Source organism: Passer domesticus, chromosome 5, assembly GCF_036417665.1.
Source record: "Passer domesticus isolate bPasDom1 chromosome 5, bPasDom1.hap1, whole genome shotgun sequence".
Classification (NCBI taxonomy): Eukaryota; Metazoa; Chordata; class Aves; order Passeriformes; family Passeridae; genus Passer; species Passer domesticus.
The window spans coordinates 52,673,692-53,789,111 of record NC_087478.1 but is presented as its reverse complement, the minus strand read 5'-3'; the positions used below and the strand labels follow the sequence as shown (position 1 = coordinate 53,789,111).

The 1,115,420-nt window shown below is 42.1% G+C and overlaps 14 protein-coding genes and 18 long non-coding RNA genes across 105 annotated transcripts; 16 read left to right on the top strand and 16 right to left on the bottom strand.

Annotated features, from left to right (window-relative positions):
- Window positions 1-44,996: 44,996 nt before the first annotated feature.
- LOC135300764 (uncharacterized) lies at window positions 44,997-56,754 on the bottom strand. 3 transcript variants are annotated; one of them, XR_010362541.1, is made up of 3 exons: window positions 54,360-56,754; window positions 49,876-50,012; window positions 44,997-46,323 (listed from the first exon to the last, which is right to left on the bottom strand). It is a non-coding gene; the product is annotated as an uncharacterized LOC135300764 (long non-coding RNA). The 3 variants fall into 3 exon arrangements; XR_010362539.1 differs by lacking the exons at window positions 44,997-46,323; window positions 49,876-50,012 and adding an exon at window positions 51,641-53,314; XR_010362540.1 differs by lacking the exons at window positions 44,997-46,323; window positions 49,876-50,012 and adding an exon at window positions 51,641-52,005.
- A 72-nt stretch (window positions 56,755-56,826) lies between these two features.
- On the top strand, window positions 56,827-69,057 carry NDUFA9 (NADH:ubiquinone oxidoreductase subunit A9). The gene is made up of 11 exons (XM_064420555.1): window positions 56,827-56,930; window positions 59,046-59,216; window positions 59,964-60,061; window positions 60,245-60,336; window positions 62,701-62,842; window positions 63,179-63,281; window positions 63,745-63,812; window positions 63,947-64,023; window positions 65,446-65,541; window positions 67,350-67,416; window positions 68,781-69,057. Exons 1-11 carry the CDS (start codon window positions 56,891-56,893, stop codon window positions 68,946-68,948), a joined length of 1,122 nt encoding a protein of 373 aa, XP_064276625.1. The 5' UTR covers window positions 56,827-56,890; the 3' UTR covers window positions 68,949-69,057.
- Window positions 69,058-97,654: 28,597 nt separating this feature from the next.
- Window positions 97,655-124,180, top strand: LOC135300760 (potassium voltage-gated channel subfamily A member 6-like). 6 transcript variants are annotated; one of them, XM_064420553.1, is made up of 4 exons: window positions 97,655-104,676; window positions 104,998-105,071; window positions 106,598-106,767; window positions 121,743-124,180. In XM_064420553.1, exon 1 carries the CDS (start codon window positions 98,562-98,564, stop codon window positions 100,116-100,118), a length of 1,557 nt encoding a protein of 518 aa, XP_064276623.1. In that variant the 5' UTR covers window positions 97,655-98,561; the 3' UTR covers window positions 100,119-104,676; window positions 104,998-105,071; window positions 106,598-106,767; window positions 121,743-124,180. The 6 variants fall into 6 exon arrangements, with proteins under 6 accessions (XP_064276623.1, XP_064276622.1, XP_064276621.1 ...); XM_064420552.1 differs by having other exon boundaries at window positions 106,577-106,767; XM_064420551.1 differs by having other exon boundaries at window positions 104,985-105,071.
- LOC135300762 (uncharacterized) lies at window positions 122,150-129,935 on the bottom strand. Its single transcript, XR_010362538.1, has 2 exons — window positions 129,806-129,935; window positions 122,150-128,750 (listed from the first exon to the last, which is right to left on the bottom strand). It is a non-coding gene; the product is annotated as an uncharacterized LOC135300762 (long non-coding RNA).
- Window positions 129,086-157,380, top strand: LOC135300761 (uncharacterized). 5 transcript variants are annotated; one of them, XR_010362536.1, is made up of 4 exons: window positions 129,086-134,973; window positions 141,389-141,565; window positions 154,104-154,212; window positions 156,471-157,380. It is a non-coding gene; the product is annotated as an uncharacterized LOC135300761 (long non-coding RNA). The 5 variants fall into 5 exon arrangements; XR_010362535.1 differs by having other exon boundaries at window positions 154,574-157,380; XR_010362537.1 differs by having other exon boundaries at window positions 129,086-134,321; window positions 154,104-157,380.
- Window positions 157,381-162,800: 5,420 nt separating this feature from the next.
- Window positions 162,801-167,310, top strand: LOC135301372 (uncharacterized). Of its 2 annotated transcripts, XR_010363131.1 has the most exons (5): window positions 162,801-163,067; window positions 163,142-163,250; window positions 163,367-163,506; window positions 164,822-165,125; window positions 165,411-167,310. It is a non-coding gene; the product is annotated as an uncharacterized LOC135301372 (long non-coding RNA). The 2 variants fall into 2 exon arrangements; XR_010363132.1 differs by lacking the exon at window positions 164,822-165,125 and having other exon boundaries at window positions 162,813-163,067.
- Window positions 167,311-189,388: 22,078 nt separating this feature from the next.
- On the top strand, window positions 189,389-197,501 carry KCNA1 (potassium voltage-gated channel subfamily A member 1). The gene has a single exon (XM_064420545.1). It carries the CDS (start codon window positions 189,429-189,431, stop codon window positions 190,902-190,904), a length of 1,476 nt encoding a protein of 491 aa, XP_064276615.1. The 5' UTR covers window positions 189,389-189,428; the 3' UTR covers window positions 190,905-197,501.
- An 8,384-nt stretch (window positions 197,502-205,885) lies between these two features.
- LOC135300757 (uncharacterized) lies at window positions 205,886-243,643 on the bottom strand. 14 transcript variants are annotated; one of them, XR_010362521.1, is made up of 7 exons: window positions 241,851-242,334; window positions 239,754-241,612; window positions 235,897-235,965; window positions 235,303-235,430; window positions 233,843-234,024; window positions 230,252-230,456; window positions 221,392-221,859 (listed from the first exon to the last, which is right to left on the bottom strand). It is a non-coding gene; the product is annotated as an uncharacterized LOC135300757 (long non-coding RNA). The 14 variants fall into 14 exon arrangements; XR_010362520.1 differs by lacking the exons at window positions 230,252-230,456; window positions 233,843-234,024 and adding an exon at window positions 243,106-243,643 and having other exon boundaries at window positions 241,851-242,016; XR_010362522.1 differs by lacking the exon at window positions 230,252-230,456.
- LOC135300755 (very long chain fatty acid elongase 4-like) lies at window positions 242,311-279,004 on the top strand. 4 transcript variants are annotated; one of them, XM_064420544.1, is made up of 10 exons: window positions 242,311-242,353; window positions 242,534-242,695; window positions 262,019-264,714; window positions 265,313-265,378; window positions 266,851-267,038; window positions 268,204-268,284; window positions 268,996-269,052; window positions 270,188-270,302; window positions 271,242-271,369; window positions 272,659-279,004. In XM_064420544.1, the coding sequence occupies exons 4-10, from the start codon at window positions 265,321-265,323 to the stop codon at window positions 272,827-272,829; spliced, it is 798 nt and encodes a 265-aa protein (XP_064276614.1). In that variant the 5' UTR covers window positions 242,311-242,353; window positions 242,534-242,695; window positions 262,019-264,714; window positions 265,313-265,320; the 3' UTR covers window positions 272,830-279,004. The 4 variants fall into 4 exon arrangements, with proteins under 4 accessions (XP_064276614.1, XP_064276612.1, XP_064276611.1 ...); XM_064420542.1 differs by lacking the exons at window positions 242,311-242,353; window positions 242,534-242,695 and adding an exon at window positions 250,999-252,634 and having other exon boundaries at window positions 258,274-264,714; XM_064420541.1 differs by lacking the exons at window positions 242,311-242,353; window positions 242,534-242,695 and having other exon boundaries at window positions 253,174-264,157; window positions 264,646-264,714.
- On the bottom strand, window positions 244,357-246,409 carry LOC135300758 (uncharacterized). The gene is made up of 3 exons (XR_010362531.1): window positions 246,329-246,409; window positions 245,487-245,519; window positions 244,357-244,786 (listed from the first exon to the last, which is right to left on the bottom strand). It is a non-coding gene; the product is annotated as an uncharacterized LOC135300758 (long non-coding RNA).
- LOC135300759 (uncharacterized) lies at window positions 253,094-256,906 on the bottom strand. The gene is made up of 3 exons (XR_010362532.1): window positions 256,830-256,906; window positions 254,184-254,241; window positions 253,094-253,201 (listed from the first exon to the last, which is right to left on the bottom strand). It is a non-coding gene; the product is annotated as an uncharacterized LOC135300759 (long non-coding RNA).
- A 902-nt stretch (window positions 279,005-279,906) lies between the features above and the next one.
- LOC135300752 (potassium voltage-gated channel subfamily A member 5-like) lies at window positions 279,907-436,334 on the top strand. Of its 16 annotated transcripts, none has more exons than XM_064420535.1 (5): window positions 279,907-283,487; window positions 417,562-417,629; window positions 418,547-418,658; window positions 425,250-425,383; window positions 436,148-436,334. In XM_064420535.1, exon 1 carries the CDS (start codon window positions 280,039-280,041, stop codon window positions 281,935-281,937), a length of 1,899 nt encoding a protein of 632 aa, XP_064276605.1. In that variant the 5' UTR covers window positions 279,907-280,038; the 3' UTR covers window positions 281,938-283,487; window positions 417,562-417,629; window positions 418,547-418,658; window positions 425,250-425,383; window positions 436,148-436,334. The 16 variants fall into 16 exon arrangements, with proteins under 16 accessions (XP_064276605.1, XP_064276598.1, XP_064276597.1 ...); XM_064420528.1 differs by lacking the exons at window positions 417,562-417,629; window positions 418,547-418,658; window positions 425,250-425,383; window positions 436,148-436,334 and adding exons at window positions 301,187-301,272; window positions 302,772-302,852; window positions 303,131-303,255; window positions 305,745-306,409; XM_064420527.1 differs by lacking the exons at window positions 417,562-417,629; window positions 418,547-418,658; window positions 425,250-425,383; window positions 436,148-436,334 and adding exons at window positions 301,187-301,272; window positions 302,289-302,482; window positions 303,131-303,255; window positions 305,745-306,409.
- Window positions 377,463-392,862, top strand: LOC135300751 (uncharacterized). Of its 2 annotated transcripts, XR_010362514.1 has the most exons (4): window positions 377,463-379,390; window positions 384,522-384,627; window positions 389,457-389,613; window positions 390,740-392,862. It is a non-coding gene; the product is annotated as an uncharacterized LOC135300751 (long non-coding RNA). The 2 variants fall into 2 exon arrangements; XR_010362515.1 differs by lacking the exons at window positions 377,463-379,390; window positions 384,522-384,627 and adding an exon at window positions 387,626-388,807.
- On the bottom strand, window positions 419,754-447,062 carry LOC135300754 (uncharacterized). Its single transcript, XR_010362516.1, has 3 exons — window positions 443,688-447,062; window positions 441,453-442,772; window positions 419,754-419,871 (listed from the first exon to the last, which is right to left on the bottom strand). It is a non-coding gene; the product is annotated as an uncharacterized LOC135300754 (long non-coding RNA).
- Window positions 447,063-457,215: 10,153 nt separating this feature from the next.
- LOC135300750 (uncharacterized) lies at window positions 457,216-474,960 on the top strand. 2 transcript variants are annotated; one of them, XR_010362513.1, is made up of 5 exons: window positions 457,216-457,517; window positions 464,338-464,531; window positions 465,605-468,346; window positions 472,029-472,118; window positions 474,334-474,960. It is a non-coding gene; the product is annotated as an uncharacterized LOC135300750 (long non-coding RNA). The 2 variants fall into 2 exon arrangements; XR_010362512.1 differs by lacking the exon at window positions 457,216-457,517 and having other exon boundaries at window positions 463,039-464,531.
- A 3,625-nt stretch (window positions 474,961-478,585) lies between these two features.
- NTF3 (neurotrophin 3) lies at window positions 478,586-528,311 on the top strand. The gene is made up of 2 exons (XM_064420521.1): window positions 478,586-479,179; window positions 524,562-528,311. The coding sequence occupies exons 1-2, from the start codon at window positions 479,162-479,164 to the stop codon at window positions 525,354-525,356; spliced, it is 813 nt and encodes a 270-aa protein (XP_064276591.1). The 5' UTR covers window positions 478,586-479,161; the 3' UTR covers window positions 525,357-528,311.
- On the bottom strand, window positions 528,131-540,347 carry LOC135300749 (uncharacterized). Of its 2 annotated transcripts, none has more exons than XR_010362510.1 (3): window positions 540,227-540,347; window positions 539,290-539,726; window positions 528,131-528,234 (listed from the first exon to the last, which is right to left on the bottom strand). It is a non-coding gene; the product is annotated as an uncharacterized LOC135300749 (long non-coding RNA). The 2 variants fall into 2 exon arrangements; XR_010362511.1 differs by having other exon boundaries at window positions 539,290-539,447; window positions 540,227-540,317.
- Window positions 540,348-556,026: 15,679 nt separating this feature from the next.
- LOC135301371 (uncharacterized) lies at window positions 556,027-558,196 on the bottom strand. Of its 2 annotated transcripts, none has more exons than XR_010363129.1 (3): window positions 558,068-558,196; window positions 557,825-557,945; window positions 556,027-556,452 (listed from the first exon to the last, which is right to left on the bottom strand). It is a non-coding gene; the product is annotated as an uncharacterized LOC135301371 (long non-coding RNA). The 2 variants fall into 2 exon arrangements; XR_010363130.1 differs by lacking the exon at window positions 556,027-556,452 and adding an exon at window positions 557,366-557,635.
- Window positions 558,197-566,033: 7,837 nt separating this feature from the next.
- ANO2 (anoctamin 2) lies at window positions 566,034-715,658 on the bottom strand. Of its 5 annotated transcripts, XM_064420517.1 has the most exons (25): window positions 715,329-715,658; window positions 713,456-713,634; window positions 710,228-710,629; window positions 686,731-686,829; window positions 682,976-683,127; window positions 681,450-681,504; window positions 680,870-680,918; window positions 677,972-678,027; window positions 677,677-677,718; window positions 674,823-674,887; window positions 660,134-660,268; window positions 657,652-657,812; window positions 653,715-653,797; window positions 639,606-639,689; window positions 602,641-602,715; window positions 596,581-596,782; window positions 592,766-592,877; window positions 591,471-591,528; window positions 590,524-590,624; window positions 582,972-583,120; window positions 576,313-576,465; window positions 576,154-576,206; window positions 574,049-574,230; window positions 568,814-568,919; window positions 566,034-567,366 (listed from the first exon to the last, which is right to left on the bottom strand). In XM_064420517.1, exons 3-25 carry the CDS (start codon window positions 710,612-710,614, stop codon window positions 567,085-567,087), a joined length of 2,841 nt encoding a protein of 946 aa, XP_064276587.1. In that variant the 5' UTR covers window positions 710,615-710,629; window positions 713,456-713,634; window positions 715,329-715,658; the 3' UTR covers window positions 566,034-567,084. The 5 variants fall into 5 exon arrangements, with proteins under 5 accessions (XP_064276587.1, XP_064276586.1, XP_064276590.1 ...); XM_064420516.1 differs by lacking the exons at window positions 713,456-713,634; window positions 715,329-715,658 and adding an exon at window positions 712,152-712,491; XM_064420520.1 differs by lacking the exons at window positions 710,228-710,629; window positions 713,456-713,634; window positions 715,329-715,658 and adding exons at window positions 689,297-689,358; window positions 691,183-691,452.
- Window positions 605,927-616,176, bottom strand: LOC135300747 (uncharacterized). The gene is made up of 3 exons (XR_010362509.1): window positions 616,019-616,176; window positions 608,025-608,109; window positions 605,927-606,279 (listed from the first exon to the last, which is right to left on the bottom strand). It is a non-coding gene; the product is annotated as an uncharacterized LOC135300747 (long non-coding RNA).
- Window positions 715,659-721,771: 6,113 nt separating the features above from the next.
- Window positions 721,772-855,931, bottom strand: VWF (von Willebrand factor). 7 transcript variants are annotated; one of them, XM_064420511.1, is made up of 53 exons: window positions 855,815-855,931; window positions 855,312-855,412; window positions 837,301-837,355; window positions 836,613-836,771; window positions 835,862-835,964; window positions 835,565-835,773; window positions 828,495-828,619; window positions 820,932-821,160; window positions 818,820-818,942; window positions 815,885-815,996; window positions 814,092-814,138; window positions 810,998-811,134; window positions 809,532-809,670; window positions 808,833-808,933; window positions 806,130-806,325; window positions 805,344-805,559; window positions 799,202-799,442; window positions 798,298-798,392; window positions 796,491-796,651; window positions 789,713-789,816; window positions 786,373-786,511; window positions 784,735-784,869; window positions 781,265-781,414; window positions 780,456-780,596; window positions 779,383-779,502; window positions 778,679-778,835; window positions 777,954-778,112; window positions 777,040-777,175; window positions 772,645-773,990; window positions 772,072-772,191; window positions 770,695-770,838; window positions 763,576-763,719; window positions 762,290-762,454; window positions 759,968-760,011; window positions 755,619-755,796; window positions 752,384-752,604; window positions 751,248-751,440; window positions 750,254-750,595; window positions 746,866-747,071; window positions 744,442-744,544; window positions 744,245-744,319; window positions 743,614-743,718; window positions 742,941-743,146; window positions 741,556-741,705; window positions 738,526-738,636; window positions 737,024-737,207; window positions 735,981-736,021; window positions 732,485-732,595; window positions 729,541-729,639; window positions 728,008-728,136; window positions 726,409-726,448; window positions 723,525-723,622; window positions 721,772-722,114 (listed from the first exon to the last, which is right to left on the bottom strand). In XM_064420511.1, exons 3-53 carry the CDS (start codon window positions 837,353-837,355, stop codon window positions 721,926-721,928), a joined length of 8,433 nt encoding a protein of 2,810 aa, XP_064276581.1. In that variant the 5' UTR covers window positions 855,312-855,412; window positions 855,815-855,931; the 3' UTR covers window positions 721,772-721,925. The 7 variants fall into 7 exon arrangements, with proteins under 7 accessions (XP_064276581.1, XP_064276582.1, XP_064276578.1 ...); XM_064420512.1 differs by lacking the exon at window positions 855,815-855,931 and adding an exon at window positions 855,503-855,757; XM_064420508.1 differs by lacking the exons at window positions 855,312-855,412; window positions 855,815-855,931 and adding exons at window positions 838,877-839,023; window positions 854,531-855,287.
- Window positions 855,932-862,432: 6,501 nt separating this feature from the next.
- Window positions 862,433-882,448, top strand: CD9 (CD9 molecule). Of its 2 annotated transcripts, none has more exons than XM_064420507.1 (8): window positions 862,433-862,459; window positions 873,595-873,694; window positions 876,383-876,480; window positions 878,060-878,134; window positions 878,995-879,087; window positions 879,541-879,630; window positions 881,267-881,350; window positions 882,094-882,448. In XM_064420507.1, exons 1-8 carry the CDS (start codon window positions 862,448-862,450, stop codon window positions 882,157-882,159), a joined length of 618 nt encoding a protein of 205 aa, XP_064276577.1. In that variant the 5' UTR covers window positions 862,433-862,447; the 3' UTR covers window positions 882,160-882,448. The 2 variants fall into 2 exon arrangements, with proteins under 2 accessions (XP_064276577.1, XP_064276576.1); XM_064420506.1 differs by lacking the exon at window positions 862,433-862,459 and adding an exon at window positions 862,832-862,990.
- On the top strand, window positions 863,032-869,209 carry LOC135300744 (uncharacterized). The gene is made up of 3 exons (XR_010362508.1): window positions 863,032-863,159; window positions 866,958-867,050; window positions 867,335-869,209. It is a non-coding gene; the product is annotated as an uncharacterized LOC135300744 (long non-coding RNA).
- Window positions 882,449-897,894: 15,446 nt separating the features above from the next.
- NOBOX (NOBOX oogenesis homeobox) lies at window positions 897,895-914,230 on the bottom strand. 5 transcript variants are annotated; one of them, XM_064420504.1, is made up of 9 exons: window positions 914,167-914,230; window positions 911,137-911,739; window positions 910,636-910,742; window positions 910,382-910,500; window positions 909,352-909,485; window positions 903,001-903,274; window positions 902,218-902,522; window positions 899,774-900,082; window positions 897,895-899,216 (listed from the first exon to the last, which is right to left on the bottom strand). In XM_064420504.1, the coding sequence occupies exons 2-9, from the start codon at window positions 911,714-911,716 to the stop codon at window positions 899,191-899,193; spliced, it is 1,854 nt and encodes a 617-aa protein (XP_064276574.1). In that variant the 5' UTR covers window positions 911,717-911,739; window positions 914,167-914,230; the 3' UTR covers window positions 897,895-899,190. The 5 variants fall into 5 exon arrangements, 3 of the variants coding, with proteins under 3 accessions (XP_064276574.1, XP_064276572.1, XP_064276573.1); XM_064420502.1 differs by lacking the exon at window positions 914,167-914,230 and having other exon boundaries at window positions 911,137-913,937; XM_064420503.1 differs by lacking the exon at window positions 914,167-914,230 and having other exon boundaries at window positions 899,774-900,079; window positions 911,137-913,936.
- Window positions 914,231-914,853: 623 nt separating this feature from the next.
- On the bottom strand, window positions 914,854-952,049 carry ARHGEF5 (Rho guanine nucleotide exchange factor 5). Of its 4 annotated transcripts, none has more exons than XM_064420489.1 (15): window positions 951,753-952,049; window positions 929,677-933,214; window positions 928,219-928,300; window positions 927,786-927,850; window positions 927,260-927,519; window positions 926,213-926,373; window positions 925,219-925,371; window positions 924,450-924,579; window positions 922,808-922,882; window positions 921,326-921,415; window positions 920,856-921,010; window positions 920,057-920,218; window positions 919,611-919,681; window positions 919,181-919,285; window positions 914,854-918,976 (listed from the first exon to the last, which is right to left on the bottom strand). In XM_064420489.1, the coding sequence occupies exons 2-15, from the start codon at window positions 933,197-933,199 to the stop codon at window positions 918,822-918,824; spliced, it is 5,187 nt and encodes a 1,728-aa protein (XP_064276559.1). In that variant the 5' UTR covers window positions 933,200-933,214; window positions 951,753-952,049; the 3' UTR covers window positions 914,854-918,821. The 4 variants fall into 4 exon arrangements, with proteins under 4 accessions (XP_064276559.1, XP_064276561.1, XP_064276558.1 ...); XM_064420491.1 differs by having other exon boundaries at window positions 929,677-933,211; XM_064420488.1 differs by lacking the exon at window positions 951,753-952,049 and adding an exon at window positions 950,731-950,973.
- LOC135300739 (uncharacterized) lies at window positions 936,925-944,144 on the top strand. Of its 2 annotated transcripts, none has more exons than XR_010362502.1 (3): window positions 936,925-937,963; window positions 940,900-941,018; window positions 942,948-944,144. It is a non-coding gene; the product is annotated as an uncharacterized LOC135300739 (long non-coding RNA). The 2 variants fall into 2 exon arrangements; XR_010362501.1 differs by having other exon boundaries at window positions 941,504-944,144.
- Window positions 950,105-966,316, top strand: LOC135301436 (collagen alpha-1(I) chain-like). Its single transcript, XM_064421591.1, has 6 exons — window positions 950,105-950,206; window positions 950,856-951,512; window positions 958,135-958,221; window positions 959,438-959,545; window positions 965,130-965,225; window positions 965,665-966,316. The coding sequence occupies exons 1-6, from the start codon at window positions 950,105-950,107 to the stop codon at window positions 965,743-965,745; spliced, it is 1,131 nt and encodes a 376-aa protein (XP_064277661.1). The 3' UTR covers window positions 965,746-966,316.
- Window positions 966,317-975,573: 9,257 nt separating this feature from the next.
- Window positions 975,574-982,476, bottom strand: LOC135300737 (zinc finger protein 664-like). Of its 3 annotated transcripts, none has more exons than XM_064420499.1 (5): window positions 982,348-982,476; window positions 981,586-981,658; window positions 979,236-979,862; window positions 977,625-977,726; window positions 975,574-977,550 (listed from the first exon to the last, which is right to left on the bottom strand). In XM_064420499.1, the coding sequence occupies exons 1-5, from the start codon at window positions 982,408-982,410 to the stop codon at window positions 977,198-977,200; spliced, it is 1,218 nt and encodes a 405-aa protein (XP_064276569.1). In that variant the 5' UTR covers window positions 982,411-982,476; the 3' UTR covers window positions 975,574-977,197. The 3 variants fall into 3 exon arrangements, with proteins under 3 accessions (XP_064276569.1, XP_064276568.1, XP_064276571.1); XM_064420498.1 differs by lacking the exon at window positions 982,348-982,476 and adding an exon at window positions 981,941-982,204; XM_064420501.1 differs by lacking the exon at window positions 982,348-982,476 and adding an exon at window positions 981,814-981,933.
- Window positions 982,477-982,690: 214 nt separating this feature from the next.
- Window positions 982,691-993,124, top strand: LOC135300740 (uncharacterized). Its single transcript, XR_010362503.1, has 2 exons — window positions 982,691-982,911; window positions 985,728-993,124. It is a non-coding gene; the product is annotated as an uncharacterized LOC135300740 (long non-coding RNA).
- LOC135300736 (fatty acyl-CoA reductase 1-like) lies at window positions 988,905-1,107,651 on the bottom strand. 5 transcript variants are annotated; one of them, XM_064420493.1, is made up of 12 exons: window positions 1,107,574-1,107,651; window positions 1,050,974-1,051,199; window positions 1,017,994-1,018,169; window positions 1,014,993-1,015,172; window positions 1,010,162-1,010,339; window positions 1,009,029-1,009,073; window positions 1,004,158-1,004,276; window positions 1,003,046-1,003,113; window positions 999,442-999,613; window positions 995,569-995,698; window positions 994,579-994,706; window positions 988,905-993,481 (listed from the first exon to the last, which is right to left on the bottom strand). In XM_064420493.1, exons 1-12 carry the CDS (start codon window positions 1,107,612-1,107,614, stop codon window positions 993,319-993,321), a joined length of 1,626 nt encoding a protein of 541 aa, XP_064276563.1. In that variant the 5' UTR covers window positions 1,107,615-1,107,651; the 3' UTR covers window positions 988,905-993,318. The 5 variants fall into 5 exon arrangements, with proteins under 5 accessions (XP_064276563.1, XP_064276564.1, XP_064276566.1 ...); XM_064420494.1 differs by lacking the exon at window positions 1,107,574-1,107,651 and adding an exon at window positions 1,107,157-1,107,309; XM_064420496.1 differs by lacking the exon at window positions 1,107,574-1,107,651 and adding an exon at window positions 1,106,697-1,106,895.
- On the bottom strand, window positions 1,010,645-1,012,151 carry LOC135300738 (uncharacterized). The gene is made up of 4 exons (XR_010362500.1): window positions 1,012,108-1,012,151; window positions 1,011,284-1,011,366; window positions 1,011,060-1,011,141; window positions 1,010,645-1,010,760 (listed from the first exon to the last, which is right to left on the bottom strand). It is a non-coding gene; the product is annotated as an uncharacterized LOC135300738 (long non-coding RNA).
- Window positions 1,066,922-1,069,584, top strand: LOC135300741 (uncharacterized). Of its 2 annotated transcripts, XR_010362504.1 has the most exons (4): window positions 1,066,922-1,067,009; window positions 1,067,657-1,067,762; window positions 1,068,945-1,069,151; window positions 1,069,499-1,069,584. It is a non-coding gene; the product is annotated as an uncharacterized LOC135300741 (long non-coding RNA). The 2 variants fall into 2 exon arrangements; XR_010362505.1 differs by lacking the exon at window positions 1,067,657-1,067,762 and having other exon boundaries at window positions 1,066,926-1,067,009.
- Window positions 1,107,652-1,115,420: the final 7,769 nt, after the last annotated feature.

The following is a 1,115,420-nucleotide window of genomic DNA, read 5'->3' as shown; positions in this document are numbered from 1 at the left end:
ACACATTTTATAACTGTCAGTGGAGGAAAGTTATGGATTTCTAATTCTGAGAGAGTGATAATAGGAAATTATGTCTTTAAACAAAGTCATGCTTATGGAGCGGGCATATGCCCCAGACAGAGTTAGTGCAGAGCACTCAGTACACACAGTGCAGGAAAACACTGCAAGTTTATAAGAGCTGTGTAAAGAAAATTGGCAATTATTTAAAGAGAAATGATTATTTTTTATGCATGCCGGGCTATGTTGTCACAACTGAGGCTCTTCATAGAGCTGTGGCCTCTAAAGTGACACAGTCACATTCCAGTCCATTTAATCCAAATTTTTCTTTGGTCTTACTGCAGGTGAAATGCATGAAAATAGTATCTAAAATTCCTGCAGTGTTGAGTAACAGATCCAAGTTTTTTTGACATTTTATGCAACAGAGATAAGAACTCAAAAGAATTATTCCAGCAATTTGTTGCTTCAATAACTCACTGTGTTTTTGCTGACAACTTTGTCTTTGATGATGTCAAATTTAGTGGCAAGCTTTAAGACTGCAGTGTATCTAAGATGACAAAGGCCTATCCTCCTTTTCATTGCCTGCCTGAATCCACATGTATGTCATTATTCCTCCGTATCAAGAACAAATCTAATTTAAGGCACGTCTTGATGCAGTTTAGATCTTTATTCTCAAACACAGAATCACAGAACCATTGAGGCTGGAAAGGAAGCCCAAGATCATCAAGTCCAACTTGTGACTGACCCCCACCTTGTCAATGAGTGCCACATCCAGTCCTTCCATGGACACCTCCAGAGATGGGGACTCCACCACCACCCTGAGCAGCTCCTTCCAATGCTTAAAAACCATTGTCTTGAAGAAATTCCTCTTGATATCCAACCTGAACCTCCCTTGGCACAGCTCAAGGCTGTTTGCTGGCGCCCTGTCACCTGGGACAAGAGCCCAAACTTCCCCTGGCTGTAACCTCCTCTTTGCTTCCACTGTAGAGTATTTTGAGGCCCCTCTCAGTGCTTGGCCCCAGGATTTCTGTGACAGCTCCAAAGAGTTCTTGGAGGGGTGAAGAGGGGTTAACCCCATAGCTGCAGGAAAAGTGTGTGAGCAGCTCAGAGAGAGGGCAGAGAAGGGACAGGTCTCTGCCCTGAGAGACGGATAACCCTGGCCCCGGTGCCCTGTGGGGACCAACTGGTCCCAATAGGGGAAGCCCAGACCTGTTTTCCCCAGCACTGTGAGGGGGATCCTGGACAGGGTGAAGGCAGCTGGGACTCTCCCAGGGATGTGAGGAGGGGATGCGCCCTGTGTGAGGAAATGTTGAAGGCAGCCCAGTGCAGGGAAGTTGTAAGGGTTTTGTGGAAAGTTTCTTAAGGATACTTTTGTTCCTACCTGTGAATTCCCAAGCACATGACTTGGGCAGGGTGGCTCTGGGGAGACTGGTGCCTGTCCCACCCCAGGAGCCCCAAAGAGTAGCTGACCACAGTTCTCCTGGATTTTTCAGGGCAAACCTCTCCTGCAAACTGAACTAACTTCACCTCAAGTGAAGTTTTTAAGGTTTAAAAAAGTTTTCCTCCGGGTTATCAGCACTATCTGCCTATTTTATAGAAATTGTGGCCTGTTCTGATGCAGGGCACCAGGGCACCAGCAGAGATGCCAAAACAGAGCTGCTCAGGTGCCATCTGTAGGGTCAGTTCCTTGGTAAATATTTATACTAAAGATAAACTGACAAGCTTATGTGAAGGACCTCTAATTTATTTAATTTTACAATCTTTCAAAAATTTGAAAGATTGAGGCTCTTCTTTCTTTCAATTTTTTCTCTTTACCACTGTGAGTCCAGTGCTAAGAGACGTATCTTTTTTCCTCATACCTCTTTAGGTTGCTGTGCAAGTCTGTTTAAGACAGAATCTGTGCTAGTGTTACTTGACATGGCAGGAGGACTCTGGGTGTACTGAGTGTTAAGGGCCTGGTACATGTTCAGCTGCAAGGCATAGACAAATACTTAGGATTTTGTTTTAAATTGGGATTTAAAAGAAACTCGGGGCCAGGACTGCAGGACTGTTTCATTGTTTAACTTCTCATTTTCTTTGTGACTTCGATTTGTGTCTGCAACTCAGCTCATGGGAGAGCTTTGGGGTCATTTCTCTTCAGTCTCTGCCTTGAGAGGCGTCTACTCTTTGTTAAGAGTAGGAGAGAAGATGGTCAGTGACAGTGATCATGACTGGGGTGAGAAAGATTTTGGTTTACTTAAAAGGTTTTGTCAAATAAAAGAGCAACTGCAAGCAAAAGGAATGATTTTCAAATTTAGAAATACTCAAACCAGTCTAATTAAAATATTAATTTTGGTTGTTTGGTTTGTTTGGCATGTCTTGTTTTGTTTTGTTTTCTTTTGTTTTATGGGGAAAAAACCTGGAAGCTTGGGACTAGCAATTATAAAGATGAATAATTCCATAATAAATACCGATCTGAGCCTTGGTAATTAGACCCTTTAGCACTTTGATTTTTTAAATGAGAATCTGATGCTGAATGGATTCCAAGAAAGGCAAGCAAAGTATAACGAATGTAGAGAAGTAGTTTGCAGTCATATTTGTATCAGACTGGTGTAGGTGTGATATGCCCCAGTACAGAATTCACTCCGTGTTTTGCCACAGAATGAAACTGATAATTTGTATTCAGCTATAACCTAAAGGCCCAAATATAACAGGTAGGGTTGGGATAAGCAGGTGACAGATAAGCAAAGTGTGGTCTAAATACAACAGAAGGGAACTTCAAAACTAAAAAGTTTCATTTCTTATGTCACTCTGTGTATCGTGCAGTAAAATTCAGGACTTGCCATTTAATATGGCCAGTAATGCTATTTTCTACTACATATTGCACTAGATTCACATAGACAATAGGATTCTTGTTAGATTTTTTTTCAGCACAATTTTAATTTTCTAGACTACAAGCTGATTCACACTCTAATGCTTAAAGAACCACATCCCCATCTGAATTTCTTTAATTATTAATCCTAGAATTTCAGGACTAAGTATAGGAATTGAAGTATAAAATGATTATTCTCTATTATACTCCTTGTAATACAGATATGTGAGGGAATATTCTCTGAAAGATCTGTTGAAGATTATTAGAAATAAACTTTCTCCAGGTGGTTGTTCACATAATAACACCTGAGTTGATTAAATGAACCTCAGCGAATGACTGCCTGGAGGATAAGAAAAATCCACAAACCTGAGTTAAATTCTGCATCGAAGATTTTCTGTGCAGCATGGATAGCTCCATTTCACAGCTTTTATTGAAATCAATTACTCTCAAGCAAAAAAAAAAAGTACAATAAGGAATTTAATTTACTGATGTGTGATATGCATTTAAAGAAAAGATTTAAAGACAGAAAAAAACAATGAAAAAGAAAAAAATAAAACCTAAACTGTTTTCTTTTGAAGTGATGCCCAGAAATTCAATTCAATTCAGGGATTTAAAACTGCATGAGTCTTCAGTTGTCCATCCTATGTTTTTCCCCATTTAATACAGTGCAATTTTATAGCATTTGTACAGCATATCTAAGTATAAAATAACGTATTTGACCTAATTTTATATGTGACTTTTCTTATTTCAGCTTATTTTTGCTTTCTTCTTTCAAATTAGGATGAAGGTTCCTGTTCTGTGTACAGAAGCCAGCCCCAGATATTTCAGTATTCACATCTTTCCTTTGACTTCTCTTATCCCGTTTGCAAGCAAATCAGGCATCACTGATAAACTGAGTGCTGCAACTGCTGCAGTACTGAATCTTTATTTTCTTGTACTTTTCCCACTGCACCCATGTGCAGAGACTTGATTTGTACTAGAAATCTGTTTGGCTGGACCGTCTGGTCCCTTGAAGGTCAGAGATCCTACCCTCTGCAAAATGCTGTGGGACAAATACCACTGCACGTGTTAAATCCCAGTTCATTTAAGAGGAAATGCCTGAATGAGGTTAGATGTATGCCTTGGTTGGAATTAAATGCTTAAAATTCAAGAGCACAGAGGTTTCACCCAGTCTCTTCTCTAATGAGAGCTCTTTGGAGACATCTGAATACTGGCTTATGTTGGATGTATTGGGTTTGAATTTTGCAAGCCTTGTTTTCGTGAAGGCCTTGTTGAAATACTGAGTGCTGACATGGAAATTTACTCATTTAAATGGCTACATGTAGTGTTTCTAGACCCAGAACAGAGTTCCTCTGTTTCTGACCTACTCCTTTATCTGTGACTGGTGCCTCTTCCTCTTGACTCCAATGGTCCCACCGCTTTCCTTCTTCAGACCACATCCTCTTGAGCTGATTCAGATTCTTCTCCTCAGGCAGGGAGTCTCCAAATTTCCAGGCCTTAATCTCCTCTGTACCTACTGGTTACTCCAATGTCCTTGAAGGGCCATAAATTCAAGATCCCAGATGTCCAATCTTCAATTCTGTCTGGCTCTGTTCATTGAAGCTTGGTCAGGGTTAGTTTTAACAAATTTGATGTTTCAGTGATTTAATGGCAAAATAACAATAATATTTTATGAAGAAACTTAACTAGTGCTGGATAAAAGTGGGCACTGCTTGCAATTAATTAAAAGAACTAATTAAAATTAGTTATGAAAATGAAATAATTTCCAGTCATAATGAAGGTGAAGGGAGAAAGAGAGGGGTGGAGATATGGGACAGACCTCTCAATTCAGTTTCTGGATCTGAAAATATGCTTAGTAATGGCTGATAATAGAGATAGCAGTGCAATAACTTCCTCTGTTCTCTGACATCTGTGTTGGTTCTTCAGTTTTGGTTACTTAACTAAATTCATTAGTTAGGAACCAACCACGCAGACCTAATACCTCATTTTTATTTTTTTTTAAACCTTAGAGCCTAAATTGACTTTGATGGATAATGCAACTGAAAGTTTAAGAACAGAAAATTAAATCCTGGGGATAGTCAAAATATTTATTAAAGCAATGGAACTATTTAAAACAGTGAAATTTATAAGATAATTGGAATGCATTTATTTGCATTTATATCTGGCTCTGTTCTTCCATCTTTAGCATTGCCAATGATGTTTTGCATGATACTTTTTATTATGATCTTCTGGTAACACAAGCATTTAAATCTAGACACTTTACCCTTTTCTCTTGCATCCCATTCTTTCATCCTGGCTTTTCTTGTAGGCCTTTTGGCCATAAGAATTTAAGTATCCAGTAATTTCCTGGTATATTTCTTTCAGGTTTATAAGCTGAACCATTAAGTTTGCTCATTTTAGACTAAAATACTGAATGACTGTCAAATTAAGCTGATTTATTTGTACTCACAATGTTGCATTAACTAGTAGTATAAGTTAACTAAGTGGTATGTGAGCAAGATTATGGGATTTTAGATGTAGGATTACGAAGTTTTATGGAGTAATCAGATGCTTTGAGATGTTACAAAGCTGTAAAAATATATTCAAAGATTCTTTGCTGCCTTCAGATCAAAGGAATGTTAAGAAAAAATTAGGAATGACAGACCAGGAGGTGATTACTTGTCATAGGAGGTTCCCTGTAGCTAAACACATATCTGGAAAAGTTCTCCCTGTTTTTTCAAGCTTTCTTCTATTGTTTCCAGGAGAAGAATAGGACTTGGTAGCATTCCTCTGGAAATCAATAGTTTCAGGCTGGATCCAAAGCCACAGGAAATAGATAAAAAATTTCCTTGACTGTGAAAGGAGATAATTCCCGAGCGTGGTGTGTCATCTTGGTGATAAAACATGTTTCCTTGCTGAGCTTTATTCAAACACTGCTGTCGTGGGCTAGAAGCTTCAGAATTGGGCTAGAAGCTTCAGAACTGTAATCATGAGCAAACAGACCTGTACTGCAGCACGGCTCTCCTGCCTTGCTGTCAGTGCAGTCACCTGAAGCATACCCGAAGCATAATTAATTTGGGTATTTGTTTGATTTGTTTCTCCATCTCCTTCACTGCTTATTTGTTTTTCCTTTGTTATCCTTATTTTATAATCAGTGTTTTTTCTTTCTGGTCTTTTATTATGTTTCCCCAGATTTGCTTGGGGGCTTGTAGGAATACTAGGAAACTCTACCTTTGTGGGGGGAAGTGTTTTGTTAAAACACCTTTATCGAACAAAATCACTGCAAACTTTTGCCAACAGCATAAGTCCCCTGCCTTTCCTTGAAGGTCATGTAAGGTACAATAACCCTTGTGCATTTCAGAAAGCAGTGCTGGTATATTTTTAGTGGGATGAAATGCAGTGATTTCCACTTTGAAGCTGCACAGCTACAGCTCGACAGCTAAAATTAGCCCAGACATAAAGGTTAAAGAGTTATTCCATTTCTGCTCATTTTAAATATATGTATTCTCTCCACCAGAATCAGAAACACCCCCATAAATTGTGATTTCCACTGCTTTGAACAATTTTACTTCATTTCAACCAGTTCTGCTGACAACCCCATAAAGCTGTGTGGATACTGGAAGTTGTTGCTGGTGGCTCTTGGGTGTTTCAGCAAAAAATGCAGTATTTCTGAGAGTGTGCACCCCATATATACCAAGTAGTATGCTGGTAAGAATTCATACTAAATTGGCATAGCAAAGACAGAGAAAGTGCTTATCAGAATATTACATGACTAATCCAATTCGTGATGAGGCCTTCCTTAGTTTGAAAGTTGAAGTGTTCAGATAACCCATATAATTTCAGTTAAATTCAGAAACAGGAAATGGATAGCATATTTAGCCTAAGGGAAAATTCTTTACTTATTTTAACTTGTATCTGATAGAGAAAACCGTATTTTTTCCATGATGTGAACTACAAAGAGCTTAAATACCTATTTTCTTCTCTCATATTTCCAATCTAAGATAGATGCTTTTGCAGAAGAAGCTGATGCTTCTCAGCTGATAGTTATCAGCTCTCACCTAATAACATATTTAATTCCAAGAAAGTCAGACATTATGTCTCATCTCTGTCCAAAGACAGATAAAGCTGTTTGTGTCCAATGAGACATTTTTGGTGTATGAAAGTATTGACTTCTGTTATCTTGTGCAAATTAGGTTTATACAGAGCAGATCCTTCCTGTGAAAGTGAGATGTCCAAATTCCCAATAAGGTACAGCCTTTCATATCATGACCTGAAAGTTACTATTTTCAGCTGAAGTATGAGTATGAGGTGGAAATTACAGTCACAGAAATAGACTGATGCCTCTACAGCTATTATTTGCATGCTTCAGTGTGGATTACCAGTCCTGGTAGGGCCAGGCAGAAGCTGTATATAGGAATATATAACAGCTGTATATAAGAATTTGTCAAAACTGCCATTTAAGACAACTCACCCAAGCCATATGAAGATATTGTTGCCATCCAGACAGCAAGTAACTGTTTACTGAGGAGATTTCCCATGTCAGCACTGCTGTTTGCAAAAGATCCCAGTAAATGACGTTTTTTAGCAAGCATTCTGTGTCTGTACAACACTAGGGAGAAGTTCTATCACTCTATGAGGTTATATGAAAATTTGAGGACTTGCTCTCAGAGAAATGATCAGAGGGCTGGGATATCTCTGCTATGGAGACAGGCTGAGAGTTGGGGTTGGTCAGCCTGGAGAAGATTGAGAGTCCAGGGAGACCTTATTGTGGCTTTCCCATATTTAAAGAGGGTGTGTAAGAAAGATGGGTCTGTGGTGAAAAACAGGGTTTGTGGTGATAAGGCAAGGGGTAATGTTTTTAAACTAAAAATGATAGATGCAGACTGGATTTAAGGAAGAAATATTTTATTATGAGGGTGGTGAGGCACAGGTACAGGTTGCCCTGCCAAGGTGGTGGATGCCCCATCCATGGAAATATTCAAAGTCAGATCAGACAGGGCTTTGAGCAACCTGATCTAGTGGAAGATGTCTCTGCTTATTGCAGGGAGGTTGGACTAGATGACCTTGAAAGGTCCCTTCCACCCCAAACTATTTGGTGATTCTATGCAGAATTCTTAAGCATTCATCACTGACACTTGTCTGTAGTTCACCTTTGCTTAAATTTTGAGATGGGTGACGTTCAAGCCTTGGCATAGCACAAGATTTTATATTAAAAAGAGATAAGCTGTGGTGACTAGCTCACATTCCTGCTAAAAAAATAACCTTTTTAGTGTCATGCCACCAGCTTGTACAGGGTAGTGGAGAAAAGGTGCTGAGGAACACAGGACTGGCTTACATGGAACCACAGAGTCACAATGTCTGAGGCTGGAAGGGACCTCTACAGGTCCTCTGGTCTAAGTCCCCTGCTCAAGCAGGGATACTGGATTCCATTGCCTTGGGCTATGTCTGAGGATCGAGACTCCACAGCCTCTTTGGGCAACCTGCTCCAGGGCTCAGTCACCCACACCAAACAAAAGTGTTTCCTGATGGTTGGATACACCCTGCTCTGATTTACTTTGTGCCCCTTTCTTCTGTCACAGTGAAAAAGGCCTGACTCCACCTTTTTGCATCCTCCCTTCTGGTATTTATGTCCACTGATGAGATTCCCCCTGACTCTTCTCCAGGCTAAACAGCCTCAGCTCCCTCAGCCCTCTCTCACACAAAAGATGTCCCAGTCCATTCATTATGAATGGTGTGACTCTCTTCAGTAATTCCATATTCCTCCTGCACTGGGGAGCCCAGAAATGAAAATAATACTTAGGTGTGACCTGGGTTCTGCCTAGAGAATGCCTGGATCTTCTAGGGGCAAGGCTCAGGATTATCAGGGAACTCCTGGGCAGGAATGTCCCAAAGGGCAGCCAAGAGAGGTGCCAGTCTTTGTATTGAGCTTAGGGAACTCTTCTTCCAGGATAAAAATAACTTTTTAATTACTTAACTAATTTTGGAATGAGGAAATTACCTATCAGTGTGTTTTCCTGGAATCTTTCTTGGCAGTTGGGGCCTTTTTGTCTAATTCATTTATTCCTGTTTTCTGGGAGAGGATGGTGGTAGTACAAAACTGCTCCAGTGAAGGACCTTAAACAGGAACAGTGGGAACAGTAGCACTATCAGGAGCAGACTTATGGGTAGGAAGTGACAGATGATCCAAGAGCAGGTTTACAGGCACAAAAATTTGTTGCCTACTGCTCAGCTGCTCCTGTGCTATCACTCAAGTTTTCTTGCTGCAGGCACTAAGCAGTCTCACCACAAGTTCTGTTGCTTCTCCAGCACTTCTGGGTGTCAGGTGAAGCTCATGACTTTGTTTTTCACATGAACACTGACAGAGTCACAGATGGTATTCTCAAGGATTGTTCCCTAAGTATGACCAGAAGGGCTGATGTGTCTTTTTAATTATGTTTTCCAAAAAATGGTCCCTTCATATTTCTGCACCTAATTATATATTTTCTTCATATGGTTTTGTTTTTTTTCCTCAGAAAACCAACTTTTGTGCCTATTCTTAGTTCAAAGGTCTTGACTGTGGTATATTAGTGTACATTTCTGAAACACTTTATACGCTGTGTTAAAAAAAGTAGTTTAAAAGTGGCTGCTATTACACCTTACAAGAAAACATCTCAGTAATGTCCATGTTGATTCCTGTGCTGGCTGTGAGCAGGCAGTCAAACTTTAACGGTGTGAATTACTCACAGTATTAGACCAAACAAAGGCTCAAACTACCAAAGTCCAAATGTAAAAATTTCAGTAAAATAGTTCTACCAGTGAAAAAAAATGTAGGTAAACTCTACCCAGTTGTCCTCTCAGGCAGCAGCCTCATGGGCATTGCAGGCAAGTTTTAAATCTAATAAGGCAGCTACCTAAAAACTGTGTGGGAGAGGATCATTTTGTTGAAAAACCACAGCAGTTAAGGAACGTTAAATGTTGTGACTCAGCAATCATTAGATTCAACAATAAATCGGGTTGATCACCACAGCCAAAGTAGGATCACAAGGTATTTTGCTCTTTGGTCTTCCAAAAGTCTGCAGCTCAGGGGCTTCCAGAAGTGCTTTCATTTCTGTTTAACAGTTACTGACTTAAGGCCTCACCACATCTGCAATTGTGTCCTTTCTTGGTAGGTGCTGTTGTTATACTTGCCCAATTATTCCCTTAAAAAAAACAAACAAAATTAAATGTAACAGCAATTTTAATTAAGTAGCTTAATATACATAAAATTGAATACACTTGAAATATTGACAATATAATTTGGTTAAAATAAGGAATAATTTGATTCTAATAATAATGCATAAGCAAAAATAACTGTGCGGGGTACAGAGTGCAGGGCTTGACCCCCGCCACCTCAGGTACCAGCTTGTCAAGCCAAAATTCCCCTTCTTATGCTGTATGTCATCACCATCCCCTTCCATTTTCAATTCGTCACACTTGTATCACTGCCCTCATCATCACTGCATGCTCCACCATTCTTTTAGGGGGTCATGCCACTCTTTGGGGGTCTTCTTTGAGGAAGGCCTCTCCTCTTCCTCGGCGTCCTGTAGTTCACCTTTTGGATTACACATGCGCACTAAGTTGGTATAGTATAAGCCAATATTATGTTCTAATATTAAAGCAATAAATCTCATATAATTAACATTTTACTGGTGTCTAACCAAATCTTCCTCTCTTCCAACTAAATTTAGTAATAGTTATCTCTTGCTTCTTCCTGTTCTGAACATCTGCAGGAGAAGGGGAGGGTGGGGTGGGGAAGCCCCTCCTCTCCCTTTCTTTGGTGACATTACACTTTTAACTGTTTTATTATTTCTAAATAATAATTACTGTATCAATATTGATTACTGTTTCAATTTTGTCAGTACGAATCATACCTATTTACCAGACTGTATAGAGCTTTTTCCTGGAAAATCTTTCTTGAAGCTTAAAACCTTCACTTGCACTTTTTGAGACAGGAGACCCTTCAGAGTCACAGATGCTCAATGGCTTGGAGATCCAGGGCACTTTTATTTGAATTCCAGCCTTGTGTTGAGCATCCTCGCCTGAAATTTTGGATGTAAACCTTAATGTGGGTAACGACAAAGAAATCTGCCAGGTTTAATGATCTGCAGCAATATAACCCCACTGAGGGAAATACTCTGACCTCCTCCTCCTAATTTCCAGTACATGGTAAAGTAAAATACTGAGTTTCTTTTGTAAAGTGCCTGAAGCTTAAAACACGGGAAGCCTGTCACCCATGATTGAATAGCAACGTAAATCTGCTTCAGGAATAATGGGAAAATGTATGTAGGTAACAAGGTTGCATTGCACCTTGTGTGTCTCATAATGGCCATAAACGCAGAGCTTGCTTTCAGATGCATCACTCTTGTTACGCCTGCTACTTCTGAAAAAAATCTGTTGTGGTTTGTGTTTATTTCATTAAGTTATTGTTAAATTATTCATTCTGTTATCTTCCCACCTTTTTCTCAAGTTGGTTTTTCCCTAAATTGTATCCTCCCTTAAAGCTGTCCCTCAAGCTATTCCCCTCCCTTTGTTCCAGTGCCTTCCCTGCCTGTCAAGATGACCCTGCCCCTCTTTCCCCACCTGTCAAGGCAACTCTGCCCCTTTTTCCTGAATGTTCCTTGCCACTCATCCCCTGGGCCAATCCCTAATTGAAGCACCCACTTGGAAATCCCTGAATCCATGATGTCCTATTGGCCCATGTGACCTTCCCACCCATATCCTGATTGGTCCCACAGTGTTGATGTAATCCCTTTGCTCCACCCTTGAAATCTGCCAATTGGTTGATTTTTCTGTATTCACGCCCTGGTTTGTAGCTGTATTTAACACCTTGGAGAGAGGTGATGGGAGCTATTGCTACTGCCTTATCTTTTTTCCTGGAATTAAGCCTTCTCTGTGGAACCTCACGACAAAGAGTGTCCCCTGTTGCTTGGTTCCTGCCATAGCTGTAACAGCATGTGCTGTAGAGCTTGCAGCTCTTCGGGTTCAGTTGTGGGCAAGCCCTAGTCCCCAGCTGTTCCCCACTCCTGTCATGGTTACCTGGAATGTACAGAGCTAGCTTGAATTCCAGTGGGCTCCAGCAGAAATTGAAATTTTTTTTTTTTTTTTGAGCAGTAATGGGAATCATGTCAGTTATATGGAGTTACTCTTTTCTACCTGTATTTTTACATGAAATGTTTGTTTTTAAAGTGGTTTTTATTTTTATTATTCAAAATTACTTATTTCCGCCACCAGTGCACGTACTGTAATATTAAAAAATGCCATGATGGAAGCTTTTCTGATTCGAAATAACCTTTTAAGAAACTAATGCAAAGGAAAAAGAAAAAGGGTATATATAACTTTTTTGGAACCGTGCTACCACCCCTGAATCATTGCTAAACAATGCAGTCTGAGACAGCACAAAGGTAGAAGTGACTGACTAGAAGTCAGTGCCCCTTTTGTGCCTGTTTTTTTGTTAGTAGGGCACCCAGTTTGGATGGAGTTGTGATTTTACATCAAGAGGACATGACTAAGCTGCTGAAAGGCTTTTCAGTACTCTGAATTGTTTCCCATGTAATGCACCGAGTGCCAGCCAATCCTGAGCACAAACCTGATGAAAATTCAAGAATCAATTGATGAGTGTTCAGAGGAATAAGCTATTCACTAACCCTGTAAATACTTATCAGGCTTCACCCTAAATACACCAGTGCCTGTTTTACCAAATGTGTAAGGGAGCAGGAAAACCAAAATTCAAACGGGAACCTAAAGAAGGATGTTTTACATGTTCATGGTTTTTATGTGTAAATTATTTTACAAAAGCCAGGCTGATTTTATTTATTTTTCACATGAGCCTTTAGAACTCACCTGACCCCACAAACCTTCCAAAATACGGGATCTGTTGAAGAACCAACAGAAGCCACTTTTGCGTCTTAAGTTTCTCTGAAAATATTGTCCAGTTTTTATCTCTTTGCATCAGATTTTAGACCAAATAACAGACAAACTCTGGGGTTTCCATACATTGTTATTCCAGTTCAGATTAGCAACTGTTTTTAAAAGCAGAATCCCCAAGGAAAATGTGGCACCACAGACGTCTGAACTGGGAGCTGTCTGGAGAATGGACAGTAGATAATGGCAGATTGGGTCATGACAGAAACATGTTACTTTGACATTGCTCTGACTCACTTGGTGTCTCTGTGCCAGCTGCCTTTGGAAGCCCAAAATCAAAGACTTGCTTCATTACCATAGAGAGAATTTCAGAATTTAATCTAATTAGCAGGTGCTGTGTTGGCCTGGTAACCACTGAACTACTAAATTAAGAATCAGTAGAAAATTGAATTACTCAGATGTATAATGATTACAAGCATCGCTTTTCTCACCTGTCAATTGCAATCTGTTCCACTGGCAAAACCAGAGTTCGTTGGCAGAAGAGTGCAATCCTTGCTGTAAACTGTTAGATGACATTGTAGGGATTTTTTGGAAAGGGCACCAAATACACGAGTCTGCCCCTTGTTTTCCATGCCACCCCAGTGTGTGTATTAGTAGCAGTGTACTAATTCCAGTTCTCAAGAACAGGTTGATGCTGTGCTGTTTCAGCTCCCTGTTAACACTTTCAGGCTCTGTTTATTTGCTGCATAACGATTTTGGTGATAGGAACTGGTAAGTTCTCGGCTTGAGGCTGTTTAGATCAACACTTCTATATTTACTGAAATACTTGTTTAGGTACTCTTTGTCAATGGAGCATGAAGGTGGAATTCTGCCCCACTTTGATTTCTGGGTGCTGCATGAAGAAAATGAAAGCTATATGTAAAGCATGCAGAGTAGCATGGTCTTAGCAGCAGTGTTTATGCAAGTTATCTTTCCATTGAAGTTTACTCCATTTGTGATACTTTTTGCTGCATTTTATCGATGTTCAGGCAAACTCAGGCCTCATAAAAGAGACCAGTAAAGCAGTGGGTGCTGCCTGTAACATGTCATTGTCAGCTCACGGGATTCTGCTGCTGGTTCCCCGGTGTGCACATAGTGGCAGTGGCTGGAGGTGGCACAAGCCAAATGGCATGCACTTACAGTGACAGGAGGCTCAACAAGGTTCAGCATTTGTGCTGGCAGCAGATCACACCACACTGTGTGAGAGTTTTGGTCCACTGGAGGGGAGGAAGGGATCTGGACAGGCTGGATCCATGGGCCCAGGCCAGTGCTCTGAGGGGCAACAAGGCCAAGGGCCGAGTCCTGCCTTGGGTCACACCAACCCCCTGCAGCTCCAGGCTGGGGCAGAGGGGCTGGAAAGCTGGGAAAGGCCCTGGGGGTTCTGGGGGACAGCAGGACCAGAGAAGTGACTGTCCCCCTGTGCTGGACACTGGTGTAGTGCCTCTAGTCCTGTGTCCAGTTCTAGAAACGTCAGGAGAAGAAAGACATGGAGCTGGAGCATGTCCGGAGAAGTGAACGGAGCTGGGGAAGAGACTGGAGAACCAGGAGTGGCTGAGGGAGCTGTGGTGACACAGCGTGTAGAAAGGGAGGCTGGGGGGACCTTGTGGCTCTGCACAGCTCCCTGACAGGAAGGGACAGCTGGGGAGGATTGGGCTCTGCTTGCAGGGAGCAAGGGACAGGACAAGAGGAAATGGCTTCAAGCTGTGCCAGGGGAGGTTTAATATTAGGAGATTGAATATTAGGGACAGTTTGAATGAGATTGAATATTAGGGACAATTTCTTCAGCAAGAAGATTGTTAAGCCATGGAACAGGCTGACCTGGGCAGTGCTTGAGTCATCATCCCCGGCGGTATTTGAAAGATGTGTAGGTGTTTTGTCTAGGGACATGGTTTAGTGGTGGACTTGACAGTGATGGGAGAACAGTTGGACATGATCATCTTAAAAGCCTTTTCCAACCTAAATGATTCTATGATTCTAAGAAAAAGCTCATCTCTATTTTTCCAAGGGCTGACTCTCTTTCCATTGGGCCAGTTTTGGGATTTAGTGCTTCCAATGACCTGTGTTTTCTTCCTTCAGAAAGGGAAAATCGGAGTAAAATCAAGCTCAGATTAAAGTAAACAGTCTTAACAACAAACTGAATTGCTCTAACACATAGTGTGAATGTTTTTCTGTAGTTCTGACAATAACTTGTTGGAAAAATGAAGGAAGGAATTGGTTCACATAGCAGATCCTAACTCTGAAAAGGGTCTCAGGTACTCTTGTGCAAGTAATTACACTTAGACAAGTAAAATCCTAGTGTGGGATTCACATTCTCTGAACCTGAGAGAAGCAAGGAGAGAAGCAGAGAAAGGAATGATCTAAACAATTCTGATCTCATTTGCTGCACCTGTGTTGTGCCAAAGTAGAATGCAATATGGAGATTGTTTACCCAAAGTGATGGTGTTTTGTTTCCTTGGCCTATCAGGGCCTGTCGGCTGACAGTCATGAGATGAGTGCAGTTTAGTGGAATTGAGCGTTTGGCAGATTCAGTTTAGATGTAACATAGTGTAATATAGTATAGAGTAATATAGTATAATAAAGTAATTAATTAGTTTTCTAATAAGATGCAGCCCTCCTAGTCATTTCTCCCTGCCACGGGGGTTGCTTTGTTTACTATATTCTAGTAATGAGCTCAGTATAGACAGCTCTGTGCATATAAACAGAGGAATTAGTTATGTATACACAGATGAACGTATAGATGTTAGACAGGGCCTTGTGCTTTCTTCTTCAAAATTTTCAGATGGGGGAAAACAATTCTGCAACTTTAGTCAAAATTACCTTGTGGGAATTATTTTCCAGAATAAATAGTACATGAGATTCTGCACAACAGCCAGTAACCATTTGTCAAAGGATAGGGAAAGCAGTGAGACACTGGAAGGTTTTTGTGGCTCTGCCTGGGTTCAGTCCACAGGCTGCGCTACCTCTTTGCCCATTAAAATTTTTCTCTTCACTTCCTGAAGTCTGATAGTGCTGGAGGTTTTCAGGTGTTTGTGCAAGTTGCGGGCAATTTGTCTGTGAGAAAATACTGTTGTGTCTATTCACTCAGAACCCAAGCGAAGCACAATATCCGTTGTATGAAATTTTTACACAGGGGTGAGGTTTATATAGAACTGAAGTGCCTGGCAGCAAAGTTGGCTTTAGAGTTCAAGGAAAAGCACTTGTGATCTGCAGGACAGAAATCCCTTGTAGAGAAGCTGTTTTCAGTAATTCCGGAGGCATTTGGTACATTGAGCTTGGGAAATGTGGGCACAAAGTCTGCCTCACACTGATGTGAGGGTAATCTCTCATGACTGAGAGGCTTAGTTTTCATTGGATGTGGACCTCACTCAGCCTTGCTGCATAAATTCCATCCAAGTCCTGCTGCTTGGTAGGACCTGCTTTGCTTTAGTTTTGGGTTCTTGGGGGAAATCATAACCTACTGTGGTCCTGTCTAGCCTCCATTTATTCATCTAAGTCTGAAACTAGTTATACTCCATAAATAAACTTAGCACAGCAGCTCTTTTAGGATTATTTTCTCAATGTGTCTTTAGCCATAGATTTCTATGGGGGAAGCATAGAGGTGGAGTTTCTTTTTCTAATTTATTATATTCACACCCATATTTATAAAAATAATCTCTCACAGTGAGGAAATATATTCTACTCAAAGTCACAAAAGCTGGAGTATCAGAAATTTAATAAATGGAAACATCAGCTATCTTTTGAAAGGTTAAGAGGTCTCCTTTGTAATTTGCTTTTGCTTACATGGAGACTCATATTTAGATGAGTTCTACCAAAACATAAAGGAGTCAAAGAAATTACTGTTGGTAGTTTGACTCATATATGTAGATATGAAATGTGATGTTTAATCAACATGGATTTTAATTTCATCCCTTAACATGTGGCTTAAGAAAAAGGTGAAGAAGACCTCAGGTTGTTCATGGTCCTGGCTTACTCTGAATTTGTTTCGAATCAGTGCTTTTACTTCCACTGAAACTTGTCACACAACCTTTTTAAAAAAGGTCTTTGTTTCTTTTCAGCTTTGGAATCAGTGTTTGACTGGGATAGAGCAACAAACGTCCCAGTCAAAATGGAAGTGAGTTTTGGTTTTTCTGTTTAAAAGGAAGGGATGAGGACATTGTGATGGCTTTTATAAGTACAAAGAAAATGCAATGCACATCAGCTGAGCAGAGTGGTAAGAGCATGGCTTTAATGACAACTTTAATGACAAGAAATTGTTTCTGTTCGAGGCCACTGTACTTGCATACACTGAGTGCCAAGATGAGCTCAGAAGGTCTAATTTTGTATATTTGCCATTTAACTAGAAAGGAACAATTTCTTCAGTGCTTTCCACTGTAGTAAAAGCTGTTATATTAGAAACAGTAAGAGAGGTGCAGACTTGAGTCCATCTTGCTGTTATTCCTCATAGCACATCCTGCTCTAAATGTATTTGCTGCTATGCTGTAATTAGATCCAGAAGTTATTTGACAGCTCCATATTATATATGAATAAATACCAGTTTACTGTGTATAGCCTTAAACTGACTCCTCAGGTGCCCAAAAGTAGCAAGAGAACAAAGCCCCGATATTTTCCTGGTTTTGAATTTTCAATGATTACTTCATTATAAAATTGTTAAAATGTAGATTGCTTTAGTTTTGTTTTGTTTTGTTTTCCACACATTAGTGAGAGTTTTTAAACACCCAAAATCAGAAACAGGAATGGTATTTGTGCAGCCACCCTACACTGTCTGTATTTTGGGTTCCATATGACATGTTATGTAATCATAATTTCTTTATTAAAAAGTCCGAAACCTCTTTGTCAGGATCTTGCATTTTCATGGGACTTCCCACACTGGAAGTAAAGTTGTGTGAAGTTTCAGGAACTCAAGCTTGGTAGAAATCAAACTATAGGCAAGGAGAGTTGCAACTTCCTTCTGCATTAAAAAAAAAAAACCTGTCTATGAAACCTTCACCAACCAAACAACATTAATGGAAAATCTGCAGCAGTGGAGATGTTGTCCAAAGTGAAGCCCAGCTTGCTCAGAAAAAAAAAAAAAAAAAGAGGCATGAAAGAAGTTCATGTTTTGACATTCCCGTGAAACAATCTTACAGACAAACTTTGTGCAGATTCTGGGGAGAGGGTGCGTGTTATGTTTAGAAAGTTGCATTTAGCAAAAGCTGTTTTTAAACTTTAAAAGAAAAAATATATGTAATATCCTAAACCATGTACACCAAATATAAAAAATAGAGAAACATTCCAGTTTTGGTAAACCACTCTCCTTTAAAAACAGTTGGAAAGGCAATAAATAAGTTGCAATCATTCCCCTTGATATTAATTTTCAGTCTAATGAAGTTTGATTTTTTTTTTTCCCCAAACTGTAGTAGAGTAAAACTACAATTAATGCTCAACCAATGAGTGAATTGAATTCCACTTCTAATTTCATCACCTTGTGCAGAAGGATTCTGCACAAGACTGATTTTGCATTTTAAATGGATTTTTCTATGGGAAAAAATCACTCTGTTAAAAAATGTGTTGAGGAAAATTCTGTACGGCTGCCTTGGGCATAATGAACACTTAAGAGCAGCCAGGTTCACATTCAGCTCTGGCATTGCTTCAGTGTGTGACTTAGAAGAGGTTTTTGGCTTCTTTATCATTTGACTTCCTGAAAAGTGACATTAAGAAATTCATGTGCTGGGGCTCAGAAAGCAAAGCAAGATATTTTTTCTTAAATGTGGCAGTGACTGGCAGCCTATGCCCTGCTACTGGGGTTTGTTTTACAAAGAAGTAACAACATTTGCAGAACAGGTTTTATTTCCTGGAAAATTAAAGCATTTAAAGTTGTTCTTGTCTGTGCCATCTTTTGAAAATCTTGGTCTATACAGCAGCTTCCCATATTTGCAATCCACAATCTCTAAATGAACATTTTTGTCACTGCAGGTCATGTAAAATTCACTGGTGATATTTGAGGCTTTCATCATCTGCAACAGCTTGCAGAGCTGTATGGTGGAAAAGTCACACAAATAATTTCACAGTTTTGTTCAGTTTACTTGTAGAATACATTTGAAATTGAGTTTTTAAAAAATTACAGTTGCTGTAGTTTGCACTAAAACTTGGTGGAAAAAAAATCTCAAATGAAACATCTCAAAGAATTGTGCCTGGGTTTCTTACAGAAACAACAATGTTGTAGGATGCTTTACTTAGAAAAAGCTCCCAAGTATCCAGGGTAAGAGATGTTTTTAAAAGCAGGTGTTTCTTCCTCCAGTAATTATGCACTAATTACCAATTGGTTTCGTCTGTGATGTGAGTCCAGAAGATTTATTCTAAGCCAGCACAGTAACAATGAATCAGAAGTTGTCCATAACAAGTACTCAGAAAGCTGGATCTTAAGGTGATTTTGGCTGTTAAGGAATTGAAAGGAGGAAATGGTGGCTGGTGTTACACTCTAAAACAGAGTAATTGCTGATGTCCATTTTCAGCAGAAACCTATGGATTTTTAAGTCCATATAATTTTCCTGCCTTTAGTGGAAACAGTTCACTCAAACCCGTATTCTCCCTGTCCATAAGGAATAAGAGGGACTTAACCTCTAAGAAATAATTGCAGCTGTTATGCTGCGGTATTTACCTGAATTCACTGAAATGCAATAATCTTGGTCAGTCTTAAAACTAAAAACCTTTACAATTTTTCTTCGCTTCAAAATAAAGTGGCTTTGCTAGGCGTAGAACATTGAGTGTTTTTGGAGTACAGCAAATACTGGTACAGCCAAATTCCAGATGTTCACATTTGCCTTTGAGAAATCTATGAAATTAAATTTAAAAATAATTACTTCAAGTTACACAACTTCCTGAGCTCAATCTCATGCTGTGATTTTATGGCAGCTGTCAACACTAAGAGGACTCCCTCTCCTCTCTCGGTCTATGCCATCCTTGTGAGTTTTAAGTGAATTTTAACAGAAGGTGAAGAACCAGGGTGAGATTGGAACAGCATCCCCTCTGAAGGTGGATGGCAACCCTCCAGCTGCCTGCAGTAGGAATGGAAGTTTTACAGAGGTTTAGCGTAAAGAACAGAGTGCAGGGATGCTGTAGAGGATTCCTGGGGATTCATGGGGACCTATGAGCCACCACATTTTTTTCTCGGCTGCCTCTATTTTTATTTTCCTTTGTTCAGAGGTAAGGTTACCTTTGTCTCTTTACATGAAATTATTTTTTGGATAAAAACTTAGATTTTTACCTTTCCCAGCTATAGAGGCTTGCGACTGTGATCATTTTACGTGTGTGATACTGTAAATAGAGAAAGAGTTGGAAAGAATAAAAAGAATAAATGTTGCATTTCTGTACTGCCGCAGTTCCCTCAAGCAGTACCTGTGCAGGGAGAGAGACTCAATTACCAGTCAAGCACAAACATTTAGGAGTTCTGTTGTCAAGGTCTGGATAAATAACTGGGGGTTTCAGTGATGGAGGTGATAGGAAGTGAGAGTCTTTAGGCTACACTCTACTGCTATTGTAGTTTACAAAGAAACTCAATTACAAGGTGACTTCACCAACACAGGACAGAGAACAAATCTTGTCAGTGTTACACGGGAAATACAATCCTGCCTAACATGTTTCATCTAAAGTTAATTTTGCAAATGAAAGAGAATATATGATTTGATATTAACTGAGATTTTAAATTATATAATTATAATTGTGTGAAAATCTCCTTAAACTTTTCCTGAACACATCCCAAGACATATTATGTAAATGCAAAAATCCTTCAGTCACTGAGACAAGTCATGATAGACACTTCACATACCAAAAAATACTACCCTGACCTACATGCTTTGAATGTGAACTTCATTTGTAACAATTGAGATTCCCGTTTACTGGGACTGAACTTGAATTAGCATTTTGCCTGTTTTCAGAACTAAGATTGTGAACTGGAAGTATTTTACCAAGTCTGCTAGTCTTTTATTGCCACCTCATGTAGTACTGCAAGCTGTTGTTGGGAAGAATATATTGCAATAATTTTTCCTAAAGTACTGTTCAGTGGTTTCATAGAACTTCTCTTTTATCTGACCACTCTGTCATTTCTTATGGTAGAAAAATAGTGAGTCCACAAACACAGCAGGAGAGAGTTTAAATGTAAAGAGGATTTATCCTGGTGTGAGCACTGATGCTACAGAGAGCTGTAGAATGAGTCTGTGCCATCATGTCAGGGAAATGCTTCCTGACAGCTTTGTTCAGCTTCCCACTTTTGGGACATCAACCTGTGACCTTCAAAACATGGTGTGGACCACAGAGCTAGCTCCCCTAGGGTCATTCTGCCCTAGGGTGCCCTTCTAATGACAACAGAAATAATTTCTTCTGTGTGAGGCCTGCCAGTGCATCCCTGCTCCCCTCAAGGATCACGCTGCTTTCTGGAGCATAATGGGCTGCAGCTGCTGAGGAGTGTGACAAAGAGCTTCCAATTATCACCTTCTCCTCAGATTACCAGGGAAATGTTCACTCCTGGCATTTCAGAGCTGTGCTATTGGGAACCCCGCTTCTGAGAGGAAAAGAAGTTTGAGGGATTTTTCTTTTTTTTTTTTTTTTTTCAAATTGACATTTGTGAAGTAACACTTTTGTCTACAATCTTTTATTGAGCTCAGCTTGAATGCTGGACCTTTCAGTGACATGAGGTTGCTTTCCATTGCTTAAATACCTAAAACCTTGGTTTGGTGTGTCAGCCTCAAGGCAAATTCATGCCATATGGGAATTGAGTCATAATGGTAAAAGCATTCAAGGTTTTGTCCAGATTTTAGCTGTGCCACATCTGTCTGAACCAGGGTCTTAGGAATAAGAATGAAAACTGGAGCAAGTAAAGCAGTGATTGCTGTAAAGTACATTGCAAGTACACTACTGATTTCTGCAGTGCTTCATCAATCCTCTGAGATAACTGCCCTTTAAAATATCCCACCTCAGATTTTTGGTTGATTCTTTGCCTTCTTTTGGTTCATGTCAAGTGAAATGGTACTGTGTTGGAATGTTGAGGGACACAAGACAGATGATGGACTTTGGACCTGGTTAACATAAGAGATTTGGTAACAGGATGTTTTGGCGAAAGCAAATGGAACTTTGAAAATCAGACCTAGATTGCAAGAAGATTAAATCAAATGGGTTTACCAGAAAATCCCATTAAATTCTGCAAGCAAAAGATGTTATTATATGTGTACACATTACTAGTCTCCCTGAAATAGTATATAAGCGTTTGTATCCCACAGTAAAATCAGATTCTGATCACTGAATCAGTCTTCCTTGTCTCTCTCCATCACCAACAGTACTGGGACTGTTTTGTTTTATTTTGTCATGTACTACCTGTAAAATATGGAGACTGAGGCAGGAATAGAACCAAACCATTTTATTTTTAGTCTTAGCACTGACAGTTGTTGTGCTAAAAACTTCATGTGGATAATCCAGTTTAGACTAGAGAAATTAGTACCATCAGTGCAAGGTTTTCAGACTAAAGTCTGACACATAAATTACACTTGATAAATGGTCTGGTCTGAATGGAAAACGCTTAACAATGATAAGCAGCAACCCATGTACAAATAATGAGCGCAGTCAGTTAAACTCTGGTTATAAATGAGGGTTTCATGGTGTCTTCCTCGGCCTGGAGGTGTTTTTCTGAGCCTCAGTGCTGTCTAACAAGCACAGATGTTCTTGAAGAAAACCCCTCTGATACTGAAGGTGGAGACACTCTCTTCAATTCTCTCCCTTATGAACTTCTTCTCCTATCTACCTGATGGGTGGTCTGTGATATTTGAATAGCTGCTTTTTTGCTTTTCTATCATCCCTAGCTGTTTGTGTAAGTCTGGTATTAGAAAGGCACAGGGACATACTGTAAGGGACAGTTTATAAATATATTAATAATGTTGTTAAAAGCAAAGAATGTAATTGTACAGTGCCTATAGGATAAGGACAGTCTATCAGTGATTATACACACTTTTTTTTTTTAAATCATATACAATTCTCCTGAGTAGGCACTTCATTTTGAGGGTTTGCTGGCGGCTTTCTCCTGTTTTTTCTCTTTTTATTTCTTCCTGAAGTCACACTTACTGTCTTGGCCTTCTTGTTCAGAGAAATAAAAAAGCAAATTTTTTGCTTTCCTTTTATAGTTTGCTGTTCTTACACTAGAAAAATAATATTCTTAATACACTTATTGCTTTAAAATACAAAGTGCTTATAGGGCACACATATCCTCTTCCAGTTAGGTGGAATAATGTGCAATTGACCTTCCCTGGATTTTTCAGTTGGCACTGAACACTGGAAATACTTATGTTTACTGTGTATTTTTTTCCTGGTTATGGCACAAATTTAACAATGCTCCTACTGCATAGTTTTTGTCCCAGTCCTCTGGCATCATCAGGTCCCAGGAATTCCCAGTGCTGGGTGTTTTCTGGATCACTGGAAAGCACATCCCTAAAAATGTCTTTAATATTGAACAGTTTCTTAGTGGGAAGAGACTTGTGACCTGTCTTTAAAAAATCATCAGTGTCCTCTGGCATGAATTTTCTGCTGATCTGCTAATTGAGTAAACGTGTTTAAAGCAAAAATATAAAGTCTGCCATTCTGTGGCAATGTCCACAGGGGTAGCTCAATAACTTCAAAGGAGGGCAGTCTCCCAGACTTGGGAGCTTGGAAAGTCTCTGGGCATGAAGTGACAGAAGAGAATGGCCATGGGCACCTGCTCTGCCTGTAAAGCCCCTCCATACATTTATTTATTTTATATATTATTTTTTATTCATGGAAAGTACCCACAATCTTGGGCAAGAGTAGCAACCAGCAGAACCATCCTTGGGGGAACAAAAGTTTGCATTGGGTAATGGGTTACCAAAATTGCTTTTGGTAGCAGAGCTTGCAGGCCACAGGAGGAGCGTGAACTAAGGGTGTTCTCCTGCATGGACCTGAGGAATTTCCAGCCAGAAAATGGGAATGCTCACTGGTGGATTTAGGGAGGAGCAATTCTGCTCTCTGCCTTTGTTTTTGATGGAAGAAGAGCAGCAATTGTTCTGCCTGTGTTTGTAGCATGAGTAACTCAGTGGTTACGCTTCTTTTCAACACACTTAAGCTTTGCACAGGGACAGGGTACTGGGTGAGATCTGATCCAGTCTGAAAGTTCCCATCTTTCTATTGGTATGGCACTATCCTACTACACCAGTCATTTATCAGCTACATAAGAACTTAACCTGAATGACATCTGGAAATGGACTGGGTGGAAAATTCAATTTAATTCAATATGTTCTCCAAAACTCCTCAACTTCTACTGTCTAGTGAGCCTTCTAAAACTTCTTATTCTGATCTTTATTGTATTTACTAGCAATTTTAAGCATTTATCTTAAACACAATTTTCCCTCCACTTAAGAGTTCTTTCAAAACCTTTGGGATTGTTTACCCTCCCAGCTATTTTCCTCCAAACCACTCACTTCTGGGTCTGCTCAGCTATCTGCAGAATCATAGCTTGGACCTGTGAAAGGTCTGTTTGAATCCACAGACAGGGATGGTATTTTTTGCTCAATAAACTCAGTTCCAGAGAGAAAATAATTTTTCTGGCAAGCAGCTTTTGATCCCTGCTTAAGATCAAGAGGTGAAATTAAAAAGTGCAGTTCATGGAGTAGCATCCACCTGGAGGAGAGGGAAGGATTCTTACTTCTCATAAGAGGAAGATACAGCTGGGTGGTAGAAGGAGGAAAATTATTTAAAACTGCTCGGGGAGACCATGGGGCATTGTGGCATGCTCAGCGTGCAATAATTTTAAACGTAGCATGAAAAAGAAATTAAAAATGTATTTGCTAATATGAAATGCCTGAGTTTTCAGGCATTAAAAAAACACAAATCAGCACAGCATATCATCTCTGTGTTTTCCTTCCAGGTGCACTTCCTCCTATATATGGTCCCCAATTCTTTCCTGGGACAACGTTGATTTTTCTGCTTAATAATTTCCACAAATTGCTTTTCCCTCCTTCAGTCATGCCCTTTATTATTTTACACCTAGATATATTCACCTTGCATTGTTCACCTGGATGACCCAAGAATAGTAAATATGAGTACGTTTATATTTGTAATGAGTATAAAATATTCTACAGAATGACAGCAATGTTTTATATTGACAATGAATTCTTTGTGATGTCAGGCAGGTTGGCCATACCTGATTTAAGTATTGGAAATTGTATAACATAATGGTTTGCTAAGCCTAAATTGGAGTTTTTTACCTTGGACACTGAAAATATGAAGTTCGCAGTAATTTATTTGCACCCCTGAAGTGCAAAGAGAATTTTCATTAAAAATAACCATTTATCTTGGTAGAGGAGAGACTTCAATGGGAAACTTTAATCCTAATCATAGTGTTTTATTGAATGTTTAAAGAAATAAATACTTTTTTTCTTCAATCTAGTATTTGTGAATTATATGCATGGTTGAAAAGTAGCTGATACAAGAACAAATGATGAGTGTCATTCCTTCCACGACATCAGAATTGATGGATGTGGGAGGAAGATCTATTGTCTGTTTCCCTCTCCTTGCCAGCTTCCTTTTATAAATAAGGAATAAGGAGCAGCCTTCCTTCTTTTATGTACGTTATAAGACATTTCTGAGAGTTTGTGGTTTTGTCTCTTTTTATTGCCTTACTGTAAAGGGTGAAGCCACACTCAAAACTTCCAAGGCAAAACTAGGAGACAAGAACACAGGCCACATGTATGCTAGTTTTTCTTTCATTTAGAAGGCAAACAACTCTTAAATCCTTAACTACCCCTGCAGTAACTACAACCCACTGTAGTTTGCAGTGAAAAATAAGAGTCTCTCTGTCAGTGTTCCCTGCTATCAAAAGAACTTCTCCCCTGTTTTTATTTCCAAACCACAAAAATGTCTGTACAGTAGGAGTGAGATTTTCCGAGGCAGAGATTATACTGAAGTGCCCATCCTCCACCAAAAACCATTGTGAATTGAAAATGTATGGCCTGTCCAGTCCTTTATGTACTATAATAAAAATGCCTTTTGGTTTTAAGCAATCATTCAGGCATCTCTGCACAATAAATCAGTGTCTGATTGAAAAGGAAGTTTCTTAGAAAGGGGCTTTGACAATGCATAAAACAAAGACTCTTCCCTCTAAATTGTGGCTATGCAATCTCAAAATGTAAAATTATTTAGAAGAGATGGTCAAGTTCATGGACAGCACCCAGCTGGGTGGGAGTGTGGATCTGCTGGAGGGCAGGAAGCTCTGCAGAAGGATCTGGACAGGCTGGATCCATGGGCCCAGGCCAGTGTTCTGAGGGTCGACACAGAACAAGGGCCGAGTCCTGCCTTGGGTCACACCAACCCCCTGCAGCTCCAGGCTGGGGCAGAGGGGCTGGAAAGCTGGGAAAGGCCCTGGGGTGTTACAGACTCCTCTGATATCCTAGAGTTTTCCCCACCTAGACTGATAGAGAAGACTTTGACTACTGCCAATCTACATCAGATTACCGTTGGCCAGTTGACACTGCCCATTCCAATTATTCATCCTTCATCTCCCATTACAGGTTACTGTCCTTTGCCCTGCCCTTTTTGCCTGCCCCTGTGCCCTCAGGTCATTTGTCACTGACCCCATACTCAAGTCGTGCAGACCACATGGTTTTGTCTTCTATCTCTGGACCCTTTGGCATGGGGGATGCAGTATAACCCTTGCTGGACTATATCATGCAAAGACCCTTCTTGTCTTTCCTCCACTGAGCTATTTGTGGCGTGTGTGTGTATGCACGGGCTTGAAATGGCTGCTCTTGTGGCCTTAGTCTGAGCAGCTTCTGAAGGAGATGCCTCAAAGAAGGTTGCAGCATTTCTACCACCCTGCTTCATTGTAACACTGGGGGTGCTGGGGACAGCACTGGGCAGGAGCCCAGGGGTGCCCAGGGGGCAGGAGGCCAATGGCACCTGAGCTGTGCCAGCCATGGTGTGGCAGCAGGGCCGGGGCAGTGACTGTGCCCTGGGCTGGCACTGCTGGGGCCACACCTCAGATCCTGGGGCAGTTCTGGGAACCTCAGGAATAGAAACACATTGAGGGGTTGGAGTGTGTCCAGAGAAGGGAATGGAGCTAGGAGAGGGTGTGGAGCACCAGGAGGGGCTGAGGGAGCTGGGGGAGCTCAGCATGGAGAAAAGGAGGCTCAGGGGGGACCTTGTGGCTCTGCACAACTCCCTGACAGGAGGGGACAGCTGGGGAGGGATCGGGCTCTGCTGCCAGGGAACAAGGGACAGGATGAGAAGAAACGGCCTCAAGCTGCATCAGGGGAGTTCAGGTTGGACACCAGGAGAAATTTCTTCATGGAAAGGTGCTCAGGCATTGGAAGGGACTGCCCAGGGAGGTGGTGAATTTCCCATCCCTGGAGGTGTTCAGCAAATGACTGGATGTGGCACTCACTGCCTGTGGTCTGGTTTACAAGGTTGGTCAGAGGTTGGACTTGGCAATCTTGGAGGTCTTTTCCAACCAAAATATTCCTATCGTTCTATTTAAATATACACCCTCCTGCATCACTCCATGCTTAGAAAATATTGTTCACCTTTCAACTTCCATCTTCCCATGAAGTTTAAAGCAGAACTGTCTTATCTGATCTAGAACTTGAACAGCTGTAGCTGAAGAATCCATTGTGTTGCTTGGTTTTCAGTCCCTGCTCTTACAGCTGCACACCAGAAATGCTTTCAGGAGAGAGAAGCTGCCTTAACCAGCTCTAGTGTGTGTGCTAGAGCCTGCCTGTCTGTGATGTCCCCTTGTGTTATGGTAATGACAGTGGGCCTGTCACAACATGTCAAGTAATTTTATAACCCTTTTCAGAACTGTACGTGAAATGAAAGAAATGCAGAAGACAGGTCTTCATTCTGTCAAATGAACAAAGCCACCTGGAAGGGGTTTTTTGTACTTTAAAGTAGTTTAATTCACTTTTCTCCACCTTGTCAGAAAGTTTTGGTAGTTGACTCTCTGAGAGAAAAGAAATGGAATGGCAGGTGGAGAGGACAGCAGAGTTTGCCTAGCAGTGAACAGGATGCCATGAAGTCAATTAGATTATGAAGTCAATTAAATCTCCCCCTGTAGCCTAAGCTGGCCAGCCCTGAGTAAGCAGAGGAAAGAGGCTTCTGAACCAGTACTGTCTCAAGAGATCAGAGCGTGACTGCAAGCACAATATTAAGCCATTAATTTAATTGCTGGAGTGAAGAATCAATCTGAAATCCCCTCTGCTCAAGGGACAAGTGCTGATCTTACTGAGTCCTCCAAAATATTTGATTTGCTATAGAGGGAATGTTTCTCTATTGAAGTCAAGTTATAGCCCAGTAGTTTACCTTACCAACTAAAGATAATGCAAATAATTATTTTATCTTAAAAATTAACTATTACCAACTAAAACCTTGCTTGATATTATCACTTGGCACTTCACCTGTTCTTCCACTGCAAAGATAGAGGGATTGTATAGCAAAGCCTTTTATTGTTTGAGGCTCTTTATTTGAGAGGTTTTGTGGTGTAGAAGAAAGATGGTTGTTCTCTAGGTGTAACTGCAGAGAATAACAACTCCTGCAGTCACTAATGGCTCGTGTTCCTAGAAGAGAAGAGACTAAAACAAAGATAGAATTACAAAAAAAGTAGCATGTGATAACTTATGCCAATTATGAAAATTGATTGGGTTTTTATATAAATCGTGTTTTTATATAAACATTTCTTCTTGGCAGAAAAATTGAGAAGCCATTGACTTCAGCTTCCAGTTTTACCTTCTCAATTTAATTCAATATTTGTATCAGATTTGGAAATTATTTCTTTTTATAGAGCAAAACATTTTATTTCTGGGTTAATTTAAATAATTTTTCGTATTTGCAATGTTTTACTCCCACTATTTCAGTTTAACTGAAAGAGGATTTCATGAGAGAAGGAACAATGTTTTTTGACTTACTTATTTGGCATGAGCGGATTTTTTTACAGTATTTTCCTCTTATTTCTTTCCCCATTACTTTGTATTTCCCATTCATCATCCTTCTCTTTATAATTACTCCCTCTCTCTCATTCCTTTATTAAAGGGCTATGAAGCTTTTCTTCCTCAAGAGCCTGGGAAAAAAATTGTCAGGTTTCTCTTGTCATCTTCTCTCTGTGTCACACAGAGTAGTCATTTTCTGTCCTCACAGATTATTACACTTTTTGGGTTTCTCAGAATCCTCAGCCATGAGAATGCAGTAGCTCACTATCACCACCTTGTGACAACAAACCTGTGTTGCCTTATCACGCTGCTGTCCCTTTTTGCACATAACAGCCACATTTCAGCTGCAGCATTTCTTGAGAAATGAATGTCTCACGACAAATGAAGATTCAAAGCATCTGCTGGCTTTTGACAGATTCTGATAATTATTTTCTTCAGCTTGAGCCCTCTTCCTGCTTTACTTCCTTTTCCTTAAATTTACAGTGTGGAAAGTAAGGAGGGCAAAGAAAAAGTGGACAAAGCAGACTGAAATAAGCACACAAAATCTCTTTTCATTATAATCAGGCTTTTAATGATTTTTGTCCAACAAGGAAAGAAACAAAGGGAAAAAATATATGGAAATGGGCTTTTGAAAGATGATTTCTCTGAATGGTGTGAGATCGAGGAAGGAATAAACTGATCTCAACTCACCTGTACATTTCTAAATATCCTTTATGTTTGCTATCATGGGCTGGTTTGCAGTTTCCAGCCCAGACAGTGACAGCTCGTTATTTCAAGCCTTAGGGTGTTCTCTCTGCTTCCTCAGCCATGCTGAAGTGCTGCCAAGGAGGTGTGGTGGCAGGACCATCTCCTTGCCTACTGTGCCAACCAGAATCTGAGAGGAAACAGAATTCCATTATTTATGGGAGGCATCCAGAAATGGGGTGGGGGCACACAGTCAGCAGGGCAGTGTTACCACCCTGAGCCTCCTGCCAGTTGTGCACTGGGGGGTGAAGATTTCTCCATAATTTTGCAAACAAGATCTGTTGCTGCCTGCTATGGAGAGGAAGAACATTACAGTGACAAATTATAATGTTGTTGTCTTCCTGTTAAGGACATGGAAGCTTTATTACTCCACAGTCAAACAAACAACTTCCTTTGCATCTAATGAATGGAGCTTCAGCTCCAAGTAAAATAATTGCAGATAAACCCTGACTTAATATATCAAAACTGAAAGCAATTAAACTACCCAAGCTCCATCAATTCTTTCTTTGTGACCTTTGCAGCACAGATTGCAAGAAGAAAAAATTATATGGGAAAAAAAATATCTCATAATATATTAGATCATGATGCTTTATGAACTCTGAATATTCATAATGAGAACATAATTTCTGTTATTGCTTTGGGACTGCAGCCTTATTTCACACTAAATTTCTAATGTAAGGTGCAGGTGTTGTTTTGGGTTTTTTTAATTATTATTTATTTGATTGGGATGGGGGAAACAATCAGGGAATTCTCTCACTTGGTCTGAGAAAGACTCATTGAGGAGCAACTGTGTGGATATACCAACTTTTCTACCATTTCTAACACCACTGTACCAATGCTATCATTGACACAAGCATTTTCCCCAGAGACTAGTTAGCAAAAATATTGAACTTTCAACACTGGTTCAAAGAAAATTTGGATCTATTATTTTACTGCTTTCCTCTTCCATTTCACTAATGGTAGGTTTTGCATCTGTGGGTTTTCAGTGTAAATGAACAATTATATTTCATGCCTCAGGCAACTTAATTTCTCATCACCACATTAAATGCTAAAGGCTGTTTTTCTGCATCAGATCCACGACAACTGTCAGCACTTGCCTAAAAATCTTTGCCTGCTGTGGAAGTCAGAGCAGTATCAGTCTGAGTTACCAGCAAGCTGAAATTTAGGATGTGGCTCTAACATTGCTGATTACACCTGCAATAAGGTAGGGTATATGGGTTTTATGAGCAAAATCTATAGTTTCCCTATTTCAAGGAAAAGAAGACATAATTAAGAGCAGATAAATAACAGTATTAGCAGTGATTAAGTATCATACCCACACTCAGTGACACTTTGCTTCGTACCTCAAGAATTTGGTTCAAGTGATATTTTAGAATTAATTGCTGCCCTCCACTTCCTTCTGTGAGTTTTAGTCGGTTTTCGAGGAGCTGTTCAATATCTCATTGTACAATTAATTTAATCTGATGTGATTCCCTAATCACCTACTCCATGCAGGTGGATACAGAAAAGTATCCATGTGTCCTTGAAAATATTACTCTTATAACCTGTGGTAGTTATCTAATGATTCTAGTGGAGGATTTGATAGCTGAGTGTCTGAACAGGGGACAAGAGAGCTCTGCTTTTGGTCGCAAGAGAAACTGAGCTGTCTGGTTGACAATTCCAGCTTTTCACTCTCTTCCTGGTTGATCTCAGGGTAGGAAGCCTTCCAGCCAGCTAGCTCCAGTGCTTCCTCCCTCAGGATGTGCACCAAGAGTAGCCGCTCCCCCACCGGCTGGCAGAGGGGTAGAGGTTTGGCCACAGGTTGGTATACCTTACTGCCAAAATTGGCCAAAATGGTAATCTATGCCCAAGGCTGTGGTAAAGGAAAAGGGAAGGGCTCTTGTTTGTATCTCCAAGCAGCCTTTATTCCACCCCGGAGCAGGGGCAGAAAAGACGACACATTGTAGCGAGGAAAGGCACACTTGCAGGGGAAGAGTGATGAGAGACCTCAAACAGGACTGAACAGCTATTTATAAAGGGAGAAGGTAACAGGGGATTATACAGTAACCAATCAGGAGCACTTAGGGGAGGAGGATAAGGTGGGACTACAACTCAAAATGACCAGTGAGGGGATATATGGGAGGCAAACTCATTTGTCCAACAAACGAGAATCCAGAGATTATATAAATGACAGGGAAGGTTCTGGAGGTAAGGAAGGGATAACATTGACTGATGGGGAAAAGGGGTAGGACTACAAGGATTGACACAGAAGAAACTGGAAAAGGGGGTGGATACTTGGGTTGATGGATCGAAGCAGGGGAGGGTACAACATTGGGCTACGCCATTTGTAAAGGGGACAAAGGGGTGCCCAAGAGCAAGCCATTCTTTAAAATACTTCGAGCAAAACATAATTGCAACTTGAAAATATTTCTATAAAATGCACCACCACACTGGTGAGCTTTGTTCTTTAGGATTTCATATACTAATTTAGGCTGGGTAACCAGAAAGTAAAAACACTTCCCAATTGTCTGATGGGTTTCCAAACAGTTCTCCAGTTTACATGGAGTAGAAATACAAGGAATCAATGCTCTTTTCTTCCTGACATTTCTGCCTGCTCTTCTTTGCCAATGTAGTGTCATTTTTGCAGCAGTCCTTCCTCTGTGTTGTGTATCTTGTCTTAAAACTCTTGATGTCAAAGGCTGTCAGTTTTCCTTACAACCTCACGTTTGTATGCCCAGCTTGTCACTGGGATGAATGAGAAAGGCTGAAAAATAGGAGAGAAACACCAGAAACTCTGATACTTGTGTGGGTTTTATTTTCTTCCCAATTGATTCCTGCAGCAGGAGATGCCCGGCATTTGTATGACCATGAATCCCTCAGTAGAGATCATTAACAAAAGCTTCTCCAGGCTTTGCATATTGTCAGTGTAACTTAATAACTTCATAGGCACATGAGTTAGTATTTCACAGATGCTAGTGTGATGATTTTTCTTCCCTCAGATTTCTATTTTATAAAATAAAACTTGAATCCAATGACTTCCTGTTAATAAAAAAGTATTAGACTATTGGTTAAGATAAGGACTAGATTAATTAGATAAGGATGAGATGAATCAATTCCATATGTTCCTCAGCTCCATTTTACTAGAATTGAAATGTTTCTCACCTTTGCTTTTTGAGATTTTAGAGCTGTCCTCTGCCTCCAAAAGGAAAAGAGAAGTCCCTTGGGGGTCTGAGAAAATTCTGCCTAAGGGGCAAACAGAAAGTTAAAGAAAGAAGTCTGCACTTTGGATTTCTAAATTGGCTTGTTATTCACTTCTGGACTGTGGCTAAGACTGAAAAACCTGTGCTTTTGGGAAAAAAACCCAACAGGGGCACCTGTGTTTTCTGGCTAGGATCAAAGATCAATATGTTTAAAAGCCTCAGAAGAGTTCCTTGGTCAACAGATTGCAATATTTTTTAATCCTCTTTGATCAGGAGAGAGGGCAAAGATGAACCTTTTGTGGCATTTTTTTGACTCATCTTATTTCCTCTAAATATTTCCCACAAGCGGGCTGCTTGTTAAAAGTCAGACTCAAAGTTGAGAAAAAGATATTTCCAGAAGCAAGACTGGAATTTGCTGTATGCAAATATTTCTACTATAAACCAGATTTTCAAGGATAGTAGTATTGATTGAGCCAGAAGCATTGCTAAGGGAATTAGTATCCAGTGACAACATCCAGTAAACCTGGCACTTGAAATACCAGTAACACGTAATGAAGTCACTTGAGAGCAATCTCCATGGATAAATAGCTATAAAATGAATGGTGCTGGCTAGTAAATAAATGTGAAGGCGTTATGTTCCTGGTGAACAGATAAAGGCTTAAACTGTTTACAAATCACTCACTGTAGACTCCTATCCTGGTTCTCCATGGAAATAAATGTCCTCATGAAGGAAATAAATATCCTCATGAAGTATGTGGCCCATGTTTGCAGGCTGATGATGTTTGGATGAAGCAGATGGAAGGGACAATTACTAGAAACTAGTAATAAACATTTCTGAAATGTATGCAAGCTGTAAACATTTCTGAAACTTGCCTATCACTCTGTGCTAGTCCTTCAGCTGCAGAAGCTTGGGATACTTTTTATTTCTCTCCTGAAACTCATTCATGCAACTTAATTGATTCTAGTACCATCATATGGAGCTGGATGCAAGGAAAACACCTTTTAACATTCATGGGACACTCTCTAGGACTCTGGATGCCAGAAAATTGAGTGTTCATGTCACTACACTAAGTGTTCATTACCACTGCACTTGTCTGCAATTCCATTTTTACCTTCCAACACAGAGATGCCCCCAGTTGTGAAGAGAGGTCTGTTCAGCAGTAGTTTCAAAGGAGAGGCTTTGTCACACCACTCTATGTAATTTCCCATATAATTTCCCATTTAATTTTGGTGGAGCTATGTGGAGACAAGAGAGAAAAATATATCTGAAGTAGCTCTACTTCCCTCTCAGGCTTTCCAGTAGACCTCATTCCCAACCTAACAGCCTTCTGAAGTGACTCACTGAAAGAATCTCTCTTCTATTTTGCAATCATGAGGTGAGAAAAAACTTGGCATAACTGGGAAGACCACAGAAAATTTGCTAAAAATCCTATCAGTAGTTGTCTTGCTTTGTTTTTGGTTTGTTTTATTTTTTTTTTTCACTAGTGTGGTGTGGAGACCCTCACTGTGTTCTACAAAACACAATGACCTAAGCCTTTCCAAATAAATACAGTAAAGGACTGGAAATAGGTTTATGCTGTCCAGTTATTTTGGGGAATTTAGTGTTAGATGGACCTTCTTGTGTACTGAGTCCAGTTTACTTCTTGTGACAGGCGTGACACCTTGTCTGCTACAAACACATCTTAGATCTTCAGTCCAGCACAGTTTTTCTCAGGATCTGTCAGGAGTGTTTCAGAGGAATACTTTTCTTCTGTTACAGATCTCCTTTCTCTTTTCTTGTCTATATTTACTTATATTTTCCCTCTGTGCCAACGTTATCCAGTACCTTAAATAATTTTCTCTCTACAAAAATTGTTTTAAATAAGGCAAAACAGTGCCTGGTATTGCCCTTCCCTTAAGTTTGTGCTATGATTACAACCCTAAAGCTTGAATAAGAGTAACAGACACTCTGTGGTTTTACCCATGTGACATAGGGAATGGTTCTATGTAGATAAAAACATGAGCAGTTTGGGATATTTTGAGACTATCACAAATGTCATTAATATCAGATGGTAATTTTTTCTTGATTCAAGCCTTGTACATGAAACCATTAATGCCCCTACCTGATTGTCCAACACAGCAGATCATCTATAGCTTAGCTTAGGTAAGTATTTCTAAGCACTTTGTGTAATTTCATCAGAAGATTTTATTACCCCCTGTGCAATATAAAACACAGAGGGGATGGTTTATATTCATAAATGCCAGGACAAAAGCATTTTCACTTAGAAGCTGAACTTGGATCCTTTATGCATTTATGGAGTTTATGTGGTTGATTACACCACTCTTGTCATCTATACGGAAAATCCTGATCCTGCTTTCCTGCCTAGATACAGTCTGAGTTTGCAAATTCTGCTCAGATTTCAAGCAGGCAGGCAAATGAGCCCTTCTTATCCTTCCTACTCTGACTCTTTATGTGCTTACAGCACATCTGGTAGCATCTGGGCCTGAAAACAAGGATTTCTTTGTAAATATTCTTTCAACTGCCCCTTTGCCATTCTGTCATTTCCTGCAAACCACTCTTCTGCCCTCTGCTCCCCAGGAGGTGGATAGTGTTTCTTATTACCTTCTTTGGTGTTGGGTTGAACATTTTCCCCTCAGATTGCCCGTGTTAACAGGCTATGAATCATTGTGTCTGCTGGGCCAAGCATGGGGCTGGTTGGATTCCCAGACATCCAAGAGATGGGAATGGAGAAGTGGAAATTCCAACACACCACCTACACCTTAGTGGTTATTGTTTCAACATCTGTGGCCAGAGGTGAGGGGAACAATGGATACCACAGATATATTCCATAGTTCTCTGAGGTGTGCTGGGCTGCTCAAGGATTTATGCAGCATTTCCATTCCTCCTTCCACCTTCCTTTCAAAACTCCTGGTTGGTTTGTGCCTTTCTCCTTTCATTCCCCCCGTGGTGTCCTTCACGTGTTGCCCACACAAAAGCAGATTACAAAACTGAAGTCAGCAACATTTATGAATCTTACCCTGCCACCACTTTTCCAGAGAGAAGAAATGTCATATTTGCCTTAGCCTTTCAAAAGAGTTTTAATAAAATGAAGCTTTCAGCAGTGATCTTACTCAGATACATTCCATTATTTGCTCATGGTCTGGCACCTGCTGTTCCAGGACCAGTGAGTTCACATGGTGTCATGGTTTGGCATGAGAGACATTTAGAGAAGTGATACAAAGCACGCCAGGTGTGGCCTTGCAATGTAGAAATGAAGCAGGAGGAAATAACTTATTTTTCCTTCCTTCAAGGAAGAAAGATAATGAGCAGGATGTCTTTGCAGGGATCTAGAAGGCAGCATGTTTCAGTTTGGGCCTCAAGCATACATGGGCCACCAGGAGAGGCAAAACACTCCCAAAAGGAAGCCAGAAGGGGCAAAGATCCTATACTAAGTACTTTGAAATTGCATGCAGACCTTGGGAATTCTTTGACTGACTGTAATTTGCATTTTAATTTTACTTATTGCACTTTATGTGACACTGCACAGTTCTTTGGCTGTTTAACAAGGATAGGCAGCCAACTCAGCTCACTACACAAATTTTTATTCCCTAAACATAACTGTTTGTTTAGCAAAGTTTTGTTTGGCAATTTCTGTTCTGCTTGTTGTGCTTGTATTTAGCATTTATATAATGTTTCTTATTATGAAATAAATTACCAGTACTATGTCAAAAGGTTTTATTAAAATATCAGAAAACTGTAAGCAGTTTATCAGAAAACTATAAGCAGTTTATGTAAGTTAGATGGCACTCCAAGAACATAAACTACAAATCACTGAGGTTTCTAATGAGCTTTTATATGGCAAGGGAATCAGTCTGCACCAATGCCATCCATAGAATTATTTAGGATTAAATATTATTAGGATATTATTAGAATTATAATACTTATAAAGATCAGAGGCTACTTCTACAGAGGATGCTGAACTTAAAATCTCCCACATAATACCACAACCAATTTAAACCACTCTTAAATTTGCACAATGGGTCCCACATGAAAGCAGAACCTATATGGGGCTGGCAGTAGATAAAAATCACCCATCAAATCACCACAGTTGTCCAGGATGTGACCTCAGGAGACACTTTTTGAATTTTCATTCCTGGTATTGAACCTGCACTTGCATTGCTGATGGAGAGGACATTAAGATGGATATTTTCTCATTTATACAAAGTACCAAGGACATCCATAGGAGTTCAGGATTCAGCTCATTTGTCTGTGTGTAGTGTTTTTCTCAGACTTCATGTACATCTCACAGGATGAGGCAGCACATCTCCATAAATGTAATAATTACATGAAGTCTTAAAAGTAGCTCTAGACTGTCTCCAGAATAAATGCTGAAATTGCTGTGAATGCAATGATATTATCTGTGGGGTCTGTAAGCAATGTTGGAAAGAATTGGAAGTGCTCCTCTGAAACATATTTGTAACTATGTATTGGGAGAAAAATGCTTGCCCTGTGACCTCCCCAGAGCTCCAGCTTTATGAATCTTCCTAGTACTTCCCAAACTGGGATATTGATCCTATCTCTGGGTACCCCAGGTACAGCATAGTCAAGGAGGCCTGGTTCCTACCAGCCTTGCTGGAAACAAGCTGTGTGCATTTGTTGGTCTTTGGTTTCTCTGAGCACTCTGGAGACTTCATTCTTTCGAGGCAGCTGTTGTTTTCATGCACATTCCTGCATTCATATTCCACACTGGGCAAGTAAATATCTTCAGTAACATACCAGAGGCCTGGAGCACCCCTAACCCATCCCCTGGTCTGTGGAAATGAGACAGCCAGCTGTAGATGTATGAACTCAGCCAGTGAAGGAGCAGGGAACAAGCTGTGTTTCCAAGAAAATCTAGTTCCTCTGAAGGAGCTGGAATCATCTCCCAGCCAACATATTATTTGATCCTCTATGTTATCTTATTTCAGAAGTAGTGAAGGCTGGCCTGCAATAAGAAGGCTGAATGTTTCTGCTAAACATGTCTTTAACATGTTTGGGTAAGTAAAGATACTACAGGCAAGGTCTGAAGCACTGGCATTGAGCCTGGTAAATCCTCCACCTTCCAGATGCAGGGATTTGTCTGTTTTAGAAGCAGTTACTATTCTTTGTGAAAGAAACAAAGAATATTCCCAGTATATGATAGTAGCAGATCTACTCTTGGAAAAGGACTTTATCTTGTGTATCTTACTGTGCACCAATACAGCAATCAGACCCTATTCTCTTCTTTTTTCCAGCTGTGTGAAATGCAGGAGAGGGATTTGAGCAGGATGAGTTACCAGCATCTGGATGGTGAATCCAGCATCTGCCTTGGGGGCTAGATGGTGTATTTAGTTCATACTTCATTCATGTGAGCCAGTTTAAATACCCCTTTGTTTCTTTTAAATGTGCTATGCTTCACCTAGCCTCCACCTTGTTTAGGTGCATAAATAACCAGAATACATTGATCAGTTGTTGAAGAAATTAAAGCAAACTCCATGAGTCAACAGAGAAAGGCTTTCGGTCCTTTCCAGAATTTATTTCTTTCCCATAAGTAAAGCCTGCTTTCTTTTTGCAGAAGCAGTTTCTTTGTCTCCAGAAGGTCTTGTCTTTCAGGGCTTTTAATATTGCAAAGCCTAGATTTGGACTCCAACAAGCAGCATCCTGTAAGAATTCAATTTTATTCTCTGGGTATCTTAAACATGTAAGTATTTGAAATTTATGTTTTTGTTACTAAAACCTTTGACATATTTCTGACTCACCCAGGTTGGATTATGGAGGCTGCCTTAAACAAGGTGAGTTCTGTATCCAGGTTGTTCACCTCCACATATGGGACTTTCATCCTCCAGGGTTGTAGCACCCATCTTTATTCCGCTTCTAAATTTCACTCATTATTCTTGCAGCATTGCCCACAAAGACAAATGGCAACTGGTGACAATTGTGTTTCTGGCAGCCAACCAGCTACTCATATGATATAATTTTTCCTATTGAAGAGATTCCACTCCATCACTTGTAGCTGTTTATCCCTAATTACTCTGCTTTGATTTGACTTCCTGTTCAGGAATACATCCTGCTGCTTTCTGAAATATAAATGAGTAATTCTATGTAATGTGAGCATATTTTTAACTCTTATACTTGCCTTTTTTTTTTTTTTTTTTTTAGTATCCAGTACCAGGATTGTTTTCTACTGATGAAGTCTTAAGTGTTATGAGTTTTACTTAATGCAACCATAAGCAGTTGGCTTTGGCCATTGCTATGGATGTTGCCATTTGCTACGTTAATATTCATACACCATTTCACAAGATTTCTGGACATGGTTTAATCTCACCAAACAGAAAATGTTTGGTATATTTTGCATCACTAAAATAATGCTGGCAGGCAACAGAGTTGTCTGTTCTAGCTGTTGAGGTTCAGTGTAGGCATGTCTATTAGATATTTTATGGCAAAAGGCATCAGGTAAGTATGTTATCTCTTTAAGCTAGATATTTAAATTGATGTCAACTTCTCAAATTTTCTCTCCAAAGAGGAAATACAGATTTTCCATAAAATCAATTGCTTATCTCTTGCAGCTGCAAGAATTTGGACTGGGCATGATAGATCTCTCTCTTTCGCTCACAATTGCAAATCCTGGTGTCTCCATCTATTTCCTGCACACCTCTCTCCCTTTGATTTTCAATTCAACATGCTGTTTTCATGTAAGACTGTAAACTACCCAAAAAAGCAAACACACAGTGTGTCTATTTGTGTAAATATGTTGAACAAATGGAGTGTGCTGGGATGAACATTGTTGAAGCAAATTACTCTCAGCAGTAACTCCTTGCCTCTTGGCCTGTCACAGGCGTTCCCAGGGCATTATCACTACAAATGATGCAAGTCTGAAGTTCATCTGCAGGGTTAACAGCTCAGGAGGAAAACTTCCGGCAGTGTCTCACTGTGTTTCTCCTCTGTGTGCAGCGGATTTTGCTGTGATAAATGCTGATAAACCTTAGGTGTCAGCAATGCTGACAGAAGGAAAATGGGAAGGAGGAACTGTATGTTACATGCTAAAACTGCATTTGTTCACACAGTGATTAGCTCCTGGTACAATTAAAATTACTAAACATAAATCAGCTCAGGAGCTGTTTTGTGCTCAGTTCTCACTTCTTGTTCAGTTTGAGCCTGGCAAAGAAGAGTTGGTGGTCCCTGCTCAACCACCATTCCTTGCATCCAAAGCCCCTCTGGTCATGCTAAAATGGTGTGCCATTCACTTTCCACTTGGCAGGGTTTCACTTGCATCCTTTCTTCCTTACATTCTTATCAGCAGTGACGTCTTCGCTGCCAAACCTTGTGCACCTCTGGGTGAGAGTTTATGCACATTATCAGCAAGTCTGTATTGTACATTTGCTAATCATTTGCAAACTGTACAGTTTAGCTCAGTATGTGCATATTGAGCACTGGGGAAAGGCTTGTAAGAGAAGGGCCAAGTATCTATTGTTTTCCACTCACTGGGAACTCTTCCAGTTTCTTGTTTTAAATCAGGAAAAGAATTGCCTTTCCCCTGAGGAAAGGATATCCCACTTGGCTCTGTGGTGAGCATAGCAGAAACACAGAAGTGTTTGCAGCAATGGACACAAAATGGCATCATCAGAATATGTGGTCCTTGCTCCAATCCAGCTCTTCTCCCTTTAGCCTTTTAAACCAGGCATAGTTGTGCAAAGTCACATATTTGGTCTGATGTTCAATAGGGCCAAATGCTGGGTCCTGCCCTTGGGTCACACGACCTCCCTGCAGCTCCAGCCTGGGGCAGAGGGGCTGGGAAGGGCTGCCAGGCACTGGAAGGGGCTGCCCAGGGAGCCAGTGGAGCCTCCAGCCCTAGAGATGTCCAAGGAATGACTGATGTGGCACTCAGTGCTCAGGGCTGGGTGACAAGGTGGGATTGATCAGTCTTATTGTGGACTCAGTGATCTGAGTGCCTGAGTTTAGAAAAATTACCTGTAAGCAAAATTTACTGTCTAGTTGGTGATACTAAATTCGTAAAGAAAAGAAACACTAAACTTTTCACATGTATGAAATAGGTTAAAGATCATTTTGCTGTCACCCTCAATTACTCAGGCCTTGGGTCTCAACCTTGAAGTCTTCATAGCTGCCATCAGGATAGTGAACATTTCTAAAAACTGCTTTTGCTAATAATTTGCTGTCACTATTTGCATAAATAATTTGATACCTTAAGTGATTAAAGTGGTGAGCACAGAAACACACATTTTCCATGAAACATTTTAAAGTTTTACAGTTCAGGACATTTTCTTCTTTCATATATATAATAATAAGGTTCATAGTCATTATCCCAAATTAGCCTCAAATATGAAACATAATTTGCTTAGAAGATAGGCCATTTTAAATAAATCTACAAAATTTAAAATGCTTTCTGGAACTTGTTTGTGAAACACTGAAAGTCTGCGTGGGTGTAAAGAGGGTTTTGTTGGGGTTTGTGTTTGCATTTTTATTAACATAGCTGTGGGCGTTTTTTTCAAAATAAAATACTCTTGTATTGAATAATCTTCTGAGGTAAACATTGTCCTCCTAAAAAATTATCCTAACAGAAAAATTTTAGTGTAGAAAGGGAATCTGTGTAATATGGAATTCCCTTTGGCAAAACTAGTCTGTTTTATATTGACTTTGATTCAGAGGCTAAACTACATTTAAATATTTTACAGCAATACTGCCTTTAAGTGCATTATAAATAATTCACTCAATAACTGAACAGAGGTCTCTGCGGAGTGCAGTCTCTATATCTTAATGAGTAGAATTAATAAAGCAAACTTCCAAGCTTTCAGTTTTGGGAAAACAGATTACAGGAGATATGGCATGCTGCTCTGTATAAGAGAAACAGAACTACAAATAAAAAAAGCACAGGGAGTGCTTAGACATTTTTTGCAATTATTTTTGAGGAGTGACGTTGCACAGCAGCATGGTCTGTAACATTTTGCTGCCACTTATTTCTTTAGAAAAAGCTGAGATTTTATTTTCCTGTATTTTTTACATATGTTTTCAGTTTCTCATATTTGAAATTTTAATAATCTTTCAATATAAAAATATGTACCTTGAGATAAAAATTCAGATTGGCAAATTCTAGACATTAATGTAGCCACACTGACCTATGAAGCCCTAAATAAAACCCAAATCCAAAAATAAGACAATCCCTACAGCCTCAGCATCTTCCCTTACCCCATTACTAAGAGAAGGTAAAATTACAAAATAACCCAAATGAAGGATCAAAACCTCAAAAATAATTCCACAAAATACTCAGAACTTCTGACTTTTTGTTACAACTGTAAGAATCAGAAAGTTACAGTGAGTGTCATATGATGTGCTCCTAAAAATCAGCAATTTTGCATAAATACTCTTCAGTACATGGAAGGGATGTAGAAATGCCATAACTCCAGTTATCCTTGGTTTCCAGTTTTGTTGCTATGCCACCTATTTCTGTTCTAACTGTAGTGTAAATCTTCTCTTTTGTGTGAAGACTGCAGATCTGTACATAGCTGCATAAAGTAAGAATGCTAGATGATATTGCAAGTCTTTTCCCAATGTTTATAAAGTTCTTGAATCTGTTTCTATTAGAAAATTAAATTTAAAATATAAATTAAATTAGTGTTTAAAAAGCAAATTTTTGAACAAAATCTTATGGTGTAATTGTGTATAAATATATTGTCAAACAGTAATAAAATATAAATATTATTGCCATTATTTAAAGGCTGTTGATTTACTAATATCTGTGTGAGGAATATGGAAAATTACTTTTATTGTAGCCTTTGTCAGTTCTAAGGTAATTTAAAACATACCTCAGTTCTGCCTCCCTTTATGATGCATCTCTAAGAGGAAGCAGCACAAAGCTAGTCTTGAGCAAAAAAAAAAGCCAAAAGGTTGTAAGAAGTCACCAAATAAAACCATTTCTAGACTGTCAAAGTCAAATGCCTTCAAAGTTTTGAGTAACTCAGACTGTACCTGACTCGAAAACATGACCTGACAGTAAGGATACCAGAGAAACTTTTTAAAAGTGTGTCCTCAGGAGCACAGTAAAAGAGCAAATGCTTGCTGTTCTTTTTTGCTCCCTTCCCTTCCCTTCCCTTCCCTTCCCTTCCCTTCCCTTCCCTTCCCTTCCCGGAACTTCCCTTCCCTTCCCTTCCCTTCCCTTCCCTTCCCTTCCCTTCCCTTCCCTTCCCTTCCCTTCCCTTCCCTTCCCTTCCCTTCCCTTCCCTTCCCTTCCCTTCCCTTCCCTTCCCTTCCCTTCCCTTCCCTTCCCTTCCCTTCCCTTCCCTTCCCTTCCCTTCCCTTCCCTTCCCTTCCCTTCCCTTCCCTTCCCTTCCCTTCCCTTCCCTTCCCTTCCCTTCCCTTCCCTTCCCTTCCCTTCCCGGAACTTCCCTTCCCTTCCCTTCCCTTCCCTTCCCTTCCCTTCCCTTCCCTTCCCTTCCCTTCCCTTCCCTTCCCTTCCCTTCCCTTCCCTTCCCTTCCCTTCCCTTCCCTTCCCTTCCCTTCCCTTCCCTTCCCTTCCCTTCCCTTCCCTTCCCTTCCCTTCCCTTCCCTTCCCTTCCCTTCCCTTCCCTTCCCTTCCCTTCCCTTCCCTTCCCTTCCCTTCCCTTCCCTTCCCGGAACTTCCCTTCCCTTCCCGGAACTTCCCTTCCCGGAACTTCCCTTCCCTTCCCTTCCCGGAACTTCCCTTCCCGGAACTTCCCTTCCCGGAACTTCCCTTCCCGGAACTTCCCTTCCCTTCCCGGAACTTCCCTTCCCGGAACTTCCCTTCCCTTCCCGGAACTTCCCTTCCCTTCCCGGAACTTCCCTTCCCGGAACTTCCCTTCCCGGAACTTTCCTTCCTTTCTCAGAACTTCCCTTCCTGCAACTTCCCTTCCCCTCTTCTCTCCTCTTTTTTCTTTAAGTTTTTAGGTTTTCTGTTTTGTTTTTGTTTGTTTGTTTGTTTTTGTTTTGGTTTTGGTTCTTTAAAATTTCTTTTTAAAAGCTATCTTTTGTTAGATTCTAAGGAAATCTTAATTCCGGCAGAGTGGAGCTTCAGATGTGGTTGATATGCTGACTACACTGATATTTTCTGCCATGCAACCCTGCTCCCCTTGCATCAGTCAGAATCCGTAGGAAATATACAGTACAGAAGTATTAAAACATAATGGGAAGATTATTGGAGAGCTTGTGGGAGCAAAGACATCCACCCACACAGAGCTGCTGATGTCCTTTTTTTATCAGAGCTGTGCCAGAACGCAGCATCTCCTCCCCTGGATTCATTTTCACAGTTGCTCCTGGCAATGTGAGGGATTTTAAAATGTCCATACCTCATTCATTGCATAAACATTCTTTTTATATTTTGGAAGCTTTTACTTGTGTCTAGGAACACAAAGTACTGTTAGTATTTTGTCGGTTCATTTTTAACTGATAATTTTGAAAAGCTAAAATTGTGAAAAAATGAGGGCAAATTCCTTTTGGGCCTAAAAGAATGATTTGGCTATTCTTTAAATTAAGGACATTGTTTTTTTAAGTAGCATAAGGCAAAAGTTATTATTAGGTGAGAAATACAGAATTATATTATCCATATTGTTATAGGCAACTGTCCTGGCTTGTAAAATAAGTATGTATTCTATTTTGCCATCTGTTGGGGGTTAGGCAGTTTTTCTTATCTCTTTCAAGAACAATGACACTGCCAGGAAGATAATGTCCTGCTAATAGCCTATTGAATTACTCACTGTGGCTGGTAAGATTAGTTACATCATCCCATTGGGAGATGCTCCACCCAGAGGGAGGAGCCAAGCATCCCTGCCACCATAAAACAAGCATTTCTGAGACAGCCTTCTTCGCTGGATTTCCGAGAGGAATCAGGAACCAAGGCCCAGCTGCTCCTTCGCCGCATTTTCGGAAGGGATCTACACCCTTCTGCAGATCGCCGCTCCAGGAGGAGCAGCCACTTTTTGGCTGGACTGCTATCAGCACCCTGACTTCTCAGGGTGTCAGGTTTTTTCTCACTTTGCCAGTGGTTGTTTTGCTTGTACTAAATTACATTGTTATTTAGTTTTTTTTCTTCCTAGTAAAGAACTGTTATTCCCGTTCCCATATCTTTGCCTGAGAGCCCTTTTTAATTCTGAAGTTGTGATAATTCGGAGGGAGGGGGTTTACCTTCTCCATTTCACAGGAGGCTTTTGCCTTCCTTCACAGGCTCCTGTCTTTTCAAACCAAGACAGCAACAACCAGATCAGGCCAAATCAATAATTTGAGAAAGCCAGATTAAAATAAAAAGATAATAAATTTTATTTTGCGAACTGAAATACAATCTCTGCCAGCCACAGTCAAAGGGACAGCGTCGAGCCCAGGACTCGACCCTGGGTGAACACAGGTCTGACCCCCTCTTGCATCAGATCTGTGGAGTTCACAAAGTTCACTCTGGTGAGCCACGGTTATATACTGTTTTTCTCTCCCGGAGCTTGGTTTCTTTTGTTTCTTTCTTTCTCCGAATATTCATACGGTCTTCATCTCCTGTCTGGTGTTAGGAGAATTCTATCTTTGAGCAGACAGAACAGTGTCCGGGGAAGGATTCAAATATTCATGTAGTCCTCTGTCCTCCATCCAGTGTTGGAGGAATCTCGTCTCCTGCTTGGACAAAGCTGCCTTGGGACAAACAATACAGTGTCCGGGAACTGATACATGTAAAGTTCAAGTTACAGGAACCAAGCATGGGGAACTGAGCATTGACGTGCTAGTCCAGAGTTGTCCTCAGTTATCTACGGTCATTATTGGCCAATGATGGCTTGGGCGCTCATGGCTCACTTGCTAATTTGGACTTCTATTCAGTGAACACCTGTGTGCTACAATCTAGTGAGGTAACCGATTTCCCAACCCTTGTGTAAGACATCCAAAAATATGGGTGCTTTCTGTAACATATTCTAAAGCGTGATTCGATATATATTTCCCTAAGTATGAATATATTTATCATATTTATATGAGCATGAATTTAATACACTTATTACAATACCTAGATCATTGAAACAAGTGAGAGTTTCTAGTATTCCACTTTTACAAACAGCATAACTAATAGAACAATTTCATGGCTTCTCCTCTTATGTGTCTCCATTTTAAGCATTTTTCATTTCAGTAGCATTCCTTTTGTTTCTTTGGAACATATTTCACAGAATTGCTTCCTATCACAAATCGGCCTGGAGGAAAACACCATTACTGTTTGCAATAAAGTTGGTTTCTGTTTCATGAACACCTCATGGCACTTCTAGGAGCACTCTCTCTCCTCTCTGCCATCCCCTCCTCTGTGGTGAGGTTGCTAGAAGAGGTCTGGGTGGGTGATGAGGCTGCAGTGGAATCAACATGCTGAAAATGCACCCAATTAAGGTGTAATGGCATTGCAGCTTTCTCACCCCTGAGCTGAGAATCTGGCTGATGGAATAACGTGTTGTGATTCCACAAAATTGCCTTCAAATCAAGGGACAGATCTTTCAGACAGAAATCCCAGACAGAGGTTTGGAATGCTGTTGGCAGCAAGTACTGAGATGGTCCTTGTGTGCTTGCGGAATTATTTTTGCAGCCTGTGATTCTTCATGTGTACCTTTGTCCTACCAGTTCCCAGGTAGCAGGCACATCTTGGTAGCATTTGGGGAAAACCCGGAAGCCAGGGCTTTTTCTCTGCTGTGCTGTTTCTGTGTTATATTGATGCCCTGGAGTGGCTACCTAGAACAGGTGTTAAACAGAGTTAAGAGAATAAAGCGGTGTTAGAAATATGGTTAGTAATTCGTGGAAATAAAAGATGTATAATGAAATGAATGGGCAGGAGATCTTTCTCCTTTTTAATGCCTTTATTAAGAAGAATCAGCTCAGGTGGGGAGAAATCGACCGGTTGCGCCCTCGCCGCCGTTGCTCCCAGGCGTGGCACGAAGAAGGAGGATGATGCAGCTTTGTCCACTGGTCTGCAGACAGAGCTGGGGACTCTGTCCTCACGGGAGAGTCGTGGAGTCCTTAGCTTGTTTGTTTAAAAACCCCGGGTGTCTCTTTAATCAGTTTCTTTTCAGGTTAGGGTGAGAAACAAAAAGGTCCAAGCAGGTACGGGACTATGCTCCCATCCTTAGACATCACTTAAGTCACTTGTTGGCTCATGATTTTTAGGGGTTTTTCTTGTAAAAACTGTAAAACTGTAAAAACCCAGGGTGCAATGCATTTCTCATCTGCATGTTGTCTCTGGTGTCACTGCCCATTCTCTTTACACTGGAGGGTTTCCCTTGGTATCTTTTTGGCAAACGGCCAGCATCAGAGGAACAATCAGTTAATCACCGGCCATTAACAGGTAATTAGGAACTTTTTCTTTGGCAGCACACCCAAAGAAGTCTGACCGGTTAGACTTTTTCTTTCTTTTTAACTCTGAAACTCAAAAAAATTACAATTTTCTACTCATAACATATAAAATTTATGTGTAAAATAAACGGCTGGTACACGGGGTGGGGGGAGAGATTCTTCCCCAGGATGGCGAAACCACGGCAGATGGGCAGAGAGGCACCACAACATTTACATGCGAAGGAAACCTTGGCTGCACAGGAGATGGGCATTCACAGAAACATGCACCCAGTGACACCCAAGAGATGATGGCCGGGATGAGATACCTATCTGAGATGACCACAGCCATCAACACCTTCCACCTGAATGCCAGATTCTGGGAATTGGGGAAGTGTATTATTCTATTCCCGGATGAAGGCTTTGTGCAGCCCGAGCCAAAGAAAGAAACCAACTTGAATATGAAGAACTCAGAAAGAAACAAAGGGACTCCGCCGCGGGGCAAAGTAAACTGTATAAGAACTGATGCCTCGGAGCAGCCAGTGTGGATGGGGAAGAATTGGTGCTAGTGAGACCAATCTCACGTCCACCCGGCTCACCTCCCGGGGGGGGGGGGGGTACGCTGTCCGATTGATTGGTGGCTGTCGGGACTGTATTACGGTCACGAAATACATTCTATTTTAGTTTTTTTTTCTTAAAATTGACTATTTTTCATTTTTCACTTATAACAGTGGGTATTTATTAAAGGCCTTCAATAGGTACACCTGGGGCAGTCAAAAGCCTTCCAGGGGCTACTCCCCAGATGGATGATAGTCATGGGTTTTTCAGAGAGATATAAATTGTATTATCAGGGGTCAGTTCTTTAATTACAGCTTCAGGTAATGAAGTAATGTACCCCCTGTTTGCTCTCCCCCCCCCGCCATTTATTTTTGTTTATACTTTTTGGGCCCGAGACAGAGGATGTTCTTGGCTCTCAGTCCTAAAAGGATTGTTTTGTCTCCAAAATGTGAAGAGAGCTTGCTAACAGTCTATATGGAGTTTAGATTTACATACTAATGCAGTGCAGAATCTGAAAGATGTAAAAGCTAAAATCTTAAGGTGTCAATATGAACTGCAAATACCCCCAAGGCATCTTACCATAGTGGGTGGAGACAGTGTTTAGATTCCATATAAACACCAAAGGAAACTCATGAACTCTTTTTACAGCAAGGGTTTCACACTTGGAAGGGACAGAAGCCTGTTCAGACATCTTTTGGTGAATCACACCAACACAAAGGGTTTCTGTGTCAATCCTGGACACCAGAAGGTAGGGAGGGTGGTCTTTTATCTTTGAAAATTGAGTGCCAATTGAGAACACTTTGCCAGCTTTGTTATCCATGATCCAGGCCAAATCCTGCTTTTCTGCCTGGAGCAGCCTATTTGAAGCTGCTGGCCGTATATAACAGTGTACTGTAAGCAGGGTTTATGACTTTTGTGTAGGGTGAGAAGAGCTGACAGAAAGCCCAGAAACAATAGGCCTGCAACTAGAATCCTTCACATGATTGTCCCAGCTGAGCTCTTCCCAAAATAATTGACAAGGTAATTTAAATGTGAGGAAATATCAGTACTATTGAAGACAGCTACACACAAATTTTTCTTTTTATTCCTGAATTTTAAGTTGAGGGTGTTTATTATGAGATGGTTCTTTAAAGAAACAGTGTAAGATAAGGTTCCTGCACCTGAGATTTTACAGATAAGTCTGAGCAGTAAAAAAAGATAATAGAAATATCTTTAAAAAACAAACAAAACAAAACAAAAAAAAAACCCCAAACAAACACACATACACAAAAACAAACAAACAACAAAAAAAAAAAAACAAAAAACGAAACCACAAAAATTACTTCTCATCTGTATTTTCCGAGTTTTTTTATTGGCAATGTTTTTTTGAAAATTAGTTTTTTGGAAACCTCCAAGTGTTTTAGAATGAGAAGAAATCATTTAAAAATAATATTTTAGAGAAGAACAATTAGTCTGGCTATGTATGTGTGTGAGTAGAGATGAAAACTTAGTACCTGTACTGAAAAATATGGAAATAAATATTCCTTTCAAATGATAAAATACAAAATAATTGTTCATGTTTCAGCCCAAACCACCACATCTTCCTCTGGCAAAAGATAACACAATATTTGCCAAGTTCCTTTCCCAGACATGGTTTTCCTTAGGAATTCCATGTAGAAGGCCCATTTTCAAGGATCTGGTCTTAACTACATTTCCTAACCTGAGGATAAAAGGATTCTGCTTTTACTCAGGTCTTCTTTCCAAAAAATACAGAAAAGAAACAGTGTGTGGGGGGGGTTATCATGTTGATTGTCATGGTAAAAATTTATCTTCCACTCAGGATCCAAAATGGAATTTTTAATAGAAATGTATTCATAATTCCTATGAACTATATCCATATTTTCCCTATGTACATGTTTTCTGCTCTGCTTGCAATGTAAACATTTCAGCAATTTCCTATTGCAGTATAGCTGGAACTTGAACCTGAATAATCTGCCTTCACAGCTGAATTTAGTGCAAATAGTGAAACTGTACAAAGATGAAAAGCAATTAAGGCTATTATCTTGGTAACATAAATAGTTCCATCAAACACAAAGGAGCTAATTTCCTGCTTGAACATCTTGGGTATTTAACATGCCTTCAGTGTTACAGCTTAAGACAGAATATTTTAAATACATATTTTGAGTATGTACAGTGTTTTTGGCAGCACTCAGTGGTACAGTGCTGCTATGTCACCTGACCTCACCTGTAGTACCCATGCAAAGAATGGCTAAAAATCTCTGAAACCCTACAAAGGGTTTCATTTTGCTAAAATGTCTGCCTTTTCACCCAAAATATATTTAAAAGTGCCTGTGAGTTCCAGTTTGGGACAACGGGATGGCTTTTTTTTTCTTATTACTCACCTCCTGTCACAGTATTTACCTTTCTTTGAAAGAACAGGAGAAGAAACCCAATTAAGTTGCTTGCTGAGGAAGTGTTAACTGTACACTGCATTTCCACATTGTACTAAGAAGTCTTCATGGACATAAGTAAACACTTCTTTAAAGTGCTGGTGGTATCTGTCAGTGCAAGAAAACAGATAGCAACCTCAGGATATTATTGTTAATATTTTCAGTCCTGCAAAGAAAGAATCCTTTATTAAAGAGTGTGCCTAAAGCACAAAGAGCAGTTCCTGATATTTTCCTGTATATTCAGATTCTCTAATCAATTTGTCTCTGGCCCTTGGAAAACACTGTCCTCCTCAGTAATGTTATAGGTAAAAATTGATCCAGCCAATTAGATAAAAAAATAAAAATTGAATTTATTTGCGATATAAATATAAATATTTATATACAGTCCCGACCACCAACAATCAAAAAGCAGCCCTGACCCTGGGATCGGAGTAGGTGAACTATGATCCAGCCTCTATCACACTGAATCCCCCTGTTCACCAATGATGCCTAGCAGAGTTTGGTTTTTATATTTTTTTTCTTGCTCGCAGTGGAGTCCCTTTGTCCCCTCCTGGAGTCCTCCATATTCATGCAGTGTCTATTCTCTGTCCTGCGCTGGACAAAGCCTCCCCCGGGAATTGATGTGTATCTGTCCCCAGTTCCCGGAATCCTTCATTCAGATGCATGTCCTTGATCGTCCTGTCTTTCTGAGGTGAACATCTTCATGGGCCGTCATGCCTGGTGTTTTCTTGTTCATGCCATAGGGGAGTGCCCATCTCCTGTGCAGGCTAAGTTTTCTTTGTATGTTAATGATGCACCTCCTCCTCAGCTGTGAGCTGTCCTGTGTGGCAATCTCCCTTTCCCCTTTGCTGGAATGATCTTAAAGCTTTATTTTATATTACATAAATAATCTTACATTTCCAGCATGAATTACCCCCTTATTCATAACAGTAAGAACACCTATGGTCAAGGTATGTGTAAAAATAGCAGGAAATATTGTTTTCCTCCTTATCTTTGCCTGAGTGTCAGAGTGAACAGCAGAAGAAATACAAATATTTTCTCTTCATAGGGTATTTATTTTGATTTTCTTCTGCTTCCTTCAGACTGCCTGCTGTTTGTCATCTATAGGAAACAACCATGGTTCCTTGTGAATTATTTCTCACCATAAGCTTTCATGAAGGGGCCTGATTTTCAGCACACAGAACAGTGTCTTTAAATCTGAGCAACTTGGGCAGCAGATGTTCTATAAATGCTATAGTCTTTATTTCTGTCCTTATGGAAATGCAGGAACATTCTTCTGACTGTGACATGCCTGCCATAAGACAGGAGGCTCCTGGGGAAAAGTGGAAAAGTGTAGCTTGGATCCTCTCCCTGCAAAAGTGCTCAAAGCAAAGGCTGTCAGGTGGATACTCAGGAGAGAAGTATTTCTGGAGGAAAAGACACAAACGTCAGGATTCTACTTGTTTTCACATTGATCTTTTTCAGACTTGACAATTTCCAAACAATCTCCAGAGCAAACCAGACATTATGGCAAAATACCTCCACGGTGTACTAAGTTGATTTGTCTTGCAAAATAGAAAATTAACTTTTGCACAATTAAAGACACATAAAAAGGTGAAGTTAAAGATGTGACTTTCTACAAAACCTCCTCTTGCTGATATTGCCATCTAGGTGAATTTTAAGTCTCTTTTTTAAAATCAAACAATGTTATAGGCAACAACCAGATCAGGCCAAATCAATGATTTGGGAAAGCCAGATTAAAATAAAAAGGGAATAGATTTTATTTTGTAAATCGAAATACAATCTCTGCCAGCCACAATCAAAAGGACAGTGTCAAGCCCAGGACTCGACCCTGGGTGAACACAGGTCTGACCCCCTCTCGCATCAGACCTGTGAAGTTTACAAAGTTTGCTCGGGTGAGCCTCAGTTATATACTGTTTTTCTTGCCCGGAACTAGGTTTCTTTTGTTCCTTTCTCTTTCTCTGAATATTCATACGGTCTTCATCCTCTGTCCGATGTTAGGAGAATTCTATCTTCGAGTAGACAGAACAGTGTCCGGGGAAGGATTCAAATATTCATGTAGTCCTCTGTCCTCTGTCCGGTGTTGGAGAAATCCTGTCTCCTGCTTGGACAAACAATACAGTGTCCAGGAACTGATACATGTAAAATACAAGTTACGGGGAACTGAGCATTCACATGCTAGTCCAGAGCTGTCCTCGGTCCTTATAGGCCAATGATGGCTTAGGCCCCTCAGAGATTCCCTCAGAATTCAGTAGGAGCTACTCCCTTCACTTGCTAATTTGGACTCTTATTCAGTGAACACCTGTGTGTGCTACAATCTAGTGAGGTAAGCAGTTTCCCAACCCTTGTGTGAGAGTTCTAAAAACCTGTGTGCTTTTTGTAACATATTCTAAAGGGTGATTTGATATATATATTTTTTTTTCCTAAGTACGGATATATTTATTACAGTTATTTGAGCATGAATTCGATACATTTATTACAAACAATATTACAATCTCAAGAGCAAGCAACAATTTTTCCTTGTATTCTGAAGAGCAATGTTGGAAATGTCTCTGTAAAAGCTAAGTTAGAAACGATGTTGCTTCTAACAGGCAGACAAAATTCACAGGGGTTTTGGGTGCATGTTGGCCAAGTTTATACTATTGCTTCTTTTTTCATTGTTGTAAATACCGCATTGAAGTTCCTTTTAAAATCAAGGCAAAGTCTATTAGCGCACTCAGCTATGCAGCAACAGTATAGGAGTTTAAAAAGGGCATAAAATGTCTTCCATCAAGAAAAGCACTCTGTAGGAAAGGTTCCAGACCCTAGTGAAGCCATCAGAATTTGAGCTTATTCCGTCTCTCTATATAATTACAGACAGATAGAGTTGAAGACTTAAATATCAGCCTAAAGAAAGTGATTTTTTTTTTTACTAGCTGTTATAGGTAAAAATAAAAATTGACCCAATCGAAATAAAAATAAAAACAAAGAAAAATTATTAGTGACCGTGATACAGCCAACAATCAAACTGACAGCACAACACCCCTGGGAGATGGGCTGGGTGGACGTGGATCTGGCCTCTAGTGCACCAAATCCCCCTGTGTCCACACTGGCTGTTCCGAGGCTGCAGTTCTTATACTCTTTATTTTGCCCGTGGCAGAGTCCCTTTGTCTCCTTTTTGAGTTCTTCATATTCAAGTTGGTTCTTTTCTTCAGCCTGAACTGCACAAAGCCTTCGTCCGGGAATTGATCAATGCATTTCCTCGATTCCCAGAATCCTGTATTCAGGCGGCAGGTGTTGATGGCTCCGGTTATCTCAGATGGGTATCACGTCCCGGCCATCATCTTTGAGTACATGCTACCGTGAACGACCATCTCCTGTGCAGCCGAGGTTTTCTTCGTATATAAATGTCATGATATCTCCTTGCTGGTCTGCCAGTTTCATCATCCTGAGAATGAAATTCCTAGCTGCACCCCCCCCCCCCCTTTATGTACAGCCGGTTTGGTTCATATACTTTATAGAAGTCTATATATTTTATCTGCACGAATTACTAACTATATCCCTAACACTAGCCAAATGGGAAAGTTCCTCTTCACCACAAGAAACCAGACGAAACAAACCATGACTATATGAGATTGAGCAGAAACCAGCTGGTATTTAGGAATTTTAAAAAGAGATTTCTGATCAGAAAAGATGAGAAAGCAACACAGTTGCCACAACCAAAAACAAAAAAAGAAAATTAGATATTCTGTTTTCAAAGTCCCTATTTATCTCTCTTTCCATGTCATATACATATATCAAACTAAGCAAAAGCAGGAACAAAGGGAGTTATGGCCTTAACAGCTTTGTATTCCACTGCAGGGAGGACTAAGAAAAGCCAAAAGAATGCTGTTAATTATTTGCCTTTCTTCTAGTTCTATTCTAAGACTGTTCTTGTGGGCTGTTGTAAAGGAAAATAGGAAAAGTAGAATTTACTAAAAGTAAAGCTCTGTTGTCACTAAGATCTGCAACCTCCTAAGAGATTCTGAAAGACTTTAACACCAATTTCGATGAGTAGAGGTGAAATGCAAATGTTTTGGGGAAAACTATTATACAGAATTCAGGAAAGCTTTAGAAAAGAGTGAAAGAAACTTGAGAAGGAATGCATGTAAACCGACACTGACGTGTGCATTGGAAAGCTGCAACAAGAATGGGCTGGCTAGCAACTGTTTCTTTCCCTGGCACACAAAGTCAGAGTGCCCCTTGATTGCCGTAATTAAAGGCCTGTTAGGGTTTCAAATGGAAGGTTACATTTATTCTAAACTGCATGTGGAATCCTATCCTTTCAGTTTCGCCTAAAGACTTTCAGTATCATCAACTGCCTTAAAGAAAAGATCCTGGAACAAAAGAGACAGTGCTGGGCATCCCTTTTCCAGCTTTAAATGCCACAATACACATTAGTATTGTGCCTTTTTTTTTTTTTCCAGCTGCATGTACCTTGACACTTTGGCTCTGTCGCCGAGTCCAGCTGGATCATTTTAATCTGGAATCAAAAGAAGAGAAAACAGTTGCTCAGTTTCACATTACTTTTGAAGGCTATCAACACACCCTGTGAACTGGGGCTAGAAGTTTTCCTTTCAAACTAAATGGACCACCCCATTCTTTCTTTTGATCATGCAGAGTTCCTGAACCTGAACTGTATCAAGTGGAACTATTGGTCACAAAATGTGCCTGCTCAAGAAGCTATTGTTGTCTCCACATTTAACTCACATCCTGTAAAAAGCAAAACACACCGTGGACTTCTGCTCATGGACCATCACAGTCCTACACTCTTGCAGCCCAGCTTCAGAACTTGTCCAGCTATGCCCAGCTATTGCTCCCAATCCAAAGCTCCTAGAACAAAAAGTAAGCGCTGGCCTTCACTTTGTCCTTGCAGCTTTTAAAGTGCAGTACACTCAGGAATGCATGCTCAGCTCTTGAGACCCTCATGCACCATCAGTCTCAGAGTCCAGTTACAAAGCTAAGAACATTCAGCACCTGGTCCCACAGGAGAAATTCTAGAAGGGAGAGGCAGTGCTGGAATTCACTTTCCTTTTGCAGCCTTATAAACTGCACAGCAAACAGTGAGACAATTCGTCTTCCTTCACATGCAAAATCACACGTCCCTTCCTTCTATGCAGGAACACGTGATTTCAGTCTGGACTGAGCATCCACAACAGAGCCCCTACACTGCTTGCTCTCACACGAATGATGCCACGACAGAAAAGCGCTCGGCTCTTTGCTGGGCACTGACAAAATGAACCACACGATGGCGGTGTGGACTTGCCAAAGAAGAAAACGCGCCTCGCCTATGTGAAGTACCTGAGGTGCAGATCCAGGTTGAAATCGCCACTACGCTCAAATCAACAGTCAGGACAAAAGGATTTCACTGCTCTTCCAAGTACAAACTCTTATTTGCCCCACACTCAAACAGCAACGCAAACTCCTTTATGCTAATACATTTTTTCACTCTCGCAGAGATCGGCTACAATCTTGAAACCATCTGGCAAAAGTAAAGCTCAGAAAAGTGTCAGCTGAGAATGCTGGTGCTGCCTTACAACTTCAGCTGCACCCAAAGAACTGCTTCTCACACTGCTCAATTTGGGAAGTGATTCCCACTTCTCAGAGGGGGCCTTCAGAAACTTTGGCCTTATTTTGGGCGAGGTCCTGTGCTCAGGATTGGTGTGCAGCTGCTAAGAGTGCCCTGGGCAGGTAATGCCCAGTTAACAGTGTTCTGGTACCCTTGTAGGGGCTCATTTCCTGGATGCTGTTTATTCCAGAGGAGGGGTTGCTGTTTCTTTTGAGATAGGCTTATAGGTCCACTCTTTGGCAAACAAACCAATTTTGGATCTACAGATTGGGTAATCTTGGTGAAATTTAAAGGCCTTTCCTAATAGGCAGCTCTGTCAGTGAAAGAGCTGTTGAACTGTTCTGGTGGGAATGCAAAAGTCAAACTGTTGATGAGCTTTCTATCCTGGTACCTTTAGCGTGTGAGCAGTTCCATTTGGATCCTGGCTCTGTGAGACTGAAGGCTTGTGATGGTTCATAGAGCTGAGAAGAAAGTGTAGATAGTAAGGTGTGTTCTGGCAGTTCTTTGGGTGCAATGGAAGTTGTAAGCAGCAAGAGCTTTCTCAGCTGGCACTTTTGTGAGTTGTATTTTTGCCAGATGGTTTCAAGTTTGTAGCCGGACTCTGCCAGAGTGAAAATATTTATTAGCACAGAGGAGTTCGTGTTGCCATTTGAGTGTGGTGCAAATCAGAGTATGTACTTGGAAAGGGAAAGTCAGCAAAATCTTTTTGTTCCGACCCAGTGGAGTAGAGTGCAGTGACATTTTCAGCTTGGCTCTACACTTGTAGTGCTTTAGAGCAAGGCCAGGAGCGTTTCCTCTTTTTGCAAGCCCACATCGCCACCGTACGGTCGGTTTCAGGAGCGCTGAGAGTGCCCAGGGAAAAGCCAGGCCTTCACCTTCCCCTTGCCGCCTGCGAACAGGCCAAACACACCGGCAACTCGCACTTTCCTTCTCTATGCACAGCACAGAGCTCTGCACAGCACCACATCCACCCCTAATCCGAAACTGTCCAGGTGGGGCCGCGCTCTGCTCCAAGGAACAAGGCACGGGACAAGACTCAAGCTGTGCCAGGAGAGGCTCGGGTTGGACACCACGAAGAATTCCTGCACTTTAAGAAGAACTTTTTCTTAGACATTGGAATAGGCTGCCCAGGTTGGCGGTGGAGTTAATTGCTGCACCCTGAGGTGTTGAAGGAAACACCAGAGGCACCACTCAGTGCCACAGCCCGGCTGACACGGCGATCTGCAGTCACAAATACGCCTCAGCCACATCCACCACCGTTCCAACGCTAATGAGCTCCAACGCTAATGTGACTTTAATTACCGCGGAAGCCCCTGAGGGGCCCCGCGGCCCCGCCCCGCGCAGCCGCGCTGCGCTCGCGGCCCCGCGCACGCGCCGCCCCGCCCCAGGAAGACACAAGATGGCGGCGGCGACGCGCGGGCTGCGGCTGCCAAGGGCAGGTGAGTGTCAGCCCCGGCGGGCCCCTCACGCCCACCGCCCTCACCCAGCTCGGCCCGCCCGTGCGGCTCTGACCCGGCCCGGGACTGAGCTCCGATCCCGGCTCTGCGCGAGGGGAGCTCGCACCGCAGCGGCTGGAAAGGAGCTGCCGAATTTTTCCGGGGGCGCGGAAATGATCGTGTTTGTGCCTCCCTTCTCCTTCCGGAGCTGGGGATTGGGGCGCAAAGGGCTCGGGATGTAGCTGCGGGTGTCGCGCTGGGGCTGTCACTGCCCTGTAGATAAAAGCTTGGATTCCTTTTGCGGTTTCTTAGGTGACTGTGACCTTTGGGCCATGAACTATGGTAAAGTTCAGCTGCCAATGTTATATTTAAAGCGTGTATTTGGGTCTTTGATTCTGTTTAAACTGATTTTGCCCACAGTCTTAGATTGAGTAGCATGGGAGATAGCAAACTGGTTTTGTTGGTAGAGGCAGGGAGGAATTTAATATCCTTTAAATAGGAGCGGCGTATTCTTTATGTACCTAAGTGGCTGTCAGACTCTCTTCCAGGATAAAATGAGAGATTTCTCATTTATAGTGTCTTTTTCCAGTTTGTGGAGTTGGGAGAGAATGGGGATAGACGAACTTTTGTGTAGAGAAAAAGGTGCTTTGGGTTCGCTGCAGATATTTGAGCTTTAATTCATAGAATGACAGAATTATTTGGATTGGAAGGGACTTTAAGGACCATCTGGTTCCACCCCCCTGCCATGGGCAGGGACACCTTCCACTACCCCGGTTGCTCAGAACCCCATCCAACCTGGCCTGGAACACTGCCAAGGATGGACCAGCCACAGCTGCTCTGGAAAATGTAATTTGGAGCAATGAATAGGTTTATAACCATAGCTGGTGATAATTTAAGGTAGCCAGACCTCATAGAGTTATAGAACAAGGAAAGTTGCTCATCCCTAAACACCATATAGCGTAAGGTAAGTGCAGCAGAGGAATAGACAAAAGTGGAGAATACAAAACAGTAATTAGGTGTTATTTGTTGGTATGATAGTGAAGAGGCATTATGGAGAGCCTGCCACCAATAATTTTTGAAGAAGTAACAGCAGTGAAGCCACTGGGTAGTTGAAAACTATAAATTATTACTGATTTTTTAACTTTCAGTGGCTCTCAACCTGTCTTTCAGGACAAAATTGGAGATGCAATATCTTTTTCCAGTTTATCGGATATGGAGAGAATAGGGATAGACAGACTTTTGGGTAGCAAAAGACCTCCTTCAGGTGCTGAAATCTGGTTGGACTTTCTGGTTTGAGCTCTGCCAGCTGAGGTAACAGAATATCATTTGTGCCTCAACACACCCTATGCTTTTGATCTTCTCTGTGAAGATCATTGTGGCTGGAATGTCAGTGCCACGGTGTAACTAGTAATTCCTAACCACACTGGGATAAAGCCTTCTTTAGTGTGCACCTGTCAAGTTGCTCCCTGTCCTATCCAGCCTGGCCTTGGACACTTCCAGGGATGGGGCAGCCACAGCTTCTCTGGGCAACCTGTGCCAGGGCCTCAGAACCCTCATAGGGAAGAATTTCTTCCTCATATCCTATCCTATACCTCCTCTCTGTCAGTGTGAGGCCATTCCCTCTTGTCCTGTCACCACATGCTCTTGTATATTAGTATCCTGATGATGTCCTGCCTCCATGGCTCCCACGTTTTCCTAGCTCCTTGAGGAAAGGAAGAGCTTTGAGGCCGTATGCCATGTATCATGGATCTGGCTCTTTGCATCTCTCCCTTTCATCTTGCTTCAGAGCTGTGATACAAAAGGATTGCTTCCTCTGCTATATTTTTATGTTTTTCTGAGTATTCTTTACTTGCTTCACCTTAAACTCACAGTGAGCTTTACTTGCTCTGTAAGAACTGATGTTCTTTCTTTGCTCCTTCCATGTCTCGGTTTCGTCCTTAACTTTACCAGCAACTTCCCAGGCCTGCTCCCCTCTGACCTCTCCAAATATCTCTGAAACAGCCCAGGAGTCGTGGCGTGGTATATTAGAGAAAAAGGATCTGATGAGGAAACCAATATAAACTGTGAGCTAGCAGTGCTGAATTAATGTCTCAAACTCTCTCCTGTTCCGTGTTGCAGGCCATGGAATTTCTGTCCTGACTGCAGCACCGTCGGTGTTGCAGCAGCACCGGCAGGTCCATCACGCCGTGATCCCTCATGGCAGAAGTGGAAGATCCTCTGTCAGTGGCATTGTGGCCACTGTCTTTGGAGCCACAGGTTTCCTGGGACGATATGTTGTCAACCGCTTAGGTAATGCTTACCAGGAGTACTGATTAAAGAAACTACCCAAAAAAATGTTTAACAAAACCAATTCGTCTCTGGGTTGCAGGGTGATGGAGAAGTCTCTGGCATTGTGGATCCTAAAAGCGTTTTGCAGTCTGCTTAAGTTTCAGCATGTAACAAGTAGTAAAAAGTGTTTTAATCAAGGAAATTTTGGAGCTTTGGAAGGTTAAGGTCATTAAAAGAAGTCTTACCCCTCTGTGGAATTCAAGTGTAAGGAGAGCTACAGCCTGTATTTGATTCCTCTGGTTTTAGCCTTATTGGGACGTTTTACTAAAGGTTTGCAGGAATTTGATTGGAATTCTTTAAAATTGCCCTTTTGAATTTAAATTTTGGAAAATAACCCATGCTGCTTTTTTCCTCTCCTTCTTTTCATGCAGCTTACAAAATGGAATATCCTTGTAAATGTTCCATTTTTAGGTATTCTGCTGTGTTTATAGGACACACTATTTTTGTTGTTGTTTGTTAATGAGCTTTGGCATTTTGTCTTGCAAGCCCAAATATTAAGGAAAAATCCTATTTAAGAATTTGAATTATGGGTTTAAGAAGAACCTTAGTTCTGTTCTACTTTTAGCTTTGCAAATATGCACTCAAGATACTCATGTCTAATTGTAGTGCTTTAATGCCAGGGGGAAAAGGGGGCTTTGTTTATTCAGAAATTCATCTACTTAAAGGCATGTATTTGTTTGAAACTTTGGGGGTTTTGTGGCCCTTTAGGTCGCATTGGCTCTCAAGTCATCATCCCCTATCGCTGTGATCAGTATGACCTGATGTATCTGCGGCCCATGGGTGACCTGGGGCAGCTTCTCTTCATGGTGAGTCTGGCTTGAGACCAAGCACAAACCCCTGGCTGTACAAGGCAGCTATGTAATCCTTCTCAAAGACACAGCTCCAGCTGTTGTTTAGCCTCTAAATGGAAATGGTGTGAAAGAGCTTGCTTTGGTGATGCTTATTTACACATTACCTCATATTTTCCCCATTTGATGCTCTGCTTGCAGGAGTGGGACTGTAGGGACAAAGATTCCATCCGAAGAGCCGTGGAACACAGCAATGTGGTCATTAACCTTATTGGAAAGGAATGGGAAACAAAGTAATTTTCCTTTTCTTTCTTTTCTTATATGTGATAGATTAGCACCAGGTATCGTAGCCATGTTTTACAGCATGTGTGTGCAGTGATGTTGCCATTGTTTTTGGCTTCTGTGAAAAGACAACCCCAACATTTTGCATATAAAATTTCTTTAAAAGGTTAACTCCAGTCCTGGTTGTGATCTGCTTTGGAAAAGTGCATTTTTTCCACATTTTTCCAGTGTATAACTTTTGTTCTGTCAGAAAAATCAAATGTGCTACTGTCTCATACCTAGTGGGTGTTCCCTGAGTGCCTTCCTATAGATAATAGAGCCTTACCAATTTCTTATATTTATATTTACATTGACACTTTTTTATATTTAACTCATATTTACATTATATTTGCATTTACATTATCAGAGAAGTAAGATTTCATCCTGTCACTTGGACATAGTTATGAGTTGTAGCCTGCTAGAAAAAGCCATGATCAAACAGGAATAGCTGATGGAGAGTTGATTATTAAGTTGATCATTAAGATTATGACTAATAACATCATTCCTTGGTAGAATTTTGGCACAGACAATATTAGCTACAGAAGCATTCTTTGATAATAATTTCTAAGAATAGTTTCTTTTTGAAATTCATTTTAAAATTCCCATATTTTAGGTTAAAAATGCCTGTAACAGCCACCTTCAGTGTGTGTGTGTGTGTGTTCATACAATTGTGTCCCTTTTATTTAAAGCCTTGTGCAGAACTGCCAGACAAAAATTCAGTGGTGAGATTTGCCTTTGTATGATGCATAATTTTTGCTCTGATAGTAGACAGAAACAAACGTCAATACCAGTTTCATCTCTGTTTATAAACCTAATGCTTTTGTTGCCTTTTTTTTTATGACCAGCCCTTTGATGTTCAAAATTTCTGGTCTTGTGTAAAAAGTGTGATTTATAGAAAAGACAGTTTATTTTATTATTAAAAGGAAATGTGAGGACAACAACAGAAAGTTTTATTCTGTTTAAAGGTCCCCAAACCTTGTTCTCTGTGCAGTTTCAATAGATTGAAACAGACAAGTCTTGGTCCATGTTCAAAACTTTTGGACATTACAGAACTTAACCGCTGTGTGGCACAAATGTTTTAATCACATGTTTTGTGCATGTGGGTATCAGTGGTGGTGCTGAAACCCTGAGATCAAGTTCTCTGCTTTGTTAAACATGAGGTCAGAGTAACCGTTGTAATCATTCCAGAGCCTGTGAAAAACTTGGGCAGGAAGAAAAGTAGGATTAGATGGAGAGATCAGTCAAAAAAAGCAAAGCCTACCATGAAATATTTTCTTCTTTGCTTTGTACTTGTGTCCAGGCTCCTCTGTGTGTACTGTGTTGTTTGAAACTCCATGGTTACAGGAGGGATGTTGTTCTCGTGTGTTTCTAAATCTATTTTGGTGAACAGAAAAGGAGTGATGGTTCCCAGGATCAGATTAGTTATTGAAGGCTCAAAAATAACTTTGTATTTTTAAGGCTTTCTTTGGACTCCAGTGGGATCTGAAGAGCTGTGGGAGGATGTAAGGACAGAGAGGGAGGTGTTTGGATTAGATGCTTGTTACCCAAAGCAAATGGTCTAGATGCAGGGGTGCCTACAGGGACAATACAACAATATGAGAAGCCAGTTCTCTTTCTTGCAATTTTGCAATTGTTGGCAGTTCTGCATGGAGACAGAGCTTCTGTATTGCTCTTGATGAGATACCAAACTGGTTGACAGTATAACCCTATAATTTAGGCCCCTTGAATGTCATACAGTGAGGGGAGAATTTCTTGCTTCTCCTGAAGTCCCTTTCAGCTCTGAAATGGTTCTAAATGCTCTGACAAATCGTTTTTCCATTTGCATGAGCACCTCTGTGTTCTCTGGTTTGTTTTTATCTTCTCCCCCCGTGCCAAGCACCTGCCCTGATTTGTGCTGCTCAGAAATTTTGAGCTTCTTTGTAGTGTAATTAGGTGTGTCAAATCATGGCAAATTTTGAACAGGGTTTGTAAAAACATAGCCTTCCTCAGAGGTCAGGATGCAGGAGTGCTTCTTTTAATAAAAATGTGTTTCCACTTTCACTGGGAGTTTTCTGTTTGTCACAGACAAGTGGGCAAGAGGATTTTTCATACTGATTTAATCTTATCAGGTGAAAGGGCAGAGAAGCTAAAATTGAAGATTACAGTTGCAATTTCACTTTCCTCTAATATTCATTATATGAAGAGTCCATCATAAAGGGAAATTTTGTTTCTAACAAAGAGTGTCAATGTAGGTTTTTGGTAATACATTCAAGTAATATGTAATAATTGCTTTTTGGCTGAGTGGCAGCCATTGTTGATTGCTCTTAAAGTAATGTTTGGGTCTTGCCTTGCTTTAGAAACTTCAGATTTGAAGATGAATTTGTAAATATTCCTCAAAGTATCGCACATATAAGTAAGGAAGCTGGTGTGGAAAAATTCATTCACATCTCTCACCTGAATGCTAGCATGAAGAGTCCCTCTAAATACCTCAGGAGCAAAGTAAGTCTGGAATCCACTTAAGTATATTTCCTGAGAATGTACTTTGTGTTTGGTTTGGGTTTGGTTTTCTCCCCCAGCTGGAGCTGTTTGAAGGAAATCAGTGTATGAATTTACTACAGGCTGTTTTCTGCAGCTGAGAAATGTTTGGGCTTTTTGTGAGACTTTTATCTTAGAGCAGCATCTCGAGGATCAAATGGCTTAGATATAAATAATTTTTGTGCTACTGGTGGCATAATTTTTTTTAGTTCTGTAGTTAAGGGTGCCTTCTGCTATGAAAGGCATCTACTTCTGCTTGGTTCAGCATGGATGTAATGAATGTGTTTGTTTTATTGATAGGCTGTTGGAGAGGAGGTTGTGAGGGAAGAATTTCCAGATGCTGTAATTTTGAAGCCCTCTGAGATGTTTGGGAGAGAGGACCGATTTCTCAATCATTATGCAAGTAGGTACTCTTGGAATGATAAATCCATGTATGATTTATGTAACTGCCTGAAGAGAACAGAGAGAAAATGGTATTTGCTTCTGAAAAGCAGACAGGTGTGTTCTTATCAGCAATGTGTGGGATATACAGCAACATACTAAATTCTCACCTCTTGACAGAATTCTTTCTCAGTCTAGTTAGATATTGCTCTTTGTTTTTATTTTTGTAATAATTTTATTTTGAGGGGTGTGTGTACTGACTCACTCTAAGGAAACAGCAAATGCAGCCCTCTCGTTACTGTTAATATGAAAATTAAAATGTCCTGAAAAAAAATGCTGCTGCAGTTGGCTGGGAATTCTTCCCAATCCATTTTTTTTAAAGAGAAGTCAATTTTCAAAAGAGACCCACACTCAGTGTGGTGTCAAATGTCTTGGTTATTCTGATACTGAAAGGATTCCCAGATTTTCTCTTTTTTTTACATCAGACATGCGCTGGTTTGGTGGTGTCCCTCTTGTTTCTCTGGGCAAAAAAACAGTGAAGCAACCAGTCTATGTAAGTTTTACATGAAATCCCAATCTCAAATCCTCGGTGGGTGGATGTGTTGGTCTGTAAACCACCTCTGAAAGAAGAGTGTGTGCATGTATTCCTGTTTTCTCTTGGTAACTGTTGGAATTTGTTCCTCACAGGTGGTTGATGTAGCAAAGGCAATTATTAATGCAATTAAGAATCCTGATGCAAAAGGAAAAACATATGCCTTGGCTGGGTAAGTCACTTTCTCTGATTCTCATTAACTGTAGTACATCTTTTTGGTGTCACTTTTTGGCATGCTGCACAGTACATTTAATTTCTCCATCCATGCACACAGTTCAAGCTGCAATAAATTCCACCTCCTTTTTGGGAGGAAAAATGGCTCAAGCAAGCTCTTACTGTGAGTACTCTGAAAATCCTAATCTGGGCTCCACTACATTTCATGTGATGTATGTGCACACAAAGAAGTAGGCAGCTTGGAAAACATGCTAGACAACATGGATTTGGGGAGAATTCTGGTAAAGCTGTGTGGAAACCACCTGGAATTAGAATTGGATCTTAGAGGCAGTGGATCTACAGTTAGAGACTGGATTTACAGGTTGCCCAGAGGAACTGTGGCTGCCCTGTCCCTGGAAGTGTTCAAGCCCAGGTTAGACAAAGCTCTGAGCAACCTGGGGTAGTGGAAGGTGGGGCTGGAATGAGATGGTTTTTGAGGTCCCTTTCAACCCAAACCATTTTATGGTTCTCTGATCTCTTGGAACTTTTTTGGAGAACATGTCAGTTGAAGGCTCAGTTTTCATGCTTGTAACCTTAGACCTTGGCATCTGCGATCCTGCATGTATCAAACTGCTCGTCAGTGTGCTCTTGTGGTGTCATGGAGCTTTTCAGAATGTTTTGGAATGGCAGCAAATTGCCTGGAAAGCCAAGGAAGATACCTGACAGCTTAGGCTGAGCACATCTAGAGAGCCTAAAATGCCAAGGTACAATCTGAACAAGAAAGAAATGGGAATTTCCAGTGGTTTGTATTACTCCTAGGCAAGTGGATGGAAGACTGACTACTTCATTCTCTCTGTCTTGAGAGAGGGGGAATGCATTTTTTGGACAATTCATCTTGCTTTTAAATAGAACAAGATGTTAGTCAAGTAAAGGCTGGTGAATCAATTTCCCTGCAGCCATTTCTACCAAAGATGGGATGTCTTGTTAATAAAGCATCCTTAATTCTCCATTTGATTTCTGGCTTCCAAGTGGGCTTGAACAAACTCCTGTCACAGTGCTGGAAGTCTTTGAATTCAGAATTGGAGTCAGCATGGAAGGAGGCACATTCAGGTGTGCTTTCAAAGCACACAGAAACACTTCATCCAGTGTGGTTGTGGTGGGTTAGTCTTGGCCAGCAGCCAAATGCCCACTGTCCCTTTCTGCCGAATCTTTACCATGCTTCTCCCCAGCTCCAGGATGGGCCCTTCTACAGGCTGCAGTCCTCCGGGATAAACCTCCTCCCTGTGAGCCACAGGGGAATCTCTGCTGGCAAATTACTTGGATTGAAGAAACAGGCTCTTTGTAGCCTTGGGGTTGGAGGGTTTTAAATTGTTTTTCTTCTTGGGTGTTAATATTGCAGTGTAGGTGACTGAGGTGTGATGTTTGCTGTGTTCCCTTCCAGCCCTCACCGGTACCTGCTGTACGACATGGTTGAGTACATCTACGCCATTGCCCACCGCCCTTTCATTCCCTACCCGCTGCCACGGCCTCTCTACCAGTAAGTGGGACCCTAATTCAGTAAGCTCTTGGCTGCACAGAAGCATCAATACCTGTTGTGTGGGTTATTTGCTCTGCCCAGTTGTTATTAAAGTGGTGGGGCTGCAGAAGTTGCCTTTCTAAGGTACTTGTTAGCCACTTTTGAGCCTTCAGCTCAAGGACAGGCCTGCATTTGATGAGCTGGTACATGAAATGTATGCTTGTAGTGAGCTTAATATAGCCATTCATTCCAGAGTCATTTCTCCTGACATCTAGGGACAGGATGAGAGGACGTAGCCTCAAGCTGCACCAGGGGATGCTCAGGTTGGACATCAGGAAGAATTTCTTCACAGAAAGGGTGGTTGAACATTGGAATGGGCTGCCCAGGGAGGTGTTGAAGAAACAACTGGGCATGGCAGTCAGTAGTCTAGTCTGGTTGACAAGGTGGTGATCAGCAGAGGTTCGACTTGATTATCCTGGACATCTTCTCCTACCTAAGTCATTCTGTGATTTAATGGCTTTGCTGAGCCAAGAAGTAGCAAAAGGTCCTAATTCAATAAAATTAGTAGCAAACCAAATGATTTTTAACAATACCATAGGGAAAATCTGTGTGTATGTTGCTGACTGCAGGCCCTGACAGATTGTTTTGCACGACCTTAAGGACCTGCTACTGAGCCTGGGCCTGATTTTTAGAGAATAGTCACATCTTTTTGAAGAGCTCAAACAATACATGCCATTTCAGAAGTTGCCCTCAGCAGAATGGGGCTGTGTTATTGTTTAGCATACTAGTCCTCCTCATTTTTAGTACAATGCAAATTAATAAGCTTAATCAGTTACCAGAGTTAGAACCCTTTTAGCAGTACGACTCAGCATTGGATCCATGGAAGTGCTGATGAAGAACACTTAGAACATCTTAAACTGTTTTGGCTGTTCCTATATTGGCTGCAAGAGGCACCAGGCACATGGCTCTGGTGACAGAGCAGCTTGTTAGAAAGGTGCTATGTGGATGCTTCTTAGTTTCATTCACATTTGCTGCAGTCCATGTTATGCTTTTTTATTTATGGGCTAAACTAAGTGATAGTTCATATTTTTGTGAAAAGAATGCACCTAAAAGGCCAATGAGCCTGGTTGTGTTTGTGTGCAGTAACTCAGTAACACCCTGATCTGCCAGGTGAGCACTTCACCAAGAGGTCCTGCCTGTTCAGTGAGAGACTCTGCTGTTGGTCCCAAGACACTGAGCAAGAACTGTACCATTATTTTGTTTTCCCCGTCAGATTTCATTTCTTTCAAGGGAAAATTCATTTCTGAAAACTGCAGATACCCCAGTCCTCACCCTTTTTATAGATTGCTCCAGATTCCACCAGCATGTTTGTGTTGCTGATAACTGCTGATTAGTTGTCAGCAAGTGTGTTTTCTTCTGGAGGCATTGAATCCAACATCGTGACTAATTGGATTGCTGCCTACACTGGCAGGGAACAGAGTTTGAATGAAAGGCAGGGGCAAGACTCAGCCCTCTGGTGTGTGGGGAATTGGATGGGGGATTTACTTTCCCCACCCACTAATGCTCATTTTAACTTCTAGAGATCTGCTTCTCCAAAGTAAAATAATACAAGATCCAATAATTCAGGAACAGTTAATTAACAGAAACACAACGAAGAACTTGGTGGCTGGCACATCTAGTGCTTTAATGAACTCAGAGCTTGCAAGAACAGCTGCTTGCTGTTGGAACAACCTCTTGCTCACCATCTATTAAGTCTGAAATAATTTTTACCAGATTTCTATGTATCTGGATAAATGACTGCGCTTTTATACTGTTTCTTCTGTTCACAGTTTAGTTGCAAGATTCTTTGAGATTAATCCGTTTGAACCGTGGTTGACACGGGACAAGGTGGATCGGGTAAGTGTGGGACCAGCCAAAAATCCCTCTTGGGAAATATTTCATGGTGCATTTGTTACTCCCACTTGCAGTTTTGCATTCTCCAAAACCACATGGAATTGAAAACAGCCGAAAGTAGAGGTTGGATGAGCAAAATGAGGGGGGAAGTGCTCCCCACTCTTAGTTTATGTTCCTCTAGATTCACTCAAATCACTTCCATCTTCCAGGGAATGGTGTTTTTAACAACTGAAGTTGAACTGACACCCTGTACACATTCCAAAATCTTGCTTAACATTCAAGTGTGTTTCCTGCGAGAACATTGCCACTTCATGTTTATTCCTGACTTCTCAGAGTGTTTCATTGGGGGTGGAGAAATAAGTTGCAAAAAACCAACTGCAAGCAAGGAAAAAGCAGGAATTGGCAAGGGTTAGTGTCAAAATTTGGCATATGTGTAGGGTAGCAAAGATAGTCATGTACATTGCCTAAACTTTCTGCTTTCTGAATTACGGAGTGACTCTCCCAGCTGTTTTGCAGCACTGGAATTTCAATATATTTTGTTACAATACAACATCAATAGCCTACTTAACCTGATTGTCCCCCTGGATATAATTGTAACATCTCCAAAAACCTTCAGCTGCCTTTGTAGTTTCTTTCATTATATTTCATAAAATAAGCCTGCACCAAATCACTAAAACTGCTGCAAGTCAGCTGTAGCATAGGTAGTGTAAGAGGGAGTTTCTCCATGTCACTTCTGGGTCTGATTGTTCCTCTTTCCAAGCTTCTCTTCCTTAAATAATATGTACAATATTAGATGTATTTGATTTAAAAGACCTTTCAAGGAACACCAGCATAAGAGAAATCTCTGTTTTCTATGGGTTGCATATATAGAATATAGTTAATATATAGTAATTCTATAGGTAATATATTTAACTATGGTAATAGAATCAAATATTTGTACCAAGCCATGTTCTAAACCATAAACACAGCAAAACAATCTACCAGAGGTGATAATTCAACACAACATTTTCTTGACAAATCAGAATATCCATAATTGGAGTTCAAGTATAGCCTTGGAGTTTCACTTAATTTTGCTGTTGTGATGCAGTAACCTCCCTGATAATGTATGGAGAATAAAGGAAGGCACTTCGTGCATAGTATTTATTCCTGAATTAAAGCCTGAAGGACTTCTTGCTGGGTGCGGAATACCTGTACCTCCTGTTGAAGGTCTTGGTACTCAAGAGCTTGTGTAATTGTGCCACAGTTCTGTGTGAATCTTTCTTCCTCTACTTCTTTTGTCAGGAGAGTAATTGCATTGGGTGCAAAGCTGCTCATTTCAAGTGAATTATCTTTTGTTTTTTTCCTTACCCTCCCCATTCTTGTTGAAGTTTCACACAACAGACATGACATTTCCTGACCTTCCTGGTTTTGAAGAGCTGGGGATTGAACCAGCCTCCCTGGAACAAAAAGCCATCGAAGTCCTGCGCCGTCACCGCAGGTTCCGCTGGTTGGACGCTGAGCTGGAGGAAGCAAAGCCAAAAGCACAGCCCATGTAACAACTGGCAAGGGGGATATTTAAAGCTTCTTAAACTGCCTTCGGATGACCCAGCTTCTTTGGAGAACTGTGTACATACTGAGTAAAATGTATTAATCATGTAAACTGTATTTCACCAGTGTTGTCTTTTCAGTTAAGGGGGGATTGTCACTGCAATGTGAATTTTCTCTCTGCCACAGAAGGAAATAACATGGTTGCTTAGCCCGGTGAGCAATGTAATGTTTTGAAGGTTGGGACTAGAGGGAATATGCCATAGTACTTGTCCCTTTCTCCCTTGGCTCTCAAAGCAAATGTGTCACTAAGCTTTAGGTGTTCAAACAGTTTCAAGAGTGTTGCAGTTCGGGACTAGCTCATCCAGAATGTGCCCTTTCCAGTAGGAATTGCTGGGAATGCTGCCTATTCAGACTACGAGATCTCAGACAAAGCCCTGGTTTGAAGTTTTTGACTCTTCTGTACTTGGTTTTCTGTGCTGAACATGGCTCTTAAAGTGCCAGCCTCCTTTCAGGGAGTTGTAGGGAGCCACAGTCACTGAGCCTGCTTTTCTCCAGGTTAAACATCCCCAGCTCCCTCAGCTGTTTGCTGTAGCCAGAGAACAGGATCTCTCACTCTTTCTATATTGCCAAAGTACAATGAAACTCTTGGGCAAAGTGTTCCTCAGATTTCAAGAGCTTCCACATCAAAACTGCTGCTGCTAATGTTTACTCTGCTAGAAGGAGGTGGGCTCTTGTGAGTGTTTTGATCCTGCCTTTGAAGGAAGTATTAAATTTGTCTCTCATGGATTGTTTATTTTTTTTTGATAACGTAAGTTCAAAAGCTAGGGCAAACTGGAAATGAAGTGCATATTGTTAGTAATTTGAACATAAACTTCTATTATTTTTGACTGCCAGCTTTTCTCTATCAGACCCTAACTATAGTCTCATTAGCACTCATTTGCTAAGTGTGGCCCTGATCTTGATTTATTGCACGTTGCTCTCATCCTGCTGTGAAAAGCACTCATGTTCCTGAGCTGCTTCACAGGAGTACAGAGATGCAATTATCACACAGCCCTACGGCTAACGAGCAGTTTCCATTTTCAGATAGCAAAGTGCTGCAGGAAAAGCTGGCAAGGGCAGTGTTGGAATGTGAGGTGCCAGTTCTAGAAATATTTACCATGGTGCAGTGATTTATTTTTCCTGCCCCCCTCATTCGAAGCACAGCTTTTCCAGTTGCACTGCTGAGCTCTCCTACAGGATCTTAGTTCAGACAGCCATTAGGGAGTGGGAAAGGAGTGAATATCCATGAGAAATTTACTTGAAGTAGCTGTTCCACATCAGGAATATGGGTAGAGCATCACACCACAATGCCTTACACAGCACTTCCCCTTCCCACCTTGCAGAAACTGTGCTGTGATTTCTCCTTAGTTACCTTTCTGAAGCAATTCCTTTATTTTGTAATACAGCCCTGAGTACAGAATTGCTGTAATCCATAGAATTGCTAAGGTTGGAAAAGACCTCCAGGATTGTTGAGTCCAATCTTGGGTTACCACCTTGACAATTAGACCAGAGCACTGAGTGTCACACCCAGTGGTTTCTTGAACACCTTCAGAGATGGGGATTCCACAGTGTCCCCATGACAACCCTTTCCAATGCCTGAGCACCCTTTCCATGAAGAAATTCCTGCTGATGTCCAACCCAAACCTCCTTTGGCACAGCTCGAGGCTGTTTCCTATTGTCCTGTCTCTTCTTATTGGGAGCAGAGCCTGACCCCCACCTGGCTGCACCCGCCTGTCAGGGAGTTGTGGAGGTGTCAAGAGCCAGAAGGTCCCACCGAGCCTTTTTTCCTTCAGGGTGAGAAATGCTTAAGGGTTTCTGCAGTTGCTCAGAGGGCAGATTTTAATGACTGAGAGGAGCATTCATGCTGGCAGTAATTATTCTGTAGTTACTTCTCTCTCCCTGCTGTTATTTCTTTTTTTTCTTCTGCCCTAAGAAATGCACGTGGATACAATTCTGTGAGATGAGATCAGAGGACTGATACATTTAAAGCAATCCAAACTTTGAGTAATTAATGACAATCTTATTGCAGCCTCTTGGAAGTAGGGGAGCAGAAGGTGAAGGGCGCTTACAGAAAAACAGAGAAGCTGGTGGCAGAACTAAGAACAGTGATGGTGTGCTGCTATAGGATTTCTTTCCGCGATCTTACTCCCTAAATACTATTCCTTCTTGAAAAAGCTTAACATCAGTTGGGCATGTTACTAACTACAGAATGGAAATTGCCTTTCTCATTGTCGCTAGGATACGACAGGGATTTTGTTATCGAGATTCTGGTTTGAAGCAGCACACGGAATCCACAGCTGGAAGAACATATCTAGCAACACAGACCTGGCTTACACTTAATCGCCAGTAGTCGGAGCTGCTGCTTAGCAAATCCTGATCCCAGTTTTCCATTCACCTCTTCTGGAACCTCCTTCCCCAACGTTCCCCTCTGGGCTGATACAACTGATTAAAAAGCCATAAAATACCTCCCTCCAAAGTTTCTTGTGTATACACATCCAGAGGGGAGTGGTCAACAGTTCACTGTCCTGATGGATATCGGGGACAAGTGCTGTCCCTCAGGAGTTCATGCTGGGACCTGTGTAATTTAATACTTTTTTAAATGATGTAGCCAAAGGGATCGAGTGCACCCTCAGGAAGTTTACAGCTGACACTAAAGCAGAGTTGTCACACCTGAAGAACAGGACGCCGTCCAGAGGGACCTGGCACAGGCTGCCCACAGAGAAGCTGTGACTGCCCCATCCCTGGAACTGTGCCAGACCAGACTGGATGGGGCTCTGAGCAACCTGGGATAGTGGGATGTTTGCCTGCCCATGGCAGGAGGTTGGAACAAGATGATCTTTACCCTTCCAACCCCAACCATTCTGTTATTTTAGGAACTGAAGTGTACGTTCCTTGCTTTAAAACCATTGAGTTCACTTGTCTCAAGATTATCCCTGAACCTTACTATTGCAAACCTCCTACATGGAGGAGATGCCTCTCAGTTTCTGGTCCCTGGGCAAAGCAGTCTGTACCAAGAAACAGAATCTCAGTTCTGCTAGAGGAGCATCTCAGGTGCTATAAGGGATTTGTCCAACTGCCTGCACCTCAGGAGCCTTTCAAGCGTGCTCAGGTGTGCCTGGAGGGAAGAATGGGGCAAAGGTGACAACAAATGGCTTAAAGCAGCCCTAGATGGGGGAGGTAGGTGCACGGTGAGGAGTCTGGCCCTGACAGTGGTGGTGTGGGAGCTCTGGTGAGATGCTGTTTCCTTTCAGCCAGCAGTGCCTGTGGTAAGTCACTCTTTTGCCTTTTTGTTATCTGAATTATTTGTTGTGGGCTTTACAGATTCAAGAATGAATGGTTTTGCAAGCTGGAGCCTCAGTGAGCAGCTGAAGAATTCTCCCGTTTCTTCCAGTTTTGTGTCTTGTGCTTGGCTTCTCAGGGCTATAATAGCATCATTGCCTCATTTTGTCCCTGTTAAGGTGTTTGTGTTGTCTCTCTGCTATGGAATTAACTGGTATGTAAGGCTTAAATTTATGTTCTAGTCTTTCTATGAGTGGGTAAAGTGCAGGTTTTGTTCTCTGTAAATTTGTCCTGTCTTTGGCCAACAGGACTTTCTGAGTGAAGGGTGGAGAATAGGAGCACATATGCATTCTGTAGGTACAATTTCCTTAGGAAGTTCACCTCTAACTAATGTTGTTGTTAATTAAAATAAAGCTGATGCTGCCACTGCATTTTTTGAGCCTCTGAAGTCTGAGGGCAGCCTGGGCAAAGCAGAGGTTGCATCCCAAGAATGTGTCAGAGCAGTAATTTAGTAACACAATTGAGTGAAAATAAAAGCAAAATATGTTCGCCTGTTTCCAGTTTTGCCAGCATTTTTCTTAACTTTTCCTCCCACATACACCCCATGCTTTATACCCTTAAGTTGGGCTTGGGTAGGAAAGAAAGAGCCACTCATTTTTCCATGTTTGTTGCTCCCCAGACCACCTTATTCCTTTCTTTTTGTTGCCTTAAGAGTTTTCCCAGCCTGAACATCAGTGTGTTTATGAATCTATAACAAAACAAGAATAACCTCTCGCATCTTTGTGAAACAAGAAAAATCTAGTTATACAGCATAAATTAAAGAACAATCCCCTTCCCTGTTAATTAACTTTTACTCAAAATATTTGACATTCTTCATTCTAGTCTTCAAAAACTGGCTCAAGTCTATTCGAAATTCCTAATCTGATTTACTCAGGCCACTGACTTAATTTTAGAACCACAGACTCATTGTCCCTGGGCAGCCTATCCCAATGCTAGGTAACCTTTTCTGTGAATAAATTCTTGCTGAAAAGGAGAACGTTCTGAAATGCAGAGGAAATGCTTCCCTCCTTGGTTGTGTGCTCAGGCTTGCTTGGCTTTACTGTGTGTGCAGCAGGAACCTGCCTTGGGAAGAAGAATTTAAAAAGGAAGAAAAGGTTTTATTCAGTAGTGTCTGGTGGAATGGAAAGAAGAGCTGGTCTGGAGACAGGAGCTATTTAAGGGCCTATTAGCTACCATTTTTTTTTAAGGGGAAACTAAATCAGAGAACAGACAGAATCATTTAATCTGTTGCTGAGGGATTTCATTAGTTCTGATCAAACCTTGTGTGGTGAAACAATTATAATCAATAATAAGATAATTTAAAAAAAAACCCACAGTGCTTTCATTCACATCTTTTTTTGCTTGACTTCTCTAAAGTCAGGAGATAAATTTAGATTTACCTTTTCATTTTCCTTCTTTGTGAAACTGCAGCCCTGTTGAAATATCAAGTGTGCTTGTTATCAATAGGGTATAGAGCCCTGTTTGCATCAAGTGTGCTCCAGTCAGGACCAGTGGGCAACGTTGAACCAAATTGTTATTTGAATTTCATCTGTCTCTTGTTAAAAGCAAGAGAAGAAGAATTGTAGTTTTCAGGAAGTTAGATGATTTACAATTGGTTTCACCTGTTTGTCTCTGTTCCTGTCCATATCACAGCACAAGTTTCCTATTCCTACACAAAGTACAGGGAGGTCCCATCATTCTCTGGTTCAATTTTTTTTTTTTTTTAATTTAGTTGATGTTCCTGGGCTTTGTTGATGCTGTTTAACCTGCTGTATATCTCTTTTCCTGTACCCATTTTCCAGTGCAGTGCATTTTGCATTAATTTTCTGGTATATAACCTGAGGGATTTTTTAAGTATTCAGTAGACTGGGAGCCTTTTTCCCTTATGCTGAGATCCAGGTGAAGTGAGGACAGGACATCCACCAGCTTGGCAATTAATTACCAGCACTCAGAGGGCTAAAGGGCAGAACTGCTCGTGGTCAGCCACCAAAAAGCCCTTGGTAAACTGTGGAAGACCAAAGACTGCCAGTGACAGAGAGGGTCCATCAATCCCACAGGGCAGATCAGGGTCATATCCCATCCTCTGTGCCTGGAATCTGGAGTTTTACATGGAGTTCCCTGCTTGAAACCAAGCACTGACAGTACCTGGGTGTTCAGCTCAACTTTCTGTAGCAAATGTAATTTTAGAAATTGTTTTATACTTCCCAGCAGATTCTGTCTTCAGTTACCAGTCATGACTGTAATCTCAGATTAGATTTCAGACAGTGTTTTTTCTGATTTTCAGGAGACTCGGTGTTACTTCAGAGCATGTTTTTCCATCTATTTACTGTGAATCTACTTGGAGTCCCTAGTTCTCCCAGACAAGGCAAAATAGTACCTGGCAGTGTGTGTTTGCCTGCAGAATTCCCCAGAAATGTGCCATCTGTTTCCAGTGCCTAAAGGATCAACGGTAATGGCAGCAGCTTTGAAGCTGAAACCACACCTTACTTGAGCCCTGCTGTGGTGGGCACAAAGAGCTCTGAAGTCAGTGCTGGCTTCTCATTCCATTTGTATTTCTCTTGCAGTGGTTCAAAAGAGATTTGCAAATGTAGGTCAGTTCTGTGTGGATTATTTACCAGGAATTCTTGCTGGAAGTGTTATTTATGCAAGTGTCAGGACTCAAACCTGGGAGCTCCATGGTGAAATGGTGCACATCTTCCAGCTACTTCTTCTGTGGGGAGTTTGGTAAAGGGGAAATTCTTGTTGTACATAGGCAGTTTGAGGAGGTATTACCAATTTGCTATTATTCAAGGAGTAGTGCTACTGGTATAATTACTAGTGCAATTCAAAATGCTGTGCTAGAGCTCTCTGCTGACAGCCACATCCAAAAAAGGCTGAAACAAATATTTGCAAAACTTTATGTGCAACTCCATAGCATTGCCCAAGTTTGTTTTTGCACCTCATTTAGACTTTGAATTTGTGTGTCTGCTGTGTTTTTGGTTTGGTTTTTTTTTTTGTTTTTTTTTTTTTTTTTTTTTTTTTTGTTTTTTTTTTTTTTGTTTGTTGAAGGGGTGCAGGTGCTATTAGTGTGGATGAACTGAGGCTGGCTTCTTCTTTACCCCACCCTAGAAATGCTCCCTAACATGTTCAGCTCAGTTTGCATCGAGTTCCATGTCTGTGGGACTGGCATGCAAGTCAGTTGGTTTAAGTAATAGCACACTGTGCTGCAATCTGCTGCATAATTATACACTTAATTAGATTCACAGTTTGCTACCTGTGTCACACTGTGACAGGGCTTGCTGCTCTTTAGGGAGGAGAAAAAAACCCTCATCTGCTTATAGCTCAGAAAAGCAGCATAACAGTTGATTTTCTCCCTGAAGGTTTGAATTCCTCTTAGAAGAACCTGCAGAACAGATTAAAGATCAAGTAATTACTGTTTATTAAATATGAGTGGTGAACACCCCCCAATTAAAATAGGCCTTTGGGCTTGCAGGGGAAAAGCCCTAAGAACAAGATGATGATGGCAAACACAGAGCTATGGGATAAACAGAGAGAAAATTTCAGTGTGTGAGTTCAGAGGGACCTGTGATTGTGAGGTCTTATATGACCACCACAGATGGCCTAGGTTAGGAGGAACATTACACATCATCCAGTTCTAACCCTGCCATGGGCAGGGACAACTTCCACTAGCCCACCTTGCTCAGAGCCCCATCCAACCTGGCCTGGAACACTGCCAGGGATGGGGCAGCCACAGCTGCTCTGGCCAACCTGTGCCAGGGCCTCACCACCCTCACAGGGAGGAATTTCTTCCCAATATCCCATCTAAACCAGACTCTCTGTCAGCATGAAGCCATTCCCCCTTGTCCTGTCACTCCAGGCCCTTGTCAGGAGTCTCTCTGCATCTTTCTGTAGGCTCCCTTCAGCCCTGGAAGTCCACAATGAGGTTGTTATCTCATGAGGTGGATCACCATCACACGGGGTAAACATGTTCTTACTTGTTATTCTACAAAATATCTCTCTTCAAAGTATCTTATACATGTTTAATCTGCCTTAAAACTCTCCGTGATGGGCACTGCTTGTGTGTGTCAGCAAATAGGAAAGGGCCTTAATTTACCATTATTCATTTTAAACAATAGAATGCTTTGGAATGGAGGTATCCATGGGGCTCTGAGCAACATGGTCTAGTGGAAGGTGTCCCTGCAATGGCAGAGGAGTTGGAACTGGATGAACCCTTCCAACCTAAGCAATTCTATGATTCTATAATTATGTCATTCGATCCTTTACAGAGCAATCTTTCTATCCTTCTCCGTGAAATGAGATGAAAAAAGGGCATAAAAATTTTATTTCTCATTCTGTTCATCCTCTTCCTTTCAAGACAGAAACCTTAGAAGTGTCTGACTGCTCAAAGCCTCCACAGATGGGCTGTTTCCCTAAGCATGACACTGCAACAGTGCAGCATTTCAAGGACTGTGTCAAGCTTTGTCCACGCTTTTGAGTATTCAGAAACATAAGCCAATATTTCCCTCTGTAAGGGAGGAGTCCTTCACAACATCTTGCTGCTGCAATTATGGCAGATTGCATTTGCACAGACCCTGCTAAGATATTGTGAAGTTGGTTATTGTGCATTTCACTGAGCAATGCCAGGATTTAGGAGCCTATGCTGTTAATTAGGACACTGGTGAGGCCACACCTCAAGTGCTGTGCCCGGTTTTGGGCCTCTCACTTCAAGTAAGGTCCCTTCTGTTCACACCATCCCACCCTCTTTGCTTGATAACCCCATACACCATTTCTACACCAAACTGCTGGTCACACTCTCTCCCTCCTCCATCATTCTTAGTTTAAAACTCTCCTAAGCAGGTTGGACAGTTCTCTGTCTTGGCCTTTTTAACTCTGGTGTTTTCATCACCTCAAAAAGATTACTAGGAGCAGGAAAGATTCAGTAAACTTTGACCAAAAAATAGAAATAATAATAAAGCCTGTGCAAGTGTTTCATATCTCTGATCTGTAGCAGTTTCCTATAATGCTGTTTAAGGTAATTTCTCATGCAAGCACAGTGCACACAGCCTATAAATCTTGCAATGGAAGAACGACTCAAGCTCTGTGTCAGAAAGGTCTCCTTTGCCCCTGCTCATGGAAGGCTGTTCCAGAACTTCATAGTTCTGATCCTTAGAAACTTCAAACCAATTTTCAACCCATGTCTTTCCTCGGAGAGTGGAGATGAACAAGTCCATATGTTCTTCTTAAGCCAGGAATGTCTTTTAGATTAGAAATTTCTCTCCTTTGTATTTTTCCCTCCTGGGAAACCAAAGAAGCAGTCAGTTTCTTAGGCAATTTAATTTCCAACTTCATTTTCTTAGACAAAGTAAGCATTTTTTTTCTTCTTAATTTCTTTTCATTCAAAGGATTTTCTTAACTGCCTTCGTAGTCTTGTCCTATTGATCTCTCATAGTCATCCTGTAATCAAGCAACAAATGGAGCCTTCATTTTTTCTCAGTCTGAACACATAACAGAGGAGAAATTCTGTTCGATCTCTGAAGAGACACTGTTTCCTTTGTTTATTTCATGTGATTTCTATAATTATAGTCCTTTAGGTCATCCAATTTTTTGGACTGATTTCCCAGCCTTTCTGAAAAAGCCTGATTAACAAACTAATGCTATGACTCTTAATTGTCATGGCTATGTAAGCAGCATTTTAGAAGTGATATCTGGAGTAGAAACTATCAAGTATTTTTGGCAATGAGAATGAAAAACCAAGTAAACCACAAAGCAGCCAGATCTCCTTGTCTTTTGTACTTAAATAATAATGTTTTATGCAAGACACTGCTGGGGGGGTATGACCAACAACAACAACAACAAAAAAACCTGAAAATATGTAACTGCTTAAAGAATAAAAAGGGCAGGAAAAAGTTTGTCTCCGTTTCAGTTGGGAATATAGGGTGGTCCTCAGCTTTGAAAATAAGATCAAGGAAATTTACAAATTGGCACCTGCCTGAACCAATTTTGGAGTTTAAGGAGAGTGTGTTTCAAGGTTGAATGAAGTGCCTTTGGAGTCCACAGGCAAGGACAATTCATTTTATTGTCACTAGGACTGAAAATTTTTAGAAGGAATTATGACTTTTGCAAGATTTGCTTCTACCCAGTCTCAAGGCTTGAAGTCCTCTGGCTCCTGCAGAGCATGGGTCTAGAGAAAACTGTCCACAGGAATGACAGGGGGTTTCCTGAATAATTTCTTTACAGCAGGAGCTCTGGGAGGTTTTGGATGAGGAAAACCTATGCTGTTCTTGAACATGAGGTGCTTCACAGCTGGGTACGGCTCAGGACAGTGTGAGAAGCTGCTGCTCTGAGTTGGATGCTTCACAGCTCAATGAGCAGCCTTAAGCTAGCTCTCAGGGGTGAAACATGGGAAAAGAAGGTAAATGCATTCCTTAGTGTGGAGCTACCAGAGTGGGGACTCCTACCAGCCAAGTTGGGGAGTCCAGTTGCCAAAAGGGACACAAATTTGGAGGTCACTGTGAGTTTAGCTGAATGTGAGGCAGTGGTTCAGCCAGGTTAGTCCAGTGCGAGTGAAGTAAACACAAAGCCAAGCACTGAAATACTTGCAAGACTTTAGGAAATATTCAGAAAACAGAGGCCTTGCTGCTTTGTGTCTCTGGTAGTTTTGCATTACCTAAATTCCTTCCTAACCTGGAGATTTGTCTCCAGGTAGGTTTGTTCCTTGTAAATACTTTTTGAAAATGATGAAGAGCTGCATAATTAATCAGAGAAGAGTTCTGTTTTCTAAATAGTTGAGCTGCATCTCTTCCCACTTCCTACTTCTGATTATATTCCTCCCCTGGTGAAAGCCAGAAACATGCAGTGAGATGGGCAGGCAGGGATTTAGCCCCAAATGTCCTCTCTTTCCAAAATGTTAACAGAGCACTCACACAAGATCCCAGCAGGCTTAAAACATGGCCACCCCATAAGAAGAGCCTTTACTGAATTTCTTAGATACGGATCAAGAGGCAGGCTCTGTGCTGCTGCCCCTGCTCAGCAGCCCTTGTGTAACCACTGCAAACCTGATATTTTCCTGAGGAATGTGTGCACAAACACCCAGGGCACACATCAGGAGACACCTGAGCACTGGAGCTGATCTCATCTTATTTCCTGCACAGGGATGAATTGTGGAAGGATTCTTCTCTGTTAACAAATGTTGAGGGGTTTTTTTTCCTTTGGAAGAGGAATTTCTAGGCTTTCTCTCCTCTCTGGAAACTTGCTATATCAGAGATTTATGGCTTTCTGGTGCTTTTAGTTGAAATCAGGCAGTGGTGGCACACTAGAGAGACAAGGGCAGCTGCTTGGGCAGAGAGAAATCAGGTGGCACTTGAGTAAAGAGCAGTTCTTGGACACTTTTAGCACAGGTCCTGCTCCGAGGCTGTGTTTTATGGCCTCTTTGTAGATGTGCTGGTATATGAGCTGACAGCTAGCGAGGGTTTGTAAGACTGATTTTGTTCGGGTTCTGCTGACAGTGGCTTAGAGGAACCTTTGTGTCCTCTAGGGGAGCATCAGTGCTCCTGGGGAGTCATTTTCATCTCACAGGTAGGAAAAGTTGTGGGAGCTCAGCTGTCAGTGGGGTGCCTCAAGATTCTTTGACAAGGGGTAATTTCACACACACTCCTATTCAGTTTGGGAAATTGGTCTAAAAATGTTACCATAAACAGGCTCAATTATTATAAAATACAGTTTATACTAACATAAACAAAGCCTGCCATGGCCTGCCTGAGCTTCTACTAGCTCAGGTTGCTCAGAGTCCCATCCAACCTGGCCTTGGATACTTCCAAGAACTGGGCAGCCAGCTTCTCTAGGCAACCTGTGCCAGGGCCTCACCATCCTCACAGGGAAGAATTTCTTCCTGATATCTAATCTAAATCTTCTTTCAGTGTGGAGCCACTCTCTTTTCTCCTGTCACTAAATGCTCATGTAAATAGTTTCTCTCTTCTTAGCAGATTATTATTACAATAGTAAAAAGTTGAGGAATAGATACTTGGCTAACAGATAATATGTCTGAAATTGATTATTCCCTCTCCCTGCCCCCCCTCTCCCTCCCCCAGGAATAAATCCAGCTCCCTGGATTTACCTCTTCATGATGGTGTAAGAGTGCAAATATTCACTTGTATAGAACTTCCAGGCGAGAAAAGCTGCAGGTCTTGGTGGAGTAAAATTTCATAATGAAGTTCTTATTATAGGGTTTTGGTCTTAAAGTTCATTTAAGGTTGGCAATTGGTACAAAAATGTTGGCCTGGCCTCAGGGTCAAACTTTTATTTATAATACAACAGATGGGAGCAAAACTGGTTGTGCACCTCTCATGAGCAAACATGTTTCAAGATAAGTGTATGACAAAGCTCAGCTGCGTGGGATTTGAATGTGAGTGACTGTCTGGGGCAGGAAGCATATCTGGCAGTGTTTGTACAGCATAATATAGCTTGGATGTTGCCTTTGGGAAATGTTTTAACGGGGGCTCGAGGTATCCACTCACTTTATTTTGCATAGAATAGTCCATCTAACATATCTAATGATGATGGGTGAGATAATTTATCTAATTTTTCCTGTATTGAACCCAGGAACTAATTCATATGGCCTCTCTAGTTAGGTATAATCATCACATAAAAAAAAAATATTGAGAAAGAGTAAAGTCATCCATGTGAATGTCAGGGTATAAATGCAGTTTTTTCTTTTGCAGTAAAACTACTAAATCATGTCTTCTCAGCCTGAAACCTCAGGGTTTGCATATGAAATTGCAGAGAAGAGGATATTTACTTTACCTGATCCCTTTGCTTCCCTACTGAAAGAGTGAAGAGTTTTGATCTGTAGTTAATAAAAAAGAAGCATAATCTATATAAAACAGATGTACGCAGAAGACTTTTCAAATAGCTTTAAAAAAAAAAAAAAGGGTTTTAATTGATGGCTAGGAAGTTGTGCCAAAAAAGAGAGACCTTTTTCAAGCTGAGATGCACAGCCATTTTTCTATCTGACTCTTTAACAGAGGCTACGTGAGGAGGTATCAGTCCTTTGACTCCTCAGCTGATCCTTCTCCATGCAGATTTGATTCCCCACCTTCCTGCTGGAAAATTCATGTGATAGAGAGTAGGATCTTTGTGATTAGGATGATAAGTGGAGTGGCTGTAGAGTTTTAAGAGGTCTGTTCAATATTACTTTTATATGCACTTCTGTATGATCAGTGAGTTGCCAGAGTTCTTCTGAGGAGCTTTTGAAAACTCATGGAAGTATTGCTGGAGGGCACCTCTGGGAATCCTCCTGCAAGGGCAAATTGCCACCAGGTCACATCAGTCACGGCTTTGCCTGTCTGGATCTTGATGGCTTTTGCTGATGAAGTTTCTGTGACAGAGGAGCCCTTGAAAATGATACTTTGTCATTTGTGTTAACTCATTCCCCACAAAAGCTTTGCAGGAATCTGTGGCTAAAGGAGAAAAAATGTGCCCACAGCTGCAGAAATAAAGATTAATTGGTTTGTTGCCTTTCAAATGAATTGGTGTATTATATTTTAATAGTTTAAGCTGGTTCTATATTTAGCATCTATACTTCTAGAAAAAATTAAAAGGCTTTTGTTCCACTGATCCTGAGAATAATCAGGCTACAAATTAGACATCAGGACATGCAGAATAGGTTAGGGGAGTTAATTATTCAGAAACTGGATGGCTCAGATTTTTTCTTGTCTTTCAAAAGCTCTAAAGCTTAACTGTTTTTCCCAAAATAGGAGATTTTCATAGGATCAGAGAGTTATAGAATGGTTTGTGTTGGAAGGGGCCCTCAGGATCACCCAGCTCCAATCCCCTGCCATGGGCAAGGACAACTTCTACTAGCCCACCTTGCTCAGAGCCCCATCCAGCCTGGCCTGGAACACTGACAGGGCTGGGGCAGCCACAGCTGCTCTGGGCAGCCTGTGCCAGGGCCTCAGCACCCCCACAGGGAACAATTTTTTTCTAATATCCAACTTAACCCTCTTCTCTGTGAGTGTGAAGCCATTCCCCCTCGTCCTGTCACCCCAGGCCCTTGTCAAGACTCTCTCTCCACTATGGATGCACAGTTTAAAGAAACATATGGCCTTGGTCTCCATCTTCTGCCTTTACAGGGGATGGTTTAGAGGACAAGGAGCCACACCCTGTTCTTTATTAGTTGCTGTGTGTTTGCACAAAACAAGTAAGAGCTTCACAGGCCTCTGAGCTACTATCATTTTATGGCATAATTCAGGGCCACAGGGCAGAATGACAGAATCACTCAATTTAATCAAGTGTTTCCGGATGTCCATAGTCCAGCCAGTTGCTCAAAGCAACATTATATCTGAAGTGAGGTCAGGTTGTACAGAAATGTGTCAGGTTTGGTCTTGAAAACCTTTAGCACTGTAGACTGCCTGTCCCCACAACATCTCTAGGCAACCTGTTCCTGTGCTTTGATATTTTCCTGTGCCTTTTTCCCCACCCTTACATCCAGTAAGAACCCCTCTTGCTTCAATTCAGAACCCTTATCCATTGTTCTGGAGCTGGGAATGTGAGATCCCTGCTCTTTGGCCTTTGCAAAAGCCTGTCAGGGATTGGGAGGTGGCTTTAACGTTTTATTTTCAGTGTAATCAAGCTCCATTGCCTCAGCGTCTCTTCACAGGACAAACTCTCAAGGCTGGACAACTTTGGTGCCATTCCACTAAAGTCATTCCAGGTTACTTTTAAAAGACTCCCTGAAATAGCTGTTCATGCTTTAGAAGTGGTTTATGATTCATCCAAAAGCATGGCTAATCCTGGTTAAAACATTTTGACTGGCTTTCCTACAGGCCTGTGCACAAATATATGAACACAGCATCTGTTTTGTGTTCCCTTGACTTCCTGTCTGGGTCATCTCTTTAATTTTGTGTCTCTCCCATGACACCCAAGAAGTCCTATCTTGCCACAGAGAAAATACAGAGGTTTTGCCTTGGATTTGAATGAAACAATAAAAGGGTTCTTTAAGTTTTTGCCTTACTTCTATTGCTTGGGTCATTAAATAGGCAAAGCATAAAGAAAATTCTTCTTCGAAATGTACATCTATGGTTCTTCAGGTAGAAAAGACCCTGGATATCACTGCATATGTCTTATTATTATGGTAAATGTTAAAAAGTGCAAGTAATATATGTTAATGTTGAGTTTTCCTGTTAATTCAGATGAACACATTATGAATAAAGCCTGGATTCCCAACTTCTCATGCCACTACAAAATAATGTTCCTTCTCTTCTCAGACTCAGTCAAGAAAATCACTTCAGGAATAGAAATGAATTATATAAGGCTGTACCCTGGCTATCTGACAACCTCACATCTTCCCAGTAGGCACAGTACTAACTTTATCCCAGCACAGTGCTCGGGCTAATATGAGTCATCTGATAACCTCCTCATTGTGCACTGACCTCAACCTTGGACCAAAATAAACAGAAATGCAATTACAAACCTCTCCTTGGTGCTCTCACCCTCCCTCCAGTGTGTCTGAAGCTCTGAGCAGTGTGGCAGACTCGGCTTGGCTTTCTTCCCCATCCGGCTGTGGTGAAATGGGAGCTGAGCCTTGGGATGGGTTGTGTTTGTCCTCCAAAGAGACTCAGGCTCTGATCCTGTGTTCAGTGGGTTCAGCACTTGCTCTGCTCACTGCAGGTGAGTTGCTCCTGCCTGATGTTGAGCAGGAGTCCTCTGTGATATGGGAAAAGCCTTGCATCTCCCCCTCAAGGCAGGACCTGGCATCTAATAGCTAATTTCTTCACTTTCCCTGCTTGCATTAACAGCTGGGAAAGATTTTATTTTTAGGTTTATAATTTTTTTGCCATTCTCCCTTCCTGATAGACAGATGCAAGTTGGGGATCTTCAGGAAGAGAATAGGGCACTTGGGGCAGAGAAAGAGCAGGGAGGATCAGTGATAGGATATTTTTGGGATTAATCTTCCTCTGAAACAAGTCCACTTTGAAGACACAAACCTCTGTATGTATCCAGGAATGACCACCTCAGATGTGCTGTGTGTGACAAGAGAGGGATGGCACATTGCCACACATGGATATCAGCTTGTTAAAGCACTGCACTGAACAGAGATAATTCCAAGATAACTTCAGCCCTCCCACTGGACACTCACCTTGTGCCTCTTCCCCATCTACAAAACAGGGCCCACCACTAAGCCTGTTCCACAGCCATACCCTTTTAGTGGAAAGATTTAGGGTTTTGTAGTTAGTCTGGAGAAGGTTCCATGGGGTCAATTAATGGAGGGTGCTTAGCATCCCTGCACCAAAAACAAAGCTGCTCATCTTCTAAAGCCTTGATTTAAATCTCCCTGAGCTGTTCTCTATGAGTAAATTATAGAACTAATTACCTTGGTCTCTAGAGCGATCCAGTCCTGATCTGTCTTGAAATAAATATTTGAAACTTCACAGTGAAAAGCATATGTTCAATTCATGTTATTCTGCATCGTCTCTGAACTGTTTGCTTGAAGATAAGCCCCCTTTCCTGTTCTTGCTGATCATTGGTCATCTGTTCTTCAATATCTGAAATCACTAAAGCAGGAAAGTCATGCATGAGGGGGAAAAAAGGTAATGCAACAGTTTTAAAGTGCATTTTCAGATGCATCATGCAAAAATTCCCTAAAAGATTTAATAACATTTTCATGTGTGAATTTACAAGGACACATGTATTTCTACAGCCAGGGGATAATTCTGTAAATAAGCACAGCCCTGCAACCAAACATGCATGCAAATATGCCCAAATATACCTTAAGATTTATACAAAGCTTGCACTTATTTGGCTTTAATAACTACCTACATATCTGGGAAAAGTAAAGGTGAATCTGACCAAAATTCTAAGGGTGAGTCAAGAAGTTTGGGTGGAAGGCACTACTGAAACATGGAATCATTCTGTTGAAGAAGACCCTTAAAAAGTTGGGACTTGCAGACACCAAACTTTCAGCACTGAATGTGATAGAGAAAGAAAATATGGTTCTGTTCTAAGAAAGAGCCTACTCACTTAATTTGTACCCAAACCACCCTGGAATGAAAGGGTTCTTTCATCTGAAAGCTTCAGGCTCAACGCACCTTTTGTTTTACATGAAGCCTGAGGCATTCACCTCCTGTCACTTTGCTGGTGAAGTGTTTTACCTCCTTTATGATGCAATCTGAAGATCTTTGTACTCAGCAGAAGATTTCCTTTTCATGTCAGTTGGGGAAGAGCTGTGCACCTCGTTCCTTTGAAAAATGGATTAATGATTCAGAAGTGCATTAACATTGAATGTCCGTAGTCAGGCACCTCAGAGAATGTGATCTTGACTAGCTTGGAAAATTAACTTCCTCTTTCCAACGTGGACGAAAACCACTCAAACATAGCAGTTTCTTGTGGAAATGAAATAATGAGCTCACACATAAATTAAAGTTTCTCTGGAAGCAACATTCTTTGAGTCTGGGATAAGATTTTGAGCTTGAGATTGAGTGTAGTGCCTCTGTAATAAGCACAGAAGGAAAAAAAAAAGAGGTGGAGATAATGGTTTGCTTCCTAAGAAATCAATATGAGATGATTTGGCATGGTGTAGTGCTTGGAGCTCATTATGGAATTCCTTGGTGAAAGTATTGGCAATCACTTGGGAATAGCAGAGAGAAATCCATTTTGTGATGATCCCTAATTTTTTGTTCCTCACACAATTATCTGAATTGCAATGTTGGTCTGTGCCTCTGACTTTATGTGTAGTTCACCCACTGAGAAGATTCTGGAGCACACAAATTCCATCCCTCAGCAGTACTTAGGTTTTTTTTCTCTTGCCACAAATTCTACCTGTTTTAATACCCTTTAAAGGAGCAGCTCTGTAGCTTAAACAACTATCAAGTTTATATTTTAAATTTAAACTTGTGTATGTTAGAAGGTCCTTGTCCATTCATTTTCTCTTCTGATCCAGGACAAAATTTTGCATACATTTGCCATCCTGAAAGCGAAATCCCAGTGTCCTGTGGGTCCCTTGGACCTCAATTACCTTGATGTAATCCTGATGGCTGCCAGCAAATGTCTGCATGTTTACCCAGGGATAATCAATAACACTTTGGGCTCAGAAACAATGATTGTTGACTGGAGCCTCTTCCACCTGTCTTCCTGTGAATTAAAAATTGGTGATCAGAAAAACCTCCTTTCAAACAGTGAGGATAGTAGTCCTTCCTTACTTGCAGAGATTTGGGAATTACATTTTAACCAACGCTGTCTGAGAATCTTCTGTGAGGACAGTTCTCTGATGGAAAATGCATATTATTAGGCATCAACAGCAGCTGAGATTTAATGTCAAGAAAGGTGTTTATTTCCCCTCTCTAGGATGAATATAGGGAATGATCCTTGGTTCTCTGCTCAGAGGAAACTCGGGAGCAGCTGCCGGGTGGGAATGAACTGCAGACGCCTTCCTGCTTGTTCTACTCAGCAGCATCCTTGGAAGCCAGGCACTGGGAAAGGGCAGAGCAGAAAGACACAGGAGGCTGTTCCTCAGCCTTATGGTTCTTACAAACAGCCACTGTTGGATCCTCTTTCTCCTTAGGAGCAGGCAGGGAAAAGGGGGCAAGAAAGAAATGCATAGGTAAGGCACCAAACCCTTAATGACAAGCACGTAGAATTTCCACAGGTGTATTTCTGGTGTAGTGAACTGATAAAAAGTGGAAGACAGGCATATGGTGTTCCTTTAGATTATAATTTCCTTGGCTGTCAGAGGTTAGGTGAATTCATCTGTCAGGAGGCAGGAGTGGACATAGAAGGAGTGGTTTGGATTGGAAGAGACCTTTAAGATTGTCTTGTTCCACCCCACTGCCATGGGCAGGGACACCTTCCACTAGCCCAGCTTTCTCAGAGCCCTGTCCAACATGGCCTGGAACATTGCCAGGGGTGGGGCAGCCACAGCTTCTCTGGGCAACCTGTGCCAGGGTCTCAGCACCCTCACAGGGAAGAATTTCTTCCTAATACCCAATCTAAACCTCCTCTGTTTTAATCTATTCCTCTTCGTCCTGTCACTACATCTCCACATGTTTTTTGTAGCCTCCTTTCAGGTAATGGAGGGCTGAGCAGTTTGATGTTGCTTTGTTGCCACAGTGCTCAGCTGGATCCAGCTGCAATGTCCCCATAAGTCAGAGATAATCATCAGAGGAGACATCTCAGAGCAGGAACAGCATGGCCACAGAAACCTCTGAATCTGTCACTGCAAACTGGATAGGCTTACATGTAATTGAAGGAATGCTGGAAGCAAACCCATTAAGTGGGTTTTCAGTAGCACTGATGTCCTTCTAACAATACAGCAGAGGAATTACTCTCAGGTCAGTGTTGCCCCTGCAAGGAGGCTGGAGCTCCTTTCTCAGAACATGTTCTTGCATTACCTTTGCAGAAATGTCTGCCAAAGGGGCTCACTGGAGTGGAAAGCAGCCTGATTCTTCCAGTGTTCCTGGGGGATGTGCTTGGGAGAGAGCACTGCTTGGCTGCAGAGAAAGAAATCTGTGCAAGAACCTTCCTCTGAAGGCTTGTCAAATATTCTTGTGTGTAACCTCCCTCCTACATTGTTTGGGAGCACACAGGGAGTGTTTTACTGGGCTGCAATGATCTCCACAGCCTGGGCATCAGGTGCTGCAAAGAGCTCAGCATTTGCAGAATTAGCTCAGCATTTGCAAAATTATTGGTCATTTTGGGCAAACAAAAATAGATGTGATTTTTAAGGCTCCATTCCAATCGCTGGCTCTGATGACAGCTCAAAATGTCTCACAAAATGAAGTGCAGTTAATGCTATTTCTGTCCTGAGCTGATCTATGGGTTTTTTTTTTTAAATTATTATTCTTAAATATTAATAGCAATGTCTCCACAAATGATCCAAAGTTCAGAATTCCACATTTCTTGATCATTTAGTCAATCCATTCCTTAAGCTAGGTGCTACTTATGCTAAAATGGCTGAAAGTGCACTTCTCAGCAGGGTAAAAACCTACAGGATTGGGGTCGCTGTCCTTAGGTGAAATGGTTCCCTTGAGAAAAATCCTAGAGAAGCTGCTCCTGAGAACCTACTGGGAAATAAGAGGAGTTTTGTTTGCTTTTTAAAAGTCCAGAATAATTCATTTATTTTTAGATGTCTAGCAGTGAATCTGGCTGCTTTGGGGATGCTTAAGCTCTTCTTAAATTCAAGTGAGTTTCCTTATTTTTCCTTCAACACTGAGATGCCAGCAGAATAGTTTTGATTCCACAGACCTATCAGTTCAGTTTTGTTTGCTTAATTGACAGACTGATAAAGCCGTGTTTGCAAATGTTTTGGTTCCAAGGGTTTGACTGGCCCATCACAAAGGCAGGGATTTATAACAGGAAAAGATTAGGAGATTATAAATGTTGTAAAGAAAGCTCTTCCTAAAAATCAGGGGCTACTCAAAGCAGAGTTCTAGAAAGGGTTAGCATGTGATGATGTATACAAACAGAAAATGAAATTTATGGGCTTTCAGGGCTGTGGAACTAAAACATGATAGGAGCTTTATGGCTCAAATTAAAAAACAGCTTCCATGGTAAATTTAAAGCTCCTCTTTATCTTTTAAGAAATAATTTAGATATTTTCCCACAGAGGATTATTGACTTCAGTAAGGGCAAAATCAGAAAAAAAATCCAGTCTAAACAGAAGCATCTGGAGTTTGAAACCTTGCTATGCGAAAGGCATTATGTATTTTTCATAGAAAGCAATGAAATATTAATTCCTTTTAGTGACTTAGATGAGCACTATAAAAAAAAACCTTATTAGAACTGGGGCAAAAGAATTGCATTATTCAACCACATCCTCTTCATTACATGTTATTAAAGAGATGTTCGATATTTTGAGAGGAAAAAGGCTTTTATAGTTCTGGTTATTAGAGTAAAAAGTTAAAATTTTGTCAGTCTTGGGAGAGAGCACTGAGGCTGAGGGAGATCTTCCCACTCCTTTCTTTCTAAAGAAGTGAGCATCAACATTATAATTAAGGAATTTTGTTTGACCTTTGTGCTGCAACAGCATTTTACAGAAGTGTTCATCAGAAAAGCCTTCAGCAGTGTTAGAGCCTGGCTCCACTGACATTCCAGGCTCCCTCCCAGTGCTCCCAAAAGAAGTCAGAGGGATTCCACCAGCCAAGGAAAACTGCTCCCATGCCTGTACCTCCAACAGTAACTAAGTCACTATAAAAGGCTTCTCCTGGGTCCAGGATTGTGTAGTATGTGTTCCTTACAATCACAGTCCATTGGGTGCTGACATCTTCACAGCAAGCCTTGACCTGGTCAATGCTATAAAAAGTTAATTTTATGGATTTCTCATTAAACTCCAAAGGGTGGTTTAGGAAGGTTTGTTTTACAGGCAGCTTGTGCCTATTCAGGGTGGGTTTTAAAAAAAGAATAAATAATGAAAGTGGTGCTGCTGTTGTTCCTCCTCCCAAGAGCTGAGGCCTGGCTTGGCAGGCATTAGGAAACTGTTGGATAAAAGAGGATAAGACAGATCTAATAGGAGAGGTGTAATGGAAAGAGGATGATTCACTGTTTTGGGCTGTGCATAGAGCTCAAATCCTTGGTTTAATCTGGTGTTAAGTGCCAGCTCCATTTCTGTAGCTTCACACTAGGACAGAGAGCTTTTTTCCTTGGCTCCTGGTGATCCTGAAACTCCTCTTCCCCTTTGGAGGAGCCTTTCCTGCATGCCTCAGGTTGATCCCAATGAGATAATTCTATACTGGTGCTGTAGATGTGTCTTGCAAGCAGCAGCTGGAGCTTGGAGAAAACACCCTTTCCTTTGGTCTCAAAGAGGTTTTACAGCAAAATTCTCCCAGGTCTGCTTCCTGCATTAACATAGAGGGCTTTAAGCTGCATCTAGTGCTTAAAACTGTGACTCTGCCAAGCTCCAAACCTTGAAGAAACCTAACATCAGAGGTCTCATATTAGACAAATTTGCAGTATAGCTCTCTTCCATTGCAGTTTAACACATTGCTCAGATTCCATTAAGTTGTAGCACAGGACATAGCCAGGGAAGTGCAATGGCTTTTGTTTCCTAGATAATGGACATTAAGGATGAGGCAACACTGTATTCCTGGTAAAACAAGGAAGGCAACATTGCTGGGAAAACTAAAGAAAAACCCCAAAAAGCAGTGCGCACCTCAGACTTTCTCCTGTCCTTTTTCTTTACCTTCCCTACCTCACTGAGCAATTTATGTATTGGCTTTCCTTTTTATTGCCCGTTTATTTATGGAGCCAGTTCCTCTTGCTCTGAAATCTGAAAGAATCAGAACTTGTGGCTCTGCAGTGGTTTCCAGAAAGTCCCAGAGCAGACACAGATGATTTTTGCATGGGCGACTTCTGTCAGATATTTTTCATCCTCACCCTATTTGTGACTCTTACATTTTTTTTTTCAGCTTCTCTGCAATGCCCCACTACTTTCCAGCAATTTTCATGCAGGGGAAGAGATGGTTTTTGTTACAGAGCTAATCTTACATCTGCTTTTATCGCTGTGTATTTGAAGATTGACTTCGTGTTTCAGTGGTCAAGAAGAGGGGAAGTGATTTCTGCCCTTTGTAGCCAAGAAGGGTGGGAAGGCTGTGTGAATGGGTTTAGTCTGGTACTGGGTTTTGTACATCAGGTTAAGATTTAATTGAATTTGGTGTCTATTTGGTTTATATTTAGTAATAATAATAATAATACCAAAATACTAAGTTCAATGATCATGCTACTGTTATATTTTGAGGAGTTTGATAAAGCCCTCTCTGTCCCAGCTGGAAGGTTTCTTGTTGATATTAAGACTGCTAAAATGAGATCTTTTTCATGTTGCTTGTCTACCTCTGAGCTAATTTGCTTGTTTGTTTTTATTTTGAAAGCTTCTGCTAAAACAAACCAGGGGAAAAAAAAAAAAAAAAAGGCTTGGCTGTCTCTGAAACAAAGTTGGTAGAAAATGTTCTGCTCTGCCTGTCAGAAGTTATTACACTCATTTTGCTACAAAGCTCTCCTACTTTTTGGGCAGAGCCAGAAAATTTGGCAGGGAGGCTATTCTGATGTCATGGTGCTCTCTGCCATCCTTGAAGAAATTTTCTCAATGCATTTATTTTTTTAACATGTATTTTATTAGAGACTTGTCAGAGCTTTACTATGGAAATGCATGAGGATTTCTTAGTTCTGGGAAGACCAGATGTTCCCGTATCAGTAGGAGGGAACTGTTCTGGCTGGCCAAGACCTGCTGCTCCTGGCAGGGAGGGATGGGATAACAAGTGGCAGGCTGAGAACTGTGTCTCCAGGGCTCTCCATGCCTGCAGGCAGGACACTGGGAAGTGGGAGGGCACAGAATGGGATGAAGGGAGAGGCAGCCTGAGGTGAGAGAAGGAACACAGTGCTGCCAGCTGTGTCCTCACAGGTGGGGACATAAACCTGTTTTAGCCAGATGACCTCTGGAAGTATCATCACTTCCATTCCAGGGGTGAACAGAAATCCCTGTGAAGAGCAATTTTAAGTCACAGAAAGGCCAAATTCTTTCCCTCCTCCTTGTGGCTGGGTACTCTGGACAGGCAGAGGGGGCAGGATGGACGCATGACACACAAGGGGTGGGGGCTTCTCTTGCAACAGAGAGTTCCCTTCACATCAGAGCAATACAAATCTCAGTAAAATCTTTCTTTATTGTTCCTTCCTAATAAAAGAGAGGGTGGCATAAAATAAAGTGAGTTTAGTGATGATACAGGCAACATCTAACAGACTGTTAGAACTTATTAAGGACTAACAAGTTCTAACAAAGTAATGCATTTAAATGTAACAAATTTCCACAGCTGAGGTGTTCATTTGCTACTGTTGGTTGCTTTTCTCTTGGGATTTGTCTGTCTGTTTTGGTTTTGTTTATCTTTTAAATAAAGTTTAAACACGCTACAAGTGCATGTGACTGTAGAACTGACCTCAGTGGAAGTTTCTCTGGGTGATCCCAAGCTCTCAGGGATGGGTGTTAAGGGATTCTGTAAGTGGCCAGCAGCTCCTAAACTCTCCCCAAGTTTTCCATCATTTCACAGGCACCCCTCAATTGTCATGGCTCCTCCTGTTCCTCATTGCCCTCATCCATTGAAATTAGTGATGGAAAAATATGGTGTTTGTCATGTCTCGGCTATCCCTTTGTGTCTCTGTGTGTTTTTATTTTTTTTTCCCCTTTATTATCACCTTTCATAGAATCATAGATTCACAGAATGGTTTGGATTGGAAGGGACCTTAAAGATCATTTTGTTCCAACCCCCTGCCATGGGTAGGGACACCTTCCACTAGCCCAGCTTGCTCAGAGCCTGGTCTGGAATATTTCCAGGGATGGGGCAGCCACAGTTGCTCTGGGCAACCTATGCCAGGGCCTCAGCACCCCCACAGGGAAGAATTTCTAATTTCTTCCTGATATCCCATCTAAACCCACTCTCTGTCAGTGCAAACCATTCCCCCTTGTCCTGTCCCTCCAGGCCTTGTCAAGAGTCTCTCTTTGCAGTGAAAGGGTCCTTGACTGGGATGCCTTAAAGAAGCAGAAGCTTTCTCCTTCCACATAGACTTATACAGGATATAAGCCACTGATCATTTCCTGGACCACTTAGAAAACATTACACCACCAGCTAAAACCATCAGAGTTGCCACTGACAGCATAGCATGTACGACCTGCTCTTAGCCAAGACTCCTTGCAAGGGCATTCTGGACTTTGGCTAACATAATTTTCCTCACTGTACATTTGGAAGCAGTGGATGGGCACCCATATGTAGAGGGACTAAATGCCACAGCAGAATTCTCAAGAATATCTTGTCATTTTGGAAATAATGCCTTTCTCTTGCATGGAAGCAGGGCTTCATTGAACTATTGGGGTTTTGGTGTGAGCCAAAGTTAAATGAAAGGATTGGAGCAGAAGGAACTGGGAAATGAGGAAGGATAGAACAGCAAACTGAAAAGGCAGGGAGAAGATAGAAAATGGGAAGGAGGATGGGACATGGACAGGAGCTGAGGGACAGAATAAAAGGATAAACAATTGAGACCACCTCAAGGCCTCTAGGATGGAAATAAATTAAAGAAGGGAAATTGAATATTGGAGTGCAGGAGCAAAAGGGGTTGAACAGACCCACAAGAAGACAAAGTCCAGCTGAAGCATGACTAGAGTTGTCCAAGCAGTTGCATCTGATGCTGCAAAACCTGACAGCAGGTTTTTATGCAACTCAGTAATTTTAAGTTGCCTAGAAAAGAACTGTGAAACCCTTCATCTTTCCCTGGTGAGGGGTCTGCATGCTGCTGTCACTGTCTGTCACACTCATTCATTTGCTCACACACCACAGGGTTGTGTTGTGAATCTAAAAACTATAACAGACCAGAATGCTTTTCATCCTGTGATAAACAGAAATGCGAAGTCCCTGAAGTACATCCACAGACTCTCTCTGGGAAAGGGCATCTGAAAAAACCCCAACATATTTACATGGGAAATACTGCAGGGATTTAAAAATAAAGATTTAAAAGTTACTCATCTGTAGATAGAATTTTGGGGGGAAACCCAAGACAAACACAGTATTAAAGGCATTTTAGGTTAACAGAAGTACTTGAAAGATAGGAAATATATGTGTGAAAGTTTCTGGTACAACCTGTTTCGTCTTCCCCTCCCCCATTTATCCCTGTATTGTGACAAAATCTTTAGTTATATCATTATACATTTTTTCCAGTACAAAGACCTGTCTTTGTTCAACAGACAGAAAGGACAGCATTCCAGGAATAGTCTGGGTTGATCCAGAGAATGGGACTGTCACCTTCACTTCGTGGAAGTGCAATTCTTCCTCCATCAGTGAGCAGTGAAACAAGCACCCTTTTCAAAGGGCAGCATAGAGACTGCTCAAGGCCTGGCTGCATGGGACTCTCAGCAACCTGGACTAGGGGAAGATGTCCTTCCTGCCCATGGCAGGGCATTGGAATAGGATGGTCTTTAAGATCCCTGACAATCCTGGCCATTCTATGATTCTAAGACTGGGATGGAGGGTTTCCCATCAGAAATATTCAGGGTTACTTCTATTTTGAGAAAATTGGGATTTTTTTAAAATCCCTGCTCATTGTGGTGATGCATGAAATCATGATTGATACGTAGGTATTGTTAGATGCCCCAGCCCTCCTCACCTTGTCTGGTTCTTTGAGATCTGCATTTACATGAATTGAGAACTCTTTGAGTACTTTCTTCTCTCTAGGAGTGTAAAAAAATAGGAAAGCCAAGGTTTCATTGCCAATATGCAGTGAAATCACTGTTCTTTCATACCCTAAGTGAGTCTGGCATTCTGTGAGATGCAAAGTTTCAAACCCAGGCCTTCACTTGGACTAGAATAAGGAGGCTGAAGGCACTCAGGGATCTGACCATGAACATTATGCTGCAGCAGGTGATGCCTGGAAGGACATTAATAAACATCCTTCAGGTTTCTCCTGCTTTCTGGTGAGAGAACAAACCAGGAGAACTCCTGTTTCTGAGTGGTGTGCCTAACAGCTCCAGGGCTCAAGCTAATTCTTCTTCCCTCCCCTGTTCAGCACTCTCATTTACAGATTTATGGCTCTGAGTAAGAAGGGAAGTATGAAGTTGGCTGTAATTGGTACTGTGTATAAGTGTAAATTACCATTTGAAATGGGGATGCTCTGCCAGCTATTGCATGTTTTTTTCATTTTCCTGTCTATTGCTCTTTTTAGACTGTGGGGATTTGTTTGATGTGTGGAATATTTTGGCTCCTGGGAAATGAATCCTACCCCAGGGCCTCCGGCCTGGGGGAGGTTCTGTTGTGCCTCCCAGCCTGTGTATTAGGGTGCCGATGGATGATTTTAGATATGCATTGATCACCAAAATATACTGCAGGCATGGAAGGTGTTCTTGTGTCTCCATTTGATGGGGGTGAGAGTTACAAGATGTCACATGAACAAAGCATGTCAAGCTGTTCTGATGAAGGCCCAGTGGCCAGCCAGCATCCCCAGCACGTACTGAGCAGCCTTCAGCCAAAAGGAGTTTTGGAAAAGGGATATGAAAAGTATTTTGCTGCAAGCAAGTGAAGAAACTGTAGTAGGGTTATAGGAATGAGAAGCTCCATAACTGGGAAAAGTACCTGAATGTGGGAAGCAGAAGATAGGGCTAGCACAGGAGCCATGAAGGAGGGAATTGGAAAGGTCAGGAGACGATGGGCTGACTGGGAAATGCAGGAAGATAAGGAAGTGGCTAAGAAGTTTTGCATGCCCTAGCCTCAAACCTGGATTCCCACTTGGGATATGTTAGTTTTGGAGTGAGGGTCTCTGTGTTTGGCTTTCCTGAGAAAATGCTACACAGACAATTTTTTGGCAGTTTCAGTGCTGATCATATCAAATTCTGCAGAAAGGAGCTAAAGGAAATCCAAAGGGTGACAGTGTTACCCAAAATACTGAGCCATGTTTGGGGGTGCAGCCAAAGGAATGGTTGAAGCTGAACTCCTATGCTGCATATTGACAGTGCCTGTATGAACCAGGCCTGGAAGGAAAATGTCCCTCCAGTTTTTGGAGCAGGATGAGAGCCCAGAACTGGGTGTCCTGTGCAAGCCAGAACACTTTTCCCTGTGAATCTTTGAAGGGATTTTTGTGCACCTTGGCATTAGTGACCAATACAGCCTGCAGGGGGATGTGGCCATCATAAACTCTTGAACCACTGTGAGGTGCCAGACTTGAAGTGGGAGATGTGATCAGAGCTACTGCCTCAAAGAGGAGCTTAATGGCACCCTGAGGTGGCACTGGCCTCCTGGTGTTGGCTTCAGAGCCAGCACCCAAATCTCTCTCCAGGGAATGTTATGATATAGCAGTGTGGCTTTTGCGGACACTGTTCTTGTCCCTCCTGACATCTCCAGGTCTCCCTTGCCTCCAGCTCTGCAAATTGTGTGCCATCGGGAGCTGCTGGCCCAGCAGGATCTGCACAGAGGCTGAATTGCGGCAACTGGTATTGCCTCTTAATATAGAAGTGAGGGAGGGGTGAGGCTGCACAGGCAGTGTGGTGTGGAATGGCTTGGGAGCAGGCTGAGTGCTGAGAAGAGTTGTGTTGCGTACTGCAAGGGCTTCTGGCTTTAACACCGAGCCTGAGCGCACCAGAGGGACAGCGGCTTCTGAAGGGCTGTCAAGAGCAAGCCCAGGTGGTGCAGAGCAGCCGGAGTGCCTGCTCGGAGCTGGGCTATGGCAGGAGGGTGGGAAGGGATGGGATGCGAGAGCACCTCGGCTGCCTGGAGCACTGCTTGCCCAGGTATCGGGAAGCCCAGAGCTGTGGCAGCACGAAATGTCTGTATGGGCTAGAAAATGGTCCTGCAAACCTCTCTGGAGCTCCACACTGACTCTGCTTGGCTGACTGAAGCTTGCTCCTTCAAACCCAGCACAGGGTGAGCTCCATCATGTATACATGCCCTGTGTGTCCTCTTAGAAACCTCGGGAGCTTTCCCATCCCTCCTGAAAGCTGTTTTGAAAGGATTTCTCAACAGTTAACCCTGCAAATGAAATTATGATTCAAATAATCTTGGGAATGAATAATTCATTGTAATAATTGAAAAAGAAATTTCAGCAAGAAGCATTTTACTATTACAAAGGCAAACAATGATTTTTTTTTCAAATAGGTATATTCTCCAGCAAAGTCTTTTTCATCTGGCTGCCATACCCCAATTATGTATAATGTGAAACAAAAATACACTTCCTTGTGTGACAGCCCCATAAATGAAAAAAAAAAAAAAGCAGCTTTCTTTTGCAACAGCCATCTTCAATGCTAATGAGCAAGAAAGGAAAGGGGATTAAGTGACATTTAATTCATATTCACCTCCTTCCTGAGAACAAAGAAAGCAGCCACAGTCAGCTGGTCAAAATGTCCAGAGCCTGAACCAGGGATTGCCAGCTAGTTAGGAGGGACTGGGAGGAGGGAGGCATAAAAAGGAATGTTTTCCTCTAGATCCGTGCTGCTAAGAGATGGTGTAGGCTAAGCACATGGCTTGCAGCCAGCACAGGCATCAGATGCTGCAATGATAAAAGCCTGGTTAATAATATTTAGCACTGACAAAGAGCTTTCAAGGGAAAGACAGACTTTTGTCCTGGGAAGGATGGAACCAGAGTCACCTGTTAGCCCATTTTCTCTCTTTCAGGAGAACGTACAGTGTCGTGAGTTTCTCTGCGCTTTCAAATGCCGAGCGTGATAGGGACGGGGCAAAACACAGGTTTCTAAAGACAAAAAGAGCTGGTAGTCTGATTGCTTGTGAAATGCAGATTCTAATTTTGGGAAGACTTAATGCTAGCTGTGTGGTGATGGACCAAAAAAAAAAAAAAAAGCAAGCTCACCTGTTTGGTATGTGGGAAAAGAGGCAAACTCTATCCACCCCAAATGAGGAGAGCAATGCATTTACCTGTATCTTTCCCCGGTTGCACTGTTCACCGTGACAGGCTGTGGATGGTCCGATGCTACCGTCGTGCTTGCATCATGACAATGACATTTATAAATGGAGGTCCACGAGCCACAGGCATGGAGTGACTGGCTCAAGGTCAACTCCAGCCTGCGGCGGGAACGGGAACAACACCGAGGTCAGCCCGGTCCCATGGCCGAGCTCTGAGCCCGGCCCGGAGCCGGCGGTGGTGGACAGCCCCCGGCAGGGGTTTGCCTGAGGGGACAAGGGCAGGACTCCCGGGGGGAGAGGTGGGCGAAAGAAGGGCGGCGGCGGTGCCGCCCTTTGGACCAGCTGTTGCGAAGCTCCTGGCCGGCGGGCTGATCCCCCAGCGGCTTCCCCTCGGGGGTCTCCCCCGAAAAGCCGGCGCCCCTGGGCTGGGGCTGCCGCGTCCTCCGCGGCGGGGGGAGAGGTGGGGCGAGCATCCCCCCTTGGCGGGTGCGCGCATCCGTCTGTAGCTGAGCGTGTCGGCGCTGGCGCGGCGTGCCTGTCTGTGTCTGTCTGTCTCCGTGCGGGTGCCTGCGTGTGTCTGCGTGTGCCCCTCTCCCCGTGTGTGACACCGTGCGTGTGTGCTCGCACACCTCCCTCTCCCGCTCTCTCCCGCGTGTCTCCGTGTCTGTGTGTCCCTGTGTGTGCGCGGGGAGCGCAGCGCGGAGCCGGGCGCGGCAGCAGCAGCAGCGGCGCGGTGCTCCGCGCTCCGCGGCCGGAGGAGGAGCCGCGCCGGGAGCCCCGCGGAGCCGCCGGGCGAGCGCGGCCGCACCGAGGCGCAACAGGCGGATGGCTGCGGGCGGCGGGCGCTGAAGGCGAGCGGGGCGAGGCGGAGGGGCAGGGAAGGGCAGGCGAGGAAGAGCAGCGCCGGGCAGAGCGGGCGGGATGCGGGCGGAGGAGCCGCTGGCGCTGGCGGCCCCGCGGGCGGGCGGCGAGGCGGAGGCGGAGGCGCCGGGCGAGGAGCGGAGCGGCGGCAGCTGCTGCAGCAGCGAGCGCCTGGTGATCAACATCTCGGGGCTGCGCTTCGAGACGCAGCTGCGGACCCTCTCCATCTTCCCCGACACGCTGCTGGGCGACCCCAGCCGCCGGGTGCGATACTTCGACCCGCTCCGCAACGAGTACTTCTTCGACCGCAACCGGCCCAGCTTCGACGCCATCCTCTACTACTACCAGTCCGGGGGTCGGCTGCGCCGGCCGGTCCATGTGCCCCTCGACATCTTCCTGGAGGAGATCCGCTTCTACCAGCTGGGCCAGGAGGCTATCGAGACATTCCGGGAGGACGAGGGCTTCATCCCAGAGGAGGAGAAGCCCCTGCCCCAGCACCACTTCCAGCGCCAGGTCTGGCTGCTCTTTGAGTACCCCGAGAGCTCCGGGCCAGCCCGGGCCATCGCCATCGTCTCCGTGCTGGTCATCCTCATCTCCATCGTCATTTTCTGCCTGGAAACCCTGCCTGAATTCCGCCAGGAGCCCAAGGGACCCCAGCCTGGCTTCGGGGAGGCTGTGCCTCTCGGCGATGAGGCGCTGCTGCTGCCGCCGCTGCCACCGCCGAGCGGGACTCCCCCGCCCCTGCACCCCGGCGCCGGCTCCGGCCCGTTCTTCACAGACCCCTTCTTCCTCATCGAGACCCTGTGCATCATCTGGTTCTCCTTTGAGCTCCTCGTGCGCTTCTTCGCCTGCCCCAGCAAGCCGGAGTTCTCCCGCAACATCATGAACATCATCGACATCGTGGCCATCATCCCCTACTTCATCACCCTGGGCACCGAGCTGGCCCAGCAGCAGCAGCAGAAGCAGCAGCCCGGGAGCAGCAGCAACAATGGGGGCCAGCAGCAAGCCATGTCCCTGGCCATCCTCAGAGTCATCCGCCTGGTCAGAGTCTTCAGGATCTTCAAGCTCTCCAGGCACTCCAAGGGGCTGCAGATCCTAGGGAAGACTCTCCAGGCCAGCATGAGGGAGCTGGGCCTCCTCATCTTCTTCCTCTTCATCGGGGTGATCCTCTTCTCCAGCGCTGTCTACTTTGCAGAGACTGATGATCCTGACTCACTGTTCACCAGCATCCCTGATGCTTTCTGGTGGGCAGTGGTGTCCATGACCACTGTGGGCTATGGGGACATGTATCCAATGACCATCGGTGGCAAGATTGTGGGCTCCTTGTGTGCCATCGCGGGTGTGCTCACCATTGCCCTCCCTGTCCCTGTCATCGTGTCCAACTTCAACTACTTCTACCACCGAGAGACTGACCATGAGGAGCAGTGCCAGTACACCCACGTCACCTGTGGCCAGCAACAGTCACCCTTCTCTGAGCCCAAGAAGGGGGACAGTAATCAGTCTCTCAGCAAATCTGACTTCCTGGAAGCAGAAGACCTGGAGTCCATGAAATATTCCAACTTCATTCCTCCCAATAACCAGGGATATAAAGAGAAGAAAATGCTGACAGAGGTGTGATGGGTTTTGTTGTCCTGGGTCCAGACACAGAGCTTCAAGCTGCTGTTACAGTTGTCTTCCTACAAGCAGCTGGATCTATTCAGCATTTACATGCCAGACTGTGGATTGTGATACCGTAAACAGAATGATTGTGATAATGGGCTCTTCTGGCCTGATTTGCTGTTTCTCATTACTGTGTGCAGCCAGAAATGTTCTTGCTTTATTCCGTGGAGTGCTAGCTGTCATCCCCACTCCCTTGTGCATTTCTTTCTCTGCTTTTGATGACTGCTTTAATCCAACATTTGCTCCGAAACCGTCTTGTAACTCCACTAGCAGAGAAGTCCTTGCCACTACTTCAGCAGAGGCATTCAGCAGAGTAAACAGTTAAAGCAGCTACAAACATCTGGCTTGAGCCATGCTCTCAGTCCCTGTGCCAGCACAGTGCCCTTGGCTGTGGAATCAGTCACGCCTGCCATGCCATTGCCTTTGAATAATGGAAACGCTGCAGCCAGGATCACAGGGTGCTCTGCAGCTGTAGGGGAAAGCCGGCAAGCAGATACCTGCCTTCTTTTCATGGCATGCTAAAAGATCCTCCTGGTTTGTGTTTCAAAAAAAAAAAAAAAAAAGAAAAAAGGTGCATAAATCTAAAAGCTCTTTGCTATTTGTGACCATACATCATGTATCAAAAACAGGCTTAAAGCAGTCAACAGGCTTGGTGAAGATTCTCTGTGTTTTGAGCTTATCTCAGCCTTATTTATGCCAGTGCCCTGATGTTAATTGGCTTTTATAGTACTAACACTAACTTAATCTTCATAGTGGTAAGTGCCTTCTGATGCAAGGCATGTTTGAGTAAATTCATTTGTTATCTGCAGCGTTCATCTTCACACAATAGTGGTTAATGAGATGTGCTTTGTGCTTCAGATACCCAGCTCTATATTCAGGCATGGGAGAGCAGTTGACTCCGCTGCTTTTTTTGATTGAGCATTTGTGTAGCTGAGGGAAGTTTGCATGTTGGCATTTTGTTGATGTGGCAGGAAAATCCCAACCACAGAGAGCTCTGCACCTGTGCTGTGTGAGGATCTTGCTGCTTTAGCAAGTCAGAGGCATAAAATGCTCTAGGGTGAATATGTCAACATTTGAAACTGAGACTGGCACAGATACAAACTTCCCTAAGCCATTTGCACAAAGCCAGCAGCATCCTCCAGACCCTTTGAATGAGAGGAGAAACAGCAAGCCCTGAAGAGATGCTCTTGCTGTATTGCTGGCCTAGCCAGTTCCTGGTATTTCATCGATAGGAGTGACAGCAGTGTTTTTCTACTTGGTTTTATGAGAGCAGTTTGTGCCAGCCATGCAAAATATGCATAGCTTGGCCTGCAGTGCCGGGTTTGTCAAGGGACCAGAGATTTCTATCCTCAAATACATGTTTTGCTTCCCAGATAATTTCATTAGTTTCAGTCAGCTCTGCCGTACACCTAACTTTAAAAATGTTTCAAGCTCTGCCAGCAGGTGAGAAAGAAAAATGTATGCTTTCAGATTCCACTGGCAGATTTTCCTGCAAGAAAAAGTCCTTGTTTGAATTCTAAGTGTTTGTTCTGCATTCACATATCTGCATGTGTACGAAAGCAAAGGCAGCCATTAATGCCTTGCATCACACTGTATGAGATACATATTGGAATGTACTACATATTGCATGGGGCACGTGTAATACATAAACCAAACGTAATGCCAGGATGCAAAAATACAGAGAATATATTTTGTATCTATATTGTGCTTTCCAGCCATAAGACTAAGAATGCTAAAGGCATATAATAGCATCATAGAATGACCTGGGTTGGAAGGGACCTTAAAGGTCATCTCTTTCCAAAGGACACTTTCCACTAGACCAGGTTGCTCAGAGCCCTATCATTTAATATAGTCAAAACTGGCTATAGAACTGGTTGTGAGGTGGGATCTGTTTGCATCTTCATTACTCTGCCTGTTTTCAGTTGTTTTGAGATATGACTCCATGCCTAGAGTGCTTTTATTGTGGTCTCTCTCCATCCTGGCCCTGCTCATATGATAGAAGTTATTTGTGTAAATCCTAACTACTCAATTTCTCCAGAGTCCTGTTGCCTTCTCAAATGTTTATAGTGTGCAGGGATTTCCCTTGGGGTCAGCACACAACCGTTATATTAAAACCTCTGCTCTCTCTCTTACTGAAATCAGTAGGAAAATTCCACTTCTCTCCAGTCTGGGAGACACAAGTTTGATGTGGTGAGGACTCATAGCTCAGAGGGGTTTGCCTGAATAAAGCCCAATTTATCTTTGCTTCATGTGACTGAGACAAAGGTTCGTGAAGGTCTGAGCCTTGGGGACCATTCTGCATTCCTTGACACCTGTAATCAGCTGTTGGGTAAATTGTCCTGGTGAATAAGTGGGACTGAGGGGCATGGTGCCACCTCTGTTGCTTTTGTGTAAAAGTTGTCCAGTTCTTAGTGTGTCTTAGTCTTGGTGGTGTTCTTAGTTGTGTTTGGGGTCACCTTAATGAAATCTTTACTGTGAGGCCGAGATTCAAATTTTGTATTGCTTAAAACTAGCAAAAGATGCTGCTATTTAAGAGGGATGTTTCGAGGCTGCTGCTCTCTCCCAGCAGAATGCCCATGTTTGGGGATATTTTATGCCTGAGTCTATCAGCTGGTAAAAGTTCCCCCAAAGTAAGATATAAAAAACTCAGGTTGAACACAAGTTCAGGAGGAGTCATGAGACATGCTGAGCCTACGTCAGAAAATTCCTGTGCTCGTTTCTCCCCCTGGGCCTGGCCCTGTTGGCCCTGCCAGGCAGGAGTCCTCCCTGCCCAGAACAGGTTGTTCTCCTGACCAGCATGACAGACAGCTGGACACGGAGACTCTAGCAAGAAAAAACGATCACTGGTAGCACAGTCCCAGCATGTCTTACACAGATCCTCTTGGAAAGAGGTGTTCTGCCCTTGGGTGGGATCCAGCAGTGAGTTTCCAGGTGGAGTCCAGCAGGGAGTTTCCAGTGGGTATTGGATTCTCCCATCCACAGATCGCCCCCAAGGTGTAAAGGTATTTTGTAGTGAGCAAGGCAGCTCTGTGCAGTTTTTGTGAGCCACTTTTGTCAGTTCTGAAAAGGGCACATGAAAATGTGTAAAGCAGGAGTGGAGTTTGCTCCCTGGGTTTTCTGTGTTGGCTCTAAGAGAAATACAGATCACCAACAGAAGCATGGAAACTATAACCTTGGGACTCATCTGGGACATGTAAATCCTTCTCAAAGCACCTCCTGAAAAGCAGTGAAGTCCCAGAGTCATCAGTAATGCTATATGCTACAGAACTTGTGGAATCTGACCTTTTTTAAGGAGCCTTCAGATTTTTTTTTCACGTGACTGAAATGACACAGTGGCACCCATTGACTTTACCAGAGGTCTCATACCACCAAATCACAGAGATGCTTTCAAAAACCTTACCTCAAGTTCTCAGCCCTTAGCACTCCCCCCACCTGCTCAAAATGCAAATCTATTTCCTTCTGAAGGTAAAGCACATCCCTGTGAAGCCAAGTAGGCACCTCCAGGGACTTGTTTCCATAACAACCTCCCGGACTGTTTCTCTCTCTGTGCTGTGATTGTGGCTACAAGCAAAAGCATTTGTTGGACATTTTGTGTTCAGATATCAGCACCTTATCTTTACAGATGTTTTCTTTGCCTACTGGAGCTGATCCCATCACCTTATATCATGTACAGCTGCCCTGTCCAACTTCAGGTGGGCAGTTTCCAGACTTTGAAAGCAGGGAGAGCAAACCTGGAGATGGGAAGAGATTTTATTTGTTCATCTACACAGAGTTGGAGAGTGTATGAAATACAATCTGAGCACTCAGCTAGGGAGCTGAGGGACAACTGGTCTGATGTAGAGTCATCTGGGTGTCTGGTGATAAGGAATACAGGCTAAAGCATTACTTTAAAGATCCAGAAATTCCTCTTGCAGCAATCTCATTAGGAAATAGTTTTGGAGTGGAAGAGACTATTGCTCCTTCCAGATCCCCTGGCTAGTTTGTTACAGTTGGTTCCCCTGATCATTTTCCCTCAGGATGTTTTTCACCAGAGCAGGACAGGGAAGAAATCATTTCCTTGGAGGTAGGGTAAGAAGGAAGGAAGGAAGAATTTTACTGAGGACACCATTTTTTTAATCCACACAAAGGTCTGGAAGCATGAAAGGCATGAAGACCTGTTCTGTGGTGTTTTACTGTTGGACTCTTGCTCTTAACTCCGAGATGAAATTCCTGTTCTGCTCTTTGTTGGAAAACATTGGAATTTGGGATTTTTGAGTAATTTTCTGTTTGGGCCTTTTGATCCAGCTTTTGTGGATAAAAATTCACTGCTACAGCAGATGTGGGGGTGAAGGTGACTGAACTTGGTCTTCTCTCCTGCTCCCTATGGGATAAAGAGGAGTGAGTGTCAAGAAAATTCAGGACAGCAAGAGACAGGGTAAGGACTGAAGTGTCTTCCACACAGTGATGGAAAGAGCAGCATCAACCCTAAAAGCAAAGGAACAAACAGATCCATCATCTGCTGCTATTGCAAAAATAGGTAAGGTTTCTTTCTGTTCTGGGAAATTAACAACTAAGAGTTTCTTGAAATTAATGAGGAAGGATTTCCTAATTAAGATTTGCAACCTAAAGGGAGAATCTGGTTATAGGTGAAGAAAGAAAGATAATTATAAACTACGGAAATGTAGTATGAGCCAAATCCTCACCATCTGCTGATTCAAGCTTGCAAAACTCCTTTTCGTACAACTGCCTTGGATTATATTGGGCTTCAACTTCAATCTTCTGTATCAAATTCAAGCTCATGTACTGTTTGTTAAACTGCTTCTTTTTGTTTGTTCTTTTCTTGAGGTCCTGTTTACAGCAGGGAAAGATCTGCAGATTACAGCAGGAGTCAACTGCAGCTTTCCCAAAAGCTCTCACCTGACTCGAGTCCAAGTAAGTCCTACCAAACTTGGCAGAGCTAAGTTAAATTTAACTTTAAGTTTATATTGACAGAAATTAAGAGTAGCAGCATTTTATGGATTTTTTTCCTCACTGGTGGAAAGATGTGGATAGATTAATGGGGCATTGGAAGATACTGCCCTCCTTGGCAGCCCTGTGAGCATAAGATATCTCTGTTGGTGCTGCTGTAACCAAGAGCACAGCCTTGAGCCCTTCATCATTGCTCTTTGAAGCTTGCTCTAGAGGCAGATCCCTCCTGAAGAGATTTGCAGCCATGTTATCAGCAGGTTCACAGGAGAATGCCTGAATTGCAGGCACCTGCTTTAGGCATAAGGAGGGGAGCAGGTGTTGGCAGGATGAAAAGACTTAATCCCCTGATGAAAGAAACCAGGGGATGCTGCGTGTCCTTAGCTGCCACCAAAGACAGTGCCTGAGGAAACTCCCTGCCAGTTTCAAGGAGCTCTTGCTCAGGCTGGGGTCCTACAAGACCATACCCAGGGAGATAAATCCAGAAAAATATTTTTGGGGAAAGCAGACAGGGACTATGCTAATTAACAGTACAGCATTAACAGTGCAGCTGTTAGTTCATGTTAATTCCATGTGCTTTTCCCTCTTTGAGTCGGTATTCCCTTCCTCCAGGGAAGTCTGTCTGGGGCTTGTTGTCTGGCACAAGGAGTTTGAATGTCATAACATGGCTTTACATTTTGGGAAACTCATAGCTGAGGTCAGTGTGGCTTTTACTGTCCTACAACATTCACTGATGAACCTTCACCACTGGACATATCCAGGCTGTCTGTAGTGCCAGTTAATAAGAGGGGGCCCAAGAAATAATTGAGCTTTGCTGTGTAGAACTTCTTCTTAGTGAAAGGAAAGAAAGGATTTGCAGGAGGGAAAGTGCTCATCAATTTCTGTGGTCACCATAAATACTGAAGCTGTGTTGACTACTTGGAGATGAGAATTAGGGGAAACTTTTGTGTTCACACAAAGAAAATTCAGCAAGTCCTTCTTTGGCTTCATTTTTACTAAATTAATATAAATACATTTATTCAGTGGTATAAAATTTTGGAACACCCTTAGTCCAAAAGTGGCATAAGTCACAAATTTATCAATTTAATTACCTAATCTAGCCATTGTCTGTTTAACAGAATGAGGGCCCTCAATTCTGCTCTCTACCCAAGATTAGATAAAGGTTTCCATAGGATTGTGGATGGTATGACTCCGGATTTAAATGAGTGTGAGAGAAGAATCAGGCTCAAAGAAGAGGGCTGTAAGTGCACATGATTAGGCTGGATCTCTTTAGGGTGCTGTAGGTGCACTTTGGTCCATTCACCTAAAAGGTTGTATGCAATTTTACACCAACAAAAGTTCTAGCTGTTAGAGTACATATTGGTTTATTCTCTTACATTCTCTGGAGGGAAATTAAATGGTATTTTACAAGAAAACTGGAACATTACCATCCCTTCTTGCTGCTCCTTGATGCATCTGTTGTTTTCAATTAGCTTGATGGCATCCATTTTCAGAAAGCAGATGCTGCCCTCTTTTACACTGGTTCAATTCTGGAATAACTCCACTGACGTCAGTGAAGTGACTCCAAATTTATCCCCGGCAAAAGCAGAATTGGACCACAGTCTCTTTGTCTGCCTCTCTGCTCTGGAGCTCTGGGGAAGGTGTGCCACTGCCACAACATAAGGTGAGGGTGAGTGCCTGTCTGCTGTGCTGTGCTTGGCATTTTTGTGTCCTTGACACCCCCACTCATGTGCCTGGCTGTAGCAGAAGTCAGGCTGGCCTGGGGCATGCATGGCCAACAAATTCCTGGTGCTGAATGTAGCACTTTCTGGCTCTGGATTCCTGACCACTCTTCATCTTAGCTTCCTTTTGCCTGGATATGTTTTCCAAGGAGACAGAGCTTTTTAAGCTGAAGAAATGTAGTTGCAATTCTTAAGTAATAGAACAACAGAAGGGTGGCAGAGGTAGATGTGGAGACAAGCTCTGCGCCTCCTACATTTTTTTTGCTGATAGGGCTATGTGAAAATCATTGCAGTCCTGGTAGGTTGGCTTTACATCTGCTGGTTTCAAAGTCTCCATTTACAGGGACTACTAGGTTGGAAAAAATGGGACTTAACCTGCTATAACTTTTCTGATGTCAGTCCTGCCTTCCCTGAAACTGGACAGAAAGCTTTGTGTAAAATCACCAGTTTGCTGTAAGAGAAAATACCACTGGAGATGGGACAGATGAGGGTGAGTAGAAGGAATAGTTGTGGAATCATGGAATGGCCAGGGTTAGAAGGGATATTAAAGACCATCTCATTCCAACCCCCTGCCATGGGCACGGACACCTTGATTGCTCAGAGCTCTATCCATAGAGCTCTCTCCCAGAGCTCTATCTCTTCACCTTTCCTGTGGGTTCCCTTCAGGCACTGGAAGGCCACAAGGAGGTCACCCCAAAGCCTTCTCTTCTCCAGGCTGAACAATTCCAAATTCCCTCAGCCTTTCCTCCCAGCAGAGCTGCTCCATCCCTCTGATCCCCTTGGTGTCCCTGCTCTGGCCTGGCTCCAGCAGCTGATTTTTTTTTAAACTGGGCCACCATAGTGGCCCAGTTTAAAAAAAAATCAAGGTGCAAGTCTTGGAAAATCTCAGGACAAGCATGTTCAGTAACACCTGGAAAAATCTTAATTCTGCAAGGCCTCATCTGCAATGCTGCGTGACCTAAATTTGGTAAAGACAGGATGCATAGAAGAACAGCAAGAATGATCAGGTGGATGGAATGTGCTTTGCTAGTGGAAGCTGGAAGAGTATGACTTCTCTAGGCCAGCAAAAGACTGACAAGACCTGTAGTTAGGAAATAACTGGGGGCAAAATAATCAAAAAAAGGAAAAAATATGAGAAATTGTAAGATCTTCCCACATTTCTTTTGTCTCCAGATAATTTGCCATACTGCATGTTTACCTACAAAACACCAAATCTTGGTGATTTTACTACTAAATACTTGGGTTTTGTGGGAAGAAGGGAGAGGTAGGAGTGGAATTGTGAGTCTTGGGAAGTTTTTTTTCTCAGTGGGACTGAGGAGAGAAAAGGAAGTCCAAGAGTGCAGTAGAATGGTTCAGAGGATACCATCCCTCTAGGAGCTGGTCTGGAAGCAAAAGGGCAAATTCACACCCTTTAAAGATACCCCACCAAACTCTGTTCGCTGCTCTTCCCCTCAGCGTGGAATGGCTGCTCACCATATCCAGTCCTTTCTCCCTATCCAGAGCTCTCCAGCTTTTTGCTGACCTTCCTTCTTTCTGGAATCTGTGGTCATTCCTCACTCCCATGAGCTCCCTGGAATCATTGGAACGGTGCATTGCATCTAATGTTGGGAAAAGCCTTGAACACCTCTGCTGCAGCTCAGTTAGATTATCTGATTTGAGCAACGTGCCCTGGTGGAAGGCATTCCAGCCCCTCTGGCATGAGTGTTGGAATGAGGTGACCTTTGAGGTCATTTCCAACCCAAATCAGTCTGTGAATCTGTGGTTCGTCGCAGAAATAAGCAGTGATGCATGGTCTTCAACAGAAGACCATGCTCACAGAAGACCATGCTCACAGAATCATTAAGGTCAGAAAATACCTCCAAGATCATCAAGTCTAGCCTTCAGTGGAATATCAAAATGCCCAGAAAACGATATAATGAAGTGCTACATCCACTCATTCTTTGAATAGGTCCAGGGCTGGTGACTCCAGTCAGTCTGTTCTAATGATTAACTGCTCTTTCAGTAAAATTTTTTTTCCTAGTCCAGTCCTGTCCCTTGTTCCCCTGGAGAAGAGGCTGACCCCCACCTGACCACACCCTCCTGTCAGGGAGTTGTGGCAAGCAGCATTGTTGGGTAGCTGGTCAGAGCAGTTGATCCCAATGACCACTCTGACCTGAAGAGATGAGCAGAATAATTTCCTATTGCACGCACTGTTCTGACACAGAACAAAATTTCACATTTCCACTCTTACCTCTCTCACCTCTCTCAAATCACAGAATTCACAGAATGACTAGGTTGGAAGAGACCTTAAAGATCATCGAGTCCAACCTATGCCCTAACATCTCAAGTAAACCATGGCACCGAGTGTCACATCCAGTCTTTTTTCAAACACATCCAGGAATGGTGACTCCACCACCTCCCTGGGTGGCCATTCCAGAACTTTATCACTCTTTCCATGAAAAACTTTTTCCTAATATCCAACCTGTATTTCCCTTGGCACAGCCTGTGTCCTCTGGTTCTGTCAGTTGCTGCCTGGAGAAAGAGACCAACCCCACCTGACTACATGCACCTTTCAGGTGGATGTAGAGATTGATAAGGTCACCCGAGTCTCCTTTTCTCTCGGCTAAACAACCACAGCTTCCTCAGTCGTTCCTCACAGGGCTTGTGTTCCAAGCCCCTCATCAGCCTCGTTGCCCTCCTCTGAATGCGTGCAAGTGTCTCAACGTCCTTCCCAAACTGAGGGGCCAGAATTGTTTCCCCTTGTGGAGGTGAAACTCCTCTTAAGCTCAGGAGGCAGACAAAATATTGACTGAGGTGGGAGCTTCATCTATTCAGCTAACTCTATGTCACAGAAGTGCCAGGAAGGAACTGTCCTTAGACTTTGTCCTTGAGCTTTCCTGCTTGTTGATGCTCTTTGTTCACTTCAGTGAGGAAACCATTGTCTTGTGATTTCCATCTCTATTTTGGCCAACCAGTTCTGCTCTTTAGCTTTTCTCCTGTGAGTAGTAAGATGGTGAAGGGCCTGGATGGGAAGCCACATGAGAAGCAGCTGAGGGCACTTGGTCTGTTCAGCTGGAGAAGAGCAGACTGAGGCCAGAGCTCACAGCAGTTCTGCAGCTTCCTCACAAGGGGAAGAGGAGGGGCAGGCCCTGATCTCTGCTCTCTGTGACCAGGGACAGGACCCAGGGAACAGATGGAGCTGTATCAGGGAAGGGTTAGGTTGTTTAGGAAATTTTCTTCCCCCAGAGAGTGCTGGGGCACTGAATAGGCTCCCCAGGGAGTGGTCATGGCCCCAAGGCTGCCAGAGCTCCAGGAACAGGATGGGATTGTTGGGGTGTCCTGGGCAGGACCAGGAGTTGGACTTGATGATCCTTGTAGGTCCCTTCCAACTCAGGCTGTTCTATAATTCTGTGATTCAATGAGGAAAAAAAGAAAAGCCAGGCAATGGAAATGTTATGAATATCCATGCACATCACAAAAGCCTATGAATGTGGACACCACTTGTGCTCTATCCGTGGCACTGGCAGGATGGTGCACACAAATCTGATGGTCCTTAAGATATCTTAAGGACCTGTCCCAAGCACTTGGTATCATTTGAGTCATGGCAACAAGACATATTAGAAAGGAGTTGTAAGAAATATAGAGTAAGCCAAGGAGTTTGATTTGAAACATTAACACAGTTGTGCATTTATTTCTGATCTCCATTTACTCACAGAATTATGGAACAGCCCGAGCTGGAAGGAACCCTTAGCAGTGTGTTGTTCTCAGGCTCTGAATTATTCTCATATTTTAGCGTGTCAGAAATAGCACTGTCTGGCACATTCCTTTGAGAACTGTAGACTATGGCCTTTCGTGCTTATGACAAAGCAATTGATCTTTGTAGCCTGTCATTGGAAATGATTTTCAAAAATGTTTTGGAGAGTAGTCACTGCCGCATTAGTCTCGTATTTGATGATCTTCTAGTTTTCATCTGTAGACTGCAAACATTTCTCTTGATGTATTTTCAAAAGGTGCCCCTTCCTCAAAATCAGCAATATTTGTGTGAGAAGTATAATTTCAGTTTATTTTGGTACCCTTTACAAAAGGCATGTTTGAAAAATTTTGTAACATGCATGATCTCTTTCTTAATATTCTAAATATTTCTTGCCTTATTTTTTCTTAAGAAAATAGATGCAAACAAGGCAAAATACAAAATGTGGCCCTGTTTTGGTTTTTGCTTAGTTGGTTTTTGTTTGGTTGGTTTGGTTTTGGGATTTTTCTTAATTTGTTTGGTTTTTTTTTTTTTTTTTTTTTCTAACTTTGATTTGGAATGAAATATATAACATGCATTTGAGGTTTGTGTTGTTTTTTTTTTTTTTTTTCTTTTGGGAGGGAGGGGATTATCCTTGATTTAGGGGAGTTTATTTTTAAAAAATTCCTTTTTTTAAGCAGTATAGTGGTAGGCGTTGCTTGTTTCTGTTCATTACCAGTGTAGCTCCAGTGTCAGCTCCAATACTTTCTTTAATTCATCTATGTGATACTCAAATGCTCCAGAAGAGATGGAATGACAGGCCAAAGCTCATTGGTAATTACAGCACATATTCCCAGTGACAGAAGGGATGTTCCAGTGCTTTGGCTATGGCTGAGCCAAGCCAGTTGTTCTTTTCTGCAGCTGCAACACCTGCCCAGTTGAGAAAGGTTTTTGATGAGACCAAACTGCTTTTCCAGTGCTGTCTGACTTGCTAGAACATGTCATTCTGAATTGTGAGCTCCTCCTCTTCCCACTCAGCTGGTCAGCTTTTAGGATCTTTTTACTCTGAGATTATGTGATAAGAAAAAAAATATTTAAAACTACAAAAACTTGTTATTAAAATTTTCTGGGTGAATTGAGAATGGAAGGAAAAGGTGCTATCTGCAGAGGACTGTGGCTGCTCTCTTACTTTTATCTTGGCTCTTTAAAAACCAAACCTGTGCAGATTTGTGAGCTGCCACTAACACTTAGCTAAGGGGATTTCAGAGGAGATGAGTTGGAAGTTCCTTGCACAGTAACCACTAATCAGCATCCCCATAGAAAATGTCTGAATACATATTGATCGAGCCAGCTGCAGCTGAGAGGGATTCTGGAGGCTGATGCAGCTTTCCTCTCCATCCTCCATCCCCAATCATGTAAACTGTGTAGAAAAACCACCCACTGGTACTTCTGGCCCTGGTATTTCTGCTTGTTATAATTGCACCAAAAGGTTGTGTGGGTTTTTTGATAGTTCACGTATTGCTTAGGATGGAAGGCGATTTAAATACTGGGCTTGGAGTCAAGGGGAGAGTCCCCAGTTCTGTCACGTGGCCTTTGGATGTCCCTCACATCTCAGTGCCTCAGCAATAAGATGGGACAGTATAAAGCCATTGGTTTCCTTTTTTTCCCTAAACCTTTTAGACATGGAGATCTTTCTGAGTATTCCTCATCTCCCTGACACCTGGATAATGTCAGGCACAGGTTGAGACCTCTCCTCCCTCAGGACACTGTGTTGTGCTGCTGTCACAACAGCAGTGACAAACAGATGGGCAGCGAGGATGAAAAAAACCACAGGAAAATGTTTGTCCCTGTTCATGGGACTCATGGAATACCCAAATGCTGACAAGTCCTGCTGTTACCTGGCTCTGTGTTTGGCTTGGCTGATCTGATCCCTGTTTTCCAGGCTCAGGCACAAAACACTCAGAGCAGACCCCTCATTTGTGACTCTCCCTTCCCTTGCAGGCTGCCTGATAATTAAAAGTGTGCAAAAATATTTCTGTCTGACAAAGCCTAGAGCTGACTTAACTGCAAAGTAAATTGAAAGCTCTTGGAATGCTCGCTCCATGGAGATAAGAGGCTGACATCACTTTTCACAGTTAATTCGGAAGAAGGGAATTGAAACAAGTTCTTCTCTTCTACTCCCTGAGTTTCCCTCAGGGACCAAGGTGTTAAAACAGCAGAAGAAAAATATGCTGCAGGTGGAAGGAGTTCACTATCTCTTTCAGAGATTTGTGTCAGCTCTCCAAGCATGAAGGACTGGCACTGAGCAGTCAAATCTGCACTTCAAATCTGGCAAGACTGGGGGTTTTTTGCAGATATTCACTGGCATTGTTAGGAACTAATCCTCCTAAAGGATTTGGTAGTTTTTTTTCTTTATGGTATTTCAGAGGGATGTGAGGATATGTAGAATAGCAATTGTAGCTCTTCATTGTTTATATTTAGTCATATATTGGTGATTCGGAAACAAGCATATGTAAAAAGGCCCAGATGAATCCTCTTGGAAATTTCTTTCTGTCCTATAGCACATTTAGGTGCTGGAGACTTACAAGGAATGCATGAGTCTTACAAAAACTGTATGTTTTTGGAGAGGGAGTCATGCCATGTCTTTGTGCCCACCATATGCGTGAAGAATTTTTTTTTGATGGCTGAAATGTTTTAACAGCCCTGCTGATACAGAGACTTAATTTCAGGCAAATGGAGCCAAATTCTCAGTTGGTGTTCATACATCAGCACATTTTTCTTCTGATGCCAACTAGGCAGCATGGTACAGGGTGCCTTAGAAGCCTTTTTAGGAGGTTTTGGGGTCTACTTACTGTATCTTTGGGAAGCAATACCTGTTTATCTTAAAAATTCAGTGTTTTGAAGTGTAACTAAAATTCCCATTTGAATGTTTTTTGAATTCTGACTGTCAGATGTGCCACAGCACCATGCCAGTCTGTGGACATACTGATGCTCACAGGCACATTCTGGGTCAGGATCTGGGATGGATCTAACATTTAATTTTTCCCATACCTCAGTTCCTCTGACTCTGGAAGTAATTTTTCTCTTCTCAGCCTGCAGTTGGGTGGAAATCAGTGGTAAAGTTCTAGGTACACTCATTTGTCTTCAGATAATGCAAATGGCCATTTTTTTCCTACAGGGAACCACAAGCAGATGGTGCAAGACAGGCCTGGGAAATTAGAGTCATAGAATTACAGAGTGGCTTGGGTTGGAAGGGACCTTAAAGATGATCTCATTCCAGTGCCCCCGCCATGGGCCGAGACACCTTCCACTAGACCACTATGGTCAGAGCCCCATCTAGCCTGGCCTTGGAAATTTCCAGGGATGGGGATTGAACCTAGATGTGCAGCTGGGGCAGCTGCTTACTCTGAGATCTTCAAGGAGCTTCTCTGATCTGTTCCTGATTTCACATGGTTGTAAATTCTGTAAAGGGTATTGTTGTTTTCACAGCTGGAAACAGGATAAATGGGATGTTGACCCTCTTTACGTGTTTCAGTAATGTTGCTGCCATTGATAATGTTATTTTAGGAAGAAGTCCTTCCCTGTAAGGGTAGTGAGGCCCTGGCACAAGGTTGCTCAGAGCAGCTGTGGCTGCTCCATCCCTGGTAGTGCCCAAGGCCAGGTTGGATGGGGTTCTAAGTAACCTGGAATAGTGGAAGGTGTCCCTGCCCATGGCAGGGTTTGGAATCAAATGATCTTTAGGATCCCTTCCAATGCAGGCCATTCTGTGATTCTCTGACTATTTCCCTGTGCCACTACATCCCTTTCTGTGCTTTCTGTCAATAATTAGAAACCTCACTACTGTGTCTTCAGGTAATTGTAGTGGGAGTATAAATACTTAACTAAGCAGCCAGGCACTCAGGAGATACCATAAATTCACACTTCTGGAACTTTGATAGAAGGTGGCATTTAAAAAAATGCCTAAACACACCACAGCCATTGTGAATTTTTTTCTAGTGACTTTAGTGAAACAGAATTGAACAATAGCAAGTGCATTTGAAAATCCTGCCTTTTGCTCCAAGCAGCAGCTCAAGGAGTGATCCTGCCCCTCTGCCCAGCTCTGTGAGGCACATCTGGAGAGCTGTTGTTCTGGGCTCCTCAGGACAGCAGGGACATGGAGCTCCTGGAGCGGGGCCAGCGGAGGCTGCAGAGATGATTTAGGGCCTGGAGCATCTCTGGCAGGGAAAGGCTGAGGGAGCTGGGGCTGTCCAGCCTCCAGAGGAGCCCCAGCTGAGAGGGGCCCTCAGCCCTGGGTGTCCCTGTCTGCAGGGAGGGCTCTGAGCAGGCCCAGGCTCTGCTCCGGGGGCCCAGCGATGGCAGCAGAGGAATGGGCAGGGACTGATCCCAGGAGGTTCCACCTGGACAGGAGGCAGAACTTCTTCCCTGGGCAGACTGAGTCTCCTACACAGGGGACATGAACTTACTAATTGTATTCCCGTTGCTTGCTTTGATCGCAGGGGAACCTTGGAGACCCTTGGGATGAGGTGAGAGGTAAGGAGTGGAGATAACTGTGGCCACTGCCACAATCATGTCAGGAATTTCCTTGTTCCTAAGCCCCTTTTTCACATTTGTCAGCAGCAGCTGCCATCCTGTCCTCCGAGGGCTGGACTGGCAGCAGGACCATGGCTGTTTTCCTGTCCCCAGCAGGCTGTTGTCCTTAGCAATGCTGTCTTTGACTCTGCTGCAGAGGGATATTCCAGACCTTGTGGCTGAGTATATAAAGTTGGGGAAAAAGAAGGAAGAGAAAGGTATGTTCAGTATTTGTTTTGGTGGTATTTTTTGTGTTGGTTTCCTGGGGATATTTCTAAAAGGCATTTAAAACAGCAGTGAAGAGAAGAGAGATGAGGATTTAATGAGGGCTAGCAATGAGGTTAAAGCTGATAAGGAAGGTTGGATTCAAGTTGGTTGGTTCATCTTCTCAGCCACTTTAAGCTGAAAACATTGACCTTTGTGGTCCTTTCAAAAAATTTTAATAAGGGCAAGCATATCTTGTTGATTTTTAATTTAAAGTCATTAACTCTGCAATTGTCCCAGAATATTGCTCTTGAAGGGATACTTTGTGACCCGAGGGAAAAATCTAAGCACTGTGTTATAGGCTCCTCCAGCACTGACAAGAAGACTTTGAAATCTGCACAGCCCAAATTTTAATGTCTGTGGTTTGGCTGCATCTTTGACCTATAAATGGGAAAGGACTGGGAAACTGTGTGAGTGCTGTACCAATTGAACAGGAGCTCATGTGCCAGGTGTGTCCATGCTTGTGAAGGTGTGGGGGATGTCAGTGCTGGAAAGCTGTAGGCTCCCCAAACTGCAAAGTTTTTGCAGTGATCTGAAGTAAAATGCAAATGGTGGTGTGGATAATAGCAAGATTGCAAAGTGAATTTGGTTTTGTACAGTACTTTGAAGTGTTTGGAAGCAATAGCTGATCATAGAATCAGAGAGTAATCGAGGTTGAGAAAGATCCCCAAGATCATCAAGTCCAGCTGTCTGATCCCTACTTTGTCCCCAGACCATGGCACTGAGTGCCACGTCCAGTCGTTCCCTGAACACCTCCAGGGACGGAGACTCTACTCTCCCCCTGGACAGCCCCTTCCAATGCCTGACCACCCCTTCCATGAAGAAATTTGTACTGTGTCCAACCTCAACCTCCCCTGGCACAGCTTGAGGCCACTTCTTCTCATCTTGTTCCTTGTTCCCTGGGAGCAAGCAAAGAGCCTGATCGCCCCCTGGCTGTCCCCTCCTGCCAGGGAGTTGTGGAGAGCCAGAAGGTCCCCGCTCCAAGCCTCCTTTTCTGCAGGCTGAGCCACTCCAGCTCCCTCAGGTGCTCCTCACAGGACTGGCTCTCCAGACCCTTCCTTGCTATTAATTGATCTCAGGGTTTACTGAATACAGTTTCTCAGCAGCAAAAAACCCCCTAGTTTTTCTGGAGGGTTGGTGTGTAGCTTCCAATAGAGCCTTTTCTGGGGGGAAGATCACTGATGTTTAGTCCAGCAAAATGCCCACAGAAAGAGAGGTGATCTTTCTGGGCAAAGGCATAGGAGATTCTATGGAGTTCTACTGAATTCCGAAAAGCCTGAAAATTCAAAGGAAATTTGAATTGCAGTGGGAAAAATCTGACTGGGAAAAATACTGACTGTTGCTGTCAGGAAGCGTCCCTGAGAGCTCTGGAGGAGTTTGTGGAGTGTCGCAGTGCCATCCTGTGGGCCAGGGAGGTATGAGACAAGGGACACCTTGTGCTTCCTCACTCCCCACCAGCAGGATACAGGAGAGAATGGCAAGGGTAAAGCTTGGAAAGGCCCTGGGTTGGGATAACGGCAGTTTTATAGGGAAAGGAAGAGCAGTGCATGCAAGCAAAGCAAGGAATTAATTTTCTGCTTGCCATGGGCAGGCAGGTGCTCAGCCATCCCCAGGAGAGCAGGGCCCCATCAAACCTAAGGGTGACATGGGAAGACAAATGCCATCACCCTGAACATCCATCCCTTTCCATCTTCTTCCCCCATGTGATACACAATGATGATGATGATGCCATAAGGTCTGGAATGTCATTTGGGGTCACCTGTCCTAGCTGTGTCTCCTGCCACACACCCCCAGCCCCCTTGCCAGTGTGGCAGTAGGAAAACCAGTTTGGTCTGTGTCAGCACAACCAAAACCATCCCTGTACTATCAACCCCAGTACAAACCCAAAACATAGCCCCTGGGGAGGAAATTAACTGTACCCCAGCCAAAACCAGCCCAGCCATGAAGGCTCTGCTCACATAAGCAGCACTGTCTGCCTCAGCATTTATTAATCCATTTCCTTTTATGTAAAGAAATTCAAGATTTTCTGTGTTTTTTGTCTCCAAAGTTAGCTTTGAAGGAGATGCTTTGGTGGCAGCTGAGGACAAGCACTTAGGCTTGGGTCAGATTTAGGGAATGGATGTGGGACTTGCCACATGGTGCATTTTCTGGAACAAGTCAGTGTAGTCTTTGTATAATGTCACTAAACTAAACAATGTCCTTTCAATGTCAGAATTAAACACAACATCTTCTGGAAAGTCAGGATTCCTCAAGGGAGTCCTAGATGGTTCCCAGGGAGAGAAGTGTGAGCTGCATAAGGCCAGAACTGTGTGGGGTTAAACTGGGGGTTTAATTTGAGGAAGAATGGTGCAGTGTTGGGAATTTCCTTGAATATTTTGATTTGCTCAGTTAAGTTAAATAAGCAATCTCACACGAGGCTGTGCTGGATCTTTCCACTTAGTTATGCCAGCTGATTTGATGTGTCCTTTGCAACAGAGAAACACTAGAAGGAGTTCATCCTCTTGTTAGGAACAGAGCTGCTTACTTCACAATCCTGCTGCTCTTTTCTGCTTCTCTGCTTTGAGATGGGCACTATAAATACCTTAGGTCTGGTCTGTTTAATCACCTCTCCCTTATCTCTGCACAGTGGGATAGCCTGGCTGCCACAGGGGTCTGTCCTAATGAAAATGAGTAAAATTTGCTTTACTGGACTTACATCCACTTGAAGTAACTTTCCCCACATTTTTGCCATACCCAGGGGACATTCAAAGCCTGAAATTATTCTCAGTTAACTCACTAAAAGTTGCTTCTGACTGTAGATCTTCTTACTTGCTGAATGTACGGTCTGAATGGGATTGCATCTCTCACCACTGAGGGGGATTCCAAGACCTTGCATGGTAGCAGGAGGCAGCAGTTTGGTTTTAAACATGAGTGTTATTCCATGTTTTCAATTCATAAATGTAGAAGGTGTCTGAAGTGGGGTTGAAAAGTTGCCCAGGTGAATTTAGATCCCATTCCAGAGCATAGTCCAATTTTTCACATCTCTGGTCTGAGAAAACTTCACTGAGAAGTATTGAGCTATTTATTACGAATTGAGGCAGCAGTATCAGGCTCTCAAAATTTAGGACAATAAAGGATAGAGAAATAAGTGCCCAAAATTAACCCCCTGCAACCCTCTACACATAAACGAGGTCCACCTTGTAAAAAATAACAGCGGTTTAGCAGGTCTTTTTTGTGTACAATACCTGCATTCTGCTTGCTGGAACTCAGCCCCTTTAGACTTCAAGCTGAGCATCCAATGTCATTCACCACATGGGAAATTCTTGGTTTAGTTTTGTACTTTAAGTAGTATTTAAAAGTAACTAATCAATAACTGAGTAATGAGTAAGTCATAGGCAAGGAGTACTTTGGTATTTTGTTTCTCTTACGCTTCACATTTGCCTTCATGCCCATTCCTTTTGGGTGCTTTGTTACTTTTGTACTTATAAAGTTATAGAGAAGGAAAAATCTTCTTTGATCCACCTGCCACTCTTCTGGCCCAGTCAAAACCTTTCCTGTAGCTTTCTCTGTCTGAGTGGAAGTAATCATTATTCTGATGGTGCTTTTCAGCACTGTCATAAATTTGGATATAGGATGATTTCATGCCAGTCTCTGCTGTGCTGTGCTAGCTAAACCCTGGCTTAGTGGACAGATTTAGAATGTGAGGTTTGCTGACCATAACTGGTTGTTTTTTTCCCCAATATTTGCAGTGTTGAACAATTGTTTATTCTGCTGTAACTGGATAAAACAGCTCAGTTATACTTTCTAAGCTGTTTGCAGAGATCTGCTTAAGACTGCAGTGTTTCATCCCTGCAGATGCTTTGTTTCTAGAACATTCAATGAAAGGTTGGCCAGAAAAATTTAGACTTTGGCTTTTAGATTTACAGGTAATTCAAGAAAAATTTTCATACTAAACTCAAAAACCTGTTTAAAAAAATCATTACCTTTTTATTTACTGGGACTATGGTTCTTTTGCACAAACCTTGCTTTGAACAGTGAGGTAACATTACACACATTAAAGATGCAGCACTTCCAGTTCAAGAGGAGTCAGGTTTGCTGCCAGAGGGTTTTCCTAAATGAACTTGTAAACCATAAAGGAGCAGGAATCATCTCCCTGCAGGTCAGAAACAAGCTGTAAGAGAGTATATTTTACAATTTCTAAGCATTTTTAAATTTTTAATATACACAATGCATAAAAGAAGATCCTAGACGTCAAATATTGACTATTTAGAGTCTCATCCTCTCCTCTTTCCCAGTGGAACATCTCTACTACCTTTAGGGAAGATCCATGTCATTCATGAAAGTGTAAAACTAGAACAAGAATCGGACCAAACCACCACTGTGATTGTTCACAATGCTGGGAAGTCCAGGCATTTGTCAGAGATTCAATTCATGCAGCTCCTGCAGACATATCTTTCTGCCTCTGGGTTGTCTGATCGGGTCTCTGCTTTACCAAACTCCAAACAATCACTGGGATTCAATTATTGCTGCTCTGAATCTCTTGAAAGCTGTGAGCTGGCCTCAGCATCTCAATTTTTTCATCCTCTGTAATCCCTGGAGTGAAAACTCTCTTCTCCAACATATAAATTCACAGAAAAAAAAACTGACATGAAAGAAAACTTGCTGAGGGAATTTTGCTTTGAAGATCAGCACATATTTAGCCTGGAAAACAGAGATTGCTCACAGCTATGGTGAACTCAAAGCAAGAAAGTTGTGCATTTTGTTGGTAGACCTGGCTTTTCTTTGTCTTAGAAAACTTTTTGAAGAGCAGATGTAAATGTGTTGGTGTGTATTTATGTTTATGTAAGGATGCATATTTATATATATATTTTTGTGCTGTTGACATTTTCTCCTTTCGGACCTAGGCAGAACACCTGACAAATCTTGCTCACTTTGTAGATTTCTCCCATCTCTGATGTTTCTCCCACTTCTTTCTCCTACTTTGGGCTTTGGCAATGTGACAAATAACCTTCTGGCCCAGAGCTTTCTCACTGCCACACTTTTTACAGCCTGTTCTTTTTCTTTTTTTGGCTACTTGAGTCATTGCCAAGCAGTAGCAAGAGCTGTGGGAGCTCAAGACTGGAAAGCGTATAGTTTTCATCGTGGAATAAGCTGCTTTCAAACCCCTATACTGAGTGGGAACGGGAATTGTGGTTCAAAATGCTGTGTAAAAACATAAATGGTACAAACTCCTTGCAGTGCAAGGCTTGAGCTGCTCAGTATTTTGTCAGGCACAAGCTGAACTACTTTAAGCTCATTAATAGCCCTGCTCACGCAATTAAGTCTGGACCTCAGAGTTTTGTTTACCACTCAGGAGTCCTAAAAAGGTGAATTTAAGATCATATCCTATCCATGTAGCTGTGGTGGGTTAACCCTGGCTGGATGCCAGGTGCCCCCCAAAGCCACTCTGTCACTCTCCATCCTCAACTCCACAGGGGAGAGAAAATATCATCACAGACTCTCCACACTCTTCCTATGATCCACTGGGGGGTCCCTCCCATGGAAGTGAATTCTCCAGGAACTTCTCCAGCGTGAGCCTTTCCCATGGGCTGCAGTTCATGATCTACTTCAGTGTGGATCCCTTCCACAGCGCGCAGTCCTTCATTTATTCCAGTAATTTTTTTCTTTCTCCTTCTTTTGTTGTGGAAGACTGCTGATACTTTTAATAACTTATTAATAGCCCTTTAGGTTTTATGAGTCACCAGCACAGATGCAGCTGAAATGGACTGCACAAAAGTGTGACAATGGAGAAGTCCCTAAAGGAAGAAAAGTTCTTGCAGACTCAACTTTTTTTGTTCTGCTGTCTCATAATTTGTTTCAGATCTAATTTAAAAAAAAATTAAATTCCGTTATTTGCTTTGATAGACTTTTCTGCCATGCACAAAGGGAGGGGCTAGCAGCCAAATTGTCATTACAGATCTATCTTAAAAGGACCTAAAATTAGATGCCATGAAAATGGCTCTGGGAATTCCCAAAGTCCCCATTACAGTAAGAATCAGATCTTGTGCCTCTGTCCTTGAAGAGCCCAGCACTGCAACACATCCTAACAAATTTTGCAACCTTCTAAAAAATATATTTTGTCTCATGTAAGAAGACAGGTGTGTAATTCCCAGGAGCTGCAAGGAAAAATTTGCTCTAAAGCCAATCCCAGTAGGCATCAAGGTAAGCAAAGAAATGTAGTACTTTCCATTTTAGCCAGCTGCAGCTGACAACAGATTTCAACTTCACCCCCTTCAAACATTCTCATGAAGAAATGAAACTTTAGGTTGTTGTGGCTTTACTGTGATCCCTGTAAAATAACACCTTTTTCTTGTGCATTTTTTTTAACACAACACTTTTTTTATTTTTCCTTGCTAGGCTGGATTCTGTATGCTGCAAGGCTGTCATGTCAGGACGTTGCAAAAGATGTTGTTGCATCTTCTTCCTGTAAAGTTGGTGGAGTTTCTCTCTATGTAGGAGGTACAATCTTTATGGCCAGGAAACTGTTTTCCTTGCTCTGTGGTTTTCTTGCTGCTGCTGCTTTTAAAGGGGTCAACACTCAGTTCCAGGAAACTGAAACTAAATGTGAACAGGGACTGGAGGAAGGAAGCAGGGAGAATCCCCTACAAGATTCCAATGTGTCTTGTTTCTGGGAAAACTAAATAAGCAGGATTCAACTGCTAGTGGCTAAATAGCAGCAATTTATGAGCTGTTCCTCAAAAGCCCCAGACAAGCACCGAGTCCTGTGGGAAGCTGGAGATTGACACAGGACACCTCCAGAAGAGTCTGCTGTTGAAAATTCCTTTGAGCCTTTTTTTCAAGTGGAGCATCCAGATCTGGCAAATGCATGAGGTCAGCCCTTAAAAGAGCAAAGAACTCCCTCTAAGAAAACCAAATGAGTGGCCAAAGTCTGTCCATTTGCCTGCCTGTCTTTTTGGCCTTGGATTACTGTGCTTTTCAAAGCTGTGCTTTCATAACTCGGATAAAAAGGTAGATGTTTCATAAAGCTCTACAAGCTGTAATCATCCTGTTCGTGCAAAATATCTGCTGCCTGACGGATGGGCCCAAACCAGAGGTGTTTCTCAGTTACCTACAAAGCACCTGGCTTCAGCATCTGTAGTCACTTTTTGTGAACATGTGAGTCCATTGCCTGCTCTAATGGAGTTAGTGACTTATTTTCAGTGGTTGTAGAGAGTTTCACTGAAATAGCACTGTTTGTAGTCCATTGTGTGACTTAGGAGACACAATAGCCAGACAATTCTGCAATTGTAATATAACTGTATGTGGCGTTCCCAGAAAATGCTCTGAAGTCTTCTCCCGTTGCACCATGGTGATAAAAACCTCTGCTGCTTTTCAAGCTCCACGAGTCCATGCTGTGCCATGCTGAAAGTGATAGAAAACCCAATTAGCTCTGAAAAGTGAAGGGCAGAGAGGGGTGCTCTGGCCTGGAATTCCCTCCCTTTGGCAGCAGCAAAGGTCAGCCATGCAGCCAAATTTCCATGACCATGTGTGGATCCAGCTTGTTTGTGTTGCCAGCTCTCTGCACAGGGAAGTGGGAGGGGGGTAGGAAGAATTGATTCTGGAAGGGGAAAGCCTGAGGGGAAGAGTGGAGTTAAATGTGACAGCTGGGATTTCCAGAAGGTAGTTTGATGGAAATCTGGGCATCCAGCTTCCCTAGAACTCTTTATCAGTAACACCCTCTATATCTCCCTGAGTGACTTTTAGCCTGGCACTTTTCAGCATCAGTGTGTGAGGGAAAAGAGATGGGAGGCAGCTCTCTGATTTGGCAGCTCTGGGACTTCAATGCATCTTTGTGCTGCTGGCTGAGGGTCTGGATCTCTGAGGAGCTTCCTGACTACCTGTGGCTCCCACAGGCTTGTAGGACTGGGCTTAGAGAAACCCTGAGCTGCCAGGTGAAGGCTGCTCATGGTGCAGCTCTTCTGAGTAGTTCTGGGTGTGGATGTCAGCGTGAAGTCCTTGGGAGGCAAAATGCACTCTACAATCCCAAGGGACCCGCTCTATCTCTCAGTGCAGACCAGCTGTGGGAATCCTCCAAGTCCCTTTATCCTGATATGTGTGTCAAGGCCGTGTGACTGACCATGAGTGACCAGAGCTGCCATGAACCCTTCTTGCAAGGGCAGTTGTCTTCAGAGTCAGCGTAGGTGCAGGCTACCTTTGGAAAAGTGTGAATATACTGGGGAAATCCATGGGGCAGAAACCTTGGGCAGTACTGTGTGCCCACACCATCAGCAGGCATATTGACAGGGGTGCTTTGCTTTTGGTGTGAAGCCTTGCTCTGATGCATCATTCCAAGGAAAACAGCTGGAATTAGCAGGCCAGGTCATGTGGTGAGATAAGTAATTCCAGCTCCCTTACTGGACCTGATTTATACAGGTCAGGTCCAATATTTCTGAGAAATTGTTGTTGGTGGGGGCTTTTTTGTTTGTTTCACTGAAAACTCAAACTCTTTCAAATAAAGAACAAATGAGGTACAGGGAATTTTTAGCTGGAGTGTGTGCTTCAGGATTTTTGCTGTGTTCAGGCTTTGAGAACACAAATTCTCTGCAGACAATCCCACACATAGTGGGAAACAAGGTTATTTGGCTTGGAAGTGCATCAGGGAGATGGGACTCGAGTGAGCTGTGAACAGCAATCATCATCATTAGTGGTGGTGCCATAATATGTGCTTGACTCAAATCCAGAATTGCACAGGTGAGAACCTGGTGAAACCTTGTATTGCGATATTTGTGGTTGTTCCTGCTGGTGTGTTCCACTGTTGAATAGGCTAGAAATGAATAAAATCAGTATTTTTTAAAGTGTTGTGTGGGGTTTTTTATGTCAAAAAGGCTGGTTGCCCTCTTGGACTTTGCTGTGTTCATATTAAATGCTTGATGTGGAGTTAGTATGGGTCTGCAGCTTTTTTAGGACAGTCCACGTCTCCTTGCAGAATTTCACCTTCCTCAGAGGTGAGTGCTGCAGTGCTGCACTGAACTCCTGCTACAGAGAAAGATGTGAAGATAATTTGGCATGTCCCCCTGCTGGTCCTGCAGGGATGGTCCCTCCATGCTGTGACAGCTCTGCCTGCCATCAGGTTGGAGTGATCTCCTGGCTGGAGATCAGTGTAGTGCTGGTGAGGGACGTGTCTGACTCCATTCCAGCCTTTGCTCAAGGAAAGATAAAGTTGGTGAAGATGCTTTTGCATCTCCTGCATTCTGTGTCTGGTTGGATACCAAGACTAAACAGAGTCAGCTTGGGCACTCTGCAGTGTGTTACCACCTTCCACAAGATCTATCCTGCTTCATAGTGGGCACTGCATGTGGGAATGCTCAGTGGCAATCTCCAAATTACTCTTCACTCAGCTTTTGCTTGCTTCTGGACTTGGGAGCCACAAAGGTAAGTACATGGTATTTATCCATGTGCCTGCCTCACAGTCATGCTGGAAGAGAGCAAGGAGACAACAGTCAAGGAAAAAGCCTTGTTTTCCCACTGCATGAAAGAGTCTGTGTCTTGCTGAAAGGCAATGGTTCCCACACAGTTTTGTTTTCTTTTTTCTTCTCCCCCATCACTGTGGCAGCATCAAATACATGTGCTTGTCTGCTCCCTCACCCAAAGCCCTCACTGCTTTGGACACATTTGCACATTTGAGTTAATTCACATATTTTGCTTGTTTTACAAAGTCTTTTGTTCTCTCAGCTGCCACATTTTAAACTACACTTGCTTACTTCATCTCTTTCCCTTCTTCATCCAGCCCAGATGATTCTTCTCTCCCCTCTGGAGGGAAGTTGCTGTCCCAAACCCCACTGCACTAAAGTGAGTGGCACAAATGCTGCCAAGGAGCTGTGTTTTGGATCCCATCATTACAGACCCCATCACTGCCAGCCTGCACCAGCAGTGCTCCAAACCTGCAGTGACGTGTGTAGAATTGAGATTGCTCACAACTACAGGTAGATGTATAATGTCCAGGCAATATCACATAAATCATCTTTTCACCCCAAAAAATTAATCGGATTTGGGTTACAAGGATGCAAACCCCTTTATCTCCCTATCACCACCACCTCTCCCCCTTTTGTATTTATTAAGTAAAACATAAAATGCTTCTATTAATTTTTTTTTCCTATGAAATTGTCTTTTTTATCTAGCAGGTAGCAAGGATCTGAAGGGAGGAGTGGTCATCTCACCTGCCTCAGGCTGCTGCAGGGGATCATTTGTCAGAACTGTAAATGGGTGTTGGAGATAAAGGCATTTCTGGTCAGGCTGCAAGCACAGCCCTGATCTCCACTCTTGTAAATACTCATTTCATGGCTTCCTTCTGAAATCTGGGATTTAGGGAGCCCCAGCAAAAGGTGAGGCCACTCCAGAGCAGTGTCTGTGAGCCCCAGGAATCTGTCGTCCTACATTTTTTCAGTCCCTTGCATGGTGTTAAATTTTGTGGCACCCTCTTCAGTTTGTCTTACTGCAAGATAAGATAAAGAGGGTTTTTTAAACCATTCCAGCTTAGGGTAAGTTTGGGAGAAGGTTTTTAGAGGGTTAATTATGAAGGCATAAGCTGTGCAAGGCTGGCCAGTTGAGCTGCATCTGTCATAAGGGCCCACAGAGTATTAAACTGCATTTGTGGCAATACAGGTATAAAGGAAGTGTCAGGAAGAAGGAGCAGCAAGGAGTATAAATTTATTAATTTTGAGTACAGCATTTGAATTTGCTGTCATAATTGGTCTGTTAAAATGATTTTCCTAGAAGTGAATTAGCGATTCCAGTAGATAATACAATTTGGGGAGTCATTGAATTAGAAGAAATGAAATCAAGGACAGAGTAGCATCTCTTCTGTTGAATAACTGAGGCAGAAACTGTGTTGCAGACAGATTGAATGCTGACAGATCATCAGAACTGAGTGATATTCACTCATGGCTTTCAAGGGAAATTGTGGAATTACGTACAACACTTCATTCACTTAATCCTCCATTGTTGCCTGCAGTCTGCAGAATAACAAAGGTGGTGGTGACTTTCTTTAAAACATTTTCCTTAGGTGTACCTAAGGTATTGCAGTCTGGTAAATTTAACTTCTGTAGGAGGACAATTAATTGTGTAACAAGGAATTGAATCAATGAATAACTGATAAATACAAAAAATGTCCTTCATAAAAGTCACCATAATTTCTGTTATGGAAGGTTTTGCTTTAGGACACTGATTTCTTTGAAGAGATAAACAAGCACAGTGGTAATGGTGAGTATCCTTGTTTAGGTCAGAAGGTTTTAGAGTGAAATGTCCAGTCATGGGATCAAAAGAGAAGATCTTGGAATGGTTAAAAATGGGAAACAATGAGCTTCTAGGTTTAGGTGATCTGCTTGTGGTCATTCTTCAGACTTTAGTATTAATACAGAAGTTTGGCAGAAACAGGACATTTATGTCTAGATCAAAATCAGTTCAACTTCTACAGTTTAATGGTATTAACTGGTGTTATATAGCTTTGACCCTTTGGAGAGATCTAGATCTGACTTTTCCCAAGCTCTGATGGAGTAAAATAACTGCTTCCCAATCTTTTATTTACAGATACTCTACATATTGTTGCTGAGGATGAGAATAGCAGTACAGTAAATACCAGCTTGCTGACAACCCATTATTTTTCCTTTGTGACCTTTATGGACTCCTTAAAACTTGTCCACAGACCCTTAAAGAGTCTTGAACCATAACTCAATGGACATTGGCTGCACTGTGTAGAGTTCATCCCTAATTTTCAAATTTATTGCAGGCAGCAGACATCCACTCCTGGAAAAGGAGCAAGTAGTCACAAAGAGTGAGAGTCTGAAGCTCATGAATAAGGAAGAGGTCATGTTCTCACCAGAGAAATGTGACAACCCTGTGTCTATTTCTCTTTGTAAGCTGGTCAAATCTGTGTGAAGTGTTGAGGTTCTTGGTGAAACCATCAGGTCTGCACAGCACTCTCTATTTCCAAAGGGGGAAATTATATTCCATACCCCAGACAAATCCAAGCCAGTGTGGCTGCTGTGTTTGCCTTTGAGTGGAGCAGACAAACTGTCTGGGTATTGATTTTGTGCACATTAACAGCTCCCTATAGCCCAGGCCATTTGCTGAGTAGCAATTTGCATACTCATAGAGGAATAATTTCCTTGTTTATTACTGGAAAAAATCACCCTTTCCAGTAGGTTTTGATACTGTGTTTCAGGAAGTCACTTCCTATCCTAAACTTGTTATAGAGCCATGTGTAGCTATAGCTCCTTCCAAATCAACCAGGTGCTGTTTGCCTCCTGCAGCTGCTCACTTTGTGACTTCTGATTGCTCTGCACACCCCACACAGTCCTGCCATTCCTTTAAATGTCCACATAGGAATCAAACCTAGGTATCATAGAGGGCGGGAAAAAAGCTCCCAGGGCTTTTCATCCACCCACATCCCTGACGAAGCTGCAGTTCCAGACTGGGGGCAGCCCCAGGTGTCAGAGGTACAAATACACTGTGCTGTAAAGGGCTGAGTCTCAGTGATACCTGTGCATTCTCAGAAGTGGACATTGCAGCATCTACTGATCTGCCCCTCCTCTGAGTATCCCTGAAGCCAGAGACCTGGAGAAGTTTGCAAGGATAGCTTGTCTTACGTCTGCTGCACAGTATTGTTGTTGGGACATCAAAGGACATAATGGAACTTCCTGGGAAATTGGCTGCAGTCAGTTGAGCAGCACAGGTGGAGGTGGAGCCCTCCCTAGAGGTTGTGCAGGCAGTGCCCTTCATCTATATCGCTGATTTCACCTGTGCTTGCAGAAAACATCTCATGCATGCCTGAGATTTCTGATGATGTTTTAGTAAACCTGACATTCCAAATTCCCCTCTGCTGTAGTGTCCAAATTTTGGGGTCTGGTCTTTGCTGTGAAGTGAGCTGAGACAGCCCCAAATCCCTTTGTCTGTCCATCCCCCTCTGGGTACCCTGTAGGGAGCAAGTTCCTCCCCTCATCACTTATTGTGTAGTGCTTCCTTTTCCCCCCATTTCCCCTCATTTCCCCCTCATTTCCCCTCATTCCCCTCAGCCTTTACATTGCATTATATCCTTTGAGCTTTCTCCCTCCTAACTGGCCCCTGCCTGTTCCCATCTCTGACCTTGCCATGGCACACCTGTATTCCGTTCTCTCCTCCCTGCCTGGGCTGGGATGAGCACAGCACTCCAGCAGAGGGCGCGGGATCCATTCAGGAATAAGCTGTTCCAATGCCTGCTTTTTTTTCTTTTCCTTTTTTTTTTTCCCTTTCCTTCTGCAGCGCTGCTTCAGGTGTGTGAATACTTGCCCCTCCACACTCTGCCTCTAGGACAGTCTCTAGATTTTTCTCTCTTCCTTTGCTGATGGAAGTGTGGGGTGTTGGCCTGCCAAGGTTATTCCATTAGGGTACCTTAGAATCATAGAATCATTGAATAACAGAATAATTCAGGTTGAAAAAGACCTTTAGGATCATCGAGTCCAATCTGTGACCAAACACCACCTTGTCACCCAGCCCAGAGCACTGAGTGACATGTCCAGTCATTTCTTGAACATCTCCAAGGATGGGGAGTCCCTGTACTCCCTGGGCAGCCCATTCCAGTGCCTGTGCACCCTTTCCATGAAGAAATTTCTCCTGATGTCTAACCTGACCCTCCCCTGGCACAACTTGAGGCCGTTTCCTCTCATTCGGTCCCTTGTTCCCTGGGAGCATTCGGCACCCTCCCCCCCGCAGCTGTCCCCTCCTGTCAGGAGTTGTGCAGAGCCACAAGGTCTCTCCCGAGCCTCCTTTTCTCCAGGCTAAACACCCCCAGCTCCCTCAGCCCCTCCTGGTGCTCCACACCCGTTCCCTTCTCTGGACACACTCCAGCCCCTCAATGTGTTTCTATTCCTGAGGTACCCAGAACTGCCCCAGGATCTGAGGTGTGGCCCCAGCAGTGCCAGCCCAGGGCACAGTCACTGTCCTGGCCCTGCTGCCACACCATGGCTGGCACAGCTCAGGTGCCATTGGCCTCCTGCCCCCTGGACACCCCTGGGCTCCTGCCCAGTGCTGTCCCCAGCACCCCCAGGGCCTTTCCCAGCTTTCCAGCCCCTCTGCCCCAGCCTGGAGCTGCAGGGGGTTGGTGTGTCCCAAGGCAGGAGCGGGCCCTTGGCCTTGTGGAATCTCAGACCACTGGCCTGGGCCCATGGATCCAGCCTGTCCAGATCCCTCTGCAGAGCTTCCTGCTCTCCAGCAGATCCACACTCCCACCCAGCTGGGTGTCATCTGAGAAATGACTGAGGGTGCACTCAATCCCCTTGTCCAGGTTGTCATTTAAAGAGAACTGGCCCCAACACTGAGCCCTGAGAACACCTCTGGATGTACTGACCACCACCTGGATATAGCTCCATTCAGCACCACTCCCTGGGCCTGGCCATCCAGCTAGGTTTGACACAGTGAAGAGTGGATTTTAACTTGTGGATACTAACCTGCATGTTTAGAGGACAGGGAAGGTGCAAGGCTGGGAGAAGTGCTAGCTGCCTTAGAGAGCTGCTCTGCCAGTAGGTTGAGATTCCACTGCTCCCTTTTCTAAGTACAATGCATGATCATAGCAATCTTTTCTGGCTTTAAAGTTGATGGCAGATGTACTCCCCAGATAATGAGTCTTATAAAAAAACTGTATGAAATCTCCTGTTGAATTCAATAGCAGAGGTGCTGTTCCAATTTAAAGGTTACAGGATGACACAAAAAAAAAGAGCTAAAGAAATGTTCTCCTTTTCCACTCAGCCTCTGGAACCTGGGTTATTACAGAGCTGACTTTGCCAATACTAAATCAGATGCTTTTGGATGACTGAAAGCTCTCTGTGGACAAGGAAATGCAGGACTGTTCCCCATGTGTGAAGTGCACAGAACTGCAGAGGGCCAAGAGCTGTTCCAGCATGATTTGTCCCCAGGTTTCTCATGGCAGAGCAGTGCCATTTAAAGTTTACTGAAAGAAATCGAAAAAATCCTTTTTTTTTTTTTTTTTTTTTTAGTATTCTATCACATGACATCATAGAATTTTAAATTACTGTTAATCTTGGAGGTATGTACTAAAATACAATAAAATAATGGCAGTACTGCTATACTGTCAGCTATTTTCATTATTAGGTATGAATGCCATCTTATAGACGTGTGTAGCTTAGAGATTTGGCAGCAGGTGCTCTTCTGCTTCTTTTCACCACAGTCTTTGCTCCCCTTATCAGTGAAGGATGGGATGACTCCATGGACCAGGTGTTTAAAAAAGGCTGGATGTGGCACTTGTGCCATGGTTTAGTTGATAAGGTGGTGTTAGGTCATAGGTTGGAGATGATGATCTTCAAGGTCTTTCCTAGCTTGGCTGATTCTGTGATTCTCTAAATCTGTGACTGAAGCCATGCTCTGACACTGGTGCCACCGTGGAGCTGTCTCTTTTCCCCGGGGCAGTGGCAGCAGCGGCAAATGCCTTTGTTATGGTGTGAGACAAGTCTTTGATCCCATGATCACACAGCTGTTTGAACACAAACATTCTTGTTAAAAGTCTCAAACACAACTGTGGCTGAGGCTTCTACAGAGCAAGAGAGCAGAGAGCCTTTGTGTCTTAACACACCTGATGTCAAAAGGCTCTTTTTTTTCTTTTGGCTACCACAGATGAAGTTATCCCGAATTTGGGATGGTGGGGAATGCTAGGGAGCACAGCAAAGCAGATTCAGGGAAGGGAGGATATTTGCTGGCATGGGAAGGGTGGGAGATCTTACAGACATCCAAGGTTTAGTGACTGAAATCCCATTTTGTGCCACTAGAGGATACTCAAACTGCTGCCAGCTTGTAAGAAACAGCTCCTTAATATCTGCTTTTCTGGAAATCAATTGCTAGGAGAAGGAAATGTCTTTGAGAGGAGTAAAGGGAGTAGATGTTTAGGCACATCTAAAATCTTTCTTTTAGGTGGGAGTTCAGTGAATAGAATCACATGCACAAAAATTGAAGCAGTGAGTGACAGCAAACAGAGCTGATGAGCTGACTGTATGTCAAAGCTGCAGCTTTCTCTGCATGAGAAAGTGGCTGGTTCCTAGGAGGTAGAACTGATGGAGCAGCCACATGCTGTTGTGAGAGAGGCTGGAAAAGCTGGTGTGGGAGAGAGAAGGACATATAGAGAGGCTTAGAGAAGGTGCTGGTGGGACATTTTGTTCTGGTTGGATAGCTGGGATCTGGTGGAAGCCAGAGATGTGGTCTTGATTCCAGTTAACATTGCACAGTCGGAGCAGACCACTCAACATTCACTGCAGGACTCATTGCTGAGCTGAAAGGCAATGGGAGTCTTATGTGGGGATCCAGGTGTGGTTTAACTCCTCCAAAAAATCAAACCATTTCAGACAGGGCAGAGCCCAATGCTGTGATGAGCTTCTCAAGGAACTAACAAGAAACCACTACTTTCTGATTCCAAAAGTCAGGCCAAGCAGGGCTTAAAGCATTTTCTTACCCTGGCCAAGTTTGGCTGCATCAAACACACCAGCAGTCTGCTGCTGAGTCTGACAGTGTCACCACAAATCCTCCTATTGGGGTGGATGCAGGGAAAAAATTCCTCTCTGACCACTACTAACATTCCCTGCTCAGCAGGGTCTCAGTTGTAGAGGACCGTGATGGGGATGGTTATCCTGTTACAGTGTGATTTGCATCTTTTGGGGATGCAAAAATGCATCCCCAAAAGATGCATCTGGCAATTAGAGCAACACAGACTTCTTTGCTGCTAATCAAAGAATCTGTACTCCTCTTAAGACCCATGGCAGAGCTCTGTCATGGTAAAGTCACTTTCTAGCATTCCCATCCAACACATGCAGGACTAATGTCCAGGACACATTCTGGGCCTGTCTTTCCAGTCTGTGTCTTCCTTTTAAAGGCTACAGTACTGAGAATGGGATACATACCAGGAAAAAATGTCTCCAAACAATTCCATCCAGAGACTGGAAATAACTTTTTTTCACATGGGGTGGTCAGGAATGTAGCAAAAGGATCCCAGACCAAAAGGCTGTGCTCTGGGATGGAGCTGCTGGAACCAGTCCAGAGCAGGGACACAAAGGGGATCAGAGGGATGGAGCAGCTCTCCTGGGAGGAAAGGCTGAGGAAATTGGGAGTGTTCAGCCTGGAGAAGAGAAGGCTTTGGGGTGACCTCGTTGTGGCCTTCCAGTGTCTGAAGGGAACCCACAGGAAAGGTAGAGAGAGATTCTTGACAAGGGCCTGGAGTGACAGGACAAGGGGGAATGGTTTCACACTGTCAGAGAGCAGGTTTAGATTGGATGTTGGGAAGAAATTCTTCCTTGTGAGGGTGGTGAGGCCCTGGGACAGGTTGGCCAGATAAGCTGTGGCTACCCCAAGCCTGGCAGTGTCCAAGGCCAGGTTGGATGGGGCTCTGAGCAACCTGGGCTAGTGGAAGGTGTCCTTGCCTATGGCAGGGGCATGGAACTGGATGATCTTTAAAATCCCTTTCCAACCCATGCCATTCTATGATTCTGTTATTATAAATTAATGTGACTCCCTTTGCTAACGAGGTCAGACAGACACTCAGTTTTTCCCTTGGTCCTGGCGACAAGGATCTCGTGACTCTCTGTTTCTCAGTGTTATTGTACCTGCCCACCTGGATATCATCTGTATGCTGCTGGCATGAGGACCTGTTTCTACTCTTCTGAGGGCTGTATATCAGTGTTGAATAATGCAGCCAGAAGTCTCTAGAGCTCATGTCCTGCAAGTGATTAAACTGGATTGACTGGCTCCATGCATGGTGAACAAGCTGTAAAACACTGATTTATTGTCTCGATTGCAATAAATTCTGCTGTATAAAACCAAAGTATCTCCAGTTTGCATGGAGACAGTTTGTTTTAAGGTATTTAAAGACACTTTGTTGCTGTCTTGGTTAAATTCTGGTCATTTCTCCTCCCTGTCATCTTGATCTCAAAGCAGTATATAACACACCTGAACATTTTTTTTCTAGGTCATTGGAGTGCTTTTTCATCCACAGGAAGTTTCTCCAGATGCACCTCTGTAATCTTTCAAAATTTCTTTCACAGTTCTTTCTTTTTTATCACCTGTTTGATCTCCTTTTGTCTTATGAATCCTGCCAAATGCTTCCTTGAGTTCTTTCAAATGCAGACACCCCTTTCATTCTGTTGATGAATTGTGGCAGAGTGAAAATTCTATTCTGGGAGGGATACCACAAAAACAAAACAAAACAAAACAAAACAAAACAAAACAAAACAAAACAAAGGTCATAATTTTAAAGCCATTTTTTTATAGGGCTGCTGGGGGGAAAAAGGATTGAGATACCCGTGGTGGGAAAGAAGAAAAGAATGGACAGATTTTCTACTAATCTTCTTCTGGCTCTTGGGTTTTCATCTGTAGAAAGCCATACCAGGCTCATGACTCTGCAAAACTGCATTTTTAGATGTTTTCCCATTATTTTCCATTGTTCCCCCCATTTAAAGTATATTGAGGTTTCTGGAGAATAAGTCAGCTCATACTTCTTATGTCCTGGGTTGTTTTTTAAATGGCATCTCTATATTCAGAGATATATTGATTTTGAAGGTCCATGAGAGAATATTTAGCATGGGCTGAAAGGTTGATCTTCTCCCTGGCATCAAAAAGTGCCAGCCCACTGTGCCAGCTGGGAATATCATCCTGGTGTCTGGAAGCTCTGTGGAATGCAGCACTCCTACACTGTCAGCATTTAGGAGTGGGCAGGGAAACAGGACTGGAACCTTGTGGGGAAAATCTGCTTCACACTTGGTAAAGTTTCCTGTTCCTCTGGAGGGTTTGTCCCAGGAGCAAAGAGAGCTGGGGCAGGGTTGAGGCTTACGCAGCCTATAAGGGAAGACTCTGCCATGGCATTCCTCAGCTAGAGAAACCCAGAGCAGCCTGGATCTGCTGCTGAGTGTACCCACCCTGTGAGGAGGACACTGACAATTAGGAGACTGCATGAACCCTAGATAACCCTAGGTAAGAAAACCTGCTTTCTTTTGCAACAGAGAGCACCTGACAAGGAGGATCACAGGAATAGGATAATCCCAAAAAGGAAGTGCTGTGACACCTTCAGGATCCACCATTAGGAGATCCTGAGACTCTGAATGACACACATACACAAGGCTCAGCTTCTGCTGAATCCAATCCTTGGTAAATAATTGTTGTAGGTTTAGAAGGAAGTGAGTTTTTTAGGAGGTTGTGGTCAAACCAATCATTGCTTGGATTTGAATATTGGCACCTGGTTTGGCCACTGAAGGCATGGACCGCCTCTGAGAACACAGGGGGTTAAAATCAGAGAACGCCCAGGAGAACTCTCTCTTGGTCCTGGTCCGTGAAGGAGGTCAGAGCTGCCCTGACCAGCCAGGGCTGGCTGGGGGAGGGAAGCCATGAGGCCGGGTGAGGTAGGCCAGAGCCTTGGGCAGAGGAGGGGGGTGAAGGCTCTGCAAGATGGAAGGGTGGAGGAGCCCTGAGAAGCACCAAGCCCCCCCACCCCGGGAGAGAAGATAGAGAGAGCCAGTTCCTGTGCTGCCTTGGAATGTGATATTGTGCTGGCAGCATGGCCAGCCAGAAGTGAGGGATGCAGCGTGGGAAGGTGCCCGGCCACTGTGGGAGTTCTGGGCAGACAGAGGTGAAGATTTTAATTCCTTTCTAGAATAATGGGAACTTTACAAATACTGATCCTCCTGAATCAGAATGAGGAGAGAGAGATGAAGCAGGAGGAAATGAGCAGGTGTGAGGAAAGTTGGTGCATGTGAGAGGTGCATGTCCGAAGAAGTGGGAGGAGACAATGGAGTCACCTTGGGCTGGACTCTCTCTTGTATGGCCATGGACAGACCCATGTTTTTCCTGTGACCCAAAGATTGCATTTAGGGAGAAGCAATGCCTTGAAGCCAAAGAGAGTGCAGTGAAGCAGTGGCATGAACAGAGACAGCTGAGGAGGGTGTGGGATGCCCTCTGTCTTCAGAGAAGAGGAAGATCTCTGTTCACGAGGCCCCTCGGCCCCAGGGGGTAAATTTGAGGGGGAGTGGTGTCCCGAAGTTGAGAGACAGCTGCTTTTGTTAGAACTGGGCGGGGCATCCTTGAAAGGGGAACCCTAAAAGCAGTTCTGGTCCATGTGCAGTGGTGAGAGCACTGGACATGGGGGGGGGAGAAGTCACAAGGACAGATGTTATTCAGGCAGTGCCACGAGTGACATGGAAACACACAAGGTTTCAATTGTGTTTCTGAGGGAAGTCTACAGTACAAGGGAGTCTCCTCTCTCCCTGATACGCTTGAGAGTTGATTATTTGAGGGGTGATGATGGACTCAAAAGTTGATTATCTGAGAGATGGTGACGGTGTGGAAATCTATGGTGTTATTTCATGCTGTGGAGGAAAAAAGAGGGAAGAGGAAAAATGTATTTGGAGGGTTTTCATTCTTAGTTTTGTGTCTGTTCCTTTTTAGATGTTGTAATTAATAAAGTTTGTTTCCTTTATTCCTAAGTTGGAGCCTGCTTTGCTCTGTTCCTGATCACATCTCACAGAAGCCACTAGAGAAAGTGTATTTTCATGGGGGCACTGACATTGTGCCAGCCTCAAACCATGACAATACCACAGCACTGGAGAAAGAAGAGGTGCATTTAGGCAACTGACCTAGGAAACAAAACATCTACACTAAGCAGTTGTTTGTAAGGCAGCTGCCTATAGCACAGGCACAAATTCCTTTGCCTGAATTTGGTACCTACCTTACAGGGAGAGAATTCCTTGGAGGTTCACAGCTGTCCTCTGAGGTGGCAGAGTGGCATTTCTAGGGTGCCTGACCTGTGGCTTGGCTTTCCATTGTGCTCCTGTCAAAAACTCAGGCTAGCCCCTTCCTCCCCTGCCACTTTTTAAGGGAAATCAAGTTATTCCAAACAGGTGACCATGGCGGTTTTAAGTGGCTCCCTGTTTTCATTAGTGTCTTCTCCACCAGTGATGCCAGGATTTTAACCCATGGGATCCCACATGTGTCTGTCCCAGTATATCCAACTGGCTGCAGCTGTCCAGCCCTTCCCAAACCAGTTGTTGGCTGGTGCCAAGTTAAAGTAGGGCAGCTAACTTGGATTCCATCTCTGGTTAGCCTCCAGCAAGGTTACTGGTGTGCTTCTGGCCACTGGAGGGCTCTGGTTTTATTTGATAAAATATTTCATGTTTTCTCATTCTGTGAGAGAATGATACTAAAAATTACCAGTGCTGTGGGACAAAAGGAGGGTCTAAACTCCTGCAGAAGCCTCATGCTTTTTCTTGATACTTGGGCATGAAAGTTGAAAATGGGATGTCCAGCTTGCTGCATTATGAATAACCAAGAATCTGGGACGCTTGCTTGCAATTATTTGGGTTATTACAATGATTTTCTCAGCCTCCTGAGGTCTGTCTCTGTGCCAGTGCAGCAAAGATGTGCTCACAAAATCTGTTTGTATGAGAAGGAACACTGGCACTGGAGAACAGAGGCAGGGGTGTGTGTGGAGGGAGAAGCAAAGGGAGATCCACCCCACTTCTAGGAGTCATTTTTATCAAGGGCTCATCAGGGGTAGGAAGAAGGGGAAACCCTAGGTTGTACCTACTTGGATTTGCTAAAATTGTGCCTTTTCCCTCTTCCCCCATCACTGAGAGACCCGTGCGGCACAGAAAAACCTCAGAGAGGGAGCTTTCATTCATTGCAGAGCACTGCACTGCATTCATTATGTGTCCTTGAAGGAACCTCACATTTTGGAGCTGACCCTGAGCTTTCACATCAGGAAAGCTTTTTTATTTTTTTGGCCTTCCTCAGCTCTAGTCCTATTTTTAGAGCCTGTCGTTTTCTCAGGGGCTTCACAGTCTATTTTTAAAAAGACTTTGCAGGCTGCCAAACCATTGTTATTCTCTCTAGGGTGATGTCAACACAGTGCCTATAGTAAACGTGCCTGGCATTTACCATAGGTGATGCTTTAGAACAGATAAACATTAATGTTGAGGGTGAAAAATGCTTTTGCAAGCAGAGCCCTGCTGTAAAGTGTTTAATTTCCACAGGGCATCCTTTTGCTTGCATCGTGGCTTTCCCCTTTTCTGAAACACTGTTGGTCTGACCATCAAATTGCTCACTGCTGCATGAACAGTGATAATGTTCTGTACATTATTAGATCATCTAGAGTGTCTGTAAATCAGGTTTGGCCCAAGTCTTGCAGCATGTCTAATGTTTTTACAAAGTTTTTTTTCCCCTTACCTTTATATTGGGAATAAATTTAACAGCCCAGTTCTGAAAGAAACATGGGGAAAAGTTTAAAGGGTTTAAAATATGAACAGCAGCAAATATTGTTAATAATCATCATGGTGGCATCAATTTTAGTGGAATTTCTCAAATTAATCCAGCATAATCACAGCTTCTTTTTACCTTTGGGAAGAGGGGGGAAAAAAAAGGAAAAATTCAGGAGCAGTTATGTAAAGATGTGGGTGCAGATGTACTGCTGGTGTAAGCTGGCACTGCTCCACTCCTGTCAGTCAAAGTAGTTGAGGTGGGGGAACATTTGTCTGCAAGGGAAGCAAGATTTATCACTGAGCTCTGGTGGCTCCATAGAAATCACAAAATGGCCTGGCTTGGAAGGGACATCCAGGATCATGTGGCCATGTGCCCATCCACTATCCCAGGTTGCTCAGAGCCCCACCCAGCCTGGTCTGGAACACTGCCAGGGATGGGGCAGTCACAACTTCTCTGGCCAACCTGTGCCAGGGCGTCTCCACCCTCAGAGGATGATCGCACATCAGTTGAATGTAGTAGTTGCCCATGTCATGCTCTGATCCCCTCACAAATGTGAGGGATGATGTCTGAATTTAATCTTTTCATGGCTGCTTAAGCCAGTGTCTCTTCTATACTTCCTACTGTAGACAACACTGCCCAAGAGGACAATTCCTGCCCTTCAACCACATGGATTTGTTCCTTGGCCTGTACTAGGTCAGCTGTGCCTTTGAACATTGATTTTATAGACCATGGACACATGTGGAGCACCTCCTCCATCAGCCATTTGTGTGAATGTCATGGCAAGACTGAGCAAAAGCCTCTGTGGGAGGTGGTGAGCCACCCTTCTGCAGAATCACAAAGGCATAGAAACTTAAACTCCCTTGTTTCAGGAAAACTTGAGATTGTAAATACTTTCGCACCTTTGAACCCTGAGTGCTGGTCAAGGAAATAACGCAGTATACAGGAATGGCTCTTTGTGCTGTTCTTGCTCTGAGTCCATTCCCTGAACCCAGGAAATGTCCAGAAGTTTCACAAGTTGGTGGAATTTATTTCAGATGTGAACCTCCAAGGGATTTCTTTTCCATGAGTTTGACCAGCTGAATGCTTGTAAACAGCTACCATTCACAGCATCCTGCAGCAAGGAGTCCAAGGCCAGGTTGGATGGGGCTGTGAGCAACCTGGGCTAGTGGAAGGTGTCCCTTCCTATGGCAAGGGATTTAGAAATGGATGGTCTCTGAGGTCCCTTCCCACACAGCCATTCTGATTTTATGATTCCTATCCCTCCTGTCCCAGCCCTTCAACTCCCATCAGATTTTCAGATTTGTACAAGCTACTCCCTGGGGACAGCAGGGCTCCAAACTGCTGGTACCCAGTTTGCAGTGGAAGTACAGCAGTGACCTGGAGCTGCTGACTCAGCCCTCCCAAACAGAGTCACTGCCTCTCAGACGAACCTGCCCCTTTGTTTGGTGCCTCCTCACTCATATCTTGATCTCAAAGGGGTGCTCAGGGCTCTAAATTTCCCAGCATCCAGTTCTGGTTCTCAAAAGGCCCATCTCAAGTTCACCAGGAGACCTTTGAAATTTTGTGAATCTAACCTGAGACTCACATTTGTAACCAAACCAGAGGGGTTTTGCCTAGGTTTGCATTTCATTGCAGGTGCCTCACACTCTTCTTACATTTCATGCCACTGGACAAAGAGCAACCATTTGGAAGCCCCCAAGAAAACTGCCTGACTTCAAGTTCTGTTGGCAGCAGCCCCCATGCTCTGAGAAGGCACCAGTTCTGCTTCGTGCTGCTGGCAGCTGAGCTGGTTGGCTGCCTCTGAAGGTACAACTGCCACGGCAGATGGCTGGGAGGTTAGCAGGGAGTTTATTCAGAACTCTGAATAAATGAGGCTGCCTTTCCTTGAACAGAATGGCAGCCAAGAGCATGCTCACATCCCCCCCCACAGCTGCACGGTGACATCCAGGAACTCCGTGGTGACCCAGGAGTGGAGGAGACAGCCTGTCTGTCACACACCAGCTCCTTGGCACTGCTCTAACCCAAAGTCTGTGGCAGCTCAGCCAGGCTGTGGGCTCCATCTGTATCTCTGAGGAGGGGAGGTGGTCCAGCAAGAGCTGAACCCACTCTGTTCATGGGGGAATTGAGCAGAGCCTCCATTTTGGGGACATCCTTTCAGACAACCTTTGTGACCCATGCCCAGTCAGCAGCTCCAGGTCACTGCTGTACTTCCACTGCAAACTGGGTATCAGCAGTTTGGAGCCCTGCTGTTCCCAAAGAGTGGCTTGCACGAATCTGAAAATCTGATGGGAGTTGAAGGATTGGGACAGGAGGGATAGGAATCATAAAATCATAGAATAGCTGCATGGGAAGGGACCGTAGAGATCATCCATTTCTAAATCTCCTGTCTTGTGCAGGGACACTTTCCACTAGACCAGAGTCCCATCCAACCTGGCCTTGGACACTGCCAGGGATTGGGCAGCGACAGCTTCTCTGGGCAACCTGTGCCAGGGCCTCACCACACTCACAGGGAACAATTTTTTCTTACTGTCTAATCTAAACCTATCGTCTCTCATTATGAAGCCATTCCCCCTGCTCTGTCACTCCAGGCCTTGTCAAGAGTCTCTCTCCATCTTTCCTGCAGGCTACCTTTAGGCACTGGAAGGCCACAATGAAGTCACCCCAAAGCCTTCTCTTCTCCAGGCTGAACACTCCCAATTCCCTCAGCCTTTCCTCCCAGCAGAGCTGCTCCATCCCTCTGATCCCCTTGGTGTCCCTGCTCTGGCCTGGCTCCAGCAGCTCCCTGTCCTTTCTGTGCTGGCCCCAGGGCTGGATACAGCGCTGAAGGTGGGGTCTCACCTGAGTGGGGCAGAAGGGTAGAATCCTCCCCTCCCCTGCCCTGCTGCCCACTTTGGGGGCTCAGCACAGGGTGGTTCTGGGTCCCAGCACACAGAGCTGGGACAGGGCCAGCTCTCACCCACCAGCACCCCCAAGTCCCTTCTGGCAAAAATTCCCTCTATTTTTCCTTGGGAATAATGAGGTGTTAGATGTTGGTGTTGCAGTGAAGATGGCTGAATAGAAGGAAAGCTGCAAACCCTCAAGAGGTTTCCCCTTCAGTTCCTGTTTTTAAGAGTTAAGCATCTGCACCATGAGCTGAAGCAGATGTGAAAGGCCCTTGGTCAGAGTCTGTGAGTGCTTGCAAAGATACCCACAGGTAATGGGATTTGAGCTGCCAGTTCCTTGACTTCTCCCTCTGCCCCTAGAGTAGCTGCATTAATTTTTATCTTTGAACATTGCTGCTATGCAAAAAAATCCCCACTGATGTTACCACCTCTGAGTCATGCCAGCATATTTGTGTGCCAGTATATTTTAGGAGCAAAGCTGCTGGAGTTCAGTAACTGTAAAGCAGGACTTGATAAGCAAGGTAGTGGTAGTAGCAGGGTATTTATATAAGGGAAAGGAGGTGTAGTGTGCTGTCAGTAAGTACTTGGGACCTTGCAGTATTGATCCCAAATGAGTTTGGCCCAGGCTGTCTCTCAGTCCCTGGATTTTCTGCAGGTTAAATTCCTTTCCTCAGGCTTGGAGGACATATCAGTGTTATCAGCCTGATAGATCACAGAATATAGAACTGTAGAACCTCCTGAGCTGAAAGGGACCCACATGGCTCACCAAGGCCAGCCCTTAGCCCTGCACAGCACAGCCCCAAGAAGGTACACTGTCCTTTGCTTCAGATCTGTTCTTACTACAGGCACTTGGAGACCTTATCTGCTAAGTGATAAGACTCATGTATCACATCTGTCTTCTCCCTTCAGGCTGTTGCACAACTAATGACCACTGATATGGGATTAAAGCAGTGTTGAATCATCAGCAGGACCACTGGAAAGAAGGTATGGATGTTCCTCACATTTCTACTGCACTATTGACAGCAGATGTGGGAGCTGCTGACCACAGCTGCAGGACGAACAGCACCTGCTCTGAAATAAGGCCTGGTGAGACAGAGTTATTCTTGTACATTTTGGGCTGCATTTGAATGGACACTATGTGCTTTTGCTCTGTGTCATATTTGCTTTAGCAACAGAAGTCCTCAAAAGAATTTGCAGTGTCCCTTCATGGGGTGTAGAGTCTTGCAGTGTCCTATTCCTGTGTCTGTACCACAATGGGTGTGTAACCATGATCTGAAGTGTAGGTGGAAACCTGTGAGGCATCTCTGGACTTGTAGTGCCCTGGAGTTGTGCTGGACCATGCAAACATAACTCCCCAACTCCCTAGCTGCTTTATTCCAAAGAAATGGTCATCATAGAATCATAGAATGGTCTGGGTTTGAAAGGTTTTGAAGTTCATCTCGTTCCACCCCCCTCCATGGACAGAGACACCTCCCACTAGCCCAGATTGCTCAGAGCCCCATCCATCTGGCTTTGATCCTAGTGATCAGATCAGTGCTCTGCCTTTTCAGTCCTTTCCCAGAAATTCACCTGCTCCCTTGAAATACAGGAGAGAAACCCTTCATTCAATGTCTATCCCTGAAACACAGGAGAGAAGCCCTTCATTCAGTATCTATCCCTGAAATACAGGAAAAAAGCCCTTCATTCAGTCTCCATCCCTGAAATACAGGAGAGCAGGCTTTCATTCAGTCTCTAACCGAGCTCCTTGCTCAGATCCATGTGCAGACAAGTCCTGCTTGTCAGGCTGTGGTTTCTGGGTTGCTGGTCTGCAGAGCCCTTGCTGCTGTTCCAGGGGAATTGGCTGGCTTCAAGGTGACAGGTTACCTCTTTGCTTCCAGCTGCTAGAAGCTAAAGAATGGCAAGAAGCTAAAAATACCTCTGAGCCAACACCTAATGTCACTTCTCCTCACGAGGGGTTTCTGCAGTTGCCACGGGGATCTTAAGCAATTGCACAGGGGAGGGGATAAATCTCTATATTTTTGTGAATAGATGGGGAGGCACCCAGGAGAAAAATCCCTCTATGAAAAAGCTGTGCAGCCACGTGCTTTGATGCCTGGATTGAAAAAGCTAAATGTCCATGGATTTAGACCAGCCAATGGTGTGTGAGTGCTATATTTGGAAAGCACAGTGCAGAATTATGGCACATGCATCACATGTGAATTGGAAAAGTGCAAGCTATTTTTGGAGCCTGTTTGCATATGTGCTGAGTCAAGGTTTGCACTGAGAGCAAGGCTGCATCTAGCATCTCTTAAATCTACTTTAGCAAGGTTATTAGTTTTCAAGCAAGCTCTGGGTCCCATAAAAATCCTTTCTTCCTCTGATTTTATTAGTATCTCAGCATTGCAGGGAGATTAATTAGAAAAGACAAAAAATTAAGTGCAAAAGGGGAGGCACAAGGAAAGGGGAAGCAATTTAGAATTGGAGGGGGCTGGGCTCTGAAAAGGTATTATTTAGATAAGTACAGAAAGATCAGAACAGCATAAAAATATGGAAAGGCAGAAGGGGCTTGTAAAGAAGGTGGGAAATGTATACCTTGTGCTATTTTTGCTGAAGGAAGCCTATTTACAGGGAGCAACCCCTGGAGAAAACAGGAATTAGGGAAAGAAATTGAAGCAGCAATGCATGAATTACAGGCAGCCCAATGCATGAATTACAGGCAGCCCTTGTGCTAATTTGAAAACAAACCAATGAGAGATCCCAAGTCAGAACTGAAAGCCTGTTGGTCAGGGTGGCAGTAGCAGTCCCATTTAATGGTGTCTGCAGTCCTCTTGAAGTGATAGATGTGGTTCTGTTGAAGCAGTGATTCTGTAGAAGGGGTGGGTCTTCCTCTGAAGGTCTGGTGGTGATTATATAGCTCTTGTCCTCTGGGAATGCAGTGGATAAGTCTGCCCGTGGCATTCCAAGCCTCAGATTACATCCAGGTAGGAATGCTTGGCTCCTCCCCCTGGGCAGAGTATCTCACAATGGGATGATGCAATTTTGTCAGTCATGCAGTGAGACTTGATGGTCCATTAACACAAGAAAGCCCCTGGAGTTATCAGGGATGAGTCATGAAGGAGATAAGGAACACTGCCCCACCTCCTTTAATGGCTTCTGAAGATGATGGCAGAATACATACTTTTGGTTACATCTTACACTGTAACCTAAAACAGCCCTGGATTTGGGGGCAGGGAGGAAAAGCCCCTAGCTTGCATGGCAAAGGGATGCCAGCTGAGGATAACACAAAACTGACTGTCTGGGGATGGTCTCAGTGGGGGCACTCTGTTCCCAGAGGACACAGCCTTTTGCAGTGCCTTCCAGAGCAGAGCTGACTGTCCTCACAGATGACAGACTCTCAGAGTTTCCTGTACAGCTATACAGTTTTCTGTATAGCAAGGGATTTTTCTTATCAACTGTTTCCAGGAGGCAAAGGTCTCAAAGATTAGACAATTAGACCGCTGTGGTCACTGGGGAGAACTTGAGGTTCAACCAGGCCAAGTTCTGGATCCTACACTTTGGCCCCAATAGCTTCCTGCAGTCCTCCAGTCTGGGGCAGAATGGTTGGAGAGGGAAAGGGCCTGGAGGTGCTGGTGACAGTGGCTGAATGTGAAGCAACGTGTAAGCAAGAAGGCCAATGGCATCCAGCTGGGAACAGCAATGGCGTGGCCAGCAGGATCAGAGCAGTGATTGTCCCGCACTGCTGGGCACTGGTGAGGCCACACCTCAAATCTTGTGCCCAGTTCTGCACCTGTCACTGCAAGATGGACATTGAGGGGATGGAGCATGTCCAGAGAAGGGAACGGAACTGGGGAAGGGTCTAGAACACAAGTCATATGAGGAGCAGATGAGGGAGCTGGGAAAGGGTCTCAGCCTGGAAAAAAGGAGACTCAGGGGGGATGTTCTGGCTTTGCATACCTCCCTGACAGGAGGGGACAGCCAGGTATTCCCAGGGAACAAGGGAAACGATGAGAGGAAACAGCCTCAAGCTGCAGCAGGGGAGGTTCACATTGGACATTAGGAAGAATTTCTTTACTGAAAAGGTGATTAAATATTGGAAGGGGCTGTCCAGGGTGATGATGGAGTCCCCATCCTGAGAAGTGTTTAAGGAAAGACTGGACATGGCACTGGGTATCATGGTCTGATGTTTGGTCACAGGTTGGACTTCATGATCACAGAGGTCTTTTCCAACTAGAATGATTCTGTGATTCTGTGATTCAGGTGTTCTCCTGTGCCACAGTTTTCCTTCTGCTGGTGGGAAGCACCAGCCCAAATCTGCAGAGTGGGTTAGAGTGGGGCATATGGGAGGCTCTGTCCATCCAGGTGTGGCACTAGAGAACTTTCTTGATCTGGTGTGTACAAAAGTAGGCTTGCAGACACAGAGAACACAGTGCTGGCACAGCAGCAGGCCCACCAGTCAGACAGGAAGGGAGCAGGAAGGTGCCTGGGAGCTCTGGGAGAACAGGAAAGTGTTTTTAAACTACATGAGATGGGAAGCATAGCAACAGCAGTCTGAGCACTGGCTTGTTGGTGGAGGTCCAGATGAGGTCCAGAGCAGAAACATTCTGTATTGTTCACACCAAGTGCAGTCCTGCAGAGTTTGTAGGATATTTTAAGGCCCTTAAATTCCTGGTGAGGTTGGCTGTAGAGATTGACCCCAGGGGAAAGAGGAAAAGGGAGCAGCAGTACCTGGACACAAATAAACATCCCTGTTATGTTGGTAATACCATGTCATGCAGCAGGACATAAGGAAGAGGTGGGATTCATGCTGATCTCTCTAGGAGAGTACTCTTGACTCAATTTATGATTTCAGTTCCTAGAGACACAGATATCAACATCAGACCTGACACACACCTACAGACAGGGTAATGAGCAATTACAAGCAGCTGATGGCACTTGGTCTGTTCAGCTGGAGAAGAGGAGATTGAGGTCACCCCTGGCACACTGCCTCCTATGTTTGCCCTCCTGGAGGCTTTAATCCTGATAGAACCAGACCTACGTGGTCCTTTCTGGGCCCTTATCTGCCTAAGTACATGTGGTTCAGAAGAGTTTGATAAAATGATACCTATTCTATTTGTCCTCTTTCAATCAGAGAAAATAAAAACTGAAATCAACTCCAGTGAAGAAAAAAAAAGTTTGAAATACACATGGGGTTTCAAGTCCTTGTCTTGAAGATGAGCCCGAGAATGGGTTAACACAAGAATAAAAATGCAAATGTTGATGTAGTTTCCCAATTTGGAAAGCAGACACAAGCCAAAAAAAATTCCAACATAACAATACCCACAAAACAAACCAAATCAAATTTCCCTCCAGTTTCCAGCTTGAACAAGGATCCAAAATCTGAGGAGAGGCAGAGGAAAATTGTGCAGGACCCCACTTTTAAGCAGCTCTATTAGATTATTTTTTTACACCATTTTTTTTCTTCATATAACCAGATAATAGAAAGCAGCACTTTTCCAGATCTTAGTGTGGAGTTGTTTCCATGTAAAACCACTTAGGTTCATCACCTTCCTTTCTGCTACTGTAGATCCCCAGCCTGAGAGCTGAGCTTGAGTCTAAACATGACTTGGACCTGCTGGAAATCTGAGTGCTGATTTCAATCAATACCCAGATCCTATCCTGGAACTTTGATGAACCCAGCCTGAGATTCACGCTGGTAATCAAACCTAAGCAGAGATCAGTTTTAGTTTCAAGTAAGAACGCACCCACCTTCCTACCTGTCTTCACCTTGACCAGGCCATGGGATGGCTGGCTATCTCCTTGCATACCATTAGCTTTTTGGGATATATGATCAGCCCCCTTGTCCTGCAATTTGTAACCCACCCATTTGAGCTATGTTGTCATGAAATCAGCTTATTCCCACTTAGTGTTCTCTGCAGTTGACATAGCCACGGAATCACAGGATATCCTGAATTGGAAAGGACCCACAAGGATCATCCAGCCCAACTCCTGGCCCTGCGCAGACACTCCAACAATCCCACCCTGTTCCTGAGAGCATTGTCCAAATGCTCCTGGAGCTCTGGCAGCCTTGGGACCGTGACCATTCCTGGGGACCCTGTTCAATGCCCCACCACCCTCTGGGAAAGAACCTTTTCCTGACATCCAACCTAATCCTACCCTGACACAGCTCCAGGCATTCCCTTGGGTCCAGTCCCTGGTCAGAGAGCTGAGATCAGGGCCTGCCCCTCCTCTTCCCCTCATGAGGAAGCTGCAAAACTGCTGTGATCTGTGACCTCAGTCTCCTCTTCCCCCGCTGAACAGACCAAGTGCCCTCAGCTGCTTTTCATGCAACTTCCCCTCCGGGTCCTTCCCCATCCTGGTGGTCCTCCTTTGGACACTCTCTATCAGCTCTAGATATTTCTTATGTTGTGGCACCCAAAACTGCCCTGGCACTCAAGGTGAGGCCGCCCCAGCCCAGAGCAGGGTGGGACAATCCCCTCCCTGGCCTGGCTGGTGATGCTGGGCCTGGTGCCCCAGGACAGGGCTGTCCCTCCTGGCTGCCAGGGCACTGCTGGCCCATGTCCAGCTGGCCACAGCCTGGAACCCCCAGGCTGCTTTCCATAGCACTGCTCCCCAACATCTCCTCCTACAGTCTGTCCATTCAGCCAGGCTGGCTCTGCTCTGGGAATGACTCTGCCCAGATGGTAATGAGCCTGACAAGGGCTCTCTTCACAACTGTGTATAAAGATGCCATCGTGGACAGATCAGAGTCAACAGCACCACAATTGCCAACCCACGCAGCCACCTCTGCACAGCAGCATTCCAGCGCTGTGTAGAAAACAAAATGCCTGCCTGACCCACAGAAGTCTGCCCTGCCAACAACCCTCACCAGCTGTGAACAGAATCAGAGACAATACATCAGCAGCTGAATTCACACAGCACTTCTTGCTTGTGGCAGCAGAGTGGCCATTTTCCACTGGAGAAACTGAGCTACAACAAATTGAAAATTCTTTGCAGAGGTCAGTCCTACACCCAGGAATAGTGACTGCACTGTTGTACAAAAGCGATGATCTTGTTATTTTGGTGTTTTCTATATTGCTTTGCAAAAATCACGTGAAAAAATCGTTGTGTTTGCATCCTCTTCGCTCTCAGATTGTCTTAACTCTCTGACCCCTTGTGTCTGAAGAAATATGCAACAATCTCACGGGATCATATAGTGCTCACAAATAGGTGTCTATCAATAAATTATCACTTAAAACCCCAGTTACATTAGCCTGCATAGATCAGGTAAATCAATTGCAGTGTATTCTATTCTGGATATCTGAATCAGATGCTTGGTGGTCTGGGAGAAATAGTCTCATCAATACCTTTAAAATGGACTTCCTTTGGTTGTTTTGAATAACTGACTTTGAATATTCTGCTTCTTTCAACTCTCTGACCACTAGGCTTTGTTTTTTATAATAGAGTATTTAATTCACAAATTTTAAAACTGTAGCTTGACTAATAACTCTCATAAGCAATGGGGCTCTTTGTACAGGATTTTTGGTTTCAAAACAAACACAACTCTTACTGGTGTCAATGTCAGTGGTAAATGTGTCCCACTAGGCCCCTCTCTCTTGAGAGGACAGAACATAAACCTCTGGTCCTTGATACCACAGCTCTTCTAGAGCAACAAGGTCTGAAAAAAATAAGCAGTCAGCTTCCTAGGGTATCCCAGAGGTGCTTGGGGAATTACAGCATGGAGGGTGGCACTCTTCTGTAGCAGGAACTGAAAGTCAGAGCAGGAACATCCTTGTCAGCCTCAGATGGCATCAGATGTCCATGGTAAAGCAACTGCTCTGAATCATGGAGATCCCAATGATGGCCAACGGAGACAAGAGAGATCTCCTTCTTGTCTGAAGCAGCGTTGGCTGGCGATCAGCTGTGTCACTGGGCTGCAGGAGCCAGCACTGCCTGGATTTCCTGTTCTGCAGACCCAACCCAAACAGCCTGCCTGCAATATAGGCACTGCCACAGGCCTGACTGGCATCTCAGCCTCTCCCCAGGTGAGATGGCAAATGAGCTTGGGTGAATATAATGGTGTCCATGTTTTCACTGGTCAGAGATGGAAGAATGAATAGAAGGAAGAATGAGCTACAGGCAGTCTGAGGAAGATGTTTTGGAAGATCACTAGTAGGCATTCCATGGAGATTGAAAATACTTGTTGGTACATTGGTCAGATGTGCACCTGGAATTTCATATATATATAATAATGACAGCTATAGCAGACCCCTTCCAAGACTAGTGCTAAAATAGACTCTGCACTGTGAATTTCTCTTGGCTAAATATGTAAATAAAACACCAACAATAACTAAGCTTTTTGGAGGAGGCACACCTCTGATGCTGGTCTTATTTGGAACGGAAGTAGCCCTGCTGAAACTGATGAAAAACCAGTACTATTTGAACCTGGCCTAAAACATGCCCTCATCTCCCTCTGGCTGACAGGAATGGTAACCACTTCCACTGTGTGACACCTGTGCCATTAAACATCTCCACAGTTAAGGGCAGCAGAGATATTTTATGGGCATGGATCCAGGAAAGAGTGCTTGAAACACATCAGGAGCATTGCTGACTTCATTAAGATTCTGCATGTTTAAACAACTTCTTGAGAGCCCTGGTGGATGAAGTTTTACATATCTAATACAGAGCCCTGAAGGTCGAGGTTTGCCTCTGAAAGTAACTTTATGTGGTTTAAGCCATCCATCACATTGAAATAATGCTGTTGTTGGGTAGGAGACACGACTATTTTTATGGCTGTGTGTAATACTTTCCACTGTCACCAAAGTGCTTTTCTGAGTGATAAATGTGTAGATTTCCTGCTTCCCTGGGCCTGAAGGAACAGAGGAGGGATGGTGGGATGCAGTGCCTTCTCCCTGTTTGTACAAGCATTGCTGGTGGAAGGGGGGAAGCGCCCGAGATGGAAACTGGCAGCGCTCAGGCTGCAGATGCCCTCTGGCAGGAGGCACATCAGCAGGCTAATTCAGAACAGGAATTTCTTGTTTACACAGCTCACCATCTGCACGGAATTGGCTTCATCTTCCCATCTGTGTGTGGAAATGGGAATGCTGCACCTGCTTAACTCATTGTAGCCTTTGGAGAAACAAAAGTCTTTTTCCTGTTCTGACAACACCTTTCTCTTGCCTGGAAGAACTGCTGTAATCTGGGCCTGCATGACACAGTGGTAACTACTTAGTGCTAGAAAGATCAAGGGAATTAGGCTATAAATGGAAATGGAGGACTGATTATATGTTGTAACTTGCTGAAGATTCACTGTGAGAAGTTTTATAGAATCATAGAATGTCCTGAACTGAAAAGGAACCACAAGGATCATCCAGTCCAACTCCTGGCTCTGCACAGGACAGCCCAAGAATTACCATGTGCCTGAGAGCGTTGTCCAAACACTTCTTGAGCTCTATCTGGCTTTGTGCTGTGAGCACTGCCTGGGGGAGCCTGTTCAGTGTCCAGCCACCCTCTGGGGGAAGAATCTCTTCCTGAAAACCAGCCTAACCCTCCCCTGACCTAGCTCTGTAATAGCTTTAGATCTTCCTACTATTGTGGCACCCAAAGCTGCCCCAGCCCAGAGCAGAGTGGGACAATTCCCACTCCAGACCTTGCTGGCCATGCTGGGCCTGGTGCCCCCTGGGACAGGGATGTCTCTGCAGGCTGCCAGGGCACAGCCAGGTGCCATATTAAACATGCCTTGTCTCTCCCTGAGGATACAAAAATGACCATTATAATTGTTTCAGTGATGATATCTTCCTCAGTTCACATGGTAATGCTGCATTTTTCCTAGCAAAGGCCTGTGCAATCCTCTGATGGCTTCACAAGGAAATTTAATCCACAGGATGGAAAGGACTATGGAGCAGTGTCTCCAGGTGAAGCCACACTTTGCCTAGCTACTGTTTTTTCTGAGACAGAGGGAACTGTAAAGCGTAAATGCGTGGTGCATCCTCTGTTAATGGAACTGGAACTTCTTCAGTTTGGTCTCATATCTTTTTTTGCAAGGTGCAAGTTATGAAATTTGCCTGTTCTTAAACCAGTTGAAACAGCTCAGTTGCTTATCCCCTTCAGACAGGCACAGTTCTAAAACACCTGCACACATCTACTCTGAGGCAAACACGGCGGCACTGAGAGTTCCCTCAGCAAAACTCTTCCCACTGCCTGCATCTGTGTGGCATAGGAAGGCAGAGGGGACAAGTAATCATTCTCCACTCCACATCTAGATGAAGCAAACTTTTCTTTCTTTTCCTTACACCTGCATTTCTAGACCCGCATTTCAAGACCCGAAACACTGTCACAGCTCCAATGTTCCCCAGTGTCCTGAAATGCAAGAAAGGTATTTTCTTAAACAGTTTCTACCCTTTCTGCTCCTCTGTGACAAATGAAGATGCCTCTTCACCTCCAAAGAAGCAGCTCTTATTCTTTGTACTGGTGAGCGAATTTATGTCAGGATTGCTCTCCGAGAAGACTGGCAAATTCTTTGGGAGTGTGGCTCCACTTTCTGTTTCTGGAGCTTACCTCTCCTATTAGAAGCAGTGATTTAATGTATCTTGCCTTTAGCTTGACTGTTGGAGAAAGCAAGGCCCTAGCTCCATGGAGTGCCTTTGTCAGCACCTGCCAGCCCTTCACAAAGCAATGGCTGATTCTCTCTTGAGAGATTTCTGCTACCACACAGGTCTGAGGAGCTCATGTAGATGACTCCCAAGCCCACATTTAATACTACAAAGACCATCAGTAGGAGTAATTTGCAGATACTCTGAGTGGGGGGGATTGTGCCCCTCTGCCCTGCTCTGCTCAGCTCCACCTGCAGGGCTGCATCCAGCCCTGCGCCCAGCACAGGAAGGAGAGGGGCTTCTGGAACCAGTCCAGAGCAGGGACACCAAGGGGCTCAGAGGGATGGAGCAGCTCTGCTGGGAGAAAAGGCTGAGGGAAGTGGGAGTGTTCAGCCTGGAGAAGAGAAGGCTTTGGGGTGACCTCCTTGTGGCCTTCCAGTGCCTGAAGGGAATCCACAGGAAAGATGGACAGAGACTCTTGAGAAGGTCTGGAGTGACAGGACAAGGGAGAATGGTTTCACACTGTCAGAGAGAAGGTTTAGATTAGATATTGGTGAAGAAATTCTTCCCTGTGAGGATGGTGAGGCCTTGGCACAGGTTGTGGCTGACCCATCCCTGACAGTGTCCAAGACCAGGTTGGATGGGGCTCTGAGCAATCTGGGGTAGTGGAAGTTGTCCCTGCCCATGGCAGGGTCATAGAACTGGCTGATCTTTAAGATCACTTCCAGTCCAAACCTTTCTGTGATTTTATGATTTCCTGAAGTGCAGAGTAGCAGTGATACAGCAATCATGTGGTGCAGGTGGTGTCCCTGTGCATGCCTTTGCCAACCCCTTTAGCCCTGTTCAGCATCAGCCTGAGCTGTCTATGTAGCGAAGGACCTTGGAGTTATGAGAAAATCTTATCCCTTGTTTTCTTATCCAGCTGCAAGGCAGATTAACTTTTTTACGGCAACAGTTTCTCTACAATTTTTTGAAATATATGTAGATCTTGATGCACTGAGCTTTCTCTCAGGTCATTTAATGTTCTTATTCCCACTGAGCTCTTACACTAGACAGAAATGCCCTGAAGAACAGGAGGCAAATCAAAGTACATTCTGCTTGCTTTGGATCTTAGGGCTCCCAGCATTTGAGTTGTTGAAAACACACAGAGTTTTGTAGATTTTGATTTTGCTTTGTGGTGGGGGCAGGTATTGTACTTTATTGCATGTTACTGTTTGAAGAAATACATTATTTTAAGCCATGGAAATTTTCTGTGGAAAACTTGGATTAAAATCCCAGTCAAGTTTACATGTTTAACTGCCTTACTCTTGGTGGATGGAAATGAATCAAAGAAACAATGGAATTTGGTTCACCCTATGGATATGCCTCTGTACGCACCAAATCTCACAGATACCCAAACATGATTCCGTGTAATTCTCCATTCAGTTTTGCAGGGACACGAAGGATGAGCTCAACCCACTGTAGAGCAAATACTGGTGAAGAAAGAATGTTTCTCTTTGAAGGGAGTAAAAGGGATATTTTGCAATATACCTGTGCAAACCTATGGGAAGTCAGGATAAGTCCTGTGAGAAGTGAGAGCAGGTCACAAAATCCTCATGCACATACAGCTTAACAAGCCAGCACAATCTTTGTGGAGTTTTCCTCAGCTTAAAAAAAAACTGCTCGAGGTTTCTTTCACTGGCAGTTTTTTTACCCATAGTGGGAGTTTGTTTACTTTTACACATTGGTAGAAGGTGTGAAAGAGCTTTTGTGGAAGAGGTGCTGGTAGTGAGGTAATTCCAGGCAGAGTGGGAACGTGACAGTCCTGCTGTGCCTGCTGTCAGCCCTGGATTCACGGCTGCATGGCGCCTGGGCTTCCCACACCTACACCAAAGGCCTCCTGTTCCTAATCCTTTTGCTCCCCCCACCCCTCAGGTTCACTCCTGACCATCTCCCAGTTTCCCGAGCAGAATAAGAAATGGGAAGCACAGCTTGGGATTCCTGCAGCTGCTCCCCTGTGCTCATCACTCCTTCCCTCCCAGCCAGAGAAAAAGGGCAGTTCCACACCCCTACTCCTGTTACAGCCCCCAGCAGCAGAGATTTGGGGCTCATTTTACTTTGGTGAGTGCCAAATCTGCCACATCTTGCAGTGGAATTTGAAGGATTTGGGGCTGATATGAGTGATAATATTCCCTGATAATTCTGGTGAGCAGCAAGCAATGAGCCCAGCTTGACTGAGGCGATGTGTGGTTGCAGGGGACTGTCCAAGCTCTGCTGTTGTGGTCTGAGAGTCTGATCTTCTCTGCTTGCAATGAGAAGGCAGTTTGTGTGTGCTATTTACTTCCCCTTCATGCTCTAGCAGACCAGAAAACCTTTGGAAGTGCACCAAGAGTGTGTGTGTGTGTACTAGAGGACCAACCCAGCTGAGGGACTAAATATTCCACAGGCAGCACCTTGGGTGAAAGGCAAGAGACAAGGTCTTTTGCAGTAGGCTAACTGGGATCTAGGATGGGAACCTAAGTAAAGCTCTTCTCCCTTGTTCCCTGAATTCTTCCCTGATTTTAGGTAGACATGCCTGTACCTCATTAGTCTTTGCCACTTTGAGACTCAGCTGATGGATGCAGGGCAAGGAAAATATTCCTTTGTGTACCCAATAATGAATGAATGAGCTGCTGTCAGCTGAATCCAAACAGCTTCTGGAACTGTGGGTCTATTTCTTACCACCTTGAATGAACATCCTCCTGTTGGAATCTCAGATTTTGGCCTTGGTCAGTGAAATTCAGTAACTCTAGTTCATTTTCCTGTTTGGTCTTCTGAGCTTGCATAGAAATGGTTTTACTGTTTTCCTATTATTTCCTAGAAATTTGGTAATACTATTATTCTGTCTCCATAGCATTAAACTAACTCCTCTTCTGCTCTTTGGATAATCATTTTGCCCTATTTTCCCTATTCCATATTCTACCAAAATTCAGAAACTTCCTATAAAAAAAAAGCACAGCTTTAATTTCTTTGTTTAATTTCTAATTTGCATTAGGGGTAGGTAAGACCACGGAGAGAGGGAAGTGCCAGTGGTTGAATTCATGGCTTTGTTTTGACAGGCATCATCCTGAAAGAAGGTGTACACAGGAGCTTGTGGTGGAAAAGAATCCATGCAGGTGTTAGAAGCCAGACACTGAGGCCAAAGCAAGCTTCTGAACAAAGTGTGAGGTACAATGTTTGTTCTCTTAAAAAATTAGACACTCCTTAGACACTCCACTGCCAGAAATGTAATGAATATGCTCTTCCACCTGAGGAGGTGCCATGGATTTATTTTTCCCTAGTAAGAAGAATTTGTGTGCTCCTTATTCCCAGTCATATAGTTAAATTAATGTGTATGTCTTTTTCTGCTTCACACTAAACTCTTCTTTCTAAACTTTGCTTTGCAAAGGAGTTGTTTTTACTTCATCTTTTCACTCTGTTATCCTGTGTCTGTGCACACCAGCCTTTCTTTAACTCTAATGTGTTTTAAGCAAGTCTTTGATAAGCCAGAATAGCAGCTGTGAAGGGATTTGTGTTTTTCCTTCTGCAGCACGAACCAAAAGTCAGAGAAGCAGCCCAAAGGAGAACAGTTGTGCTCAGTGCAAAGACAAAATACCTCAACAAACAAATAGAAAAATAAGTGGCAGCTCAAGAATTTCAGCCAACTTTCACTACTCTCCAGAGTGGTTACAAATCAACTGGAAAAATACTGCCAAACATTGTCATCCCTGTTGGTGACAGATATGCTGAGCACAAGTCATTTATAAACCTTCCTTTGTTTGTACAACTTAGGGGCATTTGCTGAATTGGTTTTAATTTCTTCTTTTTCTTTTTTTTCTTTACCTACTGGCAGTAATTCACAAATAGCTTTAGATCCAGGCAGCAGTAAGAGAAGGTAATTTATCACTGTTTTAAACTTACACCATGCTTGGACTGATGGCATTGAGGAGTGCATGGAGAAGTAGTGGCTTTCACTAGGCCAGGTGATAAAATTGTAAAACACAGGCAAGCTCTCTGTCACACACAAGTCCCTTCATCACACTGAGTGCTCAGTTTATTTTCATGTTCCTCCCATGTAATACCACTGCAAATCTGCAGAAATCAATAGAGTTGCATTAGCATAAAATTAGGGAGCCCCAGCAGTAAATCATGCCATGAGTTGTTGTTGATGAGCTCCAAAGCAGAGCTTTGTTTCCTGCAAAGGTCAGGGTGATGGATTGTGCAACAAATTTTACCTCCTCTGCTACATGTTTATTGCTAAATGGCTTTCACAAAGCAACAAAATAGGACATATCTTACCCTTCCCCACAAGCTGGAGGTTTTCTCAATTCAGTAAGATAAAAGCAAGGCCCTTCATCCTGCTGGGTTTGGCAAAAAGGCTGTGTCTGTTACGTTAAACTTGCGTGTGTCTGGGAGCATCCCTGGGAGCTAGAATGTCACTGCCTGTGCTAGGAAAGAACTGGCATAGAACTGACCTTTCCTAACTAGTCCTAACTCCAGTCTGCAGGCAGTCATCTCCTGTTTAGGAGCAGTCTATCAGATCTGGGCCCTTCTTTAGCTCCTCTGAGCACAGAGCTGCCCCAGACACTGACCAGATGGGAAGTTTGGATGCTCATGTCACTCATGACCCTTCCCTACCTCGAAGCAGAGCTATCCGTTTCTGCCAAGAAATCCATCCCTGCCTGATGGATAGCAGCACTTCAGTTTTACACTCCTTGCTAAGTTAAAGATGATTTCAGCAAGCTGGCAGATGAGGAAGCAGTGATAGGAATATGCACAACCCATTTGCTCTAAGAATTTTATGGTTTTGAAGACACTTAGCTGGTGGAAACTTTGAAGAGAACCAGTGTTTATTGAAGCCAGCAGCCAGGGACACCTGTATTTGTGAGAACGAGCAGAAAAATGAGATCTGACTGGCTTGAAGTCACACTGAGGACTACAGTGGCCAAGCAAAAACTATCTGGGATGACTGTGTGAACATAAGCAAGGAGGAAGCTTGGAAATTTCACATAATAAATTCTCTGACCTGGAGCAAACAGCAAGCATAAAAAGGGAGTGACAAACTAAAGGAGAGTAAAGGATTGGGAAGAAAGTCCAGAGACACCATGAAACTCAAAAGTTCACCCCTCCTGCCACATAATGTTCACTCCTTCCTCTGCATGTGGACTTCTTGTGGAACAGTGAGCCCAAGCTCCTGGACTCCTTGAGGAGTGCCTGTAGTTGATAAGCCAAGACCTCTGTGGTGAGGCCTGAGAATATAATATTCATGTTTCTTTAGAGTGGGTGTTTTATTTTTACAACCTCCTTTCCCGATCCTTAAGAACTTTATAAGACACAGCTTGGGAGTGTTAGTCTATGGAAATTGCTCCTGTAAGCCTGACCTCAAGCCTTATGACTGTCCAAACCAAATATAAACCCCATTAATTTTAATTTTTTTTTTTCCTCAGCCACAGGAGTACTCAGAAGCCCAGACCAGTAGGCCCTGGAACCCAGGCTGAAAATATAGCAAACCATTCAGACTGCTTTCTTGAGAGGTCACAGGGAAGATATAAATATTTTAATTTGCATTTTAAATATTTGTACAGCATAAAAGAATATTTACACTGAAAAATAGAGGTCTGAAAAGCTGAAAAATGTCAGAACTGGTGTAATTTGTACTGCACAGAGGTTTTACAACTTTTGCAGTGTGACAGGGGCAAGTTCTGAAGGTTTTCTCTGAGGTAACAGAGCAAGTGAGCCAGCCATGGCTGGGACAATCACCAGGAATGTGGGATAGTTTGGGATGAGAATCTTGCTGTGCCGTCTCCAACATGCCCATAAGTGCCCCAACTCCAGAGGCATTACTCCTCCCTGCAGCTGCTCCTCTTTCCATAAATAATTCAATATTCATTGAGGGAAGGACCTGAACCTCAGTTTCCCACATCCTGTGTGAACGCCTGAACAACAGCACTGTCAAATCAATCTCTTGCAAAATGCTCTCCTCTCTCAGCAAGTGTTTAAGTATTTATGCAGGTTAGATACACTCTAGCAGGGAAAACTGTGAAACACCTGCCCTGGGCTAGAAAGATCCCTTTGGATGTGGCTTTGCCGGAGCAAAGGAGGGACAGGAGACTCAGGATGAAGTTCCCTGCCTAATCCAGGTGTTGAGAGGTAAACCTACGTGTGATACACAAGGAAAATAGACTCTTTCACCCTGCTTTTTATCAAGGTTTTTTCCTCCTGGACCCAGGATTCTGCATCCCCAGAGTTTTCACTGAATAAAAACATTGTCATGAAAGGTTTCTTTTTGCCATGGTGATATTTTATAGCAGAAATTTTGCTGAAAATTCCTTAACAAACAATACAAACTGGGGCTTACTGTAGCCTGTCACGCTGGTTAACTGAACAGCAAGCAGCACACACAGACAACCACCTTCTGCACAAACCTTCTGCAGGGAATAGAAATTCTTCCTTTATTGGGGAAGGTGCAGGGAGAGGATCCCAGTTTTTATCTGCTGGATTTCATATCTGTGCTGGGAAGAAGATCAGGGCTTAAGAGCTAAAGCTATGTTTGCAGACAGAGTGACCAAACCCAGACTGGGTGTCTCCTGAAAAACAAACCCACTAGGAGTCAGCCCAATTCTGTCAGGGACTGGGTTAAATTTCCATCTTTGCCTGTAATGACCTCATTTGCAAAGCTGGATGCTGCTTCCCTGACCCCTTCAGACAGTCATGGAATGGTTTGGGTTGGAAGGGACCTTAAAGATCAGCCTGCTTCAACCCCCTGCCAGAGCAGGGATCCCTTCCACTATCCCATCTTTCTCAGAGGCCCATCCAAGCTGGGCAGCCACAGCTTCTCTGGGCAACCTGTGTGAGGGCCTCACCACCCTCACAGGGAAGAATTTCTTCCTCATATCCAATGTAAACCTGCTCTCTGTCAGTGTGAAGCCATTCCCACACAGCTCTGCCATTGCCATTGTAAATTGTCTGGGAGGAAGAAAGGGAAATGAGGAAATGAAAAGGATGTATTAGTGAGAGGAGATATTAGTGAAAGACACACTAGTAACATAGAGGGATGACAGAAAAGAAAGAAACCTTTTAGCAAAGAGAGTAACTCTTTTATAGCTTTTCCCTTAGAAGACAGTGAAAGATAAACCCACTTTGGCAGCTGCACAGAGCATGTTCCAATATTTTGGCCATGTCTCAGATGGATCCCACACCTGGTCTCCTCACTGCGAATCGAGGAGACCCTGTTGGCACCAAGCAGACACTGCAAGAAAAATGTAGGATTACCCTTGTTGTGGGTTGATTGCAAAGCTTGAGGATGCTTGTCTGAAGGCAGGATTGCCCTCTACTCTAGGCTGGAGTCTTCATTCTTTATAGGAGAAGGTACCAGACATGCCCTTGGGGACAACTCAGTTCATACAACACTGCCTTAGGTTTCCTACTTGGACATTCAAAGCCCTCAAAGGAATGCTTTGCACAGCCTGGAGATGGCGGGGGGTGGGGGGGGGCACCTGTTGGATACCAGGTATAACTCTGAGAAGGAGGAAGGAAGGGATGCTGAGAGTGCAAACCAAGTTGATGGAAACAGAAAGGGGGAGCCAGGAGACAGTGAAGGAGGGTCTGCAGCAGGATGGGGTATGAAAGGAAAGTGAATTTGGGTAAATAAAAACACTATGAAGTGGAAGGGAAGGGCTGAGGTTGAAAACAGATTGAGAGAAAAGGGAGCAGATAAGAGAGGGAGCATGCAGAGTCTCTCTTTTTATGGTTAAATGAAGAGCCTGGGACTCAGAGAAAGACCTCAAAGACAAATCCAGGGTGTGCAAAGGAAAGACGGCAATGTTGAAGCATGTGGGGCGGGGGGGGTTGCAGGGATGGGTGGATGCTACTGTGTCAGTCACAGCACTTTTATTTCCATGAGAGTGTAAAAATCCCAAGAGACTGGAGTTCTATCATTTCCCTGCTGTAGGGAAATGCCTTTGAAACCTCCTGCTAAGGTTCTTGGCATATTCACCAGGCAGGCATTGGTGCTAGGAGATGAATACCTTCAGGCTGCCTTACTCCCTGGGAGAGGGTGTTCAGGGGTGGTTACAGGAGGAGTGATTCAGTAGAAATAAATTAGATCCCTGCTTCACTTTAACCACTGGAGAATATGCTCCCTCTGTGGGGAAGCAGCATCCTAGTATAATACAGAACTACAAATCCCCCCTTCCCTGCTGTAACATAATCCATCCCATACTCACTGGGTTATCTGTTACAGCTGCTTGTTAGTGGTGGTTAGTCCTTTTATTGGCATTAACTGCTCTGTGTAAACAAGACATGTAAATCAGAATCAAGAACAAAAGACTTCCTAACCCAGCCTCTTAATGTCAAACTGCTGCACATGCTCTTGTTCCCATTGGTGCCAGTGATAACTTTCTTGCTGATTTTAGTGGCAGCAGACTCCAGGCTTACTAAAAGTAACCTCCAGAAACAGCATCTTCAGAGAACATTTTTCTCTTCTCATCCTCACTCCCAAAGTTGTTGTTTTTCTTCAAGAACAAATACACAAAGTCATTAGGAAAAAATGCCGTGACAGTGTTTCAGAAGTTGAGTCTCCAGAAAGGTGGGTAAAATACATTTTCCTGTGAGTCTCAGGCTACACATTACCTTTAGAGAAAGCTGCAGGAGTAGGTATAGCTCTCCCAGGACCCAGAGATTGTTTGTTTATAAAATTAGTTTTAACTCAAATGTGCCTTTGAGTCCCTGCTCTGAAATTCTCCTGCAGAGGGGACAAACCTGGAAGCTCAGCAGGTAGGAGGCACCTGATTGAGTGTGGTCTGCACCATACAACCCCATGGCTTCAGGTGGGGAGACCTTATGGCAGGAGCTTCAGAGACTCTCTTCAAACAGGCTGCAAGGGTTGAGAGGGCAGCACTTCATTAATTCAGCACTGCAGCTTTCTGCACATTTTTTTATACACTGCTAATAATCTGCTAACAAAAATTAAAATTTCACCTAGGAGGTTTTAATGCTGTTAGGCTCTACACCCACTTTTGCCAAAAGAAAAATTAATTATAGCTTTTTATGTTGAACTTGCATCCTCAGAAAGCAATACAGTTGTTCCCCTTTCCCTCTGGAATATTCTGCCCTTCACAATCCAGTTTCTCTTTGACCAGCATGGTCAATGGTTGCACTAGGTAAAGGTTGGACTCAATGACCTTGTAAGTCTTTTCCACCTAATTGATTCTGTGATTTTGTGGCTTATGATATTTTCTGTGTTTTTAATGCCTAATAATCCTGTTTGATGGTAGAAATTGTGAATTTTTTGGCATTCAAAGAGGTTGCAAGGCAGATGGGCTCCTTGTATTCATATGGAAAATTTGACTTGGGCTCCCTCGTCATCCATGGCTTTTCATTTGGGGTTTTTTTGGGATGTAGCAACACACCTTTGGAGAATCAAGGCATTCAGAGCTGGAATGTGTTGAAGGGAAACATTTCCACATGGCAGGCTGGCTACAGCATGGCCAGGGTAGTGGCAGAGATACACCAAGTCATATTAGATCTTAATTCTTTATATTTCATACTGCACTGGAGAGGAATATGGGGGGAGAAAGGGGATTCACTATCCCTCTCCCCTGTAACCCCACTACAAATCTACCCCTGCATGCAAAAGTTACTTCTTTTCATGAGGCACTACAGGATTTCTGGTGCATGGGACAGAGCTGCCCTTAGGCAGTGTTAACTTGTCTTACTGACATTTAAATGGCCTAAATCAAGATGACAGAGATGTTAGTGGCATGATGTGAAGAATTGTTCTGTAGAGGAATGCGCTGTTCCTTAGAACAATTTATATTCAGCACAGAGAATTAAGCATAAGTGGGTTTAACATGAGGCTCACATGTCATCATTTTCCAGCTCTTATTATCTGTGGTGTGACTAATGCAGGATTACTCTTCATCTGTGCTCATGACTAACTTATCCCTGTCCTGTATCCTGCTGCAGAGCCTTGTTCCAAATTGCCCCTGAGAATCTTGACTGCTGCTCTATCTTCCACAGAAACAAAGTGCCCAGGAGTGTGTCCAATCTCTCTTTTCTCATCCTGGGACAGCGTTTGGGCATTTCCCAGAGAGGGAGAGACCACAGATTCCCTTACTGGGGAAATCCAGCTGAGGAGGAGCACTGCCTGCTGGCCTGCTCTTCTCCACCATTCTCTACCCTGTGAGGGAGGGGATTGTGCCCCTCTGCCCTGCTCTGCTCAGCCCCACCTGCAGGGCTGCATCCCAGCCCTGGGGCCAGCACAGAAAGGACAGGGAGCTGCTGGAGCCAGGCCAGAGCAGGGACACCAAGGGGATCAGAGGGATGGAGCAGCTCTGCTGGGAGGAAAGGCTGAGGGAATTGGGATTGTTCAGCCTGGAGAAGAGAAGGCTTTGGGGTGACCTCCTTGTGGCCTTCCAGTGCCTGAAGGAAACCCACAGGAAAGATGGAGAGAGACTCTTGATAAGGCCTGGAGTGACAGGACAAGGGGGAATGGCTTCACACTGGCAGAGAGAAGATTTAGAATGGATATTGGGAAGACATTCCTCCCTATGAGGATGGTGAGGCCCTGGCACAGGTTATCCAGAGCAGCTGTGGCTAGCCCTGGAAATGTTCCAGGATGGATGAAGCTCCAAACAACCTGGTCTAGTGGAAGGTGTCCTTGCCCATGGCAGGGGATTGGAACTGGCTGATCTCTAACCATTTGTGATTCTGTGATCATTGTTGGAAAGCTTTAAAATTCCTCAGAGGAGTCTCGAGGACAGGCACATTTGCTCATGCATTTTATGTTGGATAAGAAAACAGCTGATGAGACTGCAATGAATCTACAGAGTTGGAATGATTGGCTCAGGTGACTGTTTTCCTGCTGCTCTCAGTGTTAGCATCCCAGAAGATGCTGCAGAAACTGTTACTAGATAGACAGCAAATATGTTATTAAGTATGGTTTTTCACTGCTCCAAGACAGAAGTAGTGAATTAGTGTTGGACAATTTCTACATTGAGTTTCATGATAAAAAAAATATTTGTACATTAAAGATTATTTTCAGTTTCAAGAGAACTGAGTTAAAGTAAAGCTGGGAAAAATGTATTCTGGAGAAATAATTAAATTTTTTCTTCCACTTACTTTTGGAGAACTTCTGGCCAACTCAGGCCATGTCACAGGGAAAAATACTATTTATTCCAACACACAAATTTTGCAAAAAGCCTGAATAAATTCCTTGGGAAAAATGGAGAAAAAAATTAGGAACATTTCTTCTGAGAACCAGATTTAGATTTGTGGTTTATTCAAATCCATATTATGCAATTTTTTAACCTTCACTGTTTGAGCAGATATTACATATATTCATTGAACTGCTTCACTTAAAATCAGGTATGTTCTAAATCCTATCAGAATCCTGAGTCAGTCACTAATAAACATGTCTCCAGTGGGGTTAGCCAAATCCAGCCAATTTCACAACATTTTTCCACAGAACAATTTGTTATCACTATCATGTTTAGTGCAAAGGTCTCCTGATAGAGTATAATGTATTAATAGTTGTTTAATCTCACTACTTCTTGATTAAAGTAAAAGTAGAGTCTTTAAAATTCTATCTGAAACATCAGAAAGTTTTGGTTTTTTTTTGTTTCCTCCCACATGTACTAAAAGAGAGGCTTCCATTTGACCTGGAAAATCAAAATTTAAAGGGAGGAACAGGGAGCTATTGTTCACATTTCCATTACCTTCTGGTTTCAAAGTAAAATGGCAAATAAATAAATTATTAATTAACAACATGATTTCAGGCAAACCTGAGTAGGAGTTCCCTCTTTCTGTTTGGCAATTAAATTAATTAGCCCCTTATCTTGCAAAGCTTAATTGTGTGCCTGAGTCATGTGAGACTTGATATTCATGCTGAAGGTTAAATTCACTTGTCAGGGCTTGCAGTGCTGAACTTTCTTGGGTGAAGGCAAGACAGCAGACACACAGGCAGGGTTTAATGGGATGTTGGGAATGGCACGATGATGAGAGAAGAGGTGAAAAATCACCAGCTGACAAGGACTGGGGAGTAGGTGGGTGGTTGAGCTCAGCCTCCAAGTGAGCATGACTGGAAAAGAGGCTAATGACTTTCATTTGTCTGGCACAGTGCCTGGGGAAGATAGCAAAAGGTATGCCTAGAAGTTGTGCATTGTCCAATCTCCCTGAAAACCAGACTAAGACTCAGAGGACTGCAGAGGCTGAGAGGAGAGCTGCAGGTATAAGGAAAGTAATATTTTGTTTAAAATTCTATTCCACAAACATTCTGTGTTTTTCCAGTTTGTTTCCAGACAACACTGCCTATTTTCTATTTTTTATTTTTTAATTTGGACAGTTATTTTAAAAGAGTTGCAGGATCCTAGCATTGGAACTTCTTTTTCCATGTGCGTAAGGAAAACAGGATCAAATCTCACTTTTACCACAGCTGTTGTGTTGCTCTCAAGGCAGAGACAAGCTGATGTGTCCAGCACTCAGGTGTGTACCCCATGTTATGTCTGATCAATCCATATATCTTTTTCCCATAAAACGTCCTCTCTACATTCTTGGACTGTAGGATGTTTACGCAGGGACTCATGTGGACTGCCTGGTTGCTACCAAAACCCCATATATTAAAAGTTCGCTACTTTACAGCATTGTTAAGAATCAACAGATAAATTATCTGCTTCCTTAACTTTATAGAAAGGCACAAATATTCAAAGCTTTAAATGTTAAAATTGCCTTAGAGGATATGTAGCTATAAATCAGAATTTTTTACTTTTTGTGAGAGGAAAAAAGGTAATTATTTCAAAGAGAACTCTAAAATAAAAAAGTATTACTTTCATGAACTAAAAAAGTGATTCACAAAGGGGAGAATACAGGGAAGAACAATAAGAAAGCTATCAAACAGCAATTGGATCATCACATGCTCCCAGAGGACTTCTTAGACTTCTTGAGTAATTTTCTGGTTATAAATTCCTGCTGTGATCCAAATTCTATAGGATGACTTATGGTCACAGAATCACAGAACTGTTTGGGTTGGCAGGGGCCTGTGGAGATCATCCAGTCCAACCCTTCTGCCAAGGCAGGGCCACCCCCACGGTTGCCCTCCCTCCACCAGACACACTCACCTAAATGAAAATACTGTTTTTTCTGACTTAAAATTCAGATGGAATTACTTTAAGTCTTCAAGTCCTATGGGTACCTCCTATAAAATGAGGTTCTTCAGTTCTGTCAAGCGAAAAAGCTTCTGAATAAATATAAATGACATTTTTCTCTGCATTTCCTGACATGCTGCTTACTCTACTGTTTAACTTTCTGCCTTGCCTTCAGCATCTGCCTTCCTCTGGTCAGAACCCATAGTTTTACAGGCACATTGCTGATGCCTTAACATCTCTTTGTAGTTCCTCATAGAAGAGGTGATGGAGTACTACATTCTTTGTTTACTTAGTTGATTAAAAAATTTGGTAGGTAGAAGAAAAAAATCTACTCAGGCTGAAAAACTTACTTTAAATGAAAAAAAAAAAGGAAGAGAAAAAAAAAGAGAGAGATTCCTCCAATCGGGAACAACATGTTTCATTACAGCAACAATAGCAGTGTTTCTTTCAGAGTTACTCAGACTGAAATGGTTCACAATGAAAATTTTGAACTCAGGTAGGGGGAATGTAAGAAAATTTCCTCCGTCTGATTTGTCTTAGAGGGGGTTTGAAAATCCAAGTTAAAAACCTAATTTTGATGAACAAGTGTTTAGTTTTGGGCTTAAAGGATAATTTGAAAGCAAATGCCTTCACCATACTTGTATTCCAAATTCTAGGGGTGTCCTCTATTTTGAACTCCTCCTTCTGAAGAAGTTGTGCTGGGGGCTTGATACCCTTGTTCTGAACTGCAGCAGATGTATTAGAATCTCCCAGCCTTCACACACAGCAAATCCAGGAGCTACACTGGCCTATAAACACTGGAAATTAATGACATGACAACCCCAGGAAATAGTGCTTCAGATATGCAAGTGCCTCATGGGAGGAACTCATTACTGGAGTTACAGTAAATTGCCACTGAGTGAATGCTGGAGGAGCTTCCCACACTTCATAAGCTTGGTCTTGTCTGATTTCAAGGGATAAGTGAGTTTTGGCATGATTAAATACTAAGAATTGCAGCCATCTGAGAATACTGGTGGGGATAATAGAGCACAGAGTGCATTATGGCAGCTTTCTCCAGGTTTTGGTTATTGGTTTTTGTTAAATAAAAGTCCAGCTGCTGAGCTAGCCAAGTATATTCTAGTGGAGACCCTGCTGCTCAGATTTTAGGCTGGTTGTGTATATCTGTGAGCTGCTGGGATTTTGGGGATGGGTGGGGGGGGGTACAGAAAGCCATACTACAGTTATTTTATTTTTGGTCCCTTGCAGGTTCAGTGCATTTGACTAAATATATATCAAGAAAGAAGCCAAGCCTGAACAGCTGCTTGCTTTGCTGGATAAGACTTATATTTTCATTTAAAAAGCTATTTTTTTCCTGTCTTAATGTTAACTGACATAATAGCAAAGTTAACTATCCTGAAAACACCCTGCCCTGAGGTGTCATCTCAAGAATCTTTTTCAAACTGAAATTAAATCAGTCAATAATTAAAGTGCCATAAGGACAAAAGGTGTCTCATGTCACACTAGATTAGACAAAGTGTTTTGTGCTGTCCAGAACTTCCCTTTTTGCCATTGCAGTGTTTGCCTTGTTCATTATTGCTGTTCTCCTCAAAATCAAGCTCAGCTCTAGATGTGAAAGTTCAAAATTGCAGTTGTCATCCAGAGAAGATGGCAAATTCCCCTTTCCTCTTTCCAGTGGGCTGGTGAAGGGATGTTGAGCACTAATGCTGGGAACATGGGCAGTGTATACCCATGTGCTGGCTTGTTCAGACACACATTTGATATGGATGCAGCACTGATGGAAAACAAGGGCCTCTTCTTATTTTTATGAAGATTAGTGGTGTCCATCTGTGGTCTTACACTGCTTAACTGCCTGTTTTTAAAGGTATTTGTAGTAGATAAACAAACTGTAAAAAAAGCAAATGCTGGATTCATAAAGTTTCAAGTGCTGGTGGGAAAACAATGGAAAAATGTATTAAACAGAACATTTCCCAGTCCAGAATTATATGGGCTGCCATACCCAGGATTAAACTTATGTTCAACTGTTGCTAAATTGGCAAAATACTAACCTGCACCTTTCTAGTCCCTGTCCTGCCATTTAATGTGAGCTTTTCTTGAGACAAGATGCAGGTTTATTGCAAGAATTAGTGGGCAGGATTCTCTGCCATAGGGATGTGCCACTGCAAGGTCATGAGCTTTCTTTAAGGCTTAAAAGTGAAAACACCACCCACAAATATCCAGGGATACCCAAATATTGGTATATTTGGCGTTCATTGTCCTGTTAATAAGTTTCTGCTGCTGACTGGATGACCCAAGCAATACTGTGTCCTTGAAAATAATTTTTTCCTCCTCCTCTCTTTGTCATCAAGAAAACATGAGTTTTAGTCTGCACTGTCATATTTCAAATGCCTCTAAACCAGAGCTCTGCAGGAAATGCTGCATTTTGGCTCGGCATCTTAATGCCTGGTGCTTTAGCTCAGCAGTGGGAAGGAGGAGACAGATATGAGGGGGCCAAAATTCTTCCCAACTGCAGCTCACTGCGCTCTGATCGAGAGCTTTTGTATGCATTGTTCACATTGTGAACCACTCTGTATTACACTGGGGACTTCAGAGGAATTTCTGAGAGCATGGGCAGATGGTGGCTGTGATGCAGCTGCCTTCGTTTTGGCCACAAAATTTAATTTCTGTTCCTAGAAAAATTGAAGAATGTCACTTATTCACCTTTCTAATAAAGGTATTCAGGTGTGCATGCGACACCAGAGAAACAGGGGGTTTGCCTGCTGAAAGATACATCCTTCTGAAAAGTTTCTCAAAATCCGAGGGCAGCAAGATGAAAGAAGTTGAGGAAAGACTGTCCTTAACAGGCTTATATCTTTTGTGCACTTGAATGGCACAAAGCTTCTGCCTGTTGGATGTGACACCTCTCTGCAGAAGCAGTTTAAAATCATACTCAGCCCTAGGTAGGTCCACCCTGGTTGCAGTGTTTCTTAACTTGGGGACAACATCTATATCTGATGAAAAATATGAGCAGAACTACATCTCTTTTGCCCAGCATCTGTCTTCCTTCTAATCTGCTCACTGCTAACAATCCCTTTGTGGTCAGATAACATCTATTTCTGTTCTACTGTGAAAAGCTCAAGTAGAAAGTCCACCAATTGTTGAGAAAGAAGTTTAGGTTCGCATCTGCATTAAGAAAGGTCATGCAATTAGAAAGACCATTCGCTGTTTTAGCCAGTTTGCATGATGTGGTAGACAAGCTAATGAATAAAAATCAATCTGTGAATAGAAAAGGAAAAGGGAAAGACTTCCATCCTTCCATAAACTTTTTGGTTTCTTTTATTGACTTTATTTTGTTATGTTTGGTTTTGCTGGGAAGGAAAGGTTTGCAGTTGAAAAGTTCTTATCCATGAATTTTTCTGGAAGACAGCTCTGGTGAATCTAATAAGACAAAAAAAATTTATTGTTCATTCTCTCTCACTTCCAGAGGGGGATTCTCTCATGCTGGAGTCCCATCATGGAACTAGAGCAAGTCTGCAAGTCCACATTAACAGAGACCCCACCTTCAGCACTGCATCCAACCCTGGGGCAAGCACAGGAAGGACAGGGAGCTGCTGGAGCCAGGCCAGAGCAGGGACACCAAGGGGATCAGAGGGATGGAGCAGCTCTGCTGGGAAGAAACGCTGAGGGAACTGGGATTGTTCAGCCTGGAGAAGAGAAGGCTTTGGGGTGACCTCCTTGTGGTGACATCTTTGTGGCCTTCCAGTGCCTGAAGGGAGCCTCCAAAAAAGATGGAGAGAGACTCTTGACAAGGGCCTGGAGTGACAGGACAAGGGGGAATGGCTTCACACTGACAAAGAGCAGGTTTAAGTTGGATATCACAAAGACATTCTTCCCTGTGAGGGTGCTGAGGCTCTGGCACAGGTTATCCAGAGAAGCTGTGGCTGCCCCATCCCTGACAGTGTCCAAGGCCAGGTTGGATGGGTCTCTGAGAAATCTGGTCTAGTGGAATGTGTCCCTGCCCATGGCAGGGGCATGGAACTGGATGATCTTTTCCAACCCAAACCATTATATGATTCTGTGACTCTTTGATCTCAGTTTGCCATATCCTCAGTGGTTTAGGCTTCATCACCTTGGATGCAGCACCATGGTAGTTCTTGGTGTTTGAGGCAATTTACTACAGTTCTGACTTGGGTGTAATGAAATGGGGACAGCAGCATTACCTGACTTTGGGAGGAGCAGAAAATGGATTATTTTGAGATGTATGAATCCCTATTTGAACAGTTCATCTGGTTGTGACCAACACAAAAAGGCAATGGAATCAGCTTAAGTCCATTTTTATAAGGTGCTAGCAAATGTGGGAAGCACATCCATTTCACTAGGCTGGGTGAAGGGATGCCCTGTGAACACTGTTAGAGGACACTGTGATGTTGACAGCACTACCTTCCTGGTGACACAAACCCATCTCCTAATCACTCATGCTCTCTCAGAGATCAATTACACTTTTCTCAAGTGTTGTAGGGCTATTAACCTTAGCTTACTGCTCAACTTCAGTGTGGTAAATTATAGCCTAAGCATCTATGCTTTCATCTTGCAATGGCAAGGGGATATGGGGATCTGCATCCTGAAGTGGTGCACAGTGGTGTTGTGTGCTGCTAAATAGCTGCCTTGTCCTGCTCTGGGAGTTTTCCACAGAGGGAGAAGCTGGAATTTATAAAGATAGCTATTTTTCTGTGTGTATTTAGTGTCAGTGGAAGTGAGTAGGGATACCAAGCAAAAAATAAACATGGGCTGGAAGGTATAAAACATTTCAAAGCACTAGAAACATAAACATTCTTTTTGTGAATGAGTCAGCAGGCATATGGAATAGCCTCAATATCAAAATCTACCTTTTTATATTCTCACTGATAAAGCCTTTGAATTGCAGTTTGCTGAGGCAACTAAGACTGCTTCTTTCAACTGATTTCCTCTTCAGCTGACATATCTTTGGCCTCTTTCATTTGGCCCCTCTCATATACATTTGCTGTTCCTAGTCAGGAACATTGGTTGTTGTGTAAAGTCTTATTGTGCCCTCCTCAGTGTCATACTGAACCAGAGCCTCAGTTCCTATCGAGAGCTACAGTACTTATGATATTTTTTTATTTTTGCCCTTCCGAAGCAATTCTGCCTAGGACCAGAAGCTGTGTCTTGGTACAAAATGACCTGGGCATACAATGGGCCTTGATACTGGCCAGGAGTCTGGACAAACTTCAATGGAAAATAAGGAGGAAAAGGGATTAGCATGTCACTCCATCCTGTGACACACAGAACACACGGGCTGCCATGGCCTTGGCCGGTTTCCATTGCTCTTGCCACAGACTGTTGGGCCTTACTCATCCTTTGTGAATCACTGTTTGCTGCATACAGAACTTCACAGCACTTACTGCAACCAAAATGGAGTGAATCACCTGGTTGTGATGTATTTGTTGACATCCAGATTCTGTAAGAGTCACTTACTGGATTCAGGAGAAGGATCTGATGAGCCTTGCTTCACTATACTCACCCACAGTCCTCTAGGGATTTCATAGCCCCTGAAATGCTGCTGGTCCCCTGCAACCCTTCTCCATTCAGAGCATACTCCTCTCATGTGCAGTTGTATCAACGCTTCCCAGATTTTTTTCTTGACTATTGACTTTCTTTTTTCTTGACTCACCATGTGCCAGGATCCCTTCCTCACCTTTCAGCCATTTGGACTGCCAAATGTTCACTTTTCTTGTGTGTTTCCCTCCTCATCCTGGTCCTATTCTGCTGCTGCTGCTGTAGAATAGAAAGATCTTGAGGCAGCAAAACTAAATGGTGCCTTTTTTGAGATGTGCTGGAAAGAAGGGCTGTGAGTAAGTTCTGAATCATGAGAAATTTGAGATTCAGAAGGCATTTCCCTTAGAGGAGCTGTTTGAGCTCTGTGAGTTTAGGCCAGAAGAGGAACTAGTTTGTGTTTCCTAAACTTTACGGTGACCTGTGCAGGGAGCTGCACGATTTTTCTGGCCCAGGTGGGATGGAGAGAGGGGGCAGGTAGGACTGATATAACCGAGGCAATGCCTGGCCAACATGCAGGTGGAGGTGCTACATCCCTGGTTTTGTTTCTGCTGCCCCCCACCCTGGTTCTGATTTTGTTCGTGGTAATGAAAACCTTGGGCATTTCCACTGGCAATGTGGGGCAATGGAATTTGAGCACAACCTGAGTAGCAAGCCAAGCTTTTGGCCCTTTTGCAAGCACAGCCTAAGAAATTGAGCTCATGTTGCAGGACATGGGTTAGTCAGTGACAAACCAAGTTTCTACAGCACAGGGTGTTCCAGAGACCTCACAGTAGCAGAGGCATCACTTCTCTGTCACTGAAAGATCACCAGAGCCTAAACCAGGAACCTCTACATGTTTATTATTCTGCCACTGTTCTGAAAGAAAGAATTTGAAAACATAACCTCCTTCCAGGCTGAAATATCTCCTTCCCATTTCTGACAGTATTTCCTCCCTCTCCCTAAGTCTAATCAAGGGGTAGACCTCTAAAAGTACTCAGATGCAATACAGTCTAATCATCATTACTGTGTTAAAAAGTCGATGGCACGGAAGCCTCTGAGTAGCCAGCTTGGTAGTATTTATTGAGATTTAAGAGCTTACTACAATTATCATGTCCAGTAACTGCCTGGATTGATGTGTGAGGGGGAAAGAAAGGAAGCTGAAAGCACATCTTGTTAGGGTGTGCACAAGATCAGTGAATGCATGGGTGGGTAGATATGAGTGGATAAATATGTATTCTTTCAGGCAACTTTATGCTTTCCCAGCCAGCTCTCCCTGTTCTTCTGACATACCTTGCAGCAGATCTGACACAGGTTAATCTCTGGATTGAGATCATGATGTATGTCCAGTCTTCATGACTATCATTTTTCAGTGCCTACATAATTCCAGAAACCCAAGTTTTCCATGAGATTTTTTTTTCCCTAAGAAAATGCTGCCTTAACAGGAGAGTTCCTAGCATACAAATCAAAGTCACTGAAGAAAGCACATTTTACATGACTCTGGAACCTTGTAGCCACAGAACACATACAGCAGATTCCCAGCAATACACTTTTCTCTCTTGGAAGTTCATAACCTTGCCCAGGGTCTCTTCCCATCTATCCCACTGGGCCGGATCTATCCTTTTGGCCCTCTCTATGGTACAAGTTTCTTTCTTGGTCTCTGTTGGAAGCCATAGAAAACTTGAAATGTGCTAGCTTTTTGGGTCTTCATCACAGTCTAAGCCAAACATCATCTCTAATCATTCTATTATTTCCAGCCAGATGATTTTTTTTTTTTCCTGAGAGAAAGAAAATAAAAAGAAAGTCTTGTTTTAATTAATCTTAAGGTACTTTGCTGCCTTGAGTTTGAGGATAAACTAATTTTCAGGATGATGGAATCACATTATTTGATGAATTTGCCACTACTAATGCAGCATTTCTGAAGTGTAAAATAGATTTTAAACTCATGGAAAGTAGAGCAGGAATTGTGCCATATAGGTTCATGCCCACATTAGATTCTTCTGATACAGATCTACATTCTCTCAGTCCATGAAAGAAGAGAAATGGGATTTTGATATTTTTAGGTGCAAAGCAGCCTGAGACTAGACATGTTTGGTGGGTTTTTGTTTTTTTTTTTTTTTTTTTTTTTTTTTTTTTTTTTTTGTTTGTTTTGTTTGTTTTGTTTTGTTTTGTTTTTTTTGTTTTGGTTTTTTTTTTTTTAAATCTGGGATTTTAATTGAGCTCTTGAATGTTTATCTCATATTCTTTATGATTTATGCGGGGCTTCCCCATCTGCCTTTCCCTTATTCTGAGATCCTCCCCATCTTCTGTCTCAGGGGAGCCTGGCTGCCACAGCAGTCTCTGATGAGATTAGTCACAATAATGCCGCAGAGCTAAGCTCCTTACACTCAAGTCTGGGAGAGCTGGTAGTATTATCCAAAAAGCAAAAGGCTATAGCAATGTTTGGCCTGTGTTGTTTCATTCAAATTATGGCGTGAGGGGGTGGTGGGCAGATGTGGTTTTACCACCTGGAACCACTTTCTCAGAATTACAGATTGGTTGGAATTAACTTTAAATATCATCCAGTTCCAACTCCTTGCTCAGAGCCCCAACCAACCTGGCCTTGGAACACTGCCAGGAATGGGGCAGCCACAGCTTCTCCAGGCAACCTGTGCCAGGGCCTCTCTACCCTTACAGAGAAGAATTTCTTTCCAATATCCAACCTAAACCTGCTCTTTGTGGATGTGAAACCACTCCCCCTTGTCTTGTCACTCCAGGTCCTGGTAAATAGTCCCTCTTCATGTTCCCTCTCCTAGTAAACCAGTAGGAATTTTCTACAGTTACCATCTTCACCATTTTTGTGTCATCCCACAGTGGTGCTGTGAGTTGCCCAGTGAATTAAAGTGTGTTATTTTGGCTGTGACTGGATAAACATTATATTACATATTTTGTAATCTTCTCTACAGTAGGATGCCCTGGCACAACTTTCATTGCCTTCTCATTGACCAAGAGCAGGTGTAGACTGAAAATTATTAAGCAATCCTGGCTAGCAAAATGTAATGCTTTGAAGCAAATAAGCCTGTTTGGGATCATATTTTGACATATAACATCAACTTGGGAAAGTCACAGAAAGAAAATATAATACAGCAAAATACTCCAAGCTACAGTTTAAGTTTAGGCCACTGAACTTTGCACCCTTACTCTTTATGGATGAGAAAGCTCAAATGAAGAGCCTGTGTGAAAGGATTTTTCTTATTTCCACATCCATCTTTGCACATTTGTGTTACACAAGAAGTTCCCTAAAGGCCAGCCCTGCATTCAAAGAATGCACTTAGCACGAATTGCTTCTGGCAGGGAAGCTATTCCTAGCTTCACTTTGAACAGGTGATATTCTAAAATCAGCTTCATTTAAGCTTGGAAAATACACAGAGGAGGTCTGAGAAAAAGATCCAGCTTTTACTGTGGTTATTTTCATTTTGGGGTGCATTGTGCTCGCAGGGCACAGTTTTGGTAGCAGGGGTGACAAGCTTCCCCCATGTCCAACAGAGCCATTTCCAGACGGCTGCAGGATGGACCTGCCACTGGCCATGGCTGAGCCAGTCAGGGATAGTGGTAGCACCTCTGGGATAACAGATTTAAGATTAAGGGGAAAAACCCCACAACTGCACAATGGTAGCTGAAGACAGAAGTTCAGTGTCTGAAAACCAATAAATATTTAGGAAAATACCTGTCTCCAAGGATCTAGAAGGTATCTGAACTGTGTCAATCTTTGATGCACTAAGTAAATTAATCTTTAGAATTAACCATCAGATTTCTGTCCACACTTTGCTGTTTCACTGAGTCTTATCTAAGACACCGTTACTGAAGCATGTCCTCCTGTAATTTGCAATTTTTTATCTATCCAGATGGCCAATGCTTGTGTTCACTCATGCAGGGACTTCTGTGTCCAGCAGGTTCTTGCAGCTCAGGAAAATAAAATACTGTTGATCTCTGGAAGCTTTGGAGAGTTTAACTGCTGTGCTTTGAAATGCACCTCCATCTGTCCACCTGAATTTCTGCTCTTGCTTCACCCATAGTAAAAGCAGCACTGGAAAACCCTCTCTTTCCTTAACTTCTCAGGTTTGTGCTCCAAGATAATCAACTTAAACTTCTCAGCTAGGTCAGTTTTTTTCTAGGTACACACTACTGCCTGTTATTTCTGTTGCACAGATAAGCATGGGCATGAAAATCCTGATTTACAGGAGTTAAAACTCCAGCACAGCTCAGCAAAAACACTGCAGAGCCTAAATGAATGCCACTGGGTTGGGAAAGGTAATTTTAACTGCAAGTGACTTGAGTTTTCTGTGCATTTGGAAATACAAAATGATCCCTTGGACTTAGCTGAAATAGTTTGCAGGGTTTTTTTTTTGTTTGTTTGTTTTGTTTTGTTTTGAGGTAAAACCAAAAATTTCTTATGGATGTTTCACAAGTATGCAGCAGGATAGCACACTGCTGATCTGTAATAATTCAGAACCTGACACAAGAAGATGAAAGGCACATTTTAGATATGATGTTTTCATATCCCTTTCTTTTTTCCTGTTGTTCATTTGTTTTGAATGTATAAACATTTTTTTGCAGGGAGGGATGTTGAAATGTTGGCATCCCTTGCCTAATTTGATTTACAACAGAGCATTGCATTTACTCTATGTGGTATCAGAAATGCTGTTTTATTTGAAAACTTTGTCAAGCTCCCTTGAAAATGATGATGCTCTCTATCTCTTAGTACTACTCACTTACCTACTGCTGGAGGCTGCTCCTTGAGGCTGTATCTGAACTTCCTGACCCTTTTTTTCACTGTTCTGGCATCTTCAGTGAGGAGCAAATTCGTCAGAAGCCATGACTTTGCACTGCACCAAGAGCTTGAATCTGGCTCCACAGCTCCCTTCTGCCATAGCTCCAAGGCAGAAGAGCAGGAAGAGGGATTTCTGTAAAATTCTTCAGGTATTGAAACAGGAACCATCATCTTGAAGTGTCCATCCCTGTTTATTTTCTAAGAGAGATTCAGAGTTTCATAGGGAAAGGAAGGCTGTGCTTGTATTTACAAAGGTTCGGGTGTTATTTTGAAGACATTCAGTGGCCCATGGAAAATGCTACTTAGCTCCAAAAAATAGGAAATTGGAAACTTCTTCCTTCATAAAAGACGAGTTTTAACTCACTGTGGGCCTGAGCAAGTTGAAAGCTCTTGATTTGCCTTTATTGAAATGATTAAAAGCACATAGAGGGAATGAGAAATAAAATGGATATTTTTAATTGAACTAAATCTACCCATGGATATCTTGTGCATTCCTTGCTGTGATACCTGGCTCCCCACTTGAAGGTTGCTTTTGGTTTTGTCACAACTAAAAGTTGATTGGACTAATCTGCTAAAAACTCAAGCTTTTAATTCCACAGCATCATGTGCCCAAAAGCCAAACTAATGCTGAGGCACATCGTGATGAAAGTGGGTGGAGAGAGCAGATAGGAAAGGTACAATGCCAAGAAAATGTTCCATTTCAATGCTGCAGCAAGGGGTGGTAAAAGCACCAGGAAAATCTGAGCTGTTTAGGAATCTGAGGTTGGAATTTTATCTGGCTCTGTAGATTGTCTTCAGGTCCACCATGTCAGTAAGGGCCAGCTGTCTCTGGACTTCTCCATTTGCTTATTCCTGAGTTTTTTGAATCAATGTGCTCATATTGCTGAGAGCCCCACAACAGGAGATAACCTGCCACAGATCAGCTGCCAAGTGGGGTTTTTTTCCCTCTTTTTCTGCTGCTTCAGAGTAAGATGCAGACGATGGAAAAATGAACTGGCTCATCTTGGCAGCGGGCAGTGCTGCATTGCCATCTGCTGCAAAGCCAAAGGTGTTCCAGCATGGAAGATGGAGTTCTAGGGGAGAGCTTGTGAGGGCTTTTGAAGGAAAGGAGGGCTGCAGTGGAAACAGAACTTTTGGATCACCAGTTCTTGCTAAATATCCAGAGTAAATACAATATTCCTCATGCCACAGGAGATCCCTCTGGTTTATAATTGCATCCAAGGCACCTCTGCTGGCAGGGAGCACCATTTCCTCCCCAGCAGGGACACAGAGCTGGGAGTTCCTGCTGCAGCTGGAGAGCTCTCTAGGAGTAAAAAAGAACAGCACAGCAGGGGAAGCAGTATGAAAGTACCCGGGAAAGCTTTCTTTTCTTTAGTGATCAAAGCTGGACAGAGCCAGCGTTCATGCTCCATTGGAAACAAACAGTACTGTTGCTCCCTCTCCAACTTCCCAGCTGTGTTGCTGAGTGTCAAACTGGAGATTTCTATATTTTTCTACTAGAACAGGATCAGGGCCACCTGAATTACATATCATGTGGACATGCAAACTCTTTCTCCTCAGAGACTACAGTCTACATAGGAAAGGCAAGATGAAAGGTGGGAAGGAGAAGAAAAGTGTGTGGACCAAGATAGCACTGCTGCTGCTGAAGGTCACAAGTGAGAACCAGGGTTCTGGGACTAGAATCCAGCATCTACAACTTTATCTAGGTTTTAGGATTTATTCTGTGGATGAAAAAAAATATTACCCTTTAACCAGAGTTTGTCTCCAGTATCTTTTCAGTACGAGTTTTTCTCTGCTTTTCGCAACGTGTTTGAATTTCATGGACTCATAAAATGGAAGGGACCTTAAAGATCACCCAGTTCAAAACCCTGTCATGGGCAGAGACACCTTCCACTATCCCAGGTTACTCAGAGCCCCATCCAACCTGGCCTGGAACACTTCTGGCGATGGGGCAACCTCAGCTTCTCTGGCCAACCTGTGCCAGGGCCTTGCCACCCTCACAGAATTTTTTCCTCATATCCAGTCTAACTCTACTCTGTGTCAGTGCAAAGCCATCCCCTTTCATCCTGTCACTCCATGCCCTTGTAAATAGTGTCTCTAAATTTTCCTTTTCCTTTTAAGAAAGGAGGTATGAAGGTATCAGTCCCCCTACAAAATAACTCTCAGAGCTCATAGCCCGAGCAAGTGGTGGGTGTATGTGTTTACTTGCTTTTATTGAAAGATTTTTATACATCAAAGTGTCTCGGGCACAAAGAGGTATAAAAGCCAGAGCACAAATTCACCTTTTTAAGCTTACACAATATCTTATGGAGTGTCATTTGACAGAACTATAGATCTGAATAATCTCCTTTCTGCTGTGTGCTGCAGAACAGAGCTGTGATAGATGCAGGAGCCACTGCCAAGGAACCTGCAGAAAAAATATGCAAGAGGAACAAGAACAGATCACCACAACAAGGCGTAAACCGAAAACCCAAGCAAAAATAAATTCACACACACTGTGCAAAAGGTATCTGAAACCATCTTTCACAGTTTGATTATTACCTTCAAAAGCAGCAACATTTAGGCACCATCTTGCTGATTTCAGCCCATTTTCCAGGACATATCCTCTGAAAACAAGCAGATATTTTTATTTTTATTTTTATTTTTTTTCTCTCTCTCTCTTTTTTTTTTTTTTTTTTTTTTTTTTAAGAAAACAGGAAGTTGGTCATGCTGGCTCAGATCAATAAACTGCCAGTCAGAAGAGACCTCCTGCCTTTATTCCTGGCTTGTGCTTGATGCAAAGCTCCACCGTGACTTACTTTCCCAGCCAGATATGTAATGATGCCAGTAAGACACATACATTGCTTTCAGAACCCTGTGGGGAATCAAAGCCCACCATAAACCATAAGTTTGGATTATCAGAATGTCAGATGTTAAAGCTACAGCTGCAAGTGAGACAGAGCCTCAGCCACACCTTCCTGAATACAACAGCATTATTCCATTGATGAGACCCACTGCAGAATTTCCCATGGCTCAGCTGTCTCTGTGGTGGGTAAAAATCATTCTTGTGCAGACAACACACAAGGGTTTATGAATCACTTGAACGTCCTTTAAATCCTCAAAGCAGGGATTAAGTAGGACTTAAGAGGAACATATGACTTGTGCTTGTCCTCAATACAGTGGTGACTTTCATGTTATGTGAGGAAATAGCTCCTTTGATTGTTCTGTGGTTATTCAGCACTAATGTCCCTGGATATCTTTGTTGTTTCTCTGGCTAGAATGAAAGAGCAGCCTGGTCTGCTCCTACAGCTCTTCCACAAACAGGGTTCACAGAAAATTTGTGGAAAACCACAAACCACTGCTGTTCTAACTCCTAACAGTGTTCTGATTAATTTAATGCTCCAAGTTAAAATTCTCAGATCCTCCCTGTGGCTGGCTGAGTAGGTGGAGCTCTTTGCCTTGGTGGGCAAGCTGGCAAAGTGAATCTTTGCACAAGTGAATTTGATTTCTGTACCACTTCCTCCTTAATGGGAAGGATTCTCCTTTATCTCCTTCAGTTGATTGTTTCCTTGGATTTTGCAGCACAAAGGTCAGAGTTCTGCTCCACACTCTGATTTTCCAGCTGGTAGCAATCCAATGAGATTTGCACAGTCACAGATGCCTGTGAGTTAGAAGGGTGATCGAATCTTTTTACAAGATTAACTCTAAAAGTCCACAGCTAGGGATAATGTGAAACTACTCATGTTTTGTGATAAATTTAATAGATTTCAGAGACCAGTTAAAGAAGGATTTATTTCCACACATTTTCTTTTTTTTGCCTATGCCATTCATCATCTTTAGCTGCTATATTTAATGCATTTTCAATCTCTGCCTTTTCCCCACAATACAAGACACTCAAACACAGAAATAGTGTTACAGATGAAGATATCATCTGATATTACTTCTTAATGATTATATTTCTATCTCTTTTTATCAATCAAACAAAACATCATAATTACTTTTCTGCTGCTTTGCTGTTGTAAGAAGTTGGCTTCATTGAACACAGTGACCTCAGGCAGGTCCAGGTAAAATTTTCAAAAGGGAGCCTGAAATCCATCCATAGTTTGGCAACTCTAAATAAATCCATATTAATTCACAGGAGAAAAGGGATGGACTTGACATATGTAAAACATGCCAGGACACTGGAGGCCTGGGTGGTTGGGTATTACCTGTCCTTGCAGCTAGGTGAGGATTCTTTTCACTTCACCCAGGCCATGGCAATTTCCATAGGTAAAATGTTGGCTTGTGAGGACAGAGGCAAGCATGACCTCTTGTTTTTAAACTGTAAAAGAGTTTATATTTTTAAGAACAACAACCAGTTAATGTTTTTAAACTGTATCAGTAAGCATGAGGGAAATTAAAGATTATGATTAGGACAGGCTCTGAATCCAAATGATCAAACATGGATCACCTTGAGGTTTCAGGCAGACAGCAAACTTCCTTCCACAAGAAGGTTTTGCTGGCTCCTGCCACACATCCCAGAGATCTCTGCCAAGGGTTCCGTTGCTTTGGGGATATGGCTTTGGCAGTGATTACCTGTTCCAAAGCCCATATCAGGATGTAGGAAAAGCAGATATTTGGTAAGACTGAGTGAGAACTGTGGTCTGATATTCTGGCTCAGAATTGGAGCATCCCAGTGCATGTCTTCACCTCTCACATGCACTGTTATTAGCAGAACATTTGGAAGTAGCTGCTGGAAAGGCCTTTTGCCCTGTGCTGTTATTTTTGCCCTGCAAATCCATCTTGCCATGCTCACTGCTGCCTGTCCCTCGTTGAAAGGCTCTTCCTGGCATGCCTTACACTATCAGTGTATTTCTCTGCTACACAGTACAATGAGATCATTATCCTGGGATTGGTTCTCAGACACTGCTGAAGTCAGAAAATACTGCTGTACCTGTTGAATATTAACTTGCTGACTGCTGCCTTGAGGCAATTGGACACAGACAGGAGGTGTGTGATGGATGTCCTTTCTCTTTTCCTACATTATGCACAAAGATTTGAAAATTGGGACATTACAGGACAAAAGCTTTAGAAATTCTAAAGGCAAATGGTTTGTAAATAACTCAGCAAGTTGCCACATAGGGAGGGAGAGATTTGTCTGAAGTGTAAAGGCCCTACTGCGATGTGCTCACTAAGCACTCAGCGGCATTTTAGACATCATGAGACTTGATTTTGAGACTTCAAGTGAAAATAAATCATAAAAAAGGTGCTCAAAACTCAAGAGCTATGATCTAACAAAGTGCTTAAGGAATACAACCAACAGGAAGCGGACCATACACTCCCACCACAGCCAGCACAGAAGAAGCTCCAGAAAGGGAATAGGTCATCAACTTCTTGAGTCCAGAACAGACCCTGGCCCAGATATAAAGTAGGACAAGACACAAAAAACAAGACTGAGAAGCTGCAAAAACAGCAATGCCCAAGGCACAGGAAAGATGAGACGTTGATGACCTGGTAGTGTTTGAGGGGTGCCTCGCTGCCTTCATTTTGGGTAAGACTTAGAATTATTCTGGAGCACTTAAAATCACCTGGGGACAAGGATTCAAAGCATCTGGATCTTTAATATACAGTAGCAGCCAGTGTTTTTGTTTACTCAAGTCTTTCTTTTTCTGCAAATAATTGCTTCTGCTTCACTTGAGCTGTCTCTCCAGCAGACAAGAAGAATTCTGGGCAGGCAGGTCAGCAAGAACCCTGTTCCTGAAAGAGGACATGCAATTGTAACTCTAAATTTGGGCTCTAAAGCAAGTATATGTTTGAAACACACCCTGTTAAGCATTTTTGCCTCTCCTGCATGCTGAAAATAAAGCAAGAGGAAGCTCTGTTGCCAAAGCAGCTCTGCAGAGCAGCCTGCATTGGGAATTCTCATCAGGGAAGGACAAATGTAGCAGGGAGCATTTCCAACCCTCTGCCACAGACACTTGAACTACCTGCTCAGCATTTTCTGCCCTTGTGTGGTTCTTTCAGGCTTTCTACAGGCTCAGAGCTGGGGCTGAAGATCCTGACTCCCTCCAAGAGATAAGGACCCCCTTATGGCCAGGGTTTTGCTGCCCTCACATCTTTTACATTACCCCATTTTCCACTAGTGCAGCTCTGCTGTGCAAACACCTTGGTGCTGATGTTTTCTGGTTTGGTCTTTGCTCAGGCTGTGTCATGACATTTCTCCCAGCTCTACAGCTACCTCTGGCCTTCCTTTTGCACTCTCCTGCCACTGTAGCTGCTGCCTATGATCCCTGCTAGGCTGCAGCTTCTTTCCTTTGGCCTTACCTGTACTGCTGCTCTCTGTCTTCATATCTTCACTCTGAACAGCAGATGTAAATGACCTTCTGTTTTCTCAATTTCATGATGAGTTTCTTGTTTAACGTAACTGCTTCTAAAGCCTGGCTGCTGGACTGCAATCTACCCTCCTCTACACTTTTCCTTCAGTAGACTCATTGGACATTCCCTGTTTAATCTTAGGGAAAAAGCTTTGCTGGATCCCAGCTTACTCAGGTAAGGATCACTTTCCTGACTGCCTTGTTTTTACTATCACTCCCTGAACTGTTTATGCTGCTACCTTTCTTTGCTCTCACTCCTCTTCATTTTTGATACCCATAGCAAGACATCTGGTGCTCAAATCTGGCCTGTGAAGTGCTGACTGGCACAAATTCTGCTGCAGTGTGCTACGGGCCGTGTCAGAACAGGGCATGCAAGGCCCGTCAGACAGTGGGAAGGCACTGCTCCTCTCCTAATCAGTTCTTGTCAGAGCTTCCTCCAGAGCCAGCTCCCAGAAAGCCAACCATCCATCTTCTGCTATATAAAATGACCATCTGCAAAGGTGACTTGGAATGGCAGGAAGATCCCTGCTGATCAGTGTTTACCCTGACCATGCTCTGCACTGCACACTGGTGCCAGGCCAGTGGAATAGTCTGGCTCCAATAAAGCACCCTCTATCCCTAGGTATGAAGTTATTAATTTCCTGATGGCAGCTCTTATATCCTCAGGGATTACTGCTTGTCCTGCTTTAAATAAAACCCCATCTTGCACATGTGCACACACACACACAGACACAAACACTCAATCCTTTGCCTAGTAACGAGACGGGCAGTGCCTGTGCTCCTTCTTCCTCCCAGCAGAGCTTCACAGTCCATACACAAAGTGTTTCCATGCCTTTATCATAGCACCCAGACAGCTTCCAGGAGCACTCAGCACTTCCTCAGCATGCTCTCCTTGTGCTGGAGCTCATGCTGCATCTTCCTGATGTGCCCCAAAGTGACACACCGGGATTATCCCCCTGCCTGTGCAGGAGCAGCAGCACCTCATTCCACCAGGAAGTGCTCCAGGTGCTGACTTTGCAGCAACGTCCAAGCTTTCTGTGGCTCTGTCTGTTCCAGGGGTTTATAGCAATTTGGGAGTGGTGCCCTGCACTGGATTGCCTTTATCCTATCACATGGGGCCCTGACTGCTGCCAAATCTTGTCTCTGTGTGATAACTTCTCAATAATACTTGTGCCCTGAGAGGTAGAAGGACAAAAAGAAGAATCTAGTAGTTTATCTTCTCTATGAACCACTAGAAATCCTTCACCACTTTTGCTTTGGACATTTCCTTCGTGGCTCTAAGGTTTTTGAGATATAATTTGAAACACTGAAGAGTTCATAGATGTCACTGTCCTCTGAAAGCTTCAGCTTATCTGCATTCAGTCTAATGTACTGTTCTGAGGGTCTGGAATCATGGCTGGAGCTCCTTCTTCTTCAACAAGTCCAGTTCCAGTGGAAAGTGCCCTCAGCCACTGCCTTGGTACCTGGGAATCCCTCCACTGCATGTCTTAGTTTCTGCTGGAGCACATGTGATCATGATTCCAGCATTACATTCTGTCAATTATAATAAAGACAATCATGAATCCAGTGTAAGATGCTGCCCTGACTCCTAAGAAACACTGAAGAGTTTTGAATTTGATACACCTAATTGAGCCTGACTTCTATTACTGCTGAAGACTGGTGACTTCAATCCTGTAAACACTGGTTTGGCATCAGCGTAGATTCTCATTTTATGCAGCTACCTCTTGTTTTTCTTTCTTACTGCCAATGATCTATAGTCTGCTCCTTTCTCTGTAGGTCTCTTCACCTGTCTCCTTTACATCTTTGCTTTTCAGGAATTTTCCCTCAGTAACACTGCGAGTGCCAGCAGACTGCCATGTTTTGGTAGCCTGAATTTCAGGTCTGCAGTCAGCTTTTGAAACAGGCACCAGCCTCCTTAAGCAATAGGGCAATACTTTTGGGGAAGGTTAAATGAAGCCCATGAGGACTTCTCCCTCAACATGGCTTGCTCAGTGATGGATGTGAGTGGATTCTCAGTGTCCTTTATCACAAGACCAAGTGATAATGTGCCATATTTCATGGCAGCTCATCAAAGATTGCAACTGTCCAGTGGCCTTAAAATATCCTTGCTGTAAACACTAAGTCCCCATTGCTGCAATTTAAGGTTGTTGTCAGTGACTGTTCCTGGAGTTCTGTTGCAGGTGACCTTGCAGCCCAGCTAGGGCTAAACCCAGCTCTGATTTTATAGGGTAGCTGTGATTATGGCTATGGCAAAACTGGTAGATTAATTGAGCACTGGGAGTATCCTGTTATGCCTTGAGTTCCTAAGGCACACTTTGGTGTGTTTGTTCAGCCTGGAGAAGAGAAGGCTTTGGGGTGACCTCAAAAAAATGGAGAGAGACTTTTGACAAGGGCCTGGAGTGACAGGACAAGGGAGAATGGCTTCACACTGACAGAGAGCAGGTTTAGATGGGATATTGGGAAGAAATTCTTCCCTGTGAGGGTGCTGAGGCCCTGGCACAGGTTGGCCAGAGCAGCTGTGGCTGCCCCATCCTGGAAGTGTCCAAGGCCATGCAGGATGGGGCTCTGAGCAAGCTGGGCTAGTGGAAGGTGTCCCTGCCCATGGCAGGGACACTGGAATGAGATGATCTTTAAAGTCCCTTCCAACCTTAGCCATTCTAAGATTATGGGATTCTATCACTCATCACCACTTAGCCTCAACTTTGGGCTTCCTAACAAAGCTTTTTGTTTCAAAAACACCACCACTTTCTGATTCACTTCTGGGCAGCTTAATGCCATATGAGGTGGGGCTTTGTTTAAATATGTGTCAGAATATTTTGTTATAGGGTAGAATCATCCTGCAAATGATCTCACACAGGAGTAAACTCAGACTTCCCAAAACTGACTTCTTGATTGTGTATTGCAAGGACCCACTGCAAGGACTGGTTCTGGGATTTTACAGGAACGTGTTTGCTCTGGTGGTGCTCTGTCCTCCTCAGGTGTTCCCTTCTCTAACAGTGATGCTTTTTTGTGGTGCTCACCCTCATGACATGGGGGAAGGTCACTTTCTGCTCTCTGCACTTGGTGGCCAGCAGCACTCTTGATAAATATATTCTTGCTGTGATGCTTTTATAAAATCTTCTTCTAAGTCATCCAATTATGGGAAGCCAAGAGTGGAGACAAAAGTGGCTTCCGTTGAGAAAAAAGTCCTGCGTGTTAAAAACCTGAATATGCTCAGGAGTGGATTGGCACTTTGTTTCCATTTCTGATTATATAACTGCTTTTGAGGAGGACAGAAGAAAACTCAACCCCAACCTAACACAGAACATTTTCTGTTCTTCCCTGCCCAGCCATTCTCCTATTGCCACACTTTGCACCTTTCCAACCCAGTGATGTGGGATATAGAGGCAAGGCAGGGACATCCTTTCTCTCCAGGCTGGTCCTAATGGCCATATCAACAACTATCATATGAGTAAGAGCAGTTTCTGCTTCCTTCTTCAGGGGAATAACTCCCAAGATCTCCTCTTCCCTCTGTGTAGCAACAGGACTGGTTCTACTCCTTGGTTTTTTTGATCCCAGAGGGCCCATATTTAAGGCTTTAAAAGGGAACAGAACAAAAAATTAAATTTTTTGTTCACGAGGGAACCAAAATAATTGTCATCTCCCATCAGCTATCAATATTCTTTGAAGCATGAGATTTGATTATCCCGGTCACAAAAAATGCATAACAATACTGAAGGATCCTAGCAAGGCTCATAAATCAGTGCTAAAAGATTAAAAGCTTTTAAAGGATTCTTTGTTGCCCTCAAGAAAGAAAACCCAACTGTCAACACCACAAGCTCACCTTTGGTTCCATCTGTCGACTCTTTCCATGTCATGAACCAGAATGATTGACAGAACCTCTGCACAGCAAATTGGGTCCAGAACATCTCACTTTATCCTCTGCCTCCCAAGGCCATTAAATGAGGTGTGTGGTGACACCTGCACAACTCATTGGTGGCTTTAGGCAGCTCAAAATGGAGCTATAATATTTCCAGGTTGGCTTCCAGGTTTAGATGGATTGGGATTACAGTGCCTGTGAGGATTCATAGTGTTCAAGCAACCAGGACATCCTTTGCCACTGGATTTCACAATAGATTTTATCACACGAAATGTCTCTTTCAGGTGAAGAAATTTTGGGGGCCACTCAAGACACTGACAGGAATGAGGCCATGCTCAGAAATCCACTGTGCTTCTGCATCCATTGATTTCAATCAGGATTTTCCAGGTTCACTGGTGACAGTGTTTAAAGCCTGTTCCACTGTGTAAGCCAATTCTCATTTTTTTTAATCCTGTTTCAGATTCACATTCATTCAATACAATTATTATTGTAATCCTCACAACACACAAGGACTTTTAATCAACATCTCAATTCTTTCTTTCTAAAACAAAAAACAAAACAAAACAAAAATAAGAAAATGCTCCTCTGTCTCATCATAACAGTACCACCAGACTTCCCACCACAAAAAGCTGCAAAGTTTTTTTGAAATTTTTAGTTTCCCTTCAAAAAAATTTTGTTCCTGAAGAGAACTTCTCAGTGTGACTCTTTGTGAGGATGACAAATGTTCAGCTGCTGCTGGCCATTTTCTGTAATGTAAAAGGTAGGAAATAGCAGCAGCCTGACTTTGAATCTGGCAGCAAGTTGGATTCTTCTTCCATTCCTCAACATTTAATTGAAGCTACTTAGCACTATAATGTGTAACATACAACCTTCTTGCAAGCCCTAGTTACACTGCTCATTAGTCTGTGTACTTTAACAAGATTTTATTGACCCTATGGCTAATAGCCCACTTAGAAAGATCCCTTCCTTCCAGCATGACAGCTTGTTAGTAATGGTAGTTAGATTGCAAAGAGAAATCCCACAGTTCAAAGCTACTCAAAATAAGGAGGGGGGAGAGCAATATCCAGTTTGTCCTTTAGCTGTAATGGAAAAAACTAAGGTTGCTATCACGCCTCTTTTTTTTTATTTCTGTGCCTGGTGTGCACATAGCTCCCAATGAGGATTTGGGTTCTGCTGTGCTAAGGCAGCTCTCAGAAACCAGCAGCCTAAGGAGCTGTGACAGGCAAAGGAAGCACTTTTAAGTCCTGTTTTCCAGATGCAAAAGTAGAATGTATAGCCTTGTCTGCAATCCCGCAGCAAGGCAAGGGCAGAGCAACACAAAGAGCTCGGGCCTTTGCTTGTTAAATCTGCATTTTCAGACCACTCCTGAGCATCCTTTGGACTGGGACTGCACCAGAGGTGGGGGAGCACTCACGCATAGAGCTCCTTCTGCTCAGCAGCTCCAAGTGCACCAAATGCAGAACTCCTGGAGTTCTCTGCAGCCAGCCATGTCACCCAGGCATTGAATTCACTGCCATAAGATGATGTTGACTCAAAGGCTGTCACTGAGTTTCTCAAGGGGTTGAAAAAACAGCCTGGTTAATTTAGGTGATGGGACAGCCTTTCTTTTTTTGGGGGGGGTTTAGTTTTTACAGAGTCCAGGGCTGCAGGGTCCAGGGCTGGATGTTGATGCTGAGCTGCTGAACTTCAGACAGAATTGTGATTTATTTTTCATAGAAGAAGAATCTTTTTATTTAGTTTTATTTATTTACCCGGGAGTGGCAGAAACAGATGTTTCTCTTGCTCACAACTTCACCAGAAGTTTCTCACAAAACTTTCAGCATATGTGTTACTGGAAAAAAAAAAAAAACCAAAACAAACCAAACAACAGCAAAACCCACCCTTGTACCAGGCTAGACAGGAGATATGTTTCTTTGCATATATGTTTCCACAGGGCTGGTGAATGCAGCATGCTAACTAGCTGTGACTGCAGCACTGCCAGGGGTAGAGGACTTTAGAATGGTTTTTGCTCTAGTAAAAAAAATTTAAAATAAAGCACAACATCATCAAAAAACCACACTCCAAATAAGAAAACATGGGCATAAATAAGGGGAAGGGAAGAAGAGACAGAAACCACCAGGGAGGTCAGGTGGTTAAGTATTTTTGGACTGCCAAGGTGGTGATCTTAAGTGAAGATAATGTATTATGCAGTGGAAAGCTAATGAGACCAGGTCTGTTAAACACAGACTTGGTGTTACTTAGCTCTGGAGTGCTTCAAATTACACAGGCACGGGTTGTATTTGATCACCGCTCCCGCCCTGACAAAGTGAGCAGCAGGCTTTTATATAATGTAAGTGATCATATACTGTGGGGAACAATCCTGTGCTGGCAGGGGAGGCCAGCTGATGACATAATGGGTCTTTTCCATCTCGAAGTTGTGTGATTCATCAATTAAACGAATTCGGTGGGATAAAGCAGCATGAAAGGGCACTGTCCCTGCCTGACGATTAACCCTCCCAATTCCATCCACACCGCTCGGGATTTAGCCTCCACCAGTGCGTCCAGGAGGCTCCGGTTGCTCAGCCCCGTCCGGTACGAGGCGGGCCGGGGGTCGGGGCCAGGGGTCTCCGGCACTGGGAGCGCAGCCGGAGTCCGTGCGGGATGCGCGGCCCCGCTCCGCCGCAGGTGCTGCCAAGCGCTGTCCCGCCGTCCCTCGGCGCCTCGGGAAGCGGCTGCTCGGCGCACCTGTCCGGGCTGCCCGTGCCTCCCCTGCCGGCTGCCCAGGATCCCGCTGGCTTCCGCAGCCCCGTCCCACAGCCCCATCCCGGGGCCGCCCGCATTGCGTCGGGGGCGCGGCGCGCAGCGTGCGGGGGCGGCCGGCCTGGGGGCAGCGCGCATCCCTCCCTCCTCCGCCAGCCCCGGCCCCCGGCTCCCCCGCCCTCCCGATCCCCGAGCTGCACCAAAGAGCTCTCAGGTTTCTGCTGATACTGCAGCGTCAAGAAATGGCTCGAGTTTGCTCCTCGCTCTTATGCATTCAGCAGCCCTCTCGCTCCTGCCACATGCGTCCAGCTCCTGCCTCCTCCTGCCTCCGCCGCTGCTGCTGCCGGGACGAGCCAAGACCGACTCCGGGGATGCGGCTGCAGGGCTGCGGCGCTCTGACATCTCCTGCGCCGCCGCTGCCCAGCGCCCGGCTTCTTTTCCAGCTGTCCTAAGGGAAGAGAGCTGGAGAGCCAGCAGCTATCTAGGACTCCTTGATTTTATTGACTAACTCAAGCCTTTTGGAAAAGGTACTTTGCACTGTTTTCCACGCACACCCCCACTCCCCACTGCGGTTTTCAGCAGAAACTAATTAAACCCACTCGCCCTTGGTGCAGCCTAAGACAGTGTATGAATATTTCAGTGTCTCGCAGGCAGCCCTGTAAAGCGATCGCTGCGTTATAAAGAGGGGCGCAAGAGGAGGAGGGTTAAGTTTGCCGCTGCGGTTTTTGTTTTGGTTTGGTTTTTTTGGATGCTGCTGCAAGGCGACTTGACGCATTCCGGCACTGGCTCCTACTCCTAAGCGGCGCGTCTCACCCGGAGCAGGTAAGGAAAAGCCCCTTCTCTCTGCCGATGTTACACTCGATTTTGGACGGTTTGGGTCTGGGATGTCGACCTCCCTCCCCTTCTCTCTCTCTCAGTTACCTTTAGCTGCTGCAAAGCAGGAGAGGAGATGCTTTGCTCCCCCCCTCCTAATCTCCCCCCCCGCCGCCCAGTTGGTACGATGAAGTTGTCAGTGCTCAGCTGAGTCTCCACAGCGGGGAGCGCGGTGCTCGGGAGACTCCTTGCAGGAGCTGACCCCGCTGAAGTTTCCCGGGAAGCCCTCCCGATGAGCTCTGGGCACCTTCCTGCCTCGGAGGCCTTGGTGCATGTCCGGGGATGTGTAGGAACGCGTAGAACTCGGCATGTACTGCTGTATTGGGCAGAATGGGATGTTCTTGCCGATGTGAAAGCCAATCCATTGCGCCTGAGTGTGTGTGTGTATGTGGAGGGGCTTGGGGGCTGGTTTATTCTGTTTCTCTCCTCCCTGGCAGCCTCCATCCTGCAAATGATCTTTATGCCTTCAAAGCAGAGTATTTCCATCCCTCCCTCCCTCCCCAGCACAAAAGAGGAGAGGAAGAGGGCAGTGGTGGTAGTGGTGGTGGGAGGGGGAAAGGAAGAGGCAGGTGATGGAAATTTGCTGAGTTGGCATTGCAAGGACTCACCTCCCAGCCAGCCATGATTTATATATTTATTTCTATATTTATTTATTTATTTTATGTGTATGTGCGTGTGCGTGTGTGTGTGTGTGGTAGCTTCGTGGCAGCAGCTGCAGCGATGGTCGAACCGGCGAGAAAAGTGGACGGATCGAGTTAAAGGCTAAAGGAGACGGCTGGGGAGGGAAACCCCAGCCTGGGGGTGCACTCCACAGACCTTCAGCCTCCTGGTGTGGGGGACAGGACCCCTCACCTTACCTGCCCTCTGCCCCCCCTAAAGGTACTTCTTCCCTCTTTCTTCACCTTCCCATCATCCCTGATGCCTCTCCCTTCATTCCACCTCTCTTTTCCCCTTTTGGGTATTTCCATCCTTTAGGCTCCACTTCCACCCCTTCCTCAAGCTCTCTATCCCACCTCAACCCCCCCACCCTTGAACCGCCCTGGGTCTCTCTGTGCTTCTCCATCCTCCTCCTCCCTTTCCCTCACTTCTCCCCTGCCCCGTGGTCCCCTTTCCTCTGTGCCACCATGACCGTGATGGCTGGAGAGAACATGGACGAGACTTCTGCGCTACCTGGCCACCCCCAGGATAGCTACCAGCCCGCTGCCCACGACGACCACGAGTGCTGTGAGCGCGTGGTGATAAACATTGCGGGACTGCGCTTCGAGACACAGCTGAAGACTTTAGCCCAGTTCCCCAACACGCTGCTGGGCAACCCCAAGAAACGCATGCGCTACTTTGACCCTTTGCGCAACGAGTACTTCTTCGACCGCAACCGGCCCAGCTTCGACGCCATCCTCTACTACTACCAGTCCGGGGGTCGGCTGCGCCGGCCTGTCAATGTCCCCCTGGACATGTTCTCTGAGGAGATAAAATTTTATGAGCTGGGTGAGGAGGCCATGGAGAAGTTCCGAGAAGATGAAGGATTCATTAAAGATGAGGAGAGACCCTTGCCGGAGGGGGAGTACCAGCGCCAAGTGTGGCTCCTCTTTGAGTACCCAGAGAGCTCTGGGCCGGCAAGGGTTATTGCCATAGTTTCTGTCATGGTGATCCTCATCTCCATCGTGATCTTCTGCCTAGAGACATTACCTGAGCTGAAGGAGGACAAGGAGTACACAGTGCACCGCACTGACAACACCACCCAGGTCTATAAATCCAACATCTTCACAGATCCCTTCTTTGTTGTGGAGACCCTGTGCATCATCTGGTTCTCTTTTGAGCTGGTGGTGCGCTTCTTTGCTTGCCCAAGCAAGACTGATTTCTTCAAGAACATAATGAACTTCATTGACATTGTGGCCATCATCCCTTACTTCATCACTCTGGGCACTGAGATGGCCGAGCGGGAGGGGACTCAGAAAGGAGAGCAGGCCACCTCCTTGGCCATCCTGAGAGTCATCAGACTGGTAAGAGTCTTTCGAATCTTCAAACTCTCCCGGCACTCTAAGGGCCTCCAGATTTTGGGACAGACCCTCAAAGCAAGTATGAGAGAGCTAGGTTTACTAATCTTCTTCCTCTTCATTGGGGTGATTTTGTTCTCTAGTGCAGTGTATTTTGCTGAGGCTGAAGAACCTGAGTCTCATTTCACAAGTATCCCTGATGCTTTCTGGTGGGCGGTGGTATCCATGACCACTGTGGGCTATGGTGACATGTACCCTGTGACAATTGGAGGCAAAATCGTAGGCTCCTTGTGTGCCATCGCTGGTGTGCTGACAATTGCCCTGCCTGTACCTGTCATCGTGTCCAACTTCAACTACTTCTACCACCGAGAAACAGAAGGGGAAGAACAGGCTCAGTTACTTCACGTTAGCTCCCCTAATTTAGCATCTGACAGTGATCTCAGTCGCCGCAGCTCCTCCACAATCAGCAAATCTGAGTACATGGAAATCGAAGAGGATATGAATAATAGCATAGACAATTTTAGAGAGGCTAATCTCAGAACTGGCAACTGCACTGTAGCCAACCAAAACTGTGTTAATAAAAGCAAGCTGCTGACTGATGTGTAAACAAACAAACAAACCCAAGACAAAATCCCCACTCACAGCTTGAAGACTTTAGTGACACAGTCACACTTTGTAGATGCTTTACTGATAGTCTTTGAATGCTTTATTTACCTCGTAAATGCATTGTTGCATTGCAAATCTCTGCTCTGCGATAAAGAAGCTTCCAGGATCCATGAAAGATAAAATTTTGCTTATTTTCAAAAGAACATTTTCCACCTGGCAAATGATAACCATTTGAACTAGTTTAGTTTTAAGCCGTTATGACGCTAGACCTAAACTTTTCCTCTCCTATCTCCTCTTTTTTTTTCTTTCTTTTACTTTTTTTTTTTTTTTTTTTTTTTTGGATGAAGTTATCTTAAACTAAACAAGACAGGTTTTAGAGCTATTAAGCATATGCATGGATTCCAGTAAAAATATTCTGCAAAACTACACAGTTGCAAGAAAGTGCATCAGATTATAATAGTAAAAAAAGATCAGCCAAAACCTGCAGCAAGCATTTGCCGTGGTGTTCATGAAGGAGTGCAAATTTTCCTTCTGCCCCCTCTGTGAAAGATTCCATCCTTCCAACCTACAGATCCACACAGCACCTTATTAAAAAACCTAAGTAAGCCTGTTCTCTTTTGCTGTCCATAGAAGAAATATCCTAAAAGGAGAATAACAAACAAAACTGAAGAAAAAACATCTGCAATGCTGCTAAGTCCTCTCACATGCAGATGATAGAAACACTTTCCCACCCCCCCGCCCCTCATTCAGAGCTGGATACAAAACTTTAAGCCCCTCTGTTGCAAGATAGCACAATGGAGTTTAATATAAGCATGTTTGAATTTGATACTCTTTACTTTATGATCGCATGTTTGAAACGTTACCTCAGACAATAGCGGATAAGCTTTCGTTTGATCTGAATCTTCTAAAAATAGGTCCTTTCTCCTCTCTTTTTACATTTCTTTTCTTTTTCTTTTTGATTTGCATTCACCAGAAGTGCACTCCTTAATTTATTAAATTGTTGACTAGTAATTTAAAGTACTGTATTTAAGTGCATATGTTAGTCAAATGGGAACAATAACTTTTGGAGATCAAAGCATGTTCAAATATTCAGCATTATGGCCTATTTGATTAAAGTGTAACTTGAATTAATTAGTGCATGAATTCAGTAATAATAATAATGATGATAATAACAACAATAATGATAATAATAAAAGCAAAAAAAAAAGTACTTGATAGGCTGAGGGCCTGAATGAACTGATTAGAGAAACCTGATTGTTTTCCTGCATTGCTCAGGGAAATGTGTTGGCTTTTGTCCAGGCTTTGTCGGAAAGGAACATATCCCATCCCTTAAAGGGAAAGCTATATGGAAAACTAACAAGTCAAGTTATATATAGCAACAACTAAAAACCTAGTATCCTCTATAGATGAAAGGTGCAGATGCATGCTTTTTGGTGCATTCTCAGAATGTAAATGAAACTTATCTATTATATGCATCCGAATTGCAGCAGCTGATTTCTTTTGCAATCATCAGTTGAGACTTTTTCATATCCCCCCCCAAACTCACTGAAGAGACCCAGCAGATTGATTGAGAGAGTTGTGCAGTGCCTTTATCTTACACCCCCCAAAACTGCTGAAAGTGCCTCCAGGAACTGAGTGGATCAGAGACACCAAGGGAAAGGACAAGGAGTCAGTCAGTCCTGTGTGTCAGGAGTGTCCTGTGCTGTCTACTGGCACAGCATGTAAATGTTTAGGAATAGAAAGATCGAGTGTGAGTGAGAGGCATGCAGAAGAGGCAGGCAGAGACCATCAGTGTCCATGGAATACCTTCCTTCCCCAGCCAGTCTGATGCTGCAGGGCTCTGCATTGGCTTCTGCCAAAAACCTCCTAGTTGTGTACATGTGAGGCTTCAGGTTTCCCCGGGTTGTTCATATAGGCATCACTATATCTGCCCTTCCTTTCCCTGAGGGAGCCCTTTGGCAGCTTGTCCCTGCAGGGCAGGGCACAGGAAGAACGGGAGCCTGGGCATCGCTCAGTCAGGCAACCAGACTGGAGGACTGCGCTCTTCTTTCTCTAAGGTTGCCCAGCAGATAAATGGGAAGGCTTTGCTGGGCCCTCCCATCCCTGTCTGCTCCATCCTCTTTCAGATCTTAGATCCCATTACATCTTTTGAGCCATGTTCCTCTTCCTGGTCCCTGATCTTACTGTACTTCCGTCATTTCCTGGTGAAGGAAGCAATGCTAGGAGAAGGTATCTTCTGCAACAAGCCAGCCTTGACTGCTAGGCCCTAGAAGATAATGACCTTTGATCTGAACAAAGGTATAGGCACTAATCTCAATTTTTCAAATAGACAAAGTTGAGGATCTTCATTCTGCACTTAGCATGTGGCCAACTGCTGTCGAACACATCTCCTTCCACGCTGTACAGATCTTTTCCTCCCCTATCTTTCTGATATATGTATATATGTGTATAAATAAATATATATATATGTCTGCTCCTGTGTGTGTCACACACATATGCAGGCACATGTATATATAGAATAAAATCAAAGCACTTAGAATTAAAAACCAACTCTAACTCTGCAGTTACGCACAAGCTTGACCTGCCAGGTCTCCAGAAAGACTTGACTTTATTTCTCACTGTGTGACTTCTGTGAATCTTAGTGATAAGAAAGCTCAAGAACTGAGGGAGCTCCAATTGCTGCAAGAAGTGCAAAGCATCAGATAAAACAGGGCATTACATCTTCTAGGTAGATGTTGTAAAGCTTCTTTCCTGTCCCCTGCTCACACCCTTGCCCTTTGTACACCTCTCTCCCCATTAAATTCCAATGGTCCTGATCTTCCCAAACCCTTGAATCATAGGATGTGATTTCTGATGTCAAAATGAACTTGAATGCTGCACTCAGCTTACAAAACCACCATCTGACTAAACTAAACAGCAATAATAAATTCAGTGCTATGGGACCGATGGTCAGAAGGATGCATTTGGGAGATGAGGCCTCACATGGGTACCTTCTGCCCCAGCTGGGTATGCACACCTTAATTTAATGCGCAGAGTGATGATCATTCTGCTTATGCACAGAGAAAAGTACTGCATGCAGCGATTTTTGGTCAAGAGACTGGGACGGATCATAAGAACTCATGGTTTGGGGAGCCTGAATGTTGCTTTGTCCATTTATAGCTCACTGCAAAGGATCTCAACCCATATGGAGTACAGGAATTAACCTCATGTAGCATAGGCATGCGTTTTCGACAAGTTTGACACAAAAGAATAAACAACAAAAACAAGGTTCTTACTCCCTTTACACAGGAGTGCTGAAATGTCTTTGTGGGCCTGAAGGTGCACTTAACAAACTGCCTGTTCTTATCAGCAAGGATCCTTTTTTTATTTCTTTATTTCTTTCTTTTCTTTTTATATTTTTTTTTTTCTTTTGGCCCTTATGTTTCTTTTTGCCACAGGTGTACTCTAAGGGGTTTTTTATGTAACTGGAAGAGGACTGAAAATTATCTAATGGCCAGTGTAGTGCTTCTCTGAAAGAGTCAAGAGAATTCCTTTGGTAGGGACCTCATGGAAGTGATGCCCACGTTGTGCTGGGCAGGGAACCCAGTGGATATTGCAGTCTTTAATTTGGTGAGGGGAAGAAAGCTGTTCCAGCAGGAGGAGTCATTCCCCACACCCCCACCACCACCCACTGCTCTGTGCCTCTCTGTGCTTCTTAGCTGGTCCTGTACAGCTTCTCCTTCATCCACTCAGGGAAAGGGATGAGGGAATTTACCTGGCAAGGGCAAGGTAGCAGCGCACTGCAGTGCAGAGACAGGAATGGAGCAGAGAGTCAGTGGGCAGGAATCCCATAGACTGGTATCCCTGCCAGAATTCCCCATCTGGTTCTACCATACTTAGCTCTAGACCACTAGGGAGGGGCAGAGGAGCAAGGGTGAGAGTGAAAATGAAGGACTCTGCACCCTGTTCCTTCACAGAACCCAGGGCTTGCTGCAAGACTGCTGAGAGCTCGAACCCTCTGTGTGGCAGCTCCAGCACAGGCCATGAACTGTATTTAGTCACCTTGTGAGGAAGTTGGTGTGCAGTTAGCCAGGCTGTGAGTTCACAGCATCCTAGCAAACCTGTGCAGATTCCCTGCATGGGGTGTCCTAAGCCTTATCTCCACCGGGGACTTCAGGAAAGCTAATCCGAATTAATGAAAGGTGTGCATTTAAAGGAGATTTGTTGAACTGCTTTAAAGCCCAGCATGGACATTCTGTTGCAGTATTAAAGCAACCTTAATCTGATTTGGAGTCATTCTTTTTGAAAGGGAAGTAACCTGAATTGAATTAAGGCTGCTTTAATTCCGAACACAATGGGGCTTAATGCAGTTTACCTCATCTGCCTCACAAGCCCATTCAGACAGATAAGCCTGTAGTAATCATTAGATGTGCCAGAAGTGACCCCATTGTGCAGGGGGTGTCCACGTGCACCAAAACTCCTGGTAAATGATGCTGCAGATTCACAGCCTGGCTTACTGAGGGAAAAACTAACGCTTGATCGTGGTGCTAGTTCTGGTGAGTCCCTCCCTTTGTTACTGGTTTACACCTTTGTGAGGATAATCTATCCTGCTGCCTTCAGGGAAGCCGAAAACAATTGTTGCCCAAGGAAATTCATTTCCACTTTACAGAACTGCACAGGTGCTAGCCTGATGTACTGTTAGTCACATGGACAAGCACTTGTGAGGCAGAACGAAGCGCTGGAGACAGGACAAAATTCAGCCGAAGTCGTCTTGTTTGCAGCAGTGGTTTTTGCCCACGCAGAGATTTCAGAGATCAGACCCTTAGCAAACCAGCTGTGTGTCATTCGTTGTAGGCTGCAGCTGCCCAAACTGACAACAGGAGCAGTGGCCATTTGTATTGACAGGGCTTTTTCTATACCAAGGGACAATAGTTTTCATTAGGCAGAAGTACAGGAAGTAAGTTTCTACTTTGAGAAAGCTGCAGCCCAAGTGTAACCTCAAAAGCTGCTGATTTTAAGGAGCTGAGGGTTTCACTTTTTCCACAGTCCACACTTGAACAGTGCAGTTTCTTATATGTGCATTTATTAAACAAAACACAACCAACACTACGTCATAAACATCTGAAATTTATTAGAAAAAGGTGGAAAGTTGTATTTTAGAACAAAATCTTCTGCACACATATGCAATACACGCAGAGAATGTATTCCTTTCCAAACACTACCTTGGTAACTGTTGCTTGAGGGGTGCCATTCTGGATTAATTTTTTCCTCTAACCTGAAAAAGAGGGAGGTACTGCAACTTTTCCAGGAATGGTCTGATCCTGTAGGCTTCCAGCAGACTACAGTGATCCTCAGAGTAATTTCGTGCCAGTGACCCTCAGAGTAATTTCAGACTCACAGGGATGCAGAGTCAGCTCCAAGGTGTGATTCAGCCTCAGCAGCCACAGAGCTGGATGGAACTGGAAAGCTGTCCTTGCAATTGCACAGCAGGGCAAGTTTGTCCCAGACCTGCCTCCTGCAAGTCTGGAACAGGCTACTTTTCTGAGATGCTTTAACCAGGGGCCTACACTTCAGTTTTGGTTGGACTTAATTCAGGCTGAGTTTCTTTTTCTGTTTTCTCTTGTTCTGGCTTTACTTAATCAGGTATAGGGAATTTCTTTTTCCTGAAATGCTTATCAAGTATTCTTAAAGGTGTCAGTATTTGTATCTGCAAAAAAATAAAAAAGAAACTTCAGGGTGTTCTACAGTTTCACTCAGTACAGGTGAACTTGCCACTGGTGAGGTCAACAATTTATGCTGTCAAGGCATAGCATGCTTTGATATTTTCAAAAGAAATAAAATGAAACTGAGGTCTTAACTCAAATTTGTCTCAAGTTTTCTGTGAATATCTGTGTAATTCTGTATATTTCACCTGTTCACAGGCTCTAGCAAATGTCACTAGAAGTTATATATTAAAAAATCATCTTCCATTTCTAATTTCTATAATAAAATGAAGACACTGCATTAAGTTCCTTTAGGTGCATCAGTCTTGATCCATGCTATTGTTTCAGTGACATTTCTGTAATGTAATTGGGATCAAACATATATTTTACTTTTGTACAAAAGTAAAAATGATATTTTTATGACTAAATTCAGCAAACCCTTACCTATAACCTGCTATGATGAAATATTTTTTCCTTTCCTTTACATGTAAAATATTGGGTTTTTTGCAGTATGTCGGTTTGAAATGAATAAATAACAGCTGTCAATAGAACTGTAAATGGCCTCTCAGACATACCTCTGACTTTAAAGATCAAATATTGCCGATGTGAAATATATAAACTGAATAATCTCCATATGAAAGTGCACCATCAGGGCAACAAACCATTTAAGCTGACACAGCTGTACTTATTTCCACCATTTACCAATCGCTTATACTTTGGGTCAAGTATGTACTTCATTGTCACATTACAGCTCATTTTACTTCCAAATAGTGAAATTGTTTGACTTAGCATTTTTAGAACATCTGATGTTATGAGTTCTTGAACTATTTGAAATGCATAGTTTTCATCTATGCCTTCTGTACTCGTTCATCTGTTCATACTTGGCATCAATTAAAGATAATTTTTAAGTATCTTACCCAGGTTTCTTCTGTCTGGTTATTTTCTGAAGTCTGGTTTCTCTGCTGTCACTATTGGCCAGTTCTGTCTGAAATGAATGGTTGCTTTATTGATGTTTTTCCTACTGAGTGGTATAAGAAATGGCAATGTAGTGAGTGGGAAATGTGACTGTGGGCTTTGAGAGGCTTATGAATGATAAGTCCAGCTTTACAGTGCAATTAATTCAAAGGTTTGGCTTGTGCAGGCTTTGGACCTAGCCCTGCATAATGTTCTGGGGCCAAACTGTGCTGCCCTCACTTCTGAGACATCACTCAATCCCACCAAAACTCAAAATCAGGTTAAACCTACTGGCCAGGAACACTGACTGCACCCTCCAAAGGTTTGTGGGTATTAATTAACATTATCTGAGTCCAGACTTGTAACCAGGTTTCAAACTGCTGTGTGACCGACCATGGGCTTTGGGTTGGGTTGAACGTCAGCAAATCCAAGCGAGTTGATGAGTTGATGTTTCCCATGGAAAATTGTTTTATCAAAGTGTGTTTCATGCAGAGCGTGCCGAGAGAGCCATGCATGACGTGTCCCAGTGCTGTGTTGTTCACAAAGAAGGCAATGACAAAAATGCTTGTTATTTTGCGCCAAAGCTGTTGTGTGTTGGAAGTCCACCTAGAGATGGGTTTTTCAGGAGATAGGGGCAGTTTTCAACAGTGGGATGCACACAGAATGCTGATCACACACTGGTGAAATGAAGTGAAATTATCCTCATCTTACACGAGGCAGAACATTTTGTGTGTCCTGTCCTGTGATTTTATTGCCTGACTTGTTTTGCCTTCTTGGTTGAGAAAAGCTTTTGTCAATGAAACCCTCATTCATTCGATCGCTTTGAGTGTTTAGTCAGTTGATTGAATATCACTTACAAACTGTCTGAAATTGTTTTGTTGAGTTGTCAGTAAGGATTTGCAGTGTTCTTAAACGGGTCTGGTCCAAGTTGTTTGTCTGTTGTTGGCTGCTTTGTGGTGGTCAAGGGGGTGATCACTGTCATTGAGTTTTGCTGGCTCTAGGTGTGTCTAAAGTCTCATTGCTTCTTTCTTTTCTCATTTTTGTGTTTAGAAAAACCCAACCTCAACCAAAAAAAGCTTGTTTATCATCTCTGCAGCAGCAATCTTCTCCCATTTGCTCTCAGCAAAGATCCTGTTGTTTATTTCCTGTTGAAGTTTTGTGCATTCAGAACCAGGTCCTAGGACATGATTTTGCCCTCTAAAATCACTCCATAAAAAAAAAAAAAAACCAAAACCAAAAATAACAAAAAACCCCCCCAAAAAACTAAACAAAAACAAATTTAAAAAAATCCAACCAACACTGTGTACTGGGTTAGTTGAATCTCTGTATTAACTCCTTACTTAATCTCAGAAGTAAATGTGTCGGATTTTTTGCCCTAAAATGCAAATCCTCCTATGTTGTATTTTATACTTCATAATTTACAAGAAAGTTGTATGTTGAGTCCTTCCTTTGGTTACACCAAGCCACCTCCTATATAGGTTTTCTCTAGAGCATCCTACACTGAGGGGAAAAAAATACGTCTCTGCAGGTATAGCTTAGGTAACAGACATGAGGATCCATGGAATAAGCTCCTTTTTTCTTCAGCTTCTTTGGCAAGGGTGTTCTAAGAGGAGCAATAATTCAGCAGACTTTCAACAGAGAGGGACTGAGTCCCTTCAGTAACAAGGTGCGATTTTCCTTTTACCTTCTTTGTATAATATTGTTGATTTCAACATAAATTTGATTTATCTGTCAGTTAATCTTGGAAGTTGGTGAGTTTTTGTGTATTGTTTGATTAATGGCTACAAAACAATCACTTTATGGAATCCTGAGGATCACAGGTGTGAATATGCACTCTCTTGCCATGCAGAAACCAGGTCTTTCTTCTTCAGTGAATAAGAATCCTAAAACTCCTCCAAGCCATAAAACAACTTTTAGCTCTGAAAGCAAACCAGACTTTTCTCATGGGTGCACCCTTCCCCAGTGTTAGGGTGTTGCCCATCCCATCCTCTGCAGCATCTGGAGCAGGTGCCTACAGGGCTGGCAGTTTGAGTCAGATGGTCTGACTGCCAGAGCAGATCAGGCATCTGATTCAGGGCTGTCCCCAAGAGCAGCTGCTCTGGCCTGCAGCAGCCAGATACAGGCTCTTGAAGTAACCCAGAGCCCACAGGAGTAAACAGGGTTGTGTTTTTTCCCCTCAGAAGGCTGCAGAAACACCACGATTTCGTGCTCTTTCTCAGCCTGTGGAGAAAAGAAGATAAGAAACATTCTGTGCTCAAGGCTTCTACTGGGTACTTTTGGAGTTGAATTATCTCCCATATCTGGCCTTGCTATAAAAATGTTCACTTCACAGAGTGTTAGATTAAGCGTTGGAAAATCAAAGAAGCTTTAATTAGCACAACAATGCTTCAATCCACTCAGCTCCTCTAAGAGCTTCCTAAAATACCTCACATTTTATTCCAAGGAGAAGACAATTGCAACTCTTGAATAGAAACCTTTTACAGCTAGCAGAAGAAACTGTAATTGTAGATGGTATATTTGGTGACCTCCTCTCACTAGGTAGGAGCAATAGCACATTTGGCTCTGGAGCAGGGGAGCCTGCAGTTGTCACTGTTGCAGGGAGAGCTGCAGAAAAAGCACTGGTTGATCCTTAGGAGGAGGACAGGTCAAGGACAGGTGCATTTCACGGGTCACCCTTTTCATCCGACCTCACCTGTTTTCAGTTCACATAAGAATTTTGCTGAGTGAAACCCAGGTGTAGTGGAAGTGGCATTTAGAGCCCCACATCTCCTAGGCTGCTACCCAGATGGATCCTCCAGCTCATTTGTCATGAATACTGAGAATACACAATAGATTTGAACTATTTTTTTTCAGGTTGGGAACAAAAAGAAAAAAGCTTTTTAATTTATTTAATGTTTAGCTCATTGCTGTTTGGCCATTCTGAACACAAATCTGCATGCAGAATTCTGCACTAAACTCTGAATGAAAGATTTTTTAGTTTCCTGTGGCAGCTGGGTCATGACACAGTCTGGATTGATGGTGGGAGCTGAGACTGGCAACAGGGTCCTGCCTTCAAGTGGAATCACTCAGGCAATGGTAGGTGTTTAGATGTATCTTTGCCTTCTTCTTTGAGTCTTCTAGTTTGTTTTCAGTGTGTTCCAGTGTTCATCTTCAGCCCCAAACAAGCCAATTCCATCTTTCAGGGACGTAGCTTTCCTTTGGTGCTTTTCTATTTGACCAAACAAACCTGATTTGCTGGATTTTGGCTGTTGTTGTGGCTTTTAATGCAAATAAATCACTTGCAAATGTTCTGAACTACTCATGGATATTCTTATTTCCCTCTGCCCTGACACGTGCAACTTCAATTAGTATCATTAAGTTTGGTTGTTTCAGTTGCAATTTAAAAAAAAAAAATTGATGGAATTTGGAAAGTTAGAAGGAGAAATTAAAAATTATCTGGCTACTTGGGGTACATACCCTTGTTATGATTATTTGGATGATAAAGAAATGGCTTTAATTGCAAGAGAAGAATATTTACTGATAATGAGGCTTTAAACTCTTGTGGTATTTAATATTTAAGTCCTGAAGAGGGTAGGATGTGAGTACTGCAGGGTTTGTGCAGTGACAGGGTGATGTTCAGAGGGCTGTGCACTTCTAGGGTTACATCCACAATTGGTCATTGGAGTGTAGGGATGCAGCCAGAACTGGGTGTTGCCAGCTGAGCTGAGAACCCAAAGTCACCCTGGTGGGTTGGTTTAGCTCAACAGAAGGATGGATTAACTTTAAGGCTCCAAACACCACATGGGAAATCTTTTTGCCTGTGAGGAAAACACTGCTCTGACACAAATTTTCTTGTCTTGAACAAATTTGTGCAATAAATCACAATGGGTTAATGTCTTCCTGTGGACTTCGTGCCACATTGGCTTCTGGCATTTTTGCTCTTAGCATTTTGCACGTTTTTCCTTTATGTTTTTATTGATCCTCCAGTGTTTGAGACATAAAAGTGGCATGAACCAGACCACTGCCTTTTGTTGTCCTGTGGCTAATCTGTCAAAACCACACAGTTTGTGTAAAGCTTTTGCTGAGTCTCCAGCAAGTTTGTATGTTTGGTGTGGAGATTTTGAACCTGCTGCTTTGGTCCTCCTGGAGTAATGTTGAATTGATCTCCAGCACGGCATCTTGTTGCCACTTGGGATGAAAAATGCAATAAGATCTTGGTGTTAGTGCAAACTGTGAAGCCTTCCTGGGGTCTGGGCAGGCCTGGATTCTGCTCTGATCTGCTTTGGCTCTGTGTCTGTTTGCCCTGTGAATATTTCATGTGCTGCTCCCATCCTTTGGTAGCTTTTCAGTGTCAGAGAGAAACCATGTTGTGTCTCGGGAGTTTCAGAAATGGGAAGGGAGCTTTTGTGTCAGTCCCTTAGACCAGTCAAGGGTCTGGGGATGCTCACGCTGTGCTGTGTTAATCCAGGGTATCAATCTGTTTATTGGGGATCCTGAACAGCAGTTGGAAACAATGGGAGCCAATACCTTCAATTATTAATTAAAGGTAGCAAATGGAAGCTGGATATCATAGCAGGGTATAGAGCCACTATTGTTAATGACTATTTAAAGCCAGCATTCTGTCTGACAGAACTGGGATGTTCTTCTCCTGGCCTGCAGGTGTCTGTGATCTCATCCGTTTGTGACACCTTCCAAAGGCTGCTGAAATCCCCCAAGACAGAGAGCAGCCCAGAACAGATCAGTGTATCCATACAACCTCACATCCTGCCTGGAATATTTGTGACTGGCAGACGGGTAGCAGAGTGGGGGAGTGTTGGTCTTTTGGTTTCTGTGTCTCTTTTTTGGTAATACTTACTCAGTTCTTACTCCTGACTTGGGTACCAAAATGAATGTGAGGAACATGGGAATAGAGATTTCACTGGCTGCATTTGTGCAGCTCATTGGTCCTATATACAATGAAAAATGCCCTGGTGCAAGTCAACATAACTAATTTCTTCTGAACTAACCAGCTAAGGGTCTTCCTTTCCTATTCACATCTGACAAAGTTTTACATAAATAAAAGCTTCAGTTTGGCCAGAAGGAAAGAATCTTGCCTATCAGGTTCCACTGTAACACAATATATGGGAAAAACCCCCCTCTTTTAAAGGAAAGATGTGTAAAAGTGACACCAAATATATTTTCGTCTGTTGGTGTTACATGACTCTGAACAGTGTTCTATGATCACACAGAGTATATGCTTTAAGATAATTAAAAAAAAGCAAATAAAGACATGAGTATCCTTTACTTTGCCCATTTTGCTGTTTTAGTGAAGACTTAAATTGTTCTCTTTTCCTGTGCATATATTTGAACTTAATATGGAACAGTTTATGAAAAACATGAGTGAAAGATGGAGAAGTAATTTTATACTATTTAAGATACATGGAAAAGGTCAGTTTTCATGGAGACGTCTACAGAGCAAGCAAACTTTTTAATTCCTGCTGTTGTCCAGAATTTTTTAACACTCCTCTGATAAAGCTACTGTAGAAAATATCAGAAAATGTGATTTACTGTAGTGGAAGTTAAATATGTGCCAGGCTTTATTCACTTTTAAAAGAGAACCTAAATCCTCCTGCAGATAAATACTATCTGGAAGTGTAGGGGAATGAAGTCTTTATTTCTCTCACAGTAATCTCTGCTGCGATACTTTAAGTCTGTGTGTGTATCTCACTTTGTGCAGACCTTGGTTAAAAACACCAGATTTTTTTTTCTGGAAACATAATCTACATACACTTTGGAGATGAGTATCCTTCATTTAAGAGTGATTTCCACCAAAACTTATCCCCAGCTCCAGGACTTCATATTCTTCAGGGTGAAACACTGAAGCAATTAAAACAGCAGGATCTTTTCAGAGCATTGTGGCTGATAGGAGGTGACTGACTCCTCTACATCACATTGAGAGCTATTAAATACATCCCAGGGGATTTTTGTTTCTTTGTTTCAGGGTGGGAGAGGATCATAGAATCACAGAATGGTCTGGGTTGGAAGGGATCTTAAATTTCACCTCCCTGTCATGGGCAGGGACACCTTCCACTCACCCAGCTTGCTCAGAGTCCCATCCAACCTAATCTGGAACACTTCCAGGGATGGGGCATCCACAGCTTCTCTGGGCAACCTGTGCCAGGGCCTCAGCACCCTCACAGGGAAGAATTCCTTCCCAATATCCAATCCAAACCTGCTCTCTGTCAGTTGGAAGCCATTCCTGCTTGTCCTGTCACTCCTTACAGGTAGTTGCCATGGGAGGGAATGAAGCCCCTACAGAATGTCTCTGTAGCAGGAAAGGAGACTAAGGACCACTTAGAAGCTCAGCTGGTTGAAATGGGCTGGGTTCTGGGGAAGCCAGTGTCCCTGTGAGATTATCAGTGTGAAGTGAATGAGCACAAAACAGCCATGAAATTGTAGTACAAAAGCCGCTTATGGCAGCAGGGAGCAATTGAGGGCATTTGTCTGCGAGTCCCTGTGCATTTCCAAGCTGATCTTTCCAAGTGCCCTAAATTCCTGTGGAGTTCAGCACCTCTTAATATGTTACTGAGCAGGAATTACATTAACAATGACATGTAGGAAGGCAGTAGATGCTGCTGCTTGAATGATGTTCTGTGGTTATTCCAAATGAAATTCCAGTGCTTTGTCACCCAGTCACAACAGGAACTGCTGGTATAAAGCACCAAGAAGAATGAAGCCCGTGATCCCAGAGTGGGACTACACTAAAAACATGAGTAAAACCAAGGTTTTTTGTTTGGTTTTTTTTTTTTAATAATATAATCTTGGTGATTAGTGTTTAAAACAAACCCCTCTCTGATTATTTCTATTCAGTAACATCTGGAGCAAGGCAGGTGTTTTGTGGCTAAATGGGAGAAAAGCTCTGTGACTCATTTTATTTACAGCTTGTGTGAGCAGCATCTCTGTGGAAGATGAGATTGTGACTGATGGGAAAACTGAGATATAAAAAGGTCTTGCAATTTCCATTTGTTTGAACTTTTCCAGGCAATACTTTTTACTGCATTAATAGAAGACTAATTCACCCTTTGCTGCACTCTTTCTTTTAGGGTTTCTGTTGAGTCACATGATGTGAAGCTCAGTAGAAGCAGCAAGTTTATGGGCATGCTAGGAAATGCCTCTCAGGTGAATGCCTCCCTGCTCATAAATATGGTGAAGGGACATTATAATCCATTGATGCTGTGAGCAAGTTCCAGCCTTCCAAGTAATAGTTTGAGCCTTCCCAGTCTTCAGGATAAATAGCTATGTAAAAAAAAGCCATATCTACAAATTCGCTGTCCAACACACATGACAATTTGCACTGAGAAAATCTGAGTACCAACACTACCTTCATCACTACCTGACTCTGCAAAGTCCCTGGGCATAGAGGTAGAGAGAATTCCTGGTGTTCTGGACTCCAGGACACACAAGAGTTGTTTGAAGTCTGTGTGGTTGCCTGGACTTCGGCCTTTAGAGCAGAATCACCACGAGGGATAAGTTGGAGGCCTCTCCCAGTGCTCCCCTTCGTCACAGCTCTCCAAGGAATATGGTACTTGTCCTTCAGCCCTGGGCCACATGGACATCTTGGTCTGTGGCTCGTGGAATCACTTTTGTCTTCTTAGGAGGGTGAAGAAATGTTACCATTACAGTTTAAAGAGTAGTTAAAGTGCTGGGCATCCTGATCCTTGCCCTTCTGTCCCCTTGTCTGACTCCCCATCCTTTCCTTTGTCATTCCTTGTGTTTCCAATTTTAGAATGGATGGTATCTGTAAATACTTCATCTTTGCACTCTTTAACAAATAATTGTAGTTGTCGGGTGATGTTTTCATTTGTGTTGGGCCAGGTATTGAAGATTGTTATTTTCTTGCTCAGCAGTAGCACAGAACCACAGAAATGCTGAGTGGAATGTAGAGGAAATATCTGATGATTTCTAGTCCAACCTCTGTGCCCAAAGCAGGGTTTCCTGGAGCCAGCTGCAAAGGACCATGTGTTTTGAGTAGCTCCAAGGATGGAGATTTCACCATATCTCTGAGAAATGTGTTCCACTGCTCAATCACCATCACAGCCAAAACCAGTGTTTTTCTGATGTTTCTGTGGAATTCCTTGTCATTCAGTTCGTGCCCATTGACTCTTGGCCTGTCACTGGGTACCACTGACAAGAGTCTGGCTCTGTCTTTACACCCTGCCTCGTGAGGGATGTACCCACATTGGCCCTCCTGAGTCTTTCCTTCTCCAGGAACAGTCCCAGCTCTCCCAGCCTCTCCTGGAGCATATGGCAGACTTTCTCAGTCCTTTGATCATCTCTGTGGGATGTGTGATCACAAGTGGGGCAGCGTGATCACAAGGAACTGTGGATCCAGACAGAGGCATTCGCAGGCCTATCCCTGCACATCCATGCCAGATGAGGAGCTTGGAGTTTGTTCCACGCTGGAGTGACTGGCAGCCCTGTTGTCTGTCCTCTAGCACTGGATGCTGCAGAATGCACAGAAACCCTGGAGAATTTGGTTGATCTAAATCACCTTATAGATATATTCTCATGTGCAGCGTGGTTTCTGGTACATAGAGTTTGCTTTAAAACTTAAAAGGTAATGGTCAGCATCTCTTCCAAAAGTTAAAGGGTAGTTATAGAAATGAGAAATACCGTTGATATCTATATATAAATGCACAAGATTCTTTCTTTCTCTCTCTCTCTTTCTCTCTCTCTTTCTTTCTCTCTCTCTCTTTCTCTCTCTCTCTCTGGTTAAAAGGCCTTGATCAAGGCAAGTAGCAAAATGTAGAACCTGGAGGCAAAATCTTTCATGTTTCTTGTCCTTTAAGGAATTATTCACATTAAGGACACCTGTTTGAGCTTCTGCTGATTCAATTCATTTGAATGGAGTCAGTTCTGTGCAGATTTACACACATAAAGATAAAAGCAGAGATTTAAATAAGATTCTGGGAAGAGAGGTTCTCAGGTCTGGACTTTTGGTAGACTACTGGTCAAATCAAACCTGCTTGGTTTATAATAGGGCATGATTAAGAGATCTTGGGCCATGGGAACTGCTGTAGGTCCACTGATTTCCTCTAAGCACTGCCACTTTACAGCAGCTCCAAATTGGAATGGGTGATTTCAGCAGCAAAAATAAGCTGGAGAGAAGAGAGGGGAGCTGGGTGTGTAGGCTTTTCAGCAGGCATTCCCTCCCATTCAGCATGCTCACACAGATCCACTGATTATTCCTGGGAATTTGAGATAAGTACACTTGAATATGTAAGCGTGCTTATTTAGTATTCCCCTAATTGTAGCAAGTGGAAATATTACAAATTAGCAAAAATAAATCCCCCATGTCAAAGTCAAAGGAGCCCCTGGCTGCAGTGCATCACAGAAATGGAGGCTGGCTGAGGAGCCCGGACTGGAGCAAACAGGGAGATGTGACTGAGAATCAATACAAGGAAGACGGAAATCACTTGGGTTTGGGCTGTATTTGGGAGAAATTGGCAGTGAGGGGTTGAAGGACACTGGTTGATCTGCCATAGCACCTATAATGATGTCAGACACTAAAGGTACCTGATGCTGTTACATCCCCTGTTTGGGCTTCCCCATGTTTACAAGGATGATTATGGAACAGAGGGTGTCACTTTTAAGGCCCTTCTTCCTCTGAAAACGGAAAATCACTTGGATGCCTCATCCATACTGTTTTCTTGAGTTGGGATCAAGACATGGAGATGAAGCTGCCCTTCCCCTCAGGGTTTCTCCTGGGTGGTACAGATAACATTTTTGGCTATGACAGTGTGAGGCACACATCCCAGAGAAGACTGTGCCTGCATGCTGTGGAAATATCTTAATTATTTGTGTTTGCTGCTTTTGATAATTGCTGATTAGTGCTGTGTGGGATTCAGGCAAACATTGGAAAATTACATTCATCATAGCCTGAGGAGAGAGTGGAAACATCACTGTGATTTGATGGCAGCATGAAACAGATGCTGCCACTGTAACAATCCAGGCACAAAGGACAAACTCTCTGCTGGAATGCACTGTTAAAAAACACTCATATGCCCATTTCAGTCAATCATTGTCTATGAAAAAGAACATGGACAAAGTTACAGGCTGGGGGGTCCTCATCTAGCACTAGCAGTTTCTGCAGAATCAAGAGACAAAAGAGAATGCTTAGATTCTTCTGGTTTAGGGAACCTAATGACCTGAAGTCTGATTTCCTGAGGAGTGAGAGGAGGAGTGATGGGTTTTCTCCAGTTACAGAAGTTTTGGGGTGTCAATTTGGAGGGTGAAGTTTGGAGTAAGAGTCAGGGAAAATAAAGAGGTTTGGAGCCACACAATGCAGGTGTGTCACAGAGCAGAGATCACTTCCCTACTTGTCAGATGGAAGAGATGTGAAACTTTGGCCTGAAGGATATTCCAACAATATTCTGTAAAAAGTGATGTTTTCACAAACCACCAGCTGAAGCAGAAGAGAGAGGAACTCTCTTCATTTTAGTTACTTTCAGCAATATAAAAACTCTCAGCTAGGAAAAAACTAGCTGAAAAGATTTTTCAAACATGCAAAAACATGATTTGAAGTAGAAGCTTTCTCTTTTCTCCATAATTTTTCAACAACACATCCAAGAGTTCTCTTGTTGGCAGAAGAAAACATTTGGCTGGCCAAAGAGAAGAAGAAAAATCCCCTAACTAAAAAGTATTTTGTCTTCTAGTCTATGGACAAATACCTTTTTGGTTTTGGAGGGCAAAAGGGAACTGAAAAAACTGTTCACACACTTGGCAGACTTCATTCTAGTGAGCTCCCTGATTTATTAAACCATTACCTGTGAAACTGACTGTTTGCCTGCCAGAAAGGGGATTGTGTAGAGCTGCTGCAGCACAGACTCAATTTTTCCAGAGGGTACCACCTCCCACAGCTCCAGTTGATCTATATCTTTCTCTACTTGCTGTGGGGGAGACAGCAGAACTTGTCAAGTAGAGAGAACAGAACTCACTGTGGGGGGTCAACAGAAATTCCAGAATCTTTACTGATTCTTGGTACATCAATGTTTTATAGACAAGATAATTCGATTTTTATCCCATTTTTTTCTGGCTGAACAAGGCTTTGATGGATAATTTTCAGCCAGACAAAATGATTAATATTTTGATCCTTTCCAGGGCTTACATGGATTGTAACTGTAAGTTTCTAGTAATGGGAATCCCATCAGCATAGTGATTAGGCCTAAAGAAATTCCCTGCTCAATGAACTCCTTCTTGCTCATTCTAGAAAGCATTTTAATTTTATCTCAGAGTAACTCTTGATTAATACATCTGAAAGATACAAATCCAGTCCTTTGAGCATGGGCCCTTTGAGCTTGGGACCTTTGACTTGCGAGTTTTATGTGAGAGGCAAAAATCCTCAGCAATCCTTGTTGCCATTCAGACATCTTCAGAAAGGGTTTAATCACTGGAAAATGTGAAATTCTACATTTTCTTTTTCCTGTGACTTTTCCCTGTAGTGACAGTTAAATCCCCACTCTTCTCCTTGGCTCTTCCCAAGCACATGGCAGATGTCTGTCACTCCACTTTGGTTTTTTACCTGAACTCAATGTAACGTTTTGCCTGGGAGAGACAGGGCAGATCTCTGAAAGCAAAAGTAGGAGTAAAATTAGGGCAGAAATAATTTCTTCATAAACAGAGCCCTTGAAGTCCTTTTTGTCACACTTGAATGGAGTTGTTCCAGGTTTCTTCTATGCTTGCAATAAAGATGATCCCAGAAATCAGTGCAATAATTTGAGGCATGGTCTCTCTCTCTTTCCCTGTGCAGTTTCTCTACATGGGGCCAACTGGAGAATCCATAATGTGTTCTATTTAAGGCACTGTGTAGACATGGACCTTATGTCTGCAGAGGAGCTGTAGCTTAAATTAGTTCATTGACTTCTGGGCACTTCCTTTGTGATGTGGCTGTAAAGCTGTTTCTGTAGCTCCCTGGCAAAGTGGGGCTCTCTACCCACTCTCTCATTTCCCCACGTAGAGAAACCCTGAAGAGAATTTAGACAGCTTGGCCATGTCAGGTAACAGGGTTAATCCATGTTTTCATTGTCTGATTTTGCCAGATTGTTCTGGCAAAGCATGGCTCTTCTTTAGCGTTGATGTCCTGGTCAGTGATGAATGCAATTTTGTCATTACTCTCTGGGTTTTCCAGGCTGCTCCTTTCCATTCTGATTTCTCTTGCTTCCCTTCTTTGAAATCTAGGTGTTTACATGGATGTGATTAAAGAGATCTTATCACCTCCAAGGTGTTGGTGCTCTCAATTCCATTTATTATGTCCAAATTATATTTCAAGTGTAATTTTCAAAGTGCTGTTAAATGCTGTGCTGAGCATCACCTACACTGCATCTCCTGCTTCCTTATGCCCATTCATTGTTCTTCTGTCAGAATGCACAGTCCAACATGGATTTTAGGGTTTGGGGCATTTTTTTTCCCTCCAAAGCAAAGCAATGCTCCAAGAACCACTGCAACATCTCAGAAGTGTTTTCCCCTGTGGTCCTGCTGGCTTCAAAGGGAGCTGCACAGTGTGACCAAGGACAGTTAGAACATCACAGTTTTCAGACTGCCTTTGATTTTTTTGTCTTCTATTGAGAATGCAGAGGCAGGATTTGCCAGCTTGCTTCTTTCATACTTGGAAGGGCTGGTATTGCACTTGGTGCTCCTGGGACTCAGATCTCTTGACCTTTTTCATGGTCTCTCTGTGATGCTTTTGAAATAATGCTGGAGGTGTCTGACAGCTCCATGGGGATTCTTGATGCAGGCAGGCCTGAAACAGAATCATTTGGCTGTGTGAAACAGCCAAATGGTGCTTGGTAACTTTTGGGACCCTAGAAACCCTGGAAAACAGTGATACCCCTGTAAATACCCTCCTCTGGAATGCCTTTCTGAAAATGTTGTGCTTGAATGCTATTTCATAAAATCACATGGCTGCACTGCCAAAAAGCCTGTGAAATTCCCATCCCTGAAAAATGTCCTGGTAATGCTAAACTTGGAACTAAATTAGGTCATATTTAACAGGAGCTTTACAGCTGTATGTCCTATATAAACTTTTGAAAATGTAAGGGCAAAGCAGCATTCGTTAGTGGGGGAGTTCAGTGGATAAGACTGGGAGTTATCTGAAAGGGGAAAGACATTAAATTGGAGAGAAACCCCTGTGTGAAGTTTCCAGTGAGATTACTGAGATTACTGAGAATAGACCTGAGGAAAAAAATAAAAGTCACCATGTGGGTAGTTTAGCAGTGGAATAAGTCATCTGAAGAGCTGTTGGGCAACTCCAAACTTTGAAATGCCCACGATTTGGCTGGATGAAGCTGCAGGTGACCTGGTCTAGCATTAATGGTGATGCTACTCTGAGCAAGAGGTTGGTCTAGATGACCTTTTGTCATGGTTTAGTCTCAGCTGGCATCTGAGCCCCACACAGCCACTCACTGCCCTGCAGTGAGAGATGGGGGAGAGAATTGGAAGGTGAAAGTGAGAAAACTCATGGGCTGCAAGCAAAGCAAAACACGGAATTCAATCACCACTGCCCATGGCTCAGCTCTCTGCAGGAAAGCAGGGCTCCTTCACTTTTAACACTGACTTGGAAAACAAACACCATCACTGCCAGCATCCCCACTTCCTCCTCCTCACATGTACTGTGGTATGAGAAGTCCCTTTGGTCAATGGGGATCAGCTGTCCCAGCTGTGTCCCCTCCCAACTCCTGGTGCACCCCCCAGCTCCCTGACTGGTGAGAAGACCTTTGCTCGATTCAAGCCCTGCTCAGCAAGAACTAAAACATCCCAGGGTTATCCACACTCTTTCCAGCAAAAATCCAAGATATAACCCCATGTGAAGAAAATTATCTCAGTGCAAACTCCCTCAATTCCAGCCAGCACTCCTGTGTTGAGAATAGGTGCTACATGAGTAAAAAGGGGCAGGGGAGATAGCAAGGCATCACAGTTTGTTCTAAGAGCTGCAGGCTGGAGCTCAGAAATAAGCACCTTTCCTGTCCTTCCCATGCCAGGAATGAAGCAGGAGAAAGGTCACACTGGGATCTGCCAGGGAGAGGGGAATGCTGAAGAGTTCAGGGTTGTGCATCATCCAGTCATGCTGGGGAGAGAGACTGTGCCAACTGCTTCAGCCCAGGGTTTGTAGTCCATGGCTCTCAGCCCTCTGCAGGTTGGGGTGTGTGAACACAAGGCAGGAATTTTGCCCACCTGTAGCAATTCTCTGTGTCTTCATTTACAATTGGCAGCTCTGCTCTCTCCTGCTCTTAGTGTCATGATCCTGAGAGCACTAAGGAGACTCAATTAACCCGATCACCTGATTACCACAACACACCTGTATCAGCTGATACAGACTGGCAACTCTCTGTCAGCTCTGGCTGGAGGCACCAGGCTCAGACTGACTTGTGTTTCAGGTATGCTTGTGCCTTGTCTTGTGTTTTGCTCTCCTGGGTGGATTTTGGATGTGTGCTGTCAGTAGCTTTGGTTGTTTTGAGTCACAGGAGTACTCCTAGAAATGGGGTATGGACAACTTTGTGCTTGTTAACTTATATGAAAATGCAGAAGGGACACCTGTCATAAAATAAGAGATAAACCTCAATGTCCTTCCTGCTTCATTCAGCCAAGTTGTTCTTTATGTTTTAGGAACTGGTAGGTGAGGAAGGATTTCCTGGTTGATGGTGCACAGCATTTAGGTTTCTAACCAGATCTCTGTTGTTGGAGAGAGATGTTCAACACTTTGGGCTCTGCTCTAGAGCTCACTGAAGTCACCCAAAGCTCAGTCGCTGCCTTCATTGGAAATGAAATGCAAAGTCGGAAGAGACAGGTTTGATTGCAGTTCGCAGGACTTCACGAACAGTGTGAGAAGTTTAGGCTGCACTTTAATTCACAGAACAATTTGTATTGTCACATAAACAGCACCTGAACAGGAGATTCCTAAGTGAAACTTGAAGAAGTTGTAGTATTTGTAGCTCCGGTTCATCAGATGCACTGTGACTGCATCTGGGCACTACAGTGGTGCAACAGTGTAATATTTGTGTTATCAAAGTGGTTTTGAGACAAAAAAAAATCCCCGGAAGGTTTTGGCTCCTTGTGGTCAACAGACCTCTCAATACAGAGTAGCTGGCTGAAGTTCAGTGTGGGCACCAGTGTTTCCTAATTTAAATGTGCCTCTCCCTCCTCTCTGATGCTGCTTGCTCAGTGGTGTGATCATCTTCCACATTTAAAGTGGTTTTCCCCCCAACAGTGTGCCTCAGCAGCTGTCAGCTTACCCTGTGAGAACCTGAGTTTCTGGGGTGGGTGATATGGCAGCTACTTGGGGTACATGAAGTGGAGTGAGCTACTTCAAGGTGAAAAGCTCTCCAGAAACAGCAGTTCCTGTGCTGCCGAGTGTTCTCCAGCCTGCAAAGGGTCCCTCTTCCTTGATTTCACCATCCCTTAAGACCTGGGAGCTTTGTGGCTTTGGTGGGGGTGAAGAAGCTTTTCTACCCATGTTGGTCCTTGGAAGAGGGCAGTTTTCCTCTGCTGAGCAAGATGAGGTGCAGAAAATGTGTCAGTCCCATCCCAGGCTGGGCTGGGGTTGCCTGCAGGGTGCTGCCCACCACCAGGGAGCTTCCATGGCATTTTGGATTTGTAGCCATGGTGGCAAACACAGCTGAGCTGTGCTGCTCCAGAGCAGGGTACCCTCACGTGGGGGAAGAGTTTGCTACAGCCTTGGCAATGATCCTTTAAACCTCCCAGATATCACCCTCAGGAGATGTTGTCCCCTCCCTTCCCTGCTAAGCTTTGGAGGACTTGTGCTGAGGTGTCATCAATCTTGGGAATACTTCAACATAAAAGATGTTTTTGGTTTACCTTGCTATATTTAGGATTCACTTACAAGAGGAGTACTAAACTTGGAATGTTTGGAGCATACGGGGGTGTTGATCTCTTATATTTAGCTTGATCTGTCAGTTATACAAGCATCTGTCACAGACATAGCAGATGGCAGAAAGCCCTGATAGGGTTCAGAGGGAAAAGAACCAAGATCTTGGTTATTGGGGGCAGGGTATGCTTAGGAGTGAAAAAAGCTCATAAAACATATGTCTGTTTTCTGTAGGGAAGCAAGAGCTGGACTCCAACGTGGCATGATCAGCATGAATCTAGGAGAAGTGATTGCAATAAAGTTTGAAAGCTGAGATAGCTCAAGAATGCCACTTGAGTTGGGGTGCCTTTTGGTTCTGGGGGCTATACAAAGGCAAATGAAAACAGGGTCCTTAGGCCAGGGAGATTTGCAACCTGTTGGCTCCGTGGATTTTGCTCTGTGGCTGCAGCTGTTGGAACTGAGGTAAAAGAAGTGTTTGACTGGGAATTTGGCTTCACAGCCAGCTCCCCTGACTGAATTGTGTGCGATGTGCCAAAAGGAGCAGCTCCTCTGCCTGTGCTCAGCTAACGCTCCCAACAGGCCCAAATCTACTTGGGTGTTCTGGAAGCTGTGCTGTGACTCACATCAGTTCCCCGAGCTTGGCCCCTTGAGCACGTCCAGAGGAGGGCAACTAGGTTGGTGAGGGGCTTGGATCCCTCTGAGGAACAACTGAGGGAGCTGGGGATGTTTAGCCTGGAGAAAAGGAGAGTCAGGGTGGCCTTATCAATCTCTACAGCCACCTGAAGGGTAGTTGTAGTCAGATGGGTTTGGTCTCTTTCTCCAGGCAGCAACTGACAGAATGAGAGGACACAGTCTCAAGCTGCATCAAGGCAAATACAGGTTGGATATTAGGAAAAAGTTTTTTATTGAAAGAGTGATAAAGTACTGGAATTTTCTGCCCAGAGAGATGGTGGAGTCACCATCCCTGGATGAGTTTAAAAAAACTGGATATGGCACTCCATGTCATGGTTTGCTTGAGGTGTTAGGGCATGAGTTGGACTCAATGATCTTGAAAGTGTCTTTTAGCCTAGTGATTCTGTGAATTCAAAACTCAGCTTTCAGCTTCATCAGCCTGTGGATGCAGTCACCATGGAACTGGAAGACTGGTGTTGCTGGTGGAAAATGGGGGAGTGGGAGAAGAATGGGGTATCTGAAATTATGGGCTGGGCAGAAAGTGAGGCCCACTCCTTTAAGTGGTAACAGGGTTTCCGATGGGTCTCGCACAGCATTCTCCTGTGGCTGCTGGGGACAGCAGCTGAACACAAGCCAGCTGTACCCAGGTGGCCGAGAGGCCAATGGCACTTGGCCTGGATCAGCAATGGTGTGGCCAGCAGGATCAGAACAGTGATTGTCCCCTGTGCTGGCACTGCTGAGGCCCCATCTCAAATCCTGTCCAGTTCTGGCCCCTCACAGCAACATGGACATTGAGGGGCTGGAGCATGTCCAGAGAAGGGAATGGAGCTACAGAAGGGTCTGGAGCACCAGGAGGGGCTGAGGGAGCTGGGGGGGCTCAGTCTGGAGAAAAGGAGGCTCAGGGGGGACCTGCTGGCTCTGCAAAACTCCCTGACAGGAGGGGACAGCCAGGGAGGGGTTGGGCTCTGCTCCCAGGGAACAAGGGATGGGATGAGAGGAAACGACTTTGAGCTGCACCAGGGGAGGTTCAGGTTGGATGTCAGGAAGGATTTCTTCACTGAAAGGGTGCTCAGGCATTGGAAGGGTCTACCCAAGGAAGTGGTAGAATCTCCATCTCTGGGGTGTCCAAGAAACAACTGGATCTGGCATTTAATGCTTTAGTTGACAAGGTGGGGATTATTCCAAAGGTTGTACTCAGTGATTGTGATCCTGTGGTTCCACTCAGTGATTCTAAAAGTGACTGAGATCTTGGCAGGGTGTGTTATGTGGTAGGATGAGGCTTGGGCTCACATTGCTTTAGCAAAAGATGAATAACTGTCCTAGGAATGCTTTCCCCACATCACACGAAGATGTGTTAAGTGATTCATTGTGGTCATTTTACTTTTTCACTAACATGCACTTGCTTAGACAGATTCCTTGTACCATCAATTAGGATGAATTATGAATTAAGTTGAATTGGCTTAAAACTATCCATTTTTGTAGACTGTACCGAGTGGATTTTCTTCCTCACAAAAATGCTTTCATTCTTTTTGCTCAAAAAGCAGGCAAACAAAATCCCCATGATAAACTAATTGACGTAGTTGTGGTATGTAGTCACCAGGCAGGAAAATCAACCCCATCTGAAATGCAGAGCCCAGGCAGTTCACGTCACCACTTCCTTCTGATTTCAGTGCTGACCCAGAGCAGGGGAACCAAGGTGATCAGAGGGATAGAGCAGCTCTGCTGTGAGGGAAGGCTGAGGGAATTGGGATTGTTCAGCCTGGAGAAGAGAAGGCTTTGGGTGGTAGGAGGAGGTACCATTTTCAAGCTGCTGAGAGAAGTTTGAGGACTGGGGGAAGTGGAAGGAAATAGGGAGAGAGGGGAAAGGATGAAGTCCTAAAGCTTTCTGTGTACCTGTTTACTTCAAAGGTGTGGTGGGAATGAAACGTTTTTATACAAACCACTTTGCAGCCAATAGAAATTAATCAGTGACTATAATTTTCATAGAAGTGTTTCATTTTCTATCTGGCTTGTCTAGGACTTAAGGCTTTCTTTTTCGGGTTTGCAGTCAGTGTGAATGCATTTTAGAGGCAATTTTTGGTTTGCTGCTTGCTTACTGCGCATCTGCAGGGATGTGTTTGAGTAGGATGCTGCTCTCTGTTCTGTTGATGGCACATAGCTTTTCCATTTATAAGTTAGTGGGAACCTGCTGAATCCCAGGAGTATAAGCTCCTCAGAGGTAACTGAGATTTTGTGCAAGACTCAACTGTTGGTTTTGAGAGTAACTTCTCTTCAACAGAGGTGAATGAAACTTTAGGTTCTTTACCAGCAAAGGCAAAAGTTGTTCTGGTACGCAAGATAGATTTGCAGTGAATTATGTGACAGGTGACACTTGATATTGATGAAGGTTCTGCCATGAAGAAGTAAGGTTTTCCACTGGAAGGACTTAATGCAGTGCCCTTTCCCATTTTAATGATCTTTGGAGCAAAAATTATTAACCAGCCTTTCTTGCTGCCAGTCTGGTGATAATACCAGTTAGATAATGCTGAGTGTCATTGTTCTGATGCAGAAAAAAACCAGAGCAATAATTCACCCTCCATACCCTGATGCATGAAGCTGTCATCTCTGCTGGTGATAATTAATGCTGCAGAAGTAGCTGTGCCATTGGTTATAGCTGCACCTTGCAGATAATAAATATTTGCCCAGCAGCAACTGATTGTGGGCACATTTTCAGGTAGATGTGAAGAAATGCATCATTTAAGCTGATACCATCTGCTAATTCAGGTGCCTAAGAGAAGTATTTAAAACATAATTTGATTTGAATTTGGTGTGGACTTCTAAGCAAAAAGAACTCCCCCCATGAACCCCCCCCCAAAAAACCAACCAAATGCCAAACCTGTCACATTCTGTAATTCTGGCTTGTTAATAGCAGCAATTAAAACACCAACTGATGATAATTAATTTTTCTTTGTTTTCTCTGGGTTTGCCTCCTCAACTGATAGAACACAGCTTCTTCCAGAATATCTTCTTATTGAAGAAAACATTTTTGGCTGACCCCAAACAGTTCAGCCAAAGGAATGTTAATAAAAGGAGTTATTAAAATCCTTGCACTGAATAGACTTTAACTTCAACAGGAATACTATTTCAAGATGCAGCAGCTCAGCCTAAGGACAACAAGCCATGTTTATTTTGTAGCTGATTCAGTGGTTGGAGTTCAGTTACATCCAAATGCTCTGAGAAAATTCATCAAGTAATGGAGGGGGATGGAGGCAGTCAGGGGGAAGTCTGATTTTATTTCAGACTCCAGACCATCTGCTTTCAAAAAAGGCATTGCTCTTAGATGGAAGATACCTTTTTTTAATTAATTAACTTTCTAGATACTTTTTTTGTTTATATGTTGCCCTACCAAAATGTGTTATCAGCATGTAAAGTTCCTTGTTTTCCTGAGGGCTGCTGGATGCCTGTGGCAGACATTTTTGGTCTCATGGAGGGAAAAATAGTGATTTCCGGGGCAGTTCAAACTGAAGTAGGTTGTTTAGGTGGCACTGAAGTCCCCAAGTTACCAGTAGAATGCTGCTGAGGATATGGCTGGACCTAACAGTCCCTCCTTTGGAACACAGGGTGGATGCCACACACTTGTCAGCTTTTTTTTCTTGAAAAAAATATCCTCATACTCTTCCCACTGCATTCCATGAGCAGGCAACAAGGAGGAGCCCAGGAAACTTCAGGGTGGTCATGCTCACCTTGATCTCTGGAGAAAGTGATGGAACAACTTGCCCTAGGAGGTGTTTCCAAGCACAGGAAGGTGGCCAAGAGGAGGCAGCATGGGCTTACCAAAGAGATGTCATGCTTGACCAAGCCGGACAACCTTTTGTGATGAAATGAATAGGTTGGTGGATGAGGGGACAGCAGCGAACATTGCCCACCTGGACTTCAGTAAGGCCTTTCATACTCACAGCAGAGCAGATGGAGGGTGGAGTAAATAAGACAGAGAACAGAGCAGATGGAGGGTGGAGTAAATAAGACAGAGAACAGAAGGGAATGGCCAGTGCACAAAATTTTAATGTAGTCCAATCCTGACCAATATCCTTATTAATGATGTGAATGATGGGAAGAGTATTCCCCCAGCAGACAGAGAACTGGGAGTAGTGGCTGGTGTCCTTGGGGGCTGTGCTATCATCCAGGGATGCCTAGGCAGGCTGGAGAAAGGGGTGGCAGGAACCTCCTGGAGCTCAGGAAGAAGGAGTGCAAAGTCCTGTGGACCTGAGCAGGAAGAGGCTCCAGTATTTGCTGGGGACCGAGTGACTGGGAAGCAGCTTGACAGGAAAGCACCTGGCAGGCACCAGGATGGATGTGAGCCAAGTGTACTCCAGTAGCAAAGAAAGTTAAAAGTATCCTGAGCTGTGTTAGAAGGATCATTGTCAGTGAGTCAAGGAGGTGATCTTTCCCCTCTTTTTAGCACTGGTGAGGCCACACCTGGAGAATTGTCTGAAGTGCTCTTACTGGGAGCCCAGTAAGAGAAAGGCATGGATGTGCCGGAGAGAGTCTGATGAAGGGACTGGAGCATTTCTGCTGTGAGGAAAAGCTGGGAGCTCTGTAACTCTTGAGAGCTCTCAAGGGAATCTTACCAAGGTGTAGAAATATCTGATGGGACTAGGTAAATAAGATGAAGCCAGGCTTTCTTTCCACAATGCCCAGCCACAGAACCAAAGGCAATGAGCACAAACTAGAACACAAACTGGTATTTTGGTTGTTGTTTGGTTGGGTTTTTGTTTGTTTGGGGTTTTTTTTAAGTTTTTTAAGGAAACAGAGTAGAAATTTAACAGAGTAGAAATTTATTTCAGATTTAGGTGCCATTTTGAATTATTTCATTTGTAGCTTGCATAGATGAAACATGCTGTTTTAACTTGTTTAGTCTGTTAACTCTGCTGTGCTCGAGACTGCCCGTTCTCGCAAAAAGCCTGTGTTCGCAGAACTGCCTCAGCCAAGGAAAAAGAATGCGAACTTCTGAGCTAAAAGGAAGATAAAAGTGGCCCGTTTAACATTAAAACAAAGACAAGAGACAAAGCTAAAACTGCAAGAGATGAACAGAGTAACCAGAAAGTTCTCTCGATACAAAGACTGATAAGAACTAGTTGCAAATCACAACACGAAAATGCATGTAAAATGAATATGCATGAACCTATTGTGAAAATCTATGCATACATATAAGTAAGAGGGATAAAAAAGGTTTGAGAATTCTCAGGAGTGCACATGTCCTTTGAAGGGAATGATGCACCCCCACATGCACCCAGTGCTGGACTAAACATACCACCTTTACAACTTTTACAAGTTGTGCAGTTAGGTTTTTTTCCAAAAATCATTTTGATAAGACCAGCCAGGAGACGGTCTCTGGCCTCACAGGGGCAGAGAGAGGGGCGGATGTCCTAGGTGCGCCCCTGGATTTTCCGTAGAGGAGCTCCGCTCTGTCTCGGCTTGCCTCCTGCAGAGTCAGATGAGGACCTGCTGGTGTGCAATAAGTATCAAAGGGCCCTGAGAGGAGAGAGATAGGGCTGCTGGTAAGCTGCTCAGAGATGTCTGAGTGCACAGCCTCATCCCTGTGCCTGCAGGCAGCCATCGGCCAAGCACAGTCGGCGGCAAAGGTTCTCTAGTTGATAGCACAACTAGGGACAAGTTCATTGTTCAATAGAGCAACTGCTAGTGGTTCTGGGGGTGAGTCAAGTGAACCCGAACTTTGTGTGCTTGTGGTGTCCAGACATTGTAGTTAATGTGCTTATAATCGTGTGAGTGCGGGGTGTATGAAAGAGGGAGTGAGTGAGTGAGTGAGTGAGTGAGTGAGTGAGTGAGTGAGTGAGTGTACCCACGCCACTGGGGCGGGGGGTTCTACCCGCGTCCGAAACGGCCAGGTGAAGCCTGGGACGCCAGCTGGAGCAGGCTGTGAGGGCAGGGAGCACCCCACAGAGAAGTAGAAGAAGGGGAGAAATATGAGTGAAGACATTTATTGTGTTTAAAAGCAGTAATTTGTGTAGATTGTACACATTTTAACTGTAGCTAAACAAACTCATGAGGTTCCTCTGCCCCAGTAGTTTAGACTTGATCCCTGAGAGTTTATGAATCCTGTGAGTTATTAGATAGACAGAGGAGAGGAATGAGTTCATTTAGAGGAACTTGACTTCAGCTAGTAATATGGTAAGTCTAAACTAAGAACAACCCGCCATAGAGGATTTAGAAATCCCTGAAGTGACAAACAGAATAGCCTACCTCTGTGAGCAATTCCTGGGAACCTTTAGTGCATCAAGAGGCTGGCACCCTACGTGGGGTATTATTGCAGTGCAGAGTTTGTAAGAGGCGCTAGTATTGCTGCTCTAGTAAGCGTCAAAGCATATGCCCCAAGTGTAAATTGAAGTTTCCTAATCAAGCTGATTCAGAACCTAAGATCTTAAAGCTTGTTTGTAAAGGATCACATCTGATACCCTCCGCCTGGGGGTATATGTAAGAAGAAAACTGAAAAAAGACTAAGACTATGAGACTCTGTGAAGAGAGGTTTGAGTGAAAATGAGATAGAACAAGGAGAAGGAGATAATGAGAACTAACCAAAGCAAAGTAGTTCTCAGAGCTAGCTCCTTAGGGTGTATCTTACCCCACTATAAAGAAGTCACCAGTAGGGTTGGCATAAACCTATTGTAAAACTCCATACATATGTACAAGAGATAAAAAAAAGTTCAAGAATTCTCAGAAGTATGTATATCCTTTAATAGGAACAATACCCACATTCTCCAGTGCTAGAATAAACAATTTTTACAAGTTGTAGAGTTAGTTTTTTTCCACAAATCATCTGAACACTGGCACAGTTTGGCCAGGGAGGTTTTGGAGTTTTCATCCTTGGAGATATTCCAAAGCTGACTGGTCATGGTTCTGGGCAGGCAGCTGTGGCTGGCCCTACCTGAACAGGGGGTTGGACAAGGTGACCTCCAGAGGTCCCTGATAACTTCAGCCTTTCTGTGATCAATAGTTAAAATAACACCCTAAGTTTCTTCTCAGTGTATGGACAGAAGGTCTGATTTGGGAAAAGCTTCTGCTGACAGTGACTGCATTTAACTCTTGAACTTCTTCCTAATTTCTCTGTGCAGTTCTGCAGAACAGATGCCTGAAGGGACTTTTGTACCATTCACTCTGCTGTTGTCACTGATGAAAGATAATGTTCAGGAATATACTGGAAAAATGACAGGAATCACCATTTTATAAATAACAACATGACCTATATTCCTGCATTAGATATCTCTTTAAACCTCTTTTCTTCCTTTTAAGAAAAGACTGCTTTGTAGAATGCTTTTTATATTATTTCATATGTCTCAAGAGGCTGTTTTCCACATCTTACTATTGGGACATTTTTATTGACACTTGTGCCACTTTTTGCACTTAAATTCATCACTTTTAGCTGTAGATTCCCATTTAAATTCTCCATCCTGTGTCTGTCCTGTGAGAATCCCAAATGCCTGGAGATGGTCATTATTCTTCCTCACTTGAGAGTCTGCCTATATAGTGCTGCACAATGTAGATAGTGGTGGGTATGGTTTAGGATCTTTCTGTTGTTTCAAATTTTCAGAGCTGATAAGGTACTTATACCCTCCTACACAACCTGGCTGAAGACTCATTTGGTGGCTGCATAATCAAACTGGTTGCTCTGTGTATTTCCCTTTTTGGCTTTTAGTACTGTTCTTCAGCAGCACCATGATCCACTTCTTCCTGCTGCCTATCTACCTTTTTAAGAATCCAGCTTGTTAAGACAATTTGTGAAAGCATTTGGTGACATTCACTGCCTTCTTCAAGTCTGCCCAAAAAAAAAAAAAAGAAAATTCATAGTTACAGAAGCAATCAGAGCTTCAATGTGGGTAGGAAGTTATTTGTGTAGATATTTGTATTTATCTGGCTAATGGCTAATATACAATGTCTGAGGATCTGAGTTGACCAAGGCAGCACAATCACGTTGACTCTTTTGTTGGGAGAATAAATGACAGAGAAAGCATTAATCTTGTTCATATTTCTCTCAAATAATCTCTGAAGTAATTTTTGTATCCCTTCTCTGTAATACTTGGGGTTTGGGGGTCCCATTTTTGTGTGCCCTGTGAATGGTAATGGGGAGCCAGGTTACAAATTAGCACTCAACTATTACAGCAATTAACATTACTTAATAATAGACTCATGGAATGGCCTGGTTTGGAAGGGACCTTAAAGATCATGTTGTTCCAGGGTCCCTGCCAAGACCGGGGTCACATCCCACTGGACCATCTTGCTCAAAGCAAAGGATGATCTCCTTCCTAGACCATGAGCACTGCATTTAGCTCACTCTGGTTTTTCACAGCCAATTGAGAAGAAAAGGAATTGCTGGGTGTGATTCATAGACAGCCTTAAATGTTTCCCAGACAGTAAGTGGATTGTGCTGCAGAAATACCAGTTTGCCCCCAGTGACTGTAATGGGAGTTTAGACCACTGGCTGAGTAGTTCACTGGCGATAACCAGGGTAAATCCAACCCCTAGTTTTGAAAATCTGTGAGAGATTAGGTACAGGTTTAATGTAGATTTTCAGCCTTGTGAGGAATGCCAGTGCCTTTGAGAAGGCCCAGATGATCCATGAAGTACCTGGGAAGCTCTAGAGCAGAATATTTGAAACATCTGCAGAAGAGCCTGTGATTCAGTTGATGTAGTGGTATTCCAGAATCATCTTTCAGGTTTTAAGTATATTTTTAATTTTTTTGGTCTGTGTATAAATATCAGAGTTCTGTTTGGCTTGTTCTTGATGGTTCATTGCTAACTTAAATAGATAAATGAATGCATTGCTTGCTGTATGGGGTTTTTTAGGGATAGATCCACCAAATGATGGGCACTGAAGTGCTCAGTTACTCTTCAGCTGGGGCCACAGAAAGACCTGGGATGGAGTGGGTGGTGAGAGGGAGAGGGCGACATAGTTTTCTCTGTTCTCTAATTCCCTTCTCATGAATTTTGTTAATGTTGGATCTCACATTTTGCATGAGTCAGGAGTGCTGTAGTGGTAAACATGAGTTTCTAGTCAAGCACAAATGCAACAAGAGAGAGGATGAAAAGAAAATGTGGAAAAAAACACTGAAGACTCAAGTGAGGATGGCAGAAGAGAGGAGTGTGATGGTTCTGTTCTCTGGCCTTCCAGAGATCTCCATGGAAATGAGTCTATCAAGTTAAAAAATAAGGCTGAGCTTTATTAAATGCTTTATTAAAAATACAGCAGTCTGAGGTGGAAGAGAACACTTCTCAAAAAAAAAATAAAAAATTTTTGTCAAAGATAGAGAGGTGGGAGGAAAGTCCACTAATGCTTTGCAACTTAGTAGTAACAAGCACCCACAGGAGCAAAATATATCTGAGTGCCACTGTGCCTGAGGAGGAATGAACATGTGAGTGTAGATGTGGGCTAGCTTGTGTATGGAATGGATGGGCTGTATCTTTGAGCAGTTGGATGGAAGGGGTTTTTCTGCTGCCTATGAATGAGCAAATTTGCTTTCTAAACTTCTGTAGGGTTATTTTTTTCTCTTGCCCTTTGGAGCACCAAGGCTGATAATCACCACTTTCTGCTGGTGGCTTCCGTGTGTAAAGGTGGCCTTACATAGACGAAGGCATTAGAGTAATTGCTGGCAGTAATCTCCTAAAAAAGAATCGGGAGAGAAAATGTGTCTGGGGAGGTGTAGTCCATGTGCACCATCACAGCCATGAAGGTTAATCTGAAGTTCTTGTTGTGCAAGAGCTGGATGTAATTGGACAACAAGAAGGACACCCCTGTATGTGACAAACAAAAACCTGCTGGGTTTTCTGGTGATGTAATATGAATTCACAGCAAGTAGATTTATGTGCAGTCAGTCCCTATCTCTTAAAGCATGCAAAACAGATGGATGCAGACACCCACTTCCCTGGTACTTCAATGCTCCTACAGAAAATCAGTATTTCTTCAACAGTCACAGAATCACAAAATTACCTGGGTTGGAAGGGTCCGTAATGACCATCCAGCTCCAGCCCCCTGCCATGGGATGGGGCAGCCACAGCTGCTGTGGCCAACCTGTGCCAGGGCCTCACCACCCTCACAGGGAAGAATGTCTTTGTGATATCCAATCTAAACCTGCTCTTTGTCAGTGTGAAGCCATTCCCCTTGTCCTGTCACTCCAGGCCTTATCAAGAGTCTCTCTCCATCTTTCCTGTGGGCTTCCTTCAGGCACTGGAAGGCCACAAGGAGGTCACCCCAAAGCCTTCTCTTCTCAAGGCTGAAAAATCCCAATTCCCTCAGCCTTTCCTCCCAGCAGAGCTGCTCCATCCCTCTGATCCCCTTGGTGTCCCTGCTCTGGCCTGGCTCCAGCAGCTCCCTGTGCTGGCCCCAGGGCTGGATGCTGCTCTGCAGGAGGGGCTGAGCAGATTCCCAGGCTCTGTCGCTCATGTACTTCCTACATGTTTGCATCACTGGGTTTCCAGTTTTCCCTATTGGACTGTTCAGGGTTTTCCTTCTTATCTCATCAGTGAAAAGAAACTTGATGTTTATCCTCTAAGCTCACACTGCTCAAGGTGTATCAATAACAGCTGTGAAGCTTCTTGAGTAGTTTCTGTTTATTGAGTTTTTCTTTGTTGTTGGTTTGGGGTTTTTTTTTTTGTTTTAGTTTTTTTTGGTGTTTTTTTTTTGTTTGGTTGGGGTTTGGTTTTTTGTGGGGTTTTTTTTGTTTTGTTTTTGGGTTTTTTTCTTTTTTTTCTTTCTGCCTTAAAGAAAAGGAGGGTGCTGTGTTATGGAATAACTAAAAGGGGCTTTTTTACCTAGCAAGGAATGCTGCTGTCCTCCACTGATGCACAGGGATAGGAAACAAGTGTGGTAGGAGAGGTACTGATGGTTGGTTAGAATGTTTTACCTGAGAAAGAGCCCAAGACTCTCTTTCTGTTCACCTGTCCCTACTTCTGCATCACTCTGAAGTCTTAAGGATCTTAATGCTTACATTTTAAGTCCAGGAGTGTTTTTCGCAGACTTTTGCACTTGCTTTTGCCTAAAGATGTAAACAGCATGGTATTGAAGTCTTCTGTGGTAACAGAGAGCCCAGCCCAGCAAATATTGATCCCAAGAGAAGCCCTTGGATGCTGCTGCACAGCAATACAGGAATATCAGCTTCTCTCATGTCTCTTCCATGGTGGGAGAAATGCATGTGGAATATTCCTTCTTGCTGTCTTTCCACAGATGGAAAGCTCACAAGGAGAAAAACATGAATTTTAGATCTGAACAGGGGGTGGGAAAGTAATAACTCGGAGGACAAGCCACAGTCATTGTCACTCCAGGACTTTACTATTATTAATTGTCAGCTTCTGTCCCTTTTTTCCCTCCCTAATAAACACTCCAGAAGGCTTTTCCACTTAGTGAACAACCTGTTCTACACAACAGGGAGTAAGGAAGATGAATTCATCTCTATCTCAAATTTGGATGAGGAAAGAGTGGAACATTTGGTCTGTGGTGAGGGGACACAAGCTGCCTTTTCAAAAATGATATTCCACAAACTCCAATTAAGTGGAATGCTGGGTTTTGTGACGTTATCCCAAGGCTGGAAGTGTTCGTGTGTGCATTTTTTTTTTTTATTTTAAAGCTGTGAGGTTCATACCCAAAAGCACAGAGTCTTAAAATCAACATTTAAAAGGTTTGAAGCACTGTTTGAGACACAGTCTTTGTTCAAGCTTCTGTTGTTCTTGCTGTCTAGGTTGTATATTTTGACCCTTGCTTGAGCACAGAGGTGGGACCAGATAACTCACTGTGGTCTCTTCTAAATTTACCTATTCTGTGATATTTATCTATGCTGGTGACATGACTTCTATTTCTTCATAATTTTTTGATGGGTGACCTTAAGAAAAAGTGCTGCTAACATTTATATCACTCATTTATCTTAGTCTTTAAACAGCAATTTCCTTCTCTACTACTTTTTCTGTCTATCCATTCACATCCCTTTTGATGCCTATTTGACTCGTGCACCTTTCAAGGAAGATGTGGTCCTGGGGCAAATTCAGCTGCTCCAATAATCCATTTATATTGCTGGTCCTTATAGTGTTTCTGTGGACTGCAGTGCCATGTCTTCATGAACAGAGGTTTTTTTTTCCTTCAAAAGCATCAGCTGTGTTTTCTGGTATATCAAATTAGCAATAATTTACTTAGGGAAAATATTGTGAGTTACAAAGAAGGATTGTGTCTAATTGCACTGGCCTTCTTCCATCTGGGATTTCACCAGCCTTTTGCCTGTGATCCTTGTTGGATCAAAGCTTCCCTCTGAAGTGGGAAGAACTGGAAAATAGCAAGAGGGAGGAGGATGCCATACAATTCCAGTATCCTCAACTAAAAGCACCCTGGTGGCATCACTCTGGTATCCTGAACCTGAAAATCACAGGAGTCCTGTCAACTTAAAGGGCAGCATCAAATTCCAGATCTCTGGAAGGCCAGGCCAGGCACCCAAATATTCTCCCAGGATTTAGGATAGGGATCCTCATATGCTAAATTTGTCTGTAGAGTGATGAATGTCCTTCCACTGGTCTGTTTTGCACCATAAATATAACTGATTCTAGCAGTGCCCAGAAAAGAGCTGCTGGCTGCTCTTTAGATCCTATTTATGCTCTAAATGCCATGGACAAGTGCTAGCCATTAACAGGAAAAATGTACTGTGGTTTCTCTGAGCCTTTAGAAGTGTGTCAGCGCTCCACCTGCACCCCCTTCCTCCCTATTTTTGAATCTCTTAGCATTTGGACACTGAACTTTTGTGAGTCCTGCTATAATTCATGTATCCTTCTTTCTTAAAGGCTATGGACTCCTACATTTCCAGTCCAAAACAGTGGAGTCCTTCTTAAGAAAATCCAAAAGCATTTGCTAAAAGTAGAGGTAGAAATGCATAGGAGTCCAATTCTAGTCCAGCCAATAATATTGCAGTAAATAAAATTTATCCAGTAACTATCAGGATATCTTTACCATAAGCTTTAGAGATCTCCTGAATTAGCTGTTTAAAAACCAACCACTGTGGTCCCTTCTAACCTGACCTATGTGATTCTGTGAGCTGGTTTTATTTCCAATTCTTTACAAAGCTCAGGATTTTGGAAGAAGGGTAGGTGAGTTAAGGTGAGTTGGGCTTGCCTGCGTGCCCCCCATGGCACCTGCAAGCCCTGAGCCAGCTGACACTGTTTCAGTGCAGAATGCTGAGACAAAATCAGAGGATGAGTAAACCCTGCCCTGCAGCCTTTGTATGTAATCCACCTGTCCAACAGCACTGACATCATCTCCTGGAGAAGGAACTGAGAGGAACTTCAGTGTAGAAACCTCAGAGTTCAGTATAGCTCTGTTGGATTGAGTCTCCTGCCCCTTGATGGGGGCTAAGATCAAGCTCTTTCACATATTTAATACCTTTTACATACACAGCAGAAATTATGTTTTGAGAGATTCAGTTTTTGAAATATGACTTTGGCTTTTTCAGTGCTCAGTTCCATTTAGTTCCTACACCGATCCTTCCCTCTTTCCCATATTCTCTGGCAAGATGAAGGAGTGCCTGGCAGTGAGTGTTTTATTGGCTCCAAAAAAGGTGGGCTGAGGGAATGCTGGGGAGTGACTGGGAGATGCCAGGAAGTACAATGGGAACACTCAAGGAATGTGCAAGCACTGCAGAGCTATGTGCATGGTGGTGGTGGTGCCTTATGAAGGCTGACCTAGAACAGAGGCTAGATGTAGTTAAAGAATACAGTAGGTATTTATTAAGAGGCCTCAACCTTGGGCAGCACAAGAGCCCAGCCTGGGCTACACCCCAGGTGAACCCAAAATGGTCACAAAAACGGATGAACAGTCAGGGGGTCTCATACTTTTATAAGTTTTGGTCCATTAACATATTGGAGTTAATTGTATAATTACAACTCTAGCCCATTAAGTCCCATCCTTCTTGTTTTCTTCAGTCCACCATTGTTTATGCTCTTGGGCCTGAGATCTGGATTGCCTGTCCTTGGGTCCTCATCTAGAGAAGGAATTGTTTTGTCTACCTATTCTATGAAGAGAGCTTACTGTCCTCTTATATGAAGCCCAGACCCAAACACTAAAGCAGCACAGAATCTGAAAAATATAAAAGCTAATACCTGAGGCATCAGTGGGGCAGGAATTTCTGTGAGATCCTATGAAAAATGTTGCAGTAACACAGAATGGGAATGCTGGAAGTGGAAATGAAGTGAGTTGTCCTGCAGACTGCAGACAGTGGAGATGGGTCCCACAAGGCCTTGTGGGACAGAAAACCTTGTTTTAAAAATGAATTGAGCATAGTTTGTTCTAAAAATGATCAAGATTCATGCTACAGAATCCAGCAGAAGGAAGAATTTAAAAGCAAATTAGTTAAGCTGGGAAGAAGAAAAGTAGGATGAGAAGGTGTAACAAACATAGAGAAGGGCTGCATGACAAATGTCTGCATCATATGTCTTTTTGCTTTAAATTCTGTCATTTCTGTGTTTTCTCCTGAATACCAGCATCAGGAAAAAGAGAGTTATGGTGTAAGTTCTTGGGGTGGGTGAGTAATACTGTATTGCAGAGCTCCACAGGGAAATTTTGCCTTTATTGTTTGCATTACCATATTACCAAAAGGCCTTTGGGAATCAAAACATTATTTTTTTAGGCCCTATGTGGCAGAAGTTTCTCCACTATAAGCAATAACTCTATAAAGAAAAAGTGCAGTGGTAGGGAAGATAAGAACTGGAAGCAATACTAGGAAAATCTGTTATGCATATTAATATTGCATAGAAATCTTGGTGGGAGATGAAATTGGATTTTAGATTTGGATTTTACTCTTGAAATAAAAAATGCTGTGCTGAATCTGTGGAGATAGCTTTGGATAATTAGGCTTTCTGAGCTCTCTTTTTTTTCTTTAAATGCAAGAAATATGCTACTAGTGTAGTTCCTGGGCTCTGTAGACTAGGGAATGCTGATGGCATCCTAGAGAAACTTCCTCATGTCACTGGAGGAAACTGGAATTGTGGAATATGCTGGTAAACAGATTTTTTAAAAAGCCAAACAGACTGGGAAAATGTTAGTGACTTACCATAGAGCCACTAGCATTTATATAGGTCAGATTCCAATACGATACCTGGGCCATTGGTAAAGATTCCTGAAGGGAATGGATGGCAAGTTTTATAATCTTAATTTCAGCACAGCTGCTATCTCTGTGGAAAAGCTGCCTCCATAATAAAGAGATTTTTATTTAAGCAGCCAAAATGACATACTGTTCCATCATGAAGTTCAACCTTCTCCCTCCCCAGGATTCAGGGGATGCTGGATTTCTGAAGGACAGAGCAAGAGAGACTCCTGAAGGGAATGTGTAGCTCCAGAAGTTGTGGTGGCCTTGCTCATGCCATGCACTACAGTACCTGCAGGGACCACTGGGTGTGCAGCTCCTAGAATGTGGTTTTTCACTTAAAAGTAGCTCTTTTTTTCCTCTAAAAAAGTCAATTTCAGCCATGTCTGAAATGAATCTGACAGATCTTGGTCACAGCAAAGCATAGGCATTGTTCCACCATAACTGAGCCTGCCAGCTCCTGGATTTGGGTTAAAACTCAAGCAACCCAGAAATGACAATTATCCATTTTTTGATGATATGGCTGTACATTTGTCCCTGAGAAGAGAGGGAATTGTCTTTCCTGCTATTTAGTTGAATACACACAGTTCTTTGACTCCTTTCTTTAGAAAAACGGCAGGGCAGTTCCTGTAAATTTAAGTATGTCATTTAAAAATCATGAGGAAGTACAGGCAAGGCTTCGTGGCCCGCACTGAGAGGAATTTGATCACTGTTTATTGTAGTGGCATATTGGAAGAGGTTTTGTTATCTAATGTGGTTGCTGATTGATGCTGGCATTAGTGTATGATTGCCTCTGAAGGTTTCATGTCTCCACAAGATCTCAGAACAGAAAATTATGGCAACAAATTTTAGAGAAGCTAAAGTGTTGGCTTAATAAAAAAAAGTATGAAATAAGGCTGGGGTGGAGTTAGATGGTGATGAGAAAATCTTTTGGACTCCAGTTTTCAGGAGCTCCTGCACCTGTTTCTCTGGCCAGAAATGCACAATATAAAAGGGAACTGGGGAATCTATTCAAGGCTCTCTGTTAAACCCTTTCTGGGCATTGCTTCCTTATCTACTTCCATTGTGAAATCAAAGCTTTTACTTTATTAGGGATTATACCTCAATAAAGCCATGACATATCTGTGGAAGGACTTTTTTTTTTTCTCATTCTTCACTGAAAGGTGTTCAAATCAGGAATCTCTCAACAGAGACCCAGGAATAGAGTCTGCTGCTAAACCATTCCTGCTGAAATGTGTTCATAGGTGAAACTAGTTGCCTTTCCCACTGCTACTCAAGAAAGATGATTTGCCTTGCAACAAGGACTCTGAAAAAAATTTAGAATGTGATATTACCTTTATTATAATTTTCTGTTTTGTTCAGATTTGGGTTTTTTTTGGTTTTTTTTTAGATGCTACCTTAGTGTGTCTGCACTTATATCTATAGAATATATACAGACCATCTTATAGAAAACAACATCTGCTGCCTAGGGTTGACCCAAAAGATCATCTGTTTTCTCCTTAAATACAGTCTTTACAACTTGAAACATTTTGTATTTAAGCACGTAAATTTGTTGAGAGTTGCTTCAGCAATTGTCACATGAGAGCATTTGAAAAAAAAAAAAATTGATGGGAAATTTGACTTGCGAAAAAGTAGATTTGAGGTTAGAAAACAAAGAGACATTTCACCCTATTTAACCTTTCCAAAATGCTTTCTATTTGGTTTGTGTCAGTTCCTGTCCCCAGTAGCTGGCACCTTGTCCTTAGAGCATTCCCACACATGGGACAGACTGTGAAATTGTACAGAAAGACAGCAGAAGGTTTTAAAACACTTTAAAATACCATTTTAAGTGGCTTTTATAAAAACGTAGGATGCACTGTAGTGACTGGGTGCAGGCTTGTTCAGCCAAATACACTGATCAGTGAGGGGTTACATTTGGCTGACCCTTCTTTATACCCTTTCATGTCCTATCTTTAACTTCTCTCTTGTTTTGCCCTGGCCCACTAAATGTTCCTTAAGTTCAGTCTCTCAGGCCCACCTCAAATATCCTCAGTTGTCCTGTTCCTCTTGTTTTCTCCTTCTTAGCAGTTACAAATTCTTCTCCAAAGCTGTGCCTGATGATCTTTGGTGGTTCCATCAGTGCATGGCTTTTGTTCTTTCCCAGTGCCCCTCTCTCTCCTGTGCACCTGGCTTGGTCCTCTGCATGTTCTTGTTTACAAATTTCTCCTTCATTTAATATTCTCTTGGAAGTGAAAGGGTTCTTGAGTTGATAAAGAAGCAGAGGCCCTCACCTTCCATATGCCCTTAGAGTGGTGGCTTCTGTCTTGTACTACTGGATGTAGCTCTTGAGTGCTTCAGGAACTTTCAGGGAGGCAGAATGTGTGCTTCTACTATTTCCCCTTCATCACAACCAATTAAACATGTGTTTAATATGGCACTCACAGCACTGCCCAGTATGGGCAGTACTTCAGCATGCTGTTTGCTTGGCTATCTCAAAACCTGTCATCATCCCTGAGACAGAATTAATTTCTGAAGCAATGCTCTGGGCAATGATTGTGGTGCTGTTGCCCTGAAAAACAACACCCAATGTCTAATTGTGGTGGGAGGAAACTTTTGAAAGAGAGCACCAGGAACTAGCCTGTTTTATAGTTATTATATTATTATTTCACCTGGATGGAGAGAATCAAGTCCTTATTTCCTTCCCTATTTACACATTATTGTTTTCAGCAGAAAATGGCTGGAGATGGCCCTGTTGAGAACAGTGGTGCAAAGATATTTTCTCATTAGCACAAACAGAGCCTTACACTGGCTCTGAATGGGAGAGCACTCCTGAGATTGTTGTCTTTCTCTTCCACACAGATAACAAACCTGAGCTAGAACCACCAGTGCAGATCAGAGATTAAAATCTACCCTTTGCCCCCATGTGCCTGTTAGGGGCAGAAGGCAGTGTGTTCTCTCTGTGGAAAGAGAGGCAGAACTGTGCTGCCAAGTTGTAACAGAAGAAGAGCTGTAATGAGCATAAAAGAAGTTGGGAGAGTATTAACTTACACAAGTGACCAGAATCTGTAACTGATACGGAACAAAACAACATCTGTGTCCTCTCCCTGCTTCAGAGCCAGCAAATCTCTTCACACTCATAGCAACAGCCACACTGAATAGACCTGCAGGACCTTTCATCACCTCTACCAATACGTGACCCTTGTCCTCCTGCTCTTGTTAGCAAGGACTCTATTTTTCATAACCTCTCTTCAGGCAGGTTGGACTGCCATTCATTCTTTTGATGAACTAATCACACCCTTGGATGACAGGCCAATGAGACGGGAAGAAATATGGGGAGCTAAATATCATCCTGTGAGCAGGATAAACACATGCAAGAGTTGGGAAATTGAAACTGACTTCTGAAAATGTCTCTATTTGGCAGGAAGGGGGAGGATTTGACATCCAGCTTTCAAAGCCACATTTCAGAAGGGGGTCAGAAGGGGTCAGTCTTCTTTCCCTTCCAGGGAAGGCTTCTGGAGGCTGGGAAAGAAAACAAGATATGCTCTGCCTCTGTTTCCTCTTGCTTGTTTGGTAGGCTGTGACTCCCTGCACTTCTGCACCAGAACTTCTCCTTGCAGAAGCTGGGCTGGGAGTGTAAATTGTTGTAAATAGCCTCTCCATTTTTTTCTGCAGCCTCCCTTCAGGCCCTGAAAGGCTACAATCAGATTTTTTAGTCTAGCCAATTCCCTTTCAGGGCTGGGTCAGATGCTTGTGCTAAAAGCATCTGGAAGAATCAGGGTTCATCATAGCCAAATCCACTGTTCCTGTATAATCTCTGTGTCTAATAATCATTCCTATTCTTATCCCAGACTGTGGGAATAGGACTTTACTGCTGCTGCCCTTGGTCTCTAGCTAGGCAACTCTTGCACAGGGTAAAGAAAATATGCATTTCTGAAAGTCCAGTGGCTCTGTTGGCCTTTGAGTCTTTAAAGGCATCAATTCCATCAGTAGGATTGGTTTTCAAAAGTGTTTCAAGCATCAAAGAACATAAAATCCACTGCAAGACAAAATGATTTAAATTTCAAACTGTCCAAGTGCTATATGAAGACTCCAAAGTCTCTCAGATTGCTTAAAGATTGCTTGGAGCTAATTGGTTGAGAGTTAGGTGCCTTTGAGAATCTGAAAGTACCTTGACCTTATTTAAGACCCTGTATTCTGAACTGACACTTGCATGTAAAGCCATTTTGGTCTTCACTAGCTGGAATTCAAACAGAAAATAACAAAGCAAGCTGCCAAGGATGCCTTCAAAGTAAAAGTAAGGATACCTTCAAAGACAGGTTATTTCTTGTTTGTTTTCCTATAACTGATAAAAAATTGTAATGTTTTATCAGCTCAGCTACTATATTTTTTTTCTTGGTATATTGCTGTCCAATCCGAAGTTTTTTCAAGAAGCAACAGTTCACCTGAGAAAAATCTGTTTCATTTTCAGGAAGAGTGGGACAAAGAATTGCTCTGCTTTTGAAACCTTCCCCTTTTGTTAGTGAAGGGTGTATTTACATGCTAAATCTTTCTTAAATTATTAGATGCCTCTATATACGGTGTTTTACATGGACATACCTATGTCTTGCAGCACATTTGGGGGTAGTAATTAAAAAAAGAGGGTTTTTTCAAGGGAGAAAATTAAATCTGCATTGTCTGACTTTTATTAGCATAGTACTCTATATCTGGCATCACCTTTTCAGTGATAAGACTTCATGCCTTTTTCTCATTGTGTGGAGCAGCACGTCATGTGATTTTGTCTTGCTTTAGAGAATCAGAGCTTGCTGGTGCTTCATTTGTACCCTGAGAGCTCTGGAAATCTTTTCCCCCCTTCTAGCTCAAGGTTGCTCCAATTGCATTGCTGATTTTATTCTGTTCTGTTCAAAGAAATCAAAGGGAAAATTTTGCAAAGATTTGGTAATTCTCATCCAAAGTTTATGCCCTGTTGTGCTCTGAGTGCGTAGATTCAAGTTTTTTCCTCTATAAATTGAACGGAATCACACCTGGCTGAGGTTACTCCACAAAGCTGAACCAGAGTGTTGCTTGTGTGGAATATTGATTCCAACAAGTGAAATGCTCTTATGGAGCCCTTGAAGGTGATCATCCCCAAACCTGAAGGGTTCAAACTTAATTTGGAGTTGCTGAATAGGATTTGTGTGATATCATCCCTTCCCAAGGACTGGGAGGAGACAAAGCAGCTGTACTTGCACAATAGCTCTGCAAGGAGGTTAATCTTTCCAGTTGATACATTCCAAGACTATAGAAAGACTGGATAGGATTGACTTCTAGAGTATCAGTAAACAAGACTGTCTCTTCTGATTTCCACACTTATTTTCAGCATTTTTTTCCTTATCAAAATTAGGTACCATCAAATAGAGTCTCTGGGGTGGAGAAGGGAAACAGATTTGTGAGACATCATCATCATCATCTACTGTATTTTGTCGTGCTAGGAGGGAAGTGAAGGAAGAAGGAGTGATAAGAAATTTATGTCTTGTATTTTATTACTCATCCAAAGTCTTCAATTATTAGTGCTATGCTAATCAAGTCTTTTTGGATTGTCTGACAGATCTTATGATAATCTCCTTAACAAGACAATAAAACTGGGAGGATGGCAATTGGGTAATTAGCTGATGATCAATATCCAGCAGCTGTGATGAGATGGCAGGCAGATATCAGTCCCTGCTCCAGGCTCTGGGTACTTTGTCATTTCAAGTTTCAGGGAAGATGTTGCCAAAACAATAATAATTGCATTGTGCGACAAGAGTTGGGATAAAGGAATAGCAGCCTAATAGTGACAATAATTTAAACTGAATATGTAGAAATCCTTTCTCCTACACAAATCATTATGAAGTGGTTGATCCTGGCAATTTGAATTTTTTCTTGACATAGGCATTAGACAGGGAAGATCTGAAATGCCCTGAGTAGAACCTTAAACTCCTAAATTTCCAAAGAGCCAGGCATATCAGCCTGTATTACATTAAACATTTAATTATAACTTCATGGATGCAAAGCTGATTGGACTACTCCTTTACAGTCTCAGAGGCAACTGGAACAGGATTTACTTCATTTATGTGTAGACATCAACAGCGAAGATATAGACATAATTCTGAGCAAGACAACTCCCATGATATCCAGAAAGAAGGAGCAGGGGTTACCTGGTGTAGGGAGCTGTCCCCATTCTGATGGAGATGTGGTGCATCCTGGAAGTCTCTGGTTCTGTTCATTACCTCTGGAGGTTAGGACGGCCATATCAAATGCCTGAAGTTCACAGAGATGGACCTCACTGTGATTAAACACATCACAGATACCAATGAGAATAAGAAGTCATTTGGAGAGAGATCCAATGGCACAATGATGTTTTGTTTAATGATACAAAGCTGGAACATTGTTTTTTAAAGTTCAGCTTATTCCAAGTATAACCTGGAGGTAGAAAAGGGAGAGCACAATTTGTCCATAGAATGGACATTTAAGATCATCTTGTTCCAGCCCCCCTGCCATGGGCAGGGACACCTTCCACTAGCCCAGCTTGCTCCAAGTCCCATCCAACCCGGCCTTGGACACTGCCAGGGATGGGGCAGCCACAGCATCTCTGGGCAACCTATGCCAGGGCCTCAGCACCCACACAGGGAAGATTTTCTTTCTCATATCCAATCTAAACCTGTTCTCTGACACTGTGAAGCCATTCCCTTGTGTCCTGTCACTCCTGTGTAAAAAGTCCCTCTCCATCCTTCTTGCAGGCCATCTGTTACCTTTCATTGCCAGTCCATGAAGAGCCCAACATGGTTTCACTATATGATTTTCCATTGTGCTCCATTGACCTGGGTTGGTGAGAAACATACGGTATTGTGGGTAGGATATTTCCTGTGAAAATTAGGGCTGAGCCCTTTTCTTGATTTAACCACCTAAAAATGTGCAGGTTTTTGGTTTTTTTTGGTTCTTTTGGGGCAGAATTCCTGAATGTCACAGAACTCCCTCCCTTCCTAGCTCAGGGAAGTTTGGGGGTTTCTGGACTTGTGTGAGGTAAAAAGCAGGCTGGAGGAGACATGGTGGGCAGACTGTGCTGGAAACATTTCCCTCTCATGTAATAGAGGGGGACTTTAAAAATGCCTCCTGCAAGTTTCTGCTCTTGCTAAAACCTCTCCTGAGGACTGTGTTGTGCTGCAAAGCACCTCAGTAACTCCTTCCCTACAGTTTGTGTCAAGCCTGGCTTGCACTGGTCTACTCAAAGCAGAAAAGGATGATCACTGTTTTCACAGAACATCCCAGAGGCTGAGGGACCCTGGCTTGAGAATCAGCTCAAAAAATAGGAAATAAGGATTGGGGGGGGGGGAAGAAAAATGCAAACAAAACAAAACAACAAAACAACAACAACAACAAAAAAACCACCAACAAAAAAAACCAAACAAACAAAAAAAAACCAACAAAAAAAAAAGGCAACACATCAGAAACAGCTTCTTGCATAATAAAGCAGGTCAGTGTTCCAGGGTTGTACTGCTGGAAGAGTTTGACAGGTTTACACTGAAAGACACCACTTAGAAGTGTTAACTTCTTTTAGCTTAGCCTTATGGAGCCTTTTCACTGCAGACTATAATGCTGGCTACAGCCTTCATCATTCATTCTTAAAATGTGAGGTTAATGTGTAGCTACATTGGATATTAAGGGAAACAGATGGAGCAAGGAACACAGTGAATCACAGGGAATCTGTTCAAGAATTTTTCTCACTAACAGGTTTTTTCCTTACTGAGCCTGCCTTAAGCATCAGAGCAAGCTCAAATCGTCATCTAAATGCCAGTCCCATGGCTCCCTGGTTGGGATTCAAAGCTTCCAGCTAAATGTTGGGGTTGTCTGTTTGGGTTGGGACCCACCACGGAGAAGCAGCAAATTCTTTCTCATTAACTTTAAGCTGGATCTTTGTTCCTAGCCTCTCCTGAAAGTCCCAACCTTGATTTCCCTGATGACCTGCAGTATTGTGCTTTGTAAACCTCACATGCAGGCCTGCTTATGTCAGCCATAAGAAGGCACTCCCAAGTCCTAACAGAAGCCATACCTCATATCTAAATTTACTGTAATTTCAGACTACCCATCAGCCTTCTGCCAACTGCCCCAGGGCAGGGGATGGCTCTCTGGTTATATAAACAGGGTTGGAAGCACCAAGGGAGGTCAAACTGGCACGATTCCCACAGTCAGAAAGCCCAGACAGGATTTCCATTGCTCTTCCATCAGACAGGATGGAGGAAGAATGTCTCTGATGATCTCAGCTGGGAGCTGATAACCTTCCAGAGCTGAATAAATAATAAATGGCTCCAGTGATGGTTGTCTCTGAAATGTGCTAATAATTTTGTTACAATGTATGGATGGCATAGGTGTATATCTGTGCCCTCCAGGTGATCTAGAGTTTGTCACTGGTGTATAAGAAAACAGAAAATGAGGGCCTGTTCTGAATCCAGTGGTTATTCCCTGGAGGACATGATCAAGGGAAGCATCACCACCTCTTGATTTTCTTAAAACTGGATGGCTTTCAGAAAGTAGAAGCTTTAGCTCAATATCTCTCATTGTGTTCATTGAAGAAGCAAATGGATGAAAGCAGAGTCTGTGGAACACAAAGGGATGGCACCAAGAGATCAAATGGCTCCTTTGTGCTTACATCTTTCAGAAAATCTTTTGCCTGTATTTTCTGTTAAGAGTTGGAGCAAAACATTTCTAATCAGCTTCTGAACTGGTGAAAAAAACAAAAGTGATTTTTTTTTTTCTTTCTATCATTACCCATTCTGAGAAAAATGTTCTGGCTTGATTTGTGGTCAGCTGGTTTTCGAGTCTTTTTTTTTTTTTTTTTTAATTTTCCCCATGGCTCATATTGTCTGGGTAATCTATACCCTTGGAACAAGATGATCAGAGCTTAGTATCTGCCCCTTACTGAACTAATCCTCTTGGCTATGATGTGCGACAAAGTAGCAGCTCTGAAAGGCTTTGATGTCTTCTGCCCTCGCCCGCTGGGTGGGATGTGGTAAGGAGCTGTGCTGTTTTGCATGGAGTGAGAGCAGAATATTCCCTGCTGTTCCCTCTGCAGGAGGGAAGGACTTTGCACCACCCCTTCAGCTGGAACACCCTGCTCCTCTTGGCTTGCCTCCAGACAGGCTGGGGATGAGGGAGAGAGACTACGTCAGTCTTCCCATCCATCTTCAATTCCACCTACATTGTCTTTGGGGTGCAAGGTACACTCAACCAATTTTCGGCCAGGAGATAAAAATCTAAGGCCTTTTTTCTTCCTCTGTAGCAAGGAAAGGAAACCCAGCTTCTATTAAGAGGGTACAGAAATCTGTGTTGGTGTCAAGGCTCCCACTTAGCTGACACAGGTAGTTTGTTCTTCCAAAAGGCTCCATCTGGGCTGACACTTGGTGTCTCCTGAGGCAGGAAAAGGCAGAGTTAACAGATTGGCAAAGTCAGAGCGGAAATCCTGTTCCTGTTCTTCATAAGACCACAGGTTTGCAGTGTCAAGTGTCAGGAACAGACTGGGGGAGATGCAGGAAACCTCCTTCCCATTCTTTGCAAGGGGTTGGAATACTGTCCATTTGCTGTGCTCAGGTGGTGGCACAGTGGAAAACTGCAGCTCCTGGGCTGGGCAGACAATCCCCTGTGTGATCCTGCATCAGGCTGTGTGTCTGTCTCTGCTTCTGAGAGGTTCTTGGCTCTTGCAGTCTTAGAATCATAGAATCCACTGAGTTGGAAGGGACCCACAAGGATCATCCAGCCCAACTCCTGGCCCTGCACAGACACTCCAACAACCCCACCCTGTGCATCCCTGAGAGTGCTGTGCAAATGCTCTGGCAGCCTTGGAGCCGTGACCATCCCTGGGGAGCCTGTTCAGTGCCCCAGCACCCTTTGGGGAAGAACCTTTTCCTGATATCCAACCTAACCCTTCCCTGACACAGCTCCAGCCATTCCCTGGGTCCTGTCCCTGGTCACACAGAGCAGAGATCAGGGCCTGCCCCGCCTCCTTGTGAGGAAGCTGCAGAACTGCTGTGAGCTCTGCCCTCAGTCTCCTCTTCCCCAGCTGAACAAACCAAGTGACATCAGCCACTCCTTTTGTCTTCACCTCCAGGCCCTTCACTGGAGGCCCTTCACCTCCAGGCCCTCACCATTTTCCGTAGCCTGACTGGATCCCTCAAAGGGAGTTGGTACTTACACAGGCCTGTGTTGTATTGCACTATTGTGTGGCACTGTTTGAGATCCAAAATGTGCCAAGTAAACAGCAAAAAAGAAAAAAAAATGCTTTGTCCTCTCCCTGTTCTTGCTCCTTGTAGAATAGGCAGTGGTGTTATCCAGTGAGACAAAGAATCAGGCTTTTCTTCCCTTTTCTTTGTGGTGAGTTTTGGTGATGGTTTTTCTGGATCACTTGACATATCTCTGCCACCTTTGAGACCTTCTCTTAGAATTCATGTCACTCCCCAGTAAGACCCTCTGGGTACTGGCAGGAAGCAGTGCAATAGCAGACCTGTTGGTGACCTGGACAGGTGGCCAAAGTCCTTTCTAGATCTGAGGTGGCAGGAACCCTGCTCCTGATTTACACTGCTGGAATTTCTGTGGCTCGAGTGGAGGCTTTCCTCACCTGTGAAGTGATGGGAGAGCCAGGGTGAGCATTTCTCCCCTTCCCTGGCAGGTGGGTGTTGTGTGGCATGTGGCTTTGGAACCCTGTGTCACCGTAGTAACAGCAAGGCATCGTTTCCTGGCAACTGTCAGGGTTGCTAAGGGAAGAGTTGGCAGCTTTGGTAGATGTGACATCTCTGACATCCTCCACTCCCATTACATTGGGATGGGTTTGATGGAGAGAAGACAACCTGGTGACCAGTTCTCATCTCCTTTGACCTGGCTGAATGCTGGATTTCAGAAATAATGGCAGTGTCCATAAGTCAATGGAACAGCCTGTCTGGGAGATGGGGAGCATGGATCCTGTTGTTTGCCATGCTTGCCCCATTCAATAACTACAAGTGACACTTCCTGCCCTCTGCTAGGAGATGAAATGAGTTCTGGGAATAAAAATCATTCTCAGGGTAATGAGTGTTATCACTGGTTTTTGATGCTCTGGTTCCCCAGTCCAGTTCAGAGGTGGCTTCACTAGAAAGAAACTTTCCTCAAGCTGTCTGTTCTGACAATGACTCATTCTTAAAAGAGTTTGCTTGCCAAACCAACCTGTCCATGGGGTGAAAGCTGTGGTTGGAGTGGGGCCTGTATGAGTGTGGGTGGGAGAAGGAGCAGCAGGTTCCCTGAGGTATTACTCCAGCTTAGCTCGGTGGAATTCAGTGCAGTTGTACCAAGGCAAAACTAAAAAGCAACACAGTGATGAATTGATAAATCCTATTTGCTCGCATCTGCCCACTCGGAGCCAGAGCTGGGGACATCACTCGCTGCTGCTGCGTGCCAGAGCATGTGCAGAGGGAGTTGTTGTGCTCTCTGCAGTGCTCAGGAGACAGATGGTGGAGCCCACCCATTCTCTACAGAGAGGAGGATTTCTACAGTGCCGTGGTGCTGGCAGAAGATGCAATAGCAATGTTCTTACATTTCACAGAACTGATGGGTCTCAGAAGTGATATTTTACCAGTGTTCCCTTCTGGAACCTTTTTTTTTGTTGTTGTTCCACAGCTGCCTGCACAGCTTTTGGCGCAGCACTGATGGAGGATAGGTACTGCTCTGGCTGGCCCAACTCTTCCATTTAGGGTGAGAGTTGGACTGCAGGGATGAAAAAATCTCAGCTGCTGAGGTGCTTTTAGGAGGGAAGAACGAATGAAGTTATGTTCTTATCCCTTCTAAAATTCCAGCAAAACCTCTGTCTTAGCACAGTATGGGAGAGCTTATGTTAGTTGGGAGTTGGGGCAGATCAGATTAATGGAGATGTCTTCTCTTCCCTAAATGGAAAAAAAAATTATTTAGCTGTATAAGTGGGACTTGTGACAAGAGAATGAAGCCCAGTGCAATTTTGCAGAGGCCATCAGAAATCCTGGGGACATTCAGAAATACTCAGTTTCGCACCAATTTCCTGCAGCTGACAGCACATTTGCATTGACCTTGGTGACAGTGCCAGCCTGGCAAATGAAAAGGACATGTATCACTAAGAGGAGAATTAAATTTGCAAGGAATGCCTTGTATTTCATTTTCTGTTACTGCCATTTTTATCTGTTCCGGCTAATCCTTGTGTCCCTAGAAAGCCTGCCCTAGCGTTCCACTTTCTGCAGCAGGAATGGTGTCTGTGTTCACAGCAGGGGTGGCTTTCTCCAGCTCTTTTGTCAAACGCTGTCATGGACCCCCTGAGCTCCCTGTTCCTTTGCCAGCTGTGGGGAGTGTGCAGCTCACTGATGTGGAGCTTTCTGTCTCCGTCTCAGAGCAAGGAAACAGCCCTGACCTGACTGGTGTCTGCAGGAGCAGCTTAAGTGGAAGATGTTCACAGTTTAGCAGATTCCAACACGGGTTCCTCTGTGGTGGAATAAAGGAGAAAAGGAATCTCTTCTCTTGCAGCTGTCACTTCAGAAATTTTCATCCCTCTGTCTTATATAAGCATGAGAGCATCATAGGCACAAAAGGTGTGGGTTACAGGTGTGTGAAATGGCTTAACACAGCCATTGTGAGAAATGTGATATTAAAGATGTGTGATATTAAAGAACCTATAATCTTCTGGATATTAAAAAAAAATGTACAAGCTTGGCATAATTACCAGTGCAATAGTGACACTGTGGTGCATCCAGATGTGATTAGTGTTTCCTTCTTCTCCTCCCTTCCTTTTTGGTTGTATAAAACATCACTGCATCTCATTTTTCAGGATTGCGTGCTCATTATTTTGCAGTGAGTGACTCTGCTCAGAAGTTTCTACCTGAAATATCCTAGAAGGTGAAGTTTCTTAAAAAGAAAGAACAAGATGACCAAGAATATCATGTCTAAAGAATTGGTCCAGTAGTCTGAGCAACCTAGAGCTGTTTGGAGTTGCAGAGACTTAGTGCTCCTGAGTTGTAGGGGAAGTAAATTATTGGTTAGCAGACCTGAGTCCTTGGCTTCTGGAGCTGGGCCAAGACAACTTTCTATAATTAAACCGCAGTCGTCATGGGCATGACGACAGCTGGACACGACCAGGTGATCCAGCAACCTCTCCCGTCTTCCACCAGAGACGAGCAGGCAAAGGGGGCAGAGCGAGAGGGGAATTTAGAATGAACCTTCTGACAGGTTGTGCCAGGGAGAGCCTGGGCTCCTCTGCCCCTCTCCTCTCCGGCGGACTTTGCAAGGTCGCGGCGAGGCTGCCCGTGCCCCCGGAGCCTGTTCCTGCCGGCAGGAATGCGCAGTGCCCGCGGAGCTGGGCTCCGGCTCGGCACAGCGCTCTGCAGCCAAGGCTCGATGACTTTGCAGATGCTGGTGCTGCGCACGGAATGACCTGACCTGAGCCGAGCCACGATGCAGTCCCGGCCCTGGAGAGCTCTGCCTGCAGGAACGAGCCAGTGGAGCTCAAAGCGGAGTTCCACAAAAAGGATTTGTTTTACAAAAGGCTCGAGATTGATGCAGCTGGCTGAGGTGAGGATGTGTTTGTTTTGCAAAGGCAATGGGAACTTTCTTTTGTTCTCTGTGGCGACAGAGGAGCTTGGGAACCATGAGGAAAATGTTACCAAGAGCTCTGTGGGTAGGAGACATTTTGTAGCAGCAGCTCCATTTCTGTACCCCCAAACAGACCTAAGCCAGGGAAACCTGAGCACAGCAAAGTCCCTTTTCTGGCAGTATCCAGCAGCATTTTCTCTCTGGAGAAGTCCAGGTCTCTAGTTCTGTGCCGACAAAATGTCAGGGCTTCATCTGTCTGTCTCCCTCCCTCCTACCATCTGAGAAGGCAGAAAGTACCTCTGTAATGAGGGATTAACTGTGCAGTCAGATCTGTATGCCATCCCCACATCCAAGCACAGTCACACCCTGAGCATAGGAAACACGCTCACAGAATAAATCCAGGTCAGGTTTCAGGCTTAGCTGTGGCCCTGACTTCTTGAAGCTAGAGTTTTGACTTGCTTAGCAACAGTAAAGCTGTGCTGCAAGTCCAAAAAGCAGGACTGGAAAGTGCCTGGAAAGACAACCTTCCATCTGAAGGACATAGCTTCTGTCACCCTTTGTTTCTCAGTTATGATCCACAGAGAATCATCATGGAATCCTAGAATGGCCTGGGTTGGACAGGACCTTGAAGGTTATCTCATTCTAAACCCTACCATGGGCAGGGACACCGTCCACTAGCCCAGGTTGCTCCAAGCCCCATCCAACCTGGTCCTGGACACTTCCAGGGATGGGGCAGCCACAGTTTCTCTGGGCAACCTGAGCCAGGGCCTCACTACCCTCACAGGGAAGAATTCCTTCCTGATATCCAATCTAAGCGTACACTCTTCCAATTTGAAGCCACATGCATCCTCCAGCAAAAGCTCTCTGGCATTTCACCCCCTTAGCAAGGCTGGGAATGTGATAGTTGCTGTGGGGTGGAAGAACTAGGGAGGCAGGACAATAGAAGCCTGTTTCGAATCTGTGTTCTTGGATACCAGGCCTAGGCCAAACCTAAGGAAGGTGACATGGTGGCTGGGCAACATGGGAACAGAAATGGAAATGAACTCTAGGCCTTTTCTTTTTACAACATGTCACCCTAGCAGTAATCCTGTAAGGACTTGTGAGTTCCCTCATTCCAATAAACAGCATTTCCAAGCCAGGCAGTGCTGAATATGTCCTTGCCTTTCTTGCCACAGGCATGGAGAAAAGAGCCTGAGAAAAACAGTAGCTCCTGCTGCCAGCTCTGGAAGGCAGCAGACATCTCAGATGTCAGGCAGATTTGAAACATCAAAGGGGCTTCTCCTGAACTAGCTGACCTTTTATTACCCATACCCATCCACTAATACCCAGCAGATTATCTTTGCCTTGTTTTTGCTGCTGTGTCCCTGACCTGTGGAAACCCCCATGCTTTGAATATGCTCTGTGATGGCAGAGAGGTGGCATTTGCAGTGACTGCTCTATCTCAGGTGGCTCTTCTGTGAATTTTCTTTTGGATTTGTGTGACTGGAATTACCTCCAAGCATGTGTCACCACCCCCACACCTCCATCTGATCCTAAGCTACAGGTGAGCACCAGCTTAGCAGACAGTGAGAGGGGGTTTAGCCCCAGGGGAACCATGAATTGCTGTGAGTACAAAGTGGCTGTGCTTACACACAGGATAAACTGCACCCCCAGACCATGAAGGATAATAATTTCCAGTGGTTTTCTTTCATTTTTCAGCAGCCTTTCTGAAATCCAGGGGAGTGCTGATGGAAACAGGTACAAAAATGGTGGTTTTGGGGAAGATGTTTCTGGTAGCTTCTGGATGTAACCATGATCATGAGATGAGGCAGTGAAGGAAAGGCAGCACCGAGGAGAGAGACCCTGTGCTTCCAAGCACTGCTCTGCTGTGTCTCAGATGTCAGTCACTGACCCCGTTCAGTTCTTGTGGAGATGCACGACGCTGCCACACAGACTGCATCTGGCTCTGCTCTCTGGGCTGTCTGCAGCTTTCTCCTTCCTGGGTCTGCTGCTCTGGTCCTGGGCTTTCTCCAAGCACTGCCTCCCACCAGCTTTGTGCTGCTCTCAGTGGTTCCTCTCTTGTGTTGGAATCTGAGGGAATAACTTGTACTGCATGAGCAATTCTTGAAATGTGCATTGAGTTTATCCTTAAGGCAGAGGACAGGCACTAGCAGAGAACCACCAGATTAACACCAGTCCCTGTAGGGGACAAAAGGCAGAAACTGCAATGTGTTGCTCAGGCCATTAGGAAACCCTGGTTTCTAGGGGAAGGGGGGAGAGAAAAATTTGTCTGTGTGAGCCTTGGCAGGCTGGACCAAACAGTGAGGATCAGCTCCAGTTTTCCAGAGCCAAGATCCTGGAGGACTGTTGCATCCACTAGCTATCATGTCATGGTGTGGAAACCAGTGGCTTGAGGCTGTGCCTGCAAAATTACATGTCTGATTCTCTCCTGCTGTCCTTTTGCAGCTCTCAACATCCACACAACTTGCAGCCTTCCAGCACCCAAAGGGAGCCTACAGAAAATAAAAAGACTATTGACAAGGGCCTGGAATGACAGGGACAAGGGAGAATGGCTTCACACTGACAGAGAGGAGGTTTAGATTGAATATTAAGAGTGAATTTTGCCAGCTAGAAGTTAGTTTTTAATGCTGGACTAAATCCTTGAAGAATGAGGTGGAACATTTCTACAGCATCTTTGTTCCAGGAAGGATGGTCAGGTGCTCTATAGACAGCAAATCCATTATGATTTTTATTGTTAGCAGAAACACAGATAACAATGGATTATAGTTACCTCACTTTTGCCATCTCATAAAGAATCTGGGAACTGCAGGATGAGGCATAGAAATATCAGGTAAAACTGTACTTGTAGACATGATCTGCATGAAAATTAGCCTATTAATTTGGCCTAGTCCCTTAAATATTATTGAAACAAAACTGGAACAATCCAGTTGGGTCATGCAGTGAAATGTGTGATGTATGCGAGTGAAACCAACTCAACATCATCTTAACGACATACTATTAAATACACATTACTAAATTTGATATGTCCAGGAGCACATTGCCTGAGGGCCAGCATTCCCAGCTAATTCAGTGGTTTCCACTCTTTTTCAAAATCTCATTACCACAGAAAAAGAGAAGAAGCACTGTTTTGGAAGGTTTGTTTGCTGGCTACAGATAAAGGTAAAATTGAACAGTCATAGTTAATATAATGTCATCTCACAGAATCTCGGAATATCCTGAGTTAGAAGGGACCCACAAGGACCATCAAGTCCAACTCCTGGCCCTGCACAGGACCAGAGTCAGGCACAAGCATAGAAATGTTTAGACTTTCCCTTCTGGAGCAAGGAAGGGAAGGAAATGGTGTATGACTTCCTGTCCTTCATCTACCTAACTTTCTGTGAGGTGACCTTTTCAATGCTAATTAAGCTGAGTCAGAGTCTGAGCTGTGACAGGAATAATTCTTGAATTTAAATAAATAAATAAATAAAGCAATAAATATATAGACACATTTCTGAAAGCTTAAATTGCTCTCCCTGATGCAGAGAAGTATCTGTCCCTGAAGGTAAATGCCACCAAACAATGCTGGATTCTTGTCAAAGTGGCAGCTGATGGCCATTCTGGGAGTGCGACTACCAATAGTTCAGCAGATGCCAGCTTGGCCAGTTTGTTTCTGCAGCATTCAGGCAGCAGTTCAAGTTGGCCTCTCTCAGCAGAGCTCAGACTGAGGGGTGGAAAATCCCTTGCCCATTACATATCTCCAGCTCCACAAACTGCCATTTCCTCCTGAAAATGGAAAGATGTCTTGCACCTCAATTTCTGCCTAGGAGGAGACAGCACTTTCCTGTGCCCATAAGGTTTTGCCCCAAAGATCAAAAAGCTCATGGAATGGTTTGGGCTGGAAGGAACCTTAAAGATAATTTTGTCAGTGCTGCTGCTATGAGCAGGGACACCTCTCACTCGGATTTCTCCCATGCTCTTTTCATGGGAATCACATAAGGACAGGAGCTTATAATTGCTTATAACTGTGGCTTGCAGTTTTCATGCTTCTCATGAACAACAGCCAGCAAGGGGAATGAGCAAGTGGTTTATTGGTATGGGAACTTGGAAAACCCATGGTGTGCACAGCACTCTGCATCCAAGCCAAGTGACATCTGGTAATGCATCAGATGACACCTGAAGTACAGGGGAATTTGTGAGGATTACCACAGCGTCCTAGAAAGTGCCCTTGGACCTGCACAGAGAACCTGCTCCATAACAAAGCCAGCTGCAGTTTCTAGGAATGATGTAATCATGTAAAGGGAGACCAGGCTTAAACTACCAGGTCAGCAGCCATCATTTGGAGGAGGCAGCTGAGGTGTAAGCAGATAGCAGCAGCAGGGTGAGCCAGAGTTCACCTGGGTTACAGGGGTCTGTGCTTGGCATTAACTGGGTTTGATGCAGAGCAGGAGGGATGGGCAGCCAGCAATCCCCTGCAGAAGTGGGATGGCCTGGAGGTTCTGTGTCTGAAGCACAGCAGGAAGTGGTCAGTCTCTAGGGACAAACTGTCAGAGTTGCTGGGTTGGGTCCTAGAGAGAGGCACAGCAAGGAGGATCCCTGCTTGCTACAGCAGAACTGGTGTGTGATTCTGCTCTGGCAGAGAAACTACAGTAGGGTCCCAAAGTGCTGCATTTGGAGGAAGAGGTGCCTTGGTAGGGTAGGATTAGTGGGATGCTGCAGGGGAGACCTGGAGATCATGGAAATACTGTCAGCATCAGCAGATCTCCATCCCCTTCCTGCTCATTCTTGACAAATACACTCTATCCATATTCTCTCCTCATTCCCTGCCCCTAATGGTACAGGGAGAATCAAACAGCTCTTATCTTATTTTATATACCACCCTGCCCTATGACTCCTGAGGGGGAGGCAGTTTGTCTCTCACTAGAACTCTGGAAACATGGGGAAAATGAATTTAAATGCAACGTTTTGGGGTCATGTTCTCTGACGGTGCAAATCAGCACTGCCTCAATTAATTCAATTAGCAGTGCTGACCCTAGAGTCATAAATATTGGTGATTCTTGCTCTGAGCTCTGTGGCAGCATGTAGAAGATTTTTAAAAGAGCAATTTTTGAGGCCCTCCGCCCCTGGGTTTTCATGGAATTCAAAAAAATGCTAAAAAAAAAAAATGTTGTCAGTCTTTGGGTCAAAGTTCTGGAACCAAATATCAGCTGTACTGACTGCCAATCTGCATCTTAGAGCTACCGTCACTGGATGCACTAGACTGTCTCATCCAAAGGACTTTTTCACATTAAAAATCCCCTTGAGTTTGATTAACAAATGACAAATAAGCTGCTCCAAGTCCTTACAGGAATCCTGAAGGATAGATCAGTGTACGGGCATGCAAGGACTTTCATTTCTTCTTAGAGGAAATTCTGCCACCTCCTATGTGTGGAGAATTGCAACAGAAGGATTCATATCCACATATCCTGTGCATTTGAGATGGCAACAACTGATAGGGTTCCCTCTCAGCATGCACACATCCTCTACAAATGCACGGGAGGCCCTGAAGGTATTGATGCCCAGTATTTTGGAAGGTTTATTATTTTGGAGGAGGGACAGGCTTAATTTTAGTTTGTAAGTGCAGCAGGTCTCCTCCCAGACACTGATAGTCAAAACCCATGAGAACTGGAAGTCATTTACCATAGTTTTTCACAAGAATTTGAGGGCCAGCACAGTCAGGGTCAGATACTGAAGTAATAACAGCTTTCACAGTAACAACCAGTCTTTCATTTCTAAATCCTCATGCCTAGCTTACTCAAGCAGCTTCAGATAAATCCTAATTATTATAGAAAAGAATTCCAAGTCAACTTAGCCAAGTGGCAGAAATCCCAAACTAGTAAAAGGGTTGAAAGGAAAGAAAGCAGTCATTTCTATGCCATCTTCCCCTCAAATATGCACATAGGAAAAAAAGGAAAGGAAAGATGAGAAATTACTGGTCTTCATTCAGCCTTTACTTGGGAGTTTCCTTACCTAAATTTAATAGTTGATCACAACAACAAATATCAGCATGAACAATGGCAAAACGGCAGCTGTAGCTTAAATATCTAAGTCTGTTTTTCAGAGAAAGGTTTCTCAGGACATTTATTCTTCCTTTTCCCAGTTCTCTGTCTTTGCAGTAGCAGAAAATGCAGCATATTCCCCTGCTCTGTGTGATTTTTTAGATTGGGCATTGGGAAGCATTTCTTTACCAAGAAAGTGGTGAGACACTGGACCAGGCTTCCTGAAGGGGTGGTCAATACCCCAGGTCCATCATGGTTTGAGAGGCATTTCGACAACGTCCTTAACCTTTGGTCAGCCCTGATGTGCTTCAGCTGTTGGACTAGATGATTATTGCGGGTCCCTTCCAACTGAAATATTTTGTTCTATTCTGTTCTATTCCATTCTATTCTTGCAGTCATTGTCTTCTCTGTGAATAGGGGAAAATGAGGGAATGAGGGTCCCAAGAATATGGTTGTTCCCCGAAGCTGTGGGCAGCAGGTTTCAAGTGAGGTGGATGGCAGAGCAGTCCCCACATGCCAAGATGTTAAGGAACTGCAGAGCAGCAGTGAAAGGCGTTGACAGCACTGCAGAGCTGCTGGCCCAGCACCTGCCTGCCTTGAACCTGGCTCAAAACAAACGCATAAGCTGCTCATGAGCTCCAAATCTGGTGTTTAGTTTTGAAAGCCAGAAGGACTTTCTCCCTTCCTTCCCGTTCTCCTGCATCCAAGCCTTTTGCCTCAGTGACTTTGCTGTGTGGGCTGGGAGCAGGATACTGGGAGTGGGAGGTCAGTCTCTGCTTCCCACCCTGCTCCAGGATGGGAACAGGAAGGGTGCCACTGTGATGGGAGTGCCATCACTTCCCTGTGCAGGCTTCCACTTCCAGGAAAGACAGAAGCTGTGTTTGCATGCAGGGCATCTCTGTTTTATGTGTTCAGTAGCTGTACCCCATCTGAGTGTGTGTGCTGAACAGAATGCTGGTAAGTAGCAGAACTTCCATCAGCTTGAGGAGAGTTGTCCCTTATTTATATCCATAAGTTAAGAAATTGAAATGAAGGGGGGGAAAAGAAGCTTGGCATTTTTTCCAGTGTCCATGTGTTTTATTGCATGGACTCCAGCAGATCAAGGGATGGGATTCTGCCCCTCTGCCCTGCTCTGCTCAGCTCCACCTGCAGTTCTGCATCCAGCCCAGCACAGGAAGGACAGGGAGCTGCTGGAGCCAGGCTAGAGCAGGGACACCAAGGGGATCAGAGGGATGGAGCAGCTCTGCTGGGAGGAAAGGCTGAGGGAATTGGGAATGTCCAGCCTGGAGAAGAGAAGGCTTTTGGGTGACCTCATTGTGGCCTTCCAGTGCCTGAAGGGAGCCTCCAAAAAAGATGGAGAGAGACTCTTGACAAGGGCCTGGAGTGACAGGACAAGGGGCAATGGCTTCACACTGTCAGAGAGCAGGTTTAGATTGGATGTTGGGAAGGAGTTCTTCCCTGTGAGGGTGGTGAGGCCCTGGCACAGGTTGGCCAGAGCAGCTGTGGGTGCCCCATCCCTGGAAGTGCCCAAGGCCAGGCTGGATGGGGCTCTGAGCAACCTGGGCTAGTGGAAGATGTCCCTGCCCATGGCAGGGGCATCGAACTGGATGATTTTTAAGGCCCTTTCCAACCCACACCTCAGCCCTGGGTGTCCCTGTCTGCAGGGAGGGCTCCGAGCAGGCCCAGGCTCTGCTCCGGGGGCCCAGCGATGGCACCAGAGGAACGGGCAGGGACTGATCCCAGCAGGCTCCACCTGGACAGGAGGCAGAACTTCTTCCCTGGGCACTGACCGAGCCCTGAACAGATTGTTCAGAGAGGGTGTGGAGTCTCCTCACTGGGGACATTCCAGAACCAGCTGGGCACAATCCTGTGCCCTGTGCTGTGGGATGGCCCTGCTGGAGAAGGGAGCTGGGACCAGTGACGCACTGTTGTCCCTTCCAGCCTGACCCATCCTGGGATTTTGTGATCCTGTGAGTGCAGGTGTTCTCATCATCTGTGTTAAAATTGTAATTTAGAAGCCACTTATAAACTCAGTGTTAAATTCCTGGTGTGTTGTAAAGAGACTGAGGAATGAGGGGAACTCTCCAGAGCACAAAAGCTTATGTTTGCAGTCTCTAGGGAGATAAGAGGAACATCTTCCCTCTCAAAGAAGGTGTAACAGGATCAGAGAAGGTGATACTGTATATATTTCTGTGGGGGTCTGAACTTGTCTAAAGGATATTGGTATGAATAACCATCTTGCACGAGAAGGTAAGGACTTTGCAGCTCATTGGAGCAGCAAGTTGCTCATTGGAGAGTTGGTGCTGAAAATGAAATTTGGGTGGTGTTTCTTATCCCCGGCCCTGGTTGCTGGTTTGTTATTACCTCGCTTTTTTTCTGATGGTTCCCCATACTTTTTGAGGAGCAGAACAATTTGCAATGGAGTCACGCTGAGGTGTTCCACCTCCATTGCCAGAAGGCTCATTTTTGCTTTTTATTAAATACAGGAGTTGAGTGACTGCTTCAAGTGCAACAGTATAGCCCTGGTGTCCTGTGAAACATATGGGCCCAGGAGAAAGGCCTGACCTGAGCCTCAGCTGGTGTCTCCTGACATCAGAACAACCACACCTGCTCAGCGCAGCTGAGGGAGCCTGCCTCTGTGTGCAAAGCTAAGCTGTTTGCCTCAAGGGCAGCTTCAGCCAGGCTGAAGGACTTGTTTTAGGATGAGATGGATGCTTCTGTGCTTCCCATGTAGTTTTTTGAAATGTTTGCATCAGCCTTCTGATGTAGCCTTGAGAAAGAGGAGGGAAACCTTCCCTGATGACTCCAGGGGTGTGTGTATCCTTTAACAACCCCAGGAAGGGAATTCTGGCTTCCCATGGTGAGAGTTTCCTGGGGGGAGAAGCTGATCAGCTTCCCAGGGTCACCGAGTCCTCTGGCACTTCTGCTTTGTTCAGATGAGTGTGCCAGGGACACCAAGGCTTGGATGGTCTCTGTTCCAGAGAGTTACAGCCCCAATTCTACAGCAGGGGAGAGGCAGCATAATTCTGCTTTACTGCCTTCCCCTGTTTGAAGGCTCAGCTCCGAGAATTTGTTTATCAGCTCTTCCACATGCCACATTTCAGCACGAAAATTCAGCGTATTACAATGCCAGCGAGAATGACGTTTAATTTTAGCAGACACCTCCTTGCTGTGTGTGGGAAGATGGACTTTGCTGGGCGCTGAAGCGCACAATAAGGCTGTTATCGAACATTCCCATGCTGGTGGGAATTAGAAGCAGCTCAGTTTTAAAAATCAGCAAAGCTGTGCCCAGTTTAAACCAGTCTGCTTTCCAAGTCTTCACCAGGGACACTTTTTGCATTTGCTGTTCCAAGAGACAAGGAAAGACTGAGGGTCATATTTTCTCTGGAGCCACATCAGTTTATATCTGCTGAGCCCGTGACTTGGAATGCTTATTCCACCAAGTGTGTCAGATTTGCTGCCCTGTTCTGCAGTAACTCGTGCAGTGCCTGAAGCAATGCATAAAACCAGGGCTGGATACACCAGTGACCAAGCAAAAAAAGGCTCAGTTTCTGGGAAAAGAAGGACTTTTTGGATCACCTCTACAGGGAGGGAGAGGAAGGGGAAGGAAGGGAAGAACAGCGCATGAAGGAGCTGTGCTGCAAGCGGGTGCAGAGGAGGATGAGTCACCTCCAGGCTCCAGCTTGGGTGGCAAGGGAAGCGCTTCCACCTCCAAAATGCCTCCTCCCCTCGCTTCTTCACTGCCTTACTGCACTCAGGCTCTGCAGTGACCCCGGATGTGGGCTCAGGAAAGGACAGTGGCAGTGCATGGGAAGGTCAGGGCAGGAAAGCACAGCACCTCCTGTGGGGATGTCACAGCCCTGTGCCATCAGTGGCTGGCAGAGGACTGGCCACCGGGCTCTGGGTAAGTCTGATTGCCTCATGTTTTATGTAGTCACTTAGCACTCAGTACTGGGGGAGGCAGCACCAGCAAATCAAAGCATCTCCAGGTCTTTACACTCAACTTCGCTTGCCTGATGTCCCACACAGAGAAATTACCTCACAGAGCCTTCAGCCAAGAGCTTCTCAGCTGCCTACTGCCAGTACTGCCATCGATACCCAGCACTGGGGGCAGCAAAAGGGATATTTCCCCTTATTTGAACAATGACACTCAGGCATAAAGTCTCAGTTAATTGTCTGGGCTCTTCTGGGTGCTTTATTTTGTCAGTACAAAACCAAAGCACTGCTAACTGGTGATTCATGGCAGAGCTGACAGGCACAGTGACTCACCTCCCAATAACACTGGTTTGTCTCCAGAGTCTGTAGCGTTGCTGAAGACATCCAACTTTCAGGTGGGTAAACTTAGGTGAGATGAATCTTATCCCAGGAAGCAATTTCTGCTGCCATCTCTTGCCTTCCTCTGCAAACATCTCCAGTGAGAGTTGTGTGGTGACTTGTGAAGAGATGTTCTCTTCAGGATGAAGCAGCAGCTCTGAAATGAATATTGTGAAATGTCAGTGCCTCTGCCCTTGGACCAATGGCCAGCTTGTAAGAGAGTAATTATTAGAGCTGGACTGGGGGATGTCAGGAGTAGAAAACTACCAGTCTGAATGCTCAGCTTGTTTTTACCCACAGAAATTCACTTACAGACAGATCTCAGGGGTTACTCTGAAATCCACAGAAAAGTTGTCTCTGTATGAGCAAAAAATTTGCCTATCAGAGCAAAGCAGAGTGATCAGGTGGCCAAATCAACATGAAAACTAACCAAACCAAAACAACCCCCCCAACACAATATAAACAGCACTATTGTTTTGGAAATACTCATATTTTATGACTACTTTTGAATGAAAAAGAATTTATCTGATAGCATTAATCTTTCATGCATAGGTCAGGTACTTTTTCCAGATCACCAACACCAGTGAAGATGTCAGATATGCTATACTATCAAAACAAATGCACAAACACACTAGATGTGAATTTTTACTCCTAAATTTCTATTTATTCCTAACTTGAAACCAGCTGGCTGGGTGTCTGTTCAGTAAATCCCAACCTAAGCAATATTACACAAGAGATGTTTTAAAGAGAGCTGAATAAAATTGCTCATATTCATAAATATCAAATGTTTTGCTTATTAAGTGTTTTCCCTTATTAAACTGCTGAAAAGTTGCTTATTTGAACTTATTCTGCCATTGGCAGAAAGTTGTCTTCAGAAGCTGAAATTGAATACTAGAAACTTCTTTACAATCATGGTGCAGATTTGTACTTATTGTACTCTTATTGTACTCTTGTGCCACTGATATAATGTGGAGTTTTCTAAACGTGCAGCACATTACAGGCCTCTAGTGGTGGAAAAAAACCAAAACCCTAGCTTAGGATCCATCCTAACTGTAACAGTTCCTGATGATACTCAATTCCACTCTTAATAAATTATATAATGCTTTCTGTTTATAGATTTGGCCTTGTAGTTTGCTCACCTAAGGGAAATGGAAATTCAGCAGAGGTCAGAGATGTCAGTGACAATTCTCTGTTAATCTGAAAGAAGAGAAATCAAACAAAAAACAATAAGAAAGTAAACCAGGTTTAAAAAAAAAAAGAGAAAAGCGTATGTTGCATAGACCTAGTCTTGCTCAACTAATTAATTAATTGCAGTAGTCAAAAGAGGTAGGATGCTGCAAGTCTGGCAGGTTACAATCATGCCACCACACCTGCCTAGGTTCCAGCCTTACCACCCTTTTTCTGCAGGTCTGTGTGGGCACAGGACTCTGCCAGTCCATCTCAAAGCCTGGTTCCTATCACCTCCCTGTCAGATTCAGGTGACAGTTGTCCAGGAGCATCCTCCTTTCAGCCCTTGCAAAAGGAGCATATCCTCCTGCCAGGGCTGATCTCCTAGCATTTAACGTTTAATTTACTCAGCACAATTTTTTTATTTTGCACAAAGTACAAGGCAGTGACTAAGTAAATTCCACGGGGTTGTTTAGTGATTTGGTTTTGGTTTTCTGGGTTTTTTTTTTGTTTGTTTGTTTGGGGTTTTTTTGTTTGTTTGTTTGTTTTTGGTTTGGTTTGGTTTTTTAATTACAAATTTTCACTAAGATTACTAACAATATTCTCAAACTCTTCATTTCTGAGATAAATATGATGCAAACTTACACTACTCAAAACTCTCAGCATTTTACTACATTTTTAAGGGAGTTAACACTGTGGAGAGGAGTACTATATGTAAAAACAAAAAAGGTGAGAAGTGTCAGAAGTGATTGAAGGTTTTTTCCCCCTTGGGTGTTCTTTATTGGAAAATGGGGTTTGGTGACTGGTCACTGCATTTTGATGGAGGAGCAGGCAAATTTGAAAGACTTCAGAAGAAGCCAATTGAAATGTTGTATATCTGGGGACTAGACAGCTGCGGAGGAAAAGCTTAAGGTCATAAAAATCTCTGTATGAACAAAGACCATGGAAGAAGTGATGGCAGAAGAGGGTGAAATTCCTTTGAGGATGGCATTTAAATCAGAACATCATATTTGGCAGTGAATGCATTCCTTTAAGATGCATCATCTTGGGCTTAAGCATCTTTAGGTCCTCTCTTTGGAAAAGACCTGATCTAGTGGAAGGTGTCTCTGCCAATGGCAGGAGTGTTGGAATGGGATGATCTTTAAGCTGCCTTCCAACCCAGGCTATTCTATGATTGACACTTGACAGTCCTGTCCAGGGGATGTGTGAGTTGGACCATTTTGGTACAAATAGTGCCAACATTTCTCAAGCATTCCCTCTCATGACCCACAGTGAAATAAATATCTTTAATTTAGCACAATAGTCCAGCTGCAGGGCATCCTGAGTGACATCTCACAGCAGTTCTGCAGCTCCTCAGGAGAGGCCCTGATCTCTGCTCTGTGTGACCAGGGACAGGACCCAGGGAATGGCTGGAGATGTGTCAGGGGAGTATTAGGTTGGATATCAGGGAAAGGTTCTTCCCCCACAGGGTCATGGGGCACTGAACAGGCTCCCCAGGGAATGGTCAGGGCTCCAAGGCTCCCAGAGCTCTAGGAGCATTTGAACAATGCTCTCAGGCACAGGGTGGGATTGTTGGGGTGTTTGTACAGGGCCAGGAGTTGGACCCAATGATCCTGGAATCCAAGAGAGTCTATGATTCTATTGCTAAATCAACTTTTAGAACAGATTTCTTGCAGCTATTAAATGTTCCCAAGTATAGAAGAAGAGACTGTGATGCCTGAAACATGACTAAAGACTCATGGGTACATGGCAAAAAAAACCCCAAAATCAGGTAATAAAATAACTGGCATATGTCCCTAGTCCACAGCTGAGCCCTGGCATCTATAGCTGATTTCCAGGTAGCTCAGAGAGAATGAATACTTGCCCAGGATCTACACGATATTCTGATAATATTCTCTGTGGTCATAAAGAAGCCCATGAGCCATGTAGACATTCTTTTGCAAAAGGAGGCCCCTTTTTCTTCTGCCTGCTTTCTTTATATTATTAGTTTAGCCCTTGCTAGCTACAGTGTCATTATATTATATTCTAATTGTCTAAATCTCCTCCTGACAGAAAGTCATTAAAAGGTTTCCTTCATCTGGTGTAAAACAGATGAAGACAAATTGTCCACCCTCCATTTTTTTAACAGATAAGACATGAGTGTGTGACCTGCATACTCAGAACCGGGCTTTCTTTCCAAGGTCAGTGCCTGCTCTGTACTCCATCATGTCTCCTGCGACAGATATCAGTGTTTTCCTCTTAGAGGGGTGGTTTGTTGCCTTCAAGCTAGGAGAATCCTCTACCACTGTGTTTTTCCCACGCTGGTGTGTAGAAGATTGTGTCTCAAAGCACTGTAGGGCAAGAAGGACTAACCCACAAACCAAAGCAGCATGTACAATCAAATGGATCAGTTCCAAACTTCTCAGAGTGCTCAAGATGAAAAGGAAGGATGAAGTCTACCGATGTACCTTGAGCTAGCCCACATCATCCCTCAGAATTTGGCCTGTTGCCTGGAATTATGACAAGACCAGTGCCTGTAGGCCAGGTTAACTTTCCCTACAACTTCATGCAGTTGCAGGGGAATGGAAAGAAGGAGCAGAGGAAATTCCTGAGTGTTACTCTGGCTCATTTGTTCCCACCTTTACCAGGACTGTACTTGCCAGCAGCAGCGATGATATTTACAGTTCTTGTCATGAACAGATTGCCTTTCTGTAAGGTTCCCTAAGAATAAAACAGTAATTAAACCTCATAATGCCTCGGGGATTTGCAAAGGAGTCATGTCACTTTTATGGTGCAGCTCTGCAGCTGTTTGACTGTGTATGGCCCTTCTATTATTTACTGATTAACCACAGCCCAAGGAATCTGAACTGGAGCAGTACCAACCACATTCTTTTTCTGCAATAAATGGAGGGGGAATGACAGTTTTTCTCCAGTTAATCACCCAAGCTGTTTTCAGAGAATCACAAAATTGTTTGGGTTGGAAGGGACCTTAAAGATCATCCAGTTCCAACCCCCTACCTTGGGCAGGGACACATTCCACTAGCCCAGGTTGCACAGAGCCCCATCTGAGCCTTGAACAGTGTTCATCAATTTGAGCGCAATACATAAAATCCAGCCAAAGTCCTGCCCAGTAGAGATATTGCCATTTTTTTTCTGTGTGGAGAAGTTTGTTGCCTCAGTAAGGATTTCATGTCACTGTCTTTTGTCATGAGTTACTTTAACTCAAGGTGAAATTTTATATTTTACACAAAGATAGAGGTTCAGGATGGACCATGACAAAACTGAATCTTTTTAGGTATTGTAAATATAAGGCAATTTCAGAAGGTGTCTGCTGCTCTCCACACAGTAATTGCTTTAGAGGACAGAGATCAGAACACTCTGTGCTGCCTATTGGCTCCAAAATCCACCATTGGAAGTTGGAAAGTCGAACTGCTCATTTTCTGTCTCCTATAAATATCTGCTCTATTTGGCTTCCAGATCACTGGGAGCAGATCATTAGAGGAGGAAAGAGGATTTTGCATCCTCGGTTTTTATTGCTGCCATAAATTGATAGTCACTGCACTATCAGTGCACTATCAGGGAATCAGACTCTGCAGAGCCTGCAATCTGCATGTTAGACACGATCCAGTGCTTTGCAGTCATGGGCAGGAGAAAGGCAGGAGCAGACATAATGGCAATAAAAGGTGACCTGGAAAGAGTTGGGGATACATGGTCTGGTTGACCACCAGCGATTAGGAGGCATAATTCGGGGGAAAGGTTTGATGATAAAAAGGAGCCACACTAATTTCTGCAGGGAGGTTTCTCCAGGTGTAGGGCAGGAACAGAAGGGGATGAAAGCACAGTACCATCCCAGAGAGATCCAGATAAGTTTAATTTGGTGGACACATCTTTGCAGGGGGAGGATGATATGGGTATCTGCCAGGCAAACAAAAAAAAGGAAGAGTTGTCCTAGAGTTCCAGATTCCCCATGAGGCTAACAGATGTTGATGTGGTAAATCAGAACATCTGATGTTAAAAACAGAATAAACATTATTTTCTTTCAGCAGCAGCATTACAATTACAAGATCATCTTCTTTCCTACAGTGTGAACCTCAGACATTTGCAGGTGGCCTGCACAACATTTGTACACCATTTAATGTCTCTCTTCAGCTTCTGAAGCAGCATCTGTTATGACTGGCATGTTTGATCAGCTGAGTGCACATAGTGGAGGAATATCAGAAACTAGAGGGAAAAAAGAAAAAAAAGAAAAAATAAGCCCTTCTCCAATGGCAGTAGATGTTCAGTGGCAAGTTCTATTATGTGCTTTCCCTGCAAGAGGAACAGCTGGTCAGAATCAATTTCTCAACTCAGTGCTGTTGGTGGGTTTGTGTGGGAGTGAAATGGAAGAGGAAAGTTCTCAGAAGCACTGAAACATTCAAGTATTACCAAGAGACAGGTACTTGGAGATTCTGTATTCCCTTGATTAGATGGGAAAACAAGAGACAGCATTCATCAGCACTGTACCCTCATTATGTGGATACTGCACTAACTATAGCAGGAATTCAATCTGTGCTCTACCTGTGGTTCCAGCATATTGGAAATGCCATGAGATCTGGGTTTGGAGATCCACAGGCTGCTTCTATTGGACAATCAAGTTTGTTCTGTGTTCTTTGTAGAGCTCTAGGACTAGAACAATATTCCTGGCATCCCTTGGATGTCTGAATGAAGGCTCATCACCTTCTCTTTCTTTTGACTTCTCACTCCTTTTATGCCAACATCTTGGCATAAAAACCTTGTTGCTACCATGATACCTAAGATTTCATTTTTTGTTTGGTTGGCTTTTTGTTTTTATTTTTGGAAGAGGTTTCGATTAGCCAATTGATCAGTACATAATTTTAAGCTCATTTCTGGGAGGTTTTTGGATGATGCTTGGGATCAGCATTAAGTCCCTTCTCCTTGACAGTCACAGTGCAATTTTGAAATAACACTGATTCAAGACATGCTGAAAAGACAGCAGATTCTGAGATGAAAGCTGAAAGTTTTTGAGTTCTCTAGGCCTAGGAGCTACTAGGGAAGGCATATTTGGAGTCAGGGATGTTTCAGGCTCCCACGACCAAGACTAATGCTTGGTCATAAAAGCACATCATGAGAGAAGGTTCTTATCTCAAAGAACTGATAAGTAAGTAGGCAAGGCTGGAAAAAGGTGGGTCTAGAAGCAAAGAGGACTCAATTCAGATGCCTGTACATGGATAGGTGTCCAGTGCCAGTGGAGATGCCTTAAGATAGCTCTGATATCCACATGGATCTCACAGATACGACACAGAACTTGCAGGAATCCTTTGCCTACCAGAACGTGGGAGCTCAGGTGCGATACCTTAGGGCACCCTGAATGTCAGCACATTTCTCTGTGTGGACAGCTGGATCAGCCTTTAAAAACTCCCTTAAGCCTTGCAGAAGTTCATTAGGTGTAGACACCTACATTTAGGGCATTTATTAGATGGTTCACACTTGAAATTAATGGCCCAAGGTCACACATCAGCCCCAGAGACAGAAGTACCCTAGTTTGCACCCAGATGGGTGGAACATGGCAGATTTGGCTCTCCACTCACTGCAGGTCACCTTCACCACACTTTTGTTGGAGAGACAAGATTTCCTTCTCCTTCATAGCTCTGGGAACTGAGGCATGGAGAGCCTGAAATTACTTTTCTGAGACCCCCACGGGTTAATTAAACTGAAAAATCTATGCAGGTAAAATTAAAATACTGGGGTTTGAGACTGTAATTTACACGAGAGTTGATGCAATCTCCCAATCCTATGCACAGAGACAGTCTGCTCAGTACCTCTGCCAAAAATCCCTTCCTGTAATCTCTTCTAAACCTTTCAAGGTCTGTGCAGTTGATTGCATGGTGCATAAGTGAGGCAATCAAGAAACAGGATCCCTGTGCCAGAAGCATCTTCAGCTGCTTCACTGGGCCTCTTAAGGGGCTCTTTCTGCTGTGAGTTTGGATTTTTTCATGCACAAGAGCTTTGTGGACTGGACCCAGATGTACTGGAAAGTTTGGTGAGGTCTTCAAGAGTGTTTTAGTGGTGGCCAATTGTCACCTGAAACCACTGGATTTCCCCAGAAACATATGTAAGCTGGTAATTGCATATTAGCAAAACTAACTCAGCCATTCAATTATTATTCTGTGGGAAATTCTACTGCTGTGAAAATATATATTATTGTGTTCCTCATTGTTGAGAGAGTACTCATAAAACCAGCTGTCATTTATTTCTGTTGCAAGCAATTGAGAGTTGAGGTGGTTGTTAAAAAGCATGAATTAGGGGAGATGACATGAACCTCCCTTGGTAATATATTCACAAACATACCATTTCAGGAGTTCAGAGCTTGCTCTGGAGCACATTTGCCAAGGACCAAGGTAGTGCTTCATTTGTTGAAAGAGTTAACAATACGATGCTTGAACTTCTCCTGACTTGTAAATGCGTTATCCCATAAGCAGCTTGTTTAGCAAGAGTGCAGATGTAGATATGAGCTGAGTAAGAGATCTGTGAGTTTGTCACCTTCCTTCCTATTCTGTGGCATCCTCAGCTCTGATATTTACCTCTCAATAAACCCAGTTCCATACATAAGTTACCAGTATTTTTTATTATCTGCATATAAAACACTACATCTGAATATCTGCATGCATCAAACACTTGAGCAGTTTGATCCACTTGAATTGCATAGAAAGTTAATTTTATGCCATTCAGGAGTTCCAAGGGCCAAGTATGTGCAAGTTTTGAGAAGGTATCTGGCCATATAAAATCTTTAAGTGTGTGCCAGTAGCTAAGGTTGTGGTGCCTTAAGTGGTTAGATATTCTTTGACCCAGCTTGAAATTCCTGCTGCTTTTATTTGGTGTTTTGTTGATTTGAGCAGGTTGGTGATAACACTTGAAGGTGTGTTCTGCTGCAGAAGGGATCAGAGAATCACAGAATGGTTTTGGGATGGAAGGGACCTTAAAGATCATCTTCTTCTACCTGGAGAAGAGAAGGCTTTGGCTCATCCTTTTTGTCCCTGAAGGGAGCCTACAGGGAAGATGGAGAGAGACTCTAGACAGGGGCCCAGAGTGACAGGACAAGGGACAATGGCTTCACACTGTCAGAGAGCAGGTTTAGATTGGATATTGGAAAGAAATGCTTCCCTGTGAGGATAGTGAGAGCCTGGCACAGGTTGGCCAGAGCAGCTGTGGCTGTCCCATCCCTGGAAGTGCCCAAGGCCAGGCTGGATGAGGCTCTGAGCAAGTTGGGCTAGTGGAAAGTGTCCATGCCCATAGCAGGGGGTGGAACTGGTTGATCTTTAAGTCTCTTCCAACCCAAACCATTCTGTGGTTCTGTAATGTGCCAAGTCTCTGCTGTGGGGTTCACAGCAGCACCATGACGTAGCCTGTGTATCCAGATGAGAGTGGCCCCCTGCTTCTTGCCTTTCTCAAGCATTACAACAGGTCTCCTTTGGTAATTTGTGCTTTTAGTACAGCTGTGGTTGGAAGCAACAGCAATCACAGGACCAAAGGGCAAACGCTGCACAGTCTAGAAGCCCTCAGGATTGTTTTACTGCTGGTACTTGCTATTGATAATGATTTTGTGGCAATCACCTCTAAACTATGCTGGAGATAGCCAGGGTTTTCACTGGTTAATATATTTTTTAATCTCTGATGGAGTTGTCTGAGCCATCACACATTCTACATAACTGAGTTCCTTATTACTGTGCCTGTCACTCATGTCCCTGCAATCCCCTTTTTTCTTGCCAAGTCACTGAATGAAAAACCCAATTCATTCTGGCACTAAGAACTCCCCCTAATACTATTTCAGTGAAGGAGCAATGTCAGGGGTTATTTTTCTACTGAGTTCTTGCTGAAAGTGAAAGCCCTGAAGCTTTTGTGTGCAGTCCCTGCAGAGCTGCCCTCACAGCTGTGCTGACATTCATCAAAGGACATCCATTCCTGCAGTGTAAAAGTACGACGTTGCTGAGGACATCTCTCCATCTGCCAGCCATGCCAGTGAACATCTGCAACAGTACCACTGGAAATACTTCAGGAAGAGGGAAGGTTTTAAAAAAATAAAATAAGTTTCATGGTATAAAGCAAAAAATCCAGTTTATGTGAACAATGAAATAGTTTCCCCAAAATTAAATTTGTGAAAATTCACTTCTGGTGATTATTTTTTCACTAGGGTAAAAAACATTTGATGGAAAAGTTGTGTGTCTGTCATTCTGAGTCTTATACATCAATATAAATAACTCAACAAACATTATTTAAACTACCAGATGGATATAATAAAATATAGTCCCATCTACATGTGATAGATAGAAAGGACTGGTCTGATTTATCACTTCCATTGATTCACACAGATAAATCACTGAACCCTTTTTAGGACTGGGGCACCAAAAATATAGAAATGAAACATACTGCTTCATGAACAATTAGAAAACTTCAAAGAAAGGTCTTTATAGAAAGCTCTGCAAGAAAAAAAACAAACAAACAAACAAAAAAAAAAAACAACAAAAAAACCCCAACAAGAACAAAAAGTGTGTAAAGTTCACTATGATTGTGAAGTTTATTATAATTGTATAGTCCACAATAATTGTCTCCCTGACCCTGGGTCAGCAAAAACCCAGTATGCTACCAAAGGTCAGTCAAACCCTCTTCCAGACTGGATTGCCCTTCTAACCCCCTCACCCCCCAAATTCAAAACCTTCATCCTAAATCACCTTTCCCAAAAATACCTGTTTAAATTTTTCCATGGTTTCCATAAATCATAGAAATGCAGTAGCTGTCCAGCAGCATCAGCACATGATGTCTTTCAATGAAAAACTTCCAGCACATGATCTGCCTAATTCCTAAAGCTGCTTTGAAAAGCTAATCTTTGGTGCTTTGCCCTTCAGAAAGGTTTGTCATGGATCTGGTGACAGACACAATGCAGTGGTATGAGAAATGGTGCTACCCTCTAGTTTATTTGGAGTTTGCTAATAATCTGTGCCCACTGGGAAAAGAAGTGGATGTATCCACACCCCAGGTGACCAAGCTGAACCCTATCACTTGACTTTGGGCTGTTTCTTGGAGGGTGGGGGTCCAGGGTCCTGGTTCTGTACTGGTCCCGCCACATGGGACTGAATCACTGCAGCTCTCTGCATTTTCCCTTGATGCAGTTGCTGGAGATCACTTGGTATCTCTGTCACACCCCTCCAAATATTCTCCTGTCATTAAAAACAGTGACTCCCCCAGGGACACAGGCTGGATATGAGGCGATGACTCCAGCTAAGTTTTCCCTGCCATGAGTGAGTGAGTGAGTGAGTGAGTGAGTGAGTGAGTGAGTGAGTGAGTGTGAGTGAGTGCTCCCACTGGTCTCTGCCCCGTCATTTGGTGGTCTGGGCCTATTTTGAGCACAGAAAAGGCTTGCTGTCAGCCCCTTGTGCTGGTCTGAAGGAGTGCCCCAAACAGACTGCTTTCCAGCCATGATCCCCTGTCTTATACTGTCTGCAAAGCTGTCATGGCATCCTGAAGAAACCTGCAGAAGAAATACTGGCCCGATTCCCACTTGGCCGGGCCGGGCTCTCTGAGTGTGGCACTCAAGGTCAGTGGTTCACTCCTGTGGAATCCCAGGAATCTTCTGTATTCCTTTCCAGTCCCCTAATCTGATAAACTGTGTGGGGAGAGGCAAGGGAGGGGGGAAGGAGTATGTGATGTAACCGCTTATTCTGGCAAAGTGACAACCCCACGGTGCCTGCAACTTGCGGTGGGGTTTTGGTGGCTGCCGCTGGGAGACTGAAAAAGAAAGCCTGGAGATCCACCACAGCTGTGGGAGACCTCGCAGGGGATGCACTCACCTCCCTTGTGGAGAGGAAGGCTGAGCGCAGCCTGCATTTCCTTGTCTTGCTGGCTCCACCTGCACCGCGACCGGCTGGGGACAATCCTGGAGAAAGGGATGCTCGGAGACGGCTGCACTGCTGCGGTGAGTCTGTTCCTCCTTCCTGCCTTTTCCCGACGGTTTTGGGGGGAAGGAAGGGAAATGGAATGAGCTGGGGCGCGTGTGGATTTTTGGGGGACTTGTAACTGTGTGGAATCCCTGCGGGATTGACTCTGATCCCGCTGATAATCGCCGACTAATCTGGGTGCTGGCAGAGTCCATCCGGATTACAAGGGCATGTGGCTCCGGGTCAGGATGGGTATGACACCTCCCAGGGTCTCCGGCTTTGTGTCAGAGGAACACCCCAAAAATGCGGTTGACTGCAAGGATTAACTGCAAAAGAGAAATTTGGGCGTGTCTGTCACCAATGTTGGGCATGGGTGTCACAGCCTGTGAGGAGGGGGGTCAAAGGAGAAAATGTGCTTTTCTCAATGCCAGCGGGAGAGGAAGCTGATCCTGTGTATTTGCTAATGGAGAAAACTGGATCAGGTAGTTCAAGCTGTTGAAACTAACTGCAGAAAAGTGTTTTCTAGGAGAACTTTCAAGTGCCTTTGAAAACATCTCCCTGCTAAAGGAAAGAAGGGAAGAGGAGGATCATCATAGTATGTATGAATATTCTATTTTATATACTATATTACAGAATCTATACAAGATAAAACAAAATTAATATCTAAACTGGGGCCTCAGAAAACCAAACAACCAGCTCTGTAAACACCTCTAGAGCTGCAGCAGTGCCAAGTGAATCCCTAGCTGCCTTCCAGCACTAGAATATCTAATACTACCTGCCAAAAGATGCAGTTATAACACTTGTTGTGTGTCCTCGCATGAATGTTGTGCCCACACTGCTTTAGGAAAAATTGCCACGTGACTGATTTTTCAGTGATACCAGCAGTTCCCTCCTGGATCTGGCAGATCACATGCAGCTGCTCAGAGCATTTTTTAGAAGTGAAAACTCCATGAAATATCGAAATCTGGAAATTAATAGGTTATTTAAATTTATACATAAATAAAATCTGGAAGTTAAGTAGCTAATAGTTATGGTGGGAGGGGGTTCTCTTTCTTCCTTTTCTAAAGGGGACTTTAATCCTAGTCTAAAAGTTAAATTTTTAGAAAACAATTATCCTTTCATTAGCTGTAGTTCTGAGCCTTTGTCTAAAGAGCCTCCTCATTCCTGACTCAGTCAAGTTAATTTCTTTCCAGAACTTGGGATGGCTTCAACTTGGCAGAAAGCTCAGGAATTCTACAACTGGATTCTTGAAAGTGGAGGTAGGTAGAGATGCTGTCTAAAATGGGAATTTCTGCATAAACAGCATTATCATGAAAACCAGACCCAGAAGGAATGCAATCCTTACACTAGTCCACATTTTATTCACTAAGCAGATTTTCACTTTTCCTTCTCCATGATCACAAACTTCCCTGAAGTTGGACCACATCTCATTTACCCTTCAGTTGGATCACAGTAAGGAATGAAAGGACGGGGAATTTCCCAGTAGGCTCTGACAAAATGAGGAGCAATAAATGTTTGGGATTGCCTGTTGAGTCTGGAGTACTAAAGGAAGTGATTTTTTTAAATGCATATTCATGGGTCATGGAAAAGTTTAGTTGGCCAAAAAGTTAATACTTTGGGGTTTAAACTCTTTGTGATGTCAGGAAAACCTGTCATCAAAAGAAATATTGGCAGTAACCACTCCTCAGTGCTTGAAATTTGACAGCTTGTAATGAGGAGGCATCAGATTTTCAGTAGTTAAAGGCTCAGTTTGGTCCCAAAGGCCTCTGATGTATCTCTGGATGTAATGAAAAGCCACAAAATGCCATGAAGGTAGAACAGAAGGCTTGCAGGAGGAGGACATGAGGCATAATGCTCAGACTTTACATAATGCTCAGTAAAGGTTTCAGGACTTGAATTTCTCAAGAGAGTGTAAATTGGGATTCAGGACTTGTGATGAACTGCTAAATCTAGAAATGGACTACCAAAGAGCTCCTGACACAGCCCATAATGGCCATCATAAAGAACTGGAAGGTTTAGAAGGGAGGGGTGTTAACAGAGTTGTCCAGACTGGTATGGCATTTATAAAAAAATGAAGGAGTTCAACAGAGCAGTGATCACACAGGAAAGGAAAGCATGAATAGAAGCTGGGATGTTTTTGCTGATATAACATATCCCAGGTGATAGCAGGATTAGGAGGAAGTGGCATGACAGAAAATCTCTTGAGTTTCCCTTTGCTGTAGAACCAATGAGCTGTTTCAGCAGGGATAAGTGTATTGGCATTTCCCAGCGAATTCATGCTTAAGAGAGCCCACTGTATGAGCAGATATAAAAATGAAGGAGTGGAGAATTTCAGATATCCTGAGGATTGTAAGGAAGTGATTGAAACACTTTTATAATTTAGCTGTAAAGATTTACAGTCCTGAGGAGCCACTGTTGCTTTGGCTGCTCCTGTGCCTCCCCACACAGTCTGGGATCGCTCCTTTCACCCAGGGAGGGCTCCAGCTCATCCCAGGAAAGATCTGCCTTCCAGTCCTGCAATCCATACCCAAAAATTGGGCTAAACCCTTTATGCTAAACCCTTTTGGCAGAGTCAGAGAAGAAGGACTGAGGGGCAGCTTTGCAAAGACACAAAGACACCAATTTTCTTTCTGCAGCGAGTGCACCAAAGGGAAGTAATGAACTACAATTAAATATATCCACCCTGCGATGTGTGGAGGTGCCAGCTGTGGCTGTGTGTTTTGCTTCTCAGATCCAAGGACAGACCCGTGGCCACTGGTCTACTCCCCACTTCCAGTGACCCTGGTCTTCATCTCCTACCTCTTCATGGTGGCACTGGGACCGTCCTGCATGCGGCAGTGGTGGCGGCTGGAGCTGAGGGCTCCACTACTCATCTACAACCTGGCCATGGTGGCATTATCCAGCTACATGTTCTACGAGGTGAGGAGGCAGGATTGGCTCCTAGGTAAGCACCTGACAAGGGTTTGAATTCCAGAGCCTCCAGATTCCAGGGTTTGAACAGCTTTTGCTGATGGATTCTGCTGAAGGGAGTAGGAGCTGGCTTGGACATGTCCATGTTTTACCACAAGAGGAGCAGTATTGTCCTGCTCTGCTTGATTTCCTCCCATTTCTCAATCCTCTTTCCATTCACTAAATTAACATAGGATTTCATTCATCCTGAATGAATGAATTGCAAGTTGAGAATTCCCTATTTGGCAAGGAGTGTGGAGGATGTAGAACTGCCTAATTTCACCTCGAGTCTGGCTGATGATGGATCGTCTCTGAAGATGAGAACCACTGAACTAGTGGAAGGTGTCCCTGCCCAAGGCAGGAGGTTGGGACTGGGTGATCTTTGAGGTCCTTTCCAACCCCTTAACATTCTATGATTTTCCAAAGTTGGCAGTTTTCTCCTGGAGTGCCAAACACTCTCTGTCTTCCTGCTGCTGAGAGTATTAAGAACTTTTTTTCCTGTTTGTTCTTAATGCATAAGCCTTTCCACAAGCCTGTTCCCCCTAGTTTATGTAGGCCACTGAAAACTCTTTGAGGGAACGTGGCCAAATAGGTTTCAAAAACATTTTCATGCCTATAAATATGCCCTTTTAATTTGTATCACAAGTGTCACATTAACACAAATTGCTTTTGGGGTTTTTTTAACAAATGCTGCTCCATCTGAGGACAGATGTGCAAATTGCTTTTCTGTGCTTGATTGTTCAGTTGTACTGGTTACTTGGTCCAGTTTTTGGCTTTACAATGAACAGGCAAATGCAGAACAAAACAGAACAGCTTGGGATTTTTGCAAAGGAGAACAGAGTCTCTCAGAAAGACTCAGAAGCCAAGAATTCAGTATTCCTGCTGAAGTAGTTTTGAGCCCTCCAGTGATTACACAAAGAATTACAAGCCTTCCCAGTCCAAATTTGGTTTTTTTTGAGATTTCAACCAGGATGTGAAGTACTTTGTTTTAGGATTTTTACTATTTGTCCATGGATTTTCTGACAGCAACTGTAAGACTGAGACTCTACTACCTTAGCATTAATATGCCCATCTTTTTTGGAACACATGGCATTGAACAAAAAATTGATTTCTATTTGTTTTTTATCTGTTTCAGTTTCTGGTCACTTCAGTCTTGGCCAACTACAGCTACCTGTGCCAGCCAGTGGATTACAGCCGGAGTGAGCTAGGAATGAGGGTACAGTTCTGGAGAAAGCTTGCTTTAGGCCCTGCCCTCCTGTGGCTGCACAGATTCTTTTGCAAATAGCAATTTGCATGGCTAGGAAGGGTTTGACTCCAGTTTGTTGTAAATCTGTAAATCTATTCCACTAAATTTTCTCCTTCAACAGTTGTTGCACTTTGTTTTAGCTCTCTAAAATTAATCATCTCAGTCAACCCAGCCATCTAAGTTTTTTCTTTGACCACTTCAGAGAGGGTGATCTTACCAGGTGAAGTATCATTTTTGTATATTGATTATTGAAATAAGTGTGATTCTTCACATGGATTATAAGGATTCTGGGTAATCTCTTCCAACAAGAAAACTGATTTTTATGTCCTCTGCCTTGTGTGGCAGAAATCTCACGCAACCCTTCTTTTAGCAGAGGGGTTTAGCTAAAACTATTCCTTGGTCATCACAAGGGTTTCGGTCCCACCAGTGTCAGCTTTCCAAAAAAGCTGCATGAGTTATTTCTCTTTGAATTTGGAATTATGATGCCTTGCTTGGAAGAGATGCAGGCATCATATTATCTTTTCGGGTTTTCAGAGTCTTGCCATGTGACCAAAAAAAAAAAAGGAAACCCTTAATTTTCCCCCCTTGCTGCAGACCCCGGGTGGGCAGGGATACAGCGTGGTTGAAAATATGTTGCTTTTGGGTAAAGCTCTAACCGCCGTGCCTTGTGCTGCCCAGCAGATGGCAAGAGTGTGTTGGTGGTTCTTCTTCTCCAAAGTCATCGAGCTGCTGGATACGGTAAGGAGGGCTCAGCTCCTCAGCGGGACCGGGGCTGGACACAGATAACTTCTTTGGCAGAAAGGGGAAGCATGCCAGAGCTGATGTCCTGGGTTGATCCTGTATTGATTCGCTGCTTGTCTCCATCCCTTGGCTGCACACATTCCCTCCCCAGCACCCTTCCTGAGGCTGGGCACAATGCTAGGGGAGAGGCTTTACCCCCCTGGCTGCTGCCAGGTGGGTCCCCAAAATTTTAGCTGCTGGTGCCACACAGGTTCTGCTATTGCCTGGCTGGCTGACTAACAGTGAGGCAGAAAAGGAGCTGGACAAGTCCTGGCATCTCTGCTGCCATGGATTTTCCCAGAGCTCTGCACTAAAGGTTTGTGTCCTGGGGGAATTGAAAGTCCACCTCTTTACAGCTTGTCTTCAGGTATCCTTCTGCACTGTAAATGAATGAAGTGACTGGACAAGGCCTCTGCTTGGCCAGCAGAAGACAGCTGTGTCCTAGCCTGAAATTTCACAGCTCTCTGGGGTGTAAGTTGACAACCCACTGAAATGTGAATTAACATGTGGATCCTTCCTAGGCCTATTGCCAGGGTTTTGGTCAAGCCCCTCTCTGTTTGCATCAGCAACAAAAGCAGGTTTTTGCCAGTCCTGAGTGCCTGAAAAGCAGATTCACTTTTTGTCGTGTGTGTGTATCAATGTGCATGGTGAAATGTAGTGACGTGACACGCATTCATCTGGCAAAACCATTCTCTTTACTAATACAAATTCCAGAAGGGTTTGGCCATTCAAGAGAATGTATTTTCTGTGGGTTATTGTCTGGTAGCAGTAAATATAGAACCTATGTCCTGAACAGGAGCAGTTCCAAGCAGCTGTGAATTGTATGGAAGCTCAGTCATAGTCTCAGAAGATGCGTACTCTTTGAACCTTGGGCCTTGAATCCAGACATAAAAATATTTGGGGCTTTATGGAAGAAATTCTGTCTTCTAGCTCCCCCTATAAGTTCTATTGCATTTCACCAGTTTTTGTCAACAGCAGAGGAAATGGGTCTAGGAGATTCAGACTCATCATTAGCTATTTTTATAACTTATTACTGTGAAATTTTTGTCTAAACACGTTGACTCAAGATTTTCCTTTTCCTGGCTTCTTTCAGGTTTTCTTAATTCTGCGCAAGAAACAAGAGCAGGTGACTTTTCTGCACGTGTACCATCATAGCTCTATGCTCTTCAACTGGTGGTCAGGGGTCAAATACGTGCCTGGAGGACAAGGTATGCTTGTAAGAAATGCTCCGCAAGAAAACCTTGTGTTTCTCATGGCTTTTTGGGGCCGTGGAGGTAGCATTAACAGTGCAGATGGGCTGACTGGCAGATAGGAAGCTCACCTACTTCCAAAGGTGAGAAAAACGTGCATTTCAGATGATCCCATCTGCTCAGCTCTTGGGGCTATTTAGGCTGCCATGTTCACTGCCTCACCCAGAATAAGAGTGTGCCATCAGAGTGGCTCCAAACAGAAAAAAATAACATCCCACAGAAGGTGTATCTATATCTCCTCCCAGAGCAGTGCTCCCTCACTCCCCACTCAGCCCAGGTTCTGGCTCTGTTTCCTGCTCTGGCTGTGCCCATTTCTGGGCTGTATCCAAAACGCTGCCCCTTTTTGCTCAACTGGAAGAGAAGCATCTGGGTACTAAGCCACTCTAGGTAGGCCCTATACAAGATGCTGGGGCATCCTTCTTTTGGGAAATCATTTTGGCTACACGGCCTTGACACTAGAATGGTGTGAAATGCTTAGGTCAGACGATCAAAGTCTCTCCTCTGTCTTTGAAGCCCTTATAACTGTCTCTGAACACTTGATATGGGATGGGTATATCATGGATGCCCTAACCCTGGCAGTGTTCAAGGCCAGGTGAGATGGAGCTTTGGGGCAGCACTAGTGGGAGATGTGCCCTGGGGGTTGTAGCTGACAACCTTTAAGGTCCCTTCCGACCCAACCCATCCAATGATTCTGGATGCTGAAGGAAGGGAGAAGCTGACGTGCTTCCACAGTGTCCTGGTTTTGCATGGGAGGTATGAGATCCCAGGTGGAATGTTCATGCATAGAGGTGGGTGTGGTGTATTTTGGAAGCATCATCAGAGTGGCTGTGAGCCCTTCACAGGGTTAGCCTGGAATGGGTCATGTGCCTTGTTCACCCTCATTTCTTCACTCCTCAGCCTTCTTTGTCGGGATGCTGAACTCCTTTGTCCACATCTTCATGTACGGCTACTATGCCCTGGCCAGCCTGGGGCCGCGGATGCACCGGCACCTGTGGTGGAAGCGTTACCTGACCATCCTGCAGCTGGTAATTAGCTCCAGGTGTTCACCCCTACCCTCCCACAGCTCAGGTGTGATGGCCCCTGCTGTCTGTCACCTCACTGGCTCCATCTGATTGCTGCCCATGGAGGGCAGCACATCCCCAGGTGCCTTCATGTGCCACTCTGAGAGGTGAAGCCATGGATGACCTGCTCCAAATGCTGCTTTCACAAGACTATCAGAGGCCTTCAGTGACCATCTCAAACTGATTATCCACAGCTTTGTAATGGGGAGGGAAGAGAAAAATTAACAATTTGATTCCTCCTTTTTATGTTGTATATGGAGCACTGAAAACAGAGCTTGATGTGGAGAGGTGGGGGAATTGATTCAGGGAAGCTTTGGATTCTTAGTAGGGCAGCAGATGGGGGAGCCTTGATTCAGTTCCTTCAGAAAGGAAGGGGGTCTCTAACTGCAGGCAAACAGGCAAGTTAAAGAGAAATATGTGAATCTTACTCTTTCTGTAGAAAATCCCTTTGGGTTTTCTTCCCTTCATCTCTGATGAAGTTACAAATCTGGAAAACCTTGTGTTTTTTCAAAGATACAGCATAAATGCAATGGTCCAGAGAGGGACAATGATTGTAGGAGAGATTTTTCCACTCAAAGAGAGGCTTTGCAAACCAAAAGTATGCAATTACAAGAGGAAGAGGATATGTGTAAAACAGTGGTGCAGTGAAGGCTGCTCCAGAATTCTCACTTAGCCTGCATGGCAAAGCAGAAAAAGACAACATTGCATGAAATAAAAAAGTATTTGTAATGCAAACTATAGCACAGGAAAAAATATTTAATAGTTCTTTGTTAGGTAGAACTCATTGCTTCAGGGTGTTGAGACAGGTGATTTAGTAAAATAAAAAAAAAAATTAATGTTGACTGTTTAAATTAATAAAGGTAGTATCTGTAGTTCCTCTCTGCAAGTTAAAATACAAATCAAAATAATTATGGGTATAATAACCTTATTACCACTGGAGAAGAGGAATCTCCCACCTTGAGTTTCCATATTCCAGCATCTCAGTTACTGCACTATGGCAGAGAAATGGGCCAAGGGTAGGAGAGGCTGGGTTGGTTAAACCTCCAGGTTTTATGGACATCTTTCCTGGTGGGAAAACACTGCTAAACTTGACAGAAAGGTTCCCAGGAATGTCAGGAGAGGCAATCAAGTGATCCTGTGTGTTGAGGACACTGCTAGGATGATGTGATAGCTGTGATGGTCTCAATGGCCAGCTGAGGTGTATCTCATGTAGGTTCCTTAATCTGGCTGCTTCTTTTTTCCACCTCTTTCAGTGCCAGTTTGTGGCTATTGCTGCTCATTCTTCCTACAACCTCTTCACGGACTGCCCCTTCCCTGATGGCTTCAACACTGCAGTCTTCCTCTACATCCTCAGCCTCCTGGCTCTCTTCCTACGCTTCTACTATCAGACCTACATCAGGGGAAAGCAGGAGAAGCTGACTTGAAGGAAATCAGAGGACAGAGAGCACAGCCTGATGAACATGAGCGTTCTCTGCTGCTTGTGACATGGCTTCAGGAAGAAAATGTATCTGGGAAGTGTGTGTGAGGCTCATGTTTTGCCTTCAAATATCCCAGGTCAGGGAGAAGAAAGGAATGATGTAAACTCAGGGATTAAGGAACTGAGGAGCACATTTTATTAAGCTGAGGCCAAGCTAAGCCAAGTAGCCACCACCATTGCAGGCTTTTGGGACATTTGCAAGATAAGGTCTTTTTCCCTTCCATCTTTAACTCAGTGTCCAAGGTCTAGCAGCCAGCTACAACTCCCTGCCTCATTTCTGAGACTGTAGAGGGTTTCTTTGCATCTACAGAACTATCTCAGCTTGGTGTTGTAGGTCAGGCAGGGTCATGTGCCTCCAGCCTGGAAATCAATGTCCAGGTAGCAGCAGAGGTCAGGAATCCACAGGGACTGCAGGATGTAGACTGCATTCCACCCTGTTCTGCTAAGGAAGCTCCTACTAGGCCTGGGGTGGTCCTGATGGTTTAACTTCTTATCAGAATAAGCAGCAAGGAAATTGGACATTAGGTTATCTGGCTGGACAGGTGTCTTCACTGTCCTGAAGCTAAAGAAGGCATTATTAGCACTTTCATCCTAATACGAAACCAGTGCACTAAGAGTCACCATCTCCCATTTTCTGGAATGTTTATTTCCCTCTGTTTGCTCTCATAACAATAGAGGATTTTAATGCATGAAGATATTTGGTATTTCTCCTTGTAGATGCGATATTTGAACTAGAAAGAATAGATTCATGTTCCTTACTCATAACTTTTTTCTCCAATTTGTTATTATTTTTAATATTGTTATTTTTAAGTTTTGCTTATTGTCAAATATAAAGAGTTTAACAACACCATAAGCAACCACCTCCACTACCTAATTGTATAAGAATTAATACAAAATGTATAAAATCGATTCATTGGGTAGTGCAAAGCTGCATAGCTCCATTGATTTTAAAATCACCAACTGGCTTCTTTTTTTTTTTTGCTCCTAAATCAATTACAACTAGAATTTGGCACTTATATTCATCTGCAGACTGTTAAATATTGTTAAAGTTTTGATGTGGTAGTACTTTGAAGATCCTAATTAAACTACAAAGTGGTAATATTGATTGAATACTGCTCAGTTGATTAAAACTGGTACTACAGAGTAGTGGTATTTTGTGAAAAACAAAGGTGTTGAAGGAGAGGGTTGGAATTAGTGACATGATGCGTTGCCATTGCCAAGCCAAATCCAGCTCAAATATAAGAAAGTCCAACTCCACTGGGAATGTCCAGAGGAGTAGAGCTGGCCTGAACCTAGCAAATGGATGTACCCCAAAAGACCTGTGTGCCCTACAACAATCTGGAGTCAAGTGGCTGCAAAAAATAAATTCAACTTGTTCGTTGCTGCTCTGTGCTTGTACCCAAATCCTTTCCTTCAGCCCCTCCACACACATGTGGAAGATAAAACAATATTCTGCCATTCCTCACTCTCCTCCCCTTCACACACAGACACAAAGGACTTGTTCACACTGACACAAGGTCACATCATCAACCTCCTTCCTTTGATTTAAGCAGTGTCTCTTCTGGTTGTCACTGGTGAGTATGAGAATCACTGCATCTGTGCTAGTTGGTTTTCTTCCTGTCAACTATTTTTTCATGCTAATAAATTAATAAATAGTGACACTTTCAAGTACTGGAGTTCTTCTTCTGTCAGAATTTTAACTAGCAAATCCCTTTGGTGGGTCCTTCATTCCTCCCTTTGTTTGGAAAGACAGGAAAATGGGATCTGCTGTGTATCTAACATATTCATGTGGAGGGTTTCACCTGGGGGCTGTCTTCAGCTCTGGCTGAAGACTCAGTGCAAGTAAACCAGTCCACCTAATGATTCATTTATGACCCTCTCCTGCTTAAACATCAGTACCTGTAGCCCCTAGTTTGGTGGTAGAGCATTTCCTAATGCTAAAATATCTGTGCTCACAAATCAATCTAATGCTCTTTTTCCTATACATGAGTAGGTTTCCACCTCAGTTTCCCCTCACTTTAATGTTTTCAGAATGTAGTAACTAAGTTCACTCATAATTTTATACCAGAATAAACATCATGTATTTTGATTTTCCTTGATTTGTGACTGCTTAAAAATTGGAAATGAGTGCAAAATCTGAATGAGATTACTCCTTGCTCTTCCACTCTTAAAATACATTAATTTGTAAACGTGCCATTTACCTTTTTTTAAGGCAGCCTATGCAGCTTAATTTGTGTCCATGTATGACAAAGCAATGGATTCTGGAGTGTCACTGGTCACATAGGTGGTAACAAAACATGGAAGTACAAATCTGTCACCTGACAGCTTGAAGTGTTTGATCACCTAAATCAGACACCACTGTCACCGCTTGTTCTAGACATGAAACCTTTGATTCATTCCTGTCCCTCTTCCTCACAGCCTGAGTGAGTGGCCTGATCTTGAATGAGTAAGATCTTTTTGTTGGTGTGACTTTGATGGCACAGGATGAAAATGAAGTATTTTCAGTTGACTGATAAGGAGGATTGAATTTGCACAGAAACACCATGCTTTCCATACAGGAACAGACATTGGCATGGAACACAGCTGTTAAAGAAGCATTGATGCAAGCAAAATTCACTTGTGAGAATATTTGCACTGGCAGTGAAGAAAAAACTGCATTGGTATAGCTGAGTGGCTCTGCAGGTTACTCCTTCAGATTGCCCTTGCTTGTCTTCATTCTCCAGTTTTAAAATTGGGTTGTCCAGTTGGAACTGTCCACCTAGGCAACTCTGTTGTGACAAAAAACCTGAGAGCACAGCTATGTGCTTCTGGAATTTAACAGAGAATAAAGGCATTGAATGGGAATTTGCCTCTAAAATCAAGTCCCTGGATTAAAGATTACACCACAGCAAAGAACTGGAAGTCAAAAGGGGATGGAAACTATAAATTGCAAGCTTGGATGGCTCATGCTATCTGGTAGAGTCCAAAGCTTTGAGGGTGGGTTGAAAATACCCACAGCTGGATTTGTGAAAAACCTCTGGGCCAAATGTTATTTCTACACATGAGTGACAAAGGCTGCAGTTCCTCTGGAATGAGGCTGGCACAGCTGTGTGGAAAGCAGCACACTTAGCTCCACAGCCGTGTTTGCTGGGAGCAGGAGTGTTATTCAGTCTTAACAGATGACTTTTGAGGGCATGGTGGTGTGTAAGTCTCCCCCTTACAAACTATGGGTAATTAGATGTTCATAGAGCAGTTTACATGAACAAGATGTAAAGCATAGTGCAAGTAGGCTGCTGAAATGAATAAGCTTGATATCTGGTAGTGCTCAGCATCTTTCCTGCTTTTCCAGTCAATGTAAATTATGGATGTTCAGATCAAATTACTTTTGAATTAACCAGACCATTTACTCAGTGCTTACTTTCTCTCTGAAGATAAATGAGAGGGATTCTCATTTTAATCAAAACAAAATACAGAAAAGAAAATCAATTACTATTTTATGTTTTTTCCATCCCTGTATGGTGGAAAGTTTCCAGTGGAACTTGGGCTTAAAATTGCAAAGCAATATAAAACGCAGGGACATGGTTGGGTTTTAGCTATTGGATTTTTTTTATATACTATCAGAAAACATGGCTGTGTTGTTTGTTTTTTTTAAAAAAGACAAAAGACTTGCTCTAAACAATTAAACAAGTAAAAGCAGAATACAGTAGATTGCTTCACCCAAAAAATAAAAATCTGTTGATACAGATGTAAACCACCTAGAAACCAAACATTTAGAAAGATCAGCCAGCCCTATATACAGAACAGTGTGAATATGCTGAATTCATTAATGAATAGCTTCATGGATTAGGGCTTGATAAATGGAGTGCTCCATCCAGATGTTTACTGTGATTTGTCAATGGCCTGGTACTTAACCCTCCTGGAAATAGGAGCCTTTTCCCTAGGATCTCTCCTGGGGACTGTGGCAGTGCCTCTCTCTGGTCTGAATCATCTCAGGACAGGATCAGGCTGCTGAGGAATTAACCAAGTGGCAGAGGCACGGATTTTCCTTTAACCCTTTCGGTTTCCTCTCACCTTCAGATGATTTCCTCACCATCTGCCACAACCTCGCCGTTATTTAGTCAACACATGGAAAAGGAAAAAAAGGAGTCACCCATGTCACCCCGGGGTCCCTGTATCCACAAAATGTGCCGAGGGAGGCACATGGAGTCCCATCAGCACTGAGGAGGAAAAGGGCTCTGGGCAACCTCAAGAGCTTGGTGTGCTCAGCATCGTCTTTTTATTTTTGTGATGCTACCACTCCCTATCAGTGACAGGGATGGCCCAAGAGGTAGTATTTGTGAGAAGACTGATGTCCTCAAGGTGTCCTTGGTCAGGGTACTGGAGAGTGTAGTGTGTGCATGAGTGACTTTGGGTGTGGGTAGGTGAATGCAGCCCCTGCAGACCATCCCCACAGCTCATTTCTCAGCATGTGGGACTTCTCCATGGGATGGGTCCTTCATCTCGCTGCGGAACACTGAAGGACAGCTCCCAGCAGCCACGCCTGCTATGGAATGGCACAGTGGGAGCTGCAGTGAATGCTAGGTTTTGTTGTGCATGTGCAGGACTGTAAAGGACTGATTTTCTGTGTTCAACTTCTGGCTAAATCACAAGTATGTGGACAAATGAATTATTTTCAGGGACTGCCTGGTTAAAACATTAGTAGCACATCTCAGCACTATTCTTCCCTAGTCTGCATGTCGTCCTTTCTCTCCAGTACCTTGTCTTTCTGCTGCTCTTCAAGAGCATGTCTTCACACTGAGCTGAAAAAATGAAGGCTATTAAATAAAAATTGTCCTTTAAAATTCCCTGCTTGGAGTAGATGTTCCTTCCCCTTTAACATCATCCTCCCAATTTCTCTTGTCCCTTTTTTCTGCTCTTCTTTTGTACCTACACATACAGACACTGTAACAGATTCTTAGACCTTTGAAAACTGCAAAGAAAGAAGCAACAAGTTACTCAGATACTGTACAAGCAGCTGCATTCTTCTGATCTATCAACTGAAAATGTACATTTTCTTCATAAGGTTTTCTGCAAGGCTTTAATCCAAGTGAATTTCGGCAAGTCTTATTTTTCTTTGCACTTCAGCATAATCCCATCTGCCTTCAAATTCAGGATGTGAACACTGCAACTTGATACTTGGGAAAGCTAGAATCTTGAACTGGAACTTAAATTTGGCATGGTCCCTCCCAGGCATTCCCTGCTAATGATGAAGGAATGGCAGAATAGATACAAACATCTGAGAGGCAGCAAGTTACTGCTCTTCTGTGCACTTTATTCTGCTCTGAGTGGTGTCCACCGTCACAGATATCTGAGGATGTTTTCTCCTGACATAATAAATGGTTATTCCCAAGGCAATGTTTGGAGGAAGAATGCCTTTCTGACAGAGCTGGAAAACCAGAATAGTTTTCGAGTGTGCAAGCCCTGCTCTGGTTGTAATCCCCAATATGCACTGGTAGCAGATCCCTTATTGGGGTGCACAGCTGTGTCTGTGGTGTGTCTGTATTTATCGTGGGTTTTGCTAGTCTCAGAGGGTGTTATCCTACATTTGCAGGTTTAATATGTTATCCCATTAAATAACTGTAAATCAAAGGGCCATTATTTTGAAAGAAGAACTTATCTTCTACATAATTTTGCTTCTTGAAATTACTGGTGTGAGTAAAGCTGTCCTTTATTCACTGGAACAGTGGCAAAACAGGTTGGCAATTCTGTGCTTAGTTCTTGGAGATAAAATCCAAGCCACCACTTACAGAAACCATTTAATACAATTATGGTTTTCTATTTTGGCAGTGCTTTTAATATCTTTGGGCAGATTTCATACACAGAGGTAATGTTTTAAATTAGGGGAAAGCCACTAGTCACAGTGAATCTAGGTGAAGTGTTTGATGGAGCTATGAGTAGTAACATAAGGATTTAGGAAAAAATGTCACTGTGATGCCAACTGGAAGGCAAAATGGTCACAATCAATTTTGTTAGAAAACCAGAAACTCCACAAGACGGGAGTGGTGTATATATACCTACAGGTTCTAATCCTACAGTATTTAGATACATATTTAGTGTATTTCCCTGCAGACCTTGAGTAGAATAGATGAGTTCATGGCTTGAATATAGCAAGATCTTAGCACTGACTGTATTACTGAACTGTAAGAAGTCATTGTGTAAAGCTACTAGTTTCTCTCTAATAAAATGTGCATCTACTGAAATGTTTTAGCCTTGGATGTGGGTTTAAGAATGCATCAATGGAAAAGCGCAAATGTTAACATGAAAATAGCACGGCAGAAATGTCATTTGCTGGCTTGGGAAGCACCTTTTGGAGCCACACAAATTCAGCGAGAAACTCGAGGGAGCAGAAGCGGGGAGAGCAAACGCAAAGTGGAAAAAAAAAAAAAATACCCAATCCCTTCCTTTGTTTTTATTCCGCTGGGGAATGGGGAGGTGGGGGCGGGGGGGGACACACGCCAAGAGGAGCCCGGAATCCCCGAGGCTTTCAGTTCTGATTTTCATTAGAGGTGAGCGGGGTTTGCAGCCAGAAGCGCTCGCTGCCAGCAAATCCACGCGCAGGGGCCGCTCCGTAATCGCCCTGCGGGGGCTGCGGAGCGAAGAGCGCTGTGCCCCGCGCCCCGGCCCGCAGGGCAGCCCCAGCCCCAGCCCCCTGCCCGGGCGCACGTACTGCCGGGCCGGCCTCCCGCACCTCCGGAGCGGTGTCCCCGCCGCGCATCCCCCGCCGGGCACCTGTGGGTATCCCCACAGCCGGCCCCGCTGCCCCAGCGCGTCCGCGCCCCGACGCGCAGCCCCTCGGCGGGGCGGAGCGCGGGGGGATGCGGCTCCCAGCTCCCCGGGGGATGCTGCCGCTGCCTGCGTGGGGGCGCGGAGCAGGAGGGATCCTCTTTGACGTCAAGCGACCATAATATAATGATCGCTCGTTCATATCCGGGTCCCCGGGCGACTCCCCGGGGCCGCGCTCGGCCGCGCTCGGCGGCGCAGTGAGGGGAGGCGGGTCGGCAAGGGCAGGGCAGGGCAGGGCAGCGCGGCCGCCCGCAGGTGGCCGGCGGCGGCAGCGGGGCGGCGAGCGCAGCATGCCCGCCGCCTCAGACGCGCCTGCCTCCCGCCGCCGCCGCCGCCGCTGCTGCTGCTGCTGCCCATGGAGATCGCGCTGGTGACTTTGGAGAACGGCGGCACCACGGCCATCGCGGGAACCGACGATCCCGCGGCCGCCGGCGGCCGGGCGCGCTGGCGGGGCCACTTGCTGCACCCCGGCTGCTCGCCGCAGCTGAGCGACGGCAAGGAGAGCGCCCCGCCGGCCCCGCCGCCGCCGCCGCCGCCGCCGCCCGCGGAGGACGAGCAGAGAGAGCGGCCCCCGCCGGGTCCCCGCGCAGGAGGCGGCGGCGGCGCGGACGGCCCCGACGAGCGGCCGGCGGAGCTCCGCGCAGCCCCCGCGCCGCCGCCGCGTCCGCCGCCCCGCGCAGCGCGCCCCGCCGCGGACATGGGGCCGTCCGAGGAAGGGGGACACCGCTGGGGCATGGCCATGGCGGCGGCGGGCGACGAGGAGGAGGAGGCGGCGGCGGCCAACCCGGGCGCCATGCACCACCAGCGGGTGCTGATCAACATCTCGGGGCTGCGCTTCGAGACGCAGCTGGGCACCCTCAACCAGTTCCCCGACACGCTGCTGGGAGACCCCGACAAGCGCATTCGCTACTTCGACCCGCTTCGCAACGAGTACTTCTTCGACCGCAACCGGCCCAGCTTCGACGGCATCCTCTACTTCTACCAGTCCGGGGGCAAGCTCCGCCGGCCCGTCAATGTCTCCATCGACGTCTTCGCCGACGAAATCCGCTTCTACCAGCTGGGTGAGGAGGCCATGGAGCGCTTCCGGGAGGACGAGGGCTTCATCAAAGAGGAGGAGAAGCCCCTGCCCCGCAATGAGTTCCAGCGCCAGGTCTGGCTCATCTTTGAGTACCCCGAGAGCTCCAGCTCAGCCCGGGCCATCGCTATCGTCTCCGTGCTGGTCATCCTCATCTCCATCATCACCTTCTGCCTGGAGACCCTGCCCGAGTTCAGGGACGAGAGGGAGATGCCCGTACCCCTGCCCCCACAAGGTGGAGGTTTGAATGGCACGCCCGGGGACTCCCCACCCATGCAGCCACCCAGTAGCCTGGCTGACCCCTTCTTCATCATCGAGACCACCTGTGTGATCTGGTTCACCTTCGAGCTCCTCGTGCGCTTCTTCGCCTGCCCCAGCAAGCCGGAGTTCTCCCGCAACATCATGAACATCATCGACATCGTGGCCATCATCCCCTACTTCATCACCCTGGGCACTGAGCTGGCCCATGAGCAGCAGCAGCCCGGGGCTGGCAGTAGCAATGGTGGTGGGGGCCAGCAGCAAGCCATGTCCCTGGCCATCCTCAGAGTCATCCGCCTGGTCAGAGTCTTCAGGATCTTCAAGCTCTCCAGGCACTCCAAGGGGCTGCAGATCTTGGGGCAGACTTTGAAAGCCAGCATGAGGGAGCTGGGCCTCCTCATCTTCTTCCTCTTCATCGGGGTGATCCTCTTCTCCAGCGCCGTCTACTTTACTGAGGCTGATGACCCTGAGTCTCATTTCTCCAGCATCCCTGATGCTTTCTGGTGGGCAGTGGTAACCATGACTACTGTGGGCTATGGGGACATGAGACCTGTCACTGTGGGGGGCAAGATTGTGGGCTCCTTGTGTGCTATCGCGGGTGTGCTCACCATTGCCCTCCCTGTCCCTGTCATCGTGTCCAACTTCAACTACTTCTACCACCGAGAGACTGACCACGAAGAGCAGGCTATCCTCAAAGATGAGCACAGTAGTGCTCAGGGCAGCACTGCGGGGGGAGAAGTGAAGAGAAGACCCAGCAAAAACTCTCTGAACAAATCTGTTGTGCACTTGGAAAACAGTGAGGAGTTCAACAATGGCACCGGCTCCTCAGAGAAAGCCAATATCAAAGCGAAAAGTAATGTAGATCTCAGAAAATCCCTCTATGCTCTATGTCTGGACACCAACAGGGAAACAGACCTGTGAGGAGAGGAGATGGTTAGAGTTCAGAGGGGCAAAAGGATTTTCTGGTGTCGGAAACTTGCTACTATAATTATTCTTTTAGTACCAATTAGTTTTTTAAGTCAGGCTGTATTTTATAAATTGATCACTGTCCTGAGAAATTCTCCAGGAATACATGTTTTTATGTTCTTTTTCCATGACACAAAGGGTCACTTATTTTTAAAATAGACTAAGAATAAGCTACACTCCATGATGCAGGAGCTGGTAAATTATGACAGTGAAAAATCTAATTTTTAGAAACTTATTTTAGCAAGTGGTCATTGGTTTTGAATGGATAATTTGTAACCAATTCAGTTGCTCCCAGTTTAGTGTAAAGAACTGGGGGGATGTGTGTGTGGAGAATGAATGGATTGGGGATGGGAGGGGGGAGGTTGAGGGGTTTTGTACTGTAGTTTCAAATTGAAATTATTCAAATATATTTTGTATCTGTGTGACTGTATTTATGGTTGAAAGGAGATTTCTTATTCCTGTGAAGTATGATATCATTAAAGCACTAGGAATATTAGCAAATCAGCACTTTCTGGGTTTTCCACTTGTGATCAGTACAGATCTGGTTATCTTGTATGTGAAGTGAATTTGGTGCTTTGAACCCTAGAGCAGAAAACTTCTGTTGTCATTAATATGTTAGTTTCTTGTGAGCCTTAAATTATGAAATATTGCAGATATACTTCTTTATATATAATTTTATTAGTTACCTTCCTGTTTCAGAATTTCCAGGTAATTCAGTCATGTGCTTACTGGCCTCACTCAAAATCAAAAAAGTATGTGCAGCTTTTTTTTTTTTTTTTTTTTTTTTTTGGTTTTAGAATTTTATATCTTTGTTATATTTTGAGACCTAAAGGAAAAAATACAGTCTGCTGTTACTGGTTTCAATCCGGTGCACAACAGATCGAAAGTGATCTGACCAGATTTTCAAGTGCACAACAGATGAAAACCATGAGGGAGTGGATAGGCACAATGAGAAAGTAGAGTATTGAGTGCAATACCTGCAGAACTGCTTTCATTGTACACTCCAGATTCCTTGAGTGTATGTATCAGTCACCTTTATGTATGCACACACCATTTGTGTACACAGTTCTCTGGTTTTAGTTCTCTCAGACCAGGAGTGGATGGCACTTCAGGAGTCGAACTTGGTGTGCTGTGCTGCTTCAACAACCATCGCATGGCTTTTCTCTTGGACATAGATGGAAGCACCATCTTTTCATCAAAACACACCCCTGGTTTCTTGTATTTCCAAACAAAACCTTCTCAGCACTGTGGATTTTACAGTTGAGGTGTTGTTGAAAGACGAGTGACACATTGCCTTCATCAGGATCACAGCTAACTCTGAAGACTGACACAAAGTTGCTCCTTTAGCTCAAACAGCTTTCTTACGATTTCTCTTGCAAAGGACATCTCTGTTTCCCCCTCCAACTTTTGTTGTATTGCTGAAAGATGTTCCATGCCTTTCCCACATCCTGTGGCACAGCAAGAGTAGCAGAGAAGAGAAGGCTTGATTGTCAGCATCGCTCAAGGTTTGTTTCTAACAAAAAATTTCTAATATAAATAAGTGCTAATATAAATAAGTTGGGATTATAATTCATTCAAGTACCTTATCTATATCCTGAGATAAATTGAGATCAGCTTTGCAGAGCAGCGCTCTGACATTCTCTCCCCCAGATACAAATGCTGTTTTCGTGTCCCTGACCATGCTCTTTAATGATAGTGCCCAAATGCATGATGATTTTTTCTCTCCTAGTCAGTAAAATAACTGCCAAGCAAGTCATACTTTTCATGAACAGAGTGCTCAGCCGAAAATCCAGGGCTGAGGAAAAGGAATTTGAATATCATAATAGAGAACAGCATATTTCTCATTAATTTTAGAATTTTAGATGTTGGTTTCTTGGTTGGTTTGCTTGTTTATTTAGATGTGGAATGAGGCTGTAATGTGCTGAGGAGCTGTCTGAAACAAGACTGACAGGAAAAGCACCCAGTGCAGCTGCACTCCAGACTCGGGGAGATCTCCAGTTTGCCTTGGTAGGAGTTGTTGCACCAGAGGGAAGTGCAGAATCAGCTCTTTGGTGAGGCTGAATCTCAGATAAACAAAGAAGTGGTGCAACTCTGCTGGTGTAACATGCTGAGACCTAGGTCACTGATGGATTTAAGAGTAAGGCTTTTTGCTCAGACAAGTGCTTTGCTTTGCTCTCGGTGAACACATCCATCTGACCTGCCTGAATAAGCTCCAGACAACTGCAGCGAGTCTTTCAGGATAAAGTTTTGGAGTGGTCTTTCTGGAACCACTACCCTCACCTGCACAACCACCAAACTGCGTGTTCCAACTGTGTGTTGTGTTGGATTGGGCTGTCAGCTCCTCGGAGCAGTGGCACTGTGTCCACACAGCCACTTGTTTGGAATCCTGTCTAAGGATTTTAGGGATCTGGATTACATCTCTGTAGTAAGTGCAGCAAGCTGATAAAGGTGAAAGTAGATCCAGGGCTATGGGGCATGGGTCAGGCTGATCTGGGTGACACAAAGGGAAGACCTTCCTCCCTCCTTTGTTACTTTTCTTCTTCCCACCATGTGTCTTTTTGTTGCTTTCACTGAACTGGTTCTCTCCTCATGGAAGTACAAATTCAGGTGCTGCCTTCTCTTCCAGGAGCTTCCTGAGCTCACTCATCTGACAGGAAATTAAATTCAGCCTTCTGTTTGAATATGCTGTGTTTTTCCATAACAAAACAAGAGAACTTTCCAATAGAAAGAAAACAAATAATTTTCAAAGTATGATTTAAAATATTTGCTTGGCTTGGGTTTCTAAGCACTTGCTAAGCACAGTTCAGGCAAATTCGGTATTGACACCTTTACAAATAAATACATAATTTCTATTGGCTTATAGGGCAGTAAAGGATTTTTTTCTAATGACAGGTATTGCTGCCAATCACTAATGTGACCAGGAACATGGTCAGAGCCCAGTTCAACAGAGCATTTAGCATAGACACATGCTTAAATGAACACAATTTTCAGCAGGTGTTTTAAATGCACTGATTTTTATGATTTTGAGTTTTGAGATTGTGAGTTGAACTTGGATGTTCCTTGTGGGTCCCTTCCAGCTCCAGGTATTCTTTGATTTTCTGATGGTTATTTAAAGATAAGTTATAAACAGGGCTGAAACCTTGGGGCCATGGATTCCAAATGGATTTTGGGGTAAATATGTGGGTACATGGTACAGTCACGTAATGTGCCGATGCAGATTTGTGCTGCAGAAGAGTGTGAGAGTAAGAGAACTGAATCCCTCCAAGAAGGCTCCTGGAAATGTGAGACAGGCCCATCACAAGAAGGAAACACACCCTAACCACTACTGATTTTATATTAGCTGACCTGCAATGAACAGCAGGCTGAATCAGGCATCTTTGCCATATCAAAGGCATCTATATCAGAACTTAATAGCAAATCATTGCAGACATCAAAACCCCAAACAAATCCAGCCAAACAACAAACCAACACTTTCTGGTAAACTCTTTTGGCTAGGAGCTGCAACCGAGAAGCTCCCTCACCCCACACATGCTGTAGTTATTAATGGCTTGTCTTCTCACGTGGGACACTGCACTAAAATGCATTCTTGGGGGTGCTGAAGTGAATGTTCATTTGGGTCACCAGTAATGTAAGTTTAATTCGCTTAGCCTGGCCCCAAGGGGAGTCCACATTTCCCTTTTACTTTTCCATCATCCTAAAAAACCATAAAACAGTACCAAGCAGTTATATAACACATTCATCTCCTGGAGCTCTAGGAGCAATTGCATCACATTCTTTGTACAGGCAGGGTAAAGAAAATGCTGTGGAAGGGAAGACCAAGCCTTTCAAAGGGGGACAGGGCTCAGAGAGGCACAAATAGGAGTGGGTTTGGTTGGACTGAGAGGTCTAAAATGTATATCTCAGGGAAGAGAGATTCCCCCTGTGGTCTCTTGCATGACTCTGGGTGGCTCTGCAGGCAAGGACTGGATGCCAGCAGCTGTGCACCATGGTCCATCTGGTGGGGTCACTGAACACAGAGGGGACTTAATGCTGCTCTGAGCAGCACAAACAAATCCCTCTTTTGTGCGCTCTTTTCATTCTTTTAATTTGGGCTCTGTAAGGAGAACATGGCAGTCCTGCTGGCTGTTCCCTGGCCTCTCCAGCTGCAGATACTGCTGATCTGTGGAGGTGGTGCTGACACATTCTCCAGGCACTGCCCTTCACCTCCCATTAGGAAGCAAAGGACATGTCAGAACACTCTCAGCGGGAGACGCGTGTGTGCACAAAAAGTCTGGCTCTTCTGAAACCTACCCCAGAATCAATGAGGTTGGAAAAGACCTCAAAGGTCAGTAAGTCTGACCTGTGACAGATCACCACTTTGTCAACTGAACCAGTGCACTGAGTGCCATGTCCAGCTGATTCTTGAACACCTTTGAGGATGGTGACTCCACCACCTCCCTGGGCAGCTCATTCCAATGCCTGACAACCTTTTCTGTGAGGAAAGTCATCTTCCTGATCAGTGTTAGTGAAGCTGGTGCTGAGGTCAAATCAGGAGAGCGTTTAGTGGCATGTGACAGTGCCACTGAGCTGTGGTGAGCTGCCTAGCTGACATCTGATCCAGCCATTTAGCAAGATGCCATGAACAGGAGTGGAATTTGGCAGGGGCCTCAGGGTGGTTGCTGCCATATTTAGGGAATAACGGAAGGAGGGCTTTAAGCACCTTATCAAGAGTTTGGCCTTCCCACTTGGCCAGCAGGATCAGAGTGTTGTGTGGCAGGCACGGTGTGGGGGAAGCCACAGGAATAACGAAGCTGATCCCCTGCAAGACAGAGGGGCAGCAGGGAAATGGGGAGATGAAGCTCTAACAGCCTTACTCCACAGCTACAAATGTCCAAAAAATGAAATAGAAAAGATGTTTATAATAATCTAGTCTGTGACCAATTAAAATAATTGTTCCAAAATCATTCTGCCATGACATTTACTATATACAGCACCACTAAATATTTTTTTTAGATTGTGCCATTTAATCTGTTTTCAGGTTCTGTAATGTTTGGTTTTTGGTTGCTTTGTTTGTAGTTTGTTTCTTTTGTTTTGGGTTTTTTTTTACTTTCTTTCTGTATGCATTAACTGGTCCCCAGTTCTTCTGATCATCTTGCTAAAGTTATGTTTCTCTGGCCTAAATTCTCTGACACTCTACAGTGGACTTCGGTCATGCCACCTGACGTCAGTGTATCAGCTTATTACATGGAATTTCTCCAGTAACTCTATGGGCCCATTGACCGGAACATACCTAATATTTATATGATTAAATATTATGAAAAATATTATTATAGTAGCCATTGAAATAATATGAAATAAAAACTTTTCTGTTAATTGAAATAGGGAAAAAATAAAGCTGATAATGATATGACTAAGGAATTAATTGGAATTAGAAGTTTTGAAGAGAAATACCAACTTGTTTAAAGAAAAAGAAGGCTTCAAACTGACAGAAAGTAGGTTTAGACTGGATATTAGGCAGAATTTTTTCCTTGTGAGGGTGGTGAGGCCCTGGCACAGGTTGCCCAGAGAAGCTGTGCATGCCCCAGAAATTATCGAATAGTAAAATGACTATCCTTCCTAGATGGCAACAAAGTGTTTTCATTAGAGCTTGGGCTTCCTAGCACACAGCCTTTATGGTTACTGCAGAATTAATAATTTTCCAGATAGAATTTAGAATTTACCAAAAGTCATCTGCAAGTTGTCTTCTGTATAAATAATTCACAGTCATCAGGGGGATGTTTCCAAATAAATCAGTTTTAACACTTGATTGACAGGAAGAAGAGAAAAAAGATAGATATATCTTATTTCTGTGCTTCAACTGTGGTGTGTCATGGAGATTGTCATTTGCAATATTCTGGAAAACAGCTGTGGTTGTCTTAAAATTGACATTAGAAAGAATGTTCCTGGAGAATCACTTTGGATGAAAGCATACAGGTAATAATTTCCCTCTCAAGACAGTGATTACACTGATCTTCTCCAGTTTTCTGACAAAGCCAGTTTGGACATAAATGTTGAAATATAAGGTCTCTTCTCTCAAATCCCATGTCCAACCCTGGCCAAGAATGGTGGTTTCCTCACTCCTGTGGGCAATGGAACCTTGCAGCTCTTCTCATGACAATACAGCTGCATAATAAATACTCATGTCAGGGTTGATATTTCCATGAAGATGGTGGAGGAAAATATGGGATTTAAATGGACTACATTGGTCTAAGGGTCTGGTGTTTAGAAGGAGCATCCTTTGCATAAGTTTTCACTGGAGTGAGAACTCCAGTGGTGGTGTCCTAGCACGCAGTAATTCCCCTACAAAATATCACAAAATCCATACCAGGGCTTGATCTCCCTCTCCCTCCTCCCTGCTTAAGTATAGGTAGAAATGCCTGTGATTGGAAAGGTGAAAAATTATTTGAATTATTTAAGCAACATAAACTTATAATTGTTTTTTCTGTCTTGTTTAAAACTATTTGAAAATTTAATGGGGTGTGATTGAATGTGATACATTTAACAGGAATTTGCAGAGCAAATTGTATGAGTTTCTCAGTTCAGAAAACACAGTAATTTTCAAGGCAGTGCTGCACAAGGGGGCTGTTAAAAGGAAGGCTATTGTGAAAATACGTGGTGTTTTATTATGCAAGAGAATGGTGCAAAGAAGCAGGGAGTCTGGAGAGTGACAAAGCTTGTTCTTGGAAGGAATGCCCTCTAGCTTAAGCTTAGCCTCTGTGCTTTGAAGGAGAGAGTGTTCCTTGAGGAAGCAAAGGGAAGAGCAGGAATCGGCAGCTGAGATATCCAAACATTTGACTGAGAAAGGGATGGTGGCTCTCACAGTTGTCTCTGGGGAAGAGATTTCAGACACTGGGCAAAATACCTGCACAGTATCTCTCAGGATCATGTTTTAAAAGTCTGCCCAATGCATTGAAAGGATACAAGTACCTGCCTTTAAGACAATATGCTGAAGTGTGGATCTAAGGCCATCACTGGCATCTTCTAGCAGGCCTGGCAAAGTAAATTCCAGTAACCAACAAAATTTGGGTCAGATTGCCCTTTCCCACTTGTCTCCTAGAGTATCTCCATCTCAGTGATACATACTTACAATGGAGCAGAGTCTGAGAAGTGCAGAATTCTGGAGCCCGAGAGAGAAATCTCTCTGGAAGGCTTGGAAACCCTGGGCATTTCAAAATAGCATTTGCACTGCTTCTTGCTAGTGGAAAACGGGGTAGCTCTGTTCTTAAAAAGGAAGCTGGATATTCCACTGAAGGGGAGATACAAATTCTCATAGACATCCTGACTGCATCTATATTAGAAAACGAAATGTGCCCAGGACCATTCCCTGGCACTGAGGCCAGCTGGCAGGAGACAGGCTGAGCTCCTGCTGCCAGAGGCTCGCTCTGAAACAAGGTGTTGAGCACTCAGCCTGCTGGGCTCTCTTCCTGGCCTCTGCTCATTCCCACATCGTGCCTAAGAAGTATTTTGGGAGAGAGTGCTTGGGTACAGACTTACCAGCGTGACCAGGAGCCTTGAAGTGTAGTTGATTGTGATTAATTGCTTGGGAGCATTCTCTCAAACTCTTGAGGTGGCAAGTGTAGATACAGCCCTGCTTTGATGCCTCTTGCCCTCAGGTATTTTGGGGCATCTTAAAAGCTTTACATTTCCCCCTATTGGCACATTCTTAAACAATAATCAGTCTCTATTCACTGAGAACAGTTATTCCTGCCAAAATCAGTTCTCATTTAATTCTGCTTCCACCTGCACTCATCTATATGCAACTCTAACTAAAAATCATCAGGCTCTTCCAGCTGCACACAGAGGAGCACAAGTGGATATGACAGTGGGAGTGGGGTACTGTTGCTTTGGTTTTTGGCTGATTTTCCTGTTGGCTGGCCCTAGTGTAGGCTGTATCTTGTGTTTCAGTCACTGCATCTTCTAACTGCTTAGAATTACAGCTGAGGCCCTGTTGGCCATACATATGCCCTGGTCTTGCTGTCCAGCAGGATGCATCACAAAATGACTGGAAATTAAAAAAACCAACCAACCAAACAAAAAAACCCCAAAAACAAGGAAGGGGTGGGGACACTCTGCATTCTAGTGCTGGAGAAACCAAGGACCACCCAGCACAGGCAGAAAGTGGGCCAGCACTAGAATTCTTCTGTGGCTTCAAGGTGAGCCTACATGCCAGTGGTACCCAGGGAATGGAACATGAGTTAAATTCAGTCAGAGGGAGAAGAAAAAGTAAAGTTCCTACTTTCTTCTGCTAAAGTAGAAGTAAACTTCCATTTAAAATCTGTCCTGTATCCATGGGTCTTGACAGCTCTAACTACAATAGTTTAAGATGTCAGTGCTGTCAACCACCCTAAGAAGATAGTGAGAAGTAAATCACTCTGACAGGATCACTAAGGACAAGTGAACCTATTGATGGGATTTTTTCTTCAGCATATGAGTGGGCACATGGTTTAGTGTGGGTGTCATATAGAAAAGACCACCAGAATGTGGAGGTTGGAGGTACACCACCTGGGAAAAAATGATGGAACTTTTTGTGCCAGGGTATCACTCCATGAGGTCTATTTCATCAAGTAAGGCTGAAAACTCTATTTATTGTATTTATGTGTTAATATTTAGAGACAGGACACATAGTGAAAATGCACATGTAGAACACATGAAGATTTGCAAGAAAGCAAAAGTGTAATTCAGGTGCCAAACACATCCTGGAGGCGAGCAGATGCGGTCATCATCACAGCTAGTAAAGAAAGGAGGGCTTTCTTATTATTTCCCAGAGGGACAGCAGTTGTAAAGTCATTTTTGTGGCATTCATGGAAATTTATATTTAAAATATCTCAGAAGCACGCCCTGCACTCTGTTCACTCTGTAGCTGCAGATTAATCCTACTGAAGGCAACTGGATTCCATTCCAGGAATCCTGCTCAGATAGACTTGAGCTCTGCAGTCACATCCTTTGTTTTCCTTGACTCCTGACAGCCCAAATTAAACAGAGATCTCTCTTAGCAGTGAGGGAGTGTGCTGTGGGCACAGTGTGGGAACAAGATCACTTCTTGCCTAGCCTCAGTGTGGCCAAATGGCAGCATGGTATGTCCTGGCTGCACTTGTCCCTCAGGCGAGGCAGGTGATGCTGGGGAGGGGTGTGAAGGGTCTGAATTTGGAAGAGAAAATAATCAGAGACTGATGACTGGAACAAAATGCTCAAGCCAAAATGCTTTCTCCCTAGGGAAGCTCTCCCACAGCCAGATGCAGTGTTGTTTAACTGTCTGGATTTCATTCCAGGACTGCACGTGGCTCTTAAGGTCCTGCCTGAAACTTTTTTGTCTGCTGTTGGGTAGCAAACCCAAATAAACAGGAAGTCAGGCCTGAACAGGAGAGTCACATATCATCCACTTCTCATCCCTGTAAAACCCATCCCCATTCCCCTGTCTGATTTTCTAATTGAATCATCATGGCTGTAAAATCACACCGTAAAATTTCCTCCTCTCATTTGCAGAGAGCCCAGAGGCAGGAGCTAGTGTAACATACTTGGAATTTGTTTTCCTTTTTAGAAGGGGCTTGCATTTTGGGTAATTTTTTTTTTCCCGGGCTAATGTACGTCTGATGTCAGGCTCCCCAGATGAGAATGGTTAGACTGGAGTTGACATTTTTAGAAATATGTGCGAATGGAAAAATATCCTGGGAGTGCTGCCAATGACTGATTTTGTAAAGTCTTAGTCTCTCTTGGATAGGAACCATGAGCTGGGTACCTGTACTGAAAAAAAACCTTACTCATAAAGTGCCTTCTCAATTTAAAGAGAGGGCAGGAGTGAATTTCAATGTGCTGTGACTCAGCCAGGCACTATTCAATTCCCCTTTCTGATCAGATGACAAACAGCCAGTTAGCATCTTTCCCAAAGGGAGGTACAGAGACAGGAGAAGTTCCTGGCAAAAAATGGATTGTCCATGAAGTTGTGCAGAAAAATCTGCCTGATCTGTGGCTGTTGCTTCCAGTTTGGTAGTGACATGACTGGGACAAGACAGCTTAGAGCTGAGCTGGTTTGCAGCAAGCCAAACCTGCAGCTTTCTAATTCCCATTGAGCTGGTGGAATTTGGAGGATGAGTGCGGCCGATTCACGGTGCTGCGAATGTCAGCAGTTTTCATAGGCTTGGTGGGGGGCAGGCGTTTGCTGCCTCATCAGAGCAAATGCCTTGTTGGCAGGTGGCAGGCTCACACTGAGCAGGCAGGGGCTGGCACAGGCGCCAAGGCAGCGCAGGGCGGGCACTGAAGGGCGCAGCATCAGCTCGCTGCAGACAGACGGCTCCATCTCCAGCCAGGGCTGCAGGCAGCCCCCGCTGAGCTGCTGGCTCAGGATCTTGGTGGGAGCCTGGAGCTGCTGGCTCTGGGTCTCGGTGGGAGCCTGAAGCTGCTGCTCTCTGCTGAGGCCAGTGCTCAGGGAGCAGCTCCATGCTGAGCCTGCCCTGCTGCCCGGCAGGATCAGGATGTGCTGAGCCAGCCCTGACTGGGTGCTCCAGCGAGCCAGCACTGCTCTCCTCCAGCTTTGGTGGGCACATCAGCCATCCCAGGACAGTGGCAGGGTGCTTTTGTGCACACCATCCTTCTCCCATCCTGTCCTGGTTTAGGGCAAATTTGGGAGGAAACATCCAAAGGGGTTCCTCTAGAAAGCAAATTCAAGCAGCCCCTCACCCAAGCAGTTCGGGGAAAAATTTCCTTGGAGAAAAGTGGAAAAACCCTGTTTATTTAACAGGCAAAGCATTCACCAGGACAAAAAATTTGAACAACAATAAACCATAAAACGTCTTGCCAATCTGAAGAGATGACAAACTCAGACAGTCCCCTTGGTGGCTGCAGCTCGGCTCCCTCAGTCTCTGATCAGTCTCTCCAGTGCTGGAAATGTCACTGCCCAGGCCCGGCCTGGCGGGCCACAGGTGGAGCTGCCGGTGCTCTTCTGGGTGTTCAGTCCAGAGCAGATTTGAGCAGGCCCAAGAAAAAGAAAAACCACAGTCCAGGGAACTTCTCTGCCTCAGCTAGCTAAACACTAACTAAAAGCAAAGGAGAGCTCTGTCCTGCTGTCTGTCCATGCTGCACACAACACAGTGCAGGAGAAGGATGCAGGGGAGCAAGTGCAGTTCCTGAAAACAAACTGTGCACTTCTTCTCTCCCTGATTTGCTCTCGGAACCAGTCTAAAAGATGCAAAACTAATTTCTGGGCTAAAAAGACAAATGGGGATATGAGCATCATAAAGTCACTGCAGGACACATCCCTCTCTCTCTTCTGCAGGCTCAGCAGGCTCTGCTTCATCATCACCTCCCTGCTGATTCCCATACTCCAGGCTGAGTGGATGGGGCTGTGCCTGCTGCTCCTTATTCAACAGTTGTCTTCAAGGTATTTATCAACCACCTGGATGCAGGAGCTGAAGGCACCCTTCAGCAGGATTGCTGGTGATGCCAGTGTGTGCCATGGAGTCCATGTTCTGGCCCCAGCAGGGCTCTCAGGCTTGGCTTTTGTTGGGGATGGTTCCCCTCATAGGGGCACCATGGCTTAGTGGTGGCCTTAGCAGGAAGTTTAGGTACAGCTATTTTCACACACAGTTGGCTCTGTGGAGCACTGCAGAAATAAGTTTATATCAGCTCTGCAGACAGCAGTGGACTGAGCTGGGTTCAGTCTGGAGAAGGTTTTGGTGGATTTTTAGTTACTCTTTTGTTCATCAGTAGTTTTTGAACTTGTTAGTCATTTGCAACCAGCTTTGGCAAAAGAACACTGGCCTTGAAGAAGATAAGGTATCTTCTTTTTACAGCTTTTGGAAAGGTAGCTGGCTGCTTGGGGGAAAAAAAGACTGAAATTGAAATTGCTTCTCTTAGGCAAAAGCTGTGGCGTGCCCTGTTGCTCCATCAATGCAGGAGAGACCGTGATATGTTCACAGACTTTTCTGAAGTGCTACAAATTAGATGGGATTTACAGCAAGAAGCAGAGTTGTGCTTAGAAAAAAGGCAAACGGTGCCTTGTATCTGGAGGCAGAGTTCCTTCCTTCCTTCCTTCCTTCCTTCCTTCCTTCCTTCCTTCCTTCCTTCCTTCCTTCCTTCCTTCCTTCCTTCCTTCCTTCCTTCCTTCCTTCCTTCCTTCCTTCCTTCCTTCCTTCCTCCCTCCCTCCCTCCCTCCCTCCCTCCCTCCCTCCCTCCCTTTCTTCCTTCTGCCCCTCCCTCCCTCTTTTAAATGTTGAGGAAAGAAAGCCTTGTGCTTTAAGCTTGTGTCCTTTTCTGCTGCACTGCAGTGGTGAGCTTGGAGGGGCAGGAGGAAGAGAGGGAAGGCTTTACCAGGGAAGAGTTTACAAGGATGGATCCCTTTGTTTACATTCTTAGGCTGTGCTCATCATGGATTCTCTGGATGAGACCCTTCTAGCGATGCCATATAAAATGTGGCTCGTAGCCCTCATGTATTGGCTCTCTGTGAGCAGTGAAGCAGCTGGGTATTTTAAAAAGAAAATATAGGTGCATATATATTAGCAATGTGTGACTTCTGAAAGGAAAGTGCATCTCAGAGCTGCCCTTTGTCCTCAAAACTTTGGCCCCTGAAGGAAGTGTCACTTCCTGGTCCCTTATGGTGGGAGGGTTTGCTGTGCTTGAGGAAATAATACCAATTGCTGTAAGTATTTGCTTGGGGCTTTGAGCTGATGGCTTTTTACACCTTGGGCCTTGTTTCTTCAGGGCTGAAGTCTAGGGCCAGTCCTGTGCAGTTGTTTATCAGTGACCTGGATGCAGCAGTTGAACACACCATGTGAAATTTGCTGGGAGGCACTACTGACTTTCTACAGGGCCAGAAGGCCTTGAGAGCTTGGAGATTTGGTCTGTGAGCCATGAGGTGAAATGTAACAAAACAAATGCTGGATTCTGCACCTGGAACAGGGGAATGCTGGGCAATATACACTGGGCAAGGGGTGCTCAGACAGTTGGGCCCTTCCAACTGAAAATACTCTTATTTTTTGTTCTATTTTCTAAAGCAATGAATCACTCTGGAGAGAAGGGCAGTCATGCTTGATTGGTTCACACACAGGCAAATCTGGGTGAGGATCAGAGGCATTTGATGTGCTGCCATTGTTAAGAAAGGCTGCAGAATTTTGTCAGTGGTGGATTTCTGGTGAAATCTGTTCAAAACCAGTGATGAAATGCTCACCAGACCAGACAAAGGCAACACTTCTGACTTTATGCCATGCAAAGCACATGGTGTCTGTACCAAATCAGTGGGGAAGAGGAAGAGCATCCTGTTTGTAGTCTGATTTTTACATTATTCTTACAATGCTGTGCTGACTCATGACTGTTGAACGCTCAGCCTGTGTTGAACATTCACCCTCTCTCAAAAAGCAACCTGATTTTAAAAGGTAGGAACTTCTGCAGAAGAGAGGCAGAGGCTCAAACATCCTTACCTTGAAGTCCGTCATGGCTTCCAGGTTTAGAAAAATCTTCAGTGAAAGCCATGTATGTGTTTTATTTTCCCTTTATGTTCTTTTACCATGGTAAAATAAGTGTAGCAGCCTGCTGCAAAACAAATGGAATGTAATCTGCCATTTTTTTCTCTTGACCATTTTGAAATAGTCTGTTCAAATAGCTAAAGAATGGCATGCAGGCAGTTTGTGAAATCATTTTGCATGAAGGGATTTCAAAAAGCTTCCCCAAAAGCTACCTACAAGTTATTAACTCACATTTGGGGACCATCTGCCCAGTGGCTTTTCAAAATAATGCTATAAGCACACAGGCTAAAAGCAAGAAATTTCTTACAAAAGCATATCTTCCAGAATAAAATTTTTAAAAAAGGAAAAAAATACAAAATTAAAAAAAAAAAAAAAAAAGAAAAGGCAAAATCTACCATAACTGAACCTTACCTTCTGTTATATGCTAGGTGATTAATCAAATTTGGGAACAGAAGTGTATCTGGGACCTATTTTGCTCCTGCTACATTTGTTTGGGGAAAATGCAGTGCATGTAAAAGGGGCATTACTATGGCTCTTCAGATTTTACAGGGAAGAATTTAGAGCAGTTTTTCTTCTCTGGAGAATGACCAGAGATTGGAGAGGTTTTTTTCTAAATCAGTAAGGCTTTACCTACATGGGAACACTTGGGAAGCATAATCTGAATGGGAATCAGAAAAATATACTTCTTAATTACAATGGCTCAAATTGTTGCACACACCTTTGTGGAAAATCGCATCTGGAATAAGGGTAGGCCTGATTTATGTGTAACTGAGTCCACTTTGGAATACTAAAACAAATTTAATCTCTATTATTTTAAAGAAGAATGGCTGTGCAGGGACTAACCAGGACAAACATGGCTTTTTCCTCAGTAGACAGTCCCCATTTTTAAAAGTCATCTCAGAATTCAGGGAGGACACTGGAGTCATTGCAAACAGACATGCCATCTCCATAATTTGTTGTCCACAAAGGGAACACTTCAACAAGGTGCTGAGCAACATTTTTTTGATGTGCTGCATTCCTTTTATCACCTGTGGGTGTTGAGGGCCATCAGTATCACCCATGGTGAAGTACAGGTGGCATTGAGGGTGACCTGTGCTGCTCAAACACCACTTGTGTCATAGCTGTTACCAAATTTCATAGGCATTGAATAAAGAGTAACTTAATCCTAGAAGGGATGAAAAAACCTTTACCATTCATAGCTGCAGAGTACTAACCCCAGGGATCAATCCAGGATGGGAATAATAAATATCCATACAAAAAGGCTGAGAGAATTGGGGTTGTTCAGCCTGGAGAAGAGAAGGATTGGGGTGACCTCATTGTGGCCTTCCAGGACCTAAAGGGAGCCCACAGGAAAGATGGAGAGAGACTCTTGACAGGGCCTGGAGTGACAGGACAAGGGGGAATGGCTTCACATTGACAGAGAGCAGGTTTAGATTGGATATTGGGAAGAAATTGCTCCCTGTGAGGGTGGTGAGGCCCTGGCACAGGTTGCCCAGAGAAGCTGTGGCTGCCCCATCCCTGGAAGTGTTCAAGGCCAGGCTGGATGGGGTTTGGAGCAACCTGGGCTAGTGGAAGGTGTCCCTGCCCATGGCAGGAGGTTGGAACTGGATGATCTTTACCAATCCAAACCGTTCTGTGATTCTGTGACTGGAATTTGGGCCAGAGAGATGCCCACTCCACCCTTACTTGATTGAAATTGTGTTTCAACTCTGAAGACCTATTTTGCTGTAGAATTGAATGGATGTTTTGCAACTGGCTTCAGCAGAGAAAGGATGAAATAGCACTGGTGCTGATTTTGGTAAACTTTCCCACTGCTGGTTGGATGGAGCAGGGGCTTGTCTGAGCCCTGTTTTGAACTGGTGGCAAAAATCACTTTTGAAAAGGATCTGGATGAGGCAGTTATTCCCCACGGTCAGCCTGGAGCCTAAACTATGAATCAGTCTGTTTCTGTGGTCTCTTATATAAGTTATATGTCACTGTCAGTCCATACTGGGAAAAATGGAGCTGGAGAAGGTGGGAACAATTCTAGGCAAATGGGACTTTTGGACTTTGCTTAAGAAAACTTACCTGGGGGGTTGCAAGTGCTGAACTGATGTGTAAAGACCTTGTGTAGATTCACAGCATGCCAGATTAGTGCTTACTATTTGAAAAGATAGCTGGAATAGCAATCTATTCCATGTTTTTATTTTCTGTGATTTATAATCTGGATATTTCCTTAGTGTCCTGGCCCTTTGGAATCCAGTTCAGTTTGTGGCTTCTCTGATTACCTGTCACTAAGTTCCGTAGCCTAATTACATCTTTTGTTAGAAAGTAATTCCTTTTCCTGCTTTTAAATTTTCTGCTGTGGTTAATTCACACATCTCCTGTAAGGCTTCTTAGTCAGTTTTAAGCTCCAGCACCTAAAGCTGGATCCTAAAATGGGCTGATCCACAGATTACTGTAAAGATGATATTTTCACTTACACTCTCTTTTTCTCATGCTCCCTGTCAAGGTTACAGCTGTGACTGCACCCTTTGTAGTGAACTCAAGCCTTCACTTTGCAGGTAGTGAAACTCTTCACTGGTGGTCTCTCACAGGTGGAATTTAGAGCACTGACTCTAAGTGGTAGCAGCCAGGTCTCTTGAATATTCACTGTTGGTTAAGTTTTAGCCTGATTCAGATTTAAATTTGGGCTGGTTTCTTTTTAACCAGTATCACTATAAATACCCAGAATGTGTTTTTTCAGAACTCAGACAAAAGTTTAGATCTCTGTGATACATGAGGATTTTTTCTTACATGTTATGCAGCTGCAAGTTTTACTGGCCATTTTGCTGTATGTTCAGCCAGCTTTCTCCTCTTTCTCCGAAGAATCTCAACATTCCTTTTGTTCCAACTACTGTAAATGAATTATCATTTGTAGACTATTCTTCTGTCTTTCCAAAGAAAATGAAAATATTCAGTGGAACACAAGCACCAGGGAGCCTTGCCTGGTCTTCTCCCATGATTATACCAGGTGTGTCACTGACTGAGAAGGGGCATTCAGCCTTTCTTGAAGCAGGTGCAGGCTTCACAGGAACAAATCCCTTTCAGTACCTGAAGGGACAAAGATGGAGAGAAATTGTTTACAAATGTAGTGTCAGAACAAGGGGAAATGGCTTCACATTGACAGAGAACAGGTTTAGACTGGCTGTTAGGAAGAAATTGTTATCTGTGAGGTGGTGAGGCCCTGGCACAGTTGCCCACAGAAGTTGTGGCTGCTCCCATGCCCTTTCCTAAAGATCTTTTGTCCCTTTTCAGTTTGTGAATGGCCTGGTTCTTCCTACAGCCACCAGAGTCATTAACAGTATTGTCTCACCATGCTGCCCTGTTAATTCTGCCAGCCTGCGTGAGTCACAGCAACACCTCCCACAAGCTCTAGCAGCACCTGTGGAAGTCACACACTGTCAGACTCAACACTGCCTTGTGCCAGCCTAAATTTGCCTTTGTCATAGGCAAACCTGAACTGATGCTACATTTCATGAGGGCAGTGGCTGTTGTTTGAATAAAGCCTGTGTTTTTCTGATGGAAAGGTGCTCCAGGTCTACATTCCAAGTTCACAGAGCAAAAGTCTGTGCTCACAGAGCCTGTGTGGGAGCAGGAACAGAGGAGAGGCAATGCCACAGAAAGATTGCTCTAATACTGCTGAACATACCAAGGTTGGTCTAATTAAGCCAGAGGTGAAAGTGTTAATCTAGGCCTTGCCATGGCAGCCAAAGGGTGCACTTTAGGCATTTGCCAATATCTGACTCAAAACCAGTAAGTCACAGTCCTGACACAGTGGAAGACACTTGGTGTGGTGCGACTGACTTCACGGGGGTCACAACTGAGCTCAGGACTCAGTTTAGACATTTTGGACAGCACGGTTCAAGTGTAGGATACTGATCTCTGCCAAGAACTTAAAACTGAATGGAGCCACTACAGAATCAGGAAGTTCCTTAGGAAAGTTTGTTAGACTTGTCAGTATTGACACTGGATTTCAGATGTATATTTGCTTCATTACTCTTTTGATAAAACCCCTTAATAAGCAAGTCTTCTCTCCATCTGGTGCTGATCTGACTTAAAATACAGCAAGATTGGCAACTCCTTAATTTATGGACAGGATAAGTAGAAAATTTGCATAAATCAGTTAATACTAGAAAGTACAAAACTTGTAGGTTCTTGAAAAAGCAAACTGTGAACCTTTCCTCTTAGGACAGAAACTCTTTGTGAGATGAAGAAGTATCTCACACATTTCTCATGACAAAATATCGAGTGATATTTGGGTTTTTCAGATTCCTTTCCCATTAATTCTTGTTCCAAATATAGAACTATACTTGTCTTGAAACTGGTGACACTGTATTCAAGGCAGAATTCCCGCTGTTTAATGATGTGGTTTTATTTTTAAGGCTTTAATCTTACATCAATAATTTTAAGTGCTTTTCAGTGATGCTCCAAGCGAGGAACTACCATCCTTCTTTGTTGTTTTCAGTGCCAGATGACATTTTTATCCAATGATAGGTATCCATTTGCCATGAAGATTGAGTTCCAGGAATGCAATGTACAGATGTGAGGCAATTTTGATCACTGCTCTGTGGAAATTATCATTTTATTAGTTAGTTTACCCTCTGGATTGCAACTCCTGCTTCTGAATTACTAGAAGGAAATCATACTAGCTTTATTATTTTTTTTTCTGGAATATTAAAAATCTTGTTAAAAATTAACTACCCTGCTCTAGCTTGTAGGAACTGCAAGTTTCCGTCTGTGAGAGTGGCAAAGAGCTCACCTCCCATATGACTGAGGAAACCTTTGCCAGAGAACTCTGGATTGAATCAGGAATGTTTCCATGAAAAATGTAGCTTCCAAGCACCTAACAGCCTCCAGAAAAAACAGTTAATGGAGAAAGTCCCTTGCTTTTCTCTATTCCATTTGACAAAAGTGTCCCTGCACCTTCCTTTCCTTGTGTTTGGAGAAGAGTGGGAGGAAGTGCAGAGACCAGCTCCATGTGAATGGAAAGCTGCTCTTTGCAAGTAATTTCCTGACTCTTCTGAGTGATGGCTTTCAGAGAATCCTTAGGGCTGGAAGGGACCTCTGGAGCTCATCCAGTCCAACCCCCCTGCCCAGGCAGGGTCACCCAGAGCAGGTGACACAGGAACACACCCAGGCAGATTAGGAATGTCTCCAGAGGGGGAACTCCAGGCCCTCCCTGTGCAGCTGCTCCAGTCCTCTGCCAGCCTCAGTGGAAAGAAATTATTCCTCATGCTGAGGTGGAACTTCTTGTGTTTAGTTTATGGCCATTGCTCCCTGTCCTGTCATTAAGCACCACTGAGGAGAGCCTGGCACCATCCTCTTGACACCCTCTTTGAGATATTTTTATGTCCTTCCCTGACTTTCTGTGCACCTCAGGTGATGAGACAGAGCTGAGAAGTAAGATATGGAAAGGATTCCTCTAGATTCATAGAGTCCGCCTAGAACAACTGCAAAGACAGGTTCAGGACAGGGCCTTGCAGCTCAGGACAAACCTTACTCTAAAGAGCTGCCGACAGGTGTTTGATAACAAAAAACTTGTTTAACTCAGTAGTACCAAGGAGCCTCTCTGTTAAACAGAAAGCTTACAGCAGGACACTGCTGCATTAACAAGATTTTCTCTGGCTGCTCCAATTCCCCTTTAGCTTTCTCTCGCTCTCTCTCTCTCTCTTTTTTTTTTTTTTTCTTTTTAATCATCTTTCAAACTGCAGCAGCATTTGTTGTCCTGAGGTGTTGATTCCAGTGGAAGAGATTTTAGTGGAAGCTTCTCCTGCAGTGTGCACAGGCTTCATTTCAGGTCAGTAATCACATCCTCCTCAGCCTCTCTTGGGGCTCTCACATTGATTGACCTCCAGCTGGAGGAATTGTCTGAAAGGAAGGGCATGAATGTTGTGTTGAGGTCACATTTCTAGACTGAGGGTGGACTGAGGGAAGCTTCTGCCCTTTGGATTCGGGGGAGACCTGGCATTTGAATGTGGTGTGGTTGTGCAAGCTGTCAGCCTTCCAGCTTCATCATGCACATCTGCCCCCCCCCAGGCAGCCAGTTATGCTGGGGAGGGGACAAGAGAAGAGGGCAGTGGGTGGCTTGAGCTGGTGTTTGAGTTCTCAGCAACAAAGTCTGCTGGATGAGGCTGTGTCACCAACAAAAGGCTCATTGACTGTTCTGAGTCATCAGCAGCAGAACATGTGAAGGACTTGAGTTGATGTGAGGGGGTAGGAAGTCTGCCCCAGGAAAAATCTTGAGAACAAAACATCCATAGAAATAAAACATGCTTTATGTTTTCCAGTGTCTCTCCTGGACAGCCAGATGGGAGGAAAAAAAAAAAAAAAAAAAAAAAAAAAAAAAAAAAAAAAAAAAAAAAAAAAAAGGCAGGAGACCAGGGGATCTAAAAGCTTGTCAAGAAAGGGCTATTTGATATCCTTTGCTATGTTTTCTTGGGAAAGCTGGAATAACACTATGGATCACAAGTGATCATTCTGCTAAACTGACTCTAGAACCAAGCAGACACCTTCCTACCTTCTCAGCAAAAGAGGGCATTACTTTGGCTAGATAGAGTCAATGGTACTGGAGAGCCCATTGCTTCAGTACCTATGTGAGGGGAATCTTCTAGTGAGTAGAATTCTCACAGCTGAGTTATGATTTTATTCCCCTTTCCCCAGATAAATGCCTTTTTTTGGTAAATATTTGGTGGACAAGGCTTCTTTGGCACCTTTCAATAAAGTTCATTTTTGAAAGTGGCAGGGCAAAAGAGGAGGAAACATCTAGAGTGAGATTTATCTGTTATTTTCTGGTGTGAATATTTTTTTTTTAAGGGTGCTATGGTGTCCAGTTGCTGCATGAAGTACTCCCTCTAGCCTAGAGAATATTTGCTTGTTCACAATATTCTGTGCTCTTGACTTCTGACTGGTTTGGAAATGCCCTCAGGAATATGGAGATGGAAGTTAAGAGAGGGGGAAAGGAAGGAATTGGGATTTTTGAGCAGGGGCTGTTACCACTCCATAAGGAGGTAAGAGAAAATAATTATGCTTCCTCTGATCAGCCTCATTTCTGGGAGGAGGTAGAATTTAGGTTCCTAACTGGCCAACTCAGTGTTACTTCTGGATTTAAAGAGAAACCAGAGTCCGGGCACTTGGGGAACAGAATCCACTGGGAAGTGTGAGTGCAGGATTCTATAGCAGGAGACTGTACTGGGGTTTTGATATTCTGCATTTGGGATCACCGTAGCTATATGTGCAATTAGTAAGGATGTCAACATCTGATTCTTCCTGTGACCTGGCCTTCCCATCCCACATCAGGAGCTGTTTGGCCTCAGGAAGCATCAACCCTGCTTGTGTGGCATTGAGGACCATATCTCTGAAGTGATAACCAAAAAATGTGTAAGGAGCAGCTCTTTTACTCATCTTGAATTACATTCACCTGTCTCTCAAGAGCCCTTTCCCCCCTCACAGGTTGAGCCCTGCACTTTTACTAAAGGCTGGTGCAGTGCCAGCTTTCCATGAGATTGTCTGGAACTGGGACTTGCATCCAGACATGTCACTAAGGCTGTAAAAACAAGGAAGAACTGCAACCCTTACAATTGCTGAAGACAGTTTGCAACAGCCAGAGCAGGTGTGTGATAAACCAGTAAATTCTGCTGCATCTCTGTGTTTTCCAGAGTGACCTGGAGCTCAAGCAGGAGCGGTGTTCTCCAGACAGCTCTCCACGGCTTCCCTAACACACTAGTGAGCCACGAGACCGAGGCAGAAATTCCAGTGTGGGGAGGGTGTGAGTCATGAGATGGTGAGTGAAGGAAACAGCAGGATAAAAATAACAGAGCCCAGTGTGATGCAGAATATTAATCTCCTGCCCTGTGTTATCCTTGCTTGTATTACAGGCAGCACTCTGCTGTAGTGTAGATGCTCTGCTGCTCAAAACAGATCCCTCCGTGCTACTCAGAAAGATTATGGCTCAGGATGCCAGATTGCAGGGACTCCTAATACTCATGCCCTCAAGTTGGCTGAAAATTCTTAATCACGACATTCCTGCTGTAGAAAATACGTAATCAAAGAGCGTCAAAATACTACATTTGTATGTTTAATGTTTACATGAAAATGTAAATTTTAGTTCATTATATGTCAATTTCAGTTAGTTTGACATCAGCTGAAAAAACTTTTATCTATTCGAAATTTAAATGAGTGAAGTCCCTTTCATTTTCCAACCTTTTTTTAGCTCTCCTTCTTCCTTCAAAAGGAGAAAGAAAGGAGAAGAGCATGAAAATACCATGAAAAACCCACATAATACACAAGTTTGAGTCTAGCTAAATACACAAGTTTGAGTCTAGCTAATACAAATCAGTAGGGGGAAAAAGGTAGGAAAAGTAGAATTGGTAAAACAAAATTAAAAAAAAAAGCACCAAGTATTTTATTTTGAGATGTGAATCTCTCTTTTCTACTCAAATCTGCCATCATATATGATAGGCCTTGTTCCAAGATCACTCACAACAAAATCAGGATCCCTTCTAGGGAGCATTTCCAGCTCAGCCACTGTGAGGTTTCTAACCCACTCCCGTAGACATCTCCTCTAATCACTGGGCAATGATCTTCAGAGAGCTGGTGGGAGCTTAGGAAACCTCTTACTCTGGTATTTTTCAATGCAGCCAGGAATCTGGGCACCATAAAGACAGGAGGAGTTTTCCTTAACTTCAAAGGGTGCCAGCTCTGGCACTGAGGCTTCACTGCATATTAATACGTGGGGAGCTCTTCTGACAGAAACTGCCTTTGGCATTTCAGAGTAGGGAGAACTGTTTATTCAGTTCTCCCTGAACTCTCTCTCACTGAACACAGATTCACTTCAAAACCTTTCCAAAGGATTTCACTTTGCTGCTTTTTTTTTTTGTTTCCTTTTTTTTTTTAATGTACGTCACCTTTGGGCTTAAGTTCACCTTCAAGACTGTGTAAAGCTTTATCAAAACTGGGGAACAGCTTTCTGAGACAGGCAGGAAGGTGGCTGTGTGGTCCCCATGCTGCAGGATTCACAGGGTGAATGACCAGTATTTGTTGGGCTCACTCTCCTCTTTGCCCTTTCAGGTCTGCTTTATGAAGTGGAGTGTTTGCACACATGGTGAAAGAAGGCACTGTTCAATTGTGCTGGATTTAAGGATGGGGGTGTGTGTGTAAAATCATGTGGTTCAGGTGTGCAGTTATGGTCACAGTACTCCTTGCTCTCTTTCAGACCCCATTGAAACCAGCTTCTTTCATCCCAGTGAGCTGAAAAATCCCTTTTTTTTCTGCTTCTTTCTTTTCTATTTTGTCTTACAGAGGCTGCCTGAGAAGCTACTTGGGAATAACTTCTCTGGTTTTAAATATTCTTCTTAAGCAATCTCCTGTTATTTTTTACTTTTATATTTCCATGTATTTAACTTATTCCCGTATACCAAGTGTTTTTTATTTTCCAATGCATAAAGAAAGAAAGACTTATTTTGGAAGTTCTACAAAAATGGAAGTCATTGTAATAATGATTTGATGTCCTTGGAACGCACTTTATTTACTATTTGTTTTTATTAGGACATTGTTTGAACGTAACTTTAAGCCCAATAAGGTTCCAGGACTAATCTCCTGGGAGAGGATATTTATGGTCCATATTTTCAGAGAGGGAGATTGGAAGTAGAAAAAGGCTTAAGTATTTAGGCCTTGCTTCAGCTCTGAAGGCAGGGGAAATCTGCAAATGGTCACTTGACCAGCTGAAGGAGAGGGTGGCATGTGCAGATGCACAGCTCCAAGGAGCACTTGCATTCCACGTGTGCTCATTCCAAGCAGAAACATGGGCCTCAGATTGTGTGCATTACTGCAGGCGAACTGACCTATTTTTCTGGAGAGGAAAAATCTACCATAAAAATCTAATTTGCAAGGATTGTGGGAGTGGAAACAGGCCTGTTTGTTTTTGTTTTTGTTTTTTTTTTTCTCTAGGATATTTGGTTATGCAAACAAATTGATGAGGGAGAAACTTCCAGCGGGAAAACCACTGATGGTGCTCAGTGTCAATTAATTGTAACACTCTTGAAAGGAAAGTGAAATAATGGTGAATTTCTCAGAGAATCCGAGAGTCATAGAATGGTCTGGGTTGGAAAGGACCTTAACGACCCTCTAGTTCCAACTCCCTGCCATGGGAAAGGACACCTTCCACTTTGTTCTAAGCCATAATTTTGTGTCCAGTGTGGAGCCTAATGGTTTTTCCTCCTTAATTAATGCAGCTTTTTGCATGACACTGTCCTGATTACCTTTCTCCTGCAGACACTGACCATTAGGAAGACACTGTTGCAGAGTCTGAAACCAAACCAGCCTATTCCTTGTTCTCAAGTCCTCTTGGGTTAGAAGCTGATGAAAAACTTCCTTCTGGATAAATAACTGTGAGGTCCCCATCATCCCCAGAATTGGATTCCTTCACTGGGATTGCTGAAACAGTGGTCTGCTCCAAGGTTTCTCTCATAGAAGAATTGTTCAGCTTCACAACAGGAGTGAGAAAAGTTTAAATGCTTTGGGGCTCACTCCCAGGCACAAGACTTCATTACTTGAGCTTTTGTTTGGAAATAAATTGAGTTCTTGTCATAGATTGGGCATCTTATCCCGTGCTTCTTACATATCCAACTTTCTCATAATTCTGGAAGAAGATTCAAGTGTTTGTTCTTTTTCTTTTATTGGCACTTGTCTTTCTTTATTTTGTATTCTTGAGATGTGCTGCATCTCTGGAGTTTGTATTTCTACTTTTACCATAAAAATGTTGTACATACAAGTCTAGAATGCATCTGAAGATTAGTATAATTTTTCATGTGACTTTGACTTGAACATTTTTCTGTTTATGTTTATATTGCTATTTCAAATATGTGCATTACCTGTATTCTTTATGCCTGTTCCCCATCTGTAACTTAATAAAATAATGTCCCCATTCTTCAGAACCATATCCTGTGTGCGTGACAGTGATAACAGTTTCTGAATAATAGTGACTGATAATTTTAAATGTGCTAATCTATATTTATATGTTTCTATATCTGTATCTGTATCTCTATCTGTCTGTCACAGCCTGAAATTCTTCTGATATGGGATTTGAGATGGAGAAAAAATTACCAGGAAGTGGTAAGCTCAGCTCAGGAATAATTCTTCATAAGTCTCTTTGGACTTGAAAGGTAGATTTTCCTGCTCCATAAAGGTTTATGTTCTTTATTTCAGTTCTCATCCATGGCTAAATTTAGAACTGATATTACATGAATCAGTGGAGTGTCACCCATTTCACCAGGAATTTGTGTGAGGACGGTACTTCCCTGTGCAGCTCTTGGAACTGGATGCTGTAGGACCTGGCCCAGTCTTGTGAGAGTCCTTTAGGCAGATTCTCAGCTCACATGAACCTGCCTCATTTCCTGGACATTAGTGAAGCTCTTCTGGTTTTGCTCACTGAACACCTCAGAGTTTACCTGCATTTAAATACAACTTGTTTCTGTGAATCACAAACTTTTTAAAGGAATTTGGTTGGGTTTTTTGTTTTGGTTTTTGTTTTTTTCCTCTCTACTGAGGAAAAGGATACCAGGACCTGGGAGATCTGTGAGCTGATGGAAGCCTTAGCCCTTTAACTAGAGAACTTCTTCCTTGTCACGTGGATCTTCCCATTCCTGACTCCCCTGATTTTCTTTTGCTGGATAGATCCAGTGAGATGCTCAGTTGTGTGCTGAGGCATAGTCCTGACTGACATGAACAGATGCACAAATGGACTCAGGCTTTAATGAGGAGATTTCTGAGTCTGGAAACAGGCTTTGATCTTGGAGTGAACTAATCAAAATTCTCAGTCCTCTGAGCATTCATAGACATTAAAGTCCCTCAGAGCAAGGGCATGAAGCCATTCAGTGCCTCTCTTGCTTTGGGGAGATTCAGCTATTCAGCTTTTTTTGGCATTTTCTTTGGAAAAGACATTCAGTGCCAGTAGAAACTTGAGGCCATTGTACAATGCTGTCTTTTTATTACTGTAATATTCCATTGGGTCTCAAAGGTTTAGTGAAGTCAGTGGGAAATTTTCTATCCTTTTCAGTGTGTTGGGAACATGTCCTTGCTGCAAGTAAGACTCCACCAAATACAACTGTTTACAAAGCAAAAAGAGAAGGACATTTCCAGTCCTTGTCTGTTTAATGCCGTATGCCAAGCCTCTGTTTGGGATTTTAAATTGTACAAATTGCAAAATGTCCCATTTAAATAGAACAAAGGCTGAACCAACTCAAGCTGTGGGTTATTTACCACAGGGAACGGGCAATAGGACCTCCAGGGAGAAGCCTGAGCATTGTGAGTGGTGACAGTGGTGATGGGGACAGGTGGCTTGTCTGACTCACCTACACCTCCATCACCGAACTGAGTGGAGCTCTGTTTTCTCATGTCCCCCAGAATGACAGCTCCTGATTCCTCTTACATCCTGGAGGCATAGAATACACATCTAGACATCTCCAATCAGAAACAAGATATGTTTCTGTAAACAAACAGCTGGGGCTGGCTTATAATTAAGGTTTCTATTAATAAGGCATCTTCTTTAATTTAGGTGAGCTGCTGCTGCTGTTTTGCCAAAAGCATGTTCATTAATTTCTTTCCAGCTTCTCTGTCATTATTAGAGCATAGGAAGCAAGTCAATGGTTTAATATGCTTGAGTTTCAGACTAGGCTAATCAAATAATTTTTATTCTATTTATCAGCTTTTAATTTGCAATAAAAGATTAAACTTAGATGAAAATATATTCAACCTGAAAAGGGGATTTTGCTTAGAAGTTGACTGTCCTTAACCAGCACGTAGCTCTGTGCTCAAACTTTGTGCCTGTAGTTACAGGAAAAAAGGTCCAAGGTAAACACAACAGAAGCCTCCTAATGATAAGAAGAGTGATGGACTGAAATCCACTGAGGTGAAGGTGGTGCAAAGACCTGTCTGGGACAGGATTCTTAATCCCAGGATCCAGGTCCATGCCCTTGTGAGCATGTTTGCAGCAAAGGAACCTTGCAGACCATGTGCCTGCCATCAGCCTGATTCGGCTGCCAACACTGCTGAATGCCGAGTTCATTCATTATTATTGCTGGTTTTTCAGGAGGCAAGATGAGCAAAATCAACATCAATCTCCAACAGATGGGACTAGGGGAGGGCAGCTGCAGGCATTCGGTGCACTACATACGGCAGGCGAGCGCACGTGGAATCCTCTGCCCCCGGAGCTGCGGCGTTTCCGTTCCACGGGCAGCAGGAAAATACAATTATCTGAATTAACTGCCCACAAATCCCTGTGCTTTGTGCTGCCCGGGAACACTGAGCACAGAGGTGTCATTCCTCACGTGGCAGCGGTGGAAAAGCACATTCCTGCCTACGTGAGATGAGCAGGGACATTCCTGCGAGCCTCCTGCCTTTTTTTTTTTTTTTTTTTTTGTTTTGTTTTGTTTTTTCTTTTGTTCTTGGTAGCTCTTTCTGTTTTGTTTTTACCTTTCAGGCTGGCAAATGAGATTACAGAAAATAAAATGCAGAGGAAACGTGTAAACAAGATTACTAGGGCAAAACAGTGAATGTTTTGTGCCTCTCAGCACATTAACTGCACTGGGGGATGTGAGGCTGGGGCAGGGCTGGGAGCAGTTTTTGCCTGGGTACAGCAGATGCAGGCAGAAAATATTAATTATGTGCTCTGAGAGAACTGCTCTCACCCTGCTCAGAGTGCTGACAAACAGGGTGGGAAAGAAGCATTAAGAGTTCAACTTGTTAGGGGTATTTTTATGATTCTTTTGCCCCAAAACATCGTTTTGAAATCATGTTGAATTTCGACAAATTGCAAAGGATCTCAGCTGTCATTTTGCTGTCTCTCATGCCTGGACTTACACACTTGGCTCTGTGGAGAGGATACGAGAGCTGTCATAAGATGAGAAATCTGATAATGACCAAAAATATTTTGTGGGTGATAGAGAGGATATACTTTTAGTTGGATTCTTTGCTGCTGGTTTAAAATGCTGGAGGTTGTTGATACAAGCCCTGTCTGCCCAGTCTGTCTCAAGAGCTGTGAACTCTTACCTTTGAGAGTTCTGCATGAGGAAGGGGCCACAGGAGAAATAAAACTAGCTCATGTTAAAAAAAAAAAAAAAAAAAAAAAAAAAAAAAAACCCAAAAAACAAAACAAAAAAAACCCCCACAACAAAACAAACAAACAAACAAAACACGAAAAAAAACCCATAACCACATCACAACAAATCCTCCACCTTTCTGCTTGCTGGCAGAATCTCTGCTCCCTCCCACGCAGCCCCAGCTGGAGAGCCTTTACTTGCAGCAAAGCCGCTCTGATTGTGACAGTCCCTTTCCACTCACTGCTCCCTTTTCTTGCCCTCCTAGGGAGCAGCAGCTGCCACCACAGCCCCTCCTTTCTGCCTCCAAGGGGCTCCCCATTTATGTAATTTGCAGAAGGCAAAGGAAGAAAATACTGAATTGAGGCTAGACAGGGTCAGGGTGATCTTCCTAGCGGCAGAGATTAGCAGGTCCGGTGCTGCAGTGAGCATCCTGCTTCAGCTTCAGGTGGAGTCAAGTCTTTCACCCAGGCCCTGAACCTGCCTCACATACAAAGCCAAGGCAGAGGAGCTCTGTGCTCATGTCCTTCTGGGTTTAAAAGTGCCTTTCAGGCCAGAGTTGAACCTGGTATTTGGAGCCAGGCTAAGTTAATGTGTTAGGGAGAATGTGGCTGGGTGGGAGCTTTTTTGCACGTGACTGGCCAAAATCTGTCTCTTTGGCAGTGCCAGGATCCGTGCTGCTGCTGAGGGGTCACCTAGGGAGAGTGTCCCCTTATCCCCTCTCTGCCGACCAGGGGAAGGAAGGAATAAGTATTTTGAGCAACCTGGTCTGGTGGAAGGTGTTCCTGCTCAGGCCAGGGGGTTGGAATGAGGTGGTCTTTAAGGTCCCTTCCAACCCAAATCATTCTGTGACCTTATTAAACCATGCTTAATCCTGGCTGAGTCAAGGGCCAGTAGTTCCTGTCCTTAAAAAGCAAAGCTCAAAGCAGCTTTTGGGGTAGAAGGCACAAATTAATTTTCCTCTGCTCGCTCTGGGGTCTGCCCCATTCTTGCCCATCGATGAGATGGATGCCAGTGTGGAAGCTGGGAACAGAGGTGTGGTCCAGTAGCTAATGAGGTGTGAGTGGCTGCTTCCCTTCTTGCTCAGGAAGCACAGCAGAGTGCTCCTTTCTCAGTCGCAGGCCATCCTCCAGGACATCTGAAGAGGGATTCCAACACTCAGGGAAGAAGTGTCAGAGAGTGAGGAATGAGCACAGCAGCCTTTGGGGACTGAAGGGCCAGCAGCAGCCTTAGTGCAATTTGTGTGTTGGCTAAAGACTGTTTTATAAATGGAGCACAGCTATCATCCCTCAGCTGCTTGGAGGTTACAAACCTCTCTGGAGGATAACCAATCATTTGGATTGGCTTAAATAGGACAACTCACTGCAACAATGTGGAGCCAAGATACACATGTGAGCACCTCAGCAGAGAGCCACAAACAAGACTGAGGGGAAAGGGAATCCCATCTGTCAGTGAAGAATTTGCACAAAACCTCCTGATTGCTAGAATTCTATACCCTGGTATTCCATGAGTTTCACAGAATCATGAGGTGGCTTTGGTTGGAAGCTTTAAAGCCCATCCAGTTCCAACATCCTGCCATGGGGGACACTTTCCACTAAGTTGCTCAGAACCCCATCTAACCTGGCCTTGGACATTTCCTGGGATGGAGCAGCCATAGAAACATCTCTGGGTGAGTTTCTTTCACCTCTTTCTCTCATTGACCCTGCACAGCTCAGGCTGACAGGCAAATAGTGTGTAAGAGCAAACCCTTTCCTATCTGGTTACAGCTATTGCTACCTTTGCTCAGGTACACTTTGCTCTTAAGCTATGAGAATGATACACTAGAGAACAAAATTCTCCTTTCAGAGCCTTCCCCATGCCATTCTCCATGGTCTATTATGCGTCCCTGGGCCCCACTGGCACTGTCTGGCTATGCAGGTGAAGAGGTGGAGAACTCCCAGGCTCAGCGCCACACCCACAGGAATTTCTGGGTTGCTTTCCTTGATTTTTCCATTATTTTTATGCTTCATTACTGTGACAAAAAACCAGGCTGCTCCCAGCACATGTTTGTTAGGCACACATAGAGGGAAGAGTACAGATCTTTAAAAGTGAGGGACATGTTTTCCTCAGTAGCTTTTTTACCCTGTTTTGCCAAACTGGCATTCCCTGCTCAGCCTCATTTGGAAATTGTCACAAATAAAGCCCATACTGAAAACCTTCAAGTACAAATAACTATGAAGAGAATGAGTCCAAGAGTCCATAGCTATCCATACCTTTTCTTCACTTAAATTGGGGTTTTGCTAGGCAAGGTTTGATATTCTGGAAGAAAAAAAGCTCTAATATAAAATAATTTTAATTTTTTTCATAAGGTTATTTAAAGCACTTTGATACACCGGAATGCAGTGCAGAAAGGCAGCTTTTATCACTTACCTTTGATTATCTAACGGGTTTTCTGTGAGGAATATGAGCAAGAGCTAATGGGAAGAAGAAAGGGGCAGGCAACAGTTAGTGACAGTTTTTAAAACTCACAGCTGAGAAAATGTGAACAGCTAAAACTCTGACTTTCCTGGCTCTGTCCATATGAATTGCTGGTAAAACCTCCTTTCCCTGAGACGAACACTTAAGAACTCCATGGTGAGTTTTGCCGTTCTCTGTGTTTGCACTGGTATGAATCAGAATAAAAATTTCTCCTTGCAACTTACTCTATTCATGATATAAGATGGTTCTAAGAATAAAATCTAGCTAAGTATCTCTTGACCCACCCTCAAAAAAAAAAAAAATTCAGGCCTAGAAGGGTCTTTACATGTGGTTGTGTGGTGAAAGAATGTTCATCTTTTTTATGGTACCCATAATTTGAGGATAGGCACGAGGGGAAATCATCCTCTAGAGAGATATAGTCTAAGGAAAAGCAGAAACACTGTAAGAGAATGGATGGGACATGGAATAATAATAAATTCCTTTGCCATGGCTCCAGACCAAGAAGATGAGATTACTGATAAGCAGGTGAATCATGTCAAAATAAGGTAAGAATATTCTTTTGTTCTCCCCTTAGACGCAGGGAGTCCATTCTGAGGAAGGTGGATTGATTAAATGGAAGTTGTTTCCAGGCTACACAACCTCCCTTTCTCTGTGTACAAGTGAGCCACAAAGATCCATCTTAGCCAATAAATACACCAAATTCCTAAATGAATAGGCTACTAACAGCCATATAAGGAAGGTATGAAAGGCTTGGGGAAAGAAGGTTGTACAGCAGGGAAGAAAGTAATAGGGAATGACTTAGGAAAAATAACAACCCGGAAACTCCAAAAATCCAGTGAAATGAATCTCCCAAAGAGAGTACTCAAGTCCAGCAAGTGAGAACACCCCTTGGTGACCAGCTAGAACCTCCCAAGATATGAGTGAAAATCACCCCCCACTTCTGCTCCTTCACCGTTGTCCTGTCTGCTTTGTGCTGGAAATGTGTCTCTGTTAGTCACAGAACAACGGCACACAAGAGAAGGGGAGAGAAGGGAAATCTGCACCAACTAGGACTCTGGCAAATTGATTCCATGCCACTGATCCCAGTGAATTTTAACATACTGATGCCAGCACAGTATTATCTTTTTTTCACGGGTGTAGGGATTTCATCAGCCATTTCCTTTCAGTAAAAGGCCTGACTAAAGTAATGGTGATATCTCTAAACAGGATTCTGATGGTAATATCTCCAGTGAAAAAGCTGCAGGGTGTACAGGAAATTTCTGTCCATCTTTTGTCTCAGGTAGCCGTGAGAGCAGTTTTTATGACATTTCTGAAAGAAATGTCAATTAATCAGCTTCACTCAAGGGCCACATTAGCTGTGTGACAACTTTTTTAAAGAGTCTAAAAATAATATAAAGACCTCAGCTCTGTTCCAACATAAATTTATGATTGTGAGGCACACCAAAGTGTGTGGGACTTAAAACACAAACTGTTTTCAGAAATACTTCTGGCTTTCTCCTGATGTAGCTTGATGCATAAGAGTAGTTTGTAGATTGTCACTTGTTCCAACACTTAAAAAAAATTAAAAGGAAGAATTTATATTTTTTCTATTTCTCTTTTTTTTTCTGTTTTTCCCCCTTATATTTTGTCCAAAACTTAGAAGTACTTTTACTTGAAATGAAAATAACTGAAAATTTTGAAAGCCCAAACGGAAATGTTTTTATAAGCCAGCAATTTTTGTCCTAGCTGAAATGACACAGAGTGCAATGAATAGAATATATAGGAAATTATGGTTACCTCTGAATAATATTATTTGTAGTAAGTGTCATAGAAAGCAGAAAATAAAGTAAAACAAAGCTTTATTGCTCTGGATGAGATGTTTCCAGTCACCTAAACCATCTTATCCAGCAGAACATTCTTATCATTTTATCCACTAGCTCCATTTTTACTCAAAATCCATTTGACACTTCCCATTTTCCAGGGAGTTAAAGGCCGAGAAAACCACGTTGGTGATCAAGACAGAAACTGAGAGTAAATAAAGCGTGAATTTATCTGAGTGTGGATGATGATCTGGTCTGGTGTGTGTGCTCAGCTTTCTGTGGCTCCTATCCAGGATCCCCATCAGCCTATTTGTGAGTTTGTCCCTGTACTCCCAAAACACCTCTAGCAATCCATTGGAAGCTGTGGAAAAACAGGTCCTGAACTAAACACAACCCTGTGCTGAAAGAATCATGTGGAAATATGAAGAATAATCTGTGAGGAGGGTAGTTTTATATTTCTGATCCCCATTCTTGAAATGACATCATTCTTTTCCAGATATACCTGAAATTAGAGCCCATATCTCAAAGTGTGTTTGTCAATTCAATCATACAAGGAAGAAAAGTATGGAGCAGCTGATACTTGTGAGAGAGTTAAGAATAATGAATAGGATTTAAAAATACCAGCCCTACTGAGGTAATACCTCTGTTGCGCTTCAGCCTGGTGCTACAGGCCTTGTGTTCGTTTCTCTGTTGCCAGAAAAGCTTAACAGAGATTAAGGTTTTTATCAGTACTTGAAATTTTATTTTGATATCTCAGATTCCACAAAACATAATTCAGGGAAATAATACAATTTTCTTCCAGTAGCATTGATCCAGTTTGGATCTCATGTTATTTGGAGTTGTAACAAGTCAGAGGGGTTATTTTAGTCACAAAATGAGGAACAGAAATGCCTTTGCTGTAGATAAATTAAGATTAAATGGTATGACTGCATCTCATTCCCTTAGGTAATTTAAAGTTAAAACAGCCTGGCACCAGGGCAGAGCTCTGATGGTGGACATTTTTTCTGCAGGCTCTCCCATCTTCCAAACCTCCAGCTTTCTCAAAAACCTAGTCTCTGAGCTTTGGTAAATTTCATAAGATGTTCTGCCCTCACCCTTCTTAATGGCCTTCAAAATATGTTTTTTTTTCACTTGGTTGTAACTTCTTATCCTTTCTTCTTAAAATATAAGAAAAAGCTTTTTTTTTTTTTTTTTTTTTTTAATATCTGATTGAGTACTTTGCCAGATTATTGTATACCATGACATGTCTCTGTCTCTGTGGATTGTTCTTTATTTGCTCAGAAGTTTAGGAAATTAATCTTTCCATCTCTGGCTGTGAAACTTAGATTGAATGATCATGGTTTCCTATTAATGTCTGGTGCTTAAGGTGTCCCAACAATTATTTTTTCTTTTTTTTTCCCCCCCACACGATTTAAATTTAGACTGTTCTCCACCCTAACACTTATCTGATGATATGCAAATGCAAGATGAGTGTGAAAGACCACAAACTTGCACTCAATCAAAGTGCAAAAGTAAGGACTTCTTTCTTCATTTGTCACACTTAGAGAAGTTTAAGTGCTGGTCTACAGATAAGTCCACTCAGTTCACATCAGGTGAGTGGAAGAAGATTCCAGGCCAAAGAGACTGAACCACTCACCACATGATGAAAACTTGACCTGACAACCCCAAAATCTGCCCTCACATCAGTGACCTGAGTGGCTCTTTTCCTTTTCTCTCCAATAATTCTCTTCATGCTCCATGAAATGTGCATTGCTTTGACAGCCAGCAGAGCACTGAAAGATGGAAAACAAATATTGCAAATGTAAAGTTCTTGGCTCACTGAGTTGATCTCCCAAAGGAGATGTGTTTTGTCCTGTATGGGGTCTTCAAACTCGAAAACCAAGAAATAACTTCTAGAAGAATTTGTGACCAAGAAAAAAAAGGTTATTATTAGATGTCTAATTAGCCCTCTAATTTCTGATTCCTTTCTGTCTTGTCCACTGTCCTTTGCTCCCACAACACTCTTTAGCAGAAATCAGATGTTTGAGAAAGCTCATAGCAGTTGTGTTTGCAATAGAAATTTTGCTTCTAGTTACATGCAGTCCATACTGTTTGCTCCTTGTCTTGCTTGAAGATAAAAGATTTTCCTAAAAGCAGATGCCTGGCTAAGAACAGAACAGGGAAAGCTGAAATTCCAGGGATTAAATTGGATTTTCCCATGCAAGAGCATATACACAGTGAGATTTGCCAGCCTGTTTATTCTTCTGTAGAGTCCAGTGAAGACAGCTTCAGAAGATCACAGATAGCTCACATACCAGGCAAAGTTACTTCTCAGTGATGAATCCATACTAAATTTATCCCAATCCCAGAGCAGCAGTTTATAGTGCTATAGTTTATAGCAGTTTATGTTTTAAAAAAGAACCTCCTTTCCTTGCCTTCTGAGACTTGATTTTCACTTGGGAAACTTCTCTCAACAGCTCTGGGTTGGTTTTTTTCTTTCAAGTAAAATCATGAGCTGCTGAAAGGTCTCAATTTAAGTTCTGTGGGACAGCAGGGCCCTCCAAATGTTCTCTGCAGAAGTGGCTCTTGGCAAAGGCAACATGCCTGCTTTTTTGTTGGGTTTCCTCTGAGAGGGTGAAATTCCCACCATGAGGGAAGCGACGGGCTGAAGAAGGAAGATACTGTATAATCCTGGGAGATGAATAGTTAAAATATTATTAATCTGAAAGTGGAAGGAGGGAATACAGACCCTAATGGATACCGGAGATAAATAGGCAAGGGTTCAAACTGTGGGGATACAATGAGAAAGGCAGACAAAAAGAAGATGATGATGGACATTGTCCTCTGCTCTCTGAGACTCCAGGGATACCACTGAAAGGAAGATCTGCATAAGCATAAGATTAAAAAAAATTTATTAGGAAGAAGCATGATAGTCAGATAACATTATGATAGGAAATCTGGAATGACTCACCTGTAGTGTTTTTATTCCTCAGTGAAATAGGTGGAAAACACATGGGAGAGTCGTAATCACATCACTCTCAGAGTGTCCAGTTGAGTGTAGAGAAAGGAACCTGCAATCAGGCTAAGCACACAGCTGGGCTGATATCTCTCCAATATTCTGGTTTTGGGGTATTTTTGAGGCTTTTAAATCATAAATAGTTGCCAAATTCACTTTGTAAAATGGGCACTCAGTACCAATAGCTGGAATATAAGATGGGTCTGCTTATTTTCCTATGAGACTTTAGCATGGAATTAGGTCACTGTAAGTGGACCTTTTTGGCCTGTGTGGAGTCATATTGTTCTCTTCTCCTCCAAGTCCCTTGATTTGGATGGATTTTGAAGACAAAATTATATCACATGTAGGCCTCAGGTGTAGCTTTTCAAATCTGCAATGTTTCAATGTGTAAAACAGTTTTGGTGGTTCTAGGATAGCTATGGATAAGAAGGCAAATATTATTTTCTGGGCTCAGGCAGTGAATTCCAGATAGTGACATCATAAATTTCAATGGACCTTGGATACATGCATTCAATCATGAACTTTAGGCATTGAACACCTTCAAATCCTCAGCTGCAGAGATCAATCTATGAGAGGGACAGCTCCAGCTTCTGCTTGCCCATGTTTAAAAGCCTTTCCTGTCTCTAGAAAACATGTTGGCCATAAAAATGGATCCAAGGAAGCAATCCTGTAGCTATGATATTTTATGAAAAATCCTTTCCTAGGATTTTTTTCCCTCCTGAGAGCTGAGGGCCTCAGGAAAGAAATGTAAACAATAACTATCTGCTGCTGTGGAATGCAACAGGTGCATCTTCCATTGGTCCTTGTGGATTGTTTTCAATTGATGACCAATCACAGCCACCTGTGCTGAGGCTGTGAGCAGTCACAAGATTTTGTTATGCATTCTATTCTATTCTTGTTCTTTGTAGCCTTCTGATCATATTTTTTCTCTGTTCTTTTAGTATAGTTTTAATATAGTATTTTAATGTAATATATATCATAAGATAATAAATCAGCCTTCTGAGAAAATTGAGTCAAACCTCATGTCTCCACACATGGGGTGTTCTCCTCAACACAATCCAAGGAAGCAAAACCCCATTATTTCCTCTAGATGGAATTAAGTGGTGTGAGAGTTGAGACTATCAAGTCTCAAGAAGGAGACTTGCTCCTGAAGTTTGTGTTAGTTATCTATTCTAACAGTGCCAATCGCATGAAAAGGAAGGAGCTCATCATCTGCAACCATATAAAATAAGTGTTAATAGTATGTACCAGACACACATTTGCTTCCAACAGGATTTTTTCAGTGGTTCCCATGTGTGTTAAAAATGTGTCTCAATACCTGGAGTCACCCAGGTATTGCAGAAGGAAAACAAAGAAAATCCTGGTTGAAACTGAATACTGCTGGCCATGTGCCTGAGGTTGCCTGTTAAAGCCAGAAAAGAGATAAGATTGAAATAATGTGAGATAATGATTGATGATGCAACTTTCCACCCTAACTTTAAAAGGAAATAATGACCTTGCTTGCATTTAAATAACAAATGCTTTCAGTCTCAAGATCTTAAGGGCCGCATCTTCTACGTAGAGGAAACCATCTTTGGTTTAGTGATCAAAGGAAACAGATGGTCTCTCCTTTATGCACTAATCTTCCTGTATGTTTCAGAAAATGAATGTTTGAGGAGTGGAGTTGAGGCAGGGTGAATTCTTCTCCTGGGACAGAATATTCAACAAAAATCACTTCAAGTAGATTCACTGAAAATTGTATCTCTTTTAATGGATAAGTAGTTTGCAGGCAGATTGCCTTTTGCTTTTCCAGAACATTAACAGTTTGTTTTAACAGTTCTCTAGCAACCTCTTTGCAGCCATCTTCTCTCTTCTCAATTTCATCTGGGTTGCACTGTGACAAAGCAATGTCGTCTCTACTGCAAGTTCTGCTGTGGTTCACTACCAAAGTGTTCTTCACTTTAGGGTGAGGAAGGCAGATTTTCATCTGGGATTTAGTCTCATTCTGCTTCTTTTGTGCACTTGAGAGGAAAGACTTCCAGAACTAAATGTGTATCTAAAGAAATTTTGGAGAAAATTTCAGAAAAAATGTGTATCTGAAGAAATCAGTCAATTATGGATTATTTTGTGTCTAATATACTTATCATCACTTAAAGTTTGTCAGGGATATGATAGAAATTCGTGCCTATGAAACATAGATATATGTATTAAATATGGTATTAAAGGGGGGGACCAAGGTGTAATCCTAGGATGATGAGACCACATCTGGCTGACAAGGGAGGAACGCAGCATTAACATATGAAGGAAACTTGTCTGCACAGGAGATGTACCCAAGGACACCCAGTGATGATGAAGATACATGAAGATGAACACATCCCAGATAACCAGGGCCATCAGCACTTGCCATATGAATACAGGATTCCTGGAATCGGAGAAGGAACATAAACCCCTTCCTGGACAGGGGTTTTGTGCAGCTTTGAGTAAAGAAAAGAACCAACATGCATACGATAAACTTTGAAAAGAGATAAAGGGACTCAGCCGCGGGCAAGAAAAAGAGTATAAGAATTGTCCCTGCAAAGCAGCAAGTGTGGATGAAGGGGTGTTCGGTGCAATAGAGGCCGAATCTGCGTCCACCCAGCCTGTATCCTGGGGTCTGTGCTGTCATATTTTTGGTGGCTGTCGAGGCTGTAATGCGGTCGTGAATAAATTGTCCTTTTTTTATTTTTATTATGGTTGGGCAAATTTTTATTTTTACATATAACAATTTTTAATCTAATAATGGACAAGTATAGTATCAGATTTCCAGTGACCCTTCAGGGAGACTTTCCTGAGACTTTCCTCTGTTTCCTGATTTTTGGGTTAGTGGTGGGGCTTTTGGTTGGTAATTTGGTTGTGGTTGATTTGGTTTGGCATTTTGATACATGACTTCTTTAAAGAACTGTCCTTAAGGTCCCCCCACAGAACCATGGAATCATTAAGGTTGGAAAAAACCTCCAAGATATCAAGGCAAATTTCTGACCTTGTCAACTAAACCAGAGTACTGAGTGCCACATCCAGTTGTTTCCTGAACACCTCCAGGGATGGGGACTCCACCACCCTCTGGGCAGCTCATTCAAGGCTTAGCAATCATTTAAAATTGGAGAGCAAATTCAACTTTGCATCAAGAAATAGAAAACTGGCCAGAAATTTGGGAACCTCAGGGTTGTATTTGCCTTGTGAACAGCAAACAGTCTGTACTTGTTAAGGAAGCACCAAAGGAGGAATTCTACTGCCCATATTTTTCAATTCTCTGTTCAGAATTAGTGAGCACTGTAGGTAGGAGACACCAAGCCTAAGGCAATGGATCTGAGAGAACACATGAGCCATTTTCAGTCATGTATTGGTACTCAGAATTCTTTATATTGTGTCATAGGAGATCGAGTGACAGTCTGGAGTCCAAAAGGTAACGCAGAGATATTTCAAATATGGGACAGGTTAGTAGTGACGTTTCTGCTTCTAAAAGGCTCAGCATGTTGGGCTTTTGGTCACTACCAGCAATGTCATCATCAGGTGTAAATTTATTTTCAGATTTACAGGCTGGATCCATGGGCCCAGGCCAGTGGTCTGAGATTCCACAAGGCCAAGGGCCCGCTCCTGCCTTGGGTCACACCAACCCCCTGCAGCTCCAGGCTGGGGCAGAGGGGCTGGAAAGCTGGGAAAGGCCCTGGGGGTGCTGGGGACAGCACTGGGCAGGAGCCCAGGGGTGCCCAGGGGGCAGGAGGCCAATGGCACCTGAGCTGTGCCAGCCATGGTGTGGCAGCAGGGCCAGGGCAGTGACTGTCCCCTGGGCTGGCACTGCTGGGGCCACACCTCAGATCCTGGGGCAGTTCTGGGAACCTCAGGAATAGAAACACATTGAGGGGTTGGAGCGTGTCCAGAGAAGGGAATGGAGCTAGGAGAGGGTGTGGAGCACCAGGAGGGGCTGAGGGAGCTGGGGGTCTCAGCCTGGAGAAAAGGAGGCTCAGGGGGGACCTTGTGGCTCTGCACAACTCCCTGACAGGAGGGGACAGCTGGGGAGGATTGGGCTCTGCTCCCAGGGAACAAGGGATGGGATGAGAGCTGCACTGGTGAGGGTCAGATTGGACATCAGCAAGAAGAACAGTGTGCAAGTAACTTTGCCGATAAATATGCCATATCTAATAACATATAAATGATCCTAATCTCTTTCATGAGTAGTAACTGTCCACCACCCAAGGAGAAGCATGAAAGCCCATATAGATCTGGAACTCTCTTGAATGAAGGGGGAAAAAAACCCTGTTTCTATACTTGAAGCTTGCCAAAGCTGGAGGTAAAAATCTTTAAATGGGGAAAGTAACAAATTTCCCTCAGCAAATGTAGAAACAGAAGGGGAAGTTACAAATACTTGCAAAGTGTCAATAATTGCGTGTCTACCCACTTAATGGAAATATGAAAGCTACGCTGAGGAAAAGCAGAGCAAATTTTCTGCTGTATTTTGACAGCCTCTTTTTCTGAGGACATTTCTGGCTTTTTACTATGTGTGCAGGAATAATGAGAGCATGCAGGTCTCTCTGGTCACAGAAGCCTGTTCATATTTCCTTACACATTGACTGAACATGATCATGTGAACTTCAGGAAAGTTGTGGTTATTATTTTAGAGAAATGCTTCCACATTTCCAGCCTCCTGATTTTAATACATACGGGTGACAGGGGGAATTGGTTAGTTCAGTGGTAGGAGCATGCTGCAGTGCAAGCTGATCATGTTTCTCCAATATTTGATATGATGAGGCATTACAATGCCTTCCAAGCAGTATTCTAACATGCAGATGCACACACCATGACTCAGGAATTAGTGTTGAGATGGCAAAGCCCAGTTTCAAGGGCCTTTGCAATTAAGTTGACCAAGACTTATACTTTTCTTAAATCCAGCTGTTGTGCTTCACTTTAGCCACCTTTGTTGCTGGCTCTAATGAAAAGCATTTGCAATGATATGTGATACAGCCTGCTAATGTTCTGCAGAAGTGAAAGGTAAAGGCAGGTGTGGGGTTTCACTTAAGTGATTTCATAAATTAACTTTAATGTGACCTGTGGTTCCTTTGCCGAATAATAGGTTAGCAAATGAATTTGAATATGTATTATTCGTAAGATGAAAGCTAATGTTAGCTGAAAGCTAATGTAATCTGAATGGGACCTGGAAACCTGACAGGTTTTTATTGAGTGACAGTCTTCTTATTATTTCTAGTGAATAATTCATGTCCTGAAGGTGGCTTTGGCAGAAAGACTGCATCACCAGACATGAGACAAACCAGACATTTTTCCCACACTTTAAGGTATGCATTCAGATAAGAACAAGACTGAAAGCCTAATTCTCCTCGGGGTTCAGTAATTCACAGCATCTGGAAGCAGCTTGGTGTGGAGCAGGCCCTAGTTGACCTAAGTCTTGGTCAACTTAATTGCAAAGGCCCTTGAAACTGGGCTTTGCCATCTCAACACTAATTCCTGAGTCATGGTGTGTGCATCTGCATGTTAGAATACTGCTTGGAAGGCATTGCAATGCCTCATCATATCAAATATTGGAAGACAGCACGGCTGAGGCCAAAATGTTTGAGGGTCAGGACGGTGTAGTTTCCTACAGGGATAGCACTCCCCTGCTCAGGGACCTTCTCATGAGCGCAGTGATAAGGGGTGAGGAGATTTCCTTCATGCACCTGACGTGGCCTTTCATTGTAATGTGCTCTATTGCAAATAACCTCCTGCCTCCTGGATATCATTTAGTGCAGAATTATTGAATGATTTTCTAAATTATATCAGGGAAATAAAATGCTGTTAAAGCACAGAAATTATGGATTCTGCTGCTTGAAAGCACCCACTGAAACTAATGCTGTGACTGAGACCAATTTTTTATTCAGCAAGTAAAATGTCAAATTAAACACAGCTCTATTGATACACCAAGAAAAGGGTTCTTGGTATAATGCCAACATCAATAATTATAAAGGGGAGACAGCAGGCTAAAAGGGATGGCTGGCAGCACTTTTAAAATATTTGTCCTTGGTGGGACCAGAGACTGATTTAGATTAAATTTAGATTCCAAAGAAAAATAACATCTCAAAGGGCATATCATAAAACTTAACTGGTTTATTTGTTCCAAACCAGATCAAACAAAATACAGTAGAAGAAACATTTTTTGGTTTTAAAATGGTGTTACAGCGCTGCAGTCAGACAAGTGAGTTGGTTCAGTACACAGTAGGTGGAGAGTTAGGGGATCAAGGGAGGGGATTGTGCCCCTCTGTCCTGCTCTGCTCAGCCCCACCTGCAGGGCTGCATCCAGCCCTGGAGCCAGCACAGGAAGGACAGGGAGCTGCTGGAGCCAGGCCAGAGCAGGGACACCAAGGGGATCAGAGGGATGGAGCAGCTCTGCTGGGAGAAAAGGCTGAGGGAATTGGGATTGTTTAGCTTGGAGAAGAGAAAGCTTTGGGGTGACCTCAGTGTGGCCTTCCAGTGCCTGAAGGGAACCCACAGGAAAGATGGAGAGACTCTTGATAAGGCCTGGAGTGACAGGATAAGGGGGAATGGCTTCACACTGACAGAGAGCAGGTTTAGATTGGATATTGGGAAGAAATTGTTCCTTGTGAGGGTGGAGAGACCCTGGTACAGGTTGCCCAGAGCAGCTGTGGCTGCCCCATCCTGCAATTGTCCAACGCCAGGTTGTGAAACCTTGCCCATGGCAGGAGATTGGGACAAGATGATCTTTAAGGTCCTTCCAAGCCAGGCCAATACTCTCTTTTCATCTTTCTGGGTTTCAAATCTCTGTCAGTGTCTGTGAGCATGTGGTGTGTTCTAGACAGTTCCACATGTTGAAGAGAAGAAATTTAAATGGACAGATTCTGTCTCAGTTATGGCTCATCTCTTTATGACTTATCTCCAAAAGGAAGCAGGTCCTGTGTGTGGAGGGCAGACAAAAGGTCTCCAAGCAAATATTAGCTATTAAAGTCTATTGAGTGGAAATCTGCTTTTAGTTTATGGAGTGGTCATGCGCTTAGACAGTTAAGGCAGAGCCTATTGCCAGTGGGTGATCTAAACATTTTCTGGCAGATCCTGAGAGAAATGACTGTGACTGAGGTTTGTGAAAGAAGAAAAGGCTTGTTAGTTCATTCACCATTCTCCAACCAGTCGTGCATGAGCCCGTGGTGGTGCAGAGCACGTATATGGGTTGAGCTACATTGAACATTAATAACTGACACACAAGTACCTGGACAAGGCAACTTGTCCAGATAAGAAAAATAAAGTTTATTGTGACTTCCTGCTGCTCTGGCTCTGCAGCCTGTTGCCTGCAATGAAGAGAACACATTGCACAGGCAGGGAGCTCATCTCAGGGGCAGGGAGAATAATGTCTCTGGACATGATGGAGATAACTCAGGTCTTTGGGACCAAGTCCAACAGGACTGCAGTGGATGATCTTTCCTAACCATTATTTGATAGATCCACACTCTCAAAGTCATACCCCTCCAATAAATAAACCATCATTATGCTTTCGGAGTCAGTGAAAGACTCTTCCAGGCAGAATGCTTTTCTAAATGTATTTTGTCAAACTTTTGCTAAGAAAGAAATTTCTAAAACTCCCCTTAGAAAGACAGTTTTCTAGGGGAGTTTCTCAGAGCTTTCTTATAAAACAGTTCTCTAAAAATTGATGTACCTCTATTTTGGGGGAGAAAACTGTTCTGAGAGTGCTGCAGCAATGTTTTTAGTTTGCCCCACTATTTTGTTAATATGTACACTGGTTTCAAATGATCTCACATTCCTTGATACCTCTCAGGCAACTTAAAAATTACTAAGTTAAAAGAAAGTGTTTTGCACCAAGCCAATGCCTCCTCTGATGAGATGACAAATGCTATTTTGGGAATACTACATCTCTGTCAGAGATGTCTCATTGCAATGCATGGGTGTAATAACCCATGGAACCCTCTCCCTCTCCTACTGGAGTCAGATCAGTCCTGAACTTTATCCACTTTTACAACTGGCAATCACCTGATCTTACATATTGTGCCTGGTCTGAACATTAAAAGAACACTCTGATCCACTGTCTGACACTCTAATGATGGCAGAAAGGATATTTGTTTTCATGGTCGTATGCTCAAAAAATTATTTTCAAGTCTTAATTTTCATTCAAAATAGGAAAAAAATATGTCAAAGCACAAAGACCTTATGCTGTCATTTTAAATGAGTGCTCTAAAGTTCCAAATGTGACTGTATAAATAGTAAAAAAAAAAAAAAAATCCAAAGTATAATCTCTTTCCAGTGGTTACATTTGAATTGGTAATACGTTTTTATAGTAATGGTGTATTTTTGTTTACCAAAAATAAGACACTGCCTACTTACTCCAGGATCTGTGTAGTCCCAGTGGAGATACCATGTGTTGGATAAGAAGTTTTTCCTGTGCAGCCACGATGTTCTGTTATCCTTCACTTTCCATGTTGTGAAACTACTCTGCAAGTGCACAAATTTTAAGGAATTATTTACAGTTGTCATTTGTTTGTGTCCTTTTCCAACCCCCTGTGAAAATTAGTTTCCTTCTACCTACCACTAGAACTGGAATTTCCCCTGAAAAATTTCAAATATCCATAGCATCGTGCCAGGTCACATCAAATCATTCAGGCTTTCAAGACATAACATCAGCCCACACAATGTGACATGGTTGCTGCATCATGTCACAACTCTTCAGGGATATTATAGTTTTTTAATAAATGATTGTGGAAGTTACCATGGCTACAAACCCTCTTTATTCTGTTCAGATTTGAAACATTTCTTTGAATATTGGCTAAACCACTCTTTCCTTCCCAACAACAATACAAGTGTTTCAAATGTGCTTTTTGTCAAGTTTCAAGGATGAGGAAACTCCTAGCATATTTACATGTGTTTTTTCTTATTTTGTTGTTTTGGGTTTTTTTTAATCAGCTGTGATTTCTTTCCTTGGGATAAATGCAAAATATGAAAAAAGGGATTTTATTGCTATTTAAATAGCACCTAAGAGGACTTAGCTGCTGTAGACCAGGAAACTCCAGTAGACTTGTGAAGGCCAATGTGGGCAATGTCTGGAGCAGCAGGCAGTGCCCTGTGAATGACACTTGTCATTCATGCTCAGAAATCCTCATATTTTCCTTGGAGTTGCCAGTGGCATTAAGCTGGAACAGTTTGGCAGGACACCCTGTGGAACAGCATGACAAAGAGGCTTCATTTCCCACCCTAACAGTGGGGAGGATTTGGAGGTTTTATCAATGGGTTTTATTTTTGGGACTCCTGTGTCCACCCTTAGCAAGTCCCAAAGTCTGGTGGTCTTTCCAAGAAAGTTTGTGTAATTCTGTTCTGAATTTGCAGTCAGACTTTGTGTGTTTCAGAGTCTGTGGAGGAATACAGCCTGGGAAAATCACCTCTGCAGACAGTAAGTAACTTTCTCTTGAGTTTTGCTTAAAAAAAAGCAAAGACATCTGGGTTCATCTTCCCCTTGTGTAGTTCCGGAACACCCCATGGCTGGTCTTACTAGACTGAAAGGGAGAGAAACATATTTCTCTTTTGCCTTTTTGCTTTTTATTTTTTTAAATAATTTAGATGACATTTTAATTTCTGGTTTCTGTTGAAAAGTTTATCTTAGTTTTAGCTAAAATACATCACTTTATGCCAAGTTTCTTTGCTTGCTTTCCCAAAGAAATGAAAAGGAAATTTGTTGGAATTTGACCAGATGCTCATTATCATAATTATCTAATATCTGTATTGTGAAATGTGAAATCTAGGAATTCAAAACCAAAGAAAATAATTATATCTGTTTCCTCTGGGAATTTTGCATATCTTATCTTTATACACATTATTGGCATATATTTATTATATGCAATAATTACAACAATATATTGCTTGTAAATATTTTATGTACATATGCTTTTGTATGTACACATTTTGAAGAGATTTCCTTTACTGCTAGGAAAATCATTAGGACTAATTGCTAGAAAAGTAGCAGTTGGCAGGATGGAAGATCTTGCAGGACAGGTTTTAATAGAAAAACATCTATATTAGGAACCTTTTCTCTGTTCTTCCTCATTTTTATCATAAAAATGGAACAAATGCCAGTCATTAAAACTGTTTAAAAATAAATCTTCCCTTCACAAATGTGCATGCAAAAGTTAATGGTCTCAGGGGAGTTAAGGCTCTCATGTGGCCAACAGCTACTCCATTAGATTTGCATCATTTTGTACACCCAGAGTCAGTGTGCAATGTCATTTTCCTTTACCTTTTATTGGATTGTTCCTTCCTGTGGTTATTTCCTGCAAATTCTCATTACTAATCTGTTTCTGAGGTGCCTCTTTTTTTAGCCAAACCCCATTCCTTGAATGAATGAGACTTTGTGAATCATTGGGGGTGATGGCATCCAAAAAGAAAGTCAATGAAAGTGATGCAACTAGCCAATTTAAAATATCACAAAAGGGTGACCAATGGTCTGACTTTTATCCCTTGGCAGTCACCTCATGGTTTGAAGGGACCATTTTCAGTTGGTTTATGATCTGTGCCAATGCCTCTCTTTATAATCTATCACCTGGGCTCTTTTAGCTTCTGTAATTTTTGCTACCCATTTCAGAGGGAAACTGAGATGGGCCAAATTTAATGAAGGCTTTACTGGAATCTGAGTCCTTTCATTTCTAATACTCACTCTATCTGGGTATGTAGTGATTTAAGATTGTGTAATTAAAAAAAAAAAAAAAAGAGAAATGTTATTATCCTCCATTAAGTATTTCTTTGGTTTGCGAGCAAAACGCAATTCTGAAAAGAAAGAACAGAGGGAATGGATTTTATCTTTAGACTGTGATTCGCCTTGTGAAGCAGCAGGAGAACCTCTCCCACACAGGAGTTCAGGTATTCCTCCAGGATTCCTGGTTTCCATAAAACAGGATCCCGACTCCTACCCTCACACTCACCTGTCTGACATTATTGTGTGCAGAGTTGTGCAAATGTGTTGATGATGTGTGCAACTCTGCGAGTGTCAGTGTGAACAGATGGATGTCAAGATCGGGGACAGGGTGACAAAACCCCAGCAAAATTACCTTTGCTTGCTATTGCCAGAATTCCAGAAATCATTTTTTTTTTCTTCCCTCTATCAGGGAGCAGGAAGGGCAAGACAGATGGGAGTAGCACTCCCATTGAGTGCACGGTCCCACAGATCCAAACATCATGGGACGATAACCAAGGTTCTTGGCTCAGGTAAGAATCCAGTGATTGGCACAGGATTCTGGGCACTGGTTGACAACCAGCTGAACATAAGCCAGCCATGCCCAGATAGCCAAGAGGCCAATGGCACCTGGACTGTGCCAGCCATGGTGTGGCAGCAGGGCCAAGGCAGTGACTGTCCCCTGGGCTGGCACTGCTGGGGCTACACCTCAGATCCTGGGGCAGTTCTGGGAACCTCAGGAATAGAAAGACATTGAGGGGTTGGAGCGTGTCCAGGGAAGGGAATGGAGCTGGGGAGGGGGCTGGAGCACCAGGAGGGGCTGAAGGAGCTGGGGATGTTTAGCCTGGAGAAAAAAGAAGGCTCAGGAGAGACCTTGTGGCTCTGCACAACTCCTGACAGGAGGGGACAGCTGGGGGTGATTGGGCTCTGCTCCCAGGGAACAAGGGACCGGATGAGAGGAAACGGCCTCAAGCTGTGCCAGGAGAGTTTCAGGTTGGACACCAGAAAGAATTTTCTCACTGAAAGGGCTGTTAGACACTGGAATGGGCTGTCCAGGGAGGACATGGAGTCCCTATCCCTGGAGATGTTCAAGAAATGAGTGGACATGGCACTCAATGCTCTGGGCTGGGGGACATGGTGGTGTTTGGGGACAGGTTGGACTCATTGATCCTTGAGTTCTTTTCCAATCTTAGTGATCCTGTGACCCCCCCATAGGTTTGCAGCAGCGAGGCAGGGCTGAGATCAAAGCAGCAGGTGCAGGCAGTGACTGGGGACACAGGGGACATGAGACAGAGCAGAGGCACAGACACCACGCAGCCACACCCAGGTGAACTCCAGCTGCAGGACAATGCTCCTAGGCTCTGGCACTTGTGTGCTTCCAGGAAGGTCTGGTGCAGGACACAGGATAGCAAATGAGGCTATCTGATACTCACAGGACCTACCTCTGGACCCCTGACAGTGCTGTTTGGTTACTGTGGCCCTGAGCACCATGTAGGCTTTCACTGCCCTGAGCTGCAGTCTCCCCACATGCACCTTCTGCTCATTGCCCCAGGACCTATCTGAGCCCAAGCTAGAGCACCCACCTGTGGCTTTGGCTGAGTTAGAGGTGTTCCAACACCCAGCCCCATCATGCTGAGTGAATTTTCAGGGCTGATCTTGGTCTTGATTTGTTTGCACCATCAAATGTGCATGTTGCCATCATCCATCCTACTTGCTCTGCTCAGGCCCTGGGGGACGGTGTTCTGCCCAGGTGGGTGCTGCATCTGCCCATCTTTTGGTCACTCTTGGTTTCTTGTTGTCCTTCACAGAGCAGCTCTGTTCATGCTGCTCCCTGGTGAAGGTCTGGGGCCTTTAGACCCCTCTTCAGTCACTGCTGGGAGAGACAGGTACATGCAACAGCAGTTCTGTTCTCAGGGGGTTTGAATTATGTGTCTGGGGTGCCTTTATTCCCCCTGTCTCTGCAGAGGACACCTGGGAAGGTTGGGCCCCCAAACTAGGTTGTGTGAACAGCAGCAACAGAGAGGGAGCAGAGTACAGTGGCAGAAAAAAATCACATGAGTGTCATTATAAATGTGCTGCTTTTGAGAAGGTGACACCTTTTGAGAAAGTGTCTCTAAGAGGAAGCGACAAGGAGAACAAAATGGTAAAATAATCTATAAAGAGAAGATGTTGAATTGAGCTGAAAAACACTGCTAAGAGAATCTACAAGAGCTGGAAATTGTCAACCAGCACAGGATTGAGCAAGCCCAACCACAGACATGATAAATGAGAAAGTTTTCTGTTTCTAACATTGTGTGTGAGCACAGTGTCCCTAAGTCCACTTTCTGCAAATTTCATATCAAGCTAAATGGCACGTCTTACTCTCAGGCCAGAGGAGTTACCACTCGTGTCCTCTTTGCTCTCAGAAAGCCTTCCTTGCTTAATTCTGGGTTTTGAACAAAAAATAATCCTACTGGGAACTCCCATCCAGTGTTACTGTGGGTGTTTCTGCATCTCCTACTGTCACATCAACTCTGTTTTCTAAATCCCTAGGTGTGAGAAAAATATTCCTACCCTCTGTACTTGTTTGGCTTTTTGCTGGGAGACAAAAGTTATCCTGCGCACAGAGCCAGTGTAAGATTCAGTTTGTCCACAGTAAGGTTACACATGTTGTTTAATATTAAAAATAAGTAGCCCTGGCAGTGTTTTTAAAAGCCTTGGCAATAGCACATGAGAGGGTGTTGGAGTTTGCCAATATTACTGATGGGACTGCCTTGGGACTGCCTTGGTCTGTCTGGCCTCGGCTGCTGACCGAATAGCAGCACCTGTGGTCCTTCCTCCCCACAGACGCTGTTCAGTGCCTGTGGTCACACCTGGGCACGTGGGGACAAGTCCAGGCACGTCCCGAGCTCCAGAGCTTGCGGGCTGGAGCTTGCTGCTGAGGGGGTCACTCCTCAGGGCTTCCCGAGCTGGAGAAAGCTTTGAGGAGAGGTGAAGAAAGGAGTGGGTCCTGATGGAGAGTTTTTAATCCAGAGTTTTATTTTGGTGGCACGGTCTCTGAATCCTGCAACAATCCACTGAGCTCTTCCACCAGAACTCTCCACCAGAATCTCAACCGTGTGGTCTGCTTGTCCTTTTACCTGGGGAGAGGGGCAGGGGAGGGAGCACAGGGAGCACTAATCCAGGTGTGGGGGGAGGGGGTCTCAGGTGAGAGGGACACCTGGGTGGGCCAATGGGCCCCCAGGGGGTGGAGAGCATCCTTTGAACCTGCCAATCACTCGATGCTCTTGGAGTTTCTGGGTTGACAGACAGTGCCCAGCAAGGGTCAAGGGTGGGGAAAAGGAAGGGTGATTGACACCCCACCTGGGAAAGGAAATTTCAGGGAGAAACCAGGAGAAACTGAGGCAAGTCATGACATCACACCACAACAAGAGGGATTTCATTACTCTGCACAGTGGTTCTTCTTATGAGCAAAATGCAAACAGAACCAAAACTTTCCATTTCTCAACAGGCACCTAATGGTTAAAGGGCCTGGTTTTTTAACACTGCACTGAATGATGACTGTACATTTCTAAATGACAGCTGTTTTGAAGGCCCTGCACTCACTAAAAGGTGCTCCAAGTATAATACCAGTGTCATGGATTGGATACTGGCAGCCCTTTTCCTCTAACCCCTTAGTTAGCCAAAGATACAGAGAGGGGATAATTTCTGAGATTCACAGTTTGAATTTTGACTAGAGACTAATTGGGGGTCATTGTGAAAAATGAGGTCTGACTTCACTATGTTGTGTAGTGTGCTGTGAATCTCCTCTAAGTGTGACCAGACAGCTTTGTATTTTCCTGGAGAGAGGCTGAGTCACATCTGTAAAGCTTTTTTTGGTGGATGGTGCCCTCAGTTTCCAGTATGGCAAGTGGGAGCATCTGCTGCTCCCTCAGAACACATTCAGAACAGCTGGGGAGCTGCTCCTTTGTTCAGCAGTGAATTGGCCACTGATGCCAGCAGGAAAAAAGACAACTGGCTGATGAGAGCCTCTGAGCCTTGGTCTCTTTTGCAGCACTACTCTGTGTGAAACTTGGAGAGGGCTCTTGAGAAATGTTAAGGCAAGGGGATGCTCCTGTCTCTGAGCAAACTGTCCTCTAGCCAGAACATCAGCTGATTGCAGCCACTGCTCAGGAGCTGATGAGTGGCTCATAATGAACAAGAGTGGCTGCAGGGCAAATGCTCCCTTGGCAAACAGGACTCTGAGCCAAGGAAGGCAAAAGGTCAGGTTGAAGCTGCATGCCACAAAATCAGGATGTCGCAAAGGTGGCTTTAAGGGAAACCTTTTAAACCAAGATTTGCAAACATTTTACTTTCCACCAGGATTTGATTTCCTGGTCCTAGCTCAAAGTCTGGCCTTCATAACACTGGCTGTCTCTTTTTCTTCTGCTGCGTGCATGTATTTTCAAGCTTCCATTTGAGATCGCAGCCTACAAACAAGTGAATAAAACTCAAATTTGCCAATACTGCTCTTGGATTGGTGGGGGCTGACTCCACCAAAAGCAGCAGCACAACATCTATGCCTCCGATGTAGCGATGCAAAGCACTTTGTGCAAACAAAAACAGAAGATGACAATGGCAGAACTGTGCTGCTGAGCTCTTGAAAACCAAATCCCTTCAGATGATTTAATGGCAGTGACAAAAGCTGTGTCAAATGATTCCCTTGTTTATCTGACAGCATCTAGATATGTCAGACATCCAAGTTCCATCAGCGAGGCTGGGTGCTCCAATATGATAATAAATATTGTTTGCCCCAGAGCTCTCTGTGTGTCCAGGGAGAGATGAGCTGCCAGGAGGGCTGCACGGGAGCTGTGAACTGATTGAGATTAGTATAACGAGCAGCAGCCATGGAACACCAGCTGTGTATTATTTGTCTAGAAAGGAGAGAGCAGGGAGTAAACTTTAAAAATATATACCAAGAAAGATGTGGAATGCTGTTTACACATTATGACTGGGAGCTTTCCCTATACATAGAAGGTAGAATAAAAAAATTAGAAAGCTGAGCAGGGAGGAAATCTAACAGACAAGTCAGCAAAGACAGTAATTAATACCTGCTGTGAAATCTAAAACTGAAGGCTTGTTGTCTGAATTTCTTCCTTTTTGACTGCAGAAAATTTTTCTGGGTCTCATTTTCTTCCAGTGTAACATGTACACCCAGCAACTACTTCAGCTAAATAATTTCTAGCCTCTGGATTGTTTGTGGACTGTTAAGTTTCTTTGCTTTGCTCTTCTTCCTAAATTGCATGCCATTTTCTTGTCTTAATTACCTGAGTGAAGGAGGTTAAATACAACAGCAGAAAGTCACTCCTGAACATTCCAGAGAGTTTTTTTATCCTGAATATCTGAAGTGCATGGGATTTCCATTAATAAAGACCAAAGTGTCTCTATAACCAATTTAAAAAAAAAAATTTGTACACTTTTTATCTCTCCAACCTCCCGAACCTCCTCTTTCATTTACTCAAAAAATATATGTATGTTTCAGTATCCAACTAGCAGGTTCTGTAGCAACTATCTGTGTCCTAAAATATGCAGCTACAAACAGCACCAAAGTTAATCTAGGACGATAACCAGGATGAGGGAATAGAGTCTTGGGCTGTACAAGTCAGGGGTCAGCTGTGACATAACATGGACAAATCCCCCAGTCCCCTGTTCCTGTAGCAATGGAACTGGTGTGATGCCAGAGATCTGGCAGGTCTGCAGATCCTTTGTTGCTTTGGTAACTAAAACTTATCTTCATGCCAAATGATGTTGCCTTTGGCCAGCAGGACAGTCTGTGTTCTGCCACTGGCAAGTTTTTTGCTGTGAAAATAAACTCTGCTGCTAGTTCATCAAATGAATTAGCTTTTGCCATGATTGCTAGGTTTTTTTCAGGCCTCTGGCATGACTAGGTTTAACCTCCTGATAGTGCTTGTGTGTCCTTCAGCATTAGTCTTCTATGATAGTTTAGATGAGATAAATTTGCTTGTTTCCTTTGTATTGAATAAATTGGCAATTTGCACTTCCCCCCTTTTTAGTGGCAAAAAACTTGTTCTCTGTGTTTTCCTCCCAGACTTCAGAGAGGAGAAAGGCCCATTGCAAGTTACCCACAGCAGGAGCCCGCATGGTGCCAGGAACCTCTGAGTAACACTGGCAGTGCTCTGTGTGCATCTGTGGCCAGTATTTTATAGGGTTTTATAGAGTTATGGGGAAAAGAAACAAATCTGGTGTCTACTCTTGGGGAGGAATATGATGTGGAGCTGTGGGAGTGCAAATGGTACAGGGAAGTTTTTCCTTTTCCAGCTGTGGAGAAAGTGTGATTCTGTGTTTTATGGCAAAGAATTTAGTGGGAAAAGGTTATCTTCTCTCTCCCCTTCCCCTGTTTGCCCTATAAGCTCAGGGAGAACAAGAAGGTAGGGAGTAAGGCAGGGGATATTTATGCTTGTGGAAGTAAAATCTGATGTTAACTTTGTGCTTTTCTTCATGAATTACAGGAACAGCCAAACACTGGTGCATGAAAAATTATTACAGTTTCTTTCTTTGTATTATTACCACCATCACAGCTTCTCTCAAAGTCATACTAAGCACAAGTATTTAAACATTAGGCTTTGTTAAAAGACTGAATCAAAATATCTGGAAGCAAATTGTTTTCATTCTACCCACAGTTGTAAATTTAACAAGACAAGGTCTCCTTTTGCCCCCTTTACTGATCTTGACAAGTGTTTGGCTGAATGCAGAATCACGTTGCTAGCAAACATCATTGTGCCACTCCGGCCTCTTCCCCGTGTTTGCTGACCCCATCCATCCTGGAACAGCTGCTTCTGCAATGGACTGGGAGAACTTCTCGTAGTGGTGGTGAATTTTTATGCACTTTACTGGCCTGTATACACCTTTCACATGAACACGGGGGCTTTTGAGGCCTATAAGATGAGCTGAGGTTTAGAATCACAGAATAGCCTGGGTTGGAAAGGGACCTTAAAGATCAGCTCATTCCAGTGCCCCCCCCCGCCATGGGCAGGGACAACTTACACTAGCCCAGCTTGCTCAGAGCCCCATCCAACCTAGCCTGGAACACTTCCAGGGATGGGGCAGCCACAGCTGCTCTGGCCAACCTGTGCCAGGGCCTCAGCACCCTCACAGGGAATAATTTCTTCCCAACATCCAATCTAAACCTGCTCTCTGATACTGTGAAGCCATTCCCCCTTGTCCTGTCACTCCCTTGTCAAGAGTCTCTCTCCATCTTTCCTGTGGGTTGCCTTCAGGCACTGGAAGACCACAATGAGGTCACTCCAAAGCCTTCTCTTCTCCAGGCTGAACGATCCCAATTCCCTCAGCCTTTCCTCCCACCAAAGCTGCTCCATCCCTCTGACCATCTTGGTGTTCCTGATCTGGACTGGCTCCAGCAGCTGCACATCCATCCTGTGAGGCTATCCCAGAACTTTCCAGCCCCTCAATGAGGTGCCCTGGTTAACTTGTACCTTAATCATGGGTATAGTGCAGCTGGCAGGTTTTATACCTGCCATTTAAGAACTGTTTAGATGAAAACTTTTTAAAGGTGTGCAAGGGAGGGGGGTTTAATTGTGTGTAGCAGAGGCTGTCATGGTCTTCGGAGAGCATGTTACTGACCATTTATAATTCCTTTAAATGCTTTTTGGACCGTGAAAGCATTTGGGTAACAGCCAACACTTTGATTGTGAGAGTCCATGGAAGGTGGACTCTCACAATCAAAGTGAGAGTTTCCTTGGCATTATCCAAGGAATATCTGTGTGCCTCAATGGAGTCAGGTAGGAGAGGGCTGTGAGCCCCCTGAGCTCAGATGGTCCTTCCCAGCTCCATAAGTGCAGGCACAATCTTGTGCTTCTCTCTGATACCATTCTTCACCTAGCTCATCCAAAATCTGGGCTTGCTGGAAGGTGTCCTTCAAATTGTGCTGCACAACTTTCCTTTCCTTAAGAAGGGTCAGTGCTAGTCCTAAGCAGCTTGGCTGTGGTACTGTTAATTAAGTAGCTGTCACTGATTTAAAGGATGACTCAGCAGGGACTTCATTTGTTGCTGCCTGAGAGCATCCAAACAGTCAGTAAAGCTGCCAGGATGTGTTTATTCCTACATATTCCTACACTGTCCCCTCCACGTGACACAGCCCTGTGTGGGGCTGAAACAAGTCTGGATTCACAAAGCTGACATGAAATGTCAATACTGCAAACCATTTCTGACATGCATGGGCTTATCCTAATCCAACTTAAGGTTTATGCAGACCCAGTCATTCATAAGTCCATCAGTCACCCAGCCCCCCATGTGTGCCCTGAGCCCCTGGAACAACACAGGGCCATCTGTTGCTTTAATGGAGGATTAATTTCTAGGAAAATCCAGTATCAAAGCTGATATGCTTACATCCATGTTTGGCCAATTTTTTTAGTTTTTTTTTTCTGGGCAGGAGTTGAATCTCAATCGAGATAAATAAAGTACATGCATATCTTGAGATTGAGCCAACATATTCAGTTTTCAGAGCAATGAAGTCAGATTTGCTCAATCTTGTGACATCAGGTGAAGGCTTTGTCATTTTTTGTCCTGAACCTGTAGATGTGTATGGAGATCGTCAGGAATTGTGTCCTTCTGAGGAAGGAAAGCCATGCAAAAGAAATTTAATGAATCATAGGCCTGGCTTGGAAGGAACCTTAAAAATCACCCAGGTTCTACCTCTCTGCCATGGGCAGGGACACCTTCCACTAGCCCAGCTTGCTCAGAGCCCCGTCCAACCTGGCCTGGAACACTGCCAGGGATGGGGCAGCCACAGCTGCTGGACAACCTGTGCCAGGGCCTCAGCACCCTCACAGGGAAGAATTCCTTCCTGATATCCAATCTAAACCCACTCTCTGTCAGTGTGATCATTATATCAGTGAAACTAATGTGACAGGTAAATCTATTTATTTACTTAATCACTATTATTTTTAGCAGCAAATTAGAATGTCAGTACAGCTAAACATAAAATGGTTGTAGAAGGACAATGAGCAAGCCACTGTCAGTGTAAGGTAGGGGCCTGTACCTTTATTAAGTGGCATGATAAACTTTATGGGAAGTATCTGTTTTCTTCAAGCTTTTTATTTTTCCCCAGGGAAAGTGGTACATTTAGGGGCAAGCCCACATTTGTGGAGGTTCCTGTTGTTTTTTTTTTTCATCAGCCTTAACTGTGGTAACTTCTGCACTGGTGGTTTTCTGTGTATCTAATATAAAATTCTAGCTTGTACTCAAAAGCTGTCCAGGTAAGGGTAGCTTTGAGTGCTGAATCCCTGAGAGCTTGGAGCTCTGGCTGGTCCCCGGGATTCCAACTGTACCTGAGCACTCCACCTTCAGACAAGTTTTAGCAGGATCCAGCATTAGCACACAAACCCAGACAATACTGGAATAGTGCTCACATAGGCCCTTTTTCCTTTTTTTTCATTCATAATACTCAAAATTAAACTAGCTTCTCCAGTTTTGGTGTTATGTGTCTATTTTAACTGAAGGATTGAATGGTGTGCCATGATTTTTCTTGGTACCAAATCCAACAGAAACTGCTCTCTTTCTCTTCCAGAAACAATCCCCATCTTTTCCTTTGGATGCCCTCATTTACAGCTTGGCTATACCAGTAGATGGAAAAGTTTTTAACTAAGAGCTTGAGTACTGACTAGGAATAAACTTCTCTGATTCTGTGAAAGGCTAAAAATGCCTGTCTTCCTCCATGTTGTTCTATGCCTTTTGTTCTTGCTTTTCAGTCTTTCAGAGAATCATTAAGGTCGGAAAAGACCCAAAACACCATTGAGTCCAACCACTGACCAAACATCTGCAGTTCAGCCAAATTATTTCCTTCCCCCCCCCCCCATCATTTTATCTGCAATAATCTTCCCTCTCCAGTTTCAGCCACTCTCCTGCTCCTGTCTCCTCCAGCTCCCAGTTGTTGAAAAGTCTGTGATCCATCTTTCCTCACTGAAAATGAATGCAGGGAAAAATGCAGGAATGGTTCTCAGAGCAGAAACTGCACAATCCTGTTTGCAAGAAACTCCAACTTGGAGAACAAAACAAGGCACAAAACTAGGAGAAGGCCAGTGGTGTTGGAAAGAAACAGAAGAGAAAACATTTTGTTTTGTTTTGTTTTGTTTTTGTAAGACATAGGGAATTGTTGAAAGAGTTTAATATGGCAGTAATATTAATAACCCAGGTTTTTACTTAAAATTGCAGTTAATGATCAGGATTGTTATAGAAAGGATATTGTGTCCTACTTCTTGGGCCAAGTTATCTTAGGGATCAGGATAAATTCATTTAAAAAAATCCCCTAAACTGAGCTTATATTTGATTAAAGGGGCAGTTGGTCAGACTAGTCTGACCTATCTCCTTTGTTTTAACCTATCATAAGCAGATTTCTTTCTGTGCAAACAAAAATCCTTCTGCAGCAGTCTGCATTAAGCCCAGAGCCTCTGTTAAAATACCTGAAAAGTAGGTTAAATTGATATAAATATAACTTTTTTTTTTTAATGGAGTGTTTTTAAAATAGGGTGATACATGCTGCTTGAATTAAATTAAAAAAAAAAAAACAGAAAGAGAAATCATGAGAACCCAAGTATCTGTGAATTGGGAATGAGAATGCTGAGAAAAGATTTGCTTTGCCTTGATATCTTTAAACATTTATTTTTAAAATATTATTCCTGAAGCTATCAAAACAATCTCTTTTACTACAAGTGTATGGTTGGTTGTGCTGAGGCACAAACAGGAAACTAATCTGGGGTTATTTTATTTATCCCTGTCAGACAATAATGATTGCCTGACAGTGCTTGTATGAAGGAAGGAAACCCTTAGGGAACACGATGCATATCTTGCCATGAAATCCTAGACCTTCATAAAAGAATGAAGAGACATTTTAACTTTATTACATTCTTTAGATAGTCAGCCCTCAACCCCTACTGCTCGACCCACTCTTGTGGTTTTTACTCCATCCCAAAGTGTGAATGGAATTATTTGAAAAAATCAGATACATTTATATTTAATGCTATATTAAAAGTGAAGGACATCTTAAGAACCTGTTATTAAGATATTATTGTATCTTATTACATACTAAGATGTGTTCTGTCCCCCTGCTCCTCTCTGCTCAGGCCCCCCTGCAGGGCTGCCTCCACATCTGGGATCTCAGCACAGGAAGGACAGGGAGTTGCTGGAGCCAGTGCAGGGCAGGGACACCAAGGGGATCAGAAGGATGGAGCAGCTCTGCTGGAGGAAACGCTGAGGGAATTGGGATCGTTCAGCCTGGAGAAGAGAAGGCTTTGAGGTGACCTCAATGTGGCCTTCCAGGCTTTGGGGTGACCTCATTGTGGCCTTCCAGGACCTAAAGGGAGGCCCCAGGAAAGATGGAAACTCTTGACAAGGGCTTGGAGTGACAGGACAAGGGGGAATGGCTTCACAGTATCAGAGAGCAGGTTTAGATTGGATGTTGGGAAGAAATTGCTCCCTGTGAGGGTGCTGAGGCCCTGGCACAGGTTGGCCAGAGCAGCTGTGGCTGCCCCATCCCTGGAAGTGTTCCAGGCCAGGTCGGATGGGGTTCTGAGCAAGCTGGGCTAGTGTAAGGTGTCCCTGCCCATGGCAGGGGCATGGAATGAGCTGATCTTTAAGGTCCCTTTCCAACTCAATCCATTCCATGATTCTCGGTTGTTAAACCCACAATTTTTCCTCCTTTCCTCAACTCAGCACATATGTCACCCATGGAAAAGGAGGTAAATAGGATCCTTCCCTTGAACTGTTTGGAGTTTGTCCTGTGAACCAGAGATGGCTGAACTGCACATTGACCTTGATAAGGACCTTGATAAGGGATGCTGCCTCTTTGCCGAGACATGGCACCAGTCTCTGGGGGACTTTGATGATTTTTTAGATGGGCAACAGGAAATGGAGGCTGATTAAGACCTGTCCTGTCTTGGTCACAGGAGTGGTCCCCTTCAAAGGGATTTGAAGGGGATTACAACCTGGTCTAGAGGAAGGTCTCCCTGCCTGTGCCAGGGAGATTGGAATGAAATGATGCTTAAGATCCCTTCCCACCCAAACCAGCCCATGATTCTTTGACTGAAAGTGATCCCCTGAGTTCAGCAATAGTGACGTCCAAGCCTTTAATTTTCCTCACAGCTTGAAACAAACCTGCTTGGTTATGTCTTTGCAGCACCCTCCTTGTCTTTTACACACCATGGAGAGCAAAGAGAAGGTTAAAGAGGTGGTCAGATAATGGGAGAAAGGTGAGGAGTTACTCCAGGCAGCAGCCTGGGGAGCTGCAGGGCCGCTAAGCTGTGTTGACCATGGTCTGGGGCCCTCTGCTGTGCCGTGATCCACACACCGCCATGTCCAGGGGATTGGGGCTGATGTGCAGGCTGTGCTCCCCTGAAAGGGCTGAGAGTCCACGGATGTTTTTGGCCCAATCCCCGTACTGGCGCGGGGCATCCCTGTGCTGAGAGGAAGATGCCGGAGCTGTGGCTGCCTGGAGCCAGGCTGGGCAGGATTAGGAGCGGGTGACAGATGCACAGGCTGGCCTGAGGGCTCGGAATGCGTCTGGCCAGGCATAAATACCACAGTTCATACCGCAGGCTCGGGGGTCGCACACGGCTGGATGTCCGGGCAGGAGGAGCAGGCTCAGACCCTCTGCGGGAAAAGGGGGGAAGGTGGCAGATGGGTTTTAACCGGGGGAAATACGCATATCCCCGATTTAGGGCTGTGGTTCAAGGAGAAAGAGACGGTGTTACAGCAGCGTGGGGAACTTCTGCGCTGGGAAGGCGCAGCAGGCTCGAGACTGTAGTATGAGGATTTCCGCAGAAACGCGAGGCGTTCCCGTGCGCACATCCCGGAGCTCCACATCCCGGAGCTCCACATCCCGGAGCTCAGCCCGCGGTGCTCCCGGGGCCTTCGGAATCTGGCGGGTCCCGACAGCCCGGGGGGAGACGCCGCCCGTGTCCCGGGATCCCGCAGGCGGGCCGGGCCGTGCCAGGGCTGTGCCAGGGCTGCGGTGATCCCAGCACTGCTGCTCCCAGCCCGGCCCTGGGCTCGATGGGACCCGCCGGCAGCAGCGACAGCAGCAGGATCCGCCGCTACCGCGGACAGCCGGCGCCATCTCCCGGTGTCGGGAGAGAGGGGAGGAGGAAGGGAAGCGAGAGAGAGGGAGGTGGAGAAGGAGGCAGGGGGGAAGGCAGGAAGAGAAGGGGGCAGAGAGAGAGGAAGGAGCAGGGAAGGGAAGAAGGGAGTGAAATAGCGGGGAGGGGAGGGGAGGGGAGGGGAGGGGAGGGGAGGGGAGGGGAGGGGAGGGGAGGGGAGGGGAGGGGAGGGGAGGGGAGGGGAGGGGAGGGGAGGAGAGGGGAGGGGAGCATCGAGTTCTGTCTCACAGCACGTTAGCAATAATCCTTGCTTGGCTCCGCAGCTATCCCGTTATTCATGTTCGAAACACACACATTAGTCCTCTTCTGGGCTTCTACAGGAGGTTTCTGCCTCAGAGGGAAAACAGGCAGCACCTTTAACTTGCCCCAAAAATAACTGAACATTTTGAACTCCAGGTGTGAAAACACCCATATGAAGGTGCTCAGCATTGCTAGGTGCTCTTCCTCCTCCATCTGCCCTACGCTAACCTGGTTCTGTTTTTATGCAACACATGAAGGATTATGCAGTAGACTGAATTTAAAAAACCACTCCATGAATGTATATAAAAGGCACTACATTACACTGTAGTAGGCCATTTGTGTATATATAGCCATTTTTCTTTCCTTCGGATTTATTTGGTCTTGTTATTTTCTCTGGGTTTGTTTGGTTTTGGTAGGGTTTTTAAAATTTGTTTGTTTGTTTGTTTGTTTGTTTGGGGTTTGTTGTTGTTTTTTGTTTAGTTAGTTTTGGTTTTGTGGTTTTTACCCTTTTTCTTTGATAGAGATTGAAGAGTCAAAAAAAAGCTTCTGGTTTTCCTTGCAAAACAAGTTGTATGTCTGTGTAGATACTCAGTTTGGGCAGCTTTACAGAATCCCAGGATGGCTCAGGCTGGAAGGGACCACAGTGGGTCACTGGTCCCACCTCCCTGCTCCAGCAGGGCCATCCCAGAGCACAGGGCACAGGGATGTGTCCAGAGGGGTTTGGAATGTCCCCAATGAGGATACTCCACACCCTCTCTGGACAATCAGGGCTCGGTCAGTGCCCAGGGAAGAAGTTCTGCCTCCTGTCCAGGTGGAACCTCCTGGGATCAGTCCCTGCCCGTTCCTCTGCTGCCATCGCTGGGACCCCGGAGCAGAGCCTGGGCCTGCTCGGAGCCCTCCCTGCAGACAGGGACACCCAGGGCTGAGGGCCCTTCTCAGCTGGGGCTCCTCTGGAGGCTGGACAGCCCCAGCTCCCTCAGCCTTTCCCTGCCAGAGATGCTCCAGGCCCTAAATCATCTCTGCAGCCTCTGCTGGCCCCTCTCCAGGAGCTCCATGTCCCTGCTGTTCTGAGGAGCCCAGGACTGGACACAGCATTGCAGATGTGCCTCACCAGGGATTTGTAAACTGGGAGCTTCCAGGAGCCCTCAAATATAGGACTATTACAGCTTTTATTTATACCCAACAGAGCTGGAGTTAAGCCCTAGCAGCTGCTTAAGAGAGCATAGCAGAGCTCCTTTCTTTTCATGGAACAATTTCACTTCTCAGATCATTCCAATTCCTGGTCATCGTACCACCTCTACTGCAATATGGAGCTCCACCTCTGCCTTTAATTTGCAGGCACCCTAGTTCTGGGATGTTTATAAATGCAGAATATTGTAAAGGTCAGCTTTCCTTGCACACTTTACTCAGAAAGGTACACAGAGTTCTGCACCAATGTTTCACTGTGTAATTTTAGGTGTAGCATCAACTGAGTTGTCATTACAGTGTCACATATTTTTGGTGGTTCTCTCTGGTAAATGCTGGAACGGGAAAGTTTTGCAGAGGTTAAGGATTTAAAGGTGACAAGTGTGATTTCTCCAGTTCTAAAGGTGGAAACAGTAGTAAACTGCTATTTACCAGCATGGAGAAATAGCTGGAAAACTTGTACTCCTCCAGATCTCACCCAGATAGACTGAGAGGAACTCTAATGGATGTTACAAGAATTGGCTTTGGTTTTCTTTCATACAATTTGCAGTACATTCTGTCAGAGAGGAGTTGTACTTCTTGACAGTGTAAGGGATTGCTGCAGTTCTGTCTGGAATTTGAATGCTTGCCACAGCCTGTTGAGCAAAGCAGCTCTCTGCACTACCTTTGTCAAGTCTGTCTTTTCATTTAATATTATTTTAGTTTTAAAAATAAAGGTGAAATCCTTGTGACACTATACCTTTAAGTAGAACACATTATATAGAAGTAACTAGAGTCCTGAATCCTTCAAGCTCTTCTTGTGTAACTTGACATCTTCAGTGTAGAGTGATTTTTCTTCCTTCCCACACCACACTTCCCCAAATGGGAGATGGCTCCCAGTCTCCAGGGAAGAAGACTTATGAGTATTGTGAACCTGAGTGGGCAATGATTTCACATTAAGGTGATTTTGTGTCTGAAATGATATAGAAAAATGATCTTTGTAGACTTTCTACTAGGTGAGACCTCTAAAAAGCAGCATTCAAAGTAAAATTCCAATCAGAAAAAAAATCCCAACAACAAAACACCACAGTTGTATAGGATGCAATATGAATAACAATGTTTGACTAGTTTTTGACAAATAAATATGTAAATTTATGGTTCTTTCTCATTCTCACTCTGTTCTGAAACATTTCACCTGCACCTGTCATGAAAATTCTTAAATATAAGCACTTTATATTTCTTCCACATTTAGCATGACAGCTTTACGCTTTAAAACATTTGCTGATGTCTGTCTTTATTTCTGAAAAAAATGCTGATTTAAAAAACTCAAATGTTTACAGAAAAGTTTAGCTTTGGAAAAAATTCAACTACATTGTCAGTTAAAAGTTTTAAGATAGTCTGTGCTATGATTTAACAGTTCTGAGCCTTTTTCATTGTGTTTTTTCTTTTTTTCCCTGCTTGAAACCACTTTCGTCTAACTAATTAATTGTTTAAAAATATCTTTAATTTGAAATCTTTGGATTTTCATCCTAATTCAGGAAAGAAAACAGTATATAAATACTGTTTATTCATATCAAATAGTGAGTATGATAGGAAAACATTTCCCAGCTGCAGACATGTGCACCTGAGTCTGTTTGCCTAGATTTTTGTATTATGGCTGCAAGTCCTTATACTGAAAATTCTGGATCAAGTCAGGATTCTGCCATATCTAGAGGAGAAATATGATTTGGTTGCCAGTTGTCCCAGGATAGTGGCCTCCCAAAAAGGATGTCTGAGGTTTCCAGCAGGTGATTGTTATTGTTGTTCCAGCCTGAGTTACCTGAAGTACTCTCTGACAGACTTACAGAAGTCTGTGGGGTGATGAAATGAGAGGAATTAATTTTTCCTAACAGGTCTGATGAATGGAAAAGGAGGTGAAGGCATCAGAAACCATCTTATCCTCTGGAGATGAAGAAGGAGGAGTTATCAGGAGTATTTGCTGTCTTTTCAAGTCCATCCGTGGTGACATATTCTGAGTGCACTGGTTACAAATATGAGCCCTCATTTTTCACTGTCCTTTCAGATCAGGGTTGTTGGAGGGGGGATGCAGCTTGTTCAGCCTGTTCATGTTACTGAGGTGTTGGTGTCATACCTACTGTTCCCTTTTCATCTGTGAAAGGATAGGAGGAATGTGAATAAAAAGCAGGGCCATATTTCCTGAGCACATTGACAGGACTTGGCAACTCATCCTTCAGATCACATTACAAATGAGATTCAGCAAGTTTTTGAGCCTTCCCTGCTTCTCACAATCACTTTGAGTTTGATACCTTTTTATTGGAGACTTGTTTCTTTTGTAGCCTCTCTCTTCAAAGTCCCTGCCTCTTCCCCGAGTTCCTTCTGCATTTATTGCCTCTTATCAGTGTACTCCGAGGGGCTGTTTGCCTCTGCTCTTTGTTAGTCACAAAGTATCTGCTATATTGGTTTTCCATCTCCAGAGTCTCTGAGGGCTCCTGGGAAGGACATGACATATAAAATTACCCAGCTCTGTCTTTAGATCATGATGATAGTCCTCTAATCCCAATGCACAATGTCAAGATACTTTGTTTTATGCAGATGAATGTCACCACTTGAAAGAAACCAGATTCCAACTCCAGCTCAGTGAGTGCAAGCTCTCATCCTTCCCATCCCCAGTGATAAATTTGTGCTAAGGAAATTGAAGGGAAAATTATTTACCTAACAAGCTGGTAGCTGGCCAGAGGATGTGGTTTGGGATTATTTGCCTCCAAAGCTCTCCAGGGGAACACAAATTTAAAAGTTTCCCTAAGGAATTATTACCTTTAGAAAACTTATTTCCTTATTTTCCTACCCCTGTTCAAAGGCCCTCTCCTTGTTCCCTGGAGGTCCTGCCCCCTGTGGGTCACATGGACTGGCCCAGCAGGGATAGGATCTGACCTGTGTTTCTGAGCAGGACACTTGGGATTTGGAGGGTGCTGAACAGTTGGGTGACTGACATGGGATATCTAGGGCATGAAATTAAGCCAGAGTCCTGTTGTTCTGCTTTGCTATGCTTGTTTATGTAGAGGGCTCTGTGGAGATTTTCCTATTTCCATTCTCTGTATGGATTTGATTTTTCAAACAGTGGCTCCATGCTTCTGGGAATTTTCATGTTTCTGAGTTGAGAAGACCCAGTGTCCCTGCTGGCCACCACATTGTGACATTTCTTTTCCTGCAACCTGGGATAAAAGCATGGCTGCAGAAAGGAGCTTATTTTTTGGGTTTTATTTGTTTGTTCATGGGGGTGGTGGTGGTGTTTTGTTTTGTAAAGATATTTAGCTGGATTGATCCTGACAGCAGGCACAGGCCCTGACAATCCTTTCCCATCTGCTCACTTGCATGTGCCCATGTTCCTATTTTTGAAGGAGGGATCACCTCTCTCTTCTGTCTGGATACTTCTGGTGCTAGTAAGTGGTAATAATTCTGCAGCTCTACAACAATCCAAAAAAGTTCCTCTTCAAGATAAGTAGTTTTTCTCCCAAGCATCAGGAGTACTTCAATGTCCTTGAGACTCTCCTTTGTTTTTCCCTCTGCTTTAGCTGTATATGTATTTTTATTTCTGATTCTTTTTTGCAGCTGCCAGCAGTAGCCTTTACAGCCTTGAGTCTTGAAAGTCAGATGTTGGTGTTATGAGTCCTATTTTTGCTCTGAGTACTGGCAGGGCACCCACAGGCAGTCTGAGATGGCTCCAGTTCATATTGTCCCTTGTTGTCATGTCTGTGTGCTAGAAAGAACATCTCTTCCTCTTGACTAACTTTCCTGTTGATTTTTCTTGTTTTCACATGACTTCTCTTATTGTGGACTTCAGCCACTCAATAATAATTAACAATGCAAATAGCAGGCAATTACAGCCAATCTTCTCTTACACTCCCTTCTTTCTAAGGGGTTCTGGCATAAATATAAATAATATAATTACAGTGTAATCTATTTATGGATTAAGTCCCAAGTCCCCAAGGACTTCCCAGTGGGAGCAGGAAGCAGGAATCCAGGGCCGTCCATGCTATAAAGAAGCAACACCATCAATACCATCCTATTGAAAGGAAATGTTGCAGTATCAGTCCCTATGGAATTGCTGTTTTCTCCTCAAATGTCTGCCAGTAGTGGGACCTTGGCAGCCTCTCGGTGTTGCAAGTGCAATACCCATAAAATTAGATAGATCTGGACATCATTAAAAAGTGGATCCTGCAAGCAGGAGTTTGCTGGGATAATGTCTTACTCCCTGGCCTTGACAGTGACTTTTGCTACTGATCTCCTTTTGAGATGACCCCCAGCCTTCAACACTCAGTGTCTGGCTCTTTAAAGGGTCAGCCTTCTAGATATATTTGATTGATTTTATTGGTATTAAAACTAGAATAATTTCCCACAGGAAGCTGACCAGATTCCTCATTTAATCAGAACACTTTTTTTTTTTTTTTTCCCCTGTGTAACATCCAGCTGTTCTATCACCTTTCAGAGCAGACTCAATTATCTCCCTTGACTTGTATCTGAAAAGCTGTCAGGAATTGCTCCCTCATAACTGCATCACTGATCCTTCCATCAGGAGTAAAACATAACTCAAAACTCAAGGAAATATTGGTTAGAGGTCAGAACTTCTTTAATAAGAAAAGGAGTTGATACTCTTATGGTAAGGGAATTCTTCAGTCCAGTCACCAGTGTAAAAGATTTTTAATAGTTCATTATGAAAGTATTTTTGGGTTATCTTTGATTTAGCTTGTGCACTGTTTTCTCAGGCTGTAGGAATGCAGTCTGATAGAAAGTGTATGGGAGAATAAATACACATTTTTACATACTGAAGTGCTGGAAGGCTGGTTTGACTTCAGCTTGGCAGTACAAGAAAGAAATATTTCCTTAAGAATGATAGCCAGTGTTGAAAATGAGGCTGATCCACAGACGCTGAGTAGCATGGAAACTAAACCCTTGTCTCTGCTAACAGTATAAACAGCACAATTCATTTGGAAGGATGCTTGAAGATGATTTTATTCCAGTCATAAGACCCTGGTGCATTGTATAATATTTTTTATATTAAGTATTTTATTTAATATTTTGTTTATCTGTTTTCACCAGAATGGAATACATGACTTTAGGATAAGCTGTGCTTTCACTTTTGGTGCAGTTTTAATCAAAACAGTGTATTTAATGAATAAAAATTACTGGTGCACATAAGAACTCAGGCTGAAAAGGGGAAGAATAGGCCACATAATCATGGGCAGCTCCCAATGGAGTCGGTCCCTATCCCACAGAAATCTGCCACTCTGCTCAGATATTTGTTGCCCACCATAATTATGACAAATCTTTAAATCCTTTCAGTTGTTGCTGAGATGTCCTGGGGGCTCATGTCCTAGGGTGTCTAATTTCCATTTGGCAAAACAGCCCCAGTGGGCAGAATATGGATTAGATTTAAAGCCTCAGATGACTTCCTACAGCAGCCCCTTATTTACACTGGAATGGAAAAGTACATTCTTCCATATGGGAAGAGATTTTTGGATAAAGTTTTGTTGTCTGTGTTGTTTGCAGTATAAAACAAATTCCTGGAACAGTTAATGAAAAGAAAACAGGCCCTCAGTTGCTAGGAGTGCAAGTGACCTGGTGGGTTTGATCCGGCCCAGAAATCCAAAGAGATTCCTGTCAGTGACAGCAATCTGAGCAAGGCAGCAAATTTTTTTAGACATTGTGGTTGGCAGAGTGCATTACAGCTCCTGTATGCTGTGATTAAGGTTGGACTTGATGATCTTGGAGGTCTTTTCCAGCCTTGAAGATTCCATGATTCTGTGATAGACTGACACTCAGAAATGTTGCCAGAGGATGGGGTAAAAGCTCAGCCACATAAGGGAAGGCTCCCTGAAGGGACACTGAAGCCTTTTTCCTTGGAGAAGGGGAAGAAATGTTGTTCCAGAAAACCTCTCTAAACAAAGAATTTAGTGTGTGGTGGGGAAAAAAAGAGTGTTCTGAAAAAAAAATCTAAAAGGACCTTTGATTATCAAAGAGCAGCAAAGGCAAGGGAGGAGCATTGTCCTGTGGATGAGGAGTCAGTCATGGTGTATTTTAAGCAGCCAGCAATAGATCCTTTCATACCTAAAAATAAAGATCTGTGGATCTCCTCCAAAATCTGTGAAAGCAAATGGGATTATTTTCATTGACCTTTTCAATGGGAAGCCATAAATAGATGGTATTTCTCTTTTTCCCCCTTTTGTTGGAGAAGAACAGGACATTTTGCATTTTATAGCTCTTTTCTAGCTGACAGACTGTGTCTGCTGATAGTTATGCACATCTAGATCCCTCTCCACTCCCAATCCCAGGAAAAACAGTACTGCTGGAGCTAGGATGAACTGAGAACAGGTGAATCATGCAAATGGCAGCCTCCACCATGGCTGAGGAAAAGAAAAGGAAAATATTTTTATACAGAAAGAAGGGCAATTGGGGCAATTGTGTGGGGTGAGGGGTGAGAGAATTGGGGTTATTAAGGCAGGAAAGGGATGAATCTCTAGACACCTGCTCTGACTTTCTTTGTAACTTGTGCTGTGAAACCATGCTCAGCAATGAAACTGAAACTTGCGGCTCTGCAGTAAGACATCTGAGAAAGCTCCTTCCTTGATTTCAAAGCAATGTATGTTTGAATGACACAAAGTGTCAAAAATTACCAAAAGTCACTAAATCCCATGTGTGCAATCCTGCAGGGAAGATCCTGTCTCTCAGTGTGCTTACAGAAGGCTGCCCACTCTGCAACCAGCAATCTCCTGCAGTGTTGTAATATTTTTATTCCTCCTTGTCCCAAAAAACTGTTAAGTGACTTTAGTGCTCATGCACTAACAGGCCTAAGCACACAGTAGCTTGAGCAGAGAAAGGACAGATCCTGTGCTGGCTTCTCAAAATATTGACAATCTTCCTGCTTGAGGGTCCATCCCAGTCCTCCCACGTCCCTGCACTGTCTACATGGATGGCTGATCCTCCCTGTAAGAGGTGCCTGGAAAAGGTTTGGATCTATATACTGTGGTCCCTCGTTTGCTTGATATTTCAATTCAACTGAATTTTGAATTTCATCCCTCTGGAAATATTTACCACAGTCCTGGTACCCCAGTCCATCTCCAAAATATAGAAAACATCTCCAGTTGTGCCTGAATCTGACCAAGTGGTTGTATTTGCCTTTAAAATCATTGCTGAACTGTTCTACTGAAACCACTTCATTTTTTCAATGCCTTTTCTGTCAGAAGCAAAACACCAGCAGCAATGACAGTTCATGAAGCAATAATTTGTAGGGTAACTTCTTCAGGCTCTGTATGTAGTTCATATCTTTTCCATATTTTGTTTGTGTGTTTTTTATTTTTCTTCAGAGTGATCTTTTAAAATCCTTTTGATTAGCAGTAGTTAAGAGCGCTGTACCCAAGAAAACATTATTCTTTGAGACAGGAAGCACTGGGAAGGGGTGAATGCCTATGGTCTTACACCAGAGCAGCTTTGGCTGAGTGATGAGGGTTGGACATCCAGGGAATTGAATTTGGTACACATCATACTCTTCCCAATGAGTTAGCAGGACTTGTTTGTCCAAAAGCATTTTTGAAAATCAAAGGTTATGTTAGTCTAGATAAAGCCTTGGGCATTAGTGTTGAGTGGAAGACATATTTTTTTAGTCTCTGGTTATGGCTTCATACTCTGAAAGCTTTTTGTAACTCCAGGGAAAAGAGTTACTTAAATACATATTCCTGGAATCCACCAGTGGTTGCTTTTGCTGGAGGTGAATTCAATGTTCCTTTCCAGTCTCTCACTTTTTAAAGTTACCTACAGCCTGAGAATGAAAAGAGTATTTGAGGGATTATTTAATTATTTCTCCTGAGAAGGAGTTGCTTTCAATTTTCAGCCAGCTCTTGTCTCAAGCATTTATTTAAAATTGTGGGGCTCTCCTATGTCAAGTTACTGCTTATTCAGGAGAAGCTGAATTTGTAACATGGCATTTTTATATTAGTGCCAGCATTTTAGGAGAAACAAAATTCTAAAAGTGTTAGTAATGCAAGAATTTCCTATTAAGAAGGAATGGGGATCCAGGCCTAGGGAAGGATATTCTAGCACTTTTAGGATGGATTATGGAGATCTAGCCTTACGTACTGACTTGTTCCCTTGTCTTATCGGGTACCATGCCACCTGCTCAGAAAGCCTTGTTTGCAGTTGAGCTGTGCCCAGGAACTTGTTTTGCCTCTCATTTAGATAATGCTTTAATCACCCTACTTCTCAAATGGGGGTTGTAAAGGACTCAGTGATTTGCTGTAATCCTGATGCTGCCGGGCCACTTTTCTCATTCAGTTAATTTACTTCACTGGTTTGTGAAGGCTGCCCAGTGACAATATTCAGGTAACAGGAAAGAAAGAACAACTCTTCTTGCTGTACAACAGCGAGAGAACTCTGAGTTAGTAGTTAAAGAGTCACTCTGTGAACCTACTGTGGGGTCCAGCACTGATTTGTAGCACCGCCTTCAGCAAGCAGCCTTTGGTTTTGTCTGTCAAGATAGCCCTTCACAAGGGAATCATGGATGCAGAGCTCTTGTGACCTTGGTAGGTGCTAGGGGAGACCACCTCTTCAGGATTAAAAGGGTGGGTGGGAATCATAGAATTCTAATGAACATTGACTTGTGAGACAACACTTGGAGGCTTTTTGTGGAGCCTTTTGAACTCTGGCCAGCCATGCTGGTCATGCTCCTGACATGCCTCCGAGCTGATTCCATGGAGATTTCCTTGCATTTGGTATAGAATGCCTGCTCTCAGATGGTGTTTCACATTCTCATGACTTCAGCCTGCCTGTTCTGAAATGCCAGTGTGCCTGCTGCTCACTCCTGTGCGCTCCAGTGGCTCAGCAATGCTGCTCCCTGCCTGGCGTGGGATTTCCCTCTGTTTCTCAGGGGTGCAGGGTCAGCTTAGCTGTCCCAAGTCTCTGTGTCCTGAAAATCTCTTTCCTCATCACTTGTCAAGAAACACCTGCCTTTTCTCCTCCTCCTCCTCGCCCAGACTTTCTCTCTCTTTTTTTGTGATATTGTTACACTTTAAATCTTCACTAGGACTCGATGCTGAAGCAAAGGTGGTCAAAGGAGGGAGGAAAAGGATATATTCATTCAATTCTAAGGACTCCCTAAAGAAACAAACAAAAAGAAAGAGGAATATTTATCACTGTAGTTCTGCAATTTTGGCATGGCAGAGGTGGTTCTCTTCTCTCAGTCAGAGATAGATTTTTCAGAGCTTTAACACAAAATTTAATATGTCCTTTAGGATATGTGATTGCACAAAATACGCTGCTGTTTTTCTGCTGGAAAGACTGTGCTCATAGCAACAACTTTTCCTCCTACTCAAGTTCGCAGCCCTCAGGAAGCTGTAACGTGGAAGGAAGGCAAATTTCCACATGAAGGAAAAGGAAATAAGCATAACAAAGAACTGAGAGAACCCAGTTCTTCCTTCAGGACAGTGCTTAAGTACTTTGATGTAGTAGCAGAATTTCTTCTTGATGAGGGAGGGCATATCAGCCAAGTCCCTTAGTGACTTATCAAGTGTCCTTCCTCATCAGGTTTTCCACCACACATATATTTATTTACCAAGTATCCTTCCTAATCAGGTTTTCCACCAGACATATTTATTTGCTGTGCCTATCTTTTACGCCCCTGTTCTGTGAGCGAGATATTCTGTTGCAGAACTTTCTATTTAATGCTGGACTGCCCCAGCTCATGAGTGAACCTTCTCTCCTTACTTCTGAAATGCCTCTGTTGTGTTTGTTGCACATTTTCTTGTCCCACTGATTTCTTTGGATGGACAAGATGAGGCACCAAGTGGAACATGTGACTTAAGACCCTGTAAGGAGCCAATGTCAGCTGAAGAAGTGAAGATTACACAGGTCTTGTCTCCAACACTAAATCAATGAGAATGTACACTGTGTCTCATGACACAAAAGGGTGATGGTGAGAGACATGAGCTGCTACCATAAAAAGGACAATTTAGAGTGTGTGTGTGTGTGTGTGTGTGTGTATATATATATATATATATATATCCCCTGACATTTGGAATGTTCTCTTTCCACATGTAGGAGATGTAAGTGTGATTCTAGCTCATATATCCAGGCTGTGATGTGTCAAATGTAAGAGGAAGTTGCAACAGTCTGTTGCTGAGATGACAATGAATGTGTGGGAAAATTGTGGGAACTCAGACCTCACTGCTGAGTGTACACACTTACTCAGTGTACACACCATGCCCTTCATTATACTCATTTTTATATTAATTTTATATCTTTTTTTTTTCCAGCCTGTGATACAGGTTATTGACCTTCAGCATTTGTACAGACTGATAGCAAAGGATAAGTAAAGTACAGATACAAATAATTAATCAGTAGCACCTATGCCCATTCCCCAATTGTTAATTTTGCAAAACATCTTGTTCTATAACATGACAGGTATGGTTTCTTTTGCTTTGAAAGTGAAGTGCTTTAGCGTTCAGTGCTCTGCAGCTTTAAATTCTCATTTAAATGCTTGTCTCCTGAAGGCCACAGTCTTTACCCCCTGAGGCAGAGACTTTGTCCGCTTTCACCAGCTGCTTCATTTTTCTCTTTTCTTCTGATCTTTTTAGCTGGAATTTTCAATCTTCAGTCTATGGAAGAACAAAATTCTGGCATTAAACATAAAATCATATTCCACCTTCATTTCTGAATAGTGCTTATTTGATTCAAGTAAATAACTTTATTTGAAACAAGGAATAGAAAAAATATGATACTTCAGAAAAATATTACTGAGATCAATGGAGGAAAATAAAATTAACCTGTATTTGCTACAAACCCTGAATTTTACTTTTTAAAAATTTTCACTACAAGGGGTTCTCCTTTGTGATCTCAGGCCAATCATCTCATTTTTGCTGTGATAGGACAGGATGCCTTTCTTTCTCCTGGTATCTTCTTCTATTCTTCTGATGATTTTGGACAAAAATAGGCAGAGAGAAATTAGAGAGAAAGCTGTTGTGCTGTGACTGAGTTAGGTTCATTGACTTAGGAAGCTCTGTTTAAAGATTATTCTGGCTCATCCTGATCACACAGATAAGACCTCACAGAAGTGTAAAAGTTCAATCTGTCCTACCAGTGTTAATAAGACAGAACATATTGGCATCTCAGTAATAGAATTTAGGTAGTTTATTATCCAAAGTCCTGCTGAAAAATATTTAACCACTCCCAGCCTTAATTTCCCTAAAATATCAAAGGGATTTAGAAAGCCTAGACAGTGAAAGAGGTTCTGTCATGCACCTGAAGAGGTACCTGAGTGTCTTCAAGAAACTGGGACCACATCTCTCTTTGGTAAATAATTCCTGAACATGTGACCTGTGACTCTTTCCCTCATCAGAGAAGAGGCACACCTTCTGGGTGCAACAGATCTTGGATGCTTTCCCACCAAACTGGGAAATGGTAATGGAAAACTAAGTAATGGAAATTACCCAAAACTGGCTAATAGGAAAGGAATTAGCCTTAAAGACACTGCAACAACAAATATGACACTCTGAGGGAAATCAGTCCCTATTTACAGTGTGCCATGTTTGTTGTAATTCACTATAAAACATTGATCCTTGTGGGTGTAAATGTTATCACACAGAATATTAACAGCATATCCAGCCTTACTTCCTGGTGTTGTCTTGTTGATTCACATCTGATTAGTTCCCTGCCTTTCTTTTCCTTGTCTTCCTCCTCTGATGGAAAGTTTGGATTTCTGCTTCCCAAATGGGCTGGGTGCATTGGAGCCTGACTCTCTGCTATGCAACGTCATCCAGCCGGCTTTCCCAAACTCTGCATTCCTTCTCTTCTGCTTTCCCACTGCCCTTCTGCCAGATGCTGCCTCATTCTGGGCCTGACTTGAGGATATTCTGTCTGATTTGCATCCCACAGCTGCTATTTGATCTCAGTTCTGCTCTTTTCTCCCTCTTCCCTCTGCTAGTTTTGATCTAGTTCCAGGGTTTCATTATCTAATTCATTTGTTCTGGTAGACCTTTAATTTCTTCATTTTTTATTAGGTCTAATGGGAATTGTTTTCTCGCTTTGGAGCTTAGTGATGGCTTCTTTTCCCATTTAATATGTCCAGGCTGCCAGGCACTTGTACCAGACTGCATCTCAGCCTCCAGCAGGCCATGGTTATTATCTGGCTTTTCCCAGCAGTTGTTTGGCTCAGAACCAAGAACGCAGGAGTGCACAAAATGCCTGTGTGGTGTCTGCCCCTGACAATGGGACACAATTACCAGCTCACTTCAGAGATTGTCACCCTCAAAACTCTGCCTTTCTCTGCATATGGCTGGACATGGTTTATTTGTGAGGTTTGCTTGGGAGACAGGCAGGAGAGGTTACACATCCTGCAGCAAAAAACCCACAAACCCTCAGCTGTCTTTTTGCCAGGTTCCAGTCTCAGGAATCCAAAGAGCCATTCTGGTTGTGACTTAAAGATGGCAAGCCCTGAGAGCAGCATGCTGAGGACATGGCATAGGGGCTCAATTTCCGGCCCTTTTGTGTCCCAGTTAAATGTGTGTTTTTTCTCTTAATAATCCTCACCTAGGGCTCCTAGGTACTGTGTATCACAGGTGTAATATACAAGGAATTGTAATGAGTAACTTCTGCTTGAATGAAAAGGATGGTGACTACACACTTGAAAAAGTTGCATTTTAAGTTGTACATCTCCCAAAGGAGATGTAATTGTGATTGTGTCTCGGAGTTCTTCAGAAATACTGTGGTCTACTAAGAGTAGTAGGCCAATAATAATTAAGAGTAAATATTGGTTAGACACGACAGGAGAAAGCAGGAAAAAGGACATGCTGATCACATGAATGATGTGATTTTTAATTTTCCCCCATATAAATGCTATAGATTATGCTAAAGGTTAATTATATGTGTATGAAGCTTTTGGAAAAATGGGACCTTTTTTTTTTTTTCTTTTCATGGAGAAATGCAGGGAATGTGAATATTTCCAAGATTCTTTACAAATCCATCTTACATTGATGTCTTGTGGGTGTTGAGGTGCTGCCCACACTTGGGTAGCAAGGTCACTGTGTGGAGACCTCAGAGCAGCCTTCTGGTATCTGAAGGGGCCTCCAAGCAAGCTGGAGAGGGACTTTTCATCAGGAACTGTAGTGACAGGACTAGGGGGAATGGCTGCACACTGACAAAGAGCAGGTTTAGGTTGGATATTGGAAAGAAATTGTTCCCTGTGAGGGTGGAGAGACCCTGGCACAGGCTGCCCAGAGCAGCTGTGGCTGCCCCATCCCTGGCAGTGTTCCAGGCCAGGTTGGATGGGACTCTGAGCAACGTGGTCTGGTGGATGAATTTCTTCCCACTATCCAATCTAAACCTGCTCTCTGTCAGTGTGAAGCCATTGCCCCTTGTCCTGTCACTCCAGGCCTTATCAAGAGTCTCTCTCCATCTTTCCTGTGGGCTCCTTTCAGGGAGTGCCACAATGAGGTCACCCCAAAACCTTCCCTTCTCCAGGCTAAGCAATCCCAATCCTCTCAGCCTTTCCTCACATGAGGACTTTCCTCACAGTTAACTTTTTGTTTTATTCTGTGATTTTGGAAAACAACATTGCTGGTTTTAGCTGGGGTAGGATTAATCTTATTCCTAGTGGCTGGAATGGGGCTGTAGTTTGGATTTGTGCTGAACACAGGGGTGATAATACAGAAATGTTTTTGTTATTGCTGGGCAGGGATTGCACTGAGCCAAGGCCTTTTCTACTTTTCCTACTGTCAAGCTGGTGAAGGAACTTGGGGGTGCTTAGGGATTTGGTAGGAGACACAGCCAGGTCAGGTGACTCCAGCTGACCAAAGGACATTTCAGACCAGCTGATATCATGCTCAGTATATAAAAGGGAGGGAGAAGAAGGAAGGTGGAAATGTTTGGGGTGATGGCTTTTTGTCTTCCCAAATATGTGTGATGGACCCCTGCCCTCCTGGAGGTGGTTGAACATCTGCCTGCCCTCCCTTGTTTTAGTTCATTTGTGCACACAGCTTTTGCTTTTCCTGTTGAACTGTCTTTGTCTCAAAACATGAATTTTCTCACCTCTACCTTTCTGATCCTTTCCCTGATTCCTGTGGTGAGGGGGTGAGTGAGTGGCTGCTGAGTGGACACCAGGACAGGAAAAGGGACAAGGGACCTTGACACTCCAAGGACAGATCTGAAATCAGGCTTTGGGCTAGGTGGAAAGAAACAACTTTTCCTCATTCAAGCAGTTGCATTCTGTTACAGATTTGTTGGAGCAGTTAAACAAAACCCATAATTTTTGTGTTTGGAAATCTTTATTGTCCCTCATTTTTTATTTGAAGGGGAGGAGGAAGGACTGCAGTGTGTCCAGGCTCTGGCTGTGTAGAGGAACAGGTTGTGAGGATATGTGCACAATGAGTTCAGCCAGGTATCCCCATTCTTATATAAGGATATAGGTACATGGAACAACCAAGATATCCATCAAGGCCTCACAAGTCCTGTATGTTGTCAGTAACACTATTTTAAACCAAAACATTTTTCACTTTTACCAAAGAAAAAAAAATTCTTTAAATCACAGTTCCAGTGAAAACCTTTCTCCAAGTTATCACAATTTAGTTGTGTTTACTTGGTACAGCCTTACCTGTCCTAGCAACATTTAGGTGCATGGAGCAAAACAAATCATTCTCACAGAGTATTGATGCAAGGAAATAAATTAATTTTAAACAATCTGTAGCAACAAGTTCTCTGGACAAGGCCTGTGCAGTGCTAATCCTTACTACAGGATTAGGTGCTTTGTTATAGCAAAGTGTCGATGTTGTGGCCTGAGCAGAACTATCTGTGCTTGGTTTGATAACGGTGGGGCTTCCTTTTGTTTTTCTCAGTGTGATTTGACATATCAGACTTCCAGCTCCTCAAACCCCCCCTAGAGAGCTCTTGTGTTCAGCCTCCCATGGAGAATTGTCACTTTCAGGAGGTGCCTGTCTCTAGCCATTAAAATAATTTAGACCCTCAGGATATCTCCAGTTTTTCTTCAGAGCCTTCCCCAGTGCTCTCCCATTCTTTTGCTCCAGTCTTGCAGGTCCTCCTGAGTATTTCCCAGTTTCATATTCAGCTTTTGTACTTGGCTCCAGGTTTGGTAGTTGATTGGCTCCCATAACTGAGAAAGGTGGCACAGCTTTATCAGACACAAAAAGGGTTCTTAATTTGTAGCTTTGTTAAAAGCTTTTGATTTAAAAGGATAATTAATGCAGCCAAAGGTCTCAAACACAGTTATAGCCACATTTGCATTAAACAAAGAAACCCCCCTTACAAACAATGAACTTTTTGTGTTTTGTAGTCCTGTTTACTTTTCAAATGAACTTTTCCCTTCTCATAATCTTGTTCAGAGGGTGAAACAAACCTACTTAATATATTCTACACTTCACTTGTTCTGGCAAAATGAACAGGATTTGTGCTCAAGTTCCCTGGAAGTTTTCAGAAAAGCTGCTTTTAGCTCTGCTGGTGGCTCAGCAAGGCTGATGGGTGATGGTAGTTCAGAACAGCTCTGTAGGTACTTGAGACTGTTCTTGGGAGGGGAAAAAGCTTTGAACCCAGCCTCTCTTGTTCTGCTGATCTTTCCCTAGAAGCCCAAGACAATTCAAAATGGTGAAAAACATCTCTGAAAGTAACTATTATTTTTTCAATTATGTCCTAATCTATAAAATCATTGAAAATCAAACAAATGTATCACAAAGGTCAGATATTGTAGTCATTAATTTGAGCAAGTAACAGTCACAATTGCAACTGCCTGAAAATCAATAAATTAGGTGGGAAACTGGGGAGATCTGTCCCTTAGCAAAGACATCAAATGAATATAATCACGTCAATAATCATGTAATGAAATAAACAGGGCATGAAGACAGATCTGCAAAACACTAATCTCTAGTCCATTTAATGCTAAACCTTTGACAGGAACATTTTCAGCAAAATGACTGATTGAATTAATTAAACATTCTTAACATCAAACCCAAACTTGTTTACCCAAGAGTACTTGAAGCAAATTTAGATTCCTGGGTCTCTATGCCTCGAATATGATATGGTTGATGTGACCTCTCTCAATTTACTTGCTTTTTGATCCTGTAGTATTTAGGTGATTTCACTTCCTCTTGCAGAGTACAGCATGGCCTTTGCCAGATCTTTTCCCTGCCAGATGCCTGGCAATTTTGAAAGCAGGAATTCCATAGGTTATAAGTTTAGGAAATGGTGATAGATGTCTTTTTCATAAGAGCTCATCTGTGTGTGCTCAGACACATGCTTAGAACTTCAAAAACATCAGTTAGTATGGTAACAGGGTATCCAACCTGTAGGAAAACAGGAAAAAAGATGCAAATGGTTCCTTAAAATCAGAAGAAAGATTAATTCCTTGATTTCAGTCTTTGGATGTTTTGGGGTCAGGCAGTCATCAGACATTACCTGTTCATGACTCACCTTGATGGCATTATTTGGAGTGCCTAGGCTGGTTGAGTCACTGCTTCATCTTCTCTTCCCAAGCTCAAAAGCAGGAATCACTCATTGCCACTGGCACAGTGGCCTGGAAAAAAAGAGCACCATCTTCTGCCTCCAGCTGAGCCTTCAAGGCAGTGATTGTGATTGTGCTGCCCTGCAGCCCCTCAGCCCAAGGTGTGCCCAGTGAACCAGGAGGTGCAGATCCCTACAGCTCTCTCTTTTCCCCTTGTTATCCTGCTTGTCCTCCTCATGGCCAGCTGGGAAACCTCACTGAGCCTGGCAGCTCCTTTTTAACATCCCCTCTCACAGCCACAAGCCAAGCAGGCTCTGAAAATAAATAAGGAGTGGGATAAACAGGAGGTGAATTTACGGAAGCTGCCTCAGCCCCCAGCTCTGGCCACCACTCGACACCAGCACAGTGATTTTTCTTCACCCACATTCTCAAATTTAAAGGGCTTGACATGTTCTGGATTGTGGCTGATGGTCCAGTCAGTGGTTGCTGCTCCTAATCCATGCTTCTACATCTCCATACATTTTTAATACACACTCTTGTTTCTCCTAAAATAGACATAGATGTGTTTTGGGAACTGTCACAACCCCTGTTTTACCAGGCAATGAATCAGAGAATGAATCATAGTGTCACTTCTATCAATTTGCTAATCAAGAAACAAAGTGCTTATTTAGGTTGCTAGCCACATAAAGTTCACGCAAGTTAAAGGAGAGTAAAACATAAGTGAACACATAGTCTGAGTCCTCTGCAAATTGTGAGTTTGATGGCATGTTAAGTAAATGTACCTCAGTTCCTGAATTTTTTTTGCATAAGCAGAGTACAAATTCTAAAATGATATTTAAAACATTACTGTATTCCTAAGAGAGTCTGACTGTAAGAAATCAGTGTGCTAAATGAAATGCTTCAAGGATGAATCAGTACAAGAAAGCAAAAATTTTCTGTGGATTTTTTGATGCAGGACATGCAGGACTCACTTTTTGAAATGTTATGACTTTTTAGATTGGCTGAGATTTCCTTTTCTGAATTGCTAGTCAATCCAGAAGGATGTTCCCTAGTATTTATTGCTTCAGTCCCCACATTTTAGCCCAATTTAGAATGTAAATTAGTTCTCACTATAGCAAGTTATTTTACAGTACCAGCATTACTTTTGTTAACAGCTGAATGCAGAACCCTTTAAAGTTCTTGAGCTTTTCTCACATTGAGAATAAGACATCAATTTGCTGCATCTGGTACAAAATAATTCCTTCCATCTCTACCCATGTCTTGGCTCAGTGCTGCTGGGATCATCCATCACAGGAAGAAAGGTGCATTTCCTTTACACATCTCCAATCACTTTTGACTCTTTAAAGATCCTCCCCTGATGCTACAAAGTACCGTGCCAAGGCCCCACAGTTGTGGTTGTTTCAAACATTTTTCTGAAATTACTGAGTTGATTTTATGTGAGTAAAATCACCTTATCATTCAGAACAGTAGTTTTTACATTATGTTGATGTTTCCAGCTAAGGGCTCAGTTAAAGGACATTTCACCTGCTGATCCAGCAGCCTGGATAGAAATGGGATTAAGGTGTGAAAGAGGAACTGCAAAGAGGGAAATGCTCAAGGAAGGGGTACAGATATCCTGTTTAATGCACTATTGAAGGCCATGAAATCCGAGCAGGACTGCAGGTGGATGGAGTTGACCTCTGTCATTCTGCAGCTTCATGGTAAAGGCAGGCTGTGCTCTGTATTGAATTTGAAACCTTGTCCCCTGTGGCTAGCAGGGGTGGCTGAGCTATAGAGGGCACACTCTACTCTCTTTTCCCAAGGATCCAAGATATGCTTCTTTCCCGCACCCCCGCCCCCTGGCCTTTGCCTCCTCTTCCGAGCTGATTTAGCAGCTGCTGTCCTGGGTGTGCCCCAGTGGGATTGGGCCGTCCCTGCTCTGATCCATTTCCTTCCAGCGGCGGAGATGGGGTGCGGAGCTCCGTGAAAGGTAAAGGCCTGGCTGGGATGTGCTGCTGGCCTGGAGGGCACGGCTGCCAGCCCTGTGTGTCCTTTCCCTGGTGCCCCCGTCACCACCCCCGCTCAGCTTTTCACGGCCACTGCAGGCATCTCCATCACTCATCTGAAGTCTGGGAAAGAAGGCAGTAAACAAAATTTGATCAGGAGGTATGGGATGAACACCTACTTTCCCAAATGCATTGTTACGGTACAGAGGAGGAGGTGGGAAAAAATAGATGGGACAGAAATGCTGGTGAAAATTATGTTTCCTTTTTCGGTCTGCTCCGAGGAGATGTAAATACCCTGGTGTGGTGCTTGATCAGAGTATAGCACAATCTTTTCAAGCTCTGTCTCCTAACAGCCTGGGGTTTTTTAATATCAAAGACTGTGATAGATGAGTAATGTCATGATTTACTCTCACAATTAACAGACAAATATCAGGTATATAGGTTAAGAAAAGTTTTATAGATCTTTCACCCCCTGGCATTGTTATCAAGGGAGAGCCAGGGCTGGGACATCTGGGAGGGTCACCTTGTCACTATGGCGACATCTGACCTCCAATCAGGATTTGAGGAAGTAAACTCCACCACTGGACAGTGAAGAAGGGGTCGATGGACAGAACTTTGGGAGGGCAAAAGGGTTAAAAGGCAAAACCTGCATTGTGTGGGCAAGCACCCAACCTCAATGGGTGGGGAAAATCCTTTGCTCCTGGTACTGTAACATTTTTCTCTATTCAGTCTTCTGTTGTATTTTTGATAAGGTTTAATAAACCTTTCTAAATTCATGAAATGTGAGTAGCCATTTCTCACAAAGATATAACCTTTTGACAGTCTGCCCCTTCTCCTGAACATGAGAGTGCAGGTAGATTTGTAGCCATGGCTGGAGACATTTTACCATTGAATGACCACAAACTGTTCCTGCTAATACCATATTTTTACTCCTAACATTTTACAACAGTATGGACACAAATTGAATCCCAGGTGCTCATGGCCCATCTGCAAAGTTAGGGCTATACAAATCAAGTTTTTCTACAGAGAATGCAAGGACTGCTGAGCCACAGCTCCATGGGACACTTGTCTTCAGAGCTCCACAGAAAGGTGTTCAAGCCTACCTAAAGATGCTTGAGATGTGGGATTTAGTGCAAAAGATGAGTACATCCCTTCTCTGGCCTGCCTTTCAAAGTTAGAAGCAATCACATGCCATATATCATGCTTTGTCTTATTTATCTCTTCTTCCATTTCAAGGAGTTGTTACTTAGCAGAGAGAACAATTTCTAACTTGGCACAATTTTCTGGTTCTCCCCCTTTCAGCTGTACCCATCCTCTGTTTCTTCTTTAAGCAGGCCAGGCCCACGTGTGTGGACATGGGGTGTAGCTCAGTGGTGCTCTGCTCTGTGTCACTTGGCACTTTTATCCAGCTCTCAGAGGTGCTGAAAATGCTGTAAGCACATGAGGTATCGCACTGACCTCAATTGTGCTTGTTTCCTGTTTCAAGACTGCTTTTTATTGCCAAGTAGTGCAAAAAAAATTCCCACATTAGAATAAATGAGATGCAGGTCATAGATTTATGGATACAATACCACAGCTAACAAAATTAATATACCACAGCTAAAGAAATTAATCTAAAAATACCCTTCAGTTTTCCTGGTGGAGGATTATGTGCAGATGAGGCCCAACAATATGTTCTTTATGACAAATGGGCACTTCTTTTTCTACCTGTAAATTTACAGCATTTTGGACCTTGTCTGTGTGATGCTGATTTAAACTTGTCTAGTGAAACAAGCTCAATATCTATGTGATTAAATGAATGCTAATCTCACGCTGTCCCAGTTTAATGGCATTTGTTTTATTTTATCTCAAGTTAATTAATGATTTATCTGAGGTCACACCTTCAAAGGGCTGAAGTAAAGCTTTGTTTATTTGTATTTGTTGGTTTGGGTTTGTTGGATTTTTCTGAGGTTTTTCTGTGAACATTTCACAGTCAGCTGCAGTGTTTTGTGATGCTGTTGCCCCTTCTGGAAAGGATTTCCCCACCACATGCATTGGTCAGAATGCACTTGCTCTTCTCACGCACTCCAGGGAAATTACGCCTCTTTGTGTGCATATCTAGGGAAGTGGGAGCACTGGAAGTTACCCTGAAACATGTGAGAAATGCTCCCACATGCCTTTCCCCAGACACTGCTGGAAAGCAGGGACTTGGCCAGGACACTGCTAACAAATAACAAAGGTCAGTGACATATTGACACAGTGCAGCTGCTTCTGACTCAAATGTGAGTTCAAGATTTTTCTGTATCAGTTTTTAAACTGATTGAATTGGTATCTGCAGTTTCCTGGCTAGACAATGCCTCACTCGTAAATCCAAACAAATCTGGGAAAAGTGGGGCATGACAGTGTTTCACTGATAAACTCTGTGGTTTTTTTCAGCTGTTGTGTGTCTGAATTACAGTAAAAGAAATGTTAGATATATAAAGGGGGGGGGGGGGGCGGGGAAGGAGCACAATCTCCCTCCTGCCCCAAACTCCAAAAAAAGAAATCTTCCAATGTATATTTTAGAAAGTAAGCCCTGAAATGCTTTCTGGATGGTTTAGGTGAAACAATGTCCTCAGGAACACTCACTCCTCTGTGAGACATTTCACTGATGCCAAGGTTCACTTTGTGCTTTGGAAAGTCTGTCTGAAAACTGATTGTGTTTTCCCTGCATTCTAAAACCACTTTTAGAAAGTGTCAGAAATAACACTAAAAAGTGTGAGAAAAACCACTGTGAGAATTAACACTATGAAATACTTTTCCAATGCTCCAGGATAAAGGGGCATTGAAGTGACTGACTATTCATAGATAGTATTTTTTGTTTTCCATCCTTTTAATTCACACTGTAATTCTTTACGTAGAAGCATCACTAAAGACTTGTAACATACTTAGTCTTAATGCAGAGTGCTCCTGTCCAACAAAATTCTAGAGGCACAAAAGGGATATGGATTTTTCTTTAATCCAGGTGCTGATCATGCACTTAAATGCCTCATGTGACCGAGGGTGTTTTATAAGTGGAGCTTCTTATGGAGGGTGAGGTGAAAGGTAGAAGCCCAGCAGTGCTATTGCTGGATTTAGAGAGCTCAGTGCTTTGCAAGGAGGACAGGGGTTAAATCACTCTCCTTTCTTCTCTAGAGCTGGAGGGGTAGAAGGATCTTCCCACAAGACCACAGGAAGAGCTGTGAGAGGGGCTCAGGTCTGTGTAGCCCCAAGGACCACAGAAGTCCCAGTGATGACACAATTTAAAGACATCTAAGTGTGGACACATTCAATTATTCACTTCTGTGAGTGCCAATTAAGATATAGACATAATTAATAAATTGGAATTAACTTGTCAGGGAAAGCATATTTGAAGCCTTGTTGCAATCACAGAGGTATTTAAAGTGTCTTCTCATTCTGCTTAGTTTTGTGTGAACAAAATTTCATGTTGTCTCTTAAAGCAAAAACACTGGATTTGGTCCTTCTTGTTTTTTCTCAAGTAGATAGTTGCCATTTATTTGTCTGTAGTCTTTTAGCTATTTTCAGAACAGGCTGTATGCTACAATTTTATGTGAAAAGCAGGGTTCAAGATCCATAGGAGGTCAGAGAAACTCCTCTTGGGGCAGAGAACAGCCAAGGACAGATCTAAATCAGAGGTCACCGTGCAGTGCAAGGGTGAAAAGGAACACAATCCTTGGCCTGCCTGCCCATCCAACACTTTTTTGCTACTCTATCTGAAGGGGTGGAAGTGGATGGGGCAGGCATGGGGGTGGTGCCTAGGTTCCAAATCCAGGCGAAGCAAGGGAAGAGCACGCCAGGTTTTCTCTAGGATACACAAGTTTGCAAATATTAGGGCCAGTGGAGTCACAAGGCTGGCTTTGTTGATTTAATACTATTCAGCTGTTCCCTGTTTCCATGTAACACTACACCTTTCTAGCAAAACTATTTATTATCCCATATTAATAATAGCAGTGTTTTTTTCAAAGTCACCTACCACGACCTGCCCTCACATCAAGGTCTCAGACTCTCTTGTGGGATTCTGGGAAGGAATTGTCTTATCTTACCCAAAGATTTCAAGGTTTATGAGGTAGCATAAAACTCTGCCTGTGTGATATTTCTGTCCCTAAACCAGAGCTCCCATTTGGCTGTAAAAGCCTTGCAGCACAGAATATTCTTTGTCATTGGCCCAGTGATTCTCAATTGAAGTGGCTTGTTCTCATTACAGCCAGGGAGTAGCATCTATTACCAGAAAAGAAACCACACTGAGCTTGGACAGCCAAAGCTAGTGAGAAAATTTAGGGCCCTTTGTGATGGCTATGACAGGACATTGAATTATGTGTGTCTGTTATCTCATTAGTTCCCAGTTCACCTTTTTTTTTTTTTAAATCAATTTATTTTAGAATTTACTAGAAGACTCTAAAGCTTTTTTTCATTTTTCCTGTCTGTATGTGCTGATTTTCTTCAGAGGAAGGACTCCATGGGCTAAAACACAGCAGTCAAACTATCCTTTACCGTTTCACTTCAAGTAAATTATTGCCTATTCCTGGAACTGGACAGCATTTTGATTTAAGTACATTTTTGGTTATGTAAAATATCTGTTATGATTGAAGTTATGGATTAAGAGATTTTTGTCTTTGGCTTGTTTAGCTAGGCATTCCATATTTGAAACTAGAGTTTGACATCTCTAGCTAGGAGCATTTTCTAATTAAAGAAAATATTCTTTTGAGGTCAGGCATGCATTAGTAGCCTTCAAAATAAAATTTGGAAACAAACAACCAACCACACAAAATAAACAACAAATCCCAAACATGTTAGTCTAACAGTATATTAAGAGGATTTTTTTTATTTAGGAAAAATACATTAAGTGCTTCAGGAAAGAAAATGTTTATTTCTGATTTTGAACTGGATATATTATTCAGATCTGATATGCACATCTATTTACCATGATTTAGCATTCTAGTGAAGCTGTACTCTCAGGAAAACAGGTTAGAAGGATAACCTAGGTTCAGAAAAAAAACTATGAGCCAATTTATCTTGTGTAATATGAAATCTGTTTGAGAAAATCCTTTTTGACTTCTTAAAGATTGATTTCTTTTTCATGAGCAATTTTAAAGAAGAAATTATCTCTCCTGATAGAAAGCAAGGCAGCTCCACATTATTACAACAGACAAAAAAACCCCACCGCAAACAAAGAAAAAACAAATGACTAAACAATTGGGTTTTTACTCATGGTCCCAGTAAAACCATTGCTGAACTGAGGTGCTATAAGATATCAAATCATCCTGAGTATAATCTGAGCTCCACCAAAAATCACTCATGTGACCTTGTGAGTTTTCTATCATTTCCAAAACTGGCCGTCTAAAATGGCAGGCACCTAAATCTGTAACCTCAGTTCTGCCCCTTTGGGAAGGTTAGAAGTAGGGGGGTGGATTTGTGACTTGGAAGGAGTCTAATGACCAGTATCGACAAATATATTTTTTTCTATTTTAAGGGTCATCACACTTTAAACAAACCAAGCAGCTCAAACCTCACAGTTCATTGGTTGCTTCAACTGCCTGAGTATAAACAACATTGTTCTGTGCAGTTTCACATGACCTAATGCTATTTTTAACCTAATTTCACTAATAGGTGACAAAGGCACTTAATACTTCTCTCATTAAAGGTCCTCTTGCTGCCGTTGCCATGGGGCTGTGTGCTCTGAACCCACGCACAGTCCTTCACCTCTCAGCCCTTAGGGCCACAAACAGGGAAAGAGGTTCCACCTCATCCTGGAGGTCCTTTGTCCCTTGCCTCCCACCTTGATGGCTCTTTGTGCAAGGTCAGTCTGACAGAGTATATCCAATATCTGTAATATCCCTGGAATTCAGATTTTGGAGTTTTAAAGCTGAGAGTGCACAGCTAGCACAATACATTTCTTTTCTGCACTCGTGGAAAAGTGGACTGTCACTTTTGTTGGGCTGGCTGCTCATGCAAATTTCTCAGGCTGATGGACTTTGAGATCTGTGAGGGTGTCTTGTTACAAATCATAGAGTCACAGAATGGTTTGGGTGGGAAGGGACCTTAAAAACCATCCACTTCCAATCCCTGCTCACGGCAGGGATACCTTCCACTAGTCCAGATTACTCAGAGCCCCTTCCAACCTGGCCTGGAACATTTCCAGGGATGGGACAGCCACAGCTTCTCTGTGCAACCTGTGCCAGGGCCTCACCACCCTCACAGGGAAAAATTTAATCCCAATATCCCATCTAAACCTCCTCTAGTGTGAAGCCATTCCCCCTTGTCCTGTTACTCCAGGCGCTTGCCAGGAGTCTCTCTCCATCTTTCCTGTGGGCTCCCTTCAGGCACTGGAAGGCCACAATGAGGTCACCCCAAAGCCTGAACAATCCCAATTCTCACAGACTTTTTAATGTGGATATTTATGCACACATATGCATCATGCTATTGTACAGGAAACTGGGCATACTCCTTAAATCCCTCCCTTTCAATCTCCAGCTGGAGGTACACAGGCTGCTGCTGATTATTTTTCCAAGGACCAAAGCTGTGTTTGCTCTCACCTCCAAAACATAGGCTGCTGCTTTGTAGTTAAATCCTCTGCCCCTGGTCATTTTGCATGCAATTACTTTGAGAAAACCCAGATGTGGATACCTGATACAAGATCTACTTTTCGTAGCTTTGTTGTGAAAATTGTTGGAAGTTTGCAATATTGCCATGGGGGGGGGTGGGGGTGGGGGATGGTGGTGAATCCAGCATGTCCAGCCTCTGAAAATCTCTGCAACTGGTGCTGACTCACTGGATTACTCAATATTAGCATGTAGAAACCTAGCGGTGCACTCACTTTTGCAGAATCCACTAATTAATACTTGCATAGGAACCATCCAAGGCATTAAAAATACCCCTTGACAAGTCTGTCCTTGCTGTGATCAGAGAAGTGACCTCAGGAGGAATTTTCAGCAACTGCTACATCAAAAGGGGATTTTCCTTCTACTTATCATTCTCAAAGGCTCAAAGCCATGGTACATCAATAATAACTCATGTTTGTGTAATGTGATGCCACAAACCATAAAAACTTCAAGAAGTAACTTGTTCTAGTAACCAGGGAAACCACAAGCAGTGGAAAAAATGTGCTTTTCTACCTCATGAGAAAAAGACACAAATGCTGATCAGTGCTGAGTACAAATCTGTGTCTTTTAAGTGAAAGGTGAATTTCAACTTCCCATTGCACTCCCTGTAAAAACCAATTTCAAACCTAATAATGGGGACCTTCTGTTTGTTCCACCTTTGAAAATTCAATTTTTATATTTACTGTGATGAGAGGGAAATTCTATGCCTGCCATTTCATGTTTGTTTCTTATTTATTCCTGTTAGCACAATAAAGGATTGGCAGGCAGGATGTATGCAAAGCCAGATGGAATAAGGGAGCAAAGTGGGTGGCCACAACTTTAATAAGATGTGTCCTCTTTGCAGATTATTCCTGTCATGTTATCCTTGGCTAGACAACCACTTGCTGGTAAGAGCAGCCAGAGTGACAAAAGAGCTGCTCCTGAAAAGCTCCTTTTTTTCCCTGCTAAGTACTTTCAAGTACTTTTTTCCTGCTAAGAAAGGAAATATGGCATGTTAGCTCTGGAAGTAGAGCCTGAAGTTGGGCACAAATTTTCCAATCCCTGGTACTTCAAAGAATCTAATAAATCATGGTACTGGATAATTACAGAAGTGTCAAAGGAAAGGCAGAAGATGTTGTATGGTGATGTCCAGGGACTATTGTGTTGTCAAATAATAAGGAAGCAAAGAAACAATTTTCCATACCTAACTGAAAGAGGTCAAAAATGCTAATTAGCTGCTAGATTTTTGCAAGGCTCTTGCTGCTTTCTTGATGTGTCAAAGTCTTCTATTTTCAAAAGCAGTAGAGTACTCATTACCTTTAAATGTTATTTAGTGTCATTAACCAGCTTTCAAGATTCTGAAGATTTCACATTTAAAGTCTTCACGCTTGGAAAATATGGAAATTGAGATTTGAACATATTTTCTTACCAAGACTGGCACACTTCATAAAGGCCATGTTGAAAAATAAAATCTAACGAATAATTTACATAAATATTATGTAGGTTATTGAATGAAGTAACTGATTTAAGGGGTCTTGATTTAAATAAGCCTGATTCCAATATTGTTATTCAAAAATGTTGTGCAGCAGCATGCAGTGACAGCCCATACATTGCAACTGTGTTGAGAGATTGTATGAATCATGCATTTTACGTATGTCAATATATATATTTTCCATATATTAGTACATAGAGACCATGACTGAAGAGGTAACAGCTGAAAGGGTTAATTATACTATCTCAATTGGTTTGCCTTGTTAAAAAGAACACTAAGTTCCAGGCTGATCAAAGTTATACACCTGAGTATTATTCATCTGCTTCCAGCTATGAATGGTGATCTAATTAAACATTTTATCAGTACCTGATAAAGGGTCTGTCACCTAAAGCCTCTTTATTTTAACACTTTATAGTGGATGTCATAATGACCATCTTCTCTATTTTTATTTGCTTTAAATGGAAGTCCAAGCAACTCCTAGTCTGCGTTCATCATCGTGCAGAATGATCCTTTGTTCTTAAGGCCATAGTAAATGGGAATACATGGGTCTCCTGCAGGCAATTCCTCAACAAAAGTGGAAAAGAAAAGCATATTTTTGGGGAACAGACACCCTGGTTTGCCCAGCTCACTTGATACCCTGCTGCATAGACTGAATACAAATTTGTTGTTGTAAGAAGAGATTTTATGCCTTTGTTTGGGGCTGAGTCCAAGTGCACCTTTTGTGCTTCTCCAGCAGTTTGGTTAGAAATGAGATCTAATATTTCTTCTCCCTGACACAAACACCCAGTGCTTTCCACAAGCCTTTGAAGTACGATGGGGATTTCACTGATGCATATCACTACAAAACTGATCCACCATCTGGATGTGCCCACTGCATTCATTTTCTATGCCTCATTGTATCTAGCAGCAAGAATTAGCTGGGACCTTTTAGGAAGCTTTATCCAGTTAAAACACAAGATAAATTTAGATTTCTTTTGTTCAAAATGTAGTTTAAAATATAGAACAGAATTAACTGACAGGGATTTTGCAATCTCAGAACCAAGAAAAGATTTTCTTAATAAATGAAGACAATAGTAGCTAATATATATGTGCACAATAGAAAACTTTTCTAACAAGGTTTGCTTTGTTAAGAACTCCTCTTCAGACCGTAGCCCTGCTTATCTTTCCAGCAGCAGCCTATTACACTGACATTTCACAAGCTGTGCCAGGTAAATCTATATGGGGCTGGGTTCCATATTTCAATGGCCTTTAATCTAAACTTGCTTGTATTCAGAATCCTTTAGTCTATTCTGGCTTTTATCTTGCTGGTTGCCTTTGTTAATGGGTTATTTCCATTTTCTCTTTCAACTTAATGATTGTGACTAGGAATAAAGAAGTGTTTCCATCCCAGACTTCAGAACTGCAGGACCAGCTGTTTGCCTTGTTGCATCTGGTGTGAACTGGGGTGCACTTAAAAACATGAGACAGTTTATATCCACATTATTTGAGAAAGGTTTAAAAGCTTTTCAAGTTGAAGTTTTATATCGGTTGCTTTTAACACCAGCCAAAGAAACTTGTGCTATAACTGGCTTTTGTTTGCATGCCCATGACACTGGATATTAGGTTTGAAGAGTTAGCACAGCCATCTCATCAGTGTTGTGCAATGGGACACTCATATCTCTCATATAAAATTGATTTCCTTGTAGTGTTTTGGTGGATCAGCTTCGGGAATGACCTTGGCCTGAAAATGTGGAGAGGTTTTGGAAAACAATAATATTTTCACTGCCTGAAATTAGCCATAAGTAAAATGTAGCGTGTATATCTCTCTCTATATATAGATTCCTCTGAATACAGTAAAAAAGAAAAATAATAAAGCAGTTTCCTGATGCTGTGGAATTTTCCAAAGGAGATTTTGTTCTTCATCTATTCAAAAACTATGCAAATGTCTAGCCTTCTTAGAAAATGAACTGGAAATTAAAGGGGTTTTAACCCAAGAGATACCTGTAAAAGGGTAGGCAGAGCAAGCAAACACTTTAAAGTGTTCCCACATTTGTGGGCATGATACTTGAAGTTATTTTAAACTGACACATTAAAATAAAAGATATTTAGTTCACCTGAAGTCAAATAGTAAATACTTAATTTGGAGTCCAAAAAAAAAAAAAAAGAAACGTAACTTCATTTCAGATATGTACAGAATTCACTGCAGAAAAATCCATATTATAAAAAGTGTTTGATTTGATTCTATCAAATCTTTTCAAAACCATGGGTGTTTTCCAAATGAGTCAGAGCAGTTTTGAAAGAACTTCTTTTAATATAGATTTTTGAGTAAGATTTTATTTTTAATAGACATTTTTAAAAAGATACTGTTCTTGCCTTCATACAAATCAGGACTTCTTGCACACAGAAATATAAATTTACAAAAGTCCAGGAGTTAGGGGAAAGAGCAGGAGATAGGACTGTCTTAAAGCATTTTCAGAGAGTTATGGAACACGAATCATAACCACAACCCAAAGACAAATGCTGAAATCTTCCTCATGGACGTCTCTTTATCACCCTTCTCCTTCTTTTTGATTTAAGTAAGGTTGGGGTGCCTGAAGGGAACCAACAAGGAAGATGGAGAGGGATTTTTTTACAAGGGCCTGGAGTGACAGGACAAGGGCTTCACACTGACAGAGAGGAGGTTTAGATGGGATATTAGGGAAAAATTGTTCCCTGTGAGGATGGTGAGGCCCTGGCACAGGTTGCACAGAGAAGCTGTGGCTGTCCCATCCCTGGCAGTGTTCCAGGTCAGGTTGGATGGGGCTCTGAGCAAGCTGGGCTAGTGTAAGCTGTCCCTGCAGGGGGACATGCAGGGGCTTGAAATGAAACCCATGGCAGGGGGTTGAAATGAAATTGTTTTTTAGGTTCCTTCCAACCCAAACACTTCTGTGATTCTGTGATTTATGTGGATGTCAACAGGCCTGAGGTATTGTTTGGGAGCCTGTGTAGGTGATGTAGGATCTATTTCTCATTATCCGATTAGGCCATTGGGCAGTTCTTAATACTACTTAATCCAAACCAGATTGGAGAAAGTTCTTTGGGGTCAGTCTGGAGGACACCTGATCCCTGAAAGCTTGTTGTCATGCCCATCCCTTTCAATGCTCAGGCCTGCTCTCTTCCTTTGAAGCCCTAAAATTCCTCCTCAGGCAAGGCTTGTGCAGGCACTTGGTAAACCCCAGAATCTCCAGGTATGGGCCACCCAGTGCTTTGGTGGTGAATTCAGCAGTGTGAGCCCCAGGGCATGCTCAGGCAATGGGACAGTGCTCTGAGCCAACCCAGAAAAAAGTTGCTGATCTGCTGCTGGCCAGTGGGAGAGGACAACTGAGAAGGCATCTGAGCAGGATGTGCCTGAAAGCTTTCTAAATCAGGGCTGAGCAGAGGGGTGGTAACCACATGGTGTGGAATCTGCCATCCCACACGTGTTGCAGAGTAAGGTAATGAATGCACTCACTGACAGGGCAGTGTGGTTTGATTTAAGCAGCAGGGGTGGGGCTGGAGTGTCCCAGCTGTCCTGTGGAGCAGCTCAGGGGAGCCCAGCTGCAGAAGCAAGAGGGAGGAAGTTACTCACACCCTCCAAATCAGAAGGCTAGCATCAGAAACCATGGACCACTCCTGTGCTTTTCAGGGGTTGAGCAACCCTTGCTCATCAGGTTGTGGCAGCCCCCAGAAATGCCATGTATGGTTGGCATGGGGCAGCTTAGGGGTACTAGGGAGTGATTGTAAATTAAATGCTGGGATTCCCACTGAGACCTGGTGGCTGATTATCACCATGAGAACACTGCTCTTTTTCACAGCCACTTAAAAAAAAAACAACTATGAAGACTCCAGGAAGGCTAAAATTATTTTAAAAGCGGGACCTTTTTCTTTAGTTAAGGGTAATGAAAATTCAATCACAACAGAGCTGCTGAGTCTCAGACTGGAGCAAAGTCGAGAAATCTGATCAAGTCCCTGCTAAAGCCCTGTGGGGGCATGTCCAGCTCTTGCAAAACCCTCAGCTGCCTGACGAGAGACGTGTAAACACACATTTGCAGACAGTTGTGAAAGAACCACCTCCATTCACTGGGAGCTTGAGTCACATTCTAGCTGAGACCCTCTTTGCCCAGTCCTACTGTCCTGTCAGTGAAACTCTCGTGCCTATTTTTGAATTCTTTCATGTTGCCAAATTGAGAGTTTGTGTAAAGGAGGGTCAAGCCTGGATCAGTTTACACATATAGAATTTTAGAGATTTTGTCTCTCTTTTGTGACAAGGACAGCGTTTTCCCAACCACTTCTACAGGCTTCACCACGGTGGCCTTTTCTTTGCAAATTAGGCTCTTCGCAGCATTTCTTTTCCAAGTGTTAAAGCACAAATAAAAGATACAAAAGAAAGCCTATTCACACATACACGAGCTCTTTCCTACTGCATATTGGAAAGTTAAGGCTTTTTCGTTTTGTGTGCTGTCACTAAGTCAAACATTTGCATGCTGTAAGATAATTGACTGTACTAATCAACAGGAAAATCCAGATTCTTTTTTGTTTTGGATTAAAAATTTCCCTGGTGTGATTTGACAGTGGAAAGCAATTGCCTTGGTGAAAAATAAAGCTAGCTAAATGCTAGGAAAGAATTGATTAACCTGGAGTGACATGGCTTTTGAGGCAATGGATTATTTATTTGTCTTTCAAAGTGATTCACTAGGTGAAATGAAGAATCATAAAATCTGAGTGGTGTGGGATGAAAGGGACCTTAAAGATCATCCAGTTTGAAGCCCCTGCCATCGCAGGGACACCTTCCACTAGCCCAGGTTGCTCAGAGCCCCATCCAGCCTGGCTGTGGACACTTCCAGGGATGGGGCAGCCACAGCTGCTCTGGGCAGTCTGTGCCAAGGCCTCCCCACCCTCACAGGGAAGAATTTCTTCTATGATTTCCTCTACTTCTTTGACTTTCCCTGGTGAATCACTTTTTAAATGATGGGTTAGATTTTAAAACCTCTTCATGCTTAGAAGGGAATTAAACTGAATTCCTTACTTCCTGGAAGAAAGCCCTGTGCTACATCAGAGGTGACACTGGCAAAGCTGGTGGATACATTGCTGGGCTATACAAATTCTTACTTTCAAGAACATCAACTTTGCATCCACACTATCAATTCTCTTGTGCATGAGGCCCATCCACCTGCCAGATGATTTTCTAGTTCTCATGGCAATTTTGTGTGCAGTTCCACTTGTAGCCAACTAGTCACACATGTGCATGTTATCTTTCTACCAAGAAGAAGGAGAAAGGTCTTCAGGACTTCAGCTTCTCAGTTTTCCAAACCACTTTAGACTATTAACTCTGAAGACTTCTGAAAAAAGAAAGGAAAAAAAAAACCCAAAACAAAAAATAACAACCAAAAACCCCCAGCAACAAAGCAAATTTGTGATTAATGTTGGGTTATTTTTGTATGCATTCTTGGCAAATATGACAACATGCAGCCCTGGGAGACCATGCTACTGAGTAGATTTTTGAAAGCAGCAGCTCTTTCAGCAGTGTCTTTGCCAAAGTAATAACAACAAACAATGAGCTGCTTGTTGTCAGAACCCTGAGGAGGCAGAAGGAAAACTGTCTTGGAAACAGATAAACTTCACTTTAAGTTCTGCTTTGAGTAGGCCAAGAGGGTGCTGAAAGATTGTCAGTAGATACAGAGATAGACTGGAGAAAACAACAAATTTTGGAAGCCCAGTGGAGATTTGGGTCATTGTAAGGTTAGGCAAAGTATGTGCTGGGAATGCAATGAAATGTGTGCTTGTTTGTGTGTGTGTGAGAATAAGACAATTTTGGGGAGCTGGCTTCAAGGTCTGACTGCAGGTAAATGTGGAGTGACAAGAGTTGTGGAAACTGAATCCTGAACAAGATTCTATCACTTTGCTCAGTACAAGGGATAGTAAAATAGCTTTTTGAACCAAGGTTCCCCTGTATCACTGCTGTTAAAAGAGACACTCCTTTCCCTGGAGTCAACATTGGTTTAAGTTTTGTGTGCCCAAGGGGAGAAACAGGGTTAGTTGCTTTTCTTTTGGAAACGGATTTTGGGGTTTATCTGGAAGGAAAACTTGGCTGAAGCCCGAGTCAAACCACAAAACAGAAGAAAAGATTTCCAGTCCATTTTTTCCCTTCTGAGTAGGTGTTGATTTGCTGATGTCTTTGGTCAATGTGCTGGTTGTTCTGGGAACTATTCTGAACTATTCAGACATCAACCAATGGTTCTGGCATCTAATGGCCTCAGGATGGGAACAGCAGGAAAATCAAGAAAAAAAATTTGGACAACTGCAGTGGCTGGCTCCTTATTTCAATCCATCCTGAAGTACTAAACCAGTGCTAAACCAGATCATCACTGGATCTTGGTCTCCTTCTGGTGTCACTCCTTTGGTTTCAGTGAACTCCTTCGCTTTAAGTAGATGTGTGTTAGTACAGGATCAGGTCTCAGCTACCACATAGCTGCCATTTATTTTTCCAATGTCAAAATTTTATTAGAGGTAACTCTTGGAATAGGCGCATAAGCCTGAATCTGGAAGCTGGTGTGATTTGAAGGCTTTCATTACCTTACTTTTTAAGTCCTGGGTCTGCCCCAACACCTGATATCGGCACTGTGTATCTATCCCAAGTTCCAACAAGTAGTGTCTTTGTATCAAAGCCATTTTGCCCAAATTAGTAGAATTTACTGAGAATGTGTACGCAGCATGGAAGGGGAGTATTTATTCAACATGTGAGAGTGCATAATGGGTATGAACCTCAAATATTGAAAACAGTCTAGAAGACAGAAGAAACAGATAAATTCTTAGAGTCTGGCATTTAAAAGCTCCTAATTTACAGCTTTTTGCATTTGGTAACTTAAAAGTAGAGACTACAGGGAAAATCCCATCTCACTATAGTTGATAGAAATTCCAGAGAAGGCAAAATGTTACCTCTTTGTGCATAAGACTGGTCTTGTCTATGAATGTGAATGGAACTGATAAATTTCTTTATTTGCCCTGTCTATGCCTTTGCAGTAATTACTCACATTTGTTACCTGAGTTCTGAGTAGTTTGTAAGGAAGTTGCTGGCTTTTAACGGAGGATTTTTCCTACAAAACACAGAAACAACTTCTAATACATGGTACAGAACATGAATTCACCAGTTTTCTCAGGAATCTGTGGATTAGGAACTGGGAGAGGTAGATGAAATTTGGTGAGCACTGAGTAGATGTGTGATGAAGAGTGAGGATATAGCAGGAGAAACAGAGCAGGCATGATAAGGAAAAGACTGCAGGCAAATGATGAAGTTGGATGTAGCTGGGAAAGAAGAAAGAGACCTAAAGACAACAAGTGGACTGGGTTTAGCTTCAGGAATGAAAACCAACAAAATACTCCCTGCTGGAACTGGAAGGGAACCCAGGGAGTCACGCCAGCACACAGCTCTGCGGTTTGCTGGCAAAATGCGAGGGGCTGCACTAGAAATGCTAAACTATTGCAGCTGTCCTCCACTCCCTGAGCTCCAGGAACTGAGATTAGGCTGAGGTGATTCACACAAGTGTCAGGAAAATGCCCTTTGATGAAGTGTCCCTTTTATTGCCTTGGTAATTTTAGAGCAGATGTGTGTGATACATGGCAGGACACACACACACACAGGCTCAGCTGCCTTCTGCCAAATATGAGACTTGGGATGGACTCCCAGTGGCTGCTGTCAGTGCAGTGGGTGGGTCTGAGGAGCTTTACAACAGCACCATCTTTCAGGGCACAGCCTGGGATCTGATCCAGCACTTGGTGCTGCTGTGGGTTGCTTTACATCCTGGCTTTGGATTTGTGGGAGCTCTGGGTCCTTGTGGCTGCAAGGGCACCCTATACAGAGCATGCTAATGTTCCTAAGAATTCTGAATACCTGGAGCCTTCGCAGCCAATTGTCACATGGGCAATAGTTCTTATTTTAACATCTTCTTCTTGTCCCCATCAGTAAAGGACATTTTTGGGAATAAATGCTCTTGCTCACAAAGCTTTCAGACATGGTGCTGAAGTACAAGGAATAAAAGATGCTCAGTCAAGCACATCTTTCCCTTCCCTCACTGTGGCACTGAAGGACTCAGGGACGTGATTTCTGCTTGCTACTTGTAGGAAATTCCATGGGGAAATGAAGCCTCCTGTCTTCAGAGCAGGACTTTGATAAGTGTGTCCTGAGGCCACACACAGCATGAGAAGTGAGTGAGGAAAATGGCTGTGAACAAATACAGAGCAGCCAGAGCACTTGGAGCATGCAGAGAGAGAAGTGCATTAAGAGCAAAAGATAAAAAAGGGCTAGGATCACTCAGTTCCAGAATTTATCACATTACAATCTTACAGAACTACAGTTCTCCAAGATGTACTTAATTTCTGACATTTTCTCTCTTTTTAAGTGCTTGCCCTGACATCTTTTTCAGTGTTTAATACATTTCTGAGGGTGGGAATTCATGCACAAACCCACTCACAAGCCAGATGTGTGCACTATACTTACTTAACATACACATTATATACATATTTGAATTCAAAAGCCTTTCTGGAAAGCAGGTTTTAGTTACCATCACTCTTATAACTGTTATTCCTCACTTAGGGAAGTGTTAGATTTTATTTGTGGTGTCTGATCTTTATAAAACTTCTGGAAAGGAATGGGTTATGGTTAAAGATTTTTTTCTTTAGTTCTTTAGACCATCTTGCAGTCTATGTTAATAACCAATCTGCATGGAGATTTTTTCCAGCATCCTAGAAAAATTGCCCACAGATTTTGCTTCCCTCTTGTAGCCAAACTGCACCTGGTGCCCAGCTGATTTATGTGTCAGGATACCTACAGTGGGCTGATGTGTATGTACAGAGATTCACAAATGTGTGATGCATTCAGGCTGGAGCTCTCCATCATCCTGCCTTCCCCATATGGGGGCACCAGGATAAGAAATCATTATTTCCTTTCAACAAGCCCTGAAGAAAGGCAGAAACCTGCTGAGGTGTTGCCTGAGAAATCTCTGATCACAGAAGCACAGACTGGTTGAGGCTGGAAGGGACAACAGTGGGGCAGCTGATCCCACCTCCCATGGCCTGCTCCAGCAGGGCCATCCCACAGCACAGGGCACAGGGATGTGTCCAGAGGGGTTTGGAATGTCCCCAGTGAGGAGACTCCACACCCTCTCCGGACAATCAGGGCCCGCTGAGTGCCCAGGGAAGAAGTTCTGCCTCCTGTCCAGGTGGAACCTCCTGGGATCAGTCCCTGCCCGTTCCTCTGCTGCCATCGCTGGGCCCCCGGAGCAGAGCCTGGGCCTGCTCGGAGCCCTCCCTGCAGACAGGGACACCCAGGGCTGAGGGCCCCTCTCAGCTGGGGCTCCTCTGGAGGCTGGACAGCCCCAGCTCCCTCAGCCTTTCCCTGCCAGAGATGCTCCAGGCCCTAAATCATCTCTGCATCCTCCACTGGCCCTGCTCCAGGAGCTCCATGTCCCTGCTGTCCTGAGGAGCCCAGGACTGGACACAGCATTGCTGGTGAGGCCTTAAAAAGGCTGATTGTTCAAGTCACACCTGTAAGAGGCCTCAAACATGCTCCTCCTGAAGTCAGAGGTCTGCATGTAGTGAAAGCAAGGTGCTTTCTGCAGAAGGAGAATTAAGAAGGCCCAAGTAGCAGTTCTGCCTCTCCCCCTCTCTTGGCTGGCAGAAATGTGTGTGACATTCACTCCTTTTCAGTCAAAAGTAACTTTTCCTGGTTGCCATGAGCTGTTGAAGATGATGAGTCTCACAGTGACACTGACGGTTCCCTTGGCACTGTCACAGCCAAATGAACTATTCCCATGAACAATTGGCTTAAGTGCTCCCTAACTCTGTCTTCTTCCTGCAATCATGAGGAAATAATAACAGTGTGATTATTTGGGTGTCCTGTGCAGGGCCAGGAGTTGGACTTCAATGATCTTGATGATCCACAGCAAGTCTCAGAGCCCGTGACTTCAAGACTTGTTCTACCAGCTAAACAGGGTTTAATCTGTTTCCTCTTCCCAAGCAAGTGGTCTGTAGCAGATTCCTGTAGCAGATTCCTGCCCCAAATATTAGCCTTTATTCTGATCATTCCTGAAAAAATCTTGATTCAGTTCCAAGGTTATTTGGACACCTGAGCTATCTTAGGCATTTCTGTTCAGGTCTCCCCCAGCTTCCATTTCTGGTGATAGAGCATTTGGAGTCACCTCAAGTTTATCTGCATGTCCTGGTGTAAAATCCCCTGCAGAAAGAAGTGTTTCAGTCCAGCGGTTGAAAGCAAAATTGAAACTGAAATTAAACAAAAAAAAAGAAAGAAAAAAAAAGAGTGTAGTTTGGAGCATTTATACTCTTGTGGTATACTGGTATATTTGAGAAAATTATTGAGAGAAAATGGAGGCAGGAGAGAAGAAGAAAAAGACAGCAAAAGGAAAGAAATTAACTAAAAAAAGAGGAAAAATAATACAAAAGGAAGACTTTTGTAGATGACAGTGAATAAAGTGTTAGGAACACTTGCTTCCTTCTTTTTATCTCCTGGCAAGGTTATTGCTCAATGTTATTCCAGGAAAAGTCCATCTTCTGTGATGACAAGTTTTCTGTTTACTCAAATTAGTGTCAAAGCTGTGTGAGATCTTTTCACCATGGAAGAAATTAGGCTGGCAGTTGGTGACAGGCACCAGGCACATCGCTGAGAGCTGGACAGGGCACTTTGAACTGGACTTGATGCCAGGGACGTTAGTAGAAGGAGCAGTAAATGAGGATAATGAATGTGTTTCAGAGAGGGAAGGAGAAGAGGTAAGTTGGGATATTAATCTATTGAAATTTTATGATAGGGGTTCACATGCATGTGACATCATATAAGAAATTATTTAAGCAGATTAACTTGTGAATTCACTGTCAAGATCACTTTAAAATTAGTACATCAGCTCATGGATAAGACTGGAATAACATGCAATACAGGGAATGTGCCATGTGGGTAGTCTTTTATATATCCTTTCCCCAGTAGAGAGCAGCAACTCACCAAGGGATTCTTTAGCATGTCCCTCCTTAGAGAAACTTTAAAAATTAGTCTTGGTTTGTTTCATATTTGAGTTCATTCATCACAGGTTCAGTTCAACATAAAGCACTGTAAGTCTTGCTTATGATATTAAAAGAAATTTTAAAAGAAAAGTTAGAGAAGTCTGGCATCTCCTAGCACATCCATCTTGCTGGAGAATGGATGAACAGACAAACCGCATCATAGTCTTCTTTTGGTAGATTTTGCTTCCTTTCTACAAGCAGAATTTGCAGCATCCATGTGCTAGACTTAAACTCCCTTTCTGGCTACTGATTAGGCTAAAATTCTCTTTGGCTAGTGATATCTCAGAATCATCCTATTCCGTCTCACACCCACTGGGATAATGCTTTTAGAAGGGCCTGGGTGATCTTTGCAAGTCTCAGATTTCAGGAGTGGTCTCTTCTTATAAACACCAAGTCAGGAAGAAGAAATAAAGTTACATAAATATCCAGACTAGAATGAAGCAAAGCCTGACTTCATTTTCTCATGGATATTTAGCAAACCTTTACCCTCAAAGAAACAACTAATTCTTTTAGAAGGGGCATTGAAAATATTGGACCTGTCCGCATGTATTTTTAATGTGTTTCCTCCCTCATGAAGTACAAAGATACAAACTGGAGGAGACTAGGTGTGATGATACAGGATTCTTTCCTATTCTTTCCCTATTTCAGTCTAGAACCTCAAGAATGCCATATCAAATTTTACCTTCCTTTCTGGGGACCTTCAGAGTACATTTTAGGTGATCTCATGGTTTTTCTAAAGGGGATGAATTCTTCTAAAAGCTGAGTAAAATTTCCTTCTCTCAGATTCACTTCCAGTATAAATTAAGTGATGAATAACAAACACAGAAATCTCAATGTCTCAAGTCTCTTTTTCCATGCTGTACCCATCTTCCCACAGTCCACATGTTCTCCAGTTGGGATAATCTAAGAAGCAGAAAACATCTCTTTGTCCTTTTCATGGATCCTCATGCCTCAGCATCCTGAGCCAGCTCAGGGAGTCCAACCACTGCCAGCCCGTTTCTCTCAGTTTTATGCAGGCATGAAGGTGACAGGAAGGAATGTGACATGAGCAAGGTGTCACTGCATCCATACACACCTGTTAACACATCAAAGCTGCCATAATGGAGGAAGGGAACTTATTTTAGCAAAGGCATGAGTTCCACAGATTCATCAAGGCTGGAAAAGACCTCCAAGGTCATCGAGTCCCAACATCACCATGTCAACTACATCAGATCACTGAGTGCCACATCCAGTCATTTCTTGAACAACTTCCAGAGGTGGTGACTTAACCACTTCCCAGGACAGCCCATTCCAATGATTCACAACTCCTTCTGTGAAGAAATTCTTCTTGAACCTCCTCTGGTGCAGCTTGAGGACATTTCCACTTGCCCTGTCCCTTGTTCCCTGGCAGCAGAGCCCAACGCCCACCTGGCTGTTCCCTCCTGTTATGGAGTTGAGGAGAGCCAGAAGGTCCACCCTGAGCCTTCTTTTCTCCAGCTCCCTCAGCTGCTCCTCATGAGTGACTCTCCAAACACTAAAGAAGAAGAGATGGGAGACAGAGAATGCAGCAGTTAAAAAAGGATCTGTTTTGTTTTGGGCGCTGTTTTAGAGGGATCTTCAGACAGGAAGATGGTGTTGAAAAGTTTGCAGAGTAACAGAGAATCTGCCTTTTCCCACAGCAGCATCAGATGGATGGAAGATGACCATGAGCTATCAAACAAGTTCTGGGAAGAAACTTTTTCCAGAGGCCGTGAGATCAATCAAGGCTGAGAAAAGTGGCAGTGGCGGCACTGCCTTGCTCCTTGTGAGGGAGGGGTGTGGATGGACATGGCCCTTCCAGCTCCCGGGTGGGGTGGCAGCTGCAGTGACACTTGCAGGGGAAGGAGGAGAATCATCCCATTCCCTGCTGGGAGCTGAGCCAAGCACACGAGCTGTGTATGTGAGACAGGCAATGGCAGTTCATCCCCAGCTGCCCCATGCAGCCTGGCAAGGATGTTAAAGAGGGCAGCTTTGAAGTGGGAGCTGTAACAAAAAAAAAAGGAGGCCCTGCAATAAGTTTGTACCATCTGTTTATGTAAATGTGCTTTCCCTCCACCACTTCATGAGCCGTACCCTGAATGTCTTCAACCCTGACTACATCTCCCCTTAAGATTTCTGTTGAGCCATTGCCATCCTTTTTGTAGTGTTAGAGCCTTAAAGTCTCTGCATGCCAGAACATTTCCCTCTAATCTGGGTCTCTAACAAACTGCTGTCATCACAGATGTATCACAAACAGCTCTTGCCCCAGGACACTGCATGTTTCTGAAGAACTGCTTTCCTAACATTCCAGTGAAATGCAGGAATCATCTCTTATAGTCTCACAATACCTCCTCTTTATCCATTTTTCTTTTAAAGTGGTCAAACTATGTATTGCTATCTCTGTGTTTTATTAAGTCTCTATTTCATTCTATTTTCTCCAGAAAGATAAAATATTCTTTATCTTATTTGCTTAAGTAAAAATGGTTATTCAGATGGAGAAAAACCACAATATTTTCGTGTCTTTGGTACAAATCTGATTTTATAATAATAAATAATAGTGTTAAATCCTGTAAGAATTCCGAACCAGTTTTTGCAATTCAGTTTGAGTGCTGCTTTTATAAATCCAGATCTTGATTTGCTCTTCCTACCTTTATTTTAGTGAGAGGTAAGGGTATGAAATTTGCCAAATGATTGATACACTCTCACAGCTGTCAGAGCCTGTCCTCTTCAGGAACACCCTGAGATTCTGAGGGAATAGTACACCCTGAGGGATAATAGAAGTTTTTCTTTGTTCTGAAAGGTGATCCTTGAGGATTCAGTCCTTTCCTTTAGCTCAGCGCTGCTGTATCATGTATGAAACCAGAGAGATGTCCTTTATTTGGGAACAAAAGGAAGCCTTTATTCCCTTCAACACTGCCAAAAGAGAGTGGGATCTCCTAACCACACTGACAAATGTGAGTACAAGCTCCCCTCTGCAGCACATAAAGCAACTGCTCCATGAAACTGCTCTTCTGCAAAGCCTCTGTGGGTACCGATGTTGCACTGATGTACCTGAAGACTAATGTTAAAGGCAGCCATTTGCACAAGAGACTGTGCTTACAAAAATTCATCTTCTTGATTCTAAGTCAATGATCTGGAATTACTTTCAGTTGTTTTTTTGCAGGGCAAGATGCTCATAAATACACATGTGCATGAAGATACTTGAAAGATCAAACCTTAAAAGCTCTATTTAGAATGCAGGTTTGGGGTTACTCAGCTGTCGAAATATCAGTATGTAACATATTCTGAGCTGTTCTGTGATATCCTTTTCAGTCTTGATCTCCTGCTACAGAAAGTTTTCCATGAACCTGGTGTCATTTCTGTCCAGCTCAGGTGAATATCTTTGGAACCCTCAAGTGTCTCAGGTTGCACCAGATTCTCGTGTACACACAATTGAATTGCAGCTTTTGAAACAAAGATAAAAAAGTATAGGTAGTGTTCACACAGTTCTCAGAGATATTTACATTGCTCATCTTTAAAACATCTGCATTAAATAAATCTGAAAAGTTTGAGTTTTACATGTCAGTTTTTGGGAGGGAATTGTCTGTAAATCATCTAATGGCCAGAAGCTAATTACAGCCCTTGTCTAGAGTGTTTGGGATGAAGCAGACTTCATTGAAGGGTTATTTTCCTGATGAAAAAACTCTGTCTTTGAACAACTGTATGATGCTGTATGGGAAAATTACTACTTTACTGGAACATTGTTTTCTCTTTGGAAAATCCAAACAGTATCTCCCCAGAAGATTATCTTCAAGATGCTTGTCTCTTTCTCTCATTTCCATTAAAGAAAAGCAAGGACTTCAATGCTGCCTGTAAAGGAGCAGAGCACAAGTGTGGAGGTAGAAAAAAGGTGATGATCAAGAAGGCCAAGTTTCTGGGTTCACAGTGGAACCTGAAAGGGTGCTTTTTGCTTTTTCTTTTTTTAAATTTTATTGCAGCTTTTTTCTTGCATTAAAAAATCGGAAATGCTTGAAAGCTTTCAAACTGAGCAGCAAACTCCCCAAATGGAATATTTTAGAATTCCTGTCTCATGAACAACGCCTTGGTTTTCAGTTTTGTTTTGTTTATTGCGAGTCAATATGAACTTGTTTTCCAGTCTCTTAACATTTTCCAAGGGATCTTGATTCTATTTCTCTGGGCCAGATTTATTATTAAGATTTTGAGCAAGAATTCCCAATGGTAAATAAATATGAAAAATAAATTAACAGCTACAAAATCAGTGTGATCTTTGCTAGTTCTGCACTCAGCTGGAGTTAGGGATGATCTTGAGATGCAGATCTCAAAGATCTGTATGTGTCTGATGGCCCGTGCTTCCCCACCTTTGAAAAGCAGCCTTGGTTACCCACACCCCTTTCTTTGTGCATTGTCAGCACTGCATGGCCATAAAACATGACACAGCCCTGCACCTGGGGACTTATTTTTATTCCAGAAAACCCATTTTGAAAAAGCCCGATGAGGTCCATGACCTTGCTATAGATCTGTTACACTAGGAAGAAGGCTGGGGAGGGATTGTTGGACTTGATCTTGGAGGTCTTTTCCATCCTAAATGGTTCTGAGTAAAAGGTCTTGAGGAGCTCTGCATTAGGGCTGCAGACCATGCAGACACCAGGGGTATTCCTTCTAAGCACCATTCCTCACAAACCTCCAGACTGTAAATTCAAATGCAACCCAGCAGATCACCCTTGAAAAGCCATCAGCAGCCTGTCTCAGCTGAGAGTCACAGTTTGTGGTGGAGAGCCAAGCCACATTTCCATTGATCCATTTGGGAGACTGACAGTGTGTCCATACCTCTTGCTCTCTCTCCCACCAGGTGTGAGTGCTCAGGATCACAAAGGATCTGTGCCTGGAGGTTTATGTGCCTATATTTCATAATGATCACCTATTCCCAGCTGAAGTGTTGCACTTGCTGGCCTCAAGTGAGGAGTAGAGGGCCCTGTTACCAATGTTTTATTCTCCTACTTACTGTAACCATTTTGGATTTCAGCCAGCCCATATAAACCATGTGCTTGGACCTTTCCAATTCTGCACTGCCATTTCAGCACTCTGGACATTAGCCAGTGCCCATAAAGTGTGTGGCATTGATTTAATTTCAGCTGGCTCCCCAGACTTTTCATAAATGGATCCAAGGTGGACATGTCTGTCTAAAATAGGGATTTAATTCTGTATTGGGGGTGAACAGTATTTGGATAAATTCTGTCTCTGATCCAATTTTCAGCATTGCTTTCAACTTTTGCCTAATATAATGCCAGACGAAAGGTGCTTTAAAGAAGAGGATGGCAATGAAATTATATAATTCCAATGGGGCTGTAAGCTTGATGTTTTATGTTTTATGCCCATGTGGATATTCAGGCTATGATGGAAATTACTTACTGAGATTTACCTCATTCCCATAAGGCACTTGAGCCTTACACTATTACACATGAATTCTTCTCATACAGTCAAAGAGACTTTCACAAGTTCAAAGTGCCAGCTCTCATTGATTAGAAGCAGAAACAGTCACAGAAATATCCCAATGCAGTGGTTTAAATAGTGGTCTGATTCTAAATTTTCGTCTGAAACGTCTTCCTTTCATGGACAATGTGGAAGGAATAAATCAGAAAATAGCACACCAGCTAGGCATCTAATTGCTTATGCTATTCAAATGCATAATATTATGACAAATTGTGACATTTCAACGAGCTCCTAAAATCACATCAACCCTTATCTACCTTTTGTGGTTACTTGTAACATTATTGTACTTATCACATTAACATCACATCTCAAGCAGTATTATCTCAGGGTCTATTTCTATCTAATATACATGGAGCATAAAAATGTAAGCTTTGCAATGTAATTAAAAGCTCTCAAGCAGATAAGGGATTGAAAGAGTACTAGGAAATCAGAGATTGTAATTTTGACTGATGTAGGGGGAGCAGAAAGCAGAGCAGAGTGGAAATTACTCAAAGGTGAAAGGAGATGTGTTTTTATCCAGATGGAAAAGTCTAGATATTAACTCACAGATTCAAATGCTCTCCACATTTTATTTAGTATTCCAGCCTTATCAAAAATTTTTGGGGTATCCTGTGCAGGGCCAGGAGTTGGACTTGATGACCCATGTGGGTCCTTTCCAACTCAGACTATTCTGTGATTCTGCAAATATCTCCTCTTTGGCTCTAGTCCATGCAAAATTTTCTTTAAAGATGGTGGCAATGTGACAGGAGTGAGACCTATAATTAAATAACCCATTGTGCTGTGACAGACCCAAATCCTGATGGAAAACCTGTCAGCTGTTCACAGTTTTGCTAAGAAGAACTGCCTATTTTCTTACATGGAGGTTACCAATAAAAGTCCAACAGAATTCATAGGAATAAATGCCTTCAGGAATTGCATCCCTGACACTATTGAACTATCAATGTGGTGTCTAACCAAACATGATAGAAATACAACACTGGAATGCAAGAGAAAATCTTAATGAAAATGAGGATTAATTTTGTGACCTGAAGTTAAAAAAAAAAAAAAGTTTATTTTAATGTCATCTTGTAATTGTCACTTTTCTGTAAAAAGACAATTAGCGCAATGACCTATAGGAAAGATTGGAGATAATGGATAATTGGAGCTGTCATGCCAACTTATTGTAAATTATTCAGAAAGCTTCTAAGATAGGCCAATACACCATATATCCTTCATTTTATCATCAAATATTCTGTATTTGTTTGAATATTTACCAGAAATATGGCTTAGAAATGCTGTAGAGTTTTAAAAATATACACAGATACTAATGATTTTTTTACATTATAGTTGTTTCTTTCAGTTGCATCTCCAACTGTATAAAACCTAGGTTTATAAACTTCCTCAAGTTTTATGAAGTCAGCTCTTTGGAGTTCAGTAAGGGCCAAAAAAGAAAGAAAAAAACCAAAACCAGTAATTAGAGACCTGAACATGTTTCAGCTTTAAGAACAAACTCCTTGGGTATGCCCAGGACTGGAAGGAAATGACACATGTCATTTTCCCTTCTTATTTATCAAATCATTGAACCAAAGAATGGTTTGAGCTGGGAGGAACCTTAAAGATCAACTTGTTCCAAACCCCTGCCATGGCAGGGACACCTTCCACTAGACCAGGCTGTCCCAAAGCCTTATTCAGCTTGGCCTTGAACACCTTACAGGGATGGGATGTTCTTAAAATTGTAATTTTTTTGAGCTCTGTCCAGCACTGCAGATTTTTTTTTGTGAATGACCACTGCTGTATTTTGAAGGAATTTTCACTGAAAGGCAGAAAGAGAAAACATTTCAGCACTCTTTTATTTTCTTTAATTCTTTAAATTTTTTTGGTTTTTTTTTTTGTTTTGTTTTGGTTTGGTTTGGTTTTGTTGGTTTTTTTTTTTGTCTGTATGGCAGCTGCAGAAACCTCAGAGGGTCTGGCAGGCTCCAAGCAGCCTGAGGGAGATGAATTAGTGAGCATAGGACAGGTGAGTTCATCAGAGATGCATGAGAAATTGCAGAACTATATGATAAACACTTCTTTATCACAGGTTTATCTTAGGAAGCCCTCACTCCCTTCCCTGTCTCACAAGGGGGAACAGCTCCACAAAAAGCATGCTAGAGGGTTTGCTAAGCTGGGAGTGAGAAGAGGAAACATCTGGTTAGAAAACATCTGGTAATCAATATCTGAGACTGCCTAATGTTGGAACTGCACTGGGGGACGTCACAGTCTTCCCAGCTGATGTGTGTGTGACTGGAATGTCAGTGTGATCCTTCCTTCCTTCCTTCCTTCCTTCCTTCCTTCCTTCCTTCCTTCCTTCCTTCCTTCCTTCCTTCCTTCCTTCCTTCCTTCCTTCCTTCCTTCCTTCCTTCCTTCCTTCCTTCCTTCCTTCCTTCCTTCCTTCCTTCCTTCCTTCCTTCCTTCCTTCCTTCCTTCCTTCCTTCCTTCCTTCCTTCCTTCCTTCCTTCCTTCCTTCCTTCCTTCCTTCCTTCCTTCCTTCCTTCCTTCCTTCCTTCCTTCCTTCCTTCCTTCCTTCCTTCCTTCCTTCCTTCCTTCCTTTTTAGAGATATATTAATTTTCATCTACATCTCCAGGCTCAGATTCTCATTTGGAAAAAATAAAATTTAGGCCACTCACCAGGCATATAAGAGACTAAATTTCCAAGCCCTTCTGGGAGAGTCTTCCATGCCCTGGTTCATGTCATAATTGCCACTTACTCTGCCATGGGCTTCATTGCTGAAGCTGCCCTTTTGACAGTTTTCCTAAATGTTCTTCAGGAGTGGGAGGTAAGATGTAAACATGACCTCATATGTTAGTGATAAGGACCCCTAGGAGACAGAGGCTCTGGATTTCTGCTCCTCTTTCATTGAAAATGTAATAATTTTTAAGAACTGGAAGCCAGGGGTGGGTAAGAGTTTGGCAGGAGAGAGATGATGACATCTCGTGGAGAAGAGAGAAGAGCAAAAGCCATCTTTAGTTCTCAGCATGAGTAAGGGAGAAAAAATGCCTTGGATAACAGAATTTCAAGGCTTATCTGTTTGTTTTCTGCTCCATGGAGAGCCTCCTTTCAGCACAGGTGTTTTATTTCAAGTACAGGCTATATCCCATGGAGTCAAATGTGTTTTAATCTCCAGTTGGCTGATTGCAGTTCAGCTCAGTCATATTTATTCTCTTTCAGGGGCCCACACACTGTATGGGGTTTTTTTGGTAGTAGGGGGGCCCCAGGGATGGCTTCTGTCAGGAGCTGCTGGAAGCTCCCTCCATGTCCAAGATAACCAATTCCAAGCAGCTCTAAGATGGATGTGTCATTGGCCAAGGCTGAGCAGATCAGGAATGGCAAGAGCACCTCTGCCTTAACATTTTTTAAGAAGTTGATGTGCAAGTAAAGATGTTGTGCAGAGGTAATTACGTCCAGAGAGGAGTGAGAAGATGTGAGATGAACACCCAGGGCAGTGAGGAGGGAGCAGAGGCACTACAGCTGAGATTCCTCTGCAGCCCATGGGGGTGAAGAGATCCACCTGCAGCTCCTGGATCAGCCCTTGCTGGAGCAGGGGGATACCCAAAGGATACTGTGACCCTGAGGGAAGCCCACACTGGAGCAGACTCCTGTGGAAAGAGGATCCCAGGCTGGAGCAGGTTTGCTGGCAGCGCTTGTGACCCTATGGTGCTTTGAGCCATTTAATGTCTGATCTCTGATTTGGGTGTAAAGAATTTCTTTTTACTCTCCATTACACGCCTTAGTGTCAGGACCAGCAGCAGTGTGGCTGAGAGCTCAACAGACCTTGCCTGACCCTAATCCCTGAGAATATAGGGATTTGCTCTAATAAAGGGGGATTATGGAAAATAGTGCTAAAACCTTATATCCCTGTTCATACTATCTCACAGCTGTTCTGTAGAGCAGAGGTGACAAAAGCAGAGGGGAAGACACTGGTTGACAAAGATGATTTAACTGCTGAGACTAACACACCACTTCCATAAAGTCATAGATTCATGAATGATTTGGGTTGGAAAAAACTTCAAAGAAGTTCCACCCCTCCTGCCATGGGCAGGGACACTTTCCACTCGCCCAGCTTGCCCAGCCTGGCCTGGAACACTGCCAGGGATGGGGCAGCCACAGCTGCTCTGGGCAACCTGTGCCAGGGCCTCCCCACCCTCACAGGGAACAATATCTTCCCAATATCCAATCTAAACCTCCTCTCTGCCAGTGTGAAGTCATTTCCTCTTGTCCTATCACTCCAGACCCTTGTCAAGGGTCTCTCTCCATCCTTCCTATATCTCCTTTCAGGTCCTGGAATGAGGTCACCCTGAATCCTTGTTTTCTCTGGGAAGAACAATTCCAGTTCTTTCAGCCTTTCCTTGCATCACTCAGAAGAACTGTTTTGTACATTTCTGTGTTGTTTCTGTCTTTAGTTAAAGAAGGCCTGAGAGTGACATGCATCAATGTAAGTGACAGAAATTCTCTATAAGACATTGAAAACAGCCCTTTTTTTCCCCTTTGTGATGAATAACAGAGTAGGCTAAAATGGGAAGAATTTCCATGCTTATCTGTTATGTTATGTCAAGTGTCTTGACAGATTATTTTCTGTTTGTATGTGTTCTCAGTGGATCCCAGTTTCTGGGAATTTGGCTCTGGAAACTGGTACCTCTTTGTTTAGGAAGGGAAGGAGCTGTCTCCTGGAAACAGAGCAGGCTGGGCTCACTAAGCTCAGGATTTAGTCCTTAGACACCATGAACATCCAGGTCTTTGCTTTTAGAAATTGTTTTGCTCCTTGCCATGTTTCTTCATTCATGTTTCAATATGAGATAAAGAAAAATGTTGTTAAACATTTATGCTGATTTAAAGCAGGATTTAAAGCCTACTGATTTAAAGCCTACTGACTATGTGAACCACAGTCCCTAAAAGACCACTTTTTGGGGATTTTTTGTTTGCCACGCAAGTGTCAGATTGTGAACTATGTGTGCCAAAGACAAGGCTCCTGGGGTGACAATCTCCTTTTGAACTCATTACTGATCTGTGTTCTGATTAAGGAGATGACTTCGGCTCAGCTCAGAGGCTTAGTCTAATCCTACGTTTAGAAATTTGTGTACAAAAACCAGAATATGTTTGGGAAATTATGTACCAACAGAATAAGTTAGAACATGAAACTATTGGAGCAAGTCCAGAGGAGGCCACAAAGGTGACAAGAGGACTGGAGCACCTTCCCTATGCAGACAGGCTGGGAAAATTGGGGCTATTCAGCCTGGAGAAGGGAAGGATGCAGCTCCTCCTGAAATCTGGAGGGGCTACAGGGAAGCTGGAGAGGGATATTTGCCCAGAGCAGCTGTGGCTGCCCCATCTGTGGAAGTGTCCAAGGCCAGGCTGGATGGAGCTCTGAGAAACTTGGGATAGTGGAGGGTGTCCCTGCCCATGGCAGAGGAGTGGAACTGGAAGATCTTTAAGGTCCATTCCAACCCAGGCCATTCTGTGGTTCTGTGATTCTAAGATTCTGAGTTTCAGAGGTGTGTGAGACATTAGGCACAAGAAGTACCCGTGTAAGGCCTTAACCTGAGTTCTCGTCCCTGCCGCAGATCCCAGGTGGGAGCTGGAAACCACAACTGGGCAGCCAGCAACCTGGATCCCCCTCATCCTGGAGGAGGACCTGCTGTCTTCAGAGTAGAACGCTGCTGGCAGGAGCAGGTGTGGAGATGTCAGCCTGCAGTGTTTTTACATAATGAAGACATTTGGTTGCATGTTTATTTGTTTTTGAAACTGAACACAATCCGTTTGCAGAGACATACTTTTGTTCTGACTTGATGGGAAGCACCGAGTGAAAAGTTGGCAGGTAGGAGATGTGATTTAGCCTCCTTGCTGATGTCCCTTCAGCTCAGGTGGTGATTTTGTTGCCAAAGGAAAGATTTACCATGTTTTTTAATAATCCCTGGAGAAACCATTCCCAGATCTCAGATCCAACACTTAATTATTCATTAACTTGCCACTCTTGTTACCAATTCCCTCACCCAGGGGTGAATAACTGATTGCTATCAATCTTGTCAATCCCCCTCATCATGCTGAGATGCCTCATGACAGGAGTAGCTTCTGCTTTGGAGGCAGATCAATACCAATTTCATAATGGAGGGAGTAGGTCTTAGGAATGGGAGTTGAACACACCTTAATCAAGTGGAAAAATGTAAAAGCACAACTCTTGGCTTTATTCCTCTTTTAGTCTCAAATCTGGAGCTGTTCCAAAATGAGACTTTTAACTTTTAAGCTATTGTTCTAAATAAGTCTGAATAATTGCTCAGTTTTTATCTGAGAAAACCTACCAAGATTTTTTTAACTCAGTGGGGATATTCTGACTTTTTGTGCTAGATTCTGCTGAAAATTCAAGAGCAGGGAGTTGGAGTACTTCTTGTTTCTTTCCAGCTGGTTAAAACACGAGGCATTTGAAAGCAATTTAAGATCAGGATTTCTACCTAAAAGCACAATGGGAAAAAGAAACTGTTCTCATACCTTTTGGGGAGGAAGTATTTTTCAACGATTCCAGTTTAAACTGTAGATCCTACAAAACTAAATCATGGAGGTTTTATTAAGGCTCACTAGACTGGACCTGTATTTCTTGAGAAACTTGTAAACATAAACACATCCTTCATGAAAAGATATAGTTTCAGGTCTTTATCGATCACCTAACATCATGTATTTTATGATTTTATTTCTTTTCTGTTTAAAAATGTAGTTGGATTTGTCAGTACAATACATGAAGCTCTTGCTGCTTGGTTTGATATTTCAATATTGAATCCTCAGTTTCTAGATTTTTTAAAAAATTTACAGTCTAGCAATGACAGCAGAGTGGATGTCTCCATCTCCAGGGATTGGGGCAAAGTTTGGGAATTACTGGAAAACTTTAAATATATATGTTTAGAAAATAAACTATAAAATTACAAACTTTCAAAATCATTTCATATATATTCTTAGATTTGTCTTGAAAAGTAAGACTGATAAATAGGTCAAATTTGAATTTTGCCATTTCAGCTGCCTTTGAATAATGCCAGAAAAGTTAAATTAGAAAGCTCAGTAAGTCAAGAGAAAACTTGACCTTACCATACAATGCTGTACCAAAAGTAATTTTCACAAACTTCCTGGAGAAAAATAAAACATGAATTCTAAATTTTTATAAACTGCTGTGGAAAAATGCTTTTTTTGTGGTACATCAACAACAGGAAAAGAGATTTTCAAAATGAGATAATAATAGTGCTTTTAAGAAGGAAATTGAAGTCCTATAAATACGTTGATGGTTTGGGATTTTTTGTTCATGATAACTATTTTAAAAACTCAGCAGTTGCATTTTAAATCAATTTTCTAACCTTAAGAGAAGTTTGCTAAGCTCTTAAAGTTGGAAGTCATCTTTTTGCTGATTTCAGGATCTCTGCCAAGCACTGTTTTCAGTGATGAAAGAAAAGGTCTAAGTCCCTGGACTCCTGTGGGAGGGATAGAAAATGAGGTGACTAAACCTGACCTCTCCTCTAGTTCAGATTCACCTCCTTGCCCTACATATTATTAAGGAAAATATTTTTAAATGCTTGGAGTTCTGAGCACCTTCTATTAAGTTAGGACAGCTCTACCCACCAGCACAATAAAAGAAGTTTTAATCACCCACTCATAAATACATTTTTCTTTTTGTTGCTGGCTTTTTAGTTTTTTGGTTTGTTGTTGCTGTGGGGGGGTTTTTTGGTAGTTTTTTTTTGTTGTTGTTTTGTTTTGTTTTTTTGTTTTTTGTTTTTGTTTTGGTTTTTTTTTGTATGTAATGACAGAATTTGCCCAGCATGAAAACTGTGAAGCTGGGAACCAAACCCAGAAAGGTTTGTCTGGGCAGAAATTATTGCAATCTTCAAATCTCCTGAGGAGCTCTTTTTTTCCAGCACTCCCCAGCCTTTCTAATCCTCTCAGAACTATCAAGGACTCTGTAAAATTGCTGTGGTTTGGAAACCAAGGGCAAATCTGTCTCTGTTTACATGTGTGGAAAGTGCTGAGAGGAGGAACAGAAAAGGCAGCAAGTTCAATGTGCCTGTGTCACAGCACATCCCAGGAAAGACTTGGTTTCCTCAATGGAGAAAATTGAGGTGGAATCCCACAGCAGCTGGTCTGGAGCTGCTGCTGGCTGATTCTTCCTCCCTTGTTTTGCTGAAGCCTGGTTTATTACAAGCATTATGGGGATGGGTTTAGGAGCAGCCAATGTAGGGAAGAAAATCACCAAATTTGAGGATTCCTCCCTGATTTAAGTTGTTCTGGGCAGTATGAATGCTGTTGAGACTTTTTCCCTGTCCAGAAAGACTTATTAAGCCAGGACATCCAGAACAGCTAAACTGATGCCAAAAAGTTAAGAAAAAAACCTAAAAGCTGTACATATTAAAACACTTTTCCCTGCTGCTGTTAATTAAATAGATTCTTACTATTTGACATCTTTGAAAACTAAAATTTGCATTTGTGTACACTAGAAGGGATTTCTCTCTTTTATTTTAATGAAGACTGTCAAAATTCAAATTAACAATGCCAAGGCTAGAATATAATATCTGTATTGAGTTGCAGTAAATGCAGGGTATGAAGAAAACAGTTTGCATACTGCATACAACAGATTGTAGTATGTAAACATTGATGCCAGCCAGACCACTGCTGGATTCCTGCTAAACCCCCAATTCCTGAAACAGGGTAATCACCTAATCTTGTAATCCTGCTCCTTTGGGGAAGGGATTGAGATCAGACAGCAACTCTTAATGTAGGCTGTGCCCTCAGAGTCAAGGTTGGAGTGACTCCCACAGGGAAACAGCTCTGGCCCGTGGATGTATTGCCAATGGCCACTCTCCTAAAATTGGGGTGTTGTAGGTGCTAAGGGGGCCATGTAGAGGGGACAAAGTAAAACTGAGTCAAACAAGTCTCATTTAGTATGGAAAATCATCAGGGTCTTCATGAGATCTTTCCAATGATACATCTGGAAACTGCAGAGGGATTTGTTTCCCCTTCCCAGTTTAAGTCTTGTTAAGGCTAAAGAAAGCTTGATCAGATAAAAGGACCACAAGGGTGGTAAAGCAATGGCACAGTTTCCAGACTAATTGTGAAGCCTCTGTCCTTGGAACTGTTCAAAATTTGACTGGATACAGCCCTGAGCAAGGGCTCAAATTCAGTATTTACTCATGGTCTGCTCAGGGGCCACAAGTCTTTCGAACCTAAATTATTTTGTGATTCTCTACGAGCTTCTGAAGGACTTTGTGCATTGAGCTACGTGCAGGTGTAATAAATGGGGAAAAGGCGTAGAAGAATCCCTTTTCACACCTGTTAATGTCCAGGGAAATAGTGGAAAGGCAGAAATTTATATATGATGGGGCACTGTCAACAACCTGGAAGTATTTTTGGGGCGTAGGAGGAGAAGGCCAGATCAAAGCCACAGCAGGAGCAATGGGTGAGTGTTACATCCAGGAACAAGGGGAAACATCTCTTTCCACAAACCACTGGAGCTCTCCTTCAGTGTGGTGTGTTTGGAAACCACGACAATTGCAAGGATGTGTGATCCCTCCTCTATACTCTGGCATGTATATAAAAGCCTCATGTATAAAAAGCTTTAACTGATCCTTAATTTGCTGTTTCCTACTGACTTTGAAAAGCCCATGAAATACAGTGGTTACTGGCAACCTCCAAGCTCTTGACTCAGTGAAAGTGAATCACTCTATTTATGTTACTACAAGGGAGTGGAGTCTGGCAGAGGCCCTGTTTGGAATGATTTAATGAAGTAACTCCTTTAGAAGGGACTAGTTTTTTCTTGGTTTTTGTCTTTTTCTTCAGGTTTTATAGGGATTCTTTCTTTTTCCTTTCCTTTCCTTTCCTTTCCTTTCCTTCCTTTCCTTTCCTTCCTTTCCTTTCCTTTCCTTTCCTTTCCTTTCCTTTCCTTTCCTTTCCTTTCCTTTCCTCTCCTCTCCTCTCCTCTCCTCTCCTCTCCTCTCCTCTCCTCTCCTCTCCTCTCCTCTCCTCTCTCCTCTCCTCTCCTCCTCCTCTCCTCTCCTCTCCTCTCCTCTCCTCTCCTCTCCTCTCCTCTCCTCTCCTCTCCTCTCCTCTCCTCTCCTCTCCTCTCCTCTCCTCTCCTCTCCTCTCCTCTCCTCTCCTCTCCTCTCCTCTCCTCTCCTCTCCTCTCCTCTCCTCTCCTCCTCCTCCTCTCCTCTCCTCTCTCCTCTCCTCTCCTCTCCTTCCTCTCCTCTCCTCTCCTCTCCTCTCCTCTCCTCTCCCTCCCCTCCCCTCCCTCCCCTCCCCTCCCCTCCCCTCCCCTCCCCTCCCTCCCCTCCCCTCCCCTCCTCCCCTCCCCTCCCCTCCCCTCCCCTCCCCCTCCCCTCCCCTCCCCTCCCCACTGTACTTTAGCCTTACATTAATTTTTTAGAGCTTTTGACACTTTGAAGCTTCCTGCATCTAAATGTCATTAGATACCCATCATTATTTTATTATGGGCTACCATGAACAACATAATCACTTAATGCAATTCCTTATTTTTCAAATGCTTGAAACATTTTATATTTGCCTTTCATCTCAGTTAAGCATTACCAGGTGTTTCAATTTCTCTTTGGACTTTTCTAACATGGGGCAGTTGTCTTACACAAGATATGGCTAAAAAACCTGTTTCCCTGAGATCTCTGCAGATGTTTTACTGCCTGTAGGAAAAGCACATCCCTCAATAGCAGTGGGCAGAGCAGACCCTGCTACATCTCAGAGAGTGAAATACAATTTAATCCAGCTGCAAATGCAGGGAATTGGGCCTTAGACAGATTGTTGTTATTTTAATATGAGTTTTTTCCCAGCTGTTCCATATTAACTCCACTGATAGTCCCTAAATATGTTTCTGTCTGTCCAGTACTGTGTGGCTACTACTCAGCACTGTTAAAATGTGGAAAAATGGAGCAGGGAAGAAGCAGCTCTGGAAATAAGAAAGGAGGAGAAAAATGCAGAACACAAGGGATGGAACAAGAAGAACTAGGAAAAAAATATTTCCAAATGGAAAAAATTGTGTAAATTAATGAAAGATGGATTCCCATGTTGCAAACAAATGTTGAGGGAAACTATTTTCTCTTTCTAATACTTTATAAAGTCTCCTCTTATCCAGAATCAGATTGATGTACTTGCTGGGTTTAGCTTTGTTTTGCCTTGTTTTTAACACAGTCCACCTGTCTTGAAGATCGTGGTGTGGAGCTGATTTTAATAAAACACAGGAAATTAAGTTAATGATCCTGATCTCTTTCCCTAAAGTGATAGAATTCTCTGTGGGAGGCCAGGGCTTTTCCAGCTTCAGCCAGACTTTGGGAATGCCTTGTCTGGAGCAAATATACTTAGTTTGATTCTCTTCTTTCCCTGGATCCCAGTGCCTAGGTTACACCCAGCAGAAATCAGCAGACTATCAAGCAAGGCTATCTGTTTTATCTGTTCCTGGAAACTCTTCATCTCTCTGCTGAGGTGGTACTGGTGAAAATAAAATTATTGTGGCTAAGAAAGAAGGATATACTCAGAGCAGCGTGGCTCATAAGTTCACTCCCTTTCTGACAACCTTCTTTTGAAGAGGCAGTCTAATGGGCCCGTTCAGCTTGGCCGAGAATATTTGAGCTGATAAAAATTGTCTATGCAGCAGCTCCTGAATTTTGGGGGGGGGTGGGGGGGTGGGGGGGGGGGGGGGGGGAAGAGGGGAGGAGGAAAAAATACCCACCTCATATAAAAGAAATCTGAGTATAGAGTAAAAGTACTACATTGAATTAACAAGAAAATATATGAATCTTGTATTTGTCATAGCATCATCAGTGTTTGAAAAAACCTCCAAGATCATCAAGTCCACGTTTTGACCAATCCCCACCTTGTCAGCTAATCCAGAATACTGAGGGTCACATCCAGTCATTTCTTCATGGATGGGTACTCCACCACCTCTCTGGACAGCCCATTCCTGCCTTCCAGTGAAGACCTCAATATCTTTTAGTAGTGACAGGCCCAGAACTGGACACAGGATTTGAGGTGTGGTCTCACCACTTCCTGCTACAGAAGGACAACCACTGCCCTGCTTCTGCTGGCCACACCATTGCTGAGCCAGATTTTTATATTAATTTCTTTGTCAAAGCACCTTGATGAAGAAATTGCAGATTTAGCAAATGGTTCTGAGAGGAAAAAAAATCTAGGAAAAGAAAACAGGTTCTTTGAATATAGAGGGAGGAGTAGAATTGGTGCTAACAAAAAAGTGTCTTAAAATCTACCAGTGATTTCTGAAATGCCATAGAGAATGTAGTGAAATACTAAAAGACAATTAAGAAATATTTTTCCCTCAGAGAAAAAAATTAATTGTTGGAAATAGAGCATGAGTCCTCACCCTCATCAGTCCATAAGCTGTGGTACCAAGTAATTGAAATTATTTCACTCTCATTTTGTAATGGAACTTTTCATTAAGAGGCTTATCTCATAGGATTTAGGCAATCAGCATAGTGGCCCTCTCCATGGGCTGCAGGGAATCTCTGCTTGGGTCCCTGGAGTCCTGCTTCTCCCTCCTCCTGCTCTCACCTTGTGTCTGCTGGATGTTTCTCACACATTTTCCTCACTCATTTCTGCCCATTAGACATTTTTGTCCTTCTTTAAAAATGTTTTGCTTGGCATATGGTTTATTCTAACAATATTCCAAGAAGCAGCATAAGGTGATGGCTAGGACACTGATTGTTGGGAGTTTTATTTGACTTATTCAGTGGTTTTCATGGCCAGTGTAGCTACCTGGAGGAGCATCAGTGTTTTGTCTCATTCTGGACTAAGTCCCTTGATATCAATTGAATAATTGCTATTAACTAAAAAAGGAGCAAGGCCTGCTAGAGTTTGGTATTTGAAAAAACTGCAGGCCATGAGAAATGCCCACATTTTCTTGGAAAAACAAGTACATCTCCAAAGGCCATCTTGAACTTGTAGCCTAGTTTGTTGGAATTTTTTTCCTACCAGATGGAAAAAGCCAGGGAAATTTGGACCCTGGAAGGTTTTCAGTTGCTGACAGATTTTCTCAGAAGCACGAAGAGTTCCAGTGCCACATCATCAGCCAAGCTCCAAAAGTAAAAACCAGGCCCTTTCTTTGGTCTTGACACCTTGTCTTTCCATCCATATTCAGTTCTCACACCTCACCTGTCCTTTGTGTGTTTTCACATCCCTCAACCCTGCCAGTGAATGTCCTCAATCCTTTTTTCCTCTTCTCTAGGAATCCTGAATGTCCTCAATCCTTTTTTCCTCTTCTCTAGGAATCCTCTTTCCCTGATGATTTTTTGTTTCCTTAATGTCTCTTCTCTACTTCTTGCCCAAGTCTATGAATTTTTCTTTCTCTTACATCACGCTCACATGGCCAGACCTGTTCCTTGCTCTCAGTTTTGTTATTTTTCAGGCAGTGTATGATAACCTTTTAATGAGGATTTTGAACAATAACAAGGATTTTGAACTCTCCTTGTAGAGGAAGGTAAACAGTGTTAGCCTTAATAAGGATTTCCAAATACATTGTGAAATTAGCCATTTCACAAGCAGCAGGACTACTGAAGCATGATTCCTACTGGCTTTGTGCCATGAGGCTCAACTGGGCAGAATCTCAGATGCCTAATACAACAAAAAGTCATCTTAGTTTTTCCCCCAAAGGGCTCCTTGAGGGATCTCTTGTCTTTTCCCAGATGCCATTTATTAGTGTCTGTATTATACCGCAATGATTATTACCCCTTATCATCTTAGGAGAGATGTTGGTCCCTGTTTGTGCAAGCCAGAGCCTTTTCTGGGATTAAACCCTTGGCTCCCTGGTGGTGGTGACACACGGGAGGCACACAAATGCATGTCCCCAGCCTGCCACATGGGGCCAAAGCTTGCAGCTGGGCCATTAGCACAGCTCTGGAAAAGAAATCTTTGAAAACTCTGCATTTCATATGTTGATTAATCTGGCTCTTGAGAAGGACACAAGATTATAGCTGAAGATACCTGGACATTTCATGCTGTTTTTGAGTGGCTGAAGAAAATTTATTTATTTTATTTAATTGTTTAAGTTACTGTTTTCTTCATTGGCCACTGCTGACACATGGATGGCTGTGCAACAATTAGTGCAGAGCTGTGTGCCTGTGGTGATAGGGTTCACTGAAGCATTCTGGCTCATGGCAAGAGCAAAAGAAGCAACAAAACTGAACACCACCTTAGAGTCAATCCTCTTCAGAGGAGCTCTGTAATGAACAGAGCAGAAATTAGCCAGACATGTCCAATTAATTACAAAATGCTGGCTTAATTAGTTCAAAGTGAAATTGATGGACTAACATGTGACACTAACAAACCTGTGACTGTCAGTTCTGTCAGCAGTGCTGAAATTCAATGACCTTGCTTTGAATGATGTGATGGGGAACCTGAAAATGGGATGGTGGTTTGGATCAGCCCTGAAGTAAATAATGGGTTATTACACCAGTTTGCCACTGCCAAACCTTAGAAACAACATATGCTTAATCACAGAGCAGAACCCAGTTTAAGCCCTATTATCTTTTGCGATCATTTACTATTCCTTGAAGTTGGAGGAGGGGGTTTCATTTATTTTTTTAAACTCTGATTTTAGGCAAAAAAAAAAACCAAACAGTATTGTGTGGAATTCAAGAAAGTACACGCCACAGGAATGTCATCCTGCCCTTAGGCAAATAGCTGAGCAAACCCCAAACACCAGACTTTCAAAAGCAAACTTGTAAGCAGCTTTCTGCAACCTCCTCTGTAGGAGCAGGCATGAATTAAACATGCTTATCCCTCCCATGGCTTTGCTGAGGCAACTGTTGTATAAGAACAAAACTACCTAGAGGTATATGAGCTCAAATGTCAGATAATAAACCTTTCCTGCTCTCAGTCAATTTTTAAGTTTATATTTTTAATAATGCCAAAACCTAGGACACTTTCCTTCCTTCAGATTGTTTTTTGTTTAACCCTGATGGATACATTACTGATGAGAACCAAGCATGAAAAGTGTCTGATACTTGGCTGCATTATTTCATACAATTAGTGGTAATTGTATGTTAGCAGCTGAGATTATCTAAGAACAAAAGAAAAAAAAGAAAAAAGACAAAAATAACAACCAAAAAAGTGCCTTTGCTACAGCTATTCCTGGCTTGTGTTGTGCTGAAATAGCCAGCAATAAAGGGGAGTCTTGATGATATTAAGGACACGAATTTGGCATTCATTTTTCTAAGCAAATATTTCTATTTTATTTTCGAGATGTCAATATATTATAAAGGATTGCTCCACAAGAGTTTAAGTGACGTTCACCACCTACTTCACTGTCCCTTACGAGCCTCCAGAATCCTGGAATGCTTCTGCCAAGGCGTTGGAGTGACAGATATTCCTGCCACTAGAGGGTATGGTGTCTCCATCATTTATACCTGGCCAGCCCTCATTCATCGTGGTTGCACGAACACCTGGCTTTTCAGGAGGTTCAAAACTGAGGCAAAGCATCCTCAGGGAAGCCCAAAGGAATTTTTGGTTCTTTGGGATAGGAGCAGCCTGCTTTGCTGCTCTCAGCTGAAGAATACTTTTCAGAAAGCTGCAAGTATGAGTGAGAACTGACCAGTGGAGCTAAATGGAAAATGTAATTATCAGGATCTGTGGGAAAAGTTAATTTAAAAAGTCCATAACCAGAGCAGTTTAGCAACAGTGGGAAATCCCAGCCTGTCATCCCAGGCTGAACAAGGAAGGCTGATGTATAAACCCATTAATCATGTTCCCTTGTGCTTGGGTGGTAGGACCTCTCAGCAGCCAAAAGAAAGGTTCTGAAGGCTATGAAGAAGCCCTGGATAAAAACACAGCTGAAGAGATCCCTGACTGATAATTCTGAGGAGGGAAGAGCTTGTTCTCACTCCATGGAGGTAACAAGTTTTATGCCAACGTAGCAGCCCTGAAGCAGAACAGAGGGTACCACAGCATGAGCCAGAGATAAAGATTGGGCCATGACAGCCCTTCTTCTACAGCATTTGGGATCCTTCAGGGAAAAAAAACAAACATCTGTGTGTTCAGCTCTAGGGATTCTTCTGCCAGGTGACAAATGCATTTTTTCTGCTTCCAGCTAGTGAGAAAAATGAGCTTCAAGAAACAAGTTACTTGTGAGCTGTTAGAAGGCTCCATGCTAACCACTAGCATTTGGGAGCAAGATATATCTTTGATTGTCTGTCTTATTGTACTGAGGTTGAGAATCTGAACATCTGAATAACAAGCCCAGTGAAGAAATTGCAGTCTAAGTTAAACATGTGAAAGCTCCTTCTTAGTCTTTTAGAAAAATGGGAAAGACATTATCTTCTCAGTCCAGCCCCTCTCTGCTTTGTGATCTCTCAGAGAGAGGTGAAAGAAAAAATGCTTAAATCAATAGATGTTGCAGATGAAAAAAGTATTCCTTTAAAGAACAGGAGATACAAAGCCTGTGTAAAAGTAAGAGTTTCACCTTGCCTTTGATAAGATCAAGATACACACAGATATGCAGCCAAACACTGCTTTTAGGTGACCAGAATGTCACTTCAGCTGCCTCCAAGTCCCCTTGAACCAGGGCACTTAGGTGACATCTGAGTGAGAAAGTAAAAATGCCAGTGCCAAGTTCCAGATTCGCCACAGCTCGGTCTTGCAGTGGAAAGCCATCAGGCAGACTCACGAGATTTTGCTCTGCTAATCTGGATTCCATTTCATGGCTATCAGATAACCCCACCACGGTGATTGCTATGCTGCTGTTGTCCCCAGCCAGTGGCAGTGCAGATGGCCAGGCAGCAGGGCTGCCTTTATGGAGAGGGTGATGCCTGAGGAAAGCAGTAACACAGGAATTCTGTCTGAGAAGGGACTGTGAGTGGGTCAGGGCTGCAAGGCTTCTGTAACTCAGCTCTTCCCTCCATTCTGCACGTGGAGAGCCTGGGCTGGTAGAACTAATCCCAGGTGAGACATGAGCTGATGGAGTCTATGTCAGTGTCTTGCTGTAAACCCCAAACTGTGAAAACTTCCAGTACCTTAGCTCAGTGGCAGTGTGGGGAAGGGGCTAGTTAGGATCAGGTGTAATGCAGAGTCTCTGTTGTTGTTCTTGTGCAAGATAAAACCCCTGAGAGCTTCACCAGAGCCAAATTTGTTCTTCTGGGTTCAAAATATATCTGGGTGCAGATATACCACTTGGGGACATGGGTCAGTGCTGGCTTGGGCTTGGTGGGTGGACTCACTGGCTTAGGGGTCCTTTCCAGCCATAATTATTCTATGTTACATTGTGACATTTCCTTCAGGAATAAGGAATTTAGGTGTCATAAGTGAAAGAAGCTGGACCTGCAGGACTAGAAATGCCAGACAAGAGAAATTTTGACCTCTGGAAATAAGGGCCGGACTCAAAGCTAGAAAAGATACGATACTCATTTATGCATTTAAAAAGGATCTATGCCCAGATGCTCTTTACTAGCATAGCTAAAAGCTGTCCTGTGCAGGGCCAGGAGTGTGACTTCAATGGTCCTTGTGCATCCCTTCCAACTCAGGATATTCTATGAAATGTATTTACTATTAATTATTGAAAGTATTATGTCACTTCATTTCCCCAAAACACATGTATACAGGTGAAATAGGAGGATTCTCTGCAGAAACCACCCCACAGGTTTTGAGGGAGGGAATGAGATGTTCAGAAAGATGATTACTGCACCAATAAAATATGTACAATCCATGAAAAAAAAAAAAATCACTTGCAAAAAGAGGTTTTAAGAGTATTGTCCTGACAATGAAGAACATAAAGACATAGTTTGGTATATTCTGCCAAAAGTACAGGGACTTGCCATGAGACTGCATTGCAATGAAAGTGTGAATTTTGTGGATACTGTATGAGTCTGAAAAAGGCCTTGGAATTAGTGCAGCTCCATGTATTCTGTTACCAGTGCTTATTATATTGCATAACACCCACATCCTGGTGGGTCCACTTCAGTTCCTGGAATTTAAACTGACTTTCAATGCAAGTACATGCACAAGTCACAGGAGAGTTTTAGAGCTCTTATTAGCAGGCATGTGGAAATTCAGAGTTGAAGGACGTGCTGGTTTTGTCTGGAACAGGGTTAATTTCCCTCACAGTAGTTGGCACAGAGCTGTGTTTTGGATTTGTGCTGGAAGCAGAGTAGTTAACACTGAGATATTTTAGTTCTGGCTGAGCAGCAATTACACAGCACTGAAGCCTTTTCTGCTTCTCACCCCACCCCATCAGTGAGGAGGGTGCACAATGTGTTGTAAGGGGACACAGCCAAGACAGGTGACCCCAACTGGCCAAAGGGACATTCCAGACCCTTTGGCATCATGCTCAGCATATAAAGCTGGGGGGAGAAGAAGGAAGTGGGAAGATGTTTGAAGTGATGGCAGTGTTTTCCCCAGGTGTATCTGAAGGAGTCCTGTTCTCCTGGGGATGGTTGAACACCTGCCTGCCTATGGGAAGTGGTGAATTAATTCCTTGTTTTGCTTTGCTGGCTTGCTTGGCTTTTGCTTTCCCTATTAAACTGTCCTTATCTCAACCCATGAGGTTTCTGGCTTTCACCCTGCCAGTTCCAGCTTTTTTCCTTCCCAGTGGGATAGGGGAGAATGAGTGGCTGTGTGGAGTTAAACCGCAATAAAGTCATTTTCAGTTCTCAGTCTTGATGTTGCCTCCTCAAGCTCCACTTTACTCTGCCTCATCCTGGGTTTTACCTCCTGTGGGTTACCACATCCTAGCTGTGCAGGCTGGATGGATTCCTGTGGAAGACACAGTTCTGTGATGGTTGGTTCATGGATTTAGATAAAGCAGCCACAAAACAAATTTATGCCCTTTGTCCATTTGTAAATGTCCACTGAACCTGAAGAGGTTGACTGGGTGTAAAGAAGGGCATATTTCCTTTGGCTTAAAACTCAACTCACTGAAGTGGATTGCTCCGAAAACACTAAACATAGTCTTCTCTAGAAAGCAAGAGATTTGTAATTTTAGAGGATTTCTGGAAAGAAGAATAAAATACTAAAATTAATCTTCATACCCACATGCAAACTTTATGTTTTCCAAATGTATTGCTAATTTCCAGAGGTATGATACAATACTGCTTATTATGGGATTGTATTGCTTCCTGCCAATTCCCTCTTAGCCTGGTAGGCCACAAGCATAACTCACATGTGCATGCTGAAACCTAGAAATACCTAACAGAAGATCCAGCGTAATTTTCATCGTCCAAAAATGTGGAGTGCCTAACACTGCCTTTGTTTACAGATATATTACCTGAGGGTGTGGCCAAGGGCAATGTCACCTTACGACAGACCAGGTTGTTCAGAGCCTCATCCAGACTGGCCTTGGACACTGTCAGGGATGGGGCAGCCACAGCTGCTGTGGCCAACCTGTGCCAGGGCCTCACCATCCTCAGAGGGAAGAATTTCTTCCCAACATCCAATCTAAACCTGCTCTCTGTCAGTGTGAAGCCATTCCCCCTTGTCCTGTCACTCCAGGCCTTATCAAGAGTCTCTCTCCATCTTTCCTGTGGGTTCCCTTCAGGCACTGGAAGGCCACAAGGAGGTCACCCCAAAGCCTTCTCTTCTCCAGGCTGAAGGATCCCAATTCTCTCAGCCTTTCCTCCCAGCAGAGCTGCTCCATCCCTCTGATCCCCTTGGTGTCCCTGCTCTGGCCTGGCTCCAGCAGCTCTCTGTCCTTCCTGTGCTGGCCCCAGGGCTGGGTGCTGCTCTGCAGGAGGGGCTGAGCAGAGCAGGGCAGAGGGGCACAATCCCCCCTGCCCTGCTGCCCACAGTGACTTGAACGCAGCCCAGAAATTTCTCCCTTTCTTCCTTGGAGTGACTTTTGAAAGGTTCTTTTCTTTGCACTTGCTCCTTAAAGAAGAAAGAGTGGGCTGTCATTTCCTACCCTCTCCCCACTGATTGTTGTATCTGCTGTACTTCAGTTTTCCAGTCAGTCTCACCGTCCCTTAGGCCACTGCATGTGCGTTCATTTACACATGAAAATATGTCCATGCACTCCAACTCTTGCCCTGCATATAACAAAGGCAAATATGAGTATTTTCTCTCAAGATTTTGTGCAAACATAGATGCTGGCAGCTCAAAACTAAATATGTATTTGGTACTCATACTTTTTCATTTGGAGAAATGGGATACATAAGATTAATCATGTCCAGAATTATTGATTATTAACTATAAACAAGTCTGGAGCAGACAAACCTAAATGAACTCACATAAGGACAGAAAAATCTCACCTGATGTATCTGTGCATTAAAAAATAAGAATCTTACAAACTGTACTGTGCTGCTTATAGGAAATAATCCTCCCCATTAAAAAAAAATAAATTTCTTCAGCTTGCCTTGCTACTATTGTTGCAATATCCAATGTTTCTAGATGTGAAGTCTTCCTTTTCATGGAAAGAAGGAGGAAAAAATTGTTTCAGTGACATATTCCTACAGGGAAAGCCTTTAACCTGAATTTCTCCAGTTAATAGTTATAGTTCTGATGAGGTTCCATTGAAACTTCTTAGAAGTCTTTGTCAAAATATAAAGAATTTTTCTTAATGTGTTTTATTTGGGTATTCCTGTAAAGTATACTTTCCCAAGTTCCCAAGAAGAATTCTCTAACAGTAAAAGGAAACTAAGCTTAAAGACATTGTTTTCCTTCCAGCCTTCATCTTGTTGAGTTTGTGGCTAATTCTATATTTGTCCTGTGATTCTTAAAATTCCTTCAACTTTTTCTTTACCTTCTGTGTTATGTCTTGAGACCATAATGCCAAAAATGCTCTGAAAAACTGTTTTGTAAAGAAGACAGAATTATTACAATACTTTCCCTGCTGATTGTTTTGGCAAATACATTTGGCAATAAAGAAGATTTAAGAAAATTCATAAATACATGAAAATAAGCCAAGACTTTAGATAGAGGTCCATCCACACCATTCACAGAGGGAATGTGTGTGGTGTATATTTAAAAAAAAAATTTAAAGCATAGGTGGCTGCTATCATGCTGTCCCTCCATGTTCGTGTTAATGAAAAGGTACAGTAGGACAGTAAAAATATGTTTCTCATCTTTAACAGGAATACGAGGACAAGCAAAGCATACAGAGTGGGCTGTGCATGATGCTTTAGTCAGTGTAGAAGGAGTATTCAGGAGGAGGTCAAGGACTCACTGTGGTGTCCTCTCCAAAGGGGAAGGGATCTTCTGAGATCCACAGCTGCTCCCGGTTGAAAGGAATGACAAAAGTCAGAGGGTCTGAGAAAGTTTACCAAGTTTATAGGTAAACCATACACCCCTGCCATGCAAATCTGTGTGAGTTTGTCCCTGATCTCCAAGTGCACACAGGTGGTGGGTTTGGAACAAAAGGGTGGGGTGGAAGGGAAGAGAGTGAGAGAGGGATCAAAGAGGGGGAAGGGAGGGAGGGAGGGAGGGAGGGAGGGAGGGAGGAAGGAAGGAAGGAAGGAAGGAAGGAAGGAAGGAAGGAAGGAAGGAAGGAAGGAAGGAAGGAAGGAAGGAAGGAAGGAAGGAAGGAAGGAAGGAAGGAAGGAAGGAAGGAAGGAAGGAAGGAAGGAAGGAAGGAAGGAAGGAAGGAAGGAAGGAAGGAAGGAAGGAAGGAAGGAAGGAAGGAAGGAAGGAAGGAAGGAAGGAAGGAAGGAAGGAAGGAAGGAAGGAAGGAAGGAAGGAAGGAAGGAAGGAAGGAAGGAAGGAAGGAAGGAAGGAAGGGAGGGAGGGAGGGAGGGAGGGAGGGAGGGAGGGAGGGAGGGAGGGAGGGAGGGAGGGAGGGAGGGAGGGAGAGAGAGATTACCAGTCCTGGCACCACTGTTTACCGGCTGAGGATTATGCCTAGGATCCTGAGGCTCCTGTGTGCTCAGGCTTTATGGAGATATCTTTCCATAGATAAGTTTCCTCACCCTGGAGATAAGTTCCTTGTTTTCTATGCAAAATACTTGGCAGAAAATAAAAAAAAATCACTGAGGTTGGAAAAGACTTCTGAGATAATCAAATACAACCTGTGACCAATCCCCACTGTGTCAACCAGCCCAGAGCATAGCGTGCCACATCCAATGTGGCACACAACCCTTCCTAAGAAGAAACTGCTCCTTATGTCCAGCCTGAACCTCCCCTTGTGCATCCTGAGACCATTTCCTCTTCTCCTGTCACTACTTGCCTTGGAGAAGAGACCAGCTCCCACCTTGCTACAACCTCCTCTGGAAGTGCAAAGCCAAACCGTGTTGTGGCATTGCCCCATGGTAGGAGCAGTTTGTAGAGTCTAATTTCTGTCTCCACAATGTCACCAGAAAGGTTCAGAAAGTGTGGCACAGCAGCAGTACCACATTTGGTCACCAGCCCAGCCATCTCTGTATCCTTTCTCTTGCCATACTATGCATTAGGCAGCTAATTTTCAGGAAGCTGCTAATTGAACCTTGATGACCAAGCGTGAATTGGTTCCTTTATGCTTCATTTGGAGGGGGGATTATACTTAAACCGTCAGACTTTGTTTTTCCTTCCAGTAACTCTTGGATGTATTTTTCTTTCCCCCACTTCTTCCTGATGTAACTGTAGGTGTTGATCTTTATATGATTCATCATGTAAGTATCCAGTCCCTTTTTTACTCTTGACAAATGCTTAACCTCAAAGTACTCTGTGACTGATTAATCCCACGCTAAATGGCACTGATATCCTCCATGGGCCACAGGGGGCTATGCAGGGGGTGCATTTGCATCCCTGTCAGGTGACTTCTCCCTCCCCCATTAGCCTCAGGTAAACAATAGCACAGTATAGAGTTCCTACATCTGTCAGCATGCTCTATTCACATTAAGTGACCAAAATCCTTGATGCTAAACCAGATCACAGGAATAAAGGATATTTTGAAATCTGGTGTGCTTTCTAGTTCTGCTTGCCTCCTACAGAGTTGAGCAACACACACTCTGCAACAAATGGTGTTCACTTCTTGAGGTCTCATTTTGATATGTTTAGATCTGTTTTATCATATTCAAAATCTGCTCCAACAGAAAAAAATTACAATTTATAACAAATGATAATAAAAAGATAATGCCCATTGTTTTCATGAAAGTTGTGGAAAGCCACCAGGATGACAGGCACAGAAAATGTTAGAGATGCCCAGGAACCAAAGTTATTCTCTTTGCATTGAGCACAAAATGCTGAAAGAGTGAGGGGGACGCGTGATGCCAAACACGAATTCCAGGTGAATGCTTTCCTGCTTCTTTATGGAACCCAGTAGTGTTATTGCAGCCTCATTTACACTGCCGCAGTTCCATCTGGGTCAGTATTTCCTTTGGAAATCCTATTTTCAGGGCTTTAGAAACTGCCTATAAAAAGCCTTAATGGGCAGAAATCTTGGCAGCTCTGCTCTCAGTACGGGAGAAAGCCATTGAGTTTTAAGAGGGTTTATTTCCCTCTAAGTTGTAACTCAAATTACTTCATGGGCTTTACTTAGAGGAACGTTTTCAGACTTTCAGTGTCCTCTTGTGGCCTGGACTAAGGAAGTCTTATTGCTGAACATGAATAACACCTGTTGCCCAGTGAGGAAATCCAAGGATGAGTCTCTTGGGTCACTTTTGCCCAGACCTCCCAGCTGTAATATAGTCCTGGCAATTCTTATATGGAAAAGGGGAGAGCAGATAAAACTGAGGGATAATTCAGCACTCTTTCCCCACCTTCACCCCAACATATTCCTGGTACCAAATATAGAAGATTAATATCCTGACCAATTTCTTTCTATTCATGGAGGCCATAAACCAGGCACATATATTTTCTTTTCCCCAGTTCAGGGTTTAATTTCACACCTTGGGCCTTCTTATTTATCCCCCAGCCCTTTTAGGTAGTCTGAACACATGATTAAGAATGCATAAAGGTTATTGACACTTGTTTTATGGGCTCTTTGAACTGTTCAAGTGATATAAAGGGAACACAAAGTAATAGGAAACAGAAGCAGCAGTGTGTTAGTAATAGAAAGAATAGGAAGAACAGTCTCTTAGGCTGGTGGCCATCTCAATGGTTTGCTTCATTCTTACTCCACCAAACCTAACTCTATTTGCAGTGGTCAGATGCCCTGTTCCTCCTCTCGGTGGTCTGTCCACTGTGGAAATCTCTCCACAGAAGCCTTGGAATGACAGCGTGGATTCCATGTCCATGCCATGGCACGGCAGCACTACCTCTCAGGACAATGTTGCAGTTTGGTGGCTGGAATTGCAGTTATAGGTGATTTGAAGCAAAGCTTCACCTCCTTGTGCACCTCTTACACAAGGTTGGAAGCCCCAGGAAGGATTTGTGTGTGTGGTGATGAGCAAACACAGACCTCCAGAACATTTCAATTTCTTACCAACACTGATTTGGATGTCTTGAGAAATAGCATTAAAAAATAAAGGAGTGTGAGAACTTCAACAATCCCTTCTGTAGCCACGCTCAATTGTAAAAAAAGTGAAACATCCCTCACTCCCTTCTTTAATGTACAGATAACCTAATTCTGTGCACAAAACCGAAGGGGAACTCAGTCCTTCTGTCAATGAAGGACCTCTGAACGCATTATTCAGTGAGATTTATCTTTTCTTGTTGTCACAGCTTCATGTCATTGATGCTCTGTCACTCAGAGTTATCCTCATATTTTTGGTACCACTTCTGCCTGGGAATTATCTCCTGCTTTAGGTGCATTTACTCCTTCTTATTTGTGTCACTTTGTGCTTGGCTTTACTCAGAATGTTTTTGTTTACTTTGAACTGGTTTGCCAATTTTTCAAGATCTTTCAGATTCTGATCCAGTCCTCCAAAGCACTTAGAATTTCCTTTCTCTCTACATGATATTCAAATCTTTATGAAACCCATTAAGCACTTAGCCTCAGTTAATACTTTGTGCAAATAATGAACTTTTCAGTTCTTAGTCCAAACAAACAAAACATTTAGCCTTGAACATAAGTTATTTCTTCTTTTTTCTCTTAGAGAAGAAAATCCTTTCCTACTCAGCATATTCTGTGATTCTGTGAAAAGAAGTCATTATGAGTCAATGGAAATATTTTTGTTTTCATTGCTGACAATTCTAATAAAAGCAAAGAACTGAATGAGAAATGAAAAGCTTCATTAGGTAACACTGAAAAATAACAAAGAAATGCACTCTTTCTACTTAACCCAGTGCTTAAGCTGCTTACTCAAAGTACCAGAGATTTAGATTCACTGCCTTCTCCCATGAAGAAGTGTCAAATCCCCAGCTCCTAGAATGCCCTGGCGTCCAAACTCTTTGTCAGATCTGGGCAGCTTTTCAGTTTCCCTTTTGAAGCACTTTTACAATAAGCTGAAGTGATCCCTGGCAGAGGGACAAGAACCAGGGCATTCCCTTTTCCAGGTGAGTATCCCAATGAGTACAGAGAGAGCACCAAGCTCCAGCTGTTCTTTCCCATGTCTTGGACAGCCCTGTTCTTGGGCAGTGATCCTTTTATGAACAGCAGCCAGCAGAGGAACCTTCTCCCACCAGTCTAAACCAGAATATTCTTAATGGAGATATGGATAATGCCTTAGATGTGGAATAGGACAAGGGTAACCAATTCTTCACATCTAAAAGGTGCCTCACATCCAAAATGGTGTTCTCATAAAAAGGAATGAAGATCCTTGCTCCACTTGAGCAAGCCAAACAGAAAAATAAAAATAAAAAAATTCTGAAAACTTTGCCAAAATCACTGCATCTTTTCAGGCCAACCCCAAACTTGTTCTTCAGTGAGCTGAACATAACAAGTACATTCTTTGAGTGACACTCACTTGTGACAACATGAGACAAGTGTCTGTCTGGATCCTGAGAGGATCCAACACTGACGCCTTCCAAAACAACTAAGAGGGACTTCAAGCAGCTTCTACTGAAAATATCTGAAGAAAAATTTTTCTGGCTTTGGGAAGGCCAACATGATGTTATGGTACCATAAGCCTAACAAAAAATACGTTTGAACTGTTCCCTCTTTAGGTAATGTTACTCTGAGCTCCCAGATGTGGCCAAGCAGAACAGTCTGTGCTGCTCTGTTCTCAGTTGCCATTTGGAACGGCTTCCCCAGCCTAAACCACACCAAGATTGAGATAATTAGAGAACCTAATACAAAAACAGACGCAGTTTAGTTTGAAATTCATTAGTAACAAATGCTGTACAATATCCTTGCTGCTAAACTACTCATCAAATAGTTAAGCTTGAGGAAGCCAGTCCTGCATATTGGTGATGGACTGGGGTGGTAAAGGAAGTGCTGATCCCGTCAGCTTGCTGAGCTCTATATCCTCAACAGAATAGGAAGCTTTGTGCACACTGCAATTGTGGTGAAAGAAACCCTAGACCTCTAGCAAAAATCAGTGTCTGGTAAGGCCCTTGCTCAGTGCTATGTTTGGGTGAGGATTACAAGGTTTATTTTCAATTCTTATTTTTGGATCGTAACCACTGAAGAATATTTGTTGGAGATGTTCCAATGTCTGGAGTGAGTTTCTTGTCAAATGACAACACTCTAAGAATGGACTGCAGAAGACTCAGAAGTAGAGAGGCCCTCAGCCCTGGGTGTCCCTGTCTGCAGGGAGGGCTCCGAGCAGGCCCAGGCTCTGCTCCGGGGGCCCAGCGATGGCACCAGAGGAACGGGCAGGGACTGATCCCAGGAGGTTCCACCTGGACAGGAGGCAGAACTTCTTCCCTGGGCACTGACCGAGCCCTGAACAGATTGTCCAGAGAAGGTGTGGAGTCTCCTCACTGGGGACATTCCAGACCCCTCTGAACACAATCCTGTGCCTTGAGAAATTCATGGCACACTGCTACAACAAACCAATGGCTCAGCATGTGGCCTCAAAAACCAGTATTTCCCAACACCAACAGGGTGAGAACACCCTAAGCAAATGGCCAAAGCATGCCTAAAGTTTTCTATACATGCCTTTCTATACACACCCTGCACAGCGCAAAGCTTTATACTTATCACAGACTTGACTTAGATTTCAGGCTGCCTTTTCAGCGGTTTTAGAAAAGTTTCCCATAGCTAACTTCAGTGGAAAAGATCAATCTGTATCTACCAGTCAGATATCTATAAAGACTTTAATTAACCTTCATCCTTGTTTGCTCTTGACAAGCTACAGGAGCAGACCTGAAGGACAAAACAGCAACAAAAGGGAACAAAGCATTCCCAGCTGGCACTGATTTCTTATTCAGCTTCCGCTGTAGGATTTTATATGCATCTTTCTGTAGATTTGGCACTGGCCAGGAGTAGAAAAGAGAGCTGCTCTTGCTGGCCAAGAGGTGCAGTTCAGAACTACAGTTTTCATGCAAACTTATTACGAAACTGTTTATGGCAATGCTGAACTCATATGCATAAATGTAACCTAAAAACCTTAGGAGATTTTCAAGCCTCCAAGAAAAGCCAACATCTTTAGGAATACCATGGACACAAACCCAGTACTTGAGTTTAAAAGCATATCTGAAGAAGAATGTTGTGGAGAATATTTATATTGAATATTTCAAGCAAAATTTTTATGTTCTTACATTCTTAAATGTTCATGGTTTTGGGCTATGAAATATGAGACTTTTGCAGTTGTGATGTACATAATACAGCTTTGGATGTTGCAAAGCTGCCAGTGTTCCTGGGGAGATACATCTAAAAAATGCTTTCTAGAGTTTTTAACAGTAATAACTCTCATTTCAGTTCCTCACTCTGCTCTGTGAAGCAGATCTGTGGCAGTTTTGTTCCTGGGAGGTGCTAAGATAATCTGTTGCTTGCTAGGTTTTGCTCTGCACTGCTCATAGCAGGTTTGAGAGGCACAAATGAGAGATCTCACCATACTGTGCATCTGATCTCAATAGCTGCAAGTCATTCAGGAAGCACAAGTGGAGATGGATCACCATGGAGTTCCACAACAAGTTCCAGTGTGCACAAACATGTCAGGTTATATCCATTAGCAGAGAGGTGAAAATGATCTGAGGGAATCTAGAGAGATTTGGCATCCAGCAGCAGCCTGATTTCTTTCTCTGCTCAGCATTGTTTGTATGTGCAGTCTTAGATTGAGCACTCTGTCCCAGAAGAGAAACGACCCAGGGTCCAGATTCCACTTTTTTATTAGAACTGATGCTTTTGGAAACAATCTTGGCAACATTCTGGGCAGAATTTTGTCCTTGTTCCACACACAGAAGCAGATTCTGTGAAGAATTTTGTCCCTGTCATGCAGACAGAAGCAGATTTTTCTTTCCCATTTATCTTTCACTTCCATATCTTCCCCTCTATATCCTCCCTCTGTTTTTTCCCTCCGCCTCAAATAATAGGTGCCTAAAAAGTAAGGGTGTGCTTTCTGGATGTACTATTTGAATGGATTTTAAATATATGTATCTGGATACACCTCTATTCCTCAGCATCTTGAGTGTCTAATCATCTTGAGCACTGCTTCCAGTTAGGAGTAAATTCTAAGTTAACAAATTTAAAATTGGACAGTGCAAAAGGCTTCTTCCCTTCTCCCTATTGATCACAGCATCTTCAAAATTATTATTAGTTTCTCTCCTTAATAAAAAACAGTTAAACAGGGGCATGTCACAGCCATAATGAATGGGGGGAAAGTGTATTTAATTGTGTGCTGCTCAGGATAACCATGGCCACAGCTCAGCAAAAGACTATCCAGTTTTTAAAAAAAACTCACAGTCTAATTAGAGTGACCAAACCTCCTTTTTCTTAAAGTAAAGGATGTACAAGCCTCAATGAGCATAAATTTTAGCAGACTGGCATGAACAAGAAAAGTCTTGAGTAATATATATGAACACATGTAAAGAAATTTGAAGTTTGCATCTATATTTTAACAGATTTCAGTGGGACCACACTAGGCTCAAGGAAAAGAATTTGGAAGGGCACTATCCTAAAATCCACATCTGTGGAATTTTCACTGTAATGGGATGTTTTTATGCTCAGAACAAGGGTTTTGTCCTTTGTTTATACAGCATGACAATGCCATTGTGGGAGACACACAGATACAAAGGATGGGGAAAATAAGTGCTTTTGTCTCTCCTCTTGGGGCATTTGCTTTGTGGCTTAATTGTAGAAAAAAAAAAGTCCAGTAGAGAGAAGTCTAAATTTAGTCTACCCTTGGGGAAACCACACCATTTCAATATTTGTTGGTAATATTTCAATATTGCAACAAGTAACAAATTCTTTGGAGGTGGTTTTGTAGCCACTGAAATCAAAGTCAAATATCCCAGTGACTTTTTGGTAGCAAAGTAGAGGTCCTTTACTTTTGCAGAGAGCCTTGTCCTACTTTAGGCTCTCTAAATACTTCAGAAATCCTTTTGGCTGCTAAAAATAAAAGGTGTTGTGACATTTGTTTACAAATCTGCACCCTTGAGGAAGATCTGAATTGACTTCTTGACTCAATGGGGGCAGGAGAATTCCACTAAATGGAAATGTTTTAGTTTAAAATGCTAATACTTTTGTTTTACATCTTAATGCTACACTAACACTGAATTAAAATGGAGTCCCAACAGTAATATGCAATATCTGAATCAATACCACACAATTAGTGTCATGAAAATGAATATTAAATTATATAATAGTAGTGAGACTCACCAAAAAGAGGGGATTTTTAAGGGAATAAGGCCTTTGGTGTCCATTAACTCATGCCTGACTAACGCTAAATTATGATCAAATATCTGGAAAATACTTGTGAGAGCTTCACTAATGTCCAGAAAATGTATCCTAACTAATGCTACTGTGATAAATCCTGAAAGAATTCATTATGGCTCAGTATTTTTAATAGATAGTTGCCCATAAATTTCATCTCAACAAACTCTGGCATTACCACAGCCCCAGTGATTAGTCCCACAAAGATGCTCTGGTGGACTGTGTCCAAACTCTTTATTCAAAGACTACCCATGACTGCTTTTTCAGTTTGACATATTTCAACTTTGGAGCTTTCTGCCATGACTGGGAATCACATCCTGCCTCATTTTGTGGCTTCATGGTCAGTGAAATGCCTCTGTCCATGTGGCCTCGACAATGGATAGGCTGATGTGGATGTGACAACAGGAGGAGCACAAGGATGGATGTAATTTCTGTCTGTCCAATGTTATATAAATATTAAATTCATTTGTTGGACAAGAAAACTGCTTGGATTCAGATTCTATCAGACAGCAGATGTATGGATTTTTTAAGGTTGCTCCCTGCTCTCATGGAATCTCCCACATCTAACCCACTGCAGGTTATGGCAGGGCCTGGTCCCAATGCCTTCAATACATCAGGAATCTGGTTTGTATTCTCTGAATGTAAAATAACACATTTTCTATCAAACTATTTCCCTGCAAAATTAGCCTCCCAAATAAGCAAAGTGTTCTTTAATATTTGAAACATGAAAGCCATTTACAATTTATCCCAGCAAATTATTACAGACATACTCAAGCACGGGCCAATTTACAGGGCATGGGAACAATATAAATTTAAATTAAACTCTTGTAACTTCATGAAAATTGCAGATATCTCTTTCAAGTTCTCCTCTTCCTTTTAGTTGGATATGCTCCCTGAACGAAATTTAATGTAAATGTTACTGATTTCACCCAAAACACATGTCCAGACATGACAAAGTTTTTAGAGCATATGCTTTGCTGGATTTATGCCTGGATTAAATCCAGAGAAGCCCAGTGTGTAGGGAGCAGGACTGCATCCATACATGCTTATATGATTTCTAAATCATAGCTTTTTTTGTTTGCATTGGTCAAAAACTTACTTTCCATTTAGCCTTTATATTTATTGATTTTAAAAGGATTTCCCAAAGTAACAAGTATAAACCAGGAGTCAGGGCAGTGTTACATGAAGTTTATTTTCTATGTAGCCAGTAGACAAATGTACAACAGAAAGTTAATTTACCTGTTTTTAATAGTTTGTGGTCACCATTTGTCTATACATTTCTTATGTCATCTATAAATGAAATCTGTAACATTAAAAAACGCTTATTTACTTGGTTTTACTAGAACTACATAGAAATTGGATGCTACATTTTGATTTTCACAGGAAAAAAACCTGCAGTGGGTCACAGTCGTCCCTATTGTGTGCCAGAGATTAATTTGGCCTCGTGATAGATTTGGACATAATAAAATATGCTTCTACTCTGAACACATGCTACATTAAATGGCAGCTTATACCAATCAGTCCCACATTCTGAGCAGAGTCAAAATTGCTGACTTCAATGACAAAGTGATTTTTTACTGCTTTTTTCCAAAAAGTACATGCTTGAAATTGTAACTGAAGAATGTGCTTCTGCATATGGTTGAATTCAAAATATTTAGATGGCAGTGCAAGCTTGCCTTAGGTATGTGTTAAAGTACAGCCCCTGAGAAAAAAAAAGAGACTTGCCTGCACAACATAGGGTGTAGTAGCCAACTTCTGCTCCATCCAATAATTTAGTAGGTCAGGAAGTAGATCTATTTTCTGAAGAAAAATAAAAAGTATCTTCATGCAAGGTACTACCACCACCACCACCACTGTTTGTTTGGGGGGGGGGGGGGTTGTTGTTGGTTGTTTTTTTATTTATTTTTAATTTTATAACTGACACCCTTAATCAGCTCTTCTCTCTCCTTCTCCTCTGATATTGCAGTGCTTCTTTCTCATTATGTTAACATTGCTGTTAGAATTCTCTACACCTAAATTTTCTTCAAATCTTTCGGGGAACCCGAAGTAATGAATCTGTAGTCCAAGCTAGGAATCATGCTTTTCTTTCAAGTAAAGATATCAGAAGGCCCTGATTTCCACAAATGAAAACAATTTCTGTGTATTTGCTTCAATGCTTGCTTGACCTTTCTTGTGCATCCACAGGTACACATGTTCAAACACTCACACGAAAATCAAGCCCTGATATTGCTCTCTTGAAGCACCACTTTGGTTTGCTTATTCTCCTGTGAGTGCTTGGACTGCAGGTTCTTCCTACCCCACATAATGGACCTTTAACTACAAATTCAAGGTACCTTCTTTCCACTCACATCTTCAGAGTTACTTCAGCATGTGATCAAGTAAAGTGAGAAATTGAATTATTCTGTGTTGACATCCATGTTGCACAAAGTACAGTGCTCACAGGTGGCAAGTGAGTGACATTTCAATCAGCCAAGAGAAGTCTGCAGGAAGTCCAGCCATCCCTTATGTTCTTCCCCTCATGGAATTGGAGGTGCAGGCTGCAAGGAATGCTGTATTCCTGCCAGGCTTTATTTTCACAGGATCAACCATTTAGGCTATCAAAACATCAACAACTCCAAGACATCACCTTTATCTCAGGTAATCCTCAAGCTGGTTATTAGAGACTGGAAGAATATCCTGGGGGAGTGTCACTTAAGATTTACTTGATTCTCACCTGTTTTCCATGGAATGTGATATTTATATTTCCATGGGCCAGGATGCTGGGCTTGGTGGACTTTCATCTTGGATGTGTGTTGTTCTTGCATCCAGGCTGAACCTACAACCAACCCATCCTTATTCAAGACACAGAGTTATGAATAAACAGCACAATAATTCAGGTAAACTGCTATTTATTTCTTTGCTATTATTAAATAAGCAAATCACTCAAAATCTGCCTGGGCTGGGAACTGAAGCTCCATGGGGCCAACTGTCCTTCGGAGCTGTCAATTCCAGCTGAAAGAGGAGAGGCAGGAACTGGGACAGGATTAGTCCTGCTGAATATCAGCTCTCTGAAAATTGGATTCTGGCTCAAGCTGCTCACATGTAGCTCTGTCTCAAACACCTCGGGGGAGTGATTCATCTCTCTCATCTCAAAGATTAAACTAAGTGAGGAGAGCTAAATGTGGGGGAAATCAATCTTCTTCTCAGTTTCACCCTCTCTTGTCTTTCCATCCTCTTAATTTTTTTCACCCCACTGATTATATTCTAAACAACTGGATAATGATGTATAGCAAGCTTAATAAAGCTTATTAAATTAAAGAAAAAAAAAAAAAAAAAGGATTCTTAAAACTATCTGAGGCTGCCAAGGAATAACAAAAATATGCTTCACATATTTTCTTCCCAGAGTCTGAAGGACACAGAGAGTCAATGGAGACATTTTTGTTCCCATAAAAAAAGAAAAAACCCAACTGTCCTAGGGTGACATTATGACGCTTGTATCCCCAATTGTGTGTTCTGTTTATGCTGGATATTATGTTCTGTGCCTTCAAGACTGGCTCTGAAGAGTGAATGTTTTGTTTTGGTTTTTGTTATCAGACTGCTCCCCCACAGCTGGTGGGACACAGAGACGGGGCAGTACATAGTGCGGCTTTTGCTTTTTGCTTTGCTCATGCCTCTGCTGTGCTCCTGCTTTGCTTTTGCTTCTGCTTGTTAATCAGTTTAGCTCAGCAGTCCAAATCTTTCCCTGGTCTGTTTTTCCTTTCCCTTTTTTGAACTATTCAAACCTGCTCCGTACTGGGACCTGGGAAACACCAAGAGTTTGCCTCTTGTGGCCTACAGGAGCTATCCCCAGCGCCGGAGGGACCGACAACAGAGCGACCACTGAATTTGTCGTCCTTTTCAGATTGGTGAAAGAGTGTTGTCATCCGGTATTGTTCATTTTGTGTGCTGGGGGTGTTTTGCCTGTTAAATAAACAGGTTCTTTCCACTTCTCTCCGAAGAATCCTTCCCAAACCGGTGGGGGGGGGGGGGGGGGGGGCATGTGGGTGCGCTTTCTGGGGGGCCCCCTTTTGGAGGTTTTCTCTCAAATTTTCCCTAATCCAGGACAACAACCAATAATATTATTTTCAAGGGGTTTGCTTTGTTTTATTTTGTCCAGGTTAAGCCCAATCTTTTTCACTTCTTGGAAAGAAAAGTTTCCATTTTCTGTTGCAAACTTATTTCTACAATTACAAAACAAAAGCAAGGGTTAAGAATATGAATCACCAAGAGTTTTCAGGAGGAAAATTATCTGAAATTCCATTTTCTTCTGGTATTCAGAATTTTCTGTGTGCTTTCTTTTCAGTCTAAAAAGAAAAACTGTTTTGAATAGTCAAAAAACCAGTGTTCTTTCACAACTGTTCTTGCTTTCAGTTTCTTCCAGAGGACTCTGCCTTGTTGTGAGTAAGAACTGTTTCCAGACCTGTCCATGAGTAAAGTCTACTAATTTCCTTGAGCCAAAAATGGGCTTTTATGTCTGGGCAATGACTTCTGGATCAGATTTACTTATTTCAGAAAAAATGTCCCCTGATGCTGCCAGCAGCACTTGTAAGAGAGGATGTATGTCTGTATGGGATGCCTCCTGAGCCCAGGACTTTGTCTTCATCTGTGCTATAATTTCATCTACCTGTCAATGGGGATGATATTTACATCGACCTCGCAGAGGTGTTGCAAAGTTCACTTCATTAAAATTTGCCAAATGTCAGATCCTTGGAAGCAAGATGGGATGGAATTATAAAGAAGTTATTTTTAGTATTCAGAAATTAATCTTTTAACCTGCTGGAACAGATGCTCTTTGCCTTTCTCTGTGCCCTCCAGGCTGCTGAACTCTGGTGATTCATGAGCAGAAATTAGCTGCAGACTTTGCCTGCAGACAGGGTAAGGATTGCATCAGACCCTGTGGAAATAAAAATATGTTCTCAAAGACCTGTTGGAGTCCTTTTGAATGTGAAGATTGTGTTGGACAACTTCATAGATGATTCTGCAGCTCTCAAACCCAAAATTGTTCTGTTGGAAAGGCCTTCTCTAGGAAGTGACAGCTGTTTAAGCTACTAAAATTTAGATTTGTCTTCTGAAATCTGCTGGTTTTCCATAATTTTCTCCCTGTTTGGAATTAGTAATTGTCAAAATTGCAGTATTCAAATTCAAAAAGTTGAACTATAGGAATATCATTAAAAAGTAGTTAGAACCAACAATGAAACAAAATTTAAGAGCCCTAAATAAATAAAAAGCAGCCATGGCCTGGAAACGAAAAACTAAGGCCAAAAAGGAGAGAGTGCTAAGGCTTAGAATATCTGGAATGGAAAAATGCATAAAGAGTAAATAGAAAAAAATTATTTATTTAAGCTTCAGGGTTTTTTAAAATTAATTATGTTTTAAGAATGCTTCACTTTAATTATCAACAAGAATGGTTCAGTGACTCAGTTCTACAGACCTCAACAGCTACAGCTCAACAATGTGCAAAATCTGTTCCTCCCACTACCTTTCCCTCTTATACTTGACCACTGCTGCTGCTATGTTTTAATTGAGACTGTGTGACCCAAAATGGGAATGTTAGGGAGAAAAATGCCTGCAAACACATTCCCTTTGCTTCACCATGAAGAATGCCACACCACCAGTGTGGCACTGGCCTCCCTGCAGAGAATAGCTCTGCAGGGAAATCCTGTGAGCCTCATTGCTTCAAACTATTCAAGCTTCCAGCTTCGGGAGAACCTGCCCAAGAGCTTGCCAGGATGATGGGATCTGAAATAACAACACTGTGGCCTTGTTCATTTTTCACACTCTTTGCCTGAGCATGCACTGGCCTCAACCAGTGGCTTTGGACTGACAGAAAGTAGGTTTAGATTGGATAGTAGAAAAGAATTCTTCCTTGTGAGGGTGATGAGGCACTGGCACGGGTTTCTGGCAGACTGGAATGTTAATGGATACTGACTCAAAAGAATCTGCCACTGTGGAGGTGCTTAAGTGTTATTTTTATGCTTTTATATTGCTGTGTTACTATAGATAATCACAACCAAAATACCCACAAACCTTTTTCCCGTTGCAAACAAACTGTTTAAAAATAAATATTGAAAATATATACATATTTATAAATACGGTAATTTGTGTTGTTCCATTTAACCCATCCCAAGATATTTACTAACAAGAACCTGGGATATCCTTGCCTTCAGAGGCACCTCATAACACTTGCACAGAGCAGCTGTGGCTGCCCCATCCCTGGAAGTGTTCAAGACTAGGTTGGATGGGGCTCTAAGCAAAGGATAAGGGAAGGTGTTCCTGCCCATGGTAGGGTTTGGGAATGAAATGGACTTTAAGGTCCCTTGCAAAGGCAAAGGCAAATCATTCTATAATTCCATGATCTAGACATGGGGTGATCTGATCCAGCCCCTCACAGCTGCACAGCCCCAGAAGTGGGAGCACTGTGTAAGGGATGAGTAAACCCCAGAGCTGGGACGTGGCTGTGACACTGCCAGGGTCACTTCATAGAGCCTCTCTCTGATGTCTCTGCAGCAGACAGTGCCAGCAGTCTGCTCAGAGCTGACTTCACAGAATCACAGAATCATTCAGGCTGGAAAGGACCTCCCAGATAATTGAGTCCGTCCTTTTACTGAGCATCTCTTTATCAACCAGACCAGAGCACTGAGTCATTTCTTGAAAGCCTCCAGGGATGGGGACTCTATCACCTCCTTGGGCAGCCTGTTTTAGTGCTTAACCACCCTTTCCACGATAAAATTCTTCCTGATGTTGAACATCAACCTCTCCTGGTGCAGCCTGAGGCCTTTTTCTCTTGTCCTGTCCCTTGTTCCCTGGGAGAAGACCCTGACCCCACTGGGCTGCACCCTCCTGTCAAGGAGTTGTAGAGAATGAAGAAGTCCCTCTTGAGCCTCCTCTTCTCCAGACTGAGCCCCTCAACTCCCTCAGCTGTTCCTCATAGGATGGACTATCTTGGTGTATTCAGAGTGCAGAGCTTGAAGATGAACAGGGGTCCAGCAAACACCAACAGCTGCAGAGTTACCATGGAGCAGAACCAGCCAGGCATTTCAGGTACAAAGAGATAATGGAGACATGGCTCAGAGGAGTGAATCATCTCATTGGTGCTGCTAAAATGCTGCTAATAAAATGTGATGACAGCCTCGGCGTTAATAACATGTGTGCTATCTCTGTGATCAGCACAATGTTTATTTTAAAGAACTGTGTTTATTCCTTCCATTGCCTGTCCTCGTCATTCAAGGCTGAACAAAAGATCTTTTGTGTAGCACAGAGCTGGGCTTAACCCTACAAAGAGCTAAGCATTCTTGCAGCAGTGGATTTAGTCACATGCTTAACTTTAAGCATGTCAACAGCCCCACTGAAATTGGCAAGACTAATTATGTCCTCAGAGTTAAGCATGGGCTTAAGTGCACTTTTGGACCACAGCCAGAGTACTCAGCACCTTTGCAAGCCTGATCTGCCAGTGAATAAATTTTGTTTTGGAAGAATTTATATTCAAAGAAAGCAAAATTACAAAAAAAAATTAAAAACCAAACAACCAAAACAAAATAAAACAACCAACCAAACAAAAAAGCCCTTGCATCTTTCTGTAAGTATTATCAAATTGGATCCAGGCCAAAACTTTACCATTCCCACCAGCACATGCAGCTGTTCTCCGAGAAAAGGGTGTAATTCCAACCCCTGGATAAAAGTGTACATTTCAGTGCATTTGCCATAAGGAGAAGTTTGCCGTTTTTCACAGTTCAAGCAACTTTTCCTGGTTGGTGGTAGTTTCCTTGTCTCCAGTGAAAACTGCCTCAATTTCCTATGGAATGTTTACAGGCAGAACAGGAAACAGTTTCATTTTATTGCAACCCCAGAGTGTATCAAGCCCATGAAGAACGTCTTCCAACACTGCAGGCTGAGCTGTGGCTTGGAGAACCCCAGGGGAGAGTTTTCAGGTATTGAAGGAACTTTAGTGAGACCTCAAGCATCTGAAAAGAGCACCTTGAGTCTCCAGAGAAGGGTGAGAAGAGATGAAGTGCCACTGCTGCACCTTCATCTCATTCCAGACCACTGCCACCATTAACACAAGCCTGAGTAGAAGTCACTCTCTGCCCTCAGTAATCCACACAGTGAAAGACACCCCTGTGAAACTTTGATTCCTCAATTCTCATCTTGCCATCTCCTCTAGGATGAATCCAACCTACAATTACTGCTCAGTTTTAAACTGCAGGTTTATTTTTTTCACCTGCATACTCGTTTTCTCCAGTGGACACCCCAAATTTTCACCAGATTACTTAAATTCTTAGCTTCTCTCCTACTACTTAATGCTGCCAGTACCTATTCCCTTCCACCTCTGGAAGTGAATGCATCCCAGCAAACAATTTTTCATGGATGAAATAAAAGAGGAAAGGAAATGGAAGGGGGGAGGGAAACACGAAAGAGGCAAGCCCCTGAGCTTTGAGGTTTGAGCTGTGCAGCCGCCAGTGCTTTTCTAGCAATGTCCTCTCAACTTGCCAGAACCTGTCAGTCTAGCCTTCCTATTATCACTTCCACTTGAATTTCTGCTGGAATGTACTCATTTGTTGATTTCCTGTTTGTTATTTGGTGAGGTTCATAAGGAGCAGCTCCAGTACCTGTCCTAACTCCTTTCATTTCTCCTCCTCCCCTTCTCTTTTCAAACCAGTCACCAAAGTACAGCTGCTCTGGCTTGGAGACCCTACACAGAGCTTGCAAGCAATGTTTGTTAAACAGATCTTCAATTAGCTCTAAGCTCCCCAGGTTTAGCTCTGGAAACACTCAACTTAGCAGCTGACCTTTCAGTTCAGTCACCTATCAAATGGACTCATTTTTAAACCCCAGTTTTACCTAAACTCTTGGCACTGAAGGAGGGTTTTGCTTCCTTCATCCACCTTTGCTAAATCATACAAGAGTGCATGAGGTGACATTTTCTGCTTTCTAAGAGGCCAAAATATGATTTTGTTACAATATGTTCAGTCCTGCTTTTAATCCTTGCTGTCTTCAGGTTTAAGTGACTTCAGAATTCACCCCTATCCATCATCTATCTAAATCATTCCATTAGGCCCATCACAGTGGTACAGGAGAAATGAGGTCACTTTCCTGGAAGGAGAGCAACTGCTGACTTATTTAATAAAAACCCAGAATCATCTGTAAGCACAGCAAGCTACAGAATGGAATGGGATGGTGTGAGTGCCTCCTTCTGGTTGTTGGATATTCCCAGAAAGGGCCAGGCTGGAAGGGACAACAGTGGATCACTGGTCTCACCCCCTACTCCAGCAGGGCCATCCCAGAGCACAGGGCACAGGATTGTGCCCAGAGGGGTCTGGAATGTCCCCAGTGAGGAGACTCCACACCTTCTCTGGACAATCTGTTCCAGGCTCGGTCAGTGCCCAGGGAAGAAGTTCTGCCTCCTGTCCAGGTGGAACCTCCTGGGATCAGTCCCTGCCCATTCTTCTGGCGCCTCTGCTCAGTACCACCAGCCTAGCTCCATCCTCTTGGTGATGCCTTAAGTTTTAGATTTCATATTCTCCAGATTCTGTTATTTCAGACTCTGTATTAGTGTGTAACTCTGAACATATAAAGTGTTAGCAAATTCTCTTCACAGCTGAATTAGATGAAACAATCCTTTTCCAATCTGAGAACCAAGGACAGTGTTGCAGCTTCGGGCCCAAAAAACAGCGAATTGAGGAGAGCAATCTGTGAGGATGGGACTTCATAACCTGAAGCTGCAATTGGACAATTAATCCCAATATGTAAATAGACCAAAACTTATAGAAGTGTGAAAACTCATGGCCTGTAGTCCATCTTGGGTGGAACCATAGCCGGACTCTTGTACCGCCCAAGGTGTATCCTTGGAAGGCCTTTTAATAAATAACTATATTCCTGTAACACTGTCTAGCCTCTGTTCTAGGTAGCCTCTCAAGGCATCATTGGCACCCTCCCTTCTTCATTTCAAATATCACTGACTGCTGGGTTTTTTTCCTCAGAAAATCTCTTGCTCATTCATTGCTTGTACGCAATGAGACTAACAGGAAAATCCAAGGCTCCTCCTTGTATGACTGCATTCAAGTTTTTGCTGTGTTTTATTCTGTTGCTGTGTCCAAGCACAGGTCCTCTTCAGTCCCATGGAATCATTTAAACATGGAACACAAATTCAAGCAGTCTGGAAAAAGCAAGACTTCAGCAGTGTAAAATGTTACAGAATGTTGAGAGCAAAAGGCAAAAAAAGTCAGGTAGCAAAGGCAAACTTGCTGTAAGACAGCAGTTTTTGAGATATTTACTTTCACAAATGATGGCTGGCAGACATTTTATTTTGTCATTAGAAAATAAACGCTGAAAATACTACTAGAGGCTACAAACTCTTTTAAGTTGCACAGATTCCTAGACACTCTAATACTGCTAATGCTGTTTCCTACAAACTCCAAGATATTGATGGTTCTTCTATCCTGTTCAGCAGTAGAAGTAATAATAACACTGTCAATTTTTAGTGATCTGCAAGAACAGCAGCAGCAATCTGCAAGTTTTTAAAGGAAAAGGCATCTGAAGTCATGCTTTGTTGCAATGAATATTTCCTTCTAAGATTCTCCGTGCTCACTTCCTCTGGGACCTCACGCTAAGCCAGGTAAAACTGTTGTAGTTCCTGTGGAGCAGACCCGCATGGCATATGAATGTTGTGAGATATCTGAGACATCCAAAGCTTTTTTATTTTTTTTTTTTAAAGCGAGTCATCATGAAAAATATCTATTTACTTCTCACTGGAGGAATTTGAGACAGTTCTGAGGAAGTAGCACTTAATAACAGTGCAACATTTTTGCACTGTGGCATGAACTCTGTTTTTGCTGAGAAATTGCACAGTTTGGAACACTATCAGTGCAGTGAGAGACAATTTATCTTTTTGCATTCAGAAAATAGCACTTTTTGGTATGACAGAACTGCTGTATCACAGATATCTTCTTAAAGCAGAGGGGATCTTTTAACAGTTATAATGAGGAAAATCAATCTAATTCATTATGAAAGAGCAACAGTAACAGAGTCAAATATTTTAAGACTCTAAAGCAGAGTATATTCCATGACTTCCTGCCCATTCCTCTGGTGTTGAGGAGCAGAGCCTGGGCCTGCTCAGAGCCCTCCCTGCAGACAGGGACACCCAGGGCTGAGGGCCCCTCTCAGCTGGGGCTCCTCTGGAGGCCCCAGCTCCCTCAGCCTTTCCCTGCCAGAGATGCTCCAGGCCCTAAATCATCTCTGCAGCCTCTGCTGGCCCTGCTCCAGGAACTCCATGTCCCTGCTGTCCTGAGGAGCCCAGAGCTGGGCACAGCTCTCAGATGTGTCACACAGGGCTGGGCAGAGAGGCAGGATCACTCCTGAGCTGCTGGCAGTGCTATTCCCAATACACCACAGGATTCCTGATGGTTTCACGTGCTACTCACCCCTGTGAAAGGATCAATGGAGGCTGAAAATGCAGTCACAGGGGTGCCTGGTGCCTCTGGGCACGCAGCAACCCTTCCTTGAGAACTTCTAAACTCCCTCTTTGTGAAAGTGCCTTCATCAGCATCTCTAACTGATAAGTGAAAGGCCACCCCAAGCTCTGCTGCAGGATCTGGGTTAAATGCTCTAGGACCAACAATGAAATTCCATTTGGGCTTTGCACATCTTGGGGGGAAGATCTGAAGCACTAAAATACTGAACTGAAAGAATAAGTAGCAAAAAAAAGTTTTGCATAATGCTACAGCTACATGTCCGCACTACAGGGATTGCAACTCTTCCTTCTCTCTGTTCTGTCACCTTCCAAAATATCTTCACTACACATGCAAATGGTCCAGGTACTTTGAGACAGGAACTGGAAAAATGTGGGGGAAATAGATCAGACTATCCTAATCAGATCCAAGTGCTATTTATTTTTCTGATTTAGAAGATGAGTCACTGGATGACCAAGCTGAGCAGTAAAGCCCATGTTAGAGAAGTCTGACTTGAGGCCAACCTTTTTTCTCATCAAAACGAAGGCTCAGCTAACACACAGAAAAGCAACTTTTGAAAGTATTTAGCAGCTGGTGAGCAAATAGATCCTAACAATCAGTTCTATGAATATAAGATATTAGAAAGCTTTGTAAAAATGTCCTCTTCCTAATGATAGACTGTGAAACATCACCACTTTGTGGTTGTAAATAAGTGTGAAGATTGACCATGAGTCTGAAGGAATATGACATCTGCAGAAAGCATGTTAAGTGTCTATTTCTCCTATTTTTTCGTCTTCACTTTTACTATGAGTGGTAAATCAAATCTGGTTTAGCCATTAGTCTTTGGCTCTTGTATCTTTTTTCCAAATTTTCACTGTGTCTGTAATCATCTACAAAATTTCTCAGAGAAAATTAGGAGTGACTTGCAATAAACATGTAATATAATTCATATAAATGTGTATATACACATAATTATAAATATTTATAATTATGAATCTTTCTTTCCTATTTCCTGAGAAAGACCAGACCATTTGTAGGCACTGCAGTTAGGAAGGAAAGAGAATTGTGCAAGCCAAGGGCAACCCAGGTTCTGTAATTTATTAATGAAGCAAGGCTGTCATTAGCCACTGTCAGAATATTTCATTTCAAGAGATGTTATTATTTCCTGTGTGTCAGGAAAACTTTGGGATGGGGAAACCATGATGGTTTTGTACTCAGTTGCTGAAAGGAATTTAGTCTGGTATTGGCTAAGGAACTAAAAATTAGTATCTGGGGAAATGAATTGGATAAGATTATTGATCTGTCAGGCAACAGAAGAAATCCATCTCCCATTGATTTTGGGACATCTATAAATGGAAGTTTGCTATTAAAACAGCACTAAGTAGTGCTGAACAATAACAATTTGATTTATTCACTGTGTTGATTCCTAGACTGATATATGATACTGCCAGGCCAGTGAACTGGCAGAATCTCATGCCACACTGCTACAATTCAGAAAAAATATTCCAGAAAGTGGAGGAGGATTCAAGATGAAGCCAGAATCCCAGGTGTATAAAACAAGGAAAAAAATGGTACAACATGCAAGCATCAAAGAGATTTTCTCTAACTCAAGGAAAGCAGTTCAAAGAAAAAAGAATAATATTGCATTTCTTAAAGAAAACAACCTGAAACTAAAGCAGAAAAAAGCAAAGCAGCCTTTGCATTCTGGTTAAAACCTGGGCTGCTTGGTTGTGCAGATAGAGCGATCAAGATCACAGGCACAGCACTTCATTCAAGAAAGAGATGACTGAAGACTTAAAGACAAAGTCATAGGAATGAGAAGTGAAGTGCAAGCTAGGGAAAGACCAGAAAGAAGAACTACATGCCTTCCAAGGTATTTTCAATGCAGATGAAATGCCTGGAACTATTTTCCAAACCTCATTTAACTGGGGGGAATTTCCCAATGCACTGACAGAGAGCAGATCTTTCAGCAGGCAGGGCCTTATCTTATCGATTTAAGATATATTGCTGTGTATTGATTTGCTGGCTCGAATCAGGATGTTCTTCTAAGCAATTAGATCTTGTCTGAAAATGTAGGAGTTGCTGCTTGCCTCTACTAATCCTGAGATTTCAATCAATACTCACAAGATTCAACCAGTACCAGCCAGAATGTGGCGTGACTGCCCATTGGAATGGAATCTCCATCCAGGGTAAAGCATCCTCACTCCCACACAAACCCATGCCTTCCACCAGAGCCTCCTATCTTGAATCATACTCTGGAGGATCCTGGCCTCCACCCCTGTGTCCAAAGGCATTCTGTACTGACTCGTGTCTGTTTCCAGAGCTCACTTGGCTGTTAGTCAGGCCTCTCCTTTCTCCCTGCTGATCAGACTGCCCAGAACAAGTCCACATGGACAGTGAGGAGGAGGAGGAAACTTTTGTTCCCTTGGCTTCTGCAGCATGGTGGGAATATTACAATTTACATCTCCAAGGCATCAGCAGAACATCACAGCAGAACATCAGTACCTTCTCTGGCCAGAGGAAGGGGAGGGAGACACTGTGACTCAGTCACTCAGCTGAGTCACCATCCTGGCAGCAGCAATTTGGGTGGTGCCACTGTCACCACCCTCCTCCCTCAGCGCTGTGCCTGTACTCACTCCCTGCCTGCAGGAGACTCTTCTCATCAGGGACTGAGGTTCCTGCCCTGGTACATCTGATTTTAAAATTGGGATGACATTCTCCAAGCCATGGAATAAATGTGAAAGCATTCCTTTGAAAGAAAAAGAAATTGTACCCACCAAAACCTTCTAAAATACCCAAGTCACCCTTTAAGCTGAGTCTGGCAAGACTCTAGGCATTAAAATAAACATTTCTGCATGCCAAATGTTCCCCTTTCAAATTGGAAAGAGGAATTTAATTGAAATTGTTAAAAAATTCAAGAACAGTACAGAACTGGAGTGCTCAAGCTTCCCAGGAGAGCATCTTAATCACCCTCACACCTCCTACAGTGGCGTGTGCCACAGATAAATCAGTTATCATAATAATTACGGACAAGAATTCCTACAAGCACCCATAGGACATTATTTTATTTTCAGGCTGAGGAAAGTTAAAAGCTATAAGCCAGGCATGAAGGACACTTAAATTGCCTTAAAACAGCACTGGTTTTGCAGTATTTATGAGTAAATCTGGGGAGGATTCGGATGTGGATCAGACCTATTAAGGTGTGAATTGTATGTAATGCAACATATTCCCATCTGCCACTGCTCTTGAGGCATTCAGACCCCTACACAGAGTTCTTTACTTACTGCTTCTGTAGAGCCAAAACAACCCTTAGGCCCAGGAGTGAATCTGGGTTTTGTATCAAGATCAGATGAATGGCAGCAGTAAAAATTATGTGAGGATCAGCTGCAGCTCAAAAGAATGTGCATGGTTCTGGTGGAGTTTGAGGTGCTCCTGTGGGAAATGGATTTATTTCTGCCATAGAAGTGCCCTTCTGAGAGCTGAACAGAAAAGGAAAACACTTTCACAAGCACTTCTTGGTCAGTAATTTTCTTTGTTTTCACTGAAAACTTCCTTTTGGAATTTATTTGAACAATTTTAGTCAGCCATTACCACATTAAGGCTTTATGCCAGTAAAGTTTTTATTCTCTCACAATTTGAAACAGTCCTGAACAAAGATAATCAAGAGGAAGTAAATTCAAAATAGAAACTCTGCTAAGATAACAAAGGTCATGTCTAATGTGTAAAAAAAAACTACGTTCAACTGAAATATTTTGCTTCATCAACTTACTTTTTTTCATTGCCTGTGTTGCTGCTGGCATGGGATGAGAAAGAAAATGGAAAATAAGTTTAGGTGTCTTGTCACATGACTATCTTCAGAGTCTTTATGCTTGGCTTTTCTATACACTGCAATCACATTTAGAGTTAGGCCATCCCTCAAATGTGTATTTATGTAGCTGTTCCTTTTCTCTTTCTTTTTTTTTTTTTTTCTTTTGGAGCAATATAAGTTCCCACACTAAGTATGTGAAAAGAAGCATCAGCAGAATGGGGCCATGTTTGTGCCATTTGGACCCAATAAGTTGAAGATGATTTTTATGCTCCTGAGGGATTATGTGAAATGTTTATCCTGCTGAGGACCACAGCCTGTGGGGCACTTAGGAAGTCTTGCTGGGGCATGAGATTTGCTCAGGAGTGCCAGAGCTGACTCCAGGCACCCAGCAGGACTGGGAGGGGAGATTCACTCCATCCTGAGAGACGTGTCCCCATGGCAGGGTCAAACTTGGCTGTACCTGTGGCACTTGTCTTGCCAGGAGGGTTTTGCAGCACAGCCAACTCATTCCAGCTCTGGATTCCCACCAGACACAGGGGGTTTAGGGATTTCTGCAGGGTACTCAGCAGGAGGGAGAAATGAACTCTTGTTGTTTGTCACCAGGAACATCAGTTTAGGCCAGATAAGGATCAGGCTTGGGACAACCACTTGGAAAGCAAGTGGTTCCTTGTCAAGGAACTGGTGAGTCAAAATTCCAGACAAACCATATGAGGGGGATCTGGGCAGGCCTAGGAAGTCTGTATCAGATCATATTTGTATCCCTCCCAGTTCAATGTTCTATTTCTGACTTCAGGCAGTGCCAGTTATTTCAAAAGAAATTCAGCTGTAGCCTATTGCAGTTTATCCCCAGGGAAAGCCTGGTTTTATATTTATGGCTGGTGTCTTGAGCAGAAGATTTATATCAATTTGAAAAAAAGTTTGATAAACATTTAGTCTTTTGGACAAGACACTCTCCAGCCCCTGGAGAGAAGCATTTTGACAAACCTTGGAAGGGGTGATAGGGGCCTCAGACACATTTTTAAGACTCAAGCCTCAGGGCTTGCAAGAGCAAAGTCACTTTAGGCTTTGCAGGCTTAGGCTGCAAATTTCCAGGGAGATCCAAAATTCATGTCCATGCCATGTGAAAGCAAAGCACCTCTTTCAGACAGCATTTACACCACCTGAAACTGAGGCCTGAAAACCCACTTCAGTCCCCACTGTGAGGGGCTCTGCACTTCCCAGGGAATACCCAGCAGCTTTTAGGAAGTTTAGATCACCATTCCTCTGTGCCCTTCCAAACCCCAGGTGTCCCTGTAAACTGGACACCTGGGGTTTACAGGGCAGAGAGGAATGGTGATCAGCAAACCCATCGAACCCCCACAGATGGATGAACAACTCAGATGAATCTCCAAAGCTGTTTCTTCCTTCAGAAGCACTGGGCTGACTCAAGATTTACTGGGCTGTCAGGACAAAACAAGGCATTCAGGAGACCTCCTGATCCCATCCTCAATCTCATTAACTTCCTGTCTCCCCCAGTGCCCTCGTGGCCGCATGTTAACGAAGGGCTGTAATTGGTAAATGAAATTGATTACACAACTCTTTGAATGAGGTAAATTGTCCATCTCTGGAGAAAAGGTATCATTTTCTGCTATGCACAAATCAAACAAGGGTCTCTTAAAAGCCCTGGGTAAGTAGAGAGCATTTTGAATTGGCTGTAAAGTGCTGGACAAAGCAATGGCAGAAGGAAGAGCAGGGACAAAAATTACCTTAGTGGCTCTTTCCAATCCCCAGTTTCTGTGATTCTATGAATTTTAATTCTGAGCTGCACAATTTAATTACCACTTGCAAAGAGCTGCAGAAAATGGAGCCATTTTCTGTATTGGGCAGATCTGTCCTCTGTCAGCTGTGAGGGCGCTGAATTGTTTCTACAGAAATGTGGACATAAAATTGATATGTGTCTGCCTGAAGGACTGCACATTGGGGCATCCCAGCTGGAAAAAGCTGCCAGAGGTTGTCCTAAAAGCCCCAAACCCCTCTTCGATAAAACAATCTGAACTCTGCCATGTTGCAGGGCTACTCAATATCTTGTCATTTAATCATGTTAATGTTTTCATATATCTGGTTTTGAATTGCTGCAGAGTAAACGAATCAATTCCTTTACTCTCTTACTCCTTTTATAGTAGCCATTTTACTAATGTAGAGCTTGGCCTTTTTAATCTAAGAGGAGAAATGTATTTCTAGGCTATTCTGGGAAACAAGGAGTAATTCCCTTTCTTTGTGAGATGCCCTTGTCACATTAATATCACCCTTTCAACTCTCTGTAATCCTTAAAGGAGTCCTCCAAGCCCGGTGTCAGTTTTACTCTGAGTATTCTTCGTATTATACAGTTGCTCCTGAAGCTGTAATGACAGCACAGAGACAAAAAGATCTCAGTGTCTAGCCATATAAATATAAATTATGAGCCTGTGTATTCATAGTATCATAGAACCATGGAATGGACTGAGTTGGAAGGGGCCACAGGAAATATCTCTTTCCAGCCTCTCTGCAGGGACACCTTCCACTAGACTGGGAGGCTTATTCCTAGGTCAGAAAACTTGTGGAACAGGTGTCATAATTTAACATTTCTGGTGCATAAATAGGCACCCTACTCTCAGGCTAAGCCTGGCCAGCTTCATCTCCCAAATTCCATTATTGCAGGAATTAAGGAACAAGTGGCACATTTTGGGGAGTTTGCCTGTGCTGGTTTTAAGGGAGCAGAGTACTCTGGGAGGAGTAGTGATGGATGTTCCTTCATTCACTTAACTGAAAGCTTCTCACTTGTGCCAGCTGTAAGTTAGGTTTTACAGACCAGATGATAATCCTAATTGTTACATTATTTTTTCCAAGTGGAAATGTTTTCTTAAGTTATTAACCTGTGTTTGGCAATAGTTTCTTGAACTGTGCTTTTTTTAAAAATAATTTTTCCTCTTGTCTGCATTGAATTGGGTTATTTATGTAGGCTTTGATGTGTTATAAACCCTAAAATGGTCCTAGACATCAAGTCTCTTCTCAGGGGAGACCTTTATCTCACTGTTGATGGCCTGATTTATTTAACTCACTGCAAAAAAGCACTATTTTCTGTGATGTGCTGAATTATGAATTCTCCCTAAAAACCTGCTGTGACAGACAAATAAACATTTTAGCCATGGGAAGGCAGAAGCAGAAAGGTGTTGAGACTTGCTGAAAGCCACACAGGGTGTTACTGTTAGAGGCCAGATTAGGATTTTGCAAGTCACTCATCAGCAACATGATTTTGTATCTGGGAGTTACAAAGAAACTTGGGAAACTTTACCAGTTCTCCAACCACTGGCACTGAGATAGGATCCCAAGAAAAGCTCGTGTGGGATAAAGTTCTTCCACAGCTTCCCTCCCTGGTGTGTGTGTGTGTGTGTGTGTATGTGTGTGTGAAGACAAAAAAGATCTAGCAGAAAGGTGCAAAAACTGTGGGTAGAAGTTGTAGCAGCCATTCTGTGAGACTGTGAAGTTGTGATGGGTGGTTTACTGACAAATCCCTAAATCCCTTTGAGCAGGGAGGTGGCCCTGTGATATGGGACTGCCAGCACCCAGTTGGTTTGTTCCCTTTTTTTGGAGGCGTTCAGAAAACAGGTCTCCAGGATCCATCTGAAAAAGGCAAACCTTGCCAAGTGCCAGTCACTCTTAATATTGTCATATCCAATTAGAAATACAGTTGCTGTCTCTGATACCACTTCTGTGTTTGGGACATCCACACCCTATTTACCTTCAGGAAGACTCACTGACCTAGGCTTGCTAGATTGGATACTCAGATATTTCCCTCAAACAGGAGACAAACACACAAATGGATTGGTTTTTTTTCTAGTTACCATGTTTAAGGATTTTGTGCCATGTGAAATAATAAAGATTTATTAAATTATGCAATCATAGAATCATAGAATGGCCTGAATTGGAAGGTGCCCTAAAGAGAATCTAGATCCAACCCCCTGCCATGGGCAGGGACACCTTCTATTATCCCAGGGTGCTTCCAGTTCTGTCCAACCTGGCCTGGAACACTTCCAGGGACGAGACAAATGGAAGATGATACCCACTTACCTTCACACACATGTCCAGACCATTCCTAGAATCTCTAGAAAAGTTTTAAGAAAAGGGCACAGGAAAATAGAGGAAAACTTCAAGAGCATTTCTACTCTTCTTCATAATTCTGGTAACTATCACTTGTGGATTTTGCTCAGTATCTTCAAGAAAAATACAAAGTTCCTTTTTCCATTCACTTTCCAGGATTTCCTAACAATTCAACACTTTCAGCTGAAGGACATATGACATTTTTAATGTCTACTGCAATTTTTCTCTACATGCTGCAATAGTTTACTTTCCCTAGCTCCTTCTCTGCAGAACGGGGCAAGGATGGACACAGGACTCTGAGACTTGATCAATAAATAATTTAGTTCTCAGTAATAGCAACATCTAAAACAATCTTCCCTACCCCAAGTGGAATTCATAGCTGGACACAGACATATTCCCTCAGCTGCACAATTGCCAACAAAAGTACTATTTAAAACTAATGGGTAAAAAATATTTCAAGTGCAATTCTGCTGAAAATGATAGTGTGAATCAATCTGAAATTCAATAGGTGGTGCCTAAACCCTTTCTTGCCATGTCCAAGCAAAGCCTGGGATGTGGAACAGCAAGCAAAATAAAAGCAGCAATGGGAGTGTTAGAGAAGAAAGATGAAATTATGAAAACGTAAGCCTGAGCAGAATTTTTCTTTGTGGCCCTGGAAGTCTGGTTACACATATAGTGCACATTTATATTTTAAATGCATATATACAGTGCAATTATGCTCTTGCACATAAGCATTTGGAGTAATTTTTGCTTCATTTCAAAGGTTTCCAAAGTGCAAACCTGGGAAATATTACAGATATATCAGGCAGATTGGGAGCCACCTTAATTTTCAAAATCATTGCAAATGCCTTTATGAAAGAGAGACTTTTTTTTTAGCTGGGTTAGGTCAAAAGCCACAAGAGTGATGTAGAAGTGGAAGCAAAGTCTACACATTCCAGAGTGTTCCAATTTTTAATTCCCATTATTTTTTAGCTTGGGCTTCAATCTACAAAGCTGCTATATACATAAGTTGTTCCCTCTGGGTGTTTAGAAGTAGAATAATTAACTGTGTAGGTTGGTGGGTAGTAGATAGGTGGATGTGTTGTTGCAGAAATCAAGATGTGCATCAGAAAATAGGGAAGGAGAAGAGTTAACCAGCCCAGGACATATCAGGCTGTAAAACACAGAGTTTCCAGTGAATTTAGGTCTCTGCCAAGTGTTTGCTTAAATAATTGGTCTCCTAATCTCAGCCTGCCTTGGGAAGTGTTTGTTGTTAGGAAAACTCTCTATGATCCAACTACCTCGTTCCTTCAGGTCTTTTATTTCCCTGCTCCAATCAAAGCTGATTTTCATTTAAATGTAATAAACATATCAAGCCCTCTCATGAAATGCTAGAGGTTAACTGCACCCCTCATTTTATTTAGTGTGTATTTCTTTACTTTATTTAAAAGAAGAATAGCAAAACCACAAACTGAAACCCAATATCACCAAGCATTGAAAACAAAAGGGTGCTTACGGGATTGGAGTGCTGGGGAAAAAACCCACCATTTTATTTTGCAAAGCATTTGGAAAAGTACATTTGATCTTTTTATTTCATTCTTTGGTGCCTGATATCTTAGCCATTTACCATGGGATTAATTCTGTGTGGTCCTACCAGCAAATGTGGAGTTTGTTCCTGGTGTTACTGCTCACCTACTGTGTGACATGGATTGAAGCACATCTATATACTTGTGGTGCCTAAAGACACCCAGATGTAAAATGCTGAAGAGGAGTATTTAATTTATATTTGTGAATTATGTTTATTCATTGTATTTATGCTTTATATTTATAGATTATATTTAATTTAGCTTGGTTCCAGAAGGCTTAATCATAAAGAGTCTCCTACCAAGAGTACCTAAATGAATGCTCTATCATGTCTCTCTCTTCTCTCTTCAATGTTTTGTCCACCCATCCAAAATATGGCACATTTATTTGTTTGAATTTTGTAATGCAAATATTTTTTAATTTGATTTCTATATTTTTTTTACAGTCCCCAGTTTTGGAATGTCCTTTGGAACCATTTCTGTGGGAAGGACTGCAGGACTGTGCTGTTCTCTCACATCATGACCCTCTAGCAGAAAAAGCTACTGCATAAATCAGTAAAAGAAACAAGAGGAAAGTTGTTTTTCTATAATAACTGTTAATTAACATGATTTGTCTTGTTAGATGTTCTTCAGTTTTAATTTGTGATGATTTATATCCATTTCTATACTTTATATATTCAAGATTGATGAGTTTCTACTGTTCTGGACTTTTAATAAAATGGCATGTGTTCATAAACATTCATATTTCAAATGTTAAAATACCTTCATTTAAAAAAATACAGGTTTTTTTATGCTTCTTATGAGAAGTATATCTTTTAAAACCAGAAACATGTTAATTACCAGTATGCTGCTCCTCATAATCAGCCCTAATTAGGGGCACTGGGGACATTAAAAGGAGGAGGTTAAATCTAACTTCAGTGCATTGCTGGGTGAATAGAACCAAGAAGCTTTTTGTTCCCTTGCAACTGGAAATTTGAAACATGAACATAGATAATGTGATAAATAGAAATAAGAAACATGAATATACATAACATGATGATAGCACATTGATTGGGAACCTCATTGTTTGGGAAGCCTGTTATTACAGCAATAAAACCACAAAAAAGTTCATCTGTAAATTAGATAAAATACGTGTGTGTGTGTGTGTGTGTGTGTGTGTGTGTGTGTGTGTGTAACAATATTAAAGTAAACCTAGACAGAGCTAATAAATATATTTAGCAGTGAAAAGAAAATCAGTAACTCACATATATAACATGTTGTATGTGAACTTCAATGTCATGTGTTAATAAACAAAATAGCATCTCTCTTTCATTATTTGATCTACATAAATCAAATATCACTTAAAAAACTTCTGAAAGAGCAAATACTTAAGTCTAGTACCTCAGTCTCCCTTGCATTTTGTGTAAAATTAAGTCTGTGTGTATTTCTGCATGAATGTTTAAGTATTAAAATGCACCGTTTTGATTATTGTGCCACCTGTGCATTTTCTTTTCTTTTCTTACATTTTGTTCCATTCCCACTGTTTGGAAAGGGAACCACACAGAATGGCAAGACACTGTGTTCTTGCCATGTTCTATTTTGCCCTGGAAAAGCAGGATCTGCCCCATCAAGCAGGATTACAGTACCAGAGGTATTTAGAATTGACTTTAGGAAGGGTGTGTACAGGTATGCTTTTATGAACCTGATTTCAATGGGACAAGTTCATGAGCAGGATTATATTGGATTCAAAGCAGGACTTGAATATCCTCATATTTCAGTCTTTCAAAACCCCCACAGATCATTTCCTACTTTACAGCTCCGATAAAAACAGCTAAATATGGCTGGAATGTTACAGATGAGTTGTTTTTTAAGGCTGCTTGCTATAGGTTAAGTGGGAAAACAGCAGTTTTTCATTTATTCCTTTGTAGATCTGCAGCAAAGAATTCCAGAGAAGGATATAGATGTAGCAACATACAGATGAAGCAGTTGGGATTTCTTGGTCTAGTGATATTTTGCAAGAATTGTTAAAAAAATTGAGGCATTTGTTCCAGATTCTTATCCAAACATTTATTTGTTTCAGCAGTTTCCACAGTAATTGGCCATTGCAAACACCCAGAGTGTTTTAGGGCTGGCATAACAGGTCTGCTCTTAATTTATAAAAATAAATCACAACTTAGATGTCACTTTGCAGTTTCATGTACTAAAGTGATAGCCAGCTGGACAATCATAATAATATGGTAGCTTATTTTCTTTCTTTTTTTTTTTTTTTTTTTTTTTACTTCAAGCAGTGGCAATGAAATTTCTTTTCACAGTTTATCAAACCCTCAAGGCATCAAGGCTGGTAGCACAAGCCAATACTTTGGGTTGTCATCATTGCCAGTGTGGAAAATGGCTTCTGGTGAGCTGTACATCACAGAAGTCTTCAAGTTACATCCACACATGCACAGATGCCATGTGATGAGTATCTTTCCAATGTGAAGTTATTCCCTGCTGTTAATGTCCTGAACCTGTATGAACATCTTCCCCAAAACTGGTACCAGGCAGCAGCTAGAGCTGACTGGCAGACAAGAATTTCCATTTTTATTAACATCTTGGGGACATCAACATGTGTTTTGTCCTGTTGGTTTAAAAAAAAAATAAAAAAGCACACTGGGATAAAAACTGCATTGGAACAAAATCTCTCTGTCTTTTGAGAAATGAGAAGTCTCAACCCAAAAATTGTGATACACATTTACATGTCTGAGGGACAGACAGCACAGCTGAGACATTGAAGTACACCAAGGATGTGTCCCCTGCTCTGTCTCCTATGGCCACCTGGAAGACTGCTGTGTCCTCTGGGATACAAAATGGTAAAATCATAGACTGCTGAGTTGGAAGGGACCCACAAGGACCATCCAGTCCATCTCCTGGCCCTGCACAGACACCCCAACAATCCCACCCTGTTCCTAAGAGCATTGCCCAAACACCCCTGGAGCTCTGGCAGCCTTGGGGCCATGACCATTCCTGGGGAGCCTGTTCCGTGCTCCACCACCTTCTGGGGGAACATATGCTGATATCCACCCTAATCCTACCCTGACCCAGCTCCAGCCGTTCCCTGGGTCCTGTCCCTGATCACATCGAGCAGAGATCAGGGCCTGCCCCTCCTCTTGCCGCACAAGGGTGTTGAAGAACACAGTGAGTTCTGGCCTCAGTCTCCTTCAGCTGTACAGACCAAGTGCCCTGAGCTGCTCCTTGTGTGACTTCCCCTCCAGGCCCTTCACCAGCTCCAAAACCCTACTTTGGAAACTCTCAAACAGCTCTAGATCTTTCTTACATTGTGGCACCCAAAACCACACACAATATTCAAGCTGTGGCCGCCCCCGCCCAGAGCAGAGTGGGACAATCCCCTCCCTGGCCTGGCCGGTGATGCTGGGCCTGGTGCCCCAGGACAGGGCTGTCCCTCCTGGCTGCCAGGGCACTGCTGGCCCATGTCCAACTGGCCATTAACCCCCAGGTCCCTTTCCACAACACTGCTCTCCAGTCTCTCATTCCCAGTCTGTCTGTACATCCAGGGCTGTCCCATCCCAGGTGCAGAATCCAGCCCTTCCAGCCCTTGTCTTTGTTAACTTCACACCACTGGTGATTGTCCAGCCCTGTCATTTGTCCAGGGCTCTCTGCAGGGCCTCTTCACCCTTGAGGGAGTCAACAGCTCCTCCCATTTTTTATCATCTGCAAGCTTACTTAGTATCCCTTGCTGTCCTGCATCCAAGTCCTTTATGAAGCTATTGAAGAGAACTGGGCTTAAGATGGAGCCCTGCAGAACCCCACCAGTGACAGGTCCCTGGTCTGATGTCACCACAGTCACTGTCACCCTCTGTGCCCAGTCTGCGAGCCAGTTACTCCCCAGCACATCATGTTTTTATCCAGCTGTGGGCTGGACAAAATCAACATGTTGTCCTCATTAATAGACTCTAAATTATTTTTATACCATCAAAATCAATGTCCATCAAAGCAAACACTGTTTGTTGCAGTGACACTTTCCAAACCAACTGAAAACCCTTCATGACAAAAAAAAAGTATCAGTTCCTCACACCAGGACCATGGAATCCATGATCTCTGTATTTCTGCATGAAAAATAAGACAAACTTTATTCAATGCATCTAAAGTTAGACAAAAAAAAATTAAATCTTTTGCACCTGGATGAACTTTTCAATAGCAGATAAAGGATAGAAACAACCCTTCCTGGCCATTTTCACTAAAGTAATTCTGTTTCTGAGCTCACAGAGAGGTTTTTATAGGCAAGCAAACCTTCAGAATGTACACCTTGAAAAAGGACTTTTTCTTTTCTTTTGTCTATTGCGTACTGAAGCACACTGACCTGATACAGGTACAGGTTTTATAGCTGATTACAATCTTGTCACCCATATACTCCTCCAAAATATTGAACTACTCTTTTTCATCTCAATTCAAATGGAATAATATGAGACCCTTTAAAGCCTGGATTAACTTTATATTTTATGCTTTGATAAACCAAATTTTATGGGGGTTTTTCAGTAGCTTGTTTCTCTTTTCCAGAACAAGCTGGCATTATATTTCCCTATATAGCACTTGCTTCTGTTTCTGCTCAGAGTTTAACTTACTCCTACTGCTAAGTTGTATTCTTCAAGTTTCATTTCAATTTCTGATTGTTAATAAGGAAGAAGAAATGTAGTTTTTGAAGCAGATTATTCTGTATCATCCTCCTGAGAGGACTTTGCTAAGCTTTCCCACCCACCTCTGTTGGTGGCTGCTGTCACATTTAATATACCAGAATATGACATGTAACCTGTTTTCTACTTAACTCTTTTGTGCTTAGATGAGTGAAAATGTCCAAAAACTCAAGCTAAACCAATCTGCCATTCTACTAGTGCTCCAAAGGTGCTGCTCTCAGCTGTATCTCCTCTCACTGTGTGGGGCATGCTCTTGCTTGAAAGACTCCCAGCCAACAGCCAATTTTGACCCTCAGACAGACAATAGGACACCTGAAAGCCAGACTGGGAATAGCAGGTCCATGGATTTGAGAGGTGAATGAAAAGGGATGAACCAGAAAGGACTAGCATAATGCAAAGTTTTTATTTTCACCTGCAGTTCAGAAGCAGAGGGAAAGCAGTTGAATCCAAAGTCAGTAGATTTAAAACTGATAAAAGCAAAGACATATTTCATCTGAAGTCTAATTAGCTACTTTTTATCTGTATCTATTATACACAGGGAAAAAAAAAGAGAAAAAATAAAAACTAGTAACAGAATTGAGCATTATTATCACATTAGAAAATATAACCAAATATATACCCCAGAAGAATCTATCTTAAATAAAAAGTCAGACTTATAAAGCTACTTTAAAGCTTATTAAGCCAGGTATTAATAGAATAACTCAATTTTTATAATACAAATGGATAAGTATTTAAAAATATATCTTTCACATTTTATAGTTGGTATGAAGGGAAAACCTTAAATCTAATACAGTCGTTAAAGACACTTGTTTCTGAACATAGAATTCTCAGAATAATGAGCAGTCAGAATAATAATCAATCAAGATAAGAAATGCATTGATGTGTATATGAGGAATAAAACTCTGTCAGAAACAGAGATTAGGCCCCATTCACTTTCAAATTTTTTTTTAAATATTCAAAATCATAATTTTAAGCAATGGTAAAAAAATCCACTAAAAAGTAGGCAGACTTTAAGAAGTCACCCAGTCCATTTTTCTACCCTGGGCAGGGTTACATATAAGCAAACTTCAGTCTCATAACTCACCTGGCAAATATTTGTCTAAATTGTTCTTTAAGCCTCTACAAATTCCCAGAGTAAGGTAATCCAGCCCTTCACTATCTTGCCATTAAAAAGCTGGGGTTTTTTCCCTAATTCCCACCCTCTTTCTGTTGAGGCAATTCAAACACATCATGTCTTGTTCTGTTTCTGGTGGCTGTTATCATGTCTCTGCACATTCTTCCCTTCCCTAGACTAAACAAACCCAGCTCCTCTGCTCTTGTCTCACTAGCTGTGTTTTCTGGACCTCTAATAATTCTTGGTGTTCATCTCTGGGTTTTTGCCAGTTGGCAAGGGGCATTTCTCCAGCTGTTACCTGCACTTAGCTGGACACAGGATCCCAGATGGGGCTTTATCCATATGGGAAAGAGGTATTACTTCCCATACCTTCTGTAGCACTCCTCATAGGGGATTCCTTTTTTCATCAGGGTGGATCTGCTGACTCACAAATTCCCTTTTTTAGATTTCTTGCCTACTCGGTTGTTCCACACCTTGTATTTGTCCCCATGACTCTTAGAAATTGTTGGCTTTTTTATTTTTTTAATTTGAAAATTGAAAAAATGAAAGGCTCCCATGCAAAATAGGAATTGTACATGTGTTTGCAATTATGGAAAGACAGAAAAAAATTTGCACATGAAACTAAATTTGTTTTCACCACTCCACAGTTACCATTTGTAGTCTGTAATCTTTTAAGTGGTGACTGTAAAGTGATCTTTGGTACAAATTACTTCATTCTGGAAATGTTTGTATTTTGATGTAATTAAAAAAAATCAACGAGTTCTTACTCAACATTCATAAAGAAAAAGAAAAAAGTATGGGATCATTAGGCAAATGAATGAATAAAAGGACTTCAGGAAAAAAAAGTGATGTGTGGGATTTCCAGTGTTGTCTAGAAAATTCAGGAAAAGAACTGCATTTTCTTCACATTCTGTTAAATTTTTCAGACTAAAATTTGTCATTCTCTTCAAATAAGGAAATGAGAAAAAGTCTGTATCTATAAAGAAATTATTCACAAGTCCTCCCCTTTCCTCGGAATGTGATTCATCCCATGATCAGTACAACACCTGAAGCCTGCCACCCTGGTGTTCCAGGATTTACGGCTGAGCTCTCTGAATACCAATTTCTGGCCAAGCCTTGCTTCAAGACTTCCATTGCCTTGCTGCTCCAGTTTCTGGTAATATAGTTGAGTTTCTACTCCAACTTTTCCCTCAGGAAAGACTTCTTTGGATCTTCTTCTGTCCCACCCACCAATTTATTGAAATTTGCAGTTTAGTTCCTCTTAAAACTGAAGTAATCTGTCAGATGTAGCTGAAATTGCAAAAGAGTTTTGAGATTATGAAGAGAAAGGACAACAGCAGAAATCAAACATTTTGCTAACATCAACCTTATCCCCACAGAAAATCAACAAAGAGTCTCTGCTCTCTAAGCACTATCACACATCTTCCTACAAAAAAACTGCTTTGTTCAGGCTTTCTAGAAAAAAATGGCAACAAAAAAGGAACTATAATTCTTGCTATAGAAAAAAATTTTAGAGGGTCTGGGTGTGAGAGGAAGCCAAGGAAAAGTTTTCCATTAGCCAGAGAGAGTTTGGGTAAAACTTTTATGAACACTGACAAAAGGGGTAAAAGGAAAACCAAAATTTCATGCTTAATTGCAGCTGGCATCACTGAAATCCCCTCCTAATTCACTCTGCAGAAACAGCAAAGACATTATATCATTTATTATATTAGCAAAGAAATCACTATCATTTAGATATCAGTGATGATACTGTAGAAGAATGAACAGGATAGAATTTGAGCTGTTCAAAGATTGATTTTATGTCTTAGACTTTAAATAATTTGAACATTTTTGTCATTTCCCCCTCTTCATTTAGAGCTATCGAGAACTCTCAGACATCAAAAGCAAGCTGTGGAAAACCCTGTGATAATTTATGAAATTTCAACCTGGATATTTGCTGTGTTCATGCATCTGAAAAGTGAAGCAATAACTTGTTTGTCAGTTTTCAGATCTAATGTATTTTATTTTTCAAAATAAACAAAACCCAGTCCTCATCTCTGTCCTTCCAAATCAAGGAACCGACAGAGTCATAATTAAATGTATTTTCACTTAAACATTTATTCCTGAGGGAAAAGAATTTTTAAAAAGAGAGACAGAAGAAATAAATTAGCAGAAGTATCTCTGATCTGTTTTGAACTTGGTCATTAAATTCGTAATTTTTCCTACCTTCTTGTTTTGCCAAGGTCTTCTCTTGTCTTTCCTTCAGAAATTCTTAACATTATTTCAACAGCAGTTCCTGGTTTATTAATTCAGGCTTAGGTATCCAGCTCTTTTAAAACAGGGTTCCCTCAATCATTTTTCTGGTCAGGAAAGTAGCCTTCTTCTCAAATAGTATTTTTTTTTCTTCTCCAAAGCAAATCCCCCAGTATTATATTTCCCTATCAGAGAACAAATACAAATTCCTCCTCCTTCCCCCCCTCAACAACAGCCCATTGATTTCATGCATGCTTTCCCAGAAAATCCAAGCAGCTTCACATTCTCCCTGCCCCCAAATCCATCAGGTTTCCCATTCCCACAGTGTACTCCAGCCCCTCTGAATGGATCACACTTCTGATTCCCAAGGACTCCATAAAGAGCCGAGGAGTGAGGTGTCCTCCCTGGCAGCTCTGCTGTGTCACAGCAGCCGCGTGACAGTGGCAGCAGGTGGGCTGCCTTCAAGCCTCTGTTAACAGCATGATGTCTCAACCCTCCAGTGGGGATCCAATTTTTTGGCTGCTTAGCAGGTTGAAAAGGGGAAGAATCCAACCTCCCTCACTCCTGTTCAAGAGACATGAAAGAAAAGCCTTTCCCTGCCTCACTGATTTCAGGCTGGCTCAAGACCTTTGCATCATGCAGGCAGCACAGGCTGCCCATCCTCCTGTCCTGAAAATAAATGAGTGATTTATATTCCTAATATTATTATGGATGTCAGTTCAGGCGGGTTCATGCAAGGCAAGACAATAGCTGTTAGGGAATTTGACTGAAAAATCGAGGTGATTTCATTTGCCCTCATGGCAGAAACAAAATAAAGATCATGATTTGCAGTTACTTCAGGGAACAGCTCCCTGAATGAGAGCCCTTTAATACCCTCTCAAAGTAATTAAATAACTTCTTATTTGATCACCCAAAGATGGCATATGGAAATCCATAATAAACCTAGGATGCTACATTTTCTAATAAATGTAACTTAATGAGATTTTTTCATCCCTGTAACACTTAATACTTACACACAAAATACTATTTTGCTTGGAGTTGTATCATGAAATAAAAGTAATTGATTTCTTGTAACACTGTTCCTGTAAAAACACCAATTTGTTGTCTCCTTTCTCTACTTGGGAAACATACTCCAGTTCTGATAAACTGACACAGCATAAAATAGTTACAAACTAATCCTTTTGGACTGGGAACTCCCAAGATTTCTTGTTCACCTCCCCCTTGGCAAGAATTAAAGACTTCCTTTTTCACATGGTAAATCTCCGTTTTCCCACATATTTGGTGTCAGAGCTGTGTTTGACTAGGTCTTACAAATCCAAATTCCTTCAGGTCTTTTTTTCCTTCAGTAAAATCCATATGTACTGACAATAGGAGTAGCAAGAATATCCATTCTCTTCCATCATTCTCCTCCTGTTCTCTTTCAAGGCAGTCAGTTCTTTCCTTACATGGACACAGCTCAAGAGTTTCCTTTTAATAGTTCCCATCCTTTTCCCTTATGTGTCACCTCTCCCTCTGCACATTCATAACTCTCCAACTGGATCCTTTAAGAACCAAAAGATGCACAAATCTATATAGCTGAGCTTTCTGTGAATTCCCCGTATGAAATTTTCTATGAAATTTCATGATTTATGTGAAATATCCCCTGTGAAATCAATCATGATGGTTTTGGTGGGTTTGTAAAATTTGCTGTCCAATTAGTCATAGCTAGACTTTTACTATGCGAAATGAAAAACAATTATTTCTTCCACCACCCTTTCTGATGTTTATGGTGAGATGAAGCTGGACAGGAGATGAAGCTGGCATGTCCTGAAGCTCACCTGAACAGAGAGTGTCCTTCCAAGGCAGCTTCTGAAGGACAAACAGTGGGGGTGTTTAAGGGGTGTCAAAGGTGGCACCTCAGGTAGGAGATGTTACCTTAGCTGATTCCAAATGCCAGTCCTCATGTGGAACCAGCCTTGCCTTGAGGCTGCAATTCTTTTGCAGAGGCAAAGCTTGCCTCTTCCAGATGCAATTCGCCTCTTCAGTAAAGACTTTTGAACAGGATTGAACAGGTTTGAGACTGCACTTCTTTCAGAATGGGCCATCCTGGCAATGGGTTTTGCTGGGAAAAATTGTCCCACCTTCTGCATTAACACCCTCACAGACAGCAGCTTTACACAATCATCAAATCACAGAATTTTTATCACTGAAAAAGGCCTCCAAGACCATCAAGCCCAACCAGTGACCAATCCTCACCTTGTCAACCAGACCACATTTGGCAGTGCCTTGGATACCTCCAGGAACGGGGATTCATCACCTCCTTGGATTCATCACCCCCTTCCAGTGTCTGATAGCCCTTTCAGTGAAGAAATCTTTCCTGATGTCCAACTTGAACTCCCCTGGTGCAGCTTGAGACCATTTCCCGTCATCCTGTCCCTATTCCCTGGGAGCAGAGCCCAATCCTCCCCAGCTGTCCCCTCCAGTCAGGGAGTTGTGCAGAGCCAAGAGGTTCCTCCTGAGCTTCCTTTTCTCCAGGCTGAGCACCCCCAGCTCCCTCAGCCCCTCCCCCAGACCCTTCCCCAGTTCCATTCCCTTCTCTGGACACACTCCAGCCCCTCAATGTCCATCTTGCAGTGACAGGCCTAGAACTGGGCACAGGACTTGAGGTGTGGCCTCACCAGTGCACCTCAAAGCTCCCAAAGCTCCACCTGGGTGCTCTCACTCCAGAGCAGCTCTGTGACGTTCCCTGCTACATGCAAAACCTGCAGTCTGGACTATGAGTGACCTCACTGTGATGGAAAGGGGTTGGCAGGGAAAATCTTCCATTGCTCTTTTCAAAGCACCATGGCTGTGCCAGAGCAGGAGCCTTGAAATGGAGCACACAGTTTAATCTGCCTTTGACATGTTTGTTTTTAGCGCAGTTGTTTCTTATTAGAAAGCACTTTCATTTCTTATAATCATTCATCAGCACTTCTGTGTGAGCACAGTGTTTAACAGAACACTCTGACCATCACCTTCAGTCATGAACTGTTCTTCCATTAACAAAAAAATCCTCCTGTGTTGAAATAAATGGTGAGATGTCTGAATCTGGAGGAGACATTTTTAAAAGGTGCATTTGGGGTTATGTAATTTTATTAGCCAAAATCACGTGCACCCTGATTTACAACATTCATTATAATATTTAGACATTTGTATAAGGAAACAGAATCAAACACTAACTTACAGACCCCTACAGTGTGTGTTTCATGCAAGTCTGCTCCCTGGCACGCTTTTGACTCAGGCCAGCTATCCTTGGGGTGGTTCAGGGAAGCTCACAGCCCAAAACCTGCATTCAGTAGGGATTCTGCCACTGTTTTCACGGGAGGAAGAAAGCTCAAGGCCATTGACAAAGAACCAGATCATAGCACTTGGCCCATGAGCCAAGGCTGGGGTACCAGTCTGAGGCTGGGTTTTTTGGCAGTACAGACCAAATCTCCATTCTATGTAATATGGTTTTGTATTACTCCTGTGAAAAATAAAATGTAAATAAAATATCCTTTTATTAAAGGACATTTACAACACTGCACTTACACTGCACTTAGTGTGTTCATTGGTTGCATTTTTCCTCTGCTCACTTTCAGAGATTTTTTTTTTCAGAAGAATTTAGCAGTGCCAGCAATCCACTGCATTTTTGGAGAGTGGGGGATGAGTTCTGGACTGATTTACTGCACTGCAGAATGTGGAATCCATTGGTGTTAGTCAGGTGACATAAGATCACAAAACTTAGAACCAGTATATTCTTATTGTCTGTTGTCTGATAGTTTGCTTAATGCCCATATAAAGAGCTTTTTTGTTTTAAACCCCTTGTGTCTAACTGGATGAGAATATTTTACCTTCAGATATTACACAATAACATTTTACATGCAATTTATGAGTGTGAGAGATTCAATGGGGCCATTAAGTAATATTTTTATATTTTCCTGTGGTTTGTTCTGTTTTTTTTTTAAATTTTCTGTTTGTTTGATAAAGCTCATTAGACAAAATCTTTTCATATAAGGCATGATCATATGTTTAGCCTTTTCTAAAACAAAAAAAAAACAACAACAAACAAACAACCAAAAAAAACCCCAGAAACCACCAACAAAAAAACTGAAATTTTGGAAAAATAATACTTGTGTAAAAATTGCTTGAGTAGAAGGAAAGTCCTTTTTAATGACAGCTTGGGAGTTCTAAATTTTCCTTTTCTGCAGCTTTTTTACTTGGTCTAATAAAAACATCCTCTGTTCTTGCAAGGTTTGCTTGGCAGTGTAAAAGCAGAACTGATAGACACTGCACACTTTAAATAAAAACTGTCATTATCAGATCAATATGATGGCTGAGATGAGAATAATTCAGACTTTAACTATCCAGTGCCTAGGATTTACAATGACTAATGGCTTTGAAATAAAAGAGTCAATTAATTTTACAAATACGTCAGGCAGTAGCCAGAATTTCATGTTCTGGTTTGGTAGGAAAAAAGCCTGGCATGGTTCAGGTTGATGCAGAATCTAGTATTATTTTCACTAATTCCAGTCTCAAAACTGAGCCAAGAACCCTACAGAAACACAGGCCTTACTCCAGTGGCTGTCAGATTAGTAATGACTTACTCTGACTTGGATCAAGCTGCTTTTGCAGGTTGGTGCAGACATTGAGAAGATAATAATCTGAAGATATAATTCAGGCAAGATTTAAAACTGTGCTTGGTTTTACATGTGTAGGCAGCCTCAAAGAAATCAATGGGATTGCCCATGCATGTAAAGTTAAATGCACACATAAATCCTTGTGAAGCTGTGACCCAAGGGTCCAGCCTTGTATTTATCTTCAATATGGATTTTAATTCTAGAGGCAATTTCACTGAGTATTTAAATATGCTCACACACAGCAGTGTCTCCTATTCATGGCTGCTTGTATCTGATTGATCAGGTCCTTAGATAATGTGAGGAAGAGCAGAAAAGAGAATTTTATTTTCAATCTGTTCACTTTCAGTATTGTAACTCCAACCAAATTTAAATCCTCCTCTTTCCTTGTATTTTTACTCTGAAAAGACATAAGATGTTCATTAGTGTTAAATTAAAAGATATTTTCAGTCTTCATCAGGACTTCCAATTCCATCACATATTGTTCTCAACTTTAGTTTATAATTAAATTACTAGTGATAATTGGTCTGCCCCTTACCCAAGTTCTGATTAGAACATATTTATTATTATTATTATCGTCATCATTATGATCATTATTATCATAATTATTCTTATTATTACTATTATTATTATTATTAATGGTTTAGTCATAATCATGACTTTCCTGTAGAAATTTCTTCTCCCTTTCTGTTTCCCTTGGAAAATGTGATCTACTCTCATGTAACTGCTTTGATTATGACCCTTTGACACTCACTGATGTCTATTTAAGAATCTTCAATTAAATGGGACTGAGCTCAGCAGAGTAATGACCCCTTATTTTTACAGCTGTATCACAATTTCTTCTCCACAAGAATTTCAAATTGTATTTTTTTAATATTTAGTATTTCCCATTAAAGATATATTAGAAAAATAATATTTTACTTATTGGGGGTTTCTGAAGCATACATACATCTGCCTTAAAATTCCAGAATATCTTCTATGTTTATTAAATCTACCTGTCTTTGGAGAATTTAATGGATTTTGATGACTCTCCTTTGAAGAACTATTACCTGAAATTTTTCTGTCTTCAACACTGGAGTTCTGTAAACCTGAAAGATATTTTTTCTTAACAAACTTCTTCATTAAATTCTGATTTCCATTCTGACATTGAGTCTCAACACAGTGTAGCTCAATAGAATTCAGTGAAATTGTGCTGATATGGAAATATTACAAAATTAGAGGAATAGACCACAGCATTTTCAAATATAAGGTTTGGAACCACCGTTCTGGTTTTTCCTCCACAAAAAGAGATCTGCATTACCTAACAGCAGTGAAATTATATTGATCCAATACCTGTGTGAAATCACAATCAACACCTACATAAAATGATTAGACAGCTGGAAGGTGGAAAAAAATAAACAATTCATATTTTTAATCATCTGCCAATTGCTCTATATGGAAGGAAGGAAGGAAGGAAGGAAGGAAGGAAGGAAGGAAGGAAGGAAGGAAGGAAGGAAGGAAGGAAGGAAGGAAGGAAGGAAGGAAGGAAGGAAGGAAGGAAGGAAGGAAGGAAGGAAGGAAGGAAGGAAGGAAGGAAGGAAGGAAGGAAGGAAGGAAGGAAGGAAGGAAGGAAGGAAGGAAGGAAGGAAGGAAGGAAGGAAGGAAGGAAGGAAGGAAGGAAGGAAGGAAGGAAGGAAGGAAGGAAGGAAGGAAGGAAGGAAGGAAGGAAGGAAGGAAGGAAGGAAGGAAGGAAGGAAGGAAGGAAGGAAGGAAGGAAGGAAGGAAGGAAGGAAGGAAGGAAGGAAGGAATTTACTTATTAGGAGAAGATAAAGAATTCTTAGGAAAAAAGGACTGTGGAAGAGACATCAGGATTTAGGGGAAGACAACAAGATTTCGGAAAAAGTACCTTAATGCTTAGTTCTTTTTAGTGTTTTTGTCGTTTGCATCTCTCACCTTCACCAAGTCATCCAGACCTTCAGGGTCACCAAGACTTATCTTCTGCCTGTTTGCTATGCCTCCTGGCAAGAAAAGAGAATTTCCATCCCTAGAAATTATTCCATAATCCAAATTTTATTTTAGAATCTCAGTAATGTTTTGATCTGACAAAACAATGTCTCTGAAAGCTGTCAAATAAAAAGAGTCCAATATTTCACTTGCCAAGAGCTTGTCAAAATAATCAGTAGAATCATCTTCAGGACTGCATTCATCTCGCAAAACTTCACATGTATGGGTAAGGCATGTAGAGCACACTGTTTGCCAAGACTTTTCCTGCATCTGATGGGGAGGATACCTAAAGAGGCAGCTTATTCCATTTTCCTAGGATGAATGAATGCATTCCTGGATGTGCTGTTCCTTTAATCACAAGGGCTTCCTAAATATCTAGGACTGACTGGATGCCGGTAAGATACTGATATATAATCTAAACGAAGAGAGCTGAAAAACCTCATGAAACAAAACATAGCCAGAAAACTAACAGCCCCCCACCCCTGCCAAATTTGGATGTCATGTAAAAGAACAGCAAAATTGAAGGGGTTTGTCTAGATTTGAAAAGCCATGGGTGTATTTATGCTTTTGAAAAATGCTGCATCTTCTTTAGTCAGACTGCCAGCAAAGGGTCTGGCAACATTTCTGGACAGTTTTATAGTTGTAGCCACATGTGCTGATCTGATAGGACCTCCGGTCTTTCCATGTTCAGTATTGGCAGAGTCCTCATCCCAGGAGACTCGTTCTGCAGGGTTTGTAGGGTACTCTGATCAGCCAGGCAAGGAGAACTATTTTACAACAGTGGACTTACAAATTTTCTCAGTTCCACAAGAAGAAGGTTTACAATGTATAGAATCTCACAAGCACTGAAGAAATTACTTCCTATGCTTTGTACAGATTCTCTCCCATGAGTCTTTTTTTTTGTTGTTGTTTGTTTGTTTGTTACTGCTAAAATGTTACTTAATGGACTGCTTCTCTGATGTCTAATAATATTTTGTGTTCCACAGTGGGATGTAAATTTTCCTTTTTAATTTTCCAGTAAATTTCACAAAGTGTCTTCCCTTTGTCAGGCAAACTTTCTGTTGCTTCAAAATACTGCTGTAGCTTTATGTCATTGCTTCTTTAAGCAATTTTCAGAAGCTGTAATGAGGCAGGGAGGTAGATGCCTAGAAATTTCAGAAGAAGCCCTCACATTGCACAAACTTCTCTGACTCACTGTCTTAATAGACTGGAGCTGAGGTTTCATGTGGTCTGCTGCTCTGTATGATGCCAGCTATGTTACTGTTTCAAACAACTATTTCATAAAACTATCTAGCAAAAGCTGACCTACTAATAATTACATCCTGTTTACAGGATGACTTTCATCTTTCTCATGTTTTTCTAGAGTAAATTTCCACTTTAACACAAGCCACAACTACGCCCTTAAGTGGAAATTAATTACCCATAAGTAGAAATTCATTACCCTTAAGCTGAATGAAGATTTCTGCAAACAGAGTTTGGCTTTTGTACTGGTTGTTAACGATTAATGTTTAATAGGTTCTGACAACATGTTCAGCCAAGTGCAAGACACAACTGAAGATAGTCTTCAGACTTAGGAAAACAGTGCATGCAGCACAGTAGTAGCTTGTCAATCCAGAGAGCCAAGGACAGAACCTGGAGATACAGGTAGCTCCGGAGTTTACTCTGTAGGTGACAGGATCCTGCCAGAAGCACAGACAGCAGAACCCCTGCTATCCACTACTTCCATAAAGAATCACCAACTGGTTGAGGCTGGAAGGGACAACAGTGGGTCACTGTTCCTACCTCCCTGCTCCAGCAGGGCCATCCCACAGCACAGGGCACGGGGTTGTGTCCAGAGGGGTCTGGAATAACCCCAGTGAGGAGACTCCACACCCTCTCTGGACAATCTGTTCAGGGCTCGCTCAGTGCCCAGGGAAGAAGTTCTGCCTCCTGTCCAGGTGGAGCCTGCTGGGATCAGTCCCTGCCCGTTCCTCTGGTGCCATCGCTGGGCCCCCGGAGCAGAGCCTGGGCCTGCTCGGAGCCCTCCCTGCAGACAGGGACACCCAGGGCTGAGGGCCCCTCTCAGCTGGGGCTCCTCTGGAGGCTGGACAGCCCCAGCTCCCTCAGCCTTTCCCTGCCAGAGATGCTCCAGGCCCCAAATCATCTCTGCATCCTCCACTGGCCCTGCTCCAGGAGCTCCATGTCCCTGCTGTCCTGAGGAGCCCAGGACTGGACACAGCTCTCAGATGTGTCACACAGGGCTGGGCAGAGGAGCAGGATTACTCTCTGACCTGCTGGCACTGCTCTTCCCAATGCACCCCAGGAAACCACTGACCTTTTTGGCCCCAGGGTGCTGCTGATCATGGACACCTTGTTGTTCACCAGGACTCCCAGGTCCTTCTCTGCAGAGCAGCTTCCCTGCCTGGGCTGGTGCACTGAATTATTTCTCCAAATAAAAGCAGGACACTGCATTTGCCTTTACTAAATTTCAGGCATTTCTTCTCTGCCCATCTCCCCAGCCTTTTGAGGTCCCTCTGCAGGGCTGCCCAGCACTCTGCATTACTTCTTTGACAGCTCAAAATCTGAGGAACAGTGTGATAAAATATTTTTGATAGCAGAGAGTGGGGGGAACTGACATAGGAGCATAACAGGAATAGAGAAGTCTGTGGCTGTATAGAAGTGATCAATAGAATTATTGGTGCTGAGATGGCCACAGTGTTGTTTTATAGCTAAGTATGAACAGCACACAGAGCAAGCAAAGACTGTGGATTTTCCACGTAAAACATTGATGTCTGAGTTCACAGTCATCACAGGTGGCTCCTGTTGTGTTTTGGCATACATTTCTTGGCACTTCTTTTGCCTGAATCCTTTCATTCTACCCTGCAAACTGGATTGGAACAAAACCTCAACTTTTCACATACCTAGTAAAGGCTGAGTGCTCCCATTCTCAGCCCTGAAGAAAGATCCTAAGCATGGAAGACAAGAGACGGTGAGAAGATAAACTGGATATGGCAAGTTAGGGAAATTGTGTTGAGGCCACATAAATTCTATGTTTTTCAAGTGTTTACATGTGTTATCAGACAATAAAACATGCATAGTAGCTTAAAGTAATGGTGGGGGTTAGGAGTAATTTTCCAGGCTTTTTTCATTTTCAAAAATGAAATATGAAATACAGGCAAATGTGTGATTGGTTAAAAATAGTTGCTCCCATTGATTTTTTTGCCCTTGAAAAATCAGTCAAAATTTAGATAATTTGGAGCATTTTTACCAGCTTTCACCAGTGCTGTTATTCATGTCCTGATTGCTTCTATTAACCACTAGACAGGAGCTCAAATTATGAGCTGCCCCACCCCAGCCCTGTTGTTTTCTCTGTATAATACAAGAGAAAATTTCACTCAAGAAATAAAGGCTGCCACAAGGAAGCAATGCAATGATGGTGATTGGTGTAAATTGGAAGGTGCTGAAAAGTGGCAACATTTTCCTTCAACCAAAAGTCAGTAAAGTCTGAGAGAGGAGTTGAGGATGACTGTCAGTCAAATTTGATAAACAATTTGTAAAGAAAGGCAAAAGGAGAGGTGCGAGAGTCACATCTACAGGAAACTGAATGAGTATGATTGGGCATAAGGCACAAAATGCACTGAAAAAAACCCATAACATCAGCAGACATCTGACTGCAAGGTGTCTCCAAACACAGGTTTTGAGATGTTTTCTTCATAACATCATGGGGCATGCCAGAATAGCTCTTCTCATACAAACATTCAAATATTCATACATTCCCACTGACTCTGTGCAACGGTTCTTTTTCATTTTTTTTTCTTGCCTAAGATTTCTATTCCTAATTTGAATATAGCATGCCCAGATTTTTCCTCATAAATATAACCATAGGAAACCATAAATGTACTTTATGAGATGAAATTTAAAAATTCAGACAAGCCTGTATGATGGGATGGACTCTTTAACTTCTGAAAGTTTCAGCTTTGATCATCCTCTGTAGGCTAGGAAAGTCATTGGATTAACTTCAGGGGCACTACACCTGATTTTAAACAGTGGGAAAACGTGAGGTCATGTGAAAATGGTGGGTCAGGTCTATAATACCACAGGTATTATAATGCATTATTCTGCATTCACAACTGACTTACTGAACAACAAAGAGGTCCTGACTGTGTTGGAAAATTAAAACTCTTTTGCCACAAACCCTTGTTTTCATGTTTCACTTCTTCCTGGGGAAAACCTGTTCAGGATTAACTCTCCTTGGAAAACCTCTACATACAGTTTAAGCATAACACATTCATTGTGTGAAAAGAAAACTTTGACCACAATATTATACATAGCATGACAAATTTTTACTCTGATAATTATAAGAACATTAGAGATATGGAACTGAGACTGCCTATAGTTCTCAGAGGGTTGCTCTGTATTCATAACCAAACTGGAAAAAAAAAACAGTCCTGCCTAGGGATTATAAAATTTGGACTGATTAAGAACTATGTACAGTAACACCAAGAAATGTTTTGAGAATTTTCCTTGGAGACTTTACCAAGAGGAATTTCCATCTAGCTTAGTGGATGATGAGGGGATGGTTTCAGCAAGACCTCCTTGGGTTTGCAGGATTAGGAACCACACACAGAATACGGGGGACAGAGTGTTTTTCAGTGAATTAAACATTACATTTATACATATTTACCAAATGCATGTTTAAAATGAAAATTTAGTATCATCAAAAGTCTTCTTAGGCACAGTGATGTAGGAGTTGCTTTTTAAAAGTTTGGAGTAAATTTTTTTTTTCCTTTGGTCAGTCAAAAAAAAAACCAACCAAAAAAACCCCCCAAAACCCCCAAAACAAACAAACAAAAAAAACCCAACCAAAACAAAACAAACAAAAAACCAACAAAAACCCAAAAAAAAAAAAAAAAAACCCACCAAAAACCTAAAAGCAGGGTGAGAGTGCAGCCACAGCTGGGGTTTTTTTAGGCTCAGTTTGCCCTGTACTTGGTTGTGGCAATTCACAAGAGCTGTCCACTTTACCTAGAAATCTTGCCTGGGAGAAAAGGTTTCTAAGAATAACATTCTAAGAAGCATTGCAGCTTCCTCAGACAAGGCTGACTGCAGTTTTTCCTGCAGGATTTAAAATAAGTTTAGGCATTGCCAAACAAATAGGACTAACTGTGCTGTGTTGCATCATGTGTCGTATAAGAATGACTCTTCTCCAAAGTTCAGAGGCTGGATTTTGTTTCAGAAGACAAAGGACAAAAAATGCCACTGATGTCCAAAAATGAAAGCACTTTCTGCCTAAAGAGAAAATTAGTTTCTCTAGTTGTATGCAAAAAATTCCAGTCAGCAACAAAATTAATATATTCCAGGGAGTCCAGCAGAGATGGTTTAGGGTATGGAGCATCTCTGACAGGGAAAAATTTCTTTCATCAGCTAAAACAGGGTAATTGGATGACGGCAATTTTGCTAGTTGAAGATGACAATGATGTACATGAAGTCTGAAGCCATGATATTTTTTAGTCACTTCTGTGGTTCTTTAATTTTTCATTTTGGTATGAATTTGGTGCATTAATTGTTTCTAACATTGACAGCTTTATAAACTCACTTGACCTAAGTCAGCATAACCTCACTGACTTCCAAACAGCCAAGTTCATTTACAAGAACCAAGATGCTGGCCTGGACTTTTAAAATGTGTTCCCATAACTTTATTTCTGCACATCACCAGATTCTGAGTGCCTGTCTATGTTACATACACATTAGCCTTCAAGCCCCCAAATAAAGGTTTATTGGAGTACTATGGAAAGTTTTATTAACTTACAGCTTGAATGTGAAAATGTTAACCATAGACTACCCAAACAAAATCATTGGGATTGCATCGATTTAGAGAAGTGAAAAATCTGACAAGTAGTGACCTTGCTTAAAAAATATTCCATTTTTTCCTCATTGAGAGGTCACTTTGGTTTCTGTTTCTATTTTTTCCTTTAAATATAAATTATCTGAGGAATACATGGTAGACAGAGATACATGTAATCTTACAGAGATTGAGCTGCCTTTTAGTTTCTTTTTATTTTTTTTAATTTGAATTACAAAATTTGAAGTGCTAAACTTTATGAGGCCTGTAATAGGTCCTTGGCCTGCAAGGAATAAAAATAAATAATAACCATCTAATACCAAGCACTTATGTCATGCCTTTCATCCAAGGAAGTCAAACCACTTTTTAAACAGCAATGAATTAATAGAGGAATGTTTTGCCACAGGCAAAGGAGTGAAACAAGAAACCATCCTTCTACTCCCTGCAGCCTCCTGAACTGCACAAAGGCAATAATTCTGTGAGTGAAAATTATACTGCTTTTTGGTGCTTATTTCTTAGCACTTCTGGAAACTTGGATCATGTTGTTCCTCCACACAAAGTCTCTCAGTGTGCAAGAGCCATGTGGCAGGACCAGTTCAAGCAAATGTCAGGCCTCTGTCATTTTCTTTTCCTTGTCTTCCTGCCGTGCCACCAAATACCAGGAAAGGAGATACAAATCTCTGATACATTGATTACTCATTTCATCTTTTTTTTTTGCTCTTAGTTCCACATGGGTAAAAATAACCATTTCATGCACATGAAGAATGGGGAGCAGCCCCAACTTTCTCAGCCCTTACCAACTTTGTGGCCTCTTCTGGACTCTCCCCACCCATGTGCAGCTTGGCCTTGGTGAACCTCATGAGGTGTGTGCTGTGACTGATGTTCCCTTCTCCAGGTAAGATTCCTGGGTAGCATTGAGTTTTGACATCAGAGAGCACTGAGAAGGAAGAAGGAGAAACCTTTATTTATGCCACTGTGGATGTATCTGATAGACTCCTGAGGAGGAGCTCCACAAGGACTAGGACAGGTCTGGAAAAGGCTGGCAAGAATGGTCAGGAAAAGTCTTCCATGTGTGGTAAGACTGAACACACTCCAACTCATCAGCTTGGATATCTGAAGACAGCTATGATGGAGGTAAAGCAGTAAAGTAGCAAATTATTTGAATGGAGTGGCTGTGGAATGATCATTCATTATTTCTTGCAGAACACGAACTCAGGAATACCAGAGGCAGCATTCAAATGAAAAATAGGAAAATCTTTTTCATTTCATTATTCTAGAAGATAATGTACACTAAATGCATAAACATGCTTAAAATACTAAGAGAAATTTCTGGACACCAGGCAGAATCAAACAACATCAAACAGGTACAAGCTCCAGATGTGGAAGGTTTTGTTAAATAACTCAGAATACAGATTACTGTACATATCCACATTCTTAATTATTTCCCTGTATACTGGGCCAGAAAGATTTTTGGTCTCCCCTAGCACATAATGAATTAGTTTCATTAATATGAATCATCTAATATCTCTTTACCAAAATTCAATTTCTAGGTTTAACTGATGCTTGAAGACTGATTACCTAGTTTTAGAAAGAGTGTATTTTATTTGTTCAGGAATAACCTCTATCCTTTTATAGATTTAATTTAAAACCAACATGAAAAACTGTATGAAAATATTTTATCAGGTAAAATTCTCTTGTCTGATTATGTATTTGTCATCACAGGATTATTAAAGCAGGTTAAATCATCCTGCAATAGAAGGAGCACTAATACATTTTTATTGTGAGATAAAGTTGTGATTCAGGAAATTGTTTCCTCAGTAGATAAAGTTACTATTAACAATGATACACCAGAAATTCAGTACATCATTTTATGGGCTGTATTTCAGACAGGTAGTAAATGAAAAGTCATTGCTATGACAAACCATCAAAACACTTTTTAATAGAGGATGTGCCTCATGTTCAGTATCAGTCTCTTATAAAATACCCAAGATAGGTGTAAAAGTAAAGAATCTGGTATTTTTAGTGTCATTGTACACAATTAAAAATAAGAAATCTTTTGGGACAAAAATCTAACAGGAGCTTATATAAATAGAACAAGAGCTCATTCCCCTGAAAAAAAGTGGGGTCTAAGGATCAGCAGGTTCATTTTGTGCCTGCAAATATACTGTTCTAAACAGCTGCAGACATAAAATCCATGTGCAAAACCGGGAGGAAAATTAAGACACTTAAAAACAAATAAACTAAAGAAAGATGCTGGGAATGGCTCAGTCTGTTTGATGCTGCTGGCACTGTAATAATCATTCTGAACAAACCCCATTTTAGCACAGGGAATCTCTGCTGGCGTAAAAGCAGCATCTTGCAGCTATGCCAGAAAGAAAAAAAATGTTTGTGGGAGAGGACAAGCATTGGAAGAATTTGGTTGCATGTCACATTCTAGGTGATGTGATGTGGCTTGGCAGCCATTCCCCAGATGACCTCTGAAGTCAGGGTGAGCTAGATCTGGCCAAATGAGTCAGGAATATGACATAAGGCAAAAGAAGAATTTAAATTTAAAAGAAAAATCCATTTTGAACCAAACCAAGCCCCTTTTAGAGGTCCTTGAAAAGCAATTGGAAACACAAGAAATTCAAAATACACCAAGAAGCAATAGACAAAAGGAAAAATACATTTAAATTTTTAAAAATTTATTTACTATAATTAGTGTTAGAAACTATTTCCTAGGCTCTGTTGGCTATTCTGAGAATGTCACCTCCATTAACATTTATGCCTTTAGTTTGTGAAAAACACCGTCAAACATAACATGTCAAACCTCACTGACTTCACATGTCCATTTCACACTTCACAAAGGTACAAATCCTTCCAACCCCTTATGCAGTGATTTATCTTTACTCACACAAGGACACTTTGGCTGTGCTATCCAGAGATATCCAAGGTCTTCCAGAGATACACTTTGGATAAATACCTGTTTCCCTATTATTGGTGTAATTTCCTTACAAACAAACTTGCAATGAAATACCATTTAATTAGGAAGTAACTCCTATTATTTTCTTTGTGACTATTGAAAAAAGTGCTTCAATAACTGAGTTTCAGATACTTTTCTCTTCTTCTGTCCGTTTTACGTTTTTCCACTTGCACTCTGCCTCAATGGTTTTCATTTGGGGAGACAAAAAAGACTAAAAGAAACAGGAAAGTAAAAAAGTTTTTACTCTGGTTTAAATAGAAATTAGTAAAAGTGTTAATTTAAGCCTGAAATATTAGGAAGAAAATAAGTATAGAGGAGCACCAGAAATTGTATAACAAACCAATTTTGTCCTCCTTTTAGTATAACATGTCTGATTTCAATGAATTTTTCCCTTTTTAGTTTTTGTAGATTCAAGTTTTGCCTGATGCAGTCAGAGTTGCACAATTCTGGTGCTACTGAAGCAGGCTGAGATCAGGTTTGGGGTTTTCAATCATAACCTGGTCTCCATCAGCTGCAATAAGAAAAGGGTTAAAACTGCCAGAGCAAACCATGATTTGATGCTGTTATGAGGTGATGTTATGTCGTGTCTTAAGATCAATTAACTGTTCAATATTTTTAAATATCACTCAATCCCTGAAAAGCATGTGATCCTAGATAGGGTCCAATAACTCAGACAACAACATGCTCCACAAAATTAAAAGCAGAAAAGGCAAATTAGGCCTAAATCTCTAGAATATTTTATCGAGATGCCTGCTATTTGCTTAGAATGTCAAGCAGTGATTTTATTGTTTTGAGGCATGTGAAGCCTCTTCTTTAAAAGGCAATTTGTATAGAGCAACACAATGTAGCTCCCCCCTCAACAGCCCTCCCGTGGATAAGTGAATCTTTACAGCTCCAGAAGAACTTTGGCTGTTTTGTGGCAGGAAATCTGGTTAATGAAGAGATCTGAGCCCCACACGTGCCCACAGTGACACTGGCCAGAGAGTTCCTCCAGCTTCAAACAAGCCAGCAGGAATTCCTGCCCCTGGCTGAATGCCAGGATTGAACTCTTCCCTGGGCAGCACCTTCCACAAGCCACTAACTCGATGAGATGGCAGTTTCATTAGAGCTTTACAGCATTTATGGAGTATTTAATTACTTTCCTACACCCTGGTCCTGTTTTAAGGTTTGTTTAATCATTTGTGTCTCTGTTTCTAATGGGGATTTAGTTTCCAAATGGGCCTGAAGCCAGAGATGTAAATGGAGGGCACAATATATTGCTTCCTGAAAAATGACACAGGGCAGAGGGAAGGAGAAGAGGAGGGCACAGAAGAAACAAGGAGGATGGGGGAATGTGGGGAAAAATGTAATCTTAATATTCAGGCTAATTGAACACCCCACCAGGAGAAGATGGATGATCCTCCTGGGCAACTAGCAGACTAAGCAATATCAATAAATGAGTCTCTTATAGAAGACCTTCAACAGAGAGAAAATGGCTCAGATGAAGGAGCTGAGGAGAAGAGCTCTGCAGAGTGATGTGGGAGGGAAGTGAGATGCACAAAGCAGCCATTAAATCAAAATAGGTGGATCTGCAGTATCAGAGCTGAGTAAAGAGGAAGGTAATGCCTGACAGGCAGGATTGCCCCTCTGAGTTTCCCAAGGATGGGATTCAGGAGGCCTTAACCTTCCGGGAAACAAAGAGTTTCCAACAAGCTGAGACACAATACAGTGGTAACAGTGGGTTCAGAGCAATGTGGGTCTCTTATCCAAGCAGTTCTTCCAGGAACATTTGTGCCTGGCTGACAAAACTGCCCCATCCCACAGGAATCATGGAATGGGTGAGGTTGGATCAGCTGGTTTCCACCTTCCTGCTCCAGCAGGGCCATCCCACAGCACAGGGCACAGGATTGTGTCCAGAGGAGTCTGGAATATCCCCAGTGAGGAGACTCCACACCCTCTCTGGACAATCTGTTCAGGGCTCAGCCACTTCCCAGGGAAGAAGTTCTGCCTCCTGTCCAGGTGGAACCTCCTGGGATCAGTCCCTGCCCGTTCCTCTGGTGCCATCGCTGGGCCCCCGGAACAGAGCCTGGGCCCTGCTTGGAGACCTCCATTTGGATATTTATACACACTTATATTCTCACTCCTGTCTTCTGGAGCAGTTTTTCACCTGGCTTTTTAATTTTTTTTCTTCCTTTCTTTAGAATCATGGGAGAGAGAATAGGATTTCACAGGGTCACAAAGTCCTAACTACTGCAGTCTCAGGAAACATTGTACAATCCCAGTAAAAAATTCATGGAACTCTACCTTAAAATCTGCACAGATTATTGTCTCACTTCCCCTTTACTCCTGCTGAACAGCTGTTGCAAGAATCTCTGTCCTTGAGGACTTCAGAATGCTTAACAAATTTCCAGCCTAGATATATTTCTTCTAGGTTATACCCATGTGTTCTTGTGCCAATTTTTTCCTTCAGTTTAATTACTCTTCTCCTTTCCTGCTTTTTACTTAATTGCTTTTATCAGCTTGATTTAAGAGCCTGTTATGAAGTGTTTTTAACTGCCTTTTAGTTTGTTTCTAACTAGACTGTACAGTGCCTCAAGGGGTTTGGCAGGGGCTTTCTGTTGTCATAATTCTCTGATTATTCTTAATCCTGTGAGCCATTCCTCTGTCAGGGATGGTTTGGAGGTATTTAGAAACAGCACTATTGTGGTGTCACCAGGTTACTAAACCAAGAATATTCAAAACTCAGTCGCTCTGGCAGCTGTGAAAATTCAGAATGCATGATTTGCATCAGGGTCTATGGGGTCCCATTAAAGTGGTGCTGTGACATTTTTCAGTTTAGAGTGACTGAACTGCTTCTTGACCCAAGAAATTGTTGGACACTGTTCAAGTAACTAGGGATGTTATTCAAATATGAGCTGAATCTATGTAAAGTGTCGGCTTCCCACAGATGTGGTCAGAAATAACGATTATTGATAATATTCCTGCCACTGTTTAAACCTTTCTGTAAATAAATATGCATTTAGAGGGCAGTGTGTGTATGAGAACATTCTGCTCCTTTCTTGCTCTGGTATCCTGACATTTCTTCACCAAATGGGCTTTTTGCCAGGGGGTAAATACTGTCCCTTTTGTTAACTCCCATTTGGAAAGGTAATTCCTGCAGCTAGATGGTGATGACTGCATCTTTTGCCCCACGACTGGCTAAACCACCTTCATGGAAGGGTGAAAGCATCACACCAGTGATGTGTCTGCAGGTTTGGTATCTTGTGCTGAATTGTTGGAGCAGCTCCTCTCAGAGCAAATCCCTGGATGCCTCCCATTTGCTGGGATTCTGCAGCCTGGCTGTGGGAGCAGGGGAGAGAGCTGCAAGCTTTCCATGTACCTGCTTTGCTGCTCCTGAGCCAGCAGACATCATGTGCATTTGATTTATTTAATGAATGGGAGTCTAATTATAAAGCAGAGGAAATCACTGAAGCATAAATTTATGGGCTCCCTGAGTTCACCTCCAATGTAGGCAGAAATCAGTGGTGGGAATTGATGTTAGCAGTAGTGAAGATGTCAGGGAGGGAGGTGGATACCTGCAGGCTTTCCCTGACTCCTGGGTGGAGGGGAACAGGGATGATGTGCCAGCAAGAGGAGAGGCTCAGCTAGCAATGGATTTCAAACATCTCTTTGAGTCCAGGATGTTATGACAAGAGAAACAGGGAGACTTGGATAAAAATCCAGTGTGTTCTGACAGCAGCCTGTCCCTCTGTTTGGATATAGCATGAAAAACTGAGTCATAAAGGGCTGAAGCTATACACTGCAACTTTGTGCCCATTTTTGGCTACATCTTGAATTACAAAAAATTACAATGACTTCTTAGAAAGGAAATACTTGCCTTTCTACTAATATGCTGTAATATTCCTGGAAGGGAGCCAGTGTGTCAATTTAAGTACCCTCTCAAAGTGTGAGGGGTTGTGATATTTCCAAGTCCCAATGCCAGCTCGAGCCTCTCTGGAATGTGTGCCAAAGTCTTCCCACTGAGAAGAATGCCTCACATTAAGCGTGTCATCCCTGGGCTGGCCCTCAGCTCCTTCCCCAGCTCGGGAGTTTCAGCTTTAACCTTCATTCCTGTATCCCATTTCCCAGCCCCATGGAAAAAAAATGCTGTGGAGGGCTCTCCCCTCACCCCCATCATCCCTTTACACATTAATGTGAAATGAAACGTTCTCATGGTTGGCTGTTGAACAACAGACAGCAATTCCTGCATGGGGAATTTTAATGTCACATTTCTTTCCTAACCTGGATGATGCTCAATGTGCTTGTCACTGCAGCTTAGAATTTGTGTGTGTCCTAGGACCCAGCCCTGCAGAGGTGACCAAAAATTCAAAAAAGTCCAAATTTGAACCCAAAGGATGGAAAACAAAAGTTTTGTCTGGGTAAAACATATTTCAGAAAGACTTTCTGACAGGATATGTCTGTCCTCAAGAACATCCTAAGACTTGTTCAGTAACACATTTAGAAATCCAGTTAACCACCATGCACTTGCAGTTTAATGGAAATAAAAAGTACAGTCCATTTTAAGACTGATGGAAACTGAAACCCTTAGAAGAATATAATCAGATATGTTTTCAAATTAGGCCAAAATTTTTATGAGGCCAAGCTCAAAAATATTGATGATTTCTGAGCTGGACAGTAAGAAATTTGATCTTCATTGTATGGGTTTTTGAAAACTCCAAGATATTAGTCTCCATCTTGACTTATTTGGGCCTCAAATATTCTCCATTTTTCTCAAAATGTTGGAGCCAAGAGTTTGTCTGCATGTGTTTGAGTATAAAATGAAGGAAGACACAAAATAAACCTCCTCTGCAGGCACAGAACAAGGAGATTTGACACTCTTTCTGTAAAAAGGGGAATGGAAATTGCCCTTCAATTGTCATTATTGGCTCTGCTGATTTCCCTGGTTTCAGTTTTCCTGGCAAGCTGGGTGTCCATCGTAGCAGGAAGATGAATTTAAGAATGTCTTAATTCACAATTAATCTACGTGGCTTTCTAAAGTACAGGAGTAGGAAAAAAACAAACCAGTCTAAAGAATTAAAAGAAAATTGCTAAAAACAATAGGCTTGTAAAAGCAGGCATTTTAACTCAGTTTCCAATTTAAGGAGAAGGATTTTTAATACTTTTCTTTGACAAGGTCAGTAATTATAGAAGGGAAGAAAATCTTAATAACTTTTTTATTATCTAAATCTTTCTTTTTGAGACAGGCTGGGAGAAGATATCACAGATTTGGACAAAAAAAATACAGGATATCACAACTTAGTAGCAGTGGGAAATACACAGGAATACTGGTGTGAAAGTATCAGACAGGTTGAAGTCTTCTACAAAAACAAGACAAAGAACCCCATTTTGGAAAAAAAAAGTTTAATAATCTGTTTTCCCACGTTCTGAGGTCTGAAAGGTGAGATGCACCATGGTAACATTGTGATATGTTACCCCATTCTTGGTCATCATTTTAGCATCATTCCAAATCCCATTTGATATGTTTCACTCTTTACTCGTTTCGGCTTTTTGCTTTTGCTTTAGAAAAGTTTGAAGAAAGAAAGGATTAAGTATCCTTCAGCTCTCCTGGACGTGTGAAATCCAGACATCTTGCTTTGAATTTTTCTATTTTTCTTGTACTATTCAGTCCATCATTTTTTCTTTACAATTAACATGGAAATATCAACCTTTGTCCATGTTTTTTGTTTTGATTTAGTTCGGGATTGACTTTATTGAGGGTTGGTTTTTTTTGGGGGGGGGGGGGGGTTGGGTTTTTCTTGTTTTATTTTGGTTTGTTTGGTTTCTTTGTTTTGTTTTTAGGTTTTTGTTTTTAATTAAGGGATACAGTAAGGGAGATCCTCTGCTGCTGTAAATCAGGATAGTGTGAGGAATTTAAACAGAGTGTTTTGAGATTGAGTTAGGATCTAGAGTTTAGAGACTGTGGATACTGGGTAAATTAACATAAATAGGTTTCTGCACTTGTTAACCACACAGAAAGATAACAGAGTAGATAGAGAAAGAATATATACATATAAAAGAAAGAATGCATGAATGAATAAATATTATTTAAATGTATTTTTATGTACTAAATGTGATTATTTAAAATAAATGTAATAATATCAATGCACTATTAATCCCTTTGCATTTACAAATATGTGGATTTAGAGATAATTTAAAATTACATTTATTAATATTCATAGTTAATTTATTTATAGCAAAAATGTTGCTTATTTGCTGGTTTTTTAGAAAAAAAAGGTATGAAGGATTGACTTTATAGCTGGGAGAAGGTAGGCAGAATAACACAGAACAAAATTTGGCAATCCACTTCTGCACATCAGTTTGACCATGAATGACCTTGGAGTGCCTTTTGTTAAATTTTCCTTGGGCATAATTTGTGATTAAGGAATCAAACCTGAAAAAGCCTATGCTATCTTTGTTTACAGAGAAAAAAGCCTTCCCTAAAGGATAACTTCACTTTTTCTTTTTCTTAAGGGAAAAAACTGCTGGGGACTCACCCTCAAACACAGAATTACCGGATCAGTGAGGTTGGAAAAGAATTCCAAGGTCATTGAGCTGAACTTGTAACTGATCCCCACCGTGTCAACCAGACCATGGCAGGGGCGTTCCTTGGACACCTCCAGGGATGGGGACACCACCAACTTCCTTCCAATGCTTATCAACCCTTCCTAGGAAGAAATTCCCCCTGGTGTCCAACCTGAACCTCCTCCAGTGCAGCTTAAGGCAAATTCTTCTTGTTCTGTCAGAATGTCACAGTCTCAGGATTATGGCCACACAGATGAGGGGCTGGGACAGTCTTGACCTCTTTTTTGGCAAGTGAGAGGATGAAGTTGCTTGGAGCTTCCACAGAGAACCTCTGATCCCATTTCCCACAGTTTGTTTGTTCCTACACTGTCTTTAACCTTAGGCACTCATAGACACCCTGAAGAGTCTCTCCAAAGTGAGTTGAGCTCCCCTCTTGGCTATGCTCGTGAAAATCCAGACACTCCTTTGGAAGTAACCTGGGTTTTGATCTTTGATTGACTTTGGCTACTGCAGGAGCTGATCCTCCAGGATGCTGAGCCCTTCTGTAAATCTGAAATGTTTGGTTGTGATTTCACTACTGCAAACCCCTGGTTCAATGGGGCGAGGGACCTTCCCACAGCCAGAGCAACAGCTGAGTGACGTGACCCCCAGAGAGGACTGAAGTGACCCCCATGGAGGACTGGGCCTGTGGTTTGTTTATGGAAAACCGATCTGGGGCTGGAGCAGTGATTACACAGAGCACTCGCCGGCTCCTGCTCCGTCCCCGTGCCAACAACAACAGCGCAACGCTCCGAGTCAAACCTGCTCACAGGGCCGCAGCTGAGTCAATGGATGGGACTCCTGCCAGCTCCCAGCCAGCCAGGGGTGGTTTGTTCCTCTTTAAGTCACTCGGATCACGTTCATCTCCGATGCTGGGTGAAATTCAGAGGTGCCGCAGGAATACGCCGGGAATGTTTTGAGAGCTTTGGCACCATCCCCAACGGCAGCAGAGACCAACCAATCAGGGTTATCTCCTTCCTTTGTCCATCCCATGACACTTCCCAGCTCCTCTCAGCTTCTAATTTAGCCTTCCCATGGAATAATATGCTGCAGATTATTTAACTATGTCTTCGCTTTTAAAATTGGAATGTTTGCATTTCCTTACCCACATTGATCAGTGAACTTAAGGCATGGGTAATGTGCAGGGAAGAGTCAAGAATATAAATATTATAGGCAGAAGAAATAGTTAGAATTAAGCACAGTTACCTTTAATAACCCTGTATGTATGTTATATACATAAACAAATATTTGCTGTAATCTCAAGTGAGATGTATACATGTATAAGATGCCTATGAGTACTGTCTATAAAAATCAGTGTTTTAAAAGATAGAAATACTTGTTGAGGGCCAAACAGCTGCTAGTTCATCATCATTGGGAGGCATGATAGAAATAGAAATTAGAAATAGAAATAGAAATAGAAATAGAAATAGAAATAGAAATAGAAATAGAAATAGAAATAGAAATAGAAATAATAAACCTTTGAAAGTCAAAAGGTAATTTTTTAAACTCTCCTGCTGAGCACTGAAAGACAAAAATCATGGGAGTACCAAGGAAAAGGAGTTCAGAGGTCAGCATGATGGAAAAACAAAGATCCTCCCCTGTAATAAATCAATACACTTTAAATTTAATCCTCAACTTCTTTAATTCTCACAAAGAAATAATTTCTTTGTAAAATTTTGATGCTGCATTTAGTTGTTTATTCAGGAAACACAAGCAAAAAAGTGTAACTTTTAATGCTATAATTTCTTGTAGCTGCACTGAAGCAAAAGAAACAGCTGCTGTTGATCTAACACATCTTAGCACCTTTCTAAAACATCTTCTAATGCCTCTAAGCACTCTCTTGAGGTTTTGTCATTTTGTTTTAATTAGATGGGGGGGGGAACCTCTAGAAAGATAAAGGCAAATCTTCAAGGAATGGAATGCAAAGATCTGTGGGCTAAGGGAAAAGAAAACATCCAATTTTAAAGGAGGACAAAAAAAGGCAAATAGTAAAATTCAAATTGTAAATTTATTAATACTATTCAGAAATTGCAAAACGTTTTCAGTGTAAAATTCCCAAAATTTTGGAACTGCTGCTAAAATAGAATACAAATAAATTTATCTAGAAAAATTAATCAGAAGTACTATTTGTAACATTTTAATAGAGAATTTGACTTTATGAAGTGATAATAGTAAAATTTGGTTTATATTTGTTCAAAGAGACAAAACATTTCTCATTCATATAATGAGAATTAGAGGCAGAAAGTTGGCATTCATTATTCTCTTAAGACTGTTGAGGTCTGAACTGAGGTACAGTTCTCTATGTCTGTCACCAACATTTTTGCTGATCTTGGGGTTAAATATGATCAGTGTGATGAGTTTGGCCTGCATAGGAAGGTTGTATTGTGAGATAACCTGAACCATAACTCCCAGGAATATTGTAGATAAAAGAGAGAAAGAGAGAGCCTGATTAATGAGAAACCAACCCAGAAGAGATAATTCTGCTTAAAATATATTTAATGTTTTAACATTAAATTTTAACATTTAACATTTAACTAATATATTACTATTTATCTGGCTTTTAAAATTTTAATTTCTTTTATTTCTTTTTTTCTTCCTCCAGTGATCAACCAAAAAGCTTGGAGAAAACTCTTTTTTTTTTCCTAAAAAAATGTAAGTGGTTTTCATTGACATACAGACAAATAGTGCAAGGCAAGAATCCAATTTATGCTGCAGTCTCTTCTAGCAATGAAGAGGAGGTATAATATGAGCAAGAAATTACATTGGGTTCACCAGTTTTATTGATTTGTCTTTCATCTGGCTGTAAAGCAATTTTATTCTTAATGGTTTTTAACTTTGGAACACAGAGAGAGCTTCTGGACTGCCTAAAATTTGATGAAGGGATCGTTTTAACTCTGCTGTTCACAGAGCAGAGAAAAGATCAGTAAAACCTCCTTCATACCCACTAAGCCAGATGACTCTCACAATAATATCTAGTGGAAGAAAAAGGCCTTTTTGCTCTGTGTCTTTCCTCCACTTACCCAAAGCAAAAACAGGGATATTTCCCAGCAGAGCAGGCAGCTGCCAGCGAGGGAAAAGAGTGTTTATCCACTTCCCTGGGAGCTGAAGCGTGCTTTTCCACTCTTGTTATGTTAACCTCTGACACCAAATGTTAGTCTTGCCTACCCTGTGTATGACATTGCCAGGCACAGGGGAGTAAGCAAAAAAAAAGAAAGAATTAAAAAAAATATTATTTTGCTCTTCACAGCACAACAAGAAAGGACCATTTGTGGATCCTTTTAGTTGCTAAACTGTGATCTCTCAAGGTTTTCTGCCTGTGTTGTCTCAGTCATATCCATCCAGAATGAAGGAGCTCTACTGCTCAATCCATGTTTGCAAAGTTGCAAAATGGACTTTTAGCTTGAATCTTTTGGAGAGCCCAATGGTGTGGATCTCCTTCAGGGGAAGTTATTACAAAATATTCAGGATCAGATTTCCTGCATAATTTCCACTGCACCAAGCCAGAACACACTCATGAAAGGGTGTTAACATTTTCATACTGGGTAGAAATCTGTGAATCAAAAATTTTTGCAATAAATACATAAATATAAGGCAGGTATTGTTGTAGCCTGTTATTCTCATTTAATTTTTCTGAACTTTTAGCTTGAAATAGTGACTGAACACTATTTTAGTATCTGATCCAGATTAATCTAACCAATAACTTTTGATGTTTTAAGTGGACCTTAAAAACTGAATCCTTTGGAGAACAAAAGTTGCAAAAACAAAATAATCTTTTAAGTAGAAATTTCGGTAGTAGAAACTTTTCCTCTTGGAAAATATTATTGAAATATTTTTGTTTGCTTCTTTTTCACAGAAACAATACTGTTGTGGGGGGGTTTTGTGGGTTTTTTTTTGTTTGTTTGGTTTTTTTTTGTTGGTTGGTTGTAGTTTTTTGTTTGTTTGTTTTTTGGGATGGTGTGTTATTTTTTGGGGGGTTTTTTATTGTTGTTGTTTTTGGGGGGTTTTTGTTTGTTTGTTTGTTTTGTTTTGTTAAAATATAGTGGCAAAGCAAACGTCTCACTTGAGATTTGGAAACATCCAGAACCAGAATCAAATGTTCATGATAATCTGGGAGCACGGGTAAAAGACTGTGATTTCATGTCAGAGCCGGACTCTGGGTGTATTTTTAAGTAGAGAGGATGACTCTTGAATTATAGCTTTTAACAACTGGCCTGAGTAGTCTGCAGGGTAAATAATTGGGAAAGTGATTGTGCCTCAGGCCATTGTAGAAGTGGTAAAACCATGCCTTATCACCTTCCTCTGCATGTTGACATGATTTTATAGCCCCAGATTGCAAGCAGCATTATCTTTGTTTCTCTAAATTCCTCTGACTGCAGCTATTTTTGTTCTTTTCAGTCCTATTTACTTTTCCAACCAGCTCTTCCATCCCTTCTTTGTCTTCTTGTCAGCCTCCCACTTCCTACATGCTACTACTGCACTTTTTTCCCACAAACCTCAGAAATGCTATTATAAAAGGGTAGGTGATGTGTTAAACATTTAGCTGGGGCACACAGCCCTCGTGTTATATATGTGAAGCCACAAGTGCAGAGCACAAGGAGGTGGAATTTTCTGGAAAACGGGGTCAGTGATAGTGGTCTGCACAGCAGCTGAAAGAATAGATAAGCCCTATAGAAAGCACCACACAGTCACAGAGTCACTAAGGTTGGGAAAGACCTCCAAGGTCATCCAGTCCAACCTGTGGCCAAATACCACTACATCAACTAAACCAGAGCACTGAGTGCCATGTGCAGGTTTTTCTTGGACACCTCCAGCGATGGGAAATCCACCATCTCCCTGGGAAGACCATTCCAGTGTTTAGGAGCCCTTTCAGTGCATCCACACAGTCATCCATGAGACTGATCCAAGCACTGATGGCTATCCAAGCTCCATAGCAGTGTCTGTGTGGAGTGTGTTAACACAAGCCATTTCTGTGTGAGCAGGAACACATCTACTGTATTTAACATGCAGCCCAAGCACAATCACACAGAAATTTTGCATGTTCTTCATTTTATTGAGATGATTCAGGATCCCATCTCTGGGAAAAACACAGTGGAGCATGGAAATTGCCTTAAAGACCTTGAGACTGCAGCAGAACTGACATGTGGCATTTCTCTCAGTGCAAAGCAAGGCATGCTGCATGGTCAGTTTTTCCCAAGTGAAAAAATTCCCACTTGCTGTAGGTATCACATCACAGGAAAAAAGCCTCTCAATGTGGGGGAGGACTTAAAACTGCATTGCATGCTAAGAAATTTGTAGGTTCTAGCTGGACATTTTTAGGATTTTGTGATATTTTCTCACTTTACTGGCTCAGTATGACCCTGAGATCTGTCACCTTGTTAGATACAGTGCAACATCCATTCTTTTTTTTTTTTTTTTTGAGGTATTTCAGAAAATTAAAGTCATGCATAAAAGAAAGGGAAAATTTCAAAAATTAAGGGAAGATAGAGGGGAGGTAACAAGGTACAATGAAGAAAGTGAACTAATCCCTGAGGATGTGGAGATTAATATGGACAGATTTAAAGGAGTGATTATTTGTTTAACATTCTGGGCCTAGCTTAGTATCTTCATATTTTCATAAAGAAATCAGGGATTCCTTGAGTTTTGCTTTATTTGGGGTTGATGAGAGCCAAAATATCTGTCTCTATCAGCTAAGGTTTGACTGTAACACTGACTCTGCCTTGATGCAAGAATAATCTCTAATTTCAGAAGATGTAGCCATGCAAATGGTTTTATTCACTCTCAGGATAAAAATTTCATCTCATTCATTTCATAATGTTTAGGCAGAGACCATGATAATTAAGGGAAAGCCAAGATGCTTCCTTAGACTATAAACAGTATCACAAAAACAGTCCTTAACAGCTTTAGATTCAACTCCTTACAGACATTTCAAGCAATTCTATAGCATAATGATGTCTTGCTTTATATCAAAGGCAGAGCTTGCAGGGACAGAGGCTGTGTTTAACAAATACTGCTGGTTACTTAGACAAGCCATACTGCGGAATTGCCTCCAGCAGGAACTTCTCAGCAAGGGGAAAAGGCATCGAATTAACCGCTAAAGGAAAGATAAAAATCAAACCCAGCATGTGCACTGGAGAGAACACACATGCCATAACTTCATAATAGTCCTAAAGCCCCATAAATTTTCCTATTGTTGCTTGTGTGACCAAGCTTGTATGACTCATGGATTAGGCTGTGCCAGTCAGGGATGATTGTGCGACCATCCCCATCTTCCTGCAATAAACACTCTCTGTGTCCTCTGCTCAGCACATGATTTCTTCATTCTCCTCCCTTGCAGGGCAGAAACCCCAGTTGCTATTCTGGTCCTTGATAAAAGAATGGCTCAGCTGCAGAACTGGGATGAGACATGGGACAGACAGCAAAGCATGTGAGTAGGAACCTTTTACACAACCACAGGCGTGGGTTAAACGTTGATGATATTTGGGAAGAGAGAGATTTGCCACGAGCATGTAGCAGAACAGAATTTGGCATGAGCTCCCTCAGAGGGGAAAAGAGTTCCTTATAAACTAAGAACTTTGCCTAATCTTAGCTCCAGGCATGGACAGCCTGAAGCACAACCAGACCCAAGTGTCAGTAGTGCAATTCAATCAAAAGAACATGCTGGATTTTTCCACCCAGCCTCTTTTTTTACCCACTACTCCCATGATGAGAGATGAGGTCAAAAGCCATAAAGTCTTCAGACTAAAAAGAAATTATAATTTTAAAAGCCTCCATGCCTTTGCTTTTTTCCTTATCCTGCTTGATTCCCAAAAGGATGAATTTGTTCTTCCAAATAAAACTGGGGAAGAATGGAATGTGGGTGAAAAACATTTGTCTTTTTACTTGATTGTAAAAAATATATGCATTGCAATGAAAGAAAAAGGTAATCTCTTTCTTTAAATTGAGGTTAATAAAAAGCTCTGAGCATCCAAAAGACTCCACTGTCTGCTCACACAGTCCCTCAGGAGTGGTTTTGACTCTGTTGTGCATCCTTGATCCCTTGATCCATGTCTTGTGCTGGATGCAGAGCATCAGCACAGCCCTTGCCTGTAGGAGGGAAGGAGCATCCTGCTGGGGATGGGGCCAGAATGATCCAGCTGCCAGGCCTGCCTGGAACCTGCTGGGGGCACCATAATTTGAAATAGTCCCAAATCAATCCAGGGACTTCCTAATTAGCTCACAGACAACCCCAGTGAGCTTAAACGTAATACTATAGAAAGATGCATTAAATGTTTTACCTATAGGCCCTCAAAGAATACTTAGTTACATATGTGTACTAGGCTTGGGAAATGCCTTATTTAAGAAAAAAAGAGGAAAAAAATATAGAAAAGATAGTCTAGGATGGACAGAGAGCACACTTTGGCCCAGAATTGTTTTAAACCCTCTGCCTGTACATCTGCATTGGCTCAAATGGGACTTTCAGTTTTTGGTTGCCTGAAAGTTGATCCATACCACGTTGGCTGCCCTGCCCCTCCTCCTCTAGTAGATGTGATTTCACACTAAGGTTTTAGGGAATTAAATGTAGAAGCTCAGCCAAATGGACATCAGCATCCATTAGATAAAAAGTTTGAAAAAAAGTTGCTTTAATTCAAATAAAATTGCCTTGTAAGGGAACAACACAGAAATATTAACTATAGGGGATGCAAGCCAGTGCTGAGGAATGTCCCACTGGCTTCAACAAGCTGACTTATGCTGTTGAATACACTTTGTCAGCTCTACTTGAAACCAAAACTTTTTCTATTCCAGCGGACAAAAAGAAGAATATTAATTAGATTAGTTTTTGCAAAATATCATTGCCCATTGTTACACCAACTTTTGTAGCTGCTTGCAAATGAAAGAGAGAATGCACTTCTCTTTTCACAGCGTATTTCACTATTCAACCTTTCTTTGCTTTGCTTTTCTCTGTTTTCTATTCCTTTTGGTAGTCACCATTGAGAAGAGCACCTATATTTGACACTAAGAGTAGGAATAAACACACAGGTCAGGACACATTTCCTGGATATGTGGTGTGGAACTGAGCCTTTCATTTCAGTTATGCCTGCTTGGATCTAACAGATGCCAGACCAGCAATGCTCTGAGCCCCTTCCATTTGGAACAGCTTGACTTGTATTTATTTTTATCTTTATTTTGAAAAATGTAAATTTGTTGTCCTTTCTTTTATCCTCTTTCAACTTCCTCCAGCTATTACAGTTCCACTGCACCTAAAAGGTGCAGAAGCACCAGTCCGGGAGGGAAAACCAGTACTGTGGTGGTGACCTCCCTTTTATGAAAATTTCCCTATGATAAAGACATTAAGTGTCCCAAACCAAGTCATATGAATATGTAGTAGAAATTTCCTGAAGGCTTTCACTGGGAAGTTTTCTTCAAAAGCTATGCCAGAGTCCTGAGTACAAGATGTTCCTGAGCATATTTGCTTTCTGTGATGGTGTAAGTCATGTAGCCACAGCAGAGATGGGGGGAGAGAGAACACCTAGGCCTGCCCTTGCCCTGGCCAGGGTCCATTACAGCCTTGTGCATCCTCACTGATTTCTTTACTCTTTTGGGGTTTTTCGGCATATTTAAAGTACGTGACACTTTTAATAATTTCTTCTGTCTTTTTCTAGGTCTTCTCTGACTCAAACATGGCCAGAACTGAGTCCCAGCATCCCAGCTGACATCTTACCAAGCACTTTATGTATTTCTTTGTATGTCCCAGTATGGAATCTTCCTCAAAAAAGAATGGTGCTGTGACTCCAAATCTCCTGTTCCTCCATCATTAAAAACTGCAGGCACCTTTTCCCAGTCCTAGCATAAGTAATAGAACCAAACCTCTTCACATGGTTTTAATTTGATTTTTTTTTCCTCAGCATTTTTCTTACTGATAGTCATGCAAGTTCTCTTCAGCTAACTTGGAATTATTAAAAAAATGAAAAAAAGAGTAGGGGTTCAAAGTGTGTTTATAATTACAAGGAATGTATTTTTTCCCAAAATGTTGCCTATCATCAACTAGCCTTGTTTCTGAATTATTTCTGCAACAAAGACCACCTCTGAAAAAAAAAGGATAGCATCAGAAAAAGACATATATTATGTAAATCTAAAATATGAGCTAAGCTGATAAGTGATGTAGCACATTAGTACATTGGAGAGATTTGTAACCATCCATAAATGTACTGCCAAAACACAGCTACATATTAGAGAGTATAAATCCCCTTTTGTATATCACTTAATAGATAGCTTTATTTTGATATAGGAGTACAGATCAATGCATTTCCTTTGAAATGAAAAATAATTGTAAAACAATTAAAATTTTGGTCTGAGTACTGCAATGCTGTGTGTGTGTAAAATCTTTCATGCAAGAAAGTTACTGTAGTTGTACTTACTAGGTGCATTTTAATGCATCTGGATGTTATTTTAATTAATACTATTATTATAATCTCATTTAATCTCACTTTGCTAATTCTCTGCCAAGGAAATAGGTTTGAAGGTGAACTGCATAATAGCTGACTCTGTAAAATGCCTTTCTTTTAGGAAAACCTCTGAAGAATAATGGTTTTCAGGGTGTGCCCAGAATTCCTGCTTAATTACGTGCATTATTTCCATCCTCCCTCCTGGCATGCCTACAGCTCTGGGTACACATTTCACACCACGGCATCTTTGACCTTCTGTGTTAATTGTCATGAGTTGTCCTAACTATTTTTAAGAAAGAGGGAAAGCTGCAGAAGACAACTTTCCAAGAAATGTGTAACAAAACTAAGCTTGAAGTTCTTTGTGAATCATGCTTGGAAATTCTTTCTAGTACTTCTCGTTTGCCTGGATGCAAGTGAGGATGCTAATGAGGTTTCAGAAATTTCTTCAGCTCTGAAATGGCACCACTGGTATTCTTAAAACAATATTTAAATTATGTTAAAGTAAATAATTTCTATGGTTTCCCACCACCATTTCCACCAAATAAAAAGATAGTTGGATTCCTTTTTACTTCGAACAAAACATTTGCAGCACATTTCAAGTATAAAAATATAATTTCTAGAGATTTTGTCAGGCCCTTTATAAAATTCTGAAAATTGGAACAAAAGTGATTTTGGCACTTGAAAGATGAACAGCCTCCTATACTGAAGATATCAGTTGCTCAAAATGCTCAGAGCTAATCTTCTGCTCCCCACCTCTTCTTCCTTGCCTTTACTTCAAACCCACCATCTTAAAAAAGAGAGAAACATATGGCTGGAGCACATTTCCATCCTAGGTAAGTGTGTTTGTCAATGGATATTAAAACCAACCACCATGGGAACTGCTCAGACTTGCTGAGGCACATGTGGTGTCCCTACAACCCCTTTTTGGGATCTGTTTGGGAATTCAACCACAAAGTGGTGCTGTTGCAAAAGCTAACCATTATAGAACACGCTCCCTACTTTTAGAATAACCCAAGGCATGCATTAAACTCAATAAAATGTTCATACATTTGCATACTCACACTCTTGTCTTCCCCATAAATATTCAATTTTTTATCATCAAACGAAATCACAGTGGTATTTGTTAATATGTAAAGAAAAATATATGTCTTCAAAGTATATAAAATATCACATGTTTTGAAGTCTGGTCAAGTGCCTAATTAATCAGATCAATGTCTTGTAATTATCCCAGTTAAAATCCCCAGAATTCAAAGATTACTTTCTCCAGCATGCTTTGAGCAATGTTTCAGATTCTTCAAGGCAGAACAGGGACTTATTAAAAGTAATAAGTAATATTTTACTTTTTTATTTTTTAACTTTTTTTTTTCCTCGTCAGAACCTCAGATCCAAGGGTGACAGATAGAATAAGGTGACCATTTGGGAGCTGGATTGCTTCTTATTAAAAATTCAGAAACCTGCTTAAAGTGTGAAAGAAACCCACCTATACTAAGGATTAGCATGAGGGAAAAACCACCCCACGCCCAGAATAACAGCTGAAGATGTAGAAATACCTAGAAAGAAGCAGCTTCAGAACAACAGAAACATCTGTAGGGGAAAGGTTGGAAAACGGCAAGGACCAAACACGTCTCCATTTTCCCTGGCTGTGAAAACAGGCTGTCTACAATGCTTTTTGCAGTGCACACATATTTGGCGAGATTAAGGTGCCACATCTCAAATTACAAGGCGTCTGATTGCCCACAGACCCAGACACAGGGCAAAACCTCTCCACTCGTGCAAGCTCTGGGAGGTTTGCCTCCCATCAGAGGTAGGCAGCCCTTCTGCCCATGTCATTTGCTTCTAGACTTCTTTTGCTGCTTTTTTGTTTTGTTTTGTTTTGGGGTGGGTTTTTTTTGGTTTTTTGTTGGGTTTTTGTTTTTTTTTTTTTTTTTTTTTTTTTTTTGGTCTTTTTTTTTTGGTTGGTTGGTTGGTTTTTTCCCTACTGCAAATGTGAAGTTCCCGGGCTAGGGCTGCTTTCAGAGACTTAACCCTTTGCCTACCTTCAGACGAATGTTCACCAGCCACAGGAAAGTTTTCTATTCCTAGCACTGTTTGTCTACTTGAGGAGATTAAAAGCTGAGTCACATTTTAGGCATTTCTCAGATGTGACTGCAGTGCTTGGACTGGGTGGGGGACACACAGGATTTAATTCGAATTCCCTCATCTTAGCTGAAAAAGCTCTAAATCAGATGGAAACAGCATTCAGGAACAGGGTGAGACAAAATCCATTGGAACTAGAGTTAGACAAGTTTGAGGAGGTTTGTTTTTTTGTTTGTTGGGGTTTTATTGTGGTGGTTTTTTTGTTTGGTTGATTGGTTGTGTTTTGTTTTGTTTGTTTTTTTTTTAATTGGCAGAGCAGCAAGGTTTAGTATAGAATTCTTAGGAGGCAGTGGTGGAAGATGACTTTTGTTCTCCATCTGGGTGAGAAAGGCAGAACTTGTGAGACAGATACAAATTGTGGAATCCCCTCAACAGAACCGTTTAAATTGTAGAATCCCCTAAATGGGGCCATTTTATGCTTGAAAAAATTCAGAGGAAGGACAATTGCAACTAATGACGCCATCTGTGTTTCAATCTATAGTGGTAAATTTTTCAATAAAACTGTGACAACTTTCCAGGTAGATTAAAATGTCTTAAAGGAGATTGTACGAAGTTTTGACAGCAGGAGAGGGCTAACTATCTTTAAACAGGGAAGGGAAAGAGAAAAACAATCCATAGTTAAACAGGAACAGAAAAAACTTATTGAGCTAGTAAAAGTATTCTTTAAGGAAACAATCTGGTAACCCTTATGATTTAAAGTGTCATCTCGTATCTTATATGACCACGTTCTTATGGTTATGACTTGCTCAATTAAGCTGAAATCAAACAGAAAAGAAGGATGACTTAAGCATGTAAATTTAGAGGGAGACTTAGAGGCATGCAGCTAAATTTATCAGCCATCTCTGTGAGCAATCTCTCTAAATAAAAAGTTTGGGAACCAGTCACTGCTGGTTGCTGATGAACTTTCCATGTTTTTGGCACTTGCCATCCTTAATGGATGAATCTGCGAGTCAAAACAGGAGGAACTGTACACAAATCCATTCTAAGGTCTGTTCTTAACAGTGAATGTTTCTCCCAGCACTTATTTTTGTGTCATGGAGGGTGACTTCCTTGACAGAAATACTGATAGAAGAAATAAATTTGTCAAAGATTTGCAAATAACTGGGAAAAAAAATTAAAAGGGAAGTCAGAGCAAGAGAGCAGGGGCTTATGGCATTGTAGCTCTGTGTCTCTATTCCACCTGCTTGACATGTCCTACAGTGACTTGTGAATACGGGTAGGAATAGCAGCACATGCTGGCATTGTGAGCAAAGTGTGTGCATGTGTGTGCATGTGGGAGACAGAGGGAGTGTGGGGGACAGAGGGGCGGGAAGGGGGGAGTGGATGGACCATTAGAGTGCAAACACAGAGACATTCCTGCAATAAAATACTCGTCTGCTGAGAATTGCAGTCTGGAAAGGATGGTGGTGATTTAACAAAAGAATTCTCTAAAACGTTCCCTGGTGCTAATACTGTTCTTAATAATATGACGAGGTTTTCCCAGGAAGAGGAATAAAACCATCAATTGTATTTGAAAAAAAAAAAAAAAAAGAAAAGAAAAAAATATGCACAGGATTTATTTTTTTTTTTAGAGGACAGAGGGAGAAAAAGGACCTTTACAACGGTTTTGCTATTTTCAAAAAAATGCCTCATTCTCTGAATTTCCCCAGCCAGGCAAGGTTATAAATGGTAGGTAGGGAAAGCAGAGTGTGGCAATAAAGGGGTTAATCCACAGAGCACAGAGCCATCTGGCTGAGCTGGTTTGTTATAATCGAGCAGATTATGTTCACGGGACTCAGAGTTTAAGGCTCCTCTCCCATAGAGCAACTCTGCACAACCCAAGCAGACCAACTTTGGGACTTTGAATGAACGTATTTACATCCACCTTTCTCTTCATGTCGACTTTTCTGGAAACATTCATACGGATGCCATGGTTACTCCTACCACGGTAAGGGAAATTTGACGTTTTCTAATAGGGTCCTAAGAGGGTGGGAAGGGGAGGGGGGGAGAGGGGTCCTTTAAAGAAGTATAATGGGGAGGAGGTGGGGGTCTTGTAAACGGTAGATGCGTCCCAAATGTTGCCTTTCCCATTGTGCCTCCTCCTTCCCTCACCCCTTCTTGCCCTATAGTTTGCTTCAGTCCTGAGGTTCCCCTCTCCTCCCGCTCCTCACACTGTTGTTCGGGTCCCTGGAAAGAAAGTGGTGGAGGAGAAACGTGAGGTGCTACAGGAAATCTGATATAAGAGGCAAAAGAAATAGAGACTTTTGGTTTTGTCTTAAGAGGGAAACCAGCAAGCTCAGATATAACAAAAGGAGTTGAAAATCTTGACCGTGGATTGCAAGAACCAGCCTCAGCACACGTAGCATACTCGCCCTTCGGCAAAGTTAGAGCCCATGACAAGCAAAGCCAAAATTCCCAATTTCTAGACCTCGCCTGCCACAGGTAACCAGCTTTACTGGAGCTTTCATACTTTGTGTGTATGCCAGACACTGAAAACCCTGTTCATGACCCTTAAATTAATCCTCATTCTCCTCAAACCCAAACACTAAATTCTCTGGGAAGAGCTGGAGATCAAAAGATTCCCTGCACATCTGTGTCTAGGTGAAAAAGATACACTCACTCTCTGCTGGAATTGCAGGGAAACTATTCTTACATGGCAGCTCCCAGCATTTGGTGAGTACCTTCCAGGAATGCAGTAGACAGCTAATCAACAGAGATGCACACCTAGAGAGCAAAATAGAAAGCTGTTTCTCATCTAAACAGCTAAAATGCAGCTTAAAGTGTCAGTTACAGGCGAGTCCTATGGAGACACCAAAAGGCTCTTAGGCAAGAGGGGAAAAAGTCTTTGAATGGTTTAGATAGTTTTCTGATCAGTTCTTAATCCTTCATTAAAATAAACGGGAAAGCTATACAAAAGCTATAACTATAAATATGCAGTATCTGGAGAGATGGATATTTTGGATTGAATAGGGCTGCTATGTGCACATTCTCGTGTTCCTATATTGCAAAACCAGTTATTTAGAGATGACTCTGTGTGTGTGTGTGTGTGTGTGTGTGTGTGTGTGTGTGTGTGTGTGTGTGTGCGTGCGTGTGAGGGGGGTTACTTCTCCCCCTCCCCCTTTCTTAAATAGACATGGATGTATGTTATACGGTCCAGAGGATTGTTGTGAGCTACAATCTTTCAGAAAACACTCTTTGCTCTCAGGCTCATGTGATTTGTTGCATGAGGACTGCAAATGGTATGTAAAGTTTTGCCTTTGCATTTGTGCCTTCAGGAAAGTATCCAGACAAGTAGGAGAGGCACTTTCAGGTGCAGAAATACCTGATATGTGCAAGCTTGCAAGTGGAGAAGTGACACAAGAAGCACCTATAAATGGTATCCCATTATCCAAGGAAAAGCAAAATCTAATAGTAATTTAAAAAAATTAGAAAGAAAAAGAAAAAGAAAAAAAGAAAAAGAAAAAGAAAAAGAAAAAGAAAAAGAAAAAGAAAAAGAAAAAGAAAAAGAAAAAGAAAAAGAAAAAGAAAAAGAAAAAGAAAAAGAAAAAGAAAAAGAAAAAGAAAAAGAAAAAGAAAAAGAAAAAGAAAAAGAAAAAGAAAAAGAAAAAGAAAAGCCTTGCTAGACAAAAGCAGCAGAGAATGGAAGAGTTCAGCATGGTCCCAGCTGCTGGTAGTAAAAAGACTGGTCTGAGATACACGTGTAAATACCAGGGATTCTGTGTGTGAGCATGGTGGGGGGACAATATCCAGGCATGATTGCAGGTGGTGGAGCCAAAACATGAGGAAAGTGGAGGTTCCAGCAGTGGTGTGCTTTGTGTAGAAGAGTGCTATATTTTGAGGTATGCAGAACAAGTAGGTTTAAGGGGTTTTGCTTGTATTGTTCTGCTGTGGGTTGGAGTGTTTTTCTCTTCAGGGAACAAAAAATGAAATGGTGCATATAAAGGTATGTAAAAACTGGAGGGAAGGTGTTATAAAGCAGAAATAAAGCGCTACATGTTCATTGTTGTGCACTGGGGTAATAATGGCATGTGAGACATGCAAAGGTGGTCAGCTTGAAAGGGAAACTGCTGCACATCAACTGGAAAAAGAGGATCTTTGTGGGTGGCAGAAAGTTTAGGAGCTCACAAGAGGAAGTAACACAAGAGAGAGATGGGAAAAGGTATAGGCTGGAGGCTGGGTGAGGATATGAAAGGGACACACAAGGATGGTAGGGTCTGCAAGGGGGAGGTTGGGTATGGAGTGGGAGTGGAGAGAGAAAGGTGAAGGCACAAAGGATGTTTGGAGGAGGAGTTAAAATGTGAAGTATTAGCTATTTGGAGAAAGGTATGGAAAATAATCTGCTACATGATTCTTGTGGGGGTTGACACCTTTGATTCTGTCAAGAAATAGATATGGGAATGTATTTACAAGGAAGGTATCAGAGTATGAAAGGCAAGGCTTGCATGGTCATGGAAACGTGCTGAGAACAGGAACACAGAAGGAAAAGTGAGCTGGATGGAGATAGGGTGTGGTGAGGGGAAAAGGGTTCTGTAAGTATGTGAAGGGGTAACTAATTAGAGATATTTCAGAGCAGGCTGAAAGTCTGCTGGAGTGTGCTGCCTGCCTGCAAGGGAGAGACAGAACTGGGGAAAAAGCCATGGGGAAGTGGTGTGAGGAAATTCAAGAGAGTGGAAGTCAAAGGGGCAGGATGAACTGCAGCAAGGATATAAAGCCATGGCAGGTGTTGAGGAGCACAAGAATGAGGAAAAATTAAGGAATGTAGGAGGTATGAAAGAGGATGAAATGAAGAGCTATGTTTTCTGTAATGCCCAGGAGAGACGTGGTTTAGAGGAGACAGGCCGAGAGCAGAGAGTGAAGGAAAATTTGGGGGTGTGTTTCTTAGTAAGCAAAGAGAGGGAGTGGTGCAAAGGTGCAGTGGTTTGCTCATCAGAACTGGGGTTGCCTCTTTGCTGGGGAGTAGGAGCAACACGGGGAAAGAACAGGCAATAAGTTATAGGGGAAGCAGTTGGGGGAAGGAACAGCAAGCAAGGAATAATGGGAAGACTGTGGGAGGAGGAGAACATACACAAACAAAAAGGAGCAATTTTCTGTTGCAACAGACGTAACAAATGTGTTTATATCTCTGTGGTAGGTACTGGCTGAGTGAACCAGCAAGAGGGAATAGAACAAATGCGCTGGTGGAGAAATGGCTAAAGATATAAAGGGGTCGGAGGAGAAGGAATGGGAGGAAAAAATACCTGGAGGGCTGTATAAGCCACATGGCTGTGCTGAGGTCAAAAGTAAAATGTGAAGTGTGTGGGGAGGCGAGTGGAGTTGGGAGCTGTAGGGCATGAGGTGGAAGTGGATGGGAATGACAGTTCCTGTTACGAGGGGCGAGGAGCTCAGCGTGGGCTGACAGACAGTGGTGTGAGAGTGAGGAAGGGACCTGTTAGGCTGTGCCTGCTTGCATGGGCTGTGCAAGGGAAGGTGAAGGGAGGGAAAAGTTGTGTCTGATAAGAGAGATTTGTGCACACAGCATGCTTGAAGGAAATGAGGGAAGTACAGGTGAGGATTGCAGACCTGGGTGTGGGGTCTGGGAGAAGGAAAACCACTTATGGGGGAAGGAAGAGTGATGAGGAGTGAGAAAAAGTTTATGAAGGCTTAAGGCATCTCTCATTATATGCCTCTTGTTGTGAGGGATGTTAAGTGTGCAAAGGGCCCTAGGTGCATGCAGTTGCACCAGGAGAGCAGACTGGGAGTTCCGCGCAAGGGCACGGGTAAATCCACAGAGACCTTGGTGACAGGCACGTGGATACACGGAATGTGTGAGGGACAGGGGTGCGAGTTGCAGGTGATGAAGACCATCCAGGAAGAAGCTGAAACCCCTGTGGGGCGTGTAAGAGCCCTGGGTTGCTGTAAGGAGAAGGCCTATGTGGAAGTCCCAAAGAGCCACCCAGGAGGCTGTGCTGACATGCAGGGTGGCTACCAGAGGCTGAGTGGAACATCACGTGTCCACTGCATTCGTGGCACAGCTCTCCATGTCGAAATCACTTACGTAAGGCCAGCACCAGGGGTGAGTTTCGTGAGTGCTAGGAAAGCAATGTTTGCATTGAGAAGGAGGGTAGGAAAGGATGACTAACCAGGAAAATGGTTTGGTGCGTGGGTAGCAATAGGACCTGATGTGCTCTAGATGTACTTGCCTTCTGCATGACTTGCACAGCAGACAGGCTCTCCTCTAGAGGTTTTTTGCAGAAGTGCTGAATAATCCTTAGAAAAACCCAGTACATTTAACTACAATATTTAAACCAGCTTCCTTCAGAAGCATACCAATGAACCTTTTTTTCACACGTTAAAACCTCTGAATAGTGCTGCTGGCAAAAAGGTCAGAGAGGTTTCTCTGGGACAAGTTAACAGGGCTCTTGGATGAACAACCATTGGGCTGGAGCACACAGAAGGACTACAGATGTCAGTCAAAGGAAAGAGGAAAGCACTGGCTTTCTCCATGGCTTGAAGCAGTGCTGGAGTAATGTGCAGTTGGTTGAGGGCTGAAAACATAGGATATATCTTGGGTGTCAGAGAAAAGCACTAGGAACTTTTTTCCCTTCAAAACAATTGCATTTGACAACAGCTGTTCTTCAAATCTGGTGTAAAACACCTTCAAATTGTGTGGCTCATTTAGGACTTTGGGTTCTTCTACATGGAGTAGGAAAGTGCTTGTTTCCACCCATAGCTGGTATAGCTGGTGAGAAGATTGTTAATAATCCTGTGGAAGAAGTCTAATCACAGAGACCCTCTAAACTTAAAGGTTGAAGCCTCTGAGCCCAGACCTTAAATAACATCAGTCCCATGGACCATGGTTCATAGATCCCTTTTCTGTTCATTGCAAGGACAAATTCCTGCTAAAAGCAAGCAGCCTGTGAAATAATAAGCAATTAGTGTTCATGCAGCCATAGGTTGTGTTGGGAACCCATCATCCTGTATTTTACACTGGTTTCCCACCACAAAGTCCAGCTCAAGCTCTCCAGCAGGATAATTTTTCCTGGCAGTTCTTGCAGCTTGTTGCAGTCTGCAGGAAGGTCCTTTCTTCTCTGCTGTGAGTGAACTTCCCACCATGGCAGGTTGTGAGTGGAGGGGATGGTGAAGCAGTTGTCTATGAGGGGAAGATGCAGTCTCAGACACCGGGATTCAGATGGGCTGATCATCACAGCCTGCTCAGCCCACTGCCACCAGTGCTCCGCTTACCTCTGACCACTCTGCTCCATCCACTAGGAAAAGGAAAATCAAACAGTGGCATCAACCTGTCAGCTGGCTGAGAAAAGAGAAAGGGATCAATGGGTTGTTGCAGGAAAGGGAACAAAGCAAGAGTGAACGAGCTGTGCTCAGTGTGGAGAACGTGGGGCATTTATGCCTGCCTGAATCCTTTGCAGCCATGACAATGCAGAGAAATCTGCTTGTAAGGGGCTGGAACATCTGGGTCTCCACACAGATGTTTGCCTGGCCATGTGTGTGTGTCTCCTGGTGGTGTCCAGGAGCAGCCAGTGGGAAGAGCTGATGGAGGTGGATGGCAGCTGTTGCTGTGTGGGAGACTCTTTGTGCATCTGTGAGTGGGGGATGCGAGGATCAGTTGCTTTCTGAGGGGACAGATGGGATGTGAGTGTGAAGAGAGAAGTGCTAAGGTGGATATGGAGTAGTCTCCAGGTTGTGAAATGAGTCCTAGGAGCAACATCCACAGCTATGCTCCTGATTGTATCACGAACCTTAAGTCCATAGGGGGAGTCCTCTGCAGGAAGCCTCAAGGGAGATTACACTTCCTGAGGCACTAACCTCATTCCAGCACGCTGCTCAGTTCAGAGTCCCCTTCTCCCCTTCACACAGCACAAGCAAGCCAGGAGAGGTGGCCCTTTCCTTCAGGGCAGCAAGCACTTGAAAGATCACAGCAGGACCATATACTCCTCCCTCTCTGATCTTTCCCTGCCTCCATCTCCTCTCCACCTCTTCACACACATGAGGAAGGGTCTTTCCCAGCTCAGCCTCTGGGTTTGTGTGGAATTCCCACCTGAGGGAACGTGTGACGGAGCTGCTGCATTGGGGAAGGCTGTGTGTCTGCACATGTGGAAACAGTTTGCTGGTTGTCATCTCAGGCCCAGAGAAGGAGCCTGGTGGTTGCTTTTCAAGGCACATGGGAAGGATGACAGGCTGTTCTATGTTTCCATCAGGCAGAGCAGGAGTTGCTGCTTGTGTAGCCATGAAAATGCTCATAATCTGCAGAGCAAAGTCCACTTATCTGTTAAATAACTTATCTGTGTTATTTGTTAAAAAAAAAACCTACACCAGAGGTGATGAAAACACTCTGGAAGGATTGCAACCCACAGGGTAAGATACGCAGCAACTCCTCCAACATTTCCAATGTGTATGTTGCCCATAATGGAACCACAGCAATAAACGTGCTTCTTCTCAGTTGCTCTTTCATATCTTCCAGCAATAAATTACTGTATTTTGAGTCTGATCCTGCTATAGATTTTGCATGTTTTGTCTTACAATAGCTGAGTTACCATGCGAGAACCTAGTTAATTCAAAAATATATATTTCTAGGCATTGCCTTACAAAAAATTCAACCATGTTTGTCAAAAGTCTGAATTGATACAGTCAGAGGTAACTCGCAGGGAACTGTAGAGCTGCAGAAGAAAGAAGTATTATGTACTCTACATGAATTCAGGTTGTGAGTGTGAACCCAACCACTTTTTTTGAAAAGCTCTGTGGTTAGACAAGTTTGAATACAGCATCCTCTCCAGTGAATTCTGCCTCACCCAGGAGATGGACACAGTTGCAAGACAAAATCAGCTTCTGTCCCCTCCAGAGATGGGATTTGGGCAGTATTTGGTTTCTGCTCCAAATGAAGATGAGATATTTTGGCCTTTAGGTGCCAAATATAGACCTCATAAATCTGATGGAGACTAAACCACAGAGTTGTTAAGAGGGAGACATAATTTAATGTGCTAAGGGGTCTTTCCTGGATTTGTACATTTAAAAGTTAAAAAATATTTACCTACTTCAGTGTTTTCAGTTCCTGTGAGAGGTAAAACCATTTTCTCCACTCATTTCTCAAACAATTTGCACAGTCAGATTTTACATGATTGGCTTTCCAAATGGATGTTGCAGATAACTCCATAACATTAAAAAATCTTTCTGAAAAGGTGTTTTTTTCTTTACTGTTTATCCATATTTGCCTGTTATCCCACTTAGTACCCCTAACATCTTGACCAACTTTCCTTCTTTGTTGCTGTTTGCTAAAGATATCCCTCATATATTTGACTTAAGCTGTCCTTTGTTTAAGCTCATTCTTTTCTTACAGGGTTAATATGATTTTTTTCCCTCTAAGCATATCCTTCAATTTCTTAATTATGTTTTTTCAGTTTTCTGATTTCCCTCAATTTCATCCAAAACTTCATGGAACTATGGCATTCAGGAATAAAAGTGATGTTCCAAAACCAAGAGACCTCTTTCCTCTATTTGCCTGCCTTCTGCAATCACACTGACTTTTTGCACTCACTGTTTTTCTCTTTTGTGTTTCTCTTCTACTGCAAAATAACTTCCATCTAATAAATCCAGCACTAATTCCTTGTTTAAATCATGTCTAGCTAATTTTCAGTATTATGACCTTTCCAACTTTCTCCCTAACATTTAATTCAGTTGCTCTGAATTGATTTTTCCTAGACATATTATATTAGGCCTTTCTCCTCTGAATCTGTTATTTTCTGCATTTTTCTAACTAATCTCTGTCCTTCTATTAGCAATTTTTTCTATATTTTCCATTCTTTCTATCCATTTGCAGCCTTCTTCCATTTCATGCTTCTTCAGCTTGACTCTTTAACACTTTCAGATTGGGATGATTTTTGAGGCCCCTTCCAACTCAAACCATTCTATGTTTCTCTGATTTTTACAGATTTTTATTCTCTTTATGAGAGAGATGAACACCATCTCATCATATAGGGACACCTTTAGGAAATATTGCCTCAATATGTCTTTTTTCTTAGATGTACTCTAGATGTAACTAGAACAAAGTATCAATTTATTTATACAAAATATATTCATTAATGAATCTGGGCAGACACTTTTTTTTCTGCTCAGAGAAAATGTCTGTGTTAAAAATGCCTTTCTGTGTTCCCGTGCTGTTCAAACTGCCTTTTTAAGTCTGAAAACTTTAACTCAGGAAATATGTTTAGTTTTCCTGTTGAAAGACAAACTATCACAAGCTCTGAGAAAAGAGAAACAATCTAAATACTACTGCAAGATGAGTTTCAGGAGGAGTTGTTGTTGTTGTTGTTGTGGTTTTACTAAAAAAAAAAAAAAAAAAAAAAAAAAAGAAAATAAACAAAAGCTTTGTGGACTTAAATGTTGCCCTGAGAAGCTAAAGCTGCTTTTCACATCTGCTAGGATAGTGAGTGGTCTCCCTTGGAAAAGTTTGAGTTTTGGGGAAGCAGAAATGGTTTAAAGTCCAGTGATTTTTTTCTTCTTCTTTCTTTCTGTCTTTCTTCTAGTAGGAAATCTTCCCGGTTTTTTGGGTTGGTTTTTTTTTCTGTTTTTCTTTTTCTTTTTTTTTTTTTTTTTTTTTTTTTGTGAGGTTCTCATTTGCCTCATTCCTCTGAAATAAAAGCTGATTAATTTTCAGCATCATCTGTTTTTTGAACCAGCATTATCAAATCTTATTGTTTTAGTTGTCCTTTGGTGTGTTCATTTGATTACCTCAATCTTTCTTTGCACCTCTGGTTCAGACTGACACCAGCAATTCCACTGATCCCAATGCATTTCTGATTAACATAGGATCAGGGCAAACATGGAAACCCACCTGACTGTAGGTCAAATTCTGCTCTCAGTTGCACCCAGGCAATCCTACTAATATTTGTGAGGCTGTAACTTTGAATTTGTGTCTTGGGGTTTATTTTTTTTAAACAATGAATGTGCATCCAAATAATTTTAGTATGTTGAGCACAGAAATCAGATAAGGGGAGAGATATTTGATATGTGGTATTTTGATTGGAAAAATTGCAACAAATACCTTTTTTTTGTTTTTGTTGGAATTTACTAGTTATTAGAACAAGCATTCCCCACTTGTTCTAATAAATCTCGACTAAGTCTCTGTGGACACCAAAGTTTAAAAACCTTTCAGGTTTCTCCCTTGCTCAAAAAAATCCTGTGTCCTTGTTGACTCATCCACCAGTCATCCACAGACCAGGGAACTGGTACTTGGAGCTACAAGGACAAAGCCAGTGAAGCACATTAACCTAGAGAAAACAAGGGCATGATGGTTCTGCCTCACAGGTGGCTCTTGGGCTCAGGAAGCAAAGAGAAATTCCTCAGCACTGGAGAATTAAACCCAACAAAATCCATCTCTAGTACAGTCTAATATCTCCTAATACGGTCTGTCTCTCTAAGATCCCAGCCAGCCAGATAGAATATTCCTCAAAGCTCTGTCATGTCTAATTTTAAATTCATCAAGTGACTGAGCTTCCATCACTCCACTTAAAATTTTCATACCATCCCCCATCCAGCTTGAGTGCCATTCATTACTACAGGATTGAGTGCTTTCCCATGGACAAGTTGTTAGCAACAACACAGTCCTGGGTGGCAGTAGGACAGCTGGCAAGAGACCATTTTAGACAAGTGGTTTGGCTTCAATTTTATTTTTTCTTTAGTTAAATTCTCGCGGTTACCTTTTTGTGATGGCATTCCTTGAGGAAAAAGTGAAAATAAAATGTGTCATTGCTGAAAGTGACAGAAATATTTCAAATAAATAGCCCGTTCTTGGAGAAGAGCTCTTTCTCAAAAGAAAGGTTGCATTGGTGAGGCCACACCTGAGTTCTGGGCCCAATTTTGGGGCCCTCGCTACAAGAAAGACATTGAGGGGTTGGAGGATGCCCAAAGAAGGGAACGGAGCTGGAGAAGGGGCTGGAGCACCAGGAGGGGCTGAGGGAGCTGGGGGGGCTCAGCATGGAGAAAAGGAGGCTCAGGGGGGACCTTGTGGCTCTGCACAACTCCTGACAGGAGGGGACAGCTGGGGGGGATTGGGCTCTGCTCCCAGGGAACAAGGGATGGGATGAGAGGAAGTGGCCTCAAGCTGTGCCAGGGCAGGATCAGGTTGGACATCAGGAGGAATTTCTCCATGGAAAAGGTACTCAGGCATTGGAAGGGGCTGCCCAGAGAGGTGGTGAATCCCCATGCCTGCAGGTCTCCAAGGGACTACTGGACCTGCCACTCAGTGCTCTGGGCTGGGTTACAAGGTAGAGATCAGTCACAGGCTGGACTCGATGATCTGGGAGGTTTTGTCCAACCTCAGTAATTCTGTGGTTCTGTGAAAAGCTCAGTACCATCTCCTCAAGATGGTGGATGGATCTGTAGCCTGGCAGCAACCCGGACAGTGTTCCAGGAGGTAAATACATACAAATTACCAGGTCTCCCCCTTCCCTCATCGAGAATCTCCAGATTCTCCAATCTATTAACAAAACCGTATCAGGATAACCAACCTTATTTCTGCTTGGATGGCAGTGCAAAGCTCTCCAGGGACACCCAAAGACACCCTGCAGGCTGCTGCTAAGACATCCTGATGGGTAAAGCAGCTCTGGTGGAGCAGCAGAGACAGCAGCTCCCCTGCAGGATGAGCACAGAGGACAGTCCAATGCTCTGCCAGGTCGATGCAAACACCCTGAGGCTCCTCTCAGGTATCCAGACTGCTTGGTGAGACACATGAACCAAGCTACAGACTTTTTTCAGCTGCTTTTAGGACAACATGATCCTTTAGGATGACTGGAATCTGAAATATTCCTGGTCCTCTACAGGAATCACAGAATGGTTTGGGTTGGAAGGCACCTTAAAAATCATCCAGTTCCAACCCCCCCCTAAAATTTCCCTTTTCATTCTCCCTTGCCCTGTCACTACAGCTCCTGATGAAAAGTCACCCTCCAGCTTCCCTGTATCCCCTTCAGATACTGGAAGGTTCTGTGAGGTCTCCACACCCTTCTCCTCCCCAGAGTGAACAGCCCCAGCTTTCCCAGTCTGTCTCCACAGGTGAAGTTCTCCAGTCCTCTGATCAACTTTGTGGCTTCCTCTGGACTTTTTCCAACAGGTCCATGTCCTTCTTCTGTTGGGGACACCAGAACTGGATGCAATATTCCAGGAGGGGTCTTACCAGAGCAGAGTACACATGGGCACCACAACCTTCCTTCAACCAGCAGCATAAATTCAATTATTTCCATTTTTATTCATAAACACTCTAAATATTTATGGCTATTTAGGGAGATTTGTTTATTCCAATTGCTTTCTGAATTTTCTCCTGATAAACTAATTTTTTTTTGAGCAATACATGGAAACTTATAGATCACAAAGAAGCATCCAAAATTATTTTCTGGTTACCTGGCAGATTACCATTGATGGATTTCATTCTGGGATTTTTCCATCTTTTCCCATCCATCTATTTTCCTCTTGCCGAATATTCTTGAACTGCCAGTTGCTAACTCTGGAGATAACTAACTTAACAGAGGCCTAATTCTGACCCCACTTACATGGAAGAAGCCTAATGCGCCCCTAGGGAATAAGTTTATCTTGAGGCAGTGAAAAATTTAGACCAGAGTCAAGTCCTGAGAACTCAACAGAGAAACTATTGCCAATAGCCAGAGAAATGAGAGTGGTAGTTTCTGCACAAAAATAATTTAAAAAAAAGTTTTCTTAATGTAGGAACAGTTCTCCAAAATTCTGCTCTGACCTGTCAAAAATTATCTAATCGCAGTCTGACACTGGTCTTGCTTGTTTGTTTGCTTCCTTGCTTGTTTGTTTGCTTCCTTGCTTGTTTTCTCCTCTCTTCTTGCAAGAAGGTGTTGGTGTGGTGACTCCAGCTCTCTCAATTTTTTCCATCCATGAAATTCTCATCCAGATGAACTATGTCAGACCAAATCTGAAAAATGAAACCTGGCATCCTACCTTTGATCTGAGGCAAATAATCATAGGTGCCATCGGCAGCCTTCTGCAGGAATGTGGTCCAGAGCAAAGGACTTGAAAACAACCTCAAAGATACTTCTAAAAGCCATAAAATGTTTTAGCAATTTTGGGTTTTCCTCCCTTTTCCTTACTGAAAAGGAACAGATGGGAACAGAAGTAAATTCTGCCATCTGGAAAGACTGAAGGATCAGTATGAAAAGAGCCAGGTGTCAAGTTTATTCATCACCAGCCCAGCTTTGTCAATTATCAACATCAAAGTCTTGTCTCAACAAGGGCTGAATTACACTAAGGATATATGATTTTGCAAAGCCATTTTTTCTGTATCTTTTTGTCACCTAATTGTTCAGCTATCTTGAAAGCTCCAGTTCTGGACAGAAAAAGGAAAGAGATTAATTTGAAGTTTTACTTCTTTTGCCACAGGAAATTATCTGCCTTGGTCTTTCCTACCTTCCAATGAACACTGCAGTCTGGACTCCACTTAAAGTTGATTAACTCTGTCAAAACCTTTTAAAATTTGTCTAAATTGAATTTATATGTAGGTAATTTAGACCTTGTTCTTATAACAGTGTGAAATGGAATGTAGCACCTTTGGATGGGAAATCAGAAGCACAAAAATCATTATAGTAATGTTCAGTCTCTGGATAGTGTCTGAATCACTGAGTTTTTTGCTTTAAATATTGGAAATTATGTGTGTAAATATAATTATATATGTGTGTGTGTGTGTTTGTGCATATGTATGTGCACTAACTGAACACAGAACAAGACTGGAGATGCCTTGCTCTTTATCTAAGTAGATTTTCTTTTTTTAATTATGTTTTATTTACATTTCATTTATGAGATTTCACAGCACCTTTGGTTTTAATCTTATTATTAAGTGTCTATTCCTGCTTTAAGCTTTCTGTTGAGGGACATTTGAGCAAATAATTTCCCATCTGCATACCAAGGAGACTGATAATACTGTTCCCAAAAAATATAAATAGGGAACCTGGAGTGACAGGACAAGGGGAAATGGCTTCAAACTGAAAAGAAAAAATTAGGTTAGATATCAGGAAGAAATTCTTCCCTGTGTGGGTGGTGAGGCCCTGGCACAGATTGCCCAGAGAAGCTGTGGCTGCCCCAGCCCTGGCAGTGTCCAAGACCAGGTTGGATGGGGCTTGGAGCAAGCTGGGCTAGTGGAAGGTGTCCCTGCCCATGGCAGGGGGATGGAATGAGATAATCTTCAAGGTCCCTTCCAACCCAAATAATTCTGTGGTTTTGTGACTGTCACGTATACATACATACAGACATACATACATACATATACATATATACATATATATATATGTATTTATTTATTTGTACATTTATATCTATATATTTATGTTTAGATATTTATATATATATAATTATCTAAGAGCTCCAATCAATATTTCTTTTCTTCAGACATGCACACACACTGAGTTTCTTGGTAAATACTTTCAGCCTTCTTTTGCCATCTTTTGCAGAATTTTGCTTCTCTTTTGCAAAACAAATCTTTCCAAAAGCTGGAGAGGCATAAACTGATACTGTTTTTCCACACACAATGCAATCCTTGAGGATTCTTTTACAAGTTGGCTCTGATTACCTTTTGTCAAATTTTGCCTGCAGTCTTCAATTATCTCCTGTGTCTGCATATTCCTATGGGTTTGTGGTTGGGTAACCTTGTCAGCTCTGATTGTCTTCTGTTTTTCCTCCAAAACATGCAATTTGTTTTGTTTCTGCTGTGCAACCTAGCAGTTTGTCCTTTTTTTTTCCTCTCTAAACATAAATCAGGAGTTTGTAGTATTCTTTTTTTTTCCTTCGGTTTGATGTCTCTGTACCCCAGCATCATCTGAGTAGATGAGGTCCACAAGCTCCTCTAAAATTTCCTGAAAAAGATTCAAATATGTTGTGTAAAAAAAGGTTTCTCACAATATTTTTTATCTTTATATGGTGCTGATACCTTTCAAAATTTCTTTACAACTGTCTTTCTCTTCTTCTCCTGATACCATGATAATGAAATAAATCTATGACATCTGACCAAGCCCCTCAAAACAAAAAAGACACAATTATTGCTGCTTATGTAATTTTTCAATGCATTCCTTATTTTTGTGAGAAGGCAAATTCTTGTTTGAATCCCTTCTGTTTGACTTCAGGAAAGGTTGGGCTCTTTGAGGACCTTTGGCATCTCTATTTTCTCATTATCATCTTTCTTCTCTTCATGCTTTGCATATGATCTTCTTTTTCTCTTTTTTTCTCCTTCTACAATGCACTGTGCCTTGGTGAGGGTTAGACCAAAAAAAAAGGAATTAAGGGAAAAGGCATCCCTGTATTCCTCTTTCAAGACCGAAACTGAAACCATCCTTAATGGTTAAAATCAAGGTTGGATTTTTTTTTTTTCAAAGTTCTTTAGAGGCACAGAAAAATAATTGTTTTATCAGACTTCTCTACTGTGTCTCCATCTACTTAATCAAATGATAATTTAACAGTTTTGTTTACTTGCCTTCCTGTTTCACAAAAGACTTTTAGTACCTCTGACCCTTGCTATGTTCCCTCCTAGAATGTTTGTACAGATTTAGTACAATGGTTGTGTCTTCACCTCAGATTGCTTCTTTGCAATCAAAACTTCAGCCTTGCTTCTTTTGCTCTTGACAATATCTAATTTCCTTGCAATAAAATATTTTCTTCATGTAAAAAATAATTATTAGAAAACCCCGCAACAAGGAAGAAACCCCAAACTTTAATCTACAGGCTAGAATGTGAATTTAAAGCAAGTTAAAAGGAAGGGACCTTAAAGATCCTCTTGCCCCAACCCCCTGCCATGTGCAGGGACACCTTCCACTAGCCCAGCTTGCTCCAAGCCCCATCCAACCTGGCCTTGGGCACTGCCAGGGCTGGGGCAGCCACAGCTTCTCTGGACAACCTGTGCCAGGGCCTCATCACCCTCACAGGGAAGAATTTCTTCCTAATATCCCATCTAAACTTGCTCTCTGTCACTGTGAAGCCATTTCCCCATGTCCTGTCACTCCAGACCCTTGTGTCTCTCCATCTTTCCAGTAGGCTCCTGCAGAACCTGGAAGGCCAGAATGAGGTCACTTCTCCAGGCTGAACAACCCCCAGTTCTAAAGCAATAACTGCATAGCTAAAGAATATTTCTGTTCCAACAAATATTTTCATATCTATTTGTTATCATACCTAGTTTTTAACATTTATTTTGAAGCAACTAGGAGCCAGAGCAGACTGTCTCTATGATGGGGAATTCTGGAAGAGCAGACACATCTTATTTCTTTTAATTTTTGTGTCTTCTGGTGGTTACTTGCCCTGAAATAATTTGAAGACAACTTTCTTTTCTAGTTCAGAAGGAAGATCGATCTGTTGTCCAGTTTAATTTTATTTATTGCATGTTGCAGTGAAGGAAGCACTTGTTCACAGTGTAAACCTGTGATCTCCAGTGTCGACAGCCCAGTATGTACAGTTCTTCTACTCTGTGCGTCTGTAAACCCAGCAAACTCAAAGTTTTATAGTGAGGCCCTCACTATAGTGAGGATAGTGGAAAAGAAATTCAATTAACTGAGTTGCTGATCAGTCCAGCTGTTTCAGAGGGATCAGCAGTCCCTCAGAGTTAAAATCATGCTATTGGAGAAGAGTGGGACCAAAGCTTCCAGGCTCTTTCACCCACAACAAGCTGGAACTTGCACTTGCATGAAGCTTTAAGTGAGTAAATTCCTTTCCTCAGCTGGTTGTAGAAGGGTGTGCATCTGAAAAATGCAGTCCTTCTCACTGGGCATGGCTATGTGGGGCTTTCTGCCCCTCCCCGCCCCCCCCCCCACCCCTCCCCCCCCAAAAAAGTTCTGCCTTTTTATCAGGTGAGAATCTTCAAGTCATGCACAGAAGATACTAGGTGCCTGACAGCTAGTGTTCACCACAGAAAATTCCTTAAAATTATTCAAAAATAATTGGATCAGTTTTACCATGTGTGTTTGAATTGCCAGGTTGTACTAGGAACAGCTCACAAGAATACATTTTCATTTTGAACCCCTGCTCTGCAAATATCTCAGGGTGGGAATTTGTCAGGCAGTGGTCTGCCTGTGTCACAATGAATTCACACCCAAACCAGTTTGCATAAATGCTCTAAGGAAAATTCCTTGAGCTGTAATTAGTAATGCATTGCTAGAACCCAGGTACTGCACATTTAAGTACTCCTCCAGTGGCTCTTATTAATAACACATTGCTAAACCCCAGCACAGCCCTCTGACATCCATTCAGTTGCTTATTCACTCATTCATTCCCTTTTTCTTCTGTTTTGGAGAGCAAGTAGATTTCTTGATATTTTTCCATTTATACACTCATCTCTTGTGGTATAAGCTGATTTCCTCAGATGAACAGAACATTTCTGGGGGATTTCAGTCAAAACAAACTTCATTTTTCATGGATCAGGTGCAAAGCTGTTTTGGCCTCTGTCTCCAAAGCACCACAATATAAATTTTGTGGACAAATTGATACAAACCACCTTTCTATTTACACATAAAAATTTCTTTTATGTTGACCTATGGAGTTTCAGATTATAGGTGATGCATCTGCTTTAAAAAAAAAATTAAGTACAGTTTGAGAGAATAGAAACATTTTGTCATTAACAGAAAAAAAATCATTTTGTCAGTGGTCAGTCCCCATTTTTGGTTTGCTTTCTATAATCATTCCTTCAAGCTCATGAAGGAATGAGGAAATTTTAAGGGAATTTCGGACTTTGATCTGAGGGTGGTTATTGTAAATTTGTAAAAATAAGTACGGAGACTTTTTGGGAATGGAGGGACTTGGAGAGGATGGGACAAACCCATTCCACCCATTTAGCAGTACAGCCTGACATTTTGGAATATCCAGCCAAGCAAGGAATACGGTGATCAGGACCAAGCACCAAAGGAGGCATGTGGCAAAACTGCTCCCTGTTTCTAAGAGGGGACCCTGCAGACCCTTGAGGATCCAGGAATCTTTGCTGGCAGCAGCTGGTAGGAGCTCAAAGAAGAGGGAAAGGAGAATGAAGGGTTGAAAACAGGCTCCAAAGTGTCTTGCTGTGACTCTGACCAAGTGCTTACAACAAACTGTCCAGGAGTAAGTTCCAGCTCAAAAAAAGCCGTCACTTCATGGAGGTTATTTGGCATGTCTCCCTGAATAACAAACACACTGGGGTGGTGGCAGGGCTGTCATAATTCACTTAAAACTAGTTCTCAAAGCTGAATTTCACCTTTACAGAGACCCAGCTTCGAGTTCTTTTTCCTCTTAGGGCCTATTTTTCCAAGCTTTAGTCCAGCCTACTCCCCAGTCTTGTAACAGAGTGAGCTTCAGACAGAAGGAAAAAGGGGAATTCACTGAATATTTTCATATTTTTGACATATTAATTCAGTTCCCCACACCTTAATGCTCTGTATTGATCCACTGATATCTGGGCCATGTGTGGTAGTGCCAGCAGTTTCCAAATTTGGGCAAATACCCATGAAACATGGCTTGTTGTGCATAGCTTGGCAGTTCAGTGTGGAGAGTCTGCCAAAAGGAGACAGGAGCCTTATCAGAAGGAGACAGGAAATTCTCAAGCAAATTTGGGAGTTGGCTTTTGAGTTAGGAGTGTTGACAGGCGCAGATCCCTCTGTCTGGCAATTTTCAATTCTTCTTCTCCTAACTACAGGGAAAATCCAAGTACCTCAAATTTTGACTGAGCAGGAGGTGTGTCCAAGGCCTGCTCCTCCAGAGCTGCTCTGTTTCTGTGGTTCTGGTTCTGACCTCCACCCAAAAGTGCAAGGGTCGCATTTCCGTGCCCCAGAGATCTCAGAGCAGCTTCTGTTGCTTATGAAAGACTTCCACCCAAACATGGTAGAAGTTTCTAAGCATGTCTGACAAAACTATGGCATTGTCAAATGTAAATGCAACATTTAATCTGGGTTTAAAACCTTGCCCAGGAAATGTGAGAAGTGCTTCTGCAAATCAGTAGGTTGATTCCCTGTCAGGTGTGTGTGGTGTTTTTTTCCTTTTTCTCAGCCATACATCACTTGGCTCTGCCAAATACCTACATAGCTGTAATCAGCTCTAGCCAGAAGGATAGTCATGTCTTTGTTTTAGTGTCTTGTAGGATTGCTTCAGCACCAGACAATACATTCAGACACTGGTAGGAGTAGGATAGGACACAAGGTGAATGACAAATTCTCTTGAAGTGGAAAACTTGCTTGATTTTCTGCTAAATTATTCTATCTCTATTGGCAGTTTGCTATTTCCACAGACTTGGCTCATAAATATTGGATGTCTGCCTAGCTGGGAAATTGCATTTCCATTTTCAACACCTGCTATGTGCTAGACTTCTATGAGAGTGCTTCGCTGACTCTCTGCAAAGAGGGAGAGCTTGCAGTTAGTGTTTTTACCTGTGAGTGTTTTTAAAATGTGCTCAAATCTCACCCCAGTTTTATTTTTCCAAGACTATTACAATTTCCTATGAATTTTGAAGTATTGGTGAGATTCTTACCAGATTTTTTGCTGTTCTTATACCAACATATCTCATGCAGACATAGAAGATTCCGTGCTCTTCCCTTATAAACCCAGGCTCGGATATTCCTGGCTGGTGTCTCCCTCCACACACAGCTTTCACAGAGTGTTAAGGAGTGTTTAGGCAGAGGCAATGTTTGCATTTCATGGCACTGTATGTATAGAGGCCACAGAGAATTCAGCAGCTCCACTGAGGTGTTATGTAAACAGAGGATATTTATGATAATTGTAATTATACATGGTTGCATAGAATTATTCATGGAAGCTTGGAAACCATCATTGCATATTTTGTTAAACAGATCTCAATAACTATTTTAGTAAGACAGACAGGCTCAGGGCTATATGCATTCCCTGACAAGCAGGCAAACCTAGATTTCTGCCCATACACAGCACAGGTACAGAATCAGTGTCATATTCTGTGTTTTTCTTACACAATGAGCCATAAATAAGCAAAGGAAGAAAAAAAGTTTAGGAAAAACTTAAGCCAGTTTTTTTGGTGGTAGGTTTTGGGGATTTTTTAAGATCTGTTATCTTTTGCTGTCCAGTGAGTTTGCAAAGACAATGAATTCAGAAATAGGCATAAATGCAAAACTTGAAATAACATATCACAGTGTTTCTGTGCAAATTTTGTCATCTATTGACTGTAAATTTACAAGTACATTTTTTCTACATGAAGAACACCTCCCTCTCCTCTTGCAGCAGCCCTGGGAATCTCCTAGAGTAAAAGATTCCGTCAAGAAAATTATAGAGAATCATAAATGAAAATAAAGAGGTCACCATTTTCTTATTCACAAACTCTTCCCTGTAAATAAATGTCTGTTTATCCTGTCCTCAGCAGCCTCCAGTGATGAAAATTGCATGTTTTCTAAGCAACCTGTTGCTGTTAGAAGGACACCTTCTGCCTGCCTGGTCCTTCAGCCAAGCAGTTCTTATCTTGTTGCACTGTAACGTTAAGAGGGACAAAAATCTGTTCTGGCCACTTGAGCTCATGGGGTTTGGGCTCATATCTTAATTTTCTCCTTCTGAAACTATCACTTAGAAAGCGAGGTAAAAGTGCGGGTCTCATTCTGTAGCAAGGCTATATTAGCAACAGGATTTTACTGGAATATTAAGACATGTTTGCTGAACAGGTCATTCATGGTTTCCTGAATCCTAGGATTTCTTACTTTCAGTTGTACCATTCAGCTTTGTCTGGTTGAAGCACTTCAGGTCCCTCTCCATTTTTTCATTTTTGGTGGTGCTGGAAGCATGCAAAGCCTCACCTGCTTCTTCTTACAACTGCATCATGTAGGCAAGGTTCCTCCTCCATCTGGTACTATCATGAGAAATGGAAAGACAGAGTTCAAATGACTGATGAGCAAAGTGGCAGGAGATTCCTGTGCTTAATGCATTTGTTGTTATAGCCTTCAAGTATGGGTTTAGCTTACAGCTGGCAGAAGAATAAAGATGAAAATGCAATTTCCTGCCTCTCAGACTGAGTGAAATGCACCTGGGAGTGAACAGGACTAGGGAACACAATTGTCTGGAGTCCCTGAAATGGAGGCTGGGTGTTACATGAGTTTTGTTGCTTTTCATAGGAGAACATTTATCTACTGTGTTCTTTCCTCTGGGCTCTGCCAGAGGTTATCACTACCCTAGCATTTATGCTAGTTTCAAACATTTATGCATTAATCAGCAGAGATATGGCACTGAACCTTTCCTTGAAATGTCTGCATATTTACTGTCTTGCATGACATATGTATATATCATTACTGGATGTTGATAAGAACAAATGAGAAGGAAATATTTAACAGACCCAAACAAGCACTATACTTAGCATGTGATTTATAGGCTTAAAATGGAGTCCAAATGCTAGTGGTGGGAGCCTTGTAAGCTGCATGTGCAGTGTTGCACTCTGCATCAGCACTTAAAAATGAAAAATTAAACATTGGCTCCATTTACTTGGCCTACAATGAATATCTTCAATGCTTTATGAATTTCTGAGGTATGCTTATGTGCCAAACTAAAAGAAAACTAAAAAAAAAAAGAAGAACAAAAAAAAAACCACCCCAAAAACAAAACAAAAAAGCAAAAAAAAAAACCAAAACCAAAACCAAAAAACAAAAACAAAACAAAACAAAACAAACAAAAAAAACCACAAAAACAAACAAACAAACAAACCAAACCAAACCAAACCAAACCAAACCAAAGACCTACAAGAAAACTCCTCTCTCCACTTGACAAGGCTTTTTGAGTCAGAGACCAGCATGTCATTATGGCATCACAGTCTGGATAAGGCACAACAGATCATTGCATAGTACATGAAAACAAATTAATTCACCAGGAAAGTCCTTTGCAGATCACTCCTGGAAGGCAAAGAAAGTGATCTCCATGTTCAGCCCTCTCCAAAATAATCACCCAGCAGCATTTCAGAAAGTCATGTGGTCTCAGAAGGAGGTGAAATCGATGGAAAAACTTTCCAGCGTCAGACTTTCATCTGTGACAGCTCAAACTGGGGATTTAACACATGATAGGAGAGAAGTGGAGAGTTTTTATGCAAAAGGAAAGCACAAACAGAGAGAACCTGCCTTCAGAGAAAGCAAAAAGTACTATTTATTATCTGACCAGTCTGAAAGCAAAAACACTAGAACCCTATAGATCAATCCAGATTAAGTTAATGAAGAGATGCCCAAGTATTTTGGTGGATTTTGGGATTATACTGAACTTTTGATATTTCATGGACAGGCAGCTGGCATATGGGTCAGAGGGATCAGGTCCTGTCCATCTTATTCCAGAAATTAGGCAAACAGTTGATCACAGACCTAGCAGTTCATGTCAAAAAAATAGGTAGGCTTTTGGGATGCTGACAATTTCCTTGCTCTCTCCCCTTTCCAAGGCCTGTGAACTGGAAGACGGGCTCAAAGCAAGGTAAAATGTTGAGGCAGATAGGAATCAAGAACAAACTATGTTGGCTAGTGCTTGGGGAGACAAGAAGCATCGCTGAGATGGAGTGTTTACAGAAAAAAATCCCACAGCTCATATTTGTATTATGCATTTATAAATTCCTGGAACTCAATTTTATAGGGTTTTTGATTAATGGCTCTGCTGCAGTTCAGCTCCAAGTCTATTGAACTTACTGTACTGGAACTGAGCAAGATGTGCACAAGCCAAATATGAGCACTACTACTGGACTGTGATTTAAAGGTGGTTCTTCGTTCAAAGGCATTGCTGGGGCAGCTCTGCTTATTGTAGACATCTGCTTACATGTAGACATCAAAGTCAAAGCAGGGCCTCTCAGCAGCCTTCTTAAAATCAGAGGATGTGTTTGTCTCAGATACCTCCACAGCAGAAGAGCTGAAGAACAATGAAAAGTGCTTGTGATTTCCCCAGCACCTTTACAGCAAAGCAGGTGCAAAGCTTGTTGATGCATGGATTATGCATTAATCAGCAGATTTACCTCTGATGATTAATGCAGAGCTTGTTGATGTATGGATGGATGGATTCTCCTAATTATATATTTATGTCACTTCCATCACAGTATCTTCCAGGAGCATGGCCAACTACTTCATTTCCTTGTGCTGGTCTTGCATGCCAAGTGTTCCCACAGTGTGGTATTTGACATTAGTGCTGTTTCTCCCACACTTCAAAGAAGACATCTGTGGTTATGGCTGGCAAATGCCAGCTTAATTGTTGATTATCATGGTAATGTAGTCAAAGCAGTCTCGTTCTTCTGAGGTGGGAGTCACTTCATTAAATACAGTCCTTATGGCTATTAGGGTTTGTGAGGCGAAGCGGGATGCCTCTAATTTATTGGTGTGCCAACTGGAGTCAAATGAAGGCAATGTGAAAAAACAACAACAACAAAAAACCCACCCAAAACTGGATAGGAAACCTGAAGATTTGCCAACATAGAGAGGAACTTTTACAGACCACACCATGGCCTGTTTTCTTCCCAGACAGTTCAGCTTTCAACTGCAAGGTGGCATCACTTCAGAAGGTGAAATATCCATTTGATCCCAGAGCTGGGATGTGGGAACAGAATCCTTGGCATATTTCACCCAGCCTCCTGCAATCATTTTTAGCAGGAAATTAAATGAAAGATTGATAATCATTGTTGATAATGCAAATCTTTACAAATAAGAGGGACCCTTTGAAAACATAGGATCCAGGCAATTAAATCTGTTCCACCACTCTTCTTTCTGAGTGTAGCATAAGTTTGAAGGTCCATGTCTCTTCTTCCGAAGCCCACTCACCCCTATACACAGAGTAAACTCTGGAAAACTGAATTTTCAGGTAAAATTAATACTGGAAAATTGTTTCTAAGGAAGAGTTTCTGCTGTAGGGATTTGGCTTTGTGTTTATAGAAACAAGAAACAGTTGCAATGGTGCTGGCTTACTAAACAGTCCCAGACCAAAGAAAATATTAGGAGGTATAAAGTTGCTGAAATTAATTCAATTACACTTATGCAGTGTAATGGACGTAATAAGAAGACAAGCTTAGTCTGGTTTTAATGAAAATGTCACTAGTTTTTATGGCTGCTTGCACTTGGATCAATGTCCTTTATTGTTAAATATGAATATTATACATAGGTAATTAGAATTACCTATGTATAATATTCATATTTATCAATAAAGGCAGAATTACATCAATTTTTTTTATTGGGTTCCTTCATTACTCATCCTCAATTAACTTCCTTTTTTCTTAGCTCTTCTTATTTTCTTTGAGCTTTGCAAAGCATAGTGGTTGTGATTTCCTACTCAGGGCATTATTTTGAAAGATCAACTGTGTGGAGCAACTCACGTGTTTCCTTTTAAAGAAAACTTTAATTCATGTCTGTTGAAGTCTGTTGAAGTCCTTGCTTCCAGATGGTTCAAATATAAAGTAGCATTTTTCTTGCCATGCCACACTGTGATGGTTCAGTCACAACCGGGAGCTGTCAAGCAAATGGGACCCTGATCTGTTATTTCAGAAGTCCCTGCTGCACGATTTAAGGGTGCCAGGTGGGTCAGCCACCAGTCAGACACTGCAGCAGACAGTCAAGCTCCAATAGGAGTGACAGACAGTCATAAAGTTGCCATTTTTATGGGAGAATTCTGGTTTAAAAAAAATAAATTATTATCCAAGTACATTAACCCTGGAGGAAAAAAAGAGGTGATTTAAAGAGGAAAGGAAAAGATGTTGAAAGTGTGTTCCTATATCTATAGACTGTCAAGATTTTGGATTCACACATATTCCCAGACTTTCAAAGCAGGAATGACTTGACATTGCATATTTGAAAGTACCAGAAGTTAGAGTTTAGCCCGAGGAAGCAGAAGACCATTCACATTGGACAGTTCAGGTTCACAAACTGGTGATCTGTGCCACCTTGGATGCCATATCTGGGAGTATCAGGGACCAAAAGGTGGAGGAGGCACATGTAATCTTACTCTCACCACCCAGAATTTAGGTATCCTTGACACAGCATTGATATGAATGATGTGAAGAGATGAGAGCCTCCCTGCTTGGTTTCGCTGTGGGTTTGGTGGGTTTGGGGGATAAATTCCAATCTCCAGTATCTCACCATTTGGTATTACTGAAAACATGAAGGATTAGGGAATACCAGAGGGATTGTGTATTTTCATCCTGACTCATTAAGTAACTCTGAGTAAGCATTCCCAAAGGGTTTCCCAGTGTTTCTCACAGCTTTATCAGTCCAATTCCATCTCTCCAAAAGGAGACAGACAGACAGACTCCCACTAACTTCTTGTGGAGCTCGACTGGTCTTGAAATGTGCTGCATGCAGGATAGACAGCTGTTTGCTTGGAAGCATGAAAATAGCTAAAATCATATTGAGAAAGTGCATGGAGGCTCATTAGTTTGAATTATTTTTGTTTGAGTAGTACTCATTTGATGGTTCATGTTTCTGGCTGTCAGGTAACAAATCAATGATGAATAGAAAAGTCATAAAAGATTGAGGAAAACACAGGATCACAGTCCCTGATTATGTCATGTAAGCTGTGTGACAGGAGAACAAGGACAGTCTGCTTTTGGGATCAGTGAAACTATGACTACTTAACACTATTCATACTTGTAATTTACTTCTCTATGTCCATTTTTAGAGTGATAAGTTTTTTTTTCACTGACATACTTTAGGAACTAGATACAATTTTCATGCTTTTCCTGTGTGAGTTGTTGTGAGAATGGGAGGAGAGGACTTGCTGAAACATGGCAGTGATTCCATCCCTAACCAAGGGACATATTTTTTTGCAGAACGAAATTATCAGCAAAAGGTAATTCTACACAGACAGCATGTGCTAAACTCCTTAGCGTTCCAATTTATCTCCGTAGGGAATAAAGAACCGGATTCTTTTCTTTATCAATCCCACATTCCAGGGAGGCTGCATCTTTGACAGACTACGTAGGAGCAGGACTTGTCCAGCTGGTAGATGCACTCATCCCATTAATTCTCCTCAAATACCTATCCTGTCTAAAAATGTTGAACCATTTTCTAAAGCCATCAAAGGATGGGGGCTTTAAAGTCATTGTCACTTCCCAGAGTGTTATAGAGTTCTTTGGTTATTCATCCTGAAAGCTGTAAAGGCAGCAAAACATCTTTGTCAACTGAGGAGGTAAGCACTTCTATCAGAGTTCAGAAATCCTTCCCATCATACTGGTTTTCCCCCTTTTTTTCTGGAGGGGATGATTCACTGAAAGGAACTGAACATATTTATGCTCTTTCTTGAACTAAGATCTCATCTGAGCCATCACTGTGAGGCTTTACATGTAGGAGGGGCAGATCCACAAGAAAACTTCACTTCATTACTGTGATCACCCCAAACGTTTTCACACTGATAAGAGAGGGAGTCAGCACACAAGGTTTCTGTGGTTACACACGGCTATGTAAACACTTCCAGGGAGTTAAGAGGGTAACTTTTTTTTTTTTTTAACTGAAATTGCTTCTGCGTGGCCTTATGTAAAAACAAATAAGGAGCTGGAATCAAGAATTAGTGTCTGGATAAATTTTATAGCAAAATCAGTATTATGGTTTACATAGACAGCCAAAATATGTGACAGCCAGGTTAGATAGGGTTCTGAGAAACCTGGGATGGTGGAAGGTGTCCCTGCCCATGGCAGGGGGTTGGAATGAGACGATCTTAAGGTGCCTTCTAACCCAAACAGTTCTGTGGTTCTGTGATACTATGATCTACTAAAACATCAGCAAAACCCACTGTTGTTATCCTCCTGGAGGTGAGGGCTGAGTGGGCGCACACTTTTCTCGAGTACTGTTCAAGCGACACACAGACCACTGATCACTGTCTGCAGCAATCATGAGTCTCCCATGTCTGTGTCTCATAGCATCACTTGCAGCTATGATCATGCAAAACTTTATTACAGATATTCTGCAGCTAGGGAAATAATGGCCAGCACAAACCTAGTTTTCTCTTGTTTTTATTTTTAGTTGTTGTGACACAGATGAGTGAAATGTGCAGTTGAGACAAATATCTGAATATATTTTTGCCCATACTTGAATATATTTAGGGAACCTTGGATACAGAGCTATCTTCATCTCCTACAGCAGCTCCCACAACAAATATAACTTCTCAGTTTCTAAAGTAATTACAGTATCTCAGCAGTATCATTGGGATTAATTACTTTCATTCCCATTTCACAGGTAGAAAAGTAGCTTAAAAAGCTGCATTTTCTTTTATCTAAGAACCACTAAATGCATTTTAGTTACAAAATAAACAAATCTTTCATCTGTGCTACTGAATCAACTTCAGCAAACACACCTCAGACTAAAACTAACCTGTTTTGTCTTTACTGGTGCAACATGTAGCAGCTACACGTTCATCAGTAATGTGGCAAGACAAAAAAAAAAAAATTAAGTTAACTTTAGCAGCATAAACAAGTCCTTAATGTCTTTCCCACACTTATAAAGGCAATTCCCAGGGGAGTGAGGAGCAGAACACAGGTTAGTGACTTAACCACTGGACACTGCTTTCTGACTAGCTGACCTCTGAGGAGGTATCCTGCAAAATTTCCAAGAACTATCAGCTTTTCCTTGGTCTCAGCAGGACTCAAAGTCCTGAGCACTTGGAATGCCACAAATACAGTCTGCATGATGCTGAAGCCTAGTTATTATAAGACCATGGGTGTTGGCAACATTTTAATAAATGTATTTGAAAAGCACAATTTTAAATATATTGTACCTCATTCACTTAGTTATGGTATATTTTTAATTACTATTGCAATAACATCTGGAAGCCTCGGTCAGGATCTGGCCTCACTGCCCCCAGACTGTGTGAGACACAACTTTTCTGTGTTGTAGCAAAACAAGACCCTGCAGAATTCCTTGTGAAAGGGGAGAGGAAATGGGGACATGCTTCTGGCATCTGGGGCTGGCAGGCAAGCAGGATGCTGTGGGATTGTCCAATGGGCGCGTGTCCAGCCGGGAGAAGGGCCACAGCACGAGGCTGAAAGCAAAACCCTCTCCCAAGTCTGCTTTCACACACAGCCCTAGGAGGTGAAGCCAGCCAGCTGCAGGGCAGGCACATGACACTTCTCCTGCTCCGTGGCCTCAGTTCATGCAGCCTGCAGGTGCTCCAAGCAGGAGGTGCTGGATAAAGGCACGAGAGATGGGAGCATCACTTAGTGCTCAGCATCTGACCTGTTACAGTGTCCCGTAACAAAGGAAGGTACCAGCCTCCCTCCCAAAGAGATCAGAATCAAAGAGAAAAGACTGAATACCCTTAAGAAAACAGCGCCAGGGAGGGGCAAGGCTGAGGAGAGGAGGGGGTGAATTTCTAGATGGAGATGGGAGCTCAATTCCCAGATATGCCCTCGGGCAGTCTATACCAGCAAACACAGCAGCAAGCTGTACTTGTAAATATATATTTTCACTTACTCAAACTGTAAATAGTGATGACAGCTGGGAGAAGAGCAAAGATGGGTAGGAGGAGAGAGATTTTTTTTTTAATTTCTCCTGAAGAAATAAAGTTGCCAATCTCAGAACTGGTGAAAAAATGTACTGGCATCAAACCAAAACTCAGCTACTGAATGACACATCAAGGTTCGTTGTTTTTTCACTTAATGACATCATTTCACAAAGCATTGGAATATTTTCAGGTTAGGGCCAGATCCTCACAGTGATACAAACTAGTGGGATGACTCAGTGCTGCTAAACTACAGAAGATCTGGCCTTCTAGACAAAATTCAGATGCCTGGATCATCACAGAAAATGGACTTTCAAGGCCTTTAAATCGTTGTTCCTCAGATCCTGTGGATATTGTTAGATCTTACAATTCCACTGTAATTATATTTTCCTTCAAGTCATAGATTTCTTAGAGAAATCATATGAAATTCTCACTTTGTAATAAACACACTGTACATCCCAGTTTTCTCAAATTCCTGAAAAAGTTTGGAAAAAAAAGAGAAAAAATATCAAATCAAATTCAAACCATGTGGAAGGAAGCCCTGTTCACTTTAAACAATTAAACAATTTGTGCTTCTAAACATAGTTTTGATTGTTTATTTGTTTTAAAGTCCAAGTCAAATAAGCTGTTTTGATCTGTAGAACTGAACCCAAAATATTTTCAGATGGTCAACTTGTAAACTTTTTGACATTGACTCATGTTTTTTCTTGCCAGATTCATGACTTTTATCTCTTTGAGACTCCCTTGGCTTCTGAGTGCCTCTTCTCAATTTTAAATAGTGGTTGAAACCCCAGTTAGGTTCTTGGTACCTGAGACAAGCTTCAGTGATTTAAAGCATTTTCAAAAAATTCTAGTACAAGTAACACCAATTTCTTCTGTACGCTTCAAACAACACCACCTCAACTTTGCAGGGCTCTAAGAGAAAAATCTGTGGAAGAGATGTAAACCTCAGTTGCTCTCTGATAATTTGGCTCAATTTCCTGCATTCAAAGCCTGTCCTGCTATGTCCACCTAAGCTAAAGTGTTCAGGCACTTCTCTGGAGTAAGAAGGTACCTGCCAAACAACACATGAAGAAGAAGGGACTATGTTTTGCAGCTCTTCTTTCTTCTGTCAGCTATTGTGCAGAGATGGCAGAGAGGAATTAACATTTTTGTATAGCTGCTCTTGGTGGAGGAGACACCAGGTGAAACTGGGGCTGCAGCAGAGGGAGTGAGGGAATGAAACAACTGTTGTGGGCTGCACATACCAAAAGGCTCAAACAAAGATATGGGATAAAATCCAGGAGTGTCTGTGCATGTCTCCATAGCCCATCTCACCCAATTCCCAGGAATTTCTGTAATATGTGAGTCTGATGTGGTGATACAGCCCATGTGTCTTTCTCTTAGTCCCTCCTAATTAACGTTTAACTTGGCCCCTGCTGAGAGAGGATCTCAAGGAGTTCCACTTTTACCAGATGGCCAGAGAGAAAGGATGGAAGTGCTATTCCCCCTGAGGGAAGTCCCGCCAAGGGAGAGAATCTTGCAGCCATTGGTATCAGGCAATCCACACAGCACAAAAATTTAAGAACATTCAAACTGCTGTGGAAGTTTTGGCTGCAGTTTGATATTTTTAAGAAACCAAAGAACCTAACCAGAGATCACAACACAAAACAAAATTCATTTTTGGTACTAGTCAATGAAGTGTGCTGCTGCAGGAGCCAGCAGGTCCAAACCCAGAAGCTTCTCTGGCCTCACTGACTCTGAGAACTGACTTCTTCCAGTCCAGCCCTGTCACACCACGGGCCTCCTGTGCACCTTAGGCAGGTCAGCTCCTCAGGCAGTTGCCTCTGCCTAAAAAGCTCTAATGGGATGAATGGTCATGACAAAAAAAAAAAAAAAAAAAGAATTTCACCACCACCAAACCCATGCCCTTTCCCAAGGATAAGCTGTACAACACAAGGACTTTGCAGCAGCACATCTGTGTTCATTGTGCACAGGTAAATCTCTGTCTGACAGACATTTTGACTTAAAAAACAAAATGAAAAACGCTAGTGTAGATCTGGCCTGGGCCTACAGCATGTTTGCCAGGTTGAGTCCACCTGGAAACAACCAGAGGCACAATCAGGTACAGGTAGATGGAGCTGCCTTCTACAAGCAGGGACACTGAGAGTGAGAGTGAAGATCCATCCCTGACAGACAGATTCAGAGTCTTCTGCCCATGTGGCTGTGTCAGAGGCAAGAGGAAGCATGAAAACACAGAATCACAGAGTTGATAAGGTTGGAAAAGGCCTCTGAAATCACCAAATCCATCTGGTAACCCAGCACCTCCATGGCCACCACTGAACTGTGCCCTCAAGTGCCACATCCGCATGTACTTTGGACACTTCCAGGGATGGTGACTCTACTACTTCCCTGGGTAATCTGTTCCAATGCTTTACAACCCTTTTTGTGGAGAATTTTTTCCTAATATTGTAGTCCCTGACTAATTCTGCTTTACACCAGTGCCTCTTTGATACAGGTTCAGTTAAAATTTCATGGTTGAGCTGGTGCAACTTTTCTATGTGATCCTTTTTAAAATGGTTTAATTTTTTTTTTCCCCACCAGGAGAACAAACAGAAACTGAACTGATAGCAAGCAGATTAACCCACTGAAAAGACTTTGTGTCAGGGTTATGGTTTGGAATATTTGAAGAATGTGAATATTGATAGAACAATATCAGAAAGAGAGGTGGCCCTTCTTTTGTCGCTTGTGCCTAGTTTGCACAAGTTTCACTTTATCAGCTGCAGTGGCATTTCTCCCGGTCTAAACCAGTGTTAGAGAAAGAGGTGAGGCACAGGGAACATCAAGAGTGAGAATTTTTGAATTAGTGAACTGAAAAATTTGGACCGTATTTAAGCATACACATTTCATACACAGAAGAATTATGGGAAGGCATAAAGAAAAAAAAAATGCTTGTGAAGATTCTAAATGCAATTTCTTCCAAGGACTAAGATCAAAAGAAGTGTTTCAGCAGGAAAAAATTTTTGTTGTATGCAAAGGAAAAAAAAAAAAAAAAAAAAAATTAGCAAAAACAAATTCTCCTTGGCATTTACTCCAGAGAATACCAGGAAAACAAGAGGAAAATTAAGCTTCTGTGTTGCATTACTTTAAAAAATCATTTGAATGAAAGCAAGCAGTACAATAATGAATTGAGACTAAGAGCACTGTTCAATTAGAGGTTGAATTTAAGGGAGTTTATGAGAGCAACACATAACAAAGAACAACTTAGTTGGGCTTTTTGTTATGGAAAAGGGGGGAAAAATGTTGTGGTTTGTTAAGTGGCATTTATAGAATAGGAGGGTCTGATCAAACCGATCCAGATTAGTCCTCCACAGCAATAAGACCTTAAAATTAGGTCAGGGGGATGAAAGGAGAGCTGAGTCTGAACTGTTTTGTACAAAGGCGATGTGACATATGGAACACGTTACAGCTCAAGCAGGGAGCATGAATGTTTTCAGGAAAGAAAATGACAGGGCACTTCATAAGGAAATTTACAACCATGGATGCTTCTAAAGGAATACATTTCCTATTTATTTGTGTATTTGTTTAGGGGAGTCAAGCGCTGCCTGTGCTCCAAAGGATAAGCATTATTTATTCTTCTTTCCGCTCCATTTTCATTGGGCTGCAATTTTGCCTTCCCAGAACACAAAGGACAAGAGCTACTAACATTTTAAGGGCTATGTTCTTTAGTTTCAATAGTAATGGCTTTAAAACCTTCTTTTTTTTGTATTCTGTTCTGCTTTCACAAGGAGTTTAATAAGTGAAGAATTTCACTACAAAACAGTCCTTGAACAAGTTGTTCCTCAGCCTCCCTGCTAGGTATTTCAGATTCTGTCTCCTGAAGGAAAATATTGAACACTAATACAGAACTTCAATTTCAAATCTTAAACCTGAGACCTTATTTAGTCTGAAAATTTCTTTTCAGTTAGAAAGAAATAAAAGAAAATTGAGAGGTCATTCGTTGTCTTTATGCCATGTATAAAACTCTCATTTTCACTGACAAATATTGCAGGGTAGGAGGAAGGCAATGAAGTTACAATACATTTTCATGGAGTGATACCTGCATTAAAGACATTTCTTCTGTTAGAATGTAGATTAACTAGTCTCCTTTCTTGCAGTAATGCTGTTTTTTTTCTTTCACATAGCTGTAGACCAGCACAACCAGCTTCAGTCTAAGCTCAGTATTCACCTCAAAATTAAGGAAAAGACAATAATTTGGTGAACTGCTGATCTTAGGTTCAACTTGGTGATAGAGCACAGAAAAGTGGACAAGAAGATAATTTTGTTTTACCAGCTTGTTGTTCAGATATTTGTATATTCCATTTTTTCAATATTGTTAGAGACCTGCCACTGAAAGATCTTCCAAAAACAGTCACACTTTCTGCACGCAGGTAAATCTGAAGCAGCATCACACAAGTCTGCAGAGTTATTTTAAGTCTAAAGTCTAAAGAGTATTTTAAGTCTATGCAAGCAACTTTTAAGCAGACGACACAGCATTGTTTCTTAAATTCCTCCAGTTTATTCAGAATCATGCTGTTTGTGAACATTAACACCTGACCCATTCCCTATTGGGTTTCCTCATAACAGCTTACCAGTACTGACATTAGCTGAAGAGAAAACCAAGCCAGCTCAGCCTTTATGCCAGATTATGACCTCAGTTTTATGCAACTCAGTCTGCAGTCGCCTGCTTTCTGCGTGACCAAAAGCAGAATTTGGCCTCAAGCTTTAATGTTTAAGAGTTGCATATGCAAAACTGTCTCCAAGCATAATACCATTTAATAATTTTAAATGGAAATAAGTAGCCTTTTCAATTTTCCCTAATTTCTAGCAGTCTAAAAATAGTTGTCTTATCTTTGCTGGAAAACTCTAGCAAAGTATTTTGCTTGTAAACCCATCTTCTGCCCATGCCCTTGAGTTCCATGCTCCAGACAGTCTGAAACCCCCAGGCTTGACCTGCCAGGTTCTCTTCTGCTTTCTACTCACCTTATGTCAATCAAAGCCCTACTGGAGGTTTGACATCCCAAACTGTGCCTTCATATAAATGCAGACAGGACAAGAAAGAGGTCTTCATGACACTGTCAAGGAAGAAATTTATGAGGCTTGAAGTGCTCTCAGCACAGAGATGTTGGTTTAGGGTGAGGTGATGGGAGCACAGCACAGAAAAGAGGCTTGTGTGTGGTTTTGTCTTTTTCTAGGAGGGCACAGGAGATATCTCCTGAGTATGTGTAGGCTTCCCATCAGCTCCAGCCATAGGAAAAGTTGCTTTCCATCAAAAAAGCCCATTACTCCTGCATGCAGCTCAGCAAAGCTCTTTGTGTTCTCTCTGTCAAAAAGGCCTGAGAACTTTTTATCCCCTTTACATGCAGTTATCCCAAGATATTGACTGACCTCTCACCTTTTGTAAAAAGTTCCCCCATATGTTTGCCTCCCTGAAGTTCCTAAGGATGTGATTGCTTTGTTTTGTTTTTGCAGTGGGCTCCTTTCCATATTTTCTGGTAATAGACTGCGAGCAGGTTAGGAAGGTCCTTCAGAGGACTCAGGGAATATGCTCCTCAGTTTTCCAGCATTAATAATATCCTATCTCATTTGAACACAGGCCTTTACCCCAGAATTTGCACAGTATGCTCTTGCTACTCACCACATGTTGCCAGAGCTGGTACCTAGTCAGGAATATAAAAGGGAGGGAGGGTTGCCCCCCTCCCCTCTTTCCCAGCTTTGCTCCCATGGCTGTTCAAGCTCAGCTTGCTCAGAACAACTCTTCCTGCAGCCAGAGGAGAAGAGACTGCTCACCCAATACTCCCTGCTGAGAGGAAGTGGGTGGAGAGGGGATGCTGAGATGACAGAAGTGCAGAGAGCCCAAGCTTCACCCCACTCCACTTCCTCGCTCGCCAAAAGAGCTGGCTGGGAGCATGGGAGAGTAAACTGCTCCATGAAAAAAAAAAAAAAAAGAGGGAAAGAAAAAAATGAGGATGAAGTAATTGACTTTTGTAGCAGAGCAAAGGGAGTGCAAGTGGTGGTGGAGGGAAGATAGGGAGGAACTGCGACTGACTCACAATATATTCAGTTCCCCACTCCTGGGGAGATGCAGCTGTGCATCTCCCCTCGTATAGGCTGTAAAGTTACACTATCGTCCAAAGTAAGCATTCCTAATTCTCCTACTTCCTGAAGCACAACAGCATTTGGCTCCTTTCTAATCAGGGATTTCTACTGTGCAAATTGAAGTCTAGGACCAGGCTTTTCCTATGTGCAGAATTAAAAATCCTTCCCTTGATTGTTTTGTCAGTTCCTGGGGAAAACTACTGAACTGTTACAGCTGATTTACATTGGCCTGATCCTTTTTTAAAGCTCATTCCAAGTTATTCTTAACTCCTCAAGGCACCTGAGATCTTGTGCATGAGCCAGCCATGGACACCTTTGGCAATGCTTTCTACATCTTTTTCCTTCCCTCAATGCTTTCTACATCTTTCCTTCCCAGTTACTTCTGACTTCACTTGGGTAAGGACTGTTTTCCTTTCCTACCACTTCAGTAGAAGAAATATGGCATGGCATTACTTCTGATTTTGGCCAGCTTTCATTAAGGCCAGCAGAGTCTGGGGAAGAAGCTGAAGGAAGAGGCTAATGCAGTATGTAGAGCTAACCTAGGCCAGCCCAGACCTCATGAGAGGAAGGTCTGAAGGCCCACTCTCCCATTTTCTTCCCATGGGAGCTTTAGCTTACATAACTTAGGAAAAGTCATACAACCTACCTGGGTTTCATTTTCCAAACTGTAAAACAACCGCAGCCCTCTCTTACCTTCTGCTAGCAGGGGAGTTTGAACTAGATGATCCCTGAGGTCTCTTCCAACCCAAACCATTCTATGACTCTGTGACTCTGTGAATTTTGGGGATTTTCAAAAAAGCCATATTAGTTACTGACTGTGTAAGGAGAGGTAAGACCAGCTGGGGTACATCTCATTTGCCTCCTTCACATGCCCAGTTTAAGACTTTGCTTTTCTGTCAAATATCTGGAAATCATTGCTGGGTGAGAGACAACATGTGTTAAAGTACTCCCAGCTATAAAATTCCCCTTTCAAGAATTTTTGGCAAGGGGGAGCAGGGAATGCATTGTATATCAACAGCAAAATGGTATCTGGATTGAAAGATAAGAAAAACCTCCATGTCTTGCAAAAACCAAGGCCGTTTTCAGATGAGTTTTGGACCTGGCAGAGGTGCAGAGCTTGCATTACTACAGTGGGAGAACACAGAAATCATGCTTTGAATTTGGAAAGGCTTCTAGAGATCCTGATTTGCAAATTATTGGACATTTTGGACGGAAATTAGCAGAGCATTCAAACATGAGCTGAATGTGTGCGCAGTCTGCACTGTAGCAGGGTGACTCACAAACTTAAAAATCAGATATTCTGCTCGACTGGGACCAGAATACTCTTGCCACCCTTGAGCATTAATCCCCAAATATAGTCAAACTCATGGCAAAGTGTGAACTGAGAGCTGAAACTGGAGCACTTCCACATCTCAAGGCGAATTGCATACAGGAATTTTATCCACATGCACGTTGATGAACTGGGGGACTCCCGAGCAAAGCTCCTTTTCAAGCAGATTTCTACCAGGAAAAAAATGAAGAGGAGCTGATTTGCCAGAACAGTCCTTACCCTCAGGACAGGCCTATGTGTAAACTATTTGCTATAAACTAATGCAAATTAGCAGGATGACTTTTTGCTCTGAAGGGGCAATGGCTTTTTGAAAGATTCAGATGCAAAGGGAAAATGCATCTGAACAAGCCTGTCATGGGCATACATTGTATTTGGGAGCTCAAGAGCTCCCAAAGGGGGAGGGAGGGGCTCAAGAGCTTCACTCTGCACCCGGGAGCATCTCTAGGAGAGCCCTCATGATTTTACTGAGAGAAGTTGGTAGAGGTGATGTCTCCTATTAACCATCTTATTTAACTGGTCAGAACAAATGAGCTCTTTCTGTACAAAACTCTTTTTAAAGTCTGACATCTTTAGCAAAGAAACAAACTTCTAACTTTTCCTCCCACCATAACACTTCTGTTTTATCAGAAATACAAGACTCCTTTTTCTCTGAGAATGAATTTTAAAACTTCATTTTAAGCTGGTTGTGAGCGAGCTACTGCACCTGTGCAAAGGGCATGGAAAAGATGTTAATTATACACAGTAATGCTAATTTCGCACCACAGTTCTGATGGAAACAATTCAGTTACATGCTGTATGTTAAAAAAAGTTCAAACATCAGCTGTATTTAGTTACATTGTCATCCCCTGCCTCTCTTATTGTACAAAAGCTTTGTCCAATTAATGCTGATTTCACTGAGTTCCTATGGTGGTTTTAAAATAATTGGATGAGGTCTGGGATCCTTTTCTTAAGAATGCTGCATCAGATACATTGCACCTGCAAGCCTAACAAGACTTTTTATATCTGGGGGGTTGTGAACCTTTGAGGAATAGGGAAAGGCAATTCATAGAGCAGCCTTTGATTCATGGAGTGACCATGGATGTGTTTGTGCGTGGATTCAGAGAAACACAGAGTCACTGCCTCTGGGAAAGCAAACACAGGTGCAGTTCTGGGTGAAATGGAGCGGCTCTTCCCCAGCAAGGCTCAGTGCCTGGGACAAACCAGAGCAGCTATGTTGTCTCTTCTAAACCATCTTAACACTGGAAGGGGCTGCCCAGGGAGGTTTGGAGTCCCCATTCCTGGAGATGTCCAAGGAATGACTGGATATGGCACTCGGTGCTTTGGGATGGGTGACAAAGTGATTGGCAGTCACATGTTGGATGGACTCGATGCTCTTAAAGGTTGTTTCCAATCTTTTTTTTTTTTCTTTGTGATTCAGTGATTCTATACTCTCAGTGCAAGCATGTGTTCAAGGGTCACAGCAGAGCTCTCAGAAAAACAAATAAATGCCCTTTTAAAAAATTTTAATGACAGAAATATCTCAAGTTAACTTCAGGGTCTATTTTAATTCTACCCAAAGAAAAGTTCATTTCATTTCTAACTAGCATTCCCTGTATTTCTTTTTCCTTCTGGGTGCAAGTCCTGTCTGTCCTCATGAATCAGGCTTAGGAATACAAGATTTTTCATAATGAGACTCTACACTTTTGAATTTGGACCCCTTGATTTATTCTGTTTGTTTGCTTGATTTTGCTGTTTTCCTTACTTCACAAAAGAAAAAGGAAATCAGAAGATGTTAAAAATTACAGAAGTTGTTTTCAGCTTCTGAAACAAACAAACAAACAAAACAAACAAACAAAACCCAGAAACTCTTTTGCTTCCAATGTAAAATCCTACAAAATAATGATATATTGAAAGTCAAAGCTGAAAACAGTTTCCCCTTCAAGTTTTCTAATAGCAGAAAAACTAGCAAATAGTGGTTTTTTTAGTGTTGAGGGGTTTGGTTGTTGTTTTTTTTTTTTTTTTTCTAAAAAAATGAGTTGTCCTGGGGCAATGTAAATGTAAAAACATGTCAGACCATCCAGCATCACAAGGTTCCCAGGAACCTGCTCTTTCATAGACCAACAGGAGAGGGACAAAATCCAGATAATCCCAGAGGTGCTTCCCTTTCTCCTCCTGCTCCCAAGTTAAATAAAATCCCCCTCTGGCATTTTTAAACAGAACAATCAGGACAATCTGTTACAAGGCCAGGCTTGAAGACCCCAAAATTGTGAAGAGGTGAATGTTTCATCTGGAAGGCTGCTCTCAGCTTTAATTACAGACAATTTAAGCCCTCAAAGCATCTCTCTGACAAAAATAAGAGAAACTGCAACTACTGCCTGCCTTTAATACAAGACAATTAATCAGCCGTGGTTGAGCCAAAGTAGGTCCAGGTTGACTTGAAAGGTTAATGGATCTTCAAACTGTTTCAAGAAGAGACTTAAATGGAGTTTCAGTGCTGCGAGGAAACACGAAACCCAGGCCTCTTTGGTGTGGCTTTGGGTTTGTTGCAAACATCTTGCAGAGCTTGAAAACTGCTTTTGATGATGGGCCTAACTTCCCTTTCCTCAGCTTAATCCCAGTTTTCCTGATTGAACTCCTTTGCCCCACCCTAAAACAAATGTTCCCTTTCCCCAATGCTTACACTTTCCAGATCTTTGCCCTGGGTTTTCTGTCATGCCCTTTCTCCCAGCCCAAGGCAAATGCTTGCACCTTCAAGGCAGTTTCCTCAAAGGTCAGTTTTACAACCCTTTCAGTCATTTTTGCTTCTCCTTCCTGATTTTCTCTTTGTATGGCAACACCTACTGTCTTCCAAGCAGCTTTCCCAATTTTTATAAAAGAAGCAGCAATTCCCTTCCAGCTCTGCAATGAAATGCCCCAGTATTTGCATTTATTAAGCACTGTGCTTTTCCAACGTTTTAGATAATTCCTGGGTCTGATCAGGTATTGCTCCTTTCTAAGTCTCTTTTTGCCTCTGTATATCACTGCTCAACATTACTATTTCCCCAGCACACAAGCTTTTAATTTCTGCTTCAGATTTCATTTTGTAATTATCTGCCAATGTTTTATTTCTCCATCTCCCCAACAGAGATTGTATTTCTCTTTGCTCACTTCTTTTTGCATCACCTCCAAATTCAGCTGCAAATTTAATTTGTTTGCTGCTTAGCCCTACTGCTATTAACAAACAGTAATGAAAAGATTAACTAACACACAGGTTATCAGCTTAACTTATCCATAATGTTTTACTTCTGGAGTTTTATATTCTTCTGTTTGTAAATTACTTCTGAGGAAAAAAAAATAGTGCAAAGTGCAAAGATCTGGGCAAATCTGCTTTTTATAGAATAAGTACAGGTCCAGTCAAGTCAAGCTATTTATTCAGCTATGGACATGGTCTTTAGATTTATTTGTACTTTGGGCAGTTTTCAGAGTTACACAGTGAATAATATTAAGAAATACTTCCACTTTTGTTGAAATTATTTATCGCACTACAGCTTTATCTCTGCGATGGTATTGTTTTTATTTCCGCATAATTAATGGTTTTCATTGATAGATAAAACATTGAAGCAACGTTACAGGTGACCTTCCCTGATCCAGGCAGTGCAACACAAAAACCCCAACCTGTCTTGAAAATGACCTTGCAAATATCAGCTGATTTCTGTGTATTCCAGTTTCTCCTCTTTTAAAAAGGGAACAGTGGCAGTACTTCTACTTTGTCAGTAATAACCAAGAGAAACACTCAGGGATAGCTCCAATATCAGTGATGTGAAAATCACAGAATGGCATAGGCTGGAAAAGATCTCAAAGGTCACTTTGTCCCACCCCCTGCCAAGGGCAGGGACACCTTCCACTAGCCCAGCTGGCTCAGAGCCTCATCCAACCTGGCCTGGAACACTGCCAGGGATGGGGCAGCCACAGCTGTTCTGAGCAACCTGTGCCAGGGCCTCACCACCCTCACAGGAAGCAGTTTCTTCCAAATATCCAATCTAAACCTGCTCTCTGTCACTGTGAAGCCATTCCCCTTTGTCCTGTCACTCCAGGCCCTTGTCAAGGGTCTCTCTCCATCTTTCCTGTGGGTTCCCTTCAGGCACTGGAAGGTCACGATGAGGTCACCCCAAAACATTTTCTTTTCCAGGCTGAACAATCCCAGTTGTCCCAGACTTTGCTCTCTCAGAAGGGGAAAATCAGCTAGCTCTTTGATGGAGAACCCAAAGGATGTCAGGCTATATACCTAGAATAATAAAACAACAAAATCATTCCATAGAGCTCCTTCCTTTGCAGATACAAAAAGTAACAAACAGACATTTAGACTTGATAAAACACTTCCAACACACCAGGGAAATTGGGATCCCAGATCTCAATATACAGATTAATCAGTCAGCTGCTTAATGCAAAATTATACCCTTGCATTGGGGCATAGACTGACAGGTGCAAACATGTAAATATGTCACAGAAGTGTCAGTGAGAGATGGAACTGGAATGGAAAGGGACCTTGTTGTGACTGAGAAAAGGCTGCCTACTCCTATAGCTGATTATAGACCTGGGGATGTAGCTGGGATGGGTTATATCGTACACATTATTAATAGTGCAGTCCCCCACTGGGATTGTGAGAGGATGCTGGGGACTGCCAAATGCCTCCAGGGAGCTCTCAGGTGCCCTGGTGTCGGTGGCCGGGGAGGGAGGTGCAGGGCCAAAACCTGACAAGGATTAACTGTGCACAAGGTGTGAGAAGCAGCAGCTGTTCCAAAGAGTGAGGTAAGCACAGAGGAACTGCTCCTGACCTTCCTCTTGGAATCAGGCAGGTATGTGTCCAGCAGCCTCCTCTTGATTTCCAAAAAAATACAGATATTTTTGTGGAAGGATCAAATGTAGACAAACTCCTGCTATTGCAATCACCTGTGTGACTCTACACAACTCATCTGACAGTGCAGAGCACAGACTGCTCCTTGCAGTAGAGGTGTCATCACAGAACTGGCCCTCAGGAAGATGTCACCAGTTTGGAAAGCTTTCCCCAGTGACCACTAGGGTCACGGTCACCACCACAGTACTGTGGGTTGGCTCCAAGTGCAGAGGAGTTTTACATGCTCAGGTGAGCAGCTGTCCTGCTGTGCTTTGCTCAGCCAGTCATTTGAAGAAAAAATGTCAGTAACTCTGTGGGCCAAACTCCATTTCCATAAGAAATTAGGTGTACACCTTTCACTGGAGGTTACTGGGGCTCAGTGCTCAGATGTGTCTTCTCTTTTATAAATGGCCTTGAGTAAATTAATTAATACACCTCTGAGCTGCTGCAGAGATGAAGAAACCTTGGTAGATTTCCCCTCAGATGTGTAGCTGTGCTCCCCTGCCAATGTGCCAGGGGAATGGATTAGCTTCCAATCCCCTCACTCTAACTTCCGGTTTGGTTGCCCCTCAGGATGGGAGGGTTAACACTTTGGGCTGCCATCACTTGATTTCGTCTCTGAATTCTTCAGCTTGTCAGAGGGCCTGGCTCTTGTGAAAGGTTTAGTTTCAATCTGTCTGTGTTGAAATTTCCGTATGTAGAAGCATTCAGGAGGGTGTCTGCAGGGACGTTCAGTACTCTGCAGCAACCTACCTTCATATATCCATCTTGTACAAACAGTTGATTATTATTCAGGAACACAGTGCAAATTTACAGACACAGTTATATCACATTCCCACCTTCCTGAACATTCAGAATTCTTTTCTTGTTCTGTACCTTCCCCATGTCCACCAAAGCACAGAGGAAGAGGGTTACATTTCTTCCCAACATAGTTATTAGGAAGAGGGAATCAACAGGGTAATCCATGATTTGGGAAGTCGTGGAAGCAGTGTTCAGCAAACAGTGACAATAAGTACACTTTCCTCTTTGGTAAAAGCCTGGAAAAGCTGTCAGCCACCACAAAGGATCATTAGTTGCTTGTTAAGAAGAGCTGAAGCTGCTCCTAAATGTTTTTAGGAAGTGCCAAACACTTCAAGCTGGCTTACATAAATCATGTCGGGTATTACAATGCTGAATGTAAAACTCACCAGTGACTTTTCCTTCTATTCCAGTTCCTCTTAGCAATGACTTACAAGTAAATACTTGGGCAGTCTCTCACAGTACTAGGATTTCATGCTTTCTGCAGAACATTTTAAATGATGTCTCACTCTTTCCCTGTGTGGAATGTTCAGAAACTGACCAGAATAAAGCCATACACATATTTTTTAAATCACCACAAACAAAAATAACAAAATTTTTCACTACTACATAAAGTGGTGAGTCTGAAAAGAGAAGCAAATGGTTTGCCAGAGTTTTTTAGGGATTGAATTTATCAATGAAGATAAAGGAAGGAAGAGCAAAGAAGCTTATTTACTTCTCCAAAATGTAGACTTTGAGCCACCTAGCTCAGACAGAATTAATAGCCTGCTAAAACTGCAGTGATAGGCAGGAATACAAACCATTAAAATAAAGCCACATTTTGGAGATCAATCAGATTTGCAGTGCATGAGATTTTTTTTTCTGTGCTCTTTACTTTTCCTCTCTGAGCCACAAATTTCAGCAGTGTCCAGGTCAAATTTGCTTAGTGCAAACCAGCCACAAACACAGCCAAAATGAACTTTTGTCAGGAATTTACATGTGAAAAATTCCAAGAAGAACTATGAAGAACAACAAAAATATCTCACTAGCATCACCTAACCATGGAAAATAATTTCGCTTGGGCAAAATCTTTCCACCTGAAATGAATAATCTGAATTGAAAAACAAAACAAAACAAAAAATAATCCAAATGACAGAGCAGAAAAAGTCACATGAAGGATTTAATTCTTGGGGGATTTTCCTACCATACTCCAAAAGGCCAAATAAAGAGCTGCTTGTGCTGAGGTAGCTTCTGCTGAGGTACACAGAATCCTGGGCCCCCCAGGAACCTGGAATTTGAGTCAGTATTCTCTCAGACAGGACGCATATGCTGAAATCATGCCTCCAATCTAAGTCCCATCTACAGGTAATTTACTTACTGGTCTGCACTGAGTAAGCATTTGTTCTGCTTTGTGAATTGCACTCTGGAACTTCTGGAGGCATGGCCCAAAACACCAGAATTATTTGCTTTGAAAATATGAAAAGATAAACATTTTAATATTGTACATTTTCCTCTCCTTTTTATGGATTTAACAACATACACACCAAATAAATCTCAAATTATCTGCAGGTCAGACAGGCACAACGTTCCATTTTTGGCAAAGAGCCATTAATCAAATGCAATGCTCCTCAGACCTGCAAACAAATATAATTTTAATGTGTCTTATAATCATATTACAGCCAAGGCCATAAACCAGCTGCAGTTTTCCAATAACACTCATTTCTCCTATCTAGAATAGTGCTTTAAACATACTCTGAGGTGCTGGACTTCATGGACAGCCTGACAATTTTCAGTTATGGACTGGAACTTCTGAACAGCACTTATGAACCTCCTAGGTTGGAGTAACTTCCTAAAAACTGTAATCTCACCAATCTTTGTGTTTTTTTCAAAGTTTTGCACCCAGAAAAATATTTGTTCTGAAACCTTTTTACTTTTGCAGCAAATAAAGCAAATGCAGCAAATGCAAATAAAGCATAAATCAAACTACAGGTTGAATTTCAAAGTTAACATCTTTCCCATCAAATCCATAAGATGTTTCACATGAAGTTCAGTAAAACTTTTCAACATTTTTCCCACTAATGGGGTTCCTCCACAGAGAAGAAAAACAGCTCCTTTTAGCTTCTCCAACTCTCAGGTTCCCAGCCCTTCCTTTCTGCATGCAGCGTGACATTGAGGAGAGCCTGCAGAAACTCCAGCCTTACTTTTCCCACCTCATCACCTGCTCCAACTTGTGTGTTTTGTTAGTGCCACTTAGTTTTGAGACTGAGCAGAGCAGGGATTGCATGCAGCTGCATGTTGGCATGAATAATGCTTCTGGCTTTTGGGCTGAGCCCTGTCAGAGCTTTGCGCACCAGCCTGTGGACTTGTGTGTCACCCCATGTGTGGATTCCAGGTGCTGCAAGAAATCTGCTCAATGACATCTGTTTAATAATATTTTTACTGTTTTTAAAAGAAAATTCTATGCTGAGGGAAGCTGAAATTGCACAGCAATTTTTTTATCCAGAAAGGTCTGGGCTCTGAGATCCATCTACATTAAGTTAGTATTTATTCAGGTATAACAGTAATTGTATGGTAACTGAACATCTTCGATTTCCCCTGCCCCCCAAATCAAAACATTGCTGCAAGCAACAGTCTAGATTTAGGTGAACTCATACTGTGACAAACTGAGAATGGAGAAAACACATTTCTTGTCCATAAAAGGACAGCTCACACATCCACAGAGGATAGCTCTGATTTTCCTGCTGTTCCAAACTGTGAAGTGGGGACTCAGTTTTGCAAAAAGAAGTTTTGTTTAGAGTGGATAGAAGGCTCTTCAGTTAAAGATTTTTTCTTCTTTTTTTGCTTTGCCTTCTGAAACAGAAAATGGCTCACCCTCTTGAGCACAAAATGGTGATTATTTTTTTTAAGTGGAAAATTTTCTGTTCAGGAGGGAGGGTATCCTTCCCCTTATCTTAGCACTGGTGAGGCACATCTGGAGTGCTGTGTCCACTTCCGAGCTCCTTAGTACAGGAGCAAATCCATGAAAATTATTAAGGATTAGGACAACTGTACCAGGAGAAGAGGCTGACAGAGCTGGGGCTGTTCATGCTCCAGAAGAGAAGTCCCAGGGGGATTTTATTGAGCTGCAGAAATACCCCACAGGAGGGATTAATAAAGATGGAGCCAGGTTCTGCTCAAGTGTGTCCATGAAAGGACAGGAGGAAATGGGAAAACACGGAGATATAGGAAACACTGCTGATACATGATTTATTTTTTTTTTAAAGTTTAAGGGTGGTGAAGTACTTGAACAGGTTGTCTAGAGGGTTGTGGAGTCTCCATCCATGGAGATATTCCAAACCTGAGTAGGCACAGCTCTCTGCAAGCTGCCCTGGCTGATACTGTGAGCAGTGAGATTGGCTAGATGATGTCCTGAGGATCCTCCCAACTCCATCTGTCCCAGGGTCTGTGACTCTGTGCCTTCATCCCAGAGTGCCAGAAGTCTCTGGCATGTGGTGGATGTGTTTGCAGAGCAGGAAACTCAAATTCAAGGCTTTCCTGAGTCATTTCAAGCAGTATTACAGTCAGGGTAATTATTACATAGTATTACAGACTATGAGGGTGCTCTAAGATGAGTTTTATATTTTCTCCTTCAATCCACTACTTATGCAGCAAACTCATAAACAGGTGTGATCTGAAGTGAATGGTTCACATCCAAGACTTAGGATTTTATGTTGAAAATTGATTTAATTTAAATATTAATGCAAATACCAAATATACAGGTGTCCAAATATACATGGAGAAAAAAAAATTGTCCTCCCTGGACAGTTGCTCTTGGCTCTCAGCTACACAAACAAAATGACAAAAAGACTTAAAAAAGAAGTGACAAATAAGCTTCTAGAATATGGACAGAAGGTAGAATTAGAAGGAGACCATAAGAAGCCATATAGAGCAGTGCGTGGCAAAGTACCAAGAAGCAGCACACTTTTAGAAATGGTTTTCAAAATGCAGAATCTTTGATCAAGATTTTTGAATTTTAGGAGACGGTGGGGAGAGGGATGTCCTCAGTCTGTCCTTGAATATTCTAATTGATGCCAGTTTTGTTTTACTTTATATAAATGTAATGAAACAACTTCTTTAAAAACCACCAAAAAAAAGGTTCCCAGTCCTGAAAACCACCCCCACAAAATGGGGATTGGGTCACTGGGTCCTTCTGAATTCCCCACTTGTATTATAGAGGCCTAATACCCACTTCCTGATTTGACTGTATTATTTTCCTTCAGGAACCCTTTCCCTCACTAGAAAGAGAATGAAAGCACTATTGAAACACAGGATTTATTTCCTTATGGTAACATTAAACAGAAGCCACTGGATAAATATGAATTAGATGGGTCTGAGACATCTCAGCACACGAAAACTGACAACAGTTAGCAAAGTCAGAACTTTTTCATTTTACACAGTGAGACAGTTTTCTACTGTGCATGATCCTGCAAGTTTGAAACTAAACTTCTCTGTAGAATAAACTCTGTGGAAGTAACTTGGCCTCTCTCTGCTGCCAAGCCCTGGCCATGCTATCCCAAGAACCATCTACCTCTGGAGAGAAAGGGCTTAACTGATATATATGCTACTACGCCTGGAAAGGGGAAAAGCAAGGCCTAAAAATGAATGGCCTATAGATGAAATATTGAAAAAAAAATTCAGAAGAAAGTTTGTACTCATTATAAAGTATAACAAATAGCATCTTCAAAGAAACACACAGCCTGTTTCTATACCTCTATATATTTCTCCTTAAAGACATAGATGTTAATAAAAAAAAAATCCCAATTTTCATGTTTACACCCTCTAGCAAACCTCCTTCTTGGACTATTTTAACATTGACTCTCTGTTTCTTTGCAGATCTTACAGGTGAACAAGGTGATGTCCATCTTGTTTTATGTAATATTTCTCGCTTATCTTCGTGGCATCCAGTCTTCCAACATGGATCAAAGGAGTTTGCCAGAAGATTCAATAAATTCTCTTATTATTAAACTCATTCAGGCAGACATTTTAAAAAACAAGCTTTCTAAGCAGATGGTAGACATTAAGGAAAACTATCAAAACACGGTGCAGAAAACAGACGTTCAGCAAGACATAGACGGAGAAGAAAATGTGAAATCAGACTTCCAGCCAGTTATCTCAGTGGATACAGATCTCTTGAGGCAGCAGAGACGCTACAACTCTCCTCGAGTCCTCCTGAGTGACAACACACCACTGGAGCCGCCGCCACTGTACCTCATGGAGGATTACATTGGGAATTCCGTGGTGGTAAACAGAACCTCCCGGCGGAAGCGGTACGCAGAGCACAGGGGCCACCGGGGGGAATACTCCGTTTGTGACAGTGAAAGTTTGTGGGTCACGGACAAATCCTCTGCCATCGACATCAGGGGACACCAGGTGACTGTTCTGGGAGAAATTAAAACAGGCAACTCTCCGGTTAAGCAATACTTTTACGAAACGAGGTGTAAAGAGGCCAAGCCTGTAAAAAACGGCTGCCGCGGCATTGATGACAAGCACTGGAATTCCCAATGCAAGACATCCCAAACTTATGTCAGAGCACTGACTTCTGAAAACAACAAACTGGTGGGCTGGAGATGGATACGGATAGACACCTCCTGTGTGTGTGCCTTGTCCAGGAAAATAGGAAGAACATAGATCTGCATCTCTTTGCTATATAAATTATTACTTTAAATTATATGATATGCATGTAGCATATAAATGTTTATATTGTTTTATATATATTATAAGTTGACCTTATTTATTAAACTTCAGCAAATCTACAGTATATAAGCTTTCTCTCTCAATAAACAAGAGCAAAGGGTGTGTGCCTCTATGTGGCCAGCTCTGGGGTTTTTTAGACTATGTTTGTGACACTGCTTGTTGGCAGCATACCTTAACCTTCCTGTAAAATCTGTAAAATCAGTATTTTTCATTCAGTATTGTCAAACCAGTGACTGTCATTTAGTAAACTTGTTAAAAATCAGATCAATGCCAAGAGTTGTGTACATATTTATATTCCCTGCTCTATACATTCATATTTAATTGGATCTGCAGTGTTGACTCCTCACCACCAAAAAAAAAGGGACCAAAATACATGTTGTACCTACAGATGATGTCAATTTTTCAGGCATCATAAAATAACGTTTTATGTTATCCCTAAAATAACGTTTCTGTGTATTACGTCAGTTTTGCCAGTGAAATGACAATTTTCCCTCTGTTAGCAATTCAAAATGGCTGCTAGTAATCCAGGAACATCCATTTGTGTTTAGGAAGCACATTTGTTTTGCAACTGTTTCTAATGCTGCCAGTGCATCATTGAAAAAATATGAAAAAAATCTGAAATATTTGTAGCCAAAACTTGCTGAAGTCAAGCACTGATCTAAATGGATCATTAATATAATACATAAAAGATGGTTTGTTGTGATCAGTCACTTCCTCCTCACATGAATCAATTATCTGCTTCTAGCATTGTTGGATCATTCCTCTCAGTATGAGTTTTTAAATTAGAAACAAAGCTGGTGGTGTCTTAACCTTAAAAGAGCCCTTGGTTTGCGCATTGTAGTAAAGAAAGATATGATATCCTGGTGTGGATATCAAAGCCGCACGCCTGTACGAAGGTTTCCTTCTCCTCAGCAATCTATTCTCCATCTTTCACTGGGGGAAAAATGTGTTGATCTGCTAGAGAAACCTGGTTTCACAGGAATGTGAAATGGATGGTGGCTAAAATCCATTAAGTCTGTAGTTAGACTGAAGTTCCCCAATTAAACATATGAGTTGTTGCTTAGGAGAGACAAATGTTCTGGCATGTATTTACCTCAGACTCTTCTGTGGATTGTCATGTAGCTCCACTGGGGACAGGAATAATGACACTACTTGAAGAGATGTCCCATTACACATTAGCTGTGCAATGCCCTGGATGGGATCCCACTCCCAGGAAGAAAATTAGAGTTCATGGCTAGGAACAGAATTCAGACTGAGCTGCATGTTATCTGTGTCCAGATAGATCCAACCCACAGCAAGGGCTGGGAAATACCAGCTATTCAGAAAGTTTTACCCTCATTTATTTTCTGAGGGTTTTATAGCTATAGCCTTTGCTGCCGTAGCGTGTTCAGCATCACAAATGGAAACGAGATCAGAGCCCTCAAACATGAGGCTGCAGGATGCCTTTGCTCATGCAGCTTTCACTCCTGGAAAACCAGCTTCAAACATGTAATTGGCTATGAAAGGCAGCAAATTGTGCAGTCTCCCCTAATCCCTTACAGAGACCACTGCACACCATAAAACCACCAGGGAGCTGGACAGGTTGCCTTGAGGCCAAGCACTGGAACAGTCCTGTCTTGGACAGCCAGGTTGGAGCACATGGGTATTTTCTTCAGGGGAGGCCAGAAGGAAAGCTTTTGAGAACCCTCTCAATTTTCAGCATGAGGCCAGGGTATTTACCTCACAGGAAATATCATCACCTTCAGCACTAAATCCTAACTTTGCTTCAAGCAATAACAATTGCAGAGGTTCAATACCAAGGCAGTCATTAAAATGAGAGGACGTAATATAACAAGGAACTCGGTATCTGATAGATCTGATTAGAATATTTCTCATTTCTTGGCAAAATTTTAAAAAGATAAAAAAACCCAACCCCACAGAGCTTTTGCTACTTTTCCTAGTAAGAAAGTTTAAGTTTTAACTAACCATTTTGGCTTGGGGGAATAAGCATATTTTTCAGAGTTCTGTCACACTGGATTTTTTATTAAATTAAAAGTTTGATTTTACATCCTGAGTTCCCAAATAAAGATTGTTTGCAGATGCTGGGAGCAACTGAGAGCTGATATAGTTATGGATCACTAACTTTAGAAATCTCTTTGTTTCACTGTGCCACATAGGTCTATCTCCATGTGAGAAGAGGAGGTAAGAAGACCAATTTACCTTGGTGGAATCCCATTAATCAGAAACTACCTTGTTGCTGCAGTGTGGATGTCACTTTTGTTTACATAAATCCATTTCTCCAGATTTTTTTACTGTAAATCCAGAGAAAATCTGTTGAAGACAGGGAAGAAAACATAGCTTTATAACAATGTAGACAACAATGGAGTTGATTCTAATGCCTTTATTTCTGCTCACTGAAAATCAAGGGAGGTTCATTCTTTAAAGGTTCAAAGAAAGCCATTTGTCATTTTCCACTGTAAATCCAGTAACAGGGACTGGTCTTTGACTCTTGACTTTAACAAGTATTTTACAAGCAGCCAGCAAAAATGTCTCAGAGTAAATATGCCTGTCACCTGAAACACATGAAATGAGAACGAAGCGTGGTGCATACGGTTATTAGACCGGCTGCACCTTTCCCACCCCAGGAAAACAATGAGCGGAAGTGTTACCCCCTGGATCTGATCTAACTTCCACTAAAGTCAATGGGAAAAAAAAAATAAAAATCTCACCTTCTCTGGTGGAATCTGGATCAGGCCCCAAGTGAAGAAAAACCTGCAGATCTCGACCAGAGAGCAAAGCAATCCCACACATCAGTAACATGTTCCTGTAAATTCTGTGTACGCATAAGATGCTGTCTAATTTTGTAACGAGTTTGTAAACAAAGCCTGTAATAAATTTGTTAAATTCTAATTCTCTTATCACTGTAGCCAGGGATGGTTTTATTGTTGACTTTGGTCATGGCACAACGAATTCAAAATTCCTGTCCAACTCTTTTTTTGTTTGTGTTAAGTAATTAAACAAAATATTCAGTTCTCAACACCAGTTTAATTTAAGCATTCTAAAAATCACTTCCATTAGGCAGCTCAGATGCTCTGTCAATATTGTTTTGCCAATAGATCATTATAAACACACATTTTATTTAGATTTTCTCCCAAATGACCAAATGCTATTCTGAAATTGCCTGTCTGTGTCAAACTGTATTTTCTCTGCTTTTTCCCCCTAGTTTTTTTCCAGTCCATTTAGTAACAGCAAAAAATGCTCCACTGAGGTTTTGGAAAACCATCTGCATTTATTTTATCACCTTTGAACATGTGTTCAGGAATGAAGTCTGTGCAGAGAGTTTACTGCTACCAAGAGATTTGTGCGGCTGCACCAGGAAGAAACTTTGATTGGACTTTGCAGAGTGTGTGCTCAAAACCACTCTGCTCATACTCTGTTATTTCAATTCTTTAGCAACCCAAGGCTTTTGCATTGTGTATCTGCAGACAATACCAAACAGGAAACGAGCCTGATCAGGAGTTTCAAAATTAAAAATTTCATGATAACGACCTGCTATCTCTGACCTCTCAGCGAATGTGTTTGCGCAGTGAAGTCAAGCGCAGGAATATTTGTTTCATTTAACAGAAATATTGTGGCAAAAGCAATGGCATTCTGTGCTCTCCATGCTTGCTAAGCATGTGTAGTTCATCATGGATATGGGGCAGGAGACAGGAGGAGGAAGAGGAGTAGGATCAGATAATAAGCACTACAGCTTGTGAGAAGTAAAAGGCTGTGCTCCAGCTTGGAGCATTTTAAAGTGTGGAGGGGTTGTTCTCTGAAATGTTTGTCTGTATTTTGTTACAGCAGATGGCAGAATGACGAAGCAAGCACAGATGTGGTGTAAAAAAACCAAGCAATATGAGGATAACAAAAAACTTTCCCGGGAAAGTCGGCCACTCACTACCACTGTGGGTCCCTGCAGTTCTGGGCAGGTGACTGTGGAGTTCAGCAATGACATCCCTAATTTAATGGTGTAGCTAATTTCTGTGGGGGCAAGGGGGGGGGGGGGGGGGGGCGGGGCGGGAAGAAAAGTATTTTTTTTCCTGCAGCACGTTACATTAATGAGCTGCATAATTTTCTTTCCTTTTTTTCTTGTCCCTTTGAATTTTTTGATTGTTTGTTTGTTTTGGTAATCTCTAGCTGCTTTGGCACCTCTGAGGATCAACAAGTGGTAATGCTTTGCATGAATGTCCCCAAATATAGATTTCTCCTTTGTTTTAGGGCTGAGCTTTGAAGCCAGTGGCACCTGAAAGCCATACTTTCATCACAGAACTGGTCTTTTGATGTCATGACCTCATGTTTCTGGACATTTTGATCAAAGGGCTCTATTTTGGAGCTCTTACCCACACATGACATGATGAGATCATGACCAGGCTGATTGAGAAGTAGCTGTGTACACAACAACCAAAGAGCAAAGAGAGAATGAGGCAGCCATGTGCCATCTTTGCATCCACCTTCACACATCTCCTCCTCGGATTTCAGTCTTGAGTTGCATGATCAAGGGCTGGTGATCAAGGTTTGCTTTCTGCAGTCCAAGGGTTCAGATGCCCAGAATATCCTATAATGCTTGGGTTTCCAAGTGACCCTAAAGATTATCTCATTCCAACACTTCTGCCATGGGCAGGGACACCTTCCACTAGACCAGGTTTCTCAGAGCCACATCCAACCTGTCCTTGAGCACTTCCAGGGATAATCTTTGGCAGGAGAACAATTTCTCAGTTCACATAAACATGCCTTGTGTGAATCTCGGTATACCCTCTGGAAAAGGCTGCCATGGTTGCAGCAATGGCCCTCTCCAAAACACAGGACATTGTCACTCTTCACCTGTGTCACAGGGAGCAGACAGAGTCATTGACAGACCAGCTAATTCATCCAGGGGAGACTGCTAAGGAGGCAGGTAGCATGTTCCTTTCCTCTAAACAAAAATATTCCTGTGGAGAGTGTGAGGAAAGCAAAGGAAGAGCTGAAACATGCAGGGAGTTGGAGCTGTTGGGTGGCAAACGTCTTGCAGAGATTTCAGAAAGTGAGGGACAATTCAGCTGTTCAACTGTAACATCAGATGAAAGGCTCTTTCCTGCTATGATAAGGGTTAAATAAATACCATTAGATCATCTGTAGAAGTAATTCAGAAGGAAAATGAATCTCTATTAATTGGGGTTAATCCCTCTGTGTTGATGAGGAGTTAACCATGCTCGCTGAGCAAAAATGACGAAGCCTTGCTCTCAGTTACCTTGTGCAGCCGCTGTTTTCAGCACTCAGGACTATGAAGCTGTTAAGTGAGGGCCAAATTTGGCTCAGAAAGTACTAAATCCAATTGAATGCATGAGGGGGAGCCCATGCTGGAAGCATTATCCACCAAACAGAACAGGCCAAGTTTTTAACATGAGTTCATAAAAATTTCTCATTACTTTGTCTAGTTCCAGGGATTTAGGTTTTAAAATAAGTTTTGAACTGTCTGGTATGAGCAGTACACATATATTTAGCAGCAATTTACAAAAGAAAAGAACCCTGTAAATGGAAGTATGCAGCAAAATACTGTGTCCAGCACTGCAAATAACCTCTGTTGATTCTTATTTATGTTCTCAGTGTCTGAGAGAGGAATTTTAATACAAATCTTTGTTTTGTTTTACTCACCAGATTTTGTAAAATAATCACCTCAACTTACTGCTTGTAGAGGTTTGTGGTGTGCAATCTTTGTGGATAATGAAGCAGAAATATGGCTCTAAAACTGCTGAGCAATGTGAGAGTTGCAAGTCCCACACTTGTACAGCAGAGAGTGAAAACAAACCTGTGAAAATGACAAAATCGGTTTCTCAGGCCCCAAGATTAAATATGTTTTAAAATATTGAATGACAGCTTTTTTCCAGTTATTACAAATATCGTGAGTCAGATTTGTATGTGACACAGCCCACTGCTCACATAGAGCGTAATTTTTGTAATCTTTGTTATTGCACAAATCTACTCAATGTGATTCCCAGTAAGTTCAGAAAACAGAAATTTGCTCATTTCCACACTGCTGACAGAGCATTCAGAATTATCCCAATAGATGAGCCGAATCTCAGGTCAGAGCATGATCCATGAGTTTATGCCCTAAGGATAAAACTACCAGGAAGGATTTTTTTTTTTTTTTGTGCAGAGAGCAAGAGCTCAGCTGCCACATTCACAGTGTCTACACCATGCTATCACATGTTTGAAGACTTTAGGAGGAAGAATCTGGTCAGCTGGAGAGCTGATGGGAGGAAGAAGTGGGAGATGGATGGGGCAATAATTATTACATGGCCTCCTTGAAAACTAGATCCCTCAAACACAAAAAATGCAGCCCTCAGGATCCTTCTGATCCCAGAATCTGACTCAGAGGCATTTATTCCTTAGGTCAATAATCTTGGATTCCTGAGACTTGGCATCGGAACATGGTACTTATCCTAGGCGGGGGTAAAGGTGAAAAAACCCCTTCTCCCACCATAATCAGATAACAGCAATTATGCAAGAGAGAGTTCTCATGGGAACAGTTTTGTCTCAAACTCCCATGGCTTTTTAAAAATTTTTTTCCACAGAAATGGAAGATATGGGTTTCTGAGAAAGGGCCTGCTGCCTGTAGTTTTCTCAGAAGTATATGAGGGTGCTGGAGAACAGAGAACTTAGGCAGAAAGAAGAAAATTCTTATTGAGTAGAGCTTTTCAATCATCTATTTTCCCTTCACTACAAAATTATGTGGTGAAGTTTCCTGATGGAGACCCTGATGCAGGGAGAATTTGCATGTGAGTGACAATGAAAAGCACCTCAGTACAGAGCCTGAATTGAGGAGAAGAGCTCAGAAATCCCTGTGGATCCTTTCTTTCTTTTCCTGAATGTCCAGGGAGATTCAAGGGTGTCAGTGGCACAAAAAGGGAGAGCAGTGACCGAATAGCTGCAGAACACACTTCTCCATTCACAACAGTCAGGCAAAGACAGCACAAGGACAACTCCATCATTTCAGAGGCTGATCCAGGGCATGCCCTTCATCTCCCTCCATGAGATCTCAAGGAGAAGGATCCATAATGCTGTTTCATAAACCAACTTTAAGAAATATCAAACCATTGTTGCAATGGTCTGGACCTGCTCCACACAAAATGAAAGGCAAAATCTGGTGGGATTTTTTAGCAGTATTTGCTGTTGAACAGTTTATTTGGATCCAGAATGTACAGGAAAAAAAATATATGAATAGTGAAAAGTATCTAAGTCACATATAGAACTAATAAATACTCAGCTTTATTCTGATCTCATGCAGGTCTAATGTCTGACTTCAGTGGGATTAATCCCAGTTTTTACTGATACAATAAAGGTTGGAATTACATGTGTGACATTTGAAAGCAGGTGGTGGGCTCTGTGCAAGCTCAGAGTCTCAATTTCTGTGTGCCGTGTCGCTGCTGCCCTGTGAAGCTCCGTGATGGATGCTGATGGAATTATTTAATGGGATAGATTATAGGGACCTACACTTCCGTGCTTTAAATTACCTCTGTCCTCCTTGGAGGGATATTGTTGACAGCTCTCAGATTGATTCAATGCAGCTCACCAGGCAAACCTTAGGGGTTTTCCATGCCACCAGCTAGGCAATCTCCCCTGAGAGCCACAATGCAGAGAATTCAACATCAACTCTGATTCTTGCTTCAGATGGAACTCCAGTGGTTTGGTTTTGTTTAAAGAAATTATGAGAAATCAAAGTTAGATGTGCAGGTACTGGCATTCAGAATTAAATTCTGAAATTCATAACTACTGCCAGCAAAAGAAAACATGGAGATGAAAGTAGCATGTGCACTCTGCAGGCTCAGTGAAGATGCTCTTGTTCAGAAACAAAACTGTTTTAAGTAACAGCAGTTCATCTGGAGAAAAGACAAAGATCCCAATCCTGCTGAAAGTGAGTTTCTTTTTAGTTCACCAGAGACTTCATGGTTTTGGCTTTCCCAGGCATTTTTCAGTAGGTATTATAGAGCATAATTAGCATGATAAATTTTACTACATTATAAACCTTACAGAATTACAGCCTGAAATAAACTGAAATGGTTGATAATGGTTAAGCATCATGTCCTGAATTTCGAAGCCTCTAGCAGCCTTTAATAATGGCTCAGTTTGCAAATACAGTTTGACTTCGTGGCTAAGAAAATTTCCTTGATATTTTTCTCTTCATCTGCTTTTCCATAAAATCTTCATAAATACCAGAGATTTTACAGGGCCTAAACATAATCTGAAGTGTCCACTTCTGTCAGCCCTGAGGTCATCCATTCTCCCATGAAGTGTTTACTAAATATTCCATTGCCCCAAGCAATGGTTTGCACAGTGGGAACAGTGCAGGCTCCATGAGTGAATAGCTAGAGTTCAGGAGGTGTGAATACAGACAATAACACATAAGGTGATATCAAGAAATTCACTGGAAAGCCAGAACTGGAGCTTAAAAAAAACCCCTAAATTTAGCAGAGAAAAGCAGAAAATGAGGAAAAATTAAATCCAGAAGTTTGCAAACTTAGGGGAAAAAATAAGCTGACCTTTGATAATAGCAGTAATTGGTGTTTTTTCCCCTAGAGGGTTCATCCCCCTCCGCCTTGCAAAATACATTAATTTTCCAGCAAAATAAAATATAATAGCTTGAGCTGAAATTCTGCTGTCAGAGAGATTTTTGTGCTTAAAACATTTAGTGGGTCTCTGCTAATAGTGTCTGTAGGAGTGGTTTATAGATTCATTGTGGAAAAAAAAAAAAACCCCAAAAAAAAAAAAAAAAAAAAAAAAAAAAAAAAAAAACCAAAACCAAACCACACACAAAAAAAACCCCCAAACCACATAACCACAATCAGGATTTACTGAGAGACAGTTCCATAGCTTGCATAAAAGACAGTTCCATAGCTGCATTAAAGTGGATTTAATTCACTCTAACTGCTTGCATAAGTCTTGATCCAAAATAACTCTTAAGTTCATGTCCAGTTTTAAAGGCAAAAGAGCTGTCAAGAAGTTGGTAAGATTAACCCTGTGCTTAAAACTGAACACATGCTCAAATGTTTTTAGGGATCAGGGTAATAATAAGGATCATTAGTGATTTTATTCCTGGAACTTATAGTTGTTCACTAAGAAAACTCCAAATGGAACAATAATATGATCAAGCCTCTTAGTGTCCATCCTACAAATTTTATTTTAAACTCCCAGGGTAAAAGAAGTACAAAAGATAATCTGTAAGCATTTAAGCCTTGATCCAAAAACCATGTAAGTTTGCGAAAGGCTTCAAAAAATTTCTGGTGGGTCCTGAGTTATGTGCTTGATAATTGAACCATGGTCAATAAAACACCATGGATTTATAGGGCAATGAAAAGAACACACTAAAAAAACCTGATCATTCATTGGTTTTAGAAATCAAAGCACAAAATTAGCAGTAAAGCGTTTGGCAGCACTTCACAAATTCTTCCTTGAAAAAGTCATTCCAATGAACTTGGATGTGAATGCAATTGCCTGCATGGGATGCTGGGGAAAGGGAAGTCAGTTACATACAGAGATAACTAGGAATGCCAGGGGGAAAAGTAATTCTGTGGATAACTGTGGGAACAACTTTAGACCTAGGGTGAAGTTATTGAGGTCACTTCAGTGACTGAGGTGCTCAAGTCAATGTCCGAAGGCAAATTGAACCCTTTCCTTCAAATGACAGGTTTGACAGCAGCACTTTCTAAAAAGTGCTGAAGAAACAGAAAATCTTTTAGGTAATGATGATAGATTACTTACTCCTTGCCTTATATCTCTTATTCCAATACCTGCTTGAAGGCTGCTACAACTGCAGGTGAATATTTTAGTGACATGCCCAAAGAAAGCATTTCTCTGAATTTATCCCTCCTATCATCCATACACCCAAACCAAGACTTAAGCAAGTTGCTACTATGAAGTCCTACACTTTCCCAAGTCCTTGCTAGTCAGCTCAAAAAAATTATGGGAAATTTAGAGCAAACACACAGACTTAAATGTTGTTTAATGTCATCCTCGATGTCAGGGTAGGTGAGATCCTTCACTGTGGAAGTCCAGAGGTGTTAAAAGAAAAGGACCAATATCTGTCACTGCAGCTGGCAAACTGCTGTCAGGACAGCACTAACACTTGCCTTCACATCTCTCTTCCCTCCCAGCTAACTTCTTGTTCTGCTCTTATTCGTTCTCCAGACGAATTTATTAGTATGTCACTCAAATGTGGAAGACTCTATGGAAAGGTGGCCAAAATCAGACTGTGAGATGAATTTTTTGGCCAGATGGAAACAGCTTGGATGCTGCAGGATGGGCACCCCTGTCTTAGGGAGGGGTGAATTGCATCAAAGACTTAAAAAGAAGGACAAAGGATATAGACCCATTTTCTGTCAGGATCACAACCTTATTTGCAGACCACTTTGTTTGTCTCCTGGTACAACATGCACTGACAGGCTAAAAAGAGCAACTACTTATGAGGAGAAAGGGGGTTGGGCTAAATGAGAGGGATTTTTGGGACTGATGGAGTGAAGTGCCCAGAAAACATGAGTCTAGTGCTTAATGGAATTAGTTTTCCTTTAAAATACTAAAAAATAGAATTTCTCACCACAGGTTTATACATTTATATATTATATATATATATAAATAAAAAATATATATTATATATATTTTTATATATAATATATATATTATATATATTTTTTATATATATATATTTATTATACATTTATTTAGTTATTGATTCCCTTTTTTCCCTTTTGTGAGTTTTAATTTTTTTTTTTTTCTTTTGACATACTCTGTAATGCCAGAAGCCTCCAGTGGGCTGGAAGACTTGTCCCTAGCATAGGTTACATACAAATTCCAGCATTTCAAATTAAGATCTTCTGTAAAGGGGAAGTCCCAGGTGCTTTCAGCACAAGTGTGAGCTCTGAAAATGAAGTTAAATCTGTCAACACTGACCAAAAATAAAAGGGTTCATAGGACAGAGATGGAAATCCCAGGACAAATGGCTTCAAATAAGGGAGAGGAGAGAGCAAGGAGGGGGAGTCCTTTGGATGTTTGGCAGTGGGGACAAAATACCAATCCTCAAATGTGCAGTTTGCAATAGAGATGATGAATTGGGTGCAAGACAATGACCCATTGCTGGGCTGGGCAGGTGACAGGGTCAATCAGCTCTGGAAGACTGACCAAGGTTAAGTGTTAGCTGGTGCCAGGGAGCTGCAGGCCACCCACACAGATCAAGTGGGAAAGCGCTAATGGGAAAGACATTTTGGGAGTTAAAAATATAACCGGTTCCTTAATCTGGGAACACAGCTGTAAAATAACAGCTGGACAGCAAGGCAGAACAAAGTTCTGCTCCATGGCTGATTGAAAGGTGGTTGAATGGAAAGGCACCGTCTGCTTGATCAGTACAGGACTTCAGCCAGGATGGCTACGTGTGGAGAAAGGCAGGGCCACATTCCTCTGAGATGGCAGCACAGCTCTGTCCCACAGGCCGGGCCAGCAGTCTTCAAAGTAACAATGAAATATTAGACGTTTTAAAAGGATTTCCCACTAAATTCATATTGCTCCTATAACACAAGCCAAGGAGTAGGAAGTCAGCACATCAAAAGACGTTTGCATGATCTTGGGAGCAGACGTCTCTTCTGCACCAGACAATGCCTTCTACTGCCTGTAAAGGCAACATTTGGGCTGCAAGTACACGGAAAAATGTTCCTACGGCACTTGCACCAAAAGCAGGCAGCTGAGAAAGGAGCCTCCGTTGCTGATAGTGTTTGAAGTGATTCACAAAACCCAGGAATATGTCAGATCCTGCAGGGTTGAACACTCCCATTCTACCGCAGTGTCCAGCTGAACAATTTCCACTGCTCCAAGGACAAAACCTGGCCCCACCATTTAGGATTGCTGTGACTGTCCATGAGTCAGCAGTGCCCTGGTGCTGAGAAGGTCAGTGGTGTCCTGGGGTGCATTGGGAAGAACATTGCCAGCAGTTCAGGGAGTGATCCTGCCCCTCTGCCCAGCCCTGTGAGGCACATCTGGAGAGCTGTCGTTCTGGGCTCCTCAGGACAGCAGGGACATGGAGCTCCTGGAGCAGGGCCAGTGGAGGATGCAGAGATGATTTAGGGCCTGGAGCATCTCTGGCAGGGAAAGGCTGAGGGAGCTGGGGCTGTCCAGCCTCCAGAGGAGCCCCAGCTGAGAGGGGCCCTCAGCCCTGGGTGTCCCTGTCTGCAGGGAGGGCTCCGAGCAGGCCCAGGCTCTGCTCCGGGGGCCCAGCGATGGCTCCAGAGGAACGGGCAGGGACTGATCCCAGGAGGTTCCACCTGGACAGGAGGCAGAACTTCTTCCCTGGGCACTGACCGAGCCCTGAACAGATTGTCCAGAGAGGGTGTGGAGTCTCCTCACTGGGGATATTCCAGACCCCTCTGGACACATCCCTGTGCCCTGTGCTGTGGGATGGCCCTGCTGGAGCAGGGAGGTGGGACCAGTGACCCACTGTGGTCCCTTCCAGGATTCTGAGATTCTGTGTAGGTAGTGGCTGGCCCAAGCCAGAGCACAGACTGAAGTGTGCTACAATTCAGGATTGCAGAGCTCTCCTCCATGTCAGCTGAGAAGCAAAACCCACACAAGGCAGGCACAATGTAGCCACGGGTGTTGCAAGGGGTAAAATACTCATCCGTCAGCAGCACCTCTGCTTGAGAGTGAGCTCTGCAAACACTCAAACCACCACAGAAGAATCATAGGTCACAAGATCCAGGCTCAGGAGCTGTAAACACTCTCAGCACTTCCCAAGCATCACATTTTGTAGCAGCACAGGACACAGGCAACTGATTGTCTGCATCCTTGCACTCTCCTTTCTGCCAGATCGGCATTCCCCACTATTGCACCTTTTTGATTTTTTTTTTCCAGACTGCTGTACATGACAAATGAAGAACAGGGACAGCTTCTGCAGTTTTCTGTCTTAACAGCTAAATCCCCTGCAAAGCTTGGAAGGGGCACAAAGCAGAAAATGACTGTCATCTTGCAGTGTAACTGGCTGCTTTATGATGTAATAGCTACTACTCACATTTTTCCCTGGGATAAGCTGTTGGCATTCCAGAAGAAAAGGGTAGATTCCTGAGCTTATGTATGAATTTCCTGCAGGCTAACCACATTCATAGAAAAAGATTCTGTAGATCTCCTGCTGTTATATTATTTTGTAGGCAAGCCTGTCAGCTCTTTCAATTAAAACTTTTGTTTTCTGATGGAAATCAGGCTTCCAAATTCACTTCCTTTTCTTGCAAATACTAGTCCTTATTATTTCAAAGTTATTATTTTAGTATACTCATTATCACAGTATCATAACTTATTACTCTTCAGAAACTAGTTTTCAGCCATTCAGTGGCATCCAGATTTTTAGCTGACATAATATGGGATGTATCGAGGGTGGCAACATTCAGTACTGCTGTTTAGTGACTCAGTGCATGACAGAGGTCTGAGAATTGACATTTGTTTGACACATCACATTTCTTTCACCTACTGTGCCTCTTACTACCTTCAGCTCCTACCTTTGCGTTGTATTTCCAAATCCAAGACTACTGCAAAATGAACTTTATTTATGCAATAAACAGAGCACCTGTCTGGCGCCTGTTTTAAGCATTTACCACTGACAGTAAAGCTGCCTGAGCTACAGAGAAAAACAAAAATACCCCTTCAGATTGCAAATGAAAGAGCCTTCAGAAGTCTGCTTAATCAGTGTACTCTGGTAAAGTGCTGCATCCTGGAACAGACCCTGCTCTTCAGCAGTAGAGAACAGAGACATTTTTTCAAATCTGTGGACATTCATACCACAAACAATGTGTTACAGCATTTTCACCATGATCAAACACAAAAGAAAAGCCAGACTTACCTCTGGGTGAGGCTTTTTGGATCATCACATGTGTGAGCTGCAGAGGTGGAAGGAGAGGCATGTGGAAAAGCAGGACAGGGACAAACCAGAACAGGCACCCAGCAGTCAGCACTTGCAAAATGTCTACAGGAAGACTGGAGCAGTTCAGCTCTGCAAGACTTAAAGAGACAAATTTCCACAAGCCCACTGGGGCAAAAGCCTCAGGAAGAGCACAATTCCCCAGTGGGAGAAGTCAGGCTCCAGTCCTGGAAATACTGAGGCATGTCTTTAAGCATGTGAGAACTGTTGTGGACTTCAGCCTGTGCAGCCCTGCACAAGCCTGCAGGACTCGATTTACTGACGTGCACGAAGTTACCCAGGGAGGGGATGCTCCAGCAGAGTGCTTGTTACAGCTCCATCACAGAAGGAGTGACTCAGGTAACTCACTGCTGAGTTACCTGAAGAGTGATAAGACAATTCCAGAAGTCCAGAAAGGAAAGAAAATAAAATAATCAAAATTCACCCTAAAAAAACCCTCAAGTCACCCTAAAAAAACCCTCAACAAATGTTGCTCATGTATTCATCCTGATATTTCCAGTTTGTTTTTGCAGCATGATACCCACAATAGCAGCCCACCTAACTGAAACATTTTGAAAGCACTTTGAACTGCTCAAAACAAGTGAAAACAACCCCAGTTACAGATTTACAGCTCGCCTCTCCTCTGTGGCTGAATTATTGTGTCAAATATTTTACAGTAAGAGCAGAAATACCCCAATGACAGGGCACAGGAGATTGTGAAGACACCAAATCAATATCAGCAGAATTCAAAGGAGAGTTTCCGCTTAGCTTTGCTGCCCACGATTGTCACAGTATGGCTGCATAGGACAACTGGAGCCTCTACGGTGTCCCCAGACCTTTGTCCACCACAAAGGCCCCCAAAACAACACATATGATGAACCTTTTCCATCATGAGAGGTGGCATCATGACTTTGGGACAGTCAGGAGGGGATTTCCGCAGTTGTGGGATATGAATAGGCAACACATTTGGGCTCAGGCTTGGTCTGAAGCAGCTCTTCTGCATCTTCTGCATCATAGAACCATAGAATCACAGAATCATAGACCCATAGAATCATAAAATTATGGAGTGGTTTGGGTTGGAAGGGACCTTAAAGATCATCTTGTTCCAACCTTCCTGGAAAAAAAATAAAGTTTTGATGTTGCTGATGGGATTTATTTGCTCATATTGGATCATATAACTAGTTAAATGCTGACTGAATTGAAACCCTGCTTTTTCTTTCATATTTTCCCCTGTGATTAGAAGCTAATCTTAGCTGTTTTACCAGTGCCATAATTTGCCTCCTGACACTGAGTTTACTCTATGCTCTGCGCGTGTTTCCATAAATATGAAATCAACATTAGGATCAATATTGGAGATATTTTACTTTGTAAAACTTCATTAAATTTCTATCACCAAATAAACCCTTATGTATGCAATAATTCGGACTTGCACACAACCCATAAACCACTCGTCTTTGATTGCCTCCAGACACAGGAGGCTGTGACCCTCTCAAACATCTTAGCACCAGAGGAATTGCCCTGCAGGTTTCATCTGCTGCAGGATGTTTCAGGAAATGTGGTGGGAATTGTTTTTTCCCACTGATTGAAGTGTCATGAAAATGTCATGAGACTCATTCTGCTCCTGCTGTAAGCACTAATTTGTTCTGTGCCAGTCATCTCAGTGAGGGTGACACCAGACCCCAGCTCCCCCTGCTTAGTTGAAGTAGTTCCCACTCCATGTTTTGTGTGGGTTGTAGCTTTTTTACAGTGTTAATGTGTAATTATGTATATGTATATATTTTTATTGTATAGGTATATTTTTACAGTGTTCATATGTAATTATGTATATATTACGTTAATGTAATCATGACTGACTACATGCTGTTGAAATGCCATGAAAGTTTGCCAGGGGCAACTTAACATTGGGTTCTTAATGAAAATCTGAGCCTGAATGTGATTTTTCCTATACTACACTCACACTGGTGCAGCAGCAATACTGGAGTGAGATTAAAAGGGATCTATGGGCTGAATCCTACACCCAAGAACAACCATGAGGAAAATCAGATGGAATGATGGATGTTGAACATATGGCAGCTGAATTTTGCATTTAACATTATGCATTTCAAACATTACTAAGAGGGTAAGAATTCATGGATTCTGCAATCAATAATGGGGCTAAGTTAATAATCTCAAGACTTAATAATAGAAATTCAAAGGCAATAACTTAAGGGGACTTCTTCATACCCTGCCATTAAAACAAATGTTCCTTGTAAGGCATTAGTACAGGTGGGAAGAAATTACCATGCACGGATAAGAAAATCAGACAGGAAATGTTCCAATGATTGTTTTAAATATCTCTGGGTGAGGTAGGAGATAAACAGGGCTACGGAACTTCTGAGAGTTTGAAACCTTTTGCTTTCTGAGCCAGACTGCCCTTTCCACAGACATACTCCTTAAAAAATTAAGTACTTGATTTATTGGTTGGAAAGGGAAAAGGTTTTAAAATAGTTTTCTTCATTGCTTTAAGATGAAGCAACTCACAGTGTGTGTGTGTGTGTTCCTGTACATAAGGGCAGATTAAGATTATTCCATGCTTTGATATAACAAGTCCCTTTATAGCCTGCTTTAAAGTTTGGTGTAATTATGTAAAATCTGGATTTTTGCTCCCTTCAGTATGTGTAGGCAATTTTGATTTTTTACTGTATTGGAGCTTAAAAATTCTTTTTATTTTTTTTTTTATCAAATGCTGTCGTATGCCACATTAGGTGATGTATCCCATGCACAATAATAATCCCTGGTGTGCAACTTCCTGCAGCCAGGGATGTGTCCAAGAAGACTTTGCACACAATGGAAGTTCTCTTTAGCATACAGTTTTCTGGTTTAGATGATGTGAAATTGCCTCTTCACTGATTTATAGAGGTAAAATAGGTTTCTGCAAAGGCTGTTGGCTGAAAAGCCGCATGATAAGGAAGGAGATAAAGTAGCTGGCAGCAGAAGCCTGTAATATTTGTGAAAATAAAGGCAAGGAAGAAAAAGAAATACCCTAAGTACCCTGATGGAGGAAAGAAGAGGCTAAAGAAGAGATTTCCTGTCTAATGAAGACAATAGTCACTTGCTTGAGAAAGCAGAGAGGAACAGACAACAGCAGGAGAAATGTTTTCAGGGGTTCTCATAGAAATGGAACACAGAGTTTTCTTTGGCAAGTGAATTTGCTGCAAGAGCCAAATGTCTTCAGAAACAGCTTATCCTCTGGTAGCTGTCTTTTGCTTAAACTCCCTCGAAAAAGCATCTGTAAAGCACTGTGAGGCATGAAGCCATTCCAAGTGCAATCAGTTAGATAAGGCAGCATCCATTCCGGCCCGGCCACTTGTTCTAACAAACTTGGTCATTCCAAGCTCTGTGCAGGAGAGACTCCTGCCTGCCTCCTGCATAGCAGGGCATCATGGATTGGCTGCTTACCCAGAGCCCAAGTGGTTTAGCAAGAGCTCAGCCCAGCTGCAGGGCCCAAAGGGAAAGCCCTCCTCTCAGATCTGCAGAGCTGACTTCAGAGCCCCACATCTATGAGTGCTGGGAAAAAGGAAGAAAGCACCAGGCAGAGAAGCAGCAGTTCCCCACAAGCAGTTTGCCCATGTGCATGCTGCACCTGATATCTGGTGGGAGGAGGGAAGAGGCTGAGGCACGAGAAAACATCCTTCTCTAGAGTTTCATTCCACAAGAAAGAGTTTTCCTTCAAGTTTCCTTCAAGGGCATACATCAAAATTCCCAGATAGCTGCATTTTAAATCCATCCCTTACAATGATCCAATAGAAGGGAAAAGTCTCTGGGGACACACACTGGCTCATGAGAGTAAATTAATGAATGGCACAGAGCTTATACACTGCTGGATCTGTTCTTGTTTGTCAGCTGCCAGACGCACATGCAATTAGAAAATTCAAGTCCAGTTGAGGCCTGGACATTGGTTTGACAATTTGGCACCAGCCTCCCTGCTGTCAGGTCTTAGTTGACAAATAGTCACAGTTTTGGAGTGACTCAAACATTTTATGTCTCATATGTTTTAAATAAATTAGGAAAGGCACGTTCAACAACAACAAAAAATATACCAGAATAGTTTCATTATTACCTAAATGGACTGGGGTCAAAGTCGTGTATTCTATTTAATCCAACACTAAGGTATGATTTCAAGAACAGAAGTGGAAAAAAACAAGAGTCATTTGAACCAAGATTCCAAGGTTCTGCTTATAAGAAGACTTAAGTAAGTGTTTAGCTTCTCACAGTGCAAAACCAATGTGTGGCAGTACTGTTCATGGGTTTGAAATGATATCTGGAGATCTGGTAGAGTACAAGCCCTCATTTTTTACTTGAAATGGAATTTCTGAAAAAGGGCTTCACATGTTGACCCATAAAAATCATATAGAATCATCACAGATTCACAGAATGGTTTGGATTGGATGATACCTTGAAGATCACCCAGTTCCAACTCCCTGCCATGGTCAGGGACACCTTCCACTAGCCCAGCTTGCTCAGAGCCCCATCCAACCTGGCCTTGGACACTTTCAGGGATGGGACAGCCACAGCTTCTCTGGGCAATCTGTGCCAGGGCCTCCCCACCCTCACAGGAAACAATTTCTTCCTATTATATAATTCCACTCCACTCTCTGTCAGTCTGAAGCCATTCCACTTTGTCCTGTCACTCCAGGCCCTTGTCAATAGTCTCCCTCCAAAATTAAATACATAATTTTGGGAGGAATCCTATAGACCTACAATGAGTGGAAGAAGTTTTCTTATAAAAGATGGCCAGTAAATAGCAAGCTCCTTATTTTCACAAGTATTATACCTTTCTGTGAAATGGAGATGTGTGAAATTAGTTCTATTTTTTTGTAAGTTATCATTTTGAGTCTGTTTTATTTCCCCTCTTTTGTCTTAGTCTTCTTCATCTCTATTATAAGGATTTTTTATTTCAAATATGAAACAAAATAATTTATGCTTTCTTTAAGGATGGAAATCGACAGAAGCTTGACATTTATTGTAAGGGGGGCTAGGAGCTCACCTGTAATTTATTTATATAAATTTATTTATTTATATAAATTTTATTTATATAAATTTACATATGCTTGGCATTTCATGGGAAAGGGCTGGTGGTATTCCTGTCAGATAGGCCAGGGAACCAGCTCAGGATCATCACCCCTCAGAAAGACCACTTTCCTGTCTCCCCACCATGTGCACACTTATCAGAACAGAAGATGAATTCCCACTTTGCCTATTCCACCTCTCAGCACTCTGCTTTGAATCCTTTTCCCCATTCCCCAGAGGATTTATAAAGCTACCATAATCACACATGACCTTTGCTTTTGGATACTCCTGTTTCCAACGCGTGACATGGTTCTGGTGGATATTAACAGTGTGATTGGAATGATTCCCTGTAACATCATTATGGACAGTTTATTTGTTCAGCACATCAAGTGAGTGTTCAGCTCCCTCTGATTGTGCTCAGAATTGCCAAAACCATTCCAAACATAACAGAGGTCCTAAGCATCCATAGATGCTTCGGTTTTAAGGTGAAGTTACTCTGTCAAGGCTTTCAATCAGAGTTCTGCTAAATATCCTTTGCTTTCTGCCTTTTGGGAGTCAAAACAAATATTTTGGGCTGAGAAGCAAAAAATGAGTGTGTAAATCTTGGATGACCAGGACCGTTTCAGACAAGTCAATGAAAAAATTCCACCTGGCTTTGGCAAAGTAGAGGTGAAGCTGCAAGCCAAGGAAGAGCACAAAGCTATGACAGCTCCTGCCTTCAGAGATTATAAAGGCAGTTCTGCAGGGCTTTTGGCTTTCCTGCTTCATTTAAGAGTCTATATTTGGCAATGGAAAATAGCCCTATTTAGAGAATTTTGTAAACAATGTTTGTTATAGGCAATGAATATTTTCCATCGCCTATATATAGTTATCTGAAGCTCTGATATGTTCAGGTCAAGAGACAAGAAGTAATTTAATTTTCCTTAGGTTTCATGCCACATTGAGCTGTTTTAACTGACCATGGAGAAGCAGTTGTACTCCATGAACCATTTTAATGTGTGTGTCCCTAGAGTACTTTTGGGAACATCTGATTAGCCAAGGTCACATTATTTGTCATCAAATAGCCCTAGGCACTCTGAGGGAAAACCTTTGTAATTCCACATCTCAAATGAGCTGGGTACAACCTCATGAGTTGTTGATTCTCTGTTAGGAAAGGCACCATAGGGACAACCAAACAGACTGTAAACTCTTGGAGTATACAATGCTTCTCTTCTTTTCAATAGTAGCACCTTAAACCTCAGAGTCCAAACTAAAATCCAGGGTACGAGGCACTCTACAAACATGAAACTTTGATTTAGTAAATAGAAAAGACTCAAGGTGGCAGCAAAGTAATTAAACATTTCCACACCATTTTATTGAATTATTAAACTCATTGTGTACGGCATCACTGAGGCAAAAATCAAATGTATTGAGATAATAAAACTATTCATGGGGGCTTTGGTTTCCATCCAGTAACTCATTAAGTACATACAGGTTTCAACTAGAATGTGAAAACAGGGGTTCTTTACTCCTCTTCACACCCCAAAAGTATCCCACTGGAAGGGCCACATGCAATAGGGTCAGAGCAATGAGGAGAGGAGGCAGTGAAGGGAAAATGGTGTTACTCTTCTTAATTATGTATAAATATTCAGAAGAACCATTATTTATTAAACAGTAATTAATAAAACAATGTTGTTTGAGCTACAGAGAATGACAACGTTTTTCACAGCATCATAGAATGCACTGTGTTGGAAGGGACCAACAAGGATCCTTGAATTTCAAGTCCTGGCCCTGCACAAGACACCTGAGGGATACAGGTGGGGAATATCTCCTGAAGCAGAGAATCTTAAGATTTTTTTAAAGTCAAATGCTCCAGGTGCTAAACACACCATGGCAGCAAAATGCATTCCCAACAGCAAAATGCTTTAGAATTTTTCCTCTCATCCTTTACCCTGTCCTGCTTTTCAAGCCAAGTTTTTTGAGACTTTCTAATGCTGAGTCTCTTTGGTGATCTGCACCTGAATCCGCTGGAATCTCAGGGATTATGGAATTGCATCATTTGGAGACTTCTACTAAAATTTAATTGTATTATTAATATATTGTGTGTGAAGATCAAAGATATTCAGTTAGCCAGTAAAGCAATAGTTTCATCTACAGTGACCTGTGGTGCTGAATCTCCTCTATCACATGCCAAGGCTCAACTGTGGCAAACACTTTCAAGGAGAAATTCAAGATGTTTTTGTTTCTTCCTAATTCTACTCCGTGTGTTGCTCCAGGCATTGCGTGTGTAGGAGATGTAAGGATTTGCTATTTCCTCTCTTGCCTAACTCTGTGGTGGTTTTAAGGTTTACTTAAGGACATGCTGACCAGTCAGAAAAGATTGTTTGAGTTAAATTTTGTCAAGGTGCCCAGAGTCTTCCAGAGCAGTGGAAGGGAGGGGGACAGAGAAAGAGACACTTATTATTTGCACGTGCACTCACAGCTCCTCTCTGTCGTTTCATGTCTGAAATGGGCATATGTTTTCCTGGAATTAACTCAGATCCTTTGGACATGAGGCTTTGGGGTGGGCAAATAACTTGAGCTGAAAACATCACTGAGCTGTCAACCATGTGTAAACATGGAGGATCCCACCATTGGCTGGATGATCTCCAATTTATCCTGAATTCTCTGCATCTTGCAGGTTGTTCTTGAGAACTATCCATTGCTCCCACACATGAACTATCCAACCTCCTGGACTTGTCTAGGTATCAGAAATATGCTGCATTTTTCCTGCAGCATCAAGCAGTCAGAACAGACTCTTGCCTGAGGATGCACACAGATCCATCTACATTGAACTTCCAGAACAGCACGCTTAAAATATAATAATGGTCACCTCAGTGGGATCCTGGGACAATCACCAGGATCAAAGAGTTGTCCCTGGCATGAGCTGGTGGGGCATAAAAAAAGTAAAGCAATCAAACTGCAATTTCTTGTAAAGGCCGAATATGAATCTCTGACCACCTGGAAGAGACAATAATGAATCCCCTTGAAATCCTGGCCAAGGCAGTGCATTGAGGCAAGGGGAACATACCTGCCTCATTCTTCCCTGAACAGGGAAGTAAACTTCATTATTTTTCCCCTAGAAATTGTAGTGGAAACACCCCAAATTACTAATTCTAGCTCATGCCTTCAGCAGGTGAAAAGCAGCAGTAATGGGAGCAGCAAAGTGAGAGTGAATTTCTGATAGAGCAGTGACAAGATGGATGAACTTTTCCCAGTCACGTTTCACCTCCCAGCTCAGTTCCCCACCCATGAAGTGAGAAGAGGATGATGTACAATTTAGAAAAGCTGTGGTAGATCTGGCCATGGCTACATGGCTGCTGAGGACAGGGTCTGGCACAAGCATCAGCTGATCCTTTAGAAGGCAATTCTCACAATCTCCAAAATAAGACATCAAGAGAGATGAGAAACTCCTGCTTCCCTTTATCAGGCAATTCAGTGACACTAAAAATCCTTTAACACTGAGAAGGACTGCAGCTCTGGACAGGTTTAAAAAAAAGATGAAAGCAAGCACAGCCACATGGAAACACAAATGACATCCGTTCAGAATTAGCTCTGCCCCTTTTATCTTCCTAAGAAGCCACTCTGAACTCCAACCTTTGGATTCTCTCGAGGCATTAGCTTTTCATTAGTAATGAATGGCTGATCGCATTATGACAGACAAATGATGGGCAGCAGGAGGGTTTACCAACATGCCTTGCACTCCCACAGTCACTGAGGGGGAGGTCTAATGAGCCAATAACCTGCTGCAACTTTCTACATATTTCCTGTAATTGAGAACTCTTCTGTACTTTGTCTGGAATGCAGATGCCTGTCAGTCACGGGGTCATAAATAGGATTAGGAGCTGTCTCTGAAAAGGCAGGCAACCAGCTTTCAATGCTCAGTTGAAAATACAGATGTTTTCTGCCTGCATGGTTGTTAGGCAGTGGGATCTCCACCTCTGTTTCAGAAGGCTTGACTGATGGCTCTGCCCTGAGGCCCCAGGCTCACAACTGGTGCTGATTCTATTAGGAGTGCAGACCCCTACTAATTTTTGCTTTTGCAATCAGCTACAAGATAGAGGCATTAAAAATACCCTGAGAAATCTGATAAAATTATACAGTCTTCTGAGAATTTTCACCTCCTCCATCCCAGCTATAGCTGCTGTGTGTGACAGAAATGTCTGAAAAAATAAAATTTACTAATATTTAGTTAGATTTCTTAGTGACACTGACCAATACATTCATTTCACCGGTGCAGTTAAAAAAATTTTTAAAAAGTTGTTCACCAAAAAAGGGGGCATTTTGCTTTGAGGTTTTGTATGTGCGTTTAAGGATTTTTTTTAATGCAGAGTCTAATTACAGGCTGAATTGCTTGTGCAGAGGCTGCGAAACTTGTATAACTTTTGCCAAATGACCACTTATGGCAACCAGTAGACTCTGCCTCTCAGCTTTGCTGTTTTTCTGCTTGTCCCTTCCCTTCCATATCTATAATAGAACTTACTTCTCTTGTTAGTAGAAGCTGTTCCTCTTGTCAGGAAATCTTGTTTTAGGGATGTCACAAAGAGCTTTAAGATGCCCATCAGGATGATGGCTGGTGAACCACTTCAGAAACATGCAGCAACAGTCCTTCCCCCAAAAAGTACTTCCAGCCACAACAGCTAGGATACAAAAAGTGTAAATAGGATGGGAGCTGCTGCAGTGAGGCAACTTCCTCAAGGTCACAGAGGAGATCAGAACAGGAATAAAACCTTCACCTCCCACGCCTCTCTGCTGGGCTCGACTTTTCTTTAGTATAAAGAAGCCAGTGTTGAAGTTTATTGGTTTCATCTAAGGCAAATTCCACTGGATCTCACCATAATGGAGGTAGGGAGAGGGGAGAGATCCAGTTTAATCAGTTTACCAAAGTTTGCAAAACCTTTGCACAGAATGCAGCTGAGTATAAAATCATTCCATTTCAGCAGCTTTGTCACGATATGCAAACCAAATGGAAGTCTATGTATTACATGATTAAATGTGCTCTAGATGAGCAGGGAGCCATCACCAAAATCACCCAAAGCAATGATGAGAGAAGTCATTGTCTCCCATTCATCTCTGCTAAGGTCACAAAAGGCTCCACAGAGATAAGGGGATGTGGTCAGTGCCCTGAGAGGCTGACACCCTAATTACAGCCAGGACAAAGGGCCAGGGGATAAAGCACGAGGCAGGGTAAGGGGATGACATGGGGTGATGAGGATGAGGCCACGAGGTTACTTAGCAGAGTGGTGATGAACAAGGCTGCCCGTGTCTCCTGCTAGCACTGAGCTGATCCTGCTGCAGCCAAGGTTCTGCCTCTTTGGGGGTAGCATTGTGAAGTGACCATACCCAAATGCACCCTTTTGCCAGAGGACACAGAAAAATGCTTCAGAGGAATGTCTCGTTCTGCTCAACAGTGCTCCTGTATTCTGAGATCATTGCCTGTCTCCGAATCCCAGCCAATCCCTCTGTTTCACACACAGATATATATTGCATTTACAGTACAAAAGTAGGTTCTACCTAAATTCCAGCTCTGCTTGTATATTTCATTTCCAAACAGCTTATCACCCTCAGCACAAATCCATATATTTAGTTAAAATATAAGTAAACATGTTGGGTTGGCAGCTGAGAGAGGATATGGGTATTACTGTAAACTTATCCTTGTTTTTCCCTTGTTACATTTTAGATTATGAAACACAAGCCTATTCAAATTTTGGAATCTGAGATACTTGATGAGTTTCCTTGAAAGGAAAGAAAAGATTTGCAAGAAAAGTTTTCTGACTTTTCTCCTCACACTGGCCTTCTGCAATGTCTGATGCAGCATCTTTCAAACTGCCATGAAGAATGGTTATGATTTGTCCTATAGCTAAGCAAAAAATTCTACCAAGGATGCAACAATCAGGAAAAACCTCATTCAGTTCAATGTGGTGCTTCTCTGTCTTCCCTTGACATTTCATTTCCCTCAGCAACATCTTTGATCAATGAATTCCACTTGTCATACACATTCATATAGGAAAAAGGGAATATTAAATTAGTAGGGGACATGAAGCTCTTCATGTGAAGAGATTTACCTCACCACTAGGTGTTTCAACACACAATTAACAGCAGTGAAGGTCTAAGACATGTCCAGGAATTATTTTTATGTTGCCAGTAGCAGAATGGGATTGACATTTCAACACCTCAGCTTTGATTCTTATCTCAAGGCAAGGAGATCAGTACCAGTCCCACCTTCAGACGTGTCAATTCTCATTGCCAGGTTCTCAAATTTCCCCAAATTTCAACTTTTTTTTCTTTCCTTTCCTGGGCTCCCAGAGCCATGAAGACACTGAGAGTCTGTTACTTTGGGTCTGCCAAAGCCCAATTTTTACCTCTTGGGTTAAAGCATCTGTGGAGCAAATAGATGTCATATGTGTCCAGTCACTTTGTGACCACAGTAGCACCTAGAGATAATGACTGATAAATGCATAAAAACATTTAGATGCCTAGGCTTTTCCCTAAGGAGATTTTTAGACAAACATTAAAATTCCTCCTTCCATCTCTGCTGCAAAGCTGGATTTGCTGCAGCAGAATCAGCCTAACAGAGAAACAGTGCTCATCATTCCCATATATTTCACATTCCCTGTTGTGTTAGGTCTCAAATTTCTAATCTTGCAGGGCTTTTCTTTTTTTTTGCTTTCTTCCACCTCTCTAGCCTTCCTTTCTCTCTCTTCCTGTGACAGAAGCATTCCGTAATTTCTAGACTGCAAGGCAGTAAAATTCAGCTTGGGGCAGCATTGCCAAGAAGCTGTCAGCTGACTCAAACTGGAAAATGCCATTTAAAGCACTGTTGAGCAAAAAGGAGAGACCAACAATTCAATTTTGTTGCCTTATGTACTTATCTCTGTCCATTTGTGCTCACCAAGCAGAGCTGAGCTCACTCCCTGCTGTCCCCAAAGAAAGGCACAGGTCCCCCACAGGACTTGTGACAAATCAGACAGACCCATGAGGATCTTTCCAACAGCCCAGAACATCTCTGGGAAGCAGGACTTGTTTGTACGGGGGATGAGTGAAATGATCCTCAGTTGATTCTCTTCACTTCCCATAACAGCAAGGTGTGAGCCTGTGCTTGCCATGCCAATGTCTCAGCTATAAACCACAGAGCACAAGAGGACCCCTGCAGAAATACTCCTTTAGAAGAGATTCTTTCTTTATTTTTGTCACATAGACAACGGAAATTTAGTGACTCAAACACCAACAGGGATGGGCCAAGGTAAAAATTGGTAGTAGTCACCAAAGCTGTGTCATGAAAGTACATGAAAGAGTATGTGAGGACAAAGGGGGAATTAATAATTTATGTATTGGAATAGGAACAGGACCCAGGGGCAGTGCAGCTCTTTCAGCAGTCCTGCATGTGTTCTTGAACTATCTGTACCAAGAGAATGGCAAATATTTAATGCATTAAGTCTTCAGAGGACTGAAGGTGACACAGACCTCACTGTCCTTCCTGGCTTCCAGGCAATACGTTTTCAGAATCAGAAGTTCTGCCTGATGTCAGCCCTGCCCAGCTGCAGACACAGTTAGAATCTCTCTTACAAGATTTTCCTGAATGTGAACATGCACCCTGACAGGGGATGGCTCCCACGTTTTCAGCTTTCTTTCCTGTGAAACCTGTGGAAACCCCCACTACCCATCTAGAGGCACCTGGGACATCAATGATATCAGTGCTGATGCTCAAGAACAGCAGGAGTGTCTGCAGGGAGCAGGGTGTTCTCTGTCATCTCAGAGCCATGAGGAAAATGCATCCATCCACAGACCTCTCAAGTGGTCACACTCTGGGGCTCTACAATCATCTTAGAGAATAATTCTCCCCCTAGAGAAAGAGACCATCCAAAAAATCACAGAACCACCCAAGCACAATATGCCATGTTTCACGTTGCCAGAGGGAAAACAGGGAAGTCAGATCACAGGCTGGTTCTGTCATGCTTCTTTCTAATCACTGGAGCCAAGGGAAATATATTCTTATTGCATTAAAGAAGCACACTGCTTGTGCTCCAGTGCAAAATGGGATTGACACTAGAGGAATGCTTTCCTAACATTATTTGTGCCTCTCTCTCAGCCTCTTTCCCTCTGCTGTTCCCAAATAAATGCTGAACTGAAATAATTTGTTGTTCCCAATATCTGTGTGCTTCCATTTGGAGCTGGCTGGGACTCTTGCACCCAGGACTGCATCATATTCTTGTACTTACAATTTCCTATTAAGGGAAAAAAACAACACTATTTTGTTTTTCAGTAATCCCAAAAGCTTTTTTCTGTAAATTCATGCAAGGACTTTGTTTGTTTATGAGCAAACACACTCCTAGATAAAGATCACTGCTGCCAGAGAAAAAGTGAAAAATTTATCCAAAAATGGGAGTATCACTTGGGGACCTCCACTTCACTGGCACTAAGATGTAAACACTGAAGACTTTTAAAGCAAGTAGTTTTGGAAAAGGCTGAATGAGTCCCTGACAGGTAAAATGAGCAGATAAAAAGCACAATGTCCCACATTTGAGTGGGACAGATGAGTTTTATAGAACAGTATTAAGTTTATGAGCTTCTGAAAAATCCAAAATCTAAGATCATTCTAACTGTTCACCTGGCCAGGTATTCTTCTGATCATTTAAAAAAGATAAAGTGATATAAAATAGCAGCAAAAGATACTGCGTTGTCCATGCCTTACATCTAAGAAAGCACATTTTGCAGAGCACTCACACAATTTTCCTTTCTGGAACTCTGGTGGATCTGCACTTAAGCACTCTCAAGTGGATGAAAATTGGATGAAGTACTACAACTAATGGGCAAAAAAATATATCTGGCTCTGTTTCAAGCTGAGAAGCAGCCTGTAATTATTCACCAGAAAGGAGCCAGTGTTCAGCTAGGGCTAGCTAATTCTCCGATTAATTAAATGTAACGTACATTAATATTGTCTGTCCACTTAGCATGCAGTCAGATTTTGATCTTGTCTGCAAGATTTCCCACATCTGCACCACTGCCTTTTGTTTCCTTTTTGTCCCTGGCTACACTGAGAGCTGGTAAATTAGAGGGGAGGAACAGCTCAAGAGACACAAGCAGTTCTGTACCAGTCTGTGCTGGCCACCTGGCACCTGTTTCCCTCCTTAGTTTCAACTTGGGTCACTTTACAGAGCCATAATCTGCCTGTATCTGGGGGAGGCTGCTGCTTGTGGGTGGCTGGGAAGACAAGACTGTAACTCAGAAGGACAAAATCTTGCAGTTGTTTGAAGGATGGAAGGCCAGGCCTTTATCCTGCTTCAAAGACGATGGCTTTGAATGGAAACTCAACTTCTCATTCTAAATATTCCTTTGAACTGAGGAATGACAAGCATAGTCTGTTCCTAAAAATAACATCCTTTTATATTTATTTCTTTTTCAAGTCCTGAAGAAATCTATTTCTGCCCGAACCTGGTATCTCCTTCATATTTTAGCATTGAAAATTCTTTTATCATAAACTCAGGTTCAGGAAAGAAAAGATGGAATCAATCTCATTGAGATGAATTCCTGGATGAGTATTTCTACTGACTTTTTTTTACCTCCTTCATTTCTGCTCTGAGTCGAAGGCAGTGTCCTCATTGTCTCTTTTTTTCACTGCCCTCTGGTTCATGGTGAAGATGGGGTCTCACAGACAAGTACAGGAGAATTTTGGGAGGAAACTAACCTGGAAGAGCCAGGATGAAACCCTGGACAACCTGAAATGTGAAATATATCCCTTCCCATGGCAGGGGTTTGGAATGAGATGATATTTAAGGTCCCTTTCAACCCAAACTATTTTATGATTCTATGAGGAGTTTCTGACTGCAGAAGGAAAATTATGAAAATGGCCTATTTAGAAAAGTGTTCTACAGAAAATATTTTATTAATGTGTTAATATAAATTTTTTATATATATATATATGATAACAGCCTTCAAATGCTTCAAGCATGTTTGTGTTATTGCAAAATTGGCAGCTTCTGTGGTATCTGAATGTTCTGAATGGCCACATGGTCAAAATCTTGAAGCTCCAGTGCGTAATAAAATGTCATCCCCTTCACGAGCAGCTCTGCGTAAGCAAGGCCTATTTTTTTCTCATCTCTGTAGTATGTTTTTAAGAAAATATGATGGTTAATTGAAAATAGATATTTTTTCCATATGGCCTGGAACAAAGTTTTGGATAAACAGAAGACTGAACCGTCTGGAAACAACAGATGGCAGTGTTTTAAAGACGAAGAGATGAAAGCTTGGATAACCAGTGCTGGATATCAGCAGGGACAGGATGGAGGCAGCGCACTTACATCTGGGAATTCAGCTCTACCATATTTGGGACAGACATGTGGTCCAAGGAGAGCCTGTTTTTTAAAATGAAAAGGAAGAATGTGAGCTACCTGTCATACTCCAGCAGCCAGATACAAGGTCTCCTAGTATTTAATCTCAACAGTATCAATTATGGCCATAAATAATGTCCCTGGAGCAGCTAGCAAGTGAAGAAGAGTTTATATCACCAGTGCAAAAGCTTAACCTCTTTCTCTTATTGATTTACTTAAAATCCTGGGAGAACCATTCTGAAGAGAACAGGGATGGAAAATGTAAAAAGAACATTAAAAGTTTTGAATGCATCTGGTAATTGTGGTACGTTAAAAAAAAACAACAAATAAATAAACAAATTAATAACCTACCCCATCCCTTTAGAGGTACCACATTTTTCTCTGACTACTTACCATGTTATATCACATATCTGCCATACATTTAGTCATAATTAAAAGGCCTACTCCTGAAAGCTGAGATGAATGTAGATTCATTTTTTTTACTCTTTTGAGTAATATCTCTCATGGCAAAGGGAAAGTTTGTCCCAATTTCTGTAGCAAGCCGTGTTAATATTAAAAGGTGATTCTAAGCCAGCACAAGGACTGGCTAGAATAGCACTTCCTTCCCTCACTACAATGCTCAGCACCATTTCTGAATAATTTTTTGGCGGGAGATACCCAACACGTTACAGAGAAACTTCTAAGGCAGAGAAGGAATCAGCCTTTAATATTTCTCTCTGATAACCTGTATTTAGTTTTGGAGATGGAAGAATTCAACAAATTGCGCTGTCCCCCAGTGCCACCTACAACAGCCCTGCCAACCCACCTGCAGACACCCAGTTCTGCTGAGCAGGTAACACTCCAAATCCTTCCCTCAGATGCACTGACATCAGGATTCCAGGAATAACACAAGGCAGATGTGCAAAGGGGAAGGGAAAAAAATCCCTGTGTGCCTTTTTGCACTTCCTTCATCTCAGTAATGCAGGATAGCTCTGTTTCTGTCTCAGCTGGGAAAGGCTGGACACAAATTATCCTTTGAGCTTTGTCTCCCTTGACAGAGGCAGAAACAAAACTGTTGTGTTAGTAGTATTTCTGGACCTCACCCTTTTTTTTTTTTTTTTTTTTTTTTTTTTTTTTTTTTTAAATGCATGGCTTTTTTGATTGTTACAGTAGGTTTATGACAACTTTTGTTCATGTGTTACTGATATAAGCTCCCAAAGCTCCTCCCAGCTTCACATAGCTTTGAGTCTGGAAATTGCACAAACGAGGGATACACACAAGCACATACTGAAAAAAACACCCTTCCTGAACAGTGTTGAGAAATTCAGGTTTACTGTTACTAGCAAATTGTACTGAGGATAGAGGCAAATTTTGTGTTTTAATAGAAACTTGTGCACAGTGTCATATCAGAACCTCTTCTGCATTTAATGCTCACAACAGTCATTTAAATCTCTCCTCTTGTTGTTTTGTCTCATTTCCAGAGCTGGAGTTATCCATCAGAACTTCCTGAAATTTCCCTGGGTTTTACACAGGAAGGGAGCAGGAGCACATGGGGAGTGCCTCAGCAGTGACAGCACAGGATCTGGAATTTCTTATTGGATCTTGAAGGACCTGCTCCCACCTCTGCTTTGGTGATTGGTGCCAGAGTCTGAGAGGGCAGAGCAGGTGGCCACTCCAAGGGGGATGTCTGGTCTTCACATCCACGTCTGTGCTGAGAACCCACATGTAGCTGCTGGAATGAAAACCCAGCAGGCTTTAGGAAACCCTTGGCAACAGCACTGCAAGGGCAGAGGATCCCCTGGGCTGCCTGAATGGTTTGGCTGTGACTAATAGATTTTCCCGGGATCACAGTAAAGATGTTAGTTGTATCTCTGTTTAAAAGGAGCAGAAAAATCCCCCAGCAAGTGCAGACATCTTGCCAGTAGAGATGAAACATCTAAAATTTTTATCAGGAATCAAAGAGATGTTTCCTCTTTCTAACAGGTGAAATCAGCCCCTTGGAGTCAAAGGAGTCACACCACCAACAAAAAAAATCAATTATAGGATAAGGCAGGACACAAACATCAGGATTTAGAGTGTAATGCTGCTCAAATGACACACGGGCTTTGCTTAAGCATGCACTAGATCTCCCTTTATCCACTAATTGTGCAATTCATTCAAAAGAACAACCAGATTGGTTTCATCTGTTGCATATTGTATGGGCCAAACCCCAGGAAAATATTTCCCTTGGCTCATCCCAAGAAAAACATTCACACACGCTGTTTATTTTGATATTTTCAAATACTACTTTTATCTTATGTTTAAGCTAGATATTCCTTCGAACTTGGTCTTCTGATTCCTTGTCCCTTTGGTATCACTTAATTAGACCTGGTGACTAATTCAAAAGGAATTATTTATTTAACAAATCCCATCCTTTTCCATCATAAAGCATCTACAAGAAAAACACTTCCTTCTCCCCCCACTCCCCCCCACCAAATTGGTGCTAATTAAAAATTATTTACAGGCATTCAGAGCAGAATTCTTTGCCCTTGTGCTTCTTTGAGGTGCACCATCTCTGCAAGGATGTGCCTTGTGGGGCAGTGATGCCTGAGTGCCTGACATGGGCAACTCTGTGACAGTTTGGAATGGAAAATGTTTATGTCCAGACACAGATTCTCTGCAAATATAGACTAATTAACAGTGCCAGACATCTCTCTGCACTAGCTTCCATCACTATTGTGCTTCCCCAGGCCCAGGCAGAGGGCCTGGTCCTGTGCAGCTCAGGAAGGGTTCCTGTAGTTGTTTGTCGGGACGGTTGTTTGTCCGAGCAATGGCAAGGGACAGCTGTGAAATGCTGTGTGAGCACAGCCTCTCGATCCCTGGCTCCCTTCCTTCTCTGGCTCCAGCTCTCTTCACTCCCATCTCTTGTCCTCTTACTGGAGGGAGAGAAAGTGGAGAGGGGAGCTGGGTTTACCTCTTCACATCAGGTGCCCACCCTCCTCCTCTTGCCCCTGCAGTGTTTGAGTGGTGTGTGCCTGAACATGCACCTGCAGCGAGGGGTGGTAGGTGGGAACATCCCTGTCCTTTCTCTTGGTTGCCCTGTACCCCCTGCTCAAGACACACACCTCAGCTCCCTCTCTGCTCCTGGCTGACCTGCTGCAGGACCACCAGAGAACAGCAGACCTCCGGGGAACATCTGAGAAGAGGCTTCTTTTGTTGGACACGAGTGAATAATTGCTTTTGAACCTGATAAGGGAGAATTAATGGGTAGAAAAACTGGCAGATTTTTGTTTCTTCTAGGGGTTTTTTGTCGTTTTTTGGGTATTTTTTTTAATCAAAAGAAAGAGAAGCTAGGGAACCATACAAACCTGCTGGGGTTACCTGCAGCAGGAAGAACCACTACAGTCTATAATGCACTACAGGCAGAGATGCTCCCCTACCAAAGGCTGACATGACATTGCAAATGGCAGCTGGGCACCCTAAAGCTGAGGCAGCCCCAGAAACATGTCACAGAAAGGAGGGGAATAAAAGAATGACCAACAGCAGCATTTGCTGCTGCCCCTGGGATGGTGTCCTAGGTTACAATTCAAAGATGTATTCTACTCCCATCCTCAAGAGCTGTTGAAACCAGGAGGGGCATTGTTTTGTCTTATTCCTGTTAATGGGCCCATCAATGCCTTTCCCATGGCTCAGAGATAACGCCCTCCAGGAGCCATTTCTGTTTAATGGACAATCAAGGACTCACTGCACAACTCACAGAATGATATCAGTCCATTGTGAGATGCTCCACCCAGTGGGGAGGAGCTAAGCATCCCCACCTGGATATAATCTGGGTTTGGGACAGAACAAGCTGTCTTTATTGACTGGTTTCCAGAAGAGCAGCTACCTTTTCCACTGGATCTTCAGAGGAAGACTATACCTGTCAACAGGATCACTGCTCCAACAGAGCCACATCTGCCACTCTAGGTGGACTGCAGCCACCAGTCCAGCTGGACTGCTGCCAACACCCTGACCAACAGAGTTTCAGGTTGTATTCTGACTCTGTCAGTGTTTTTTCCTTTTGTATTATTACATATGATTTGGGATTTTTTTTTTTTTTCCTTTCCCTAATAAATTGTATTTCTGACTTGGAGTCTCACTGGTTTTGCTTTCAAACCAGAACAGATGGGAACCTCAGCACAGGAATCACTTATACCTTCCACTAGCCCAGCTTGCTCAGAGCCCCATCTAGCCAGGCCAGGAACACTGCCAGGGATGGGGCAGCCACAGCTGTTCTGTGCAACCTGTGCCAGGGCCTCAGCACCCCCACAGGGAAGAATTCCTTCCTGATATCCAAGCTAAACCTGCTGTCTCTCAGTGTGAAACCATTCCCTGTTGTGCTGTCACTCCAGGCTCCTGTCAATACTCTCCATCTTTCATCTAGGTTCCCTTCAGGCACTGGAAGGCCTCAGTTACACCACAGGGCTTGGGATGAGATTATCTTTAAGGTCCCCTCCTACCCAAACCATTCAGTGATTTCCACGATGTGTGTGCCCCACCTGAGTCACTGATCAGAGTCTGCCCAGCTTCAAGGCAGCCTTGCAGGCAGGTACCAGCACCAGCATCTCATCCCAGCCAGGTCCTACACATGGTAAATATAGACATACAGCTCTGCCAAAAATGCCTTTCAAAAAGCAGACACTTCTAAAGGAATTTAGCATATTTGTAATAGTTTTCATGGGGCTTGGGTGTTTTTTTCCTATATGATTTTAAAAGGAAATTGACCTATATTTTCAGAATAACTTTGTCAGCCCAATTTTGGCAAAGGGACTGAGGAAGTCACAGAGAGATGAAGCTGAGAAGCAAAGCCAAGCAGATCATTGCTGTCAAAAAACTCCTGTGGAAATTGCCTCTAAAATACCTGCCAGTGGGGTGACCACACAGGGCTTGGAGATGGTCCCGCACGGCTGAGTCTCAGCCTTGGGAGTTAGGGAAGGAGCAAGAAGAAAAATATCTGACTTCCCCTGAGCCTGGAAGTGTGAGCAGAGGAAGGAGCGGTGCTCCCAGATGTTCCCTTTTCCCTTCAGCTGGGTGTCACAGATTTCCTGGGATGATGACAGGATGCAGACCTCACGGATGTTGCTGCTTGTCTGCCGGAGGCTTCTGTGATAAATAGGTCCAGTGGAAAAAAAAAAAAAAAATCACTGATTTCAGCATGACCTCCTCTCATTCTTTTCCACCAAACAAGGGGGGTGTGTTTTGGTGGTGGGTTTTATTTGGATTTTTAGAAGCTGTTACCTTTTTTAGAAGATTCTACTTGCATGAAAGGGAAAATAAAAAATTATTATAATTTAAAAAGTCATTTAGTCCCAAATGAAGAACTTGACCTTATTTTGGCTCCTGAGGTGCTGCGGTGTCCCCCAGGAGCTGGGGCTCAGCTGGTTTGTGCCTGTACAGGGCATGTGATCCCTGCCATGACACACAAACTGATAATAAACAATACAACATGCAGCACACGCAGAGTCAGAGGAGACAGGCAGTGAGAAATAAGAGGCTGGAGATCATATGGGAGATGTAAAGCTTGTCTCTTTTAATACTTCTTCACAGCATTAGCTTTTGCTGAAGAATTAAGCTGCCGTAATCTCCACTAAAGCCAAGAGAATAACAAGCCAGTTATAATTAATCTATTTTCTCGGCTTTGGAGAAAATCCCAAGTTATTTTTCTTCAGCTACTAAGCCAATTCCAAGTAAAAACTCCTGTCAGTGTGAGTTAGGTGAAGAGTATTCCAGACTGAACTTGAAGCCATGGAGTAGCTTTCAGAGTGCTTTCTCCTCTGATGCTTTGTAGCTTGTTCTGTGAACCTGTGTGCAGTTCATGTCCTGCCCCATGAACACGTTGGATGTGATGATTTTATTGGTCCTTTCCACCCTAAATGATTCTATGGCTCAATACCCACCTCCTCTGATTGAGTGCCCTGGGTATGTGGCATTGCTTTCCTTCTGCTTTCTTGCTCCATCTACTGGAACCAGTTCTACATGTCATTGGAATGAACAAAGTATGTCAGGGATATATTTATTTATTCTTGTCAGAAAAAAAATGAAAAAAAAAAGAAAGAAACTCCTTAATCCTGTCTTTACTGTTGATTTATTTTGGTTTTATAGCTAAGTCCACATTTTGTAAACTAAATCTTCCCCTTTTTCAGGCTCTTAATCAGTTCTGGCAGTGAGAATACAATTCTAGATCCAAATATCCTCACAGGGCTATGTCCTTACTGACCTTCTGTGTTTCCAAACTCTTATGAAAATATGTTGTTGTATCTCAAAAGATTAGATGTAGCAAAATAACAACAAAAACAAGTCAAAACCCTCTCCTAGTATCAACAGAGAACATTTTGTTGAATTTAGTTGAGATTTGAGTTGTACAAGTCCTATATAGCTGTTGTGTTAAAAATAATGATCATCTGATAAAAGCTTCATAATAGATGGGAGAAAAACTAAAAACTAGATGCCAGAGGAAAGCTTAAACCACACCTGTAAGATAGAATATAAGAATACTGTCATGTTTGTTTGACCCTTATTTAAAGTGGCTACTGGAAAAGCTCTGGGAAAAGAATCCTCTTAAGAATTAGCTCATTAGGAGAGGACTCTCTGTTTAAGTGCTGGGCAGAAAATGTTAGAAGATCTCTGTGTATTTGTGAAAGGATTTTGCTTGGATTTCTTCTGCCTTTTGTGCTTAAAGTGCATCGGGAAAATCAGGAGTCACTGCAGAAATGGACTTCACTTTGAGGGGCAGATTCAAGCAGGGCTGTGATTTCTTCCTGTGAATTCCCTTTAAGCAGAGAACAGCTTCCTCCAGAAAAGAATGAGCCTGTGGTCTGGAATAAGACACTGGGAGTCTCTGACATACCAGTAAATATTGTGCACAGCCCCTCATTATCCCCAGAGCTTTATGGAGCTCCTCCCTCCTTGCCCATTTCCACCTTCCTACCTAGCTTCCTTCTGGTCCTAAAGGCACAACATTCACTGTCTTTCCCAAAAATGCATGATTCAGTTGGAGGGCTGCAGTAGCCTTTCCAAGCTGATGGATCACATTGGTTCCCTATTAATTGCATCCCTGAAGTTACTGAAATCAGACACTACAATGTTAGATAACAGGGAGCCTTGTATAAGGATTGGTATCTGTGACATAAACTGCACAGATTTAACCAGATGGTGGATCAATATTCCTTATATATTTAAATTCAAGGATGATAGCTTTCAAAAGTGACTAACAGTTGTGTCTGCCTTAAGTCCTTCCCACATGGAAGCGCAGTTCTGAAAATCAAGTTCACTAAAGGCAGCCCTAACATCAGGAGGAATGCAGATGAAATTTTCCAGCCAGTTTGGAGGGTGATCCCATCTCTGGAAAATGCAGGGTGAAATCCCAAACTGTTGGCAGTGCACATATTCCACAGTGGGACTCACTGAAGGCCACAGCAATGGAAGTTTGCTGGGAATGCATATTTTTCCACTGCTATCCCAATTTCTCTACCTAACTGGTTAAAAGCTGCACACGGGATTGAATAGAGAAAAAAAAACCCCTCAGCTCAAGGGGATACTGAAGCCAAAAGAAGGACTTCCACTGATTCCAGTGAGGTTTGAATCTGCCTTGCCTCAGGTGCCTGCATTAGAGACACATTTAATCCTTTGATAGTAATCATTTTGCTCATTAAAGTTGTATCTGTGGAACCAGGAGTGGTTTGGAAACACTGTGAATAGAGGACTTGTTTTTAGTGAGAGTCCTAAGAATCAGGAAAAATAAAGCTGCAGGATTGTGTCAACAAGCAACTGAAAATACACAAAAATAAAAAATATTTAATTAGATCATTATGCACAAATAAAGAGTATTATCAGTCTGTCTCAGCAGTTGTTATGGAATCTGGTTGATTTTAACAATTCCTCAGGGAGTGGGAAAGAGGCAGCAAGGCAGCCTGCTAATTAATGCAGCCATTAATAATTGAATAATCAATTAATAATTGAATACATTTGCAGATGATGGGTAAAAGATGGAAACTGCAGGGAATATTCAGAGTTTTGGTAGTACTGGGGGATCTAAGACAGATTAAAACACATTTAGTAAAAAACTCATGCAGACCTTTCCTTGAAAAAGATGCATGTGGTGCATACACACTCTGTACTAATATTTTTGCTAAAAATATTCTTCAGCCTCCATTGTCTGTAGGCCTTTCAGATGAACCATGGACTGGTGGCTCTTGCAAGGTAAGAGCTGGGAGTTCAGGTGTAAATCCTCCTCCTCTCCTAACTTTAAATGCAATTCTACTGTTGTATCTGAAATTTTGTGTTCCTGGACCCACAAGACATCCAGTACAAGGTGTGCAGGAATTTACCTACAAAGAACAGCTTACAAACAAAACTGGTTTATATTTTCTTTTCAAAAGCAAAATAATTAGACCAGACGGGGAACAGAGAGACCATCTGTGGTTAATTAAAGGGTGAGACTGCAGAGCAGCAACAGATGTTATATTGCTGTAGTCAGAGGAGTTTATTGCTAACAGTGGTGAATTTTGTGCATGGTGGACTGGGCATTTCCAACCAATTATTTAACAGGCAGACTTCCACAGAGGTCACCTTTTCTTCTTGGAAAAAGGAAGGGTTTGAGTGTCATTAATGTTGCAGGAGTGGTCTAGATAGCAAAGTTTTTTTATATCCTGAGATAAGAACTGAAAAGCCAGTGATACCCATCACAAAGAAAGGTATCTGGGGCTGATGGTTAAAAGAGTGGGCAGGTATGCATGAAGAAGACATGACAGAAAAGGCCAACATTCCCACAGCTTCACTCAGTTCCTGAAAACACCCTTTAAAACTAGAGATAAGCACAGTGAGAGGGTTCACGTGGCTGCGTGGATCAGACTGATCCCCTAACTGATGGCATTTGAGTATGGAGTGACTCTGGAGAAGGGAGCTCCTTCCATCTGGGTCCATTTCTTCTCCTGAATAACTCCTCAAAGCTGTTTGACACTACCCTGCACCACCAGTCCCAGGGAGAGGTTGTGGTAAACAGAGCAGCAAACTCTGGATGTTCTGCTGGACAGGTAAACACACCTCACATTGTCTGATCTGAGAGGCTCACACCCAGCTGGAGCTGGTAACGCTTTATACAAGCCATTCCATTCCTCCTTTTTGCTGCTCCCTATTTGCACTGCTCTGATTAGATATGGAGGTTCAAGTGTTCCTACTGATGAGGCTCCATGCATACTAGAGTTTGGATCTGGAGGTTTGGTACTACCTGTAGCACTCAGTGTGGTGTTAGCTACTCACACACACAGACAAGCTGCTTTTCATTTGTTTGCCTGTTTAGTTGGGTTTTCCACTTTATATCTGGAGTGGTACAAAATGGCTATGAAATTCTGCACTAAATTTCTATACAATTCCTTCTCTGCTTACTTTTTTCCCCTTTCCCCTGCAGAGATTTTAGCTGGTTTTCATTGCTAAAGCAAGGAGTCACAATAGCCCACAAGTTTTGTTACCTTTGTGCCTCTACTTAGGTCCCCATGGAGAGCTCCCCACACACATCTCTTGGAACAGCCATTCTCTTCTTCTGAAGCACAACTTATGGCAAGGGGGAGCTCTGTGGGTGGACTTACAATTATCCTGCTGATAAAAAAGGGACAGATAAAGTCTGGCTTTGTCCAAAAAAGATAAGCTGGAACCTGAGAATGCCTGTATACCTGATCAGTGATCTACAATTACAGCAGCTGATGGGAAGCTGTGTTGGGAGAATCCAGAGGTTGCCATAGAAATGCAACAAAGGCTGCAATCCTCAGGGAGTGCACCTGAGTCAGGTACCAAACATGTAGGAATTCTCAGTGAATGAAACTCTCAAGTTTAAGGGGGAAACAGTGAGTGTATCAGAGATAAAGATAATTGAGCTGCCTGTCGTGTTTGCGATATCAGGGGAGATCCCATCTGGACATCAGCTGGGATTGCTGCCATGCCTCTTTCCCAGCCTTGTTTGGGTGAAATATATAAACCTCAGGAGAACTTGCAGAGCATCAGTGTGCATCTGCTGCCTTCTCTAGTTCCTTGTGCCAGGAAATCTAGAAAAACTTTATCATTTTTGGACCACAGCAAGCATTTCAATTGCTTGTTATGGAAATCCTGTGTAACAACAGCCTAACGAACTCGACTTTGGGATAACATTTTTCTGACTGCTTTGGAGTGACTCACAGTTTTTAAAAAGGTATTTCCTGGGTGGAGGGAGGGTGTACAAAATGGTGCTATTTTAAGGAAACCCTTAATTCTGAATATCCTTCATCACCGTGCAACCTGCGTGCAATCCCTTTCTAAACCCATTTCTGCACACCCTCCCACATTCCTGGAAAAAGGAGAGAAAAAATTATGACAAAAAATATTGATATTTCTACTGTTTAGAAACATATTTTCTCCCCATCAGAGGCTTTTTTGGAGTAAAGAGAATTGATTGAATTTCAAAAAATTATGGTTGCAAAAAACAAGCAAATTCTTCCAAACCCCCAACAGTTTAAAATGCCCAGGTCCAGCAGCAGAGCGTCCTCTTGGTGAAAAAGAGGGAATTGATGCTATTAATATTGACTATCTTAATACATTAGATCATGGAATCCCCAAGAGGGCTTTGTTGGCCTTTTGAAAGTAAAATGAGACATTTTTTTTCGAGGAGATACCATTCCCTCTTTTAAATATTGATCTTACAGGGAAGAAATCAAAGGTTACCATGAGGGAGCCAAAGATTTAAAAAGCAAACAAACAAAAAATCATTCAATCACCTAACAAAATTAAAACAAAACAAAACAAGGACTTTTGACAGGCAAAAAGAGGAAAACATTTGGAGAGGACCAACTTTTTTTCAACAAAGTTAAATATTTGCAATTTTATTCCAGACATTATCTTTTTAAACTCCATTTCTATGTTGAAGGAAAAAAAACCCCAAAAATAAATTTTAAAAATGAAACTCCATGAATTTATGTTTTTCATTTCGCCTCACCCCGGAACAGCTTTCCCATTTTGATGTGCCTTAGTTTGGGCACTGAATGAAAAAAGAAATTATTTTCACACTTCTCATTATGTACCAAAAGCTGTCACAGAGAATATTCTTTTCATCTAAGACATTAGTAAAATCTTAGGCTTCAGAAATATATAAAATAAGATTATGTTAAAGAGCAATCCTGAATAGAATGGCTGAAGCTGAAGCATTTACTTTGGTTTGTATTTTTTCTGGTTTTGAAAGTATTGTTGAAAAGACAAAATGAGAAGAAAACCTTTTGTCCAGACTCTGAATTTCAAGCTGGGTTAGAGAAAAAATCAACAGGAAAAGAAACAGATTTTTAAAGAAAGTTTAATTTTCATTCATGACAGAGTAATGTTGTTCCTTAAATGCTTGTAGGTGAAAGCTTCGTTATTGAATATATTTATCTTCCAGGGAAATGCAGTTCTGCAAAATATTTTACTTTACAGTAAATCACAACAGCAGCAATTTTCGTTACTTTACATTCAGTGTACATGGAGATGCCACATGATTTACATGATTGATTTTCTTGATTCCATTCTCACTCCTTAGCTTTGCACTGGTGGTTCAGTGGCATGATTCTTCTTGACACTGGCTGAATTCCAAGTCTAAGTGAGAGGAGAATCAAATATGCAAAGTTTGGTTTTTAGCTTTTTGTTCAGGACAATGGGTGCTAAGGATCTTCCCTGGTTCTGGCAGCTTCAGCCATTCTGACAGCCTCCCTGCTCACCAGCACATCCATTCCAGCTCCTGCTAAGCAAAGCACAATATATCCATAGATGCAAGTGTCCAGTGATTTAAATTCCTTCTGTTCCCACATCTCCCAGAGCCCCGTGTGCCCTCCAGAGGTGGCACCCTCTGGCAGTGTAGGTTAGGAAGGCACAAAGACTCCTTCAGACTCCACATGTTTGCAAACCCTCTTCTGGCAGCTACAGCCAATGAGACCATGAGGTGTGTGCACTTCTCCATGGTCAGTCCTTCTCCACAGTCAGTCCAACCTGCCCAAGGATAGAGACTAAAGCAGGAGTGCCCCATGCCCCACGGGCATCTGCAGGAGGAGGGATGGTTGCCAGGAGAATTCCTGCCAGAATTCCTGCATGCCTCCCCAGCTCGAATGCATCGTCACCACAGGAACCAGCTACAGCCCCAATACAGCCCTTATCTCACAGCAAAGAAAACTGGAAATGCTGCAGCCCAGAGGGCATTTAAATTGTAACAGAGCCAGTCACATCTGGAGATTCTAAGGAAACAAAAGAGCCTCCCTTTGCTCCCTTCCCTTCTCGTCTCTCTTTCTCTTGTTTTAGGCTCAGAATCACATCATGCAGTAAGCAGAGGCAAGCAAAGGCTGTTGCCTTCCCTCAGGAATCACACCACCGTGTGCTGTGAGCTGAAGGAGGTGAAGCTGCCCTGGGGGCTGCGGTGACACTGGGAGAAGCTGGCAGCCCTGGTCCTTCTGCCTTTGGTCCCACTCCTGTGTTTCCGCTTGTCGTGTGCAATAAAGCTTTCAATCAGCTTCAGCTTTTCATGCTCTTCCTTCAGGAAGAAGTCAACAAGCACGGTCTTCTCCTTTTTGATCTGTTCACTGATGTCCTTGGGGATATCAGGGATCATCCAGTCAACCAGAACACTGAGGAACATCACCAGGTTCTGCAAGCATAGCAGCAGACATGAAGTAAGCATGAAAAATCCAAAATACTCGCACTGGAGCAAAACCAAACCTTTGTTATAGCTATGAGACAGATGTCAAACACATTTTGCTGGTGGTGTGTGGTAGCAAGCAGTTGATTAAGGCTTCATTTCAAGAAACAGCCCAGGTTTGTGCACAGCTACTCCTCAGTGTAGAGGCTGAATTAAACATGTGATTCAGTTAGGTTTAAAATAGGAAAGGACATGGAATCGTCAAATAATCCATGGCCTTAGTAGCTAAACCAGCATTATTCTTTACAGGCATCCAAAGGTGCCCAGTTTTCAACATCCAATTCCTTGATACTGAGTTCAGAATCCATTACTATAAGAACACCTCCAATACCATCAAAAATCCTGAAACACAAGGCAAAGATACCCATGTGTTCCCAGTGTGACCTGCCACACAGTGGACAACTTTCATGGCCATTTGTCCTCAAAGCCTTCTGTCTGCTGACAAGCAGGATTGTTTTTTACACTACCACGCTGTGCAAGCCAAAATCCCAAATCTCAGGTGTCAAGGTGAATACAGGTGCTGCTCATAACATCAAGTAGGAAGCAGACTGGGCAAAAAAGTTTTGCTTGCTTGTGAAATCTATAGATAAGCAATGCTTTAGGGGTTTGTATTGTCATGATAATACTTTCAGAAGTGTGTTGTGTAATGCCTGGAAATGTGTGAGAGCAGTTGGCTGACAGGGCTGCTAGCATGAGCTCTCTGTCCCCATATGAGACAATGGAGCTAATTAACCAGGGAATGTTCTCTGGCAGAGAAGGCAGAGGGTTTGAAGATCAGCAGAACCAATTGCTTTCAAGTGCTTTGCAGCCAGTGGTGGAAAATTACTAAAGGCATGGCAAAGAAGCAGAAGAGGGCAATACAAATCAGGCAACATTCAAGAAACACTTGAGAACACTTGGCAGGTAGGGACAAAAGAAAGGCAGATTTGTAAAAGAGGGATGGGCCCAATTTGGTTGTGGAAGGATCCCAGATCATGGAGGAGGGCAGAAGGAAGCCATTGGAAAGGCAAGCCATGATAGCAAATCCCTTGCTAATGAAATCCTCACATTGGGGACAATTTACTTTTCTCCATTCAAGAAAGTAGCAAAAAACCTTGGACAATTTATTATTTCTGTTTATTTCTTGCTTTGGGTAAAGAACAGCAGTTAACAAGCTTATACAGCATTTATGCACTTTCTACGGGTGGTGCCTCGGAGACTATAAAAGCTGACAAAGTCAACTTAAGCATTCAAAAGGCTGGGGTGTTTTGGGGAACACTGCTAACACCAAGGGCTAAAGAAAGATGTGGGCCTTGCTTTCCACATCTATTGGACGTGGGCTTCTTTGGAACACACATTTTGATCCATCTATGATGATATTTCTGTGTCTGAAAGCAAAGTAACTCATGAGACTTACCTGAAATAGAATCACAAAAGCCAAGCGAGCGGACAAGACTGCCCAGTACTGCTTAGAAAACTCGTACTGGCGTGGGGACCAAGGTGGTTCTCTGTAGTCTTTGAACCTGGAGATGAAAACAGCTCAGTTATCACAGTTCCGGCAATTTTCTCCAGCACCAATTGCTGTGAATAATGCGATTTTCCAATCACAAAACCCAAAGAATCAAATCCTCCAGATGTTCTTACTTCAACCCTTATTATGAAATACAACTTCAGAATTAGAGCTGGACTACCTCCACTGAATTTAACACACTCAGTCTGGTTTTCACAGTTGTAACCAAAATCAGAACATTCTTTTAATGTTTGAAATGTCCAGATTTTAGAGGATTGACAGAAGTCCCCTTTATTTGATAATGTAAATTGGCATAAATGTGCATGGAATAAAATGCTGAAATGAAAGCAGAGAGATAGTCCAAGGCATTTTCAGGCTGAAGGAGATAAACCTGCATTAATTTCACCCAAGACTTGATTAATTTAGGGAATAATTCAGCCCACATAAAATGTGACTCATGCTTTGGTGATTCCTGTCTTTGCATTAACGGAAGGGGGAGCCACGGGGAAGGCACTTCCTAAGTTAACTGTCTAGCCTTGGACAGGATAAAACAGAGCCTTAGTGGTTTGGTGTAAAGACTGTTGCTTTTAGTATTATCATCAATCATTTGGAAGTAAACAACAGGCTAATAAAAATCACAGATGCTCCTAAATTGGAAAGTCTTGCAAATAGCAGGAAACACAGAAAGCAATAAGAATTGGAGACAGGAAACACAATGAGAATAATATAGGGAAATGGAAAATAATTAAAAATAAAACACTTGAAGGATCTTTGAAGGGATAGTGTTTGAAAGTGGAAATAGCCTGGAGCTTGCAGAGGCTAGCAAGTTAGCACAAGTTTGAAATATGGCAGCAGGACAATGTATGACTTGTGGGTGTATCAACAAAAGTCACAATTGTGCTGGGGCAGGGAATTAGCCTTCCTCTGAACAGCCCAGGTAAATCCACACCTGGATTGCTGCATTCAGCCATTCAGCTGTGCACATTCCAGAGGGGTGGAAGTTAAAAAAAAAAAAAAGAAAAAAAAAGGGAAACCAAAGAAAAAGCAACAAATTGAAGGTAGTTCAGGAGAACAGTACAAAGGCTGAGGAGATTGACTCATTGGGAAGATTAAAGAGCAGCACATGTATTGCTCCACTTTGGTAAGTAACAGCCACAGTTGGACATGATAACCATGCGCAAATTGTGCCCTTAGGACTGAAAGGGATAATTTAGTGCTGTTCCCAGTGTTTGACTAGGAGTAATGGGATGAAATTAAGAAAGGGAAAATCTGTTTTGAATACCACAAAACCCGTCCTGACAGTAAGATTCATTAGACTGTGCAAAAGCCTCCGTTGGGGGATAATGGAGAAGGTTCATATATAAAATCTGTCAGCTTCAGTTTGCAGGTGCGCTTGCCAAAATTACCTTCAGGTTCTACCCACATGGTTTTGCATGTTAAATTACACATTTGCAGTCCATGCATCCTGCTGCTCCCCACCCCCAAGAAACTGAGTCTGAAAGCTGGATGTCATTCTGCATGTGCTGCAGCTTCTGGAGACAAAGGACACAAGGTACACGAGCCCACAGGGAGGAGTATACCACTTTAAATTGGGGGCTGTGTTAATTTAGGGAAGAGCTCTCTGGGCTGTGTTAGCCCGTGGATGGTTTTGCTCAGCAGTGCATGCACAGGTCCTGTCTTAGAATTCCTGTGCTGTTCCAGCACTGCCAGATCCCCCCTCTGGTACTTTTCTAGATATTGTGGACTCCCACATGTTGCTCAAATCTGTACGAGTGCTGCATCAAGGGCCAGAGTCAGTTCCCTTGAATTTAATCTGCTTGAACATCAAAGCCAAAGAAAGCCACTGAGTTTCTTGTGGACATTGCTGACCACTGTAAATCAATCCCAGTCTTGAAATGGAGCCCAGGTTCACCTGGAAGGGTCATCAGCTGTGGTGGGTTTTCCATTTAATGCATTTTGAGCTTCACAAACTATGTAAATGTTGCAGGATATCAGCCCCCTTGGAAATTTCACCTGGCTCATCTGGGAATCACACTGTTAGTGATGCCTTAACCTGCACTAGCAAATGATTTACGGTGAAGGAAAATGTTGCCAGAGCTGTAGATGAGGTAGCTGGGCCTCATCCCCATCTCCTTTTTAAAATTATTCTCTGCCACATGGGACTCCAAAGGGCCTTTTCTAACCCCTAGGTTCTACCCCTAGGTCTTTTTTCAAAGACCATCTTTTCAGCTCAAGAAGCATTTGGACAATATCCTCAGGTGTGATTTTGGGGTCTTCTGTACAGGGTCAGGATTCGATAATCCTTGTGGGTCCCTTCCAACTCAGGATATTCTATGATTCTGATTCCCTCACCTCTTCAAAGCTTCACTCCTAAAATATTTGATTCAGCAGGTATGGTAGGAACAGCAACCAACCAGTGTTGCAAAAGGATAAGAATATGAAGTGGTCAACGTGGTTGAAGAATAGAGCACAGAAAAGTTATAAGGAAGAATAGAAAAATGTGCACTGAAAGTAGAGAATTGTAGAAGAGGGAAAGCTGGGTGGAGAGAATTGAAGCCAGAACTAAGACAAAAATGTTAATGTATTTCAGAAGTTTGTTGTGTGTGGTGAAAAAAAAAAGACTGGTAAAAAAAATTCTAACTGTATATAGGTGGAATTTCACATCAGTCCAAATAAGCTAATCTGTTTAATTTCCTTCTTCAGCTGGCCTTGAGAAGAAATTGGAGAAAACATCCTTAATCACAGAATCAGCAATGCAGGAGTACAAAAAAATCAGTCAGGGAAAAATGTTAGCATCCACCACTGATCATTAAGAATAGATGAGATGAATCCCGTAACATTAAGAAAATAAATTCAAAGACAGTTTTTACAGTTGCTGAATGTTGGAGCAGACCCATGTTAAAGCAAAAGTCCCTTGAATGACTCCATATCTGCTGCTTCCTTTTTTCAGTGTGACCAGTAGGTCTGTATGTACTCCATCATCATACAAGGCTACAAGGATTAAAATATTCCATATCTTAGCAAGATTTGCTTTTAATTTGCCTTCAGCTATACAAATGCCATTTTTCCCTGAAAGAAAAAAAGTAAAATTGCAACTAATACTGTGCATCAGAACAGCTTTACAGCAACCTTTATTTGGAAGCAGTGCCAAAGAGTTCACAGCACTTCAGAAAATGCTGCTCTAAATATTTGGAGAATGCATTCTGTATGTTCAGTGGCAGAGTTGTTTCTGGCTTGTTACGGTTATTTTTAAAATACCTTAATCTCTGGCAATGCCCATAAGGAGAAAAATGCAGCCTCATTACAACCACATTTATCTCCAGAGGTCACAGAAATCTAAGAATAAAAGAGGTCAGCTTGTTCCCAATGCATTTGCCAGAAACAGAAATACAGATTTTATTTCCAGCTTGAGGGGCAGTGTTTGGTTGCCTGTCTCTTGGGACGCAAGTTAGAGACCCCATACTTTATCACTGTGATAGTTCTGTCCAAAGCTGAGATTTTGATAAGATTCAAATGAGGCAGATGATAATGAGAAACAGTGTTTGTGGATGCTGACATATTTTCCCAATTGTCTCCTGATAAGAGAAATGTTCCCATCATTTTGTCTCACTCAGACTAACACATTAATTTTTTTCCTCTTCTCAGTTTCTTAGATGGTGTCATCAGGCAGGGAGCACTTTTGAACACAGTGTAGGTGATTCCCTTCTCCCTCTAATTGGGCTCTGTTGAGTATTTGGCCGTGTATGACCATACTAATGTGAGGAGTGCCTTTCACGCTGTTGTTAAAGCACATATTTCCAAACACATCAGCACTTCACATCTATAAACAGGGGCCAGTGGCTGGAACGAGGTGAAAAGCAGCATAGTGAAAATAGCAAAATCACAGTGAAGTGGATCAAGATGCTTGTTGAAGGAAAACACGTGCAAATTTAGGGATGAAAAATTAAAAAGTGCTAGAGTGGAAAAGCATTTCACATTTACAAATCTGAAGTCTGGAGGTGCTGCATACTCTAAAAGGGAATACTTTGCTAACAAACAAGCCCCAGCAGCAGAACTGAGGAATTGCAGAGCTCACTAGCTTATAAGTTACTTAAAATTTAGGAGTGCATTCATCTATCCCCTGCTGTAGTCAAGGTGAGAAGGTAGGTTCCCCCCAAAGGCAATCCCAACAGCACTGCCAGAGTGACAGGGACAGATTTCTCTCCCTGTTTACCTTGATTCCAGTGAAGAAACTGGGATGTGTCATTTTGCGGGTTATAGTTGAGCAAGCTATATACCCCACTTAAAATCAGTGTGAAATATATTGCATATCAAAGCAAGGGATGGAAAACCACTCTACATTAAGACTATCCTTAAATAAATGGAAGAGGAACTTTTATAATTGTTTTATGCCATTGCAGAGACCAACACAGGGTGACTTCAAAGGAGTCAAGAAGGAAGGGGAGACAGGCTGTTGAGTATAACACTGACCCCAAGCAGATCAGTTTTGAACAGCTGGGGGTTATAATGCCTTAAACCAGCTCTTTCAATTTCTGCATATTATTATAAAAATACCAAGTTACTTTGAAAGCTGTACCCACACTAGTGATTTCTCATACAAACTGGAACTACTCTATAGGTATCTAGTATTTGGGATATATTTTAAATGAAGTTGAACCTTGTTTCCCCAGCCAGAACAAATATATCTGAAATAGTAGACAGGTACATGGTGACTGCTGCAGGTTCTAAAGATAGGCATAATATACTGAAAACTCATATCTCAGCAAGTAAGGACTGAATTTAATAAAGACAGAGAAATCTTAATTCTAATTACTGGGTGACCATTTAAAAAAATCATTAATTTTAATTAAAGCTGTATCTTTCAGTAAAGAAAGTGTTAGTTTGCTTTTTTTCCTGTGGATCAAGTCTGTCTAAATTATTTATTTTGCCTTTTAATACCCTGAAAAAAACCCTTTTAAAGACCTTTTAACACAGTGAGAATTCTTTAAAGGCAGCACTTCCAAAACCACATTTTCAAAGGCACATGAATATTACTGAATATGTGGCCATATAAGTGAATTTTATCAATTCCCACTTGGAAAAATGACATAAGAGCCAAGGAAATTCCCTCGACTGTGCAAACTGTCCTTACAAGTACTTTACCTGCAGAATGAAACTTCCTGTGCAAACAGGGAGTTTTCTGGCTGTGTCCCAGCCTTGAGCTGGCTGACATTGAAGTATGAGAGGGTGTGATTGATGAAGCCATGCATGGTCCCATTCTGACTGTATACATATTGATACATAAGGCGCGGGATGAAATCGGAGGTGACAGCAATGACAAAAGCCTGAGAGATGGAAAAACAAACAAACAAAAAAACAACAGCATCATGAATCTGTGTCTCCAGGTTAAGTAATTCAGGGGAAAATGTTCACGTCCAGGTAAATTTAGAGTGGTGGTGAAGGCCAAAATTGGTACAGAATATTTGCATAATAACCGGCTCTGTCTCTCCAAGGGAAGGCTCAGCTAGGGAAGTAGCAAAAGCAATTAATGGACTGCACGTTGCTCCAATTCTTTTCATCTCTGGAGCCTTTAGGAGGTTTATCACTGGTTTAAAAAAAACCTACAACAAGACCTAATAGCCAGTTGGTATCATTTGGGTTATATTTTGGTGTAGTTACACCAAACCTGTTGAGTGTAATGTCCATTTTCCCCTCAACATGAGGATTTACACATCGCACACAGGGGGATCTCATGCTGGTATTAAACCTCATGAGACTGGTATCCCCTAAAACTGGTGTAATTGTGGGGGCAATCAGCCACAGAAATCTCTGCATCATATCAATAAGAATCTCTTTGATTTCTGCTCTGGACTCTCTCCTGTTGGAGCAGGTCCAGAGGAGGCCATGAGGATGCTCAGAGGACTGAAGCCCCTGTTCTATGGAGACAGGCCAAGAGAATTGGGATTGTTCAGCCTGGAAAATAATAGGATTTGGGAGGAGTCTTAAGAGCCCCTTTCAATGCCTGAAGAGACTCCAAGAGACCTGGAGAGGGACTTTTGACAGGGGTCTGGAGCGACAGGACAAGGGGTAATGGCATCACACTGACAGAGAGCAGGTTTAGATTGGATATTGGGAAGAAATTTTTCCCTGTGAGGGTGCTGAGACCCTGGCACAGGTTGCCCAGAGCAGCTGTGGCTGCCTCATCCCTGGCAGTGTCCAAGGCCATGCAGGATGGGGCTCTGAGCAAGCTGGGCTAGTGGAAGGTGTCCCTGTCCTTGGCAGGGGCCTTGGAATGAGTTGATCTTTAATGTCCCATCCAACCCCAACCATTATACAATCCCATGATGTTTTAAAACTATATTTTGCTACATAATAATTTCCCATATCAATAATATCCATATTAGATATTAAGCAGAACTGGGCATTCAGCATTTATTTTTTTCAAATGGGTATGCATATATTTACATTTCCTTCAAGAAAAGGTAGCTAATCATACTTTACTGGAATCCCCAGAAAATAAACTTTTCCAGAGTTCGATCAACACAGGAAATAATCAAGAATCATAAATCTGCAAAGTGTATTCAGAGAAAAACAAGAGGCTGCAGAGTTTTTCTCATCCAACACAGCTCAGTTCTGGATGACAGAAGTCTGTGCCTGACAGTGAGATTATGGGGATGCGCAGGGTTCCACAGATTTCCTTCCTTAATTCCTGGAAACTGGAAAGCCATGAGTGAACAATGTGAACTCCACCCAAATGAAACACTGCCGCTCTGGAGGCATTAGAGTGCTGTGATGTGCCGGGAGCTATTTTATTGAAGGAATTGCATAACACCTCTAAACAAGTTCTCCCTTCAGTATTGAAAATAACCTTCCTTTCTAAAGGGCTTTGATATCTTTAATATCTCTGGTATTATTCCATGACCTTAAAGGTATTTTCCAACGTAAATGATTCTATGAGATTATGATCTGTAGGCTAAAACCCCACTAGAAGCTATTAGGATTAAAGTCCTAAGGCATGAGTTTTTTTTATCTTAAAGTATATGGAGGAAAATTTTACCTAGGGAATGCATATAGCACAATAAACATAATATATCTGTATTCTGTTGCATTGGAGTTGAGAAAATTAGATGCCACTTTTAAATTATGTTGAAGGGGCAATAAAATATGAACAATTATAAACAAGAAATTATAAAGAGTTTTAAATTACATTGAAGGAACAGTAGAAGCTCCCAAGATATGGTTAGAAACTGGTGTAACCAAACACTTACATTAATAATCACTGAAAGTTTTCCAATACCACTCAAGATGTTATACCAAATACCTGTAAGTGAAAGAAAAAACTTATTAATGGGGTTATTATAAATTTTCTTCTTGGTTTAGTTGCATTTTTGGTCTTATCTTCACTGCAATGCTCTTTCATTACTCACCTATATCCTTTTCTCTCACTGTGTCTGGCCTCCTCAGCTCAGTAACAAATTTTTTTGCATCAAGACGAACCTCGATGATGTTGTTCAGAAGGGCAAAGACAGGAGCCAGAGGGAAGGAGGCAACAAAGAGCGTGACAAAGCCAAACTGGATAACTGGGAGGAAAAAAAAACAATGTTTTTTGATAGCTTCTGAAGGGAGCAGCAAATTGTTGATGAGCTTTGTGCATTACCAACCCCATAAAATTCCGCTTCCCATTTTGGTCCCAGGAATAAATATCCCAGAGTAGGGCTATGAACAGACAAAATTTTGTCACTTTAGTTTATAAATGTTTCCAATAAAGCTTCAAGCTGCTAGCACAAGCACAAATCAAAGGAAATAATAAATTTAATAACGGACAAAGGGTTCCGAGCCTATTTTTCTGCATTTATACATAATTAACTGATTAGTCCATGCTGTTTCTTTCCTGTCCTTTTCCGTGTAAGGAAAATGATACACAATGAAGCAAAAGGAGAAAATCTACAAGGTGCCAGCTTCCCAGCTTCCTTTGCAAAACTTGGTGGCAGCCTGTGAAAGGCAAGAACAGAAGTGTCTCTGAGGAAGCAGAAGCCAGTGGTGTTGGACAGCACTTTCGTCCCTCCTTTTGCAACTGATGTCCTCCAAGTTCAGAAATACTCTTTTTAAATGGAAACAAAGGGGAATTTTATATAAATATATATATATATTATATAACTAATAAATCTGTCTTCTACATCTCAGAGTTTAAAAAATATTAGCATAGAAAAAGTATTCATATATTTTAATACCCTATTTACTGTGGCTTCTTTTTTGGCAAATCTCTGTATAAGTTCACTCTCCACTGAGGGAAGAATTGCACTTTTCTGAGAAAATAGCACAATATTCTGTGCACATAGCACAATATTATACTTTAAAATATTTTCCTTCAATATTGTTGTCACAACCTACAACTAACTCTTGGAACAGTTTCTCCCAGGACCTTCTCTTGCATACACCTTTTTTTTGTGTACAAGTCCTCAGATATTTCTCCTTTCTAATCTCAGGAGCAATATATTTGCACACAAAATTAAAATCTCAATATATCATTATATGGCCTTTAGAGTTTCATTCTTATTGTTTCATTCTGAGATCTCCACTAAGATGGAGCTTTTTTCAAAGCATACAAACATCCTACCCTTGAAATCATACTTTCCTGACTATTTTATGTTCAGAGTCAGGAAAATAAATTAACAAGGAAATAAAACCAGATGTTAAAGTAATGTCCCCAAAAACTGTGAAATGCTTAGAAAAATTCATAGCCCCAAAATATGCCTTATTTGGTTCTAAGTGAATTTAGCAGGAATACAGCTGGGAGAATTCTGAAAAAAAAAAACCAAACAAACAAACAATAAACAAACAAACAACAACCACAACAACCAAAAAAAAACCAAAAAAACCCAGTATTTGCAATGCTTTAAGAATAAACCACACACATATTTGCTTTGATGTTTTTTTATAGTCCCTTCATTCATTGTCTGGGAAAATGTAGTTTAAATTTTTTTTCAAGTTCATGAAAAAATGTTCAAGGTATGCAAAGGACTTTTGGATAATTGTGTAAATATGTCTTCATAGAAAACTCTGAGCCAGAAGTGTTTGTGTGGCCATCTTGAAATCTCTTCAACCTTCTCAACTCCATTTTATGCAAGTGTAAATGATGAAAAAAGCAGGCAAGAAAGGCAATTCCAAAGCCAAACCCAGAATTTAGATGGTCTCATGCAACAAACTAGCAAACAATCATTAAATGGAGGAGTCTTTGAACAGCCTAAGCAATTCACAGGTATTTGTTGAGTGGGATCAGTGCTTCTAGAAACAAACCTGAATAGATTACAAAAGGAAGAATCTCTGCCCAGATCCCAGACTGAATCTCATCTCAGCATCCTGGAGTTCTGTGGATGCCTGTCTGGTCACACTGGAAATACTTAGAACACTTTTAGGACACACACTCTTCCATCAAGGACAGTTGACACCAGATGTCCTTTTTTTTTCCTGAAAAACTTGATAGTAACCCTTAAATACCCTTTTTATGTTCATATTTATGCCACAAGGTCTCCGTACAAAGCTCTTGACATGTCCATGTACAGGCAAAAGGCTAAAGAGACCTGTGCCAGGAGCTGGACTTCTGGCCATCCATCCTGTTTCATCATTTTCCTACCCCCTGGTAGGCCAGCCTGGAGACATGAGAGATGAGCACTGGCTCATGGCACAAGCTTGGAAATCAAACAATTGAAGGCTGGGTATAGTGGAAAGTAAGGGACATGGGAAAGATCATCTCCTGGGGCATCCAAGCAGGACCCTGGATGTGCTGTCACTGACACTTCTGATGAAGGAAAAAGCCCAAAGCACAAACTGGTGGTGCATTTACTGTCTGAGTTGAGCAGGAAATAGGCAAAGGGCTCATAGACAGCGCTGGAGTTTCACAATACCTGATGCCACATCTGCAGCACCTCATCCAGCCCCAGGCCCAAGACAAAAACTCTGAAGGACAAACAGCATCCAAAGAAGTGTCTCAGGTCACAGCCCTTCTCAGAAATCCACTCTTCACAGAAGTTGTGCAGGGGCTGAACAGAACCTCAGCCCAACAGCAACACACCCTGTCCCTCCAAGTCTGGCCTCTAAGTTATGACTAAGCGCACAAATCAAAGCTTTTAAATTATGGATCTGGAGGGTGTTCTTGTGTAAGGGATGCAGAATCAGTCCCCAGCACAAAAACTTCCATGGTGTGGATCACTTGTTCTACAAGATTTGCACGCCAGTAGTGTGGGTAACCCAAGTATCTTTTACCTCAAAGCCTCACCTAAGACAAGGTATTTATTTACAGTTCTGTTGCTTTTTCCCCCTCTTTCTTTATCAAAAATATCTGTCATAGGATCACGTGTTTCTGGAAGTAAACAGTGGAAAAATTATTTCTGTGCTAAGCAGCTTTCCAAATCCTAGGAAAAAAATTTTCAATATACAGAAAGGCCTGGCTGAAAAACTAAGGAAAAGATGTAGTTTATAACTCTTCTGTAATAAATGTATGCAACAAGCCTACACACAACCGATGGTATTTTCAAAACCATCCTCATTATAGAGATTATAGAAAAATGCAGGTGTCTCTTTAGCAATTTTTTTTTCATTTTTCTGCCTCACACATTGCCTTTTTGATGGCTTTTCCTGCTTTAGGGGAAATCCATCCAAATCTCTCAGATTAATCCTTATAGTAGTCAGTAGCTGCAGACTTTGGATCTAATCTTTTTCTCCTTGTGCCATTGTTTTTAAAGAGAAGGTGGATGATGAAACCTTTTATTATTACTTCTCCTTGAGGAAAAATATTTTAATCAATTGCCACATGAAGCTTGGACTCCTAGAGGGGTTAGGCTAGAGAGGGGAAGATCAAATGAAATAGGAATCTGAAAATCATTGCTGATTTCAGTTTCTTCCCAAGGAAACATGAGTGGTATACATTTTAGACATTCATGTGCATAATTTTGGTCTTGGAGCCAATTTAATAAAATTTCTTTCATTAGCAATATTTATTGCTACTTTAAATATTGATTTCTTGGCACATCTATCACTGCAGACCCGTTGCACATGTTGCAGACTTGCTGTTATGTGGAAGAGGAAATTGCTGTACATACTACCTACTTTGGGAATGCATATTGTATGGTATATTGGCCTGGGTCAAAAGTCTTTGCACAGTTTTGGAAGCAGAAAATGGTAAGGACAAATTTGACACATGTTGACAGTGACAATTTATGTTTCAGGATTACTTGAGCAAAATTTTCTGATCACTCAAACATTTTAAGAGTGTCTCTACTAAAAAATGCAGGAATATGTCAGTTAATAATATCAAAACAGTCATCAGAAATGTCACTGGTGCAAGTCAATCTTTGTGCAGATATCCTATTGACAGCCAAGCCTGCACAACAAAAAAGCTCAGCAGAGTCTGCTGGTGAAATCAGATTCAAAGACTTTCACCCTAAAAAATTAATCTTTTTATCCATAGAATCATTGGGGCTGGAAGGGACATTTAAATGTCATCTAGCCCAAACCCATGCAATGAGCAGGGACCTTCAACTAGATCCTGTTGCTCAGAGCTTCATCCAACCTGATCTGGAATGTTTCCAGGGATGGGGCATGCACCACCTCTCTGGGCAACCTGTGCCAGTGTTCCACCATCCTCACTGTAAAAAAAATTTCTTCTTACAGCTAGTCTAATTTGTTGGCATGGACTTGAGTGAGTAATATTTTGCAGAAAGAAAGTTTCTGAAAAAAAACTTGTTTTCAGTAAACAGTCACCTTTCCCAAATGGGAAAATAGAGGAGGTTAAAAAAATAACCAGTAAATCTTGCTATTTCTATGAACATACTATGATTTAAATGAGGGCAGGGGTAGGAGCATGAGAAGGTAGAAGTCTCTCTAAGGCTTCAGGATTGTTCGAATAAGAAATAAAAACAAAAATGAAAGCAGATTTGAAATGGATATCTCAAAATTTATGTGGAGTAGTTATCATCAAAAACTCCTTTACCTGTGGCTCATCATGCTACAAAACATATCTTGAGACTGCTCCAAGCACTGTCCCTCCGAGAAGTGCTGCTTTAATGGGATTAATTTGCTTCATAACAAAGTGCAAAGAGAATGTGTGATTTGCCATGTGGGCAGTGGGCCAAACTCCAGGTTTTGATAGAAATCAGTAAAAGAGATTGGATATGTGGATAAAAAAGGCAAGGTCTGCCTGTGACTAGGGTACAGCCTAATGAATGCTAGACTTGGAGGCAAGAGTCTTAGCTAAGACCCTTGCCCCCACCCATCCTTAAAAGTGGGAGCAGGACAAACCTGAGTGTAGTGACTACTCACACTTGGATACATAATCTGCTTGCTTCTGCATGAAACCCCATCACCGTCTGTATGGGGAAACCCCAAAGGCTGCAGCAAGCCCCATCTGCAGTTCCTCCTTCACCTGCTTCATTCCAGATTGCCACTGATGCCTGAAGGAGGTTGTCTGAGTAAATCAGTTTGAAAACTATGAAAGAAGTTCTGAAACAGCAGCCAGATTTCCCTCTTTTCCTTAATATCATGCCTCTTCTTGCATTCCAGTAACCCTGCCTTTTTAAGCAATTCAGGAGGAGAAAAAAGTCTTCCTCTGGCCTCCTGCATTGCTTCCCTTCCCACTGTCCCCAGCTCAAAATTAGAGAAATAAATAATCTGCTGGGCTGCCTCTTGCAGCGTGATGCCCTTGACAACAATCCCAGATGACAGGTTCAGTGCTGAGCTGAAGTGCTCAGTGCTTCCTGCCAGTGTGGGTGGTCTGAGCAGTCGATCTGACAGCTGAGAGCAAGGACATGGACCCAGGGCAGCAACCGAGGCTGGGGAGGTGCAGCTTGGCTTTCATCTGCTGCACATTTGTCTGCAAATCCCACAGGCAAGGCACAGCTTGGCAGACTGTGAGGCTTCTCCACTTGGGAAACTCAGCCTCCTGTTGTAAACAAATGTTTAGATCAATAATTCACCTCTTCATTTTCCTGAGTCACCCCTGAGTGGCTGCAGGCTGAGGAGATCACCACGGTTTATGAACATGGCACAAGGGACTGATCTAAATGACAGGCTTAGTGACCAGTGATTTATAACATCTGTAGCTTAAACCTTGATACTACAAATCAGAGGCATGGAATAGAATCATAGAATATCCCAAGCCGGAAAGGAACCATTGAAGGGAACCATCAAATATCACAAGTTGGAAGGGAGCCATCGAAGTCCAACTCCTGGCCCTGCACAGGACAGCCCAAGAATCCCATCATATTCCTGAAAGCTTTGTCTGGGCTCTAGCAAGCCGGGGGCTGGGACCACTTCCCTTGAACAGTCCTGCTTTCTCCTTCCCTGCCTCTGCAGGGTCTACTCATGGGGCAGGTACAGGGCTGTGCTCCCCAGTAGAAGAAAAACATGGACACACTGCAGTGAATCCACTGGAGAGCCATTAAGATGGTTAAGGGATGAGAGGACCTGATGAACAAGGAGAAGCTGAGAGCACTGGGATTGCTGTAAGACAGGAAAAAAAGGCTCAGGGGATATTACCCATGTGGCCAGCTGAAGAACCCAGAGCTAAAACCTTCTCAAGGGCACACAGTGAAAGGACAAGAGGCACAGGGCACCAATGGAAATGTAGGGAGTGCAACTTCAACATTAAAAAATCCTTGGTGTGAGGGGGATCAAATACAGGAAAAGTTGTTGAGTCTCCATCCCTGGAAATATTCAAAACCTAACTGGAAAGTCTCTGAGCAACATCCTATAGCTGACCTTGCTTCGAGCAGGAGGTTGGACCAGCTGATCTCCAGAGATCACTCTCAACCATAGCTGCTGATTCTGTGGCCAAATGGTTTCTATGCACTTTCCTCAGCTAGGAACACTGGAATCTGGCAGCAGAAGCATTAACAGATACTGGGATTCATTATTATTTCTCTGTTGGCACTATGGTAGTCTCATAGCCCTGTTGGCTCACATGGAATTTCTGCAAACTACGAGTGCTGGGGTATTTTTCCCCCTCTCTCATGTCAGACCACTTCTGACATTCAGTCCTATGTAAAGCCATGGTTATTGCAGAAAGGGAAAGGAAATTCTGAAAACTTACTCATTTCCATGTATTCTGGAGTCAGCCCAGTGAAAGGTTCCAAGATGTAGTCAAGATGCCATTGCTGAGGATCCTTGGATTGGTTGGTGTCCATTTCCTTTACCTCAGTTCTTTCATCCTTCAGCTTCCTAAAGAGCTTCTTGAGCTTCCTGAGGAACAAAAGTTCAGATCAAACCAAGTCAGGGTTTTTTTTTTCCCCCTACAAGATTTGCCCCAAGTCTTTGCACAGAAGCACAAAATTAATCCTGTTTTACTTTGGTGCATCATGGGGAGTTTACATCACCCTGGGGAAGTTCAGATGTTGTTCATTGACAGGTACAAGCTACTGGAGTTGAATCCAGTACTTTATAATATTTTTTCTCTCTAGATGCATATTCCAAGGAGATCTTCCTGAAGATCCTGGAACCTAAATAATATTAGTAATTACTTCTCTCAAGAACAACATATTGAGTACCTCTTTTTTAACAAAAACCAAAATGTAATGGTTTCATTACACATTTTCACTACAGGCACACTTTCATCTCAATATAAAAATTGGGAATTTCCAGTATAATAGAATTTTAATGTAAAAAATTACCAGATGTTCATGGGTTTCCTAGAAAAGCCGCAGCTGCCCCATCCCTGGAAGTGTTCAGTGCCAGGCTGGATGGGGCTCTGAGCAACCTGGGATAGGGGAAGGTGTCCCTGCCCATGGTGGGTAGTTGGAACTGGATGAGCTTCAAGGTCCCTTCCAACCCAGGACATTCTGTGATTATGGGATATTTCCAAACAAAGAGGGTGCAAGAATGTACTGACAGTAGAAAAAGCAATATCAAACACTGTCCCCTGAGATGGGGATACAAATTTAATGACAATGACAAATAAATTAGAGTAAAATTAATGATTTCTAAATGAAGAGTTAAGTTTTCCCAGTGTCTCCCCGGCCCCAATGATATTTTAAACACACATGCATCAGCAACTTCATGTTATTTTACACACTGAGAAATTCCCATGGAAAACCACAGTAGAATGAGGTATTTCTTCATAATCAAGGCAGCAAAATACAGTCAAATTAGCATAAAATAGCCAGATTTATACTTATTGCATATCTTTCTTTTGCAGATGATATTTATCTTCCACAGAAACATACAGCACTATTTTACAGTTCTTCACATATGTGCCATGAGTGGAAATCCAGACTAATTCCAATGATGTTTTGCCAGTAGTGTAAGCAGGGCTCTCCCACAGCTTGTGATAAACCCTTTGAACTGTAGGTGTGTGGCCTGGATACAGGAATATTTGGGAGAAGGGGTTTTCCTCCAGACCTCCAAGAAAGCAAAATCACTTTCCTGGACCCTGGCTTCAGTGGCAGGGCAAGGCTGAGGAACAAAAGCTGGCAAACACAATAAAGGCTTTGCTGTGTGGGTTTATTGCTTCATTCCCAAATTTACACTGAGCCATGGGATCACTGTGTTCCCACAGTGACTGAGGAACTTCTGCACCTACCAGAGTTTACAGGACCTATTTCATTTCATCACCAGTATGGAGGAATTTGGGATTGGAAGACACTCTTTAAACAGGTCTAGATTGCATGAAGCCCTCTCAGATCCTGGATCATTAAGTTTCAAAAATCAACAGGACAACTCTTTCTTTTGTATGAAGCGGAAGGAAGATGTTGGTAACATCTTTTGTATGAGGTGGAAGAAAGTCTGATGGTAACATCATCAGTGCTTTGGCATTACTGGTAACCAGGACACTCAGATTGCAGTTTTAATGAAAGAGTGGGGGTAAATTTAAACTAATTCACTAGAGAGAATTAGATGAATCCTTACAAAGATCTTTTACCTCCTACATCATGCAAATTCAGCCATTTCAAGACACCAGATTCCCTTCTCCCCCTCTGCCTTTATGGCAGCCAAGGGAACTTGTCTGTGACAGAGGTGATGTAGCATTCAGAGGGTAGCAAGCTGGGGCAGGATTTAAAACAATCAAAGAATTCCCAGGTGTTCTTCCAACATATCCCAATTAATTGCCTAATGTGAGGGCCTCTCAGAGGATGGTGAACAATAGGTTCAAGACAATGCTAATTTCTGTTCCAATGAAATGATACAAGCTATAAATGTCCCTCACACTTCTGTGGGCAGGTGAGAGTGAAGATGATCTTCTTGTCATGGCACAGCAGCAGCTGAGATAAAATTTGTGTGTGTTTAGATGTGAAATCTGTGCACGTGTGACCTAATCCTTCAGCTACAGCACCACAGAATTGAGTTCTGGAGTTTAATGCATACACACACCTCCCATGAGAATCCAGTAACTAAAACAATTGTTGTTGTTTTTAATGTTTATTTGGGAATACACCAAAACCAGGGCTCAGTTGCTCAGAATAATTTTTAATTTTTCATCTGGTTATCTCTAAGCCAGGCATGATGAACAGCACCTTTAACCATTTGGAGTTCAGCTTTGAAGAGTGTCTGTATGCTTCTTTTTATGTACTTTTTTTAAAGATCAACTGACTGAAAGCAAGCCAAACCAATTATTTCAAATTTTCCACAAAAAACAAAAAGTACCTTTGTTTCATATCCAAGCATGTGAAGTTTGAGACCACGCAGAAATGTGTCAGAAAGTTACAGGAACAAAGAAGAGGGATTTGCAGGGTGTTATTCTCCAGCTACACAGCAATAGGGCAATGAAAATGAGTTTTGCAGAACCCTTTATCTGTACTTATGATTGTGATGCTAAAACTGAGTATGATTTTTAAATGCCTTTGTTTGAAGCCTGCTCCTTAATTACCCAGATCAATTTTTTTTTAAAGAAAATTGACAGAAAAAGAGTTCTTTTAGCTTCTGATTTGGTCCTGCCAGGCAGCCCCCTGGTAAGTTTGCCCATTCAGGATGAGTGTCCCAGAAGCTTTGTGCTGAAGAGGCTCATGCAGCAAAGTTTCATGATTCCACACAGATCTGGGCAAAGAGGGAAAACTGTAGAGCTATAGAATAGCCATTATTTCTGGTCATTTTGCCAGGGTCATTTTGCCAGTGAAAAAGCAAGGTGCATCCTTAAGGGAACTGAACAGCATGTGAGAATAATGAATGCAGGATGAGAAGGAAAGAAAATTACCAGTTTTCTGTCAGGCTGTATCTAGAGCAGCTAAAAATGACACTGCAGCTTCTCACATGGGAATGGCACCAAATTATTGTATTAGGTAAGAGATGGGAACATGGTTGAATTATGCTGATTGTAATTCCCAGTATAACCAATAAGCACTGCATTATGCACATTGACAAGCATCTGAAGGTAGCATAAAATCACTACCTGTCAATAACCCTCAAGATTTTGAGAAAAAAATATGATTAAAAGAGAAAAATTAAGCTCCAAGTGATCCTGGCTGGGCTGTAAGCACATGGTGATTAGATGAAGACTCCTTTTCAAAAATCAGAGCGATTATTCAACAGTTTCTCTATTGATACAGTAAGAAGGAGCAGCTGGATTTGGGGGATCTGGGGAAAAGAATGGTGATGACTTGGGAAAAATGAGAAATTTGTGGAGTAAGTGAGAGTGGAATAGATAGAGGCTGAAGAGGTGGGACATCTGGAGGGCAGGTTGAAAGAGAACAGATGCAGGAAAATTACTTTGTTGGCACAAGTGTTTGTGTCTTCAGTGGCTGTATAATTGGGATTGTTCAGCCTGGAATAAAGAAGGCTCCAAGGGGACTTGACTGAGCCTCCCAATGCCTGAAGGGAACCTATGGGAAAGATGGAGACTATTGACAAGGGGATAAAGTGCAGGAAAAGCGGAAATGGCTTCACACTGACAGAGAGCAGGTTTAGATGGGATATTGGGAAGAAATTGTTCTCCATGAGAGTGCTGAGGCCCTGGCACAGATTGCCCAGAGCAGCTGTGGCTGCCCCATCCCTGGAAGTGTCCAAGGCCAGGCTGGATGGGGCTCTGAACAACCTGGGCTAGTGGAAGGTGTCCCTGCCCATGGCAGGAGCTTGGAACTGGGAGGTCTTTAAGGTTTCTTCCAGACCAAACCATTCTGTGATTCCATGATTCTGTGAATACTTGTTAGAACAGAGATGCATGTGGAGGTTTTCCATGAAAAGACAGAAAGCCCCCAGAATCCAGCTGCCAGGAACAAAGGGTTATTTATAACAGGTGGGTTTTTTAAGGCTGTCCTTCCAGTTGATGCATTTTGATCTGTAGGATAATGGAAAAAGGTTCAGAGAGAAAGCTAAACAGAAAAGATTCTTAGGTTGAGTAACTGGAGCACTTGTATCTAGACAAAAGGAAGAGCAGTGACCCAGGATCTTGTACCTTGCTTGTAATTTTCTTTCCTGCTTTTGGGACGGAACACTGAAGATCCAGGTCTTTCTTCAGTCATATTCCTACAGTCTGTTCACATAAAGAAACACCTTCTCACATTCACAGGCACAAGAAGGAAGCAGGGGATGAATAAAAGTATCTCAATTTCTTGTTCTCCCAAAAATTTTGGTACAGCCATGCTTCCTTGGCACACTCAGATATCCTGGATTCTACAAGAGTTTCAGTTGTGTTTGGGGTTTATTGGTTTCTCAATCAGAGGAAAACAACAATAAAAAACAGGAAAAGTTTAAAAAAAGGAAAAAAAACCCCACCCAAACCTTTAATTAAGAATAATTTAGTAAAGGTGAAAAACAACAAAAGAGATAATAGCTTATGAAGGGGTGTATTTAAATGGATTTTATTAACTCTTGGTATTCTCATCCAGCATATTTAAGTATATTCTGAAGAAACTGATGGAAATTGATGCTGAATAGAAGGGCCACAACTATGACCTCAAAAATTCAATAGTTTTGCTGTTCGCTTCAATAGGGCCAGGATTTTACCCTAAGGGTTTAGCACCAAGGTCAAAGACAGAGAGTAATAAAATAACCACATGGATGAGTTTTTTCAGTAAGTTCAGAAAAAAACAGAACTGAATAAAAAGGGTCTTAAAGGAACTCTGGGTTAAGGCTTTCAAGCCCTGCAGCCTTTTAGGGTCAATTCCTGTGGCAACAGTAAAAGAATGATGGTATGTGACACATCTGAGTGAACTTTGGCATATTTACATCTGTTAAACTTGTGAATTCCAGCTCCACAGAACACACATTTCCATTCACAAGGGCTCCATTTTCTATAATTCAAATCTTGTTGCATTTACCTAGCTGGTTTGCTATAGCTGGATGCAGAAATTAAAAAAATAAATCATGCAAGGTTTAGGAGATCAGCAATTAATCTATCATAGCTGTGGCAGCAGTTTCTACAGAAACTCTGAAGGAAAAACAAAGATGTGTCCCCAAAAAATGCAGGGCTGCCATCTGAAGTTTCCCTCCTCACACAGTACTGACCATGGATAAAGCAGAATGAAGACGTGGAAAGATGCTTTCCAATTCTTTCCAGTTTGGGGTTCTAGGAACATAAAGGATGACTGTTGCTTACAAACTTACACTATCATCTACTTAGCAATATTTTTTGAGGATTTGAGGAGAAAGAGAAGAAAATGGGATCTGTGATTTCTGCAAATCAATTAAAACGCCTTGGGTTTTCTGGTGAATGAAATTAAAAGATTTCCTGGAGGGGAAAAAAAAAAAAAAACCAAAAAAAAAAAAAACACCTTGAAAACCTAAGATTTCAGCAAGGAAGAAAATGTTTGTCATGAGTGCCATCAGATAACTCAGCAGAGAAGTGCTTCCGTGTTACAGATGTGCAGGGGACAGCACGAGATTCTGAGGACCAAATCACCATATTTATGATATCCCCTTCTGTCTCTCCACATGGAAAGGTTGGTGGCAGCACCTGGACTCTGCCCACAGTGAAAATGCAGGGAGCCAATGGAAGAATCTGTGTTATTCACCCTGACTCTCAGTCCCTCCAAAGAGGTACAAGGCAAGGGGGAATTAAAAATGCAGCTGCTGGTACCTTTGAGGAACCAGCCCAAACCAATGCAGTGGTCTATTCAGGAACAGGAGGCTAACTCTGATTTAATTAAGTGCTCAGTGATTCTTCTGGTGCAAACAGGTCCAGGGAGAAGGGCCAAGCCCTACAGACACACACATGATTTTCTTGGGAATGCCGACAAGCAAAGAAAAGCAGCTATGTTTATTTCAAGATGACAAGATAGCATTGTGACTGAAATGAGGAATTTATCTAGGAAGGAGAGGATGAAAGGATGATTGTATTTAAACTGTTTTAAAAATTGAGGCCACCACAGTTTGTTAAATGAAGGGTGGGGGAGCAGATCTGAGGGAGAAAAATGAGATTAAATTATTGCATTCTTGCACCAAAGAGAGGGAAATGAAAAATAATTGGACATGACTTTCTGTTTGGACTAGATCAGCCCGTGCTTTCATGAGTCAAAAATAATAAATACAGTATTTGCAACATCATAAAATTCCCATTTAAAAAGTCCAGTAGCAGTAACTTTTTGGAAGATGAGAAACAAATTACAGCAGGTTTACACTGAGAAAGCTTTAAGCCTTCAACATGTCAGATATTTTGGGAATGATTTACCCCCTTTTATGAAAGTAAATGTAAACTCAATGAGATGCAGACAGAAAACAGGCCTTTCTATTGAACTTTGACACAAGAATAATGAAATCATCCATAATCTACATCTGATTTGTTTGGGAATTTTTTTCTCTCTCTCTATTTAAATTCCTTGCAAGAAAAAAAAAAGTTCTTGCTGAGAAAAGGGAGGAAAAGAGCTCATTTGAAATATGTCATCTTTTAAGAATCACTCCTCTTGATTTCTAGTTTCTATCATCACAGCCTTATGGATGTGACCTAAAACCTGCTGACACCAGAGTTGGAAGATTCTGCCTCATTTCAGTGAAGGTGACATGTCTAAACCAGACTCTTAACCTCCAACATTTCACAGGCCACTGCCACCACAAAGCAAACCTCCCAAGAGACAGGAGCAGGACTTTCTCAGTGGATTCCCAGTGCCTGAATATCCTCTTGGCACTGGTGAGAGACAGGGAGATTTTTCCTGCTGTATTTGCAACAGGGAACTGAACGCTGAAGTAGTCCATGGCAGAAAGGCACTGAGCTGTCAGTGTCTCTGCTTGCTCCTGCATCATCCCAGAATGACATAAAGGCACCTTGGAAACATGTGGATTTCATCCCCAAACCCATAAAATTGTCATAGATCAAGTAATAGATTTTAACATCTTTTATGGACTACTGCTTTCCCCCACGCTATTTCCCCTCCACTTTGTGCTAATTTGTATTCAATGCTGTTGTCCTGAAAGCTTCTTTGAAACTTCCCAGGAGATCTATTATACCTTGCCTGTTTTCCCTGGTTTCTAAAATTAATTTAAATCAATTATTTCATATATTCCATCATTTTATTTAAGCCATTTAGTGAAGATATAGCCAATTATTCAACATAAAATACAACCAGATCATTTCACCACAACCGAAAATGTGATTTATCATCACATTCAATTAGAACCCACTGAAGGCAGTGGCAAAAGTCCCATTTAGCTGAATAAGGATCAAGGCTTTGATTTACTGTGCCATAGGAATAACACATAATGGAAAAGGCCAGGATACATACGGGATTCCAATTTCAAAGAGATTGTTTTGAATCAGTTGCTTTCCAAGCATGATAATGCTCAGCTGAATGCAGAGTTCCATCAGACACCCTCCTGGAGCACACTGCAATTAAACAAAACCAGAGAGTGGGAAGGGATTAAGAGAAGTAATTTTAAAATACCCACGCAGTGTCTTCATGTCCCCACTGTCCCTACCACCACGTTTTGTGGGATCATGGAGCTCATAGATTACTTCAAATCTGTGTTTGACAAGGTATTTAATCTACATTCATAAAATTCCATTATAGAAAATATGCAGAGCTCTGAAACAACTCACGGTGCCCTGGGGTTCCTATATTTCCTTTAAAAATATTTACTATATAATCAATGTAATAAACATAATGCAGAATCACCAATACTCTTCCAACCTGATGTCTCCCGGGGGAGAAAGAAAACCTTCAATCTTGCAAAGACTTTTATGTCAGCTTTATTGTCAGACCTTGAGTACATCTCTCAGCTTTCAAGGGAATACCCACAGCAATCCCCTTCATGAGGGGATTAAAAAAAAAAAAAAAAGTTTGTAAGTTCAGCACAAAATGGCTCCAGGTTTTTAAGCTATTAAAATTGCCAAGCTTCCAGCAATCTGCAGAATGGGAAGCCAGATTCATGCTTCCCAAGGACTTCAACCAAATCCTGGAATGTTTGTGCCTTAGTGCCCAGTTGTAAAGCACAGAAATGGTGAAGCTTCACCTAAGAAAGACCATGAAATAGTCAAAACTGCAGAAAGAAAGAATACACAGTTGTCTTAGATGGAAACCCTGGGTTTTGCATATTCAAGTTGAAGATTTGACCTCTTGTTTTAACAAGTGCTTTCTATTTTTCCCCTGTTGTCTGTAGTCCACTAAACACTGTACACATATTTATTTGTGTAAAGGATTTTATTTGTGATTTGAATTTCATATGTACTTACCTCTTCCATCCTATAACCTTCAAACACATACACATAATGACCAGGACGGCCAACAAACCTGAAAGCAATAATAATATATAAACTAGAATAAAACCAGAAAAATAAGCTAATATTGACACCATGATTTAATATAAAAACACAAAAATAAGTTAACTTTGAAATCAAGATTGTTCATTTGTATTGGTCAAAATATTTCAGAAGTTGCTTTTTAAACATGAATTTTCAAGGGCTCGGCATCTATTCAGCTTTGATTATTTCAAAGAAATAGGCCTCTACAAATGGTTTTCTATTACATCTGGATAAAATTATTTTAATAAAATATTTTTCAGAAATAAAACAATATAATTAAAAACACCTCACTTCATTAGAGATGGCAAACAAACCTGGGGACATATATCCTAATTCACATTCTCTTACACGTGAATAATTGCTTGAATGGAATTATTTATACGTCTGTACACAACTAAGACTCTTCTGGCTACACCAGGAGAAACAATGATATTGACTTTATTTGAGCCATACAACACAAAAATATGGTTTAAAAAAGAGAGAATTTTGTGACTTTTTTCATTGGTGTCTTACAATATTTGCAACTGCTGGCAAAATGCATCATTAATCCTCAAATGAAAGGTGCTGGATAAGATTAGTGAAGAGCAGAGATTAAAAAACTTTACAGACCTCAAAAGGAAGAGCACAATTGTAGGACACAGAATCCAGAGGATGTTTTAAACGGGTTTTTTGCCAAAGTTTTAGCAAAGAATCATTTTAAGCTTCTCACTCAAAAACATGTGGATGACTGGGTCCCAAAAGAAAAGGATTCTGAGCCCATAGGAAGTCACACTTATTTAGCAGGACAGCTGAATTAGCGTTTTGGTCAATCACTCCATTTGCCAGTTGACTGTAGCTATTTCTTAATTTGATATGCAAGAATAATGCAAAATATTGTGAAAGTAATAGAAAAAAGAGCTCCATAATTTTAAATTAAATAGGAAGACTTTTCTTTGCTAAATGATGCTTCAAGGAAAATTTGCTAAACTGTGGAAAGATAAAGCCTGTAAGCACCACCATTTGTTATAAAAACTACACTTATTTAAAAACCAAAATGAATTATTAACTTTAGATAACCTTTCAAAGATATTTTTTCAGAGCTGGCAAAGATGACCAGTCCCAGGCCTTTGTGCCCATTTTTATACACAGATCCACTAATATAGACACATATATAAAAATGCATATAAACACATATATATATATATATATATATATATATATATATATGTAAAGGATATTTATCCTACCTTCCTTTAAAAAAGGCAACATAAAAAATTGATGCATAAGAATTCACAAACTTCAATAGGAATGCCTTCAAAATCAGTCTTTCCTCAAAAGTTTTCTCTGTTTTTGGTATTTCTGGGGGGGAAAAAAAGCAAACCAGAGAACTGAACCATTAAGTAATACAAAAATACCTGAATCCCCAAACACGTACAAAAAAAACCCAACTTCAAACTTTGGGCTTATATTAATTTTTGTTTTGTACCTCTAATTTGTACCAAAGCCACTAGATCTGTCACCAAGTCCTGATTTCCAGAGATATTCAATTCCACAACGCAAAAGTAGTGTAAATTACTCTGCGGTATATATGGATATTGACATATGCAAGTATATCTGCAACACAATTACACAACTAAAATAACAAAACATTTGTATTCTCAATTGAGGAATGCTGAAAGCAAAGTACAAAGACTTTCAACCAGAAAAAAAACACCTTAAAAGCATCCTTAATTTGTAGTCCACAAGCCTTCTTTTCTGTGGTGAGATTGTTGATATGTTTGATGATAAATACAAGAATAAATACATTTTTAATAAAGTATTAAGTGAATTAAGTGCAAAATAAAGGCACATTTTTGTTAACAATTCACAATATATATTCTGTATTTCAAGATTTCTTGGTTTAAATATTTTCAGTATTCATTACTTTGTTCCCAGATTTATTTTCAATTTCTGTGGAAATTTTCTGGCAGCAGAAAGCACAGTATAAGACAGAGGCTGTTCAAATTTATGACAGGATCCTTTTCTGAAGATTTTATATGGGTGAAACCCTTGCATTTCTCTGCTCATCCTGAGCTGTATCTAATGTGAGAGAAGATAATTTTATTATTAAATTTATCATTCTTGGCTGAACTTCTGTGGCACAAAGAAAGTGTGGAATAATAAGGAGATCCAGAGCTCTGGCTTAAGGACTGCACTAAAAATTCTACTGTACTTGTATGGTTTTCTTTCAGGTACAGTTTGAGTGTTCTGTTTACTTTCCTGCTTTGGGTTTTTTTTTTCCCTAAAAAAGCTGCATGATTATTTTAGCACTAAAGGAATAGAAAAGCCTAATGAGCCCTCACTGCCTTTCTTTGTGATAATTTCAACCATATTTTCATAAAAGATCAGTGCACAACCTGATGAGCCCTAAAGCATAACCCACCTATAAGTATAAAAAAGCTTAATTACACCTTCAAACAATTTGTAGGTGATCCCATACACTGAATAGTTCTGCAAGAGAAAAGCTCAGGGCAGCAGGAATATAGAATAACAGCAGGGCAACTTTTCATTTGAGGGAGAAAAATCCTAAACCCTGCCTTACAGAGAACACCCCCATGGATGAGCTCAGCCTCTGGATGAACATTTGCACACCATATATGGTTCCAGAGGCTCTCTCAGACATCCTATACCATAGCCGTAGAGGCATGTGTAGAATTTGTCCTCCAGCTTGTTGGGTATGCTGCATTGGAAATGCATTCAGCCAGAATAGGTGCATTTGTAACAGAGAAAACTCCCTTATCCCAGAAAAATGAAACACTCGGTGGATTGTTACACCAAAATTAGGCAGCTGGAACTTTGCAGGTGGAGGATGAGTTGAGCTAAGGGTGGAATGAGCCTTAGCTCTCTGAAGGAGCTGCTGCATTTGCAAGGGACAAACACGAGCAGTTTTGATTTTGTCCCTATTTCACTTGGCCTCAAGGAAGCACTGAGGGTGAGGAGGTCCTGGCACAGGTTGCCCAGAGCAGCTGTGGCTGCCCCATCCCTGGAAGTGTCCAAGGCCAGGCTGGCTGGAGCTGGGAGCAAGTTGGGCTAGTGGAAGGTGTTCCTGCCCATGGCAGAGGCTTGGAACAAGGTGAGTGTCAAGGTCCCTTCCAACCCAACCCATTCTGTTGTCCTGAGTTACAAGTGAGCTGTAAATCTTGTCTGGCACCACCTGATCAGTGAAGATGATCTGTTCTTCCTGGGAATAGCAGGATACCATCTGCACTTTAGCTGGTCTGGTCTGTGATAAAGGGGCATCAGCACCCCGCTCCACTGGGCCCGCAGGAGTCCTGCTCCACCCTGTATGAGCTCTCTGTATTGATAACTACAAAACTCCTACTCTTCCTCCTGATTGAGGAGGTATTGAGGCATATGCATGACTGTGATCCCATGATTAACACAATTGCTATCAGTGCTATTCTTGTGCTTACAGATGTAATTTTTCACCTGAACAGAGACTCAAGTGTACGTGGGCCAAGAATAGAAACATACACTGTCAAGAGCTACTCCTTCAGCCCAACAAGTGTGTTCTTCAGCTTGTGGATTAAGTGCAGTGTGAAATGAGAATTGAGTACATTTTTCTCCTCTTGGTAATGGGAGTTCACAAGTTAAGCAACATTTACCAGCATGCATGAATTGTCATTTTTTTAAACATTTTGATTACATTTGGCATCTGAGCCTAGTGCTGGAGAAAGCTGCCTGAGTGAACTTTCTAACTCATGTAATTTGTAGTACTAGATATTATTCTGACTGGATCCTTCTTTAAAAAAAAATCTGATTGTTGATTAGGAATGATGCCCTAATAATGATAAGATTAGAATTAGATGCAAAGTGACAGGGGGCAATAATCAGCAAGTACAAAATTGTTGTTTCTTTCACAGTTCAGCCCAGTGCACATTTCAAAGAGAGAGATTTTCCTCCTGCACTTCCCAAAGAGAGGCCATGGCAGTGCCTAGCACTTCCCAGCTCCTGCCTAGAAGCTGCTGGAGAAATCTCATTTTCATATTTTCCTACTCTTTCCACACAGCTGCGTCATTCCTTAACATTTGTGCCCTTTCTTACCTGGCCAGGTGCAGTGAACATAATTGATCAGGTCACACACAGTTAGCAGCCTGTCACTCATGTGAAAGCTGAAAATCTGGGTACAATTTTGGCCTGAACAGTGACCCCTAGTATTCTACTAGAACAGAGTCCTATTGTGTAACCCTGTTACAATCTGCCCAAAGCTTGGTGCAAAACAGAAAAAAAAACAAACAAATGAACCCACTAACATGGCAATTTGTAAAAATTAATTGCTTTGTCTTCATTTCTTTCAAATACTTTAGGAATTTAACCTAAACAGGACCATACTTCCACAATTCAGGCTTGGACTTCTAACAACTGCAAGACTGTAGTTTGTAATGTTCTTCCAAAAACAGGACTGAAAGAGATCATTTCATTTGTGAATTTAAAAGTGTTTTAAGAAATTGAGAAGAAACAGAAGTCTGAAGAGCAATCTCATGTAAAGGTGCTATCAGTCAATATCCTTGGTCTAATTTATATAATAAAATAAAGCCCAGCCTAAACCCCTATTAGGAAACATCTTTAGCCTAATGTATATAACAAATCAATACTTTAGGCCTAAACCACTATAGGAGTCAAAGGAATGACTTCTCTTCATAAAGAGTAAATAGCCAGATTTGCAGCAATATTTTGATGTTTAAAATAAACTTTGAAAGTCCAACCACTAACTGCAGTACAAATCATTAATAAAAAGTCCAGCTCAGACATGCCCCTAAAATGGAACCAAAAAATCACTTGAGCAGTAAGGAAATGGTTAAAACTTTCATCAGGGAAACAACATCAGTGTAACTTTGTCAGAACCATCAACATTTTTTAAACAACCCACAGACTTTCTGCAGCTCTTAGCTTAAAGAGGTACCTTCACAGGCCTGAGTGTTTTCACAGGCCCTGTCCAGGAGGAAATAGTCCTCTTGGACCCTCCTTGCACCCCCTGGTGTCAATACATGGATTAATGAGGAATATGGTGAGGCAGTTTTACCAATTTCTGTCAGCCATTTGGCCACAGCTCCGTAAATTTCGTCCAGGATGAGGACCACCACAAGGTTAATGATGACAGCAGTGGCAGTCACAGTCACTCGAACATTGGACCTGGTTGTCTCATTTGTGCTGAAGGACAAGGCTGCTGCTGTCGTGATTCGATACACAATGACACCAAACACTGCTGAAAATGCCAGCATGATCTGCAAACAAATGAACACATGGATTAGCTCAGCCTGGAAACAAAACTTTGGCTGGGAGGTTGGGTGTGTTCCGTGAATGGGCATCGCAGGGTCGGTTCTTAGTGCAAGGTGACGACATGCAGGTGATCAAATTAAAAGGCTCTCCAGCAAACAGGGACATAAATGAGAAATAAGGAAATTGATGCACGACTCCAAACTGGCACAATTCAACTGACACAAGATTCTCAGAGGGCTGGACGCTTCACAGCACCTCTCCTGTGAAGACAGCTTGACAGAGTTGGATGAGAGTTGAGAGAGTTGTTTATCCTGGAAAAGAGAAGGCTTCAGGGAGATCTGATACCACCTTTCAGTATCTAAAGGAGGCTTTTAAAAGGAGGGAGAGTGACTTTTTACATGGGCAGGTAGTGGTAAGAAAAGGAAGGATGGTTTTAAACCAAAAGAGGATACTTTTTGTTAAACATTAGGAAGAAATTCTTCCTGTGAGGGTGCTGAGGTCCTGGCACAGGTTGCCCAGAGAAGCTGTGGCTGCTCCATCCCTGGAAGAGACCAAGGCCAGGGTGGATGGGGCCCTGAGTGTCCTGATCCAGTGAGTGGCAACCCTGCCCCTGGCATGGAATGAGAATTAGATAACCTTTAATGTCCCTTTCAATCCAAACCAATCTGTGATTCTTTTATACTGATTCCATGGATTCCAGCAGATGGGCATGTCCATTCTGATTAAAGCCCCACACATCATCCATGCAGTGAAATTTGGGCATTTTGGGTTCAAAAGCAGGAATTAAGCAAGATCTTTTATCTGACAATAGATTCAGATGGCTTGGACTGAAAGGCCTGTATTTATGCGCAGTCAGGTAAATGGGCTTTACTGGCTTAAACAGCTTCACCTGTGCACAACAGAAGTGCCAACTTACAAATTAAAGTTATTATTCCCGTTATTATTCCTTTAAGGCTGACCTAAGCGGAGCTATTAGGGCTTCATTTTACATTTGTGTCCCTGAAATCACTTGATATCCCTGGCATTCTTTGTGGGCCAGCTTTGACCCATGAGATGAGGGAAGTTGGTCCTGCTACTTAAGGTCAAGTTCCCACAAGAAGAATTTGAATTTCACAGGGTTGTGGTATTCTGTTAAAAAATAAAATAAAAGAATCTAAACCAATCCACAATGAAAAAGAAATCATTAAAACAATAATAAAAAATAGCAAATTTTCATCATCACAGCACAAAAGGGGGAGAAGGCACATTCTTCCTTTTAATTTATGCCTTTAGCAAGAATTCCAGTGTACATTCATTACTTTAGGTAAAACATCTTGAGATCATCAGATGAAAGAGACTACCTCAATGTGAAAGATTAGACTACTGCAATTATTAAAATGGGCCTAAGGGCCCAGATTCAAAACACAGCTTTAAGGAAATTTAACAGTTCATTTTAATGATCCAGCAATAGTTTATTGAATTCCTGTATGCAGGGGAAGGTTGTTGCCTTCAATGAAAAGGAACTATTGCAAAAGAACCACAACAAGAAACAAAGCTAAATTATTAAATGTTGAAGGTGAAAACTGGGCACATTTTGCTTTCATGAAGAACTAGTAAACATACTAAGAATTAGTTATTTGGAAAAACTTCTGGAGATTTCAGATGAAATTGTCAAATATGCTTTGTCAGCAAATAGTAATAGTTAGACCTAGTAAAATACCTAATTTTACTTTTTAAATAACTGTTTCATTAATTTTAAATGAAATGTAGGTTCAACGATAAAAGCCTGAACCTGAAACATTTTAAATGAAAACTTTTCAAATGACATAAAATATTATTTCCTTTGGTTTTGTAGTTTTCATTGTGTCAAGGAAACATTTCTAGTTATTTTTCTTTTGACTTACCTACCAAATGAAGAGACAAAAAAAAATCACATTCATGCTGAACTACATTACTGTGACAGAAGGGCTGCAGGAACACAAGAACTTTAACCTTTTCCTTGCTTCTCCATTACAATCACTAGAGTAGAGAGTAAAATCCCCAACAAAGGAAAACAAAATAACACTCCCTGGTATTAATTTACTTCATCTTCCATCTCTACAGACACCTTAAGCTCTTTTCTTTTTCTTAATCTGTGTCACAGATTCCTCCTTCATAATCATCTTCCTGATACTCTCATCCTCTTTCTTTTCCCCATGGATTTCTTTGCAATTTTTTCTCGATGGTGGTGGACAAAGACAATCAGAAATTGGATGCCTCATTCTGGAGCTGATGAGTTCCCTAGGCCTCCATACACACCTCTCTCCATCACAATTTCCCACTTAGGAGTGGTATCTTAACAGTACAGGAAGAAGAGTCAAGGACAATCCACACTAAACAGAAAAAGAGGAAATTTCAGATCGAGTTCAATGAACTTGAGCCTGACCAAAGGAATCCCTTGCCCTGCGGAATGTTACCAGAGGATGAGAGAGTAGCAACCTTTTCAAATCCATGCAATGCCATAGCAAGGTGTACGAAATGACTGCAAAAAATGTTTTATTTGTTTAAAGAACAAAAATATTTACTTTGCAAAAGCACCAGGATTTCAGAAACTCTCAGTTTGTCAGCTGTTTTTAAACATCTGCTTAGACACAGATGGAAAAACACTCCTTTAGGAGTCTTCATTATCTGTGCATCCAGCAAGAACAGAAAATTGAGGAGGGCCTGTAGGACTGCACAGTGACTGTGAGCACAGTTCTCACTCCCCAGACAGTCACTGAGGGGGAATGGTTCCCGTGTCTTCACAGCATTTCTCTCATTCCTGAAAATACCTCTTCCACCCAAATTCCTGATCAGGCAGACCGCCATTTGTTCAGGTGCCCACTTTGGGTTTTGTTATCATTGCCAGCATTCCCTCTGGCCATTCTTCCCCCTGTTAGGGCACTTTCTTCTCTGAATAGCTGAACTAGTCTGTCCAGGACTGAACTACTTAAAAACAGATGTGAAAATTGGCTGCAGAAAAGGTCACCTACTGAGCCTGGTATGAATGAAGACAAACAGGAAAGCAAACCAGATCTGAGAAGGAAGCTATAAAACCCTGTGGGCTAGGCTGCTACCTCCATCCAAGTAGGATAACAATTTAATGTCCAGATAGTTCTCTGGCTCCCTAGTAGGGCTATTCTAGAGTCAAGTATTACACCATGTGAGTGAGAATAGGCAGAACTCTTCTGCCATGACACAAATTGATTTTCTTCCTTCCTCTGACTGAGCCAAACAAAGAGAAGCCCCAGTGAATCATTGCTCCATGCCACTCTGCTCTCTCCCAGCACTACCAGCATCTTTACCACCAATTCAGAAATCTCTGCCACAATATGTGCCTTCTAAGTATGGGGTTTATAAATTGTGTTGTGTTATTGTTAATCACACTCAAGAAAAACTTTTAGATTCCCAGCTGAGCCCAGATCTCCTGCTACCATTGATCTCACTCTGCAAAAATAAGACTTGTGAACTTCTGTCCTACAATCCCTGCAAAAATGCATAGCTTAAATCAGACTTGGATCTTCTGGCCCCACTGCAGTCCAATGAGGCTTTGTGTACAACAAAAGGACTGTGATCAGATTTTAAAGCATCCACACATGTGTGAATTAATCCTTGGAATTGTTTGGTGATGTAAGACTGGATGAGAGAAGCAAACACAATGTTTTTTTCAACCTGCACTTTGAACAAAAAATCCAGCATACCTAGCTTAATACAGACAGAGGAAAAGCCAGAAAAAATGCCACTACACGTTTCTCAAAAGAGGATTCACAAAAGTGAAGTACACAACAGAAGTATGGAAATTAAGGGGAAAAAAAAAAAAGGAAAGATTTTACACTAAGAAAACCATTACCAGTTTCATGAATCACCAGGGAATGTATGAGATGTAAAGCTTGGGGAAGAAGGGACAGAACAAAACAGCATCACTCTATAGCAATGTAGAAATTTTCATAGAAAACACCTATAGATTTGGAACACCAGACCCTTTTGGTCTGGGAAAGCTAGCATTAAAAATGCAACAATCCCTTTTGCAGCTCTAGAAATTGCTTGTGTGCAGGTCTGTGTCTGACTCTTGTACCCATGCACACACACATAAATTCAAGATTTTATTATTTATTTTGCATGTAGGCCTTATAGTTAAATAATTAATCTGTGTGAATAATAATAATAGAGCTTAACAAGACCAATAAGATTTCTCAGTACAATACTGTTTCACGGACTGACAACAAAACTTCGGTCTGATCTTTCTGATTCTTCTTTAAGTAATCTAGCAGGAAAAAGGGAAACATCCCATACAGTAAAGAGCAAATTGCAATATACATGTAAGATAGCAGAGCATGTTCTCCCTCATCAAGAGTTGGTTTGAATTTCATGCATGGTTTGCAAGTTGTCTCCTGGAGTTACTTTTATATAAATAATGCTCAAAATATTGCAAAAATAAGATCATTGTGTCCATTTTGCCAGATGGTGAAAGTCAGCCTAGTTCCACTAGTCACGAACAGAAGATGAAGAATTGGAGCTCTGCATTTTACATCTCACAAACTGTAGGTAATAACCCTTTATAAATCTCTCTGAGATGTTACAGTAAGCAGGCAGGGTAATACCTAGGCTATGAGTCAGGAAAGCACTTTAAGCTCATGCTTAGGGGAGATTTAAACATGTGGTGAAAGTCAAGAGCACATGTAAGTACCTTGTCTGCAAAAGAATGACTTGTAAAAGCTCAGTCAGAGCTGTGTGCTTAGTCAGACTCAGTGTGGCCTGCTCTAAGTGAAGTCATGACTCATGCCACTTAGAGTTTCTGTCTAAAAAGCAAATATTGATTATGGCCACAGGATGGTAAACTCACTCAAAATGCTGTGAGTACATCCATATAGGACACATCTAAAATGTACAGAAAATATTCTGAATATGCAGTGCATACATCTTCATAAATATATAAACATATCTATAAGGGTGTAGACATTAACTTCAATGTGAACATTTGATTGTCAGAAAAAGAAATTAAATCTTCTCAGGATATCTAGTGCAGTATATGCAAATTTCAGTAAATTAGAAATACACTTAGGTATCTTAAAGTAATTTAGGCTGCTGGTGAGTTTCCTTTGTTACGTGCTGCAAAATGGTGTAAACAGGACTATTTCACTGCCATTTTATAGTGGCTGTAGATATGAACAGAAGCTTTCAGTCAGTAATTATTGTAACCAGAGGGATAATGGGATCCTTTACCATGTAATTTAGGGTTTGTTAGCCAGGCCTTTCTGTTGCTGTTTACAAAGTCCAGCAGCTTCATGATGGGTTTGTTTTGCTGGAAATTTGACTTTTGATTAGGACAATGGTGTCCCCACTTTAGAGGTTGCCCTGCACGCCTGATTCTTGATCCCAAGGGAGGACTGTGTACCATTATCTTACTGTATACCATGATCTACTGTACAGTCCATCCCTGATAAATATTGGATAATATTTCTCAGCAACTGGTTTATTTCACCTGGATGTCGTCTGTTCAGAGGCTCAACCTTTCCAAACATCACTGTGACCAACATATGCAATACTGTGCTCACAACTAGATATCAATGTTATCCATTCACTGGATAACAGAGATGGAGCAGAAACCATGGGAGAGAGGCAGCATTTGTGTAATGAACTGCTGGCATTGCAGCAAATCAGACCTTCCACAAGCAGCCTTTGGAAAAAGAGAATAAAGCTGGAGTCAGGCATTGAGCTCCATGAACCTTCCTAGTATTTCTCCTAAACTGACCTTACCTTCAGATTTTTAACATATTTAAGAACAGCAATTCAAGTGTTTCCTTCTAGATGCTCATGGCAAAGTTTCTCACATCTAATAAACAAGCAGAAATGCAAATTATGTTACCATAAATATAATCAGTCCAAAGTTCACTGCATATCCAGGCATGCGGTCACTCCATGTCAGTTTCTCCTTTTCATTCTGTAGGCAAAACACATAAAATAACAGATGTGACAGAACTGTACAATAGGAAATATTAGAATTAATAGGATTTATTGTTGAGAGCCTTCTCAATTCCCCTGCTGTGATTTTGAAGTATATTATGCGATTTAGAACACTGATATTTTAAAGTAGATTTTAATTCAAGATAAAAGAGGGGATGAGTAAATAAGGCATGTAGAAAATGTCTGCAAAATTCAGAAAATATCCTATACAACTATGACTTAAGTATTTGAAAACATGTATTCAAATCTTACTAAAGTTCATATCAGTAGACATCCCTGAGATTGACCTTAATTCACATTTAGGCAAAGCAAGACTCAAGCATTATTTATTATTATTATTATTATTATTATTATTATTATTATTATTATTATTATTTTAAATTTATTTTTAATTTAATTTAATTTTTAATTAGTTTTTCAATTCTTGTAAAACTACAGAAGAACAGTGCTTGAGACAATGCTGACTACCATTGAACCTAGATTTTTTTTCTAATGGTCACAAGCACCAAATGTGACCCCCCAGATAATTCTTGGTAAGACACCCTAATCCTTCCCCTACTACTTGTTTTATAGCAGAGGGAAACTACAAAAGCAAGGCCCCTCTGATCCCTACTGCCAATCTTGTTTTTTTCATGCATAAACAGCATCTCCCTCTTCCCTGCATAATTTAAAGCAACTGTGATCGGTGAAATACTGTATGCTTTTACTCTCCCCACACAAACTCAACTCCAGCCCCAGCTGCATGTACATCTAAAGAAGATATTTGAAGATGGATTTATGTGAGAAATACGATTCCCTCCTCTCAAAACAGGTTTCTTAAAATAATAATAAGGTTGCTGCTTTGTTTAAGTTAAACTAAAATTATATAATCAAATTAACTAAGGACACAAAGCCAGCTGCTGTTGGTATTTCTGTGAAGGACCACTGCTGCCCCATGGATCAGTACTACCCTTATACCAGAGTTAGCCCAGAGTGATTCTGAATTTAAATGAGTTTAAATCAGATTAGTACTCAGATCCAAGTTTTCCTATAAACCATTTCTAAGGCACAATTCCCCACGGATAAACATGAAAATCTGGGAGCGTTGTGCCTTTGTAAGAAGCTTTCCTAAAGCAGAATTAGGAATGCAGCATATATGTGCAGAAATGCAGCTGTGGATTTTCTAACCAGGATGTGGAATTAGACCTAGGACACAAACTGCCTCTACATCCATTGCCATGGTGGTGGTGCCTCAGACACTGTGGGAGAGGGCAGTACTCAGCAGCCCCTCTTGTGACCTCATCTCCTTCAGGACAGTCCTGGCAGCACTGGGGCACAGCAGACCCAACCAGAAGCACCAGTAATTTGGCCCAATGTACACAGCACAAAAATACTCTTTACAGTTCATACAACGAGTCCAGCACGTAGCTGGAAGGCTATTTGAAAAAGCATTCCTGTGAATGCACACATGCATTTCATTGCATTTTGGCTGTCACCACTCAGCAATTCTACAGGACATAAAGAAGTTCTGAGGGATTATATTCCCAGAAGGCCTGAAGGACACCACATTTTACAATTCCACTGGGAGCTGTATGAGGCTGTAGCTGGTGTGGGGCTGTGCCTTGTACTTGCACTGAACACTGGGCTGATAATACAGAGATGGGTTTGTTATTGTGCAGCAGATCTTACACTGAGCCAAGCTTTTCCTGCTTTTCTGCTGCCACACTGCTGAAAGAATTTAAGAGGAGACACAGCCAGGACAGGTGACCCCAACTGACCAAAGGGACTTTCCAAACCTTATGATATCACGATCAATGTATAAAGTGGGGAGAAGAAGGAGGAAGGGAGAGATATTTGGAGTAATGGTGTCTGTCTTCCTGAGAAACTGTTGCATATGATGGAGCCCTGCTCTCCTGGGGATGGCTGAACACCTGCCAACCATGGCAAGCAGGGAATTAATTCCTTGTTTTGCTTTGCTATAAAGCTGTCTTTATCCTAACCAGGGATCTTCTCCCTTTTACCCTTCCCATTCTCCCCATGATCCTGCTGTTGGGGAGTGAGTGGCTGCTGGCTGGGGTTACACCAGGATGGTCAGCAGGCCATCTTCTCAGCTCACTCTTCCACGTATGTGCTTCCATGAACCTTATTTTTCCATGAGTTTGCCATGGACTGTAGCACTCGGCCAAAGGGAGATCTGAACGACATGAGGAGCTGCTATGCCAACATGAAAATAAAGGCAATGTTGGATGAAGAAACAGAGCTACTTAGCATACACTTCCAAAAACAAATTTGGAAATTTAACTCAATATCCCAGATCTCTCAGTCTGTCCTAGTCTGTCCCAGTCCATCCCAGAAGTTTCAGCTCCTCCTAGTCCCTCCCAGAGCTCCTAGTCCATCTCAGTTTTTCCCAGTTCATCCTCATCCATCCCAGAGCTCCCAGTCCACCCAGGCAGTGGAAAGCTATCTTCTGTTCTTGTGACCAGAGACAGGGTCTCTGGACCCTGGAAATGGGAAGAAGCTGAGTTAGGGAAGGTTTAGGGTGGATAGCAGGAAAAGGTTATTCCCCCAGAGGGTGGCTGGGCACTGAACAGGGAATTCCCATTTCCCCAGGGAATGGTCACAGCCCCATGGCTGCCAGAGCTCCAGGGATGTTTGGACAACACTGCCAAGCACAGATTGGGATTGTTGGGGGATCCTGTGCAGGGCCAGGAGCTGGGCTAGATGGTCCTATATCTGGAGCAACCCAAAAGTATAAGTATTTGTTGACACAACAAGATGAAATGGATCATCTGCAGAACAATCTCAGTGACAGATATGTTATGCTGAGGAATATTCCCCATGATGAACTGTGTTGCAGGGAAATATTTATATGCAGACAGAAAACCTCACAATAGAAACTGTTTGGTTTTGTGCCAGAGGCAAACTAAAATAATTACTTTGAAAATCTTACTTTCATTTTCCTTCAATAATATGATAGATTTTCAATTCTAGTGGAGGAAAAAGTAGGTTTTGGTCTGTGTGCAGTGATGTGTTCCTGTTTTAATGTTTAATCATGTGTGGAATGTATTCCTTGAAGACATAAGCTCTTTTCCTAATAAAAATAAAAAATTAAATTAAAAAAATCAAAAAAGAAAGAAAGATAAAATAAAGAATTTTTTCTGGATGGTTTATTTCCATATGAGTTACCCAATGTGGCAAAGATCCAGCTCTGCATCTTCAGGTGGATGGGCCTCTGGGCTGTGGAAACCTGGAAGTACCCTGCACTTGGACAGCACCAGGCAGTTTTTGAAAACAGTTCTATGCTTCTCTGGGAATTAAACCACAGCCACTTTGCTCAGATCACAAGTATTTCAGTTATTAATTGATATTTTCCCTCAAGATGACACTTCCTCCAAACAGGTGTTCTAACCATCAGCTATGCCAGCTCAGCTTGGACTTGGGGAGTACAACTATAGATTTTCTTTCTTCTCCATCCTGCTTTGTAGCCCCAGTGCTGAAATTCAGGGTCTTCACTGTGGTTGCATCTGGGCAATCCCAATGATTTCACTAGACTTGCACAAAGCTGTAATAATTGACTGGAATTTAGTAAAGATGCAAAGACAAGAACAAAATCTAGGACTCCACTCTAAGGTTTTACACTGCCAGCAACAAAAATAAGCTACAAAATTATATTTCCAATCACAAAATCCAGAAATTCATCTCTAGGTATGCCCAGGAAGCTCCAGATAAGTAATTGCCATTTTTATAACTGCACATTTCTTAGTAGATTTCTACTTTAATTTCTATTTCAACACAAAAGCTTTAATTTGTGTAAAAACTGCACTGTCCAAATGATCGTCTAGAAATATAGATTGTGGTATCAAATGCAGCTCTTTTGTATTTGTGTGACACCTAAAGCACTGTCTGTGCACTGCAGGCTCAAGGCAAGGCATGAAAACAGCTGCTTCTGAAATAAGGGGTCCCTATAGTTTTATTTTGGCCTTGAAATAAGTTTAAGACAAGGAGAAAAGGATCCTTCAGAGCCATTTGGAAACTGTGAGCCAGAAAAGGCCTGCAGAAGAGGCAGTTGTGAAAAATAATCAATTCCATGGTGATGACACAAAAAGAGACACAATCAAGGACCATCAGCATTTCTGGCCATGCAGTGGCCACAGTGGTCATTACAATTAAGAAAATTCGGCTGAGTTAATGGGATTCTTCCAGCCTGTATTTGGGACTCAAACTTTTTGAGGGATTGTATTAGCCCTCAGACTTCTGTGAGGGAAGAAAAAACTGCTGCCATGCTGAGCATCTGCAATGCCTGTATCTATCCCTGTCTGAATCTAGAAGTCCTATTTTCACACTCCCACTGAAGTGAAATAAAGCGCTTTTGATTTAAAACCCATTAAAAGAGAGCTTCATTTCTATTCTTCTCACTCAAGCAGCAATAGCATTTTAACTGTAAATGTGGTTGTGTTTTGTGAGCAATGTTCTGTCTCAGGACTGCACATGGAAAACAAACTGCCAAGGTTCATTTGGAGACAGATGAAGAACTGCAAAACCTTTAATTAAAATTTTTTGCTGTCCTTGAAACATGCAGAGTAGCACAGATACACCATTAGCTTTCAGTGGAGCTTAGTGGACACACTCTAAATCTAAATTGTGGAAGCAATGCAGAATAGAGAGCTTTGAGAAGTGTGAGCAAGACTCAGTACTGGGATCATGGAAATTAATGGATTTTAAGGCTAAGCAATGTTATTTTTAACCACCCAGTCTTAGTCTCCTCTGTAACCCCACAACTTCCTTGAGATTTTTATTATTAAGGATAATAAATATGATTTAACTATTTTTTTAAAAAAATCCCTCTAATCACAGCTGGAGCATTTCTGTGATGAACGGTCAGTTACAAGCCTTATTAGGTCATTCCAATTGCTAATTACCTTAGCTGTTGAAAATGTATGGCTTATTTCCCAGATGAATTTGCCTATCTGCATCCTTCAGCCTTGGCATTTAGTTGCAAATGTGTCAGTTAAGAACATCTACTGAAGGACTTCTAGGGTTTGACTGTGGATTCTTCTGAACTATGACCAGACCACCTCTTGGCTTTTAACCTGGCTGAGACCTCTCTCTCAGAATGGGAAACATCAGTCAAGCCCTGAGCTGTATTTCTTCTCCTGTAATGTGGTTGGAAGTAAATCTCCCACAGGCTACAGCCCTGGCATGGGCAACTGACTCGACCTTCAACATAACAGGGCTCATGGAAGTGTGTGTGAGTAGCCAAGAGTCTGTCCCTCAGGAGACTCAGCCCTCCCACAGGATGAGAAATACCTCATGTGGTGGGTAAGGGCTGTGCTTCCAGCCATGGAGCCTGGCAGGAAAGAGGAAACGACCCTCATCTCTGTCAGTGGAGTTGCTGGCAGAATGGAAGGAAGAATCCATGAATCCAAGAGCTTTCTACTCCTTATGAGTCTTAACACTACATTCTGAAATTCCTAGTGAAAAATAAAAAGTCCCGGAGTAGCTGTGCCTGCCCCATCCCTGGAAGTGTCCAAGGCCGAGGTGGATGGGGCTTGGAGAACCTGGGATAGTGGAATATGTCCCTGCCCATTGCAGGGGCTTGGTACTGGGTGGTCTTTAAGATGCCTTCCAGCCCAGGGTATTCCATTATATTATGACATTTGCACAGCATTTGACACACACACATATATATACACACATTAAATGTATGTAAATGCATGTCACATGCATGCAACAAGTACCTTGATAAAAACTAGCCATAGATTTGTGGAAATATTTCAAGCTGTTTCCTTCACACAGTAATAATAACAAAGACTGGAGGTCTGCTCTCACTGCAATTTAAATCTGTAAAGCCAGACTTGGTTAAATTAATATGCTGTAATTTACTCAGGGATAAAAATGGTTCCTTTGCTGCAGTTAAACTTCTTTTGACACTGGCACTCAATGCACTGTGGCATATTGCAATCTTTATTGTGTAAGTGGCATTAAGGTGCTTAGACTTTATATCACTGTTTAATATCAAATGCTTGATATTTACATATGGTTCAAGTGAAAACTGGCAGCACTTAGTCTTTTACAATGACAGTTTAACATATGGCTTTACAAGTATGAATTATTTATGTCAACTTGAAGCCATTCAGAATATTACCAGGAAAACACTGTAATTTGCACAAACAATAGGGTTACATCTGTAGTCATAAATATTCATTGTTTGTCAATGCTCTTTGTAGATGGTTAATAAATCATAATGAGGCTGATCCTGAGAAGGCAAAGGGCCAGCTGTACAAACACATCTGGTAGGATTTCCAAAGCCCCTGACTCACAGTGGTACCCGGGACTGCCATAGTGGAGAAGGTGGTACTGGAATGTCACAAATTCAGCTCAGGGCATGAAGGGATACCCTGTCACCTGCTCAGCTTTTATTTTTTAATGTATCTCCTGAAAAATCTCAAAGAATGTAATGAAATACCACATGTGGCTTTAAAATACTCTTAAATAAACATAGTCAAGCATAAGGAAGACAGATTTTGAGCCAGACATGCTTACTTTACTTTGCATGATTAAATCAATTTAATATGCTTTGATACACTGGACATGGAACCATCAGGGAAAACAAAGTGAGTTTCAAAGACTGATTTTAGAAAAAAAAAATGGATTTCATTGTCCTGGAGTTCACTGCATCTCCAGTTTGTACTCTGAAATCCAGAGCACCACTATTGTAATAGTCAATCTGGTTTCACACTTTGTCATGTAAACTGTGAACATCTAATGGAGAAGTTAATGGAATAATAAACACAACCCATTTTAAAACAATCAAGCATAACTTTTAAAAAAATATTACCTTTTAGTAGTTCCCATAATTCAGCACTGTTTAAATTACTGGAAGTGATTTAATTTAAGAGTTTCCCTCTGTAAATTTTTAAGCATAGGACTAACAGCTCTATGTGAGTCCACTGGTTACCCAATTAGTTCCCAACTACTTGCAGTATCTCTTCTTAAAATATAAAAATGTGCAAAATTATGTTATCTTTTGTAACTTCAAGTCTATTTGTCACAGGTAGATAACAATTTATCTGAACTTTATCTTTAAAATCGCTTGTTTAATCTCATTATACACTTGCATATTAGCAATTTGGGCCCAGCGGAAGTAATACAGTTGGCAATTTTGCAATTTGCAAAGCACAAATTACAGTTCTCTGAATTAAATTCAACTGAGCTGCTGATTTCAGTTCTGGAAAAGATGCATGTAGTGCTAGACTCTGAGGAAAGATGTCCTTTCCATGTTCCCTTGAAGCTTTTCTGGCCTAACCACCCTTTCTGCATTGGTGTCCTAGCTGGAAGAATCTGGACTGAACATCTTGCTGCTCGGAAATCATCACAGAACCCCTAGTGAAGCAAAATCTCACTGTTAGGCTTTGGCATTGCACACTTAGAACATGATTCTCCATTGTCTTACGCCATGTGAAGCCACTTATCCCCACACAAAGCGTGAGACAAAGACATGCAACAGATTATCGGCTTCCTTGGGCTGCAATTTCAAATTTAGCTTACACAAACTGTGAATGATCACACCAGCACCAGAGGAGAGCACAGTGGTGTAAATTTTAGCAACCTTTTTAAGCTGGTAATGAAAAGCTTGAGGAGCAGAGAAAGGATTAAAAGGGGGATGTGGCTATGCAAAATTCTTTCCCTGGCTCCAGAGCATTTATTACCAGCTGTAAAGTATTAATTAAGTTTGTATTCTAACATTTGAATTTGTTATAAAATTTGAAACACAGTTGCAGAACACAATCTACAGAGACAAACTTTTGCCAATAACAGAGAAATGACGTGCAGAAAAGAGTTCTGGATAAACAGCAAATGGAAGACAAGAAGGATGGGAAAGGATACAAGAGCAAGGGGCCTCCAGCTCTCTTCGTTTTGCTCCAAAAAAAGACACACTTTGGAGTTAGAAGAGTCCTGTCCCTGCTTTCTCTGCCACTGTCATTGGTACTGCCCCTTGTTCTGAACCCATGGCCAGGGAAAATATTTTGTTTGTCTAAAAATGGAGAAAGTTTATAGCAAGTAGAAGTCCATGAAGAAGTCCTTCACACACACACACAGCCTCCCTCCAAAACCCAACAAGAGTGGGAGAGTATAGTAATTAAGAGGTGTCAATAAAACAAGGAAAGGCAAAGACAAGGAGGCAAGCTCTATTAATGGAGTTGGAAGAGTAATGAAATACATACATTTTGGTATTATGAGCATTATCTTTAGGCATATATATATATTTATATATACACACACATTCCTGATAGTATCAAATCGGCAGTGCATCCTCATGAATCAGAACCAATGAAGTTGGAAAAGAACCCTGAGATCAGCAAGTCCAAGCTTGGGCCAAACACTATCTTATCAACTAAACCAGAGCAATGAGTGCCACATCCAGTCTTCCTTAAACACCTCCAGGGATGGGGATTTTACTGCCTCTCTGGGCAGCCCTTTCCAATGTTTAATCACCCTCTATGTGAAGCAATTCTTCCAGCTTGATGTCCAACCTGAACTTCCCCTGGTCCATAGCAATCTAACTGTGAGACCTTTCCAATTTCCAAACAGAGAAATGATAACTACTCATAAATGGGCTGAGTTAGGTAATATTTATTCCAATTGTATATGTGCTAAAACTATGTAGGAAATACACAAAACTCTCCAGGGGGCTACTTCCTACCAGCATCCCAGATAATTTCCCCCTTTTTTCATTATTTCTGAAGAAACAGTTGTGTTAGCAGTTGGCAGTAAAATGCAGATCTATTGAAAGAAGCTTTGAAAAGCCTAATTTGAATTTATTATGAAGCAAGTTAGCAAAATTGTAAACAGTAGATTTCACATTTAATTATCTTAAAAATGTTTCTCTGTATCTTTCCTACAATTAACCAAAAAAAAAAAAGAAAATAAAAAGAGAGAGATTGAGTAGATCTATCAACAAAACAATGTCTGTAATCCTAAACCAAGTAAGTGGTGAAAGTAGTGGAACTATGTACATGAAACGGTGAGGTAGTATCTAGTCAGGGATGTCAGGGATCACAGTTTATCCTACATTTAACATGACAACAACTCTCCAGGCTATGTCAATTGGGTTTGCAGAGAATATTAAATTAGGAAAGGTTATGAATAGTGAAGGGAGCAGATATTAAATACCAGGCTGTTGAGAAAGCAGAAATACAAGTGTGAAATAGAATGAGACTCAAGGAGGACAAATTAAAACTGTTCCAACAAGGAGCATGATTTGAAACAGCAATAATGCTCAGCAAAGTAAAAAGTGATATCAAATATCCTTGGAGAGCAGTGAGTTACTTTGTGAAAATCAGATCTGGAGAGGATAGAAAAGGTTGTAATTTATACTTGGATCATCCTCAGAGTAGTGAGGAGATGAATGTCTTAAAACATTCACAGCCTGCATGGGGGTAAATTCTATGATATGGAGTGACTTGGAGAGTGGTATGCACAAAATCAGCCTTCTAACACGTTCAAAATTCCAAAATCTCTGAATTCACCTCTAGCAAGGGATATGCTTGTGTTTTTCCCATTGTTTATACATGGGAGAGAGCAAGTAGAGTATGGGAACATATATTTCAGTGGATGTGCACAGACCTGAGCTGAACCTACCTGGGCTATTTCTAGAATTACAGAAAAGACCTCCAAGATGCTTGGATATGAGGAGGATGCATTAGAGGATCTCTGGAAGGAACCATGAGTCAAATAAGGTGATTTGTGATGCTCTACCTCCCCCCAGAGATTTGTTCCAAGTCCTCATAACCAGGCTAAAGAATTTCTGAGCCTCTGGTGTTGTCACAGAAAACAGTGATATGGAATCTTACATTTAAATCCCCTGCTGCAATCAAATTTCAGCAAAAGTTAAGAAAGAAAGGGTTTTTTTTCTGGAAAACAGCTTTCAGTGTAAAGTCCTCAATGCAGTATTTCCTCAAAGTTCCCAAAGATATGCAGATGGATCCTCTCATTTGCTCAGTTCTTTGCACTCAACTGCTGGAATACTTTTAAAATTGACTCTATCCAAGGGAAAATTGTAGGGGTTTGTTGGGTGTCCTCTCTCGGCACAAAGCTGATCTAAAAGTTTCTGTTACATAGAATGGCCTGGATCAGAAGAGACCTTTAAGCTCATCCACACCCTGCCATGGGCAGGGACACCTTCCACTAGCCCAGCTTGCTCCAAGCCCTGTCCAGCCTGGCCTTGGACACTGCCAGGGATGGGGCAGCCACAGCTTCTCTGGGAAACCTGTGCCAGAGCCTCACCATGCTCACAGGGAAGAATTACTTTCTGATATCCAATTTAAACCTGCTCTCTGTCATTGTGAAGCCATTCCCCCTTGTCTCATCACTCCAAGCCCTCGTAGTTTACTTGTGTAATAAAGTCACTCCCTGAACTTCCCATCAGCCATGAATAAGTGGTAGGAAAGGCAATGCCAGGACAGAGAGAGTTTTTGTAGGGACCTTCCACTCATGTTTTTTCTACATGAATGACCTCTTAAAAAAAGGGAGAGACATGTTTGCTTTTCACCCTTGATAGAACACAGTAACTGGTACAGCTGTACAGACAACGGATGGAGGAAGCAAGACCTTTGGAATCTAGAAATGCTGAGGAATTCTCCATTACTTGCACCTTGAAATCAAGGCCATCTGCTTTTCTACAATTTTTTTGTTTAGTCTGATAGTTCTTACAGATTTCTTGAAGGTTTCATTTAGCAGCATTCTATGAATTGGGTAATAGAAGAAAGCAGGTTATGATAAAATAGGTTTAAAACTGTTGTAAAATAGTTGATAGATCATTAAGCATGTTTGGTAGGTTTGGTTATTATATTTTAAAAGGGGTTAAATGGGTAATTATAAGAAATATGGTACTCAATGTACCATAACACACCTAAGTAAAGTGCACCACCCTTCAAGCGAAACAAAACGAGCCAGCCTGGACAGAACAGTAATGGGCCAGTCAATAGCCTTAAACCTTCATGCAAATGAAGGAACCAAATAGAAACCAATCCAAAGGGACAAAAAACAGGACAAAAAGGAGCTTCTGACCCACTGAATCTTGTGCCACTCCATCTGGGACATCGGGGACATTGCTGCTGAAAAGACCCAGCGCCGGCGCTGCAGCAGCCTCCATGGGAACACTCCTGCTTGGCCTGTGGGCCCCCTTGCTTTAGGCCTTTTCTTTTTCTTATAATAAATGCTGAAATCACTTTAATACCGGGAGCCTGCTCTCGTTTCTAACAAGTTATATCAAAATCAAAGACAAAAAGTATTTTGAAGAAAATGCATGTACAGAAAATAGATAAACAGCCTTCATATTTGTTGCTGATATGGAAAAAAAAAAGTAAGTAGAGGATTAAAATACCAACAGGAAATTTAGATTGGACATGAAGAAAACCCTTGGAACAGTAAATCTTTTGATCCCTCAAACAGATGTAGGTACTGCCTGGAAACAGTTCCATAACAAGGCCATGGTATCTTCACTGCTGAAGATTTTTAAGAACAGCTTAAAGCAATGCCTGGCAAATATGCCAGTGGGTATAGCTGGTCCTGCTTTGGAGTACAGTGCAAGAACTGGATGTACCCTTCTAAGCTTAATTCCTGGGGGTTTTGTTCTGTTTTTTTGGGGGTGGGGTTTTTTTTATTATTTTGGGGGTTTTTGTTGTTTTCTGTAATACCTCTGACCTTTGTGGCCTGAAAACCATTGAAATTACTGTGAGCTCTTTCTATTTCTTTCTCCTGTTCAGAAAACTACAAAATACTGATAAATCTCATGTATTTTCCTCAAATCACTAGTAAAATAAATTAAGAAGTTAAGTAGTTCAAGTCAACAATTACTGGTAGGATGTGAGTAGAGGTGTGGTCACTTATAAATGATTCTCTCATCACATATCCACTCACTTAACTCCTGTAAGCAAATACAACCATCTTACACCACTTCAGAGGCCACGGAAAGCATGTTCCTTATTACATGAAAGAGGGTATTTAATATATGATGATCACCTCACAGAAATCCATCCCCCACAATACAACCAGGAAATTTGGATGTGACAGACCAATGTCTTGATGGCAGTCAACACCATAGCCCAAAGTCAAGGAGTTAAAGAGCCAACAGCTCACAAAGGCATTTTTCACTTGTCTAGAGCAAGCCAATCCAACAGACCTGCTTTGTGTTGCCATCGGAATATTCTATCCTCCCATAACAAAAGCAGCACACCCAACAGAGACCTGTATCTCTGATCTGCAGCTGGGAAGTGTGACACCCTGAGTCAACAGACCTGTTGTCCTTGACACAAATAGAAAAAACACAAAGAGATTACTTGCACACCTTACAGACAAGCAAATGTGCCTTCCAATAAGCCAAAATCCTAAATCAGTGACCAAAGGCATCGTGTCACTTGGTATTGGGGCCAAAATTGGTGCTTACCCTACAAAGTCTTGCAGCCTAGACACTACTCTAATGGAAGGATTGCTCAGATCTCTCAGAATTCCATGGTCTAAACACAATCCTGAATAACCAGAAGTTCAGGCTTACTGATGTTGGCCCAACAGCTCATCCAAATCAGCAGCTCACAAAACGTTGTTGCCTGGCAATGGGTGAGGGAATAAAGGAAATATCTGATGTCTCAGACATCAGTTCTTGCACCATCTGTTGCCTAAAATGCATCAATTCTTATGTCTGTAGAAGTGCCCAACAACCTAATGGCTTTTAACAGAACTATGATTATCTTCTCATGGGAATAATAAGATGGAATCATTCCATCAGAAACAAAGCAATTTCATTTATATCCAAATAAGATTGAAGATATTAGCAACAGATTAATCATCTGGAATCTTTAAAATAATTCGACTAAATGTGCATTGTTATTAAGAAAATATGTGTGTTTTTATTATTGGGATTTATGTCTAATACTTATTTCCCCACAGATGAGCTTCCTCAGGCAGCAGGAGGAACAGCCAAAAGAAAACAGTTTGCTTATTTGCTCAAGAAATGAACTATTTGCTCGGTATTTTAAAGGAGGTGAAAACTAACACTGTGACAGTCCTGCCAGGCAGAGTGTGTGGTTGGCCAACGGAACCCTGAGATCTGGTTTACAAAAGTCTGGAAGTGATAAAACACTAGCACATTCAAATGAGACTTGCCAGCTCAGTGCACTCAAACACTTCAAACTCCCAAGTCCAAATCTCCAACATTGCACTTTGGAGCCTTCAAAGGATTTGCAGCTCCCATTTTCTTTACTAATATCCATAATATGGACATAAATACTACCCACATCTACCTGTTTTTCTTTTCCTGAATTATTCCATTGCCATTACCCCCAGGGAGGCCAGGTGGCTTTTCTTCATGAAAACAAGCTGTTCGGAGATGCTATTTCATATGGATTGCCAGCATTTGAAACCAGAATGTCCTCTGGGGACAAGGAGTGGGTGGGATGTTTCCCCAGCCACCACAAAAGCTATGTCACAATTTCTAGCCCTGTGGATTTATTCTGCCCTAGAAATAACCCAGACATCATAAGACTCCTTTGTCACAGAACTTCTGGAGTGCACATTTTACCATTCTTACCTTATTCTTCTGCAAGACACATATTTCCTTTGTGCTGCCTTCTACCAGAAATCTTCTCTGGAGTGAGGAACCGGCATCTTTCCATTGGCACCTCACAGAAGATCAATGGATTACTTTGTCAACATCATTATTTTCTTAGCATTTATCTTCTAGAGTCCCACACAGACCTGTTCAAGGGTGTTCTGAGCAGGGACACCAAGAGAATCAGAGGGATAGAGCAGCTCTGCTGGGAGGAAGGCTGAGGGAATTTGGATTGTTCAGGCTGGAGAAGAGAAGGCTTTGGGGTGACCTCAGTGTGGCCTTCCAGTGCCTGAAGGAAGCCTCCAAAAAGGACAGAGAGAGACTCTTGACAAGGGTCTGGAGTGACAGGACAGGGGGGAATGACTGACAGAGAGCAGGTTTAGATTGGATATTGTGAAGAATCCGTTCCCTGTGAGGGTGGTGAGGCCCTGGCACAGGTTGCCCAGAGAAGCTGTGACTGCCCCATCCCTGGCAGTGTTCCAGGCCAGGTTGGATGGGGCTCTGAGCAAGCTGGGCTAGTGGAAGGTGTCCCTGCAAGAGGCAAGAACAAGGTGATCTTTAAGGTCCCCACCTAACCAGGCCATCCTGTGATTCTGTGATTTCTTCATACACATTATGTGGTTTCACCTTACAGAATCTCCAGCACAGAGTTAATTCATATAAAATCCTATTTGCTTTGAAGACATTGGCCACTGTTTCTCTTGGCAAAGGTCTCTATCTTTGCTCCTTCTTTTGCCCAGTCTTCTAATTCTACCCATAGAACCAAGAATCACTTGTTCCACTACAATACACAGGCATTCTGCTAGTATTTTGGTCTCACTGCTTCTTTTCATGTGTTACGTTGTTCACCTGCTCCCTGTTCAAACTTTCATCTCAGACTGGAATCTCTCACTGTTAGAGATGGTATTTTGGCATAGAGTCTGTAAAATATTCTGTTTGTTTTCAAAATGTCCTTAGAGTGACTCTTTCTGTTGGTAGCAAATCTGTTCCTTTTATCCTTTTATAACCTGAGTGATCATAAGGATCAGTAAAATGAAGAAAATGGACCAAAGAGTCCTTCTCATTCTAAAAAAAGAGTCAATAGGTCTTTTATGAAAGGTGGCGATGAAAAGTTAGGCTTCATAGGCATTTAAGCAAGATAAGAAGGGCAATAAATTATTTTTTTCTCTTCAATGAAAGTTTGACTGCATTCCACAAAAAGAAAAGAAAAGGAGGGAGATATGTACCAAATTACGAAGGAAAGCTAAAGTGCTTGTTTTCAAAAATGTTTTTAATTACTGTGAACCAAATGTTTTACGTCAACAACTTATAATATTTGTTTTCATTTCTTCTATTTTTAAAACTTCTCCAACATAAATTCCATTTTGAAATAAGAAGTAATTTAAAAACAACAGTTGGAAACTCCTCACTCTATAAAAGCTGAACTTAGATATTTTATTAAAATCAAACCATATTTTACAAAAAAAAAATTAGCTGCAGCAAACAGTATTTAGTGGGGGTGAGTTTGAATGTATGGGGGTGAAATACTGAGAAAAATTCATCATTTGCAAACAGATATATATTCCGTCAAAATTTTTTTAAAGTTTTATCAGAATAAAAAATTAATCTCTGCACTACCACAATGTATTATCCATACTTGTATAGAGAAGCTTGGGAGAAAAACAGAAGAAAGTCTACTTCATGCAGTAGTAATAAAATACTAAGAATTATGGTTCTATCATAACTATACTAAGAAGAAGCATCTTGTCATATGCTTGTAATTACAGTGAGAGGAAACATACAGTGACAAAGCTATCTTTAAGTTCTGTGGACTCAAAATTCTATATTATATTAAAAATACTACTGCAATGGCCCCACTACGGCTGAAATTCATTATCCTTTTGAATAGAGGAGCCGTGGAGTCATGGAATGGTTTGGGTTGGAAGAGACCTTAAAAATCAGATGGTTCCAATCCCCTGCTACAGGCAGGGACACCTTCCACTATCCCAGGTTGCTCAGAGTCCCATCCAGCCTGGCCTTGGACACTTCCAGGCATTGGCCTGTCATTACACTTAAATTCCAAGCCCTATTTTGGGAGAACTCCAGTTGTTTTAAATCTGTTGGTGCAACATGCACAATTTAATAATTTCACACTCAAGCCGTTAATGCAAGCTCTAATTGAGCTAAGAGAGTCCTGAACATTCAGTAGCACACCTAAGATAAAGTTATTTTTAGTTGCAGCTCAAAATGGGTTCATTGGGTCCAACATTTTACCTGCAGGGATACATGATGCTATTCCATAAGCACATTTGCAGAAAACTCCGTTGTGTTGCTGTCATATTCCTCTCCACATGATACAATCCAGAAAAGCACAAAGACATAGCAACTCCTCTGCCTCATTCTTTCAGTTTCTTGCATCCTTGGTACCAGAGCCTGTTCTGCTACTGCCTGTGAGATTTTAACATCTATTGGGTTTCACACACAGAGGAGGTTCACCGCTAAATGGACAGATAGCCATGGAATAATACTACTCATCCGAAAGCAGGGCCTTAATTTTTATTTTTTATGTTTTCATAGTTCATAAAATCTGCTGCTTAAAGTAACAATTAACCCTCTGAAGAACCTCTGCTGCAGATCTTGTATGCATCACAATAATTGATCCATTTCCTGACCTTTGGAAAAGAGTGCTGTGAACTATGAAGTCATACCTCAGCTGAAGCAAAGCTTTAGGGCCATGCTTCATAGTTTGATAACACTTGTATTAATGAAGAAAGGCACCCTATGTCTAGTGCTTGATATAAGAAAGGTGTAGAGTCAGCAAAATGTTAATTTTAATAGTAATAATAATTTTTACAATATCACCTAGTTGCACATCAATCTGCCAAATCGTTCCACTTCTCAGCTGTGCTACATTTGTTCCTGCTTCTTCCACAAAGAACTCTGTAAAAGCTGAGCTCTAGGGCACAAGCCAGAGCCTTGGGCTGGGTAACAGCAACACAGAAGTGCTTGCTTCTGTACAAAGGCAAAGGAACACACAGTCCCCACAGCAATATCACATTCTAAGGAAAAGCTGAGAAGGGATAGACAGGGATAAGAGGTGTGTTGGCCTCATAAAAACATGAGCATGACAAGGAAATATAAGTAGAATGAAGCAAGTGCCAGGCAGCCATCTTTGAGATCACAGACTCATAACATCCTTAGGGTTGGAGGGGACTTCTGGAGATCATCCAGTCCAAGGTCCCTGCCCAGAGAAGATGCAGCTGCCCCACCCCTGGAAGTGTCCAAGGCCAGGCTGGATGGGGCTTGGAGCAACCTGGTCTGGTGCAAGGTGTCCCTGCCCTTATCAGGGGGGTTGGAACTGGCTCATCTTTAAGGAACCTTCCAGCATAGGCCATTCTATGATACTGCGTTATCTAAAAGCAACGATTTAACAAAACAACACAATGCTTCTTATCTATTCAGAAAACTTCAAGAAATAAGTTTTTTAAAAAATATTAGATATTCTGAGGTATGTAATAAAATTTCAAGGGTCATAAAATTGGGAATTTACTGGTGGGTTTTGAAGATGTTGAATGTTCATGGAAAGTTTAGAATATGCTTTGGGTCTAGTGTTGGTACTGACGCAGCAGTCCATTCCAGCACATCACCTTTAACAGTGTGTGGGTCACAGGAATGGTACAGGTGATTTAGTTCTGTCATGTCCAATACACACATCTCTTCCTGCAAGACTTGAACCTGGGCTATGACTCTTACAGAGTCCTGGGAATGGAGCCAGGTCACTGGAGTTCTTCCTTTCAACCCAGAGTCTGGAACAAACACTCACTTTGTGAGTGTGTTTCATTGTTGTACTAGTGTTACTGGGCTCTACATTTCAGCTTGATTTGTGTGAGTGTGTTTCAGAGGATACTTCTAAAAGACTTCTTGAGAAAAGACTGAGCCTGACCTAAGGAGGTGGCCCCCAATGAGATCAACTGCTTGGAGACACAGAGGTCCCTTGAGCTTTAGGAATACAAGCGAAGGAAATACAGCTGTCACCTCAAATCAGTGTCGCACAGCAGGAAAATTTTCATTCCAGTTTCTTTCTGTCAGCCTGCATTCACAAACTTGGGCAAAGCAGAAGTTAGCTCACAGACTGATGGAACTTCAGCTCCTTAGACCTGAAGTTCAATACTCCCATAACCACATACTCCCCTGAATTATGCACAGTGTGAAAAGGCCTCTGACAATTTTCCACGTGTAGGCCAAAAGTCAACACCATGCGTCTAAATATACCGGAATTTATTCTAAATATGTTCATCTTTTCTACTTTGCTAAAGGGAAGTAGCACACAAGAAATTCAAATTATTTTCTAATGGTTTTTTCAGACTGAAATAACTTGGGCCATTCATTCTGTTTTCCATATCTTTCTTCCATTTTGCCAAAAGCTGCTTTCAAAATCCTTATCTTTGTTACTGCAGGAGCCAACAATTCTAAGAACCTATTGGTTTACATTTTCTTTGTACATATATAGCAAAAGGAAACAGAAAATTATTTGGGGCTTTTTTATGGCATTATCATGCCAAAATATGTGATTTAAGAATTTCAAATGCATCAGGGCTTGGGAGGAAATTTCAGTTATTTCAACTTATCATAAATTTGGTTTAAGAGCTGAAACTGCAGCTGAATGCTGCTGAATATGGAATTAGAGTTGGTCTGTGTTTCTCCTTGAGTGTTTGAAAGCAGTAGTGAAAGTGAAAATATATAATTGTAATTAGAATGGAAAAAGGTTCTTGGCTTTTGTTTAAAACTGTTTTATCCTGCTTGGAAAAAATAAATCTCTAGACCTCAAGTATGTATATTTTTATGCTGACAGATATGGTGTCTCTTGATTTCCTTCTAAAGGCAAAACCTCACTCTGACCCTTGAATCTCCATTCCATTGATTATAAATCAGGAGAAGAAAACAATGATTCTCCCAAGAATGTTGCCATGTGGAAAAAGGCAGGGCAAGACCCTCTAGGATAGCAGGCATGGACCATCAAAACAGTTACATAAATAGAAACATCTCAGTGCAGTAGTCATTGCAAGGAGCTGCTTAATAGTAATCTCCTGGTCCCAGAGTTCAGATCCAGGACTGAGTGCCCTGTGGAGATCTAAGTATCCCATCTGATGCTGCACTTGCATAAAGCAATTAGCAGGAGAAAAACAGCAGAAGTGTGAAACTTTCCTGTGCACATAAGATCAGCAGAAATAATGTTCCTCATAAAACACTGGATCCTCCATTGCAATGAAGTGAAGAACACAATTTCATAATAAATGTAGTCACTGTTGGTGAATATAAGGAAAACCTGTCAATCATTGAACATATTTTGTGACACTGATTCAATATATTCTGGAAATGTTAGCATATGCTAATATCTGTTGAAGTATGTATTGCCTGCAGTTAATGTGACTGAGTAGTTAAAGGCCACATTTACTAAGAAATGGGTCCTGGTACAAAAAACCACAAGGGGTTACCACATAATCAGATAGTGAGACCACAGTTCTCAGTCTAAGTACCAGTAACCAAACACATTTGATCACTTTATAAGAACACCAGAAAAGAGCAACCCACATACAAAATAAGTACAGAAATTAGCTAGAAAAATGCACTAATGGATATATTAGTACAGGTTCAAATCAAATATTTCAATTTTGTAGACCTCTCATTCTACTTTAATTTAATGCATTTAGGAACAATTATTAAAGTGATGTTGTATTCTAACTCTCCAGGATTATGTATAATAGTCTTGTCCCTGAATAGAGAATTACTGATGTCTCTCCATTTGGTAAATGCCTGCTAGTTGGACACAAATATAAAATGCATCATTAAAATGCACCGTGTGGACCAGGAACATCTTTTGTGGAGCTTTGGACTGGTGACTGCAAGACTTGCTTGATTGGACTTTTATCAGTGAAAGGATTAATATGGGCAGTAGCAGTTTAATTAAGAAACAAACCAAAATGTTTAATATAAGCTATTATAATATTCTGCTAGTGAGGGATCAAAATTCAAAGTCTTCTTTCTAACCTCTGGATATTCAGAATCACAGATTTAAATTTTAAATCCAGAATCACTGGACTGGTTATAAATTTTGTTTAGAGTTTTTATAGAGAAAACTTCTGCAGCAGGTTGTTTTGACCCAAGGTCAGGACCCAACAGTGGGCTTTGTTCAGCCTCAGTTAGACCTTGTGAATTACTCCAGATTTACACTGTGGAGATCAAGGTGTTGTTCAGATGTGGTGGCTCACATAAATCAGGAACAGGCTGGGACCATTAGAAATATTTGGACAATTCCAGATTGTGTGCACTTATGTTGTCCATGGTGAGACGAGTTAGTTCACTAAAGCCAATATATTCCTCACATAATTCCAACCTTCATTTCTAATGGAGTTTATGTACAGCACAGAGCTCTGTGGTGAAGTGATCATGGTTTTGACAAGCAGAGAGAGGCTAAAGACAAAATGCTTAAGCAGAAATAAAATAAGTATGCGTTGGAGTATGTGTAAAACACAAACTCCATTTGCCAGAAGCAGTGATCTGGAGGCAGCATCAACTTTCAGACCAGCACATGTAGGTCCGATGCAACAGCAGGAATTGTCTCAACCTCAGGAAAACAAAGTAGCTAAAACCAGGATTTCTCTGTATTCCTTCTAAAACCAATAAGTTTACTCTACTATCAGACATGAGGTTGTGCAAAACAGTCTTGAATACTTTTCACTTGACGCTCAGTTCACACTGAAATCATCCATAGACTTAAAGGAGATTAAAAGAAGTGTTTCCCCCAATATTAAATGAAAACTTCTTACTTACAGAAAGCAAGAGGTAGATTAAATCATGAGTGAAATTCCTCCTATTTACATCACATTTTCTCTGCTGTTAAATTCACAATAACACCAGGAAATTAGAGTTGTATGAAAGCACATTGTTGTTTCTGAAAACAACGTCTTGAAGTTGCACCTGACTACAGATTTGTCATGTTTGGGCTCATTTATACCTTGTCTGTCAATCTTCTTTTAATAATTCTTACCTCTAAGCCAAATTCTTCTTGCCCTTGCTTTTGCTATAGTTATTATATAAATCTCCACTTCTCATTCTGAGTTTAATGATTCCCATGGCTTTAACCTCCTTAATTCTCTCTTCTTTAAATTATAAACAAATCCAATAAGTTATTATCAAACATCTCTCCAAACAGAAAAGAACATATGAACAGGTACAAATCTACCAAGCAAAGGCTCTCCAGCGGTGTTGCTCAATGGAATTCCTGTGTTCACTCCTCATGCAGAACATGGGACTACCTCTGCAGTTCCCCGTAACCAAGCAGCACTGTGCTATATCCTATAGATCCATGCCTTTTTGGTAACATCTTGGATAGTTTCAGCCCCAACACCCCAAATTTGTCCACAAGTTTGCCCTTCTCTTCCAGCCCACAACACAATAACAGTTCTTTATAAAACTTTATAAGGTTCTTATCACCTTCCCAAAAGTAGAGACTGATAATTTATGCTGCACAAGATATCCCTACAGTTACATACAAGAAAAAGATATTTATCTCTATTTACCAATCATTGCTGGCTGCAGAATAACACAGAAAAAGTAATTACCTCTTCCTAAAGAAAATCTGATTAAGGAAGGGTGTGCTGGTCAAATCTTAGCAGCAGAGTCATGGAGCAACTCTTGCAGGTCACCATCACAATTTACAAGTTCATGCAGAGCTTCAGACTTAACAAGATGAACAAGTTTCTTCAGCCCTAACAAGAATTACGTCTGTCTCTGTCTCCAATAACAAGGGGAAGATCAGCACTGCTTAAATCCCCCCAGGTATCATTAATATTGATAATGGAAGCCACAGGATACATGGGAAAAATAAAGAGGATTTTTAAAAGATAGGCACATCTGAGAAGACTTCAAATACAGCAGCGCCAACAGCAACCTACACATGCCACAACTTCTCTGGGCAACCTATTCCAGTGCCTCACCACCCTCACAGTGAAGAACTTCTTCCCAATATCCAATCTAAACTTGCTCTCTGTCAGAGTGAAGCCATTACCCCTTTTCATGTCACTCCAGGCCCTTGTGAATATTCTCTCTCTATCATTCTTGTGGGTACCCTTCAGCTACTGGAAGAGCAGAGTTAAGAAGAAAATTTTCACTTGTGTTGTTATTGGGAGACAAAATAGACTTTTGCAGCATAGAAATGTGCAAGCCAGATTCCTAGGAGCCCACAAAGATATGCCATTTTTTCTGCATTGAGATACAAAGAAGATACATTGGATGTTTCAGAAAATAATAAACACCCATCAGAAATATTTTCTATCCTGCAAAGCTGCATATTCATCTTTACTGAATACTAAATACAGTATTCAGTCTAAGTCAGACTTAAAATGCAGTATAAATCAAGATTGCTTCACATTTCTGAGGCCCTGACATAGTTTTTAAGCCTGGAATGTGCAGCAGCTCAGTGAGAAAACATCAATGCAACAAACCCTTGTATTGACACTGCCTAACCTTCCCAAGTGTACAATCACCTAAAGGAGATTTCAGAACAAAAATGGAAAACAAGGCTAATGATATCAGACATTCATTGTCTTCTTTTAGTGCTCACTACTGTGATCTAAATGGAAGATGATCCTCACCAACTCGTTCATTAATGTTCATGCACAGAAAAAACTAATTATGCATTTCAAGATAATTCACTGCCAATTTACTTTTCACATAAAATCTTTTAAAATATAGACATACAATATTAATAAGGAGAACTATTTCTACCCTTCTTCTTCTGAGAAGCTCCACATTCTCATAAACAGTACTATAAAGGAAGGCTATTGAGTAAAAAGCTTACTTAACTAACTTTTAAAGGAAAATCTGGAATCAATACACTTGAAATCAAATGCATATTGATTGTGCCAGTTTCCTCTTCAAAAATAAACTGTCTCAGTAAATTACACAAAGCTCTCAAGGCTTGACACAATCCTTATGACTCACAGATCTTATTTCTTCTATATCCTGTTAATTTTATTGCTGTAACTGGCACCAGTTAGTCAGATTAGTACTGGTGGTAAAATCATATACATGCAAAAGCTTATGAAAAACTTCATGTTTTAACATCCTTTGTTCATAATCTTTCTTTTTTTATCAAAATCTCCAAAGATTCTGCCAGCTGCATAGTCACCATCTCTAACAGCCTGTCTCTAAATCAGGTGAAATAAACCAACAACCCTCCACTTTGATGGACTTTGGCCACAAAGTAATTTCCATCAAATAATTAAGACAAAGCCTGTAACTTCTAATATGTGGATAATGATGGGGTGAAGATGTTGAAAACTCTTTATAATTATCTACTTTTATCTTACTGTGATAAATAAAGATGCTACAAGTCTGCTTTTCAGGATAAAACTTTCCTTAATGCTCTCTCATGCCAGGACTTAGTCTTGCAAGCTTTCCATTTGTAGCTCTCCCTCTGATATCAGTAAGAGCTCTGGAAAAAGGAATTGCATAGTCAGGTCCTTAATCAAATTTATTAAAACCCTGATGATATACAACCCAGTAAAGGAATACCTCTCCATTCCATAAGAGCTTTTTACATTCCCTATAAAACACTTTCCTCCTCACGACATAAAACTTAGTGCATGCATTGCTGCCTGTCAATATAAAGTACAAGCCCTAGAAATGAAAATGGGGCAATTAAATCTACAAGCTGTGGCTAATTTAATAATGAAAAGATAATGCTAATTGGCTTAAGAACTTTTGAGCAATTTTCAATCATGTTATTAGTCAGGTTGTAAAAACCATGGCAATATTATGATACTCCAGTTTCTAAAAGTAGAATCTTTCTTAACACATTTGCTGGTACAGTACTTCCCTCAAGTGGTAAATGTATTTCTGCCTGTTTTGAATTTTCCTCTATGATACTAAACAGTAAAAATACATACTATGCTTCCTTGTCATCTTGCATTTTGTGTTGTTATAGGGTCAACTAATTTTTTTATTGCTGGTCTCTGTTTCAACTGCTTCTTTCCATGCAAGACCTTTTAACTGTGTCAACCACAGAAATATACATTAAACATTACCAGCATATTTCTGTCAGATGTATATGGCACATTTCAGAGCACAACAACCCTGCTTGGGATGACAGCTTGCTGTCCTCCAAAGGCTGATACTCAGACAAATACAGTTGAAAACATTCATCAGTAGTCTGGATTTGAGGACTGTATTGTGCTCTTCAGAGACTGCTCTAAAGACCTTTAAAAGTAGAAGAAAGACATTTATATCCAGGGAAAAGTTAAGCATAAAGTCACCAGGGTGGTTAGTTATGGGGATATAGCTCTACCTAGAAGGAAAAGCTTAAAGAAATTAACTTGTTCGACCTTAAAAAAACAGAGACTGAAGATACAACTGCTGCAGAAAACTGTCTAGAAGGAGGGTGCAGGGAAGACAGAGCCAGAACCCTCTTGGAAGTGCAGAGTGATGAGTTGAGAGCAACAGACACAAGTTGCAACAGGGAAAATTTAGGTTTCAGAGATCACAGAAACTCCTCACAATGAGGTCAGGCCAGCATTACAGCATATTCTTCAGAAAGACTGGGAATCTCCATCCCTGGGAACTGTAAAAATGTGAGTGAACAAGGCCTTAAGCAAACTGTTCCCAAGCTGGCTTTGCTTTGATCAGGGGAGTGGACTGGACTGGAAGGTTTCAAGAGATCCTGCCTAATCTATATCATCCTACAGCTCTGATTAATTTTAATACCATAACTAGATTACCTTTTAAAGCCATCCTATTGAACAGTGCCCACACTTCTCCATTCCATTTCTCCATTCCTTTTTTGTTCTCTTTGTATCTGTATGTGCATCTACAGTTTCTTTGTGATTCTTTGGTTTGGTTTTTGTTTTTTGGTTTTTTTGTTTGTTTCTCTTTTTTTGTTTTGTGTTGTTTTTTGGTTTTGGGGTTTTTTTTTGTTGTTTTTTGGGGGGGGGGTTGTTTGTTTTTTTTTTTTTTACTTTTTAAAAAATTTCCTTTGCAAAATTTAGTTCAAACTGGACTTATAACATTTATTGCTTACTCCTGCTCTCATTCTTTCTCCCAAGGAATAGTTTTTTTCCTGAACAATCGTTTTTGATCCACTGCATTTTAGCATTCTGATTGCTTCTAAAATCCTCCTTAAAGGAAATTATCACTATATGAGCTCAGTGATCTAATTCATTAATACATATTAAATCCTTTAATATGAGCATTTTCAGTGCTTTTTTATAAGTGGAACTTCAAGAAAACTGAAGCCTTGCCTGCATTTAGACCTCAATCACATCAGATTTGTTAGTTTTGAAAATAACTTTCCTTAACTTCTCAGTATTGTTACTAAAATTAAAAACCTCAGCTATAGTCTGAAGGAACTCTAGCCTACTATTCAATATAATTTTAGTTGAAACAACTCACAGCTATATGACTTTATCAACTTGTTGCTTTAAAAGGTTTGTAAAAGATTTCCTACAACTGACATAGCAAATTAGAATTCTCTTATTGTCAATTGTAGACACCTCAGTGTATGAAATTCTTGTTTGAGGCTTAGAGAAAGAGGGACACAAAAGAACCAGAGGTACTTTTGCCTTAGCAGGTAAGCAAAAAAAGGATAACCTGGTGAATGATAGCAACAATCCAAAAAATAAAGCTAAGTTAAATAAAAATGTAAATTCTGCAGCTTGAATAATTTTAGATTAAAATTAGTATTACTAGCTACTGATTTATTACAGACAGTAAGTGGTTGATACAATTATTTTCCCACTTTATCAGCTTTATATAATATTGTCATGTTGTAACAAAGAAGCCAGTATGCACTAGGTACCTGGTATAACATTATTTCTGTATCCTTTCTGTTTTTAAAAGCATTAGACTATGTCTTTCCTGATTCTGTCTGTACTTGTGAAGCAACACCTAAGCCTCAGCCTTTGTTCACCTTGTGAAAATATACTTAACTTCTTTCAAAAGCATAGCAATATATAAAATTAAAATGAATTTAATTCAATTTATCCCCTGCTCTGCATTCCTGATACCTGTAATTGGTGTTGCACCTCAAGCCTGTGAATCAGTGAGCAGCATCCCTCCCTAAAAGCAGGCCAAACAGGGACTCTCTGAGACCACAGGAGGAACGTGCCACCTCTTAAGCCACCTGTGCTGAATACCTGTTTTCCACCAGCATCAGCACAGTGTCATCTGGTTGTGACTCCAAGTTTCTCTTCCTAATAGAATTGTAGCCAACACACTTTTCTGGCTTGGCAGGGAAATACTGTGGTATGTGGTATGGACCCCAATTATTTTTCAGCTGAAATATAGAATAGTCCTTCATGAGTTTCACTGCTAAATTAATGCACTGGGCCATTCCTGAGGGCTGTTTCACATTTAACTTGAGCTCCTGCAGAATGGCTCTGAACAAAGCCCCAGGAACAAAATGGGAAAAGTAGAGAAACCTGCTTGCTGTAAACTTGGGAGTCTCCATATTTTCAGTGTAGCGTTGCCAGTGTTCCTTGTTGCAGTTTCATTTTTCTGGCTGGATTTGATTTTGCTTGCTTGAAATGCCTACTTCCTCTCACCAAAAGCCACGCAGGGATTTAAAACAGTGTCCAAACCTCAATATGGTCATTTTCCCTTCCAAGCCCTTCTGAATGCAGCTGACTGACAAATTTCCCATTCAAACTGATCTTACCATTAGGTATTATATGAAGGATGATAATTCTCTTTGCCGACAGTCAGGAGCTTCTCCCAGTCCTTATTGCTCCACTGAACATCTAGGAAGCATGAATGTGAACATTGCTGCTCATGCCTCATATATTTTTGGGCATACCTTGAAGGCAATATAAGTTAGAACAGCTGTGTACCACTAAAAATTTGACCACCTGAGGTCTTTCTGTCTAAGATTTCTTCCAGGATGTCATAAAGGCTGCTTTCATAAACCAAAATATTTACCCAAATGGAAGTGACTCATCTCATCAGTCCAACTAGCACTGCAGGCAACACAATTGAACATGCAAATCAAATGCATTCAAATACCACATCCCATTATCTTTGTTTTCCTACAATGAGTGCCCCAAAACTCAGACATAAAGACTCAAGAGAGTGATAGCAGAATCCTATAATCATGGAATGTTTTGGGTTGGAAGGGACCTTGAAGACTATCTGGTTCCAACCCCCAGCCATGGGCAGGGACCAGTCTGCTTCCACCAGACCAGATTGCTCAGAGTCCATCCAGCCTGGTCTTCAACACTTCCAGGGATGGAGCAGCCACAGCAAATTTTCTTCACTTCTTCACTCTTCATTTACACAGCTATAGGTTTTGAACAGTTCAGTCTGCATTGCTTGTGGCCTTATGTTTCCTAAATTCTGTAAACAATTCATTATTGATCTTTTCCTCAAAACCTGCCATTGTTTTTATTCTCTCATTATATGTTTTCCTGTCCTTAGATTTTGACCCTGCTTCTAACTCAGCATTTTATTAGGCTGACAATGCTCCAGCTTCCATGTCAGTCCATTTAGTCCATCTCTTATCATGTTGTACAAACCTAGGAAAACAAGCTTTAAAAAAAAAATCAAAACATAAATTTTAAGTTATGCTTTAGATGTACACTTTGCTGTCCAATCTTAGCCATTCTGGAAAAAATTGTCTGCTTTCTTTCTTCTTCAGACTGTTAAAAAGCTAGTTAAATTTTTGCTTGACCTTATTTTTTCTGATTCAGTTTTTGTATCTCTGAACCTTTCCTTTCCATGAGGAGAAACTAACCAGCAAAAAATTGTCCTTAAGGTCTGGGTTATTCTCTGGTTTAACACATAGAGGGAAAAGGGACTAATTATATATTGGAATAAATGAAAGTAGGTAGAAATTTTACTTTTTAATATGGCAGTCTTCTAAATCCTGAATAACAAAATGGCAGAACCCAGCCATGATGCATTTGTTTCCATAACTGAACAAGCCTGGGGGAGCAATATCCAAGAAACAAATATATTTTGTTATATTTTGATATATTTAGTAATATAATTGAGAAAAAAATTTTCAAGAACAGAACTTATCTACATTCTAAAGCTTTAGACCCACACAAAATGAACAATCATCTACAAATTTTCCCAGACTCTCTATATTATATTTCTTCAAGAAAGATATTCCCAACGCTGTAAAATCTTTTTTAAAATTTTGAAAAAAAGTGGATGATGGAAAATCATGACATCAAGGTCAGCAGAGAAGGATGGGCACTGAACAGCGGTGGGTAGAAGGCACTGTAGTGGCATTGCCAAATCAGCAACTTGAAAATCAGATTCTTCTCTTTACCTTTGAAATGAAAATTCTTACACACATTTTTCTAGTCAGTCACAGTGAAAGATATTGATTAATAACTTACTAAATACATTCTATTCCCCCTGTGGAATAAACACTTGGTTTACTGAAGTATACAACATTTCTCTTCCATAGGGAACCCATTATATTATTAATCAAACACACAAGTTTAGATGGCATGGTTATTAATCTGCCTTTAGTAAACTCAAAGTTACATTTTGTCCCATTGCTCAAGTACTTCTAGTAAGGCTCAAATTATATTTTCTTTCAAAATATGCTTATTGTGGTCAAACCAATTTGTCTGCCCTTGTTTGAATAATTTCTTTCCTGCATTTCACAGAATTGCACAATTGGAGTTGGAAGGGACCTCTGGAGATCATCTTAGTTCTCTATCCTGCTTAGAGCAGGGTTACTGAGAACAGGCCTCTGCCCAGACAGGCTTTACTCATCTCTAGAAATGGAGACTCCACAAAATATCTGGGAAAATTACAGTCATAGAATTACAAGATGGTTTGAGTTGGAAGGGACCTTAAATCTCAACCTAATTCCAGCTCTCTGCCATGGGCACAGACACCTTCCACTAGCCCAGCTGGCTCAGAGCCCCATCCAACCTGGCCGGGAACACTGCCAGGAATGGGGCAGCCACAGCTGCTCTGGGAAAACTGTGCCAAGGCCTCACCACCCTCACAGGGAAGAATTCCTTCCTGATAGCCAATCTAAACCTGCTGTCCACCAGCGTGAAGTCATTCCTCCTTGTCCTGTCACTCCAGACCCTTGTCAAGAGTCTCTCTCCATCGGTCCTGTGGGTTCCCTTCAGGCACTGGAAGGCCCCAGTGAGGTCACCCCAAAGCCTTCTCTTCTCCAGGCTGAACAATCTCTCTCCCAGCCCTTCCTCCCAGCAGAGCTGCTCCACCTCTCTGATCACCTTGGTGTCAAGTTTATTTACTACATGAAATACCAGTGTGAAGGGACTTCTAAAAACAATACCATTGTATCCCTAAATCATGTGAAACACAAAAATCAGCAGATTAGCAGGCAAGTGTTTTTCAATCAAAAAATGAGCAGTTCAAACTGAGTTCCTTAGCTATTTGAGTTTGGAGTTTGTGGAATTTCAATCTTCGTGGGATGGACACCCAAAGGAACTGAATGTAAATGCAGTTTATTTCTTTAAAATTGCAGACAGGATTTCAGTATGCATCAAATAAAAAATTCTTGGCAACTAACTTAATTGACTGTTGTTTCCACACCCAATTTCTGTAAATTTTGTCCCAAATCTGGGCTTCTGTAGGAGATAAATAGCATGAAATTTACCCTATAAATGTGCTCAACAGAAGGTAAAAAATATACTCCAAGATACAGGGGTTTGTCACCAGCTGCCAGGACAGGGAGAATACTCTAGTTTTTTTTCTTACTGGTTTTTCTAGTACATTAAATAAAAATCCAGCAGACTTCTGGAGATTTATTTTTCAGTCTCAGACAGAAAATTTGCTGTGGCCCTCCAACCTGTTATTATAGTCTTTGACAATGCAAGACAGTAAGTGCAGACTTCAGGACTTTATTACTTACTCAGGCAGAACTCCCCTCTAATTTCAAATACTGATAAATGGAACCCATAGAAATTAGTCTTTCCACGTTGCTTAATAGGAAAGAGACCTGCATTATCTTGAATGCTGTCAATAAGAATGTTAGGCCACAATTCAGAAAAATCATTTAATTGTATCCGTATCTAGGACGCCGAAGCCTGTGCTTTAATCACATGATTTAATCACATGCTTGGGTCAAAGTTCAATGATTAAACAATGCAAGCTATACTACCGCCCTAGAGAGAATGCTTCCTTCAGCCAAAATCTTAATAAGTTACACAAATTAGAGCAGTAAACAGCAGCCCTGCCTCCTCTTGTTTCTAGGTTCAAAACACTCTTCCAACAAAGACCACTATTTTTGTTTATATTTTTTTAGCAGAATCTCACAAGTATATAACAGCATTTTCTTAAAATCCTTGCTCTCATCTGCACTGTTCAGCCTCCAACAGTTGAATTAAAAAGTATCCAGTATTCCTAATTTAACACATTTCAGCTGTCGAGGCAAAAAAAAAAAAAACCACAAAAAAAACCCCACACAAAACAAAAACAAACAAACAAAAAAAAGTTACTCCTTTGGGAAAGACAAGCAGTGATTTCATTTACTTATAAATTTAGAGAAAATGATTGGAAGATAGATGAACAGGCTGATGTTATTGCAAGTTGATCTCTGTCATCTTGGTAAGGACACCAAGATGAGGGAAGGGCCTTGACAACAGAAGAAAGAGCAATCTTGTATCCATCCTCACAGACAGGACAAAAGAATAATTAAGGAATTAAGGAATAATAATATTTATAGAATCATAATAAGTCTCACTTTGGTCTCTTGGAAGTGAAGAAACCCATTCTAAACACATCACAAGAAATCGGTATTTGTGAAGAGTCATTCTGGATTTACCAAGGGTGAATCATTTCCTGCATCAACCTGGCTCTTTCTGTGAGGAAAATGACTGGACCTGTGGGCAAGAGGAGACTTGTCCGTGCCATTTGCCTTGACTTCAGCAAAAGGTGATTTCCATGGTTTGCTCAGAGGGTGTTAGGCAGTAAGTGTGCCCGGAAACCTGTAACAGATGGAGTACTGCTGTGGTCATCCTAGAACCACCCTGCTTTACAGAAGGGACCAGGAGAAGGTGATGGAATGCTTGCTCCTGGACGATGACTTCAGGCAGGGGTGGGTCAAGAGATGGTCAGTTTTCTTAAGCATGCAGCTGCCATCCAGAGAGAACTGGACTGACTGAAGGAACAGGTCTCTACTAACCTCCTGAACTTCATCAAGAGCAAATGCCTTTGAAGCAGAAAACTCCTTGGAGAAGAACTGACTCTAGAGAAAAGACTCTTTGGTGTCTGCAGAAAACAAGATGAGCAAGAGCCAGGAGTGTGCCCTGGCAGTGAAGTCCAACAGCATGTGGGCTCTGTCAATGTGTGCGTCCAGGGAAGTGATTACCTCAGCTTTTCAGCACTCATTAGCCTGTATCTAAAATATTGGTTTTGGGCCTTCCAGTAGAAAACATTAATGGCACTACTTATGTAAGTCAAGGGCAGAGAACATGTCCAAGGAAGAGAATTGAGTAACAAGGCTTGCTCAGCACAGTTAGGGAGCTCATCAAAAGACAGGGCCAGGCTCTTCACCGTGGTTAATTCTGGAAGTGCAACAGGCAATGGGCTTAAACTGAAAGCAGAGAGGTTCAGGCTGTATATAATGAGAAGTTTTCACACAATGAGGACAGCCAGGGCATGTCCAGAAAGATGTTACCATCTCCATCGTTGGAGATTTCCATAACCTGACTGGGTAATATCCTGAGTAACACAGTTTGAGATCACACTTTTTGACAGTAGTTATTTGGACTACATAAAATCCTGAAACCCTTCCCAACTTGGAATGTTCTACTATAGTACACTTTTAAGGATTTTATTACTTCATATTGAGAGTGTATGAAGAGCTATTTCCTACTGATGTTTGGCTGGAATATAATTGTAGACACAGGAGTATCGGACTGTGGCCATACCTTGGGTTCATCTGTATGATACAAGAGGAAATCCCACCATAGATTTTCAGAGGAACACGGAGCAAGTGGGACATTTCTACCTGTATTTTTTATACTACTCCATACAAAGCTAACCAAATTCTAAGACAGCAACACTGAAGTTTGAACACGTGCCATGTACTCTAAAATTGAAGAACCCCCACATCTAAATAACACATTGAAAGACCATGTCAACACTTCTTTGAAGACATAAATTCTGTTTATGAATACTCTGGTATGAAACTTCCATAGCCTAAAAGTCAAATAAGCATTAAAAAAACCAGAATTATAAAAACTACAAGTACAAAAAAGAGGATGAAATCTCTGTGTAAGATTATAATCATAGGTGTCCTCATTCATCTTCAGCCAGCCATTCTTTTCATTCAGTAATTTTTTATTTTCAAAAGTTAATGATGCAACAAATAAGTTGAAAAAGAAAAAAAAAGTCATTTATTACATACTCATCTTACTATCCCATATGTATATAAAGATATTTCTCAAAGTAAAGACATGAAAGAGGCCAGAAAGACAATGGCCAGTTTAAGAAATACTGTATCAAATTGATGGGTTTATCATAATAATTATATGGTTCAATAAATGCTAAAATACTAGGCGTAAAGAACTCTGGGTATATTTAAAGTTTTTTTATAATTCTGATTGTTCAAATTGGTATTTATGACCAATTATCTTCGTTTCTTCTACAGAGTTTCAGCTAATATTTACAATAATAAGAGAATTTTTTCTTTAGTTAACCTTATCAAGGACTTGCTTATTGAAGAATTGGGCTCCAGTATCTGAAAGGGTTTTTAGTCCTTGTGGGAGATTTGCTTATGGAAGATTGGTAATCAACTGCTAGCAAGAATTTTTATTTCGTGTTTTGCAATGTTGAAATGTTAAAAATATATATATAAAGTATTAGCAATGTAGAATTCTACTTCACATTTATCTGTATCATTCTTTACACCAGAGACCCTCCTCTCCAAAACAGTTTGCTTTAATTCAGTTGTTAACTGAAATGATGGTTCAGAAAGAAATATTTCTTCTTTGTTTCAATTACCAGCTGAATTAACTATTTGAATAATTGATTCTGCTAGTATCATATTTAAAATGAATTAAAGGAAAGACAGAATGCCAGAATCTATTACTCCTAGGTTTTGCTCCAAGTCAGGACACAAGCCAAAAGACAAGCCCTTATTTTCCTATAAAGAAAATTTTCCTTGAGAAATATGTAGAATTAGTTATTCACTTTCCTGCCAAATAAGAAAGATAAGAACACATACACATACACACATATATACATTATGTTGGATCATGTTTGCCAGATCAGCTGGACATTTAATGAAAAGGAATCAGGGCCTGATCCATCTCTCACAAAAATGACTGGAAGGCTTTCCATCAGTTCCAGTGAGATTTGGATCTAGCCCCCTCTGCATGTTTTCAGGCACAAGAGCAATTTTCATTTCCTGACCTCTGTGTAATTCCATCGAGGATTCCACTACTGCAGAGAGAGAACAACTTCTCAGAAGATTGCAAATATCCACCACATTTTCAGTTTGTTTTTTTTTTCACCACATGCAGTAAATTAACCCTATTCATTAAAGGTTTCTATGCACATCTTCTGTGTTATAGTTCATTTAAGAAGAACAAAAGATACCATTAATTGCTTCATTACAAAGCTTGCATCTGCTGTGTTTGCATGAATGTATTATCAGACACATGGATTCATATATGTGTGTAATCCTTCATCTCTGCTGCAAGGACAAAAATGCCTTTTGATGTACATGAATAAAGGAGCTATACATTGCAAGCCTTTATATCAGAGAATCATAGAATGGGTTGAATTGGAAGGGACTTTGAAGATCAGTCAGTTCCAGCCCCTACCATGGGCAGGGACACCTTCGACTAGCCCAGCTTTCTCCAAGCCCCATCCAACCTGGTCTGGAACACTTCCAGGGATGGGGCAGCCACAACTTCTCCAGGCAACCTGTGCCAGGGCCTCACCACCCTCACAGGGAATAATTTCATCCTAATATTTAACCTAAACTTGCTCTCTTTCAGTTTGAAGTCATCCCGTTATGCTGTCGCTACTTGTCCTTGTAAATAGCATGTGACCATAAAGAATTAAACAGTAGTACTGACTATAAGACAGGTCATTCCAGATTTCCCAAATCAGTCCCTTAGAACTTGTCATTTTCTAAAATCAATGTCATAATTCATAAAGATTGCCTGTTTATCTATTTTCTACTTAACCTGAGGCATCGAACACAAATGTTTCAACTCCTTTAGCTGTAAATGAATTCTCTCCTGAAATAATAGAAGTTAGTGTTATTGTTCACCAATCTTTTGTGAAGCTCTCTGAGCCCTTGTAGTTTCTTTCTCACTCTCCAAATAACCAATAAAATATTTATTCAAACAACCTGAACAGGGTGGTGGAGGGTGAAATTTTTTTCTTTCCTTATTCCAGTAGCAGAAGCACACCCAAGTGGTGTGAGGGCTGTATTCTAGAACACAAACCCCACTGGGCAAGTAATAAATTAGATGTGTCATGCTTTGTCTTGCCAGGCTCATCAGGCTGATTTGGAATTTGCTGCCTGGGTAGAGTGACTCATATGTTTACTGGCCCTGACAGGTGCTGGGCATCTTCCACACTCATTAAAGTTAATGACTTGAACAGCAGAGAGGGAAAACTGTGTGCTGGTTTCCTCTGAACGTGTATTCCCAAGTTATCATTTAAGAGAGGATGTAAGTGGTGTCACCTTTCTCCTGCAATCAAAAAAGCAGTCCCTAACCAAACCCCTGTCCCTTCATTGAAAAAAAAACCCAATTAGCTTCACAGGGACTCCTTGTTGGAGTAAGGCAAGGGAAAAAAATGCACTGTACACAGAGCTTTGCACATAAAAGCTGCTTCATGCCATAAAATCAGTCACTTCCTCACTGGAACAGAGGAATTAACATACTGGAAACAAGCCAGTAATTTCATAGAAATATATGCCTTTAAGTAAGCTCTAGACCAGTATGCTCACAATAGTTACCCTTTGGCATCATTTCTATCCCAACAAGCCACAGCTGCTGAACTGGGGACTTCTGACTTGATGTTAAATAAGTAATGAGAAGTTTTAGGCAGTAGTGCCAGAGCAAATCCTTTGATATTAATGCAATACTACAGTTGTTGACCAGCCATACTAAAAAAGATATGCCTTTAATTTATACTAGTTAGCTAAAAATATTCAGGAGAAATCTTCACAAAGACTTATGCCATGACATTAGACTGTCAACCAAAACAAGAAGAGATAGAGACCTCACAGACATCTGTGTGTATTCACACAAAACCAAAAACTAGGAGGATTGAATCTTTAAGTACAGAGACGTCTCTACTTGATGCCAGTCCAGCCACTAGATCTCCCCTAGTAATATGACAAAGTTCTGTACCCTGGCATTCATTCTGTAAGGCAGAAATACTGAGCCAGAGACCTCACAGAAACCTGTGCCTTAATATTAACCTGCCATACAAAATCTCCTGAGCTAATGGTCTTGCAAAAGGAAAAGGTTGACATTTCTAAATAATTATTGCAATCTTAAATACTCATCACTTTTAATGTTTAATTTTTCAGGGTCTTCCAAAGCAAAATGTAATGGTGTATTTCCACAGTTAGGACTGTTTAATTGAACTGTTATGTTTAGTTTTTTCCTCTTCTGCAGTTCTCACATCAACATCTATTGATCTCATAATTTCATAAGACACTGATGTACAAATGTGTGAGCAACACTTCTTCCAAACCCAGACTAATGTGTTGTTTGCTGGACAGAATTAGTAAGACAGAATGTTCACTGATGGAAAACTGCTCAGTTGCTTGGAATATATTTCAGTAATTTGGGAAACACTAATTCAGAAATTCAGTATTTTTTCCATCCACATTGGCACAGAAAGCAATTTGACAAAAAATATACCATGTTAGCCTTTTCATTCTTGATGTCTGAAAGGAGCTTTTCCTAGATTTGTAGTGCAGGATCTTTACATCATTCCTTGTTTTCCACCTATTCACTTGACATTTCTTCTTGGGTTGTTTTTTTGGGTTTTGGTGTGGGGCTTTCTCTTTTGGTTGGTGTTTTGGGGAATTTTTGTTTGGGGCTTTTTCTGTTTATTTTTGTTTTACCTTAAATTAATATCTAATCTATAATTATTTCTGTATCTCAGATAAGCAAGATAATAATAATATTCTACAGTATCAATGGCTGACTTGTTTCCAGTTCCCATTTACTTTAAGCCAAAAAAACAAAAGCTGAAGAGCAACTATTTTATTGGACTTTTACAGTCCTTGATTCCTCACTTGGAAGCCCAAGGGAGCTGTACAATGTATAAGACCCCACAGAGACTCACTCTGTGAGTCTCTGCTTATTGGACAAGATCAAAAGCCCACTAAAATAATTGAGAATCCTTCCATTATTTTCTGTGGCATTTGATCGGGCACTACAGGTGACAGGCAGACTCACTGAAATGAAAAATTCGCTGGAAACACTTTACAATGGTGGTCAGCAGAAGAAAGGGAAAATGAAGTTCTTCCACAAGCTAAATTTGTTGGACCATACCTGAAAACTTGAAAATTCTCCACTTTGGATACTGATTGTCAACCTGTAAGCAAATTAAACTGGGGTTTTTTTCCCTTGGAAGATGATCATGGTATTGGAATATTTTGACTTTGCTGGCAGACATGGAATGCAGGGAATGAGCAATGGTTAACCAAGCCTAATGGACCAAGACTACAGAATTTCTGAATGTTTAGAATACAGGCCTGAGTCAACAATTTACAAGAGGAGATTGATAAAAAAGGCTTGTTCAAAAAAGTTTGTAATAGACATAAAAATCCTGAGCCCTGTTCAGTCTGAAAATTATCTACCACCTATTTTTCCATTTGTCCTGGAAATGCCATTAAAACTTCACAGCTGTGTAACTGCAGCAGCACTAAAGAGTCTAAACACCAAGGTTACTTTTACAAATGAAATTCCCATAATAAAAGCTGCTTTCTCCATTGTGCAGAAAGTACGGACATTCTGAGGGATGAGGGATGAGGATAAGAATTCTGTGGTGATTATCTTGGGAATCAGGCACTACTCTACAGATTAGATTCTGAACCACCTGTCAACCCCATTTCCATGCAAATTGCTTTACTTTGAAAGACATGACCTCAAAGCTCTGGAATGCCACTGCAGGCCTGCATTTCACCACACCACCACCTACCAACTCAAAAGGATAATTAAGAGCACCAAAAAGGGCCTTTTGCAACCTCTGAGAGACAGACAAAAATATAACCACAACATAACAAAACACAAATCCCACATAAATGAAAAGAGTAAGTTGCATCTCACCTCATTTGAACTTTCTGTTGTGATGTTTTTATTTTTCAGCTTTTTCTGCAGCAGTTTGGTTTCATACTCTGGTCTGGGATGTTCCTGAAAAATTCAAAAGCAAACAAACACACAAACACGATTATGATTAAGAGAAAATCACCAAAATGTTTGGTCACATTCGCAAACAAAGCCATCAAGATGATTCAGCTCCACACACCTTTTGGACTAGGCTGTCAGATCTGGCCCAGCTTCCCTAATCAATAACCTTTCAATGTGCCCTTGCAAAATATATTTTTCTCTCCCAAATTAGAGCATAAATTAAGTAAGATGACAAAAATTTACCAGGCTTTTCAAGTGAGCAGCTCACAAGAGAGAAAAGTATCATGCATGTCCTCATTCCCACCAAGTTATGAATTCATTCAGAGCTGGAATTTGGATTGATATCTCCCACAAGACAAGACATTCCTACAGCAGTGGTTATATCATCCCTCTTTACTATAATTAGAACCCTTGCATATCAGCCCCATCCAAAATAATGGATTATTAACATTTTTTATTAATCTGATAGTCATGAAGAGAACAAAAACCATTTTAAATTAATAAATCCTCATGAGCAATAGAATGGGGCCTACATGGCACTTCACCAGAATTCCTTGACAGATACAGGTAGTGTTAATTTTCTGTACCTGTGACATTTTCACCACAGCACACACAACCCTCACTATTCTCTGTTGCATGTGAGAATAGAAACACAGTGAGACCTCCAAACTACTTTTTTATCCTAATAGTGAGGTTTTCCTAATGCATTCAAAAGGTATGTGATAAACTATCATTTAAATCATTGAATCTTGGAATAATCTGGGTTGGAAGAGTCCTTACATCTCGTTCCAATCCCTCTGCCATGGGCAGGGACATCTTCCACTGTGATGTGTAAATGTTTTTGGTCATAAGGAATGGCAAAAGTCACAGCGTCTTGCAAACAATCAGAAAAAATTAATTATTAATTACATACTTGGCATGGAAATTGGTGTGTAATCCCTAACCTACTATAAAAGAACATGGCAGTGGGCTTTGGATAAAATAATGAGATGAAAGGGAAGAGAGAAAAGAAGATTAATAAGAGAGAGATAAACAGATGAGCAGCCCTAATTCCAGTGTTGATCCCTGATGGGATGATGGGATGCCCAGGATCCTGAGGTGTGCTACCTAGGCATGCTGGGGGTTTCCCTTTTAGGGATGGGTTTCTCCCCTGAAGATAAGTTTCTTGCTTTCCATACAGATAAGTTATCTTGAGCCATCCATCCTTTCAGACCTTTCTGGAAATGGGCCAGGAGCTTTCAGGGGTCTTGGGTGGTCTTGATCACCCCTACAGTCCATGCCCACTTCTTGGCCTCATTCCTGCAGTTTTTTGGTTGCTCCTCTGTGGACTTGACCAAGATATTTGCCCCAGAAAAGTGCTTCACTACTACCGCATGTCCCCCTTCACCAGTCACATTTTGTTCTTCCTCCTGGCATGCTGGTACCAACAACCCTTGCCTGTGTCTACCAACAATCCTTGGTTGGCTCTGTAGCCAGTATCAGTGTTTGAGACACACTCAGTGGACACTTCTCTTCTGGGTATCTACACGAGATGGCTCAGAGCCTCATCCAGCCTGGCCTGGAACACTGCCAGGAACAGGGCAGCCACAGCTGCTCTTAGAAACCTGAGGCATCACCACCCTCACAGGGAACAATTCCTTCCCAATATCCAATCTAAACCTGCTCTCTGTCAGAGCCATTGCCCCTTGTCCTGTCACTCCAGGCCTTGTCAAGAGTCTCTCTCCATCTTTCCTGTGGGTTCCCTTCAGGCACTGCAAGGCCACAAGGAGGTCACCCCAAAACCTTCTCTTCTCCAGGCTGAATAACCCCAATTCTTCCCAGCCTTTTCTTGTAAGAGAGGTTCTCCATCCCCCTGATCATCTTGCTGTCCCTCTTCTGGACAACATGTGGAACTCCAAGAAACAGTGAGGCACAGGTAAACTCTAACATTAATTAAGCTGATCAGCAGCAAAAATGGTGGTAAGCAGGATGAGAAAAGGACAGAGAAAGGTACAACAATAACCATTTAAAGTTGCTGCAGTCAACACCTGTATCCTGATGCTTCTCACATTTTCACTGGCTTGTGTTGATTTGCATTATTTGCTACCATTCTTCCTTATATAAAGATTCAGAGGCTGGATGTGACAAACATCTTTAGACTTAAATGAAGAAAGGATGAAGATATCTGGCATGGATGGCTACATGAGAGGAGACAGCTTGATCAAAGCAGGAAAAGGAGACAAATGAGGCTGTAAGAAACTGAGGAGATCTAGATAAACTATGCTACTGCAGACCTGAATTTGTTTTCTTCCTTTTTTTCTCTTACTTTCTGCTAAGCAAAGTATTCTAAGACATGAGGGGCAGTCTCCAGAGGTCAGAGCAACATTTGAAAACTGATTTGAATGAAAACTAGGTGAAATAAAGAAAATAAATGCCAAGCAAAACATTGTACGCTAAACTAATTTTTGCCCTGACAGTTTTGCTCTGAGTGCATATTATGTTCAAATTTGGCCAAGTTATGTTTAACTTCCCTAGTAAGGGAATTGCAGTATCCTTTTAACTGCCTTTCATACATCTACACCTGGAATGGAGTAGTAGTTGATCTGTCTTTGTTGAATTTGCCAAGTCATCTTACCCTCAACTGAACAGACCACAGAGCTCCCTGGAATGCATTTTGTATCTATTCCTTTTATGAGTATTTTGCACCAAATATTTCTTTACAGTCTGGACATAGGGATGTTTGACCCATGCATCCATGGATGTGAAGGGACAATCCCACTCAGCTGTAAAAAGAGTGTGGTTCGGAATCAATTCTTTGTCTGAAAACGGAAAGAGTTCTACACTTAGGACAACAAGCTAGAAATAGTTGTGATGTCTTCAGAAAGGCCAAATGTCCATGTAGGGATAGATCTGAATCCCAGGATGCTGGAAGTTTGCCAGTACAGCTGCCAGACACTTATTGAAAACCTTATGAGCCAAGGTACTGTGAGACCAAATGAGTGCTCTGAGTAGAAAACTATAATTCCCACTATAATTCTGAAAACAAAGAGCCAAAACATGAAATTTCTATTCAGGCAAAACTCATGTTGACAGTGGGAATTTTCTTTGAGAGTGGTTTCCAGGATTTGCCTCAAACATACACATGTGTATCCACTATCCATCAAATTAAGCCCCTGTAGATAATCATCCAGTTTGATAACAATAAATAATGTGAACCCATCCCTCCTTAATTTCCCTTTGTTTTAGAAAGAATGTGATAATGAAATTTTACAAACATGCATGACAAACACATAGAATGTGTTAAAAAAAAAATTAGAACTGTAGCACCTATCCCAGATTTGACAGACCAAAGGAGTTATAAAAAAAAAATAAGGAATACGCTTTAAGTAAAGGCAAAGACCCAGTGCAAATTCCTGAATACCCTTATGATAACATCCTGAACACAAGCAGAGCAGCTAAGCAGTTCACATTGATGGGAAGGAAGGTTTCCACAAATAAAAATTTGAATGACACAGCTGCTGCCCCAAAGCAAGATGGAAATGTGGAACGAGCAGAACAGAGAACCCAGCTGTACTCTGCTGCAAAAGGGTTAATTATTAGAAATCAAGGACTTAAACCCTCTGTTTCTTATGATGGTGACATAGGATGCAGGGGTGAGAAGTCTAGGGAAGGGTTTGTCATTAATACCAAGGATCTGTTTAGACTGCTCTATTAATAGGATGCTTGTCAAGGAAAAATAGTTTTATGTGACAGGATGGAGTCACTGGTAGATGATCACAATCTTTTTAGTCCAGATTACTTTCAAAATAACTGATAAATGAAAAATTAAAGCAAAAGCTTGAATAAGTCATGCAGCATGAACACAAGCTTAGGGGTGTTAAAAGCTACTGAGAAAGTATATAGGAACTCAGTTATTAAAGGTATTCTAGAGCAACATAAAACAGAATTAATCAAGGGAAACTAGAAGGTTCTATTATGGGATTGTATTTGCCAGACAGACAGAGAGATTTTATGCCTTTGTTTGCTTTCACTGAACAAGAACAGTGGTAATGCATAGGGCAAATACCTGTAAAACTAAATTTTGAAATTTGGCCTCATATTTTGAAGCTCCCTTAAGCTAGGACCAAACAACCAAATGCTGTCATTTCAACAGCAGATAACAGACTTTGTGGGTAACTGTAGCAGAATATAGCCTCATTTATGGTTGTTTGTTACACAATTCAAATCCAACCCATTTAAATACTCCTATACTGATGGGTGGAATTGTGTAAATTGTAGAATCACAGAATGGTCTGGGTTGGAAGCAACCTTTAAGATCATCCCATTGCAACCCCTTGCCATGGGCAGGGACACTTTCCATTAGACTAGCCTGCCCTATCCAACCCGACTTTCCAGGGATGGGACAGCCACAGCTTCTCTGGGAAACCTGTGCCAGGGCCTCTCCACCCTCACAGGGAACAATTTCTTCCCAATATCCAATCTAAACCTGCTCTCTGTCATTGTGAAGCCATTGCCCCTTGTCCTGTCACTCCAGGCCCCTGTAAACAGCACCTGATTCCCTATCTTGTGTGTTCTCCAAGGGGCACATCCTTGGCAAACCCTGCTTACCTACCTGGATTTCCTGAGTCACTAGAAAGGAGGAGAAAAACAAAGAAAGACCTCGAGGTGGTCCCTGTTCCTAGTGGGGCAGTTCTGGATAAAGACAGATTTAACCTCTCTGAACACAGGGGAGGGAAGAACTTGTGCCACCCCAAGTGACCCAGCTTTTGAGTCGCCCCATCCCAACACCCCAAGGAATCAAGACTATCAATTAAAAAATTGAACCATTTTGAGCCTTGAAGAAAATGCAGTTCTAGAAAGGATGAAGTAGGTCATTACAATGGAAAAGGAATCAATGAAAGTAAATGAGAGCATGTTGATATGTCTGGTAGAAATAAAATAAAAGAGGAAAATGTACTGAAGGCCCAGGATATTCTGGCACATCACTGGATGAACAGTCTGGGAGTGAAAAAATGTAATCACACACCTTTACCAACTTCTTGGAAAGCAAAGAAATTTTCATCTGACTTTGTTCTTACAGTTTGCAACTTTAAACATGTTTAAAGTGTGCTTTCATGTGTAATCTTTTAGTGGAGCAATAATTGGTACTAAACAGTTTCCCCAAAGAGCTGAGGGATAACATTCATTCTTCAGCATTCCTTCCCCAACTATCTTAATGAAACTCTCATCCTCCTAAACACAGGACTTAAATATAACATTGAAAGGATTTGTTTAGAAGTACAGGGCTAACCAAGGATCATTAACTAATTAGTGTTAGTAAGAATTTAATGAAGGTCAGGGAAGATTCACTGGAAAGAGTAATGAAACTCAAAAAAGGTTAATAAAAAAGCATATAAAGAATTTTAAAAATATTTGGAAACATGGACCCAACAGGAAAATTAGAACAGTTATGGGAAAAATATGAGATAATGTATCTGAAGAAAACAATCTAAACTAAAGATCTCATTGACACAAGAAACTTGAGGATGCAGAAAGGAGAGGTTTGAAACAAGACGAAATATTGCAGCTACAAATTCCCCTTTTACCAATACTGGAGAAGAGGGCTACGCAGTTATTTTATGAGAGCTTCCTCTTTAAGGATTTTAGCAAGCAAAAATATCTTATGCTTTGTGGCTTAGTAGATACTATTAAAACTTCAGAAAAAGGAGTCTGCTCCTATCATTTGCAAGGTGGAAGACAAAGTGAAGCCATCAAATTGATGAAATCAAAATGAATTTTGAAACCATGGTAGAGAAAATAAAGTTAAATCAATACCAAGTTAGGTGAGAATGGAATGTAACTATAAACATATTTAATGTCGCCAAGCCAGGTTGCTTTTTAATTTTGTTTCATTCTCTTTTATTCAATCTACCTTCTTTATTAATTTGTCTTAACTCAGCAGTAATCCACAGGGACCTCAAAGACTTCCCTTAAGAGTTCAATAATTATGGATTTTTTTAAAAACTCATCAAATAGCAAAAGGAAGAACCAGACTTGGGGAATTAGTTTTCAAATAAACTAAAATGTTTGACAAACATTTTACAGAGCACAAGATTATAAGTTGAAATTAAATGTTCCTAAGGAACACAGACATCCAAGTTCCCCCCTATTATAACAAAACTCTATAACCGCTTGACTATTTGAACAATACCAAGACCAATGAGTGGAGACTCCTTGGCATTTCAGTTAATGCAGACTCTCTATCCATTTGACTTCCAAGTTCTTGCCCAAATTCTAAAAAATTTCATCTTGTGTAATTGCATTTCTATTTCAGTTTGCACAGGATCATTGGCAAAATATGGGAAAATCTCTTCCACCCAATAAAATGAAAGCAGAAACATCCTGGAAATACAATTTCTGAAGATTCATGGGAAGGCAAGAGTTTCTACCACCACATCATTAATTGCAGTCCATCTGTACTTCTTCACCAAGCAGAAGAGGGTATGGATTCTCCCATCTCTATTCCTGGTTTACTGATGGCCATATTCCTTATTACACACTCTGAACTAGAATGATATGCACAACCTCCTTCGCTGGGTTACAGAGTCACACATCTGTGGCAAGGCAGATGAGTGGAGAAATTTCAGGAAGAATTTCTTCACTGGAAGGGTTGTTAAAGCACTGGAATGGACTGCTCAGGGAGGTGTGGAGTCACCATTCTGGCAGGTGTCCAAGGAATGACTGGACAAGGCCTCAGTGCTCTGGTCTAGGTGACAAAGAGAAGATTGCTCAAAGGCTGGGCTCGATGACCTTGGAGGTTCTTCTCAATCTCAGTGATTCTGTGGTTCTGTGTGTGTTTATGCACAGTGTTCACACGGCTTTGTCTGCTCTCATGGTTCTGGTCTGAGTTTGTTTCTTTTCTTTCCCTCTCCCATTTGTTTGTCAGATGCTCTATTGCTTTTCACACAATTAGCTGTTTTCCTCTTAGTATCCAATGCTTGCCATTCTTTTTGTGGATTTCAGGTGTCCAAACACAAATTCTCTAAGTCTGTACAGCTGCTAGCTGCATAGAGGCACAGAAGCCTTAGGGAGTCTGATCTCCCAGACTGCCATTGCCAAGATATTTGCAAATAAATAGAACTAAATTAATATCTTGTGTGACCCTTTTGAAGCAAGAGATTTGGCCGAGTGTGTTCAAAGAAAGCAATTTACTGAAAGGTTTATAGTCAATGTCCACAAAAATTACACCAAAGGCATTTATTTCAATATAACTGTCACAAAGTAATTCTCAGCTCTTCAAATTTATGGTTGTTTTTCTCCCTGCTTTGGTTCTGTAACTTCCCTTCCTAAAGAAATTGACAATAAATAGCTTATCTCCATCTAGTCTTTAAACTCTTAAACCTCCTGAGCTTCTTCCTTGTCTCTTTCTGGCTCTTTTAAGTGATCCCACTTCTGGTTCTTTCTAGCCTAACCTGATCAGACACAATTCTCCCTTTTCCAACATAACTTTCAACACTTCTAAAGACTTCACCATCACTGAAACCTGATGGCAGTAACTTTCTACAGACAAATTTATCCTAATCTTTACAAATCTTATGGATAAAAGGTGAACAAAACCTGATCTAACTTCTGGGGTTTTGTTGAAGTACCAACAAGTGTCAGAAGATGACACAGTACACGATTTTCACAGAATTCACAGAATTGCTAGGTTGGAAGAGACCTTCAAGATCATTGAGTCCAACTCATGCCCTAACACATCAGCTAAACCATGGCACCGAGTGCCACATCCAGTCTTTTTTTAAACATATCCAGGGATGGTGACTCCACCACCTTCGTGAGCAGGCCATTCCAGAACTGTATTGCTCTTTCCATTAAAAACTTTTTCTAATATTCAACCTATATTTCCTTTGATGCAGCTTGAGACTGTGTGCTCAGGCTCTGTCATTTTCTGCATGTCATGTCAAGAGACATGTCTCTTATTCTTTTTAAAAGACATGGATGTACCAGAAAATGGCCAGAAAGGAACAAGAAAAAAGAGATACATAGAAAATCATTCCAGTAACTGAAGAGAGTTTACAAGAAAGATGGAGATTCTCTTGACAAGGGCCTGGAGTGACAGGACAGGGGGGAATGGCTTCACACTGACAGAGAACAGGTTTAGATTAGATATTGGGAAGAAATTGTTGCCTGTGAGGGTGCTGAGGCCCTGGCACAGGTTTCTCAGAGAAGCTGTGGCTGCCCCATCCCTGGAAGTGTCCACAGCCAGGCTGGATGGGGCTTTGAGTAACCTGGGATAGTGGAAGGTGTCCCTCCCCATGACAGGAGGCTGGAACAAGATGATAGTTAAGTCCCTTCCAACCCAAAGCATTCCACGTGTTTCTATGAGTCTCTGAAAATATTCAGGAACTAAGACTGAAAGAGCAGATGCTTGTTCATCTTGAACAAACAAGGGTGACAGAAATATATTATGTTGAATTGTGCTGAAAAGAGGACAGATGTAATCCCTGTCTTGATCCTTGAAAGACAAAATAGGAAAAAAAAAAAAGAGAGAGAGAAAAAAAATTACCATGTAGCAAGGAGATTTGAAAACCGCTAGGAAAAGCTTGTTAGCAGCACAGCTAGAGAAGTATTAGAGTAGATTACCTAGGGAGGAATTGAAATCTCCACTGCTGGATTTATTTAAGAACAAATTAGACAAATATCTCTTCATAATGATTTAAGTAGAGTTGATCCTACAAGGCACAAGGGATGGCCCCTCAAGGTCCATTCCAGTCTTATTTTATGATTCTAAGTTCCTAATTCTTCAGCTTGTGCTGAGATTTGTCTGGCACTCCTTCACTTGTCATAAACAAAGGATTCTTGCTGATCCCACAGTTCCTCCTGTCCACAGACTTTTACCACTTCAGGCCTCTTCATCACAGGACCTCACAAACCTATAGATTCTTTCACAGCATTTTGCAAATATTAAGCTAAACATGAGGATTTTGTACTGTGAGTGATGAACTTGAATCACAAAATCACAGAATCACTAGGTTGGAAGAGATCTTCAAGATCATCAAGTCCAACCCATGCCCTGACACCTAGACCATGGCACGAAGTGTCACATCCAGTGTTTTTCTAAACACATCCAGGGATGGTGACTGCACCACCTCCCGAGGCAGACCATTTCAGTACTTTATCACCCTTCCAGTACAAAACTTTTTCCTAATATCCAACCTATATTTCCCCTGGTGTAGCGTAAGACTGTGTCCTCTGGTTCTGTCAGTTGCTGCCTGGAGAAAGAGACCAACCCCACCTGACTACACCCGCCTTTCAGGAAGTTCTGGAGAGTGATAAGGTCACCTCTGAGTCTCCTTTTCTCCAGGCTGAACACCCCCAGCTCGCTCAGTCATTCCTCATAGGGCTTGTGTTCCCAGCCCCTCTCCGGCCTCGTTCCTCCACTGGGTGCACTCAAGCATCTCAACATCCTTCCCAAACCGAGGGGCCAGAACTGGACACAGCACTCAAGGTGTGGCCTCACCAGTGCCAAGTACAGGGGAAGAACGACCTCCCTGCTCCTGCTGGCCACACACTACTCCTGATACAGGCCAGGATCCTGTTGGCCTTCTTGGCCACCAGAGCACACTGCTGGCTCGTGTTCAGCCGGTTGTCACCAGCACCCCCAGGTCCCTTTCTGCCTGGGCACTGTCCAGCCACACTATCCCCATCCTATAACATTGCATGGGGTTATTGTGGCCAAAACGCAGGATTGGCACTTGGACTTACTAAACTTCATCTTGTTAGACTCTGCCCATCCATCCAACCATTCCAGGTCTCTCTGCAGAGCCCTTCTACCTTCCAACAGATCATGCTCCCAGCTTAGGATCATGCCCAAATTTACTAATGAAAGACTCAATCCCCTCATACATGTCATCAATAAAAATATTGAACGAACTGGCCCCAGCACAGAGCCCTGAGGGACACCACTGGTGACTGGCCACCAGCTGGATGCAGCACTGCTCACCAGCACTCTCTGGGCCGGCCATCCAGCCAGTTCCTAACCCAGCAAAGAGTGCTCCTGTCCAAGCCGTGGGCTGACATCTTTTCCAGGAGACTGCTGTGGGAGACAGTGTCAAAGGCCTTGCTGAAGACAAGGTACATAACATCCACAGCCTTTCCTGCATCCACCAGGCGGGTCACCTGGTCATAAAAGGAACCAGGTTGATCAAACACGACCTACCCCTCCTAAACCCATGCTGACTGGGTCTGATACCCTGGCCATCCTGTAAGTGCTGCATGCTGACACTCTATATAAACTGTTCCATAACCTTACCGGGTACTGAAGTCAGGCTAACTGGCCTATAATTACCAGGATCCTCCTTCCCACACTTTTTGTGAATGGGCATCACTTTGGCCAGCTTTCAGTCATCTGGAACCTCCCCAGTGAGCCAGAACTGTTGGTAAATGATGGAGAGCGGCTTTGCAAGCTCATCTGCCAGATCCCTCATCACCCTGGAGTGGATCCCATCTGGTCCCATGGATTTATAAACATCCAAGTATCTCAGCAGTTCTCTGACTGCCTCCTCCTGGATAACAGGGGGACCATTCTGCTCCGTGACATCATCTGCCAACCCAGGAGGATAGGTGTCCTGAGAACAAGCCATCTTCCCACTAAAGACTGAGACAAAGAAGGGATAAAGCACCTTTGTCTTCTCCTCATCTGCACTTACTGATTTCCCTCCCACATCCAATAGAGAACAAAGGTTGGTCTTACCCTTCCTTTTACTATTAATATATTTGTAAAAACATTTTTTATTATCCTTTACAAAAGTTGCCAAATTAAGTCCTAAATGAGCTTTGGCCTCTCTATTTCTTTTCTACATGCCCTAGCAACCCCCTTAAATACTTCCTGAGACGTCTGACCCACCCTCCTTCCAAAGATGATACATCCTCTTTTTATTCCTAAGTTCCTTCGAAACCTAGTTGTCCATCCAGGCTGGATGTTTACCTGGTCAACTCATCTTTTAACACACAGAGACAGTCTGATCCTGTGCTCTCAAATCTCTCTTTTGAAGCTTGCCCACCCTTCCTGGGCTCCTTTGTTTTTAAGAACTGCTTCCCAAGGAACTCCAAATAAGTCTCCTAAATAGGCCAAAATTTGCCCTCTGGAAGTCCAGTGTAAGAATCTTATTGGCGTTCGTCCTCATTTCACCAAATACCAAGAACTCTATAATTTCATGATCACTGTGCCCCAAGCAGCCTCCAAACACCACATCTCCCACCAGCCCATCTCTATTTGAAAATAGCAGGTCTAACATAGTCCCTCCCCTGATGGGCTCACCCACCAGCTGCAACAAAAATTGTCCTCCACATACTCTAAGAACTTCCTGGACAGCCTCTTTTCTGCTGTATTAAGTTCCCAGCAGATGTCTGGCAGATTAAAGTCACCTGCAAGAGCAAGGGCTGGTGATCCTGAAACATTTTCCAGCTGCTTAGAGAATAAGTAGTCTACTTCTTCTTTTTGCTTTGGTGGATGATAACAGACTCCCAGTAGGATGTCAGCCTCGTTGGCCTTCCCCTTAATTCTTACTCATAGGCGTTCAACTTCATCACCATTATTTTCAATATTCATGGCATCAAGAGCCTCCCTAATATAAAGGGCTGCCCCTCCACCTCTTCTTCCTTTCCTGTCTCTTCTGAAGAGCTTGTAGCCATCCAGTGCAGTGCTCCACCTGTGAGAGCCATCCCACCATTTCTGTGATGGCAACTACATCATAGCTCTGCTGCTGCACCCTGGTCTCCAGCTCTTCTTGTTTGTTACCCATGCTGTGTGCATTGGTATGCATGCATTTCAGCTGGGCTATTGATTTCACCCCTAACTCGGGCTTATCACCCTTGGGCCTGCTTCCAGAGAGCTCAGATGCATTCCCTTCCCCCTTTAGACCTAGTTTAAAGCCCTCTCAGTGAGTTCTGCCAGTTCATGAGCTGAAATCCTTCTGCCCTTAACAGATAGATGAAGTCCATCCGGTTCCAGCAGGCCAGGTGCCTTAAAAGTTGCCCCATGATCAGAGAACCCAAAATTCTACTCATAATACCAACCCTTGAGCCACTTGTTGGTAATGTGGGCACTCCTAGTCCTTCCGTCGTTTGTCTCTGCCATCAAAGGGACTGAGCAGAACACCACCTGTGCTCTTGCCCTATCAACTGCTTGACCCAGTGCCCTAAAGGCCCTTTTAATTGTCCTGACACTCCTCTTTTTAATGTCATCACTGTCAGCCTGGAGTAACAATCAGTAAAGCAGTGGGTAACAATCAGAGGGACAAATCAGCCCAAGGAATCTCTTCATAATATCCCAAACCCAGGCCCCAGGGAGGCAGCAAATCTCCCTGTGATGGGTCCAGTCAACATATGGGGCACTCTGTTCCCCTCAGAAGGGAATCACCCACAATGACTACACCTCTTTTCTTTTTGATGTTAGAGGTAGTGATCCTTCTGACAGATGAAGGGTAATTGGGCAGATCATTTTCTTCTACGTCATCTGGCTGACCCTCCTCATCCAGAGCCTCACACCTATTCTGAAGTGGCACCTGGGTAGGTGAGTGGGATCAGGAGGAATTTTTATTACCTCCCCAAGTAGGGACACATTCCCACTCCCCTTCATCCATCAGGTGTCCTCCTATTGTCTGATGGTGGGAGACATGGGAAGCCTTCAGAAAATCAGAAAAATATGGTGGTTCATAAAATATGCCACAGAGCCCAGAGTTTGCTCTCCAGCCTCTCAGTTTGCCCTGCAGTTGTTACATCTCTGGCAGGGAGCAATTTGACTTCCCATGTGGGACAAGCTGTAATTTGTGATGTGCTAGTGCACTGGGTTTGTGTGACAACTCATAGACTGGGAGTATGGGGTTGTACTGTGAGCATCATCCACATCATAACAGGGGACACAGTCATGAAAAAGCTGAGAAACAGACAAAAGAGAGGAGGTTGTTGCCAAGTCAGCAGTGAAGGAATATTTCTGCATTATGAGATAATGATGGAAGGAGAGAAATACTAGAGTGTGCTGTCTTTTCTCGGGGTTATCTTTTTATTTTATCCAAATATTTTTATCTGGGAAATAGGAAATAGAAGAATAACATCACTACCATCCTATATCATGAAGTCCATGATGTCAGCTTGCTTTTCCCCTATAGTATTTGCTCCTGTTATTTATCTCCTGTTTGAGCTGAGCTCACCTAGCAGTGCTGAAAACTTGTAGGTGGCCTGTTGCTTAAGGAACTATGCTCGAACACAAAGAGAAAAAATGGATTCAAATTCTCCCAGCAAACCAAGACAATTCTGAATTACAGAATATGACCCTGTTCTAGAGATATCTCAGCATCTAATGGCAGGAGAAAGTCCAAAGTCTACCTATTCTTAGAATGATAATTATTTATGATTTTAGTAATTGCACACTCTTTAGTCAGGGTTAGCAATGAAACCTTGGATGAGAGAGAGTCATTAGAGCAAATCAAAAGAGGAAATTAGAAACAAAATTAGGGACATTTTAAATACCAATAAACAAGTACATCTAATTTACAGTCAGTTCAGGTTATGTCTGGAGACCCCATGGCTCATTGGAAAGCTCTTTCTGAAGAAACCCGACACCATTCATTGTTTTGAACAGTTGGTGAGCACCTTGAGATCAGGATGACATACCTAATGCATCATAGATGTCACCCAGACCTTGATGCAAAAATTGTTGTGACCTGTGGCTGTCATCATCACAAAAAATTCTTGTTACACATAATGAAGTAACATGACAAAGTATTTATTCAGTGTGGGCATTCTCAGCAAAACATGATCTGGTCTTACCTTATAATCCTTTTCAACATTCATTTTTAACTCCAGTGTGCTGAACAGTAAGATATAGGTGAAGATTTTCTAAGTGAACATTGATACTCAAAACTGTATCAATTATAGTCCTTTATATACGCAGCCACAAACTGCATTGGACTGGAGAATACTCATGAGAAATCTATACATCAATGTTTATATAATATGAATCTATAGAATAATTAACATGGTAAATTAGCCCAGGGAGAGGAGACTTACCTCTTCTTCTTCCAGTCCAGTTAGATCCCAGAAGTAACTCAATCTCATCTGCAAGCGCTTCCATTGTTCAAGGAACATGGTAGCTTTAAAGAAATTTAACAATTTTAAAAATTATAAATCCAAAGCCTTGTGGTAACATTTGTGTTACTTGTAAGCTTCAACTGGTTTTGAATCCCGTTATGCTAGACCCTTTAAAATTAAGAACTAAGAAACAGCCTCAGGCCCAATTTTAAAGAAATAATTCAAGCAAAGCAGAGGGACAATAATTACTGTCTTTTAAAAATAAAATACAGAAAGACAGAACATGGGTTGTCCAGAGCCACTGTTAAGTTCTTGTCAGGGCATGGAACTGAGCCCATAACTGCAGGTATCCATGGAAGACATCATCTCTCCTAATTCACCATGAAGCACTCTGAGGTAGGTTTAGCCTGCTACTGAAATAACTAGGATCCCCAGCAAGATGTATAAAAAAGACATTTTGAAATATCTTGCAGTGGTGTATTTAATTCCTTTTTACCTTCATAGACATGGGGATTTTACCCTAAAGGGCTGGTCTCTGGTTCAGCCTCCTGCCTCTCATTTTTTTACTAATAAGGAGGAACAGATATTTTACTGTTGTCCCATATGTACATACTTTTCTCCTGGCTGTCCTCTCATAATTGCTGTTTTCTCAGTACAGCCCTTTTCCTAGTTGCCCCTAATTTATGGGCTTACAGATTTATTAGAAATAGCACTTATATATCTTGGGTTGTGGAGAGGTATTTTCAGATAACAATATCATTATCAATTACTAAACAAGTACATGCCAGCTAAAAACACCAAAACTCTACTAATAAAGGCTGTACCTATAAACTGAGGGCACTCTTTACCATTTTCTTATGCTTCACCTCACTTTTTCAGTGGGTGAAAAGGGAATTGTAAAAACACTGTTAGATCACTGTAGTGTTTATATCACTTAGAACATCTTGTAGATAATCCCACAAGACAGACAACAGTGGAGAATCAGATCAACTTCCCTTGACCGCATCTAAACTGTCAGATAACACTGAGAAAAGTGAGAACTCTGTGAAAATAACCCAGCCCTTACAAGTCATAATCTATCCCAACATTTAGCAGCAAATATTTTCTTCACAGGTATCATCCCATTATATAAGAAATAAATATCATTAAAGACAGGACTGGCGGCACACTGAAAGCAAATCTGGACATTAAGCAATGAAGTTGCTATCTGTGTTCCTCCCTTATAGAAGAGAGAACACATAAAAGCTATGTTTAGCATAGTTTTAAAACTCAAAGGTTTTTAGATATCCTAAATACAAAAACATTTTGTTATTTTATAGGGTGCTATTACTCATTCCATTCTTTCCTGTTATAGAAAAGCTCAGTTCCACATTTAGCTCTATAAGAACGTACTTGGCTTGATGCAGCAGCTGCTCTGAAATCAGCACATCTGAGCTGACTTACACGAGCAGAAAAACTGAACTGACAGAAAGCAGGTTTGAATTGGATATCTAAAAGAAATTCTTCTCCGTGAGGATGGTGAGGCCCTGGCACAGGTTTCTCAGAGAAGTTGTGGCTGCCCCATTCCTGGAAGTGTCCAAGGCTGGATGGGGCTCTGAGCAACCTGGGCTAGTGGAAGGTGCCCCTGCCCATGGCAGGACAGTTGGAACTGAATGCACTTTAAGGTCCCTTCCAACCCAAATCATTCTGTGATTCTGTAAAATTTCTAATAAAGGCATCTGACACTGAAATTTAACACCAGAACACCAGTGACATCAAGCCCAGTCAGCCAGGCATTACTGTGAATATGGACACTTGCAGCAGGACTGCTAGAATCACAAAGATACTTCACAAGGAATCAGGATCAGCTACTAAAAGCATGATTCCTTTGGAGATATTAACCATAGGAAGCCTTCTGCTTTCTAAAAAAATGGGAGAAGACAAGAAACATTAAAGAATTCCTGTGCCCAACACCCCCATGAAATTAAGCTGGCCCAGATCACCACAGCTGGAATAAGTGTTTGAGTGAGCTCTGCCATTCAACAGATTGAGCTCTAGATATCACCAGCACAGCCTCTAATAGTAGGGCAGCAAAATTTGGTGTAACATAATACTTAACAGGAAAGCTGGGCACAGTTAGTAAAGACTCCATTATTTTGCTTTGCTGCTCTTTGTGTGTGCCGGCTGCATTTTCTTGAACTGACAAGCTCAGTTATCATGGTCCCAAGAACAGACTTTTCTAATCTGTGGGAAACATTTTTTGGAGGAGGGCTACAGCTCTGAAAGAATTTTGTTATTCTTACATGCCTTTTTTAAAAGCAGTGCATATGGAACTTTTTGTCCTGTTCTGTTCCATAACAGATTCTACTAATTTGTCTTAGTGCAAGGATATATCAACATTTTCTTTTGCACATTACATTGCTGATACTAAAATACAAATTTTCTGGATGAGGTTCAATGCTAATTGTCATTTGCATGGATGCCAGTTTACAGTAGAGTTTCTTTGTCAGGAAAATTATATTTTATTTATCTTAAGCTTCACAGCAGCAGGTGACACTTAATTTGCCAGTCTACACTGTAATCTGAAGTAGTAAAATGAATTATTTTGAGAGTCTATAAATTAATCCTCTTTTTTCTATGTTTCAGTCATAATTCTCTCTAACATTTGCTCTAGGGCTTCCAGGAACTGGTAAATAAATGCTTCCATGATCTGTTCTGTCTGCAAGTTCCTTAAAAACCTTCTGCTGTCCTCACCCAATGCCAAGCCACCAATCAGTCCTTTCTAAAACAATCTGTAAAATCTTAATAGGCCTGCAAAGAACAACACACTGGTTGCTGAGGGATGGCTATAACAGAATAACATATTTGCTCAGTTTAATATTAAGAATTATAATCTCATTTTGGGAACAATGAATAGGGAAATAAAAAAAATCATTTTACAGTAGCAATAACACATTTAGCTTTTACAATAAACAAGATGTAGAGTAGAGGAGAGCATAACACCAGCAAAAATTCATGCAAACACAGTACACATACTTTTCAGGGCAGAGGTGAGGCCAGAAAAATAGGAGTAATACTACAATGCATTCATTCATGTTTATGAAGTGTTTTGATATCCTCATGGAGACAGGGATATTTGCCATTAAAGAAAAGCAAGCTTGTTTAAATAGGATATTGTAAACTATAATATAATTTAAATTATAATAGTCCCATTTCTCTTGGAATCCCATCAAGTTTTGATAAAATTATGTGACTGAATTGTCCCATAAGGAAGTGGGACTGTGCTTAAATTAGACCCTTTCAGCTGTCTGCACCATACCAATCCTCAAATACATTCTGGCCCCAAATGCAGAAGGTATTAAATGGGTGTGACATGTTGATGGAAAATGAAGAAAAATTAGCAAATATGTGGCAAAGTTTAGAAGTGCCATTAATGGCACAATTTCCTCTGTGGAGAAAATGGCCTCAAGATGTGCCAGGAGAGGTTCAGGTTGGACTTCAAGAATTTCTTCCTATTGGCATTGGAGTCACCTCCTCCCTGGGCAGTCATGCCTGGAAATGTTTAATAAACAACTGAACATGGCACTCAATGCTCTGGTTTAGTTGATAAGCTGGAGATCAGTCAAAGGCTGAAGTTGATCTTTTAGATCCTTTCCAGACTTGATAACTCTGTGATTCCAAACACAGCAGTAGAGGAAGAAAGAAAATTATTTTCTTCCTTGAGCTACACTACCCCATTTATTCCAGAGCTTGTTGTTGGCAATGATATTTCTTTCCCCAATCTCAATACAGACAGCTCTCCCTTGCCTTCTGAGGATTTCCAGCTTCCAAAAGCCACAGGGATCCCGTTCAAACCCATTCAATCAAACAGCACTTTGTTATGCTGTGAAGAGTCCAAACATCAAATGACACGGTTAGCTTGCAAAGCAATACTCACCCCAGAGAGCCATAAAGATGGAGAAGAAAACTGTGGCAGGGTTGTCAAACAAGTGACTCGCTCGAGCGGTGGCACAGGCAGAGCTGAGGTTCCAGTAATCACAGAACTTGTCACACAGCGGGCACATGGTGAATGCATTGCGTTGGTCACACATCTCTTTGCTGTGACAGACAAGGGCACAGGTTCCTCTGAGCATGCCAGCTCAGAAACTGTGAATGTGCATTACTGATATCGAGCAGCACATCACAGCTATTACAAGCTGTCTGCAATATCTGTGGCCTGCCCTTGCAGAGAGCATGAGCTGTGTGTTTCCTCAAGGCTCATTGCCACAGACAGTAATTTTTTAAACCCTGGTAAGCACCTTACCAATAGGAAAATGATGCAACACTCAACCAGACTGATCACTGCACTGTATTAGTGAGTTAAGGAAGACAACATCACTGAAAACTGAGGTTAACCACACTAAAAAAACAAAATTCAAACACAAAAAGTGGAGTTTGCCTCTCTGCAGTCAAGTTACATGATTTGCTACAGATCAGTAGTCTCAAAGGAAATTCAACTGTTGTCAAAATACACTTTTTTTATATGGTGGCACAAAAATATGAAAGAAAATATTTTTTTACATATTTTAAGATCCTTGCTGTAACATTGTTATTTTGATTCTCAATCTTATTTGCTATGTATGTATTCAGTTTCTAAAACTCTTTTTAAAAAACAGCATCAGTATCACTTTAACAGGCTTCTTGTTAGGGCTGAGAATGCTTTCAGTATTTTCCATGAGATTTGGATGAGAAATCCTTTCATACAGTCTCACTTAGGTGAACTTAGTGCAAAGCTCAAATGTCCTTGCCAGGATCATGAGCTGAGTTGCCACACTGTTTCAATGATAGCTGGCATATGGTGATCATGATTGTTCCTATATGGACCATCCTGAAATAGGTTTTTCCTTACAACTTCAAATTAAAAAGGACTATTCAAGGTCTATTATGAATATGTTTATATTACATGATTTGAAAAGCATGCAGCTGTTTCCAGCTCTCATGTTGTTACAGTAATTCTCTATTTCATAAGGCAGCAGAGGGTGCTGCAGATACATCTCAGCCATAAATCTCATTGGAGTTTGAATGTTAGCACAAGCTTTCACCCCGACAAGTGCCAAGATTTATTCAGATCAAGCTAAGAAAATAGACCCTGCTTCAGATGTGGTGCTGTTAATCATTTACCTATCAGTAACCTTGTCCTATTGCAGTGATTTTAAAAGCTTACAGTTCAGGGCCTGTCATGAGTTTGATCAACATACAAGTACTGCAGTATCTTGTCTCCAGCAGAAGTCAAACACAGAAAACACACAGAAATTATTTTTTTCACTGGGAAGCAGACATTAACATTACAGTATCACTTTGGCAATCTTTGTGAAGTATATTCTCCTCAGGATACAAAAAACACAACATTATTTTGTGTCTAGAAAGGGAATACTGTGAAGACCAAATACAGAATCACAGAATGTGTTGACTTGGAAGGGACCTTAAAGATCATCCTGTTTCAACCCCCTGGCAGGGACACCTTCCACTATCCCAGGCTGCTCAGAGCCCCATCCAACCTGGCCTGGAACACTTCCAGGGATGGGGCAGCCACAGCTGCTGGGCAACCTGTGTCAGGGCCTCTCCAGCCTCACAGGAAAGAACTTCTTCCCAATATCCCATCTAAACCTGCTCTCTATCAGTGTGAAACCATTCCCCCCTTGTCCTGTCACTCCAGGCCTTGTCAAGAGTCTCTCTCCATCTTTCCTGTGGATTCCCTTCAGGCACTGCAAGGCCACAACGAGGTCACCCCAAAGCCTTCTCTTCTCCAGGCTGAACACTCCCAATTCCCTCAGCCTTTCCTCCCAGCAGAGCTGCTCCATCCCTCTGATCCCCTTGGTGTCCCTGCTCTGACCTGGCTCCAGCAGCTCCCCGTCCTTCCTGTGTTGGGCTCAGGGCTGGATGCAGCCCTGCAGGGAAGGCTCAGCAGAGAGGGGCAGAGGGGCAGAATCCCATCCCTTGATCTGCTGGCATTTGTTAAGTCTTGTAACTATTGTTCTTCTTACTTGTACAAATGGTCTGATTTTAATGGGAATCAAGTGTTCCAAGAGTGTGGACAGTGTTTGCATTAATTTTAGTGAGTTTTACATAATGACTTTCTGATTGAGCAGTGAGTTATATGCACTCATAAAAAGCAAATTAATACCTTAGAAAACAAACTCAACACAGTGGACTCACTACACATTTCTCTTTCAGGAAGTGAGACACTGACCAGTCAAATAAATGTGTGCCCTTCAAATACCTCTTCAATGCCTCTGTGTTTGTAATGCCTGCAGGGTTGGTAATTATACATCACTGCTCTTCAGACAACTAAAACCAGTTATTCTCATTACAGATTAATAAAAAAAAAGCACAGTCTTATAATTTTCAAATAACAAACCATGGATGACAGATAAGCTTACCTAGGAATGTCACTTTCAATGGTTATACATCCATATAGAAATACAATAATCCCAACTACTGAAGATGGAATGAGGAATTCTGTGTATAAACCCAGCCATGCAAAATAAAGTCCTATCTTTTCTCCAAAATACTTCCTGAAAAAGTGGGGGGGGGGGGGGGGGAAAGAAGAAAAAGCACATGTCAAAGATATAATTTTAAATGTGTTTTGCAGCTACTAAACAGACCCAGAAAGTTAAAATAGGAATTGTGAAAGACATTAATGAAACCCTGAGGATCTTGAAGACAATAGGAACAAATGAAGGGGATGATTTAGGCACTTGGCAGTGAGGGCTTCTCTGTTCTGAAGTTAAGGATGGTCCTGGATCATTCTCCTGAGCTGAAATTAAGCAGGTATCATTGCAATACATCTGTTCAGAGAAAACAGTGGTCTTTGCATCTCTTAAAAGAAGTCAGTGAAATAGGAGAAAACATTGGAAAATACTTAGTCCCTCAGAGGAGCACATTAATTTTTACCTCTGTAGTACTCCTGGATTCAGTTAGTGAGAGTCATAGCATGTCATCCATGGGACCATACTAACAACATCCTCTAGCATCTTAAAAGATGACTAATCTGGAGCTGCTGCTAAAGGAGGAAAGTTTACTTGCACACTTAGCAGTGGCTTTTCAGAAAGAATAATTTTGTCAGGTTAACAGCCCCTGGACAGCTGGTTAGAAAAAACAGTGTTTGTTCTGAGGAACAGCCCACTGCAAATGTTGATAAATAAGTGGTAGAACTCAGCCCAGCATCTTCATGAATCACACTGCAATAAGTAAACTAAGCATGGATGAACCTCACTGATCATTCCAAAGTACAGTTATGAGTGATTACAAATATTGCAAAACCTAAAGAGCTTCATATAACTCAAGAACTCACCAAAATTTAGATAAAAACCAACAAGGTTAAAAACATTTCACAAGCCAGAGAAGAAGATGGGCAGTGTTGTACAGAAAGCAGCTACAAAGAGAGCACTCAGGGCATAACATGGAGTGTGAGTCAGTGAGACATTTACACTTTGATAGCAGCAAAAATTAAAATAAATTCATTATATCATGTCTAATAAAAGAAACACAACCTCCTCATAAAGGTTGAGCACGATCCCAGTTTGAGATTTATTCTGATCCCATTTACCTTAGGAAAGTTTTATCCAAGTTCAGCACTCCAGATTTACATAATTCCTACTGAAAATGCTTAAATGAGATTTTTGGAGGCCCGAACTGAAATTTCCTACTCCAGAAGTTGGGTCTAAGGGCCACACATGCCACAGAGAGACAGGGCAGGAGTGCAACCATGGCAGAGAACCAAGAGACAGCAAGACAAGCCTCCACAGTCACTTCCAGCTCAGATGAAGTCGATAAGGGAAGCAACAGTGAGGGATTTTTATTACTACCAATCCTGCTGTTGTTCTCAGACCATCACAGCTGCAGCTAACTCCATACTTTCAGGTTCTCCCATGGAGAACTGGCAGTGCAATCCTGCCAATTTCAGTTTTGTCATCCTTGAGTGCCTCTGCTTTCTCATGTCTAACCATACTTGTTTATGCTTTAGAAAGGATGCATGCAATCCTAAAAGGGAAAGAAAAACAAAAGCATTTTGAGGAGATACACAGACAACGTTATCTTCAGTATGAGGGGATGCCATCCAGAAGCTAAAAAATGTCAGGAATCTTCAAGAAAAAGAGTACAGCCCCTACACCTGACACTGCAAGGTACCCTAAGCTACAAACTGTATGAATTACCAAACAGAACAAGTGAAATCATCACAGCATGGCTTGAATGGCAATGAGTTAAGATTTGAAGCACCTTGGGATAACAGATTTGCAGAGAATACAAGGAAATATGGCATTATATGGTATAGCATATTTTATGAATGATAAATATAAATATTTGTATTGCAAATACAAGCCATACACTGTGGGACTGCCCTCTGACCTGGCACATGCCAGGTAATTTTGGTGTTAATTATAAGAAGCTTTTCTCTATTTTCACATTTGAAAATAAATATGTATTTTTAATATACCTGTTTGTTAATATATTATGTTGTTAGTATAGTTTGTTTAATACACATTTTAATACATGTTTTTAATATGAAGTGAAAGAAGGAATACTTGATTGAAATATAGAACTAACCAGAAGGCCTAAATCTGTTATTCAAGCCTCTTGTGCGAGTCAATAAACAGCAGCCAAGCTGTTGGAACAGCGCAGGATAGAGGGAAAATCCATTTGCTCTCAAGTTTCCTCCTGACTGGGAAGTGACAACCTTAAATTTGACACTAAAGCAGGAAAAGGAGGACCAGAGGAAGATTGTTCTGATTATATCTTCTTTCTGCTTTCTTGTTTGTAGAGATGGGCAATGGGCACAGCTAGTAAAGTGTTTCACATAGACCAGAGCAGGCACAAAAATATTGTCCACAATCTAAGCTGTTCAAAACTCTGTTCTTTTGACAAAGGGCCACAGATTAGCACAGAAAGAGTTCAAATGTCAGCATCACTAAAGAGTAGCTGATCAGGGTCAGGGAAGTTGAAGTTTATGGCTCAAGAAGCTTCCCTTCAAATTTTTAAGCCTTGCAGTGATAAATGTGACCTGTAACCTATAAAGCGAAGGGTTGTTATTTGTATCCACACCAAAAGAAAATGGAAAGAGCTCAACAATGTATGGCAGTATGGAAAAAATGCAGTTGCCAAGAAGAAAACTGCTCTCTGTTTTGTGACTTAACTGTTTTGGAAAACAAAAATAAGATTTGGAAAACAAAAATTAAGATGCTGTGTCCAAGCTCAGTCCACCAATGTGCCAGAAAGTGAAATAATCTAAGCAGAAGCAATGACAGAGCTTGGAAACATAATGAACAATTTAGATGTGAGCTAATCAAGTCAGAAGAAGACAGGACACAGATATGTCCTTTCTTTGACACATTCAAGAACTCTTCTCTGGTTCCTCTGAATAGCAGTCAAGGCTCTGCAAACACCTGTGACCCCCTGTAGCAACATTTACTGCAGCTGCTGCTGGATCCAGTAGTAAATGAACAGAGGGGGAAAAAATGTGTGCTTCAAGGGTAGAGGAAGATGTAAGTCAAGAAAAAGTATTTTTTACAAGTTTTTATATATTTACACCAAAAACTTGGCATGTTCTCTCATTTACATTGGTATAAAACTAGTCTGATTTTATTACCCTGCAGAAATTATCCAGTATTTATGCTGGCATGGCAAAAGAGGAGAATTGAGACCAGTCTTGCCCTACCTCAGTAGCTAATTCACCTTTGCCTCACATATATCCAGGCAAAGGATATATGGACTAATCCTTTCCAAAGTGTCCTCATGGATACTGCAGAATGTCACCAAAAAAGTGTGCCCCTGGCATTGTGTGAGCTTTATTTCTTCATTAGGGAAATGTCCCTTTAGATACACATATTCCATGGAGGCAGGGATTATTCCCAAACTAAAGGGCAAATGGCTTTAATAAAGAATGTGTACTGCTCCTATCAGGAGCATCACCCAAGGCTTTTGTTCTGTGTGTTGATACATCATAAGGTGAAATTTTGTGCCTTTCATTTTAGAAGACGTTATAAAGGCTGGTTAAACAGCCACCTACCAAGTACTGAGTTCTCATGAACAAGAATCACGCCTTTAAGAAAAGATTTGGTCAAATTACCCATAACTCCTGAACAAGCTGAACAAGAGCTGCTCTTCCAGCAGATTATTAGAAACAGCATTAAAAAAAACCCAACAGCAGCAGCAACAACAACCACCTATAGAAAGCGTATTCGTCCCAGAATTAGAAGTGTTGAGAAGGCCACAGCAGAAACATTGGCTCAGTTCCCTCTGCTTCGCCCATATAACACTTAAACCAGACATCTGCAATGCACTTTGGTCTGTCTGGTTGTAAATCCAACATCAAACAGAATAACTGATTATTAAACCCTTTGCTTGCATGTTGGTCACAGAGCTCCCGTGCCAAGCTGAGCAATTTATAAATAGACTAGGGTTTGGGGAAGGGGAGAGAAAGAGGAGGAAAAAAACCCTTCAGTTGTGACTCTGTGAAAACAAGAGTGGGTACGTGGAATGTGAATAAAGTGTGTGGTGCGTGACACACGCTGGAAAGAACTCTGGAGACGTTCAGGAACAAAGCTAAAAAAGCGAGGAAAAGGCGCTGTGGACAATGAGTCACCTAACCGGGAAATCTGTGCAGAACTCTTCAGTTTTTAAATTTCTACATCCCACTCTAGGCCAGCTGTCACTTCATGTCTCCATTTCATTCCACCAGCCCTTTGGTGGACAAGCCGATTAGATGCAATAGTGTCTATGCAAAACGAAACTCATTTATAGCTGCCTCTTGGGTAGGTTTCCCCTGTGCAAATGGTCAACCAAGTCACACGTATTACTAATGCATTCAAAATAAACTTATTTGCACAGTTTAGTGGTGAAATTCTGGTGTTTCTGCTGTTGGGGAGAAGGACAAGCAGTTTGGTTTCATGTCAGAACATCTTTACTGCCAAGGCTAGTTTCTTTCCCTGTCCAGGTGCACATTCCCTCTCTGACCCACAGCAACAGCCCCCAGGAACACAATTTATTCATTCAGGGCTTTTGCAACCAGAAGAAAATCTACCATTATTCTGCAGGTGGAACTGTGACTACCCTTAGAAAGTGAGAAGCAATTTCTAGAACATGCTAAGTCCAGAACACAGATATTTCCTTTGATTCTGAGATAATAGTTCCCACCATGCAAAGTCTCCATCTCAAAACTGCAGACTTCTTTCAGAAAGACTGCTGGAGTATAGAGAAAGCCCCAGTCATTACAAGACGATCAGGAACATTGCTGAACACCCCAAGATTTCACTCCAGGTAGAGCTGCCTATGTCCAAACTTTTCTGGATTTGCTATTCTTTCTTCACTTGAAAATTTTCTCAGGGCAAGATTTAAGCATTTATTACAACCATCTGGGACACCTGGGTGGAATTACTGCTCAGCAGCAGCACTGAGGCTGCTGTGCATCCAGAGATCTTGGAGATTTCCATCAGGGTTGTGCCTGACAGCACATATTCCATCCAGGCAATCTCAAGAAGGAAAATATCAGTGCTAAATCCAGATACACAGAGAATGCACCAAATGGAGCAATATGGAAGCCAAAAAAAGATCCTGGCAGAAGACAAATCCCCTTGGAGCAATGTGCCAAGGGATTGAAAACCTTTTTTAATTAAAATTTTAAGAGGGGGAAAAATAACAACTACAGAAGCTCAGATAAATTGCACTGCATCTGAGTTTGAGGTAGGAAAGAAAATGTCCTTTAGAAAGGCCAGCTGGTTCTGCATGCAGAAAACAAAGAAAGGAGACTTTGTCCAAGGTAAAAGCACTTCTTTCTCCCCTATAATAGGCATAAAATCAGGAATGTCCAGAAAAGAGTGATTAAAAGTGTGTTTTTGAATGGAGTTTAGAACCTGACCCTTTTCCCCTGAAAACAGAATGAAGAAATGTGCCACCACAGCCATTTAATCAAGGCCTTTTCATTAAAGTTCTTGTTTGAAAACATTACTTAACAAATATTTGCTGTGTCCTTCAATGGTACAACAGTTTAGAGTCAAACTTACCTAAATTACAGATATATTTATCTTTCAAGGCACTGTGGAATTTTAATTATGATTCCTTATAGGAGAAAAAAAAGTCCTCTGTCAAAATATTGCAACTCCATGGAGAACAGAAATTGTGAATTTTACTTAGAGGTAAAACTATGTTTTTCCCTAGTTTTTTCGTCTCTTAGGAAAAAATACTCTTCAGGAGAGTAGCAGGGAGAAGCTGATATTGTGGAGGAAGGAGATATTCAAATTCTCAAATTCTAGCAGATTCAAAAGCCCTGAGAAATTATTATTATTATTAATAATAATAATAATTAATACTCAGTATTTGTGTATTAAATGCAATTTTAAATAGCAAAAGGCCAAACCTTATCTTGAAAAGAAGTAAAACTAGGACAAACCACTCTCTAAGCCTCACAGATTCACAAACCTTATGCTTCCATTCCAAGAAATTGTCAGAATACAGCTGAAAGTGCATAGCTTGTGGTGATGGATTACAAACTGAAAAAAGCCTTTGTTTACTGACTGTAGGAGAAAGAACAATAGAAGCATAATAAGTAGACATGTAATGTGACTGAGACAGAAATTAAGGCTGACAACTGCCAAATGGATAAGCAAACAACACAATGCTGGGTAGTCAGAGGCACTGTAATTGCATTCTCCTCTCTGTTTTGGGACAATACAAAACTCCAGAACAGCTTTGAAAGGATTAAGTGCCTGATTGCATGATTCTGTTGATGTTTCCTGTCATGTGCTTAGTGTAAAAAAGTTCTAAATGTCTCTGAGCCTGCAGAAGCCACAGCACACCTTGCTCAGGGAAGGCATTTTCAACAGAAGCAATGCAGTGCTTTGCCTGTCACATCCAAGAATTCATGCATAAGACAACGCATGGACACTCTGCTTCTCCTCACCTTTCTTTAATTCATTCTCTTTACTTAGCATATTTTAGAAAGTCAGCAATGGTCCTAACCTGGAAAATCAAAACTCCATGGCTACCTGAGGCTAATTTAAAGCTAATGAAACTCAATCAGAACTCACCTGTGAGGAAGGAAATTTCATTTTATAAACATCTCAGGGCACCACGTGACACTCTATATAAGAAGCAATTCATTCAGTTATACAGATAGTACTTTTTCTATAAGAAACAAATACAAATAAAGAGTAACCTATTTCATATGAATCAGCCTTTCTTTTGGACTTTCTTTTAGGAAAGGAGGCTACTTAGTCTTCTACTTCCTATTTTTTTAGTACCTATTGCAACTTGCTTTTCTGCCTTTTTGTACTTGAACAAATGTGAGGTTATTGGATGTCATCACTTCCCTAATCTCCAGTTTTCACAAGATAATTTGCATGATTTTATTCATCTCATTTAACAAGAGTTTCAACTTCAACTACTGGGATATTTTCCTAAATATCTTTCATTTATAATAACTAATATTTCATGAGAGTTTTCTTGATTTTCAAGTTAATATAGCTAACCCTTACTTCAGAGTCTGAATTCATTTCATATATTTATTTTAGTAAGTAGGTCCTTGTTAGCACTTGCACAGTGTTACTGCTGTCAGATAGACACCATCTGGTGGCTAATAAACAGATGTATCATTTCCAATTAAAAACAAGTATAAAAAATTATGTTTCAGTCACCTTGGTGGAAGAGGATTGGGTCAGGGAATACTGAAGCAAACTGGACATCCATATATCTGCAGGTCTTGAAGGGATGCACCCACAATAGCTGAGGGAGATGGCAGATGTCATTGCAAAGCAGCTCTTGATAATCTTTGATGGTAGCAACTAGGAAAAGTGCCCAAAAGCTGGAGGAAAACAAACGTGACCTCCATTTTCAGGAAGGGCAAAAGAAGGACCTATGGAACTACAGGCTAATCTACCTCACTCATTTGTGCCCGTCACCTCTTGTCACAGGACACAGCTGAGAAGAGCCTGGTTCCATCCTTTTCTTACCCCCTGCTCAATATGGCATAAAAATCTTAATTTTTCTTCTCTCTGTACTGACCATGGAAGTTCACAGATTTGCCATATTGAAAGCTTTCCTTAAGCTTGTGTTTTCTGGGCATAATTTTTATGTGGTGCCCAGTTCTTGATCTCTTCCCTTGTGATCCTGGTTTTGTCCAATATTAGAGACAAGTTACTGGATCAAACAAAGCCATGGCCTGTCCTAATATAACTTATGGACATAGAGGATCCTCATACTAAAGATCTTAGCATGGGGGAACACCCTTAAACCAGAAATGGGTTGGTCTTGACCCCTGGTCAGCACTCAGGAGCCAGAAAAGAACTTTCAGCCCTGTAAGCCACAGCCAGAACCTTCTACAGAGATTAAGACATTAAGAGCAGCTCTACAAGAAAAATAAGCAGACCTGTAGCCACCCAAATACAGCAGCTGTTTTCTATTCCCTGCAGATCCCAGCCACACACACATCTCTAAATTTCTACAAATATTCGCATACAGGTAAATAGTTAAATGTGCACGACTTCTGTTTCCAAATATGGCCTCTCACTCCTGCCTTTTTTTCCTCCAGTTTGAAAGAACAAACTTCCATTTCCCATCAAAATACACCGATGTCACCTCCAAGGACACCTTTTGGGTAGGACCTGTCAGTCATGTCCATTCAAAAATATAAGTTTCTGGCTGTGAAATTTAGGCATCATTCAGACACTACTGAACTTAGCCTGAGACAGTTTTTAACACAACGAAAACTTAATTCTAACTGCCTACAAAACTCCACAGTCAAAGGGGGAGACCCCAGGAAATTGTGCAGCAGCTTCAGTCATCAGAGACTTGACTTTGCAGTCCTGATGCAGATATACACATTTTCTGCTGGATCTAGCTTTTGAAAATCCCACTGCAGGAGGGAGGAATCTGGGTGGTAATGAGGATCCTAGTGCTCAGACAGTGATCTGAAGCCTGGGAATTATGTTCATCAGAAAGCAGGGATCTGTTTTTCCTCACCACTACAGTCCAAGCCTACTGGTTTAAAATTCCATCTCTCATATAAGCAACAATAAATAAGACCAAGCCCTTGCCAAAAGAGACAGAGAGAAGAACTTCCTACAGGACTGGCAAAGTCTGTGAAATGCAGAGCTGTAAGTAAATCATCTCACTCCAGTCACAGGCCTGCATCCAGCAGAATAATTCAACATAAATTCCTTTGTGATTTATGCATCACAAGTAAAACCCCTCTGCTTTGCAATAAACAATGGCTGGAGCATTTGTGTAAGGACTGTGATGAGAAGTTCCAGTGAGGGGAGGGAAAACTCCCTACAGTTCAGCTGAAAAGTGCTGCCCTAGCATCAAACTCCTAAAATGCAGACCATTTTCATGGATGTACAGCATGATAATAAAGGCCATTCATAAATAAACCGGGGTTGTGGAGGGTAATGAGATCATGGAAATGGAAAAGAGATATAATTATGGGGAAAATGTTGATTTTTCACCAGCTCAGATTCTGCTCGAGTCCCAAATGCTTCTGCCCCTCTCCAGGAAGTTCTCTGCTGTAAAATCTGGCAGGAAGGACATCAAGGATGAGTGGATGCTGGCACAGCACTTCCCCCTGCACCTAGAGCTTTAATGATGATGAACTGCAAGCTGGACTGATCTCATGTTGGGAAGGAATCTTCACTGCAGAGATTCTTGGAACTATAAAAAGGTGTTGGCCTCAAAGTGCAGTAGGGTTACAGCAGAGGATATGCTCAGATCATTGCCTCAGGCCCATGCTTGGCAGAGCTTTGGAAAGGAGCTGGATGGACAAGTGCCAAAGATAGTCATGGGCATTTTCTCTCACAGAGCTCATGGGCATTTTTCTACTTAGTGTTGTGTTGGCTTGATTTCTGCACTTTCCCAGGCTTAAAGCTGTTCTCTGTTTTTCCTAACACAGAATTCCTTGCAGGCAGCCTCAGCATCTCTGTGAACATTGAAGATTTTCCTGCTAAAGGCAGTCAGGGGAGAGTTGCAGGCACACAGTGCATCAGAGAGAGTTGTTCAATCCCTGTGAGAGAACCAGATGCTACAGGGGTGTTTCTGCCAAAGTGGTTCCATTCCACACAACAACAACAACGACAAAGGAATATTTTGTGAGATTAATTCACAGTAATAACAGAGGAGGGACAAAGGAGATGAGGAATTAAAGCCTACAAAAGAATCTCTACGTTAAGGATCAATAAACCCAAAGTTATCATAAGCAGTGACTGAATAACATTTCTTCTGGGACTGGGCATCACAGAATTTATTTTCAAGTCCTAAGAATTCTAGACAGTATGTGGAGCAAAGAAGACTTGAAGATGTGACTGCAAATCAGGGTGGTGAACAAAGAAGTCATTTGTTCAGGCATTAGGCAGGATGGAAGGGCTCAGCTGGGGCAAGCTGTACAACAAATTGATCTTAACCACATTTTGACAAAGGAAGAAACACCTATCTGTAAAGACAATAAAAACAACATTTTAGCAGAACTCCCCTGCTCTTATTTTATCTTTCTTTTAAAACTACTCTAAGTAGGGTAAGCAGATACATCCAGGTTTGGGGGTTTTTTTGGTGAAGATTGATGAAAGATGCAAGACGTCAGAAGGCAAACCAGTATTGAAAATTCGGGTGCCTGATTACTTACATTGAGCACTGTACTATGCAGGCACCAAGACACTCAAAGAGAAGGCAACAGTTTCCGGAGCTGAGATGGTCAAACTTTGGATCACAGGTTTGTCACAGCTTTAAAAACTGCCAGGAGAAAGAAGCTCCAGGCTTTAGAGACACAGCTTTCATGGCAGGAACAGGGTGGGAATGGGGATGCTCAGTCAAAAGCATGTTCAACATGGATACACCACAATGAAAGGCCAAAATTCATTACACACCGACGTGAAACAATTTTCCATACCAAAGGAAAACAGAGTTAAAGGTAGGAAGGAGGGAATATACTAGCTAGACAGTTTGACTAACAGAAACTCCAGAGTTTTGATTTATGTTCTACACACTATAAATAATATTTTAGTTAACATGCTTTCCTACCTGCTCCTGCAAAAAGAGTTATTGTATACATAGTCTCAATGTTATATGTCTTGCCAGTTTCAGGCTTTACTGCAAGAGGCATCTGGAGCTTTGAAAGTAATCACACTATAGATAATGTAGCCAGTTAGCTATAAAGAAATTTGATGAAGTTCTAGAAATGGGAAATATAAATTAAAATATGAAAAAACATTAGAAAATTAGCTGGGGCCTTATAGAAGCAGTAATATTAAAACAAACTCCACTGCAATTAGAAATGAGCCAACTCTGTTTCATTTTCCTGGGGTAAGGTAATCTTATATTAATAGATCAAGAAATAAATAGGTGACCTCCTCTCTACAAGGATGATCTGCTCCTGGAATTTCAGTTCCTACTTGGCTTTCCAGCTGCAGGTACTTTAAGATGCCCATGGAGAGGAAAACATGCCAGTTTTCCATGAGTTCAGATTTTATCTCAGAAGGAAAACCACATCTTTGTGACATTGTAACCTTCAATTACTCCCTTCAGCTGTCATTTAGAGCTCCAAAGTGATACATGTCGCATTACAAACAGAAATAAAATTAATTCTCAATTTCTACTACACTTCTTACACTTGTATTTTCTTGACTTGATAGAAGTCATCCGAGGTGTACTGCTAAAAGACAAAAACAATGACTGTAAATAAGATCAAGGAATATTTGGTCCAAAGAGGGGGAAAAATTTCCTGAAAGTGGTGCAGTGTTGGAAGAGGTGAAGCTCTGTGATCTCCATCCCAGGAGGTTTCAAAATGCATGAGGAATTTCATCTGGCTTTGAAGCCAGCTCTCATTTGAGCAGAGAGGAGGTCTAAGGACAACCTATTAATTAATCATGTTCTTAAAACTTTGATTAATATTCAATAGCATGTAAAAATATAAAACCTGTTTTCTTTATGCAGGGTCGGAGAACTCTTAGGGAGCATCTTCCCTGTCTCTGGATCAACAGTAGCATCACTTCAGAACTTGCTAAAAACTGAGTATGAACTCATCTTCATCTGAGAAAAGAAAATCTTCAAAAATAGAAGAAAATCACTAAGCCACAGATGTTTTTACAGCATTTTTTATATTACAGTGCAAGGATTGAGAGGAACTCCTACATTCCTACAAAAAAGTGACACAAGAGAAACTCTTCTCTAGCAAAAATCAATACTGAAATTAGGATGACAGAAAAGGTGTGATACAACAGACAGATCTCCAGAGCTCTCTGCATTCTAAAACTGCAGCTTTCATTTTCTACTTTTTAATATATCCCCCAGGCCTTCCTGAGATGACTGAGATTCAATACTTTTCATTCATAATTTTCAGTACTTTTAGCCTAAGATATCTGCTAGCAAATAATTCATTATTTCTGTTTTAAATAACTGTTTGTAGTCCTCATCATGTGAGTTAAAAAGAAACAAACAAAAAAATGGAAATTCATATTCAGACATTCATACACTTTTGAAAATAAAGCAATGCATTAGGCAAACTGTGTTTCAAACAATGTATTTTTATATGTGGATGTGCACTGAGAGATGAGGTGTTGTAACACCTTACAAATCAAACTTCAATTCACACTGTATTACTTGCACAATCTGCACTATATATTTCCTTAAAGTCTTTAATTGAAATTGTTCTGCTGTAGAATAGAAATATGTAACATGTACTGTGTTCTTATTTGGTGAAGCGTTCCTTACTCGCAGCTGCATTTCCTTGACAAAAAAAATGTTTTTTCTTAAAGCCCAAAGCAGTCCACAAAGCCAGAGAAGGATATTTTTACATATTAAGAGACAGGAGTGAATGAAATTGTTGGTGAATATTATAATGGTCCTTTATTTCCTTTTGTTATTAAGAACTTTAAAATTTTCCAAGACTGACTGTGTAGTTGAATTCCCTGAGGATTACAGACATGAGAAGAGAAGCCCTAGTCTGTACCAAGAGTGAGTACAACAAATATGTGGTTCCTGTCTTTGGTGTAAAATCATCTGGGAAGTGGCAGCAGCTGTGTGGTCAGAAAGAAGGTCCCGAGGCACCAGGAATAACCTGTAATAATTCTACAGTGCCACATCTAACCTTCCAGCATAGACACTTGAGTTAAAGAATGACTTTCAGTTCGCATTCCTGCTGAATAAGATTGAAACAGTAATAGTTAAATATATGTTGCAAGCTGTATTTAAAAACATAGCAGCACACTTCAACAGAGTTAATGTATTTGAAAACAGCAGGCAGGAAAGGTTTTAAGTAAAAAGTAAGATAAATGTTTCTTCATCTGTCCATCAAAGCCTGAATTTAAACTTAAGTTACACCAGAAAAAAAAAAAAAAAAAGTTGAGTATAATCCAAGTAGTCTAAGAAAGGAGGGTCACAGTAAATTACCAAAAAGCACAAAGTGTGACTGACATCTGCCAAGGGAATAAGCATCCATATCAAGGCTGAGCTCAGCTACCCCCATGGCACAAAAGTGAAGAAATCCACTTCACCAGCAGAAAGAGAGGGGTGGCCATTCTCCAGGTAGATCTACACTAAAGCTCTAACATTACCCAGGAAATAAAAACCACATTTATTTTAGTGGTAACAGTCAAACTTGCAGTCAAGTAAAATACGGAAGATAAAAGCAAGAAAAGTCATCTCTGAGAACAGACAATCAATTGCACATGTCTGGTCTTCTTTTTGTTTCTCACAGAAGTATAACCACAGGATTTCTATGAAATCATATCAGCGCAGTGAAACATTATAATGGAGACAGCAAAATACAAATGAAGATGGAGTGTAAGCAGATGTACCTCTATTTTTAACTCAGTTGAGCTGTCAGGTCTGCTAAAACTTATGAAATCCTCCAGCCAGTGACAGTTTTGTTTAACACTGGTAATATTTACCAACAACATAGCAGGTGTTGCAATCTCACTCTGAGTTTACCTGTTCCACACAGGAGCTTGTACCACAGTAATTACCATGCAAAAGTTTCATAAATTTTGCAAAGAACTTTTGAAGCAAAAAAGGAGGAAATTCCAAAGCCTTGCAGAACCTTAGAAGGGTTTGATGGTCTCACTTCCATTTGCCAGTTTGCAACATCTTGCTCCCAATAAGGAGCAATTTCTTTCACATTAAAAGTTAGTGCTTTACTCTTTGAAAAACTATGTGCAGTACTTCAGCTTTAGCTCAAAATATAACAAATATAGCAAATTTTGCAAAGCTTACTGGTTATCCATATTACCAACAACAAGCAATCATGTAGGGGCAGATCATATAATAAAAAATGTTTGGAGTTTGAGTATTCAAAAGATAAATTGTAACAATTGTCATCTTTCTTATATATACATATTATTTTAAAACAGATATTTGTTGAGGTTTTTTTTCTATTTCTTAATATCTTTGTTCATTTCTTCCTAGGTAGATATCTTGTAAAACTCTATTTCTAGTCAGCTGTTTACTCAATTTTTGTTTTTTACTTAGTATTTATAGTACAAACAAAATACAATACAGCAAAAATTGTTGGTTTGGCTTTCTTTTACTTATTGTGGGAAATCCTTAAAAATCATGACTGGTTTGTTTTGGTTTATTTTAGAGCCAACTTCTTTCATGTTTGTAAAGATAAAATTTATAAATATACAAAAAAAAAAACCACTAGGAACAGATACGGATGTGTTCAGATGAATAAAACTTGTAAAACCAGGAGTAAAAAAATCAAATCAATCTCAAAATTGTCAAATACTTTCACACTGATTCATGATGAGAACACCAGCTTCTGATAATTCACCAGATTTTGTGACCACACTCTCCAATAAAAATTCAACAATGTAAATGGCAATTCCTCTCCTTTATTCAAGTCAATAACTCAAAGACCCCAAAAACAAATATGACATTCTTCCAGGAATAAGCACTATCCAGAAGCATAGGTAACAATGGTTGAATGGATTTTTGTTATATTAAATGATTATCAGAGCCACAAAAAAAGCAGTGAGGACATTATTTTCAATGTTCTGATCAATCCAAGATTTCATTTGCTGAAGTAAGTGGAAATGAATTAATCTGCACCACCTCAGAACAGTTCCCTTGGTGTTTTATACAAGTCCACATTACCTTATGAGATCAATAGGCTGAAACTTGTAAAAAACTCCATATCTTGCCCATTCTTGATACAGCAACTAAAGAAAGAAAAAAAAAATCCCTACTGAAAATTAAATTGAAACAAGTTATCCCTTCTGTTTTCTCAAATATCTTCTAAGAGCTAAAAATATTTCATGCACTCCTGGGGCTGCAAATCCCAGCCCATACAAAAGCCACTTGTGTCCCCATGCTGGGGACATCACACAAGGCCACGTCTGCTGTTGGACATGCAGATTCCCCCCACAGCTTACAGAGAGCTCAAAGGAAGGACCAGATTCTACAGAATTTTCTTGCAGCGGGAGGAATCCAGCTGGAATAGGAACAGGGATAAAAGGAAACCTTGCAGGACCTGGGGTGGATTGACCACAACACACCCAACTGCAACAGCAAAGAATTTGAGATACTCTTGCTTATTCCCTCTTTCATTCTCCTGGTTTATGGGACACAACTTCACTGAAGAGGATTGTCCTGGCTGCCATAAGGATATTTTCATATGAATACTTGTTCTTGCCTATTCTAAATCACCCCTTGCCATTACCCCCAAGCATTACCTACAAAATTTTATTTATTTCCATAGAATCATACTAATAAATGCATTCACTCACATATGCAAAAGAAGAAAGTTAAAACTATTACATTCCTAAATCTCCCCAAAGGCTGCCTTGAACACAGCTACAGAATAGAATTTGAAGAGCAAAAAGAAAGTTCTGTCTAAAATAGCATTCCATTAAGGAACAGGTACTTTCTGTAAGTTTATGGGAATTTTCTGATATGCTTCTAATAACAGGGATGCTGCTCTAGTATATGACAACAGTGGATTTCCCAGGTGGGTTACAAAGTCCTCATGGATATTTTTAATGTCAAACATAGAGACAGCAATGAAGGGCTACAAGTTGCCAGTGGGCCAGAAACTTAAAGACTAAACCAGTGTTTATACTCATGGTGAGTTATTACCATTCTGCTACTCAATACCATTCTTAAAAAGACTTTTTTTTTTCTTTTTTTTTAACAGAAATCACAGTGAAACTGGGAAATTCCTTTAGTCTTAGGAAAAACTGAAATCCTCTCAGTATAAGTTTTTCATTGCAGATTTCGAATTCTTGTAGGATGGGACAAAACTGTTGTGTCATTGTGCATTTTCTCCAAGGAAATCCTGAAGAAGGTTCATAAGGATTAGCCTTTTATATTATAAACTGGTACATAAACCTTAATTACTTGTGCTGCCCTATTGTCTTAGGTATCTCATAAGGACTGAGTTCATATTTGTGGTTTTTACAAGAGAAAATTGAATTCAAAGATACAGATAAATTAAAGTGGTCAAAATAAAAGGAAACAGAGGAAAAAAAAAGCTTAAAAATACCCTCCTTTCTTTTAAACCTGATCAGGGTTCTTCAGGAAATTAAACACTGAGACTATTAGATTCAGATAGAAAACAGATGATGGTATGCATAGGAATACTACAGAAGATTCAAGGTCTAGGCAGCAGAGACATATGTGAATAATCAATGAAGTATTTCTGGGAAGAAGCTTTTATGTTTTTAATACTTAACACTTCATAACTGAGCCTAATAAGCAGAATAAAAAGAGGGCAGCACAAAATACAACTAGTAGGTGAAATATTTTTCCAGACACTGGTCCTTCTAGGCCCTCTTCCCCCCCATTCCACAGTACCCAATTTTCCTCCATTGACTAGTGTTCATTTCGGTTTTTTCTCTAAAATATTTGTTTTCCAAGTCAGTAATCTGTGGAGCTGCCTCTCAGAGAAAATTCTGCAAGTCCAGAGGAGACGATGCCTTTATGAACAAAAAGTTCAAAGTATCAGACACAAATAAAAGAGCTTCTTTTATAGTTTGTTTTTCAACTTTGTTTTGCTTAACAAGGTCATACACTAAATTAAATTGTATACAGCACATGAAGACATCTAGTGGCTGAATGGCAACATTATTTACCAAAAACTACAAAGATTATATTTTCAAATTTTACTAATTCAGCATTGGAGAAATCAGATTTATTTGTATGACCTCCGTTTATCAGTCTTCACAGTATAGTAAATATTGGATGTTTCCAAACATTCCTTTTTTCTTCATTCTGCCCTCTTCCCCTTTCTCTCCCTACTATTTTGCCTCTGCATTTCCTATCCCATTGTTTGCATATAAAGGAAATAAAATGAGCAAACATTAGAGAACAATATGGAAAGAATCTTAATAGATTCCTTATTAGTAATCTATAAAACTAAATAAATTATTTAATAGTAATTAAATTGGTTTTTTCCCACTTCTAAAAGTAAGCATATATATTAAACACAGTTTGAGTTTGCACTGTTTCTCATAAGGATTGATCTATTTTTGAATGTCTTTTGATAGCTAGAAACTTTATTTACAAAATAATTAGAAGCATATTTTTAGAAACTGCATGCAATTTAGTTGAATGCACAATCAAATGAAAAGTACAACTATATTTTATTTTAGTAACCACAGCTCTCTAGGAGCATTTTGTTAGGAAAATAGAAATATTATAGGAGTTATTTAATAATTTTAGCTTCCTGACAGGTTGAAAATCTTGTACATGTATGCAGAGGGAATCTGGAGGCATTTCAAGATGCAAATTTCAAATTAAATTAACTGACATGCTTCATATGAAGATATTATAAAAATCTTGGAAAAACATTTTTAAATGCAGAAATAGAGGAAAATATGTAATTCAAAAAGTGCATGCATTTGTTAAAACAACTACTTGTTGGTACAATGGCTAATGCTTTACAATGAGATTTAGAACATCATTTGTTACATTAAATATAATGTGAAATAAATTTTGTAATGTATTTTACCTTTCTTTCATTCATGTCATCATTTTGGCCTTCATATTCACCCTGGAGAAAGAAAATAATTTAATAACTGATGAAAAAGCAGAAAAAAATAAAGAAAAGTTTGGTTACCTGTTCCTACATTGTTAATTTTACTTTTAGGTCACAATTTGAAATGTACTTATATAAGAGTTTTCATATTAGAATCACTCTTAGAAGAGATTTGCAGTGTCTCAGACAGCAAATAAGAATGTCTGTGAATGGATGTCTCCTGAGTGACACCAGCAGAGGAGTGGATTTTCTCATAGTGCATACATACATCATGAAGTGGGTAGGCTGCATCATAAACATTGTTTGCTATTAACGTGCCAATGCCTAAAAGAAAAAGAAAAATTCAGGTGGTCAACAGGCACAGTTGAACAGAAAACATTAATACAGATTTCATTTCATGATATTCCAGAGGGGACAGCGCTGTTTAACTGACAATATTCAGAATGAGAATAGAGCCACACAAGGTTCCTGGCTGTGCAAAATGTTTTTCAGAGAAACTCACTTCCACAAAGTGCTTTTTCTTCAGTGGACAGCACAGTGCAAAGACTCTTCTGATCACTTTCTCACCCTGATAGCAAAGAGGTACATGACTAAGGAGAAAAGCATCCAGAAGTCCTTCTTGAATCTTTACAATGGTCAGAAGTACTGATCCCACAACAAATAAAAACATCCCCACAAAAACTTCCACAGGACTTTGTGGTTATGAAATCATAGAATGTTTTGGGTTGGCAGGACCTTAAAGATCAGCCAGTCCCTGCCCCCTAGGCACACCTTCCACTATCCCAGGTTGGTTAAAACCCCATCCAACCTGGCCTTGGGCACTTCAGGGAGTTTAGTTTTGCATGGGAATTCCCAGCAGTGACTGCAGCACCTGGAGACAGACACAAGGTCCCTACTGGCTCTCAAGACCTGCATTTCGTACAGCAATTCCATCTCTGGATGTGGAAACAATTGTTCCATAAAAAGGCAACCAAAGATGAGTAATTCCTAATTATTAATTATATAAATAAATATAGATATATAAATTTATTCCAGGCCTCTCTGCTTCCAATGCCCAGAAAAACAAGTAACCAACTATCATGTATTTAGTGATGAAAAACATTCCATAGTGAAATTACACATTGTCCTGAAATATTTGGGAGAAACCTATGGTCAGAGATGCTAGACAGGCAGTACCAATGAATGTCTCCCTTGATAGAAGTACAGGTACAACTACATGCATTCATAGAATCAGGAAATTATGCTTGGATAGTGACAAGCCTACTCCTGAAAATGTTCAGTGTTTGGAAGTTTATAGTGGCTCAGAGTTATCTAGAAGAAAATAAGCCTTCCTGGTATAATATCATAGGATCAGAATCAGGTTCAGTCTTACACAGATGTAAAAAAATCCACAAGCAAATGTGTTTGAAGTATTGTTATTTTCATGAAATAGGTCTATAAAACCAGACTGCTAGAAGCACTTCCAACATTACTGTCCTGCCCCTTGTGCAAAATAAGCAATGAACTCTAATAACAAAAGAAAAAAAATTTTAAAATCTTTTAAACCTCTCCTGATGAGTGCTTTTAAGCTTAAGACCAGTAAGATGGGAAAGCCTTAGTGACGTATGAAACAGAGGGAGGATCTCAGAAGATCAAAGGAAAAAGTGAATTCAGGTCAAACATGATGCACAATCCTGTTTTGGCTACAGACCAGCAAGATGGACAGGATGGGAATGTTAAAATAGTTATTTCATGTCAAATGAGTTCTTGAGCTGACCTGAGCTTGAAGTGCATCAGGCTGTATTTTCATGCTAGAGTTAAAAAATCCCTGAGAAGTTATTAGTAGTCCTTTGATCTCTAATGATGGGTTTTATTCCACTATAAACCAGGACAAGCCATTAAAGTAAAGAAAACCTTAAGTAAGAGGCAAATATCTCCATTGGCAAAGTGCTCTGTCCCTTTCTATTCTGTCCTTGAGCTTCTCTCCAGTTTTCTCCACAGCAAATTCTAAAGCCTCCAGGAGGGTTCCCAGCAAAAATAAGACAGCATTCCCCTCTAGTGCCCCACTGGAGACTTTTGAGCAGATCAAAACATAGAACAACATGAAGTAAACAGCTCAAAAAGCAGCAACTGCCAAACAATGTTTTAGCAATCGAGAATGCCTGACATTTTTAAAACCATATTTTAATATTTTTTTTAAAGAAAACAGTGTGGCAGTCATAAATCTAAAAGTTTATACTGGAAAAAGGCAAGTGGTTTTGGTTGAAAAAGAAAAAGGTTTTCGTGTGGCTTTCATTTTGTTATGCTTTTCATGTAATTTCAATTTTTAAAAAAAATCTATCTCCTGTTCAAGGAAACCTAAATTAATCTATTTTCCTGTACAAAAAAAAAAAAAAAAATTGTTATTGGAGCTTCCCTGCCCAAAATCACACCAGGACTGTGCAGAATCTTGCTGCAGCACATTATTTGCCAGGAATGTTACCCTTGGACACTGTAATCTGTCCATAGGTGGTCGAGCTTACAGGAAGATTTCCAGAAAATATGTCAGGGAGTACCATCACTTCTTTTCCATATGGGTCATGATCTCACAATGGGTGAGAGAAAAGAGTAGAGAAAAGAGAATATGCACACCTGTATAAACTCTGAACCTCAAAAAAATTAAATAAATTCTGAACCTCAAGCTCCAACTATTTCAGCATTATCCCAAAAGTATCTTCAAAACAGTCATATTTAAGTCATATATTTCACTAGGCAGCTCAGGGAGGTAATTTTTAAAGCTGAAGCAATAAAAAAAACCTGGAAAGGTGAATTATTCAATTGAAATGGCAAGAAAAATATGGTCCGGCAAGAAATAATACAACATATTGCAGTTGACATCTGAATTTTCCAAAGCAGATCATACAGTAATCAAATCCAATTTTATAACAATTCATTAAATGTGAGTTATGTGCCAGATGCTGCACCTGTAGAAATGAAAAGCCAGCTCCCATTACCATCCAAACCACGGACTAGAAATTCTGATTTTATGCCTCAGAAAAAAAAAACATTTAGTTCAATCTCTAATTTTTTTTCTTTTGTGAATATGTGCCAGCATATTTTGTGTCCTGCCAGGAAAATCAATATTCTGCAAGATACCTAAAAAATTCCTTTCAAAAGAACACCTCTAATTCTCTTTCCTTCACCTTACCCATGCTGTTTCTGGCCTTTGTAGATGTGCGCTTCAAAATTTCCCTCACCTGCAAAAAAGAACAGTGGGATAACACACAGATCCTTTTTTAGCATGAATTTCATCATGGAATTAGCAATAAAACAAAGTTCTAAAATAGGTAAAATAGGTGGCTTCTGCAGTGTTCATTTGCACAAATATTTAAATCATTTAGCAGATTTTATTAATGGATTATCTGCCCTAACATTTCTGGGCTAAAGCCTGCTGTGTCATGTCATTATAGAAGTATTTGAAGTATAAGAACTATATGGCAGGAAATCTAGTTAAAGATTAGGAGCAGGGCTGAAAAGAGTTTTGGACACTGAAGAGGAGTCAATAGTTTCCCTGCAGAGCATTTCCCACTTCTGAACCACTGTGCAGTTCCAGAAAGGAATTCCTTACATACATATATGTCAGGAATTAGTGTGCAGCGAGAAGCACAAATGCATAAATTAATGAAAACAGCAAAATTTAAACTAAAACACTCCCTGTAAATCCTATTCTAAAGCCCATTAGCAAATCCCACTCAGAAAAAGAAGACAAGGATATGTTATTTTCTTACTATGCGGCTGCGGGTTGCATTGTCAAAAAAGGTGTCTTTGTCTTTGATGTTATACCTAAAACATTGAGGAAAAAGAAAATCAGCTCTGTTTTAAGACATAGAAGCAATACATAAGACAACATATAAGATTCTAATATAGAAGTCACTCAGAAACCACAGCTAATCAGAATAGCAGATGTTTAAAGGGAATATAGATGACATAGTACAGCATAACAGAATGTGCTGTGTAAGACCTAGTCATTCAGAGCCCTACCAGGATCGCACTGATGGTGGGCATAAAAAAGCAAAATTATTAGCTAACACAAAATGCCTTTTGGGGAAAAAGAACCTCTCTATTGTTTACAGAAGATGTCCTTTTAATATCTTTCTTATAACATTCCCTCAACACAATAACATGCTGAGGTTGTGTTAGTAGGTTTCAGCCAGACTCATGCAGATGTTCATTACTCTTTTCCTAGCCACTAAACAGTCAGCGTTTCACTTGATTTCAAATAACCATTCCGCCATAATTATGCCTTCCCTTAAACCTCAAAATCATCATATGTGAAATTAGTTTCCCACTATATTCTCCTCCATCAACCATCAATTCTCCGCCTGACTCATATCAGAATTAATTAAAATTGTCAGAGGGCCATAAATGAAATGGTGGGTCACTGTATTTATTACTGAATTTTATTTATCGGACATAAATACAAGGAGACACCCAGGAGGAAAAAAAGAGTGTTTCATGTCAAAGTGGGCCCAGAAACATTATTCGGAGTGAAAGAGCAGGTGTCAAGAATTCCTTATCTGTGTATTATTAGCTGAGTTTTAATTGCTATAATAAATCTATCAAGATGGAAAATACTGCTGCATTTCTACTAGATCTTACTTTTTTCAAAACAGGCAGTAATGTTCTTAACCAAATAATCAGGAAATTGGTGGGAGGATTTCTACATTTCAAGCTAAACATATGGAAATTTATTTGATGCACTGCTTCCAGTGCCTTATCCTGTAGAAGTAGGAGGAACACCAGCATAAAGTCTCTGCAGCTTGTATTTCTGTTAATCCACTGAAAAACTGACAATTTTGGATGTTCCCTCATGATTTCCACATATGCTTGATGAACTTCTGAATTTTGACTGCAATGTGGGAAAAATAAATTACAAATCTAAAATGATACATTCCAGCTTTCTTCACTGTCCATTGTCGCTGTTGAGTAAGAAACAACACAGACTCACTGGAAGGCTGGTTTGCACAGCAGCAGCTTTAATATGAAAATTCTCTCTTTTTATAGACTGTTCCAATACATTTCACCTGATTGGCTAATTAATGAAAACACCTTTCTTATAAACAATCTTTGAGAAAAACAGGAAAACAGAGAGTAGAAAAACACCACCTGCGGCTTATTTGTAATAACAAGCCATCATCATTTCTCAACAACTCCCTAAAAGTTTTACGAGTCCGCCATGAGGAAATTTATCTGGTTTTCTCACTCTCTGACCAGACTGTCACATTCACAGTCCATCACATTTTCAAGTACTCACAAATATATTTTTTCTCTGGAAAATGGGTAAGACAAGGTTTTCATCTTGGTATTTTCTTGCTGTGGCACCTGGGGTTGCAGAGGTTCAGTCAATTTGCACCATATTTCATTTAACGTTTTGAGTATTCCCTTTTCTTCTGTGATTTCATACATCTGAAGAAATAAAACTACATTAGTATGTCCCTTCCAAAATTACACTAAAATAAAGAAAGGAAAAAAATAATTTGCTGTACACATATGTTTAAACCTGTAATTAAAAGAAGTGTTTTCTCTGAAGACATATTCCCATATAACTGTAAACATCTGAATCCATATGGGTTGCAGTTCCAAAAAGTTCTTGTCCCTCACAAGCTAATTCGAAAACAAAAAAACCAAAACCTTAGTGCAGAATTACTAATACAATAAAAAAGAAAATCAGTTCTTCACCCAGAGGTCCAGGTATGTGCTCAACTCACAGTTAAACCACCTGTCCAGAAGGATAATATTAAAATATAATAATATTAAAAACTTTACTAAAATCCAGGAAAAAAACATTTACATCTACTCCCTTCCTCTCATGCACTAACCAGGGAACCTTATAGTAGAAGGATATATAATTAGTTAGCCAGGACTTTTCCTCTGTGAAACCTTATTCTGTGCCTGAGAAATGTTTTGTCCTTCAAATGCCTTTCTGCTGTAGTTGGTATGACTTTCTCCATGATTATTCCAAGTCCTGAGATTGGAATATTAGGGATGTCATTTCCTTGCTCTTCCCTCATGTAAATTGTAATAACAACAAGTAGCTCCCATTCAGCGAGTACCAAATCCTTTGGGAGTGGATTGACTGGCTGCTGCTAATTCCTTCAGTACTCTGGGATCAATTCACAAGGCCTCATGGACTTCTGGACATCCAGTGGATACTGATTCTCCCATAAAAATTCAGTGGCCACAAATGGAAAGTCACAAACTGTTCCCACAGCTGCAGTCCTCTGCCTCAGGACCAGGCAGTTCAAGATAATTAATATTAAAGGCTGAAGCAAAAAAAAAAGCATTGAAGGCCTCATTTTTTCCATCAACCCTGTTTGTCAGGTGACCATTTCCAACAAGGATTGGTCCAATATTTTCCTCACACGTTCTCTTCTTATTAACATACTTTAAAAAGTATTTTAGTTGTGTAGCACAATACTGGCCAGTTTGAACTCTAGATGAGTTTTGGCCTTTTGTGTTTTTTCACATATTCAGGGAGAAAACAGCTTTGTAAACTTCCTGTGAGGCCTGGCCTTGCTGTTAGAGATGGAAAATTGCTTTTTTCTCAAGCTCCACGAGCAGCTCCCTGTTCAACCAAGTACTCATGGAGCACTCAAAAGCAGATTCCCAGGGAGCAGTGCTGAGTAGCTCCCTGAGTGGTTTTGAGTTTACTCTCTTGAAACCTAGAGCAACAGTTCTGCTGACCTTTTTTATTCTCATTAGACTGACTATTTTAAATTCAGCCATTTTATAGTTGCTGTAGCTAAGGCAGCCTCCTACTACAACATACCCCACATGTCCTTCTCTGTTCACAAGTATCCAGTCTGGGAGGCCACCTTTCCTGACTGGCACACGGAATCCTTGTGGCAAAGTATTATCTTAACACCCTTCAGGAATTTCTCAGATTTGCTTGTCACAGCAGTGCAGCATTCCCAATTAAACCTGCTTGCCTATGGAATGATTCATCAGTCCTACAGAACACTCGATGACATCTGCCTTACTTTCCATCCTCTTAACCCTCACCCAGAAGATGTCAGCCTTATAATCCCCTAACTGCAGTTATTCCCTTCCATACAGGACAACTCCTCCACCTCTCCATCTCTGTCTATCCCCCCTGAACAGCCTTTACCTCCCTATCCCAGCACTCCAGTCACAGGATTCAATTCCCCAGGACTCACTAAAGCCAGAGACAGTGCAGCTCTGGCCAGAGCAGCCCCCCCAGTTGTTCCTATTTGTTTCCCATACTCATGTTTGAGCCTGGCACAGTCTCACTCACCAAAATAGCTCTGTTGCCATATCCAGAAGTTTTTATATATAGTTAAAAGGGCTCAGAGGGTATCTTTTCCCAGCATGCCTTATAGTCTGAAAGATTATTTAAAAGTGAGTGTTTGGCAAAAAAAATATTTGCAACCAATTTGTGTTTAGAGGTAGATTAATACTTTCCCCTGAAAATGTCTTTTTTTAATGGTTTAGTACAATCCTTGAATAAATAAAAATAGCATCTCCGAAAATACCTAAGGTGCCTTGATAGCAGTATTTTGTATCTTTGAACAAAACCAGAAATTTCCTTTTAGTGGTTACTAGATTAATCAATGTCAAATCCCCAAAATACAAGATTTCAGTTTTTTCTAAGTGGATTTATTTTTTTTCAAAGGAAATTGCTCTTTCAATTGTTTTTAAATTCAAAAAACACCCAAACCCTAGGAAATGAATAGAGCTTTTCTGTTATGCTTGTTTCTGGTAATGCTGCCATTTCTGCAGCCAGAGATAACAGAATTTTTTTTTATTTTTTGAAATAACAGAGGATTTTTTTCTCCCAATCAGAGGAGAGAGGGGGGATGCAGAACGGTTGTGAATGAGGAGGGTGCTATCAGAGATTATCAGCTACTGGACAGACCTTAACCCAAGCCAAAATGATGGCAATACTCATAAAATAAAATAGCGTAAAATTTACTTTGGTGCATCTGCAACAAACTTGGAGGAGAAAATTCCCATGAGAGCAGAAGAGGAAGAAATAAGCAGGCACTAAAACTGCATAAAAGAATTAATTTTTTTAGAGATCAAAGGGAAGAGTTGAATACGTAGAAACTTTCTAGGAGTACTGTAGCTATCTAAAACCTACTCATTTTCAAAGATTGACTAGAAATATCCTTTTTTTTTTATCCTGAGATGCAAACACATTGAGAGTACGCAAGACTGATTCAGCCAGTCTTCTGATAATGACAGGTTGTAACAGCATGAAATGTGAACCAGAGTGAAGCTTTTGCTGGGTGAAAACAAGATGAAAAACTTAAAGATCAAACAACACAGTGGGAGGAAACAAAATCAATTTTTCCCTTTATTTCTAATTATAATGCAAAGAAATAAATGTTCTTTAGTGCAGTTGATGTCTATCACTAACTAAAAGCACAAGGCAGTTCCCCTGACTCCAGCGGAGCTGTTAACCAATGGACTAAATAATTTGAGAAACATAGACTGGGGACTTTGCTACTCAGAATTTACAAGGTTTTCCAGCAACTCTGCTAAAAACAGACAGAAAAGAATAGAGTGAGCTGAAGTTTTAGTGACAACAGGCAGGTCTGAATTCACTAAATCATTGATACCACCAAAACTGTTTCTCTGGGGAGAGTCTCTCTCTCTTTGGAGAAGTCTGAAGACAGTGACCAGTTTCATACTATCTTCTACACTACCCCTCACCTTTGAGAGAATTTCCTTGACAAAAGTCCAGACAGCTCCTGCCTTCTCAGCTTTCAAAGCCCTCCTTAACACTCACCTCTGTCATCACCCTCCTGAATGCAGTGCATCAGCCAGCTGCCTCTGTAGCCTTTAAAAACCCCTTTGGAAATCCCCACTTAAATATAGCTCTGAACAGTAAATCATCTCTAACGACTTGGAAATGTGAAAAATAAGTCTGACAGTTCATTTTCTCTGATTTTTGAAACAAAGTAACTCCATGGGCTTCTATACATTTAATGAAGATTCTGATCATTCAGTCATAAAACATATTGATAGAGAATGGGAGATATTTACCTTTTTAGTGGGCATTTTTATTTTAAGGAGTTCTGCTTCTCGACTGAGGACTTGCCACGGTGCATGTATACGGACAAAACTTAGTCCTTGGCTCTTGTTCTGAAACATAAAAAAAAGGGGGTACAATGTATTTAAATATTCTTGAACACAATCTAGTGCTAATATCTCAAGTTGTCAGCTCCAACTAAATCATTCAGCAGTAGGCAACAATCACAGGGAATAACCAACTTCTGCTACAGAAAAGTGACATTGTCCTTAAAAGCTGAATCTTTTATGGTCTAAAATCCATTAATCTACTGCCTGCAGTGTAGCTGTGTGTGCACAGGATGACAGAAAGCTACAGGTCCAGATTTTGGAATGATGTAAATGTGAAACACCCAAGATACCACTTTTTTGTACATTGATATTTTAGAAGGGATCTGATTTCTTTAGTGGGCTTTTGTGTCCATCTGAGCCAACAAGATAAAAAAATTCTCCTGCTCTGGGTGGGCTTTGCTGTAGTTCTCATTTTAAGTTTTGCCCAACTATTTTCCGGACACTTCATCAGATCAATGGTTCCTTACGGGGAATCAGGCCCAACATTTGTTGTCCTAAATATCTGCAATTATAATAATAATAATCTGCAGAATAGCAAACCTGAAAAAAACATAAAAATTTAACTTCTGTACAGAGATATGAGCCTCATGTTTACGTAAATGATTGGTTATGTTGGTCAGAAACATAAAATGCCCAAAAGAGGTTTGGCACAGCCAAAAAGGTTTTGCAAGCCATGACTAAGATGTACTGGTAGCACATCTGAGCTACAGAAAGGAACCTTGAGAGCAGAAAGCAGCACCCCTGAGAAAACATGAAAATTAAATGAAGGAAGGTTCAGGCAGCGTTTTCCTCAAGGCACACAAAGAAATTGTACCAATAAATCACAGAGATAAATGTTTACTGTGGAAATGTAGGGAAGAAAATTTGGGAGGGAGATAACAAAGCAAATATCAGAGAAATCAAGGCAATGACCAGCTATCACACCGTCTCCCATATTGCAGCTCCTCTTCGAAGGGATTTCCTTGACAAAAATCTAAATGGTTCCTGCCTTCTCAGATTTCAAAGCCCTCCTGAAAACTCCTCTGCCATCATCCTCCTGAACACAGACTGTCAGATGATATCCTTTAGGGAAAGGCATGGAAGTGGACACAAGAAGATTTTCAGGAGGAATTTCTTCACTGAAAGGGTGGTCAGCCATTGGAAGGGGCTGCCCAAGGAGGCAGTGAACCCCTGGAGGTGCCCAAGGAATGACTGGAGGTGGCAGTGCTCTGGGCTGGATGACAAAATGGTGGCTGGTCAATGGTTGGACTCGAAAATCTTGAGAGGTCTTTTCCAACCTCAGTGATCCTGTGATTCAGAGACTTCATTAAGGTAAAGATTAATGAACTTTGTGTGGCTGCTTCCATCTTTATGTAAACCCCAAACATGTGTTTGCTGAATGTCTCTTTATGCTTCCTGATTAAAAATCAAAAATAAAAAGTTAGATGGAAACCCTACTATTAGTGCCGTCATTTTGCTCTTATTTCCCCTATAGGTGCAACATAAATTATTAAAAACACAGCCTCGCCTTCAGCTAACATTTCTTCAGTGGACCAATGCTATTTTAAAGAGCAGAATGAGCTGCAGAATTTCTCTTCCATCAGTCCACTGGGGAAGTCAGCTTTAAGAGAAAGAAGTAAAAATTTACTGGGCATGAGCAGATGTTCTGGTAATCATTTGCTGAAAATAGATTAACAACAGATGAGAGGTTAAATTTCAGTGGGTGAAGATCAGGAGTTTCTTCTGAGCTTTTGGCTAAAATCAAGCACATGTCCCTGTCTGGGGGATTATATTCCATGCTGGCAAGAGGAAGGACAGTGTGATCTAATTGGTTGCTTCCACCTCAGGCTCATATGACTACACAGATTGCAAATAAAATTAGACAAATAATTTGATTGAAAAGACCAGATGAAGAATATGACCCTTGTATATTTGAACAAAAATAAATTGGAAAGTTGTGCTTGAAGTGATATCAGATGATGAGGAATCAGATCATTAAAAATCTTTAAAAAGCTTAAAAATCACCCCATGATGGGAAGTTGAGGTAATTTTAATAAACACTAATGCAAAGTAAATGAAGTAGGGAAAACAGGACTAGGTGGCTCCTGCTGCATGAAAAGATGCAGAACAGTGGGCTGCTGGATGTTCACCTTGGGATTACTAGAACCACATCTCCCATATCCTCCTAACATTCAAGTTAATCAAAGAATTTAAAAATAAATTTGAAACCATTCATTTAATATCATAGCTCAAGAGATGAGCCATCGAGCTCATTTTCTGTGGGCTCACCAAAATAAAAACCTATAGGACTACTCCTCTGGTAAGATTCCTTTCCCCACTTTTCCAGGCTTCACCTGCAGCAGTTCCAGGTGTCTTTAAATGCCCTTATTTCCTTATGACGTCTGGCAAGGATCTGCTCAATTAACTTATTCCCAGAGGGTTTCTTGTATTGCAAACATCTCCAAAAGTTAGAACTTGGTTTTCTCCTTACCAGAGTGGATTTATAACTGTTTACTGGAGACACCCCCTTACTGCTGTCCTCTGATTAATCACCTGAAATTATAATTGTGCACATGCTCATCACTTTGATCTAATGAAATTATGTCAGTCTTCTATTTTGAATGCTCAGAATCACTCCTGCTGATTCACTGTACTCTGGATGTGTCACTGAAGCCAACATGTGGTGCTGGCAAACATTGGTTTTGTTAGACCAGTCACTTGTTATTTAATACAGCCATCCTTAATCAAGTCCTTTTTCACTTGCAGCTGATGTCCCACAGGACTTTATCCTTGGCCCTGCATTGTTCCATGTCTCTATCACTGCACTCCCTGGTTATATTATTTAAATTACGAAGTATTCCTAGGCAGATGACAAACAGATTTGTCACTTTCATGATGCCTTTTTTCCCCTATCAAATCTATTTTCCATATTACAGACTTCTTCCAATAAGTTTCAAGAGTGGAAGTTTTTCAATAAATTCATGAAGAATTATTCAAGATATATTTATATCTTGACTGCTTCTCTGTTTTCTGAAGTTGAATTCAGTTTTCCCATTTCAATAGGAAAGCTCAGCATTAAAGTCAAATGGAAAAAAGGTCTGCTTTGCTTTTCAATCAGCACATGAAGAAAAATGTAGTGGGTATTTCTCTCAGTTTATCATGATTCTTAGCAATCTAAAGCCGGGCTATAATAGCAGCCTATATTGCTTTTTTTTCTTTCTTGGACTGGAAATGCATAGGCTGAATAAAATTCAAATTTCTCCAAAGGAGAGTTTTTCTATCTTTCCTGCCTTAGCAGTAAAACAAATGAGGACCTGAATCAGCTGCAAGTCTAAGATTTATTGCAAACTTATCACCATCAAGGCCACAGCAGAACAAAAACGTATAACTACAGAAGTTCTCATATAGATATATATAAAGTGGTTATTCTTTTTATTGAAAGCTGAATGTTCTGAAACACGGCTAGACAAGAATAACTAAGTAAAACTAAATTTATTTAGGCACCTCTAACATGAGCTAAATCATACGGTACTAAAGGCATCAGATTTGTCCATCACTATCAAGCCAAGAAAGGGCAAAAACAATGACTAGATTTTGGAAGAGCCCCAGGCTTCTAGGCTTCTTTTTTTTTAATGGTGAGCACACTGTTCCTAGGAACTTTGCAAATACAGAACTCATTGCTGAATGCTACAGCTTAGTAAGGATTTTGTGTCATTTCCTTATCATGAAATCACTAATCACTCCATATTTAAGGAATACAGTTTATAAATAACTTACATATTAAATAAATAGTTATTTTTAAAGACTAATCCAAAGAAAAAAAATATTTCTGTGGTGTATCTTAACAGGAAGAAAAAGTAACACCAAAGGGTAGAAAAAAGGTGAAAATAAGTTATTAACTAATGTCTAAGGGAGTCCAGGGAGCTGCCAATCTTTCTAATGGTTTTTAAAAGAATGTGCACAGGAAATGGAAAAGGCATAAATTGTAAAATCTGAAGCATGTAAACTTCTTAGAAAAAAAAAAACAAATAACTGAACTTTAAACATTTTTTCTTTCAGTGATTATTAAATGGACAAAAAAATACTTGGGAGCAATATTTTAATGGATCCAGTTAATATAATGAGACAACACAGGGAAAGTGACAGTGAAACAGTTACAATGAGGAAAAGAAAAGACAGGTCCTATTAGCTCAGTAAAGGTAATCGTCTTCCCATTAATTCCATCACCAAATGGATCCATCATGTCTGCAAAGGCAATTGTTCAAAATTAATGTCTGCTCTCCTGATACCAGCCCTGGAAATTGAGATAAATACCAAAGTGATGCGATATTGCAAATAAAAAGCAATTTCTTGTTATTATCCAAGAACTGTGATCACCTTCATTTCACAAGAGCAGAGCCAAGCTGGCTGAGCTGTTGGCCCCCAGCATAGGCAGCACTGGATTGCATGACACAGCACTGCCAGATTCAGGCAGAGACTGTAAAAGTGGCTGTGTTTTCTGCCAAATAGACTGAATTTATATCAGTGAAACAGTGTGTTTCTGTTCCTAGAGCTTTGTGTCCAAGATATAAAATCAGACAATGACAGTGTGAGCCAGTTCCACTAGGAAAAGGAAGTGCAGGGCACTGGTCCAGGTGAGACAACAACATCCCGGAATGTCTTTACATGGACATCTGAGTCCAGAGCAACTCCCTGCTCATGTTAGCTCATAGAAGAGGTTCTATCCTACAATTGTAGGCTGGTAATTTAATTCTGCCTCTTAGTATATGAAGACAATGGAACTTCCCTCTATCAAAATGCTTTTGTGAAGATAAATATGCTCCAGATTGAGAAGTGCTCAAAAAAGGCAATAAACTAGTAAAACAGTATGCCTATATATCTTATAATTTTCATATTTTCCTTCACAAAACCCTTCTACCCTTGCCAAACTTTCCCCCTTTCCATTATTTCTCCAGGGTGTAGATTTACTTCAGTGCATGGGTACACAGACATGCTCAAGACCTTAAGCAAAGCGACAAAATGTACACATTTTGACAGTTTACTTTTCTCTTTCTTAATTTCTAGCAACAGTGATGGTGTCAATATCTTGTTTATTTTGTTCTCTTACTCCCACCTGTGAACACAAACAGTTAAAGAATATAATTGTGTGTATAAACATAGAACACCTGGTCATGAAAGATCTGGCCAAAACACCTAAATAATCTCAATTTCTTAGTTAAAGAACTGTGGAATGAAACAATTGGCTTTGCTCATCCTTTGCAATGTTTCCTCATGGCACTGCAACCTCTCCAACCAAAATCTTCCCACTCATGTACAGACAGGAAATGTCTCTGAATGGAAGATGATACAGGAAGCCTAAAAACACAGGTGTGCTTCCCCAAAGAAGATGGACATTTTTAATGGCAATAAAAAATTGAATGAAAATGAGCTGCCAGAAACTTAAGCACAAATGTAGAATAGATTGATAAATCTGCCAAATAAAACAAAATAAAAAACCCAGGGCACAGACCTGTGCATTATTGCAGTGTTCAAAGCAGGATCTATATGCAGGTGAGTAACAAATATGCCAGGATTGACATTCATTTTAATTCTTTCTAAATACACATTTTGGATTTAAAAGTACTGCACTTGCATCAATATTTTCTAAATGTTTATCTCTGTCCACTGATCACTACAGCATGAAAAGTATGACTTTCAAACATAAAGCAAAATCATCCCTAATTATTTAGAATAACTTTATCAGCAATTTTTTCCTGTGTCAATGACACAAATTTCTTGCTATGAAGGCCTGGCACAATTTCAACACATCTTCTGAGATTGAATACCATAAAAAATAATAATAAAATGTAAAATTAAGAGCCTCCTCACCCAAATCAAACTGCCTCACAGAAGAAGGGAGGACTGTGTCTTCTCTACCACCTCCTGTATTTTGGCAGTGTCAACTTAAAATCACGTAAGCAGCTGGCCTGGCTACATTCAGTGCCAAATTAGCTAAAAAATAAGCCAATATTCTGTGGAATACATCATATCAAACTTTATTATCCATAATAAAATCAACAAACTTCTTGAGGCCAAAGAGTTAACATTTAAAAGGGCAAAATGTAATTCGTCTTGAGGGAATGAGACCCACTAATCTGTACAGAGATTTATGGCCTAAACAATTTTCCAGATGAAACAGCAAGATCATGGAAGTCAATCTTTAGACCAGATAACAGGCATGTACCCAGTGGGGGGATTAATGAAACAGAGACTGAACCCTCACTCTAGCAAATTCAATTTCAAGGAAAAAAGGGATTTGGAGAAAAAAGAAAAAAAATTCAAAATACTTAGAACACCAATCTGTAAAAACAGAAGAAAGGTATCTTAAAATATTGCTTCATCCCTCCATAGTTGATCAACAATCATATGAAGGGATGATGCAATTTTATGTTGAAAGATTTTAAAGTTCAATTTGTTCTTAGCAAATATACTTTAGGGGATGTTCTGTAATTTGAAAGTGTTAACAGATGGTACAAATGTACTCAGTTTAATAAGAGGGTTCTCCTAATCAGAGGCTACAAGCTTTTCCAGGATGGTGTGGCCCTTTGAGGTCTCTCTCTCCAAAGATCAGTAGCAGTAAAAGGAAGGTTGGCTGTATTTGCAGGGGCTTGACTGGAAGAGGATTAAGATGAAGATAATCAAAGTATCTGGGCTGGCTTTTTTGCTGATGGGAAATCCAAAACCTCCCTGGACAGCTACAGCCTTACTGCAAACAGGGAGAGATGGGGAAGAGTAAGGGGCAGTCCCACAGTATCATCATGTGACTCATTTTGGATAAGGCAACAGGTCCAGAGGTGGAGAAATAATCAGTGAAACAAGAAGAAACTGGGTAGGAGGAGAACTTGCATTGCTGGAAAAAAATAAAAAGTCACTAAGGGGATTTTGCAGTGTTAGCAGTATCCAACATCAGCTTAAGTGGCCTGGTGAAAGATAAAGCAGATGAACTTTTTCAGGGAAGCAAGGATAAAGGCAGACCCTGAAAATTTGTAGAAAAGCTTTGTAAGAGCCTGAACAATGGCAAAGAGCTCCCAATGTAAATAAATATAATGCAATACCTGTGGGTTAAATCTAGATTCACATAATAAGATGCTGGGCTCTGATTTCACCTATACTGGTCAGTAAATGACAATTTTGCAACAGAAAATCCTTTGAAAAATAGCAGGTCAGTATTTTCTAAGAGTCAAGAAGTAAAGTAAAGCTTATATTTTATTAGGAAAGGTACAAAGACTAAGAAATAAAAACATTCAAACATAGCAGTATCCACATCTTGAACTCATTGTGCACTCTGCCTCCTCACCTCCAAAGAGACAAGTTAGACAAAAACAGGGTTCAGAGGACACACAAAAGCCTTGTTATGGCATCTACATAGGAATGACTGAAAAGACTGAGACCTTTTGTTCTGGAACTTGAGGAAGTTATTGTGGAAGTCTATAAAATCCTGCATGATAAGGAGATGGGGTGTGGATGGACTGCCTGGAGTCTCTTCCAAGAGCAAGCACTACAGGGCCTCAGACAAAGCCAAATTAAAAATCAACAAAAGGACATAAACATCAATGCAGCAGGGAAGTACCTCTGCCTTGTGGGTGCAAAAATGAAATGGCATTTTAAGAAGAAACTGTGCAAGACTTTGGGATAGAGATCCCCAGAAGGTTCCTAGGTCAGCAAACAACATCTCATGGGGGAAAGCAGCTGAGTTGGATGTAGCTGTCACCAGTGGAACATCAGAGCAAACGCATCACAAAAGTTTGCACCATTCCTGCTGTTTCCTAAATATTTCACTACTGCAGCTGTTAGAGTCCATGGACTGCACTGAGGGAATTTCTCACACCACAGGATCGTTTCATGGCAGTATTGTCAATACCTGGAGAAGCAGTTCCCAGCCAACGAGGCACAAGCCTGCTCCAGATGAAATGTGGAGCTGAGGAGCTCTGCTGGGTGTTTGCAGGCTCTGCAGATGATTAGAAGGCAGCAAGATCAGCAGCAGCAGCCTGGAAATCTGAGCAATTCATCAAGCAGAGATAAATAGTTGCTTGGAATGTTGCAGCTGAGAGGAGCACGAGAAGCTTGGCAAAGGGGCTGGGACTCAGTGTCCAAGAAATACCTCACTCATAAATGGAAATTGCAGTATCAGAATATTTCTGTCGCTCTAGGGGACCCAGCTAATGTGGTACCAGGGCTCAAAACAGTACCTTCCCACAGGAGCATGGTAATAAATGAAATCAGCCAGTAAATGGACAATATTGTATTTTCAGGAATGTTAATTAGCCAGCACATTCTAGAGATCTCTGCAGAATGTTCTGAATTATCAACACTTTTGAAACCAAGCCTCAATACACTCAGTTCCCCAAACATATGGTCCAGAGGGAATCACTCAGTAGATATCAGTACAATAACTATTACAACACACACTTTTTTTCATCCATCCGGGCAGTACTGCTCTCTGCATGCCCTAAACTCTGTTGGCTGGATTTAGCTCTCCATCACCATACATTTGAGTCACTCTGACAACACAAAAAGTAGACCCCAGCCAGTCAGAATATAGAAGTTCCAGTTTGCTCCTTTGTAACACTAAAAATAAAGGAGGATTATTAAAAAATCAGTTGTCAAATCATTATAAAAGAAATACAAATTTCATTTTCTATTATGATTCTAAGAATAAACTGTCAGCAAACACCAAAATACCAATGTTTGCTAAACTTGACACATTATAGAGTTATAGATTCTCCAATACATTTCACAACAAAATGCAACAAAAACATTTCAGTGAGATTTTACTTGTGGCTTGGCATTGAAATATGACAATTTATGTGAAAAGATGAAGAAATCACTTCTGGACATGTAAGGGTCAAGTGGGTCATTAATTTTCAATTACTAAAAAGATAATTAGCAAATAGAATGCAGAATATGAATATTAACCTGATACACCTGCCAAAGTGTTTTATGCCATGAAGGAAATGAATTAGCAATGGAAAAAAAATGCAAGATTTGTTATTCCAATCCTCGTGGCATCACACAAATTGAAATTTATAGGAAATCACTACCAGGTTTTTGTAATAAATGTGGTGCTATACACTGATAGCAGTAAGTATCTTCCATCTTCCACATCTTAAAATCCATTTTATGTCTCATTAGAAGTACTCTGCATTTTGTCATTTTCATAAATCTTTTTGCTTGTTTTATATCAGCTTACTCAAAATCACACATTAACACTGCTTGCACTCATGCCTTTAAAAATATATATATACATTACAGCACAGTGAACATTTTTGAGCTTTTGTTTTGGCATGGGTCTATCATATTTTTCCTCTACTTCTACCATAATGATTTTCTGCTAAATATTAGAAGTTTACAAAACAGGGACCAAGCAACAAAGCCACAAGCACACTGTGCTAGGCTGTGACTTAATAAGAGGAAGATATGCTCAGCAACAGAACACCTAAATCACAGAATCATAGAATGGCTTGGGTTGGAAGGGACCTTAATGATCATCTTTTTCTAATCCCCTGCCATGGGCAGGGACATCTTCCACTAGCCCAGGTTGCTCAGAGCTCCATCTAACCTGGCCTGGTACGCTTCCAGGGATGGAACCGCCACAGCTGCTCTGGGCAGCCTGTACCAGGGCATCACCACCCTCACAAGGAAGAATTTTTTTGTAATATCCAACCTAAACTTGCCCTCTGTCAGTGTGAAACCATTCCCCCTTGTCCTGTCACTCCAGGCCTTGTCAAGAGTCTCTCTCCATCTTTCCTGTGGGGTCCCTTCAGGCACTGCAAGGCCACAATGAGGTCACCACAAAGCCTTCTCTTAATGGCGCATAACACATTTACTCTCCAGTGTAGTTCCTCCTATATATCATGACAGTAGTTCACGAGTGCCCAGTCAAAGCTTTCAGAAACCAGTGGGGAAAACAAAAACTTATTTATAGTACTGTTATTAAGGCTGCAGCATGTAGCCAACACTTTTAAAGCCCTGATGGGTTCACACACTTAACCTCACATTCTAAGAGGGTACTTGTAGAGTATTCACAAATTCAGAACATACAGGAAGTGATTTTGGAGTAAAAACTCTTATGCCAAGCTTTGAGTGCCTCAGGAAGGTGCTCTCCTGAGGACTTAAGAGACTCTTTGCTTGAGAAAGAACCTCCAGACACGTTCACATAACAAACTGCCACAGCATTCACTGTCCTCTGGTCTGGCATCACCTGAGAACTGTTGCCTACATGAACCGTTCAGTGTGATCCCACTTCAAGTGGCATCATTAAGTTTATAACAAAGGATCTATCAGGACTGAGATCAAAAGGGAAAAGTGGGAGGGGCTTGCCTTTTTATTTCCCCCCTACTTGTTTTGTCAGTCATCAGTAAACAAAGATGTCTCAAGCTAAATTTGGGTCCATTTGCAGGGGGCATGATCAACTCTGTCTATCAGTATCATTTAACACTGATCACAAAATGCTTTTGGCTCTTGGCATGCAGTAAGGACAGTATTCAGAGATCAGAGATTTAATCTGCAAAACTGGGAACAAGAAAAACAAAACGGAAAAAAATTAGCAGATTTAAGCCATAACTGGCAAACAAAAAGAGAGAAGGAGACTGAGGCATGAAAAATTAGATGTATATTTTAGCTTGCTAAAGAAACAATACAGAAAATTATGCCTTTGTCTTTCATTACTACATATCCATCCTGGCACTTCTATTACACAAATATTGCACTTGTGGTCAAGGATAATTGAAATGCATTGTGATATCCTGACCGTAAAGTTCTTCAGTCAGATCAAAGTCTCATTTACACAAGTTTGAAAGGCCAGCACATATCACCTTATATTCCTACTTCAATTTATTTTGGCTACTCTGTTCTATTTTCTTATAAACAAATTATAATCTTGATAATACACAATTCATCTTTTTTTTTTTTGTTTTTCTGTGTTTATTCAGAACTGAATAACTGGATCACTGAATAAGTGAGCTGGATCCTCATCTGTTGCACACCCCAACAGTTGTATAAATAGCAGTAACCACACAGATCCAGATCTGGTTATATAACTTGTGCACATGATGGGAAAACATTAAAAATACAACTTTAAATTTAGTATTCACTATTAAAAATATTGAGTGGGGCTTTTGCCAAGAAATTCACACATCAATCACAGATAACTGAACAGATGTTTTGGCTGAAGCAGGCTTCAACCGGTACATTCACACATATAAAAAATGACCTCTACTACTGATAAGATATTATGATTTTAGAGCTTCCTCAAATTTTGCTTTAACAAAGACTATTAACTAAATATTTGCAACATGTGTTTGGTATTTTCAAATATTTATAGAGATAGTTTACAAAAAAAAATAAAGCTATTTGCAGCGCTCTTTCTGGACCAAAAGCACAAACACACACAGGTTTGCATAACTCTGGAAGTCTAAAAAATGCCTTAATTCCCCTTAAGTCCACATGTTAGTATAGATACACAGATGTAGATGTAGATATAGATTATATATATAGATATAGATAATATAGATATATAAGCACAACTATTTATAACCAAATTAGAAACCCCTGCTTGAACATTGCCCCTCCAGAAAAACTGCTCTGGTGTTCAAATCTTCTCCTCCTGCTCCCACCAAAGAATAAACACCATTTGGGCTTTTCACATTTCCATTTCCACTCCAGCATACTTTGCCTGCTTGTAATTAATATATCAGTATATCAACATCTAATCATGATTCATGTATCCAACCCAGTCTTCTGGAGAAAGATAATACCAAATTCATGGTGGTAATGCACCTCTTGCCACTGACTGAACAAAACAGCTTGTTAAATAATATTTAATAACTACAAAATTCTACATAATTTAATAGGCATGTATATATGATTACTAACTAAAGGTTCATACTTTCTAAAAGGTGATCTATAATAAATACAGCTGTCAATGTTACAGGCAAGTGGCAGAATAACAACACTAATTTCTTGGGAGGAAGAAAAGCTGAAGATTTACATCAAGTGTGTGGAGGTAAAAGAAAAACATTTTCAGAACATAAGCTGTGCAAAGCAGATTTTTATTTGTGGTAAATAAGTGCAAAGATAAACATAGACATACTGCCAAGGGAAAACTTTCAATTTTTCATTCTCATTCCCCTTCACACAAATGCTTTCACACATTTGTTCTCCAGAGAAGCAGAAGGGATAGTGGAAGGTGTCCCTGCCCATGGCAGGGGGGTGGAATGAGGTGGTCTTTAAGGTCCCTTCTAACCCAAACTATCGTGGGATTCTAGGATAAACCCATTTTCCAGTGAAACAACTTAGCATTCACATAGTTTTCACCTCCACTTTTCAGCTGTGTTCTGTTCAACAGTAAAGAAGATGAAAATAGGAAACCAGAACTGAAAGGAGCCCAGATAGGATGCCAGGGAACACAGGAACAGGAGGTCCTGTGTCCAAAAATACCTTCAGTCTCCTGATAATTTTTGGCTAGTTAAGTTTGATTCCTGTCTCTGCCTTCATGTATTTAACAGCATATTAAATTTAAAAACAGTTACTCCTTCTAAAAGTAATTTCACAGCAGTTTTGGCATTGACACAGAGAAAGACACAGGTATGAGTCAGGCCAGACTTCACTCCAGGACCTGCAGGAGGTAAGAGCAGCTCCTCAAGCTCCTGTCATTCCTCTGAACAGGCAGCTGAGAGTCGGGATGAAATTTGCTCTTCAAAGGCATCTACACCTTTATATTTATTATGCAAAAACGTATCTGAATACAGGTACCTGGATATGGAGAGTATCAGGCAATAGGAGTTTACCTTGTCCTGCTAGTACTTGAAAGAGCCCTTAGGTCTGTGCTAAGAAAATGCCAGCAGCTCAGGAGTGATCCTGCCCCTCTGCCCAGCCCTGTGTGACACATCTGAGAGTTGTGCCCAGCTCTGGGCTCCTCAGCACAGCAGGGACATGGAGCTCCTGGAGCGGGTCCAGTGGAGGATGCAGAGATGATTTAGGGCCTGGAGCATCTCTGGCAGGGAAAGGCTGAGGGAGCTGGGGCTGTCCAGCCTCCAGAGGAGCCCCAGCTGAGAGGGGCCCTCAGCCCTGGGTGTCCCTGTCTGCAGGGAGGGCTCTGAGCAGGGCCAGGCTCTGCTCCGGGGGCCCAGCGATGGCAGCAGAGGAACGGGCAGGGACTGATCCCAGGAGGTTCCACCTGGACAGGAGGCAGAACTTCTTCCCTGGGCAGACTGAGTGAGCCCTGATTGTCCAGAGAGGGTGTGGAGTCTCCTCACTGGGAAATTCCAAAACCAACTGGACACAATCCTCTGCCTCCTGCTGGAGCAGGGAGGTGGGACCAGCTTCCCCACTGTGGTCCCTTCCAGCCTGAACCATCCTGGGATTCTGATTCTGCCTCTTTCATTTTTTCCACTTTCCCACCTGGTTTCAGGGGTCCAGGTAGCAGGAGGATGCCCACTGCCTCAGTTCCAGGATTCAGCTTACAGCTTTTGATGTATAATCCCTTGGCTACACTTTTTGTGGTGGTTTTAATTATATTTGAGTTCTCTGTAATTATATGTCATTATCTTTGATAATTAACACTGACATTTACAAGTGAAGGAATACATTTTAGAGCTACCTGTTAGTCTTTTGTGGTACTTAAAGTTCTACAACATTAACAAATTCATTTTACATTCTAGTTACTTTTGCATCTTTTTATAAAATAATGGAAGGGGAAATTGCTAGGAGCACAGTACATGACTACAGAATTGCTATACTGATATCAGGAGGGTTACCAATCACTACATTATAAAACCACACCTACTTTTAAATAATAAAATGAGCTGTCTTTAACAACATCATCTAGAAAGTCACCTGATATGGGGGGGTTTGTCCTGACAGAGAGTCTGAGCAATATGAAGATATGGAAACTAACAACAATTTACAGTAGGATCCTGGTAAAAGCATTCTTTATGCTGACTTTTGTGTGAAGAGACTTGCCAGTTGGTGTCCAGATGTGACAAAACATCCCTAAACCAATAAATACTTTCAAGGAGAGTCACTTGTGAACTGTGGCTCCCAGGTGAAAAACAACCCGGGGTCCCTTGTGGTGCAAGCTGTGCCTTAGGTCGTCACTGTGGTGCTCTCAGGTGCCTCCTGCAACACATCAGCTGAAAAGTACCTTAATGATCAAACTTTGGTGCCTCACTGAAGTTGAACTTGGCCAGCTTTGGGTGAGCAGTTTCCTAAGGACAGCTTTGAAATAAGGCTGTGAAATAAAAGAGAGAATAAGGGAGAAAGGAAATTTTGCACAGAAGTTGTTGAGAGAGAAGCAGTTGGGAAGTATGAAGTCTGCATGTCCAGCTGTCCCAGCTGTGGAATTTCTCAGTGGAGAAGATCACAGATCATGGAATAATCTAAGTTGAAAGGGACTCACAGGGGTCATCAAGATGTCTTGGATGTTGTGAGCTCACGTGGACCTGCAACTGATGGCAGCTGATGAGCAGCAGGGAAGAGTGAAGACCTGACTTCACACTGACCAAAGAAAGACACAGTGGCACCAAGGAGTGGCAGGAATTCCAAGATTTTGAATATGAACAGTGGAGGGGTCTTTTCAAGAAAAAAAAAAAAAGTAATTTCCCCTTAGTAATCAGAACAGGTTACAGGATAAGGAGAAAGAGCTTTGTGGACAGAAGTGGAGCACCCTGTGGTGGCCAGGTGAGCAGCCCTGCAGGAGACTGGAGTGAAGGGACAGGGGGGAATATGCAGAGGCCAGAGGCAGGTGAGCAGGTCAAGCACTGGTGAAGTACCACTCATTGACCTGTGAAAGCTGAGCAGTGCCACTGCAGGCAGAGAGTAAACATGATCCAGTGAACTCACAGGGACCTGCGACAAGTAGGGAGGATTGCCAGGGCTGTGGGGCACCACAGTGGGTTGGCTGCACTGCAAGAGCCTGCAAGTACTCCTAATTTAACAAAAAAAAACAAAAACCAACCAACCCCATAGTATGAAATGTCCTAGATCCCCCTAACCAAAACGTGTATATTGAAAGGGTGGAAGAGCCTTCCAGTGACCTTCCTTAGAGACATAACCTTTAGGACATTACTTCTGTCTTGATGACCTAACAGGGCTCAGTGGCAGCTGAACATTTGCAAATCCTCAGAGGCAAGAAAAGAATGATCAATCAAAGCCTGCAAAATGAAGTATGGAATATGAGAGTTGGAAAAAGAGCAGGAACACCTGTGATTTCCAAGACAGGCAAACTTGCAAATGAGTGAGAATAATGGGAATGAGGCAAGAAACGGATAGAAACAATAACATTAAAGCCAGAAAAACTTGAAAACCCTGTGACTTACAGGACATGCATGGAGTTGAAACTTTCAAAGCATTAGGAAACCCAAGTCAACCTTCACACTCTGTATAAAGTTTCAACAGGAACAGACATAGGATTTTGAGTGACTTGAGGAAAAGTCTTAATTATAGGATGGGCAGTGATATCCTTCCCCATTTGAAGTGATTAAGGAAAAATTACAGTAGTTTGAGCTAACACTTTGGAGGTGTCAGCATGGAGTTCTGCTTAAGTATTTGCAAGATCTTGAATATTTATATTATATATTTCTGAAATGTTAATTTTTCTTTGTATTACTAAATTACTCCAGCTAAACCACAACTGAGCTTAATGAACATGTAGACAAAGGCTGTAGAGAAATTCCCCATGTCCCAGCTGGGACATGACTCAGGCAAGTGCAACTGGGCTCCTCTGGAATAGAAGGATGCTGGTATTTTTCCAGAGTACTGCATTAGCTCCAGCCTATGGAAAACAATGACCACCTCTATATTTCCAAGAAAATGCTCCTATTGGTGTATATTTTTTTTCCCTGAAAAGGTTGCTGTTTCCAAAAAAACCCAAAATATTAGTCCACATAGCTGTTCACTCATTTTCCCACCCTAGCTACAAGTAACTCGTTTTCTCCCAAATGTATTTTGTGTATTTATTTTACCAGGAGACATCTTATGAAACTCCAAGATCATCTACCAACCTCCACCTCCAGGATTTCCTTAGAAGTACAGTGTAGGGGTGTCAATCCTTTTAGTGATTTTACAATGCTTTAAAATTATTACAGAATCCAGGAACTGAAGAGAGAAGCCAGCAGAGAACCAATTAGTTAATTCCTAGATGGCAGAGCTTAAAGAAAACATATCCATTATCAACATATACAAACAAACAAATAAGCCCCCCAAAGAAACAACAAATAAAAATCCATCCACCTGTTCAAAAGAAATAATTTTTTCCAAACATTTGGTTTCAGGGATGAAATCATTGTTACATTAATGCTGACTTGGAATAACTGCACAGAATTTGCAGAATATTACAGAATGCAGCAGAGTATTACGTAAATCAAGATCTAACATGATTTTTTTCTTTGGCCTGTTACTGTGAGCACATCCCTGTACACAAAAGAGGTTCAATAGCAGGCACACATTTATCAGCACTGTGTACCAAGGAGAGAACCCATCCAGAAGGGTAAATTTTCCATGCTGTGCATGGGGATTTAGCCACCAAACTCTCATTAATGCTAATGAGAGCCATGCAGTCCAATGCCACTCTGCTAAACTATTATTTTCCTTGTAGTTCTATTCAGGACAAAATAACAGCTGACCTGGGACCACTGGAATGACAGAAGCAACTCTGTGATACAGTTTTGACTAATTTGTCTTTCCTATGACTTAACAGACCTTGGAAAGACTCTTTGAAAAGAATCTGATTACAACTGGTGGCTTGTACAACACAGTACCCTCTTTTTTTTTCAGGATGTTGCCATGTGGGAGAGTTAATGAATCTTTCCCTCTATGACAGCTTCCCCACTAAATCTGTACTCATCCACAGGAACTAGCACTATGTTGTTGGAACTCTGCCCCTACCTAGAACTTAGGTCTGCAAAGGATTTAAGAAACAGTTTGAGCTGAAGAGGGTGATCTGATTACTAAGGGGAAATTACTTTGTTTTTTCTTGAAAAGACCTCTCCACTGTTCATGCTGAAAATCCTTAATCCAGTTTTCACTCCAAAATGCCTCCCTCTCAAGTACAATATAACATTTGAAAGTGTACACAATGTAAAATGTCTTGGGACATTTCTTCCCTACATGGGATTATTCCTTTCCTACAGTATCTCACATCCTGGAAGAATATTGCTTGCCTGTCTGAGCATAATGTCATGATCAACATGACATTATAGTAACTCAGACTTGGGCAGAATGACACACACAGCCATTAGAGTAATCAGTAAAGCAAGAAAAGCTCAAAACATACAAGAATCCCACAATCCTGAGTCATAATTTACATTACCTTTCCCTGGATGTGCCAAAGGATAGCAAATTCCACCCCCTCATTCCCCACACACACAAACAGTTGAGGGTTTGTTTTTTTTTCCAATAAGACAGTCCTATCCTGCAAGGACTAATTTCCACTGTAAGGATCCCCCAGCCTGTAGATATCCTCCAGATTCCCTGCTGGAATCCATTCCTGAATCTGAGAAGGCAGTGACACCTAATGGAATGCCTTTTCATTTGTCTCATTGCAGGCAGAAGGGGGGAAAAAAGAGAAAAGAAAAGGAGAGAGGGGCACTGTCTCAGCTCAGATCCTTTATATCTACAACATAAACCAATACATATATATATACATATATATATATATGTATAAAAGTAACATATTGAAAACAGGGAACACTTATCTACAGTGCTGCATCTGCTCTAAAGCAGAATTCTCAGTGGCTCTGATTTCGGCAAAGGATTTTTCATGAGTTGTAAATTCATGTCTAACCATCAATGCCTCTAAAAAATAGTGATATCAGAGAACAATTACCCAACCAGCAGAAAGTCAGTAGTGAACACTCCTTGGGCACCAAAGATACCTGCAGGGCTGTTTGCTGCTAGAGACAAAGTAAGCAGTGGCCTGGGAACAGGAAAGCAAAGAAAGTCCCATTTTCCTTACCAAAAAAATCCTGAAATTCAGGAATTTTTTTTGCTGTGACAAAGAATATGTCAGGGTGCATTAGGCATTGCAGGTGGGGCAGTCCTCACCCAGCACCTCACCCCAATTACAGCAGCATGACTACTGTCATTTAATAGCTCAGAAAAGCAACAAATCCCAGGGGCAAATTCCCCAAACTATCTCATATTTTACTACTTTAGTTTCATGAAGCTGGTATTTAAGCTGAACTGGCCTAAATGCCTTGGAGAAATTATCACTATTCAGCCTTCAAGCCTCCTCTGCAGGCACTGTGGCAGCATCACATCCCTCAGGGATTCATCTGTCACCCTTCAAACCCTCTCCAGATATTTAATTTACACATTAAAACTTCTGCTGCAAACAAGAGTGCTGATAATTAAAATATGTTTCCAGGGAATCATCTGTGAACAGGCCAAGCAGCTGATTTTGATACTGTGCATGCCCTATTTTGCAAGTGTCCTTCCCCCAGCAGAGATGCATGAGCCATTCTCTGTGGGCTTTTCATCTGCCAGGCAGTTTGTAGGAATTGAAGTAGTTCTCCCAGCAGGTGACAGAACTCAGCACAGGATACAGAGAAATGAAAACACAAATTCAGGAGGCTATTGGCCTTTTATACCAAGCAAATCTACTAGAAACAGCATTACGTAGAAAATATACATAAAATTAAGATGCCTCTGGCCCAAATCCTATTGTAAATATCACCAGCATATACAGCCCTATTCTACCTTAATCTAAAATTCAGGATATGGATGACTCCATTTTCCAATCTGCAGACAATTGATGACATTTACCACTGCTTACCCAAGAGTTTTATAAATGTTATTGACAAAACATAGATTATTTTTGTACAACTTTTCAATTTTCTCTACATCTCTTGGAAGCCTTTTTTATTAAGGAACCTCATAGCTGAGCACCAAGAGTCTGGATGGTAATTAAAATACACAGAGTGAGTCAGTCTGCCTATTCATCTATTCAAGCCACAACACAGTTATTAAAAAAAAAAAACAGGATTCATAATATGGATTTTGAGCTTTGACAGCACAGCCATTCTACTTAGCCACCTTTTATTATGGATCATTATTTTAATGCTGATTTAATCACACTTAAATCCTATGGGGCTACTTCAAAACCCTGTCTAAAATGGAGACATAATTTCCTCTTAAATAGTTAATCAACTTGTCAATATTTTCATCACGTTCACTTCATTATCACTGCAAACCTTGCCTTGCCTGTTCAACTTTAATTTTATAAGAGCTGTGTATTACATTTCAGCCCCATATAGGTAACATACAGGAGCAGAACATGTTTTAGCTAATTAATGCTTCTGTAACCAGAGTCGCTGAAAAATATGCATCAAATATTTATATAATTGGCTCCCCGAAGAGGTAATGCCTTGTTCTGAGTGCTGAGAGACTGAAATACAAAGTCCAAAGACCTAGAGCACAAAAGACCCTGTTTTTTTTCCAATGCTCCATTACTCTGTATCCTCCTTGGCATCAGGAGGCATTCATTAACGGGGATAAAGGTCTAGGACTCATATTAAATTTCCATATCCTTTGAAAATTAATGTTAGCTACTATTAGGTTTTCCTCTGCACTTTGGATGAATTAATATTTTGAGGCAATTAAATGTCTGTACTGAGTGCCTGCAAAGTGTCTCACATGTACTAACGGCATGAAATGTTTTCCTGGAAGTATCCACAGAGCACATTGATAGATTATGGAAAAAAGCAAGGTAATTTTTTTCCGGGCTTTTAAATACTACTGAATAAAGCAATATACACGACATCATTTTGGCTATGCTTTGTCCTTAGCAGCTGACAGAAGAGAAGGCCTTCTCGCACTGACAAATAGGAAACACCTCAGTGCAACAAAACAGTGCATTTTAACCCCTTAAACAAAATCTATTGCAGCACTATAAGCTTTTGAGTCAGGCTGAGGAGGTCTTGGGAGGTTTGTTTAGTTGGCTGGGTTTTTAAGTTTACGTGGATTTTTCTCCACAAAAATTCAAAAATATGCCTTGGGATATCAAGCAGAAAAATCCAATGACAACCTCCATTATCAGTAATATTAATATCAGCATTGAGGACCTTAAGGACTTCCTTTCCCCTCAAGTGTAATGTAATCAAGAGAGTTCAGTGAGACATTTTGGAAACAATACTAGCTCAAAAATTGAGGTTAGATTAGCTTCTTGGAGGATAATTTACACTCTGTTTTAGAATTGTCATCCTCTTCCCCTTGAAATAATATTTCCTCTCCCAACTGCTACTTAGCATAATACATTTTGCTTCCAATGTGCTCGAAAATGATCCAGCTTTGTCAGAATGCCAAGGCACATCTCCAATGTCTTCTTATTCCATACCTATTATGCCTTACCATACATAATACTAATTGAAAATGGTGTGTGTTGCATTTGCAGTCATTAAAGCAAAAGTAAAATTCAAATTTAAGAGGATGACTGGTTTCAGATTAGGTGAAACACAATTATCAGTTTCCTCAGGAACAAATAACAAGCAAACAGAAACAAAACAAAGAAAAACAAAGCAACAACAAAGGTAAAGGGAAATTTTTTAAAAACAAATTTAAAAAAAAAACAAAACAACAACAACAAAACCCCAGGAATGTTTCTCTCTCCAGAGAAATGAAAGTTTCTCTGGAGGACAGCAATAACAAATGATAGAAAGTTATTAGGAAGTTGACAATGTAGTCCAAAATTCCTTAATTCACAAATAATAACTGAGTGAATGAAGACAGTCCATAGTGTTGCATATTTTCCACAAATTCAAAAGCAGCAATATGCCTCTCTCCACATACAAATTATACATCGTCATGTTTTTCTTGTCCTCTTCTTTTACATATTTGACAATATAAAAGTGAGAAGGTGTTTATCCCTAATTATCAAACATATAACAATCATAACGCCACATGTTAGCAAACATGTTAACATCAGGGCAATTCTCACTTTTCCAAAACAAGATAGCTGCAAAATTAAAGTTTTTAAATAGTTGTAACTCTGTGTTGTATTCCTAGAGATGAACTTCCTGATGTCTAAAAGGTTTAAACCAACAAAACCAGCTTCTGAGAGAACTCCCATGTGAGGTTGGTAGGCCCAAACCATTCCCATAGTCTCTGATTCATGACATTCCATCTTTCTTAAATTAGTGGATTTTCTTGCAAAACCATAGGAAGATGATGTAATGCAGAGAAACCAGGCCTGCTCCAAACCAAGGGCCCAAAAGTGGAATCCCTCTAATATTTACCTTTGCACCCAGATCAGACTTATCTCAAAACCTGGTCCAGAGCATATATTAGAGACTATATCTCAAGTTGCAATAGTATTATATTAAAAAAAAAATCCATTTCTTATATTAGCTCTGAAATGAACAACAACTAAAAAACCTCCACCAAACAAACATTCAGTTCAGCATAATCCACTGGAAATGCACTAGTTGAAAGTCCACTGTGCTATACAAAAATACAAATGCTGCTTTAAGGCTGTTCTCAGTGTAATTAATTTATAGACACATATTTTTTTCCAGGACTAAAAGCAGAAGTTTTTCCCATATCAGCTCAACACACAATTTTAATCCACATATAAGGACACCTGTGCATTTCACATGTGGCTACCCAGCATTTTCTAGGAAATTCACACCAAGAAAAAGGACAGAACCTTCAGCACATTCCAACAGAAGTTAACTAACAGAAGAAAAAAAATCAGTGAAGTGAGAAAAAGGAAAGGAAGTAAAAGCCACAGGTCATGGGCAGGGTAGAAAAAGGATAAGGCATGGTCCTTCCAACCCCTTCCAGTTTCTCAGGAGATTCTGAAACGGAAAACTCTTTTCCCCTTTTGATTAGACAGCTTGTGTGTTGGGAAGGACAGGAGGAGAGGTGGGGGACAGAAGTGACTCTGTACATACACAGTTAGAGAAGTGATGGAATAGCTTTTTTTTTGTAATTTTCAAAATCAATTCATTTTTTCCATAGAAGAACTGATCAACAATTTCCTGTGAATTTCCCAGTTCATTTACAAAAACCTTTTTTCTCTTCATAGTGAAGACTGTGAGGAAAAGGGTTCTTTGATCAACACTTTATGGCATCATTTATCACTTTGTATATTATTTAAGAGCATGTGCCATCACTTGGAAGGAGGCCAAAACAAAATTTGTATCCAGTTGGACTTAGAGTAAACAAAGAGTCAAATAATCAATTCTAAATCTCCTGCTTGACGTTTTAGGTTCTGATGAAATTCAGAACTGAAAGGGGTCTCCAAAAACAGCTGTTCTCCTGGATTTTATGCAATTTGGTTATAAAAATCATAGGAGTAAGATGGTCATGTACTGAACCATAACTCCAGGGCACAGCATAAAAGAATCAGGATCTGAGATCACTTTTTTCTGCTCAGTGCAAGGATGGCTCAGCCAGGCTGTGCAGTGAAATACAACCCAGAGCCACCTGCAACTCAGAAAATTAAGCAATGAAAATGTTAAGAGTCAAAATACTTTCCTATTTCTTTCTACTCCTGCCAGTGATTTAATATGCATACACTATGCCAAGCCAGTCAGTCTCAAATTTTCAGATTCAGTCTGTGATTTGCTCCATGTTTTGGAAATGTTGACTAGTTGCACCGGAAGCAACACGAGCTGTAAGTTCTCAGAAAGTACAAAAAGGTGCTTTAAGTCTCTCAAATTTGGTGTCAAGAAAAACAGAGCACCTAAAACCATAACCCAGCAGGGATTTCCCTTCATTGAATATAAATATCCATGACTTTCAAAGGGGCACAGAGGGATAGCACAGAGCTCAGTGCAAAAACATGGGATTTGGAAGACCTGTGTTCAACAAACTGACTGGCGACAGCCAAGGAAAATAACCATAGCTCCCAGCTGATGTGAGCATAACGTCATTCCAGCATCACACACATGGGAGGATAAAAACAGCATAGGCTGGGATCTTCTCCTGTCAAAGCATAGGGGCTGCTCATTTTGTGGGTGGAAAGAAGGAAGGGCACAAAATTTACATATGGCAGAGAAGAAAGCTGAGAGTCACACCAAAAATACTGTAAGGAAATACAAAATGTCTTAGCAGTGTTCCAGCAAATTACTTAAGAGATACTTTCTTCATTTTAGCAACATTTAAGTTGTTGGGGGGTTTTTTGGTAAGAAAAGTGTGTCTGCTGCATGCCATAAGAACATTTAGATAAAGAAATATGTTTTCATCTGAAGTAAGATTGAAATTTCTACTCAACACTACATCAAACAACAATAACCACCATGTCTTTCTCAGGCAGAAAGGGCCAAGCAACACAAACACACTCTAGCCACCTTCTTAGCTTCACACCATATTTCAGGCATCCAAAGCGTGCATTTTCATCAGGACACCCGATGCCACGTATAAGGTGCAAATCTCTCCCTCTTACCTCGGGGTCTTTCTCGATCTCCAGCCCTGCTTCCAGCAGGTTGTGTTCGTACTCCTCCCGCTGCAGCCGCCTCTCCTCCTCCAAGGCGTCCAGCGGGCTGAGCTCCACCACCTCCAGGCCGGGCAGCCCCGGCCACTCCTGCAGGGCATGCTGGCCATCGTCCTGCTGCTGGGGCTCGGTGCAGCCCTTCCCGGTGCCTCCGTTCGAAACTAGGGTCACAGAGGCAGATCCACACCTCGGCTCCGGGGAGGCGGCACCGGGCACATGCTGGGCCAGGCGTCTGCGGTAGTGGTAGGCCAAGACGTAGTCGACCTTCCTCTTGCTGTCCCTGAAGTGCAAGCCACTCGGGGAGGCCTTGTCCCTTGCCCCTGCCTGGGTCCCTTCCATGTAGTTGTTGATAATCTGGGAGAGAAACACGGGAGTTGCCCAGACAAGAAAACCAAAAAAGCTCACATAGGTGGGGGGGTTTATCTCCACATGAGCACATGGAGCTGCTAAGAATCCAGGTATGACCTACAAATACTAATTTTGCACACCAGTCTCCCTTCATTCCTCCTCTGACCATAAACTAAACATAGTTTAGTTTATCCCAACACTTGGGATGCCTATGGAAGAGCACGTATGGAGGCACGCCCCAACTCTGTTACCCTGTTCTGCACATGCACAGACCAAAGGGAGAGGACATTATAAAAGGGGACAGAGAAGTGAGAATAAGGACCACATTACAGGCCATATGCCATGTGCTGTGGAGCAAAGCAGGCAGGGAAGGGAAGCAAAAACAGTGTTGGAATGGAAGAAATCAATCTTAGCCAGGATAGGATAAATATCTTTAACATGGTTCAAGGTCCAGAAAGGCCAGGCTGGACAGAAACACTTTGGAAAATACCAGGGATTAGAAAGGATATGTCCCATGAATGGCTAGCCATGCTAGCTTGTATTTTAACATATGAAAAGACTGTGTGACTGACCAGTAACACTGCAAAAAGGAATCCATGGCTAAAATCCTTCAAACCACCCACGTTGCATCCCATCAGCCCCTCAGACCATCCCTGCTTCATCATCTCCCTCTTAGAACCCTCCTGGGATGCAGCTGCAACAGTAATCCTGCCATCACTCCCCAGCCTGGATGGGAATTCTGCAGCATTCATGTGTAAGTCGGACACTGAGGCTCATTCTTCCCACTCACACTTCCCACTCATTAAAGGCAGCCCATGAGTTTTCCAAACTGTTTGCAGCCACCATTTCCAGCACAATGCTGCCATGTAAAGCCCTTCAGAGAGCTCTCTAGAGTGTTATTCACTGGAGTGACACCAGCCCTCCAGTGATGGGGAAAAGATAAAAGCAAGGGTCAACCTGATTCAAAGCAATCATCCTATAACCTAATTCCAAACATTTATGGTTCCCATAGGTGACTGCACAAACAAAATCTCAGCAGGTACCAGTCAAAGGTTTCTTTCTCTCTTTTTCTCCCCTTCCTTACATGTGTTGGTAGTGCTGAATGCAAAGTTAACCACTTGCTCCATGGCAATTATCTTGTTTATTAAAACAACATAAATTTATGAATGCATTATGTAAACATGCATATTATTATATTCATCAATATCATCAGATTCTTGTTTTTCATTGTTTTGCTTTACTTACTCTCCCACAAAGTAGCTTTCAGTCATCATGTCACTAAATAAGTCTTGGCTTTACATCCTTTATGCTACATCCTTCATCCTTTCACAAAATTACCACTGAGTAATCTGTTCTGCGCATCACACTTATCACATCCTTCATGTCTAAAGTATACATACAGTCCCTTTAGGCACATCCAAAATCATACTTAGCACTACATCCTGGCAGAATACAAAACTGCTTTTGAGACATCATTTTATTGCAATTCCCCATTTCCTGATTAGATACATTTTCGTGTATTACTCACGGGCAGCCCATGCAAACTCTCCAGATCCATCTCTGCCCCAGTGAGGTAAAACCTGTGGCAGATTTTTAGTGTCCCTCCCAGGGAGTTTCAGGCTATAGAGTGCAGACGGAATGATGTCAACACAGCAGGTCACTGGTGCAAGGCAATGCATTAGCTGGCTCTAGAGAAGATGAGCTTTGAGGGTCCTCTCCTCCTTTACTGGAGAGTGTAGGCAGAAACAAGAACCATGAACAAGAAGCAGGAGAGGGAATAAGGAGGTTGTAGAATGTGAAAATCATGCCAAGGTTTTCCTGTTTGTTACTGTGTGGAGCCACCTGCCACATCCTAGCCACCTGAGAGAGAGCACCATAGCAACACTTGGGGTTGCTGGAGTTACACAGGGGATGAGGAGAGTCAACAGTGACTCCCTCTCCGTGGACTCTTTTCCTCACTCTTGGCAGCAAGGTGCCATCCCCATAATTATGGGTGTCCAATTCACAGAAAACTAATCAAAATTCCCACATATTTCACTAAAGACATTTCCTGCCCTAAATTTGCACTGCTTGCCTTACCATGTGACATTCTGGCACAAGAAGACTTTTTTAGGGAGGAACACAAAAAATTGCAATTTCAAAAGTGCCTCTGAAGGAACTATCAAGATCTTTCTCTCCTCCTCTCACATCCATTCTAAAAGTCAGAAATGGTGATATAAATGACCAATTTAGGTCCTGCTTTCACTGCTTCTTGATGCTTCCAAGACAAGAAACCACCACACCAAGGAATAAGAAAACACGATGATAGGATCAGCATTTCATGATGATTTTGTTTTAATGGTCTGATAGCAAATATGTCACTACAAATACATCCCAAATGTGCCTCCTCTAACGACAGCTCTCCTCTGAACACTACAGCCACATCACACTTCCACTGGGAATCAATCCAATCAGGCCCCACATTAGTACCTGGTCACAGCTGACTCAGGGCTGACACAGGCACACCCAATGTAGTGATCAACCTACATTGATCTTTTCTGCCACTGGGGGTAATAGCAACCCCCTCTATTCCTGCTCTAAAGGACTTTGGCTAAAGTAAACAATCCAGAAATTTTGGTGAGATTACTACTGCAGAAATTAATTCTTGCTGTACACAGAGAGACAAATGAACCACCTGAGGCTGTGGTATCACTTTCCTCATAAAGATTCTTCTCCCTGTATGATTTAACCAACACACAGGAGAGTGCACCCTGCTTTTCTCACTCTGCTTCCAGCCTCTTCATAATCCCAAATACACTTGACCTAGAGCAATGAGCATGAAACCCTACTTACAGATCCTCTGTAGGACACCACTGATGCTTCAAGAGCTCCAATGGTCCCACTTCTGTGCCAGGAAGTCCGGTTCTGAGGAACAGTAAGGTATTTGCTGTTGTAGGCTGAAAAAGAGTCCCTTGCTGATTTTGTTGTCTTCTGTCCATTGAGAGTTGGGTGTGAGGAGGGTAGAGCAAAGTCTGAAAAGGAGAGATAAATACATAAAGCAGGTTTTGTACAGGTGGTTCCCTAACAGAATGGGGAATACTGCAGTCAGTAGACACTATTCATTTCTAGTGATGTGAACAGATCCAGTGGCCTCAGGTACAAAATTGTAGATCGTGGTATTTCTCCATAAAGAATTCTTTACACATGTGAAATGCTCATCAAGTATATCTAAGATTATACCTACATGTTCTGGTCTTAGAGGGTAATGTCTGGAATTTTTAGACATGCTCCCCATCTCTTGTGTTTGACAAATTACATGGTCACAGTGCAGAATAATGGAGGGTTTGGAAATCATCACAGAATCACCAGCTGTCCTGGGTTGGAAGAGACCTAAAAGATAATCTCATTTCTATCCCCACTGCCATGGGCACAGACACCTTCCACTAGCCTAGGTTTCTCAGAACACTGCCTAGGTTTCTGAAACACTGCCAGGGACATAGGACAGCCACAGCTGCTCTGGGCAAGCTGTGCCAGGGTCTCTCCACCCTCACAGGGAACAATTTCTTCTGGATACCCAATTTAAACCTCCTCTCTGCCAGTGTGAAGCCATTGCCCCTTGTCCTGTCACTCCAGGCCCTTGTCAAGAGTCTCTCTCCATCTTTCCTGTGGGCTCCCTTCAGGCACTGCAAGGCCACAATGAGGTCACACCAATGCCTTTTCTTTTCCAGGCTGAACAATCCCAATTACCTCTTACTGTCTTTCTTCACAGCAGAGCTGCTCCATCCCTCTGATTCTCTTGAAGGCCTCCTCACTCTAACAGGTAGTTACTGCCATACTGGCAGTAGCATGGTGAAAAATGCTAATAAAAACCAGTGGATGCAGAAACTGTTTCAACACAGAAATGTTTCATACTCTTTCCCCCTCTAGTGGTGCCGCAGCTGAAACGGGGTTGATTGATCCATACTCTCATTCTCTTGGAGAAGCACTTAGAGGGAAAACCCATGTCTTGGTCCTTCCAGCATTAGTGTTTTATACCCAGGAGAAGACATCCTGTACACATCTGCCTAATGGTTGGCACCATCACCACGACAGAGACAATACACCACTGCCTCTGTCTAGTCAGGACTTTTCTCCAGGAAGAAGAAATAACAGCTCCCATCTATCCAGGGAGACACCACATCCATTGTGTACTGCTAAAGTCTGGAAGTTGTATTTCCCCCTCATTTAGCCGAGACCCTTCTATTCCCTATACTCAGACTGAAACTCCTTCCCCACCACCACATTCTGAAGAGAGGAGACAGTAGAATGCTAAAGCAGAAATTGCTCGGAGGAGGGTGTCTTTGCCCTTATATTTCCTATCAATACCAGATTAGGGTCCAGCAGCACTTGAATAGTCCAGCAGATTGACTCACTACTCTTCCTTGTCTGATCTCCCGAGCAGACTTGTGCTTGGCTCACTTTAATGAAGCACATAATGATGCCACGAGGGAAACTCCAAGAAAAATAATTAATAACTGGAGGTTTCATTTCCAAAGGCCACACACAATGTTTCTCCAGTATTTTCAGACTGAGTCTGGGATATCTCACAAGACCTTTACACAGTCAATTAAAGACCTCTTTTTCTTTCCAGTCCTTTTAACTAGGCCTAGGGAAAAAGCTGCAGTTCATTTACAACATGATTTCATCTGCATTATGCTTCCCAACCTCTGGAAGCTGTGTCACGAACCTGAGATTAACACTGGTAAACTAGTGAGGCAGTCAGGGACTACCAGTCAGAACAAGATTCTTCATGGAAATGCAATTGCCATATCTGTATGTGGAGGACTCCTGTCCTCCCAAAAGCTTTTCAACTTCCCAAATTAGACCAATTGAACCAAAATGTTTTGTTTTGAATGCATTCCACATTTGACAGTTCCTGGTACAGCAGCGCCTCAGGGGCTTCTGCTTCAGATGCAGCCTGACCTCATTCCACCCTGTAAGCTTTTATGACATCTGGCCTTACATGTTCTCATTCTGTAAATATTCTGGAGGAATTACTATGGATAGAAACAAGCTCTGTGTGTGCGTATGGAATCTTGACTTCAACTTGGAAAGCAAGTGTTCAGGAACTACACTCATTCTACAAAAATGGCTGGGGAGCCATCCCTCCAGTCAAACTCCATCAAGTTGTAAACGGCTTCCAAGGACAAGGTACCTCCAGGACAGAGATCAGTGACCAGCTCCAGTTCCAATTCACAGCCAGTCAGCACCTGCTCACTCAGCCTTTCTGCACTCCTTTGCCTCAGCTTTTTGCAAGCTTAAGGGTTGCCCACATGTGCAGCAATTCACCTTACTGTTTGTGTTCCCAGGTCCTCAACCTAAGTGCCACCATAAAGAAGTTGCACAGACTGCCAAAAGTGGAAAGACTGAGAGGGAGTCTTAAAGGACCACACTGCTTGTGAAAGAGGCAGGAAAGGAGTCTGCCTTTTTAGGAGCTCTGTATTAAATCCTGAGTAACAGCCAATTAACTGAGCTGAGTGGTCCAGATGATCAGATTATCACAGCACAGCTACTTGCAGAATATGCTGCAAGTGGTTTGGTCATCCAGGGCACAGACAGGGAACTGCTTTTATTTATCTTCCTCTCTTTTCAGATAAATATCAGAAAGTATCTGCATTTCTGAAGGACACCAGAGTTAGAAGAATACTCCTTTGTAAGGCTGTTCAAGACATCTGCAATTTAGGAGGATTGTTTGGCAAACTCCAACCCCCAAGCAGGGATGAAAAAACCCTACTTGAATTTACTGTTTCCTTGTAGCTTTACTCAAACATCTTTTTCAAAGGACATATATATATATATGAAAGGATGGTTATTCCTGTGCTCTTTAGGTTCTCAGTAAATAATGACTTTTCAGCTCTGAATGTAGATGAAGAAGCTCGGCTCATGCCAAAATTACTTCTTGTGCACATCTCCTCCAAACTCAGCTATAGTAAAGTATGATTTCCTCCACTGTGTCTTCAAAACCACCATTTTAGTGCCTTTTAAAAATATATTAATTAGACAGACAAGGCTATTTGGGTTGTCTCTAATGCCATCTAATTTGCAGCTTGTGTGTTCAGGGCTCACACAGTACCTCTCAGACTGCAGGTGGAAAGGGTAAAACAACAAACCCTGACTAATGCTGGACTAATCTGGACAGTCTGGGTGCATCTGCCCATCTGAACCCCATGCCAACACTCAGTTTAAAATGCCCTGAGCCTCAAGGACACCCAGCAGGAGAATCTCTTGGGTAGGACTCAGTATCTCAGTTGTATTTCTCTACATTTGGCTGTACATAACACAGATATCCTTTGCCTTCCCACCTCCAAATACAATTAGAGAAGAAATACTCTTTATAAAGAGAACCATCCAGTTCTGAGTTTTGTTACGGGACTGATTTTAATAGAAGCAGTTAAGCAGCAGGGGACTAAACACCTAAATAGTTCTTGAACCATTCTAAAGAGAAATACAAGATAGCTAAAATTTAAAGGTCAAATTCTATCCTTCTATTATTCAAATAACGGGTTTGAAGTTCACAGCAGAGATACAGCCCCAGAAACAATGAGATAACATGGAAACAGCCACAGAGCTTTTGACAGCAAAAGAACAATGACTCAACATCAGCACTGAAAGTTATTCTAAACTCATATACTGGGAACTCCAGAAGGAAGGCTTTATGCACTGAGCAGATTTGCTCCTTTTGTATGGGAATTGAGAGCTCAGGGCTGCCCATTTTCTCCTGGAAAAGGATATTGCTCAGTCCCCACAGTTGCACTGCAATAAGGCAAATGCAGGGGGAAACAGCAGAAGACCAGCACAAGGCATTTGCCTAGTGATTGTCTTTTCCACGTGGATCACAACACTGACCCACAGCTGTTCTTCTGAGACTTCAGGAGAAATGAACTCTGCATGTTTTATCTCTGAGCTCTCTGTATGTAACTGGCCTGCAGACTTCTCTCTTTTTTTTTCCCCTGAAAGACAGAGAAGTCCTTCCAAAGCACTCCTTTCTTTGTTCTCCACCCCATCTTTGCCTATCCCTCTTGATAGGCAGCAATAAGAACGAAACAGAGAAAAAACTTACCAGGTATGTGTGTTTCCATGTTGCCTGGAGGTTTGGCTGGAAATTGTGTCAGTACTAAAATAGGATGTGGCTATGCCGTGCACAATCTGCTTCTGCACTGGCTTAAGGAGAGAACAGCACCAGCAGCTATTTCCATCCTGCCTTGATCCTGCTTTAAGCAAACCACAAACTGAAGCTAATTAGCAAGACCTTCTGGTTTGGTGATTACCATCATGGAGGGAAGAGAAGGAGAAAGACCAAATTCCCATGACCTGAAAGGCCATGGCAATTCTCTGCTGGAACTTCAGCACTTTGTCTTCATGCCCCATAACACCTCAAGAAGCAAGGTAACAACAGGCATATTTTGTCCAGAAGGTAGTGGTGAGGAAGGAGAAAGGCTAATGCAGAACCAGGGGAACCAGGGCTCTACAGCAGAGCCAGCTCTGTCCAAAGAATCAGCACTCAAGGATCAGATTGTCTTGGAGGTAGTTTCCGTGTCTTTATATCTACAAAGCTTCACAGTGCTCCCAGGTAGGAGGTAAGTGCAGAGAGCTTTTTATAAGGTTCTGTTTCAAGTACTCAAGTTACCTCAGTGCCTGGATGCACCATCATTCCTGCATGAAATATTCAGGGGATTATCTTGTAATCAATGGTCTAATCAGAACAGGTGATGGATCCTGCTTAGCCTTCAACTTTGCAATTTAAGCAACATATAGGGAAGAAAAGTTGTTGATGACCAATGCTATCTGAAAAAGGACTCTTATCTGCTAATGATAACTGGGGAGAGAAGTAACTAATTTGAGTCCAAATCTTTTTTTCTTTAAGCCTGTTTATGACACTACGATGGTTTTTCTAGTGTGACAGGGATAAATGGATTTATTCAATGCCTGAATAAAGTTCAGCGGTTCTATGACCTTGTAAATCAGGATAGTGCACTGTGTCATGGCTGGCAAGGGTAAAAGTTGTCTCTGTCACAGAGAGATGTGCTGATGCACCCTGGTTGTGCTATCAAGCCTGCTGTGTACATAAAGGGAGCAGTGCAGCAGTTGTTTCCCAAAACTTTGGCTGGATGTTGTAAAATTTTCCCAGCAAGATTAAGAAATTTGTATGGTATTTTAAATTCATTAAATCCCCCCCACTGTTCTTGGTCCCTACTTTGAAATGGCATTTCTTATCTTCTAACCAAAATATCAACAGGTATCAAATACTTTGTCCTTTTTACCCTGCTAGTACTCTCAGAACTTCTTTCAGAAATTTTAAAAACAATTAATCTGTTTCCTAGACAGGGAACAAATCTCCTGCTTTCTACACCTATCTCAGGGAGAAAGAAATTAAAACGTTCTGAAACTTTTCCAATTTTCCATCCACAATCTATGCTGCTCCAGCTAAGCTCAAAACCAGAAAGGCAAATCCTGGCTAATTCTGGAATAGTATAGGAATGTAGAGCCAGGTCCTGCTGGGATCCCTGTGGACTTAGAGCTCTGCCTGCACAGGTTCCAATTTGCAGCTTCTATAAGCCATAAGGATGGGTGTTTTACAGGTAATACACTTAGCTCAGGTAATAAATAATATACACAGCAGTATGAGAGGAAGTAACATCCAGCTGCTTAGAATGGAAGTAGTCTATTTTTAAGACTTTCCAACAGAGAAAATCATATATTGGCATCACTGTCTTTGCAGTGGTACTTGGGTATGGTGTTAATTGATAATGCAGAGCAGTGACAAATAATACCAATATACCTGATTGTGTTTCACCTGCTGTAGAGGAGTGGTGCTTGCTAGTCTGTAAATTTAGCAGAGAGATTAGATGTTTTGAATTATTAAGGAGTTATATAAGACTCCCCCAGATCCTTCAGCATTCCTGTAAATCTATCCTATGGCACACTCAACAATCCAGCTGGTGCTCTGAAGCGGTGGGATGTGCTCCTAATCATTGGTGGAAAGGTAAAGGCCAAGGTAGTTCAAATCCATCAAAGCTCACAAACAGAATGCATAACTTGGGAAAAAAAATATTCCTCAATGCCTGGCTTCTGCTGGAGAATGCCAGTGAAGCATGTAGAAGCATGAAGATGTAGAGTACCGTGTGATGTGCTGGCACATTTGATGGTAGGCAGAACTATGCTCTTCACTCCTGCCAGGGAGAAATGCTGCTGAAAGTATTGAAATTGCACTAATTGCAGCTGCCTGTGTGAAAGGCAATGAAACCTGCACAGAGCAGGTCTGAGCCCACTGGCTCCTTGGGCAAAAGTCAAACAGCTCTTTTGGGGCAGACTGCCTGAAAAGGTTTGATTCTCATGCCAGCAAGTCAGAAATGTATTTACCTCCTCAGCCTGTTAAAGAAGATGGTATAACATTCCCTTCTGCATTTTCTTTCCTGACGGTCTATTTCTACAAAAGGATTTTCAAGGAAGACCCTTCTGGTCTTGCTCATGACAGGGGCTTAGAATACACAGGTCTGAGTAACAACATCTAGACCACACCAAAGTCCCCAGAACTCCCTGCTATAAACAAAGCCAGTAAGCGCTCTTCTCGTGGGCTGCACTGCACTGACTCATACAATTAATTATCTAATTAGAAGACCTGTCTGCAGTCAGAAAGCCTTAGGCTGCAATCCTGTCAGCTTTCAGGAGCTAAGAAGGGTCAGTCTGGGTGAGGGCACAGGCTGAAATAAAGGGACATCCCAGCCATGGTAAGTGGAAGAGGATGACATTTGCCTTTCACTCCCTTCTCTCTGCTCCTCTCTGATGTTTCAGGTTGCTATTCCAGGAATTACGATCTTCAGCTTCACATGTGCTGTTGACTACCTGGGTGACCCAAATCCATCTGTCAGGGAGGTTAATACCTAGAGGCAGCTACAGGAAGGAAATGGTGTGAAGGTGGAGGTAAATTGGTGACAAATCTGCTGCAGCAAGTGGAGGTGGTGCCAATTAAAACTGGGTTTCTCTCTCTGGTGTTACTGTGGCCTATAGCAGAAGACACAGATGCATGGAAGGCCTGCACTTCTATCACTGTGCAGCAATAAAGGTTGTCTTGAAAAAATAATAAAAACAAAAAGGGCCCACAATTCAGGATGTGTTGAATCCACAACTGACTGGCAAGAGAGAAGCAGCAGAGATCTGCCTGGTTCCTCTAAAAAAAGGAACAACTTAACTTTTCACTTGAAAGCACAGGAGTTTTTGTTTGTTCCCAAAGGGAGCTTTCCTTGCAGTTCAGATGTTTTCACCCATTTAATCATGTCAAAATGCCATTCATTACTTTAAAATTGTTAAATAATTCTTGTCTTTCAAAAACACGCATGGCAATAACAGTCCTCCCTCTCTCATATTTTTGAGAAATTAGTACTTCCCAGTAAAACTGCTTCACTGACACAAGATTCCTCCAGGACCAACAACACTCTGGAAGGTCTTCTGTGTTCCATGGCCCAACTAGACAAAGTAGAATTTAAATCCTTGTAAATATATGCCTGGCAGCAATAACTAAATTAAACCTGCCATTGCAAATTCTGCATCTAAATTAATTCCAGCTTTTGGAACAATGCAACAGATCAAGCCCAGGCACCTGAAAATAAGTGAGATAACCACTCAACTTTCTCCTTGACTTCATCTGGGCAAAGGCTGAAGTAAGAGCTGTCCTTAAATCTGTACACATGTCCTGAGGACTCGCAGAATTTACACAGTCTGCACTCAACACACAGTTTCTTTGCATTCAGCTTCTGGAGAAACATGTATGTGCATTGCAGAAAGGTCTAAGCCCCAACCAGTATTGTTTGTGCACCACAAACATCCTACTCTTACTCTGAAGCCTTATCCCATAATTACTGTACTTCCTGAAAAGAATGGAAGGAAAAAGAGCAAAAAAATTATAAGTCCACCATGTGTCACTGAGGACAGAAGTGGGGAATTGTCTGCAATGCCTCGGCAGACAGCACTAAAGGATTTAGGAAATATTCTTTAAGTATAAGCAACTGCTTCTGAGCATGATTTATTTGTGGTTGTTCTTTTGGGATTTTTTTCAATAACGTGGATCATTTTCCACAGCGAAATGAAGGGAATCTCTCTCCTACAATCCACCCCAAGATGAATCAGATCATGTTCTGTTGTGCTGGTAAGCTTTATTGTTTGCTGTGTCGATACAATTTTTCAGGATTCTAATGGATATGGCAGTGTACAGAGAAAATTAGGTTTGCATTGTGAAGTTCCTCCATCAAAAGGCTTCAGATTAAGCAGCTGGGCTTCTGGGCAATATTCATGGTGTGCACTTGCGAGCACGGCATTCGCAGAGCGAGGCGGAGGGGATGTAGTGCTGCACCATGGTCCCGTTGGGACAGCGCAGTGGGATCGTCACTGTGGTGGTCTGAGTGGCTGTACAGCAGCTGCAGTGGTCTTCCCACTGCCCTGTCTGAGCAGAGTACCTGGTGGTGCTTCTGCACTTGCCCTAGATAGAAAAAAAAGAGAGCTGAAGTTTGAATAGAGCTTCATGGCACTCAGAATCCTGGTTCTTTCCTTCAAAATATCTGTGGGTGACTTTGTCCACCTTCTGTGCTCTGCTGAAAACATGAACTCAGAAACAGGTGCCTGGGTCCAGAATGCAGGGTGCTGGTCAAAGAGTAACTTCTTCTGAGCATAAGCAGAGCAAAGGAGAGGTGAAGAAACTGTTCACACACACAAAAGAGCCTGGAATTTAAAATCTCACAGGGGAATGTCCAGAGCTATGGTGTTGGCTTCTGAGCAAATGTGGTTATCGTGCATTCAGAAAGTGCTTTAGCCCAAATGCTGCAACCCACATATCCACTGTTGACCTGCTGGTGCTATTATTTCTTGTTCTGCTTGTCTGGCCACTTAACTAAATTAGACCAAGTTGTCAGTGCCTCTAGCTATAATCCTTCATGATGTCAAAACAAGTAGCCCTACATAACACTCTGTCAGAGTACATTTCCTTTGGTGGCTTTGTGCTCTTATTTCCCAGTCTAATTAAATTAAAATATCCTATAAGTATCAGGGACAACTTTAGAAAAAATGTACTTAACACTGTTTATTCCCAATGTAAAATCTGGACTTCTGCAGGAGAAACATCAATACTTATGACTTTATGGCTAAGGACCATTTACTTTGTAGACAGGACAAGAGTTTGAGAATTATTAGTTATGCCATAACTTGGATTGCACACAAGGGTTGATTAAAATCCTTGTATGGGGCTTGTTTATCTTGGTAAGAGCAGAGACAGGAATACCCAGAAGGGAAGTTATGCTCCTGTTTTAAAAGGAAGTTGCCATATAAAGTGTAAGCCCAGATGGGCTGGAAATTAAATTTTTAATCTGATTGCAGAAGACACAAGACATGTAGAACACAAGAGCTTGGTGCCAAGGCTAATTGAGGAAGCCCAGAGCTTATAAGGCACACAAGTCAAATCTTGGCTCCTAGGTTTAAAGGTCTTTTAAAATGCCATTTATCTAAATGCCTATTTAAACTCACCTAATCAACCCAGAGGCTTGGTGCTCAACTGCATACTCAGAGCTGAAAATCAGCTTCACAAATGTGAAGATAAATATTCCTTTTTTTTAAAAGTAGAAAGTCCTAACAGAGCTACTTCAGAGTCATTAATTTCTGATGGAAGCAAGAGAGTGGGATGAACAAAGCCTTTGTGTGTAACACGTGCCTTTTTTCATGCTGGTTGGACTGGGAAAAATTCAGCATCAGCAAATTACTTCAGGAAGTAAGTGCCAATGAGGTTAACACTAAGTCAGTCAATGCTCCAACTAATGCTCCACTTACTGAAGTGAAACCATGGTGGAAGAAAAGATTTCCTTTAGGGAAAGAAAAAGGGGGATTGATTTTTGTTATTTACCTCACAATGAGAAATGGGCACCTCCTTTTCAGCCACACATCCATTGATATTCCCATACTGCAGTCTGGTACTTACTGGATGACATTCCACCTCCACACCTACCAAGTTAAAAAAAAAAAACAGAAAAAGAAAAAGAAAAAGAAAGTGTTTGACACTGCTGGCAATTGCTTGTTGTAACTCACTTCCCTTTACTCCTGAAATTGCTGTCAGTGAAATGTTCTTCCTGGTAAAATCCATAGCTGAGTGTGTCTCCTTAGAGTAATTCATGCAGAGTTGTGTGACTATTTCACACTACAGCCCTAAAATTCCACTAGAGAAGGGTTTTTCTCATGTTTATTTTCAATTGACTGCTTTGTTCTTAAGTCACCTTGGCCATCAAACACCAGCCTCTCCCCTGGTCTTAGACAACTCTCTTGTTAACTCTAGTAACCAACAGTTGCTCTATTCTCCCACTTTCAAAGAGAACCTCATCATTATTATGTTCAAATATAAACTAAGCCAGAACATTTTCTTCTGAACTCTTGCACGTTTTGGTCTGCATCTAAAGACTCATTAAGGAGCCAATGTTTTTTTGTGCATAGACAACAACAGCTCTGCGTAGTGTTACTATAGTTTTACGTCTCTGTGAAAAGACAGACTCCTACTCATACCCATTTCTACCTAACCAACAAAATTTCTGTGTTTAATAGAATACTGGACTGATTTTTAGGTACTACCCAAAACATTTCAGAAAGTTAAAGGAATTCAGAGGGGCAACTGCACAACTAAGTACATACACAAAGGGAAGAGAAAGGTATCCATCTTCCTACCAGTAAACACAGCTTTCCATCAGAATGTTGGTAACCAAATTGACTCTGTGCCTTGCTAAAACCTTAAATTTCATTTTTAAAAAAAATGCAGCTTGCTTCTAGTTCCAGGGCTGAACCACCCTTTCTCTTTTTAATGATTTCATCACTCCTTTATAAAAATTGTCTACCTGAAAGGGCAGTTGTGTTCACACAATTGAAAAGCACAAAAAAAAAAGTCATCAGCCTCAAAACAGATTCATCCCCTTTTTGATCCTGACTTATCAACTTGTTTTCTAGTTACTTCACCTGTTATTTACTTTTTTTGTTGACTGTGCCTCCTCTGCAAATGCAAGTGCTTGTAACTTAACAAGACATGTGACATTGAGATCAACAGAGAAAAGAGACACAACTTCTTTGTTAAATGGGAAATAAAGGAATATCCTTTGCCAATTATCAAGTCCTGTGGCTAATACCACAAAAATCTCATGAGAAAATAGGAGCTGTTCACTTGTGTGCTCCCACAAACCTAAAAGCTGGAACAATGCCCTCGGACACACTAAAAAAGTCCAGTTGTGAAGGCACAACATAGGAAGAGAAATTAACTCCTCAACCAGCTCCTTTGCCCAAGAACTTGTTGGACTCTGCTGAGCCAAAGGCATCAGCCTGGACTTGAGGGAACGAGTTCTTTGCCCAATTCTTTATGGCACAGAGACTTCTGAAAGACAGACTCTCTCAAGACCTTGGAACATAATGTAATCTGTGTCCATGAGAAAATGAGCTACATCCAGGCAAAACATCATTGGGAACAAGGATTTCAAGGTCCACTCAGTATGGGAGGTTTTAGGTAAGCATCACATCACTTAGATCAGTTTGCCTTTGCTGCTGCAGGGAGGTATCATGTTTGAATGACTCTGTTAAATAAATCTATGCATTGATCTGTGCTCATTTGGAACTAGTTTCTCCTCTGTTACAGTGATTGGCACTAGCTGCCCATCGCCCTGTCTTTTATATATCAAAATCTGCTTTTGTTAATAAATAATTTGAGTATTCCTTGCTTGTAGCCTGGTAGATTAAAGCTCCCTTAACCAAATTACCTCTTTGATCCATTTGATGACAGTCTCTCAATAGCTTTCTGGCTTCTATCTCTCAAGCCAGAGTTCAGTGATTATCCAGAGAGGCAAAGGCTGCAAACTCTCTAGCAGTTACCATCCTTCATCAGGGGTATTATTGCAGCAGCTCCAGTACCAGTGTGGTGATGGGCTGCTATGCTGGTCATCTTTTATTTATGAGCACATGCATTGCAAAAGTAAGAGGATTAAAGACATAATACAGACAAGGTGTTGATATTCTGACCTTAAAAGAGAATTTCAATCCTTTGTTATATTTTTTAAATTTTATATAAGCTACAGTATTATTTTTTACTTACAGAGGAGAAAACAGAGAGGTTATCTGCTCACAAATGCATCAGTGATTCATTTTAGAAATGAGAACTCAACCCTGCAATCCTTCCTTATGTAAGCAAACCCTTCCGACTCTCACAGCCTGACTGACATTTGGATTATCCACACAAAGATGCATGAAATTAAGAGTTGCAGGATTGACCCCCAAACTGAAAAATTTAAGAAGCAGTCAGGCTATTCCATAGGAATGCATTTCCCCTATTTTTGGTCAATGTGTTATCAAAAACATTACTGCCACCAGGGTTGGGCATTTTTGATTAATTAATTTTAAGTTGATTTATTATTCATGAAGTGTTTTCCTCAGATATTGAGTAGTATCAGGTTATGTGCCTTGACAGGCTGTCTGTGCAGGGCTATTCCTGTTATCACCAGATGAACAATAAAATAAAACATTCATAATTAACATCTGCATAAAATGTGGAGAGTATCTATTTCTTTCTAAGCACTTGGGAATACTGTCAAAACATGTGTTCTAGATGACAAAACATGACAGCAGCATGTCAGAGGGTAGGGTTTTTTGATGGTTTATTTTAACCACATTGCTAAGCTCTGGTTCATTACACTGCATATTATAGAAAATGTAGGTACTTACACACTCTGCCTTTTCCATACAAGATTTCTGGATTATTTACTTACATGTGTCACAGCAAGTGCTGCCAATTTTTGCAATTCTGCCCTAAAATGATTTTAAAAAAAGAAAATTCAAATTTTGGCACAAGCGATACACTTCTGATCTGCTGAAAGAAGATATATTAACCACAGTACTAGGCAAAAAAAGCCCCCAAACATTAATTTCTATATTATACAAAATCATAAATGTACATTAATAATCTTCTCGTTATCAATTTTAAGATTTTGAACTTGTGATGATATTTGCTGGTAGGTAACTGGAAGTAATTGACTTATTAGCAAGTTCAACATCTGAAAATATTGATCTCACCTTCTATTAGGAGCTTTCTAAAATAAAGACATTAAATACAAATAAATTCCTGAAAACCAGGAGGATAAAACCAGTAGCATTCATGTTTCATTCTGTTTAAGAAATATCACATCTGTCAAGTAAGTTTTAAAAGCCATAAAATATATCCAGAATATAATTCTCAGAAATACATGTATATTGTAAATTATTGCAAAAACTATAATGAAAGGCAAAAGGGAGAAATATTTACACTGCAGGGTGATGCCATTGTTGCACTCAACCCCTGAGCTTACATGAAAAAGTTAGGAGGATTTTTAATTAAAAACCCTAAAATTTTGATCTGCAACAAGATGAAAACCACTAATTTTATGGCTGAAATAGTTCTGTTTGGGGGGAATAGAAGAATAAATGCAGTTTGAGAAATTCTGTTCAAAAAGTAAGCTGTTTTTCACTGATTTTCTATCAACATCACTTGAATGAGATAATAACCCAAGCCTGTGATGTAATGCAGCATTCTTTTCTAAATCCTTGTTTATACAACAAAACCACGTATTACAATTTCACAAAGTGAGAAATGCCCTGTAGAAGCTTTATTTTTCCCCACATTATATGTAAATTGTCCATTTGTTTCATGTGTATGAGCAGACTGGTTTGGCCACAAGCTTTACTAAAGATTCCCTACTTCCTGCCATGCCCAATAAAATTGGAGCAGGTGGATATAAACACCTGTAAGATGTGTAAAACCTGACAGATAAGCAATAATAGGGCTCAATGAGCTACAATCACACCTCACTCTGCTCCTCAGTGTCTAATTAACCTCAAATCACAAGAAAGAGGGATGAGTACCTTGTGCAGGGCTTTTTACCCTGCTAAACAACTGTAGTTATGGAAGTTTGATCTTTCTACAGCAGTGTGAAAATTCTTTTCCCTAACCTCATATAATGGCAGAGAAAAAATACCTTAGCATTTCATATGCATATTTCTCAGTTTTTGTCATTGTCCACACAGTTTTGCTCTGGATCCCAAACTGAGAACATTGTTAGAAGAACCACTTGCAAATGTTTGATACTTCAAATATTCAGCTTCATATTCATAACAGAATTAGGGTCAGAAGTCAGCATGGTCCCACAAAAAAAACAGCTTATATTTTTGAACAGAGAAAACCTACATATTTCTGAATTTCAGAGTAAGTTTAAATTCAGTTTAGCCAAGATGCTGGGAGAAGGTTGGGGTTTCCCACCCAGCACACAGAAGGTACCAGAAACATGACAGAGTCCATTAGGAAACCTGGGAACAGGACCTCTTTCACTACTTACTCCTTCAGCCAAGCATCTTCTGGCATCAAATGGAGGACAGCCAGTGATTCTCCTTTCCCAGATAAATTCCCCTCTCTCATTTACTCTGCAGGAGTGACTGTCACAGCCATCCTGAAGGGATGTGTTTGCCTGGAAAGATTGAAGGGCTGTTAGCTTTACACAGAAACAATAGGCAACGGGAAGTTTCCAGGATATTACTTTGATAATGTCTCAATTAAAGTACCATGATGGTGACAGTTATAAAACATAGAAATCTTTGTTTATCAACAAAGTCATTTTCTTCTGTTTAATTCCATGGCCATATTTATCACAGCTCTGCCCAGCTCTGACATTTTTCAGCTCTTAACAGTGAAGAAATTTCTATTAATTAGGAAATTTCTATTATTATTAGGGAAAAACCTTCCTTAAGTGAGAGATTTCGGGGTCTGGCCTATGATTTGTCTTTCAAAGAGACATATATACAATTATGTACCTTTTGGAGGAGTTGGAAACTTCTTTAGAAAACATATATACAACCACATCCCCACACCAAATCATTTCGTTTGGAATAAACCCTTAAGAGCAAGTCCAGCCATTAACTTCCCACTGCCAACCAAGTCCACCAGAAAATCACATCTCTAAGAGCCATATCCACACATTTTAAAATCCTTCCAGGGCTGGTGACTCAACCACTGCCCTGGGCAGCCTGTGCCAAAGCTGGACAATCCTTCCAGTGGAAAAAAAAAAAGTAAGTTATATCAAATCTAAACTTCCTCTGGTGCAACTTAAGGCTGTTTTCTCTTGCCCTGTCCCTTATTCCCTGGGAGCAGAGCCTGACCTCCTCCAGCTTCCCCCTCCTGTCAGGGAATTGTGCAGAGCCAGGAAGTCCCTCCTGAGCTTCCTTTTCTCTAGGCTGAGCTCCTCCCACCTGCTCCTGGTGCTCCAGACCCTTCCTCAGCTTTGTGGCTCTTCCTGTACTCACCCCATCTAAGATTTTTCACAGGAATGGACTAAAAGAAAATTGTAGATGCTGTCTCTGGTGACAGAGGATGGGGTTTAACCAGAAAAATATCCACTACTGTTTAAGAACATATCCTGCACTAAGGCCAGGCTGGATGTGGCTCTGAGCAACATGCTCTGCTGGAAGGTGTCCCTGCCCGTGGCAGGGCATTGAGACAAGATTATCTTTAAGGTTCCTTCCAACCCAGTCTATTCTATGATTCTATGCTGGAGAAGTTTCTCAAAATTCACATTTTAAATTTAACTATTTCACATTTTAAATGAGGGTTTTCATTTCCTCTAAATACCTGTTTGAGGTCATATTCCAGTTAAAGTTCCTTGATAACATTCCTGAATCTAGAATGCACTGGGACATGAAATCACCCATTTTTTCATTTACAAACAAACTTCCCTGACCAATTATTCTGAGATATAAAAATACTGGTAATACCATGTTACCTAATCAAAAAGGAAGAAAAATGCACTTCCCTGGGGTTCAACAGAAGTTGATGATACATTTACTCATTAATAAAATAGAGAGTGCTTAAAACTTACCTGAAGATATTGAACCCTTCCATCTCTCAGCCTGATGCTACATGAAGTTGGCACACATTTTCCACAGCAAGAGCCAGGGATTTCCTGCCTTCTGTAGTTCTGGAAGGTGAAGGACGTTTTTCTGGGTTTATTTTGTTTTAAGCATGCATTCTATATTTATTTTAAAAAGCTTTTTTTTTTCAAAAAAATAAGATTCAGTGGACAAAATGACAGCCAGCAAAATGCTTCTAAGAAAAACCTATGGATTCTACACAGTGCAACATGGAAAAGTAGTTGGAAGTGCTAAAACTGGAGAGAAAAGTGCAAAATATCCAGTAAGCATTAGGCAGGGAAAGGGCAGAATAAGGAAAAAGGAGAGCAAGAAAGAAAAGGGTTATAATGGAGCCCCACAAACAGCATTGAAGGGAAAAACAGTGACAGGAAAAAGAGCATGGGAGAATGATCAGCACTAGGTGGAGAGGCAGAAAGGTATAGAGTGAATAATGGAAAAGAAAAAAAATCAAACCAAGCAGGAAGGAACTGAGCTAACACATGAAGTGTCCCACAGTAACATCCCCAGCTGCTCCAGATAACCAACAGCTGCTTATTATGAGATGAACATTTTTAAGAAAACAAACGCTTTCTGGTTCAGTGAAGGCATGCATGTTATCCATATGTTTTTTTATAGAAAGAGAATTTGGGGAGAGGGAGTTACTATTGCATCATTGGGGGAAAACATTGTTATTTAGGTGAACTTTCCCTACTAGCAAAAATATAAGCACCAAAAGCAGGTCATAAAATGACCCTCCTGAGCAGAGTATGCTGGAGTTGGCTGCACTTCAATTGCCAGTGCTTCTCCTTATAAACTTCAGCATCCAGGAGAAAGCGGGTACTCCCAAGAGAATTGGTACTCTTAACCCATTTGTAATCTTAAATTTTATCCATTAGCAAGAAATTTCTTTTAATCTGGGTATACCATGAAGTCAAAGGATTTGAGACAGGAAACATCCTGTGAATTGTGTGAATCCTATTGGCCTTAGGGGGATGAAGACATTCTGTATCTTATTTGATTTTTTTCCCCTCAAGCTCCACAAATTCATTACAATGGCTAGGAAGGGATATATACTCCTAGACGTGCAACTTCCCTTGGGTAGCTGCATATCTCCCAAACAAAAGTTCACAGTCCTTAATAAGCCCAACTGGAAATGGCCCTTTCTTCAGGGTTTTCTGTCTAGTCTGTACTTTTGGGTCACATGGGGAAAAGAAGCTGGCTGGGTAATGTGTGGGTGGTGAAACAAGCAGGAGAGGAATGTTTTCCCACCCCCACCTTTTTTTTTTTTTAATTTGTGTATTGTATTGATTTCTCTACCATTAATTTCTACAGCTGGCTACTTGCATTAAGCAGTAAGAATGGATGCTCGTGTATCTTTGTGTGAGAACATACACATGCACACATGTCTCTGGCCACAAATTCAATCTGGTGTATCTGTTTGGGTTTTTTTTTAATGGATCTGCCAGGTTATATTTTGAGGAAGATACTCAGCACTGAGCTTATCCATTTATTTTCCCTTCAGAAGCCTATGTCTATAATCAAACCTTACAAAAGGGGTAATATTAGGGTCTAGAACCACAAAAAGTATTCCAGATTGTCCTTTTTGTCAGAGGCTACATCCATACCATCAAATAAAAGGGGTCAAAGCCAGTTGATGGCCTAGTGGACGAGTGGAACACTTAGGAATTATCTGAGCTGCGTTCTCCACATGAAACTCTCTGGCCTCGGGTTGTCCTAACCACTGACCTGTCCCTGGACATCATATGGAAGTCACATCATTTTTTCTACTCACAACAGGCCAGCTGGGACACTGTTGACAATTCTTCAAGAAAAAGAGTTGCAGGAAGTAATTTGAGCCTACAGTCTTCTGTTTTTTTATTGGTAGAGATTACTCTCTACAGAAACTTAACTACATTTCCAGTCCCTTCCAGTTCTACTTCAGGATGGAAGATTGGACTCATCAAAAACTCTGCCCCTCTCTCTTCCAGGGGTTCTATCAGTGTATGTCCCTCCTGGACATCAGCCAGAAATCCCACATGATCATGTTAGAGATGTGGATTTTGGGTGCCAGGGCCACTACTTGCACAGTCCCTGGGCTTGGTTGGGGCCATCGTGCTCCATCCACTATCCAGAGAAAGGATGAAGAAGAGGAAGAGGCATATAAGGTTTTTTTTCTGTGAAACTTAGCTGCTGGTCTGTACTCTTTGGACACAGGGTGATCAAACCAGCCTCTGCACCTCACTTAAGATCTCCTTCTACTCAAGTTATTGGTGCTGAGAGAAAACTACAGAACTGAGCAGAGCTAACCAGGCAATCCTGTCACACTGTTGGTCAGTAGAGTAAAAATTTAAGATATATCCCTCTGGCTTTCTTAGCCAAAGTAATTCCTTGCAGGTGATGGCACTAAAGTGGCAGCAAAGACTTCAAAAACCAGTGGGAACTGATGGGGACAATCACTTCAAATCATCAAAGGCATGGGCTGGGAACCAAACAAATGCTACTGAGCCCAGATTTTAGACAATTTGGAAAAGTCGTAGGAAAGGCCTGAAGCATGGAGATCTGGCTGAGCTGCCAGTCCCTGGAGGGACAAGTAACACTGTAGGAAAGAGGACTCAGCAGCTCCTGTTGCAAATGATTTGCCAAAACTTGTATTGCCCTAAGGGTAAGTAATCTATAAAACAATAAAATGTGCCTGTGGAGCTGAGTATGATGTAAAGTTATCTTTGCTATGCTGAGGATTTAGATCAGATTTGGTACATATCATCTACTTCATGGAAAAAACACAGAGCAAGACTTTTCAGAAGAACCTCAAGAAAGGCCAAGGCTGTACCAGACATGAAGTGGTGGATAGTGAAGAACATGACTCTCATCAGACACACTCCTAAGCAGACCCCCCAGGCTGCTCCCACTCACCGCTGGGCAGGCCTGGCAGTTGAGCTTGGTGCATCTCAGGGTGTATTTACGAGGTGCTGACTGGAAGCAGTCACACGTCGTGCACTGATCCACCATCAGGCGCCTCCCATGCTGAAACATCGGAATCAGTTTGTCAGTTAGTGACCATCTCACCAACAAAACCCAGATAAACAAGTGACTTCAGGTTAAATCTCTTTCATTAAATCTTGCACTGTAATTCTTTCTAGAGAAACAAGAAATCCATGCTGTCAAGTTTCCAGAGACCTTAATTTTTTCATCTCTAATTCCAGAATAAGCAGCATGACGCTGTTTTTCAAGAAAGCTCTTTAGAAGTCCTTAATCTGAGAAATGTCATTGGCATTTCTTTGTTGCTTAAATATCTAGCAAGCAAGAAAGAGATCTTTCAAAGTTATGAGGAAGATTTTTTTATTTTTATTCTGAATACGTGGTTGCCAAGAGTTCATTTTTTGAGTGTAATGAATTTATTTGGCAACAAGTTTTTATTCGAGAGCCATCACAACCCACAGGTTATGGGCAGGCTGCTGAGGAGACTGGGGGTGCCTCAGAGGTTGGAAGCAGACACAGCCAGGACAGGTGACCCCAGCTGACCAAGAGACATTCTAGACCTTATGGCATCATGATCAGAACATACAATGGGGAGAAGAAGGAGCACCATTCTGCTTGTCTGGGAAGGCTGAACTCCTGCCCAGCCATGGCAAGCAGTGAATTAATTCTTTGATTTGCTTGGCTTGCACAGCTTTTACTTTCACTCTCTTTATCCCAACCCAGGACTTCTCTCGCTTTTATCCTTTTCGTTCTCTCCTCTATCCTGCTGGTGGGGAGTGAGCAAGTGGATGCTGGCTGGGGTTACACCACCACAGATGGAGAGCAAATATCTTATGAAAATCCAGATTTCTTGTTTGATCTCAACACTGGAAAGCAGTCAGACACCAGAGTGACAGTTCTAGTGCAGACCACATGACATTCTTTATCAAAGAATGCCTCAGTGGCTCTAGGCTTTAACATCATAAAGAAAGGGTCTACAAAGCCACAATTGATATCACTGATATCAACTGATATTCTTCTAATAGTTCTACCATTCCAATTAAGTACAAAATAGATAAAGTTGAACTCGCATGATAATCACTCTGAGAGGCAGGAACATAGGGATTTACTAGAGATGTGTTGAAATGAAATCTTCAGACAGAAGTGCCTTGAGCTTTTGGGGGAAGGTCTTGCCCTGATCCCAAATTTGCTTAGCATGACAGAACTGAACAAAATAATGGATCAATACAGATTTTTCCCTTTATATAACACACCTATCATGTGCTTTCTTGGCCAGCCTAGAACAAAATGTCAATACCTGCTAACCCAGCGCCACCAAAATAACCTGCATAAAGCTGAGATCACCTTCAAAAATGCCACTCAGTAAAAGCCTGAGAAAACAGATGATAGATATAGATAATCCTTTTAAAATACAGCCACCTGCTTGGAAGCTTGGGTTAAAACCCACAGCATTGTTAAGAATAGCAGAGTAGATGTAATACACCAAATTACTGGAATATAATATTGGTAACCAGATACATGATAAAAATGTAAAGGGATTAAGGATACAGTCAATTACCAGAAATGCAGTAAAAGACTCAAAACTTGGAACTATTCAGAGAATAGTTCCCTTGCTATAAAATGAAACTTGAAGCCCATTCTTATAGGACCCAACATAAAGGGTTTGAAATCCAGGAAGTATAAACTTCTGTGGACACCACATCTTACTTCCTGACCCGGACTCTGGAACCAGTCATCGAAGCAGAGAATAGTACAAAACAAAGCTATAGTGACAACCAGCTGCTCAAAATATTTCAGACATGCAGCTAATTAACTTATAGTAAGTCATTAAATGAAGCTAGTTTGTTTTAGGATTTTTTTTTTAGTATTGCAGAAGCTGAGACATTTTATTTTGAACTTTTCAAAACACAGACACTTCTCATTTTGCCTTCAATGTGACATTTTGTTTCCAAGTTTGGTTATGCTTAATTTGAAATTATTTGTAAATATTTTCAAATGCTGGAAGAAAGAAAACGTACTTGACAGAGCAGGTGAACATTTTGCTGGAGGAGAAAAAAAATTAATTGATCATGGCAGAACAGCACACCACTGGAAACAGCTTTGGTTAGCAATACAGAAATTATATATATGGTATATATAATCCTGTATAAGAGAAGGTGGCAAGAGCTGCTAATTCCTGTCCTGCCTGACATTCCCTACTAATATTGTCTTTATAGAATGCCAACTAGTTCTGACAACATACAATAGAGGAAAGAAGTAGAGGGATCAAAGAGAAAGTCGATTATTCCAGAATTTATCACTTTTAAACCAGTGTTCTGACAAGAAAGCTTTTCTTTTCAGACAAGAATAACAAGAGTTTTTCCGAGGATTTATTTCTATGGGGAAGTCATCTCTACACAGAATGATGGATGTTTGATGGCATGGCTTTAGTTCTAAAAAACTGATCAACTTATGCCTTTGGACAACAAAAAAAAAAAATCCAAACCACAACAAATTGATGGAGAAAGGTTCTCTCTGCCACACCACTAAAATATAAATATAAATGGTGAGTATATTTACTTTTAAATAAATGAAAAAGGAAGACACATGTTGACAAAGCAGGAATGAGTAGGTTAAAGTTAGGTTAAATGACTAAAGAGAACCTGTTTCCCTGGGGGATGGTGAGAATATTTAGAGCTCTTTGACACCAGAGGTGCTGCCAGAATATGGATTTAGGGAAACAATGGACAATTGACAGAGCTCTCCAAAGATAAATTCGGCATAAATGAGATCAGATGCTTAACTCCCATCACTCCCACTATCATGGGCTGGGTTAAATATGTCTTAATCTATCCATTAAATATGCAGTTGCAAAAAAATTCCCTCACAGGGCATATCATCAGGGATCTTGAAAGGGAAAAGAGGTCAAATAGGGAGGAAGCTCAGCTTTCCTGTTCTTGTTAATAGCCAAGGAGGGATACCTCTCTTTCCACACAGGTGGAGGAAGTCTCCATCCTTGCTTTAATCTGCCTTATCCTCTAAGCTGAATATGGGAACATTCTGCTTCCCCAAAGTGGGCAAGGATCACTAGGGAGATTAACCCTCGTAGAGCATTTCCTGTGTGTTTGGCAGTCTGCAAACCATTACAAAATGCAGATTACCACAGTTTTTAAGCACTCTTTTCAAGCATCCTTCAAGATACGCAAACTTTGCTGTCCCCATTTTGCAGAAATGCTCATTGTCATATAGGAAGACTCTGGCAGAGTCAGGAACTGGACATAGATATGCTGAGCCCCCTGGCACTGCCTTTACTCCAAGGTCTTCCTTGCAGACACTCTATCTGGAAAAAAAAGCTGGGGTGTATATTCTGACAAGTGTGTGTATTTCAAAAGCTCATTCATATATTTAAATATCTTGCCATCTCAAAAGGTAAAAGGAGTTTGTGTCTTACCCCAATAACAGTGCCATTCAAAGGACAACCATTCAGGGGTGCTGAAAAAGAACAAAGTATTCCACTTAGCATTACCAATTCCAAGATTTAGTCAATCAATTCAACCTATGCTCTTTTGACTCAGTACAGTTCCAGCCTGAAGAAATTTGTATGCAATTTCACTGTAAAGAGGCATAACTGAGCCTCCTTACATTATACCTTGAAAGGCAACAAATTGTAAGAGCTGTACTTGATGCTGCACAAAAATACCTCTGACTGAGCTCTTTTTGAACAAATACATGGCAGAACATAATAAACTTTTCCCTCCAGTTCAAGCCTCACACTCTCAGAAGATGAACTCCAGTTTTCTGCAACTTAGAGAGCATATATCCTCTCCTCTTCCTACTGCTCCCTCCTCATCCTGTGGTTGCACACACACTTGTCAACTAAACACCACTGTGAGTCTTCCAAGATTGAGGCCAATTACCCAAGTGTTTTGATTTAGACTTCTGAGTCAAGACTATGTTAGGAGTTATAGGATCATAGGCTTGGCTTGGAAGGGACCTTAAAGATCATCCAATCCCAATCCCCTGCCATGAGCAGGGACACCTTCCACTAACCCAGCTTGCTCACAGCCCCATCCAACCTGGCCTGGGACACTTCCAGAGATGGGGCAGCCACAACTTCTCTGGCAACCTCTGCCAGAGCCTCACCACCTTAGGGAAGAATTTCTTTCTAATACCCAATCTAAACCTGCTCTCTGTCAGTGTGAAGCTATTTCCCCTTGTCCTGTCACTCCAGACCCTTGTCAATAGTCTCTCCATCTTTCCTATGGACTCCCTTCAGGCACTGGAAGGCAGAATCCCCCCTCCCCTTTTGCCCATGGGGCTTTGGATGCAGCAGCAGGTGCTTCTGTACTCAGTGTCTGAATTACACAGGAACCCTTGAAAGTGGGGCTCTGCTTCCAAAACACACACTTTTAAAATTGTTGTTGAGAATCAGAAAATCACACCATGAAACAATTCATGCTGGAGTGATCCCGTTTGCCATGCCCCAAATCTTACCACATCTGCAGGAAGGACAACAGTCGATCACTTGGTCACAGCGCAGCTCAGTTCCCTCTGGACAGTCAGGCACATCCATTTGGGAGCAAGAAACATTTTTCTGCTGCACAAAAACCTCATTGTTCACCCGGACACACTCATTGACAATGCAGCGGTTCCAGGGGGATCGCCACTCCGTGCCGACCTGAGGGAAAGTCAAGAATGGACTTTAAACACAAGCAGCTCCTGGATAAAGAGATATTTGTGCCCCTGGATAGAGGGAAGGCCACCCCAGCCAGATGCTGGCTTGCCAAAAGCACATTTACTGCATCAGGAACAGTGTCACTCAACAGTTCTCCACAAACCCTTTCCGTGACAATCAGTTTGCAGAGCATGCTGAGTTTGTACAGAATAAGAATTAGAGGAGTATCCTTCAAAAGGGACAGGTCAAATAACATGTGAAGAAGGAAAAGCACTCCTAACTAGAGTTTAATCTGCATTTATTCCTTGGTGACTGGCTGCGCTGCACTGCAGCTGACCAGCCCCTTTTTCTGCTGCAATCTGCTGCAAATCTGCTCTGCTAAGCCCAAAGGAGGCTTTAGCAAAAGGCTCTAGACCTGAAACACTTGCAAATGTACAACAAAAGACAAGATTCTGTTGATAGTTCTCTTATTACCATCACCCACAGGCCAGACAAAGCGGGAACTTCAAGTGCTGTTTATGGGAACAGACAGGGAACAGCAGCCAGGAGGAAGATGCTGCCACAGTTCAGTACTGGGAGAAGCTCTCACTGCTTTGTAGTTTAATTCCTTCACTGATACAACTCTGAATGCAGTTCAAGAACAGCAAAACTCAAGATTAGATCCCAATCTGCAGTCAAACATTTTTGCTCAGAATGTTTGGAAACACATTCTTCTAGTGGGATAAATGCTTAATTCTTCACTAATGACAGAAGAGTTAGAAGAGGACGTAGCAAGGAAAAGACTGCAGAGTATAATTATTAATGTGTTAGGACCAAAAAAAAAGTTAATGAGAGACAGTGGGACACAAAATAAGCCTTCTGAAGGCTTGTTTGATGAAGCAGAAAAGTATAATGCTCCACATTAAGAAATCCTCATGCTAAAACAAGGAAAAAGGCAGGTTGCAAAACAAAACTTTAACAAGCTTTTCTTTAAGACAGCAGCAGATTGCAATACAAATTAACTGGGATAATTACAAACTATGATAAATAATAAATAAAAATAGCCAGGGAGGCATTATACCCAATGAACATACTTTCAAGCTACCATGGCTGAAATTAGTAATTGTACACAAAATATCCAAACCAGAAAAGGATGGGAGGATTCACTCATGGCAATTGACTGGGTAGGTAACAGGATACCCAAAACATTGTCTCTCAGTGCTGCTTGATGTGTGCTTGAAAAAAAAAAGCTGATATCATCTTCATCTCCTTCCATGGAACACAAAACAATTCCAGGGGGCTTTTGCGAGGAGGTAAAGTGCCCATCCCACTGGTGCCTCACCTCATGCAAAGGAGGATCTTCATCACCACGAGGCCAAAAGTGTAGCTCCTCACAGGCGGTTTTCTGACATCTCCCACAGCACTCCCCTTCTGGCACAATGTACTTGTAGCCCTGGAGGAGGAAAGAAAAGAAAAGGACTTCCTTATCCAGGAAGAGGAGGCAAACAAGAACATCAATCCCAGCATTTTCTTTTCAGATCAATGTTTAATGTTAGCAACCTTTTATGAAAAGGAGAGTTTGAAAAAGGACAGACATAATTATGAGGGGGTTTTAAATAATTTTTTTAAAACCCTTTTATATATATATAAAAGTATATTTTACAAAGGCAAATTAAAGGTAAAAATTGCTCTTGTGGCATCTTGGAGGCTAACCAGCACTTGCAACTGCCCTTCCCATTCCAGAAAACTCAAGGGTAGGATTCAGACTGAGCACATTCAAACATCTGTGTTTAAGCAGAGGGAAGATGCAGGTTGCTCAGACATGTAATCTAGGGACTGGTTTTGACTGATCATTTCATATTTTCATAGAATCATTTACATTAAAAAAACCCTTAAAGGCCAAGTTGAAACATTAACCCAGTACTGTCAAGTCCAACACAAATTAAGGCAACAGTTTACCTGCAAAAGGCATTTGAAAAAAATTCTACAAGATAACAAAATGAAACTACTATGCAACATTAGAGATTATGTATCTGATTAAAGTCTAACGCCTACCTATGGACAACTAAATAAGCAGCATGAAAGTTTAACAGCAGGCCCTCTGTTACTGAAGAAAATTCTTATAAATCCAGCAAAATAGGTCTAAAAATCCCCCAACCCACAGAAACAACAGGAATCCAATTCTCACTTTTAATACATATTAATCTCCTAAAGCAAGCAGCCAAATACTGAAAGAGTGAAATATGTAAGTGCAAGAAAGCAAAAAGCTTCAATCTAATTAGAAATAAAATATTCTATATGGAATAGCCAGGCAGTCTCCAAGGGGCAAAACATAACTCTGATCTCAGCACAGAGTTCAAGGAAAAATGTTCTGTCACATATTATTCACGTGAAAAATGCCTGTAAAAAATAAGCATAATTATATTTTGATCAAACTGAATTACTGAGGGATACCCAACTGCTCCCTCCCTTCATGAACTGTCCCTGATTTGCAATATGAAGCACATTAGCAAACCTTGACAAACAATGGACTTTGATATGGAAGTTTATTTCATACAACAGCATAAAATGTGATGCCAGACATTGACCCCGCTTTGTGAGAAAAGTTGTGCTGTTGAGTATTTGGTTTGACATTACTTTAATCTGCTAAATACATGTCTGAAGCCTCTGAAGTATCAGATGCCACTTTCTGCATGGCAAACTCAAGAGAAGTAAAAATCCAAGAGCTAGTACATGTTATGGGGGTTTTAGGGTTTTTTTTTCTTATTTTTTTTACTTTTTTTGTGTAGCAAGATAAAAAAACCTCCAAGCTGTTTTCATAGAAATCAGATGACACTGTCAAAAATTATACTGCACAACTTTAACACCTGGCAATGAAATTAATAAACAGGAGCAGTGGAGAGTCCAAATATCATAACAGTAATAAAATAGTCATATAAATATCATATAGTAATGATTCATGATTGAAGTATGTATTTGATAGCAATAAAACTTTTAATGCCATCTAATCTGAACTGAAAAATAATTTAAAGGTCAATTTAAACTGGATGACAGCACTGCTGATGTCCTTGATATGTGTATCTACTGAATCAGGAGTAGGTAAAGGAAAAAAAAAACAAAACTGAGCTATCCAGGTAGTCTAACAGCTACAGTTTTGGTTGTACAGCTTTGATAACCATTAAAGGAGCTGAAGAAATTACAAATTCCCATAAAGAACTGGCATCATTTCCACCAAGTCTTTTTATGTGTTTTTAACTGGATTTTTTTGATGCTGCAATGTCAAGGAACTGTAGCTCTGTATTAATGAAACTTTATTGGAATAACAAGTTATTGATAAAGTATTGCTATGAGATGAATCACAGCCCGATACTTTAGACCTAATATTTCATAAAAATTGCCATAATATAGACAAGTCTTTTCTATACATAGAAACTGAAGGGATTGTATTGCAACAAGTAAAAACAGCCACATCTATTTTCATGGCTTTTCCTGCATTTGGCATCCTCAAACTTACACACCAAACTCTGCACTTGCTTTGTTGGTTTTTTCCTAATGGATTAGGGGTTTTTGGTTTGTCCTAGAGAATGATGCAGTATTTAAGATCCACAAGGATCACCAAGTCCAGCTCCTGGCCCTGCACAGAACACCGCAACAATTCCACCATGCCCCATCACTTCTTGAACTCTTCCAGGATTTGGGCCATGACCGTTCCCTGGGGAGCTGTGCCAGTGCCTGACCAGACTCTGGGTGAAGAACCTTTTCCTAATATCTGGCTTAAATCACATTCTTCTACCAACTCTTTTTATCAATTATCTATCTATTCCTGTTTGACCATCTAAGTTAATATAACAAAGTGGCTCACACTTCCTTTGCAGGCTTCCAAAAGTAAACCACAGGGTTTTATAGGATGTAGCAGATGTCTAAGGACAATAAAGGTCCCAGCATGAGGTGTTATTATTGCTACAACAGGCAGAGCTTAGCAACAGACAGAGCTGAAATGGAAACTTCAGAAAGTGAACTTGAGCTAGAACAGACATCTGCAATTGAACTTCAGACATCATGAACACTTATTGTGCAAGTGGTGTAAGTGACAGACACTTCAGGATACAGTTTTTCTTCTATCAAAATGTAAAATAAATTTGTCACTGATTTTCTTGACATCAGGATACAATCCTAAAACAATTACCCTAAAATAAAGTCAATAATGCTCAGACTCAAGCTCTCAGGTTCTGCTCCCAAGATAATCCATTGCTACGATACTTAGTTTTCTAATTTTCTCTGATTACTCTCTAAACAAGGAGGCTTAAAAGGGATCATTGCAGGTCCCCACCAGGGCTCTGCTGGATAATACATTGGTTTATGTGTTACTTACCCGAGAGCAGAACGTGTCACATTCTTTGTCATGACACTCTGTCATCTGAAGTCCTGTAACATCATCCCTCAGACTGCTGCAAGAGCACTCCCTGCATCCATCTTCCCAGGTTTTCCCAGCAGGATAGACTACGTTGTTGTGCACACACACCTATTAAATGCAACAATTCATACATAAAAGAGCACACTGCTGCTGTCAGGGCACACTGCTGGTTCCAAAAGGCTGCATTTTAAGGTCTGAAACCAATCATAAATTCTATGGAATATTATTAATCCCTTAGAAATGCTACAGGTCTTAAAATTGTGGTCAGCCTGTTAAGGAAAGGAAAAATAAGTACAAACAAAGCTACTGTTTTACAGAAAATAAATTGGAGAGTTTTATCTGCAGTCAGTGGAGTTGCTCAGGGTCTCAGTTTCCCTGTAAGTATAATGTGACACAACATTTACGGATAATAAACAGTAAGTCCTCTAGAAGCAGCCTTGGAGACAAAAAACTTCTTCCAGCTAAACCATCTGATCTGAAGGGATCCTACTTGGAGCAAAAAGCTTTCATCCTCTTGTATCATCTGGCCACCACAGCTACCCCTAAAATGCAGAGCCATCCCTTATATTGAACTCCAAATTAGTAAATTTACAGCATGGTATTAAAGAGAGAACATTTATTTTTATAGCTAGAGCAAGTAAGTCTCAGAGACATAAAATTAATTATGCAAAGTCATTAACTACTCAGTAATGGACAATAAAAGTAGATGTCCTGTGCTGCAAGACCAGGTAATACTATGTTCAGGTTTAATGAAAAAGTTACATTGCCCTGCAACCTCTTCCCTAAGCAACTTTATCTTTAAGGTTAACATAATATAACAACTTCATAAAAGGTTGGCAAAATAAGAAAAATATACCCTGGTGAAGCTTTTGCAGAGTCATAATTTGGCAAAATCTTAAAAGTGATTATATACTTCTTAAAAGACACAACACCTTCTCAGACAAAGGTAATCAATGAGCACAAGGAATTTTAGGTCTAAGGTGTACCAAATATGTCAACAAATTAGTATGGGGGATTGGAAGAATATATAGTAATGGTAGTGGTCCCAAAGTATGTATATGTGTTACCTGAAAACAAAAATTACCTCTGAAATTCCTGATGTTTGAGTAACCTTTTAAGTTTCAAATGTTTTTTTATATTATCTCAAAGTTATGAAAAATTGACTGGTTATGTAATAGTGTGTTTCTTTCAGGCACTTGTAAATTAAAAATGCCCTGGCATCACTTTCCATCAGTCTCATTGGGGGTTTATTCATATCTAGCTGGCTGCCTGCTTGCTCTGTGCTACTGTTCCATGTGGAAAAGGCACTCTCATCCATGGAAAAGACATTTCACTTCCCTTACCTGGTCTGGAATGCAGGTGGTTGATATACAGCCACAGTCATTGGTGAGAGACTGGGAGAGATACCCCAGAGGGCAGCTCACTGTGGAGTTCCTACAGTTGCAGGCACACTCATATTTGTCACAGCACTCAGTCTTGACAACGGTCAGCATCCGGTGTGAAGGGCAGGAAAGGCTTGGAGCGGAGCTGCACATTTCCCTGTTGCAGGCTAGCAGGAAAAGGGGGCACCATGTCAAGCTCATGGATTTTCAGAGTGCTGCCAGTGAACAGGACAGTTCTCTGGCAGCAAGGCATTAATCACCACCTCAAACTGTTACAGAAGTGCTTAAAGCCTGAGGAGTAATGCAGATATAAAAGGCTCTGGTTCTGGAACTCAGAAAAGTTTCTACCCTGCCAAAAACATTCTTGTCTCATACGCAAGCAAGAAGATTTATAAAATAAGCATCAGGGTCAGAGAATACATGTCCAAGAGTAAAGTATTTCTCTTGTCCTTAATTTGAAAGTGTACTCCAAGTGCCAGCAATACACTTCTGCCAAGTCTGAGAAATCATTACATGTCCTTTGGCACCAAAATTAAGCCTTTCAGAGGGGGGAAAAATAATGCCTAAAGGAAGTTGTCAGTGTTACCCAAACGCAGTGTCCCAGTGTCACTCCTTGCTAGAAAAATTATCTTACCACATGTATAATTTGGTCTGCATTCTCCAGGGTTGGTTAGGGCAAGCTGCAGGCCAAACTCACAAACAGGGGCAGGAGGCAAATCACAGGAAACCAGGTCACACACTAAGAGCAGAAATTCAGACAGTGGTTAAAACCACGCCTACTTAGTCCTCAAGAAAACACACACGCACACATGCATACCCCCATTAAACTCACACTCAATTGCTGTCTTAAAATATGAAGTACATTAGAGTTCAAGAGGTCAGCGTTTGTTTTCGAAATAGCTCAGAGAAGTGTTCAAGCTCTGGTTATGGGGATTAAGGTTCTAAAGTTATATTTAATGGGCAAACATAGATGATGTAAAAATAAACGCTTGGGGAAAAAAACCATTCTAATGTCATTTAGACCAAAAAAAAATTGCTCCATTCCCTTCCTGATCTACTACGGAAAAAGAAACAAAGTTGGAAGTGAATGGAGACTCATATCCTTAGGAGCTGTTTAGTTTTCCACATGGATGATTGTACAACAATTCAGTGGTATCAAAAATGCAGCACTGAATTAATTTTTTTTTTTAAAGGGGACTGTATACCTTAGAAATATTGGGTAAAAGTACAGACCAAGAAGATTCCAAGAGTTTACAACAACCTACCACACTCATACTCAGGGCAGCACTGGCCAGGGCCCCTGCGCAGGTGAGCAACTTCACATGGACCACACTGGACAGCTGGAGAAAACATCCATAAAACAAGTTTAGATAAAAACTAGGAAGCCAGGAAACAGAGCATCAGTTCAAGTCCAATCACAGAACTAAATTTGAATAATATTAATTAATAATATTGAATTTACGTTGGACAGCTGGGCAGGGTCGGAATGTGCAGTTTATCCTCTTGTTATCAAGACACGTGCAGATCTTGCAGGGCTCATTCTCGGGAATCCATGTTTCCATGTGCTGAAGGAAAAAAAAAACAACAGAGTGTTACATAGAAATCCCATGCTCTGGTATGATGGGATGGGAGGATGGGAGTGGGTGAGGATAAGTAACATTAACCTGGAAAATAAGAAGATTTATGAAGATTTATCTGTGAAGGGTTGGTTGCTCTATTAACAGTAAAAAACTAAGGGGACACATAATTCTGCAATGACTGTCATGTGCCAATTTAGCAAAAGACGTAAAGAATGCATAGATGGGATGAGGAATTACTATCACTTTAAGCATCAAAAATAATCGGTATAAATGCAATTGCAGGCTATTGTGAGCAACAGTGGATTGGTCCTACTATATACCATGATTGCATGTTCAGTGGTATCGAGGAAAACAACATTATTTTGTGAAATACAGAGAACTGTCTGCTTTCCCTAACAAGTAAAACAGAGAAGAATTTCCTATGCACATAAAAATATGCACTATTTATTTCTCTGTGTTGCATTTCCCTAATTCTTCTACACAGAGAAATAAATAGCGCATATTTTTATATTAGGAGTATTTGGAGTGTCTTCACTTGACTCTGCAGTGAACTGAAGACTGGAAAAGCACCAGTCTTATCACCTCTTACACCAAACCATCACTGTGGTGACTACCTGGGGGTAATGAGCATATTCCGAAACCACCAGTAAAGAGAATAATTTTTCAATCACTGCTCCTTCTCATGAGAGTGGAAATCATTGATATTAAAGCTTCAATCAAAGTTACCCACACAGAACTATGCACATTTAACATCCACATGAATAGGGAGGTAAGAGAGGAAGGATGCATTATCAGACATTTTAATTTGCACAACCAATCCAGGTTCTGGGTGAGAACATGTAGTGCAGGTCAGGATGCCACAAAAAAATGCTTTCATCTGGAAAACTCTGGAGCATGGTTTAAAATGAACACTCTACTGAGCCCATTAGAGATAGGAAGAAAAAAAAAAAAAAGGACAAATCTGAGCATACTGCACCTATACTCACAGATAGTTACATGTTTTAAGCCACTCTGTGTGAGTGTTAGGTCTAAAATCCCATAAGCCCAAACACAATCAAGGGTAGAAAAGAACAGAGGAAAGAACACCAGAAGAAAAGGAGTTTAAGGAAATCCTGACCCAAGTACCTATTATATTGTTCACAAATCTAAGCCTGCAATGATGGAAAGGCAAAACAGGTACATGAGCTGATCCTTCCCAAAAATCTCATTAAGGATCTAAAGCCCATAAAACACTGCAATTCAAGTCCTTTCTCCTTCAAATCCTATAACAAAAATGTGGATTGAAGAGGACTGGGTGATGCATGTGCAAACTCCAAGAGCTGCAGAGCTGGGAGAGAAGAGGAACCACCCCTGCTACCTGGAACAGGGGACACGCCCACTGTGTGGTGCTGGAATCAACAGTGTCTTTCACTGCACGCTGGTACCCAGCATCCACAGCTTTTTCCCAATCCCATACTCCCACAGAGAGGGCTGCCTTATCTAAGCAAAGTGGATTTCCAGTAAAACCAAAATTCCTTTATTTCATCGAAGGAATAATTCTCCTCAAAAAAATTTAAAAAAAAATATATATAGACAAACCACCACTTGACAAAAAGTTGACTTGGTCTCACCACTCCCCACCAACCACTGGAAATATTTAATACACAAATTGGAAAGGACCCACAAGGACTATCAAGTCCAGCTCCTGGCCCTGCACAGACACCCCAACAATGTCACCCTGTGCCTGGAGCGTTGTCCAAACGCTCCCGGAGCTCTGGGAGCCTTGGGGCTGTGACCATTCCCTGGGGAGCCTGTTCAGTGCCCCAGCACCCTCTGGGGGAAGAACCTTTTTTAATATCCAGCCTAAACCTCCTCTGACACAGCTCCAGCCGTGCCCTGGGTCTTGTTCCTGGTCACACAGAGAAGAGTTTGATGCCTGTCTCTCCACTGCCCCTCATAAGGATTTCAGTGAGCTTTCCAAAGACAATACAAGTCATTTTAAGTAAAGGATTTATGATTAAGTTGTCATTACTCATAAAAGTGTGCTGAATGGAGATGTTTATCTTGGTAAATATTCACTTATGCTATCACTCTTCCTCTCTTTCCTCTAGACACCCCTCCACATGGAATTGTCATGCCTTGTACAGTCCCATCTGTGATCTTTATATCCAGTCCCAGCAATTTCACACTAGGGGAGCTAAATGGGGCTGACAGCCAGCAGATTAGGAGGAACTGAGCTAGAAAATAAAATATCCAAAGGGAAAACAGATTTACTTTCAAAGCTGTGAGCTCAAACCACTGCCAGAGGTTGCTGTGCATGTAGTTACCTGGTGGTGTGTGCCATCCTCACTGACACACTGAGTGCAGACTTCTTCACTAACACAGCTGTCACCAAAAATCACCTTTCCCTCTGGGCAGAAGCAGCCTTCAGTGGGATAATCCTTGCAGACACTGACTTTGGTATTATTATCACAGCTCTTCACACAGGCTGTATGGCAGTGGTTGTACACCAGATGTGGGGCACATTTCATTGCTGAGAAAGACAGAGAAGAAAACACCACCTTTATTTAAGAGATCTAAAGAAATTAAAATCAATCTTTCCTGTCTAGCTTTCTTCAGAATTCTTTCAATTTTAGAAAGCCATCACCCAAAGAATGGATCTGATCCCTTGTGGCACAAATCAGCAAACTACATTTTCAGGCCACATGAATCAGCAGCAACATATGACTCACCAATCCATTGGTTTGGGTAAGTGTTCACTTGTCAAATTTTGTTTCCAACACTGGGCCACAGACAAGAATTTAGAACCTTATGCATACAGTAACAGTTGATGGTTAAGAGATAGCCAAGACAGAGTAAAGCATTGAAGAAAGATTTATCTTTTTTTTTTTTTTTAATTGTTAGGCTGCAGTGTTCTCACACAACTAAAGAAAGCTAACAAACAGAACATTTTGGTACTTCAAAACTGAAGCTGCTGGATTTCTGCATCTTTTTAACTGAATTGTCTTATTAACAATTAATTGAATCAAGTAAAATTGCATAGCCCTGTAAGCCAACAAAGTTTTTACTGATGTGTTCACAAACCTGAGGATATTGTCTCTAAAAGGAAACACAAAATTAGGGCTACTATTCAAAAAACCTATGGACACAGCTTCCATACTGTGTATTCCCTTAAGTCTATTTTTCTCTACAGTTTCAATTAGAAAAAGTGTTTCTTATTCCCAGCCTGTGACTGCTGTGAGGTTTTTAAAACTTTGTTTCAGTCCCCTGATGAAAAACATTGAGAGAAAACCTGAGCTCCCAAACAAACAAGAAAACATTCATCAGCTAAACTGTCTACAGATACTCTTCTAGCAGCCAATGGTGACAGAAAAAAACGTTTTTAGCCTTAACCCTTTCCATGTTAAAGCAAATTATTTAATATAATCACAAAATGGCTTGGTCTTGACCTTAAAGACGATCTTGTTGCAACCCCCTGCTGTGAGCAGAGACACCTTCCACTAGCCCAGGTTGCTCAGAGCCTCATCCAGCTTGGCCTGGAACACTGCCAGGAACAGGGCAGCCACAGCTGCTCTGGGTAACTTGTGTCAGGGCCTCTCCACCCTCACAGGGAAGAATTTCTCCTGAATATCCAACCTAAACCTCCTCTCTGTCAGTGTGAAGCCATTGCCCCTTGTCCTGTCACTCCAGACCTTGTCAAGAGTCTCTCTCCATCTCTCCTTTGGGCTCCCTTCAGGCACTGCAAGGCTACAAGGAGGTCACCCCAAAGCCTTCTCTCTTCCAGGCTGAATGTATCTGAATTCCAGAGAGTATATTCACTCACCCAGAAAGAGCAGTCAGGAAGTATTTGTACTGCTTGGAATGTCCCAACATGGAATGACAAAACCTGAAGTAAAATTCTACAAGAATGACAGGGATTCAGTGGACTGGGAAGAGGGAAGCAAGGTAATCCAGAACTGTGCTACTGTTATTATAGTGGTAGCGTGATTATTAAGCTGTAGTATCTATTTAATCATTAATGCAACTTGGATATATCAAATGTTGACAATTTAAATTTTTGTCAGTGGCACACAGATAACTGTGGAAGAAGGACAATGATGATATTTTTAGGACATTTAAGACTTTTATGCAATTAGTGTTAAAATGAGCAACTCTTTGTCTATCCTTGTACAGGCCATGTAACCAGATAGGAATTTGAAAACTGCACTGAGTTATTAAGGCAATCTGCTGACATCCAGCTTTGGACATTACAATTTGAAAGGTCTGGCTGAGGCACCGAATTTGGAAAATGGCTGGCAATGTTCTCCCTCTGCTTTCTAGGACTATACTCCAAACAGACTGTGTTCAGTAACCTATGATCTTGGAAAGATATTTCAAACATTAAGTGGAGGCTTAGACCAAATTCACACAGACATTCTTGACTTCCTATGCCATCATTCCTCCAGTCTGAGTTTAAAACATGAAAAAAAGCATTTGTTTTACACTTCTTTTTTGTATCATGCCTTTAGGATGCTGGTTCTCCAGTTCTGAAGTGAAAAGTATCCAGGGAAAGAAGACAAAGCAATAATAAACAACTCAACTAGAAAGGCAGGAGGTGAGAAAATTAACTGTGACATCGAGACACTCTCTGAGGAGGTAGCTGGGAAAGAAAATGCCTACACACATCCGCATCTAAGGCACTTGACTAAACCAGACATGCTGAGGGACTATCTGAATGTCTGCAACCAACAATGCAGAAAGGTTAACAGGAGAAAGTGGAAAATAAGCCACCTCAAGAGTTATTTACTTGTACTTAATGATACCTTGCATTTTTGGCAGATCATTAGGTATGCCTCCTAACAGCAACAAAAAAAGAAAAAAGAAAAAAAAAAAACAGGAAAAGAAAGCATAACTACTTGTCTGTGAGAATTTAGGAGAGAAGGCATATAAAGTCTAAGTTTGGCTCTAGCATGGGTGTCTTGTTTGCCATGCTTGGGTTCTGGAAATATGCAATACTCACATCCTGCTACACAGCACAAACTTTTCACCTCCAAAATACAAACAAAACCCAGGCAGAAGGAGAACCAGATTTGCAAAGCAAATTACAGCTGGTTCAGTCACCCTAGCTGGCATGTCCTGGCAAGAAATGACACCGCAAAGAGAGGCTATTTCCCAAAAAGAAATGGGGAAAACCCTGTAGCAGAAACTTAAAATCATACTAGCTCTTCCACCACATTCTCCAAAGTTTCAGCTTTGATGGAAACAGAAGGATTTTGGGAAACTGTTACACAGAAAAGTATTATTTTGTGCCATGTATGATAGTGACAGGCTGGGAAGCAGTTCCACTAGTCCACATTACAAGTTTTTCTGTCCACCTCAGACCATCCAAAGTCTGTAGCAAAGCAATGATATCTGCTGCTAAAAGAGCCTAGCAGACTCAGCCCAAACCTGGTGCCACAAATGTTTGGTGGCTGCAGAGCCAGGTACTGTCACATAGCTGTGGTTATCTGTTCACAGTTTATTTCTCCCTATCCTGGAATTTTATCAGTTAGCAGTTTACCAAGAAACACTTCTTTCATAACATTCAGCTTAGTGGGTGACCAACCAGTTACAAGATCAGCAATACCACTTGTACAATAAACTTGATCTGGAACATTCAAAAAATTAATATTACACTGATGAGACGTCCCAAAGCAGGGCAATTTCTGTATCAGTTTAGCGCAGAGAAACTCTTACGGCAAATCTCAGGTGTTCTCCAGTCTACACAGACGCCATACTCCCTGCAGATGTGAGCATAGGAAGTGATCATCTCACAGGCCTCCTCCTCATAGCAGCTGCTCTCCATGCAGGCCTCGTAGAAGATGTTGGGGGTGATGATCCTGTGGCACTCTGCAAAGTGGTCTGAGAGCAGCAAGTGGCAGTGGCCAGGCGCACGCTCGGAGCACTTGTCTTCCCTCCGGCTGTCGCAGACCTTGCCCGGCTCTGCCACCGTCCAGTCCTGGATAAACACGCTGCTGTCAGCAGTGGCAGAGCCGTTGCGCAGCGTGAAGTCATTGACATGGTTCTGGTCACACAGCCCTGGCAGGGTGAGTAAGGGGAAAAGAAAAATCTCTGAATAATCAGCTCTAAAATAAACCAAAAAAAAAAAAAAAAAAAAAAAAAAACAGGGATGGGGCAGATGACACTGGTTGGGGTGGCTCGAGGAATTAATGGTATTCCTTATAGCTGTTGTCAACAGAGGTCTAAACACCCTGGGTCTTGTTTCTCATTTTCTCACTAAAGGAGGTCCAGGTCATGCCACAAAGGTACAATCTCTGTATAAATTACACCACTGAGGATGCCGTAGAATTAACTCACTGAGGTAGCAGTTGCCTTCTCAAATTTTTCACCTTCATTGCAAGCACTGGTCAGATTTCTCACAGAAGTGAATTTGTAAGAATCTAAACCCATATCCTAAAAGAGGCACAAAACTCCGTGAAAAGATAACTTGAAGCAAGAAAAAACAGAAAACTGTGTCTGCTGTTCTTTCTAAAGTATTCCTGGGCATCAGTGAGCTATTACATTGGGGATGAGAGTAGAAAAACTTCCACAGATATCCAATACTCCCCCAAAAGTGTGGGACCAGTTCACCCAGAGAGTGTACAGACTTGGAGATTCACAAATTGCAATAAATAAATAGAAGTTCAAGCCCAAATAGGAAGCTGTTAAAAGTAATGACTTTCAAACTTACCACAAAGCCCTTTTGTTCCCGAAGAGAAGCTCTTTGAATTAAGTCTAAGAATAAATTCATTGTTTCTTGGAGTAAATGTGAGATTATGTCCAAGAAGAGAGAACTTGATTTCATGCATTATTTCTCCATAGGCAGTTATTTCAAACAAGCTGCTGGAATAGGGGATAGGAACCCTTTCACCATTAACAGTCACCTGTTTGAAAAAAAAGGTGAGGTGGTCATGTCAGTTTTGGCAAGCAGTTACAAATCAACCCAATTTTACAGTTGAAGCACATTTTGACTTGACAAATACCTGACGATCTAACTGAATCTGGACATAAACAATTTTGCCAGCTGAAGGTTTCTACTGAGTCTTAAAACATACAGAAATACTTGACTTCATCCTGTGAATTACATGAACAACTCTTCCAACATTTTCCTGTATAAGCACACTCTTTGAGCACCACATGATTACAGACTAACAACTTGTAATGCTACAAGGGCATTACAAGGTTCAAATGATGTCTCAGTAGAAATCAAGGCTGTCCAGCACCATGCAGAACTCGATGTAAGTGTTTTGGTCCACTCTGTTTTGCTGCATGAGTCAGAAGAGATCATTTTGGCAAGTTGGCCAACACCTGTATGTCTGAGCAGCCAGAGGCTGAAAAATGGGTTGAGTTTGAATATTCTCTGCCTATGAAACAGATGTAATGCATACTAAGCTACCCCTTCTTCTAATGCTGAGGTTCAGTTGCACACAAGGTGAGAAGCAACTCCCTATAGACCTTCAGCTGGCCAGTCAGGCACAGCTCTGTGAGGGACAGAGAACTCTCCCATGGAACAAACATAGCGTGAGGGACCAAAAGAGGGGAATCAGAGTGCAGTATGTCCTGCCTGTAATCCTTCTGCCTTTCTGGCAGAAGCATCAGGGACACATTGCCAAATCCCATGTTCTTGACATTGGCACACCAACACAACAGGGAGAACAAAAGGAGAAACATGTCTAGCTCACTATGCAAACACTGATTGTATCATGAAATGGAGAAGAGATGTTAAAAATAGGCTGAAACTGGATCAAGAGACAAAATTTGTCCCCATAACCTGAATTCTGCAGCATGAACAGACAATACGCAGATGAATTCATGGTGTGTGCTTACTGTCATATCACTGAAGAGCTGCACTGCCACACCACGATGCTTCACTTCAATGGAGTCCATACAGTTCATCCTGGGTGCTGCTCTGCAGGGCCCTTCATGGAGCAGGACTTCAACATCATGGTGCAAGTCTTGAAATAAGGTGTAGGAGCAGTTGCCAGTCAGCTTAAAATTCAGCCCATCAAAAGTGACGATATGTTGAGATGAACTTCCTATACAGACACCTGAAAATAAAGAGCAATAACAACAAAAAAAAACATGTAGAAACATTTTAAATTTTACTTCTTTTTCACAGCTGTTGTGGTCATGGGGAACCAACTAATTGGGAAAGAGAAGAAATAACAAATTGCAAATGGTACAGCTAACATTGACAAGAAACTTTGGTAAATACTTCATCACACATCTCCACTATTTTTTTTTTAATATCTTTGTCTGGGAACAATAAGTATTATAAAAGATTTGGATAAACTTGTAAAAAATCCCTTTGCCTAAAACTTATTCACATTCAGTATGATTTAGTAATAGATTTTATGTAAAAAATAAACAGGCAAAATCCCTTTACTGTTTGTAGAAAGACTAACACGCTGTTTAACCTTTGCATTGCATGATATTCTGTACAGTGTTACATTTGATTCCAAATAACACTATTTTACCCTCATCGACATGTCACAAGTTGATACCCAGGGGCTTTGTTTTTCAGACAGGAAACAGGAAAACTGCAGAGAAATAATATGCACAGGATAAACCAATGGCCAGCTGATAGCTCAGTGTCCTGGCCATTGGGTTATAAACACTTTCTTGTCTTCAAAAACTGGAAAACAAGGAAGATTATAATCCCAGAAGAACCAAAACAAAACCTGATGCTTCTGGCTAGTATATTTTCAAATCTCTTGCTTAAAGGATAATAAGGACAATAAAATCAATGCCAGCAAAACATGTAAGGGGGAAAATTACCATTGTTAATAATTCAGTACTTTGATTCTAGCTGAGAATAATCTTTTTCCTATTCAGTGACCTTCAAATTTAATTTCCCAGGAAAAGGAGGGAGGGAGGGAGGGAGGGAGGGAGGGAGGGAGGGAGGGAGGGAGGGAGGGAGGGAGGGAGGGAGGGAGGGAGGGAGGGAGGGAGGGAGGGAGGGAGGGAGGGAGGGAGGGAGGGAGGGAGGGAGGGAGGGAGGGAGGGAGGGAGGGAGGGAGGGAGGGAGGGAGGGAGGGAGGGAGGGAGGGAGGCAGGCCCTTGGAGCACTGGAGCATCTTCAGATATTTTATCGTAAATGCTTATAAAGTTCATATATAAATAACAAAGAAATGAGTTAGCAATAAAACCACATTTCTTAATCTTTACTTATTCATGAACATTAAAAAAAATTAAGGATACTGGGAATCCTTTTAAATTTCTCATAGGTTTCTGTAGCACAAAATGCACTAATGTGAGCCATTTCAAAGTAGTCTAAGAACACACAACAGCCATGAATCACACTGTAAATCATGCTGCTGTAAAACTGATAAGTTCAGCAAGCAAGCACCTTTGCAATGTAACTCCTGAACTATCTTCAGAACTCAGATGACCTAAGAACACTTTTTCAAGGACTTCCTCTTTGCAGAAGCATTTGTCACATCATCCACACTGTCAAGCCATGGCTGGAAATTGTGTTTTAGCTCTCTAAATGAGTGAATCATGAGTCAATTTAGCAGCATTTTCATGGGTGCCAGACCAGCCTCCTTCCATAAGGAGAGGTGCTGTCTCACACTGAGCTCCTACTCAGCACCTCCTTTGCTATGCCCATCTCTGCTTTTCTGATTGCTGAGAGTTTTGTTTCACATAGCATCAGAATCAACCTCTCCAGCTGCTACAGATGTTGCTTTAGTTGGCACAGAATCACCGTGGTTGCAGTCATTAAAAGAGGACTTGACCCATGGGAGTTTTTAATCAGCTTGGGGTGAGGGGGATTACATGTTCCCTCCTCCTGCAAAATGAAAACTACCTACTTTTCCCTCACAAAGTAGACAACCTCAGGAAAAAAAAAATGGAGTACCATGGCTCATTAAATTCATAAAGAGATAAACAGTTCTTAGCTTATCTTAACTCAAGTGACCTATAGGGCTTTTCCTGATAATCCGCTAACAGCATGAAAAGTTATTTTCATTTACTCCTTTCAGAGGATTTCTTATGAAGGTATGTCTTGCATGCCAAAAGTAATGCCCTTGTGTTGCTAGCTATGTGTTTAGGATCAAGAAATTTAATAAAGATGCACTTCTTAAGGGTAGGTATCACTAAGACTATCTTTTAAACATCTTCAGATGGATAGTTGTAAGTATTTTAGATATTTCTACTTTTTCAAAATCCTTGTAGCAAACCAGAAATGTTAGATTTAAAGTGTTAAGCATTTAGATCATCAAATACACTTTTAGGAAATGCTAAAACAATGGGTGTAAAAAAATGTTGTATGTCTAAGAGTTCAGGGATCAAAATCCAGCTATGAGCTTTGGTATTTCAAGCAGTGTCTGGAAGAAATTGTTCTTAAATCAGCCAGCTCAGCAGAGGACATTTTAAGTTGAGATTATATGTTGCGAAGAGGTGTATATATATAGGGTTCTGATCTACTTCTAAGAAGTAAGCATATGAATTTAGATTTAAACCCACTCTTGTTTTAATAAATACATCACCAGCCTCAGGGCTGCATCCCTCTAACCCTGTAAATGTGAGTGAATGCACTTAATTCCTGTTCCTGCCATCCTAGCCCAGGCAACAATCACTCAGCATTCAGCCTTTCTGCTCAGACACTCCGTGTGAGGTTATCTGGCAGCAGGGAGACTTTCAGGTTGATGTCTTTGTACTAGACCTTCTTGATTGAGGGCAGGCCAAACCCTTAAGCCCTGAGATGGACCAAGAATCCATTGCTTGCTTACAGCTTGCCAAAGTAAATTCCTGGTTTCTCCCATACATCTTCCTTCCCAGCTCACACAGCTTTGGAAATGGAGTGTGAGATTCCCTGATAAAACACTGTCAACTCTGCTAATGCAAAAAAATCAGTGGCCCTGAACCTGCAAGTAGCATTAGGCATCAGTTAGGCTCTTACACCCCTAATTATTTGCTTAAATGGCTGTATAACAATTAAACAGCAATTTCCCCACCCTGGTCACCTTTGAAGTGGCTGAGAAGCTCCACTCAGCATTACATTTGTGGTCAAACATTTCAGGTGATAGGGAGGGAGAAGCATCCATGGACATATACTCACATGGGCACATCCATCGGCAGCCGCAAGTTTCCTCCACCTTAACAGCAGGAAGGCTGCTGTGACACACAGGTTTTGGCATCCTCTCACAGTTGATGTGATGGCTCTCCAGAACTGTGTAATCTCCTGGGAAGCAGGTCACAGTGTGGCACTGGTCTGGTAATGTCCACTTATCACCAGGCTAGAGAGGGAAACACAGATATTCAACAATTGAAACCAAAAATGCAAAATTTGGCCGATGTCATGGAACTACAGCCAGAAAGTGAAGTGACCCTGACAGCAGTGCTACTCACATTAGCCTTGGAAAAATAAATAATGGAATGTGCTGTATTAAAGACTTCATGAGGATGAGAAAGTTTAAATTAGAAACACTAATAAGCAGGCTGCAATTCCAAGCTAGAGATAACAGTCTACAATAGGAGACTTTTTGTTCCAACCACCTATAGTTAGAGTTTGGCCATCCTACAACATACATGGAGAGCAGAGTAACAAAGAATTCCCCTCAGCTTTACTTTAAATTTCAAATCCTTTACTTTTCATAAGCCACAGATGGTCAGAGCACAGCAGGAATTTCTATTTGTTCCAGACTAGGAAAGTGTGGAATATTGTAGTTATTTTGTCAACAACTCTGAAACTTTAAAACAGCTCCTTTCTTCCCAAAGGGAAATTGTTCCTATACCAGATCAGTGTTATTACATGTACATAGTGGATTTCTAGATCTAAATAATTAAATGTAAAATATTTTCTATTTTCTAAAGGAAAGTCTGGATTTTAAGGCACCAGGATTATGTACTAATAAATGACAGAGAAATAGATGTGCAGTGTCTCAAGATTCCTATCTGCAGAAAGCTAAGCTCTCTGGCCCCAGTCCTACAGAGCTCTAAAGTCCATAAGTAGGCTGAATGAGTTTTGAAACGGTGTTCATCCCTGAAGTGGGCATTCCCAGGAATACCCCCAAATGTGGGAAACAGCATTTCTCGGAGTTCTCTCCACAGAGGTAAGTCCAGAAACACCAGTACCAGTGAATGGGTGCTTCTGTTAGCTGGGTAACATTCCTTGATATTCGCAATCAGAAGTGTGGGGAAGAAAAGAGAATTGATACTGGGTATGGACATCTCCCATCCTGTCCTTCACAGTTTAACCATCATTTCCATAGAAGAGAAGAAAAAAGAGATAAAAATACCTAAGTAACAACATCATTCACAGATAATTCTTGTAATTATAGAAGTATTTTTCTGTATCTCTGAGCTACTGGATGCCATCAAGGCTAAATGAGAACTGCCAGATTTGCGGCCACAAAAAATTACATATTAAATACAGGTTAATTTACTGGACTTGTTTTATATGTTTCAGGACTTTGAGAAGGAAACTAAAGAAGGAAAACTTTGAGAAGGAAACTTTCTTCAGGTTTGTGAGCTAGAGAAGGCTGTGAAAAAGTAATAAGAGGAGTTTTAAGGACAGCAAAAGTTTTTCTATAGGAAGAGATAGAATGGTTTTTAATTACACTTGTCTCTCCTTCCACCTGGAAGGGTAGATATATAGCTGTGCAAATCTGGCTTCCATACATATTTAATTGGTTTTATTCACTCTTTAATAGGACATTTATTAGAAAACATCTAAGAGCTGGACAAGAAAAGCAAAGCACAAGATCTTAAAAAAAAAAAAAAAAAAGTTGAGGGATAAAAAAACTCCAAGAATCCTAGTGTAGAGAAAAACACAGGGACCCTGAAGACAAAGAGAGCTTAAATCCCAATTGATATGAAACTGTAGGAGCAAAAGCAGGACAGAAAGGAAAGCAAAATCAGGGTTTTTAAGCTGTGAAGGATAAGTCTGCCAGAACACTGCAGGAAGCCTCAGACTTCCTCTCTGAGGGAGCTCTGAACCTACAGACCTGGACATGCACACTCTGTGTCTTGCTGTGCATCTGCAGGAGAGAGACCTGCGCATCTCAGCAGCTCCCTTGGGTGTTTTCTCTTAGTTTAGATGAGGTTATTTGTTTGTTTGTCTCTTCTTTAAGCCAAGAGCTGAACAATACTAGAAAAGTCATGGTAATAGCTCAGGAACATAGGGTTTGCCACCTTAAACAGCCCAGAAATGCAAACTGCACTACAGATCACTTCATGAGAAAATGTAACTATCATAAGACAAAAACCTACACTTCTTTACCACCTTTATACCTGCTTCTAAATTTCAAAACAAGACTAACAATGAAAATTAACTATGTATAGAAAATAAAACAAAACCAAAACCTAATTTATCGTAATTGTCCTGATATTCTGCCAACTGTCCAATTAAAACATTACACATACACGTGGTTCTTTACACGGCTTGTGTTTGGCACTTCTGCAACCCCTTGCCACTGGACCTGATGAGTACTAAAGACTTCCAAGGATTCAAAGAACAGCTGAACAAACTCACAGAGGACAAAACTATCAAGCATTAGCAAATACAAAAAGGTGTTACTTGCAGCTCAGGGTGTCCCTGAGTAACAAATTGTTTATGGCTAGGATAGTTCAGGGAATTTTTATACATATTTATTAACATTGCTTCCCTGACTCCTATTTTTGGCCACACAATAGAGGGGGTTGGATGGATTTTTGGCCTGATTCAGCACATTTGATCTGCTACTAACAATGACCTTAATCAAGAATATTCCTTCTACAGTCACTTCCAGGGTAGGGGTAATAACAAAACAAAACATGAAAAAGTAACAAATCGTAATATTCCCAACACTGATAGGATTTAGGCAGAGATTTTTGATCCTGAGAACTCAGATTTCCTTGCAAACAGCAGTAGATCAGTTCCCACAATCTCCAGGTGCATGACAGACATCCCAGTTGGGGAGCTGAGCCTTCTGCAAGAATTCTCTGAGCAACACCTGAAAGATTATGAAGCTGATGTAAAAGCCTGTGTTTTCTGAATCGGGGAAGGAAGAGCCTTGATTCTTCCTTCCTGTGGATTTGCGGGCTGTGCTGGAAGAGGGGAACAGAAGAGTGGCACCTTAGAGCCAGTGAGGCACAGCAGAGGATGCTGCACCACAGAGGCAGGAACTTCCACAGTGGCCTGTAGGCTCCATGGGATGCTCCAGAAGGCTGTGGCCTCACAGTCCCTTCCAACACCTATTTTTCCTGGCTGACAGAAGAGGCAACTTAAAATCCCCCTAAAGGCTGCCATTTGAAAGTGTGGCTCATTTTTATATGGAATAGAGCCCAGTCTGTTTCCTTCTAAAAGCATTTCAGGCAGAAAAGAAATTGTGCTTTAAGTTTATCACCCCCAAAAATGCAACCTGACATGTCTGAAATTCAAGTTTAGCCTTCCCAGCACTTAACTACACATACCCGTGTCTGCTTCTAGGAGCCCAGAGGTCTGGTCACATTCAGTTCAAACAAAATCTGATTTTTTTTTTTATTTTTTTTTTGTCTTAATAAAGAAGTTTTTCAAGTTTAGTTTTTGTTTGTTGGGGTTTTTTTCTTAATTAGGCCAGTTTTGATATATTTTCTGTGCTTAGGTAATTCATATTCACTTATTAGCCACACCCTTCCTTCACAGTCATGTCTTCACAAGGGAAAAACCAAAGGAATATTTTTTTATGTACTGGTAATTCAAGATGAATCCTAGAGTAGAATTCATAACTGATCCCTACTAGAAAACATGGTACAAGCTTATGCTAATATTTTTAATGCATGTAGTAGGATATACTCTGAAAAACCTTGGCATTTCACCTGAGATGAAGAATCTGAACCATTTACAGCATCTGGAACACCAGCTTCTTAGAGTGGGATCATTTTTGAGAGCTCAGACAAGCTTACTTACATTCTGAGCATTTTTTCAGGATTAATGAGAACTTTCGCACAAACAAACTCCAAGAAATTTGATTTCTTTGCTAAAGAGATGATTGTACCTAGAGACTATCACACAATAATTATCTTCCTGTAAAACTGCCACAGGGACAAGGTATTTGTAATTTCAGCAGAAGGACAGTGGCTGGACAATGAGCTTGCCCCTGCACATGCTCCTTTATTTGGCCATGTGTAGGTGTCCCAGAAGTCCTCTCACCAAGAGACGGAAATGCATTTTTTTGCTGTCAGGGAAGACAAATGTTGTCACTGCTCTGCAGTGGTTCTGCACTGACTTCAATAACATTCAACACTCTGCAAGATGAGATTATGTTGGAAGAAGCCTCCTCTGTGTGCAAAGTTATCCCACCAGTTCAAAATCCAACATTTTCTTCTTCCAGAATAATTCTTGATATCATCCCATGCTTTTTGTTGGGTTAACTGTGAAGATATTCATGTTCTTGCACAAACTTTGCAACTTAAAAGCCAGATGGCCAAAGCAGGCAATGCACTTACTCTCTTTTTGTTTCCATCCTCATCTATGCATTCTCTGACTGGGTCTGAAAGAGAAGCAGACATCTTTTAGTCATCCCATTTCCTTATCAAGCCTTTTAGGTGATCACCAAAATACAGATTGCTTACTTAAAAACTTGATTTAAGCTGTGAGAAGTTTAGGGGTTTTTGTGCTACAGTGTGTGAATCCCTACCTGAAGACTGCAGGCATTTGTCCAAAGAGCACAAGAATAAGTCACAGAAGGCATAAACAATGACCATGGTCCCAAAATACTCCGTGAGCAATAACTGGGCTGCAATTCTACAGCACTTCTTGCACAGCCACAGCTCTGGCCAGATGGTGCTTAAAGGATGAGCATGGCTTTGGCTCTGAGGCACAGCCCAGCCTTACCTCAGAGTCTTATGATCCATTGAGAACATTCCTGGGAATTAGCAGGTAATGACAATTTCCACACCCACATTTATTAAATGCAGGAAGATCAATACAGCATAACTACACAAACAGCTGTAATAAGAACACCCAAATTCAGTTTCCTTACATTTAGTCATGACTGTAATGAGCATTTTTTTCACATAATCAGTTAAACAGTCACAGGGTACACACTGAATTGCAGCTTCTATGTTTGTATTCTTTCACTACACAGCTAAAGATATCTTGGAAGCAATTTCATTTTTGTACTATGGCATGACAAATCTCTAGGATATTAAGACCCTGACTAGCAAATTCTTTGTAGAATACTAGACTACGCTATCCTATATATCCACTCTGCTCTGTCTTTTCCAGGATAAGTAATGTATTTTGAAATCATTTAGGAACTCTTTAAAATCTTTTTTTAATGGTATTATTTTTGGTACACTTCCATACAAAACGCAAGACTCCCTCTGCATGAGAAATCCAACTGTATGAGTCTAGAGGGGAAAATTATGCTTTACAGATTGTATGAAATTTATATAAAACAAAACAGAAAAAAAAATCCGAACAAAAAAAAAAATCCCCACCAAAAAAAAATTATATCATTTTTCACCCCCTAGCAAAGTCTTCACCATCAGCCAAAGAGAGCTAAATTTCTCAGATTTTAGGTGTTGAAGGTGTCTATAGTTCAAGACTGTCTATAGTTCAACAGCTTTTTGAGCTGTTGGAAAAGCTTTCATAAAAAATGCAAAGCTTTCACCTCTGGTACTGATAGGTTACAGCACAGATTGCAGTAAGAAAATAATTACTGGTTCCAAATTCTTGCTCCCCATCCTAAATCTTGGATCAATGTAATTTACAGCAAGAAAAATCATATGTTTTACAGTGTGAAGAGAGGAAATGCAAAATAATGCTTTAAAAGCTTATTTTAAAAGAGAGGAAAGAAAATGGCAGCTGTTTAAATCTAGAAAATGGCAGCTGTTTGATGCTCTGGAGAGATTTTTAAATGCCAGAAGCCATCCCAGCGGAGGCTGATCGGATATCTCCACGCTGGACTGTGAACACTCTGCAACTTCCTCATTCTCAGAGGTCCTTTGCTCCACAAAAAAAAGGCCATTTACTGTAGTGGAGATGTAACTAAGCCCTCGTAATGCTGGCAAAAACCTGTGCAATGACTAACACCACGAGGCAGTGGTGAGAACGTGTGGATGTTATTGGAACAGGAATAACAACAGTGAGATGAGGGATAAATATGTATATCCAGACCAAGGAGGTAAAGAAGTAAAATCCTGGTCAGTGTTGGAGCAAGGTTCCTTAGAGAAGGAGTGTTGTCATCTACAAATAAATGAATACTTATTTAAAACATTGTACACTTTTTTCCCCAGTATCTGTTTCCCTGGGAAAGGAAATTCTTTATTATATTTCTTTTTGCCTTCTATTTTGGCTGAATTTTCTCTAGACATACACATAGCAATATCTGAAAAACACAACTTGAAATCTTTGCTCACAACATTTCTGAAACTTCTGAAACATGCCCCATTCATTCATGACAGCTTCAACTTTCCTGGTGTCCTTCAGTTATTGAACAGTCCTGGGTACTGATATTATCAATATTTTTATCAAGATTGATTTTTATTAAAATGCTAGCTTGAAAGTTCAGGCCTAAGCAGTTCTAAAAATCTTGCTGGAATTGGGCTAACTGGAATAGCAGCTGGATACATATTTAAAGGGCTCAGATTTGGTTTCATGCCTAAGTGATGAAGGTGGTCTAGATCAGCATTCGTGATGGTTGTCAGTGGAACACTCACAACAGAGCATCTAATTGCCTTCTCACATCAAGAAAACTCATCCTGGTTTTGCATTTCAATTTTTGTGCTATGCTCCAGACACAAGATCATGACTTTCGGACTTACCCATGCACACTTTTTTGATAAATTCACTGTTCAGTGTGATCATAGTGGATAAGTCTTCAAAATTCTGGAGCTTCATGATTCTGTTAGCAGCAGATGGCCCAGCCAAAGTCCTCAGCTGCCCTTCATCATATCTGTTCCCAACAGCAACTGGGAACAGGGATACTCCTAGGAAAAAAGAAGGAAGGGTTTGAAATAAGCAAGGCACAGGAGAAAATCATTGCATATGGACATAGAGTGTTCATCCCTAGAAGTATTTAAAGGATATGGCACTTGGCAGTGCTGGGTTAATAGTTGGACATGATCATCTTAAAGGTCTTTTCTAACCTAAAAATGACACCATTTTTATTTTTTCATTTGCTTCTAAAAAAAATAGAACTGGGAAGAGTTTTTCTCCAGCGCTTAATTTTCTTGTGTTACTTGCATCATTCCCCCCACATTGGCTAAAGGCAGCTAAGGGCTGAAATGGTGCTGCTCTAATCACACTGTTAGCTGAGATGAGCTCTATCAGTCCCAAGCATAATAAGATCATTCATGGGCAAGAAAATGCAGCTGCAGACTTAATGACATCTTCAGTCTTTTTAAATGAAAAAAAAAAATCTCAACATGCTGTTTTCTTTCTTCAGTTACACAGCAATTGGATTATTTTCAAACCATTTAATTAAAAATAACAGTTGATAGTTGTTACACAGTCCATGCCTTATTCAATAACTCCCAGAGCAACCTTCAACCAAAGTCAAAGTTCCTCAGATGAACACCTGAGGAACCTGGGGTATTGAAAGAATAGCCAGAAAACTTGAAAAATCATCAAGCAGCACATTGATAGCAAAAGTATATTCCTGTAGAGATGAGTGAAGAATCTGATCAAAACCTCTAATTATTATTACTATCATTATCTTTATGATTATGATTATTATTTTTATTTATCATTATTATTATTACTAGAGTGAAGCTTTCGAGTTTCACTGTACTGCAACAGTAATGAATTTATGACATTAGACCACATTTCTGTTATCCCTGTCTATCCACAGGATCTCAGAAAACAAGACGCTACTAATTTGTGAGTCCTGGGAAAGCTGTCAGACTAAATTGCAGATTGGTCCTGAATTTCCCAGTACCTCAAAGGCATCTTCACAGGGCATGGTTTTTTTCAGGTCTCAACACTACACACAGTAACTCCAGAACTTACATGAATACACCAGTGTCTTAATTTTCCATCTTTTGTTCTAGCTCATTACTTTAAAAGTAACAACTCTACTTATAAATAGTGACAGTGAAACAAGGTTTACTGTTCACTCTTGCAGAAAGGGCAGCAGCCTCCACAGGATCTTGTGAGCTCCCCGACACGATGACAATTGCGACCTTTGATGCGCTGGGTCTGCCTCCGTGGGATTCTGACATAGCATTCTGGACCACAAAATCAATGGCATTTCCTAGGAAGAAATGAAGAGAGAAATGAGAGATATAATAGAAAAGTCACAGGAGACCACAGAACTAAATTTTATATAGTTTTAGTGTGTTACACTATTAGGTAATGAAAAATATTTATCCTTAAAGGACTCTTAATGTCTGATTTATTGCAGCTACATGAAAGATCTCAGCTATTAAAAACCTTCCAGTATTTATTAAGACATCCAAACAGGAGGACCATCTTTAACTCCATACGCAGACTATCCCAGTCTCTGCAGTGACAGGAATTTTTTTCTCTTTCCTTAGCCACGATAACAAAGTCACACTCCTCACTTAAGTAGTTACCTTTCCCAGAAGTATCGCCAGCCCTAAAGGATAGAAGATGTTGTGGGGTTTATATTCCTGCTTCGAACTGCCGAGCAACACTGACATCCAGTGGTGAGCTGATCCACAGCTTGGCATCATTCTGAGCTGTTCACACAAGTTGTTGTAACTCCTATAAAAGATCTTAGTGCTTCCCTAATTTCCCTACGGGTGTGAAAACCCTATCTTGCCTCCACACTACCAGCAACCTTTCTGAAATTTAAACTCTGTGTAATCCATAACACAACCGGGCGATCCTTATTAAAATAAAAACAAAACAAAAAAACCACAAACCAAAAAACCAAACCCCACAAAAATTTTTTCTTGCAAATAAATTCTACTGAATTACCAAATCACAAACTAGCTTAAAGGGAAGCTGCTGCCCATTCACTTTACATCTGTGAACACTCAGGCAAATTTTGTTGATAATTATGACCTCAGCAAGAGAGCACTTTGTTAGTACTTGCATTTAGACATGTATTTGCACAAATATTTACACTGGGAATCATGATATGCAGCTTTCTTAAAAGCTCCTTTGGGCTTGGAAGTTATCAGGTCAGGAAGTAGAAATGAAACTGGGTGACTGATGTGACATTCAGGGCAAACAGTGACTGGTGAACAATAAACACTTGAAAGAGTATTTCCTCTGAGTAATCTGCAATAACTGTGGAACAAAAATAGGTTTGCCTGAGGAATTCACTGTACAATTTATAATAACAAATGCATTTGTAAAACACTGGAAGTCAGCCTATAGATAATTCACCAGCGCATCTTAGCGCACCTGAACACTTTGTACTTGATGTCTTCTTGCACCATGTCACCCACACCTTTTCAGTGATAGAAGCAAAAACCCTTTTCCCAAGCTACTGCAAGCATGGACTAACTTCAGGAATCTCACTCAGCACATTGATTATTGATAAGGCTTGGAGAACTGGGATTGTTCAGCTTGGAGAAGGCTCCAGGGAGACTTCACTGCAGCCTTACAGTATTTAAAGGGAGCTTATAAAAAAGAATGAGAGCAACTTATTATAGTGGCAGGTAGATCTAGGACAAGAGGACAAGTTTTAATTTAAAAGAGGAGAGATTTAGATTTGATGTGATGAAGAACTTTTTTACTCAGAGGGTCCTGAGGCACCAGTGGAAAAGGCTGCCCTGGGATGTTGTGGCTGCCCCATCCCTGGAAGTATCCAAGGCCAGGTTGGATGGGGCTCCGAGCAACCTGGGATAGTGCAAGGGGGGGTTGCTCTATCTCGTTCCAACCCCCTGCCTATGGCAGGGGGTTGGAATGAGATGACCTTTGAGGTCTCTTCCAACCCAAACTATTCAGTGATTCTATACCATGGCAACAGCAGTTGGATATTCAGTGAAAACCTTGAAATTTTGGATGTTTTTCTACTTGCAACAAAACACATTTTAAAACACCATTATTTGTTGGGTGATGGTGATTCCATTTCACAAACTACTGTTCCTGACCACAAAAAAATCACTAACCTCAGCCATTAACTCATGTTCTACACAGCTTTCCCACAATCCTTTCTACAAATGGTTTTGTGTCTGTCAAGGTAAATGTTAGATACAGAATGCCACATTAGATAGAAATAAGTAAGGATAAAACAAAATACAGCAAATAAATCTCACTATATTCAAAATCCCTGAGATTGCTCTAGGATGGTCGCTGTGCCAGAAGATTGACTCATTTCCCTTTGGTCCTACAATTACCAAAAAAAAAGTATTTAACTTTCAAACATATTTTAGGTTAAACTTTTGCACAGTAAGAATCACAAATGATTTTTCATTCATTTGTGAAAAGTATTTGAAATTTCTTATTTGTTTTCCTTAATGACCCTTTGACTTTTGTGTGGTTGGTGTGGTCAGCAGCCAGTCCAGCTCCATTTTTCTTCTTCGCACATTAATTTTTAAAATGGTCAGAAACTCCATACATATTTGCAAACTAAAAAAAAAAATCCATTCTTTTTATAATTTCTCGTAAAGAAATCAAGTACTGTTGTAATAGAACCAGTGACTATTTCAAAGGCCCCAAAAGCAGTTACTCAACTTAATGCACGGAAAATTGGATTTAGCATAGTAAAAACTTTTTGGATTTCTCCCTGTATTTTTAAGCCAGCGCTGGAGAAAAGAGCCAGGTGTCTGAAGACATCATCAAATGAACACTTTTGTCCTGCTAGAGGGATTCAGAAAGTCATCATCCCAAGCTGGAAGGTGTCACTTCTCAGCTCTTCATCTCTCCATCTCACCACAGAGGGGAATAACAAATCCCTCAGAGGCCACAATAAAAACTATTTACTGCCAAAGTCAACCAACTTCAACATTTTCATACTAAGAGACCACAACACAATAAAAACCTGTCATTTTCATATCAGTAAAGTAAAGTAAATATAAGCATTTACACTGAATTAAACAACACCATGCTCAAGGCTTTATTAAGACTGGAAAGGGTTTTCACAGCATGGAAACATAAAGACAATCTCAGAATGATTTGGGTTGGAAAGGACCTTAGAGATCATCCAGTTCCAGCTCCCCTGCCATGGGCAGGAACATATTCCTCTATCCCAGATTGTTTTCAGCCACTTTAGCCCTTCCTCCAGCTCACCAAAGGTGGTAAGCCCCAGCAGTCTTCCAGCTCAATCAGTAGGGTATGACTGCCACTCACTGGGCATGTCCAGGGAAAAAATGTAAATAAATAAAAAGGGAAAACAAAAATCCAATTTAACCATACAGGCTGCTTTAGAAAGGACAGACCAATCATTCCAAGCACAGAACAGCATATTCTTCCCATCCTTCACTGCTCATGTTTGGAATGATAATTAAATAATGACTATGAACATTTGATGCTGAAATTCTGCATCAGGCTTTTTAAGAACCTTTTCCTGGTTAACTTGAGACCTGATGGATTTTAGACTTGTATTCTGAAGTAACAACTCAGAATGGTTCACACAGAGGTTCCTGCAAGGACTACAAGTTGACTAAATAGACATAAACAAGTTTTAAGGACAAAAGACAATCTGTTGAATAGGGTTGGAGGTGTTTACTAGGCATCTACAGGGAATTACACTAGATTCTGCCTTATTAAATAGTTTCTTTAATGATTTGGATAGAAGAGTTAAAATGTGTAAAAAAGAATGTTAATCTGAATCACAAATATTGGATTGGGAGCAATTATGGACGTCATGGAATTAACTGAATGAGCACAAGGTGCCCCAGAAATATTTGAAATATATCCAAGAAATAAAAATGAAGATTCATCCCAGAATTAGCCAATCTTGAACACACAGCCATTTAATGTTTTGGTGGATGCCTCAGGGAAAGCAAAAAACTTCCTAAGAGAAACCTTTGCAATTCTTTTCTTTGATTTTGTCAGAAACAAGGAATGAAATGTAAAGCTCCTTGAGGGTCTCTAGAGTTGTGACAGACAGGGGATTTCAATTAGATGGAGGTTCCCCTGCTGGGAACTTGTAATCTGTGCCTTAAGTGGCCTCAGTGGTTTCTCTAACATTTATGCAACATCTTGAACAAAAAAAGTACCACAAGAGATCTTAATCTCCCACTTTCAGAGTCCTGAAAGTAGCCTGGGAAAGACATGAAATAGGAATGGTTACTCAGAAGGTGAAGTGATATAGAAGCAACCAACACTGGTGTAAGTATTCCAGACTGCAACTACTTAACCAAGGACTTGTCTAACCAGGAACTCCCCACCATGATAATCATAGAATCATAAAATCACAGAATGGTTTCGGTTGGAAGGAACCTTAAAGATTATTTCACTCCAACCCCCCTGCCATGGGCAGGGACACCTCCCACTAGACCAGGTCCATAATCCTGAAGCTGGTCTTTGTATTTTAATTTAGGCTGTTCACTTGGAATTGGGATTTTTCATTGAAAATAGAAGATTGTTTTCATTTTGAAACAAATCAGCTATTGAAAACTGATCCCACAGTGCTTTAAGTGGTCAGTTTTGAGACATTAATATTGATTAACGTGATTGATTAACACTGATTAACGTGTGCTGAACTTTTCATGAACAGCACAAACCTGTCAGTCCAACACCACTGAATGGAACAGGCCCCAAAACCCTCTCCTCTGCAGGTCACAAATCCTGCATTTCTCTTACCATCAAGGGCTTCTGATGAACCCAGACTCCACCAGAAGCTCATTTAACTCACAAACCTTGTAAAAAATGAACTAGAAAAAAAGTCAAACAAAAAACCTCCAGAAGGGCAATGAATTAAAACAGCTCAGGGAAGATATTAGTGGTACCAAAATCTGGTTTCAAAAAGGAGCTGGCACCACCAGTTCAGCAATGTTTGTGGGGAACAAGTGAAAGTCTCTGTCAGTGGGTAGGAGCCCTCTGATCAGGACAGCTGCTGGCCTTGGGTGACAGGGGGCAAATTTTGGAAATTCGACATAGAGTGCCTCATTTGGGGAGAGATATGAATAAGGAAAAATGCTATGGAGGGGCCTTTGCTTCCAAAACCACAGTGGAGGTTTAGGAGGAAGACATTTATACCTTCTTAATCCTGACAGCAAAGCTGAATGCTACTAATCAAATATATTAATAATGATGGAAAGTTGGAGGAAGAATATAAATTTAAGATTTTTTTTTTTCTTGGAGGGGGTAGGGGGGGAAATATTTATTTCCTTAAAGATGCTTTTATATAGCTGAGCCACATAGAACATACTTCCTCCAAATTTTGAGGCTGAAGCAGGAAAATGTCAGCCTAAATAAGTGACTTTTGCTAGAACTATAAGGAAGCAAAAGAATGCTTTTATAAAGTGTTAAGCAGTATTTACGGTAGAGATTGCTCAATCTGCTCCCTGTGACTGTCCTAAACACTCACAAATGCTGAACAGAGACATATTTATGTGAGTCTCAGTTGTCTTGCACACATCACTTTAGCATTTCGTTAGTTTCCTTTTTTTTTTTCCAGTTGTTTCTAATGTGAAGTTGTACACGATTTCATGATGTCTGAATAGCCCCAGAGCTGCTTCTTGATAGGTTACTTGAGCCAAAATTCATCTGATGTTATTGAATGGCCCCACTGCACAAACTTGGGAAAGATTTGTGGTATAAGCTGCTCTTTCTTGTTCTTTTTATGCCCTTACATACTCAGTAGTTTTTTATTATTTCTTATTACTAAAATCTCTGCTGGAGTTTCCTTATGGCTAAATAATGCAGGAAAGGGAACTTACTTTCTGCAAAAATACTTACTTTCTACAGTAAGACTTTTGCAGTGGTAGCAACAATTGCCCTCTGCACATAGAGTTTTTTGGACCAAAATAGCACAATTTGGACCAACAAAGATGGAATAAAGATTTCACTGAATTGTTCTTCTACCATCGGGCAGCCAGTGCAAATAAGAAGAAATAGCTCTGGTCTGATAGAAATTATATTTTTGATGGGTAAATTCAGATCAAAGCCTTTCAGCAAAGGCTAGAAAAGATTTCCTAAGAAAATGCAATGTCCAGACTGGGCCATCTACATTTGTCAAGCAGCCTCTGCATTTCCAGAGGCCCAAGCACAGACAAAAGGGCCTGAGTTTTGTTCTGTTTATCCTGCAGTTCCATGTGGCTTTCTCTACACATTACATGGAAGGCTTCACAAAACTTATCTATTTGTATGCAACAATTCATCCCACAACAAGCCTATAGAAGTGTCATCAGCCATCTGGTATTTTTATTTCTCCAGGTTGAGAAAGCAATCAGAGCTAATCCTCCTGTGAACTATGGAAGTCAGGTTTTATTTGGCACTTTTATGTACAAATAACTCATCATAGTCCAAAGACCCCAGAAATCTGTGTATTCCTCAACCCTCACAGCACTCTGATGCTAGATGGCTGCCGAGTAAATGTGGTTCCAATCCAGAAGAACAAAATTATCAGGGTATCTGGTGTAAGATGCTGTAGGAGATGCTGTTCATTTTTTGCTGAACCCTGCAACTGATATTTGTGTGTGCACCAAGTTTCCACAGACCAGTGGGAAATCTGTTGTTTTAGCACATGAAAATTGAAGTGGACCTGTCTGCCTGGAAGGGAAGATAGTATTTCACAAGTAACTCTTCAGCTGAGGTGTTGCTTTAGGCAGTTCTTGTTCTCTGCTCCCTAGCACCATCCCCAGTCTTGTGCCAGCCCAAGTCCCTGTGGAACCAGCATGCCAACTTAGGTGAAGGAAGTGAACCACACAGAAATATAACTCTTGTTTTGCTATTTTTCAACCAAATGGGTTACAGTGGCTCAGCACAAACATCTGGTAAGGACAGCCTATGAAATCAGCATGAGCAGTTCTGCTCCTAAATGTCTAATCAACTAACCAGCACTGAAAGGCTAATGATCAAAGTCTTTACTTCTCAATTACACTTTGCTTGCTTGAAAGATAATGAATGCAAATCCTGAGCATTACTTCAAGGCTTCTTTCCAAAATACATTAAAGACAAACCATAATTTGTGTAACTTATGAATACATTTTAATAGGGAAAACTGAACCATAACAAGAGGTTGAACCTTAACAGGAAATGCCACCACAATGACATAAATTGGTGCTTGTAGCCAGCCTGCATTTAGCATTCCTTGGGGTTTTGTTCCTCCCCTTGTTTAAACACCATTATTCACAAAATCACTCACCTAATCTGGTAGGACCTTGCTCCCTTTGTTGAATGGACTGTACCATCTCTACAAGCCTGTCAGTCTCTTGAGGCATGTTCCATGAAATTTCTAGATTATTTTCCCTGGCATACTGGAGAACTGACACATGAATTGAAGAATTGCCTGAAGCAGAAAATAAACACTTTAGGCAGTGCATGTGAATGTCTTAAAATAAATCTAAAGAAACATTGGCATTGTGATTTATATTAGGCACAACTGGACAGTGGTTTTCCATCAGAGTGAGAAAAGACCAAAACTGAACTATTCCCTGATGAAAAAATATCCAGATACTGCAGGAAACAGTTGCTTTTCTATCAGGAGTCAGCATGCTGTATTTTAGCCCAGATCAATATGACAATAACTGGAGAATTTTGTTTTCTTGATCTCCATTCAGTATTATTCCTTTTCCATTTTAAAATTGTCTAAACGTCTCCTCTTTTTTTTTTTTTTTAACATGCACCTTGTTTTGCACAAGCAGTAGTTTAATGCTCCATTTGTCAGATGTGCCAAGCTCCCTGGATCATTTCATGCCCAATTCCCTCTCTCATACAGCACTGGAGTGATGTGCATGGAACAAAGTGAATCTAGGGAGCCTGACCTGTGAAGGGGAATGAAGATAAATTCCAAATTATGCTCCTCTCTAACATCCTGATTATATATTATGTAAGAAGTACAAATAAAACTATTAACAGAGCATTTATATAGACAGTTAAAAATACCAGATTTGCAAAATTGAACCAGGCAGTATGTTGTTTATAGTGATTGGCTATACTTCTCTTCATGGCTTAGTGTAAGTGTTTATCTGTAGAGCACAATGAGACTTTATCAATGCTTTGTAAGACATATATGAACACTACCAATAATAGCAGTTACTCCATGGAAACAGTTTAATGATGGATCAAAAAAATACAATTCTGACTAAAAAAATAAAAATCCATGTTTGTTAAATACTACTGGGAAAACACAGGATGCAAATGGACTTGGAACAACCCACACAATGTCTTACACTGCTCCCTGTGCTACATGATCTCTTCATGTATGTGCAGGATACAATGCGTTCTGCCAGGGAGGCTGCACTGATAATGAAATATAAGGAAGAGCCTGACCAGAGATGTACCCCCCCTATCAGTACACACTCTGCAAGCACAGTGAGCATAGTGCTCCCAGAAAGCATCAGCCATCCCACATGTGTCAGGAAATAAATATTGAGCAGTCAGTGCTTTGAGGGATTGGAATGAGTAATTTAAAATTAAGAACTGAAAAATCTCCACTGAAAAGCTGGTTTGTCCCCTACAAGCAAATTCTTTTGTTTTACAAAACATATTTCTGTGTCTGAGCTGAAAGGCAGATACATACCAACCACAAGTCGTTCAATAAATGTCCGTACAAAGCTTTTCATTTCCTCAAACTCTGATGCTCCAGTATTTAAACTTCCATCCAGAAGAAACATGATGTCCATGGGTTTGTTGCACAACGCTGAGGGTGAGAGGGAGAGGAAAAGAAGTTATTTTATATTTAATAACCAAAAGTAGTATTTGCTAATATGGTAGGAGCAGAAAGGGTAGGTCCAGTTGCATTTTTGGGAAAACAGAGCAGGATAATGACCATTTGAAACAATTAGTGATGCCACTTTAATAAAAGCCTTGAGGTTCATATCCAGTAGGATACGCGGATATTTCAATTCCTCCTTTTTTACTGATTCTGTTTTACTCTTAAAGGACTAAAATAAAAAAACAAACAGCAGATGACAACGACAACAAAAAACCCAACCCAAACCAACAACAAAACAAAAATAAACAAAAAACACAGAATATGTCAGCAAGGCACCAAACCAGATAAAGCAACCCTTCAAATTTCAGTGATGCACAGGGTAAACAAAGGAGACCCAACAGAAGAAAGAAGTCGCACAGAAAATTCATTCAATCTTACCTCTGATTTCAGTCCAAGGTATCATCTCATGAGTGCAGCATGACTGCAGCACTAATTCAGGCGCCTCTTCAATAAGACTGTTGTAACTATTCAAGATAATTGGGTCATTAGGCTGACTGATCTTTCTGAGCTCTTGGATATTGGCACCGGGGGTTATGCCTATGGGAATAACACTTATGCTCCTGGGAGGTCTTGTAATAACATCAGTGGAAGGACTGGATGACACCATATATACCAAGTGAGGAACATCTTGCCTGCCCCCATTCACTGATGTAAATGTATGTTTGGAAATATAATCAAGGGCATTGCCAGTGTTGGTAGCCCTCCCTCCCTGGTAGGGTATACTCCTCACTTTCTCAATAATATTTTCCTTTGACTGTATTTCCCTAAAGGAATACTCCAGACTGACAGTCTCTGAATACTGCATGACTGTAACGTGAATATTTTCCTGTCCCACATTCATTCCTGTGACCACCTTCTCAATGAATTCCTTGACTTTATTGAAGTTTTCCTCCCCAACATTGTCAGATCCTTCTACAATAAAAGCAATATCCAGCCTGTTGGGATGGGACTTTTCTGAAGGAGGTGGTGGGGCTGTGAGTCCCAAAGGGGGAAATATGACACTGGACATGGTTGGAGCAGATGTAGCTGGTAACAGAAGACTTTCTTTAGGTCCAAGATCACACAGGTGATCAATGAGGAAATCTCTGTGATCCATTAGCTCCAACACATTGCTCACTAGGAAGGCTCTGCTACCTGGAAACATCTTTGCCATGAATTTGACTTGCTCCACATTGATATGTGGCCCAATCCCCACGGGTATTACTGTGATGTCTCTATTCTTCAAAAACCCAAGCATGTCGCGGATTTTTTTTTGAGACCTGCTTGCTATAAATATCACTGCAATTTTGGCAGCATTGGTCCTCTCTGCTTTTCCAAACACATGCAAAGCAGTGTATTTAAAGACTTCATAGGTAGATGCTTCTTTATCACCTGTGTATTTTATGTTCTGGACAATTCTTCTCATCTGGGAATTTGTTTTGATATCTTTAAGGTTAAGATAGATGGTGGGACCAGCCCTATACACCAGAATTGACACTCGGATTTTTTTCTGGGAGATGTGGAGTTTTTTCATCACGCCAATTATGAAAGTCTTCAGCTGTTCAAAGTCCTCCTCTGAGAGTTTATTGGAGCCATCAATCAGGAAGGCCAAGTCCATCATCTTGCTGCATGAGTATGCACTGGCTGGTAGCTCAATGTCCTCCTCTGGAATAGGTGTTGTCAGAGTTAGGGTGTCCTCCATGGGCTCGCAGTCCACACAGGTTAAGTTCTTCCCTTCACACAGACTACAAAAATCATCAAATCAGAAAAACATCAATCAATTGTAAAAAGCAATGCTTATAACAACAAGTCATCCATACATTATAAAAGAAGACCAATACAAAACCAAACATCTCAAAACCACAATGAAACCAAAACATGATGTCAATAGTTTTTTTCCCCACAACTTCCCACATAGTATTGTACACCTAAATCCCATGTGTTCATGGATGTTTGTTTAGATCCAGGAAACATGACCAACTATAGCGTGCTTGTCAGAAGAAACTCCTTAGAACAGTCTTTGGCAGAAGGGATAAAATCTGTGTCTGGAAACTGCTTAAGAACCACTGAGTGTCAGCACTACAGCAACCTACAGGCCACTGGTGGACTGAACTGGCTGATGTGGTCTGCTTCCCAAGAAACCAAAACATGAGGCAAACTGCAGGCAGCCAACACTAAGTAAAATCCTAGAGTAAGAGAGATGTTTTACCTCTGATATGACCCAGCAAACTCTGTGCAGGGGCCAGGTTTACACAGATTTTAACCTTACTGAAATTAACAATCTTTTTTCTACCTCTAAAGTGCTTTACATTCCAGGTGGGTTTTTTTTCCTGACTTCATTTTAGTTTAGATATAGCTTTTGCACATATTCATCCTCCACAGTTTCTTATATCTCTCCTACCTTCCTATTATTTACCATGATTTCTTCTTTAGTCCAGTTTCTCATATTAAATGCTTTATTTCAACCATAGCTGTTACCTCTTTTTAGTCCTATGTCTTCCCTCACCATTTCTACTCACCTCCTGTAGTACATTTTCCCCTTTCCACCTAAGCTTCCAATTTTCTTTCCTTCCCTTATCTCTGCCTTTTCCACTATTCATCCTTCTGCACCACTATGAGCGTTTTTACCTCTGTCACCCTCCATCTTTTATGAACTTATGTAGAATTCATCCATCTTTAGCAAGGCTTTAACACTTCTCCCCTACTAATTCCTGGCTGCATATTTCTCTTTACTTCCTAAAAATCACAGAGGGGTTTGGGCAGGAAGAAATCTTTAAAGTGTATCCTGTCCCACTCTCCTGCAATGAGCAGGGACATCTTCAACTAGATCATGTTGCTTAGAGCCACGTCCAGCCTGACCCTAAGTATTTCCAGGGATGGGACATCCACCACCTCTCTGGGTATCCTGTGCCAGTGTTTCACCAACCCCTTTGGTAACTTCTTTCTTATATCTCATATAAATTGAACATCCTTCAGCTTAAAACCATCACCCCTTGTTCTGTCCCAACTGGCCCTGCTGAAAACTTTATACCCATCTTCCTCACAGGCTGAAGCACTGCAAGGTCACAATAAGATCTCCCCAGACCATTCTCTTCTACATCCTGAACAATCCCACCCCTCTCTCTGCCTTTCCTCAGAGGAGATGTTCCAGCCCTCTGATCACCTTTGCTTTTCAGAGAAAAGAATGTGCCTGCATTCAGGCACAGGGTGGAACAGAACCAGTCCATATATTCTCCTTGTCTTACTGGACAGTCCAAGGAACAGAGTAGGAAAAAAAGTTACAAAAGAGCAACCACCAAAAAACGCTTGTTTGCACTGCCAGAGAAAACCCAGGATGTACAAACTACGTGAGTCAAGACTGGAAGAAGGTGCCATTTTCCAGGAAAATACTTCACTTTACACGTGGCACCTTCATTTAAGTTCTCTTAATAGAAGTGTTATGTTCTTTTCAAGCTCATTTTAGTGTCTTCCTAATTTCAGGATGCACAGCTACTTTTGGCATTAACATACAGCAACAGAAGATTTATTATTCTAATCCTAGTATGAACAAGGCTCTTCTAGTTTCCAATTTTCTTTGGATGTTTGCTATGGAATTAATTTTTGTGCAATATTTTCTATTGTTTGTACAGATGGTGTAGGCATCTAAATTAGGTGACAGCTATGTAAAAGGATGTTTCCCTAGTGAGATAAGTTTTCCTAGTGTTCTGAAATCTCTTCTGAGTAGCAGCCAGTGTATCAACATTTAAGATAAATTATTATTAAGAATTACAAAAATTAGAGAACAGAGAGTCATTTAAGAAGACTCTTTTTACCTTTTGATGGAATTCAGGGCTCTTCACATATATTGTTTAAAAGTATGTATTTAATTGATCAGCCTAACAGTCTCATGCCCTGGGTTTATAGCTCAGTTGCACACCAGCACTGGCTAGAGACCAGGAATTCTAAGTTTTTACCTATTCTGTGCTTCTGTGAGGTTCAGAGCACTTGGAGCTATGGTGTTTGTCTGTGATAATAGCTGCTGCAGTTTTACAACTCAGTTTCCATTAAATCTGATCAATTTACAAGTTGGAAAACACTCTTTTATTCACAGCATTATAAGTCACTAGTGAAAATATCCATCCATGGTCCAGACATCCAGAGAATGACAAATTTTCATAATGTCACAGGGCATTCAACAAAATGCAAACAGTCTCTGCTGCATTGCAGCTGAAGGCCCTCATCCTGCACAATGCATAGTACCACATTCCCTGCCATTCACTTCATCCTATTTGGAAACACTTGTATGCAGGATCAGATCACGGGTGTCACCTTAATATCTCATGGAAATTGGTTTTCCAGTAATGGGACACAATTCCAACCGCTAATAATCTCAGCAAGTTTTAGACTGAGTGCACATTCAGACCATGCACCTCACACAGGAATTTTTTAGTGCTGGCAGAAGGAAGGAGTCTGACAGCTTTATTGATGTTGAATTGCACATTGCACAAAAAGAAGTTGAACATCTGAAGCCAGTAGGGCCACCAACACATGAAAAAAGGCCTTTTCTTGAAAGGAATTTATAGATTTCACTTGTTCAATTCAGTTGACATCCTATAATCCCTGCTGCTGTCATTGAAAAGCTTCAGCCCTGGGTTCTCTGTGAAGGGGTATTGACGTAAAAGATGGTTTTCAAGTTTCTTTTTGAGTGATATATTTAAAGTTACATCCATATACTTATTCATGAGGATGTGCTTCATCCCTGACCCTTCATCCTACACAAAAGGGATGCTGGTTCCCTGCACAACCCCATCATACCAAGATTGACAGTGCTGTGGATCATCTCTGTTCAAAACTACTCTTCTTCCATGTGGGATCCTGTCACCTCCAACTGCACACACGGGACAGTCTTCTGGACTGACACAATCCAGGGACAGCTCATCAAGGATTTTCCCTGTTTCAAAACAGCAGAGCAATGTAAATATGCCAGTTGTCATGAACTGTAAAACTAATCATGGGGTTAAAAACAAAACAGTGCTTCTGAGGTAGGCTTAAACCTCCTGAATACTCTGCTTGGTGTTGTGGCCACATGGAAGATGTCAGGGTATCAGTAACATCAGGGGAAAATGGCATTTTCCATTTTACATGTATATTATTTATTTCTCCTCCTATCCTCTACCTTGTTCTGATCAGACATATCAGGGCACAGAACAGCTACTCGGGATCTTAAGCCTTATTGCTTCCCTTCTTCATTTTCTTCTCCCTGTCCCATATTTCCTTCCTTTTCCCTTCCTACAAGGTAGTTGTTGGAATAGTTAAGCTGGAAGCTCATGCTCATAGGAGGATGCCAGCTGGGCACTCTTGGGAGCATCTTGGTGAAGGCAAGGAGTTTTACTGCTGTAGCTGCTCTGGAGCAGAGCATTTTATCAATTTCCAGCACAAATTCATACTCTACTTTAACCACAGAGTCAACAATCTCTGTTCCCACACAGCCCCTAATCCTCCAGTCTCATCAAGCTGTTCCCATCCTCTCTCATCCTTGCTGGCAGGGTTTCACACTCCTCTTCTGGCCACCACTTCATGCCCTTCACACACTGTGCCCATTTCACAAACCCAAACTGAGATGCCCAACCATCTCCCTCCTCAGGCAGTAAGGAATTATGGTGAAAACACATCAGTAAACCTGTTAAGAAGAAGAAAAACTTTTTCAATAAATCAAAATATGGACTTACCTGGAGGACAGTGCACATGGCATCCTTCCACACACTGCAGAGGACACTCTAAAGCCTGGGGGTGTTGGCACGTGACAGGACAAGCAGGTCCACAGCTGTTATATCTCCATTCACATTGATAATCTAATTCCTGTTTATTCAGGTCCTCACAGCTTTGTGCTATGCAGGGACAGAATCAGAGGCAAAAAAAAAATAGTCAAACCAAAGTGTATATCCACCATGCCTCTCAGAACTACGGCACCAAACATTGTAAAAAGTGGACCACATATATTTAGAAAAATAAAGATTTCCACTTTAAAATAAAGATTATTTTACTACATTATTGTTTGACTACCTTCATAAGGGCAGACCACCTTCTCACACTTACATCTTTTTTCACACAATGGAATACTTGCTTTAGACCACAAATTCTTAGGTTTGATAAAAGCAAGTGCAACACAGCCCCAAACTGTAAACTTTAATTGATGCACACGTACATATATATTACTGAAACTATTTCTTCCTCTGGATTTTGTACCACAGGCTACTACATCCCCTAATTGATGGAACAGGTTTTCCAGGTACAGAAATAGAACAGGGGATGGGAGTGTCAGAGAGAGTTGTTAGCCCAGCCCCATTAATGTGAAAGTCTCTAGTCATCAGTGGGAACAGAGCTAAATCTGACCAGTCTGAGCCAAAACCGTGCACGTTTGCACCCAGTTCTGCCTCGTGTTTTCTGTACTTACGGCAGAGAGTCAGTGACCTCCAGTGAACAGCCACCCCTTTCTGCGCGCAGGCGTGCGCGTAGGCCGCGACGGTGTCGCAGAAACACGCGCAGTCCCCAACAGACTCACAAGCACAGGTGTCATACAGGCAAATGTCAATGTAGGGCTCTGGATTCACCTAGAGGGGAGAAGGGCAAAGAACATTATGAGTCCTTTATCTTCTTCCTGTATACATCGTTAACCTTCAGATGGTTTTCTGCTCCACTTGCCAAGAGTCAAGGTGCCACATAAATCAATGCAAATCTTTCTGCTGATATCAGCAAGGATTGCAGTTTGCAATCACTTAATATTTTTAAGCCTTGTCCCCATCCCTGTCATGCAGCAGCTTGGGTATAACACAGCCTGAAAGGCGTCGCATTGGCTCAACACCCCCTTGCCTCAAATCTCAACCCTTAGTCTTCACTTCATGTACAGTTCCTGGACCATACAGTAAAATTTCCCTTGGGAAAAAGTTACTTCATAGCTTAATAGGTGTGTTTTCCCATAAAGGTGTATTTTCCCATAAAGTCTCCACTATAGGACAAGGTGAGAGATGAGAACACCAGCCATCCTTCACCAAGTCCTATGTGCTGTCAGCACAACCACACTTTTTCCCTCAGCTGTAATCAATGCCAGCACAGATCATGCAGGATTGAAGAATGTGAAACATGTGACCCGATACTCACCAATTTTGTGCATTCTTCAAAGACACTTCCAGACAAAATGCTGCATGATGATTCTACCATCATCTGCTTCACTATATTTCCACCACACAGTGGAGACATCAAGGTCTGTTCCAAGCTGGGCTTAATATTGTAAGAGACAAGCAGAGATTGCTTTAGCCTTGTCTTCAGGACCTTAGGACTCTTCAAATTGAAGTGAGAGACTCACTAGCAAAGGAAATTGTTTCTCTGAGTAAAGTTTCAACCTGTTGCACAACACACACAGATCCTGCTGCAGCAGAGCAGATCACCTCCTTGATTTTCTCCAGCTCTTACTTGTACCCTGAAGTTTTAACTCAGATTTAGATGACAGGAAGACCCACTGTACCAAACACCCAAACTAACAAATGATCATTCACAACTCCTCACAAGGTCCACGAGACTGAAAAATGTCATCGGATTTCAGCAGACAAAACCCAAGACTGCTGCTGAATAAAAATAGCTCAGTAATCTTCCCTCATCCCATTTAATTTATCTAAGAACAAGGAGCACTAGTATTGACACAGAATTTAACACAGCAACCCTCTGCAAGTCCTGTCCTGTGCCTATGACACTGAAATGAGAAGCTGCTCCTTATCAGTTTGACCCTGTGGTCTCATATAGAAAGAAATTAATCTGTGCATTCCATTGTTTGTAACGGACAGACTAAGACTTCGAATATAGAAATTTGAATAGGGAGAAACAAAATTTTTATTTGAATTCCCTCTGACTGAAAATTACAGCTATTTTTTAAAGATTAAACGCTAAAATGAGATTTCCAGTGATAGCTGGATTTCAAGCATCTGGGCTGGATAACTCTAGGAACAGTCTCTACTATACAAATTGGCTATTTTAACATTCCTCTGAAGCCAGGCAGCCCAGATATTTACATAAGTTAATTGGCCTTTTACCAGATTTAAAGAAATAATAGTATTTGGCAAAAAACATTGGGGAAGGAGTTAATTTCTAATTATTTTAATCCTTCCAAAGCTCTTTGTCCACTCTTCACAGATAGTGTAGCCCACACTAATTAGTTTTCACAGTTCATTCACAATTACCTTTGCAACATCAGCACAGCGGGAATTAACTTTCCAAGAATTCCCAAAGTCAACTGGATCTACTTCAAGGTGTTCACTGCTGCTGGTCAAATCATTGTTTTGGATTCCATCAAAATTTCCACACAGACCACACACTTGATCCTTGCAGGGAAAGAAACACAGAAAGCATTAATCTTACAACTGTAGACCAGCTTAGGGTTTTTTTAAGAAGTCATTTTAGCCTGGTGTTTTAATGCCATGAGGTTCAAAAATTGAATTACCCACACCCTTGCCAAGGCCACTCTCTCAGAGAGGCCATTCTCACTCTCTCAAGGCCATTCTCTCTCAGAGAATGTGTAGCTCCCATTCCCACTCTGCTTTGCTGCAAGCAGGACCATGCTGTCCCCAAGGACTCCCAGAAAGAAGGAGTGCTCTAATCAGCAGTGCCCAGTGGCTCTCTTTGGAGTATGTCCCTACAATCCCATTTTATTTTTGGAGATTGCTGTCCTATCACCATCACCAGTAAATCTGACTCTTATGCTGCTCTTCTTGAATAAAGAAGAAATCACTCATGGTTATTCTGAGGCCCCACAGCACTGATCCTTTCTGTCATAACTCTTTTCCAATGATCCAGGATTTGGCCCTTATAGTTGAACAAGCAGGAAAATAAGGCAGTCCTACAGTACTACCAAACAACCCCTCAATTTTTGAACTAGTGCCTAATATACCATGACAATCTACATTAAAAAAAAAAAAAAAAAAGCCATTCCCCAGGGACAGATTAAATGCATTCATTAGAAAGAATAAGAGGTGAAGCAAAAAGCACTTACTTTGAAATTGCCTTTTAAGATAATGGAGACTCCCATGGCCAGGTCCCAGGTCACACTGATGCTTTTGCCCAGTAAAATGATGTAATAACGGCCAGATTTGATGACATCTAAATTATCATTTTCACCCTTAGGAGGTACCCTGATGTTTACCTGAATGAGAGAAACACATTGTGCTATTAGCAGTGTCTCTAATTATTATTTAAGGTAGGTGATTTTCCCAGTGGGACATGTTAACAAGTGCTTCCAATCATGCTGTTCTCCAGAGAGTTTCCATACACTATCCAGATACTCCAGAGAAAACCAGAAATTTGGGTTACAGGTACAGTATTTCAATCTCATCCCATTTCCAAAGTCTGTGAATGTGGTCCCAGGGTATAATACATGATGCCAATATATGAAGCAAGGCTGGTAAAGACAGGGTATACTCAATTAATCACCAGTTTAGTATTGGTCACTGGTTCACTGAATAATTACATGTTGGTTTGGGCTTTTTTTATTCCAGCTTTTTAGGAAACTTAACAATTCTGTCCTTCTGATGTCATAAGAGAGAACCACACATATCAGTCAGTGGCCTCTGAAAGACCAGTCTTAATCTGGAGTCAGGAAGGACCTTCTTCGCAACTAACTACACCTACAGGAAAAATCCAGAGAGATTCCTTTCGGTGTCCATTCGTTTTTTCCATCACTTTCCCTTCCCCTGTGTGCCTCTTTCCTTTTCCATCTGTCTGCAAATTCACTGCCTCCAGCTACTAAGAATTTAAGAGATTAATTTAAAATGCTCTTTTCTCACCACAATTCCCTTTCAATGGGAACTCTAATAGGAATATTAAACACATTTGAAAAGTCTGGCATGGCTGTTACTTTAAGCACCATATTAATGCATTAACTGCTTAGTTCTGGAAGAGGCAGATGAAAACTTTTAATCAGTACAAATAGCAATTAATGTAAGGGAGAAAGAAGAGCCCAGAAACTATTTACTCACTCCCTTACTTTGAGGGCAAAATATTTCCTTATCCCACTATTCTTTCTTGCTCAACTCAGTAAAAGCTCAGCACAGTAATTAAATTATTTTAATCTCTGAGCTATCATCAGAAACATTTATCCCAGAGAAGACAGTTTACATCTTCCGTGAATTTCTTTAGGAAGGTCTTCAATGTCTTTAGGGAAGATATCAAAAGATATTTTAGGTACCAAAAGCTTTTTAAACTTTCTCCTATGCCCAACATATTACTACACAGTATAGTCACTTGACCACTTAAAATTCTTCAACAGTCTTTCTCTTTCCAAATTCAGAGGGTTCCAAAACACAGAAGAGGACAAAGTTGAGATGGGAGGTTGACCTAAATTACAGAATTTTTATGTTTATGGAGGCTTTTTGCCCAAACATGAAGTCATAAACTTTTGACCTTGTAAACTTGCAGATTTGTTTCAGAAAATCAAAAATTATTTCATTTTGTTTTAAATGTCAGCCAGAACTGTAACATATCAATTAAACCCTCATTTAACAGCCACAGTAGAAGCTGCTCTCAAAAGATATAATCTTAAAACAATGTTAATTGGAAACATTTTAATGGCCAAAAGAATACCTGATTCTTCTGCTTGCTTCTAAGGATTCTTGTGGAAAATGAGTATAGAAAGTCATTACTGAATAAGAATCTGCCTAGGAGTCTCCACATCCATTGGTTTTCCTTAATTTCTCTTTTAGTTGTTGTTATTTCTAAGCAAACCTGCTCTAGATATTATTACACTGAGCCTTAAACTCTCAGAAAAGACAACTGAAAATTCACTGTGGACAGTGCTGTAATACAGACCTAGATCTTACAAGGACAGGCTCTCTCAGGAACCAAACATCCTCTGATGCTGGAGCTGCTAGAAGTCTAAATCACCTGCTGTTATCTTCTGGCCCTTTCTTATATATCTAAATGGAATCATAGCTGTTCTGAAAATCTGTCACCTAAAGAAGCTTTCAGACAAAGCCAAGCCAGATGGAATGATCCCTGCACTGCTATTTGCCCTCAGCCAAGTCAGGGATTCTTTAGCAGTAGAAATGAAAAACTGGAAAACCAATATGTCTTGTGTTCATTCCTGCAGCACCCAAAAGCCTGTATGGATCCTATGCTGTCTGTGCACGGCACAGACACCTTTAATAAAGGTCATGTTTTTCTGTTCCTGCCAAGGCTCAATGGCAATTTGCAGGCAATTCCAAACCTGGTACAGCTTTGTCTGTTAACCCAAAACCAGGCAAATGCAGAGTGGTTTCACTGGGAAGATTCTTGCAAATATCTGGTCCAGACACCAGCTCAGAGCACAGGACTTCTAAAAAGGCAGTGACTGAAACAATAATCCACTGCACCCCTGCAATCGCTAAGCTCACAGACAGTGAGAATTGTTACAGTGCTCGAGGCAAAGGGCTGAACTGTGCCCTCTGGAAAGCTCATTTCCTACTGGGAAGGGACATGGGAGGTGGAAGCGATTCTTGGTCAATTCTTCCGTGGTTGTTGGTAGAAAAAGGAAAGGAAAAGAATAATATAGTCAGGAGGATATTCCATCCAGCAATTTAACAGGACAAAGGACAGTGGACATTCCAGTATCATCTTGGAACAGTGACTCTTTTTTTTCATGTGTATGTGTGTGCTCAGTCCTTCAGATTGCTAAATTAGCTCTGATGTTTTACTAGCCACAGGTCAGTCATCTCTTAGCCCTTCCTTGCACTTCAACTTGCTGGAAACAGGCTTTGACAAACCATGTTTAGAAAGGGTCTGGAGCGCCCAGTACATGAAGGATGTGGAGCTGTTCGGATGAGTCCAGAGGAGGCCACCAAGATGATCAGAGGGCTGGAGCACCTCTGTTGTGAAAACAGACTGAAAAAGTGGGAATTGTTCAGCCTGAAGAAGATGTTCCAGGGAGACTTTATTGCAGTCTTCCCATAGCTAAAAGGGCTACAAAAGAGCTGGAGAGAGACTCTTTATAAGGGTCTGGAGTGGGACAAGGGGAATGACCTCACACTAACAGAGAGTAGGGTTAGATTGAATATTAGGAAGAAATTCTTCCCTGTGAGGGTACTGAGGCCCTGGCACAGGTTGCCCAATCCCTGGAAGTGTTCCTGGCCAGGCTGGATGGGGCTCTGAGCAACCTGGGACAGTGGAAGGTGCCCTGCCCATGGAAGGGGAGTAGAACTGAGTAATCTTTCAGGTCCATTCCAACCCAAACCATTCTATGATTATCTGAGATGAACTGATTGGCATCAAGAAATAGCAGAAATACCAAAACAGCAGAAATACCAAATAGCAAAAATACAAAAAAAGCATTATACTTCTGGAAGCAAAATGGATAAATATATTCCTGCTAACCTGATTGTTTTATGATCAAGAACCCCTGAGTGTGAGGTCATTCATGCCTCAGCTTACTGAACAATCTGAAATTATTAAAAAAAAAAAACAGGAAGGAAAGAGAAAAGAAAGAGTACATACGTTTCCATTGGACAGCTCTATTTCCCCTCCTTCATACAGAATGATAACCCTTTTGGTGCACTTTTCTCCAGTGAAACCACAACCTTCATTTGAAATAAGTATCTGAAATGTTCCAGAGTCACCCTTGCAGAAATCCTGTCAGATAAGAAAATAAATGAGTCAGTAATGTAGAGTACTTGAAAAACACACACAGGGAAAAACACAGAGAAAAAAGAAGCCTCAAACAACACTGTGTTCAATACAGTGGTCAATAGGATATATATTGGCATGCCAACTGTTCCCATGTTCATTTTGTTTATGCTTAGCACTGATATTCATGTGTTCCATCCCTTAAAGAGTGAGGCACACTCTGCCAGTGACACACAAATGCATAATTTCAACAGAATTTTTTGGCAAGGAGAATCCATCATGTTACAGTATCTGTGATATTTAAAAATGTATGATGGGCACAGGGCACACCTAAATACACAGATAGCTTAATGTATTGATTTTCTTCTAAGTCCAATATTTCTGAGATACTTGGAGAGTTCCTACTACATTTACATGATGACTCATTTCTCTCTGGCGTTTTAGATTTCCTTTTTTGGTCATGTTTATTTTTTTCAGCACACACCTTTTAAGAAAAAGGCCCTGTGTGTCTGTCATTTACAGAAAACAGATCTGAATTCTATTTTAAGTAGTTTTGTAGTAGTCTATGGTATTGCTGCCCACAAGACCTTTACACAGAGCTCTCAGTAGTGGCAGAGCAATCACTCCTCAAACATAATCCAGCTGGAATCAAGGTGTGAGCATATTTCAAAGACCTAGGCAGAGGCAGGTTGATCACACATTCCTCGCTAAGGAGAGGACTGCAAGGAGGAATGTGCCTCATCAGGACTCTCCAGGGAAAATAGTAGCCCACCCAAGAAACACATCCCACTGTAACTGCAGAACATTGTTGTTATCAATCAGCAGTGGATCCATCTAGTTTTAGAAAAAAATTTCAGATAAATCCTTGTTTGCACAGACATTTTTAAATACATGATAATTTGCATGTAGATGAGCCTTTATCTTAGTTAACTCCAAATTCTGTCTGCTTCCACAAATCAAAAGTATGTTTTAGTGTGCTCTGCCTTTATCCCCCTCTCCTCCTTGCTGTGAGGAAAATAGATATTGTCAGGGGACTCCAAGCAGGTGGTGCATGGAACAAGACAGGGATCATGCTGAAGGGAATGAGTAGAGCCTGTGCTCTGGGTGCATTTAGGGAAGGTTCAATGAGCATTCCTGGTCTCACTCAGCCAGATAGCAAGCTACCACTACAGGATAAAAAGGAAAAGAAGAAAACATTGATTTATGGATAGCCAGAATTCCATTTTGGAGATGAGATTCAGACAGCTCTGCTCTGTACCAAAGTGATCTCATAAAGTTCACAATGGCCAGCTGGACAGATGACAGCCTGATTTCTATAGAACACAATTCACTTTTCAAAATTCTCAAGACAACTCTGAACACATAAATAAGTTATATTTTTCTCTACTATACATCTGGCTTAGTAATTAGAAATAGTTAACTGATTTATCCAAACACTGAGATTCTCACCTGGTATAAAACTGTTTCTATATGATCAGGCAGCTTTAGCATTTTACATGCTCTTCTTACCTGAGCTAGCACATACTGGCAGTTTCCTGGAAACTTGTATTTCAATCCATCAAATGTCAAGTAATGAGCTGTACCAATAGCAGTGCAGGTGCCATCACACAGATTTTTGGTGCACTCCCACTTCCTCCCCTGGCACACGCTGTAACAGAGAGAAGGGGGCAATGACAGTTCTCCTTATCTCAATGTAAATTACAAGCAAGAGAAGCAAAGTTCTTTAGGCAAAGTGGAAGTGCCATAGTCTCTGCCTCCAGGAGCTTTCTACCACCAGATGAGAGGCTCTCTCATTAACATAAATCAGCATATGTTAGCAGTGGATGCATAAATCCAAATAGTGCATTAAGATTAAATGAACAAGGGATGTATTTCTCTGCATCTTACAAGCTGCAGTGTAGGACTCTGGGTGGTTTGAATTTCCCTGTTACAAAATAGGTCAGGACAGAGTCTGCTGAATATGGTTTTATACTAGAATTTGCTGGAATATGCTTTTATACTAGAATTTTATTTAGGATATGCTGCTCTGCTTGAAGTACCCTTTCAGCAAAACAGAGCATCCACCACCATTGCCCTTTTCCAGAAGTATCCTGGAGGAGCACAACCTTGCTACAGAAGCTGCAAATATGAAAGGGGAACTCTCCCTTGACATCCACAGGCTTTTAATTAGTGAAATAAATTGATTTGCTAACTAGCAAAAGAATGAGCAAATAAAGTAAAACTCAAAATCAGTGGAGAGTTAGAATACCATTTGACACCACATCTAATAATAATAATTTAATAATTAATATGCAATATATTGCTGGAGGATGGCAAAACATTCATCCACTAAATGCTCCATGAATGCAGATGGACATCATCACTGCCCCAGGAATTCTCTAACCAAGCTCTGTGAGGGCAGGGAAAGAGGAATTCTATCCATACTTTACAGACATAAAATCTCAAGGATAAAAAACCTGAAGTACTTTCCCAAGATCAAATTGCTACTTGAAGGAAAAACTGGGCACTGAACTGACTTCTGTAATAATACCTTAACCTGAGCATAGATATTATTCAATCTTGGTAACATTTCACATCATAATAAATATTGGGCAAGACATTTTCTTCAAAGAATGAAACTTCAGTAACATGAAACCTCTCCTCTGCTAACAGTTAGACAAAAGCAAGATTTTGTAAATACACACATGGACAGATTATAAGGGACATGGGGTGGTTAAATTCAGATTAGCAAATTTCTGCAGTACACTGTTGCACAACTGTGACTCCAAAATTTTCATTGAGCTCCCAATGAATTCCCAATACATTGCATAACAGAAGGTTTGCCACTGGCTTAGACTTGGAGACATTCCGCTATTCATGAATTAGGGTCTCCCATATGTCAAGTCGGATGTAAATGCCAAATCTGACACCTCTGGCTCACATATTGCCTTTGCAGGTGTTCACATCTGGCTAAGAACAAGTGAGAATGAAAACTCCTGCAACAGCAGTACAAAAAGCAAAAACAAAAGAAAAGGAAGATCTCGACCTCCAAAATGCAGATTCTCAATTCTTATTAATTCTCAAAGCAACAGTAATTTCCTATATCACTTTCTAAATGACATTTGACTTGATATTTGCTGAGAACTATTAAGAAACTTTTCAAAGTCACATAGTGCAAAAAAGCCCTAGTGACATTTTTGAAGGGACCTCATCTCCAGTTTTACTTCCACATTCAAGAAAAACACCTAAAATTTGAGGAAGACCTTTTTATCAAGGAGAAAAAGCCTGATTTCTAGAATTTTCTTGACCCTAATATTGAAGGAAACTCTATGTATTTGAGGAAATATAATTTACAATGGTATTGCCAGAATTGTGGACAGTTACATCAATGAAGCAACATGGTTATGATTACTTTAAGATCAAAGATTATATGAGTAATTGACAATAAAAAGGCTGATCATGGTTATTGTGAGTAATCTTGCAAACTTTTTAACACTGAGGAGTTTCATGCTGTACTCTTCTTGTTTCAATAAAATTTTCATGGTGTCTGCTTTTCAGCTGAGTCACTTTTACTTAAATGCAATGTAAGCAGATTATAGAATATGTACCTAGACAAAAACATCAGGTTTTATTCCATCTTTTTCCCTTTCAAGCCTATTTTCCCCAGCTTTAATTACAGTACATGGATTCACAATGTTAGATGTAGCTGCAAAGGAAAGAAATTAAACAAAACACCAGGAGATTAATATTTCCATATAAAACCTTCATCCAAGGCTAACTCATGCTAGTTAGGAGTGGTCCCACTGGAAAAAATGCAAAACTTGAAATTATGTTATTCAAAGATCAGCATACCAAACAAAAATCAAGCATTAGACTCTCCAGTGGTGCTGATTCTCTGACCTAACTCCAGCCAGTCATAGAGAGGAGGACAAACATTGCTCCTGGGGTTGCTACAGAGCTGGGCAGGAACATTTAGGGTAGAATGTATAACAGATTCTTAAGTCTGAGTTCAAAAAACCTCCAGGATTTTCACACTGCTGGTGGCTGAATGTCCTACACCCTGGACTCTTGGAGCTCTGAAGGTAAAGAGCCACCATTCCCCCCCACCACACACATGGAAAATAAAGTACCTCCAGTGCAGCCAATGTGCTGTGCAGGAGAAGCAAAAGTGGTCCACTGTACTTTACCAAAGGCTGTGCTGAGGGCTTCCCTCCATGCAAATTGAGCAGCCCAGAATTCTCCTTTAAACCTATAAATCCTCTTCTAGCAACCAAGAAGGATAATGGTGGAAGACATGGAGCATTCACTCTTTTCTTCTAAGAAAGTAACAGTTTTCCATCTATTTTCATCTTTTTTAATAGATCAATGGCTAGAGCACTCTTTTGAGATATAAGAGGTTGCCCCTGTGTCTTCCTAATTCTTTATCATTTCCCTGAAGAGCTCCTATCATATTACAACTGGTGCATCACACCCCTTCTGGCTGAAAAGGTCTGATTTGACGGGCCTCAGACAGCCAACAAAAAGGGAAAATAGCAAAGCTTAGTGACAAAGCTCAGGCTCCATTCCTCCCACCCCAAAGCATATAGGTCCTAAATTGTTATCTTGTGTTGCAAAATCCACTATCTACTGCCTACAGAGGAGTTGCACAGACACACAACTATTTGTAGGGCACGAGGTAGAGGTTGCCAGACACTGCAAGGAATTTTACTGGATCTTTATACAACATGCAAAGGGAAGGTGCTGTCTGTGCAATTAATATGCTGCAAAAACTGGCTTTTTCTAAAAGAGATCTGTTAAGTAAACAATATTTGGTGTTACCAGAAACACAGTAGACCCCCTAAAGAGAAAAAATATCCTTCCAGTGGCTCACCAGGTGTTGCAGTCCTTAGTCACTGTTTCTCCCTTGGAATATTCTCTTCCGTTGTGGAAGCACGGGCACCTCTCAGGAGCAACACACTTGTTTTCATGCCGTACCTAAGCAGAACACACAGTTTGTCACCACCTGGGGCTGCTGGGAGGTGGCCATGTGCAGGGTGAGCAAGCAGCCAGGAGCAAGCACAGAACACATGGATGGAAAATAAAGGTTGAAAGGAATAAAAGAAAGGATGAAGGCCATCCAAGGTGAGAAAGGTACAGTACTACTAATACTTTTAGCCATTAACATAAATAGAGCTGTAGGTACATAAAACACCACTTGCTCCCACCATCTCAAGCTACTGGGAGAATAGTTGACATTACAGAAGAATGGCACAATGGGAAAATCCAGGATGCAGTGAATCAGGCTAACCTGAATATGGAGAGCAGGTGAATGGCTTCTCACACATAACAAACTGGAAAGGGACCTACTAGAAAAGCAGACAAAGGGCCCAGATGGACTAAATATGGAAATAGGAACATCAAGGATACCAGAAGCCACAGTGCCTGACCACCCACATGCAAATGCAGCTTCTGTTGTCACAGACAACAGCCCCTTAACAAAGCCAACCGTCTATCAACTCTCCTCTGAAAATTGCAGTAATCACTCATTTTCTTTCAAATCTCTATTTATTTCCTGGAAAGCAGGATAAATATCAGTCCACTTGAGGATTCTGCTCTCTCTGCAACAGGTTCTGTTGCTAGGAAATAGGACATTATCTTCTATCCAATTTTTCATTTTCACCCTTCTGATCTGAGTTTTCTCTTTGTATAACAAAAAATCATTTGTCCCACTTAAACAAAACAAAAAAAAAACAAACAAAACAAAAAACTATAGCCAAAGAAAAACAAGTAATGCCTTTAGACTATTCAGTTTTTCCATTCATTTTCTGTTTTCTTTTTCTGTGAATAACTTTCATTTTTAAGACCCCGAGTTTTAGAAAATCAAACATAACCAAAGCTGGCTATGCTGACTTTTCACTCAATAGCAGTTCTGGCAAAGCCAGGATAGGTTTGGCTCTTGTTTCATGGAATACCTAAATGGAGAGTCCTTCCCCTTCTTCTCATTCAAAAGTCACAAAATATCACCTTCTCACTTAAAACTCTTTCTGAAAAATCATTAAAATAGTTACTTTTTTGCCATTAAATATGGGCCAATGAGATCAAGGTAGTCTGAACGCCAGGTTAATAAAGAAGAACAGCTTTCCCTTTTCCTGTGGGGACCTAGAACTGCCACATGGAACAACCCACAAAAAAGATTTCACAGTGCAGGGACCCATCCTTCATATGCAGCTCCACGTGCTCTGTGGCTTATGGAGAGCTGCATTATGCCAAATAAAATCACTTTGATAGAAGCAAGATGGAAACAAAGAAATGCTTTTCTGGATAATGGAGCTGCCTTCAGCTTTCCAAAGGATAGTGAGAAAGTCCAGAGAAGACCAGAAAAAAGAGTTTAATACCTTCTTTCCTTCCTTCCTGGTGGTACTTAGGAAAAAAGCAGGAATATGACCTCATATTCATGGCTACGTTTCTGAATTTTTGCAGAGTGTTCAGCAACACAGTGCACAATACACTTGAGGGCTGTCTCTGGATACAAAACTAGGGATTAGACATCTGGTTAGTAAAAAGAGAATCAGAACCTCTTCTCCTTGCTCCCTAAAAACTGGTACAGACAGGTATTAGCATTTTTATCACAACCAGCACAGCAACCATAAAACCACCAATAGAAGGAAGAGCACCTTGTCTTGAACACTGACTCAGTGGGTGGGTTGGATTCAGCAAGCAGGACACAAAAACCCAAAGTGGACTTGGACCAAAAGAATGGTAACTTTTTTCTGCAAAACTCAAGGAATTATGATTTTGTTAACAGTAACACACAATCTATTGGGCCTATTAACACTCCATCCAAAATCTGGGGCACATCTGGCAGCCTGCTGCCATGCTGCACTACAAGGACCCTGTGGTACTACAGTACAAGGCCAGGAGCACTATTCACAAGCAGCTGGATTTTCTCTGGAAGTCTTTCAATCCATCAATAGACTGCAGTTAATACAGGAGATTTAGCAGTCCTGAGTGCTTGAGATGACAAGAGGCAACAGCACTGGGAAGGCAACTACATGAAAAGACAGAGGTTTGTAATGAAAACAACAGCTGTTTGCACCATTCAATGCCCTTAGGATGATGCTCTGCATCCATGGGATTACAAGTGGCTGATTAACAGTTTTCCCATTACTTGGGGATCAAACAGAAATATCTGTTATTTCCTTGCTCTTATTAATTGCTAAACCTTGAAAAATCTTGCAAAAGGAAGGACAATATTACAGGTTTCAGAACCTTTAAGATTCTTCTTATCCACAATCATAGGAGGTGATTGTTCTGCTCCGCTCTGCATTGGTGCAGCCTCATCTTGAGTCCTGGGAGCAACTTTGGGCACCACAATATAAGAATCTAAAGCTGTTAGAGGGTGTCCAAAGGAGGCTGGATGGTGAAGGGTCTGCAGGGGAAGCCACACGAGGAGTGGCTGAGGGCACTTGGTCTGTTGAGCTGGAGGAGACTGAGGCCAGAGCTCACTCAGTTCTGCAGATTCCTCACAAGGGGAAGAGGAGGGGCAGGCCCTGATCTCAGCTCTGTGTGACCAGGGACAGGATCCAGGGAACGGCTGGAGGGAAGGGTTAGGTTGGAGTTTAGGAAATTTTCTTCCCCCAGAGGGTGGTGAGGCACTGAACAGGCTACCCAGGGAATGGTCACGTCCCCAAGGCTGCTAGAGCTCCAGGAGTGTTTGAACAATGCTGTCAGGCAGAGGGTAGGATTGCTGGGGTGTCTGTGCAGGGCCAGGAGTTGGGCTGGATGATCCTTGTGTGTCCCTTCCAAGTGAGGAGATCCTATGGTCCTGAAATCCAACTCAATGAACCTAAACTTTGAACTCTTGGTCAACATAATTTGATGAGTATCCCTCTGTCAAAGGAAGCTCAGACATTGCTCTGTTCCTCCTCAACACATGGCGTAGATTTCAGTGGAAAGTTGGCCCAATGTATGAAGAAGCATGGGATTAAATAAAGGAAGTGGGTCAGACTAGAACCCAATAGCTAATAGGCTTTAGAGTAAGAAATAGGGTTGGGCAAGAAGGGACCTTAAAGATCACCCAGTTCCATTAGTAGGGACACCTTCCACTATCCCAGGTTGCTCTGAGCCCCATCCAACCTGGCGTTGGACACTTCCAGGGATGGGACAGCCCCAGCTTTTCTGGGCAGCCTGTGCCAGGGCCTCAGCACCCTCACAGGGAAGAATTTCTTTCATAAATTTTTGTTTTAACCAAAACAGCCTCTCACCCTTACTGTGCAAACAAAGACAAGTTAACAACATATCAGAAGATCAAAATGTGCTGGTTTACATTTGACTTCTCTTTCTTATGTTAGCTGCGTGTCTCTGATGTTTATTTGATGTGCCCATCTCCTCATGAAGACATTGTAACATAGGATGGGCCCACACTAAAAAAATATCCAACAGAGAAATCAAAATAGTCAGGTAAATTTCAGTTGAAACAAACTAAAAAAAAAAAAAGCCTTTCAAGCTTTCCTGGTTAAGATGTTTAGGATTTGTAGGGGTTTTTTTCCCTTTTCTACTAATGCATGAAAGTTTTAGAAATAGTTTTATTTCAGCAGTCAGGATGCAAGAAAATATTTCATTTAAATTTTAAACCTTAATTTTTTGTCAGTTGTTGGGAATAGAAAGAAAGTAATTTTCTAATTTTGGAGTGTCTGGATTTTATGCTGTGTGATTGTTCTGTTCCTCTCTTTCCCAAGAAAGGTGGTTAACACTCAATTAATATATTTATTAATATTTTCCAATGGGGAAAAACTGAACTGCAATAAACTAATCTGCGAAGGCATACTTTTGCCCACATTTCTGCACATATGTTATGATTTCTCTTTTCTACTGTGTAAAAGGGTGACAAGTATGGAGAATTTCCCACCTTCCTGATGATCAAAGACATAATAATTATTTTTACGACATACTGAACATTTTTATTTGCTAGAAATCAAAACAATGTAAAATACTAAGTCAAGATGAACCAGAAAACTTATTTTGAAAGAAATTGAAAGAAAGTCAAAAGTTGAAAGTTTGGAAGAAGTTAAAAGAAATTGGGTTTTGTCTTCAATTAATAAGTTACTTGTGAGCATTGATAACTTTCATATGCTACTGTATCACAAAAGAAAAAAAAAAACCTTCAGTAAGAAGGCACCATTTCTTCCAGCATAATATGTGCAAATATTTATGGGAACACATGTTGAGTAATCTGTTACTTCCCACAGACCTTCCTGCAAACAGCAGCTCACCTCTCTGAGTGCTTGTAAATTACGCGGGATTACAGAACACCAATACAGGAGACTGACAAGTAAAATGGTAATTCCTTTTTCCAGTCCCTTTATTGCTCACCTCTGTTGTACAAGCCTGGAAAACACAGACTTTGACTTCGATTTGACTTTGAAGAGCTTTGTCTCTTTGCTCCCAGAGTCTCTGTGTTAGAAAAGGACAGGATGGAAAGGAGATCCTGGTCACCATCCAAATCCTTCTGTAGTGAGGGAGCACAAACCCTCATTGCAGAGCACAGAAATAAGAAAAAATGGCTCTCCCAAACCTCATCCCATTGGGTTTGGAGAAGGAAACTGCTCTTTGACAACAAGCTGGCAGCTCCTGTGGAGCCAGGAGTCAAAGCCAGGGCAAACAGGACACACCTGAATGGGGACTGGGCTTGATCCTGACATTGCATGGCAGTGGTAACAAGATCATTTCTCTACATGGGCTTCTCCCATTGTGGCTTGGGTGCAGCTCATGATTTTTATTCTCTGCCATAAGGGAAACCAATGAGAACAAGTAATTCCAGGCTGAGTTTAGTGAAGATTAAACCATACTGTCATCTAGTGGACAGAGAATTTATTTCACTTTAAAAAAGAAAAAAAAAATAAAAATAGAGACTTATTCTTCAACTCAAAACCTGACAAATCACCTTGTTGAACTCAGGGGTGTGTTTCACATCACTGCAAAGTCAGCTGGAGTCTCCAGTTCCGAAAGACCAAAGACTGCTCTCTTGGCAACAATTTTATGACACAATAGTTTGTTTTAACTTACTGAAAAAGAATATGAAATACTGTACCAAATATGAAGGTTAATTACTATGGGGGTTGGGGTTTTTTTCCTGTGGAGTAATTATCATAATTTGTTTTCCACAATTATGTCAAAAGTGTACTATTACCATGTCCCAGAACTGAAACCAAAAATCTCAAGTTCCTTTACCAAATCAGTTGAATGTTAGATGCAATAAGAAGCCTGTTCATCCTGGAACTCTGGGAACTTTAAAGTAGAGAAGCTTTTCTAAGTTTTCTTATCTCACTACTATTTAGGAATAGTTTTCATTTAAAGGATAGGCATTTACAGAAAAGAAGCAACACTTGTTTTTAAAATCACAGAGAAAATTTATGGGTGACTTCAGACTCTGTTCTTTTTCACCTCCAAGACATTTCACAAGCCTGAGCTTTTTTCCAAGATCTAGAATTTTATTTTGGAGTATAATCTATTTATATAAATGTGTGTTTCTCAGCAAAATACAGTAGCAAGTTCAAAATATATGTTTATATTATTGTTAAAACTTACTGCATAATGAGAATTTGGGAACAGCTGTTTTTCTAGTAAGGTAATTGAAGGAATTTGGGGGCAGAAAACACTTAAACTTATTCTGAAATTTGAGGGTTGCAGTGGGATATAACCCTGAACCCCAGAAAGCCTCTTTTCAGTGGAAAAAAAAAAGGTATGCTTAGTACAACACCTGCAATTCCAAGACGCACTCTGGCATCCTCTTAGCAAGTTTCAAATCCCACATTCTTTCTCACAGGGAACCTTCAGTTTGGCACAACCCAGAGGAAGGCAGTTGGAGAGATGGAGACTTGACAAGTAGGAACCAGTATCAGCAGGAAGGATGGCTGGATCAGAGAAATCCAATAATAGGTTGGGTTGGAAGGGACCTTAAAGATCCTCTTGCTCCAATCCCCTGCCACGGGCAGGGACACCTTCCACTAGCCCAGGTTGCTCTGAGCCCCATCCAACCTGGCCTTGGATACTTCCAGGGATGGGGCAGCCACAGCTTCTCTGGGTAACCTGTGCCAGGGCCTCACTACCCTCACAAATAAAGACTTTTTAACCTCACACCCAATCTAAACCTGCTTTCTGTCAGTGTGAAGCCATTCCCCCTTGTCCTGTCACTCCAGGCCCTTGTCACGGGTCTCTCTCCATCTTTCCTGTGGGCTCCCTTCAGGCATCAGAAGGCCACGATGAGGTCACCCCCAAAGCTTTCTGTTCTCCAGGCTTAAAAATCCCATTTCTCCCAGCCTTTCTTTAGAGGAGAGTTGCTCCATCCCTATGATCAACCTGAATATGGGTGTACTTCTGTCTCTCTGGCTGAGAAAGTTTAGTAAGACTGAGGAGGAGTTTAGGAGCAGAGCTGAAGGAAGACCTAAACTAGTCTTCAAGGCAGGCTTTGGAATTTTGATAAATAATTATTTTTGCAAGCTAAAGTTCATCTCCAATGCTAGTACACGTTCTTTAAGCCAGCCACAACTTGACAGTCAATACTACCCAACAACTTATTCCCAAGCTGCAAGAAGACTGTTGGTAGCAGAGAATGAAGGCAAGAAAGCAAAGAGGACCTGCTTCTCACTGCTGTATTGAAAGCTGCTTACCATCCCTTTTGGACAGAGGCATCCAGATATGCAGCCATGGCTGATACACTCCAAGTCATAGTTCTGGCAGGTCTTGGTACATTCCACTCCTTCTGCTCTTGGGTTGTTGGCAGGACAGATAATTTTTAACATGGGTGATCTGCATGTCAAGCTCCTTTTTACTTTAAAAAAAATGAGTTCACAAAAAGTGCAATTAGAACGCAAGCATTGTTGGCACAGTATTTTTCTAAAAGGTTGATCTTTGATTTGAAAATTAATTTAGAATATAGCCTGGAGCAACACCACTACACATGACATGGCAAAGAAAACAGCCCCTACTTCCCCTGTAGTGACCTCAGTCAGGCTGTCATGAAAGCAGGTATTTAATACTGAAGCAAAAAAGCTCCACTAAGCATAAAAGTGCAATTCCACACCACTGGGGCTATGCAAACACCTCTTGGCACTGTACAAAGTTAGCAGAAAACTGATATTCTGAGAAGCAACAGCATCTTATATTATTGTATTTTGACCCATTTCCCACACTGAATACAGCTACATTGGTGACTGTAAATAGCAGTGCCCTGAGCTTCAATAAAAACTCTTTGAGATTTCAGGATCTGACAGAAGATCAGAATGCCCCAAGAAACTCCAGGATACTATTTCAAGTGGTACTAGCAATATGTCTCTCTGAGGTTTTGTAAGTCTTGACATCCTATTATCAGGAAAAGTATGTCTTAGGAGCATTAAGAGAAGAGTTTGGTGAGATATTCACCTGGAAGACTTCACCTGAAGAAAAGGTGACCCAACCCGTGACACTGTCACTGGTGTCCTAGCAAGCAACATTAAGCAGGATTAAGCAGGTCACTGCCCTGTACCCACAGAGGCATTTACAGTGTTTTCCTCTAGAAGTTGGTTTATCCTGAGAAGGTGCAAGGACAAACAATTACCCTTTGTCTCCAATGCACTGGCAAATACCAACCAGAAATTTCCTCCAGGTCCATTTGTCAGTGTGCCATGGAAGACACTGTGTTTGGCTCTACTGGCGTTCCCATAGGGATCACAGGTTATCCTGAGCTGGAAGGCACCCACAAAGATCACGAAGTTCAACTCCTGGATATTCTCAGGCCTCCCCAAAGCCCCACTAGCCCTGTCCCCTCTGAGACACATCCAGTCTCAAATCTCTTATGCCATGAAAATCCCCTAAGCTCCATCCATGTGTCAGTAGGAAACCCCAAAAGATCCCAGAGCACTGCTGGCCTTTCTCCAATGCTGCAAACCCCAGTTAGATGCAAGAAGTGTTCCTATGCTCCTCTCACAGTCTTCAGCCAAATATTTGATAAACCTGTCCACTGATGGGAAACATGGTAGCCGTCAGTATCCAGGTTTCATGGAGATTCTTGCTGGCTGGAAGGCACACTGGAAACCTGGCAGCAGTGTAAGCTTCAGGCCACTAAAAGCCTCATTTACACCAAGAAAGAGTTTGCATCCTACTAGTGAGAAGCAGTAGGTATAAAACTGATGAGTTACTTATGTCTTGTGATCCTCAAATAGCAACTGGGAACCTCAGATCACTAGCATAGGTGATCCTTTAACCTTTTCATCTCAAGAGAGACTGCAGTGTCTAATTATAATTAAAATTTTGATAGGTGAGATTCAATGAGCCCTACACCCTCCCACACATAACTTTTTTTTCTAGCCTGTAAAAAAAAAAATCTCACAATATCATAACTGTTGCAACCTCTGGAATTTCTTCTCCAATCTACACTACCAAGAGACTGAAGAGAAAAAAAAATCAAAATGAAATATTAATATTTTAAGGCATACTAACTTCTGGGAGATGGCCTCTCATCAGCAAAAACATCAGCCAGGAAGGCACCAGGAGCTCTGTTTGTACTGCAGTGCATAAATCCATTCTCACAATAGCTAAGAAAAACAAACAGAGCTTATATTTAATGAAACAGCATTCAGCTTTCACTCACACCGATTTTTAGTCAACAGGGAACTTGTCAGAATACAAAACTACACCTCAGTGGGGCTGAGCTATTTTTCTCCATCCATTGTATCTACCAACATTAAAGGCAAACTTTCCTTAAGGGAGTTCATGGGATACAGTGGCATTGAAACCCAACTGCCTGCTGGTCCTGACCTGCTGGATCCAGTGCAGCTATCCAGTGCACAGGGATAAAGCTAGGCAAGACAATAGTCAGCTTTGCTGAGGAAAGAGGTAAGGGACTACCTAGTTCCTGAAACTTGGGATTTTTGTGGTAGAGAGGAAAAGACACTGTTCCCAAAACTGGTCCTGCTCAGAGATTGCACTCCCACTCCAAGTGTACTGCTACTCAATTTAACAATTAGAAATGCTTTTAAATACTTGTATCTTTGACAAGAGGTAATTAGGTTTTAACAGTTACAAAGTATAGCACAGTACATTAAAGTGACATTTTAAAAGCCCACAAAGTAGCTATTGTCAGTAATTAAGCTCCATTTCAAACTGGCAGGAACTGTTCATAGGACAGGGTTTAATACTGAGTAATTCAGAGTAAGGTGGTATTTGAAATTAATCAGAGATCGATACAATAGCAAAACTTACCATTTGACTTCTTGGAGGCAAAATCATGCCTTTTCTTTAACTAGTTTCAGTGGATGCACAGGAACTGACCCAGTTAACAACTCAAGCCCTCCAAAAACTGGAGCGACGGTGTGTAGGGAAGGGCTACGAATAGTGCACTTACCACATGGAGTAATGATCCGAGAAGACATCCTCTGGCTGGAAGATCTCCCCATCATAGTAACAGGAGCACTGGGACTTGGGCACACATTGCTCGTGCTCATCCAGGTAGTGCCCAGGGGGACAATAGCACCCCTCCAGGCACAGCTGCTCACAGTCCTCCTCTGGGTAGGACAGGGACCGGCACGTCTGGTTGCATGGCGTCCCACACTGCTGGTACACCTGGCCTTCAGGACAGGCCATTGCTGGTGAAACACATGAGGGAGAAGAACATTTGATCCAAATCCAGCTAAAGGAAGAGCTGCCTAAAACAGACTGAGAAGCTTGGGATTAAAAGGTGTTTGCTCAATTTACTCATCAATTGGAGTGTTACACCATCCCTCCTTAACTGCAGCACTGGTGTAGCCTAAGGCACTGCTTATATATACACACAAACAAAACCTTACTAAAGGAAATGCCCAATAAATGTCAGGACTGGACTACCCTGCACCCTGATGGAAATCTAGCCACAAAATTTTGCCCAGAACTTGAAAAACAAACTCTGTCTAACCTCTGTTGTTATCTGGATCACAGTCAGGATAACCTAACTGAAGCTCTCCTGAAGGGAACCTACAAAAAAGATGGAGAGACACTCTTGGCAATGGCCTGGAGTGACAGGACAAGGGGGAATGGCTTCACACTGACAGAAAGCAGGTTTAGACTGGATGGTAGGAAGGAATTCTTCCCTGTGAGGATGCTGAGGCCCTCGTACAAGTTGTCCAGAGAAGCTGTGGCTGCCCCATCCCTGGAAGTGTCCAAGGCCAGGCCGGATGGGCGTTGGAAAAGCCTGGGCTAGTGGAAGGTGTCTCTGCCCGTGGCAGGGGGTTGGAATTACATGGTCTGTAAGGTCCCTTCCAACCCAAACCATTCCACAATCCCATGCATTAAGAGCATTACAAGTGTCATGTACACATTCACACCACTCTTCCTTTGCAAGACCTTTAGGGACTATTTGGTCAAAATAAGTAGAAAAGTAGTATAAAAGTATTTTTCTGCTTTGGTAAACACGAGTGCTGCAAAACTCAACAGACCCACATCCCAGAACCACTCTGTGATTTCTATGGAAACAGATGCAAATAATGAAGTAATTTAGCAATCATGGAGCCAAACCTTGATATTAACAATTTTTGATGATGAATTCTTTTATATGGAGATTAATTATGGCCTTTGTAGCCATTTTGGCTTTGTTTTTAAAACCTCCACTTCTACAGGGCCGATTTTGAGGCATTCACCTCTGCACACATCAGCATCAGCACTAGATGGCAGCTATGACAACACATTGCAGAAGACAAGAAACGAGCTTGTTTTACCAAGAGTTTGAATTTAACAGGCCTCCTGATAACCAGGAGTTACACTGTCGGTTGTAGCAACCTTCCACAGCAAACAGTTGTAAGGGTGTGAGGAACGATGTTCAGGGAAGCAGCTACAAATGAAAGCTGGCACATTTGTACCTTGCTGAAACCAAGATCAAAGGGTTACAGAGAAAGCCCTTCCTCTTGTCATTCCTGCAGAATGATGTGATAATCCCTACTCTCTTCCAGCACACATCCCTGGGAACTCTGGCAGCCATGGAATAACAGGATAGTCCTGCAGCCTCAGCCAGGTGTTGGCTGGACTAGCAAAGCAAGGCATATGTGCTGACCAGTGGCTTGTGGTCACCTTCACAAAACTCTTCTGAAATGAAGAATTATTCCTGCCTACTGGAGAGAGACGTGGTTGCACCAGCTTCTCTTGAGGTTCCTGCAGCCCCATACACAGGAGTATAATACTCTACACTGAAAATCCCAGAAGCATCTAAGGCGACTTGGACCCTTCTTAAAAGCAAAAATCTCCCAGGTCTGGGACTTGTGCCCAAACTGCTTAATGTACTTTTCACAACACAGCCCAAGAAATGTGTGCTCATCAATACAGCAAAAGCTTCCTAACTCTGAACTGAGCAGAAGATAGACTCATTCACTGTTACAGGAATTTTTGGCAGCATTTACAAAAATGTGCTTCTGATTTACATAAACCTGATCTTTGCAGTAAATCAAACCCTGAACAGGCACAGCCCCGGGCTGAGGACCATTTTAAAAATAGCTTTCATTATTAAAGGCACATCCCAGCAGGACAACCACGAGGCCTCAGCCAAAAGTACTATTTGCTACACATGATCCTCTGGAAACATGGGACTGGTTTGGCAGATTTCAGATGGGTACATCAGTTTATGAGTTTCAAGATTCAAAAAAAGGATGTGATAACTGAGCCCAACATCCTGCCCTGCTTTCTAGTTAGTTTAACACTCCCTATCCACAAGGACAACTTTGCAGTAGATTCCTTTCTTAGATAAACCTTTGTAATCCATGCGTGCAAATGGCTTCAGACTCAAAGGCAGCAAGTTTAGATTAGATGTTAGGAAGAAATTCGTCCTCGTGAGGGTGCTGAGGCTCTGGCAGTGGTTGTCCAGAGAAGCTGCAGCTGCCCCATCCCTGGAAGTGTTCAAGGACAGGCTGAAAGTGACTTGGAAAAACATGGTCTAGTGGAAGGAAGGTGTCCCTTGGAACATGATCTTTAAGCTTCCCTTTCAACCCAAATCATTCTATGATTTTCCTTGCCCATGTACCTCCAAAAATTTTTGGAACATCCCCTGTTTTTCCAGTTATGCTTTCAAATGCCATTCCTACACTCCACATTCCAATACACTGCTCTATCCCTTCCCAGCAACATCTGTTTTTACCAGCAAAAAGGCAAGACAAGTGCCCCAGGAAAGGCCTGATGTCTGTACACTGTGTAATATGCTGACACATTAAAAAAAAAAAAAATCCCATTATTGACAGGAAAATTAGAGGAAAAGGCAAGGTGCATCTAATCTCTGTGTATGGCTTCTATAAAACCAAAACAGTTCAATGCTGTGCTCAAAGCACAGCCTATCCCAGAAATAAGATGAGAAACAGCAGAAGAGCATTGGAAAAGATGTGTTTGCATCGACCAGCTCATGCAGTTCTTGTGGGCAGGTTTTGAATCAGAGTGAAAGAGACAAACCATGACCAGTTCCTCAAGTAGCACAAGGTGAAAATGTTGCCACCTCTGAGTGAAGGTGCACCCTGCCAGGACTGGATTTAACACAGCTTCTCTGGCATGCTGAGGCCCACCACGCCCTGTAGCCATTCTCAGATGCTGCTCAGAGCCTGTCCTTAATTCCCAACTCCAGCACTCTTAGATTTTTCCTATACAAATCCTCTTACAGAAGGCATGCAAAGCCACCAACAGCCCCAGCTCTACCACATTAAGGAACATAATGGGCTTAGCAACATGTCCTAAAATCTGAAGGAAGATCTAGGGAGCTGTTGATGGATTCCCCTGTACCACAGAACAATACACACATGGGACAGGCAAACATTTGGGTTGGAAAAGACGGTAAAATAACTGAATACAGCCATCAATCTCACAACTATCAAGTCCACCACTAAAGCATGTCCCTAAGTGCAACATCCATGTGGCTTTTAAATACCTCAAGGCATGGTGACTCAACAACTTCTCTGGGTAGTCTGTGCCAGTGCTTGATAACAATTTCCATGAAGAATGTTTACATAAAACCTGATCTGAACCTCTCTGGTGAAACCTGAGGCCATTTCCTCTCCTCTTGTCCCTTGTTCCCTGGGAGCAGACCCCAATCCCCACCTGGCTGCACCCTCCTGTCAGAGTTGTAGGGAGTGAGAAGGTCTCCCCTGAGCCTCCTTTTCTCCAGGCTTAGACCCCCCTCAGTTCCTCCTCATCAGATTTGTGCTCCAGAACCTTCTCCAGGTCCGTTCCCTTCTCTGGACAGGCTCCAGCCCCTCAATGTGTTTCTTGTAGTGACAGGCCCAGAACTGCCCCAGGATCTGAGGTGTGGCCCCAGCAGTGCCAGCCCAGGGGACAGTCACTGCCCTGGCCCTGCTGCCACACCATGGCTGGCACAGCTCAGGTGCCATTGGCCTCCTGCCCCCTGGGCACCCCTGGGCTCCTGTCCAGTGCTGTCCCCAGCACCCCCAGGGCCTTTCCCAGCTTTCCAGCCCCTCTGCCCCAGCCTGGAGCTGCAGGGGGTTGGTGTGACCCAAGGCAGGAGCGGGCCCTTGGCCTTGTGGAATCTCAGACCACTGGCCTGGGCCCATGGATCCAGCCTGTCCAGATCCCTCTGCAGAGCTTCCTGCTCTCCAGCAGCTCCACACTCCCACCCAGCTGGGTGCTGTCCACAAACTGACTGAGGATGCATTCGATCCCCTCATCCAGATCCTTGATTAAAATATTAAGTAAAATTGGCCCAACTACTGAGCCCTAGGGAACACCACCAGTGACCAGCCCCCAGTTTGGTTTAGCTCCATTCACCACCACTCTCTCAGCTCAGCCATTCAGTTTAGGTTTTAACCAATTTTTTACATGCAGCTGCACAAGAGACACAGCCCTTCACAGTGTGGCCTGTCTGCTCCTCCTTTGCAGCATGAAGGGATTGGCTCTAGTGCTTATTCATGCATAGGAGTGCAGTTACAGGAGTATGACTCAGGTCTTAAACAATCAAACTGCAACTAAAAGTCAAAGACTGGGGAGCTGAATGTACTTGATAGCTTGACACACAGCAGAAATGCTGTGCTATACTAATGACTTTGCTCCCCGACTCTTATTCACTCCAAATCAAGCAAACTGGCTCTGTCAAGTCATTTCCCAAGAAACCAAATCTCTGGGGATGAAGGTAGGGGTGAAACACACATTGGGCCATCAGCACAAATTACACAGCCTGCACATTCACATCTCAAACCCATTAAGAAAGAGGGATTGCTCTCCTTCATGTGTCAGAAGATGTCTAGGGCACCAGGATTATTTAATGGGGCCTGATGGATCTGCAATCAGGGAAATTGTCACTTTGTGAGAGCACAAAGCTCTCTGTAATGCACAGAAAGGAAAAAGCAGCTCTGCACTATTAAAGATTAATTGTGAAAATTGACTTGTTCAATTACAGAAAGAGTAATGGGGCATTATCACTGCTCTTTCTTTCAGCCTCCAGACCTGTAGAGTTCTGAAAGGATTTTTATTACATTACTGTTCCACTATCTGAACATTTACATAAACTAGGTAAAAAAAATATAAAACCATGCAGCAGTTTAATATAAACTGGGTTTGTTCTCATTCACAGCAAGCACTCTCCAGCCTGCAAAGACCTTGCAGACCCTACCAGGTCAAAGGCCAGAGACCTCTCTCTTTTCCACCTTCTACACACTCTGTTTATAAATATTTTTCCCACCCTCTGCTTGGGTAAAAGTAACAGAACAAATCTGGAGAGCTGCCAAGCACACATGCTTTCCTCCAGATTTTTCAATTGTCTTCTTTCCTTTATAACAAAGTTGCTCGGGAAAATGGAAAAACATTCACTTCACAAATATTTATGGGAAAAGTATGTCTGTGCTTAATCAAAATTACATAGCAATGGATTTTTTCCTACCACATTGACCTAAGAGAGAAATAAAAGAAATGAAAGGTGTTGGACTCTTCTGCTCCAGCCTTTTGGCAGTGTGGCTATTAATCTTGTCCTGGATAAGAGAGAGACATGTTGGAGAGCCTGTGATACCTCAATTTTTTGGAGATATTCAAAATTTGTCTGGACAAAACCTCAGGTAATCTACAGTAATTTAGCCTTCCTGTGAGCAGGGGTGATGCCACAAGACTGCCAAAATTCTCTTCTCATACAAGTTTGTCTTGTGCTTTTGTGTTTCCTCTATAACGCCATGTTCAGGAGTCATTGATGAGGTCAGGACCTGGGAAGCTTGGGCCTCAAAAAAAGGCAGTTCATGGATTACTACAAATTACTTGGGAGATTCCTACCCTAGGATATTCAGAAAGCTTCCAGGTGAGTAGCTGAAAATGGAAATCCAGGGAAAAGTTCTGTGGAGCTGTGTGAGATCAAGGCTTCTCTCCCCCATTGCTGAGCAGTCCCTGGGAACACCTTTTGCATCCTTACCAGTGTGGAGGAAAGATTTACTCTCATCACTTGCCATAAGGAAAATCTGGCATCTCATTCTAAATCTTCCACACAACATTGCTAGAAAAATTTCTTCAGGAGGAGGACCATAAGTGAGTTTGAGCAGCAGTGCACTTACGGCAGAAGTCGGGTTGTCTCCATTCCACCAGGATGCTTTTCCTGGCACAGGCTGCTGCATAATTAGCAATGGCAGAGCACAGGCAGTCCTTGCCACTGGAGCAGGAGCAAACATCAAAGCGGCAGTTCTTCACATAGGGAGTGGGACTCACTTCATGGTGACAAGGTTCAAAGGCAGGAGACATCAGAACTGAGCAGGAATCCTCAGCATATTTGGCTAAAAAGAGAAAAATTGCATGCTCATACTGAATCAATCAACCAACGTGGCTTTCAAGGAAAGCCAGAGAAGCCACAGTAAGCATTTTCTCTTCTTTTTATAAAAAAAAAAATAACCAAACAAACCCCACAAGAATAAAATAGGATCAGGCAGGCACAGATAGCACCATAGCTCATACGTCATGACCTCTACTGAAAGAGTAAAGTTTCAATAGTAAAACAAATCAAGGAAAAGCAATTATTTTATATTCCGTTAGCACTATTTCTGGTGCTGTAATTCCCTTTACAGGGCCTTTGCTTTCTGCTGCCTTTTTGAATTTGCAAAATTAAACTAGTTTTTTTTTTCAATTTTCACAAAATATTGTTTTCCTTATTAAGCCTGCATCAATACAAGTCTCTCTGTGTGTGGTTTTTTGTTGCTGTTGTTTATTGGGTTTTTTAAAACATATTACAGCCACCCTGGTGGTAATGTAAGCAACATTAGCTTCTTCTCTTTTTCTTTATTTTCCTTTTTATGTAAATGAAAGATCACCATTTGCTGCACATGTTAATTTTGAATAGAGTTCAGTACCTAAATGAGGATTGAGGTTGCAGGGGTCACTGTCTTGTTTTAACAAGTCCTGGCAGTCTGCATTGAGCTTCCAGGAGTTTCCAAAGTCTTCCAGAAGGGATTCCACCATGCCAGAAGGTGTAAGAAAATCATCCCCTTGGTTCCCATCATAATTTCCACACAGCCCACACATCCTTTCAGAGTAGACTGGGGACACCTAAGGAACACAACATTAGCCCAGTCATCTTCCAGAACAGATTACCACCGTAGAGCAAGATTTTTTAAGGAATGAGCCATACACAATTGAATAGTCCAGAAAATTCTCAAATACACATCAAAATGCTACAGACACAATGCCATTGTACTGTATTTTCAAACTTCTAACAAAATTGCTACTATTAGTAGCTGCAGGACAATTTTTGCACAGCACAGTGAATTTCAGAGGGTGACTAAGAGAAAAATAGCTTATTTTTATGCCTTGATCAGCAGTCCAGTTTAGTCTTTCCCCATTCTCACCCTTCATTCATATAAATGAGCAGGACAACAGTGGGGATTGCTTTTTTTTTTTAATGCAACTCCAATGGCACCTGTGAGCACTTCACATTTTAAAGAAAAATTGGATGATGAAGGAAATTTAAACAGGCTGTTTTACCACAGAATTGAAGCCATATTGGAGATGTTGCCCTTGATACTGAGGACCCTGGATAAAATAAAAAATAAACTAATACCCCCTAAAGCTACCTCATATTAGAGATTCCTGCTGCCCAGAGGAACTTCAAGCACACTAAAAGCAGAATTTCTAACAATCCACAGAGCAGATGCACTTTTCACCCTGTTTTATTCCTGCTGTAAATCAAGGAGCAGCTGAAAGATGACCCTAAACCTAGTGGCAAAAAGGGAGAAATCTCCTAAGCAACATCTACATACAAAGGCACCAATACCTTTTATTTTAGTAGGAACTATCAGTTTCTGTTAGGAGTAAAGCTCAGGTACATTACAAACACTACATTAACAGGTACATTACAAACACAGGACCTCTGATGCTACATTAGCCCTCTCTATCCATGTAGCTGAGTGCTAGTTTAGGCAGGCTTCCAGAAGTAACCAGTGAAACAAACAAAAAAAAGTTAGAAAAATCCACATTTTCAAAGAAAGCAGTTTTTCTGTATAAATAAAAATAAAAAGCATCCTCCAAAATACAACCTAATACTATGCAGCATTCAAACACGGGGGTCAGAGAATAAATATGGAGCATAAAAAAGAACAATTAGAGAATAAATAGTCTTACTATTAAGAGTATTACTACTCTTTCACGCACTCTGCAGATGGAGCAGTGACTCACACAAGTCCAAATTGTGGAGTATTTTGGAATGGAAGCTCAAATCACAGATATCAGGCAGTCACAGAAAGGACAGCCTTCTTGAGGAACACAGGAAGAATTTTTGCCAGAACAAGGTAATGGAAGTGTATCACTTCCCTCAATTATTGTCAGCAATACTTGGCAACAGGTCAGTCTCCAAATCCAGCATAAAATAACTCTCCAAAAGCAATTAAAGTGATGCTTTAGATGCCCAGCAAGGGAAAGAGCAGACAACTGGAGAAACTTCCACTGGTTTTATGGGTAGAGGATCTGGAGCAGAAAATTAGGGTTTTTTCAGTGGGACAAAAAATTTGCCAGGTTATATGGGTCTCTGACCAGGGAGAAAAATACTTTGAAACTTTGAAGACTGAGGAATGCCAAAACTCCTGAAATGTGCCAAAGGACTGAAGTGAATCATTCTAAGCCCCAAAAGAACTTTTAAGACCCTCAGAGCACACAGATACAGGTTAAATCAAAACAACAACCACAAACCCACAGATGCATTCTAAAATTATTCCAGACCTTTCTTATCTGTTTTCTTTTCAACTCTTTAACTCAGTTATGAACTGGTTTTCATAACCCTTTGTACCATGCCAGACATGACATTTAAGCCAGATATTGGGGCAGGCAAGGAGAATGCAAAAGCAACACTGTGGTTCAAGGAGGGCAGTGTTTACCACTCAGTAGAATATCCCAGAAAAACTGGTTTTCTTGGCAAGACTCCGCTCAGTGAGCAGACCCCTACTAAAAGGGGGGTTCAAAGGCAGCAGAGCTGTGGTTACAGCTTCCTAACAGATCATTTCTGTTAAACCTGGCTCAGTTTTTCTACACTTTGCTTTGTCTGCAGCACCAACAAAACCTAATTGTTAATCAAGGCTGACTTCAAATATTCCTCACGGTAGAAGGAGCCCACAACACATCTTCTATGAACTGATTTCTGTTTCCTGGAAAATATGAGTAACTGTGTCTCTGGGGGCCTTTCCTTCCCCTATTTTAAGTCATTCACATCTGTTGGTTTAGACAGGGCAGTCAAAGCAAACAAAAACAAAACTCCAGTTTGGAGGATATCTGCTGAACAAAACACAAAACTGTTCATCGTTAATAACAGCTGTCATTAGACACACATACAAAAAAAAAAAAGAAAAAAGGGGAGGAGAAAAAAGCTACCAAGCTGCTGTAAGACGAAGTGTTTGTTTCTGGAATACAAAAGAACCTGTATATTACTCTGGGAGTAGCAAAAGAGAATGGAATTCCTAACATGCAACAAAAAGCAACTTCCAACTTCAGACAAGAAAATCTTTGTACATATTTGGGTGGAACAAAAGAGGGGGCAAGCAGGCAGAAAAAAAAACCAGAAAAAGTACCTTCACTAGGAGTTCTCCATGACCATCCCAGTCAATCTGCAGATCATCCCCATAGGTGAGGCGAACTGAACTCCTCACCACACGTTGGACACGGAGGGCACCTGAAGGCAACCACAGGGTGCCAGTGAGCTTTTACAAGATGTAGCGACAGGACAAGGGGCAATGGCTTTACATTGACAGAGAACAGGTTTAGACTGGATATTGGGAAGAAATTGTTCCCTATGAGGTTGCTGAGGGCCTGGCACAGGTTGCCCAGAGAAGCTGTTGCTGCCCCATCCCTGGAAGTATCCAAGGCCAGGTTGGATGGGGCTCAGAGCAACCTGGGATAGTGGAAGGTGTCCTGCCCAAGGCAGGGGGGTTGAACCTGCTTTAAGGTTGATCCTTAAGGTGCAAACCAAATCATTCTGTGATTCAATGATTTGAAGCTTCTGTTAAAAAAAAAAAAATTAAAATGAATAGACCAACAGTGATTTTCACAAATCTCACAAGTGCAGACCAGCTTAATTCTTCTGATTTTAGAGGAGCCAAGTCAAGATCTGTCTGCTGCATGGAGAGAAGTTGAAATGCCGGAGCCTCTAGAAGAGACTGCAAGAGAGTTTGGCATCGAAAACACTCTTTGATTAAGCTAAGGCATGTCTAAAACCACTACTAAGCAGGAGGCTTTCAGTGGCTGGCCAGAGTCAGACCATGTGAACACACCTTGCAGCAAAGGGATCTGTATGTCCTGTCCATTCAGTGAAACTCCTCCTCCGTGTTTCATTTTAATGATGCTGTTGTCCATATCCCGGATCCGGACAGAAGCTGAGCGAGTGCAAACTGCATCAGGATCATCTGCACACTGAGGGAAGAGAAAATCTGCCTCAAAAATCAAGTTTTCACTTTCTTGGTGACTTAGTCCCAGAAGGCATTTTGCCATCTAATTTGAAAGGTGTTGAGTGTCACGTCAGTTTTATAGATATAGTTTCTGCATCCCACAAACAGCAGGCTGGCAGCCTTCCCTCCATTATCCCACTAATCACACACTATGGCTGAGCTCCCCGTCTCAGAACTTGGAAAGGGATCTGTGGGTATTCCACCAGACCCCTGGCAGTGACCAGCTCCAGAGCTGTGGCAGAAGAAGGAAGGACACCCGACCCATACAGCCTACAAAACAGCCATGCAGTTCACATTACCCAAGACTCCTGGGGTGTTTATTTTCCCAGCTCTAGGATACCCAGATGAGGAAAAGGGATTGGGGGGGGCCCACATCTCCTCCCTGGTTTCGAAAGGGTAGTTTCAGTGGAAACCGGTCCTGCAGGTTCCCAAGCACTGATGACCTCAGAGCTGCACTATCAGAGCTCTCTAATGCAGGAGACAGACACAGATTGTGTGGAGAATTGTCACAGCCCATTTCTCCAAAGCCTGCAATTTCCCTGGTGCTCTGGACAGGCTGATACTCCTCTCCCCCTCCTGTGAGTTCCTGTCTCCATTGCACCTCTCCCTGCCTTCAATTTCTCTGTCCCCATTACCTTTCTTCCCCTCTCCTTCCCTCAGGGTCCTTTTCAGTCTCCAGGTTTATTCACCTTTTCCCAAGTACAACTGGTCTATTCATTTCACAGCTGTGTAAACTTCCCTGTGACATTCCCCTTCAGGGTCTCCATCCCTCCCTGCACTCGTCTGCCTCCCTTTCCTGCCTCTCTGCAGTTGCTTCTCACACATCCATCGGGGGAGGAGCAAAGAAAGTCGGGAGCTGCTGTCTCAGTACAAAAAAATCACCAGCCAATCTGACTAAATGGGAAACAAAGCAAGGCACTGCTTTGCCAGTGCACTCTGCTTGGTGTCCAAGGAAATGTCCTTTCCCCACAGGCATTAGGGAGGCACCAGCAGCCACGGTGCTTGGCAAGGGGTGCACCCTTGCCTCTGCTTGTTTGTTGGCAAAAAGTCGGTGAGGGCCCATTCTCCAAACCTCATCACAAGTCTCCATCCCCAGGCTCCTGGGAATGGTGGTGAGGAGAAGCAAAACACTTATTAACTAAGGAGAAAGACTGTATCTGTTATTTAAACTAATTATCTCACAGGGAAATTACTTCTGTTGGCCAGTACATCTGCAATTCCTGTCATAGTCCCACAGCCCTGCCCCCTCTCTCAAGAGCATGCACAGAGGCACCAGTCAAGGCTGCTGTTACCTGCACCGTCTGGATGATCACAGAAAAGGAATTTTCCACGCAATCCTTGGCAAATAAGTACTGGCAAATCCCACTGAAGGTGAAATACTTGTTGTCAAAGCTTTTGAAATGGGACTGGCCAGTGACAGAGCATTCCCCTGGAAAAAGCAAAAAGCCATTAATCATCCCTGTGCCAGATTCAAGCAAATTCCTGCTCAGCCCCCACAAGCCTCTGAGGGGGAAGAGCAGCTCTGGTGGAACAGGTTGTACAAGGCCTGAGCTCCATACAGACCAGAAAGCAACAGCATGATCCTTATCTCACTGTTTATTTCCGCAAGGCATTACTAGTAGTAACAGAGGAACTAACAACCGCTGGGGAACACAGAATAAATCACAGTCAAGAGCTGAAGTCTGTGCCTATGGAAAAGCCTATATTCTTTTGTTGGGATGCCTTAAATACCAATAAGTTATTTTAACATAAAATACCTTATGAGAATGAAGAGCTGGAAGATAATGTCTGTGGGAGTCCTTCCAAGGGTAGAATTTATGTTGGAGTTTACCCTGAACCATCATCTCAACTAACAGAAAGTTGAAAATAATTCTATAGTTACAATAGCTACATCTAAAGTCCTCACAAAATAATGTGAAAGCCTGGCTGGACCATCTTTCTACTAGAAAAAGGAGCCATTTAAGCATATCAGCATTTGAATGTGTTTTGATAAGTTGTGGCTTTTCAATTCCAGGAAGGCAGTATCCCAATAGCACAGCTGGGATTTAGTACCCCATCAAGCAAACACATAAAGACTCCAACTCCACAGAGCTTGCAAAGAAAATCCATATGAGAAGACCATCACACTTACAGATGATCCCATGGCAAACAAGGCAGCCACTTCCTCATCCAGAACAAAATTCAAGTGCTGGGTCTACACTGGCCATCACCAGCCAAAGGCTGGAGAAGGGTTAAATGTTACAAGCTGGCAAGGTGAGCTCCATGAGTTACTCTCTCTTCGCTGCCTTTGCGTCCCACAGAAGATCTGTCTAATGAACATCATGTGGAAATTTCCCTTTTCAGCATATTATTAGTGTTTACTATCTTAAAGCAGCTGGTGCTAAAGTACAGATCCTGTGAGGATTCCCAGCCTTGCACAGCTCTGATTCACCCTAAGAGAAGTTCAGCACCTCCTGGATGTTTGTCATCCCTTGGAGTTTGATTTTCAGGGCATTCTCTGCAACAAGGAAACAAGGACAGGTTTGAAGCACAGAGAACTGAGGACTGCTATCTAAGACAAGTCCCAACCTTTGGCATTGCTCCTGAAAGAGAATTTTCTTTTCTGCAGCCAAGTCTTTACTTATGGGTTCCTCTGTCTACTCCATTTGATATAATAATCCCATGAAATTTCCTGAAACCTTCTGCCTTCATAATTATTTCCGCTATGATATAAGCTTGAAAGCCTCTTGGTAGTGCCAGCCAGCTCCCCCTTTGGATACACCTTATCACCAAATTTACAGCTGGGCAATTCACTCCCACAATATGAAAGCAATCTTTCCTGACCCAAAACAAAACGAAACAAAACAAAACAAATTAAAAAATAAATAAATAAATTTAAAAAAAAAAGTTGGCCAATAGAAAAACAGAACTACCTAAAGTTTCTACAAGTAACTACATAAATTTTCTGGACACATAATTTTAGAAATATTTGTGGTAACTAACCAACAATGAAAATATGCTACAGTATTACTTCAAGTAGAGACAAACAGCACAGGTAACAATATAAATTTGCCTACTCTGGGAGGCTTTGCTGCCCTCCCATACTGTCTCAGTACAGTTTTTAGCAGGCACATGTACAACAGCTGCAGGTACACAACATTCTGTCTTGAACAAGCCTAGCAGAACACTGATTTAGCTATATTGGCAGAAGGTACAAAAATAAGCTGCCTTTCTTTTCCACTTCTCATTTGGGACAGCTTCCCAGTTCAGAAAAAGGCTGCAATGCTATATTGCCTCTTGCACAGAGCTGAAGATCAACATCTGTGTGCAAGCCTCAATACCAGATTTCTCTTCACTTCTATAATCAATATAAAGAAAGTGTGGCTGGAGTTAAGGATAAAAATTTGACCCACAGAGTATTCATCACAGCCCAGAGAGGAAGGACATTAAAACCTGTAACCTAAGGAAAAACTGAAGTTTGAAAAGCACCTATTTCTTGTTTGTAATCATGCTGCTGCCCATTAGCTAAAAGATGTAATGAATCAGCCTGGGCTGTGTCCTTGAAGCTGTGTTTTAGACAGGGAGATTCTCTGCACTTGAAGAGATCCTTAATCAACAAGCACAGGGGACAGCTCACTAAAAATGTCATCTCCATTTTGAATATTTGCGTACATCACCCCCCATCCTCTTCTTTAAGTGCTGATACTTTGGGGGAAGTCCTCTTTTGTTCTAAAGCAGGAGGAAACAGAGCATTGATGGGTCAGGCAAGTTTCACGTTACTAGAAAAAGACAGACTTCTTTGATAGAACACTTTTTGATAGATTGTTGCAATTCCCCTAATTTGTGAGGACTGCACAGTCTCATCTCAACAAAAAACCACCAAACCCCACAAATCTGCTGTTTTCCTGTCCAGCCATAACCCCAGTCTGCATCTGCAGAGCTGCCTCTCCAATCTGCCATCACCTATGGAAGGCAGGGCAGCCACTTTCTCCCTGGGCCTGTGGCTCCTTCACCCACAACATGACCATAAGGGAAATTGTCATGGTCAGGAAGGTACAATGAGAAATTGAACCTGGTCAAAGAAAGCCAGAAGTGTTCCTCTACCTGCAAGCCAAGCCTCTGAACATACAGACCCTTATAACTGGCAAGCTAAGTAATCAAAGCAGGAACTGGCCTTCCCACCAAACAGGATTTTTCATTGCTACACATAAACCACACAGGGCAACGTCTGACTTGTCTCAGGAGAAGAACTTAAAAGTAGGATCCCACTGGATTGTACTGGAGTGAGCAAGAAAGAATAAAGATTTGCTTTTTTGGGTAAAAATAAAATACATAAGTGGGGCATGAGTGGGAGGGATGTAGGCAAGGCTTATTTGTCAAAGCCTGAAAAGAGTAAAGCCAACATACCTGGGCATTCCCCATTGCTGCAGATCCACATGCCACGTCGACAAATGCTAGGAAAGAGAGTAGGAAGTTAAGCAAGAGTACACGAATATAAATCTTCTGTTGCACATTTTTCCCAAAAAACTGTACCAGGGAAGTTAGATCAGTCCCCAGCATCCTTTCCATCTCCCATAACCTCATTTCTTAATGTATTCATCCTTTCTTCCCATTATTTGACAGCACCTGCTGATAATATGAATGGGTATGGTTGCAGAACTCAAGGATTTCTGTTTTTCCCTGTTAAAGCTCTGTGTTTAATGGAATTTTCAGCTATAATCTACTGATGTGGAATGAGTTCAATGCAGTTCTCAAGGTATATCTATCAATACAACAGAATCACAGGGGAAAAAATGTTTGAAGGGACTTCTAGGAAAATAATTTACTACAATCCCCACCTCAGAGAAGGCAATGTCAAAGCTGGATTAGGTGGGTAAAAACCTTGCCCATTTGAGTTTAGAAATATCCAAAATTAGGTCCTACAGCTTCTCTGAGCAGCTGTCCCAATACAGCACTGGAGAAGGGAGAATTTTTCTTTGTGTCAAAACAGAATTTTCTTTGCAGCTTGTCTCCACTGCTTCACAACCCTTTCCTGTTTGTCTCTGAGAAAAGTTTGGCCCCATCCTCTTGACAGCCCATCTTTAGGCAGTGAAAGTTGCCTCACTATCCCTTAAGCAAATCTATTCCCCTTTGCTGCTTCTGAGATCACTTCCAGTGTCTTCCACAACCGTCTCTACACTCCTTGTTTCAAGAGCTACTATATTCTTCTCATTCCTTTAATTATCCCAGCCCCTGAAAACCATTTGTGGGGAGGCAGATTATTGAGGATGTTAAATGCAGAGTCAGTGGAATGACGTTCTCCACAGCAGCATCAAGTTTGAGTAATAGGAAGCAGTAACAAAACACAAGCAATAAAAAACCCAGCCTGTCAGGCTACACTCATCTCCCAAGAGCACTAAGGCTGAACAATGTGGCCAAGCTGAAAGCTGCAGAGAACTGCAGGGAAAAAGATAAAATGCTAATGTCATGGTTATGGCTTGTGTTCTGGGACACATGGTGCAGGTAATGAAAAGCTTCTGATTAACAGGGATGATGCACAGACCACCTTTCTTCTGCATGTCATGGCCTTCATTGAGTCCTCCTCCTTCTGTGCTCCAATTGGAAACTTCTGAGTAAGGAGTTGTCCAAACTCCTTGCACAAATATGTTCACACTGAACAAAAAACCAGATCAGGAATATGTGACTAATTCCTCTTCCTTTCTGTAAAGTGCTGGTTTTCCCCTCCAGTCTGGTACTCAGGAGTGAAAGAAAAATTGTGAGCCATGCTAGGAAGACTCATTAGCCCTGTAACAAGTTCCAAGGACGTGCCTTAGGCTAACTCCTCTTGGAAAGAAATGGGGTTTAGAGGTTAAATATACATAGGAAGTCAAAACAAAGACACCATCGCTGACACTACCCAGACATGGGAACCTGCTGGTCTGTCTTATCCACAGGAAACAGGTAGTTCTCTGCTCTTTGAAGGATTGTGACCTTCATGTTGTTCTATCAGATCAAATATCCCTTTAAAAACAGAGCTGATTTTGCTTTTGTGAACAGCTCACTTCTTGGAAGGGGCTGGGAATTCCAGTAAGAGAGCAAGCCCTTTGCCAGTGAAAGGAAATTTTTTTAAGGTAGATTTCTAGAAAGATAATGCAAAGCAGTCTCTGACCAGTGTGCAGTACTTATCTACAGCATCCACACCAGAGCAGCACAGGGTTTACCATGAGTTGCAGTCCTGGGAGATGGTGAAGCCAGGAGGATAATGTTTTCCAGAGTGGATGCAGGAGCAGTCAGAGCTTTCAATGCAGTGTTCACCATCAAGAAGCAGCCCCTCTGAATAGGTCAGATAGCATCAGACATCCATATCACACACACAGGGACAGAAACATAAATACAATTAGATTTTCTTGTTCTTCACAGCCTTTGCCAAGACTTCATATGCATTATTATCCATACTTAGTCACAGACAGCAATAAAAAGGAATGAGGCTTGCCAAAAAGCCTCACAGGGCCAGGTGTCTGCTTTCCTTCTGGTGCTGCCTCTCCCTCAGACCTGGTGAACAAAGCATTTCTGGTGCTCCCAGAAAAGCTCTTTGCTTAGCATATCCTCAGGTCCAGAACACATGTTGGGACATAGACAAATTAAACACAGGGAGCACAATCAAAGTTGATAAGAGCTGGCCTGGGACATGACTGTTGGAAAAACCATGAACTTCACTGGCTTCAGTAAAGGGTGTCCTCACAGGTCTTGTGTTTGTCACAAGAGAACCAAAGATGAGTCAAAATGAGGAATGAAGAAACTAATTTGGACACCATTTATGTCTAGGAGAGACAGTCTGAGAGAAAGAAGCCACTTCTGAACTTCTGCAGAGGCAAAAAGCAAAAGGGCCAACTTCCCAACTTGGGTCCAGCTGCTGAGGTTTCCATATTACACAACTATAATTACCTGTTCTATAGAGAGAGCTATTTATCCTCCAAGGATAAACAGAGGCACAAAGGAATTGCGACATTTTTCTAAGGTAGAAACTTGTTCTTGCTTCTATTGCTAGTTTATAGTGCTTTCTATTCAATCCCTATATTGAGAGAGAGTTGATATTCCAACATTTTCAAAAGAGCTGCTGTGGCAAAACATTTGTTTTCTTGAACACCCCTCTGCCTTCTCTTTGAGGGACTCCTTCCAATTGCCTGCAGAGATTTTTGGCTCTTTTCCTTGGGAGCAACAGTCATCACTGACAGCAAGACCCAGATAAGTCTCCTTTCTCCTATTTTTCCCATAGAGCTGCCTGGAAAGAGCCTGGCTGTTGAGAAAATCCTTCCAGTGACAGAGAGAATCACAACAAGGTCTGAGCATTTAAGAGTGCTGTGGCTCTCCAGAGAACACAAGAAAACAGAATGCCTGCCTGCCTTTTTTTCTGGCAAGAGTAATTCCATTTACAGGAATTAATGTAACCATGAGTGGCATTTAACAGAGGGGAAAAAATAAAAAAAAAAAAGACATTCATCAAACATTGTGGAGACCCTGGGTGGGGGGGGGGCATTCCCTAGTCTAGGGAGACACAAGAAGCTTCCTCAAAAAGCTGTTAGACCCCATTGGCTCCTTCCCCTGTTCCTTAGGCTGTTCCTCTGCTCCTGAGCCACACCTTCCCTATTTCCCTGATTGGCCCTTATCTTTGTACTGCTCCGAGACCAGGGTCAGCCCCAGGCCCCTGTATAGAGAAAGCTGGACCCTCCGTGTGTGTGTGGGACCTGATCATCTCAACTCGTGGCTGAATTAAACATCTGTGTTTGATTATTATAATTAATAATTATGCAAAGGTCCTTTTTGCTTCCTTACCCAGGACTATACTAGCAGCAATTCAGACTGCTACAAAACATCCTTCAGATCCTGTTTGCCCTTGGAGCACTGGAAGAAAGCTAAGTGAAGGTAGAATCCTCATCAAAAATTCCTCTAGTCATTTGTCAGATCCTCCTGGTTTTCTATCAAACTCAAATCCAGGTTCTTCCTTTCTGGGTGTGCAACAAATAGCAGTAAAAGTTTTGAACTGCTGATTGCTATTCTTATGCCCTTCACCCTTTCTGTGGAACTCCTGCTTCTCCGCTTCTCAGTTCCTCTCTCCTTAGATCTTTCCCATGCTGAACAGACCAATGCATCTACCAAAGGAAAAGTACAGCAAGAGCCCTTGTGCAGCCAGAGGATTCATTTCCTTCAGCTTTCTCCAACACTTCCAGGACTGCACAAATACAGTGGCTGGATCCTTCAAAACAAAATAATCTCCAGAGGTCCTGCCACACTTTTGAACCTCCAGCAAGGAAAAGATTGGCAGCTAAATGGGAAACTACCAAACTCTGAATGCAGTCACTCCTCAAACAAGGCTGACGTTGTCATTATTGCCTTGTTTCGGAAAGCAAAGCTCTGCAAGCCTCCATCACACTTGGCATCTTGTACAAGGCGACACTAAACACCTGTGTGCATTCACAAAGCTCAGACAGGATGAAATGCAGAGACAGTCCTATTCAAAACAAACAAAACACCCAATGAACAAAATCAAACAAAAAAAAATCAGCTAGAAATGGAAGCATATGGAGCTTTGGAGCCAGGAACCAAGCTCTCCTCCCGCAGTTGTTTTAAGTACAAAAGACAGAAGTAGAAAATTGGTGCAGCTGGGCTGTTCCCTTTAATCAAATCAAATCTCCTGTATGGAAGATTCAATAATAAATTATCCACCTAAATCATAAAGACCTTTGAATTTGCAGTGCAACCACTACAAGTACTGTTTTTCTGCAAGAAATTCCTTCAGTGCATTCTCTGCTGTTTCTTCCTCTAACTGTATTTGCCTCTAACCCAAGCAATTCAGAAGGAGTACATCAAAGGCAAGCAGTCTCTCACCAAGAAATGAAGGCAATCTTGGAATATTAGTTGGTACTGATTTTCACAGAAACATTTACTTTTTAGTTGGCCCTGAAAAATGGCCCTTTCATGGAGTGAGCATACATGTGCTACAGAAACTGGATTATTCTAGGGCATGGTCCCAGAAAAAAAAAGAAATGTTTCTGATTTCAAGAAAATTTAAGGGAAGACACAGCTTTCTCTCTTCTAATAAAATAGGTAGCCTGACTGCCAAATGTTTCTCTGTAAATAATCCAGTAAATAAATTACCAGGGCAGCTGCAGCCATCAACACATTGTCCATGACACACTTCATTGATATTCAGACTCTGGCAGGTTTTGGCACATGGGGATACACACTCCTTATATTCCATGCCAACTGGACATCTTGGCCCTGAAACAATTAAAAGAAATTAGAAATGCAAATTCCTGAGTAACTCTCAAACCAACAAATCCTTTCATTATCAAGGGCTGAACCACAGAGACACAAGAAGTCATGTCAACTTCCAAATGATTATTTTTTTAGAAGCAGAACATTTTAGAAATATTTGATTTTCAATTTGCTGCAATATCATCTGTCAAGTAGCATAGTAAATACTCAGAGGTTAAACCAATTTGTTTTCTAATAAATTGAGTCTTAATAACTAAACCCAAGTGCATTAAGAATAATCAAACCCAGGGAGAAGTTTTGCAATAATATCTAAGCAATTTGGACAGACATGGTTGTTTTGCACCTGTAAGCCATGCACTTACTCCACTCATTTGTGAAACTATCCTGTTTGGTGTTTCCAGGGAGAACCAGGAGACAGTTAAAACTCTGAAATCCCATCCTACATTTTCCAGGGAACCACAGCTCAAGATAACACCCATGCCTGGTATCTCCACTGCTACCATTATCTAGGCCAGGCCATTACACAAACACACTATTACAGGCATTCCTTCTCTTCAATGCACACACACACCATGTCCTACAAGACTGCAGGGGCATGAAGTGGGAAGAAAAGGTTAGAGACTGCCCTTTCCAAGCCAATCCTCTGCTGAGGAGGTGGGAGGGTAACGAAGGAGTGATCTTGCCCTGGGTGCCCTGGGCTCGGGCACCAACTTGCACAGTGTGCCCAGCACTAGAGCCCTTCCCACACAGCAGAGCATTCCATATCTCCATCATCATCTCCTGAGAAAGCACCATAGCACAGATGAAGGGTGATAGAAAATAGAGCTCCAGCTGTGGTAGTGGGACACTTGCCTCTTTCTTGACTCAGGAGAAAAAAAACAAACTGCAGCTCACGAATTCAAGGGTTAGAAATGAGCTCCAAAGCTCCTGGGATCACAGAAAGGCTCATTTCACTTGTGCCTTTTAATCAGACTTACAAAGAGCCATAACGAAAATGGGTTATCTGGCTCACACCCTGAGCAAGGAGATGAGCTTTAATAGATCCTTTTATGTCCCAGTGGAAAGGTAATAAATTACTGCTAGAACTCAGTCTGTACAATCCCTAGAACAAGTGGCTGGCAGCATCTTGCTGCCCTAACCACAGTCTGAAGGCACAGATTTCTTCAGTGGCCAATACAAGAATATCTTTACCAGAGAACCAAGTGTTGTCAGTACAAATCAGACAGTTTATCCCATTAAGTCAATTTACACAAACATTCCAAGGAAAATGTCCTTTCTCATAACAAAAAACCATATGAAAATCACTGAGAACAGGATATTAGTAGATTTTTTTTAATTATTTTTTGAATGCTTTCTATTTAACCATGGTTCTCAGTGGTAGGTGCAAACATGACTTTTCTTCTACAAATACAATCTATCTCAGTCAGTCTGTGCTCTTCCCTGTTGCAAAACCTCAGCACAGATGAAATCAGGACCTCTGAACTCAGCAAAATTGGGTTAATTAAGGCAGCAGTTCAAGATGCAATCAGGATCTCTAACCTAGACAAAAATTAGATTAGAAAAGGCAACACCTCAATTTTAAAGCAATTCAATCAAGAAAATAAAGGGTGAAACAATTGTATTTATGCAAAAACGTTAGAGAGCATTTCACAAAGATGCTGACTTAAAAAAATACGGCCTGGAAAATGTCATACATCTGAACCATATGTAAAATAGCACCTAAACATCCTAGTCTATACCTCTGTGTATCAAATAAGCCTTCACTGACTACGTACACTGTTGTGGGACATGTAACAGCTCAGGCTCTTCTTTATAAATAGTTCAAACAATACTGTCTTGGGGACAAGAACTTCTAGAAGAAGGTGGGTGATGGAGAGCTGAAAGGTGGAGCGAGCAAAGGTACTTCCTATAAACGAACCAACTTCCTAAAAAAGCACCAGCTGCTTTTAGCTGCAGGACAAAAATCTGCAAGACAGCAGCCTAGGGATAAACCTGCCAGCTTACTGCACGAGCTCTCTTCAGGCCACCCCTCCAAAATGATTCCTTCATGAGCGCAGCTCCTGGCGTAGTCCAGAAAGGCAGGACAATGACAGTCCACACCCTGGGGACAGGCACAGATGTCCCTTTCACAGAGGCTGATGTAGGGCTCAGGATCCACTCGATGGTGGCACCGGGAGAAGGTCAGCGATGTGCTCAGCAGCTGGCAGGTTTCTAGGACACCCTGCACGAGAAGTGAGGGGTAAAGGGACAGAGAGAGAGAAGGGGACAAAATTACTTCCTATAGTCTCAGGAAGACAAGGGAAATCTCAACTTTTTCAAACACACCGTCACCACTGTTGTTAACACATCACAGCTCTTATTTTACACCATCATACAGTTAATAATAGTCAAGAGCTAAGAGTGAGCTCTACCCATTAATTCATTACATGCATGGATACATTAATATACTTATTATTGTAGAATAGAGTGTCATATAAGGGATGTTTCACACAGAAACACATCAGTCAGTCAGTAAAAGGATAGAGGCATTCTACTTCCTTTGGCTTCCCAGAAAAGAACTGGATGGTGTCTGGATTCCCAGGAAGGTGCACATAGCAACAGAGGGGAACTACGGTAGGTAGGAAGAAAAACAACCAGACAATCTTTTGGATAACAAGTGACCAGAGCAGGTGTCAGAGGGAAAGATTGAGTCTGACTGAAATCCCAGGAATGAAATTTGTTTTCCACTTCTGGCCACACGTTCCCATCGCTCCTGCTGGCTTGTCCAAAGCACAGCCAGTCAATTTAGCTCAGATAAATAGGAGAACAATAGCCCTGGGAAGAAAAGCAATTTGTTCTGCTTTTCTCCTGAGTAAAGTCAGCATGGTGAGAGCCAGTGTAAGGCAAGGACAGCACAGGCAATAGGAGGAGGTATCAAGACCTCTTCTTTCAGACAGCAGAAACCTGAGAGGAAACTCAACTGTATGTGAAACAAAACCTAAGGAAAACTTAAGAGTATTATTAAATTCTCCACAGGAGGCTCCCAAATAAACTCTTTTGTGCACATTATGCCACAGTTCAATGAGTCTGAAGTCCCCAGAGCAACTTTCTGAAAGGATGGCACTGAGTTTAGCTAAGAGAAAAAACAACCTTCTGATACAAGCCCAGCACAACAAAGAGTTGGAACATAACTTTCTTCTATTTATTTGTCAGTGTTTTATGTAAGCAAATGTAAACCATGGTGTATTTTGTAGATGTTATACTCAGTGGTTAAAGGGCATATTCTTCATAGTGGTTCACAGTTACAATTCAGTACTTCTAAAAAACTTTACGTGTGTGAGGTGACAGCACATACAAGCTGCTGTGTAAAAAAAAAAATTAAAAGCATCTCATTTTCTGGGAGATGAAAAATGGAGATCAAAAAAATCCCAAAGGAAAAAATAAAGATGACCTCTCTGAATGGCAGCTATGGCATTTGTATAGGAAAACTGCTGAGTAGAAAATACCTTTTTATTTTGTCTATAGGGTGTTTTGTTCAGGTAATCAACTCAAGCTAGTACATGTCTGAGGCAAGACAGAATTTCTTGCTTATGAAAACAAACCAATCAGAAACATCTACTCCATTTGGAATGTATTCCAAGTTTAGCAAAGGGCTCAGGGAACAACCACATGTGCAAAGAGGTTTTGGGCTTTCTGAGAAAGGACTCAGGGAACTTAAAACAGTGCTGAGAGCTGGACATGGCGAAAATCAGAAATTCAGCTCCAGCTTGGAATAATTCTGATCCCCAGACAGCACCCTCCATGCTGAACCAGATGGGAAAAGAAAAAAAGACACTAGGAAGCAGGGGGGAGCAGGAACTACATAAATGGTGGTTGGTGCTGCTCTAAGATCCACAGAAATAAAGAAGAGTTGAAAAGGTGCCCTAAGGGTGGAAGTAACAACAACAGAAGCAGCCAAGAAAGCTATTAAAGTAGGGCTTGGAGATGAAACTGATAAAACCAAAAATGAGCTCAGAGCCATTCAGAGTATGAGCAGTACAGCAACTCCTGGACCAAAGCCTTGATCCAGATAGTATCAAGTGCAGTAGGAAACCAGTATATGCAACAATCCTGTTTAGGGGCTGAGCCAATGAAGTTTCTTAAGGAAATATCCTGTTAATACAACTCAAACAGCAAAACTCGGACTGTATATTCCACTAAAAGGAACATTTATAGACGGGAAAGTGACTTAAAAAACAAAGGAGATTACACACAAAAAAATTAACCCATTTTTCTTTTCCTCTAGTTCTTTGGTCTTGGATTTGTTCCCTAAGAGCATAGTAAAGGCTGAGCTCCAGCTGATTATTTACAAACCAAGTGATATATGTTGAAAAGCAGCAGTTCATTTTCTCTATGTAAAGATTTTCTTGCCATTCAAATTTCATCAGATTTTCCAGTGACTTTAGGAAAAAAGTTATAGCTGAAAATTTCCTATCTTTCAGATATATCTCAATTATCATGACAAATAAGCTGAAATATGGGTAAATCCAAATAGATGCAAAACCAAAAAATTTCACTGTGAGGATGGTCAAAGAGAGGGTATGGAACCAACACCCTTGGAGATAATTAAAAATGTGAGTGGACAAGAACCTGAGCAGCCTTACCTAGGATGGCCCTATTGGAAGCAGGGAATTGGACTCGATGACCCCTTCCAACTCTAACTATTGTGCAAATTATTTTTATTTTCATTCCTTCCTTTCTTTAAAACTCACTGGTCAGGCTGGAGTAAGAGAGGTCCTTATTCTTTAGTTTAGAGGACAGTGGTGAGTATTAGATATTTGGCAGCCTCAGCCACTGCTGTAACAGTCCTGCTCATGGAACCTGCTCCACACAAAGAAGTATTTAAACCAAACAGACTGGAGAGTGAAGCCTCAGGCTGAAACAGTGCTTAGGTTAAAGGTGGCTGTAAGATTAAAATTAGCAGGACTGACTGCAGTATCTGAAATGCAGGTAAAGGTTGTAAAATTTCTCCTTTCCCTTCCCTTCTGCACTAGTCCGATTTTAAATGTTTTTTTAAATAGGTTGGCGGGGTCCTGGCACTGGCAACCCTCAGCAACCACACAACTTGCTGACCTTCCTTCTGCCCCAGGCCCACCACACAGAGCTGGAGGTGGAATTTTGTACATTCTTCCCATTTCTGTGGCATTTCCTTCTGCTGCTGCATGAACTGCATTTGTCCACAGCTCAACAATTACCATTAAAGAGAGAGAACCTAACAAATAACAGAAGAAAGCAAAGACACCCTCTTGTTCCCTTGAATTTAAACCCAATGGTGTGCAGATACACCTATGGATTCTCCAGAACACTCAAGAAGGGTATATTTTGGTGCTATTAATTGGGTCTAGTTTTTCAGAAAATATATTTCATGGAGAAAGATTTAGCCTCCCACTTTCTCAAATTAAAAGCATCCAAACCCAGTATGTTTAATACACCAAACGCTGGCTGTATGTTTCAGCAGACTAGGTAACATCTGAAAGAAATCACTTTCCTTGAATGCTGATTAATCTGACGATGAAAAATGAGATTTTAGGTATAGTGGGCCTCATTTTCACCCATGCAATATATTATATTGTATAGAATGATTTGGGTTGCAAGGGATATTAAAAATCCTCTAGTCCAATCCCCTGCCATGGGCAGGAACACCTTCCACTTGACCAGGTTGCTCCAAGCCGCATCTAATCCGGCCTTGAACACATACAGGGACAGGGCTGGACCTCTGAACCTTTGCTGGACCTGCCTGTGACCACAACCATGATGAATTATGGTCCAAAGCTGAAAATTTCTACTTGTTTTCAGGTCTGGGAATAATGCTATTTCTTTATTACATATGGAAGTATTCAATGGGATAATTGGGGAACTGGTTTTTTTACCAACTGCAGTAAGAGCTGAATTTCAGCAAAAGCAGAAATTAGATGAATTTTAATTTTAATAATTGTCACATCTAACATACAATAGGTAGAATTTCCTAATAAGAGAAGAAAAAAGGAAATAATACAGTGACCTCTGGCCACCACACACCATTTCTGTTAGAGGTGAAACCTAAAAAATAAAAGTAATGTATAAGAACACAGTAATCAATTGCAATGCTTTAAACCGTACACATTTTTGTTTTCAAGGCTGCCTTGTTGCCATCCTTTTCCAGATCACTCATTTGTACTTCCAGATCCAAGTTACCCATGCTGTTGGTCATCTTTGAGCCTGTTAAATTGCAGTACCTTGTTGAACAGCCTAAACCAGTGAAAAAAAAGGATCAGACAATGCAGTGAGGCTCCTTTTGGGTAACTAAACATCAGCTGCAGAGGGCAGGGCAGGGTAGGAAGGCTTTCTTCCTCCCTCCAACACTGTCCAGTTTGGAATGCTCTCTGGATCCTGAGGCAAGGCAGCTAATCACACTAAGTGTGTGTGTGTTTTAGAGGTGGAGGGCAGGGAAGGGCCCTGGCAACAGTGGGGTAAGAGGGTGAGCTGGTTCAAGACTTCTCACCTGACACTCAGAGCTGTGTCAGCTCTGAGACAAAACAGAAAGAAAGACAGAAACTTCCAAACAAGACAAGACAGAAATCTCTAAAAAAAAAAAAAAAAAAATTAACATTTTTTTAGGATTTAAAGATAAAGGAATAGCAAGGCTTTCTGATTCCACTGCACAGAATAGTACAATGGTTTGGGTTGGAAGGGATCTTAAAGATCATCTCATTCCAGCCCCCCGGTATGGGCAAGGATACTTTCCACTAGCCCAGGTTGCTCAGAGCCCCATCCAACCTGGCCTTGGACACTGCCAGGGATGGGGCAGCCACAGCTTCTCTGGGCAACCTGTGCCAGGGCCTCACCACCCTCTCACAGCAAAGAATTTATTCTTAATATCCGATCTAAATCTGCTCTCTGTCAGTCATTACAATTCCTGCTGAAAGAAGCCAGAAGCCATCTCTCTAAGGATGCTGCTGGCCAAGGGGGGGGGGGGGGCGGGGGGGAGGACAGAGAGGATAAAGAAAACCACAGACCTACCCAGTGTGGGGGCACTGGGGTGGGAGGAGTGCCTTGAAGCAGAGCTTTTGTTTTCCTCACCTAACAGCTGACTGCCTGGCAGGGAGGGAGGCAGGGAAACCAAGGAGATTTACATTCCTGAAGCTGAAGCAAGCAAACAAAGCACACTATTAAAAAGCCCTACATTCTTCAGCAAGCACTTGTTTGGCTGGACTTCTGTTAATAGTGCTGTGTTTATTCTTGCACACTGAATAAATTAAGGCAATGTTAAATGCTGTGAGCTTATGAACTCACATGAGAGAGAATATAATTTTCTTCAGTTTGTGGGAAAGAAAACATTATCAACAAAGCATCAATATTTAACAGCATTTGTATAAAATCCAAATTAGTTGTACTTGACCCATCAGACTGGATTTTACCCTGCATGCCACTCCCCATCCTCAGCTGCAATGTTGACACTTTCTAAACTCGCTTGAACAGATAAAATTCCAGGGACCACAACCAGTCACAAGAACCTACCCTTTCTCTGGAACTGTAACCAGGTTTAAAGAATCATAAGATGGTTTAAAGATGGTTAAAGATCACATAGGTACACACCCCTGCCATGGGCAGGGACACCTTCCACTAGCCCAGGTTGCTCAGAGCCTCATCTGACCTGGCTTTGGACACTGCCAAGGATGGGGCAGCCACAGCTGCTCTGAGAAACCTGTGCCAGGATCTCTACACCCTCACAGGGAACAATTTCTTCTGGATATCCAATCTACACCTGCTCTCTGACACTGTGAAGCTATTCCCCCTTGTCCTGTCACTCCAGGCCTGTGTCAAGAGTCTCTCTCCATCTTTCCTGTGGGTTGCCTTCAGGCACTGGAAGGTCACAAGGAGGTCACCCCAAAGCCTTCCCTTCTCCAGGCTGAAGGATCCCAAATCCCTCAACCTTTCCTCCCAGCAGAGCTGCTCCATCCCTCTGACCCCCTGGCAGCTCCCTGTACAGTTGAGCAGCCCTGTCTCTAAAAAAGCCTCAGCCAGGTTGGAACCCTTCATGCTCTGGTGCCTGGCACCACACACCTTTACTCAAATCAGGTGCTCAGTCTGCCCCAGCCATGACAGAAACACCCCCCACACACCACCTCTGCCCAAGCAAGAAACATCAACTGGAGATTTCCAACCTGAAATCACTGTTCTAATTCCTCAGCCAGTTTTGCAAGTAGTGAAGCTGAAGTGCTGAGGAGTACGAGCATCCTTCACTGAATTCACAACACATCTGAAGCATCCCCATCCAAAAGCTTAATGGAAGTAGAAAGAATCAGAACTCCACAACTTGTCCAACTCTTAGTTGCCCTTTTCCAGGTAGCTTAGGAAACCAGCACTCAGGTTAGCTGGAGAGCAGATATATTCCAGGAAGTGCTACTACTCTTAAGAAGCTATTTGTGATTAGTTTAGCAAATACCTGTCTACAGGACTTGAACAGTGAGAAACTAACAACTACATTTCAGCCTCAGTCACTCTGGTATAAATCTAAACCTGGCATCCAGGAAACCATTCTGATTTACAACAGAGTACATGGAATCAGTTGTAACCCCTCAAGGGATGAAGGCTCAATTTACCACAACAGTCATAACCTGTTAACACCACATGCTTCAGTAAATATTCAAAGCTACTTTCTCCCCTGAGCTGGTGACCATCTGCCTGCATCCACACCCTGTCTAAGGGAAACAAGAAACTTGTTTGTACTTATAAAAACAAGGGAAAAAAAAAGGTTGATGCAGCATAGGGGGTCACAGAGTTGGCCAGGGCAAATAGTTCTGTGTTTCTTCACTACATCAGCACTACTATCTGTAGACATAGCTGAAGGAACTTCCTCCTGGGAAGGGAAATAGCCTGGTGATACAGAGCTTTTGGAACACCAACAGAAAACATCTCCTCTGTCAAAAACTGCCTGGCTGGAGCATCTCCCTCCTCTGCTGACTCCCAAGTATATGAACTGCAACAAATTCACAAATACCATTGGGGGAGGCAGTGCCTACAGAGGCTTCAGAACTGATGCTTCCCTGCTGGCACAATCAGAAAGGGAATTCCTCATTCTGCAGGAATCACTGAAACACACCTTTTCCAAGTAACATCATCATTTCTTTGGCAGTAATTCACACTTCAGCCTCAAACATACAGATGTTTCCTTTGTTTGTCTATTTAATGCTTGGGGTGGGGGGAAGGGGAAGGTGGTTATAGGTAGGTAGGTAGGTAGGTTGGTTACAGGTTTAGGATGGATAACAGAAAAGGTTTTTCCCCCAGAGGGTGCTGGGCCACTGAAGAGGCTCTCCAGGGAATGGTCACAGCCCCAAGGTTGCTAGAACTCCAGGAGTATTTGGAGGACAATGCTCTCAGGCACAGGGTGGGATTTTGGGGCTGTCCTGTGCAGGGCCAGTAGTTGGAATCAGTGATCTTTGTGGGTCCCTTCTAAATCAAAATAGCCTGTGATTTCTGTTCTTCTGCCAAAGGGCAGGCAAGTTGCCTTTCAGGTAGGGGAGGACTGAAACCAGAATGGCATCTTGCAGCACCAACCTTCTCTGCCATATCAGATGAAATGTTGCAGGTGTTGCTTGGAGTCTGCACTCTCTTGCAGTGCTTGTTTTCACTCTGCAAAGCCCAGGAGTTGGCAAAATCGTAACTGTTCCCCACCAGGGTCCCTGGGAATGAAGAAGAGGAAAAGCAACATGCTGTTTGAGGGGTTTTAGCAACAAGTGGGCATTATTGACTGCTATTAAGGTGATAGTCTGCTGAAAGCTCTCTTTAAAAATATAAACTGTAGTATCAAATATATTTTTATTCCAAACAGATTGACTGTAGGAAAGCCACTATCAGTGATATGGATTTTGTTCTGCTAAGGACATCTCTATGCTCAAGGACAGACTAAAGCCTGCGGAAGGCTGCTCCCACCTCCCTCACACCTGCATTGAACATGGTAGAAGTTGCTGCTGGTCAGCTACAATCTACAGGAGGCAAAGCATGCCTGCACATCTTCTTACCATTTAAAAGCTGTCAATAAAACACAAAACATATTAGAGAGGCAAACAAACCCATTTGCTTTCCCTAATTGCAGAAAGTATTAGCACTCTTGATCCCAGGTAGCCTTGATTTTTCTCCTGTCCAAAACGAAATCTTGTGTGCAAAGAAGCTTAACATGCACCATCATTGTTTGGGCCCATCCTCTTCCTGAGTAAGATGTCCTGAAACATGCTCCTCTGTCCCAGGACAAGCAGCTCCTGGCCCAGGCTTACCAAAATTTGCATCAATTTTGCATAAAAGCAAAGCTGAACAAGTTGGTATAGCTGTGACTTCCCAGGAGATGCAAACCACCCCTCTGCTGCTCTTGCTCCATCCTTCTGAGAAGGAGGATCCTCCCAGAGAAGGAATGTTTCCTCCATCCTCTTTTGCCACCCATGACCTTGCTGGTTCCAGGACTATCTCTACGCTATAGAGACTTCAGGCTTCCTATTATGGGTACCTGCTACTAAAAAAGTTTGTGACCCTTTTATAATTTTTTTAATTTTATTTTTTTAAACTCCATTGTGGTGCCTGTGAGAATATCAATTGCCAGTGTTAATCCATTCCCAAGACCTTATGTAGAGGACAGACTGAAATACAAGCCTAGCTGTATCTGAAAACCAAAAGAAACCAAAAGAAATTTGTAGCCACATTTCTCTTCACAGAGAAACACAAGGCACAACTTCCCAAGAATATTTCTGAGATTCACATTCTCTGAACCTCAGAGAGAGAAAAAACAATTCTTATCTCATTTGCTGTACCTGTGTTGTACCAAAGTAGAATGCAATATGGACATTGTTACCTAAAGTGATGATGTTTTGTTTCCTTGGCCTATCAGGGCCAAGCGTGTGTGTGTCAGGACTGTTGGCTGTCAGGAGTGCAGTTGTGCGTAGAGCTGAGTGCTTGGCAGATTCAGTTTATATGTAATGTAATATAGTATAGAATACTATATATAAATAATAAAGTAATTAATTAGCCTTCTGATATCCATGGATTTAGATGCATCATTTCTCCCTGCCACGAGGGTCGCCATGAATACTACAGAAATTCTTCCCAAGTATGCTATAGACTATTTAATAATACATACATGTATAGATAATGATTCCATTGAGCTCCCTGTTTAGTACAAACACAGGGAATATACACACCACTAAAACTCTTCCTAAAGTATGGGGTAGTCATGAAAACTGCATTGAGAATGCTAAGGCACAGGTATTAAGACCTGTACACTTTTTTTTAAACTAGAAATTAGGAGCTTTTAAAGGCAGCATGTATCAGGCCCACAGCAGATAGCAAAGGACTCCCAGGGAAAGGGGATAAAAGACACAAAATTTTCATCTATGCAGCCAGAACTTGGAACAAGGAAAGAAATGCAGCAATAAGAAGAATACAACCCTTCAGCTTACCACATATTATAAACAGTAAAGCAGCAATGCAAGCCAGCCTGAGGAGAAACAAGGTGCCAGATTTCCCTTTTGTTTGCAGTAAGGCAGCCCTTCCCTAACAGGTGTGTAACAGGAGCTGGGCTCTGCTCAGAAGCAGTGTTTCTCCAGCCCTGGATGCACATCCATGCCAGGATTCCTGCTAGTAGCTACCCCCAGGGGCTCCCTCACCACAGGCAAAGGTTTGAAGGTCAGGACAACTGTTGGCCTTAAAATACTGGTCACTTGACTTGCATTTCTCTCCTTCCATTATTTTTTTTCTTCTTTCTTTCTTCTTACTGTGCTTGTAAATTTATACCTCTTATGTGGTTCTTTTACACAACATTTGCATTATGTGATTTTAATTCTTTGTTAGCTGTATTCCATGACTCACACTTAAAGTGAATGGTCTGGAGAGCCAGTCATGTGAGGAGCAGCTGAGGAGCTCAGCCTGGAAAAAAGGAAGCTCAGGGGGGATCTTCTGGCTCTGCACAACTCCCTGACAGGAGGGGGAAGCCAGGTGGGAATCAGGCTCTTACCTTGCTCCCAGGGAACAAGGGACAGGATGAGAAGAAATGGCCTCAAGCTCTACCAGGGGAGGTTCAGGTTGGACACCAGGAAGAATTTCTTCATGGAGAGGATTGTCAAGCATTGAACAGGCTGCTGAGCAGGGTGGTGGAGTCACCACCCCTGTAACTGCTCAAGAAATGACCGGATGCGGCACTCAGTGCTCTGGTTTAGTTGACAAGGTGGTGATCTCTCAAAAGCTGGAGTCAATAATCCTAGATGTCTTTTCCAACCTAAATACTTTACTTATTTGATGAGTGTCCAGGAAGAAAAATAGGGAGGGAGAAATATCCCTAGCACATCTGACTGGTCTGGACAGAGCAGCTGACAACACCCCTGGCCTTTCCCACCTGACACCTCCATTTCCTTCTGCTGAAGAACTTGAGAAGGGAGAAGAGGAAAGGCAGTGGAAGGGACAACACAACAGCCAGCTAGGGTGGAATCTCCTTTTAGCATGCAAGATGGATTCAGGAGGCAGATATTAAAGGACAACACAAATCACACCTGCTCTTAAATCCCAGACACATCACAACACCCATGACCTTGCAGGGTCTTTGAGGAGAGGGCCACTCCCCCACCACCTGAGCAGCAGGCAGGGTCTCCAGGGATGTCCTGCTGGACTATGCCTTTAGTGCTCCAATTGCTGCCCTCATGTCTGTCTCCCTTCAGAATGATTTTCAGATTGGTGATGGCCACTCTTTGCAGCAAAATCCTTGTTCACTATGATTATCTGAACCTCCAATCACCAGTTCTTTCTGAAATCTGAAACTGGCACCAGCTTGTTTACTTTGACACTGATGGTCAGGCAAGCAAAGCATCAGGAATAACCACCTCATGCTCTGGGCATGAAGTCAGAAGCAGGAACCCAGGAACCCTGACCTCCTTTCCCTGGACCTCCTGCAGATTTTCCAAATGACCATAGGCCCATCAGATAACTCTCTCAGGCTCTGTTAACTCACCTATAAAAATAAGTGAAGAAATTTGATCAAGACACCACAGTCCTGTGAGTCTTAATTGGTAAACAGAGTCTCAACTTTCAAATGTTGGTTATTTATCAAGCAATTGGCGGGGGGGGGGGGGGGGGGGGAATGAAGGTGCTTTTTTTGTTCGTTGTTTTGGGGGCTTTTTTTAAACACAGTTTTACATTATTTCAGAGAGGCAAAACTATTGGTAAGGCTACCCAAAAATTGATTCATACTTTGCATCAAATTAGTGATATGAAATTACAAAGTCACAAGCTATAAAATCTTTCCTGCCCTCTCCAGTTCAATGAATGTAAAATCAGAAATACTGAACAGGAGAGGGAAAGAACACCCTCTAGAACTCTACAGCCTACTGATGCAGCCACACTCCTCACAACAGAAAGGTCTAACTTCAATCCCAGACCCTGAATAAAGCACATGGCCTGAAGGTGGCCAAATAGCATCTAGAAAGAACTCAGCTTCATTTTTCTGATAGGAGCAAAGGCTGGCAACCAGTTAGAAGTGCATGCTGAGGTCAGAAAGCAGAGCCTGATCAACTGGCAAGTCTTAGACGCCTTCACAGAATGACCATAAAGGACCAGACCTTATCTGGCAAGAAAGAGCAGAGAGGAAACACTTCATTAGGGTCTAGGAGAAAAACAAACAGACAAAAGACCAAACAAAAACCCTAGAAAGTTTCAGAGACATTTCTTTTTATATTTGAGTTATGCTTAAAAATTCAATAACAAACTCTCAAGGTTTGGCTTGGTTTTGTTTCCGTATCCAATAAACAAGCATGCCCATAGAATAAAATCAATGTTTTTTGTCAGTCTGGACAGGACATAAGCACTTCTCCACAGGATGAGCTATTGTAGGATCCATGTTACTGGCAGTGACTTAGAACCTCACCCTGTCTGAAGGACAGTGGGTCTGCAACTTTGGGAAAAGGTTCTTCCCCCATAAGGTGTTGGGGCACTGAACAGGCTCCCCTGGGAAATCATCACAGCCCCAAGGCTGCCAGAGCTCAAGACACATTTGGACAACACGGTGGCATTGTTGGGGTGTCCTGTGCAGGGCCAGGACTTGCTGATCCTTTCAACTTGCTAGGTGCCTTTCAACTCAGGATATTCTATGAACTCCAAAACCTACTAGAGAGGCTTTTTGGGGGGTTCACGAACTAACACCTAAGGTCTTCAAAGATCAGTCCCACCAGTGTTACTGGTGCAGAGTATCAATTTTATTCTCATCATCCAGAGCTCCAGACCTCAATAGCTGAGCATTCAAAGTATATACAGAAACAATGTGTGTTATTCTCTCATCAGATTCTCATCAGTTCTCCACTTCACACTAAAAACATAGTGAGGATTCATAAGAGCATCGTGACAACACCACATTTGAAGAGATTACAGAACAGGAGTATAAATATATCAAGAGAAAAGAAAAGCAATTACATGTTCATTAAGTTTTAAACACTCTTCTGTTCATGCCTCCTTTGTTAATTGCTGTAAGTGGCAATATCCACTCACAGAACAGGTGTTTTGCCTCTTCTTTCAGCACCACCCTAAAAGCAATTCAGATGTAATCATATATCATATTCCACTTTCTTAAGAGAACAATCAGATTAACTGTGTTCTTAAACCACAATAATTTCTTTCCCTAAAATATGGAAAAATCATATTTTCATTTGTTGCCATTGCATGTTATTCTGAAGCTCAAAGATCTTAACGCATCTCTTACCAATAAAAATCCATCCCAGAAATGTGATTTATTAGAACTGAGGCCCCAGTCTGCCCTTCACTGCCCTCAGATCACTAAGTCCTTATACCAAGTTCACATCCTGGGATAGGCTGACCTTCAGGAGATCTAATCAGCCTGAAAGGAGAACAACTAAAAACTTTAGTGAAAAGAAAAGGGTGAAATGCTTCACAGGCTCCCAAGAGACTGCCTACTTTTTCTGTTTAAAAAAAGATTACCTCTCCCAGCTGTTTGTGTTGCCCCCTACCTGGAAGCTAGATTCAACAGCGTATTACAAAGCAAACAAAAAAAGTGATCTGAATTATTCCATAACTGATTTGCTTGAAGTATGTTAAGAAACGCTCCAGTGAACCAGCAGAGCTGCCAAGGAGACAAACAGTGCATAGGTGTAGTGACGTCCCTCACTGATACAACAAATTCAAGCATAATTCAGCCTAACTCCTCCTAAATTAGTTTAAATGAAAGGTCTTTTGTATCACTGGAAAAACTGGCAGAATCGCTGACACACAGTTCTGTTCTTCAGGCTAAAATCAAAGATCTGCATATCCACACAGGTGGATAAACATGAGGAGATCCCTGACTTCTGTAAGAGATACAGAAAACACATTTTCTCTGTCACCTCTATTATTTTACAGCTCCTCCAAGTAGAGACCCTGTCACAGATTTTATTACATTCCAAAATCTGTGGCTGTGAATGGACTGTTTTTTTTTAAGAGGGAAGATACAGCCTCCAGCGTGTAAAACAAATACAGCATGAAACACATTTAAACACGAGCAGTAGAGAGGCCTTTTCTACAATTGAATAATTCAAAGTATTACAGTCGCCTTTTTTGGTTCTGCTTTTTCTAAGGGCCTTACTACTACTTACTGTCTCAAGACAAAGCTGTAAACTTCCTATCTCATCTCATTCAGACATCAAGGGATCCAAGCCCTGGCGAGCAGTTTTGTGACCAGAGATTCTTCCTTATTATTTATATTGCTGAAGGACAGATTATTCATTTTAACACACCATGAGATCTCTTTTTTTTCTGTACACTGCTTATGTATCCTGAGTGCCAGTAGGACACATCTCTGGAGCACTGCCAGGTTCCTTTCCAAGTTGCTTTGCCTCTCTTTTTACCTTCATTATAATTTATTTTTTATATACAACTTCTTGTTATCAATCTAATATATTAGTATTAACTAACTTCAAACCTCTCCTCCTCAGGTAAGCACTCAGAATTAAAAGACACTCTGAAATACCACAAATCAACACCAATCCTTCAAAGTCTCATTCAGGGCTTTTCAGAAACTGAGTCTTCACACAAAGGTGTACTGAGCAGCAAAGGTGGTCTTGCCCCTCATTCTCACCAGGAACTGCTGTGATATAAGGTGTACCCCGCATCCAACAGTCCTTATAGTTGGTGAAATGTCATTAAAAGGTAATCCCTTTAGAGAACAGCATCCACAACAAACCTGCAAGCAGCAGGAATTTAGTCTTCTGCTGTTGCATCTTTCTATTCTTAAACAATCTTGGCTAATTCATTAAAAATTAGATATTGAATCAATGGGTATTTCACACAGCTTTTTTATTGGGTCTTCTTCTAGCCAGTCTCCCCACATTAATTAACCTGTAGCTTTATCTTTGCATTTGAAAGTTTCCAGGTTTCAAAACATGCTACATTCAGATGCCTGGGATGTTCAGATGCCTCAGGAGTGAAATGTGACTGCCATTTTCTTTCGGGAGAAAGGAAGATGAAAGGACTTAGCTTTTCAACACACCAACTTGAATTACCTGATAGGTTCTGTATAAACATTTTTACTGGATCAGCAACACCTTTGTTGAATCAGGAAAAGCATGCAGATCATCCATTAACATACAATCAATTAGTGGCAACCTTACCTTCCCGAGTTCTGAAGTCATCCTCAAGGAATTTATTAAAATTGCCACATAACCCACAGGTCTTATTATAGTGCTTTTCTTGAAGGAGTATCTGAATGTTTCCACTGGCATCAATCTTCACCACAAAGCCATGCTCATCGCTGGATATCTTATAATAACCTGCCTCCTTTTCTATAAATATACCATTGGAGGCAAAAGGTATGGAAACCCTGTAGAGAAGAAACAGGAAATTCTCAACATATGACACACAAAACCCATCAGGTTGTTTTCTGCTAGAATAATAGTTCCTACAGGTACCTTTTTTCTTCCTGCATCACAACTCCATCTAAAGAGAGGCGAAGACTGAAATATTCTCCAAGATACACAGAGAAACCAATTTTGTCCCCATCCTGGTAATCACCTGAGGAGATGAAATACAACCAAAGACCCTTAGTTCTCAGGAAGACAATTTGTGGCCAGTAAAAACCTATTTTAAACTATGACCAACACAGAACAGTTAGTACTGAATATAAAAACATCTACCAAAGCAGTTGGTATGAAAGTCACATACAGTTTTGGTACATATATCATCACTCCTATGCCCAAGAATAACGCTGCACAGGCCTCTGCTAATTCCAAGGCCTTCAGTCCTAGAAGGTGGGATTTGTCTTTACTGGTGTGGTTTAGAATACAGATAAAATTCATTCTAAAGGGTTGTATAGATAGATAGATATAGATATAGATATATATAGCTATCAAAGGGTTGTATAGATAAATATATCTTATTCCTGGACTCAGCTTTAACTCAGCCACATGCCCCTGAAAAATACAAAATTAGTAAAGGTCATCTTTTTAGTAGGAGTAGTAAGAAAATCTCTGCTTCTCAGCAGTTTATTTATGTATGAGCTACATTACCAAGGGATAACAGAAGCCCCAGAAGTAATCCCACTTTCCAAAACAAGCCCAAAAAACCCCAACCAAGACCCCTTTTTATGCAGTGGTCCATCCTGTATGACAAAGGGGAACTACTTGTCTTTTTTTCCAGTGATGGAACCCAGCTCAGACTCACCTAAGAGTGTGAAGGAATGCTTGTGACAGTCCCCAGCAAGGAGGTAGCTGCAGTACCCAGCAAAATTGTACAAGGAACCATCAAATGTTTTGATGTGATCATTCCCAAAAAGACTGCAACGGGCAACTGATGACTCCAGAAGTGAAGCCCCTGATAACCCTGAGTATCAAAACACAACATTAACCTGCAATTTAAAGCAATCATTTTGCAATTCAGGAATTTCTCTGCTGGAATTTATCCCCCTTGATATCCCATCGGCTTCTAGGTGGACTGTAAGCCTGGCATGGCAGTCCATAGGATCACAGCTTTTTTTTTTTGTTATTATATGTATTACTGAAATGCCTTTTTTTTTTTTCTTTATTTCCACCAGCCCAAAACTTGCACAGGTAATTTAAGTTCTGATCCTTTAAGAAATACTATGTGTTCATTTGTGCCTGCCTGCAACCCCACTAAAGCCTATAGGGCACTAGGAAAGCCCTATATCTTGGTCAGTCAAACATCCCTGACTTTAGGGAGTGTTTGGGACTCAACACAGTGCCTGTTCCAAGGTAAACAGACAAAAGGAATTATTATTGATGCTTTCAGCACGGTGAGAATAATCCCTGAGTCAGTACAAAAAGGGGAAGGGGGGCTCATATGTCACCAAAAAATAGTGAAAATACATTCTAGTCCAAATCTGTTTTCTTACCTTTGATTACAGTGGCCAGCAGTAGGTTTGTTTGCAGCACCGTCAAGAGGAGCATCTTTTAAAAATCAAAGAGACAGCTTAGAATATTCTTAGTTTGAGGCACAGTCTGTTTCACAACTCCTCATCACTTTTTATCCTTTCTTTATAAGGAAAATTATTATCAAGGCTCTGCAACATTTCAGAAAGCCATAATCCATGCAGACAGTTGTGGTAATTCAGCTGCCCTGCATCCTGCTTTAACTAGATAATCTAGGAGAGTTATTAATTACTCTTTGCCTGCATTTTCACTTCTCATGGCATGGAAGTCAGCTACCTCCATGGGAAATGCAATCCAACACAGACACATACCCCAATTCCCCTCAGCTAACACTCTGCACACAAAGCCCTTCAACACACAGCATTATTTCTCAGCCAGCCTGATGTGAAGATGCACCCCAGACTGGCTCAGCCAAGCTGGCTCCAGTAGAAGTCACCTCTGCAGCACAAGATTTGCACCCTGCCCAAACATCCACAAAGGGAAAGAAAGAACATAGAAGTTTTGCACCAGCCAGCAGGTTTGTTGGCAGACCATTGTAGCCACATAATCCACTGATTTGTGGGTGATAACATGCTTGAGATAAGGGGCAAGAAGGAAAGGGAGGAAATCGTGCAGAGATAGAGACCCAGGGTGAAAATTTTCATTCAACAAAATCAGCTTTAGCATTGCCTCCTCCTTTCTACAACCAGAATGTCAGTCTTTGTTTTCCATAAACGACCTCCAGGATGACCAGGCCTTTAAAAATAATAATTAATAATGGGATAGGAGGGTCATGCAGACTGTGAACTACATGGGTTCAGGTGGCAAAACATCAGCTGTTAAGTATGAAAGCTGCAGGGACCTCCATCTAAGAGAATTAATTTCAATAATCATATAAGCAACTAGAGAAGCATAAATATACCAAAGTTAATATATTAATGCCAGAAGACCAGACACACCTTTTCCTAAAGGAACCCTCCAATTAAAGACTAGAATGCATTTTACAAAGACAAATTGAGGTATCAGGTATAGCCACACACTTCTTACTGCTGTTAGTTATGTAGGTCCAACTCACAGCCACATAAATAAACACTGAGTTTGACACATAGACAAGACAGGAAAAGAAAGATCTATGCTATAACTCATAATATAATGCTGCAAATCCCAAACTGACATAAGGCTGCAAGACAGCTCAGAAGTACCAACTGCATGGGAAAGACACTACAAAGAATGATGAAGGAAACAGTAGGCATTATTATTCCTATAATACATGCTTGCTACTGTATTTTTGGTGCATGCACAGTGTTATTGTGGTGAATCAGATATTGCTGATCTTTGTTAACCCTTTTGTTTTACAAAGCAGGCAGAGAAAAAAGGCAAGGTGTAAATCCCCTCCCATCACTCCCCATCCACCTCCCACTTTGTTCTAAACTGCAGATAGAGTTTCCTCCAGTTATAATGGAGCAGGTGCCACTAACAAATCAGAATACAATCCAGTAAGATCTGCCAGTATAAAACCATCTACAGTTTTATCACTGGCTTAATTAGAAATTAATGTACCTTCTTCTGTGCGAGACTCCTCTTGCACATGAGCAAAAAACTCCTCCAGTTTCCACCTCTAGCCTACAACACCATTGTTCCCCTGGTGGTGCTTCAGAAGTCAAGACTTCGGTCTGAAATCTCTTGTTTTTGTACAAGCCAGGAACTCTTGTCCATTTAAGAGGAAAGATAAAAATGCAGACGTCACATCCGCCTGATTCTCAAGACAATAGATGAAATTGCTATCGTGGAAATCAGGCACTCTTAATTGCCAGGAAGGTACAATGAGGGGAAATAGTTTTAAAAACTGACAGATAAAGTCTTTGAAATACATTTCACATGTGTATGTGTGACAAATCTCACTGGCTGAGCCAACAGGCACCATATTTATTTGACAGAACGTTATTCAAATGGAATAGTCGGATGCTCCCCACCTCAAAGGTCACAGAACCATTAAGTCTCTTTTTCTAAACAACTGCCTTAAAGGAGAAATTAAAATTCAGAGCTACTAATGCCCTGGGTTTATTCTCTAGGTACAAAAATACTCGAATTTTGCCATCTTCTATCAGAGAAACACATTTGCTCCTTGAAATATTCCTCTGAAACAGCACATCCTGTTCTGACTTGTTTGCAGAGTGGGCACCAAATCTATGAGCATGTATACAGCACTGACCAAAAACACACAAAACCCAGAGGCTGTCAAGTCTTACTTGACTTTCCATGTCCCATTCCTCACATTTTCAATAACTTCTAAGATTAACAAAGGCCTTAGGAGGCAACACATTGCACTGACTGAGAACTGTTTTCTCCTCTTGGATCCAGCTGCCACATCTCAGCAGGTCCTTCCTAGCCCTGAGAGCCTGAACATGAGTGATCACAGACAGATGTTCCCTAAACCTTTCCTTATGGGAATAACAGCACTATTCTGGATAGGAGGAATTAGATCTTATATCACCATGATCTCTTGTGGTCTTCTCAGTTCTAATCCTTTCACTTCCTGAGCCCCAGATAAGTAATTTAATTTGGCAATTTCCTCTTGCAGATCTAAATCCAGCAGGCCTTTGATTTGCACTTTTTTGTCTGGCACATAAGAAAGGTAGAGTAAGATTACCTGGGGAAATTCCTTAAAAATAAGAACAGTGGTCAGATAAGCCAGACCTTGTGACACTTCTTAAGTATGTTAGTGACCTTGGGGAACATAACAAACAAAATTAATTGAGATAGAAACATAAGGAACAAACTTCCTTTTTTCATCCTGGCTCTTTTTTCTCCCCCCCTCCCCCCCAAAAATAAGGAAATGGTAATTACAGAGTGTATTTATTGACTGATATTGTACAATGTTCATACAAAAAGCTGAGTGATGCTTGGGCATTTCTGACATGTAATTTTCCAAACAATACACTTGAGACACGGGAGAAAATATATAAACAGCTATGAAGTGTTGCCAAAAAAATATATAGTCCATTCTCATAAACAGCACAGGAAGGATTTCTGAGAAAAAATATCCATAACACTGTTTTCCATTGCTTTGTTCAAATACCAGGCTGCATGCAACAAGTCCTGGCCCTGCTACAAGTATGTTTGAATTGAAGGATTCTATTCTGGGCAAAGTCAATTTTCATGAGAATCACTTAATTTCTGCAGGCAAGTGCACTGATTGATTTTATGGGGTCTAAAAAAAAAGTGTTCCCAGCATCTGGAGTAAACAGAAACCCCAAATGCCACATCCTCTGATGCCACACAAAAAAAAAAAATCAAATGAAGAAAGGTGCACTCAGAAATGTAGGAAAGGACAGAAAGAGAAAAGACAAAATCAGAGGTAGGAAGCAACTTCTCTGTGAGCAGAGGAAATTTCTAGTCTTGGAAAATCAGTGGAATTCTAGAAGGTCCTTATGTGTGTCCTATCACAAGTAGCACAGAGAAGGTAGGAAATCAGTGCTGCTCTCTTCTTCCAGGGTAAAGGCTGTGAGCAAGTAATGAAATCCTCAGGGGCTTGTTGCCGTTAAAGCACATAACTGGAAGGTCTCAGCACAGGTCACTGTGTCAAGAAGGAGTCAGACAAAATAATGAAGGGCTCCTGCATCACAGGGAATCAAATCTCAGGGATCAAATGATGAATCAAAGACAGCTTTTGGCTTAGAAAGTCTTTACCCTGCTGTGTATTAGAAGCAGAAATCCCATCCTTTAATGTTACACTTAATTTCTTACTTCTCTTTTCCTAAGCAACTGCTGCTAGCCACCAGAATCCTACTTTTTGGTCAAAAAGATACCCAAAAAACAAGCCAACAAAAACCACCCAAATAAAATCAAATCAACTAGACAGCTTTCTTTATCCTATCCCAGTGTGCAAGAAGACATGTCTCAGTGTTTTTCCACAAGTGAGATCCAAATTAACTTTCCCATTACAGATCCAACAGTGAAACAAAGCAAAAGTAACAGGAAAGGGGGGGAAAAAAAATTTAAAAAAAAATTAAAAAAAAAAAAAAAAGAAAAAAAAAACAACGAGGAAAGTGGCTAAAGCTCTAGTTCCTATGAACTAGAACTTGCAGGGGCTTTAGTGCATTTTGGGGGTAATCAGTGCTCAGCTCCTTTTCCTGGCAGGTTTAACGATCATGGTTTAAAGAAAGACACCCTTCAGAGAGGATGGGAGGCACTAAGGGCCCTCACTTTGCATTTGAAAGCCCCCAGCCTCCGGACATCCTTCCACAGGCTGGGAAGTTCACACGGCAAAGCCAACACTTGAACAACTCTCCCTCCCTCCTGAACAGGGAAGGTCATTATCCGAGATAATCCTTTTTACCAATTTAAGTCCTTCCCTGGTGGCCAGCTCACAGGATTTCCAATTTCACAGCCCTTCGCGGGGTTATGACTGGAGTCAGCCGAGCCGCAGGGACCGCAGGCTGCAGCGGCTGAAGCGATGCTCTTGGCTGCTGCTCTTCAGGCTCCAAACCTGCCAGGTGACATCCCGACCCGGACTTTATGAGCCAAGGTGCATCCTGCAAGCCCTGCGGCCTGCAGCATCACATCAAAGCAAAATACCACTCCTCTCTATGCAGGGAATAAGGACATTAAAGCTGCACAACATAATTTTCAGCGGGTGCCAGCTAATACTGTTCTGCTGAAGTCAGCGGCAATACCCTGTGCTGGCTGAAGAGCCAAAAGCCTCACAAATTTGCATTACATTACAAAGAGCCGCCAGAAATTAAACAGAAGGGGGGGGGGGGGGGGGGGGGGGAGATGATTTTCGCCTGGTCTGCGGGCAATTTCTTCTTTATGTAAGTGAGGTATCGCCTCGCCGAGATGCGCCCGACTTCTACACGGCAACTACGCAGCATTCCCGGGAAGGGCGTGTGCTCCTAGGGCAGAACAGCATCGCCCACTTCCAGCCTCCTCCTGGAAGAGCTTGGAGACAGGCGGTCACTGCTCTCTGTCTTTTGCTTGTTAATGTCTTGTACCTCCACCCCGGGCTGAAATTCCCTGCATACAGAGAGCCAGCCAAGGCCAGTTCAACGATTTCCTCCCCCCACCCCTGGAATGGTGTTTTTCCTATTTTCCCCCCCACTCCCAACTAGTTAAAAGTCTATAATCTTATTGGTTTACAGGGTGTATTTATAGGCACAAGATTTTGTAGGCAGGGTACCCAATACATGCGTGTTATTCACAATTACACTGTGGGAGGTTTTGGAGCCTGTTCTGGAGAAAGCAAAACATTTCAGTATCTTTGTCACTTTGTCATAATTTAACATCAGCACTGACATCAGACACCAACCAATTCACCACCACAAAATCACCATCAGGCTGCTGAAGGAAAACAAAACAAAACAAAACAAAACAAAACAAAACAAAAAAAAAAAAACCCACAAACCCAAAACATAAAATGCAAAGGAGTTTTTCCATTAATATAATAAGAGACAATGAGAGCCTGTATTATGCAGCGTGATATCCGGTCAGGTTTCCAACTCCGTGCTTTAAAAGCAGTACATCCCTCCCTTTGGGATTAAATTTGTCCAAATGCATGGCTGCTGAAATGTTTTCACTGAAACCATGTAAACAATGAGTGGCCAACACTTCTGGGCTGCAGGTGTGTAAAACAGTTGCAGTAACAATTCACCTTGTGACTCTGTAGATTCAGTAGAACAATTAATTACTAAATGAGCCAGTCACCCTCAGATACACAGAGAGATCAGAGATCTCCAAATCTCAGATAAGAAAAATGTCCTCAGTTGGTCTTTTAATCTGAGGTTTAATCAAGCATGATGAATGCATGCATGTGCAGATATACACCAATACTTGCACCCACCTGCATATATCCACTAATTAAATTTGTCCTAACAGGAAAATATTAATATAGAGAGAAAGGAGGAAAAATAAACAGGAACAGCCAAAAGACAGGAAATATCCTGTTAGTGTGGGGAGATGGATGAAAATAAATAGAGGAGGGAAGCCTTCTTTCTCATGTGTGTGTTCTTACCAAAAAAGCCCAAAAGTTCTGATTTTGAATCATCTATCTCATAAGTGCCTGTGACTTTAGTCCTAAATCACAACTGATCATCCAAATGAACCCAGAAATTTCAGCAGTTTTGGCAACCAAAACAAGAGCAAGTTTCCCAGATGAGAACTAAAAAGCCTGAGTGGTTATTTTTGCAGAGCGAGGCTTTGACATTACAGAAGGGAGCAAACACAGACCCCGTGCTGCTGCTTTGAGAAGCAATTTCACCCCTCTCCTCTTCGTGAAGTATGACAGAAACAATACTTTGTATATTTGCATCACAAGCATGTAAGCAAGGATAAATTAATTAACATCCTCTGCTCCACACAGGGCTATTCTAGGGCCCTGGGAGATTTTACTAATTAAGACATTTGCTAATGACAGTCTTCCTGAGATGCTCCTGAACAAGCACAGGTTTTCTTCCAGGGTCGCAACTGTTATAAAATGCCCAACTCAGGAGCCAGATGGAGCTTCTGTGTTCAAGGCTGACCCCTGTAGGTTTGTCCCAAATTAATTATTTTTCAAACAAGAACAGCACCAGGAGTTAATTTAAAATTTCAACACATCTGCTAGCAAACTGTTCTGACAATTAAAGCCACACCACGTTAAAAACACTTGCTCCAACTCAGGTTTCTGCAAGCCTAAGCTTCAGACAGCACCTTAACAGAAATTTAAGAAACATCTATTACCATGTTTTCTCTATATCACTTTCTGGATAATGAGTTCAAGACAATTCTCCGTCATCCCCTGTTTAAGTTCAATGAACTGAGCTCCCAAGTTGCCTCTCTAAAGTGCATTACTCTCCATTTTTTGTGGGTTTCACGGCTCATCTCTAACTTCAGAAACCAGAGCTAGGGCCAGGTTTAAATATTTAACACTGCTGCTATTCCTAGAATGCAGCATCATCCATATCCCTTCCCCCCTTCACCAGCATCTCCTACCACTTCAGCAGTTTAAATAGCACAAGGCAGAGATGGATACTATCAATAATCAGAAACAAAAGGGTAAATTATCATTTGGCAATCTATAATCAATGTGATGAGCGCTCAGTTGTAGGTATGTTTTCTACTCATCTAAATGATGGTATGTCAAATCTTAAAGGTGCCTAAAAACCTGTAGATAGCTAATGCATGCATGATTGCATCAATACAATTTACCAAAGTTGTGATTTCACTAAAGAGCTGCAAGATTTGTTATACACTGTGTTTTTCATAAACCCGTCAAAATGCATTAAAAAACCCTCAAGCAGCATAATGTAAATACTAATCTATCAAACGAAACAGTTGAAAAAACTTGGGAATAGTGCTATGAATTCCACTGAACTGCAGGGAGATGCCAGTTCCCATTGAATAATAGGGTGTTTCTGAAAGTCTTCACCAGGAAGAATGATCTTGGTCCCCTAAGACTGAAATTTGGCCTATGGAAATTCCTTGCATTATCTTAAACATTTATAATCACTTTTGGAAAGGAAAGAAGTCATATCCATGCAAAACCTATTTCACTCATTTTTATAATGCCAAGGAAGAACCAACTCCAAGAAAAAGAAGATCACTAAGACAAAAATCACGTGTTTCTCCCTCTGAAAGGCTGATTTACCCCAGTACAAGACAGAGCATGTTACTCATTGTGAGGACAATTAAGTCCCAGAAACATTCACTGCTCTGCTGAGAACAATTGACGCCATTATGTGATCAACAAATCTGTGTCTTATGCACATTCCCCACCACCACCTTTTTTTTCCTGCAGTCATCCAATATAAGCACAAGGAGTAGGGGGAAAAAAGAAAGTCAAAAAGCTCAGATGGTGAAATTTTCCTCCAGTTCCTGCTTTTTCCTCATGTATTAGTATACAGTACATACCCTAAAATCACAAGAAAAGATATCAATCACAAGACATCAATACGAGGACTCTGAAATTCTAGAATATTAATTGGCTCTCTCATATGCCTTTTGATTTTTTTTTCTACCATCAAAGATTAGCACTTATAAGATTTTTCTCTTGAAAGATGAAGGGTGGAGGCTTCAAGATGAAAAACAAAGCTGAGACAGTCACAAGAATTCCCAATCCCCACATTTAACATCCAAATAAAAGATAAAACTCTCCAAATATTCTACAATTCCAAAACATCATCAAGCAAGTTGACAATACAGATAATACAGGGATTGGAGTCATAGAATATCCTGAGCTGGAAGGGACCAAGGATCATGGAATCAGCCTGATGTCACCCTAATTCTCTATAACCCTTCATGCCCAACCCATCAGACAGGTACTCACCCCTCACAGACTGGAGGTAATGGACTGGAGGTAATGTGTGTATGTTTCTCCACTAGACTGTTCCTAGAACTATGGAACTTTATAGAAATTGCATTAAAAATACCCTCTAAGTTTGACTTGATTAAAAAAAAAAAAAAAACACACACCAAGTAGTCCAATCTTTTTCCATTTGCCATGGGACAAGAACTGTACAAAACTGCATCCTAATAAAAATTTAGTTTCTGAACATCTCAAAGCTGAGAGGTGCCTTGAGCTCACTATTTTATGTGCCCATTGCCAAAGATTTTATCTTTAGAAGCACTATAAAAAGACAGGATCTTGTTTGTGTTTGAATAACAAAATCATGGCCATAAATTGTCCAGAAAACACAAACCAGTTAAAAATTAGTCTTCCTTTCTTTGTCAAACAAAAGTAATCGGAACAGATTCCTTTCTCCTTCTCTTCTTTAGCAGAAAAAATTCACAGTATTCAAAGAAACAGTGCCTGAGGATATTAGCAAGCACAAATATATCTGTATATTTTATTAGCTTTTTTATTTCTGTTCACATCCTCCTGGTTCAAACAGTTTTGGAAGTCCTCAGGCCCCAAAGCATCTACACACCTGAGCTATGGATCCCGGCAATCTGCCAGGCTTTCTGGAAGGACAGATTCACACATGGATATTGAGAGATCTCAGGAACATTAAGGCAGATTTTACAGAATACACAGAATGGCAAAAGTCAGGTTTAATTTGAAGCTGGTGGGATGAGAGGAGAGTGCACCCACCCTTGGGACTTGGTATTCTGATAGATTACCATGGTGGCTGCAGTGCCTTTCCTGCTTTTTCTCATCCCACCTTCCAACACTGGGCATGAAAATCATCTTCCCTCAAATTTCCTTCAGAAAATGAATACCAAAGGTTTCCAAAAGTTAAGTCATCTGCAGACATTTTACTTTAATACAAGTAAAATTACTGTTTAATGAACATGCTGTGACACCCATGCATTCATCATTCCAGGTATTATTCTTTTTTTCTATCCTGGTTCTTCTGATTTAGGAATCACATCCTAGGTCATGTCATCACTCTCAGGTGACAGAAGGCAGAAATGCACAGTAGGCACTGCTAGAGCAGGTGCCACACTCATTGCATAAAGACAATTTTGTAAGTCATTGCAGTGATAGCAGAAGTGCCAAAACTGCTTCCTCACTTTTCCCTCACTTTTACAAGCCACTAGTTTAATTACAACTGTAAGCCATAAACTAAAACAAATTTCACCTCAGAATTTTCCAGTGATAATGCTAGAAAGCCTCTGACCAACTCAGGAACCACAGCTCCTGTCAAGCAGTGTCCCTTCTCAACAATTAATTTGCCTAACAAGCAATGCAGGAGAACAAGGAGGCCATTTGAAGGACTCATGGTGGGGACAAAGGAAGGCTTGTGAACTTCCCCAGAAATGAGGGAGAATTTCTTTATCTTGGAGATGGCAGAGCACTGGAACAGCTGCCCATGGAGGATGTGGAGTCTTCTTCCCTGGAGACATTCCAAACCCACCTGGATATGTTCCTGTGTCACCTGCTCCAGGTGGTCCTTCCTGGGCCAGGGGGTTGGACTGGGTGATCTCCTGAGATGCCTTCCAGCCCTAACTATCCTGTGATTCTGTAAATAAACTACTTCTTTAAGATGTAGAGCCATCAATTACTCTATACAGGATGGTGGCAAAAATAGAACAACTTCTCTGTAAATAAAAAACACTGAAAATACTTTATAGCCATTATAAAACATTATAGTATAGCCATTACTTTGGAAAAACAGTAAGAAAAAAGAAAGAACAATAGCTTTTAAGTCTCTAAATCAGGACCACAGGCACATCTTCTTTATTGAAAGACGTGGAACTTAGTTCTCATAAACACACACTGATTTTCCTCCAGACTCAAAAGCATGGAGCCGATTGCATAAATCTCAAACTGAAAAACTTTCCACGCTACATTTTATAAATAAAGAGGAAAGAAAAGGAGTTTTACTTATTTTTTATTAAAGAGTTTCATTTCTAAAGAGGAAATAAAAATATCTCAATTTTAGACCTCTAGGAACGCCTACAAGACCCACAGCCCAGCGTCCCACTATGTTAAGTGCTGCACAAACTTAGGACAAAAAACTGTCCAAACCAAAGCATCAGTAGGAGCACCACAGAAAAAAGGCTTGAGAGAGAAGTTAGGCAAAAAAATTACAGATCATTGAGCAGACCTCAGCATGGTGTGGGAATCTACTGGTTTTACAAGTAAATTAAGCATTAAATATTTTAACACAACTTTCAGGTATTTGTAGCTTCACAGTCTAAAACATGTAACTTGAGTTAAAGCAAAAAGGACTGTCCAGAGAAGGCAAAGCAAAGAAAGCATTCCTCAAGGAAAAGCCTGAATTTCCAGTAACTAAAATCAACAAGAATCAGCCTAGTGTTGGGAACAACAAAATTGCTAAATCACAGATTTAATCCCTCCAGAGACTTAGAAACATCCAGGTGTAATATTTGTTAAGCAGTAGAAAACATCTCATATGACGTTTTGTTATGCCCAAAGCTCTGTGTGCCACTAAACTATGGAAGGGCTCAGCATGAAGGTGGTTCTAGGGCAGTGAACTCAAACTCATGCTGAGCTCCTCATGTGAGACCAGGTTCTTTCAAATCTCTTGGGCTCCTGGCTGACAGCTGGAAATTAACAGCACTGGAAAGTAATATTCAAAATATCCCAAAGATATGTACTTAAAGCCTAGTTTAAACTTTATTTATATACATATTTTAATATATATTTAATTCTTCAGCTGCATTTGACCAAATCATGGAGGTTTATGTACTCCCTCAGCAACCTTGAGGGAAGAGGGAATCTTGTTCCCAGAAAAGGAAAACTGAAGCACCCACTCAGCAGTTACCAGCATTGCCTCACTACAAATCAGTCCATGTTTGGAGTTTTCCCCCTGACTGAAGCTTGTAAACAAAGAAGGGATATATAACTCTGCTACTATTTCCAAAATTATTTCTACATGAACAGACATATTTTTTAGTGCTCTACCTGGAAAATCTGACATGGCATTTGCAAAGTTCCTGTCCTGCCTCCTCATCAAAGAGGAAGAAGTACAGAAGCACAGAGTCTGGAAATTCCCATTAGATATTTAAAACTCCACAATCTGGGGATAACTGAGCTAAGCTGGGGTGCGGGGAGAGAGAAATTAGATAACTTTGCATTTCCAGAAAATTTTCTTCCCAGTTTGGGAGGCCTCCTGAGATCCTTAGGAGTCTAATCTAAAATAAGGGAACTAGGCAATGGGACAGATGGATACCTGAACCAAAGGTGCCACAGGCACATTGTACCTCTGAAGAGAGAATTTTCCAGTGATAATGCTAGAAAGCCTCTGACCAACTCAGGAACCACAGCTCCTGTCAAGCAGTGTCCCTTCTCAACAATTAATTTGCTTAACAAGTAATGCACCAGGAGAACAAGGAGGACATTTGAAGGACTCATGGTGGGGACAAAGGAAGGCTTGTGAACTTCCCCGGAAATGCCACTCAACCATGCAAGAAGATAAATCTGATACTGATGTTCTGGACAGAATAATGCTTCCAGCTGTTCTCTGGTTTAATCTGGTCACTGCTGAATTGCACCAGAGCTGAGCAGTTCAGTGGCACCAAAAAATGCAAATACTACTCACAACATTGATCCTGACAAAGATTAAAATGTGTCATGGCAGGGCAATCTGCTCAGACCATCACCTCATCAGGGCAAAAGGATAAAACAGGACTGCAAGGACTGCCAAGGACAGTACAGTATTGGTTCACTAATTTCTCTGGTCCTCCTGGCTACCAGGAAATTTTGTTTCGCATTTTTCATACACTGTAAATGATCTGGAGCTGGCACCTTGGTGCTGTTTTCAGTTTGTGCAGCATTTGAAGTGGGGACTGGGTCCACAACTCTGCCTTACAAATAGCATCAGCACCATACTACATAGGGAATAAAAAAAACTCTAGAACAAAAAGTCAAAACTGAGCTCTGCCACACGTACTGAACCTGTCAAGTTTAATCCCATAGAATGGAGTGAAGGTAAACCCTTTGCAAGTGATGAAAGACGCATTCATACCTAGGCTAGAGTTTATAGACACAAAGGAGCTAATCACACAAATGACATAAATCCTAGTCTAGACAAAGCTTTGTACACTGAAAGGAGTAAAAATACAGTGCCATGGCATGAAATACAGCTTTACACCCTTCAATAACAAATGCTGTATCTATTTCAGAGAAGATTTTAAGCACCAGAGGTTCATGCTGGCTTCCCCCCTCCTTGTCAATACACCAAGAGCCTCTCAGATAAGAATCTACCAAGGCTACCTCAGTTATTTACAAATAAGTCATTTACAAAGAAGGTCATTTTGCATATTTGGGCCCCAACATTTTGGGACACTGCATTTGTTAGCTATTGCAGTGAAAACATGATGGTCCTCAACCATATTTTCTAGAAGTCCTTTATGGCCTCATCGCCAGACCAGCCAATGCCCTTGATTCTTGCTCTCTTAGACCATTTTAACCAATTAACACATCCTAGGATGCCCCGTGTGGGAAATAACAGAAACTGTTGTACTAAGCCAGAAGAGGGAGCATAACAGATCAAGAAACAGGAAAAAATGAGCACAAAGATAAAACAGTGTGTGTCCCACACAGTCACTGCCAGGAGGCCAGAGACTCCAAAATAGTCAGCCAGGGTTAAAGAAGCATCCTGAAAAGCTCCCTTCAAAAAATGCACATGCCTGTACAAAACAGCAATTTTCAAAAATCCTTGTTCACGAAAAGGTAAGGATGGGCAGCAGTAAGTTTTTCCCAGTGTTAAAGAAATCTCCAAACCCAGGGCCTAACAAGGTGCAATAAATGCCATCTGGTAAGAAGCAAGAAATATGGAGTTAGAGATTGCTTTGTGGGGAGATGGGTACTTCATCCTGCTCTATGGGAAGCAGAAATAAATTTAAACTTCTCTTGCTGGTGTTAGAGAAGCTGCCCAGCAGTCATTTCCAGCCTTAATAAACCATTTCTACCAGAGTAAGAGCAGAGACAGAGCAGGAGAAGCCCAGCCCCAAGCACCCTGAGCTTTCCAGACCAGCTGTGTTCAGTGGCAGAGGGAGGAGGGACAAGTTCTGAGGGCTTTCCCTTGCCCAACTTTTCTCCCCAACTCCTCACTTTTCCAACTCTTCAGCAAGCGTGTTGTTACACTTCTGCAGCTCCAGCTGCCACAGAGCCAGTCTTGCTGTGGGCAGGATCTTGGCACATCTTCAGATACAACGAAAACTCCCCTTCTGACAGGCGCAAGCCCTGCGGCATCATGAGACCAAGTCCAGCAAGAGCCAGATTAAACCTGAGGTTTATTAATACCAATTTTGAGCAGAAGCTTTGCTCACTTGACAGCACTAACTTTGCCAGCCGAGGATGTGTCAGGGTGAGGTTGTTCTGAAGCACAACTGTATTTGCTATAATCCCACATCACATGCTGGTGTATTAAGATAAAAATGTCTTTGAACTTTTAAATTTATTTCCCTGGATTTCCTTTTGGTACTGATTCAACACCAATACTAGGATCACTGTGATAAGAGAAGGCAAGTTACATTATTCTAACTGTGCAAATACAATTCCAGCTGGTTTGGAGAAATATTTTCTCTGTACTTTTAACTGTGAAGTTTTAAAATTACAAGAGCACACCTGGATTTAGATCCAGTGGAAAAGTACCTACTGGGCTGCTGCTAGCTGCACTGAGGAGCCCTTGAAATGAAAACAAACCAGCCACAAATCACACTAATGGGAAGGCTGTTACTTCTGGATTCAACCCTAGGAATGAAATATAATAGGAGAAAAGAAATATTTGCTTTAGTCCCAGACACAGAAAGTAAATCATCTGCAGAGAGAATGACATTCCTCTCCTCCTCTTCATCCCAAACTAGAGATCAGGTCTATTGACGTGAATAAAAGGAAGGAGAAAAGAGAGAAAAGACAAACCCATAATACAACAAACAGAACAGCTGTATATTCCTTGCAGACTACACATATCCATTATATCTATTAAATACATTACACAATTAACCAGAAAATCAGACACCTCAGTTTAGCTGCAAGTTTTCCACACATTCCTTGAAGGAACTGGGGTGGGGGTGTTCCATATAGAAGGCACTTTGTGAAATTATATACATAAATATCTGAGGATTGTAATAGTCTCAATTTCTTGACCTCCTCTCTCAAACTGGACACCTAAGAAATAAAAAGTCTCCCACCCTGGGCTTGAAGCTCCTCAGAAAGCACAACTCCCCCTCTCCATTCCCCACCAATTCCTGACCCAGGTCACAGCAGCCAGGGCAAGGCAAAGAGCTGCCCCCACTTAGGTGCACGGCCCCACACTTTGAAAGGACCAGAACATATTAAATGGCAAAAAAACCTACTAATAAAATCCATCACAAATATCACATCATTGGCAGTGTGGTTTCTAGATTATCTAACCCCAGGCTTGAGCCCTGTCACATCAAGCCCTTGAACAACACACATTTAGATGCCGAAATTAACAAATTACATTACATTAATGTAATTTGAATTACATGTGGAGACTTTTTGAAATATGCATTTCTAATCCAGGTACTCAAATAGGATGTGGGACTTTCCTAAAAGTTTTGCTTCCAAGTGGCAGCTGAGCAGTGAAAAACTCAGCTTTGACACACTTGTTAGCTCTGTGGTTAGAAAATAATAGCTGTGTAGTCAGACTTCACAGCCTTCTGAAGAATATATTCCAGTCACCCAGAGCTCTGGTATCTGGCAAATCTTCAATATCACATACTTGCTGACTATCCTAGTGTGCTCCAGGATAATACTGAATTATAAACCCAGCCCTTTGCACAAAGTGTTCCCGTATTCTTTTCAAAAGAGTTCCCTCCTCCACCCAGAAAGTTAAAGAACTGATTCAAGCCCCACTGTGGAAATACAAAGTTTGTGGTTTAGCTATGAGATATGTAAAGCAGGGAGAACAGAATTTCATAGAGAAAAAGGGATAAACCAGCAGCTCTGATGAGCAATTAGAACAAGGAGGGTGCTGAGGATACATGGGAAAAAAAAAAAAAAAAGCTATGTCTCTCATCCTTTCCATACAAAGAATTCAGAGTGAAATGCTCAGGAAATGACAGTTTCAGGCAGAGTGACAACTGCTATGCCCTAAACTGCAATCTCAAGCCATACCCACAGGGAATATGCCTACTCCTGAGATAGACAGGCATCAGGATATCCATGCCAAGTAAAAGGGTCCTATTCTGCAGGTCTCTTAATTTCAAGGTGGAGCCACAGTAAATCCATTGTTACAACTCATGCCACACTCCATTTTTTCTGATCTATTCCCATTCCTGTCTCTCCACTACCTTTCATGATTGCTAAATTCACAAAGGTAATCTTAAAGAAAATCAAACACCCTTTTCAGATTATTTTCTGTGATTTGCTTATGAATAAAGATACTTGGCAGAATCTTCAAGCTTAGCAATTCCAGTTACGCCCTTAATTCCAAGTATAGAAACTTAAATTCAGATATCCACACACTGAGTCATTGCTAAACATTGTTAAGAGACCCTTATTTTTAATGAGAGCAAAGCCCTGTGATTTGAGGACATCTGAGCACTACAGCCTAAAGTCAATACCAAACTCTGCAACTGAACAGAATAAACCCTTTCTTGTTTTACATAGAGCTGGCAGGTTAGAAATTCCAGCCAAACATTCCCTCAAGTTTCTGTGATGAGTCACACCAAACACTGGTTACCTTCATGGCAACAAGTTTTCATGCAAGTAATGATAGGCAAAAATGAAAGCACTAGGAAAAAAAAAAAAAAAAAAAAAAAAAAAAAAAAAAAAAAAAAAAAAAAAAACACACACACCAAAAAACACAAATCCACAGTATTTATACAAGACCTGTATCTACACTTAATACTAACTGGACATATCAGGTTTTACACCATATTAAAGACCATACTTAGGCAGAACTGAGGTTCTTTTTGTGTACAGGTGTGTCCAGGTTCAGATATACAATAGGTTATTTTCCATTTTCAGGAACAAGTTCATTTGCTATAAATCAAACTGTAACATCAATGTACTCACAAGGAACCACAGAAAGCCCCCAGACAAGTAGGATCACAGTATTCCATTAGAAAGCCGACTTATTGTTTAGCATTTCTTGAAATTTTGGAGCCATTAATAGACTAGAACCACATGCCAGTTTTGAGACACACCTCACAGTCTGCCTCTACCTACTGGCATTTGAAGACTTCGTTGTTAGAATTAAAAATTCCACTCCTCTTTTTCCCAAGGCTCTCTAAAAGGTCTACTGCTCCTATATTTTTCTTGTTCCTCAGGTCTGGATTATCCAGCTCTGGGTCTATTTTATTTCAAATCTTTATCCCCTCTGTGATGTGAAGAGAATATCCCTCCTTCCTCAAGAAGGAGTTTTCACATATTTTATCAAAGCAGTCAAAATATTTTTAGAAAATAAGAATACCTAGTGTAGCTCTGAGAAAGCACACCTTCAGCTATTTCAAAAGATTTCTGAAGAGGAAATTATTCCCCCCTGCCTCAGTTATACTAATTATTAACATCTTTTTCCCTCCATATTATAGTTAGGCACAGTATAAATATAATTTCAGATTTAGTAGCGAACTGAACAAGATGACTTCTTAAACCCAAAGGATTTTAACTGTGTCAATAACCAAAAAATAACCAAAATAATATAATTATACTTATTTACAACCTCTTTAATTTCTCAGGTGGTGATTATTTCAGAAAATATTACAAGATTTAAGATAAGACAATAAACAGAACTTCAGCTTAGAGAACGCAAGACTGCCTCCTTGCAAAAGTGAAAAAAAATTCAAAAATGCACATACCATTTCTAAGGATGCTTTCAGCCCTCACTTCATTTGATAGTTATAAAAAGGATGATCTTCGATTATACCTTATCTTGACCCTTGTTTTTATCCACCAGTTTCATCAGAGGTTTAATCAAAGGAGGTTGTGGCACTACAGTTATTAGTGCCAAATTTAAACCCACCTATGGGGTCACCAAACAATCAAAAGTCCAGTAGTTTTACTCCTCAATAAGAAAGTTTCAACATGCTATGCCAGCATAGAACATAAATAGAGCAATAGCCTTTATAGGAAGATTTTCAATTTAAAACAACTCAAGCTGAAGTTGAGAGAGGAAGAAACACAATGCCAAAAGCTTTAAAAACATCTCTTAGCCTCTGAAAACCTTCCCATGAAAACAAACCTTCCTGAGGGATATCACAGGGTATGTGCAGTCCCAGCTCCCTTCAGGAGGGTTTAACTAATCATCAGTTAATTAGTGGTGATTTGGAGAACTTGGAGAAGTGTGTCCATCATTTCAAGGCAGTTCCTTCTTTAATATCATGCTTAGTTGCTGGATTTAATGAAAATACACTCACTGACAGAACACTGAGCAATCAGCTCAAATTTGGTGTGACCTCCCTTGTCTAAACTGAATCACAACATCCAAAGTTTCCCCATCTTGGCTTTTACACTTTTTACCTATTCTAAAGAGCAGCCCCAGTCCATGATGTATTCCTTTTCTATGCTATTTGCTGAACTCTTAAGATTTGTTCCAGGAAAGGTGGGAGTTGTTTCCATTTCACAATACTTGAAACTCACAGATTGACTGTAGCAGCCTTATTTCTCACTTCTGCTCTGGAAGACACAGACTGATTTGGCTCAAGCAAGTTTTGATGATCGGCATTTCTCTGTTTCCATCACTGAAATAAAAAAAATAAATGCTCAAGGAAGCATAGGCAGCAAAAGAGTCAAAGCAGATGGATTTCAGCTGGTAAGATCACATCCATCACCTGTACAAAGTCTCCTGCAAGAAGTTCCCAGCTGATTTACATTTGACAACAACAATTGTGATTGCTCAAAGGCTCCGAAGTGCTGAGAGCAGCAAAGGTATCATGCTTTTCATAGCAGCTAGGGCTAAATAAATTACATAACATGTTTTATATAGTCACTGGAGGCCTGCCCACTACACTTTGCCCTCCACTCTGACAGCATTAGAAACAAACAAATGTAAAGATGGCAACACTGTGTGACATTGGCATTATTCACCAAAGCTTGAGAGGATACTCAAGTACCTCCTGGTAATTTCAGAGATGAATGCTCACCTGCACTTTAAAAGACGGGCCCACAAAAAGCACATTTTGTCAGCAGATTTTCAACATGTAAAGTAGGTGAGATGGTTAGAAGCCTCCCTTCATTAAAAGATAAGCTGCAGCCCAACACCACTGGCAATTAAAGCTCTGTTAACAGGTTTTTTAATGGATAATAACAGGCCTCCTGTGATACCAGCTGTGATGACCCATCCACTGGGGTCTAAACGGCAGTTCCCACCTGAAAACCCTGAGCATCATTCCAGGTCTGCAGGAAAAAAATTATGAAGTAAAAAAAGAGATCCTGGTAGAAAGGGGAAGTGATTTTTCACAGGCTTCCCAAGCTATGAAGCAATCTCTGGTGTGATCAGCAGGAAATGACCAGAGACCTCACGAGGAAACAAAGACAGTAATCAGAAGTATTTAGAAACCCTATTCTTGCTCATTTGACCATCTCACAGAAGCCATTAAAGTCAATGACCTCACTAGAATAGCAAAAAATAGACAGTTCATTTTGAAAAATAGTTCCATACCACTTTTTTTCTCAGACACCTCACAGGACATCTTAAGAACTGGCAGCTTCAAAGGAAGAATATTCAATACTGCAACTTCTATTCAGCAATATTTCCTCCTCAGTTCTCCAAACAGTTAGAAGAAACTGAAGGGAGAAAAGGAAAACCACCAAGAAGAATTTAAGAACTGAATTGGAGTGGGGAGGGTAAGGAGTAAGAAAGAAAAGTCAATAGAATAAAACACAAAGTTCAATCCTACAAGCAGCTATTTTTTAATCCACACACTTTAGGCCATGCATAGCTGTTTTAATTACCAAAGAGTGAAATGCAATCTTAAAAACCAAATCCATATTTGGAAAATGAAATTGAAAACAAAGCCAGAAAGCAAAATCAACCTTATCTAGTCCAACATTATTAAACTTGTGTTGGAATATATGTTTAGATCAGCTCCTCAGATGAGTGCTAGTTCAGAATTAAAAATTATTTTACTTCATCTGCAAGTGCTGTGTGGTTACCCAGAAATAAAATCCTCTCCCTTGCAGACAGGGAGGAGGTTACTCTGTGACAGCTTATCTAAAATAGCCACTAAATAATTAAGTTCTGCTAATTTTCAGCGAGGACAGTGATTAAGGAGCTTTTTTGTGTACCAAAACAGATCCTAATATTAAACCATTACTGCTAAAATTGAAAAGCATCTAGTGATTTTTTTTTTTTTTTTAATTTTCATGTATGACTTTTTGGGGTTTTGGGTAATTTTTTTAGTTCTTGGCATTTACATAAAGAAAGCTTATTTTCGTTCCGAGAGGACAGGAGGAAGAATGTCCTGAAACACTTCTGGATAACTGAAAAACTGGGGGGAAACATTCCCCCTTTCTCCATTGTTGAATTCCCCCTTTCTCCATTGTTGAACATCATTACTTTTCCTGCTTTCTCAAACTGACTGAAAGGTAACTCCCCAGCATTTCAAAGCTCAGTTTCGTAACTAATGTTTCTAGGTAGGTATGAAAAATATTTATACTTATACATACAAAAGGATTTATAATGCAGTTAATTGAGACTCTGCCAGAGTGTTCAGATTACTTTGCACCAGAAATTTAAATTGTAAAATTCTTAATGGAACCATGAATCTGATTAAAAATTATATCTTGACAATTTCCTAGTCATCCACCTGACAGCACTGGGAAGAACAGAATGAGAACCCCCCTAACCTGTGCTCTATGGATCCATGAAACTGGGACTGCCAGTGGAATTTGAGGAAAACACCTGGAAATCCACCTCTGGCTGGAACAGAACAAAGACCAGAAATATTTTCAGATTTGGGACCATTGTTACTAATCATGTTTAGGAGGCATTTGGACAGCACCCTTAATACCATACTTTAATTTTAGGTTAGCCCTGAAGTGCTCAGACAGATGGTTGTTGTATATCACTTATAAATGAAATATTCTATTCCTTTGAAGAGGGCAATAAAAGCATCTAGAAAGACTATTAAGACTTGGCTATCAGACACAAACCTAAAGCCATCTCACTCTTTTCTGATGCTGCCTGCATTTCTCGCATGTGCTAGAAAAGCCAGGATTATTTTTCCACAACAGTCATAGCTGAGCCTCACATACCTGATTTTTAATCTGCCACCTAGAAAGGTTTGCCCTAAGTCCCCACACACATCATAGTGCTGTATTGTGGCAAGGGAGATGTAACTTGTAACATCATGGGGCCCTGTGCACAAGAACCTGCTTAACCTGCCAGCACCTCCCTCGACAGCAGCCACAGCCTGTGGCCCCACTCCTGTCCCCTGCTCCTAAAATAACTTCACCCACACAGAAAGGTCTGACACATGCAAACACCAACATAGCAGTTAGATGAATCACCCTTGGAGCTGCACATGTGTTACAGCCATGATTTCCAAACAGGCATTTTGCAATATTCCAGAGTCATAGCATTTGTTTGGGAAAGCTTTGGTCCCCTGTCCTCCAGTCACAAGCCTGCTCTCACACCAAAACCAGGTACAAACACTGCTATCTGTAGCATGAGGAGCTGAAATGGTAATTTAACTTGAAGTTAAACCATGGGTACACTTCCAGCGATGTCAAACTGCTGCAGTGAAAAATTAAGGGGCATCCAGACTATTTTTGGATTTCACAACAATTAAAAAAGCAAGTGTGTTTCCTTCTCCCTAAGTAATGATGACATATTCCACATCCCAGAATGGGTCAGGCTGGAAGGGACCACAGTGACTCATCTGGCCCCACCTCCCTGCTCCAGCAGGGCCATCCCAGAGCACAGGGCACAGGATTGTGTCCAGAGGGGTCTGGAATATCTCCAGTGAGGAGACTCCACACTCCACTCTCTGAACAATCTGTTCAGTGCTTGGTCACTGCACAGAGAAGAAGTCCCACCTCCTGTCCCGGTAGAACTTCCTGGGCATCAATTCCTGGGCATCAATTCCATTCCCTCTTGTCCTATTGCCCAGCACCACCAAGCAGAGGCTGGTTCCATCCTTTTATCACTCTTCCTTCCTGAAGGAATCTATTTTTATCATTGGTAATAGTAAGGATGTCTGAATTTTTTGAATGGATGCTTTGTGGAATTTTTGGAATTTTTGTTTTTTATCCCATGCATTTTATCTCAAAATTTAATAATTATAACTGATTACAAAGCAATTTCATAAAGGTTCTTAAGTTCACATTGAGATTTTACAGTAAAATGATAACTGATTATGAAGCAATTTTTACAGGTTCCTAAGTTCATATTGAGATTTTCCAGTTGCTCTCCTGACATCACTACTCATGCATCATACACAATATCTTATGCCAAATATTTGCAAGGATGTGCCCAAATCTCTTCTAAACATCTTCAATCTCAGTTTAAAAAACCAAAAAGTGTTTTAAAAACAAGGAAAATTAAGAAGGCTGCCTTTGGGTTTTCACTTCCAGATACACCTCCAGTTATAGCGGAAGATCTAATTTCTAGTGAAATGCCCCAGGGCTTTGTGGTTGCTTCAAAGCCTTTCTCTCTGGCAGAAAGCAGACACACTTCCAGGATGCACGGATTTACTCCCAGCATGAGTTCTTCCAGAATCTATCTGCTATGGATACCAAACACCAAACACATTTCTACCAGCACTGGAAAAAAGGCCAGTGCCTTCTACGTAGTGTTATCAGTATAAGTGACCCTGTGATTCATTTTTACAGTGACTCATTCCATTTTGCAATGAAATGCCAGTCTTGACTCTCCAGCTTCAAGACCAGCCTCTCCCTCACAGCCCCAGATGTGGAAGGAACCACTCACCCATCACCATTCCAAAATATTGCTGTGTTGAAGTAAACCAAAGTACCTTAAAATTTGTTTGGAAAGGTAAGACCAGAAGTAAGGCGCTTCGTGTTATGTTCCATGGACAAGCTCAAGAGTTTAGGATGACCCAGATGACATCAGCATTGGGTCTGTGACTTCCAGTTTCCCCTTTCCTCTCAAAATCCATCCCCAGCTCCCTGACAGCAGAGAATACATGTTTGTACAGCCCCACCCTTCACCAGATGGACAGATTCAGCCCAGCATCACAGTCACTGCTAAAAAAAAAAAAAAATCACTGAAGCTAAAAAGCCAGCAAAACAACCTTTAGGTTTTTTTCTCTTGTCTGGCTTGTCTGTACAAGTCAGAGATGTTATTTCTCTACAAAGAACAAAATATTGTTATTATATTTCTCCTTTACCTGACACTCAAGAAATCTGTTAATCCCTGTCCATTGGTGGGGAAAGCTTTGTACTTTACCTCTCTGCAGTTCCAACCATTTATGCGTGGCTTTTTAAGGGAGCTGAAACCTTTTAAAAGACTTGGAATTGTTTATGCAAAGAAGGCTAAAGGCCTCAAGCCAGCTGACACTAGTCCTTCCACATGTTCTAAAGGTGGAAAACAGGTCAAGGAGGCAAGAAATGCTGTAGTTCTTACCTGGGAATCCCACCATCCTTTAAAACAGTCAGGAAAGAAACCCCTACTCTCCTTTGCCTTGCTATATTAATCAAAGGATCAGGGTCCTGTGGATTGTGCAGTCTGAGGAGAAAAAACTTTCCTGGTGAGAAGCAAATCTTCTCCTCTTCACTATTGGCCGAAACAAGACATTTAGTTTCACATTTAAACAGGATAAAATAATTCAGCCTACTTGTAGAGAAAAGCTCTACAAATAGTGCTGTGTCTAAATTATTAAAAGTGTAATTTTAAAAGGGTTCTGGTAAACTCTGATTTCTTTTTATCAGCAATATCCTGAATTTGCTTTTCTTTGTGCCAGTAGGACAAAATAACTCTTTAACCACCCAGGGCAATTTTAAGTGCAGACAATAAATATTTCATGCAAAATGCCTATTATCCCATGAAAATACAAAGTTTCAAAATAATAAATCAGTTTGAAGTACTTCTACAAAGGTCATGAATTTCCATTAGTGATTTCTATTACGCAAAAATTTGGTTGATTACTATCTCATTCCACTAGTCAGAGAAATTCAGGTGTGGTCAGAGAATTGCATCTACCAGATTGTCACACCCTGGAAGAGTGAAACATAAATGTTCTCTCCAGATCCTTCATATAGAATGAAAAAAAAAAAATAAAAAGCCACAGTATTATTTTCCTTATTATTTTCCTTCCATACTCTTGAGAATACTAAAGATGTACAAACACATTTCACTTCCTCATAACTTAATTTGCCAGGTGAATGGGGAGTGTTTAATTTTTTACAAACTCACTGGAGGTTTTTATTGAACAGGTCTATTTCTTGCCTCTGATCAAAAGGTTACTGCCCATGAATTTTAAGGAGAGCTGCTTTAATGCAGTATAAGCATAAAAAGCTTAATAATACAAAGGTAGGAGGGGAATTATCCAAAGTTCTTCTGTGATCCTTGATTTTAGTAACTTAAGGGAAGCCATACTACTGATGCTAACTAACAGCGTAAATTCTTAATGGCAAAGAGACAAAATAAAACCAACCCAAAAGTCACACAGAAAACCATTCTGAGCTCAAGACTGAGACACAGGACCTTCCCTTGCTCAGTTTCCAGTTACCATGAAAGTTTAGTCACATGCATTTGTTAATTCCATCCTTTCTGGATTTATATTGCTATGGCCAGCCTCCATCCCTCCTGCTTCCCTTTATTAGATAGGAAAAATATTATATATATTCCTGTTTTGTAACCTGCTCTGGGAAGTAGCTGCCCAAGCCAGCATCTCCCCCTCCATATTGCCTCTGGAATGTGCTGCATCTTGTAATTTATTTTGAGAACAAAAACTCCAATATGTTTTTATTTGCACTTCAGCATGGCTTTTCTGCTTTTACTGTTCTGCTTGGGTGTTTTTTGACTCTTGATACCTGATTAATTCCTAATCCCACTGTATGAAATTAAGGTGCAAGCCCCCAGTTTTCATCCCTGAGCTAAAAGGCTCAGAAGCTGAGTGCTGAATGCCCTGTTACGATGAAAGGAAAATTCTTAGTTGAAATTTAACATGTTTTTTCTCACAACCGTGGTGACCTAAGGGCATGTGCACAAACAGTTACCATGGATCAGCTGGCGGGCTGAAACTTATCCCGCCTTATTTTCCTAAAGTGGATGTTTGTAACTTCATACAGACATATTTGAAAGATTAAAGGAATTAAACTATGCTCTAAGTTTATCTTGTATGAGAAAACACCCATTTAAGCTAGACTGAAGCATTCATTTTAAACTAGACATCCAGCAGAGGCCACAAAGGTGATGAGGGTTCTGGAGCATCTCTGTGGGAGCTGGGCCTGATTAAGTGGGGGAGTCAGAAAGGGGATCTCATTAATGCATATAAATATCTCAAAGCAGGTGTCAAGAGGATGGTGCCAGAGTCTTTTCTGTGGTGCCCAGCAACAGGACAGGGAGCAATGGCCATAAACTAAAACAAGAAGCTTCACCACAACCCGAGGAAGATTTCTACAGGCTAAGGATGGCAGAGCACTGCAACGGGCTGCCCAGGGAGCCTGTGTGGACTCTCCCCCTCTGGAGACATTCCAAACCCACCTGGAAACATTCCTGTGTCACCTGCTCTTGGTGACCCTGCCTTGGCAGGGGGGTTGGACTGGATGATCTCCAGAGATCCCTTCCAATCCTACGGATTCTGAAATCTATGCAAGAGCAGGTCGGGTTGGGGTGGGGGGGGGGGGGTGGAGGGGTGATTAGATATTAGGACGAAGTTTTTCACCCAGAGGGTGGTGGGGTACTGAACAGGCTCCCCAGGGAAGCGACCACAACCCCAACCCTGCCGGAGCTCCAGGAGCGTTTGGACAACGCTCCAGGCACAGGCTGGGATTGCTGAAGCGGCGCCGTGCAGGGCCAGGAGCGGGACTCTGACGTTCCCCGTGCTTCCCCTCCTTGCCGGGACAGTCCGAGCCCCAAGGCTGGCCGTGCCCGGCCCCGTGTGACGCTGCTGGAGCGCTGGGAGCCCGCCCGGCCTGGGGCGGAGCGGGGCGGCCGCAGGTGCGGGGCGCGGCCGGGGGCGGCCCCAGAGGCGGGCGGGGGAGTCCCCGAGACACCCGGGCAGGGCCGCATTTAAGGAGCGGCGTCGGAGCGCGGCAGCCCGGTCACCGTGTCTGCAGCCGCCACCATGCCCGTCAAAGGAGGCACCAAGTGCATCAAGTACCTGCTCTTCGGCTTCAACTTCATCTTCTGGGTGAGGCGCCCCGGGCTGCGTCCCCCGCGGTGCCCGGCGGGGAGCCCGCGGGACGGCGACGGAGGGGAGGGGAAGCGCCGGGGGCCGCGTTTTGTTTGCTTTTCTGATGCGTAGTTTTGGCTGTTTTCTCCACTTGCTGCCCCCCGGAAGGAGAGGGGCGTGTGCCCGGGTGCTTGCCGCTTTATTTTTCACGTTTTTGGGGTTTTATCGTAAGGCGGGTTGAGGGCGCTGCCAGGCAGGGAGGGGGTGCTGGGCTTGTGGCTAGTCCGCCCCCACTGAGCGTCCCTCAGCACTTCACACAATCCTCGCCGTAAAACTCCGTGTGCAGGTCGGGCTCCCTGCGGGCTTTCCCGGTGCCGGGAATGTGCTCGTGGTGAGGCGGTTCCTCGCAAGCCTGCGGTTGTCGTGTGTGTGAACTCCTCGTGTTGATCGGAGCTGTGGCTTCCCTTCGGGTTTAATCTCTCGGAGCAGACCGGCACCCCTTGAGATCACGTCTCCGATGTGCTTCCTGGCCCCGCTACGCCTTGCTGGCCAGGCACCGTGAGAAAGCATGGCTGAGCCGAGTGGTTGGGGCTGTCTTCAGTCACTCGGGGCGTGGGCACCTGGATTTAGCGTTGGCTCCTACATGGAAAAGTAATACGGGAGCTGCTTGTGTGCCTGATGGATAGGAGCAAAGTGTATGGTTCAGAAAGCTGGGTTTTCTCTGGGCTGTTTGCCACGGTGGCGAAGTGCGTGTGTGGCTGTGATATGGGGAATAAAGTCGGAGCTGCGGGAAGAAGCCGAGTCTGGAGTCAGTCGCAGCACTGCCCGTGGGACGAGTGGAAGTTGCCGTGTTAATAGGTGAAGTGCTCGGGATGTCTCGATGTCGAAATGGGTTGCAGCAGAGTTGAGAATACACAGCTGGGCTGCAGTTGAGGGACGTTGTGCAGACCTTGACCCAGGAAAGCATATATTGCCACCCGGGACTCTCTGGACCATGAACAAGTCACATTTGCAGGGTTGGAGGTGATCAGAAGGAAGAGCCTAATAAAGCACTGCCTGGAACTTATAGTCAGTGAGGCTCTAAACCTCTTGTTAAAAGAGACTGGTGTACTCGTGTTTTGCCTTGTGCTTATTTTGTTTATTTCAAAGCTGCAGACTTTCTGCAGAGTATTTTATGGGACAAAAATTCTTGTGGCAACGGCATTGCCTCGAAGCTCTTAACCTGAGCTTCACCACCTTCTTGTCTGGGGATAGGCTGAGAATCGGGAGAGGGGTTTTATTTAGCTCGGGATGTACCTGTTGCTTGGGAGTGTCATGGTGATGCTTTACTCCTACCTTTAGGGGTGCTCGTGAATACAGAGTTGTACTGGTGACAGAGTGGATGGAAGAAGAGTGGTGCTGCTGCCCAGAGGAGCTGAGCGATGATGGTTTTTCAAGTTGGCTTCTTGAAAAGAGGCTGGCAGTATGCAGCTAGGATGTGGGAAGAAGAAAAGAAAGAAAAAATAATTAAAGGGAGATAAATAAATGCATCTTGGAGACCCCAGTAAGTGTGGGAGGCCCCAAGAGGCAGTGAAATGTAAGCAGCTTGGCTTAGCCAGAGATAAGTGTGTGTTTGACCAGCTGGAGTGATCCTTGGCTCATGGGGACCACCACATGTCATTGTGGCCTGCTGAAAATAGTTGGAGGGGCATTTAGGGGGTACAGTGTTAGCAAACCTTGTGTCCTCTATGGGGAAATAAAGTAGCTGTAATATCTTGGGTTATTCCACACTGAACAGCATAAAAAGAAAGGTGTTCTTGGTCTGCCAGCATTAAAAGGCAAGAACCACCCTAAGAAGAAAAAAGGCTTTAAAGTTTTTTTATGGCTTTGCAGATGTGAAAAGTCTATGGAAGTAATGGCAGTATGCTGACGAAACTTGTTGTGCCCAAGTGCAATTCTGTACCTCCTTTTTTTCAAAATAAGTTGCTTCAAAAGGATAGGTCAGGAATTTCAGTGGTCTGCAGCAAGCCTGCAGATGCTGTGGTTGCCACATTAGGTGGAATGTATTTGCTTCCACTGGAGGCTTGAACACAAGGGTAAGAGGAAGCAAAAAGGCTCAAACAGCTTGGTAAAGGAAGTTATTGAAATAAAAAAAGAAACTCTCAAAGTTGAAGCTGTATCCAAAGGAAGGAGATAAAGGTTCATAAATGCTGGTGAGCCTAATAAAATAACAATAACATTAGCCAAAGGAAAGCTATAGGAGTAATTTGCAAAAGCAAGCCCAAGTAACATACCCCTCTTCAGACACATGATGGAAAGGGGATTTCTCAGGGAGTCCTTCCAGGCAGTAATAGCTCCAGGTATAAAAATTTAGGGAGCCAGGACTTTGTTAAAAATCTTCCCCAGTAAAATAAAGTTCTATGCCATAACCTGTCTTTGACTCTGAATTCTGCACAGGCTTGAGCTGACCTCTTGATGCAAAGGAGGTGAAACAGAAGGAGCAGCAAATGTTTGATTAACAATTCTCCAAGGTCACAAAACACTTCAGAACTCTTAAGTGAGTTGTGATTCGGTAACTCCCTGCTCACCATCCCTTCTCTGTGCTGGAGGGCTGGAATGCAGCAAATTGGAAGCTGGGTTTTTGCTTTATGGTTGTCTGGGATAACCAGAGAGTAGCACATATGGAGTATCTGGATGAGCTTAGGAGAAGATTTTTTTAAAAGCTGGTGTAAATGTATAGGAGGGACATTGGCTACTGCAAGGGGAAGTCAGACTTCATGAAGCTGCTGCCTTGGAGCCTTTAAAAGCCTGAATGTTGGAGAAGGCAAGACCTGGGTGATGTTGGTTCACTTCTTCAATGTCTCCTGGAAGTCTCAGGCCTCTCGTGAAAACCGGGCAGTCCTGGAGTAAGGTCCTGGGAGTAAGATCCTGGCAAGAATGAGATGGCTGTTGGAGTGGAGGCAGGCCTGTGGTGAGGTGCAGCTCTGCTACTGAAGAAAGAAGCAGTGGTGCTGGTACAAACTCTGGTGGTCAGTATAGCCCCACCTCATCTGGAGGAGCACGGGGCACCCATCTGGGGCACATCATCTGGAGGATGGCTGGCACCCATCGTCCAGGGTGATGGAGGTGATGGCTGCCTGCTGACACAGCAGGGGGAGATTCTCACCAAAGGCAGGCATCAGGTAATTCCCATGGGAGGCACCAGCAGGAAGCTACCTGAAGATAGGAACTAAATGATTCAGCTGCTGCCATGGAGCAGTGAAGCCTTGGGAGAAAATAATCTATGATGGCTTTACAGAAGCACCAGGTGAGTGCTCAGTGTTGACAGAGCAAAACCAGCTTCAGAAATGGACAGAGAAGATGGAATATGGTGTGCGAAGCTCCCTAAATCCATGGCGTGCTGGTGTCCCACAGTGCTGCAAGTTGCTCTGGTCGTCTGCCTGTCTTGAGAGGATCACAGTGAAACTTGGTAATGTTTGGGAAAGAAAGAGGAGGGTTTCTGTCAACAGCAATTCTGTCTTCAGCATGGGAATGTGCTAGAGATCCTTAGAATCATGATTGTCCAGGTAGGGCCTGACTGTGTTGAAAGAGGCAGTGAGCAAGAGCTGTGGGATATTAAGCCAAGAATGAGGACATTTTCAGAAGAAAAGTATCACTGTGAGGACAGTGGTGATATTTTCTCCTCAGCAGATGTTGAGGAATAGGTTGGTCATGGGATACCTGGCTAATCACGGATTGAATTAGGTTGGAAAAGACCTTTAAGGTCATCTAGTCGAACCTGCTAACATGGAGTTCAGCAGCCTTTTGTTAATTTTTCTTCTCTCAAGGTGCTGTGTCTTGGCACAATCCTTAAGTGCTTGACATGTAGCCCAGGAGGTTGGTCCTGGGAAACACTACCTTCTGTTCTCTTAACCCTTCCTGAGGATCCTGTGCTTGATTGATCTGACAGCCTTTTTCCAGCTGGGAAGGCTGGGCACTAACACTGTATTCTCTGAAACTTTTACAGCTTCAGAGTTTGGCTTAAAATGTGCTTGTGGCCTAAGTGAAAGGAAGGGGACATCTTTGGATGTATGCACGAAGTCCAGTTAAGCATGGATCTGTAAGTTTTGGGATTCAGTCTCCTCTCTGAGGTGTAGAAATTAGGGATGGCTGTGTTTCCTCTTGGGATGGAGTGTTGCAGCAGGCACCAGGCTGCAGTTGTGCTGTCCTTGCTGGGGCTGGTGTTCTATCCCGTTTTGCTAACAGCTCTGCTATCTCGGCATGGCTAGTGCTGGCCCTGGCATCCCTGGCAGTCTGCTTTCTAGTGATACAAGTTTGAGGGCTGTTTTGCGGTGTGGGACTGAGGTGTCAAGCCTGATACAGAACTAAATTTTTTTCCACCAGGCTGGCTTGAGCTTGGCAAGAAGTCAATGGAAACAGCACATTTTGTTCCTTAAACCTCAGCAGTGGAGTGGTCATTGCAAAGTTGCCTTGGACCAGCCTTAGTGTGAGCAATGCTGGATTGCCTTGAGTTGTGTAATGAGTGACTGCCTTTAGCTGTGCTCCCTTAAACTCCCTGGGTTTGCTCAGGCTTGTTGGTCCTGGTGACGAAGTCTTTTCCTAGGAAAACTATGGGCTTCTGAGCAACTTGGATCACACCAGGCAAGTGCCTGCCTGTTCTCCCACTGGCTTCCTGCTGCTGAAACAAAAGCAAGGCCTTGCATTGGTAAACTTCAATGCTGGGTTTTCCCCTTGTGGATTTGTGGAGTATGAAGATATCTGCTGCTAATGTTTATGGTTTAATGTGTTTTAGGTAAGCAAGTGCTGTAGCAAAGAGGCAGAGTTCATGTTGAAGTTTTGAGCCATCATTTTCTTGCTCCTTTACACTATTGGGCAGCTCTCTTGTCCTGACTTCCCACTCTTCAGAGCTCTGTGTGTTTTATGAATAAATGCATTTGTGTGTTGTGGTGCCTGCCTAAAGTAAGATGAGCAGAATTAGGCCTGGAAAGCCCTTTTCCTTCTGTAGCATGAAGATAACTTGACTTTGTTCTGAGCCATAATCTCAGCTGCTTTTGTGCACCAAGAACAGCAATTCAGAGGGTCTTTTCTCCTCCAGCAGAGGACTTGCAGGCTGGGCAGGGAAATATGCATGTGTCTGTTAGTATGTATATATGCAGGTGCATATGAAGAACCCAGAAATTAGTTGCTTTTGTTTTCTGTAATAAACTGATGCAGTTGCTGGCTACAGTGTGAGAATCTAATGCTGCTTGGGCTCAGCTCAGTGTATATTGACTCCGGTAAATTCTGTGGAGTCAGGAATGGAGTTTGGAGTATGTTGCCTTGCGAAATCTGATGTGAAGCTACTTAGAGTTTCAGCAGTCCTGGATCCTATTTGCAATTCTAATTGCAAATATAGCAGACTGGCTTCTGAATAGGAACTTGTATGAAATGGGCACTAGTCTTCGCAGTGGTTCAGGAATTTTGTAATGCTGCTCCTACTGTACTGGAGCACCATTTTATTACAAAAAGTGCTGTGGCATTAACATAGGCCACAACATTCTTGAAACTAGCTAAGCAGAAAAAAATACTTGCTTTCCAATCCACTATTTTCCAAACTAGTTTGAAAATAGCTGCAGTTTCTTGTATAACTGCAAGCCCCCATAGCACGAGTGTTAGGGGAGCGGTTTCAAAACTCTGAAAACCTGTTCTGTTGTGGTTAACACTAATTCTGTAATTGAGGGTTTAGAGTGATGTTGAGCTTCACTTATAGTTACTGTTTATGGGTTTTTATTTATGGAGTACCAGCCAGTAAAAGGACAGAAACAGTTCATTACTACTCATAATGTTCTCAATTTCTTTCCCTGTGCTTTGCAACATTGTAGATCTGATCTTGGCTTTCTTAGTTCAGTCTAAAACAGTAAAGAAGTAAATTCTTATGGAGTCAGATTTTTAGCTAAAAGTTCAAGTGTTTATGAAGAGAAGATGATGACTTTTTGATGCCTTCTTGTCCCATCCTGGTGTTGTAAACCTATATATGTAACAGTAGTTTTGAGCCTGACATACCTTCTTACTTGAAGAGAAAAAAAAAGAAAGTGTTCTGTTAGATACCATATTTAGCTGACAACACTGAAAGTAGTATTTATTTTTGACTGGCTTCTTTATTTTCACATAATGACTTAACCTTCTGCTGGAGGTGATGCCATGAACTTGGTAGAAGTTGTATGTAAACTTGTCCCTAAAGATATCAAAATGGCAAGACCCACTTTTTTTTTTTTTTTTTTTTTTGTGCAAGGGCGTTTTTTTTTAACAGGCTTTGAGCCACTTATCAGGCATTCTTGAACTGTCTGATTTCTTCCCTATCCCTGCCTCCACCCTGTGGAAATGGAGAAGGGCTAGGGGAGGGTGTCTCCTTCCCATTCCTTCCCAAAGCTTTGTCTGCCAGGACAGACAAAGGACTGTCTGAGGACTTGGTAAGTGCTTGGACCTTGAGCTCCTTGAGAACTGATTCCGCCTATGGAAAGATAAGCTGCTCTAAGATGTCCGAGGCAAGTGGGGTGCTTGTCCCTTGTCAAGGTGATTGTCTCTTAACAAGGGAACAAGGTCAGAAGGGACTGACCAAAACGGTCCTTGCAAAATAGTGGTTAAATCCAAAATAAACTTCCCAGCTTTCCAAAATAGTGTCACACATTGTGCTGCTATGGGATGTGTTAACACAATTGGTGTTTTGGTGTTTTTTGTTTAAATCTCAGGGTTTTAATACGTATTTACGGCATTATCATTAAGGGTTTCCTGTGCAAGCCTTCTGCTGGGGGAGCCGTATCTGCAAAACCTCAGGTGTCGGAGCGGGGCAGAAATCCTGTGGGAATTGTTTGGTAGTGTTCAATGCTGAGGCACACTCCGAACTCGTGCTCAAGTTAGCCGGGGATGGTGAGGGGAGGAAGGCAGAGTGTTCTGTGTGGCGGCTGCCTCCAGGTTTTCTCATCTCAAGTGTATCCTGACTGGTTCAGGTCCTTTGTATCTTCTCACATGGGAGGCTGGGACACACTCTTAGATGTACCCAGAGGCCAAGCAAGGGGGACGCAGCAGAGCTGTGGGATGGGTGAGAGGAGGGAAGTCCTGCACAGGAGGCTCACGAGGGAACGCGCAGGGCTATGTAAGAAAGGAAGACAGACCAAAAAAAGCTGCTTTTCCTGTTGCAACAGGCAGAAAGCTGCAAGCGGGAGTGAGCTTTAGGGGCCAAGGGGGTGTGTTTGCATGTAATGAAAAAAAAAACAACCTGAGAAGCCTCCTCAGGGCTAAGAGAGGAGTGGCCAGGTAGTTTTATCATTGTTGCAGCCGTGCAGCTCCAAGCAGAGCAGGAATTAACTGGGAGTAGTGGTTAGGGAAAACAAGGAAGCCTGGTTTGCTGGAGTGGGAAGCCAGTAGTGTAATTGTGCCAGGACATGCTGTTACTGGAAAATCACTGCCACAAATTTCTCCAAAACAGCGAGTAAGCAGTATCCCTTTAACTTCACGTTTTGTCCGGATTGGAAAAAAACCCCAACCCTGAGCTCTTTTTGCTGTACTTGCCACTATAGAAACATAACTACTTACCTGTCTGATAAGCACACAAACCCACTCTCTTCTTTGTGTGTGTGAAGCCAGACAAAATGGACTACTTTCAGGAATACAGTGGTGTTCTTTTGCTGCTAAATTTGGCTTTCAGCACAGGATAGACCTACTTAGAAACGTACAGTATTGCTCAACTCCTGTGACAGAATAGGTCTGTTAGATGGGGAATCCCCTTGGATTACCAAACAAAAACCCAACAATGAGGTTATCTGGTGATTTGCTTCTGCGCAGCCGAGGTTGGGGGCCTTGCACCCCTTTCCCAGGAAGGAAGAACAGCTCCCAAACCCTCCCAGCACAGATCCCGTCTTGCTGGCATAGCGTGGGTGAGCAGGGAGGTGACAGTGCCTCAGCCTGTAGTGTGCCACACTGGCCACAGGTGCTGGCAAGTGCCAGTGGGGCTGTGCTTTTCTTTTCCTCAGAGGCTGGTGTTGCTGTGTCCTCGTTTCTCCCTTGTTTTGATGGAAACTTGAAGCTTCAGGTTTCTTGTCCTCTGCTTTAAAACTGCCTTTTTTAGTTCAGTGGTCAGTCTGGGTAGGAAGAGCACAAACTGAGAACATAAGTCTGCTTTCCTTAAGAAATGGAGACAGAAAGTCTCTTATTCTTGCATGAAGGAGCTGCATTTTATTTCTAATCCACCATGCAGAGAATTACCACTCTGTTTAATTCTACCACTTTTTTTAATGCTGTGCAGCAGTCCACTGGCACAAAGTGTTATCACTGTTCTGTGATCTGTGTCTCTTGTCTCCCTGGCACCTTCTTAATCTTTCCCACAGAGTGACTGCTTTTCCAAGGAGAAAACATGCCATATACCTCTGTGGTGGTGGGGAAGAGTTAAATTTGTGTTTTGAAAGGAGCTATATAGTAGGTGCATGGTGTCTGCCCAATGTGAACAGACCAGTTTGTTTCTGGAGGGCATTAACTGAGCCTTCTCCTTTGCTTGGAATTTAAAGATTATGTGCATGGTTACAGTATGGCTTAAGAGTTTCTTTAGTTTTACAGTCCTTTTCTGCGCTCTGCTCCAATTGCAGAGCTCTCTACTCAAGCACTGGAGCTTGTCAAGCTGTAAATAAATTTGGTAGGTGAGATGAGCTGGGTGTTCAGGCTTGTGGCTTCACAATTTGTGAGTTTCTGGCAAAACCAGCAGAGGCTCTAGGCGTCTTCTAATGATGGGGATCTGAATCAGCTATAAATGACGACTGCTCCACAACCAGGAAAAGGAGCCTCAAGCAGAGTGTTATTAAACACTGGGTGACTTAACAGCGGTTTCAAAGCAGAGTTTTTTCCATCACTAAGCCTTTCTGATGTTTGAACAGGGGCAATGAGGTGAGATGAGGTGGCAAAGACTTTTTGAAGTGATGCTGCAGCCAGGAGAGCAGGTAGAGCAGCAACCCTTCTCTCTGTCAGCTCCCTTTTGTGCCTCTCCCTCCCCTCGGGGTGCAGCTGTGGCACAAGAAATTGAAATAATGATGCTGTTGTGTCATTCTGTATCGTACCAAGGTGCTCCAGCATAACTTAATCATATTGTCAGGGTAGCCCTAGCAAGGCAAGCAGGAGGTGTGTGCAGGTGTGCCTTGAGAGTAAGCACCAGAAACGCCAACAAGGCCTTTTGCTTAGGTCTGGAATCCTCCAGGTGGGTTTGGCTCTTTGGGTTGTGTGTCACTTGATCTGTTTTCCCAGCTACAGCCCTGCAGCTCCTCTTGGAGGCAGGTCTGGCACTCGGGTTCCTGCCATACAGGAAAAGCTGGTTTAGGAAAGCTGGGCTGTGAGCAGGAGCTCTTTCACAGCAGGGAGAAGGGGCTCACAGACTCCTACCTCTCAGGTAGGCTTGGTGTGGAAGGTTTGGTTGTATCCTTGGGTGCTCACCAATGGAATGCTGCCCATATTCCTGCTAAAAATTGCCATTATTAAACAATTCCCAGTTTCTTAGAGTTAAATCAGGAATGTCTTTTCTTTCTGCAAGGACCTTCTTATCAGAGGTCAGGCCTTGTTGGGATTTTATTTTTGCTTTTCATGTGTGCTTTGCCTGGCCAAAGCACCAGACTTCATAAGCTTATTGCTCAATCTTAAGTTTAAATTTTTTATATCTGCTGCAGTGTTTGAGATTTCTGTCCTCATCTCACTTTTGTAGAGCTTTTTTTAATAGTTAAATGGTCTTCAAAGGAAGAGCTGAGAAGCACACTCTATCTTTATACTTTGTCCTGGTTTCTTCATGTTTTTACATGCGAGAACACCCCCCCCTTTTTTTTTTTTTTAAAGGAGGATTCAGTCTCTTCAAAGCAAACTGTTGCCATTGGCCTTACCAGAGTGCAATTCCCTCTTTCTTGCAACACTTCCTGTGGCTTCCACCAGATGTTTCATCCATAGGCTAATTTATACATAGTGACTTGCTGCACACACAGGCACCAATGTTAAGATGACCCTGGAAGCATGCAGGCAGAGATAATGAAATAAAACTAAATATTACCTAAAACTTGATTGTATTGCTCCAGATCAGCAACATTCTATTGCTGCAGCTGGTATTTTCTTATTCCTGTCAGTGTGGTCACTTAATGGGTTGGTTTTATCTTGTTTGGCAAGAACAGCACTCTGCTTGAACTCCCTTCCATGGTACACTGAACTCTCAGCAGTCTGCTTAATATACTAAAACTTCCAGCTGGCCTTACAAGGCACTTTTCCTTGTGATACACTTGCTCTTCAGTATGAAGCTTTAAGGTCACGAAGCCATGCAATGTCTGCATCCACCCAGAATAAAACAATGTGTGTAAGGATCAGTGGCAATACTGACACTTGGCTAAACTGTGGATATTTTCAGAAACAATCAAGAATAGCATTGTTCTCCTGTAGCATTGGAGTTTATATTATGTAAATGCCTCTGTCAACAAGGTGCCTCATGTCTGGGACTTTGTTCATGTGTTGATATCCCCATCCTTTTATGCTTGTCCTTTGTCACCACCTCTTTAAATAAAAGCTGTATCCTGTGTTTGTTTCTGATTTTGTTATTAATGCAAATTAATTAGTTGGTATCATTTAACAAGCCTTCCTTATTCTTCCAGCTTGCAGGGACAGCAGTGCTTGCAGTTGGACTATGGCTTCACTTTGATTCGCAGACCAAAAGTGTCTTTGAACTGGAACCGGACACAAAGTTTTACACAGGTAAGCTGGGGGATCACGCAGGAGATAGGTCACACTTTTGTGCCATGATTTCCAGGCTGCTCAGAAACCTGAGCCTTTCTTAAAGGGTAAAAAGGCAAAACAGCCCTAAACAGCCAAAGAGCAGCTTCCCCTGGCTGGTGTTAGGGGCAGCTTCCCCTGTGAGCTCTTGTGCAGACAGCAGTGCTGCCATGTGAGTGGTTTCTTGGCTCTTCAGCCTTTTTCCCACAGTAGTTTGTCTCTGTTGCTCTCAGTAAACATTTTGTAATCCCAGGGGCTCCTGGAAGACACAGAGGATGTTTCTTCCTGCTGTTTATCACCATATGCGTCAGCAAAGTTTCACGCTAAACTAATTGAGTAATTAATATTTTTTCTCCAGAGTGACCAACCTGAGCTTACCCAAAACACAACTCTGTTGCCTCATCTTTCAGAAGGAGCACGTGCACTGTTGTCTAACTCTTAAAGCCCCACATCTCCTAATTCATCCTGAACTGAATGGGAAGAATGCACAAATATCTTGGTACATATGAGAATTATTCCAGCCAGCATGGATCAATGTAGCTTTAGCTAGACCATGGGGAAGGTGTTTGTAAGGTTATTAGGGGAAATGCACATTTTTAGTTTAATGTCACAGGAATTCCTAAATTAACTGGATTTTATCTGAACTTTGATCTCTACAGTCACTTTTAAGGTTGGGCAGGGGAACACATGTAATTTGGTTATTGCCACCTGTAGATGCTCAGACCCTTGGAGCACCTCTGCTATGAGGAAAGGCTGAGGGAATTGGGTTTGGTCAGCCTGGGGAACAGAAGGCTGTGGGGTGACCCAACTGTGGCCTTCCAGTACCTGAAGGGAGCCCACAGGAAAGATGGAAAGAGACTCTTGACAAGAGCCTGGAGTGACAGGGCAAGTGGGAATGGCTTCACACTGGTTTAGATTGGATATCAGGAAGGAATTCTTCCCTGTGGGGGTGCTGAGGCCCTGGCACAGGTTGCCCAGAGAAGCTGTGGCTGCCCCATCCCTGGAAGTGCCCGTGGCAGGGGAATGGAATTAGACAGTCTTTAATTAGGCACTTATTAAAGTCTTTAAAGGATAGCTTCATCTTTCTCTGGCCAAAAAACTGGCTCCTGTCCTTGGTTACTCAGCTGTGACAGCTCCCAGGCTGGTGTCTGTAGGGTCACTTGCAAGGAGGTGCAACTTCTGTTGCAGCCTCTTAGTCCTAGGGTGACCTGTGCCTGCAGGGAATACTGTTAGGAATGGTGTAGAGGCCATAGTTAGGAATAGTGAGATGCTCGTGGGACTTCACAAAGAAGCTGCAGGTATGCAGACAGGTTATCTGTGAGAAAATTTGTGGTTTACACTTGATATGATGGCATCTTAGCAAACTGGGTGGTTCTTGGAGCTGCCAGGAAGATTCCCAGATGCTTCTAAGTGGATCTCAGAAAAAGAACAGAAATCTAAACTTGGCTGAATATTGAGCTGAATATTTAACAAGTCTTATTTTGGGTAGTCTAAAACAACTCTTTCACTTCCTAAAACATAAAATGTTTATGGTGTGATGCTTAAGCTATTGGCTGGATGCAGCCCATGGAACCTGCTTGAAATCTCTGTAGGTTCAACTGAGTTTTAAAAAGAAGCTCAGTAGGAATTTCTGCTTTAACATAATTTTCTGGGAGTAATTACTGACTGCAGTAAGTTACAAAGCAAATTACCTCAAAGGCTTCCTGTACAACTTAATCTGGAATAAGTGGTACTGATGGACTCTTCTCCTTCGTTTTCAAAATGGAAAAATGTTAAACTGAGGTTAAAAAGTCCATATTGGAATTTCTTCCTGATAAGAAATGTCAGGCTTAATCCCTTACAAATGCTGCATCAGTGAGCTGTTTATTTTGGCAGCTAATCTTACTGGTTTGCATCTAGAATACATAATCTTCAAAAGCTTACATCTAGCTCCCTTTAATTAGTATTGAACTGTTTTTATGTCCCTATTGATAGAAGTGTCCTGCTTGTTCCATGTGCTTTGTGCTGATTCTTTGATGCTTCAGCACCACTGTAATACCCTTTACCATCCTTTGGGAGTTTTCTTGCTCACCGTGTCTTGCTGCTGTCTCCATCACAGCTATGATGATTAGGCTGGTTGTTCCCAAGTTCAGGAGCCAGAGGATTTGATGTAAATGGAGCCTTTTACCTCAGAAATGTTTGCTCTTTCTGCAGCATACTCACTACCTTATTCTGGGCAGAATCGTTTACAAGCTCTGACACTTTTTATAACCTGAAGAAGCATCTGCTTCAAGACTTTGTGGTTGTTGATAAATCTCTATTCCAGTTGTCTCTAATTCCAGTCGTCTCTGTCTTCACCTGAGGAGAAGCTGATAACCCTTGGCTCTGAGCCTGTTGTATAGAGTGTCTTACAGGTTGTCTTAGATGGCTTTATCTTGCCCATTTTCTAAAGCTTGTGAAACTGCAGTAAGGGTACACATTGTGTCAAAATGAAGATTTTAGATATCAATTTTTCAGATGCATTTGCTTTTAAAATTAGGCACAACCCCCTTTTTTTTATTCCTTGAAACACCTTGGTAAAGAAACTTAAACCTTGGCAAAAGCTATCAATGCTATTTGTGGAGCAACTAACTTCATACCTTGCTGCTGAGGCCTCAGTGACCTGCATACCTTTGTTTTCCTCCTCCCTAGGTGTTTACATCCTTATTGGAGCTGGTGCCCTTATGATGCTGGTTGGTTTCTTGGGATGCTGTGGTGCATCACAGGAATCTCAGTGTATGCTTGGCCTGGTAAGTGCTCAGGGTAATGCTTAAATTTTTGAGCAGTGTGATGAGAAAGGAAGGAAAATATTACTGTGTAATTCAAGGGCAGCAGATTGTGGACCCTGAATAATCAGAGTATTTAAACTCATGGCCACCTACATAATGCTAAAGTGTTAAATAATAGTTCTCATTTCTGGCCTGAAATCCAGATGCTCCTGCTGCATTTGAACAGAGAATGGTATCAAGAGGCTGGATGTGTCTGACATACACTGAAGTGTCAAGGCTGGGAGTATTGTGAACACAGAACTAAAATATTGATAACAGCAGTGCTATCGTTGCTAGACAGCTCATCCTGGACTCTGAAGGTGGTGCAGTCTTTAATCTCTGAGACCAGAACTGTGGTATTTGGTGCTTGAAACAACAAGACTCTACTGTTCATAATCACAGGATGAGCTCTTCTAGTTGACAACAAGCCAATTACTGGAGAGCAACATCGTTGTTTTCAGATGAGGGGGGGAGGCAGTAGACCTTACTGCGTTCATGCACATCTATACACTTGCAAAACTACTCATCCAAATAACCAGAAGACTTAGTTAATAAAAGTCAACTACTGTATGTAAAGGCTGATCTCTCCTGGGCATTTAGGTCCTATCCAGCTAGCTCTGGACCCTTGGCCCCTTGCAGCCTTTACAAGGACTGGAGGCGCTCTTCTCCTTGGGACCGAAGTCCTACTTTATTCCTTGATAGGAGTCACCTCAGGATCCAGGCAATGTCCCAGGAGGAAAAGAGACTTGGGGGTCTCCTCCTGAGAGATTTTAACCTCAGAGGAAGGAGCCAGAGCCAATGGGATACAAATGAGGAAGGGGTGAGGGGAGGAGTAAAACGGGGACAAACCATTACAGCTGGGGCTTAAGGTGGGGGGAATGGGACAAACCATGTTATCAGTGCAAATTACCAAACACCCAGTGCAAAAACAACAACTAGGTAAACTATTTAGTGCAATACAACAACTATAGCCACTGAAAAAACAATTCCCCTTCTGTGTCACAGAAGAACTTAAATTCAAATATTTGTTGCAAAATTATACTCTAGCCCTTTCTAATTCTGAGTATCTCTTTAAAGTGCTCCTAAATGATAGTGGTGTTTTGGATCCGGTAATCAGTGAGAGACAAAACACTTTCATTTGTATCTTATGGGATATACAACAAAATGACCATTAGCTCTCTGGGAGTTGGTAGCAAGCCTAGGAATTAAGTAATGACTCCTAAAGCAACAGGAGTGACAAACCAGAATAAAGAATTGGTGCCAGCTGTTGTGATGTGTCTGAATGACTTATACAGCTTCAAAGCTGGAGTTAACAGATGATTTGCTTTAATTAACTCTGATGAAAAAGCAGGTCTGGTGCTTGGAGAGCACTGCCAGACTTTCTGACGCTTCTGGAAAGAAGCGCTGACCCTTTTTCCTGGTGTTACCAATGTCTCTGACCTCCAACTGCAACCTGGTTGAGTGACAGCTCCCACAAGTCTGGATGAACTTGCAGTCTACATGTGTGATGCTGGTTTGTGGTGCTCTGGCCTTCATGAATATTATGGTCTTTCTTTTCTAGTTCTTCTTCTTCCTTTTCGTGATTTTTGCCCTTGAAATTGCTGCTGGGATCTGGGGATTTTCAAATAAAGAAAAGGTAAGTTGCTCTTAAAAGTTGGGAGTGGTGGGATGCTGGAAGAGGTTTCCCAGAGAATCTGTGGATGCTCCATCCCTGGCAGTGTTCAAGGCCGGGTTGGATTGGGCTCTGAGCAGCCTGGTCTAGTGGAAGGTGTCCCTGCCCATGGCAGAGGTGCAGGACTTAGGTGATCTTGAAATCTTCCAAAACAACACAAAAAATCTAACTGTAGTATTTAAACACAAGACTGTGGGAAGCCAGAGGAAGAGGCTGGGAAGCCAGAGTCCAAGAGGCTGTTCCATGCTAGAGGTGCCCTCTGGAGAGTACCTGACTGAGCTGTGAGGTGAAGCAGCCTGGCTGGGAGGCTTTACTGTTTCCAGAGAGGAGCTGGGTCAGCTGACAGCTGAGTGTATCTTCATCTGAAGCATTATTGATACGGCTTGTTCCTCCCAACCTGTCAAGATTCTGTCTTGTTTCAAAATCCCATGTTTAGTGACCAGGGTTGCTTTTCTGCTCACATTGTATTATACAATGGGGAAATACAGAAACCTCAATTTCTATACAGTACAGTAGAATAGGGAATATTTTTGTGCAGCCAGTGGGCAAAGAGTTGCTTCTCTCACTCCTCTTAGAAGGTCAGAGGTTTGCAAGGGGAAACAGTCTTTACCTCTTTAGGTGTGGTTGTTAAAGTCAGTGTACAGTTATTTCTCACCTGAAACTGGTGAGCCTTCTGTCCACCCTCTCTTTGTACATGGCAAAAGAATGGGTGTTGTAGGCTGCAGGAGTTTTGATGACTGACTTTCTGAAAGCAAGTTTTTCATAATTAATACAAGGTATGACATTAACACACCATTATTACACAAATCTTTGCTTTTCCTTAGATTATTGATGAGTTAAAGGAGTTCTACATGGACACCTACAGAAAGAGAACTCAGACAAGTGCCAGAGACACCCTGAAAGCATTTCAGTTTGCTGTAAGTATATGGTTCTGCTTAACCTAGACAGTAATGCAGCTGTTCCTCACACTGTTCTTCATGCCACCTAGTCCCCTGTACAAATTTTTTACTAGTTAGAAGAAACCAAAGATTGCAGAGATGCATTTGTGTGGTATAAATGAATTCAGAATGTCTTTTTTTGTCCCTCTGAAGTGTCTAGAACTAGGTGGTGGTTGTGAGGGGTTCAGCCTTGTGTCTGTAAGGAGCGCAGGCTGTTGCCAAAATGATTTTGTGTGTGCTTAAAGAGATCTAGCTCTTCCTTTCAGAACCTTGTCCTTTAATTTAAGGCTTGTTAAAATTGGGTTTATAGCAGTCATGTGACAGGACTTGATCTGTAATAAAAACTAATGTAAATTATTTCCCTTTTTTTTAACAGATTGCTGAACAAAAATAAGGATTGTTTAACCTGGGTCTTTGTGTCTTCTGTTGTAGCTAAACTGCTGTGGCCTTACTGGAGCTGTGGAGCAGCTTTACATGGACACCTGTCCAGCAAAGACACTGTCTGAGTCATTCTCTATCAAGGTAAAGCTTGACGTGATTCACCATCAGCTCTGCCCAGTGGGTAGAGTGAGAAACACAGTAGAGGAAACCCTCCCAGTCTGTGGGAAATGCCCATGTCACACTGGTGTGGCAGTCTGTGTCTGTGATCAGGCTGCTTATGGAAAACAAACCCACTGTTATCATGGAAAGAACAAGCAGGAAGTCTGACCTTGCTCAGGAAATGTGCAGTCTGTGTGTCACAGACTCACTGCTGCGGTGGGCAGTGGAAGAGCAAAAGTTTGCCTAAAAAAGCCCCTCACAGTGCCTTGAGAGCTCTATTCTCCTCAGTCCATCTTCTTGGTGCTTGCTCGGAGCTGTCAGCTCCCTCCTGGTTAGGGAGAAGTAGAGTTTGGGGTGGGAGCAAGTCTAAAGCTTCAGCAAGGACAGGGAGCGGGGTAAGGTATTGGTAGCCTGCTCAGGTGAGTTGGTGACTGTGAAGGCAATTCTGTGAATCAGGTTTCCCTGTTGGAGTATTGCTGCAGAGGTGCCTGTATACCGCAAATAACAGGAGAAAACAGCTTTTGTAGTTTTGAACCACCCCTCTTCCTCTTTTCCTTACAAACATTCTGTGCTCTTGCTTTATGCTCCAGGACAGTTTGTATGAGTCCTTCTATGGTTCTTACCATGCAGGAATTCTGACTTGGGTTTTTTCAATTTCATTGACAATTCACATATCTGCCCAAATGAGACTGTATCTTTAGTCCTGTCCATGCAGTCTGAGTTGGAGTGTGTGCGAGTAGCTGAGACTGCACACAGGTTTTGTTTCTTTTTATTCTGCTGTGTGTTTTAGCTTTATCTGTTGACTTCATCTTGTGATGCCCATTCCCAATTGTAGAAAAACAGTGGATAGATTACAAGATCAAAGAAATGTAGTTGAGTGTACCTCTAAGAATCAGTGCTGTGTTGGTATTCTGATTGAACTGGCTCATTCTTACCAGTATATCCCTTTAATCTCAGATACAGTCTTTCTTTCCAGACTGGATAAGGAACAACAGAAAAAGGCAGCTTTCAGCAGCTCGCTGATGTTTCCTGCTGAAACAAGCAGGACAGAAGCTGGGATGAGACTTTGACCAGCTACCAGTCTCTCAAAGATTTATACCTCTGTAAAAGTGCCTTGTTCTTTTTATTGGCCAGCATGTATGTGTCTGTTCTGGGAAAAGGACTATACTTTTTTTTTTTTTTTTTTTAGTTGCAAGGGTAATTCTTTGTCCAGGGAGCATTAAACTGGCCCCTCTATGAATCTGCCCCTGGCATGGATCCTAGCCTAGGTGTCTTGCTGTTCCCACGCACTGTGGGTTCATGAGGTGTCTGCAAAATTACTGTAGTAATTGGCAATATCAAGAGTGGCTTTAAATCTGTTTTGATAAGGGATGATCATCATCTGAAGTGTTGACAGCCAGATTGAGAGGGGAATCCTGCTGTAGTCAAGGTGCTGTTAACAAGCCTGAGGTACTTGAAGAGTAGATTTAAACTTCTCCACCAGCTGTTGTGTAGGACCATCCCTGGCTGTCTTTAAGGATGTGACAGTAAAGGCCAGGTCAAAGCAGCTTTTAAAAGATGAGTCTTTAAATGAACCTTGTGTGCGTAAAACACTTATGAACCATCTGTTCCATTTCAGTCCTGCCCTGATGCCATTGATGATGTCTTCAAATCCAAATTCAACGTCATTGGAGCAGTTGGCCTTGGCATTGCTGTAATGATGGTGAGTTTCCAGATTATTTAGAGGGTGGTCAGAGGATACACAAAGCAGAAGTTTTGTAGAGCAGTGCCTGGCCCTGCAGCTCAGAAGGCCGCTCCACTGAGGACAAGTCCCAGCAGGATCAGGGTGTGTGCTGCAGGGCCCTGAGGCAGTGCAGATGCTAGGATGTCTCAGGCTTTCCTGCTTCTGTTTTGGATTAGGATCTGCCTCCTTGCACTTTCAGCAGTGGTGAAACCATATCAGCAATGTGTGTAGATATGGAGTGAAGATGTATTGGTCATGTTGCTGGCCCACATCTTAATCCTAATATCTGTTGGGGATCCTTTGTCTCTTTCCTTCATAACAATTACAGGCTCTGGTGGGGGGTGAAATAACAGGGCTGCTAAAAAAAACTTGCACTTGTGTTTGACCTCTCTGGAGAAAAGCACATGCTGGGATGATCAAAGCTTTCTTGGGAGATACAGCAGTGGTTTATAGCTGCTGGTGCTGTGCCAGGGCCAGAAGTTGGACTTGAAGATCCTTGTGGGTCCCTTCCAACTTGACATATTCTGTGATTTATTTTCAAGTACTGAGGTGAATGGGATTCCTGGGAATGAACTTTGGGGATTGGGGGTGGGGAATGGCAGAGTGAAGTGTAAGAATACAGAATAAATGTGACCTCTGGGCTGTGAAGAGCAGCTTGTCCTTATGCTGATGAAGGCACATGTTTGCTTTCCTGATTTCTAATCTGTTTGCTTTCTTTCCAGATTGTTGGCATGATATTCAGTATGGTTCTGTGCTGTGCCATCCGCAGGGAAAGAGAGATGGTCTAAGAGCTGTAAACCCAAGATTCCTGCACTATAAAAATCTTCACCATTAACTTTCGCGTTCTGAGAGCATTTCTAAAACCTTATATATTTGTTACCTTTTTAATGCTTTATTTGGTACTGATGTAGGTTTGCTTTTTATGTTACAGGTTAAAATGATAAAGGTTTATCTGATTCAAGACAAACATTGTACATAAAATATCTGACTTTATTGTAACTTGCATAATTTGGATGTAATTTATGTTGGACACAATTTGATACTTAATAAAGAGTAAGATGTATTGTTTGTGGGGGAGAGGAGATGTTGCTATGTTGATTAATCCCACTGTTTGATGCATAGCAAGGAGCTGAAGTTGTAGAACATGTTCAGTGTTTTTGAGATAATGCAGGAAAGCACTCCTATGCCAACGCTCCATGTTGGAAGGGAATGAGAGATGCTGTCAGAGCATGTCAGGGAAGGTGTGGTCATTCCTCTTTCCTTGGTGTGTGTGAATGAAAGCAGGTCTTAAATACATTCCTAAAATGTCACTGCTGTAACACTTTTACTGTCACCTCCCTGGAGGGTGGAGAAGGCTGGCTGTCACACAGGTGATGTGCAGGCAGTGATAGCTCAATGCAGCCAGACTGGACTCTGTCTTGGGGCCAGCTGGGCTTCCTGACATCAGCCTGTCTGCTGCCACAACTGTGCCGTGGCATGGCCTTGGGCCCTTGGCAGGGCACATTGCCTGGCGAATGCTCAGGATTATTTTGCTGGCTGGCTTTTGGCTTTGTTTCCCTAAAGCCAGTGAGGTGCAGTCTCAAGGGCTTACAACAAGTGTGCCAAATCTCAGGTTTCCAAGTGGAATAAACCAAAGTTGCATGAGCAGTTTAGTGTCCAGCTCTGCAGTTGCAGAGTTGAGGCTGTCCTGTTTCAGTTTAAATATGGGTATGGGAGGGAGCAGAGACACCAGTGTGGAACTCTTAGCCTAAAGAATTACCAAGTTGTCCAGTATTTCTACTCTAAATGGCTTTTAAGTGTCTTTGTTGTCTCTAAAATACTTCCTGGTGGGGGCTACCTATGGGCTTACCAGCAGATTGATGTGCTGTTCCTGTACCTGGTGCTCACTTACTGTACAATCTCATCTGTGTTCTTGGAAGCTTCTGGTCTCTGGCCTCTGGGTAATACAAATGTCTGAGTAATCCTTGCTTGTTCCCCTCTTTCTCCTCTGAGGAGGTTGGTATTTATTAGGCGAAATACCAGAATTGGTGGGTGTCAGGCTCTGCTGATGTATGAATGTATTGTCACCTTTGTGTTACCTACTGTCACTTGTGTAAGGGAACCATGCAACTCTCCTTTGTAACACGTTGCACTGTTCTGTGTTCATAGGCCTTCTTTAAAAAAAAAAAATTCAAAAAAATCAAATGGTAATCATGCTTTTGTGTGTCTTGCAGAGACTGAAATTACTCCAGAAAGGAGTTGATCTAATTTTCTTTTGTGGCTATGTTTGACAGCGTGGAGGGGAAAATCTCTCATGGGAATTTGAGAGCAGCCATGTCCCCACTGAGCTCTTGCAGAACTGAGAAGTAGCATTTTTGTCAGCTGGATAATTCTGGGGATGTGAATGAACCTAGCACCTGGAAGAGCTGGAGCGAATCACTGTCAGCTATCAGGAAAGTTTACTGCTGACTTTTTATGTCTTGTTCACAGAATCATTTAGGTTGGAAAAGACCTCCAAGGTCATAGAGACCAACCTTTGACCAATCACCCACTTGTTAACCACACCACAGTACTGAGTGTTGTGTCCAGTTGTTCCTGGATGGGAACACCACTCCTCCCTGGATAGGCCCTTCCGGTGACTAATCACCCTTTCAGTGAAATTCCTCCTGATGTCCAGCCTGAACCTCCCTTGGCACAACTTGAGGCTGTTTCCTCTTGTCCTGTCCCTGGGAGCAGAAGCCCAACCCACAAACTACCCCCCCCATCTGTTGTCCCTTATCAGAGTTTTAGTTTTGTTCCAGACCATTCCCCAACTGTTTTGCCCTTCCCTGGACATGCACCAGCACCCCAATATCTTTATTGAACTGAGGGGCTCAGAACAGATGTGGGATTTGAGATGCCAAGTACAGGGGGGAAAATCACTGCCCTGGTTCTGCTGGCAACACTTTGATGCTCGTGCATGCATTCAGATTGCCAGTATCTGCTGTGGCTGAGGTCCAGCAGTTTTTGGCACAGTCCAAGAAATTCCAGTAGGTTGTAACTAGGGGGAAGAGAACTCAGCTGTAGGCTCAGCACCCCAGCTCATGAGGTTTGGGCAGTAGCTGCAGAGGCAGTTCTTGAGCTGGCAGCCAGGTCAGTTGAAGATCCAGAAGTGAATACCTGCCCCTGTTCTTGTGTTCCACAGAAGCTGAGGAGGGGTTTCCTGGGATTTAGTCTAGCTTGCAGTGCTGCTGCTTTCCCCTCCCTGTTTATGCCACACTCTGCCTCTTTGATACCCACCCTCAATCCACATGTGGTCTTTAAGTGCCATAGCCCAATCTTTTACTTTTGTTCTGAACATTTCCTGCACGTGGGTGGGTGTTTTCTGAGGAATCAACAGATGGGTAAGTCTTACTTTGTGTGAAAGGGAAGAACTGATCTTTATTACTCAAGTACTACTTTCCTTTAAGGAAGAAGTAATACCTGCAAAACCTGGATTTCCTTCAAGCAAGTAATGGATTACAGATACAAAAACTCAGCCTCAGACCTGCAGGCCAGTCTGGAATGAGTACTTTTAGTGGTTTGAATATTGTGAATATTCAGTAATGAATATTGATGACATCAAGTTTCACCTTACTGTGAGCAATTGTGATGAAATTTACTGAAGAATTGGGATCTAAGGAATGGTAACTCTAAAAATCTGTGTGGCACTGACTGTCTAAGCAGAGAGCGAGTTCCTGTCAGGAATAGAATGTGACTTGTGAGGTTAATACAGGGGGCAAAAGGGGCAAAAAATAGATTGTTCTGGAAAGCAGGAATGGGGCTATCACAGTACTGAAGGGGCAACAGTGCTGAGGACAGTGTCAGAGCTGTGGCAGGAGTGACTGACACTGGTGAAATGCTTGTGGAGGGCAGGAGGGAGGGAGAGAAGGATACCTCTGAGGAATCTGTCTGCTTGGATTCAGAGGGTCAGCAGAGAAGCAAGTATTGATGCTGGGAAAAAAGAAGGAGCACGGAAGAATTATTCTAGAGATGGCATGTCTATTGGGAGGAAAAGATAGGATGGAGGAAAACATACAAAAGTAAAACACTTTGTCTTTTCCATGTCATCCTTCCCCATCAGTAAACAAAGGTGCAGCTATGTCAAGACCTTAAAACCTGCCTGGAATGTGAGAAACCACTCCAGAAAGAAAATGGGGCTTAAGCAGCTTCGTTTCCCAACAAAAGCAGATTTTTCCTTTACACAGAGGTGCTGCTAGTTCTTTGTTGTAAATGTGCTTAAAATAGCTGTGGTTTATGGCCAGATGTGATACTGTATATTCCAGTATCTATGGGATGTGTTTGTGGATAGCATTACAGTATCTATGGGATGTGTTTGTGGATAGCAAAGAGCTGTGGGATATGAGCAATCCTGGTCTAGATATTTTCTTGGATTTGGATGGTAGAAGAGGTAATTGGTAATGTAAATCCTGTAATGGACTAAGCTAAAACACTGCCTGTAAGTCTGTTAAATCATGAAATCACAGAATGGTTTGGAGTGGAAGGGACCTTAAACATCTTCCAACCCCCCTGTCATGGGCAGGGACAGCTTCTGCCATCCCAGGTTACTCAGAGCCCCTTCCAACCTGGCCTTTGACACTTCCAGGGATGGGAATTGCTCCAAGGCTGCTCTCAGCTGTGCCCCTTGGCTGCTGGGGGGAAAATAAGAACGGATAAAACCAAACCACTAAAAGATGTGGCTATTTATTTGTTGTAACAGAGCACCATGCAGAAGACGGGGTTTTGTGCTGGGAAACAGCTGGTACAAACAAGCTTAAGAAATTAAGCGTTTGACTAAGGGGAAGGACGTAGCAGTGGAAATCCTGAGGAAGGCTGTATTTGGTTATCTACAAGGTAATTTTGCCACAAGATTTTTAGACTTATTTCAGAAAACTGGAGCTAGCCTGCCTCAGGAATGGAGGGATTCTCAAGCTTGCTGCATGGTCAGCTCTGTGAGAAGTGTACCAAGGCAGGGAGAGACTGGTTTTCCAAGGGGACAGTGTTTATTGCTGGAAAATGTCTTCCTCCTTTACAATAGAGCTGGGAAAGTCATCTGTGGTACAGCACGTTGTCATTTTACAGTAGCCCTGGCACATGAGCACCATAATTGAGTACAGGGAAAAAATGACAGTGGGCCCATGAAGTGGAGAAAGGATGTGGGAAGCAGCTGGCTACAGTAGAAAGAGAAGGGTGGGCCTGACACATTGGGAGGGTTGGAATAAATGCTTTCCTCATGTACACTTCAAAAACTTAAATCCCTATGTTTCAGCAATTAACAGTCTTACTCATAGAGGGTGTAGAGAGTGTTTGCAGAAGGGGAGGATGCCATTATCTGCAGGGTAACTTCCAAAAGAGTTCCTAAAGGAATTGTTCCAGTTAGAAAGAAAAGCCTGGATTTATTTGACAGGCTCTCTAAGTCATGACTATACTTCTCTCTCTCCACCCACCAAGAGAAAAGAATAGTGCTTGCAGACAGCTTTTTAGGAGCTCCCTGTACCTCTCCACTATTTTTCTTCAGATGAATCTCCAAGCCCAAGCAAGCCTTGCAAAAGGTGGGTTCAGAGCAATTGTCCTGGAGGGGAGGAAAGCACTGAGGCCTAAAATCCCAGTGATAAATATGAGTCAGGCACCATTTCCATGGGGGATGTGCCTGAAGTTCAGGCTGATCCTTGCTCTGTTCTCTTGCAGGCATTTGCAAGCCTCTGCTGCCTAGCCAGCCTCCATCTGCAGGGGTTTGTTGGGTTTCTATGTTTAGGGGGTGGTTTATGCTTATGGCCACTGTATAATTATGATTATAAAATAGCCACCTCTTCAGTTTCTGCCTCTTGGCAGCTCTCAGGAAACGACCTAATTTGAACTGCTAGCAGTGAGGACCTTGAACCCTATCAAAAGTCACTTTTAACTGAACCTAGAACCTCTAGACATTTGCCAGACTCTGCTGGCAGTGACAAAGATAGTTAAGTGAGATTTTTCCACTGCTGGACACAGGCTTCCACATGCGTGGCTCCCACAAAATGAATCCACAAGGCAGCCATTCATGGCATCCTGAATGCCTCCTCTTCTCTCACTGCCAATTTTGGGATCAATAGAAATTCAGGCTGGGGCTGAGAATTTTATGCCTTGTTCTAATGCTGGCCTTTAGTCCTCACCTTGCCATGCATTGGGAGGCTGCACTTCTGCTCTGCTCCACCAGCACCACCCCTCCTTTGCAACACCAGCAGAGCAGGTCCTGCTGGTTGAAATGAGCTGCCACCTCCAGCTGATCTGTGGCTGTGTGTGAGGAAAGGGCAGGGTGAAAGAGAGCTGAGGAAGCTGCACCACAGACAGGTTTTTCGGCTTTGGGCTGGGTGCACCTCCAACTTACGCCAGTATCGCTTCTGCTTGTGGAGAGCTGGGGGAGCCCTCAGCAGCCCTTTCCAGACCCACAGGCTCACCTCAGCTGCAGGTCCATAATTTAAAAAAACAGCTTTAAATATCCTGGAAGTGGAGATGCAGGGCAGAGCGAGTTCTCAGCAGGGACTTTGGCATGGCCATAGCTCAGGTGATGTCCCACCATCAGCAGCAGCACAGCAGAGCAGAGATAGGGCCAGCGTTCAGCAAGTTAGAATTCATGGCTTGGTCCACTTAGACAGTGTGAGTGCAAACAGATGGGGAAGGCTGCAGTGGGTGTTCAAAAAAGCTCCTCTTCTTTTGTGGGATAGCCACTCCTTTGCATCTCTCTGTGACTTTATTCTGTGTGGGAGTGAATGCAGAAAAATCAGGGGTGCCATGGGGTCTGTCATTGTTTTCAGGTAGAAGCCACATAGCTGTACTGTGCCATTGGGTGGGATCGCTGCTCCACAGGTGGGGCTTTATTTGCAGTGTGAATTTGAGGGGCACCTGCTTATCCTGAATTTTAATACAAGGGAGTTCTGCCCTTACAAGGTGGCTGCTTTGTAGCTTGGGGCCATTCTGATTTGTACACCCTCAATCATTAACAACACTGGACCGCCAAGTAAAGAAAATTATTTTCATTGTGGTTTTACCCCTATTTTCCTTCCTTTTAAAAGTTTACTGGAAGACCTATAAGCATTCAGCTGTTAGGTGAGGCACAGAAAGGGACTTTTTCCCCTCACACAGCCTGTGGCTGCAGCCTTTGTCCTCAGCGCCGAGCTGAAGGTTGTGCATGCTGTGCACATCAAAAATGCTCTAGAAGAGAAATCAGGGTGGCAAATATGGTGTAAATAGATGGAAGAGGGAAGACTGAGTCAAGTCACCCCACTCCTGATTGTGCAGATCATGTTTTAATGACAAGAGTGTGAGGTGAATGAGTGAGGCCTTTCCTCCTGTTCGTAGCAGGGTCAGCCATGACGTGAGAGCAGGTCACTCAGGGCTGCACCTAACCCAAACTTGAAAACCACCGAGGATGGAAACTGCACAAGCTCCCGGTCCCCTGCTGGGTGGTGTCCTGACGAGAAATTTCTCCTCATGAGTTTGAACTTCTCTGTTTTCAACCCATGCATGTTGTCTTGCCTGGCTCTTTTTGGTTGTCTCCCCACAGCTAGTGGAAGGCTGCCATGGGCCCCCTCCCAGCCACACCCCCTCTTTTCCAGGCTGGACAAGCCCTGTAGCCTGATCATGGTAATTCAGCCCAGGCTCTCATCATTGCTTGGTGGCCCATTAGTAGCCAAGGCCAGAAGAACTTTATCAGGGGAAAACAATACGCAGTTCCTTTGGTGTTTTATAGCTTGGTGAAGGAAACTGTATCCTCTTCCGGGACTTAATTGTGGAAAAATAAATAAAACTGAAGGTAAAAACGGGGCAGGAAAGCTGAGCAACCAGAAAACACCACTTGGCAGGTTGTTCCCATCAAGGACTGTTAATCCCACATGCCAAGGTCCCCTACACAGAGTGAGCTGCTCCTCCTTGTGAGGGCCAACCTTGCTCCACCCTTGGCTTGGCACTGCAATTAGGAAAAGCTGATTTTTACTGCCACCCGTTCCCCTTCCTGACTCTGTTAGTGCATCTCGTGAGCTGCCACCTCTGTTTTTCCAGCCCTGTAGACACAAGTGACCACATCCCTTCCCAGAACAGTGAGTCCCTTGTTCACTGCTGATGGCATCTTCTCCCTCGGGTCTGCTGGCAAAGCTCCCATCTCACTCCTGGGGAAGATTTCTATTAAACAGTGTAGGTTTTCCTTCTATAAGTGGTTTGTTTTATAATCTAAGTCACATTTTTCTGTAAAATTAGCCCTGCAGCTGGTCCTAGCAGTTCCTCCCTGCTTTTTGTGATGGGACTCTGTTGTCAGCACCTCATCGTTTCCAGAGTTCAAGTATCTGGGCTAAGACTTTCTCTTCTGCCCTCCTCAAGTTGAGTGGAGAACTTTTTTTGTATGTACTGAAGTATCTTTGGTTATTGCCAAAAATTATTTTAGTAGAAAAATGTTGTTTTGCCTGTACAAAAAAAAAAAAAAAAAGTTTTGGAAGCAGTGCCTGAGAGTTGTGGATGGTTTCTGCCTTCTGTTAGAGAGGTGCCTATAGTTTTTAGAAAGAAAAAGTCCTGGAATTGTGAGCTTCTGGGAGACACCTTCATCCATACAGTCCTCATAGACCAGGAGGGAAAGTCTGAGCACCTGGGCACCTAAGCTTGTCCTCAAGAGCTTCTCCTATACTCAGCCTCCAGGCTCAGGAATGTGCAGATAGCCATCAGGCTCTGCCTGGGAACAGGAGCTGTTCCCTAATGCAAAACAAATTTTCTGAGCCTGGTCAGAGCTGAGTGGCTCTTGCCTCAGGCTTGCCCCCAGGAGGAGGGGCAAGGTGAGGTTTGTCCTCACCTGCCTCCCTGGGAAGGTCTCCCTGTGTAGGAAGGTGCTTCCGAGATGGATTATGGACAGCTATGGATTTGCCTGGAGGATGGGATGTGGTGTAGACGCTCCAGAGGCAGATTTGCTCAAGGACATGGTCAGAGGAAGTGCCTTTTATAGAGCAGATTCCCCTTGTCTGCCTAGGGAACGCATCCCCCTCACCCCTCTATACATGAGCACCCAAATTCCTTCTCCATGTGCAATCAGTGGAGGAGACAAGGCTTTTTTTCCTTTTTCACAAGGGTCTGGTTCACCCAGGTGCCATGCACACCTCCGCTATCAGCTTTGTGTGGGGGAACACAAACTCTTCTGGAGGAACACTGTGATAAGCAGCAACCTGAAAGCACCAGACCTGGCACAGCCCAACAAGCAGCTGGCCTTCTGCAACATATCATGAGCTGCCAGTCTCTCAGGCACATCTGGAAATAGCCCTCTGCCCCGGGACAACACCCTGTGGATTTGCTGTTTTCATTAGGATTTGCCCATTTTTTTCCTTTGCCATCCCTGGGCTTGTGAAACACAAACAGAATGGATGTAGCAAGACTTAAAGCAGGGATTTGCCCTTAGGAGGAGGAGTGAGGGAATGTGAGGTTTCACAAAAGACAGTCCTGGTTGGTCACTAACCTTTACCTCTCCTGGCTGGGAGTCACCTGGTGCCAGGCATTGCCCCGGACCTGGGTGCCTCACTCTGGGGTTTTTGGAGCTAAGGCCATCAAGGAACACAGGCTTTGGGGATCCTCAGTGGTATCCCAAGTGCTCAGCTCTCCATCTCAGAAGGTGCATCTGCTGTGCCAAACCTACTGATCTGGTCTCAGGTGACCTGGTAAGGCAGCCTGGAAGCTCTCTCTGCAGTCAGCGCTCCTGATTAACTGGCTCAAATCAGTTTTCTCAGCTTGATACCAAACACTCGATGGCAGCTTCCCAGAGGGGTAAAACTCTCATTGTTTTTCCAGAGAAAAATACAAAATCCCATGATAACCAGTGACCCCTCTCTTTGTGCCAGTCCCTAGAGCTACCAAGCAGTGACAGAGCCATTCCAAAAATTCTGGGAAAGAGCCTTAGCCACTGTAACCCAAAGAGGATGAGCAGGGGCTGATGACACCACATTGCCCTTCCACTCCTACTCCCCTTTCTGGCACCATTTTAAAATACAGCAATACATCACTCCCTGTTTTTGCTAGGAGCAGCATGGAAAGCTTCCCTCAGGTGCCCTGTGCTGGGACCTGGAGCAGGATGTGTTGGGAACAAGGTGGGACTTAGATCAGGGGAAAAGAAGCTGAGACATGGTCTTGGAAAGGGAAGGGAGAAAATAGGCGAGGGTCAGTCCTAGAAACAGAGCAGGGAAGGCAGATGCAGATGACAGATATGAGGATAAAAGTGAGCAAAACAGCACGTTGTGAGAAATAACAGGAACAGGTCATATTTGGGAGAAAATATAATGGCCTGGGCATGCAGGAGGTCAGACAAAGTGTAAAATACACAAAGGGCTCTCCCAGCTTGAAATGCTGGCAGCACAACAGGATCTAGTGAGTGGTTCTTTAGTCTAGATGATGAAATAAAAGACTCTGACCTTCTGATGGTCAATATATGGCAGCACAGCCCCACACGACAAACTAGCTTTTTCCATTTATTGAAAACTAGAAAAACAAACAAACAAACAAAAAAAAAAAAACAAACCCAAAATCAAAAGCACCAAAAAACCCCAGACAGAGGCAGAGCACAAGTGAGATTAAGACTGCAGCCTCAGATGATGCTGGCATGAAGAGGAATGTGCATTGCAATAAAGATCTGCAAAATCTGTGCTTCTCTTGTGGCAGGACCTTGGAGGCTCTATGGAACAAATCTAGGAATTCAAGGAAGAGAGAAAGTAGTTTTGCAATGAAGGTATGTTGATGTTCTGCTTCAGGCCCAAAGTGATGCGAGGCAAGTCAGAGGTTCTTGAGCTAAAAATAGTCTTTACTTACCAGATCAAATGTGCATAGGCACAAAAGAAGCTGAATAAGAAAAAAAAAAAAATTCAATTATTGACTGATTTTCTGCATTTTTTGAACTGAAACATTTACACTTTTCAAAGTGCTGTTTTACCCTCTTAAAAGTGGCTGTGTTAGGGGGCTTCCTGTCACTGCCTGCTCCATGGAAAGTCTCTAAATTGGGTTTTGTGTGCTGCCTGCCAGCTCTGTTCCAAGCAGGATATTTTCTATTTTGCATGCAACTGCCAGTAAAAAAGTCCCAGAGAATTCCACGCATGCCTCTGCACCTCTCCAGATAACAGCTCCTTTTCATGTGCAACTATGTTGAAGCTAATTTTGTGCAAATACCTTTGAGGCCAAAAAGTGCTCCTGAACCAGAAACTTAATTGAGTTGGTGCAGTGTGGGCTCAAGAGTTCCTCATTTTCCTCTGGCTAGGTCAGGTTTTGCAGATCCAAGAAGTTAAATAAACAATTCTTAAGAATTCTTAAAATTCTTATTTTAGTATTTTATTCAGGAGCATCACATTTATATAGTCACTTTTCAGAGCAGAATAGGGAATTCCCTCTTTTCTTCTTCTTCTTCCTCCTCCTCTTATTTTTTTTCTTCTGTACTTACAGTTCCTGAACCAGGGCAGGATAGAGGATGTTGGTCCAGCACTTCATTGACCAAGAGTTTTGGCCATGGGAGGAGTCCTGCCACCAGCCTGGAACCTGCTCAGGCTCCAAAGCAAACACTCCTAAAGCCAGCTTTCACAAAAGCAAAGCCGGATGAAAATGACATTGCCAAAGTGAGCAAAAAGATTATTTAAATCCCTGTAGAACTCTGCAACCTTCCTCCAGCCTGGAGGGCAGCCCTTCTGTGCTCTGTGTTTTCACGGATGCCATCACCTTCTGCAATGCCAGAGGTGCTGCTGGAGACTCATTGGCTCCCAGCAGCCAAGCAGAGGAACAATGGCACTGAAGTCTGCACCCACACCTCCACAGAACCCCAGGATGGCTCAGGCTGGAAGGGACCACAGTGGGTCACTGGTCCCACCTCCCTGCTCCAGCAGGGCCATCCCGCAGCACAGGGGACAGGGATGTGTCCAGAGGGGTCTGGAATGTCCCCAGTGAGGAGACTCCACACCCTCTCTGGACAATTTGTTCCAGGCTCGCTCAGTGCCCAGGGAAGAAGTTCTGCCTCCTGTCCAGGTGGAACCTCCTGGGATCAGTTCCTGCCCGTTCCTCTGGTGCCATCGCTGGGCCCCCGGAGCAGAGCCTGGGCCTGCTCGGAGCCCTCCCTGCAGACAGGGACACCCAGGGCTGAGGGCCCCTCTCAGCTGGGGCTCCTCTGGAGGCTGGACAGCCCCAGCTCCCTCAGCCTTTCCCTGCCAGAGATGCTCCAGGCCCTAAATCATCTCTGCAGCCTCCACTGGCCCTGCTCCATGTCCCTGCTGTCCTGAGGAGCCCAGGACTGGACACAGCTCTCAGATGTGTCACACAGGGCTGGGCAGAGGGCAGGTCACTCCCTGACCTGCTCTTCCCAATGTACCCCAGGCTGTGTGTCCTGTTCACCCAGGGAGGCTCAGTGTAGCTCAGCCTTGGGACACAAATTATTTCATTGCACAAGGAATTGTCAGAGAGAACTAAACCCATTCCTGCAATTCTTAATTTGTACTGTCTATGACCAGCCACATGCTGCCCACTTCACCCTCATTTTCCACCTTTACCCAGTTGCTTCTTAGCCACAGTACTGAGAGAGACACGTATTCCTTCAATTACTCACTCTTTCCCAATGGAGAGGCTCTCCCATGGGAGGAGCTCAGCACCATGGGGCAAGTCTCACCTATAGGGAGGCAGGGAGATGGGGATTCCTTTTCCATTTCCTCCCTTCGTGCAGAGAGTTTAAAACAGTGTTTACAATCAGTGGAATGACTCAGGAAAGTAGCTCTGGCAGGGTGGGGAACCTAATTTGAAAAAATAAAAAAAAAAAAAAAAAAGGCAATGACTTCTGCTTTATACATTGGCTGATATTCAGCCATCAATACACAAAGGACTTTTCTTCCTGAGCCATTAGCTAAATGAATCAGCAGAGATTTCCAGCAGAGTGTTTCTCCCAGCAGAGTCCCATCTCCTGTTCTCCGCAGGCTGGGAGGGCAAGTATCCCTCTGCCACTGCAGAGACAAACAGGACACAAACAGGAAGGTGTCTTTTCAAAATGTGAGGTTACTGTAAAAATAAATCATGACTCTTCTGCGGAGAACAGCAAACACAAATTATGGGAAATATTTTCAGCCTTTGCCGTTGCAAAGGGAGCAGATGTAAACAGCCCAGCTGCCACAGGAGGCTGACACCAGCTGTGGGATGGCTCACAGCCCTGCAGCTCCAAGGCTGCCACAGCTTTCCCAGTGTTCCCAGTGCTGTGGTGAGGACAGCCCCCTGTGCTCCCCAGGGCTCTGTTCCAACCAGCCCAGCACACCCACACCAGAGCACAGGACTCAAACTTGGGTGGGGATACCCCCGTGAGGGTCTCCAAATAATCTTAATTTCAGTTCCTTTGTTCCCAACAGAGGCTGAATGACACAGCTGTCCAGAAGTCATTGGAGCACCTTCCCTATGGAGACAGGCTAGTAAAGTTGGGGCTGTTCAGCCTGCAGAAAGGAAGGTTGGTGTGTGGACACCTCACAGAACCTTCCAGCCCAGCTGAAGGGGCTACAGGGAAGCTGGAGGACAACTTTTCATCAGGAACTGTAATGAAAGGGCAAGGAGGAATGGCTTCAAACTGACACAGACTAGGTTTAGATGGGATATCAGGAAGAAATTCTTCCCTGTGAGGATGCTGAGGCCCTGGCACAGGTTGCCTAGAGCAGCTGTGGCTGCCCCATCCCTGGTAGTGTTCCAGGCCAGGCTGGATGGGACTGTGAGCAACCTGGGACAGTGGAAGATATCCCTGCCCTTGGCAGGGGAATGGAATGAGACGATCTCTAAGATCCCTTCTGACGCAAATTCTTCCATGTTTCTGCAATTCTAAGGCTCCCAAGGCACAAGGAAGGTTTGGGCACCTTCTGGAGCCTTGGGTGCTGCAAGAAAGAGGCTGTGCCAAAGCCACCAGGCAGGCAGGTGGGATTGACATGGAAATATGAAGGTGTCTACCTCCCCACACTCCCAAAAAAAGAAAAAAAAAAAAAAAAAAAAGGAAACACCACCTAACTTCCCAAAGTAGCTGGGTTGAGAAAGAGTGGCCAGTGACTTCCCTGCTAAAGGTAAGAAAGGCAAGGATGAAATCATCTACCTGCAGAAGAAAGGGAGATTGGCTCCCCTCCCCAAAAACTACAGAGGCTTTTATCTGTCAGGGAGGGCTGAAGGATCTGGGTTCCCTCTCTGCCCCAGCACCAGAAAGTGAGATGGACCCAAATGGCACTTTGCTCCAAATCCCTGAAAACAATCAAGGGACAAACTTCTCCACCTTGTTTAAAGTACTGTGAAAATCTACAATGAGCACAGAGAGCACAGGAAGTAGGAGAGAGGATGGCTTCTATAGTGTATATAACTGGAACTTTTAAACTCCTGGATATTTACAGCTAGCTACCTTGCTGTAAAATCAAACACTTCTCAGCAGTTCTTTTCTCCAGCAACAACCCTTGGGAGACAGCTATCACAGCCATGGGCTCTGAAAAGCTGTTGCCTTAATGTTCAACATTTACCAACTCTTTTCTGATGGACCAGGCATACTTGGGATGTGGGACACACAAGATCAGGAATGTATCCCTGAAGCTGGTTTGATGACTCAGCCATGCAGGCTCACCTGGCAGATGCATTATCAGTGCTGAAAGTGTGATTATCATTAAGCTGAGGTGATGATGCTTCCAGGTTTCCATGCTCAGCACTTACCTATGGAGATGGGAGGCACTGGCAGGTGATTGATTTGGGTTTGGTTTGGTTTGTGGGGGTTTTAATCTGTTCTGCTTAGCACAGCTGCATGAAGGGGACTCAATATTTACCACCCAGCCACAGATGATTGTCTGATTTGTAGCAATCTTTATTATAAATGCAAAAAATTATTCCTGCTGTTGAACTAAATTAATGCTGATACTTTCTAATGTATCCCATCTTACAGAAACTAAGAGGCCTGTAAGGAAAGGTTTCTCTTGTAAAACTGAAGAGTTAGTTCACGAGTTCATGTACTCTCATAACATAAAACAGGACTTGTTTGTAGAAAATAGTGCCTTTTTGCTGGCCAAGGCACACAGGAAAAAGTTAATATACCAAATTTACCGGGTTACACATCAGCTATTTAGAAGTAGCAGGAGTTTAAAAATTAATTATGCTAAAATATGCAAATAGGAGATTTGCACATCATATACACACTGTGATTTGCACACATATATGCACTGTCAGCTTAACAGCCACAATTTCGGCAACTGGACAAAATCTCACCATGCTTTTCTTCTGTGAAAGTAAGTTTGTGACAGTATCCTCACTCCCATTCCCAGTCTTATAACCACGGCATTGCATGAGTCCAACAGAAATACATCTACAATCTACCTTGTCAACTCAAAAAACAACTAAAAAAACCTCCAACAACAGTTGACAACACACAGAGCTTTCTCTATTTGCACCACGTCTGACTCATTTAAAAATCCCAATTGCTTGGCACTTCCAGTTCAAATGACAATACAGAGGCAAAACAATTCTCAAAGGAGACTCAAAGAACACTCTAGTCAGGCAACCATGGAATTTGGAATTTTGATTCTGCTCACCCTAACAAAATGAGCCTTCTTGAGACTTAACATGAAAAGGGAATAGGTAATGAAAGTAGCCATGCTGTCTTGTCCAACACACACCTAATTCCACTACAAATTGCAGCAGGGAGAACTGCATGAGGAGCCTGGAATGCTGGGATTCCAAGATACCAGTGCAGTGTGGATTGCAGATGCCATAGGGAGGGTCATATAAGGATGGAAGGCTCTTCACCTTAGTGGGACACCTGCCACATGGTCAAGGGCTGTCACTGCTTCCTCCAGAGGCAGCACTGGGAAAGAAATCCTGCCTGTGGTTAACTCTGGTTTGGCTCCGAAGCCAGCAGGAGCACAGAGAGGATGAATGTGGCCATCCATGTATTCTGGGTACCCACCCTTTCCTCCTCTTTCTGATAGGAAAGAAATCACCATTCAAAAGTGCAAGCCAAATTGTACCTGGCAAGTTTAATGCACGAGCATGGAAATAAAACAGAGCATTCCCAGAAAAGTTTATATTTTACCCAAAAGCTTAAATGCAAAAGATTGGCTACTTCAAAAATTTCACTGTGCTCATTCACTCCCCAAAGCTTTTGAGATTGCAGCACATAAAACTCAGTGCTCAGTGTCACATTTGGACTGGGAATGCTGTAGACAGATGATGTGAGCTGGGGTGGGGACTGCCACCATACCACGTACCAAAAGCCTGTTTCTGAAAATGTGCATTTCTCAAAAAGCTCACTGAATTATTTTCTTCTTCATTCTAGGAGAAGGGACAGGTAGGGCTGAACAAGCTGGCATTTTGTTGGTTTTGTCCTCTTCCAAACCTGGAAGAGCTGGTTTGGGATCAGGCAAGATTCCCAGCCAGCCCTCACTATGATGAATTTTGCAGTCATCACCAGGAAGTTTTCAGAGTGACTTGTAATTGCAATGAGAACTCCTATTCACATCTCTTGGAAATATTTGTTTAGGCTGCTCAGCTGAGGATGAGTGAAACAAGTGTGAACTAATGAACATTCCCAACCATTCTCAGCTTATTACAGGTAAGAACTAACTTTTGCTGTAGAAAATGGAAATTCTGGAATAGCCACACAAAGCTGTAGACTCAAAATCTGTCCCTGTCTATACTGCTTAGTCTTTCAGTAGTGTTCAGCCACTGCCAGACATAAACCTGTTCTACAGGAGGAAGAAAAAGGAGAGGAGCTGCAACATCCAGTTCCTGCCAGACGCTCTATGGCCAGACTGAAACAATAGGCAGTACCAGGTCTTATTGCACAAGGTACAAAAGGGACACCCTCATCACAGTAAATATAAAAACTATTTGGGCATTGTCTGTGTCTAGAAGCCAGTGAAAGACTCAGGGTTAAACACAGCAAGTAACAAAGGAAATGCATGGCCCTCTTCCTACAACATGATGGTCCTTCCTCACAAGAACAGTCTGACATCCATTTTAGCCACTCGTATTACACATCCTACACATCCAGGTGGTTACAGCTCCTCTGGGAAGCACGATTCCTGGGGACTGCAGCTCTCAGAATGAACAATCTCTTCACTGGAGTCCTCTGCTGCTTACCACTGATTTTAGACAAATAGATGAAATGTTTCCCAGGCAAAGCAGAAGCCAAGACGATCAAGCCCAGTTCAAACAGAAAAATTCAAATGGGATATTAAAGCAATTAATAATAGACAGGGATCTGGTTACACTGCCAGCATTTATAGTTACAGTCCTGCTGCTGTTTATTGTTACAGTTTTACAACAAAAATAATTTTTTAGAAGTAGTTCAAAGCTAGTACCAAATCGGCGGTGGACTTCCAACAACACTTTTCTGCTGTCTGGAGCCCCAGTTGCTGGAGTTTCTCCTCCTGTTTTGCATATATGTCATTCCTTCTGGTTTATCTTCCTGTGTATTCCAGGACAGCAGCCAGACCTTTTGACACTTGCATGATCTGGAATTTTCACCCATGGGACTCTGGCTCCTGTATCAGCTCTTTCCTGTCTGAGGGCTGGTCAAGACTAGGATTTGTTAAGAAGGATAAAGCCAGGAGATTTGCAAAAAAAAAAAAAAAAAAAAAAAAAAAAAAGATGGGGCAGGAACTTTTATTGAGTGCAATATCCCTGCTTCTTTCTTCAGCAAGAAAATAATCATGGCAACAAGAAAAAAAATGCAACCAAAAAAAGAAATAAAAAAAAGTGCATCTGTTGCAAACAATATTATCCTTGTCTCTTTTTAACTCTTGTTTTGCAGAGTTTAAAATAGCAAGTTTTCCTCTTCCTTTTTTCCTCAGAATGCAGCTTCAGTCATTAGTTTCTTCTTTAGTTTCTGGAAAATAAAAAAAAAAAAGGATTCATAAGAAAATGTGACACAAAATACCTTGAATTTTTCAAATGTTTTATACCTTAAAATGTGTATGCACCCCCCACAAAAACACCCTTTCAAAGAATATTTATGGCATATGACACCTTTCAACAATTCTAAAGTAAGGTAATTCTGTTTCCAAGACAAAAGCCTGAGAATCCAAACAGAAAACCCTCCCTTCCTCTTCTCCCCTCTTGGTGAAGTTTTGCCTTGAAGAGAAGTGTCCATGCCTCTGGAAGTCTTAGAAATAATCAGTTCTGTGTAGCCATACAGCTCACACAAATGATGTCTGAGAAAATACAGAACTTTACCACCTATTTTACTGACTTTTCTGTCCCCATTTCAAAAAACAGATGGATCTAAGAACTACGTATAAGACAGGTGTAGCATCATAGGAACTGTCTCAGGCAGCAGCTCACAAAAAATATTTGCCACAGTTTTCATCCTGCATTCAGGGGAGCTACTGTTGTCTTGGAACTCTTTCCCCTCCTCTTTCTCCAAGAAAACATTTAGTTGATTACCAACAATAGTCTCTCCTTTCTTGCTGCTGCTCTCTAAGTCCTCTTTTTCAGCGAGTGCTGCCAACTCTGGCTCTGTTTGGTAGCTCTGGTAGGAACTTTGCTCTGGTGGTGTCACTCCCTTTTGTCTTCCAGTCTCTGGCATGGATTCCAGTACTGTTCCATTGGGCACTTGAAGGAGATATGGCTCTGTGAAGTATTGCCCTTCTGCCATGCTAGAAAAAGGCATTTGGGAATGCAACTGATTGGAGAAAGGAGCTCCCTGCATGTAGAAATCACTCCAGGGCACAGCTGGATAGGCAGGGATATCTGCTGAGGAAAAAGCCACCAAGAAAAGAATAATGAAAATAACGCCTGTGTACAAGATGTGTGTGTTGTGCTTTACTCAGCACAAACACAGCACTGCCATGCAGCAGACACCACACACACAGCAAGGATCACTTTGCTCTTTATGCTGCAGTGTATTTAACCAAAACTGGATGTTGCAGTTCTTAGGAAGAAAAGCTTACGAAGTTCATAGCATTGTTATAATCTAAAAAAGAATCCATGCCACTCAGCACTGATCCTGAGTGTGTGTGATGATAGTAGACACCCCCTCAGTTGTTTTTTTTCCAGTCCCATTTTCCAAATTAGCTCTGCCAGGCATAAGATGGATACTTACTCTTCACTTTCATTTATAAAAGCTGTAAACCAGCAATGCTTTGTTAATTAATATCCATAATTCAACTAAGCTGCTCACTTGCTTATGTGCTGATGTAAAACTCACAGGTGTGTCTGCACTGACAGACTGGTTTCCAGCCCTGCACTTTGGGAATCCTGGAACCTTTTCAGAAAGAAATTCTTCCCTTGTGAAGGCACTAGAACTCACAGGAGTTGTGGCTGCCTCATTCCTGGAAGTGTTCAAGGCCAGGCTGGATTTGGCTCTGAGCAACCTGGGATAGTGGCAGGTGTCCCTGTCCATAGTAGAGGGTTGGAACTGGATGAGCTTTAAGGTCCCTTCCAAACCAAGCCATTCCAGGATTCTATGATTCTGTGAACTTGGTCATCCCCACTGCGTAACAGAAAAGCCATTCACAGCTGATTGTATTCTGGACAAAAGTATGGAGTTAGAGAATATCAACTCTGCCTCTGTTCCTTCAACAACCTTCCAACTTCACCAGCTTGCACCCTTAGAAACCCCTTGATGCTCATACAACATGCCCCAAGGAATGCAACACACACTTGGGCATCAAGCTAGAAACACATTTAATTTGATGCAGTCTGGGGCACAGCCCTCTCATTATTTCTGGCACTTCAGACTGAAAAGCCACAGAAAATAATAATTATACCTTGGAACTAGAGCAGGCAAGCAGGGCCAAGTATGTTAGATAGCATGGGTGCTGCCAACCTGTCCTGAACAATGTCAGCTCTGAAGAGTGGGGACAGGAGCCAGCTTGCAGCCTGATGTGAGTCAGCCTGAGTCAGACTTGCCTCCTGACAAGGTCCACAGAACCGGTACAAAAACAGCAGCAGCATCTGTGGGCTAAAACTCTTTGTTCTCTCATGTCATAAGACAAGGGATGGAACTTTTGGAGCATGACCTTAATTTAACAAACCTGTCAGTCCAAATGAATTAACTACAACAGTTTGTAATTTGATTGTACTTGGGCCTGAATAACTTCAAAATGCAAAGCCCTAATACAAAACAAGGAGATCAACAATGCCATTTTTACCTAGGAGGTTTTTTTGGGGGTTTTTTTGGGTTTTTTTTTTTGTTTGTTTTTTTTGGGTTTTTTTTGTGTGGTTTTTTTTTTGTTTTTGTTTTTGTTTTTGTTTTTTGGTTTTTTTTTTTTTCCCCCCCAGAAAACTATGCTGGAGTGTCTTCACCTCAGTGCTGTTGCAAATTCAAGTCAGAGGAAGAATCTATGTCCATACTCTGCTGGCTCCTGTCTCTCTTTTCTTTTGCACTACCCTAAGATACATAACATGATCTCAAACTGGTTTCTGCAGAAGCCAAACAGAAAAGGCTGCTGGCTCTAACTACCTCCAATATCCCATCTGCTGTGGCACCTTTTCCACTTTGCACCCTTGACTCCCACCACATGCAACAAAGGGATGTTTGTGTACACAACAGGACACTCCTGAAAAACAAAAGTTACTTCTCCAGTACAGCCAAAACTTCTGCACTATCTGACACATTCACATTTTATGCTCTTCCTGACATGTGCAGTCTGGGTAGTAACTTTTGATTCAAATGAACAGGTTACTCAGCACTTTAAAAAAAAACCCAAGCATACAAGGAAATTAAGTGAGAAAAAGATGGGCACATCTACAGATTTGTGCAGGCATGTGGACCATTCCTTCTTTCTGTCACAGTCATCAGTGAACCCACTGATCATGCTGAATGTTTCAGGGTATTATTTAGTAACTCCAGAGGAGCAGGATGCCAAAATAGTTCAGAAATTTACCTGAATTGTCACTTGGCTGCTGTGGCATGACTCCCCCCGTGTGGTTTTGTACATAGCCTTGTGTGCCTCCATAGGTTATGGCTCCACTGTTGCCAGGTAAGTCAGGGAAAGCTGGATGGGACTCCAGGGGTGTTGGAGGAGGAAAGTGGTCACTGGAGAGCATACTGCTGGCCAGGTGACCTTGGTGACACAACTGGGAGAGCTGATAGATGTCCCCCTGGCTGCTGTACTGACAGTAGGTGGCCTCCAGGTTGTCTGTAGGCTCCAGCTGCTCCGGATAAGGGCAGGAAATTGGTGAACTGAAGCTGCAGGAGCAAGGAGAGAGGGAACCCAGAGATTAAAGGAGGGTCAACAGCTACACCAACCTATCCAATTAACAACTGTTTTATTGCCAAGTCTTCCTCCCAAATGCCAGGTACAGGACAAGGGCAACAAAAGCCACTTGATCAAAGTGCTTTCACATCAGGGTCCTTGAACAATGGGTATTAGTGGGGATTATCTTCCCACTCTCCAAAGCACCCCCAAAGCTTGAACACCCTCACTTTCACTTGAGGCATGCACTCTGAGTACAGGTAGCACCTGTCTCATAGCAGGCATCCTGTCCTATTATGCACTCTCTACAGCTTTTTCATACTCCCTTTAAAGGATATCGTCACATCTGCCTCTCACTTTTCATTAATGCTCCCACCAAATTCCTCATCCCCTGTCCCACATTCACCCTCCCAAGACTTCTCCCAGGGGCCATTTTTCATCTCTCTCAAAGACATTCTCATCTGCCCCTACCCTTGATTCTGGACGCTGTAAGAGAAGGCTTCCTTGGAGCCATTTTCCTGACTGGCCAAGTTGCATTCACTGTTGGGCGCGTCCAGCATCAGGGGAACCATGTGGCTGTGGGGGTCGAAGGCCAGGCTGAGCGACAGGCTGGCCCTGCGGATGGGAGGAGGGCTGGGAAGATTAGGAAAGCACTCCACACCGCTGGGATTGAAGAGCAGCTGCGGCAGCGCCTTGCTCTGAGCTTGCGCTTCACAGGGCGTCACTATTCCTGCCACCGAGGAGGCTGTGAATAAAACAGACTGTCACACTGTGCTGTCACACTGGGAATCTGCAGGAGCAAGCAGAGGGAAGGACAAGAGGAGCAGGACAGAAAAGCAAGATGCCAGTGACAGAGTGGACGTTATGGATGGGAATAAAAGTAAATGAGTACTAGCACTGCTGTTGAGAAGCAAAAGGGAGTAGCAGCAACCTCTCTGGAACACAGAATGATATTTACTGGTTAAATAAAATTACCTTTGTGATTTCAGTCTCTGCATACTATGTTTATCCAGCTCTCAAGAAGGCAGCCAAATGAAGCAAAAGTACTTCTTGGAAAAGAGCCAGGAACAATCCCCCAGTCATCTTCCATTTCTACTGTCCTCTGGGAGGAGTGTGCTGCACAGATCACCCTTTAGAAAAAATGAACTGTGCTTTGAAAGAAACAAAGCTGTGCCTTTGCAAATCCACTGTCTAGGCTGTTTTGAAACACATTTTCACTCCCGGCTTGGCCCCTGATGAGTCATGCCAAAAACAAAAATCAAAAATTAAAAAAGTCAAAATGGCAGCTGAAGGTCCTTGGGAAAAAGAAGATGGGAAAGGAAACCAACACCTTTTGGTTGGTAGAATCTTGTTTAGTGACCTGTCTCATCAGTGACTGCTGGAAAAGGAGAGAGGAACAGTCTCCTACAGAACAGCCTCTGTGGAAAGACACAACAGAGGAAACTGAAGATCAGAATCAGGTATGCTGATGATCCAGAGTAACAATTATATTTGAAGCTCAAGAAGCTTGGGCATGGTGCAAGAAAATGAGTTCCTCTCATATTATGTCAATTAGCAAATGGTTTCTCTCTTCACAAATGCAGCCATCATGTGTGCAGAATCTGCAATGATTTCTCCAGTCTAGCTAGGCTGAACCAGCTCAAGGATGAGGAAGAGAAGAGAAAATATCAGCAGCTGCTCAGGCAAAGCTCTCCCACACATGGCAAAGCTTTCACGGAAAGTCTGCAGCTGCACTTCACCCTTGCAGGCATAGAGAGTAACATCAAATGCACTCCACCAGGTGTGACTCAAAGGCCTTAAACACAAACCTAAACATAAAGATGCCACAAGAAGTATTAGCAGCCTTCAGAGAATTTTGGAATGCACGTCCAGAGAGCTGATTAGGAGTTTCCACTTCAACATCTTGCAAATTTTCATCAGCAGTTTCTCAGATTGCCCAGTGTGCTGGGCAGTTTTGTGCCTCTTATTGCACCTTCCCACATTCTGGTTTTTTCCATCTCTCTGCAGCCACAGAGAGAAGGAATCAAATGTTTCAATGAAAGTTTTTCAAATTTTCAATAGCCCTGACTTTGGGCTCAGTCAGAAAACTGAAGCAAAATCGAGGATGGCATCTCTAAAGCATTCACATGCCCAGGCAGTCCTCAGTCGTTTATTTTTTCTGTTTGACCACACTATTTATCCATGCCAGGCAGCATCTCGGATGTACCTGTTGCATTCCTGGGGTTTGGCTTAGCCAGAAATGAAACTGAAGATCTCTTTTGATTTTTTAAACCCTTCTTTAGCACTGGTTGCCCTGACCACTGTGCCCCAAACATTATGGAACAGCAGCCATAGGGGGCACAACTTACCTGAAAAGCAGTCTATATCCAGATAAAGCTCCAGCTCAGTAATGACAGCTGTTCTGCAGATGGCCCTGCTCTTCCTCAGGATGAACACAAGCAGCCCAGGAAATCACTTCTAAACCCACTTCCATACCTACTAAGAATAATTTAATTTTTAAAAAATATTTGCAACACTTAGTGCCGGTAATCTTTGTGGATCATGGCAATAGGATCCTCAGGCAGTGAGACAGCACCCTCGATATCCAAAGAGCTAGTTCAGCCTTTTCTAAAGTTTCCTCTGCTTCTCTGTCTTTTCAAAAAGACACTGACATTTTGCCTCCTAAATAAAGTCACAAATGCAGTCAGAAGAAACAATTCCCAGAGAAGTCATATCTGCTGAATCTGACATATCTACAGAAGCTTCCAGAGTTGTTCCATGAAGAATTCTGACCCCTGGCTTGACATAATGCTTACATTGTACAATTCTGTGGCTCTTCCTGACACTGATGTAGAGAGAGAGAACCTCAGAGCTTTCCAGTGAACAGTCGGATTTTTACTTCTTGCTTCCATTACTTCTGGGTTCTCAGTCCATGAGATAACCTTGGAAATTTTTGGAGACAAATTTAATCATTTACACCTTCAGATCTCTGAACAGGTCCTGGCACTACACTTGACTTAACTCTAGAATGGTTATTCTGTTTGCAGCCTTTACTGGAACATCAAGGGCCATCACAAAGCTTCTGACAGATTCACCCTCGTCTTGAAATTATAAGAAAAGAAAGTTTTTCAAAATTTGTTTGAAAGCCAGAGTCATATAAGTGAAGTAATTGGAGTTGGTAATTTATTTACTGTTCTTTGACAGGCCATATCCAGCTTCATCCAATTGCTCCCAAGATTTCCATTACAATACCATCTCTGCCAGTGAATTTAATCACCTTGCTATTTGTTTAATAGAGTTACCTGCACAGGCTGGGCTCCTAACAGGTGTCTCAGCAAGGCAAACATGAGACAAAGGATTTCCTGCAAAAGCACCAGTGGTACAGAAAAATCTCCTCCCACAAAAATCTCTCTACCAGAGGTACAGAAAGGAGCTTTTCTTTCTAATGGGTTAACTCTAAAGAAAACATAAGCCAATTAATCACAGATACATATGTATCAGCAAGAAATCTCAGAAGACCAAGAAAAGCTTCAAGTAATTGCCAGTGTCTAAAAATAAAGCCGTTCATTTCAATCATGCTGTCTAGCAAAAGTGAAAAAAAAGCACCAACAAAACATTTCTAAGATCAAAGCAAGCTCAAAATAGAAGTTTTGAGTCACAAAAGGCTCTTATGGCAAGTAGTGTGGCTACTACATCCAAATCAGATGTCGTAACTGCCAGCAAGGTAACACACACCTCAAATACAACTCACTGACATTTTAAATCAGCTTGTTTGGGAAAGTGGTAAAAATAGTGGGTTTTTTACCAAAAAAACCCACTAAACTCACACACCAACAGTCAGAACTACTGGATAGAGCAAGGAAAAACAATGGAAATTGCAGCACTGAACACTGCAAAGGTCTCATGCACTTAAGTGATTTTCTTGTCCTGCTGAAAGTGGTTAAAAAGGAAAGCACCTGAATAGCCACTCCAGCAGGTCACACTCTGTGGGCCCAACTGCACCACAACACAGAAATCACAGAGGCTTTTTGCTGAAACCATCCATGGGCTGTTTCCACAAGGGGCACTATTAAGCAATTGGTTTTACCTTGTAAACTGATAACCTTTTTCATTCATCTGCTTCCCCTTTTGTTTTGCTCCTGTTAATTTGGATTTTATCCTATCCAAGTTTTGTCTCCTTTATTTTCTGAGATACCCTAATAAAGAAAAGAGGCAGTCCATGGATGGCCCTATTTCTAGGCAAGCTCTTTTTTCTGAACAAGGATGCTGAACGGATTCAAGTCACATTGGCTTTCATTTTCCTTCTGTTTTGTTTTTTGCTTTCATTTTTAAAAAGAAGTCTGACTTTGCAATGGTAATCAACAACAAAAAATGAGTTTCATTCCCCATAGCTGTGTTATCCTGCACCTAGTAAGGCAAAACTGCAACTGGAGCTTTCCAGGTGTTTGTGCCATGCAGATCTCTGTTCTAAAAGGATTTTCTACAAGTAATATCAGTCTTTTCCCTCAGAGAAGACACTTGCCCTTTCTCTTCCTTACACATTTCACCAAGAATTCAGGTGGGACATTTCTTTCCTATCAGAAAGAATTGCTTGTGTTTTCCACATGGAGAGCTGCATCCCAGTGTGCAGATCCCCCAGAAGGAAATGGATCAATGCAAGCTGAGGACAAGACCATGTCCCTGAATTAAACTTTATTTCTCTGACAGACATTATCTAACGGCAAATAGCTTCATGCTGAGAGACAGTAGATTTAGGTTGGATATTAGAAGGAAACTCTTCCCTGTGAGGCACTGGCACAGGTTGTCCAGAGCAGCTGTGGCTGCGCCATCCCTGGCAGTGTTCCAGACCAGGCTGGATGGGGCTCTGAGCAACCTGGGTGTCGCTGCCCATGGCAGGAGGGATGGAATGAGATGATATTTAAGGTCCCTTCCAACCCAATCCATTCTCTGATTCTCTGGTATTCTCTCCTGACTAAACAGTGTGTCAGCAGAGGTACTTTAGGAACCGGGAGAGGTTCCTAAAGCATAAAAATCAGAGGATATTTGGTTTGTTTCCTTTAAACTAATTGTTTCACAAAACAATTGGTGTCTATCCAATTAAATACAGGGCTCAACAGACTTCACCACTTCATCACTCTGAAAGCAGTGAATTATTCAAACATCTTGACCATATACTCAAACGTTTTGACCTCTGTTGCAAGAAGTAGAAAAACTGGAACTGACTGAATAACAGTTAAAAAGGTCATTGGATTGCCCAAGGCAAATTTAAATGACAGAAGTACTAGACTAGGTTATAAAGCAAGTATTTCAATTACATACTTTTAGCAACACATGAAGCATTCTAAGCTTACAGTTGCTTTCCACCACACCAAAATACTTCTAAAGTAAAAGCACTATTAAAAATTTTGAGTAATTCTTAGAAAATGAGTTGCAGGAACTTGCCTTAATACTACAACTAAATACTGATATATTTAGAATACAACGAGGGGAAAGACATAATGGCATGAAATTCCAAAGAATTAATTACAGTGGGAAGCAGGAAAACACACAGAGCAGTACCATATGTCAGCATATCTACCGCTTGGGATATCCATCTCTAAGGAAGCGGTGGAGTCCTCATCACTTTGGAAGTTTTTTCGTATTGTGACAACTTGGAAACACAAATATATCTAGGAAATGCTTTAGGGAGCACTACTGACTCTAGGGAATGCTCTTGGACTGCACACATCAATAAACAATTAGACAAATCCTCTCTCTTTCATTGCCATCAATCTTTTAACAGAGCTCAGGTAGAAAACTGGTTGAACAGCACACCCCACTGACTTAAAATTCCATTGCAACAGTGATTAAATTCATCCTTCAGCTTTGGAACTCAGCTACTCTCCCTCCCTCAAGGTCTCGCACAAAATGGAAACCTGCCATGCCTGGAGAAGCCAAGGAAGCTCCTTTGGATGTTTTAAGGTGTGGTGTAGCTGATGGAGCCTTCACAACACCAGCAGTTCTCAGAGTTGCCCTTCCTTAGGCAGCTCACGTGGCTCAGGCTGTATCCAGAACATTTCCATCTAAACCATAATATGGGGAGTGTGTATCTGCCACGGAGAACATCAGAACCAGAACAACACTCCCCTCATCCTTTACAGCAGCAGGACCAGGGTCAAACAGCTGTTATAGAAGAACGCCCTGCTCACTTATGCTTATGAAGTCCTGCTCAGAATTCCTTGCTGCCTTGTGCTAGGACAGAAACAAGGACTGCAAATCTGCCTCACAGAGGCACCACCATACTGGCAGATAACTGGTTGAGACTCAATCAGCAGTGAGCTGCCATACCTACAGTCACAGAATCATTGGAAGAGACCTTAAGGATCACCTCATTCCCCCCCTGCCATGGGCAGGGACACCTTCCACCATCCCAGGTTGCTCAGAGCCCCATCCAACCTGGCCTGGAACACTGCCAGGGATGTGGCATCCACAGCTACTCTGTGCCAGTGCCTCGCCACCCTCACAGGAAAGAATTTCTTCCTATTATCTAACCTAAATTTCCCCTCTTTCAGTTTGAAGCCATTCCCTCTTGTCCCACCACTACAGTGCCTGATGAAAAGTCCCTCTGCAGCTTCTCTGTAGGCCCCTTCAAAAACTAGAAGGTTCCCCTGAAGTCTCCACAAAACTTTTTCTCCTTCAGGCAGAACAGCCCCAACTTTCTCAGCCTGTGGAGTGACGTGGTGCCGCTTTTTGCACTGATGGCATCAGACTCTGACATAGCCTTTCCTAAAGCCTTTGGGAACCTCCCAGCTCCACCAGCTAATGCTGCAGCTGTGAAAACACACATGCTGGTCAGGGTCTCACCTGAGGCAGAGGTGGGTGATGGAGGGTGTGTGCTGAGCAGGCTGGAGGAGTTCCCAGCTCCAGGGTCTCCTCCCAGCACACCAGGCTGGTCTCCAGCAGTGTCAGGCAATGGAGGCACAGTCAGAGGAGGTGCCCTGCAGCAAACACAGAGGACAAGGCAGGGCATTATGACCAGTCATGCACTCCTCTGACAAGGGGCAGATCCTACATCACCAGCAGGTGCAAAGGGAAAGCACTGGCTGACTACAAGTGCAAGGAATGCTGTATCAAAAGTCTTTGGGGAAGCAGCCCCAAGTCACTTGAATAGGAGAGGCAGCAGGAACAGTGCAATGGAGTAAGGTGCTCTCCAACTTTCCACTTTAATTTCTCCTCTTCCACTTAATTTTTCCTCTTTTAATTCTGTTTTCTTCATAAGAAGGCACTCACTCCAGGTTGCCATAAATACCTCCTCATGGAGATTGATTTCTCCCCTCAAACATTCACCATCCCTTGAAAGACCCTCTTACATATTGCCTTTCCCCCATTAATGTCCTCTGCTCACATATGAGAAGTGCTACCTTGGATTTCTTCAAAGAAATCTATGACTTTCAAAGACCAATGTAATCAAGCAGCATTTCCATCACCAAGTGAAAATCCATGGAAATGGAAAGTAGTGGTGGGAGAACCAGGTTAAAAGAATCCCCAAGCACACCCAAAGCACCTGGCTGACGCATTCACAGACAAACTAAAAATGAAGAGATGATTCCATAAACTTTTCTACCTCATCCCTTGCTCTTTACATGATTTCAGCCGGAGCAATTTCAATTGTTTTATTTCAAAATTAATTTGATTAATCTGTGTTACAGGTTAATTAAAAGGACTTTTAAGAGGGTCCATCACAATTTGCCCAGAAATCTGACAGGCTACCTAGGTCCAACTCACTGCTCAGCTGTTCACTGTTAAAAGGTGTGAAGGGGAAATGGCTGAAGAAAATATTTAATTGCTTAGGTATCAATTGTGGAAAAATGAGAAAACAGAGCAAGTTCCTTACCCATAGCCCTCTGATCCAAAGGGGACAGACAGAGCTGATGATACTGGGTATTTTCTGCTGCCTTTTATACTCAACTTCTGCAATTTCCGCCACTTTGCCCTGCGATTCTGAAACCAGACCTGAAAAATGGGAAGAAAAGAATGCATTTAGGGAAGAAACCATCTACACATGGGAACTCTGACAATGTCCCAGTCCCTGCTCATCCCTTTTCTGCACAGAACCCACAGGCAGCACTGTCCCCCAGCAGGCATTACCAGGATACGCCGTGGTGTCACACCAACCACAGCTGCAATCTCTCTCCTCTTCTCATTGTCAGGATAGTGGTCTTCCTGGAACATCTTCTCCAACTCTTCTAGCTGCTCTAGAAATGATGCATTGTCCAAAGAGAGAGAGAGAGATGGGAAGTATGTGACAAGAAAAAAAAAAAAAATTAAAAAGAGAGGGAAACAAACAAACAAAAAAAAAAGATAACAATTTTACTATACTAGAAATACATGAGTAGCAAACAATTTTTTTAAAATAAACCACAAAAATAAACAAAAATCCTCTTTGGTTGTTTCAAAAGCAAAGAGCATTGCTAGCGATTCTTCAAATGAAAGACACTCAGCAACCTTTATTAGTGGAAGTCTTCACACACCTAATAGTGTGGAGTGCAGTGCAATACTAGTTAGAGCAGAACAGCCCTGGGAAGGGAACACCAAGCACCACTGGCACTGCCAATGTCACTGTGTGCCAGTGTGTGCCCTGGGATCTACCTGCACTATAGAAGGTGCGAGGTTTCTTCTTGACAGGTAAGGATTTTTTTCCCTTGGCCACATCACAGCTGCCTCTGGACTCCAAGACTGAAGAGCCCTTGTAGAAATTCTGAGCTGCAGTGCTGGCTGGAGCACCTTTGGATGAGTGAGGGGCCAGGCTGTTCTCCTCCTGCCTGCAGGCAGCTCCAGCCACCCCACTGGATGCTTGGGTACTTTTTTCCTTCTTTGCCTCCTTTTCAGTCCCAGCAGGCTCTTGTGACCCTGACAGGTCTGTGGGCTCCTGTGCTAATCCAACCTTTGTGCCACCGCAGAAATCCAATGGTTGCTCACACGACGAGGCAAAGTCATGCTGGCCATCAAGGACAACAGAGCCTTTGGAAGACGACCCAGTTGCCTGCAGGGTGCTGCATCCCCCATCTTCTTCCACCTTCTTTAGAGAGCTATTCCTGTCTTCCATTCCCAAGTTATCCTCAACTATTTCTTGTCTGACTGTGCCTGGGAATGCAGGTAGCACACTGCTCCCTGCACCATGGTCACCAGCATCAGCATCCACCACCAGGTGCTCTGTATTCAGCAGCATGTTCTCCTTCTCATCCTGGCACTCTGCAAGGCAAAAATGAGGGGGAAAAACCCAAACCCCACCCCACTGCCCACTGCCTAAGCTGGATGTGCCTGGATTGGGAGTTTCAGCTATGGGGGAAGGAAAAGCCCACACAACAAAACCCAACAAGAACCAGAGAGCTGAAATAAAGACAGGTGCTGCCAGGAAAGCAACAGCAAAGAACCTGATATGGTCAATATGGAGATATTCAAATGCGTAATGAGACAAGCCTAATTTAAAAAGCAAACTGTAAATTACAGAAGAGGGTAATTCCAGACACAGAGAATAAAGGGAAGCTTGCATATTACAAATACAGTAGTGGGAAAACAGCCTCAGGGGTAATACAGGTCTCTGGAATAAGCAACAGAACAAAAATCAATGACTCGACAAGATCCTGTCACCTTATTAAAATGAGCAGAAGAAAGACAGAAGCAAAATTCTGGTCTACTGTGTCAGCAGGGATTACCTGACAAATGTCATCATTTTTTTACTTTTATAGAGTTCTATCATACCAAAGCTGGCCAAGCAAAAAACCATTAATTGTACAAACTTCTAATAACTGCTTTAAATTACTTCTCTGCAGCTTCAGCCACGCTTCTGAATAACAGATTTACAGGATAGGGAGTGAAATAGGGGGATAAGGACAAAACTAGGTACAGAAGTCCAACTAAGTTTAACAAAAAACACAAACTGTGTTACAATAAGACAGACTAAATAGGAGAAGACAGGTCAGAAAGAACACAGCAAAAGAAATAATTAAAATAGGCAACAGAATAATACAGAAGCCTTATACTTTCCTAGCTGGCACATACATTTCCAAATAAAAAGTTTAAAAAAATCTCCCAAGTGGCTCAGAATGTGTGAGTCTGCGTGATTTCTGCTACTTAATTTTTTTAAAAAAGTGATTGTTTCATAAGAATGGGAAGTAGAATAATAAATCCAAACCCATGTATTTTCCTTTTTCTGGAGAGAAGAAAGTCTGAGCAGACTGTTGGCAGCATTTCAATAGCACATGACAACAGAAAAACATGATAGTTTAATTTTTTGGGGAAAAATATAAAAATAATTTCATTTCACTGTGCTCTGCTTTTGATATATATATATGTGCAATGCCAAAATAAAAGATTTGCTTCTGCCTCAATGTCTCTTTCTGAAATAACTGTTAATCAAGGAGGAGCCCCACAATTCCAAGCAGACCAGAGAAACTTCACAGAAGTATGAGGGAATGGCAGGCTGCTCCAAGAGCATCTCATTTGCTTTTTATAGGATTAAGAGAACCAAATTAGTTGCAGGGGAGAGAAACAGAAGCAGGAAATTATGCAGCTATAATAATTAGCTCTTGTTAAGCAGCAACAAGTTTCCACTGCAGTTAAATGAGATTAAATATCCTGATGGGGAGGGTCAAGAACTGAATGAGGAAAAAGATGCCTCTGGTCTATACAACTCCTTTTTCCACCATCCTCCTGGTTGCATCTGAGCTTATTTCACTCATTATATGAAAAAAAAGAGAGTATTTGTACATTATTTGAGCAGGGTTTTTACTTGTTTCTACACAAACCCCAGTATGTGTTTACCTCACAAGTGTCCAAGTCTTATGTGGGTACCTTGTATCTGTAGAAGAACTGGATACTCGGGAGTTTAATATTCTTTACAGAAACAGTCCTCCAAGTGAAAGTAAACTGCTGTATTTTTATTTCTAGAACAGATAGCAAAAATCTCACAACCATTTGGGACTACCAAGGAAAAGAGAATAAATGAAAACCAAGTTTGGAGACAAAGACGGGCCTTCCTGGTAACAAAGGGAGTTATAAAACCACTCCTTTCCCCCCTCATTCAGAGACCAGACTGAGCATCATCTCACTTTTAGAAAAATAGAACGTTCATTAGAAGGGATTTTAACGAGTGGGAACATCGGGAATAAGTAGTCTGGAACACCTGGTGCACTTGCAGCAAGCCAAGTCCCCTTTTCCATCTCACAGACACACCTCGGAAAAAGCCAACCACTTGAACCGCAAGGTTTTTAGGGCTGTTTGGGGCATTTGGTACAACGCCACCCGGACACACACGCGGCAGGGGAAAAGGAACAGCCTCAGAGGTCCCTCCACACAAGGAGGGAGAAAACTGGACAGCGGGGGAAGGTGCAAACGAGAAACGCCGAGGCAGCGGGAGCCGCCCGGTGTGACACGAAGGAAAGACCCCCTGCCCCCGGCCAGGTGCGTTTACAAGCAGGGCACACGAGGGCCTGAGAATCCATCCTTCCCAGCCGCGAGGCCCAGGACATGGAAGGCTAATGAGTGCCCAGATAATACTGCTGAGGAGCGATTATCCTCCCCCGGGGTTGCTCATTAGCCTCATTGCCGGGTGCCTCCCCCCGGTCATTAAGTCGAGCCGGCATCACTCATCCCCCCTGCCCTCATCCACACCCTTACCACAGCCCACTCCAAGCTCTCCGGCCGCCCGCTCCTCCGGCTGCTGCTCCTCGCCCGCCCCGTCCATGCCGGCTCCGTGGCGGGCCCGCTGCGGCCCGGCCCGGTTAATGCCCCGCCCGGCGGCCCGGGCTGCCCGGCCCCGGCCGCCTCATCAAGGGCAGCTGGGCACAGCGGGGCAGGCCGCCCTGCCCCTCCCCGCCACGGCAGCCGCGCTGGGCCCGCTTCTCCACGCGGGGGGAGCGGGAGGGTTCCAGCCAGGTGAGCGTCTCGGGAAGAATGCTCCCCGTGAGGAGCTGGCCAAAATATCGTCGTGTGCACCTTGGTGTTGCAAAACTCGCCGCCTGTGGATGAGGGGAACCTCGCTGTCAGGAGTGCTGGACCCGGTTCTGGGCTCCTCAGCACGAGGACAAGGAGCTACTGGAGAGGGTCCAGTGAAAGGAAACAAAGACGATGCGGGGTCTGGAATGTTACAAGGAGAGACTGCAGGGGCAAGGTCTGTTCTGGCTGCGGAAGACTGAGAGATGATCTTGTAATCCATATAAATAATCTTTAATAGGTGGCATGAGGATGGTGCCAGACTCTTTTCAGTGGTGGCCGGCAACAGGGCAAGGAGCAATGGCCATGAACTAAAGCACAAAAAGTTTAATCTTAACATGAGGAAGACCTTTTTTTTTTTTCCCCGTAGAGAATGGCAGAGCCCTGGAATAGCTGCCTAGGGAGGGAATGATGTCTCCCTCTCTGGGGACATTCCAAACTCATCTCGTCTTGTTACTGTGTCACATGCTCTGGATGACTCTGACTAGACCATCTCTAGACGTGCCTCCCAGCCCTAAGAATTCTGTGATTCTGTTCTTTTCCTGTAGCCTGGCAGGAACACATTTGTTTTAGGTGTCCAGCAGCTTCTGGTTCTTCAGCAGCTGGGGGCTGCAAGGAACAAATGGCACTTCCTGACTTGTGGGCGCTGTAATTTGTGTCCTTTCAATGCTTAACAATTTTTAGTAAAAAGAAGGCTCCTAAGAGAGCAGCACCAGGCACTGCTTGCATGAAGAATGAGACTTGTGTTCTGATGCACCAAAACAGAACATCCTTCATCCTCCTCCTGTTTATTGGCTCAAAATTCCTGTCTTTATTTCAAGCTTCACTTTTGGCTTCTGAGGCCTTGCTTTTGCACATGTTTTCACCTGAATCGTTTCATCAGGTTAAACAAGTGTAAGCTGAAAGATCTGTGCCAACATTTTGGAGCCAGTATAATTGGTCTAACGGTGCACCTGGTTCAGCCATCAGCTGCAAGAAGTTGGGGCTAAAATGGCATTTAATTTGTTAACAGGATTCAGCTGACAAGACACAATATCTTGCAGGGGCATGGGACCTCTTCAATATTAGAAAAAAATGCAAATACAAAAATCACTATCTGCTTCAAAAGTTTCTGAGCAAGGTTGTGTTTATTTACTGAACTCTGGTCCTAATATCACCTTTTTTTTGGTGAAAATAATAAGAACTGTGGAAAATGCTTTCATTTATTTTCCTTGAGGAGGGACCAACACAGGTCTCCAGCACCAGTTTTTGGGGTTTTTTTGGATATATATATATATATATACACACACATACATATATTAAACTACTTTATATGAAAAATGTCAGCCATTATAAAATTTGATTTTCAGACATACACCCTGACTTCTCAGCTTCTCTACAAAACTTGACACGAGTACATGCAGCTCATGCTTGTACTTCATTGCTGTCCTTTTCACAAAAAGAAATTAGTGTAACTGCCCTCTGAAGGTTGTCTGTAATTATTTATTTTTTCCAGAAATCCTGAATTTGTTTTGTCCAGATACACTTTGTGTCAGTCTCCACAGGTTCCTGGGGAAGATACAGTGGCACCTCTCACAGAATCTTGGCCAATAGCAGGAAAGTGTTGGGATTTGCATGACATATGCTATGCTTCTGTTTAATATTGATTTTCTGGTAAATCAGGTAATCCACACTAGATAACATGGGGAGAAATCGTGGCACAATTAAGACTGTCATAGGACACAGTATGCACTCTGCTCACTTGATTCCTGTATTGTGAATGTGCAGTTGGGAGGGATATTGTACTAGTTTAATTAAGTTTATACAAATCAAAGATACATCAATCAGTTTCAGTGTAGATTTGTTTATGGATTTTGGTGGCAGGATGGGGCTAAAAGTTTAACTAAACAGTGAGACGTTGCAGCCTGTCTGAAATGTAAGAAATCAAAGTAACCTGGTGTTTAAGCACTTGTTCTTAGAAGCTAAGCTGACCTTGAAATGATCCTCAACATACAAAAGCCTGACATCAGGAAATAAAGGCTGTACCTGTGACAGGGACAAGTTAACCTTTGATCCAACTAGTTAAAAAGAGTATAGAAATGCTGTCAATCATGACAACAGTACCCTTGAAGTTTCCCATGTCAAGTGGAATTTTAACAATACAGAATTTAGCATAGAAACCACTTTGGGAGGCTCTAATGAACAATCTACTGCTTGCTTCAAGAGCAGAATTTGAAAGAGTAAAGAACTCTCAACCTGAGGTGTTGAACAACATGACTTCTAATTTAGAAGGGCAATATGTATGGCTGGCTCCTCCTGGAGGAAGCTGACGTGGATGTGGGATGCCTCAACTGCCTGTGTGAGATGACCTTACACAGCTGAACTGATCCCATGGTAGTGTTCTGTGTCCCACCTGACACTGACAATCCTGGGGATTTGGAACTGCATAAATTCATGACAGCCGGAGAAAAGCAGGCATTTGGGATATCTCAATATTCTGGGTCTTGTGGAGGATTATAACCTTCCTTCTGTGAGTCTGAGGTAGAGCTCAGCTTTGGCTTTTAGCTCGAGACCAGCTCCAGTCCTTCTGGGGGGTGGGGGGGAAGTGTTAGCAGATTGTTGTCTGACCATAGATTACAAATTGAATAACTGGGTCCTGTCCTTCTGCTCTAGTGGGCTGGACTCCCATTTTCTGTAGTTCATCCCTTCAGCTTACTTCGGTTATGGATGAGTAACACCACTGTGGAAGAGCTGCAGCATCAGCTCTCTAGGGCTGGGGATAATACTGAAGAACCTTAAGGCTGGATAAATCCAGCTTTCCTCACTGCCTTTGCTAAAGAGAACTGTTTGTACTTACCAGTCACTTAGAAAGGAAAATTATAACAAAAAATACTGCATATATATTCAGTAAATTGAATTACTTACACTTGAGAGGAAAACCTAAGTAACAAGGCAAGCAGAAAGCTTTTTAACTGGAGAAGTGCATGAGTTTATTAGGACTAAAAGCAACTTTTTTCTTTTAATCCAGCTAAAATTATTGATATAAATAGGCCATAATAAGCTATTCTAGATACAATGTAAATGGGATTTAAAGGCAGAATGTTACAGAGACAGAAAGCTGGAGATACAAAGGTAACTAATTCTTCAAATATATTAAATGCAAGAGGCTACACGTGGCTTTCTTTGGTGTGTTGATTCTTAAACTTGATCTTGCATTGACTGAGCTGAACACTTTAACACAGAAACAGTATTTTACACTTGAAGGCATATCCTCAAATAGACAGGTTCTGCACAAATGCATGTAAACTGGACTTAAAACCAGAGAGTCCTTAAAAGAACAAAGACCCTGGTGCATATTTTGCCTTTATCTACAGTGGCTAAATATCTCGGTGTTCTCCATAAGTGTGCAAAATGGTGCATGCAATACCACATCAGCAATCAGAGTAAGAGCAGCAGTAAAGTGCCACTTCATTGCATGTGCCTAGTCTTGGTTATTTTGTACGGGGCGTGTACCAACATGAAATATAAATCCTTGTCAAAAGTCACTGATCTTCCAGGGGGAGGCAGAGTAAAAAAAAAAAAAAGTCAGTTCAGATGGCTTGGTGGGATGCTTGCTCAGAAGAGAGGTGACCTTTGTAAAGCAGATTTCTCAGCATGATACTTCTTATGTGGGGGAAATCATCACAGTGTCTTCTGAAAACTCTGCTTAATTCCAACAGATTTTGTAATGCTGTCAAGGACTCTTTGACAGCATTTGGGTACAATGAAATATTTGCCTATCTAAACCCCTGTAGACTTGCATGATCTAATACATAAATTGCCCAAAATGGAAATTACACTATGGAGATCAACGCCATGAAGGTATCCAGAGGATATTCAAACAGAATATTCTCCTCAGCTCTGTTGTGCTTTGCACTTAGCACCTTCCTTCCCAGGAACTCGAAGCTCTCCGGCTGCTAATACTAGTGAATTTAGCCTCACAACATGCAGTGAGGTAGGTAAGTTTACTCCCATTTTGCAGATGGCAAAACTGAGGCAGAACTCTGAAGTGACTTGCATAAGGTCCCGCAACTTGTCAGTGGCAAAACCCAGAATATATTTCCAGAAGTCCAGACCCCAGACCTCTGTCCGATTTAAGTCCCTCCCTACTACCACAAAGCAAGCAATACATGCAACCTTTATCCTTCCTCTTGCTGCCATAGTCCTGCTGACACAGAGGAAGTCTTTCCTGATTGAATTCCCGCTTTCTTTGGCGAAAAGTGCTGTGTATTATGCTCTTTGCAGAGGCATTTCTTCTGAGGCACAATGGAAAAGCCATGGTTTCCCCATGGCACGGAGACTGTACAGGTCCAAACAGAGTCTTATTTCTTGCAGAAGACCTGCTGCTTGGCATTCTTCACCCGTTGCTCCTCCTTCAGGTTCTTCTGCCGTACGTGTTTGCTGGAGATGTTTTCCACGTGTTCCGAGGGGAACCAGCCTCTCTCCCGGTCTGAGAGTTTTACTCCTTCTATCCACCCTGTTGTGTAGGGAAAAGCACAACGTGAGGCAAAAGTCACATGTTTTTTTCACTATTTCCCATAAAAGCCCCCTTCAAAAAGACCTTAAGGGCAAAGGAAAAGACCCCCTTTCGGCTTCCAAATAAGGTATACTACAGAAGATGAAGAATTCCTCTGCCCTCTCAAGCCTACAGTTTAAGACAGGCACTGTTCATTCTGCTCACCATCATTGCTGTACTGCATAACCATGATGATATCTGCCTTCTCCAGAGCCAGTTCATCGTTCTCCCGAGCCTTGTAAGTCTTTATGCACTGAACCTGTGGTGCATCTGAAGGGGAGGAGAGATCACATTGATATATTGGAAAGCAACAGTAAACCTGTGGGCATCAGCTCCAGAGGAGGTGGAAAATAAAGAGCTGCCCAAATAAAAAGCAGAGAAGGGGACACTGCAGGTCTTAATCTAAAATGAAGCCTTAAAACATGTAAAATAACTGCCAGCACCCAGCACTGAGGGAAAGCCCATTAGCATGTTCTTGATCTACAGAACCCCAAGTATTCTGCACTGGAATCCTTCTGGGGTGTCCCACCTCACAATGCTTGTGACTCCTGCGAGCCAGCCCACCCCCATTGCTGCAGCAGCAGAGCAGTCTCACCAGGGCATTCCAGGAGGTCCGGTTCTCCCCGCGGAGGAGCCAAAGCAGAGATCCACCTCAGCTTCTCACTGCTGGAAAACAGCACAGAATAGGTATCAGCATTCAGGGTGAGGGACAACAGTCTGGTGACTGAAATGGGGTGTAGTGGAGGGGTGTTTGCCCACACAAAGGGAAGCAGAGAAAGGAGATGGGAAAAGACAAAAATTCCCATTTTTGGAGTCTGATGGTATGACATAATGTGGTAGTATTGTATGAGCAGCTATGATGAGAGAGGAGGAAGGTGTTTCACAAGGAAATAGTTATAGCAAGAGGATGCTTTTCAAGACTTCTGCTTAGCAGCTGCATTTGGTATTTCAGCATTTGAGTAGATGAGGGACAACCATCAGGCTACTAGAAGTGTCTGGCCATGGTAACGGGATATACTAAAGGTAAACTTGAGCTCTTACTGTGTCTCTGTCCGAAACAAGAACTCCACTCTTTTTCCCTGGTTATTCTGAAGCAGAAAGAGACGGAACAGATTCTTGTTTGCCCCGTGGAGTTTCATCTCACACTTCTCCCCGCGCACGTAAGAGAAAGCAGCATGGTCAAACACAACAAAACGTCCACCCCTGCAGGTCAACCGGAGGAACAAAATAAGGTGAGAGTTTTAAGGTGATGAGGGTTATACATAGTCTGCAGGAAAGCAAAAAGCTTTTAATGAGTCTTCCTCTGCTTCAGAGATCCTAAGCAGTGCTCTTGTTAGAACTCTCAGAAGACCAAAGAAGAGAGAGAAGGGATTTAATGAAAAGGGTAGGAGTACTAAGCTCTGTCCTGTCAGAATTTTGTTTGGTAGCTTACAGCTTAAAAACAAACCCAACACAACTAACCAACAACTCTCTTGACAAACCAGTGATTTGCACATTCACCAGTCCTCATATGATGCTTTAAGGAGAAATTACTTACCGAGTACAACTAGAATAAATGGAACACTTGTTCAAGTGTTTCACATTATAGAGACTGCAAAGGCAGAATAGAAGTGTTGTGCTAGGGACCACAAGATATGTTTTTGTATTACAATTTGTAATTAAGCGCTGGGACTATCAATTTCCACATACTTGCATGATACTCACATCAGGTCGAGACAGGAGAGTGACTTGACTGCCACTTGCTGGCAGGCAGAGGGAAAGGACTCTGTCACCAAAGCACAGACCCCGAAAGAGACAGGTATTTTAGAAGGGGCAGCAAGAATTGTGTTGAAGCACTCACTCCTTGGGCCGAGACAGGAGCAGACAGTCATTGAAAAGGTGTAGGTAGATGGGCCGGGTCGTGACTTTCCATTTTGGACTCAGGTTGTTGAAGTCCAGTGCTGTCAACTCACCACACTTCACAAGTCGCCTTGACTGTGAGATGAGTGGGAATATCTGCAAGACAAAAATCAGTATTTATGCACAAGAAAAAGGGTCCCTGTGTGTTTTGGATTTGCATTTTTGCCTTTCTCTTGAGGAATTGTGCTTTCAGTTCTCCAGCTGGAGAAGTGTAAGTCATGGCAGACACCTTCATGAGAAGGCTGACATGAATGATTGGGCAAGGGAAGCACTGATGAAGAGCTGGCCTGTGGATGATGTTCTGGTTCAACAGCTCTGTGTACATCTGAGAGGAAAACAAAAAGTGGCTTTGTGAGGAAAGACAGAAAATACATTAGGCTAGAGCAAGGCCCAGCGAATGGACGAGCTCACCTTACACTCGAATTCAATCTTCTGGCTGAGGTAGATCAGCTCTTCAGTGCTCTTCATGCGCTGGACATTCTCATTGCAATCCTTGATGAGCTGCAGAGGAAAATAGATAAGCAGTGAGGTGGGAGCAGAACTGCATGGTGGGATCAGTACTACTCCCAGGACCCCTTCAGGTGTCAGTGTAAGTGACAATTTCTTAGGCATTCTCCTGCAAAAAAAGTATATATTACAATCAGAGAATACTCTGAGTTAGAAGGGACACACAAGGATCACTGAGTCCAACTCCTGGCCCTGCACAGCCACCCCAACAATCCCACCCTGTGCCTGAGAGCATTGTCCAAACGCTCCTGGAGTTCTGGCAGCTTTGGGGCTGTGACCATTCCCTGGGGAGCCTGTTCAGTGCCCCATGACCCTGTGGGGGAAGACTCTTTTCCTGATATCCAACCTAAACTTCCCCTGACACAGCTTCAGCTGTTCCCTGGGTCCTGTCCTTGGTCACACAGACCAGAGATCAGGGTCTGCCCCTCCTCCTTGTGAGGAAGCTGCAGAACTGCTGTGAGCTCTGGCCTCAGTCTGCTCTTCCCCAGCTGAACAGACCAAGTGACATCAGCCACTCCTTTTGTCTTCACCTCCAGGCCCTTCACCATCCTAGTGGCTCTCCTTTGGAAGGTCAAGGCTAGTCGCCTTTGCAGCAGAAGAGACACTGGTGACATCGGTAGAGGGTAAAAGGCCGACTCTCAGCAGGGGCCCAGTCCAAGATTTATTTGGAGCTCCCCAGGGAGCCCCACACCTCAGTGTGCGCCTTGCTCAGAGTAAAACAAAAGGAATCTCAAGGTTACATTTAAATGGGGGGAAGAAACCGAAGGTAGATACATTTGCTGACCAATAAAGACCCTCCAGGGATGCAACCTTAGGGATGGACATTTGGGATAGTGTATAAAATAATACTTGGGGGGCTGACCCCTGGCCTCAGACTAATCACTTGACAACTTGGACTGAAATTTCTAGATAGAGGGGATGGGATGCTGAGTGACTGACAGAGAGCCAGGGTAAGGATTTGAGGATGTTCTCAACACAGGGGAATGATTACACAGGTAGAGGAAGGGGGTACAAAAAGGGGTACACCATTTGGGGAGAATAAGGGGATACAAAACCAAAACTATTACAAAGTATTACAAAGTATAAAAGCACACTACAACACTTTTGTCTTCACCTCCAGGCCCTTCACCATCCTGGTGGCTCTCCTTTGGAAGGTCAAATCATCACTAGACAGAACAATCCACCTTATGAAGCTGTACAAATTTTAGATAACCAGTTGTCCCAGAAAACATTAAACCTTGCCTCTATAATAAACAGGATAAGATGAAGGGATGCAATAGAGTAAAGCTGTGGGGTTTTTTAAAGCAAGATTTTCTTGCAGGGACAAGGGTGGAAGTTGATGATTAGAGACAAAGGTAAGACTGCACAAAGGATAGGCACCTTTACCTTTTCAAGTGCATCATAGGCCTGCGTTGCTTGCACTTCCTCCTTAGACCCGGGCCGAGTTCTTTTCAGGATGTTCTGTGTGAGAAAAGATGATTTTCACAGTGCAAATAGAGAAAGGTGGACATTACCACCACTGAAGAGGACAATAAATAATAAAGCAGAAGTAGCTGATGACATGTGGAGACAAGAAAGCCAAAAAATTGAGAGTCAGAATGTCACTGTTAAGTCATACTGACCAGTGTATTCCTTTAAATCTAAATTGTATTAATTATCACGTAGTAGTTATATGGCATAGGAAGTAACCATTAGCTAAACCACAAGTGGATGTATGAACAGAATAGAACTCTCCTTTTCTCCTGTTAAAAAGAAGCTCAAATAATCAAAAAGAAGAATTTCATAGAAAGAGCTCAAAATTAATTCTTTAGGGACTGGCTGGTTCCCTGTCTGGATGGCTCTTTATTAGTCAAATTTGCAGGCAAAGCATAGACACTGACTGTTTTCCAGAGGGCAGCCAAGGAACCCTTGCTTTGTTTTCCTAGCAGGAAGCCAGAAAGTTCAATAAAATGTAAATCAGCATGTTCTGAGAAGACTCCATAAATCCTTTATTGGGGTACCATTAAAGTAGTGTCACAACAAAGCCCTAAATGATTCACAAACAACAATGCCTCACGCAGTGCCACATCCATAATTTCCTGAACACCTCCAGGGATGGGGACTGCATCCTGTCCCTGGGCAGCCCCCAGCCCAATACCTCCCAACTTGTTTTGGGAAGAAATCCCTCCTGATGTCCAGCCTGAACCCTAGTACAGCTTGAGGCCATTTCCTCTTGTCCTGTTGCTTGTTCCCTGGGAGCAGAGCCTGACCTGCCAGCTGCACCCTCCTGTCAGGAGTTGTGCAGAGCCACAAGGTCCCCTCTGAGCCTTCTTTTCTCCAGGCTGAGCCCCTTTCCCAACTCTCTCAGCTGCTTCCAGATCTTGGGTTCCCTCTGGTTGAAATGATCCCAAGGTGTGTTGAAAGTCTCTTTTCCCCAACCCAGCTGTCGAAGAACTGATAAGGAGTCCTCGGCTCACATTCTCAATGTTGTTTATTATATTTTATCTAAAACATTTTCTGTCTGGCCTGCCGAGATCTGTTCTGCAGGTCAGTCTGAGGCACACTCCCCGCCCATGGGGCTGGTGTTGTCTTTTATACTACAAACTATGTATTCGATATTTACAGTTGTGTCCCAATACCTATCACCTATGTCAGACAGTGACTTTCTAGTCTAACTCAATCCCAAAGTGCCACCATCACCAACAAAATGGAGGCTAGGAAGAAGAAGGAAGAAGGACAGGACAATACCCAAATCCCTCCATCTTGTGCCCTAGAACCCTGTAGTAAAATTCTTCAAAATTCCACCTTTCACCCTGTGACAACTACTGTTATGCTATCTAAACTTTTGTGACCTTTAATTCTTCATACAGAGGTGGTAATTTGTTCCACGGGTCAAACTCAAAGCCACAGGGGTCTTTGGCTGCATGGTCTCCGACCCCCCTGCCAGGGCTTTGAGCCATCCAGGGCATCCAGAGGCATGTCCTGGGTTCCAACATCCAGACACAGCTTGAGGGAAACTTGAGGGAAGGCAGAGAATCACCACAGTTACCTGTAGGAGGAGTTTGAGTCGAGTGATGCGCTGGAAAGGGAGGATGAGGAAGGATTTAAGTGAGAGGCGCTGGCACACTGGATCACTTTCCAGTCTCTCCAGGACTTGCTGGAACCCTGCATTTCCATTTCTGTGGGAGTGGCAAAGAAAAAAAAAAAAGACATCCAGGCATCAGAGTAAATAAATAACCTTCCTAGTATCAGATTTCAGGGAATGCTGGAGTACTCCCAACAGTCAGGTTTTGTCCCTGGGGCAAGAGGTGTCAAGAAACTACACCACTCAGCTGCTGAAGAGCAACTATGGGTTTCTAACAGCTACAGGATGGCAGTACGGCTGTTATTATCTCTCTCCTCTTTCCACAGCTCTCTGGAGTAAAAGCCAGAAGTAACATCTACATTACAACTCCCTCTATCAGCAGTGCTCCTTTCACGGGGACAGTGGTGATTTGCACTCTGGCTCTCAGTGACCAAGACTGAAAACCATTACCCAGGATGGTCATTTTTGCTCTCTTCAGTAGAGGGCAGACAGAGAACAGCTTGCAACAAGATCAGACATTACATATTATTTTCCTCTCCAAAGCTATGGGACAGAAGCCTGCAGGAGCTCTGTCCTGCTGTCACAAATGCCATTGAACTGAGGAAGGTTCTTCTGGGGGGTGTAGCAAGAGCACTGCCCAACAGCCCATTCCTGCAGTATTCCCCATTGTTTGAAAGAGTCAATATTCATGGAAGTAAGGGGGAGAAGCGTGCAGCAAATGAGAAAAACTTACAGTAACCTCTGGAAGGTTTGCTCCTGATAGGTCTGGTTTGTCACATATGGCAGATACACCCGGCGGAAGTCGGGGGCATGTTTCAGAGCCACGTCGCACACATGGAAGGTGAACATGTCCTCTTCAAATTTCTCCTCCAAGTCAAAGAGGAAACTGCAGCACATGGATGTGGTGCCAAAAAAGGAGAGGGAAATATCAGTGTCGTTTAGTCTTCTAAAACCCTGACAGCCCACAGACAAGCACAAGTCAGCTCTTTAGCTCTAGAGAGAGTGTAATGTCTGGATAATGACAATATAGGGCTTGGTATCAGCAAGGAAAAAGCAGAGGCGAAAGACCTCTGTTCTTGAGAGGTCATGCTTCTACAGGCATGGTCAGGAAACAGTTGAAAACTAAGACCTCACCAGAATAATCTTGCTGGTAGAAATGGAAAAGGTAGCAGCAAACCTTACCAGCTTAGTCATTTATGTAGTCAAGCCTTGCAGGAGGAAAAGCAGAACAGAATCCTACAACATACAGGATTCCTTGCATGTGGAGTCATGTTCACATTTCATGAATTACGCTCTATTGATTCACATTAGTTTCTGTCAAGTGATGGTTGTAACTTACTGTTTTCCCTTTATTTCCCCCCCGCTTTTCAGCAGGGCTCATGCAGCTGCCCCTTTTGTCTTGTATTTGGCAGGAACTGGTTTGGGTTGAGGTCTAGTTAGTCAAGTTTAATTGTAGTTGAAAACAGTAGCACAAGGCTACATTACCATTCTGATCCCCTGCAGCGAGCTCTGTGCACAACTGAACCATAATATCTGGGATTTAACACCAGAATTCACATTGCCCTGTCACCCAAAAAGGTGAATATTCCTTTCCAGGCAGTGTTGGTGTGTCACCACTAGGTGCTGTATCTGCCTTGAACGGTGAACACGCAGAAGAGGAGTAAGAAACATTCCTGATGGAAGCACCATGTGCCTGTTAGACCTGTAAGCAAAGGGCCACGTCTCACCTGGCACTGACATCGCGCACATCGGAGAGGCGCGAGAAGAGCCACTGGCGCTCCTGGTTGGTGAGCATCGCCTGGAGCTCTGCCGAGCGCTGGAAGTGATCCACTGCCACATTCAAACTGCGCAGGTAGGAAGCCTCAGATATTATCAGCTCAAACTTGGCCTTGGGAGAGAAAACAAGGGAGCACAGCATCAGTACACTGCACAAGCCTGTGAGGAATCTTACAGAGAAGAGATAGGGCAAAGCAGGAAAACCTCCCAGCACATCTTGCAAGGAGTGTGTAATTACAGAAGAGAGGCTTTAGAAAGGAAGGGCAAGCATGCTATTATAGGCTTTCGTTAAAAAAACAGACTTGTGGTATGACTTAAAAATAGTTACTTGCTCACATTTTACTTTTGATTTCCCCTCAACACCACTTTCACAAGTTCCCATAAAGTCTAGCATCCGTACCACACACCTTTTCTCCTTCATCACGCTTCCCATGCTGTTGTTTTCACCTTTGAGTCCTCCTATCTACTTCTCAGATCCTCTTATTTTCTTTACCCAGTTTCTCTGTACCATTGTGCTGAATCCATACATCAAACAGTCTACTCTCAGCCCTCCAGCTCACACAAGTCAATTTGCTAAACTCACACAGGTCAATTTGCTAAACTCATATTCTACCACAGAAAACAGAATTTACTGTGGTTTTATTAGCATTTCTCACAAGCTTATATATGGGAGAATGCTGCAAGTCTTCTACTTTTACACACCCTTTTGCACTGAGCATACTCAAAACTCCGTATCTTGTTCCCACTTTTCCCCATGTCTGTTTTCTTGGAGTTATTTATACAGCACAGTGTGCCCTTCAGTGCTGCTTTTCTCTAAAATTCAGCACTTCACCATTGCTCTACTTCACACCCCATGCTGCTTCCAGCGGTAGAAGTGACCTCTGCCTCAACCACCCGCATTCCCACATCACAGATTCTGCCCTCTGCTTTAACCCCTCTTCCAGAGATTCTTTCTTGACTACAAGACCACCCATTTACTCATCACATCTGTCCCTTACCTCTTGCAGCCTCTGTTCCTCACGGGACATGTTAAGCAGCATTCTGCTGCCCCGTACCATGGGGATGTCCTGCCAGAGGGATGCATTAGATGAGACTGACAGACGTTGCAAATATGAGTCCTGGGGAGACAGCACTTTCCTCCGTAGCCTCGGGGAACTTGGGAAACTTGACTCTATATCCTCTGGATAATCCACCCTCTTCTGGCTTTGGATGGCCTTGTTCAGAGCCACATCACTGTACTCCTGATACAGCAATCTTGCTGTGGAGAAAGACACATACATTTATCTTTTTTGTTGTAGCAACTCACCCTCTGCTTCAAACTGGAGAAAACACTGCCCCAGACTGGGACAGCCAAATTCAGGCAAAGCTCCCCAGCTGCCTGAGTATACTGCAGGATTCCAGCTGCTTTCCCTGCTCTCTAACACTACATCCTCACAACCACCACGTGGCAGGAGTCCCTCTCCTTTGTGCTCAATGCAAGGCGGAGAGGGGACTGCCACAGCACCCCAGGCAGGAGGCACTTACAGGAGTTGATCAGTTTGGAGTGCCGGCGCTTGAAGTTCTCTGCTGTGTCTGCAGATTTTTTCTCTCTGCCAGGGAATAAGGATTTCAAAACACAGGGTGAACGAAGGGCACAGCACCAGAGATGGCTTATCCAAATCTCAGAAACTGCTCTGTCACGACAGGGACCTCTTATTTTCCAACAAACTCAAGCTCCACAAGCTTTACTTGACACAAAGGGAAAACTTTGGCTTAATGGAAAGGCTGTCCTGAAGGCACAGAAATACCTCTGTTGCAGTAGGGTTCTCTTCAAGAGAGCACAGACTGAAACACAGGCCTATGGCATTTAATTAAAGTTTTCCACTCCTTATCATCATCTTTGGTAACTCAGAAACAATGGAGGTGTCTGTGCTGCACAGGGATTGGGGCAAATTCTAAGGGTCTTTGAGAGACTCACCGCATTATAACTGTTTCTGAGCTGACTGGTGGTTCCCTGTGTGCCTTGTGAGCTTCTTCCTCTGAAGGAACAGAAGAAACCTCTGCACAGAAGACAATTGGAAAGTAAACACATCAGTCAATTTTTAAACTTAATCTACGATCCAAATGACACACAAATACCACTTACCTATACCCCACCTAAGTGGCAGTCTTGAGTTGGAGTACAGGTGCCCTCGTGACATTTATTTCTGGGTCAGAAACATTCTAGTTTTAATAATCCTTGACATTACTTACACTTTACATCTGTTAGCCACATTTACTTTTCACACAAAGAAAAATGCTGACATTTTAGGCAGCGACAGTAACTCTAGGAGCTCCAGTTATGCAAGCAAAGACATTGCCTGTGTGCCCTGTTTGGTGCTGTCCTTACACTTTGAGCTACTAGGGCCAGGCATGAGGAGATCAGTGGAGCTGAAGTGTAAAATTGGAGAAGTCCTTTCGATCTGTGAGGGATTTAATCAAATAAGGTGTAAAGAAATTCTAAATCTGAAATAACTGGAAGCAGAAAAAGGAAGAAAGCCCAGAGACTGAGCTGCAGTTATGGTTAAGTGGAAAGACAGTACTATTGCCTTGAATATTTTAAAATTCGGAATCAAGAAATTACAGGCCAAACACATTCACAAATCTTGAGATTCAAGTTCTGCCTAACCTTTTACACCCTTCCATATCCCCCTTTTCCTCTGTGCCAAAAATACAGCATGTTTCACAGCTTCAAAAACAGACTAAAGTAAGAGCTAAAAAGAAGCAATTACTTAAAGTTCATGTAAGATATAGTAAGGAACAGACATACATCCTGATAGCAAATTCTGCTGAATGAGCTGCATTAAAGAAGATGCATGTTTTCCCCTTGTGACATCAGTGATTTGACTTCTGTGCAAGCTGGGACCTTGGGTTTGACAAATTTCCATTCTTATCTGTGCTCTCAAATCCTGCGCTCACAGGAAAATCATCTTTTTTAGAAGGCCAAGTGGGAGCCTAAAAGTGCCAGTTGCAAAATAAGGGGAGGCAGCAAATAAACAACTGATAAAGAGATATGGGCTACTGAGGGTATGTGTGTGGCTCTTCTTTACTGCCTCAGAGATCCATGAAATAAGTTTATTGTAGCAGGTATTAGTGTGGAATGGGGAGACTGAGCCCCAGAGTGCATCCCTCAAGGATGCATCACTCAAGGGAACAAGCAGGATACACAGGGCAGCAGAGAAGAAGGAGGACACAGCTGGAAAGGGAAGCTTGGGGCAGGATAGGAGAGGGCTGTAGGGCTGGAGCAAGGAATATCACCAGAAAGGCAGAAGAGCCATGCTAAGCTCTCAGCTCTCATGCTTCTCCATCACATTGTTTATTTAATTTAATCCTACATCTTGATAACTGTTCTAAGTTGGAGGGGAAAGGAGGAAGGGAAATGGAAGAGAGGACTCACGCTGCAAGATGTCTGGTGGTACTGACATCCTCTTCAGGCCCTGACGATGCCAGTCCTTGGTTTTTACTCGGCTTTTAATTGGGTTTTCTTGATTGGCTGCTGGGTCCTGCACAGCTACCCCAATAGTTTTTTTGTCTGGCCAACTTGATGATTTTTCCAAGGGTGCATGTTTGGCCTTTTCTTCCTTTGGCTGGTGTTCTCCTCCTTCCAGCCTTTGCCTGACCCTCCTCTCACCTTCTGTTTTCTCTGTGACTGCTAGTGGAGCCTGGATGTTCTTTGTGTCCCCACCGAAGCTACCTGCGGGCTGCTCCCATCGCAGCTCCTTGTCCTGGCAGGTTGTTCTGGTGGTCAGCGGCAATGGAGGGCTGAGACGGAGGAAGTGGATAGGATTGGTGAATGCAAGCATTGGAAGTGCAGAGTCTCTGCTTTTGGAGTCTGGGGATGTTATCAGGCCTTCCAATGAGGGCCAAGAAGGGTGGTCAGGTGAGGATTTTCCACTCTCTATATCCATGTGGTGATCTGCTGTTTCAGGGCTGGTGTCAGAGCAGCCAACCAACATTTCGTTTCCAAGAGCCAAAAAACTTTTGTTCAGCAAACTGACCCCTGAGTCATCAGAAGTCTCTGTATCATGGGGACCTGAGTCACCAAGATCCCACTCTCCACTCACTGGAACAAGGTCGTCTCTCTCTGCTAGACTTTCTCCATCAGAAGCAGAGGCTACAGAGTTGGCATCAATTGCAGAGGTAGCAGTCCGGAGAGGACGGCTTGCAGCAGTGTGAATGGCTCCCAGCTTACCATCATCCATCCCACATCTGAGGCGGGGCCTGGAGTGCGGTCCAGGAGCCAGCAGCTGGTCAGCTTCAGGGGCTGGAGGTGGAACAAGGTGATTTGCATGGAGTGCAGGGGCCTGAGCTTGACTGGGCCTTTGGACATGGGAAGGAGGGTGAGGAAGCTGTTTGGCATCAGGCTCAGACACCAGAGGTAGGCTTGAGTGGGACACAGGGGACAGAGGTTGTCCTTGCTGGTTCACAGCAAGGACTGTATCATCTTCGGATGGCCAAGTTAGGGTGCTCAGGACACTGGAAATTCTGGATCCAGGCTCTTTTAGGTATAAACTGCAATCAGGCTTATCAAATAAAGGCACTTGTGCTTTATGATCCACATCTGCTGCCATTTCTTTTCCATGTATAATGGCACTTTTTTGGGGAGAGATTTGGTGAATTGTCTCTGGGTGGCTCAGGGGAGTGGAAGTCCTTCCTGGTGTTTGGGATACTTCCAGAGGTCCTGCAATACTAGCCACAGACGTCCTATCCCCAGGAAAGTTTCCTTGTAGAGGAAGGGAACTTGTGTACATTACAGAGAAAGAAGATGGATCACTAAGGTCCTCATTAAAGCCTTCTTCAGAAGTAAGGAGTTCATGGGAAGTCTTGGCCTCCCTTGCACCTGTCCTTACAACAGTGGTTTCTGCTGGTGTTGGGTCCCACCCTTGTGCAGGAGCAGCTTGGTTGGGTGGCTTCCCTGCAGAGTCTGGCAGCTCGTTCAGGCTGGTACCAGGACAGTGCTCGGGGGTCACAGAGGGTATTCTGGCACCCTCCTGCTCTGGAACAGATGCTGACACCACTGAGGTGATCTCTGAGGGGGAAGCTGGAATGAAGTCCCAAAGCTCAGCTTTTCCTGTTATAGGATTAAGATCTATGGGATCAGGTGGCTCCAAGTTACTGGTACCAGAGGAAGGGTGTGCTGGAACAAGAGACTCTGGGTTCTCTGCACTGAAAGGTGCTGTCACCCCTCCACAGAGTGATGCATCACTTTTATCAAACCTCTGGACAGCTTTTCCATGACCATCACTGTGCTCATTCTCTCTGCTCAATCGTGTCTTACCATCCCAGTGAGTTTCTCCAATATCCTGACCACCGATGGAAAAGCGGCCAGAATCCTCCAGGTCTTCTGCTTGGTCAGAGACATGGCACATGTGTGGAGTTTCCCCCCCTGGGTTGCGGTTATTTGAGGACAGAGGACCAACAGCAGGTGACTGACATCCAGAACCTGCTTCTGTGACATGAGCTTTCAGCAGCACGTCCTCACCAGGATTCTGATCCACAGAGACAAGTTCCCCAGGAGGAAATACTGATCCTGTTTGCTCAGACAAGGAAGCATTCTCCAAACCACACACATCCACATTATGCCTGGAAACAGAAGGTATCTCTGACCCAAAAGCTGATGATAGAGCCTCTAGTTTCAGCTCTTCCCCCAGTCTGAGCTCTTCTCTCTGCAGTTGCTCCTGCTCATTTTGTTCCTTGCTTTTCTGATCTTTGAGCTCCAAAGGTTTGCCTTCTTCTGGCAGATTCTGCTCTTTGCACTCTTCCTCCTCCTCTTCTTGCTGAAGTTCAGACACTGCCTCCTCCCAAGCTGGCTCCTTATGCCACGCCACTTCCTCTGTCCTTTTAGAAGCACTCTTTCCTTGGAAAGCACTCTCTGCTGAAGGTCTGCCCTCAGTTTTGCTGCTATCATCTTCTAGATGAAGGCATTTGGAAGCAGATGAGGTCTCTTTTGGAACCATTCCCTGGTCTTTGACCATGCTGGTATTCCCTGTTTCACCAGGTGAGTTGTTTCCTTCTGCTTGTAGTGAACTCATTTGGCTGTCACATGTCAAGGTGGAAGACAACTGATGGAAAGAGGAAGATTCTGTATTCTTTTCCAAACCCTGGGGTGCTCTTAAGCTTTCCTGAACATCTTTGGAAGTGTAAGGTTTAGCTTTAGTGTAAGGTTCTACTGCTCCCTCTGAGGTAGGCTGCTCATCAGGTGCTGGTGCCAACTTTTTGGTGCTTTGCTCCTGCTCTGCACCAGCATCAACCTCCTGCAAAGAATCCTTGCAGATGTTATCCAGAAAGGGTTCAGCCTTATAATGTCCTTCTGAAACAGTTTTACACACCAAAAAGCACTTAGGTGTCTCTCTCTGAGAGGAAATGGCATCAGCCAAAGGGGATTTAGTTTCCTGGGCCTGAGGGTCTGAACCATGAAAAGCCAGTTCTGCCTGGCACTGAGGAAACTCAGTGCTGAGCTTCACAGCCTGCAGGATGGGGCTGCCAGGGGCTGGCTCATCCTGGAATCTACTGTGAGAGGAAGGGTCCTGGTTGGTTTCCAGGTCAACCAGTTCCAATTGCCTAAGTTTCAGCGAATAATCCAGTCCACCCTCCTCTAAAAGCATTTCTCCTTCCAGTTCTGAGAGTCCCTTTTGAGGCTCTGTATCCCCTTGGGCTTGTTCCAGTCCTGCTGGCACTTTTTGCATAGAGTTAGAGGGCCTGCCCAGCATCTCTGCTGCTTTCCCTGGAGCAGCAAGGCAGTCCTTGGGCGTGCTGAGCTCTGGTCCTTTTGCAGAGTTAGATGAGCTGGTGCTCATTTCGGCTGCTGTGTGAGTGGCATGATGCTCTCCTTCCACGGCTGAAGAATCCCAGGCTTCCCCAGTGATGCTGCTGGCTCGTGGGGGAGTGGTAGCTCCCTCACTGGTTTCTTCAGACTCCATCAGTGACACATCCTGCTGAAGAAAAATGCATTTTTCAGTTACTACTTCATAATGATACGATGGATCTAATTCACTGCTTCTACTGCAGCTGATCAAAACCAAAATCAACACTGCACATCTAGTGGGTGATAAGAGCTGGGAAAGAAATACAAAGACTGAGAATAGGCAAACACTACATGTCAGCTTGAAGTATTAGAGTAACACCAAAATAACCCCACTGGTGTCTTTTTAGTTTCACATGCAAATGCAGAAAGTGACTTTGGTCAAAGAGCAGAGGTGCTGAGTTCTCTGCAGTGGCCACAGGGCAACTTAGGGAAAGTGGTGGCCATGGCTGGTTATCTCAGATGCAAAAGGGGATACCAGAAGGCATCCAGAGAACAAGAAAATTTTCAAAAATCTCCACTGATTTTATGGGGCAAGGTGGATAAATACTCCTGGCCTGTCCTAGCTGAGTTTAAAAGTTCTCTCTGATTTTTGCCTGTTCTTTGGTGCTGATGGCTCTCTTTGCAGATCTCTGTGTAGGTCTGAAATTCATTGCAAATGATCACAGAAATTAATTAACAAAACATAGGAACATAGAAATTTGATTAACAGGTAACTAGGACATGACACAAGACACAAGATATTTGCAGGCTGTAAACCACATGGGTTGAGAGGAGTAGCTCTGGTATGTGTGGACTAATCTACAGACTAGAAAGAGAAACTACGTCATCATTTAGTCTACTCTTTTAGGGAGGGGGAAAGGAAAAAAAAAAGCCATCTCAGGATTGTTGGACAGTTTCCCAAAGGACACAGTGGAATTTCCCATCCACTACTGCATTTGAAGTTCAGACATGACAAAGCACTAAACATTTGGAGTATGTCTGTGAAAAGGACAGAAGAATCTGATTCACCACTTTTATCTCTCTGTCTTCTACCATGACCCACAATCCCTACCTGGAAAAAAACTGAGAAAGAGACAAACTGTTGTGGCTCCCTCTCTTTTCTTCTATCGTGATTTCCTTTTGCTACAGTGGCTCTGTAGTCACAAGTACCAACCTCTGATCCCACACAGAAAGTAAAAGCAGTAAGGGCACAATTACATCTGAACTAATTGTCCCAGTTAGCTCCACAGCCAGGGCACGCCTGAAAGCTGGTTTAGCTTTTGTTTTCCCTTACGTCAAGTGAAACAAAACACCTGCTCTGAAGGGAAGGAGCGCATGCTCTGGAGTTAGAACTGAGGCATTTTATACACCTTCATTACAGAATTGTATTGTCATCACAGAATGGTTCGGGTTGGAAGGTGCATTAAAGATCACCCTGATCCAACCCCCTGCCGGGAGGGGCACCTTCCATTATCCAAGGCTGCTCAAAGCTCCTGAGCAAAATGTGGCCAGAACATTTCCAGGGATGGGGCAGCTACACCTCTGGGCAACCTGTACCAGTGCCTTCCACCCTCATATTAAAGGATTTCTTCCCAGTATCAAATCTGTATCTCTCCTCTTTTGGTTTAAAACATATTCCCCTTACCTGCCCTTGTAAAAAGTAGCTCTCCCTATTTCTAGACACCCCTTTTAAGTACTGGAAGGCTGAAATGAAGTCTCCCTGGAGCCTTCTCTTCTCCAGGCTGAACAACCTCAACTCCAAAAGAAATTAGGAAAATAATTGAGTTAGCTAATTAACCCATCAGCTAACTACTTCCTGTGTATTTTTTCTCATGTAATCTTTAATTTTTGTTTGTAGTGAAAAGACAGTCTTTCTTACAAAACCAGGCCAAACCCAGGATTTTTCAGCAATTTGGATTTTCCCTCCCAAGCACTGATTAGTTGTAATAGCTGTAATTTTAACAACCAGTTTGTTTCAAAGAGGTATGTCCATTCAGGGAGTTCCCACGGAGTTTCCAGCTGCTGTCAGCTACTACTAAACTTCCTGGATACTGCTAAACTGTCTTTTCAAAGGTTCCAGATCAAATCCCTCTTGTACTACATTGCTCTCCTGGCTACCCCACATGAGTCTACTCAGCTCCAGACCTAGAAAAGTACTACTTCTCATACCTAACACAGACAGTCTTCAAAAACAGGCTCCCCAAGAGCAGAGAGACTGTTTAGGGAGACATAAGCTGCTGGCTAAGGAAGGTTTACTATTACCAAAGGTAGGATGGCTCATAAAGATCTGAACAGTAAAGTGCTCAAGCCCACACTTTGTCAGGGGAAGAACTCTTGCTCACTGTGCTGTTTCACAGATGTACACAGCCCTGAATTTCCTCTTATTAAGCTCAAAATGCTAGTTTCCACCTCCATGGCTCTGTTGCAAGGGATTTGGACAGGTGAGAGGACAAGTTTAAAGCTGCATTTGGAGCAGTTCCATGATGATACTGGGAGGCACGGTAGAGGGAGGTGCACAACACATCAACACTGGAAGCTGCCAAGTGAGATTTGTCTTATCATATTACTGCTAGGTGTTTTGCACCCCTCAGGGAGAGCAAGAGAGGAGCTTTGAGAAGGGAGGCAGGAGAAGGAGCAGGCAAACTTTCTGCAGAGACACAAGAGGAGGACTTATGCATCTTGCCAGGGAAACTGTTAACCTCCTGGTGGAAGGCTGGGAGCACCATAGTAGAAGACATATGTCTGCAATAAGGATTTCATGGAGATGGAAGGGGAAATAATAAAACAAGACTGACAGCACCCGTAGTCTTCGCATGCAGAGCAGCTATGTACAAGAGCCCAGTAATTACCAGAAGAGAGTGTCTGTGGAGCACAGTCACATTAAACTCCCAACGCAGGTCTGCTCCATCAGAGGAGGGCCCAGGAGACCCCCAGGAGCTCAGCTACCCAAAGCAAACTTGCAATTAGCATTTTCAGCAGGGCCAATAATGTGACAGAGCAGCACACAGGACCTATCTAGCCTCTGCCACTAGGCAGGATATACAAACTCTCAAAGATAATTCACTGTTTCCCCTTTTGGGGCTTACTGATCTTTCACATCTCTTACTGGATCAGATGATCAGCTGGCCATCACTCCCTCATATCCTCTGTCTGTGAAACAAAATGTTGAGATAAAGCCACTCAGGCTCTTCTCTAGAGAGGGCCTAGAAACACCAGACTTCAGCTCCCATGCACTCAGCTTTTAGGTGATTCTGGCTGCACAGAACCCCTCCAAGCTGGAACAGTGGGAGGGAGCAGCTGGCCACATGCCAGCACAAAAACAGATGCTTGGTCCTGCTGCAGTCACAGGCACAAAATCTGAGAGGAGAAGGGTGAAGGAGGTGGCCTGGTGAGCAAGAAAAGGACAGTAGTGAAAGCATGAGGGCACAATCCATCCACAGCTTTCCCAGATTACAAAAGGCAACGTGAATGTCGTACTTCCTTCCACTGTGGGTTAATTCACCTGGACGGAGATGACAAACACTTCTGGTTTTAAATAGAAAGTACCTCCCCTTCCCTCCCCCCCTCCTCCAACAAACAAGAAAGGAGCAATAACAAGTACTATCAAGCACAGACAAGCCCTTCAGCTAGCCAGGAAGCAAGGCTACACACAAGTGGAGCCCTGAGATCCTCCTCCTCCTCCAAAAGTGGGGAGAGATGGAGCATTCTGCCTGCCACCAGCCTGGTGCCAGGTGCTGCCCGGCCACCCTTGGCCCCACTCCCCATCCTGCTCCCCTGCCGCAGGCCATGGAGCAGCCCACACGCCCAGGCTGCTGTGAACACGCTCCCAGCAGAGAAAGTCCTGCCCTGTGACGCGAGGATGGAGCTGCTCCGGCCCAGCTGCAGCCATGAGCTTCTGGCAGTGAGAGGAAAGGCCTTCACAGTAATGTCTGAACAGCAAGGGCGAGGACACCCTTTTTCTCATTGTAACAAAGGGTTTCCCAAGTAGTCCCTAGTTTGGGTTTATCCTCGCTGGTGCAGCCACACCATGGTGTAGAAATGCCAAAGCTGTATTTAAGGACTGCAGCTCAGGCAGGAAAGAGTATCATGTTTGGCTCTAACACCCACCCAAAAAACAAGGCTGCCCTGAGCCTTTTCCTGCTATCTCAGCTTGGTTTAATCATCTTGGTCACACAGTTCAGGTACACTTTACAAGGAGCTGAAGGAGGGAAATTTATGTTAGATATTAGGAAGGAATTCTGTCTTGTGAGGGTGGTGAGGCTCTGGAACAGGTTGCCCAGAGAGATTGTGGCTGCCTCATTCCTGGCAGTGTTCCAGGCCAGATTGGATGGGGCTCTGAGCAACCTGGGATAGTGGAAGGTGTCCCTGCCCACAGCAGATGGGTTTGGGACCAGGTGATCTTTAAGGTCACTTACAACTCCTTATCATTCTATCATGTGAATCAGCTCAGAGCCAGGCTTTCTCCTTACAAAATCCAGAGCTCAGTGTGCAGGACAGCACCATCTCTTCCAGGAAGCCACACACTGGACTTCAGTTTGGTGAGACACCCAGGAAACTGAACACAAAGCCTGCCCTGCCACAAGCCTCAATTTTTATACTTCCTCAGCTAGTCCTACCATGCTTGGGCTGGCTCCCTCAGCTGCATGTCCATGTGAGAGATTCCCACTGCACATATTCCTCTGTAAAGAAACATTCACCAGTCTTCACACAGCACCCCAGGCTGCTCTATCGCTGTACAACCCATCAAGGGAGGTGAAGGAGGAGGGTCAAAACTCTTGAGCTCAGGAAGAGATAACACGGGTGCTAGAGATAAGAAGGAAGGAGGGAAATAATGCAACGTGGAGTCAGCTTTGAGAGCATAGAGAGCAGAAGGAGCTTGCTGAAGGAAAAGACTTAGAAGGTAAGTAAGATGATCTAAAATAGCAAAATAATGTAGTCTGCTGCTGTGCTACACAGTAATGGTAATGTTCTGGGAACCAGGAGCTGCCTCAGGTGTCTTAGGCAGAGGAGAACAAAACACAGCCACCAAAAGCACCTGACCTCCTGGAAAATGCATCTGAGCTGCTACTGAAGCTTGAGAAACACAGGTGAGACCTCCCAGTCACACCAGTGAGAGAGTTTGCCCAAGTTTTAACACACCCAGTCGCAGCTTTCACTCGTCATAAGCACACTCAAAATACACTGAGCCTATTAATTATCTAATGACTCACTAACTGACAGGAAAAAAAAAAAGAGGATACTTTTTCATACTTTTCTTACACTGGTAGGTATTTAAGTAGATTATAATTCTTAATGCTAACAAAAAAAAAGTGTCAGAGAAACATAATTTTGGGTTGAACACAATTTCATCTTGGAAATTGTTACTGAACATTTGGCAAACAGCAAGTGAAGAATGGGGCTCGGATTGTACATTGCACTTCCGAGAGATGCAATAAAAATGATTCATTCTTAAGATAAAATGGGGTCACCTGTAAAGAAAAAAACCCAGTTCACTCTAAGCAGAGGTTAAGTTTATATTCACAAAAGTAATGGGTAAGCCTTGATATGCTGCAGTTTTCTAATATAAGAATAAACAAGAATAGTGTGTGATTCTCACTGCTAGAGCTCAGTAGAAAGATAATTGACACTACTTGGTGAACAGCAGAATTCCCACAGTGGAAGTAATGTATTGAGTCACTGCAAGTTGCTCTGTGCAGGTCTCTCCATAAACTCTGGGGATGGAGACACAAGTGACAGAAACAGCTGGAGTACAAAAAGAGGCAAGAACTTCCCAATTTACTTTCCCCGTGACATTCTATGCAGAGATGGTTGCTAGCAGCATGCTGTACACATTCCTAGATGGCATGTCTGCCATGAACCCCAGGAGTTCTCAGTTTCTCTTTGAGCAGGATGATTCAGGACCTTCATGGGACAGATTCTCCAGTTAGAGGCAGAATTCTCAGTCTCCCACTATGCTATGGATGTGTGAGCCAGAATCCCACACTGCTGGTTTTGAGTCTCAGATTAAAGAAGGCTCATGTTTGCACCAAACCATTCTGACAGATGCAAATGTCCTTAAGACATCAAAGGACCTGGAAACACACTTGAAAGCTTGGCCTTGCCCAGTCTGCACAGTGGAGCCATTTGTGTAACCTGTCAGGATTCTGAGCACAGTTAAGCTACAGACAGATAAGGATGAACAATATTCAGCAAACTGAACTGGGACAAACTGTCCTGCCCTGCAGAAAGGCCCTCCAAAGTTATCCTGTCTGATGCAAACAGATAATAAAACCTCTTTCACAGCCAGACCAGGTTCCACCTGGAAAATTGTCAGATTTCTGGTAGCTGTCAGAGCCCCAACAGAAGATAGAGCTGGAATATTTTAGCAGTGTGGGATGACTGATAAGCTAAACATTGATATATACCCAGCCATAAATATACTGTCAAAATCCTGCTTTTGTATTAATAGGTAAAGCACATCCTATGCAAGTAAAAAATGCTACAATACCCAAAAAACTGCACTTTCCATGGTAGTGATAGCACAGTGTCATCAGCCATAACAACAGCAGAAAACCGTCATTCTCTGGCTTCAATATTGTACCATCAATTGGAGAGAACAATAAAAAATTGTTGGATTCAGAATCCTATGAGATAGCAACCACAACAACAAAACCACACATTTATCCTTATGTTGTGCCCTTAGAAAGCATGTTTTCAGCCTCAGCTCCCCAAATCAGTTTTAATTACCTTATGACTCCAGCAATGAGATTTATTTTAAAAAGCTATGAGATTGGTATCACAATCAAATCACAAAAATACTTGGCAATACTGTAGCAGTGATGGAACTTTGTACTGAAAACTGTAGCTAAAGAAAGAAAAATCAATCCAAAAGGGATGTAGAGATGTAGGTGGGAAAAACAGGTTTTGGTAGAACCCTCCCCTAACCAGCTTCTCAGGGAACAAACCATTTTTTTCTTGGAAATTTAACTGGTGTCTTTAGGTCGAAGAAGCTACCATGAGACAAGTTTAGTATTGGAAGCAAAAAGTATTAGATATAAATAAAATGTTAAAAGAAATGTAAATGTGGGAAAGCACCAGCAGGGACCCCTTGCCTCTCCCTCGTGGAAAAATAGCTTCACACACCCAAAGCCACAGGAATTGTGTGGGTGCTGAATAGGAAGGTACTAATGTGAACACACAGAAAACTTGTTGTTCCTCACGGTCTAAAGCTTGTATGGCCAACTGGCACAGGTTTATTGTGCACATCACAACATTTTCTGTTTCTCATACAGTCCCACTTCCTAGAATCATGTGGTTATGTGAGAGTTTTGGCTTACAATTAAGAAGAAATGGATGAATGGCCTTTAATGGGCATGGAAAAGGCCAGAAAAACTAAGTATGACTCAACAATTAAATCTCGCTGTCTGGGTTCATCTTAATCCTAAACTTTAATTTGTAACTAAGGAGAGGAAGAGCAACTCCCTATTCCTTCTCTGCCTGACCCCTGTTTTTCAAAGGTTGGGACTCAGGACACTGCAGAATATTTAGGCCTTATGCACTGAGTTACATGAGCTACCAGAAACTAAAAAGGGCAGTGAAATACACTGTGATATAACTGGGTTAACTAAGATGAATAATCAAATTTGTCAGGCCCAAATTAGGTATTTGCAGATATCCTGCAAAGTTCATTTGTTTATATTCCATTCCTTAAAAAAAAAGGAAAAAAAAGAAAAGAAGAGTTTTTTTAATTCCTTCTGCTGCTGATTGTACAAACTTCCAACACCACTTGGATCTTAATAAATCTCAATTAAGACCTGACATGAAAATCCAGAATAGACCAATTTACTATGCATCCAGGTTGCTGCCAACATCTCCCTCGTGCCAGTGCACACATGACCATGTATGAGCCATCCCAGGGAGTTGTCAAGACAAAAAAAAAACAACCCAGGAGCAGAGTGATGTGAGCAGCCATAAAGGTATGACACAGGAGAAAAGGTAAGTAGTAAAGCTAAATCTGACAGCTTCCTGCAGTAGTTGTATATGGAATCAGATAATGGTTTGGGTAGGAAGGGTCTTTAAAGCCCATCTCATTCCCACGCCCTGCCATGGGCAGGGACCCCTTCCATTATCCCAGCTTGCTCAGAGCCCCATCCAGCATGGCCTGGAACACTGCCAGGGACTGGGCAGCCACAGCTGCTCTGGGCAGCCTGTGCCAGGGCATCACCACCCTCATAGGGAAGAATTTCTTCCTAATATCCCATCTAAATCTACTGCCAGTGTGAAGCCATTCCCCCTTGTCCTGTCACTCCAGGCCCTTGTCAAGAGTCTCTCTTCACCCTTCCTATAGACTCCCTTCAGGCACTGCAAGGCCACAATGAGGTCACCCCAAAGCCTTCTCTTCTCCAGGCTGAACAATCCCAATTCCCTGAGCATGTCTTCATAGCAGAAGTGCTCTATCCAGCAGGTCCATGTCCTCCATGTGCTGGGACCCCAGAGCAGCTGTATAAGCTGCACAAGAGGACAAGAACACAGGACTGGGCAGCAAAGCAGGAACAGGAAAGCAGAAACCTGGACTTAGCCCTACGTTCTGGTGAAACCACACCCAGGATCCACAGACCAGTCCCTGCCACTCCAGTGTAGGTGTCTCTCTGTGTGTGACTGCCAAGCACTCTGCACACAGAGCCAGGTGCTCCCTCAACAGCCCACGCACACCAGCAGCAGCAGAGCAGGGGGCTTTTACACCCTCAGTCCTGGCCCTCTGCTAGGAACATGTCTGCTGCCCTCCCAGGTGAGAAGCAGGCACCAGGGGAGCAGGATATTCTAATTGGATTCACAACCATTTCCAAATGAGCGATTGTTTTTATGGTTTTATGTTTCCTTGTCTTGTTATTGCCACTGACTGGGCCGTTCCAGGGAACCCACAGCCAGCCTTCTTCCCATAGGAAAGGGCTGGCTCTGAGGGGATGTTGCGTGGAAGAGAGGTGAATTAGGAGACAGCCCCTGTCCAACTCTGAAAACAAGTAACAACATGTGGAGATCCTCGGAAAAGCCCTGGAAACCTCCTCAAACCACCTGCAAAGTCTAGCAGGGAAATACTCCAAAGGGAAGGGAAGGGGAAGACATTCTTGTGACCTTGTCTTTCAGATCAAACTGAATATAAATCAGGGGTTTAAATGCTGTTACTGATATACATCAGTCTTAGAAAATGCTTTTTATAACCAGCTTTACCAATTAGTACTACCTTATTTCAAGGTTTATAGTAGTAATTACAGCTCATAGATGTTGTAGTGAAGATTTAGCATTAGTTCCTAATACTGTCATTAACAGTATATTATAAAAATTTTTAAAAAAAGAAAAAGGTAGAGACCCACAGGTACAAACTTAAAAAAATTAAGAAACAGAACACACAGATGAATACTGATATTCTCTATTTCAGTATTATTTCCCCTTCTTTCTCAATGTGCAAAAATTACATCCACATACTTTCGTGTTCAGTACACCTCCAAGTGTGGACTAATTAAAAGCATTTATTTTATACCAGCTCAGAAATATTACTAACATTTCTTTGATGCATTAATTAAAATATTTTCCTATTTTAATAATAAAACATGTTTCAATGCATAAGGAACAACTAGAGATATTTTCATCCTTCCTCTCTCTGTTTTCATTTTTCTGCACATGAATGAGGGGGCAGAGTCTGTTTTCCACCACCACCCTTCCAGATTCTCTAAAACTGCACTCCTTGCTGGCTTCATGATCTTCAGATATTAGCTGAGCAATCAGGATCCTAAGATTGCCTTTGGGAGTCTTTGAAGACCTCAACTCTGTCTCTTCTTGACTGGCCTACGGCTTCCTTTTGCTCAGCCCTGTGGCATGTAACACCACCTCTCTCTTTCCCCTCCCAGGTCCCACCTTATCAGATGGCAATGCTGAGGAGTAAAATAAGGTCTGTGTGCCTCAAATTTACCCCAAGCTCCTGAATTCAGTGTAGCAGTGAGAAATCAGAGGATGAGGCAACTTAACAGCGGCCTGTGAGTAACAGTGGAAAATCGAGCTGATAAAATTTCCTTCACCTCTTTTATGACACGGTCACAAAATGATAGCTCTGGCTGAGGAATGCCAAGTCCTCGCGTCCCCCAGCCTACACAGGCGTGCATGGCATATTCTAATTGGACTGGTGCATACCTTCCCATCCATGAGAGACTTCCCCCAGGAAGCCATAGGCACCAGGCAAATGAAATCAGAGACTCAGCTCCTTCGCCTTCCCATTACCTTCAACACGCTTTGATCAGCGGGGCATAAATAAACACGTAAACATCCCATCTCTGCCAAGGTCAATGAGATGCAGCAGAGTTCCTCCAGTTACCTAAAGGAGTTCATTGGACTTAGGATGGGGAAAATGCTTTGCTGTGCTTAAAAAAGAAATCACTGCATGTAACAGCAAAGCGTATGATGTGCTGTGACCACTGTAGTTTGGGAAAGCTAAGAGCAATAGAGAGCCTGAAGGGGGAAGGGTTGGGATTGTCAGTGGACCATACCCAAGAAGGATGGAAGAGCCAGAGCTCTCCTTCTTGGAGTCCTCTTCCCAAACACCTTCCTGTATGGAAAATTTGGTCTAACCTCTGCCAGACTGATGCATCTGAGGAACCCAGCTTTCAGCACAGATTTTTGCTGCCTATTACTGAAGCCAGCACCTCACCTCATCCACTTGTGCCATAGAAGATGCAATTACAGCTGTCCCCACAGCAGGACACGCAGCATTGCTGCTTTTGATGCAAACATAGGGAATACCCCAGCATTCCAAACCTTTGGCTATTCCTGCACTTGCCCTAGCAGAAGGTGGCAAAGATGCACCCTGCTGTTTTAAGTCTTGCCTCTCCTCATGGCTAGGGCTTATGAGCATGGGTGCAGCCACTAGAAATTTCAAGCCAGTGGGGCCCACAAAGGATATCTGTTATCACCAGTAACATAATCCAGGCTGGAAGGGGAACACACATTAGGATATGGGGGGCTCTCCTTCCTACAGTGCCTCGCTGCAGCCATTCATTAAAAGGAGTCTCTACAGATGACTTAGATTGTAACCGGTTTTGGCGTACTTTTAGGGCAACCAAGAATGGCCCTCATCCAGCAGAATTTCCAATTCTGTATTCTAGCTGTTTGCAGCAGTTTCTGCTTGACTGAGGGTCATCAGTGCAGCTGGGGTAATAGTAAACTCTCCTACCTCCCAGCCATACTCAGAGGATAAAGCAGGGAGTGGCTGCTCAGTGTACTGAATATGCAAAGGCCTGTTATAAACACCATATCTGATTGCAACCATAAGCAAAGTCTTATTTAAGCAATCCCTTCCCCAACAAAAATATATCAGCTGCTCACTCTGTTCTTTCCTTCCGTGTCTTTTTGCCTCCAAGTTCTTCCAGATAACAAAACACATTACTAAGATATTTTCCTTTTGTGCTGTAAAGTTGTTTACTACAAATAATAGAGATTTTTCCCACAATGTAGTGTACATACTTAGTTGTTTTGGCTCATAGTGGCATTGCACTTGTACTGAAGGAGTCTCACTGCCCAGTCACTGAAAACTCCACTCCCATAATCTCACACATGTCAGATATTCACATTCTAATAGACATATCTAGTAGATATGTCTATTTCTCACTGTGCTCACATTCAGGGGAGATCCCTTCTCCAATTACATCAATTTTATGAACTTAGGACAGAGAGCATCAGTTACTTCTTACTCCCACTAAACACAAAACTGTATTTCTCTACCAAACTCTAGTTTAAAACCAAGCTGGTGTTTTTGCACGTGCTTTGCTTAACACTTCTGTATTTGTCTCCCACATCAGTTAATACCTTTTTCGCCTTTCAGTGCACTTTGTTCACTCTTTTTAGCGATCACAACCAAACCTTTTACAATGCCACCTTTTAAATTAAGCTTTCAAAGGCAACATTCTAGTAAAATGCAATTATGATACATTTCAGGGCAGATTTGCTTCCATACTGCCTTGCTGAATGTGAGATTTCTGATCATGCCAGTTTTCACTGCATACACAATGCAGCACATCTTACCTTTTCCTGTTCTAGTCTCTTCTAAAGTAATTTGGCTATGACTATCAGAGTCAGAATCAATCCATCGTTCCCCTTTTACACTCAGATGCTTATTTTCATGTCTGATATCACTGTTATCACCCACTCAGCAACTGAACAGGCAAAAATGACACTGGTAGAGAACAAAGGAAGAAATGTCTGTGGTTCATCTGGATAACACCCACTGGGCAATTCAGCTGTCATGATTCTTCTAGACACACAGACACAGTTTTTAGCTGCTTTTCACAGCCCTGACCCTCCCTTGTGACAGAGCACACACTACAATGACATAACTTGCATGCCTGGCCTTGCTCTTCCAGGATAAGGCATATTTCATTGCTCCAGCATACCTCCAAATTGCTCATCTTCCTCTTTCTGCCCTCCCCGAAATGAACCAGCTCAGTTTACTCATTGTGCAGGGGCAGAAGACAAGGTGAACTGTAGGACTGATGCGAGAGGATGACTGCCTTCCCAGATGGGACCAAAACAAGCAATGTTCACCCTGTGCCTACAGGAACACCCTACAGCCTCCCTTTCAGCCTTCCCCACATGCCCTGACAGAACATTCCCTCTTCCCAGCTGTGCCCAGGGATGAGAAGAGAGTGACAGTACAGTCATGTATTCCCTATACACATCCCCAGTTACTATTAAAAAATTACTTAGTGACTTGAGGTAAACCCATTTCCCTCAATCACTTGCACATTTAAGAAAACATGCCACAACCTATAATTTGTTGTAAAAATATGGGATGGTCCCACTTCCCTTTGCCTGTCTCTCCACAGCATCCTCTCTCTGTCCCACGGTTTGTCACAGCAAAGAGTCTTAACAGGGTTGTGTGTTGTACTGCAGCCTTGTCAGTGCTACCACTCTTGCCCATACTCAAATTCTGCTTGCCTGTGCCTGGGACATGCCTCTCCAGGAGAAAACACCTTGCCTTGGGTGCTTCCAACTCAGGATATTTTACAGTCTTGTGAGGAAGAGTACAGAAAGGAGAGAAAAGTGCAGCATTCTCAAAGCACTCTAAGATCTACCAGCTCTATTATATGCAGACTCAAGCCTGAAATACCTTCATGAGCAAAGCAAGTCACAGAAAAAGAGAACAATGAGAAGACTTACTTGAGCCATGAGCCATACCAACCATCAGGACTGAATCCTCACTGCTCTAAATACTGTGCACTGTTCCTGTCCGGAAGAGCTGGCAGCATACTCAGAACACCCTTTCTTCCCTAAATCCAGCAACAGAATGGAAATAGACACACTGCACCTTCACAACTTCACCAGCAGCTTGGCAGCCCTCACCTGTAAAACCAGACTGTGATCTTGGAACACCTCAGAAAGAAGAGTGACTCAAATGTTGCAGATGGATTACATTTCATAGTCTAGAGTTATCCTTGGATGCCTGCACTATGGAATACTTACAGCAAAACTTCTGCATCTAAACTCAGCCTTAATCCAAGGATTTAGCCTGGAGCCCAGACCCACTAAAGACATCTGATGCTACAGCATCAGAGCTTTGCTAGGCACTGGTATGACATCTTTTTCCTTTGAAAACTATAATCTTCCCATCCATTCTTTCCAAGTTTCCACGAGCCCCTTACCATAGACAGCAATCTGTAGTGAAGATTTAAGGGCCCAAGTAAGATTTAAGCTATTCAAACAATCTGTGTAGACATTTTTGATCATTACACCTGTAAAGGTGAGTGTAAAGCACACATACCATATAGCTTACACATACTGATTTTTTGCAGCTGCCCAGCAAGATCACGGGCAAAGCATCTTCTTCTACTCCTCCCAACAGTGGCCTTTGTGTTAGCTTAACATTACTTTGTGCACCTATTTCTATTATCAAGGGAATATGCAAGTGTAGCTATGGCAGCCACTTTGTGGCAGATGTGAACGTGTCCCCGGATTATCCCTGGGCTTCTGCAACCTGAACAAATCATGCCCTAACATGACCAGGATCCTAATCCCCTCCCCTGCCTCCAGAGGGGTGTATTTTGGATTCATAAACTCTACTGCTGGATTCGTTGATGAAGTAGGAGCTCTCCCTCCCCTCACCTCCTCCAGTCACACCCTGTGCAAGGCTGGGTCTGCTCACCAGTGCAAAGCTCTGCCCATGGAGGGGACCACCCAGCTCTTAGATCCCACTGGGCACCACCCCAGCCTGGCCCTGGTGGAGATTTGGGAATTTCTGTGTAGGATCAGCATTAGGAACCCCAGTGCTTAATGACTCTGAGCACCAGCAAGACTGTGGGCAGTCACTCTCGCACACTGAGCCCCTGCATGCAGCTGGGTGTTCAATCTGAGATCACAAGAAGGTGGTTTGGTGTCCAAATGTCACACACTTCTCTGTGACACTGCAAAAAGGATATGTTTTCAGGAAGGGAATTTATGGCCATCTCTGCTTTAACGCAGTATTCTCCCAGCAGCAGGTTCCTGTGCTTCCTCCCACCTCAGTTCCCTCCTTGTCTGCTATCCAATTACAGTTTCTTCAGCCACTCCTCCTCAACCTCTCCTAGCATCAGAACACCCTCTATTTTGTATACATTTACATATGTGTGTCTATCTATGTACATTTGTACACATATCATGGTAATCACCTTCCCTCTTCTAAATTTTTCCCACTATAAAAACCAATAGCCCTCCCCCTGACCTTACATTGAACTTGTACTAAAGTCATGGGAATTTCTTCTTTGACTTCATCTCGCTTTTAACCCAACCCCCCAAACATGAGGTCAAAACAAGTCCCCACCATAGGCTCTGTTCCTCATCCTGCAGTGTTCTGCATGGGACTTGAAGGAATGGTGTCTAAGAACAGATGGGGAATGGATTTTGTCTCAGCAAACCAATTCTACTCAAAGGGCAAGAAAGCTGGAGTCAATGGAAAATACAGGATTAATGAAGCCTTCCCAAAAGGGCACCCCACCTTGCTCAGCACTGAGAATTCACATCTAGAACACATGAATGAATTAACTTAGAACTTTTCTGCACCACTGAACCCTTCACAGGTAGCAGTGTGTCACAGCCAAGGCTCAGACCTTCTTCTTACACTAAATGGTCTTTTCCACACAACAAATTTCAACACACGCTTCTTGACCAAAAACATAAAAGCATCTGACCTAAACCCAGTCCCGGCTAAACCCAGTTCTCCCAAGCCATGCAACAAAGTTAATCTCCACTACTGAGTAAATCAGGGCAGCTGCTCTCACATCAGCTGCAGAGGGAAGGCAAAAATATACACTGCCTTCTACGAAGATTTAAAGGTAAGGCGTGCTTGTGACAACTCCTAGTTTCACCAACTCTTCATCTTGCCAAAAGGAGTTCCATCCTCTGCCCTTTCTCTCCTGGTGGTAGAGGTGCATGTGTGGTCTCACAACAAACCACAGCAGAGAACCAGCAGAGCTGACAACAGGCAGGCACGACGGCTTCTTTCAACAGCAGTGCCAGCTGAGAGGATTTGTGCAACCACAGCCTGTTTATCCAAGCACGGAAATGTAGGAACTAAATGTGTGATTCCCTCTGGCATCTAATCCTGCTGTTGGAAGAGGTGGTCCCTCACCACATTTCTCATGCCCAGTGTCATGCTACACTTCTTCAGCAATCTCTCTGGACACAATACAGGCTAATCCAACTTCTATACTTTTTTTCTTTAGGGAGGGGGGTTAATATTCAATTGGAGCAGTGACTGGACTGATCTGAGGCTACTTGGTCACCAGAGCTGATCCCAGGGAAGCAGCAGGAGCTGGCAGTCAGGACTGGATGAGAACTGGATCATTCCTTCAGCAGCAGCCTGTTGTGCTGCTGGGCTGCTCATTATGTGAAGCCCAGCTCCAAGCAACACGAGTTACTTAAGTTCCCAGGAAGCCCTGCCTGCACAAAGACACCAGGCCAAGCACCTTCCATCACTGCTCTAAACCATGCTGATCACCAGACTCCAGCTCTATGGCTGCCCTCTTCCCAGAAGGAAGGGCTCAGCATAGCTAACAGCCATGGGCTTGCAGTAAAACAGACCATCTTTTATCTGGAATGTGTCATCCTGGCAGCAACAGGCTTTCATGTCAACCTGGCATGAAAACTTGTAGCAAGACTTTGTGGTTAGGAGCCAGGTCGGACAGATGGAGATAAGAAATTAGTGAGGGTAATCACCCATTGGAATAATTTACCCAGGGAACCAGTGCAGCCTATCGCTTGATACCTTGAAATCAAGACTGGGTACTTTTCTAGGAGAATTTTGGATTCGATGCGGTGATAACCAGCTGGGAACATAAATACTTGCCAGGGGTCAGGTGAAGGTATCTGTCCCCAGCTGGCTGATAATCAACTGTGTGATTACCTCAGGAAAGAAGGAAATAACCTCTATGTAGAGCCCAATTGTCAAAACAATAGAGCACAACTGCATTTGCACTGAAGTCACTTCTGAGTACTTCATTAAAAGATTCAACAGGAGCTCAGTGAGGAGTTGCAAAGCGGAAAGGAATTGCAAAACTTCTGAGGCATGACTACTGAAATAAACTAGCAGTGGGTAATTTAGCCAAACAGTAACTAAGCAAACAACATCAACTGGAAAGATACCAGATGACAGAAAGCACAGTAAACACTTAGAATCAAACATCTTTGGAAAAAAATGTGATTCCAATTAAGAACTGGAAATCCCTTGCGGGCTGTTCCTTAAATTTTGCCTGGGATAACTATGGAGAGTGAATGTAATATGAATACAAACTAATTAAATAAAACAGCCCATTTTAGACAAGACTTGAAAGTAGATTACATTAAAAAGAAAAAAAGGAAATAAAAAATCATCAAAAACTACAGCATAATTTGGCTCTTTACTGCTAGAAAGCACATGGAATAAGCGTACCATAAAAAAGGATAAGATTCAACAGAACAAGCACAAGAACATCCATCTAAAATTAGCAGAATAAAAAAAAAAAAAAAAAAGGCCTGCAGAACAGACTTACAGTCAAAATCTACCAGGATGCACACGAAGTTCTCAGAGGAACTATTTGTGTCCGACTATTTCAGAGAGCAGGAGCATCAAGCTCAAGCCCAGTTGCCTGCTGTCACAATCAACTGGACCGTATACCCCAATGAGACTTACGGACCACGAGGCTGCTGTACAGGCAGGACAAGACAAATGCCACCCTCAACCACAACGTGGCAAAACAAGGTTCTACACAGAAGCCTGATGAGCTCTTCATAACATTAACAAAAACTAAGCAGAACTCAGATTTGTTATAACTTCAAGTCTGATTATGGATGCCTCCTCCTCACCCAATTCAGATGCAGTTCTGAAATCTGGGTCACCCATACATTATTCCTCCAAACCAAGCCACCTCCCTCTGGTGCAACCTTTTAAAAGTACTCTGCCCTTATCCAAGCCATCTCAAAGTCATTTAGGTTATGAGAAACTCCAAAACACCAGGGAATCAGGTCACAAAACTTCCAACAGCACATTACACATGTGGCTTGATCCAGGAGGAACAGGCACCCAGCTCCAGAAGAAGCCAACATAGGAATCCATATCCAGCAGCACCCTGGCAAAGTCTGCAACAAGTCAACACCGATGAGCTGAGCTCAGATCTCTGACCCCATAATTCCTACCAGGTTTGATGCAGTCTTAGCCAATATCTGGGAATAAACGAAGCATCAAGCAACGACAAACGCGGGTGCTGGGAGGACGATGGGTCAGGTGAGAGCCGTGGGAGCTCTGAATCCCCCCCTGGCAGGCTGGCTGGGGCGCTGGGGCTGCCATCGGAGCTGCTGCGGTGGCCGGGGCTGCGGGAAGGAGGCAGGAAGCGAGCAGCAGGCAAGGATCTCGCCTTTCGTTCCTCTGCCTTCCCTCCGTGACAGGCCATAAAAGTCACGAGGCAAGGAGGAAAACAAGGAGGTGTCCAGAGTTCAAGCACAGCACCCCCGCGACTCCCGGTCCGCAGCTCCCGGCGGGAGCTGAAAACCCGGCGAACACCGTGGGATCTCGCTCTTGCGTGGGAGGCACCATTTCTGCGGGAAGAGGCTCCTGCTGCTGCTTGGCAGCCGAGCCTGGGACCGGGCCTGCGCTCCGGGCCCTCCCTGCTGCCGGCAGCGGGCGGGGGAGCGGGGGGCGGCGGGCGGGACGGGCGCTGCCGTCGGGGCGCGGAGCCCCCGCCAAGGATGCGGCCCCCGGCCAAGGACGCGGCCCCCGGGGCGGCCCCAGGCCGGGCGGATCGGAGACCCCCTTCGCCGTGCCCTCGGGGGTACCGGAGCTCCCACGGCGCCCGGGACCCCGAGGGGCTCCGCGCCCCGCTGGCGTCCGCACCGCGCACTCGCACCGGGCCCGCCGCGGGAGGAGCGACGCTCGCCTTCCCCGGAGATCCCTCCTCCCGTCCCCCTCGGGTCCTAAAATGGTGGGTCGGCCGCCCTCCCTCCCCTTCCTTCTCCCCCTGGTCCCGTCCCCCCCCGCCCCGCCCGCCCCGCGCTCCCGGAGCCGCCCGTCGCCCCCGCCCCGGCCCCGCGGGGCAGCCGCCCCTCCGTCCGTCCCGGCCCGGGCTCCGCGGGGATCCGGCGCCAGGCCCGCGCCTCTCCCGGGAATACGGCAGCGGCGATCCCGGGAACACGGCAACGCCGCCCCCGGCGGCCGCCCTTACCTGCGCTGGGCTCACATCGCGGGGCCGGGGCCAGCGGTGACCCCCCCCGGCGCCCCTCGGCCGCCGCCTCGCCGCCGCCCTGCGCGGGGCCGCAGGTATGTCATGAGTGCCGAGCGCGGCTCCAGGTGAGCCGGGCACACCTACAGGAAGGCAGGCGGGCCGCCCTGATTGGCGTGCGGGGCCGGCGGCCGCGCTCCGACGGCACCGCGGCGGGGCAGGGCAGGGCAGGGCGGCCGAGGGGCCGCGGCGGACACGGCGGCTCTGGCCGCGCTCCTGCTCCTGGCCCCGGCCGGCCACAGGCCCTGACACGTCCGAGCGGAAGGTATTTTCCTTTTTTCTTTTTTTTTTTTTCTTTTTTTCTTTTTTTTTTTTTTTTTTTTTTTTTTAATTCAGTAGTAAGAATATGGGTGAAGGTCCTGGAGGGAAAGGCGTACGGCGAGCGGCTGAAGTCGCTTGGTTTGTTCAGCCTGGAGCAGACTGAGGGCAGAGCTCACAGCAGCTCTGCAGCATCCTCGCAAGGAGGAGGAGCTGGCCCTGATCTCTGCTCTGTGTGACCAGGGACAGGACCCAGGGAACAGCTGGAACTGCGTCAGGGGAGGGTTAGGGTGGATTTTAGGAAATGTTCTTCACCCAGAGGGTGGTTGGGAACTGAACAGGCTCCTCCAGGCAGTGGTCACAGAACCCAGCCTGACAGAGCTCCAGGAGCATTTGGACAATGCTCTTGAGCACGGGGTGGGATTGTTGGGGTGTCTGGTGCAGGGCCAGGCATTGGGCTGGATGATCCTTGTTGGTCTTTTTCAGTTTCAGACTTCCTGTGATTCTGCAATAACTGTGTCCCTCTCAGGTTTGGACACAGCACTTGTTTGCTTTGCCCCTGGAGTGCAGCTGACCCACCAGCCTAGGTCTCTGGACCAGCTTAAGACTCAGAGATGCTTTTTATTTTTAACCTTCCTTTATTATAAAAGTCTCTTGTTTTCCCACTCCTTAACTTCACATGTATGAGCCCTTTGTGCTTCCTCCCAGCAGGCAGCTGGGTGTTCAAGGAAAAGTGTTGGCTTTACAGGATTACAGGATCCCAGGCAGGATTACATCCAAGATCATCAAATAAATGTAAATTAATGAAACACCTGAATTCAGAAGAAATTAACCATGCCATTGGTTGAAAAACTCTGTAGGCCGCATTAAGAAGCTGAGACCACAGACACAGTTCCTGGGCTTTCTGTCTCTTGTAGGTATACAGGTGCTTAAAGGGATACAGGATTTATGTGAGGATGCACTTTGCCATGGTGTATTCCATAGGGCTTTGCTCACCAAACTCACAAAGTGTGCAAAGAATTATCTTAGACAGGTGGCTGAGGAAGGCATCACCTATATTATATATTCCGTCTCTTCAAATTGATATCCAGAGTTGTCTCCTTGCTAAGTCTGCTTTTTTCTCCTAATAATTTCTTGAGGCTTACAGGTTTGTATCCTCCAGGATGTGCTCTGAAGATTTCAATAGAAAGAAGAAGTTTGACTCAACCACCAGAGAAGCCCTGCAGCCCACACCTAGGCAATCCTGAACCCTCCCTTGCCTGTGAGACCTGTGTGGAGTCTCCCAGGCAGGGAAACTCCCCTCAGAAGTGGCACACTGAGAACTCTCCCCAGCCAGCCACAGAATCATCCTCTGCCTGCTGCTGCCTTCTGATTCCTCCTTTCATTCGTTTGTGTGGGTGCCTTTTTTCAGCAGAGTGGATCAGCTCCTGCAGCTGAGATTCCCATTCCACATCACTGCATTTACAGTCAGATGGAAGGAAAGGGATGCTTCAAATTCCCAGGAGCTGACTCTGGATCATGTCTCTCTTGGTTTGGTGTCAGACCTCTGGGAGATTATATAAATAGCTAGTGCATCTTCCCACTGCATTTTCTAAGTTCCTAGGAACTGGCAGCAAGTTGGAGTTGGTCATCCTGACTGGAAAACTGCTTCTCTTCTACCCAGAAAAGGCCAACTTACTGTCTGAGGTGGGCTTTCCCCTGTCCTTGGCACCTCCAGCAGCTGCAGAGGCAGTTTTCTGTTTGATTTTGTGCATCATGTCTTGAGGTACCTTGCTTTCTCTGCCTGCTGCACAGAGTTTGAGTGCCTGAACACATCTGGAACCCAGCAGAGTGTGAGCAGGAGAGGGCTTGTCCCATGCTGTGAGTATCCCATGTGGATTGGGCTGCACTGTCTCTTAGCCCACAAAACTCTGGGCTGCAGCAGTTGAGTATGCCCCCTTCCCTTCAAGGACATACCTCCTTGGTGTGTATACACATACATATATATATGTATCCCTGGTATGTCCCTTCCCTGCAAAGAGGCCCAGCAGCACCAAGAGCAGGGCCCTGTACCCTGAAGTGCTCCTGCTTCCTGCAGTGCCTGGTGTTATGTCGGGCTGAGGGGCAGTTGGGACATTAACCTCCCACTCCGACATCCTCCTCGTAAACATCCTGTCCCGCTCAAGTCCTGTGCTGTCACATCCTCTCTGCTTTGCCCAGACACTATTCTGGGTTTAGTTCTACATGCAGAGCACACAGCGGGGCATTCCAAAATCCAGGCAGGCAGCAGGACAGAACAGTAACTTTGTTCAGCTGCTGACATGCTACAAGTACTGCAGAGGAGGAGAGTTGTTTAAACGTCTTCTTAAAACTAAAATCATCTGCTTGAGCCCTCCTTGGAAAGCCAGTTTGCTCCCCTAGGTATGTTCAGCAGCTGTACCTTACTCCAAGCAGATGCAAACCTATGCATCTGGCGTGAAAAACCTTGGTAATAATGGAAGGGAGCAGAACAGAGATCTTGGAAACTGCAGCACAGTAAGTTTACACAAGCAGCAAGTAAAACACCCATCCCCGGTGAGTCAGTCCTGGCCGTTTCCTTCATTTCCTCCAAGGCTCGCTATGAACATCCAGTGGTACCAGCCCTTCTGAAATCCAGTCATCTCCTTTCCTGCCTCTTGTTTACGGCCTCCAGCACTGCATTTTCACTGCAGCAGGCTGAGAGAAGTGCAGATTCTCCCCTGGCCTCAGCTCAGCTTTGGTAGCACCGTGCTCTGTCTGCTTTTGTGGGTACCAGCACCTTCTTGAGCTACAGCAGGTGCTGAATTAAGAGGAAAAAGTGTCACAGTTACACAATAGGGTTTTTTAAAAAAAAAAATCTTGAATGCAGCTATATCATTGACAAAGGTTCTTTATCCCTACAGCCATACCTTTGGATTCAGCCTGGTAGGGTAGAAAGAAGCAGTGGGGTGTTAGGTTGTTTTAAGTGTGCAAACCATCCCTGCGATATGGGTTGGATCTTCCCTGCTTCAGATTGAGATGTATCTCGTGCTCTGATTTCCCCACATGACAGCAGCTAGGGAGGAGGACTATTTTTAGCTTTTGTTTATTGGTTTGTTTACAGGAAATTCTTCATTTGTGGGAGTGAGCTTGGGTCTGTGTTAGTCTGAGAATCCACTTCAGTGCCAGTTGTGGATGTATTTACAAGGGTGAACTGCTGCTGTTGTCTGGGAAGAGGAATCATTTATCCCAGGTGTTCAAGAAACTATGGGCTTTACACAGACAAATACTGATTTCTGGGATGTTTCCTGAAATTTTTTCAAGGAGATGTCCAGGCAGCTCTGACAGAAAAGTTTAGGAAAATACAGAACTAGGAAATTCTCTTGGGTGATATGGATAGAAATGCTTTTCTGTGTGAAACTAATTATAAATCTACATTGCTGCCATAACCTGGGTTAATAACAATAGCTCTGAGACAAAACCCATATTGTCAAAGAACATGAACATCCAAAGACAAGAACAGACCAAAATGGGCTTCCCCCATTTCCTTCTCAAGTGTTCTCTCCTGGGAATTCTGAATAGCCTGCAGCCAACAAGTGACCTAGATACAATGCTGTGTCTGCTCTTATGGAGTAAAACCAGGAGCAAAATAATCCACCAAAATTATATTCAACTTCACCCAGATTTGGATTTTGTTGGTTTTTGGGTTTTTTTTTTTGGTTTTTTTTTGTGGTTTTTTTTTTTTTTTTTTTTTTGTTTTTGTTTTTTTGGGGTATTGGGGTTTTTTGTGTTTTTTTTTGTGTGTGGGTTTTTTTTTTTTGTTGTTTTTTGGGGGTTTTTTGTTTGGTTTGGTTTTTTTGGTGGGTTTTTTGTGGGGTTTTTTTTGTTTGTTTTTTTTTTTTTTTGTTTGTTTGTTTGTTTTTGGGTTTGGGGTTTTTTTTCCATGCAAAAAGCAGTAAGAATTGTTTGTACAAATGGATACCTGCAGATGAACCACAAAGGCATAGTTTTTAGTCATGATGAATTTTGTACCAGTTACAGGGAAGGTGTACATTGGATAGATTACGTGTGAATGGCCCGTTTCATATGTCGTACAAATTTTTTCCAAAGTAATTGCAGTGCCTGGGCTGATGTGCATGTCAGGCCATTGTCCTACAAAGCTAAATTCCCCTTTTTTAACAGGGTCAGCTAGGAAAATTTAAACAAATGGACAAGGCAGCAGACTGTCTTTAGACAAAGGCTACTCTTAGGGGCATGAGAGTAAGGAATGGTCTGGAGAGTCCCTGCCTGTCAGCCATGAAAGGTGATAAAAGGATGTTTTTATTTGCACACATCCTGTAGCCTGACATTGCCCAACAGTTCACTTGATTATAAGCCCCTGCCTGTTCTAAAAGGGATGAGGTGGTTCTGAACTTGTGGATGTTGGCCTGGGGGAGGCTGATGCGCCTTCCCAGCTCAGTTTACAGCTGCAGTCCAGACTGATATCAAAGAAATTGACTGCTCATGCCATAGCTTCAGAACGGTGTGGGCTGCACACATGCAAATGTTGGTTTTGTTGACCTTCCCTGATTTGGATGGAATTGAGGGTAGGGATGGCCAGTCTCAAACAGCAAAAGTAGGCAAGATCGCCTCAGATGTTACTTCATTCTTGCCAAGGATGTAAAAAACATCAGCTGGGCAGAAGGGAAGACAAAGTACCACTCAAAGCATAGCTACAAACTGAAGAAAGAAATCTCCACAATCTTGCTCAAAATCTCACATGAACAACTGCAGCAAAACATGACTCAAAACTTCACATCTGTTTGCTTATGTATTATTTTTCAAAAGACAGAAGGAAATAGCTTAAAAGTTAGTCCAATTCCATTAAAATCCTTTTATTTGGGATTAATAAAATATGGATTCCTTTCACAAGCAAGAAGCTCCTTTGAATAAATACTGGGGGGGGAAAAGGAGCTATGCTAAAGGGGTTATAATCTCTGAAGCAGTTACCAGCCTTTAGGGATACATACTGTGGTTAAAACAACCTGTTTCCTGCTCACCAGTAGCATTTGGCAACTCATTAATGGAATTCTCAGTGGGACAGTAGTAAGCTCTTACATATTTAGAAGGATTTCTCTCAGCCAAACTTGCAAAAATTGCATTTGATATATGTAATGCAGTATAACATCACATTCTTTTCTTCCTGTCGAATATATGGCTTTTGAAGCCCTGTTCCCACCTGATTATTATACAGAGATTTATATGGAAGTGTCCAGGTAAATAACACAAACTTGAATTTAAAGTTTTTTTTTTTTGAAAATACATAGTTCAGGGAAAGGGTAGTTTATGAGCAAGAACATTAATGAGGGTATTTTTAGTGCTTTACACTGAATGTCAGCAGTGTATTTTACTGAACAAAATTATTGCAGTAATTTCTGGCCTGGAGTCCACACATATCAGGAGATCCATGGCCTACCTGAGGAAGATTCACAAAAGATACCCAGGAAACACAAGGCAATACCTGTAAACAAGGATCCAAAAAAATAAAAGCAGGTTGAAAAACCCCAGTGCTTCATACTATTGAGATGCCTCCAAAAGGGCAGAAAGACATTATGGAGAAAAAAAATATGTACTGGGGGAATGAGTAGTCAGACAAAGAGGAAGACAGGAAAACTTTTAGTGGGCTTTGACTTTTCCCCATCATCCAAAGTTTTAATCTTTGGTAATCCAAGATCACAACATTGATATATCCAGAAATACCACACACAAATTTTGGGAAATCTTAATGAGAACTGGTTATGCAAACATTTCCAAACAGCCATTCCTTTACAGCAGTCAATATAGGCAATTCCAAGTTCAGTTACAATTTTAAGGAAATCTTTGGACTTACCTTTTTTACTTCCCTGAGATGCTCCATGCAAAGGATACCCCAAGCTGCTTGTTCCTGGGAGGTGCCTTTCCCAGACCGAAATCCCCAGTTGCAGCTCCCAGGGAGCCTTTGGGAGGCAGCCCTTGGTTTCTTGCGGTGCTTTCCATTTCCGTGTTGTGGGATTCTGAACTCCACAAAAAGCTGGATTTTTCCCTAAATCCTTCTGTGATTCTTCTGTTGCAGCTAAATCCTTGTGCAAATCTGAAGCCGAGCCCTCATGCTGCAGTAAATTGTTGCCCAGCCCATGATACCTTTCACATCCCTGTGCAGGTAATTGCTGAAGTGGGGTCTCAGCCTTACCTGCACCTCATACACTGATGTTTCCTTTCCTTCCTTAGCTGTGAGAAAAAGCCTAAATAGAGAGGATCCAGGATAATGAGCATTGTCTGCTTTTCCCCTTTGAGAAGTCCTGGAGAACATTACTGGGACTCTCAAAATACTTCTACTCCATTTGGAAATGCTAAAGCAAGAACTTAATCAGTCTTCCTCTGTACTTTTATATATGGGTGTTGATGGCAATTACTTCAGTTGGGCTGGGGGGGTGACACTCAGGGGCTTCTGTAGAAATGATTCTGAACAAACCAACCCACTCATTACCAGAACATCTAGAACACTTCATTTTGCTTCTCTGTTTCTTTCACATTCAGGTAGGCCACTTACCCTGTGGTCATTTCTTCAGGCTTTCTGCTCCAGCTATGAACTCTAGAAATAAATTACTGTAAGGGAAAGGCAGAATATGGACAAAGTCACACTACTGCAGGTACTCTTATTCTAGTCCAGACATGCTAAAATAGTTGGGACCTCTACAAAACTAAGCATGGAGAGCAGAAATGAAAGCAGCATTCTGCCTTCAAGGGGCTTGCCAAAAAGAGAGATGTGGCTGTGTAGGAGCTGCACGTGTGCAGGCTTTTCCCTATGCAGGCAGCTGCAGCACCTGAGTGAGTGCAGCCAGGTGGGAGGATGACACTGAGCAGCTTTGCCCCATGCTCAGAACAGCTGCCTCTGCCCCAACCCCATCCTGCCCATCCCTCTGCTCTCAGAAACCATGGTGCAAGGAAGTCGCTTCTTCCTAGCTGAGGTCCTCCTATGATCATGTCCATTTCAGTGTTGTTGCTTGTGGTGTCGGTCAGTAGCAATGACTCAGGCCAGCCCTTCCCTTCCTCTTGTTGGCTAGACACAAAATCCAGCCCACAAATTACTCGGTCCCATTTGCTAATAAAGAGGATCCCCTACTCATTAAAAAAATGCACACAGAAGCAATTAGTTTGTTTTAAGGTCCCCTTCAGTAACTGTGAAATCAAGCCCTTAAAAGTTCAGAAATCCCAAATTCTCCCTGCATTCCAGATTTGTGTTTGGGATTTTTTGTTCTGGTTCTCTTGGTGGACAGAATTACACATCGTAGTGTAGCTTTTAACAGGATAAACACAGTAATTCTTTTTGCAGAGGAGGATAAACAAAGCTGAAATGTGCTTCCCTCTCTGTTCAGTGTCTTTGTACAAGTCCTGGAGGTGGAGATCTCCAAGCCTGGATGTGTGATAGTGGAGTGCCCCCTCATGGGAAGCTGTTCCTGATGCTGATTCCTGGCTGCATCCAGGTGAGAGAACGTGAGCCCAAACACCATTCTGTTTGTTGTGCCTGCTCCTCTATATTGGTTGTCACACCAGCAGGTTTAGAGAGCAACTTCCCTTTTTCTCCCTCAGGTAGTTTTTGTTTTGGGCACTGGCTTAAGGCTTTTTGTCAGAATGTTGAAGAAACATCCACCATTTTATTGTAGTTTCACCTTTTTTAAAAAATAAAATCTCTGGGATTTTAGCCACCCATGGTGGCTTTCCTGGAGGCTCTAAACTTACATAACATGAGTCCTATAATTAGATAATAAATCTCATAATAGAAAAATGAGCACATATTCCTGAATCACCTCCATGATGTTGGCCTATTGTATACTGAGAGAGGATTCCCTGTGCCCCTCACTCCCCTCAGTTCTCAGAAAAGTAACCTTTCCATAGGAGGGATTATAATGATGGATGTGAGCTTGCACAAAAATACAATCTTGCTCATAGGGTGGGGAGGCATTGTTTGGAGTTCTGATGCTGTTGTTGGAAGGGCAGACTGAAGCAGGATTGTTTCCTATGAGCAAAGGCACGTTTTTAATGAATTGAACTTTTGTCCTTAAAACATAAAAAGAGCCTTTTTTGTGATTCACACTGTGTGATATTTTTCGTTTTCTTTGCATTTAGTTAAGAACAGCACAAGAATAATCCTACAAATAAAACATAAAAGCAGAATGACCCTATAAAAAGAGTGGGGTTTCTACCTCAGCAAAAAACTTGCTGCATTACTGTGGAGGCTCAGGGTGTAAAGTGGCTGTGGTAGAGGCCACATTCTTGTCCTGCGGTCAACATGAATTGTCACTCTTTCTCTTCTGACATTTTCACACCTCCTGAGACACAAGATTTGAAGTCCCCAAGGAATCAGAGAATAAAGAAACAAAGACCAAAAGGTTATTTAAAAGGTACCATAAGTAGATGGTAGACCTTCCATTCCTAGGACCTCCCCCTCTCTTGTTAGTGATTCTCAAAAAAACCATATGAGGCCCATCACCTTAGTAGGGTGCTCACATCCAACCCCTGCTACCTCTGTGTCCTGGAGCATTGTCACATTGTTCTCTGTCATTTGGGGGTTGTGCCTCATACTCACTGCAGGATTCCCCACAGTGGCTTGAATATCTGTGCCTTTATCCAGCCTCTGGTGCTGGAATGCCTTCCTGGAAGATCTCACAGTGTGCACATTTCTTTCAGGGGCTTGTTTCCTGCTGAGATGCTTTCACTGATGCTGAGTGAGGACGGGGTGAATCCTGGTTCCAGCTCTTCTCACTGGGAATAAACAGATCAGGCTTTTCTCCGGGGTCAGCCAGCTGATTCTGAGTCAGGTCAGAATTCCCATCAAAACCCTTTCCACATATATGCCCTACAGGAATCTGCCTAGATTGTTTCGGCTTAGATACCCATTCATCAACTGAAAAGAACCCTAATTCTATGTCCTTTAGGTACTCCATTACAATAAGATGTCCTGGTGGCCGTAACTACTCCTGATGGACTGGGAAGGTCAGAATGCCTCTCTGTCTTGGGAGTATACTCTGCAGTGGATCCCAAAAGAACCATATGGTCTGGGTTTTCTTGCAGTGCCTGAGGTATCTTATGGCCCTATATCACCAAATGGTGGAGAGATGACTTTGTGATCTTGCTGTGAGACTGGCCCAGGCCACAGACATTTCAACAGGAGTAAAAGTGCTCCGCAGAATATAAAGTGGCTGCTGCTTCTCTACATGGGAGCAGGATATAACAAAGTGAAAGGTTGGTTGCAGGAAGGAGGTGCCATGGGACAGAAATAGCACTGAAAGGTCTTGGCAGTATTTACCTGCTCAACAACTGCAGGTTTCTTTGAGAGGAAAGATCAAAGTTTTCTATCCAAATAGTGTTTTGAATTTGAATGCCTGCATTGAAATCAGGATTTGTAGATCTATGGTAGCTTTGTTATCCAAATGCAAAACTTTTTACTCATCACCCATATGTTTAATGATCCATGTGACATGCATGGGTGGTTTTTAGTTTATTTTTGAAAAGGGTAGATGGACTTTCGCTTTCCAAAGGCTAGCTTGGGGAATAGCTCTTGGCAGTCCATCCTCTACTGAGAGAGCATGTTGATGTCTGGTTAACTTCTGGTGCAGGGGGTTTCACAACCTCCCAGATAATATTTTCCATCTCTGGCTTACACAGAGAAAGTTTTTGCAACATCTACTCTTGCTCTTTTCTCTTGTCTTCTTTCCTGGAAATTAAGTTGGTTAGATCTTATCTCTGTCCTTCCAGCAGTGTAATCACTGCCTCCCTTAACAGCAACCTCTCGTGTACTGCAACTGCACTGTCATGTCTTGCCCTATTTCCAGCCTTCTCCTCTAGACTCAATAAACCCAGTTGCCTGCTTTCTTCCCAAAGGTTGTTTTGCAAATCTCTTATCGCTGCAGATGTGTTCCCACACCCAGCCCGCACCAGCCTGGCTGTTTGCTGTTGCCTGTCCTGTGCCAGCAATGGCTTTTGCTTCTCCCCGGCCGTGTTCTGCTGCACCCCCTTCCCTGTTCCCAGTGGCTTCCCGCGGTGGGGCTGGCCAGGATTCCTGAGTGGGTGTAGGGGCCCTGCTGGGCCAGGTGCTGGGAGCAGGTGCCAGGCCCCCAGGCCCTGCCGAGCACAGGAACCGGTACGTGCAGCTCGCTCCTTGCGCATCCCAGTCCTGCCAGGAAACCAGAGTCCCTGTGGGGCTTCGGGGCTTTGTCCTCAATTCCCAGGTTTGGGAATGTCACCAGCTCTCTCCTCAGAGGCTCCCAGATTACAGCATCAGAGAATGGTTTGGGTTGGAAGGGGCATTAAAGGCTCATCTCATTCCAACCTCCTGCCATGGACACCTTCCACTATGCCAGGTTGCTCAGAGCCCCATCCAACCTGGCTTTGAACAGTTCCAGAGATGGGGCAGCCACAGCTTCTGTGCCAGGGCCTCACCACCCTCACAGGGAAGAATTTCTTCCTCATACTTAATCTAAACCTACCCTCTGTCAGTGTGAAGCCATTCCCCTTCATCCTGTCACTGCAGGCCCTTGTCAACTGTCTCCATCTTGCTTCCTCTGCATATTGAAAGGCCACATAAGGTCTCCCTGGAGCCTTCTCCAGGCTGAACAACCCCAACTCTAGGCCTGTCCTCATAGGAGAAGTTAATTAATTTCTGATTGATTTTTGGTAATCTGCTTTAGAGACTCTCCTAGGGAGAAGAGGTTCCCATCTTCTAAGGAGTATGAGCATTTCAGGAGCTCCTGAGGAGGAAGGGCTGCCAAAGAATAGGTGTAAATCATCTCCTTCATTTTAGGAGCACCAGCTTCCAGGATCAGTTGGAGTTATGTAGCCTCCTTGTATCACCTATTCAGGGAAATCATGGTCACATGCAGTGTTATGACACCAAATCCTTCCAGTCTAAAGAGCACAAACAGTATCTAGAGAGCTAGTTATTACCAATAGTCTAATTTATTCTAAAATTGACACATTCTGCTGTCATCTATTTCACTCTCTTCCCAGCACCCTTCTCCCCCAGATTATCCTTATATCATTTCCATGTTCCCAACAGATTCAGTGACCCCAAAGCAGGTATTTTATCCCTACTGCCTGGACAAGATACCACTTAAAACGCCTAAGACCATGGACAAGGCAGGTTCTCCCTGCTGATCCTCCCATGGGGATGTCAGTAAGAATTCTCTGCTGCACCTGGCCACTGATCTCTGGCTATAGGAACATTGATCCCTGGATATAGGAACCTGCTCATCTCTGATTCCTCTACATGCTTGTATTGGATTGAAATAAGACAGTTGGTTCCTAATGGGCAGCTGACAGTGGGATAAAAAAAAAGCTGTATTTCCTTCAAAAACTAGAGGAAAAAAACTATCCCCAAGCCTGTCAAAACTACACCATGAAATTAATCCCCAAATCTGAAAATATGTATTAAAATCAAAGAGAGCTTCTGAACTGTCTTTGATTTTGAAAATTCTTGGGAGAAATGGACAGTTAGGTAGTGATTCATCTGACCTGTTTTATGTGTCTACCTTAGGAAGAGGTGAATCATGCCCTAGAAAGGCTGCTTCAGTATTTAAAAAATGGGCTTTCCTTATTTTGTTTGATGATCTATTCTCAGTTTGTTATTACTGATAATATTTTACCATTTTTTTAATACTCAGTTAATCTTTGCTCAGGACAAGGATAGGCTGATAATATATCGTTCTCTGAGAACTGTGATTTCAAAAAATCAGCAGTTTCACTCCTGTGATTTTGCAGTTTGTCTTCTGAAAGGGATGTGTGGAATAGAAACAGTGAAGTCGTAAGAGCAGAGAAGACAGAAGCCCAAAGGGGAAAAAGGTGAGCAAGTCAGAATCTGAAACAACACAGTCAGGAAACGCAGATTAGGTGGTTTCTCTAAAAAGCTTGTTGGTTCAGTTAGAGGAAAAGGAAATTTGTATATGTATAGCTGTAGTTTTGCTAACTGTATATGCAAAAGGCAGATTAATTTATTGCACACACTATCCAATGTTGTTATATTAGATATCATACAATACCAGGATATACTGTTAGAGAATTTATATATGTGTGTGTGTACTGTGTGCAGATACTATGTGCAGAGCAGCTTTACAGAAAAGGGCCTGTGTGTGGAAAGTGGTGGAATAATTAACTCTTTTCTTACATCCAGTGATCCAGGTTTTTAAAGTTGCTGAGACAAATCCAATCCTTCAATATAGCTAAAAAACACAGATGGGACCTCACTTAAGGGATGGTCCACTAATGTAAAGATTAACTCAGTGAGACGTAGACTTGAGCTTTAATTCATGTTCCTGTGGTTGTCTCCCAGCCCTAGGCCAGGTTTAAAGGTTCTTCATCACAGATATTTTATTCTCTTTGTTGTATTTGCTTTCCCCTCCCAGTGAGCCTTTGTCAAGAGCAACTAATGAGCTGCACTGTGTCCTTTTTCATGTATAGGCTCTTAGGAGAACTGTATTTTAAAGTAGAAATGTGTTCATAAACTTTATGTATGAAAAGGGTGATAGACTGAGAGATAAAAGTAATTTCATTGGGCAGAAGTTACTTTACAGTAGATGAACACACTGTTATTCAAAGTAAACAGCATCCAAGCTATTCATGGAATGGCATTTGTCTTCAGTAAACATTTTACATAATACATGCAAGTTATTCATGGAATGGCATTCTTTTTTCATAGAAGTTTTATGTAATGCTGGCCACTTGGGACTCCCAGGAAGTAAAGATTTGATAATAACATGGTCTCTCATCTTATTTTCCATTATTTTAATCTGAGAGCTACAAAAGTAGTTGTAATGTGAGGGTTTTTTTTTTTTAATTCCAAACTCCCTGAACATTTCCAGTCAACTGCTGTACATGCAGGTGTACTAGTAAACCTTTGCTTTCCTTTGTGACCTCTCACAGATCACTCACTATTTGTCCTAATGCCCTCCTCCAAAAAGTCAGCAGCTTGTAAATTGGGAATTTGCAATGTGTCTGTGATGACTTCAGTTTTGGGAGGCATGGGATGCTATTTTAAAGCATAACATAACTGCGGGGGGGCTTTCTTTCTTGCAGGTACTGATGACAAATTCCCCTGCAAGCTCAGACATCAATCCATGGAAGAGTGAGTGTCAGGAGCCTGGTTATGGAGCCATGGGGCCTTTGCTGGAGGTGGGTGTAGGCCACCGCAGACTTCAGCCAGGAGGAGCAGGAGATACTTCGCCTACTGAGTCATGGCACTAAATGTGCTTTTTAAAATTATTAACAGTGAAATTCAGTGGAAGAATGAGTCAGGTCATTGGTATTTAGTCTGAACCAGAGTTGTGAAACTTCAGGTGACTGTGCAGGAGGGAGGTTACCATGATGATGTGCATCATTCATGGAAAACACGTGCTTACACCTTTCCTTGTGTTTCTTCTTTCTTATGTAAAAATCCTGTAGGTATAATCACCTGAAAGATTGAAATGCTTTTAAAAATTTCCTACAATAAATTGCTGCTTGTCATCCCTGGATGCAATTCTGAGATAAAAAAAGCATCAGTATTTGCACAGCTTTGTAGAATTTCCTAGGACAACCCCAAAATAAGTGGTGGCTTTATCCACATTTTCAGAGTGCTGCTGCAGTCATGATCATCATAAAAAAAGGAAAACACACAAATGGACCATGCAAAGTAAGATGGTTTGTGGTTTGACTTAATGACCTTAAAAGTGCTTTCCAACCTAAAAGATTCTGAGTAGTTTTGTTTGACCTCATTGCAGCCTTCCAGCATCTGAAGGGAGCCTGCAGAAAACATGGAGAGAGACTATTTACAAGGGCCTGGAGTGACATGACAAGGGGCAATGGCTTCACACTGACCGAGAGGAGTTTAGGTTGGATATGAGGAAGAAATTCTTCCCTGTGAGGGTGGTGAGGCCCTGGCACAGGTTGCCCAGAGAAGCTGTGGCTACCCCATCTCTGGAACTGTTCAAGGCCAGGTTGGATGGGGCTTGGAGCAGCCTGGGATAGTGGAAGGTGATAGGGAGGTTGGAACCAGATGATCTTTAAAGGTTCCTTCCAACCTAAACCATTCTATTGCGTGAATCCTTTCTGTACTTCTGCCTTTGGATGGTACTAAGTCTTGATGGAACAACATCTCCACAATTCCCTGCCCACAGCAGCAGTTGGTCAGGCACCAAGGAGCGTGTCATATACGTCAGTAAGTGATTTTAATTGACTAAATAGATTTTTTTGCTTCTGAATAAATCTATAAATTTTTAACTATACTTTCCATCTTTGTGTCAGAATCACTGTCTATTGGTAGTGGCCGGTATTTAGCATGTCTCTCAGGCATGGTTTTTGACCACTATAAACACATTTTGCACACTTCTGGATAGCTGTGTATTGCTCAGGAACTGATCCAGCTAAAAATAACCAAATTACTTTTCAGCCACTGAAATTTCAATCTGCATCCCCCTGCAGCTGCACACAGAGCTGCACTGACACCACAAGCAGAGCTCAGAAGGAGTGACCACAAGGACACACGGAAGAGGAGATGAGGCTTTTGGAAGAAAAGAAAGTGGAACCAGAGCTCCAAGGGATGAGAAAAGTAGTACAAACCTGGCAGCTCCAGTCCTCAGAGGTACTTAGCAAGACATGAGCACCGATTCCAGCTGTGTGACATCCACTTGGAAAAGATACCAAATTGAACCACCTCTGAGGATACTCCTTGTGTGCAAAAAAGGGCACATTTCTGTTTAATGCCTTTGTTCTGCTTTCTCTTAACTCCCTGCTGCTCCCCCCAGGTTCGTGTTTGATGGCATGGATTGCATGGTGGCATTACCAACTTGAGGAATCCTGAGATGTTCATTACCACCCACCCAAGATTGCAATTTTCCCTCACTTGTGCCAGCCTTGCTGTTTGTGGAGCTGTGCTGAGCACTGGATCAGGGAAGCAATCCAAATTAAAAATAACCCAGTGGCGTGGCTGGTGATGGCAAGAGCTTTAGCCATCCAGGATAATCTGCAGTCACAAATCAGCAAGAGCTGCTTGCCATTTCAGATGTCATGAAAGCCCAGCCTCAGAGATACCTATTTAATACAAGGAATATGAACCTTTCAGCCAGTGAAGGAGCCTGGGGAATGAGGAGGCAGGAATCCTTTGCCCATGTTCACAAGGGACACAAGAGCAAACCTCACTGTGTCCAGATGGCAGCACAAAACATTTTCACACAGGTTTTGCTTTAGCAAAATGATGCTTTTGGAACAAAAGTTAGTGGCAGTGTGTGCCATTCCACTGATGGATGTTCTTCATTCTGCGGATTAGGGAGAAAGTGACGTGGATTTTTAAGTGTACTGCAAATACGGGGGCTGTGCCATCTCCAGGAAAATGAATAAAAGAGCCTTCTTCACAGACAGCTTCATGGTACAGAGTGAAGTAACAATTTGTGGATGCATTCCAGAAGAGGATGTATTCCTCTTCTCTGCTCTAGAGAAACAATGCCACTGCTGTGATGCACCAGCACTAACATTCATGATCATACCAGCAGTGGATTTACTGTCACCTACTGACAGACTTGGAGGAAGCATTAGAATTAGTCATTCTCTCTTGTATTCCAAGCCATGTCTGGTTTTCTTTTGGCATCTCTTCAGTTCATGGTTCATGCCTCCTGGGTTGAGTATTTTTAAGTACCAGTCATTTCCTTTTTTCCCCCTCCTGCTTCTGACTTGGCACTTCACCTCTGCTCTCCCCAGGAACATTCCTGCTGGGAGGTGACTGACTTGAGCACTGATGGCAAAGGTGGTGAATTCAGAGACTCAGAGCCTGAGGAGTTTCAGGATCTTCTCAGGTTACATTTCTAGAGAAAGGAACTCACTTTCTCTCCACATGCATTCGTGGCTCTGGTCAAAACAAGGTGGAAGATGCAGGTGAAACCCACAATCACATTGGCAGCTGCATCCCAAATTAGCCAAAGGAAAGTGCCTGAAGCTTAGGGCAGGATGTGGCTGCCCTGAGGCAAACCCTGAGTGCTTTCACAGCAGCCCCTCTTCTCAGGACAGCCCTGACCAGTAACATCAAGGCTGACCATGCCAGGGAACTTGGATTCAATGGTCCAGACCAAATAACATCATGTTTTAACATCTTCTTTCACCTCTCTAAAAGTATGAGGAGCTGTGTTCATTAATATTAATTCTTCCTTCTCTAGACACAGGAGAAATGCTCTGTTTCAGCCCCTTGATTCCTGCATTCTACTGCTGCTTCCCTTTTCCCAATAATTGTTAAAATACTTTTTTTTCAGTAAAGCATCTTGTGGTTCCTGTTCCACCCTGTGTTCACATAAAGGCTTGATCATATGTCCAAAGAATTGAGAAGATGCCTGAAATCCCTCTAATGTGTACTACATGTAAACTCTGTTTTTCCTGTTTTGTTTGGTATTTCTGCCTGAAGGCATCAGGAGAAATCCAAAGGTCATCTGTTAAAGAAATCAGGCAAGCAAAGAAAGCAATAGACCGGCAAAGAGGCACCTTCTTAAGCACAACAGCCAGGTGCAAAGCTGTGGGAAGAAACTTCCCAGTCCTTGTCTTGGAAAAGATCTGCTAAGGCTGGGAAAAGGGACATGGAAGGATACACACAGGCCTGTCAAAAGCTCTGCCATCTGTAAAAGCAGGGGCACATTCTGTGTGCTTGGAGGTGCTCTGGGGTGAGCAGGGTGAGGCTGCCCTTTTGTGAGGGGAGACACTGACAGAGCAGGGACAGACAGAGAGGCCTCCTCTGTGGTTCTGTGTTTGAAGATGGGAAAGCACAAACATCTCAGCCACAGGCAGGCAGAGTTCAGCAGCATTGTGGGGAAGGTCAGCTGGAGGGAGAGACAGAGCAGAAAATGTCCCAAGACAACACATGAGCAGTAGGGCAATTGTAAGAGCTCTGGAAAGCAAAAAGAAGCAAGTCCAGGTATGAGGGATCAGTGGGGGATCTGAAAAGTTGTGACCCTTCTTCCATGCAGCTATTATTACCTGCAAATTACATTTTCCCATCAGCTTGAGGAAGTTCAACCCTCCCCCAGTCTTCCTTCCTAGTTGTTCATCCAGTTTCAGCCCCTTCTGCTCTCCCTTCCCCTCACGTGGTGGCCTGGTTCAGCCATTCACCACTGCAATGGCAAAATGCTTTGGGACACCTTGACTTTGGGTCTGTTGCCTCTTCTGGCCTCCCTTTGCTCAGTCTTTTGAAACTTCCTTTAGTTCCTTTTTTTTTCCAGAGAAGGGGCTCCTGCTGATGTGTCTCTGGCTATTCAGACCAGTGTTGCTGAAGTGAAGAAGAAACAGAGCCTGAAGTAAAAGTCTCCTGTGCATGCAGGGACACTTTTTGTGATACATCTCAAAAAATGTTTTAGAGAATAGGCATAAAATACTTCAAAAATTTACTGAACACACAAAAACACACCTCTTGTCCAAGACCAAAAGAAATCTGTTTTTCCAGTCACAATGAAGCAGAATGTAAAAAGCTGTATTTCAGTCATCACTATTACATGTATTTTTTAACTAGCAGCGGACTAGAAAACTGGATCCCATGCATCCCAAGTAGCACTGAGAAAACAACCTCCTCAGAACTAGGTGCTTCTACCAGCAGGATGGTGTGTCACTGCAGAGAAAAAAAGACAAACCACTTTCCCTTATAAAGGAAAGGTGAGCACTGAGTGCCCTCCTCTGGCTTTTCAGATTCTTTCAGAAATGTGAGAAAATTAAGCCAAATTCCAAGAATGTCCCTCAACTCCAGATTCTTGGGCTGAGAAACTGATGGAAACTCCCTCTGGGGAGAAAGAAAAAGCAAGCAAGCAAGAAAAAGGAAAGGGAGGGAATGGAATGATAAAAAGAAGGGGAGAGAGAGAGAGAGAGAGGGAGAGAGTTGGGGTAACAACACCAGGGTGACAGATTTTATTTCAGAGACAGCATTCATCCATTTGTCTCTCTCAGGTATTTCTCAAGTGCCACAGTCCCACTGCAGGATCTGAGCACTGTTAGCACAACAGAAATTTGCAGTATTCTACATCCCACAGCTGGCAGGAGCATTTGGGCACCAGCTGGTGACCACAGGTCTGGCATGGAGTGTGCTAGGGATGCTCTGCTGGAATTAAAGTAGCTAATTGGCTTTTTCCAGTAGTCTCCCACTGGTCCTGAGGGAGGAACTGGCTGGTAGAGAAGCCACTGTGGTGGCTGCTGTCCAAGTGAGCCTTCTGGTTCTTCCCTTGTTGCACATCTCCAGTATGTTCTGAATTTGTCTTGTGAATTTATGCTGCCGACAAAGTGATTAAATCCCAGGAAGAAGAGGAACATACCCTGTAACTTCTGCAGCAGCAAGGGTTTCAGATTCTCTTCTCAAGCTACATGACCACAGAAAGTAAAGTGCAAACAGGCCAGGGGAAATTAATTATTTCAGCCAAGTGACACTGAAGAGGCAAAACTAACAGTGGCTGTGCAAAGGAACTCCAGTTATGTGCTTAGACTGGTGAGCAATCCCATCATCCTAGCTGCTAGGGAACAGCTGTGAACCCTAAGGGCACCTCCATCTGGCATAACTCTAAATAAATTAATAAAGATCTTAGAAATAAATCCATGTCAATCCTTTTAATTTATAGAGCACTGCTAAGTATATATCGTGCTTCACAAAGCATGGGGAAAGGAAAATAAATGCCCTGAGGGTTGATGTGAAGGGGCAGACACCTATCATAAGAAAAGGAGAGAAAACACCTGCACCTTGGCCATGTGGCAAATGGCATCGGATTCTGGTACCAGGGAAAGAGGATGGCTGGGTTTTGGTATGCAGAACTACACCCTGGAACTCTCTGCACAATTCCAGTCCATGCTGGGGGTGTGTTGGGAGGAGGTGGCTGAAAAGCAAAGTGTGGGCTAAGGGCATCACCACGTCCAGCTGTCTGGAATCCAGGCGACCTGGTGTGGTCCTGCCCTTGTCCCCCCACCTTGTACCTCAGGGCTGGACCAGGAGCTGCACACCTTGGTTCACACCCAGACCACACCCAGGGATGCTACCAGCACCTGTGCCCCTCTGGTGTGACATAAGGAGAAGCTGTGACTGAAGCCCTTCCCGCAGTGGCAGCATGTGAAAGGTTTCTCCCCCCGTGGGTGAGGGCAGAGTTGTCACTCAAGCAGGTCCCACCCTTGGCTCACTGCTGCCCCGAAGCATCCCTGTTCCTCTGAAGCCTTTCTGGCACCAAGTCTCCAGGAGAAGGAACACGTTCCCATCACAGCTTGGAGGAGAAGCTGTCCTCATGAGAAGTCCCCACAGAGTTCTGCCACCCCCAGCCCATCCCATTGGAGACCAGGCTTTCCTTAAACACCTCCAGCTGACTTCACCTCCTCCCTAGGCAGCCCATTCCAGTGCTTCATCACCCTTTCAGTGAAGAAGTCCACACCTCCCCTGGTGCAGTTTGAGGCCATTTCCTCCAGTTTTGTCCTTTGTTCCCTGGGAGCAAAGCCCAACCTCCACCCTGCTGCCCCCTCCTGTCAGGGAGTTGAGCAGACAGAAGGCCCCCTGAGCCTCCTTTTCTCCAGGCTGAGCCCCCAGCTTCCGCAGCCACGCCTCATCAGATCTGTGCTCCAGACCCTTCCACATCTCGGTTCCCTTCCCTGGACATGCTCCAGCCCCTCAATGTCTATCTCAGTGAAGGGCTCAGAACTGGACACAGGATCTGAGGTGTGGTTTCACCAGTGCCCAGTATAGGGCTATCCTGCAGCCCCTCCTCTGCTACGCAGCCTTCACAAGCTCTTTTGCACTGCCACATTTTTCTGTTGTCTCTCTTGTTCTCTTCATCTGACACTCCCTGGCATCTCTTTATATCACAATTGTCTCTGATTGGGCCCTCACAATTATTCATTCCACCTCCAGAAAGAAGAGAAGGCTCTGGGGAGACCTCACTATGGTCTTTCAGTATAAATAGTTTCCATCTTTCACGTAGGCTCCCTTCAGGTATAGCACAGGGTAAATCTTACCTGTCTTTTCGGAATTTGCCAATGTTTTAAGAACCTTCTGGCTTTTCAGGTGGGGCATTTTGGACTCATCCCATGGCTTCAGTGGGTTTTATTCTGCCAGCCAGCCCTGGCAAGACAATGGATGTCTGCCTGCATTTGAGTGCAATGCAGTTTCCTTGAGTACCCAGGTGGTGGCAGATTTGGAGTATATTAAATCAGTCCTTTCAACCTGTTTTGCAATGGAACCAAACTTTTTCTACACGGGTTAAAGATGAAATTGTTATTCTCTCATTCCTCTGACACCATTTGAATGGTTTCCATTTAAAATGGGAAATCTCTGCTTTCAGGTATAATTAGTCTCTAAACCCAAGTTATCCTCTATGTTATTCATTTTCTTATTCAATTTCTGCTAAATCGAACTTTATTGACTAGACTTGTTGGGGAAGGGCTACTTATTATTTTGTTTATGTTTAAAGTAACTAATTAAGTACTGTTGAATTAAAGCATGTGTGGATTTAATTCCTGTGTCTGCTGTATGATGCAAACTATCCACTGTATTTATTAAGGTTTCCATAGAATTTACAGGGCTACCAGCACAGTAAATAACATGGGGCTTTCAGAGGTAGGGTGGGCACAGAGGATGCCTGTGATAGTTTGATTTCTTGCTTTCATACATGCCAAGGAATTTATTTGGTTTAGTTCTTTCTTCAAACCCAGCAACTAAGCTGTGACTGCTGTACAAATTTTCCTGGGTGACAAACATAGGGTAAATATTTTGAGTCTCTTTAGGTTTGTGCAGCATTCCCTGGTTTTTGCTCCTGTGGGCATCCCAGCAGCACCACCACTGGAGCTTATGTTGTGCTGATACTCACCATGGCTTCTGAAGTCTTTCCCTGAGTCTGTGCTTCCCGTGACAGATTCTCCATTCCTGTAAGACTAGTCTACCATCACAGAAAATGAAATCCTCTGCCTCTGAAAAAATCACTTCATTATCCTTCTTTGAAAAACATGAAAATCCTCAAAACCAGGGATCCTGCCAAAGTGCAAAATGCATCTAGAATATACTACCAAACCAAAATGCATGGAGTAAAAATAAACGTGGTAAATCAAGCTTTAATCCCAGTCTTAGATCCCTTTGATGCTTTTCCAATTGTTTGTTCATCCCAATTTTTCAAGTGTTTTCAGGAAGCATTCATTCCAACAGCCATATTGTGTGTAACCATGCTTTGTGCAATTCCTTCATTTCCATGGGAATATGGTGGGCTCTCTTTTGTCCTGGAGATTCTGGAAAGCTGAAATTTGGGCTATATTCAAAGACAAAAGGCATCATGCAATAAATCATGCCAGAACTTATTCTCTATGAAAGTGCTTCCCATTTGAGGGAATTGCATTAATGCTGCTCTAGACTGAAAGTTGTTTGTGATGGGAAATACCATTTCACTTTGTATTTGAACAATATCTAAGTGCAGCTGCCTCTGCCCAGTTCAAGGTCCCTAAGAAGCTGCTGTTGTATAAATAAAACACAGTTGTAGATCCCCACCTGCTGGGTTTTCTGCATATTGCTGCTAAAATTAGACTGAACTACTGAATTTGGGAGGAAAAAGTCTGGCCGTAACTCCTGCTTGTTAAGGAAAGAACTGTATGTAATATTCAAGCTGGTGAATTTGTTATCCACTGGTGACCATGCCACTGAGATCTTGGGCACATTCCCAATAGCTCTGCTGAGATGGAAAAGCAACCACTTTGGCCTGGGTTGGAAGGGACCTCAAAGATCATCTAGATCCTGCCAAAGGATCCTCATCAGGGAAGACAAGCTGCAACACAGCTGTGTCTCTGTTCTCTGTTTAAGCTCTGTGTAAGTGAAGGGCAAATGTGCAGCTCCTTCCCTTGCTGCTGTTTCAAGTTCTATCACTTGGCTCAATTTTGCAGAGAGATTAACAAGATGATGACTTAGAACCAAGGCTGTCTAAAGAAGCAGCAACATATCCACTCCCTAAGTTGGAATCCCTGCACAAGCAACTTGACAAAGTGCTTGCTCCACAATCGCCTCTTATTAAAACTCAATGAAGATTTGAAAGATAAACATCTCAAATTACCACAAAAGGTACCCCATATACAGCTACTGAATGGTCTGAACTGAAAAGGGAATATAGCTGGGAATGTGCTGAATTTATCTGGAACTGAGTGTCATATTACCATCCACAGTGCCTTATCCACAAGCTATGACAAAAGAACCAAGTGATTAAGCTGGAGAATTATTTCAGTATATGCAACCACGAGTCTGGTTTAATGGATTAGAACCTGGATCATGGGTTACTACCCTGCTAAAGCCTTTAGGACTTACAGGCCAGAGAAAACGGTTAGTGTGAGTTGGAATTGCAACTGTCACTGGAGTTATATTTTTAAATATTGGCATTAGCCTAGTAAAGTGCATGATAACATGCTGATTTATCCTTGGCATTTTCTACTTTTCTATTTTATCTCTTCCTTTTCTCCTTCATGAGGAAAAAACGTAGGTGAATAATTGCTTTGGATCCCAACATTTAACCTCATTTGTGTTTTAATCTCACTTTTGCGTGTGTTGAGAACCTAACTTCTTTCAACAGCTGTGGATTCAGGAAAAACTTGCCTTTTCTCCCAGCAGAGTACCAGAAAATCCCATCTCCCAGAGTGGAGATGTCTTCCCCATCACCATGAATGAATGATCATTTTCAGCCCTAAAAATTTTACACTGATGAACCTTTGTAACTTTTAGAATATAATTAATGTCTTATATGCAACCACATCACAAAAACCACAATGTAACTTAGCTGAAATAATTATCCTTGTCTTATATGATTAAGAAATCAGGATCCAATCCAGATTAACAAGGCTAAAAACCTTTAAGGACTGCTGAGCCACCAGTCACATCAATCTTTAAATTTATGGACACACCTCAGTATCATCCAGGATTAATATTTCACATTGGCTTTTTCCAGGGTTATCTTGCCATAATAAATTGTGTGATTAAGGTGTAATATGGGGCTATGTTAGTTATTTTTTAAATTATTCTGCTGACCTCCACACACCTATCAGCTGCAGAAAGTTCCACTCACAACAGAAACACCTCAATTACCTGCCTGAGTGCATAATTTCTTCAGATGCACTTTAATCAGCAAACTTTTTCAAAATTCTCTCCTGCTGTCAGCTTAGTAACAACTTCATGAGTTTTATTTTTCTCTCATGAGAGGAAAATGCTTCTGAAGACTGACAGGTTAAAAGCAAAATTGGGCAAATTAGTGCCAGTTTTACAGATCTGGAATTCCAGCTGCTTCTCAAAAAATTGTCCTCAATTTCCTGTATTTTCAGATCATTATTTCTTATACTTGTACCATTCCATTGTTATTATTATTATTATTCAAAGAGAAGAAAATGGAGCTAGGACATCTCCAGATTTGTGATCAGTAGAGAAAGGGAAAACCCAGACAAAAGCTGCCAGGAACAACAGTTCTGGCTGGTCTTGGACTCCCAGGGGCCACCTCTATGTAATATTTTAAGAAGGACAAAAACTCACCAAAGATTAATTTCTAACAGGAGTGAAATGTTTTAATAATGAACACTATAAACCCAACTGAAATACAAACTTCAACCATTGATTTCACAAGGAAATTCTGCTTTATGCACAATGACATTAAACATCAAAAAAGTTATGAACAGTACCCCTGAGTTTCCAGGATTCTGAAATGCTCAACTGATGGAAATTACAGCTCAAAGATATCACCACAAGATCACATTGAAGGAATGTCCTTTAAGGCCTCTTCATTTGGTTTAAATTAATATCCTGATGAATTAAGACTAATCCAAAATCCCACACAGTAGAAACAAGTGTGTGATTTTCAGAGTTTGTAGTCTCACAGCAGAAGTGACATACCTGGCCCCACAGTTTTAGCTTTAGGACAGAATGTGACATTATCAACAAGAAGACTAGATAAGAGAACCAGTGTTTCCCATCCCTAAAATCTAAACCTTATTTTGTTAATGACTAGGAGTGCATCCTTTTAACAAGGTAACATAAAAAACACAACTACAAACCACAAAACCAACCATGCACAAACACAGCATCAGTTCAAGAGATAAGACCTTCTGGCAAAGGTACAAGCCCAAAGGTTTTTTTATCCCAGTTCAAGGATAAAGGAGCTTTTTTTTTTACACTTTTGAAGCTTAAAGGTTCTGAGACTGCCCCGAGTCTGTCACTGATGGAATAAGGTAGACCAGACCAACATGTCTTAAAACTCTGCACTTTCCAACCCTGACAGACCTAATGTTAGAATCCTATAAGGGGAAAAAAATTTTTTTTCCTCTGCTGTTTTCACAAGATGATGCACCTGAGCCTCTCAGTGTTAATTATTTATCCCATTCCTACCCCTAATTAATACATAACAGCCAAAACCACATAATGATCCAAACAGGATATGACAAAGTAAACCCAGGCTCAACTGAGTTCACCTTTGAACAAGGGCCCTATAAACCAATTTGGCTTTTCCTCATGAAGTCCTGGTAAGCAAGGTAGACCTGAAAGGTGGTATTTTATTGAGGGCTTTTTGGTTTGTGTTTTCAATTAGGGTTTTTTGGGGTAGTGGTGGAGGGGTTGTTTTACACAAAAAGCAGAAAGTACTTTTTTCTATTTTGAGCAGGAGTACTGACCTGAGAATCAGCTAAGTCAAGGACACCTAATTTAAAGAATTCCTAAAGGAAGGAAGTTTTTGCAAACAGATGCTGGGAACAGGGGTGCTGTTAAACTGAACATCTTCACGTAAGCATCTTGCTTCCCTCTATATAAATCAGACTTAACAGGAGATACTTAAATCATCCCTGAGGACTTTATCATTAGTTTCAACTCATCAGGAGAGGTGCAATTGCCCAAGTACATGCTGAAAGACATACCAGGTAAAAAATACACTCAAGTTTGATGAATTATCTTGCATATGAATGTTGCACTTCAGTGCATGCCAGTGATAAAGATCTCTTGAGCTGCCTCAACAAAGGTCATCCCTGGCCAAAATCCCTGCAGGCTCCAGGACAGGGATTTGATCAGCTGCTGCTTGTTGATGCATCTGAGTGTACAGTCAGCACCTTCACAGGTACAACTGCAACAGCAGAGCCCAGAGGTCACCTGCCCCAAGTGACAGAACGGTCAAGAAGAGTCACAGATGTTTACACTGGACACGTTCACAGCACAATGCTGAGCAAGCTGCAGAAGCCACAGCATCTTGAGAAATTGGGAGCTGAAGTGCAGGCAGAGCTCCAGAGGCAGGTGAAAATAAGGCACTGGCACCATCACAGGAGAGCAGACTGCTGGGATTCAGAAGGGGGCAAGAAATAGATGCTGCAGCGGCCGCCTGCTGTCCTAGCAGGAGTCCCAAGCTATAAACATTAGAATTTAGGAGAGCACTGCCTGGGAGCAGTATATTCAGTTGCTTCTGCATTTCCTGAAGCACCTGCAGCTGACTTCGCTGATTCAGGAGAAGCATATCCATATTTTCCCTCATTTTCTTTACTGTACAAAGAGAAGGGAACGTTAATGCCCGCTATGTAAAAACACAGGCAGTTCAGAAGTGTTTTTCTACTTACACTCTTCAGAAACAAGATTCCAGTGATCCACTTCACTTTCCTCCGAACCACACCTTTGCTCTTCTTTCTGATGCAGAGATGTAAATTCAGATTGATTTGCATCTAAAAGGAAGACACTGGAAGTCAAAAGTTGCAAGGTCTGCATTCCAAACATGGCAGCTCAGCAACAACCCTTCCTCTCATCCACATCTTAAAATTCAAACGTCATTCAAGTCACAGGTGGTCCAAAACCAAAGATTAGGTAATTAGGTACATACAGGGGTTTTTTTGGTGGTGGTTTGTTTGTTTGGGGTTTTTTTTGTTTGTTTGTTTTTGGTTTGGTTTTGTTGTTGTTTTTGTTTTGTTTTGGTTGGTTGTTTTTTTTTTGAGGTGGAGGCACAGGGAAAGGAAGAAGCAAAGCTGAAGCAAGGCATCTGCTCAGGAAAGGGGAAATTGAGATTTAGTGTGTAAATACAAACATATTTTTAACTTTCTTTAGAAGCACATACAGTGTTAGACTAATTTGATACTATTCAGTGTCCAACTGAAAGGGCAAAAATGAGACTTTTCTTCAGGAATTATAAACTCATGTGAACTAAAAACAAGGTTTAGGAGTGTAAGGTTCCATGTTTAGGGTTCTTAGGCCACCTCTCTGTATCTATGGACTGAGAGGTCTCAAACCCTATGTTAAGAATTCAGTTTTGCCATTCTATCACAAACCTGACTATAACTTCGTCATTATTCCCACTGTTAAGGTGAAAGGCTTGTTTTTTTTTTTTTTCCCCCAGAAGAAACAAACAAAACCAAGTAAAACAACTCCAAACAAACCAACCACAAAAACCAAAGAAAAACCTCACAGGCAAAACACCTGCTTCTTATGCCAACACCCACAACAACTCTGTGGGTGACAACTCTGTGGGTGTCTAGGCAAGACTCAAGATGAAAATCTAAAATATTTTTGACCAAGAATAAAGGGATTTTCCTAATAAAGGTACAACACCAGGGAAAAAGATCCCACAATGCCAGTTTTTATCCCTGAGTTTCAGGTCATTACTACAACAAAAAATATTGCAAAATCCAGAAAACTCCCTACTTGAAACAATCCCTTTGTCTGTCAGCCTGTGCTAAGAATATTCCAGAGGCTTGCCACTGTAGACAACAAGCAAGGATTCAATATCCACATATAACAAAATATGGCTGCTAGAGATGACCAAGGCACTGTTTACAGCCTTTTGCAAGTCAAAATTCCTTACATCTCCCTAAGCTTAGCATTTTGGTGGCTGAGCACTTCTGAAGATCTAAGGCTAAACCTCAGGCAACATGATGAAGCGGGAGTTAGTGAGATCTTTTGTTATTAGTGGGATCTGAGAGCTTTGGGGAGTCTAAGGTGCCAGGCAATCTTCGTGGTAACATCTAAATTTCAACTTCAGCTTTTTCAAGTAACTTCCTCAAGTGGCAGAGATAAATATTAGAGGGGGGTGGTGCAGGGAAGGTAAGAAAATCAAATCCACCAACCCCCAACACTCATATCCAGAGCAAAGAGGAAAAATTCTTTAGGAACAAACAGAGACCAGAATATTTCATGTAACCCCTGAAATTTTGTGTAACTTGAAATAAACACAATTCAGTTACCTGCTGTGTGCTCACTGGGTCTCTCTCTCAGGTGTTGGTGTCTGATGAAGTTTGAGCTCACACTGAAGCTAGTTCCATGCTCTGAACGCCTACAGGGCCTCTCATCTGTATGGACTCTCTGATGCTGCAGCAGAGCTGTGTTCCCACTGAAGTTCTTTCTGCACAGGGTGCAGGAAAAGATTTTCTTTTTCAGATGGGTTTTGTGGTGAGCAAGGAGGCTCGAGGCACGGCTGAAGGTTTTCTCACATTCCTTGCATTTGTAAGGCCTCTCCCCCGTATGGACTCTCTGGTGAACCACCAGGTTGGCCTTCCTGCTGAAGCTCTTCCCACATTCAGCACACACAAACACCTTTTCTCTTGTGTGGATTTGCAGGTGGGTCAGGAGCCTGCAGTGCCCCTTGAAGCCCTTCCCACATTCTGGACACTTGAAGGGTTTCTCTCCACAGTGCAGTGTCTGGCCACCAGCACCAAGGACGAACTTCCTGGAGTCTCTTGGTTCATGAGGGGAAACATCACAGGCTGCCCCCCTCTCTGGGCTCTGGGCTTCATGCACCTGAGGCAGCTCTTCTTGCTTAAGGTCTTCAGGGAAGCCTTTCTCCTCCTCATTGTCCCCCAAAACGCAGTCCCCTGATGGAGTAAGAGACCCACCTTAACACTCCTCTTTCCCTGAGGGAGATAGGCTGCTCCTTGTAAAATAACTCAATTTCTCAGGCCTACCTTCAGCTTACACCAGATTCCCTTTTCCCAAAGAGGAATGGAAATTCTAAAAACTCTGACAAGAATGGGGAGAGAAGTGGCAAAGGCAAGAAGAGAAAGGCAAGAAATGTTCCTCTTCTCTTCCTTCCCCCCATTTCCTTGTACTTCCCTTCAGAAAATGGCAAAACAGACTACCAAGATGAAGGAAGGAAAGGAACATGCTGAAGCATCTCACCCATCCCAAATATCTACTTTTAGCTGCTTGTTCCTGCAGACTTAGCTCAAAAGCTTTCCAGCCTGCTGAATTATCATTAACACACTATTTCAAAGCTGGGCATTTGGGTGGGGATCTTTCAGCACAAAAGAGCCTATCCAATCTTCACTAGGCAAGGCCAGCAGGGAGATTTAGGTTTTCACTTGTGCTAGTTCATTTTTTTTTCAGAAAACAGTTAAATTATGTCTTTTGTAGGTTGGCACATCAGGTTTTTTTCTCTATCACAACACCAGTTTTAAGTACTATAAGGATACTGTATATTTATGCATCAGAAGGCTGGGCTCTTTGTTGATTTAAAAAAAAAAATCAGCTCATTCCCAATTAATTATTATAATCTCTTTTCATAGCTAGATCTAATGCAACATTTACTTTCTTTGCAATGCCAAGCCAGATAAATTGCATTCTGAAGAAATGCACCAGGAACACTCAAACATGTCCCTTTAATTCCTAAAGAATGCAACCTGTTTATTTCACAAGTGTATATGCACCATCATACACCCCACAGTAAGCTCTAGGTATCTTATCCAGATGGGTAGATCTTACATTTACAGCTGTTCAGCACTTAACAGAATTATAAGGATCACCTGATGAACACTTAGCCAAGGTAGATTTTTGCAAGCACCTTCAGGTGTTTACTATTAATTCAAGCAGAGGCTTTAATAATTAGCATCTCTGATATAGCATTAAAATAGTACTCACATATTTAACACAGAAAAAGTTTGTTTAATTCACTAACAACACCAAACGAGGCTTTCTACATTCAAGGCAGAACTCTGCAGCGCAATTTCAGTCTTACCTCTATGATCCAAAAGAATAAAATTCTTAAGTAATGTGTCCTTGAAGAGGCAAAATGCTCGGTTTACATAGACATGGCTACCAACATCTAAATAACAGCAATAAAATAAACAAACTTGCTGAGAGAGGGAGTCCTCTCTCTTATATCAAGGAACTATGCCCAAGAAGAGCTTTCTCCCAGAGGGATGAAGAAGGCTCTCTCTGGGAGCACTCATTCCTGACGCTACAACCACGAGGCTGATTGTTCCCCGAGAGCCTTGCAGGTCCCTGACAGTGAGAGGGAACCACAGAATCCTCCATTCCCAAACACCCAGAGCCAGGCACTCACACACTTTGGATGCAGCTCCACAACTCCCTTAGACCCTCCTCACCTGTGAGAAACCCTGGAAAAGGGGAGTGTGCTGGCTGCTCATCACTCCTAATGAGCTGTATTGTATAATTTTAGAAGAGGTGCTGGAAAACCGCAGCAGAAAGAAACCCAGAACACCACTGCAGCCTTGCCTCGGCCTGGCATGGCATCCCGGGGATGGAATGCTGGCACCATGCTTCCCTGCAGGATTTAACTAGCAAGAGTCTACACCTCACCTGGATATTCTGCAGCATCACTCCTCCCAGGGCTCCGGAAAATGGAAAATATGGACTCCATTGCTGGCTCCATCTAGAAGAGGAGAGGACAAGGATCGTGGAACCTTTCCCAGCAGATGTGAGCACAAGGGGAGGGTACAGCACACTTTGTCAGGGCCCGGCCTAAGAGCCGCAAGCGTGCCCAAGTCCCCGAGCCCGCCGGGACAGAGAGCAGCCCTGCACAAAGACCTGAAGCTGGGGGAGCCGGGAGCTTCATCCAGAAACCAGCCTGATAAGGAGCGCCTTTCCCGAAGCTCTGTCCCCCTGGGAAGCACCGACCGGCCCTCGGGCTATGGGGCCCGCTCACCCACCTCACCTCGTGTTTCCTGCCGCGCTTTAATGCCCGGCCCGCGGGCGCCCGTCCCCTCCCGCGGGGCCGCTCTGCCTCCTGCCGAGCCCCAGGCCTGCTCCGCGGGGCCCTCGCCTCGCCCCGGCCCCGCTGCTCCCCGGCTCTTCCCGGCACAGCCCAGCGCTCCCGCCCGGGGCCCGGACCCGGCCGGGGGCTCAGTGCCGCTCCCCTCAGCCCCGGGAGCGGCGGGCGCTGCTCGGGCTCGCCCTTCAGCATGGCCAGCCCCTGGAAATGCGGCGGGAGCTCTTCCTCCGCTACCCCGCGCGGCTCCACGCCCGCGCTCCGGCCACGTTGGCTCGCTGGGCTCCCCGCGGGGCGCCACAGGGCGGGCGGGCAGGGCGGGCACCTCGGCAAGGGCATGGGCATCGACCTACCCCTCCGCTCAAGTGGGACCCTCCCAGAGCACACGGGACTGCGTCCGGATGGTTCTGGAACATCCCCGTGAGGCAGACTCCACACCCTCTGTGTGCGATCTGATTGCGCAGTGTTAGGAACAAGGTGCAGCGATTGGCCCATGGAAATGAGGAGGGGTTGTTTAATATGGTGCTGCCTTAGGCCGCGGTGCGGGGTGTGTGTTGCTCTTTAGGTGGGGCAGTTATCATCTGTTAATGGGTCATCGACTCTCTGCATGACTGATAAAATCACATCATCCCATTGTGAGATCCTCCAGCCAGTGGGAGGAGCCAAGCACTCCTCCCTGGATAGAATCTGAGACTTGAAAAACCTCAGGCAGCATTTTCCCATTGGATGCCCGGAGGAGCAGCTTTCTTTTGCACTGGATTCCCAGAGGAAGACCAGGCTCATCTACACCACTACTGGGCCTTCAGAAGAAAACTACACCCTTCTACAGGATCCCTGTTCCAACAGAACCACACCTGTCATTCCAGGAGGACTGCAGCCACCATTTAATCAGACTGCTACCGACACCCTGGTGTCAGGTTGTATTCTGGCTCTGTCAGTGTTGTTTTGTATTACTGCATTTTTATTTTATTTTCCTAATAAAGAACTGTAATTCCTACTCCCATATCTGTGCCTGAAATCCCCTTAATTTCAAAATTATAATAATTTGGAGGGAGGGGGTTTACATTTTCCATTTCAAGAGAGGCTCCTGCCTTCCTTAGCTGACACCTGTCTTTTCAAACCAAGAGAGGTGGGAAGAAGTTTGTTGACGTTTACAGTTCTTTTGACATGTACTTTCGTTGTTCTAGTTTGCTTTTGAACCCTTTTTCTGTTCTCCCTTCAATCCTCCCCTTTGTGTGGTTGCAACCTGTGCCAGGATCTCACCACCCTTACAGGGAAGAATTTCTTACCAATATGCAGTCTAAACCTGCTCTCTCTCAATGTGAAGCCATTCCCCCTTGTCCTGTCACTCCAGGTCCTTGTCCAGAGTCTCTCTCCATCTTTCCTGCAGTTTCCCTTTAGGTCCTGGAAGGTCACAATGAGGTCACCCCATAGGTTCACTCCTGCAGGCTGAACAATCCCAATTCTCTCAGTGTTTTCTCATAGGAGAGGTGCTCTAAATTTGTTTAGGGAACATTAATATCTGGGTATTAACAGATCATAGGGAGTCTTAGAGATAAGGAACTCCTAAGACATGACCTCTAGGTTTCCAGCTGTGTCCTTTTGGCTCACTGCAGTTGTTAATGAGGGATTGTGGAGGGACTCACAGTCTGTATTTCCCAGTTCCAGAAGCCCTCCTTTGCTGTGCCAGCCCTTTTCTGCCCTGTGGGATCATGGCTGCCTCTTTCAGACCTTCTCTCTGCTCATGCACACACCAGGGCCACAGAGCAGCTCTTTGACAGTGAGATCCTGCAGCTAAGGGCACAGGTTTAAGTCCCATGTGCTTTCAGTAGTAGCCACTCCTTGGTGCTGCTCTAAACTAACATGATTATTTTGTTTAACTTCTGGTTTTCAGGCCATTTCCCCTTATTTGTCAGGATTAATTTTGATTTGGGAAGAGCTGGATTCCATGATCCTTGCAGGTCCCTCCCAACTCAGGATATTCTGTGATTTGTGACCTTGTTTTATGGCAGTTTCAGGTGCTGCTCATTGAGCAGGTTGAGCTTTCCCCTTTCTGCAGTTGTGTGCTTTGGAGGGGAGGGGTATCCCAATCACAGTAACAGCCAGTATTTTGCAATAAACAGGATTATTCTCCCTTGCCTTCAGAGTCCATGATATAGATGTGAATGAGCTTGTTGCATTAGATGCTGTTGGTTGTCAATAGGCCTTTATGCAGCATCCTAACAAATCACATTCCAGCAAGGTCTGTTCTTCCCTGCAGGGAAAAATGGAAGCCTGGATTAACTGACTTCAACATATTGGAAGCTGGTGAAAGAATACTATTCCCACTATCTAAATGAATCTAGCCTATAGACACCAAAGTGACTGTCATAGAAAAATGAATTAAGAAATTAATTATTTTCTTGGCCCAGCAGAGTTTGAACTGTGTGGCATGATAGATTGTAAGATCACCAGGTGACAGAGGTGCAAAAAAGATTGTGAAGAGTTTTCTCACTCATGCCTCAAGTTCACTAAAGAAAGCAGTGGGTCTTCATGCAAAAATAGTGTGTTAGTAATAAAAGAGTCTGTTGTAATACATGAGTAGGTTAGAACACATATATATGGCATTTTATAATTTTATAATTTAAAATTCTTGCATTTGGGAAACTAATAATAATAATTTATATAAAATTCTTTCAAGACTGTATCTCAGATTAGACAAGTCCATGTTAGATGTCCGTGCAAGTATTTTTAATTTGAAAGACATCATTTTCACTAACTTAAGTAGGAGCCTTGGGTTTCAATTTAACAGGAATATACTGAGTTCTAACTAGCCCTGTCCCCTGCATTGTTCACAGCCTTCCCACCTTGATGCCAAGGTCCTACTCTCTATGCCTGCATTCAGATCCTTAATGAATCTGTTGAATCCTCTCATCTGGGGTTACACATAATATAATTTCCCAGGTTAACAATGAATTGCAAAGAAGTATTGTGATTTTCTGTCAGGTTTTGCATTAATTTTGCATTAATTTTGCAAATTAAGTGTTCTTGCCTCAGTTTATTCGTGAGAATGATCATGTGAGATAAAAACCTCTTAAAGCGCAGACTGTATGCCATCTCCAACTCCTCTGCTTTTAACAATGCCTCTCACTCTATTGTAAGAGAAAATTTGATGTGACATAATTTGCCTTTGGAATTCCACACTATTATTCTTTTTCTTTTTAACTGCTGAGTGACTGCTGAGTATTGTTCTTGTACTGAAGTCAGTCTCACTAAAAATAGTTCCCACATTCTTGTCCTCTTGTATTTCCTTTGTCTTCTGCAATCTTGTCCATCTTTCCTGAGCTCTCCAGGATATATACCAGCCTACCTCAGCTTGCTCCAGCCTATAGGTGACAGTAAAAAATCTAAATTAAGTACTCTGTAACCTCCTCTCTGTCTGCTCTGACTTCTTACCCTTTTGGTGCTGATCTTATGTTTATTACATAAATTATGCTAATTTTTCTACAAAGACACAGATTATTTTTTTTTCTCTTGTCTTCCAGTCAATAACCTTATAGAATGTTTTTGGACTGTTCTGTGTTCCAGTTATTTGTTTGTCTGTGTTTTATTTATTTATTTGTAAATACATTATTTTATGTAATCTGACCTTCTTGTCACCTCCTGTGCCATTCCTGTTCATGATTTCTGACCAGTAAGGAAATTTGTGGCTTGTCAGATTTACTCTCTTAACCTTTTTTTTCCCTTTCTCTAGTTAGAGACAGTACATTCTTTAGCAGCTCCTTAAAGAACATTTAAGAGCCCATCTTCCCACAAGCTGTTCAGGGGATTTACCTGCCCTGGGATCTTACTGTTGGTTCTCTGAGGCTGCAGACACCTGATTTCTGGAAATACAGTCCTTTCTTTTGTGGTGGGTATCCAGTTGTCACCATCTCTTCAGCAGAAGGGAGGAACAGGATTTTTACTTGCTTTTTGTGCCCTGGGGTAGTAGATGTTGCCTGGGATCTTTTCTCTCAGTATTTTGTCTCACCTCTGATAAGGTAAAATCCTTCTTATCACAGGATCACTGATGTTGGAAAAGACATCCAAGGATATAAGCAAAACTTATCAATGTTTCAAATCCATATTCATTAGAGGACACAGCACTTCCAAATAAAATGCCAAATGCTGTAATAGAGCAAGCTGTAAACAAAAACTTCCCAGCAGATAAATTCTTGCTTTATATACCAAAATATGTTTACCATTTTGTATTGCTCATTGACTGATTTTCTGCTTTCTAAGGCTAAACAATATCTTAATTAGAAGAAATACTAATAGAAGCTAGTTGGAATTTACTGCATATTAAATTCTAGCTAATTCCTTTGCTTGCTTTCACATTCTTTATTGTCAGTAATTATGAAAATGGAGACTAGGAAAACAATTTAATTTTTTCCCTGGAAATATTAATCTCACCCTAATGCCAAAAATTAAAGAATTAATGAAATAATGTAACTGTTGCTTTTACTATCCCACCACTAGGCCTGTCATCTATCAGATGCCTAAACTCACATCCTCTCTCCCAGCTTTGACTGCAGAGTGCCAAACTTGTGCCTCACTTGGCTTTTCAAGCTAATTTACCTCCTTAGTCTGCTCACTGCTGAATTTGCCCTTGCTGACTCAATCTTAGTTTATTTTTTGGCATATCCTTCCTGGCAGTCCTTTATTTATCAATAAAGCTTTCCCAGAGGTGCTAAGTGGTAGCAAATTTCCCATGGGCAGTTGACATTTCTCTTTCCCCTGACCAATTGTCACATCAGCCTCAGCTTGGGGGGGGGAGTAACAAAATGTGCTAAAATTATCAATAATCATGGATTGTGAAGAGAGGACACAATTCTCCCTTAAACTCAGTGTTGCATAAACACAGTTACTGTTGAACAGCTCAATGCTGTTTACACTTTCAAGCAGCCAGTTTTATTTATTACTCTGCAATTACCATTGTGTTTTTACTGTCTGTGGTTTTAAATTTTTCATTCATTCCTCAAGTTCCACAGTGCCTCCATTTTTAAAAACCTGAGGCAAAGAGAAAGATACATTTAAATCCACCTGCCTCTCTCGGCAAGATTGTGCCATGCTACAAACCCATTACTTTCTGGTCAAAACCTAACTGCCAGAGGCACTGCATTTTGGGGGCCTGAATTTTGGGGGCTCTTCATTGTCTTGCACAGCAAATACTTGGTGACAAATGACAGTGGCAAAGGACCTGTGTTATCAGTAGCAAAATACCAGTCTTTGTGTGCCTCAGATCTTGCCCATTTACTGATCCAAATACACTTACAACCTCTTTCTTCAAACTTTTTTGCTGGCATTTTTACCAGCCCTGATTTCTCTGGCCAGTTTATATAGGTTTAATCCAATGAATGATGTTTCATTAAGCCAGTGGTTCTCAAGGGTTTGTATTCTCTGGAGTGGTTGTGAATCCCACTTGGAGAGGAGGAGCGTGCAGTGAGAACTGAATCAAAAATACAGATTTTTTTGTGCTTGTAGGGTACAAGCTGAGGTGGGAATTCCTCTTTGAAAGCCCTCTGAAAGCTCTCTCCATACCTTGTTCAGGGAAAACTGGGAAAAGATGGATCACATTGGCAGCTCCAGAGCTATTGTCTTGATCCCCTCTTGCCTAATCTTCTTTCACAGAAGATGTATTTCTTTGCTGTGGCTTTTTTATCTGGGACTGGGTGTTACCTGCTGCTTCCCTGGAAGGAGCAAGCCACCTCTGAGACTGCAGTAGAGGCAACTGCAGGAATTTATATTATCAAGGCACCTGTGGCAAGAGAAGTAGATGAGTATGTGGCCCTTTCCTGGCTCTGGATAGGCTCTGATTAATTCAACTTCCTCTGCTGTGGTATCCATTCCATAGGTAGGGCATGAGTCCAGAAATCCAATTTATCCACAGCACATTTCACAGCCAGTAATCCTGGGAGTTAGGAACTGGGATCTGTGGGCTCAGTTCTTAATGAACACCAGTTGTCCTTAACTGAGGGAAATGGGGAAAATTGAAAATTGTCTGGGATGCCTTCCCTTGAGACCTGGTGTTTATTCTGTGTGACCTGTGGTGTTATCATCTAAGGATTTAGCCCACTTTACGTCATTTTCCTCTCCCCCTATTTTTGCTTCCCTTAAAATATGAAAATTAATGCAATTTTCCTCACTTATTTATTATTTGCCTTGATAATACTGGGCAATTAGAATGTCAGAAGAAAAGCTTTAAATATTGAAGACTTCAGGTTGACCTTCAAATCTGTTCCTTGAAAAGAGGTCGAACTTTCTTGCTGATGACTTTAATTCATTGATGCATCTTAATGGAAAATTGATTTTTTTTTTCTCCATAAAGATCACATTTACATATAAAAAATGGAAAATGGTATTTTAAGGAAAGACTTGCTAACAAAATGAAAGTGGTATCTTTGATGTATGCCCTGGGTTTCAGAATTGGAAATAATTTTCATTAAGCACAGGGTCATGATAATGCTGTGTCTTTTCCACTCATTGAAGTCTACTATATTGCAAGGAAGTGAGAGATAATTACTAGACATTATTTACTCTTGCTTGACAGAAAACTAACATTATGAGGTGAGGTCTCTATACTTAAACTAAAAATGTGGGGTAATATACTCAGGTACAAATGGGATGTTGTTCGGGGAAGTTGGCTGGGTTACTCCCAATTTTCCTTTGCTGCAGACACTCATCACGGCAGGACCTTTCAGTCTTCTGTATTGGGGTTAAAAGTCTCACTATTGCGGCCTTTAAAATCTGTGTTTCCCTCCTGTAGGCTGCCATTCTATCGACAGCTGTGCTGCAGATGTGGGCAGATGTGCTGGAGAAGCAGCCTCTGCTCAACTGCGATGGCCAGCAAGTAACCACCTCCTCTAGCAAAGCAAGCAATGCAAAATGACCATAGCATTAAAATATTTTGTTTTATTAAATGTTTCAAATAACATAAACATCATATTAACAATTTTATGGCTGAGGTTCACGCAATTTGTGGTTTGACAATTTTATCTGATTTGAGAGCTCAAAAGGTTACGCCTTAACATTAGAAACTCTGTAATTAAGATTTGTAACAGGAAGTTGTCTCGTAGCTAACAAGAGGATAGAAATAGCAGATAGAACCGTAGAAACTCTGGGCAGTGGGAGAGTACATATTTTACTATAAACTGGGGTCTGCCAAGATCACAAGAAACCTTTTCTAAGTGGCTTCATATTCATCTGAAAAAACAATTCATAATTGGCTTTTAAGCAATGGAGAAAAGTGGGATAGTACATCTTTATTCCCCAAATACGCTTTATTTTCTGGATTTTAATTCTTTTTAAGTAAATCTGTACCACCTTCATACCAATATTTAGCACCATGTAATGGGATGTTCACCATCTACCTTCTGGGGAATGTTATTTGCTCTGTGCTAGAATAAGGGGTCCCACTGTACTAAAGTTGTACTGAAAGTTCATCCTTGCTTTCAGCGGTAGTCAATGCTGGAAGAGCAACAGCATGCTTTCAACCATGAAGCTGTAGCTTATTTACAAATAAAAGGATGCCCCCCTCCCTCTTTTCCCAGTTGCTTATTATAAAGGCTCGATTAACAGCTACAGGTTATGTTCCTTTTACACTGGAAACGAGGGTATGTTTTAATTGCTTTGTGGTAAACTGAAGTGGAACAGGGCACTCCAAACAAGCACAGCCTCGCACTGCAGGATAAGCTCCACTGCTTTTACCATGTTGTCTGGTTACTGTCTGGTGCTGGAAGATGCAGCTGTACGCAGAGGCAGATCTACTCATGTTTCCTTAGAAAATGTAAAAGAACACATTTCTGTAGGAGGTGGGTAATGGGCCAACAACCTGTGATTTATCAGTGGGTCTGTTACCTCTCCCTCCCTACTGTGGAAATTTTTTTTCTTAACATGGAACAGAGGAGGGTGGAGGGGTAAGAAATTAAATTTTTTTAGGAACATGCTGATGATAAACAGCTTTGGTTGTTGTTCAAAAGCAGTTAAAACACGGATTAATTGTAGGGATTTGTTGTGGTTTGTTTGTTTTGTTATCACCATTTAATTAAAAAAAGATACTTGTTAATTGCAAGCTTCTGCCTATTGCTGATGGTGAAATGATATTCAGTGTTTTCTTTCAGATTATTTTCCCCAAGGCTTGGGTTTCTTCAGAGCACAAACAAATCCACTGAGAAGCACAAAGTAAACCATTTAACATCAGCCACTGCTTGAGGCGAAAACAAGTTCTTATGCCCAGCTCCCCACGATGACAGTCACAACTGGCACTCAAGGGCCACTGCCACACATCAGCCCCTGCACTGGGGCTTTCTGAAATGTGTCCGTGCTTCAGACAATCAGCTGGAAACATCTCAGGCCACAAGAAAATTGATTAAAAATTCAAGTTCCCCTTGATGTTACATGTGTGTTAAAACAAGCTAACAGCTTGATCCACCCCAGGCACGGCCAGAGCTCTGGAGCCAGCTGCTGGCAATGCTGTGTGGGCTACGAAAGGTCTCCAGAAGAGCAGACACCATCTGCAACAGCTCTGTTTTCCCAACCCAAACAATTCTTGCTGTTTTTTTGGGGCTGAGTAGCTTTTCTGCAGCTGTTTCCTTCAGCAAAATGCTGAAGAGCCTTAAAATGACACACCACCACTGTTTTGAATGCAGCACCTTTTTGTGTGTTCAGAAAACCAGGTCTGGATATGCTCAGGGGAGCAAAAAATACACTTCAGGCTTGTGGGGAAAATACAGCCTGTGCACACAACTGTGAATGCCTACCGGCATATTGTGAGGAATTCCTGGCATGAGTAGGGGAGGGGAAGAAAAGGTGGGGCACTTTACTCTCAGGAGAGCTGACTGGTGTTGTAGCAGCTCTGCACCTTTGACTTTTCTGAGACCCAAGCTTTTGTCTATCACAAGCACAGCCCAAGACTTATGATCCCCTTTAGTGTTGCTTCTGCTTGTCCATAAGGCAGGCACTTAAACAGACTTTCAGGATAAGTTTTGAAATGATTTCCTGATGTTTGAGTGGAAGTTTGTTTCAAAGTGATCTACAGTTTTGGTTTGCTTTGTGTTTTAGCCTTTCCTATGAGGACTGCAAGCTGCCTGATGACCAAATGATGTAACTGAGGGAATGCACTCTTCCTGGAGGAATCCCTGCAGCAACCTGCCTCAGCCCCACCAAGGTAGCAAACTACAATGCCACAACCTTCCCCAAAATATTGCTGTGGCAGCACTGGACAGGGAACGCTGGTCCCCAGCCCCTGAATGCACAGTTTCAGGTTTCCCAGGTGGTGACACCTTGCACAGCATGCCCTGAAGCTGAAAAACACAAGCACAACAACCAGTTTCACTACAGGAAGCACATTTCCAAGGCAAGGGCTTCAGAAATTTGCATCTTTGTAAACTGGGTGCTTGACCTATTTAAGCACAGATCAAAAGCAGTGTGTGACAAATACAGAGGTCTGTGGCAGGCAATGCCAGAGCCCTGCCATACTGGACAGCACACTTCTGGTCAGGTTTTGCTGCAGGCACCCGTAGGCAATCGCTTGGAATCAGACATCTGGGGCATACAGGGCAAGATTCATTCCTTGAACCTCTACAAAGATTTCTGAACTAGCTTGAAGGGCTCAGATATAAATGCACTGTCAAAATCTGCTCTTACCTTCATTACCAAAACCAAGTATAATTTTTCAGGAATGCCGATTTGCAAATTCTCTGCTCTTCTCAGCTCACAAAAGAGCAACTGTGTCACTTTGTTGTGTTTTTTGTGTAGCATTACTTTTTCAGACAGCTGGCATGACACAAGATTAGAGAAACTGGGTGCTGCATTGAAGACTGATCATCTTAGAAGTGCTTATTCAGTGTTATCTGAATAAATAATATTTCATTGTAAGATTTGACTCTGAAAATCTGACAGTGCAGTAAATTTGTTGCTGCTGTTACACCAGCTACTTTCAAGAATGCTCTCTCTCTCTGGCCCCATGGGAATTTATAATTCACTACAAGAAACAAGGATCTCCAACAGCCATGAGCATTGGGAAGGTCCTTGGCTTCCTTTCTAAACTGCAATTGAATTCTAAAACTCTGAAAAATCAAATTCTGAAAATTCTAAACTGCAGGACAAAGTGTGTTACCTTCACAGCTGCATGACTGTTCTTACAGAAAAGTCAAAGAATCACAGAGCTGCTTAGGTCAGAAAAGACCTTTAAGATCATTAAATCCAACATTTAACCTATTCTCAAGAAAAACAAGTTTCAGACTTTTTAATGCCTCCTGACAGGAATGGCAGTAGAACAGGCCCAATGATGTTTCCTCCATGTGTGTCTTTACACTTTCTTTGCCACTGGAAATAATCAACTGCAAAATGATTTAGCTATAATGAAAGCCCGTATCTGGCTGGTTTTGAGCGACAGGGAGAGATTTCCTGCAGGGGAAGAAAGGACCCATACTTCAAAAATAATGACACGTTTCTGTATTTTTCTTCTGAATTTTATGAAGTCTTCTCTTCATTCTCAGGGTTAATACAGCATTTTTCAAGACCCCCAAAATGTCCCAAGCAAATGTGATAAATGCAAGACCAGGAATTTTTTAACAGACTGAAACCTTAACCACAGGGAGAAAAGACGACCTCTCTGTAAGAAAGCAGCTTGTGAGTGAGCAGAGTTAACACAGGTACATGAATTCTATGTGTGTCTTCAGGTATGGCTTGAAAGCATCAGTCCTCAGCAACAATACAAGACAAGATCTGAAAACTGTTCTGTGTGTTCACTGGCCTCATATGACTGATGTTTCCCCCTCCTAAGTTTTGAAAAACTGAGAACATGTAGTCTTGTTTTTTCAGTAAGGTACCATTTCACTGAATGAGAATGAATGAACAGCTGCTTTAGGAAGACCTCTTACAGGTTAATTTCCTCAGCTGGGTCTCCTCTGGTGGCATTCTCGTCTTCCAAGATCGTGCTTTAAATTTGCCTCTCTTGAGGAAAAAGATGGGATTAAGATAGCCTAAGGAGTAGTACATGGGAAGACAATGACTTTGGTTAATCCTTACTCTTGCACATCAGACTTTAGATGAGAGGTCCCAGCTTGACCTGTTCCTAAAGCTTCAGTTATGGCTTTAAAAATTGGCCTGGTCCTATGGAAAAAAGACCATATATTAAAGCATTAGTTAAAATTAAAAAGGTGAGCATGTAGCAGTGTACAATAAGTGCCAGCTGCTGTTGGAGAGAGTGGATTTTTCTGCTACTTTCAAACCCCGATGCCCACAGTTGCTGATTAGAGGAGATGGAGGTCCTTCTGGAAGAGGCTGGTTGCTGATGAATGGCTTCAGTGCCTGAGGGTGCTAGATGCCCTGAAGTAGGACAGGAACTTGTAGCAGAGGCTCACCACAAAGTACCAGATGTTTCGAGCCATCTGCGACCTCGCGATGAAGATGCGCCAGATGATCACAAGGAGGGTGGTGTTGAACGCGTATCGGATGTTCCTCAGCCTGGGAAAGAGGCATCTTGTCAAGAAACACACAAACAACGAGAAGCTCACCAGCCCCCTGCATTTCCTACAGGTAATTCAGGAATAAATCCTATTTACAAGTGACCCTTGGACTTTTTGCCATTCCTGTTTTAGTGGAGACACTGTGCTGGAGTCCTTGGTCTTGCCAAGGACTGTGCTGAAGCTGGAACACAGTGAATAGTTCATGGTGTAGGTGGAATAGCTGTACTGGAATTCACTCTTCTTCACTCATTTCAAACCATATGGAGAGGTTTTTCTTCAGGACAGTCTGTGTCCAATACTTTCTGCTTCGGTTTTATATATTGGCTGTCTCTCACTTTGCAGGATTTGGGGCAGCCTCGAGAACCTCACAGGAGTTGACAAGCAAGGTTCTCTTATTTGGGTGAAACCCCATCTTTAGAGTTGTGAAATTATACAATGATCATAAATGGTCTTCACTGTTGCAATACTGCAGCACTGGGATATTTTATGTTTTGGGAAGTGGATTAGTTTACAGCATCAATTTCAGTGGTATTACTGAATTTTTTATATTGCAATGATCCTGTTTTCTTTCTGTCAAGCAAAAGCTTCTGCAGTTCTCTAATTCTCATTTTCCCAGTGTTTGACCAAGGGAAAAAAGACACCTAAAGACCTCAAGACTTTTTTCATTTTTTTAAGAGCCCTTTTAAGATAAACTGTATCACTCCACCACAGTCCATGGTCTGAGGCAGTCAGCAGTCCATTCCTGAGGTCCCTATAAACTTCCTAAAAATGATACATGAACGATGAATTTGTTTAGGATTCCTTGCTATGGCAAACTGTCCCCTTATTCTATGTTTGTAAATACTGACAAACTGCTGTGGTAAGAAATAAGTTATTTATCTCAATTTTTAACAATAATAGTAATAGTAATAGTTATAATAATAATAATAATAACAATAACAATAACAATAACAATAACAATAACAATTATTATTATTATTATTATTATTATTATTATTATTATTATTATTATTATTATTATTTTGCATTGTAGCTAGACTTATTTTCCCCAAAGTTAGCCAGGAGCTCTTCTCTTTGTCCCTGAGTGTGACTTACTTGCGTAGATGCTGCTTTGCTGCTGGAATTCCAGCCATGTCCTCATTTAGCAAGTACTTCTTAGCACCTATGCAGTAGCTCTCAATGTACTCTGACCAGTGCAGCTGGCGAACATCAAAGTTGTATAACTGGGATTTAAAGACAAATAGTGAAAGCTGAACACCAGAGTTCAAAACCATTTCATTTGAAGCATCAATTCTTCATTGATCTCTGTTCCTGACAAGGCCCTCTCTCTGAAATTCTCAAAGCTCCCAAGCACTGGCAGACTGTGTTTCACAGCTGCTGGTTAATGTCCCACCCAGTTGGGAATCTGGGCAAAGCAAGCAGAAATGTAGCACTAGCTAACAGAAAATAAAGGTGTCTATCTTTCAGGTGGCAACTTTTCCATAAATACATATATTTATGTATTTTTACACACACACACACACACACACACACACACACACAGAGAGAATCATGGAAGAAAAACGGCATTCCACACAGGCAAACAGATTCAAATGAAAACCTCCACAGAGTTTTAACGTTTCACAAAAATTATGTGTAAATAAATTAACTGGACATTGAGTCAACAGGTGCCTCTGCATCGGTGTTACTCTCAGCTCTGCTGCACTCTCTTTTGGCAGCTAGATCAGCAGAAGGAAATGGATCACTTTGGTGTTTGGCATAAACAAAATCATGTTGCAGAGCCAACTACCACAGTTCAATTTGGGTGCTCATACTGGACAAATGGTTAGCAAGCCTCAGGCAGCTGTCTCTTGGAGCAAAGAAAGGCTTTGTAAAGAGGAAGAAGTTTTCATAGAATAGGTTGTGTTGTCAGTGACCTGAAAATATTCTCCTGTGATAAATGGAAAGCTCCTGAAATAAATAATTTCAGATTAAAATAAATTACAATCATCTAGATATCATTTAAATGCTCCACAATACACCAAAAATAATTGCTGCAGATGAACAGAATCTGAGATTAGCAACCCATATTCAAGATATAATTACCTTTCTGTCCTCTGTGTTAAGGTGACTCATTAACATATTCATATTATCTGAAGACCAGTTCCAGGACTGGGTGGAGAAATACTGCAGGAGTGTCATAGACTTGTGCAGCCGATTGATAATCTTCATCATTCTGAAACAAAGGGGAAGCATCAGAGGTGAGCAGGAAATCTGACCTTATGTAGAAGCTGCTATTCACCAATCCAGGTGAATAAACATTCCAATTCCTCCTGAGCACTGCCCTGCTACTCGCTAGGCTGAGAACTTGCCCAGGAAGTCCCAACTGCTCCAGCTGAGCTAAAGCCTAGAGCTACCCAGCTTTAATTGTTGGCTCCAGCATGGGAGCCAACATCATTGCCACTATGTCCACCTCACTGGTCTGACCTAAGCAAGGGCTGGAAGCTCCATCTACCTCATGTTCCACCTCTGTGGACAGAAGAGCCCATCTGAGCTGGCATGAAGCCTGCACCACAAAGGTACAGCGCTGCTGTGCCCAAAGTGGGTACTTCTCTTTCTGCCACAGGAATTTTCTTGTGCTCCCAAGCCTGAGTTGTGAACTGAAGCAAGGCTCTGATTTTTGGCAGTAGCTCCAGTATTTGGTGACCACATCTGCAGTATGGACCCTGAGCTCAGAAGTCATTTGCTCAACTTCAAATTTCAGACACAACCAAAGAATCACAGAGTAGTTTGGCTTGGAAGGGAGCTTAAAGATCATCTTGTTCCAACCCCTGCCATGGGCAGGGACACCTTCCACTATCCCAGGTTGCTCCAAGCCCCATCCAACCTGGCCTGGAACAGTTCTAGGGATGGGGCAGCCACAGCTTCTCCGGGTATCCTGTGCCAGGACCTCACCACCCTCACAGGGAAGAATTTCCTCCTATACAATCTAAATGTACTTTTTTTTAAAGTTTGAAACCATTCCCCCCTATCCTATGATTATGCTCCATGATAAGAGTGCCTCCTCTTTTTTCCCACTGGTCTGCTTAAAGTACTGAAAAACTGTTACCAGGTCTCCCATGTGCCTTTTCTTCTCCAGCCTCAACAGTCCTGGCTCTCCCAACTTGTCCTCATAGGAGAGGTGGTCCAGCCCTCTGACCATCTTTATGGCCCTCCTCTGGACCCCCTCCAACAGCTCCACGTCTCTACTGTCTTGCTTCATAGGCATAAATGCTTAAGGACTTGGGAAATGAAGGTTTAGGTCCTCTGATGTGTCTTGGCCTTTTCTTACTAATTTTTTATACAAAAGTGGATGATGGTAATGCTGTCCTACGCTGCAGGATTACTTTAGTTGTCCCAGTGGTCATAAGTGAAAAAGACCTCTGGCAGTTGTTTTAAAGTGTGATGTACAAGGCTCAGTCAATTCTGAGAGGACACCATGTCCTCTCAGACTGGGTAAGGGCAAGAGAAAGCATTAAAAGGCTGATTTTTGTGGAAAACAGAGCTGTTTTCATTGAAAATATTGAGCTTCCCAGGGGGTAACACAGTTGCTGTGACAAATAAAACGTGGCAGTCTGTGGGAGAATGGTGTGAGGCTGGCCTCTCCCCACGCAGATGCGACTGCCACCGTGATAAGCACTCAGCACAGCACAGCAAGACATAATGAGTCCATCAGTTTAGAGCAGAACTGTGCAGCTCACCCAAAGCAACTGGAAAGAGCACTAAAACCTTAGGCACTCCTTCTTAAAGTGGCTTTCATTTTAGAAGCAAAGCAGACCATCGGATTAAAGGAACCTTCATTCTGAATAATTATGTGCACATCGACTGAATACAGTTCATCTGAACTGCTTTGAATTTATTTCAGAATAATCCTCCTGTGTAGGGCAAGCATCATGGGGCAATGCTTTGTGAATATTTTAATACATTTTAGGAACTCGGGAAGAAGAAATGCAGATAGATTGGAAAGATCTGAAGCTGCCCCTCAAGCTGACTCCCCAAAATCTTTAAAGTGCTTAGGACTAATGGAAACTGATAGAAAAAAGAAAGGATAAGAGAACCAACTCTTTAGTATGTGGGAAAAAATCTTCCCTGTGAGGGTGGTGGCACAGGTTACCGAGAGAAGCTGTGGCTACCCCATCCCTGGAACTGTTCAAGGCCAGGTTGCATGGGGCTCAGAGCAACCTGGGATAGTGGAAGGTGTCCCTGCACATGGCAGGGGTGGAAATGGATGATCTTAAAGCTTCCTTCTAACCCAAAGCAGTCTGTGAGTCTATGATCTGAAGAGGTGTCTGTGAAAACTGCATTTCATGTCAACTGTCTGAGCTCAGTTGATGTGATCACATTCAAAACATTGACTAATAATTTTTATGAAGGAAAGGTCTTCTGCAAAACATCAACTGAGTAGAAACACGGCAAAGATTTCTTACAGGAAATCTCATATTCCACTATGGAGGAACTGAGAGGAATAAATTGAGTATTAGCTCTCACTGTGGCCACACTTCAGACATGCATTTTGTCTTCTAGAAAACTTTTTACAGCAATTATTTCTTTATTTGCTCCCATACAGAGCCTTGCATGAGGAGATCCTCAGGTGAGACGGGATTGCCCCAAGGGACTACTAAGGGTATAAAACCACATTATGTTCTAAGTCATGGATAGATGTGCAGCACTCACAGGAAACCACTTAGGGCAGTTTTGCTTGATATCTGGAAATTTATGTGAAATGAGATTACACCTAAAAAGGTTTCTTTTTAAAAATTTCATGTGGTTTACTGCCCTTAGACCATAAAGATCTGATATTCAGGTATCTGGGAAAAGAAGAAACTATGAGCTGCTACTGTTCTTCCTACCACATTGCAGCAATACCGGGATGAGCTGAAGTAGTGTTAAAAAATAAGGAGAACTATATTAAAAAAAGGGAAGACTTGGAAAACTCCCAGCTTCGTTGGTGAGCCATCTTTGTTGAGACTGCAAATCTTAAAGTTCAGAAGATCATGCTGAGTTTTGTTTATCATTTAACTACAGTATTTTTTGCAGGCAGTGTCCACTGGTTAATAATGCCAATCAGCTTAATGAAAAGAAATGTCAATTGCAATGGCAGTGCCAAGATCTTACTACTGCCCATTTCAATAAAGATTGGAGATTCCAGCCTAATTTTCAGTTTACCTCTATTTCCAGGGTAATTCTTTCCTCCTGGATAACTGGAAGTCTTTTTACGGACCAATTTGCCTCCAAAGCAGAATGTCAGGGATAAATCAGAGCAGCTGACATCAACACAGCACTGGCAGCCTGTTCTCACAGTGCACAACAAGTCCTCCTCTGTGGTGTCAGGGAGTAAAGGAGGACAATGTCTGGAGTAACATTACTTACAAGAGGATTCCTTCCACATGGAACATGGATATTGCTGTTCCTCCAAGCCATACCACTGCCAGTGCTATTAGTTCACTGTAATGGTGAACTGCCCTCCTAAATATAATTAGAATTTAATCATACTCAGAAACAGTTGCTTCCTAGATTTCAGACCAGTGCTGGAAACAGCTACTTAGGCATTTGATTTATGGGAAAAAAACTGTATTGGCTGGTATGTTCTCAACCTTGCCAGACTCAAGTCCATATGCAAGCTCACGCCACAAAGGGGTGATCCCATTGGAAAGCTGGAGTGCTAGAGATCTGGATATAGAGAAGACAGAAGACTACCAGCCCTTCCACCTTGGGAACCTCTGAAGTGTGTAAAACCAAGTTCAAAAGATGAGCTGTTCTCCAGGTGATGGGAAGGGTGAGAACCCTAGGCTGTGCTTAACTACAGCTATGCATTTCCTCATTTTCCTCAAGAGAAGGAGACGGGAAGAAGCTGAAGGACTCCAGTTCTCATCGCTGGTTCCAGCTCTGCTCTCCACAGGAGTGGCAGGTGTGCAGGAGGCTGAGGGCACCATTCCTTACCTGGGCTTTCTCCCCGTGAGCCTCATGTACAGGTCGTAGAGGATGGCAGGTGCCTTGTGGCTGACTGTGATCCAGTACTGGTTGATCAGGTAGCTGGAGGTCATGTGAGCGTTGGGTGTTCGGAAGGCCTGCTCCAGGGGGTTCCTTTTGAACGTGGACATGACGTACTGCCCTGCAAGGGAACAGGCATTTTTAACAGGCAATCACTCACTTCCAGCTGGGCTGGAAGCACAGTGCAGCAGAGCCCAAGTTGTGCTTCACACCTCCAGCCCACAGCTCTGAATTGTGTCACCAGAGCTGGACCAGGTTGTCCCTTCTGCTATGAAAATCGATGACTCCATCTATTGCCTATTTGAAACCCAATCCTGCTCCACACTTAACACTGGCAGACAAATACCTCCTTGTCAAAGCACCTAAACATAAAAGAAGAAAAGCAAGCAGCCTTAAAGCTTCACGGAGCTGCAGTTCTCCTTTCACCTGCAGCAGATGTAAAATTACATTTCATTAGATCACTGAAAGCAAACTTTGATCTGCTACCATAAAATAAAAATTACATTTCTAATTTTCAGTCAGATTTTTCCAATGGGCTGATGTTTGAGTTAGTCTGTCACTTATACAGGGTGATAGCTTTAAAAATACTTCACTATATCCTTTCAAACCACATTTGACCCACACCACCAAATGTCTGCCTGGTTTCAGAAGACCTCTGGATGCTCTAAGGCAGCAAACTGTCTTGCATTCTTAACTCGAAAACAAATGACAGGGTGGGAATCTTCCCTTCCCTCTGCATGTTAAGGCACAAAATATGCTGGGTCTGATTCTGAGCTCTGGCAATGGCACGGTGCCACAAAGTGGTATCTAGATGTGCATATCTGGAATATTTGCATATTGCAGAGGCTTAATAGAACTGCACTGAGTGTAAGACTATCATACTAGAGACTGATAAACAGATGGTGCTCCTACTCCTGAGCACCAGCAAGCTCCAGAAAGAAGAATTTGTGGGTTTTTTTCACTTTCTAAAAAATTGATTTGAGTGTTAACGACATCAATCTGTGCTCATATTATCATTTAGTCTCTAAGCTTATGTTACAAATGGAAAATCAGATGAGAATTTGCAAGCCATAAGAAACGTCCAGATCATCCTCAGATGAGCAGATTCCAAATGTAACATTCAGACAGGACTCTCCAGTGTCTGTGCTCAGCTCATTACTGCACTTCAAGTAGTGACTTTTGCTGCACTTCTGCTAAGAATCCCAAAGTAGAAATTTGTCACCTCTAGGAGCTACTGCAATGACTTAGTGGGTGGGGGGGGGTCTTTCCCCTCCAACCTCAACAAAAAAATGCAGCAGCAAATCCTACAACTCAAAGGCAGGTTCTGCAGGAGGAGAACTGGACACAGGTCTCACCCAGGTAGACTAATAAGAATAAACTGAACTTAATTTTTGCCACACTGAGCATAAATCTCCAGCCTGTTTTATGGTTTAGTTTTGAGGAGAAACTGCAAAATGTACTTCACAAAGTCAGACAAACCAGATTCACACTGCAGCAAAGCAGAATATGCTCATTCAGATAAAAATTTAGGTGTTTGACAACATCTTTGTAAAAGTAGGCAAAGTATTCAGAAAGTAAGGAAAAATAAAAACCCCAAGACATAGCATTATTTGGAAAAGAAATAAATCAGTTAAGGTCCCTTTTAACACTCCCCCTAGGAGTTTTTATCTGTGTCTGAGGAGCTTTAGAATGAACTGCCTTGCAATGGGTGTTCCTCCCTCCCTCCCTCCCAGCTCATCACTCAAAGTGTACTCAAAGCATCACCATCTCCACCACTTCAGTTCCCAACCCTAGGTATCCTAAGCCTAATCCAGACTCTATTTCTCTGTTTGATCTTTCTCCCCTTGAAAAATCCCTACTTCCTTGTGTTCATCTGTCACTCCTACAGCAGGTCCTGGTGTCACCTGGCCTAACCAGGTAGCCCAGGCCCATCCCTCTAAAATGCTCAGTCCGAGGCCAGGTGACTCCCATTCCCTTTCCTGGTTTCTCAGCAGCTTCCAGACAATCAGAACTCTCTATCCTGATGACCAGTCACACACCCTGACTCCTTGAACAGAATTATGTGCATCTCCCAAAAAGAAATCGGTAGGAGTCTGAATAAGGATTCAGACTGCATGCCTGCAGTCATAACATTGCGATGCAGTAAATCTTTCCCAAACTAATTTCTTCCGCCATGCAACATCTTTAAAGGCAAAATTTTGCACTTTAATACTCCATCCTAATTCTTTGCAGCATGCTGCTCTCAGAAAAACTGTGGCTACAACATGGTGTAGAAAGAGCTTCACAGTGTCACCCAAGGGGAAAATTTTGCCTTCAGTTCCACCACACAGCTCAGCTGCTTATAGAAGCTGCTGCTGCTGCTGCACCCAGATGATTTCATGGCTAATTCCATAGTTATAAGCAGAACAACAGAATAAAATAAATGACAATGCACTAAATACATTGCTCTTTTCATCAGTAAATTTCCATTGAAAAAGGGTTAACAAAAGCAAGCCTCAGAAAGTGGTGCTATGGTGGCTTTTGCTGAAGTAGCAGCCTGTGAAGAGCTTTGCATTCATTCATGTGAAAAAGCCACGGAAGATCTTGACTAACCACAACATCTCATCTCTCATTTAAAAAAAAGAAAAAAAAAAGCCAAGAGCTGCATGCGGTGTCCTCAGCACTCAGCCAACTGCTGAAACCTCTTCCCTGCTAGGCCACGTGATCAAATATCATGGTTAAGACATTTATTCTGTAAATGCAGTTATGGTCTCATTCTCTGCTGACTTAGTTTGCCATGTAAATAAACCAAGGGGAAAAGCAGAACAAAGGCTGAGAGATAGCGTAGCCAGCCTCCTGTATTTAAAGCACAAAGAGATGAATGCAGGGGTAACAGAAAGTAAACCAGGCCCAGTACATCTGTCCATGAATGTACTAACTGTACACAGTATTTCACAGTACACAGCTGAGACAAATTCTGCTGCTTGGCTTCAGCATGAGTTTTTCACTTCAAGGATGTCAGGATGTGTCTCCCTTTCTTTCACCCCTGCCTTGGAAATACATCCACTTGAAGAAAAGTCAGCCATGAAAATATATATTTTTTTTTTTCCCCACAAAACTCATGATCAAAATACAAACTGTTCTTGAAGCCCATGTGTCATCTTAACATTTTCCTCCTGAAGTGCACACCTCTTATTTCTGTTCAGAATTTTCTGATGGACAAGAAAGACCATAATATCACAAAATCCTAGAATGGTTCACTTCCATAATATCACAGAATCCTGGAATGGTTTGGTTTGGAAGTACCCTTTACCTCACAGGACACTCACCCAAAATGCAGTTTGAATGGCAAACACCGAATGCCACTAAATTGTGGAAACCAATTCTTCAAAGTGTAAGGAACACTATGGATGCTCTCCATTTAAATGAGACCTTACCCATTTCTTTACCTCACAGGACCCTCACCCAAAATGCAGTTTGAATGGCAAACACCGAATGCCACCTAAATTGTGGAAATCAATTCTTCAAAGTGTAAGGAACACTATGGATGCTCTCCATTTAAATGAGACCTTACCCATTTCTCCCCAGAAGAAAGGGTTGATTCCCCCTGTTGTGCAGTTGTACACCAACAGGTTTTTTGGTCTGGAAAACAGAAAGAAGTATTATTTTGAGATGTGAAGAAACTGTTTTTTAGGGATGGGATTAAAAAAACAATCAATTTCAAGTAAATTCCCAGTTTAATACCAAACAAAGCTTGCATTTTTTGGTGTGGAACTAAACATGGATCACATTTGTTTTATTTCTTCCTTCAAAATAAATCAAGAATTAATCAAACAGTTTTCTTGATCTAAGCATGCCTTGCCAAGCGTGTCAAGTGATGAAATCAATACAGCATTTTTCTTACTGTATACTTGAAAACGGCACAGTTTTAATTTGGTGGATTTCTTAATAATGCTTTGAGGGGAAAGCTGGTGAGCTGCTCTTCAAGGTCCTTTTAGGATCCTTATTTAGCTTACTGGATGTAGCTCTACCCTTAGTTCAGAGGGCTTCCTCTGTCTTTCAAAGTAAAACACTTCTGCCTTTTATTTGCCTGGGTTTTGATTTCTCAGAGTTGCATAAACCTCCAGAATAATTCATGTGGTTTATTCTCTGTAGCCCTACCTAATGATTGAAGGCCAGGCCAAAGGTTCACAGGAACAGACCTTAAATCCTTAATATCACTTCTACATACTCTTCTCAACAATGCAAAGAAGGGACAGTTTTTTAGATCACATAACCTATAAGCCCATAATATATTTACATTGTGCAGTGTTTCCAAAGAAAAGCAGAGCTTTTTTTACCAAGAAAACTCCAGAAGACACTTGAGAAGCTAATCAATGAGAAGTAGGCCCAAAAATCACTGCTGCAAAACTCTTGGCCTTCCGAAGTGACTTCTGAGAGGCAAGAAACAGGTCTGACCCACAGTTGTAGAGACTGCCTAACTCTAAACCCCGCCTTTATTGCGTCACCTATGCTCTCAGTCCTTGCCCACCCACAGGGAGAAAACACCAACCAGAAAATCAATCAACTAGCCTGTTGCACTGATTTTTAATCAGTTCCTGGTTCCCTTTAAAGTGCTGATGCAGGGAGCAAATATTGCAGGTGTGGCGCCAAAGAGGAATGCTACAAAGAGGGATGCCCTCCCACCTGTGCACGGCCGTGTACCACCCGGCTGCCAGAGTCAGGTTGATGGCGACGTCGACGGGAATCATGTCTGCCACCGCTTCGTTGTTGGCGATGACGGTCCGTAGGATCCCTTTGCCTGCCTGTGGGACAGGGAGACAGGGAAACAGTCACCCACTTCAGGCTGGGCTGAGATTTAACTGGCAGGACTCCAGCAGCATGCACTGGGCACAGGCCAGCACTGTAGAAAGTTTTTTCTGTTGCAGATTATTTGGTTTCTGTGACAACAAAGACGGATCTCCCATGGGTCCTGCTGTCCTGCATTTCCAGAGGACACCTGGAAACACGATGGTGTCTGTGCTGTGTACCACAAGAAAAGCTAGGACTCTTAATTTAACTTAATATGAAAGAAAATACCCAAGGAGAGAAATTTATGTGAATTTGCTGCTGCAAAGTGCATGCCTGAAAGTTACATTTTCTTAAATGACACAGGCATAAAGAGGTCTGAGTATACCTCAGAGACTACAGTCACTTTGGAAATGACACCTGTAGGACTTTTGAAAAGTTGACTACCTTTCCTTTGGATGCATTTACACTCTCCTCTTTTCCAAAGCTGTCTGTTAAGCACAAAGATACAAAGGATGGCCCCTGCCTTGAAGACCACATCACCCACCAAAACTCAGTAAAAGGAATCAGTGCAAATACAAAGCACTGACAACCCAAAAGAAATAGGCAAGAACAAAAAAAATTTCACCTTGCTTCAGTAGGAAGTGCATTTTTCAGGGGATCAGGCTACCCAAAATATGTACATTTAACCTGAATTATCAGGGGGTTTCCATGATGACCAATGAGGCTTTGGAGCTTCCACAGGAGAGGTATGGCAACAGAATGGCAGACTGGATCAGAAAGGACAAGGCAAAATACAGGAAGGTGGGAGTGAAATGGGGTGAAGGAACTTTACTTGGTGCGTCACAGATGAGGGCTCAACAGAACACATAACAGAAGAAACCCAACGTGGCAGAGTCATGGCTGCAATCAAGTTCTTTCTTGCATGGGAAACAATGCAGTGAAGCTGAGGAACAAGGGAAAAAGCTGATAGGATAAAAGTGCTGGTGAAGTAAGGAAGGATAAAAGCTCTTGTAATTTAGATCTGTGCAAAAGCAGAGGGAAGAAATGAATGAAGGAGCAAAAGAACATTTGCTACAGATCCATCAATATTTAAAAGATAGGGCAAAGGAAATGTTATAGCTTTTCTTAAATTATTTTCATACAATCTGAAACTCGAATTTCATTATAAAATAGATTAATTTTTTCTACAGCAACTAAACAGGAAGTGCCTAGTTGTGGAAAACTCCTTGCCTGAAGTCTGAAGAGAAAAAAAAAAAGTAATTAAAAAAGCATTTCAGACTTGCTATTAACTTGCAAAGCACATACCACTATCTAGTGCTCATTGGTGGATTTTAAGGGACACTGTATCCCCTCTTTTAAAGGTGTTTATCTTTGGGGTCTTTTTGGTGGCTGTTCTCCACCTCCTTTCCCGGTCTACAATCAGATGTGTTTGTTGCATTTCACAGCTTCCAAATAAGGGAATAATGCCTCTGACTGATTTAATTTTTTTAAATTTTTTTTTTGAACTAGGACTTCTGAGCAGTCCCATCTCATCCTTGGTGCATCAGTCAGAGGGATCACAGACTCTGACAAAAACAGTGCAAGATTCCCTACACGGCTCACTCCATTCTCCTCAAACCTGTGTCATGCATTGAATTCTGCTGCCCTAAACTGAACTATGATTAGGCTCAGACATTAAAGCTTCAACATGCAACATCACTGTGATTTTCTTTGTGTTCTTACTACTGGGTTTTTTCAAGGGGAAAAAAAAGACAGAAGGAAACAAAGGAGGCAACCATGCTCAGCTTGGAAGTTTCCACTTCTATGAACATATGCTCACTAGAGACTACTGTGTAATTAACTACCACATTTTCACACTGAAAACCTTTCTGAGATCTTCCAGATGAGGATGTTTGATGGATTTGCTGCAAAATATGTTCAGAGCAGCATGTGATGGTCATACACACATGAATGGTTTCGAGATTTCCTATGTTTTGCACGTAACAAAGGCTTGAGGTTTACGTTTTTTTAGGTTACTTTTTACATAAAAATGGTTCAGTGATACTTCCATCAGGTATGGTTTGGTTTCTATTTACAGATACTCACATTTTTCTCTTTAATGAAATAGAAGCTATTGCCAAGTGAAGCCTCCAAAATAATTTCCTGGACAGAGTCTGATGTTTCTGGACAGCCTCTCAGCTGAGGTGCTTTGGGGCCAGTCACTGTCCAGATCACAAATTAAACCAGTTGTGCCCTACAGCTTCACTACCTTGCAGGGAGTAAGGTCTTTGCATGTAATAAGGAACAGTAAGACAAAATGCCTTAATTAAACTCTAGTGGAAATGTAATTAATTTCATTTTGTTCCTCAATCAACAAACACAGCTCCCCACAGCAGCTGGAACAACTGTAGGCGAAAGAAACATAATTAGATTATCAAGAACAATTTGGACTCCCATATTTCATGAATATTTAAAAGAAATGTGTCTATTTATGGAATGAAATTATCAGACTCAAACACTGAAACTGAGGAAAAAAGTCTTTGCAAGATTTGGAGTTCAGATTCTGCCCAAATGACATCAAAGATCATCTAAACCAAATCTGAATCTGGGGGATGTTCTCCCTATAGGATGAGCTTAGTTAAAAGTTCAAAGTGAGTATTTTGGTATGGAGGGAAACTTCAAATGCACAAAACCAAACCACCAAAACCACTTCCCTTTTGCTTTTTTCAACACTTAATTAAAGCATCTAATCATCTAATAATCACAGTTTAAAATACATTTGACTAGCAGAGCTGGTTGTACTGACACAACTTTCAGGTAATCAAACTGATGCATTACTCAGATGTTTAAGGGTTCATTTTCAAACAACTCCCCACATTCAAGAACATTAATTCATGTACTTATTAATTCCCCCCTACAGAAGAAAAAAGTCTCTTGGGTCCCTAATAGTAAATAGAATGTAGTGCAAGTAAAATAGTAATAGTAAAATAGTAATAGTAAAATAGAATGTTTTCCCTTTTGGAAAACATTCCAAACAAGTTTGTCTCTACATCCTGCATCCTTGTAATTTTTTTTTGTCTTTTTGTTGGTCAACTCTCATTGTAGTTATAGACCACATTTCAACACCCAAGAGCTCAGTGTAGATGACACAAATTTCATGATCTCTTCTATGCTGAAAAACCTCAGAGCTTCAAACCCGGACCAAAAAATACCACCTCTTTTTCAAATCTCAGTGCAAGTCTAATCTTTTTATATTAAAAAAGAAACCATTTCCCACAGTGACCCTAGAATCTCATAATCTTTGCTCTCCATGGAGCTATCTTGGATCTAAAGATAGAGGCTGCATCTGCATACAAAACCTGGCCCAAGGTTTCTTGCAAAACAGTTCTGGATAAATGGTGTGACAGACACCATCAAAAGTTATGATAAAAAAACCCAAACAAACTAAAACCAAAAAAAGTCCAAAATAAAATTCATGTCATTACAAAAGATAGAGCCTGACACATGAAAATGTAAGAAGACCATCTGCAAAATTAAGGAATTGCAAAGCATTCCTTGATCTTGATTATGTCATAAAAGAACCCAGAAACCAGTGCAAGATCCTGGGACTAGAGCAGAGAGGCAGTACAAGTTTCTTGAGTTGTCACCAAGGAATAGAAAATTTTTTTTTAAAAAAAACTGTGACATGATTAGAAGTCAATAATTTGAGAACAAAAATTGAATGCCTCTGAAATGTATCAATGGGGTTTGCATGAAAGCATTATTTGTCCTGTGCATTCCAAAACTAGAAGTTTCTATTTATATTCTACTTCAGATATAAATGAACTTTCTTAACAAGATAATATTTGGATTTTATTCTGCTCTCCTATGATTGCAGACCACTAATCCTTTCATATACTGCCCCAGGCTGATTAGAACGTAGTTTTGACAAAGTAATGAAGTTGGACATATATGAACATAAATATCTGCCCAGAGGTATGCAGCATTATGGATTGACAGAGAGGCATAAGACAGTGATTTTAGTTCAGAAAAAAAAAATTGTAAGGCAGGAGAAAAGGCATGCAACTTTACTCCTTTCATATATTAATTGTAATGATAATTTTCATCTTACAGGGAATATTTTATCAAGTTAGGAAAAAATATAGTGAATTATCCTTGTGACTGGCAGAGTCTAAATAAATCATACACATTATTTAGGTGTAGTCTGTAGAGGGAGAAATCCTGTACAAAGCAGTGGCAAGTGAGAGCCAGAATCTTTGGTATTATGGAAGTATGATGAATTAAAGCAGTAGATTTGGAAACAATACACACAGAGACAAACTGAATGATAAATACTGCTACCTTGTATTGACAGTGTGGTCAATACAAGGAAATGGCCTGGCCTGGAAAATAAAGTTGTGTTAAAAGATTCAAACTGTGACACTTGTGAATTACCCTCATTTCAAGGATACATCTTTTGCCTTTTCTTTGAAAATTTGGGCGACTGTGTTCCAAACCTTTAGTTTTTTCAGAGTTTTTGGGAACTGCAATTCACGCTTTAGCAAACCAGTAACATGAATGCTCTCTCAATGTCCTTGTTTGAGCTCAACACAAAAAGACCTTTCTCTAGGTCCTACCAGCTGACAGATGTGTGGCAAGTGGGTGACATCTTTGTTCCAGACTCAGAAAATTCCTGTGACCCTTTACTGCACACAGTTTCTAAGTGGGGCTGTAGAGTAACATCAGAATTTCTATTTTAGTAACTCAAACTCCACTTTAAGGGGAGCTTAAATAGTAGCCAAACGTACCGCAATAAATATTCCACTGGTCCCGTTGAAGTTGTCAATCCAACCCTGCGGAAAAGAAGAATGGTTAGTGTTCCTTTCAATGATGTATTGCTTACACAGGCTTCTAAATGATGACACTGGTGTGGTGTAGACAAAGAAGGAAGGAGACACCAGTTTAGATGGATGCCAGGCTATCTGGGACAGCTGCCAGGATGCCAACCAGTACCAGGGAATGCATTGCCTGCAAATTACTCATCAACAACAGAATCTAGGTTTGTTCTTAGAAATCACTTCTTTCCTAATCCCCAGCCTCAGGAATAAACTTGCTGAAAACAGCTGGACTGATATTTACCCTTGACAGACAACATGCAGCTGTCACCAAGGGTGATCTGGTCACTCCAGCTAATTTCTAAAGCAAGGAAGAATAAAACCCCAAAACCAAACCACAACACTCCTTTTGAATCCCATCCTACTTCAGGTCAAGGAAGCTGCCACTTCTGGGAGCTGGAGTTCAGAGCAGTGATGAGCTGTTTGATCTGGAACAGGTTGCAACACCAAACAGAGCTCTTTGTCTTTCCAAGATGGGGAGCTTGGCCCAAAGCCTTGGCTGTATCTCAGTCATCTCTGGCACAGAAAGGCTTCTCTTTCAGGCTTCATGAAAGCCAAAGGTGACTTTGTGCTGCCTTTCCAATTTGGCTGCAATGTTAGGACACGTTATTCCTATCAGTATATTTAGCTTAATGAATTATCTCATTCCAAAGGTATAGTTGCATTTAATTACTGAGTGCCTGACATTTGTACCTCAACCACAATGCACCAGGAGTATGACTGACCCTCAGATCCCATGTTTTGAGCACAGAAACTCCCCTGGTATGCCTGAATGGACAATCAATTGCAAGCCTAGCACTCTGCACCATAACTATCCCAGCTCTTGTTACTATTGCTTAAATGTGGTCTTTTCACAGGAGTTCTAAGGTGCTGAAGGCATCTTACTGTTCTACTCCAGCACGGGATCTCCACCTCTTCCACACATCTGTGAACTGTGGACACCTGTTTCTCAAGACACTGCTACAAGGAGGGATAGATTCCTGACAGTACCACAGCTCCAGCTGCATCCAAAGGCTCTCAGTAGGGAATTGTGTATTCATGCTTACTGGGAAAGGCTCATGCCAGCTGGCTCCCACGATGGATGGCCTGATGATAGCAATGTTCAAGTTTCCTTTCTCTTGCTGAATCAGGTACTCTGACAAGGCTTTGGTGTAGGTGTAAGTGTTGGGCCACTCCCCAAGCAGCTTGGGTGTGATGTCTTGAATGATGGATTCATCCAACCACCTACAGGGAACAAGGAGAACATCATCATCATCCACCATGCAGGGAGAGAAAAAGATTCAGGTAAAACAGACCAGTGACATGGGAATCCTCACCTGAAACAGAGGATAAGCCAGTCAAAGATATTTAAACTTTGGATTTAAAACTGCTTTGTGGGAGAAAGTTACTTTTGTCTTCAAGGTGCAAAATAAACCCTGGTAAGCTTCATGTTACAATGCCCCGCTGCAATTCAGGTGCCTCTACAAACTCACTTCAGGGCAATCTCTTGCATGGGTAATGCTTCACTGCAATCTGTAACATAAATATTGCCATGGTCTACAGCCTGATGGAGCTCTCCCGGCCAGGAATCCCACTAGGCAGTTCTCATCCTCAGCCAACAAGTTGCTGTATACTCCCAAAGACGTTTCAGGATATTCCAGGTAACCTTGAATTATCAAGTCACGTAACAACACAAAAGTCTCAAATGCTGGAAAAACATCCTACAGGGATATTATTCCAACAGTGGATTTCCATAATTTGCAGTGTTAAGATGTTCCTTCTAGCAGGCTTACCACAGGTTTGTTCACACAGGAAACAACTGGTGCTTAAAAAAAAAAAACCAAAACCAAACCACCAAAAACCCCAAAAGGACTCTGCCAAGTTGTTTTTTATTGTTTGAAGATATTCAAGTACCTAATCCATCAGAAGCAGTTATGCAGATAGCTTTTAAAAAGCAACCCTTACCATCATGGAGCTGCAGGAAGGGCCTAACATCCAAAGGCTCCTCCCTGGCACATCACCAGGACCTCACAGGTCCTGCCAGCATCTGGGTGTAAAGGACAAGAACTGGCTGTGCTTCCAAAGCCCTCGCTGCCAGTCTCTGACAGGCTCCCAGCACCCTGGCGTTACACCACAGAATCAAAGATTAGCTCCTATAATCCAATTTGTAATTAAGTCAACGGACTTACAGTTCAGGCTGAAGGCGTGGACTCTTCCCAGGGGCACTGCAAGGATACTGCTTCCTGCAGATCCTCACTTCACCCCTCCTTCTCTTGAATTTCAGAAAAAGGCAGAGGTCAAGGGGAGAGAAATACGATGCCAACTGTCACACCTGAAAATTGCTTGATCCTGTCAACCTTTCAAAGACATGGTGGCTCAGGTGGCACAGCACTTTTCAGATGACTCTCATTGGGCACAGATGGGAAGTTGTTGTATGAGAAAGCACTGATTCACAGGGGAGGGCTGGATGCAATAAATCTCTCAGTTTTGGAATGCATTAAAAATCTGACAATTTGTAGTATATAGGAATTTTTTCTTTAAATAAAAAAATCCTATGGAGGCACAAACACCTTCCTTTTCAAGCCTGGTCCCATGCAGCAGAAACAAGGCAGTAGGCAGCATTTAAGCATAAAATATTAACTACACAGAGGTTACAAGCAGCACATATTATTGACATAATTTGTAAAGCCACTTAGACAGCCATTGAACCTCAAGGTCTCAGTAAACTGCTATTGTTTGAATCTGTGGAGTAGCTAATTTCCAGCCTACCAAGAGGAGATAGCTATTTCTGCAGAGCCTGGAGGAAGACTAAGTTAATTTGGAAACTCAGGTTAAGCTGTGTGCAAGTCTTCTTCCCCTTCTCTTTTTTTTTTTTTATTTTTTTTTTAAGTTTTCATGACAGGGGGTTGCAGGTTTGCATTCTCACAAAGCAAAGACAGCTGTAGAAGTACAAGGAGAGGTAATAGAGGTAATTTCCCCTGCCTTCATCCTTCCAGAGAGGTCTCTGCATTACCTGAGGACCTGTCCCAAGGGCACCAGCCTGCCGGGTGATTTGATTGACCAACGTTCCCATCAGGGAGGCGGAGATGACACTTCAGCAAGAACTGCTCTGTGACCTACTTGGAAGATTCTGGAATGCTAGCTCACAAAAGCTGCTGCTTCTGCTCAGTGCTGCATCTGCCCTTCCAAGTGAACAATGCAAATTAAACAATTAATAACTTCTCCACTGTATGCACCAAATTACTCTGCCATAGGAAAACAAAACTTTCTGTGTTAATGCCTTTGCATTAATCTTTCTTGTAAACAATGATGGATCTGTATTTTCTGCAATAACCAACCCACAGCTTCAGCCGAGACTTTGCTGTGTGCTGTGTTCCTTACCTCAGCACACTCTTCAAAGCTGATTTCCTTCAGCTTTAGATTAAGGCAAACCATGCTTGATGCAGCAGATTATATGTTTACCCTATTGGCCTGGCAGCACTCAGAAGTGTGACTTTTGGTTTACACAGCTTAAACCTCAGGGTTTACTTGCAGGTTAAATATCAGAATACTGAAACAGCAAGATGTAACAGGAGGATAAGAGCAGAAAAAGAAGCAGCTGGGAATCCTCCTTGAGATTTCAAGTGAATAAGTAATCATAAGCATATATCAAGTGCATGGCCAAAAGCACTGTTAAATGGATCTGTTATAGCATCCAGTTGTTCAATTATCCCTCTGAAAACACTTGCAAGAGCAGCACCTTAAGACAAGGGTTGGCTGTGAAGGGAATCATCCACAGCTCGCTGAAGCAAAACATAATCTCTATTTCTCCCCATTTTTGAAGCCAGTTTATATTTCCTTGTCTGCTTCCCCTCCTTCCCTTCCGAAGGTAAAATTCTGATACCTGTCACTCCCCTCTCTCTGAAACCTTCTGTACCCTGATACCCACACACTATTTCTTTCACTTACATGGCAAATATTAAAGGTGCATCCCAAACATCATCCTCTCTGCTGCATTTTCAAGCTATGATACATAAATTTTTAGTGTTTTATACAAAGCAGCTGAAGTAACAACCTCTGAGGTAGCCAAGCCCTTCTCCACATTTCTGACTGGCAATCAGACCTGTACTGCAGTCTTTTTTTAAATCTGAGCCATCAACACTAATCATTTTCAGAGTTGCAAGTAATGGTAAGCCTTTTGGGACAGTGAAATGGAGTCAGTGATGAACACCAAAGGGCATAAAACTGGGTCAGTGGGCAAAAAGATGACAGAGCAGCTTCACTTTTAGGGAAAAGTAGTCTGTCAGAACTGGTGTTAGAGGTTGCTGAGCTTAGAACTGGCAACTGTAGCTCAGGAAAAGTTTTTGAATTATAGCGGACAGCTCTGAAACATCCATGTCAGTGAGTAGCAGCAGGCACAAAAAACCCCAATCAATGAAATGCTGGCCATCATCAGGTACAGAGAATGAGACCAGTGGTATAATTTCGAAGCTATTTAAATAAAACTTTTGAGTGACCGCAACTGGAACACTGCATGAAGTTCTGTCTGACCCCCATACCTCAGGGAGGGAGTAGAGTTAAAGAACAAGTACAGAGGAAGGACAACTAACATCAGCACTAAGACGATCCATGAGACAGTAAAAAGGCTGAGACTCTTCAGGTTTCTGTGAGGGGAACAGAAAGGAGTATCCAGGCTGTTATTACCCTAAATAACATCTCTCAGTGACATTCTTGAGGGCAAGATACTGGACCAGGGAGCCCATTGCTCTAATGCACTAAGACATTTCTCAAGTTTTTTATTATGTTCCACTCACTGAATAAAAGAGAAATGATTGATGACTACTAGCTAGAAGTAAACATATCCAAAAATATGGGCTACTAGAGAAATAGAAAAAGTAGTTTGTACTAACTTTTCTGGAGTAGTGCTTAGACAGTTAAATTATTTCTTAAGACAAACTTATTTCATTAAAAAAAACAACCCAGTGGTCCTCTTAGTGGGCATGAATTAATTTCATCTTCCACTACCTATTTATTCATCTAAATCAAGAAGAATAAAGATTTTATTCCAGTTCTTTGGTCAACAGATCACAGATCAGTTGCATGTATCACCCACTAGAAAATTAATGAAAACACATTAACAGTTGTGGGAAAATTCTTTTAAGCATAATGTCTTCTAGGACTTTTATCAGCTGATTTTGTTATTCCTTCTAATTATTCTTTATTTTGGTAAATTCAGTTAGCCAAGCTTTTTTTGGTGTTTCATCAAAGACCTGTATTCCTGTCTGGGTTGAGAGGATATTGCCTTGTGCTGTGCCAGGAGAGGTTTAGGAGGAAATCAGGAAGATTTTCTTTACTAAAAAGGTGACCAGCCATTGGAAGGGGCTGCCCAAGGAGTGGTGGAGTCACCAATTCTGTAAGTGTTCAAAACCCAGCAGTATGTGGCACTCTGTGCTCTGGTTTATTTGACAAGGTGGTGATCAATCAAAGCTTGGACTTGTTGATCTTAGAGGTCTTTTGTAAACCTAAATGATTCACATCGAACTATCTAAAAAAGCCTGTTTCTTACTCATCCCCATATAACTCGAGTTAAATACCACAAGATTTCTGAGAGAAGTGGAAACAATGTTGGGAAGCTGAAAAGATAAAAGAAAAAAGGTGTATGGAAAAAAATCAGTTCTTACTAAGGCAGCAGCAGAGCTGAGTGTTACAGGAAGCAGCAACTCCATTCCTGGAAGAAAATACACTCCTACAGAAATTAATACTGGACTCTCATGAAATCAGAGTCTTTAAAAAAACACAAAGAAACAGCAGTAACAGCACCTCTGACAGAAATCCCACCCGATTCTGTGAACAGCTCCCAGGTCTGCCGCAGGACGAAGGGAAGCCAGCACTGGAAGGGGCAATGTGGTTCCTACTTACTCTACTAAATCAAAGAGCTTCTGGGGCTCGGCTGGGGGTGGGTAGATGATCTCCTCGATGCATTTCCGGACGCAGTTTGCATAGGCAGTGGAGATGTGGATGAAGGCCTCGAGGTTCCGCATCTGCCGGGCCAGCTCGAGGAGCCGCTGCGTGCCCATCACGTTCAGCTGCAGGGCATGCCTAAGGAACGCAAGGGGAATAAGCAAAAGGCATTTCAGTGGGAAGAACGTATAAAGGCTGAGCTTTATCCACACCTCATCACAGAAAGGGAAGTCAGGGAGAGCAGGTGCAGCAGAAAGTGTCACTGAAATGCAAGTGTGAAACCAGCTTTGAAAGCAATGCTGTTGGATTTGCAGTTCTGGACACTGAATGTCTCTCAAATATTTTTACTCTATTTGAAGGGTCACACGTAAGGCTTCACAAACATCTCTAAATGTGACATGTTGGTCACCCTTCCCTGGAACATGTATTTCTAAGCCCTGAGGCACTGTGGTTCCTATGGTACACATTCAGTGTTCTCTGGAGGGACCACTGCTAAACCAGAACAACACAGGAAAGCAGGAACGGGTCACTGGGCCCAGAAAAACAGATTCATAGCATCATAGAATGGCCTGGCCTGGAAGGGACCTTAAAGACCATCCAGTCCCACTCCCTTGCCATGGGCAGGGATACCTTCCACTACCCCATGTTGCTCAGAACCCCATCCAACCTGGCCTTGAACACTGCCAGGGATGGGGCAGTCACAGCTGCTCTGGGAAACCTGTGCCAGAACCTCAGGACCCTTACAATAGGGAATTTCCTCCTAATATCTAATCTAAAGCTACTTTCATTTGGTTTGAATCTACTCATAATCAAAGAAGATGCCATTAGAGATAACAGCTTAAATTCCCAAGGAATAGAGATGAGAAGTGATAAGCATAAGAGAAAGAATGTCCTGATTAGCAAGGCTGACTTTCAAGCACTCAGCATTGCTAGAAATTGTCCTAGAGACAATCTACAACACATCTCAACCAGCAGACTCTGTTGCATGCTTTGTATTGGAATAGGGACACCTTCCTTCACAGAAGGGAGAAGACTTAGGAATATGCAATCTGCTCAGCCCAGCAGTAGAAGCTTTCAAAGATATGTACAATGTGAGGAATTATGCCATCAAGCACAGTGTACACTAAAAAAACTTAATTACACTGAAGAGAAAATGTAAATAGTCCAAAGGAATGAAAACAGCAGCTGAAAAGTACAATCAGTATTTGGATCACTGTATCTAAAGCTAGAGATACTCTTCTTTTTGTATGCTGTTATTAAAGTGAAGAATTTTCTGTAGATTTCTATTTTCTCCTGCCCTTCTAGCAGGATGAATACTTCTACCTGAGCTACCCTTCAGATTACCCTTCAGATAAAACTTACTTTTTCATGCACATTGCTGTTTGACTGCATCCCTTCTGAAAAGTGATGAACAGAACTGTGCTCATTATATGGGCCTAGCATGGATTTCTGCTGAGTTGCTCAGAGTTCTATAGCCTTCAAAGGGATTATCATCTAATGCTGGCGGTTTGTTATTTGTTTTGTCATTCTTTATTTTTTTTCCTATTTCTATTAAACCAGCATCTATTAATATTTCGATATAACACAAATTTTGCAATTTCTGCCCTCAAAAGTTCCATCTGGAGAATTCCCTAAATGTACTGCATGTTGATGCCAATAATTCATTTAGTGTCTCCACTGCTGCTTCTCCAGCATCTTCACAGCAATGCTTTTCCCCCCTCCTTATTTATTGGCTACACATATTCTGTTGTAATCTCGGAGCTTCTGCCATGTTGAAAAAATAATTTTATTTCTGTCATCATCAAGTTGCTGCTCAAAATTCTTAACTAAGCAGCAATATTGTGCTTTCACATTTAACTTGCTAAAACTTTTACCCATCTGATATATTTTATTACTCTGTCAGGAATAATTTGAGTTGAAGAACTTCTCATATTTTGCCTTCTGATCATAATTTTCCTTGTTCTGTTAGAGAGATTTTGACAGATCACATACAATCAGTCTTTAGTTTCTCCACTGCCTGTAAGCTGATGACCTTTTAAACTTTTGGCTTCTTTCTAGCTATCCTACATATTTAAAATGTGGTTTCCCTTTGATGTTTCATGCCACTGAGACTTATTTTTAAAGTGAGTCCATTTGTGCATTGATTTAAGAACATTTGTGGCTACTTACATATTGGCTTAAGATCTCATCAAGAGCTGCTTTCTTTCTTGTGTTTCTCTAATTAGTTGTTCTAAAAAGCAAATAATTATGGTGGACATAGTGGATATCTCTTTAGCCTATGAGCAAATAAAGATTGATATTACAAATTGTGTTTTCAACTATGATAGCTTTAGTGTTTTTTCAGAAGACTATGACAATCTGGCAATGCAGATCATCCAACTCGGTTTGTTGAAATGGATAATCTACACAGAAGCATTTACACATCTAATCTTGTTTCAGTGGCTTATTTCTGATGTTTTTTCTTAATGGAAAAGCCTGCCTGGACAGGCACCCCCAAGGGAACTCCTTCAGAAACCAAGCACTTATTGTAAACAGTTAATTACAGTGAGAGCTGGGTATTTTAAAGGTTGTGATGGGCTGTTTTCTTAAACCACAGCTCATTTCCCTCTCCAGCTACTCAGTGACAAAGAAAGGCCATTACCAACACCAACTTTACAGACAGACAGAACACAGTTTCTCTGTCTGCAGCTCGGCCAAAACATCTCCCTGATGACCTAAACCTCCTGCACTTCTTCCTTCTGTTCCAGTGGGACTGTGCCAAGACAACTGCCTTTTGACACACACACACACACACACACACACGGCATTTTCAGAGCACACCCCTTCCACGTTCAGCACAGAGCCACGGGGAGCACGAACATGGACGGGGGAATCAGCACTGCAGCCATGCAAGGGATGCTCCGGGCAGTGCCATGTGCACCCCGATCCCGCTCAGCAAACACAGAAAAGCAGGACGTACTTGAGGGGCTCGTCAAAGCGAACTGTGGCTGCACAGTGGAAGACAACATTGACCCGGGTCAGAAGCTCCTCCTCGTCTTCAGCACTGATGGCCAGCTTGGGCTGAGTGAGTTCAGCATTAATAGGTTTAATCTTCTCGTGGAAATTAGGGCAATCTTCTCGGACCCTGTCAAAGACCTTGAAGCACAAACAGAGAGAGATCAGGTACCGAATTAGGCTGCTGAGATCGCTTTGATTAGTAGCCAGTCTGATTACATCAATCAATGCAACTGGCACAAAAGAATTCCTGTCTGGGGAATGACACAGGTGAGATGATAAAATAGTCCATTCACTTGTTCCCACCCAAGGGAAACGGAACAAAAATGTAAGTCCTAAAGCGTTGCTCTGAAGAGATTAATAAATCTTCTCTGCCACTACTCATTTCCTCAGACAGTCACCAAAATTCCTGTGTCCATATCTGCAACCACTTGCTACTTGACCTCAAGGGCTGCCTGTAGGACCAAAACAGGAGCTAAAGAGCAAGAGGGCGGAGTATGGAGCAGGAAAGCCTGTGCAGCTTTACCCAGGACAAATGGCTCTACAAAGGACTTGCAGAAAGGAGAGGAACTGGGTAGTGTTGTTCCTCCTCTTTCTCCTCCTCTTCCTTTGCTGCTCCTTGTCTACTGTCACTTTTTGTTCATGTCAGAGGTGTCTAGTGGGAACCCGCTTTTGGGACTGAAGGATGGGGCACATCCCAATAAACCCCACTGCTGAAGCTGCTGAGTGCCACCAGCAGTTTTGCATAACTGAACATGTGTAGAGCTGACTGGCCTCTCAAGCCATCCTCCAGCCCTTTTCTTCCTACAAGTAGGATCCATAGCCCTCTCCAAGACTCATTTCTGCATTATTATATTTGAGCTATTTCAACTGAATTAATAGAAACCGTTAAGTACAACAAGATCCTTCCCTTTTCTTTTTTTTGGGGGGGAGATGTGGAGCAAAGTGACATCGTGAAAAGTAGAAAGAATCAATAGAGTAGAATGGCTGTGGGATCTGAGGAGGTATTATCTAGATTCCAAAGGATAATCACACCTCCAAGGTAAGAAGTCTACTGTTAGGAACACCTAATACTGAGAGAGATTACTGAGGGATACAAAGGATGAATCACACCACCTTTGGACACCTTTAAGAGCTGTCTAGACAAGCAGTGCCAGGAAAGGCAGGGAACAGCTGAACCTTGGAGAAGGAGGATGGACCACCAGACTATTCAGTAGCTCTGTGTTCCCCCTCTTCTGTAGCCTATACACCTGTAACACTGAGTTTGGAAACTCAGTAAAGACCATCTTTACTACCATGGTCTCTTGTTTTCTTAGAGTTTCTTCTGCCTTTGATGTTCCCAATGCTTATGTACAAGCAGAAATTGTGTGACATAAATTAAACACACTAAGAGACACATGAAAGATTAAATTTATCCTAATAGCAGTACTGCTTTGGTCTGACTGCGGGATTATCATCTTTCCACTTATCGACAAGCAAATCTAGATAAACCTTGAGGTTCTTAGGGATAAAGAGGTGATAAAAGAATCATTAGCCTTCTCCATTATGCACCACACTCTACACTTATTTTAAATTGCCACACAGCTGCATATGCTTCATAAACATGAAACTTCAGCACAAGTTAGGACAAGACAAAGTCATTTCACTGTTCTCAGCCGCACCTGAGTGCACACATCTTTCATCAGTGTGGCTAGACCAGAAAATAGATCTCTAGAGAGAGTTATTAATGGGAAAAGGTGTTGGTGAGAGCTGGCTGGACTGTAGGAACTAAATTCCCAGGCACTGACAGCCCTAATGTCTGCAAAAAGCTTGTCTCCTACAAGATGCTACACTGGCTCTCCAAACATGCATCATCTCCTGAGAGATGACAGCAAACTGTAATGGGACACAAAATAGAAAGGTTTCTCAGAGAACACACGTGAGACCAAAGCTATCTTGTGGGACTCTCAGAAATATTCATTTGCATTTGTTCTGTTGCAAAGAGAGTGCAAAATGCCACAAAATGGGAGTTATTTTCTACTTGTTTGGCATAAATAATGGAAAGGCAGAGAAAGAATCAATTAGCCCCTTGTCCATTTCCATCACAGCATAAAAAGTAAATGTAGTATTTCTGCAGTACCAGCCTTGGACTAAATTCTTCCAACATCTCCTCCTGATATTCCCACTGCAGATAATATCCCCTTTGGCTTCTGTGCCTGCTGCTACCATGTGCCACTCAGCTGCTGCAGCTTTTCATCCCCTCCGATGATCACTGCGTTCTTCTGAAGGATGAAGCAATTTCCAAATGCAAGCACACAAGTCAGCACACTGCTTTGGAAACCTTCTGCACCACGGGAACATTCAGTACATTGTCACCATTAAATCAGATAACATGAGCAGCTGTTTAATTGAAGTCTGCTGCTTCTTTTATGGAAGCTGAAGGGTTCATTCAGAGCTGTCAGTGCTTTACAGGGAAATGAGGGAAGAGGTAAAGGCAAAATAAATGCAGCTTATTTTATACTGCTTCCTGCAGTTCAAGGAGTACTTAATATAAAGATGATGCTTAGTCTGAAGGTAAATTGTACTTGCATCGCTAAATCCTGAAGAACTCCCCAAGAGCATACATAATAAATCCCCAGTAACTGTGTAAGGCCTGATTGTTCTGTCTTTTCTTTTTAGAAGCCATCTGCCAATATAAAACACAGTCAGTGGACTGGCCTGATGTACTGCTGAAATTACATATAAAGACTGGCCAGGTCAGCAGCACTTCTGAAGGGATACAGGAACTGCTACAGAATCAGTGTAGAGAAAGGAAAGGCCTTTGACTTCAGGCTGTCCATCATTAATGAAACCAAGTGAAATCACTAATAACATTACCCTGATTTCAGTGTCTTTTTGAGCATCCTAATGCTGCTATTCCCATTTTTAACCTTAAAACAGATGTAAGTTCAGCATGGGCTACGTTCCCCCTCAACAGAGGGGAGAATTTCTTATTTCTCATTTTATAATCAGGCAATTCCCATTTATAATATTAATCAAATCTCTGTGTTTTCACTGTACATTGTCAAAAATGTGAAAACAGGACATCTGGAATTTCTCCCAACATTCTAGTTGAATGTGGCTAAAGTTGTAGACACTTTCCCTATTCCTGCCCTCCTAAGCTCTGACCACCCTTTCCAAAGGACATCCGCAGTTCTTGATGTTCCCCACTCTTGCCTTAAAGGATGTAATAATTCAGAGAGGTTTCTGCCTACCAATCCTTCAATCAGAATTTTTTCCATGCTACAAAGATACAAAAACCTCAAAGAAAGGGCAAATTGCACATCTATGGAACAGCACAGCTGAAAAATAAAGGAACCACTGAGCAGTGCAAAATGCCAAAGGCTTTGCATCTTCCTCAGGAGATATTTTCAGTGAAGCAAATAAAAAGTAATGAAAAGTAGTCCACTTTAAAAAAAGAGCTTGCATGAGTTTAGTCTTGTCAAAGCCTTCTCAAAGGCCTGGGTAGTCCTTTCTTTTTTGGACAGTACTCCTGGATCTCCTTCTACCCCACTGCACTCGTGAACAGGAGTGACTGGCGATTGGTAACTGACCCAGAAAGTATCAAGTTTTTAAGTATGGCCAAGATAGGCAATCTTTTTTCCTGAGGTGTGTTTAATAGGTGCCAGGAAATCAGGCTTCTCTAGGAGAATTGGTAATTTACATTACAACATGAACATTTCAAGGCATTACTGTATGACAACCTTAAAAGTGGAGAAAATCCAGAGAATCTCCACAAAATGGAACTCATAAATGGCAAACAAATGAGAACATTAAGGTCGAGAGAGCTTTTAAACAAAAGAAAGAAAAAAAGCACCAAAAGCTTCCACTGCTCATGTAAAGAAATGGAAGGGATTGCTTAGCGTGATTCAGGAGAATATAGGCAAGAACTGATCCTTGTGAAGGAAATACATAATTTATCCTAAGAGAGACATAGGCCAAGGGATAAAATACCAGGGCAAGAATTTCTTTAAAGAAAAAGGTGTTCACTGGCTGTGTAGAGCAATTTTAAACCCAGGGTGTTTGAAGTCCCTCTTCTGAAAAGAGCATTGGTGTTCAAATAAAGGGGAGCAGCCTATATATAAATACACAAAATAATACCCCCCAGGGTGTGCATCCATACCTCAGTAATTTCAATGACAGCATAATAAATATACAAGTGATAATCACAAATTTAAACTACTGAAGGCACCGAAGTCATGCAAAAAACTCTTAAAAAAAACACTTGATGTTTGTAATTCAGTCCTGCTAAAAGGGTTTATCAGACTTGTGTTTGCATTGATAAAATCCTATAATACATTTAAGGAAGGAAGGCACACAACTATTTTAGAATTGCCATTGTAGCAAATTTGAGATGTAACTGGGCAGCTTCAAAGTAATTAGCAAGCAATTAACCTTTAGCCTGGTAGATTTCCAGCAATAAACACCAGGATTATTCAGTCAAGTAATGTGTGAAAATGCAGATCAGGGAGCTTTAATTGGGACAGTCTTTTCTTCCCCTCTTTTTGCACTCTCTGCCTCATTTCCTCTTCAGAAAATTGCTTTTAAGTACAGTTCTTCTCAAGGCAAATAAAGCATAACTCATCAGCGGGAAAGCAGGCAGCAAAGCGTTTCTCATTACAGAAAAAACAAATGGCTTATGCTTCAATCCAGAGCTATTACTTTTCCCTGAGTAGAGCTAATGTAGTGGAAATACAGAACCCACCACCAACACCCAGTAAACAAAACAGCTGATTACTTAGAGATGAAGACAACAGAAACAAAGAGAGGGACAGAAAGTTTCAACAAAGGTCAGCTAAGACTAATATGTATATCCAGCTATTTGGGATGTGGTTTTGAATGGCCAGCTCCCTTGAAAACTGTCTGCTGACCAAGCCTGCTGTTTTCTAGCAAGAATACTTGAATTACACAGCAGTGAATCTGGAACACTTTTCAAGTCAGACACTGTGGACAGCAGCATGAGGGATCTGAGAGACATGGAAAAGCTTTCCATGGTCTCTAGTGCCATCTTGTATATGGGTGGGCAAGTCATGGATAGTACAAGGAGTTTTCTGATGTTTATCACAGATGTTCCTGGTGACCCTGGGTGGTACTTTGAGATCAGCATTGGTGTTTGACAGGGAAGAATGTAAGTACAGGGAAGGAGAATAACAACACTTGGAGCTTTTCCTACAGGAACCACTGAAAATGTTTCTTCCCACACGTTTCCTAGGACTAGTTTCCTTCTCACCCTTCTCCATAACTATGCCCCAATGAGTCACACAGACCCCGAGAACTCAGACCATTATACTTGTCAGCAGTCCCAACTGGAGTCAGATCCCTATATCCTCCTCAGTTCCTGCTTTGCAGAATTGATTACCACTGGCTTTGAGAATCACTGTATGGACCTGGAAATATCAGTAAGTATACAGTTATCCAGACAGAGGATCTTTATCTGCTTTTCCACACCCACTGCCTTTAATCACAGATCTTCAAAGTTTCACTGCCTAGACACCTGGGAACTTCAGGAGTGTTTGCTGAATTCCTGAGGATAACCAGACAGAACTAAGTGATGTGTTAAACACAGACTCCTACTTTTTGGAGATGCTGTTAGAAATTACCAAGAAAGACTTTGAAAGTAGATTTAAAGAAATTACCAAAATCTACTTTCTAATTTGAGAGCATAATAGCTGTCACACAGACCCAGAGGAGGCAGCACTGTATAAAACACAGTGCTGGGATGCAACTCCACATTTTGCTTCAAGGACAAAACATCAGGGCCATTCAGCTCCTAGGCAAGTCTTGAGATGCAGTCTTCTCAACTTGGGTCCCTCCAAAGAGCTCCTCCAAAGGAATGTCAGCCTAGGGTGGGCGTCCTGCACTTCCTCACCCTGTCCTCCTGAGGCAGAAAGCACAGAACATCACCATCAAGAGAATCAGGGGTAATGAGGGCACTAAAGTGCACCTTAATTAAAAGGGTAAAGGGAGATAAAAATCCTTTCACGTCACACACAGCAGGAGCTGAACAAATCAAGAAAAAGGCATCAAATATTTAAAGCTACCCAAATAAAAGACAGAAATTCTTCAAACATTGCAGTGAGAGGGCACTCAAGTGCAGAGAGCTGAACATCTGGGAAATGAGTATAGTAGAATAATAATTCACTCTTCTAGAATGAACTGTGCTAGAAGATTACCAGAAAAAAGAACAAGTCACTCGTCACAAGTGAGGAGTTAGCCTGGAACCAGGGTTTTTCCCAACAGATATCCTACCTGTGGCCATGATGTTTTGGAAGATAAGAAAGCTTTCTGGCATGAGTGTGAGCCTTTCCTGACAGCCGGTCTCAGTGACCAAAATTCATGCTAAGAATATTGAATTTATGGATGCATCAAACAGTACAATCAATTAAAGATGGAAGTTTTGCAAGAGGTTCCTGGAATGCGTTGATGAGAACTTCCTTCTCTACGTGATACAGGAACCAGTGAGGAGAGGTGCTGTGTTGGACCTTGTTCTCAGCAACCTCTTGTTCTCATCAACAGGTTCGGATGGGATTTTCTTGGAAATTCCTCCCTGTGAGAGTGGTGAGGTTCTGGCACAGGTTGGACAGAGCTTGGAGCAAGCTGATATAGTGGAAGGTCCATGGCAGGGAATGGAACTGGATGATTTTTATGGTCCCTTCCAACCTAAACCATTCAATGATTTTGTGATTTACCTAGGACAATTTCTCATTTCAGCTTTTTTTTTTTGTGCTCACATCTCTCACAAATATTTTGTCAGATCCCACATATATTTTTGTTATCTTCATCACGACAACATAATTTTTTGAGGGGTGCTTAAAAGTAAAGCCCCAAGTTGGGGTACCCCAGCCTATTAAATACCTGCCTTTTTCCCTTCCGATCCCTTAAGTAGGACCATATTCCCACACTCAGACAGCATACACAGTGAGAAAACAAACAGGAAAATCCCTGAGAGATTATCAGAAGCTAATGCAATTTAGAAGACTGATAGGAAGAGCAGGGACACTACTAGAAGTGAGGGCCCTTGTGAACAAGAGACCAACGCAGTGAAGAAGAAAACAGTTGATATTCTAAGAAAACATCTAAGAAAGGATGTCTTAATCATTGTAAACCGATTTTCTGTAGTGTCACTATTCCAAGCAAGCAAGGAAGTAAGGCAGTTACAAGTAATCCTTGATTTCCATCCAAGGAGCCTTCAGCTTAGGGAAATTAAAACTTCTTTAAGAAGATAGAACCATCTGTCCAAATAGAGTCAGCTACTTACAGCACAGTCTGGCTCTGCAAGTACTCCTGCTACTGGAGACAAACTGTAACCAACACCTCTGATTATGGCCAGTTGTCAGAAGAATCCACAGAAACCTTCTGAACATGGTTGCAGAAGTCCCTCTAGAATCACAGCTCAAACTTTTTCTCTGAATCTAACATCTTTGCATGTTATTCAAAATATGGACTTTTTTTTAAACAACGCTTGGCTCAATTAGTTCTGCCCATAATCAACATTCCTAAAATTCACTAATTCCTGGCCATGGGTAAAAACAAAACAAAGTTATTAAAAAAAAACCAATTCCACTGAATTTTGTCAAATTATCTGGATGCAAGGAAAAGGCAGAGTTATCCCAGGAAGTCTGTAGCCGCCTTTTGGCACGACGACTCCCTTTTCCAGTTGCCTGGGTCTCATCAAACAGGAGGTGTTGTCTTGTTTCACAACAAAGATACCTGTTGTCAGGAGGGCCACTTCCCCTCAGCCTGCGATAGTAACACGTCTGCCAGGAGCAGATGTCGCTCACTTCCCTGTACAAAGATCAGAGCGTTGCCACAGATGGCTTAGCTACACCCTCTGAAGTGTTTCTCCCTCTCCTGTCATTGCAGTTGCACCCCCCTAGAATGTTCTGACAGGCCTGATGGTAAAGGACAAGTCAGATGATGTTTCACACACCTGGCAAGACTGCTCCTCTTTAAGGCAGGGAAAGATGAGTTTTGTCTGCAGTCAATTAGGACTTTTATCTGTGTTTTGTTGGGGGTTTTGTGTTTGGTTTTTTTCCCTGTTTTTTTTTTTTTTTGTTTTGTTTGTGGTTTTTTTTTTGTTTGTTTGTTTGTTTGGTGGTTTTGTTTTGTTTTGGTTTTGGGGTTTTTTTTAGAACAATAGAGAAATCCAATTATTTTAGTATGGAAATAAACACACACACATTTTAAGCAGGATCAAGAAAGCCATATCAAGTGTCCTTCAGCCAGGCACAGGTTTTAGCTTTTGTTGGCACCTCAGAGACTACTGAAGGGTAATCAACAAGCTTAACTTGTCATCTCTGGCACTCTACTAATTCTTCCAGCTAAAGCTAGAATATTAAAGCTTTCTGAGCACAGGATTTGTAGCTTGAGACATCTTTCACACTTACATGCACTTTTCAATACATTTATCAAGAAAAAAGTTACTTTTCTCTGCAAGTATATTTTCAACTCATACTGCTTCCAAGGGAGACCAAAGAGGATAATCAATGTAAACTGAACTGGAATTCATGCTCTCTGCCTTTAGCTTCCAGCTCTAGGTTGCACCAACTAATTTTATGTTACCCAGTCCAAGGCAGAAAAGTGAATACGTGGGCTAATTATGCCTCAGGTGTAACAAACCACTTAACCATGTGCCACCAGAAAGAGCAATGTTTCCAACCAGGTTAAACTGTGCAGGGCCAGGAGTTGGATTTGATGATTCTTGTGGGTCCTTTCCAACTCAGGGAATTCTGTGATTCTATGAACAACAAAAAGCTGTTTGTACACAAAAGCCTCCCCATCTGTCTGAGCAGGGATTATCAGTAATGAGCCTGTGTCCTTGGCTGTGGTCCCACAAGATTATAAATTCTTTTAATGCTTTAATCTACTAGTGAAAAAATGTGGCAGAAGGAGTGGAGGAGAAACAAACAGAACATACCCCAACCAACCATCCTGAGGTACTGAAATGCACCTCTCAGCCCACACAAGTAAGAAATACACAATGTTTGCAAATACTACTTGCATGAGGCTATCCTATATATCATAACTATGTATTTAACTGAGGCAAGTACAGGTAATTTCTCCACCTGTCCTGCTACAGTCAGTAGAGACAGCCTATTGGTCTTCCAGATTCCTGGGGGAAAAAACCAACCCAATACTTAAAGATCTGCCCCAACAACGTGGTTGTAAAGTTAAGATCTCTAGGGCTTACAGTACAGGTACCACAGTGTGATAAGGTGTATGCAGAAGGCCCTGATAAAGCACCAATAAATGCTTCTCCTGGGAATGAGGAAAGTCTTTAAAACAGCTCAAAGACAACAAGCTGCAGGAGCACAAAACCAGAGTGTGATAAAATGGGCTACTCTGGTGCTGTGTTATGCAGGCTATGCACAAGAGGAGAAATGGCTTGTGTTTAATTAGAATTGGCTACAAGAGTCAAGAATAAAATAGAATTGTCTTAGTGAGTGAATATGGTAAACAATATGATGCCAGCATGAACTGGACGCTGGCAGGGGAGTTTTGTGGTGCAAAGTCTTCACAGTCATCTGTAACCAGGCAACCACGTAAGTAAAACTATACAAATTAAGACTGCCTGAGGAACAGCACTGAAAAAATCCACCAAACCTGGGTATGAATAAAGCAGTAACGGGACCAACTAGGAGAAAAAGTAATTGGGGACAGACTGTCTGAGAGGAGTTTGGATAGAGAAAGTGATGTGCAAGTGTGGTCCAAAAACCTAACATCCAAAAATAGAAAATGTGTAAGACATAAAATCAGGTACAAAATAAAAAAGGAAAAATCTCCTTTCCCCCCCACCCTGGAAAGTGGATACTACAAATGGTAATGAATCCAAGTCCACAGTGATGTCAAAAAGACCCCAACTGGATAACCTGCTGGAGTTGCCATCATGTCTTCCTCTGAAAAGAGCTGGTGTGATACAGTGGAGAAAGGAGAGGTAGACTTGAAGTGGTTAAGGAGATAGAGTTATAACTCAGCACAAGATGGATGTGATTCATAATAATTGTAATGATAATTAGTAGCTTTATAGTTGTGTGTGCTTTTAGATTAGTTATCATTTAATTGCTGTATTGGTCTCTTTGCAGTGTATTGCTTAATTTAACACCATCGTAATCTCTTAATTCAGGTTATGTCTCAAGCCTGGACTTAGTTATCATTTAACTGCTGCATTGATCTCTTTGCAGTGTATTGCTTAATTTAACACCATCATAATCTCTTAATTCAGGTTATGTCTCAAGCCTGGACCCTGAAGGGCAGAGCCAGGCTTATAAAGTAACCTATGGCTACCTGATTTGGCTCACCAGCCTTAAAGACCAGCTCTATCCTTCAATCAACGGGGACAGCCTTCAACCCACCTCCAGATGGATGCTCAGCCTCACACCCAGCCAGTCTCAGTCTTCATCCTCCCACCAAATCACACCTGTAAGTCCAAAGCACTTAGAATGAAAAATCATTAATCTCAATGTTCTCAGATTTTCTGTCCTCAGCTCATGACATTTCTGTTTCTCACACTTGTACAGGAAAATGACAAGCCCACTGGTGTGTTTTGATTGAAGAGAGATTCTGGAATTGTTTTGTGGTGTCATCCCTGACAGCACGAACACACCTTCACTGATGAAGTCAAAATTGTGATGGGGGGACTCTCGTACTCCACTGACCCTACACCTTCCTCTGTGCTTTTCTTTTGCAGAACCCATTTTTGGTGTTGCCCTATCACTGAATCTCCACTTCTCTGGGACCCTTTGTACCACCCACAAGTCAGGATCTCCTGAGCAGCTGTATGGGGTGCCCAAGCAAGGAAGGAGAAATACTGCTATGCTGCAGCTGCAGAAAATGACCTCTGAAGTGGCATGTGCCCCAGTGGTGAATGTGTTTTTGTATTCTCCAGCAGTATCTGAGTTAACAGCCAAGTATCTCACAGATTGCTCTAACTGCACAGATACGCTGATTTCAGACTCATTTTCACAGCAAAAAGATTTTGAGTCACCGGATTTTCCTTAATTTTCCTTATGTAGAACATTTTATGGCAACTCACCCCTTTCAAATGAAAGGCATTCAGTTTTGGCATCTTCTCTCCAGGGATAATAGCACTGCTATTATCTCTCCATCATTTGCCGAGTTCACCACTCAGAGCTTTTCAATTTTGTCTAATTCAGAGAGAGTAAAAACATACTAACCCAAGAATATCTTCTTCCCTTTTACACTGGAAGAGATGTAAAACACTCTCCAAAACACTGTGTTTCTTTCCCTCCCACATACCTAAAAGCATCTCTTGAAAAGGCTCAATTTATATAATAATCATCACTGATCATCACTCTCTGAACCAAGAAAAATAACAACTAATATAAAACACTGACAATGCTGGAGCCATCTGTGCCCCATAGGGTATGAAGATCAGTGATGTGCCACCATAAAAACAGCAGCTCACGAGATCATCTCCAAGATTAAAGCCCGATTCCAGAAGGATGCCAATCTACATTCAGCATTGCAGCCATGGAAATCTGTATTTCCTCGCATATTGCTCAAAAGACCTTGCCAGTTTAGGTATGATTTTACCAGGACAGATTCAATGTCTGAAACATTATTGCTGGATGTTTTGTACTTAAGGATAGCCCTTAGCCCTGCAGTTTAATATCAGTTATTGTAGCTAAGAATCGTTTAGAGCATGTACAGTAATTTATTTTAAAAATGGACATTTTTACTGTAATGCTAACGGGAAGGAGAATTTAAGTCTCAGACTGCTTAACACTGCTTCTATTAAACCCAAATGAAAGTCTGCCTTGTCTGCTACATTTTTAGTAGCAGCAGCAGAGTATCCTGGACTACTGGTTAACATAAGAGGTTGGGAATTCCCTACTACACTGCAATCAGCCCTAAACTGAAAAGTTTGCCATAGATATGGACTTCTAAATAATATCCTCTGAGCTGTGCTGGGTCTGCAGGCCTAACAGACCTAAAGTTGCATTTTAATCAATGTAGCAACCAAAGAAGTCCTGAAAAAATACTGCTATATAAGAAAAGGCCACTCAATTGAACTACTTTAAGATGGCACACTGGTAAAATTGAGATGCTAACTCCTAGCTGGTGGGATTGTTAAATACCCTGAAAATGAAACATCAGCGTATCAAATGGCTGACAAGGAGCTCTTAAGAGATTACTCACAACTGAGCAGTAGTCCACAGTCCTGGGAACTTCTTTTGAAGAGGAAAACCTGTTTCATGGGGAGAGACTTTAATCCACACACTCAGACATTGTTCAGTATTGGTCATGAAAGTCATTATCAGCACCAATAATTAAACCTGACCTTTAAGGGATAAGAGTGTTTTTATCAACATTAGTGGACTGAAATGAGCTTAAGTGAAGAATTTGTCCAATTGTACATATTGGTGGGTCTTCCATCCTTAATGGTTTCCACCTTCAAGCAGGCAGACACAAATGTATGGATGCAAAGTTTCTCCTATACAGAATTCTTTTTTTTCATTCTGAGTTTTGAGTGTCTGGTTTTCTGGCTTCTTGTGTTCAATCATAAATACATTAGCATTTGAAAAAGAAACAGCTTAGACAATCCCTTCCATAAGAGAGCTTTTAAAAAGCAATTTCTTTACCAGGGAGAAATACTGCTGTCAAGCATACAACAGGCAGCCTACCTTCATAGTTGATTTTTGCGGTTGTATTATAGTCATTTTTCCTATTTCTGTTCATCAGCAAATCAGCTTGATAGATTAATTCCTTTCTGAGAGTTGGTCTTAGTCACTGGAGTCTGTTCACCAAGAACCATCTGTTCCCCAAGATCTCCCTCCCACACACCCTGGCAGAATTACGCCTACAACCAGTTTCTTCTATTAGGAAAGAAACGACTGTAACAAGCTGGGTGACGTGAGTCCCCAGGGAGACAACACACGAACTCATAACTTTGTTCATTATTATTATAAAGCAATACCCATTGCTCAAGGACTAACTCTGGAGGACAAGTGAACCTGTGAAACCCATTTCCTCCCACGCTCTTGCTACAATACCAAAAGGTCAAGACCTGTCCAAGAAGTGGGAATGGGGAAAGACCAGATGATGTCATGGCAGCCCTTCTTCCCCTCCCACAGCATGGGCCCCCATTTCATTGAGTGTGTTTATGTAGGAGTTAGGGGTGATGCTCCTCAAATTCCTTCCTCTGCCTTCAACCTTTTCACAATCATGCAGAAGTCTACTAATCTTTCTGACTCCGACTCATCCCATCTACCTTACCTAAGTAGGTGACTGGGAGAGTTTAATCAGATTAAACTGAACCAGCTAACAGATCTATTATGAAGGTATCACCTCACATCAAATCCATGACATCTGCCAAATAACAGCAATGAAGTGGAAGTCCCATCCCAAGTGCAGGACACAGACAGGCAGAAGCTGGACTGTAGCCTGTGCCAGGCATCCAAGACCAGGATCAAGTGCACCTTTGGGTAGCTGTCACCTTTGCTTCTGTTACTCAAACTGCCAAATTGCAGTGGAGGAGAGAGCGAGTAAATGCATGCCTTGCCTTCCACAGGAAATACTCTGTCCTGGGAAGGACTGAGAAAGGGAATTGCTGGTTTCAGGTTAAAGACAGCCTTTCTCTTCCCTCTCACCAATACAACATTTTCCCTCAGTCCCTAAAGCAACCTGCTGAACTGACTCCCTGAAGGTGTGCTGCTGGCCTCAGAGAAAATCTCATCTCTTTTAACAAAACATTAATCTTTTCAGAACAAAAATGTAATTCCTTGCCACTTTCTCTTTTCAGTGCTGCAGCTCAGAAGTCCTGGCACCTTCCCAGTTCATGGGTTTGGCTGTGCTTTTGGAGCTGGAATCCATCTATCCTTGCTGGCAGAATAAAATCTAACAAAAAGAAGAGAAAAGGACTGGTGAGTTAATTAAATGCAGCTCCCATCAGAGGATGGGAGCACAAAAGCAGGTGTAGGCAAAGAAATTATCCAGAGGCACAAGAACTATCACACAGGAGCAAAGCAAAGTTGTATTTGATTTGAACCACCATCTGACAAGAGCTACAAAAAATGTTTTGAAAAAAGATGTACTTCAGTAAATTACATCCTCCCAGTCAGGTCTCATTGTGGTTTATAGAAGGAAGGGAGTGGTTTAAGTGTTTAATTTACAACATTATCTTTTATATATATATATATATATATATATATATATATATATATATATGTATTTTTAGCCATACGAATGTTTAGTACAGCTTAAAGCCTCATTTCATTGACTAAACATCATACATAATTAACTTAAAAATCGACCTATTATTTAGTAAAATACTCTTTCCTTCTTCAGTGCTGAATTACTTTCACTGAATGTTGCCTTTCCTGGACACTGAGCTTATCTTATTTCAGGTTTATTTATTTTTAGCACAGATGTCTCTCACCACTCCAGTTTCATGTTCTGCTGATTCCACTGATGTCAGGGATTTGAACATATATTAGTACCTGAACAATCTGCAGACAAGCACAGAAAGCTGACTGCTTTCCTAGAGAGCACCTGGACTCCAAGGAACTCACTGCTTCCATGGGTGCACACAGAAAGCAAACTGAAAAAGGATGGTCTCAAGTGACCAGGGAATGACACTGACCAAATGTTCCTCAACCTCCAGATTAGATATTAGGCATAAGGGAGAGAAGGGTAACTAAAGGTCTCCAGACATGTATTTTGGATTTCAAATAGTTTTTTGTTTAAATCAAATATTCTATTAATACCTATTACATAGTCTTCTTCATCAGTAAGTTCTTTATAAAGAAGAGTCATATAATTTTTCACAGGAAGAAAGAGACACATAGATTTGAAGTGACTTACCCAAGGCCACACAAGCAGAAGGAGAACCTAGCTATTTTAAAGCCCTCTAGGAGGCAAAATGCCTTCTCTCCTCCTGAGAACTGCCTTCTGAGGGTCAAATTTGACATCAAAATTTTGGCACTAACTCAAAGGCTGATCTATGCTTTAAAAAAAGCCAACAAAACCACATGTTTAAGCTTGGGAATATTATCTCTCTGTAACTGGACAATAAGAAATTTTGTTTAAGAAAGGCAAGATTCATTGGGGTGAATAGTAGAAAACTTGGGTAACAGGCTTGTGGAAAAATCTGCTCTTTCTTGTAGGTTCCATGTGCCCTCCTCTGACAATGTTCATTGCTTTTCAGTCCTGTGAGATAGCACAGGCCCCCAGAGAGAAGCACACAGGTGAGGCAGAGGAATGCCAGCCCCAGAGAGTACCCACCAGGCCTGGGAAAAGATGAAGTTAACTGGAGAATGCCTCTTGCCTACAAGACGGCTGGGAACATCAAGCTTACTAAGAAAGGATACAAATAACTGCTTTGCTCTCCACGCCCTTCCTACCCATCATAAACTGCTTTTGACCCGTTCTAACAAGGGCCTAACATTTATATAGAGTAAACTACCCAGAGGTAGCAATCCTGATGTGTCCATGGAGTTAACATGGATAGGAAACACAGAAATTGCCATTTAGTGATCTGGGGGATTCATCTAAACCAAAGGAAAGCAGCAAAACCTGTCCTCAGAGGACACATGAGAGGGACCAAGGAGTGAGTGATGTGTGACCAAAGCAGACACTGGTAAATGGAAAAAATTGACGGATACCAACTAAATAGAAAATTGAAATAATCTTCTCTGCAATGCACAGATGAGCACAGAAGAAGCTGTGTCAACTCTTGTTTGATGCAGCATAGACCCCAAATCAGTGCTGAAATGGTATGTGAAAAACACAGACAGAAAGAGTCATAGATCTCAAAAGCACCAACTCTAGAGGTTTTCATAGAGTTCATTTGGTGCAGATGAATGGGTAACACACAACTGGATGAAGTTAAATGTATACCACCGCTATAAACAGCAGAAAGGAGCGATGCCTCAGGATTGCTGGTGCTTGCTTTTCCATGTCCACTTCAGATGGAGGTTAACTTTTATCACAGACATAAGCAAGGCTTCAGTTTAGCCACACCTTTGGGCCTCTAGCACAAAAATGTTTGGTCTTATAATAGTTGCTCTGTCATCCCCTCTTATTATAAGTTGCTCTTATTCCAAATAGGCAATCCATCACATTCTCTAAAATCTAGATCCTCCCAGGAAAACTAACATTACATTTCATTTTGACAAATTACTTAGCAGTGTACTTCTTCTGCAACTGATTCTATCCAGCACAACGGGTAATTTCACAGCATGTATTTTTGTGTAAAAGTTGGGACTTCTACCTGAATTATTTGCTTTCTCCCACTGTTACTAGAGAAATGTTCACCTTTGAATCAAAACCAATGTACAGATCCACAGGAACACAGAAACATATCCCATGAGCACGTATTTCAGGTTATTCTCTGCTATTTAAAATACACAATGGCACACATGGAGAGTTAATATCACATACAACTGGCTTCTCAGTTAAATGGAAAATTTAACATGAGAGAATTTGGTCTTCAGCCCAGTTTCCTAGGAAACATTTTCATCTGCTATTGGTGGAGGCTACAGGTTGACTGTCAAGCCCATGATTTCCTTTGTTCCCAGTCCATCAGTTTGATTTCTTTTATCATTTGGTCTTCCCTATTTAAATACATCTAATACAGGGGGAAAGATTCCTAAATACATGCAAAATAATCAGTATTTCTGAAACAGCCTCCCTTAAAGAGAGACACAAAGTGATTAAAAAAGAATAAATGAAATGAAGTTATTTGAATTATTTTAAAATGTGATATCCAGATTTGTATATGTTGAGTCTACACAATGTTGATAAATATCTGCTAGAGATAATGTACAATTTTACTATTTATCCCTAACAAACAGATGGGCTTCCTCACTGCCATTTACAAGAGTATAAACACATTCTGAAAACAAAAATGAAACATGGAAGAATTTAGGAATACGTGCACTCGTTTTTAACCAAATGTGCCGTTACTTAGGTGAGATTTTATAACCCTTTAGAACACATGTATTTTCTAAAATTAAAGCATTACAGGCAACAAGGACTGCAGAAAATCTATCCCCAGTGACACTGCTCTTTGAAGACAAGAGACAAAACACACTGGAGTATGTACAGGAGAGAAAACAGGTCCCAGCCCCACAGACAGGCACTGACCTGGGCATGGTGCTTTAGTCTGGAACCTTTCTGGCTTTGTTTCTCACAAAAAAAAGTGATTGCTCCAAAGAATGAGAAGGAAGCTGGATATTTTCAAGCATGCAGAAATTAAGCCTTGCTTGCAGTGCTTAATGAAATTATGCTGATCAAAGATGTATCACTGCTGTTGTCACTCACATTTCTGCTCGCTTTTTCTTTGTGTCTTGGCAGGGAAAAATATGGACAAGTGTGGTGGTTCCCTTCTTCTTCCCTGGTGGAAGGAGACTGGATCCCTCCCTTCTTCCCAGGATTTTCACATGAGCTCAGACTGCAGTATTTTTGCAGCTCCTCTACCTGTTCCAAACTCACTGTAGTGCGAGAAGGCTGGTATGGCTCTTTTTAAGGACACTATTGATAGCATCCTTCAGGCGCCAGAGCAAATTCCTTAGGAGCTATTTCCTTTATGCCCATGGAATGCCCAGTCTCCTTCCTCAGCTGTTTCAGTCATTAAAAAATGGGCATACAAGCAGATACTGTATTTTCTGGAGGTTTTTTTGTTTAACAGACAATATTTCCAGTGCCTTTCCATCACATTTTAAGTGACTCCTTCAGCTCATGAACCCAGTAGTCATTAAAGCAATCAGGAGCAGAGATTAAAGACTGTGCTTTATGTTAATCACTGGGTGACAACCCAGGCCTAATAACTTCAAAACTGGAGCTTGTGTAGAAAGCACAAACACCGATGCTGCTACGAGCTGAACCTGCCCTTGTGAAATGGCCTCCTTGATTCCCACAGAGCACACTTACTCTGTGAACTTTCCCTTTAGACACCCATAATTTAGGATTACAAGGATAAAGATGAAACTTATCCAATTATGTCCTTGAAACAGGAATGCCAGAACACCATAAGGGCTCACCTTTCTCTCCTGAGCTAAACTATCTGAAGAAAATACATCATTATGAAAAAACTGTGGGTAGCACAAGAGCAGTATAATTTTTTGGTACTAATCAACACTGAAACTGTTGGAGAAATAAAAAGCTGTCATTTCACTTAAAGCTTGCAGCAAAATTTGCCTAGTTGATAGTGAACATTACAAAGGTTAATTTATTTTACGCATTTCTGTTCTCAGCACGACACACCTTCTGTCCAAGGATGTGAGTATATTTGCAGTGTACCTCAGGGGATGGAGTATGTCCATCAACCAATTCCACTGTTTATTTATGGTTAATATTTTACATCAATAAACATTATATATGTTCCTATTTGATTAGGTAACACTCTGAGGCCAACACCTTCTCTTTTGAGGCTCCCAGTAAAATGATAACCTTTGAAACACACCAGCTGCCTGATATAAAAACTGAGAACTGTCTCCATCAAACAACTCAATAACTGATCTATATCTTTATGACTACAACTTTTCATCATGGAGATACAGATACCCCCTAAACCATACAGCAGATGTGGGGTTAGCTCAGCATATCAAGACGCTGATATGAGGAAGTTCTGTTGGGAAGTATTCCCAGCTGGAAAAATACCAAACCACAGAGCATTTTCCTGGTTGGTGTCCACAGGCTGCATGGCTAATACTCCTGCAGTGCACTTCAGCTATGAAAAGAAAAGGAGAATAAATAGTTAATCCCATCTGGGGAAAGGACACACACTCAGGAACAAGAGGCTTGTATTATGCTGAGAGGCAGCAAAGATATACAGAGGGGTATGGAATAGAGAGAACTTTGCTTCCTAAAGGGAGATGGCCTTTAAGATCACTTGGTTTAATGAAAGGCGTTTCAGCATGGCAGAGGGCTGGAATGAGATAAGCTTGAAGTCCCTTCCAAACCAAACCATCCCATGATGTGAAGATGGGACTGAGCAGATCATGGCTCAAGGATCTTCAGATCATTTAACAGATATGAGCAGTAGAGCCACACACTGGATTTGGGGCAGAGCTCACTTGGAAAAGATGCAGCTAGAATTGCTGCTGATTGAGCGATGCTCTGACCAAAACCTTCCCAGGAGATTTCTGGGGTTAGTGAAAAGTGGGGAAATGGGTTGCTAGGCCCCAAGGCAGCAAATCTTGTCTGTCAGAAAGAAAGTGACACGGAAGGGCAGAAAGAATGATCATCTTCCCAGCTTCAAAAGGAAGGGCTGAAGGGCAGAATTTTGGAAGGATGACAAAATGATTTACTGCTTCCATGCCCTATGGAAGCTCAAGGTCTCCATGCTGCTAAGAATGGTTACTGTCCTCTCACTCAACATACTGTGCACATAAAAAATCTGACAGGGAAGAATCTAATTACCATTTCCGAAAGGCTCAGAGACTCTCCATTGATAAAACTCCATCAAAATCATACAGGCACTACATTAACAATTCTGAATTCCAGCAAACTTGATTTACTCTGTATTCCTTTCCTGTTCAGGCTGCAGTGCAGAGTCCTGATGCCCTCTGGGCATCCCAACCGAACCCAACCCATTGCCTTTGATCAGTTTGTATTTCTGCTCACCATGAAACAGAAACAAGCAAAATCAGTACTCAGGATTTGTGGAGACAATAATATTTTAAAGGATCGCATTTAGTGGGTTAAATTTTTAGCACATATAAGCCTTCCCATACAAGAATTTTCCCCGCCTCTGAAATTCCATGCCTTGATCTCTTGTGCATCCTTTCTTAGTGTAAATCCTTTAAATATATTAGATTTAAAGAACTATTTATTTGATGCTAGAAAGAGATGCTAAAGCAATATTTTGGCAGGCGTTTATGAAGTGATTAAAATCTTCTATTTATTCTACACAGATATAAAAAAAGATAGTAATTTATTTTGCTAATTGATATGAAATGGTAAGGACTAGAACTTTAAATTGGTGGAAAGACAGAAATCAGAACCTGATTGTCCTTTCTTCATTGGACAAAGCAAGAGGCCCATGCAGAGAAAATCCCATCCTTGAGGAACCTGTATGGTGACAACATGAAGGAGATTAATGAATCAAAAAGTATGGAGAAGAAAAAGAGAGTATTTTCCCTGCATATCTTTCTGAATAACTCCCAGTGATGTTATAACGCTCCAAATTCTTACCTACAATACAGGTTTTCTCTGCAGGCTATTTCTATGTTTCACCACACTTATTATGACATTAATAGTTTAATGTACATTCATTTATTCTTCTCTGCCCCTTCTGGAAAATAAAACCAAACAAAACTCCAAGCAAATCAACCCATACCCCCAAAAACAAACCTACCAAACACAATGCCGTGAACAAACCAACCAACCAAAAAAGCCCAAACCTATCTCAGCTCTTCTACTACCTTGACACCTATAAAATAGCAAACCCTATTTTCACAGAGGAAACCCCTGGGTGTCTCAGAGAAGGCATGTCATGGGTTTAGGCCTTACGTCTCAAAAAGATGCATCACTTTCCCAATACCACATATGTGGAGAGAATGTGACATGGGAAGTAGTCAAGTGACAATGACATTTTATAAGAAGTAGTTACAAGCCCCACCTCCATGTTCTTAGAAACTTGGTAACTTGCATAGTATACCTGGAAAGCTACGTTGCACCTTGGGCATGAAATCTGGTAGAGAAACCAGCTGGCAAGAGCATATTTGAACAAGCAGCCACATGAATGAGCTCTCAAACACATCTCTGGCAGTGCAATGTGGAATTCTGTGGCTGTGTTAGAACTTCCACCCACGTGGTAGAAGCATGGGAATAGATTTCACAGCTTATTATTCTAGCTGATGAAGATGAACCCTGCTCTTACAGGTCTTCGGATTAAAAAAATCAGGACTCATGAGACACAAGCTCCTCGCTTGCTTTCTGCTGATATAGGTCAAATAAACCTCGCCCCAGGAAAATGCCTAAGTAGGTATTTTATTTGTTGAAATGGGAACTCACTGCAAATTTCGTATGAGCTTCTGACATGCTGCATCTGTAAGGTGCACATCTGGTTTATCCCACATTAAAAGAGGGAAAACAATTTTCATTTATTTGACAGAAGGGGTAACTGATTAATCTAGATATTTAAACAGTTGTCCTGAAGGAAGAAATGAAGTTTTGGTGTATCTCATATATTCTCAAGTCCTTCTACAGCTTTCTCATGGGCCTCCTTTAGGCACTGGAAGGGCTATGTCCTTCCTAACCTGCTCCCTGGATGGCTGAAATCCCCCATGAAGACTAGGGACTGTGAACATGAATATTACATGCTGTTAACGGCATTGCCTCTGTTTTAATCCCTTTGCTGTCAGCCACTCACTTGCTTCACTGTCTCCAAGTGCAGTAATTCCTGTGACTTAAAACACCCCACCAGGACATGCTGAAGCAGCTGGAAGAACTTAATCTCACCAAGGTTTCTTTAGGGAGTGACCTCTGGAACACAGAAGCTTCATTGTAATGAACACTGCCCAGCAGAGGCAGAACAGTAAAAGCCAAAGGTATTATAATAAGACTAGGAAAGCTACTAGGAAAGCTACTAGGAAAGCTACTAGCTCAGAGATCCAGATCCTGTTTCCTTTCTCTGGCTTCCCAAGCTAGATATGACTTCTGACAGCACTGCTAGTTACCAGCAGCGCCTGTGGCATAAAGAATGCACTACAACCTGGAGATTTCTTCCTTTTTTAAGATACTAAACAGAGTAAGTTCCCAGACAAACCCTTAGGGAATTCTGCGTATAAGTGACCTCCAGGCAAAGCATGAACCATTAAACCCTTGCAGTCTGACTGTCCAGCCAGGTTTCTTTTCCCCACCTTGACTGTAACATCCTTATGTGCATGCTGGCAATCAGACGGAGACAACGCTGAAAGCTTTGCCACTGACAAGGTAAATGATGCCCATGGTTTTCCCTTCATCCACAGATTCAGTCATTTTATCCAGGACCTGATTGGGCCAGCTAAGTGTACCAAGGGTAAATCATAACATCATGGAAGGGTTTGGGTTGGAAGTGACTTTAAAGATCAGGGATCCAGGGGCAGTCATAGCTTCTCTGCACTTCCTGTGCCAGGGCCTCACTACCCTAAAAGGGAAGAATTTCTTTCCAATATCCAATCTAAATCTATTCTGTTTCAGTTTGAAACTGTTCCCTCTGCTCCTGTCACTCCAGGCCCTTGTCAATAGAGTCTCTCCATCTTTCTTCCAGGCTCCCTTCAGGTACTGGGAGTCTACAATTAGGTCACCTCTTTTCCAAATCCATGCTGACCTTCAAGTCACCTCCTTTTCCTTAACATACCCAGAAATGTGTCAAGAAAATTCACACCATGATTTCTTTTTCAGGGACGGGAGTGAAATTGCCTGGTCTGCAGGTGACTGAATTGACCCTCTTGACCCTTCTGACAGAAGGTGAAGCATTTGCCCTTTTTTTTCAGCCATTAGTGTTCTCTAGAATATAGAAATCCTGAAGGCTTCTGAAATAAATGGAATACATAGTTATTCATGCTCTCTTTAGCCCCCTGGCAAAGAAATTTGCTGCAAAACATACCCACACACAGAGTTCTCATCAAGTCAGCTTCCTGGAGATCAAAGCAAGGGCAGCAGCTTGGGAACTGCCACATCCAACGGGGAGTCAACCATCAGGGAGACAGCATGCCTCTAGGCATGGATACAGCACAGTAAGGAGCCTTGATTTTGAGTTGGTGAAGGGAAAGGGTTGCTAGTCTAGCAAAATATTTTTAAAATCGAGGCATGCTTTATTCACTCTGTTGAAAATTATCACTAGACTGGTTTTTGACCCTGTATATGTTCAGTTACTATAAGCTTTCACTTGTTTTCTTTGAAGAAGGTCGGTGTGTCTTCAGTGGTGCATCACTCTTGTGCTTATCCTAAATTCAAGGAGATTGTGTTGAAGTGGGTGCCACTGAAGAGTTAACAGAAACTTGCCTTGTGTTATTACAATCTGAATTGGGTGAGTTTTGCCAAGTGTTGTGGCTTATTATTTATATGATTTAGATGAGAGAGAAACCTTAGAGTGATCTCCTCATACATGAAGCTTCAGGATAGTCAGTGTCTGATTGCATCAAGATTTAAAAGCAGGGACTGAGTGTGGGATGTCTGGATGGGACTTCTGGGCACTGCTGCAGTAGAAATAGCAAATGTGGATAACAAAAACAAGCACTAACTTGTGGCTTTTTTAAAAACCAAACAAACCTTTGATACTAACTAACTGTGTGTGTACTTTTGATCTCCATTATTTTGTGTCTTCTCATCTTTCTTGTCTATTCTGCCAGTTGTCTCCTTGCGTTGCCATCTCATCCTAAAAGTGGGATTTCATAGCTTAGTTTAGGAATAAAGGTCTCTTATTTTGGTTTTGTATCTGCCAAACACTAAAATGTGTTTTCAAGCCTTCAATCTACTACTGAGCTCAGCAAAACAGGAGCCTGGATCTGGCTCCAAGCTGGGCATTACTGGGATTACAGTTGTGTATAATACTGTGAGTACTTAATCTGTATAATAAAATGTTTACAATGAACAGTCAGTATCTTCCTAGTTGGGAGGGGAAAAAATGCCTCCCATATGGTTTTTTTTGCAAAGAAAATGTGGGTAAGGACAAGCAAAATGGACTTTTTTCCTGAATTACCTTGACTGCTTTGGTAGAGCTCTGACCACAGGGCCCTAAAAGGAGGGGAAAGAAATCCCCAATCCCCAAAATACTCTGCAAAAGTAACAATTTACCTTTTTAACTACTTCAGTGTTTTATTTTTGTAATTGCAGAACTAGAGCTCTAAATTACAGCAAAAATTTATAGTCAGTGGCCACTTTTTTCCACAACATTGAAAATCTGCCCTTTGGATGAAGCAATAATAAGTTATTTAGATTCTCTCTTTTTTTGTGAATGCATCTTGAAAAATTAGGGTGTCCAGAGAGCTCTGTACTTGTCTGAAGTTTACATTAGTTTTATTTGTTAAAGATGTATCAAAATCTGCTAAGACACACACACACACAGTGTAAGTATTGGAAATTACACCTCCACTCAAAAGTTTCATGATGCTTTCTGTAACAGCTCTCAGTCTGACCTCTTTAAATCTTTTTTAGAAGTACCTCACTCATTATTCAAGGTATAAAGCAGGCTGTGAGAATGCAACAATAGGGATGCAGGAGGGTAAAAAAAGAGCTTATAATTCTTCAAGTGATAAGCTCACGTTTCAGAAGACCAGGTGAAAATAACTGCACCTCTTCTAGCATTGTATGTGTGTCCACACCCAAGGAATTAACCACCTGAAGTATCCACCCACAGATAATTTCAGCACTGGGAAGGGCATCTCAGTATAAAGCGTGACAAAATTCTCAATGGTGGAGGAGGGAAAAACATTTTAATGGCTAGATTCTGCTTGGGGAGGTTGCTTGCAGAAAGGCAATAACCTGTTCAGAAAGCTGATGTGGCATTTTGATCTATGTATGCAATGATGCAAGTCAGAACCTCACAGTTTTTTAAAGCAATCTCCCTAATATAGCTGGCAGTTCTTATGGCTCTGGTAAATGTAATAAAAACAGAAGTTTGGATTTGCCAGAGTAAACTGCAGTAAAGGTGACCTCCAGACAACTTTTAAGCTGTGTGATCCTCTGGAGGATGGATTTTAGGATCAATTGTAGGACACTCAGAATATCAAAAGCTCTGGATTGTGGCTATCAAGATGCACCCTGTGTCACAAGCAGGAGCTCTCTCAGAGGCCCAAAGGATCAGAGTACTCTGCCACTTCTCCCCAGTATTTCAACAACTTTTGTTTATCTGTGTACTTGCCAGGGATCAGGTTTTGAAAGGGAAGTAAAACCAGAAGTTTAAAGATTCTGCCCCACTACCTTTAGGATTTCTTCTTAAACGTCTGTGTTTCGTTGATAACAAAATTTATTTATTTGCAAGGTGTCTCACTCAACCCACTACACAGGGTCTTCTGACAAAATTGGTCTTAGGTTTCATTATACAGTCACAGTCTGCTGCTACAGAAGAAAAAAAATACTGGTAAGGAATGCCAGAGTTCAATTTAGGAAAACAGAAAAGCTTTCTTTAAGAAAAAATTTGAAGAAACAGCTGAGGAATGGAATAAAATCAGAAACAAAGGATAAACTTTAAGTTAATTTGAGTTAACTTTACATTGTGTTGAATGACCAAATAGCCAGTTCTGCTCTTTGGGTGCTGACTGATAGCTCCATTGCCAACCCACTGCAGAAGTAGACGAGCCTGTGTTCCTAGCTATGATCTGCAGGCCCTCAGAGGGTGTCTGAGGTCAGCTGTCCTCATTCAGCCCCTATTCCAAGCAGAGAACCCACACCCACAGACGGGCTGTGGAACACGAGCAGCTCTGCTGGTGTCCATAGCAGTTCTGAAGTGCAACAGTCCAAAAAGGAATTGTGCCAACTCGCATACATCAAGAGCCAAGTCCCAGGCTCCAATAAAATGACAAACATTGTTTAAAAACACATTTGCTGAAGGCCTTGCTGGTGAACAGGTCACTTGGCAAAACTGTGAACACAAGGCATGCTGTGCAACTGCCTAAAAGCTCAGCCCTCCTGTGTGCCTGAGCACAACCAGGATCCAGGAGAAATCAGCAGCTTACAAAGGATGCCCAACAGGACCTCTTTAATGATGTTGCTCCATGGCCTTGCTGCCAGCAAAAGCTACTGGGAAATGGCTCTGATTTCTGCTACTGATGTAAAACTCTCAAGCCTGCACAGGAGAGCTTTTCTCTTCAACGCTCTTTGCCCTTTTCCCTTCCTCTTTGAAAATGCCATGCTGAACTCCTCCATCCCTCTCAGCACACTCCCCCACTTCCTTGACCTTTCCTTTAGGGTATGTAGACAGCAATGGTGGTGATGCTAGAAGTTTTCTCCTGGCAAGGAGACCTGGAAAGGTGAAACTTTCCAGATGGAGAGATCTCCAATTGGCATAAAAGTAAATTCTGCGCATTAGAGAATCTAAAGCTTCCCCTTAGTTACATGAAAAAAATTCTAACATTAGGATACTATTTCAACCTACAACTTGACACACAAGGCTGAGTGGGAAAAGAGGTGGATGAGAGCAGTACCGATAAAGGTGGATGAAATAGTGCAATAAAGCACTACCAATAAAACAATTACTTCTTGGGTTTAGTAGCTTGCAAACCCAGAAACTGTCTAGTTTGCTTATGCTCCAAGGCTGGAATCAGACAGTACTGGTTTCCCAGATTTAGAAGAGTGATGAACTGCATTTTCATCTCAGTACCAAACGCTTTTCCCTGTGTTTAAGTTGCTATCATCTGAAGTTGAAATACTGGCAGGAAAATCAAACTCATACATGTAATTATCCAGAACAAAAAGAAAATCACCAGAATGCCACAGAATTAAAAGGATGGCTTGTAAACTACTCATTTGGGCCCATCGCCTCTTTGAAATCCACCTTTCAGGAGATATTCAGCCAAAACTAAACGAAAGTATCAAGAGAAATTCCACTGATTCCAGGAACTGGGCCTTGGCTGCAAACCAGAAAGTACACAGGCAGAAATGCAAATTCAAGCAACATTATGAAGATCCTTTAAAGCTATGACTCAACTGCATCTTAGTTTGCTAACTTTCTTATGAGAGTCCCTCTTTCTTCTGTATGACACCCTTGCACATCGAAGAAAAAATATTGTGAAGTTACAGGCTGTAAGTGTCTCAAAATATCACTGCTTATGGAGCACTAAAAATGCATTTCATTTTACAGATGGCAGCAAATGCAGCTTAACCGCAACATCTACACTGTAACTGGCAAGAGAAAAATCTTATTGTTGATGGTTTTTTTAACTGCATCATTCTCAAGGTACTGCCTGCTTATTTGCTTCAAGGGCTGAACTTTTATTTTGTCATTTATCAGCTGGCGGAATCTTCATTGCAGAATCTTCGCTAACACACAAATCCCTTGGGATACCCACCACTAAATAAAACAAGAATGGCTAGCTTGAAAGACAGTGCCCTTATACATATGTGTGCATTTGTTTCTATACAAATGTGTATGTGTTAACTGGGCTGCAGAGCACAGTGCTTTTGTGCTGGCTGCATAAAAAACTTGTCCGTAACATTTCCTTGGACAAAATGAGGTCTGTGACCATAAGAGTTGTCAGACAGCAGCATACTATCAACCACAGTATCTTTACAGATTTAGCAGAATAACTGAATATTAATATTTAAACATGTGCATGTCACTTGTCAGATATATTATGTGAAACTGAGAAAGTTCTCCTTTGTTTTCAGCTTTTTTAAAACTTTACTGCATGAGCAGCACGTGCATTAGCGCACAGTTAGCCATAGGGATTTTTCTGGAATGCTTCTGTTTGATGCTCTGTATTCTCTTCTGGAGGTGCTGCTGTATAGATCACAATCTACTTGACATCACAAAGTGATTTTAAGGGGAAAAAAACCCAGACAAAAAAAAAAAAAAAAAAAAACCCAAAAAAAAAAAAACCCACAAAAAACTTCTGAAATCTGATTGATTTATCGTGACCCCAGTTTAGGCCACAAAAAAGTTGCATGAAACCAAGAAGTAAATATAAAAGTGAGGGGCAGCTTTTACAGATTGCTCTGCAGGTGGTGGGTATGTGTGTAGAATGACATGAAGACAGTAACCATTAACCCCCTTGCTGTTGCAGGTGAGCAAGTAGATACAGAGAAAGCTGAACTGTACAAATGATCTTGCTTTACCCTTCATACAAGGCACATTTTCTGTACACACACCTTGCAAGAACCAACACTCTGCTGAGCTGGCAGCTGCTGCCAGGAAGGTGGCCACCGGTTGATGCTGGACTACCTTGATTCATGCTGGGTTTCTCTTTCCAGGGTAAGATGAGGAAACCGATGTGTCAGGTTTTGACACCAAAACATTTTTCTTCACAGAATGATGAACACACTTGAAATGAACTGAGAAGCATTTCTGCTTTCAACAACTTACTAATTTCAGAGCAATCCACCTCATTTCTACACTTTCATATCATACTGTGCTCTTGTTTTTCATTTAGAATCTTATGTCATTTAAACATTCTTAATTCCTTTGTGATTTACTGTGTACCTTTGTACAACTGGAGGAAACTGAAAACCGCAGTCTATTTTAAAAGAATTGACTTTACTACTGTGAATACCCGCAGGAGCTGAAGGACTGAAGACAGTTTGCAAAGACGGAGCATTACACTGTGACCTCTCCTTAACAGCAATAAAACTGAGGCTTGAATTCTGTACCATCTGGCAGAGCTTGTGACCTGGAGACAAACAGCATCCCCAAGGCTTGCCTGGGTTTCAGCAGCATTGTTTCTTTTAATAAAAGACAACGTACAACACCATTAGGTCATAATCCTTCCTAGAGCTTCCAGTACTGCAAGTTCTGCTTTTAAGGGGCCAGATCAGCAGGAACCATGCTGATAACACCAAGGAACTGCATCTCTAAGTGATCAGAGACTGATGTTTCAGGGAGACAGTCCTGCAGGAGTACAAGGACAAGCTATGTAATATAAGGGACACAGCTTCTTGCAGTTGGAGATGCCTTTAGGAAGGTCTAGAGCACAAGTCTTATGAGGAGTGGCTTGGAGAGCTGGGGTTGTTTAGCCTGGAAAAAAAGAAGGCTCAGGGGGTACCTCGTGGCTCTCTACAACTACATGAAAGGAGGTTTTAACAAAGTAGTAGCCAGTCTCTTCTCCCAGGTAAAAAGTGATAGAATGGAAATGCAACGGTCTTGTGTTGTGTCAGGGAAGGGTTAGATTGGATATCGGGAAAATTTTTTTCACCAAAGGATTATCAAGCATTGAAACAGGCTGGGAGGGTTGAGTCACCATTCCCGGAGGTATTTAAAAGATGTGAAGATGTCACGCTTAAGAACATGGTTTAGTGGTGGATTTGGCAGTTCTGGGTTAAAAGCTGGACTGATCATAGGAGTTTTTTGCCAAGATAACTGATTTTATGACTCTACGATTCTATAACTCATTTGTTCTTCAAACACTCAAAGATAAAAAAAAATAGTATTTCAGTCTTGGCCTTGAACACTTCAAGGGATGGGGCACATACAGAATCAGAGAATCAGTTAGGTTGGAAAAGATCTCTGAGACCATTGAGTCCAACCTATGACCTAACACCACTGTGTTCCATCAACCTAAAAACTTCATTAACCCTGATCCAAGTACAAGCCCCTCTACAGTGGGCACAGCAGATTTCAGGGATGCTGTTCAGATGGAGTGACACTGCACCAGTTTGGCATGGAGAGCCTTTATTGCTTATGGTGATGATTGAGGGGGCAAAGTCATAGGAGGTTGGGAAAGATAAATCTGGAATGATTTGCTGAAATTTACAGGGCCTTGCTGGATATTTACTGATAAATACAGCACACTTCACGAGGAAATACTGAAGAGACAAAGGTGTCTGACAGCATTGCTCATCCCAATGTGCAGGTCCAGACAAAGCTTTGCAGGGAAGAGAAGGTCTGTCTGTAGCATCCACTAACTAGAAGGGTTAATCATGGTTGGATGACAGGAAAAAGCAGCAGCATTTTACAGTCATACCCAATTCCCCATTTTCAGCAGCCTCATTCACAGCCTCCTAATTTTCTCTCTGAATTATCTGAGACATTAATAAGAGCCTTTTCCACTCCCTACTTTGTGTGACCTTTCTAATTAGAAATACTGAACAAATGTATCTGAGAAACAGCCTGGCAGCAGCAAGTGGCCTTGGTTCACTGCATTCAGGGCATGGAAAATGTTCTGCTCTCCCAGGGACAACAGGAAAGCTACAATTGGTGACTCAGCATTAGCCCAGTAACTGCTCTCCAGGGAATTGAAGACAACCCCTCCAACCATTCCTGCCTATTTTTGTGCATAGAGGGATCACACAGCAAAAAATGCTCCTTGAAGCAATTCCTTACCTCTGCCAAAGACGTATCTCCCATCAACTAACAATTATAAAGCCCTGTCAAGCTTTGCCTCACAATCCACATCCAGGCAGCAGCCCATACTGAAATCTGGGTTTTTTTGTAAAACAGCTGTGCTCTGTGCAAGGCAGACGTGGCATTTCATTAAGCACAGGGTAATAGCTTGATTCCCTTAGGGACTTGCTGCTGGAAAATAGAACATCTCCTTTCACAAAGAGGCAAGGTCACCATGTTTGTTTTGGATTTGATGCCAAGATAATAGAGTATCTGTTCATTATACATTGAATATTAATGTACTAATGCACCTGCATATAAAACTAATTTTATAAAGGAAAGCGGCCTTATATTAATTTTCAGTGCCTATTCAGCTACAGAATGCAAAGAATTCTGATTTATGCCCAAACTATTTTCTGTATTTTACTTTCCATGTTGGATTCAGAAGTTGAAAAATTCCAAGTAACCAACTGTTGAAAAGCACAAACTAAGCTATTTTGCCTGATCACACTGTATCACCCTTTGGAACCCACAGCTTCTCTTGTATTTAACAGGAGTCATCTTCCAGCAGATTCACACGTACACACTGTGAAGAAGACAGGGCACGAATGTGACACCTCAGTGTTTAAACCCCTGTAGATATAATGATAAAAGCTACACAAATTTCACAGAGATATATGAAAAGGGATCAAAATTCTAAGCAAGTTCTTTCAAAATATTTCTAAGTACTACCAAAAATCAGGAGTCCCCAGAAGACCTTACCTGAAGAACCTAAACATTATGCAACTAATTTTAACCAATCTGCTTCACTCTGATCTTACTTCATCCCAAATACTCATTTTATCTCTTTGCTTAGAATATTTAGAAGTTGGCAACCTGTATTTCTCTGTTCCTTTGGTTCCTGGAATACTTACTTTCTGGATGTACAAATAAGAAAATCCAGAAGCCAATACTAGGTCAAAGCTAAATGTAAAAGAAGGAGTTATTTGCAAACTAAATGTGTCATGGGTCAGTAGAGAAGATTACATGGTAGGATATGAAAGAAAAAATAAATTATATTCTCCTAAACCCAGTACAAATACTATTCTGCATTAAATCAGTAGTTTGTGGGGAAAGGAATAATTATGCACTAGAGTTTAGAAATTATAAAGGTACACGTAAATAGCACACATAAATACGAGAAAGGATTTTATTCTGAAGCTTCCTGTGCTTACTCTAATACATCTCATCAGAGACCATGATCAGAAATTTCAAATGCAAATGTTGTTTGAAGATTTGGAACAAAGTTTTGCTGCATTTTTATTTATTATATACCTCAGGGATTTCCCAAACTGAAGCATGCAAACCAGAACAGTAAATGAAAGGGCAGTCTCTAGACTGTGATCAACTAGAAAAGATCTGCAAAAATGTTAAAAGTAATGTTTCCTGCCCTCCTGGTCTGTCGTTAAATTAACATCCAGTGGAATTAACAGTTTCATTTTTAGAAAACAAAATCTCCAAGGGTGTCAACATTTGTACATGAAACCCTTTAAGGAGTAGGGTTTCTGCCTTAGGCAAAGATTTTTGAGTAATTTTAAAATGATCAGCATCAGAAAGACACCTTCTTCCTTAAGAGGACCTGGATGACTTGTGAAAGTTTTTTTCTTCCCAAGGCTGCAGCGGCCTAACTTAGAGCTCTGCCTTCTCCTTTTCTTCATTTGACACACATTGGAGCAGGCTGCCAAAGGTTCAAGTAGAGGTTATCATGTCCTGTTTGCTGTTGGCAAGTCTAAAACTGCTGACACATGCTAGGAAGAAAAATAGGTACATCTAATACAGCTGCAACAATAAAAAAGCTACTAGGGAACCCCACCTAGAGCTAATAATACCTCCAAGCTGTGCTGCCCAACTGAAGAGATAAGCCAGCAGCATTTATACATAAAATGCAAACAGACCTTACCTTGATAAATATCTAGGTTTATCATTTCCTCAAGTGTTTTAAAAAACAAAAGGTAAAAACACAACACACTTGGGATTTTTTCACATTATCCACTGAGATGAAAGCTGGGAGTGGACTTGGCAGTGTGAGGTTAAGAGCTGGACTCAAAGACCTTGAGGGTCTTTTCCAACCTCAATCATTCTATGACAGACTTGCAAAAAGCAACTTAATGTGACTGTTTCCTTTTATATTACTCACAAATTTTCCTGAATATGAAAACAATCTATCCTCTGTTAAAAACATACCAAAACCAAACAATCTCTATTCTTGGGACATATGTAAGATTTTCCTAGCTTAATGCCTCAAAACATTAAAAGCAAAAAAGCATGTTTTCTGCCAGACCTATTTGTCTCAAAGTCACCTATTTTACCTCTAACTTCTGCAGAAGGAGAAGGATTCTTCCAGTCAAGTCTTGTTCAAACTTTTCAACCAATACTCCAAAAAGATATGTTGACATTTCTCAGGTTAATTCCTAGTAATTCCTTGGCTGCTAGGGCCAGATCTGTCCCTTCCTCTCATTTCACATCAGCTATGTACAAATTCACACTAGCATTAGACATGAGCTTGAACTCTGGCATTTATCATAGCTGGAGGAGTGTGAGCAAGTTCACAACCTCACCACTGGCTTCAGATCCAGAGGATCTTGAGAATCTAGAGAGCCTCAGGCCAAGTCAGTGTCTCCTTGTAGATGTTTATATTAAATACAGTAAAGGGCTTTGACACTCTTCTTGCCACTATAGATTTTTTTCACTGGGATGGTAAACTAAACAGGATCAAGACACATGGGTGGAGATCACGCAAAATAGGACGAAAAAAGATTACATTGTAATGCAGTGGCACCCATCAAAATCAGACATGTACAGGTTTGTTCATGTAAAATTCTTTTGGCTCCTTGTTTTAGACACAGTAAAAACACACAGCTGTTACAGCAGAAGTCAGCATTTTGCTCCTCATGAACTGAGCCCTTTGCTTCACCCAACTAAATGGATTTCAGATTAGATTCCAGAATAAACCATATGAACTTACCTTACATTTCAGCATGTTGGCCACTCTCTCTTGCATTGACTGTCCAGCCTTTGGCCTGACAAGAATATAAACTGCTTTCACTTCAGGGCTGGAGCGCAGAAGCTTTTCCACCAGTACTTTGCCCATGAAACCTGTAGCTCCTGTGATAAGTACGGTCTTCCCATTGTAATAAGCTGAGACTGAAGACATGGTGCTTTCTTGTTCTGTCCCTTCCTGAAGCAGGTACCTGAGAAAATTCAGAAATGAAGTTTTAAAAGCTTTTGGGATAACCTTTTTAGTCACCTAGGTCAACTCAAATTAGTTCAGTCAATGGCAATTTTAAAAATTATTTTTTTAAAAAAAAGCTTTATTGTGAAAATAAGCCATAAAAATCTGAGAAGCTTAAAAAAAAAATCAAGCTCAGCCTTATCCTCCACATGACACCACAGCTGCACACAGAGGTCAAACACAGCTCATGCTGTCCAAGGCTCCCAGCAGGAGATGCTCACTGCAGTGCTGACAGTGTTTATCTGCTACTGTGAAGTGGCAGCCATGAAGATATGCAGCTATCCCTACAAGACAAAGGAGAAAAGAAATTTCCTCATAAACACTGCTGTGTTTTCCACTTCAATTCCACTCCGCCTACGGCATTCCTTGTCAGCCATCACTCCTCAACATGCTCAGTCTTTTCCTGTTGCCTTGGCTTGGAATAACACCATGAAGAAAGCTCTTCTTCATGGAACACAGTGCAGTGTCATTGTTCTGCAGAACTGCAATACCACGTGCAGGTCACAACCCTTCACGAGCTGTTATGGCCAGAATTCATCCCAGTTCACTCTAACAAGTGTAGACATGATAGGCTCCCCTATGGAGATCCACTGACATGGACCAGGCTCCCACATGATGTGTCCCAGTTAAATATTTTAATTAGATACAATGGTTTCAGGCCTGAATGTTCCCAGCCATCCTGATTCAAACTCTTAAGTTGATTAAATGCAAACAAAGCTGGACTGAATCCTCTTAGAAAAGCCCTTCTTCCCCTATTAGCCTAACAGAGGCAAAACAACCATCTTTGAAGTGGGGCAGACCACAGCAAGCACAAAACACACGCTGTAAGGAAAAGGGTCATGAAAAACACCAGTAAATGTTTTGAAAAAAGCCTACGGAATTTGAAACAAAAAGAAACAAGAATAGTAGAATGCTGAAAATCACCTATTCAAGAACCAGAATGATGATCTTCAAGCATCCCAGAAAAACTCTTCCAGCAGAAACTACAGATATACAAACTAGGGAGTCGAGCCCAACAAAATATTACTTTTCTTTCCCAGTGCTGCCTGGGACCACAGCACTCAGCATCAAACAAATGAAAATCCCCAAATTTCTTTACCCATGACAAATCATCAGGTGTAGAATCCAGTTTAGAAAGTAGGTCAAGCAGAATAACCTCTCAGGGACACTATTTTACAAACTAATAACTGTGGGTATTCTGGCTCAGTGAATTTGGTTATTAGCCTACTTTCAGATGTCATCAAGATTATAACTTAGATGAATACAGAAGGCTCATTTAGGCCTATTAAAAACCTGTTCTTATTAAAGAGCTGGCCACTTGGGAAGTTAAATCAACACGTTAAAACTACTGGATAATTAACTTATTTATAACAAAATGTCACGTCTTGTTCCGGTTCAGAAAAACTGACTTATACTGGAAGACAGGAACTTGCAGAGCCAAGGAGCATGTGAAAAGTGTGTAGGGCCAGAAGAAAGTTGTAGTTTAGCCAGATGAAGGCAAAAAATCTCAGAAACTTGGCATGACATATGCCCTGCAATATAGAAAAATGAAGGAGAGAAGTCCTTAGTCACTAGAGGTCATACCAATCTCAGTGAACAACAGGAAAAAAGATAAAATATAACAACCACTTCCAGCCACTGGACACTTGCTTTGAATTAGTATCCAGAAGATCATATCTGCATAAACAATGGTACATTTATAGAGTACTTAGCACCACAAACTTGGAGATTACCAGAGGACTTACTCTCCTCCCCACACTTCAGAAGTAAAGAGCATTTCCAATCTGCATCACTAAGAATTGCTGCTTTGCCTTAAGAGTTGTAGAGTACTGCACAAACAACTGTGAAAGGCTTCCACATGTGGACAACAATTTATTATGTTGTTTCATTTGGGTTCCCAGCTTCAGTTATCTAAAAAGAGCTTCATTTGTTATGGCCAGATGTTCAATGCCTGCTAAAATAGTAAAGTAAACAAATCACACTACGTTGAAGTGTCCCTATAATTAACCATGCAGCCATGTCTCACTAAGCATTTCTGACAAGGACTACATGCACATAACTGACAGTTCTTCTCCATCTAGACTGAGACCATTTTGAATGTCCAAGTACAAAAAAACCCCAAAAATTTCAATTGCCAAGCCATTCTTGTATGATGAAAATGGAAGTACCAAACATATCTACTGAAAAAACAAACTTTCAAGGCAATCTGCTGTTACTCTTGATTACTGGCTTATCCTCCTAGGGTTAAAAGAAAAGGGAAGAAAAATCCCATTCTTTCTATTTTCCATAATAAACCAGTCCAAATTAGGCAGCCTAGAGTTAGTAGGGCAAATTTCAGAATTGGATCCAGTTACTTGGCCTCATCCCAAATAAGAAGCCACAAAGAATGAGATGGTGTTTGCCTGTTATGGGAGCAGATTCATGTCTCTTAGCAGTACATTTACTTTTCTATTTCCTAAGTAAACTTCAGAAGAAATTATAAAAATCTTGTACTCATCTGATGCCATGTTAATTATCAGGGAAAAAAAGGTTTGTTTACCTTTTTTTTTGATTTGTTTAATGCACATAAACAAATTCATGTTTTGAGATCATGACACAAAAGCCAGAATGCGGCAATTTGGCATGTTCAGTCAGAGCTCTGAATCTCCACTGGTCAAGCAAATTTAGAGGCTTTTATTACATTTCAGGTTCAAAGGTAGATTCCAGTTTATATTCAGTATTGCTAAGATATTTTCCTTTCAACTTGATATTGAATTTTTTATTTTGTACAACTATTTTTGATTTTTTAAATGTTTTTAAGAGTGTGATTAATTTTTCTCTGTTTTTATTGAATTTACTTGGCCTTTGTAAAGAAAGTACTAAAGAACATATGGAAATTTTAAGGAACCAGAGGATTTCTGAGGTCAAAGGGTGTGACCCAAATAATGCCTGCTAACCTGACCCTTTGGAGGTCTGCTTCAAACCAGGGAGAACTACATGCATGCCTTTTTGACTTTTAAAATTGTAAAACTGTTTCCTGCAGAAGGTTATACTTGGCCTTTCATCTTAAGGAATAAATAGTCAATATTGAGCACTGACTATTTTCCAGTCAATTAAACTACAAGGCATTAAATGCCTGGTACAAGTACTTGAACTATGGTCAGAAGTTGCAGAGAGATGACCCTTAGTGAGGTAAAGAAGGATAAAGACTATTTCATAGGCTGAGGTTTCTGGCTCTTCCACATCTGACTGGAGGTGAGAAAGCCATTGAATTGTGAAGAAAAGCCCATGCAAGAGCTTCCTGAAGCCCAGTTCAAGTGAGCATATACAGGCAACTCAGATGCTTCAGGCACTAACTGGAGCAGGAAAGTAATCTATGATGCCACCTGAATTACTGAGCGCAGCATCTCTGCAGAAGCACAAATCTCTCTGATGCTGACTCATTTCCAGCCAGAGCATGAAAAACCCACGAGCCAGGAATCCCACTGAGCCAGGAATCCCACTGAGCACCTCTGCAGACAGAAGTGCACAAGCTGTTCTGAGGGTACTACTGCTTCTCACAGTCTCCTCCGGATCAAACAGAAAGGACGGGCTACAGTGCTGCGTTACAAAAAAAGCCATGATCTTGTGCCAAAGGACAAGCAAAGGGAAAGGTGGGAATCCTAATCCTACCAACTCAATGCTTCCCTCATGTAAAAGACAACCCTTGTATCCTCAGCTGAATAGCACAGGTGAAGAGCAGGCACGTCTGAGCTGATATTCAACAGAACAACTACTCCACGTTCTCATCTTTCATGCATTTTGGTGACGCCAAATCTGCATCCAGATTGCACTGGTGTGACACAGAGTTGGTTGCTACCAGAGCCAGAGGGATGGGAAGGCAAATGTGGACCCGAACCTCACTGAATGCTGTCACTGCCACTGCCCACAGCAGCCCCATGGCTGCAGGGGGTCAAGGAGGGACAGCAAAAGGGAGGATGGGCAATGGAGGTGGACTGAGGTGAATATTTCAGTATGGTCTGCATCACTGCCCTGTTCAAACAAGACAGCAGCCATTTCAGAAGCTTATCTGTTGAGATATTTTTCTTTTCAACTCAACTGCATAAAATGAAAAAACAGTTAGTTTTGTGCAAGAGCAAAGGACCATATGCTTATAAATGCACATCCAGATTCAAAAATGGTATCTCTGACATCTCCTTGTACTTAGACTAGTTTTGATGAGCTTTTTCTTGCACAACTTTATGCAGGGATGTAATTTCCATAAAGAAGAGGATCAGCCTCTTCAGACGAGTCTTTCAGACATCATATTCAACGTAATGAACCGGCTTCAACCAAAATTACACTTAATGACAAGCAATAGGTTTTGGAAAAAATGCTACAGACAGCAAGAGTCCTTTAAGACAAAATAATTTTTGGCCACTTTCTGAAAATAAATTTTTCATTTTGAGCGAAAATATCCAACCATACATAAGAGAGTTTTCTTTAATCAGGATTCTAGAATAGTTATAATCAACCTGGAACATGCAGAGAAATAAAAATTCCTGTTGCTTCAGAGAACTTGTATAGCTGAGGTCAGAAAAAGCAATGTAAAGTGGTCACAGACTATTTCTGTCTCATCAATTTACTTCCTCAGTCTATTAATTATTCTATGAGTTTTAAATGGATTGAACGCTGGGGATGCCTGAACAATACATCTTCATAAAATTATTCTGTCTTTTACATTTTGTCCCAGCATGTATTACAGAGACTCTCCAAAGTAGGCAAGTAATTATAATACATAAAAGCAACTATTTCCAATACGTGTTTTTTGCCTGCAAGCATTTATTGTTTGTTTAATCAATACACACCACACATGCTCCAAATAGGTGAAATAGTGACTTGTTTTATATCATACTAATTTAACTCCTGGCTCCTCAGTAACAGAAGGAGAAGGTCATTTTGCTCCTTTGATTTCATTTTCTGGGCCAAACTCACAACCATAGAAGTTCCAGTGCAATGACCAATGTTTCAACAAGGATTAATATGAATTAACTTAGATTTGAGCCTTTGGATTTAAAATATTTCCTGCATTTTCAGTAAGAAGCAACAGTGAATCAGAGCAGAAAATGGCAGTAGTTCAACACTGCACACGATTTGTGACAACAGCGCTGCTGACACAAACAAGCAGAAAGTACCAGCAAGGAGGCACTGAAGTTACATAATGCATTTCCAAAGGTCTTTAGGCACAAAAAGATTTGTGTAGCCTGTGAAGTCAGGGAGATTTTACTGGTGACAGAAAACGAAGCAAAGAGGATGATAAAATGGCTGTTCTACAAAAAATTAAAAGTTCCTTACGGTTTGTTGAACTTCCACAGTTATTTAACATCACCTAACAGCAACAACAAAGATAAAACTCCTCTCATTTAGCTACAGAATTAAAAGGAAGGTCATAATCCATCCTTTATACAGGCACTACAGAAGCTAATGCAGCATAAAGAAATAAAACCCTGTGATGCAAAGATGGGCACATTTACAGCCAGACTGAACTCCTGATGATAATCCTCTTTGCAAAAGAGATTTTGCTTCAAGCAATTTACACCAAATATAAATGTTGTTGTTAGAAGCCTGAAGGTTAAATCACTTTTCTCCAGCTAACACATTCCAAATAACTTTTTGTTTGCCAACAGTAGCAATTCAAATCCATAACAGCATCCCCAAGTAGCAACATGCAAGGAGAAATTCATTGCTCCCTGAAACCCTTCATGCCTTGAAAAACCACACTAGTTTCTTAATCAATTTTAATTTATTGCAGTTAAATCTAAAGAGACACGACGTGTGACACCATAATTAAGAGCTGGAGACAACAAGCAGCCTGCACAGCTGGATCCTGCAAACTGCTGAACACTACATGACAGGCAGACAGACACGGAAACCTCTGGGAATTGTAGTTGCTGGGCCAAAGGCCTGCCCCCAGGACAGATGTGGGCAAAAGCTGAAACTTCCAGATTGCTTAAGCATTACCTATACAGCTTCACAGACGATCTGACCCTCCCAAGTAGTACAAAGTATTTGACCACCATGAAGAAACACAGACAAAAAAGAAAACAGAAGGGCCACTGATGCAACACATCGCAGGAGGAGCCTCTTGATTTTTTAGTGAAACCTGTTTAGTCTCACTCAGCCTGTTTTTTCTCCAAGATTAAGGAAAACAGGCCTGCAAACATTTTAGACCTCAGACGAGGCAATGGTGTTGAGGACGTACCTACACGTGTCACGTAGGAGTTTAAAGAACAAATATTTTTCAGTAGCCCAAATATCAATGTGTTCTGCCTCAACCCTATTTAATTATCCACCTGGTAAGAACAGCAGCTACCAGAGACTTCAAAGGTGAAGCTTCTGTAGGCTCCTTTCTGTATCACATAGCCCAGCATATGTATCCACTCTCCCTTTTTTTTTTTTAAGCCATTGAGCAGGTTACAGGATCAAAGCACTGATCAGAACTAGGTTTTTGCTTTGCCTCAGCATAATTAAAGGCAGACATCCTACATCAGAGCTTTTCTGCAGGCAATCTTTCCCTTATTATTTCCCTAATTCACACTTCACAGCCATTTTCCTCTACTGTTTCTCCTAGGATCTCTACAGCCAGCAGTCCTGTCCCAAAACCCCTGCCATACCCACTGCACACCAATCACTCTGCACCCCAGTACTGCACAAGGGAGGTCTCATGAGGTCAGGAGTTAACTCTGGGTGATAACAGGCTTGTCTGGCAAATTAACTTTATTTTAGACATCTCAGCTGATAACTTCTTCGTAGCATCCAGCAGCTAACGTATTAACAAAGATTTTCTGTCCTTTTCCACTGCTCATCCTTGTCCCCCATCAAAAATAACAGCACCAGCATTTATGACATTTGTGATTTTTTTTTCCCCTGAAATGATTATCAAGCATTGGAATAGGTTTTCCAGGGAAGTGGTGGAGTCACCAACCCTGGAGGTATTTAAAGATGTGTAGATGTGGCACTTGGGGACACAGTTAAGTGGTGGACTTGGCAGTGTTAGAAGCACAGAATCACAGAATGGCTTGCGTTGAAAAGGACCTTACAGACCATGTCATTCCAACCCTCTGCCATGGGCAGGTTGTTCAGAGCCCCATCCAACCTGACCTTGGACACTTCCAGGGATCCAGGGGCAGCCACAGCTTCTCTGGCCAACCTGTGCCAGAACCTCACCTGGGAACTGTTCTCTCACAGGGAACAATATCTTGCTAATATCCCATCTAAACCTACTCTCTGTCAGCCCAAGGCCATTTCCCCTTGTCACTATCTACCGACATGAAAAGTCCCCCTCCAGGCTTCTTACAGGCTCCCTTCATGTACAGAAAAGCAGCTTTAAGGTCACTCAGAGCTTTCTCTTCTCCAGGCTGAACAATCCCACTTCTCTCAGCCTTTCCTCACAGTAGAGCTCTTCCATCCCTCTGATCATCTTGGTGCCTGCTCTGGGCTGGCTACAGCAGCTCCCTGTCCTTTGCTGGGCCCAGGGCTGGAGGCAGCTCTGCAGGGGAGGGTCTCACCTGGGCACGGCAGAGGGACAGAATCCCCCCTTCCCGTCCCCTGCTGCCCAAGCTGGGGGCTCAGCCCAGCACAGGGGTGGGGTCACTGCCCACTCGCACACTGCAGAGACACGTTGAGCTCTGCAGCCACCAACACCCTCCAGCCTCTCTCTCCAGTGATCTTTAAGGTCTTTTTCAACCTAAATGATTCTGTGGATGAGCCAGTTTAAGAATACTCACATACAATTTGAAGGTAACCAGCGGCTAAGGAGATTTGGTTGTTTTTTTGTCAAGCCCCACTTTTGGAAAAGTCCAACTAGCACAGCTGCTCTGAAGGACAGCAGCTGCAGGACTGCTACCTCCTCAGCAATTTCCACATTCCAGCACTCCTGGAAAACTATTCCATAATAGTCCCAAACAGGACTGGGTGCCTAAAAACTGCCTATATTTTTGTAATAAATGGAAATGCAGTGGTGATTGACAGCAGCAGTGCAAATACTTATGTGATTACAGAAACCATGTTCTTCACAAAGGCACTGTCATGACATAAAGAAGAACGGTCTTCACTCAAGATTTAGAGTCAACAGCAATATTTATACGAGTATCAATAAACCAGTATCACTGATCATTATCCAGTAAGTAAATTTATGCCATGGAATGATAGAGAGACTGCCTTCCTGAGACTTTTTCAACTGTAACTCCATCCAGTGTTCCTGTCAGGTAAATATCCAAGCACAATGCTCCAAAGTGTTAATGAAATCAATTGAAACTGAATTTCTATGCTTTCATAAGAAAACCTAAAAAAAACCCCAAAACCAACAAACAAACAAACAAACAAACAAAACAAAACAAAACAAAACAAAAAAAAAAAAAAAAAAAAAAAAAAAAAAACCAAAAAAAACCCCTGCAGAAACCAACAAAAGAATAAACTGAGGACAATGTACAGGAATGTGGTCAAAATGATGAACCTCCTAATGACCACGCTTTTAAAAACAAACAATTATCTAAGACATAACCTTTCTATTTTTACAACTTTTTTCTGCACAGCTCTGTCCAGTGGAAGATGTAAATAGAAAATGCAAGCTTTGTACTCTGGTGCAGATTTATCACTATAAATGTGTATTTCTGTTTGTATTAAGCTTCAAAACAAATGCAAAATAATTAATAATTGACTGAATAATACAAGCTGAAAGAAAGCAAGACAGCTGTAGGAATTCAAACACACATACATGTATTTACCATTCCCAGTTTCTGATAGCCACAGAGTCCCCCCATGTTCAGTCTGTCTGGATTCCCGAGAACATAAAGGCTTTCACTGGTGCCTTTTCTTTAGGAATATGTGTGTACTTGTGCAATACATGCATAGAAAACTGTTTTTAGGTTGTAGACAAAAATCTGCCCCCTGCTTTTTTCCTTGAGCCTCATCCATTTTTGGGTCATCAAGACCTCAATGGCAGTGGCTATGGAATACCTCACACTATGAACTTTTAAAAGCTGTAACAGGGCAAAATTCCTTTTCCTCTATCCCTCCATAACATCTGAATTTGTTCATACCTTCCTTATAAGACAGAGGAAACCACTTATCAGCTGAGAAGCTCTTGACATGTTGTAAGGGAAATGTCTTGATGAGTTCAGATAATACAGTAGCTGTGGTGACTGCACTGAGTTTAGCAGTCCTGAAACAGCAAACTAAAATGACATTTCACACCTTAGATCTCAGATCCAAAAGAATGGAAAAAATTACCTGCTGTGTTCAGACACAGATTTAAGCTTAACTAAGTAACTCTAATTATTTTTCTTTCCAACAGGAAGCCAAGCTCAGCAATCTGAGTAGTTTTATATTGAGGTTTCATTAAGAAGTACAGTCTACAACCCTACTCTTGTCTTGGAGTTGAACGACAAAAATGCTTGGAATATTTCCCACCAAGAAGAGTCCTAAAAGGATGACCAGATGAATGTGAGAATCTATACTCTTAATTTCATAGCAAAGCATATATACAGACATATATTTTCAAACCCAAAGATTTAAGATGCCTGTATGCTGGAGTTTTTTTAAATGACCTGAAAGAGAACGTTATCAATGGAAAGACCACAGCTTTGCCTTTTCCCTCATCACTGACTCAAACCTCAGGCTAAATACAAACAAAAAGCTTTTTTTTGTTTGTTTGTTTTTTGGGGTTTTTTTTGTTTGTTTGTTTGCTTTTTGTTTGTTTGTTTTGTTTTCCCCACATTTCTCTCATCTTTCAGGCTTTGAGCACTTGATGGCACCTGGCAAAGTTGCTCTGTCCAGAGCAGAACTGAACCCTTCAGGAGCAAGAAAGGAGCGTGATTGTAGCCTATTTAATTCCAGGAAGTCTACAGGGAATTTTACACTGGTTATTGCACACTGCTAGCTGGCTTATTCTACAGCAAGCTGGGAAATCAGCACCTGTGACCAGCTCTCCAGTATGTGGTTCTGATTCCAGGAATGCCGGAATTGTTGAATTGTTGAAGACAATTCTGGCATTCCTGGAATCAGAACCACAACATACTGACAGATTTGCTGTTGGAGTCCTTGGCACTGGAATAACAAGGCAGCACAAAGTGCAGAGACTAGGGCAGCTCCAGTAGCAGACCTGAGGCAGGTCCAGCCTTGTTGTTGCTTAGTCATGACTCTCACTGTGCAGATATCATGGACTGACAAACACCTTGTTCCCCCTTTGGAAAAGCAAGAAATCACAGTGAGGGGAATCTAGGAAGCTGCTTCCTCCTACAAGAATCCAGAGCTGGAGCATTTGGAAGGGACAATAGAGACATAAAGGGGACATAGTAGGGGGCTTGTGGGCTTCTGGAGAGAGAGTAAGAAAATGGCAGCAGTAAAAAAATTAGACTTTACATGTATAATGTAGAAAAATTAGGAAGTGTACAAGTTCTTAAGATATAAGCCAGTGAGATACAAGGCAGGTCCCAGATTTTGCATATTTCTGCCTCCCATTACACCTCACCACTCTGGGTAGACTTTTCCCACTGCTTTGTCTAACTGTCCCTGTCTGGATGCACTCCCAACCTCTTTAGTCCTTGATCTAGTGCTTCTAGCAAGAGAACCACAGAGTTACAAGCACAGATGATCCCTGCTGCTTCTCCTGAGGATGTGGGATAGCTCAGGGCCAGGGAATGAAAGCTTAAGAAATGACATGTCCAGGAAGACTACTGGTTTCACCTCAGCTCCTTTCAACAGCAAACATTATCCTAAGAGTTTGCAAGTTTTGTTTTTCACTGGGCTCTCAAGCACAGCATGCAGGCCTTCTTCTCTGGAAACTCTGACTTCTCTGTATTCTGACAGGGAATACAGAAGCATCCCAACTAAGCCAGAACCTTCAGTGGCCATATGAAAGCAAGCCAGGTATTAATGGAAAGCTCCAAGGTAGCTGCTAGGATTTCCAGAGTACAGCACTTTGATCAAAGTGGAAAACTGAAGGAAACCCTCTGAGCATGGACAGGGTGAACATGTCTTGGATTCTGTGACTGCAAAATGTGCCTTTAAAAAAGTAAAGAAAAAGAAGTAAAGAAAAGAAAGACACCAGTAAAGAGAGTTTGTAGGACTCTGTTATTAGTATCTGAGTGAGGGTGTTTGGGGAGAACTTTCCATTCAGCTTCTACCAGGAGGAACCTCACAGTGAACTGGGAGTGCTACACCCAGAATTACCCAGAGCAGCTTCAAACTTCAAGTAGTTCTGAGCTCTCTAAACACACAAAGCTGAACTGCTCCTGGGAGATATCCTGGCAATGTGCAACATGGATGAAGTGGAAAAGGAGCTCTTCCAGAAAACAGTTTCCTCAAGACCAAAACCAACAGATGAACAAAATGAAAAACCACCTATAAGGGTATCTTCACATGCTTTGGAAAATTCACCCTTCTCATGGAATTTGCCAAGTGGCCTGCTGTGGATAGCTGGCAACACAGTCTGCTAGCACAGGTGCTGATCAAAGCAGGCTTTGGTCAAGCAGGACATAGTTCACTAGGAAATGGACCCAGAGCCTCTCATTTCTTGGCATCTGACAGCCACTGCCACAATATTTTATGACAGATTTTAAAATTTTTTGACAGATTCTAAAGAAGGTATCAATAAAACACAGAAACCATGGTGTTATTTGCAATTATAAATGTATTAACATTTCTTTTTCTAACCATGAGCTCTTCCCTTATTTGAAACTCAGCTAGGAGTATGAAGAACTCATTCTACTCAGAACATTTTCACAAAATCTTTCACCAGTAACACAGCAATGTTTATCCCTCCCTCCTGCGGCTAAAAATGCTTTTTTAAATGTGGTACTGTATTTGTGCAATCCTTGTGCTATACACCTTAATTAATGATCTCTGAAATAACCCAGAGAAACAATGTAAACATGTATTTTATTACTCCCAATATCAGAAAAACAGACATTTAAGGGGCTGGTAATGAATTAATGATGCAGTGCAAACCAAATAGCTTCTTAGTGTTTTGGAGAGTTGTTTAATTCCTTGAGATTGTTTAGGTCACATTACAGGGATCAGAATCAACATCCATTTCACGAGCCAAAGAGCACAACAGCAAGAAAGACCATATATGCTGTAAGATACATTGATTTCATCAAACTTCTTGGTACAGTACTACAATTTCAACATTATCGACCACATATGTTAATTTTAAGAAGTATTTTGTTGTTGTTCTTGTTTTGATTCTTGGTGGGTTCTGGTTTGCTGTTAGTTTGTTTTTTGTTTTGTTTTTTTTTTTTTGCCATGTGGTTACTCCTCTCACTCAAGAGCAAAAGGACAAAACTGTGGATTCAGGAGGGAAATGATAACTATAGGTGGAAGAAGCCAAACTAGAAGAACAAAATTATATCCTTCCAAATTAGATTTTCTCACGAACTGCAAGGAAAACTTACCTCTCCTTGGTTTCTGTGGAAAACAGGCAGCACAGCCCACAGATTTTTCTGCCCTAAGTTCTCCAAGAAACATAAACATTTACTCTTCAGATAAAGGGAAAAGAGCAGGAAGAAGAAACTGAAGATAATTCCCTGGAGTTAGTGAAAGCTGCATGAAGGAACTTTTCACATCAGCAGCTCTGAATAATGAGGCAGCAGAGAGCTTTGACGCACTGGCAGCCTTTGAAACACACGTCTCCAGAAAGAAGAAACAATAAAATGTCAATAGAAAATGCCTCTTGGCTGGCACACACTGGCACAGTGAAAACTCTTCCTCCTTTTGCACATAAAGGGACCAATTCTTTTCTTCCCCTCTTCTCCAATATTTAGAAGACAAGCTGATGAGAGATGACAAGGCACATTTACAGAAGTTGAAAAAAAAACCAGCACTGAATAAAACATAAGTGCAGCATCAGAAAAGGATGGTCAGACTGTACCAATGTCATCTAATACATTCCCTGTGCACTGAAATTCAAGCAGGGAATCAAAAGAAGAAATTCAATGATGATTTAGTTCTAAACATCTGAGAAAAGTTTAAAGTACTCGAATAATCCTGTTATAATCGGTGCCAGGTTCAAGTTAGTGTACAGGTCTGCCTTAATCACAAACTTCCTTCTCACCCTTAAGAAGCTGTGCATTCAAAATTTCCATGCTCTTATAGAGAATAAAGGTATTTAATTACTTTTTAATATATTTAACAATATCTTAATTATCTGATAAAGAAAAATATCCACAAAGTTTGCTGCTGGCTCCCCCATCCTTCAATCTCATCCTAGCCTGATCTATAAAGTAAAGAACAAATCAAATAAAGAAATCCTTCTTATTTCTAGGGAACCCCCCATAGTCCTAGTAAAATCAACTCAGTTTAAATTTTGAGATGATTTTAAACCTGAAAATGAGGTATGTGTGTGCTGACTTCAGAGGCCTCAGGAAGTAAGTCCAATCCCATGGAACAATCCAAAGTCAATCCCTGCAGCCTGTCTGGTGGCAGTGCCTCTGGAGGGACTAGTATGTGCATGCCCTGAAAACTCACAGGACCACATAAAGCTGGCATATTAGAATAGCTTCATGGACCACAGAGACATACCAAAATAAATATGCCTCCTGATTATTCTCTTTTTTAAGCCCTTTCCATTCTTGCAGGGACAGAAAATTGCTACGTGTTAAAGTGAAGATATTAAAGACCCATCTAAAGGGAACTATTTATCCAAACCATTTGAGAAAAAAATAACTTTCTAGTCAATTTTTCTGAGTAATTTTTTATTTTTCCAAGAAATTATGCTCTCTTTAACTTTTGTATGACCTCATGATCTTGGAGATAAAGCCACAGTCTGAAGATAGAAATATCAAGCACGTGGTATTAGTTCTGAAGCACTAGCTCCGTCACAAGAAGACATGCAAAGCAGGCACATTCTATCTTAAACCTCTCTGTTCTGTGTATTTTAAACTTTGATATTCAGAACAAGCCATGTCTCCCTCTCTTAATTAATTTGTGCCAAACAAAATACAAAAGATCTGCATCTTTAAAAAGTTTTCTTAGATCCCTGGATCTCTGCAATCACAGGATCAATCTGTCCTCAGCCCAAACCCTGGAAATGCTGTGAAAATAAAATTAAGTGACTTGGTGTAGCAACTTCAACTTTTACAACACCCTGCTTCTCTGAACAGCAGCCAAAAGGCTCGTGCTTGTGTCACCAACTGAATTATTGTCCGCATTCTCCAAGCCTTGTGACACTTGCTGGCTATCCCTCATCTTGGATTTCTTCCTGCTAATCTTAGGGCCAGACAAGAGTCCTATTAGGAAGGGCTGACATGAGGTACACACAGATTGTCAGGCTGGAAAGTTGCTGCCAAAATACACAGCTCAGTTGGGCAAGGATGTAACAAGTAGCATGCAACCCCACTAGGTTTGCCACAAGAAAGAAAAAAAGTTTTGTTATTAACAGCCAAAACATACATTGACCTTGACAGAGTAGTCTTTAACACAGGATACTTGGTGCAATACAGAGACATTAACTAAAATCTGCACACAGATTAGGGCTCTCACTCAACTCCATCTCTTAGGAAAGTAGTAGGTGTTAGTACATGGTAGCAGCAACAATATTTTTTCTACAGTTTAATAGCATAAAACAACTTCTCTGTCGTCAAGAGAGCAAAGAAAAAACAAAGCAGGAGAGGTGTTCCACTCTGCTCAAAAATTTAGTCCTTGAAATCTCTGTAGCACAAAATGCTATTTTAGGAACAACGTATTTCCCTCCCCCTCCTCCCTCGCCAGTACCAAACAGCCTGAAACTCAGCATATTTGGCTTCCTGAAAATTTTTCCTGGCTGAGTACTCATAGCCTACAAGATCCTCTGTTAAAATTGTTGCCAATTCTCTTTCTTGACCCCTTTCCAACAGGATGAGAAGAGAAAAAAGGTGGCAGTCAAAGAAACAGTAGAACCCAAGTATGCCTGTTTTATCTGAAAGGTTTTTGAAGCCACAGTAAACAGTGCAACAAGGTGGCCTTAATTCGCACTGGAAGCCAGTGTAGGTTTTGGGAGATTGCCACCACATCCATCGCAGCACAACATCCCTCCTCTTTGATCTTATACTGAACGCATGCCAAGAAATCTGGATTTTAACAACTGAATGGCAGAGATGTCCTGCAAGAAAGACAGTCCTTAATGACCAGAAGGGAAAGAAATCATGTCTGGAAAGGCAGCGTGAGCCTTTTGACAGAAAGAAGTTTAAGCACAGATATAGGAAGGAGATGGTAGGTGATTTGTGCTGGGGGAAAAAAAATCTTGCTTACATGATACTTACTCAGGAATTATTTGACCTACCTGCAATCTCCAAGAAACACAGGATAAAATGGTTGCTGTCAAGACATACAAACTGAGGGGATGAAGAATAAATAAAATAGAGTGATCCCGTCTACCCAGGCTTCAAAGAATATAAAGAGATCGAGTGTAAGGAGTCTGGATGATCCATTTCTTACAAATTAAAGGCAGGGATTTTTGTAGATTTTCAAGCCCTTCAGTAAACCTCAGCATTCAAATTCAAGTTAGAAAGGCACAGTGTTTAGCAGGACAGAAAGAACTTAACATAAGTACTTCACAGAACAAGGAGATAATCTTAGAAACAGTGACATAAGATGAAAACTATTACCTATGACCTAGAAGTCAAATTATGACCTCAAGGAAGAGTAGAAGATAGACACCTTTGCACAGCCAAGCTTCCCAGCTGGCTGTGGGATGTCAGGCTTGCCAGGTGCCAAACACTCTATAAAAGCTATTAGCAGTTCTAATCACCATACCAAGCAGCAATGCCCACAGGTGACAATGAAATTCTTATATAATCTCTACAGTACAGAAGAATTTTCTTATAGAAGGTTGATTCTTCTGGATTTAGACTACCTGTAGTTTAACTCCAAGATAGAGCCTGGGACAATTAATTTATTAAATGTGTACATTCATAAGCCTTAGTTTCAATACTCTTCAGGTCTGACACCAAGCCTAAGACAATCAATGCAGTGTATTCACAGGGGAAACTCATCCCAATCCTCTGCTTCTCTCTTTTATGAAACTCAAAATGCACTATACTTAAACACAGAGGGTTTAGCAGTAGCTTTAAGGTTTTCTATAAATTCTTACCTTTAGCACCTCAGACCATGTTTTTCTTGTCCCTTTAGATGTGTAGGAAGAAATCTTGTGGGATCATGTTGTGCATTAAATACACTGGACTGGTTTATGATGTGGCTTGAGAAAGAGTTGTGTCAGCACTGCTGAGGGCGTTGTGAAGCAGCAGTGGGATGAGAGGCAGGAACAGGAAAGAGCAAGAATTTGCTGGTCCTGTATCATTGCCAAAGCTTTCCCAGAGCGAAATACTGGCCTTCCAGCAGGAACATTTCATGCACCTTTTTTCAGCAAGTACTCTAACGTTACTATTTGACAATTGTAACAGCCTCAGCAACTTTCCCCAGGATTTGCATGATGCCTTGAACAATCTCAGACTATCTCTCCGTCTCCTTATGGAAAAGACCTTGAAGTCCAACTTGAAGTTTTGTCTTCTGAACTGGGAAACTTATGGTAGGAACAGATCCTCTATGGCCACAAAGCAAGAAGGAATAAAAGAAATCCCTGATAGCTACCATCAGCCTAAATCCATCCCTTCTATGAGAGGGTGACAGCTGGTAGTAGGGCAGTGAAGACCAAGGATGACTTGACTGGGAAAATCCCAGCTCAACATTGAAGAGGAGGTCTAATATCACTTACAGGACAAGGATTTAGGAACATGACTCACCTGAAAAAATCAGCTGTCACCAAACTTTATCTGCAAGCGGTTAGTTTAGTCCAGAAAGTCAGCCAAACTCTCAGGTAACATGGGAACATTTATTGCACTGTGTGGGGATCAGCTAGCCCCTCTTTTCTGTTTGCCATGAGGGAGGTACTGGGAGGTTTGCAGTGGAAGCCACTAGTTATTAAGAAATAAAACAGCTCTAAGGACACACGCAATCAAGGCACACCATGTAATCAAGATGCACCACGAAACACGCAAAAAGAATTGCAACATCTATAGACAAGTTGACACTATAGGCCAGGTGAGCTTTTTGTTTGACAGCTATTTCTGGAAGACATCCCACTCTTTTCACAACAGGCTTAGAATTTTTCAGTTTCAGTTGAATTGAAAGGTAAGTCACTTTACCACAGAACAACTCCAGCATAGCTCAGGTTTCAGCCTGTGAGAGCAGAACTACTGTGCACACAATATAATCCATTAAGACAATTTGACACTCCTTTCCTAATGCCTAGGAAAAACAGCCCCTTTACTCCAGAGTTTATTTTATCTTTGCTTTCACTGAAATAGCCTGTTATGATGCTTTCATGTTCTTCTCCACACATCAGAGCAAACAGATCTCAGGCTATAAGTCTTCCCTGTATCCTATCTTAGAGAAAAATCATTCGATTCAGCAAGAAAGGAGAAGAAACCCAAGATAAAAATAAAAATTCCTTTCTCTCCCCATAAAGAATATACTTATCTCAGCTGTATCCAACATATTTTCTTGAAAAGCATTGTAAAATCCGCGTGAAAAAAATGTATGTTTTACTCATGCAACTTGCCCTCCCACTAACAAAGGACAATATTGACACAGTCAAGACATACAAGAAGAGCTTGCTGCTGTTACCGTAAGGACCTTGGATCAAAATCCTAAGCAAAAAGACTGAGCATCTTTTAACCTCCTACTGAAACCAGCCTCCCTTGACTCCCAGGACGTTGTTGTAGGGAGGAAGGTGGAAGAGAAGGGCATGAAACCCCTTGAAAAGAAAGAACAGTGATCTCTACCCTGCGTCTCTGGCCTGTTGGCATCAGTGCAGGGAACCTCCTTGCTCCGAGACCCAGCAAAGGGCCCTTGTTTCCAAGGAGGCTTCCGAGAACTACTGGAATCTGGAAACTACTGCTGGACCACCCAAACACAGGTATGGATTGAGAGACCAACTCTGAGCTTCCTGCACTTCATTATTCCCTACCCACTGAAAACTTCCATTTCCCTTGTAGGAGTCACTTTAGCCCACAGGCCAAAAACTAAACAAGTAACAGTTTGATTATCTTTGTAGCATGACACCTCAAATGAGCTAATTGCGGGGTTTTTTTTCCCTGTTATTGTGACTACTAGGGCAGGTGTTTTAGAGACTCTCAATGAAGAGAGAAATTTATGTGAGCTCCTGTGGAGGCCTTTTCTTCCTGAAAAATTACATAAAGAGCATCCCAATTAAATCCTCTTCCACATTAATAAATATCCTTTTCACAGAAGTATTTGTTGCAGAATAACAGCTGATGGCTGTTGTACAGCCAATGGATGAAGCACACCTGCTGATCTGGAGATTTTCATGGCAAAGATGAATTAAACATGAACTTTATAAAAGGTTGCATAAATGTCCTGCTTTTCTCTCTCATTATAGAACCTATTTGTCATCTCAATAAGCTTCCAGAAACAATGTATTTTACTTTCTCTTTTCTACCCAGAACAGCATATGTGTCATAGTTTGCCTTTGAGAGCACACACCACCTTCCTCCTTTTCTTACACGCAACATGACAACGTTCCCCCTTTGTCACAACCTACAATCCATTATCACTATCAGCTGTGCCTCTTGACAGGCTGTATCTCCCAACAGAGACACCCTCATGCAAAATCATGGCATGTGCTGTTCCTCCACTCTGCCAGTGGCCTCTGCATGCAGAGCAGGAGGTGCACCAGTATCACTCATGAGGGCAAAATGCTTGGTCAGTGACCCCAGCTCAACAGTGATTAGTGCAGAGATCTCTGAATTGCCATTCCCAGGACTCATTCAAAGTGGTGGGGGAAGACAAAATGTCAAAATTGGTCCTTAAAAAAAACCCCACACCATCCTTTTGAAAAACAAGATTTGTCACAACCCTCCATTCCAGCACAGAAATTAGAATTTTTTTTTATTTCTATCCCACATAAATACTGAAGTTAGGAGAATTCCCTGAGGGAAGGAAACAACAACTTTTAAATCAGCTCTGGTTATTCCTCCTCCTCCTCATTTCTTCTCAATCAGAGCTTGCTATGTCTTCTACTATTAAAGTGTTTCTCATTTATCTTTCCCAGTCAAATCTTTTTGCTTAAGCCGTTCTTTAAAAACTCTCAGAGATTTGCTGATTTTATCAGAGCGAGACGAGGCACAGAATTACAGTCCTCCCTCACATGGAAGCATCACAATGCCTTTGCCTAAACACATGAAACTATACTGGGTTCATCTCCATTTCATATTTTGGCAGCTTGGAGGCTTCTCCTGCCTGTTCACCACAGAGTAGCACCTGCCTTTTTCTCAGTCCTCCCTGCTCCTCACCATCATGCCACAAAGGTGGACTTCATTTCATTACCTTCTGTGAATCCTTAATTTCTTTGGACTGCCTGTGTAGAAAGCAAAAATTGTCTTAGGCTACTCATAAAACCCATTCTGTCAGAGTGGGACATCACCAGTTACACAGGCTGGAGAATCTCAGGGCAGGACATGCTTCAGGCACTGCACTCTCCTGGCACTGCACAATCACAGAAGGAAAAGTAGTCAGAACTGCAAAGAGATTAAGGTAGAAGTCTTCACCTTGGAAGTAAAAGAAAACCCCATCCAAGCAAACCTTCACAAGCTTTTTAAAACCACTTCAGGTTTCCTGCAACTTGAAGGCCAAATGAGACTCCATTTTTCAAGCTGCTTTAGATCAACTCCACATGGAAATTTCTATATTTAAAATACAACATTTTAAATGGTATATTTTTATAAGTATGTGAAAGTACTTGAAATAGGTCTCATCTTTCTCATTATCACTCTTTAGTTTTTTCTCCATTTTGCCTTCTCCTTTGCTTTGCTTATGCACTGTGGCAAATCACATCCTATACACCAGTATAATGAAACCTCTGAAAAAATCTGATGAAGTAACACCTAGTTTTACCCACTTAGAGAGGAATAAGTTATTATTTGCAAAAATGCCAAGCGCTGATGCATGGGATGTCAAAAAAACAGTGTTCCATCAGTTAGTTCTTTTTTTTTGCTGCTAAATTACCTAAGTCCTTATTTGGATAGAAATTGTAACTTCAGTAAAGGAAATTATCTTAATTTCTGCTACATCTGTGTAGAAAATATAAATTTGTACGCCTGCACTCTAGACTTCTCAGGTGTCTGTGTCTCATAGGGGAATCTGATGGAGAAAAGTGTTACTCTGGTACAGAAATCTTCCTGTGTGGAGCGTGGCTCTGGTTGGGAAGCATCCAAAGGACCTGAATGAATTTGTTGATGTCATTGGAAGTAAACAATTTGGTATTTTGGGAATGCCATGGAGACTGACAGCAGATCCATGGACAATAAAAGGCGTATGTCAAGACCATCTTCAAGATGGGCAAGGAGAAAAAAACTTGCAAAGGTGGAAGATGAACCATTCTGTATTTCTAGAATTCTGTGTTTTGTATTATCCAATTGTAACCACATTTTATACCATTTTTTCTTCGAAAAAGACAAGGAAGAAGAAAACAAACACATAAAAGGGGAGAGGGGAGCTGAGGTTTAGTTACTTTTCTGGGCTGGCATTCAGTTTTGCTTGCTGTAAATGGTATGCTCCCCTCTGGCAAGTATCTCCAAATACAGGCCTTAAAAATAGCCTTCATTACCACTAATGAAGATGATAAAAAAAATAAAACGCAATACAAATAATCCTGTAGCTTAGGCAAAAACAACTTAGACATTATAGACAGACATAAATACAGATAATTTTTCCATGTAGCTAAATAAAGAACTCTATTCAGAAAGAAATAAAAAATACTTACAAAACCACTGAGTTTCACAGAGTTATGCAACTTCTCTATAGTATTGGGGTTTTTTTTGTTTGGTTTTTTTTTTTGTTTTTTTTTTTTTTTGTGTGTGTATGTTTACTAATCAAACACCTGGATTCTGAGTATGACAATTTCTGGTTTTGAACAATAGATTACCATGGAGCCAATAATTATTTTGGCTTTCCTGAGGTGTTTCAAGTCTCCTGCCTCAACCTGCTCCCCAGGAAACAATTTTTTTTCATTGAGGGAACACTGTCTGCTTAATGACAACCAAAACCAAATACTTTTATCTTTCCCACATTGGGAAAGCCTCCAAATAGCTACTGAATGACTAAAACCAGGGAGTGTCCAAGCCAGGAGACTGATTCAGAAAAAAAGGCTTTGTCTCTGCTTTCTAGAAGCCACAGCCTGTGAGCTGTCCTTTTTACCCTAGGAGCAGATTTTTACACCTTTCTGAAGTGTTCTTTTATCAGAACAAAACCCCCAAACATAGTCTTACTACTCCAGTGGTATTTCCATTAAGGTTTCTGTGAGACTCTGGGATATGCAGCAGCTCTGTTCCATGCACAGCCAAGTGCTCTTCCTGCTGGCTGCTGTTGTCACTCAAGGTCAGTTATGTGCACAGCACAAAAAAAAAAAAAAAAGACAGCAAAAAACAATGGAAAGAGACTCTGACTCTCCTTGTTGGACACACCTCTTTCTGCCCACTAAAAATATGAGGAGCAAGAAGTATTTGCCCTTTACTTTGAGGTAACTTTACTTTGATGCAAGACCAGAGGGACTACATAATACTACTTTACTGTTACTGACACTAGCCCAAAAAAGGGCCAAAAAGTGAAAAGAGTACAAAAAGCAAGAAACAAATGAGCACCTAGAGCAGAGAAATTTTTAGAGATGAATGAGTGTTTCAGATATCATATAAATAAAAGAAAATGTTTAATTGAAGATGTTCTGGTGTGTGAACAAAACAAAAGCAAAAAGGTATTGATCAGGAAGTTGTTTTTTGGGAGGGTGTCTTGAGAAGTTCTTTAAGGGAAAATATTTTCCTGACCACCAAAAGATAAATAAATTTTGTCTTTGTTTTGTTAAAGATTTATTACTTGTCTTCATCACTCTGTGTCTTTCCATGATGCTTGTGCTGCTCTTTTTCTCCTTTTCTGCAGATCTCTTTCCTTCTCCCCTGAGTGCTTTTTCCCTTAGCTCTGACATATTTCACTTTTTAAAGAAATATAGATGATCTGCTGCTTTCCCTAGAGCATTCTCAGAGGCAGCTGTAAAGGCCTTTCAGTGTAATGCTGCTTCCTGGGTCATCTACCTGACCTGGCTTTTTCTACTTTTGTTCATTAAAGTCAAACCAGAAAAGACGTAACATTTAAAAGCCCTGTAAGATGGGAAACCAGCATGGCTAAACTTAGAATTGTTGGATTCTCTGTAGAAGACTGCAGAGAAATGATACCATAACATAGCTGCCTGAATAGCTATGGCAGATTTGAATTAATTTAATTAAAAATGTAATCTTTGTTGCTAAGTGAGTTATTTCATATCACCCTGCAGCTTTTGATTTTTATCCTCTGACTTTCTCACATAAAAGCACAGTTAAGGAATAAGGGAAGGTACGTCCATCTACCTTCAGAACTGTTAAAGGTGCAAGACAGCTGGTAGTATTTATTCCAATATGAACTGCAATAATTAAACTTCATGATAGGGTTTTTGGTTCAAGAATGGCCTCTGGTAGACTAGACCAAACAACGACTGAACTGTATTTCTAGTCATTGCACTCCTTCTGGACAACCTTTCACAAAGTCAAATCCAAAAAACTTTATGGTTTTTACTAACTTCTCCCACATATTACTCTTTTCTAATCTAAGCCATACACAGCTGTTTCCAACTCATGCATCATTGTAAGGTGGAGAAATAGTGCTGTATTTAATTTAAATTTCTTAATCTAACAAAAGAATAAGGAATTTGATCAAAAGAGAAATCACATGGGGAAAAAATGAGCAGAAAAGATCTGCTCTGGTGAATTTCATTCTTCTCTAGTGCTCATTCAGTGTCTTGTAATTCAGGCTGGAATGTGGATGCATCTGGGTTTGGGTGCATTCCCTCTGACGTAATAGGAACGCTGTAAAGCAAGAAACTTCTAACAAACTGTATGCAAAACAATTTTAGTTGCTGCCCAGTTATGAGAAAAACCTAGTTCTTAGCTGCTCAAACAAAGAAACTGAAAACAGCTGTTGGAGTTGCCGAAGATGCTGAGTAATTGTTGAGCGAAGTTGTTATGGCAATTGACAAAATCAGACTGCATCCTGCAGGCTGGAGCTGTGGCAGGGAGGTTTAGGCTGGATATCAGGAAAAGGTTCTTCCCCCAGAGGGTGCTGGGGCACTGAACAGGCTCCCCAGGGAATGGTCACAACCCCAAGGCTGCCAGAGCTCCAGGAGCGTTTGGACAACGCTCAAGGCAGAGGGTGGGATTGTTGGGGTGGCTGTGCAGGGCCAGGAGTTGGACTGGATGGTCCTTGTGGGTCCCTTCCAACTCTGGATCTTCTACAATTCTAAGGTTCTAAGGAGGGATTCCAGAGAAAACTGAAGGAGGAACAAATCTGGAGTGAGAAGCAGAGGAGAAGGCATTGTTGTCAGAGCAGTTTAACACACCAGCTGTGTCCTCCAGGGAGCTGTGAACAGAGTGTGCACAAGGTCACGTGGCAAGAGGAGAGGAAAGGAGAGGGTGGCTATGAGTTCAGCCAGAGCTTGCTGAGGACTAAAAGCAGCTTGTGGGTTAAGGGAGGACAAGTAAAGGCACTGACCTCTGAGGAGCCTTCAGAAAAGAAAAGCCATTTTCTGTGCACTTGAAATACTGATTTTCTAATTGTACCAGTATAACCTGTTAAAGAGCCTGTCCTGCGAAGTTAATAACCTCAAAGGATATCATTAAGCACCCCGCTTCTAAGCATGCTAGATCACTCTAGAGGCAGGAAAATGGAACAGGGTGATAGCATGACTCATGACTTTCCACTATTAGGTATGACAATTCTGTAGCTCTTGTAAAGGCTGAGACTCATGCAACCTCCTTCTTCCAAATCCAAAACTGAAACAGCCAAAATTGCCAGTGCAGCTGTACACTGTGTGAACTGGTTTATCCATTCTTCCCCCAAAACCATAGTTAGTTTAGACAGGTAACAACAGAAATCACTGTTAAAGTGCAACCTACACTTCATCATCATCTGAAACAGGACTTCCTCACCTGTTCTGGTTAATGTGCCACAGACAGAACTATGCTTCAAGCCATCTTTAAAAAAGCCTTACCTGCAGCTCTTCCTACCCAAAGAGGCTCTTGGTACTCCCAGAGAGCTGGTACACAAACAGACTGCATCTAACTTAAGAGCAGCAAAATAAAAATCTGTATATCTTAATAATAATATTACATCAGAATGATGTTTCCTTCAAATCACTCACACGACATCAAATCTGTTCTTAGGCTGCCTCCCTCTTCAGTGAGGGATGATGGGATGAATCTGGCTGAGTGTTGGGAAGGGAAGCTTGCTGTACAGAATTAAGCACTGATACTGCATTAAGTCCATGGAGTGGGCAGGCAGCATGGAAGGGTGAGGAACACAGGATACATGCTGGGGAGACACATAACAGACAGAAAGTGGTTAACAGGATTCACCTGGAAACTAGATTAATTAGATTTTAAAAGCCTGACATTTACTGCCAGTGAAGCTGTTGTGGAGGCACCAAACTCCTCCCAGAGCTAAGCTACAGGCAGGTATAGGAACACTGCTGATTCAATCAGTCCAACTAATCCAAGCCTAGACTTACAGTTCTTCTAATTCACAAGTCATAAAGGCATCTAGTTAGAAACAGAATTTGCTGGATGACCACTGGCAGAATCTGTACAAGCCTTAGTCTTGACTTGTACTGAGAAACCAGGCTTTTTCTCTGTCACAAAGTATATACTAAAAATACTGGGTTTAATCTTCTGGCACTGTTAAGGGAACATTTTCTCTTTAAGGCCCGGTTCATTTATGGTTTTATATGGGAACAGTTAAGTAGGGAGCTCTCTGAAAATCCTGATACAATATAAATATTTAATCCTTAAGTAAACCCATTGGACCTTGCTCCTCTGTTCTCAAGCTTCGAATCTACCAAACACAGCAACAGAAATTACAAAGTCCTACTGTAATTCCTAAGAAAACAAAGGAGCTCCTCCACAGGCCAGGTGTTTAGCAAGCACATTTGAACAATACACACTGACAGGAGCACAGGTTACACCCAAACACAGACACTCGTGGGACTCAGGGGATGAGAGCTGGAGTCAGAATTCATTGCAAAGGTTTGGGTGGCCACAGCATGTTTAGATCAATGAGGTATTGATTTTACAACTACTTTCAGACATACAAAAAAAAGTCAGCTTTTAAAGAAGTACTTCAAATGCTGTAAAGCTTAAAAATTGTCTTATTTCATAATGGTGCAATATTTACCATTTCAGTGTCATCTGGGCATATATTCTCAATCTTCCACTGAACTTTTCTACTCCAAACATAACTACAAAGTAAAATACTCATAACTTCATTAAAATAATCTTCTTGCTGTGCCTAGAAAGGGATAGAATTAGGACAAAATCCTATGACATGCCTATCACTTTTAATTATTTCATAGCTGGGGTGCTTTTTGTATTTCTCATTTATTAAATTAGAACAGTAAAAGTAACTTCGTAAAGTTTTCTGTTCTCAAAATATACTGATTTCTCTTACATAAAAGTCAGAGCTATTAAACACAGTGATCTGATGTACTCTCCATTCAGAGGAGCTTTCCAAACTTGTTTGTGCAAAGGAACATGTGTTCAGGCAGGGCAGCTTTCCAAATTTGCTCATCTATCTGGCTGCCCTAACAGCTACATTGCCATCCGCCACCTGCCACCAAAGCTGCAAATGATGAGGAAGTTCATGAGGGAAAGTAGTTCTTATCTTACAGTCACTCATGGACAATTCTCAGTGGTAACTGCAAATATTAGCAAGGCTTTCTTTCCCAGTCGCAGATGGGAAAAGACACAAAACCTGAAAAATCCTGGCTCTGACGCAGACACTGGCGAAGGACTGCTCCTTCCAACAGAAGGGAGGATTCAGGCCCTAACTCCAAGCAACCTGACCATCCTGTCACCATCAGAGACACCTCCTCCTTTATCACAACAGCCTGGGAAAAAAGGGTGTGGATTTGACTGTTTTCAATTACAATAGTCATCTAACTGGGAGACGACTTGAAATCTTTGTTGCCCAAGACCTCTTATGTGTTATGGATGGTGTCACCTCCTTCTCTTCAAGAGAACTAGGTAACACCCTCATCTCCCCCCCCACCCCGGTCCAGGGGCCTTTCCTGCATGCAAATCTTTGACTGTTCCTGTCAGAGGATGCACTTGTTTTGCCGAGCACCAGCTGCACTCTTCAGAAATCTGATGTCACCAAAAGTGAATTATGGCCACTCTCTGCCATGAATCTCTGCAATCCCTCCCAGAGCAGGGTAAGGCACGTCCCTTGTCGCTGCATGGGAGTGACCATGGTATTAACCAATCGGTCACTGGCCAGTTTTAAAATCTTTCACACAAATACAAATTAATTCAATCTGTCCCCTTGCTGCTGGTAGCCCTGCCTCCTCTGACTGCATACCTGTAACCTTCCTCCTCTTCTCCCAACTATTAGGCCTTTTTTACCTGCTTCACCTCAAAATGTAGTGGGGGTGTGGAGCAGAAGTAGCAGGAAACACCCAGGAGTCCTGGGTAACTGAAGAGCTAAGAAGGAAAGCACAAAGCTCTCTGCCAATGAACAATGAATACTCAAAAATATTTATAGATTACAGGAAGAAAGGAAAAAAGAGAGATAAAAGCTGACCTTGCTTCTTCAACTGAATGAGCAGATTGCAGCTAGAGGAAGGGCATGTTTGTTTTCAAAACAAGAAAATGCAACAAGCACACATGATTCTGCAACTACCATTCTTAACAGCCCTCTTCACACAATGCTCTTCTGTCACACACTACAACTAGATCATTTGTTTTTACTAATAAAAAACCAAAACACCAGTGTAAGAAAACAACAAACCAACGTCCAAAAAAGTCCTTTCTTCCCACAACAAAACAAAAATGCCCAAAGGCAATCCCAATACTGTCAGCACTCTAAAGACATGATACACTCACCAAAGAAAAACAGATAGAGATGTGTTCACCAAACCCGTTCATCTGTAGCATCCAAACCACCAGTCAAGGGGAGAACATCCTGAAATCACCCTGAAGCAGCAGAGGACTGCAGGGATAACCTGGTCTAGCTGTGATCAAGCTGCTTCCAGCACCAGGAGTGCTAAAATCCCCTCCAAACAGCACTGCTCCTCAATTAATTAACACTGCTGCTTTAATTCATGTGCCAGATGACACTCTGCATGTCCCTGTGAAGCTCTCAGCTCACACCATGTCACTGTGCTGCCAGACTAAGGTGCCTCACAGACGTGCCCTTAGCTGACACAACCTCTTAGCCCTCTTTTTTTTTAACATCTCAATCTAACAGCAATCTCCTTGCACAAGGGAAAGACAGTATCAGCAAAAGCAACAGGCTTGGAGCAAACTCATCCTGCTGCCTGCCCCAAGCCAAGCAGAGCAGTGGATTTGAATGCTGGGGTACGCATTTTGGATCAGCATGAAGAAGAACCCCAGGTGGCAATCAAACAGATGTGATTTGAAAGAGAGAACACAAATACAAGTATGTGCAACATTCAGGGCTGCAGAAGACTTAGAGCTGTGAGCAGTACCTTCCTATTTTGACCATTTTACATTCAGGGAAAAGGGTCTTTGCCACACGGAGACAATTCCTCTTCCTCACCAGGAAGACTCTTAATTTTTAATTAGTCAACTGTATTTTGACTAGATGAAGCTGTTACAGTATGAAGGGTTCTAATCAGAATTCATGCCTCAGTCATTTCCTGTGCCTACCTGTTGATGGTCAGCTTGCCCTATACACCATCAACACCAAAGAGCAGAGTTCTGTAAAGACAACTTTAAGAAACCATTAACACACACAAAAAAACCACCCCAAAACTTGTCAAATTCTGCCAGGAACTTGTCAAGCCAATTGGCAGGGGGCAGGGGGGGTAGAAAGTGTTTCCTCCTCTTTGCAATGTCAGAACATATTTTGTCAGCAATCCAGAGAAAAAAAACTTCTTTTTGCTTTGTCACGACTTAGTTTGAATCAATGCTCTGATGAGGAAGAGTGTGTGACTACAGGAGTAAATTCTGCCTACTCGAAGTCCTTCCACATGGGTACCATGGCAATGAGACAGCAACCTAAGATTCTCCCAAGGAGAACAAATGCAGCTTGGTTAGGAGAAATGCAACCAGGAGAAAAGACCAAATCCATAGCATTAATATTATTAGAAATTGCCAAACAACTGAGTTTTACTCAGTGCTGGTACATAAAGGTTTTGAAAAACATGTCATTTCCTTTCTCAAAGTCTACGATATTTTTAAATAAATCTATTAGAATTTTGGTGGTTTTCTCATAACAAAATGCAAGGTAGAAGGCTTGTTTCATTTCTGGAATATACATTTAGGAGGAGTTTTCCTATGCTAAAGGCTGCATTCCAGTTGGCAGCAGTGTGAGAAGTTAGTGTGTTAAGCCTAAGATAATGTCTACTGTCTTATCAAGGGCATGGTGACAAAAGGCAGTAAAGCTTGTCATTACAGGTCAGCCCTCATCCTGAGCTGTCCCCAACTTGATCCACCTGGAATCAGGTATCTCAGCTATTATATCTAACCTAGATGGATACAATCTGATTTTGGCTAGAGACTGAAGTGCTTTGTACCCACTGCAAACTGATACTTCACCAAAACTGACTTAGGACCTTCTTCCTAGATTGATTCCTTTAACAGGAACCAGTGCTCTCCTGACAAGAGAGCAGAAGGAATCCCAAGCAAAAGTGAGAGGGAGAGTTTTGCAAGAAAAAAGGGTGTAGGAGCAGGAAGGCATCTGTGATGCACTCTGTAATGAAACATCACTGAGGTGCAGGAAGTGAGACATATGCTCCAATTCCCAGCTGGCTGACAAACACGTTTCCAGCCCTGAGGCTTAGGACTGTTTCAAAAAGCAGCTGGCTGGCAATACAGGAAGTTCTCCTAAGGTGAGGAGAATTTTTCCAGGACTGACCAAAGACTAGAACTGATGCTCCTTATTACCTGGTGGGAAGAGTGAGGTCTACAGTCTTGATTTAATGCAAAACCTGGGTGATATATTTACTAGAGCAGCCACAGCATTGTCCTGGTGTGGAAGAAAGACAGTCCAACACGGAATGCTCCCACAAGACTTGTTATCTGCTCCTCGAGCAGAAATTGAGAGGCAAACCAGAGAAAATCTTAGTCACAAGCTAACTTGCAAATCCAAGACAAAAAAGCAACTGAATCGTCACTGCTGTCTCTGTAAAATGAACAGATATACGTCGTAAGTTTAGTACTTCAGGGTGATGAGCAGACTTTCAAAAGGATAGAGAATCATAATGGTTTTATTTCAAAATTTAGAAAGTGAAACAGCTTTGCTTTAAGTATTATCACTTTGGTTTATCACTTGGGGAGAGGTGGGCTGACAACCTGAACAGTTGAACCAGAACAGTTTTCCTCCTCAAATTCACAGGCCAGTAATTTTTCCTCTCTGATTTTTCAGATAGCACTGAATTCTAATGGCAAATAATCTTCATCCAACAACTGCACCTTCACCTGTGTAATCTGCCCAGACACGGTCTGTTTTCTTTCGTATTTCAAAATACTGTAGAAAACCAACTAGTCCTTGCTTAGGAAAGAAAAAGAGAAAGAGAATTTATAGAAGGAGCGTTTTTTTTGTTCTGCCCAGCTCCCACCTGCACCACAGGCAAAATTCAGGAGCAGAACTGGGGAAGCTGGCCCAGAATGAGGAATGGAAATGTTTCCAGCCATCAGCACCTGAGTTGTAATGTGCTCCCCTCCTCTTCACCACATGGGTGTGAAAAATCAAAACATGAATTAACTGCTCAGGTTCTAGCTTCTCTCTCCCAGTCCACAACAGAATGCATCCTCTTCATTTATCTCCAGGTTTTTCTTACCTGCCAGTGCATGTGTTGTGGTGTAGCAAGGTGGAGGACTCTTAATAAATGCACTATTATCTGCAATCTTTACAAAATGCTATCAAGAACAGGCCTCTCCCTTTCTGTATCTCCTGTGTTAATGAAACATTTTGTTCAACAATGGAGAATTTAGAAACTATACAACTGCTTGTGCTATTTTAGCTTCTTGGAATAACAAGCTTATATTACATATGTGCCTTCAACACTAGTTTAAGACCACAGAGACTCCAAAGATGCAACCATTTTAATAACAATTTTAAAAAGGCTCTTGATTCCACGAGTATTATTCTTAAGTATCATTAACACAGCCTCAGTGACATTTCCCGTTGGACATAAAGCAACCAGAGAAAAGAAGGACAAGATTCCCCTCCCCTGGAACAAGATGAAGTGTTACAGGTACCTATCTACAGACACTCATTTTGCCTGTCATGCTGCAGCCTGTGACGGTGCACACCACAGAAGAAACTAATTTTTCATTTATCTTTCACTGACAGGGCTGTTGAAAGATGAACTATCTTCTCCCAGTTGTTATATTGTTCAAATTCTCTTAGCCTCCTACAAGAAAAGGCTAGGAGAATTTGGATTGTTCAGCCTGGAAAAGATAAGGCTTTGGGATGACCTCAGTGGAACCCTCTGGTACCTGAAGGAGATGGCAGAAAAGATGGAGAGGGACTACTGACAAGGGCCTGGAGTGACAGGACAAAGGGGAATGGCTTCAAAATGATAGAGAAGAGGTTTAGATTAGACAGTAAGAAAAAATTCTCCCCTGTGAGGGTGATGAGGCCCTGGAAGAGAAGCTGAGGCTGCCCCATCCCTGGAAACATTCAAGGCCAGGTTGGTGGGGCTTGGAGAACCTGGGATAGTGGAAGGTGTCCCTGCCCATGGCAGTGGATTGGAACAAGATGATCTTTAAGGTCTTTTCTAATCAAAACCATTCTATGATTCTTTGATTCCATATCCAGTATCTGGGAAGCATCTGCTGAGCAAAGCAGATGGCTGGCTAGAGGCCCTCAGAATATTACAACAGTTCTCCCAACAGTGTTCTCCTCACTTTGCATCACAGGATTCCGCAACCTATATTTGGTAACAAGAGCAGCATTTCCCCAGGAGGCTGCAGGAAGAAGGGGCTGCTGAAAGCAGGTTCCCTGGTTGCATTGCTTCTCCATGCCATCACACCCTCGACACAAACCTGGCCGAACCCTTCACATTACATGAGCAAGGGAATGATTGTGGCACTGCCGTTGAAAGCTCCAGAGAGGCACAGAGAGTACTCCCGAGCTCACCTGCAGTTCATACAACTTGTCTGGTCTGCACATATATTGCAGTCTTTGTTACATCCTCCAGTGTTTCACAGGTGCTCCAAATTAGGTTAGGAACTTTGCCTTATTATGGGTGTGTGCTGCTGCACTTACAGGATGTGGATAGACAGAAAGGCAATTTTTTTTCCCAAGCAATCCCAATGTGGGCTGAGTCCATGCATCATCATCATCTTTTTAGTGTAGTTTATACTGCACTGCCCAGTGAAGACATCCTTGTCTTGCTGGTGTGCAAGGATGAGCAATTTCTTTCTGACAGCTACATCCAAATCACTTTCTCTCTTCATGGAAAAGCAGGATGAACCCCTGCATCACACGAGGATTGCAGTTTCTATTCAAGACCTGCCTTGGGGCTCTTGCCTCAATGAACAGCTGTAACCCTCACCTACTCCACCAGGTCTCTGTACTGCAGAATTCACTTGGCAAAAGGAAGGCATTGTGGCATTGAAAATGTAAGCAACCAGAACATCAAAGCTGCAGATTACCATTTTGAGGCCAATACAATGGCTGTGATGATAGCAGCTGATAAAGTAAGAGTGGTAAAACCATGCATAGCAACCAGTGATTCTTATGTAAGGGAAGAGGATGATGAGATGAAGTGTTTATCACTTTGTTATTGCTGTTGCCTGACATCAGGAGGGGAAAAAAGGGTGGAAGAACACATTACAGGTATCTGATACAAGATGCATAGCCCTTCCCACCTTACAGCCCTGACAAACGTAATTTTTAATTACAGTCTTACTACTAGATTGATCAGACTGCAGAGCAACAAGAAAAAGAGTCGGCAGGCAGAGGTTTTTATACTAACACATATCTACTGATATTTGAAGAAAAAAGCACAGAGAAAACAACAGGAAAAATGTCAACTAAATGTACAGTATTCATTAAACATAAATGTGCTTTTTCTAAATGTGGACCTTTAACTTGTAGGTCTTTCTTGGATGAAACAGAAACAATGTACAGCTCCAGCCTTGCTGCTACTAAATTTTTCAGTGATTTACGAAGTTTCCCTTGGTATTCCTACAGTTTGGTATTCTGTAGGCATTTGGGCTTCAGTGCCTAACAAACGGAGATAACTGTGAATCAGGTAATTTCCTTGGTGTGATTTAAGACTGCAATTTGTTTATAGGTACATTTAGAGGAGTGAAATTATCCCTTCCAGGGGTGAAAAGGTGCAAGTCTCAGTCTAAGAGCCCATACAAATCTAAAAAACAAGGAGGTCACATCATGGCTGTCAGAAAAGAACAACCCAATTTTTATCAGAGAAACAGTGGTTTTCATTCTAATCTATTAATCTATTTCAGAAAGTTTACCTGCTTGGTTGAGAAAGCTACAGAAAACCCAGGTTTCCAATTCATATCACTAAATTGCAGCCACAGGCCCAGAACTCATTATTTAAGTCTGCATCAACATAAAGCAATGAAACAGTTCTTGACCAAAAAAAGGCCTAACTGTTTAAAGCAGTACCTGGAAGGAAGGAAGTTTTGACACCGAAAGAATGCATATATGCATATCTGGAAGAAAACATATTCCAATTAGTTCTACTTAACACATTACGGCAGGAACAATAATTTATGTATGGCAGTTTTGTAATTAATTATGTCTACCTATCTGACACACCCAGTGCGACACAGTATCATATGAACTTTTGTAATAAGCTACATGGGGGAAAAAAGCATACTCTAAATATCATGCATGTATTTGCTATCTTCTTTTGCTGATAGGAAAACATGCATGGAAATGAAAAATCTGTTTCAGTATTTTCTAATATTGAAATATTTCTATTTCTAATATTTTCTAATAAATTAGAAAATTTTAAAAGAGGCATAAGCTAGCAATCTACAATATATCATCTTCTGCTTATTTTAGGATATTGGAGTGGAGGGGGAAGCAAAGGAAAAACTTTCTGTCGATCTCATTTATGGAAAATGAGGCATTACATAAAAGGCCAATCAGCAGAATTCCTTCTATTTCTCAGATACCTTGAAATGCTGCCAGAAAGCCACATTAAGAGTTATTTTTAAGAATTTATTATTACTTGTTAAAAACTGCTAATTAAGCTTCCTACTCTTCCATGGTATTTCTATGAAACATCTTTAAACAGCATTGAGCAAATGCCTCCAGCTATCCCTGTCTGGCTGCTTTTTAGCTTTCATCTTTCCAGCTCCTGTGGAAAAGGAACTTACTTTATCCCTGAAGTTTAAAAAGCCCCCACTCCTGTTCCCTTCCCGCAGGTGGACAGGTGATGGAAACAGTTAAATTCTTACCATCTCCAGCTCGTGGATTTGTTAGGTGCACATACTGACGCTAATGACAATAAAACTCCAGGTAGTAGCACTTGACCCACAAAATCAGTGGCTTTGAAGCAAGAGGAGCCAAAGGAGCAGCTGCTCAGTTTTCTCTGCTGGAAATCACTCTTTGCATAGCCTATAATAAAGTTGTTCTCAGCCTCACACTATCAAACTAGCAGGCAACAAACACTGTTCTTTCCGGACATCTCTCTTCTGGTTTCCTGCCACTGATCCAGGTCCCTGATTGTGGCCACAGACACAGAGACTCCTGTGGGGGTCTACAAACCACTACCAAAATCTGCAGGTTGAAGAGACAGAGAGAGATATATCGTAATACAGGTAATATATTGGAATGTCCACAAAGATATTGTAATTTTCACAAATCAAAAAAGGTTCAGAAACACTGCTTATGCCAATTCTACCAATTTTTACTGCTTGGGAAAGGAAGGAGTTCATACTGTGTACCACACCAGGTGCTGAGACTGGAAGGCAGGGACAGTCACATCAGGTCCCAGGCTAAAGATTTTACAGATGCTGGTACCTTCTGCTGTTTTTCATGCCATCCTAGCCTGGGGCAGTATGAAACACATAAAACCGTCAGCAAATTGAGTAGATGACAAATCTTGGTACTTATCTAAATTTTCCATGTCTTTGCCCTTAGGTTTGATGCTGTAATTCAAGACTGCTCTCATGTTACCACACCTACATACTCTTATCTAAACCTAGCCTCACCCCTTGAAGCATGTCGGCATTTATCAATAAATAAAAAAGAAATACCCTAATTTTTTTATATTGGTAGATACACAGCTTAAAAAAAAAATAAAATCAATCAGAGTTCAAGGTGAAAGAAAAAAACCTCCCAGAAAGCCAAACAAGTAGCTACCATTAAATATAAACACAGTAATCTTTTAGGCTGTCTGAGAGAGAGGTCACAACAACCCTGATGTATCAGGACCACTGAGACACAAGATGAAGTTCCTGTGGTGCTCCTGTTGTCACAAGGGGTCTACTTCTCTTTGAGCCTGTCATGCTGGGATGTTGCATACACATTAAGAACTATTGCTTTCCACCAGAAAGGTAAAATATCATGTCTGCTAGAAGTCAAGGCAGTTATTACTGCATAATGCTTGGTTAAAAAAAAAATCATTTTCTTCTTTCCTTTTCCTTTCTGAAGTGAAAACTTCAAAATCTGGAAAAAGAAGGCATTCTGGTTCATCTTTCCTTATGCTTATCAGTACAAACAAGATAACCCCTCAGTAAATAAAATGTTTCAGGAAACACATGACATACAAAAAATATGGAACAAACCCAAATTAAAAACGGTGTATACACCTTTTCTAGTTTATTCACCTTTGACTTTGCAGCAAGTACATTTCCATCCTTGAGATCTGCTAGAGGGCAGAATGTGTGGGAGGATAATGGGACAATTAAAGTTCTATCGTGATTTTAAAAAAGAGAGACAAAGCAGTATGCATGAAAGAAGACAAAAGTAGTAAGTCAGCCTGAACAGAAAGTCATGATTGTACTGTGGTTAAGAGGTACATTTACCACTAATTCCAAAGAGCATTAATTTTAACAACTGTTCAACTGTGCCAAATACCTTTAAAAAAAGGTTAGTGCCCTGGCAGGGATGTAAAAAAATTCCACCTTCCATCCTCTTACAGATGTCAGACAAACCAGGAAAGAGGTGCTTATCTTATATGCAGGGCACATACACAACTCACAGAATGGTTTGGGTTGGAAGAATGCCTATCTCATTCCAATCCCCTGCCATGGGTAGGGAACCTTCCACTAGCCCAGGTTGCTCAGAGCCCCATCCAGCCTGGCCTTGGACACTTCCAGGGAACCAGGGGCAGCCACAGCTTCTCTGGGCAAGCTGTGCCAGGGCCTCAGCACCCTCAGAGGGAAGAATTTCTTCCTGATATCCAATCTAAACCTGATCTCCACCAGCACGAAGCCATTGCCCCTTGTCCTCTCACTCCAGGCCCTTGTCAAGTCTCTCTCCATCTCTCCTATAGGTTCCTTTGAGGCACTGGAAGGCCCCCCCAAAGCCTTCTCTTCTCCAGGCTGAACAATCCCAATTCCCTCAGCTTTTCCTCACAGCAGAGCTGCTCCATCCCTCTGGTCACCGTGGTCCCTCCTCTGGACATGCACCAACAGGCCCATATTCTTCCTGTGCTGGGAACCCCATATTCTCTATTCAAGTTTGCAGCACTACTGCACTCCTTTTGGTGGATAGTTAGTAATTCCTAAAGACTTCCTTAATTATTTGTAATTACTGTTTTTATCAGTGTTGGTATTCAAAGATGCTACTGCATTTTCACAGCAAGATGCAAGAAACACCCAGCAGCTCTTGGCTGCAATGTCCTTCCAGGAAGACCAACACAGCTCCAGGAGTAAAACAACCCCACAGTCCTTTTAAATACTTGAAAAAGGACAACAGTAGCAAAAAAAAATTTCTTAAATTATGCCAAAACCTTTAATTTCAGCTTTTGACACCATGCCCTTCCCATGAAAAAACCACAAATATCTTCAATGCACAGGCCAAAGATCATCAGGAATGACACTCACAGCTCCAGAGAGCTTTGAGGGCTGAGGTCACAGCCTCCCATGAGATCAGGCTCCCTGAGTTTTATCCCTTTCCCTCTCCATGACAAACACCTTATTGTCCTGGGCCAGGCGCTGCCCACAGAGCAGCAGTGTTTGGGTGCTGTGGATCCCTCGGCAGCAGGCAGAAATGTGCCAGAGCACAACACTTGCAAAAGTTGTTTTATTGGAATTTTTCCAACTAGATCTGATTATCAGATCCTCTTCTGCCATATATGTAAATTGATTGGCTGAAGCTATAAAACACAACACTTGGGTGCCTGGCCAAGTGTCAAAACAGCTTCAAAGGCACAATTTCGATTAACAGTGACAAGGTTGTTGTTTTGATTCTCCCTGGCACTTAGGGGGAGCAGGTCTTGGTCAAATAAAATGCATGACCAAAAAAATTGTCCAATGTTCATAAATTCAGAAACAGTTCAGAGTTAAAAATCAGAAAGACAGCATGACAAACCAAGTTAATACATTCTCAAGCCAGCCTGAAAACTGACTTTCCTAAGAAATTTTTCCTGCTACACAGTTCCACTCAGAATTAGCAAAATACAAATTCCTAACTTTTCCATCTCTATTCTGAGCCTGACTTGTGAAACGAATTTTGAACAGTAGCTTTAAAAAACTTTTGAGTTGCCTGAGAGGAAGCCTGTTAGAGAGATGACCATGTTCCATAATGGTATTAGGTTTTAGCTTTTCTCACAAATCAAAGAAATGATACTGGGAGTGCTTGGCTCCAAAGCCAGTTAGAAATGATGGAGATGGTGCTGCCCTTTCCAGTTTTCAAATGCATATTTATCAGGTCATGTGGGCCTTTTACAGTCTAGAGAAGCTTCAATTTTAAAAGATACAGAGATACGGCTTAGTGAAAGTGGCTTCTTCAGTCTCTGTTTCCTTATCTTCTCAAAAACAGCACTGAGAGTTAAGCACATGGATTTTGCAGAGTGCTGCACTCTCATCCCCATTTTTATCAGCTGTTCAGCTTTGAATAGCAGTTCAGTATTTGTCATTTTAGCAGCACTGCCCTCCAGGAACTGCATCCCCAGCCAAACCTCAAAAGAATCACTTCTTGGCATGGGCAGCTCCTCACAAGCTGCTCTGCTTCCTGCCAACCACTCTGGATTGAAGCTTAGTTTCCAGCACCCAGCCACAGAAGATGCTACCAACAGGAGCACAACTGGTCCTTTCGACCCACCCATCCTTTCCTCTTATCTCAGAGCAGTATCCAGAAATAGCTGCAGAGCAGCTCTGCAGTGGTTTAGGAGAAGAGCCACTTGTACTCTGGCAGGATTTTTAGGGCACAACTGGAAGGCATCTTCTCACAGTGAGAACTTTTGCCTTGGAGGGAAATGCTCAGTGGAAGCTGGCTTCTTTAAACACCATTCCATGATGTGGTCTGTGGCACCTGAAGTTTAGCAGCCCCACAAGCATGAAGCAGAAATTCCTCTTGGCTGTCAAGTATTTGTTTGACTCGGACCACACTGAAACACATTTAGCACAAATGGGATAAAAGAGGTTTTACTTTAATGTACTGCTTAGCAATGGGAAAAAAACCTTATAAACCAAGAAGCCAACAACATGCAAACTTAAATTTAATTGCAAATTATCAAGGACAATTGAGTAGTACTTAATGCAGGCACAAATCAAGAGAGGAGATTCAATGGTTCACCAGAGACTCCCCAAGATACATAATTTTGTAATTAATGACACTGTTTTCTGTACTTTAGTGTACAATGTGTACCACCCCTCTGGGAGTGAAACACGAGTTTTGGTTTGTGGTTTTATTTAAGCACACTGTTGACCACAATTAGAGGAAAAGAAATTATGCATTTATATGTCATCTAAATGAATGGGGGTTTTTTGAGAAGTCTTTCAAATCTCCCAACTACCAAATCAAGTCCAGTAAAGTAATTCAAGCATGATATAGGCCATACCTACATAACAACGTGCCATTTCTTAGAGTAAAACCAAACCAAACCAGAAAAATCTCATCATCAGGTTAAATAACTCTGTTTCCTGCTCACTTCATAGACTTCATTGAACAAAACTAAACTTACAGCAGGCAAATTTAAAAAGAAAAGTGATAGTTCACGGCACAGTTGTATTTACATAGCATTTCATAACACTTTTTAGCAAGAAAATGAAGCATTTTCAACAACTTTAAAAAACCCTAAACTAATACAGTTGACAAGCTCCATATCTAAATGAAAACCATTTACTTGAGTCATTTAATAAACTTATATTCAGCATGATAACGCATTTCCCTTTCAGTCTGCAGCAGACAGGAAATAATACTCTGGCATTTGGGGGATACATTAGATCTACCCAAGTAACTACCATGTAGGACTGTACACTCCCTTTACTGAGCTTTTGAATTATTCTGGTTCATAAAAACATGCTGAATGCCTTCACAATTAGGAGATTTACTAAGACAGTGTAACGCAGAAAACCAAAGAAAGCTTTGCCTTCAAACTTGGCCGAACTGTGTTTCTGCAGTTTGTAGTACTTGTAGCATGCAGACTGACTCCATCCCATGGCACGAGACCACAGAAATGCAGACTGCTGCTCTGGTAATGCCTTGTGGTTTGGGTTTTTGCTGTTGCTTAGCAGTTATGAAAACAAACCACTAGACAAGGTCAGAATTCATGACAAAGAAGTGTGGCGAGCAGAACAAAACCTACACATAGCGCTCTATCTTTTGAAATACCAGCTAAGGCCTTAAAAAGAAAGTTGTTGTAGTCATGATATTAAGGTTACAAATAATGTATTGCCTAGTACAAAATCAGAACAAACCCTGACACTTTTTTTTTCCCCCTAAGTTACCTCACACTGAAGCACAAAAAAAGATTTCTGCTGGTTATCAAGTCCTCTGCAATTCTAGTTTACTTAAACACCTTTTTTAACCATGAAAAAAGTAAACCAAAAGTTTTCAGTGACCATAACCAATGCACATCACTCATTCTAATGGAATTCCATTGCAGATTACACCATCCAAGTTATTCCAGCACAAACACGAAAGACAGACTCCCCACTAGCACAGTGGAATGAAGTGACAGATCAGGGTTTTGAGGGCACATGTCAAGCTTTCAGGTCATGAAGAAAATGAGCATTCCATACCCAACACCTTACAGGTGGGTTTGGCTGGGAGGCAAAACCTGGCTTGCAGCACAGTCCCATATAACACTGCCTCTCCAATTCTACCAATTCACCATCAGCAGTAGCCTGGAGCCAGAGAGAAATCATCCACAAAGACAGAATTTTAGAGAAGAGAAGCCAATGAACTGAGTCTTACATGTGAAACATGAGACTCAACAGGCCGGTGTCAGAAGTGGCTCACAGCCTTTGGGACCCACATTCACACATAAAAAGTTTTGCCTACAAACGCCATGTTATACTTTGTAATCTCATGCTAGCGTTCATATAAAATTTTCATTAGGAACAGCATTCCAAAATCAGAACAGACTGTATGCTTGTCATATGTATAAAGTTCATGCTGACTCCAGGGTTAAGTAGCTTGCAACCAGCTTAACTACAAGACTTAGAGGCACTGGTGTGTTTCCAATAACTCTCAGGTGGCAACATGGTGATGACACTAGTCACACATCAACCAGCCTTGTTTTAAACATGTTTGGGTTCAAAAAAATAACTGTGCAATGTGATGGTCCCCAACGATAAACCTTTAGCCACATGCTTCACTCCTCTCCAGTGACACAAGTGATTTTACCTCTACCCTACATGTTTTTATGGCATAACAACAATCTCTTCATTCCTTTCGGTTTAGGGCACCAAGTACCCAAAAAGAGGTATTAGCAGGGCTCTTCTACAGGGGCAACTTCAGGAGAGGGGAAACTAAGTTACAACCTGAGGTAGAGATGAGTCTGCTCTCAGAACTCCCTGATAAAGAGAAGTGGTGGGATCATATTAACACCATGAGTTTGGTACAAAGTGCCCAAAACCACTTCTCAACTATTCTATGGAAACAAAGGCCCTTCAGTAAACTGTATTTACATCATACCTCAAGAACCTAGACTCTCTCAAATAAAATCCAGTCTAAAGCACAAAGTGGAATTTCAAATTAACAAGCCACTTATTACATGACAAACAGAACCAAGAAATCCAGGTCACACTACAATTATTTCAAAGCTATGTGACTGCAAATTCAGCTCAGAATTCCCAGCTGGGCTGCTCAGAGAACAAAGAGCAGAACATATCCAAGAAACAAAAACTTATTTATGCTTTTGTTTTTGTAACAATGACCCCTCAGCTTCTTGAGCAAAATACGATTACACGTGATTGACTGCACTCTTACCTTAGCTGCTGTCACTCTGTAGTTCTTAAATTAATTTCATAAATGCTCTTGCATAATCTGTGGGGTTTAACCAGAATCAGGTTTGTATATTCTAATTCCTATGTGCATGTGGGTTTATGCATGTAGTCTAACAATGAGATTTGCTGGCTGCAGTCACATAGTTCACTTTCAGGAAGGATACCCAAGAAGACAAGTACTGACCTTCCCATCCTGTCTTCTTAGATACCCCTTGAGCATACCCTTACTTCTGACTGCTGCTCCTGCTTCTGGACTGAAAACAAAAATGAACATGCACATGCACATATTCTACATACATGTATTATTATTCCACATACACGACTAATGTAACTTACATAATAATTGTCTGCCAGAACATTTTCTCTTTGAAATGTGTTTTCAAGATATTCCACATGCAAATAATTTCTGGTTTTTTATATACCTCCTCTGAAATCTATACTAGGTCATAATTAACCCCCAATATATCCAGCAGTGGCAGAGACATTCCTAACAAGAACCTAACAAAACAGCCACAGGGAACACTGATGCTTAAATTAAGCATCATAAGAAATATATTAAATCTAGAAACTGAAAAACTGTCCACATCCAAAAACAACTTACTGAAAATGTGAATTCTTAAAAATAAAATTATTTTGTTGAAATGAAAATTTGAGGCTTGGTAGGGGATGAATAGGAAAAGCAACTATTTATTTCATTTGACAGTAGTAGTCCATTGCTAAATACAGATATCATTTACTACATATAAGATCAATGGCAACTTTTGTAATTACAATCATGGCTTGGAGGGATAGAGGGAAATGTTGCTATAGCAATACCAACCACAAGAAGAAAATCCACATCTACTCAGAGCATCATTTCTACACTGCATTGTTTTTACAGCAAAACCCTTTAGCACAGAAGAGTGCAGTAAATCAAGAGTAACACCAATGTTTATCACATAGACACAGTCTGGGCAAGTATTCCACAGAAATATCCTGAATAAGGAAATGATGGCCACACATCAAGTAAGATTTTGTTCAGTTTAGAACTTTCATTCAGTATATGTCAATTGAAGTCAGAAGTTTAAATCCAGGCTTTCCTTAGCCAACTTCTCCGAAGTTGATTCAGAAAACAAAATATTTAGGGGCTGGCTAGGTGTTTTCCCCTTGTTCTCTACATAATCCCAAGAAGCCTAAATGAGATCTGATCCTTCTTAAAGTGGTTTGACTTAAGACTGCAGCGTTTCTTGGCTCAGGCAGTAAGTGAAAGAAATAAAACTGGTTTGGAACTGGAATCAGCCCTGAAATGAATACAGGCACGTTTGCATCCTCCTACCCCTGATGCAGCTGGCATCAGTGTTTATCTGAGAGTCTGATAAAACACGTTGTATGACCAACACACCATTGCAACTTTTTCCTGGCCAGCCTCAAGGGAGGGAATTCCCACCCACAGGCTTCTGGCAATGGGACTTGCCTGTTGGTTTGGGGAATCAGGACTTTGGGTGTTTCTTTCTAGCTTGTCAAATGTTGACCTCATTCTGTCTGTCTCCTACCCTGGATTACTGATAAAATCATGCTTCCAATTATCCTGGCTTTTAGCTGACTACTTTTTCACCTTTCCATGAGTTGCCCTCTTCAATTAAATCTTGCAGCAATCGCAATCAATCACAGTCAGATTTAAAGCAAGGATCAAACTCAATTGAAAACAATCATCAACACCAATCTGTGAAAACAGATCTATTATGATTCTGACAGCTGATTTTCTCACGTCTCTTTCTCTCTTACTTTTTACAAGTTTCAAAACCAGATTTCTATACATTTCTACGGTTTCTAGAACAGCTACAAAGAGAGAAGCAATGACTACAGTACACGTAATGCTCAATAAATAATTCAAATTAAATAATTCTGATTAAATACAAATTACCTGGCTTCCAATGGTCATGTGAACAGGGTGGTGTTTATTCCCAAGGCATGTCAAAAGAGCAGAAAATCTGAAAATGGCTAGGCAATATAAACCCCCATCTCACACACAGTTAAGGACGCCTAATACATGGATACATTTCAAGGTGACAGTAAGGAGGAAGTCTTTATAGAAGGACTTCCATTGTCCACCATTTCAGATTCACCCTCATGGACACAGGAATGTCACAGCTGTACAAAATTCTTCCTCTCCATTGCTCATCCCTGATGTCCTGGGCAGAATCACAGAAAAACACAAAAAAACCCTGCTGCAATTCTTTGCAGACCAGTAGTTCAATTCTCCGCTTGGAGAAGGACTCTCACCAGTACTAGATGAGGTCTGCCACAGCTTGGTCCAGCTGAGTCTCAAAAACACCCAAGGAAAGAGTCCACCACCTCTTTGGGTGGCATGTTAAAACTCTTGTGCTACTCAGTGATGAAAAATGTTTTCCTAATGACCAGTCTGAACTTCTCATAATAGCCAGCCTGAGCTGCAATTTGTGACCTTGTTCCTTGTTTTAACGATCTGCCACAAACAAGAGCTCATTTCCATAACCATCAGAATTTGTCTTCAAGACGCTACAGGCTTCTATAAGATGGCCTCATCTTTTGGGCAAACTAAAACAGCCCAAGGACCCTAATCTCTCCTCATTACTCATGGTTCCCATGGCTCAGAATCACCTTGGTAATCCTCTCTCCGTTTACTAAACATTGTGCTTTGCATTTGAGGAACCTTGGGACTGACTGAAGAATCAGAGCATGCAGCAATGCTGAGAAGGACAATTACTTCCCCAGATCTGCTGGCCATGGAGACCACCATGCTGTCTGCCTTATTTGCAATGAAAATGCTCCACTAACTCATTTCCAACTTGGCAGCAATCATCACATCCCATAGCTTTTCCTTAAATGTTCTCTTCAGCCAGCTGCCTCCCAGGCTACGTTGCTGCAAGGAGGTGATCTGCACAGGCACAGAACTTCATGTTTATTCTCACTGAACTTCAAAAGCTTTCTGTTAGTCAAATCCCAGGCTTCCTAAGACCCAGCTGAATTGCATTTCTACCACTTCACGCACTGAACTCTCTCTTGCCAATTCAATGTGATCAATAACTTTTCTCTTGGAAATGGTGTATTCCATACAATGAATGGGTGCATTCCATTCCACCATCTAATTAACAGAGAGCTGGCATCACTGGCCCAGTCCCTCACAGGCCACTTGTTATTTGTCTCCAGTGAGACACTGAGCCATGGAAGATTACACCTTGAACTCCAATATCCACGCAATTTTCAATTAATATAACAATCCATATATTCCTCAGTGAGACATGATAACAAAAACTGGAGTCAGAGAGTGACAGGATGGTTTGGGTTGGAAGGCCCTTAAAGACCAATCAGTTCCAACCCCTCTGCCATTGGCAGAGACACCTTCACTAGACCAGGTTGCTACAAGTTCCATCCCTGGATTGGGCATTCACAACTTCTCTGGATAACCTGTGGCAGTGACTCACCACCTTCACAGCAAAGAATTTACCCATCAATATGCCCACATCTACATATTCGGTCATTTATTCACAAAAGGCATACAGGTTCATCAAATACTTCTTGCCCCTGATACATTTGGGTGAATTATTCTTGATTATCTTCTCATTCTCCTCGCATTTGAAAACAAATTCCCTGGAAACATGATCTATAACATTTCTAGAGATTGCAGAAGGCTGACCAGCCCTGAACTACCCTTCTTTCTCTTCTTAAAAAGATGGGTGTAATAAATGAAGCCTTTCCCCAGTTTTCAGGAACCTCTCTGATGTATTTTCATGGCGAATTGCAACTGCGGAATTGCAATTGCATCACCTCCGTTTTTCAGCATCCTAGCATCAATTCCATCCAGCCTGATAGATCTGAACACAGTCAGCTTTTAAAAATAGCTTTGAGTAGTAAAATATTCTGTTTCCTGTGCTGCACTGCTTATTTAAGTTCTCCTAGGCAAGCTTTGCTTTTGTACAAAACTGTGTTTGGAACAAGAACGTACCATGACTCTTGCCTGGTGGGACAAATTGCAAGACAGGCCACCTGTTGCTCATGCACTCAATCCCACACTGCTTGGGCTCTGAGGACACAGCATTTATCCCCACCCCACCCTTATAAAATTGGAGAGGGCTCTGCCCTCAAGCTCCATCAGCAGCTATCTACCAAAAAGTGCTTCTCACAACTAGCCAGTGACATTAAAGAGAAGAGACCCTAAATACTCAGAGCACTAGCCTCAAAATACTGATTAAGGAAGAAGAACAGAGAGCCAAGAAATACCCACAGCACAAAGAAAACTTTCAACCCTTCCCTTAATAGTATCTCCAAAGTAACTGAAGGAATGAAGAAAAAGAGTAACTCACCTTTCTGACACATGATGTTAAACTTACTTAACAGGACTAAAATTACTAGATTCCACATGGATTCTGCTAGGATGTGGTTACTCCAGGGGAACAGTGGAGACCCAGTGAGACTCCCCTTCGCTGACGTTAAAGAATCTCACTGCTGCATTGACAGATCTGCCAGGCTGACTTCCTGAGCGCTCAGTGCAAGATTGCTACCTACCCTTTCCTCTGCCTTTACCAGGGACCTGCAATACGCTGCAGACTCATCACTACTTGTTTCTGAGTTGAGAACAGGAGGACCCAAATGCTGTCTAACAGCAGCATTTCCAGAGGTCTTCAGACAAAGCCCTCTGTGCAGATGACAATTCTCAGTACTCAGAACAAAAGATGGGAAGCTGTTTCCACCATATGCAGTTTTTGAATACTACTCCCTACTCCATGTGTTTAGACAACCCATACACTCTGCTACAGAATCCCAGGATGGCTCAGGCCGGAAGGGACCACAGTGGGTCACTGGTCCCACCTCCCTGCTCCAGCTGGGCCATCCCAGAGCACAGAGCATAGGACTGTGTCCAGAGGGGTGTGGAGTATCTCCAGTGAGGAGACTCCACACCTCTCTGGACAATCTGTTCCAGGCTCAGCCACTGCCCAGGGAAGAAGTTCTGCCTCCTGTCCAGGTGGAACCTCCTGGGATCAGTCCCTGCCCGTTCCTCTGGTGCCATCGCTGGGCCCCCGGAGCAGAGCCTGGGCCTGCTCGGAGCCCTCCCTGCAGACAGGGACACCCAGGGCTGAGAGCAAAAAACCCCCAAAAAACCAAAAAAAAACCCATGCATAAACAAAAGAGTTCTAGAGTTGTAGGTTTACAACTTATGAATAGGAGGACAACAAAAAGAGAAAACTGGTAACAGTGCACGCAGATCAGAATTTGCTCTTTAAATAATTAAGGTAAATTTCCATAATGTATGAAAAACATGGCATTTTAAAAAGCTACAGCAATGAAATATGACCTTTTCATCATGGAATTAATTATCTTTACTGTATTTTCCCAGCCTTAATCTTCCTGAACTTTCAAAACAATTATCAAATAGATGCAATACCTCTACTAGTGCAAGTGGAACTTTCTTGTTTGCTAAGATTTTTGCACAGCACTGTACAGAATAAAAACCCATCTACCTATGGGACACTCCAAGGAAAATCTGTACATGATTTAAAAGAAGCTGCTGCTAGCAATTATGAGCACTTTAGATAAAAAGCATCTCTGACAGGATATTTTGGGCACTATACTTTGCACAGAAAGGACATAAGGTTGCACATAGCAGGTAGGATTTTTGAAGACTAAAAGACAGAAAAGGAAGAAAAAATAAGTGCAAGGAAGAGCCCATTTTATTTTATAAATGAGTCAGCAGTACTGGGTGATATTTTTACAGAGCTGCATGGCGCAAATGCTGCCAACGCTACTCTAGAGTGATAATATAGACAACACACTGAAAATTGGATGTTTAGAGTAAAAATCCATATGAGGACTTGCATGCATTTCACAAAACCAAATCCTACTGTCTTAATTCCAACAATCAGATATAATAAATTCAGCTTACTCTTCTTACCCAAGAGACAAAGTACAAGTTTCCTGCTCTGTATCTACAAACGCTATGAGACCTACTTCTTGAATTCCACTTCTTATTTAAGGGCTCACCGTCACAATCACATTAGTCACACTCAGTGTAGGTGTACGTAGAAACCAAGAGAACTACTCTCTTTGAAAGCACACTGTAATTTAATGAAAGACTTACAGTATTGTAACTGTTTTCACATTTTGAACACATGAACCTCAGATGACAAATAAGTTCCTATGAAGGGCTCCAGATCACCTTACTTCATCTCCCAGAACAAGACTTACCTAGGCTGCCAGGGAAATTAAATGTTAGTGACAAGCAGAGAAGTTGGATTTTGATAAATGCAGATTATGCCACTTCAGAAGGCAAGAATATCCCCATCTTCAAGGATGCAGTCTATGGACAGCAATGGAATCTCTGGCATTGTGTATTATTTTTTCTTTTTTTCAACATGCTTATCTAATTTTTAATGTTAAATACCAACAGCTAGATGTGCCAACCTACAACCTTTAAGACTGGAAGTTTAAAATCATATTGAATGTCAAGAGCAAAGCAACCTGTCCTCCTGTGTACATCAGCATCCTGGGCTGGGGGAATTCTGGCCTTCCAGAAAAGGTGACAAATGTGTTCAGTATTAATGCAACTTCAGCCTGTCGATGATTCACCAGCAGAGGGGTGACTATTGAAATACAAATATTCATTACTTCAAAACCCTTGCTGCAGTAAATGTAGCACTGACAGGCAAAAGTTTCCAAAAGGAACCTAAGAATTAAGACACAAATGCCCTGTCCAAGTGGAATAGTATGAGCAGCTAATGCCTCTGTAGGCTGTGATTGACTTGCTGTCAGATCTCAGCTTAATTTTGCATATGTGGTTGGTTCAACAGTATTACTGTGTTGGCAGAGTCCAGAGATCTCATCTTTAAAATATGGGTAGGGTGTTATCACATCATCTTGGAAGCATACACTTCCACCTTCTCCTCGATCTGCTTGCTGAGAACTCTTTGTGGACAAGTTCATCAGCTGTAAGCAATGCCTTAGCAGTTCTTGAAAAATCTTGAGCCAGCCAAAGCAATAGGCTTTCCCCTTGGTGGAAAATTCAGTGCTCCCAATGGCAGAAACACAATCTCAGCTGTATATGGGCCAATACAAACATCCAATAGAAAAAAAAATGCTGGGCCAAAACACCCGAGGCCACATTTATGGAACATTCCAGTACCAGGAACCAATACTTCTCCATAAATCAGCTGATTTGGACCCTGTAGCAAACAGCAGAATGACAGATTTGACACAGGTGCCTGTAAAGCACTGATTTTAGTGTGAATACAGACAGCTTTAGACCATGGTGGAGATGAGTTCAATTCTACTCTTAGTCAAAGAAATTAATACACAACTAGCAGTCTGCCTGACGCTGCAGAGGAATGAGGGATCAGGAATAGGCCAAAACAAAGGTGAAGGGATACACCTCTGGCAGGAAATGAGGCTTTGTGGTCACAGCCTGAGCTCTCTCAGCTTCGTGAAGTGGCAGCAGAACTAGGTGAAGGAACAAACCAAAATGCCTGGGAAAGGACACAGAGATTAGGAAACGGGAAATGAAAAAAATACTGAGAAATGAATCAAGGATCCAGCATTTCCTATCAAATCACTGTGCTGCTTAGGGTACACTGAAACCTTAAATTCAAGTACAGCAGAAACCCACTGGCTGCTTTAAGGATGCACAGGCCAAGGCAGCAGCCACGGAACATAAATGTAAGAATAAAGAAAAATTAAAACCATAGCTAGACACTGTTATGGCAAATGTCACTGGTTATCTACAGAACCACAAAGCTTTTCCACTGAGCTGGCAGGTTTGAGTATCGAATCAAGGTGCAATATTTGATGGTTATTTTGTCACACACAACAGAGCATGGCATAAACACTCTGCCCCTGGGCTCCTGGCCTTCTCCCCTCTCTGCAAGTGTCATCAGCTTTATTTTAGATGCAAAGAAAGGCACGAAGAAATGCAGAGGGGGTCCCTGACATTCTGTTACATACTAGGAATGTATTGCTCTGGAGTGTCTAATGAAGATAGCAGCAATGAGGACTCAAAGGAGGTCACTGGTAGAAACCAGTGTCATTCAATGTCTGTAACATCTTGACCCGGGATTTCACTGCTTCCTGCAGCAGGGCTCCACAGGGAAGTAGAAGCAGAACCACATCAAAGCAATAATGTACATTACTGGAGAAAGGATCACAGGGGATATAAAGAGCTAGGCTGAGAAGTTCCAGCTGCCCTCACAGGAATAAAGAAGAATCTACTGCACACACTACATGGCTGTCAGAGCTCCAAGGCTGCACAAACAGATCTTTTATCACAAAAGCAAGCAGGTTGTTTCTTTGCAGTCTGCAGGATGGCAACTATAGCAGCAAGGATGCAGTTATACATGCTGAGGGTTAACTAAGGGTGTAATTCTGTCTGTCACATTCAATTTAGGAATGTGAATACATTTCATATGAGTTTGGGTGTCTTACTAATGGCCTGGGGAGCAATAGCCTTAGCCTCTTCAAAAATTTTTTGTCCAACAAAGGAGTTGAGTCCTTTACAGCAATGACATTTAATTCAATAGCCAAAGGCAATCTAGAAGCAGTCCTGGACTGTGATGTTCTCCTTGACTTAAAGCTACAAGCAATGAATAAGCTGATGTCAGTATATGCAATAGTTTTGCTAAGGGCTCCTTCTGTAACAAAATTTCACCCTCAAAATTGTCCTTAAAATTAGGTTTAAACAGAATCATGCCATGCATGTCAGACCAGCAGATAACAAAAATAAAAGAGCTCTGTGAGCGTGTACTACATCAGAAAGTGCTTTAGGTCAGGGAGGTAAGTCCTTTCATCTCCCCCCCCCCCACTCTACCTCACAACAGAGCACTTCTGAAACTCCTCTATTATATACCCACAGCTCAAGCATGGGACTGGATCAGAAACCTATTCATTTCTGTCCTTACAGAGAAAGATTTTTAAAACTAATGCCCAACAAGACCATGTTAGCCAATAAGCAGAGACAGGTGGTAAAAGCAGATGGTTTTGAAAAGATTTGCAGCAATCCCTGGCTCCACCATCCCAGAAGCTCCACAGGGTACTGGCAAAAGAAGTGGTTCCTTTCCTTTTTTTTCCATTCCTTACTCCAGAAAACCAGCAGCTGATCTTGTCGTTGCCACAAAGGCAGGAAAGGACAGGCAAAACCCACTCATGTTTTCATCCCACCTCCAAACTGCTTCTGCCTCTCTGCAGAAGCCCAGCTGAACACAAGCCACTGCTCTAGGCTGAGCAGCCGGGTGCCCACCTGACAAGAGACACGAACCCCTCCCCGTGTTTTCTGGTCCCAGCCAGGATCAGAGTGGGCAGAGCTCCCAGGTTTGGCAGTCACCCAGCACAGACCACGACCACTTTGCTTCTGACCACAGTAGAGGTTGGTACCTAAGAGAGCATCACAGCACACTCCAGGGCTGAACCCTGGCACACACCCCTGCCTGCAGGCCAGAGCCCTGCTCAAAGCACCAGCACCTGCTTCTGAAGGCCCTAGTGATGAAGGAGACACCTCAGATGCTGCAACCCCACACAGCCAGACTTTGACAAATGGTGAATGAGTTCAATGACTTCACATCACAGAACAACACAGCAATGGGAGCAAAGCTATTCGCATTATACCTCAAAACAGAAAAAGCGGGCAAAATCCCATTATTTCATGTATAAATAACAGCAGTGACAGAAAAATATATTTCCAATGAGTGTCATGTATTTGGCCAAAGCAATGTTGATTGCTACAGAGGCCACCTTCTCTAAGTTACTGCTACTTTTGTTCAGGGAACAAGGACACACTAAAGACGAAGAGACAGCACAAGTGTCATGCTGTCATTTTGGTCACAGCACCAGCTCCAGTCAGCTGTAACTCTTCTCTGAGCTATCACTGCTAAACACCTTATCACACCTAAAATGATGACTCAGACCATTTCTTATTCTGGCAATGAATCCTTACATGGTGCCACCTCTGGCTGCTATCAAAACCGCCTGTAACCATCTCAGCCATTAACTCCACACTACACCCATTCCAAAGAACCTTTCAGAACACTGCTCTGCTCTGTTAATACCCACATATTTGGTGAGTAAATTAAGAATCTCTCTTTCAGCATTTACTGAGTGTGTAGCATAGTAAGTAAGCGTAGCGTAGGAACTACACTCGTGAAAGGCCTGTACTTTTCCTACACAGCATCTCCATTTTTCAGATTTTCCTCAGAAAAGGGGAGGGATTGGCTCAATATCAACATAAGATTTAGTCTTGCTTTACATTTCTTAAAACAATACAACTGCATTGCTTTGCAAGAACCTTTTTCTTGTTTATCTATCCCACTGTTTACAAAATTGCAGTCAATTAACATTTCCATAATTTCACCCACATTGTCAAGATAGTTTCTGAAGGAATATTCTAGAGAAGGCTGTAACACAATAGTGTAATTATATTCAGCAGCCCCCAAACAAGAAAAGGCATTTTTGAAACATCTACACCAAAATAAATCCCCCTTCTTCACATTAAATCAGGGAATCTTTATTTCCTTCAAACAATTAGGTTTATGGCTTCTTTCAGGAAGGTAAAACAGAAAACAAACAAATAAACAAACCAAAAAAAGAAGCTGTCAGTCCAGCCAGTCCCAATTTTATCTAGCACTGCAAACCAGTACTGAAAACTGAGTCTGCTACAAAGGTAAACACAAGCCACTCAAAACTGGAATCAAAGCCTTGTATTTGTTTATAGAGAACACTCCATGGCAAAATTGCTTCTCACCTTTGGACGCAATAAAACGTGGATCTGGGCTTGGACAAAGGCACGGCCAAAAGATGGTTTAGAAATTATATTGTAAGCATCCCGGTTTGTGACCAGTCCTGCCATTCTTGAATGCATTAATCAGTCATCAAGTTTTATATTTTTTGGATACTGGTATAGAGGATTAAAAATTAATTGAAGTATGACAAAAACCTATTATAACCATATTTTATACGCACAGCTGCACCACAATTACACTGTGGAAGGAGAAAAATTAATTGGGAAGGAGAAAACTTTGGAGTCAAACACAACAGCGTATTTTTGAGGCACGAGATACCTATTTCTGTGAGCATGAGTGAAAGAACAGAGCCCCATGCAATTTCCAGCCACCTGAAATTCCCTAAGCAGGGATACACACAAGGAGAAACAGATTCAAACAACTCCTGCAAAACACAGCTAATAAAAGCTTAGAACAGAACACAATTATAACTGAATTACAGGTATTTTTGCCAAACCTGCAATATGCCTCATGCTTCAACAACAAATATAGTCAAAGATTTGAGGGAGAAAAGGTTCCCAGTTTTTAGTAATTATCAACAGAACATTAATTGCATACCTACTATTATTATTTCACTATGTGAAGATCTAGTTTGCTGTAATTTTAATGCTGCACGTCACTCAAAGACAGCTAAAGAAAGCCTTAAAGCACTATGAAAATAAGATTTTTTAAAGAAATACTGAAATCTCCAGACAAAACGTCTGCCTCAGATGGTCTTAAAAATGGGAAACACAGGCTTACCATTCAAAACCTGAATGGAAAAAGAACTGTAATAAAAGAAAAAGCATCTGCTGTAGTCTTATCTTGAAAGATATAAAGTTTCCTCTTTGACTCAGTTCATCAGACCCTTGAAGGGTCTACACAAGTGACTGGAGACAGGCAGGCACCTCTCCTCCCTCTCCAAACTGGCCAGAGAGGAGCCAAATTGAACCGGGAGGCCGCGCAGAAGCATCAGCACAGCAGCAAGCGAGCCGAGGCTGAACATCCCGTGCTGCGAGCAGGGGCAGCGCGCTCTGCGCCGATCCCTCGCCGTGTTTTAGCCAGGCGTTGAGTCACACGCAGGAATTCATCCAACCCAAAACCAGGCCAAGAGCAACAAGAGCAGATTTGCATTTGGCCAGGAGTAACAGTCCCATCCCAAGCAGGAGGTCGGGAATGCGTAGCCAGAGGTGAGGCAGGCAGGCAGACCCCCGGTTTTGGGGAGCAAGGTTTGGGGAGAGCCAGCGCAGCCCCACACCAGCACAGGTGGAGAGCTCCCAAACGAGGACTGCCTTTGTGAAATAGCTGCCTGAGCCAGGGAAGTCAACATCCTTTGTATTATCCTTATTTCCAGACACATATGGTGAGGCCTGACTCTTTCCATGACCCACTCTGAATAATTTAGATAATTTTAATCTCGCTGGATAATATTCAAACTTCCATTTCTTAAGCCTGCTTAAGACTCAGGACCCTTAGGGAAACAATGCTATAATTTTTCATAGTGATAATATGAAATAATGCATTATTATAGGACAATGCTAATATTATCCCCTGCAGCTGTTATTCCCAATATTTTCTTCCAAACGCAGCAAAACCAAAAACCATAGTAAGATAAGTAGCAGTCCCCAAATGAGTCAGGTACTCATCAATAGTTTTCTCCACCCCACTGAGTTGCTCACGGGATCTGTCCCTTCTATAGGTCAAAGTAACTCGCTATTGGGGAAAATCCTGGCAAAATCTTCAAAACTAGGAGCTTTTCATGTAAAATGTATGGGGGGGAAGGTTTTTTTCCAATGACAGTCTAATTCTGCAGGCTGCTCTTCAGGAGCAAGGATCTACACTCCACCACAGGACTCAGAATCATCAGTATTCAGAAGATTTCTGAAGTCAATGACCACTTGTTTGTGTTCTCCACACACCATGCAGCCAAATGACAGCTTCTGTGCCTTTGGTCAAACTGCCAACAGTCCCTGACACAATCCTTCTGCCCTGTCATCATCCATGGTCCTCTCCCTGCCAGCACTCCCACACCTTCCCAAGTCACCCACCTCCCCAAGATTCAGGTTTGTCAGATCTGAACTGACTTTGGGGAAGGTACAAGAAGCATATCAGTCAAAGCTGCTTCCTGTAACAGAGCCACAAACTTTGTGCCTCTGTTAACAGGCCATTTCCTACTACTTTCCTAGTAGTTGATCTCTTGATATTTTTTTTTCCCAGCTGACATGCTTTGGGTCCTATTTACTCAGCCTTTTCTCACATGGTCTTCAAGATGTTTTAAAACTACATTTCCCCACCACTAATTTAAACAAGCCTTGACAAGAATTAAACTTGAATCCTGAGTTGGAAGAGCTGAAGAATTTGCAGCTTTGCTACAATATCAGATCCATCCTCAAACATACTCTAAATATAGTAGAAGGTTGGCCTCAATCTGCTATTCCTTCATGTTTAATTCACATACCTTTGAGTGAATGCATCCCCACCCCCCTCAATTTTCTCATCCCCAGTTCTCATCACCCATGTACTGAAATTTATGGTGACTTTAACTTACACAAACACCCCAAAACACAAAGGAAGTGTTTTAAAACACTGTAGTTATGCAGAAACAAGTTGTTAGAACAACACAATAGATCTAGAGGTTAAAGCACTACACTGCAGCAGGGATTTTACAACTTCACTAAAGCAACTATGAATTTCTAAACTATGTACTTCCTTCAAACAGAAAACGAGTCCCTAACTCAGTAATGAACAGAACTTGGACTTTTCTAGTCAAGAACATTACCACTAAGCAAGAAACTATGATAATTTTGATACAGCAGTGCAAATCAAAATAAACTCCAGTAGCAAATCTCTGTGCCACCAGCTTCTTAGTAAGTGGGGATGAAGGTTCCCAGAATGCCAGCATGCACAGAAAGTTACACTCGAAATGAACAAGCCAAAACAATGTGAGCTTTTGGTACTGAAGTTTCTGAAAGGCCTTGCACTTTGCTGTGTTTCTAGGATCATCTAATAGTTCAACTATACATGTGTTATAATATAAATTCAAGTGAACCAGGAGTAGATATGGATTTTGGAACATATTTTTCTAGCCTAAAAATGACCTTCAGAGATAGCAAATTCTCAGTCTAAATAAAGATGCAAAACTAGCTTTTTCACTGAATTTATAGTGCAATATTTCTGGGTGAACTTCCATTCAGTTTTACTGCTTCACCCCCACAAGATAATGGTCTGTCATTAGTTATTTGTTTCTCTAGCTATGCCCTTAAAAGGCTCCAAGGCAAACACGAAAAAACAAATTGTTCTGAGTAACATTACTGTAAAGGCCTGTATAAGACAAGACAAGGTCACATGTCTCTGGTTTCCAGAGAACCGAGGATATCCTCATAGGATCCTATACCAAAATTTGTGTTTGTGGTGCCCTGCGGGTGGGGGGTAGCAGGGATAGCCAGTCATTTCCCAATCAAGAGACGGAAAACATCATCAAGGCTCTGAGTAAGGCTCTTTGCTCACATGATTAAAATTCTATCGCTATATGTGGTGTTACCACACTTCTATTAAAAAAAACCAAAAACAACGTAGGGGCCTAACAGCAGGAGAAAAAAAAAACAAAAGGCAATCCTCCCACAGAATTAGATTAGATCTTCCTTTATTTTGAACTGTATGGCACTGACGATTTACCCCCACCCGCAGCGGCGAGGCAGGGCGGGAGCCGCTCGCCACATCCTCTCCTCATCCACAGGGTCGCACGCGGCGTCAACTCACCCAAGGAGGAGCCGCAGCACCAGCGGGGCCGGGGCCGCCGCTGCCCCCGCAGCACCGCCCGGTGCCAGGGGCTCGAGCCGGCCGCTGCCGGCTCCCGGCCGCTCCCGGTACCTGCCCGGCACGACCCCGCCGGCCCCGGGCAGCCGCCGCAGCCGGCCCGGCCCCGCCGCCTCCCGGGCATCCTCCCGCTCCAGCGTCGCCTCCTCCTCTCCCTCGCCCCCACACCATCTTCTACGTTCTTGGGTGTTTTGGGGATTTTTTTTTTTTCCTTTTCTTCCCTCCGCCGTGCGCCAGCGGGTTGTTACCTTTAACTGCCGCTTTTCCGACCAATTCCTGTTTCCAAATCGCTGCCCCCCACCTTCCCCAGCACGCAAGCAACTCCCGGCAAAGAAGAGGCGGAGGAAAAGAGGAAAAGCAAGCAAGCACCCCCCCACCCCCCACCCCCCCCCAAAACAAAAAAGCAAAACCAAATAAAAACCACGCAAAAAAACCCCAAACAAAACCTACCCAAATAAAATGAACAAACCTATCGTGGCGCTCCGGGTGTGACAGTGTGTATCCGGCCGGGGGAGGGAGGCGGGCAGCAGCAGCGCCTGCCTCGCCGCTCCGAGCCGGACCGGGGGAGGATGCGCACCCGCCCGGGGTGCGGACTGGGGCCGGCTGGCTCGGCGCCGCGGGCTCTGCAGCAGAAGCCGCCAGGGCGGGAGAGCGGCCCCCCCGCGGCAGCGCTCGGCCCCGCGTGTGCCCGGGAACCCCCGCCTCAGGCCGCCCCTTCCCCCGCGGCCGCCGCCGGCGTCGCCCCTCAGCTGTGGGGCACGGAGCGCTCGGCGGCACGGCCGCTCCCCGCCCTGGCCGTGCCGCAGGGGTGCGGGCACGCCGCGCCAGCCCTGCAGGAACCAGCAAGGCAGGCGAGAAAAGGCTCCCTCTCTCCCTTCCTTTCTCCCTCCCGGAGGGCTCCCCTCCTTACCGTGCTGCCGGGGCTCCTCCACCGCCTCCGGGCTCGCTGGGGCCGGAGCGAGTGGCGGCGGCGGCGGCTTCTCCTCAGCGCCTCCCCGAGCCCCTTCCCCACCCTCGTCCTCCTCCGCTCCGCCTGCGCCGGCGTGAGCCGGCGGCCGGGAATGCGGGAAGCGCGGTCGGGCTGCGCTGGAGCCCCGCAGGCATTCAGGGGAGGGCGGGGGAGCCCCGAGAGCTCCTAAATCCACGGTGAAGGGGCAGGGAGAGTGGCCCCTCGGGTGTCCAAGGTTATTACACCTCCTTAGTCTCTTCAGCTTACAATGGTCAGAAGAATGTTGTGCACAGAAACAGAGTTATAAAATAGGCATATTAAGTTAATTACGCAAATTGTCTTATAAGCGTTAGGGAAAAAGCGAGATTTGCAGCGTACCTACTCGGCCTGGAATACCTGCTTTCAACACCAATATTCATTTTCTGTCTTCGGCAATAGAAGATACACCCTCAGATCTTTTCAACTCAGCATCAGAATCTGCAAGATGTGCGTGACGTTTTTATAGCCTCTTCTTACACTTGCAGCATGTATGAGCATTAATTAATTTTACGAGGTTGTGTTCATTTCATTATTGCCTTCCATTTATTAGTACAGGGAAAAAGCTAGGCCAGGAGAGATTGGGTAAGCTGCTCACTGATGAGTGAATCGGTATGAGAGCTATCAGCAGAACACCCCACACAAAAGGATTAAGGACTGCACCCACAGCTGCAGCTCCCCCACCTCTAGCTCCTTGCTTGGGGAGCGTCTAGGCTACAGGTGCCTGCCACTTCCACACGAGACCTCCCAGTACCTGTTGACACATCTGGGCATGATCTACAGCTAGGTGGAATCTCCAAAGCCTCGTTTACCTCATTCTGCCCGGTGTCCTTCCAGTATATGTGCCAATCGCCTTCATGTGTCACAGGATATAGGGCCCTAAGACCCAGGTGGACCACAAAAATCCAACCAGGACACAAGGTCTGTGTCACCTGCTCTCTACGTTATACCTGTGGATTGGAGTAGGGTCATACAGAGCTAAGCAGGTGATTCATCCCACAGAAATGGGTGGGATGTAGAGAACTTTGCCTTCATAATTCACACAGATGGAAGAAAAGCTTCTGCCTTCTCCAATACCCAGGCGCTGTCACAAAGGTTTGGAGCACTCAACAGGAGAGTGGAAGCTCTCTTTCAATTTAATTTTTGCATTTACAGGGAAAAACAACCTACAGCTTCTTTTACAGTTGGACTTGGTGATCTTAAGGGTCTTTTCCAACCTCAGTGATTCTGTGATTCCAGCAAAGGAGTTTCAGATTTCATTCACTGGAAGTGTAGCAGGAGGAAAGAAACCATAAGGAAAGTGGTTCTACTGAGGAGGTCCCAAATGTCTGCAGAAAGTGACTGATGGTTACTGGGATGTTTCCGAGTAAAGAGAGGCATGTTTGTTAACATAAACATCTGTTTTGACAGACTGGCCACGCCTCTGTCAAGACTGAAAAGGCCATACCTGAACTGACGGTAACTGACACCAAAATAAGGAACAAGTGGACAAAGATGTGATTTAAAAGAATAGACAGTGAGGGATGACTTTGTTCAAGGACCATGATCTTGCACTTTGAAAACTACCCAGAAGGAAAGTTTTTGGGAAGCCCAGAATGAGACAGAACTATTTTAGTATTATCTTTCAGGACACCTAATAGAGTGCTTGATAAGCATCAGTTCCTTCAGAAACTCTTCCAAGGAGACATACAAATCTGCAAACTTAGTGAAATTCCTTCATGAAATTTCCAAAAACCAGAAGAACAGTTCCCAGCCAAGAACCAATTAGGACATTAAATTGCTCGTATGTCAGAGTCGGTTCATGACAGCTTCCCAGAAATCTCTAGAAAAAAAATGCTGCAAGCATAATTTGATTGAGGAAATGAAGAAATAACAGGGAATTGCACCAACCTGAGAAGGCTGCCCTTTGAACCCAGGAAATGGAGGTAGCAGTGAAACTCTCAAATGTGTCAAGGGCTGGGGAGAATGTGGAGGCTTCAGCTCGAGAAACAATAATAATCTGTCTGAAGTCTTGTGGGAGGCTGTAGGAAAAAAGTGTTACAGGCTTTTTTAGAATGAGATGGGCAAGGATGAACTGTATGAGAAGAGCACGGAGTCAAAACATCTGCAGTTTCCTCTAAAGAGAACTGCAAGTAGTTTCATACACTGGGAAATATGCTACAGGTCCTCAAAACTCACTCTGGAGCATCTATTTTTTCCTTTCTTTTTTTAAAATTTCATTTAATTAAAAGATAAGCTTTCCTTACCTCCTTCCCAAATGTCAGTTTTTCTCTGAATTCTTGCCAATGCAAGCAATTCAGTCTTGGTGAGGCACTCACTCTGAGGAAAGCAATCATTTATCCATTATGCATCCAGAGGGGAAAAGAAATATAACAGAAAACATGCAAAAGTAATTAACCTTGACTTTTCCCCCAGAAATTTATACCTGTATCTTTACAAAGTAGCATCTTGACCTATGAGATTTCTGTTTCTTTGAGGCTGACAAAAAAAAAGTCAAATACAATAACTATTAAGTTTCTTCTATGGAGAAAATAATTTAAATTATTTTTACCTACCACTTACTCCTACTTATGGCTGCTCAGCTTCAACAATCTGAGTGGTTGAATTGAAATCTTTTCTACATAATGCTTGTTTAGCAACAAAATGTTAAAGGGACACCTGTTATCTCTATGGCTCCCAACACCTACTTCTTGTATTTCTCATTTAGCAAGTCACCTTGTCCTCTAACCTTTTCTCCAATGTGATTGTTCCTTTGGATTTGGAAAGGGTATATCTTCTGCAGTTTTTACACACCCCAGACTAAATGATTCCATGATTTTATAATACAGACCAAGTGAAAGAAACCGAAACATAATGGAAGATGTTGATGATTTTTGAATCATCTATTAGACAAATACTAAAATTCTGATTAATGGAGTAACATGTCTTGAAGAGTCATAAAAGAGTCAAACTCTGAACAGAATATTAATTGCCACATATTGCAAACATGTTTTAAAAATAATTTTGCTACTGGTAAATATTTCTTTCTTTTTTCTTGTGAGAGGGAGGGAATTAATTAAGTAGTGTTGCATTTATTTTCTTAATACAAGGAATTTACATTTCACAGTTTTACTTTTTTTCCAATGATGTGTTAGCCTTCAGCCAAGGTACAGGTGAAGATTAGGGACTCTGAGAAGAAAATTTAAAAATTAAGCCTACAATTAATACAATTAATATTTAAAAGTAAGCAAGTGTTATTAACAGATCTTTTCATCTGTTCAAGTTGTGTCAAACCTGGTGTTTATGAAGGAAAATCATAGCTATGTATGGAAAGCTGCCAAAGAGACTTTGGACAGGTTGATTTCTTCAATAACAGTAATTTAACCCACTTATAGCTTCTTCACGTTAACCTAATACCTGAGAAGAATGAGAAGGTGGCAAGTTGTTGAGTGCACATTAAAAAAAACAAAACAAAACAAAACAAAACAAAACTAGTGCTGATTTTTTTTAAAAAAGGATCCTAGTAGTGTACGTGTGCACAGAAGGGGTTGGGCTCTGCTCCCAGGGAACAAGGGACAGGCAAGAGGAAACAGCCTGAAGTTGCACCAGGGGAGGTTTAGATTGGATAACAGGGAAAATTTCCTCACTGAAATGGTTCTCGAGCATTGGCACAGGATGCTCAAGGCTGTGGTGGAGTCACCATCCCTGGAAGCGTTTAAAAAAATGTAGATGTGGCACTTGAGGACGTGCATTAGTAGTGGGTTAAGGGTTGGACTTGATGATCTTTACAGGTCCTTTCCAACCAAAACAATTCCATAATTCTGTGATTTGAAAATTGTTGCCGCTTTTCACTGATTAAGTAGCAGCACTGAGTACAGAGTAACCAGCAGTGGAATGTCACAGTGCTGTAAATAATTAGTTAAATATCTTATGTTTTCAGGTCAAATTATGCCTAAACAAGTAACAGTCTGTGCATGTCTAAAGTGCCTCACATCTCAAAATGCCAAGCCACTTTGCATTAAGTGATTGATGCCAGACACAAATAGTCTCCTTGTCACACAAGCCTTAATCTTGCCTTTTTTAACCATATACCTTACAATGCTTGTGCTGTAATCTTTCAACTTTTTAATGGGAATCGAAAGGTAGATTGGTTATTTCCTGACTGGCTGATCTCTAAACCTGTAAATCTACACCTGTGAGCAGTTTTCTGCTATGGCAATTTTTTTATTCTTTTGATCTGCATCCAGAACAGTTCAATTTGGAAACCAGGGCAGAAATGTGAGCTGACAACATCCCAGTATTTCCTGTGTTTAAGAAATGAAACTTGAGCTTCCAAAACTGTCGCAGTGTCCCCACACGGCAGCTGCTGTGCCCCTCCCTGCTAGCCCTGACACTGGCGACTGCAGGGGACACTCCTGTGCTTGGGAATGCAGAAGAGGGGCTGAGGGTTATGAGCCCTTTCCTTGCGAGTACACACTGATGATGGTGAAGGAAGGGAGCGGACGCTCCAGAGGGTGCTTAATCCAAGGCTTCATTGAAAAACATGAAAGGCACCCAGTCTCACGGGGTACAACTCCAGAGAGACCCCGAGGTTTTAGGAACAACATCTTAAATGCAGGGGGAGTGACTAAGGAGTGGCTTGGCTGTCCACCAGTAAGGGAACAAGGGTGAGGAACGGCAAGATACCTGACAATTAAGGCAGGATTCTAAAAGGTTAATGGGAGGGGCTCGTGGCCCTGGTCCAACCACTCCACGCCTCTCCCAGAAGCTTCTAGAGAAAAAGGATGGAGGGCTGGGTAACAGGCAAGGTGCCTGGGAGGAGGCTTATGGACAAACAGGGAATTTTCTGGTGCAATGGGAGGATCGGGGGTAGGATTGACATTTAGGGAAAGGGAGATAACTTAGGCACAACCACATATGGGGGAAACTGAGAACAAACCAAATAACACAACCCAACACAAAACCTTAGAGAAGTCAGGGCAAAACCCAGTTCTGGGGTATGCATTTAGAAGCTTTTTTCCATTTTTATTGGATTTTCTCATCCTGGAATACAATTAGAGAAATAGTACAATGAGAGAATACCAAGTAGTATTTTGCAGAAAGTCAGAAATGCACACTACATTTTCTGAAGGCACACGACTTTTTTATATGAGATCATGCTATCCATTATTCCCTACTGATGTCTGGTCTATGATATTCCAGATACTCCTCAAGAATACTAGAGAAAATACAGACACCTTGCCAACTTCTCTAAAGAAAGCACAAACCCAGTTTATTAATAAAATTACTACAGAATATTGTATCATCATAATAATCAGCTACAATATTCAGGTTGTTATTTCTACAGCTCATTTGGTAGTATTAACTTTTTACAAGTGCAGATGTTTTGCCTTTTTTGCAGCTGGATAGCACAGGCTCTTCCTTTACTGTCAGTTCCTTACTGACATTTCTTCCTGATACATTCCTTGCTATAAACCGTCTTTGCATGAGTGGGGAGTTTCAGCATTTCAACAAGAGATTCACAGTGTGGCAGAGTCTTAGTAGACTGTTAGAAGCAGACTTAAACACCAAACAGCTGGTAAATATCATTAATTAATTGTTAAATTTTGGGCTCTAAAACACTTTAAAAATTCCAGAACAAATGACTGTGCAATGATGTACTGTACAGGAGTTCACCTATCCCCGGCCACTGCCCACCTTCTAGAAGCACAGGCTTTGTGACCTCAGCAAGCTCTGAAAGATTTTTTTCTGAGTTTTTTTACATCTTATGCAATGTAAGAAAAGACTGAAGTGAAATTGAGGCAGCAACAATGAGAGAACAAGAGAGTCAAGGGAAAAAACAACAACATGGAAAATAACCTCAAGCTATAATATTGTAAAGTCAGAAGTCAACTCCGCAAGAATTAGGATGATCCTGTACAGGGCAATACTTTCCCTGTATTTGATTGTCAGCTGCACAGCAAGCAGGCCCAGCATCTATGTGCATGGGGCTGGTAGGCTTTTAGGAAGGGCAGGACCTGGGGATAGCCTTCTCAAGAAGATTTATAGAATTCCTTTGCCTCTGGAGACCTCTGTTCCAGTATTTGCCCAATCTAATTCGTCAGGAAGAAAGACGGGAACATGTTTGAGCAGATCGCCATCCTTCTGTTAAAAAGTATTCTAAATGAGTGAAAAGATGTATTTTATGCAAGCTGCACTTCCCAACATCCTCAGGGTGTGTGGAGAACTTAACAAAATAAAACCCTTACCAATTGCTTTGTAATAGTAAATTATTCAACCTAAGGAATCAAATTTTCAGGCAGCCTAAATTGCCTTGATGAGCTTCCTTCAAGCGTTGTTTCCACTGAAGGAAGATATTCAGATCACAGTAAACACAGCTGAACTAAGATAGCCATAGTTTAACGAAAAGGAACCTTAAATTACTAATTATGCAGGAGAGCAGAAATGTGTTGTCAGAAAATATCAGGATCAAAGGTTTTTCAGTTTTCATTTTTTCAGAATTAAAAAGAACCCTCAGCTATTTTAGCTATTCCTCTTTCAAAGGGCTCTGATTGTGAACTTGCAAAAATAAAACAGGAAGACACCACATGCAACTGAGACAAAGATCAGAGAGCTCAAATACCTGTGGTAATCTGGGCAGTTGGACTAAGATGTTGAAAGATGACTGGATGGTTTTATTTTGTTCTTTCAACTACCATGGAACAGCAACACTGTGAAAAAAGAATATATGTGTAAAACATTTAAACACAGACATGATCTTCTGAGAACAAAGAGATAATAGCTAGATATTAATATTTATTTCTCACATGTGACCCAGGATCTATTTTCTTTTGTTCTGGTAGGAATGTTTTTATAATAACAACAAATCGTTATTTTGCTTCAGAAAATCTCACTGATAGCTGACAGTGATAGTCCATTTCAAACAGGCTGCTTCATTCTCTTCTGTGCTGCTGTATTTAGTTACTACAGCATGGCATGACCTGGGGTAGCCAATACTGCTTTTATAAACAATAACAATTTATTGAAGTATGAGATAATGTTATTCATTTCCATCTCAGGCCACCATGTGGAGACATAAAGTAATAGAGCACTGAGCCCAAAATACCTCATAAGGTTGTGTGTGTGTGTATTTTCAGCAATTCCATTGTCTACTAAATCCTTCCACCTCTTCAGCCTCCAGTGATGTGATCAGATCAGTGATGAGCTTTGTTGCTCAAGCCATGGTTTTGACTACCCTGTGTTGAAATATTCTGCCAACAGAAGCTGATGGGATGGCACATCCAGTCCAACCTTGTGGGCAGTGCAGCAAGGTACTTCCATAAAGCCATTTTCATAATGCAAATGCATCAACCTCCTCTATGCATAAGTAGTCTCTTAGCAAGTGCTTTTTGGGCAGTCAGGATGTTTGACTCTTCCACTGGAAACACCTTCGCTGAATAATTGTGGTGATTGTCAGGCTCTACCATTTTGACTCTGCAAGCATAGCTCTCAGAAGCTTTCTGAGTAGGTAAATCTGGATTAAGTTTTAGCTCTTAAAAATGTTTAAAAAATCCAAGAAAAATAAACCAAAAAAGAACTCCAAAATGCTTGTGTGATTTTGTGATTGGTCACTGAGAATGCTAATTTTTCTCACATGAAAAGTTATTTGTTTGTGTGAAAAAGAAAGAAAGCTTGAGAGAATGGTAAATGCTTTTCTATCATTATAAAGAAGGGCAGAGAGAGGAAATTAACTTTGAGAAATTACAAATAACAAGTATAGAAAGCAATGAAACTAACAAAGCCATAATCTTCTTCTTATTTCACTACTTGTGGTTAAAAAAGTTATAAAGCAAAATTATATTTTAAATTAAACTTTAAGATTTATTGTTGTTTATTGCTCTTTTTGAGTTTAGAACTCCTTATATAATGTGTTCTAGACAGCAGAGGCAATTTCAGCAATCTGGGCTTTTTGAAGGATTACTTTTCCTGCTTCTGAATTAACTCGAGTAAAAAGATCAGATTTCATAGCAAAGATGAATACACATCCAAATTTTGGGAGGGGAGACAGTTCTGGAGCTGAATTATTCCATCATGTCCAGGAGGATGCTTGGAGGAAAAAAAAATCACCAAAACCTCCAGGAAACACTGTTTGTGTGGAGTAGGAAAGGCAAAGACTTAGTTTAATTAAAAGATTTAATGGGGGGAGAGGTTGAAGAGACCCACAGAAGATG

What these genes read in the sequence shown, in the direction of transcription:
- LOC135301436 (XM_064421591.1), top strand. Translation starts at nt 950,105, where the DNA reads ATGCACACGAAGTTCTCAGAGGAACTATTTGTGTCCGACTATTTCAGA. An exon ending in CTGTCACAATCAACTGGACC is followed by an intron (nt 950,207 to 950,855) that starts GTATACCCCAAT and finishes CCCCCCTGGCAG; the next exon opens with GCTGGCTGGGGCGCTGGGGC. An exon ending in TGATTCCTGGCTGCATCCAG is followed by an intron (nt 959,546 to 965,129) that starts GTGAGAGAACGT and finishes TCTTTCTTGCAG; the next exon opens with GTACTGATGACAAATTCCCC.
- VWF (XM_064420508.1), bottom strand. Translation starts at nt 838,906, where the DNA reads ATGTGCAAGAGGAGTCTCGCACAGAAGAAG. An exon ending in TGACTTCAGAACTCGGGAAG is followed by an intron (nt 828,620 to 835,564) that starts GTAAGGTTGCCA and finishes CTTCATTCCCAG; the next exon opens with GGACCCTGGTGGGGAACAGT. An exon ending in TAGAGCTGTCCAATGGAAAC is followed by an intron (nt 781,415 to 784,734) that starts GTATGTACTCTT and finishes TCTCTCATTCAG; the next exon opens with GTAAACATCAGGGTACCTCC.
- LOC135300760 (XM_064420550.1), top strand. Translation starts at nt 98,562, where the DNA reads ATGCGGGCGGAGGAGCCGCTGGCGCTGGCGGCCCCGCGGGCGGGCGGC.
- NDUFA9 (XM_064420555.1), top strand. Translation starts at nt 56,891, where the DNA reads ATGGCGGCGGCGACGCGCGGGCTGCGGCTGCCAAGGGCAG. An exon ending in ATATGTTGTCAACCGCTTAG is followed by an intron (nt 59,217 to 59,963) that starts GTAATGCTTACC and finishes GTGGCCCTTTAG; the next exon opens with GTCGCATTGGCTCTCAAGTC. An exon ending in AAAACATATGCCTTGGCTGG is followed by an intron (nt 64,024 to 65,445) that starts GTAAGTCACTTT and finishes GTTCCCTTCCAG; the next exon opens with CCCTCACCGGTACCTGCTGT.
- LOC135300755 (XM_064420544.1), top strand. Translation starts at nt 265,321, where the DNA reads ATGGCTTCAACTTGGCAGAAAGCTCAGGAATTCTACAACTGGATTCTT. An exon ending in CTGGATTCTTGAAAGTGGAG is followed by an intron (nt 265,379 to 266,850) that starts GTAGGTAGAGAT and finishes TTTGCTTCTCAG; the next exon opens with ATCCAAGGACAGACCCGTGG. An exon ending in TCATCGAGCTGCTGGATACG is followed by an intron (nt 269,053 to 270,187) that starts GTAAGGAGGGCT and finishes GGCTTCTTTCAG; the next exon opens with GTTTTCTTAATTCTGCGCAA.
- LOC135300752 (XM_064420536.1), top strand. Translation starts at nt 280,039, where the DNA reads ATGGAGATCGCGCTGGTGACTTTGGAGAACGGCGGCACCACGGCCATC.
- KCNA1 (XM_064420545.1), top strand. Translation starts at nt 189,429, where the DNA reads ATGACCGTGATGGCTGGAGAGAACATGGACGAGACTTCTGCGCTACCT.
- CD9 (XM_064420506.1), top strand. Translation starts at nt 862,925, where the DNA reads ATGCCCGTCAAAGGAGGCACCAAGTGCATCAAGTACCTGCTCTTCGGC. An exon ending in GCTTCAACTTCATCTTCTGG is followed by an intron (nt 862,991 to 873,594) that starts GTGAGGCGCCCC and finishes TTATTCTTCCAG; the next exon opens with CTTGCAGGGACAGCAGTGCT. An exon ending in TGAAAGCATTTCAGTTTGCT is followed by an intron (nt 879,088 to 879,540) that starts GTAAGTATATGG and finishes CTTCTGTTGTAG; the next exon opens with CTAAACTGCTGTGGCCTTAC.
- NOBOX (XM_064420502.1), bottom strand. Translation starts at nt 912,040, where the DNA reads ATGCAAGCTTCCCTTTATTCTCTGTGTCTGGAATTACCCTCTTCTGTA. An exon ending in TTTGGATCAGAGGGCTATGG is followed by an intron (nt 909,486 to 910,381) that starts GTAAGGAACTTG and finishes TGTTTGCTGCAG; the next exon opens with GGCACCTCCTCTGACTGTGC. An exon ending in GCAGCCAAGTGACAATTCAG is followed by an intron (nt 900,083 to 902,217) that starts GTAAATTTCTGA and finishes CTTTTTCCTCAG; the next exon opens with CAGATATCCCTGCCTATCCA.
- ANO2 (XM_064420516.1), bottom strand. Translation starts at nt 712,181, where the DNA reads ATGGATCTGGAGAGTTTGCATGGGCTGCCC. An exon ending in TAAAAATGCCCACTAAAAAG is followed by an intron (nt 683,128 to 686,730) that starts GTAAATATCTCC and finishes TTATTTCTTCAG; the next exon opens with ATGTATGAAATCACAGAAGA. An exon ending in CTGGACTGGAAGAAGAAGAG is followed by an intron (nt 639,690 to 653,714) that starts GTAAGTCTCCTC and finishes TGAATTTTTCAG; the next exon opens with GAACATCCCAGACCAGAGTA.
- ARHGEF5 (XM_064420489.1), bottom strand. Translation starts at nt 933,199, where the DNA reads ATGGAGTCTGAAGAAACCAGTGAGGGAGCTACCACTCCCCCACGAGCC. An exon ending in AGGAACAGAGGCTGCAAGAG is followed by an intron (nt 926,374 to 927,259) that starts GTAAGGGACAGA and finishes TTCTCTCCCAAG; the next exon opens with GCCAAGTTTGAGCTGATAAT. An exon ending in GGACCTCCTGGAATGCCCTG is followed by an intron (nt 919,286 to 919,610) that starts GTGAGACTGCTC and finishes CCTCCCCTTCAG; the next exon opens with ATGCACCACAGGTTCAGTGC.
- LOC135300736 (XM_064420493.1), bottom strand. Translation starts at nt 1,107,614, where the DNA reads ATGAATATTGGTGTTGAAAGCAGGTATTCCAGGCCGAGTAG. An exon ending in CCAGTGGAATATTTATTGCG is followed by an intron (nt 1,004,277 to 1,009,028) that starts GTACGTTTGGCT and finishes CCTGTCCCACAG; the next exon opens with GCAGGCAAAGGGATCCTACG. An exon ending in CTCACGGGGAGAAAGCCCAG is followed by an intron (nt 995,699 to 999,441) that starts GTAAGGAATGGT and finishes CCTTTGTTTCAG; the next exon opens with AATGATGAAGATTATCAATC.
- LOC135300737 (XM_064420498.1), bottom strand. Translation starts at nt 982,189, where the DNA reads ATGCTGAAGGGCGAGCCCGAGCAGCGCCCGCCGCTCCCGGGGCTGAGG. An exon ending in AGCGCGGCAGGAAACACGAG is followed by an intron (nt 981,659 to 981,940) that starts GTGAGGTGGGTG and finishes CTCCTCTTCTAG; the next exon opens with ATGGAGCCAGCAATGGAGTC. An exon ending in TGATGCTGCAGAATATCCAG is followed by an intron (nt 979,863 to 981,585) that starts GTGAGGTGTAGA and finishes TTACTCCATCAG; the next exon opens with GGGACTGCGTTTTGGGGGAC.